The sequence below is a fragment of the Bos taurus genome, chromosome 1, assembly GCF_002263795.3.
Source record: "Bos taurus isolate L1 Dominette 01449 registration number 42190680 breed Hereford chromosome 1, ARS-UCD2.0, whole genome shotgun sequence".
NCBI lineage: Eukaryota > Metazoa > Chordata > Mammalia > Artiodactyla > Bovidae > Bos > Bos taurus.
In genome coordinates this window covers 128341512-129494944 of record NC_037328.1, presented here as the reverse complement: position 1 = coordinate 129494944, position 1153433 = coordinate 128341512, and the positions used below count along the sequence as shown (strand labels likewise).

Below are 1153433 nucleotides of genomic sequence, written 5' to 3'. Positions count from 1 at the left end.
GAGTTGCAAAACTAACCTAAAGCTAACCATTCTCAGCAAGCACTAAAAAACTAGTCTCTATGGGGAAACATTTTTCTTAAAAAGTTTTTAATTTCTATTTCCAGTGCTATTTAGATTAGTGTTTCTGTAGCTCTTCTGTGTAATGGTTAATAGGCACCAGCTGCCCCAATGAAAAAGGGTTCAGTGATCCAATAGGCTTAGGAAACCCTGGGGAAGACAAAGTGAAACAGGTTTTTACTATAGATTACAGATCCTCTGAGAGACCCTAATATGTGGATATGCATAGTAACTCCAAGAAGAGGATGGAAATCTTAGGGTTTGCCAAGCTCATTTAGCTTTCATGGAATGTTCTATTGGATGAGCACTGAGAGGACCACTAGTTGTCAAACACTCAGTTTAACCCACTGGCAAACTATTTCAGGGGAATTATGCTTAGATGTGCTGCCCTTAAGACCCAGTCCTAGGAAAGTGTATCACAACTGGGAGTGTATATGAGATCACATGAGCAGCCCCCTCAAACACAAACCTCTCATCTGACATTCAAGTTCAAGCACTGATCTCAACTAAGGGAATCATAGTCTACTTGGTCATCACCAACACTCACTGCCACCATCCTCAAATAATGATCAGCACTTCTGACCAACACCACGACTTCTACCACTCCCAACACATTGAAAAGGTCACCAACAGTCTACAAAGACCAACAGGAGCCAATCAAATGTGATATTATTACAATTATTTTGGTTTCAAGTAATAAAATTCTTTTTCCTATATTACAAATTTGTTTAGTTATCTGGATAATGATTTCAATATAATTACTGGCTTCCTTAGTAATTTTACATCTTTTAGCTTTTTATTTCAAAATAGTTTTAGACATAACACAGATAGTACAAAGACTTCCCAGACATTCTTCACTCAAATTCTGCTAATGTTAACATCTTATATAAGCATGGTACAGGGATCTAAACCAGGAAGTTAATATTAACTCTATTCACTAATCTACAGGCCATGTTCATACTTCCCCTCTATTGTCCCACAGTTGCATTTTTCTAATGTAGGGTCTGATTCAGGATTTCATGTTGTGTGTGACTGTCCTGTCTCCTTGGTCTCCTCTAATCAGGGACACTTCCTCAGTCTTTCATGAAAAGGCATGAACAGGTATTTTGTAGAACATCCCTCAATTTGGGATTGTCTGCTATTTTCTTATGATTAGATTGAGCTTATGCACCTTGTTATTTGTTGTTCAGTCGCTAAGTCATGTCTGACTTTTTGTGACCCCATGGACTGCAGTACACCAGGCTTCCCTGTTCTACACCATCTCCCGGAGCTTGCTCAAGCTGTCCAATGATTCAGTGATGCCATCCAACCATCTCATCCTCTGTTGCTCCCTTCTCTTCCTGTCCTCAATCTTTCCCAGCTTCAGGGTCTTTTCCAATGAGTCAGCTCTTCCAATCAGGTTGCCAAAGTATTGGGGCTTCAGCTTCAGCATCAGTCCTTCCAATGAATATTCAGGACTGATTTCCTTTAGGATTGACTAGTTTGATCTCCGTGCTGTCCAAGGGACTCTCAAGAGTCTTCTCCAACACCACAGTTCAAAAGTGTCAATTCTTCAGTGCTCTGCCTTTTTTAGGGTCCAACTCTCGCATCCATACACGACTACTGGAAAAACCATAGCTTTGACTATACAGACCTTTGCCAGCAAGGTGACATCTGCTTTTTAAAACGCTGTCTAAGTTTGTCATACTTTTGTTCCAAGGAGCAATCGTCTTTTAATTTCATGGCTGTAGTCACTGTATGAAGTGATTTTGGAGCCCAAGAAAATAAAATCTGCCACTGGAAGGACTGATGCTAAAGCTGAAACTCCAATACTTTGGCCACCTCATGCGAAGAGTTGACTCATTAGAAAAGACTCTGATACTGGGAGGGATTGGGGGCAGGAGGAGAAGGGGATGACAGAGGATGAGATGGCTGGATGGCATCACCGACTCGATGGACATGAGTTTGGGTGAACTCCAGGAGTTGGTGATGCACAGGGAGGCCTGGGGTGCTGCGATTCATGGGGTCGCAAAGAGTTGGACATGACTGAGCGACTGAACTGAACACTGTTTTCACTTTTCCCCATCCATTTGCCATGAAGTGATGAGACCAGATGCCATGATCTTTGTTTTTTGAACGTTGAGTTTTAAACCAGTTTATTCACTCTCCCCTTTCATGGAATCTTAGGCAAGAATGTCTCAGAGATGACGTGCCCTTCTCAGTGCATAGTATCTGAGGTACATGATGTTGATCTGTTTTCATTCTGGTGCTAATATTACCTTTAATACTTGGTTGAGGTGGTGTCTGCCAGATTTCTGCATTGTAAAGTTCTTACTTTCTCCTATATATTTGTAATTAATAAAGATCTTGTGGGAAAATGCTTTGAGACTATGCAAATATCATACTTTTACCCACTAATTCTAGCATTCATTGAGTATTTTGGTGTGTAATACTCATTACTATGATGTTGGCTAAATAGTGATTTTCTATTTCCAACATTCTTTATTAATTTGAATTCTACTGGAAGAAAGAAATGTTGCCTTTCCTGCAATTACATATTCATTCAATCACTTATTTCTATCAATATGGACTCATGAATACTTCATTTATTCTATGGGATAGAATCCACTATCATTATTTATTTTGTTCCATAGATTATCCCAGATTTGTCCAATGGAAGCTGCTTTAAATTGGCTTTTTTTTTTTTTTTTCGTATTTCTGACACTCCCAAGCCAGGCTTCAGCAATACGTGAACCGTGAACTTCCAGATGTTCAAGCTGGTTTTAGAAAAGGCAGAGGAACCAGAGATCAAATCGCCAACATCTGCTGGATCATCAAATAAGCAAGAGAGTTCCAGAAAAACATCTATTTCTGCTTTATTGACTATGCCAAAGCCTTTGACTGTGTGGATCACAAGAAACTATGAAAAATTCTGAAAGAGATAGGAATCCCAGACCACCTGACCTGCCTCTTGAGAAATCTGTATGCAGGTCAGGAAGCAACAGTTAGAACTGGACATGGAACAACAGACTGGTTCCAAATAGGAAAAGGAGTACATCAAGGCTGTATATTGTCACCCTGCTTATTTAACTTCTATGCAGAGTACATCATGAGAAACGCTGGGCTGGAGTAAGCACAAGCTGGAATCAAGATTGCCAGCAGAAATATCAATAACCTCAGATATGCAGATGACACCACCCTTATGGCAGAAAGTGAAGAAGAAGTAAAGAGCCTCTTGATGAAAGTGAAAGAGGACAGTGAAAAAGTTGGCTTAAAGCTCAACATTCAGAAAACTAAGATCACGGCATCCGGTCCCATCACTTCATGGCAAATAGATGGGGAAACAGTGGAAACAATGTCAGACTTTATTTTTCTGGGCTCCAAAATCACTGTGGGTGGTGATTGCAGTCATGAAATTAAAAGACACTTACTCCTTGGAAGGAAATTTATGACCAACCTAGACAGCATATTAAAAAGCAGAGACATTACTTTGCCAACAAAGGTCCATCTAGTCAAGGCTATGGTTTTTCCAGTAGTCATGTATAGATGTGAGTGTTGGACTGTGAAGAAAGCTGAGTGCCGAAGAATTGATGCTTTTGAATTGTGGTGTTGGAGAAGACTCTTGAAGGTCCCTTGGACTGCAAGGAGATCCAACCAGGCCATCCTAAAGGAGATCAGTCCTGGATGTTCATTGGAAGGACTGATGCTGAAGCTGAAACTCTAATACTTTGGCCACCTGATGTGAAGAGCTGATTCATTTGAAAAGACCTTGATGCTGGGAAAAATTGCGGGCAGGAGGAGAAGGGGACAATAAAGGATGAGATGGTTGGATGGCATCACTGACTCAATGGACATGAGTTTGAATGAACTCTGGGAATTGGTGATGGACAGGGAGGCCTGGCGTGATGCGGTTCATGGGGTCGCGAATAGTGAGACACAACTGACTGACTGCACTGAACTGAACTGACACACTCCCATCATTTGTTAAGTATTCCCTTGCTTTCTGGAACCACAAGATACTCAGGTTTGTTTTGCACTTTCTCTGCCCCAACTCTGGAATCATTTTTCCAAGAAGCTCTGATTTCTTTTATTGGAGAATGACACATAGAAACCAAGAAGGCTAGCTGTGCTCACTGCTACTGGAGACTTGTGGTTTCCAGGAACCTCTGAGAAGACACTAGAAATTACACATACACATATGTACACACACCTCACCATATTTATTTCTATAACCATCCATCTGGATATATTAAAAGCCATGAGATCATACTGAATCCTCCCATTCTAGTCCAACACCACAGAGTTCATTCTAGTGTTTCTCTCCTTTCTCTATTTGCAATTCCTTTCTTCAGTACTGAGATACCTGGCTCTGTCACCACAGTAATTTACTCATTTGCTTGATCCTAGTATTTGAGTGTGCATGTGCGCTAAGTTGCTTCAGTCGTGTCTGAATCTTTGTGACCCCATGAACTGTAGCCTGCCAGGCTCCTCTGTCCATGGGCTTCTCTAGGCAAGAATACTGGAGTGGGTTGTCCTCCTCCAGGGGATCTTCCCGACCCAGGAATCGAACCCACAGTTCTTACTCCAGTGAATTGGCAGGTGGGTTCGTTATCACTAGCGCCACCTGGGAAGCCCCTTAGTATTCACACAGTTTCAAAAGTGTTTACCTACACTTCTGTGGAAAACACCTTTTCTAACTAGATAACAATATTTATGTATGCTTTTTTTTTTTTTTGTCTTTAGCATTGCAATGTCTGGTCACAATGATGCTTTCCAAGTTATCAAGGTTGGTTCTTTCCTTTCCCATTGGCTTCATTGTGGCTATGTATTCATTTAGTGGAGAAGGAAACGGCAACCCACTCCAGCATTCTTGCCTGGGAAATCCCATGACAGAGGAGCCTAGCAGGCCACAGCCCATAGGGTCACAAGAGAGTCTGACACAACTTAGTGACTGCTGCTGCTGCTGCTAAGTCGCTTCAGTCGTGTCTGACTCTGTGCGACCCCAGAGACGGCAGCCCACCAGGCTCCCCCGTCCCTGGGATTCTCCAGGCAAGAACACTGGAGTGGACAACAACAAATTTGTTTATAATGGAGAGAGGCTCATTTGTTACTGCCTGTTTTACACTTAGGTTCCCCCACATCCTGGTTGACCTTAACCACATATTTAGTTTTTGGAGTATGAGGTTTCATGGTTCTCAAGAATCAGACTGAAAACAGAGGTATACACTCAGAGAAGGTGGTCTCCTCCCTCATCCTATTTTCTACTCTATTCCCACCCTGTGTTCTTTCCACTCTGGTCCCATTTACCCACTAGAAGGAACCAACATCATTAGCTTATAAAATCCATTCTTAAATGATTTTGTCCTCTTAAGATTTATTTCCCCTGTAATTATCAGTAACTCATCAATCTCCCCAAGGTCAAACTCTTTCCCAACAACCTCATTTTTAGGAGTATTTATACAGACACATCTTTTCAATGCGTTTTAATTAATGCCCTTTGTGCTGCTGGGAGTGGTACTTTGCTGTCTGTTTTATCTGATGTTGGCCTGGATTTCCTGAATGCGCTTGCATGAGTTCTCTTTACAATCTGCTTAAAAAAGCTGCCAAATGCTGGTGCCTGATTCTCAGTGATCTTCACTTCCCATTTAGAAGACAGAGATGGCTGCAGGTCCTTCCATATTAACCCCGGAGCCGTCTCTTCAGGGAGTTGAAAGTTTGACCTGACTGGCTAGTGTGGCAGTGGCAGCAGCAGGTAGAGACAGCATGGTTTGTCAGGAGATGGGGACCCTGTGGACAGATGACAGGAGCCCTGGCTATGCATTCTAAGAGTCTGGGGCTTTGTCTTTTATTTGTTGGGCAGGTCACATGTAAAACGTGTCACCTTTCCAGACCTCAAGCTTCCTTGTAGCGGTAAAATGGGAATCTTAACACTCCACAGGGCTGTTTTGAGGATGACGTTATTCTATTTGGAAACCCCTGGCATGGAAGCGGTCTATTGAAGGATGCTGTCACTTCCTCACTTCATCCTTTCATCCACAAACTATGTTGTTTCAATCTTTGTTGTTTTTTAAATTATGCTTTTTGAGATAATTGTAGATTTGTAAGTAGTTGTAAGAAATAATGTGGAACAATCCCATGTGCCCTTCACTATTTCCCCAATGATAACATCTTCCAGTGTGACACTTCCTATCACACCAGGACGTTGGGACTGAGAATGCACTGACCGCATTCAGATTTCACCAGTCCCACACTCACTTGCTCATTTGAGTGCATGTGTGTGCATGTGTTTAGTTCTGCGAAATTTCATCTCATCTGTAGGTTTTGTGTATCCACTGTCAACAGCAAACTACATAATAGCTCCCTCACCCTCAGGAGGCATTGTGTTGTGCATTTATTACCACACCCACTTCCCTCCCACTGCCCCCACGCCCTCACGCTAACCCCTGGTAATCATGAGTCCATTCTCATTTATATAATTTTGCCATTTCAAGGATATTACACAAATGGAATCATTTAATATGCAACCTCTTAGGATTGGCTTTTTCCACTCAGCAATACTGCCTGGAGTTGACCTAGCAGAAGTGTGAAACTACGCTAGTGTGGAATTTGGGACAGACTTAGTTTTTGCACATAACCTTGTACAATCTTGCAACAGAAGCAAGCCACACAAGATATATACCTGGACTCTCCTGTATTATGTAATTTTTCTTGTTCTGAATATTCATGACGCTACAGCTGACAAAAACAAAAACTGGTATTTCGGACATTTTCTTAAATCTCTTAAGCTAAAATCACATGCAAGAATAGCCTTTGCAGTTAATAATTTTGACCCCTTTTAGACTGGTATGAAAGTTTGTGTTGAAGCAGCAGACTTCAACAAGCAGACAATGAATGCTGCCTTTTGGATACTATGTTTCATCTTTAAACACTTCCCTGGTATATTCATTTATCATGCTCTTGTGCTCAGTCACTAAGTCGTGACTCGTGACCAACTCTTTGCAATCCCATGAACTGTAGCCCACCAGGTTCCTCTGTTCATGGGATTCCCCAGGCAACAATACTGGAGGCTGCCATTCCCTTCTCCAGCAGATCTTCCTGACCTATGGACTGAACCCACGTCTCCTGAACTGGCAGGTGGATTTGCCACTGAGCCACCAGGGAAGTCATATTCATTTATATCATCTAATATGTGACACACTGTTGTCGTATGCATAATTTTGTGATCTTTTGCCTATTTCCTTATTGGACTGTTTGTGTTTTTATAAAATTTTGAGAATTCCTTTTTTTAAAGTGGGGTAAAATTGTTATATAACATCATCAAAGTTGTTGTGCAAATAGAGTTTGTTTCTTCTTATACTAAGTCTATTCTATGATCTGGATGTATCCCAGTTTAAGTGTCCGCCCCTTGAAAGATACCTGGACTGTCTCCAGTTTTTAGTTATTATAAATGAAGCTGTAATGAACGTCTGAGTACAGGCTTTGTGCAAACATAAGTTTTCATTTCTCTGGGACACATGGCCACGAGTGCAATCGCTGGGTTATATGTAGTTGCACTTTCAGTTCCACAGGAAACTGCCAAACTGTTTCCAGAGTGGTTGAGCCATTTTACATTCCCAACAGCATTTATAGATGGTCTTGTTCTCTGCATTCTTTCAAGCATTTAGTGTTGTCATTATTTTTTATTTTAGCTATTTTGATAGGTGTATGATAATACCCTTTTATGTATATAAAGAAGTTACATTTCCCTAATGACTAATGTTGCCAAACACCTTTGCATGTGTTTATTTGCCATCCGTATATCCTCTTCAGTGAAACATGCCTTTGTGTCTTTGGCCCATTTCCTTATTAGGTTGTTTGTGTTTTTATTAAATTTTTAGAATTCTTTTTCTTAAAGTGAGTTGAAATTGGTATATAACATTATATTAGTCTCAAGTGTACAACATAATAATTCGGTATTTGTATACACTACAAAATGATCACCACAGTAAGTCTAGTTACCATCCATCACACAATTGGCCCCCTTCCCCATTTGGCAGCCCCTTCAAACCCCTTCCCCCCAGGAACCACTAATCTGATCTCTGTATCTATGAATTTGTTTTTGTTTTGTCTGTTCCTTTGTTTTGTTTTTATAGATTGCACATATAAGTGAAATCATATGGTACTTGTCTTTCTCTTTCCGACTTATTTCACTTGGCATGATACCCTCTAAGGCTATCCATGTTGTTGCAGGTGGCAAGATTTTCTTTTTTATGGCTCAGTAATAGTCCATTGTGTATACATACTACCTCTTCTATATCCATTTATCTATACATGGGCACTTAGGTTATACCCATATCTTGACTATTGTACATAATGCTGCAATGAGGATATATCTTTTAAAATCAGTGTTTTCATGTTCTTTGGAGAAATACCCAGAAGTGGAATAGCTAGGTCATATGATAACTCTATTTTTAGTCTTCTGAGGAACCTCCATACTTTTTTTTTATAGTGACTGTACCAATTTACATTCCCACCAACAGGGTATTGGGGTGAGATTCTTTATATATTCTGGACACTAGTTTTTTGTTGGCTTTGTGGTTTGCGATTTCAACTCCTTTTGAAGAATCAAGCAGCAAAAAATTAAACAAAAAATATTGATTTGTTTTAGTTTTCTATCTGTTTGGGGAAAGGAGAAGAGTGTGGGGAATGAGAGGGGAAAGTGGGAGGCATTTCACAGTTTATGAGGATATGAGCAATGGCTCCCATTTTTCATAGCATGTACAAATGGACTGCAGTGAGGCAGATGGAAACCAGAATGCGGGCAGTCAGGCAGTGTCTGAGGGCCCGATATGAAGCACACTCACAGGTAAGGCTCTGTTCACTCCCTACCCTGGCACAACCGAGTCTGGCACGAGAGTCCATGCTGTGGAAACTGCCCACTTAGAGACTCTTTCAGGATAAGGAAAATGCTGAATTGTTATTAAATCAGAAAAGCATCTCCTCTCGAAAGAATATGAAACCCTTAAAGCCTCACAAGATAAGGAACAAATTATCTTGGTTCCAAACAATTGCTGGAGTAATTCAACATTCTTAAATCTATCTTCTCCAGAAAAATCTCTTAAATTAGAAATGTGAAAATGAAGAGTTTTTCAGACCAGGCTGGAGGACTGCCCATGAATATATATTAAAATCACTCTATCTGATTAATAAGTGTCCGTGTGAGCCCAAGATTAAGATAACATGCTGAGCTTATATAATATTTACTCACTCTCTGATGATATCTCCAAAAGCCCAGAAGACCCAGATTTGGGGTTCCCGCTGCCTTAAGTAGAATTATTATAGCTTAATTTCCCTCTTTATCTCAGATTGTAATGTACCAGTGTATCATGGTGCATTGAATTCTCTCTATATTCATTGTGTAATAGAGGATCAACATTAAAGTCACAGGGGTAGCACACTGGACACTGACCAGACATTTTTATTTAACACAGAAAAATGCTGGTGTAAATGATATTGAAATAAATATGCTCTGATTTAAAATGCAAGTTCCTGAAAGGAAATCCTGGGAGCCATAAAATACCTTTCTCCTCCTCAAGGTTGTCCAGAGGGAAAAAAGTCAGACAAGGCTTTCAACCGGGTTGTTATCTTTATGATGCAATTTAATCTGGGATGCTACGAACATGCGGGGCAGGATTGTTAAGCAATAACATCATAAAATATCAAGAAGGGACTAAAGAAAACAGGAGAAACTGTTCCGTGGCTTTCTCACTTCCATGCAAAGATGTGAGAATATTATGTTAACCTGTCTGGCGACCACAGGAACTGCTCTGAGCCTGCACTGGGTGGGGCCTGCTCCGATGCAAGCGGAGAGACCAAGTGTATTGGTTCTCATGTGGGTTAGACCCTTCACGCGTGTCATCTCATTTAGACCTTTTGATAAACAACTTTTAAGATTAGGAGACATTTTCCTCATTTATCCGTTTATTCATGTAATTAACTAATAAACTGTTTTATATCAATATAGATTCAAGGACTGTTACTTTATTCAATAAGTTATAATGTTTAACTTCATTATTTATTTTTATGCTCAAATTATCCTATGTTTTATCAGTGGGAACCCCTTCAAGCTGGCTCTTGTGTGCCATGGGCATTTAGACATGTCCCCATTATTGAAGTACTTTCAGATTTTCTGGCACCATAGGATGTTCCAAGTTCAACATCTTCCTTGCCCTAGCCCCAGAACTGACCATTTTTCCAAGGAGAGATTTTCATACAGAATAGTATTTAGAAACCAAGATTAGAAATGTTAGATGGTACTATTGCTACTGGAGTATAATTATTTCTGACCCTCTCAGCAGATAGGAATAAGCTACAGATGTATATGTATGTGCGTCTGTATGTATACTGACAAGACATATCTGTTTATCTATCTAATCTAGTTTACCTATCTATCCATGAGTTCACATTAATACCTTCAATGGCAATCCCACACCTCGAGGGTATTTCTAAGTTCCTTCTGTTCTATCTGTAACTCCATTATTCAAGAATGAGAAGCCTGACTTTCATTATCCATAAGATACTTAATTATTAATCCTAGAATACCTAGGATTGGGCTTCCCTCACAGCTCAGTTGGTAAAGAATCTGCCTGCAACGCAGGAGACCTGGGTTCGATCCTTGGGTTGGGAAGATTCCCTGGAGAAGGAAATGGCAACCCACTCCAGTATTCTTGCCTGGAGAATCCCATGGACAGAAGAGCCTGGCAGGCTACAGCCCATGGGGTCACAAGAGTCTGATACAACTTAGTGACTAAACCACCACCAGGATACCTAGAAAAGAGTTTTAGACTGTTAGCCCATAACTCAGGAAGAAAGAAATCTACTTATTAGAGTTGAATATTTGTTTACATTTGATTTTGTGATCCTAAGCAACGTGGCAACCAACCATCTTTTAAACATAAAGCTCATATTTGCAGCTTTTCTTGAGAAATCAGAAGGTATGGCTCTCCCCACCTTTGGACAGGGCACGAGTGCTTTCCCAGGGTTTGCTGTCTCCCCTACAAATAATCCCTTCTTGCTCTTGCACATTCAAACCCCACGTCACCTGGACCTCTGCCATTCATGGAAGGACTGTCTCCACCACTGCCTCCTTTTCCTCTCTCATTCCCTCCATGCTGGTGGTCAGTGCTGCCACTCCAATAAAAGCAATTCACAAAGAACTGGCTCCATGCTGCTACCCCCAGATACATGATTTTTTCAGCTTTGTTTAACTTGACCCCTTAGTAGCACTGACACGGGATGCCCCATCTTTCCTGTGACAAAAACTGCTCTGGTTCCTTCCCACTTTGTGGCCTCCTCACCCTCCTGCACAAGCTCACCCTCCTTTGTTCATTTCAGCTCAGTTCAGTCGCTCAGTTGTGTCCGACTCTTTGTGACCCCATGGACTGCAGCACGCCAGGCCTCCCTGTCCATCACCAACTCCCAGGGTCTACTCAAACTTATATCCATAGTTAGTGATGCCATCCAACCATCTCATCCTCTGTTGTCCCCTTCTCCTCCTGCCTTCAATCTTTCCCAGCATCAGGGTCTTTTCCAGTGAATCAGTTCTTGGCATCAGATGGCCAAAGTATTGGAGTTTCAGCTTCAGCATGAGTCCTTCCAATGAATATTCAGGGCTGATTTCCTTTAGGATGGACTGGTTGGATCTCCTCACAGTCCAAGGGACTCTCAAGAGTTTTCTTCAACACCACAATTCAAAAGCATCAATTCGTCGGCACTCAGCTTTCTTTATAGTCCAACTTGCACATCCATACTTGACTATCGGAAAAATCATAGCTTTACTAGATGGACCTTGGTCGGCAAAGTAATGTCTTTGTTTTTTAATATGTTCTCTAGGTTGGTCATAGTTTTTCTTCCAAGGAGCAAGCATGTTTCAATTTCATTGCTGCAGTCACCAGCTGCAGTGATTTTGGAGCCCAAGAAAATAAAGTCTGTCACTGTTTCCGTTGTTTCCCCATCTATTTGCCATGAAGCAATGGGACCAGATGCCATGATCTTCGTTTTCTGTATGTTGAGCTTTAAGCCAACTTTTTCACTCTCTTTTTTCACTTTCATCAAGAGGCTCTTTAGTTCATCTTTGTTTTCTGCCATAAAGGTGGTGTCATCTGCATATCTGAGGTTGTTGATATTTCTCTCAGCAGTCTTGATTCCAGCTTGTGCTTCATCCAGCCTGGCATTTCACATGAGGTACTCTGCATATAAGTTAAATAAGCAGGGTGACAACATGCAGGCTTGATGTACTCCTTTTCCTATTTGGAACCAGTCTGTTGTTCCATGTCCAGTTCTAACTGTTGCTTCTTGACCTGCATACAGATTTCTCAGGAGGCAGGTGAGGTGGAGTGGTATTCCCATCTCTTTAAGAATTTTCCACAGTTTTTGTGCTCCATACAGTCAAGGGCTTTGGCATAGTCAATAAAGCAGAAGTAAATTTTTTTTTCCCCTGGAATTCTCTTGCTTTTTCGATGATCCAACGGATGTTGGCAATTTGATCTCTGGTTCCTCTGCCCTCCTTTGTGGGGCTGCTAAATGTTGTGGCCCCCTGGAGCTTACGCCTCCTATGGCTCTCTCTGTGATCTCACTTAACCCAATGGGTATCTTCATTTATAACATACAGCGAACTTGCAAACGTCCATCTCCACGCCTGTTTTCTCTGAGTTCTAGTCACTGCCTTCTCTCAGATGTTTCACAAGTCTCTCAAAGTCAACAGATATGAAGCTGAACTTGTTCCTCTCCAAGTCTGCTCTACCTCCAGACTCTTTCTGCTGTGGTGGCACTTTCTCTATCCCCTAGACCCAATCCATTAAGAGGTCAGCTTGAATCTCTAATGATCTTCCTCATCTGCCAACTTCTTTTCATTGCCATGTCACCCTCTCTTCCAAAGTATTGCTCCAATGGCCCCTTAACTGGCTCCCCTCCCTTCCCTAACTCTACAGTGTAGTATGTTGTGTGTGGGTGTGTGTGGGGGGGGGGGGAGACAGAAAGAGGAGGGAGGGAAATGCAGATTTTCTCACAGCTCTTAGGATGAAAAGAAGACTGCTTAACAACGGCCCGCAAGGCCCTCATGGTTTCCTGATGTCCTACAGCACTCCCCTCTGTTCTTGCTTCTCAGCTATTGCATCTGTTCATCCCTCAGTGGGCAGCCATGTCCTCTTCCCCATGGGGCATTTGTACATGGGCTTTCTTGGTCAAAGAACGCTCTTTTCTTGCATCCCCTAACCCCGGCCAACTCACTTTCAACCTAAAATGTGCCTCACTATTCTTCTCGAGCTCAGTCCTTCCATTTTCAGAAACACTTTCCCTGGACTCGCTGTCTGTGCCTAGCTGCCTCCCTGTTCACACTGATAGCATTAGGAACTTGGCTCAAAGGCATTTTTACCTCTGTGGGATCGGATTAACACCTGCTTTCCTGTTACAGACTGAATACCTCTGTTCCCTCCCTAATTCATATTTGGGACCCTACTCTATGATGTGATGATATTAGGAGATGAGGCCTTTGTGAGGTGCCTGGGATTAATCGGGGTCATGAGGGTGGGACCCTCATGACTGGGATTCGTGCCCCTATAAGAGTCATGAAAGAGCTTGCTTTCTCTCTCTGCTCTCTTCCATATGAGGACATGATGAGGAGTTGGAGTCTGCAATTTTGAAGAGGACTCTCAGCAGAACCCGATCATGCTGGCACCCTGATCTCAGATTTCCAGCCTGCAGACTGTGAGAAGTAAATTTCTCTTGTTTACAAGCCACCCAGTTATGGCATTTTTGCTTATAGCAGCCTAAACTGACCGAGGCACTCCCCTAGGGGCACAGGGTCCACTCTTGTTATCTCTGCTTCTAGCACAGTTCCCAGCAAGACATGTGCTCAAGAAGCTTGTTGAGTAAATGGAGACAACATGATGTGGCGGCTACAAGCATAGACTCTGGGGAAGACTGGCTCTACCCCGTGTATGATGTCAGGCAAGTCACTCAAATTCTCTGAGCCTCAGCTTCCCCATCTGTTAAACAGGGAGAGCGACAGCACTCACCTCATAGGGCTGTTATGAAGATTCAGTGATCTTTGTTTAAATGTAATGCATTCAGAATACTACCCAACAAATAGTAAGGATGATGTGTGTTTGTTAAACATGTAAAATGAACAGGTACTAAATAGTCATTGAATGAATAAGTATTAATGAACCAGAAAGAAAATATGATTTTAAAAAAGAAGTACAAGTGGGCTGTTACTCACATATAGGCCAACGGCCAAATCGTGTTGACTAGAAATAACAAACTGAGTAACAGAAAACAAGATTTAAATTTAATTCAACATGCATTTGTAAGTCTGTGACTACATGCTGGGAAAACAGCTTCTTACAACTGGGAATACATCTAACATCTTAAGAGAAATGGGGACTCAAATTCTTAATATATTCAATGAAAGCTTTAGGTATGCCTGATGCTATTGACTAGTCATAGGTAGGGCTGAATTATTTCTGTCAAAAATCAGCAAAACAAGAATAAAACTCCCAAATGAACTTTTTGTAAACCACCCACAGCTACCACATAAATTCATCCATCAAAGGTTTGAGAATCTTCTTGGAGAAGTCCCCATGCAGCACCTAGTATAAGGCAAGAAAGCACCATGGCTAGGAGACAACACTACAAAACACAGAAATCACACATTCCTACCAGCCTTTGTCATATTCTTGAACATTCTTTCAAGTAAAGAATATAAAAAAAAATATCTGGTTCATCGTTTCTTCCTTTGAGCATGTATGACTTTGTCAGGGTATTAGCAATGAAAACCTTCAGGTCTAGTTTTCATCCAATGTATAATTTTTTTTTTCACTATAAAGGGGTGTATTATTATAGGACTAAAGACAGTTAAAAAGTTTTTGATATAGTGTTTCTGTCAGTTTTTAAGCTTTTGTTGTTGCTTTGGGAGAAAAAAAAGGAAGGACAGTTGTGGTACTAAGAAAGGGTGCTTGGCAAAGGGGAAAGAGCTCAAAACAACAAAGTCATTAGAGCTACTGCAGCAAACTAGGAAGACACTATTAGTTTCTACTTAAAGGTACTACATAAATTACTGTAGCTTGTTTAGTTCAATTTATATGCACACAATATCGAATTAAAATTGTGAGTTGTTTCAGTGAAAATGCACCAACAGAAGGGAGATTTCATTTTCTTCATGAAAAAAGAAAGTCAGCTGTGAGGCCAGATTTTCATCCAACCTTAATTGTGAGCTGATTCTGATTGAGAGAAAAGGCTCTGTTTAAATATTTGTCCCAGGAGAGACAAAGGGTTGGGTGAAGACTTGGTGCACAGTTCTGCTGGCTGTGGGAGGCTGCAGCCAGCAACTGGGGCTGTGGGTCAGGGAAACTGAAGCCAAGCTGTGCAGAGAAGAAATTCACACCACACACCAAGACCTGGTCCTCCCTACCAGCCTCATCTCCCTCCCACGTGCTGGAACGAGATTCTCTTCCACCTCCACATTTTACCTGTGCTGCTTTCTCTGCAGACAGTGCCCTCTAAACAGCGCTTGGCTAAGTCTCTTATGTTCTTTAAGCCTTTGGTGTCACCTCTTCCAAAAAGCTTTCTCCAACCCTCAGGTGGGAGACATCTCTCCTCTGCACCGAGTGCCACAGTCATGTATTTCTCATCACTTATGCTGTGTATCCAGTTTGGGCAGGAGATGCAATTTAATCAATTCTATTTCTAGCAACAGTGCCTGGCGTGAAGAAGACACAGTAGGTATCTGAATAATGTTGAAAGATGTCAACCTGCTGGGTAACACGCAAAGACACAGCCAGCAGAATCCATTCTGGATTTTCAATAATGACTGGGTACTTTCTATGGAGGAATGATTGAGAATAAAGGCAAAAAGATGCTTGAGGTTCTATGTGAGGCTCCTCTACCTATTAATACCTTAAATAATAGGGTTCAGGTTAGTCTAATTCGTCTCCCGCCCACTTCCCTGTTTTGGGTCATGCTTTTGGTAGTGTCTTATTTAAAAAATTTTTATTGAACATAAGGTCACAAAGATTGTCTATGTTTTCTTCTAGTTTTAGGTTTTTACATTAAAGTTTATGATCCATTTTGAGTTAGCTTTTGTATATGGTACAGGGTTTGGGTTGAGTGTTTTCTCTGGGGCGAGGGTGACAGATGAATATTCAGTAGTTCCACACCTATTGGTGAAGGTGAAAGAGGAGAGTGAAAAACCTGGCTTAAAACCCAACATTCAAAAAACAAAGATCATGGCATCTGGTCCTATCACTTCATGGCAAATAGATGGGGAAAAAGTGGAAATGGTGGCAGACTTCCTTAGGCTCCAAAATCAATGTGGATGGTGACTGCAGCCACGAAATTAAAGGTGTTCTTGCTCCTTGGAAGAACAGCTATGACAAGCCTACACAGTGTTTTGCCAAGAAAGGTCCCTATAGTCAAAGCTATGTTTTTTCCAGTAGTCATGTATAGATATAAGAGTGGGATCATAAAGAAGGCTGAGCACTGAACAATGATACTTTTGAACTGTGGTGCTGGAGAAGACTCTTGAGAGTCCGTTGGATAGCAAGGAGATCAAACCAGTCAGTCCTGAAGGAAATTAACCCTGAATATTTATTGGAAGGACTGATGCTGAAGCTGAGCTCCAATACTCTGGCCAGCTGATGCAAAGAGCTGACTTATTGGAAAAGACTCTGATGCTGGGAAATATTGAGGGCAAGAGAAGGGGGTGACAGAGGATGAGATGTTTGGATGGCATCACTGACTCAATGGACATGAATTTGAGCAAGCTCAGGGAGATAGTGAAGGACAGGGAAGGCTGGCATACTGCAGTCTATGTGGTCACAGAGAATCGGACACAACTTAGTGATTGAACAACAATTTTTTGAAAAGATTATTCTTTCTCTTCTGCATTGTCCTTTGCAATTTTGTCAAAAAATCAATTGTCTATGTCAGTGGGGAGAAAAATTTGGTGTTTTCTATTCTGTAACATCAATCTATTTAATTATTTTCATACCAATACCACACTGTAACAAGTACTGTAACTTTATAATTAGTCTTAAAATCCAGTAATTTAATCTCCCAACTTTGTTATTCTTTTTAAAAATTATTTTGGTGCATTTCCATATTAATTTTACAATTATCTTATCATTTTTTACCAAGAAAAGCTTACTGGGGTTGAGTTGAATCTATAGGTAAATTTGGAGAAAATTGAAATTTTAACACTGTTGAGTTTTCCAACCCACAAAACAAGGCATGTCTCTCTATTTTAATAAGGTTGTCTTTAGCTCAACAATGTTTTGTCACTTTTAGCATATAGGTCTTGTACACTTTTGCTGGATTTATCTCTATTTATTTTTTCTATGCTATTGGGAATGGCAACCCACTTCAGTATTCTTGCCTCTTCTTCATATCTTCTGCTTCTGTTAGGTCCCTACCATTTATGTCCTTTATTGAGCCCATCTTTGCATGAAATGTTCCCTTGGTATCTCTAATTTTCTTGAAGAGATCTCTGCTGAAGAAGAGATGGCAAGACTACACAGATGAACTTATACAAAAAAGATCTTCATGACCCAGATAATCATGATGGTGGGATCACTTACCTAAAGCCAGACATCCTGGAATGTGAAGTCAAGTGGGCCTTAGGAAGCATCACTACGAACAAAGCTAGTGGAAGTGATGGAATTCCAGTTGAGCTATTTCAAATCCTGAAAGATGATGCTGTGAAAGTGCTGCACTCAATATGCCAGCAAATTTGGAAAACTCAGCAGTGGCCACAGGACTGGAAAATGTCAGTTTTCATTCTTCTTAGATTATGATGTATATTCTTAATCAAAGTATATTCTGATTATATTTTATCTCCTTTGAATCCTTATGAGTTAAAACTGTTTGCCTTTTTCTAGTGGTTGCATTAGGGTTTATAATATGTATCTTTACCTTATTTCAGTCTACCTGTAAGTGATATTATACCACTTCATGTATAGAATAGAAACCTTACAATAGTATTCTTCTATTACTCCCCTCCCAGTTTTTTTTTGATACTGTTGTCATAAATTTTACTTCTACATGTTATAAACTCCATAATACATTGTTATTTTTGTTTAAGTGGTCAATTATCTTTTAAAGAAATTTAAATAATAAACAACTTATATAATTGCCCATGTAGTTATCAATGCTCTGTATTCCTTTGTGGGGGTCCATTTTTCCATTTGGTATCATCTTCCTTCTGCCTAAAGGACTTTGGTATCTCTCATGGTCCAGGTTTGCTGGTGGTGACATCATCCAGATTCTATAGATTTGAAAATGTCTTTACTTTGTTTTTGTTTTGAAAGATATTTTTGCCAGATAGAGAATCCTAGATTGACAGGTTTTTTTCTTTCAGTACTTTAAAGATCTTTTCCACTGAATTCCCTTATGCTGAATTCAGAAGCAAGAAATTTACTATCTTCTTTATTTGTTCTTCTGTAGCTGCCACTCCAGGACTCTTGCCTGGAAAATCCCATGGACGGAGGAGCCTGGTAGGCTGCAGTCCATGGGGTTACTGAGGGTTGGACACGACTGAGCGACTTCACTTTCACTTTTCACTTTCATGCATTGGAGAAGGAAATGGCAACCCACTTCAGTGTTCTTGCCTGGAGAATCCCACGATAGGGGGAGCCTGGTGGGCTGCCATCTGTGGGGTCACACAGAGTCGTACATGACTGAAGCGACTAAGCAACTTAGCAGTAGCATCAGCTGCCTTTAAGGTTTTCTCTTTATTATCTGTTTTGAGAAATTTGATTATTATATACCCTGGTGTTGTTTTCTTCATGTTTCTTGTGCTTGCGGTTTGTTGAGCTACTTCATGAAATCTGCTTTCATCAAATTTGAAAACATTCCAGTGATTACTTCTTCAAATATTTTTCTGTTCTTCCTGTTTTTCCCCTTCTATTGAACTAGTTCAACTACAAGTATATTAGGATGATTTAAATTATCTTGTACTCTTTTCTTTCTTTTTAAAAATTCTTTTTTCTCTTTATGTTTCATTTTGAATTGTTCCAGTTTGGATGGATAGTTTTATCTTCACGTTTACTAATTTTTCTTCTGCAATGTTTACTCTGTTGTTAATCCTAACCAGTTTAATTTTTATCTCACATACTGTAGTTTTAATCTCTAGATATTTGAGTCTTTTTTATATTTTCCATGTCTCTACTTAATTTTTTAACATATGTAACTATAGTAAATTTTAAGATCCTTGTCTGCTAATTCTAACATCTGCATCAGTTCTGGTTCAATTTTCATTGGTTGATTTTTCTCCTCATTATGGATGTGAGTATAGATTTCAATTATTTTTTTCCACAGAAAACCAAACTGCCCTCCAAAAATGTTTTATCATTTCCCATCACTACCAATACATGGGAGTGTTCGTTTCCCTCCCTCTCCTGCCAACACTGAATTTGACAGCCTTTAATCTTTGTCAATCTCACACTATTTACTCCTAAAATAGACACTTATTTTTCTAATTAAAAACTTTTTTTGGCTGCACTATGCAGCATGTGGATAGTTCCCAGACCAGGTACTGAACCTGTGCCCTCTGCAGCAGAAGTGTGAAGTCAACCACTGGACTGCCAGGGAAGTCCCACAACAGATATTTATTGAGCACCAACTATAAGCCTAGTGACAGATGGTGGCAATTGTGTAGTGTTCAAGCAGTCATAGTAGCTGCCCACATGGTGCTTATTATCTTGTGATGCTTACTCTTTTATTTGCATTTCATTAATTATTAGCAATCATAGTTGAGAAATTTTTCTCAAGTTTATTGTCCAGTTATATTTCTTCTTTGCATATGGCTTACTAATGTTTACTGACCAGTTTCAAGTGGATTGTTTGAATTTTTATTCCTATGTAACAGCTATTCATTTACTAAGAATAAATATCTATTTCACTTTGTGAATAATTAAAAATATCTTATAAACAACGATTTTTTAAAATAAATTAACATTTGTATGCAATTTCTTTGAAGAAATGGTTTACATGTTACTCACATTTTTTTTCTATATTGAAAGTAAACAGAAATTGATTTTGGTATTAAAAACATGGCCCTTAAAGACAAACATTTTTGAGCAATGCAAAAATACAAAACACATATATGAATACATAAGATATTGTGCTCTTGCTCAGTCATATCCAGCTCTTTGTGACCCCATGGACTGTAGCCTCCCAGGCTCCTCTGTCCATAGGATTTTTCAGGCAAGAATTCTGGAGCAGGTTGCCATTTCCTCCTCCAGACATAAGACAGACATAAACACATAATAAATAAAACTTTCATATGTATTTGATATCAACAAATAAATGACTTACAGTCTTTAGAAATAATCAAGCAGATCCCAAATGCCATTTTACTCTTTTAATAATGAAATGGAAAGTCAAAGAGATGAAACATTCCCAGATTAAACATTTCCAGCTGATTAGATATTTCTGGCAAAGCCATGCCATCTGTATTAGAAATGCCCTATATACAAGACTTAATTTGTAATTGTCTAAGATCTATTCTTTCGAAGGAGAAAATGTCAAAATCCCCATTATAGAATATTTGCTTACCCACTGAAGAGTAGTAGCAGGAGTTCTCAAAGGCATGTGCTATGTATTCATCTGGCTGTTTGGGTAAATGCTTCCTGGGGCACCAGGAAGGATCCCCTGATTGAGACACAGGTTCTATAACAGGCCCAGTGTCTTTTTAGTATTCATGGTCAACATGAAGTGGACAGGGGGATAGTGGATCCTGAGAAGCATTTCAACTCTATGGCCAGGGGTATGACTTACATACATCGTATAGCTAAGGAGTGTTAGCCCTCTGAATATGATGGAAGAAATGTATGTCACCACTTATGCTATAAGCAGCTTTAATAATGGGGATGATGATAGCAGCCAGCAAAGCCCCCCAAAGCCCAACTCACCAATTCCTCCCGTAGGCCTGGGCCCCTTGACTGACCTGTTTGGTGAAGGTGGTCTCTGGCCACCTCAAACAAGCGCAGATGCATGTTGGTGATGGGGTTGAAGGAGCCACAGGCCAGGAGCACCACAGGGATTCGGCTCTTCATCCTGTCAGACACATCCACACCCGCTGCTGCAGCCACCCTGCCTTCATTGGGACAAAAACTCAAGTCAGAGAGTTGGCACCAAGACAAGTGTACAATTGCTGAGATAACTATGAAACTTGAATGGCATCTAAAAATTACAGTTAATATGGATTTCTTGATTTTTATGATCATCTGTTGTGGTTATGTAGGATAATGGCCTTATCAGATATAAACAAAAAGTTTTTGTAGATTACAAAAGGAAAAGACAACTGTCCAAATCAGTGTCTCTGAACCACATACAGGCCATTATTTCTTACTTGTAAGATGACTGAGGAGGCAAGAATAACAACATTTACAGGAGGCTTACCATGGTCAGGAACTGAGCCAAAGTATATCCCTTATCTCAATAAATCCTTCCAAGTTAATCCTGAGTGGTTACTTATAGGAGCTTAGAAGCTGCAAGGTCAAGACTGGAACCCAGGCAGCCTGACCTAGAAACCATGTTTTCTTGTAACCTCTATACTCTTCCTGTGCTTTGAGGGTCACCTTAGGGTCACCAGGGGCTTCCCTGGTGGCTCAGAGGTTAAAATGTCTGCCTGCAATGCGGGAGACCCAGGTTCAATCCCTGGGTCAGGAAGATCCCCTGGAGAAGGAAATGGCAACCCACTCCAGTATTCTTGCCTGGAGAATCCCATGGACAGAGGAGCCTGGTGGGCTACAGTCCACTGGGTCTCAAAGACTCGGACACGACTGAGCGACTTCACTTTCACTTTCACTTTAGGGTCAAAAGGAGTATGTAAGATGCTCCAAATGCCACCTCTGATAGTCCAAATAGAAGTCACAATGCCCCAGAGCAGAGGAGTGGTACTTTTTAAAAACTTATTTTAAAATAATTTCAGACTTACCAAAAAAAGCTGCAAAATTTTTACAAAGAATTCCTATGCACAGAATCCCTAAATGTTAACATCTTAGCACACTTGCTATATATCATTTATTCTCTCTCTCCATATACACATGCATACATGTATATACCTATAAATAATTTTTTTCTGAAATGTCTGAAAATAAGTTGCAGACATAATATCTCTTTACCTCTAAATATTTCAGTATATATTTTCTAAGAGAAAAGACATTTTCTTATATAACTGCAGAGAAATGATTAAAATCAGAAAATTAAGTACTATTAATTTACTATAAATTATCCCATGGACGGAGGAGCCTGGTAGGCTCCAGTCCACGGGGTCGCTAAGAGTCGGACACGACTGAGCGACTTTGCAGCAGCAGCAAGCTACAGTAGTATTATCTAATCTATAGATCTTTTCTGATTTCACCCATTGTCCTTTATCTGGAGTCCTAGCATTCTGAGGTGGGCAGGCTAAGCCATTTGTCCCCTCACTCTGTAGCTTTCAGCACTGGGGAAAGTTGGTTAAAGTAAGGTTAAGGTAAAGAGGTTGAAGTTTAAGGTTAAAGTAAAGCAGAAAACAGCCTGGGCTCCAGGACAGGCTGGCAGACAGGGCTCTCCTAACTCTGAGGCACTGCCTCCTACAGTGTTGGTGAAGTGCTCAACTGGAGTTCAGGCCTTAGTTTGAATCCTAGTTCTGCCTCTTACTGGCTATGTGACCTAGTGCAAATCACAGTCCCTTTCAAGCCTTAGATTCTCCATATGCAGACATATGGAGTAATATGTCAGTAATAATGGGGACATTATTACTTACACTTACAGGGTTGTTGTAAGGATAAATGAACTATGGATGGAAAATGTCTGGGTGCACAGGAAGCATTTAATAAATAACCACTGTCACTGTGATGATGATGATGCAATGATAAAAAGGATGTTGCTGTTGACCACACGATGGAGGAAGGGAAGGGGAAAGGTGGTGGCAGTATGTTTGTGATTCAGTTCAGTTCAGTCGCTCAGTCGTGTCCGACTCTTTGCAACCCCATGAACCACAGCACGCCAGAACTCCCTGTCCATCACCAACTCCCAAAGTCCACTCAAACTCATCATGTACATTGAGTCAGTGATGCCATCCAACCATCTCATCCTCTGTCATCCCCTTCTCCTCCTGCTTTCAATCTTTCCCAGCATCAGGGTCTTTTCAAATGAGTCAGCTCTTCACAACAGGTGGCCAAAGTATTGGAGTCTCAGCTTCAACATCAGTCCTACTAATGAACACCCAGGACTGATCTCCTTTAGGATGGACTGGTTGGATCTCCTTGCAGTCCAAGGGACTCTCAAGAGTCTTTTCCAACACCACAGGTCAAATGCATCAATTCTTTAGCGCTCAGCTTTCTTTATAGTCCAACACTGACATCCATACATGACTACTGGAAAAACCACAGCTTTGACTAGACAGACCTTTGTTGAAAAAGTAATATCTTTGCTTTTCAATATGCTGTCTAGGTTGGTCATAACTTTCCTTCCAAGGAGTAAATGTCTTTTAATTTCATGACTGCAATCACCACCCACAGTGATTTTGGAGCCCAGAAAAATAAAGTCAGCCACTGCTTCCACTGTTTCCCCATCTATTTGCCATGAAGTGATGGGACCAGATGCCATGATCTTCGTTTTCTGAATGTTGAGCTTTAAGCCAACTTTTTCACTCTCCTCTTTCACTTTCATCAAGAGGCTCTTTAGTTCTTCTTCACTTTCTGCCATAAGGGTGGTGTCATCTGCATATCTGAGGTGATTGATATTTCTCCTGGCAATCTTGATTCCAGCTTGTGCTTACTCCAGCCCAGCGTTTCTCATGATGTACTCTGCATAGAAGTTAAATAAGCAGGGTGACAATATACAGCCTTGACGTACTCCTTTTCCTATTTGGAACCAGTCTGCTGTTCCATGTCCAGTTCTAACTGTTGCTTCCTGACCTGCATACAGGTTTCTCAAGAGTCAGGTCAGATGGTCTGGGATTCCCATCTCTTTCAGAATTTTCCACAGTTTATTGTGATCCACACAGTCAAAGGCTTTGGCATAGTCAATAAAGCAGAAATAGATGTTTTTCTGGAACTCTCTTGCTTTTTCCATGATCCAGTGGATGTTGGCAATTTGATCTCTGGTTCCTCTGCCTTTTCTAAAACCAGCTTGAACATCAGGAAGTTCACGGTTCACGTATTACTGAAGCCTGGCTTGGAGAATTTTGAGCATTACTTTACTAGCGTGTGAGATGAATGCAATTGTGCAGTAGTTAGAGCATTCTTTGGCATTGCCTTTCTTTGGGCTTTGAATGAAAACTGACCTTTTCCAGTCCTGTGGCCACTGCTGAGTTTTCCAAATTTGCTGGCATATTGAGTGCAGCACTTTCACAGCATCATCTTTCAGGATTTGAAATAGCTCAACTGGAATTCCATCACCTCCACTAGCTTTGTTCGTAGTGATGCTTCCTAAGGCCCACTTGACTTCACATTCCAGATGTCTGGCTCTAGGTCAGTGATCACACCATCCTGATTATCTTGGTTGTGAAGCTCTTTTTTGTACAGTTCTTCTGTGTATTCTTGCCACCTCTTATTCATATCTTCTGCTTCTGTTAGGTCCCTACCATTTCTGTCCTTTATTGAGCCCATCTTTGCATGAAATGTTCCCTTGGTATCTCTAATTTTCTTGAAGAGATCTCTGCTGCTGCTGATGCTAAGTCGCTTCAGCCATGTCCAGATTCTGTGCGACCCCATAGACGGCAGCCCACTAGGCTCCTCTCTCCATGGGATTCTCCAGGCAACAACACTGGAGTGGGTTGCCATTTCCTTCTCCAGTGAATGAAAGTGAAAAGTGAAAGTGAAGTCGCTCAGTCATGTCCGACTCTTCACGACCGCATGGACTGCAGCCTATCAGGCTCCTCCACCCATGGGATTTTCCAGGCAAGAGTACTGGAGTGGGTTGCCATTGCCTTCTCTGAAGAGATCTCTAGTCTTTCCCATTCTGTTGTTTTCCTCTATTTCTTTGCACTGATTGCTGAGGAAGGCTTTCTTATCTCCCCTTGCTATTCTTTGGAACTCTGCATTCAAATGGGTATATCTTTCCTTTTCTCCTTTGCTTTTTGCTTCCCTTCTTTTCACAGCTATTTTTAAGGCCTCTTCAGACAACCATTTTGCTTTTTTGCATTTCTTTTCTTGGGGAAGTGGTCAACCACTTCCTTAATTCCTGTCTCCTGTACAATGTCATGAACCTCCATCCATGGTTCATCAGGCACTCTGTCTATCAGATCTAGTCCCTTAAATCTATTTCTCACTTCCACTGTATAATCATAAGGAATTTGATTTAGGTCATATCTGAATGGTCTAGTGGATTTCTCCACTTTCTTCAATTTCAGTCTGAATTTGGCAATAAGGAGTTCATGATCTGAGCCACAGTCAGCTCCCGGTCTTGTTTTTGCTGACTGTATAGAGCTTCTCCATCTTTGGCTGCAAAGAATATAATCAATCTGATTTCGGTGTTGACCATCTGGTGACGTCCATGTTTAGAGTCTTCTCTTGTGTTGTTGGAAGAGGGTGTTTGCTATGACCAGTGTGTTCTCTTGGCAAAACTCTGTTACCCTTTGCCCTGCTTCATTCTGTACTCCAAGGCCAAATTTGCCTGTTACTCCAGGTGTTTCTTGACTTCCTTCTTTTGCATTCCAGTTCCCTATAATGAAAAGGACATCTTTTTTGGGTGTTAGTTCTAGAAGTTCTTGTAGGTCTTCATACAATTTTTCAGGTTCAGCTTCTTCAGCATTACTGGTTGGGGCATAGATTTGGATTACTGTGATATTGAACGGTTTGCCTTGCAAACGAGCAGATCATTCTGTCGTTTTTGAGATTGCATCCAAGTACTGCATTTCAGGCTCTTTTGTTGACCATGATAGCTACTCCATTTCTTCTAAGGGATTCCTGCCTGCAGTAGCAGATATAATGGTCATCTGAGTTAAATTCACCCATTCCAGTCCATTTTAGTTCACCAATTCCTAGAATGTTGATGTTCACTCTTGCCATCTCCTGTTTGACCACTTCCAATTTGCCTTGATTCATGACCTAACATTCCAGGTTCCTATGCAATATTGCTCTTTACAGCATCAAACCTGACTTCTATCACCAGTCCCATCCACAACTGGGTGTTGTTCTTGCTTTGGCTCCATCCCTTTATTCTCTCTGGAGTTATTTCTCCACTGATCTCCCGTAGCATACTGGGGACCTACCGACCTGGGGAGTTCATCTTTCAGTGTCCTATCTTTTTGCCTTTTCATACTGTTCATGGGGTTCTCAAGGCAAGAATACTGAAGTGGTTTGCCATTCCCTTCTCCAGTGGGCCACATTCTGTCAGACCTCTCGACCATGACCCATCCGTCTTGGGTGGCCCCACACAGCAGGGCTTAGTTTCACTGAGTTAAACAAGGTTGTGGTCCATGTGATTGGCTAGCTGTCTGTGATTGTGGTTTCAGTCTATCTGCCCTCTGATGCCCTCTCTCAGTGCCTACCGTCTTACTTGGGTTTTTCTTGGCAGCTTTCAAAAAGGCTCCTTGTGACCCTCACTTCCTGGTATTTACCTGTAGACCCCTCTCGTTGAATGTGGACAGGACCTACAGACTTGCTTCTAGTGAAGATTCCACTAGACTCCTCACTAGAGGATTCCGCTTCTCAGAGAAGGTTACAAAGTCTCTGGCTTCCCTCTTCTTCACCTCTTTCAATTTCTCTTTTGCTCAGTCTGAAGAATTTGGCGACTATGTTGTGAGCTGCCTCATGGAGAGACCCATAGGGCAAAGAATTGAAAGTCCTCTGGTGATGACAGCCTGCGAGAAACTGAGTCCTGTTAACAACCATGGGAGAGAATGGGTGAGACCACAGCCCCACAAACACCTTGACTGCAACCCTGTAAGAGACTCTGAACCAGACACCCCAATTCAGTGGAGCCGCCTCTAGATTCCTGACTCACAGAAACTGTGAGATGATAAATGTGTGACATTTTAAGCTGCTGTGTTTGGGGGTAATTCGTTATGCAGCAACAGGTAACTATTAGAATGACCAACAAGAGGGATGCATTTACTTCTTCCTTACTCCTCTTGCTATGTTGGCCTTGGCTGTAATTCTGCAGTTAAAAGGGTAACATGGATAGTCCTTGGTTACTGGAAACTGATTCCTCTCTGTACTGGAGGAAACTGTTTTAATCTGGCCCTTGCTGCTGCTTGTACCAGCTGTATCCAACTACTACTTGCTTCACACTTTATAGTCTGGCTGTGACAAACTTCTTCTCAGTGGTTTCTCTGTGAGCTCCTCATGGCCTCCTGCTTCACCTTCAAGTGCTTTGATTTTGGGTTGGCTAACAAGTTTGTTTGGGTTTTCCATAACATCCTAAAGTTTCTGGCCAACCCAGTATATGCTACTTTAGTTTCTTCCAACTGGAATACTCACAGCACATCCCAATCTGTTAAGACCCAACTCAGGTGATGATATTACGTATGTGACTTCAATCATTATGTCCTGATTGCCTGCTAGGTGTTTGTTATCAGTTAGGGAGGTATTTGGCTGCAAGTTCCAGAAGCTAATCTCAACGACTTAAACAAATAAAGGTTTATCTGTTTTCCACATGATGAAATATCTAGAAGTAGGCAGCAGCTGGCACTGGATCACTGGCTCAACAATGACCTACAGTTTGCTCACTTTTCCCTCATGGTCGCAAGAGGTCATCAAGATTGCTGCTGTAGCCACATCCATCATGACTATAATCAAGCCAGGAAGAAGGAGCAAAGAGCTATACAGACTAGATGCCCCTCTTAAGCAAGAACACAAAAGTTTTTAAAGAACTTTTCTGTAGATTTTGCTTCTGCCTCATGGCCATAGGTCCAGTGGCCACTCTAGGCAAGAGAAGCTGGAAGAGCAAGTCTTTAGCTTTGTAGCCTCTAGTTTGGAAGCAGTAGGGAAAAGGGAGTTGGGAATAGGATTAGTTAATTCACAGCATCTGCCACAATGGCTTTTCTGACACCTAGGCTAACTGATCTCTGCTCACCTTTAGTAAGTCACATACCACATTTTTTGGAAAAACCTATTCTTATGTCTGTCTTCCCAACCAGAGAGTAAGCCCCTTAAGAGAAGGAGTGGTGTTTTCTTCATTTTTGATCTCAACTTCCAGCACAGAGCCTGGCCCAGAGGAGGCCTGGATGGAGACTGAAAGGGCACCGGCCAGCTGGCCAGTGGACCCATGTCCTATTACTGGGAAGGCTTAAACACTTTCTCAGGTACAAAGAGAAGTTGTCCTGGGAGTATTCTGAGCTACAGTGGTGTGAAGATAAAAAAGTCTCAACTGAGGCAGGCTGTGGTTTGCTTCTCACTTCCTTTGAGGCAGCAGGGACATCCCCTGCTATGTGAGAAGAAAGTAGCCTGCGTGTGAGAACTGCTGCCCCTGGCTTTTTCCAGGGGAGGGTGGATCTTTAATGAGAGAGTATTTGCAGAGTGTGCTGAGCTACTCACAGGAGCAGCCTTGTGATGAGTGTAGCTGAAGAGGATGGCTGGTTTTGTTTTTTTGTTTGTTTGTCTTGTTTTTTTTTTAAACAATTGTTAGGAGGCCTTTCAAAATTCTATTTTATTTTGACAAAATATCATGTTTTTAGAGCCCTTAAAACATCTAACTGCAGCATCTCAGGTAACCTGGGGTTTTGATGTATTTTCCCAAAGTCCCCAGAAACTGTAAATTAGAACATTAGTTTGAATGGCAGCATCAATGTGATGCAGTGCCATGTTGGGAAGGAGAATAAATCATATGTAGCAAGTGTCTGTCTGTCTTTTCTTTCCTCGCATGGGCACCTGGAACCACGCTGCTCTGAGAGTGACTTGCCCTGTCTTAACTGTGCCTCAGGCGGGAGGGTGCAGTGGGCATATGCTGCCAGGCTCAGGAATGAAGTCAGTGCACCTGCACTGTTGCATCATTTGTACTCTCCAGCTGGCTTCAACTAAACACCCTCCCAAGCCCAAACCCAGAGGAATACAGTGACAGGTCTGAGACGGACTCCCTCCTGGGGTCCACCAGAGAATAAACCCGGCTCAAATTTGAGCACATCTCAAAAGCTGGATGCACGCCATAAATGACTCATCTATAAAACAGAATTAAAAAGAGAGAAAAAAAAAGTGACTCATTTGTTCTATCATGTCCAGTGAGTATCCAGTGAGATGAAGCAAGCGTGGGGGTCTTTTGCTACTGGGAAACACTTCTCATCAAGAAGCATTTAGTGGGAGGTCCACAGAATGAGCAGTAATTGCAGCTGAAGGGTTTAACAAGTAGAGAAAGTGGCACACGGTCTTCTTGGAATTTATCATTAACCTGGAGGCAAGACAAACAGATTCCACCTTTGGATCCTGCCTGCTACTGTACAGTCATCCCAACAGCGTCTCATCGTGCTGTGTGCTCAGTCATGTCTGATGCTTTGTCCGACCCCATGGACTGTAGCCTGCCAGGTTCCTCTGTCTATGGGATTATCCCATCAAGAACACTGGAGTGGGTTGCCAGGCCCTTCTTCAAGGGATCTTGCCAAACGAGGGATTGAAGCCATCTCCCTTGTGTCTCTTGCATTAAGTGGATTCTTTACCACTGTACCACCTAGGAAGCCCAATGGCCTCTCATTGTTTCCTCAGATACAACACGATACTCCTTTTTCCTCACTTGTGCAAATACTCTTCCAACCATCTGAAACACCAACCTTGGTCCTGTCTTCAAGGCTTTCTTCTTAGTCTCTACCCAGTGCGTCCCTCTCCCACTGTACTAACTGTACCTGTTACATATTACACATTTATCACTTTCTTCTTTCATCGGACCACAGACCTGTCATTGCTTTGTTTCCAGGTCGCTCTTCCTCAAGTAGAAGGTGAACTCCTACAGGGAAGTTTCTTATTCATCTAGGCCCTTTAACTTCTGCAGAGTGCTGGCACACAGGTGCTTAGGAATGTGTGTGGTGGCATGAATGAGAGAATGAAGGACTGTTTCTGACCAGTTCAGCTCAGTTCAGTCGCTCAGTCATGTCTGACTCTTTGTGACCCCATGAATTGCAGCACACCAGGCCTCCCTGTCCATCACCAACTCCCGGAGTTCACTCAAACTCGCGTCCATCAAGTCGGTGATACCATCCCCAGACATCTCATCCTCTGTCGTCCCCTTCTCCTCCTGCCCCCAATCCCTCCCAGCATCAGGGTTTTTTCCAATGAGTCAACTCTTTGCATGAGGTGGCCAAAGTACTGGAGTTTCAGCTTTAGTATCACTCCTTCCAAAGAACACAAGGACTGATCTCCTTTAGAATGGACTGGTTGGATCTCCTTGAAGTCCAAGGACTCTCAAGAGTCTTCCCCAACACCACAGTTCAAAAGCATCAATTCTTCGGCACTCAGCTTTCTTCACAGTCCAACTCTCACATCCATATATGACTACTGGAAAGACCATAGCCTTGACTAGACGGACCTTTGTTGGCAAAGTAATGTCTCTGCTTTTGAATATGCTATCTAGGTTGGTCATAATTTTCCTTCCAAGGAGTAAGTGTCTTTTAATTTCATGGCTGCAATAACCATCTGCAGTGATTTTGGAGCCCAAGAAAATAAAGTCTGACACTGTTTCCACTGTTTCCCCATCTATTTGCCATGAAGTGATGGGACCAGATGCCATGATCTTAGTTTTCTGAATGTTGAGCTGTAAGCCAACTTTTTCACTCTCCTCTTTCACTTTCATCAAGAGGCTTTTTAGTTCTTCTTCACTTTCTGCCATAAGGGTGGTATCATCTGCATATCTGAGGTTATTGATATTTCTCCCAGCAATCTTGATTCCAGCTTGTGCTTCTTCCAGCCCAGTGTTTCTCATGATGTACTCTGCATAGAAGTTAAATAAGCAGGGTGACAATATACAGCCTTGACAAACTCCTTTTTCTATTTGGAACCAGTCTGTAGCAACGTCCTTTTCAGATAGTGACTTCCTCTCTTTTCTTGTCCAAAGCAGTCAAGACTATGCCTTCCAGGAATATAAGCTGACCTTCCCAGCTTCCCAGAAGCACCCAAGGCCCCTCTCCAAGACCCCAGTCTACCCAACTCAGGCTGAAATCAAACAAGATGTTCCTGCCCTGTTGTACCACCTCTGATGCCAGGATCCCATGAACAGGGATATACGGGCCTCCTGCACACTGACACCAAGGTCATTCCTCTGCCCTGATGGTCATCATTTGTGGCTTTGCCAGGTGAGAAGACTATGAAGGTGTTATTAAGGATCAGAAATGGGGAGGGTACCTTGGATTATCCAAGGTGGGCCTAATTTTAACATGATTAGGATCCTAATAAGGAGACAGGACAGTCACACAGGGAAAGACGTAAGGACCAAAGCAGTGATCAAGGGGCAAGAAGATGCTCTGCTGCTAGCACTAAGACGGAGGGAGGGGCCGTGGCCCAGCAGTGCACGTCGGGCCCACAAGGAAACAGAGACTTGCCTAGAGCTTCGAGAAGGAGTGCAGCCTTGCCGACACCTTGACTTCAGACTTCTGACCTCCTGAATTATAAGAAAATAAAATTGTGTTGTTTTAAGCCAATAATATGTGGTAGTTTGTTATAGCAGTCGCAGGAAACTCATACACTCACTTCCTTGGGGCAGACCTTCAAACTGGGGCAGGAAAGGCTCAGGGATTGAGCCAGTAAGGAGGATATGAAAGAGTGTGTCAGGCACAGGGACCAGCATTGCAAAGGTTCAGAAACCACCACTTAAGGAAGGTGATGAACACACTGGCTATGTGACCCTATGTGACGTGAGCCATTGTGCAGGTGGCCCAAGGTAAGGGTGCAGAGAGTGCAAGGATCACGCAGGCCTCCAAGCGGTCTGGGGGCGGTGTCTAGATTTCATCTTATAGGCAATGAGGAACCTCTGAAGGATTTTAAGAGCTCTCAAGACCCCCCAGGATGGTGTGCAAGGAAGCAAGCCCCAGGATGGCTGCTACCCCGAGGGCCCTCTGCCTGGCAAAGGTTAGGCAGTCCCCAGCTTCCCAGAGGATGACTTTTCCTGTTGCCTACATTTCACCTCAATCACCAGGTAATGTGTGCTGGCCAGTGACCCCACACGCACTAAATTCTAACAAATGTAACACTCAGCCCATTTGTCACAGGCCATCGCAGAGACACAGAAAGGAAAGGCGAGCCGGGAAGGTTAAGTGTTGTTGCTGCAGATGTAATGTACTAATGCTCATTGCTGGGAAGGCAGGCAATTTACCTTTCCCTGCAGAGAGTAACTCTAATGCGACTTGGCCTGGGGAAAGTGGTTGAAAACATCCCTGTTTATTTTAGACATAAAGCAGATGGCTTCGGGCAGAATAGAAATGGATTCCACAAACATCTTTCATTACACAGACCTCTTGACTGGACTCCTCGTCTTAAAGAAAACAAGAGACGCAGTATGATTTGTTGAGTTGACGAGCACAGTTTTCAGGACCCAGGGAGATCATCCCCATCTGCATGACTGCGTCAATTCCTCCAGGGCAATCAACCTTCACGCAAACTCTGGGGCACTTTTTCTTTCAACTTTACCAGATTTGCTCGCTGTTGCTATGGGCACGCAGTACTGCTAAGAACAAAAGCAGACCCGGCCTCCTCTGTCATGTGAGGCACCTCCGCCAGGCACCCCTTGGAGGAAACAAACATGCCAATTAAGCACTCGTCCTAATTATGAGGATCGCAGGAAAGCAGGAAGCCTGGCTCTTCAGTTTTGAGAACTTTCAAAAGATTTGGAGGAGGCCAAGGAATGGAACGCGGTCTCTTGCAACCCCACACTCAGGGGGACTGATTTCACTGTTATAGGAGGGAGGAAGTGAGTAGCAGCTACAGGGTTTGTTGAGTGACAGGCTGGGCACTGTGCGGAAACCTTGCGCACGTTGGTGCTGATTCTTCCAACGTGCCTGGAAGGAAAGGGTTGGTGCCTGAGTTCTGGTGAAGAGTCTAATCAACTTCTCCGAGCCTCAGTCACATGGAAAATGGAGATAATTACACATACCTCTTAGGGCTGTCTTGAGGATCATTGGAGTTGACCCACTTAGCACAGTACCTGGCCCACAGTGGGTTCTCCAGGAATATTAGCTCCTTTCTCTTCCCTTCCATTATACTTAAAACAGAATTCATCAACCTCACATCCACTTCCACATACCTGTTCACCTTGCTTGAAAAAGAGCCTACCATTTCAAGCCACCCATGATCAAAACCTGGCAGACTTTGGGAATACGTCAGCATTCCCAACCTGGGAGGTAACTCGCTCAGATCAGCTTGAGTTGCTGCCATAGGAGAGGGCTCCCCTAAAAGACCACTCTCACATATCACTGCTGTGGTTTCTTTTCATTTGTGTTTTTAGTTGCTAAGTTGTGTCTGACTCTTTTTGTGACCCCCATTGACTGCAGTCTGCCAGGCTCCTCTGTCCATGGGATTTTCCAGGCAAGAGTGGGTTGCCATTTCCTTCTCCAGGGGAATCTTCTCGACCCAGGGATCAAACCCATGTCTCCTGCATTGGCAAGTGGATTCTTTACTTCTGAGCCACCTAGGAAGCCTAGTTTCTAGGCTAGTTCTAGCTGTAACAATCAACTTGAAGCATTACTTATCTTAGAATTGAGTTGAGTTGATATTGAGAAGCAGAGGAATGAATAGTTTAATGTCACTCAGGTAGAAACAGCATCTTCTTAAGTTGAAGAAACCTGCCCCAAATCACAGCCAACTCGCCAACTTCAAATAAAGATGGTATCAGAGGAGGTAACTGGTGAGAAGCGGTGCCTGGGGTCTGCTATGAGGAGCATGAAGTAGCAGACTGTGCTAGTGCCTTGGAGGTACAGGGCTAAATGAAATCTGGCCTTGTCCTCCTAATCCTGCAGGTACTGAGGACATCAGGTAGGACAGAGTCTGCAGTGAGCTCCCACATTCCCTCTCCCAGTCTTTGGCTGGGCATGCTGCTGCATTCCCCTGTCCTGTGCAGCAGGGTGAGGCCACATGACTAAGGCCTGGCCAGTGATCTATGAATAGAAGTGTTGAGTGGGACTTCCAGTAACTCTATTTAAAAGGGAAAGGCATGCCTTTCTCCTCTTCTCCCTTCCTGCTGTCTAGAATATGATTACTGGAGTATGACGGCTAGCTTGGACCTTGAGGATGACGATCAACTCCAGGCTTGGCAGAGAATAAGCCAAGAGAAGGGCTTATCTGGTAGCTCATCTGGTAAAAAATCTGTCTGCAATGCAAGAAACTCCAGTTTGATTTCTAGATCAGGAAGTTCCCCTGGAGAAGAGATAGGCTACCCATTCCTGTATTCCTAGGCTTTCCTGGTGGCTCAGATGATAAAGAATCCGCCTGTAATGTGGGAGACCTGGGTTCGATCCCTGGGTCAGGAAGATTCCCTGGAGGAGAGATAGGATACCCATTCCTGTATTCCTAGGCTTTCTTGGTGGCTCAGATGATAAAGAATCCGCCTGTAATGTGGGAGACCTGGGTTCGATCCCTGGGTCAGGAAGATCCCCTGGAGGACAGCATGGCAACCCACCCCAGTATTCTTGCCTGGAGAATCCCCACGGACAGGGGAACCTGGTGAGCTACAATCCATGGGGTTCCAAAGAGCAAGCCAAGAGAAAGTCAGGACCCTGAGGACCTAGATTGCTGACCTCCAGGTGTTTTTGTTTTTTGTTTTTTTAAACTGAGGAGAGAAATAATCTCTAAATCACTATTATTTTCTATTTTCTGTTATATGCAACTAAACCTAAATCAGTTTAGGTTGAGGGAATGGCTACCCACTCTAATATTCTTGCCTGGGAAGTTCCATGGACAGAGGAGCCTAGTGGGCTACAGTCCATGGGGTCACAAACAGTCAGACACGACTGAGCAACTAACACACACACAAGGAATGTTTATTGAATTTGGATATAAACAATGAAAAGTGTGTAAACTTTTAAGTTTCTATTGTCCCTGTTAAACCTATTTTATATACAGAAACTCAAATGGATATTGTTTGAAGGGAAAATATACCTAACAAAAAATTCTACCATCACTTAATTTTGTATATTAATTTTTCATAGGAGGAAAAATCCCTACTCAGGACTCTAGAAGGCTGAAATGTGCAGTAGTGAATCTGCTTTTCTGTGGATCACAAAAGCCAGACTCTGTCCTATCTCCTTCCCCCCAAAACAGATTCATTATGGTGTGCTGTCGCACTCTGCTTCGAGTGGGCATTTGCCATATGGCTTGGCAGTTTAATGGTTTTCTGATACTCGACAAAAATGAAGCGCAATCATTTTGCAAGGAGTTTGCATTCCTAGATGGGTCTTTTCCAAATAACAGCTGTGCCTCAAAATTGAGTTACTCAATTTGCAATTTGTGGACACAATACTCAAACATTTACAAGTGAGCAAAACCTCAAATCACTTGGGCTATTTCCAGACTTCAGAGTTTATGAAGTTTTTAGCAATGTTATGAGTGTGCAGCTGTCAACAAGCTCAAGCCAACGTCTCTGAACCATCAGACCCAGCAGGCAGCAATGATGTCCTACTTACTTAGCAGGCACGTGGAGCCGACCACAAACCATCAGGGGAGAAAGAACATGAGGGAGAGAGAGAAGTCTCATGCCAAAGTCCACAGACTAACTCCCCATTCCTTCCTCTCTGCTTCCTCTCCCAACTGTAGAGATGACACCCAAATCTATTGCACTACTCATGACTCCGCTATGGGCCCCTATAGGTCCATGGAGGGCCATCTGTCACTGGCTTGATAGCAAGCCAGACAGACATGGATTCAAAGCCAATAAGTACTTCCAAACTGAGTGACCTTGAGCATGCTAGTCAGGAGAGGCCAGGTGAGGTACATTAACAAACAACCCCCAAATCTCAGTAGCTTAAAACAATGAAAGTTTATTTCAAGTTCCTTTAGACACCCAGTCCTTGCTTACTGAGGGCTCTGCTCTGTGTCATCTTTGTCTTCAATCCAGAACCCAAGTCAGTGGAGGAGTCACTATCTGGAATAGTCATTCACTGCAGCAGAGAAAAAGAAGGCTCTGGAAGGTCAAATGGGCACATGTCACTTCCAGCAAACCCACCTGACTTCAACAAGCTAGAAAATATAATCTGACTCTGTGTCCTGAAGTTAGAGAGCCAGAAATATTTGGTGAATAGCCCTGCAGTTATGAGTTAAATCAACTCTCTGAGCCTCAGTGACCCATATGGAAAATGGAGATAATTACACATACCTCCTCAGATTGTCATGAAGATTATTGGAATTGACCAGGTGGGGTACTCAGAACAGTGCTGGCCCATAAGAGGTTCTCCAGAACTTCTAATTCCGTGTGTCCAAAACAGAATTCACCACCTCCCACACCTGCTTCTGGACTGCCTGTACCCCTTCTCTGTGTTTTCAGTCACCAATGATCAAGACCTGCCAGTTAGCTATGACACTTCTTCATCCTTCCTCATGTCCCTCCAATACAATTAGCCTCCAAGTGCATCCAATATTCTTTGCATGAGGTCACCTTTCATCACAACTGAGACCTGCTCTACTAGAGGATTTCATCACTTTCTTGTACCAATTAGGGCAAGTGCAAATAAGAGACAGGAGCTCTGGTTATCTCAATTCCCCTCCCCACCAGAAGCAAAGCAGTGAAGGAGCATGGCATGATCAGAAGGCCATCAGGCCACTGTACAGAATAAAGGAAGAGCTGAACGTGAGATTTCAGGATGGCCTGGGGACAGGACAGTGTCACAGTCCCAGCCCGGTGGGGTCCCATGGTACACACATGGTGACTGGGGCTCTCACCAGTGTACAGTGCTGTTCCCGGAGAGGGGCAGTGCATGTGGACTGGACACTCACCCCCAGCCCCAGTGAGGGCTCTGACATGTGATAAGGTGAGAGAAACTCTTGAATCACCTCTCCACCACCAATATGGCCCCAATCCAATCTTTTCTCAATATTCTGAGCAGATGAACTAGTTCTAAAGTTTGGGTTCAATCACTCAGACCAATGTGATAAACTATTGAGTGTTCACTGTGCACCAAGCACTTGACAAAATCTGGGCCTTTGTGCTACGCCAGCGATAAAATCTTCAGTAATTTTGTTGTCTACTGGCATTTATGAGCTAGGTCAGGTCCTTCATCTGGCATCAGAAGTAGACTTGGAGACTCTGGCCTCATTCCACCTCTCCTAGTTGTCTCCTGACTGTTCTCTCTGTTCCCTCCGTGTGCTCCACCTCCTCACCAAGCTGGGACCACCTGCCACATTCTGATGAGTCTTCTGAGTCTTTCTGCTTCTGGGGGTGGGGGTGGCGGGGGGCGTCTCTGTTTAAGCCACTTCCTAGAGATAGAATCTCTTCTAAGCCAACCCTCCCACAGAGCTCCTCCTGGTGGCCCACCTGGAAGTCAAGTGTTCCTTTTTCTGACCTCTTCAAGGTCTATAAGGTTGAGTCCTCACACTTTTCTTGCAGAACAGACTGTAAAGCCCTGAGGGCAAGGATCCCAGTGCTTCTCATGAAGAGTTGAAGGCGGATAAGGAATATTCACCTTATTCACTGGGGGACAAGGTAAAAGTGAAAAGTAGATGAAAATGGGAGCCAGGGAGCACTGATCTAGGCTGAAGCAGGAAGAGGCAACTGAGGAAACATCCTCCAAACCAGAAGAGCAGAGCCCCAGGTTTGTCCACCCTCCCAACTTCCTTTCCCTCTTGCTTCCAACAACCAACACTTTCCTGGTCTCCAATCTGCTTTATTTTAACCCATTCTGGGGTGTCAGCTCCCTTCTGGACTGGAATTTTGCTCTCACCCCATGAACTGTGTCTGCTGTCTTGTCCAGACCCCACCCAGGATCCTGATTCCTCCTTCAGACACATCATCTGACTCCTTTGTTCCCTCTCTTGTCTCTGCCCAGGCCTTGTCCAGGGTGCATGCCCAAGGCCATGCTCCAGTCCAACAGGGGGCAGTGAGACACAGTTAGTGTTGGGAAAGCCATTCCATACCCTCTATAGTCCTGGAGTGGGGGGGCTTTCCTATATGGCAGCAAAATGCAGAACTGTTCATAATGACAGCAGGGGATGGCACCAGGGCCCTTCTAGGGACCAAACCTCAAAACCGGCAGCCATCTGGGCTCTTCCTCCTCCCTGGCCATGACAGCCTGTCAGTTCCACCTCTGTAATATCTTTATTATCCAGCTCTCTCTCAAATTCCACAGTTGTTGTCTTGGACTGGGGCTCATTATTTCTCAATTGGACCTGAGTACACTCTTAACCTGTTTCCTGTCTCCAGTCTCACCTCTGATGCACCCTCAGCTCAGCTGCCCAAGGGATCTTTTAACATGCACATCTGGTTCCCTGCTAAATCCTCTGCCACCCAATCAGATTCTGAGTAATGTTGGAAATTCCTGAGCATGGCATCCATAAACCCTTATAATCTGGTCATGACCTGTTTCACCAGGCTCATCACTTACCTTCCAACCCCTCTCTGTGCTCCATCCAACTGCCTTCTATTCTATCCCAAGTTCCTCTGGACTGAATTTTAGGACCAGTCTTAAAATCAAATTAAAAATTCTAACAAAGAAGGCAACTTGTTTACCTTGCTTGTTTATTCATTCACTTGAAAAGAAAACAAGCTGCTGCTGCTGTCAAGTTTCTCCAGTCATGGGGCAGAAGGGTGGAGAGGGTGTGACAGGGAGCTCCTGAAATACCTGGAAAGCTGAGGAGCTGGCCGGGACCTCCATGAAGGCAGGACAGGCCAGTGGAGGCCAAGGGAGATGCTGGCAAGTCTTTCTTCTGAAAGACAGGTGTTCACTTGAGAATGTCACTGGGCACAATATAACCAAGTCCAGAGCAATCCTTTCCCATCTCATGTAATATAATTTCCTCCAGAAATTATAAGCCGAGCAGCCCATCTTCCCTTCTTTATTGAGTTATAAGCAGAATGTGATGGTCATGAGCAGATAACTGCAAATCTGTGCAGTGATCTATGAAGTCAGATCAACTTGAGCCAGGTTTTGGACTGTGATTAATTAAAATTTTTAACCAAGTTCATTCAACATATATTTAATGCTATGGACAATCACTTTTGCGCTGGTCAGAGATGAGGGCCAAATGGTAGGCAGTTCATAGAAATTACTGCAGCCTCTATGAATCTTTAACAGACAAATCTTGTCTTGTTTCTTGCCTGTTACTGCTTCAGAATCCACTAGCAGGAGAGGCAGCACAGGCCCTGCCCACATCTCCAAGGAAGCTGATATGCAGGTCAACATTTCTCATGCATACAAGGACATGTGTACTCAAACAATGAAGCCCAAGGAGCACTTCTGGCCTCGAATTGAGGTTATCTGTGCTTGCAATTGGGGGACCTTTGGAATGGAAAATGCTTGTCTTTTTGTTCCAAGCTCTATGCCTCTGAACAAGCCCTCCAGTTCTTTGTAAAATGAGGATATTCCAATACCCATCCATGGGGGTGTCATGAAGATGAATGAAAGAGACACATCAGGGCCTCACCTCTTACACAACTCTAAGAGGAGGAGGAAGCCTTCCATTAAAAAGTTAAGAAACAGGATTCACCTGTGCCAGCCCTGATTAAAGACTCCACCGGTCCAGGACAGATTCAATCTGTTCCTGCCAGAGCAAGCCAAATGAGGCCACTATTTATCTCTGGGCATGAGCCCTACATGCAGCGAATGAGGGATTTAGTGAAGTCGGTGTTTGAGGCAACTTAGGCCTGGGCTGGGAGAATCAGAGGCCCAATATATCTACCAGCATGTCATGTCATACACAACACTCCAGATGACCTGCACCAGGCTCCCTCCCACGAAGTCAGGACTTGGTGCATTTTTCCACTATGCAAAGATATTAATTTGCTCCTATGATTTCTGAAGAACCAAATTATTTAAATGGAACCCTCTGGCTTTTGGCATTTTTTACAGGAGATTGTGTTACATGGTAATCTATGAGGGTACAGGGCAAGAACACAGGGTTCCTGGGAGTTGGAGCAGAGTTGCTACCCAGAGGCCCGGACAAGGAGAGTCCTGGCTGAAGGGGAAACAGGACTATCCCCCAGCCTCAAGCTCAATGGATAGAGTTAGAACCCACTCAGGCCAGATGAATTACAGAGCACCACATGCCCAAAGGATGGGGTAAAGCCAGACACAGAAATCTGGAGGTATCTGCTCCAAAATTAAGACAGAAGCTTCCTCCCACAGGCCTCTGGCTCAAGGTGAATTTTGCAGGCGAAGACCTCACTAGATCAACAAAATGATAACTTAAAGTGTGAAAGAAAATATAGCCAAAATGAAATGATTTAAGCTCACTGTCTTCCACAAGCAGATGTTCCACAGTATGATGTGGCAGAAGTTATGCTGGTCCTTCCTGTAGCAGTGATCACCTGTTCACTTTGTTAACAAACCTGGTTTTGCTCAAAGAGGAGGCACACTGACCCATACAGAAACCATGGCACCACATCCACCATGGCAGTCTGTCCCCTTTGCTGTGATTGGTTGGGCGTGGGCATGTGACCCAGTCCTGGCCAATGAGATGTAAGAGGAGGGGCCTCTGGGAAAGATGTTCCGACCAGACAAAAGAGCAGCAACATGATGGCCCTTTCTTTGCCTCTTCCCGCTCTGGCCTCTGGTATAGGATGAGCCACTTGGGGCTGCCACAGCCCTCCTGTCATTATGTAGGAAAGGCCTAGAGAGCTGCAGAGATAAGGGGCTACCCAAGTCATGGTCTCATCAAGTCACTGATTTAACCTAGTACTACCTCTCTCTGGACTTTATTACTAAGCTGCTAAAATACCTTAACTGCCACAGCTATTGGTCAGGTAGTAAGTTACCTGTGGCCTGAAGAATCCAAGCGGATATACTTCAGGAGGCCTCGGTTCTTGCTTCACCCTTATGGTGTGTGCTGGCCAAGTGTGACTCCAGTGTGAAAAGACAGTGACCTTCTGCATGATATGGTCCCTAAAGTCACAGCAGCCACTTCATCTGGGCTGCAAGCCAGAGACAGACACTGCACCTGTCCTTGAGGGAATCCCATTGTGTGGGTCCCAGGGAGGGGTGGTATGTTGGACCCCATGTGGCTAATGTACTGGGAATTTTCCAGGGACTATTTTGAACACGATTTTTGGTTGACCCTGGGCCCTCAGAATCTAATCTCAGGGGAAGTTGCCCCCTGAGCCTCTTAAGAGACCCCTCTCAACTGCATTCACTGTCCCCACGTCCCCACAGGGACCTGAGGTCAGCTCTGTATCTGGTGGGACTGTCTTCACACCCTCAATGGCTCCCCTGGAGGACTTTCTCCTCCCCCCAGCTCTCCAGGTGGGGACAGCTATGTCTTTTCTGGTTCAGTGCCTTTGCTGCCTGCTTGTCTGTGCTTCTGGCCCAGCACAACCTGGTGACTTGTGGAAGCCTGGTCCCTCTGCCTAGAATGCTTTTTCTACCTACTATATCCATTTGTACCTATCTAACTTTGCTCCCCTGGGCAACATAAAAAGTCTCCTTAACAACAACAGAAACAAATAACCCAATTAAAAGAGGACTTGAATATACATTTCTCCAAAGAAGACATACAACTGGCCAACAAGCACATAAAAAGATTCAACATCATGAATCACTAGGGAAATGCAAATCAGAACTACACTAAGCTTCTACCTTATACCCATCTGCATGGCTACTACCAAAAATACAGAAAGCAACAAGTGTTGATGTGGAGAAACTGGAATCCTTGTGCATGATGGCTGGGAATGTACAATGGTGCAAGTACTGTGGAAAACAGTACAGAAAATCAAAAATTAAAAATATAATTTCCATATGATTCATCAGAGCTACTTCTAGGTATATACCCCAAAGTACTGCAGGCAGAGTTTCAAAGAGATATTTGCAGAGCTAGTCACAATAGCTAAAATGTGGAAGCAACCCAAGTGTTCATGATGGAGGAACAGATAAGCAAAATGTGATATTTACATACAACAGACTATGTTTTGGCCTTCAAAAAAGAAAATTCTAGTGTATGCTTCAACATAAGATGAAACCTGAGGACACTGTGAGTGAAATAAGCATCAGAAAAAGACAAATACCCTATGGTTTCAGTTATATGAGGTGCCTAGAGTAGTTAAACTCATAAAGACAGAGAATAGAATGGTTGCCAGACACTAGATGGCAGGAATGGGGAGTTTGGTGAGGAATACAGCTTCAATTTTGTAAGATGTGAATTTTGGAGATGGTTGTATAACACTGTGAGTGTACTTAACACTATTGAACTATACACTTAAAATGGTTAAGAGATAAATTTTATGTTATGTGTATTTTACCACAATTACAATTTTAAAATCAAAGATCTTTGGTGAGGCTTCTCTGATGCCAAGCTCCAATTGCACTGTCTTGCTCATTAACCTCTGCTTTGCTTCTTTGTTTTCTATTCTCTCCAGATTGTTTTGAGACCTACCCAGCTGCATAAACCAAGAGAATTGCAGAGAAACAAGCCAGAGCCCTGATTGAACTGCTCCCAAAATCAATCCTAACTAGGACATCTCAATTACGTGGGCCAGTAAGTTTTTTAACATTAAGCAGCTTTGAGTTGGTGTCCTGTGACTTGCAACCAAAATCACCTAATTGCTAATACACTTGATCTGAAGTAATCAGAACACTAAGGATAAAGAAAAGATGCTAAGGATTTCTAGGGAATAAGAAAGTTCATAGACAAAGGAATGAAAATAAGACTGGCATCTGACCTCTCCTTTGCAATCTTAGATGTCAAAGATAATGAGCAATGGCTGCATACTTCTAAAAGATGACTTTGAATCTAGAATTCTCTATCTGGCTAAACTATCATTTAAGTATAAAGACCGAGTAAATACACTTTTTGGACATGAATGGAATCAAAGTTTACCTCTGAGGCACACTTTCTTAAGAAGTTCACTGGAGTGTGTTTCAGCAAAACCAAGAAGAAAAACTAATAAAGTAGAAGGCAAGGCATACAACCTAGGAGGCTGGTGAAACTAGGATGAGAGCTGTGCACGTGGCAGAGCACGTCCAGGCAGATGAGGAAAAGGTGGGCCTCTAAGAAAAAGGTGTTTGCTGAGAGCCTGGGTAAACTGAGATGAGAGTGAAAGCATTTCTCTCTCAGCTATAACTAGAAGGAAAAAAATCCAAGTAAAACAGAAAGCTATATAATAATGTAAACTAAAATGTGACACAATTTTAAGCCCTGACGGAACATGAGAAAAGAAAATTCATTTGACTCTGATGTTAGGAACTTCCCTTTGAATGGGCCAAGAGTGACCCTGGAGTGAACATTCACACAGTCAAAATGACTTACATGCTATTTAATGGTATACAACCTTTGGAGTCAATCTGTTATAAAACCATAATACAAAGATAATGCTAACACCCTGGGCAATGTGAGAATACAGCTACCAGAAGGGAAACAGTTAAGGAAAGAATAATGGGACAAAGAGGAGAAGCTCCAGTATTTTCTTCTTACCTCATAGAGAGTCTTGATACTGACTACAGTTTATGAATAAGAAACAGAGATTTGATTCTAACAGATAAGGGGAATGTAGTGCTTTAAACAAGATACAGCATAAACTTTTCCTCCAAAAAAAGAAGCTAGAAGGTAGGCGGTTCAGGGGTAGTATACAGGTCTGCTATCTTAAGTATCTCTGGATCCCTCTAGATTTCTTTGTCATTCTTAGAATATAGACTAGTTCATCTTGTCTCATGGCCACAAGATGGCTGCTATGGCTATGGCCATCACATCTGCGTTCCAAGTAAGAAGAAGAAAGTGGGGAGAATGGCAAACTAGGCCAACCTGCTGAGTCAGCAGAACTTTCCTGACGCCCCATCCACAACTGCTTATATCTTACTGGCTAGAACACGGTGACATGAGTGTCCTTTTCACAAGGAAAACAGAGAAGTGTAGTTTGTTTAGATGGCACATTGCTACTTTCAACAAAACTGGATTTGTTTGGAAAAAAGTAGGAGTGGATATTAAGAATGCATCATTTGTGACTCAAGAAATAAAAGTATACTATTTAAAATAAAAAGGTAACCAGTAAAATAATGAAAAAATAATAAAAACATCGAAAATGGGAGGAAGGAAGGAGGGGAGGGTACAAATATAATTGAGTTAAACCTATCTTTCTTAACAGGACTCAATGGCTATCTTTGTATGTTTGCTGCTGCTGCTGAGTCACTTCAGTTGTGTTCGACTCTGTGCGACCCCATAGACGGCAGCCCACCAGGATGCCCCGTCCCTGGGATTCTCTAGGTAAGAACACTGGAGTGGGTTGCCATTTCCTTCTCCAGTACATGAAAGTGAAAAGTGAAAGTGAAGTCACTCAGTCGTGTCCGACCCTCAGTGACCCCATGGACTTCAGCCTTCCAGGCTCCTCCATCCATGGGATTTTCCAGGCAGGAGTACTAGAGTGGGGTGCCATTGCCTTCTCCGTCGTATGTTTAACCCCCCAAATAATTTAAAAAGGCTACCTTTGGGAGGCAGGCAAGTGGGGTAGGGATGAAGCTATAACTTTATATTAAAAGGCCCTTCTGAATTAGTCGCATTATTTTGATTACAAAAGTATCAGTGTTTAGTCTATTATGCTGGGAAGCAAAGCATCGCTATATTTCTTTTACCTTTGATAACCTGGTTCAGTGGTTAGCATCTCAGTATGTTTTTTAATTCCCTTCACTGTCTTAGAAAGTGACAAAACCCAGCCCTATTCAGGGCTTTCTTTATTTAATTTCTTTGAACTGATTAGTTATCTTTCAACTCTAGCTATTCATATTCCAGATTCGCTATAAGAAAGATTGGCAGACACACCACCTCTTGTGTTTCTGGTGAGGTGGGTCTACCTGGGCCCCACCCCCTGCCTGAAAGGCTGCTGCCAGTATCCCCTCATGCTCACTGCCCTGGGTCACTCTCACCTGCTGGCAGACCTCTGTGCAGGAAACTGTGTTCTCCACCTGCCTGGTCTGCACTCTCAGATCACTGTTCTAATGTCTCTATAACATATTAACAGGTGGTAGCCAAAGGGAGTTCTGCTGAAATAGGCAGTAGTTTGGGCCATTTTGGACTAAATCCTGGAACGCACACAGATAATGCTAAGCAATGCAGTTTAATTTACGAGCATGCAGGTCTGCTGTAAAATTGGGAAATGGAAGTACGCGACATTAGCATTCACGTGGCAAGGGCAGGGCCAGGTCCGAAGCTATAATAGGCCTTTCACACTGGTGAGTTTGAAGGAGCTGATGCTCTGTAGGTTAATGTGTGCTCACGGACCTCATCCTGGTGTTTCTGTAGCATCAACCGCCTGAGACGCACGTGCTGCTCCTGGCCTTAGGCCCTTAATATAGCTCAGTGCCCCCTCCCCCAACTGCTCCCCTGCCCCATTGTTTTCACAACAGTAAAATACTTGTATGTGCACCCTCTGTGCAGGTTTAAAAGATGAATTTCATGCTTTGATCTGTAGGAGGGACGGAAGAACAGACAGCTTCTCCACTCCTTCTAGTGAAGGCATACGAACTATAAGATGGCTGCTGCTGCTGTTTAGTTGCTTAGTCGTGTCTGACTCTGCGATCCCGTGAACTGTAGCCTGCCAGGCTCCTTTGTCCATGGAATTTCCCAGGCAAGAATACTGGAATGGGTCGACATTTCCTTCTCCAGGGGATCTTTCCAACCCAAGGATCGAACCTGGGTCTCCTGCTTGGTAGGCAGATTCTTTACCGTTGAGCCACTTGGGAAGCCTAAATGTTTCCAACTTAAAATAGGAAGACAGACACACTTGTGATTTAACTCATCACAGTTGTACATGCAGTTCATGCCATGTAGTCTCCAGTTTAAAGAGGTTGTCAGCCAGAGATTTTCTGTCTGACCTTGACTTTCTGCCTACTTTTCAATGCACAGAGTGAAATAACATTTTTTTCTGTCTTCCTTATGAATGAAAATACATTCTTCCAAAGTTCAAAGGAAATATCAAGTGTGCCCCAGCAGGAAGCTAAAGTATACACTAGAAAAGAAGATTTCTTTATGGGATTTGGAGAATCCCATAGTAGAGGCTGAAAGACGTCCCCAAATGTATCAGGTCCTAATCCCTGGAACCTGTCAATATGACCTCATTTGGAAAATAAAGTCTTTGCAGATGTGCTTAAGTTAAGGTGCTTGAGATGAGGAGGTTATCCTGAATTATGCAGAAGGCCCTAAATGCAGTCACATGTAAGGAGGCGAGAAAGGGAGATTTGACACGCATAGAGAGGAAAGTCCACGTGAGGATGATACAGAGAGAAATTTGGAGATGATAGTCTTAAAGACTACAGTGATGTGGCCACAAGCCAAGGAATAGCGGCAGCTACTAGAAGCTGGAAGAGGCAAGAGACAGACGTCCTGCCCCTCACACACATTCCCAGAACCTCCAGAGGGCAAGTGGGCCTGTTGACACCTTGATTTTGGCTCAGTGATACTAACTTGAGACTTGTGGCCTGCAGAACTCTAAGAAAATAAAGTTCTGTTGTTTAAAACCACCAAGTTTGTGATCTTTTGTTACACCAGCCCTAGGAAACTAATATGCTTCTAGAGGTGCTGCAGGGGAAGGTTTTGGTTTGTACAAAACCATCCCAAACACTCTGGTTCCTTTGGCGGTGGCAGACTTCAACTTCCTGCCTCCAAGCAAGTGGCCAGTGAGAAGGCTGAATGTACAGTAGTCAGGTCCACCAAGCACAGGGTAAGAAAAGCAGGCAGCCCCACTCCCCACCCCCTGCCCAGGTCCTCAGGAATGACTCTGGGCCACTCCCCTCCTGAAGCTTGGGGCTGAGTGCATGAAGCAAACATATCTAGTTTTTTATTTAAAAATTTATCTATTTGGCTGTGCCGGGTCTTAGTTGCAGCATGCAAACTCTTAGTTACACCATGTGGTATCTAGTTCCCAGACCAGGGATCGAACCTGGGCCCCCTGCACTAGGAACAGAGTATTCCCCCCGGACCACCAGGGAAGTCCCAATGTCTAGTTCTTAAAGCAAACATTTGAATATGTAAGTGGGAAGGGAGTGTCTGCATGTTCAGTTGCTCAGTTGTGTCTAACTCTCTGTGACCCTATGAACTGTAGCCTGCTAGGCTCCTCTGCCCATGGGATTCCCCAGGCAAGAACACTAGAGGGGATTGCCATTTCCTCCTCCAGGGGATCTTCCCAACCAAGGGACTGAACATGTGTCTCCTGCATTGGCAGGGGGACCCTTTACCACTGAGCCACCTGGGAAGCCCAAGTGTGAAGGAGGTACCAAGGATTTAAGAAACTTGGCATAAATTAACCTCATGGCTTAGATAGGGCTGGTGTGTGTGTGGGTGTGTGTGTGTGTGTGTGTGTGTGTGTGTGTGTGTGTGTGTCAGGGGAGCATATCTTCAAATAAATGCATTGTGCGCTCAGTGCGCTCAGTCACGTTCCACTCTTTGAAACCCCATGGAATGTAGCCTGCCAGGCTCCTCTGTCCATGGGATTTTTCCAGGCAAGAATACTGGCTCGGGTTGCCATTTCCTATTCCAAAGGATCTTCCCAACCCAGGGATCAAACCTGCATGTCTTGAGTCTCCTGCATTTGCAGGCAGATTCTTTACCACTAAGCCACCTGGGAAACCCTAAATTCATTGTAGTTGTTAGTAAACATAGCCAGATGCCTGTGAGGGTATGTCACAACACTATTCTCTGAAGGTTTATTTGGAAGAGTGAAATATTAGAAACCAGAACGTCTACCAACAGGGTATTTTGGCACACAACTCTATGCATCTCTATGCATACACTGATATGGGAGGTTATCAATGAGTAAATGTTGAGGGGAAAAGAAAGAATGTTATAGACAGTATTATAATACTCTCATTTTGGTTGAATGAAGCCATCTATGTTGTAATACACAGGAATAATACATAATATATACACCTATATATGTGTGTATATCTCCCAGATCAGTGCTCATCAAATGTAAGTCATATCTCTGGAAAGGGGAGGGTTTGTTGGGGGGACAGTAGGAGGAGGGACAGACTTCTTATTTTACATGAATCCTTTTTCTCCTTAAGTGTGTAGGTTTTGCAGGTTTAAGAAAGAAAAGATAAACACGCAATAAAGACATGCCATGTAGGTACTAGGCTCACTGTGGCCAGAGGGAGGATTGGGCGGCTGGAGATCTTTAGAAACTGGCTGTGACTTCTCGAGGTTGCCTGTAAACCAGCTAATGTCGCAGGGCTGGAGGCAAAAATGTTGGTTTTTATACAAAGTTCTCTAGTGGTGCTGCCATGTTTTTATTTATAAAAGAAAAAAATGGCATAGTCAGCAGACCAGAGGGCTTCCTCAGTGGCTCAGCAGTGAAGAATCTGCCTGTGATGCAGAAGACACAGGAGACCTGGGTTCGATCCCTGGGTTGGTGAGATCCCCTGGAGGAGGGCATGGCAACCCACTCCAGTATTCTTGCCTGGAGAATTCCCATGGACAGGAGCCTGGTGGGCTCTAGTCCATGCGGTCGCAGAGAGTCGGACATGACTGAAGCGACTGAGTACACACACATAGCAGATCAGAGGCCCAGGGTAGTGTGTCTATTGTCTCCTCCACAGGAGCAGGGCAAATCCTCTATTCACTGGCTCATCTGTTTTGCTTCAAAGCCATGGGGAATCTGTCTTTGGAGCACAGAGAAATTCTACATGAGGATGTTTTGAAAGGTTTTGCCCCCTGGAAGGGTGGTTTTCTTGCTCGTGAGCAGAACTGTCTGAGCACAGCCTTTCTCCTTTAGTGAGCTGCCCAGCAGGACAGGAGCTTATGCCTTAGAAAAGGATCCTCAGAGTGCACCCCAAAGAGCACCCCAACCACACTCCATCACACAGGAAGACAGAGATCTTGGATCGAAAGAGTCCCCTAGTTACTTGCCCACTGGAAGCACTCTTTGATATCAACATACAATCAGGTTGATCAACTGTGCACCAAAAAGTCATGAATAAAGCTGGGGAAATATGCATTGACCTCCCCCTATTCAATTCAGGGGCTCTGGAGATGTGATAGGAGTGTACCTCGGGACATCAAAGCAAAGATGAGATTTCTGGACAATAAGAAACCATGATGTGCAATTCCCTTTCAGATAAAAGCAGGGTCGCAGGTCACTTCCATCTCTAACGCATGCCCTCTGAGCACAGGGCTGTGAAGGTAACAGGTCTCTGCCAATACCTCTGCAGTGATGGCTCTCAGTGAAATTACTGCTTTTTGTGGAGTGAAAGGAAACAGTACTCTCTCTCTCCTATATAATATGAAGTGTTTATTTTTCCAACTATGTTTCTCCAAGATTTGCTGCAAATCATCAAAAGTCATGACATTTTATGATTCCTTACTACAAATTTCAGAAAAAGACTTTCATCTCCTTTAAAGAAACTGTTGCAAAAACAAAAGATTGGGAGATGGATTTGTCCTTAAGCAGAGGGACTGCTATATCTAGAAGGCTCAGGCTTAATCCAAATATTGAACCCTTGGGACTTCCCTGGTGGTCCAGTGGTTAAGACTCTGTGCTTCCACTCCAGGGGGTGTGGGTTTGATCTCTGGTCCAGTAGCTAAGATCTCACAGGCCGTGTGGTGAGCGAAAAAAAAAAAAACCAACAAATATTGAACCCTGTTGGTTTTGTGCTTCCATTCACAGAATCTGAACATCTGGATCAAACCCTTTGTTTTATAGTTGAGGAAACTGAGGACCAGAGAGGCAAAGCTGCTGATCCATGGTCACACAGTAAGTTAGTAACAGAGCTAGAATCAGAGCTTGGACTGAGACTTCTAACATACTGTGATGCTGCCTTATAAGCCAAGCTCTTAGGTTATGGAGATTTTTAGGTTTTATCCAAGGATTGCATCATGATATATAATCCTCATCACTAGGCCTAATGAGACCAGCAGCCTGGAACAAAAGCAGGGAATGCAGAAGACTCCTTTTGCACAGGTAATAAATTCAGAGAAATACGAGATTGGAAAGGGCCTGGAGGAATTCTCTACTATATTTCCTTTCCTGGAAGCAGAAGTCTCAGACATCATTCCAGGAGAGATGGAGCTTATTTCTAAAACCCTTCAGGGAAGATATTGTAACTTCACTTACAAAAAGGAGTATCTGATTTCCTCTCAACAGTAGGATCCAAGAAATAACCAGAGAAAATCAACTCGTGGTCTTTTACATAAAAAAAACATAAAACTGTCCTCACCTGATACCTCAGAAGTAATTATTTAAAATCACCTCCTAATTTAATTAGTTATGGACATTTCTACCGTAAAAGGAAAGCATTTTGGAAAATAAGCAGTACAGAGTTATTCTCTGTGTGTGCATGCTCAGTCGCTCCATCGTGTCTGACTCTTTGTTATTCCACAGACTTAGCCCTCCAGGCTCCTCTGTCCATGGGATTCTCCAGGCAAGAATACTGGAGTGAGTATTTCTTCCTCCAGAGGATCTTCCCGACCCAGGAATTGAACCTGCATCCCCTGCACTAGTAGGCGGGTTCTTTACCACTGAGCTACCTGGGACCTCCACAGAGTTGTCATGAAACCTTAACTATGCCTTCTGTAGGAATCTATAAGAATACTGGAGACTCATTCAAGCTTGATTATATGAAGAACTTCGGCAGAAAAGATAATACAGAGAGACCTGCAGAAAATAAAACAGTTGTAACATGAAAACTCTCGAGTCAGAAACCATGCAGCAGCTCCCACTGTATGAATTTTATCTCCAAGTTTTATAAGAAGTCCTTTTTTTTTTTCTTTCTGCAAAGCTGTTTTTGTAGTGCACCTCAGCTGGAGAAAGTACATTTCTCAGTAATCCAAAAGGGGGAAAATTTGATTAAAAACTCCGCCAATGATTCCACATATATTCATGCCAAATGAGTCCAAAGCCAGAGGTGACTCTGAGAGGAGGAAGTCTGCCCAACATCCGTGATATTAAGAGAGCGGAAGCTAATAATGTGCGGCACTTTATCTAAGACGATACCGCTGACCCACTGCCAATGGCTCTGAACTGCTTTTTCATCAGATGATGAGATTTTGGGCTCCTGAGAATCCAGGGGTGCGGCTCAAAGGCAGCTGCTGGAGTTAAGGTGGTCCAGGCCAATGGCACAGTGCAGGCTGCCTATGTGGGAAGCTGGCAGGTCTGTTGCTGTTGTTTAGTCACTAAGTTGTGTCTGACTCTTTGTGGCCCCACGGACAATAGCCCATCAGGCTCCTCTGTTCATGGGATTCTGGAGTGGATTGCCATTCCCTTCTCTGGGGGATCTTCCTGACCCAGGGATTGAACCCCTGTCTCCTGAACTGCAGGTGGATTTTTTTTATTGCTGACCCACAGGGGGACCCCTTGGCAGGTCCTAGGACAGAGCACACCAGAGTCTTGGTCTCAGAATCCTGGACAAGGGTACAAAATGACCCTTCTTTATTTTTCCCCTACTCCCACTCAACCCCCTAATGACCTGTCAGAGCTTCTTTAAGCCATGACTCAGGGCTCCTGTTCCAGCCACTTCTCTGTTGTTCCAAAGTAAGTATTTCTCTAAATGCCCTCTACTCCTCCCAGGTGTTCAGGAATCTCCCTTCTACTGATGGGATATCTGGGGCCCACTGCTTGATGTGTCCAGCTGTCATCTTCCACCCAGCCTCAGGCCTGAGCAGTGAAAGGTCCAGGTCCTTACCTGGAGCCCAGGCTGGAGGAGATGCTTGGAGGACAGAGGCCTGGAGAAGACTTGCCCTCTGGGGTCCACCCTGAGCCAGCAGGTGCCTGGGCCAGGTGTGGGCTCCCAGAGGAGATTCAATAGCATCTTAGTCCAGAGGTGGTCCATGGCTGGTGGAAGAGCCCCATGAACCATAATCCGATTTAGTGCAGGTACTCATGAAATGCAAAGGGGCCCAGAAACAAGGCTAGGCAGCTCTGTGTGAATGAGCCAAGGAAAGCTGGGGAGTTTGCAGTGGCGCCAGATCATGTAACTACTGGGGGTTTCCTGGGTGGCTCAGCAGTAAAGAATCTGCCTGCAATGCAAGAGCAATCTCTGGGTTGGGAAAATCCCCTGGAAGAGGGCATGACAACCCACTCCAGTATTCTTGCCTGGAGAATTCCATGGACAGAGGAGCCTGGCAGGCTACAGTCCATGAGGTTGCAAAGAGTTGGACACGACTGAAGTAACAGAGCACACATGTGTCATTCCCATTTATGGGGCACCGTTGCTAATGGCTTACGCACGTTATTTCAATTAGATGCTATTATTCCCCCTTTGCAGATGAGGAAACTGGGGCAAAGAGAAGTGAGCTACCTTGTTCCAGGTTACATACGGTGGAGGAGCGAGCTGGGCCCTGACCCCACACTGTGGGCTCTTGGGCTGCCTCCCAAGACCTGGGTATGAACCAGACGACAGCATGTGGACCCGTGAGCACACACTCGGGGGAACTTCACAGCCTGGATTCCCAGGTCCCCAACAGCACAGTGTTGAAGTGGAACCGCAAAATTCTCAAAACTAAATGGAAGTTGCTTTAATTTTGAAGGCAAGGGCAAACAGATCCCCCACAGCCTCTTTCAGTAGCAGGGAGGATGGAAATCCAGTAAACCACAGTCTCTTCCCTCCCCTGAGAGAAGCTAGCAATCGCTGTCAGTGCTGGCTGTAACTCTGGAAGTCCAGAAGCAAGTCAAGAAAATCCTGAGCGTGAGGTCCTTCACCAAGGAGATGCACATTCACTCAAGAGACGATTAAAAATATTCAAAGTACAAAACAGGTTTCAAGATATGCATCCTACCCCTATTTTATTGAAACAATGGAGTTAAAATGTTGAACAGATGGACACAGTGAGAAAAAAATACAAGAGGTTTCAGTTTAAGGAATCTTTGCTTCATAAATGTCATCTTATTGGTGGTATTCTGTCATTTCCTGTGTCTACTCCAGTTTATAAAAATACTTATGCTTGGATGAAAAGGTTCCTAAGAGGTCATTCTGCAAAGAAAACCAGACTCAGAGTAGGTATTTTTAAAAAAATTCTGATGCAAAAAACCTCACACCTCTCAATTAAGTGCTATTGTTAAAAACCTGATAAAAAAGGTTTTTTTCCTTAGAAATATAAACAAAAAAACTCCTGTAATTAAAAAGTAATAGAAAACTATAGAATGCTGACCTCTCCCTGTGCTTCTCTGCCTCCATATCCTCAGGTGAGTTTCTGGCCTCTGTCCAGAACACCCTCCCCCCAACCGTTTACTACCTCCCTGAACTCCACTGGTCATAACTCACTATTTCCTTGTGAGAGCGGCTCCTTGTCCCACATCAGCAGTCCTGGGGATGGCACTGAGGGGTGGAAACCTCATGCCTTGCTGCCCACCCAGCAGCTGCGCATCTCTCCCAGGCTGGCCCTTCTTCCTCTGTGTCTGAGACCAACATGCTTGTTCCTGGCATTCCTGGCCTTCAACCTAATATACAGAAGGTGCTTAATCAATGTTCACTGAACACATGAGGCAGGCATCTGGCCAGGCACCTCTTGCTTCCTCCCTTTCCTGGGAGCTCTACTGTACACCCGGAATGCAACCCTACCCCCTCAGTTTACCTAAACCACCTTCTCCAACTTTCCATAAATGAACAGCATTGTCATCTAGGCAGCTGTGTGCAAGGGATTTGAGGCCCCCTTTTTCCCCTCCCACCACCACCCTCCTCTCAAGTCATCCATCATGGATTCCTGTGCATTCTACATCTCAGGTCCCTCTCTTACCGCCTTTCTTCTCCACCCCCCAGCCCCCAGAATGCCTGGCCCTGGCCTTCCTTGTGTTCATGGGGCCACCACATGGCTCCCCTGCTCCCCGCTCCCCTGTCCAGCCTCTCCTGAATACACTGAGCTCATCCTCCCCTCTGTCCTCAGGATGGAGCCCAAGCTTGTTGACAAGGCAGAGGGGTGGTCTGTAACATGGCTGTGTAAGTCTCAGCTTCTAGCAGTAAGCCCTCGGCCCCACCCCAGCTGCTAAAGACGCCTTCTTACCCTCATTTCTGGCTGGGGAAGCACAAACAAATGGTCAAAGCAGAGAATCATCCCCAGAAAGTCTAGGCAAAACTTTAGCTTTAAATTAGTCCCATACAAGTGAGTGGTCTGATGCAGGGCCAAGGCTCTGTTTTTGAGCAGGGCTTGGAGCTTCACAAGCCCTATCCATCAGCATCAGTTCCCCATGCCAGCTTCTTCCAGGTGGAGAGGGTACCGGGGGAGCTGAGGGCAAGGATCTGTCTTGATGTTTCTGATCTGTTCCCCGCCCCGCCAATTTTTTATAGTCAAGTTCTTTCACCAACACCTGGTGGGTGGGAAGGAGAGCCACTCATCTTTTTGAGCTTTTTCAAAGTATTCAATTCAATCCTCAAAAAGCCCTACTCTTTCCCCACCCTACCCTAATCCATCAGTTTATGCAACATTTAGTAATGTCATCCATGACTACAATTTACTACGAGTACAGTGGGCACCAACACATTTGGAAACAAATGCAACTGACTGATAAGAGCTGCATGCCAGAGGTGTGGCAGGAGAAGGTGGGCAGGGGGCTTGGCCAGGACCGGGGGGCTGAGGGCAGTGTGTGTGTATGCCTGGCCTGTCTGGCCCCCTGGATTATGCACTCCAGACCAGAAGAGCCTGGCTCAGCTTGCTGTCTTTAGGATCTCTGTGTCTGGCACAGGACTGGAAGGTAATCTGGGCTTAGGAAACACTGGTTGAATGCAGAAATAGGCCTCCCCACAGGCCAGTCCTACCCCAGCTCCTGAACCTTTCTAGCAAATCCAGGTGGCCGAGACACCCCCTTCCCTCCCTACTTGGACTCACTCACTGCCAGAATCACAGAGGACAACAGGTTCTAACTCAGACCTAGGGCGTGACCACATCTCAGAGCTGGATGCAGATACGAGGGACCAGAGATCCTGGCTCGTGCTGCCATGTGCTTCATGGGTCAGGAGGATGGAGACAAGCTAAGGGATCCTGTCGGGACATGCAGTGTTTGACCTCATGTCAGATCCTGCTCCCTCCCAGACCTCTCTCATCCCTGGGTTCCACGAGTTGGGAGAGCACAGAACACATGTAGAGTCCGGAGATGGCACAGCCCCAGCCTGAGAATGGCTCTGGAGCATCCCCACTCTATGTGAGTGTCTTACAGGGGAGACCCTGGGCGAGAGACACACCTTCCTCTTCTCTCCCGTGGCTTGGGGTGTGAGAGCTAACTTGCCTGAAGATAAAAATAAAATCAACTTCAAACAAGGAAGCTGATTTAAATGTAAAAGTCACACCTCTACTGCCCATGAGCCCGGAACTGCTCAGAAATAAGGGCAGTGATGAGAAAATCAATCACTGGCGAACGTGTCTACTCAGCGGCAGGCAGAGAGCGAGCTGGACTCTGGGTTACAGAGGAAGGGCACAATGGAGATGAACTTGTTTCCTGGGCTCACGGATGCTTTATTAATAAGGCTGACCTCCTTTTCATGCCGAAAGCACTTGTATGCCCGTCCATGCTTCCAATAATATCACAAAAATAAGATGCAAAGCAGTAAGCATACTGTTGTCCTGATTATGATACACAGACATGTAGAATGGAAGACAGGTGAAGTGAAACCACTAGGTATCTCAGGCCAGTTTTGCTCTTGACTTAAAAACTGGGCAGGCCAACCTCATGACCCACCCATCAGTTCATCACAAAAATGAATGTGGACCCAGAAGACCCAAACCTCCCACTTGGCTATAGAATGCATTATGGATTTTTTTCATCAATGGGATAACTGTGTTTTAAAGACAAAACTTTAAAATTGTTTCACACTCCTTCACTGTCATTAATAATCCCTTCGTTCAGCAAACATCAGTCAGCATCTACTATGTGTCAGGCAGTGTGCCAGGAAGTGGGGAGACAGAAGGGAAAGGGCTGTGCTGGGCGGGGGCAGACAAGTTACCTGCTGTTCAAAACGCATATTGGAATCGGCATAAATGGAAACAGAGGGAGGCAGAGTGTACAGAAGAGGGTTCCCATCCCAGTCAGGCTGACAGTGTGCAAAAGGCACATAGAAAGGTTCTAAGAGGAAGTAACAGGTGTTTGGGGCTTTGACGAATGAACAGGAGTTAGGTAGGGGACTGAGTTGGGAAAACAGTGCTTGCAAACCTGGGGAAGGGGGAAACCACAGGGCTTGCTAGATTTAGGGATGTAAGAGCGTCAATGGAGTAGCTAAGGCTGGTGGAGGGGGATGGGGTGGTGTAGGGGGGAAATGACAGGGTGCTCCAAGACCTGGTTGCCAAGGGCCTTGTGTTCTGTGTTGTCAAGGTGGAGCTTTATCCTGATGGTGGTGGCTGGGGAGCCCAGACACACTTACACAGAATGTTCAATCCACAAGTGATTACCTGAGGGTCTCCTGAGCAGCAAAGCAGTCCCCCAGGGACACCTTCCTTTATTCACAGCTCCTGAGGCAATAGCAACTTACAAACCTCATTAGCAGGCAGGTCTCCAACAAACAACTCGGCCTGCTTTCCCTTCCATAATACCCTCTCTTTGAGGCCACAGCTACTTTCAATTGCATCCTAATTTCAAGAAGTGATAAACATATGCTCATGTTTCCACTTACAAGTTTTTGATTATCAGCCTGGCATTGTAGCTGCAAATTGCCCATCTTCTATTATAATTATTTTTACTTCTCTAGATGAAGAAAGAAAAAAACCACTTTTAAATTACTAAAGTGCCCGAGCCACAGAAGGAGGGAAGAATTAAGCACTGCCATATCTATTGCCAATGGCAATATAAAAGTAAGGGTTTGAAAAATGAAGTGCTGGCTTGTGGGCTGTGTCAGACCAGGCTCCCTGGATTAAGTGCATTTGTGCACTGTGATCAGTTCGGTTCAGCTCAGTTGCTCAGTCGTGTCTGACTCTTTGTGACCCCATGGACTGTAGCACGACCAGGCCTCCCTGTTCATCACCAACACCCAGAGTTTGCTCAAACTCATGTCCATTGAGTCAGTGATGCCATCCAACCATCTCATCCTCTGTCATCCCCTTCTCCTCCCACCTTCAATCTTTCCCAGCATCAGGGTCTTTTCAAATAAGTCTGTTCTTTGCATCACGTGGCCAAAGTACTGGAGTTTCACCTTCAGCATCAGTCCTTCCAATGAATATTCAGGGTTGATTTTCTTTAGGATGGACTGGTTGGATCTCCTTGCAGTCCAAGGGACTCTCAAGAGTCTTCTCCAACACTACAATTCAAAAGCATCAATTCTTTGGTGCTCAGCTTTCTTTATATAGTCCAACTCTCACATCCATACATGACTACTGGAAAAACCATAGTCTTGACTAGATGGACCTTTGTTGGCAATGTAATGTCTTTGCTTTTTAATATGCTATCTAGGTTGGTCATAACTTTCCTTCCAAGGAGTAAGTATATTTTAATTTCATGGCTGCAATCACCATCTGCAGTGATTTTGGAGCCCCCCAAAATAAAGTCTGTCACAGTTTCCATTGTTTCCCCATCTATTTGCCATGAAGTGATGGGACCGGATGTCATGATCTTAGTTTTCTCAATGTTGAGCTTTAAGCCAACTTTTTCACTCTCTTCTTTCACTTTCATCAAAAGGCTCTTTAGTTCTTCTTCACTTTCTGTCATAAGGGTGGTGTTATCTGCATATCTGAGGTTATTGATATTTCTCCTGGCAATCTTGATTCCAGCTTGTCTTCATCCAGCACAGCATTTCTCATGATGTACTCTGCATATAAGTTAAATAAGCAGGGTGACAATATACAGCCTTGACGTACTCCTTTCCTGATTTGGAACCAGTCTGTTGTTCCATGTCCAGTTCTAACTGTTGCTTCCTGACCTGCATACAGATTTCTCAAGAGGCAGGTCAGGTGGTTTGGTATTTCCATCTCTTTAAGAATTTTCCACAATTTGTAGTGATCCACACAGTCAAAGGCTTTGGCATAGTCAATAAAGCAGAAATAGATGTTTTTCTGGAACTCTCTTGCTTTTTCCATGAACCAGCGGATGTTAGCAACTTGATCTCTGGTTCCTCTGCCTTTTCTAAATCCAGCTTGAATATCTGGAAGTTCACGGTTCACGTACTGTTGAAGCCTGGCTTGGAGAATTTTGAGCATTACTTTACTAGCGTGTGAGATGAGTGCAATTGTTTGCACACTGTGATCAGCTTACCTAAAACTAGGAAGAGCAGGGCTGGCAGCAGAACAGCTCCTTGAAAATCCGCTGCTTTAGGTACCAGGGGGATCCCTTGTGCTCTCAGCCACTGAGCAGAGCAAAGGAGCAAAGGAGCAAAGGAGCTCAGTCATGTTCAACTCTTTGCGACCCCCACGTACTGTGGCCTACCAGGCTCCTCTGTGCATGGGATTTTCCAGGCAATAGTCCTGGAGTGGACTGCCATTTCCTTCTCCAGGGGATCTTCCCAATCCAGGGATCGAACCCGGGTCTCTCGCATTGTAGTCTTTTCTGCTTCTAGGAGGCATTTTTAAACATGGGATTGTTGCTAACTCAGATCCATCCAAGCAACTGAAACGTTTGGTCATATTCTGATTAGAATTCCACAAGTATCCAGCCACACTCATTGGTGTCCTGAACCTCACTTCCACAGGAGACCCAGCACAGGGGCATGGCTTGTCTCTGTTAGGGTTGGGATGTGGGTGAGGAAGAGCCCTGAGAATGGATGGGAGACAAGGAATTCAGGTCATTGAGTGAAGCGGAGAGGATTTGAGCATGCAGCGTTGCATGCCTATTGGCAGCTTAATGTCCCATTTAATTGGCATGTAATGTTAATTGACAGAGTAGCATGTAAATGAGAACACAACCATGGCTTTGTGGCTTTGGAAGGTGCTTTGTTTCTAAAGCCCAGTTCTGATGAGCTGCACGGTTTCATTATTGGGATGACTTGCTCATCAAGAAACCATGCCAACCACCCAGATTCCTAACATCTTCCCTGTGGTGCTGTGCTCAGGGTACAGAGGACCCAGACCCTGCTTTGGAGCTGGGGGTAAGGCATGGGAAAAGTGCCAAGCAGCTACTTAAATGTTCAAAATGCCATTTGTGGCCAAAGCAAAAGCTCATGTCATTGTAGCCACGGAAATTCTAAATTCTGCTCTCTTCACATTTTGAACCCTTGTGGATGACAATAATATATCCCAATCATGTTAAGTCAATAATCAATAGGAACCATGGCCACAGCTAAGAGTTATTTAGTGTACTCTGTACTAGGAACTTTTTAGGTCTAACTCATATTCTGTCAGCATCTATACTGTGCCTGGTGACTGAGCTGTCTTCTGTGTTATCTTTTATCTTTGCAAGCACTATGCAGAGAAGTACGCATTATCATCTTGTTTCTGATGGTTCCCTGAAGCTCGAGGCTCATCCAAGGATGCGGTACCTCAAAACACAGAGTCAGGACAAGCTCCCATCTGATCACAAAGGCTGGGTCATTTCATTCCCTGCTGCCATGAAGGCAGAGAAACCAAGATGGGGCCAGACTGCCCCTCCATCCAGGCCACAGGCTTTCTGCTATTCAAGATGGGCTCACTCATTTTTGCTAAGAAACAATAGATGTAATCAACATATTAACCGTCCTTTAGACGTCAATCGTAAATCCTTCCCTCAGGAGTAAACTCTTCTCCTTCCAGTGTAGCTCAAGATCCTTGCGAGAGTTGGGAAAGGTAAGAGCAGGTTAATGCATCAGATCAGATCAGATCAGATCAGTCACTCAGTCGTGTCCGACTCTTTGCGACCCCATGAATCACAGCACGCCAGGCCTCCCTGTCCATCACCAACTCCCGGAGTTCACTGAGACTCATGTCCATCGAGTCAGTGATGCCATCCAGCCATCTCATCCTCTGTCAGCCCCTTCTCCTCCTGCCCCCAATCCCTCCCAGCATCAGAGTCTTTTCCAATGAGTCAACTCTTCGCATGAGGTGGCCAAAGTACTGGAGTTTCAGCTTTAGCATCATTCCTTCCAAAGAAATCCCAGGGCTGATCTCCTTCAGAATGGACTGGTTGGATCTCCAGGTTAATGCATAGAGGACCCTCAATAGCAAAGGGAAGGGGGCCTCTACTTAAAGCTCAGCAGGGTGGTGTGTGCATATGTGTGTGCGTGCATGCACAGTGGGGAGTGTGCTGTGGCTGTGTTGGGCGTGTGTGTTGCAAGGAGTCAGGGAGGGGTTTGACAGATGGTCTACGAGGTGTTTCATGGGGAGGTATGTGGTGGATATGGGGAGGTCAAGGGCAGGTGACGGGGTATGCTACACTGTGTGTGGTGGAAATCATGTTGTCAGGGGTGTATGCACTGAGGGGGTGCTGTGGAGGGCCTGGTGGGATTGCAGTTGGGGTGTGCCACTTAGAATGCCACTCGCCACCTAGTTCTACAAGAATGAAGTCCTCAGCCACTGTAGTCATCAATCTTCAAAACATCCTGAAAGGGGTTCAGGCAGAATGCACTCTGTGTTCTGGGAAAATCTGGCAGAACAGGACTTCAGAGAGTTAGATATTTTCAGGAGAAATTTTTATGAACCCCTGTTGGGTCGCACCCTGCAGGCCTACAAGCCCTGGGCTTGTTCAGCTTCCAGATGGAAGAAAGCCTGCAGTCAGCAGTAGAGTCATCAATGGTTTAAAGGATGGGAGAGCTTACGAGTCTGGAGTGGAGTCCTGGAGTGACATGGCACCTGGCGGGCAGGACGCAAGGCCGTCTTTGCTCCCAGGGTAGGGGGAGGTTGCCAGTCATAGAGGGGATTACTTCAGGTTGGCTCATCGGTCATCAGCGAAACCAGCAGAGGGCAGCACACCACTCACAGCCCCTTTTGATAAGAATGATCACTAGTCAGGGTGGGGATGAGTAGCTAGGAAGGTCAGTCCAGTCAGTCCAGTCAGTCCAGTGCAGAGGGTGTAGGTGAAGCAGGCACTGGTCGGGCATGGGATGTCCAGAGAACAAGAGAACAGCCATCTTGAGTGGCCTGACTGTACAACTCCAGTTCTTGCACCTTTCCATACTTGGAAAGGCACTAAAACTGTTAACTAAGATGTCTGATTCTCGTGACTTAGCAGCAACCTTCCACTGAGACGTGTGCTTGATTACACCTACCCATCGCCAAAATCTCAGATATGCTGACCTCCTTCCTCCCCATCTCTCTGGAACAGATCCTCAGAGCTACTGAGAGGCTGGCCCCTGGGCTGTATCCTGGGTAAGACACAGACTAAATGATTCACAGTTCCTGTGTTACAGGTTTTGTTCCCAGCTTGTGGATGTCTTGTGGGGTTGTGCTGTGGAGGTGTGTCACAGGTGTGTAGTGTGGGCATGTGGAGGGTGGGGAGGACCCAACAGTCTAGGGAGATGCCTCAGGTCCCTGGTCAGTGCTGTGGGCCCCCTAGACAGCCCATCACAGCATCTGCCTGATCCCCGTGATGGGAAGCCTCAGTGCCCCGACTCTCCCCCAGACACATCCCTGGGTTCAGGGCTACCCAGGGAGACCCTGGGCTGGCATGTGCTGGAGTTCTGCTGGCTGGAGGAGCTTGGGAAAGCCCTCTGCTCCTCACCCATTCCTACTGCCTTTCTATAACGGGGTCCAGGTGGTCTTTGCAGGTCACATCTGACACAGCCTCTGCACAGCCCCTCCCAGGGAACACCCAGGACACAGCATAGGTGGAAGAAGGGAGTGTCTAGACTTTCTCCTCTTGCAGGGGCCCCAGCACAGGGAGCCTCTCTCCTAGGGCAGCAGCCTCTCTTAAGGGTCCCCCATCCTTCCACACCTGGCTCACGCCTCTGACCCTCTAGCTTGTCTTCTGAGGGAGTCCTTGCACTGGCAGATACAGAGAGTTCAGACATGTGGGGGAAGTGCTGGTTTGTTATTTTGAATGCATATGTCAAATTTTCTTCAATCTTTCATGGGAAAGATTTTCAAACATCCTGCCAAGTTGAAAGACTTCTAAAAGGAACACCTGGATATCTCCTACCTAGATTCTACCATTCATATTTTATTGTGTTTGTTTTGTCATGTATCTATCCATCCATCCATTCATCAATCCAGCTTAGCTTTTGGATGCCTTTCAAAGTAAGCTGCAGAAAGCAGTACCCTTCTCCCTGAAAACAGCAGCAAGGATATCACTGACTGGAGTTCACTATTGGTTTAACTCTTTTCCCCATTTTTTGAACATAGAATGAAATGCACAGATCTTGAGGGTACCATTCAACAAACTGTGACAAATGCATGCAACCATGTAACTCCAAGCCCTATCAAGACCCAGAACATCCTACTGCCCCACAAAGTCCTCTCATGCACCTTCCTACTCAATCTCCCAGTACCCCTCCCCACAAGCAACTACTGTTCTAAATTGCAGTGTCTAGTCTCTGAGTCTGGCTTTCACGCAGCACACCATCTGGGAGTCACCCAGGGGGTGAGTCCATAGGTCATTCCTTTTCATCACCAAGTAGTACTCCATTCTCTGGCCATACCACAGTTTATCTAGATTCTTTTCCCACTGGTGAATTCGTTTCTTAACAGTAAAGATTATCTCTCAACCAAGGCTGTTCTGTAATGAAATCACACTCACTTGCATTCCAACCTGTATCTCTGAGGGGAAAAGACCAGGTGTGCCAAGAGTTAGCACAACCTTGCCTGACCAGTGGGAGGGGAGGAAAAGCAGAAATACTGTATTCCATCACCTTTATGAAAAAAGAGTAAAAAGCATAGTTCTAGAGTAGAGACTCCCAAAGTGTGATGGGGTGCAAGATGATTCTAAGCCATACATATTTAAGCACTCTTTAATGTGTTTGCTATTACAAGCATGTAACAGGCACAGCTGGCCTGTGAAACTAATTTTCCTACATGAAGGGGGAATATAATTTTCTTTTAAAATAAGTTTATTTACATAAAAAACTTTAAAGAAATATTAAATGTACAGGGAGTAAAGATAGGGGAAAAACCATGAGACTTGTATGCAGATAACTGAGATGTTGGAGAACATTCCCGAGAGTAGTGGTCATCAACCCTAGATGCACATTCAGATCACCCGGAGCTTTAAAGTCACCTGCTCTTGGGTCCCACCTCCACAGCCTCTCGTATAACTGGATAAGTTGTATCAGCTACCAGTAGGTTTATAAAGCTCCCCAAGTGGTTCTAATGTGCAGCTGGGAGAACCAGAATGGTCTGGAAAGCCACAGTTCTCCAAGTGAGGTCCCTGGACTGGCAGGTATCACATCACCCGGGCACTTGTGAGGTGTGCAAACTCTTAGGCTCCGCTCTACATCTACTGAATCAGAAACCAGGGCTGGGGCCCAGCAATCTGGGGCTTCACAAGCCCTCCAGGTGGGCCTGATGAAGCTCAAGTTTGAGAACCACTTCTCAAGGGGTGGGGCAACAAGCCCTAAAAGCAGTCTTCATCTAACTCCCAGCACTGAAATCTGTGTCTTCATGGTACTAGTCTGGCCAAGGTCAGCTAGCTTTGCTTGACCAGTCCCCAGGAAACCCTTCTCCTCCCTGGGACAGACAGGGTGGGTGGAGCCCAGGTGGTGAGCAGCTGCTGACCAATTACCATGGCAATGACATCCTGGGATCCACTGTGGCTTAACCTCAATTAATTCACAAACCAGTTAATGAGCCCCCAGAAAATCCACTGTTGACTGCAATTTTATTTTCACCATGATTTTTGATTATCACTGACTTCCTTCCACTCCATTACCCTTGTTAATTGAGAATTGACTATGCAGTTAAAATGAATGTTTCCTCCACTAACAGAGCTGTACCAGATTCATCTTAGAGTCCCTTGCAGCTCAGAAAATGTGATGAGTCTACAGATATATTGATCTGATACAATTCATTTCACCCAGAATTTATGAAATTACCACTCAGAGGTCACCTATTATGTGTTCCTATCTCCAAAGGCTTATAGGGAAGAAACAGAGTGCTCATGGAAGAATGACATGGTATTTAGAGAACTAAACCAGTACTTGGCCAAGGCTGGCCTCTTGGTTGGCAGTGATGTGTGTATTAAAAGATGTTCAACACAGTTCTACAGATTTGGCAAAGTCCTTGGAAATACTGAGAAGATAAAGTAAGAACAAACACTCTGTGGGCTGTTCTTCACCGGCTGCCTATTTTGATAAGGAAAAATGGAAAGAAAGAGGAGGCTGACGGGAGATCAGGGAACCTGATTATCTCTTCCAATGCTAAGTTTGAAAAATGAACTTTCATGTGCAACCCAAAAGATTACAGAATTTGCCAAACAAACAAACAAAAAATGTGCTTGGGAATCAGCAGCGACAAATGAATTCGTCTAGTGTCTGTGTCGTGAGAAAATGTTGGACAAAACACCACAGTCCTTTCCTCCTAGCATCACATGAAAGGTGTAACGCCACCACGAAGGACAATTCAGCCTGCCTGGGGGAGGACAGTAGCACTCCGCAGGGACTCTGTCTGCGGTCAGCCATCAAAAAAGATCCCGACTGACTACAAACAGCTCTACAAGAGCACCTACAACTAGGACAGCCAGAACCTTTCTCCTAGGAGCCCGGCTCTCCGGGGGCTGCCCCGCCTTCTGCCTGCATGCGCCTCCCCTTCTGCTCCCAAGCCCCGCCCACTCCCGCTGTCATTTATTTGTGGATTTCCGGAGTACAGTTCTAAGGCGCTTCAGTCCTGTCCGATTCTTTGTGACCCTGTGGACTGTAACCCGCCAGGCTCCTCTGTCCATGGAATTCTCCAGGCACGAATACTGGAGTGGGTTGTCATTTCCTTCTCCACTGGGGTACAGGGCTATGTCTAAAGTGTGTCCGAAAGCATCAGCAAATGATTTTAAAAAAGGAAAAAACAACTTTTTATTATAAAAAATTACATCATAGAGAAAAGTAGAGGAAACAGTGTAATGGACTGCAACACAACTGTCTCCATACGCTCATTAATACATTTCCACATTTACTTCACCTTTCTTTCCTCTTGAATTATATTAAAGTACACACATTATAAACACCATGACATTCCACCTCTGAATACTTTAAAAATACAGGACACTTTAAAACACGGCCACTTTCTTACCTATTCATAATACCATGATCACACCTGACAAAATTAACAATCAACAAAAATTCCTCAATATCATCTAACAGTACAAATGTCAGCATATGTCTTTTGAGGAAGTAAAATATTGATACAGCCTAGATGACCTGGAGAGACAGAGCAGATGTGAATGCCCTTATGAGGCCCCCAGGGAAGCAAACTTGCTCACCCCTTCCCACCAGAGGGCGCTGTCATCCCCAGAAGGGTGGGAGGGCCCTTTCTGGAGACTTTGTGGGACCCCATCCTCACAGTACCACTGCATCCAAATGCAGTGCTCCCAAGCCCCTCCAGTCAGCCTTCTCCACCCAGTGACCAGTCTTGTACAGGAGGCTGGGTCTGGTCAGAGGAAACCAGCCGTAGGCCCAGCTCTGCCACTGATAAGCTGTTTGACCTTGAGCAGATGGCCTGAGCTTCTGGAGCCTCCGTTTGCTCCTCTGTAACATGGGACATGCGGCTGGCCTCAGAGGACGGTCATGAAGATTGGAGGAGACAGTGACACAGGCTCTGCTGTGGAGTGCCTGGCACACTGCCTGGGCCGGAACAAGCTCCCTGAGGTTCTGTGGCCACCACCAGGGGTGGCAGTGATCACCCTTAAGGCTACAGGGCAGGCAAAGGCACGAGGCTGAGCAGGGTCCAGGCAGAGAGTGGCCCACATCCCACAGATCTCTAAAGCAGGGCTTGCCTGCTGGGAGACCCCAGGGCCAGCCGTTCCCAGCTCCCATGTCTCCCATGTAAGACGGCGCTGCCAGATGTAAGCACTGAAGAGTTGGGGGAGGAAGGCCGTGTGGACTATTAGAGCAGAAGGGTTCCCTGCATGGGACCTCTGGCCACCGACCTGGGCCATCTGGTGTTTCCTACCTGCCTCCTGCTAGCTCTGAACCTCACACCTCACCAAGGCAGCAACCTTGGCTCTTCAGAAGCACCTGCCATCAGCTCCTCTCCCTTTATTCTGTGTTAATGATCACCACTGTCCACCACCGCCACTGTTCACCATCAACACTGTTCATTAAGCATCTACTACAATCCGGGGGTTTGCTGTGTAATTTTTGGACATTATCTCCCTGACTTCACACTCCAGTCTTTTGAGAAAGACATGATAACCTCCCCTCCTTTACTCAGTGACTGAAAACAACATACATTTTATTATCTCCTAGTTCTGGAAGTCACAAGTCCAACAGGGGTCTCACATGAGTAAAATCAAGGTGTTGGCAGGATTGCAGTCCTTTCTGGAGGCTCCAAGGGAGAATCTGTTTCTTTTTTTTTTTTTTGGCCATGCCACATAGCATGCAAGAACTTAATTCCCAGACCAGGGTTTTAAACCCATGCTCCCTGCAATGGAAGTGCAGAGTCTTAACCATTGGAAGGGAAGTCCCAAACAAGGGAGGTTTTAAAAAAAATTTTGTTTGTTTATTTTTGGCTGCACTGGGTCTTCATAGCTAAGTGAAGGCCTTCTCTAGTTTCAGTGAGCAGGAGCTACTCTTTGTTGGGGTGTACGGGCTTCTCACTGTGGTGGCTTCTCCTGTTGCAGAGCATGGGCTCTAGGCACAAGGGCTTCAGTAGTTGCAGCTCACAGACTCATGAGCTCGGGCTCAGGAGTTGCAGCCCATGAGCTTTGTTGCCCTATGGCATGTGGAATCTTCCCAGAGCAGGGATCAAACCCATGTCTCCTGCATTAGCAGGAGAATTCTTAACCACCGGATCACCAGGAAAATCTGAGAATCCATTCCTCGCCTTTTCCAGCTTCCAGAGGCCACTGTATTCCTTGCCTCATGCCCCTTCTATCTTCCCAGACAGCGAAGGCCGGCTGAGTCTTCCTCACTCTGCATCACTCTAACTGCCTCTCCTGCCTTGCTGTTTCATTTATAAAAACTCTTATGATTACATGGTGCCCATTTGGATGATCCCAGATAAATTTAGGGTCAGCTGATTAGCAACATTAATTTTGTCTACAACTTAATTCCCTCCTGCCATGTAACCAAGCCTAATCACAGGTTTCAAACCCAATCATGGGGATTGGAATGTGGACACTTTGGGGGGCCGTTATTCTGTCCTCCACAACAGGTGAGGGAGACTGAAACTCCAAGAGGTAATGGGGCTTACTCAAGGTTATGCAGCTATTAAGTGGTACCAGATTCAGCTCCTGCTAATTCACTGTGTGACCTTGGGCAAGTCATGTAACCCCTCTGACTTCAGTTTCCCCACCTACAAAATGAAAAAGGCTACCTAAATGCTCTCTAATATTTCTTATAGCAGCCAGTCTGTGACTGTCTGAAGATCTCAACCTTCCCCCAGCAAGATATGTGGGGAAGTCCAGGACTCCGTGAAACTCTTACCCGCTCTGTCCACACTAACCAAGGCTCTAGTACTGACCACCAGAAGGAGACAGCGTAGACTCGTTCTTTCCTCTGGCTGGAATTTTCCAAGACTTTTGTCCTGGGAACCATGAAGATATGGACTTAAAAGAGTACCTGACTGCCTTACCCTTAGGCCCCTTCTAGCACACCCCACAAATCTTGAGTCAAATATGATGTGTTTCCCCTGTCCCAATCTCTAGCTTAGAGGAGAGTAAGGATTAAGGTTTCTTTACACAATGAAAAGAAAATGAGAGAGTGAGAAAATCAGACAATAAACATACAGGTATGTGCAGGCCTTTTTGCTGAGAATTCCCAAACCAAGGCAGAAAAAAACTGCTCTTATTTTTTATACTGTATTTCTTTTAAAATGTACTATTACCAAAAAAAAAAAAAATCAAATATATACAAAAATAGAGACATCAGTACAATGGGGTTTTTTTCCTAACTAACTCCTAGGCCTACCACCAGCAATTCAGGTGCTCTTCACAGTCTGAAATTTGAATCCCCACCTGCAATGGGCCACTTTATGTGTGGGTCTTGCATCTCTGTTTTGGAAACTGCTCTGCTACCACTCATACAATTCTGGAAGGTCATGCAATCAAGATGGCCAGAAAACTTTAACTACAGGACAAATCAGAGCCCCTTTTCAATATGAACCCTGAAATCAGGAGCTGTAAATACCATAAAAAGTCTGGAGCTGCCATTGTCACTATCTTAGAGACTGAAGCCAGCACAGTGGTAGGAACTGCAGACGGCAGCCCACCAGGCTCCCCCGTCCCTGGGATTCTCCAGGCAAGAACACTGGAGTGGGTTGCCATTTCCTTCTCCAATGCATGAAAACGAAAAGCGAAAGTGAAGTCGCTCAGTTGTGTCTGACTCCCAGCGACCCCATGGACTGCAGCCGACCAGGCCCCTCCGTCCATGGGATTTGCCAGGCAAGAGTACTGGAGTGGGGTGCCATTGCCTTCTCCGGGAAGATAAGAGAAGGTGCAATTCCCAGTCCATCAACTGAGCACCTGGATCCAGCTGTACCTGATACACTGAAACATTTTTTTATTCTAATAAGCATATTTCTAGTTTTGCTTGACTTAGTTTGAGTGAAGTTTCTTTCCTTGTAACAGATAAGGATCTTAAACATTCTCAGAAAGCCTTTTTTAAAACAACTAGCACAACTGTCAATTTTTCTCACAGGGGTTAGCCATTGGCCTCCTTAATTTAACAAAAACAATTGATATTCCTTAGGGAATATATTTTTCAGCAGAGAAAGAGTGAAACTACGTGATTTAAGGATACTTCCTCAAGCAGGAATTTTCTTTTCCTGGATGTTAATCAGGACAGCAACTCATTAACGATATCTTACAACTACACCTTCCCCCAGCAATCCCTGCTGGTGCTGTTTTTGGACAAGACAAGCTGTCAGAGAGTGGTCCTTGAAGTGGTATACCCATGAAGCCAGGCAGGACAGGGTGGGACCAGGATCCAGTCTCAGTGTCAGAGGGAGAGAGGACCCACGTAGGCCTCAAGTGGTAACTGCCTTTAAGAGACATGGCTCCAAATGAAATTAGAGAAGGTGAACCACAGGCCACCCAGAAACCTATACTCAGTCACCTTACCCTGCTCTTCCTTCTTCCCTGCTCCTTGGCACAGGCCTCCTCCGCACGGTGTGGACACAGAGCTCCCCGTGCCAGGCAGTGTGGGGATGAGTGACAACGGCTATAGTTCATGACCCAGAGGATCCACAGTCCGGTGAGAGGAGGCAGGTAAGTGCAGGATGGAAGGAGCTACAAGGTAGTGGCTGTCTATGGAGAGGCAGGGGTGTGGGATATGGGATGAGAAAGACCATTTTCATTGTGTATATTTATATTTACTTTTTTCTTAACTTTCCAATCATGTAAATATGTCATCTATTCCAAAATTTTTTTTTACTTAAAAGGTAAAGCTTCTGTGGCATTTAGGGTAGTTCTTGAAGGGATAGACATGTTTGGAGACTGTAGCTAGGTTCATTTCCAACAGTCACAATATGACACTGACATGCCTCCTACCTCTGTTCTGTCCCTCTGCAACTGGGTAGGTGGATAAATACAGAAGAAATGATGCTCTGAGTCTTCTGAGGGTGTGTTATGAGAGGTGATGGAGCTTCTGCCTGGTCCTCTTGGGATGCCTGTTCTCAGAACCCAGCTTTTATGCAGGTAGGAACCAGGTCCCAGCTTCTAGGCCCCCAGTGAGAGGGCCACTGAAATAGCTCTGGCCCCAGCCACCAACTAACTGCCCCTGGATGAGACCCCTAAGGTGAGACTTGCTTCACTGAACCCAGTCAATGCCCAGAATTGTAGAGACCATAAGCAAATACTTGTTTTCTTTTCAGTCCTTGAGTTTTGAGGAGCAGTCCTTGGTTTGTGCCTTTGTCTTACACTTGATTTTCCAAGATGGAAGCTTTCTGACACGCTTAGAACAGTTTACCTATAACCCCAAGGAGGGAGCAGAAACCACCCCGGGGGCAAGTATTTAGTTGGCCCTGTGAAAGTAAGAATAGTCTAAACAAATGAAACATGTGACTGTGGATGCTCTTGGGGGCCACAAGAGGCACCCTTTGGCAGGCTGCTGGGTACCAAGGTCTGGGCTCCAGAGAGGAGCTGTGATGGAGCTGAGGATGCAGAGGGTGTTCAGGTAAGTGAAGTCATTTAGTCATGTCCGATTCTTTGTGACTCCATGGACTGTAGCCTACCAGGCTTCTCCATCCATGGGATTTTCCAGGATACTGGAAGTGGGTACTGGAGTGGGTTGCCATTTCCTTCTCCAGGGGATCTTCCCGACCCAGGGATCAAACCCAAGTTTCTCATGTTGCAGGCAGACGCTTTACCTTCTGAGCCACCAGGGAATATTGTTCGTAAAGGTGGTCGTTAAAAACCAGGGGTGAAGATGAAGTCATCCATGTGGAGTCTAAGGGAAGTCAAGAGAGGAGGCCTGGGGATGCCCCCACTGAAAACATCAGTGGAGGAAAGGGAACAGGTAGAAGTCAAAGAATCATCATCAGGGAAGAAGGAGGAAAATGCATGAAAGAAAAGTTCAAGAGGTGGGCCTGGCCAGAGGTGTCGACTGTTGCACCGAAGACAGACTGAGAAAGTTTTGGAAGATTTTGCAACACAGAGGTCACTTGTGACCTCTCTAGAGGACAGCTCTTCCTGAAGAGGGGGGGAAGAAAGGAAAATCTCACCAACGTTCATCATCAACACATTGCCATCAACACAAAGCACTGCAACTAAACTTGATGAGACCAAATAGCAAATAATTTGGGGCTCCCTGCTTTATCTTCTGAGCAACATGAGAGGGGAAAACGGAAGAAAGAGAAAAATCAAAATGCATACAATAAAAGGAAAAAAGGAGACAAGCATTAACACACTGGATGACTGCCATCTGCACAACACTGAGGTGGCTGAAAAAGTACAAGATAAGGGAACCAACCACCTCTGGAATTCTTCTTATTTTCCTATTTTGGTAGAGAGACTGTGAAAGATTCCTTTGTTGATCATTCACAGCAATGGCAGAATGAAAAGGTGGGCCATGGCACGGGGAGCCCATAGGCCTCATCTAGGGAGCCAGTACCAGTGAGCTGGAGTGGCCGCAGGGAGCACTTTGAGGACAAGGATGCAGATTCGGGTATCAGGGAATGAGGTCTGTTGTGTACCCAGGACATGGGAATAGGGTGCAAGCACCAAGCATTCACCATCTCAGTGTTTACGGAATGTGTATCAAAACCATACCTTAAAGGGAAATGGCCTCATTTCTCTAAAACACCAGGATCTTGAATCCTTATGCAAATACCAAAATGCCCATAACTCAAAGTATATGAGATTTAGCTACTAAATCCTATTGAGCTTGCTACATGAACAATTTTAAATCATCTCTTGGAGAAAGGCCTTCATTTGTAGTGACAAATATGCCAATAGACAATAATAATAAATACATGGAAATATTTCTAGAATCTTCAATATGTGCCCAAATTTCTGCCATTATTCCTCCTCCGTGCATAGAAAAAAAAACACAAAAAAACAGGCATATAAAATGGAATGAGAGTTAAACTATAGAGTGAATTAAGTTGAAATGTCAGCACAGCCGTAGTGTGCGCCTCAATTGTTAACAGATATTTTGATGAAGAGCTTACTAAATCTTTAATTGGAGATGGAGTGTTTCTATATAGAGGCAATGACTACAAAACATTTATCACAGTGTCTAAGGCCATAACTACAGAAATTCTCTCCCATCCTCTGGTATTAGTGTCAGGATGGTGAATCCAGTGTTAATATTAAAACATGACACTGGAAATATAATTTAATTATGAGTTGATACAAATGAGGTTCAATGCTTTCTCCCAATGATTTTTTTCTTTTAGCATCATCCTAGTGTACTTGAGAAATAACAGGAAAAAAATCTAGCTACAGCAAAAGAGGGGGAACATTGCCACAATAAAGATAAATCTTACTATATACTCAGGCCCTTTTTTAAAGTGTTGGGTCTCAAAGTGCATGGCTGCAGAATACTTACGTTCTGTGACAAATCAAATATTGGAAGTCTAGCCCAACGTACAGGGGAAAATATGGTAGTAGTATTCTTACTTAAAGTTTTCGTTGTATGATTTTTCATAAACTTTGAGGGTTGGTTATCCTTAATGTAGTCCTCAGTTTAGTATAAGTAGGTGTCTGATTCAGCACAGAACGACGGATTTGGTTTTTATTTTTGGCCACATGGTGTGGCATGTGGGATTTAAGTTCCCCAACCAGGGATTGAACCTTCGCTCCTGGCATTGGAAGGCAGATTCTTTAACCACTGGACCACCAGGGAAGTTCCATGGATTTGGTTATTTCAGTTTAGTGCACTGATCATTCTCATGGTGTTTAGGGAAGAATATCCAGGAGACACTGTCCGAGCTGTGCCCTGAACTCTCAGGACTCGTCGTTTAGCAAGCCAGCATCTTCTGTGTGTCTGCATCGACATCCCTTTGCCCTGGTGCTTTACCTGGTGTTTGAGGCTGCTGGAAGGCCCAGAGAAATCACTCCCCATAAGGAGTAATGTTCAACCAATGATGGATCACAGTGAGAGATATACATAGGCAGGTGCCAATCCCCAGAAGAGGTTAATGCTGGGAGGGGTGCTCTATACTGGCTGCTAGAGACTCCTAGCAGGTTTACACTTCAGTGGTTCACGATGGTGACCTGCTCGATGTGTGCTTCTCTGGCCCATTCCTCTACTTCCTTATGTCCCTTCTTTATTTGGGAATCTCCTCCCAAATAAGCCATGTAGACTCAAATCTTTGTCTCAAGTAAGGACACATGTCATGATTTCCCAGTGTATGGCCTGTTGAGTTCAAGAACTGCTGCTAGCACTAAGCAGCAGAGGATGCAGGGACAGGGCTGACCCAGGGAGAGTTGACATCAAGAATGTAAAATCCAGGCCCCGAGGTACAGGATACCAAGACCTGTACAGGACAAAAAGCCAGAGTGCTATGGGTTACCAGTTATGGTGGTAACTAACCTAGGGAGTGAGCGTGTGTGTGTGTGTGAGTGTGTGTGTGAGTGAATGTGTATGTGTGTGAGTGTGTGTGTGTGTTGTGGACAGAGTTTGCTGAAACTTTACCAATGAGGCCTCCAAAGGTTGCAAACCCAAACTGCCGAACCCCACCCACCACTGGGGACTAGGTGGGGAATAGGGAAGAGAAATAATGACAGAAGGGTGTGAGGCTGCAGGGCAGGGAGGGGCAGTAACTTCCTTTAACTTCAAACAACCCAGAAAATCTGTCTGCATGGCCAGAGTTAGCACATCTCTGGGCCACTCAGCCAGTGGACCCAGAGGATGTGCCTCGACCAGAGACACAGAGGCAGGGAGCCAAACTTGGCCTTAGAAATTGTTAAGTGAAAGGTTTAATCAGGATAAGGCCATGAAGGCATTGAACTTCAAACGGCAATTAGCATAAAGATCATTGTTTAATTTGGCTTGTTTTAGAATTTAAAAATGTTAGAGGAGTAATAAAAAAATAGAAAGTTTAAAATATGAGAAAAAGGTATCCATTGTTCCACTGTTCAACTGCAAGTCTTGTCCCTTCAAGGCATCCCTTACAGATTATTTTTTTAAAATATTTATTTGGCTGCGCTAGGTCTTACTTGTGGCATTCCCTGACCAGAGACTGAACCTGGGGCCCCTGCATTGGGAGTGCAGTCTTGGCCCCTGCATCACCAGGGACATCCCTAGACTATTTTCTTGAGTACATCTTTCATATAACAGTGTTCTGTTCACTGAACAGGTAATGACTTCCCTCATTACTAATCTTCCTATTTTTAAATATTCCACCAACCTGGTCTCTGAAACTTGACTAACCCTCTTATACTGTAGAGTAAGTCACTTCTAAGTTTTCACTATTATAAATAATGATACATCTTTATATAGTGGCATTTTCCATTTTTCAATTATTTTCTTGAGACAGAATTCCAGAAACCAAAGGGTAGCAATTCAGTGACATGTGAAACAGGCAGCCCCTCTACTTTTATCATCTACAGTCCTTGGATTAGTCATAAAATATAAGCTGGGCAACACTGGCATCCCTTATCTCACACAAAAAAATATTAACACAAGATGGACCAACACTATCATAAAAGTTTCAAAGGAAGGCCAGATGGGAGAAATAAAAAACAGAGCAGTCTTTGAAACTAACTATAGGGTTCGAGTAATAAACACCAATTTCTGATCTTTAAAATGAACATTTGAAAGTTAGCAATGATTTCAAGTTAGACTCCTACACCCTAATTCGTGTAACAGGCATTCTGTTTTAATGATCACCTGCTCAGAGAGAAACTTCTAGCCTTTCGAAGCTTGCTCTTTCCCTGGCCTGGTGGGATTCCCTGACTGACTGACATTCATCCTCTCCCATATGCCACTGACTGAGCCCAAATTTGGCTTAGTTTGCATCACTTGTCTTCATCATTCGTTCCCCCCAATTGCCAACCCTTTTCAGCAAGCAGACTGGCTGACAGCAGAGCAGCTGGTGCTGGTGGTTAAGGGGCAATTAGGCTGCTCCTGTTGGTCAGTCATGCCCCACACTCCTCTCTTGCCAGTGCTGTGACTGGGTGGGAAGGATCGGAACCAAGGTGCTTACCCCTTACATGTCTGCCTTGAATATGTTAATTCTGCCAGTCGGTTCCCACGCTCCTACCTGGGCTGTGTCCTGCCTTGACAGTTCATTTTTATAACAGGAAGCAAGGAGGGAGCAGTTTGCTGATGGAAGGGGGACGGCAGGAAGGAAGGTAGGCTCTAATTTAAAACCATCTTAGGGGCTCTAAAAAGTTCCGGGATGACCGATGGGCATGTTTACTCCTTAGAACCCTTTTCATAAATACCTACCACTTAACATGCACTTCCGAGAGGCATAAATACCACCACTGTGTGTCAGCCTTATGGAAGGCAGATTTCCAGAGCCACACGATTGCAATCCTATTAGAGCTGTACCCTGAGAATACAGCAGTCAACCCCAACCCACCAAGACTGGTGCTCAATTTCTGCACTGCAATGCAGCTTCCCTTCCCTTGCTTCGGGGAAAACGGCCGCTCATCTCGCATAATAAGGTCCACTTCTAAGACAGGTGGGGATCAAAGATGTATTTTGCCATCAGCACTGGCCAAACAAAGTAACTCTCTAATAACATTCAGTCGTGGAGAGGGAACGTTTCCTGGGGCTGTTTGGATCATGTCTTATTTAACGCTGGACTTCTAGTATGATTTTCTCCTGGTTCTCAGAGGGACTGACTGGGCTTGAGGCAGGTGTGGTGCCCCTCTGGAGAGGACCCTGGCTCCTCAAGAGGGACCACACTGGGACGGCAGGGCTCTGCAGGAGCAGGTCGCTGCCAGCTCATCCACCCACCCACCCACCCACCCTCTGCTGCATGCAGACAGGTGCCCCTCCCGACCTGGACAAGAGCAGTCAGCTGTGTCCTTCCCCCTCAAATCATAGGTCTCTAGACGCAACGTCATAAAATCTATGCTGGAACCTCAGCCTGGGGCCTAGAGGTATCAAAGAAGGAGAGGAAAACAGGCTCTCAGTGGACCCTATGGCTCTGAAGGGACGGGGCTTCAATGCCCACTGTGCTTGGTCTGCCATGAGGCAAGCTGGACGTCCGTTAGCTGCCACCACCCAGTATAAGAGGTGTGATTCTGAGAACTAGCACACCCAGCAAGACAACATCCAAGGCAGGGCTCTGTAACTGTAAAGGGTTAAGTCAGCAGTTAGCACCAGGGGCCGATTTCCTGGAAGACAATTTTTCCATGGACTGGGGGGTGGGGTGGTTTCAGGATGATTCAGGCGCATTTTATTTATTATATGCTGCTGCTGATCTGACAGGAGGTGGAGCTCAGGCAGTAATGTGAGTGACGGGAGCAGCTGTAAATATAGATGAAGCTTCCCTTGCCTGCCGCTCACCTCCTGCTGTGCAGCCCGGTTCCTAACAGGCCAGCCGCTGCTCAGTCCTGCTGTGCAGCATGGGCCAGTACCAGTCTGTGGCCTGGGGGCCCTGGGGTTTAAGTAAACTGGAGCGCTAGCATTATTCTCCCATTTTGAAGCCAAAGCACAATGATTTTTAAAGTACACATTCTTTTTTTTTTTTTTTTTTTCCCCATGTGTCCAGGGCATGAACCAGGCATGGGCACAGAGCAAAAGCCAAGCTGGGATAAACAAGGAGTTGTTTTGTCCCTCACTGATATGAGACAGGCGCCACCAACCAGGTGCCACTCTACTAAAGTACACATTCTTATAAGATTACCCTGGTCACATAAAATATATTATTTGCCAGCATTTACTGAAAAATACTATACTATCCAATAGTCTTCAAAGATATATAAATAACTGAGTATAAGCCCCCAATTAACATTTATGGGTCTCTTCTATGTATATTGATATATTTCTATATCTATCCCACCTTATGCTTCTCCTGGCATGCCAGGCTTCTCGTTCAAGGCAGTAAATTCAGTTTAAAATTTGACAATATATGTGTGGTCATGTGCTCAATACTGTCTTTATCAATAATCTGTCTCATGATGTCTTTGGGCTGCATGAGGGTGGAGGCTGTGTCACTTCGTCTCAGCATTCTAATCCCCAGGACGCTGCCTGAAGAATGAATAGAAGTGGGGGTGGGGGGGCGGGGAGGAGAGAGGACAATGAGCAAGATAGGTGCTGGGTACCAGGGATGCTCAGTCCAGTAGCTGTGGAAGTGCTCACAGCCCACAGAGTAGCTGGAGAGGCAATACCCGTCAGAGATGCCCACTGGGGCCATGGGAATACAGGGTCGATTCAGAAAGGCTTCCTTAAGCAGGTTGTGCTCCTGCATGTGCTGCAGGGGTTCTGGCTTTCAGGGAAGCTCTGGCCAGAGGCAGGGGCAGCAGGGAGGCACAGAGATGCAGATCAGACCTTTACCCAGCGGGAGGTCAGGCCCAGAGATGGGACTTCTGGATGGGAAGGGCAGACAGCCCTGACTTCTAGAAGACACTGCCACCTTCATACAAGGCATTTTCATCCCCAAACCCATCACTGGGAACCTGAGATTCCCCTGGAGCTGACTTCCCCAGGTTCACACTGACCACAGAATGCCCTTCTATTCCTCGTTCCAAGATTGGTGCTGTGGGTCTATGAGTACGTGAGTGAGACAGTGATGAAGGGATCATGAGTCCACTGTGGTTGTTAAACACACCATGCAGAACTGCATGTCTAAAACAGTGGGGCAGGAGTTGCTGTCCTGAGGCCTGCCCTGCAAAATGGGATCTGTCTGTCTATCAGGGAACTATGATAAACGAGCAAAGACAGACACTGGTCAGGACGAGCCACTTTATTTAAAAGCTTCGACAGCCCAAAGTGGTTTAACATAGATGCATGGAAGATTTATCTCGATGATAAAATACCTGAACTTGAAAGGCACATAAATTATCATTTTGCAATTCTTTTTCCTTTTAAGATTTCACATAGTCAAGAGCTTTAAGTAATGAATGAAATGCACATAAAGCTGTCTGGTTAGTGTCTGCCCAGACTGCACAGAGCCTCTGCTTCCAGACGGGACTGAGCTTAGAATCAATGCCACCCATCTGTGTCTGTGGCCTTCTCTTTGCCTTCACAGTGGAGATCACTGGGAGAATTATCAAGATAATAATAATATTACCTGCAGTTATCAAGATAATAATAACTGCAGCTATTATTGACTGAGTACTTCTGATACCCCATGCTGCATGATGAGGATGTGTGCAGGTGTGTGTGTGTGGATCCTCCCAACCCAAGGATCAAACCCATGTCTCTTGCATCTCCTGGGAAGCCTGTGTGCCGAGGACAGCAAACCACATACTTATATACAAGCATTACTGAATGTCCTGTGAATAAGGGACAATGAGTCCCACGTTACAGATACAAAAGTGCACTTTGAAGAGCTTCTGCGATGCGTGTGAGATCACACCAGCAATTTCATCTGACTCCAAAGCTGCAGTGTTCACCACTAAGTTGCAACATACATGAAAACGGCCCTTAGCAAGGGCCTAAAAACATTAGCTATCTCTCCCTATCTTCATACTCCTTTCTTTTAACAGCACACTTAAATACACTGGGAAATTTGCCCTGCAGGTTTAGGTTTCTTCATTCATTTCATTCATTCATTATGCCCCCAGTACTCTGCTGGGTACAGGGCTTACAGAATCGGATTCCACAGCTCCTGGACCAACCAGTCTCAGGCAATTACCATATCCATAGGAGGGCAGGGGCCAGCAAGGAGCAGGGGCAGCCAGCCCCTCACAGGGGACCCACATCCAGCTGTGGGCTAGAGACAACCCAAACAAGACAACATTAGGTCTCTTTCAACTGTACTACCCCACCCTCACCCCCACCCCCATGCGTTTGCTCTTTTCTTTGGCTTGAGTCTTCTGACAGCCTGGCTGCTCAAAAGGCCCTTTATCACACAGAACACCCCTTTCTGCTGCCAGGGCTGATGCTTTCCGGTAAAACCACTGCAATAGATAACCCAACTTCTCCACTAATCACCCCTCACAGTTCCTCAGAACCAACCTCCCATCTCGTTTTATCAATTTTTACCCAGAATAAAGAATAACAATTGCAATGGCAGCAGTAACTTCTACATGTCAGACTCTGACCTATGTATTTTATGTACATTAAATCCCCATAATAATGCTCTGAAGTAAACACTATCACTACCGCTCTTTTAGTTTATTTAGGGGAAGAGGGAGGGAGGTTACATTTCTTCGGAGCCAACTAGATATCAAACGCTGTCTTCAGCTCCCACAATCAGACAATAAGTGACCTGCCCAGGGCCAGACACAGAGCTAGGCAGTAACAATCTGAACCCAGGTCTGTGACTGCCTAACCCAGCACTGCCTTTTTGCTCTCCACAAGTGGTATTGCTACAGTCTGTGAGGGGAAACATAGTGGCTGCCCAAAGCTGGCCCTCTCCTCCCCTTTCCTCGAGCAACCTTCTGTTGTTGTTTCTTTTAATCCCTATTCACAAACCACGCCAGACTTCTCTCTCAACTGTGTTAGCCACTCTCTGGGCTTCCTGGCCTGTTTTCATGGGGCAAATCCTCAGTCAACACCAACACTATAAACAGAGCCAAAGAAGGAATTGGCATCATCCAAGACAACAAAATATACCAAGCAGTCAGCAGCCAGGTGTCTTCTCCTGGGAGAAGGCTTCCCTCAACGTGCTCCTAAATCCCTGAGGGTCCAGCAAGGGACCAGCAGGGTTGCTGTCTCCTGAAGCAGTAATGCCACCAATGAAAATAGTAAAGTCAACGCTCAGCTGAGGAGTACGAGCCTTGTGTTCTCAGGGGGCTCGCTGAGCTGGCAGCGGCAACCGAGGCTTTCTGGGAAATGCATACCCGGCCCTGGTTGGGAGCAGAAGGGCTTTCCCTGGCAAGGCCAGAGGGTCAGGCTCTGCTCCCAGAGCACCACGCTCACCAGGCTGGGACTGTCAGTATACTTCACCTGACTCACCCAACGTGGGCTCCAGGAGGGCAGGACCAGTGGGGAGTGGGCATCAGTTAAATAGTGAGTGACTAAATTGGTCATCATTTCAGAGAAGAAGCTGTTTGAGAGATTCTACTCAGACAAGGAAACAGGACTCCAGGAGAGGGGAAGTGAGTTTGCCTGTAAGCAGCACACTGCGTTCAGCCCAGATCAATGCCCTGCCCAATCTAAACATCTTCACCTTTACCTCACTTGCTGCACGTTTGAATACCTCTAAATTACTTACATGCAACGTCTCAATCGCTAATGGGGAGGAACAGTCCCATTTTACAGAGGAGGAAGTTAAGGAACTTGCTTTTCTTCCAGCTCTCAGTGGGCCAGGCCCCCAGACCTTCCTTTTCTCAAAGAAGCCACAGTCCCTCCCAATAAGTGTGCTTGCTCTGTGGTTCTCCGCTTTGGGACCCTTATATTCATACTGAAGAGTGAGCTCCCGGTATTCTTTATAGATAGGGACCACCGGCTACCTACTCTCCCAGCACTCTGCACGTACTATCTTCATCGATCTTTCAGTTTCAACTTTTACACTAGCGTGTTGCGATTATCTATTTGCTGTGGGTCTCTCCCACCAGACTGCAAACTCCACGGGGGCGGGCACCAAGTTCGTTGGCCCGCACTATACCGCCAGCACGGAGCGCAACGGCATGCAGTGTTGGGTGAAACCTTATTTGTATTTGTTGAGTGCACGAGTGCTGAAGGTAGGCTCGGGTTTGAGCCACAGGGCTGCTGGGGTTAGGTTGATAATGCTGTGGCTAGAATGGGCGGCGCCAGAGGTAGAGAGGAGGCGCTTTAGTGTCCACCCGACCCGGATGGGCTACCGGGCGCCGCGCCCCGCCTCCACCTGTCGCTCCGGCGCCGGCCAGGTGTCGGCGGCCGCCAGCCGGGGTAAACGGGGGCTGAACAGGCCCGGAGATGGCTGCGCTTACCTGCGCGTTGCGGGGCTCCGCAGAGGCACTCGGCGAGCCTCCGGGGACTCCAAGGAACTAGGGGCCCGGAGGCGCCGAACCGGGGCTCCTCGCCCGCGAACAGCCCTGCACCGAAGGCCCGGCGAGAACCGCGCCAGACCTGCGCATGAAACGTCCTTTCCGCGGGGTGGGGGGGGTGGTGGCGGGGTCAGCCCGGGACCTGCCCGCCCCGCCCCCGCGCTGGGGGTAAGAGGGAGGATCTAAGGAGAACTTGACCTTGCGCTACTCCGGTTCTCCGAGGTGGGCGGAGTCAGAGAGAAACCGCGGGCACCCTGCTTCCTCACTGGGGGCGGGCCCTAAAGGAGACCGGGTTCCCATGCCCCACCCCCTCCCTAGAAACCACGCTCACTCGCCCCACTCTCCCACCCCTGCCCCCATTCACTGTTATTGTGTGTGCGTTTGCATTTTATTTTTGTTTTGCATTCCGTTTTATTTCTTATTTTTATTTTTTACTTTCTTTTTTTAAAGATCAAAATTTTAAATATATCAAAGTAATGCATGAACGTTTTTACAAAATAAAATTACCTACTTACGTGTTCTTAGTATGAAAGCAAGTGTCCTCTCCCTTGCGCCCTCCACGCGGTCCTTTATATCACTTCCTTTGTTGAGTTCTAGTGGTTGCCCCCATGTCGCTAAAAAATAAGCTTACATAGCGGTTTCTTGATTTATCTATTGACTTTCTGCCATGTTAGATGAGGATTTACTCTTTACTGCAGCTCTGCCCCCACCTTCATGACAAATTTACACCTCTGTTCTCAAGTCCTGCCTTGGTGAGCTCTGAGACCTTAAACCAGGAGTGGATGAAAGTTTTCTGGGGCTTATATAGTTGTGGGGGGAGGGGAGAAAAGAGGACTGTTACAGAAAGCCCTACAGGATCAAGGCTTGTGAATGAAAATTTATTTAGAATGGGGAAAGCAATCACAACAAAATGCTGGGGCCTTGGAAATTCAGATCCGTGTTCTCTGAGATCTTTGTAGGCAATTTATTTCCTGAATTTGCTTCCCCAGTGCGGCCTGGCCTCCTCTGCTCACCCAGAACCCTCCATAACCCCCAGTCCTTACAGAAGAAGTGAAGGTCAAGATGCATCAGTTTCTGCCGATAGGATTTCCTAATGGAGTGAACTGAAGTGTGCAAGAAAGAGACATCGAGGATGATGTCAAGGTTTTATGACTGCCGCACACCTCATTCCCAGCCCTTCCTAGCATCCATGACAGGTTCTTAGTACAGAGTGTTTTGTAAAGCTGGCTCTGGGTCCCCCTGCCTGGTCACCTGATCCTCACACTGCTCCCACGAGACTGGCTGGAGTGGCATACTGTCCCTACTTTTAGGAGGGCCTGTACTTGTCCCTCTTGAAACAGCACAGGGCACACGGCTAGCACACAATAAGTGTACAGGTGACAGGTGATAGGCTTAGTCCTCGTCTTCTTACTCAGACTGAAGAGCCAGTGTCCACGCCCTCCCTGACACCCCTTCTCTCCTGGGAGTTCAGCCCTTCCCCTTCCTCTGCTCTGCCTCCCATGTCCCCTTCTCTCTCTTCTTCCTCATCCATCTTCCTAGAATCAGGAGTGACTCCCTTAGGGTGTGAAATGTGCCTCAACAAGCTAACCTTGAGCAAAATCTCTTTACCTCTCCAAACCTCAGGATCCTTCTCTGAAATCAGAGGTAAAAGTGTCTGTCTAGTCAAGGCTGTGGTTTTTCCAGTGGTCATGTGTGGATGTGAAAGTTGGACTGTGAAGAAAGCTGAGCGCCGAAGAATTGATGCTTTTGAACTGTGGTGTTGGAGAAGACTCTTGAGAGTCTCTTGGACTGTAAGGAGATCCAACCAGTCCATTCTAAAGGAGATCAGCCCTGGGTGTTCTTTGGAAGGAATGATGCTGAAGATGAAACTCCAGTACTTTGGCCACCTCATGTGAAGTGTTGACTCATTGGAAAAGACTCTGATGCTGGGAGGGATTGGGGGCAGGAGGAAAAGGGGATGACAGAGGATGAGATGGCTGGATGGCATCACTGACTCAATGGACATGAGTTTGAGTGAACTCCGGAAGATGGTGATGGACAGGAAGGCCTGGCGTGCTGCGATTCATGGGGTCGCAAAGAGTTGGACACGACTAAGCGACTGAACAGAACAGAACTGAAGTGGTTTCATATGTATATGCATTTTGTCTGTGTGCTCAATCATGTCTAACTCTTTGCAATCCTAGGGACTGTAGCCCACCAGGCTCCTCTGTCCATGGAATTTTCCAGGCAACAATGCTGGAGTGGGTTGCCATTTCCTATTCCAGGGGATCTTCCCAATCCAGGGATTGAATCCACATCTCTTGTGTCTCCTGCATTGGCAGGCAGATTCTTTACCTCTTCGCCACCTGGGAAGCCCATGTAATATGCATGAAGATTTTTTTTCCCTTTTTTAAAACCCCTCCTTTTTTTTTTTTTTTTTTAAGCAACTCAGAAATTTTAAATATTTGTCAAGTTTATTGACCTTTTCGTATTATTGCTTCTGGATTTTGTACCATAAAGACCATTACCACTCTGAGATCTTAAAGAAATTAGAGTATAATGATCTTTGGCTGTTCTCTTATTGATAACATGGTTTATCTCCCAGCAAAGTGGGAAGGTTGTGAGAAAGGTTAGGGACTTAAAATCTGTGTGTAGCATGTTGGAACTATAGGTTGAGTTAAAATCAAGGGCTATATCATTTTAAGTCAGGGCCCTGACTCAAGGAAGAAGAGGCTTGACACAGAATGCCAAAGAGGGGATGGGCAATGACCTATCCTTGCAAGGAATGCTTCTTTCTCTGGGGTAATGAAGATTAAGCCTTGGTTCAAGAAGAAGCATAAGTATTGGAGATTCAGCATCAGTCCTTCCAATGAATATTCAGGACTGATTTCCTTTAGGATTGACTGGTTTGATCTCCTTGCAGTCCAAGACTCTCAAGAGTCTTCTCCAACACCACAGTTCAAAAGCATCAGTACTTCAGTGTTCAGCTTTCTTTATGGTTCAACTCTCACATCCATACATGAATACTGGAAAAACCATAGATTTGACTATACAGACTTTTGTTGTCAAAGTAATGTCTCTGCTTTTTAATATGCTGTCTTGGTTGGTCATTGCTTTTCCTCCAAGGAGCAAGCGTCTTTTAATTTCATGGCTATAGTCACCATCTGCAGTGATTTTGGAACCCAAAAAAATAAAGTGTGACACTGTTTCCACTGTTGCCCCATTTATTTGCCCTGAAGTGATGGGACCAGATGCCATGATCTTGATTTTTCGAATGCTGAGTTTTAAGCCAGCTTTTTCACTCTCCTCTTTCACTTTCATCAAGAGGCTCTTTAGTTCTTCACTGTCTGCCGTAAGGGTGGTGTCATTTGCATATCTGAGGTTATTGATATTTCTCCCAGCAATCTTGATTCCAGCTTGTGCTTCATCCAGCCCGGCAATTCTCATGATGTACAGTACTGTTGCCTGGAAAATCCCATGGATGGAGGAGCCTGGTAGGTTGCAATTCATGGGATCCTAAGAGTTGGACACGACTGAGTGACTTCCCTTTCACTTTTCACTTTTGTGCATTGGAGAAGGAAATGGCAACCCACTCCAGTGTTCTTGCCTAGAGAATCCCAGGGATGGGGGAGTCTGGTGGGCTTCCATCTATGAGGTCGCACAGAGCTGGACATGACTGAAGCGACTTAGCAGCAGCAGCAGCAGCAGCAGCAGCAGCACTCTGCATATAAGTTGAAGAAGCAGGATGACAATATACAACCTTGATGTACTCCTTTCCCAATTTGGAAACCAGTCTGTTGTTCCATGTCTGGTTCTTACTGTTGCTTTTTGACCTGCATACTGATTTCTCAGGAGGCAGGTAAGGTGGTCTGGTATTCCCAGCTTTTGAAGAATTTTCCACAGTTTGTTGTGATCCACAAAGTCAAAGGCTTTGGCTTAGTCATTAAAGCAGAAGTAGATGTTTTTCTGGAATTCTCTTGCTTTTTCTGTGATCCAACGGATGTTGGCAATTTGATATCAGGTTCCTCTGTCTTTTCTAAATCCAGCTTGAGCATCTGAAAATTCTCGATTCATGTACTGTTGAAGCTTCACTTGGAGAATTTTGAGCATTACTTTGCTAGCATGTGAAATGAGTGCAACTGTGTGATTGTTTGAACATTCTTTAGCCATTGCCTTTCAAGGAGATCAAACCAGTCAATCCTAAAGGAAATCAATCCTAAATATTCATTGGAAGGACTGATGCTGAAGCTGAAGCTCCATTACTTTGGCCACCTGATGTGAAAAACTGACTCAATGGGAAAGACCCTGATGCTGGGAAAGATTGAAGGCAGGGGGAGAAGGGGATGACAGAGGATGAGATGGTTGGATGGCATCACCAACTCAATGGACATGAGTTTGAGCAAGCTCTGGGAGCTGGTGAAGGACAGGGAAGCCTGGCGTGCTACCAGTCCATGGGGTCTCAGAGTCAGACACAGCTGAGAGACTGAACAACTGGGTGTGAGGTAGTGCCTGGGTGTGTCTGGGTGTGAGGTAGTGTCTTCTAGTGTCTAGGTAGGAGGTAAGAACCTTACACAATAGCCCTGCTTCACTTAACCCAGGTCAAGGAGGGGCGAGGAGCAGTGGTTAAGACATCCATTCTGGAGAGTTAGCTCCTAATACTCTAAATCAGGGACTATCTAGATAGGGTCAGGCCCTTTGCTTCAGGGCACAAAGGGCTAATGAATCACCGATATAACAGGGTAATTTTTTTTATCGCTCCTTTATGGGTAAATTTCATTTCTCCTGAATCCTCTCTGCCTTTATGAGTAACGGATGTGGCCAGGTAAAGCCACCTCAGGATGGGGGAGGGTTTTACACAGAGGGCATCTCAGTTTGGGTCCCTTAGAAGCAGATCCTGAGACAGGGATTCAAGTGCAAGTGCTTTCTTTGGGAAGCCAATAAGTAAATTTATTTGGGATGCATTTTAAGCCAGCTACATATAATTGGATTTTGGTCCTGTAGGAAAACTCTAGAAAGCAAAGAATATGTAAAGAATCTGGCTCAGAATTATCCCACCTAAGAAAGAGTGAAGAAGAGAGGTCACTAAAAGGAAAACACTGGAGCTGACAGGGTGGCTTATTCTGAACATTTTACAGATACTTCTAGGCATGTACCATGTGGTAACCAGATGAGATCAAGCTCTATCTACTCTGAAGCTTCCTTCTGTCACCTGATGAAGCACTTTCTGCATATCATCTCGGGCCTACAGGTGTGACCTATGAACATTCTGGAAAACTTGCTTTTAGACAGGACCTTGATGGTGCTGCAAGCTGAGTCAGCCTCTGTGGTGGGATGAACCCATAACCTTGGCTGCTAAGCTCTCAGAAAGTGCAAGCTTTGGCTGCTGAAAGTAAAATGTAAAAAAGGAGATTGGTGGACTTTTAAAATAATCAAATGGGACAACTTTTTCAATCCATTTAAGGACTTTGGAAGGTGGATATTGGACTTTCCTGTGGTCTAGTGTTTAAGAATCCATCTGTCAACACAGGGGATACAGATTCCATCCCTGATCCAGAAAGATTCCACATGCCCCAGAGCAACTAAGCCCGTGCACCACAGCTACTGAGCCTGTGCTCTAGAGCCCCTGAGCTGCAACAACTGAGACCATATGCCACAGCTACTGAAGACTGTGAGCCTAGATTCTTTGCTTAGCAGCAAGAGAAGCCCCTGCAATGAGAAGCCTGTGTACCACAAGGAAGAGTAGCCTCTGTTTGCCACAACTAGAGAAAACTTATGTGCAGCAATGAAGACCCAGGTGCAGCCAAAAATAAATAAGTTAATTAATTAATTAAAAGGTGGATATTTTCTTATAGGTAATGAACAGATGATGCCTATGCTGATTCTTTCTTACATGGCTGATTGCAACAGGCTTCCACTAGAAGGTACCATTTCATCAACCTGGCTCCATTGGTCATAGTTACTATTGAGTTAAACTGATCCTTTTGAAATACGAATCAGGACACTGCTGCTGCTGCTGCTAAGTTGCTTCAGTCGTGTCCGACTCTGTGCGACCCCATAGACGGCAGCCCACCAGGCTTCCCTGTCCCTGGGATTCTCCAGGCAAGAACACTGAAGTGGGTTGCCATTTCCTTCTCCAATGCCTGAAAGTGAAAAGTGAAAGTGAAGTCGCTCAGTCGTGTCCGACTCTAGCGACCCCATGGACTGCAGCCCACCAGGCTCCTCTGTCCATGGGATTTTCCAGGCAAAAGTACTGGAGTGAGGTGCCATTGCCTTCTCCACAGAATCAGGACACAGCACTCCCCAACTCAGAAGTCCTCAGTGGCTCCCACCACAATTAGCATAAAACAGCAAGTTCTCCCCAATGGCCTCCAAGGCCCTCACAAGATCTGCCCTGATGAACTCTCCATGCCATCATCTCCTGACAGTGACCACTCCTCACCCCTAGGCTCCTTGAATTTGCTGCTGTTTCTTGAACACCCTAGGCCTGTTTGCACCCCAGAGATACTGAACTGCTGTTCTCACTGGCTGAACTGGTATACTCCCCCTGGTCCCAAGGTAATTTATCCACTTGATTAGCTTTTGAACAGACCACCTACCTGAGACATAAACAATGAACACTCCCAAGTACCACCCCATTCATAGCACTTACCATCTGTCATTGGAATGTGTATTTCTTTAAAAAAAAAAAAAAGGTCTGCAATAGGTCTTAATGCAGCATTCAAACACTTAGTGTGTTGTGTGGGATCTTGTTCCCTGACCAAGGATTGAACCCGGACACCCTGTATTGGGAGCCTCTGGACCACCATAGACCCAGAATATGTATTTCTTTATTATTTGTCTCCCTTGCTTAAATGTAAGGTCCCCAAAGGACTCTGTCTTTATATATCTTGTTCCTTGATATATCCCCACCCTTATTATTATTATTTTTTTTATTTACTTTTAGCCACACTGAGCAGCTTGCGGGATCTTAGTTCGCAACCAGGGATTGAACCCATGCCCCCTGCAGCAAAAGTGTGGAGTCCTAACCATTAGATCTCCAGTTCAGTTCAGTTCAGTTCAGTCACTCAGTCGTGTCCGACTCTTTGCAACTCCATGAATTGCAGCACCCCAGGCCTCCCTGTCCATTACCAACTCCCGGAGTTCACTCTAACTCATGTCCATCGAGTCGGTGAGGCCATCCAGGCTTCTCATCCTCTGTCGTCCCCTTCTCCTCCTGCCTCCAATCCCTCCCAACATCAGGGCCTTTTCCAATGAGTCAACTCTTCACATGAGGTGGCCAAAGTATTGGAGTTTCAGCTTTAGCATCATTCCTTCCAAAGAACACCCAGATCTGATCTCCTTTAGAATTGACTGGTTGGATCTCCTTGTAGTTCAAGGAACTCTCAGGAGTCTTCTCCAACACCACAGTTGAAAAGCCTTGTCTAACTCAATGAAACTAAGCCATGCCGTGTGGGGCCACCCAAGACGGATGGGTCATGGTGGAGAGGTCTGACAGAATGTGACAGAATGTGGTCCACTGGAGAAGGGAATGGCAAACCACTTCAGTATTCTTGCCTTGAGAACCCCATGAACAGTATGAAAAGGCAACATGATAGGATACTGAAAGAGAAACTCCCCAGGTCAGTAGGTGCCCAATATGCTACTGGAGATTAATGGAGAAATAACTCCAGAAAGAATGAAGGGATGGAGCCAAAGCAAGAACAATACCCAGTTGTGGATGTGACTGGTGATAGACGCAAGGTCCAATGCTGTAAAGAGTGATATTGCATAGGAACCTGGAATGTTAGGTCCATGAATCAAGGCAAATTGGAAGTGGTCAAACAGGAGATGGCAAGAGTGAACATCGACATTCTAGGAGTCAGAGAACTAAAATGGACTGGAATGGGTGAATATAACTAGATGACCATTATATCTACTGTGGGCAGAAATCCCTTAGAAGAAATGGAGTAGCCATCATGGTCAACAAAGGAGTCCGAAATGCAGTACTTGGATGCAATCTCAAAAATGACAGAATGATCTCTGTTCATTTCCAAGGCAAACCATTCAATATCACAGTAATCCAAGTCTATGCCCCAACCAGTAACGCTGAAGAAGCTGAAGTTGAACGGTTCTATGAAGACCTACAAGACCTTTTAGAACTAACACCCAAAAAAGATGTCCTTTTCGTTATAGGGGACTGGAATGCAAAAGTAGGAAATCAAGAAACACCTGGAGTAACAGGCAAATTTGGCCTTGGAATACGGAATGAAGCAGGGCAAAGGTTAATAGAGTTTTGCCAAGAGAACGCACTGGTCATAGCAAACACCCTCTTTCAGCAACATAAGAGAAGACTCTACACATGGACATCACCAGATGGTCAACACCGAAATCAGATTGATTATATTCTTTGCAAAGATGGAGAAGCTCTATACAGTCAGCAAAAACAAGACTGGGAGCTGACTGTGGCTGAGATCATGAACTCCTTATTGCCAAATTCAGACTTAAATTGAAGAAAGTAGGGAAAACCACTAGACCATTCAGGTATGACCTAAATCAAATCCCTTATGATTATACAGTGGAAGTGAGAAATAGATTTAAGGGACTAGATCTCATAGATAGAGTGCCTGATGAGCTAAGGACGGAGGTTCGTGATATTGTACAGGAGACAGGGATCAAGACCATCCTCATGGAAAAGAAATGCAAAAAAGCAAAATGGCTGTCTGGGGAGGCCTTACAAATAGCTGTGAAGAGAAGAGAAGTGAAAAGCAAAGGAGAAAAGACCTCCAGGGAGCTCCCTATCCCCACACTTAGAGCAGTGCCTGGCCCCTAGTAGGTAATCAAGAAATATTTGTTGAATGAATGAATGCATTGAACTTATGAAAAATAGAAACAAAATCAGTAAGCATACAATTAAAAAATATCCTAGAGTGCAGACTTTCAACTCACCCAGATTGGATTCCTCTTAAGTTGGGAAGGATCGTGAGAGCAGAGAGAGAGAAAAAGTGAAATAAAATGAAGTGGTGAGATGCATTATATAATCTACTTCATAATTACAGGTGAATGTTCAGCTTAGAACTTTGACTCTTTTACATTTGACCAATATCTGTGTTAGTATTTAAGCAGAGGTTAGTTTGAAGGGATATGTACTCATTAAAACATAGTAAGAAAACTTTCCCCTGGTCATTTTAATAATTTAGAATGGCGTTTTGTGGCTTCTGTTGGCATATGAGGGCCCCAAACGGTAACTGCTTATCTGAAAACTGAGGCGTTAATCAAATATTTACGATCTCACTTATTTTTATTTTCTGTATATCTTTTATTTCTGCTTCCCACTTTTTTTTTTAACCCATTTTGCGGCACATGATTCACACACAAAAGTTAATAGAAATGTTTCATGGATTATTAAATGCAGCTAAGTAATGAGTTTTTTCTAGAACATAAGGCCAAACTGGGGCTACTTTGCTGTTCCTACAAAGTACTTTTTATTTGAAGGTATGGACTACTCTGCTCTGTATTCTAAAGGTAAGGCAGATTCTGTATTTTGTAAGGCAGATGCGTGTCTGCTGCAGAAAGGACTTTAAGGTGAAGACAAAGATTCCCTAAAAAATAGGTTTTATAGTGGTGCGAGAAGTGGATTTGGAATAGAGAACAGTTGAAAATATAGAATTGGTAGGTGAGGCCTTGACATCATGGCAAGATAACACTGAACAGTGACTGTTTGCTAATGAAAATATTATACACTGGTGTTACCAGCAGTCGAGTGGTTTTGGTGAGCCTCTACCTGGGCTTAATTGTCCAAGAAATGTTCCAGTAGCAGCATCTTACTGATGGAGCTTTTATATTCTAACCCTGTTGTTAAAACTGTAATCCAGACAGTACTGTTGATCCAGGCTCACTTTGTACATGGCAGGCCTTCTGAAAGAGGTCAAAGTCGTAATGCATCGTTCACATTGGAAAGTATGCTAGTAATAAACCATTGTTTTTCGATAAGGAGAGAGGACCTGAAGAAGTTAGATGTTTTTTGCAGGTTTATGCATAGCTTGTCGGAGATGGGGTTGGAGTATTGTCAGAATTTTTTTGTTATTGTTGTTATAAGCAATGGAAAAGTCTCTGCTCAGACTGGGAATTTATTGGTAGGATTGGACCTTCATAATTTATGGGAAGGTTGAAAATCCAGACTTAGAAAGGGGCAGGCAGAAAGAAAGAAGTTCTGAAAACCTAGAAAGTGAAAACCCTGGGAATAATCTCTTAGCAAACATGGTCTGGGGAGGATGTCACTGCCGGGATAGATGATTAAGCTTTAGCCACTTCTGTCTTTATTTCACTCATGCAAGAGCCCAGGTCCCAGGAGGGCCCCTTACATTTGACAAGATTAGGACACGATCCCCTGGCTGTCCTGGGGTAGGTGTTGGCAAAGCCCTTCAACTTTGGTTATTGAAAGGAAGCTGCCTGAATTTACTCTTCTGCTAAGCCTCGTGGTGGAGAGAGGCAAATCCCCAAAGGACCCCCCAAAGTTGCTGCTGGAAGGAAGCCAGGGATGCAGGGCAATCAGGATACAATGAAACGCCTGTTTAGTTTAAAGCATGAGACTGCTGCGCAGCTAGAGAAGGCCATGAGGAGCAAGCAAGAGTTCATGTGGGATTATTAGGAAGGTTTTTCTTTTCAAACACGGGAGTCCTCACCTCCTCCTTCCTTCTGTCTTAGAATGTGGGCCTGGAGGCCAAGCAGCCATCTTGAGTCTAAAGTGACAAGCACGACCTCTAAAGCAGCGGTTGGCTGCCTTTTTGGCACCAGGGACTGGTTTTGTGGAAGACAACTTTTCCATGGACGGAAGAGGGAATGGTTCAGGTAGTCACGAGAGCAATGAGGGGGATGGTGCAGGCAGTAATGGGAGTGATGGGTAGTGATGGGGAACGGCAGATGAAGCTTCACTCGATCACCTGCCTCTCACCTCCTGCTGTGCAGCCCAGTTCCTAACAGGCCATGGACTGGTACTGGTTTTCTGCTCCGGGGTTGGGGACCCCCGCTCTAAAGTACTTGCTAAGGCTATTTATCCTCTGCCTGAGCAGATGAATAGAAGGAGTCTGATATACCAAATATACCATGGGGCTGCTGTACCAACTCTGAACTGCCTGCCTACAGACTTCTTATTTTGTAAGAAAATTAAAAACCTATTTGGCCAGGCCCCTAGAGTCAGGTGTCAGAAACACACAGCTTTCACAATCTGATAATACCGATTGGTCCTAGAACTCTGGTCTCTCCATCCGTTTTATACAGCACCTTTCCCTGGTGGCTCAGTGGTAAAGAATCTGCCTGCAATGCAGGAGATCTGGGTTCAATCCCTGGGTCAGGAAGATCCCTGTAAAGAAGGACATGGCAACCCACTCCAGTATTCTTGCCTGGAGAATTCCATGGACAATGGAGCCTGATGGCTTACAGTCCATGGAGTCACAAAAAGTCAGACATGACTGAGCAACTAACATGCTCATTTTCACTTTTCGTTTTCCTGTTCTACTTACAGAGACATGATTCCTGCCTTCAAGAAGCTGATGGCAGATTTGAAGTTAAAATAATCTTCTTAAGAAAGTAGAGAGCAAAAGCCTGTGATGTATAGTACATTCTGAGGGACTTCCCTGGTGGGTCAGGGGTTAAGCATTGGTCTTGCAATGCAGGGGATGTAGGTTCAGTCCCTGGCTGGGGAACTAAGATCCCACATGCCTGGGGTCAACTAAGACCACACACCACAACTACTGAGCCCGTGCTCTGAAATGAAGATCCTGCATGGTGCACCTAAGACCCAATTCAGCCAAATAAATATTAAAAATAATTATAATAATACATTCTGAGCAGTGAGGAACAATGGTAAAGAGAGTTCAAAGGCCAGTCATTCTGCCCAGGCTCTTGAGCATCCTCTTGCCCCTGAGCTCTAACTGTACAACCTACTCTTATATCTTTTCACCTTTGCCTCTCCTCTGCTCCTTTGTCTTAGCATCTAAGAACCTCAAATCTCTCCTGTTCTAAAAAGAATCCACCCTTACCCAAGGGTCCTCTCAAACAACCAATCCCTTGCCTTTTCTTCTTCTTCAAACTTCTCAGTGGCGTGGTCTGTCTGCATCTTCTCTCTTCCCATTGAATCCTCTACCCAGAGCATCTAGCTTCATCCCTGCCTCCACACTAAAGTAAGCAATCAGCTGATTACTGATTCCTGTGGGTAAATCTTTGTCCCCGTTTGACTGTCCCTATGTGCTGCCATTGATAATGCTCACCACTGCATTTGTAGAAACTTCTCTCTTGGCCCTGAGAGCTCACGTTCTCCTGGATCTCTTCTTACGTCTTGGAGTGTGCATCCTGCCTTGGCAGGCCTACTACTCAAGGCATCAGATCACATCCTAGCTAAAGTGAGGACACTCTTCCCCTCCCTGGAAACTGAATACTGAGTGGACAAACCAAGACACTAAAATGGCATTCTCCTATTTTCACAGCAGTGCCCTGGAGGAGCTGTTGAAGAGCTCCTGCCACATAAGGCCCCAGAGCTGCCAGGTTTCTATCTGCCTCCTGCCTGCTTCTTTGTTCTCCCATGGCCTCCAAGCAAATCCTTTACATCATCCAGAGTCAGTTTCTGTTGCTGATGCCTTGTTCTTATTCTAATTTATAAACACACGAGTGCAGAACAGGCCATGGGTCCTGGTTTGTACCTGTGTCCTTAGGGAGCTCACTCTTTAAGACTCAGATAAAATATCCCTCCTCCTCCATGCTGCCCTCCATGATTCATATCCTTGCAGTCAAACCATATTGCCCTTTCCACTTTTCTTTCTCAGCCAAGCCCTGACCTCCATTGGTCCCTTAGAGTCTGGAGCACTCCAAAAGCTTTTCAGAGTCAACACTAATGCTTACATTCAGAGTCGTCTGTCCAGGACCAGTGTGGCCAGCTAGTCTGTAGGGCCACAGGGCTAAGTTCTGGCCTTCCCCACTAACCTCCTGTCTCCTAAATGGTGACAGCTTTAGCAAGAGATGACAGAGCTCCTTATGGTGCTGTTGTTGCTCAGTCACTAAGTCATGTCTGACTTTTTGCAACTCCATGGACTGCAGCATGCCAGGCTTCCCTGTCCATCACTATCTTCCTGAGTTTGCTCAAACTCAAATCCATTGAGTCGATGATGCCATCCAACCATCCCATCCCTCATCGCCCGCTTCTCCTCCTGCTCTCAATCTTTCCCAGCATCAAGGTCTTTTCCAATGAGTTGGCTCTTTGCATCAGGTGGTGAAGTACTGGAGCTTCAGCTTCAGCATCCGTCCTTCCAATGAATACTCAGGGTTGATTTCTTTAGGATTGACTGGTTTGATTTCCTTGCTGTCCAAGGAACTCTCAAGAGTCTTCTCCAACACCACAATTTGAAAGCATTAGTTCTTCTGCACTCAGCCTTCTTTATGGTCCATCTCTCATATCTGTACATGACTACTGGGAAAACCATAGCTTTGACTGTATGGACCTTTGTTGGCAAAGTGATGTCTCAGCTTTTTAATATACCATCTAGGTTAATCATAGCTTTTCTCTTTGAGGAGCAGGTGTCTTTTAATTTCATGGCTACATTCACTGTCTGCAGTAATTTTGGAGCCCAAGATAATAAAATCTGCCACTGTTTCTTCTTTTTCCCCTTCTATCTGCCATGAAGTGATGGGACCAGATGCCATGATCTTAGTTTTTTTAATGTTGAATTTAAAGCCTTATGGTATAGTCAGAATCAGCTTTGATCTGTCTTCTGAGAAGGAGCTGGAGAGAAACACTACTCGGTCTCAGACCACAGAGTTCCTGATGTCAGAGGAACCGGTGCTTTCTCTTCTCCCTCCCACGTTTCCTCTTCTGTGCCTGTGTGGTTTTCCATGAAGCAGTCACTGAGATGGAGTTAAAGGTGTAAAAAGTTTACAGGGGAGTGACGCCTGTGAAAAAGAAGGGGTAGAAGTAGGATGGGCAGGGGGAGCCAGCAGACCATGATGGAGACCCTATGGTCTTTGACAGCTGGTGGAGCTCTGGGGTTCAGAATGCCCTCTAGAGACATCCTGTGTTAGATAGAAATGACCAGGCCCTATAGGCCCACTCTGCTAAGTCATTGGCCAGAGTTTGCTGTGAAAGTAGCTGGACCTTGGCTTGAAAACTAGGCCTACCACCTGGAGGTGGTCAGGAAGCCATGACCCTCCCATATGGGAGCCACTCTTTCTGAAGGTGGATCTGAGCAGTGGATCTGTTTCTGCCACACCTTCTACCAACCGGTCTTTGTCTATGCCTGTTAGGCTGCTGACGTCTGGAGCAGTGCTGTGCTCAGAGGTCCCACTGGCTGAATGAATGAAAGAATGAATGAACTATGGCATGAGTGAAGGAAAGAAGGATGGTCCGGATAAAAGAATGCAGGAATGATGAAACAGCCAGAGAAAAGAACAAATTGAATAAAGATACTTCGGCAACAGAACTACCAACTGGGTCACTTAGGGATGAGATGATTGTGTCCATCCCCCCAGGGGTTCTTTGAAAAATCACTTGACTGCTTCCTTCTGGGGCAGAGGTGTCTTCTCTCCTGCCCATTCCTCAGTGATGACAGCAATTCTTTTTCTTCTGAGCCGTCAGCTTTTGGATTAAGTCTCCATTCTTCCCTCGAAGGCAGCTTTGCTAAAGGCATGGAGAACAGATTGCCTGTGAAGGCTGTGTTGCTCTTCGTATCTCAGACCAGATGTGGTAATTGATTGCACTACCCTGAGTCGTCCATCTTTATTGCTCTCCATCTGCCCAGATGGCACCTGAGCCTCCAGTTGTGGCCACAGTCAGTGGCAGAGTGCTCCCTTCCATGGGTTCCTCTCAGAGCTGTGCACTAATTGGCCTGTGTCTCTTTGGGCAGTTCCAGGACATGTAATTGGGACTTATTCTGACAGTCTGGCCTCATCAGGAGAATGTGCTGTAGAAATAAACCCTACTGGAGGGGATAATTTTCCCAAGATCATTTTTGAAAAGGACAAGTTGAACTTCACACTATGCTTTGGGCAAGACTCCCCCTATTTTTCCCTTCCAAGAGGTGGAAGTATGAAACATGTCAGTGAGCCCCTATGCTTTTAAACTTTTGCATATACTGAGTTAGTCAGCTTAGGCTATGCTATGATGTGGCAACAAACAATCCCCGCATCTCAATGGGTTATAAAAACGATGATCTACTTCTTGCTCAGGCTATGTGTACGTCTTGGGTTAACTACAGCTCTGCTCCATGTTTACACTTGGACCTTTTTGGGGATGTTGCCTTGTGGCAGAAGGGAGAAAGACAGAGAAGCATAAGCTGGATCTTACTGCTTTGGCGCAAAAGTGATATGGCCTTTCTATTCATGTTTTATTAACCCGAGTAGATCATATGCCACTTTCAAGTTCAACAGGCTTAGGATGTGTAGTCATCCCACAGGCCACAGGTCTGATGCAGGAAAGTAGAATCCTCCCAGGGAAGGCTAGTATTGTGTCATAACCTGCAGAACCACTTGCATTTACAGTGAGGAGTAGAGCAAGGTGGCTTGAATGGTCTTGTGAGCTTTCAGGTGTGGAAAGCCTTTACACCTGCAGGTGAAGCACAGGATTTAGTGACTGGGAGCCTAATGTCTGGTTGGATCTCCACCTATGTTTGTGTGACGTTCAGCAAATTGCGTGACCTCTCTGAACCTCTAAATGTGCATAATAACATCTACCCATTAAGGCTGTTGTGAAGATTAAATCGGGTGTCTGGCAGGTGCATAATACATGGGAGATTTTATTATGATAAAGTAGTTCAGGCTTGCCTTGGGCAAGTTGGAAAACTCAGAGAAATAGGTAGAAATAAATAATGCTAAAGCACTTCTTGCCACCCAAAGACAGCCAATGCTAAAATTTTGGCATATTTCCTTCAAAAGATGAAAGCAAGCTATTTTTAAAGCTGCAGCTGTTCTGTGTTTGGGCAGAAGGACAAGGAAGGCATTTGTTTGGGAAGACACCTTAATGGGCTTTTTAGCTGCCCTCCCTTGCTCTACCTGGCTAGTCTGGATGTGTTGAAATAGAAGTTTTCTGAATTCTCTGCATGCTAATCAGACAGGAATTTTTTAAATCTTCTCTTGAAAGCAGAGAGGAAGGGGATCTGTTTAGGGGGCTCCAGAAAGAAAGAATGTGAACAGAGTGAAAGTCTAAGAGTTGATCTGAGACAGAGATACATGTAAGGAAAAAGTGAGGAACACCCAGAGAGAGAGAAAGAAAGAGAAGGATAAAATGGAGAACAGGTAACACAGAAAGACCCAGAGTCGGACACATAGAAAACCAGAGAGGAACAGGAACATATACCTACACAGGCGGAGAGTGAAGCCCAGTGACACCAGGCCTGCTTTGTCAGACAAGAAGCCAAGCAGGTTTTGCTTGGTCAGGGCACTGGCATGTACAGTGAACTTCAGAGACAAATGCTTTTTTTTTTTTTTTTTTTTTAGCTCTCAGCATTTTCGCACTCTCTGCTATACAATAATTCCCCCTCCCCCAGCCCCAGCCCCACTCACTACTGCCCCATCCTCAAAACTTTTGGATAAAAGCCTCTTTGCAAAACAGCCTGATGCTGCTGGTGCCTTGGCAAATGCAGAAGATAGGTCCCTGTTCAGAGAGCGATAAAGTGGCTTAGGGAGAGGAGCAGGGACAAGGGGACTGGTGCTGAGGTCTCTTGAGGGGATTGACAACAGAACCAGGAGAGGCTTTGGAATAAGAGGTGAAGGGCAACCTCTAGAAAAATGAAATCCCCCTTTCTCAGGGGAGCCTTGACATCTCAAGGAGGAGGTTTTGGATCCCTGTCTTTCTGTGAGATTGAGTTATATTTAGACATTTAAAAAATCTGGGGGCTTCCTTGGTGGCTCAGTGATAAAGAATCTACCTGCCAATGCAGGAGATGCAAAAGACTCCAATTCGATCCCTGATCCAGGAAGATGCCACATGTCTTGGAGCGACTAAGCCCTTGCACCTCAATTACTGAGCCTGTGCTCTAGAGCCCAGGACCACAACTACCGAGCCCACGTGCTGCAACTACAGAAGCCCGTACACCTAGAGCCCATGCTCCACAGCAAGAGAAGGCGCCACAGTGAGAAGCCCATGCACCACATCTAGAGGGTAGCCCCCACTCACCACAACTAAAGAAAGCCCGCACGACAACGAAGACCCAGCACAGCCAAGAGGATATAAAATTGTATAAAAAAATCTGGTGATTGAGATGTATTAAATATCAGATATAGTCCAATATCGTAATGATAGTCCTAGATGGAGATATAGATATTTCACATAGTTGAAATCGTACTGTCGACATAGTGTATAGCCTGCTTTTTCTCCTAAGCATTAAGATTTCAAACATTCTCTTACATCATTAAAAACTCTCCATAAACATCATTTTAGGGCATTTATGTTCTAACAGCTCTTGCGTTACTCTCCTTTCCACTCACAGCCCCTGGAGCTCCTCCTGGCTCCAGCTGTCTACCTACTTTGTTTTATGAATTCTTGACTGAGCTAGAGGAGGGGCCTCTGACAAGGTCCGCGGCCGGCTCAATTATGGAAAACATGGCCTGAGTCACAAGATGAGTGATTGCTATGTCCCTCCTGCCTGCTACCAGAGCCGTCACAGAGATGCTTCCAGAGTGCTGGCTCAATTTTGTTATTTGCCGTTGTGGTTAATGAAAAGATGAAATTGGAGCCTATGAACACAAGATGTGGGCAGCACCATAATTAGCCTTTTGGAAGGTGAAGGATCCACTTTAAAATAAAAGAAAATAGCTTTACTCCCACAATGAAATGGTTGCAATTTTCCGGTTAATGCAGAACCTGCAGTATTTCTGTAATTATGTCCCATAGGTCTTCGATTCATGGTAATTTCTTCCTTTTTCTCTCTTTTCCCTCTTTTTCTTTTTTACTTCTAAGTAAATTCTCTTGGGTATCAAGAAGACTAAATAACATTATTTGCAAACAGGAGGGAAAAAACTCTTTCCCAGGTGATGAATGCATTTTATTTTGAAAAGTAAAAAAATAAAAGGCTGAATAATTAAGTTCTTAACCTAGTAGTGTTAGTGTTAGTTGCTCAGTGAGTCTGACATTTTGCGACCCCATGGACTGTAGCCTGCCAGGCTCCCCTGTCCATAGAATTCTCCAGTTAAAAATAGTGTAGTGGGTTACCATTCCCTTCTCCAGGGGATCTTTCTGACCCAGGGATAGAACCCAGGTCTCCTGCATTGCAGGTGGATTCTTCACTGTTTGAGCCAGCAGGGAAGCCACATACTTAGTATAGCTGGGCTGTCTAAAATTCAGCCAAACCTATACAGACAAGATTTGGTTTTGTTTCTTCATCCAAAGGCAGGTGTCCTGAACAAAGAAAGGCCATTTCCTGGAGGTGACAGACAGCGGAGACAATCACAGGCAGGATGAGGCCGCCAGAGTGGTGGGGCCAGGCGACCTGGCCTCTGCCCCAGACCAGACCTTGAGACCCTCACTTTACTTCCCTCTGCCTCAGTTTCCTTACCTGTAAGATGCCTAAAACTCCCTGCCTTGCAGGCCTGTGGCAAGTATGTGACAGCGCCTAGCACAGGGCCTGAATCACAGTCGGGCTCAACAATAGTAATGATTCCTTTTACCCTGTGGCCATCGAGTGAATGAACATATAACACAGAGAGAGCCTGAGCCAGTGGTGACTCAATGCCTTCAGAAGGCTTACTGTACCAGGAGTCTAGAAGATGCCCAAAATGAAAAGCTTTTGATTTTCTCAAAGTAGCACCTTGAGGAGTTTTGCAGCAAATAATCTTGCAAGACAGGCGCTGTGTCCCTGTTTTACAGTTGGGAAGATGGTGACTCAGCAACTTGCCCAAGGACACACATCTTGTAAGTGGTAGAGAGATCGCCCTTTCTATCAGATTCCCGATCCTAGGCTCATTTCTCTGCAGTTTTGCTCAGATCCTGTCCTGGTTCTACTGTTTATGCACTTTTCTATTAAAAAAACTGTTTTTGGCTGTGCCGAGTCTTTGTTGCAATTCATAGGCTTTCTCTAGTTGTGGTGTGTGTGGGCCTCACTAGTTATGGTGTGTGGGCTTCTCTTTTCATGCATGGGCTCTAGAATGGGGCCTCAGTAGTCGTGGTGCACAGGCTTGGTTGCCCCATGGCATGTAGGAGCTCAGTTCCCAGACCAGGGATCAAACCCATATCCCCTGCTTTGCAAAGCTGATTTTTAACCACTGGACCACCAGGGAAGTCCCTGTACTAAATTTCATCTGCAACATGGGCATGTTGCTTCTGAAATTGGTCAAGTGTATGGTCTTTGTTACCAGACAGATCTGAATTCAAGCTCCAGACCTCCCATCCTTCAACTATATGACTTTAGAAAAGAAACAACATTCCTGGGGTCCATCCATAAAATAAGAATCTTGAACAGAACCTGGCTCATAGGTGCTGAAGACATAAATAGATAGTATTTATAAAGCAAATGTGTGCAGGATCTGGCCTCTCATAAGCATCCAGTGAAATAACGGCTTTAATGATCTCTCTCCTATGTCATTGTAAAGATTCACTGAGGTTACACACGTGAAAGGCTTTATAACTTGGGAAGCCTAGTTCCACGTGGGCCCTTATTACACATTTTATTTCACTAACTTCCATAACCTTCTTGGTAATAATGAACCTTATAACCTGGTGTGAGAAAACTCTTCCTGCAACTCAGTGCTCTCAGCTCTGAACTTCCCCCAGAACTGTGGGGACAGTTACCATATGAAAATGTTTGCAGGAGGCTCAGCCGTCAGTGCAGAGGCTTAAGCAGCAATCCTCCCTTCTGATTAGTTCCACTGCAGATCCTAGGCAAACAGAGTCCCCAGTCCCTCAGCACAGGCAGCACTGAGACTTGTCAGGTCAGGGGGAGGGGAGAGCTGATGTGATTAAAAATTCACTGTGGAACACAAGTGAACAAATTGTGCCCTTCAGGAAGACTGAAGATTGATTGCAGGGTCAATTTTCGGCCCCAGCCTGGGAATCTGTCCCCTGATCTGGGGATAGAAAAATCAGTCTTTGTTGGATCTGAGAGTCAGGTAGTGGGGAGAGGTCAGACAGACCAGGTAGGGCAGGAAGGGAGGTATGACAGACTGTGTGGGGACAGGATCCCTCCCTTCCCCTCTCGCTGCCTGCCTCCCTCTCTCTTTTCCTTCTTCCTTTCTTCCCATAAATAATTCTTGAGTCCCAGTTGAGCCAGGTCAAGGTCTAGGCTCTGAGCTAGAGAATAAATCTAACCCAGCATTGGCCTCAAGGACACAAAAGTTCAGTACAATGACATTGGTCAGTCATATAGAGATCAGTACAGGTGTCATTAGGAAAAGTCCCTGATGCTGGGAAATATTGAGGGCAGAAGGAGAAGAGGGCATCAGAGGATGAGATGGCTGGATGGCATCATTGATGCAATGAACATGAACTTGGGCAAACTCCAGGAGATGGTGAGTGAAGGGAGGCCTGGAATGCTGCAGTCCATGGGGTCGCAAAGAGTCAGACACGACTGGGCGACTGAACAACAACAATGATAACAGGTGCCATGGAGCCCAGAGGCAGCTCAGCCTTGGTGGTGGTAGTAGGGGGTTGGGGAGTATCCAGGGTGTCTTCTTCCAGCAGAGATGATATCTGAACTGAATTTTGAGAGGCATTGGACAGACAGAGGTGGGACTTAGAAGAGCCTGGGCACTGGCCCTGGGATACCTGGGGAATACAAATAATTCAGGGAGAGCAAGAATGTGAGGAAGGTGAGGCTGGAGAGGCAGTCTGGGCTTGAAGCATTTTATAAGCCAGGCTGTAGTGTGAGAAAAGTGAATCAGACAGGCCCATGGTATGTCTGATGATCTCAAATCCTAATTCTGCTATTTAACATCGTATAGCTATTTAGCTAATTGTACAGTTTCTCATGCTTGCTAACACCTACTTTATAGAGTTGAATCTCCAAGTCGGTGTCTGGCCCATTTGGACTGTCAGCAAATGGCAATTCTTTCTTTGCCCCAAGTGTATAGATTGGAGAGAGTGTGGGACAGGAAACCAGGCAGGTCGGAGTCTGGCTAGTAACCTTTCCCTCCCTGGTAGAATTACCTATTACCAAGCCCTTGAAACTCATATAGTAGCTTCTGCTACTGCTGCTGCTAAGTCACTTCAGTCGTGTCCGACTCCGTGCGACCCCATAGACGGCAGCCCACCAGGCTCCCCCGTCCCTGGGATTCTCCAGGCAAGAACACTGGAGTGGGTTGCCATTTCCTTCTCCAATGCATGAAAGTGAAAAGTGAAAGTGAAGTCGCTCAGTTGTGTCTGACTCTTCGAGACCCCATGGACTGCAGCCTACCAGGCTCCTCCACCCATGGGATTTTCCCGGCAAGAGTACTGGAGTGGGGTGCCATTGCCTTCTCCTCATATAGTAGCTAGAGCCCTAGAACTCAGAGTCTCCTGGTGAGCTTCAGATTCTAGCCTCTTGGTTGGGGTGTGAGGTTTCAGGGGAGCCCCTCTGTGTCTGTGCAGCCTGGAGGCAGTGACAGTCATCAGCCAGTGTGCTGTGGGTGCAGACGATGAGGGTGCCAATGGGTGAGGCCCTTGCCTTCGGTAGAATGGATGTTTACAGACTGAGTGTGTGTATCCTCTTTCATTTCTGAAGGGGTAAACAGGGTGTACTTGTTTACCACAGCACCCAGCAGTACCAGGGCCTGGGACACCTTGGTTGCATGAATGCACAAACTATCTGTTTCTCCTCATTTTCTCTTCCCTCCGAGTCATGCCTGCCCCACTCAGACTGGTAGGAGGCCCCAGGTCATGAAGTCTGGGGAGGTTATCCTGGGAAGTGGGTTTCCCCTTGCCCTTCAGTCTACTCCCATCTACTCCCAGAGAGGATGATAGACTTGACCAGGCATGTGGGAGTTTGCCCAACCTTCTGGGAAGGGTCCCTTTCCTAGCTCTGGAGAAGGGAATGGCAACGCACTTCAGTATTCCTGCCTGGAGAACCTCATGGACAGAGGAGCCTGGTGGGCTACAGTCCATGAAGTCACAAAGAGTTGGACGTGACTGAGCAACTAACATAGGAGAAGGCAATGGCACCCCACTCCAGTACTCTTGCCCGGAAAATCCCCATGGAATTGGGGGGCCTGATAGGCTGCCAGTCCATGGGGTCCGCTAGGAGTCGGATTACACTGAGTGACTTTCACTTTCACTTTTCACTTTCATGCATGGAGAAGGAAATGGCAAGCCCATTCCATGTTCTTTGCCTGGAGAATCCCATGGGACGGGGAGCTGGTGGGCTGCCGTCTATGGGGTCGCACAGAGTTGGACACGACTGAAGTGACTTAGCAGCAGCAGCTGCTAGACTATTCTCTAGCTAGACTATTCTGGAAAAAGATATTAAAGGAAAAACAGCATCTGGGTCCTGTTCATTCAAGAGGCTTTGAGGTCTAGGCAATGGTTTGAGGGTATTTTAACAACTCTGCTGATTAATGAAAAAAAGAATTGATCAGCAGGCCAAACTTTTCCAGTGTTGGCCCAGGTTCAGACTTAATTATAACTGCAGCTCAAATCATAGGCTTTGGCTGCCCCCAAAAGCACAGGTGGCCCTCAGAAGCACGGGCAATGCTAATATGCTGGCCTGCACTGAAGTCAACAAAATGAAGCAAATCAGAGCAACAAGGATGGCAGAGAAAGCCAGGCAATAGTTTTCCTCCCCTGAGATTAACAGAAGACTATAGAGTCCCTTAGTGGAACAGATGAATTTAATCACCCATTACCTTAGGACAATCACTAAAATTAAAAAAAATGATCTCATATCCCCAAGCAATGGAAATTCCACTGATAAATTCAAGCTATAACAAGAAGGCGGTCTTGATACCGAATACTGTGGCTGGGTTTTTAAATAAATGGGTCATTTTATGAAACAGTGTGCTTACTATCAAATCATATACCCAGCTTTTACAAAAGACTAAAAAGAAATATTTTCCACATACTAGAATACAATTTCATGGCTGGGCAGAAGCAACCGGGCCTTATCCTGCTGGAGGGCATGCCCACTCCAGCCAGCACTCTGCTTCTCATAAAAAAAAAACAGCCAAGATAATTGCAATGGATAAGAACAGCTTTGGAGTAAGTTCTTCCCCTCCTCCTTTTAAACCTGTGGCATTCATACTATGCCAACCCCAGCCAGCACTTGAGCCCAGACATGGCACTGGTTCTTCCCTAGGAAAGAGCCCTGCAGGATGGTGCACCCAGTTCATCACAAAATTACACACCGTTTGTACTGTTTTCGATGCTGCTCCAATTCATAAATCCCAACCAATAACTGTGGTATGTATATACAATGGAATATTACTCAGCCATTAAAAGGAACACAATTTGAGTCAGTGCTAATGAGGTGGATAAACCTAGAGCCTATTATACAGAGTGAAGTAAGTCAGAAAAGCAAATATCCTATATTTACACATATATATATGGAATCTAGAAAGATGGTGCTGATGAATGTATTTACAGGGCAACAATGGAGACACAGACATAGAGAAAGGACTTAAGGACACCGGCAGCAGGGAGGGAGGAGGTGGGATGAATGGAGAGAGTAACATGGAAACATATACACTACTGTAGGTAGAACAGATAACCGATGAGAATTTGCTGTAGACACAGGGAACTCAAACCAGGGCTCTGCAACAACCTAGGGGTGAAGGGAAGGGGTGGGAGGAGGGAGGGAGGTTCAAGAGGGTGGGGACATATGTATACCTATGGCTGACTCCTGCTGATGTATGGCAGAGGCCAATACAGTATTGTGAAGCAATTATCCTTCAATTAAAAATATATAAATTTATTTTAAAAAGAAAAGCAACATAGAAGTTCTTTAGGAAAGAGGAGGGGTTTTCTTTCCAATACAGAGAAGTCCAAGACGTATGCATTTACTAACCCTTGACTTCCCCAACCAACACGTCTCAGCCTGATTTCCAACTGGGTAGCAACACGGTCTTAATGGGCTGTTAGGGCATCCATTTTTGTTAATTTCGCAGTCAACAATTTCCTCCCTGGTTTAAGTGGCCTGCAGACTGTGAATTGTGAGTCCTCATTAGAAGGGAAGAGGTATTGTCCCGCACTTGGCGGCTTTCATACATCATGTTTTCAGGTGGCTTTAGCATGCTGGAACATTGTGAGCACAGGCCCTGACAAGAATAATCCCGAGATGTGACTCTGTGTTGGGCAGCAGCACTCGAAACAGTTCTGCGATCCCATCTGTGATTCACCGAACATTCGTGCCGAGGCACAGACAAAGGTGAATTAGTTCCAGACAAAATGCATCAATGCTCTATTGAATAGTCAATTATTAAACACATAATGGAATCTGTGGTTAGCAAGGCATGCTGACGATGTGCCGTGTTTGCACAATTTCTAACAGGAAAGGAAGGCTGGCTTCTAGTTTTTGAAAAATGGAACGGTTCAGTGGTATTTAAGGTAAACTTGAAAGCACATCTTCCCTTGGAGGTGCACGTGAGATTTGTGTTTATTATTCACATTTTCTTCCATTTCTCCATTTAATTAGACCTTGTGGCAGTTAACTTTTAAAATGCCGCAATCAGCAGCTCTGGAGGGGACCAGTAAGGGGTAGGTATCCCAAGGAGGTACACCATCTAACAGTCTTTGTATTTTTGATTTGTTTTGGCCTTTATTTGACTTATGTGTGAATGTAGATGTGTGTGTGCTGAAACTCACAGGGCTTCAAGCAAATTAGTGCATTAGGCAGCTCACCTTCCTATCCCCCTTCCTGGATCTCAAATTCTGAAATGGATGCAAAGCACCATCTCAGAGCTCTTCTCTTCCATCTATGCTGGCTTCTACACTACCTCAGGCAGTCCTGGGACACGAGAGGCTATTCAGTGGTTTGAATTTAGAGCACTGCTCTTGTAGCTCAAGCTGGATGATTAAGAACAAAACCACACAGAAACACTCCATTTAACGCATCAGGAGCCAGTGCTGCCCATCTCTCCAGGTTCTGCAGTGATCTATGCATCTTTGAAAATACCACCTCCTCTCTTTGGTTTACTCATCTTTAAAATGAGGGAAAGGGGTGACTTAAAAAAATCTTTGGTTGCTCACGTACATATTACAATCAGATGCCAAATTTTGGGTGCTTGCATTGTTCACTGAACAGTTTTAACTAACGGGGTAGGAACGTGAGATGGTTTCATCTTTCTGTAACCATTGCCTTCAGCTGGGTATGTTGATTCCTCTCTTTAGCAACATCACAGCAAGATTCTGTCACTTTCCTGTCACTTGCCACTATTAGACGTTGAGTCCAGTTGAAATCTGAAACTCCATTTATTCTTTGAAGACTTTTTTTTTTTTTTTTGATGTAGACCATTTTAAAGTCTTTATTGAGTTTGTTATGACACTGTTTTATATTTTAGGTTTTTGGTCATGAGTCATATGGGATCTTAGCTTCCCAACAGGGGGTTGAATCTGCACCCCCTGCACTGGAAGGCAAAGCTTTAACCACTGGACCGCCAGAGAAGTCCCTGAAACTCCATTTATGTACCCCCCTGCTCTTCTCCCCCAGGGAAGACTCTACCAATATGCTATGATCTGAATGCTCATGTCCACCCCGACCTCCAAATCATATGCTGAAATCCTAACTCCCAGATGTGATGGTATTAGGATGTGGGGCTTCAAGGAGGTGTTGATATCACGAGGGTGCCCTCATGGATGGAATTAGTTCCTTATAAAACAGACTCCATAGAGCTCCTTAACCCCTTCCATCATGTGAGGATATGATGACAAGTCCACATGTGAGAAGATAGCGCTCACCTGGCCATGCATGTGGACACTGTGATCTCACACTTCCGGCCTCCAGAATTGTGAGAAATAAATTTCTGTTGTGTGTAAGTGATGCACTCTGTGGTACTTTGTTATAGCAGCCCAAATAGACTAAGACATTGAGACTTTAGGACTTGGAGAAGGGAGGGGGGGTTACTCCCCTGCCTGGCACCTGAGAATTGGGGGTGCAGTCAACCATGCACACACTTGCTCTTCTCCATCCCTTGGATCCCAGGTCTAGGGTAAGGAAGAGAAAAACAGGGAGCAGAAGTCCTCCCTCATCCGTGATCACTGGCCAGTGGAGGAGGCACGTTCTGCTGGCCTCGCTAAGCTTTGCTGGGAGTCCGTCTCTGGCTGGAGGCTGATGTGGGGGTCCTCGCATCAATGGTGATCAGATCATGAGCTCTGGGGACAGTGCTCAGCTTCCTCACAGCTGAGGATTTCTCCAGAAAAGGGAAAACAGTGTTTCTTTATTTTCTCCATAGTTCATGTTTCTAATGCCCCTTTCTGGGTGAGACATGAATCACATCTCATTTGGCCACTGGTCGCTCAGAAAGCCCATGGCTTCTGTGTGCTCCTCTAACCTCAGTGTTATCCTCTTGGGGTCAAGAAGAAGAGTCCTTTCCTGTACCAGCCACAAGTCACATGTGGTGGTGGTGGTAGACTCTTGATACCACAATTCTGACTTACTCTGCTGGTGTGGGCTGCAACAGCCAGCCTCCCACCTTGAGAAGTTTCTAGCAGAGAAGTGGGCTGTAGCCTCTGTTTAAACATATACCTTAAATTGTAGGGAACATGTGTCAAGCTTTCCCCCATATTCATCACCAACCACCCCTCCATCCAGCATCAGCTCTGGAGGTGTCTGTGAAGACCCTGTCCACCGAACCACTCAGGGATGCGTGAAGCCAGCTCTCCTCTCTTGCAGGCTCCTCAGTCATCTCTTGGAGCTTCATAAGCTGACTTCAGCAAAGGCTTGTGATTCTCTTCTCCACTGACCCCCATTCTCCTTGAGATATTACTTCTGGGCAGCTGGCCTTCAGAGTGAAGCTGGTGTTGGCCTGAGTCTGCCCTGCCCTTCATCCCTGCAACCCACACAGAGATGTATCTCTCTTTTCTTAGGGCAAGTCAAGGAGCCCCTGGGGCCAGAGAGTCTTAAGATCAATGGTGTCCATGTGTCTGCATGGCAGGCTTGCTCAGCAGACTGTCCCCACTCATCAAACTCAGACCTGTGACATTATTAATAAAACTCAACTTGAAAAAATAATAGACTGGCAAAGGGCAAGGTGGCCCATGGCAGAAGGTGGCAGGCCTGGTTCTGCCATTCCCTCCCAGCCCTTAAGGAGAGGGGTGGTGTCTGACTCTAGTTACTTTGTGCTCACTTTAAGATATAGAGTACATGGTGACTCTGTTCCCCCAGCATGAGGCTTTATGGGAAATCCCGAATCTTCTGGAAAAGTCCAGTCACAACATTTTGTTATTAGTATATGTGTTTTCTGATTTCATCATATCCTCACAGGGTGACATGACACCCCTCCTCAAATATAAAAAACTATTGAAACATAGGATGTATTTCTAAAGGGAACTCTGGTTCTCAAAGTTTATGATTTTAATTGCAACTGGGATAGGCTTGTGTTTCAGCCTGAATTGGGAAGATTGGTAGGATGAGGCCACCCTTCCTGCACCTGCTTGTGTGGCAGAGCCTGGAGGCTGGGTGACTGTGCAGGTCTGTAAATTCTAAAAGGAGGTCCCATGCTTCCAAGGAAGGGCCTAGTCTCCACAGTCAGGGAGACTATGGCTAATGTGTTGCCTTGAGACAGCTGAGGTAAGAATAGGCCTCCATGAGACGGGGCTCCACACAGGCTGAGAGGTGCACTGTGGGTGTACCATATTGGGGGGCGGAGTGGAGACAAAGGAAGACAGCCTGTGGCAGACTCCACACAGAAAATGAGTGAGTAACATCTGATGGGGTAACCGTTTTCCAGGCCTGCCACTTCTTGCTGACTTTCCCCAGAATGCTTGATGAAGCCTGACCTAGCGGCTGCTCCAGGCTCTCCCTCCAGGCTTGAGGGAAGGGCCTTTGTATCCGAGTAGCCCTGTCTTATCTCATCCCCTCATCACCATACACTTCTCTGGGCACCCATGTGGTGACAGCAGCCCCTCTTAGTTCAAGCTTCTTAGGGCAGGTTAGGCTATGTCATGGTAACAAATAAGCCCCCAGATCTCAGTGGCTTAGCACAGGAGTTCATTTCTGACTTAGATAAAGTCTGATATGAGTCAGTAAGGGCTGGTCTCCACCTGGTGACTCTGGCCCCAGACTCCCACCATTTTGGTATGCTGCCCTGTTAATATATGTCCTCTGAAATCTAGGGAAGGGAGGAGATCTCTTCCTGTGTCAACTTGGAGCTTTAATTTCCTTAATGGATCTTGCATTTCTTCACAGGCACTCCATATATTTGCCGTGTGCAAGGACTATTTCTATCTGCACCACAGACGTAATTCACTGCACTTGCCACATGAAGTTATGATGAGTTAGGACTGGACTTACCTGAGCCAGGCTAGATCTGGTAATGACACTGTGTATTTATATAGCCCTTTTACTTTCCAAGAGCTTTCAGATTTATCATCCATCTCATTTCACTTCTTCAACATCTTTCTGAGAGTGAAGGCCTGCTTCCTCAATTGGAGAAACCAAGTTCAGCACCGCTTGGTGCCTCAGCTGTATCCCATAGGTGTGACCGGGCCACCCAGCGGTCCAACTGCACGCTGAAACTGGGGTGAAAACAGATGGATGGAGTCCTCGCGTTCCTTCTGAACCCTCCTTCTCCTTCCTCCCTTCCACCTCCTGTCCACACTGCCTCCAGGTATCTTCCTTCCCCTCCTGTCTGGACCCTGTCCTTCTGTGCTCACTGCTACCACCCTTAGGTCTTGCAGGGACCTGAAAGTATCCAATGTAATAATGTAATAATAATTCAGTCAATTCCCACTGAATACTTGATGACTGCATCTTAAGCAGAGCGTACAGAGTTTGAAGTGGAGTGGTTGCAGCCTTTCTTAAGATTCTCAGATATTCTTAAGACTCTTAAAAATGTGTTAGAACTGCCTAAAGTAAGAGATTTGGCATTTAAATTGTGAAATACAAAGCACAGTTCTGTTTAGTGTGAAACAATATAAAATTTCAATTTTTTGAAACATAAGAAGAAATACAAGTAGAGTCTTGGAGTTAAACAAGATAGTTTGCACACATGCATTTATCCTTACTGCCTCTGGAGACACTAATACAATGGTAGAAAGAAGGAATGAAAATGGTATAAATCTGCCAAGATAAGGAGATTAGGAGCAAAGAAGACAGTGGGGAAGAGAGAGCAATGGGATTGGGGAAATGAGGTGTGGGTGGTGGTGAGGCTGAAATGCACATGACCTCAGCAGGGATGCAACGGAGGACCTGAAGGATTCCCATCCAGAGCCAGGAGGTTCAGGGATGGGAGGTCCAAACAAGAGTAAAACTTGAGACAGATAGACAGAATATGAGTCTGTGAAAGGAGAAAGTAGACCCCAGACCTCCTCTTCTTTAGCTGGCACTGGGGGACGGCTCTGAAGAAGTTCTACCAGGGAGTCCCTGAAATCAGGACTTGCAACACAGAGCAGAAAGGGGCCCCAGGAATGACACTGAAAATGGAGAGATCAAGTCTAAGTTTGGAATTGATTAGGGAGAGGCCAGCTTCTTTCCTCACTCACCTCCCACGAGAATACTGACTGCCTAGGTTACCACCCCCATGCAGAAGTCAGGAAAAACATTTCAGGATGGATAAGAAAGAAAGGACAGAAGGAAGGAAGGAAGAAAGGAAGGAAAAAGAAAAGAAAGAGACAAAAGGGAAGGAAAGAAAGAAAAATAAAACTATGGACTCAATCTACACAGTCTAAATCTAACTAATGGGAGTTCTAGAAAGGAAGAGCAGAAAAGATTGGTGGAGGAAATTATCGAAGACATTGTACAAGTACATTTCTCAGACTGAAGGACTTGAATTTCAGAGACAAAAGGGCCTTTCACATGCCCAGCACAGTGGGTGAAAAATGATCTACATGAAGGCCAGAGTACCAGAGTTGCAGCAAAGATCCTAAAAACTCTCAAAGAGAGAGGGAGGAAGGGAGGGAGAGGGAGAAAGAATGAATCATACAAAAATAAGTGGGACTCAAAACAGCATCAGACTTCTTAATGGCAACCCAGGATGCCAGCAGACAAAGAGTAATTCTTCAAAATTCTTCAGGGAAATATTTTCTAGTCTAAAATTCTCCGCATGGCCAAACTGTCAAGGATAGAACAATTACCTCTCTTTAGAAGCGTGTGCTCCACAAAAATGGAGTCAAAGAAGACAAAAACAGAACAAAACAAAACAAAAACCACAGAAACTAGCAGATGAGGGAGCCAGCACAGAGAGGGGTGAAGGGGTTGGCCAGGTGATGATCAAGGATGTCCTGAGTGACAGCTGTGGAGTAGTTCTGGAGAATAACGCTTCAGGGTGCAGGGGTCCTGGGGCGGTGTCACCAGAGAAACAAGAAGTGGAATGTAGAGATTATCTCCTATATTTAACTGTAATGAGAGTTGCTTTACAACTGGCGCTAAGTTTAGCATGAATTAGTGATCGATGTCTAGGAAACAAACAAACCAGAAGGGACGGTGATATCAACTTCAGAAAAAATGAAAACGTGTACAAGAAAGTGAATGTAGTTACCATACACTATTTGGCTCGGTCATGAACCATATTTATATGGTTCTAGAAATGTACACTCTACAGTAATTCAATCCAAAATTGTGATGCAAATCAATTTGGCAGACGGGAGGAAAGCTCATGGGATGGTGAGGTGGGGGTAAGAGGGAGAGAGGGCTCCCTCCTCACCATTTTTAAAAAATTTTAATTTAATTTATTTATTTTTATTTGAATGGAATTACTTTACAATGTTGCATTAGTTTCTGCTGCACAACATCATGAATCCCCTCCCTCTTGGGCTTCCCTGTCACCCTCCCATTCCATGACCTTCTTACCTTTTATAATAGAAGATGATGGATGATGGGTATTATCTAAAACAGAGCAAGGACTAACCTCATAAGTCTTTTACTTAGCAAGATGAAGATACACACCAGAAAAAAACATGCTGAGGAGCTGAAATGTTTTTCCTTTGAGGAGCAGGACTGAGGTACAAAGGATGGTAAGGAGGTCAGACAGGGGACAGGAGTTGTGGTGCCTGAAACATATGCAATTTGGGAACCTCTAAGAATGAGAATGATAAAAAATTAGGGACAAAGATTTAGGAAGGGTTTGTCCTAATGAGAGGCTCTGAAAATCTAGCATCACTTGGTTCAGGGTGCAGCCCCCTCTGAAGTCAGGAGATGCTGTTGGTCATTTTAAACTTTACGGCATTATTTATTGCCTGATTCCATGCATTGTATTATTTGATATACATTAAAAAAAAAAAAAGAATGAACACATTGCTAAACCTCAACTAATGATATCACTTGAGTTAAACCATTTCTACTTGGCTTTACCTGGTGCTGTGGTGGTGCTAGTAGTAAAGAAGCCGCCTGTCAATGCAGGAGACATGAGAGACACGGGTTTGATCCCTGGGTCAGGAAGATCCCCTAGAGGAAGGCATGGTAACCCTCTCCAGTATTCTTTTCTGGGGAATCCCCATGGACAGAGGAGCCTGGTGGGCTACAGTTTACCGGGTTACAAAGAGTCAGACACAACTGAAGCGACTGAGCACGCAGCAAGTGGAGACCAAACTAATTTGTGCTCATTGACACTTGCTCACTCCTTGCATTTCTTGGTGCTCCCTCTTCCACTTGAAAAGCTTTTTTTTTTTTCCGCTGAACCCCACAGCATATGGGATCTTAGTTCCCCAACCAGGGACTGAACTCATGTTTCCTGCATTGGAAGGTGACGTCCTAAACACTGGACCGCTGAGGAAGTCCCCATCTGAATAGTTTTAGAGTGAATTTTCTCCTAAAGCTTTGTGTTGCTTTGGCCAAGAGCTCTACTGCTAATATGTTTAAAAACACCTGTCCCCCTTTTCTCACCTGTCCCCAGTGTCTAAGTTTCAGTCCTGCAAGGCCTCTTAACAGAAGGATAGCTCCCTTAGGCCTGATAACCATCACAGATGTTGGGCCAGTTCCCCTGAGGAGCAGAAACCCTTGTTTCAGGGCAAAGCAAAACCCTTGTCTCAGTTGGCATCGTAGATGCCCCCTCTCAGTCGGCAGAGTTCAGCCCAGAACTCAGGGTTGGGGCAGGAAGGAGGCGCTGGATGGCTGCCCATTTTGGAGGGGCAGGGCCTCTCCAGAGCACTCTTATTTGCCTCTACAAAGTCATCTAAAAAGAAGGCCATTATTACGTCAACATGGTACGATTGTATTTGATTTTTCAGAAAGTTTCAGCTGCATTCAATAGCCATGCACTGAATGGCTCCTGTGTACAAGGTGCTGTGCAAGGCTCTGTGTGGGTAGGACCCTAAAAAGAGTATTGGAGGATACCCCCCAGATGCGTAACACCTGGCCCTGCCCTTAAAGAGTCCATGACCCCAGACCCAGGCTTGCCTGGGCCGGCTCAGCCCAGAGGCTGCCCTGCACCTTTCAGGGCAAGCAGGACCCTTTCTGTGTACCACACTCTGCTCTCAGAGTCGGGGTTGAGGGGCGGATTCACACAAAGATAGAAAAGATACAGCGTCTAACCTCAGAGAGGTCTCTGTCTTGTCCCTGAGAGTTGGTCCCTGCTTCTGAGAAAGCTATAGTCCATCTGTGAACATAAAGCTTATCTGTTTAAATCTGGAGTTGGAAGTGATGGAATTCAGAGAAGGCAAAGAAAGTGACTATACTTGGGGAATTTCTTGTAGATAGAGGTTTTGTCCTTTCTCTTTAACCAAGATTTATTAAATTTACAAACAAATGAAGAAAAATATCAAGAGTACACTTTATTCTGAGCATTATCAATCATAATCAACTTGAACTTGCTGTCACGGCAGTTTTCTCTCCTCCTGGGTTATAGACTGGCTGTGTCCCGAGTCAGGGATGCCTGAATGACTTCTATTAAATTGTTACGAGCCAGCCTGGGGTTCCTCTTCCAGGAAGCCTCCCAGGACACATGGGTTGAGTCAAGCCCTCCCACTGTGCCCCTATACCTCAGTCAATAGAAGTGTGGATCATGTGGCTAGAAGCTGCCCATTTCCTCCCCAGACTGTGGTTAAAGAAGATCAGGGGATACTTTGCTGAAGACTGTGGCTCCTGGTCCAGACTCTGGCACACGGTAGATGCTTAGAGGATGCTCCTCACGGTGAACAGGACACAGTTTGTGACCTCCTTCAGGCTGGCTGGTGACTGTGTGGGGGTGAGGGACTAGGTGGGTGGGTGGAGGACTGGGGGCTACCGGAGCCCCCACCAGATGTGAGGCATTTCCAAATTTGTCACCTCTAGGTCACGCGGGGTGTTTGCCTCCAAGGGGGATGATGCTTCTCCTCCATCTCAGCCTGGTTCCCATTCTGCTTGCACGACTGTAAGAGAGATGACCAGCACTGATCTCCCTCGCGTGTCTGGTAAGAAATGGAAGTTCAAATCTGGAAAAGAATAGATAGCATGTATATTCTATGCACATATATGTTGTTGATATTGTTTAGTTGCTAAGTCATGTCTTACCCTTTTGCGACCCCTTGTACTGTAGCCCTCCAGGCTTCTCTGTCCATGGAGTTTCCCAGGCAAGAATACTGGAGCGGGTTGCCATTTCCTTCCCTAGGGGATCTTCCTGACCCAGGGATCAAATCCACGTCTCCTGCATTTGCAGGTGGATTCTTTACCACTGAGCCACCAGGGAAGCCCCACATATAAAATAACTAAATCACTTTGTTGCACACCTGAAACTAGCTCAGCATTTTAAATCAACTAAATGTGATTCAATTTTTTTAAATTAAAAAAAAATGAGTATTTCTAGATTTGACTAAATTAAAATATTTACTAATCTTAACAATTGAAAATCAATCTGTTTAATAGAGAAAGGGTTAAAATCCAAGCAGGCAAATAACTTAATTTAAAACCACTACAATATTATAAAGTAATTAGCCTCCAATTAAAATAAATAAAATTTTAAAAATGGGCAAAGAGTCTGAATAGACAGTTTCCTAAAGAAGATATGCAAATTACCAATAAGCACATAATTAGCCATTAGGAAAATGCAAATCAAAACCACAATGAGATACCACTTCACACCCACTAGGAATGGTTAGAATCAAAAAGACAAATAATAAGTGTTGGCAAGGATGTGGAGAAATTGAATCCCTCAAACACTGCTAGTAAGATGAGATTATAAAATGGCACAGCCCCTTCAGAAACTGTCTGGCAGTTACTCACATGTTAAACATAGACCTAGCAATTCTACTTCTAGGTATACCCCCAAGACAAATGGAAACATACCCACACAAAAACTTGTACTCAGTGTCACTGCAGCATTAATTATAATAACCCAAAAGTGAAAAGCAGAGACATTACTTTGCCAACAAAGGTCCATCTAGTCAAGGCTATGGTTTTTACAGTGGTCATGTATGGATGTGAGAGTTGGACTGTGAAGAAAGCTGAGCGCGGAAGAATTGATGCTTTTGAACTGTGGTGTTGGAGAAGACTCTTGAGAGTCCCTTGGACTGCAAGGAGATCCAACCAGTCCATTCTAAAGGAGATCAGTCCTGGGTGTTCTTTGGAAGGAATGATGCTAAAGCTGAAGCTCCAATACTTTGGCCACCTCATGTGAAGAGTTGACTCACTGGAAAAGACTCTGATGCTGGGAGGGATTGGGGGCAGGAGGAGAAGGGGACGACAGAGGATGAGATGGCTGGATGGCATCACCGACTCAATGGACATGGGTTTAGGTGGACTCTGGGAATTGGTGATGGACAGGGAGGCCCGGCGCGCTGAGATTCATGGGGTCGCAAAGAGTCAGACATGACTGAGTGACTGAACTGAACTGAAAAGTGAAAACAACCAAAATGTGCATCAGCTGAGAAATGGAGAAACAAAATGTAGTATAAAGGGAATATTGGAGGAGGAGCCAAGATGGCGGAGGAGTAGGACGGGGAGAACACTTTCTCCCCCACAAATTCATCAAAAGAGCATTTAAACGTCGAGTAAATTCCACAAAACAACTTCTGAATGCCGGCAGAGGACATCAGGCACCCAGAAAAGCAACCCAACTCTTCGAAAGGAGGTAGGAAAAAATATTAAAAACAAAAAAAAAGAGACAAAAGAGGGAGGGACGGAGTTCCGTCCCGGGAAGGGAATCTTAAAAAGAGAAACGTTTCCAAACATCAGGAAACCTTCTCACTGCCGAATCTGTGCCGAGCTTTGGAAGCACAGAGGGCAACATAACAGGGAGAAAAAATAAATAAACAATTTAAAACTCGCAGATTGCGAGCCCTACGGTAACTCCCCCAGCAGAGAAGCAGCGCAGACGCCTGCATCCGCCATTAGCAAACCGGGGCTGGGCAGGGAGGCGCGGCGCGGGCTGCATCGCTGAGAGTAAGAATCTGGCCTGAATACCCTGAGCGCTATCTGAGCGAAATAATTTGGGCTAGCAAACCAGACTGTGGGATACCTACCACGCGAAAAGCCAGCCCTAACCTAAGACCGCCAGGCCCGCGCACGGAACAAAGGACTGAACAGAGATAGCCGGCTGCAGACCTTCCCCCTCCGGTGACAGGCAGCCAGAGCCGGAAGGGGGCAATCGCAGCCCCAGAGAGACATTATCTATAAAACTGTAAGCAGGCTTCTTTGCTAACTAAAACTTCTTGGGGGTCTGGACGGTCAACATCTGCCTGAGAAGGTGCGCCGGTTTTACATCCAGATAACCGAGTGGCGGGGAGGTGATAAGTCGCAGCATTGGCGCTCGCCTGGGAAGAGCAAATTGGCGCTCGGACCTGGGAAGAGCACAAAACGCAGGCCCAACTGAGTCTGCGCCTCTGAGGACTACCCGAGTGCCTGAACCTGAGCGGCTTGGACCTGGGAGGTGCATGCAGCCCAGGGCCAGCCTCGGATTTTTCCCGGCGGAACAACCTAGAGTCCGAGCAGTGTGGACAGGGAGGCTACACGCGCCGTGAGCGGGGGCAGACCCAGGGTGGCTGAGGCACTGCGAGCCCACGCCAGTGTTATTTGTTTGCAGCATCCCTCCCTCCCTCCCCACAGCGCGACTGAACAAGTAAGCCTAAAAAAAAAAAAAAAAAAGTGTCCTCCACCTTGCCCTTTGAGTCAGGGCGGAAACCAGATACTGAAGAGACTAGCAAACAGAAGAAGATATAACAGAGGGAAACGCCTTGGAAGCTACAGGCAATAGATCAAAACCCTGTGGTTACTACGGACTACATAGGAAGGGGCCTATAGATCTTGAGAAATATAAATCTGACCAAGGAACTATCCAAAAATGAACTGAACCCACAACACCCACAAAAAAAAAAAAAAAAAAGTCCTAGATATATTTTTATTATTTTTACGATCATTCTTTCTTTTTTTTTTAATTAAAAAAAAAAATTTAAGTCCTCTATTGTTCCTTTAATTTTCACCTTTATATCCTATTACTTTGCAAAAAAAAAAAAAAAAAGACCCTATTTTTTTCTTCTTCAGCAAACTTCATATATATGTATTTTATAATTTTTTGACCTTGTTTTTTTTTGTTTGTTTTTGTTTTTTTCTTCTTTTCTTTAACATTATATTTTTGAAATTCTAAACTCTACTCTAGATTTTTAATTTTCGCTTTTTGGTATATGTTATCAATTTTGTACCTATAGTTTTTTTTTTATATAATTTCTGTGACTTTTTTTTTTTTCTTCTTCTCTGTTTCTTTCTCTTCTTCTTTTATATAACATTGTATATCTGAAATTCCAAACTTTACTCTAGATTTTTAATTTATGCTTTTTGGTATTTGATATCGATTTTGTACCTGTATTTTCTTTATAATTTTTGTGACATTGTTCGTATTTGTTTGTTTTCTCTCTTTATTTTTCTTCTTTTTTTTTTTTTTTTAACATTGTATTTTTGAAATTCCAAACTCTACTCTAGATTTTTAATTTTTGCTTTCTGGTATTAGTTATCAATTTTATACTTGTACTTTCTTTATAATTTTCGCGACCTTGTTTGTTTTTGTTTGTTCATTTTTTCTCTCTTTCTTTTCCTTCTTCTTTTCTTTAACATCGTATTTTTGAAATTCCAAACTCTACTCTAGATTTTTAATTTTCGCTTTCTGGTATTAGTTATCAATTTTGTACCTGTACTTTCTCTATAATTTTCGCGACCTTGTTTGTTTTTGTTTGTTCGTTCTTTCTCTCTTTCTTTTCCTTCTTCTTTTCTTTAACATCGTATTTTTGAAATTCCAAACTCTACTCTAGATTTTTAATTTTTGCTTTTATGTATTTGTTACCAATTTTGTACCTATAAGGACCCAATCTTCAGGACCCATTTTTCACTAGGGAGTGAGATTACTGGCTTGACTGCTCTCTCTCCCTTTGGACCCTCCTTTTTCTCCACCAGGTCGCCTGTGTCTCCTCCCTAACCCCTCTCTACTCTACCCAACTCTGTGAATTTCTGTGTGTTCCAGACGGTGGAGAACACTTAGGGAACTGATTACTGGCTGGATCTGTCTCCCTCCTTTTCATTCCCCCCTTTTATCCTTCTGGCCACCTCTGTTACCTTCCTCCTTCTTCTCTTCTCTGTATAACCCCGTGAACATCTCTGAGTGGTCGAGTTGTGGAGTGCACATAAGGAAGTGACTACTGGCTAGCCCACTCTCTCCACTATTGATTCACCTCATCTCATTTGGGTCACCTCTAACTCCCTCCTCCCTCTTCTCTTCTCCATGTAACCCTGTGAACCTCTCTGAGTGACCCTCACTGTAGAGAAACTTATCATCTTTAATGTAGATGTTTTATCAATGGTGCTGTATAGAAGGAGAAGTTTTGAAACTACTGTAAAAATAAGACCGATAATCAGAAGCAGGAGACTTAAGTCCAAACCCTGACTCCAGGGAACTCCTGACTCCAAGGCACATTCATTGACAGGAGCTCATCAAATGCCCCCATACCGACACTGAAACCAAGCACCACACAAGGGCCAATAAGTTCCAGGGCAAGACATACCAAGCAAATTCTCCAGCAACAAAGGAACACAGCCCTGAGCTTCAAGATACAGGCTGCCCAAAGTCACCCCAAAACTATAGACATCTCATAACTCATTACTGGACATTTCATTGCACTCCAGAGAGAAGAAATACAGCTCCACCCACCAGAACACCGACACAAGCTTCCCTAAGCAGGAAACCTTGACAAGCCACCTGTACAAACCCACACACAGTGAGGAAACGCCACAATAAAGAGAACTCCACAAACTGCCAGAATACAGAAAGGACACCCCAAACTCAGCAATTTAAACAAGATGAAGAGACAGAGGAATACTCAGCAGATAAAGGAACAGGATAAATGCCCACCAAACCAAACAAAAGAGGAAGAGATAGGGAATCTACCTGATAAAGAATTCCGAATAATGATAGTGAAATTGATCCAAAATCTTGAAACTAAAATGGAATCACAGATAAATAGCCTGGAGACAAGGATTGAGAAGATGCAAGAAAGGTTTAACAAGGACCTAGAAGAAATAAAAAAGAGTCAATATATAATGAATAATGCAATAAGTGAAATTAAAAACACTCTGGAGGCAACAAATAGTAGAATAACAGAGGCAGAAGACAGGATTAGTGAATTAGAAGATAGAATGGTAGAAATAAATGAATCAGAGAGGATAAAAGAAAAACGAATTAAAAGAAATGAGGACAATCTCAGAGACCTCCAGGACAATATTAAACGCTACAACATTCGAATCATAGGGGTTCCAGAAGAAGAAGACAAAAAGAAAGACCATGAGAAAATACTTGAGGAGATAATAGTGGAAAACTTCCCTAAAATGGGGAAGGAAATAATCACCCAAGTCCAAGAAACCCAGAGAGTACCAAACAGGATAAACCCAAGGAGAAACACCCCAAGACACATATTAATCAAATTAACAAAGATCAAACACAAAGAACAAATATTAAAAGCAGCAAGGGAAAAACAACAAATAACACACAAGGGAATTCCCATAAGGATAACAGCTGATCTTTCAATAGAAACTCTTCAAGCCAGGAGGGAATGGCAAGACATACTTAAAATGATGAAAGAAAATAACCTACAGCCCAGATTATTGTACCCAGCAAGGATCTCATTCAAGTATGAAGGAGAAATCAAAAGCTTTTCAGACAAGCAAAAGCTGAGAGAATTCTGCACCACCAAACCAGCTCTCCAACAAATACTAAAGGATATTCTCTAGACAAGAAACACAAAAACGGTGTATAAACTCGAACCCAAAACAATAAAGTAAATGGCAACGGGAACATACTTATCAGTAATTACCTTAAATGTAAATGGGTTGAATGCCCCAACCAAAAGACAAAGACTGGCTGAATGGATACAAAAACAAGACCCCTACATATGTTGTCTACAAGAGACCCACCTCAAAACAGGGGACACATACAGACTGAAAGTGAAGGGCTGGAAAAAGATTTTCCATGCAAATAGGGACCAAAAGAAAGCAGGAGTAGCAATACTCATATCAGATAAAATAGACTTTAAAACAAAGGCTGTGAAAAGAGACAAAGAAGGTCACTACATAATGATCAAAGGATCAATCCAAGAAGAAGATATAACAATTATAAATATATATGCACCCAACACGGGAGCACCACAGTACGTAAGACAAATGCTAACAAGTATGAAAGGAGAAATTAACAATAACACAATAATAGTGGGAGACTTTAATACCCCACTTACACCTATGGATAGATCAACTAAACAGAAAATTAATAAGGAAACACAAACTTTAAACGATACAATAGACCAGTTAGACCTAATTGATATCTATAGGTCATTTCACCCCAAAACAATGAATTTCACCCTTTTCTCAAGCGCACATGGAACCTTCTCCAGGATAGATCACATCCTGGGCCATAAAGCTAGCCTTGGTAAATTCAAAAAAATAGAAATCATTCCAAGCATTTTTTCTGACCACAATGCAGTAAGATTAGATCTCAATTACAGGAGAAAAACTATTAAAAATTCCAACATATGGAGGCTGAACAACACGCTGCTGAATAACCAACAAATCACAGAAGAAATCAAAAAAGAAATCAAAATTTGCATAGAAACGAATGAAAATGAAAACACAACAACCCAAAACCTGTGGGACACGGTAAAAGCAGTCTTAAGGGGAAAGTTCATAGCAATACAGGCACACCTCAAGAAACAAGAAAAAAGTCAAATAAATAACCTAACTCTACACCTAAAGCAACTAGAAAAGGAAGAAATGAAGAACCCCAGGGTTAGTAGAAGGAAAGAAATCTTAAAAATTAGAGCAGAAATAAATGCAAAAGAAACAAAAGAGACCATAGCAAAAATCAACAAAACCAAAAGCTGGTTCTTTGAAAGGATAAATAAAATTGACAAACCATTAGCCAGACTCATCAAGAAACAAAGGGAGAAAAATCAAATCAACAAAATTAGAAACGAAAATGGAGAGATCACAACAGACAACACAGAAATACAAAGGATCATAAGAGACTACTATCAACAATTATATGCCAATAAAATGGACAACATGGAAGAAATGGACAAATTCTTAGAAAAGTACAACTTTCCAAAACTGGACCAGGAAGAAATAGAAAATCTTAACAGACCCATCACAAGCATGGAAATTGAAACTGTAATCAAAAATCTTCCAGCAAACAAAAGCCCCGGTCCAGACGGCTTCACAGCTGAATTCTACCAAAAATTTAGAGAAGAGCTAACACCTATCCTGCTCAAACTCTTCCAGAAAATTGCAGAGGAAGGTAAACTTCCAAACTCATTCTATGAGGCCACCATCACCCTAATACCAAAACCTGACAAAGATCCCACAAAAAAAGAAAACTACAGGCCAATATCACTGATGAACATAGATGCAAAAATCCTTAACAAAATTCTAGCAATCAGAATCCAACAACACATTAAAAAGATCATACACCATGATCAAGTGGGCTTTATCCCAGGGATGCAAGGATTCTTCAATATCCGCAAATCAATCAATGTAATACACCACATTAACAAATTGAAAAATAAAAAACCATATGATTATCTCAATAGATGCAGAGAAAGCCTTTGACAAAATTCAACATCCATTTATGATAAAAACTCTCCAGAAAGCAGGAATAGAAGGAACATACCTCAACATAATAAAAGCTATATATGACAAACCCACAGCAAACATTATCCTCAATGGTGAAAAATTGAAAGCATTTCCTCTAAAGTCAGGAACAAGACAAGGGTGCCCACTTTCACCATTACTATTCAACATAGTTTTGGAAGTTTTGGCCACAGCAATCAGAGCAGAAAAAGAAATAAAAGGAATCCAAATTGGAAAAGAAGAAGTAAAACTCTCACTATTTGCAGATGACATGATCCTCTACATAGAAAACCCTAAAGAGTCCACCAGAAAATTACTAGAAATAATCAATGACTACAGTAAAGTTGCAGGATATAAAATCAACACACAGAAATCCCTTGCATTCCTATACACTAATAATGAGAAAACAGAAAGAGAAATTAAGGAAACAATTCCATTCACCATTGCAACGGAAAGAATAAAATACTTAGGAATATATCTACCTAAAGAAACTAAAGACCTATATATAGAAAACTATAAAACTCTGGTGAAAGAAATCAAAGAGGACACTAATAGATGGAGAAATATACCATGTTCATGGATTGGAAGAATCAATATAGTGAAAATGAGTATACTACCCAAAGCAATTTATAGATTCAACGCAATCCCTATCAAGCTACCAACAGTATTCTTCACAGAGCTAGAACAAATAATTTCACAATTTGTATGGAAATACAAAAAACCTCGAATAGCCAAAGCGATCTTGAGAAAGAAGAATGGAACTGGAGGAATCAACCTACCTGACTTCAGGCTCTACTACAAAGCCACAGTTATCAAGACAGTATGGTACTGGCACAAAGACAGAAATATTGATCAATGGAATAAAATAGAAAGCCCAGAGATAAATCCACGCACATATGGACACCTTATCTTCGACAAAGGAGGCAAGAATATACAATGGATTAAAGACAATCTCTTTAACAAGTGGTGCTGGGAAATCTGGTCAACCACTTGTAAAAGAATGAAACTGGACCACTTTCTAACACCATACACAAAAATAAACTCAAAATGGATTAAAGATCTCAACGTAAGACCAGAAACTATAAAACTCCTAGAGGAGAACATAGGCAAAACACTCTCCGACATACATCACAGCAGGATCCTCTATGACCCACCTCCCAGAATATTGGAAATAAAAGCAAAAATAAACAAATGGGACCTAATTAACCTTAAAAGCTTCTGCACATCAAAGGAAACTATTAGCAAGGTGAAAAGACAGCCTTCAGAATGGGAGAAAATAATAGCAAATGAAGCAACCGACAAACAACTAATCTCAAAAATATACAAGCAACTCCTACAGCTCAACTCCAGAAAAATAAATGACCCAATCAAAAAATGGGCCAAAGAACTAAATAGATATTTCTCCAAAAAAGACATACAGATGGCTAACAAACACATGAAAAGATGCTCAACATCACTCATTATCAGAGAAATGCAAATCAAAACCACTATGAGGTACCATTTCACACCAGTCAGAATGGCTGCGATCCAAAAGTCTACAAATAATAAATGCTGGAGAGGATGTGGAGAAAAGGGAACCCTCTTACACTGTTGGTGGGAATGCAAACTAGTACAGCCACTATGGAGAACAGTGTGGAGATTCCTTAAAAAACTGGAAATAGAACTGCCTTATGATCCAGCAACCCCACTGCTGGGCATACACACTGAGAAAACCAGAAGGGAAAGAGACACGTGTACCCCAATGTTCATCGCAGCACTGTTTATAATAGCCAAGACATGGAAGCAACCTAGATGTCCATCAGCAGATGAATGGATAAGAAAGCTGTGGTACATATACACAATGGAGTATTACTCAGCCATTAAAAAGAATACATTTGAATCAGTTCTAATGAGGTGGATGAAACTGGAGCCTATTATACAGAGTGAAGTAAGCCAGAAGGAAAAACATAAATACAGTATACTAACGCATATATATGGAATTTAGAAAGATGGTAACAATAACCCGGTGTACGAGACAGCAAAAGAGACACTGATGTATAGAACGGTCTTATGGATTCTGTGGGAGAGGGAGAGGGTGGGAAGATTTGGGAGAATGGCAATGAAACATGTAAAGTATCATGTGGGAAACGAGTTGCCAGTCCAGGTTCGATGCATGATGCTGGATGCTTGGGGCTGGTGCACTGGGACGGCCCAGAGGGATGGTATGGGGAGGGAGGAGGGAGGAGGGTTCGGGATGGGGAACACATGTATACCTGTGGCGGATTCATTTTGATATTTGGCAAAACTAATACAATTATGTAAAGTTTAAAAATAAAATAAAATTGGAGAAAAAAAAAATAAAGGGAATATTATTTGGCCATTAAAAGTACTAATTGATGCTACAACAGGAAACATTATGCTAAGTCAAAGGAGACAGTCACCAAAGGCCACACATTGTATGATTTCATTTATAGGAACCCACAAAGCAGAGTTTATAAAGAAAGAAGGTTGACACGGGCTTGCCTAGGACTGGGGCCGAGGGAATAGCAGGTAACTTAGTAGGTGCAAGGTTTCTCTCAGAATGATGAGGATGTTGGAAAGGTGATTGTGGTGATGTTTGCTCAACTCTGTGAATATGCTAAAAGCCACTGGATTGTACACTTTAAGTGGATGAATTGTATGGTATGTGAATTATCTCTCTATAAAGCCGTCAAAAGAAATCTGAACAGGGCATCTTTCTGCAGCTTTTTGTGACTCCACAGGCTTCCTCCTACTGAATTCAACCAGAAGCTTCTCCCTAGCAAGGGTTCATCCATGGTCCTGTTAGTCTCCCCCAACTGATTGTGAATTACTTGAGAGAAAATTTGGTATCTTCTGCCTTGATTACCAGTTGAAGTAAATGCAGTGCTGAGTACCAAGGAGTTTGATTATCAGTTGACTGGTAAATATTGATAAATTGATAAATGTTTTTTGAAATGCAAAGAGGGATAAATAATCCCCTACACATGCCATTAGCAACAACATATGTGTATGTGTGCACACGTGTGCGTGTGCACTCAAGCCAAAGAGAGAGAGATGGAGAAAATGTTTGGGTCTTTGGGTGGGGGTCGTCCATATCTTTCTGAACCTTGTAAAGCTGATAGGCAAGTGTTTGAGGGAGAGGAGAAGGAGGCTATGTAGAATGGAGGGACTTGCATTTTCATTCCAGCTTAGCTGATACCTGGCCTGCAGCTTGAGTCCTGGGACTCAGTTGCCCACTTGTGAAAGGATGGGCTGGACGTCAGGTCTCAAAGATGCCTTGGAGCCTGGACATCATGTGACTGAATCTAGGGGAAAGATTCTGATTGGGGTCTGGAATATTAGCTCTACCACAAGCTTTCAGTGGTTGATACCTCATTCCCTCTCTGGGCGATCATTTTCCCATGTGTACTAATTTGGATTGGGGACTCGATGTCTTCTTCCATCAGTGTGTTTCCACACGGGACCCCCTGGGTCATAGCCTTGGGCACTAGCTCTGCTGGTAGCTACTATATCTGCTTGAGTCAAGGATGTTCAAGGATGGCTCATTTCCATCTACTCCCCAGTTCCAACTTGATTTTTCACTTTCCCTCTGGACAAAAGAAGACAACAACTCAGAGCAGTGATTACTGCATGGGTTGGGGGGGCAGGGGGATGGGGAGAAAAAAGAGGAGGGGGAGGAGCAAGAGAAAGCTCCAGTGGCCAGGGCTACAGAAGAGTAGAGCAGAGGGTCTGGAATTTGCAGCTGATGAGGGATTTGAGGAGTCAGGGGCCATAGCAAGTACAAAGCTGTGGACCTCGGTCAGCTGTCCTTGGAGCCACTTTGGATGGATGTCGAGGCAGTACGCAGTGACTGCTTTGGTATCCTGGCTGGCAGTAGGTCCCTGTCACTCTCCCCAGAATGCCTTGTGCGTGCCCACTTATCCTGCCTCCAGAGGGTCTTATCTCCTGCTGATATCATAATAATAGCAATCACTCCCATATTTTCAGCATCAAGCACTGTAATTCCTTACCATTTTCCCACGAGGCAGTTATTATGATTTCCACTTAACAGATGGAGAACTGGAGTCAGAGAGACTAGGACGGCGCCCAGGAGCCTCTGCCCCTGCAGACCCGGCTCCAACCATGTCTCGAGGATTTGCTGCAGTGACAGGGTCTGAGTTCTTCCCTCTTTGCACAACCCTTCTCCCGCCAGACCTACTGCCTATGTATGAAGGCACTTAGCCTGTGTTCACTGACATTTTAGGTTTGACCTGGATTTGATCTTGAAGAGACAAGGCTCCAAAAAGAATCAGCCTTGGGAGTGTCCCTGACGGGTCTTCTTCACTGCTCCCAGCAGAGGGGTGGCCTTTGTGGTAGGAATAATCTCTCATTGGCTGAACTTGCCTCAAACTCCTGGGAGTTCATGTCATCTCTGGAGAGAGGCATGTAGGGCTTTAGCGTCAACCCAGTACCATGTTCCTAAACGGTCCTCTTAAGCCTGTGTCCCTGCTGCCATCAGATAGCCCCCCTGGGAGGGGACTGCAGTCACTGGCTGTTTGATGGGGGCCAGGTCAGATTTCACACATACTGACTCTCCTTGGCTCTATTCTCTAGTATCCAGAACAGAGTCTGTCAAAATGCTTGTTAAGACTATTTTTAAAAAGTCCCATTTAGCATCGAAGTGATGCCAGAAATGCAGTCTGTAAAGAAAGATGACAAACGATCACTTCCTCTTCCAATTCTGTACCAGGCCTGAAGCTGCAAGGCTTATGCAGAATCTATTCTTGGACATTCAAGACAGAAGTTTCTTTTATTACTATTATTTTTAAAAATGCCAATCAAAATGTAACGTTATTAGCGGAGTCCATGGACTCTTTGGGAGTCCATGGACAGTGTGTGAGTCAATGAGGTAGATTATGATCAACAGAATTGTCATTATGAAGAGAAAGGCAGAGTGTTCTGGTAATATACATGTATCGATGCAGATGAAAGTCAATCTCTTGCTGAATACCACCTTCCAACAGTGTTTCTAGGGCAGCTGTGTCACAGGAGAGAAGCCCCACAGACAGTGTAGCGCGAAGGTCCCAGACAATAACAGCGAGAGTTCTGTGCCACCACTACACGGCCAGATACTGCTTTAGGTAGTGCTTTACCTGTGTATATGGGGCTTTCCAGGTGGCACAGTGGTTAAGAATCCACCTGCCAATGCAGGAGACATGGGTTCCTTCCCTGGGTCAGGAAGATCCCCTGAGGGAGGAAACGGCAACTCACTTCAGTATTCTTGCCTGGGAAATTCCATGGACAGAGCAGCCTTGTGGGCTACAGTCCATGAGGTCGCAAAGAGCTGGACATGATTCAGTGACGGAGCATGAGCACACACGTTACCTGTGTATATCATTTAATCCTTATAATCACACAGATACATCCATACTATTATTACCTCCCTTTAACAGATAAGGAAACATCTCTGAGAGGTTAAAGAATTAGCCCAAGGTCACACAGTTGTATGTGATAGAGCTGGAATTCAAAACTCAGGCAGCCAGGCTTCGAAGTCTGGACCCTTAATGTTTTACTGCCTGCCTCTCAAATGCTAGGATGATGCTTGAAGAAGTCATGCTAGCAGGGTCAGGATAGGCTTCCTGGGGGCAGTAGTTTGGCACTTGAAAGGGGACTTCCTCTGACCATTACCCTACTGGGGCCCCCACTGAGCCACCTGCTCGCCATTACTATTTTGCTGACCACACTGAGATAGCTCCCAGTGTCTCTGGCTCATCTCATCCCTTTATCTCTCCCCTTCATCTCTCTCCACTCTGTCTTTGTCTTCTCTGGCCTGGCCCCAAGGCAGGAGCTCAGTGAACTGGGTAGGCCTGAATGGAGTTGCTCATGGAAGAGGGAAGGAATGAGAGGACCTTGCAGGGCGGGCAAAAATGTGGCCATGGTAATGAGGAGAGATCTGCAGAGTGTCCATGAGCCCATGGGGAGTTCAGGTCAGAGGGCAAGATCATGGAGGGCCTTGAAGACAAGGGAGGAATAGCATCCTACCAAAGCAGAGTTACTCTTGGGCAAGTTGGCTTCAGGCAGGGAAGAGGTTTGAAAATCTAAAGTGACTCTGAAGCCATAGGAGAACCATCGAAGTGTCCAAGCCATGAACCATCAAATGCAGATAAGAGCCCTGGGAAGATTTCCCATATCTGTGATGGGGGCAGATCGAGGGCACACCGGCAGGGTGAATCAGTGAAATCAGAACAAAATCTACATCAATAAAAATAATAAAATGCATAGGAACTTGTCTTTGTTGTGAACGTCACCAGCTGACTGTGCCCTGTTGGACCCCATCGGCCCCACATCGTGTTCCCCCTCACAGTCATCTTTCCCATCACACTGGTGAAGCCAACAACCCTTCATCTTTTCCCCAGGGCTGCAGTTTCAGACATATTTTCCTCTCGTGCAAAGAACCAAACTCTTTTATCGCACTCCATCATGCTGGAGTGGGAAAAAAGAAATGTTCTCCATCAGCTAAATTGATGCAAATGCCAACTCTGATTCGAAAACAGTCCCATCATTGGGAAGCCGAGTTTCTCTCTTATAAGCGCCTCTTGAGCTCCCAAGGGAAGCAGAATAATCATTTATAAGAATAATCATTTGAAAGATCTGACAGTGTCAACTTTCCAGCACGCTCAGCTATGAAGCAAGTACTGATTCTCAGCACTCTGTTTTGCTTTCAGACTTCCTCCTTTAAGTGCTGGGGTCCTTCAGCACTGGAAGCCCACCACACACTCTAACTAGTAACTAGGACATAACTAAGGGCTCCTTGCAGGTTTTACACACACTATTCCCTCGTCTTTTGGTCTTTGCTAGGGCAGAGAAAGAAATGGCAACCCACTCCAGTGTTTTTGCCTGGAGAATCCCATGGACGGAGAAGCCTGGTAGGCTGCAGTCCATGGGGTTGCACAGAGTCGGACACGACTGAAGTGACTTAGCAGCAGCAGCAGCAAGGTGTTCTCACCTAATTCAGAATGTCCCCTCTGTCCCCTGCCACAAGTAATAGCAACTATTATTTACAAAGCACTTGCTATGCGTTAGGAGCATTTTGCCCAATGATCACATTTCACGCTCACAAGAACTTTATGGGGATGCTGTTCTCATCTGTGTTTATGGATGAAGACAAGAAGACACAGAGAGCTTAAGGAATGAGTACAGATCCAGGACAGGAAACCAGGTAGTCTCTGACTCTAGAGCCACGTCCTTCCCATTCTCCTATCCAGCTCTCAGCAGCATTGCCCAGGTCTTGTCCAATACAAAAGAGGTGGCAGTGGAGGATACTGTGGTGTCCATGATTGTGACAATGTCTAGGGTGGAATGAATGTTCTGCTGGTAGAACGATCCATGCAATGACTGATTAAAAGACTCTGAGTGTGTCTTCACTGTCATGTCATTTTAGGCTTTTAAAGTACACAGCATAACTGCTGAGCACAGAATTGATATAGAAACATTCATGGCTTCTGTCCATTCAGCCCTGGCTACTCATGGGTGCTGTGCATGGATGCTGTCTAATGCATCATTCAAATGATCCCTTGATGTAGGTACTGCTAGCATTTCCGTTTTACAGCTGAAGAGACTGAGACAGAGTCCAGTGAAGTAAGTTGCTCAAATTCATCAAGTAGCAGAATCAGGATAAGAAGCCAAGCCTTTTACTCCAGGGCCATTGCTGGGGAAACGGTTCTCTTGCTCCCACGCCTTCTGTCTTGTTCTTTCCTCCTCTGATCTGGCCTTGGCAGCTCCTCACATCCTTTAGTTCACACCTCACATCACCATCCATCCATGAAGGACCCCTCTCTAGATATTTGTTTGTTTACTACTTATCTATTTCTCCCACCTCTGATCACCACACCTATCTCCCCATAAGCTATTACTCTAATGAGTTTTATGTAAAAAATCTTAAATTTTTTACCTTGTAAAATGTCACCTTGTAAAATACCTGAAGTTGTTTTATGCATGCCTGGCTTTAATTGATTTAAAGAGTATTGCACCGTAAAATCCAAACTGGTTTTGACTTTTCCCATTCAAATCTATGCTTTTAAGACCCATTCATGCTGATTTATGTGTTTCTAGTCCACAGCTTCTCACTACTGCCTGGGATTTGATTCTCCAGCACATTTCACTTAATTATCCCTCCAGTGATGGACCCCAAAGTTTAACTTCCTGCTCTCAGAAATAACAACACTGTTGACAAACAAGCTCATATGGTTCTCATATTAGATCTGCGCAAAAATCTCTGGGTTGTACAAACAGGAGTGGAATTGCCAGATCATGGGACATAAATACACATAATTTTACTAAATTATGTTAAATTGCTTTCCAAAACAGCTGTAACAACTTTAAACTCCCAGCAAGCAGCACACAATGTTCTTATCGTCGCTCCTCCTCACCTGGACTTGGATTACCCACTTTTCTGCTACTCTGATGGCTATGAAGTGCAGTCTCATTTGTGATTTAATTTGCATATATTTGATTACTAGGGAGTAAGAATATGAACTCATTATTCATTTTCTGTAAATTCATATATTCATATCCTTGCTTCTTAAAAAATTAATTGGATTTCCTTTTTTCTTGACGACTTGGAGTTCCTGGTAGAGTCTAGAGTACATATTAACCCATTAATGGCACTGGATATTGTAATATCTTCTAGTCTGTCATTGATCTGTTCATTTTGTCTATGATGCTCTTGTTAAACCCCATGACTACCAAGTTGTGATATCTAACTTTTTTTGTTATTTTGTTTGTGCTTTGGGGTACTTGATAATAGTTAGCTATATTGCTTCCCTGGTGGCTTAGCTGGTAAAGAATCTGCCTGCAATGCGGGAGACCTGGGTTCAATCCCTGGGTTGGGAAGATCCCCTAGAGGAGGGCATGGAGACCCACTTCAGTATTCTTGCCTGGAGAACCCCTGTGGACAGAGGAGCCTGGAGGGCTGCAGTCCATGGGCTTGCAAAGAGTCGGACACAACTGAGCAACTAAGCACAGCACACGTGACAAACCTAGACAGTGTATTAAAAAGCAGAGACATTACTTTGCCAACAAAGGTCATGGTCAAGTTATGGTTTTTCTAGTAGTCATGAATGGATGTGAGAGCTGGACCATAAAGAAGGCAGGGCACCAAAGAATTGATGCTTTCAAATTGTGGTGCTGGAGAAGACTCTTGAGAGTCCCTTGGACTGCAAGGAGATCAAAGCAGTCAATCCTAAAGGAAATCAATCCTGAATATTCTCTTAAAGGACTAATGCTGAAGCTCCAAGACTTTGGCCATCTAATAAGAGGAGCAAACTCATTGGAATATTGATGCTGGGAAAGACTGAGGGCAGGAGGAGAAGGGGGCAACAGAAGATGAGATGGTTGGATGGCATTAATGACTCAATGGACATGAGTTTGAGCAAACTCCGGGAGACAGTGAAGGACAGAGGAGATAAGTGTACTGAAATCCATGGGGTTGCAAAGAGTCAGACACAATAAGGACTAAACAACAACAATAATCCATCTATATTTTCTTCTGTGAAGTTTATAGCTTTATTTTCCATGCTTAGGTGTTTATTCTATCTAGAATCTTTTGCTATAAAGTAATGATGTGGCTTTCTTTTTCTCCTCCTGACAAACCAGTTTCCTGACACCACTGACTAAGCAATCTTTCCTTCTCCCACTGTCTATAGTACCACCTTGATCATCTGTAAAGTTCCCATAAAAACATAACAGGAGCTGTTTGTTTGTGGAGAGTGCCCCTCCTAATGCTGACCAGATTTTTGTATCCTGTCCATGGACACAGAATCTTGTGTCTATCTGGATGCTAATAGGTACAATGGTTAGAAAGGCCTGCTCTCAGATGTGATTGCTGACCTCTAGATTGTTGTAATGCACAGTGGGATGCTGATATGCATCCCAGCATGGCCTCAGTCTCTGGCTCAAACCTGGTTCAGAGGAGCAGTCTATACTGCATATATGAATATGTGCAGAGCCAGACTTAGATCACAACAGCTGAGTTTGAAGCCCAGCTGCACCTCCTATAAGCTAGGTACACTTGGCAAATCACTTAATCTCTCTGAACCTTAGTTTTATCACCTGTCAACAGGGGGCCAAGAACACCTATTTCATAGGGCTATCAAGAGGATGAAATGAACTACCATGCACATTTGCTGGCACTTGGCAAGTGCTTAATAGATGACAGCCACCCTGGGGTGGGGGGCAAGAGAAAAAGCTTCATAGCAAAGGTGATGCTTGAAAGATGAATAGATGTTTGCTGGGCTGCTACCCTGGCAGGGCTTCCGGCTAGGAGAGAGTATTAGAACAAAGGCCCTGAGGCGTGAAATAGCCTGACATTTCAGGAAGCTGTAAGTGGTTTGGTTTGACTGGAGCATAATGTAGAGAAAAGGAAGAATGTGCTTGTCTGTGGCATACACACAGACATAATTCTTACTGGTGATTCTCTAATTGCTTTGCATGTGTGTCTGGTCATCTGGAGGAGATGGCTGTCTCCTTGGGGTTGGGTCCTCTTGTCTGGTGCTGTGCTTGGTGGCAGGACCAGGCTGGACATCCTTGATATGGGCTGCCTTTTCAGATTCTGGGTTCAGCCATTGACACAGTGAGTCATGGGTGGGCTGGCAGGGGAAGTTTTGGTCCAGGGTATTTCCTGATCCTGAGGGACTCCAGCCCACCCATAGCCAGAACCCCCTGCTATCCCTCTTCAGGCTGGAGACAGACTGCAGTTTGAGGCACTCCCTGATCGCACTTCTCAGTGGTAAAGAATCTGCCTGCTAAATCAGGAGACACAGGAGATATGGGTTTGATTCCTGGGTTGGGAAGGTCTCCTGGAGAAGGAAACGGCAACCCACTCCAGTATTCTTGCCTGGGAACTCCTATAGACAGAGGAGCCTGGTGGCCTATAGTCCATAGGGTTGTAAAGAGTCAGATATGGCTGAACAACTGAACATGCACTGATCCCACTACTTTGGCTACTGTTATACAGTCCCAAACCAACATCTCTTGTTTTCATTTTCTTTTACAGGATCATCCCACTTCTACTACCAATTTCTGTGTTAGAACTTGGGGAAGTGGAGCCACTGTGCATGTCACAGAATAAAGGGTTTATGACAAGAAATAGACTTTGCACAATTATGGGAGAAGCTGGGAAGAGAAAGTCTGCATTACAGGCTGAATCATCCCCTGCCCCAAATTCATATGGGCGATATGAATTCATTAGGCAATTTGAAGCCCTAACCTCTAGTGCCACAAAATATGGCTGTATTTGGAGATACGGTCTTTAAAGAGATGATTAAAATGAAAGGAGACCATGAGAGTGGGACCTAATCCAGTATGTCTGGTGTCCTTATAAGAAGAGGCAGTTAGGGCACAGACACACGGGGGAAGACCATATGAAGACAGAGAGAAAAGTTGTTATCGACAAGCCAAGGAGAGAGCCCTCAGAAGAAACCAGCCTGACTGATACTCTGATCTCAGTTTTCTAATTTCCAGAACTGCGAGACAATAAGTTCCTGTTAAGTTAACCAGCCTGTGGTACTTGGTTGCAGCAGCTCAAGCAAACTAGTACACTCTGGAAGGGGAAACCAGAGGATCATAAAGAGTCACTATCTGCAGAGTACATCATGAGAAACGCTGGACTGGAAGAAACACAAGCTGGAATCAAGATTGCTGGGAGAAATATCAATAACCTCAGATATGCAGATGACACCACTCTTATGGCAGAAAGTGAAGAGGAACTCAAAAGCCTCTTGATGAAAGTGAAAGTGGAGAGTGAAAAAGTTGGCTTAAAGCTCAACATTCAGAAAACGAAGATCGTGGCATCTGGTCCCACCACTTCATGGGAAATAGATGGGGAAACAGTGGAAACAGTGTCAGACTTTATTTTTCTGGGCTCCAAAATCAGTGCAGATGGTGACTGCAGCCATGAAATTAAAAGACGCTTACTCCTTGGAAGGAAAGTTATGACCAACCTAGATAGCATATTCAAAAGCAGAGACATTGCTTTGCCAACAAAGGTTCATCTAGTCAAGGCTATGGTTTTTCCTGTGGTCATGTATGGATGTGAGAGTTGGACTGTGAAGAAGGCTGAGCGCTGAAGAATTGATGCTTTTGAACTGTGGTGTTGGAGAAGACTCTTGAGAGTGCCTTGGACTGCAAGGAGATCCAACCAGTCCATTCTGAAGGAGATCAGCCCTGGGATTTCTTTGGAAGGAATGATGCTAAAGCTGAAACTCCAGTACTTTGGCCACCTCATGCGAAGAGTTGACTCATTGGAAAAGACTCTGATGCTGGGAGAGATTGGGGGCAAGAGGAGAAGGGGACGACAGAGGATGAGATGGCTGGATGGCATCACTGACTCGATGGACGTGAGTCTGAGTGAACTCCGGGAGTTGGTGAGGGACAGGGAGGCCTGGCGTGCTGCGATTCATGGGGTCGCAAAGAGTCAGACACGACTGAGCGACTGATCTGATCTGATCAATCTTCCTATAGATCTGTTGTGGATGGAAAGTTGGATCTCATAATTTTCATCATTTGCAGGTTAAAGGGCCTCTTTAAAGTCTCACTGAAAAGAAACCCATTTAACTTTGATCAAACATTTCCCAAACTTCTTGGGCCACTCAAACCTTCTTTGTCCTGGGCATAGCAATTATGCAACCTGGTATCAATATCCACTCTCCTGCTCTTCTTGGCATGCCCACCTCCCAGACAGTGGTTCCTTCCTTGATTGGCTCTTCCGCCCAAAGGTCCTCCTCTGCCTCCTCTTGCCAGTTCCTGACCTTCCCTGGAGCCACACCTTCTACCTGGAATGTTGCACCTGCATGCCCTTTTCCCAGCTAGCACCAGCATGTTGAATGTGCCAAGGCTGAGTGGTACTAACTGAGCGAAAGACAGACCAGGTGCATGATGTGTGTGAAGGGGACCCTGGACCCACTTGGCTGGTGGCTTCCTGGTTGCCCAAGATTCAACTCAGTCTGCCCCTAAAAATCATGATTTGTGACATGAATCACTTTTTGAGCAGATGAGAGCAGATTTCTTGCTATCCTCATGACAGCACCATGCTTACTCCCCAGCAGTGTGAGAAGCTTCCTCTAGTGGAGAGGACGGCAGTGGCTTGGGGTGGAGTCGGGAAGGGAACCACACGTGGTCCAGGGAAGCCCTGGAAATGTGGTACCCACGTGACTCTCAGCCATCATGTGGTCCAAGTGCATATAATAGAAAGCCAGCTGCTTTGGACAAATGATGGCAGTTATTACTTGGGTGGTGTTTTAAACAATCAACTAGATGTTTTCAAATTTGTTGTCTTAGAGTCCAGGCTATTATGATGTTCATACTTTGTTCTACTAGGTTCTGTGGATCTGAACAAATATATTCTCCAATACCAAAGGTGCTGGAAAAGCTGACCCAGACAGAAACCAGAGCAGAGGCAGGCTGTGCATGGTGTATTGATGCTCCTATATTCTTTGTCATTTCAAACAGCCATTAAGGACTTTAAAGCTAAGTTTTACCTACATCCAATCTTGTCTTGCAATTGGAAAGATGAAAAAAGACCTTTCTGACAAGATGGCAGCAATTGGTTAGCTTGACAGGGCTTTAAATAGTTATTACTGGAAAAGAGCTGAAGAGTCTAAAAAGAGTGCATTCTGTTTCTCGCTTCTGTGCCCCCCACTCCAAGGGGTCAGTGGGCCAAAGAACTATAATTACAACTCAAGTGGTTTTAATAACACCGGAGGGAATTCTGAAGCCCTAGGCTGGAACAAAAGCAGAGGCCTATGTTCAGCTGGGCATAGCTCACAAATCTCCTAGCTTTCTCCAGTTAAAAACAGTCCTGAGAATTCCTGAGGGACAAGGTTCCCTGGAGAGGGGCCCAGAGATGGAAATAGATGCATTTATTTTAAGCAGCTTGTAACCCTGGCCTCCAAGGCCACCTTCAACTCTGGGTAAATTAGGACTTGGAAGACAGTGGAATTTGGGTGGTTTTCCATAACTCTTGGGGAAAACTATTCTGTAAGTGAAATTCTTAGTCTCTCCCTGAGGAACCAGAGTCATCAGAAATGTGTGTGTGTATGTATGTGTGTGTTTGTGTATGTGTTGGGGGCAGGGATGATGCCCAAATGATCATCTGTCTAGAGGCCACCCTTCTGCTTCCCTTGGCTGCCTGGATTTCCTGCTTTAAGACTGATCAGGAGATCCATGATTTCACCCTGGGGACCTCAGGGAAGATCGAGAAAAGAGGAGGACACATGAAAGGAGCTTTCCAGCATGGGGTACCCTGGATGTGGCCAGTTTAGTCGGAACGGAGATTGTGGCCAAGCAGATACATTTTCCAATGAACCAGCAGAGGGAGCTTAGAGTGGAAGCCAGCAGCCTCTGAAGACCTCAGACTGGAACATTAGCAATTCTGATTCCAGCTGTTCCTCTCTGGTTTTGACACCAAATAAATAGCAAAGGACCCCTCTGAGAAATTGCAGGTGGATTTTTTCTCCTCGGTTGCCTAGAAGTACCGCTCCACTTTGGGGTGGCTTCCCAGGAGGATACAGGTCAACCTTGAGGAGAGCAGCCTGCCTCCCTGCTCCGTACTGGTGAATCCTGCCCAAGCTGATGTGTGTGGAAAGGTGGGGAGTGGGAGCTGCTGTCTCCGCACTGGAGGGAACTGGCTGCACCACCAGGCACTGAGGGACATGGTGCCACCTCTGGAAGGAGGCCGTTTTCCGGGACCAATCTGAACAGAGCCAGGAAGGGGAGGTCCAGCCCCACATAGGAGGAACAACAACTTAAATAACTGTATGGACTTTCTGGCCAGCGAGGGTGGGTCAGAGCAGAGACAAGCCCGGAAAACTTTATGGGAGAGATGTGTTTTATTATTACACTTTTTCCTTTTTAGTTGAAATATACTATACACATCATAAAATGTATTGAATGCACAGATCTTGTGGGCACAGTTTCATGGTGTTTTACTTATGTGGATGCCCATGTGACACCATCCAGTCAAGATACTGAATATTTCTAGTACTCAAGGTTTCCTTAGTGCCCCTTTCCACTCAGTACCTACCCTCCTATGATAAGGACTATTTTGACTTTTATTACCGTTGATTTATTTTGCCAGTTGTTGAATACATGCAGAATGTTTACTTCTGTGTTTGGATTTTTTTAAACCCAATATTACATCAGTGTGATTTGTCCATGTTGCTTTGGGTACAAATAATTTATTCAGTATTTTATTCAATACAATAATTTATTCCTTGTTAATGCCGAGTGGTATTCCATTGCATGAATATACCATGATTTGTTTATCCATTCTTCTAATGATGGGTGTTTCTGTGCTTATCATTTTTTGACTATTATAAATAAAGTTCTATGAATGTACATTCTTGTGCAAGTCTTTGTGTGGGCATATGTACTCATTTCTGTTGGGTATATATAGAGAACTGGGATTGCTGCTTATAGGGTAGGTTTGTGTTTAACTTTAGTCAATACTAACAGTTTTGTAAACTGTTGGACCAATTCACACTCCTGCCAACAGTGAGGGCAGTTTTACTGCAGAGACTTTAAACCAAAATTGTCACAGCCACACCCCTAGCCTGACTCTCCACTGTTTTTCTGATTCTCCTGCAGGCTCCACTTAGGCCAACATCCACCCTGGTCATGACTAGGGTCATGACTAGGGAATTATCTGAACAGGATTTAGGAGTACAGTGAGTTCAAGGTCAGGGTCAGCCTTGGTCAGGGTTAGAGATCACCCGATGACCAAGGAGAGAGAAACACCATCTTCTGATGCAGGCACTCACCAGCCTTTTGGCAGACACTTGCTGCTCTTCTCTTGTTGTGATGAGGGTAACCAGAATGCTGGTGGCTGTGGGTGATGATATTGAGCTTCTGGCATGGACCACTAGTCTTCATTATATCCTCTAGTCTTCATGATAATGTGATGTGAACGATAATATCGTCCCTGCCTAGAATCTCAGTAAACTAAAGTTCAGCAAGGTTAGACAGCCCACTCCAGGTACCTACCCCAAGTACATAGCTAGTTGGTGGAAGGGCTTGCATTCGCACTCTCATACAAAACCCTTGCTTTTCTTTCCTTCTGTAAAGTTATTTATTCTTTGCAAATGTGCATTTGGCTCACATTCAAAAGAGGCAAATAGGAAACACACAAAAAAGGGTAAGCCATCCTTCTGGTTCCTGTTCCACCCAGTTTTTCTCCCAGATTTGACCGCTATTATGAGCTCCTTGTGTGTCCTTCCAGGGGTTATGCATTTGCAAATACAGGCAGATACTTAGAATAGTATTTTTCTCCACACACTGTCATGCTGTCTCAATATAACATAACATGCTGGATTGCTCTTGTTTTAAGTAGTCATCATGACCTCCTTCTTGCAGTACTATAATCCATTTAACCATTTCTGTTTTGATGGACATGTAGGTTGTTTCTAATTATTTGCTATCACAATGTTGTTGCAAATATGGCTGCCTGTGTGCCATCTTACACATCTTGTACATGTGTAAGTGTATCTGTATGATAAATATCTAGACGTGAGATTATGGGGTCAAGGATGTGTGCCTCTGCCCTCCAACAACCCCAGAGGATTTAGGGTACATCAGATCTCAGAGATTTGAAATAGTCATTGGCATGATCCACAGGCTTGGCACACCATGTTTGTAGAATGTGTGAATGAAAGAACCACTTGTCTTGGTCAGACATTGGAGAGGCTGTTATGGCAGCCGCCAGGCCCCCAACCCCAAGGCTGTTCCTTTGCTTCATTCTGATGGATTTTCCTTTATGGGATTGCCTCTCAGATTAGAGAAGAAGACCCAGGGACAGGAAACACTTTTTCACCTTCCTCCAGTACATTTCAGCTGTGGCAATTTGAGGCTGGGGTTTCTCAGTGAGTGTGTGACTATAAATTAATTACTTAATTGTGCTCAGTCACTTCAGTCATGTCAGACTCTTTGCAACCATATGGACTTCAGCCTGCCAGCCTTCTCTGTCCATGGGGATTCTCCAGGTAAGGATACTAGAGTGGGTTTCCATGCCCTCCTCCAGGGGATCTTCCCAACCCAGGGATCACACTTGTATTCTCTGTGTCTCCTGCATTGCAGGCAGATTTTTTTTTTTTTTTTTTTTTACCATTGAGCCACTGGGGAAGCCCAATTATTGCATTATTACCATGTAAAAAAGACAGCTTTATCAGGTTCTCCAAAGAATGCAAAAGTTTCTGAAACTTTCTATACTCTCCACTCAACCTTCTTAAATTCTCCCAGAGGAGAAACAGGATTAGTTTTGAAGACAGAATTAAGAGCGAACCCTGAAGGAGGAGCCAAATGTGTGTGGGCTTGAATTGAGCCCCTACTAGTGGGATTTCAGGTGCTGTATCAGATGGACAGCAGAGATTAAAGGGGGATAGTGGTTTCTTAGGGCTCCTCAAACCTTGTCTGCAGATGGCTGTCTATACGTAGGCTCAGCAGTTCTCATCCTCCATCCTGAGCTCCTCCCCCAAACATGCTGCAGCAGGAAGAGATGTCTCATTTTCCACGACAAAAAGTTTCTGCTAACCACAATCTTCATTTACATGTGCTGACTTGTTAAAATGAGATCCACATGCTTCATTGCTCCCAGTTACATTTATTAATGGAAGCTAAATCTTCTGAGGGTGAAGCTTATGGGAACATATGGTCAACCTTCCACTCTGAGAACCTGGGGTTGAGGACCACAGGGAAACAAGGGACTGGAATTTTGATAACGATTTGGTTTTTCCTGACCCACCCTTACTCAAATAGTTAAATAAAATGATCTCTTCTTCTTACCTTAAGCATACTGATTGGACAATTTAAATCAAGAAGTACTCAAGAAAGATTTACCCAACTGAATGCAGAGTTCCAAAGAACAGCAAGGAGAGATAGGAAAGCCTTCTTAAATGAATAAGGCAAAGAAATAGAGGAAACCGGTAGAATGGGAAAGACTAAGATCTCTTTAAGAAAATTAGAGATACCAAGGAACTATATCTGTGGGCTTCCCTGATAGCTCAGTTGGTGAAGAATCTGCCTGGAATGCAGGAGACCCAGTTTGATTCCTAGGTTGAGAAGATCCTCTGGAGAAAGGATAGGCTACCTACTTCAGTGTTCTTGGGCTTCCCTTGTGGTTCAACTGGTAAAGAACTCGCCTGCAATGTGGGAGACCTGGGTTTGATCCATGGGTTGAGAAGATCCCCTGGAGAAGGGAAAGGCTACCCACTTCAGTATTCTGGCCTGGAGAATTCAATGGACTGTATAGTCCACGGGGTCACAGAAGAGTCAGAAACGACTGAGTGACTTTCACTTAAGGGACTATTTCATGCAAAGATGGGCACAATAAAGGACAGAAATGGTAAGGAGCTAACAGAAGCAGAAGAGATTAAGAAGTGGTGGCAAGAATATACAGAAGAACTGTACAAAAAAGGTCTTAAAGACCAACATAACCATGATGGTGTGATCATTGTAACCATGATGGCTAGACATACTGGAGTGTGAAGTCAAGTGGGCTTTAGGAAACATTACCACCAACAAAGCTAGTGGAGGTATAGAATTCCTGAAGAGCTATTTCAAATCTTAAAAGATGATGCCATTATAAAGCAAATTTGGAAAACTCAGCAGTGGACACAGGACTTGGTTCAGTCACTCAGTCGTGTCTGACTCTTTGTAACCCTATGGACTGCAGCATGCCAGGCTTCCCTGTCCATCACCAACTCCCAGAGAATGCTCAAACTCATGTCCATTGAGTCAGTGATGCCATCCAACCATCTCATTCTCTGACGTCCCTTTCTCTTCCTGCCTTCGATCTTTCCCAGCATCAGGGTCTTTTCCAATGAGTCAGTTCTTTGCATCAGGTGGCCACAGGACTGGAAAATATTAATTTTCATTCCAATCCCAAATAAGAGCAATGCCAAAGAATGTTCAAACTACACAATTGTACTAATTTCACTTGCTAGCAAGGTAATGCTCAAAATCCATCAAGCTAGGTTTCAACAGTACATGAACCGAGAACTTTCAGATGTACAAGTTGGATTTAGAAAAGGCAGAGGAACCAGAGATCAAATTGCCAACATCTCTTGGATCATAGAAAAAGCAAGAGAATTCCAGAAGAACATCTACTTCTGCTTCATTGGCTATGCTAAAGTCTTTGACTGTGTGGATGACAACAAACTGTGAAAAATTCTTTAAGAGATGGGAATACTAGACCACTCTACCTGCCTCCTGAGAAACCCATATGCAGGTCAAGAAGTGACAATTAGAACCAGACATGGAACAACGGACTGGTTCCAAATTGGGAAAGGAGTCCGTCAAGGCTGTATATTGTCACCCTGCTTATTTAACTTATATTTGGAGTACATCATACAAAATTCTGGGCTAGGTAACTCACAAGTGGAATTAAGATTTCCAGGAGAAATATCAACAACCTCAGACATACAGATGATACCACTCTAATGGCAGAAAGTGAAGAGGAACTAAAGAGTCTCTTAATGAAGGTGAAAGAGGAGAGTGAAAAAGCTGGCTGAGTATACATGGCAACAATGTTCTAAGTAATTTACATATAATAAATAAATTGTCACTAAAACCCTAAAAAAAAATAAACCCCCAAACTAAAAACGAAGATCATAGCATCTGGTCCCATCACTTCACGGCAAATAGATGGGGAAACAATGGAAACAGTGACAGACTTTGTTTTCTTGGGCTCCAAGGAAAAGGGTGATGACTGCAAGCATGAAATTAGAAGAGGATTGCTTCTTGGAAGAAAAGCTATGACAAACCTAGGCAGCATATTAAAAAGCTTTTACATCACTTTGCCAAAAAAGGTCTGTCTGGTCAAAGCTATCATTTTTCCAGTAGTCATGTATGGATGTGAGGGTTGGACCATAAAGAAAGTGGAGGGCCAAGGAATTGATGCTTTCGAACTGTGGTGCTGGAGAAGGCTCTTGAGAGTCCTTTGGACAGCAAGGATTCAAACCAGTCAATCCTAAAGGATATCAGTCCTGAATATTCATTGGAAGGACATAATGAAGCTGAAGCTCCAATACTTTGGCCACCTGGTGTGAAGAGCTGACTGATTGGAAAAGACCCCGAAGCTGGGAAAGACTGGAGGCAGGAGGAGATAGAGGATAAAATGGTTGGATGACATCACCGACTCAATGCACATGAGTTTGAGCAAATTCCGAGAGATGATAAAGGACAAGGAAGTACTGTGGTCCATTGAGTTGCAAAGCGTTGGACATGACTTAGCAACTGAATAGCAACAAGAACTCTCAAGAACCACCTAGGAGATATACTCAAATAATAACATCTACAGATGCAGACTGCAGAGTTATTTCTCAAACTTTGCTCTATTTCTTTGTAGGTTTAATACTTGGAGAAATTTTGTGGATTTGAAGATGGATAAAACACTTCATCAATGCTTGCTTCAAAGATTTGGAAACTGAGTCTCAGAAGGAGAAGCATCATGCTCAAGGTGACCATGTGTAGAGAAAGTGAAAGAGAGAGTGGCTGATGGATTGGGGTCACAAGGAAAGCTTTTGGGAGGAGGTGAGTTTGGGTTTGGGTTTGGTTTTGAAGGATGGAAATAATTTGATTATATGAAAAGAAAGAAGGAGGAACCAAAGTAGGGAACACTGATTGAGCAAATGTACAGTAAGAGACAAGACTAGATAGAGATGTGCTTTGTAGACAGTGAACATGACAATGTGGTTGGAAAGAAAAGTTCATGTAGGGTGATAGGAAATGAAGCTACAAGTGAAGCTTGGGACTTTGGGTGAGATGGCTAAAAGTTTATCTCTGAACAGCATTTTGGAGATTAGTGCCTAGCGATGTATTGGAACAGATGATCTGGCTGTTCGGCAAGGCATGGATCTCAAGCTGGTCCTGCAAACATTCACTCAGCACCCACCATGTCTCAGGCATTGCAGTTGGTACATAAGACACACAGAGGAAAATACCAAGCCTCAGTGGTGAGCAGCCCACAGTTTGCTCCAAAGTGGGGAACCAAGGAAGGTAAATTAGGGATTAGATGAAGGTCTCAGGTGTAAAGAGATGTGGGCTTTCATCAGGATATTTGTGGCAGTGATGGGGGTAAGAACAGATGAAGGAAGGATTTTGAATATGGAGCTAGAGGCCAAAGGAAATGATGGGATTTTGAAGATGAAGTTGGGGAGGAGGTGGTAAGTATCAAATGCTTTATAATAACCCTGTGAACAGAGTTTCTCAATCTCTGTGCTGTTGACATTTTGGGCTGGATAATTCTTTGTGGTGGGAACTGTCCCTTGGGATGTCCTATAGGAGGTTTAGGAGCATCCCTGGCCTCTATCTCCTAGATGCCAATAGCACTTACCACCAATTATGACCACCAAAAAACGTCTCCAGACACTCTCAAATGTCTCTTGGAGCTTCCAGCTGAGAACAACTGCCCTTATGAGGTAAGTGAATTAAAATCTCTACTTTACAAGTTAGGAAATTAAGTCTCAGGAAAATTAAGTGCTTTCTCCTAATTCTTTATCTAGAAAGGGTAACAAGAAGTTTTGAATCCAAGTAGTCTGGCTTCAGATCTTGCATTCTTCATCATGGTGAGGAGGGATGAGGGGGTGAAGGGAAGAGAAGTGATTTCAGCTAGGAGGTAAGGAGAAATGGTGCTGAGCCTGGAGCCTCCAAGGAAGTCATTTCCTATCAATACCCTTTGAATAGGGCTGGATAGCTGGGTAGGCTCAGCCCAGATCAGCAGGAAGTGGCAACTGGTCAACCACAATTTTCCCAAACCGAGGAACTCTCTGAATATTAAAAAGTCAAGGAGAGAAAGATTTATCTTTTCATAAAGCTAGGCTCTCAGAGATCTGTTACTAGAAAGTTTCAGAAGTGATTACCTAGCCTACTTTGGATTAAAGTGCATTTTGTGGTTAAAATACTGGAGTGGGTTGCCATTTCCTTCTCCAAAGCATGAAAGTGAAATGTGAAAGTGAAGTCATTCAATCGTGCCCAACTCTTCTCGACCCCATGGACTGCAGCCTATCAGGCTCCTCCGTCCATGGGACTTTCCAGGCAAGAGTACTGGAGTGGGGTGCCATTGCCTTCTCTGTAAAATACTGATAGGCTAAAACAAAAAACAATAAAAAACTTCTAAATCTAGAGATGATGTTTGCTTCTCCTCAAATCTAATTCAAGCCTCACACTGCCACTATAAAATCTATTGATTTGTCAGTTGGTCTCACACTGGAATAATGTAAAGTAAATTTAAAAACTCAAGCACCTGGTTAATCAGTTAAAAACCACATTGCTTCTCAGAGCATCTTCCCTGCCTCTTCCAGCCAACTTCATTCTGCTTCTTAGCATTCACTGATTCAGTTAACAAATGTGATAGTGTGGATTTAATAGCATTAAGTCTAAGCTAGAGATATATAGATTAGATACAGTTTCAGTCCTCAAGGAGTTCACAGACTGTTGATCAGTCTGGGGCAGCATGTGCACCGTAGAAGCAGTGTAAGGCAAGAAAGGGTGTAAAGCAGCCCAGATAGTTGACACAGCACATTCAAAGGCCTGGAGGCAGACAGAACTTGGAGTTTTAGAGGAATTTCATGTCATTTAATTTAACTGCAAGGCAGGGTATAGGTAAAAACCCAGTGCATTCAGGCAAGGTTCATCCCGCAGGGATCTTGTTCCTTCCATTCTAGTCTTTGTTTATATTTCATGGTCTGCCAGTCTACATTTCAACACTTTCCCACCTTTTTAGAGTCAAGGCCCCTCTCTGCAAAGCCTTCCTAGGCACTGCCATAGTCCCTGAACCTTCTCTGACTCCTCAGAGCTCTCAGGGTCCATACTCTAGATTGAGGTACTTTGAGGGCAGGAGTTGTGTCTTCTGATTCTCTGGTTCCTGAGCAGACTTTTCAGAAAGGGCTAATATGAAACATTCTACTATTTATTTATTTGGGAATTTTAGAACTTGAAGAGCTGGCCTTTCTCATTCTGGGCAAACCTGACTGGAACCCTACCTCTGGGGATTCGGGCTCTGTGGGACATCGCTTGACATCACTGTGTCCTGAGTTTCCTCCCACTTTTTTGGTTGATCCTTTTTGATCTCCCATGAGACCCCCTCTGCTTCAATGTGGCCTGGCTCCCCTGAGGTTATGATCTGTGGTGTCTTCAATGTCTGCTTCCTGCCTCGTCAAGCTCCCACACTTTTTAAACTACCATTCACTTGCTAACTACTCTCAGTCCAGCCAAGATCTCTGCCTGCATTAGAGACCTATCTCCACCAAGGACTGCTCCTGCTCCCAGGGCCTCCAAACTTATCATATGCCAATAGGTCTCATCATCCTCACCATCTCACCCCCCCACCCAAGCCTGCTCCTTCTCCTTCTGTATTCAGTAGCTTGATAAATGGCACCAAATGTCATCTCAAAGTGCCAGTCTAGGAATCTAGATAACATTCTAGAATTCCCTTATCTTCCCTTATCCTATCAGACAAGAGTCTCTTATTAATTTACTTCTGGAACTGGCACCTTCTTCATCTCTTTTCCCTCTTAGGTTAGAATTCATTCTCTCTTGTTGAGATACTTGCCTTCAGTTGCTTTTTTGGTCTCCATGGAAGTCCCACCATCTTTCTAAAAACTGATTTTTCTATTCTTCTATTTAAATTTGTCAGGCAAATTTTAGGAATGATATTTAAAGTCCTCAGATGAAAGCTCAAGATACTTCATAACCATATTCTTGACATCCTTTCCAGCAAGTTACTGGATGGTAGAGATCACAGAATGCAGGGACTCCACAGTGTTTGTGGAGTAAATATACATGTTTTGATTCTCTTAGATGTGATAAAGTTGAGTGTGCTTTTAGCTTGGGGCTGGAAAACATAACCTCCTGCCCAGCATCACTTCTGGGTCCTGTTGTTCAGATTAACAGGATCAGGCCTGTAACCTCTCTGCATGTTCTGACACCTCATTATCTGTCCCAGAGAAGGTGAATGTCCTGTCCTGTCATTAGGTCATTGTCAAATATTCTGCTTTATCACTTGGGATACATCAGGGATGAGTGTTGTTCCAATGGGAGCTGGCCTTTTTTATTAACAGGCTTGGCTGATTCCATAAAAAGAGCACTTAGAGCTTTACTCTATACATTTGGGATAGAATCAGAAACTTAAGAGATTTTATTTGGTAGGAATAAATCTGTCTAACACAGCAATGCTTGCTGCACTATTTATTACTCCACTAGCAATAACAGTTTCTTATGTGTTTATGCTTTCGTGATACCAAAGTGCCTTCTCATGCAGTATCTCATGTTTATTTTTGATCATTGTGAGCTTGGAATGGAAGGCATTACTATCTGAAGAACAGAACTGGGATCCAGACTACGGTGCGGTGGACCCCATCTAGTGCTCATTTGACTGGGGCCACCGTGTCCTCTTTGGAAAAATGACCTACCTTTTCAATACTGAAATTTCCAAAATGGTCTTGTATGTGTTTTTTCTAGCTTATTTGATTTGAGGAAAATCTTTCACTTTCTGCCTTTATCTCTTTGATTTCTACCTCATTTTTGACACTGATAAGATAGTTGAATAAAATAGTGGCTAAGGTTCTCTTTCTGTTCCAGTATTTTCTGTTGACTCATGGAGAAACTGCAGCTCTGGTATTAGTATTTTAGGACCTTGGACAGTGCCCAACCACTGCTTGGGATTCAAGTCTCCATCTTAAAATTCTTACTGAAATTTCAGTCATTTAAAATGAAAAATTCTAAAGATCTGCTGTACAGTATGTATATACTATATTGTACACTTAAAAATTGATTTAAAAGGTAGATTTCAAGTTAGGTCATTTTTTTCCCACAGTAAAAAAAAAAAAAAATTTCTCATCTGAGCACTTAAATTTATCTTTGTCACATTTGGGTACCAAAAAGTCATTGCCACCCAGAGAAGTAGGACAGATGACTAGGCTAGCTGTAGAAGACAAATCAGCACTTTCAGATGGTGAGAGCAAATTCTCCTTGAGAGCTCACAAAGCAAGGGCCAGGCTGCATGAATGGTGGACATATAGGGTTTCATAGGACCTGAATTCCTAGGGCTTTGAAATACAGGCACCACCAGCCAATGATAAGGGAAGCAGGGCTTGGTATACAGAGATAAGTAGGACACCAGGTTTGACTGCTCAATCAGGTGACTCACTTTCTCTGACCTCCAGCTCTGCTGACCAAGCTCATACTCTTCAGAACTCAGCTCTGGTGTCACCTCATCTGGGAAATCTTCTCTCATCTTTCAACACAGAGTGAGTTGTTCTTACCTAGCCCTTTGTACAGATTTTCTGTGTCTTAGAAAGAGGCATCATGGTCAAAAACTTAGACTCTCCAACCATTCTATGGGTTTGAATCCCAACTCTATTATTTACTAGTTGTGTGAACTTGGATGAGTCTCTGTTTATGAGATGGGGATGATGATGATTATGACTATATACTACTTACCTCACAGTGGTTGCAATGAACAACAGGCAGAGTGCCCTGTGACTCCCATTATTAAGATTAGTAAAGTTTGACCAGAATTAGCATCACATCCCTCTGCACTGAGCATGCAATTGATTTATGGTATTTGTTGAGCCCCAGACTTTACATAATAAGTGCTCAATAGGCATTTGTGGAATCATTTATTGAATTGAAATTAATAGAGACTTATATCGAAAAAGCAAGAGAGTTCCAGAAAAACATCTATTTCTGCTTTATTGACTATGCCAAAGCCTTTGACTGTGTGGATCACAATAAACTGTGGAAAATTCTGAAAGAGATGGGAATCCCAGACCACCTGACCTGCCTCTTGAGAAACCTGTATGCAGGTCAGGAAGCAACAGTTAGAACTGGACATGGAACAACAGACTGGTTCCAAATAGGAAAAGGAGTACATCGAGGTTGTATATTGTCACCATGTTTATTTAACTTATATGCAGAGTACATCATGAGAAACGCTGGACTGGAAGAAACACAAGCTGGAATCAAGATTGCCGGGAGAAATATCAATAACCTCAGATATGCAGATGACAACACTCTTATGGCAGAAAGTGAAGAGGAATTAAAAATCCTTTGATGAAAGTGAAAGAGAAGAGTGAAAAAGTTGGCTTACAGCTCAAGATTCAGAAAACGAAGATCATGGCATCTGGTCCCATCACTTCAGGGGAAATAGATGGGGAAACAGTGGAAACAATGTCAGACTTTATTTTTCTGGGCTCCAAAATCACTTCAGATGGTGACTGCAGCCATGAAATTAAAAGATGCTTACTCCTTGGAAGGAAAGTTATGACCAACCTAGATAGCATATTACAAAGCAGAGATATTACTTTGCCAACAAAGGTCCATCTAGTCAAGGCTATGGCTTTTCCAGTGGTCATGTATTGATGTGAGAATTGGACTGTGAAGAAAGCTGAGTGCCGAAGAATTGATGCTTTTGAACTGTGGTGTTGGAGAAGATTCTTGAGAGTCCCTTGGACTGCAAGGAGTTCCAACCAGTCCATCCTAAAGGAGATCAGTCCTGGGTGTCCATTAGAAGGACTGATGCTAAAGCTGAAACTCCAATACTTTGGCCACCTTATGCGAAGAGTTGACTCATTGGAAAAGACCCTCATGCTGGGAGGGGTTAGGGGCAGGAGGAGAAGGGGACGACAGAGGATGAGATGGCTGGATAGCATTACTGACTCGATGGACGTGAGTTTGAGTGAACTCTGGAAGATGGTGATGGACAGGGAGGCCTGGTGTGCTGCGATTCATGGGGTTGCAAAGAGTCGGACACGACTGAGCAACTGAACTGAACTGAACTGATATAGTAAAAGCAGCACTGAATCAGCCAACCAGTCGATGAAAATTTTATGTGCTGACTAAGGGAGTAGCCTGTGTGGAGATTTATAGGTCTTGGTATAGTATAAAACATAGGACTCTCTATAATGCTTTATTGGTGTTTACTATAATTATAATTGATAAATTTCAAACTCAATAGTCAGCATAGAGTAGGATACTTAGTAGACATTTTGGCAAATATCTAGTGAATCAAATTCCCTTCCTATAGTTTGAATTAAAAAGATCATCTTATGAAAAACCTTAATCACCAAAGTCCACTCAAGAAACTCTTCCCTGGGGCAAGTAGAGATAGCCCCTTCTCATCATGTGCCATTTACCAAGCAGCCTAGAATGCACTCTTCAAAACCTAGTGTCTCCTTTTGAATTTGTTTAATTTGTTTAATTTTGAATTTGTTTAAAAATAATTACAGTAAGTCCCCTACATATGAACGAGTTCTGTTGCAACAGCATGTTCGTAAGTCTAATTTGTTCATAAGTTCAACAAAGTTAGCCTAGGAACCCAACTAACAATTGGCTATATAGTACTGTAATAAGTTTAAAATACTTTCTGCACAAGTAATACATAAAAAACCAACAAACACAAAAAATAAAGAAAACATAAACTACAGTACCTTGAAAAGTACAGTAGCACAGTATAACAGCTGGCATACAGGGGTTGGCATCAAGTGGAAAGGCAAGAAGAGTTACTGACTAGATGAGGGAGAGAAGTGGGAGATGGTAGAGCTGAAGTGTCATCAGCAATAGGAGACACAGGGCAAGAAACAATTTCATTCATGCCTGAGGTTCACATCTTTGAAAGTCTGCAAGGGTAGGGGACTTACTGTATAAATTGACAGGAAGTTGCAAAGAGTTCAGAGAAGTCTGGCATCCTCTTCACTCAATTTCTCCCCATAGTTACATTTTATGCCATTGTAGTATTGATATAAAAACCAAGAGAGAACATTGGTTCAATGTGTGTGTGTGTGTGTAAGTCTTCCTTTGAACTGTAACTTTATTTTATCTGAGAAAGCATGGCAAAAGGTGTCATTGGACACAGCCCAAAGGCCCCTTTGTAGGTCTTGGGATGGGGTGCTTCAGCCCTTCACATCCACAGGAGGCCCCAGCAGGAGGACTGTAGGGAAGTTTCCAGACCAACCGGCTCTCACTAGCAGACAAGCGGATAAATGGATATAAAAGCAGAAAGACATTTCAGACCTTGAGATTGATGTGCTGCTTTTCCTGAACCCTGTCTCAGTTTGCTTTTCCCCTCCGCTTAGAGATTACCAATGTCCCAGGACATAATTCTTGAATGGATCCTCAACCCTAGGCTGGGCGTGGTGCCTTCTGCCAGGCTCATAAACGCAGTGTTCCAAGGGTCCATCCACATTTACGAGAAGGAACCGGGGTAGAGCCAGGCACAGCTGAGACACCCTCTACTTGCCCTGTTTATGATGCTGCAAATAACCCGCTTGCTGAGGTGTCGGCGGTGGTATTTTATAGGGGTTTAGAACACCTCATAAAGGACTTTTATTCAGCATGCTTAATTTTAAATAGATCCTTAAATTGTAGGGCATCTAAATGGCAGTGTTCTCTGAATATTTATATACCTTCTTCAAAGAGAAAAACAGCCAAGAAATGGGGAAAATCCAGACGCCATGCTCAGCTGCTTTACAGGGAAAAGTTGGGGAATGATGGGAATCTGTTTCTCTCTTCTTAGTGGGACTTTGAGAGAGATGTGGCAATTAAGAGCCAGAGAGAAATGATAGAGGAACCTCGTCCTGCGAATAATCATAGCTGGGGGTGAGCAGGACCCACAGAAGGTCACAGAACACGTGTTACTGCTAAAGAGCTGGGTATGACAAGGGCTAGTATATACCAGGTTCATTTCAGAACTTAATTTAGTTCTCATCACAACCAAATTAGGCAAATGTTTTCATCTCCTCTCCTTGCTCAGTCATGTCTGACTCTGTGAGACCCCATGGATTATACAGTCCATAGAATTCTCCAGGCCAGAATACTGGAGTGAGTAGCCTTTCTCTTCTCCAGGGGATCTTCGCAACCCAGGAATGGAACTGGGGTCTCCTGAATTGTGGGCAGATTCTTTACCAACTGAGCTATCAGGGAAGCCCCCCCATCTCCTCTCCAGAGAGGACCAAAGTGAACCTCAGTGTCACGGGGCCAGCAAGCAGTGAACCTAGTTTCTGATGGCCTTGGGGACTCACTCCCTAAGCTTCCTTTATTGCAAAATAGAATGAGAAGAGAAGTAACAACCTGGGTAAGAATCAAATGAAATTATCACCAAAGGTAGAGCCCAGTGCCAGGCTCCACTGTTCCATGTACCCACGTGTTTCACTTACAATACAGGTTCGAAAGTTGATTATTGTGAATTTCAAGACAGCAACACAGAGCATTAAGCCCCAAGTGTGGGACCCTCCAAATGCAGGGTACATTTAGCTCTTGCCACCATTTGCACTTAAAGTTTTTGTCACCCATTAATTAGCTCATTTTAAAACAAGGTAGTGGTGGGGTGAGGCCCAAACTATTGGCATAAAATACACTCAAGGATGTGTTGTACAACACAAAAATATAGCCAACATGTTGTAATAATTGTAAAAATTGTATAAAAATTAAAAATAAAAAAGTTAAGTTTAAAAAATAAAAATTGAAACAGTGTAGTGATCACTTACAGGTGTGTCCATGTATCTTAGCAGCACCAGGGACACGAGCAGGCTGTGAGCCCTTCCCTGCCTGCGGAGCTCCTGGTCCAGTGGGGCGACAGAGACCCAGGGCTGTGCAGTATTTCATGTGCTCAGCTTGAAGTCTGCCTAGGGAAATGGTGGGGAGGGAAACAGAGAAGTTCTGGCAGGGTAAACAGGATTCAGAAGAGGCCTCAGAGAGGAGAGGAAGCAGGAATTGAATCCTGAGAGATGAGAGCCTGGTATGGAGGCATCAAACTTTTAAAATCATAGAGTTTGTGGTGAAAGAGATATCAGGCCAAAATCCTAGCCCTGCCTCTTGCTAGCTGAGTGACCATGGACACGTTACTCAACTTTTCTATACCTCAGTTTCTTCATCTGTAGAATGGTTATGATAAACCATACTTGGCAGTAACAAAACAGTTCCCATCTGCAGAAGCACATATGACCCCATATGGGGCAGAGCAGGAAAGGCGTTCCAGGTGTGAGAAGCAGAGACAGCATAGGTGAGTGGTACCTCAGGATTGGGGGAGAGCTGAGTGTGGAGTAAGTGCAGGATAGGGCTGGAATGCAATGGATCTGGATGAAGGGTGCTTCTGAAGTTCCCTGTAGAACAAGGGGGCTCTTTGAGAGGTTTTGAACAAAGTGGTGGCAGAGTCACAGGAAGCACTGCCGCCCGCATGTGCTGAAAGGCCCCTAAAAACACCCTTTGGGTACCCTATGTCTACCAACTGTGGTTGTAGGGAGGGGTTGAAGTGAGGGAAAGCGTGGCATCTTGTCCTCTCTGCTGCTGTGGACTTTGCATCCCCCTCTCTAGGTAGTATGTGGCAGCTGGCTGGCACATCCCTGGAAGGGCGAATGCTATCACAGCATTGATAACGCATCCCCGGAAAAGCCTCAACCATTTAGTGAGAAGTGAGCCAAGAGCTGGCACAGAGAGAGAAGTCAAGCCCAGTTCACTAATTACACTAACTTCAAAACAAACAGAAGATACGGGCTCAGCACACAGCGTGGGGAAACGTCAACATGCATAAACAGGAAGGCATAGGAGCCATATGTTGGCCACGCTCCACCCACGCGGCTCCTCCAGAAGCCGGCCACTCATCCAGCGCCGTCTGCAGATGACTGGCAGGAAAGCCCACATACGGATCAGAAATGAGCAGACGCATCGACTCCACAGTGACTGCCGCCACAGGCCCCCATCTCTCCCGTCTGTGCTGCCTTGGGCGGTGGTGTGCAGGGCAGCCTCTTGGCCAGATGGGAAGGCTAACCCATCCTGGGGGCATTTGCTGGCTCCTCTCTTGACAATCTTAGGGTCTGAAGAGTGTCAACACTGGGATCAGGAGTGGTGGGTTTAGGAGTTTGTTCTGCCTTTCACTCGAAGGGGAGCCTTAGACAGTTCTATCAATTTCTCTGACCTGATTTCCCCTAACTAAATGGAGAAAATAATGCCCACCTGATAAGTAAGTCTGAGTCACTTATCCTCTTAGCAAACACGTCCTAGGCAGTTACTCTGGTCTAGATTACATGCTGAGCCCAGGCGACCAGGAAGAGATAAGACAGGCCCTCAAGGAATGTCCAATCTAGCAGGAAAATGTTGCTATTTGCAACTACATAAATGGATCTTGAGGGCATTATGTTAGGTGAAATAAGTCAGAGAAAGACAAATACCGTATGATCTCATCTATGGTGATTTAGTCGCTCAGTCGTGTCCAACTCTTATGCGACCCCATGGACCATAGTCCATCAGGCTCCTCTGTCCATGGGATTTCCAGGCAAGAATACTAGATTTGGTTGCCATTTCCTTCTCCCAGGGAGCTTCCTGACCCAGGGATCACACCCAGGTCTCCTGCATTGCGGGCAGATTCTTTACTGACTGAGCCACCAGGGAAGCCTGCTAGCAGGAAAGGCAGCCCATAAACAGGCATTCATGCTGGGACTTCAGGCAGCCAGCAGTGAATGTCTAACTTAGCTCGAGAGGCTACAAAGGAAACTTCCTAGAAGGTCTCCATTTCTGTGTGGGGCAGGACACAGATCATGTGCTAAAAGCAAGGCCATGAGGAGATGGTAGGAGCTTACAAGATAAGGGAAGGGTGTGAAATGACTGAGTGGAGAATGTGAGAAGCCATTGATCAGAGGTGGCTAAGAGGATCGTTGGAACAATTGAAGGAAGCCATGCATGGGACAGCAGGTGATAAACAGCTAAGGGTGATGGCACGGTCAGTTTGTGCTACAGCTGTATAGGCGCCTACTAACACTTTTAAGGAGAAGGCAATGGCACCCCACTCCAGTACTTTTGCCTAGAAAATCCCATGGACGGAAGAGCCTGGTAGGCTGCAGTTCATGGGGTCGCTAGAGTTGGACACGACTGAGCAACTTCACTTTCACTTTTCACTTTCATGCATTGGAGAAGGAAATGGCAACCCACTCCAGTGTTCTTGCCTGGAGAATCCCAGGGAGGGGAAGCCTGGTGGGCTGCCATCTATGGGGTCGCACAGAGTTGGACACGACCAAAGCGATGCAGCAGCAGCAGCAACACTTTTAAAAGAATTTATTTTTTTAATTTTATATTTTATTATTATTTTTTTATTTCATTGAAAGAAGTATAGTTGATTTGCAATGTTATATTAATTTCAGGTGTATAGCAAAGTAATTCAGTATATTCTTTTTCAGAGTCTTTTCCATTATAGGTTATTTCAGAATATTGAATGTAGTTCCCTGTGCTATACAGTAGGTCCCTGTTGCTTAAGCATCTATTATATACATACACACACACACACTAATGCTTTTCTATAAGGAAGCTCCATGGTAGCTCAGCTGGTTAAGAATCTGCCTGCAATGAAGGAGATCCCAGTTAGATTCCTGAGTCAGGAAGATCCCCTGGAAAAGGGATAGGCTACCCTCTCCAGTATTCTTGGGCTTCCCTGGTGGCTCAGATGGTAAAGAATTCGCCTGCAATGCTGGAGTCCTGGGTTCGGTCCCTAGGTCAGGAAATCCTGTGGAGAAGGGAACAGCTGCCCTCTCCAGTATTCTTTGCCTGGAGAATTCCATGGACAGAGGAGCCTGGCAGTCTACAGTCCATGGGGTTACAAAGAGTCAGACACGACTGAGTGACTTTCATAAGGAAGCTCCGCTTGGTGTATTTGTTGCCTAACTTCTCACTCTGCATCCTATGTTGCTCTTGTGTGTATTCCTGCCCTGTCCACTTGCTCACATGCTCCTGTTCCTCCCTCTCCATTCAGATAGACCCACCCTATGCTTCCAGTCTCTGCTCCATGTCTTCCTCCTCCAGGAAGCCACCTGGGATGTTGCTGTATCTGCTGTGTGAGTATCTTCCTTTCCATCTGGGAGTGCAAGAGCCCTGGATGTCAAGTCCTCACACTTGGCTGCCTTTATATTTCCTTGAGTCTCTCTTAGGTGGCCTCCTGATGGCGAGGGGCACTCATGGCCCAACTTGAGAAAAATCAACAGGAGGGCCTGTTCTCAACAGCCAAGCAACAAGTTGGGAGACAGACCATCTCAAGGACTGTCCTGTCTGAGCAATCAGGATGCTTCAGGTCTTGGAGGGCCAGGGAACTTCCCTGTCCATCTCTGGATCCCAGATGCTGGTGCACACACAGGAACTTTGCTTCCTGCTTCCTCTTTTCCGGCCTTTCCCCTTTGACTCCCCCAGCCTTTGCAGGCACAGTCACTATGCAAAGACCAGAGGATGCATAGCTGAAGAGACAGTGTTCTTAAAATCCCACCATCTTGGTTCTTCTAGTTCCTGGTGTATGGTAGCCACTCCCTAACTATTTGGTGATCTATATTGAGGTTTCTGCTGAAGAGATACTTCTGACTTCCTGGGAGATGAACCTCCCACGTCTTTTCATTTCCATCATCCCTTGGTTCACAGACACCTTCAAGCTTCTGTTCTGTGCTCTGGGATCTCAACCCTCAGGGCTGAGCCGCCCATGGGGAGATGGACCAAGGGATCAGAATTCCAGAGGGTCAAGCTGCAAGCAATTTTTCCAAAGCTCAGATGCTTCTAGAATGCCTGAGGTGCTCTACCAAGGTTTCATTTTTTACTCTCCATGCTCTAATCTTCAGGGCATGAGCCTATTGCTGAGCTGTTGGGCTGGGTGGGGAGGGGGGCGTCTGACTGTTTCCTGATGAGTGTCCAGTGCTGAGCAGGAATAGGGGACAGGTACGGGGGGACCAGTTCAGAAAGAGAAAAACTGCCCAGTCAGTAGCTGGTCTGGGGCACCCACCACAGCCCTCGTCATATCGAAGTGGGTCTGTAGGGCACACAGAGAAGTGCAGACTCTCCCCTAGGGGCAGGAGGGCTGTTGCAGAGTTCACAGGAGGTCCAGCTAAAATAATTTCAGAAAAACCACTGGATGGAAGAGGTGTCAAGGCTGTATGCTATCAGTTAGGGCTCTATTCCATGGAAGATTCTATGCCAGGTGCTGTGGGGGAAAAGGCTTGGAATATATTGGTCCCATCCTTACAGAGCTGGGGACCAGGTCTGGGCAAATCCTTCATAGATGTTCAAACGTTGTAGGTGAGATAGATCAAGGGAGGGGCAGAAGAGACCTCAAGATCAGAGGACAGGGTGTATAAGCAGTGTGGGGGGTGTGCTTCCTGATGGAGAGGGTATTCACATGGAAGGAAGGAGAAGGTTCTGTTAAGTCAATACAGTTAAGGTGAAGTGGCTGGGATAAGACACCTGGAAGGACTAGGCCTAGGGCACAAGATGCGGCTCAGACTGGCAAGGTTTTCTCTTTGACCAGAGGAGTGTATGAGGCAAAGCTGGAGCAGATGGGAGGAGGAGGTCTGGGGCCTGCCAAGGAATCTGGGCCTTTGTGGAACTGAGAGCCCCAGGAGGGCTATGAACACGGGAGGATGGACTTCAGAGGTGGTCAGGGTGTGTGGGCCCTGGGTCAGAGGGTCCAAGGGAGAATGAGAGCTCACACCATGCAGTTTTGTGGGGCAAATTGGATATGGTTATACCATTGGCTGCAGGCACTGGTGAGGCAGGGGTGGGGACACAAGGAAGAAGCTTGCCATCCCATGATGGGGCTGCACGGGTGCTGAGGCCATGGCGACTATGGCTGGCCATTCCCCTGAAGCAGAGAGAGCAGGGCATAAACCACCTGGAAGTGAGCGGATCTCAGAGCTGGGAATTGCAGCCTAAGAGGTCAGCCCCTCTGTTCCACAGAGCAGAGTCAGGGAAGAGGAAATAATGATCTGAGGGAAACCAGCAAGACCAGTGTGGGCCTGTTTTGTGAGTGCCCCCCATGCCCCACCCCAGTCCATGCCTGTCCATCTGACAGATCCTCTGTGGATACGCTGCTGTGGGCTGATGGATAGCTTGCCTCTTGTGCTCTGGTCCTCGGGTGCCATATGTGGGGGCTCTGGGGTCCTGGGGGCTGGTGGCAACTGAGGACATGGGGAGTAACCCCAGGAACAGGATGATCAATGAAGGCCTGCCCGTGCTCCAGGACTCACCTCCCCACCCGCTCTGGACTCCTTGCTGCTGACACCTCTCACTCCCATTTGCCCAGTCGGCATTTCCCTGCCTCTTCACAGTAATCACCATTGACAGCTATTGACTGGTGATGACAGGGCTGAAATCTGAAGGTGAGGGAGTGAACACTTCCCTTACGTCTGGCTGTGCTGCTCCAGATGCAGCAAGGTGAGGTGTCCATCTCTTGTCTGAGTCTGAAGGCCAACCAGTGCTCCCTCACCTCCACCACACTGCTTCTCCTTCTTCCAAAAGGAACAACTTTGAGCTCTAGGTAAGAATTGCCTCCTCCGGAAAGGCTTTCCTGATTGTTCCAGCCCCACAGTGGCTTTTCCCCCTTTAGTTGGACATCAGGTGTGCTTGGCATCAATGCTTTAATCGCAGGAGTAAGATATTTAAAGTGTAGGTTCCCAAACTTGGTGTGTGTCACGTCACCCAGAGGGCATGTTGAGTCACAGACAGCTGGGTCCCAAGTCAATGTTTCTGATTTAATATGTCTGAGATGGGGCTTAAGAATTTCCATTTCTAACAAGTTCCCAGATACTGCTGATGCTTCCAGTCTAAAGTGATGGTTACTGCTCAGTGGGCTTGTACCATTTCCTTGATGACTGAGTAAGAGTCTGTGGGAATGAGAGACTCTTTTTATCAGGAACATTGCCCGGTGGTTTTTTGTTAAAAGCAGATGTTTAAGAAGTCATTGCTCATTTATTACCTGGAAAAGATTTTTTTTTTCCTTGTGAGTGGCAGGGTAAGGAAAGAGAGGTGTTTAATGTTATTGGCTGAATTTTATGACACTATAAAATCTTGAAATTTACCCTGTAAAATGGCTCTTTCTCCTGCTGTTAAATGAGTTAATATGAGAAATGTTTACAGTAATATCTGCAACATGGTAAGTGCTATAGAAATGCTTATTATTATTATTGCTGTCAGGGGGAGGGGTCCATTGGAATTCTTCTGAACCCCCTTGACTTGAGTGTTATTGGTACAGATGTGGAGACCACAAGGGCTGCCTCAGGCCTTGCACTATTTAAGATTTTCTTTTCCTGGAGTGAAATATGCCCAAATGTCAACAGTACTTACCTTTCCAGGGGTGGATTATGGATGAGTTTTATTTTCTTCTTTACACTTCTCTGCACTTCCCTAATTTTCTACTGCAAATATGTATTATTGCCATTATAAGCAGAAAAATGTATTTACAAAACCCTGGGCATCTCCAACACAGCAGTGCCCAAGACACAAATTCAGTGTACTGGGCTGAACAATCTTTTCCACACCAGCATGAACATCATTCTCTCTGGGGGTTACTAATCATTCATTCTTTCATTTATTCATTTAAAGTGTTTATTGGGCATTTAATGCATGATGGACGGGTCATGATGGAAAGGTCTGACAGAATGTGGTCCACTGGAGAAGGGAATGGCAAACCACTTCAGTATTCTTGCCTTGAGAACCCCATGAACAGTATGAGAAGGCAAAATGATAGGATACTGAAGAGGAATGCCACAGGTCAGTAGGTTCCCAATATGCTAGTGGAGATCAGTGGGGAAATAATTCCAGAAATAATGAAGGGATGGAGCCAAAGCAAAAACAATACCCAGTTGTGGATGTGACTGGTGATAGAAGCAAGGTCCAATGCTGTAAAGGGCAGTATTGCATAGGAACCAAAGAGCAGTATTGCATAGGAACCTGGAATGTCAGGTCCATGAATCAAGGCAAATTGGAAGTGGTCAAACAGGAGATGGCAAGAGTAAACGTTGACATTCTATGAATCAGCGAACTAAGATGGACTGGAATGGGTGAATTTAACTCAGATGACCATTATATCTATTACTGTGGGCAGGAATCCCTTAGAAGAAATGGAGTAGCCATCATGGTCAACAAAAGAGTCCGAAATGCAGTACTTGGATGCAATCTCAAAAATGACAGAATGATCTCTGTTCATTTCCAAGGCAAACCATTCAATATCACAGTAATCCAAGCCTATGTTCCAACCAATAATGCTGAAGATGCTGAAGTTGAACGGTTCTATGAAGACCTACAAGACCTTTTAGAACTAACACCCAAAAAAGACGTCCTTTTCATTATCAGGGACTGGAATGCAAAAGTAGGAAGTCAAGAAACACCTGGAGTAACAGGCAAATTTGGCCTTGGAGTACGGAATGAAGCAGGGCAAAAGCTAACAGAGTTTTGCCAAGAGAACGCACTGGTCATAGCAAGTACCCTCTTCCAACACCACAAGACTCTACACATGGACACCACCAGATGGTCAACACTGAAATCAGATTGATTATATTCTTTGCAGCCAAAGATGGAGAAGCTCTATACAGTCAGCAAAAACAAGACCAGGAGCTGACTGTGGCTGAGATCATGAACTCCTTATTGCCAAATTCAGACTCAAATTGAAGAAAGTAGGGAAAACCACTAGACCATTCAGGTATGATCTAAATCAAAACCCTATGATTATATAGTGGAAGTGAGAAATAGATTTAAGGGACTAGATCTGATAGACAGAGTGTCAGGTGAGCTATGGACGGAGGTTTGTGACATTGTAGAGGAGACAGGGATCAAGACCATCACCATGGAAAAGAAATTCAAAAAAGCAAAATGGTTGGCTGAGGAGGCCTTACAAATAGCTGTGAAAACAAGAAAAGCAAAAAGCAAAGGAGAAAAGGAAAGATATAAGCATCTGAATGCAGGGTTCCAAAGAATAGCAAGAAGAGATAAGAAAGACTTCCTCAGCTATCAATGCAAGGAAATAGAGGAAAACAACAGAATGGGAAAGACAAGAGATCTCATCAAGAAAATTAGAGATACCAAGGGAACATTTCATGCAAAGATGGGCTCGATAAAGGACAGAAATGGTATGGACCTAACAGAAGCAGAAGATATTAAGAAGAGATGGCAAGAATACACAGAAGAACTGTACAGAAAAGATCTTCACGACCCAGATAATCACAATGGTGTGATCACTCATGTAGAGCCAGACATCCTGGAATGTGAAGTCAAGTAGGCCTTAGAAAGCATCACTATGAACAAAGCTAGTGGTGGTGATGGAATTCCAGTTGAGCTATTTCAAATCCTGAAAGATGATGCTGTGAGAGTGCCGCACTCAATATGCCAGCAAATTTGGAAAACTCGGCAGTGGCCACAGGACTGGAAAAGGTCGGTTTTCATTCCAATCCCAAAGAAAGCCAATGCCAAAGAATGTTCAAGCTACCACACAATTGTGCTCATCTCACACAATAGTACAGTAATGCTCAAAATTCTCCAAGCCAGGCTTCAGCAATACGCTAACCATGAACTTCCAGATGTTCAAGCTGGCTTTAGAAAAGACAGAAGAATCAGAGATCAAATTGCCAACATCCAATGGATCATCTAAAATGCAAGGGAGTTCTAGAAAAACATCTATTTCTGCTTTATTGACTATGCCAAAGCCTTTGACTGTGTGGATCACAATAAACTGTGGAAAATTCTGAAAGAGATGGGAATACCAGAGCACCTGACCTGCCTCTTGAGAAACCTGTATGCAGGTCAGGAAGCAACAGTTAGAACTGGACATGGAACAACAGACTGGTTCCAAATAGGACAAGGAGTACGTCAAGGCTGTATATTGTTACCCTGCTTATTTAACTTATATCCAGAGTACATCATGAGACATGCTGGGCTGGAAGAAGCACAAGCTGGAATCAAGATTGCCGAGAGAAATATCAATAACCTCAGATATGCAAATCACACCACCCTTATGGTAGAAAGTTAAGAGGAACTAAAAAGCCTCTTGATGAAAGTGAAAGAGGAGAGTGAAAAAGTTGGCTTAAAGCTCAACATTCAGAAAACTAAGATCATGGCATCTGGTCCCATCGCTTCATGGGAAATAGATGGAGAAACAGTGGAAACAGTGTCAGACTTTATTTTTTGGGGATCACAAATCACTGCATATGGTGACTGCAGCCATGAAATTAAAAGATGCTTACTCCTTGGAAGGAAAGTTATGACCAACCTAGATAGCATATTGAAAAGCAGAGACATTACTTTGCCAACGAAGGTCTGTCTAGTCAAGGCTTTGGTTTTACCTGTGGTTATGTATGGATGTGAGAGTTGGACTGTAAAGAAAGCTGAGCGCCGAAGAATTGATGCTTTTGAACTGTGGTGTTGGAGAAGACTCTTGAGAGTCCCTTGGACTGCAAGGAGATTCGACCAGTCCATCCTAAAGGAGATCAGTCTTCGGTGTTCTTTGGAAGGACTGATGCTAATGCTGAAACTCCAATACTTTGGCCACCTCATGTGAAGAGTTGACTCATTGGGAAAGACCCTGATGCTGGGAGGGATTGGGTGCAGGAGGAGAAGGGGATGACAGAGGATGAGATGTCTGGATGGCATCACCAACTCTATGGACATGAGTTTGAGTAAACTCTAGGAGTTGGTGATGGACAGGGAGGCCTGGAGTGCTGTGATTCATGGGGTCACAAAGAGTCGGACACGACTGAGGGACTGAACTAAGCTGAACTGAACTGAAACCCTTGTTCTAGGATTCAAACGAACAAAGTCAGAGTAGCAGGAAGTTAAGGGCGTGGCTTTGACATCAATGAGACTTGGGGTCTAACCCTAACTCTGCCACCCCCTCGTGGGGTGACTGAAAAATTTATTTCCCTTTTGTGTCTCAGTGGTCATCTGTAATGGGGATCACAGTGCAGCCTTCTGTACAGAGTCTCTGTGAGAATGAACTGTGGAAAATGTATGCCCAGCAAGCAGCTGGCACTTGCAGGCTGACATTACTGGAGTCTCTGCTCCGAGAGTAGCAGATCCAAGATATCCGTGTTGGTGGTGACATCAGTGATCCCAGGTCACCCGCATGGTTTTCTCTGTTCCCATAGGGTTAGGTTTGGTGGGGATTGCCACCCATATCTTTGAGATGGAAGTGGTGAAGTCTAGAGGATGAAGGGACTGGCTCAGAGGGCCACATAAGCCCCCTACCTCCTGACCTGATGGGAAGGACCTCTGTGTTCCTGGGCATGTAGGGTGATACAGCATTACCAACCTTCTCAGTGGATGGCTTTGCTTTTCACTCTGCATCAAGGAACTGAATCAGTTTAGCTGCCTTTATTGCAAATTCTCCAGCTCCAATGTCCACTAAACCAAGGGAAGCCTTTCTTCCCACAGAGTGAAGGCCAGAGGTGGGACTAGAGCACGTGGCATCTCACACCTGCCACTGCAGAAACGAGACCCCACGGCACTGTGTTAAGTGTGCTGAACTGCAGCCACCCTCCTTAGGAGCTGACAGCTGCCACCTGCAAGTGAGTATTTCTGTCTAATGAGCCCGTGAAGCCTCAAATGCTAATGAAAACATCCTTCAACATTAATAATGTGATTGGGTGAAATTGGACAGTGATGGCACACTGAATGAAACAGGGGTTCCCTGGGAATGTGAGAGTCAGTGGATTGTGGGAGGTTTGCTTATTTCAGGCAGGATATGCTATTTTGGGGAGCAGGGTGTCACTTCTCCAAGGGAGAGACTTGTTGGGTCGATCAAGGGACACTGATGTCCTTCCCAGAGAGGAACCAATGTAAAGAGGGGGAAACTCAAGCTTTCTGCAGGGAAGGTGAACTCCTGTCTCAAAAACCACCACAATATTGTAAAGTAATTAGCCTCTAATTAAAATAAATAAATTAATTAAAAAATTTTGATGAAGCTCTGTTTATGGCCATTGTTAGGGTAAAGTCCTCCCTGAATGAAATTTTTCAGGTGGGTGGAACTTATGTGGGTTTTCTGGTTCCTTGTTTTATTGAGAAGGCTCTTTACAGTCTATTCCATGCTTCTGCCTTCTTAGACACTGCTTACTGCTTATTGCTTTTTTGTTGTTTTATTTATCTTTTTGTTTCTCTTCACTATGAGGCTGTCAGTTGCTTTTTTTCTTATATTTTTCACTATGGAAAATCTCAAACATATACAGAAGTAGAGAACATAGTATAATTAGCTCCCATTTATCCAACATCCAGCTTCAATAGTTATCAATTCAGAGCTCGTCTTTTTTTCTTTATCCTCTCTACCCACTTCCTTTCCACCCTACTCCAGGTTATTTTAGAGTGAACTCCAGCTATTGTATCATTTTCTTGCTAAATATTTCAGGTTATATCTCTGTAAGATAAGGAATAAAAAAAATTAGACACAGTACCATTATCACATCAAAAAATTAGCCATAATTCCTTGACTTCATCAAATGACCAATCTGTGCTCAAATTTCCCTGAATGCTTCATATGTATCTTTAATACCTTGTTTGCATCAAGACTGAAGTAAGTGATGCGCTGACATAAAATTTTAAGTCTCTTTAAATCTACAGATTTCCTTATAAATTTTTTCTCTTGTGATTTATTTGTGAGAAAGTCTGGTCTGGATCTTTTGTCTTGAAAAGTTTATCACACTGTGAATTTTGCTGATTGTATTTGTGTGGTCCAGTTTAATAGTTCCTCTGTTGCCTGTATTTCTTGTAAATTGGAAGTTAGATCTAGAGGCTTGATATATTTAAGTTCAGCTTATAGGACCACTTCACAGGTAGTGCTGTGTTTTATCAGAAAGTATGCAGTGCCTGACAGTCTCTCTGGGACAGTGACGCTCATTGCTTACACTATTAACTCATTGATAGTGGCAAAATGTTGATACACCAATTTGATGATGCCATCTTTGTTTATTAGCTGGAAATGTCTGTAAATAGATGCTTCTCTTTGTCAACTCTACAGTTACCTGAGGGATAGTTCGTTTAAGAAAAGCAAATTAATGCTTGATTGTTTCCCCCTCTCTTCGCCAGTTTTTAAGATATTAGTTTTTCATTTGTATCTTCTAGTGATGACTGGTTTATTTTTGATTTTTATGAACTTGTGGATTGAAATGTACCTGATGATGAAATGTATCTGATGATGAAATCTATTCCAGTTATTATCATTATTGAAGCTCAAATTGCCTCCGCTTGGCCAGCTGGAGCCTTTTTGAATTTGCTCCTGAGTTCTTTTGACCTGACCCTTTGAGAGTTATATAGTTTCCCTAAAGATTTCGTAGACTTATGAAATCTCTGCCCCAGACCTTTAATCAAGCATTTCTCTAAAGATTCTTGACTTCCCTGGTGGCTCAGATGGCAAAAAATTCATATAGGAAAAATGCATACATATGTATATATATTTAAGATATACTAGAAGTTAATACTGCAGCTACCAATTCAGTTTTAGGACTATAGAACTACTTAACCTCATTAATCTTTTAAAAAAATTAATTGATTTATTTTAATTGGAGGTTAATTGATTTACAATATTGTAGTCGTTTTGTTGTTGTTGTTAAAGCATTCTAGTATATTTTCTCCTATCCTTTTCAATGATTTTTTAAAATTTAAATTTATTTATTTTAATTGGAGGCTAAGTACTTTACCATATTGTATTGGTTTTGCATCAACATGAATCCACCATGGGTGTACACGTGTTCCCAATCCTGAACCCGCCTCCCACCTGCCTCCCTGTACCATCCCTCTGGGTCGTCCCAGTGCACCAGCCCCAAGCATCCAGTATCGTGCATCGAACCTGGACTGGCGATTCGTTTCATATATGATATTATACATGTTTCAATGCCAGTCTCCCAAATCATCCCACCCTCTCCCTCTCCCACAGAGTCCAAAAGACTGTTCTATACATCTGTGTTTCTTTTTCTGTCTTGCATATAGGGTCATTGTTACAATTTTTCTAAATTCCATATATATGCTTTAATATATGGTATTTGTGTTTTTCTTTCTAACTTACTTCACTCTGTATAATAGGCTCTAGTTTCATCCACCTCATTAGCACTAATTCAAATGCATTCTTTTTAATAGCTGAGTAATATTTCATCATGTATATGTACCACAACTTTCTTATCCATTTGTCTGCTGGTGGACCTCTAGATTGCTTCCATGTCCTGGCTATTGTAAACAGTGCTGCAATGAACATTGGAGTACATGTGTCTTTTTCAATTCTGGTTTCCTCAGTGTGAATGCCCAGCAGTGGGATTGCTGGGTTGTATGGCAGTTCTATTTCCAGTTTTTAAAGGAATCTCTATACTGTTCTCCATAGTGGCTGTACTAGTTTGCATTCCCACCAACAGTGTACGAGGGTTCCCTTTTCTCCATACCCTCTCCAGAATTTGTTGTTTGTAGACTTTTGGATAGCAGCCATTCTGACTGGTGTGAGATGGTACCTCATTGTGGTTTTGATTTGCATTTCCCTGATAATGAGTGATGTTGAACATCTTTTCATGTGTCTGTTAGTTCTTTGGCCCATTTTTTTATTGGGTCATTTATTTTTCTGGAATTGAGTTGCAGGAGCTGCTTGTATATTTTTCAGATCAATTCTTTGTCAGTTGCTTCATTTGCTATTATTTTCTCCCATTCTGAAGGCTGTCTTTTCACCTTGCTTATAGTTTCCTTTGTTGTGCAAAAGCTTTTAAGTTTAATTAGGTCCCATTTGTTTATTTTTGCTTTTATTTCCAATATTCTGGGAGGTGGGTCATAGAAGATCCTGCTGTGATTTATGTCAGAGACTGTTTTGCCTATGTTTTCTTCTAGGAGTTTTATAGTTTCTGGTCTTACAGTTAGATCTTTAATCCATTTTGAGTTTATTTTTATGTATGATGTTAGAAAGTGTTCTAGTTTCATTCTTTTACAAGTGATTGACCAGTTTTCCCAGCACCACTTGTTAAAGAGATTGTCTTTTCTCCATTGTATATTTTTGCTTCCTTTGTCAAATATAAAGTGTCCATAGGTGCGTGGATTTAACTCTGGGCTTTCTATTTTGTTCCATTGATCTATATTTCTGTCTCTGTGCCAGTACCATACTGTCTTGATGACTATAGTATAGTACAGCATTGTAGTAGAGCCTGAAGTCAGGCAGGTTGATTCCTCCAGTTCCATTCTTCTTTCTCAAGATTGCTTTGGCTATTCGAGGTTTTTTGTATTTCCATACAAATTGTGAAATTATTTGTTCTAGTTCTCTGAAAAATACCATTGGTAGCTTGATAGGGATTGCATTGAATCTATAGATTGCTTTGGGTAGTATACTCATTTTCACTATATAGATTCTTCCAAACCATGAACACAGTATATTTCTCCATCTACTTGTGTCATCTTTGATTTCTTTCACCAGTGTTTCATAGTTTTCTATATATAGGTTTTTTGTTTCTTTAGGTAGATTTATTCCTAAGTGCTTTATTCTTTTCGTTGCAATGGTGAATGGAATTGTTCCCTTAATTTCTCTTTCTGTTTTCTCATTGATAGTGTACAGGAATGCAAGGGATCCTGCAACTTTACTATATTCATTAATTAGTAATTTTCTGGTGGAGTCTTTAAGGTTCTCTATGTAGAGGATCATGTCATCTGCAAGCAGTGAGAGTTTTACTTCTTCTTTTCCAATCTGGATTCTTTTTATTTCTTTTTCTTCTCTGAATACTGTGGCTAAAACTTCCCAAACTATGTTGAATAGTAGTGATGAGAGTGGGCACCCTTGTCTTATTCTTGACTTTAGGGGAAATGCTTTCAATTTTTCACCATTGAGGATAATGTTTGCTGTGGGTTTATCATATATGTCTTTTATTTTGTTGAGGTATGTTCCTTCTATGCCTGCTTGCTAGAAGCTTTTTTTTTTTTTAATCATAAATGAATGTTGAATTTTGTCAAAGGCTTTCTCTGCATCTATTGAGATAATAATATGGTTTTTATCTTTCAGTTTGTTAATGTAGTGTATCACATTGATTGATTTGCAAATATTGAAGAACCCTTGCATCCCTGGGATAAAGCCCACTTGGTCGTGATGTATGATCTTTTTAATATGTTGTTGGATCCTGTTTGCTCGAATTTTGTTAAGGATTTTTGCATTTATGTTCATCAGTGATATTGGTCTGTAGTTTTCTTTTTTGCTGGCATCTTTGTCTGGTTTTGGTATTAGGATGATGGTGGCCTCATAGAATGAGTTTGGCAGTTTACCTTCCTCTGAACTTTTCTGGAAGAGTTTGAGTAGGATAGGTGTTAGCTCTTCTCTAAATTTTTGGTAGACTTCAGCTGTGAAGCTGTCTGGTCCTGGGCTTTTGTTTGTTGGAAGATTTCTGATGACAGTTTTGATTTCTGTGCCTGTGATGGGTCTGTTAAGATTTTCTATTTCTTCCTGGTTCAGTTTTGCAAAGTTAAACTTCTCTAAGAATTTGTCCATTTCTTCCAAGTTGTCCATTTTATTGGCATATCATTGCTGATAATAGTCTCTTATGATCCTTTGTATTTCTGTTTTGTCTGTTGTAATTTTTCCATTTTCATTTCTAATTTTGTTGATTTGATTCTTCTCCTTTTTTTTCCTTGATGAGTCTGGCTAATGGTTTATTTATTTGATTTATTTTCTCAAAGAACCAGCTTTTAGCTTTGTTGATTTTTTGCTATGGTCTCCTTTGTTTCTTTTTCATTTATTTCTGTCCTAACTTTTATGATTTCTTTCCTTCTACTAACCCTGGGGTTTTTCATTTCTTCTTTTCCTAGTTGCTTTAGGTGTAGAGTTAGGTTATTTATTTGATTTTTCTCCTGTTTCTTGAGGTAAGCGTGTATTGCTATGAACCTTTCCCTTAGCACTGCTTTTACTGAATCCCATAAGTTTTGGGTTGTTGTGTTTTCATTTTCATTTGATTCTATGCATATTTTGATTTCTTTTTTTTTTTGATATTTTCTGTGATTTTTTGGTTATGCAGAAGCATGTTCTTTAGCCTCCATATGTTTGTATTTTTAGTAGTTTTTTTTTTTCCTGTGGTTTACATCTAATCTAACTGCATTGTGATCAGAAAAGATGCTTGGAATGATTTCAGTATTTTTAGTTTACCAAGGATAGATTTTTAGCCCAGGATGTGATCTATCCTGGAGAAGGTTCCATGTGCACTTGAGAAAAAGGTGAAATTCATTGTTTTGGGGTGAAATGGCCTATAGATATCAATTAGGTGTAACTGGTCCATTGTATCATTTAAAGTTTGTGTTTCCTTGCTAATTCTCTGTTTAGTTGATCTATCTGTAGGTGTGAGTGGGGTATTAAACTCTCCCACTATTACTGTAATTTCCCCTTTCATACTTGTTAGCATTTGCCTTACATACTGTGGTGCTTCTATGTTGGGTACATATATATTTATAATTGTTATATCTTCTTCTTGGATTGATCCTTTGATCATTATGTAAGGTCCTTCTTTGTCTCTTTTCATGGCCTTTATTTCAAAGTCTATTTTATCTGATATGAGTATTGCTACTCCTTCTTTATTTTGGTGTCCATTTGTGTGAAATATATTTTCCAGCCCTTCACTTTCAGTCTGTATGTATCCCTTGTTTTGAGGTGGATCTCTTGTAGACAGCATATATAGGGGTCTTGTTTTTGTATCCATTCAGCCAGTCTTTGTCTTTTGGTTGGGGCATTCAACCCTTTTACATTTAAGATAATTATTAATAAGTATGATGCCATTGCCATTTGCTTTGCTGTTTTGGGTTCGAGTTTATACACCTTTTCCGTGTTTCCTGTCTAGAGAAGATCCTTTAGCATTTGTTGAAGAGCTGGTTTGGTAGTGTTGAATTCTCTCAGCTTTTGCTTGTCTGTAAAGCTTTTGATTTCTCCTTCATATTTAAATGAGATCCTTGCTGGTTACAGTAATCTGGGTTGTAGGTTTTTTTCTTTCATCACGTTAAGTATGTCCTGCCATTCCCTTCTGGCCTGAAGAGTTTCTATTGAAATATCAGCTGTTATCTTTATGGGAATCCCCTTGTGTGTTATTTGTTGTTTTTCCCTTGATGCTTTTAATATTTGTTCTTTGTGTTTGATCTTCTTTAATTTGATTAATATATGTCTTAAGGTGTTTTGCCTTGGGTTTATCCTGTTTGGGACTCTCTGGGTTTCTTGGACTTGGGTGGCTATTTCCTTCCCCATTTCAGGGAAATTTTTGACTATTGTCTCCTCAAGTATTTTCTCATGGCCTTTCTTTTTGTCTTCTTCTTCTGGGACTCCCATGTTTTGAATGTTGGGGTGTTTGACATTGTCCCAGAGGTCTCTGAGGTTGTCCTCATTTCTTTTAATTCTTTTTTCTTTTTTCCTCTCTGCTTCATTTATTTCCATCATTCTATCTTCCACCTCACTTATCTTATCTTCTGCCTCAGTTATTCTACTGTTGGTTCTCTCCAGAGTGTTTTTGATCTCAGTTATTGCATTATTCATTATTGATTGATTCTTTTTTATTTCTTCTAGGTCCTTGTTAAACATTTATTGCATCTTCTCAATCCTTGTCTCCAGACTATTTATCTGTAACTCCACTTTGTTTTCAAGATTTTGGATCATTTTTACTATCATTATTCTGAATTCTTTTTCAGGCAGACTCCTTACCTCCTCTTCTTTTGTTTGGTTTGGTGGGCATTTATCATGTTCCTTTACCTGTTGAATATTTCTCTGCCTTTTCATATTGATTATATTGCTGTGCTTGGGGTGGTCTTTCTGTATGCTGGAAGTTTGTGGTTCCTCTTTATTGTAGAGGTTCCTCCCTGTGGGTGGGGTTGGACAAGTGGCTTGTCAAGGTTTCCTGGTTAGGGAAGCTTGCATTGGTGTTCTGGTGGGTGGAGGTGGATCTCTTCTCTCTGGAGTGCAATGAAGTGTCCAGTAGTGAGTTTTGAACCTCACTGATCTTACATGTATATGTTTTTTCCTATCATATTGCAAATACTATTTCTCAGTTACCAGATCATGACTCATTTGCTCTACTGCACAACACGTACACAACAGTCTGAGAATAGCAATACAAATCTTTTGGAGTTCTTTTTTTCCTTAAGATATATTTCACTAAGGATAGATGTAGAGTCAAATTGCTGTGTTTTAGAATCACAGGGAATAATCCCTCTCTGTGTGGTTATGCTAACAACTGAGTACAGAGTTAAATTCACTTATTTCATTTTGATTTTAAGGGATTTCTTTTCTAAAATTCAATTTTATTTCATACTTAGGTAAAATATTTACATGGTTTCAAAATTAAATCTCTAAAGCAAGGTATATTTAAGGATAGCTAGCTCCTAATATAAGTAAATATGTTTTGTGTATTTATAAACCCTCCTTTTGTAGATATTGGTAGCATACTACACATTTTCTCTACCTTGCCTTTCACACTAATACATCTTAGAGATTTTTCCATTGACTCATTTCTTCTTCCTTTTAATGTATGATACCATTTCTTGTCAGTTTCACTCTGCCTATCTCTAGCAATCTACCTTCTACCTTAAAGTGATGAAACTGTGCCCTGGAGTGCATATCTCCCAGATTACAAAGATTGTGTGTTAATAGGTTCTGAGTAAGGACCCATGGAGCTCTATAGTAAGGAATGGATCTTGTCTTTCTGCTAGGTATTATGGCTGCTGAGCCCCCAGCACACTTGTTGCTCAACAAAAAGTAGTTGAATTGTATCAAAATGTTTTAGATATCTTTACAACAAGCAGTCACTGTGCAATAGAAAGCACTACATTCACATCAGACTTATTCATAGCATTTGGTCCCTTTGGCAGCAAAGACATTGGTACTTGAAAATCATTATTTTGTTATTAGAATTTCTTCTGGAAAAACCTATCATTTCTGGGATCATGCAGGCTTAAGGATAAAAGCATCATGTGGCAAGATTCATTTTAATAAAAGTATTCCATAAACCAGGATGGGATTCATTGTTTTTCTTCCTTAACAGTATTTGATTGATTGATTCATCTAATCATGTGTTCACTTAATTTATAAAAGCTTCTGTGCATCTGCTACATCCAGACACCAAGTTGGAAGTTGGAACTGAGGAGGTTTCACTTTGCCCTCTCAGCCCACGGACATCATTCCTCGTCTTCATGGAACATTCATACACGACCTGTCTATTCTCAGTCTCAGATGGTGATTCCTTCTTTGATAAGGGCTTTTTTTCATCCAAAAACAGGAGGATAAGGGGATGACAAAATGAGATGGTTGGATGGCATCACCGAGTCTATGGACATGAGTTTGAGCAAGCTCTGGGAGTTGGTATTGGACAGGGAAGCCTGGGGTGCTGCAGACTATGGAGTCACAAAGAGTCGGACACGACTGAGTGACTGAACTGAACTGAAGGGCCTATTGAAACCCTGGGGGTGGTGAAGACTGCTACTGTCTGCAAACAGTTGTTTGGGTGTAAGGACATCTTCAGCCTCAGTTCATCCTGCTGAAAGCATCTGTTCACATCTCATAGTTAAATCTTGAATGGACTCAGGTCCAGTATATTTAGGTCTTCATAAAATACTTGGGCTTTTTTTTTTTTTAATGAAAACTTTTATTGGCTAAGCATTAATAATGTAGCTGTTTGTGGCCTGGAAATAATTGGCCCTTTTGTAAGCATAAAACTTTTCTGTTTTCTCCAGCTGACAGGGTCTTCAGTTTTGGGCCACAGCTTGCCTTGGCCTCTGCAGAATCAACAACATATGAACAGACTGGACATAGTATTGCTTTTATAATGCTGTGGTCTTCTGCCTCAAACGATTTGCTTTGAAAGGCTGTTACAAATTGCTGCACACACACCTCAGCCTGCATTTTTTAAAAAAATTTTACTGAAGTATATTTGATTTATAGTGTTAATTTCTACTGTACGGCAAACTGATTTAGTTATACATATACATATGTTCTTTTTCATATTCTTTTCCATTATGGTTTAGCAGAGGATATTGAATATAGTTCCCTGCACTTCCAGTAGTCATGTATGGATGTGAGAGTTGGACTGTGAAGAAAGCTGAGCACCGAAGAATTGATGCTTTTGAACTGTGGTGTTGGAGAAGACTCTTGAGAGTCCTTTGGTCTGCAAGGAGATCCAACCAGTCCATTCTGAAGGAGATCAGCCCTGGGATTTCTTTGGAAGGAATGATGCTAAAGCTGAAAGTCCAGTACTTTGGCCACCTCATGGGAAGAGTTGACTCATTGGAAAAGACTCTGATGCTGGGAGGGATTGGGGGCAGGAGGAGAAGGGGACGACAGAGGATGAGATGGTTGGATAGCGTCACCGACTCCGTGGACATGAGTTTGGGTAGGCTCCAGGAGTTGGTGATGGACAGGGAGGCCTGGCGTGCTGCAGTTCATGGGATTGCAAAGAGTCGGACACGACTGAGCGACTGAAGTGAACTGAATTGAACTATACAGTAGGACCTTGTTGTTTATCCGTTCAATATGTAATAGTTTACATCTGCTAATCCCAAACTCCTAATTAATGCTTTCTCTACTTCTTTCCCCTTTGGTAACCGTAGTTTTGTTTTTATGTCTGTTAGTCTGTCTGGGTTTCATAAATAAGTTCATTTATTTCATACTTTGGATTCCACACATAAGAGATATCATATGGTATTGATATATCATATGGTACCATATATCATGGGCTTCCCAGGTGGTGCTACTGATAAAGCAGCCACCTGCCAATGCAGAAGACATAAGAGATGCAGGTTTGATCTAGGGTCTGGAAGATCCCCTGGACGAGGGCCTGACAACCAACTCCAGTATTCTTGTCTGGGAAATTCCACGAACATAGGAACCTAGTGGGCTACAGTCCATGGGGTCGCAAGAGTTAGACATGACTGAAGCAACTTAGCATGCACACATGTAAAAGATATCATATGGTGTTTTTCTCTGTTTGATTTATTTCCCTTTGTATGATAAATCTCTAGGTTCATTTCATTCTTTATTATGGTTGAGTACTATTCCATTGTATATATGTTCCATATCTTGTCTATCTATTCATCTGCCAGTGGATATTTAGGTTGTTTCCGTGTCTTTCAGCTTGCATTATTGAACTGCCTCTTGGGACTATTGTGAGGATAGTCCAAGGAGATAAAGACAAGCAGGAGGCAAGCCCACTAAGAGAGGGTAAAAGTCAGGACACCTCAAAACTGGTATACACACAGACGCAGATAAACACACACATAGACACACTCAGATTCCTAATTAATACAAGTATACACAGATACACACACACACACCCCCACACCCCCATACTCTCACATACTCATGCACATTCACCATAAACACTCATGAAATACACATTCATATGCACATCCACACACTCCCACCTAGGCTCAAATACACACATACACTCATACCATTCTTCGTCATTATGGAGTTTGAAATTGTTATTTGAGATGGAAATGCTCCTATTTCCCCACTGCTCTCCTCTCTGCTATGTTGAGAAACCAGACAACTGGATAGGAAGTCTGTTATTGCCACTAACTTGATCCTGAGCAGTCCACTGGGCAGCAGGCCCTCTATGGCTCCAACCCAAGGGACCTGTTTTGCAGCAAACTCTAGGCCCGGAGGGCTTCCCTCATAGTTCAGTTGACGAATCATCTGCCTGCAGTACAGGAGACCCGGGTTCAATTCCTGGGTTGGGAAGATCCTTTGGAGAAGGAAATGGCAACCCATTCCAGTAGTCTTGCCTGGAGAATCCCATGGACAGAGGAGCCTGGCAGGCTACGGTCCATGGATTGCAAGAGTCGGACACGACTTAGCAACTAAGCCACCACCACCACTTAGGCCCAGAACTAGTATCTGAGAATCAAGAGGGAAATGTGATTCTCTGCTCTCCTACTGGAGAGAGTGAGGTAGAAAAAGTGTCTGGGACTTAACCAAAGTCATCCAGGAAGGTCAGAGGTCCAGAACAGAGTCCAGAAGCCAGTTCCCTTGAAACCCATGGCCAGTCAGGCTTTGAACTGATGTGGCTTGCTCAATTCCCCCAGGATGAGTGGCTTATTTTTAGTTTCTTAACATTCACTACCATTAATGAATCCTGTAATCAAACTCATTAGTTGTGGTTTTCATTATCGAAAACGACCCCTGGAATAAGGCCCCTTACCCTGTTCAGAGGCAGTAACTGTATATTTTGTGTCTCATTTATCAAACTTTTATGAAGTAGCAATTATGTGCATGCTTCATGATCCAGGCACACTCTGAAATTGCTGGGAATGTAATTTTTCTGAGCACTATTTCATTGCTGTCTCTTTGAGAGACAGAAAATGAAGCTGAGGGTACAAGGGAGATTCTGCCTTCAGAGAGGAAATTAAAGAACTGCCTGCTTCATGCAGGTTCTCTGCCTAGAAGACCAGTTGCATGGACACTTTCGTCTGGACAAAAGGGATCTAAAATTCAGACCCCCATACCTTGCAGGGATGCCTCCCTGTGTTACAACACAGGGAGCCATGAATTATGGCCAAATCAGACCTTCCCTGACCAGCCATCCCTCACTCAGCCCCTCTTTCAGTCTCTCCTTCTCATGAGTTTTGAAGGATCTGGAGAGATGAGGTTTCTAATCACTAAGGATCAATTTCTTCCTCAAAAAACTAAAAATAGAGTTACCATATGACCCAGCAATCCCACTCCTGGGGCATATATCTGGACAAAACCATAATTTGAAAGGATTCATGCACCCCAATTTTCATAGAAGCACTACTTACAATAGCCAAGGCATGGAAGTAAACTAAATGTCCATCAAGAGAGGTATGGATAAAGAGGATGTGGTACGTATATACAATGGAATGTTCACTTCAGTTCAGTCACTCATTCGTGTCTGACTCTTTGCAGCCCTAGGGACTGCAGCATGCCAGGCTTCCCTGTCAGTCACCATCTCCCAGAGCTTGCTCAAACTCATGTCCATTGAGTTTGTGATGCCATCCAACCATCTCATCCTTTGTTGTCCCCTTCTCCTCCTGCCTTCAATCTTTCCCAGCATCAGGGTCTTTTCAAATGAGTCGGCTCTTCACATCAGGTGGCCAAAGTATTGAAGTTTCAGCTTCAGCATCAGTCCTTCCAATGAATATTCAGGACTGATATCCTTTAGAATGAACTGGTGGGATCTCCTTGCAGTCCAAGGGACTCTCAAGAGTCTTCTCCAACACCACAATTTGAAAGCATCAGTTCTTCAGTGCTCAGCTTTCTTTATAGTCCAACTCTCACATCCACTCATGACTACTGGAAAAAACATAGCTTTGACTGGATGGACCTTTGTTGGCAAAGTAATGTCTATGCTTTTTAATATGCTGTCTAGGTTGGTCATAGCTTTCCCTCCAAGAAGTAAGAGTCTTTTAATTTCATGGCTGTAGTTACCATCTGCAGTGATTTTGGAGCCCCCCAAAATAAAGTCTGTCACTGTTTCCATTGTTTCCCCATCTATTTGCCATGACGCAATGGGACCTAATCCCATGATCTTAGTTTTCTGAATGTTGAGTTTTAAGCCAACTTTTTCACTCTCCTCTTTTACTTTCATCAAGAGGTTCTTTAGTTCTTTGCTTTCTGCCATAAGAGTGGTGTCATTTGCATATCTGAGGTTATTGATATTTCTCCTGGCAATCTTGATTCCACCTTGTGCTTCACCCAACACAGCACTTCTCATGATGTACTCTGCATATAAGTTAAGTACGCAGGGTGACAATGTACGGCCTTGATGTACTCCTTTCCTGATTTGGAACTAGTCTGTTGTTCCATGTCCAGTTCTAACTGTTGCTTTTTGACTTGCATACAGATTTCTCAAGAGGCAGGTCAGGTGGTCTGGTATTCCCATCTCTTTAAGAATTTTCCACAGTTTGTTGTGATCCACACAGTCAAGGGCTTTGGCATAGTCAATAAAGCAGAATTAGATGTTTTTCTGGAACACTCTTGTTTTTTTGATGATCCTACTCAGTCATAAAAAGGAATGACATGCCATTTGCAGAGACACTGTTGAACCTATAGATTGTCATACAGAGTGAAGTAAGTCAGAAAGAGAGAAACAAGTATTGTATTGTATAACATTGCTTACATGTGGAATCTAGGAAAATAGTACTGATAAGCTTATTTGCAAAGCAGAAATAGCATCACAAAAGCAGAGAACAAACTTATGGTTACTTATGGCTGGTGTGGGAGGAATTGGAAGATTGGGATTGACATATATACACTACTATGTATAAAATGAGCTTCCCAGGTGGTGCTAGTGGTAAAGAATCTGCCTACCAGTGCAGGAGACATAAGAGACATGGGTTCGACCCCTAGTTCAGGAAGATTCCCTGCAGGGAATAGCAATCCACTCCAGGATTTTTGCCTAGAAAATCCCATGGACAGAGGAGCCTGGTAGGCTATAGTCCATAGGGTTGAAAGAGTCAGAAATGACTGAAGCAACCTCACATATGCATGCATGTATAAAATAGATAACTAATGAGAATCTCCTGTATAACTCCGGAAAGTCTACTTAATGGTCTATAGTGACCTACATGGGAAGGAAAGCTAAAAAATAGTGGATATATGTATATGTACAACTGATTCACTTTATAGCAGAATCTAACACAATATTGCAAAGCAACTATATTTCAATAAAAATTAATTTATAAAATAATCATTTTGCATTTTTTCTGAACACCCCTGGGGGTCTCCTATGTCAAGCCTCTGCCAACTACTGTTCTGTTAACTTTTTTGAGAACCCATTTTGTTTCTTTTCCTCTGACCAATCATTCTCCACGTGTGACCCTTCAATGACCAGCAGCATCAGTATCTTCTGGAGTTTTTGGATATGCAAATCCTCAGGCCCCAGCACAAGACACACTGAACCAGAAACTCTAGAGGGTGGAAGCCAGGGGCCTGGCTTTAGTAAGCCCTCTAGGGGATTCTGATACTTGATCCAGTTTGAAAACCAAGCTGCAGATGAGGGGAGAAAGAGACAGCCAGGGAGTTAGCCCAGGGAGCATTTTTTCAGAGCTGGTCTCAGCTCCATGATGAGGGAGAAAACTGTGATGTGAGCAGCCTTCCTGGGCAGGAGGGAAGAGAACTGAGCACCTGGATCATATTGGAACCTAGGAGGGAGTGGGAGTGGTGGTGGGGGGTGGGCAGGTAGGCAGTGATAGGTCCTCTGTCCTTGGCACTATGTGAGGTGCTGACCAAGAACAATGCCTGACCAGTGGGTCCCCAACTTTGCCACATGTTTTAATATTGTGGAGACCTTTAAAAATTCCTGACGCCTGACTCCCATCTTGAGATGTTTTGATTTAATCGATACAAGGGGTGACCTGAAGATTGGGAATTTTAAAAGTTCCCCAATACTTCTTCTTGTTGTTCAATCTCTCAGTTGTGTCTGACTTTTTGCAACCCCATAGACTGCAGTGTGCTAGGATTTTCTGTCCCCTATCCTCTACCAGAGTTTGCTCAAACTCATGTCTGTTGAGTCTATGATGCCATCTAAGCATCTCATCCTCTGTCACCCACTTCTACTCTTGCCCTCAATCTTTCCCAGCATCAGGGTATTTTCCAATGAATCTGCTCTTTGGATCAGATGGCTAAAATATTGGAGCTTTGGCTTCAGCATCAGTCTTCCAATGAATATTCAGGGTTGATTTCCTTTAGGATTGACTAGTTTGATCTCCTTGCTGTCCAAGGGACTCTCAAGAGTCTTCTCCAGAGCCACAATTTGAAAGCATCAATTCTTTGGTGCTCTGCTTTTACTATGGTCCAACTCACATTTATACAAGATGACTAGAAAAACCATAGCTTTGACCATACAGACGTTTGTCTGCGAAGTGATATCTCTGCTTTTTAATATGCTGCCTAGGTTTATCATAGCTTTTCTTCCAAGGAGCAAGCATCTTTTAATTTCATGACTGCAGCCAAGTGCTTCTAATGTTCAGAAAGCTTGGGAACCAGGGGTTTAATTAGGAAGATCATGTGCCCTAGTGGTGGGGCTTCAGGCGGTGGGGAGGGTGGGTGCAGGAGGCATTTAGCTATCTTTCTTGTGCTTGTCAGATTTTTATGAAATTTGGGAGGTTACCTACTCTGTTTAAAAGCTGGTCTTGGGACCTCCCTGACAGTTCAATGGTTAAAAATCTACCTTCTAATGCAGAGGCACAGGTTTGATTCTTGGTCAGAGGACTAAGATCCCACTTGCCAGGGAGCAACTAAGCCAGCATGCCATAACTAGAGAGTCCCAGCCAGAGTAAGCCTGCATGCTGCAATGAAGATCCTGTGTGTCACAACAAAGACTCAGTGCAGCCAAAATAAATAAATAAATAATAATAATAATAAAAAAAGTTTGTGGTCAGAGTTGCCCAAGATAAATGCATGGGGATGCAGAGAGGAGATTCCAAACAAATCATGACTTTTCCAAGGCAACAAACAAACAAACAAAACACCGCGGCTCTGCTGGTTCATTGGGTTGTAAAAGTGCCACACCCATTCGGACCAGGTTCCCTCGGGAGCACACCTGTACTGGAGATACCCTGACAGCAGGACAGCTGCCGTGTCCCCAGGTGTCCCCAATGACTTGCTGGTTCCTGTCCTCCCTCCTCAGTGGCAGGGCAGAACCCTGAGAAGAATGAAGCCTCCAGGGAACCACTGGCCTGGCTTGTGCCCCACCCCTTCACTTCCCCAGCTCTGGACCTCTCATTGTGGACATGAGAGTGATAACGCCTCCCCCATGTGTCTGGTGTGGGGATGATAAATATAGCACCCAGTACCTGGCCTGTTCCTCCACATCTGTGTGCCATCCCCTTGCTCTCAGACTGGTCTTACCTGAGAAGCTCATCCGCACCAAAGCGTGGGTAGTGAGGCTTCACCTGAGCATACATTGAAAACACCTAGGGAGTTAAAAAGCTCATGCTTGAGTTTTTATCCAGGGACGCTGATGTCATTGACCTGGTGTTGTCTGGGTCCTGGACTTTCAGAATCTCCCTAGGTGTTACTGCTGTGCAGTTAGGGCACATTCCAGTTTACAGAATAAATGATGACTCTCCAGGGTGGGCTCCATGATGCCTTGATGTTTGAATCATGGCCCAGGGAACCCTGGCCCAGAGGGGCATGTAAGGGCAGTTTGGACTCTGAGGCAGGCCAGAGAGACAGGTGGTTGAAAAGAGGGTGCCTCATGACACTCCATCCCACCTCCCCTGCCTTCCTAGAAGGCCAGCCTTGGCTGAGGCATCTGAGGCCAGTTGGATGCCCGACTCCCTGCCTGCTCTCTTCAGCAGCCTCAGCAGTCAGCATTGCCTGGGACTGGTTCTGAAAGGTGGGAGGTGCTCACACACCCACGTCCATCAGAGTTCCCCTTGCCTTGCCAAGTTTCCTCTTCCCAGCTGCCCATCACCACCCCTTCCTGGGAGAGAGGCACTGCTTCCTTTGTTTTTCCATATCAGACTTATCTCTGATGCTTCATTTCTGGCTCTAGAAGAACTGAGCTTATTTAGACCAGGTGGTCCAAAGCCACAGAGTGACATGAGGAAGGCCTCCAATAGTAGAGTGATATGGCTAGGCCACACCATGGGATGCCACACGTACTTTGTGGGTGGTGGAGGTCGAGGGCAGTTTAAAGTGAGAATGAACTGCTGTGAAGGAAGTAGCAGCTTGGGAAAAATTCTCAGCACTGAGTGTTGGATGGGACACAGGTGTCAAGGAAGCCATCCAAACCTGACAGAGAGAGAAAACAAGAGAGAGGGCATTTTACCAAAGTGGCTGGTTCTCTCCCATTCATTGTCTTCCCAGAGAAACCACTGCTCAGCTCAAACCACCCATGTTATGACCAGGGAGAGGTGGGTACATCATTGCAGTCTGGATATATAACCATGCTTTAAAATGAAAGTTCCTGCCTGCCCCTGAGTGAGGCTCAGAGATTAGCATATTTCAACCTTTGAATATCCAAAGAGGTCATATCCATAGGTCTTAGTGCCCACAAGCCAAACATTCCCAATTAACTTGATCGTGTGCACTAGATGACCTATTTGTTCTGCTGTGCCCAGAACTTGGCCCAAGCCTGGCACACAGCACACATACAGGGAGGAGGAATGCTTCAGCCATGCAAGGACAGTAATAAGATGGCAAGGCCATTGGCCAGACAATTGTTATTGAGCCTCCCACGTGGCTCAGTGATAAAAAAACCGCCTGCCAATGATGGAGACGTGGGTTTGACCCCTGGGTCAGGAAGATCCCCTAGAGAAGGAAATGGCAAACCACTCCAGTATTCTTGCCTGGGAAATCCCATGGACAGAGGAGGCTGGCAGGCTACAGTCCATGGTCTCAAAGAATTGGACACAACTTAGCAATGGAGCACACGGGCAAGCACAACTTCCTTGTGCTGTGCACCGGGCTAAGATATCGAACAAAAGCAGACTGTTTTATGAATTTATGATATTTGGCAAAACTAATACAATTATGTAAAGTTTAAAAATAAAATAAAATTAGGAAAAAAAAAAAAAAACTACCGAGAAAGAGAAGGTGGGGGGAATGTAGCAATTAAGAAGTAGCTCTCTGTGACAACCTAGAGGGGTAGAATGGGGTGGGAGGTGGGGTGAAGGTTCAAGAGGGAGGGGACATATATATATACCTATGGCTGATTCATGTTGATATATGGCAGAAACCAACACAATATTGTAAAGCAATTATCCTCCAATTAAAAATAAATAATATTTTTTAAAGTTGCTCTAGTTTCTAATAGGATTTGAAAATAATTAATAAATTAAGCCCAAACTACCTCAAAAAAAAAAAAAATCCTCCTTTATAGATGATTGGTAGCAATAATATACATTTTCTCTACCTTGATGAAGGAAATTGAAGAGAATACAAAGAAATGTATCCTGTGCTTACAGATTGAAAGAATTAATATTATTAAAATGTCCATACTATCCAAAGCAATTTGTCCAAACAGATTTAATGCAATTCCTATCAAAATACTCATGACATTTTTCACAGAACTAGAACAAGTAATTCTAAACTTTGTGTTAAACCACAAAAGATCATGAGGGGGAGGTGGGCAGTAGGTGATCATCATGCAATGCAGTTTTTTGGGGTGGGGTCAAGTCTGGAATTAGGGAAGGCTCTGAGGAAGGGATTTTTAAAATGAGATATGAAGTAGGAATTAACTGGGTTGACAGTGGGGTCCGAGTTTTCCTGCAGCTTCTGTGAAGGCTCTGAGATGGGAGGAAGCATGGTTCATTTCTGTTGTGTGGCTGGAGCGCAGACAGTGGAGGAGAGAGTTGGGAAGGACACTGTCAGAGGTGGGGACCACACCTGGAATAGTCTGTAAGGCCATGGGTTAGGAGTTGGGTCTTTATCACTTCTATTGTGGAGGCATTCCTGTGCTAGGCCAGGCTGTTTGCTCTCACTACAATCCCTCAGTCTCCTGGTACAGGGGGCAAGTCAATTTGTAAAATTACTGACCCCCAGGTGATTCTTCTGTACTCTCAAATTTGAGAACCATGGATTAAATAAATGTGAGGTTGCAAATGAACATAATTGAGCGACCTTTTAGGCTCCATCCATGGGACAGTGCTGCACCCATCTCCCAGCAAAGGGTGGGGCTGTTGCCTCTGGGACCCAGCAAAGGGTGGTTCTCTAGAGAGAGGATTCAGTTCAGTTCAGTTGCTCAGTCAGGTCTGACTCTTTGTGACCCCATGGACAGCAGCACGCCAGGCTTCCCTGTCCATCACCAACTCCCGGAGCTTGCTCAAACTCATGTCCATCGAGTCTGTGATGCCATCCAACAATCTCATCCTCTGTAGTCCCCTTCTCCTGCCTTCAGTCTTTCCCAGCATCAGGGTCTTTTCCAATGACTCAGTTCTTCACATCAAGTGGCCAAAGTATTGGAGTTTCAGCTTCAGCATCAGTCCTTCCAATGAATATTTAGGACTGATCTCCTTTAGGATGGACTGGTTGGATCTCCTTGCAGTCCAAGGGACTCTCAAGAGTCTTCTCCAGCACCGCAGTTCAAAAGCATCAATTCTTTGGTGCTCAGCTTTCTTTATAGTCCAACTCTCACATCAATACATGACTACTGGGAAAACCATAGCTTTGACTAGATGGACCTTGGTTGGCAAAGCAATGCTTTTTAATATGCTGTCTAGGTTGGTCATGGCTTTTCTTTCAAGGAGCAAGCATCTTTTCATTTTGTTCCTGCAGTTGCCATCTGCAGTGATTTTGGAGTCCAACAAAATAAAGTCAGTCACTGTTTCCATTGTTTCCCCATCTATTTGCCATGATACGATGGGACCTGATGCCATGATCTTAGTTTTGTTGAATGTTGAGTTTTAAGCCAAATTTTTCACTTTGCTTTTTCACTTTCATCAAGAGGTTCTTTAGTTCTTTGCTTTCTGCCATAAGGGTGGAGTCATCTGTGTATTTGAGGTTATTGATATTTCTCCTGGCAATCTTGATTCCAGCTTGTGCTTCATCAAGCTCAGCATTTTGCATGATGTACTCTGCAGGTAAGTTGAAGAAGCAGGATGACAATATACAGCCTTGATGTACTCCTTTCCAGATTTAGAACCAGTCTGTTGTTCCATGTCTGGTTCTCACTGTTGCTACTTGATTTGCATACAGATTTCTCAGGAGGCCAGTCAGGTGGTCTGGTACTCCCATCTCTTTAAGAATTTTCCACAATTTGTTGTGATCCACACAGTAAAAGGCTTTGGCATAGTCAATAATGCAGAAGTAGATGTTTTTCTGGAACTCTCTTGCTTTTTTGATGATCCAATGGATGTTGGCAATTTGGTATCTGGTTCCTCTGCCTTTTCTAAAGCCAGCTTGAACATCTGGAAGTTCATGGTTCATGTACTGTTGAAGCCTGGCTTGGAGAATTTTGAACATTACTTTGCTAGCCTGTGAGATGAGTGAATTGTGCAGTAGTTTCAACATTCTTTGGCATTGCCTTTCTTTGGGATTGGAAGGAAAACTGACCTTTTCCAGTCCTGTGGCCACTGCTGAGTTTTCCAAATTTGCTGGCATATCGAGTGCAGCACTTTCACAGCATCATCTTTCAGGATTTGAAATAGCTCAACTGGAATTCCATTACCTCTCCTAACTTTGTTCATAGTGATACTTCCTAAGGCCCACTTGACTTTGCATTTGAGGATGTCTGGCTCTAGGTGAGTGATCACACCATTGTGGTTGTCTGGGTCCTGAAGATATTTTCTGTACAGTTCTTCTATGTATTCTTGCCACCTCTTCTTAATATTTTCTGCTTCTTTTAGGCCCATACCATTTCTGTCCTTTATTGTGCCCATCATTTTTGCATGAAATGTTCTCTTGGTATCTCTCATTTTCTTAAAGAGATCTCAAGAGAGAGAGGGTTATCCTGAGCCATTAGCAATCTACACTCACCGCAGCAGGGATGGGTACAACCTCACACCTCTCAGGCTGATTTCAATCCTATATTCTACAGCCAGATGGAGCTGTGTTTCCTTTCATATGCCATACCTTTATCCTCTCAGAAAGGAGGGACCACTTTCTCTGTGGGACCGCAACCATTATTTGGGGTGGTCCTGGGATGGGGGTGGTCATCCTTGAGGAAGGGTCCTTTGTGGTTCCTGCGAACTATGCTGGGACAGCTCAGGGTCTAGGTTTCTGTAAAGGAAGAATTCCAGTGCAGCAGGAAAAGAAATAATGCTGGGGGACCTGGGGCTCCCAGCACACGACACATACTAGGGAGTGCCTCTGCTTGGGGCCAGAGAAGGACCAGGATGCAAAGACAGGGCCTTGGGCTCTAGTCTGGGCCCACCTGTTAGCTCCCCGGATGAGGCCTCCATCATGGAACTTGCTGTGCATTCTCCTCTATTGCTACTGGCTGTTATCAAATCTGTGCCATTTTTGTTGATTGGCTGTGCTTTCTATTGATTGTTCACTGTGATTTGGAGCAGTACACTTCTGGGATCTGTTGAAAATAGTCCAATGGTTGCTTAGTGGTGCCACCATGGCCAATAGAGGGGCTCACATTTGATAATTGTATTCTTGGCTGGATGGTCTTGAAGATCTCCTCCAGTTCAGGCCTACAGAGAACTCTCCATGAAATGTTCCCAGACTTGGCCCAAACACATTCTTCTTCCCTTTCTTTCAGCTCAGGAATTTTTTTAGTTTTGCTTCTTTCTTATTCAGGCCCATTTGCAAGTACAAAATACTTATGTAATGATAGTTATGTTTTTATTCTAATATACTGTTGGTAGATCAATATCTCACACAACCACTCGACTCCTTATGTAAATTATAAACTCCTCAAGGGTAAGTTCTCTGGTTGCCCTACATTCCCTAGGAGGCTTCCTACTCAAATGGCCTTTAATATAAGTCTGTTGAAGAGGATGTAGACAGGCCTCTATAATTTGATTGTTTTCTTCAATCACTGTTAATTTTGAAGTGCTTGGCACCCAGTTGGTTCTGGCCTGCAAACTCAATTTGTAATTTGGACAATCATGATGGGTGCTGTTGGTGCCCTGACAAGCTCCCTGGGTGCTGTTGGTGCCCTGACAAGCTCCCCTTCACCAGGCAGGTATTCACCCTAACTCGTCCCCCCAGCACCGTTGGTGTTGGCTGCCCATGTGTCATAACCACTGTTCTTCAGGGAATTGCCCTCAGCTTAAAGGGAACCACACTGTCCAGGAGGTCCCACCAGGACTGTCTACCAAAGACTGACAGACTCTGGTTTAGGGGGTGAATATCCAAAAGGCCTGGAGAAGGCAATGGCATCCCACTCCAGTGTTCTTGCCTGGAGAATCCCAGGGATGGGGGAGCCTGGTGGACTGCTATCTATGGGGCCTCACAGAGTCGGACACAACTGAAGTGACTTAGCAGCAGCAGCAGCAGCATACAAAAGGCCTACCCCCTTAGCTCAAGGAGGGACTGGCTTTCTGAAACAATCTGTGCTCCAGTGTGCTCCATGGGATCAGGCTGAAGCCAGACTCCAGCTGAAACCACAGCTTGCTGGGCTCATCGCCTGAACTGTGTGCCTCCCTCACTCCTCTCCCTCTGAGAATATAGACCAGTAAAGACCCCATCTCAGGGTTCTGCTTCTAGGGAGCATAATCACAAACAATGATGTTTGCATTTTATTCTAGTTTGACTTAATTTAATCTATCAGGGAAAAAATGATCTATTCAGTCAACCTTCTATGTTGCTAGTTCTGGCCCAGGATCTTTGGAAGATTTAATAAAAAAAGGTCTTATCAACCCATGTACAGATCTTTTAGCAGCATCTTATTTTAGATGACTTGTAGTGTAGTCTCTTTTCATTCTGGAGGTGATCCAGGAAGTTCAATATTTCTGCATTTTCCAACATGAACCTCCCAGGCTGCCTCCTCTGTATAGATCTCACTCCCCAATTCTCAGGTCACCAAACTTATTTCCCCCAATATGGTAACTTTTGTGCATTTTTTGAGTTATAAATTAGGACTCAGGGTAAAAATGGAGCAGAATATTTTGAATCTGGATTTTCCAGGCAAATCCAGGGTATGCTGTCATGATGAGCTCTGCTCCTCAATGCAGACAACTATTGATGAATAGACTCAAGTGGGGGTCTCCTAAAGAAGTGATGGGTGTCCAGTTCTGGGGCAGAAGTATGGGGCTGATTTCTTGGGGAGCTGGGTCCTTTGGGTCCCCCTATTTGCAGGAACTGAAACCAGATTGCCTGGGTCGAAGTTACACATTGGAAGAGAAGTGGGTTTGGAGCATGGCATAGTGGCGAGGTCATGGGACCCTTAAGGAGGTTGCGTTAGCTATGTGATCAGAATCAACTACTTAATCTTCTTGAGCCCCGGTCCTTATCTGTAAGAATGGGCGTGATGACAGTACCTAACTCAGTGGGTCATTGGGAAGATGAAATGTGATAATGTATGCAAATTATTGTCCAGCAAACACCGAGAAAATGTTCCCGTTGTTATAAGGCATACCCAGGCATGTTGAGCATCAGCTCTGCCACTTGGTAAGGGCTACCCTGATGACTCTCAGAGCTTTTGTTTTCCACTCATTTCTTATATTGGTGCTTGTGAGGTCTGTAAATGGGAATCACAGATCTTGGGGAGACCTCACATACTATAAATCTGACCATCACTACCAGCCTTTCCAAGGGCAGGCATGGCTTAGCTGGTGTAGGTAGGAATGAGTAGAGATGGGGAACACCTCCAACCCAACTGAGAAGCAGTCAGGTTTAGAAGCTGGAGAGGACCAGGAAGATTGGCACCTTGGGGTAACCAACGGGGTCACACAGTCTGGGGTCAGATTCTAGTCCACCCCTCTCCCTAACTCTGGTAACTTGGACAACTCACAGATATTTTCTGAGCCTCTATTTTCTACTGTAAGATGGGGTAATATGGACCCTGCAGATAAGAATCTGTGCTGCTTTAAATAAGACACCTGATGTTAGTAGGTTCTTGATAGTCAGCCAGTGCTGTATTTCTGGGTCAAACTCTCTATGCTGGTTTTGTCCTCAGCCATGCTCCTCCCTGTCCAGCCACACATGCTGCTCACAAAGCCCTTGATCCTGAATGACGAGGCTATGAAGTTCCCTCCATGGTGGGTTGGAGGATGAGGATCCAGTTTACAGAGAATGGGGCTTGCTTTGTGTCTCTGAAGCCTGTTGAGCCCACATGGCCCACCACCTGGGGGTTGGCATGGCCGACAGTGATCGGATTCCCTGTGCATTCTTCCATAGCCAGCCCAGAAGGGGAAAAGCCCTGTGGAATGCAGGCAGACACTCAGCCCTGCTCTCATGCCCTGAGGGCTGAGCAGCTGCTCTCCAATTAAGCATCCTGGTTCAGATGAGGCCACTGACCCTGAGTTCACCTACATAAATATACCTCTTCAGGAATGCTGGGGACTTCACACAGGCCTCACATGGTTTCTCTTGGAGCTTTTGAGTTTCAGAAGCTTTCTCTGATCCCACAGTGGTAGCATCGGGTGCTGAAGTACTAGCTGTGCCCTCCGAGCTGGAAGGGCATACAGTGTTTCCCCATCAGTTAAACTATGGCTGGCCGTGGGGGAAGCTTCCTCACTGAGGAGTGGGTTATCCTCTGGAAAGCTGTCATGACTTTGTCCTTTCCAACTTGCTTCTTCACTCTCAATATCCAGAGACCCGTTTCCCTGGTCTGAGTTCCCTTACACCAAGGGTCAGAAAATTATTGTCCATGGGCCAAACATGGCCCACCACCTTTTTTTTTTTTTTTTCCATTCAGAATTACTGCTTTATTTCTTTGTAAAATTATTTATTAAGAATATTTTGATCAATGTTTGCATTTCCCTATCATCAGGTAATGCACAATACCAGGAGAGTATCTCCTCAAGTCTTTGAAGGGTTTTTATACTCCTTTCCAAAAATTTGGATCAGTTTCCACCATTTTATTCTCTGAGATTTCAAATGCCATGAAAAATCCCCATGAGTTTCTTTAATGCCACCACCTGGTTCTGTAAATAAAGTTTTATTAGAACATGACTGTGCCCATTTGTGTACAAATTGTCTATGGCTGCTTTCCTACTATGCCAGCAGAGCAGAGTAGTTGTAACAGATACCATATGGCTGTAAAATCTAAACATTGACAGTCTAGCTCTTTACAGAAAAAATTTGCCTACCTCTTCCCTATAGCATATAGGCAGACTAGTACCAGATCCTATGCTGGCACTGGTTGGAGATGGAATTGGTTCAGGGACTGAATGAGTCAGAACTTCACTTCTGACAAAAAGTCCCTTCTCCTGGGAAATATCATAAACATCTGACAGAGGCATCCCCAAGGTTGCATAACACAGGTTTTCCAAGGCATGTTCTACAGAACTTTAGTTCTATAAGATCAAAGAGGGTTTAGAGGTCAAAGATGTTTGAGAAACACAATCCTTAAATTAACGTCTTCTTAAAGAGGTAAAGTGTATCAGTTCAGTTCAGTTCAGTCTTCAGTCCTGTCTGACTCTTGGTGACCCCATGGACTGCAGCACGCCAGGCCTCCCTGTCCATCAGCAATTCCCAGAGTTTACTCAAACTCATCTCCATTGAGTCGGTGATGCCATCCAACCATCTCATCCTCTGTTTTACCCTTCTCCTTCTTCCTTCAATCTTTCCCAACATCAGGGTCTTTTCAAATGAGTCAGCTCTTCACAACAGGTAGCCAAAGTATTGGAGTTTCAGCTTCAACATCAGTCCTTCCAATGAATATTCAGGACTGATTTCCTTTAGAATGAACTGGTTGGATCTCCTTGCAGCCCAAGGGACTCTCAAGAGTCTTCTCCAACACCACAGTTTGAAAGCATCAATTCTTCAGTGCTCAGCTTTCTTTATAGTCCAACTCTCATATCCATACATGACTACTGGAAAAACCATAGCCTTGACTAGACAGACCTTTGTTGGCAAAGTAATATCTATGCTTTTTAATATGCTGTCTAGGTTGGTCATAACTTTTCTTCCAAGGAGTAAGTGTCTTTTAATTTCATGGCTGTAGTCACCATATGAAGTGATTTTGGAGCCCCAAAAAGTAAAGTCTGCCACTGTTTCCACTGTTGTGCCATCTATTTGCCCTGAAGTGATGGGACCAGATGCCATGATCTTAGTTTTCTGAATGTTGAGTTGTAAGCCAACTTTTTCACTCTCCTCTTTCACTTTCATCAAGAGGCTCTTTAGTTCTTCTTCACTTTCTGCCATAAGGGTGGTGTCATCTGCATATCTGAGGTTATTGATATTTTCTTGATTCCAGCTTGTTCTTCATTCAGCCTAGCATTTCTCATGATGTACTCTGCATATAAGTTAAATAAGCACAGTGACAATATACAGCCTTGATGTATACTAGTATATTAAAGGCTATGAGGAGTCCTATGGGTGACAGTCTTATTGACTTTGTTCTGCCATGTATCTCTAATGGAAACTGGTAAGAGAATATACTTTATATGTGTACCCCAATTATAGCCATAGAATCTAGAAACAGATTTGGGAAATAATGGTTGAAGAGAAAAAGTCAACTTCATGGATTTGGGAAATTATTTATTTGTTAATTCCAGAAGCCTCTCATCTCACTCTAGAAAAGGGTGGAAAGACCATTGGTGTAGCCTTTACTGGTACTAAATCACTTTTGTGGGTATTGCAGAATCTGGGGTGTCCAGAGTTTAGGGAGTGGCATAAGCATCAGCATTATGGATGGTGAGCTTAGATGGCAGAAAGAAATCATTTTGCATCAGAAATCATTTGGGGCCTTCTTGTTCCTCATCTCTCTTGTACTGGGCCAAAGTCAGTACCATCCACAGGGAAAAAGCCTGCCTGTGTCAGATTATCTCATACTCCAGGTGTGGAGAAGCATGGGCATCTGGAGGTCAGGCAGCCCCACCAGAGATCCGAGAGTATGGCCTGAGCCACACACAGCCATTCTTACCCATCTCCCAGCTCACAGACTGGCAGGAGTGACTAGGGATGGGGAGAAATATACATATCTGAGTGGTACTTCTGGCTGGAGTTTAGGGTTGGAGTTCCTACTTTGGGCCAAGGATACAGAGCTCCTCAAGGAGCTTACAGTCTAGTGGGAGAGGAAGACCATGAGCCCCTGAAGCATCCTATCATGGCTGCCAGACCCTGATGTGTGATGCTCTCCAGGAGACCTCTTAAGATCCTGAGTCAGTAAAATGAGAAGCCACCCTCTCAGAAGCCAGAGAGTGGGATCAAGGTAGGAAAGTGACAGGAACATACTGAAACATTCAAACAAGGTCTGGAGAAGGAATTTCAGTTCAATTCATGACTGTGGACTGAGACCTTGTCTCTTAGGAGGTTAGATGTAAGCTACAGGTTTATGCAGTAGAAAATTAACAAATCTGCAGAGCAGAATTAAACCCACTCAGAAAAAGAACAGAACACCTAACAAGTAATTCTAAACATCTGAATGAAGCAGCAATTTCTTGTTGATCTAATCATAACAGAAAGACTTTTTAAAGGGAAAATAATCAAATGATGGAAAGGCTGTGGGAGCTTGGCTGTGTCCCACTCTGCCGATGGGTATGAACATTGCTGCGACATTTCTGTATGCCACATGAGCCTCCAGAATGCTGTTACCTTTTGACCAGATGGTGTCATTTCTCGAAATCTGTCTAAGGGAATGATCAGAAGTGGAGAAGAAAAAGCTTTATGAACAAAGCTATTCGTGCAATATAATTTATAATACTGAAACAATGGAAGCCATCTAAATGTTCAACAAGGTGGGTAGTAGATTGACCCCCTCATACAATAGAGTATTTTACAGAATGTAAAATGATACTTACAAAGGTGTTTTTTAGTAATAAAATTCTTTTGATACAGAATTAAATGAAAAATGCATAAGTGTTTGTAGAGAATTATCTTTACCACATATATATGTATGATGTTATAATGTTACAAATATATGTGTATGCATGGTGGGATGATGCATAATTTTAAGGTTTTTTTTTCTAGTATGCATTTTCCGGATTTTCTACAATGATCATATACCATATTTTTAATCAGCTTATTTGAGCCACTTTGGCATTCCAGAGAAGGGAAAGAACATTAGCCTGGAGTAATTGGAAGATGCTTCCTGAGAGAGCAGAACATTGAGAGAGGCTGTCTGTGAAATGCCTAGAGCTGCTGCTAGAAGTAGATCAGGTGGGCTTACTCTTCCCACTCGACAGCTGGGGAGCCTAAGAGCTGTGGGTACGGCCTCGCTCAAGGTCACTCCTGGCATTAGCAGTCAGGATGAGAACCCACCGCCTGATTCCAGGCACGTGGGTTTTTCATTAGGCCCAGCTGCCTGGTAATAGGAGGAGCCTGTGGGCATCTGCTCATTATCTCTCAGCCCTCGTCCTCTGATTATCAGAAGTGGATTTTTTATCTGATGTGACTCTTTGGAAGCGAGCCTGGGCCAGCTGCCCCTGGCCAGGCTGCCTTGCTCGCTCGCATCTCTGAATCATGGGAATTCAGTTTGGAGCTGTCAGCATTTGGGAGTGCACTCCTCTGGGTTCACTGAGACTGTCACCTCCAGTTTAGTGAACATAGAACAAGTAACATGCTCTGCCTGTCAGCAGTGTCCCAAGCTTGGGGGACTCTGCAGCCCTACAGGGTCTTCCAAAAGCAGTTATCATTTGAGCAACATTTAATGAAAACATGCAGTCTGGGTTCTCTGTGGGTTTCCTGAGGAAAAGCAGCAGCAGAGGCTGGTACCAGGAAGCAGAATGTGGAGTGAAACAGCCTACGGAGAAAGAGTGGTGACTCAGTGTCGAGAACAGGAACTTCAGTGTCAGACAGACTTGGCTTTGAGTCTTACCTCAGCCTCCCAGCTGAGGTTTCTTGAGCAAGTCAATGAATCTCAGCCTCAATTTTCCTCATCTGTCAAGTGGGCATGATGATACCAAATTCACAGGGATCATTAAACAATCTGGCAATGATGTTCCACAAATGTATTATTATGACTAGTGACAATGATGATTTTAAAGTAAACTTGACTACTTACCTTTAAATTGCCAGGTGGCATTAGTGGTAAAGACCCACCTGCTAATGCAGGAGACATAAGAGATGCAGGTTCGATCCCTATGAGAGAGTCAATTTCTAGGCAGATTGATAAGAAGTCCAGGGGTCCCCAAGGACAGCGGGGTCTGGAATTCTCAAGGAGGAAGAAAGGACAAACTTTTTTCCCCCTCTACATTCCTTAGGATTATATAACAATCATGTATCATGCTTGAGGACAGTCTCTGGAAAAAACCTTCTGGCTTATCCTGTTATCTTAAAATGCAAATTACGGGAATAGGTCTAGTAAGTTCTTTACAACCTCCAGACATTTTTTTGATTCATTGTAATAACTAACTGAAGAGTATATAACTCCATTGCTAACACTAGCAAGAGGGTACTCTTTCTGCCCCCTTCTGATGTCTAGTCAGAAGCTTTCTCTATCCCTTTTATACTTTAATAAAACTCTATTGCACAAAAGCTCTGAGTGATCAAGCCTCGTCTCTGGCCCCAGATTGAATTCTTCTCCTCTGGAGGCCAAGCATCCCGATGTCTTTTCATGGTTCAGCAACAACCTTTCATCTTGGGGGCTTGTCCAGGATTCTTCAGGACAAGCGAAGGATGCTTGGAGCTCTAGTTCTTTGTTCTCCTAGCAAACATGTTTTATGCTGTATTTTACTAACTCTACAGTGTGCTTGTGTGAATGAATGACACGCCCTTCGCGAAGCAAGTGAGGAGCCCTGCTCTGCGGTTCCACGGTGACCTCATATGGCTTATGGCAGAAACCTGTCAGAGGTTTATACCGACCTGCCAATGCCAAGAGGCACCCAATGTCTCCTTTGGGGACCAACCAGAAGTGGGAAAAGCATGTGGACTGAACTCTCCTTTCTCGGTCAAACATTTCAGTTTGACCATTTCATAACTCCTTGGGAATTAGAAGTACCATCCTAATCTGTTGGATCATAGGCTTTCAGGGGACTTGTGATCTATGCTGTTACTGTGTTCTATGACTTAGGTCCCAAACTTGGATTGGTAGTCAGGAAGCACCTAAACTCGCTAGGAATCGAAAGTTCAGAAGTTAGATGGAGCTCTAGCTACAAGAGCATCTCTGAGGTTAAAGGTTACTTAGATTGGAACTGCAATTTCTTTTTTCCTTTGGTGGCACTGGCTCTTAGTGGACCAGAGGAGGCTCTTATACTGGTGTGGTGATGCTTGGAAGGGACATTTCAGTTTTACGTTCGTATAGGTCTTATTGTGGTCAGGAATATACTCAGGGTCGTGCACAGGCACTCAGGTGACAAATGTTTCCCCAAGCAGCCTTAGCTTGGGAGGCATTTTGGAAGGTTACTCTGATTGCACCCCGGGTGGCATCAGAGGCAAGCAAGGTTTTAATGGTGAGGAGCTGGACGTCAGTCAGGGATGCCATCAGGTCTACCCCTGGTGCATCCCCGCCCTGTCTTGGTAGTAGAACAGGGAAGGACGAGTACGGCGCCTGTGTCGGTAAAGGACAGACTAAGTCTGACCAGGAAAGAAAAGCTTTGGTGTAAAGTCTGTCTACACCTCCATCTAGAGCAAGGAGGGATGCCCCCAGTAGAAAGATGGCACTTGTTGCTTTTTTTCTCTCTTACAGATCAGTTCAGTTCAGTCGCTCAGTCGTGTCCGACTCTTTGTGACCCCATGAATTGCAGCATGCCAGGCCTCCCTGTCCATCACCAAATCCCGGAGTTCACTCAAACTCATGTCCATCAATTCGGTGATGACATCCAGCCATCTCATCCTCTGTCGTCCCCTTCTCCTCCTGCTGCCAATCCCTCCCAGCATCAGAGTCTTTTCCAATGAGTCAACTCTTCACATGAGGTGGCCAAAGTATTAGAGTTTCAGCTTTAGCATGATTCCTTCCAAAGAACACCCAGGACTGATCTCCTTTAGAATGGACTGGTTGGATCTCCTTGCAGTCCACGGGACTCTCAATAGTCTTCTCCAACACCACAGTTCAAAAGCATCAATTATTTGGTGCTCAGCTTTCTTCACAGTCCAACTCTCACATCCATACATGACCACTGGAAAAACCATAGCCTTGACTAAACAGACCTTTGTTGGCAAAGTAATGTCTCTGATTTTCAATATGCTATTCCAGCCTCACTCCTTTAAACTGTATCCTGAAAAACTGGGATAGATTTGATCCCCAGGGCTTAAAGAAGACACACCTGGTCTTCCTATGTGATACTGCATGGCCACGGTACCCACTGGAGGATGGCAAACTGTGGCTGGTTGGAGGGTTTCTTAAGTATAATACTGTTTTACAATTAGACTGGTTATGTAGAAAACAAGGGAAATGGGTAGAAGTAGCATATGTTTTGCCCTTTTTCTCTCTGCGAAATATGCCAGACTTATGTCCTAAGGGTATAGATTTGGATGTGACACCTTCAGCTCCCTCCTGTTCTCCTACTTTGCCCCCATACCCGGGGCTCCAAACTGTGCAAACTGGAAGTCAGAGAATGCCCCCAAGAAGGGTTGCCTTGGTCTCAGTAAAAACCCAAACTGAGATTCAAACTGCCCAAGTAGAGGTCCAAACAACTCCTGTCTCAGTACGACCTCAGACTACTCTGATTTCAATAGAAACTCAGACCATCGAAGTAAGAGATGTGATGGAGGACAGGATACAAAGAGACAAAGTAAAGCAGATTTCTCCAATCTATCCCTGGGATCATATGCGCAGAGCAGCCAGAGAGACTGAGGAACAGCCACACTTGCCTCTTCATGAAGCACCCACCGGGAGAAATTATCAGTCTATGAGAGTTAATAAGCCTTTTTCTTATCAAGAAATACAAAGAATCAAGGAGGATCTGGGAGACTTTTTAGGGGACCCAGAAAAATATATTAGAGCTTTTAAAGGTGTTACTCTGTTTTATGACCTTATTTGGAAGGATGTGATGTATATCTTGGGACAAACGCTGACTCCTGACTCAAAAAGTTGAGTTTTGGGTAAAGCGGTTGCTTATGGAGATGAATGGCTTGGTAATGAATCAGTAGGGAAAGGGGAGGATGAGATAACCCCCTCCCCACTGGGAATCAGGCAGCCCCAATTATAGAACCAGACTGGGACTACAACACAGCTAAAGGAAGATGGGATCAGAGTCATTTTGTCAGATGTATTCTTGAAGGCCTCAGGCAGGTGCATGCTAAGCCTTTAAACTATGGCAAATTGGCAAACATAGAACAGGAGGAGGAAGCTCCTGGTAAATTCCTAGATAGACTGAGAGAAGCCCTTTGCAGATTCACTGAGATTGATCCCAAAAGTGATCTTAAAAGATAGATTTCTCACTCAGTTGGCTCCAGATATCCGCTGTAAGCTATTAAAATGAGCATATGGACCAAATCAGTCTTTAGATACCAGTCTGTTACAATTGGCTCAGATAGTCTATTATGGTAGGGAATATGAGGAAAAGAAAGAAAGGCAGAAAAAGACAAAGGAACAGGCAGAAGCCCTCGCAGTGGCTATAAGAACCGTTCTTAAACAGCCTGAGAAAAATGTCCAGAGGGACCCAGGTGAAAAGGGATGGGCTTACTATTACTGTGGAAAGGAGGGGCACCTCAAGCGGGATTGCCCTCAGGCATCTAAGCTGCCCCCGGCTCCATGTCAGGTCTGCAAAGGACCACACTAGAAGAGAGACTGTCCCCAGACGCGTAGGTTTTAGGGGTCGGACTCTCAAGACAATCAAGGCTGAAGGTGCCCTGGGGTCCCCACACAAGCTCCTGTCCCAATTGCACCTGAGGAACCCCGGGTATTAATAACTGTGAGGGGCCAATCGGTCTATTTCCTTTTAGACACTAGTGCAACTTACTCTGTGCTTACTGAAGCCCCTGGCCCACTTTCTTCCCCATCCACTTCTGTAATGAGATTGTCTGGATGAGCCAAAAGGAATTATTTCAGTTCCTCTGTAAGTTGTGACTTACTCTGTGCTATTTTCACACGAGTTTCTGATCGTGCCAGAGTCTCCCTCAGTCCGTTTGGGGAGGGATATACTGAGCAAGGTCCATGCCTCTGTTTTCATGAATATGGAGCCTTCCCTTTCTCTCCCTTTAATTGAACAAAATGTAAATCCTAGAGTATGGGCTGATGGAAAATCTGTGGGTCGAGCAAAAAATGCTATTCCTGTAGTTGTCAAGCTCAAAGACCCACACTTATTTCCACATAAGAAGCAGTATCCACTGAAACCTGAGGTTAAGGAAGGGTTAAAACCCATCATTGAAAATTTAAAGGAGCAGGGACTATTAATTCCCTGTAACAGTCCATGTAACACTCCTATTTTGGGTATAAAGAAATCAAATGGTAAATGGAGACTAGTTCAAGATTTACAAATAATAAATGAAGCTGTAGTTCCTTTACACCCCGTGGTGCCTAATCCTTATACTCTATTGTCTGAAATTCCTGAACAAGTCAAATATTTCTCAGTAACTGATTTAAAAGGTGCGTTCCATTCTGTGCCTTTGGTAGAGGAAAGTCAATTTCTATTTGCCTTTGAGGACCCTACGCAGCCAGCTTCTCAGTTAACCTGGACAGTTTTGCCCCACGGATTTTGTGACAGTCCTCACTTATTTGGACAAAGTTTGTCACAGGATCTACAAAACTTTAATGGCTCCCAAGTGGTGGTGTTACAATATGTAGATGATATTTTGCTCTGTGCTGAGACAGAGGAAGCTTGTGCATGAGCCTCAGATTTCTTAAACTTTCTGGCGGGAGGCCGTTACAAGGCATCAAGAGAAAAGGCTCAGCTTTGTCAACAATCTGTTCGATATCTGGGCCTAATCATATCAGAGGGGACTAGGGCCTTAGGCCCTGAGAAAATTAAACCTATACTAAATCATACCTTACCTATGACTTTAAGGCAATTGAAAGGATTTTTGGGAATCACAGGCTACTGTGGCATTTGGATTCTGGGTTATGGGGAACTTGCTCCGCCTTTATATAAACTTATAGCTGAGACTCATCACCAGATGATCAACACAAAAATCAAATTGATTATATTCTTTGCAGCCAAATATGGAAAAGCTCTATACAGTCAGCAAAAATAAGACCAGGAGCTGACTGTGGCTCAAATCATGAACTCCTTATTGCCAAATTCAGACTTAAATTGAAGAGAGTAGGGAAAACCACTAGACCATTCAGGTATGACTTAAATCAACTCCCTTATGATTATACAGTGGAAGTGAGAAATAGATTTAAGGGACTAGATCTGATAGATAGAGTGCCTGAGGAACTATGGACGGAGGTTCATGACATTGTATAGGAGACAGGGATCAAGACCATCCCCATGGAAAAGAAATGCGAAAAAGCAAAATGGTTGTCTGGGGAGGCCTTACAAAAGAAGAGAAAAGTGAAAAGAAGAGAAGTGAAAAGCAAAGGAGAAAAGGAAAGATATAAGCATCTGAATGCAGGGTTCCAAAGAATAGCAAGAAGAGATAAGAAAGCCTTCCTCAGAGATCAATGCAAAGAAATAAAGGAAAACAACAGAATGGGAAAGACTAGAGATCTCTTCAAGAAAATTAGAGATACCAAGGGAACATTTCATGCAAAGATGGGCTTGATAAAGGACAGAAATGATGGACCTAACAGAAGCAGAAGATATTAAGAAGAGGTGGCAAGAATACACAGAAGAACTGTACAAAAAAGATCTTCACGACCCAGATAATCACGATGGTGTGATCACTGACCTAGAGTCAGACATCCTGGAATGTGAAGTCAAGTAGGCCTTCGAAAGCATCACTATGAACAAAGCTAGTGGAGGTGATGGAATTCCAGTTGAGCTATTTCAAATCCTGAAAGATGATGCTGTGAAAGTGCTGCACTCAATATGCCAGCACATTTGGAAAACTCAGCAGTGGCCACAGGACTGGAAAAGGTCAGTTTTCATTCCAATCCCAAAGAAAGGCAATGCCAAAGAACACTCAAACTACTGCACAATTGCACTCATCTCACACGCTAGTAAAGTAATGTTCAAAATTCTCCAAGCCAGGCTTTAGCACTATGTGAACTGTGAACTTCCTGATGTTTAAGCTGGTTTTAGAAAAGGCAGAGGAACCAGAGATCAAATTGTCAACATCTGCTGGATCATTGAAAAAGCAAGAGAGTTCCAGAAAAACATCTGTTTCTGCTTTATTGACTATGCAAAAGCCTCTGACTGTGTGGATCACAATAAACTGTGGAAAATTCTTCAACAGATGGGAATACCAGACCACCTGACCTGCCTCTTGAGAAACCTATATGCGGGTCAGGAAGCAACAGTTAGAACTGGACATGGAGCAACAGACTGGTTCCAAATAGGAAAAGGAGTACATCAAGGCTGTAGATTGTCACCCTGCTTATTTAGCTTCTATGCAGAGTACATCATGAGAAACTCTGGGCTGGAAGAAGCACAAGCTGGAATCAAGATTGCCGGGAGAAATATCAATCACCTCAGATATGCAGATGACACCACCCTTATGGCAGAAAGTGAAGAGGAACTAAAAAGCCTCTTGATGAAAGTGAAAGTGGAGAGTGAAAAAGTTGGCTTAAAGCTCAACATTCAGAAAACTAAGATCATGGCATCTGGTCCCATCACTTCATGGGAAATAGAGAAACAGTGGAAACAGTGTCAGACTTTACTTTTTTGGGCTCCAAAATCATAGCAGATGGTGACTGTAGCCATGAAATTAAAAGACACTTACTCCTTGGAAGGAAAGTTATGACCAACCTAGATAGCATATTCAAAAGCAGAGACATTACTTTGCCAACAAAGGTCCGTCTAGTCAAGGCTATGGTTTTTCCTGTGGTCATATATGGATGTGAGAGTTGGACTGTGAAGAAAGCTGAGCACCGAAGAATTGATGCTTTTGAACTGTGGTGTTGGAGAAGACTCTTGAGAGTCCCTTGGACTGCAAGGAGATCAAATCAGTCCATTCTGAAGGAGATCAGTCCCAGGTGTTCTTTGGAAGGAATGATGCTAAAGCTTAAACTCCAATACTTTGGCCACCTCATGTGAAGGGTTGACTCACTGGAAAAGACTCTGATGCTAGGAGGGATTGGGGGCAGGAGGAGAAGGGGACGACAGAGGATGAGATGGCTGGATGGCATCACCAAATCGATGGACGTGAGTTTGAGTGAACCCCGGGATTTGGTGATGGACAGGGAGGCCTGGCGTGCTGTGATTCATGGGATCGCAAAGAGTCGGACACGACTGAGCGACTGACCTGAACTGATAGCTGAGACTCAGCAGGTTCAAACTGACAAACTGGTTTGGTCTCCAGATAGTAAAAAGGCTTTTAAGGTTCTTCAAACTGCTCTCCTGCAAGCTCTCATTTTGAGCTTGCCCACAGGGTCAGAATCTAATTTGTTTGTCACTGAAAGTAAGGGTATGGCCTTGGGAGTTTTGACACAACCCCGAGGGCCTCACCAGCAACCCATTGCTTATCTAAGCAGAGAATTAGATATAATTTCACGTGGGTGGCTCCACTGTCTAAGAGTAATTGGGGCAACGGCTTTATTAACACCTGAAGCTTTAAAAATAATTAATGGATGAAACCTTACTGTATTGACTTCTCATGATGTGAGTGGAATCTTAAATTCTAGGGTTAATATTTGGATGACACACAGTAGGCTTCTTAAATATCAGTCATTGTTGTTAGAAGGACCAGTAACTAAGCTTAAAGTTTGTGGAAATTTAGATCCTGCCACTTTCCTTCCTGAGAAGGAAGATGAAACACCTGATCACGATTGTTCCCAATTTCTAACTTTGAACTATGCAGCTCAGGAAGATTTAATGGATACCCCATTAGACAATCCTGACATGGAAATATTTACAGATGTCAGTTCTTTTGTTCGAGATGGAAAGCATAAAGCAGGTTATGCTGTGGTGACTGCTGAACAGGTTTTAGAAGCAAAATCTCTCCCCCAGGGAACCAGTATTCAGTTAGCGGAGCTTGTGGCTCTGACCCAAGCTCTAGAGTTAAGCAAAGGGCAGCGAGTAAATAGCTACACTGATTCTAAGTATGCTTATTTGACTTTACATGCTCATGCTGCAATATGGAAAGAAAGTTTAAAACAGCAACAGGAGAACCTATTAAACATTTCAGAGAGATTGAGAGATTTTGAACTGCTATATATTGTCCTAAAGAGGTAGCTGTTATTCATTGCAAAAGACACAACAGGGATGGGAGTACAGTAGCTGAAGGTAATCAACTGGCTGACTGTCAAGCCAGAAAAGCAGCACTTTATGAAACCCCTTCACTACAGACGCCTTTGATCTGGACAGGTCCTGTGAAACAGGAAAAACCACAATATACTGAGGAAGAATTAGAAAGATATGAGAAAAGAGGAGCAAAGATTACTGATAAAGGATGGTTACAGTCCGAGGATGGACGATTAATAATTCCTGAAAATGCTCAATGGAAAATTCTTAAGGGTTTACACCAGAGTTTTCATTTGGGTGCAGGGAGTACTTACCAGATGGCTTCTCGTTTGTTTGAAGGTAAAAATGTAATGAAAACTTTAAAGAATATTATCAAAAGGTGTGAGGTTTGTCAGAAAAATAACCCAAAGACTGGAAAGCTAGCAAAATCTGGATTACAACGAAGTGGAAAGTATCCTGGAGAGGACTGGGAAATTGATTTTACTCATATGCCAAAAGCTAATGGGTATTCTTGCTTACAAGTTTGGGTGGATACTTTTACTGGATGGATTGAGGCTTTTCCCTGTTGTAGTGAACAGGCTAAGGAGGTTATAAAGATTTTAATCCATGAAATTATCCCCAGGTTTGGGCTGCCACGGAGCCTTCAGAGTGACAATGGCTCCCCCTTTAAAGCAGCTGTAACTCAGGGGGTATCTAAAGCTCTAGGAATAAAATATCACTTACACTGTTCCTGGAGACCCCAATCCTCAGGAAAAGTTGAAAAGGCTAATGGTATTATCAAAAGTTATCTGCACAAATTAACTCAAGAGATGCAGGACAATTGGATTAAAGTTCTACCCACGGCTTTAATGAGGGCTCGGACTGCCTCCAAAAAGGAGGGACTGTGCCCCTTTGAATGTGTTTATGGAAGGCCTTTCTTATGCACAGACATTGTTCTAGATCCTGATGCCTTGGAATTAACTAATTATGTAACTCAGCTCTCAGCTTTTCAACAGGCATTAACAGAACTCTGGAAGATGACTCCTGACCCAGCCTCTGAGTCAAGCAAGCCTCTATTTGATCCAGGAACCAAGGTCCTCATAAAAACATTGGGATCTGGAGGCCAGTCCCTTGAGCCCCTCTGGGAAGGCCCTTACCAGGTTATTCTTTCTTCTCCCACAGCAGTCAAAGTGCCAGGAATTGATTCGTGGGTACATCACACTCGAGTTAAGAGGTGGCACCCTGACCAGAACTAAGTGACTTCATTTTATGTCTTTACTTTCTATGCTCTGACTTTGTACTTTTCAGATGGGCCTGATAATCTGCGTGAGCCTACTTCTGCTGACTCCAAAAATCCGTTTGATCCTCAAGACAGTGCCTTCCTGTCCTGGGATCACTCCTATGCTGTATTTCACAATTGGTCTAAGACCCAGCAGTTAGACCGATTGTGGAATGCAGCATAGGAGCGCTCCCCTCTTCATCAGTAGAAGGCTTCCTGTGGTGGACATCTCTACTTCAAGAAAAGACTTTCCAAGTCTGCAAATACCTTCAACAACAATCGCATGTGATGCCTCTTCTTAAACTGATGACATCTAACAACCCTAGGATGGACTGGTGCAACACTTTGTACTTTAACTATGGATATAATGTGACTTTTAATTTTGATTATACATTGTCTCAGTTTAATGACTGTTTCACTACATATAAGGTAAATGGATCTAGATCTAATGGTTTTTTATCTGACATTTATCAAATATGAGATGGGGTTATATGGTTAACTCCTGAAAAAGGACATCTAATATCTGCTGCCCCTATATGCTGGGAACAAATAGAGCCATCCCCAGAAGTTAGTCAACAGATATGTGGCTCTTACCTATGGGCACGGCTTCCCCTTGGTTGGATAGGGAGATGCACCCTGGGTCTAGCTTTTACTCATGGCTTTATATTTTCAGAGCTTCCAAAAAAAGCCTGCTAATTTACCACACCTTAAAACTCGGTGGGCAAGGTCTGTATTTCACTGGTATGATTATTTGGCTGCAGTGTTTGTTCCCTCTCTGGGAACTACAGATGTTATGCTACGAGTGGATGCTTTGGCTAATTTTACTCAACAGGCATTACAAGATTCTCAAAAAGTCTTAAGTCTTTCAGCTCTTAATGCTGAACAAGCACAAATTAGAAAGGTGGTCTTACAAAACAGATTGACTTTAGATATTCTGACAGCTGTACAAGGAGGAACTTGTGCCATTATTCATACCCAATGCTGTACATATATACCTGATATGAGCACGAATGTTACTCATTTTACTAAACATATGAACAAGATGATTGAGGCTATGGATACTCCTGAAGCCTCAATTGCCTCACTTTGGGAGATGTTAACTAGTTCCTCATGGTGGAAAACTATCTTAATTACAATAATTCTGATTGTTCTGTTTTTGCTGTTTTCTCCCTGCATCTGTAACTGTGTAATTGGATTTGTTTCTAGTCACATGAAGGTTTTTAAGTTACAAATGGTTGTCCAAGCTCCTACGAGTGCCACAGCCTCCTCCAACTATTACTTGGGGCCCCTGGGTCAGAGACCCTCAATATGAGGGTTAGGAGAATATGTTGCCTCAACAATTTAGGGACCATGCCACTCAACAGCAGGAAGCAGTTATGGAGTGAAAATGATGCTCCTTTCCCTTGGCAACATAATTCTCCTAAAAGAAAAGGGGGGAATGAGAGAGTCATTTCCTAGGCAGGTTGATAAGAAGTCCAGGGGTCTCCAAGGAGAGAGGAATCTGGAATTCTCAAGGAGGAAGAAAGGACAAACTTTTTCCCCTCTACATTCCTTAGGATTATATAACAATAATGTATCCTGCTTGAGGACAGTCTCTGGAAAAAACCTTCTGGCTAATCCTGTTATCTTAAGATGTAAATTATGGGAGTAGGTCTAGTGAGGTCTTTACAACCTCCAGACATTCTTTTGATTCATTGTAATAATAATCACAGAGTATATAACTCCATTGTTAACACTAGCAAGAGGGTACTCTCTCTGCCCCCTACTGATGTCTATGTCAGAAGCTTTCTCTATCCCTTTTATACTTTAATAAAACTATTGCACAAAAGCTCTGAGTGATCAAGCCTCATCTCTGGCCCCGGATTGAATTCTTCTCCTCCTGAGGCCAAGAATCCCAACATCTTTTCGTGGTTCAGCAACAACCTGTCACTATCTTCCAGGACTGCTGAACTTGTGGGATGAAAGCCTGGGGTTCTCAGGGTGCACTTTGTAGAGCATCTGAGTGAACGGCAGCTCGGAGGAAGGCTTTGCAATGTGACAGAGCGCCTGGGGCCTGCCAGCCTAGGTTGAGCTCTGAGTCTGGGCAGGTCTGCAGGCAGACCTACCACTAGATTTTGCAGTTTTGTGAGCCCATAAAGTCCTTGTCATACTTCAGGCAATTTAAGTTGGGTTCCTGACACTTATATCCATTTGGATGGTGACACATAGGGTAGCAAGCACACCAAAGGCCCACATTCAGCCTTCCCATGACTCCAAGTTCAGGGTTTATTTATAACAAGACAGTGTTCATAAAGGCTTGTCCAAAAGCTTTGATTCTGTGGGTCATGACCCCAGGAATCAGCCCCCGCCCCTGGCAAGGGTCACCATGAGATAATTCTGTTGGCATATACTTAGCACAGCTGCTGCGAGGTTTCTTTACTATTTATTAATGCATTTGTAGGGAACATCTACCCAGAGACACAGCAAGGAGCAGGTCTCATAAATCTTTTAAACTGACTTGAAAGTAAGGCTTTGATTTTTTCCAAATCTAGGGTAGAAAGGGTAGCTTCTCTGTTTCAAAAATATTTATCTTTTAAGCATCTTCAGGACCCTAGTTCATCAAGTGAATCTTTCTTTTAGCCATTAAAGTGAGCTGTTAAAAACAGACAGAATGGAGATCTATTTCTCTTTCATTTTGCTACCCCATGGCTCCAGTTCCTTCAATGGAGTCCCTCTGCGGTGAGCCCAGACTGCTCTGGCCTGCACTCTGGGTTACACATACTCTTTGTCTGGTCCCAGAGCAGCTCACATCTAGCTGGGGAGACAAAGAGTAAGTGGGAAATTGAAACACAGGGGACAAAGTGTGTCATACAGGGGAGCATGGGAGCTGTGTGAGCACAGTGGTGGGGTGTCCAGTCCAACCTGGGGATCAAGAAAGACTTCCTGACACAGACAGAAAGGAAGAAATATCATGTGACACCCCTTATATGTGGAACCAAAAGGAAATGATACAAAGGAACTTACAAAACAGACTCACAGACTTAGAGAACAACTTATGTTTGCCAGAGGTGGGAGGAGGGGATGGACATGTACACACTGCTATATTTAAAATGGATAACCAACAAGGAGCTGCTGTGTAGTGCATGGGACTCTGCTCAGTGTTATGTGGCAGCCTGTATGGGAGGAGAGTTTGGGGGAGAATGGATACATGTATATATATGGCTGAGTCCCTTCACTGTTCATCTGAAACTGTCACAACATTATTAATCAGCTATATTCCAATACAAAATGAGTTTTTAAAAAAAGACTTCCTGGCAGAGGTGACAACTTACTTGAGTCTTGGAGGATGATAGGGACTAGGTAGCTGGAAAAGAGGAGGAGACATTCCAGGCAAAATAAACAAATGGATGTCTGGTGGGGGAATGGGGAAGGAGAACTTTGTTTATTCAGCCCCTTCCTGAAAACTACCCATGTCCAACAGCCTTTGGAGCCCAGTGCTATTTGTATCTTTGAAATAGACTCAAGCAAGCAGGGGTTATAGCCTCAGGCCCTGGCCAGAAATAGTAGAGCACAGTCTTAAATCCGACGGGTGGATGTACAGGCACAGTGGACGTGTGGCAGCTGGCGGTGCAGGCAAGTGGCAGGTGATTCATTTGTTGTGTTCACTGCCAGCCCACATTTGTCACTGTTTGCTGTGAGCCAGGCCCTGGCTGGACTGGGGACACAGACCCTGCCTTTGAGGAATTCACAGGCCAGATGGAACAGATGAAGCTGGTACCATGTGATCAGGACTCAGGAGATGCTGGCCCTGTGTGATGATATCTCTGTCTCTGGTAGAGATAGCACAAAGGATATGGGAACCCCAAAGGGGGCAGCTTCATCTGCCTGGAGAAGTCCTAGAAGGCTTCCTGGAGGAGGAGGCATCTAAGTGGAGTCCTGAATGACAAAGAAATTAGTCAAAGAAGGTGATACAATGGGAGATTTATGGGGTGGAGAGGGTTCAGAGGGCGAAATCCTGGAGGGGAGAGAAAAATCATTCCTTTAGGAAATTGAAAATGGCTCACTGTAGCCAGAGGGCAAAGCTCTGGGGCAAGTAGGGGAAGGAGTGTGGCAAGATATGCCAGTCAACAGTAGACTCAGACAGATCATGAAGGATAGTGTGAGGCAGAGAGGGAGAGTAGGATGAGAAATGTTACATAGGTAGAATCAGCAGGATGAGGCATGGGGAGAGGGTGTGAAAGGGAGAGCGGTGTCTGAGTGCTATCAGGAGGGGGATGAGGGAGGCAGTTCTCCATTCTGGGTGGTGAGAGCTTCAGTGGAGAAAAACTTGGTGCCTGGAGCAGACTGAGTAGGCGCCCATCTCCTCTGGGCTTGGGAGGAGAAGCCACGTCAGAGAAGTTAGAGAAGCACTCTGAGTAGAGAATGACTGTAGAGAGCGGATGCTGTCTGGAGGGCAGGCACACTGGTCTGTGCTGTTGGTACTGTTGGTGCCAGACCAGCTTGGCACTGAGGTGCTTTTCCTGGAATGTGAGCTATCATCTCCACAGCCTCCCTGGAGCCCACAGGGCAAGAGGCGACTCTGTTCAGCTGGAGGCTGAAATATTATTACTTGTCGAGTTCTCAGACCGCCTATGGACAGTCCTTCCTTTCAGAGCCTTGGCTACAGCCAACGTATTCTGGAGTTCTCTTGATCACTGGAGAAAATGCTTTTGCTCTGCGCCACAGAGGAGGGAGGAGATAGTTCAGAGCAACTTAGAGGAGGTGACACTGGCTCCTCTCTCCAGCAACAGAGAGGCCACGAGACCTCACCCTGTCTCTCCCATCAGATATTCAGAAATGCAGAAATGAGGCAAGTGTTTCCAGGTAGGCACACAGTCTAACTTTTGAACTCAGCTTTTCTTCTCGATCTGGAGCCTCTCTGCTCAAAAGAAACCCTGACGCGGTGTCTCACATGTACCATCTCTGATTTCTCCTACAAGGAAGCATTTTTCTTAGTTTCAGGACAGGGATGGAGCAGGGGCAGGGCTTCACTGGAAGGAGGTGAGTGTGGGCTCTGAACCCAGATCAGATGCCTCCCTCTTGCCTCTCCTAGCTGGCAGCTGTGCCTGGCAGGGTCTGGAGGATCAGCAACCCCTGGAATGCATGCAGAGGGTCTGGGAGAATGGCTGTGGTCTCATCAGCCCTGAGACCGACAGATAGTTGTTATTTTCCTTTGGAAGTCTCACTGCTGGGAGACCCGTGTCGCCTGCCTCCCATCTCAGTGGGAGCTTGGGAATCACAGGCTCAGTGGCAGCTGTGTTGCTTTAGACGTGACTGTAAATATCCAGAGAATTAGGTGGTTTCTGGTCCTCAGTTTAAGAAGTCATTTGCTGGATGATGCTAATTAAGAACAGTCATTATATTTGAAAAAGCACCGTTTGGCCTCTTGTCTTAATTAAGTAGGAGAGAGAAACAAAAACCTGGCTTCGGGAAGCCTCCAGGCTCTCAACAGAAATGCCCAAGAGAGAGGAGACTCAGACGTGGTCTGGCTGCTATTTCTCTTACACACGTGACTGAGTGTGGGGAGTGAGTGTGCATGCGTCTTGTCTTCAGAGATCTGAATCCTGTATTACCTCTCAGCTGGAATCCAAGGGCAGGGCAGGATGGGAATGGGGAGAGATAGAAGTCAGGAAAGACGTAACTGGTAAGTACTGGATTATGTTCCCTTAAAACTCATGCTGAAGCCCTAACCTCTAGTGTCATTGTATTTGGAAATTTGGCCTTTTAAGAAGCAATTAAAGTTGTGAGTTCATAAAGATGGGCCCTAATCTCACAGCCCTGGTATCTTAAGAAGAGGAAAAGACACCGGAGTGTGTGCACATGGATGAGACATCCTGTGAGGACACAGAGAAGACGATCACCTACCAGTTAAAGAGAGAGGCCGCAGGAGAAACCCAAACTTCCAGCATCTTGATCTTGGGCTTCCAGGCTCCAGAGCTGTGAGAATAGTCATTTCTGTTCTGGAAGCACCCAATATGTGGTGTTTTGTTATGGCAACTGGAGCTGATTGATACAGGGGTGTCCATCCCTTTAGGTCACAACAGGACATGGGCAAAAGGGCTCAGTCAGGAGGGTCGGATAGGCCCCAGAGGCCAAGGCCAGTGAGGCCCCCTCATTCTCTTGCTCCACCCAGAGGATAGTGGTAAGGACTTATGTACCAGGGATGGAGCTTTGTGGTGATGGACACAAGTTTTTAGGCTCTGGTGTGCTTTCTCTCAGCTGCAGTAAGTACTCTTTTGAGAACTGCCTATGCTGGACGCTCTTCTTTGGTTTGACTAGTGGGACCAGAGGAGCCCAGAGTCCCCTCAGTGTGGGAGTATGCACCTCTCTTTGCCTCGCTGTGAAAAGCCAAGCAGAAACCAACTAAGAGATCACTCATACAGGGGGCTGTAGTACCTGGTTTAGGCCAGCAACTCTGGCTAGTGGGGGAGTAAGAAGACCCTGCAGGTCAGTACTGGGCCGTGGGCCTGGGGAATGCGGTACTGAAGCTGCTGGGGCTGCTTGTGTCAGATCAGTTTAGATAGTCTCTGATGCTGCTGTTTAGTTGATTGGTTGTTTCCAACTCTTTGCAACTCTAGCCCGCCAGACTCCTCTGTCCATGGGATTCTCTAGGCAAGAATACTGAAGTGGTTGCCATGCCTCCTTCCAGGGGATCTTTCTGACCCAGGGATCGAATCCAGGTCTCCTGCATTACAGGAAGATTCTTTACATCTGAGCCACCAGGGAAGCCCAGACGAGTCTCTATCCTTGGCAAAAGGATTCACTCTGCTCCACGAGGGTGCCTGTGCAGGGCGTGGGGCTAAGCTAGAGGGATGGTGTCATTGGACGGGAATAGCCCCTTGGCCTAGTCCTCAGTGACCTTGGAAAGTGTTGGGGAGCTGGGGGAGGACCCAAGCTGGGGTTCTAGCTATGGCTATTTCTTTCTAATACAGAGATGAACTCAAGAGTCTGGTGGGGGTTTGGGGTGACTCAAACACTGCCTGGGGCTTCCAAGAAGATTGTTATGGCTAACGATCTTTGCTCCAAGGCTGAAGCACTAGCCAAGAAGATGCTACCCACCCGTCTCAGCAGAAGATTCCTGAAAAGCACCAGTCCCCACAGCAGGAAGATATTTAGAGCCTGATGGTCTGACCTAGATCCTCTAACACTCCTGGTTGTGATACTGACTAGGGATCTTGACCTTCCCCAATCAAGAGAAATTGACTAGAAACCAGATAAGAAATTCAGGCCAGGCTTTATTGGGCCCTCTACTCCTGTGGCCAGAAGGAGTGAAAACAAGTAACATGTTCTCTTGCTCGCTCCCCCCAGGTGGGGGCAAGTTCCTTCCTTATATGGGGTGAGGGTGGGGTTGTGTCCAGAGGTTGGGCCAGAGGGGTGGCTTAGATAGTTTGCCCACCCTTTTGTGATGTTAAGTGTAGGGGTCATGAACAGAACCCTGCTTTTGCCCCAGACACCCTGTTTTTGCTCCCAGCTCTTCAGAAATGGCAGTTAGGGGTTTTTTGTTTGTTTGTTTGTTTTATATCTTTTTGTATCTTCTGGTCCAAAATTTGCCCCAACTGCACATGCACATAGTTATTTTTAGTCCCATGTAGTCTCTGTATTTTGCAGCTCGAGGAGAGGTGTGTCCAGGTCCACGCTTTGCAGCACTGCAGCAAAGGCTCCCGGGTCCCAGGTCTGTCTCAAGTCCTCTGCTCCTCCTTTCTTGAACCCATGTGTAGCCCCTACAGGCCTTCCTGAGACTGGTTTTCTGATCTCTGCCTACCTACACCCATGACGGGTCTCCAATTCTGCTGTGGGGTTCCAGGAGGAGCACGAGATGAAACACCTCAGCCTGGCCTTGTGGTGGGGCACAGCCCAAACCCCATGTGAGCCAATACAAACCGGTTTGAGAATAGCTCCTATCAGATGTCATCCTGACAAACACCGTGGATTTGAAAAATTTCTTAACTTTGTCTTGTCCTTGAGGACAATACAACCTATCTCAGGAGATACACGGAAAAGGAAATGGCAACCCACTCTAGTATTCTTGCCTGGGAAATCTCATGGACAGAGAAGACTGGCAGGCTACAGTCCATGGAGTTGCGAAGAGATGGACACAACTTCAAGACTAGATAACAATGGCAAGAGGAGACACAGCAGGGATCAAGCAAACTGGAGTGTGGACAGTCTGGAGTCAGCCCCTGGGGCATATTAAGGGCTCAAGGAGTGATGCCAGCATAATTAGTAATAATGCAGCAGCATCCTCAGCATCCCATGAATGTTTAGCCCTTCTCTTGGTTTTCTCATATCTCTGGTCTTTGTTATTAGTCTCTACATTGGTTCTCCCCTCCACTTACTGCACCCCTGTCCTTATGGCATCACCTACACAGAGGAGACAGGCAGGTCACTGGGAGTTTTGGCCACTGCTTGTCTCCCGTTCCACTGCCCCCGTCTCTCACCCTGTCCTCCCACTGCATCTCAGAGGGGCTGAGATGACTCCACCTGATGCCATCCCACATTTTAAAGGCTTGATAATGTAGATACTTGAGTATGTTCTTTCTGCAGAGAATTGTGTAAAAAGATTAAGTGTTCTGTTTCCAGTTGCATTGTGTGGGAAGTTGTTAGGCAATAATCTGTGCATCTAAGAACATAACGTACTGGCATGAAGTCTTTATCAATGAGTTTCACATTCCTTAAAGATAGGCTTTTGGTAATAAAAAATAAGCTTTTTAAAAAATTACAGCAAACATTATCCTCAATGGTGAAAAATTGAAAGCATTTCCCCTAAAGTCAGGAACAAGACAAGGGTGCCCACTCTCACCACTACTATTCGACATAGCTTTGGAAGTTTTGGCCACAGCAATCAGAGCAGAAAAAGAAATAAAAGGAATCCAGATAGGAAAAGAAGAAGTAAAATTCTCACTGTTTGCAGATGACATGATCCTCTACATAGAGAACCCTAAAGACTCCACCAGAAAATTACTAGAGCTAATTAATGAATATAGTAAAGTTGCAGGATATAAAATCAACACACAGAAATCCCTTGCATTCCTATACACTATCAATGAGAAAACAGAAAGAGAAATTAAGGAAACAATTCCATTCACCATTGCAATCAAAAGAATAAAATACTTAGGAATATATCTACCTAAAGAAACAAAAAACCTGTATATAGAAAACTATAAAACATTGGTGAAAGAAATCAAAGAGGACACTAATAGATGGAGAAATACTTGTGTTCATGGATCGGAAGACTCTATATAGTGAAAATGAGAATACTACCCAAAGCAATCTATAGATTCAATGCAACCCCTATCAATCTACCAACAGTATTTTTCACAGTGCTAGAACAATTATTTCACAATTTGTACGGAAATACAAAAAACCTCGAATAGCCAAAGCAATCTTGAGAAAGAATGGAACTGGAGGAATCAACCTGCCTGATTTCAGGCTCTATTACAAAGCCACAGTCATCAAGACAGTATGGTACTGGCACAGAGACAGAAATATAGATCAATGGAACAAAATAGAAAGCCCAGAGATAAATCCATTCACCTATGGACATATTATCTTCAACAAAGGAGGCAAGAATATACAATGGAGAAAAGACAATCTCTTTAACAAGTAGTTCTGGGAAATCTGGTCAACCACTTGTAAAAGAATGAAACTAGAACACTTTCTAACACCATACCCAAAAATAAACTCAAAACGGATTAAAGATCTAAATGTAAGACCAGAAACTATAAAACTCCTAGAGGAAAACATAGGCAAAACACTCTCCGACATAAATCACAGCAGGATCCTCTATGACCCACCTCCCAGAGTATTGGAAATAAAAGCAAAAATAAACAAATGGGACCTAATTAAACTTAAAAGCTTTTGCACAACAAAGGAAACTATAAGCAAGGTGAAAAGACAGCCTTCAGAATGGGAGAAAATAATAGCAAACAAAGCAACTGACAAAGAATTGATCTGAAAAATATACAAGCAGCTCCTGCAGCTCAATTCCAGAAAAATAAATGACCCAATCAAAAAATGGGCCAAAGAACTAAACAGACATTTCTCCAAAGAAGCCATACAGATGACTAACAGACACATGACAAGATGCTCAACATCACTCATTATCAGAGAAATGCAAATCAAAACCACAATGAGGTACCATTTCATGCCAGTCAGAAAGGCTGCTATCCAAAAATCTACAAGCAATAAATGCTGGAGAGGGTGTGGAGAAAAGGGAACCCTCTTACACTGGAGAACAGTGTGGAGATTTCTTAAAAAACTGGTAATAGAACTACCATATGACCCAGGAATGCCACTACTGGGCATACACACTGAGGAAACCAGAATTGAAAGAGACACGTGTACCCCAATGTTCATTGCAGCACTGTTTATAATAGCCAGGATATGGAAGCAACCTAGATGTCCATCAGCAGATGAATGGATAAGAAAGTTGTGGTACATATACACAATGGGATATTACTCAGCCATTAAAAAGAATACTTTTGAATCAGTTCTAATGAGGTGGATGAAACTGGAGCCTATTATACAGAGTGAAGTAAGCCAGAAAGAAAAACACCAATACAGTATACTAACGCATGTATATGGAATTTAGAAAGATGGTAACGATAACCCTGTAAGCGAGACAGCAAAAGAGACACAGATGTATAGATCAGTCTTTTGGACTCTGTGGGAGAGGGCGAGGGTGGGATGATTTGGGAGAATGGCATTGAAACATGTATATTATCATATGTGAAATGAATCGCCAGTCCAGGTTCAATGCATGATATAGGGTGCTCAGGGCTGGTGCACTGGGATGACCCAGAGGGATGGGATGGGGAAGGAGATTCAGGATGGGGAACACATGTACACCCGTGGCGGATTCATGTCAATGTATGGCAAAACCACCACAATATTGTAATTAGCCTCCAATTAAAATAAATAAATTTATATTAAAAAATAGATACGTATTTTTTGATGAATTGTTCTAATATCTGTGCATTACTTTATTATTTAAAATTTATTTCTATATCAGGTATATAGCACTAGTTTAATGTTTATACACTACAGTGTACTCCCCACCACAAGTCTAGTTACCATGCATCTCCAGTCAATTGGCCCCAACTACTTTTCTTGCCTACCTCCAATCCCCTTTCACTCTGGTAACAACTGATCTGTTCTCTATCTATCAGTTGGTTTTTTGTATTTGTTTTATTTTGTTTTCTCTCCTCTCACTCCTTCTTTTTTCAGATCCATGTATGAGTGAAATCATATGGTAATTAATTTTTCTCAGTCTGATCTATTTCACTTAGCATAATACCCTCAAGGTCCATCCATGTTGTCACAAACGGCAGAATTTCATTCTTTTGTTGTTGTTAGATTCATTTGTTTTAGTTTTTAGATTTCACCTATAAATGAAAACATACAGTATTTGTCTTCACCTGACTTACTCCACTAAGCATGATTTCCCCCAAGTCTATCCATGTTGCTACAAGAGGCTACATTTCATTTGTTTCTGTGGTTGAGTAATATTTCATTGTGTATAAATATATAATCCATTCATCTGTTGATGGACACTTAGGTTGCTTCCATGTCTTAGTGGTTGTAAATAGTGCTGCTATGAACATTGGGGTGGATGTATCTTTTCAAATTAGTGTTTTTGCTTTCTTAGGATATATATCCAGGAATGGATTTGTTGGATCATAAGGTAGTTCTAGTTTTAATTTTTTGAGAAACTTCCACACTGTTTTCCATAATAGCTGCACCAATTTACATCTCCACCAACAGTATACATGGGTTCCCTTTTCTCCACATCATTGCCAAAATTTGTTGTGTGTTGTGTTTTTAATGATACCTGTTCTGACAGGTGTGAGGTGATATCTCATTGTAGTTTTGATTCATGTTTCCCTAAAATTTAGTGATGTTGAGCATTTTTTCATGTTCCTGTTGGCCATCTGTATGGCTTCTTTGGAGAAATGTCAATTCAGGTTTTCTGCTCATTTTTTTCTTTTAACTTATTTTTAATTGGAGGATAATTGCTTTACAATATTGTGTCGGTTTCTGCCATATATCAACATGAATCAGCCAGATTTATATGTATGTCCCCTCCCACTTGAACCTCCTTCCCACCTCCCACCCCAGACCACCCCTCTAGGTTGCCTCAGAGCACTGGAATTGAACTCCCTGCATCATACAGAAAATTTCCACTGTCTATCTACTTTTACATCAGATCAGATCAGTCGCTCAGTCGTGTCCAACTCTTTGCGACCCCATGAATCGCAGCACACCAGGCCTCCCTGTCCATCACCAACTCCCGGAGTTCACTCAGACTCACGTCCATCGAGTCAGTGATGCCATCCAGCCATCTCATCCTCTGTCGTCCCCTTCTCCTCTTGCCCTCAATCCCTCCCAGCATCAGAGTCTTTTCCAATGAGTTAACTCTTTGCATGAGGTGGCCAAAGTACTGGAGTTTCAGCTTTAGCATCATTCCTTCCAAAGAAATCCCAGTACTGATCTCCTTCAGAATGGACTTGTTGGATCTCCTTGCAGTCCAAGGCACTCTCAAGAGTCTTCTCCAACACCACAGTTCAAAAGCATCAATTCTTCGGCTTTCAGCCTTCTTCACAGTCCAACTCTCACATCCATGCATGACCACAGGAAAAACCATAGCCTTGATTAGACGAAACTTTGTTGGCAAAGTAATGTCTCTGCTTTTGAATATGCTATCGGTTGGTCATAACTTTCCTTCCAAGGAGTAAGCATCTTTTAATTTCATGGCTGCAGTCACCATCTGCAGTGATTTTGGAGCCCAGAAAAATAAAGTCTGACACTGTTTCCACTGTTTCCCCATCTATTTCCCCTGAAGTGCTGGGACCAGATGCCATAATCTTCGTTTTCTGAACGTTGAGCTTTAAGCCAATTTTTTCACTCTCCACTTTCACTTTCATCAAGAGGCTTTTTAGTTCCTCTTCACTTTCTGCCATAAGGGTGGTGTCATCTGCATATCTGAGGTTAATGATATTTCTCTCGGCAATCTTGATTCCAGCTTGTGTTTCTTCCAGTCCAGCGTTTCTCATGATGTACTCTGCATATAAGTTAAATAAGCAGGATGACAATATACAGCCTTGACGTACTCCTTTTCCTATTTGGAACCAGTCTGTTGTTCCATGTCCAGTTCTAACTGTTGCTTCCTGACCTGCATACAAATTTCTCAAGAGGCAGGTCAGGTGGTCTGGTATTCCCATCTCTTTCAGAATTTTCCACAGTTTATTGTGATCCACACAGTCAAAGGCTTTGGCATAGTCAATAAAGCAGAAATAGATGTTTTTCTGGAACTCTCTTGCTTTTTCGATGATCCAGCGGATGTTGGCAATTTGATCTCTGGTTCCTCTGCCTTTTCTAAAACTAGCTTGAACATCTGGAAGTTCACAGTTCACATATTGCTGAAGCCTGGCTTGGAGAATTTTGAGCATTACCTTACTAGCGTGTGAGATGAGTGCAATTGTGCGGTAGTTTGAGCATTCTTTGGCGTTGCCTTTCTTTGGGCTTTGAATGAAAACTGACCTTTTCCAGTCCTGTGGCCACTGCTGAGTTTTCCAAATTTGCTGGCATATTGAGTGCAGCACTTTCACAGCATCATCTTTCAGGATTTGGAATAGCTCAACTGGAATTCCATCACCTCCACTAGCTTTGTTCATAGTGATGCTTTCTAAGGCCCACATATAGTAATGAATATGTTTCAATGCTACTCTCTCAATTCATCCCACCCTCTCCTTCCCCTGGTGTGTCCACAACTCTTTTCTCTAATTCTGAGTTTTGCTCATTTTTAAGTTGGGTTTTTAAAATTTGAATTCTATGAACTGTTTTTATATTTTGGGTTAACCCATGATCAGATATATCATTTGCAAACATTTTTTCTCCCATTAAGTAGGTTGTCTTTGCAATTTGTTGATGGTTTCCTTTGCTGTGCAAAGGCTTTTAAGTATAATTATGTCTCATTAGTTCATCTTTGCTTTTGTTTCCCTTGCCTGAAGAGAGATCCAAAAAAAAATATATATATATATATTGCTACAATTTATATCAAAGTGTTCTACTTATATTTTCTTCTAGTTTTATGATTTCTGGTCTTATTTTTAGGTCTTTAATCCATTTCAAGTTTATTTTTACATACAGTATAACAAAATGTTCTAATTTAATTCTTTTACATGTATCTGTCCAATTTTCTGAGCACCACATACTGAAGATTCTGTCTTTTCCCCATTGTATATTTTTGTCCCTTTGGTCATAGATTAATTGACCATAAGTATGTGGGTTTATTTCTGGGGTCTGTAGTTTTGCTCTATGGATCTATGTCTGTTTTGTGTCAGTACCACACTGCTTTGATTACTGTAGATTTGTATTATCTTATGAAGTCAGAGGGGCTTCCCTGGTGGCTCAGAGGTTAAAGCATCTGCCTGGAATGCAGGAGACCCGGGTTTGATCCCTGGGTTGGGAAGATCCCGTGGAGAAGGAAATGGCAACCCACTCCAGTACTCTTGCCTGGAGAATCCCATGGATGGAGGAGCATGGTAGGCTACAGTCCATGGGGTCGCAAAGAATCAGACACGACTGAGCGACTTCACTTCGCTTTATGAAGTCAGAGAATGGTATAACTCCAGTTTTGTTCTGTTTTCTTCAGATTGATCTGGCTATTCATGGTCTTTCATGGTTCCATACAAAGTTTAGAATTACTTGTTCTAGTTCTGTGAACAATATCATGAGTATTTTGATAGGAATTGCATAAAATCCATAGATTGCTTTGGGTAGTACGGACATTTTAACATTAATTCTGCCAATCCACGAAAGGATATCTTTCTATTTCTTTGTCAGTCAGTCAGTCAGTCAGTTCAGTCGTGTCTGACTCTTTGCGACCCCATGAATTGCAGCATGCCAGGCCTCCCTATCCATCAACAACTCCTGGAGTTCACTCAGACTCACGTCCATCGAGTCAGTGATGCCATCCAGCCATCTCATCCTCTGTCGGCCCCTTCTCCTCCTGCCCCCAATCCCTCCCAGCATCAGAGTCTTTTCCAATGAGTCAACTCTTTGCATGAGGTGGCCAAAGTACTGGAGTTTCATTCCTTCCAAAGAAATCCCAGGGCTGATCTCCTTCAGAATGGACTTGTTGGATCTCCTTGCAGTCCAAGGCACTCTCAAGAGTCTTCTCCAACACCACAGTTCGAAAGCATCAATTCTTCAGTGCTCAGCTTTCTTCACAGTCCAACTCTCACATCCATACATGACCACTGGAAAAACCATAGCCTTGACTAGACAGACCTTTGTTGGCAAAGTAATGTCTCTGCTTTTGAATATGCTGTCTAGGTTGATCATAACTTTCCTTCCAAGGAGTAAGCGTCTTTTAATTTCACGGCTGCAGTCACCATCTGCAGTGATTTTGGAGCCCCCCAAAATAAAGTCTGACACTGTTTCCATTGTTTCCCCATCTAGTTCCCCTGAAGTGCTGGGACCAGATGCCATAATCTTCGTTTTCTGAACGTTGAGTTTTAAGCCAACTTTTTCACTCTCCTCTTTCACCTTCATCAAGAGGCTTTTTAGTTCCTCTTCACTTTCTGCCATAAGGGTGGTGTCATCTGCATATCTGAGGTTATTGATATTTCTCCCGGCAATCTTGATTCCAGCTTGTGCTTCTTCCAGCCCAGCATTTCTTACGATGTACTCTGCATATAAGTTAAATAATCAGGGTGACAATATACAGCCTTGACGTACTCCTTTTCCTATTTGGAACCAGTCTGTTGTTCCATGTCCAGTTCTAACTGTTGCTTCCTGACCTGCATACAGATTTCTCAAAAGGCGGGTCGGGTGGTCTGGTATTCCCATCTCTTTCAGAATTTTCCACAGTTTATTGTGATCCACACAGTCAAAGGCTTTGGCATAGTTGTTGTCTCTCTTATTTCCTTCATCAAAGTTTTATAGTTTTCAGAATACAGGTCTTTTACCTCCATGATTAATTCTTATTTTATTCTTTTGATGTGATTATAAATAAGATTTGTTTTCTTATTTTTTCTCTCTGATAGTTCACTGTTAATGTATAGAAAAGCAACAGATTCCTAAATAATAATTTTGTATCCTGCAACTTTGCTGAATTAACTTATTACTAATAGTTTTTTTTGGTGGAGTCTTTAGGGTTTTCTATATATCATACCATGTCATCTGTAAATAGTGACTGTTTTACTTCTTCCTTTCCAATTTGGATGCTTTTATTTCTTTTGTTTGTCTATTTCTGTGGCTAGGACTTACGGTCCTATGTTATAGAAGTGGCAAGAGTGAGCATCATTGCTTTGTTCCTGATTTTAGAGAAAAGGCTTATTCATTATTGAATATGATGTTAGTTGTGGGTGTGTCATAAATGGCCTTTATTATATTGAGATATGTTCCCTCTATACCAAGTTTGATGAGAACTTTTAAATCACAAATGAATGTTGAATTTTGTCAAATGCTTTTTGCTGTATCTATTGAGATAATCATATAATTTTTATCCTTCCTTAGTTAATGTAGTATATCACATTGATTGATTTGTGAATATTGGACCACCTTTGCATCCCTGGACTAAATCTCACTTAATCATGGTGTGTTATCCTTTTTATGTATCGTTGAATTTGGTTTGCTAATATTTCCTTGAGGAATTTTGCATCCATGTTCATCAGAGATGTTGGCTCCTAGTTTTCTTTCTCATCTGGTGTCCTTATCTTGTTTAGGTATCAATGCTGACTTTATAAAACATGTTTAGAAGATTTCCCTTCTCTTTAATTTTTGAAAGAGTTTGAGAAGGACTGATATTAAAACTTATTTGACTGTTTTGTAGAATTCACCAGTGAAACTGTTTCACCCTGGGGTTTTGTTAGTTGGGAGCCTTTTTAATTACTACTTCAATTTCCTTATTAGTAATTTGTCTATTTAGATTTTTTTTAATGCCTTTATTCATTTTTGGAAGATTGTATATTTCTAAAATTTTAATCTATTTCTTCTAGGTTGTCCAATTTATTTGTTTGTAGTAGACTCTTATGATACTTTGTATTTCTACAAAGTAGAAACTTCTTTTATTCTTCTCCTCTTTTATTAAAGATTTTATTCATTTGTCCTCTCTCTTCTCTTCTTGGTTAGTCTACTGAGGGCTTGTTAATGTCATTTATTCTTTCAAGGAACCAAGTTTTAGTTTTATTGATCTTTTTATTGCTTTAGTCTGTATTTCATTTGTTTCATTTATTTCATTTCATTTATTATTTCCTTCCTTCAGCTAATTTGGGGGTTCATTTGCTCATTTATATGTAAAGTTAAGATTGTTTATTTGAAATTTTTCTTGTTTCTTGATGTAGGACTGTATTGGTATGAACTTCCCTCTCAGAAATGCTTTTGCTGCACCCAATAGATTTTGGTATGTCATATTCTGTACTCATTTGTTTCTAGGTATTTTTCCATTTCATCACTGATTTCTTTGATTACTCATTGCTTATTCAGTACCATGTTGTTTAATATCCATGTTTTTATGGTTTTTCCCCTTGGGATTCATTTTTTGTTTTGCACCATTGTGTTCAGAGAAGATGCTTAACATGATTTTAATCTTCTTGAATTTATTGAGATGTTCTTTGTGACCTAACATATAATCTATCTAGGAGAATGTTCCATATGCACTTGAGAAGAATGTGTATTTTGCTGCTTTTTGAATGGAATCTCAAATGAGTTTATTTGCTGTAAGAGGTGTATTAAAGTCCACTAATATTATTGTATTGCTTTCAATTTTCCCTTTAAGTTCAATAATATTTATTTTATAAAACTTGGTGCTCTTATGTTGGGTGCATATATGTTTCTTATTGTTATATCTTCTTCCTGGATTGATCCCTTAATCAGGTACTGCCCTTCTTTGTCCTTTATTGCAGTCTTTGTTTTAAACTCTATTTTGTCTGATATAAGAATAGGCACTCCAGTTTTCTTTTCATTTTCATATTCATGGAATATCTTTTTCTATACCTTAACTTTCAGTCTATTTGTGTCTTTACTTATGAAGTGAGTCTCTTGTAGGCAGCATATAGTTAGGTCTTATTATTATTATTTGTTAAATCCATTCAGATACTCTGTGTCTTTTGATTAGTGAATTTAACCCACTTACATTTAAAGTAGTTATTGATAGGTATATAATTATTGCCATTTGTTGTTTTCTGACTCTTCTTTGTTCCTTTCTTTTTTCTCTTTTCTTTCATGTTTTGCTGGTTTTCTTTAGTGCTCTGTTGGCTTAGTGGTGAAAGAATCTGCCTGGCAATGCAGGAGACACAGGAGACACCCATTTGATCCCTGGGTCAGGAAGATCCACTGGAGAAGGAAATGGCAACTCAATCCATTATTCTTGCCAAGAAACCCAAGGACAGAGGAGTCTTGCAGGCTGCAGTCAATGGAGTCAGAAAGAGTCACATGCTTGAATGACTGAGCACATTTAGATTTCCTTCTCATTTTCTTTGTGTACTTAGTCTAAGTACTTTTTCCTTGTGATTACCCTGAGGTTCACATCTAACATCCTGTGTAAATAGCAATCTGTTTTAAGTTGAGAGCAACTTCAGTTTGAAGATGTTCCAAAGATTTATCTTTATTTCTCTCTATGTTTTATTCTTTTTTCTTAATATGTACATTTTATTGAAGTATAGTTGACTTACAGTGCTTCAGGTGCACAGCAAGGTGATTCAGTTATACATATATGTGTGTATTATTTTTGACATTATTTTCCGTTATAGGTTATTAAAAGATATTGACTATAGTTTCCTGTGTTATACAGTAATCCTTTGTTGCATATCTATTTTTAAGTTAGAAATCTAGCATTCTATTCATACTAAGTCAAATAGGTGGAATCAAGATGTCAAATATTTCAGTTAGGCAAAAATTCATAAGATTTCTAAAATATATAATTATACATATTATTTACATATATATGTATATAAAAGCTATTCTACTAACCTTGATAATGGCTTGAGAAAGAACATTAAAAAAAAGCAGAGATGGAGAAATTGGAAAACATAAACTAAATGAAATAGGAGCACTCAGTATGAAATAGATAAATTGAAAGTAAAAGATCATGATATAGTCCAGTTGTTTTTAAACATGACTGCTCATTAGAAGAGTTCCAAGGTGGCTCAGTGGTAAAGAACATGCCTGCCAATGCAGGAGATATAAGGGACACAAGTTCAATCCCAGGGTCAGGAAGATTGCCTGGAGGAGGGCATGGCAACCCACTACAGTATTCTTGCCTGGAGAATCCCATGGACAGAGGAGCCTGGCGGGCTGCAGTCCATAGGTTTGCACAGAGTTGGACATAGCTGAAACAATTTAGCATGCACTCTCATTAAAAACATATCTGGAGCTCTGGAGGGAAAAAAAGAAAAAGCAATACCTGGGCATTTGTATTTTTCAAAAAATTCCAAGATAATTCTGATATGCATCTAGATTTTAAAAAGCGATTACAGGTTTTCCTACTAAATTGTAGTTTTGGTGATACAGAGTTCTGTTATTTTCCTGTTGTCCAATCATGATACAATGGTATTAAGTGAGTAATAGTTACAGAATCACAATAGTAAAAGATGTTTATCAGTTTTCCCAGTCAATAGCCAATCAAAAAATAAAAGATAATCATAATTTCAAGCCATAATGGGAACATGGTTAACCTAACAATATAAAATAGTTACATACAATCTAGTGGTCAAGCAGAGTGATGTGTTAAGTGGAAGTGCATACATGCACATGTTTTCTTCCACTCGCCAGTCTATGTCTTTTGGTAGTGCATTTGACCATATTGCCATTTTCTTAATTGTTTGGGGTTTATTTTCTGTAGATCTTCTCCTTCTCTGTGTTTCCTGCCTAGAGAAGTTCCTTTAGCATTTGTGGTAAAGCTGGCTTAGTGGTGCTGAATTCTCTTATCTTTTGCTTGTCTGGAAAAATTTGATTTCTCCATCAGATCTGAATGAGAGTCTTATTGGGTAGAGTATTCTTGATTTAATTTCTTCTCTTTCATCACTTTAAATATATGGTGCCATTCTTTTCTGGCTTGTAGAGCTTCTGTTGAGAAATTAGTTGATAGTCTGATGGGAGTTCCCTTTTATGTTATTTGTTGTTTTTCCTTTGTTGCTTTTAATAGTTTATCCTTGTCTTTAATTTTTGTCAGTTTGATTACTACATGTCTCAATGCGTTCCTCTTTGGGTTTATCCTACCTGGGACTCTCTGTGCTTCCTGGACTTGGTCGACTATTTCCTTTCCCATGTTAGGGAAGTTTTCAGCTATTATCTCTTCAAGTGTTTTCTCAGGTCCTTTTTCTCTCTTTTATTTTCCTGGGACCCCTATAATGTGAATGTTCATGCATTTAATGTTGTTCCAGAGGTCTCTTAAGCTGTTTCTTTTCATTCTTTTTTTCTACATTCTGTTCTGTGGCAGTGATGTCCACCATTCTGTCCTCCAGGTCATTTATCCATTCTTCTGCCTCAGTTAATCTGCTATTAATTCCTTCTAGTATATTATTCATCTCTGTTTGTTTGGTATTTAGTTGTTCTAGGTCTTTGGTAAACACTTCTTGCATCTTTTCCATTGTTTGCCCAAGATCCTGGATCATCTTCACTATCATTATTCTGAACTCTTTTTCTGGAAATTTGCCTATCTCCACTTCACTGGGTTGTTTTTCTGGGGTTTTATTTCATCACTTCATCTGGGACATGATTTTCTGCTTTTTCATCTTGATTAACTTTCTGTAATGTGGTTTTTGTTTTAGTCCTGTGGGACTGTGGTTCTTCTAGCTTTGTCTGTCTGTCCTCTGATGGAGGAGACTAAGAGGCCTATGTAAGCTTCCTGATGGGAGGAACTGGCAGTGGGAAAAATTGGGTCTTGCTCTGTTGGGCAGAGCCTTACTCAGAAAAGTTTTAATTCAATCATCTGCTGATGGGTGAGATTGCATGCTCTCCCTGGTAGTTATTTGGCCTGAGGCAACCCAGCCCTGGGGTCTAAGGGCTCTATGGTAAGGTTAATGGTGATTTCCAAGAGGGCTTACTCCAAGGGGGAGCTTCCCAGACTGCTGCTGCCAGTGCCCCCATCTCTGCATCAATCCCTTGCTAACCCATGCTTCCAGAGGAGACCCTCCAATATTAGCAGGTAGTTTTGATTCAGTCTCCTGTGAGGTCACTGCTCTTTACCTCTGGATCTTGGTGCATGCACGGTTTTGTTTGTGCCTTCCAGAGTCTCTGTTTCCTCCAGTCCTGTGAAAGTCCCATAATCAGATTCTGGTGGCCTTCAAGGTCAGACTCCCTGGGATTCCTGGTCCCTTTGTTGGATCCCTAGGTAAGGAGCAGTGGCTGTGCTTTGCTGGAGCAGCCGTGAAGAGATACCCCACGTCCAAGGTAAGAGAAACCCAAGTAAGATGGTAGGTGTTGCAAGAGGCCATCAGAGGGCAGACACACTGAAACCATACCCACAGGAAGCTAGTCAATCTAATCACACTAGGATCACAGCCTTGTCTAACTCAATGAAACTAAGCTATGCCTGCGGGGCCAAACAAGACAGGCGGGTCATGGTGGAGAGATCTGACAGAATGTGGTCCACTGGAGAAGGGAATGGCAAACCACTTCAGTTTTCTTGCCTTGAGAACCCCATGAACAGTATGAAAAGGCAAAATGATAGGATACTGCAAGAGAAACTCCCCAGGTCAGTAGGTGCCTAATATGCTACTGGAGATCAGTGGAGAAATAACTCCAGAAAGAATGAAGGGATGGAACCAAAGCAAAAACAATACCCAGTTGTGGATGTGACTGGTGATAGAATCAAGGTCCAATGCTATAAAGAGCAATATTGCATAGGAACTTGGAATGTCAGGTCCATGAATCAAGGCAAATTGGAAGTGGTCAAACAAGAGATGGCAAGAGTGAACGTCGACATTCTAGCAATCAGCGAACTAAAATGGACTGGAATGGGTGAATTTAACTCAGATGACCATTGTATCTACTACTGCAGGCAGGAATCCCTCAGAAGAAATGGAGTAGCCATCATGGTCAACAAAGAGTCCGAAATGCAGTACTCGGATGCAATCTCAAAAACAACAGAATGATCTCTGTTCGTTTCCAAGGCAAACCATTCAATATCACAGTAATCCAAGTCTATACCCCAACCATTAACGCTGAAGAAGCTGAAGTTGAACGGTTCTATGAAGACCTACAAGATTTTTTAGAACTAACACCCAAAAAAGATGTCCTTTTCATTATCAGGGACTGGAATGCAAAAGTAGGAAGTCAAGAAACACCTGGAGTAACAGGCAAATTTGGCCTTGGAATATGGAATGAAGCAGGGCAAAAGCTAATAGAGTTTTGCCAAGAAAATGCACTGGTCATAGCAAACACCCCCTTCCAACAACACAAGAGAAGACTCTACACATGGACATCACCAGATGGTCAACACCAAAATCAGATAGATTATATTCTTTGCAGCCAAAGATGGAGAAGCTCTATACAGCAGCAAAAACAAGACCGGGAGCTGACTGTGGCTCAGATTATGAACCCCTTATTGCCAAATTCAGACTTAAATTGAAGAAAGTAGGGAAAACCACTAGACCATTTCAGATATGACCTAAATAAAATCCCTTATGATTATACAGTGGAAGTGAGAAATAGATTTAAGGGACTAGATCTGATAGATAGAGTGCCTGAGGAACTATGGACGGAGGTTCGTGACATTGTACAGGGGATAGGTATCAAGACCATCCCCATGGAAAAGAAATACAAAAAAATAAAATGGCTGTCTGGGGAGGCCTTGCAAATAGCTGTGCAGAGAAGAGAAGTGAAAAGCAAAGGAGAAAAGGAAAGATATAAGCATCTGAATGCAGATTTCCAAAGAATAGCAAGAAGAGATAAGAAAGCCTTCCTGAGCGATCAGTGCAAAGAAATAGAGGAAAACAACAGAATGGGAAAGACTAGAGATCTCTTCAAGAAAATTAGAGATACCAAGGGAACATTTCATGCAAAGATGGGCTCGATAAAGGACAGAAATGGTATGGACCTAACAGAAGCAGAAGATATTAAGAAGAGATGGCAAGAATACACAGAACAACTGTACAAAAAAGATCTTCATGACACAGATAATCATGATGGTGTGATCACTCACATAGAGCCAGACATCCTGGAATGTGAAGTCAAGTGGGTCTTAGAAAGCATCACTACGAACAAAGCTAGTGGAGGTGATGGAATTCCAGTTGAGCTATTTCAAATCCTGAAAGATGATGCTGTGAAAGTGCTGCAGTCAATATACCAGCAAATTTGGAAAACTCAGCAGTGGCCACAGGACTGGAAAAGGTCAGTTTTCATTCCAATCTCAAAGAAAGGCAATGCCAAAGAATGCTCAAACTGCCACACAATTGCACTCATCTCACACACTAGTAAAGTAATGCTCAAAATTCTCCAAGCCAGGCTTCAGCAATATGTGAACCGTGAACTTCCAGATGTTCAAGCTGGTTTTAGAAAAGGCAGAGGAACTAGAGACCAAATTGCCAACATCCGCTGGATCATTGAAAAAGCAAGAGGTTCCAGAAAAGCATCTATTTCTGCTTTACTGACTATGCCAAAGCCTTTGACTGTGTGGATCACAATAAACTGTGGAAAATTCTGAAAGAGATGGAAATACCAGACCACCTGACCTGCCTCTTGAGAAATTTGTATGCAGGTCAGGAAGCAACAGTTAGAACTGGACATGGAACAACAGACTGGTTCCAAATAGGAAAAGGAGTACGTCAAGGCTGTATGTTGTCACCCTGCTTATTTAACTTATATGCAGAGTACATCATGAGAAATGCTGGGCTGGAAGAAGCACAAACTGGAGTCAAGATTGCCGGGAGAAATATCAATCACTTTATTATTTATTTATTTTTAATTTTATTTTATTTTTAAACTTTACATAATTGTATTAGTTTTGCCAAATATCAAAATGAATCTGACACAGGTATACATGTGTTTCCCATCCTGAACCGCCCTCCCTCCTCCCTCCCCATACCATCCCTCTGGGTCGTCCCAGTGCACTAGCCCCAAGAATCCAGTATCGTGCATTGAACCTGGACTGGCAACTCGTTTCTTACATGATATTTTACATGTTTCAATGTCATTCTCCCAAATCTTCCCACCCTCTCCCTCTCCCACAGAGTCCATAAGACTGTTCTATACATCAGTGTCTCTTTTGCTGTCTCAATCACTTTAGATATACAGATGACACCACCCTTATGGCAGAAAGTGAAGAGGAACTAAAAAGCCTCTTGATGAAAGTGAAAGAGAGAGTGAAAAAGTTGGCTTAAAGCTCAACATTCAGAAAACTAAGATCATGGCATCTGGTCCCATCACTTCAGGGGAAATAGATGGGGAAACAGTGGAAGCAGTGTCAGACTTTATTTTTCTGGGCTCCAAAATCACTGCAGAGGTGATTGCAGCCATGAAATTAAAAGACGCTCCTTGGAAGGAAAGTTATGACCAACCTAGACAGCATATTCAAAAGCAGAGACGTTACTTTGCCAACAAAGGTCCGTCTAGTCAAGGCTATGGTTTTTCCAGTGGTCATGTATGGATGTGAGAGTTGGACTGTGAAGAAGGCTGAGCTTCTAAGAATTGATGCTTTTGAACTGTGGTGTTGGAGAAGACTATTGAGAGTCCCTTGGACTGCCAGGAGATACAACAAGTCCATTATGAAGGTGATCAGCCCTGGGATTTCTTTGGAAGTAATGATGCTAAGGCTGAAACTCCAGTACTTTGGCCACCTCATGCGAAGAGTTGACTCATTGGAAAAGATTCTGATGCTGGGAGGGATCGGGGGCAGGAGGAGAAGGGGACGACAGAGGATGAGATGGCTGGATGGCATCCCTGACTCGATGGACATGAGTCAGTGAACTCCGGGAGTTGGTGATGGACAGGGAGGCCTGGTGTGCTACGATTCATGGAGTCGCAAAGAGTCAGACATGATTGAGCAACTGAACTCAACTGAACTGATGCTGGGAAGATTGGGATGGGGTTTAGAATGTTGACAATATTGGAAGAGATTTTTTGTTATTATTTTTCTCCAGTTTATGGGTCAGTCACCCAGTGGGTATGGGATTTGATCTTATTGTGATTATGCCCCTCCCACCGTTGCTGTAGTTTCTTTTTTGTCTTGGACATAGGTTATCTTTTTTTGGTGGGTTCCAGACTCCTCTTATCAATGGCTGTTCAACAGCTAGTTGCAATTTTGGTGCTCATTCTGGAGGAGATAAGTGCATGTCCTTCTACTCTGCCATCTTGAACTGGAAGCAATCTTCATTTCATTCTTTGATAACACATTTAATGTTTTAAGAGGTACACATTTTATGTACTTATTTTATGTGCCTATTTTATATATTTATTTTACATGTCTCTCAGCTAATTTATTCAGTTACTTTTGCTACTTTTGTTTTTTATTTTTTTATTTATTTTTTTTGTTTGTTTAGACACATTTTTATTTTCTTCTTCTTTTTTTTTTTAATAATTTAATTAGTATACATGTGTTCCCCATCCTGAACCCTCCTCCCTCCTCCCTCCCCATACCATCCCTCTGGGTCGTCCCAGTGCACCAGCCTCAAGCATCCAGCATCGTGCATTGAACCTGGACTGGCATCTCGTTTCATACATGACATTTCACATGTTTCAATGCCATTCTCCCAAATCTTCCCATCCTCTCCCTCTCCCACTGAGTCCATAAGACTGTTCTATACATCAGTGTCTCTTTTGCTGTCTCATATACCATCTTTCTAAATTCCACATATATGCGTTAGTATACTGTATTGGTGTTTTTCCTTCTGGCTTACTTCACTCTGTATAATAGGCTCCAGTTTCATCCACCTCATTAGAACTGATTCAAATGTATTCTTTTTAATGGCTGAGTAATATTCCATTGTGTATATGTATCACAACTTTCTTATCCATTCATCTGCCGATGGACATCTAGGTTGCTTCCATGTCCTGGCTATTATAAACAGTGCTGCGATGAACATTGGGGTACACGTGTCTCTTTCCCTTCTGGTTTCCTCAGTGTGTATGCCCAGCAGTGGGATTGCTGGATCATAAGGCAGTTCTATTTCCAGTTTTTTAAGGAATCTCCACACTGTTCTCCATAGTGGCTGTACTAGTTTGCATTCCCACCAACAGTGTAAGAGGGTTCCCTTTTCTCCACACCCTCTCCAGCATTTATTATTTGTAGACTTTTGGATCGCAGCCATTCTGACTGGTGTGAAATGGTACCTCATAGTGGTTTTGATTTGCATTTCTCTGATAATGAGTGATGTTGAGCATCTTTTCATGTGTTTGTTAGCCATCTGTATGTCTTCTTTGGAGAAATGTCTATTTAGATCTTTGGCCCATTTTTTGATTGGGTCATTTATTTTTCTGGAGTTGAGCTGTAGGAGTTGCTTGTATATTTTTGAGATTAGTTGTTTGTCGGTTGCTTCATTTGCTATTATTTTCTCCCATTCTGAAGGCTGTCTTTTCACCTTGCTAATAGTTTCCTTTGATGTGCAGAAGCTTTTAAGTTTAATTAGGTCCCATTTGTTTATTTTTGCTTTTATTTCCAATATTCTGGGAGGTTGGTCATAGAGGATCCTGCTGTGATGTATGTCAGAGAGTGTTTTGCCTATGTTCTCCTCTAGGAGTTTTATAGTTTCTGGTCTTACGTTGAGATCTTTAATCCATTTTGAGTTTATTTTTGTATATGGTGTTAGAAAGTGTACTAGTTTCATTCTTTTACAAGTGGTTGACCAGATTTCCCAGCACCACTTGTTAAAGAGATTGTCTTTAATCCATTGTATATTTTTGCCTCCTTTGTCAAAGATAAGGTGTCCATATGTGGGTGGATTTATCTCTGGGCTTTCTATTTTGTTCCATTGATCTATATTTCTGTCTTTGTGCCAGTACCATACTGTCTTCATGACTGTGGCTTTGTAGTAGAGCCTGAAGTCAGGTAGGTTGATTCCTCCAGTTCCATTTTTCTTTCTCAAGATCGCTTTGGCTATTCGAGGTGTTTTGTATTTCCATACAAATTGTGAACAAAAGAGACCATAGCAAAAATCAACAAAGCCAAAAGCTGGTTCTTTGAAAGGATAAATAAAATTGACAAACCGTTAGCCAGACTCATCAAGAAACAAAGGGAGAAAAATCAAATCAATAAAATTAGAAACCAAAATGGAGAGATCACAACAGACAACACAGAAATACAAAGGATCATAAGAGACTATTATCAACAATTATATGCCAATAAAATGGACAACGAGGAAGAAGTGGACAAATTCTTAGAAAAGTACAACTTTCCAAAACTGGACCAGGAAGAAATAGAAAATCTTAACAGACCCATCACAAGCACGGAAATTGAAACTGTAATCAAAAATCTTCCAGCAAACAAAAGCCCAGGTCCAGACGGCTTCACAGCTGAATTCTACCAAAAATTTAGAGAAGAGCTAACACCTATCCTGCTCAAACTCTTCCAGAAAATTGCAGAGGAAGGTAAACTTCCAAACTCATTCTATGAGGCCACCATCATCCTAATACCAAAACCTGACAAAGATCCCACAAAAAAAGAAAACTACAGGCCAATATCACTGATGAACATAGATACAAAAATCCTAAACAAAATTCTAGCAATCAGAATCCAACAACACATTAAAAAGATCATATACCATGACCAAGTGGGCTTTATCCCAGGGATGCAAGGATTCTTCAATATCCGCAAATCAATCAATGTAATACACCACATTAACAAATTGAAAAACAAAAACCATATGATTATCTCAATAGATGCAGAGAAAGCTTTTGACAAAATTCAACACCCATTTATGATAAAAACTCTCCAGAAAGCAGGAATAGAAGGAACATACCTCAACATAATAAAAGCTATATATGACAAACCCACAGCAAACATTATCCTCAATGGTGAAAAATTGAAAGCATTTCCTCTAAAGTCAGGAACAAGACAAGGGTGCCCACTTTCACCATTACTATTCAACATAGTTTTGGAAGTTTTGGCCACAGCAATCAGAGCAGAAAAAGAAATAAAAGGAATCCAAATGGGAAAAGAAGAAGTAAAACTCTCACTATTTGCAGATGACATGATCCTCTACATAGAAAACCCAAAAGACTCCACCAGAAAATTACTAGAACTAATCAATGATTATAGTAAAGTTGCAGGATATAAAATCAACACACAGAAATCCCTTGCATTCCTATACACTAATAATGAGAAAACAGAAAGAGAAATTAAGGAAACAATTCCATTCACCATTGCAACGAAAAGAATAAAATACTTAGGAATATATCTACCTAAAGAAACTAAAGACCTATATATAGAAAACTATACTTTTGCTACTTTTGTTTTTTAATCCTGTTTGCTTTGCAAGTGATAGATTCACTACCTTTATTATATATTTACATTTTCCAGTGAGACTTTCACTTTTCTGCATCTTATTATTATTAATTAGTGCCATTTCTTTTCAGCTGAAAAGAGTCTTTGACATTTCTTATAAAGCCAATTTAGTGGTGGTAAATTCCTTTAGCTTTTGCTTATCTGAGGAAGTCTTAATCTCTTCTTCATTTGTTAGTGATAACCTTTCTGGGTAGAGAATTTTTGGTTGTAAGTTTAGTCCTTTCAGCGCTTAAAATACGTCATGCCACTTCTTCTGGCTGGTAAAGTTTCTGCTGGAAAACCTGCTAAGAGTATTATGTGGTTTCCTTTGTACATAGCTGTTTTTCTCTTGCTGCTTTTAGGATTCTATTTTTATCCTTAACTTTGACCATTTTAATTTTAAAGTGTCTTGGTGTGTATCTCTTTGAATTCATCTTATTTTAAATTATCTGGAATTTCTGGACCTAGACGTCTTTTCATTGACAGGGTTAGAGAATTTTATAACCCTCATTTCTTCAAATAATTTTTCTGGCCCTTTATCTCCCTCTTCTCCTCCTGGGACCCCTATAATAAAAAAGTTATTCTGCTTGATATTGTCCCAAAGTTCAATTAAGGTTTTTTCACGATTTGATCTTTTTTTTTTTTTTTTTTTTCAATTTGCTGCTCTGTCTGGGTGAGTTCCATTGCTTTGTCTTCTAGCTTACTGGTTTGTTCTTCTACCTCATCCAATCTGCTGTTGAACCCTTCTACTCTGTTTTTCAGGTCCATTATAACTTCTGTTTGATATTTTCTTATATTTTTCACCACTTTGTTGAAATTCTCACTGTGAGTATTTTTATAAACATTATTTTGAACTCTTTCTCAGGTTGATTGTTTATCTCTGTTTTGTTTAGGTCTTTTTCTGAGGTTCTTATCTTGTTCTTTTGATTGTAATATATTCCTCTGTCTCCTCATCTTGTCTAATTCTCTGTGCTTGGTTCTATGTATTAGTTAAGTTAGTTACCTCTCCTAGTCTTGAGAGCATGACCTATGTAGATGTCTCGTGGGGCTTAGAAGCAGAATCCCACCAGGGCACCAGAGCCAGGCATTCATGGGTATCCCTTATTCAGGCTGCATGCAACTTCTTCTTGTGGTGGGGGCCATGGCTGCTGTGGCAGTGTCCTGCAGTGGTATGCTGGTGGGCAGGGCTGCCCTCTGGAACAGGTGTTAGCTCAGTCATGGCTGCTGCCAGGTGCAGGTGGAGAATCCCAGTGGAGACACAGGGGTGATTCAGGCTCTCAGCAGAGTGTTCCCATTGATGCTAACAGGTTAGAGGGAATTCCCAAATGGCACCCACTGGTGCTTGCATTAGCATGATAACCTAAGATTGCAAAGATGGTTCCCATCAGTGTCTCAGAATCTTAACTGGATACTGAGTATCCTAATTGGTTCCTGCTACTCTGGCAGACATTTCAAGGTTAGTAAGTGGGCTCCTTTCTATAATCTACGAGCCTTTCAACCCAGAGTTTTTGTACTGTTTTTCTGATTGAGTGAGTCTGTACACAAGCCCTTTAAGAGTGGAGTTTTCATCCCCTGTAGTTCTATAATTTTTCTGGATGTATTCCCCACTGGTTTTCAAAGCCAGTTGTTTTGGGGCTTGTCTTCCCTGTGCTGAATGTAAGGGTTTGAATATCTGATGTGGAGCTCAGGTTTCTCACTCCTCAGGGAAAAGGGGCACACCTTTGTGTTCCTTCCTGATTGTGGATTATTGTGACTGGGGTGTAGTTTTTCCCTTGGTGAGTCTGTGTCTATGTTTCTTCCACCCTTCTTAATGCTATCCTTTTACTCTTTGTTGTGGAAACTCTTTTCATGCAGCTTTTCAGGTCCTTTTCAAAAGGATTTATTCCATATGCAGCTGTGGGTTTGTTTTACCCATGGGAGGAGATGAATTGAGGATCTTATGCTACCATCTCAAACCCTCACTCTTCACCTTATTTCAGACAGCTTAGTCAAACTATTAGAGAGAGAGAGGGTGGGTACATATGATGCAATTATGTGGTAAAATAATTTGATTATAGGTTAAGGTTATATGGGTCTTCCTAGTACAATTTGTTTTATTTTCTTTAGATGAATGTTTTCTTAGAATGAAAAACAAAGAATGGTTAAAAACCATTTGATGCTATATAAAGTAAAAATAGGTAATGCTAATTGTCAATAAACATCCTAAATCAGGTATACATATATTTTGAAACTGACACATTTTTTATTAGGCATTTCAGGTATTTTTGTTGAGCCATCTGGCATTGAGTCACATTCTCAGCATTCATAGCTTTAGTTCTGAACAGTTTGTCCCAACCGATTTCTCATACCTGCTGTTTTCTGCCTCCTCATACTCTTGGCTGTGACCTGTAAGTTTATTCTCCTCTTTCTACCCTTTCTTTCCCTGCTTTGAAGGTAGGGCCTTGGGAGAGCAGATCTAGCTCATGGAGCTGACCATGTTGTCTGGTGGCCTTGGTAAACACCCTCCAATTTCCTTGGTGAAAATTCTCTGATTCCACGAAACGTTCCTGATTCTCAGACAGAATTTGTATAAATGAAAGTAAGTTTTCATGTGCTTATCTGTTATTTAAAACATAAAAGTGGTAGGTTTGATTTTTCACCAAACTTACAGTTCTAGGATGGACTGTCTTAAAATACAGACCATGTGGCCTCCGTAAAAACCTTGGGGGCCCTGGGGGGCAGCTCAGGGTAAAATGCAGACTGGTCTACAACAGCTGGAAAAATGTACAAGGAGAGGCCCAGGGGCTGCCAGCTGGAGGACACATGGCCTGTCTAATAACACACTGCAGTCCCAGAAAGCAGACATAAGTTCCCAACACACACTCTCAAATCAAAAATCCCCAGTGCAGGTCTTTCCAAGTACACACATTGGTTTGTGACTAAGCTGCTTCCCACACAGGTAATGTCATATAGCATGCTTCTGGGTCAGCAGCAGTAGGAATTTCATTGTTTAAAAAATATAGACTGTCACAAGCAACTCAAGGCAGAAGCTAGTGATAAACCAGATGGTGAGCCCAGATATCTGACACAGCCTCCTCTCAAACAGTTCAGTTTTCATGTCCAACTGAGGTCCCCCTGTTCCCAGAAATCTTTCCTGTCTTCTTTGATGACCAGGAGCCATTCTCAGGGCTTTTTATCCCTCTTAAGCCCTGTCGCCATTCCCTATGTTATGTCTTGCCCAGAGTGACAATTCTGTGATTTTTCATCAGTTTAGTGAGCTGCCCTGGCTGTCCAAAACAGGACCTTCACCTTGCACAACCTCAGGGAATTCTATTCACTCAAAGTCGGGAGAAGAAAAGAGTGGCTAACAGCCACATCAGTATGGTAGCCCTGCCCCTTGAGGGGTAACATCTCACTTCCTGATTATTATGAGCAATAATGAAGTCTTTTACTCCATAAGTGGGGATCTGTCATTGGTTGACTGAAATGTCTTAGTATCTATCCATCAGCAAAGTCTAAACTAAATTAGACAAACACAATCTTCAACTGGACCCTAGGGCAGGGACAGCACCTGTTCAGAGGTCATGAAGCCTGGCCCTGCAGCGCTCTGTTCTTTTTTTCCTGGCTGTGGCTGGCTGCGACCCTGCTGATGGGAGCCACTGCCCTCCCAGAGACAGGCAGTCTTGTGTGAGACTCATCTAGTGTCATGTTACATGACCGTGTAGCCACACAGGCGGGTACTCACTTCCTCCACCAGAGGTTCTAAGATGAGAAAACTCACAGGTTGGTGACTCTTTGGGGAGACAGTATAAATGGTGTCCAAGACTGAGATTGTTCTCTTAATAGCTGCTTTTTGGAAAAAACCATGAGCCCTTGCTTAGAATACAAGGCCTGGGAGTGGATTCCTTCCCTCTAGAGTCTTTCATATTGAAGAAGATTAACCTGACCCACCAGGACTGGCCTTAAACCCTCCTACATCTGCCTTCAGGAGGGACCCTGGGTCCTTCCTCAGTGAAAGAGACTTGAGAAGGGACCCCTATCCCTCACTTGCCCCTAGAAAAGCCAACTGGGATATTTCATTTATTACATGTTCTGTTAGTTTCCTGGGACTGCTGAAATAAACTACCAGGTGGCTTACAGCTACAAAAATGTATTTCCCTTACAGTTCTGAAATCAAGTCCATGCTTCCTCTGAGGGCTCTAGGGAAGAGTCCTTCCCTGCCCTCCTAGCTTCTGGTGGCTCTAGATTCCTTGCCTTGTGCCACATCACTCTAATGTATGCCTCCATGGTCACACTGCCTCCTCCTCTGCACTTTTTCCTCTATGTATCTCTCATAAGAATGCATATGATAGAAATTAGGGTCCACCTAGCTAATCCAGGAATGCCCTTCTTGAGATTCTTAATTATTCACATCTTTGGCTTATAAGGTAATAGTAACAGGTTTCAGGGATCACAGCATGCATGTGTCTTTTTGGGAGTCCACCATTCTGCCCACTACAGATGGTTAGCTACAGGAGGGATCAGCATCCTATCCAACTCACCACGAGGGAGCATGGGTCTGGCAGAGGAGAGTGCTCATCTGACGCCTGCAGAATGGATGGATGAAATGCATACACAGAATGGCCACGAATCTTACAAAGTGTTAGTGGCTGGAAGACTATGTAAGTTCTGCTTCTGTCCCTGTGCTTGACAGAGCAGCCTTCATTCCTGGTCACAGGTTTTGCAAACAGACATGGCTTGAATCTTTTGGAGCTCAAGCAGAGCAGCTGTATTACATTCCAAAAGTCATAAACATTTGGGGAGCCATGTCACTTCCTAGGAGAAGGAGATGGCAACCCACTCCAGTATTCTTGCCTGGAGAATTCCATGGACAGAAGAGCCTGGTGGGCTGATGTCCATAGGGTCGCACAGAGTCGGGCATGACTGAACGACTTCAGTTTCACTTTTCACTTTCATGCACTGGAGAAGGAAATGGCGACCCGCTCCAGTGTTCTTGCCTGGAGAATCCCAGGGACGGGGGAGCCTGGTGGGCTGCAGTCTACGGGGTCGCACAGAGTCGGACACGACTGAAGCGACTTAGCAGCAGCAGCAGCATATCACTTCCTGCAGCAGCGGTGGTAAGCTGGCTGCGGAGGCTGCAGAGGCGGAACCACCTTGAGCATCCTGAGCCGGGGGCCAATAGTGAGGCGGCTGCGAAGTACAACCTACAGCCCTGTCCCCTCGCACCCATTCCTCCAACATCAAGGCCAATGAGAGTGAGGTAGTCCTGCAGTTCCAGAGGCTCTTTGCACAGCTAGCTGGAGATGATGTGGAGGTCAGTGTCACAGAATTCATCAACATTCTCGACAGAGTCATAATCCAACGTCTCGAAGACCGATGGTTTGGGTATTGACACATGTGCCAGTATGGTGGTCGCTTGGTTTTGATTCTGGCTCAATTGAAAGGACATGCATGTGTAGGAATGGGATGGTTTTTTCTTCCCTGCAGGGTGATTGCTATAGGAGCCAACTACTTGTGACCACCTGAGGTTAATTAAAGACTCCCCCGGAGGTGACGCTGTATCTCTGGCCAGGGGGCCCCTGGGATAGTGACAGAGGGGAGTCACTTTGAGCTATTGATCCTCTGGCTTCTGCCAGCAGTGGCTGTCTGGGAAGACATCCGCAGAATGAGGTAGATATAACCAGTAAAGTTAGGGTGATAATAGATGTCCCTTTGGTATTCTGGGAGAAGATTAAGCCTGAGGAGAAGTGAGTAGATCTACAGGGAAGATGGCATAGCTTGAGAACCAAGGCTAGTTGGGAGAAGTTGACAGGCAATGAACAATTCCTGAATGGCCCAGAAAATAAAATCTGACTCCCTCTGTTGTAATGCTGGGTCTCTTCTCTGCACACAGCCCCTGAGCAGGGTTCAGTTCAGTTCAGTTTGGTTGCTCAGTCGTGTCCGACTCTTTGCGACCTCATGAATCACAGCACACCAGGCCTCCCTGTCCATCACCAACTCCTGGAGTTCACTCAAACTCATGTCCATCGAATCAGTGATGCCATCCAGCCATCTCATCCTCTGTCATCCCCTTCTCCTCCTGCCCCCAGTCCCTCCCAGCATCAGGGTCTTTTCCAATGAGTCAACTCTTTGCATGAGGTGGCCAAAGTATTGGAGTTACAGTTTCAGTATCAGTCCTTCCAATGAACACTCAGGACTGATGTCCTTTAGGATGGACTGGTTGGATCTCCTTGTAATCCAAGGGACTCTCAAGAGTCTTCTCCAATGCCACAGTTCAAAAGCATCAATTCTTCAGCGCTCAGCTTTCTTCACAGTTCAACTCTCACATCCATACATGCCTACTGGAAAAACCATAGCTTTGACTAGATGGACATTTGTTGGCAAAGTAATATCTCTGCTTTTCAATATGCTATCTAGGTTGGTCATAACTTTCCTTCCAAGAAGTAAGTGTCTTTTAATTTCATGGCTGCAATCACCTCTGCAGTGATTTTGGAGCCCAAGAAAATAAAGTCTGACACTGTTTCCACTGTTTCCCCATCGATTTGCCATGAAGTGATGGGACCAGATGCCATGATCTTAGTTTTCTGAATGTTGAGCTTTAAGCCAACTTTTTCACTCTCCACTTTCACTTTCATCAAGAGGCTTTTTAGACCCTCTTCACTTTCTGCCATAAGGGTGGTGTCATCTGCATATCTGAGGTGATTGATATTTCTGCTGGCAATCTTGATTCCAGCTTGTGCTTCTTCCAGCCCAACGTTTCTCATGATGTACTCTGCATAGAAGTTAAATAAGCAGGGTGACAATATACAGCCTTGACGTACTCCTTTTCCTATTTGGAACCAGTCTGTTTTTCCATGTCCAGTTCCAGTAGTTGCTTCCTGCCCTGCATATAAGTTTCTCAAGAGGCAGGTCAGGTGGTCTGGTATTCCCATCTTTTTCAGAATTTTCCATAGTTTATTGTGGTTCACACACTCAAAGGCTTTGGCATAGTCAATAAAGCAGAAATAGATGTTTTTCTGGAACTCTCTTACTTTTCCCATGATCCAGCAGATGTTGGCAATTTGATCTCTGGTTCCTCTGCCTTTTCTAAAACCAGCTTGAACATCTGGAAGTTCATGGTTCACGTATTGCTGAAGCCTGGCTTGGAGAATTTTGAGCATTACTTTACTAGTGTGTGAGATGAGTGCAATTGTGTGGTAGTTTGAGCATTCTTTGTCATTGCCTTTCTTTGGGATTGGAATGAAAACTGACCTTTTCCAGTCCTGTGGCCACTGCTGAGTTTTCCAAATTTGCTGGCATATTGAGTGCAGCACTTTCACAGCATCATCTTTCAGGTTTGAAATAGCTCGATTGGAATTCCATCACCTCCACTAGCTTTGTTTGTAGTGATGCTTTCTAAGGCCCACTTGACTTCACATTCCAGGATGTCTGACTCTAGGTGAGTGATCACACCATCGTGATTATCTGTGTCATGAAGCTCTTTTTTGTACAGTTCTTCTGTGTATTCTTGCCACCTCTTCTTAATATCTTCTGCTTCTGTTAGGTCCATACCATTTCTGTCCTTTATCGAGCCCATCTTTGCATGAAATGTTCCCTTGGTATCTCTAATTTTCTTGAAGAGATCTCTAATCTTTCCCATTCTGTTGCTTTCCTCTATTTCTTTGCATTGAGCAGGGTTAGGAATGCTAATTCAGGCTCCCTTTGTGGGTCATTCTGAGCTGCTACTTGGAATCTATCATTGGCTTCCCAGATTTGCTGTGGGACCTCCTGAGACCTGAACAGGGAGCAGGACAAAGGCCCCTCTACCTTAGTTTCCCCTTAGCCTATGTACAGTCCTCCCCCACCTGGAGGGGGATTTCAGAACAAGCATCTCACATCTTCTTCTACTTGTTTCACTTTCTCTTTCTCTTATTCACTAAGAGTGGGATTTCTGCTTCCAGTTCCTATTTAAAGGGAGTTTCCCTTATGCCATTTCTGTTCCCTTCCCTTCTTCCACAACAGTGGCTGACTGGAGGCTGAGAAACATGGTTTATGAAGGAAAGGGTGAGAAGTATATTAGCTTAATATTTTCTGAATTCTGTCTTTGACTATTTAAAAATTATTTATTTATTTTTGGCTTCTGTGGGTCTTAGTTGCTGTGTGGATTTTCTCTAGTTGCAGCAATCAAGGGCTGCTTCTAGTTTCGGTGCACAGGCTTGTCATTATGGTGGCTTCTCTTGTTGTAGAGCAGGGGCTCTAGAGAGGGTTCAGTAGTTGTGGTACATGGATTCTGTTGCCTCCCAGCATGTGGGATATTTCTGGAGCAAGGATCAAACCCGCGTCCTTCATATTGGCAGGTAGATTCTTAACCACTGGACCACCAAGGAAGTCCTTGAATTCTTATTTTGTCTATGAGTGTGTGTGATTATGCAGCATGCATAGAATTGTGTCAACAATGTTTTCTTTCCTTGTGGAGCTCACCATTAACAAAAGAAGAAATAATCTAAATAGTTTTTTTAGAAAATCACCAAACCTGTAAGGGAAATCAATGGCCAAAACTAGTTATTCTAATCAAGCAGGAGAGTAGAGTTCTGGAGGACCTGTCTCATTTCTTTGGAGCATGGAATCTCCAGCATGGAATGGAGCTTGGAGATGAAGACTCAAAAAAGAACAGTTGCTTCAGTGTCCTGGCTAAAGACCATATATGTGTAATATTGAAGTTCATATAATAAGCAAAATTGTTTATTGGGGTTTCCTTCATTTGCCTCCATTATATTAGAATCATTATTACTACTGTTCACTGTATATAGTATACTGTATACTCTCTTGGCTTTCCTAGCAAAGATTCTGGTTCTGCCTGTGTTTTCCCGTGGCTCAAAATTTGAAGCCTCACTTAAGCTAAAAAATATCTGACTTTTCCAAGGAAAATACAAACAAAACTCTGACTTCCAGTTATTGTAATCATTTCTGCTCAGGACATGCACTGATTCATCCTCCCAACCTTGAACTCGTAGATCCTTATGGTATACAAGATTAACTGGTTTACAGTTAGGTCAGCCAGTTATATATTCTTCACAGGCAAGGGTTTAGCTTTTAATCTGATGCCAGATCCATCTCATGAAGTTTTAAGATGGTCCAGTGATTTCACTACCTTAAAGCTTGCACAGAGAGGGAGACATGACTAACACAGAGGGGTCAGAGAGATGCAGTGTTACTGTCTTTAAGGATAGGGGAAGGGGGCCATGAGCTAAGGAGGAATCACCTGCTTGCATGGAAGTAGGAATAGCTGAATTGGGTGGCCTGGACTGCAGAGAAGCGAAGCACTTTGTCAGGAAATGGTTACTTGGTTGTAAGCTTGTCTCACAGAAGGTTCCATTAACCTTCAATATATATTTTTTATCAATGGTGCTGTATAGAAGGAGAAGTTTTGAGACTACTGTAAAAATAAGACCGATAACTGGAAGCAGGAGGCTTAAGTCCAAACCCTGACTCCAGGGAACATTAATTGACAGGAGCTCATCAAATGCCTCCATACCTACACTGAAACCAAGCACCACACAAGGGCCAACAAGTTCCAGGGCAAGACATACCAAGCAAATTCTCCAGCAACACAGGAACACAGCCCTGAGCTCCAATATACAAAACCATAGACATCTCATAACTCATTACTGGACACTTCATTGCACTCCAGAGAGAAGAAATCCAGCTCCACCCACCAGAACACCGACACAAGCTTCCCTAACCAAGAAACCTTGACCAGCCACCTGTACAAACCCACACATAGTGAGGAAATGCCACAATAAAGAGAACTCCACAAACTGCCAGAATACAGAAAGGACACCCAAAACTCAGCAATTTAAACAAGATAAAGAGACAGAGGAATATCCAGCAGGTAAAGGAACAGGATAAATGCCCACAAAACCAAAAAAAAGAGGAAGAGATAAGGAATCTACCTGATAAAGAATTCTGAATAATGATAGTGAAATTGATCCAAAATCTTGAAATCAAAATGGAATCACAGATAAATAGCCTGGAGACAAGGACTGAGAAGATGCAAGAAAGGTTTAACAAGGACCTAGAAGAAATAAAAAAGAGTCAACATATAATGAATAATGCAATAAATGAGATCAAAAACACTCTGGAGGCAACAAATAGTAGAATAACAGAGGCAGAAGATAGAATTAGTGAATTAGAAGATAGAATGATAGAAATAAATGAATCAGAGAGGATAAAAGAAAAACGAATTAAAGAAATGAGGACAATCTCAGAGACTTCCAGGGCAGTATTAAACACTACAACATTCGAATCATAGGGGTCCCAGAAGAAGAAGACAAAAAGAAAGACCATGAGAAAATACTTGAGGAGATAATAGTTGAAAGCTTCCCTAAAATGGGGAAGGAAATAATCACTCAAGTTCAAGAAACCCAGAGAGTCCCAAACATGATAAACCCAAGGCAAAACACCCCAAGACACATATTAATCAAATTAACAAAGATCAAACACAAAGAATAAATATTAAAAGCAGCAAGGGAAAAACAACAAATAACACACAAGGGAATTCCCATAAGGATAACAGCTGATCTTTCAATAGAAACTCTCCAAGCCAGGAGGGAATGGCAAGACATACTTAAAGTGATGAAAGAAAATAACCTACAGCCCAGATTATTGTACCCAGCAAGGATCTCATTCAAATATGAAGGAGAAATCAAAAGCTTTACAGACAAGCAAAAGCTGAGAGAATTCAGCACCACCAAACCAGCTCTCCAACAAATACTAAAGGATATTCTCTAGACAGGAAACACAAAAACGGTGTATAAATTCGAACCCAAAACAATAAAGTAAATGGCAACAGGATCATACTTATCAATAATTACCTTAAATGTAAATGGGTTGAATGCCCCAACCAAAAGACAAAGACTGGCTGAATGGATACAAAAACAAGACCCCCTACATAGGTTGTCTACAAGAGACCCACCTCAAAACAGGGGACACATACAGACTGAAAGTGAAGGGCTGGAAAAAGATTTTCCATGCAAATAGGGACCAAAAGAAAGCAGGAGTAGCAATGCTCATGTCAGATAAAATAGACTTTAAAACAAAGGCTGTGAACAGAGACAAAGAAGGTCACTACATAATGATCAAAGGATCAATCCAAGAAGAAGATATAACAATTATAAATATATATACACCCAACACGGGAGCACCGCAGTATGTAAGACAAATGATAACAAGTATGAAGGAGAAATTAACAACAACACAATAATAGTGGGCTATGGATAGATCAACTAAACAGAAAATTAACAAGGAAACACAAACTTTAAATGATACAATAGACCAATTAGACCTAATTAATATCTATAGGACATTTCATCCCAAAACAATGAATTTCACCTTTTTCTCAAGCACACATGGAAACTTCTCCAGGATAGATCACATCCTGGGCCATAAATCTAGCCTTGGTAAATTCAGAAAAATTTAAGTCATTCCAAGCATCTTTTCTGACCACAGTGCAGTAAGATTAGATCTCAATTACAGGAGAAAAACTATTAAAAATTCCAACATATGGAGGCTGAACAACACGCTGCTGAATAACCAACAAATCACAGAAGAAATAAAAAAAGAAATCAAAATATGCATAGAAATGAATGAAAATGAAAACACAACAACCCAAAACCTGTGGGACACTGTAAAAGCAGTCCTAAGGGGAAAGTTCATAGCAATACAGGCATACCTCAAGAAACAAGAAAAAAGTCAAATAAATAACCTAATTCTACACCTAAAGAACTAGAAAAGGAAGAAATGAAGAACACCAGGGTTAGTAGAAGGAAAGAAATCTTAAAAATTAGGGCAGAAATAAATGCAAAAGAAACAAAAGACACCATAGCAAAAATCAACAAAGCCAAAAGCTGGTTCTTTGAAAGGATAAATAAAATTGACAAACCATTAGCCAGACTCATCAAGAAACAAAGGGAGAAAAATCAAATCAATAAAATTAGAAACCAAAATGGAGAGATCACAACAGACAAAACAGAAATACAAAGGATCCTAAGAGACTACTATCAGCAATTATCTGGCAATAAAATGGACAACGTGGAAGAAATGGACAAATTCTTAGAAAAGTACAACTTTCCAAAACTGGACCAGGAAGAAATAGAAAATCTTAACAGACCCATCACAAGCACGGAAATTGAAACTGTAATCAGAAATTTTCCAGCAAACAAAAGCCCAGATCCAGACAGCTTCACAGCTGAATTCTACCAAAAATTTAGAGAAGAGCTAAAACCTATCCTACTCAAACTCTTCCAGAAAATTTCAGAGGAAGGTAAACTTCCAAATTCATTCTATGAGGCCACCATCACCCTAATACCAAAACCTGACAAAAGACCCCACAAAAAAAGAAAACTACAGGCCAATATCACTGATGAACATAGATGCAAAAATCCTTAACAAAATTCTAGCAATCAGAATCCAACAACACATTAAAAAGATCATACACCATGACCAAGTGGGCTTTATCCCAGGGATGCAAGGATTCTTCAATATCCACAAATCAATCAATGTAATACACCACATTAACAAATTGATAAATAAAAACCATATTATTATCTCAGTAGGTGCAGAGAAAGCCTTTGACAAAATTCAACATCCATTTATGATAAAAACTCTCCAGAAAGCAGGAATAGAAGGAACATACCTCAACATAATAAAAGCTATATATGACAAACCCACAGCAAATATTATCCTCAGTGGTGAAAAATTGAAAGCATTTCCTCTAAAGTCAGGAACAAGACAAGGGTGGCCACTTTCACCATTACTATTCAAGATAGTTTTGGAAGTTTTGGCCACAGCAATCAGAGCAGAAAAAGAAATAAAAGGAATCCAAATTGGAAAAGAAGAAGCAAAACTCTCACTATTTGCAGATGACATGATCCTCTACATAGAAAACCCTAAAGACTCCACCAGAAAATTACTAGAAATAATCAATGATTATAGTAAAGTTGCAGGATATAAAATCAACACACAGAAATCCCTTGCATTCCTATACACTAATAATGAGAAAACAGAAAGAGAAATTAAGGAAACAATTCCATTCACCATTGCAATGAAAAGAATAAAATACTTAGGAATATATCTACCTAAAGAAATTAAAGACCTATATATAGAAAACTATAAAACACTGGTGAAAGAAATCAAAGAGGACACTAATAGATGGAGAAATATACCATGTTCATGGATTGGAAGAATCAATATAGTGAAAATGAGTATACTACCCAAAGAAATTCATAGATTCAATGCAATCCCCATCAAGCTACCAACAGTATTCTTCACAGAGCTAGAACAAATAATTTCACAATTTGTATGGAAATACAAAAAACCTTGAATAGCCAAAGCTATCTTGAGAAAGAAGAATGGAACTGGAGGAATCAACCTGCCTGACTTCAGGCTCTACTACAAAGCCACAGTCATCAAGACAGTATGGTACTGGCACAAAGACAGAAATATAGACCAATGGAACAAAATAGAAAGCCCAGAGATAAATTCACACACATATGGACACCTTATCTTTGACAAAGGAGGCAAGAACATACAATGGATTAAAGACAATCTCTTTAACAAGTGGTGCTGGGAAAACTGGTCAACCACTTGTAAAAGAATGAAACTAGAGCACTTTCTAACACAATACACAAAAATAAACTCAAAATGGATTAAAGATCTCAATGTAAGATCAGAAACTATAAAACTCTTAGAGGAGAACATAGGCAAAACACTCTCCGACATACATCACAGCAGGATCCTCTATGACCCACCTCCCAGAATATTGGAAATAAAAGCAAAAATAAACAAATGGGACATAATTAAACCTAAAAGCTTCTGCACAACAAAGGAAACTATCAGCAAGGTGAAAAGACAGCCTTCAGAATGGGAGAAAATAATAGCAAATGAAGCAACCGACAAACAACTAATCTCAAAAATATACAAGAAACTCCTACGGCTCAATTCCAGAAAAATAAATGACCCAATCAAAAAATGGGCCAAAGAACTAAATAGACATTTCTCCAAAGAAGACATACAGATGGCTAACAAACACATGAAAAGATGCTCAACATCACTCATTATCAGAGAAATGAAAATCAAAACCACAATGAGGTACCATTTCATGCCAGTCAGAATGGCTGCAATCCAAAAGTCTACAAGCAATAAATGCTGGAAAGGGTGTGGAGAAAAGGGAACCCTCTTACACTGTTGGTGGGAGTGCAAACTAGAACAGCCACTATGGAGAACAGTGTGGAGATTCCTTAAAAAACTGGAAATAGAACTGTCTTATGATCCAGCAATCCCACTGCTGGGCATACACACTGAGGAAACCAGAATTGAAAGAAACACATGTACCCCAATGTTCATCACAGTACTGTTTATAACAGCCAGGACATGGAAGCAACCTAGATGTCCATCGGCAGATGAATGGATAAGAAAGTTGTGGTACATATACACAATGGAGTATTACTCAGCCATTAAAAAGAATACATTTGAATCAGTTCTAAGGAGGTGGATGAAACTGGAGCCTATTATACAGAGTGAAGTAAGCCAGAAAGAAAAACACCAATACAGTATACTAACGCATATATATGGAATTTAGAAAGATGGTGACAATAACCCTGTATACGAGACACCAAAAGAGACATTGATCTATAGAACAGTCTTTTGGACCCTGTGGGAGAGGGAGAGGGTGGGATGATTTGGGAAAATGGCATTGAAATATGTATATCATATATGAAACGAGTCGCCAGTCCAGGTTCGATGCACGATACTGGATGCTCGGGGCTGGTGCACTGGGATGACCCAGAGGGATGGTATGGGGAGGGAGGAGGGAGGAGGGTTCAGGATGGGGAACACATGTATACCTGTGGCAGATTCATTTTGATATATGGCAAAACCAATACAATATTGTAAAGTTAAATAAAATAAAATTAAAAAGAAAAAAAAAAAGCTTGCACAAAATTTGATTGATAACCCAGAGCTCAAATGTTGTCAATAGGGGGAAAAAAGTCATCTGGCAAATCAATTTCACCACTTGTTCAACTTTCTTTTCATGAGTTCTCAATTTAATCACTGGAACTGGATCATTAAAAAAAAAACCTATTCTTAGATCATAACATCTGAGAGACCTAGCATACTCCTTCAAAATGTGTTGAATAGTCTTTTAATGTCTCTGATTATTTGCATTTATTTTAATATATTTTTGTGATCAAGAGCAATGCATGCACATTGTGGATGAAACGTAACTATGAAAGAGCACAAACAATGAAAAATCCATTTGAAAGCACCAAAAGGAGACCCACAATGAGCATTTTGGTGAATATCCGTAAGAATTTTTTTTTTCCCTTTTAGGTTGAACTGTGTGAAATTGTTGATAGTCAATCATTTTTGGTTTACAAGATGGCAGTTTCAATGGTTCCACCTCATATAGACATATGCATAAAAGCCTCCATACTTATTTCAAAACTTGATTATATTTGCCTAATATCTCTGGAATAATTATCCATGTTTAAATATATCTTTAATGAAAGTATTGCATAGATCTTTTTAAACAAGTCCCACCATTTATTTAGTTTTTTATTTGATATTTGTGTTATTTCCTCTCCTCACTTTTAAAATTTGCTATTGTAAACAAGACTGCAATAAACATTCTTATTCTTATCTGACTGTTTTCTAAGAACAGAATTTTTAGAAGTAGATTTTCTGGGGTAAAAGAATCGAATGTTTGAAATAATATTGATCATTGTTGTTCAGTTGCTAAATTTTTTCTGACTTTTTGCAACTCCATGGACTGCAACACGCCAGGCTTCCCTGTCCTTCACGATTTCCCAGAGTTTGCTCAAATGCATGTTCATTGAGTCAGTGATGCTATCCAACCATCTCATCCTCTGTCATCCCCTTCTCCTCCTATCTTCAATCTTCCCTAGCCTCAGGGTCTTTTCTAATGAGTCAGCTCTTTGCATCAGGTAGCCAGAGTATTGGAGCTTCAGCTTCAGCATCAGTTCTTCCAATGAATATTCAGGGTTGATTTCCTTTAGCATTGACTGATTTGATCTCCTTGCTATTCAAGGGACTCTCAAGAGTCTTCTCCAACACCACAGTTTGAAAACATCAATTCTTCAGTGCTTAGCTTTCCTTATGGTCCAACTCTCACATCCATACATAACTACTGGAAAAACCATAACTTTGATTTTATGGGTCTTTGTTGGCAAAGGGCTGTCTCTGCTTTTTAATATGCTGTCTGGGTTTGTCATAGCTTTTCTTCCAAAGAGCAATCATCTTTTAATTTTGTGGCTGCAGTCCAAATATTGATGGTGGAGAGCAAAAAAGGGAGGGGTAGGTCTTGGAAAGTGCATTAGACAGGGCTTTCCACAGGCCTCAGTTTGAAACCTCACTCATCCAATAGCCTAACCTGATTTTCTCCTTTGATGAATTGTGTTATATTGACCTTAAAGGTTGATATAAAGATTAAATAAGATATATTATACAAAGTGCTGCCTTCTTGGCCTCTGAAAGCTCAGAGGACATTAGGTCCATTCATAGGCTACTTAATGTAGACCATGATGATGTTTTGTCCAGAGTAACATAAACTTTAATGATGGCATGTCAGGCTTCATGGAGACCCATAAGGAACCTAATACCTTCTATTCTTCTTACGTATTTTCAGCTTCTTTTGTCCTAAATCCCAGAGGCCAAAGAATCTTTCTTTCTCTCTGCACTGTTTGGAGGATAAAACTTTTCCCTAAATTCTCCACCTCTAACATGAGAAGAACCAGGAAGTAGTTAAGTGTAGGATTCATAGGGTTGCCTGGGACCAAGTCCCAGCTTGTCCACTCTGATGCTTTATGATGTCAGGCAGGTTAATTGATTGTTCTGTGTTCAGTTTCCTTCTTTGTTAGCAGGACTAACAATAACATCCCCTAGGTCACCAGGAGGAATTAACACAGGTAAAACACTTAGAACAGTGCCTGGCACACAATTTACATCCAATAAATATCAGTTATTACCAGAAAGCAAGCTCTCGAAGTGCAGAGATTTTGACTACCTTGGTCACCGCCAATCCCCCAGTATCTGCAACAGTGCCTGGTATGCAGGAGGCCCTCATTCACCTGTTGAACAAATGAACGGTTCTCTGAACCCCTTCGTTGACAAAGTATGGCTGTGGACATCATTTTTACCACTTTTGTTGTTGTTTAGGATACCGCCATTCTAGAGTTTGCTCCTGACTTCTTTCTCTGTGGGAGAAAATGCAGGTTTCTCAGGCATAAATATTTCATGTGACTTCAGCTGCAGAAGCACATTCCTTTAGTGCAGAGTCCCTCTGTGTCTGCTGGATCAGGCAGGCGCTTGCTCTATGCCACAAGTATTTGTGGGTCTGAACCACATAGCACAATGGCCAGGTGTTTTGCTGTGGAGCATCACATGGGAGAGGGCTCTCTAGCCATCAGAAACCTGGCTCTGAGTAGAGCGAACACACCACACACACATACACCCCAGGTTTCCTGCCTTCAGCAGGGGCTCCAGTCTAGTGACAGACACTTCTCACCATGAACCATGAATGATGATGAGAGAGGAAGAGAGTGGCAGAGAGAAATTATGGGAGGATGATGCTGCTGAGTGACATCTCAGATCACTCAGCTCAACAGACTTTTTGCCAAGCATGTGCCATCCACCAGACAGGGACTGGTCTCAGGAAAAAGCTTTGAACAAGACACAGGGAAAATGAGAAGACCATAAGCCACTCAAGGGCAGGGTCCTTCTTTCTTGTTAATCTCTGTATCCCAGGTTTATCACATGGTCCAGCTCAGAGAACTCAGTAAATGTTGAGTAAAGGTATCAATGGAAAATGAGTGCTCAGTTGTTGATGGATTGCATGAGCCCTTCATGAGTTGTCTGAGTAGAAGGAATAGTTGTCTCTAAGGGGTTAGAGCTTGAGCATACCCATGAGATGCCTGAAATTCAGGGCTCTAGAAGAAAAGTGACCTTGAATTACAATTAGTAATTTTTCTGCACCAAAATAATTGGGATGAATATCTTCTGAGAATAGAAGAATTTGAACTGGGGCTGTATGGCAATCAGAATAGTTGATGTGGACATGTAATGCCTGGAATCTGGAAATATTTTAGTTAGTATCTGCAAAGGGATTTTGCAGATGTGATTAACTTAAGGATCTTGATATAAGGAGATTCAGTTCAGTTTAGTTCAGTCACTCAGTTCAGTTCAGTTGTGTCCGAATCTTTGCAGTCCCATGAACTGCAGCATGCCAGGCCTCCCTGTCCATCACCAACTCCCAGAGCTTGCTCAAACTCATGTTCATTGAGTTGGTAATGCCATCCAACCATTTCATCCTCTATCTTCCCCTTCTCTTTCTTCCTTCAATCTTTTCCAGCATCAGGGTCTTTTCCAATGAGTCAGTTCTTTGCATCAGGTGGCCAAAGTATTGGAGCTTCAGCATCAGTCCTTCCAATGAGTATTCAGGGTTGATTTCTTTTAGGATTGATTTGTTTGATCTCCTTGCTGTCCAAGGGACTCTCAAGAGCCTTCTACAGCACCACAATTCAAAAGTATCAATTCTTTAGTGCTCAGCTTTCTTTCTGGTCCAACTCTCACATCTGTATATGACTACCAGAAAAACCAAAGATTTGATTATATGCACCTTTGTTGGCAAAGTGATGTCTCCACTTTTTAATACACTGTTAGGTTTGTTATAGCTTTCCTCCCAAGGAGCAAGCGTCTTGGTGGTAATTTGTTACAAAAGTAATAGACAAAAGCAGAACACAGAGAAGCATAGGCTCTGAAGCTCAAGGAAGGAAGGAGATTGGAGAGGCTTTGAGCCTTCTCAGGGCATTGGGCAGAGGTAAGTGCTAAGGGATGATTAGAAATGGGTAATAGGAGATGTGGGTGAAGCAATCAGTCCAGCCAGACTATAGTGACTCTATCCTCATGATCAAGAATTTGGGCTTCAATCCTAAACCATTAGAGGGTTAGAAACAACACTTATCTGCATGGTGGGGAAGGGGTGGGGTGTGAGAGGAAAGGCCAAGGTCAGCAAGGATGCTACTGTGGAGACCCAAACCATGGGGGTGCAGAAAGGAAGCCACTGGAAGGAGCAAACAAAAGTGATTTACTTTCAGATCCATCCTCCAGATGGATGAACACCAATTTTGAACAACCTGCATGTGAGAATTATAATTAACAAGTCTTCTTAACTGATGCTGCGTAGGCTGCATCTACCAGCCAGGGGAGAGTCTGATAGCATCCAAGGGTCTGATGGGGCCCCAGGATCCAAAGAGCAGCCCACATTGGGCTCTGCTGTTTCTGGATGCCTGTGTGGGACACTTGGGCTCCACACATGATGATGGGCTCTGTACTACATCTGGCCATCTCCTCATCTGCATCTTTAAGCCACAGAGCCAGAAGAAGGTGAGCTAAGGGTCATTTCAGAGTCAAGCAGAGGGGTGGAGTGTTTCTGTAAAAAATGTCTTCCCACACTGGCCCATCCTTGGATGGTGAAGAAAAGAGATAAGAGGAAGAGAGAAGGAAGAATTTAGCAACCGTCCCAGGAAAGGGCTGGACCACAGGTGAGGCTGTGCTAAGGAAGAGATTCTTTTTGGGTGAAACAGAGTCTGAATGATGGTGGTCAAATGCAATCCATACAATAATAGAAGAAGAATTTTCCAAAAGCACCTCATTGCTGAAAAAGAAGAGAATCACTGATGGTAGAAGAAAGACTACAGGGCATGGAATAACAAACTTTCATTCCACTCCTGGCTCCTTTATTAATCTGACATCCTCCACTCATTCATTCATCAAAGTAAATGAATGACTCACAGCATGTTGAAAATTGAAGGGGAGTAAAGGCAAGGTCTAGATACTGCTCTGAAGCATCCAAAGTCTGGTGGGGAAGAAAAGAGAAAACTGCATTTTGGCAGGTGTGCTCCAAGGACAAGTGAGGATGCCTACTCAATAAAGGATAGACAGGAAGAGCTTCCTGAAGGAGCTCATGGTTGACCAGTGTCTCGAAGGATGTGTAAGAATCAAGCAGGGAGAGAAGAGTAGAAAAGATACACTTAGATATCTCTGGTTATGCAACATATTACCCCAAAACTTAGTGGAGTGAAACAACAATGAACATTTGTGATCTTACACAGTTTTGTGGGTCAGGAATTTAAGAACAGCTTAGCTGGATTGTTCTGGCTTGTGGATTCTCAGAGGTTGCAGTCTTCAGGAAGGCTTTGTCTGAGGCTGGAGGATCTGCTTCCAGGATGGGTCCTTCACACGGCTGTTAGCAGGAGGTTTCTGTGGCTTGAGAGTCCTCATAATGCAGCTTCATTGAGCATGAGTGATATGAGAGTGAGTCAGAATCTGCAATGTCTCTTATGACCTAGCTTCAAAATCTCCCTACTGTCATTTCTGTTATATCCTGTTGATTATACAATCAGCATTGTTCAATATGGGAGGAGATTACATGAGGGCATAACTGTCAGGGAGTGGGACTCTTTGGGTTAGGCTGCCATGATGCGCATTCCAGGTTAGAGGACTAGCATGAGGAAAGCTGTGGGGCTGAGATCAGCATGGACTAGTTAAGGAACTAGAAGTTGTTCACTTTAGGGACAAAAGGTATAATTCACCTGGGTGGAGAAGCACAGGCCAGACCAAGGAGGATATTGATTGCATAGCCATTGAGAGCTTGGACTGTATTCTGTAGGTGGTGGGGATGGCCAGCAGGAGCTCATGTGGGAATTGGGAAGGTCATTCTAGTGGTCATGTAGAGAGAACAAGTTCAGAGACAGGGAGAAGAGCCAGAAAGCAACTGTGGTCATCTGTGTTAGAGCTGAAGGGACTCTTCCCGGGGACTGTGGGTGGACATGTGTGTCATATCTAAAACATGGCAAGATTTGGGGACTAGCTGAACGTATAATGGGAAGGATGGGTGAAGTCAAGGTTTTTTCCCCCTCTTTCTGGTTGTCTAGGTAGATGGAAGTGCCATTAACTGAGACTGGAGTCCTAGGGTGGAGTAGCAGAAGGGTCTGCTTTGAGGGTGTGATTTTAAGAGGCTTCTGCGGGTATTCAATGGTTTTTCCTAGAAGATATTTTGAGGCCAAAGAAAGCTTTCTGCATTGAATATATAAGAACTGGCAAACCCTGGCCGTAGAATGTAGAACTTTTAATTGAAACTTAATTAAAGTGGCTTTGGTTATTAATGGTTTAGACCTTGCTTGCTCAGGGTCTATACCCTATTCCAGGATTCATTGGAAAGCAGGGAGGGAGGGAAAGAGAGAAATAGAGAAGAAATAGTCTTTGTTGTGCACCTACCATGTATTCAGCACTGTCTTGAGTGCTTTCATGTGTATCATCTAATTTAAAATCCCTGCAGCAGCATTGAGAGCTTACGCTTGGTCAGACACTCTCTGAAGAATTTTACGTGTATTCAAACATTGAGTTCCCAGAGTGAAACTGTGAAGGAGGTACTATTATATATAAGGGAACTGAGGTACAGAGAGGTTCAACAACTTGTCCTAGGTTTTCATTAGGCAATTTTTACAAATAACGAGCTAGAGTCTGAGAGTTTGAGTATTGTGGCCCAGGTCACACTGTGATAAAAAATGGAGCTAGGATGTGAGTGAGTGAATCCATGGTTTTACATCTACGCGACAAAAAGCTGAGGTATGAGGCAACGGCTTTCTGGGTTTTGCCCATGGCATCAGGGGAAAAAAAAGAGGAGTGAAGAAAGACCATGCACACACACACACACAGCCAAAAAATAAACAAAAAACCTGTTAGAACTAATAACAGAATTTGGTAAAGTAATACGATAAAAAATCAAGACACAGAAACCTGTTGTGTTTCCTTCCATACACTAATAGTGAACTAATGGAAAGAGAAAATTAAAAAGTAAAGCCATTTACAATTGCATCAAACACAAAAGATCTAGGAATAAACTTAACTAAGGAGGCAAAAACTTATACACTAAAAACTATAAGATACTCATGAAAGAAATGAAAAAGACACACAAAAAACTGAATAATATTGTCAAAATGACCATACTACCCAAAGCAATTTACAAGTTCAATGCAATCTTAATGTAAACACCAATGGCATTTTTCACAGAAATAGAAAAAAAAACCCTAACATTCGTATGGAACTGTAAAAGACCCCCAAATAGCCAAAGCAATCTTGAGAAAAAAGAACAAAGCTTGAAACATTAAGCTCTTTGATTTCAAATGATATTATGAAGATATAGTAATTAAAAAAGGATGGATTGGCATAAAAACAGACACATAGATCAATGGAATAGAACAGAACCCAGAAATAAATCCACATGTGTAAGGTCAATTAATTTATAACAAAGGAATCAAATATATATAATGGGGGAAAAACAATTAATTGCGCTGGGAAAACTGAATGCTGCTGCTACTAAGTCACTTCAGTTGTGTCTGACTCTGTGCGACCCCATAGATGGCAGCCCACCAGGCTCCCCCGTCCCTGGGATTCTCCAGGCAAGAACACTGGAGTGGGTTGCCATTTCCTTCTCCAATGCATAAAGGAGAAAAGTGAAAGTGAAGTCGCTCAGTCGTGTCCGACTCCTAGCAACCCCATGGACTGCAGCCTACCAGGCTCCTCCATCCATGGGATTTTCCAGGCGAGAGTACTGGAGTGGGGTGCCATTGCCTTCTCCGGGAAAACTGAATAGCTACATGCAAAAGAATGATCACCATCTTATACCATATGACTTCCCTGGTGGCTCAGATGGCTAAGCGTCTGTCTGCAGTGTGGGAGACTCGGGTTTGATCTTTGGGTTGGGAAGATCCCCTGGAGAAGGAAATGGCAACCTATTTCAGTACTCTTGCCTGGAAAATCCCATGGACGGAGAAGCCTGGTAGGCAAAGAGCTGGACACAACTGAGCAACTTTACTTTCACTTTCTTCTATACCATACACAAAAATTAACTTGAAATATTTCAAATTAAAGACTTGACTATAAGACGTGAAAGCATGAAACTCCTAGAAGAAAACATAGACAGTAAAGCTCTTCAACATCAGTCTTAGTGATGATTTTTTGGATTTGAATACCAGGCAATGGCACCCCACTCCAGTACTCTTGCCTGGAAAATCTATGGACGGAGGAGCCTGATAGGCTGCAGTCCATGGGGTCGCTGAGGGTTGGACACAACTGAGTGACTTCACTTTCACTTTTCTCCTTCATGCATTGGAGAAGGAAATGGCAACCCACTCCAGTATTCTTGCCTGGAGAATCCCAGGGACGGTGGAGCCTGGTGGGCTGCCATATATGGGGTTGCATAGAGTCCGACATGACTGAAGCAACTTAGCAGCAACCAAAAGCAAAAACAACAAAGGCAAAAATAAACAAGTGGCACTACAACAAAATCAAAAGCTCCTGCATAGCAAAGGAAACCATCAACAAAATGAAAAGGCAACTGGTGGAACCGGAGAAAATATTTGCAAACCATATACCTGATAAGGGGTTCATATCCAAAATATATAAAGAACTTATGCAACTCAATAGTTTAAAAAGAAAAAGAAGCAATCTGATTTAAAAATGGGCAGAGAACCTGAATTGACATTTTTCTGAAGATGATATACAGATGAGCAACAAGTACCTGAGAAGATGCTCAGCATCACTAATCACCAGGGAAATGTAAATCAAAACCATAGCAAAATACCACCCAAGATACCACCTCACATTTAATTATTATCAAAAAGACAACAAATTACAAGCATTGGAGAGGATGTGGGGAAAAGGGAACCCTTGTGCACTGTTAATAGAATGTAAAGTAGTAAATTCACTATGGAAAATGGTATAGAGGTTCCTCAAAAAAATTAAGAGTAGATCTACCACGTGATCCAACAATTCCACTTCTGGGTATGTATATGAAGAAAATAAAAATACAAACTGTGAAAGATATGTGCATTCACGTATTCATTTGTAACAGCCAAGCTACAGAAAAAAATGAGGTGTCCATCAATGGAAGAATGGATAAAGAAGTTGCGATAGAGATACACTGTTTTTCAGCCACAGAAAAGAATGAAATCTTGTCATTTTTGACAACATGGATGGACCTCCAAGGCATCATGCTAAGTGAAATGTCAGTCAGAGAACAATGAATACCATACAACCTCACTTCTATGTGGTCTCTAAAAACAAAAAAATAAAAACAAAAACAAAAGGCTAAAATAAACAAACAATTTCCCCCATAATAGATGCAGAGAACAGGTTGGTGTTTGCCAGAGGTGGGGTGTGGAAGGGGGTGAAATGGCTGAAGGGGATTAAAAGGTACAAATATCCAGTTAGAAGATAATTCCTGGAGATGTACATCACGGTGACTATAGTCAAATATTGCATATTTGAAATATATATTATATATATACACACACACACATATATATATATAAATCAAATATATATATAAACCAAAGGCATATAAAATACTTTTTAATTTAAAAAATAATTTGTAGACAGTAAAACTTTGCTTGTGTCTGTCAACATGTAGCTCACAGTTAAAATTTCACAATATAGATATAAGACATAAGAATATAGAAGAGCTACAAAAAAAAAAAAAAAAACCCATGAATCCAAAAACAATGAATGAGGCACAATGAAGATGGTGGGAAGCTCAAAGTTACCTGGGAAAGGCAGGTAGTATAGGTCCAGTGGGCTAGGCCATGCTGGATCTTTCAGATTTTCATCTAAAAGTCTGGGTATTAAAGTGAAAAACAAATTAGTTGCTAACACTGCAGGCAGGAAAAATATGTTTGTGATTTCACTGGATTCTCAGACCACCAGTATGTTATCTCCACAAAGACCTCTTGGGCCACGTTATGTGACAAGCCACTGGATAACTCCTATAAAATTAGATTTTCCCTCAAACCAGCTCCACCCAGTCTGAGGAGTTTTGGGGTGGTCCTTGCTGCAGTGCTTGGAGCCCGAGGGAGTTCTTCTGCTGGCTGCCTCTGATCTCAGAGACCATATTGGTTTTATTCATTCAACCAGTATTTATGGAGCTGAGGTCAGCACAGAAGACACAGTGGGAAATAGGACAGACGCGCTCTATGGTTTTAGGAGCTTGGAGTGTGCTGGGAGGTGTGCATAAGACAGCTAATTACATTAATAAATGAAAGATAACTCATGATAAGTGCCAAGAATGGAAGGCAGAGGCAGGGGGGAGGAATGTAATGGGGGTTTGATTTAGACTGAGGAGAATGGTCAGAGAAGGTCTGAGGAGACCCACATGCTGAGGAGGGAGAGCCTTCTGGGCAGAGGAGCATGTGTACAGGACCGCACGAGGCTGAGGAACCTGATGACGGAGTGAAGGGCTGCACAGCAAGAGCCTGAGGAGAGAGCAGGAGAGAAAACAACTGACCTGGGGGCAGGGACCTGGAAGGCAAGGCCCTTGGAAGGCAAGGCGGGATTTCAGCAGGAGATACCTGATCTGATGAATGTGTCTCAAGGGCCGCTCCCCCCATCCCCTACCCGATGCTGACCGTGGAGGAAACAAGTAAATGAAGAGGACTTGGTGACCATGGCACAGATAAGATAGAATAGAGGAAGGACATGGATGGGCAGTAGAGAAGGATAAAAGTAGTCAGAGATATATTTGGAGGTAGAACCAACTGGGCACAATGATTACAATATGTTTCAATTGCATGTTGCTGCCTGAGATAAGCCAAGTCCCTGGTGGAGAGCGACATTTGCTCTTCCTTTCTTAAATGTTCTGGATCACTCCCCTTTCCAGAAAGAAGCCCTCTGACCCTGCTGCACCCACAAGCCTCATCAAATGAGGGGTCAGTGTCTGCAGACTAACATCTGCATTCTGGATTTGGCTTTAAGCAACCAAGTGGTTTCCAAATACTTAACCCTTCTCCCCTTTACGGTGAGTTCTAGGTGTGGGGAACACCCCAGAGTTTTCCACTCAGGAAATTTGCCTCCAAGGAGAGTAGTGATAGTAGTTAGGTCACTAAGTGTCTGGCACTATTTTAAGTGTTTTACACGTGGTTGATCAATGGAAATCAGGTTCATTGTTATCCCTATTTTGCAGATGAGAAGACTGAGGTACAGAGAGGCGAAGTAACTTGCTCAAGGATGCAGCTGAACTCAGACAGTCCATTGCAAAGTCTATGCACTTAAGCCCTGCTCTGCAAGTGTGAGCAAACACAGATGTTTTCAGAGGGCTCTCATGTGTAGTTTCATTCTGTGTTGCTGTGAAAGACTCAGGAAGTGGTTCTGCCTGCATCTCCCCCATTGATACAGCTAGCAATGCTATCAGAGAGGATTTGTCCTGGACATGCCCATCATGGCATCTGTGTGGCCAGAGTCCTTCTCCAGCCAGTGGGGCTCTGCCCTACCTCTGGTGGAAGAAGCAGTGTGGTGTGGCACCTCCTGCAGAGTGAGGGGAGGGGTGTGCTGTTGACTGGACCAGCTTTCAGCCCTTGATCCAGGAGAAATCTGTTTACAAAGTGCCAAGAGCCCAGAGCTCATCAGAAATGAAGGGCTGGCCTAACAATGGGGATGGTTGTCAGCTTAGACCATCAGCAGCTTTGCCTGGAGCTTTGCCTGGAGAGTACAAATGCATTTGGCCCATAAGTGACAAGAGGCCACAGGGGAATGTGCAGAGCACAGTGGGGAAGATGGACAAGATAGAAGGAATGACGGCAGAGACACCACAGCCATGCTTCCACACCTGAGTTTTCCTTCCCAAACATCCCCTCTGAATAGCAATGCCTTTTTCTGATAAGGAGGTTTCTTAGAAGGCTTAAATGCCTTCAGAAGCATTTTCCTGATAAGGAGACTATAGGGGAACTAGGTTGTCCAGCTGTTGATGGGGACTTGCCAGCTGCTCTCAATTTGCATTTCCAGGGAAGCTGGTGCAGATGAAACCCCAGATTTGTAAGCAGAAGAAACTCAGCTCCCTGGTTACGGGCTCCTGTGACAGGGACCTGTGTTTCCTCATTCCAATAGAGGAGGGACGGTTGGGACGCTTGGCCCATCTCTTCAAGCTCCCCATATGCCATCTCTCCTAGGGACAGCACGCTTTGCTTCCTCTTTCAGATTCTTAAATTTTTGAGATGCAAGCCAGTCCAGGACAGTGTTTTCTGAAGTGTGTTCCAGAGAACCCTAGTCGTCTGAGGTTCTCCCTCTTCTTTCTCAGCACCGCCCCCCGCCCTGTCTGCACTGACTTGGTGTCCCAAGTTTAAACAAATTTGACAGGCCTTGATGTTGGTTTATCCTCAGAAATTCACAGGGCACATAAGCATAGCATATAGTTCTCAGAATTCCGTAACAAGGAAACTTCTTTAAGGTTGCGATTTCTCAAACTTAAGTGACCACGAAAATCTTTTTTCATATCATAGCTAGTAATAACCCCAGGAACCAGGATTCTATGAAATAGACTTTGAATATTTTTAAACTAGGAGATCTCATACATGTTTATTCAACATTCAACAGTCTGCTTGCAGCTGAATTCCATTTCAGGCTTTGTGCCAGACACTGGAGCCAAAAAAATGTCAGGCTCAGATCCTGTTCTTAGGGAGCTTGGTTGGGTGAAGGAGACAAGGGGGACACAGAGAGCGGCCCCAGGTCACCTTGAGGCAGTGAAGGCTCCCTGGAGGAGGAGGTGATACCTGAGATGAGTCTCTAAGAACAAGGGGTATCCCACCAGACAAAGACCCAAGGCCAGTAGGAGCTGTGCTTGGCACAGAGTCAGCAATTAATACAAGCCACTCCAGTATTCTGGCCTGAAGAATTCCATGGACTGTATAGTCCATGGGGCTGCAAAAAGTTGGACACGACTGAGTGACTTTCACTTTCAATCCAGAATGAACTAATACTCAGTGTAGTTCAGTGTAGCACAATACTCAGTGTGGTAAATGCTTAGCCATCACTTTCTAGTCAAGGGAAGAACACTATGGATTTTGGTTCTCAGCTAAAGCATCTTTAATGATTAAGCTATAGACATTTTTCAGGCTCATTTCCTTTGTAATTGAGAAACTGGTGATTTGGAAGAGCCATCTTGGACCCCTATGCAAAACTTACTGACCTGTTTCTGACTTCACTGGAGCATGTGGAGTTGATGGTGCCAAGGGTCAGTTTAGATAAGACTGGGCCGAGAACCTGGCATAAACCTGTCTGCCTGCCTTTGCAGAAAGTCAGCAGATGGAAGGAGAGGCTTATGCTTTCTGAACGGTCATTAATAAGCCACTTAGAAACCATATCAATCTACTCTGAAGAGAAACAATGTCTTCCAAGTGTGGAGGATATAATGTAATACTTATGGTGCCTACTTATGCACCTAGCCCTGTCCTGGATGATTTCACGCCCGTTTTCTCATTTCATCCTCCTATGATCCTGAAGGAAGGGAGACACTATGTTCATTTCACCTAAGAAAGAAAGAAAAAAAAAAAAAAAAAAAAACTGTGGCTGGGGAATTAAAGTGACCAGCCAAGGGTGTGGCCAAGACATTGAGGAATGTTGGAGGCCAGATGTAGGTGTCCATCACACTGTTTCATAGTGTCTCCTTCTTACACTGTGGGGGTAAACTTTCACCTTGACCTCTGAGGTGATTCCTTTTGCAGAACTCCCCCATTACTAGCAAAACTCCAGTATCTCTAAGTGTGGTTTATTGGCTGCTTTATTAGCATTTAGTAGAGAACACAGAAAATATTAGGGTCCTTCAGCTCTCTTTTCATTTGTCATGTCCTGGAGGTGAGTGGTGTACCTTTATATTTAGCATGTTATTAAGGCTAATTTTACCTTTGAATCAAAGGAGGATGTTCAGATTAGATGGGAAATGATTAAGTGTGGCAGAGTCTGATTTTCTAGTAAGATGGGGACCCAAAGAAGCCTAGATGTAGAATTGGGATTTTCATCAACTGGAAAGATGTAGGTACAGCTTTCACACGGGTAGGGGGCATGAAGTTGAATTCTCTTGCTGAGTCTCCCCTTGAAGAACAGTACAGAGTTTAAACCTTCTGGCACTGTCCTTGGTGCTGAAACTGTTTTTCTCTCCAAAGTGGCGAGGAAGGACTCAGAAAATCACATCATGGCTTAGCACCTTGGGTAAGTTGGGCCCTTGTTTCTCTTCTAAAGTCACAGGCACCCACTGGAAAAAGAAATTAAGTCAATCCCTCCTGACCTCACCGCATCATTCCCGCACACATCAGCATGGCTGAATGGCAGAAACAAGACCCTGGTTGAGTCTGGGGCTCCATGGGGCCTCTCCCCATCATCAACTGCCTCCACACCTCCAGTATGAACCCACAAACTCATGAAGCTTGCTTCAAGTTGGGAGGCACAGACTCTGGGATAAGGTTCACTGGTTTAATGTTTTTATTTTTAGATGCAGAATATTTGGTTGAAAATCTTACGTTAGTTTCCAGGATATAAAATAGATTCAAATCCCCTGCTTTTGTTGAAGTAGAGGAAATGTCTGAAACTCTGGCCATATGGTCCTACCCCAGTGAAGTCCCTCTTTTACATTAGATCACTTTGGATTAGAATGAAAAAGCAGGACCCTTGAGGCAGGGAGTTTTGTTCACTGCTGTATCCTCAGTACACAGAAGAATGTTTGGTATATCTTAGGTGCTCGAAGAATATTTGTTCATAATTGAAACATGTAAGACTAGTGGTGGCATTCCCTGGACCTGGACACAGTAAAAATGATACCAGAACCATGTCAGAAGAATTAACTGATTATCACTTGAGAGTCTTCATGCTTCAGTATACATACAATGTAAGATTCCCACTCATTCCTTGCTCAACTCTGCAGGTGATGACAGGGACAGGGCTAGTTTATTTCCAGAAATGGTACCTATTAACAAGAAAATCAAACGGAGCCTTATGATAGGAAGTAAAGAGTGGAAATATTGATAAAAATAACAGTGATTTTCATTTATGTTGGGGTCTTCTTAGGTACTTAGGTGTGGAAAATGCTCTCCACACGCATTTTATCAGTTGAATCCTCAAAATATCCCTACTATATTAGAAGGACAACATAATTCACAAACCTACTGCCTATCAGTAGCATAGATCCCCTTGAGGCCTGCCAAGCTGTGAGTTTCCTGAGGGCAGGACTTGACTCTGACGTTGGTTGAGTTATTGCTGTGTCTATGCACAAAACTGAGCTTAGGGAAGATCCACTTGCCTGAGATGAAAAAGATGGGTGAGAGCAAGGGCAACTAGAGACAGGGAGTCCAGGGGAGAAGCTGTTCTTATTCCCAACATTGAGGATGCTATGGTAACATGGTAGCATGAGAAGAAAAAGAATGTGTATATGTGAACATACATATGTACATATACATGTATGTATAAAATGCATGCTGCTAAGTCACTTCAGTTGTGTCCAACTCTGTGTGACCCCATAGATGGCAGCCCACCAGGCTCCTCCGTCTATGGGATTTTCCAGGCCAGAGTACTGGAATGGGGTGCCATTGCCTTCTCCAATAAAATGGATACATATATATTAATAATAAATACTGTGTTTTTAAATAATAATTATTTAATAATAAATAATGTGTTTTTTAAAGTTAGTTTTAAATAAATTGAAGTTAATGCTTTGAAAGTTAGGATTTTCTTTTTTTAAGTCAGTATATTCCAGGTATAATTTAATACAGTGAAATCCACCCATTTTAAGTGTACACCTCAGTTTTGACAAATGTATACAGTCATAGCCACACTACAATCAATATATTGAGTAACTCCATCATCCCAAAAGGTTCTGTGTGCCTCTTTGCAACCATCTCCTCCTCCCACCTCCAGCCTCTGGAAACCACACATCTTCTACCTCTCCCTATAATTTTGTCTTTTTCAAATGTTGAATAAACTGGATCATACACTATGAAGCCTTTCGTGCCTGGCTTTTAAACTCACCATAATGCTTTTTAGATGCATTCATGTTTTTACATGTGTCAGTATTTTGTTCCTTTTTATTTCTGCCATTTCTATTTTCTTTAAGAATTTGTGTAATTGGTATTATTTCTTTCTAAATCCTTTAGTAGAGTTTTCCAGCAAAACCACCTAGGCCAGAACAGTATATTTTGAGAATAGGAGCTCATTGGATATTTTGGATACCTTGGCTTTGGTGCAAAGCATCTGTCTACAATGTGAGAGACCTGGGTTCGATCCCTGGGTTGGGAAGATTCCCTGGAGAAGGAAATGGCAACCCACTCCAGTACTCATGCCTTGAAAATCCCATGGACGGAGGAGCTTGGTGCAGGCTACTATCTACGGGGTTGCAGAGTCGGGCACGACTGAGCGGCTTCACTTCACTTTGGCTTTGGTGCATGTTCAGTTTGCCCTTTGTTCCCTTACCTAGGAGGGACTGGGTTGTCCACCTATTCCGAGGAGACCGCCTCCCCCCACCCCCACCCCGCTGCTGCCACTAACTGCTGCTGGCTGGGTTGTAGATCAGAGTGCGCAGGTGGGGGCAGAAGAGGGAAAGATGAAGATGCATCAGTGACTCGGGGAAGAAACTGGTGGGAGGAGTGAAATGTCAGGGAAACAGCATCCAGGGTTTCCAGAACAGAGATCAGCAAACAGGAAAACAACGTGCCAACCTCCTTCCAGCCTGATTACTGGGGAGAAAACCACTTTATCAAGGTCACATTGCTGTTTGTTTACTGTTTTCATCCTCCCTAGAAAGAGAAAAAGCAAACTTTAGAAAGAGACTGCTTCTCCAGGAGATTTCCAACCTTGTCTCCAGACCAAAGTGGTTTGGACAAGCTTTAGTGAAATATCTGATTAGTTTTAACAGTTTGGTAGGCAAAACTTCCAGCTGCTTTGAAGTGTTCCTTGTGCTACATGAAACTTCTCTGTATTTAACCCCCCAGGCTCTTCCCAATGGAAACAGTGTGGATTTGATCAACCCTGATCTCATGTCCTGAGGACAATTCTATGTAGCTTCTTTCTGGAAAATTTGCTGAGATTCAGGCCCCTATAGAACCTTTCTCCAGCTAATGCTGGAGAAGATACGGATTGAAAAAGGGACATACTCACAATAATACTTAAACAACTTCCCAGATGGCTCAGATGGTAAAGAATCTGCCTACCAAAGCAGGACATGCGGGTTCAATCTCTGGGTTGGGAAGATCCCCTGGAGGAAGAAATAAGAATCCACTCCAATATTCTTGCATGAAAAATTTCATGGACAGAGGAGCCTGGTGGGCTATAGTCCATAGGGTTTCAGAGGGTTGGACATGACTGAGCAATTGAACACACACACAACACGTAGGGCTGGTGTCACTGATGTTCTGATTATAATGTACTACTCTAGGAGACAGGGGCTTGAAAACATCAAAAGGAGGATGCTAGACATAGATAAAGGCATAACACTAGGGCAAGCATTTCAGAGAGTGCCCGGACCAGATGTCCTTAGAAAGTTTTCTGAGAAGCTTGGCCTCGCCCCCCATTCTTACCCTCATCCCTCACTTTGGTGCCCACATTATACCTTCTGCCATTAGCCTACCACCCATTCTGCTTTCCCAGCCCTGCAGTAGAGTATTCTGGGGTTTTTTTCAGTGGGGGATTCATTCAAGTAAGCTGCTTATCCACTCACTCTTTTAACAATTGTTTATAGAGCAGCTCCAGTTTGTTTGATCCATGCTCAGTTAGGTGTCCTAGCTTTGTGCACCCACAGCACCACAGCACTAAGGTATGACATCTCCTAGGTGCATGTGCCTGGCTGATGGGTGGGCTACTAATGATAAAAAGCAGCTCATAGTTCATACCCATTAGGATGGCTATTATAAAACAAACAAAGCAAAACAAAATACATGTTATCAAGGATGTGGAGAAATTGAAACACTTGTGCACTGCTGGTGGGAATGTAGAATGGTGAGCTACTGCAGAGCATATTATATCAGTTCCCCTCCCCCCCAAATTTGATGTAGAATTACTATGAGTGAGTGAGTGAATGAAGTCGCTCAGCTGTGTCCGACTCTTTGCGACCCCATGGACTGTAGCCTACCAGGCTCCTCCGTCTGGATATGTACACAAGGGACTTGAAAACAGGGACTCAAACTGATATTTGTACATCCATGTTCACAGCAGCATTTTCACAATAGCCAAAAAGTGGAAACAACTGTCTTTCAACAAATGCACAGATAAACTATGGAGTGTTAAAAGTGAAAGTGTTAGTTGCTCAGTCCTACACAACTGTTTGCAACCCCGTGAGCTTTAACCTGCCAGTCTCCTCTGTCCATGGAAGTCCCCAGGCAAGAGTACTGGAGTGAATAGCCGTTTCCTTATCCAGGGGATCTTTCTGACCCAGGGACTGAACCTGGATCTCCTGAATTGCAGACAGATTCTGTACCATGTGAGCCACCAGGGAAGCCCAATGGAATGTTAGGCATTCTTTAAAAGGAAGGAAATTCTGACATGTGATACAGCATAGATGACCCTTGAAGACATTGTGTTGAGTGGAAGTAGTCAGTCACAAAAGGACATATATTGTATGATTCCAATTATATCCAGTGATTAGAGGGGTCAAATTCATAGAGATAGAAAGTAGAGCAATAGTTGCCAGGGGCTGAGGGGAGACGCAAATGGGGAGTTTTAGTTTAATGAGTACGGTTTCCGCTGGGGAAGGTGAAAGAGTTCTGGGGATATTTGGCAGTGATGGTTGTGCAACAATGTAAATGTACCCAATGCCGCTTCAAAATGGTACATTTCATGTTATGCACATTTCACCACAATAATTAAAAAAACCAATCAACTCAATCATCCTTCCTCCTGAACACAAGACAGAGTAAAGGCAAAGTTGCCAAGCTGCTTCCACACGCTCACTGGGAGGACACATGAGATAAGAGCTCCGAGAGTTCTTCGGCTTCAGGTGCTGTCCAGATGTAAGGAAATAATAAAATTTCCTTGGGGACAGTGTTCTTTGGGCACTGCAATTAATGAGAAAGCTGACGTAAACTGGATTATAAAACAAAGAGAGGATTTCCTGGGTCGTATAAGTAAAAATATCCACTGGCAGGAGCAGTTCATCAGGGTTCCAACTCAGTGTTTCTGCAGAATTTGCTTCTACTCTCATTCATTGTCAGCTTCTCCAACTTCAAGGTTACCCTCTTGTAGCTAAATGACACTTTTCTGAGAAATGATGTCCCCTGTGAGCTGAGAGAAGCAGAGAAGACAGATGCAGAAACACTGCTTTTGGACTCCTGCTAGTTTTCCATTTCTGGTTATAGACTTTTCTGGTTTCCAGTTGCTTCTGACCCTTGAGTGTTGAGAGCTGACCCATGCCTTTAAGACAAATTCTCATTTGCTGTTTAATCCAGCCTCAGTGAGTTTCTGTTACCTGCAACCAAAGAGTCCTAATGAACATGGTATTTGTTGTTGTTTAGTCACTAAGTTGTATCTGACTCTTTGTGACCCCATAGTTCACCAAGCTTCTCTGTCCATGGGATTTGCCAGACAAGAATACTGGAGTGGGTTGCCTTGCCCTCCTCCAGGGGATCTTCCTGACCCAGGGATAGAATCCACATCTTCTGTGTTGGCAGGCAGATTCTTTACCACTGAGCCACCAGGGAAGCCTGAACATGGTATTACTCCTTTAATTTATGCCTTGCCTTTTTTCATCCCTCTCCTCCCAGGCTTTCAAATGAGTTATCTCTATGACAGGAACCACGCTCAGGAGTCAGGCTACACTCAGAATCCCTCATTAACTCTGCCCCAGTGCCAAACCAGCTCATTATCCACAGGCAAACTTGGGTGCTTTGCCACAGTTACCAGGAGCTTTCACATCCCTCCTGAGCACAGCCCAACTGCCCTCCTGACTACTTTAAGGGGAGTACATTTGGAGATCAAGATGTGACCCTTACTAACCATATCTCCCCAAACTTATGGTAAATCCAGAGAATATAAGAGCTGGGTCAGCCAGCTTGACTTTCAAGATGAATTGACTGAGTGATGGTGAAGAGATGGCCTTACATTTCTGATTTTTCACTAGCAACTATCCTCCATTACAAAATAGATTCCTTGACATGATAAGAATTTACGTTAGTTTAGAGTAATTGCTTACACTGTTCAATTTTCTCTGCTTAAGTGCATTTAAAGGGAACAGAACTCAATAAGGGACAAGTCTTAAAAGTTGAGTCTGTTCTCCAACTGGATCCTCTTATAAGCAGACATGAGTGACTCCTAGTTTATAAGAAGCTGAATGACATAGAACCACACTTAGTTTCCATTTGGCCCCAAGGGTATGGAAAAAAGGAGATGTCTGTTCTGAACAGAAGATAAACTTTTGGTTGCTTGCTGTGCTGTGCTTAGTCACTTAGTCATGTCTGACTCTTTGTGACTCTGTGGACTGTAGCTTTCCAGGCTCCTCTGTCCATGGGGATTCTCCAGGCAAGAATACTGGATTGGGTTGCCATGCTCTTTTCTAGAGGATCTTCCCAACCCAGGAACTGAACCCAGGTCTCCTGCATTGTAGGCAGATTCTTTAACATCTGAGCCACCAGGGAAGCCCTTTGGTTGCTTAACCTCTTATTATTAAACCAAACTGTAGAACACATTAGGGACCTTCTTCCCTCAGAAGACAAAACAAGATAAATTCAAAACAAACAAACAAAAAATAACAGGCTCACCCTGCTGGTGTTCTGATGATTCTTTATATTCTCTAAAACTGAAGTTCTCCAAGGAGAGTGGTCCTCAGAAACACTCTGTATCTATCATCAATCATCTATCTATCTTTTTAATGTGTAATCAATTGAAGTGAATTAAGTGCTTCCACTAAGCAGATTAGGCATGGAGTTCTCTAGAAGGGGATAGGCATATGTATTAGGAAAAGAGTATGATGAATTTTTGCATGTTGAGTCCAAGAACTCTTGATCTCAAGATGTGATAAAGAGAAGAGATGTATCTAGGAGCACAGGGGAAAATTATAAGTGCCTTCCTTGAATTGGAAGAAAAGAGCTGAGGCAGAGAGAAGATCTCCCAGAAGTCAGCCTCCATGGGCTTTCAATGTTGTTACCTTGGGAAGATAATTAAAATAATAGGTGTGGTGATGGCAGGGGGTGGGGTGAGATGGGAAGGGGAGTGATAGGGAAAAATGGTGTTTTTGAGAAGCATTAGGACAAGAATTGGAGGAGGAAATGGCAACCCACCAGTGTTTTTGCCTGGAGAATCCCAGGGATGGTGGGGCCTGGTGGGCTGCCGTCTATGGGGTCGCACAGAGTCGGACACGATTGAAGTGACTTAGCAGCAGCAGGACAAGAAGAGCAATTTACAGCCTTTTTTTGTGCAGTCTGAATAACACCTCCTATTTTCTCTGCAAAAATGATAAAAGACAAGATTCAGGAAGTAAAAGGCCCAACCAGCCTAACCTTTTGCAAAGGTTCTGAGCTGTTGATAAAAGATTCCATGGTTGGAAATGGCTGAGGTGTCAGCATGAGCCCTCTCCCTCAAAGCCACCACACAGATGTTTGTTAGAAGAGGACAGATGACCATCTGCTTGTCATGACCATGCTTCCTATGCAGAGAGGAAATAGATGAAAATGTCACTGGCCAGAGTTAGTGCCCACTTCAGCTGATGAAGTAGCCAGAGGGTGTCTGCAATCCCACACAGAGGCTCCAGAGGGGCTGCAATTTAGGATGAGGGCTTGGAAGGGGGCACGTGCCACCACAGAGCCTCCTGAAACATGAAAGACAGTTTTATGAGCTACAGAGATTTGTGGGTTGACTCAGATCTCTCCTCTTTTCAAAATTAGCTAGCCATTCACAGGTAAGTATTTCCTAAGGAAGAAAGACTTCGATTTTGCATATAGGTCTGTTTGTATAATCTGTAATATCAGGGTAAAAAGGAGCCTATCTCATGGGGTTGATGTGAGGAATGAATAAAACAATTTCAAGACACAACACTTGGCATTTATAGATACTCAATAACTTTGAGATTACTGTTGGTATTAATGTTAGTGTAAGTATCTAATATTTTCTCCAAGACAGGAGAAACAGAAATCACTTGGAATCTTATGGAGCACAGGAAATTAACTCAGGGAATTGGCCATGCAAATAATAGAAGAGTTGAGGAGCCAAACAATGGGACAGTGAGGAATCCCAGAGTTTAGCAACACCTGTCAGTGTTGCTGTCAGTGGCGTCTTGTACAGTGAGAAATGAGACAATAAAGGAAGAGTCCGTGTCTCCGGAGCTGGGATAATAGGAAAAAGCTGTCAAGGTTGCTAACCCTTGCTGAGATGCCACCAGAGGTGAGGCAAGACATTCTTGCCACCCTCCAGTCTTCTGCTCATGCCTCCCATTATCTGAACCTACCTGGGAATAGGCTGGCAGGAAGGCCTGGGAAAAGCAATTCTGGATGTGCCAAGCAGAGAAGGCAAAACAACGGCAATGGACAGGAGGGCAAACAAGCCAATGACCACTATTCTTCATAACGGCCGCAGAGTTGACTTGCTGCAGTCCTTGGAAGGTGGTCAAGACGGTCTTTAGTCTTTGAAGCTTTTTTTTCCCCTGGGCTTGTCCTCTGCTGGTTATTTCATGCTTGTCTTTATCATTTAAGCCTACTCCCAGAGTATTCTTTTTCTCTAGATGTCCATGATTGGCAATAGTTTCTTTAAACTGCCTCTCAGAGAATCTACACTGTAACATAGACCAAGACCATGAAATAAAGGAAGATACTCTAATGGCGACCTTTCAGGCTTTAGATGAATGAGGCATTTTTATTTTTGTTTGGTTTTGTTTAGTCCCGGGGCCTTCATTTCTAGAATCCTGAGAATTACAACACAGAAGCTCTGTTTAGATACACACATTGTTTCATTTGTCATCACAATCCTGTGATGTGGGTGGATAGGAATTGACTTCTCTGTTTTTTTCAAAGAAAGCTCAGAGAGTTGAAGAAACATGTTCAGTGTGATACAGCTTTAACTGGTAGAGCGAGGATTCAAATCTAGGTTTCTCTGATTCCCAAGCTAGGAGCCTCCCCACTCTGCACAATGTCTTTCGCAAGGGAAAAAATGGACTCAAGGACAATGTCATTCACTGGAGTATTTCATTCTTTCTCTTAATGAAATGACTACTTTATCACATGTTAAATTCTCATACACATGGGATGTGTTTCTGGGATTTTTTTCCCTCCCCAATATAAACTACTTATCTAGCCCTGCGTGAATATCATGCTGCTTTAATTACTTTAGCTTTAGAGGCTATTATAATATATGGTGAGGAAGTTCCCTTCTCCCTTTTTCTCTTCTTCCTCTCTCTTTTTCTTAATACATTGTTTTTGGGGTGAGGGGTTCTTGCATATTTTCTTTTCTAGGATAAACTTGAAATCTACTCATCAAATTCCAAAAAAAATCTATTGGGGTTTTTGATTGGACTACATTGAATAGTGAATTAATTTGAGAAGAATTTTCATTTTTGCAATAGCAAATCTTTCTATGTAACAACTTGGGATATCTCTCTATTTACTCAATTCTTTTTCATGTCCTTTAATAAAGTTTTATGACTTTCTTTAAGCATGTCTTGCACATTTCCTGTTAGATTTATTCCTGGATATATTACAGTTTTGGTTGTGGATGTAAATAAGGTATTTCCTTCCATGACATTTGGTAATTGGCTATTACTAGTGTCGAGGAAGCTTCTGGCTGTTGTATGATCTTGTATCCAATCACTTTCCTACACTCACTTGGTTTTTATGGCTCTTCAGTGCAATAACCTGAGTTTTCTAAGTAAAGAATCAGATTGTCTTCCTTGTTGTATTTAAGCTGTTCTTCTTTTTATGCCTAATAACCCCATCAAACACTTTGTAATTTATCCATTGCCTTTATATCCTGTCTTGAATTATTGTAATGTCTATGTATTTTATTGCATTTAGTAGATTGTCTAAGAGTAAAGATTGTCTTATTTATCTTTATGCCATCTCTCCCCATTCCCTCAAGATCTTCGCATATTGCTTGGCATAAAGTATATAGTACATGGTCAATAAATGTTTCTGTAATAATTAGTCATGCCTTGTAATGTAGTGAGTTATTCATATTAACTTCAGATTGGATCATGTTAAAATAACATTTTGTTTCAACTAACTTCACCTGACATGAAGTATTCCTTGTATTCTGAGGTTTTCTCCCTAATTCAGGAAATCAAATTGGAATCTCACTGCCCTTGGGAAGGGGGACCTCAGAGAACAACAGGGAATAGAGATGTCAAATTCTTGGCCCTGGAATTGAAAATTCAAGCCCCCACAAAAAAGCAAGCTTTGCGGTTCTATGAAGTTTCATTCCCCTTCCTACTCAATCCAACAGACACACACACACTCACTCACACACTCACTCACACAGACCCTAAAACTACACAAAGGCTCTGAAGGGCAGGCTCTGTGAAGTTGCCCCCAAGCCAACCAGAAGAACCCTCAGCCTGGAGCCCTATCTGAGCAGGGCCATCAGTGACCCCAGGGAAGCCGTGAGGCCTTTTGTGAATGAACAGAGGACACTGCTCCAGCCGAGGAGCCGTGCTGGTTGTCCTCTCAGATGTGGCCAGAGACATCACCCTTCAGTGTCAGTCAGCAGGTCAATGTTGGTGAACTAGCAGGAGTGATGCTGCCCCGGGCCCCGAGGCTTCACTAAGTCTCCATGCTACCCACGTGAAGTCAGCACTCTGCTTCCCACAGGCCCGAGGGGAGAGAGGAGCTGGACACCTAGAGGGCTGACTGTGACCCAGAATGAAAAGCCCTCTTCCTCTCCACCCACCCAGCTCTTGGCAAGCGGCCTGAAGAAACTTGCTCCATGTCTCCCACTTGGTAGAAGCAGAGGGGAACAAATGTGTTAAAATTTACCTCTTGAGGGCAGACATTGGCTGAGTCCATGAAGGATGTTTTGAAAGATGGAAGACGGGAGGAGAAGGGGACAACAGAGGACAAGATGGTTGGACGGCATCACCAACGCAATGGACATGAGTTTGAGCAAGCTCTGGGAGTTGCTGATGGATAGGGAAGCCTGGCGTGCTGCAGTCCATGGGGTCAAAAGGAGCCAGACACGACTGAGCAACTGAACAACAATAAATGGATATGCATATGCTGGGTGGAGGTGTGGAGCAGAGCCTGCCCTGGGGATGCCCGTGGAGTGATGGCTTAGAGCCGCAGGACCAGAAGAAGCCCCTCCCTCCCCTCCTCCTCAGACTGGACACCTGTCTCACCTGTCCTTCCTATGAGGTACCAGTTGGGAAATGGGGCTCTCAGCTGTCCTGCAAGTGCATTCGTGGGAGCCTACTGCACTAGTGGTTCCAGAATCTCAGTCTAACTAGCTCTTCATAATTCCTCTGGTGGAGGAATTAGTCACAGGGACCTGGACTTGGGTTTCGATGATCCTGGGAGCCCCCTTTTGTGTACGATCACATGGAAATTCAGAAGCGGGGCTGGGATGCACACTTGTGTAGTCTGGGGAGACGAGATGAGCACCATTAGGGTGTTTCAAGCTGGATCACAGCCCAGACTATGGTAACTTTAGAAAACCAGAGAATGTCTAAACTGGGAGGGCATTAGAGATGCTAAATCCAACTTGATTTTTGTACTGCTGGGGCTCCAAGAGAAGTAGTGGCAGGTCAGTGGCCCCAGAGATGATCAATGTCACCTTACAAGCCACCCCTCCCCACCCAGCCACTATGTCTTCCCACTCCTCTAGTCCACACCTCTAGGAAGCAGTTTAGGGAAGGGTGGGGCATTTCTGGGGAACATTGAGGGCAGGCATGGGGCCTTTGGGGAAAGGAAAGCTGCAGGCATGGAAAAGAGGGACCCAGAATCAGGAAACTGGGAGGGGGAAGAGCAAGTGTCACCAACTTGATGGTGGTAACAATGGCAGCCTAAGCCAGGGGGTCAGAAACTGGGAGGGTGAGAGCGGGCTGGAGGTGGGGGAGGGGCGGGGGGGGGGTCAAGAGGCGAGAACTAACCCTGCGGCACTAGTGTTTTTAGGGGTGACACTGGCAGATGACACGGTGCAGGCAGGCTGCCGCGGTGTCGCATTCAGGGCAGCCTCATCCCCTGTAAACCATGACCTTGCCCCGAAAGATGATCTGACTTAACAGAGGAGCACCAAGGCGGCCATGCCTGAAACCAGCTCGCAGGCGACCCTTCTTGCCACCTTCCATATTTCCCGAGGGATTTCAAAATGGTTAGCTGGAGGATGAAATTCCCACTCTGGTGTATCGGGTGCCAGCCAGGAGTGGGAAAGTATTATCCCCTACACGTGCAGCCTCTACGCACCCCTTACATCACACCAGGGGAGCTGCCAGCCTCCTGCTCCACTTGTGAGTAGGGTTTGCCCATCTCCATCCATCAGAATCTCCTAATCCTCAGAACATCTCATTTCCCAGACACATTTCCGTATCAGAGGGTCGTGTAGACACTATGTTTAAATGTAAACATTTGAAATTTGTTATTTATCCTATACCTATTCCCAATAGGGATCTGAGCAGCTTACACATGCGTTAGGGCAGTTAAGACAAAGATTTTATAAAGAACTTGCTGCAAATACATCAAAGAAGGAAAGGAGAAACTTGCATCAGGAAATCAAAATAAGAGACAGGGTTCTCTAAATTTAGCTCAAACTCATGGCATCCCTAGGCGAAAGGGAGCACTATTGTTTATGTAGTTCTATGTACCTGAGAAAAGCAAGCCCCCCGGAAGTAAACATCTCCTGAAGTGGGGTGATGTGCCATATAGGACGGGACAGAAGTGTCTCAGAGACAAAGGCCTGAGATCCAGGTGTGACACTGGTCAAGGTCTTAGCTTCTTTGAGTCTGAGGTTTCTTATCTGGAAAATGAAGGCTGTTATTGTAAACAGGGTGCCTGGTCGGCCCACTCGCCTTTCCTGGCTCATAATCCTGGGAGGAAATGTGCTGGGGGGACCTTATGTTATATAAGAACCAGCGGGTGGCAGAAGAGACAGTGCCATCTGGGCAACTCCGCCTCCTCTCTGGCCTCATGGCCCAACCATCTCTTGGAAGAACATTCCTCCCAAACGAAAGAAAGAAAAACATCCTCCTGAGCCCTGGACGTGGGAACAGAAGCGAGTTCTCTGCCTAGGACTGCCGTTTCAGACCCCTGGTGCTGCTGAAGTGGGGTGATCCTGTCTGCCTCTGCAGCTTGTCTGGGAGCAAAAAGCTGGCAGCACCAGGACTGTTGAGGGTGCTTCTGCTGCTTCCAAAGCCCAGACACAACTGCACAAACTTCCAAACACACAGACATAACTGCATCTGGCCACACTTTCCTGTCTGGACCATCCCACCACGTTCTGTGGGCTCCTGCTCCCTCTGGTGCCTCTGCTGTGGGACCTGTGTCCTCGTGAGACCTGCTCTCTCATTCCCCTTTTCATACCAGGCCTCCTGGGGCACAAACCAAGATGGTGAGATGATTTCTGCCTGCTCACCTCTCCTTAAAACTGTCTCCCTCCCAGCCTAGCAAGACTTCACTCTCTGCTAGAGACATTGAGAAGAGGAAAAGAAAAACAGATTCTCAGTAGTGTAACACCAGTATTCATAACAATGACAGGGGCCAGCATTTGCTGAATGCTCAGGTGTTCTAAGCATTATATAGGGATTGTCTCATTTTATCCTTGAGGCAACTCAAATCTGTCTTCATTTTGCATAAAGAAAAAATTGAGGCTCAGAGAATTTCAGCAACTTGCCCAGGGTCACACAGCTGATGCAAGATGGGAAAGGAAACCAATATATGAACCTAAAGTATTAACCACTTCTCTCATCAATGTAGTGGTTACTCTAGGCTTTTTCTTTTGAGAACATTGCAAAAGAGCTCTCCTCTTTGTTCTGCAAAGGAATGTACTAATCGTAAAAGTGGCTACTAGTGGAAGAGGTATTTTGTGTTGAGTAACTTCCTAGGGCCCTTGGATGACTTTGTAGATATTTAGCCTTTCTGTACTTCAGTTTCCTCATCTTTGAAATGGGTATAGTAATGCATACTGGAGAAGGCAATGGCACCCCACTCCAGTACTCTTGCCTGGAAAATCCCATGGATGGAGGAGCCTGGTAGGCTGCAGTCCATGGGGTTGCTAAGAGTTGGATACGACTAAGTGACTTCACTTTCACTTTTCACTTTCATGCATTGGAGGAGGAAACGGCAACCCACTCCAGTGTTCTTGCCTGGAGAATCCCAGGGACGGGGGAGCCTGGTGGGCTGCCGTCTATGGGGTCGCACAGAATCAGACACGACTGAAATGACTTAGCAAAGCATTCAGGGGTTGTTGTGAGGTTTAAATTAGCTGCTGTGTGTAAAATGCTTAGAACAGGGCCTGGGACAGGGTAGGTGTGACGTGAATATGACTCTTACCCGAGTCATTATTGTCTGGGTGGCGGTGTCCATCTCCAGCCATGTTTGGAGGAGCAAGTATTACAGGGGAAGCAGATGGGCTCTCAAGAGGAGAGCAGCTGGTGTCATAGGCATTCCACTGTTCTGATTCCTCTGGGAAACCTGACCTTGGCTGCCACAGAGAGGAGCAGCCAGGGAGCCCTGGCCAAGCATGGGTGAGATGACTCCTCCCTGCCGGGCTACTTCCTGTGTTTTCCAGCATCCTGGGATTCAGGTGTCTTGTGGTTCTGATGCTGGGCCAGGCTGGATGCTATTTTCAGTAGCAAAAGAAGAGAAGGATTCTCTGGCATTCTTTGTGTCTGAGGGAGAAGGACTGAATGGTTTACAGAACTGTCTGTTAGGTGTCACATCTCATGTTCCCATGTTCTGTCTCGTCAGAACCTTGGGCTCTAAGTTAGATGATTTGGGGCCCTGTGGACAAGGCATGTGATAAGGAAACATGGGGAAAGGAGAACCGCCATTGATGTAGACCATGAACACCCATCGTCACTGATTAGGTCCCTACTGCCTTGAGTTGGGCTCCCACACAGATCTGGTGCTTCTGGGACATTCTCTCAGTGGTACTTACATTTTCATAAATTTACAACCCAGTTGGCAGCTTCTGGGGGTAGTTATTGGACCCCTGACTCCCGCTGTGCACATGGCCTTGGGCATCACAGGGCACTGAGGACCCTCAGGAGATTGAGGCTTCAGTGGCCATTGGCATCCCTGCTCCTGGGGAGTCTGGGGCCTTCTCACAGATTTGTAATACCTCGGGACACTAAGAAAATGCAGACTGAGTCAGTAGATATGGATTCAAACCCATCAGTTTCCCGATACTCCTAATTAACCTCGTTGTTGTTGTTCAGTGGCTCAGTGGTGTCTGACTCTTTGCGACCCATGGACTGCAGCACGCCAGTCTTTTCTGTCCATCACTGTCTCCCTGAGTTTGCTCAAAGTCATGTCCATTGAGCCAGTGATGCCGTCCAACCTTTCATCCTCTGCCGCCTGCTTCTCCTCCTAGTTAACCTAATTAGTGAGATCAGTTTGAGTCCAGCTACCATGGTGCCAGCTCTTTACCTATATTATTATTTAATTCAGGAAATGCTTTCTGCACATCTACTATATGCCAAGTGCTGGTATGGCTTAGCCTATGGAGGAGAATCAAATAGACACAGATCCTGTCTCCTGGGAGCTGAGACCTGGAGGAGTGGGAGCCAGTGTGGAGACACCCTGTCACTATGTGAAGACAGAAACATGAGGGGCGGGAAGGATAGCACCGTGTGTAAGGCACAGCACAGTGACTAGTGCTGACAGTCACTGCTGCTATGGTTATTATTATTTTTATTGTTATTGAAGTTGTTCAGATTTAAGGAGTGACTAATTCTGTTGGCAGGAGGCTGGGAAAGAGGCTCAGTGTAGGGTGGTCAGAGAGTCAGGCAGCCCCATGCTAGCCTGACCAGCTGCTCTCTGGATATCTTAGTCCTTCCCCTCCTCAGGCTTGTGGGTGGGAAAATGGAAAGAGCTTCCTGCCTGCTTCCCTAGGATATGATCCAGCCAGTCCCATGCGGGCCCCAGCACAGGTGAGCTGATGGGTCCCTATGCTGGGGCCTCTCTGTTCCATCCATGGTTCTGGCCAGCCAAGCCTGCAGCCTACACTCAGCCAGCCTGGGGAGAGCTAATTGGCAGATGAGACATTGCAGGAGGCCAGGTATCCTCGCCCCTGGCTGTCTCCGACGCGGCGGCAGATGGCCTGCCTTCTCCAGCCCTTCAGAGACACCCCCTCGCAATTACCACTCCACAGCTGCCATGCGCAAGGGTTAGCTTGGTGCTTCAAATGTGTGCCTGGAAGATTATGTAACCTGCTGGCAGAAGAAAGCTGCCACACTTGGAGAGTTTAGCAAGATTAAATGTGTCAACAGTCGGCTTTGAATATGAAATAATGCAAATGTCTCCTTAGTCTCGTTTGAATTTTAAAAAGTCAAGATTGGTTCATGGTCTGTCTAAAATCCTATAGATCGAGAGCACATTTAACTCATTCATTCATTCCACAAGTGTAGACTGAGGGCTTACAATGTTCCAAACAAATGTGACACATGGAGAATCAAATATCACAAAAGATTCATGCCCTCAAGGAGTTTACATTCTAGCAGGTGAGACAGACAATAAACACAATAACTATATACATAGTCTAGTATGACAGAAGCTGGAAAATGCTGTGGAATAAATTTTAAAATGAAAGCAGGGGAAAGGAGCTCGAGAGTTGGGAATTAGGAGCCGTGCTGCACAACAGTAAGGCAGTCAAGCGTTTTCCTTGGGAAAGTGAACTTGACATACATTGTGTTTAGGTGACTTTTCACTCTCCTGGTTGCCAGCCATTGTAGGTCTGAGGGAAGTGGCTAAAATTGCCCCAGGATGTCTTGAGACCCCTATCCCAGTCTTCCTGGGGAACCTCAATTCAATGAGATGCACATGATCCCACATAAGATGACCAAATGTCCCAGGTTATCGGGGATGGAGGGATTCCCAGGGCATGGGAAATTCAGAGCTAAAACCTGGGGAAATGGGGGTAAAGCGTGTCCCTAGCCCATGCCAGTGCTTCAGTAGAATCTTATTTGTATTTCGGTCCCAGAGAGCCCTCAGCCAGCCATACAGAGTGGACTGGCTGTCCAGGGCTCCAGCTTTGTATTGGTGGTGGTGGTTTAGTCACTTTAGTCATATCCGACTTTTGAAACCCCATGGACTGTGGCCCTCCAGGTTCTTCTGTCCATGGAATTTCCCAGGCAAGGATACTGGAGGGGATTGTCATTCCCTTCTACAGGGGATCTTCCCAACCCAGGGATTGAACCCTGGTTTCCTGCATTGCAGGCAGATTTTTTACCACTGAGCCACCAAGAAAACTCATTAAATCACCCTGTGCCTACTTAAAAATGTTTTAAGTCCGATCATTTTGTTTGATAGATAAACTAGAACTCAGAGAGGCTGGGGATTTAATCAAGACCAAATGGCAAAAGAGTATTCTCCTTCCCTCTTATGATTTCTAACCCACAGTGGGTGGGGCCCAGAGGAAGGAAAATGAGCACTCATTTCCAATATGCTTTTGAGTATCTCTGGGATAGTTTTCCTAGATAGGGCTTCCCTGGTGGCATAGATGGTAAAGCGTCTGCCTGCAACGCGGGAGACCTGGGTTTGATATCTGGGTCGGGAAGATCCTCTGGAGTAGGAAATGGCAACCCATTCCAGTACTATTGCCTGGAAAATCCCATGGATGGAGGAGACTGGTAGGCTATACTCCATGTGGTCACAAAGAGTCAGACATGACTGAGTGACTTCACTTTCAGGATAGTTTTACTTGCAGACATTGTAGAACAGAAAACATTCGCCTCAAGTGAAGTTTGAATATTCCCCAAGGATTTCCATTGTTGAGTCTCTTCAGGGTGGACTGAATTCAGAGCTCCTCCAAGACAGGTATTGTTATGTGCTCCTGGCACAGAGCAGATGGTCTGGCCTCTGGTTAGGATGTCAGCTCACACCATATTGGTGTTAACATCATTTCCATCACCCAGGCACTTCAAACTCAGCTTGAGCAGAACCAAACTCAGCAATCCCCATCTCCCTTACCTTCTAAACATGACCCTTCTCCCAAGCTCCCACTTCAGTGAAAGGTTTCAGCATCCTCTAATCATGCAAACTGGAAGCATGGCTGACTCTTCCTTCTCTCTTATACTCACAGTCCATGAATCACTCAGTCCTACCCCTGCCACCTCCCAAACCAGCCCCTGGTCCTCCTCCCCATGGCCACTGCTCCAGTCCACCATCATCTGGCACTTGGCAAAGTGTTCTCATTGGTCTCCTTGTTTAGGGCTTCCCTGGTGGCTCAGATGGTAAAGAATTCCCCTGCAATGTGGGAGACCTGAGTTCCATCCCTAGATTGGGAAGATCCCCTGGAGAAGGAAATGGCAACCCATTCTAGAATTCTTGCCTGGAGAATTCCATGGACACAGGAGCCTGGCAGGCTACTGTCCATGGGGTGACAAAGAGTTGGACATGATTTAGTGACTAACACACACACTTGCTTTAACTGGATTCATTAATTTTACATTCCTTAGGAGACTCTGCCATTCTGTTTTCACTCACATCACTCCCTCTGATGGACCCACCTTTTCATATTTCAAGGCTTAGTTGATGTCACCCTGCAAGAGACTTTTCTTGACCCTTCTGGTTAGAACTAGTGTGCCGTGCTACCAAATGTCCACTGATGCTCAACACCACCTCTGGCTTTCAAAGCTTGTCCTTGTATCATAGAGGCTGGAAGTCTGGAAACTATATTATCCAGATTCCTTTACCAGCATAGTTCTAGTTTAAATTCTTCAAACAAAAGGCTGGTGCATGGGATTTGGGAGTTAAAAGAAGAGGACAAGTCATTATTTACTTCCAGGAATGGCAGACCCATGCATGAGCAGACGGTGGTTTTGGGACAGTCTTTCTCTTCCTCATTTTCTGAAAGCCAGCATCAATGTTCCATTATCATTACTTCCCCAGATCTCCCATCAGTTTTATAAATATTGAATCTCTTGCAATAAATCTTTCCCTCTTGAAATATGGAGAGTGATTTCTATTTCCCTAATGGACATGTGTGGCTCAGGTGGTAAAGAATCTGCCTGCCAATGCAGGAGATGCAGTTTCAGTGTAAGGGTTGGGAAGATTACCCTGGAGAAGGAAATGGTAACCACTCCAGTATTCTTGCCTGGGAAATCCCATGAACAGAAGAGCCTGGTGGGCTATAGTCTATGGGGTCGCAAAGAGTTGGACACAATTTAACAACTAAATAGCAGCAATGGATATGTGTCCTCCTTACTTTCTTATTTGTGATTAATCTTTACATATCCAGCACCTAGTCCAGGATCTGGCTGTTAGGATTCTGGATTCAGGGATGTGAAATGTGGGGTTTTCCTTTGAGAAATACAATATTATTTATTTATTTGGTCACACCACAAGGTTTGTGGGATCTTAGTTCCCTGATCAGGGATTGAACCTGAGCTCTCGGCAGTGAGAGCAGGGAGTCCTAACCAGGAATGCCAAGGCATTTCGAAAAATAGAAGATTTTTATCTGTAAATAGATAAAGAGGATTAAGGATTCAAAGTGTGACATAGCCTGGTTGGCTACAGTCCATGGGGTTGCACAGAGTCAGACATGACTTTGTGACTAAACACATATATTAACTTCTGATATATGTTGTCTGAGTTAATCATCATATAGTCCCTGAATTGTAGGTATAAAGATTGTAGAGGCATAAAGATTCAGATATATAAGGATTCAGATGGTCTTCTCCAGATGATGTTTCAATTTTTTGGACTGAGATGCCAACAAACTAAATGGAATTATTACAAACCTCATGCCTAAGAAAGGAATTGGAAGCTTTAGCTAGAAAGAACTTGTTCTAAAAGCAGTTGGGGAATTCCTGCCTGAAGACCAAGATGGATTAAAGAAAGCTTGCATAGATTTGAGAGGAAAGATGAGAATGACCCCAGAAGAATGATTCCAGCATGTTAAGGCAAATTTCAAGATAAGATACTTTTTGCAAGCAAGAAAGTGGGCCTGGCACAGGTTTTTGAAGAAATGGGTCAGATAGTGTGTGGAGTATGGTTGGAAGGGAAGCTGAAGGTAGGAGACTCATGGCTGAGTGAGGTCCACTTTAAGTGTTGGACTGGTGTCCTGAGTAAGAGCCTTGCTAAGGCCTGCTCACTACCATGTCCATCATCCAGGGTGATTCCTGGCACACAGTAGGTCCTCTGTGGATATTTGTGGGATGAATGACTGTTGAGAAGTTGCATCCTGGTGGACTTGAACTTCTCAGAGAGGAAGTGACAAAGATAGGCAGGACATGTTTGGGTAATGGGTACTTTTGCCTCTGCCTCTGACTTTCCCTTGCTCTGTGGGGCCATACATGACAACTCAGGAGAAGTCCATGACCATAAACATCTGGCCCTGAAAACAAAGAAATAGGGAAATAAAGCAAAGCACCAGGACCCAGAAGCAATGTTAATCCTACCCATAGTAGAGAAGGAAAAGGGCAAGCTGAAGCAGCAGGGTATACACTGTAAAACTCAGCCTAAAAAGAGTCAGGGAAGTCCAGAAGGAGATGAGATTCCAGAGGGCTATCCCACCACTGCAGGAAAGGAGACAGTGGGTCTTCTCCAGATGTCTTAACAGCGGCTTCGGTTCCTGGTATTTCTTCAACTGAGTCAGAAACTAGGGAGATGGAAAAGGCCGCAATAGACAGGCTTTACAAGGCCTGCAAGGGGGCAGAAGCAGCAGGGAATACAGGGAAGGACCGGAAATACTCAGGTACAAGTGACAGTCCCATAGAGGAGTGGGGGTGTCAGGAAAGCAGAGCGATACACACCTGGCTTGGGCAAGTTCCTGCTCACAAGAAGGAAGGGGCAGGCAGGACTGATCTCCTGTAGCAGCCCCAGGGCTGCCGGGAACAGAAGGCTCAAAGGGCCAACAGGAATTTGTGCATGTATGCTCAGTCACTTCAGCCATGTCCAACTCTTTGTGACTGCATGGTCGGTAGCCTGCCAGGCTCCTCTGTCCATGGAATTCTCCAGGTAATACTGGAGTGGCTTTTGGAGGTATTGTAAATATGGGCTAGATGTGGAGGTGATGGCACCTCAAAGAAGACCTGGAGGCAGGGGGGTTGCACATGCCAGACTTCTTGGCAATTCTAATGAGTCTGAGATGCAGAATATATTCTTTCTATGTCTCCATTTGTTTGCTCTAACTTCTTTCTCCCAGATGTCTGGCCTGCAGCAGAAACATGGGTTCTGAGAACATTGCATGGCTTGGCTAAATTTAGTGGGTGTATGGCTGGGGCTGGTTTATTCTTGTGTGCCCTATTGACTTTCAAACTCTTTGAAAAGTGGGATATATGAGTAATTTGGGGATTGGATAAATCCCATCTCCTGGTTGGGGGGTGGGAGGACACACCCATTGTGGCTACACTAGGCGAAGAGCAGCTGCTCTGGGGGAGGGGGCGAGACACTCAGACTCCAGATGGGGGAGCTCCACTGACCAAGACTCCAGAAATTCAAATCTGGGAGGAAAGGTGTTGATTTGCTGGGATTTTAATTTGCAAAAGGACGAGAACTACAATTTTGAACTCCAGTTTCTCTGCTAGAATTTAATAATGGAGAGGGCTCCACAGAGCTCGAGTTCAGGGTATTTTTAAATTGCTCCTTGGAGTATTTTTAAGCTATCATGTGGTGTTTGTGGTTGGGCTTCCTCTACCGAGCTATATCTGACAGCATGGCTTGAAATTTGAGATGGGAAATATAACTGGGGTGAATTTTTGGCCTTGACTGTAGTGGGGCCTTGGAGTGATTTTATTTAATACCCTGTTCTGACCATTTTGGAAGCTTCTGGGGGTAACAGCTGACTGCCCATACCAATGGCCCTTGGTGAGTGATGCCTGGTGTGTCCGGAAGTTGTGAAGGTCCTGCTCCTCTGCTGGCCTCCCTCCCTACAAGGACAGGTGTCTCTGGGCTGACTGTACCCTTGACTGTTTAGCCTATTCAGATAAGTGGGCAAACTCAGGGTGGAGTTAGTGCAGAACCCTGATCCTGCCTGCCTCCCATTTCCACAAAGAAGAGGCTTCTTCCTGCCATCTGCTACCTCTGTCCCATCAAGGACAGTGGAGCCGCTAACAATCAGAAGGACATGCATTGACTAGGAAGCAAAGTGGGAGTGTTCAGAAATTGCAGACTAATGCTTACAGCAAGAGACTAGCTCAAAGTGTGATTGTGTGAATTTGAAAATGATGCCCCATCTGGGCAGGCAGGGACCAACAGAAACAGAGGCTGGTGAATAGATAACAGGTCACAAAGACAAACAACAAACATGCTCTTTCCCCTTTCATAGGATGCTTGGTGAGCAGGACTGGGCCTAGACTTCAGTGCTCATGTGCCCTGGCAGGGAGCACTTGTGTGCAGTGCACACCCTGCATAGCCTACACAACCACGCACAGCTGCTCTGCACACCCTTTCCTGTTCTTGCGTTGCCCAACCTCCAGTCACTAGGGCGCTTGCATTTGAAAGTCTCTACTTGGGAAGGGGTCCCTAGATGAGGTCTGTCCCTGACTCATAGTGCTCTCTCTGTTCAACTTCTTGGGGCTTGTGCTCTTCAAGTCACAGAAGGGCGGTGAAGAAAGCAGCCTCTCGAATCCAGACTGTTCAGGGGGCTCTTGTGCTTTTGGGGTGAGTGGGCTCCTCTCTGACCCGAGAGTATAACCTCAGCAAGTTCCTTCCTAGCTAGCATATCTTGTGATGGTCTCTCTGCCAGAAAAGGCAGGAGATATGAGAGGAATAATGTATCAAACTTCACTCTAATATCTAATGATAATGCTGCTGCTGCTGCTGCTGCTAAGTCTCTTCAGTTGTGTCCGACTCTGTGTGACCCCATAGACGGCAGCCCACCAGGCTCCCCTGTCCCTGGGATTCTCCAGGCAAGAACACTGGAGTGGGTTGCCATTTCCTTCTCCAATGCATGAAAGTGAAAAGTGAAAGGGAAGTCGCTCAGTCGTGTCCGACTCTTCGTGACCCCGTGGACTGCAGCCTACCAGGCTCCTCCGTCCATGGGATTTTCCAGGCAAGAGTACTGGAGTGGGGTGCCATCGCCTTGCTAGCTAATAATAATTGTCCCTTATATAATGCTTCCCAGGTGACTCAGTGGTAGAGAATCCACCTGTCAATGCAGGAGATGCAGCTTCGATTGCTGGGTCAGGAAGATCCCCTGGAGAAGGAAATGGCAACTAACTCCAGTATTCTTGCCTGGGAAATCCTATGAACAGAGAAGCCTGGTGGGCTACAGTCCATGGGGTTGCAAAGAATCAGATATGACTTAGTGACCAAGCAGCAGCAGCAGTCCCTTGTATAATACCAACATAGAGTCTCATGGTCTTCAAAGCCTTTTTTAAAGATAATTTTATATCATGGCCTCTGTCAGGAATGAACGACGTGTAAACCCTCACTTGGATCCATGAGAGAAATCACTCTGTTCTCTGCCTGAACCCTATCACTGTCTGGGCTGTGAAATCCTATTTGCATAACAGGGACAGCTCCATCAGGGTGATGTGGAGGTGGGGACAGACCAGGGGAGATTAAAGCAGAATTTGAACCAGAATGTTATCGCAATGGTCAAACCAAGCCTGCTCACATGTGACATGATCCCAGAAAGGTTCTTTAATTAAAGGCTTTGTGAGATGGACAGAAAAGTGTATTGAACACGATGGAGCATGGTGCACACACAGAGGGGAGAAAGAAGTACTCTTGTCATATACATAAACTATAAGAGATACATGGTGATCTCTGATCACCATTTCTAAGTCTTGAAAGGAATTTTTGGAGAACCCAGGGGCCAGCCTGGACTGGTCCTTCTCCAAAGGTCCTATTGATAACTGTGTGTTCCTGGGTTCCAGAGCTGCCCGCACTTTTTCCCTCCAGACATTCAGTGCCAAGCTGTCGGGTTTTCTTTCAGCCAGCCTTCTGCATCCATCATGAGCACAGCCTCTAAAGAGGCTTTGCAATCCTCCCTTGAGCTTTGCATAATTCGTCTTGGGTTTCATTTAGGAATCACTGCTAAGGCTGCAGCTTCTGCTTCTCTCTATGCATGGTGCCCTGCTGCCAGGGCTTGCCAGGGACTGAGAGGTTTCCTGAGACCAGGACATTCGGTGCTAGAACGGGGAAGGTTCTGAGCAATCAGAGGCGGGTTGGTCACTCCACCTAATGCTGTGACTCTCCCTTCATTCCAGCATCTGTGTTCTCTGCTCCCTGATGAGAGTTCTTTGCTCACTCTAATGCCACCTTTTTACTTTCTAGCCCTCCCCACCAGCCAGCAGCTAAGACCTGAGTGGGCTGTGTTACAGTGCTTACCTGGAGATATTGAATGTAAGTTACCATAGATCATGAAACTGAGCTTTTCCCTTTCAATGTGTCCAGAGTCTATGGGGACACAAAGCCTTGCAGACTAAGGTTCTCCCTAGGGTCTGCAGGGTCCTGCCTGAAAGACTGGTTCAGGTGTGCCCTAGCTCTCACTTCAGCATCCAGCCTCATCATGCTTACAAGTTGCACTGCTATTTCTCTGGGTTAAAATCACATCTCTGCTGATTCCATGCAAGATTGGTCTTTCTCTCTGTTTCACATTTATTCCAGGTCAAACATTCCGAGGTCAGCCTAAGAGTTGTGTCGCTTTCCTCAGTTTCTCTTGTTTCCATGGTGCTCACATGGCCAACTCCCAAACCTCTAGGATATTTTGGTTATTTTTTAATATAAGTGAAATGAGAAAAGTCTGATCTGTTGCTGTGGCACCTACAGCCATACAGAACCATCCAGCTGTCACCATGCCACTTGACAAGGTGACTAAAATGCAACTTACAGGATCTGCCAGGAGTCAAGTGGCAAATCCATGTGTATGGATTTGGCTGAGGGCTGGTGGGGGAGAATGTGTGGATACCATCAACTCCAGGGAAAAGATAATCTGTTTGCAATTCCAAGTCTCATTATTTCTTTATTTGCATTCAGTATCACAAAGTCATTCATGAGAAACACATTTTTAAAGCATCATTACTATAAAATTTGTTAAACCGACTGCAAACATTTTATCAGCAATATATCCTGGAGGTTTTTTTTTTTTTTTTTTTCCCCTTTCTTTCTTCTTTTTTGTTTTCTAACTGAAACATTTCACAGCTGCCTGGGTCCTAGGCTAGGTCATGAGTTAATAATGTCTCTACCTTGATATGAACTTGGGCAAATGTCTTGTGAATCAGGCAGCAGTGAGCTTTTCCTTCCTTATGGCTGAGGCAGGAAGCAGTGCATCATCATTATGAAGCTTTCTTTTTTACTTTATCTTGTGCCATCAAGTGTAATCAGAGGACCAGGGGCGCCTCAGCTCCTTGGAAGGAGATTTGCGGCACATAAACATTTGGTTTACTGGTCTTGGGAGAGCCCTGGAACTCTTTATGCTAGGGAGTCATCCAGGTAGCAAAGATGCTCTTGGAAAGAGAGACTTAAAAGGGGGAGAAACAGATTCCTGTTTAGCAGACAGTGTCCTGGAGTTAAAATAGCTTTGACCCTTGACCTATTCTGATAGTACCACTGTTTTTAGTTTAGTTTTATAAGCGTAGAATTCAAAATCGTGTTTGCCTCTTCCCAGGCACGTGGTTTGCAAGCAGAGTCCAGAGGACCAGGAGTGACTTGTGCCTGGAGCAGTTGCTTCCACATTAGAGAAAATAATCCTCAGATTAGTGCGTCCGTCAGATTCATGAGTTTGAATCCTAGCTACACGTCACTGTGTGATCTTAGACAACTTACTGAGCCTCTCAGCTCCATTGTCCTTACTTCCAAAATGGAGATAATAAGTCTCAATCTGGAGGCTCATTGTGAAGATGAAAGACTAAGCTGTATAAAAATTTGAGTAGTGGTTATTTACCAGTATTATTAGTTTCAGCTGTTTTTAAAGCTGCCATCTGAGAAGATGCTCATGCTGTTAGGCATCAATGTATTGGGGCTTTAAGAGCTAGGGCCACCACTTCCCTGGTGGTCCAGAGGTTAACACCCTCTTCCAGTGGAGGGGGATGTGGGTTCAATTCCTGGTCTGGCAGTTAAGATGCTATAGGCCACAGGGCCACAAAACCAAAACACAAAACAGAATTAACATTGTAACAAATTCAATAAAGGCTTTAAAAATAGTCCACATCAAAAAAAAAAAAAAAAAAAAAAGCTGGGGCTTGAAGAGCATCTTAGATTGGTTCACTATTGATGGGAACAGCCTCATCTATTCTGGTCTATGTGACAATCACAGAAGAGTATTAGCTGCTCCTTATGTTTGTATAATCACTCCAAATAAACTTTTCTAAACTCACATTTCTTACTCCAGTTTGTGGGTAGGACAAAACTGATTAGGCACTTAAGTTTTAAGAGAAAAGATCACTTTGGGGAAGAACATAGACGTTTATAGGCCATTTGGAAAGCAGTCACAGCCGGAGAGCAGCTAGCTTTACTCTTTGCCTGTGGTTTGAAGACAGGCCCTTGGGGATTGTGTTCCTTACACTTACGACCTTCACGGGGTTTGGAAATGGAACACTGGCATTTAGCTGTCCTTGGGTTGGCGTGAAGGGGTGTGGGGCCCCAGAGGCTCTGGGCTTGATGGTAATTACCAGCTCTCCATGGAGACTGATCTCACCCCAGGAACCCTAGTGGGTGGAGGCAAACAGCTACAGTCTCAAGGTCATTATTTGGGTCCTAGTTGGGCTCATTGGTGGGCTGAATCTTTTTAAAAAATACGCTGAATCTTTGTTCTCAGGACCCTGGTTGCAATGCCATCTCCCAGGACAAGTGCTATCCTATAATATGTGAGCTACTATGCAAACTCTCAGAGGCCATGGTTCCTTCCATCAAAGAATTTTATGGGGGAGATGTATGTGTAGATGTTTAATTACCTTCTAGCATGATAAATGCTCTGAAAAAGGACATGTTATGTTAGAAGAGAGGGTTAAAGAGGTCCTGAGGACTCAGAGAGAGCCTCTTGGAAGACAATTTTTGAAAGGTGGGTAGAATTTGCTAAGTGAAGAGAAAGAAAACATGTCACAAAAAGGAAACAGTATATGCACTTTTCAGGAGGTGGAGAAAGCACAGTACATTTGATGACTGAAATTAACTTACTGTAGTTGAAGGACAAGTGTTTGCTAAGGTTTGGGGTATTGAAGAAGCAAGGTGCATACTAGAGAGTGTAGACTTAAAAAATACTCACAACCCGAAAGTTGAGAGGCATGCTTTATTCTGTGGAAATTTTTAGGACTTAAGCCCAGGAGGCAGCATCTCAAGTAGCCCCAAGAAAACTTCTTTGAGGAGGTGAGGGATGAGCTAGGTTATAGAGAAGTTTTGCAACAAAGGGTGGGTGGTCTTAATGTCAAAAGATTATTGTTAATTAAAGAAAACCAGATCTCCCCAGTTAAGGAATTTAGTGCTTTTCTACATAAGGGAAGATGCAAGAGTCTGGGCTCACTGATATCATTCCTTTTATACACACCTCTCCTGTCTGGGGCCAGTGTTTTCACATCCTGTGCTTCCTTGAGGCTCACCATAGGGAGTGGGTGCATCTGATGGCTGCTAGATGGCAGATGTTCTTTTCCTTCCTTTGCTCCCTTAGAGCTCATTGGCTCACATTAGAGGGCAGCAATTGCTGATGATGGTGACAGCCTTGTTTACTGATATGGCAGAAAATATTCTGTTTCTCAAGAGAAAAACCAGAGCCAAGTAGCCCACAGGAAAGGGCTTGGAGCTTATTCTGAAGAGCAGAGCCACCAAATGAGTTTATGAAGATTGATCAGATTTACAGTAGAGAAAGTTCATTCTGTGGAATGGAGTGTGAGTGTAGGTGAGACATGCCGCCGCTGCTGCTGCTAAGTCACTTCAGTCATTTCTGACTCTGTGTGACCCCATAGACGGCAGCCCACCAGGCTGTCCTGTCCCTGGGATTCTCCAGGCAAGAACACTGGAGTGGGTTGCCATTTCCTTCTCCAATGCATGAAAGTGAAAAGTAAAAATGAAGTCGCTCAGTCATGTCTGACTCTTAGCAACCCCATGGACTGCAGCCTACCAGGCTCCTCCGCCCATGGGATTTTCCAGGCAAGAGTACTGGAGTGGGGTGCCATTGCCTTCTCCAGGTGAGACATGAGGTTGCCCTTAATTAGGGAAGTGACATTAGCAATGGATAGTGAAGCAGAGGTGTACTCATAGGCTGAAGAAGATGAAGGAATCAAAAATAAAACCTAAGTTTCTAGACTAAACAATAGCTTAGAGAGGTTGATGACCTGGGATTCCTATTTGATTTTTTTTTTTTTTTTACTGCAATTCTCTGGTAAAAGGGTCTATAATTTTATTACATTCTTGAACATGATATAGTTATTTGAAAGCATATCTCTGACGACTTCAATATCCAGAGCACCTGTGGGGCTATTGATATGGACTATTTTTCTCTTGGATTTCACTGATTTGGTCTTGTTTCCTAGGATAATTGGTAATTTTCTTTATCTAATTCTGGACATTGAGTTTAAAAAGTTTTAGAGACTTGAGATGATGTTTTCTGCCTCCAAAGAAGAATATGTTGTTGTCATCATCACCGTCTTCTTCTTCCTTTTTTTTTTTTGAAACTTTAATGAGAATATATATCTATATCTATAACTATATATATATATATATACACACTGAGCTAAAGAAAATGTTGTTTGAGGTATTATGGGGCCAAGTCTTGGGGTGTACATGATAGAACCAGAAAACACGATACATATAAACAAAGATACATATGGTCACAGAACTAAAATTTTGTGCCTGGTATAGTTGAATCTCAGTCTCCTCGTCACTCAGCAAGCATGCTGGGAATCCCACTGCTGATGGGGAAGAGATGTCCAGGCTCTGGATGTGGCGGAGTTCCCTGTAATATATTTGTAGTTTGTAGTATATCTTCCTCTGAAATTTCTCATCACACTCACACTGCAGATGGCCTCTCTGGACAGCTCGACCAGATGCAGGATATCAGCCACCTCCAGATGGGCCACCCACTCTACCTTGGGTATCAAATGTGCCACAAAGCCAGGGTTAAACTCCTCAGGGTTGGTGTGGACCCTGGTGGACTGGAGGTGGGGGGAGAAGCCATGGAGTTCCCACATGTGAGCTCAGCAGGTTGTAGGGGAGCAGCTCCATGTGACCCCAACCTGCTCTCGCCAGACTGGAAATAGAAAGAGAATAAATCTTCTTGCAAATAGATAGGATATGGCAAGATCACTTTGATTCAATGCAGGACTTTCTGCTTCTGTTTGTCCTTAACTGTGAGACATAGCTTTTCTGGGGTCTCAACTGAAGCCCTGAGTGTTTACCAGGGCCTCACTTATTACAGGCCCCAAGCCTCAATTTTTGTCTTGCAAGCACCATGAGGCTCCAACACTCCGTGCTTAGATTTTTACTGTCTTGGCAACTTCTTTCCACTTGGTTTCTCTGTGTCTCATCCAACATGTAGCTTGGAAATTGTAAAATGATTCAAGGAGAAATTCAGATTTAATGTCAGCTTTATCTCTTTGTTGTTCTTTTTCTCCAGGATCTTGGGTTACAAGTCCTGGATTTTGTGTGGTTTCTTTGTGGCAAATTCAACTCCAGTTTGTATCCATCCAGCCCAGAGAAGCTACTGGATGCTTTAGATCCCTGATTTTCTTTCCTGACTCTATAGTCCCAGCTAGGAATTGATAAATGACTCAAGGAGAAAAAACTGTTGAATGCAGGACTCACCACAAAGCATTTCCCTCAAATACTGGATACTTTATTTATTCTCTGATGCCATCAAACACTATTTTTGGATTTTTAGCCTCCTCTTACATTTTTTTCTTAGCTGGAAAATTAGTCTGATACAATCTATTCAGTCTCACCTAAAAGTATGAGTCTGGACTTAAATTTAATATATTTCTTAAATGTGTATCAATATAAAGCTAGACTCCAATTCTTATAGTAATAGGCTATACAAACAAAATTCAAAACCAGTTAAGAAATTTAAACCTACTAAAATCTTGGCTAACAAATTTAACCAGTTTTAAAAAGTGATTGCAAACAAAACTAGCAACATTAATTAATTAAGTTAGTATTATAAGTGAGTGGATTAAGGTATGTGATTACCTGCAAATGTCAGATTTTAATTGTGCTGTGGGATGATTCAATTCTCTTTTCTCTGTTCTAGCAACTAAATAACTTAAACTCCAACTTATACCATGAGCTGTGCCATTATTTGGACTTCACTTTGCATAAACATTATATTTATGCATAGATTCAAATATGTTCTTTTCTTTTGGGCTCTGAGCATTTAGAATAGTGTTCTTTGGCACTAACACAGTGATAGAAATGAACACAAATGTAGGCACTGAAATGGCAGCCCTGGCATCTGGGTGGTCATCTTGATATTTCAGGATGTATTTATGTTAATTTCTTAGATGATCATTCAAATGAAAATAGAAATTTGAAAAATTATCCTTGTTGAGGATTTCAAAACTCTACGAAAGTGGCCATGGACTCCAGCTCTTGAAAATGCTCAACCATGGGTCCCAATTTTCCTGTTTTTTTTTTTTTTTTTTTTTCATTCTTTTCACACTCACAAGTCAGAAATGCACCTGGTCCAAGAGTCCATTCCTGAAATCTCCAGGATCCTTTGCAAGTACTCCACACTCATGGAAACCTTCCCCACCACCAGCCCTTGGCCAGCACCCATCACTCCTCCTTCTTAGTAATAAGGAAACAGTGACTAAGGCACTGGTTTCTCTTCTGGAGAAAACTTGGGACTCAGGAATCTCCAGTGAGACAGGTCCAGCCTCAGTCTCAACTATTAATAGGTGTGTGTATGTGTATGTGTCTGAAAGAGAGAGTGTGTGTAATGAGTTGTTGTTTGTTCTTTAAAATTCTTCTGTTGAAGTCCTAACTCCCAGCACCCCAGAAATATGACTATATTAGGAGATAGGGTCTTTAAAAGAAGTTAGTAGATTAAATGAGATCATTGAGATAGCCCTTACCCAATGCGGCTGGTTAATGATCTTCCTTTACATAGATAGATAGATACAGATATTTGGCTGTGCCAGGTTTTAGTTGCAGAATGCAGGATCTTTGATCTTCATTATAGCATGAGGGTTCTTAGTAGCAGCACGTGAGATCTAGTTCTCTGACTAGGGATCAAACCTGGGCCCCCTGCCTTGAGAGCATGGAGTCTTAGTCACTGGACCACCAGGGAAGTTTCTAGTTTAATGATCTTATAAGAAGAGATTAGGAGAGACACACGAGAGTGTCACCTGTGACTCTTGACACTACAAGCCAAGGAGTGAAGCCTCAGAAGAAACAACTCCGCTGACACCTTGATCTTGGACTTTCAGCCCCTGGAATTGTGGAAAAAAAAATTAATTCCTGTTGTTTAATCCAATTAGTCCATGGCACTTTGTTATGGCAGCCCTAGAAACTACTAGAAAAGATGGAGAGGGAAGATGGGAGAGAAACAAAATGAAAGAGGAGACAAAGCTCCGGGTCTGGCCAGCGTGTGGACATGACCTGGCAGCTGACAGCTGCATCCCAGCCTGGCTGCTCCCCACTCAGCAAGCGTCTGTGCTTTCAGGCAAGACACTGTCTGGGGATTCAGGCTTTTATTATGGGATCTGCTTCACCATGGCAGCGAGAGGCAGCGCCCACCTTACTTTCCCTTAGCTCACACCGTGCTTTCTGAACTAGCTGATTATGGAGACTGAATAGACAGGAAGGCAAAGAGACAGGCCCATAAACAAGAGCAGGAAGGAGACCAGGAGGCCAGAAAAACCAGAACTTACTCAGATCTAGGTGCATTTTAAAAATCTTAACACACACACACACACACACAAACACACACACACACACAAACACACACACATACACACAACTATTGAATCAAATTTTCCACGGCTGGCAATCACTGTGGGGTCATGGAAAAGATGGAGTCATCATCTCAGAGTCAAAGAGACTTGAATTTAAATTCCAGTTCAGCCACTGACTTGTGGGTAACCTTGGACTAGACACAAACTATCTGAATCTGTGCTTTTCAATTTGTAGAATGGAGGGAGACACACCTCTTTCATGACATTATTCAAGAATTAAATGGGAAAAATATATAGTCAGAGTCTTAGCCCAGTGTCTGGGACATAGTAGGAACTCAGCTGCTCTAGAAATAAAGCCTTTCTTCCCACAATCCTTAATGCAGTGGCCTCATTGTTTAGCAGCCACTGTAAAGTGTAAATAAAAGACACTGGAGGAAAGTATGGCATGCTGGGACGTGATACCATTTGCTGCGGAGAGCAGAAGCAGAGGCCAGCATGCAGGAAGCAGATGGGGCTAAGGATGTGGGGACACTTCTTCCTCGGAGTTGGCCCCAAAGGACTCTGCAGCCCAGAGACTGAGACAAAGCCAAGCATACCCTTCCTACCCTTGCAGAATGCCTCAGGGTAGGATGGAACTGGGGGGAGAGGGGAGGCCACAGGCGGGCATGTGGGAAGCTGAAGGAGAAAGGTGGGGAGGCACTAAGGTAGGCTCAAAGGGCAAGGGGTCCCCTGGGGAGGGGGTGAGACGTGGAGCAGCAGCTGGTGTTTTGCATCTGGTTTTGGAGGCCTGGCCACCAAGGGAAATGGAACAACCACAGCAGACAAAAGTAGAGACTAGGCAAAGTTTTTCTGTCTCAGTTACTGTTTCTCATCAGGAAAGAGCACACATAAAAATTCACTCCAGGGAAAAACCTATGCAAGCAAAAGCACCCAAGGCTTGACACCCACCACAGTGCTTTCAGTGGAAGAAAAAGCAAATGGTCTCTGAGGTATGATGGATCCTTACATATATTTATTCTTTTTTAAATGCCTGTTTGACATGACAGAGACTGGAAGAGTCAAGTTATCTCAACAAGGCCACAGGTCGCTGACTCTGAAGTGGAAAAATCTCCAACTTATGAATGGGAATCCTGATACAGAATATATATGTTGTTTATAAGAAATTCATATTTAACTCGGTGTACTGTAGTTTTATTTGCTAAATCTGGCCACTATACTAATGTGACATGGCCAGTAAGAGGCAGAGCAAGGAAGAATACACAGCCTTTACTGCACTGTGAACTATCAATGTGCCAAGCATTTTTCTCTCTCTTTTTTTTTTTTTTTTGTAAGGTAGAGGAAATATTTTGTGTTTGCTTTTGTTTTTATTGAGTTAACATCAGGTATATAACCTTACATAAGATTTATGTGTTCAACATTATATTTCTACTTCTGTATGTAAGCATTTTTTAGAGATATATCTTTGGCATCCTAACTTTTTCTGGACTGTTTAGGATTTCTACTTTTTGAGTCAGTTTTGGTAATTTATATTTTTTTAGGAAATCATCCACCTTTGGCTTGGTTAAGTACTTACAGTGTATTGACTTAAAATTCTTAAGCCTTCTTATTGTTTGCAATTTTATCTTTTTTGGTCATTCCTGGTGGATCTACTGCCTTTTTTCTTGTCAAAGGCATAACCTCTCAATTAGCTGAAACTTTTTCCTAAGAACAAGGACCATAGGGTTTTCTTTTTTTTCTATTTTGATAATTACTTTTTAAATTTTATTATTTCCTTCTATCTCATTTTGTTTTATTCTGAATTCTTTTTATTTTCTTGAATTAGGTTTTAGTTCGTGATTTAAACATCCTTCTTTCCTAACATAACAGTAAAAGTAAAAACATTTTCTATTAAATATCACTATTTGGCTTATTCTCACAAGGTTTTAGCATATAATTTTCTCACTTATTTCTAAATAAAATCCAAGTTTTTATTTCTTCTTTAATTCAAGATGATTTAGAAAAGAAACTTCAAAATCCCCAAGTGGATTTTTGTTTGTTTACATTTTATGGGCTAAGTTTTTCTTGACATTTGCTAGTTTTATTTTATGATTTCTATTTATTTTGTAAGCAACTGATGTTTACCTTGTGTGCTAATATACAAAGTTCTAAGGTATTTGAAAAGAATCTACATTTTCTATTTGTTGAGGATTAAGCTCCATGTCTGTGTGTATTAAGTCATTTGTTAACTGTTATTCAAGTCCTCTATAGATTTATTTCATATTTATCTACTAGATTTTATAAGTTCTGAGAGAAGTATATTAAGATTTGTTCCGTTCAGTCCAGTCGCTCAGTCGTGTCCGACTCTTTGAGACACCATGAACTGCAGCACACCAAGCTTCCCTGTCCATCACTAACTCCTGGAGCTTGCTCAAACTCATGTCCATCAAGTCGGTATGCCATCCAATCATTTCATCCTCTGTCATCCCCTTCTTCTTCCTTCAGTCTTTCCCAGCATCAAGGTCTTTTCCAATGAGTCAGCCCTTTGAATCAGGTGGCCAGAGTATTGGAGTTACAGCTTCAGCATCAGTCTTCTAATGAACATTCAGGATTGATTTCCTTTAGGATGGACTGGTTGGATCTCCTTGCAGTCCAAGGAACTCTCAAGAGTCTTCTCCAACACCACAGTTCAAAAGCATTAATTCTTCGGTGCTCAACTTTCTTTATGGTTCAACTCTCACATCCATACATGACTACTGGAAAAATCATAGCTTTGACTAGATGGACCTTTGTTGGCAAAGTAATGTCTCTGCTTTTTAATATGCTGTCTAGGTTGGTCATAGCTTTTCTTCCAAGGAGCAATCATCTTTTAATTTCATGGTTTCAGTCACCATCTGCAGTGATTTTGGAGCCCAAGAAAATAAAGTCTGTCACTGTTTCCATTTTTCCTCCATCTGTTTGCTGTGAAGTGATGGCACTGGATGCCATGATATTTGTTTTCTGAATGTTGAGCTTTAAGCCAACTTTATCACTCTCCTCTTTCACTATCATCAAGAGGATCATTAATTCCTCTTCACTTTCTGCCATAAGGGTGGTGTTATCTGCATATCTGAGGTTATTGATATTTCACCTGGCAATCTTGATTCCAGCTTGTGCTTCATCCAGCCTAGAATTTCTCATAATGTACTCTGAATATAAGTTAAATAAGCAGGGTGACATTATACAGCTTTGATGTACTCCTTTCCCTAATTTGGAACCAGTCTGTTGTTCCATGTCTGGTTCTAACTGTTACTTCTTGACCTGCATACAGGTTTCTCAGAAGACAGGTTAAGGTGGTCTGGTATTTCCAGCTCTTCAAGAATTTCCCACAGTTTGCTGTGATCCACACACAGGGGCTTCCCTGATAGCTCAGTTGGTAAAGAATCTGCTTGTAATGCGGGAGACCTGGGTTCGATCTGTGGGTTGGGAAAATCCCCTGGAGAATGGAAAGGTTACCCACTCCAGTATTCTGGCCTAGAGAATTCCATGGAGTCAAAAAGAGTCCGACACGACTGAGCAACTTTCACTTCACTCACACACAGTCAAAGGCTTTAGCACAGTCAATGAAGCAGAGTAGATGTTTTTCTGGAATTCTCTCGCTTTTTCTATGATCCAACAGATGTTGGCAATTTGATCTCTGATTCCTTTGCCTTTTCTAAATCCAGCTTGAATATCTGGAGGTTCTTGGTTCACATACTATTGAAACCTAGCTTGGATTTTCCTAATATGATTGTAGATTCGCCTGTCTGTTGTATCTCTAGGAGTTAATACACATATATATGTATATACTTCATATACATATATGTAATATGTATATATATATACACATATATATTAATATTTATATTTGGCTGTGCCGGGTCTTAGTTGCAGCACACATGTGATCTTCATTGCAGCATGCAAACTCTTAGGTGTCGCATGTGGGATCTAGTTCCCTGACCAGATATCGAACCTGGGCCCCCTACATTGGAAGTGCAGAGTCTTAGCCACTGGACCACCAGGGAAGACTCAGTGCTTTGCATATTTTAAAATTATGTTATTGGTGCATGAAAGCTTTTTGTGTCTGTAGAATATTGTGGATGTTACCTTTTATCATTAAAATATACTTACATTGTTTTACAGTAATTTTAGCCTCAGAATCCACTTTGTGTGATGTGTGTGTGTGCCTGCTTTCTATTTGTTTGCATTCACCACTCCTCTTTTCAACCTTTGTCTGTCTTTTTTAGGTATATGCATAAAACATAAAATTAGAATTTTATTTTTCATTCGCTCTTAGAGTCTTCATTGTTTCTTTCAAAAAGCAGCTTTACTGAAGTAAAATTGATATACAATAGACTATACATATTTAAAGTGCACAGTGTACATACATGAAATAATCACCAAAATGATTGTTTTAAATAACTGCCTAATGATGTTTTAATAGGGACATTAAATACCGTGTCCATAATTGAAAAAAGACATGTTTGGCCTTATTTTATCTTATTGTGTGCTTTTTGTGCTATTATATATTATTTGTTCTGTTGTTCCCTAACCAATTTTTAATTCCTAATTAAATTTTTAATTTGATCCCTAACCAATAATTAATTTTAATTGAAAAGTTTTAATTTTTATTTAGTATTTTGCTTTCTGGTGATTTGGATGCCTTTCTACATGTGTCTCTCTTTTAATGGGTATATGTGTATATCTGTGTATGTGTGTATGTGTGTGTGTGTGTGTGTGTGTTAGTTCTTTAATTGTGTCTGATTCTTTACAACCCCATGGACTGCAGGCTGCCAGGCTCTTCTGTTCATGGAATTATCCAGGCAAGAATACTGCAGTGGGTTGTTGTTCCTTTCTCCAGCGTATCTTCCTGACCCAGAGATAAAATCCAGGTCTCCTGCATTGAAGGCAGATTCTTTACCATCTGAGCCACCAGGGAAGCCCACATATATGTATACATAAAGTGTATATTCAAATCTGTACTTCTCTATCAATGTACTAACTGTCCCCATTTTTTAAGAGAAGACTTTTTAGTATAGTTTCATTCAACCCAATTCCAACCACATATTCCACATCAAAATGAAAATGTTAGTATGTGTTTACTTCACCATTGTCTCTGTTCCTCCCCCACCAACTGGGTTTTGTTGGAATCATTTGGAATTTGATTCCCAGCTTTTAGTTTTTATTTTGATAGAATATCCTGTATCTTTCAATCCCTTACACTCTTCTATTCTGACTTAGCCATCACTATCACTTGCTCAGTCCTCCTGGCTGCTGTCCTTACTCCTTGTCTACCCCTTGCTCATCCCCCTTCTCCACTCTCATCATCATTCTGCGGGCTTCATCATGCGCACTGGTGATCCAGACTACATTCTCAGGGCCTCACACCCTCCTCTCCTCCAATGGAGTGTTCTCAGATGCCATCATTGTCACCGTCTCAGGTGCCCACTCCCCAGACTGTCATAATCAGTAACTGAACTCCGTCTGCCATCCTTTCACCCCACCTCCTCATCTTCCTTGTCTGGTTCTTCTGCTCAACCACTCCCCTTTCTGATCTCAGCAGTCTCTATTTTTCCATGACTGTCTCCTATGCTTCTTTCCCTCCCCATCTAGCTTGGATTCCATGATTCAGCTCTGTTGCCCCTTTGCACATCCTTTTAACCAACTTGCCCCTCACTCCTGGTAGTGAGTTGAATAATGGCCCTCTCACAGGCACACCTACTTAGAATCTTCAAATGTGACCTTATTTGGAAAAAATAATCTTGGCTGATGTAATAAAATATCCTGGATTAGGGCAGGTTCTAAATCCAATGACAAGCACTATTTATAAGAGAAAAGGAGCCACGCAGAGTTAGAAGAGGGAGGCAGAAATCAGAGAGAGTGCTGTGTCTACAAACCAAAGAAAACCAAGAATTTTTGCCAAGGATTTATGGCAGTCACCAGAAACTAGGAGAGAGGCATAGAGTGAATTCTCCTTCAGAGTCTCCAGAAGCATGCAACCCTGCCAACCCCTTGATTTTAGACCTGTAGCCTATGGAACTGAGAGAAAGTAAATTTCTAGTGCTTTAAGCCACCATGTTATTATGGCAGCCCTAGGAAACTCATCCATTTTGCTTAACTCATCCATTTTTTTGATTGGAAAAATCATGAATTGCTTAAAACTGACTAGAATAAACCCCCTACACAGTGAATGAGCTCCATTCTGAGAGCACATTCATAAGTCCAAATTGTTCATAAGTCCAACAAAGTTAGCCTAGGTACCCAACTAACACAATTGGCTGTATAGTACTGTACTCCAGTTCAATTCAGTTCAGTTGCTCAGTAGTGTCCGACTCTTTGTGATCCCATGGACTGCAGCACGCCAGGCCTCCCTGTTCATAACCAGCTCCCGGAGTTTACCCAAATTCATGTCCATTGAGTTGGTGATGCCATCCAACCATCTTATCCTTTGTTACCCCTTCTCCTCCCGCCTTCAATCTTTCCCAGCATCAGAGTCTTTTCCAATGAGTCAGCTCTTCACATCAGGTGGCTAAAGTATTGGAGTTTCAGCTTTAGCATCATTCCTTCCAAAGAACACCCAGGACTGAGCTCCTTTAGGATGGACTGGTTGGATCTCCTTGCAGTCCAAGGGACTCTCAAGGGTCTTCTCCAACACCACAGTTCAGAAGCATCAATTCTTTGGTGCTCAGCTTTCTTTACAGTCTTTACTGTACTTTAAGAGGTTTTAGGAAAGGCTGAGGAACCAGAGATAAAATTGCCAACATCCTCTGGATCACGGAAAAAGGAAGACAGTTCCAGAAAAACATCTATTTCTGCTTCATTGATTATGCCAAAGCCTTTGACTGTATGGAACACAATAAACTGTGGAAAATTCTTCAAGAGGTGGGAATACCAGACCACCTGACCTGCCTCTTGAGAAACCTATATGCAGGTCAGGAAGCAACAGAACTGGACATGGAACAACAGACTGGTTCCAAATAAGAAAAGGAGTACGTCAAAGCTGTATATTGTCACCCTGCTTATTTAACTTATATGCAGAGTACATCATGAGAAACACTGGGCTGGAAGAAGCACAAGCTGGAATCAAGATTGCCGGGAGAAATATCAATAACCTCAGATATGCAGCTGACACCACCCTTATGGCAGAAAGTGAAGAGGAACTAAAAAACCTCTTGATGAAAGTGAAAGTGGAGAGTGAAAAAGTTGGCTTAAAGCTCAACATTCAGGAAACGAAGATCATGGCATCTGGTCCCATCACTTCATGGGAAACAGATGGGGAAACAGTGTCAGACTTTATTTTTTAGCACTCCAAAATCACTGCAGATGGTGATTGCAGCCATGAAATTAAAAGACGCTTACTCCTTGGAAGGAAAGTTATGATCAATCTAGACAGCATATTCAAAAGCAAAGACATTACTTTGCCAACAAAGGTCCATCTAGTCAAGGCTATGGCTTTTCCAGTGGTCAGGTATGGATGTGAGAGTTGGACTATGAAGAAAGCTGAGTGCCAAAGAATTGATGCTTTTGAACTGTGGTATTGGAGAAGACTCTTGAGAGTCCCTTGGACTGCAAGGAGATCCAACCAGTCCATTCTAAAGGAGATCAGTCCTGGGTGTTCTTTGGAAGGACTGATGTTGAAGCTGAAACTTCAATACTTTGGCCACTTCATGTGAAGAGTTGACTCATTGGAAAAGACCCTGATGCTGGGAGGGATTGGGAGCAGGAGGAGAAGGGGATGACAGAGGATGAGATGGCTGGATGGCATCACCAACTCAATGGACATGAGTTTGGGTGAACTCCGGGAATTGGTGATGGACAGGGAGGCCTTGTGTGCTGTAATTCATGGGGTTGCAAAGAGTCAGACATGACTGAGCAACTGAACTGAACTTAGAGGCTTATAATATTTTTCACACAAATAATACATAAAAAACAGACAAAATAAAGAAAACATTTTTAATCTTACAGTACCTTGAAAAGTACGGTACAACAGCTGGCACACAGGAGCTGGCATTGAGTGAGCAGGCAAGAAGAGTCACTGACCAGAGGAAAGAGAGGAGGTGGGAGATGGTAGAGATGAAAGGTCATCAGCAATTGGAGATGGAAGGCAAGCTTCAATTTCATTCATGCCTGATGTGATTGGGTATAAAGACGTACATTCACATCTTTAAAAGTTCGCAACCTGAAGGTTCATATGTACAGGACTTACTGTGTGTGCTTATTCCTCACTTACATCAGTACAGTCGGACAGTGCTGGGAAAACCTCATCCAAGTTTCTGGGAATCCACACTTCACAGGCTCTCCTCCTACCCTCTTGGCATACCTCAGTCCCCATCGCTGGCTCCTCCTAGCCAACAAAACCGAAGTGCCAGACTCATTTCTACCAGCACTCTCCCCTAAGAGGTCCCAGTCACAGGTGTCAGAAAAACAGACACTGAGGGTTCCCATTTACTGTGTGAGATGCCAGATTCATATATCTAAAATCTCCCTTGGATATCTAGTAGACATCTCAGATTTAACAGGAATAAACAGAAATCTGAATTTTCCATTCCTCAAAGTTGCTTTTGATTAACTGTCCTCATCTCAGTAAAATACCTCAAACTCATGAATCATCCTTTATTCTCCTCACTTATCCCACATTCAAAATATCAACTTTACCTCCAAAATTTCTCCTAATTGAATCACATTATGGCCTCTCAATTTCTGAATCTCTGCTCCAAGACACAGCAATCTCTCCCCAAGACCATGGAAATGGTCTCTTGATTGATCCCTGGCCTTAGAACTTAGAAGTTTGGTCATGATATTTCCTCCTTGAACTTCCCACTCCTCCCATTCCCATGATACCTCTGGCCTTTCTGATTATATGTGGTGAGAAAATTCAGCTCTGGACTATGATCCCATAAGATCCTGTCTGCCTGTGGTGGTCAGAGTGTGCTAACTGCTGAAACAAATTTACCCCAGTTCTCAACAATGGCTCACTGAAACAGAGCAGGATCCTATGGTCCTTGTCCCACATGTCCTCTGCTTGTATTTTGTCTGTGGAAAAACTTTAGCCAAAGAATAAGTTTAATGAAAGAAGTGAAAACATGCAGAAACAAAGAAAACAGTCAAAGGAGAACAAATAGCAGTTAAACATAGTCAAGGACCTTTTAGTTGCTTCTCAAGAGCTATAGGCAATATTCTGAGCTATAGGTAGTATCCTGTGAGCTATATCATAGACACTGAAACCTCCGCCAGGTTTAAGAAGTTAATTACATCATGGTCAGACTGTAGCCATGACATAAGCTGCTACAGTTCCAAGAACTGACCTCAAGGAAATGGTAACAAATTGACCCTGGAACTGAAGTCTAACTGTACTTGTAACAATCAAGATGACACTGGTCAGGGGCTTCCCTGATCGTCTAGTAGATAAGGACCCACCTTCCAAGGCATGGGACATGGGTTCTATCCCTAGTCTGGAAAGATTCCACATGTCTCAGAGCAACTAAGCCCATGTGCTGCAACTACTGAAGCCCAAGCACCTAGAGCCTATTTTCTGCAGCAAAGAAACCACCGAAGTGAGAATCCCCTGTACCACAACTAGAGAGCAGTCCCCAGCTCACTGCAACTAGAGAACGCCCACGCTCAGCAATGCAAACCCAGTGCAGCCAAAAAAAAAAAAAAAAAGATGACACGGGTCACACCACCAATGACCAATTTCAAGATGTCCTGGTACTGTTTCTGCTTATAACTCACTTTCTCAGCCTGTAAAAGCTCTTGCCCATTGATTGTCAATGGCAGGTGTCAGGCTTTGAACAGGCATCTGCCCTCCCCACTGATTGCCAGCATTCAAAATAAAGCAAACTTTCCTTTTCACCAACCTTGCCTTTTTATTGGCTTTTGAGTGGCGAGCAGCAAGACTGACCCCACTTTCAGTTACAAAAGTGTGGAGATGTTTGTTTCTTGCTCATATACCAGCACTGATTGGTAAACATCAGGGGTGCAGGCTGCTGTCATCTTCAACTTATGTCTCTTTGAAAGTCAGCCTGGGGGTCATTTTCATTCTAACTAGCCGGAAGAAGGGAAAAAAGCAGGGAGGAGTGCATATGGGTGGCATTGATGGGGCAGAATTGAGTGTCACTTCTGTTCATGTTGCACTTGCTGGAACTCTCATGATCACACACACTTTCCCAGGAGGCTGGAGGATTGATCTAACGTGTCCTGGAATAAAAGCAACCTAGATTTCAGCAAGTTGGTGGTAGTCTCTGCTCCATTGCCTCCCTGACTTTCTCTTCCTCCGTTCCTGCTCATGTTCCCTATGCCTAGCCACCCACTCTGTCTGAATGAGCAGAACATACCATGTCTGAATGAGCAGAACATACCATCATTATTTTCCTCACTAAGACTGTGTTTTTTTTCTGCTCAGAATGTTCTTCTCCTATAAGTAGGCAAGGTTGTCTCCTCCTTAGAAGGGGTTTCCCTGGTAGCTCAGCTGGTAAAAAATCCACCTGCCACGCAGGATTCTATTCCTGGGTTGGGAAGATCTGCTGGAGAAGGGATAGGCTACCCACTCCAGTATTCTTGGGCTTCCCTGATGGCTCAGCTGGTAAAGAATCTGCTTGCAATGTGGGAGACCTGGGTTCAGTTAACTCAAATGCCGTCCCCAATTCTGCCAAAGCAGCACCAGCATATCAGTTCCTTTTCCCGCAGATCACCCCCATCAAATCTTCACAACACTGAGCATCTGATTAGCAGCTTCTGGAGGGCAGAGCCCTGTCTTGCTCACCACTTTATGCTGGAACAAAATGAGAGCTTAACTTTTTTCTTTTTTTTTTTTCCCTAACTCCTACTCTTTGAATATTTCATCTGAGAGTTTTTTGTTCTAAGTAAAAAAAAAAAAAAAAATAGAGCACTCCCTCAAGTAATTTACTTAGAAATATACTTGGGTGGCATCCATTATGAATCTTCTTAAGCTGAAAAAATTCTTTCTCTTCCCACATGAATGTGTGTGTGCTTAGTCGCTCAGTCATGTCTGACTCTTTGTGATCCCATGCACTGTAGCCTTCCAGGTTCCTCTGTCCATGGGATTCTCTAGGAAGGATATTGGAGTGGGTAGCCATACCCTTCTCCAGAGGATCTTCCCGACCCAGGGATCAAACCCAGGTCTTCCGCATTGCAGGTGGATTCCTTACCATCTGAGCCACTAAGGAATACTTTATTGAACAGTGTAAGATTCTTGGATCACAATGCTCTTCTTGAAAAACTAAACATACATTTTCCCACTGTCTTCTAGTATCTAAAGTTGCAGATGAGAAATCTGTTGTGCTCTGATTCTCTTGCCTTTGAAATGAAACTTCTTGCCATGTTTGGAAGCCTGTAAGCCAATCTCTTTATTTTCAAAGTTTAGAAATTTTTTCAAATGTATCTTTAAAGTTTGTATTGTTTTCAACTCAGAGTTTTTCTTTTTTTTAACCTTTTTGCTTCTCTTAGTTCTGTTCATTTAACTCTTTCTGAAACTATGCACTTTGCATCTTGAGTCTCCTAGATCTATCCTCCACATCTCTTATTCTTTTTACTCTTTTATTCTTTATATTTTCTGCTTTTGTGTAGTGAGATCATTCCTCTACTTGATGTTTTTGATTACTAATTTAGTTTTCAGTTGCATCAGTTCTACTTTTTAGTTCTTTTTTAAAGCTTGACATCTTTCTGTAAATATATGGAAATACAACACAAAAATTAAAATGTTACTGGCATCATATGACTGTGACCTTGTGAGATCTCTTAATTTTCCTTCAGCTTATTTTTTTAGAATTTTCTACACTTTTTAAAATTTATTTTTATTGGCATGTAGTTGTTTACAATATTTTTTAGTTCTGCAATTGTATTTTTCAATTCAGATGTTTTTAAAAAACTTACACAAATTCTTTTTTGGTTTTCTAGTTGTATAGCTTTCTGCAGTTTCTATGAAATTCTCTTTAATTTTTCTTGTTTCTTTCACTTAAGTTCCTCCTTGGGAAGAAGTCTGGCTCTTTGCTTGGCTCCTCTTCAAGCTCCTCACTTGGACTCATTCATTCCATACCCTTGTCTGTGGGCGTGACTCCCACCAGCACATGAGCAGGTCAGGCTGATGGTCTTGCATCAGTGGAGGATGGAAGAGCAAGGCAGAGGACATGAAGGACTGGTTTTCTCTCAGTACTAAAGGCAGTGGCCTTTCTCTCTATGCCTTTCATAGCTCATGGTCGATGTCTTGGGCCAATGCATCCTGCTGGGTGGTCAGATGTCTTCACCCAGATTTGGCCAGAAAGGACTCCACTTTCCTTCCACTGGATCCTACCTCCTCCAGGTGGTTGAAGCAGGTCCCACAGAGCAGAAGTTGACCACCATCCAGTCCCTGGGAACCTGAAAACTCAGACATGTGTTGGCTGTCTTTAGGACTTGGACCTAAAGAGGATTAGGACCTCTCCCACCTATGTGTCATTTTTGCTTCCTTGTTGAGTTCCTGCAGGGGCTGTGGTGAGAGAGGGCATCAGAAATAAGGGCTTGAGCTGCCATTCCTCACATCTCTTCCGTCATCCTGCTTTATGTGTAACTGTGATCACCCTCCCTCTGTTGGCCTCACCCCTGCCCCCAGCTTCATTCCTGGGGCCGATGAGCTCAGGTCTGAGCAAAACCCAATGAGAACAAGGGCCCTCAGGGACCATCACCTTCTCACCTGGGGAGTGGGGTGGGATAAAGGGATTAGGGCCAGAAATGAAAGGGAGGAAAGATGGACACCATGCATTATCTACCTCTTAGGAGCACTGCAGTCTGACAAGTATGAGAATGCCTCCTGCTTAGTGGACAGTATCCAAACAGGAACTGGAGGGAATTAGGGCAGGACTAGGACACTTGGCTGGGCTTCTGCAGAGACCTCAAATCAGAGAGGTAGGAGGGGTCCCACATGATTCTCACTCTCTAGCCTACTCCCCAGGCAGGAAAGTAGATGGGGAGCAGGCAGGCAGGAAAGTAGATGGGGAGCAACATTTTTCAGAAGCAAACTTTCCTGGAGTGATTATTCTCCTATTCTGCATGGAGACCTATCACGTACAGTGTGGGAAGAAGATTGGCCAGGGACTCGGGATGTGAATCTCAGCCATCTCTCTTTTCAAGGAATGTAATGCACATAGCTTTCTGGTTGCTGGGTAGGAAATGTGATATATTTGGAAAGCAGGTTAGAGTTCATCTGGGAAGAATAAATTGATCCTTCTTTAGCATTTATATGTCTTCAAGACTTAGATATTCTTTAAAGTTTATCAAAGAACAGGGTCATTGCTTCCTTCCAAACCACACTGATAAAAATCGAAAGTCATGGAACCACATTTGTAATGCAAGCTGAAACAAACAGATGGTCTCCAGGACCTACCAACTCAGGCCCTGCTGGTATCACTGCTCTAAGTTAAATTAGCTGTTAGCTGTTTGTCTTCTATGTGCCTGGATCTACATTGTGTACTGAGAATACAGAGATGTTTAATACACAAATTCCTTTTCTCCAGAGTCTCTCATATTGGAAAAGGGATATGAATTTGGGAAAGGCAAGAAAATAAAAAGAAAAGCAAGTAAATGAAATGATAAAGGGAAACATGAGATCTTTGAGGAGAAAATGGGCCCTCAACCCAGCCTGGGATGGGGGTCAGGAGTGTTTCCACGGAGATACTCTGAGCCACTTGTGTAAACTTAGCTGAAGGAACCTGTGATACTATCTGCAGGTCAGAGGAAAATCCAGCCAACGAGAATCTGAACAACCTCCCCACAATTCTGCCCTTAACCCCGCAGAGGTACCAGATGTGTCTGGTCAGTGTTTGAATCTTGTATAACCACAACTAGGGCCAAGGATCTGCATGGGTGACCAGGATGAGTGAGCCAGAGGACAAAGGATAGAGTAGAGATGAAAAGCCAAGTGCTTAGAAGGCAGGAGCAGGTCAAGCATGGCAGGCAGAGACAAGATTTGGGGGTTAGGAACTTGAAGGGAGCGGGCTGGAGTGGGAGCAGGTGTGTCTGCAAGGCCATTCACCAGGAAGCTGAGACACCACACTTTCTATACAGGTAGCAAGGTGACTAGGAAACTGACTGGAACCTGGAAAAGATGGAGGTGGGGACTTGAATGATAGTTCCACCAAAAACTCCAAAACCTGGGATAACAGCTTCATGTAAAAAACACCTTTAAGCATCAAGTTTCAAAAACTCCTTAAACTTGTAAAGACCCTGAAAGACCCTATGTGATCTTGAATTTCCAGTATGAATTTCCAAATTTGAAAGATATTCCTATATTTTGGAACTTTTGCTAGTGTCTTGGAGGGACTGGTCAACAGTAAGAATCACAGAACTCAGGGCTCCTTCTCGTCCTTTTTCCTTCTCTTAATCGCTTTATTGAGATGTAGTTGATGTACAATAATCTGCATATATCTAAAGTGTAAACTTTGGTAAGCCTTGCCATATGTACGCACCCATGAAAGCATCACCACAATAAACCACAAAAGCTTCATTCTGCATCTTCCTGCCTGCCAGCTCCAGGCAACCACTAGTCTACGTTCTGTTATTACATGTTCATTTACTAGAATTTTATATAAATAGTCATACAATACATACTCCTTTTTTTCTGTATGGCTTCTTTTGCTCAGCAAAACTATTTTGAGAGTCTTCCGTATTGTATGTATCAAAAGTTCATTCTGTTTTATTGCTAAGTAATATTCCACTGTATGGATATACCATAATTTGTTATCTGTTCATCTGATGACAAAGGCATCTGTTAAAGGGCATTTAGGTCACTTTTACTTTGAGGCTATTACAAATTAAGTTACTATGATGCACATAGTAGGTTTATTTGTAAAGCTAGGAGCACATGTAAGAGCTCAAGTTTCTTCTCTCTTGGATAAATCCTTAAGAGTCCAATGACTGGATTACATGGTAAGTTAAGTTTGACTTCTTGCCAAAGTGTTTTCCAAAAGGATTCTTCTATTTACATTCCCACCAGCAGTGTATGAAACTTCTAGTTCCTTACCAGTGCTTGCCATAGTGTATATAATTCATTTTAGTTATTTTAACAGCTTTGTGGTAGTATTTCATTGTGTGTTTGATATGCATTTCCTCAGTGACAAATGTTGTTGAGTTCCTTTTCATGTGTTTCTTAGCTGCCCGTATATCTTTTATGGTGAAGTGCCTGTTAAAACTTTTGTCCCTTTAAAATGTTGCATTGTTTATTTTCTTATTTAATATATTGTAGATACATGTCCTTTATCAGACATATGATTTGCTTCTTTTCATTCTGTTAACAATGTTAGCAGAAGTTTTATCTTGATGAAGTCCAATTTGTTAATTTTTTCTCTTATAGACAGTGCTTTTGCTGTCATATTTAAGAAATATTTGTCTCACCCAAGGCATAAGTCTTATTTTAAGAAGGTTATGGTGTTCAAGCCTGCTCAAAATTGAAGCTCAGATGCATTATTCACAGAAAATCCCAAGTCTCTGATTTACTCCTATTTTCTTTGAAACAAAAGCATTCTCTGGAGACTTGCTTCATAGTCTGTATCAGCCTATGGAGCTGTCACCCAGAATTATCACCTCCCAGAGGCTCTGTTCTGTTCCAGGTTATCAAGGGAAAGTGTTCTCTGTTGAGGACTAGAATGGGGGCCTTCACAGGTCTTGCCTTCATATGCTACAGAGGCCAAAAACTCAGCCTCTGTGCACTGTTGCTGAATCAAATCTCAGAGACAGAGTTTTGGGTGAAGTAGAAAAGAAGAGCTTTATTGCTTTGCCAGGTAAAAGGGGAACACAGAAGACTCCTGCCTCAAATACTCTGTGTCCCAACCTGGAAAGATTTGGTGAGGAGTTTTATAGCAATGGTTCAAGGGTGGGATTGCTGATAAGATTAACATATATGTAGGGCCTGCATGCTTTTAATCTAGTTTCTAGTTGTAGGGTAGTCTCTTGATGAGTTTCTCTGGTTTCCTTAACCTGGTCTCAGATGATCTTCTTTGGAAGGAAGAATGTGAGCATCTTCCATGTGTTTGAGGATTTTAATTCTATAAAGAGCTTAAAGATATTGTGTGTATCCCTTCAGGTGAACCATGACCCTACCTCAAGGCTGCACTATTTTTTCTTGGCTGCTCCTCCAACTGTATCTTCATCCTCTCTCTTCCCTGATTGGCAGCTGTTCCAAGCATCTGCCCTTTGGAACTCAGCAAAGGTCGTGGGGGCTGAAACATTCTTCCTACTAACAAGAAATGGTAGACATAGAAAGGCTTCCATGCCCAGGAGTCCCACAGGATCTTGTTGGTTTCATTGCCCCCTTCTACCCGTCTCATGGTCTTGGCCAGTAGGGAAGTGTATCTCATAGCAGAGAGTGTGACATAGTCTATGTACTGTGCCTTAGATTTTCCTAGTGTGTGTGTGTTTTCCAGATTCTAGGCATAGGAGGAGAAGAAGCATGGTCCCAGCAATACTCAGGCCCCTATGTGAAACTGACTATGTCCATAGAAAGGGAAAGGTGACCCACTATGACAGTACTGTTCTGTGAGTCTTCTCACAGAATCCTTCTTATGACCAGTGAGATAGTGTTACTGTCCCCACTTCATAACCTAGGGCATAGAGTCAGAGATGTAACATAACCTAAGTTACCCTGAAAGTAAGTGGCAGAGTTGGGACTGGAACTTGTGTTGAAACAGAAGGGAGGGCAGGGCACAACATTTAAAAGAATGACATAGCCCTAGGACATGACATAAACTGATTCGAACCAAATAGATCCAAGATGGAGGATGAGTTGACTTCCACTAGACTTTGAGCCTCAGTAAAAGTGTTAGTGAAAGTGTTAGTTGCTCAGTCGTGTCTGACTCTGAGCAATACTATGGATTATAGCCTGCCAAGCTCCTCTGTCCATGGACTTCTCCAGGCAAGAATACTGGAGTAGATTGCCATTCCCTTCTCCAGGGGATCTTCCCAACCCAGGGATCTAACCCAGGTCTCCTGCATTGCTTATTGTAGCAAGCTAAATTATACACCCACAGATGCCATGACAGTTCTAAGTCCATAAAGGTTAAGAAGTGGGCAGTGGCCCAATTCCAGGAAATCTCCATCCGTTTCCTCCAAATTCTTTTCTGGATCATTGAAAAAGCAAGAGAGTTCCAGAAAAACATCTACTTCTGCTTTATTGACTATGCCAAAGCCTTTGACTGTGTGGATCACAATAAACTGTGGAAAATTCTTTAAGAGATGGGAATACCAGACCACCTGACCTGCCTCCTGAGAAATCTGTATGCAGGTCAAGAAGCAACAGTTAGAACCAGACATGGAACAACAGACTGGTTCAAATCAGGAAAGGAGTACCTCAAGGCTGTATTCTGTCACCCTGCTTCTTTAAATTATATGCAGAATACATCGTGGGAAAGGCTGGGCTGGATGAAGCACAAGCTGGAATCAAGATTCCTGGGTTAAATATCAATAACCTCAGATACACAGATGACACCACACTTAGGGCAGAAAGCAAAGAACAACTAAAGAGCCTGTTGATGGAAGTGAAAGAGGAAAGTGAAAAAGTTGGCTTAAAACTCAGCATTCAGAAAACTAAGATCATGGAATCTGGTCCCATCACTTCATGGCAAATAGATGGGGAAACAATGGAAACAGTGAGAGATTTTATTTTCTTGAGCTCCAAAATCACTGCAGATGGTACTGTAGCCATGAAATTAAAAGACGCTTGCTCCCTGGAAGAAAAGCTATGACCAGCCTAGACAGCATATTAAAAAGCAGAGACATTACTTTGCTGACAAAGGGCCATCTAGTCAAAGCTATGATTTTCCCAGTAGTCATGTATGGATGTGAGAGTTGGACTATAAAGAAAGCTGAGCACCAAAGAATTGATGCTTTTGAACTGTGTTGGAGAAGACTCTTGAGAGTCCCTTGGTCTGCAAGGAGATTCAACTAGTCAATCCTAAAGGAAATCAACCGGGAATATTCATTGGAAGGACTGATGCTGAAGCTGAAACTTCAATACTTTGGCCATCTGATGTGAAGGGCTGACTCATTTGAAAAGACCCTGATGCTAGGAAAGATTTAAGGCAGGAGGAGAGGGGTACGACAGAGAATGAAGTGGTTGGATGACATCACTGACTCAATGAACATGAGTTTGAGCAAGCTCCAGGAGTTGGTGATGGACGGGGAAGCCTGGCATGCTGCAGTCCATGGGGTCGCAAAGAGTCGGACATAACTGAGTGACTGAACTGAACTTTCCTGAATGGCTGGAATACTCCTCCCACTCATTAGCATATGAAATTACCCACCCCTATAGAAACTGACAACCCCATATCCTGGAACTGCTCTCACCTCCTGAGATGGTCCACACTCTGTCTGTGGAGTGTGTTTCTAAGTAAATTCACTTCTTACCTATCACTTTTATCTCTCACTGAATTGTTTCTATGATGAGACAGTTAGAACCTGGGCTTCATTAAGTCCTGAAACCAGGTGTGTGACCTCAATTGAAAGACTATGGGTTCAACTCTCAATTTGAGTTGCACAGTTTCAGAGTCATTCACCCACTCCCTTCAAAGTCTCCTGGGCATGGTTTACCTGTTCAAGGGAGTGGAACCAATTTGCAGGCAATTCATTCAAAGGAAGGAATATTTATATGCAACAGCTTCACGGGCAGGCCTCTGTTTCCTCAGTCCATGAGAATTTCTCTGAATGGGACCCTAGGGGCTGTGTGAAGATGACTTGCTGCCACCCTCCTTCAGAGTCACAAAGCATACTGGGCTTTGGAGTCAGAGAACTAGATTTAAATCCCAGTATCATAATTTCTTAGCTGAGTTAGCCTCACAATGTCTCTGATTGTTCACAGATAACGAATATTGTGAGGATATCACTGAGCCTGGGTTTTCTAGTCATTTAGAAAGAAATTTGATATATAAATTCCTGCTGCTTGGAGAAATGACTGATGAAAAGCTTTCTTGCGCTGCCAATGAGGCCCAGGGATGCAGGCCCAGGTTGGTCCCGGCCATGCTGACATTTGCTGCCTGACTGGAAATATCCAAAATATCACCATTGGAGAGGGACTGTGAACAATTATTATGAGTTTTGAGTTCAGAGACAGAGGTTGAGAAAAATAAACCTCCTCACTCAAGGTGAGATTTTAAATAAAAATTCCCAAAGCTAAGAGAAAATAAGAGAAAGGTGGACAATTGTGAGCTGAATTAACTCCAGGTGAAATAAATCTGACCATGGGAAAATTAATTTTAAAAGGCATATTTAGGTTCCTCAAAGAGATAAAGAAAAGATCTCCATGAATAAAAGACATTTAGAACTGAAAATGGAACAACAGACTGGTTCCAAATAGGAAAAGGAGTATGTCAAGGCTGTATATTGTCACCCTGCTTATTTAACTTCTATGCAGAGTACATCATGAGAAACGCTGGGCTGGAATCAAGATTGCCGGGAGAAATATCAATAACCTCTCAGATATGCAGATGACACCACCCTTCTGGCAGAAAGTGAAGAGGAACTAAAAAGCCTCTTGATGAAAGTGAAAGAGGAGAGTGAAAAAGTTGGCTTAAAGCCCAACATTCAGAAAACTAAGATCATGGCATCTGGTCCCATCACTTCATAGGAAATAGATGGGGAAACAGTGTCAGACTTTATTTTGGGGGGCTCCAAAATCACTGCAGAAATTAAAAGACACTTACTCTTTGGAAGGAAAGTTACAACCAACCTAGATAGCATATTAAAAAGCAGAGACATTACTTTGCCAACAAAGGTCCATCTAGTCAAGGCTATAGTTTTTCCAGTGGTCATGTATGGATGTGAGAGTTGGACTGTGAAGAAAGCTGAGCGCCGAAGAATTGATGCTTTTGAACTGTGGTGTTGGAGAAGACTCTCGAGAGTCCCCTGGACTGCAAGGAGATCCAACCAGTCCATTCTAAAGGAGATCAGTCCTGGGTGTTCATTGGAAGGACTGATGCTAAAGCTGAAACTCCAATACTTTGGCCACCTCATGCGAAGAGTTGACTCATTGGAAAAGACCCTGATGCTGGGAGGGATTGGGGGCAGGAGGACAAGGGGACAACAGAGCATGAGATGGCTGGATGGCATCACCGACTGGATGGACATTAGTCTGAGTAAACTCCGGGAGTTGGTGATAGTCAGGGAGGCCTGGCGTGCTGCGATTCATGGGGTTGAAAAGAGTTGGACACGACTGAGTGACGGAACTGAACTGATGGAATTAAATAGGTAAAATGAAACAGGACCAGTGGATATGAAAAAAAAAAAAAAAACCCTATTTGAAACCCTGGAAAAATAAACAAATGGAATATTAAAATGTTTGATGGAATCAACTTTAGATTGGAAAAAATTAGAAGAGAGTAGACAAATTAATTCAGAATATGGCATAACAACATTAAAATAAAAAATCAGTTAGGAGACATGGAGAAACTGTAAAGTGAGTTAGATTTTCAGAACAAAGAATAAAGGAAATTGTGGCATAATGAAGTATGCATCTTAAAAATTAAAAGAATAAAACAGGTGTAAAACTTTATGACCTTGGGTTAGGAAATATTTTCTTTTATGACACCAAAAGCATAAGCAACAAAACAAAAAAAAAATTGACAACTAGAAATCAACAAACTTAAAATTCTTTGTTCTGCAAAGGACATCATCAAGAGAATGAAAAGCAATATTTTTTCCAATTATGTATCTGATAAGGGACTTGTATCTTGAGTTTATAAAGAACCCCTACAACTCAATGATATAAGGACAAATTGTTGTCATTGTTGTTCAGTTGTGTTCAACTCTTTTGTGACCCCATGGAGTGTAGTCCACCAGGCTCCTCTACCTATGGGATTTCCCAGGCAAGAATACTGGATGAGTTGCCATTTCCTTCTCCAGGGGATCTTCCTGACTCAGAGATTGAACCCACATCTCCTACATTTCCAGGATTCTTTACACTGAGCCACCAGGGAAACCCCATAAGGACAAATAACCCAATTTAAAATGGGCAAAGGATCTAAACAGACATTTGTCCAAAGAAGATATGCAAATGACCAAAAGCACTTAAAAAGATGTCTGACATCCTTAGCCATTAGGGAAATGGAACTCAAAACCACAACAAGATACCACTTCCCATCCACTGGCATGGCTAGGATTAAAAAATCAGACAACAAATATTGTAGGAATGTGAAGAAATTGGAGCCGTCCCACACTGCTAGTGGGAATGCAAAATACTACTTTGGGAAATAGTCCAAAGTTCCTCAACAGGGTAAATATAGAATTACCACATGATCTAGAAATTCTTCTCCTAGAAATACCCCAGTAATAAAAGCATTTGTCCATCTAATAACTTGTACCTGTTTATAGTAGCATTACTCATAATGACGCCAAAATGGAAACAACTCAAAAGTACATCATTGATCAAATAATAAATAAAATGTGGCTTATCCATACAATGAAATATTACCTGGCACTAAAAAGAGATGAAGTGTTAACATACTATAGCATCAGCGAACCACGAAAACATTATACTAAGTAAAAGAGGCCAGTCACAAATACCACATATTGTATGATTCCATTTATAAGAAATATCCAGGACAGGAAAATCCATAGAGACAGAAAATAGATTGGGGTGGCTTGGGGCTGGGAGGGAGGGTTCTGAGGAAAATGGAGAGTGGCTGCTAATGAGTATGAGGTTTCTTTGTAAGGTGATGAAATATTCTAAAGCGTATTGGGATGTTAAGGTGATGGTTGGACAACTCCATGGATACATTATAAAGCACTGAATTGTACATTTTGAATGGGTGAATTATATATGAATTGTATCTCAATAATTTTTTATTAAAAATTAAAAGTAAAATAAAATAGAATTTTAAAAGTCTATAGTATGTAAACCAGTTAAGAGGAGAAAGGAAAAAATAAAGAAAAATGTATTCATTCAATAGATGGCAAGAAAGTCAAGAAAGGAAACTGAAGAAAGTAAATTTAAAAATTTCCTGGTAATAACTAAATCTAAATAAATTAGATCCATTCATTCTAAATCTCATCGTTCATAGGTTTTGCCTATCAAAAGAAAAAACAATGGATTGATTACAAATAATAATAATCTAACTTTTTGTTTTTCATTAAAGCATCCCAAATATAAAATCGTAGTGAATATCTACAAATAAAAAGGGCAAACTATACCTGAAAATACAGATAGAAAGAAAGCAAACTATGAGGAATTTCCAATATAAGAGAAAACCTAATTTAATGGAAACAGTGTTATTAAAAATAAAACGAAAACCCCCATATAGGTCAAATATTCTAGCAAGAAATTACAACAATCATGAACACATATGCCATGATATAGTCATCCAGTGGAATATATTGAATGAGCTAGATCTTAAATGTATCATCTTTAATCAATTTAAAAATGCATTGAGTGAAAAAACAAGGTATATCTCAAAACATGGAGAATGATTCTTTTATGTAAGTTCTAGAACATAGAACAATATAATATTGCAGATAAATAAATACACAGTCCATGACTTCATAATTTAATGACCTATTTGAATAAATGCTTCAATTCAACCACTGCTGCTTTAATACAGGAATTGCAGGGGTTGAAGGAAGTGATCCCCACCCCCATGAAATCTGAATTTGTACAACTTTTACCAATAACTTAATCAAACTGACAATCAGATTCAAATTTAAGAAGATGCACAGGATGCCTCCAACAGTCCTGGGCTGCTGCTCTGTGCTGGGAGTAGAAAGATGAATGAGCCCTAGCTCTTGTCATGAGGGACCTCTCAGCTCTCGGGGCTGACGGAAAGGTCAACAAATGATGGAACAGATAGAAGGTTGGAAAACTCTGAGAAAGCACACTGATTCCGCTCTGTGAGCTCAGGGAAGACTTTCTGGAGAAAATGCCTTCTGCACAGTCTTAAAGGATGAGTGTAGCTGTCTAGGTGAAGGTGGTGGGTGATGCTGACAGGGACAAAAACATGCAACTGGAGCAGCAAGAAGTGCATGGAACCCTCCACCATGCATACCATACCAGAGTTTGGTATTTCTGGTTTGGGCAGGAAGTACAAGGTGCAGACAGCAAAGGAGGAGGGGGCATCTGTTTAGAGGAATGCATAGAGCAGATCACCAAGCACCATATACGCACGCCAAAGAACTAGAACCTCAACATAGAAGGCAAGGGGACTACTGCAGGTTTTTCCAGAAAGGTGTGGTTATATTTGCCTTTTGGGATACCTCACTCAGGCAGCCAGATGGGGCTCAGGCCGGGACACAGGAGGTGACTTCAGAAGACAGGGGAGATCTGAGGGAGAACCTGGTATTGGAGAAGTATATGTAAAATTGTTAGGATTTGGTGAGATTGGCATGAGGCAAAGAAGAATCTGGAAATATAACCCACTTGGGTGACAGCTAGTGGGTCATCAACAGCATCTAGGGATGGGTGACAGGGTGAAGACCATCACAAGTTCATTCTCTGATGTTTCACAGTCTTGAAGGCCATGAGGAGATCCATCAACTCCCCTCATTCTCCTGACTACTAATTGTGCAATTTATGGAGGCCAGTGACAAGAAGCAGGGGTGTGTGTGTGGGGGGGCGGGGTAGAAGTGATTTGTTAATGATTTCAGCTTGTGGCTTTTTGATACTTCCTTGCCAATAATTATCTTGATTTCACATAATCTATGACAAGGAACACTGACACAAGAATTGCAGTGGGAAGTTAGGTGTCACTGAATTGTATTGAAATAAGAGAATTGCTAACATGTAGCCCTGACATTTTAGCAGTATCAAATCTGATTTTGTCACATTTACAAGGCACCATGAGCTGGGATCCAGAGGCGGTGTGTTATCATTGCCTAACATAGTGTTCCTTAATTATCAGCACTCTCACACTTCCTGCACAGCAGATTGGAATCGCTAGAAATAGCACAAACTTGAAAATTAGCGTTTTTCTCTTAAATAATCAGGATGCTATATTTATAATTTTCATGGGATTAGAGTCTTAACGAAGGTAAACTAATTTCACACTCGAAGGTGAGATAGTATTCTTTTTTTCTCTTCTTATTGTGTGATTTCCCCCACCCCTTTCCAGGGTCTATTTTTTCAGTTTTTAAAAATTTCCATAGCAAGAATAATCCTATTCATTTCCCCCTCCCCCAAAGGGTGTTTCTGCACTTGGCTTACCCTTGTAATAATTCACTCTGATGGCAAGGAACCCACGATGGAATGGAAGATTTGGCTTTTCTTTATAGTTACTCACCAGCCTGTGACATTAGCAACTAGTGATCACAGGAACTGCACAATTTTTAAACATCAACAAAAGTCAAAATGCTTTGTCTAGATCCCTGAGCTCTAAATCACATACAAACTACTGCCCACCAACTGGCAATTGAGTGGGAAAGGAACAGAAAGGAGGAAGAAAATTAAACAAGGGATAATGGATGGGATTCTGAGTGGTCCTTGGCACAGAAGAGAAGTATATAGAATCAACACTTGGAGGTTCCCCCCTTCTATGGGTCCTCTTTCTTCCTCTGTACCTACCTTATCCTGCATCACAGGCACACAATGCCCTCGGGGAGCCCCATGCAAGCCCCCCACCCCAGCATGTATCCTTGCTCCAGAATCCTTCCCCCACCACATCAAAACTGCCATCTTTATTTAAAGTGATACTTTCTGTCTTAAGAAGCAACCTACCTTTTGGAATGAATTTGTCTTTCATTACAAATGCCTGGTGTCCAGCATCCTAGTAATTCTCGCGTTACTGGCATTTTTCAAAAGTGTAAAGAAATGAAGTGTGTTATTTCAAGTCCTGGGAAGAGGAAGGTATCCTGGAGCTCAGATGCCTTCTTGTAGTTACAGAAGCTTTCTGGTAATCTGTCTGTGTGCAAGGCCAGCTTTGGAAGAATGCAAAGACTGCACTGTCAGCATCCTTCATGTCGCACTTACATGTTAGACTTTTGGGTTAAGCTTCACCAAAAATGATAGGTTCTCTTTGGCAAAGACATTGTAAACTTGAAGCAAAGGATTGTAACTAATACATCTTTGTTTTCACACCATTGTTGCTGTGCACACTACCTGACTGTTGTGGGGGTTCAATATATAGATGTTCATAATGAAAGAGAGAGAGTGAGAGAGAAAGATAAAGCAGCAGAGAATGCCAGACAACAACCAGAGTTTTTAGGATGGGAAGGTACAGGATGTTTAAACAGAACGTTGTTGAATAGAAGGCACAAGACACTACGAGGAAATTTTAGGAAAAAATGCAATGTAAAACAAAACAGAAATTTAGAACTCTAGGTTCTTAGGTTCAGGGTACGAAGAGATCTTAGAGGGCACTGAAATCTACTCACATCCTAAACCAGAATTCTCTGCCTGCACTGTGGAAGGCTCTATCTTGGGGCTTTCCTGCTGGCTCAGATGGTAAAGAATCTGCCTGTAACGCAGGTGATCGGGGTTTGATCCCTGGGTTGGGAAGATCCCATGGAGAAGGGAATGGCTACCCACTTCAGTATTCTTGCCTAGAGAATTCCATGGACAGAGGAACCTAGCAGGCTATAGTCCATGGGGTCGTAAAGTCAGACATGACTGAACGACTAACACACACACACACACACACACACACACACCTGAATGTCTGGATCATTCAGAACTCAGCAAGGTGAATGGTCAAGGAGGGTCTCTATGAGTCTGGTAGACATTGTAGGTTCTGGTCCTTGGCCTGTGATGTAAGAGCTTCACCCTGGGGAATCAACTCTGAAGAGAGTCTGTAGGAAAAATTACCCCAAGTCACTTCTGGATGATCAATCTTTTCCACTCTCACGCTAGGTGCTGTGGGAATTCATTCCCTCTGAGATTCTGGGAGTGGGTGGGGCACTCAAGTGTGACCAATCATAGCACTGCATTTCCCTGGCCATTGTGAGTGGTCCAGGGATGGTTGCAGGACCCAATCCCAATTCCAGAAAATAGAACACAGCCTTGGCACTTGCTGGGACTGTTGAGAAAGAAACCCAACTCCAAATCATGATATACATAACAAAGGCTGCCTAGCAACTTTCAGCATAGAGTGAAGAGATTGGTGAATCCTCTCCTCAAAACACAACTAAAATATGTGGCCCAAACAATCATTTGAGACTTCTTAAAATTGACCAGATATTGAGAAATATTTATTCATGCAAAACCAACTGACCTTCAGGTATGAAGGCATCTTGTCTGGGACTGTTCTTATTCCTCATTATTTCCTTCTGTCTTAATTTGGTTCTACCAGGATGAGATGGGGCGTCAACACCAACAGCTTAATCACAGCTGGGAGAAATATTTGTAAATCATATATATGTAAATGATTTATGTTAAGATATATAAAGAAGTCTTATAACTCAATAATGAGAAGATAAGCAAGCCAACTTAGAAACAGGTAAAAGGTTTTAAGTATACATTTTACCAAAAGAAAAATGCAAATGGCTAATGAGCACAGGAAAATGTGCTCAACATCATTAATCATTAGTGAAGCAGAATTTAAAATCACAGTGGGACCTGATTAAACTTAAAAGCTTTTGCACAGCAAAGGAAACTACAAGCAAGGTGAAATGACAACCCTCAGAATAGGAGAAAATACTAGCAAACAACTGACAAAGGATTGATTTTCAGAAATTCAAGCAGCTCATACAACTCAATGCCAGAAAAACAAACAGCCCAATCAAAAAGTGGGAAAAAGACCTAAACAGACATTTTTTCCAAAGAAGACATACAGATAGCTAACAAACACATGAAGAGATGCTCAACATCACTCATTATTAGAGAAATGCAAATCAAGACTACAATGAGATATCACCTCACACTAGTCCAAAAGGCCATCATCAAAAAGTTTACAAACAATAAATGCTGGAGAGGGTGTGGAGAAAAGGGAATGCTCTTGCACTCTTGGTGGGAATGTAAATTGATAGAGCCACTATGGAAGATGGTATGGAGATTCCTTAAAGACCTAGGAATAAAACCACCATATGACACAGCAATCCCACTCCTAGGCATATACCTGGAGGAAAGCAAAATTGAAAAAGACATGTGCATCCCATCACTCATTGCACTATTTACAATAGCTAGAACATGGAAGCAACTTAGATGTCCATTGACAGATGAATGGGTAAAGAAGCTGTGGTACATATACACAATGGAATGTTCAGATCAGAGCAGTCACTCAGTTGTGTCCGATTCTTTGCGACCCCATGAATCGCAGCATGCCAGGCCTCCCTGTCCATCACCAAGTCCCGGAGTTCACTGAGACCCATGTCCATTGAGTCAGTGATGCCATCCAGCCATCTCATCCTCTGTCGTCCCCTTCTCCTCTTGCCCCCAATCCCTCCCAGCATCAGAGTCTTTTCCAATGAGTCAACTCTGTGCATGAGATGGCCAAAGTACTGGAGTTTCAGCTTTAGCATCATTCCTTCCAAAGAAATCCCAGGGCTGATCTCCTTCAGAATGGACTGGTTGGATCTCCTTGCAGTCCAAGGGACTCTCAAGAGTCTTCTCCAACACCACACTTCAAAAGCATCAATTCTTTGGTGCTCAGCCTTCTTCACAGTCCAACTCTCACATCCATACATGACCACAGGAAAAACCATAGCCTTGACTAGACGGACCTTTGTTGGCAAAGTAATGTCTCTGCTTTTGAATATGCTATCTAGATTGGTCATAACTTTCCTTCCAAGGAGTAAGCGTCTTTTAATTTCATGGCTGCAGTCACCATCTGCAATGATTTTGGAGCCCCCCAAAATAAAGTCTGACACTGTTTCCACTGTTTCCCCATCTATTTCCCAGGAAGTGATGGGACCGGATGCCATGATCTTCGTTTCCTGAATGTTGAGCTTTAAGCCAACTTTTTCACTCTCCACTTTCACTTTCATCAAGAGGCGTTTTAGTTCCTCTTCACTTTCTGCCATAAGGGTGGTGTCATCTGCATATCTGAGGTTATTGATATTTCTCCCGGCAATCTTGATTCCAGCTTGTGTTTCTTCCAGTCCAGCGTTTCTCATGATGTACTCTGCATAGAAGTTAAATAAGCAGGGTGACAATATACAGCCTTGACGTACTTCTTTTCCTATTTGGAACCAGTCTGTTGTTCCATGTCCAGTTCTAACTGTTGCTTCCTGACCTGCATACAAATTTCTCAAGAGGCAGATCAGGTGGTCTGGTATTCCCATCTCTTACAGAATTTTCCACAGTTTATTGTGATCCACACAGTCAGAGGCTTTGGCATAGTCAATAAAGCAGAAATAGATGTTTTTCTGGAACTCTCTTGCTTTTTCCATGATCCAGCAGATGTTGGCAATTTGATCTCTGGTTCCTCTGCCTTTTCTACAACCAGCTTGAACATCAGGAAGTTCACGGTTTGCTTGGAGAATTTTGAACATTACTTTACTAGCATGTGAGATGAGTGCAATTGTGAGGTAGTTTGAGCATTCTTTGGCATTGCCTTTCTTTGGGATTGGAATGAAAACTGACCTTTTACTTAGCCATAAAGAGGAATGCATTTGAGGCAGTTCTGATGAGGTGGATGAACCTAGAACCTATTGTACAGGGTGAAGTAAGTCAGAAAGAGAAAGAAATATTGTATTCTAATGCATATATACGGAATCTAGAAAAATGGTAATGAGAAATTTATTAACAGGGAAGCAACAGAGAAATAGACACAGAGAATAGACTTATGCACGTGGGGAGAGGAGAGAGGGTGAGATGTATGGAAAGAGTAACATGGAAACTTACATTACCATATATAAAATAGATAGCCAACGGGAATTTGCTGTACGTCTCAAGAGACTCAAAAAGGGGCTCTGTATCAACCTAGAGGGGTGGGATGGGGAGGGAGATGGGAGGGAGGTTCAAAAGGGAGGGAATATATGTATATCTATGGAGGATTCATGTTGAGGTTTGACAGAAGAAAACAAAATTCTGTAAAGCAATTATCCTTCAATTTAAAAAAATGGAAAAAAAAACCCACAATGAGATATCATTGCCTATCCACCAGAGTATCTCTAATCAAAAGTTGTGGAGAGAGCCTCATACATCTCTGGAGGAAGAATGGATGTGTATAGCCATTTTTGGAAAAGTTTGACACTTTTAAAAAAGTTAAACATAATTTTACCATATCTGCACTTCCACTCAGATATCTGACCAAGAGAAACACAAATGTATATTCACACAAAGACTTGTATCCAGGGTTTCATACCAGCATTATTTACAATGGGGCTTTCCCAGGTGGTTCAGTGGTAAAGAATCCGCCTGCCAATGCACAAGGTGCACGAAACTCAGGCTCAGTGCCTGGGTTGGGAAGGTCCCCTGGAGAAGGAAGTGGCAACCCACTCCAATATTCTTGCCAGGATAATCCCATGGACAAAGGAGCCTGGCGGGCTATAGTCCATAGGGTTGCAAAGGATCTGACATGACAGAGCCACTGAACATGCACACTGGTTGTACAACTCTACAAATTTACTAAAAAATCATTCAATTGTACAATTGTAATAAGTGAATCTTATGCTATCTGAAAGTGAAAGTCACTGAGTTGTGTCCAACTCTTTGTGACAGTCCATGGAATTCTCCAGGCCAGAATACTGGAGTAGGTAGCCATTTTCTTCTCCCAGGGATCTTCCCAATCCAGGGATTGAACCTGGGTCTCCCACACTGCAGGTGGATTCTTTACCAGGGAAGCCCAAGAATACTGGAGTGGGTAGCCTATCCCTTCTCCAGTGAATCTCCCTGACCCAGGAATCAAATGCAGGGGTCTCCTGCATTGCAGGAAGATTCTTTCCCAACTGAACTACCAGGAAAGCCTGGTATGTTATCTACACCTTAATAAATCTGTTTAAAAAAAAAAGAAAAATGCCTAGCTTCACTAGTGTTCAGAGACATGCAAATTAAGGGGCCTAACAATAACTTTGTGATCTATCATATGGCAAAATACTAAAGAGTTAAATTACATACCCCTGGTAAAGACTTAGGAAGAAAGTTGGAATACTTATTTTAGCATTTTTTTTATAAAGAATTGTGAAAAACTACTACAGTTAAAATGATCTATATTTTCTGGCTCTGTAATCCCACACCTAAAAAGATATTCCTGAGGAATAAAGATACAGCATTCAAGTATATATTTTAGAGGATTTTGTTACAGCTTTATATTTAGTAGCAAATTCTTTTATAAAAAACCTGGAAACAAAATGATTAATTATCAGTGTGGAATGAATAAGTTGTGATGCATCCATACTGTGTCTGTAGAGTTCAATCACAGCTAATTTGAAGATAAAGTGGGTTGATGTCGGGGATGAGGTAGGCACACAATGCTTGGAAGCTTGGAGGAGTGAGTCTACCTTGAGCTTTCAGGGACGACTTGCAGGACACCAGCGCAGAGCTGGCCCACGAAGGTTGCTGCTCTCTTTGTCACATCAGACAGTGACAGTGACTGACTGTATTATTCTCCATTATTTGCTCCCCTTCCTACTAAGAGAATTATACAGCTCCACTCCATTAACATAAAGCTTGGTCACATGACTTGCTTTAACCAATGAAATGTCAGTTGGAGTGATGCATATCGGTTCTTTATTCAAAAACTAGCCGTTTAAAAGGGAGGAAGGGGAAACTTATGAATTAAAAGTGACTTAAGAGAAATATCAGTGAAATATAATTCAAGGACCTTATTTAGAACCTGATTAAACAAAGTATAAAAAAACCTTTTCTAGAAATCAAAAAGGGAAATCTGAATATAAATTGGATGATATTCAACAAACGTTTATTTTGTAAGATGAATTAAGTATTAAGTATTGTGATTATTTTTTAAAATCCTCATCTGATAAAAATATATGGTAAAGTATTTGTAGGCAAAATGTGACGATATTTGGAATTTAGTAAAAAGAAAAAATATTGCAGCCCTCACTAGGAAGAAAGGAAGAATGGAAGGAAAGAGGGAAGGAGGGAGAGAGGAAGGAGGCAGAGGTGTGTCAGGTTTTTGTTGTTGCCATACAAATGATCACAAAGTCTTTAATGAATTTGTAACAATATTGCTTGTTTTATGTTTTGGTGTTTTTGGCCCTGAGGCACAAGATCTCCAAGGCATCTTGTCTCCCCAACCAGGAATCAAACCCATTCCCCCTGCATTGGAAGGGGAATTCTTAACCATTGGACTACCAGTGAATCCCTTTGCCTCTATACTAAAGCCAGCAAAGTTGTATTTCTCTGGTCATTCTTTCCTAGTTACATCTCTTTTTTTAACTACAGTCAGGTAAGTTTCTCTGATTTTAAGGATTCACATGACTAGGTTTGGCACATCTATATTATTCAGGAAAATCTCATTTCAGTGTACTTAACTTAGTCACACCCTCAAAATCCCTTTTGCCTTGGAAGGTAACATAGTCCTAGAGGATAGAATGTGAACATCTTTGGGGGCATCTTTCTACCTACAGTAGGAAGGATTAATGAAAGAAGATTGGTGAAATGTAAATATTGATAATTATTAAAGCTGGGAAATGGAAATATGAGAGTTCATTATATTTTTCTCACTTCTTTTGTGTATGTATGAAAATTCCCATAATAAAAGTCTACAAAGAATGAGTTAAGTCTACTGGGGCTGACTGCAGAGGATTTACATGATGAATTATAAGGTGGGAGAAGCAAACTTCAGAGAAATGTAAGTAATATAACCCTAGTTTTATAAAATACACAGTGACTGAAGTTTTATATATTTATCGGCTTGCCCATCTTCTCTTTCTCCCTCTCTCCTTCCCTCTCTCCCTTTCTTCCCTTCATCTTATTAATCTCTAATTAAATGAACCTGGAAAAAACTCAGATAGGATATTTAGGTAAGCTGTTAATATATTGGTTATATAAGTTGTGTGTATTAGATTAAGAGAGAAGCAAGCAAAACTCAAAAGTGGAGCCTATTATACAGAGTGAAGTAAGTCATTTGATTTTAAAAGTGAATATATAAATCCATTTATGAAAATGTGCATATGTATATAAAGCTATATGAGTGGTTGGTTATCAAAATCTAGTCATTACATGGTAGAGGGATTTTGGGTAACTTTTATTTTGCCCTTATACTTTTCTGTACAGTTTTGAAAATATTTCACAATAAACATATATTCTAAAAAATCAAAAGATACAACAAAATGATTTTAATTGTGTTAAATAAAGAAATGTGAATGAGCATTATTAATATTTCTAGTGTAAGGGGCTTACCCTCTACCTCCTACTGGTTCTTCTCTCCTACCTCCTCAACAGAGGTAGAGCTGAAATTCTAAACAGTATCACCAATGAAGATGATTTCATGTGGTTTAGAGGAAGGAGTAGGGTATAATACCCCCAAACTTTAGACTGTATTGTTGGTGGTGGTGGTTCAGTCGCTTGTCCAACTCTTGCAACCCCATGGACTGTAGCCTGCCAGCCTCCTCTGTCCATGGGATTCTTCAGGCAAGAATACTGGAGTGGGTTGCCATTTCCTTCTCCAGGGCATCTTCCCGACCCAGGATCAAATCCAGGTCTCCTGTATTGCAGGCAGATTATTTACCAACTGAATTATGAGGGAAGCCCTTAGACAGTGTTAAAAATATATAAAATTCAGTTCTGCTGCTGCTGCTGCTAAGTCGCTTCAGTCGTGTCTGACTCTGTGCGACCCCATAGATGGCAGCCCACAAGGCTGCCTGGTCCCTGGGATTCTCCAGGCAAGAATACTGGAGTGGGTTGCCATTTCCTTCTCCAATGCATGAAAGGGAAAAGTGAACGTGAAGTCGCTCAGTCGTGTCTGACTCCTAGCGACCCCACGGACTGCAGCCTACCAGGCTCCTCCATCCATGGGATTTTCCAGGCAAGAGTACTGGAGTGGGTTGCCATTGCCTTCTCCAAAATTCAGTTCAGTTCAGTTCAATTCAGTCACTCAGTCATGTCTGATTCTTTGCGACCCCATGAACCTCAGCATGCCAGACTTCCCTGTCCATCACCAACTCCCGGAGTCCATCCAAACCCATGTCCATTGAGTCGGTGATGCCGTCCAACCATCTCATCTTCTGTCGTCCCTTTCTCCTCCTGCCCTCAATCTTTCCCAGCATCAAGGTCTTTTCAAATGAGTCAGCTCTTCGCATCAGGTGGCCAAAGTATAGGAGTTTCAGCTTCAACATCGGTCCTTCCAATGAACACCCAGGACTGATCTCCTTTAGGATGCACTGGTTGGATTAAAGATCCATATTAAATTTTTTGAGCAACCATTAAAATAATAAAAACAGATATTGTAACCATTAAGGGATAAAGGGAGGATTAAGAGAAGTAAAACATAATCAAATCAATGGGAAAAGAGAAGTTTGGAAAGAGAAAAAATTGACATAAAGACCATGGGAAACAACTAAAAAAATTAGAAATCCAGATGTAAACTTATTCAGCTAACCTATTAAAATGCAAGGACTATCTACTATCATGTTGACTAAAAATCAAAACCATGTTTTAAAATCCATTTATCTGCTGCTTCTAAGAGTCATAAATAAAATGAATATAGAAAGTGTAAAAATAAAGGATGGAAATAGCACATCATGCAAATGCTAGCCCCAAAAAAGATGTTCTATCAGACAAAATAGATTTTAAGGTGAAAGCATTAAGATGGTGCATGACAAATGGTGTAATTCATCAAGATATAATAATTATGACCTCACGCTTCTAATAACAAGGCCTAAAAATAGGCAGGATTACAAGGAGAAATGGATGGTCCCAAGTCCTAGTGGGAGATATTAATACAGAGCTGTCACAGACTGATGGATCAAGAAAACAAAACTTAGAGGCTTTAGGGCCCTTGAATCCCATGCACAGAGGTGCAATGCTTTAGACTAAATGTTTGTGTCCCTACAAATTTGTATACTGAAACCTAATTCCCAATATAATCATATACAGAGGTGGGGTTTTTGGGAGGTGATTATGTCATGAGGATAGAGCCTTCATGAAAGTAAGTGATGACCTTATAATATAGACCCAGAGATTCCTTTCTCCTTCCTTGCCTTGATCTTGGATATTGGACTTTGGACTTTCCAGGCTAGAGAACAAATGAGAAATAAATGTGCATTTATTTCTATGGTTTGTGTCTATGGTATTTTCCTAATAGTAGATTAGTGGATTAAATCTCATGCAGATAGAAGGGGAGGGAACAAAGAGGTCCAGTCACCTCCAGGGACATCTCAGTGAAGATCATATAAGCCTTAAATTTGATCTTTGCTCTCAGCTCATCCTAGTTGTGTTTCTGAAAAAATCTGTCACCTCACTGGCTTGAAAGGTCAGCCAAGTCTTTAAGGCCAAATCAAAGCCAATACAGACATTGGAATACAAATTGGAAAACATTATTTGCTAACCAGGTACATGTTCTCCAATATATATAAGCTTTGGATCTGGGACAGATGAAAGAAATGTTTCATCTGAAAATGAAGGATTGAAAAAAAACAATATTAACATGAATAATGTTTACAATGTGCTGTTAACATTCCTTGTGAGTGAATCTCAAATGCTAGAGTGATTATTCACTCTACAAACAGCTTGCTTGCTTTGCAAATGGTTTGCCACCAGGCATATTTGAGTAATGAGCTCCTCAGTGCATTCTGCACAGGGCTCCTGTTCCCAAGAGTACTCAGCAGCAATTCTGGGGCTGGAAAGGCACTCCTCACCTGGGATACTCTGCTTCCTGCAGAAAGAAGCAGGTTAATTTCCTGCAGCTGGGAATGGAACCATAGCCTGGGGTGAGCCTTGTCACCAGGCCACCCTCTCCACATGGTGCTAGGGATCCAGGAGCCACTGGCACTGCAGTTTCTTCTCTTGAATTAGATGATTTTTGTTGTTTAGTTGCTAAGTTGTGCCTGACTCTTTGTGATCCCATGGAATGTAGCCCACCGGGCTCCTCTGTCCATGGGCTTTCCCAGCCAAGAATACTGGAGTGGGTTACAATTTCCTTTTCCAAGGGATCTTCCTGATCCAGGGATTGAACTCAAGTCTCCTGCATTTACCACTGAGCTACCTGGGAAGCCCTAATTAGACAGTTACAGGGCTATAAACCCGCTGCAGTAAAGAAACTGGAGAGGATTATGGTTATGATGCCAGCCTTGATAAGCAGGGCTAGGTCAAGGGGACAGGGGAGTTTGGAGTCTACTTTGGGCAAAATTCCCCTGAAAAAGTTGCAAGCTAGAGAGATTTTCAATAGGATGGACAACCCTACACATTTTGTTACTGATTCAAGCTCACTCTGCTAGTCACATGACAGGTCAATTAACTGAGACAAGATGTTGAGGCAAGGAATATGACTTTACAGAAAGCCCACTGACAAAGAAGATGGCAGACTAATGTCTCAAAATAACCATCTTACTGGGGTCTGGATACCAGGTTCCTTTACAGAACAGAGAAGAAGGGCTGTGAGGAGGTAAAGTACAAAAGGCCATTAATCTTACAAATATCTCCTGGAATAGCAAGCCTTGGGGGAGGGAATGTGTTAATTTCTTCCTTTCTGTAGCCATCTACAGGCAGGCAGGGTCTTGAACAAAGGCATTTTGGTTTAACATGCAGGCAGAGGGATGGGGGTTTCCTGAGACAGGCCATTATGTATGGACAGTATGCTTTTAGAGGACAAAAGCAATGGGAAGCAAAAGTTAAAGTAAAATAAACAGACCCAGCATGAAGTCAGTTCTTCCCTGGAACAATTTTAAAGATTTAAATTAAATGCCTAATACAGGCCTACTGTGGAAAAGTGAGATAACACAAGCAAAAAGAAATAAAATATCTTATAATTCTCTACCCAGATATAGATATTTGCAATGAACGTTTTGGATTCTTTAAACTTTTTTTTTCCGATGACTATATATCTACATATGTGTGTGGTTTCTTAACAAAAGTAGGAGCAGTCAACATTCGATACTTATCCTATATAATACCATATGTAATATATGATACTTCATTTCATGTAAGTACTATATTTCATCCATCTCCTAATATTGGATATTTAATTTGTCCCAATTTTTACCTATTGTACTAAATGCACTTGTACACCCATCTTGGTACATTTCTCTGTTTGCTTAGAATAAACCCTGAGAAGTGTTGTGTCCAGATCAAAGGGACAAGTCACCATAGAGGAGATTTACCAACTGATTCTTTCTCTACCAAGAATGGGATGATTCAGTTCCATTTCACCAATCCTGTGCCTCAACATTTTTTTCATCTTTCCAGTTTGCTAAGTGCAAACTTGTCTTTGTTTAAGTTTGCATTTATTCGATAGCTGGTAAGATTGTACCATTTCTGAGCCAAGGCCTCAGGAGACCTTGAATGTTTAGCATGCTCTCTTGTACCTCTGTCATCAACAGAAGACTATATCCAGGCATATGAGAAACACATGGAACAGAGTCAAATCACTCCAACTGTCCTGGAATAGCAAACAGCTAGGTGGTCCCCAGAAGTGTGAGCAAGCCCACGCAAGATAAAATTGCAGTTATTGCAGACATATCAGCAATGGATGCTTATTTCTGTGAACACTTAGGTTTGTGATTGTTTGTTATGCAGCATTATTACAACAAAAAATAACTGATACAACGGACGATGGTTGCTGCAAGAAAATTGAGATGGGTGTATGAGATGGGTGCAGCTATCAGAAGAAGGATGACTGAAGGATGCAGCAGAAGCAACACAGGCCCAGTACACCGAGACGTTAAGGACTTGTCTCTCTCATCTTCAGTTGTTGAGATTTTAGATGCAGAACTGAAGGGGGCAATGCTTCATTCAAAAGGAATTAATCCATAGGATGGCATTTCAGGTGATGCTGGAGGGAGACTAGTCTGGTCTTTTTTTGCCAACCAGATGGATTTTGTAGCCCGACTAGAGTTCTTCCAGGGCTCCTAAGAACATCATTGAGTGTGGGTAAAAATGAATATTGAATGTGCTTTTAGCAGAAGGTCAATGAATTGTTTGGGAAAAGAGTTTTCTCTCCTCCCACCAAGGAATCTCTCCTCTTAATGGTTCTATCAATAGTGTCCCTTAAGAAAGACACACACTAAGTGACATCTTTATGGAAGCTGATTGCTAAGCTCAGTCCCAAGAGCTAGGTTCTGAGAGCTAGCTGGGATTAACAAGAAGCATAATTACGATCCAGGGGAAAATCTCTTATTTGATTGTGTAAATGATGTTAGATTTCCATAGAAATTTACCTTTTTATTTATTTCTCAATTACACAATACATTTCTTGGAAGAAATGGGATTAAATTGTAGCAAGAGACATTAATACCTGTAATATGGCCAGATTTCTTATTGTGATGGTCTTATTGTGAAAGGAATTTTGTACAGCCCTGGTGAAGTCTTTCTCCCTTGAGGTTCATAGGTCAGGTATTGTTCAGGCGTTAGATCAAGTTCAGGCATTGATCTAAGGCTGGGGCAACTGATTGGTCAGTTTGGTTTTCATCTTTTTTGGAAACAGAAAGATCAGAGAGGCTAAAATCCTAAAATCTCAACGCCTGCTGGTTCTTCCTCCTATCTGCGCTTTGTTCAGCCACATCAGGTTCTGGGTTTTCCTCTCTCTGACCCACACACCTGCCACCTAGACCTTTGTTGTTGTCCCTATTTTTACCATACTCCCTTCCCCAAGCCCTGTTTGGGAGCTGTGAGTGGTACAGTGGAAAGAACATGCGTCTAGGCTCACACATCTAAACACCCATCCACACACACTGGATCTGGGTTTTCCCTGGGCAAGGGATTGTACAAAGCACATGATTCAGAGCAGTATTTTGCCCTCATCCTAATGTGGGAGACAAATATAAACCAACCAACAAAAATATAGATAATGTGCTGTCAGGTAGGGATAAATGGTAGAAGCAGAGCAGAGTAAGGCATTAAAAATGAAGAATAGAAGATGGTACATGACTGATAAGGTAGTCGGAGAAGGTCTTTACTAGCAGGTAATATTTGAGCAGAGACCAGAATGAAGGGATTGATAATATGATGTGAGAATGAAGGAAAAGTTTAGGCTAGTGCCAAGTCCTGAGGTTGGACTGTCCTGGGAATGTTTAAAAAAACAGCAAGAAGGTCAATGTGATAGCTGAAAGAGTCAGATGGAGACTGATCAGAGATGAGGCTGGAAAGCTAGACAGGGGCCAGGCCATCCAGGGTCTTGTGGGACACAGGCATTTCAGATGTCATTCTGAATGATGTGAGACTGGGACAGCCTGGCAGCATTCTGAGCTGGAAGTTTACATGATCTGACTTACATTTGCAGGGATTTACAATGATGCTCCAGCTGCTGTGAGGAGTAGAATATAGGGCATGGCTGGGAGCAGGGAGAATGGTGAGGAGGCTAGGGCAGCAGTCCTGGTGAGCAACCGTGTTGGCTTGGTCAAGGCAGTAACAGTCAAGTGATGACTCATTTTGATACTGAGTCTGAAATCAGGCACAGCTTCTTACAAGTTGTTTAACTTCCCTGAACTTCAATTCCTTCTTCTAAAAAAATTGAAGATGAAGACACTGCCTTTGTCATCATTTGGTTCATGGTGGGCTCTTGGTAACCTGTTGACTCTATAGCCCTCACTCTCTCTTCCAGATAATTGTCCTTTCCCCAAGAAGGAATTCTTAGAGCTAGCTTTAAGTTGTAGGTGTAGAGGTTTGAGTTAGTCTGTTTTATCTGTGAGTCAAAATCAACATGGTCCTTACAAGGTCTCTCTATTGTTTAATTTTCTTCTTTATTCTCCATTTTCCTTTCCTTTCAACCAGTCATTCATTCTAAATTGTTTAATGCAAAGTGAAAGCGAAAGTCGCTCAGTCATGTCCGACTCTTTGCAACCCCATGGACTACTCAGTCCATGGAATTCTCCAGGCCAAAATACTGGAGCGGGTAGCCTTTGCCTTCTCCAGGGGATCTTCCCAACCCAGGGATTGAACCTAGGCCTCCCACATTGCAGGCGGATTCTTTACCAGCTGAGCCACAAGGGAAGCTTGTTTAATGCAATACCTTTTGCAAATGGCATATTATCATTTTGTGCTCCTGTATTTTAAATTTACCTAAGTGCTAGTGTTTCATATATTTCAATTCTCATTATTTTACTGAGTTCTGTGTTTTCCAGATCCATCTTTGTTGCCATGTACACAAGTTGATCCATTGCTACTAACAGCTAACTGGTACTTACGTCAGGCTGTGTATTCGCTATGATATACCTAACCACTCTTCCAACCCCCTGGCAACAACTCAGCATCCTCATACTTGTGCACCTTGGATTGTGTGAGAATTTCTTAAGATATATACTGAAGAAACAGGGTAGCTGGGTCATAGGTATTTCAATATCTAATTTAAATTAATATTACTAGACTTTATTGGCTTTATATGGCTGCACCCTTCCCACCAGCAGTACACAGAAATTTCCATACCCCAGTCCCCTCCAGTACTTAGCATTATCCAATTTTTCATTTTTTACCAGTCACTAAGTATAAAGAGATAGTTCTTTTGTTAATCAGTATTTCCCTAATCAATAATGAGTTTGAGCATTTTGAATTTTCTTTCCTATAACTTGCTAAATTGTATCTTTGAACATTTTTAATATGGGATTGCTATCTATATTCCTTTTGATTTATAGGAGCTTCTTGTGTATTATAAATAATTAATTCCTTTTTGATATTAAATGCCACAAATATATGCTTTCCTTCTGTCATCTAATAACTTTCCAAAATGTCTTTCACTGAGTTGAAAAATATGTAATTTTGACATAATCAAATCCAGCTAATTTTCTGCATGGTTTGTATTTTTGAAGCATTATTTAGGAATTGTTATTCTATTTCTATGTCATAACAATGTTCTAGATTCTTACATCTTTTATCTATGTGGAATAAAGTGACATTTAAACAGGAATCCAGCTTTAATTTTCTTATATTCCATTTTTTAACACTGTTATTAAACCAACATTTGCTTTCATTTATAGTGTTATTTTGTTATGCAAAAGGTATGATAATGGTCTATCTTGGCTCTTTATTCTGTTCTATTGATCCACAATCTATTTGTAGAACAATGCCAGGCTGTTTTTATTACTATGTTTTTATAGTATATTTTGTTATCTGATAAAGAACGTTTTTCCTTGTTATACTTCTTTATTAAGATTATCCTATTTAACTATTGGTTTTTATTCTTCAGTAAGATTTATTGAGCTGTAACTTGTATACATCAACATTTACATATAGCTTTCAAAATTTAACATTTAACTGAATACTTGGGATCTTTCTATGTAACATTATATCTCAATAATTTATGTGGAAGAATAAAATTCCAGAATTAGTTAAGACAACTTTAATATGTAGAGTATTTTTTAGTGCCCCAGAAAATTTCCCTGAGCTCTTCTGTTAATTCCACCCCAACCATGATTGTTTTCTGTTTTGTACTATTATCATTAGTTTTATGTGATTTAGAACTTTATGTAAATGGAGTTAGTCTGAATTCTTTTATATCTACTGTATTTTATTCATTGGTGTAAATATTAGCGTTTCATTCCTTTTTGCTGAGTTGATTTGTTTTTCATTTGTCTCTTGACAAACAATTGGATGATCTCTATTTTTATATATTATGTAAAAGTTTTTATAAACATTAACATTGAAGTCTTTTTGTAGACATAGGTTTTTGTTTCTTTTTGATAGATACCTAGGAGAAGAATTGCTGGGTCTTAGTGTAGGCTTGTGTTTAACTTTATAAGACATTGCCAAATTATCCTTTAAAATTAAGGTAGGATTTTACATTCTACCAACAGTGTCTGAGAGTTCCAGTTGCTCCACAACCTCACTGATACTTGTTTTTATCAGTTTTAGACAGAAGCTATACTAGTGGATGCAGAGTACGTCATGAGAAATGCTGGACTGGAAGAAGCACAAGCTGGAATCAAGATTGCCGGGAGAAATATCAATAACCTCAGATATGCAGATGACAACACTCTTATGGCAGAAAGTGAAGAGGAACTAAAAGCCTCTTGATGAAAGTGAAAGAGGAGAGTGAAAAAGTTGGCTTAAAGCTCAACATTCAGAAAACGAAGATCATGGCATCCAGTCCCATCACTTCATGGGAAATAGATGGGGAAACAGGGGAAACAGTGGCAGACTTTATTTTTCTGGGCTCCAAAATCACTGCAGATGGTGACTGCAGCCATGAAATTAAAAGACGCTTACTCCTTAGAAGGAAAGTTATGACCAACCTAGACAGCATATTCAAAAGCAGAGACATTACTTTGCCAACAAAGGTCCGTCTAGTCAAGGCTATGGTTTTTCCTGTGGTCATGTATGGATGTGAGAGTTGGACTGTGAAGAAGGCTGAGCACCAAAGAATTGATGCTTTTGAAGTGTGGTGTTGGAGAAGACTCTTGAGAGTCCCTTGGACTGCAAGGAGATCCAACCAGTCCATTCTGAAGGAGATCAGCCCTGGGATTTCTTTGGAAGGAATGATGCTGAAGCTGAAACCCCAGTACTTTGGCCACCTCATGTGAAGAGTTGACTCATTGGAAAAGACTCTGATGCTGGGAGGGATTGGGGGCAAGAGGAGAAGGGGACGACAGATGAGATGGCTGGATGGCATCACTGACTCGATGGACGTGAGTCTGGGGTGAACTCCAGGAGTTGGTGATGGACAGGGAGGCCTGGCATGCTGCGATTCATGGAGTTTCAAAGAGTCGGACATGACTGAGCGACTGAACTGAACTGAACTGAACTGATACTAGTGAATACAAAATGTGTCTCATTGTGATTTTTAATTTGCATTTTCTTGATGACTAATGATGTTGAGCACCCTTCCATGTGCTTATTGCCTAATTTTTTGTGAAGTGACTTTTCATATCCTTTGCCCATCTTTCTTCCTGAATTATCTTTTCATTGTTGACTTGTAGAAATTCTCAGCACATCTTCCCCACTTCAGTCTGTTAGATATGAGCCTTTTGTCAGATAAATATATTATGAATATTTTTTCCAGTTTGTATTTTGCATTTTCATTTTCTTAATGGTTACTTTTAATGAGAAAAAAGTATTAATTTTATGGAAGCCTGATTTATCTTTTTTCCTTTTATGGTTGGTTCCTTTTGAGTTTCAATTTTAAAATCTTTACTTACTCATGGTCACAAAGATATTACTGTATGTTTTATCTTATTCAAGAAAATTTATGTTTCTAGCTTTTACATGTAGATCTAAATTCTCTTAAATTATTTTTTGTGTATAAGGATTTGCAGTAAAACGTTGTACAAAATTGGCAAGAGGAGAAATCTTTGAACTATTCCCAATCTTCAGGAAAGCATTCAGTGTTTCACCATCAAAAGTAATTATTAACTGTATGCTTTTTCACAGATGCCTTATATTTTTTAAAAATTACATTTGCTAATTGGTTATCACTGGTATAAAGAAACATGTAAAGAAATGATACTGATTTTTAGGGTTTAATTACTGGATTGCCTTTAATCCAGCATTTTGCCAAGCTTCCCTATACTGTTCGATCCTGCTAGTGTTTCTAGTTAGATGTTTATAATGTTTCTAAATAGTGGTCATTTTATCTTTTTTGCTAAGTCTTTTGTCCTCTTTCTCTTTTCCATTGGCCAGGACCTTTGTGCTCTGTTCATCAGTAGCACACAGTCGTTTTATATTACCTGACATTTCCTTGCTCCAGCTTCAAGCTTTCCTGTCCATGGATAGATTGAACAAGAAAATAACACTTGAGCCAAGCTGGGCCAATCAGATCCTGTTTCCCAGGAATTTGGAATTGGAATTCAGAGTTGGTGGTCAGTCTCGGTTAGTGCAGGCAAATCAGAAAATGGTATAAACATTGTATGGAGGCAGAGACTAAAGTCACCTTCACACAGAACAGAGAGAGAAGGGGAAAGAAAGCAGTTTAAGAGAGAGTACTGCTGGAGAGACAGACCAGCAGAGACAGACAGGACAGGGACAGAAGCACACAGATACTCTTGAACACGAAGAGAAGAAAGGAGAGAACTAATCCTGGAGACCAAAAACCCAAGGAGAAGCCCACACCCACTCCCATAGACTCCCATAGACACACATTCAGAGGGACAGACATACAGAGGCAAACAGCGATGTGGAGAAAAATGCAGAAACACACACAGCAGACATCGAGAAAGAGGGACATAAAGACAGACCAGAGTCCCAGACTTAGCGAGTCCACAGGCATCCATCAAGTCACAGAGGCAGAGACACTGCAGGTTCCTGGCCTCTGTCCTCAGGGTTTGCTGGCTGCAGCTCCCTGGGAAGCCTGTCTGCAATCTGTGCCCTCAGGTTTGGTGAGAGTCCTCTGAATCCTCTCAACAAAACAACTTTATGGAAGCTTACTTTAGAGGCTTCTCCCTGGAGGTCTCCTTGGCACTCCAGTTTTGCACAAACCTGATTGTACCTAGAAAATTCAAAGACGTGACAAAATTAACCCTTCCAAATTGGGACTCTTAATTATTCCCTCCAGAACACAGTACCTTCCCAGAAACCTAAGAGTCCCTTAGCCTCTACAGCCAACCAGCACACAGCACTATCTTGTCATCTGTATCTCTAATCTGTCCACATTTCCCCATCTCCACAGTCCTCCTCCTGATCTAGCACCATTTCTCTCACCTAGAGACACCATGGAAGCCTCCTAACTGATCTTCCTGTGTCACTTTGCTCTCTCTCATCCACTCTTCACACAGCTGCTGAAACTTTCTGCTTAATGTTTAAATTGTCTGGTAACACACATCTGCTTAAAACCCTTTAAAGGCTTCCCATTTCATGTTGCACAAAATTCAGCTCCTACCATGGTTTCAGGCCTCCATGACCTGCCCCTGTCCATTTCTGTTCTCACCTCACATGGCCCTCCCTCAGTCACTGGACTCCACCCCGACCCACCAATCTCACATTGACCTCAGGGCCTTTGCACATGCTGAGTGTTGCCTGAAATGACACTTACCAGGGCCAGCTTCTTATCATTTAGGTCTTAAGTGTCCTCTCCTTAGAGAGATTGGTGAGATGATTTACCATCTGTGTAAGATCACGTAAAATAGCCCCTAGCCCGTTTCTTCTACAGTTTGATATTTTCCTTCATGGGACTTATCTCTACCTTTGCTGTGCTGTGCTTAGTCACTCAGTCGTGTCTGACTCTTTGTGACACCATGGACTGTAGCCCCCCAGCCTCCTCTGTCCATGGGGATTCTCCAAGCAAAAATACTAGAGTGGATGGCCATGCCCTCCTCCAGGGGATCTTCCCAACCCAGGGATCGAACCCAGGTCTCCCACATTGCAGATGGATTCTTTACCGTCTGAGCCACTAGGGAAGCATCTTTACCTTTGCTGGTCTGTTTATTCTGTGTGTGTGAGTTTCTTTCTGCTCTCATCATCTAAGAAGTCCATGAGGAGAGGGACTGCCTATCTCAATCATGTGGTCCTCACACAGTGCCTGACACATAGGAGTTTTATACTATTTGATGAATGAATAAGTAAAGGAGGGAAGAAAAAAAAAAGTAATGAAGGAAGAAGCCCTAAGATGGAAAGTGTGACACTGAATGAGGATTGAGTGGTTGTGAAGTTGGTCCTGGCCAACACCAAGTACCTGTGACACTACAGAAGGTCAGCTCCAGCAAGGCTGTGTCATGGAGGCAGTAAGCACAGAGGAAGCAGCACTCCATGGGTCTGGAAGACGCCCCTCTAGGCCCAGCTAATTCCTGTGGTTGCGCTGGATGATGCCTGTGGTCACTGCTAGGTCCCAGCCCTGAACATTCTCTATGGTGCCTTCAGGTCTGAAAGCACATGTTGTATCTTTTAGAATTACACACTGTGTGGAGATGGTGCTTGACCCTCAGCTTCCTCATCTCTGTGCTGGGACCACCCCTGGGCAAAGCAGAGTCTGCCAGTGCCAACCCTCCCATCCCACAAAGGCCTTAGAGCCCCAGCTGCCCCTCTGGGGCCCTCTCTGCTGCCAGTTTGGGTGCCTGCATGGTCATCTCTGAGGATCCCACTGTGGCTGGTCATCTTGTGCCACAAAGTCTCCCAGACTGTCTCCTTGAGACATGTATCCTTCCTTCTGGGGCAAAGATACAAAAAGGCTGGTGTCGAGACCGTCAATGGTGAAGTCATTTTCTGTTTTCCACCTCTTTTAATTTGACTCTATTTGCAGACTTTATGTGAACAGAACAGCATTCAGTCCTTCATGAAGAGATAAAGCTGCACCCATTGGATGTGGTGTGAGCTCCCTCCTCCCAAGTCTATCTTGCTAGTGGGCTCTTCCCCTCCCGTAGGTCCTTGATCCTTGAAGGCACGAAGGTTCCAAGCACCCCTCAGCTGGCAGTGATTTATCCTCCTCTGAACCCCAGACAACTTGCCCTCTGAAGTCCTGAGATCACTCTGGCAAGGGTGGAGTGTTAGGGGATATCTGTCCACCCCACAACGGCCTCCTCTTTGGACAGAGTGCTACCCACTGCCACAGGGGAGGGGTCATGGTTACACCAGGTGACCCATCTCCACCCCACAGCTGATTGGACCAGGCTGGACACCTGACCCAAATCAGGCCAACTGGGTTCTGTGTCCTGGAAATCCTACTTTGGGTCCGAAAGGCATTGACTTCAAGTGGCAGCCATCTGTGCTGCAGTGTGGTGGCCACAGGTGAAGAATGGGGTGGTGGGGCAGGGTGAGCTGGCCCTAGTCTCTCCTGTCAGCCCTTGGGGACGCTCAGCTGTTCTGCCCTTTCCTGGGTCCTTGTATCTTTACAAAGACCTCTGTATCTTTATCATGAACACTTTCACAGCTTAAGTCTCTTACCAGTTGTAGCTAACTTGGGTAGGTTTTTGCTACTTCTGATCACACAGATATTTGTGTTACTATAGTTGCCTCATCTTTCCTCTAAGTGTTAAGCCTCCAGAGGGCGGGAATCTGCTTCTAGATATCTTTGCAACCTCATAGTGCCTGCTTCAGTGTGATGTGAGCAGTAGGGATTCAATTACAAATTTGTCAGATAAATGACCTTGTGTGTATACCTATGAAAGAGAACCACATGTCTCAATTTCAAGAAATAGTGACTATTCCTAAAAGTACTTAGTATTTAAACAATGGATACTTAAGAAAGTTATCCTTTTAATGCAAATTCGGGCAATCTTGTCTTGTAAGTAACAGTTTTTGTCAGAAACCTCTGCTTCAGAGGGCTTCCCTGGTGACTCAGAAAACCAATACAATATTGTAAAGTAATTAGCCTCCAATTAAAATAAATAAATTTATATTTAAAAAAAAGAATCTGCCTGCAATGCAGGAGAGCTGCGTTCAATCCATGGGTCAGAAAGATCCCCCGGAGAAGGGAATGGCAACCCACTCCAGTATTCTTGCCTGGATAATCTCAGGGACAGAGGAGCCTGGTGGGATACAGTCCATGGGGTTGCAAAGAGTCAGACACAACCGAGTGACTAACACTCTCACTTTTTCCCCTTCAGAACCTTCCTTGGCTCTCATTGCCCGCTAAATTATATTCACAGTCCTGGAGCTGCACTCCAGACCCCTCAGAACATGGTCAGTGGTTCGCATACACACCCTGTCCTGCCTCGTGCTGTAGTCACATCAGAGCTCTCCCGAGTCCCTCTGCTCTCCACTGTGCTCAGGCCTCTTACTACTTACAATGTTCTTGCCTCGATTTTATTCTAAAAACTCTTAACTTTTTATTGGAGACCAGTCTAGAACCTCAGTACCTCTTTTAAAGGCCTTGTCTGATTGATACCAATTCAACCTGCTCTCTAGAGTCTCCCTCCAGAGCTTCTCAAAGCAGCAGACAAAAGACCACAGCAGAGAGGGAAATACAAGCGCTGGGATATGAGTTCAAAGAACTGGCGGACAAGAGGTGATTCAGGCCACAAACAAAACATTCCATCAATTACATAATTTCAACAAACTCCTCCTGAGAACTTGGAATATGCAGGCATGTGCCAGTTGGAGGTTTTTCTTAATGTTGCAGTGGCCTCTCCCCCCACAGTTGTTGACAGGGACAATTGGTCTTTCCTCAATCTTCTGTAAAAGGATAGGGAACTACAGTTCCAAGTGGCCTTTGCTCACCAGATTGAGGCACATTCATCCATTTTTATAAAGACATTCTGGAACTTTCAATAAATAAGAGCTTTGAGAGTTTAAGCAGGGGAGACCATGGGGACACAGAGCCAACCTCCTAAGCGTATCAAGGAGGACTTCCTGAAGGAGGTAAACTGAGTTAACATTGAAAATTCTGGTTGAGTTTGTTTCCTGATAGCCTACAAGCTGCTTTTGTAGTCTTCGGATCTCACCTTTCCTCTTCCCCCAGGCCTGGAGAGGTGACTGAAATTTGGATGGTTCTCCTGCAGACCGTTTAGAGACCAAAAATACCCTGATGACTCAGATGTGAATTATTAACTCTTTTGTACTTTATTTGCTAAAGAGTAGCATCGTCTCCTCACTAATTCCTGGTGCTAATTCAGACTTTCAGCAATTGAAGTTGTTGAAGGTGAGGGGTCACTGGACCCAGGGTGACAGTTGGCCAGGATCAGCATTTGCTGTTTTCTCTATTCAGCACCTGAATGCAGCTGGCAAAAATCCATGCCACATGGCTTATGCCTGCTTCACAAGTCTCTCTGGGTCATAGAAAGCTCTATAATATTCACTTTTTAGAAATCAAAGGTTTCTTTTCAGGTAACGCATCAAGATTTACAGTACCGTGGACAAAATTAGGCATCTGGTTAGGAATTCAACGCATGACAATCTATCTTCTTCCCAGAGAGATGTTGTTGCACAAATCAGAAAATCATAGCCTGGCTGTATAATCAGCAACATTCCATTCTAGAAAGCATATTCTAGCTGGAATGATAAGGTCTATTGAAGCTATGGATGGCATTTCCCAAGGTTTCCGAACAGCTAGCTACACTTTCTGGGAACCTTGGTGGCTTTTCCAAATGTATCTGAAAATGTTCTAGTCAGCTCTGTTCCTCACTATGGAGCTAATACAGCCAAGGTCATGGGTTCATTTCAACAAGGGACAGTTTTCTTCATTTTCTACAGCTATATTTTCTATCTCTAAACATGCTTCAGTGAATAGATTCACTGAATCTATTCCATGTTAAAGACATTTAAAAATTTATGAAACATACATTCTGGCTCCAATCTTATTTCTCAGATCCTTTATAGCCAAGCAGCAGCAATAAATTCTTATAGTGTTTACCATAATTACTGATTATTGCACACCTACTCTTTGTCCTGTTTACCATAACTACTGTTTATTCCATATTTGCTCTTTGCCAAACACACTTGTACCTGATTTTACTTAATCACAACCTCATATGATTGGGATCAGTGCCCCTATTTCCAGGTTAAAAAATGAAGATTCAGAAGTCAAGAAGATTTTTTAAGGTACTGCTGCAAGGGGTGGCGGTAGAGGTGGGGAATTTCCAGCCCAGTCTGTTCCTTCATGGAGCCACTGCAATGGTTCTCTCCAAGGGCACCAGTGACTGTAGCTAAATGCAATGGAAAGTTTTCCTTCCTTACCTCATCTGACCTCTCTGCAGCATTTCCAACAGGCAACATTTCCATGGCCCCACAGCTTTTGAGTTTTCCTCCATCTCCTCTGGATGTTCCTTCTGTCTCCTGAGTGACATTCCTAATCTCTTCCACTTCTTAATGTTGGTGTTCCCAGGAACTTTGTGCTGGGTCCTCTTCTCTTCTCACAGTGCCCACACCTGGGGATGGTCTGACACATTCCTGCGGCTTCAACTGTCACCTGCCAGCAGCCCACTCTTCAGAAATACTCCATCTCTAGCTTGGTGCTCTCTTTTCTGTCTCAGACCTGTAGCTGCCACCACCCACTGGACATCAATGGGGTCCTGGATGCCCTGCAGGCACCTCAAATTCAGTACGCCCCAAAGAGGACTTGTGACACAGAAATCCAAAAGGACAATCAGGATCAATCTCATCACTGTGGACCCCAGGCACTGGATCTCTTTCCTCATCCACACAGCTCTGGGTGGCCCACTCCCTACTGGCTAACCCCCTCTACATGTGCCTTGAGCCTCCTGGAAAGACCTTGTCTCTGAATGGTCCCTTCACTTCCTTTCTTGTGCCAATAGCTGACTTTCCCCCAAGGACCTGGCTTCCTCAGAAGCCTTTTCAAGTGGAGGCTGTCTTTTCTCTGTCAGAGCCTAGATTTGAGTCAGATGTCCTCCTCGCTCCTGATTGACGTATCCTAATGATCCTTTCTTCCTTCTTCCTGTTTCCCTTGCCTATCATCTGATTTGTTGCAATTATATACTGTCCTTTTACTCTTCTTCAGATATAAGTCATCCATCTGGCTCACAATATTTATCTTCTTCACTTGCCATCATTTTTGGTAACTTTGACTTTCGTGCAATGAGGCATCCAATTTCATGAACTCTCAGTTGCTTACCTGTCTCATCTTCACTGAGATCATCCTCCACTCCACCTCTTCATCCACTCTCATGGACACACTGAATACCTTCTTGTGAGTAATGACCGTAACCTCAAAGTCTTAGCCTAAAGCTTAGCAAACTCTGACTTCAGCCAACTTTCCCATTCATTTCCTTTCCTGACTTCACTCCAGCAATTCCTTGACTCCCTGGGATCCTAATATGGAGCCCAGACACTTTCACTGTCCGTCACCCCTGTTTCCCTTATTTTCAAATTTAAATTTCATCACTATTTATTCTTGAATCTACCCTTGCTTCTCATTCCTCTCATTGCACTTCCCTGAAAAGAATCTGATTCCTGTTGGATAAAGTCAACTTTCTACCCATTCTACAGTTGCATCTTAGAATCTACACACAGCTGGAGAAAAACATCAGCTCTCATTTTGAGTTCATCATCACAGATCTCAAGTAGGTCCCCAGATGTACACAGTGTTTCACACATTTCTCTGTTCTCAAACTTCTGGTATCTCCTTACTTTAAGTCTGTAATTTTGCTTCTTCTTTCACTGATAAAACAGAAAAAATGAGAAGACAGCTCCAAATTTCCATCAGAACATCCAGCAACCTTTTGCCTCTAAAGACTCAGCCATTCCACTTAGGACAATGGAGGCATCCCTTTTGCTCCTGTCTGAAGCCAACCATTCCACCTGAATCTGAGTTTTTCTCCTAGACTTTCCAGTCTCTCTCTCTTAAAATATCAATGTTCCCTTCCCTATTGGCTCATTCTCAATAGCATGCAAGCATGTGTTGTTTTAACAACAAAACGTCCTCTCTTCTGCCCAGTTGATCCCTTTAGTAGCAAAGCTCTTTGAAAAAGTGTATAGTTACTGTCTCCATGACCCTACCTCCCATTTTTATTTTTGAGCCCACTTCAAAGAGCTTTTGTCTTCACTTTTCCTAATTCCACTCTTGCTGCGATCCATGACATCCATGTTCCCAAATCTAAGATCCAGTCTCTGTCTTGGCATTGATCTCTTAGTAGCATTTGCATTGTCAATCACTCCCTCTTTCTTGAAGCCCTTTCTCCTCTTGACATCCAGGATACTGGGGTGGACTTCTCTCCTGAAATCTGGGCTCTGGCTATCTATCTGATTGCTCCATTTGTGTGTCTAATTAGCATTCAAAACTGAACAGAATTGTTGATTTCTACCCAATCCTATGTCTGAATCTTGGCTCAGTCACTTAGGAGTTGTGAGATATTGGGAAAAAATATTTAGTATCTCTGTGCTGCAGTATCTTGTTTGTAAACTAGGCAGAAAATATCACCTACTTGATAACATTTGCAGTAATGGCTCAGATAGTATAGAATCTACCTACAGTGTAGGAGACCTGAGTTCAATCCCTGGGTCGGGAAGATCCCCTTGAGAAAGGAATGGCTACCCACTCCAGTATTCTTGCCTGAAGAATTCCATGGACAGAGGAGCCTGGCAGGCTATAGTCCATAGGGTCACAAAGAGTTGGACACAACTGAGTGACCAACACTTTCACTACTTTTCAAGGATTACATTAGGTAATAACATGAAAAGCAGTGATCTTCATCCTGGCATATAGCAAGTGCTCAATAAATGATAGTTCTTAAGTCTTGATCCCATCCTGGTGTCTCCTCTTGGGTATTCTTCATTCACAGAATTGACATCAACCAGTCACTCAACTCAGAACCTAATATCACCCTTGATTGCTTCCTATTCCTAACCTCTCATGTCAATTAATAACCAAGAACCCTCAAGTCTCCTTTATATGTTTCTCAATGCCCCCTTACTCCATTCCTGCTGCCCCTTCTCAGCTCCTCTCTTGTCTGGCTGTGGCTTCCTATTGGTTCTCAAGTCCTTTCTCCCCCTGCAGCCAGACTGAAGTGATTTAAAATGCTTCTCTGCTCACATCACTCCTCTTTAATTTCTCCCCATTGACTTTAGGAAAAAGGTCTGAGTTGCTCAGCGTCACTATGTCTTACCAATACAATACAAGTCACTTCAGTCTGGCCTAGGCTCCCTTTTCAAGCTTCCTGGCTCATCCCTCCTTACCTAATCTCTGAATCCAAGGTTCAGTTTTTCTGAACCATTTGTTATCTTCAAAACTTGCTATGATTTCTTATCTCAAGTCTTTTGTAATATATGCAGTACCTTTTTTTCTAGGACACCGTGCTGCCTACTCACCCAACCTCTTTACCTGGCTACACATACACAAGGGCTCAGTCCAGATATTTCCAATTGTAAGAGGCTAGGATGATTTTCCTGTTCTAAGTTGACTGCCCGCTCTTGCTAGTGTTTACACTAATTCCTGTACTTTGCTCATGATTTCCAGTTTCAATTATCTGTTTCCTCACCAGACTTTGAGCTCCTGGAGGGAGGGACCTCATACTCAAAACCCTTAAAGGAATGCATCTTTAATCCTTTGAGCTTGGAATACTGTCGAGTTTCTTGATATTTTAGGTGTGCTCTTAATCGGATGGAGTATGCTCAGTTGTGTCTGACTCTTTGCAACCTCGTGGACTGCAGCCCTCCAGTCTCCTCTGTCCATGGGGCTTCACAGGCAAGAATACTGGAGTGGGTTGCCATTTCCTACTCTAATCGGATGAAATACACATGTACTTTAAAGTGTGCCTGAGCATTAGTTCTTTTGATATTTGTAATGAGACTATAGGATTCTGTGGTCTCGAAGATGCTTTAGTAATTCTAAAATGCCAGGAAGGATTCCCTGGAGTATTGGGCTGTGTGCAGCCAGGGTGTCAGCCACCAGAATGAAAAGGCTGAAGATGCTGGGGGATTCTGAGACCACACCTACTCAGTCAAGATAGCTGAGCAAGGGACTTTCTTTCCAGTTTTCCATCTACTTTAGAAACCATGCAGATACTGTCTAAATGGAAAGTTATGAACGTATTTTCTTTGGAGAATGTCTAATATTCATTTTCCACCCCAGTTTCTCAGAATAATGGAGAAGACAAGATAAAACAGTTAAATGGCGCCACTCCTAAAAGGCCACTTGCTCCACTTCATAATCCTGTTTCTCCTATCCTTTAGCAAACAGTACTTCCTACAGCAACACCCCGCTTGGTGTTTTAACAAGGCCTCATGCTCAGCAATGGATGCTACTGCTGGCCTTGCTGACTGCTACAACTGTTGAGCAGCTGTCTGGCATTTAGATGAACCTCATGCCAGAGAAACACATTCCGTCATGAGTTTTTAGAGAAATTAGTTTATCTATTCTGGATGCCTCTGTGGACAAAAACTGTTGCCTGCTGTATCAGTAAACAAAGGATGTTGTAGCCATCAAGCTAGCAGTCACTGCAGACATGACCTGTGCCTACTGAGGGGATTCAGGATGGACAAATACAGGATACCAAGGTGCCTATCAAAAGAACGATTTCATTGAGCCTAGACTCTTGCATTTTCCCATGCAGAGAAAAGCACTTAATTTGTTAACTGGGGATGTCTGGTTTCTTTAATTAGTGATAATCTTTGATGTTGCAACTACGTGGTTTTTGTGCAAAACTCTTGTGTATCCTGGCTCCTCCCTTTCCTCTTGGAAGCAGTCACTCAGAGTTATTTGAGAGGCTGCCTCCTGGGCTTGAGTCCTCAACAAGTCCACCAAACAAAATAAAATATAATTCTCAGCTTTAGGTGGTGCATTTATTTTAGCTACTATGCCTTACTGGGTCAACACTACTCCATGCGGGGTCTCTGTGCTAAGCAGTAGTGACACAAAGAGGGACAGGACACAGCCTCTGGCCTTAAGGAACTCACCAGCTAGAGGAGGAGGCAGCAAGGACAGCAGTGTGGGAAGTGACATGGTGGAGGGAAGGAAGCCCCGGTGTAGGAGTAGAGAAGCAAGATACCTAGTTGACCTGAAGCATCAGAGATTTCTGGAAGAATCTGAAGGAGGTGAATTTCAAGATGTCTTAAATAGTCTGGCAAAAAAAAGGGAGGGGAGTTGATGAAAGAGCATTAGGGTTATAGAAAAAAAAAGTAAAGGCATGTGTGGATGTCTGATATGGAAAGGGATGGCATCAGATATGTGCAGCTCCTGTGTGTTTTCCTGGGGTATGACAGTGGGTGTGAAGAAGGAGAAAGAGAGAAAGAGCGGTGGCAGGGCCCACAACATGAAGACCTTGCATAAGGCAGGGAGTCCTCTGGCATCTGAGCCTTGCCTTTACTGAAATTCTAGAACACACAGGTGCCTGGCAATATTGGGGGCTGGAATATTGCTCAATGTGATAAAGGGGCTGAAGATACTAAAGGATTCTGGAACCATCTCTACCTGTTCTAAAGTATCCAGGTAGCTGATTGCACTTGTTCCTTTTTCCCCTGAGTTGTTTGGAAACCATGTAGACACTATTTGAACAGAAAGTTATGGAATCTCCATTCTGTAGAGATTTGCTTGTATTGTGAAGGCACTGGGGAGCCATTGAAGATTATTAAGCAAGGAAGTAAACTGGTTTATGTAGTCTTGTAAAGAGGTCAGTCTGCAGGGGTAGAGAGGATGTATTTGAGGGCAGAGGCAGGAGGCAAGAGAACCAGTGTAAGAGAACCAGTGTCTTCATGGACCATCTGCAAGTAATGGAAAAGTCATGATGCCTTCACATTTCTTCAGCAGGTGTGTGCAGGATGTTCAGCAGCCACATCCAGCATCACGGCTGGAGCCAGTGCTGGATGGCAGAGGGTGAGGGATTCCTCTAGAGTTCCAACAGAAGCAGACTGAAGCCCTTCCTGCTTGGGCACTCTGTCTGCCCAGTCACCCACTTCAGCCCCCATCATCATGGTCACCTTGCCCTGCATCCTGACTGTCCTACCTCTGGCCCAATCCAACTTGCTCCAGACCCAAGCTCCTTACCCTCCTGCCCTTCTCTTGCTTTCTCTGTTTCTGACATTGGCACCAGTCTCCACTAATCTTCCCACACTAGAAGCCCGGTCTTGATTTTTCCCTCCATGGTCTATATCCCACCAACCTCGGAGTTCTGCCAATTTTACTTCCTAAATATTTCTGGACTCTGTTGCCCTCAATCCCAGCATTTGTTTCCCATGGACTGAGTTACTGCCAGAGATTCCTAGTTATTGAGCCTCTATAGGCTCTGTGTGTTGGGAGCTTGTCAATAATACCTTTCTGAGGTGCCCTTCTGATTCCTCTTATTTCTCTACACCAAGTGAGTTCTATTCCCCCTTTAAGGCAAACTAGGAATTGAACCCTGCAAGAAACCTGACTGGGCCAGGGGACCTTCATGTTCCAACAGCCTCCTGGCTTCCTTTCTCATAGCACTCTTCAATGGCAGTGTAATTGGCTTCACTCCTCTCTTATACATTCCCACAGAACAGGATTCTGTTGCATTTGTTTCTGTGAGGTCTAAAGAACATGGAGGCTTGACACCAGTCCGAGTAGATACTTATATATTTGCTGAAGAAATAAATGAAACAGTAGGCAACACTACTGAATCCTGGTGCCTGGTCCTGTGCTTACTTGACTTAGATGATCTCTTTGTGCTTCATATTATCCTATCAGGGAGGTGTTATTACTCTTATCCTTCTTTATAGGTGGGAAAATAGAGGTTTACAAGTGTCAGAGCCAGGATTTAATCCCAAGAAGACTTACCCTGGAGCCTGTGTTCTTTATCATAACTGAAATCATCCAATACCATTTTGAAGAAAGCTGAGATCCCTAGGACCATTATCACTGTGGAGTAATTGCCCTCTGGAAATGAAATTTGGGGGATCCAATGGATTCAGGGGATTTTCTTGGTTGGCTTTCAATAGCTGGGGAACTGAGTGGATTTTTAATCCACTCCCTGCCTTACTCCCTGCCACAAGTCTGACTGCTCTTTAGACCATAGCCAGCCATGTCTCACCGTTCCTCTTCCCTCTGCCTCTGGTCTGGGGATGGGAGTATTAAATTACCTTTTCCTTCCAAGCTGCCTCAGATGTAACTTGCTGGGGACTCGGGGTGAAGAGTGTAGAAACAAACCCTAAAACCTGACTCATCCCAAAGCCTGACCTTGCTGAGGTCAGGGAGCTTCTCCCCACAGCCTGGCTCATCCTGCTCTCCAGCTGGAGCCATCAATCCACCCTGCCCCAAGGCGAGGGAGGTGGAGGTACTTCTCCATCTTTCATCCTGCTCACAGCAAGGAGCTCGATAAATACTTGCTGAATTCAATTGAAAACCATCCTGCAAGCAGAGACCAGTGATTTACTGTCTAGCCTGCTGGGGGATGTTCCAGCCATTCCCAAAAGGGGGGTTTTGTGTGAGATGTCCACTGCCTCTGCCTCCTAGAGTCCAGGAAGGGTAAACTCCCCATGAGACCCAGAAGATTAATACAAGAAAAAAGTCATCATAATACCTTTATTGTTCCCATTGAAACCATTTTCACACATGGCAGTCTGTTAAGAAGCAGGATTGACTCATGTTTATTTCCACATCAGATAATCAAATCTCAGTTTTTGTAAAGGTTTGGGCATCCTGAAAAAGAAATTGTGTGTGTGTCTGCATGTTGAATATTTCAGGGCTAAAGGGATTAACTTCTCTGCTGTTGCTGCTGCTGCTAAGTTGCTTCAGTAGTGTCTGACTCTGTGCGACCCCATAGACAGCAGCCCACCAGGCTCCCCCGTCGCTGGGATTCTCTAGGCAAGAACACTGGAATGGGTTGCCATTTCCTTCTCCAATGCATGAAAGTGAAAAGTGAAAGTGAAAAGTGAAAGTGAAGTCTCTCAGTCGTGTCCGACTCTTCATGACCCCATGGTCTGCAGCGCACCAGGCTCCTCCATCCATGGGATTTTCCAGGCAAGAGTACTGGAGTGGGGTGCCATTGCTTTCTCCGGGAGCACACAATTCTTAGGGGGTTTTGTGGATATAAGTTTTAAGACTGTAATATCTGAAATATGATTCTTTGTTCAAGATCTAATTGATGGTCATCTTACAGACACTTGTAATTCAGTCCCCTTAATTGTAATTATTTTTTTGAAAAGCAATAAGAAGAATAATTTCCAAGAAGAGGAAAGATTCCCAATATATGTCCTCTTTAGCTTCCTCTGGAGTGAACTGCATTAGCAATGACCTTATCTGCAGGTAGAGTAAGAGGCCAGCTGCTCACACTGCCGATTTGTGGACTTCCATTTATTTCCAAGCTGCCAAGTGGCTTGGGTAGAGCACTGGACTCAAAGGGAGGCAGGACTTTATAGTTGGGAGGGCGGAAAGCCTAGAGCTTGGCGAAGAGCACTCTGCTGGACCAGGCCACGAGGCACTTGGCAAATGAAAGGATCTGATGGCCAGCAAAGCACATCATGGTCTGAGGACAGAGGCACAGTGTGGATTCCAAACTGCTTACCACCAAGGACTTGGGTGGAAATGGCCAAATCAGACACTTGTCAAGCACAGCCAGCATGTAAGCAATTTAATTTGGAGATCTCTGTCCAGGCGACAGGAGCACAGCTTGTCCAGAATTCCCATCTCTCTCTCTCTCCTTTTTTTTTTTTTGAGTTATCAGTTTTTATAGGATATGTGCCTCAGTCTATGAAACCCAGAAGACTATGTTTCATTGCTCAGAACCACCAATGTATCTCTTTTCAGAAGTCCATTTTCATTTCCTTCAACACAGTATCCAATTTTATTTTTATTAAAAGTAAAAATTTTGTGCCTCTCTCCAGTGCCTTTGCCATCTATGAAAGTATATTTTCCTCCTTAGTCTTTGGACAAGTGCGAGATTTAGAGTTTCTCACCAGCTGGGGCCATCTCCAGTTCACAGGAGTGGAGGTCATCTGGAGGGAAAGGTCTTGGCATGAATTAAGTCAAGTTGCCTTGTGGATTTTCTCAGCACCCACTCCATTCTATTCTTCTCTCATCTCAACAGTGCCTGGAGAGGCTTCCACCTACTCCCCACCAATCTCATCCTGTGCAAAAATCCCAGGTGGAAATAAACTAAGAGTTTCAGCAGAACTGCAATGATATGACTCAAAATAATGTGCTGCTTTGGCTATTTTCAGGTTTATAAGACCGTTTGTTTTCCTAAGACCCCGCTTTGTAGCTGTATTTGGAGAGGCAGCACTTGCAGGGATAATCCAGAACTGGAATATCAATGCCTCTCAGTCCTTTCTTGGATTGAAAGCCCAGCTGGCAGGAGGAAATCTTGGATCTGTAGATGGGAGCTACATGTGAGATGCCTTTGTTGTTCCTGTGGCCGCAGTAGCAGTACACCTCCGAGCGGTATGTGGCTTTTCTCCCTGGTATTTTAAGAAACTGTCTGTCGTGGGCTCTAGTTAATCATCACTTCCCCACAATTTAGTGAAAACTGACAGGCAAAGATGGTCTCCTTTTTCATAGCCTTGATTACATGTTGAGCCTGATTCCAGGACGTTAGACCCTGGGGTCTGGAATCTTGGATTCTGGAAGGGAATTCTCTTCTGAGTCAGCCTTGGTTGCAAATGGTCCTGCCCCAGCTTTCCTACCTGAGTTGTTTGTTTTTGCCTCTAAAACCTCATCCAGGACTCAGCTTGCTCTCAGCTCAACCAGGAGTCCTGTCTATGCTGGAAGTCTCTCTTCCATGAACTGGTGACAGCAACACAGCACACAGCTGTGAAAACACAACGGTGGTGGGTGGGGTGGTGGTGGAGATCTGCTGGACTCAGGAAATCTCTCCCTTGGAAAGTGACAAAACAGAGACTAAATCAAGAACATGCCCATACTTGTCCCAGACCTGAGTGTGACAAATTAGGCCTCAGAGAGCAGTGGACTTTTTAGGCAGCACTCCACACCCGTGTCCTGGGGAGCCACCAACAGTTGTCTCCAATACCCTTTGAGATATATTTGGAAGGCAGATTTTCGCAAGTCCCATGTGTCCTGCTTTGTGATCACCCACTGTGCCACTTACTCCAATGTCCTCCTGGTCCTCCTGCTTCCTGGGGAAATGGAGACTGCTGGTGAGAAACAGAGAGTCCCTCTGCCACCCTGCGCTGGCCCAAAGCCAGCTGCCCTGACAAAGCAAAACCTTCTGAGTCCCTTCATAAAACTAACCGGGGGAGGGGGAAGTATCTGTCATGTGGGCATAGCTGAGGAGGGAATGCAGGGTTTAGCAGCCTTGATTCCTGTCTTCTGATGCTCAGCTTCTCCCTGGGGACTCCTGGCAAGTCATTGCTGCCATCACCATGGTGGCCTCAGGTGGTGCCACTCCCTGTCTAAATTTTAATGACTTGCAGCTTTTTGCTTATTTCCCTGTGGGCAGCACCTGGTAACAGGCAGGAATATTTAACCAAGACTCCACTACAAGCTTCTGAATAAGACTAGGGAAATAAGCACACACAGTAACTGGCAGTGCAATCCATCTAGGTGTCCCATGAGATGCCTCCTGAACAACCTCCCATAGCCGGAGGCCATCTCCGCCTCCCACCCCGGTCAGCACACCCAAATGCCTCCTCTTTAGGCTCTTTTATGGACACTGCCCCTCTTCAGTCCCTGGTTCTTTTTCTAAGATACAGTATCTTGTCAGAGGAGCGTCTGTGTCCAAGGGGAATGCCCTTCACTCTCCTTCTCAGGTTTCCTGGTCCCTGACCCTCATTATCAAAATCCAACACACATTCCCAGCCTCTCCTGCAAACACCCAGGAGTGGGGTGGGTGGGGGGAGGTGGAGGTGAGAGGTAGGTGAAATCAGCACTTGTCATGCCCTCCTCCAAGTGGTCTGGCCAAATAGAAGTAGTGGTATGGCCAAAAAGTTCATTCGTGTTTGTTGGTATGGAAAAACCCAAACACCTTTTTTGGGGGGTGGGGGTGGGCAATCCAGTGGTAAGCAGCAAGTAGTGTGGTAAACAGAAGTGCTCAGATTTGGAATACCAGCCCATCTCTCCTGTCCTCCCTAGCTGAATTACCACATACCAACCTCCTTTGGGGGAGTGCCTGGATAAAAGATGGAAAAATCCTGGTGAAAGCCAAACATTCTCACACGGGATGTGTCATGTATGTATTTAATCATTAGCAATGCTTTTACATGTTACACTCTTTTGTCATGATGTGAACCTTGTAGGGAAGAGCCATGAGTCATTTAAATTTTATTTTTAATTTTTGGAGGACAGAGGAGTCTGGCATGCTGCAGTCCATGGGGTTGCAAAGAGACACAACCTAATGACTGAAAAACAACAACAAATTGAAAGAGCTCTTGACTAACACTGCCAAGGGAGTCAAGACCAGCAGGGATAGTTCTGTGATGTTCTGTCTGGGACCTGTGGCCTGGAAAGAAGACAAGTTTAGGCCATAAAGATGTTTAACAATTACACTTTAATAATTTAAATTGTAGATACCACCCAGAGTATCTAATGAAAAGAATAATGTCTTGAGTGCCACCTGTGTGTCTGGCTTGTGTTAGATGCTGGGGATAAAGATGAAAAGATGTGGCTCCTGGCTTCAGGGGGCTTCTAGCTCCAAAGGAAAGCCAATCCTGGTTTTTATCACAATCACCTCTGTGCTTTGCATCGTAGTTTTGTCATATATGAATCCATTCTTGAGACATATAATTTTCCTTTTTGCTTAGGTTTGAAGTTTTATATGAACTGAATAATGCCACATATAGTCAGTCCTGTGTGCCTGACTTTTCTTGCTTGGGATGATGTTTTGGAGATTTATCCATGGTTTTCAAGAGTATAGCAGTGGTTTGTTCACGTTCATTGTCTTACTATACTCCACTGAATGAAGATGTCATAATGTATTTATCCTTTCTACTGTGGATTGATGTTTGGAATGTTTCTAGTTTGGAACTATCGCAGAGTGATAATACACTCTTGTGTTCTATGTGTACAAGAGTTTCTCTAGGCTAAATATCTGGGAGTGGTTCTCCTAGGTCATGGGATATACATCTTAAACTTTATACCTAATGCTTTGTCAAGGAATTGTGACACTTTCTACCTCCACCAATAGGATAAGGTAGTTCCCATTGCTCCACATTGTCATCAGTGTTAGGTACTATCAGGCTTTTAATCTTGGGCAATCTGGGTTTGTAATTCTCATAATAAATAAGGATCTACATATATTTGGGATTTTAGACCTTAGTCACTAAGAAATACCACAAATATCTTCTTACAGCTAAGGCTCCTATTTTCACTCTCTTTATGGTACTAGATGAATACATTCTTTTAATTTAATATAACCACACTTATTAATCATTTCCTTTGTGGTTAGCACTTCCTATGTATTGTTTAAAAAATAACAAAAAAACCTCCTCTAACTCAAGGTCATGAAGCTAGTCTCCCATATTATCTTTTAAATATAATTTTGCCTTTCATGTAGTTTTTTTTTTTTTTTTTTATGTGCTTGGAGTTGTTGTGTCCCATTACAATTTATGGAAAGGTATTATGTCTTCATTGGTATCCAATATTGTTTTAACCATATTTACATGGGTGTGTTTGTGCATGCTAAGCCACTTCAGTCGTGTCCAACTCTTTGTGACCCTTTGGACTGTAGCCCACTAGGCTCCACTGTCCATGGGATTCTCCAGGAAGAATACGAGTAGGTTGTCATGCCCTCCTCCAAGTCGTCTTCCTGAGTCAGGATCAAACCCACATCTCTTATGTCTCGCTAGGCAGGTTCTTTATCACTAGCACCACCTGGTAAGCCCATTTGCATGGGTATGCTTCTTCATACGCAATTCTACTCCACTAGACTGTTTGTCTCTATTTTAATTACTATAGCTTTGCAATACATTTTAATACAAGATAAGGCAAGATTTACCAACAAGGTATGCAATTGTCTTGGGCTTTTTTGGCCATTCTTATGAATATATTTTAGATTAGCTTGTAAAGCTCCATAAAATCAAGAGATAAATAACTCTTTTTGGATTTTTAAACTTAGATATAATTGACATGTGAAAGTGAAAGTGAAGTCGCTCAGTCATGTCCGACTCTTTGCGACCCCAGGGACTGTAGCCCACCACGTTTCTCCGTCCATGGGATTTTCCAGGCAAGAGTACTGGAGTGGGTTGCCATTTCCTTCTCCAGAGGATCTTCCCGACCCAGGGATCAAACCCAGGTCTCCTGCATTGTAAGCAAGACGCTTTACTGTCTGAGCCACCAGGGAAGTAACACTGTAAGCTTAAGGTGTACAACGTGTTGGTTTGATACATTTATATATTGTAATCTGATTACCATAATAATGCTAGCTAACACCTCTCTGGCATCAAATACTTATCATTTCTTCTTGTATTGAGAACAATTAAAATCTAGTCTCTTAGCAACTTTGAAGTTTATATCACAGTATTGTCAATTGTAATTGGTACCCTGTGCATTAGATCTACAGAACTTATTCATCTTCTAGTTGCAAGTCTGTAGCCTTAAACCACATCTTCCCAGTTTCCCCACTTCCTTGTCCCTGGCAATCACCATTGCACTTTGTCTTTACGACATGCACGTTCATTATAGCATTATTTGAAAAAATTTAAGAGTTCGTTAATGGATAAATGCATAAAGAAAAAGTGAGATATATGTATTATATATTGATATATTATCAGCACTTCTGAGTTGTTATAGGGATTGCATTGAATTGGTGTGTTTTTTTGGAGAGAAACATCTTTAAAATAAAATAAAAAAACTTTGATCTCATAACTTGCTATCTCCAGACATTTATTTAGGTCTGTTTACTGTTTCTTAATAATGTTTTATCATATTATCTGTAGAGGTCTTTTACTGTAATTATTTTTGAGGTTTTTTTTGATGTTTCTATTTTAAAATGATTATTTGTGGCTGCTATATAGCAAGGTAAATGATTTGTGCATATTATTTTTATATCCCATAACCTTGCTAGAAGCTCTTAATGATTCTAATGATTTTTCTATAGAGTCTTTTACTTTCTGCATTCACAGTCTTATAATCTGAAAATAGTAAGAGTTTGTTTCTTTTTATTCTCAATCTTTTATCTTCTTTTTCTTCTTTCTTTTTAAATCATGCTCACTAAATCCTCTAATGCAAAACTGGACAAAAGAGATAAGACTAGCATCCTCACCTCATTCCCAGTCACAGAAGAAAAAGCTTTCAAAGTTTAACAATTAAATATGACTTTTAACATGACTAATATGTATATTATTATATAACATATAGATTTATATATAATACACATATAGAGATATTTACACAGATGACATGACTAAAGCGACTTAGCAGCAGCAGCAGCATATACATTCATATTAAAAGATGAGGAAGTTTCCATATATTCATAGTTTTCTGAGATTTTTTAGAAATTATGAATATATATTGAATCTTAAAAAGACCTTTATGCATCTTTTAAATTAGCATCCATTTATTTCTTTAAATACTTTAATGTGTGAATTACATTACTCTATTTTCTAAAATTAAATGAACCTTGTGTTTCTGAAACAAGTCCCAGTTTTTAATACTGTTAAGTCAGCTTGATAATTTTCTTTTCTGGGGAAGGAGACTACTTGCATCTATGTTCCTGAAGCGGTTTATCTTATAATTTTATTTTCTTCTGTACTGTTAGGTTTGGTTATCAAGATGATGTAAACTCACAAAGAAACTTGGAGCCATTCTTGCCTTTTTTAAAATTTAGGAAATTTTATTTAAGATTGGAATTATGGGTTTCTTAAATGTTTATTAAAATGTTAGCCTAGTCTTTTTATGAGAGGTTTAAATTACTGGGTCACTTCCTATATTGTTTGAGTCAATGTTCTTGTGTTTTTATTGTATTGGTACTGTATTGGTATTGGTATTTTATTGTATTGGTATTGGTATAGATAATATTTATATTGTTAATGTGTATTTAAATTATTATGAAGCCTTTCAAACCTTTTGAAAGAGTCTAAAATACCTCTATGAGAATTCATATATTAATATTTCACCTAGATTCATTGTTAACATTTTGACTCATTTGTGCTTTCCTGCTTCCTTTTTCTGTCTCACTGTCTCCATCTCTCCTTCACACACAGATACATAATGCTATATATATACATAATCATATTTTTTTCTGTGCCATTTATGAGTTAGTTGTATTATAGCTATATTTCACCCCTAAGTATTTCACTGAGTAGTGTTTTCTTATTACCATTCTTAGGTAATTTGCAATTGATATTACTCTCTTAACTGACATGCAATCTATATTCATATTTCCCCTAAAGTTCCAATTGTGTCATTTATAGGCTTTTTAAAAAAATGTTTATTGACCTATAATCCAAGAAAATATCACATTACATTTTTCATTTCTCATTCATTTCTTTTAGTCACCTACGCACAAGAATAATTCCCAAACCTGTTAAAAAATATATCTATCATAACACTGACATTTTGAAGACAACTCTCAATTTTTTAAGGATGTATTTATTCACTAGAGTTTTAAAATGTATCAGGATAAGTTTAGTTCAGTACAGTTCGGTCCCTCATTGTGTCAGACTCTTTGTGACCCCATGGACTGCAGCACGCCAGGCCTCCCTGTCCATCACCAACTCCTGGAGTTTACTCAAACTCATGTCCATGGAGTCAGTGATGCCATCCAGCCATCTCATCCTCTGTCGTCCCTTTCTCCTGCCTTCAGTCTTTCCCAGCATCAGGGTCTTTTCCAACAAGTCAGTTCTTCGCATCAAGTGGCCAAAGTATTGGAGTTTCAGCCACAGCATCAGTCCTTCCAATGAATATTCAGGACCAATTTCCTTTAGGATGGACTGGTTGGATCTCCTTGCAGTCCAAGGGACTCTCAAGAGTCTTCTCCAATACCACAGTTCAAAAGCATCAATTCTTCCATGCTCAGCTTTCTTTACAGTCCAACTCTCACATCCATACATGACCACTGGAAAAACCATAGCTTTAACTAGACGGACCTTTGTTGGCAAAGTAATGTCCCTGCTTTTTAATGTGTTATCAGGTTGGTTATAAATTTTCTTCCAAGGAGTAAGCGTCTTTTAATTTCATGGCTTTAATCACCATCTGCAGTGATTTTGGAGCCCCCCAAAATAAAGTCAGCCACTGTTTCCCCATCTACTTGCCATGAAGTGATAAGACCAGATGCCATGATCTTAGTTTTCTGAATGTTGAGCTTTAAACCAACTTTTTCACTCTCCTCTTTCACTTTCATCAAGAGGCTCTTTAGTTCTTCTTCACTTTCTGCCATAAGGGTGGTATCATCTGCGTATCTGAAGTTATTGATATTTCTCCCAGCAATCTTGATTGCAGCTTGTGTTTCATCCAGCCCAGCATTTCTCATGATGTGCTCTGCACAGCAGGATGACAATATACAGCCTTGGTGAACTCCTTTTCTTATTTGGAACCAGGCTGTTGTTCCATGTCCAGTTCATATGCTTCCTGACCTGCATACAGATTTCTCAAGAGGCAGGTCAGGTGGTCTGGTATTCCCATCTCTTTTAGAATTTCCACAGTTTATTGTGATCCACACAGTCAGAGGCTGTGGCATAGTCAATAAAGCAGAAATAGATGTTTTTCTGGAACTCTCTTATTTTTTCGATGATCCAACAGATGTTGGCAATTTGATCTCTGGTTTCTCTGCCTTCTCTACATCCAGCTTGAACATCTGGAAGTTCACAGTTCACACATTGCTGAAGTCTGGCTTGGAGAATTTTGAGCATTACCTTGCTAGTGTGTAAGATGAGTGCAATTGTGCGGTAGTTTGAGCATCCTTTGGCATTGCCTTTCTTTGGGATTGGAATGAAAACAGACCTTTTCCAGTCCTGTGACCACTGCTGAGTTTTCCAAATTTGCTGGCATAGTGAGTGCAGCACTTTCACAGCATCATCTTTTAGGATTTGAAATATCTCAACTGGAATTCCATCACCTCCACTAGCTTTGTTTTAGTGATGCTTCCTAAGGTCCACTTGACTTCACATTCCAGGGTGTCTGGCTCTAGATGAGTGATCATTCCATTGTGATTATCTGGGTCATGAAGATCTTTTTTGTATAGTTTGTGTATTCTTGCCACCTTTTCTTAATATCTTCTGCTTCTGTTAGGTCCATACCATTTCTGTCCTTTACTGTGCTCATCTTTGCATGTCCCAGAGACTGAGACAGAACTGTGTTTGAGTGTCTCCTGTGGAAGTATGGGTCAGCAGTGGACTGCTGCAGAGGCAGGGGCTCTTGGGTATGGCTAGGTGCAGCAGACTTGGGTATGGCATAAGCCATCTTGGAGGAGGTCGCCATTAACCCCACCATAGAGCTGCCAGAACTTACACAGGACTGGGGAAATAGACTCTTGGAGGGCACAAACAGAATCTTGTGCACACCAGGACCCAGGAGAAAGGAGCATTGATCCCACAAGAGACTGACCCAGACTTTCCCATGAGTGTCCGGGAGTCTCTGGCAGAGATGTGGGTCAGCAGTGGCCTGCTGCTGGGTTAGGGGCTCTGAGTGTAGCAGTGGGTTCATGGGACCTTTTGAAGGAGGTCGCCCTTATCTTCATTACCTCCACCATAGTTTGGCTCCAGGTAAATGACAGGGAGGGAACACAGATCCACCCATCAACAGAAAATTGGATTAAAGATTTACTGAGCATGGGCTGAGAGGAGCTACTCCACGTTCAAGGTCAGGAGGGGCAGCAGTGAGGAGATACCCCTCTTACAAGGTAAGGAGCAGCAGCTGCGCTTTGCTGGAGCAGCCGTGAAGAGATACCCCAAGGTAAGAGAAACCCAAGTAAGACAGTAGGTGTTGCGAGAGGGCATCAGAGGGCAGACACACTGAAACCATAATCACAGAAAACTGCTGCTGCTGCTGCTAAGTTGCTTTAGTTGTGTCCGACTCTGTGTGACCCCGTAGACGGCAGCCTACCAGGCTTCCCTGTCCCTGGGATTCTCCAGGCAAGAACACTGGAGTGGGTTGCCATTTCCTTCTCCAATGCATGAAAGTGAAAAGTGAAAGTGAAGTCGCTCAGTCGTGTCCGACTCCCAGCGACCCCATGGACTGCAGCCCACCAGGCTCTTCCGCCCATGGGATTTTCCAGGCAAGAGTACGGGAGTGGGGTGCCATTGCCTTCTCCGCACAGAAAACTAGTCAATCTAATTACATGGACCACAGCCTGGTCTAACTCAATGAAACTAAGCCATGCCATGTGGGGCCACCCAAGATGGGTGGGTCATGGTGGAGAGGTCTGACAGAATGTGGTCTACTGGAGAAGGTAATGGCAAGCCACTTTAGTATTCTTGCCTTGAGAACCCCATGAACAGTATGAAAAGGCAAAATGATTAGGATACTTAAAGAGGGACTCCCCAGGTCCGTACGTGCCCAATATGCTACTGGAGATCAGTGGAGAAATAACTCCAGAAAGAATGAAGGGATGGAGCCAAAGCAAAAACAATACCCAGTTGTGGATGTGACTGGTGATAGAAGCAAGGTCCAATGCTGTAAAGAGCAATATTGCATAGGAACTTGGAATGTTAGGTCCGTGAATCAAGGCAAATTGGAAGTGGTCAAACAGGAGATGGCAAGAGCGAACATCGACATTCTAGGAATCAGTGAACTAAAATGGACTGGAATGGGTGAATTTAACTCAGATGACCATTATATCTACTACTGTGGACAGGAATCCCTTAGAGGAAATGGAATAGCCATCATAGTCAACAAAAGAGTCCAAAATGCAGTACTCGGATGCAATCTGAAATATGTCAGAATGATCTCTGTTCGTTTCCAAGGCAAACCATTCAATATCACAGTAATCCAAGTCTATGCCCCAACCAGTAATGCTGAAGAAGCTGAAGTTGAATGGTTCTATGAAGACCTACAAGACCTTTTAGAACTAACACCCCAAAAAGATGTCTTTTTCATTATAGGGGACTGGAATGCAAAAGTAGGAAGTCAAGAAACACCTGGAGTAACAGGAAAATTTGGCCTTGGAATACAGAATGAAGTAGGGCACAGGCTAATAGAGTTGTGCCAAGAGAATGCACTGGTCATAGCAAACACCCTCTTCCAACAACACAAGAGAAGACTCTACACATGGACATCACCAGATGGTCAACACCAAAATCAGATTGATTATATTCTTTGCAGCCAAAGATGGAGAAGCTCTATACAGTCAGCAAAAACAAGACCGGGAGCTGACTGTGGCTCAGATTATGAACTCCTTATTGCCAAATTCAGACCTAAATTCAAGAAAGTAGGGAAAACCACTAGACCATTCAGGTATGACCTAAATCAAATCCATTATGATTATACAATGGAAGTGAGAAATAGATTTAAGGGACTGGATCTGATAGAGTGCCTGATAAACTATGGGCAGAGGTTTGTGACATTATATAGGAGATAGGTATCAAGACCATCCTCATGGAAAAGAAATGCAAAAAAAGCAAAATGGCTGTCTGGGGAGGCCTTACAAAAAGCTGTGAAAAGAAGAGAAGCAAAAAGCAAAGAAGAAAAGGAATGATATAAGCATCTAAATGCAGAGTTCCAAAGAATAGCAAGAAGAGATAAGAAAGCCTTCCTCAGCGATCAATGCAAAGAAATAGAGGAAAACAACAAAATGGGAAAGACTAGAGATCTCTTCAAGAAAATTAGAGATACCAAGGGAACATTTCATGCAAAGATGGGCTTGATAAAGGACAGAAATGGTATGGACCTAACAGAAGCAGAAGATATTAAGAAGAGGTGGCAAGAATACACAGAAGAACTGTATAAAAAAGACCTTCAAGACCAAGATAATCATGATGGTGTGATCACTCACCTAGAGCCAGACATCCTGGAATGTGAAGTCAAATGGGCCTTAGAAAGCATCACTGTGAACAAAGCTGGAGGAGGTGATGGAATTCCAACTGAGCTATTTCAAATCCTGAAAGATGATGCTCTGAAAGTGCTGAACTCATTATTACCAGCAAATTTGGAAAACTCAGCAGTGGACACAGGACTGGAAAAGGTCAGTTTTCATTCCAATCCCAAAGGAAGGTAATGCCAAAGAATGCTCAAACTACTACACAGTTGTACTCATCTCACACGCTAGTAAAGTAATGTTCAAAATTCTCCAAGCCAGGCTTCAGCAATACACGAACCGTGAACTTCCAGATGTTCAAGCTAGTTTTAGAAAAGGCAGAGGAACCAGAGATCAAATTGCCAACATCCGCTGGATCATTGAAAAAGCAAGAGAGTTCCAGAAAAATATTTATTTCTGCTTTATTGACTATGCCAAAGCCTTTGACTGTGTGGATCACAATAAACTGTGGAAAATTCTGAAAGAGATGGGAATACTGGACCTCCTGACCTGCCTCTTGAGAAATCTATATGCAGGTCAGGAAGCAACAGTTAGAACTGGACATGGAACAACAGACTGGCTCTAAATAGGAAAAGGAATGCGTCAAGGCTGTATATTGTCACCCTGCTTATTTAACTTATATGCAGAGTACATCATGAGAAACGCTGGGCTGGAAGAAGCACAAGCTGGAATCAAGATTGCCAGGAGAAATATCAATCACATCAGATATAAAGATGTCACCACCCTTATGGCAGAAAGTGAAGAGGAACTAAAAAGCCTCTTGATGAAGGTGAAAGTGGAGAGTGAAAAAGTTGGCTTAAAGCTCAACATTCAGAAAACCAAGATCATGGCATCTGGTCGCATCACTTCATGGCAAATAGATGGGGAAAGAGTGGAAACAGTGGCTGACTTTATTTTTTTGGGCTCCAAAATCACTGCAGATGGTGAGTGCAGCCATGAAATTAAAAGACGCTTACTCCTTGGAGGGAAAGTTATGACCAACCTATATAGCATATTCAAAAGCAGAGACATTACTTTGTCAACAAAGGTTCATCTAGTCAAGGCTATGGTTTTTCCAGTGATCATGTATGGATGTGAGAGTTGGACTGTGAAGAAAGCTGAGCACCGAAGGATTGATGCTTTTGAACTGTGGTGTTGGAGAAGACTCTTGAGAGTCCCTTGGACTGCAAGGAAATCCAATCAGTCCTTTCTAAAGGAGATTGGTCCTGGGTGTTCTTTGGAAGGAATGATGCTAAAGCTGAAACTCCAGTACTTTGGCCACCTCATGCGAAGAGTTGACTTTTTGGAAAAGACTCTGACAGAGGATGAGATGACTGGATGGCATCACTGATTTGATGGACGTGAGTTTCAGTGAACTCCAGGAGTTGGTGATGGACAGGGAGGCCTGGCTTGCTGGAATTCATGGGGTCGAAAGTGTTGGACATGATTGAGCAACTGAACTGAACTGAGCATGGCCCTGCCCATCAGAACAAGATGCAGTTTCCCCCTCAGTCAGTCTCTGCCATCCAGAAGCTTCCATCAACCTCTTATTCTTCTCCATCAGAGGGCAGACAGACAGAAAACCACAATCACAGAAAACTAACCAATCTGATCACATGGACCACAGCCTTGTCTAACTCAAATAAAACTATGTATCAGAATAAATAATTCATAATATCATCTTACTGTCTTTTTTAATGTATATAGCACGTATGGTTTCGCCCTCATTTTCATTTTTAATATTGTTCATGTGTGTTTTTCTTTCTTTGTTTCCTGAATTAATCAGGGCAGGGTTTTGCCTATTTCAGTAATTTTTAATTTTCTTTTTGAAAATTGAAATATAGTTAAATATGTTAGTTTCAGGTATACTTCATAGTGATTTGGTATCTGCATACAATAAGTCTAGTACCTGTACACATAGTTGGTAAATACTATTGACAATACCATTTATTACATCCCTGTCTTATCTATTGTATAACTACGTTTGTAACTCTTAATCCCCCTTTACCTGTTTCACCCACTACCTTTACCCCCTTCCATTCTGTGAACCACAAATTTGTTCTCTGGGTGTTTGTTTTTTAGATTCCACATATAAGTGAGATAATATGGTATTTGTCTTTGTCTATATGACTTATTTCACTGAGCTTGGCATCCTCTAGATCCATCCTTATTGTCACAAATGGCAAGGTTCCATATACAGAAAGAGAGAAAGAAAGAGAGAGTCTGATCTAACCTGTTATTTTGGTCCAGTGTTTCCTTATTAATACTGTTTGGGTGATCTGTCCATTGATGTATGCTGCTGTGCTGTGCTCAGTCACGTCCGACTCTTTGAGACCCCATGGACTGTAGCCCACCTCTGTCCATGGGATTTTCTAGGCCAGAAACCTGGGGTGGCTTGCCATGTCCTACTCCAAAGGAATCTTCCTGACCCAAGGATCGAAACCAAGTCTTCTGGGTCTCTTACGTTGGCAGGTGGATTCTTTATCACTGAGTCATCTGAGAAGGCCCTCCATTCATGTATAGTGAGTGAAGTCACTCGGTCATGTCCAACTCTTTGCGGCCCCATGGACTGTAGCCTACCAGGCTCCTCTGTCCATGGGATTTTCCAGGCAATAGTCCTGGAGTGGATTGCCATTTCCCTCTCCAGGGGATCTTCCCAACCCAGGGATTGAACCCGGGTCTCCCTCATTGTAGACAGACGCTTTACCATCTGAGCCACCAGGGAAGTCCACCCATTCATGTATATGAGGGGTTAAAAATGCCTACTGTTATTATGTTACTGTCAGTTTCTCTCTTTATCTTTGTTAACATGTGCTTTATGTATTTAGATGCTCCTAAATGGGTCCATATATGTTTAAAATTGTTAACTCTGGTTGGACTGTTCTCCTTATCACTATGTAACGTCCTTCACCCAGTCTTTGTTTTAAAGTCTGTTTGGGTAATTCCCTGGTGGTACAGAGCTTGGCGCTTTCCCTTGCTGTGGAACCAAAATCCCACAAGCCACAAGGCATGGCCAAAACCTTAAAAAAACAAAAAGATGAAAATAAATAAGAGACAAGTATCATATGATGTCATTTATATGTGGCATCTTAAAAAGGAGAGATATAAAAAAAAAACTAGTCTACTTTATCTTATAAAAGTGTTGCTACCCAGCTTTCTTTTTGTTTCCATTTGCATGGAATGTTATTTTGTTTGACTTTAATCTATCCCTCACTTTCAACTTGTGAGGGTTTTTAGGTCTGAAATGATTCTCCTGTATGCAGCATATATATGGGTTTTGTTTTCTCCATCTATTCACCCACCCTATGTCTTTTGATTGGAACATTTAGCTTTTCAACATTAAAAGCAATTATTGATGAGTATAAACTTATTGCCATTTTGTTCACTGTTCATTGATTATATCTGTAGATTTCTGTTTCTATCTTCTTGTCCTATTTGGATTCCTTTCTTGATTTTTTTGTATGTATATGTATTACAGTTTTTGGGGGGTTTTGGTCATCATGAGGCTCATCTTTAACAACATCTATGTCTCTGTGTGTATGATTATTTTAAGTTGATGCTCTCTTAAGTTCTTAAGCAGAAAAGGAAAGATATACCCATTTGAATATAGAGTTCCAAAGAATAGCAAGAAGAGATAAGAAAGCCTTCCTCAGTGGTCAGTACAAAGAAATAGAAGAAAATGATAGAATGGGAAACACTAGAGATCTCTTCAGGAAAATTAGAGATACCAACGGAACATTCCATGCAAAGATGAGTTCAATAAAGGAAAGAAATGATATGGACCTAACAGAAACAGAACATATTAAGAAAAGGTGGCATGAATACATAGAAGAACTGTACAAAAAAAGATCTTCATGACCCAGAAAATCACAATGCTGTGATCACTGACCTACAGCCAGACTTTCTGGAATGTGAAGTTGAGCAGGCCTTAGGAAGCATCACTACAAACAAAGCTAGTGGAGGTAATGAAATTCCAGTTGAGCTATTTCAAATCCTGAAAGATGAAGTTGTGAAAGTGCTACACTCAATATGCCAGCAAATTTGGAAAACTCAGCAGTGGCCACAGGACTGGAAAAGGTCTGTTTTCATTCCAATCCCAAAGAAAGGCAATGCCAAAGAATGCTCAAACTACCGCACAATTGCACTCATCTCACACACTAGAAAAGTAATGCTCAAAATTCTCCAAGCCAGGCTTCAGCAATGTGTGAACTGTGAACTTCCAGATGTTCAAGCTAGATGTAGAGAAGTCAGAGAAACCAGAGATCAAATAGCCAACATCTGTTGGATCATTGAAAAAATAAGAGAGTTCCAGAAAAACATCTATTTCTGCTTTATTGACTATGCCACAGCCTCTGACTGTGTGGATCACAATAAACTGTGGAAATTCTGAAAGAGATGGGAATACCAGACCACCTGACCTGCCTCTTGAGAAATTTGTATGCAGGTCAGGAAGCAACAGTTAGAACTGGACATAGAACAACAGACTGGTTCCAAACAGGAAAAGGAGTTCACCAAGGCTGTATATTGTCATCCTGCTGTGCAGAGTACATCATGAGAAACACTGGGCTGGATGAAGCACAAGCTGGAATCAAGATTGCTGGGAGAAATATCAATAACTTCAGATATGCAGATGACACCACCCTTATGGCAGAAAGTGAAGAAGAACTAAAGAGCCTCTTGATGAAAGTGAAAGAGGAGAGTGAAAAAGTTGGTTTAAAGCTCAACATTCAGAAAACTAAGATCATGGCATACATTTCCATCACTTCATAGGAAATAGATGGGGAAACAGTGGAAACGGTGGCTGACTTTATTTTGGGGGGCTCCAAAATCACTGCAGATGGTGATTGCAGCAATGAAATTAAAAGACGCTTACTCCTTGTATGGAAAGTTATGACCAACCTAGACAGCATATTAAAAAGCAGAGACATTACTTTGCCAACAAAGGTCCATCTAGTCAAGGTTATGGTTTTTCCAGTAGTCATGTATCGATGTGAGAGTTGGACTGTAAAGAAAGCTGAGCACTGAAGAATTGATGGTTTGTTATTGGAACTGTAGTGTTGGAGAAGACTCTTGAGAGTCCCTTGGACTGCAAGGAAATCCAGCCTGTCCATCCTAAAGGAAATCAGTCCTGAATACTCATTGGATGGACTGATGCTGTGGCTGAAACTCCAATAGTTTGGCCACCTGATGTGAAGAACTGACTTGTTGGAAAAGACCCTGATGCTGGGAAAGATTGAAGGTGGGAGGAGAAGGAGACGACAGAAGATGAGATGGTTGGATGGCATCACTAACTCGATGGACATGATTTTGAGTAAGCTCCTGGAGTTGGTGATGGATAGGGAGTTCTGGCATGCTGCAGTCCATGGGATTGCAAAGAGTTGGACATGAATGAGTAACTGAACTGAACTAACAACTTATGGACAATAGATGATTTCATCACTTTTGTCTCTTAACCTTCCTCCTGCTGCTGCTGCTGCTAAGTCGCTGCAGTCATGTCTGACTCTGTGCAACCCCATAGACGGCAGCCCACCAGGCTGCCCTGTCCCTGCAATTCTCCAGGCAAGAACACTGGAGTGGGTTGCCATTTCCTTCTCCAGTGCATGAAAATGAAAAGTGAAAGTGAAGTCGCTCAGTCATGTCTGACTCTTAGCGACCCCATGGACTGCAGCCTACCAGGCTCCTCTGTCCTTGGGATTTTCCAGGCAAGAGTACTGGAGTGGGGTGCCATTGCCTTCTCTGAACCTTCTTCCTAGCTTTATAATTGATTGATCTAGTATCTTTACTGTGTGTTTAACTTTACCATTGAGATTTTTGGGGCGGGGGGCGGGGGTAATTTTTATATTTCTAGTTTGGTTTTCTCCTTTTTTGTTTAGAGAAGTCCCTTTAACATTTCTTATAAAGTTGATTTAGTGGTGCCTAACCCTTAACTTTCTCCTGTCTATAAAATCTCAATCTCTCCTTCAATCTGAATGATAGCCTTACTGTGTAGAGTATTCTTAATGGTAGATTTTTGTTTTTCATCACTTTGACTGTATTGTATCACTCCTTCTGGTCTGAAAAGTGTCTGCTGAAAAGTCAGCTGATAGCCTTATGGGAGTTCTCTTGTATGAAAATAATTGCTTTTCTCTTGCTTTTAAGATTCTTTATTAATTTTTGCCTTTATTTATAGTGTGTCTTCTTGTGGACCTCTTTTGAAGTCATCCTGTTTGGAATTTTCTGTGTTTCCTGAATCTGGATGTCTTTTTCTTTCTGCAAGTTAGGGTTTTTTTTTTTTTTTTTTTTAAGCTATTATCTCTCAAATAAGTTTTCTCCCCCCCCGCCCCCTTCTCCTTCTGGGATACCCTATAATACACGATGTTGTGCCAGGGGTCTCTTAAACCTTCTTCTTTATTTTTTCTGTTCAGTTTGGGTGATTTCCACTACTTTGTCTTCCAGTTCACTGTTCTGTTCCTCTGGTTCATTTATTCTATCATTGATTCCTCCTAGTCTAGTTTTTATTTCAGTTATTTTATTATTCAACTTTGTTTGGCTCTTCTTTATATTTTCTTGGAGAAGGAAATGGCAACCCACTCCAGTATTCTTGCCTGGAGAATTCCATGCATAGAGGAGCCTGTCAGGCTATTCACACTGTGTTCATCCATTCTTTTTCTGAATTCAATGAACATTTTTTGATCATTACCTTGAGTTCTTTATTGGGTAAACTGCTTATCTCCACTTTCTTTACTTCTTTTTCTGAGGTTTTGTCTTCTTCCTTCATTTGAAACATATTCCTCTGTCAGCAGCTTCCTCTTACACCTCCCAAATTCTGAGGCTTGCTGTTTACCTGATTGTGGTCTCTGCTGTCACCCCAGAGGATGGATCCTTGTATGTCCCACCAGTGCTGTATAGACTTCTCTGCTGTCCAGTGAGCCAAGTTTTGCTCTTCCCAGTGATATTTGGATCTCAGTCCAAGGGAAGATACAGGTGCCACTTCTCTGGATACTTCAACTTACCCAAGGGATAGAGATTATTTCCTGTATATGCAATTCCTATATTCTTTGTAGTTCTCTTCCATGCTCATCAGCCAATTGCATATTACTCTACTTCCTTGTTAATAATTCCTTTTATTAAATTTCCTGCATTCAAATCACTGAGAGGATTCTATCTCCTAATGGGATTCTGAGCAATACATAAGCTATTATTGTCCAGTATTTTATTTATTTATTTATGAAAAGACAATTTTTTTTTTTTGCTTTGAACTTTTCTCTTTTTATTTTATTTTTTAAATTTATTTATTTTAATTGGAGGCTAATTACTTTACAATATTGTAGTGGTTTTGCCATACACTGACATGAATCCACCACAGGTGTACATGTGTTCCCAATCCTAAACCCTGCTCCCACCTCCCTCCCCATCGCATCCCTCTAGGTCATCCCAGTGCACCAGCCCCAAGCACCCTGTCTCATGCATCGAACCTGGACTGGCAATTCGTTTCACATATGATAATATACATGTTTCAATGCCATTCTCCCAAATCAGCCCACCCTTGCCCTTTCCCACACAGTCCAAAAGACTGTTCTATACATCTGTGTCTCTTTTGCTGTCTCGCATACAGGGTTATTGTTACCATCTTTCTAAATTCCATATACATGCGTTAGTATACTGTATTGGTGTTTTTCTTTCTGGCTTACTTCACTCTGTATAATAGGCTCCAGTTTCATCCACCTCATTAGAACTGATTCGAATGTATTCTTTTTAATGGCTGAGTAATATTCCATTGTGTATATGTACCACAGCTTTCTTATCCATTTGTCTGCTGATGAACATCTGGGTTGCTTCCATGTCCTGGCTATTATAAACAGTGCTGCAATGAACATTGGGGTACATGTGTCTCTTTCAATTCTGGTTTCCTCAGTGTGTATGCCCAGCAGTGGGATTGCTGGGTCATACAGCAGTTCTATTTTCAGTTTTTTAAGGAATCTCCACACTCTAGTGTTCTTGCTTGGGGAATCCCAGGGACGGCGGGGCCTGGTGGGCTGCCGTCTATGGGGTCACACAGAGTCGGACACAACTGAAGCAACTTAGCAGCAGCAACAGCAGCCACGCTGTTTTTCGTAGTGGATGTACTACTTTGCATTCCCACCAACAGTGTAAGAAGGTTCCCTTTTCTCCACACCCTCTCCAGCATTTATTGCTTATAGACTTTTGGATAGCAGCTGTTCTGACTGGCGTGAAATGGTATCTCATTGAGGTTTTGATTTGCATTTCTCTAATAATGAGTGATGTTGAGCATCTTGTCATGTGTTTGTTAGCCATCTGTATGTCTTCTTTGGAGAAATGTCTGTTTAGTTCTTTGGTCCATTTTTTGATTGGGTCGTTTATTTTTCTGGAATTGAGCTGCAGGAATTGCTTGTATATTTTTGAGATTAATTCTTTGTCAGTTGCTTCATTTGCTATTATTTTCTCCCATTCTGAAGGCTGTATTTTCACCTTGCTCATAGTTTTCTTTGTTGTGCAAAAGCTTTTAATTTTAATTAGTTTCCATTTGTTTGTTTGTTTGTTTCTTTTATTTCCAATATTCTGGGAGGTGGGTCATAGAGGATCCTGCTGTGGGTTTGTCAGTGTTTTGCCTATGTTTTCCTCTAGGAGTTTTATAGTTTCTGGTCTTATGTTTAGACCTTTAATCCATTTTGAGTTTATTTTTGTGTATGGTGTTAGAAAGTGCTCTAGTTTCATTCTTTTACAAGTGGTTGACCAGTTTTCCCAGCACCACTTGTTAAAGAGATTGTCTTTCCTCCATTGTATATTCTTGCCTCCTTTGTCAAAGATAAGGTGTCCATAGGTGTGGGGTTTATCTCTGGGCTTTCTATTTTGTTCCATTGATCTATATTTCTGTCTTTGTGCCAGTACCATACTGTCTTGATGACTGTGGCTTTGTAGTAGAGCCTAAAGTCAGGCAGGTTGATTTCTCCAGTTGCATTCTTCTTTCTCAAGATTGCTTTGGCTTTTAGAGGTTTTTTGTATTTCCATACAAATTGTGAAATTATTTGTTCTAGTTCTGTGAAAAATACCATTGGTAGCTTGACAGGTATTGCACTGAATCTATAAATTGCTTAGGGTAGTATACTCATTTTCACTATATTGATTCTTCCAATCCATGAACATGGTATATTTCTCCATCTATTAGTGTCCTCTTTGATTTCTTTCACCAGTGTTTTATAGTTTTCTATATATAGGTCTTTAGTTTCTTTAGGTAGATATATTCCTAAGTATTTTATTCTTTTCGTTGCAATGGTGAATGGAATTGTTTCCTTAATTTCTCTTTCTGTTTTCTCATTGTTAGTGTATAGGCATGCAAGGGATTTCTCTGTGTTGATTTTATATCCTGCAACTTTACTATATTCACTAATTACCTCTAGTAATTTTCTGGTGGAGTCTTTAGGGTTCTCTATGTAGAGGATCATGTCATCTGTAAACAGAGTTTTACTTCCTCTTTTCCTATCTGGATTCCTTTTATTTCTTTTTCTGCTCTGATTGCTGTGGCCAAAACTATGTTGAATAGTAGTGGTGAGAGTGGGCACCCTTGTCTTATTCCTGACTTCAGGGGAAATGCTTTCAATTTTTCACCATTGAGGATAATGTTTGCTGAGGGTTTGTCATATATAGCTTTTATTATGTTGAGGTATGTTCCTTCTATTCCTGCTTTCTGGAGGGTTTTTATCATAAATGGATGTTGAATTTTGTCAAAGGCTTTCTCTGCATCTATTGAGATAATCACATGGTTTTTATCTTTCAATTTGTTAATGTGGTGTATTACATTGATTTGTGGATATTGAAGAATCCTCTCATCCCTGAGATAAAGCTCACTTGGTCATGATGTATGATCTTTTTAATATGTTGTTGGATTCTGTTTGCTCGAATTTTGTTAAGGATTTTTGCATTTATGTTCATCAGTGATATTGGCCTATAGTTTTCTTTTTTTTGTGGCATCTTTGTCTGGTTTTGGTATTAGGGTGATGGTGGCCTCATAGAATGAGTTTGGGAGTTTACCTTCCTCTGCAATTTTTTGGAAGAGTTTGAGTAGGATAGGTGTTAGCTCTTCTCTAAATTTTTGGTATAATTCAGCTGTGAAGCCGTCTGGACCTGGGCTTTTGTTTACTGGAAGATTTCTGATTACAGTTTCAATTTCCATGCTTGTGATGGGTCTGTTAAGATTTTCTATTTCTTCCTGGTTCAGTTTTGGAAAGTTGCACTTTTCCAAGAATTTGTCCATTTCTTCCAAGTTGTCCATTTTATTGGCATATAGTTTCTGATAGTAGTCTCTTAGGATCCTTTGTATTTCTGTATTGTCTGTTGTGATCTCTCCATTTTCATTTCTAATTTTGTTGATTTGATTCTTCTCCCTTTGTTTCTTGATAAGTCTGGCTAATGGTTTGTCAATTTTATTTATCTTCTCAAAGAACCAGCTTTTGGCTTTGTTGATTTTTGCCATGGTCTCTTTTGTTTCTTTTGCATTTATTTCTGCCCTAATTTTTAAGATTTCTTTCCTTCTACTAACCCTGGTGTTCTTCATTTCTTCCTTTTCTAGTTGCTTTAGGTGTAGAGTTAGGTTATTTATTTGACTTTTTTCTTGTTTCTTGAGGTAAGCCTGTACTGCTATGAACCTTCCCCTTAGCACTGCTTTTACAGTGTCCCATAGGTTTTGGGTTTTGTGTTTTCATTTCATTTGTTTCTATGCATATTTGATTTCTTCTGTGATTTGTTGGTTATTCAGCAGCGTGTTGTTCAGCCTCCATATGTTGGAATTTTTAATTGTTTTTCTCCTGTAATTGACATCTAATGTTACTACATTGTGATCAGAAAAGATGCTGATGCTTGGAATGATTTCAATTTTTTTAAAAAATTTACTGAGGCTAGATTTATGGCCCAGGATGTGATCCATCCTGGAGAAGGTTCCATATGTACTTGAGTAAAAGGTGAAATTCATTGTTTTGTGGTGAAATGTCCTATAGATATCAATTAGGTCTAACTGGTCTATTGTATCATTTAAAGTTTGTGTTTCTTTGTTAATTTTCTGTTTAGTTGATCTATCCATAGGTGTGTGGGGGGTATTATGCTGCTGCTGCTGCTAAGTCTCTTCAGTCGTGTCTGACTCTGTGCGACCCCATAGACGGCAGCCTACCAGGCTCCCCCATCCCTGGGATTCTCCAGGCAAGAACACTGGAGTGGGTTGCCATTTCCTTCTCCAATGCATGGAAGTGAAAAGTGAAAGTGAAGTCCCTCAGTCGTGTCCGACTCTTAGCGACCCCATGGACTGTAGCCTACCAGGCTCCTCCATCCATGGGATTTTCCAGGCAAGAGTACTGGAGTGGTTTGCCATTTCCTTCTCCAGAGTGGGGTATTATAGTCTCCCACTATTACTGTGTTATTGTTAGTTTCCCCTCTCATACTTGTTAGCATTTGTCTTACATATTGCAGTGCTCCTATGTTGGGTGCATATATATTTCTAATCATTATATCTTCTTCTTGGATCGATCCTTTGATTATTATGTAGTGTCCTTCTTTGTCTCTTTACAAGGCCTTTATTTTAAAGTCTATTTTACCTGATATGAGTATTGCTACTCCTGCTTTCTTTTGGTCTCCATTTGCATGGAATATCTTTTCCCAGCCCTTCACTTTCAGTCTGTATGTGTCCCTAGGTTTGAGGTGAGTCTCTTGTAGACAACATATATAGTGGTTTTGTTTTTGTATCCGTTCAGCCAGTCTTTGTCTTTTGGTTGGGGCATTCAACCCATTTACATTTAAGATAATTATTGATAAGTATGATCCCATTGCCATTTACTTTGTTGTTTTGGGTTCAAGTTTACACACCCTTTCTGTGTTTCCTGTCTAGAGAAGATCCTTTAGCATTTGTTGGAGAGCTGGTTTGGTGGTGCTGAATTCTCTCAGCTTTTGCTTGTCTGTAAAGCTTTTGATTTCTCCTTCATATTTGAAAGAGATCCTTGCTGGGTACAGTAATCTGGGCTGTAGATTTTTCACTTTCATCACGTTAAGTATGTCCTGCCATTCCCTTCTGGCCCAAAGAGTTTCTACTGAAAGATCAGCTGTTATCCTTATGGGAATTCCCTTGTGTGTTATTTGTTGTTTTTCCCTTGCTGCTTTTAATATTTGTTCTTTGTGTTTGATCTTTGTTAATTTGATTAATATGTGTCTTGGGGTTTTCACCTTTGGTTTATCCTGTTTGGGACTCTGGGTTTCTTGGACATGGGTGACTGTTTCCTTCCCCATTTTAGGGAAGTTTTCAACTATTATCTCAAGTGTTTTCTCATGGTCTTTCTTTTTGTCTTTTTCTTCTGGGACTCCTATGATTAGAATGTTGGGGCGTTTAACATTGTCCCAGAGGTCTCTGAGGTTGTCCTCATTTCTTTTAATTCTTTTTTCTTTTTTCCTCTCTGTTTCATTTATTTCTACCACTCTATCTTCTGTCTCACTTATCCTATCTTCTGCCTCCATTATTCTACTGTTGGAGCCCTCCAGAGTGTTTTTTATCTCATTTATTGCATTATTCATTGTATATTGACTCTTTTATTTATTCTAGGTCCTTGTTCAACATTTCTTGCATCTCTCAATCCTTGTCTCCAGAATATTTATCTGTAACTCCATCTTGTTTTCAAGATTTTGGATCATTTTCACTATCATTATTTGGAATTCTTTATCAGGTAGATTCCTTATCTCTTTCTCTTTTGTTTAGTTTCATGGCAGTTATCCTGTTCCTTTATCTGCTGAGTATTTCTCTTCGTTTTCATCTTGCTTATATTGCTGTGTTTGGGGGTGGCCTTTCTGTATTCTGGCAGCTTGTGATTCCTCTTTATTGTGGAGGTTCCTCTCTGTGGGTGGGATTGGATGGGTGGCCTGTCAAGGTTTCCTGGTTAGGGAAGCTTGTGTCAGTGTTCTGGTGGGCAGAGTTGGATTTCTTCTCTTTGGAGTGCAATGAAGTGTCTAGAGTGAGTTTTGAGATGTCAGTGGGTTTGGTGTGATTTTGGGCAGCCTGTATATTGAAGCTCAGGTCTATGTTCCTGTGTTGCTGGAGAATTTGTGTGGTATGTCTTGCTCTGGAACTTTTTGGCCCTTGGGTGGTTCTTTGTTTCAGTGTAGGTATGGAGACATTTGATGAGCTCCTATCGATTAATGTTGCCTGGAGTCAGGAGTTCTCATGTTCTCAGGATTTGGACTGCCTCTGGTTTTCAGTCTTATTCTTACAGTAGCCTCAAGACTTCTCCATCTATACAGCACTGATGATAAAACATCTAGGTTAATGATGGAAAGTTTCTCCACATGTGAGGGACACCCAGAGAGGTACACAGAGTTACATGGAGAAGAGAAGAGGGAGGAGGGAGATAGAGGTGACCAGGAGGAGAAGAGGGGGAATCAAAAGGGGAGAGCAAGCTAGCCAATAATCACTTCCCTATGTGCTCTCCACAGTCTGCATCCCTCAGAGATGTTCATGGATTTACACAGAGAAGAGGGAGGAAGGAGACAGAGGTGGCCAGGAGGATAAAAGGGGGAATCAAAAGGAAAGAGACAGATCCAGCCAGTAATCAGTTCCCTGCGTTCTCCACAGCTTGGAACACACAAAGAGATTCACAGAGTTGGGTAGAGAAGAGAAGCGGGAGGGAGGAGATAGAGGCGACCTAGTGGAGAAAAGGAGAGTCCAAAGAGGGAGAGAGCAGTCAAGCCAGTAATCTCGCTCCCAGGTAAAAATGGATACTGAAGATTGGGTTCTTAAAGGTACAAAATTGATAACAAATACCAAAAAGCAAAGATTAAAAATCTAGAGTAGAGGTTAGATTCTCAAAAATACAATATTAAAAAAAGAAAAAAAAATCAGAAAAATTATTTAAAAAATATATATATACACATATATATATATGAAGTTTGCTTTGAAAATAGGGTCTTTTTTTTTTTTTTTTGCAAGGTAATAGTAGGTTATTGGAGAAGGCAATGGCAACCCACTCCAGTACTCTTGCCTGGTAAATCCCATGGACGGAGGAGCCTGATAGGCTGCAGTCCATGGGGTCGCTGAGGGTCGGACACGACTGAGTGAATTCACTTTCACTTTTCACTTTCATGCATTGGAGAAGGAAATGGCAACCCACTCCAGTGTCCTTGCCTGGAGAATCCCAGGGATGGGGGAGCCTGGTAGGCTGCCGTCTATGGGGTCGCACAGAGTCAGACACGGCTGAAGTGACTTAGCAGCAGCAGTAGGTTATAAAAATGTAAATTAAAGGAGTACTAGAGGGCTTAAAAGTAAAAAAAAATTTTAAATTTTTAAATGATAATAGTAAAAATATAGCTAGGACTTTCTCTGGAGCTGTTGTAGACAGTGTAGGGTCAGTTCATTTTCAGACAGTTCCTTGATCCGGCTTGTACTTCTCAAGATCTATAGGCCCCTTCCTATGTAGTTGGTGCTAACTACAGGGTTTTAATCTATTGCACCTGTCTCTTCCAAAGCGGTTCCCTCTGTTTATTTTAGCTTCTTCTGTTTGCTGGTCTCTTCAGTGTCTAATTTCTGCCCTGACACAAGGGGGTGATGGTGGTCACTTTTTTTAGGCTCACTTGTTCACTCGTGCTGTGGGGAGGGAGGAACACTGCAAACAAATATCACTGGCGTTTGTAGGGAGTGCTCTCAGTGTCTCGGCCATACTGGGTTTGCCCCTGCTCACGGCGTGTGTGCTGTCCCAGTCTACACTGCTCAGGCTCTAGGTTGCTCTGCTGGGAACTGTCTGAGGCGGGCCCTGGGTTGCATGCACTTCCCAGGTCTAAGCCTCTCAGGTTCAGGTTCTCGGGTACTCCACAAAGGTGCAGACTTGGTTGGGCCTGCGTTTTGTGCCCTTCCCAGGTCTGAGCAGCTCAGGTGACCAGGTGCTTGGCGAGTGCAGTTGCCCCCAGTTGGAGGCTGCATCTTATCGCCTCCCCCATCCCAGCCACTTGGTTTTCTGGGTGTAAAACAGGCACGCCTTCTCAGGTGTGCTGTGTGTCTCTTCTAGGGAGCTGATCTCTGGCTGTGACCCTGCTGGTGGATGTCAACCACCCAGAATCCCAAGAAGTCTTGATTACCAATGAAGCCTGCTTGCAGTTGGTAGAGGATGCCTCTCTGGGGCTGTGATTGCCCCCCTCCGGCTCTGGCAGCCCTCGCCTGCCTGTCTCCGGCAGGGGATGGGCCAGTCCACAGCCAACTGGCTCTGCTCAGTCCTTTGTTCTATGAATGGGCCTGGCAGTGTCTTAGGTTAGTTGCTATCTCAAGTTAGTTCCCTCAGATTGCCGGCATTTAGGCCGGGTCCTTATCCTGAGCAATAAGCAATGCAGCCCACGCCTCCCCGTCCAGCCCCTGCTTGCTAATGGTGGATGTGAGTGTCTGGGCTGCTTCTCCACTGGGAGTTGCCATTAGGCACATAATCTGTGGGTTTTAATTATTTATTTTTCCTCCCAGTTATGTTGCCCTCTGAGATTCCAAGGCTCGCCACAGACCTGCCGGTGAGAGTGTTTCCTGGAAACTTCTCTGTTTTTTAAGACTCCCTTCCTGGGATGGATCTCCATCCCTACCTCTTTTGTCTCTCTTTTTATCTTTTATATTTTGTCCTACCTCCTTTTGAAGACAAGGGGCTGCCTTTCTGGGTGCCTGATCTCCTCTGCCAGCATTCAGAAGTTGTTTTGTGGAATTTGCTCAGCGTTCAAATGTTCTTTCGATGAATATGTGGGGGAGAAAGTGGTCTCCCTGTCCTATTCTCTGCCATCTTAGGACTGCTCCCCCCACCCATTGTCCAGTATTTTAGTCCTATCCGATTTCCTTCAAATTTAGCACTGCACTTGTTACTTTACCATGTGAATGTTGGTTTATATTTAAACATTTATTAACACCTTTCTTCCCCACTTGTCTTAGTTTTCTGTTGCTGATGTAACAAACTCCACAACCTTAGTGGCTTAGAACAAGACAAATTCATTCTGTTATAGATCTGTAGTTCAGAAGTACAAAATGGGTCTCAACTGGATCCACATCAAGGTTTTGGCAGACCTGCATTCCATCTAGAAGCCCTAGGGAGAATCCCATTTTCTTGTCCTTCATTCCTTGACTGGTGGCTCTCTTCCTTTACTTTCAATGTTAGTATGTTAGGCCAAGTCTTTGCCATGCTCTCATTTCTCTGATCTCCTCTTCTGTCTTCTTCTTCCACATTTAAGGATGATTGTGATTACAGTGGGCCCCCTCAGATAATCCTGTGTAATCTCCCTATTTTAAGATCAGCTGATTGGCAACCTTAATTCCATCTACTACCTTAATTCCCCTTAGCCATGTAAAGTAATATATTTGCAGATTCCAAGGATTAGGATGTGGTCATCCTTGGGGGCATTATTCTGCCTACCATATCATTTCTTCTTATAACTCAGAGTTTCCATTTTAGATTATTTCCCTGTTTCTTTGCAACTTTATGTTCATAAGAATAATTTTTGTGATAAATTGATTTTTGTCTGAAAAAAGCATTTTTTTATTTTCATTTTTTGAATAACAATTTTGGCAGTACTCTTCTTCCAGCATTGTGTGTCCTGGCACCCACTATTACTACAGAAAGGTCAGCATCAAATTGCTGTTTATTTGTAGGTAATCTCTCTTTGTGTATAGTGTTCTCAGGTTGCACTTAGATGTATCTTGGTATAGATTTTTTAAAGTACTTATCCGTTTTAAAATTTATTAGAATTTCTGAACTAAAGACTTGATGACTCTCAATAATTCTGGAATGTTTTCAGAAACTATTTATTTTTTTAAAGTCTCTTCCTTTTTTCTCTCTTGGCCTCTTCTGGAACTCTGCATCTATCTCACATGTCTTTTGACCTTTCTTTTATGTTTTTTACTCATAATCTCTCTGGCCTGAATTTTGAGTAATTATTTGCATCTATTTTTGAGTTCCAAATTTCTCTCTTCAGATACATATAATTTGTTGTTTAATTTGTTCATTTTGTTTTATATCTCAATAATCACACATTTTTATTTCTAAAGGTTTATTTTGTTCTTTCTAAAACAAAGATTACTCATTAGTGGTTTCCTCTCTGTTCTTTTCAAGCTTTTAAGAACATTTCTTTATGTATATTAAATGTATTTAGATTTTTATGTCTCTAAATTTCAATATTTGATTTCTGTGTATTTGCTTTTCCTACCTATGTACTGGTTTGTAATCATATATGTATATGTAGTTTTTTTATCTTGTGCTGTTCATTTTATTCCAGACTTTACCTGTGGTAATTCTTTGAGGGCTACACAAAATTTTATTCCTCAGTATATTTTTTCCACTAGTTATAGGTGATACTGGGGCTTCCCTGCTGGCTCAGAGGTAAAAAAAAATCTGTGATGCAGGAGACTGCCTGCAATGCAAGAGATGAGGTTTAATTTCTGGGTCAAGAAGATTCCCTGGAGAAAGAAATGGCAACCCACTCCAGTATTCTTATCCAGGAAATCCCATAGACAGAGGAGTTTTGAAAACAAATCAAACATTAAACAGAAAACCTTTTTTAAGGGCACAAATACATGAAAGGGCTGGTTTATATCTATGGATGCTCAGGAGAGATTTTTTTCACTTACCCTGGGCTAGGGTTTAGTCAGACAGGTGTCCTTGCTGTCCCTTTCTGTGAGGTTTATTCCTCAGCCTCATAGTAAAGGTGTAGCCTCTTAAAGTGGAATATAGAATTTAGGTTCTGAATATCACAGGACAGGCAGACATTAAAGGTCTACAAGACTGGCAAAGTCACCAGGGTAGAGCCAGATTTTCGGCTCACATACTTCCCAGGGTTTCACATTTCACTGAATTTTTTATTTTGCAGAATCTTTATTTTTGTTTCAGCTCAGTAGTGTATTTAAAACTTTTCTGATTTGCCTATTATTTTTATATCTAATTATCATATTGTTGAAAACAGAAACTTACAACTTGTATTTTATTCTTGCCATGATATATTTGGTTTTCCCATTTGTTATTTCTACTTAATTTAATTTAACTGGTAATTAATATTTTTATTTATTTACTTTTTATTTTTATTTGTTTTTATTTATTTATTTTTTTACTTTACAATATTGTATTGGATGCTAATTAATATTCTATTGAATGACTATATCATAATTGAACACATTTTCTGTTGAAGGATATTTCTAGTTTTCTGTTTTCCTAATCTTGAAAAATACTGCAATGAATATATACATATATATATTTATATATACATGTTTTCACGTGCATGTGTGTATTTTTAAAATATATAACTAACAGTGATGGCTAGATGTTATGGGTAGAATTGTATCCCCCCTCAAAAAAAGTCTCCCTTACTCTCAGTACTCAGAATCTGAACTTATTTGGAACTAGTGTCTTGCATATACAGTTAGTTCAGTTAGGATGAAGTCATACTGGAGTAGGGTGGGCTCCTAATCCACTACGACTGGTGTCCTCATAAGTAAACAACCATGTGAAGACACAGAGACACAGGAAGGCCACGTGACGACAGAGGCAAAGATTACAGTGATGCTGCCACAGTCAAGGAACAGGGTTACCAGAGGCAAGTGGAGGACCTTCCCCTAAAGGCATTAGAGAGAACATATCTGACACCTTTATTTCAGATTCTAGCCTCCAGAAGAGTGATGGAATAAATTTGCTTAAGCCAGCCAGCTTGTGGGACTTTGCTACAGTAGCCCTCTGAAACTAACCCAGATCCCAGAGTATGTTTGAGTATTTAGTTTTAGTAGGTTCTGCCCAGTGCTTTCTAATGTGCAATTACACTTCCACTATCAGTGTATAAATATTACCATCGCTCTTCAATCTCACTAGTGTATGGTTTTATTGGACTTTAACAACTTTTCTAAATTGGAAAGTGTGAAATAGTATCTGTTTTAGTCCGCTCAGGCTGCTATAACAAAACATCACATCTGGGTAGCGTCTAAACAAGAGAAATTTATTTCTCCCAGTTCTGGAAGCCAGAAGTCCAAGATCAGGGTGCCAGCATGGTTGGGTGAGGGCCTTCATCTGGGTTGCCATCTCTCTGTATCCTCAATGGCCAAAAGAGCCAGGGGCGTCTGTGGGATCTCTTTTCTAAGGGCATCAACTGCACTTATGAGGGTGGAGTCTAATCACCTAATAATAACCTAACCACCTTCCAAAGACCCCAAATCCTAAAATCATCATCTTTGAGGTTAGGTTTCAATACTAATTTGGGGTGGAGGAAAACATTCAGATCACAGCAGTATCTTTTATCATTTTTAATTTCTGTTTCCCTGATGACCTGTGGTATTGAGCATCTTTAGTGTATTAATTTGCCTTTCAGATTTATTTTTCTATAAATTGCCAGTTTATAAATTCACCCTCATTTCTTAATTGCTTAGTTTATTCTTATTGATTTGTAGAAATTCTTCATATATTCTGATACCAATCTTTTGTTAGTAATAAGGATTGCAAATATCAATTTTCACCTCATGGTTTCACATTTCATTTTATTTAGGGTGTCTTTTAATGAACAAAGGTTCCTAATTTCAAAGTATTGAATACATCAATACCTTTCTTCATGATTTGTGCTTTTTGTTTTGTGCTTAGGAAATTCTTCCCTACTTTTAAGCTATAAAAATACTCTCCTAAACTTTCTTTTAAAATTTATAATTTTGCATTTTTCAGATGAAGCCTTTGTTCCATCTGAAGATCTTTCATTGCCGCTGCTTGACTCATCATCTCTCCTTTCCCCCCTAACCTCAAAGAATATATTGTTTTTTACATATGTGTTGAACTTTCCTTTTTAAGTTTTGTTTTATTTTGTTTTTGATGTGGACCATTTTCAAAGTTTTCATTGAATTCATTCCAATACAGCTCCTGCTCTATGTTTTGGTTTTTGGTTTTTGGCTGCAAGGCATGTGGGATTCCATTCCCCACTCCACTCCATGACCAGGGATCAAACCTGAACTCCACCCTCCACAGTGTCAAGTGGAGTCCAAACCACTGGAAAAGGAGTATGTCAAGGCTGTATATTGTCACCCTGCTTTTTTTTAACATGTATGCAGAGTATATCATGAGAAACACTGGGCTGGAAGAAGCACAAGCTGGAATCAAGATTGCTGTGAGAAATATCAATAACCTCAGATATACAGATGACACCATCCTTATGACATAAAGTGAATAAGAACTAAAGAGCCTCTTGATGAAAGTGAAAGAGGAGAGTGAAAAAGTTGGCTTAAAGCTCAACATTCAGAAAACGAAGATCATGGCATCCGGTCCCATCACTTCATGGCAAATAGATGGGGAAACAGTAGAAACAGTGTCAGACTTTAGTTTTTTGGGCTCCAAAATCACTGCAGATGGTGATTACAGCCATGAAATTAAAAGATGCTTACTCCTTGGAAGGAAAGTTATGACCAACCTAGACAGCATATTAAAAAGCAGAGACATTACTTTGCCAACAAAGGTCCATCTAGTCGAGGCTATGGTTTTTCCAATAGTCATGTATGGATGTGAGTGTTGGACTATAAAGAAAACTGAGTGCCGAAGAATTGATGCTTTTGAACTGTAGTGTTGGAGAAGACTTGAGAGTCCCTTGGACTGCAAGGAGATCCAGCCAGTCCATGCTAAAGGAGATCAGTCCTGGGTGTTCACTGGAAGGACTGATACTGAAGCTGAAACTCCAATACTTTGGCCACCTGATGTGAAGAGCTGACTCATTTGAAAAGACCCTAATGCTGGGAAAGATTGAGGGCAGGAGGAGAAGGGGGGCGACAGAGGATGAGACGGTAGGATGGCATCACCAACTCAATGGACATGGATTTGGGTGGACTCTGAGAGTTGGTGATGGACAGGGAGGCCTGGGGTGCTGTGGTTCATGGGGTCGCAAAGAGTTGGACATGACTGAGTAACTGAACTGAACTGAATTGATCTGCATATCTGAGGCTGTTGATAATCTTGATTCCTGTTTGTGATTCATCCAGCCAACATATTGAATGACGTACTCTGCATATAAGTTAAATAAGCAGGGTGACAATATACAGCCTAGACAGGCTTCTTTCCCAATTTTGAACCAACCTGTCGCTCCATGTCCAGTTCTAACTATTGCTTCTTGACCTGCATACAAGTTTCTCAGGAGACAGGTAAGATGGTCTGATATTCCCACCTCTTTAGGGATTTAACAAGCATACTTGTGGGCAAAAAACATTTTAATTCTGAACTTTCTATTCTGGTTTGTATGTAATTTTTGCCTAGTATTTTGCTGCTATTTTGTTTTTAGGTCACGCAAATTACTCATTATTTTAACTTTTTTTGTTTGTTTCATTGCTTAGATCTTATTTAGATATATCCACATGTTTTTTGGGGGGAAGGCAATGGCACCCCACTCCAGTACTCTTGCCTGGAAAATCCCATGGATGGAGGAGCCTGGTAGGCTGTAGTCCATGGGGTCGCTAAGAGTCGGACATGACTGAGCAACTTCTTTTTCAATTTTCACTTTCATGCATTGGAGAAGGAAATGGCAACCCACTCCAGTGTTCTTGCCTGGAGAATTCCAGGGGCAGGGGAGCCTGGTGGGCTTCCGTCGATGGGGTCGCACAGAGTCGGACATGACTAAAGCAACTTAGCAGCACATGTTTTTTATTGTACACTCGTCCTTCTTCTGTCTTAGAGTTTCCTTCTGTGAGAGACAGCTGATAACCTATCAGTGGGTGCCTGAAAGCATCTTTGTTTCATATTTATTCTTCAACAACAGCTCAGTTATTTAAAGAATGTATTAATTACAGGCATGTTTTAAGCACTTTGAAGATACAGGCATCTGATCAGTTTCTATAAAGAGTTAACGGAAGCCCTAATCTCTGTTTGTAAAGTACAATTTCATATTCATGTATATGAATCATGTTACATAAATCTTCAAAATCCTTAATCGTTTGCACATTTGCTCTTTGTAAAGCTCTCTCTCTTTTTCCTGCCCTCTCTTCCTCCCTCTCTCCCTCCCCTGCTGCAGGTAGCTGCAGTATTAAATCAACCTTTAGACCAATTTTAGCAAAATGAATTTACTTTGGATTTTAGTAGTCTGATTTAAGAGTATTCATCTCCTAACTCTAAATCCCAAAAACAGCTTGATATTTTTTACAATAAAGTCAGCTTCCAACATTCAGTTGCTCATGGATGAAAGCAGGAAGGGAATCACGCTTTGCCATTTAGGAAAAGCATCAGGTTTTTAATGTCCTTCAATTCCTCTGCTGGCAAATATATACCGTTTATCATGTGCAACCACATGACACTGCTTTTTGACATTCCCAGATGCTGTAGAACATCATGTGAAGGTGCTATAATATATCCTGTCCCCTTTGGACACATGATTCACTACACATTACCATACCAACCTGGAAAAGAATTTCTTAAATATTGAGAAATATGAAAGACATAAAACTTTAAAATTACTTGGGTGAAATGATTTCCTTGGAGCAGTCTAGCAAGCTTGGATGGCTGTGAATGAGAAAGAGGAGGCATAGGTAGCCTCTTTCTCTGAACTAGGAAAATAAATAAGTGTTTACCCTTTCACTTCTCTCTTACTAGGACCTCTCCAACTGGGCTGTTGGTGTGGAAGGCAATTCCTGGCTCCTGGTCTGGTTGGCTCCAGGCATTTTAAGCACTGATGTTTGTATACTTATTAACTTCCATGTAACTGGACATGGTCTAGATGAAGCTCTGGAGCAGGAATCAAGAAAATTAGAATCTACCCCAGGCTGTGTGACATTAAGCCAACAGCGTAACCTCTCTGGGCTTCCATTACCTTCTGTATAAAGTGAAAACAATACTTTCACCACACACCCATCACCATACTCTCTTACTCTTTACCAACATCCACACCAGTAAGAATGTTTTGAGTTTTCCAGCATGAGGCTGACAGAGCAGGTAGATTTAGATACAGCACACCTGAATTGGTCTGGCAGGGCATGTGAACTGGTGCTTCCTGTGCCAGTGGGTCTGGTGGGTCTGGCACTGATGTGGTCTCATGGGCGCCCATATATGTTCACATTTTTCCTGCATAGATAACACCAAATACTGAAGAGTCAGAAAAAAGCCCACCATAAGCAAGAGTGGGTCTAGGTGAGTACACACTCTCACCAGGGATGGTTTCATTTACTGCATCTCTACCATTTGGGAGGGAAAGGATTCACCTCTTTACAATTCATTTAACCCTAAAAATAGTCTTGTTACATTAGGTTACATATTGCACCTCCATCTGTAGATGAGGAAACTAGGCTCAAACAGAATAAGCAGTTTTCTTGAGTCATATTTAGGTAGATAATAATAGAGCTGGGTTTGGAATCTAGGCTTGTGCAATTCTAGAAATCATTCTTTTTCCATTAAGCCCCATTGTTTCCTTTTCTTGGCCATACAAATCTCAACATTTGAGCTACAGCATGGGATAATTACACATTACTCACAGGACTTACCTCACCACATTTTCCTTTTCCCGGTCTTTGTTGTAGGGACCAAGTTAGAATAAGCATGTTTTAGTTACTCTTGACTTCACTTTCACTTCTCACTTTCATGCATTGGAGAAGGAAATGGTAACCCACTCCAGTGTTCTTGCCTGGAGAATCCCAGCGACGGGGGAGCCTGGTGGGCTGCCATCTATGGGGTCGCACAGAGTTGGACATGACTGAAGAGACTAAGCAGCAGCAGCAGCAGCAGTTACTCTTGATGCATTACAAACCACCCGAAAACTTAGTGGCATAAAAAACTGTTACCAAGCAAAGATGCACTGCCTAATAGGCATAGAATATGGCATCAGCTTTTGAGAAAAGAACTTTTAATGAGAGATCAACCAGCAAGGAGACAGAAGACAAGGCTCTCAAATCTGTCCTGACGTGGGGTTCAAGGGTGAAATTTAAGGAGTTAGGGGATTTCAAACTGGGATTCTGTTTGGCTCATCTTGAATTAGTCCCTACAAGCTACTTGCTAGTTGGTACCTGGATTTTCCTTATTTTTGGATTTTGAAGGACTTTCTGCTTCATAAAGAGCTTTGGTGGCAACATTTCTATTCTTTGAGTTCTGCAGATGGAAGATTCTTGGTTCTGGGCTCATTCTGGAGACAGGGGTTTCTGTCTTGCACATTCACAGTTCTGTCTCTGTAAAATAAGTCAAGATTTGATTAATCAGCAACCTATTTAAGGAGGCAAAACCAGTGTAAGCTGGGCAATGTTTTACATGCTGTTTCACAACAATTTTGTTACACACACTATTGGTTTCTGTGCGTCAGGAATACAGACAGGGTATAGTGGAAATGACTTGTTTCATGATGTTTCTGTTTCATGTGTCCCAGGCTTTAGATGGAAAGATTCAAACAGCTGAAGGTGACTCAGCACCTAGGAAGTGGAATTACCTGGAGATTCTGGGATGATGCAAATGTTAGACTCAGCTGGAGTGGTCAGTGCACTTACACGTGGCCTCCTCACGTGGCCTGGTACTTTCACAACATGGCTGGTGGCCTCAGGTCATTGGACTTTGCCAATGGAGTCTCTAGGTTCCAAAAGTGAGCATCCCAGTGAATAAGGCAGAAGCTTCACTGCCCTTATGATCTAGTCTGGGAAGTCACAGAGCATCGCTTTTGCCAAATTCTATCTGAGGAAGCAGTCTCAAGCCTGTTCAGGTTCAAGGAGAGAAAAGATAGATCCATCTGTCAACGGGAGAAGTCATTGAATTTTCTGGCTTTTTTTTTTTTTTAACACCGCAGGGTATAAAGGTCCAAGGAAAGTATAAGAGAATGTGCTGGAATAATTCCTTGGTATAATCAATGACATCTTTGTTTTCAGTCAGGCACTCTGCCTCGCCAAGCATAGAACATTCATGTCTAAACAATGTTGAACATGAACTGGATTTGGTCGTGAACAAGCTTGTCTCACTTTCTCTTGAAGATAAATGTGTAAACTTTAAAAAGCTCCTTTGGCAGTGGCAGCGTCTGCAGGAGCAGTAAAGCATCTGAGAGATGTTGAAAATTCGGTAACATGTCCAGTTGCTTGTGGGTCATGAAGACTTAGCCTTGCCTGCCAAGTGGGGGAGGGGAGCAATAAATGACTCCAGTTCTTTAAGAATCAGGTTTTTGACCTTTCTTTTAAAGTTAAGTATTTTTAGTTAAATTCAATTTAGGTCATGTAGAAAGCCGCAGTTTAATTTTCTTTTTAAAAATAAGTTTCCATAAGCTGGTATAATTTATTTTCCTCAATCATCCAGTTTAAATTATTCAGGGGCTGTGTTTTGGTACTTAATTGGGCAAAGCATTAATGACCCTGGTGAAAATGAGAGGGAATGGCTGTGTTTATGTCAGGCCTGTTCCCGTTAGATTCTATTTTCTGAAACAGTAGAGTTATTTATTTATTAAAAACTATTGACCCAAATAAATTGCCTGAGATTCAATACCACTTTGCCAGGTGGGGCCCTGGGCGTGGAGCTTAAAGTGAACAAAGCCTTACATCATCTGCTTACCATTTTTGAGCAAGATCTGTAATAGAACACACCACAATAGCTAGTCAAGAATAAAGGGGGCAGCCTCAACAAATTCAGAGATTTGTATCACTACTTTGGTTTCAATTGGTTATTTAAATAATTGTTTAATATTCAGAAATGATGGTGGATAAAGATCTTTTAAAAAGCTGAATTCCCGAAGCTACCTCTTCTGATTTGAAACTACCTTAAAAATTTTTTTTATTTTATTGATGTATAGTTGATTTACAATGTGTTAATTTCTGCTGTACAGCAAAGTGATTCAGATACATATATATATTTTTCATATATGGTTTATCATAATCTTTTCTGTTATGGCTTATCACAGGATATTGAATATGGTTCTTTGTGCTATAGAGTAGGACCTTGTCGTTTATCCATTCTACATATAATATTTTGCATCTACTAACCCTAAACTCCCAATCCTTCCCTCCCCCTTGGGAACACAAGTCTGTTCTCTATGTTTGTGAGTCTGTGAAATTACTTTTGGTTGCTTACTTATCCTACATGCTTCTCTCAAAATGATAATGTGTGAGAGAAAGAATTTCTCTCACATAGAAAGAATTTCTATTAGGCAGACATTAATTCATATCCTGCACATTTAAGTTAGTGTAGATAAATTACTCAAACTTTCTTAGACAGTAAACTGGTCAGAACAAAGCAGGAAAATAACACCTGTTGTTGAAAGGATTAAATTAAGTATGGGATGCAAAACCCCTATTGCAAAGCCTGGCATGGAGTGAACCGGAACATATTAACTGTTGGGTTATATTATCCACTTTTTGTATCTGCAATGGCCTAGCACAGGCAGAGGGCATAGCTGTGCTCCATACAGATTATGTGGGCTCAAGGCTCTTGTGGCCTGAGAATTTCCAAGGCTGAACTTACTTTCATCCCCTCCATGCTAGGTTGTTGGTGCCTTTCTTGCAAAAGACATAACTCAGGTTTATGACTGGCATTTCAGAGACTTGGGAAGTAAGGATGAAATGGAGACATTTTTACAATTATTGAATGTTGACTATGTGCCAACACGTAGTCAACACACTAAGAGTTCTACATATATTTTCTCATTTACTTCTTGTAATGACCTACTTATGAAGTAGGTGTGAAAGTGAAAGTCACTCAGTTGTGTCTGACTCTTTGCGACCCATGGACTATACAGTCCATGGAATTCTCCAGGCCAGAATACTGGAGTGGGTAGCCTTTCCTTTCTCCAGGGGATCTTCCCAACCCAGGGATTGAACACAGGTCTCCCACATTGCAGGTGGATTCTTTACCAGTTAAGCCACAGGGAAATGCTCCTTAATCAACCACCCCAAAATGTAGTGGCTGAATGCAACCACTGATTACTTTTCATAAGTCGGTTGGGCAGCTCTGATGTGGGTCAGGATTGGCTGGTCTTGGCTGGGCTTGCTCATGTTGTCTGCATTCAGCTTGTGGGTCAGTTGGTGCTGACTAGTCTAGGATGACCGTGGCTGGATGGATAGCTCAGCTCCACTCTGTGTGGTCTCACCCTCCAGCAGGTCACCTCTTGGTTGACCTGGTAGAGGAATAGAAAACATGCATGGCTGCTGTCTTACTGGCCAAAGCAAATCATGTGGATAATATATCCAAAGGGAATGAATCCAGGGGTGTATAAACAAATAGGGGCCATTAGTGCACTTGATTTTTTACAACAGGCATAAATTATCCCCCCCTATTCGTAGAGGAGGAAATAGAGGTTAGCAATGTTGTTAGCAACTGGCCTACCTCCTGGTATCTTTCTCTGCTGTGTTCTTTCTGGTGATCTGCTGCATGGGTTTGAGGATGCTTCCCCATCAACTGTATGTTCTCTTCTTTTTCATTATTTGGTCTGATTTGAAAGTCCATGCAAAATTTTGGGAACTAGCCAAATGGTCTTAGAAAGCTCAATAGAATGACAGTAGGTCAGTAAAGTAAGTTTATTTATTAGAAAATGAAGGGGAAGCAGATATATAATTGGATGGAGCATGAAGTTGTTGTTTAGTCACTAAGTTGTGTCAGACTCTTTTGTGACCCCACGGACTGTAGCCTGCTAGGCCCCTCTGAACATGAGATTTCCCAGGCAAGAATACTGGAGTTGTTTGCCATTCTCTTCTCCAGGTGAGCTTCTCCACCCAGGGATAGAACTGGCGTCTCCTGCGCTAGCAGGCGGATTCTTTACCACTGAGCCAACCTGGGAAGCCCTGGGTGTAGCATAAATGGAAGAAAATGAGACACGTCTATATTTTTCCTCTATTTGCTGGCCTCCCTGATTTTGCTTGGGTCAGCTTTTCCTTCTTCTGCACGCCATTCTTTCTGGATTCCGACACCAAGTCTGGAAAGGGCAAGAACCTAGTGTGGGCCTGAGGGATTTTTTAGCCCTTTGACCTTGGACAAGGAAGTTTGCTCCATTTACTCCTGTATGAAAGGAGAGTAACAGCACAGACATGGGTTGTGCAGGTTAAAGGAGATGTGCAGGTGAAGCACCCTTCCTGGGTTGAGGCTTTCTGTAGCCAGTGTGATTCATGGCTGCACTCCAAGCACCTCTCAGTGCCTGGAAATGCAGAAGAGTCCACCCGCACAATGGCAGTAGCTCTGGGTGAGCTGCCAGGCTGGGTGCAGAGTGACTGAACAGCAGGAGAGCTGTTAATGGATTTTATGGCTTTGTTGAGTACCCCAAACTACAGTTATTAATTATAGGATGCTGTTTAGACACCGTTGCAGCATATACATTTTGTTAATTGATTTGTATAGGCTCATATCTAGCAACATAATGTGCCTACCACAAAGCATAGTAATTGCCTTTTACTGCCTTTTTTGGCTTCTCACAGGAACAAAGACTTTAAAGAGAGGACAGACAACTCTCCTGGGTCTTTGGATGGTCTAATGTCTAATTTAGTGTCCAGTGGCAGGGTGACATTACCTGTCTAGGTGCTCAGTAAAAGGGATGAATCAATGAATAAATAACTTTTGGTTCTCTCTGGATTTCTCTACGTCCTTATTTGAACCCTGACTTGTGTGTGATATTGGCACTGCACACATGTATGCGAATATGGTCAAGGATTTATTGTGAGCCATTAATTAGTGTTTATGGAGTACCTCTTTGAAACCTCTGTGGCCTGGGGTTGGGGAGGGTCGTCAGGAGTGCATGGCCCTTGCACTCTGGGATCTGACAATTACGAGGTGTTACCAAGCATGACGTCAGGTGGCCAGGTCTTAAGATACGTGCAGTGAAACAGAAAGGTGGTAACTTCTTGCCTTGCCACCATACTGCAGCGAAGTTTCTGTCCCACTGTAGCCTCGGCAGGCCCAGCGCCCCAAGTCTGCCTTCTGTGATCTGGTCCATCAGCCTCCAGGAGCCTTGGCTGTCCCTGCATCTCCAAGATGGTGCGGACTCCGGCCACTGCCCTTCCGGTCCGCGGTGATGCACACGGCCCCGCAACTCCGACCAGCGCTCGCAGCACTCGCGCTCTCCAACTCTAGCGTGGGCCGGGCGCCCTCCCCAGACCAGGCGGCATAGAACGTCCAGAGTTCCGGCCACGGGCAGGACTGGCAGCAACGCCCCCGCTTCTCTTGGAGCGGATGTCAGCTTCAAGGGCGTGGCGGGGCCCGGCGCCCTGAGTCCCCGCGGGCGACGCTCAGGCTCCCGGGAACCACTTCTGAGGGAGCCAGTCATCCCTTTAGGCAGTTATTTGCGAGCCGGAGCGAGAAGGGTGCACGGCCAGAGGGCTCCCCGCAGCCGCCCACCTGGCCCTCTGGGAGCCGAGTCCTGCCTGGAGCAGGAAAACTGGAGCTGGAGCGCCCCGAGAGCTCGAGGACGGCGGGCAAAGTTGGGGGCCGGGGCCGCGGAGCCGCGAGCTCACGGCCGCTGCCGGTGTCCGCGCCTCATGAATATGCAGGAGCCGCCTCCCCCCGTCCGTGACGTCACGGGCCGTCCCGGGGTGAGCGCCGGAGCCGCTCCAGGTCCGTGCCAGTGAGCGCGGCTGCTGCCGGCGGGCTAGCGGCGCGGCGGTGGACACCGGAGACCGAGCGCGGCGGCTCCCAAAGCGCACCCAGCGGCAGGGCGAGGCGGCCCGCGGCCCGGCGCGCACCGGGAGGGGAGAGTCGGTGCGGGGAATAGGCGGCGGCGGCAGCTCTGAGGCGGCGGCGGCGGCGAGGATGCTGACTGGAAGGCTGTGCTGGGTGCCGCTCCTGCTGGCGCTGGGCGTGGGGAGCGGCAGCGGCGGCGGGGAGAGCGGGCGGCGCCGCCTCCTCGCGGCTAAAGGTGGGTGCTGGGGAACTTTCTTCGTCTTCGAGGAGGGAAGCAGGGCGGGCTTGAGAGTGTAAGCAGCGGGCACCCGGGCTCACGCTGGATTTGCACACCCTTCCTTGCCGCAGTTTCCCGGCGCCCGTGCGCCCAGGTTGCCCGAAGTGAGCGCCCTGCGCCGTGGACTAGATAGATTTCACCTGCGGACGCCGACCCAAGCCCTGGGCGGGGCCTAGGGACCCTGGGGAAGGCGAGGTCTGGGGAGTCGGGATAAGTTTCGGGGCTGTCTGCCCCGGGATGGGGGCGTACTGTCTGAGTCGCGGGCTCTGGCCGGGAGACGACTCGAGCAGGGCGCTGGTGCGACGCGGAGAGGCAGTTGTCTGCTTCAGCCCAGAGGCAGTTGTTTGCTTCAGCCCAGAAAGAGGAATTGGCGGCGGCGCCTCTAATGAGAGAGCAGGGCTCGTCTCCCAGCTCGGGGATGGGGTGGAAACTTGTGGGCTCCAGAGAAGGCTCCCCTTGGCTGGCCTCAGGCTCCCCCGGGGCGGCTCTGGCTCCCCTGGGAATGCGCGCCCTCGGGGTCCAGGAGAAGTGCGGGATGTGATGTTCCCCACAGCCTCTGCGACTGTGCTTCGGCACCCGGGCGCAGAACCGGGTGACCTCCCTCCCGGCTATTCTGGTTCGCTTGTAGTTTTGACCTCTCGGCTCCTCGCGCCTCGGAGGAAGCAAGATCCGGGCGAACGCCTGGCGAGGTCGAGAGGCTGTAGGCTGGCGAACCGCGGAATTTGCTGCCTTGGAGTGCGGGGAGGAGCGCTGGGGTGGGGGAGACCAGAGGGTGAACTGAAAACGGAAGGTCACGTGCTTGCTGGACGGTGGTGGGCGAGGCAAGGGAGGAGCAGAGCGAGGGGTGGGCGGCGGTGGGCGCCGGAGAGGCAGTTCTGGGCTGGGGCGCCCAGCTTTATGCTAACTTGTTGATTCTCTGTGCTTTAACTGGGAGAGCGTGCGCTTGGTTTAATGGTTGTGGTCAAATTTGCCCGTTAACCAGCTCCGGGAGGATCGTGGTCAGTGACCATTGTCAGAGGAAGGAGTTTGCTCCAGAAGATAAAGAGACGCCCTATTAGAGGCAATTTGATTTGCAAGCTGGCTTTGCACTGTAGCTTCCACTTGGCTCAGGAGGGAATGTTTTCTGTGTTTAATTACCCTTGGAGGGTGGGGAGAGTATGAGGCACACAGTTCGACTCCTGAGAACCTCGGAAATGCCTCTCTCGCAACTTGAGAATGATACAATTGAGGATAGTAGAGTTTCTGTTCATCCTGTAACCTTTTAGTTTTTTGATGACATGGTTTTTGGTGACATGATTTTATAAGTAGGCATCCTATTTCTTTTCATCCCATCCCCCCACCCCCATCCTTGAGAAGTAGTTTCTTTTGGCGGAAGACAGCGGAAAACTGATGAAGATTTCTCAAACATGTGGCAAAGGTAAAGAAATGTGTAAAGAAGCCGCCCATCACCCCGAGAGACTGTTGTTTTTGTGAAAACGGAATTAATGAAGTTCCAAAGCTTTTACTCTCCTTCCCCAATATAAAAACTTTGTTAAACAGGCGAGTGATAGCTATTGAATTTTTTCTTCACTTTATAGTAGAGCAAATTGTGTATGTATGAGCAGATGTCTGCAAACAGGGGGGCTCACAGCAAGTGAAGAAAGAAGGGAAAACTTGTTTGAGAAGAAGACCTGGTATGCTAATGCGTTGCGGGGTTCCCAGGTTAGAATGGAAAACGGTACAGATAAGAGAGAAAGATTGAAAAGAAAAAAAAAAAAATCCAGGCTCTCAATGATTCACGCTTATATGAATAATTATGTGCATTTTAACCAACACTTTTCATCTTCCTCAGTTAGAACATATTCATTTCGTGCTGAAAACAAGCCATTTGTCTTTCTGGAGTAAAAAGCTGATTGGTCTGCTGAGTGCGAGTTGCTTTCTGAATCCCTCGTCTTCCTTCTTTCTCTTTCCTACCACTGGGGGGCTGCAAAGGGCGTTGTTAGCCGCATTTTTTTTTTTTTTAAAGACAAATGTGTAATACTTGATCAAAACAGAGACATTTACTATAACACTTCAGTTGGGAAGTACAGGGCTGACTTTCCTTATCACAATGTACATTCATTTTACGTTTCCAAATTTCAAATCATCTCTGAAGAATGTTTGAGACACTGAAGATTATGCTTTGTATATGATGCATCCTGCCACTGACTTTGCAGTTTAACACGTCCATGTTGTTATTATTCCCATATTACTAAAGAGCAGAAAAGTCAGGGAGGCATGTGAAGAAGATTGAATGAAAAATACCCTTCTTTTCCCATACAGTTCCGAATTCACGTGTAGAGGAAGATTGGGAGTGGAGTGTCCTGGCAGACTTGAATACACCCTCTGGACAACTGTCTGGAAGCACATCTTCCTGGTGTGGGCTCCTGTATGATGTTGTGTTTGAGGCACACAGCTGGTTTTGCCTTTGTGTTTCTTGCTTCTTGCCTGTAGCAAATCGAGCAGCTAAGCCCTGGGAACCGTTTTTGCAGGATCTCTGCAATTTCAGTGCAAACGTATCCCCGACTTCAGAAATAATACAGTGGCCAGAGAGCTATTATAACACCTTCCTTTTACTTTTCTGTGTCTTGGCTATTCAAAATAGGCAAATACTTCCAGGACGCCTTGAAGGAACCAGATCCTATGCAAAGCTGAGAGGGCATTGTGGACCCAAGGAGCCTCTGGGGCAGAGAAAGACATGTCTTATCCAGGGGAAAAAGAAATACAATAAACATCTTAAGATATGTGTCAAATTTGGTGATATGTCAGTGGTCTCAGGTCTCATGAGCCTGGTACGCAAACCCTTTTCAGTTCTCAAGATCCAGGCATTGATTGTTCAGAACAATACCTGAGTATGTGCTTTGCTTAGTTGCTCAGTTGTGTCTGACTCTGTGACCCCATGGACTGCAGCCCGCCAGGCTCCTCTGTCCATGGGGATTCTCAAAAAAATAGAAGGCTTATTTTTCATTCTCCAAGAATACTGGAGTGTGTTGCCATGCCCTCCTCCAGGGGATCTTCCTAACCCAGGGGTCTCCTGCATTTCAGGTGGATTCTTTACCATCTGAGTCACCAGGGAATCCTAAGAATTCTGGAGAGGGTAGCCTATCCCTTGTCCAGGTGATCTTGCCAACTCAGGAATCGAACCAGGGTCTGTAGCATTACAAGAAGATTCTTTACAAGCTGAGCTACCAGAGAAACCCATACTTGAGTATAGACCATCAGTAATAACTGATGTTGTGTCTGCCTATGTTTCCAGAACCTGGCTCAGTGCTTTGGAGGGTTCTTAGAAAATATAAGAAGACCACCCCCATTCCCATCTCACTACTGCCTTGCTTTGAGAGCTTTGATCTGGTTGAAGAGATGAGATTTTTATGTGAAAACTTTAAAAGAATAACAGCCGGCTGAGTTTGTACCAAGCATAGTACCATATGATGGGGATGCAGACAAGGGAGATGGGGGTGGGAAAGGGCTTGCAAGTGCAGCATTTGGTAGTAAGGAGGGGAGAGGACAGAGCGGAATTGTAGCAAGAGTTGTATAATTGTAGTAATTGCAGTTTGTGGAACCTCTCCTTAGAGTAACAGGCACTCTGCTAATCTCTTTACCTGGACTGTGTCTCATATTTACAAGCCATGCAGGGCTGATGTTGGTAGCCCACTTCACAGAGAAGAAACTAAGTCTGAAAGAGGGCAAATGACTTGCCAGGACTATCAGTGAAGGTTGTGACACTGGGGTGAGAATGAGAAGGCTCATTACACCCAGTGCCCCCCTGACTATTCATCAAGTGTTCTCCCCTTTGGGTTTAAAGGCAGATCTGGCAGCCATGAGGAAGCTGACTATATCTCTGAGATCCCTAGGAGCCCTATGGTCCTGCCAGCAGCAGGAGAGTCCAAGGCTGTTGTCTCGAGGGGCCTGTCAAGAGGTGAAGGGAGTGGGCCTTGTTCTTAATCACAGAAACCTGCTTTGAGCAGCCTCACCCTCCCTCTAACAGATTCAAAAACCATCCCTGTCTATTCAAAAGTGCACATGCAGAACCTCCTACAGGGGCGAAAGTGGTGTGGGATTTTTATAGTGAATTGTCCTGTATCATCTCTGGGAAAGTAGCATGTGACTTCTAGCGATGTGGCAGTAGTTTCCCCAACAACTGAAGCACAGTGACAAAACATCCCCAGCAGCACATCAGAGGGCATGTGCTGACCTGCACTCATCCCAGAGTACCTGTGGTTCTTGGGCCAGGATGGGCTCATTCCTGCCCTGGGCCCTTTGGACTATTCTTTGGGCTGTAAGGTCACCTTCCTCATCCTGATTCCTTCTGTGACTCAAGACATGGCCAGGGCTGGACATGGTCTCCCCTGGGAGCCTCCCCTGACTGGTCCCCCAGTCTGGTCCCCCAGGCTGCGGCTTTCCCTCCGGAGTACCTTGTGCTCCTAGGCTGGTCCATCACCACCCTGTAAGCCCCCGAGCTGGAATCACATCCTGATTCTCCCTGCATCTCCAAGGTTATCCTTCTGCCTGGCCTCTGGAGTATCAGCTGAACAATCAGCAGTGATTGGCTTAGTGAAGCCACCTGTTTGCAGTTGCAATGGTATTGTTTCACAGACATTTTGGATATTTTTGTTTTTCTCCTGTCCTCTAGGAAGGAAAATTTGGGCTTAGTAACCAGAGAAACCTGGGTTCTAATCCTGGACCTACCCCTTCCCAGTTAGATAATCTTGGGCAAATCAGTTAATCCCTTTGAACCTCAGTTTCTTTATCTATCAAATGGGGATACAAAGATCTGCCTTGCCGAGTAGTTGGCAGGATAGTGTTTAGAAATCACTTAGTGCAGTTCATGGCATGTAAACAAAATTAAATATATGGTGACTGTAATTTCTGATCATTTAAACACTGGGTTCTAGCATTTGAGATTCTCCCCTTCTGACTGACCTCTTGGCAGTTCAGTAGCTTTGTTCATACCTTCCCTCCATTCAAACTCTGTTTTCTCTGTCTCTCTCCATGTATGTGCACATAGTGATATATAAATACATGTACGCAGAGACATTTGACTTGAATTGTGAAAATACTACTCTATGAATGCCTTTGAGGCTGGGACCCATATCTCATCTCATTAATCTCTAAAGCCCTGGCACTTAATGCAGGGTGAGCTCTGAGGAAGGACTCGGCAATGTATGTTATCTAAACATCTATCAATGCTGGTGCTGAAGGTATGGGATTCTGGTCTCTGGTGTGATTTGGGTTGTTAAGAGAAGTCCCCTGACCAGTGAATATTTTCCTCCCAGCCTTGCTGTCCCAGGAAACAGAGAAGCATTCTTTTGTTTGTTTAAGATATTGACGATTTCTGTGATGACGCATGTTTATGTGGAAAGGGGTAACTGAAGCTGTGATAACCAAATGACAGTTTGAGACAGATTATTATTTTATAATTTATTATTTAGCCCACTACTAATTGGAGCCTGTGGAAATTGGAATGGTGGGTTTGTGGATAGATCATGAGAAGACTGAGCTGGGGGAAGCATGCTGAACTGAAGACACAGGCACTGAATAGGACAGACGTTTGCTATCTTAGTCAGCTGGAGCTCCTGTAAAAAAAAAAAAAAAATACAATAGATTGGGTGGCTTATAAACAACAGAAATTGATTTCTATGGTTCTGAAGGAAGGAAGTCCAAGATCAGGGTGCTGGCATGATTGGGTTCTGGTGAAAGTTCTTTTCTGGGTTGCAAACTGCCAACTTCTCATTGTGTCTGATGTGTGAAATGCAGAGAAAGGAAGCAAGTTTTCTCATGACTCTTATAAAGGCACTAATCCCATTCATGAGGGCCCCACCCTCAAGACCTCTTCTAATCCTAGTATGCTAGGATTTGGGTTTTAAGGAGAGGGTATCCCAAAGACCCTCTCTCCTAATGTCATCACATTGAGGGGAAGGGTTTCAACAGGTGAATTTTGGGAGAACACTGACATTCATCCATACCATTCCATCAGGGAGCAATAGGCAGAAGGCAGAAGAGGGCAGTGATCAGAGGAGAATGCCTGAGAGAGTGAGACCAACCCAAACATGAACTGGGGCCCATTTTTAGCCATATCAGCCAATAGCTAGCCATTTCTCAGTCTCCTGTTATTCTGTGAGGGGAACAAAAAGATAAAGCAAGTTTCAGGTGTCAGAGAGCTCACACTCTGTCTAGGGCAAACATCACACATGACGCAAACTGTTGAAGAACTCTATAGCTTCTGGGGAGAGGTCAGACTGTGCGTGAAAGACCTTGAAAAAGTCTTTCAGGAAAGACAGAAATTGGCAAGGATAGGAGAAACTAGGAAAGATAAGAGGTCTTAATGGGTGAGTAGGCATTTGTAAGAAGATGGGGTTGGGGGGTAGGACATGTAGATGCAAAGAAAGAATGCCCATGTTGGTGCATGGGCAGGAGTGAGGAGGGAGCCCAGCCATGGAAAAATATATTTCTGCACAGAGATTACAGAGCTAATAAAGGAATGCGTGTTTATTGAATGCATACCCTGTGCCAAGCACTATTTTAAGCACTTTGCATGTGACAGTTGGTTTGATCTTAACCCCAGTTGGATTGATCCACTGATTATGTAGTTCGAATTACTATCCTGTATTTACAGAGGAGAAAACTGAGACTCAGAGAAGGGAAGTAACTTGCCCAAGGTCCCGCAGCTTAGTGTCGTGGGGCTGAGATGTAAACCCAGAACAGTGTGGCAGACACGGACTTCCCATGTCATGTGAGCATACCTAGCAGTGTGATGTGTCTTCAGTCTGAGGGAAGCTCTGAGTGGAGCCAGAGAGGCTCTGCTGCCCTGGAAGGCATCTCCTCACAGTCCAAGGGCATTTGGGTTTCACTACAAAATTGCTGAAAGAATTGTTTTTCTGGAAGGCTCACTCTCTGATTGACTTCCCCATCAAGAGTGAACATAGCCTCTCTGTCCTCACCCGGGGAGCTGGAGGCCTTCCTCCATCCTCCTCACCCACCCCCATCATGCTTGGCCTCAAGCAGAGAAGGCAGCTGTCTGCATTGCGTGGTCCATTGGCCGGGTCTCTTGGGCCAGGAAGGCCTCCCAGCAGTCGTTCATTTGGGTTAATCATGGCCCTCCTCTGACTCCTTTTTTTTTTTTAAATAGCCAGGGTCAAAGAAAGCTACCACAGACATTTTCAAGTGTATTAGTTATACTTGAAGCCTGGACTCGGTAGAATGAGGAGGTGAGTGTGGCAAGGGTGGGAGAGATAGTGTAGATGGAGTAGCAGGTAACCTGACTGCTCCTAAAGCCACCCTTCCTTCTGCTGTCATGGCTGGATTTTACACATATCAGTTGTCTTTTTCACAAGTACTCATTTTACACACTGGTAAATGAACATCATAGAATATGTTCATCCCAGCCCTCTAGGTCATCATAGAGCACTGAGCTGAGCTCCCTGTACTATATATAGAGCGGCTTCCCACTAGCTGTTTTACACATGGTACTGAAAACACTCTGTTCTACAGATGAATCAGGAGAACTTTAAGCACACCAAGATGTGTGAGGGAATCAGGTGTGGCAGATGCTGTTGGAATTCTCACTGAGAAAGCCTGTGAACACTACTCTCATTGCTTCTAAAAATGCTTAATTGGCTGAAATTTAATTTAAGTTTTGCTGTTTAAAAAAAAAAAAAGCCCACAACACATCATTTTTGGTGACTTCTGCCACTTTGCATTTCCATACTGCCTGTTGTATTATAGAGTTAAACAAATCTGCAGTCTTCCAAGTAAGTGCGACAAGGAAATCATCGTGGAGAAGGTAGGAAAGGCATTTTTTCCCAGTCTCCTGACTTCGATTCACTGGTCAGTGTGAGGGTCAGGACACATCACGCAGCCCCTCTGATATCTGCTTCTTCCTGTGCCAAAAGGACACCATGGCATCTCCCTCCTCTGCTCAAGAAAGTTCTGAGTATCCATTTGCTAAGGGCTCTGAATGCCCTTTGGAAGGATAAAGTGTTTAAGCAAATAAGGTGATCAGATTTAAGAAATTGCCTGTGAGACTTCAGGGCTCAAACTCCCCTCAAACAAAGCCCTACATCTTTCTGCCTTTATACTGTCTTATCAGTTCAATTAATGATATTTTCAGAAGTCTGCATTTAGCGTTAAGGCTCTTGTTCTTTTGTGTTTAGTCTGCATATGGTGCACAGTGGGTGGTCACCATGGTTATGCAGCAGTTGCAGGCCCATAAATTTTCAGGGTAGAACCAGTCAAAACTGTTAATATGATGTCAAGTTGATGTGTCGTTTTCCAATTTGCATGGATAACTGCATTGCAGCAAATTAATTAAAACAGATAAATGTTAATCTAATGCATGTCTCCTTGTAATTAATGAAATATAACCATTATAGGGGTATATGATTTACTATTTTAATTTATAAAATGCTGAATTCTCCTATAAAGTTAGATACAGTAAGAGAAGAAGCTGACCCATATAAAGCATTAGGAAAAATAATCACATTTCTATAAATTAATCACTCTCTAAAAGGATATAGTTCATTAACACCATGAACTGAAAGTGTTAGATGTAAATTAGATTAACCTTTTTAGTGACACTTCCATTTATATTGCGTATTCTCTTCAAACCTCGAGCACTTTACATACATTAATTCAATTAACCCTCCCCAGACCCTTGTTAAGTAAGTATGTATATCAAAGTTGGAAAGGAGGAGAAATGAAACCCTTCAAAAATATTGGAGTTCTGGCCTTAAAGTGCATTATTTGCGATTTCCTCTGCATCAGTACAGTTGGCGCTAGACTTGTATAGCTTGAGAACATGGCTAGGTATTCACACTCTCTTGGGCTGTCAGGAAACACTTAGCATGTCAATCCACACCTGAAGCCAGAGAAGCTTCTGCCTGATGCTCAGGCTAGGTGCTCTGAGGAAGCTTCTGCCTATTTCACAGAAGGCAGCCCAGCTTTGGGTGTGGACAGGGCAGCCTCAAGTGGGTGTGGGTAATGGAAAGTTAGTGACCCATTGGGGCATCAAGGGTCATCTTGCCCTTGGGCCCTTGCAGCTCCTCCTTTTCAGTCTGCCTTTGACCGTCTGATTGCTGAGGACAGGCTGGTGAACAAAACCTTGGGAGGCGATCAGGAAAAGAAAGAAGGAGGGTCAGGTGGATGGGAACGGACCCAGACTCTTCATCTGGGATCTCTATTCAGACCTGTCAGGTTGGGGGCCAAGATCGCTGTCCTTTTACCTGCCGGGGTGGAGAGTGAGAGTGTGAGAGAAGAGGAGTCCCTAGTCATCCAGTTACAAGCCTGCTTTTCAAGGAAAGTTTGTTGAGTGAGGACTGGGGTCTCTGGAGTAGCTTGTCACCTGCTCTGTCCCTCTCTCATGGGACCATGGAGATTGCACAAAGGCTAGAGGGAGCAGGGCGTAGTATAAACACTTTGGAAGAATGAGGGGAGGGACTTCCCTGGTGGTCTAGTGGTGAAGACTTCACCTTCCAATGCAGGGGGTTCAGTTTGATCCCTGGCTGGGGAGCTAAGAGCCTATAGGCCTTGCCGCCAAAAAACCGAAACACAAAACAGAAGCAATGTTGTAACAAATTCAATAAAGACTTTAAAAATGATCCACGTCAAAAAAAAAAAAAAAAAAGGAATTGTGGAGGAGACTCTGTATGCATTTCCTTAACTTGATTGACTGTGTGTTTGGATGTGTTTGGTGGTTTGTGGTTCTGAATGTTTGTTTTCCCAACTCTTTTCTGCTTCTGAGTTCTCCAACCTGCAAATGCTCTCCTAGGGACAGATTTTCACTCTGTTCCACAAACCCTTTGAAAGGCAGTGTGTTTCAGATAACCACAGCCTGCCCTGGAGCTAGTGGTTCCAGACCTACCAAGGATAATGTTAATTGGAAGGAACGTATCACTAATGGTTAGATGTCACACAGAATGTGGGAGAGCAGTGTTGGAGTGTGCGACTGCTTCTCCGTGTTTCTGGAGCTAACATACTCTGGTCCTCACGCAAGGACAGAACCCACTCAGTCCTAGAATCTCAGTTCATGGTGCTCTGCCAGCACTTCTTGGCACACTTATCTGCTGCAAAATGCTTGAAATTCTCTCCTCCATACCCTGTATGGGAGGGATTAAGAATCAGGACTCTCAGCCAAGAGCTAAAAGACAAGCCATCACTCAGGAAATTCACAGAAATGTTAGGCAATGAGAGAAGATATTGAGTTTACAGTTTATTGTATTAAGTTTCTTTCTTTCACTCCTTCCTACTTTCCTTTCTTCCTTCCTTCATCTTCATTTCTTCCTTTCTTGTGTATTTTTGTTTGTTTGTGGGAGCGTATGTTATCATTTGGAACAGGGAAGGAGGCTGATCAGAGATTTAAGAGTTAAAAAGAATTTTACATTCACGACCTAGATTTTACTTTCTTTTTATTGGCTATTTTTTTTCCCAAAAGCAAACCAATGATTTTGGCTTTATTGCACCATCATCAGAATTATCAAGATGGTTGTTTCTTGTGTATTAATTTAAAAATGACATTTAAGTCTTTTTAGTGGTCTATTCCTCTGGGACTGAACTGAACTGAACTGAACTGATTCCTCTTTTGACTAGAGATCATGAATAAAATATTTTCTTCTTGAAGAGCCCCCTGCCTCCCCTCTCTACCCATCTGCTAGTACTTAAATTCCAGCCCTCTTTCGTGGAGGAATTCAAGTCAGACACTAGCCAAGCATCTTTGCTTGAAGATGTTTTTCTGGAGTTTTGCTTTCAGATGTATCCCACCTCTTGTCTCAGAGCCTATGAGGGAGAAGGGGAGGGCTGATGGAATTGTTGGGTCGCCTTTAGCATACTTCTCATCCACCGTTTTCCCTCCTGAGATATCTCTTCCTGCTCCCGGTTTCCACCAGGATCTCTCTCTTCAAGACCTTGGAGGACTAAGAACTGCTTTTGGAGGTAAGGTTTGGCTGCTCCCTGGAAGCCACTGCTTAAAATACCACCAATATTAATGAGAATCATCTTCCTCCTAATCTTACAGTCTGTTTTCTCAGTCCCATGGGAAATGTTAATAGAAGTATCTTTAGAAGACTTGGCTACTTCTGTGGATCAGAACCATCTAATCTTACTAAAGACACAGGGCTCACCATGCAGTCACAGCTTCAAAACAAGTCACCTGTTCATACTCCCAACCATATGGGCCCTGATAGAGGGAATTTGGAGGTGCCACTACCCCTATCTCAAGTCTCCTAGACCTGATGCCCTAAAGCTCTATTTACATCATCTTATCAGAGAGGAAACACTCTGACTTTCCTGTAAGCTAAGGTAATGGGACATGATGTATGATCTCACTTGGTGATGTGTGCATTTAGAAAGAGGGAACACAGCTCCACCCCTAGGGTTAAGCATTTGCACACTGGTGGCATTTGGGGCAGCATGGTAGGCTGCCTGGAGGCTCTGGGGGACATGTGAGACAGATGGGTCTCTGTCATGGCACTCAAACTGTATTAGAGCGATTTAGCTCCTGTGCTCAAATTGTGGAAGCCCTCCAGGGATGAGTCTATTTGACCCACCTTATGTCATCCAAAAGCTGGCAGTAGCGGCTACAGATCCTTAAAAATCTGGGCTCCTGCCCATGCTGACTGCCAGCTCTACTGGGTCTTGTTGGCTTTTCGCTCTTAGGTCCTGGCATGGAGACACCATGGGGCTTAGTGTGTGTGGTTTCCATGGCTGTGGGTGAAAACGGGCACTTGAACATCCTTTCTCCCCTTCAGAACTAAGGCAACCTTGATTTCTGGGAAATTCAAGCCCTGCTAATCCCCAGCCAACCCACCTGAACACTTAAGTAGGTACCCCAAGAGGCAAGGGAGGAAGTCAATGTCCATTGAAATGCAAGAGCCTCAGGTGTGCAGATGGGGTGCTCAGACTCAACCACAGAAGCACTGCCTGAATATGGTCATCCAGCCCAGTGTCTCCCCTCCATTAGCTGCAAGGACTCAACCTAGTTCTCTAGCTTGATTGCATCTGCTGAAAGGCAGGGCAGGGTATCCCCTGAGCAGCGGCCAGCACACCTCACTCAGCAGTCTGTGGCACCCTAATCCTTCTCCATCTGTTGTTCTCCATGTGTTCTTCAGTGCCCTGGACTGTTTTTTTTCCCTCTGGTCCTTGCTTCTTGTGACAGGCACCATCTATACCCCTGACTCTTTCTACTGCAGCCAGCTCAGGACGGAGGGTGAGGCTGGGGGGTGGTGGGGAGGCAGGGCGTCACTGCTCAGAGAGCACTTGGTAATTTGGATTCTCCTGGCCTGACTGTACTTCTCTATCCCTCCAGCTCATGGACTGATTCCTCTTTAATCCAATTTTATGCAGCCCTTGTCACACCTAGTTCATCACCTCCGGGTCAGAATTCCTCTGTGTCACTTCATCAATTTCAGAATAATGTCTATTCCTTGTGTGCACTCAGATGTTCAGTCATCTCTGACTCGGTGCGACCCCATGGACATGGCTCCTCTGTCCATGAGATTCTCCAGGCAAGAATACTGGACTGGGTAGCCATTTTTTTTCCTCCAGGGGAATCTTTCCTACCCAGGGACTGAGTTTGTGTCTCTTGTGTCTCCTGCATTGGCAGACAGATTCTTTACCACTAGTGCCACTTGCAAAGCCCTACTTTGCTTGGCTTATCCCAGAAGGCCTTTCTTTAGTGGGTGCCCACCTGTTCTTGGACTAGAAGGTGTGCTTATGTGCACAGGGCCCAGCTCCTAGCAGAGTGCCTAAGCAAGCGGATGAGTGAATCTTCTCCTCATGCTTCAGCCTGACCCAAGGAAGGAACTCAGTTCCCTGCCTCCTGGGCCTTCTTGTGCCTCTGAGAGTGCACACACCCTACTCTATCTGCTTCTGCCTTGCCTGGCAGCCTGGTGCCTCCTCTAGGATGCATCCCTGGGCTGTCCCGGAGGGTATTCTTACCACTCCCGACCGCCGCCTCCATTGCATAGCTCCCATATGTACTTTCATTGTGGCACTTAGCAGCTTGCCTACCTGCTTGCTCCTAAACTGCCTGATCCTTGAAGTCAGGGTCTGTGGCATGCTCATCCTGTGTCTGCAGAGGTTTAGGGTCTAGCACAGGTCAGTTTTCATTCCAATCCCAAAGAAAGATAATACCAAAGAATGTTCAAACTACCACACAGTTGCACTCATCTCACATGCTAGTAAAGTAATGCTCAAAATTCTCCAAGCCAGGCTTCAGCAAAATGTGAGCTGTGAGCTTCCAGATGTTCAAGCTAGTTTTATAAATGGCAGAGGAACCAGAGATCAAATTGCCAACATCCAGTGGATCATCGAAAAAGCAAGAGAGATCCAGGAAAACATCTATTTCTGCTTTATTGACTATGCCAAAGCCTTTGACTGTGTGGATCACAATAAACTGTGGGAAATTCTGAAAGAGATGGGAATACCAGACCACCTGACCTGCCTCTTGAGAAATCTGTATGCAGGTCAGGAAGCAACAGTTAGAACTGGACATGGAACAACAGACTGGTTCCAAATAGGAAAAGGAGTACGTCAAGGCTGTATATTGTCACCCTGCTTATTTAACTTCTATGCAGAGTACATCATGAGAAACGCTGGGCTGGAGGAAACACAAGCTGAAATCAAGATTGCCGTGAGAAATACCAATAACCTCAAATATGCAGATGACACCACCCTTATGGCAGAAAGTGAAGAAGAACTAAAGAGCCTCTTGATGAAAGTGAAAGTGGAGAGTGAAAAAGTTGGTTTAAAGCTCAACATTCAGAAAACGAAGATCATGGCATCCAGTCCCATCACTTCATGGCAAATAGATGGGGAAACAGGGGAAACAGTGGCAGACTTTATTTTTCTGGGCTCCAAAATCACTGCAGATGGTGATTGCAGCCATGAAATTAAAAGACGCTTACTCCGTGAAAGGAAAGTTATGACCAACCTAGACAGCATATTAAAAAGCAGAGACATTACTTTGCCAACAAAGGTCCATCTAGTCAAGGCTATGGTTTTTCCAGTGGTCATATATAGCTGTGAGAGTTGGACTATAAAGAAAGCTGAGCACCAAAGAATTGATGCTTTTGAACTGTGGTGTTGGAGAAGACTCTTGAGAGTCCCTTGGACTGCAAGGAGATCCAGCCAGTCCATGCTACAGGAGATCAGTCCTGGGTGTTCATTGGAGGGCCTGATGTTGAAGCTGAAACTCCAGTACTTTGGCTACCTCATGCGAAGAGTTGACTCATTTGAAAAGACCCTGATGCTGGGAAAGATTGAGGGCAGGAGGAGAAGGGTACAGCAGAGGATGAGATGGTTGATGGCATAACTGACACAATGGACATAGGTTTGAGTGGACTCCGGGAATTGGTGATGGACAGGGAGGCCTGGCGCGCTGCGGTTCATGGGCTTGCAAAGAGTCGGACATGACTGAGTGACTGAAGTGACTGACAGGTAGGTGTGTGGGTGATGGCTGGAGTTCCCTAGAACCCAGCTCATTGCTTTGTGGGGATACAGGACTGGGGTGGAGTTTCCCTTGACTCATTTTTCTTCTTTATCCCTGGGCCCCCAGGCCCATCTTTCCAGTGCAAGCCCACCTGAGTAGGGTTGATGGAGTATGAGGATTTGGTTAGCAAGTCAGTACAGTCTAGGTACTGCTGTCATTGGCATGAACTTGTGCATTCCGGGATGAGGAGCTGGAGCCAGGCTGGGGCAGATGACATTTTGGGGATGAGACAGGTTTGGGATTGGGAAGCTAGATGGCTCAGGGCCTCGAACCTCTGAGGCTGATGATTCAGGATGCCATTTCCAGAGTGTGTATCCTTCTGGGATAATTAAATTAACTTTCCTATCAATGAAAAGGCTTAGTCATGAGGCTCACTCTTTAATCTGTAGCACTGAATGCAGCCTATTTGGGAGAACATCTTCTGTCCTTGCATTGATGAGAATTAAGTTGTAACCATCAGCTGTGTGTGTGCATGCTAAGTCACTTCAGTCATGTCCCAACTCTTTGGGACCTTATGGACAGCAGCCTGCCGGGCTCCTCTGTCCATGGGATTCTCCAGGCAAGAATACTAGAGTGGGATGCCAAACCTTTCTCCAGGGGATCTTCTCCACCCAGGGATTGAACCCGAGTCTCCTGTGGCTCCTGCAGTGCAAACAGATTCTTTACCACTGAGCCACCAGGATGGTACCACTGGATGCCCAGCCATCAGCTACTGCAGGTCTGATGCTCTGCCCAGTGCACTCTCCTGTGTTTCTCAGTGGATCCTCCTCGATCCTGTCAGTATCCTCTTAAGCCCTAGAATGTAGAAGTCCTACATGTATAAAGCATGCCTCCTTTTCCAAAACAAGTAATTAAAAGTGATTTACAGTTGATGATATCAGATGCATATGTATTGAGAGGCAAGAATGAGTTTTTAGTTGGAAAAGCTTTGTCATCAATGAGAGTGAGATGGCTCCATGTGATAAGGCCCTTGGAGTTCTGCCCCTAACAGGGAAGTGGGCAAGCAGGAAGAGATGCTGACTTCTGGCTGGGCTGAGATTCCCAGGATGCACACATAGTTCACCAAAAATGAGCAAGTGGGAATCTGTTAAAGTCAAAACATTTACTCTGGTTCTAAGGATATGCTGGTTCAGTTCTGAGCATTAAGGCTTTGATACTCTGCACAGGGAAACACCCAGATCCAGTGCTTCTGAGGCTGGTGTTGGGAGGGGAAGCTCCTGAGGTTCTTCCTGGCGATGTGGACTGTGCAGGGGGAGGGTGGGGTGTGCAGGAGGCTAATAGCCCTGCCTCTGACCCTGAAACCCCCTTTCTCCTTGTGTGCTCTGTCACTCAGTCAGGTCTGACTCTGCGAGCACCCCCTTCCCCGCCCCCTGATAGGCTCCTCTGACTGTAAGATTCCCTAGGCAAGAATACTGGACCATGTTGCCATTTCCTTCTCCAGGGGATCTTCCTGACCCAAGAATCCAACCTGTGTCTCCTGCATTGACAGGAGGATTCCTTACCAACTGTTCCACCTGGGAAGCCCCAAGTTTTTCTGTCATTTATGCTGCTGGGGCAGGGACCTGGACAGGACAGAGCTGCCCCCTTCCCATGACTCTGGCTCAAGGGAAAACAACATTACCCTCGAGCTTGGACCCAACTGAGTTCGACTAAAGGGTCAGGGCACGTAACAGGGAAATAAGCAGAAAGGAACATGATTCTAGACCACTGGTTTGCATTGCTTCAGAACCAATGGCTCCTTTTTACAACACATATTTTGTAGTTCTCCCATTATTATCCTGAAGTGAAATCTGCTGATATCATTGCTTGCTTGTATACATAATCTAACAAATCAGTGTAATGCCTTAACTGAAATATAAAGAAACTAAAAGGAAAATAATGTATTATAAAATAACATATAATGCTTGCACCCAGCTTGTGCTAGAGGAGATAGTGAATTAGATGCTTGCTGTGAATTCCACAGTTACAAATGCAGATGGATCCAGGTGTGTTGTATCTGCAAGTCAGATACCATGGTCAGTGTTGGGGGAATGCGCTGTTAAGAAATGGTGACATTCTTCTGGTGAAGTTCTGAACAAGACAGTGTGCTGCTGCTGCTAAGTTGCTTCAGTCGTGTCCGACCCTGTGCGACCCCATAGATGGCAGCCCACCAGGCTCCCCTGTCCCTGGGATTCTCCAGGCAAGAACACTGGAGTGGGTTGCCATTTCCTTCTCCAATGCATGAAAGGGAAAAGTGAAAGTGAAGTCGCTCAGTCGTGTCCGACTCTCAGCGACCCCATGGACTGCAGCCTACCAGGCTCCTCCGTCCATGGGATTTTCCAGGCAAGAGTACTGGAGTGGGGTGCCATTGCCTTCTTCAACAAGACAGTATACTCTGGTCTTAATTCATAGGATGGTTATATTCCTGAGAAACTTAGAGTTTATTAAAGCTACACAAAGAATATTTAGCTGACTCATTCTAGTGCCATTTAGTATAAAGAAGAGAACAGTGGAGCTCTAAATGGCATGCTGGGGGATGTTCAGGCCAAGAGGTGCCTGGAAGATACACACCCGCCCCCCCTCCCCAACACACACACACACACACACACACACACACACAGGCTTGTAAGTTTCTGCTTCTAAGCTGGATTCCATATATGCTTGCAGGTGAAATTACCTTCAAGCATAGACAACTTCTGGAACTGTAGTCTTTTTGGGGACCTTTTGGGACCTAGGGGAAAATGTTACCAACTGGTAGACAACTGAAAGAGGTTGTCCCGTTTCACAGGAAGACTTTCTGAAGCATAAGGTCTTTCCAGGGGGCATGTTGAAAGACCACATCAAACGTGTGCTGGAGCATCATTTAAGGGGATAGACTAGTGGCAAAGAGGACCGCTTCTTTGCCTAAGACGGAGACAGACTGGGAGCAGGTGACATGTTGGGGGTGATGCAGGTTGAATATGAGATGGTTTAGGGCCGTGGACCTCTGAGGCTGATGATTCTGGGGGCCGTTTCCAGAATGTACATCTTTCCGGGATAATTAATGTAAATTAACTTTCCCATCAGTGAGAAAGCTTAGTCATGGGCTCCCTCTGGTATCCATAGCACTGAATACCAGCTATTTGGGAGAACGTATTTTGCTTTAAGTACGAAGACATGTCTTTTTCTTTTTCTTCTCCTGCTTCTCTTTCTCACAAGCAGAAGAGTAGGGAAAAGGAGGAGGACAGGGGAGCAGACCACACTGGGCCCCTTCTTCAGGAGACTAGAATGACTTGCCTTTTCATGGGGAGCAGAAGGTCTGTGGATCAGATAGGAGATTGGAGTTTCAAAATGCACTGGACTAAATCTTATTAATTGAATGAAAAGCTATAGAACTGGGCTGGAGTCTCTTTAAGGCAGTTGCAATCCAGTGGGAGGGAGGAGCTTGACAGTACTATTGGGGGCAAAAATAACAGTGTTTCATGTTCATATCCAGATGGATTGAATGCTAACAAACTGCCTAGAGTATTTATTATGGTCAGTGCTGATATTTCAGAGGTAAAACGCTATCCTCTTGGGTGGAAAATTCTTCCTTAGTGTTTTCATTGATAATTTAGAGGGAATAGAGTTTTTATTTTGTTTTTAATCCCTAGGTGTCTGTTTATTTTTTCTTCCTTTCTTCACGTAAGCTTGAAGGTGCTCCTAAGAGAGAAGCTGAATTGCCAAAGAGAGTTTCAGTAACTTTGAGATGAAAGTGAATTTTAGTATTTTGTTTTAATGGGAAATGGTATATCCCCATAATAAGTAGTTCAGTGACATTTGGTAGTTCTGTAATATTTGACTTGGAGTTGAGTTTATAAAAATTTCAGCCCAACAGTAACTTCAGGGCACTAAGGGCTGTATGTCTTCCTGAAATGAGAAGATCTGGTTGACATTCTGATTCTAAAATCAATATCATCTCTTATGAGTCACCATATTTTCAATCATAATGGACCTTGGGCCTTGCATTTAAAAACCTTTTCCCTGCAAGCTCCCAGCATTGACTCAGCTGGGAAGGGAGAGTTCTCACGCTCACTCTTCCAACTTAACTTACTAAAATGCTCCCTTCTCCAAGGCTCCTTGATTTTTTTCTCTCCACATTGGCTCCTTGGAGATTCTTTTAGAAAGTGGAGTCTTTTTTAACTTCATGGAGAATTTACATCCCAAGTCACCTGAAATGGTTGAACTTGGAAAAAGTAAAATGGCAGGAAGAGCCTGAGGTTGAATGAAATTGCTCTGACAGCCAGACAAAAGTATTTCTAACAAAATTTGGCGAGTAAAAGAGATGTCTAGGGCATGGTGTTCTGGTATCTCTTGGGCATTTCTGGATAATTCAGACCATCTCTACATTTGTTTCTCATTTCAGCATTAGCTCAATCTTGAAGGAAAACAATGCTCTAAATAGATTATATCAAGAATCCGATATATCACTTGTAGGCAGCAATTCAGGTCAGGGGTTGCACTCAGGTAGTTCTAGGATGCAGTGGTTTTGTGGAGTATTGTGGGGTTTTGCTTTTAATTTTTTAATTAAAAAAATAAATTTATTTTTATAACTTTGTTGTTTAGTTGCTAAGTCATGTCTGACTCTCTGTGACCCTATACTATAGACTGTAGCCTGCCAGGCTCCTCTGTCCATGGAATTTTCCAGGCAAGAATACTGGAGTAGGTTGCATTTTCTTCTCCAGGGGACCTTTCCCACCCGAGGATCAAACCCACATTTCCTACATTGGCAAGCAAAAGCAGACTGATTCTTTACCACTGAGACATCAGGGAAGCCCCACCCCTCATCTTTTTTTTCTTTTTTAGTGGAGGCAAATTTTATATATTACATAAATAATCTATTTTGAGTGTATATTTCAATGATTGCTTAAATAAATTTACCAAGTGGTGCAGCTGTCATCATCAGTCAGTTTTGAAACATTCCTGTGACCCCAGTAAGATCCCTTATGCCTATTTACTCCGTGTTGTTTTTGTTGTTGTTTCTTTGTTTTGCCAGGAGGCTCAGGAGCAGACCTCCTTCTATCAGAGGGTAGTCACAAAACCAGGTCCATGATGGCCCGGTATTCTACCCATAGTCAGCCCAGGATGGGGGAAAGGCTGGCTCTTTCACCCTGTCCCCACCACCCAGCTGGGCTGGATGAATAGAATAGCTGTCAGGTTCAGTGGGGCCTGCTACCAGTGACTTAGAATTAGGGGCCTCCTGCCCAGAGGGGATGTGAACTCCAGGCTGGACCACACAGCAGCTGTCAACCCTGCCCTCTTGCAGTGTACACTGGCAACAGACTCGATACCATGCAGGTCGGGTAGAGGCTAGTCAGTGGCCACAAGGTATGTGTGGCCACTGAGGGTGCCCTGCCCACATTCCCTCTGCTCCTGCCATTTTCATGGATTCAGGCCCAACTTTCAGCATGAATGGCCCTATGCCTGTGTGCTCTCACTGGCCAGAAGACCCTCCTCTGCCCTTGTGTGGGCCAGGTCAGAAGACCCAAGGAATTAACACCCCCAGGAAAGGTCCTCTGCCAGTGACTGACAGGAGGTAGTGGACCGGTAACCCCGCTCCCTGGTCCCTCAGATGGGAGAACATTACAGCCTCTCACATGGTCTCTCAGAGGTCCCTATGAGATCTGGGTTCCACTTGTCCAGTTTCCACTCTTTCTTCCTGAGTCACTTCTCCTCTCCTCTACTAGTCTTTTTGAGATCATCTCCAGATAAATTGTGTGTGCATGCCCAGTCACTTCAGTCAAGTCCCACTCTTTGTGACCCCATGGACTGTAGCCCACCAAGCTCATCTGTCCATGAGATTCTCCAGTCGGGAATACTGGAGGGGATTGCCATGCCTTCCTCCGGGGGATCTTCTCAACCCAGGGATTGAACCCAAGTCTCTTATGTCTCCTGAATTGACAGGTGGGTTCTTTACCACTAGCGCCATCGGAGAAGTCTCCAGATAAACCACCTGCACTCAAATCCTGAGGGAACCCAAATAGATAGAAGGAGCGAATAAGAGAAGGCATTTTATAGGGAGCATTTGTGTGCTCTCTGTGGACTTCCCTGCTGTTCTCTATAATAAATCTGACAGGATCTGAATGCTGGGATTCCTTTGCACATTTAGTCAGACTCGCTTGGTAGCTGTGAGGTCTTCTGGGGCATTTGGAGGCCTATGCGATCCCTGACTGGTATTTCCCTTCACTGAACTTGGGGCGTTTCCATGCTGTACTTTACCTGGTCTTTGATCCAACCTGGAGTGAGGAGGTTTCCCTGCAGTGAGGCTGTGTGCTAGGCTCTGCAGCCCAACAACCCTGGGCCTGGTTGGGGTGGGCAGCTCTTCTTTGGAGAGCAGAGGCCCGGGACTCTGAAGGTCCCCTGAGGACAAGGTTGCCCCAGCTCCTTAAGATCTGGGCTAAGGCAGATTCCCCCTGCCCCCACCCTAGGGGGAATGAGTTAAATTAGGCTGATGCCCGCAGCACACATCATCCCCGCGTCTGGGGCAACATCTGGTGCCTCTGATCGCAGCCAGATTCTCGAGAGTCTATTTTCAGCATTCTCCCAGAGCACCTATGAGTGAATTTGCAAAGCAGTTACCTCTGTCTGCAGTGCTTCCTTCACTGATGTGAAACAGCCGGTAGAGCTGAAAATCTCTCCTCTCCACCCACCCTGGCTTGCCTGTGTGTCTGGATGACTATGGTCATTCTGTCATTGCAGGGAAGGCAGAGAAAAATCCGGTGGCTACAAATTCTGCCCTTTCTCTGAGAGACTTAGTGCACTGAGCCACTGTCGGCTGAGCGGGTTGACAGGAATTAGTCCATCCGCTTAGCTTCAGTCACATGGGTCGGCTCAAAGGTATGCGATTTGGTGTTTTTTTATTTTTTTGACAGCCAAATGACTTTATTTCAGGGTGAGTGTTCTCAGCATATAAATATATGTAAATAGGCCATTTCAGGTGCTGAGGACAACACCTGATTTATTTTAAAAGTTGTCTTAACTCTGGGTGATTGACTGATTCATGGTGTGTGAATGGTGTGTAAATCTTGATTTGGTGTATTGGTCCTGATTATGTTACTTAGAACAGTGGGATCTTGGAAACTTCTCTGAGGGTCAGATTTCTCATCTTTACAATGCCAATATTAAATCCTACCTTGAGACACCGTTGGAAAATAATGTAAGCCAAGAACATAAAAACCTTGGCATAGAAGGGGCTGGAGTATGATTATCTATTGCTACCTAGCAAACTGTGTGCTGTGCTTAGTCGCTCAGTTGTGTCCAACTCTTTGCAACACTGTGGACTGTAGCCCGCCAGGCTCCTCTGTCCATGGGGATTCTCCAGGCAAGAATACTGGAGTGGGTTGCCTTACCCTCCTCCAGGGTCTCTTTCCAACCCAGGGATTGAACCCAAGTCTCCCGCATTGCAGGCAGATTTTTCACCCTCTGAGCCACCAGGAAAGCCCACCTAGCAAACTACCCCTAACTAATGCATATAAAGCAGAAACCGTTTTTTTAAATTGTTTTGGGAGTATAGTTGATTTACAATGCTGTGTTAGTTTCAAGTGTAGAGCAAAGTGAATGTTATACATATATCCATCTCTTTCAGATTCATTTCCCATATAGGTTGTTAAGAATAAGAATATTGAATAGCGTTCCCTGTGCTATACAGTATGTCCTTGTTAGTTATCTGTTTTATATATAGTAGTGTATATATGTGAGTTCCAATTTATTCTCATAGAGCCTGTGGCTTAGGAATTTACGGGTTGGGTGGGGTGGGGGGTTAACTTGTCAATGCTGTGTGATGCCGGTGGCTTTGAATGACCAGGTCTTGGTTGGGATCACCTGGAGGTTTCTTCACTCCCGGGCCTGGTGCCTAGGCTGGGATGACTCTGAACTGGATTTAGCTGGAGCTACTGAACAGAGGCTGCACGTGGTTCAGCTTGCTCCCTGCAGGAAGGACAGGCACACTTTGTACCAGTACGCAGAATAGAAGCTGCAGGGCCTCCTGTGGACCGGCTGCGTCCCTTTCCTACGTCGTCTGGAAATATGCCCTGCTCCCCTCAGGGGTTCTCTCACTAGATGGTGACTTGGATTTCCACCTCACTCTGTGTCCTTGACTTTGGCTTTAGCTAGAGTCGTCTTTACTCTCTCACGCCCGGAGACAGAGGATGGAGGACACTCATTTCCCAGGCATCAGGTCCTGAGTCCACACTACGAGGCAGACAGCATGCACAGCGGAGTCTCTGGGGGGAAGATGGGGCCCCGAAGGAGGTGCTATCCAAAGGCTAGAGGGAAGGAGGTGGTGGGGTAGCCAGACCTTGAACATAGTTACACGCATCAACTCAGGTCAGCTCTTCCTCCAGGGACTCTGTGAGGTAGTCTGATAACCCCCTGCTTTATAGTTGAAGAAGCAGAGTCTCTGAAAACTCTCAATAAGTTCCCTAAACTATGGTGTTCGGGACTTAAACTGGATCTGTGACTTCTGGGTCTAGGCTCTTAGTATCACTCAGGTGGCAGCCTCCTACTTGGTGACATTCTCCATGTTTTGTTCTCTATTTATTGTGCATTCATCCTTTTCCCTGACTCCATTCTCTACTCACTGAGGGCAAAAGCATGTCTTCTCCTCTTACATACCCCTCCTGTGCACTTGGGAGTCCCTCAGAAAATTGCACTGGGGCCGGGCAGAGAGGCAGCCATGACTTCCAGGAGCCCCCCTGGCAATCCTCTCTCTTATGAGCCCCATCAACTGGCCACCGGTGCACTGAGTGCAGCGAAGGCATTGTTGTTTATGGTCTAGTCTTCAAAAGAAATTTTCTTCTCATTTATTGTTAAAGTATTGATTTTGAAATTGAAACACAGAAAGTCTACTAAAGGGATGTCCCATTTGGAATGCACTCTCTTTTTTCCCTGCTGTTTTCAGGTTAAAAGCAATAACCAGGAAGCAAATAGAAAGGAAACCCTCCAAAGAATTCGTGAATGGCTCTGACAGGTTAAAGCTGCTGGATAAATGTGGAATTTACATGACAAAAACCTGAGCACAATGCTGATTGTCAATCACCAGTAATAAGATTCCCTGATAAGCTTAAGCTCTTAATTAAAAAAAAAAAAAATCACTTAATTTATTTTTGCTGGTAAGTGTCCTTTTGCCTTAGGAATTTCTCAGGCTGGAATAGTGCTCTTTGTAAAGTTCACTTCACCAAGGCTGGGTCTGTTTCAGCCCTGATCCCAAAACACCAGCTCCTGTTCCTGGTTGAGCAGGCTGTTTGGAGTACAGAAGTCTTGGGTGAGGGACTTCTCTTGTGGTCTAGTGTCTAGGACTCCACACTCCCGATGCAGGGAGCACAGGTTCAATCCCTGGTCAGGGAACTAGATCCCACATGCTGCAACTAAAAGCTCCCTTGTGCTGCAAGGAAGACATGGTGCGGGCAAATAAATAAATATTAAAAAAAAAAAAGTCTTGGGTGAATGTTGTTGATTGGTGAATGTTGTCTCTCCCAAAAAGCTGAGAGACAAAAATAGATAAAAATAGATGATTCTGGGGAGAAGGGCAACACAGACATTGAAATAGACTGGAGAGTCAGGCTGGTGGAGGTGATGGAGGGAGGTGATGAGTGCTCTGAGCAGGAGGCCCTCCCTGCCTTGGGGCTGCCCAGCTCTCCAGCCTCATCTCCGGTCACGGCCTGGTACTTTGAGGTCAGGGACGGAACCAGGTGTTTACCCCTTCAGGCAACACTACTTCTTCCCCTGAAGGGCATGGGATGCTTTCACTTCCTCCCCGTGCACAGCCTCCATCCCAGACTTCCATGGAGAGAGATCAAGTCTCCTCACTGGGGACTTTTCTTTGGGGACTGCCTTTCTCCCACAGTCATGTCCTAGCTCTAGGAGTGAGAAGCGTTAGTCACGCAGTCTTGTCTGGCTCTTTGCGAGCCGATGGACTGTAGCCCCCAGGCTCATCTGTCGATGGATTTCTCCAGGGAAAAATACTGGAGTGGGTAGCCATTCCCTTTTCCAGGGGATCTTCCCCATCCAAGGATCGAACCCAGATCTCCTGCATTGTAGGCAGATTCTTTACCGTCTGAGCAGGGAAGCCCATCCTGACTGTAATCTGTACTCAAATAGAAACTTGCTGTTTGTTTGTTTTTTTAATTTGAAAATCTGGATTTGCCTACCAGATAGTGAAGCCTATAAAGGAGCACTGCTCATCTCTTAGTATAGCCCTGTTCCCCTGCTGCTGCTGCTGCTATGTCGCTTCAGTCGTATCCGACTCTGTGTGAGCCCATAGACGGCAGCCCACCAGGCTCCCCTTGTCCCTGGGATTCTCCAGGCAAGAACACTGGAGTGGGTTGCCATTTCCTTCTCCAGCCCTGTTCCCCAGTACCTGGTAACTGGCAAACTGTTGACTGGGTGGGTGAGTGGACAAAGGAATGAGTGACTTGTTGATTCAATGAGATGCTTTGGTGTGGGGCCTCTGAGAGTTCTGGAGAGGGCAAACGATGTCAGGGAGAGACCCAAAGTCAGCAGAGTGTGTGTGCTGTGTCAGACACAAGCTGAGACCAGGATATATGCCACTGCTGCTATCTGAAGGCCTGGAGAGTACAGGGACCCCCTTTCTAATGGTGAACCTCACTGCCCTGGGCTAGAGGGGCTAGGCTAGCACAGGAAACATCCTCAGGCACTCAGGGTCTCAGGAACCCCATGGGAGCCCATTTGTCAGACTCTTCAGAGTTATGGACTTTCCTTGTTTTTCTGATTCTTTTCTCCTGCTGAGTCACCTGCCAATGGGGAACCCCGTGATTGATACTGATCTACACTACAGATGCAGCCAGGGCCACATGGAAATAGGGCTTAGCCAGAGTGCCCAGGCTGCTTGCGCTCCTTCACAGGGAGCATCTGGGGCCAACTGTCACTCAGAAGGTTGCTCAGAGCAAATAGCTGCTCCTGTCTGATTTGGAGTCTGGATGCAGTATTGCACCCAGACAGGATCATGGCCTCTGGAACCCTTGCTGCACAGTGATGTCTCCTGGGAGGCTGGGGGGTGGGGACTGTCAGTGAGGACTGAGAATGTTGCTGGTCCACTCTGGGGAGGGCTTATTGGCCATATGGGGTATTTGCCCCTCCTCCTGCACTTGTCTAGGAGGTGTGGAAGCAAGTGATGTGTGCTCACACCGTCCTAGCTTTCTCTTTCTGCTGTCCCCGTGGTCTCTTCTTCTGGCTCAGTCGTTACTTTTCTCCTTTGGCACAGTATGCATTTCTGTACAAAAGATGGAAATCCACTGTGGAACGAGGTGGGGCAATCACCCCACCTTGTTAAAATAATCACCCCACCTAGATAAAATAACACATGTGACTTCTGCCCAAGTGGTCATGATGAACTTGAAGACATGATATATAATATATATAAAATGAATATATATATATATATTTATATATACATACATATATGAAAATATATAATAAAATATATAGAAATTGTACACACATACACACACTTAGGTCATAATTTACTTGGTGGGCTGGGGAAATGAGCATTAGGAAAGGGAGATACCACTAAGAACCTGCAGAGATGCACACTTGGCAACTCTGTGCTCCTCCTAAGGGATCAGTATGTGTCCCCATAGAGTCAGGATTAGACAATAATGTCAAACAAACCCAACACATCTGGGAAAATAGATACTCCATGGAGCATTGTGACCTCATGCCGTGTCTGCACAGGTATACCGTGTCTCATCAATTTCAAGCTGATGATTGTTCTTTCCAATATTAACATCTCTGAAATCAAGACGGGTCTTCTGATGGATGGTGATAATGAAATGTGTTAAGTGACTGTGACATTCCTTTGCCTGTTTGCTGTCAGATCTGTCCTTACCTTCCTGTTGCTGGGCACTGTAGGGAGGGCACCATGATCCCCAGTGGCCTTGCCAGTTGCTTCTGCCTCAGAACAACCCATGGGAGACCTTAGTGGAAGACTGGAGAATGTGGAGAAGGGAGAAGCCAGAGAGTTCCTCCCTCTGTTTATTGTCCTGGGCAGTCTCCCCGCTGCCACACAGCTCCTGTCCCTGCCAATGGCCCCACCAAGATTCCAGGTTCTGTCATGTGGCTCCAGACCCTGGGCTCTGGTGACCTTGCCACCTCTGTTTGCCCCTTCCAGACCTGGGTGGTAGTGGCTTCCTGTCTTGCCACTTGCTGTTTAGGTTCTTTGTTCTCTGTCACTTGGGTAACTGATTCTCTGCATGAAATTTCCTCTTTTTGAAGTATCTAGTCATTGTTTTCCTGGTTAGACCCTGACTGACACAAAGATGCAACATCACATGATTAAACATTGAGGAGTCATGATTACTCTTCCCCAGATCCCCACATTGTCTTAAATCTGGTCACGTTCAGGTCACCAGTGGCCCCTCTGATGCCAATCTCAGAAGATACTTTGAGATCTACAGTATTTGGCAGTATAGCATCCCCCTTTATTGAATCTCCCCTCTTCCCATGACTTAGTACATCCACCCCTCCTTCTCTTTGCCTTGTGAATTTCCTCAGTCTCCTTTGCCCAGTCATCTCTTTTGCAAGTCGTGTATTGTCAGGTACTGCAAAGTCCAGGGTCATCCCTCTGCCCTTTACCTGCCCACACCTGTGGCTTAAGATACACTCTCTCCACAGCATGGAACTGTCTCCCAAGCTGCAGACACAGAATTCCACTCTCCCCTAGCCACATGCTTTGGGTTGTCTTCACATCCTTCAAAATTGAAGTGTTCTTGGCTGCACTCACCTTCTTCAACCCTGACCACATGCCAGCTCATCTTCCTGTGTTCACTGTCTCAAGGGATATAGCCTCATTCATCCTGAAATCTGTACTGGAATCATCAGGGGGTTATTGTGGACCCTTCTCTTCACTTCACCTCCTCAGTCCAGCTGGTTTCCAAACTCTGTATCTGGTGGTGTGTATAATTATTTAACTAGCAATCCTGGACGCGGGTAGGTAACTTCTCTGATTTGTAGCATTTGCTGATATTCCCATCATGGCTGTAATTGCAGGCTACCACTGTGACATCGCTGAACGTGGACTTGGGAAGGGATGTGCACAGTCAGTTTTTGCAAGCTATTCTGAGCCAGCTCTGCATCCACCCTCTTATCCCCATCTTCTCTGTCAGCCTCATCAAGCCTCTGTTGATGTATCTTCCCCCTTGCAGGCATCCTTCACCAGATTGGAGCGTATCAACCCCCAAGTAAAAAGCTTTGAGAGTTTTCCATGGCTTAGAAAAATATCAGAGGCAGAGTCTGCTTGGCCTTGATTCTGGAGGACATGGCAACCTCTCCACCCTTAGGTCTCCTCCCAGCCTTAACACTGACCTTGAGCCCCCAAGGAGCCAGGATACACCTGCTGACTCTCTTGACATTTTGCCTTCCTTTTCCTTACCACCGATCATTTTATGCCGGGGACCAGCCCCGGCTGATCCAGGGTATTCGAAGGGGAGACGAAGGGGAGACGGCGTCGGCGACCTATTCAAATGGTAATTAGAGATATAAAGAGTAATAGAATGAGGATAGCTCAGTAGGAAAATTCAGTGGAGAAAAGAGGCTGAGTAGCTTGGTTTACGTGGAAAATCAATATAACCCGTGACACCAGGTTAGCTCTGACCGCGGAGGCCACAGGCGCCCTCTCGAATAGTGGAAGGTGCCCCACCTTAGACACCTTCTCGAGTGGGTCTTAGAAGCCCAGGCAAATAAGTGGTCGCAGAGGATATCCACGCTCCAGATGGAGACTTCAGCCGGAAGTTAAGGGGAAGAATGACATGGGGAGACCAAGCATTGGTGAGCAAGGCCTGTAGCTTTATTTTTAACAGGGGCTTATATACCCTAAGTTACACATAGAGGATAATAGGGGATGCAAAGTCAGCAGTCTTTGATTCTTATCAAAAACCAGGGTTTCTTTCCTGCAAATTTATCGTATACAAATGGTTTAGGTGATTTACATCATCTTCTGGCCAGAAGGCCTACTAACATTTTATGACTCTTGACAAGGACTTATCAACAAAGACTTATTTTCTCTAAGAGTAATTATTTTAAGGTTTGGCGCCATCTTCTGAAGATAAAATTGCATTCCTATAGGGTGGATGTGTAATGGGTTTACAACAAAGAAAAGAATTTATTACCTTAAGGGTCTAAAGTTACTAACACCAAGGCCACTACTTATTTTTTCTACATACCAACTATTAATTAACACATATTCAAGGATACAATTCAGGGGATGTGAAAACTTGGCAACAATCATTGGCTCATCAATGAAATCCTTTACTAGTTTATTCTGACAGTTTCTAACTCTCTGAGAGGCTCTAAACTATTTGAATATCTTAAGCTTCCCATGCCTCTCGAGGCTGGGAGACTGTAAACAATCGTATGCATAGCTAGGAGTCCGGGTAAACTTGTCAGGCGAATTAGAGAGCCATCTGAGGGGTTTGGATTTAAACACTCTTAATTGCCCAGGAACTTTATTAATTGGAGCTGTAAGTTAACTCTTTGACAGAGAGAGCGAGATGGTGGTGGGGGACAGCCCTCAGTAAAGTCAGAGGTGAGAGCACAAAGCAATAAAGTAGGCAGACTCTGGTTTTTTGGGGGAAGATGCTCGAGAATATCCAGGGAGACTCCCAAGGCTCGATCCCGCCTTTGCGTATGCCGAGCCCCCTTCCTCATGACCTTTGTCACGAGTGGAATGTTTCTCGCCAGCTCCCGGCAATTTTACCTGTTTTGGGTGTTCAGTCATTTTAGAATATTTGCTTGGGCTATATGTGACAGTGACCATGGAAGAAGCCATGGGGTGAGTCAGTTTTGTGTCTGGGGCTCTCAGTTTTATATAAGGGGCAGATCTCAGTGTGTCCATCATTTTAGGCACCTGCAAAGATGCTTATGAAATAAATGACAGTTTAGAGGGTTGCATCTTTGGGAAATTATTAAAGAAGTCTTAAAAACCTGAAGATTCTTTTGGATATATTGGGTTGGCCAACCCAGGATATTACATTAGAGAAAACAGGTTCAAATACATAGCTCTCCCTTTCTCCAATGGCTAACCCTTTCTTCTAGAAATAACACAAATTGGCTGAATATCTCCCTGGGCTGGACAGTGGCAATACAGGGAAGAGCAGGACCTGGCTGACCCTCACAGACTCATGAATGACCACGGAGTCCTAGTACTCTGTCTACTATCCATTTAGAGGTGTCAGGGAAAGGCTTCTGGAATTGATCTCAGCCAAGGGTAGTTAGTGCTTTGGTCTCATCTTTCTCTTTAAAAATGGAACCCAAATCCCCCCAACCTTACCACCCACCTCTTGTTTTTGTTGTTGCTCAGTTGTGTCCGACTCTTTGCAACACCGTAGGGCTCTTGTTTTGTTGGTGTTTTGATTAAATTAGATGACTCTGAAAAGCTGACTGCATAAGAACATGATATGACATTATTATTCATTTATGTCATTACGGTGTGTATGTATGCGTGTCCCTGCTCTCTCCCTCATTCCTGGATGTTATGGTCCAGTGGGTGGGAGAGACGGGGAGGTATAAACAGAGGGAAAGACCCCACCTCTGCCTTCACATGGCTTACACTCAAAATGTGGAGAGAAGTGGAGCGCTAACAAAATAGAAAATGCAAGTAGGTGACAACATATGGTGTTCTTCGGCTGGTTCTCTAGGTTTCCTAAAAGGAAGGAACATGGATTCAAGTTCCAGAATGGCAATTTGCCTTAAAGACACATCTACATTTTCACAGATGGGAGGATTAGAGAAATGCAATCTGGTTCTTATCCTTATAGCAGCTAGGAGAGACTAGATGTTTCCTTGAATGTTATTTTCTTTTGTAATAAAAAAAAATACTTTCTTCTTTTAGAAAATTAAGGAAAAGCATAAAAAATAGTAAGAACATTTACAATTTTACATTCAAAGTTTAAAAATTACCATATTTCCCATCACTCAGAGATAATCCCCAAGGTATTTCTGAGATTTTTCTGTGCATATTTTTGCATAGTTTAATTCATATCATATATACCACTTATATCTTACATTTTCAACTTAATATTATCACATAACTGTTTTTCCAGGTTATTAAAAATGCCTCATAAACATTGCCTTTAGTGGCTACATAGTGTTTCAGTATGTGAGTATACCGTAATTTATTTGAGCAGTCATTTTCTCAGATATATTAGTGGTTTCAATTTTTTTGTTGTTGTTTAAAATAATTCTGTAGTGGAAATTTTGTATCTCTTTTTGTGTCCTTATAAGGTACAATTCTAGAAGAGGTATCCAAGGATAAGGACATATTAAGGTCCCTGATATATTTAGCCAAACTGCTTTCCAAGAGGGGCTCATGGTTTATCTTCCTATTTATATCGCTTTATTTCCCTAGCCTCTATTATCATTTTCTTAACAGCTATAAAAACTGCACATACTTCCAGTGTACAGTTTGATCAGTTTTGACATACATAGGCACCCATGAAGCCATCCCCACAACCAAGACAATGAACAAATCTAACACTTTGAAAATATTCTTTCTGCCCCTGCAAACTTCTCCTCTGTTTGGCCTTCCCTACCTTGCTCCCACCCATGTGTGTGACTAAGTCGCTTCAGTCATGTCTGACTCTGCAACGCTATGGACTGTAGCTTGCCAGGCTCCTATGTCCATGGAATTCTCCAGGCAAGAATACTGGAGTGGGTAGCCATGCCCTCCTTCAGGGGATCTTCCCAATCCAGGGATCGAACCCATATCTTTTAATGTCTCCTGAATTGGCAGGCAGGTCTTTACCACTAGCACCACTTGGGAAGCCCTCCCACCCCACAAACAACCACTATTCTGCTTCCTATCATTCTAGGTTAGTTAGCATTTTTTATTTTATATAAATGGAATTATGCAAAATCTACTTTTTTTTTTTTTTTTCCATCTGGCTGTTTTTACTTGGCATAATGATTTTGAGATTATTCTATTGTAGCATGTATTAATTTGGAGAAGGAAATGGCAGCCCACTCCAGTGTTCTTGCCTGGAGAATCCCAGGGACAGAGGAACCTGGTGGGCTTCCGTCTATGGGGTCACACAGAGTCGGACACGACTGACGCAACTTAGCAGCAGCAGCAGCATGTACTAATAGTTCATTACTTTTTATTGCTGAATAGTATTCCATTGTATGGATAGACCAACATTAGTTTATCCATTCAACTGATGGACATCTGGGTTGTTTCCAAATAAAGCTGCTGTGAACATTCATATATCAGCTATTAGTAAACATATGTTTTTCTTTCTGTTGGGCAAGTACCTGGAAATGGAATAGATGAGTTGTATGGCAGTTATATGTTTAACTAATTGGTGTCTTTCATTAGTAGTAATTATCTCTTAGGGCAAAACATTGATGCATTAAAATGATAATGATAATACTTATGATTATGATTATTATTTGTTGTTGTCCAGTCACTAAGTCATGTCCAACTCTTTGTGACTCCGTGGATTGTAGCCCCCAGGATACCCTGTCCTTCACTATCTCTTGGGAGTTTGCTCAAACTCATGTTCTTTGAGTGGTGATGCCATCCAATTATCTCATCCTCTGTTGTCCCCTTCTCTTCCTGCCTTCAATCTTTCCCAGCATCAGGGTCTTTTCCAGTGAGTCAGCTCTTTGCTTCAGGTGGCCAAAGTATTTGAGCTTCAGCTTCAGCATTAGTCCTTCCAATGAATATTCAGGATTCATTTCCTTTAGGATTGACTGGTTTGATCTCCTTGCTGTCCAAGGGGCTCTCAAGAGTCTTCTCCAGTATCACAGTTTGCGAACATCAGTTCCTTGGTACTCAGCCTTCTTTATGGTCCAACTGTCACATCCATACATGACTACTGGAAAAACTGTGATTAGATGGATCTTTGTCAGCAAAGTGATGTCTCTGTTTTTTAATATGCTATCTAGGTTTGTCATAGCTTTTCTTCCAAGGAGCAAGTGTCTTTTAATATCATGGCTGCAGTCACTGTCCGTAGTGATTTTGGAGCCCAAGAAAATAGAATCTGTCACTGTTTTAACTATCTCATTGAACATTGCACTTGTTCCCTGATCAAAGTTGAGGTCGAGGAGGAGTGGAAATGAGGAGGGAGATAGAGACCTCCTTCTTGTCACTCTTTTAGATGTTGAACAGAGAGTAACCAAGAGGGATCCTCTGTGCACAAAGTGGTTTCTAAACCTTGCTTCTCACACTGGGTCTGTAGCCCTGTCTCTGCTCATTATACCCTAGCCCCCTCCACTTTTCCTCAGAAGAGTAGACTTGTGTTCTTCCTGCCTTTGATTGGCATGTTCTGCTTAAATTCAACTTTCTCTCTCTTTACAATACTTTGTGCTGAAATGACATAGTCCTCTTCCAATCACATCACCTTCTTTCCCTCTTCTGCACTCACTACCCTTTCTAGTATTAAGAGGAGAATCGAAGTGGTAGGTGAGGGACTGCGGAAGAAACCGCATTGCAGGAGTGACTGGGAATTCCATGAAGCCAGTCTGGTCTTTCCTGCTTTCTGTCCTTGGCTGGGAGAGACAAGATATTCAATAAAAAAAAATTGTTGAACAAACGAATACATGAATTTACATAAGGGGAAAACTAAGTGTCATCAGTGATCAGAGGACAGAATGATCAAGTCTACTTATTTGGGGCAGTCAGAGAAGGTTTCTGGAAGGATATGGTACACAGAATGCAATACAAGATAAAATATGAAATGTTAGATTGTGTGCTTCAGAAAGCATTAGTAGAGGCGGGGAATTGCACACGCCATGACATTGAAAGCTTATACAAACATATGGGCTAGAATTATATCCATTTTTCTGGTGAGCCACCAAGACTTGGAGATTAGGGGAAACCTGCCCAAGGTATCCGGAGAAGGCAATGGCACCCCACTCCTGCAGATGTGAACCCCTGTCCTCTGCTGGCTGTGGCCAGAGGGCCTGAAGTCCTCTTCTGCCCTTCCTCCCAGGAGCACAGTATGTAGTGAGGTGTGGCCTGAGACTGTCCCCTTTGCCCATTGTGGCAGCCCCAGGATGCCAACTTTCGCATGGCCTGTCTTGGGGCCCTGCACCCCAGCATCTCTGGGTTTACTTATGAGCCATGAAGATGGACAGATTGACTCCATGCTCGTCTGTCCTCATCTTTCTCTGAGCCACTCGCCACATTGATCCTAGAGAGAGAAGATCCTAGAGAGAAGTTCTGATGCATCTGATAAGAACTCCCGTTGAGTTCCATCTACTATTGTTTTAGGGTTTGTTTCTTTGGGAACTACAGTTAGATCCAGAAGACCTTTGCTTTCTGCTTTGCATTCTGGCCTGTGGGAAGGACACTATCTGTGGTGCATGAGTCTCTCAACACAGCTTGTCAGGGAGCTTGTCAGTGGACAGTGTCTTGGTCTGGGAACTGGAGCAGACTCACCCCTAAGAAGCCCATCCCAGGCTGAATGCAATGTTTGGCACATGGTAGCAGCTCAATGGCTATGGGACTGAATAGTCTTATATGCTGGCTTGGATGACATCACCAGGGCAGAGGTTACCCAACTTTCCCAGCTCAGGACTTTTTTCCCATAGCACCCCCTGCCCAAAAAAACACCGACCAGTTCTGCTTATTAAATTGATTTGTCCCGCAAATTTAATAACTATTTATGCCCTAACAATGTAGTGCCTGCAAGGTGCCACATGATGTCTCAGGCCATAGAATCACACTGGACACTGCCATCCTTGTATCTTGTTCCAGATTAATTTTTACACAGTTTCTGCCTTTTATCATAATAATCCTGAAATTCATAGTTCACAAAGATGGCATCATGAAAGGAAGGCAGCCATCTAACGTTGAAACTGAAATGCCTCAAGCTGGTTGTTTGTGTGGCACCTGGCAGATGTCACATATTTAGAAAAATCCAAAACATCCAGGGGCATCTCTGGGAGGTTGTGGTGGTTCCCCAGGGTGTCTTGGCACACGGTTTGGGAACCATAGCTGCAGTATCACTGTCCTCCCCCAGCTTACCCTGGTGTCGGGTGGATGCTAACAGTGTCCTTTGTCTCAGGGGTGGAACCCTGCAGGAAGTGCTCTCAAATGCCTCCTGGTCTAAGAAGAGGAAGATCTTCATAGAATGTAATCTGGACCAGGTCGGGGGTCAGGGCAGTTGTTCTCCATGGCAGAGGAAGAGCCCGTTTCATCTAAGAAAGTGCGTGATTACAGGACGAGGAAGGGTGGTGTGGGACTTGGTGTGAGCATGTGTTCTAACAACCCGGAGAGCCAGAGGACACTTGGGTGGAGGTGATGTCTGAGCTTGGGCTCAAAGCAAGAGCTGGAGGAGGCATTCCAGGAGAAGGGGCTGCTGCCTTGAACCAGACTTGAGGGCAGAGCCACCCAGAAGGGGCTCCAGGGGGTGGTGGGGAGGGATGGTCTGGTCTACATTTCCTGGTCAGGATGCCGTCTGAGGGGCAGTGAGACAGAGGCTCATGCCTTGAAGGGCAGACTTCTGTGTCCTCTCCCCTGTCCTGCAGGCTGTGTGACCCCAAACCTTTCCTGGGATGCTTTGTCTTCTCTCTTTCTTCCTTTTCTTTAAACAAATGAGAAAGGCATTTTAACAAATGGTAGCAACTGCTGTTTGCAGGAGGGTTGACTCCACCTCACAGCCACACGTCTCTGGCCCATGGCAGCCTCCTCCCTTCTCTTCTCTCGGGAACGACCTGCTTTGTCCTTCAGAACCACCAGCTGACAAATGCCATCTGATGCTTCTCCTGGGGACCTCCATTCATCTTGATGGCAGGCTTCAGACAACACCGCCACGGTGGATATTTTTTACTTTGAGACTTTCTTCAGTGATTTTATTTTGCATGCTTCTGCGTTTACTGCCACCTTCTCTAGGTCTCCGGCAAGTTTACACGGTATCATTTAGTAAAGAAAATATTCTTTTGCAATTTGGTTCAATGGCTGTTTAAAAGAATGAATGAAATGAATGAATGAAAGGCTCTATCATTTTCTCAAGTTTGGTCCTGCAGGTGAGGCAACCATTGATCCTCTGACAATTGCACTGTCTGAACCCACCTCTCTGCCTTTGTATCTGGGGCAATACCTCTCTCAAACTTGTCTGTGACCTGGAAAGGAGGAGCATGTGGATTTGTGAGCGAGCCGTGGGTCCTTTGCAGCTCTGAGCAGAAGCCAGGCTGATCTGCTTCTCCTCTCATTGTGGGTGAGAGCAGCCCCCATCACACCTGGGGCTGGGGCTTCTGCTTATGGTCTTGGGGCTTCTGCTTTGCTGAGTGCTGAGGAGGGAGATGGGAGGGGGATACAGGGCAGTGCTTCATCCAGATTGGAGGCAGGGTGGCCTGTTCTGGTTTATGGTATCAAGACGGGGAGTCAAACACATGCCTTTCTCAGAGCTGGGCCAGCCCTCTTGACAGCTAGGTAAGGCACCAGATTTCCAGCTTTCTTCCATCCAGGGACCTGCTTGCCCTCTGGCAGGGAGGGTAGACCCTCCCATAGTCTCCTGCTCTTTCCACATGCCACACCCCGCTTCCACGTCCCACTGAAGTCCCAGGATGCTCCCACAGTATTCAGCAGTGCGCCCTTCTCTTGCTGCCTCTGTAAATCCCACGTCCTGCTCACGCTGCTGCTCTCTTTCATAATCAACTTGCCCTGACAACCTGTTGGATGATGGTATGATGGCTGATCCACTGTTCTGCTGTTTATTTCCTCTGTAAGATGCTGGCACTTTATTTGCACTGGCTCCTAGAGGACAGGAAGTGCTGGGGGAGCTCAGACCAGGAGCATGGACCAGGTAGTGGAAGGGGTGCCCTGGGCTCTGACTTCCTGTGACCAAAAGACAGAAGGCCCCCAAAGCCCTGGGCTTTGGGGGGCCAGCGTTGCCATCTGAGTCAGTCTTGGCTCTGGGTAGGGATGATATCGAATTCCAGTCTTAGCCCTTCTGTGCCTGGGGGAACTGCAGCAGCCTCCTACTCAGGCCATAGCACTATATCCCCTCACAGTCTCTAACCCCCTTTACCTTCTCTGCAGCCGTAAGCTTTGTCCTCAAACCCAGATCCCAGTGTGCAGTTCTTTGTTTGCATCCCTTCAGCTGCTCTCATCATATTGAGGGTGGAGTCAAAGCTCCTTAATTGCATCTCTCTGGTCCTTTATGAAGTAGCCCCAGCCCAACACTGGACCCTGTGAGTGTCATTCCCACACATATACCATGACTGCTATTACCTCCTGCTCTGCTGATGCTGTTTCCTCTGTCTGGGATGGCCATTTGTCCCCTCCCCACTCACATAGCCTGCTAATTCCTATTCATCTATTCAGATTTACCAGGTGAAGCCTCACTCCTTCTGGAAAGCCCTCCCAGGGTGCTGCAGCTTGGGGTGGGGACCTTCTCTCTGAGCTGGCCCAGAACCCTGCAGTTCCTTGGAGCATGGACCACACTGCACTCTGATAGTTTATTTGTTGTCTAAATCTTACTAGCATGGGATCCTTGAATCAGTGACTACAATCCTCAAAGGTATATGTGTGTTTGTTGATGGACAGAATGAGTGAAGGGAAGATGCCCAGAGTCAGGCATGTGGTTTGACTTTTGGGTGTCTGTCTGTGCTTGGGGCCTGCCAGCAGCAAAGGACTGAGAGGTTACTAGTTATAGTGAGATAGGGAGTCTGCCCCCACTTCAGGTTCCCAGACTGTCCGCACTTGGGAATCCAGAATATAAATCAGGAGAGGAGAATGTGAAGGGGCACGGACGTGTTGTAAGTACATTGAGGGTGGAGGAAGCCTGTAGCTCTTTAAGTTTCAGCCTGATAATTGCCACCACCCCTGGTAATGGCCTTGGCGGGGCTTGTTTCGGGCCAGTGCTCCTGAACACCTGCCCCAATCATGGTGGGAGTCAGGGACTGGCTGGATTACGCAGGGATATTGGATAAAGGGGATGGATTTCTGAAAGAGAAGAACAAGGACTACTTTTGAGGGATCTTGTGAGTAGGAGGCCTCCTGCCATTCCTCTCCCTTCTTCTGTGACTGGTCCAACAGCAACCTGAAAGATGGCCTTGTCTTTTGAAGCTTTGAAATCACACCCATTAGGATGTAGATAATTTTTCAGTTGGTTATGCCTCTACTTGAGGTCTTAGGTATTGAGGTCAGATCATCTGTCAGCAGTGGCCACTGTCATCTCCCATCTGCATCACAACACCCAGGCATCCAAGGAAGGACCACCAGAGAGTGGTCACGGCCGTCACCCACGTGTGTCCTGAAGGAACAAGCCAAGGGAATTTGGCCTCTGAGACTCAAGGTGGCTACAGGACAAAACCTCATACGTTCTCTGGAAGCCTAATTACATTTCCTTTGTATAATTATGTTTCCAAAACTGTGGATGCCTTTCCCTCTTCCCTCTGCTTTAGGAAAAGCTGTTTTGTTATTAAAAGTGGCTGCCAATTTATTCTTTGCCTAAAAATGAGACCTCCCAGTTTGCCAGGAATATTATACTCCAATTGTGTTTTGGATATTTTGAAGTTGTAGCAAAAAGCTGTTTAAAAATGATGAAATCACTCCGTGTTTTTACACATCGGACTAATGTTGACACGTGAGAACACGCATGCAGTCACTACCAGTTTGTCAGACGGTCCATTTGTCAAGTGGGCCCGCTGGTTCTGTGAAAGTGAAGAGAATCACATGAGATGACTCACACCTCTTAGGGCCCAGGGTCTCACATTCCGGTTCTCTAGAAATGGGGGCATGAACACAGGGTGTTGGGTGTGCGGAAATGTTTTGTAACATAAAAGCCATACTGTGTTATCCTTGGCAGGTTGTATAATCTCTTCTCCTGTAAAGTGGGCAACAAAAAGCCTAGCTTGTTGTGAAAATAAAATAATGATGTCTGTATCTATATAGGTATCACACATATATACATATATCTGTGTATATATGTATATACATAAAGATTTATAAACACACATATATCTGTATAGCAGCAAATGTTATTAAACATTTAGTATCATCAAAGTACTTAATGATTGGTTATTTGGTTTAAAATAGGTTGAGAAACCTAAATGGGTCTCTCCACTCGGGCGGCATTGTATGCCTTCTTGAACATATGAAGTCTTCAAAGAATTTAGCACTCACATTGGAGGCCATGGGGACCAAAGAATTAACTGGAGGCCACAAAGTAAACTGGAGGTTAGCATTAACTAGAAATCCACACTTGTAAGAACTGAGCTCCTTGGAACTATGGAATATTAGTTAATGAAATTCTAGGGATAATAGAGGGTTAATGTTCAAACTTGTTCTCTTCTGCAGTCCCTTTAGGAAGTTACCAAAGTTTCAAGAAAAATAATCCATTGAGGACCCTTGGCATAAACATGATCCTCATGACCACAGTCTTCTGAGAGCTCCATTAATTTATTTCTTTTCTCTTCTTCTTAAATAGAAGACAGAAGGTAACTTTTTTATGACTGTGTGTTCTGGTTAGTTTGAATCTTGAAGTAGTCCAGAAACTCAATATGTGGAATATATGGCTGTATAAAGTCAGGGAAAAGTATAAAAATAAATTAAATATATTTTAAGAAACTCCAATGAAAAATTATTGACATTTTAATTCAAATTCATGTTGGTAAGTCTGTTCTCTAGCAGCAGCAAAAGACATAAACTCTTTTTATTTGTTCATAACTTTGAGCTATAAAAAAGATCATTATTAACATTTTTTTCTCATATGGTAGCATAGCCTTTAAGTTTAAGAGCTTGGAAAAGTAAGAACATGCAGAGTATTAAAGTCATCATGAAATTGTATAGAGCTTTGTATATAATGCTCTTTTTACTCCTTCAAACACGTTCTTATGCATTTTCTTATGTGAGACTCTCACAACCTACCTGTGAGATGGGCAGGGAAGGTTTGTATATTCCCATTCATCAGAGCTGGATACCAAGCCATGAGAGTTAAATGACTTGCCCAAAGTCACCTAACTAGTAAATGTCAGTTTTTTGTTTAGTTGCTCAGTCATTTCCAACTCTTTGCGATCCATGGACTATAGCCTACCAGGCTCCTCTGTCCGTGGGATTTTCTAGGCAAGAGTACTGGAGTGGGTTGCCATTTCCTTCTCCAGAGGATCTTCCTGACCCAGGGATCGAACCCAGGTCTCCACATTGTAGGCAGACGCTTTACCGTCTGAGCCACCTGGGAAGAAAATGTCAGGGCCACCACCAAAAACAAGGCCTCCCAAGTTGTCAGTCACTGCCAAGTCCTATCTATTCTGCCATCAGATAGCTCTTACTCCTTCTAGTCTCATTGTCCTAGCCTGGCTCAGTTGTTAATTCTTGGGAAGGCTGCATCTTCCTCCTAGTTGAACACCATCCCAATCCACCTGATCTCTTGGTCATTTTCTCATTCTATGGTAGGCCTTGAGGGCCTCCCCTGTGCGACAGCCAGATGTCTTTTGCAAGAGCACCTTCATTGCCACTGGAGAGTCTTCAGGGGCTTCCTGTTGCCAACCATATAATCATATCCTCCTGCCCCTACCTGTCTTTCTGCCCTGCTTCCCCTTCTCTCTGTTAGGCCTCTCAGTCCAGCCTGCCTGAGCGATTGTCCTCACTTGGGTCCTGCCTGCTCTGCTCTCCTGTGTCATACGTGATGTACAGTCCACCTGCATCACCACTCTATGGATCTGTGCCTCTGGGCATAGAGGCAAACAAGACTTTCCCAAACAAACCATCATCCACTTGCCCCAGATTCAAGGATCTCTCCTCTCTTCATCTCTTTGTACCCACATTGTAGAATTGATTGACTGTCTCCTGCAATGCTGTAGACTGGCTTTGTTCCCCTTATAGAGAAACCAGAAGGCAAGAACCTTGGTATAGATTACCTAAAACATGGGATGCCAGCCTTTGAGTCAGACCAAGTCACTTGGTCCCTCTACAGCCATGGGGATTTCAGGCAGTCATTAGGTCTTTACTGGAGTCACCTGCAGGGTTTCCAGAAAAAGAGGTCTACATCCCACTCTGAGATTGTCCTGTAGGTTGGGCTGGAGTGTGGCCAGGGCATCAGGATCCTAAAAGGCCCTCAGACAAGTCTGATGAGCAGTACGGGTTGACAGTCACTGATTAACTCTGCCTGAGCAGATAGACTGGGATTTCCCTGGTCAGATGTAAAGAATCTGCCTACTACACAGGAGACCAGGGTTCAATCCCTGGGTCAGGAAAATCCCCTGGAGAAGGGAATGGCTACCCACTCCAGTATTCTTGCCTAGAGAATTCCATGGACAGAGGAGCCTGAAGGGCTACAGTATATGAGGTCACAAAGAGTTGGACATGACTGAGTGACTAACACACAGACAGACACAGACAGACACACACACATACAAACAGATTAAAACGGCTCTTGCCCAGAGTTCTTGGCATCGCAGGCAACCACATGTATAAAGCATCTGGTGTGAGGTGCTCTCTTTATTGGAGAAGGAAATGGAAACCCACTCCAGTATTCTTGCCTGGAGAATCCCAGGGACAGAGGAGCCTGGTGGGCTGCCGTCTATGGGGTTGCACAGAGTTGGACATGACTGAAGTGACGCAGCAGCAGCAGCAGCAGCAGCAGCAGCTCTCTTTATGCTGCCAGTACATGAAGGTCATAACAACAATGATTCAACATTGTAGCCTCCACAGCACCTCACACCCTGGCCTGAACAAGGCAGGTGCTCAAAGCCCAGTTCTAAAGTATGAAACATGGGAACAGTGTGTGCTTTGTGAGGGCGGTGTGATGTGTCAGTAACCTCTGGTGACCATTTTGGTGACAGCGCTTGTCGCAGTGGCCTGTGAACTGCCTAGTGAGGCTTATCCTGAACACACATACGCTTGGCCCCTGTTGGCGGCATCTGCAGGATTTGCACACAGCCCCTCCCCTCAAAAGCTGCAATCTTTCAGCAAGAGCTGAAATCTTGCAATCCTACTGGGCAGGCAGGAGTTTACAGGTGCTGATGCTATGGTTTCTGAGGGGAATTGCGGCCTCTCTCAGTATTTACTAAGTCATGATGGGCCAGTGGCTGAGAGAGGATACTCCTTTTAGAAATAGTTCTTAAACATAATGATGGGAAAAAGCTTTCCGGAAAAGCTAAAAGAATAATGATAAGCTCCATCGAACCCCTGCCCCTTGCCCCGTGTCAGATGCGTTGCACAACATTATGGAGGGCCAGTGGACTCTGTAAAAACCTTGAGCAGTCAACACTGCCTTTAATGGTAAATTCTTGCCTTGAGGACATCAATCAAGGGGAAGATTATGGTTTAGAATTATCAGGCTTTCTTCCTGGCATGCATATGCTCTTCTCAGGGCTGAATAGCTATTAGTAGTCCTTCCTGAAGCCAGAGAAAAGGAATGACCACTGAAGATTTGGGCTCTCATTAAATGAAATGCTTATAGAATAAATACACCCCTGATTAGGAGGGCTGCTGAGGAGCCTCAGTACTCTGCAGGGCTGGAGAGGAATGAGATGAGAGGCCTCATAAAAGAGCAGTCAATTATTTTAAAGATGAGTTGGCATCTTTTAATTCCTCACCAGATAATGAAATATCTATTTGAGCCTGAGGCCATTGTATCATTTCTGGTGTGTTCAACAAAATTTATTCAACAGTAATTTATCAAGTGCTCCTCTGTGCCAGGCCCTGGGCTGGGGCCTGGAGACACTCAGAGGAATGAGGTACAGTTGCTGGCTGTGGAGAGATGACTGTCTCCTGGGGGTGAAGAGCAGCACGGGCTGCCTGGAGGAGGTTGTGGCCTCAGCCAGGCTTGAAGGAAGGGGAGGGGTTATACCCAGTGAAGGAGTAAGAGGTCTCTGTCTTGGTGAGCTGGGCTCACCCAAGGACACAGCCGTGCCTTCACAGGCGGGCCGGTGCTCTGGGTTCTGAGCCCACCCATGGCTGCAGACTGCAGACCTGGCCCACCGTTAGCAGCCTGGACAGGACTGAGCCTCCTCCATCACTAGGCAGTGGACCAGGAGGTCAGGAGACACGCGTCCCAGCCCCAGCTCTGCTTCATGCCTGCGTATGACCTCAGCCAACGAGGCTCTAGTGTCACCATCACCATCTGTGCAGCCTCTGACCGTCTCCTAATTGCTGACCTTGGGGGCTGAAGAGGGTTGGAGACCTTCTGCGTCTGCAGGGGCTTCCTGAAAGAAAAGGCCTGATGTGCCCTGAGGATGCAGGTGGCCCAGGTTGGAAGGTCCTCATTTATTTGGAGTCACGTGATTATGAGCATCTTTCTGAGGATTTGAGTTCCCCGTAAGTGCTAAGTTTAGTGACAGGAAAGAGTGTAGCCATGGATCCCAACAGTGGGCTGCACGGTCAGCTCCGTCAGTTGCTCACAGCACTGCCCAGCTCCTTCTCAGAGCCCAGCTTTCTCCTCAGTAAAATGAGCTCAACCCTAGTTACTCCAGGGTTTATGAAGATTTCTTAACTATCAATATAAGCCCTTAGCAGAAGGTCCCTCGCCCCTTGCCATCTCTCAGTAAATTGTGGTTAGCCGCATCCATTATCCTGTGCAAATCCCATGGTGCAGGGTGTGCCTGATGGGGAACTTGGAGGTGATGCTGGAGGTGCTCCCAACTGCCTCCATCAGGGAGAGTGTGAGGTTTGTAGAACCACTACTTTCTCCTGCCTCAGCCCTCAGTTAGCTCCCAGCAGTGGTTATTAAATGAATGACTGGATAAATGAATGAATGAGTAAAAATCCAGAGCTGGCCATCCGGTATTTTTTGCTAGGAAACATTGCTAGCACATCTGTCTTTATTGTTAGAAATCAACAGTTCCTTTCTTCTACCTTGAAGAAGGAAAAGGATTCCTGCAGAGTTTTGTCTATGAGTGAGATGTTGGATTGTTAGATTCTTGATCAGATTGGTGGGAAAGGGAACCTACACTTATTCAGTGCTTGCTGTGAGCTGGGCATTTCCTGATGGACGCCAGGGGCGGGTCCTTGAATGCAGGGTCCCTTGATTCTGAGGCTGCACCCCTGATTTGGGTGCTCTGGTGGGGCGTGGTCTGCCTGGAGCCATGCCCACACCTATGGCAGTTGTCCACATCAGACTCCGAGGACTGGTGGCCTCCTCTTAGGCGATGATTTCAGGAGGGGACGTCTGTCCTACCTAAAGACATGGTGTTGGGGGCAACGAGGTGAAGGACTTGTCCTCAGGAGCAAAGGGTTATCAGATGGCCTGTGACACCTGAAATTGAGCTGTGGGCAGGAGGAGACCAGGAACTTGTTTCCAGGAAGCTGATATTACTCACTGGCAGGTTTCTGGGAAAGGATGGAGCCTGTGGTTATGTTGGGAGGAAGAGCTCAGCTTGGAATATGTGTGATCAGGTGCTGGGACTGGGCAGAAAGCGGCTGGATTGTCCAAGACACTGTTTTTGTTGTTCCTGTCACAAGTGGCTGATTTTGTGGCTCTACCCAAACCAAGGTGCTTGTTTTGTTGTTGTTCAGTTGCTCAGTCGTGTCTCTTTGTGACCCCATCCCTGTCCTTCACTATCTCCTGGAGTTTGCTCAAACTCACGTCCATTAAGTCGATGATGCCATCCAACCATCTCATCCTCTATTGTTCCCTTGTCCTCCTGCCCTCAATCTTTCCCAGCATCAGGGTCTTTTCCAGTGAGTAGGCTCTTTGCATCAGGTGGACAAAGTATTGGAGGTCAGCTTCAGCATCAGTCCTTCCAATGAATATTCAGGGTTGATTTCCTTTAGGATTGACTGGTTTGATCTCTTTGCAGTCCAAGGGACTCTCAAGAGTCTTCTTCAACACCAGTTTGAAAGCATCAATTCTTCGGTGCTCAGCCTTCTTTATGGTCCAACTCTCACATCCATCCATGACTACTGGAAATACTTGAGAGAAAGCAATTTGATATAAACATTTTGGGGAAGCTTTGCAAAGCCGCATGAAGCTGCAGGTTTAGGGCCTGAAGATGATGCTGTCCATCCTATGAGAACTGGTTTGGGAAGGGGTGTCACAGGTCAAGGACTCAAATTTCTGGTCCTCTGGATGAAACCAAGATACTTTCAGCCACAGGACTCTCCCTCTGCCCTCTTGCCCCCACTAGACAAGGTCCCAAAGACCTTGTCAGCTGTCCTGCTCGGGGTGGGGAGAGGTGACACACCCAGGCTGTTTCCTGCTTCCCCGGAGGTCACTGGGTGATCTCCACAGAGCCCCCCGAAGCAGAGAGGAGGTTTCCGGGGAAGAATAGCAGCATCCTGCAGTGACAGCATTTATGCTCTCGCTGAATGTTTTACAGCATGCATTGCACTGAATAAATTGAAATTGGGCAGAAAGGCTTTTAGCCTATTCATCAGTCCAAGTGAACCCCTGTTAAGAGGTAGAAATGAGCTCTTATGGGGATAATAGTTATAAGAAAACAAAGTACAATAATATTCTTCTCTTTCCAAATGATATATAAAATCAGTTGCTCATGAGCCCAACTTCTCCTGCTATAATTTATTCTGGGAGACCAGGCCTGGCAGGGGAGGCAGGGGGCAGGTTGCATGCTGGCTGACCTGGTACACAGACTCCAGATATTTATCTTAGAGAGGCAAACTGAGGAGGAGGTCTTAGAGGGTGTGCTGGGCACAGGGGTTCAGTAGGCCCAAGAGTGCAGGGCTCTAAGAAGAAGGTGGGGCTCTGCCTCCTCTGAGCACGGCCTAGTTCATGCTGTGTCTCATTTAATCCCCAGGCTCCTGAGTCTGCAGAGGAGGAAGCTGATACTCTAGGTGAGCAAGTGTCTCCTGAAAAGCCTCTCAGCTGCCTAGAAACAGGCTGGAAGTGATCACTTAGCCCCTGGGCCTGGACCTAGAGCTTTTAGGAGCCCTAATGAGGGTTGGGGACAGAGTTTCCAGTGTAGGAAGTGCAGGAGTTGGGGGTGGGGCTGAGGAAGTCTGCTAGGCTGCACTTGGCAACAGGGAGCGGTGGGGAGAGAGACTCAGAGGGAGCCAGGCACTCTGGTGGGGAGAGGGGAGGGCTGTGCTTGACTGTGAACTCCCTCAGGGCAGAAACCACAGCTGTGGTGGGCCCCTTGGCCCTGGAGGGCACAGAGTGGGCGCTCGTTAAGTGTTCATGAGCCAGAGAGTGATACTGTTATTCTCAGTATTAATTGCAAATGTGAAATGGCACCCTAAGTAGAGGTCATTCAACTGAATCAGAACTAAGCGACTGATGGAGACTTTCCAAAGTAACACTCAGGAGATCTTGATTCTAAGACAGGACCTGTGGGATCCAACCCTTAGGTGCAGTGATAGGAGTGAAAAGCTTCAGACTTCTCAAAACGCAAGGTCATGCAGACCAGGTACTGGGTCTTGGTTATCCATGGGTTCCAGCATCTAGGCCAGACACAGAGCATGGGGCTCTGTGAGTGCTCGTCCAGTGAGTGGATGGATGAATGGACCGTTCCCCCATCACTCTTCCATACTGGGCGCATCCTCAGTGAGTCAGAAGGCCTTGTATCACATGTGTGGACCCTCCTCCCTGGTCTCTGGAAAGCCAGCTGAATCATTGCTACAGTCTTTGCAACATGCACAGCCAGAAGTCTTCATCAAGCTCTCATAGGGTGTCAGGCACTTGCTGAGGGCTTTGAACATCTGACACCATGTAATCCTCATGACTCAGGAGGCGGCGGTTAGGATGCAGAGCCTGAGAGTCGGGGTAGCGTTAAACTGACTTTTCCATGGAGCCATGGAATGAGTTCACATCAAAAGGCTGAGGAATACATGACAATACATGGAATAAATGACTGTGACTGCTCTGTGTATATTATGGATGTTTTATAGTTTATCCCAGACTGTCGTCAAATATTTCTGCAGAGCAGTCAGAGCTGACAGCCCCACCTGGAAGCTGCAGTGAGAGTGTGTTCTGCTCCTGTTCGGTCAAGAGCCTTTCCAGTGATGGTGCCATTAGCTGCCTCCCTCTCTGGAACAACCCAGAGATGAGGGCTCAGCCAGGATGGACCACACCATCTAAATTTGCCACAAATCTGAATATTAAGGTGAGAATTACTAACAGCTACCACTTAAAGGAACAGGTGCTGTGCTTGGGGCACTGGGCCAAGTGCACGGACGTGGAATCCCACAGAATCCTTGAAACAATGCAGGGAGGAGGTGATACTGTCCTCAGTGTATGGAGGCTTGGGGAGCATCAACAACTCGTCCAAGGCCACTCAGCCAATGGAGACAGAGCCAGGATTCCAATGGAGTCTGTCTGAGCCTAAAGTCCCTGCCTTTTCCACCTACCCCCACCCCAGTGTGCCCACCAGCAGGCCTGTGATGGATTCACCCAGCAGGCAGATGGCTGGGGAGGGAGAAAGAGACATATGGTCTCAGGTCCTGTCTAGCATGCAGCCTGCCGTGATCAGGTCACCTCACCTCACCAGGCCTCTTTTTTCCACATCTGTAGTATGGGTACATGCAGGCATGCTAAGTTGTGTCTGACTCTCTGTAACCCCATGGACTGTAGCCTGCCAGGCTCCTCTGTACATGGGATTTTTCAGGCAAGAATATTGCAGCGGGGGGGTTGCCATTTCCTTCTCCAGGGGATCTTCCTGGCTGGGGGATTGAACCCGCATCTCTTGCATTTTCAGGTGAGCTCTTTACCACTGCGCCATCTGGGAAGCCCCTATTTGTAGTATAAAGGGAGCTAAATATGCTTTGGGTTGATGATTCTGGGGGTGCGCGTCTGTAGCTATATGTCTGTTGAAGCGCCTGCATGTGCCTTGGCGAGTTAGAGGCTTAAAACCCTCCCCAGCAGACAGACTTCCTAGAATGCAAATATGCAGTCTGCTCCTTTGGAGACCTCCAGTAATGAAGTGCCCGCCCCCTCCATCTGCCTCTTCTTCCTGCTCCAGCCTCTTGCTGCCTGGGCGTGGGGCCTGGGAAGGAGCAGCAGTTGCTTGCAAATAGGAATCAGTGGGAGAGAAAGGACAATACCTTCCATCCTCCAGGGCCTGACTGGCAGCACTAACACTGTGATTTGTAGGTGAGAATGGGAGTTGGTGTGTTTCCTGCTGTTTTCTCTCTTCTTCCTGCATCCTTACCTGATCTTTCATTCACACTGCAATTCCTTAAAAACAAAGGGCTGGGCAGTGCTTCAGAGCCCCTTGGGCAAGCCCACAGGAGGTTTGGACAGGGATGGGACAGGGACCGAAGAAAGAAGGGACCACTGAGGAAACCAGCTCCCAGTGGGCATTGCTGACAACACTGGGGCCCCAGCCACCACAAGACCTGAGGCTCACCATCTGCCCTCTTTTCTCTTGTTCCTTTCAGAATCCCACAGTGGTCTTGAGCAAAATGATGGTGTTAGTCATAAGCAATGTCAGCTGGTGTGGATTTTTATACCTGTGCCTTTTCCCCTCACCTGTGACTCTCCAAGGCACCTGCTAGATTATTATTCTATCAGGATTACCAAACTCCAAGGGCATCCTTCTAAGTCACAGGCTCTGCAGGCTTTTGGGGACTGTCCTTTCCTTGTGCTGACTTTTTACCAGGTCTGTTTGGCCTGGAGACTGGGAGCCATGCACCCAACCAGGCAGCCTGGGCACTGCAGGAAAGCCACCACCCAGCAAAGAACAGACTTGTAGTTGCTTCTGTGTACTGGCCAGGGAAGAGGCCAATCATATTATTTTTTATTCTTCACCTGCTGAGAAAAATAAAGCTTTGGATTGGAGGTTATGTTCCCATGCTCTTTGCTCAGCGTGTTCCCAGTGTTTCCCTGGCTGACCTGTTTCCATGACATGTGGTGACCCAAGGGGCAGTGGCACGGATAGTTCTCCTTTTGACAGTGTGAGGGACTGGTTCTGAGGAAGACCCCCAGACATAGCATCAGCTCTATGTGGACTTCAAACACCAGAGGAAGGGCTGGTGCCAAGTTGAAGGAGTACTGAAAGGGACCCTTTTCTCAACAGAGCAGAGAAGCAGAAAAAAGCAAGGGACCCTCTGAGCTCACCTATTCAATTGTTCCGAAAACTTGAGTCCAGTGAAATGCAATACCTACTGTTGCCAGGTGCTCAGCTGGGTCTTTCCCACACGACTGGGGAAAGCTGTTTTCTCAGGAGCTACTTGTGAATTTGTTTTTGAAATGTTGCTCTGGTGCTACTGTCTTCTTTCCCACTAAAAACTTCCTGAGTGCAGGAGCCACAGAGTCAGAAAGAGAATGAACTTATGCACTTAAAGATTACAGGTTTAGATTCTGCTTAATAACTTACTAAAAGTGGGTAGAAAACAAGAAAGGCAGAAATCAAGATAGTTACTATGTTTGGAAAATACAAAACGTTGTACAGGAAAAAGAAAAGTGAGGCATCTGTATGATTTAGTTGGGAATGACATTTGCACAATCATAATTATGTAAACACTGAATAGAGGGCAGCAGAGGATGAGATGGTTGGATGGCATCACCGACTTAATGGACCTGAGTTTGAGCAAGTTCCGGGAGATGGTGAAGGACAGGGAAGCCTGGAGTGCTGCAGTCCATGGGGTTGTAGAGTCAGATATGACTTAGTGACTGAACAACAACAACTTTGGGCCAAACAGAGTGTAACATAGCCAGCTCTGTTGGGAAGACTGGGGATGATGTTTATGTGTGTATATGTATGTGTGCACATGTATGTATGTGTTGTGTTTATGCACATGTGTGTGTGTCCATATTTAGGTGTATGGTGTGGAGAGAGAACAAGAGATAAATTCTCTTCTTCCAAGGTGGAAAGATGTTGCCTAGAGGTGAAAAATGAGGTAGCAACCTAAATACATTTGTTTGGAGGTATGGAGGTAAATAAAGAAGCAGTTGCTTTTGGGAAGCGGGCAGTGGGGCTGAGGGAAGATTAGGGGTGATTGCTGTTTTGTAAAAAGCCTTGTAGGACAATTTGATTCTTAATTCTGTGTATTTTGGATTTTGATAAAAGGTAATCACACATTTTAAAAAAGAAAATATTTAAAAATGGATACACAGCACCTAGTGGATCCCACCTGTTCACGCCCCAGGATGTGAACCCCCACTTAGGAGGTAGCAAACTCTGAAGCTTGGTCCCCTGACTTCTGAGGCCTGTTTAGCAGTGACCTCTGATCCATGATAAATGACCAGGGCTCCAGACTAGGCTGTGGTGCTGCCGGGTCTCCCTGCCTCCTCTGTGAGGGCCTTGTTAGCAAAATCCACTGCCCACTGCCCAGCCCAGCAGAGCCCTGAAGATTTTTCACTTGTTCTCTGAGGGTGTGCAGGGCAAATATGGGCAGTGCTGTTGTCGTCTGTCATTTACATTTCCTTGTTCATGGAGCTCAAGATAACTGGTTCAGTTCTTGTGCACTGAGCAAGTAGCTGAAGACTACTTGCTTCCTACAGAGAGCTGCATATGGGTTTCTTGCTCAGTTCTGTGAGCACTGATTTTTAACTTTGGAAAACAGACGAACTCTTCCTTTTAGTGCTGCATCACCATCGTTGTTGTCATAGTCATCAGGTCATCAATGGCATTTCCATTCACCCACTTGTCCAAGCCATTCTTCAGTCATATCCTTTGACTCTCGTCTGTTCCCCTCACTCTGCATCCCATCCATCAGGAAATTCTGTGAGTTCTGCTTTGAAAATGCATCCGTGATCCAACAACCAGTTCTCTTACCCCACCAGTCACTACCTTGGTCCAGGCCATCATCATCCTCCTGGATTACTGTAGTAGTCTCCTGACATTTCCCTGCTCCCACCTGGGGCCTACAGTCTGCAAAAGGAAATCTTAAAACTCAAATGCCTTCTAGGGGTGCCTAGAGCAGAACCTAAAGTCCTCACAATGATTAGCAAGGTTCTGTGTGACCTGCCCACCTGTCTGGCCTCATTGCCTGTCATTCTGTTCCTAGCTCACTGTTCTTCAGCCACCCTGCCCTTCTTGAGGCTCCTGACCACTTTAAGCTTGCTCCTGCCTCAGGCCCTTTGCACTTTCAGTTCTCTGCTAGAATCATCCCCTAGATAATCATGTGCTTTTTTTCAAATAGGTCTCAGCTTCCATGGAAGCTCAACGGACAGGCTTTCCATGGCTATCATGTGTAAAATGCTGCTCCCCCACATCATGGTCTTGCCCCTTCTACTTTATATTTCTTGAGAATGGTTTCCATTTCTATGCTGTATTACAAATATATTTATCTTCCTCTTTGACAATAATCTCCATGAGAGCATTTGTCATTTCAATCCCTGATACAGCCACAGTGCCAGCACACACTAGGCACTTGGTAGATATTTGTTGACTATCCCATTGAGTGAATTGTGCACTCACTGTGGGAAGAGCACTTCCAGGGACTATAGGATATATAGGCATTGGGCTTGTGCCATGCAAATGATTCATAACACCCAGTGACCATGGAGAGTGATCCTTACTAATTTCCAGCAGCAGTTGTAGATGTAGAGTAGCCTTTTTAGTTGCCTTGTGTAACTCTCACCTGGATTTCTGGAATGAACAGTGTATGGTATTACAGAGGGTGGGGCAGAAAATAGAGCCAAGAATATCCTGCCATTGAGAAACCTTTATGTGAATATTTGATTGGGCAGATCAAAGTGATCTTGTCTATGGGTCACCTGCACATATTGGAGTCTTACTGTTGTTTCTCTGTGGCATCATCTCTTTTCTTTCAAGCTTTTTGGAAAATGTCATATTCTCAACTGACTTTCTGAGACAGTTTGGCTGTGTGCATGGAAGTGATACAGCCCCCACTCCCAGACTGACCTCTTTGTGAAAATGTAGTGATATTTAACAAATATTTTTGAGCATCTGCTGTATTCATAGTTCTGTTCTAGGAAATAGAGGTGTGGATAGAATTAGCCTCTTTATAGGGGCTAAAATGACCCATGGAAAACAGCATAAGTTTATCTGGGTTTAATGCCCTTTGAAAGTATAGTCCTCCCCCATAACTTTTATCATTGCCCATACTTCAGGGTGGCTATGTTAAGTTCCCATTAATTGGAGTTTCTTCTTCAACAAATGGAATACTAGACATTAATTAATGGTCACTGACTATTCCTCAGCTCAGTTTTCTGGATATATATAATTAGAATTAAATGGTGAAAGAGATTAGGCAGACTAAATTAAAAGAACAAGAGAGTCTGGGCTTTTCAGAGAGAATCTTTGCTCTTCCCAGTCATCCATGTTGACTTTGGACATTTTCATGGACAAATGGACAAGACATTTCCATGTCTTGCCTGGGCTCATGCTGCAAGGTAAGGAGATAAAAAAGTAAGTTTCTAAGGAAGGGCTTCCCTGGTGGCTCAGACAGTAAAGAATCTGCCTGCAATACAGAAGACCCGGGTTCAATCCCTGGTTGGAAAGATTCTCTGGAGAAGGAAATGGCAACATAATCCAGTATTCTTGCCAGGGGAATTCCGTGGACAGAGGAGCCTAGTGGGCTACAGTCCATGGGATCACAAAGAGTCAGACGTGACTGAGCGACTAACGCTTACTTACTTAGGCTGGGGCTCACAGGTGGAGATGGCAATTCTGTCTCCAAGGCTGCCACACCCTGGCCCCTCCCTCTCTTGCTGGTCAATATCTGTCCTCAGTATTCAGACATGGCCTGTAGGAGAGTTGCCATGATTTGTGTATTCCTTTCCTGCTATTGGCAGAACAAAGAAGAATAGGCCCTGAGTGATGAGGAGCTTGCTAATTTAGCCTATAATAACTTGTTTTCTATTTAGGAGAAGTTGAATATACTGTGGGCAGCTTTTCCTAACCAAATTTTAAGTGTTCATCAGCAAATTAAAATATACGGCTAATTTCTTGTCTCTGTGTGTGTTTGCTTCTGGTTGAGTTCCTTTTCTGGGGGGGAGGGCGTATTATTGTTTTAATTTTTATTTAATTTTTGTTGAAATATACTTGATTTGCAGTGTTGTGGTACTTTCAGGTATACAGTAAAGTGATTCAGTTATATATACAGGGAGTCTTTTCAACCCAGGGATTGAACCCAGGTCTCCTACATACATTGCAGACAGATTCTTTTAACATCTGCGCCACCAGGGAAGCCCGTGTATATACATATATACATATGCATATATATACACACACACACGTATATATGTGCATATTCTTTTTTACATTCTCTTCCATTATAGGTTAGTACAAGATGTTGAGTATAGTTTGCTATGCTATGCTGTAGGTGCTTGCTATTGATTTTATACATAGTAGTGTATATCTGTTAATCCCAAACTCCTAATTTATCCCTCTCCCCTTCTGCTTTGGCAACCCTGAATTTGTTTTTGTGTCTGTGTGTCTATTTCTGTTCTGTACATAAGTTCATTTGTATCCTTTTTCTAGATTCCACATCTAAGCTATGTCATATGTATCTGTCTTTCTGACTTACTACACTTCGTATGATAATCTCAAGGTCCATCCATGTTGCTGCAAATGGCATTATTTCATTCTTTTTTATGAATGAGTAGTAGTTCATTGTATATATGCACCTCATCTTCTTTATCCATTCATCTGTCAGTGGACACTTAGGTGGTTTTCATGTCTTGCCTATTGTAAATAGTGCTGCTGTTATTAATATCGAAGTACATGTATCTTTTTGAATTATGCTGTTCTCAGTATGTATGCCCAGGAATTGGATTGTAGGATCATATGGTAGTTCTATTTTACAAACAGAAGTCCAGGACCAGATGGCTTCACAGCTGAATTCTGTCAAACATTCAGATAAGAGTTAACACCTATCCTTCCAAAACTATTCAAAAAAATTGCAGAAGGAACACTTCCAAATTCATTCTATGAGACCACTATCACCCTGATACCATAAGCAGACAAAGATACCACACAAAAGAGAAAATTACAGGCCAATATCTCTGATGAATGTAGACACGGAAATCTTCAGCAGAATACTAGCAAACTGAATCCAACAATACATTAAAAGGATCATACACCCTAATCAAGTGGGGTTTATCCCTGGGATGCAAGGATTTTTCAATATCTGCAAATCAATCAATGTGATACACCACATTAACAGAAGAATAAAAGCTATATAATCATCTCAATAGATGCAGAAAAAACTTTTGATAAAATGCAACATCCATTTTTGATAAAAAACTTTCCAGAAAGTGGGCATAGAGAGAACATACCTCAAAACATTTGTTGTTATTATTGCCATATATGACAAAACTCCAGCTACCATCATACTCAACAGTGAAAAGCTGAAAGCACTCCTTCTAAGATCAGGAACAATGCAAGAATGTCCACTCTTGCCACTTCTATTCAGCATAGTTTTGGAAGTCCTAGCCATGTCAATTAAAGAAGAAAAAGAAATAAAAGGAATCCACATTAGAAAAGAAGTACAACTGTCACTATTTATAGATGACATGATACTATACCTAATAAATCCTAAAGATGCCACCAGAAAACTACTAAAACTCATCATTGAATTTGATAAAGTTGCAGGATACAAAATTAATACACTGAAATATGTTGTGTTTCTACTCTAACAATGAAAGATCAGAAAGAGAAATTAAAGAAATAATCCCATGTACCAGTGCACCAAAAAGAAATAACTAGAACTAAACCTATCTAAGGAGGCAAAAGACCTACAAAAATTCTGATTATTTTATTTTTAGATTATGAGTGGCCTAATGAACTTATCATATGCTCCAGTTACACTTCAGAGAAGTCTTTTTTTTTTTCTATTTTAAATGACAGTTTTATTAAGATAAAACTCACATACCATTCAGTTCACATATTTAAAGTGTACAGAGTTGGTGGTTTTCAGGGTTTTTATGTTTATACTTGTGAATGACAGTGTATCATAGTAATATTAAAACATTTTAATATTTTTTCGATTTAAAAGCTTTTGTAGGTTCCTAAGTGCTTCCCTGGTGGCTCAGACAGTACAGTGTCTGCCTGTAATGCGGGAGACCCAGGTTTTATTCCTGGGTTGGGAAGATCCCCTGGAGAAGGAAATGGCAACCTGCTCCAGTATTTTTGCTTAGAAAATTCCATGGATGGAGGAGCCTGGTAGGCTACAGTCCATGGGGTCGCAAAGAGTTGGACACGACTGAACGACTAATGCTTGCTTGCTTAGGCTGGGGCTCACAGGTGGAGATAGCAGTTCTGTCTCCCAGGCTGCGGCACCCTGGCCACTAAGCGAATATACTGTTCTTGGTGTTTAAATACTTATGTGGGGAGTTATTTCTGCTGAAAGAATACTGTTGAGAGTAAGACCATTTAATAATGCTTGGAAGGGCTTCTTTTATTTGATATCTGCAACCTAACAAGCTGTCATAGATCTGAGAAATAGCTGTGCGCCAGGGCAAAGACTGCCCACCCTGCCCCACCACTGAGTGATGGGATCTCAAATGTAAGCCGTTTGTGAGTAGTCATCCATCTACAGTTCATTGAGTTGCTACTAAAGTCCTCCTGTGACTTTATTAGCAATGTAATGTAATTAAATCATTGCATTTAATGTATTGTATTGTAATTACACCATAGCTAAAGATTAGAAGTAGATTTTGCTGCATCCTATGAAGAAGAAATGTGCCTACAACAAAGGCACAAGAGAAAAAAATCATTAAGGACTCAATAAAAATTAATAGGAACTACACATAACCAGATACTATTGAGATAACTTGATTAATATTATTAGGCAGATACCAGATTTTGGTTCAAAGAAAAATATGTATTTTGCTGGTTCCCTAGTAAACAATACACTCAGTTCAGTTCAGTTCAGTCACTCAGTTGTGTCCGATTCTTTGTGACCCCATGAACCGCAGCACGCCAGTCCTCCCAGTCCATCACCAACTCCCGGAGTCCACCCAAAGCTATGTCCATTGAGTTGGTGATGCCATCCAACCATCTCATCCTCTGTTGTACCCTTCTCCTCCTGCCCTCAATCTTTCCCAGTATCAGGGTCTTTTCAAATGAGTCAGCTCTTCGCATCACATGGCCAAGATATTGAAGTTTCAGCTTCAACATCAGTCCTTTCAATGAACACCCAGGACTGATTTCCTTTAGGATGGACTGGTTGGATCTCCTTGCAGTCCAAGGGCCACTCAAGAGTCTTATCCAACAACACAGTTCAAAAGCATCAATTCTTCAGCGCTCAGCTTTCTTTATAGTCCAACTCTCACATCCATACATGACCACTGGAAAAACCATAGCCTTGACTAGATGGACCTTTGTTGACAAAGTAATGTCTCTGCTTTTGAATATGCTGTCTAGTTTGGTTATAACTTTCCTTCCAAGGAGTAAGCGTCTTTTAATTTCATGGCTGCAGTCACCATCTGCAGTGATTTTGGAGCCCAAAGGAGCCCCAAAAAATAAAGTCTATCACTGTTTCCACTGTTTCCCCATCTATTTGCCATGAAGTGATGGGACTGGATGCCATGATCTTAGTTTTCTGAATGTTGAGCTTTAAACCAACTTTTTCACTGTCCTCTTTCACTTTCATAAAGAGGCTCTTTAGTTTCACTTTCTGCCATAAGGGTGGTATCATCTGCATATCTGAGGTTATTGCTATTTCTCCCGGCAATCTTCATTCCAGCTTGTGGTTCTTCCAGCCCAGTGTTTCTCATGATGTACTCTGCATAGAAGTTAAATAAGCAGGGTGACAATATACAGCCTTGACGTACTCCTTTTCCTATTTGGAACCAGTCTGTTGTTCCATGTCCAGTTCTAACTGTTGCTTCCTGACCTGCATATAGGTTTCTCAAGAGGCAGGTCAGGTAGTCTGGTATTCCCATTTCTTTCAGGATTTTCCACAGTTTCTTGTGATCCACACAGTCAATGGCTTTGGGATAGTCAATAAAGCAGAAATAGATGTTTTTCTGCAACTCTCTCACTTTTTCAGTGATCCAGAGGATGTTGGCAATTTGATCTCTGGTTCTTCTGCCTTTTCCAAAACCAACTTGAACATCTGGAAGTTCATGGTTCACATATTGCTGAAGCCTGGCTTGGAAAAATTTAACCATTACTTTACTAGCATGTGAGATGAGTGCAATTGTGCGGTAAGTTGAGCATTCTTTGGCATTGCCTTTCTTTGGGATTGGAATGAAACCTGACCTTTTCCAGTCCTGTGGCCACTGCTGAGTTTTCCAAATTTGTTGGCATATTGAGTGCAGCACTTTCTAGAGTCATGTTTCAGGATTTGAAAGAGCTCAACTGGAATTCCATCACCTCCACTAGCTTTGTTGTAGAGCATCATGAAAACTTAAGAAACAAAAGCAGCCAATAAAAACCTCAGAGGTGAGTTCTCTCTAATGTAAAGTCTGCGTCTAATCTCCTATTTTTTCCTCTGATGTTACTGAAAGGACTTGGTGTTGGTTATGACATAATCTGTTTTGATCAGTGAAACTTGATTATGTGTGTGTTATTCACCTTTCATAAGCAGCCACTCATGTGGAAATCTGTTTACAAAAAAAGAGCAGTCTGAAAAAAAAAAAAAAGATGGGAAGGGTGGTTTTCATGTGATTTAATATAATCTAACCACATTAAAATCTTAATTAGGAAAGAAGTTTTAAACTGTGGGTCTCATCTGGAGAAATATGCCTTAAAGCACTCCTAAGAGAGAAATGAGCTTTTCCCTTAATTCAGTATCATAACTTGGTTGGTTCACATATTCATTTCAAGGCCTTGAAATAATCCTCTGTTTTAACCCTATAGTCACAAAAATCCACATGTTATGAACTTGAGGGACAGGAGAAATTATTGCATATTACTAAGACTATTTTCCTTTGGATTTCTAAACATACAGAATTTTACATGTAGAGTTCATTTTTATTAAATCTTCAAATGCCTGTGTGACTTAAATTTCTTGCAGAGTCAAAATGCCACTTTTCTTTTGCTGCATTATAGTATTAAATGGTAATAATTTAGTATATAATTTTTAATGTATTTTACAGTCAACTCCCAGATTAGTTAGAAGATACTGTGTATCGTGTTTTGTTTTGTGTAAAGTGTTTCACATTTTAAAATGGGAGCTTACCCAATCAATAGCATGTTATTAACTTTGCATATTTGTAATAATGTGAAATTCAGATCCAGCAGTCTAATGTTTCTGAAAATGAATATATAAAGCAGTATTATTTCTTAATCATTTATAATTTGATTCAGCCTTCCCGAATGGTCTCCCTTCATTACATTTCTTTTTTTCCTCTCTGGGTTCTCTCTCAGAGCCAAAAGTAAAACTCACGGGAGTCACTCCATAAATTAATCCATCTCTTTAATGAGCCAAGTGATGGTTGTTGATGACAATGGCATGGTAAGAAATCCTAGTCATGAGATTGAGCAGGGAGCAGGAGGGACCTGGTGGGGCAGTGTGTTTGAGGAAGTAGTGGGGACAGAGGTTGGCAGGTATCCAGTGCATGGCAACCAAGGAGACCAATACACTGTGATCTTGCCCAATAGCACAGATTCTTACTCTGGGACTATTCTCCAGGACAATCCGTGGTTATGGGGGCTATGGATGGTCAGAGTCCCTCACAAATGAGGAGTAGCATCAAAGATGCTGTTCCAAGACAGCAGAGTGTCATCTAGCAAAAGAGACACAGAGAGATGTGTCTGGTCACTCTGCATTTCCCCTTCAGCCATTCCAGTTTCAGTTCTGTAGTCATGCACCATCGATGCTGGGCTTCCCTGGTGGCTCAGAGGCAAAGAATCAACCTGCAATGCAGGAGTTTCAGGAGATGCACATTCGATCCCTGGGTCAAGAAGATTCCCTGGAGAAGGGCGTGGCAACCCACTCCAGTATTTTTGCTTGGAGAATTCCATGGACAAAGGAGCATGTCAGGCCACAGTCCATAGGGTCACAAAGAGTCAAACATGACTAAAGTGACTGAGCATGCATCTGCCACCAGCTCAATCCAGTGGGCCTTCTCCTTTCTTGTACTGCTGGACTTCACAGCAGTGTTTAAATATAGGTGACCACCGCTTCCTCCCTGGAATGCTGCCTGCTGGGGCCCCAGACTTTGCATTCCTCTTCCTTCCCACACTCCTCCATGCTGTAAACTTTCCCCTTTCCAACTCCTCTGACCATTTCATGTGGCATTTTCTTAGGTTCTCTCCATGGTGCTCTTCTCAGCCCTCCCTGTACCACCTCACCCCATCCATTCCTTTGATAAGACATCAATATAATCATTACATGAAAGTTTCCAAAAGCTGCACTTCTAACTCCAGCCTTCCATCTCTAATTGTCTGCTTGATATTTCCACTTGGGTCCCAGTTGAATATCTCAAAGCTGAACAGAGCTCATGTTCACCTATTTTCCATCCTCAGCCTCAAGCATTTTCCTTTTCGTATTTGCACCATATCCTTGCTCCAGTCAAAAAACTTTTCAAAAAATATTCCAAACCAGCAACAATGCCATCAGCTTTGCCTCTAAAATGTGCATGCCCACTTCTCATTACCTCCACTGCCACAACCAAGTACCAGTCCCTGTATTCTGCCACATTCACCTGCATCACCTGTTACCTGGTCTCCTGCTTCTGATTTCCACACCCTCTCAACATGCACTGTAGTCTACCCATGGACTGTCGTCTGCCAGGCTCCTCTGTCTATAGGATTTCCCAGGAAAAAATACTGGGGTGGGTTGCTATTTCCTTCTCCAGGGGATCTTCCCAGGTGAGGGATTGAACTGTGTCTCCTGCATTGGCAGGTGGATTCTTTACCAATGAGCCACCAGAGAAGCCCCTGACAACCATTGCTGCTGCTGCTGCTGCTGCGTCGCATCAGTCATGTCCGACTCTGTGTGACCCCATAGACAGCAGCCCACCAGGCTCCCCCGTCCCTGGGTTTCTCCATGCCAGAACACTGGAGTGGATTGCCATTTCCTTCTCCAATGCATGAAAGTGAAAAGTGAAAGTGAAGTTGCTCAGTCATGTCTGACTCTTAGCGACCCCATGGACTGCAGCCTACCAGGCTCCTCCGTCCATGGGATTCTCCAGGCAAGAGTACTGAAGTGGGGTGCCATTGACAACCATTAGCCATAGATAATTGTCCACTCAACAGGTTTTTTTTTTTTTTTTTGGCTATTCTCAGTGGCATGTGGGATCTTAGTTCCCTGACCAGGGATCAGACCCGTGCCTCCTGAAGTGGAAGTGTGGAATCTTAATCACTGAACTGCCAGGGTAGTCCCACAACAGAAACCCAGGCAAATCACACAAATATGAGAGTGTTTCCTCAATAACCAGAGAGGAACACATGTCCGTCCGATCTACCTCCCAGTGTGAGGATGACACGAGAGGAGAGCTCTTGAGGAGTTGGAAGGGCTGCAGTGCTACGTGACACCCAGGTGATTCATTTACCCTCTACTACACTTGGATGACCAGGCTTGAGGCTGCATTGTCCAGTGTGCTAGCCACTGGTCATGTGTGGCTATCTTAATTTTTTTTTTTTTAAAGAAGAATAAGATCATCTCACATTACTGCTTAAAACTCTTCAGTGGCTGCCTACTGTACTCTGCCTAAAGTCCATACTCAGCTGAGATAAATGAGGCTCACAAGGGCAGAGTGGAGTAGACTAAGCTTAGCGTGAGGAACTGACCATTTCTGTCTATGCTATGCTATGCTAAGTTATTTCAGTCGTGTCTGACTCTGTGCGACCCCATAGACAGTAGCCCACCAGGCTTCCCCGTCCCTGGGATTCTCCAGGCAAGAACACTGGAGTGGGTTGCCATTTCCTTCTCCAATGCATGAAAATGAAAAGTGAAAGTGAAGTCGCTCAGTCGTGTCTGACACTCAGCAACCCCATGGACTGCAGCCTTCCAGGCTCCTCCATCCATGGGATTTTCCAGGCAAGAGTACTGGAGTGGGGTGCCATTGCCTTCTCCGCCATTTCTGTCTAAATAAGGACAAAGGAAGGAACATCCCAAATAAAGTGGTATGGAACAGAAATCGAGTTTTTTGAGCTTTATTTCTTGTAAAAAAAAAAAAAAAAAAAAAAAACCTTCCCAGATGGCAAAGAATCTACCTGCAATGCAGAAGACCCAGCTTTGATTCCTGCATTGGGAAGATCCCCTGGAGAAGAGAATGGCTGGCTTCCCACTCCAGTATTCTTGCCTAGAGAATTTCATGGACAGAGGAGCCTACTAGGCTACAGTCCATGGGGTAGCAAAGAGTCGGATACAACTGAGTAACTAACACTTTCTTAGGTATTCCTCCCAGCCTTACATCAGTCAGTCATTAGATAAACAGGCCTTCTGTGTTGTTCTCTAGATTGAGGTTTCTAATCAGGAGTCCATGGGTGTGTACCTCCTGAAACTCTTGACAGTGTTTGCAAAATTGTGTGTGTGTATGTGATTGTGTTTGTGTTCTCCTGTGCATTTTTTTTTTCCTGGAGGGAGAATTCACTACTTTCATCAGCTTCTAGAAGAGGTCTATAGCTGTCACTAAAAGTAGGTTATTTAAATATAGTGACCTAGGGATATTGTTGTTGTTGTTTAGTTGCTAAGTTGTGTCCAACTCTTTGCAGCCCCATGGACTACAGGCAATCAGGCTCCTCTGTCCATGAAATTCTCCAGGCAAGAATACTGGAGTGGGTTGCTGTTTCTTTCTCCAGGGGATCTTCCTGACCCAGGGATCGAACCTGTGTCTCCTGCATTGGTAGGCAGATTCTTTACCACCAGGGAAGCTAACTTAGGGATAAAGTCAAGGAAAACAGGTAGTAGAATCTTGGTTGCCCTGAGGTTCATTTAGGTGTCTGTGTTTGGGGCCTGATTGCCCTGAGGTCAAGCTTGTGTCATCCAGTAGGACTTCCTGTGATGAAGTCAGTATTGTACATCTGTGTCATTCAGTATGACAGCTCCTATGTTCACTTGAAATGTAACTAGTACATCTGAGGAACTGAACTTTTATATTTATCTAATTTTAATTTAAATTAAGAGAGCCACATGTGGCTAGTGGCTAGCACATTAGACAGTGCCACCTCAAGCCTGATTGTCCAAGTGTAGTAGACATGAATAGATCACCCAGGTGTCATGTACCACTTCAGCCCTTCCAACTCCTCAACATCTCTCCTCTCATGTCATCCTCACCCTGGGAGGTAGATGTGGTCTTCTCTGGTATTACTGAGGAAACACACTGACATTTGCATGATTCGCCTGGGTTTCTAGGAGATGACTGAATTTTTATAGAGTAAGTTCCAGGATGTATTGAAAATTTTACAGTAAGTTATTACATGTGCATAAAGGTTTCTGTTATGAATCATTACTGTAATTATTAAAAATAACAACTACCCTTTATTACATGTCTTTATTAGATAGTTACATGTTCCTGGGCATTATGTTGTGCTAATTAGTTTTCACCCACCTCTTTGATGAGGCCCAGAGAGGTTCAGATCTTGCTTACTGTAAGTGGCAGAGCTGAGCATCTAACCGTGGGTTGTCACACTCCTGTAGGCAGACTCAGGCCCCCTGCTCCCCTTCACTTGACTCTGGGTCTGGCAGACTATAGGGATGTTCTGTTTACCCTGCTGCCCTGTTTGTGGAGCACATGGCTCTTTCTTTCAAGTCTAGTAGTGGAGACTGGTTTCCCTCCCCTTTAGCCCAGGCTATTTAGAACCTGATAAACTTGCTCTGGGCAGGGCTCCCTCTCCCTGTGTTTCTTTATGAAGTTGTTCATTTCTGTGCTGCTTGATTGTGCTCAGCTCTGCCCTTAGCAGCAGGTCAGTGTTGAGGCATTCTTGTCTGGGTGTAAGGAGTGATAATTCTTTTGTGATTAACACAACTCTGGCATCAGAACACAGAGCACCAGGTAGCTGGGTTTGTCAGCAGCATCTGTTGCACACTCAGGGGCTGGCTATGGGCTGGTGTTCCTGGACCATATTTGAAAGGTGGCAGAGATACCAGAGACCGAGTTGCTTTGAGAGATGGGTACCTGCCAGGAAAAAAAAAAAAAAAGATACATCTGATTATCCTCAGTGACTGTACTTATGTACCCTCCTTGACTTAAGGATAGATCATACATGCCTATTATCTAGCTTGAAGTTCTTGAAAAGAGCCCCCTTGGCATAGCAATCCTAAGAAGAGAAGTCACCTTTAGTGAATCAGTTCCTCTGTCTTTTGGAGAGTCAAGTATTTTTTGACTCTGAAAGTCAAAATTTTTTGACTTTATGCAATCTTTATACAAGATTTTATACAATCTGAAAGTATAGCTGCCTTTTCTTTTCTGCTTATAACATGTGCAAAGATCTTAAGCAATTGATGTGCCTGGTGCTGGGGCCTTACAAACTGTTGGTGGCGAGTGCTTTGGCAGTATGGATTAACTGGTTCTTAAAATGTTGCTACCCCTCACTCAGTAACTGAAGCTGTAAAAATTTACCCTAAGGAATGAATATGAGACATGGCCATAAACTTATGTTTAAAATATTAATTATGGCATTATCTAGTAACAGCAAACACTGGATGATAAGGAAAGTGGAACCACTAAAAATAGTCAATCAGTTCAGTTCAGTTCAGTCCCTCAGTCGTGTCCGACTCTTTGCGACCCCATGAATTGCAGCACACCAGGCCTCCCTGTCCATCACCAATTCCTGGAGTTCACTCAAACTCAGGTCCATCGACTCAGTGATGCCATCCAGCCATCTCATCCTCTGTCGTCCCCTTCTCCTCCTGCTCCCAATCCCTCCCAGCATCAGAGTCTTTTCCAATGAGTCAACTCTTCGCATGAGGTGGCCAAAGTACTAGAGTTTCAGCTTTAGCATCAGTCCTTCCAAAGAAATCCCAGGGCTGATCTCCTTCAGAATGGACTGGTTGGGTCTCTTTGCAGTCCAAGGGACTCTCAAGAGTCTTCTCCAACACCACAGTTCAGAAGCATCAATTCTTTGGCACTCAGCTTTCTTCACAGTCCAACTCTCACATCCATACATGACTACTGGAAAAGCTGTAGCCTTGACTAGACAGACCTTTGTTGGCAAAGTAATATCTCTGCTTTTGAATATGCTATCTAGGTTGGTCATAACTTTCCTTCCAAGGAGCAAGCCTCTTTTAATTTCATGGCTGCAGTGACCATCTGCAATGATTTTGGAGCCCCCAAAAATAAAGTCTGACACTGTTTCCACTGTTTCCCCATCTGTTTGCTGTGAAGTGATGGGACCAGATGCCATGATCTTTGTTTCCTGAATGTTGAGCTTTAAGCCAACTTTTTTACTCTCCTCTTTCACTTTCATCAAGAGGTTTTTTAGTTCCTCTTCAACTCTCTGCCATAAGGGTGGTGACATCTGCATATCTGAGGTTATTGATATTTCTCCTGGCAATCTTGATTCCAGCTTGTGCTTCTTCCAGCCCAGCATTTCTCATGATGTACTCTGCATATAAGTTAAATAAGCAGGGTGACAATGTACAGCCTTGACGTACTCCTTTTCCTATTCTAAGGGATTCCTGCCCGCAGTAGTAGATATAATGGTCATCTGAGTTAAATTCACCCATTCCAGTCCATTTTTGTTCGCTGATTCCTAGAATGTCGACCTTCACTCTTGCCATCTCCTGTTTGACCACTTCCAATTTGCCTTGATTCATGGACCTAACATTCCAGCTTCCTATGCAATATTGCTCTTTACAGCATCAGACCTTACTTCTATCAACAGTCACATTCACAACTGGGTATTGTTTTTGCTTTGGCTCCATCCCTTCATTCTTTCTGGAGTTATTTCTCCACTGATCTCCAGTAGCATATTGGGCACCTACTGACCTGGGGAGTTCCTCTTTCAGTATCCTATCATTTTGCCTTTTCATACTGTTCATGGAGTTCTCAAGGCAAGAATACTGAAGTGATTTGCCATTCCCTTCTCCAGTGGACCACATTCTGTCAGACCTCTCCAGTGTGACCTGCCCGTCTTGGGTGGCCCCACAGGGCATGGCTTAGTTTCATTGAGTTAGACCAGGCTGTGGTCAAAACTTGATTGACTAGTTTTTTGTGCTTATGGTTTCAGTGTGTTTGCCCTCTGATGCATTGTGTGGATTTATTGTGTGTGATATATTGTGTGGATCACAATAAACTGTGGAAAATTCTGAAAGAGATGGGAATACCAGACCACCTGACCTGCCTCTTGAGAAATCTGTATGCAGGTCAGGAAGCAACAGTTAGAACTGGACATGGAACAACAGACTGGTTCCAAATAGGACATTCTAGGAATCAGCGAACTAAAATGGACTGGAATGGGTGAATTTAACTCAGATGACCATTATATCTACTACCGAGGGCAGGAATCCCTTAGAAGAAATGGAGTAGCCATCATGGTCAACAAAAGAGTCCAAAATGCAGTACTTGGATGCAATCTCAAAAGTGACAGAATGATCTCTGTTCGTTTCCAAGGCAAACCATTCAATATCACAGTAATCCAAGTCTATGCTCCAACCAGTAACACCGAAGAAGCTGAAGTTGAATGGTTCTATGAAGACCTACAAGGCCTTTTAGAACTAACATCCCCCCCAAAAATAGTCAATAAAATTCATTATTCCCATGTTTTTGCTCACCTCCTGTGTAGTTCCACCTTTCTCACCATCCAGGGTCTCTATCCAAGGGCTGCGTGTCATTTTGTCATTGGATTGGAACTTACATTTTATAGATAGCTGAGATAGAAAAGGAAAAGCACGTCATTAATACAATTTTTTCTGCAAACTAGCAAACAGGATGGAGATGTTGCTGCTGGTGGTGGAATTTATCCAGCTTGAGTGGTAGAAGGTTAGCAGGTACCCTGCCTCTAGCACCCTTGATCCTCCTGGTGAGGCTTCTTGAGGTGCCAGGCACACATACACAAAAACAAACTGCACACTTGAGGGCAACAGGAAAGTCACCAAACTCCTCTGAGTTCAGCGTTTGGGCTGCAGAAACTGGAATTAATTAAGGATTTTGATTTTGTCCTGGGAAACCTGTCCTACCTGTGTGGCAATTGTTCCTGGACTTGTACTGCACTAGTAATCTATAATATACTCTAGTATTTACCTGAATCTGTTCACTCCAGTCACTCAGTCATGTCCAACTCTTTGTGACCCCATGGACTACAGCACACCAGGCTTCCCAGTCCATCACCAACTCCCAAAGCTTACTCAGACTCATGTCCATCCAGTCAGTGATGCCATCCAACCTTCTCATCCTGTTTTTCCCTTCTTTTCCTGCCTTCAATCTTTCCCAGCATCAGAATCTTTTCAAATGAGTTAGTTCTTCCCATCAGGTGGCCAAAGTATTGAAGTTCCAGCTTCAGCATCAGTCCTTCCAGTGAATATTGAGGACTGATTTCCTTTAGGATTAACTGGTTGGATCTCCTTGCAGTCCAAAGGATTCTCAAGAGTCTTCTCCAACACCACAGTTCAAAAGCATCCATTCTTCAGCACTCAGCTTTCTTTATAGTCCAACTCTCACATCCATACATGACTACTGGAAAAGCCATAGCCTTGACTAGATGGACCTTTGTTGGCAAAGTAATGTCTCTGCTTTTTAATATGCTGTCTAGGTTGGTCATAGCTTTTCTTCCAAGGAGAAAGCATCTTTTAATTTCATGGCTGTAGTCACCATCTGTAGTGATTTTGGAGCCCCCCAAAATAAAGTCTATCACTGTTTCCACTGTTTCCCCATCTATTTGCCATGAAGTGATGGGACCAGATGCCGTGACTTTAGTTTTCTGGATGTTAAGTTTTAAACCATCTTTTTCACTCTCCTCTTTCAGTTTCATCAAGAGGCTCTTTAGTTCTTCTTCACTTTCTGCCGTAAGGGTGGAGTCTTGATTCTCTTTTCTCTAAGTTGAATTAGATTCCATCTTAGCACTGGGAGGGTGATGCTAGCCAGCTCGCAGCTTTTCTATCTGTATTAACATTGTAGAACTGGCATTTTTCTAAAGACATATGAATAGGAATTCTGTTTGGGGGCCTTAGGGCGTTTACTGAGGAGGATGGAACTGCTGTAGCTCCTGTCCTGCCACCTTGCTCCGTTTTTCTCTCAAGGAAGCAACTGACTTAGAGCCACCACCTGGTGTGAGAAGCATTCCCTTCATCTTATTTGTCCCTTTGCCTTTCATTAAAAACGGGCTTCCCTGGTGGCTCAGCTGGTAAAGAATCTGCCTGTAGTGTGGGAGTCCTGGTTTGATCCCTGGGTTGGGAAAATCACCTGGAGAAGGGAATGGCTACCCACACCAGTATTCTGGCCTGGAGAATTCCCTGGACTGTATAGTCCATGGGGTCGCAAAGAGTTGGAATTGACTGAGCAACTTTCACTTTCATTAAAAACAAGTATCAAAGAAACAAGAGGGGGAAAACAAGAAAAACAAATCATGCTAGTCTTCAAAAAGATGGGCAGTCTTCAGCTGGGTGGAATTTTAAAGTACATTACAGTGTTGAGAGCAAAGTCCCAACATAATGAAAGGAACCTCCAAATATCATGACTCCATCCAAGGTCCATATCCCATAGTATTTGTGGGGCTTCAGTGCATTATCAGTTTTCACTTCTCATGAAACCTGGTCATGGTCAGTTTCACTTCTCTTAATAAACTTAAAAGTTTATTAAGCACAGATACACACTACTGTATTTAAGGTAATAGGACCTCTGTATAGCACAGAGAACTATATTTAATATCTTGTAATAACCTATAATGTGAAGAATCTGAAATTCAGTTATATATATAGAATATATATACAGGTGAATTCTTTACCAGCTGAGCCACCAGGGAAGCCCGTTTTTAACAAAAGGCAGAGTCTAATTGGGACAAATAAGATGAAGGTCATGAATAAACATCTACTTCTGCTTTATTGACCATGCCAAAGCCTTTGACTATGTGGATCACAACAAACTGTGGAAAATTCTGAAAGAGATGGGAATACCAGACCACCTTACCTGCCTCCTGAGAAATCTGTATGCAGGTGAAGAAGCAACAGTTAGAACTGGACATGGAATTATGGGCTTGTTCAAAATTGGAAAAGGAATATGTCAAGGCTGTATATTGTCACCCTGATTTTCTAACTTATATGCAGAGTACATCATGAGAAATGCTGGGCTGGATGAAGCCGAAGCTGGAATCAAGATTGTTGGGAGAAATATCAATAACCTCAGATGTGCAGATGACACCACCCTTATGGTAGAGAATAAAGAGGAACTGAAGAGTCTCTTGGTGAAAATAAAAGAGGAGAGGGAAAAAGCTGGCTTAAAACTCAGCATTCAAAAAACTAAGATTATGATATCTGGTTTGTTTCCATTGCAAAACAATGGAAACAGTGATAGACTTTATTTTCTTGGGCTCCAAAATCATTGCAGATAGTGACTGCAGCCATGAAATTAAAAGACATTTGCTCCTTGGAAGAAAAGCTATGACCAACCTAGACAGCATATTAAAAAGCAGAGACATTACTTTGCCAACAAAGGTCCATGTAGTCAAAGCTATGGTTTTTCCAGTAGTTGTGTATAGATATGAGTTGAACCATAAAGAAGGCTGAATGCTGAAGAATTGATACTTTTGAACTGTGATGTTGAAGAAGCCTCTTGAGAGTCCCTTGGACAGCAAGGAGATCCAAGCAGTCAATCCGAAAGGAAATAAGTCCTGAATATTCATTGGAAGGACTGATGCTGAAGCTGAAACTTCAATACTTTGGCCACCTGATATGAAGAACTGACTCATTGGGAAAGACTCTGATGCTGGGAAAGATTGAAGGCAGGAGGGGAAGGAGACAACAGAGGATGAGAAGTTTGGATGGCATCACCGACTGGGTGGAGATGAACAACTCTGGTAGTTGGTGATGGACAGGGAAGCCTGGCGTGCTGCAGTCCATGGGGCCACAAAGAGTTGGACACGACTGAGTGACTGAACTGAACTGAATGGTTGTGATGCTGCTTTTCCGTGTCACGTCACAGACACATGCTTCCTCTTCTGCTCAGTTTTCTCCCATGCTCTGGGGCTGTGGTTTTCCTCTCCTCCTCCCTTTTTGAGGGTTTTCACTCCAGTGTGGTTTTCTGCTCCCCACTTGCAGAATGCCTCTGTGTAATCCTTGTGCTCCTTCCCTCTGCATAGCCTATTACTGAGCTCTTTCACTCTCCATGCTCTGAATCTCTCTCTGCTCTGTCTGCTGTCATTTCTCCTGCCTGAAGTAAAGGCTTCTTTCTGCAGGAACCAGAGTTCTTAGGACTTATACAGGTGAGCATGTCCCTGAACTTTCTGAGCCTTCTGGTTTCTTAGCTCTAAAAGGGGGAAGTGAGAATCAGTTGGGATCATGTACTCACCAGTTGTGCACGGAGCCTTACTACATCTGAGGGGCCATCAAGTGACAATCTCTCTCTCCTTTTTTTTTTTTTTTTTTCTGTTTTTAAGAGAAGAAAGTCAGACCTTTAATAATTATAATTAAAAAATAATAACAAAAGCTTACAAACAGCAATACCACATTTCGTCCCCACTTCATAATGATGGAGTAATAGCTGGTACAGGATGCAATGACTCAGAATCAAAAATGAAAACAAAAGCCAAGTCAACCCCTGGAACAACCCACACTGCCAATGACTTTCGATATGGAGTTCAAACAAGTAGTCAAATGTCAACCACTTGTGGAGAACACCATGGAGTTCCTTGGGTTTTCATAGTGGTTTTCTTTTGAAGGTAAAATAACATAGGGCACAGATTAAGTTGTATTGGGCCAAGTTTCCTCTGTAAAGTACCACCACAAAGCTTTTCCCACCCACCCTGCTGCCGCTGCTGCTGCTGCTGCTGCTGCTAAGTTGCTTCAGTCGTGTCTGACTCTGTGTGACCCCATACACGGCAGCCCACCAGGCTCCCCCATCCCTGAGATTCTCCAGGCAAGAACACTGGAGTGGGTTGCCATTTTCCTTCTCCAGTGCATGAAAGTGAAAAGTGAAAGTGAAGTTGCTCAGTCGTGTCTGACTCTTCACAACCCCATGGACTGCAGCCTACCAGGCTCCTCCATCCATGGGATTTTCCAGGCAAGAGTACTAGAGTGGGGTGCCATCGCCTTCTCCACATCCACCCTGCAGTCCATGGTTTTTCCCATTTTTTTCCTTTCTGAAAGGTTCCTGCCAGCAACAGTGTAATCCATGTGGAGGGCAATGAGGAGAACAGTGAATGAGATATAAAGATATATAAAGCAGATATAAAGAATGAGTTTTAAAAATGTCACTTTATGTATAAATTCGGAAATCATTTTGCCCTTCCATATATTTTTTTCTTACAAATTGCTTGATTTCCAAGCCAGATGGCTGAACTATAAACTGTGTTCACCCTTGAACACAGAAATGTCCGCATCCTGGGGATCCTTCCATTGGTTGCAGGCTGTAAGGCATTTTCGGTAACCCTTGTGCTGTTACTTTAACTTTCACTGTTATTATCATTGGAATCCTTTTTTAAAATACCCTGTGGGAGTATAAATGTCATGGATGTGTTCATTAGGAAGCATTGTTTGTCCAGAAAGTTGCATTTAAATATCAATAGGTTTGGGCCTGATAAAATACCAGGAGAAGGCCAGGCTACTGCCATAATACGTTGCATGGTAACAGAAGGGTGACCACTCCATGGAATATTATAACCATGCTGAGAAAATAAAAAGCTTCCTCAAAATAAAATATGCAAGAGTGTTTGCAGATTTATGTGCTTCTAGGATTCATCCCCCTTACTTTGTATTTATCCATAGGTCTGGAAATGTACCTGATTTAAATTGTCTGAAACCTTCAGAATTATACCCTTTGCAATTGTCCTGCTAAATCAAAGAAGTTACCCACCATGTAGAAGATGAGCCTAACCTTTTACTGCCAAGTTCGTGGTCTATCAGTAAATAATGAAATGCTTCATAAAGAGAAGAAGGCTCACTACCGGGAGGTCCAAGCTGAAGGCCCTACCTGGATAAGTTAGAGGCAAAAAGGTAGCTGCTGTGTGAAACAGGTGAGCTGAGGAAGGTGCCAGACAGAATGCCCTTGGAGTTCTCACTGGAATGGTTTAACTCATATTTCCCCTAAACATGCCATGGTGACTATTGTTGGGACACAGAATGGCTTTAAGTGAGTGTAGCAATAAACTGCAAAGAAGGCAATGGCAACCCACTCCAGTACTCTTGCCTGGAAAATCCCATGGACAGAGGAGCCTAGTAGGCTGCAGTCCACGGGGTCACGAGAGTCTGATACAACTTAGTGACTAAAGCACTACCAGGATACCTAGAAAAGAGTTTTAGACTGTTAGCCTAATGGAGGAGCCTGGTGCGCTGCAGTCCATGGGGTTACTAAGAGTTGGACACGACTGAGCCACTTCACTTTCACTTTTCACTTTCATGCATTGGAGAAGGAAATGGCAACCCACTCCAGTGTTCTTGCCTGGAGAATCCCAGGGACGGTGGAGCCTGATGGGCTGCCGTCTCTGGGGTCGCACAGAGTTGGACACGACTGAAGCGACTTAGCAGCAGCAGCGATAAACTGGCTTTATGTTAATAGTTGTGTCTTTATTTTAATATTGTCTTAAAGCATAGCTAGCATATCAAACTCATGATATAAAGTTCCCTTTTAAAATAAAATTATTTAAATGAACAGTGTGGCTCTATTTAAAGAAATATTTTAAGTAAATGCTACTACAGGTGTACATGGCTATAGTAGAAATCATGAGAGTGTTATGCAAATGATAGTATTCTGGAAAATGTTGGTTTTAGCTTGTTTAGGTAAATATGGGTGTCATGTTGATGGAAATCCTGACAAGCACATATTGTCCTTTTGGGGCAATATATTGCATAATTGGATGTACTGCTATTTTATATGTGGCTAATTTCAGAAGCTAAAAGAACCGTATCTATTAAATGCTATTTTATTTGATTAATAAAAATGCTAGATTGTTTTAGGATTGAATAAATATAAAATGCTAATTGGATATAAAATGCTTATTTATGTGATCATAGGCATTGCCATAAAATTATAAGACAGTTATTACTGTTTAATATTGCCTTAATTAGACGTGCTCTTCCAAAAGTTAGAAGACAATAAGCTTCTCTCCATAGCAGTTCCTGAGGAATCAATGATGTTGCAATGAGATTAGAAATCAAAATAAAATGGGGAATTTCTTTTTCCCAAGAGGGCATAGAGAGATGTTAAGCTGTACTTTTGGAGGCCAGTGTTTAAATAGACTGCCACAGAGTTGTTAGATTTAACTTAACTTATAGAATGTCCACTGTATGCCATGCTGTTAGATCTCTGGGGAAGTGATGATGTTAATGTGAGGCAGAATTGTTTCAGGAGCAAATAATGAAAAAACCATCTCAAACTGGCTCAAACAAATAGACAAAAGATTGATAATTTCACACAATGAAAAGCCTAAGGGTAGGCTTCAGGCATGGCAATATCCAGGTGCTCAGAAAATGTTATTGGGACATGGCTTCTTCCATCTCTCTGCTCTACTGTCTTCTTACTCTCCAAGATTCTGTCCACTGAGAAGAATCTCAGAGCACAGTAGCATCAATCAGGGCTCAAGACCACATGTAGTGCAGGAGAGTCATTGTTTCTCCTCTTCCACTTCCACTGTTGTTTGTTGCTCTACCTCAGGGTGCTCACATATCCTTTAAGGTCTACTCTTGCATCTTCTGTTCTTACAGTATGGCTTCTCTTCCCAAGCCCATCTTCAAGTCCTCTGTAAGGGAGGAAGGCTGATGGCCTGCGCCTGAGATCTTAATTGGGGAACGGTTCCTCATATTTGTGTGGTTGGGCATGGTTTGGCAGCAAAAGTGGGGAAAGGCTGTGGTGCAGGCCTTCTTTCTATCTTTTTCTCCCATAGAGAGATCTAGTCTAGTCTTTTCTCCTTTTCCAAGAATACCTCACGGATAATTTAAGCCAAATCCTTCTTCTGGGCCTGGGGGTCTCCCTTCCTCTTTTTGTTTCTACCTGTAGAGGTTCTGGAACATACTCGTTCCAAGATTCTGATCCATGTGACTCTAGAGCCATGTAGCTTCTGCCTTACATCCCAGCTCAGCCTGTACCACAGACCTCTGCATTGGGGGCCCTGGGGGACCCTGTGCTTCCCATTACTGCTGCTTCCTCTCTTGACCTGAAAAGAATAAGAGGGGTGAGTGCTGCTGCTGCTGCTAAGTCGCTTCAGTCGTGTCCGACTCTGTGCGACCCCATAGACGGCAGCCCACCAGACTCCCCGGTCCCTGGGATTCTCAAGGCAAGAACACTGGAGTGGATTGCCATTTCCTTCTCCAATGCATGAAAGTGAAAAGTGAAAGTGAAGTCGCTCAGTCGTGTCCGACTCTTAGCGACCCCATGGACTATAGCCCACCAGGCTCCTCCATCCATGGGATTTTCCAGGCAAGAGTACTGGAGTGGGGTGCCATTGCCTTCTCCAGTGAGTGATGCTAGTACCCAGATAATCCTGAATCTGTGGATAATGAGCAATTGGGCACCAAAACCTCACTTTAACTTCCAGCATGCCCTCTACTGAAGGGCCTTTTGCCCGAATATGTCCCCACCTCTCCCACGAAACTCATATACTGTGCCTGCACCTACCTGGGTGTTAATTTATTCAAACTGATTGATTTATTAACACAAATTCCCTAAACAGTGGACACAATTGTGGGCTTTACGAACAAGTGTATCTTGATTTAAATCCTGACTTTGCAACAAACCAATTTTGTGGTTTTGGACCAGTTTGTATCTTAGTTTCCTCATCTGTTAAATGAGGCTGAAAATACTGGCCTGGTGGCCTTGGAAGACAAAAGTGTGTGACAAGTGAATGGTAAATGCAAGCTGCAGCAGAGACTTGTAGCTGGTGCTGGGAATCTGTAGAAGGAGGACTTGTCCCCACAAGCTGCTTGCTGGGGCTTCCTGGGCAACCAAGGACGTCTGTGGTGAGATCTTCCCTGGGATTTCAGCAAAGTCTCCCAGTGGAATGCTGGCTTAGCCTGGCTCAGTCCCCAAGGATGCTGGCCTATCTGACCTTTGTACCTGCCAGGGTCCAGATGAAGAGCAAAGCTCACTCACAGGTGTTTGGACAGACTCAGAATTTTTGTGCTGTTCTTGAAACCATCCAAGTCTTGGGACTGGACTCTGTGTCTTCCTGTAGAGAAGTGTATTTGCCTCCCAGAAGTTTCAGCTTGCTTTTACCCAGTCCTACCTAAAGTGCTTCCCTGGTGGCTCAGATGGTAAAGAATCCACCTGCAATGCAGGAGATCTGGGTTTGTTCCCTGGATCAGGAAGATACCCTGGAAAGGAAGGCAACCCACTCCAGTATTCTTGCCTGGAGAATCCCATGGACAGAGGAGCCTGGCAGGCTACAGTCCACCGGGGTCGCAAAGAGTCAGACGTGACTGAGCAACTAAATACTTTCACTTTCTTTTTCATCTTTGATTTGGCTTAGAAACTGCCAGTAACCTCTCCTTGTGTTTCTGTAATGTCCCATACTTTTTATCATACTTTCACATCTGCATTACCTGATCCTTACAGCACCTTGGTCGATACTATCCCATTTGACAGCTGAGAAAATTGAAACATGATGTCTTACTTTAGATCTCCTAATTTCTGATCTCATGTTTACTATATTACTCTGAGTCGCACATCTGGTATTCTGTCTTTATTATTCTTATATGGAGACGATGTTTTATGAGGTCTTAAGACTTTTATTATTCTGCCCTAGTTGAGATCCTGGACTGTAAGCAAACCTTCTAGAACGTGCAGTGCTCTTGGGAGGACTGGTTCTCCTTGTCTCCCCCCTTGCTAACCACCCTTCCCCCAGCCTCTGCTCCTATTCAATGCTTATATGATATTGACACCAGGTGCATCCTTTCTGCATATTGTTTTTGCTTACTTGAGACTTTGGGATTAGAGAAGTTAATTAGGCAGTCAACAGCATTTAGTGAAAATATACTCTGTCCCATACTCTGCTAGGAAGTAAAGGTGTTATAAGAATTATGAAATGTTTTCTTTGCCACTGGGGAGTTTACAAGAGAGAGAGAGATGGTCCCTTCCATATGATTTCTTCCTCTTCTTTCCTTCTTTGGGATCCTGATATCCTTCCCAAGTGACTGTGGTCTCAGGCACAAGATTTTGGCTTGGAACCAAAAGAACACCGTTCATTACTGGTGTCCTGACCTTTGTGGGGTGCCTGTTCTTAGCTGTGTCTCTGACTTTGAGGAGCTTTTGGGGGGCATTTGGAGACTTGAATGCCGATACTCCATCTATCCAGGCTGAAGTCGTGCTTGCAGTGAGCATTCAGGGTTAGAGGGATTACATTTCTTTCCATAACTGCTGCTTCTTCTCCTGATCTGCAAGGAAGAAGAGGGGTAAGTGATGCTAGTAGCCAGCTAATCCTGAGTTTATAGATAATGAGCAAATGGGCACTGAAACCTCTGGGACCCCCAAATTACCCAGTCACCCATGAACAGAGATATTTCTTTGGGAAATTGGTTGTCATTTCCAGCCTCCACACCTCACAGAATAGCATATTTCCCACATGTCAAGTTAAATATGCTGTTGTTTATTCTGATTTTCCCTTTCTCTTGGGAACCAAGCAGGGAGGGGCTTGTGCCCAGGGCTTTGTCAACCAGGGAGCCACATGGCAGTTTTATGGACTTTGCATCTTGCTACATCAGCTGACTTTTCTCCTTGAATGTGATCCCTTGAATTTTTCTTCTCTGAATTGTCTGTGGTTCTGACATCCTGATTGGGCTTCTTTGTACAGAATTCAGCCACTTTTCCACATGCTTCATCCCAGGTGACTATGGGAAGAGCTGTGTGAAGAAGGAGCTTGAAGTCTTAGCAGATCACTGATGTCTGTCATGGGCATAACAAGGAAAAGTAGCTATACGTGCTATCTGTGTTAAGGTATGAAGGGGGATGGAAAAATCTCTGCATACAGTTTTCTAATCTGCAGCACTGTGGGTGGTAGATTGGCACTTTTTATAGATGGCAGTGTCTGGCAGTCATCAATATTCCATTGCACTTGTAACCCAGATTTTTACAACTGGGCCTTAGATATACAGAATTAGATTAATCATAGTTCTTTTCATGACACACTGTTATCATTCACCCTCTTTTATTTATTAAAAATATAATAAACACTATGAACTCACAACTCTAACCAAGAATTGTATATTATCAATAACTTACACCTGCCCATGTGCTCCTCCCCTACCTCAGCTGTATGCCTCCATTACCCCAGAGAGGTGACCGTGATTCTGAAGGTTGAGTTTATTAAACTTCCTTGTTTATTTTTTTTAAGTTTTTCAAATCACACATGATGCCTAACTGCAAACTGTTTGATTTTACTTGTATTGCACTTTATAAAAAGGCATCTTACTGGATATTGTCTTCTGGGACTTTTTTTTCTGGCCAACTTTAAGATGTTACTGTGTGTATCTATATTTCAGTTTGACATATACATACTTTATTTGTCCATTTTGCTGTTGATGGCCTTTGGGTGGGTGACTATCCAAATTTGCAAGATGATTCCAGATTGCTTTTCAAAATACTTGTATCATTTTATAACCCTACTGACAGTGTATAAAATAGCCACATTACACTGCATTTTCTTGAACATGGAATATTGACTACTTTCTTATTTTTCCATTGAACAAATGTAAAATGAAATCTCATGACCTTGATTTCCAATTTCTTGATTGCTGCTAAGGCCTAGCATTTCTTCATATGTTATTAGCTGTAAGTGTTTTTGCTTCTGTGAAAATGCCTGGTAATGTTTGTTGCTCATTCTCCTATTGAGTTGTTTGTGTTTTTTAAATTTTTTGTAGATACTTTTTATAATGACACTAGCCCTTTGTTGGTTGTCTATTCCACTGATACCTTCTCTGGGTTGTAATTTGTCCTTTTTCTTTCTTTGGGTTATCTTTTGATGAACAAAAGTTTTTCATTTTGATGAAGTCATATGTATAAATTTTTCTCTTATTGCTAGAACTTTCTTAATCTTGTTTAAGAAATCATTTTCTGTTCCCCAAATAGAAAGATAACTAAACACACACACATGCACAGTGTTGATTTTGTGAATGATGAGTTAGAGATCCAGTTTCAATTTTTACAAATAGAAAACTACATTTTCCAGCTCTGTTGACTGAATTATACCCTCCTTTCCCCTGTATGTTCATGCTGTCTCTTTTATACATTAAAATATTAAAGTTCCACGTATGTGAAGATCTCTTCCTGAGCCATCTGTTCTGGTTTATTGGTCATTTTTCTAGTCCTTTATCAATGCCCTTCTGTCTTAGTGATCACACCTCTATATTTAATCTCTGTAGTCTTTGTATGTGGTACATTCCTTCACTGTATCCTTTTGCAAGTGTGGTGGAGGCTGTGTTTTGTCTATTTCTCCTGAATATACATTTAGTCAGTTTGTCAAATCCCTTAAAAAAGTTTGCTATTGTTTTCAAATAGAGTTGCATCAAATTTATAGGCCATTTTGGAGAATACTGACATCTCCCTAATGATGAAAACGTCCTTTCCATGAATGTGGTATATGTCTCAAAGAAGGAGAAGCCTGGAGATAATAGTTTTCTCAGGATCCTGGAAGTACAGGGCACATGTTTAGACCACAATAACCCCTTATTTCTTCTTGCCAGTTAGAGGTATTTATGGTCTTATATTGAAAAAAAAAAAAAAAACACATTTATGGCCATCTGGTTTAAAGTTTTCTCTCCTGTTCCCAGGGAGATAGATTGTGAAAATTAAGATGAAACCCTGTCTATAGAGTGCCTGGTGCATTGTCTGGCCCAGGGTGCTATCTCAGTAATGGGAAGAGTATGCTGCCAGGAAATGGGGCTCCCTGCGCTTAAGAATCATGTGGACCTGGCTTTGCATCTTTGCACCTACCAGCTAAAAGACCTGGGTCAGGGACCTCATCAGACCTGACCTGGGTCAGGTCTCCTAGCATCAGTTTCCTTTATGGAAACTGGGGTAGTAGAGTTCATCACACAAGGCCCTGGGAAAGTTCTGTAAGGTGTGCAGTTCAGTGTTTGGCACTTGGCAAAGATGGGAGGTCAATAAAGAATGCTTCCCTTCCCTGAATTATGGTCAGACTAGTGGCCCAGATGGTAAAGAATCTGCCTGCAATTCAGCAGACCAGGGTTTGACCCCTGGGTTGGGAAGATCCCCTGGAGAAGGGAACGGCTACCCAACCCAGTATTCTTGCCTAGAGAATTCTATGGACAGAGGAGCCTGGTGGGCTGCAGTCCATGGGGTTGCAAGAATCAGACAAGACTGAGTGACTAACACTTTCACTTTCAGGACATTGACCATTCTCCTTCAGCTTCGGGAACTGCAGGGGCCCTTCCCATTAGGGTCCTGCCATCTGCCCTGCCCTGGTCCAGAGGGGTCTCAGAAGCTGGAAGCCCTATTTCCTCAACTGATGTTCTGATTTATATTCTAGTCACATACAGAGGTGACACCAGATCTAAATAGGTTTCTAGAAACCTTGAGGCTAAATTTCGAACGAAATTGCCTCTGATGGGAAGAGCAGGAGCTTCAGACTCAGCTTTCCTCTCCCCGCTGGACCTTGTGGTTTTGTGTTCTGAGGCCTCCAGTGGCCCCATTACTTGCCTGTCCCCATGGCCTCCCCTGCCTGGGGCAGACGTGCTGCTGTGCCTGCCCTTTGGAGAGGAGCTGTCTCCAGGCATCAGCCACCTGGGGCAGTCTCCATGGTGATGGCCTGAGGAGCCCTGATGTTTTCTGATCCTGACTCCTGGGCATGGGCAATACATCTGCACCCTGTACCTGCCCACCTCAGGCCCCAGGGCTGTTCCCCGAACTGTGCAGCTCTGTAAGGAGGAAGCTGAGTCTTGACTGGGGCCTCTGTGGTTATCAGCTTGCTCAGAGTAAAGCAGATGTTTTGGGCACCTGAAATGGACCTCAGATGTGCCTGCTGGGCAGGATGGGATGAGCTAAGATAGTATGTCTGATATATCCTGGTGAGCTCTGATGCTGTCGCTGACAACCCTTAACCAAATCAGAGATGGACACCTTTGTTATTTATTTCACTTTCATTAAATAGAGGAAAAAGTGCAACCAGAAAAGTAGATGTTTGCAACTTTCATTTTCAACTTACCATGAGAAGTCTATGGATGGAAGTTTAAAAATTCCAGATCTTCCCTTTGCTCTGAGCTCTCTGTTGTCACACAAAATGAAAGGTAACAGACAGCACATCTAATGAGAGTTGACAACGTGTTGATCACTGTGATGGGCACTTTATATAATCATCTCCTTAAAGCTTCACTGCAGTGCTGCAGAGGCAGTGATGGTTAACAACAGAACTGCATTGCAGAGAAGGGGCTGAGCCCCAGATGTTGCTGTTTGGATTCAATCAGCCCAAGTAGAGAAAGTTGCTAATATACAGTGACACTCATCAGATAGTACCCATCCCTTGGGCAGTATTGAAGTTTTGACACCTCGTTAGCTTGGGTGACCTTGAGGAAGCGATTTAGTGAGTACTTACCTTAGAAGGGGCTTCTCTGGTGGCTCAATTGGTAAAGAATCTTTAATGCAGAAGACCCAGGTTTGATCCCTGGGTCGGGAGGATACCCAGGAGAAGGAAATGACAACCCACTCAGTATTCTTGCCTGGGAAATCTCGTGGACACAGGAGCCTGATGGACTATGGTCTGTGGGGTCCCAAAAGAGTCGGACATGACTGAGTGACTAAACCACCTCAGGTGAGATCATATGGTATACCTTAGAAGACTGTTCTGATAAATAAATATAATGAATTAATGAAATTAGTAAACATATGAAATGTTAAGATAGTGCCTGGCACATAGTATACATTCATTTAACACAATGGCACCCCACTCCAGTACTCTTGCCTGGAAAATCCAATGGATGAAGGAGCCTGGTGGGCTGCAGTCCATGGGGTGGCTAAGAGTCGGACACGACTGAGCAACTTCACTTTCACTTTTCACTTTCATGCATTGGAGAAGGAAATGGCAACCCACTCCAGTGTTCTTGCCTAGAGAATCCCAGGGACGGGGGAGCCTGGTGGGCTACCGTCTATGGGGTCGCACAGAGTTGAACACGACTGCAGCGACTTAGCAGCAGCAGCATAAATTAAATAATATATAGTAAGTCATAATCATCAGTAATTAATACAACTGTGAATAATGTTACCAGATATTGAAATTGTTGTCTCATTTCATCTATGTCTCAAACCATAAAACAGGGGTTGACCCAATGGAGAGGATCAGATAAGAGACTTAACAGAGCGTCAGAGTCCAGATGAGTTTTGTTCCTTCTGGAGTCTATAGATGGCCCTGTTGCAGCTGTCTTCACTGGATAATAGCAGTGCAAAGCATCTCTAAGAGCCGAGCTGTTTTTGTGTGATCTCTGGGTCCTAGGAAGGAATGACACTTGCTCTGGTGGAGCAGCCTGGGCTTCTCATCTTGTTCTTCCCTGACCAGCATTCTCTCTTCTTTCTTCACTTTCCCATCCTGTGCTCTCTCATCATGCCTGGGAGATAGAAAAAGCTACTTCATGAGTCCTCATCCCTCTCTTTCCATCTTCCACTCTGACTGAGGTCTTATAAGCCTAAGAGTTCAGTATTAGGACCTTTATACCAGGTTTTTGCAGTTGTTGGCATGTTTCTTGATTCTGGGGCAGAGAAGGTTGGGAGAAGCACACAAATGAACACTTCAAACTATCCTCCTGACTCACTTAAAAAAGCATACAGGGACTTCCCAGGCAGTCGAGTGGTTAAGACTTCGCCTTTCATTGCATGAGGTGCAGGTTTGATCCCTCATTGGGGAACTAAGATCCCACATGCCTTGTGGCCAAAAATAAAAACATAAAACAGAAGCATTGTTGTAACAAGTTCAGTGAAGACTTTAAAAATGGTCCACATCAAAAAGAAATCTTAAAAAGCATACAGTATTGGCTTATTTGTTCCTGTTTTGTACACGCAGAAACTGAAGCTCAAAGGTGTTAGGTCACTTACTAAGCACACTATTCACTCATCCAGTAAGTGACCCAGTAAGTAACCTCAGAGGAAGATGAGGTTCAACCCCAGTCTCTTGAAGGTCAAAGCATAGTTCAACCTTAATTACGTGTGTGCTAGACCTGTTCGATGTTTCCCACATATTTTTCCCATGATTCTTTTTTCTCTCTGCATGTTAGTGTGACTGTCTACTCATCTTGTCTTCTGCCTGTGTCCAGTTTGCTGTTAAATACACTTGATGAATTCTTGATACATTGCATATTTTGGTTCTAAAATACATTTATATTTTTTTATTACACATTCCAATTTCGGTTGCAATTCTTCATTTTTTCATTCATTTTGTTCATCTTTTCTTCTATTTTTAACATTGTTAATCACAACTATTTTTAAAGTCCTTATCTGCTAACTCAGTATTGGGATAGTACATGGGTCTATTTCTGTGATCTGTCTTCCCTTGATTGTTGGTCAATTTTTCTTGCCTCTTCATATGTCCTGTAATTTTTTATTGTATGCTGGTCATTGAATGTAGAAAACTGTAGAAGCTCTAAAATTATTTTCTACCAGAGAGCACTTCCCTTTCTTTTTTAGGTAGATAAGGTGAGAAAATGATGACTTCAATCCAGTAAAACATATACATTCATATATAATGCATCAATCAGTGCTCAGTACCTCTTTGATGTTTCCATATTCAGGCAGTTTCCCTCATGGTAAAGATGAAGCTACAGTTTCTCTTGTGCCAAATAATCAAACAAGTACCTTCATTAATATGCAGTCTTCTTGTTTATTCAATAATTAAAGACAAAGAAAGAGATAGTCAATCAGTTGCAAGGTGGCTTTCTTAATGTAAGCAGATGACTGATTTTGACCTTGATTTCCATTTATGACAAGTGCCATCTGGAGAGCCCTCCAGGGGAAGGCAGACACTGATGGGGTGGGATGTGGGAGAAGTCAGTAGAAATTCACCTCTGGCCATCTGGATCCCAACAAGGAAACCTCATCTAGCAGTCAGTGTTTTGTTTTTTTTTTTTTTTCCCTTGGAAATATTTTGGTTTTTTTAAATTTTATTTTATTTTTTAACTTTACAATATTGTATTGGTTTTGCCATATATCAACATGAATCCGCCACAGGTATACATGTGTTCCCCATCCTGAACCCTCTTCCCTCCTCCCTCCCCATGCCATCCCTCTGGGTCGTCCCAGTGCACCAGCCCCAAGCATCCAGTATCGTGCATCGAACCTGGACTGGCGACTCGTTTCATATATGATATTATACATGTTTCAATGCCATTCTTCCAGATCATCCTACCCTCTCCCTCTCCCACAGAGTCCAAAAGACTGTTCTATACATCAGTGTCTCTTTTGCTGTCTCGTATACAGGGTTATTGTCAGCATCTTTCTAAATTCCATATATATGCGTTAGTATACTGTATTGGTGTTTTTCTTTCTGGCTTACTTCACTGTGTATAATAGGCTCCAGTTTCATCCACCTCATTAGAACTGATTCAAATGTATTCTTTTTAATGGCTGAGTAATATTCCATTGTGTATATGTACCACTGCTTTCTTATCCATTCATCTGCTGATGGACATCTAGGTTGCTTCCATGTCCTAGCTATTATAAACAGTGCTGCGATGAACATTGGGGTACATGTCTCTTTCAATTCTGGTGTCCTCGGTGTGTATGCCTGGTAGTGGGATTGCTGGGTCATAAGGAAGTTCTGTTTCCAGTTTTTTAAGGAATCTGCACACTGTTCTCCATAGTGGCTGTACTAGTTTTCATTCCCACCAACAGTGTAAGAGGGTTCCCTTTTCTTCACACCCTCTCCAGCATTTATTGCTTGTAGACTTTTGGATCGCAGCCATTCTGACTGGTGTGAAATGGTACCTCATAGTGGTTTTGATTTGCATTTCTCTGATAATGAGTGATGTTGAGCATCTTTTCATGTGTTTGTTAGCCATCTGTATGTCTTCTTTGGAGAAATGTCTATTTAGTTCTTTGGCCCATTTTTTGATTGGGTCATTTATTTTTCTGGAATTGAGCCGTAGGAGTTGCTTGTATATTTTTGAGATTAGTTGTTTGTCAGTTGCTTCATTGGCTATTATTTTCTCCCATTCTGAAGGCTGTCTTTTCACCTTGCTTATAGTTTCCTTTGTTGTGCAGAAGCTTTTAAGTTGAATTAGGTCCCATTTGTTTATTTTTGCTTTTATTTCCAATACTCTGGGAGGTGGGTCATAGAGGATCCTGCTGTAATGTATGTCAGAGAGTGTTTTGCCTATGTTCTCCTCTAGGAGTTTTATAGTTTGTGGTCTTACATTTAGATCTTTAAACCATTTTGAGTTTATTTTTGTGTATGGTGTTAGAAAGTATTCTAGTTTCATTCTTTGACAAGTGGTTGACCAGTTTTCCCAGCACCACTTGTTAAAGAGATTGTCTTTAATCCATTGTATATTCTTGCCTCCTTTGTCAAAGATAAGGTGTCCATAGGTGCGTGGATTTATCTCTGGGCTTTCTATTTTGTTCCATAGATCTATTTTCTGTCTTTGTGCCAGTACCATACTGTCTTGATGACTGTGGCTTTGTAGTAGAGCCTGAAGTCAGGCAGGTTGATTCCTCCAGTTCCATTCTTCTTTCTCAAGATTGCTTTGGCTATTTGAGATTTTTTGTACTTCCATACAAATTGTGAAATTATTTGTTCTAGCTCTGTGAAGAATACCGTTGGTAGCTTGATAGGGATTGCATTGAATCTATAAATTGCTTTGGGTAGTATACTCATTTTCACTATATTGATTCTTCCAATCCATGAACATGGTATATTTCTCCATCTATTAGTGTCCTCTTTGATTTCTTTCACCAGTATTTTATAGTTTTCTATATATAGGTCTTTAGTTTCTTTAGGTAGATATATTCCTAAGTATTTTATTCTTTTCGTTGCAATGGTGAATGGAATTGTTTCCTTAATTTCTCTTTCTATTTTCTCATTATTAGTGTATAGGAATGCAAGGGATTTCTGTGTGTTGATTTTATATCCTGCAGCTTTACTATATTCATTGATTAGTTCTAGTAATTTTCTGGTGGAGTCTTTAGGGTTTTCTATGTAGAGGATCATGTCATCTGCAAACAGTGAGAGTTTTTCTTCTTCTTTTCCAATTTGAATTTCTTTTATTTCTTTTTCTTCTCTGATTGCTGTGGCCAAAACTTCCTATCACTGATGAACATAGATGCAAAAATCCTTAACAAAATTCTAGCAATCAGAGTCCAACAACACATTAAAAAGATCATACACCATGACCAAGTGGGCTTTATCCCAGGGATGCAAGGATTCTTCAATATCTGCAAATCAGTGTAATACACCACATTAACAAATTGAAAAATAAAAACCATATGATTATCTCAATAGATGTAGAGAAACCCTTTGACAAAATTTAACATCCATTTATGATAAAATCTCTCCAGAAAGCAGGAATAGCAGTCAGTGTTAAGAGCCACTCATAGAGGCAGCAGGAAGGGTGAAGCTTTAGAATTATTTGGGAGGTCTTTCTCTAGAGTCTTTCTCTAAGGTTGGGGCCCTCTCAGGGACCAAGTTTCTTGCCTTCATGCCCTTCCAGTAATTCACTAGCAAGATGAAGCTCTTCATCTGGGAATGAGCACTTCAGGAAGATGTCCAAACTGCAAAAAAGAAAAAAAAAAAAAAAAAAAGAAATTTTTTAGGCAGGAGGAACTGGTTTGACTGGTTTGTAGCCTCTCCAGCTAATACAAGTAAAACACAGTGTGATGGGCTTCTTGTAATAATTTGGTTATGAAGTGAAAAGAAGAAGTGAAAGTATTAGTCACTTAGTCATGTCTGACTCTTTGCAACCCCATGAACTGTAGTCTGCCAGACTCCTCTGTCCATAGAATTCTCCAGGCAAGAATACCGAAGTGGGTAGCCCTTTCCTTCACCAGGGGATCTTCTCAACCCAGGAATCGAACCTGGGGTTTCTTGCATTGAAGGCAGAGTCTTTACTATCTGAGCCACCAGGGAAGCTGACCTTTGGTCAATTCACGAAAGACCCATTTGATTTATTTGTGGGGACTCCATAGTTTCTTTTTGGGTGCTGAGCAAAGTATTGAAATCCAAAACTCTTCTCCATCCCAGAGCAGACACTGTTGTTCAATCTCCACAACTTGGCCATCTAACATGCCCCTTCTCTTGGCACACTGGAACCAAAGGTTGTGATTCATAAATGAGTATGACTACATCAGGCAGCCCCCACATCCTAAGGGCATTGGAGAAGGCTGTGGAAGAGAGAATGATAACCAGTAGCCAGCCCTGGGTATTACTACAACTGGGAAAGGTGGCCCCAAGAACCCAAGAGTAGGGGAGCTAAACCCTACAGCCATTGGCCTGGGGATGGCGGTAGCTCTGGGTAGAATAGTCCTGAGCAGGACAGTGCCCCATAATTCCATGGCTATCACTGTGACCACCAATACCCTCATGTCAGACAGGGTCTTGGTCTTAAACTACATGCGTGGGCTGGTTTTTGTCCCCCTCCTCAGTCCAGATCCTCCCAGCGTGTGCTGTGATTATTGGTTCCCCTCTTCACAGTGTTTCCTATCTGTTCTCTAACTTCTCTCCCTGTCTTTGGTGTTAGTCCAGCCTCTGGCTACATATTCTCTGGGTCCCCAGGTAGTCCTGCCAGGCTCCTGACCTCCTCTCACCCTTTGCCCATCAGGATTCATGCACAGAGCCCCCCATCTGCTCTTTTTTGTGTCTCCTTTCCACCCCAGTAAACCTTTGAACTGACAGCCTAATACGTGCTTATCCTACACTGTGTGCTGTGTAAGTAAAACAAGATGCTGAAATTCTAAAATTCAAAATGCTGCCGCAGAGCTACATTCTACCTGAGGAGACACAAATTTCTCAGTTCTTGAAAAGATGGGGCTTCAGTTATTTATTTATTATTTATATAGAATTTTTAAAAAGTGTTATTATTGGGGTATAAGTGCTTTACAGTGCTGTGTTAGTTTCTAATGCACAGCACCATGTATCAGATATATGTATACATATATTCCCTCCCTCTGATTCTCTCCCCCATCCCACCCCTCTAGGTCATCACGAAGCTCTGAGCTGAGCTCCCTGTGCTATACAGCAGCTTTCCACCAGCTCTCTATTTTACAATATGGGGAAGCCAGTAGCTTAGTGGCTCAGTAGCAAAGAATCTGCCTGCCAATGCAAGAGTTGTGGGTTGTATTCCTGAGTTGGGAAGATGCCCTGGAGGAGGAAATGGCAACCCACTCCGGTATTCTTGCCTGGGAAATCCCACGGACAGAGGAGCTTGGTGGGCTATAGTTCATGGGGTCACAGAGAGTCAGACATGACTTAGTGACTAAACAACAACAAGGTGTATGTTTATCAATTCTACTCTTCCAATTCGTCCCGCCCCCCCCTTCCCTGCCTGTGTCCACGTGTCCATTCTGTATATCTGTGACTCTATTTCTGCCCTGCAAATAGGTTCATCTATACCATTTTCTAGATTTCATCAGTTCAGTTCAGTTTAGTCGCTCAGTCATGTCCGACTCTTTGCGACCCCATGAATCGCAGCACGCCAGGCTTCCTTGTCCATCACCAACTCCCGGAGTCCACTCAAACTCACGTCCATTGAGTCGGTGATGCCATCCAGCCATCTCATCCTCTGTCATCCCCTTTCCCTCTTGCCCCCAAATCCCTCCCAGCATCAGAATCTTTTCCAATGAGTCGACTCGTCGCATGAGGTGGCCAAAGTACTGGAGTTTCCACTTTAGCTTCATTCCTTCCAAAGCACACCCAGGACTAGATTTCATACATATGCATTAATATGAGAAATTTGTTTTTCTCTTTCTGATTTACTTCACTTTATATGACAAACTTTAGGTCCATCCACATCACTCCAGATGACCCAATTTTGTTCTTTTTATGGCTGAGTAATATTACATTGTGTGTAAGTACCATATCTTATTTATCCATTCATCTGTTCTTAGACATTTAGGTTGCCTCCATGTCCTAGCTATTGTAAATAGTGCTACAATGAACATTGGGGTTGTTGTTTAGTCTCTAAGTCATGTCCAACTCTTTTGCCACTCTATGAACTATATCCTGCCAGGCTCCTCTGTCCATGGGATTTCCCAGGCAAGACTACTGAGATGGGTTGCCATTTCCTTCTCCAGGGTATCTTCCCCATCCAGGGATTGAAACCATGTCTCCTGCTTGGCAGGTGGATTCTTAACCACTGAGCCACCAGGGAGTGAACATTGGGGTACATATGTCTTTTTGAATTACAGTTTTCTCAGGGTTTATGGAGCTATATTTAATTATGTGCTAAATGGTGTGGTGCTGATAAGTGCTGGAGAAAATCTGATGAGGGAAAATTAAATATAGTTTGAAATGGGAGAAGTAGATCTTGATCTGACAGGTGTGTCTTCCCTGAGTGTTGGTCTTTGACCAATGTCATCTCCAACTGGCAAGGTGGCTGGCAAACAGCTATAGTAAAAGAAATGACATGATAAACAGAGTTGTAGGTGTGCCAACTGACACATACCAGCATGGTGATCACTCACAGCCTCTGTTGTTGACAGCTTCGTTGGAGCAATATTGTATATTTGATTTAGCCTGGAGTTAACAATATCTAAGTTCATTCAAGCTACTGCTACTAACATTAGCAAAATGATGGTTCAGGAGCCAGAGTTGATATTCAGTATAACAGACACATTCTCAGAAAAGTGGCTCCCAGTGCAATCCCTGTGGAGCTTTCACGGTTTCTCAGTAGGGTTTCCATGGATCCCTGGGTCTTAATGAGGATGTGGTATTCATGAGCAGATAAAGAAGGCTGACCGATGGCTTTAAATCAAATCAGACATTTTTCTTGTGAGATATTTTGTTTTCTTCTTTCTGAAAAATTTAAATTGCAAGAAAAAAACTCTTGGCCACAGATTTTATAATAATCTTTGTCCCACAAATCTAAAATAATCTTATGAAAAATCCAAAACCTGGTTTCTTAAAAATCTATCAGGCTTTCTTCAGTATGTGGATCCTCTAGCTGGGAAGACCTTCCTTGGTTCCTGTGCAAATGTCCATGGAAGAAGTTGTTCTCCAAGTCTCTGGAGCCTTAGCACATATCATACTGCTGCTGCTGCTTAGTCGCTCAGTTGTGTCTGATTCTTTGCAACCCCATGGACCGCAACCTGCCAGGTTCCTCTGTCCATGGGATTTCCCAGGCAAGAATCTAGAGTGGGTTGCCATTTCCCTCTCCAGGGGATCTTCCTGACCTGGGGATCTAACCCACGTCTCCTGCTTGGCTGGTGAATTCCTTACCACTGAGCCACCTGGGAAGCCTGCAGGCAGCAGGGGATCCATTTACATCTCTCTGGCTGGCTGTAGAGCACCTCACCATGTCTGCTGCATGCCATTTCTCCCCTGAATAAGATACACAGTAGGCTGATGTTTTCTAATCAAGCACGGTCCACTTGATTGCCTCTTGAATTTATAGCTTTACTACCTCTTCCCAGGTGTGTGACATTTTCTATTCTGTGAACATTTTGTGCCTCAGTTTCCCCATTTGTCACATGGGAATAATAGGAGTATTGTGAGGCTGATAAGCACTGATAGGAGTATTGTGAGGATTGTATTTACTTTTTAAGCACAGTGTCTGGTTAGGAATGATAATAAATAGTAGCCATATCTGGAGAAGGAAATGAGCCCACTCCAGTACTCTTGCCTGGAAAATCCCATGGACGGAGGAGCCTGGTAGGCTGCAGTCCATGGGGTCGCGAAGAGTTGGACATGACTGAGTGACTTCACTTTCACTTTTCACTTTCATGCATTGGAGAAGGAAATGGCAACCCCACTCCAGTGTTCTTGCCTGGAGAATCCCAGGGATGGGGGAAGCTGGTGGGCTGCTGTCTATGGGGTCGCACAGAGTCGGACATGACTGAAACGACTTAGTAGCAGCAGCAGCAGCAGCAGTAGATATATCATAAGAACTAGGGTGAGATGAATAAAGGACCATCTGAGGTGTAAAACTTATGGAGACACACACACACACACACTAAACCTTGGAAATAAAGCTTAATACTATTTCAATGCTACATTTTAGAAAATCAAAATTAATGCTAAAATTCAGGATTTAAAATGTCAAATGTTTAAATAGATATAAGATTGGTGTTACTGATTATTTCCTTTTGACTCCAGTACAGCTGGGCATGGCACTGGTATGTAATTATACATCTATATATCTATGCCTGTTACTGCCCTTCTTTCCTGTTTGGCCCACCATGAAGCCTCTCTTCCTCCATCATCCACTAGGGGATCTGAAAGTGAAATAGAATGGGGTGGAGGGATTGTTCATCTTGCAGGATGGTTCCCCCAAGCCATTGGGCTTGCTGAAGAAATAGCATTCAGAAAAGCATAGGTGTGTCTAGGAGGATGCAGGGCTGAGCTGGGACTGGATAGTTCAAAGTGTAAGCCCTGGCCAGGGTGCGGGGTGGAAACAAGACACAAGGAAGCAGGAGAGGTAGGTGTTCTGGCAGCTCGTGTGGTTAGCACAGCATGAGTGGTACCCAGAGGGCCGCTGGCCCTGGCTGCCCTCTCAGGGAGTAGCCTTTTCCCTCCTGCATCCCATCCCATCCCATCTTCTTTTTGAGTTTATGGTAATCCAAGTAGAGGCATATGGAGTCCCATCGTATATGAATTTAATTCCTTCATTTATTCATGCTTCCAGCAATTTTGAAAAAGCAGAGAAAGAGATCAGTTGAGTTAGTGCTGGGGATTCCACCATTCCACTCCAAGCAGGTGGGCTACAGAGTGAGCAGATCCAGGGGCAGTAGGAGGCTCAGGCTAGCCTAGGTTCCCAAGTACCCACCATGGTGTGAGAACCTTGCAGACCCTTGTGTCCTTGTGTTTGTGTACCTGTGTGTGTATATGGGAGGCTGTACACTGTGGTAACTCTCAGTGAACTGGTAACCACTCCCTTTGGCTTCAGTGCAAGAACCAGTGACCTTGCCCAGTAGTGGAGGAAGGATGCTGGCTGGTTCTGTGTGCCGTCTGGACAGGTTAAGGCATTTCCTGTTAATCCAGCTTCTGGTTCATTTCCTCATGCTTCCCTAAATTATCCTACCACTCTCCTAGATCTTCTTTCACCCTCGGCACACGAGGAATCACACACAGAACCTTACCTGCCTGACCATCCATGAGTTTCATAGCATATTCTGTGTGCTTAGAACCTAGCACTGGGGGAGATGCGAGTTTTGTTGTAAGCATTCATCTACTCATTTACCTGCCTGTAGTTACTGGGTGAAGACTCTTGGTCAGAGACTATGTCAGCTTCGAGGATTCCAAGCCTAGTGGGATACTATCTGACCTTTAGGAGCTCATGTTTCAGTGGAGAATGACCACATGTAAATGGCTGCTTCCGGCATAGGGCAGGTAGTGTTGGAGGCATGGTTCTGTGGAGTGATTGGCCCTTCTTCTTTCCCAGGTACATGTGTTTGTCCCATGAGTGTCCCATGCTTCTTTAAGGGAGCAGTTATGAGCCATCCAGCTATCCCAAGAGCTACAACCTTGTCTTGGCAGTGGCAAATTTATCATGCCCCTGGCATCCTTTTTCCTTCAGCTGGTGTTCCAAGGCTCAGCTCACTTCCCGCTCCTGCAGTGTACATCTCATGACATTTTCAGCCTCCTGTGAGCTCCTTTCATGCTTTTCTGAGTGAGGAGGTGCAGCCTGGTGGGTGAGGCACCCTGAGAAGTTTGTGGGACCTGGAAGGCCATCTAATATATAGATAGCTGTTCTTATAACTTATAGGGGTCCCCAGGGCTCAGGGGCTTCCCTGGTGGGTCAGACAGTAAAGAATCCACCTGCAATGCAGGATACCTGGGTTCGATCCCTGGGTTGGGAAGATCCCCTGGAGAAGGGCATGGCTACCCACTCCAGTATTCTCGCCTGGAGAATCCCCATGGACAGAGGAGCCAGGTGGGCTGCAGTCCATGAGATCACAAAGAATCAAATACGACTGAGTGGCGAAGCACAGCACAGGGTTCTGGGCTGAATTTGGCAGGCTGTCCATAGCACTTGCTGTCGGCTTTCTTCAAATCTGCCAGGATCAGAGCCAGTGCTTTGCCTCCATCAGGACCCCCAGAGTTTCAAAGTTAACAGAATTTTCCAATGATATGAACAAGCAGTGGATTACAGTTTGGCTGCAAAAGACATCAGTGGGTAGTGTTAATTGCCTAGCCGTGCTGTTAGTGATGGTGACAGTGGAGCTAGCTGGCCGTGATTCTGCCCAGGCACTGGCTTGGTTGTCTAAGGCCATATTCTGTGTTCTCCTGAAACCTCTGGGAGAAACATGGATGATGCAATCAGTCACCCCAGAAATTGATTCAAATGACATTTGTTTGCAGATTTGCCCAAATATTTAATTGTTTGGCATACATAAACTTTTTTTTTAAATGACTTTGTTGGCATTGTACAAATACAAGCCTGTTACTTCATTTTTGCATCAATGTAAATATTTTCCTTTACCAATATTTAACTAATGTGCTGTGTTACAGATAGCTGAACAAATATGAAATATATCATGGACTTCTGCTAAACAAATTCTAGCTGTGACATTGAAGAAAGGTTCATTTCTCTCCAATGTTTAGAGGAGGAATATGTTCTTATCTATTATGCTTATCCAGCCACACTGTTTTCTCTTCTGTCTTAAGGTTCTGTTTCCTAATTATCCATCTCGATCTTAAAACTGACCTTGTTGAGTCATTGCTTGCTTTGGAAAGATTTCTTTTTATTCCTTTTTATAGTGTACGTAATTCATGTGCACAGTACAAAAAAAAGTTAGTTCAGATAAACAGATCTAAAAAACAATTTAAAATCATCAATAATCCCATCACCCAGAAATAATGACTGCAAACATCTTGTTTGGTGTTAATCTGTTCAGAGGTATTTATTTGCCATTTGCTCAGTAAATATTTATTGAATTCCTATTTTGTACTCAATACACGTGAAATCATCCTCTCTATATATTTTTGAGGCCCACTTATTTCTCCTAAGCATGTACATCTTCTCAAGTCAATAAATGTGTGTTTACAGCATCTTTTAAAATATTTTTCAAGTCTAAGTGCATATCGATACATTCTGTTATTTTAAAATTTCAGTTATTGTAAGTTTCTATTGTTATAAACATTGCTGCCACAAAGATTCATGTCATTATTTCTTGGAACACTTATCTGATTATTTTGGAAAGATTTTCATATTTGTATTTACATCCAAATTATAAAAGAAGGTGTAGAATCTGCCCTGCTCCCCCCACATCCCCACACACAAATCGGCCAGTATGCTTGAATCCCTGGTAGTGAAGTTGCTATCTCAGCAATGTAGTCTCACTTGTGCTGCTGTACCTGCCCAGACTCAGCTTCCTGAGGTTTGCATTTGATCATCCTTCAGTTTCTATTTAAATGTGACATTCTCAGAAAATCTTTGCTGACTCCCCATTAGGTTGCTGCTGCTGCTAAGTCACTTCAGTCATGTCCGACTCTGTGCGACCCCATAGACGGCAGCCCACCAGGCTCCCCCGTCCCTGGGATTCTCCAGGCAAGAACACTGGAGTGGGTTGCCATTTCCTTCTCCACCTCATTAGGTTAGTTCTGTATTATTATTGCAACCACCCCCAGCCCTTCCAGAGTTCTGTACTTCTGTCCTATTAAGATCCCTGAAGACAGGGATCCTGTTGTCGGGCTGTCTTTCTAACCAATTAGTATGGCGCTTGGTTGGATTCAAGTATTTGTTGGATGAGTGAAAGTACCTCTCTGTGCTTGTCTTATGTTTTTCTTTGATTTTCACTTCCATCTTTCAGGAGATTTCTGCGCTCTGCCCCCAGTTAGGAGGCCTTGTTCTTCTTCTTTGTGTTGGTGTAGAGACTTTTTCTAAGATGAGAAGATACTGGTTCACATGCATGACAATTCTAGCGGTGGGATGGGCTTCAGGTATGGCTGGATTTTTGTGCTCCATGATGGTTCCCAGAGACTAATCTTCCCATTTCCAGGCCTGTAACCTGGCCTCATTCTCTGGCAGGTATTCTGGGGAGGGCGGTGACTCTCAGTTGCTCTATTGCTCTTTCCTGAGAAGTCCATCAAACATGGGTGGAGGATTCTGAGTGGCCTGACTAGGGTCCCAAGCCCTTCCCTGAACTCTCTGTTGGGCCCAAGGAGGTGAGATCCTGTGAGCTTGGGGTCCCATTGGGAAATGGAAGGAAAGTCAGGATGATAAAGTTGCCCATTATTGCTGTCCACTCCACTGCACTCTAAGATATCTTGGTCCTCAGCATGTCTGACTTCTTAGGACCTCGCTTTGTGGCTATGGTTGAAACTATTCATGCAGAACATTAGAAAAATAGTGCTGGTTTGATTGCTGTGGAAACCTGATGAAATAGTGGATATGGATATATGGATATGGAAAGTGGATATGAAAGCACTTCAGTGTTTATAAAACAATTTGAAAAAGGAAGGGGCTCTAAAAACACTGTTGATTTGGACATCCCTTTGGCTTTGCCCCAGAGGTGCAGCTGGGTGGCCTGTGTGTCCCAGAGGTGTCCCCTGGGGGAGGGATCTGCGCTCAGAGAACCTGGTCCCTTTCCTGTCTCCCCACAGTTAGAGCCTGAGCTCTAGCCCAGGCATCCTCAGACCCTCTTGGGCAGAGTCAGGGACCCTGTCTGGGCTGGAGCCCTGGCACTGCTAATAGGGCAGCAGGTTAGAGTGCAACATGTCCAGGGATCAGTTGTCCCCTGATTGGTGGGATGGCTGTATTAGAGTTAGGTCTGTTACAGCTACTCTGCTGGCATTTTAGTGGGTGTCTGGTGTCAGGAAGGGGGGTCCCAGCAGAGCTGAAGAGCTGGTGATAGAGCACGAGGAAAGGGCCATCCTCCACTCCCAGATGTGCCTCCCTGCACCCTTGACCTGCAGACCACCTGTTCCTCCAACTCCATTTCACTTTTCCTCAGACTGTGGATCTGCCCATTACTTGCTATGTGACTTCAGACCCACTGCTGAATCTCTCTGAACCTTGGAATCCATCCTCTGTGAAGCCATCCCAATGGTGCACTTTAAAATGAGATAGAACGTGGATGCCACCTGGCTCCAGGCTTAGCATAGACTGTATGTTTGCTTATCACTCATGAGCTCCCTGGCTTGGTCCTTCCGATGACTCCCACAGGACTGTTTGGCTGCAGATGGTGTGCCAGAATGTAACCCTGGTCCTTCCTGAACCACTGGGGGCCCTTTCTCTGGCCACCGCCACCCTCACACCAGGGTTTCACAGAGTCCCTCCAGGAGGGGTGAGTGTCTAGGGAAGTGGGATCTAAGGGCTCAGGTGGCCAGGGCAGTGGGGGTGGCCTGAGAGGGGACTATGAGGGAGAGGACTCCAGATCTGGGATGCAGAACCATCCTGGTCAAGAGAGTGAGGCCAAAAACGCCTCTGGGGGAGCTGAGGGGCATTGCTGTCCATCAGTGGAGGAAATCCGAGGTGCTGCTTTGGCTGGGGGTGTGCAGGAAGCGGCAGATGGAACCACAATGGGAGATGTGACGATGCTCAGCCCAGCAGAAGATGTGCCAGGGCACCTAGCCCATCACATTGCTTCTGTGTACCATCTGCACTAAGGATGCCACGGCCTCAGTGTTCTCATAGTACAGAGCCTGTCCAGAATGGGTGCTCAGAAAGCAAGTGCTTACAGAAACAATGATGAGAGATAGGAGGGAGGAAGGGAAAGAAACAAGGGAGAGAACAACTGAATGAGAAGGTCTGCTGAGAGCAAGGGCGTGGGGTCAGAGGGAGAAGAGGTAAGAGCAAACCAAGTGCATCAATAAAACAAAGAAGGCTGAGCTCCAAAGAATTGATGCTTTTGAACTGTGGTGCTGGAGAAGATTCTTGAGAGTCCCTTGGACAGCACAGAGATCAAAGCAGTCTGTCCTAAAGGAAATCAGGTCTGAATATTCATTGGAAGGACTGATGCTGAAGCTCCAATACTTTGGCCACCTGATGCAAAGAGTCGACTCATTAGAAAAGACCCTGATGCTGGGAAAAGATTGAACGCAGGAGGAGAAGGGGATGGCAGAGGACGAGATGGTTGAATGGCATGGACATGAATTTGAGCAAGCTCTCGGGGATGGTGATAGACAGAGAAGCCTGGTGTGCTGCAGTCCATGGGGTCACAAAGAGTCGGACATGACTGAGCAACTGAACAACAAAAGGATGCATCAGAAAACACAATGCATACTTCTTTTTCTCTTTCAGGACAAGCTATCTGAGGCAGGCTGTCCAGAGCTTGAGGGACCACTCAGCCATGCCACTGAAGTCCCTGGTGTTCTCTTTCTCTCTTCAACTGCTGATCGTATACTTGCTGTCCCTGGGGCCTCAAGGCTGCTGCCTCGGCTCCAGATACTCATCAGGGTTGGGGGGATGTAGAGGGAAGGGGAAGCTGAAAGAAGGGGTAACTAGCTGCATTGGTCCATATTTTCAGGAAAGTAAAAACTTTTTCAGACACCCAAGCAGACATCTGTTTCTAACTCACTGGATGGAACTGTGTCTCCTGACAATCTCCGGCTGCAAGAAAGGCAAGTCACTAGCTTTTGCTGCCTCTGTGATGAGACAGTTGAGTTAGAAGGGTTGGCAAAAGTGTGGGGTGAGTGACAGCCAGTGCCCGTGATCCCACGCACTTACCCTGGATGACTGAGTGGCTGCAGGCTGAATTAATCCAGTGAAGGAGGTTAGGAGGCAAGAGGCACTTCAGAGGGAAACTGATGAGCCTGAAATTCCAAAGTGCATCTCTACAGAAGCAAAGCTGGCCCTGGAAATGCAGCCTGGAGGTGGGGCTGGGCATAGAGTCTTGGAGGTGGCCATAGAATGGCCATAGAATCTTGGAGGTGGGCATAGAGTCTTGGAGGTGGCACAACCATTGGTGAACACAGAAAGATTGCTGTCCTAATCAAGGTGGCAGGAGGGTGACAAACCGGGGTTATCAGGGCAGGAGTCAAGTGGATGGATGGTTCAGGCATGGCTGTGGGAGGGGAGCCGTGTCAGGAGAGCATCACTGGGAAGTGTGGCGGGCCCTGAGTCAGGAGGCAAGCCATGTCACTTCAGGCAGCCTCCTTGGAGTTGATGAATCTAATTCTGGGTGAGGGAAAACAGTTGAAGGGGCTCTGGCCTTGGGGCTGAGGCTAGAGTCTGCAGGCTGTGCTGTCCATGGACCTGGCCTACGGGAGGTGCTGAGGTGGTGGGAAAAGGCAGCTGAGCTCTGATGGCTTTGAGTGAGAGACCTAGATGCTTCACCCAGCTCTGTGTTTGGGCTCACAAGGATCTGGAGGGTATCACTGAGTGTGGGGATGGAAAGAAGTGCATGGAAATGGGTGGGTGATATGGAAATAAGGGCTTTGGGTGCCAACTATTGAAATGTCTTCTTTTCCCGAGGCTTTTGCAACCCAAATATATATAAACTGCCTATATGAACACACTGCGGCATGTGACAGACAATCTGATGCTTGGGTCTAAAGTTTTAATTTAAGAAAATTTAATTGCAAAACACTAAAAATAATCAGAAACATAAATAGCAGAGCAGGCCTGTCATCATCACCAAACTCAAAATCGTGAACTAGAAAGAGTATGAGGTACTGTAGAAAATGGACCAGTTGGAAAAATAAGCTGAGTCTCCCAGATGTCCCCAACCTGTGCCAGGGGGTCAGGGGGTCGGGGCAGGGTCCACGTGTGCTTGAATCACTACAGCCTCCTTCCAGATGCCTGGCTAGAGCTCAACCCTGGGCTTCATCGCCCTCCTCAAGTATTCCTTGATGCTCCTGTGATGCAGATGTTTATACCAGCCAGTGCCCATCACCCCTTGCTCCCTCCACCATCATCCAGGACCAGCCAGTGCTCTGCCTTTTTGCTGAGTGGGTAGCTGCTTCCTTCTATCTGCTGTTATATGCCTGGTGGCCTTTCCCTCCCCCACAGCTGAGAGAACCTTGGGTGCCCTTCTAAATCATCCAGATGTTATCAGGATTGGGCTCCGACCAGGGCAGGATTGTGGGGGGTGGGAGAGTCGGGGGCAGGGGTGGCAGTGAGACTTGTAAATTGCCCCAAGAAGGGGAGGGACCTATGCAGGTGGGAGGCGGAAGGTCCACTGGGGATCCAGGGCTTAGGGAGGTAGCCTTGGGGGTCTGCAATGGCAGGGAGGACGTGGTTTTAAGTAGGGGTTCAGGATGGTCTCAGTGAGAAGCTGGCATTGAGCAAGAACATGAAGCAGGTAAGGGAGGGAGGGAGCTACATGGGTGTGGGAGAAGAGCATCGGGCTGTATAAAGGCCACAGTAGGACATGTGCCTGGCATGTGTCTGAGGGACAGTAAGGAGGCTACTGGGACTAGAGGAGAGTGAAAGATGGGGGAAGAGAGGAAATGAAAGAGGTCTGATGGGGATGGAGGGTGGGCTTCTGCAGGGCTGTGCAGTCATTGTGTAGGGACTTTGCATTTCCCTCTGAGTGAGATGAAGGTCATTGCAGGAGTTTGAATAGAGGAATGACATGACCTGACTTAGATAACAAATGAGTACTTGGGCTGCTGCTAAGTCACTTCAGTCATGTCTGACTGTGTGATCGCATAGACGGCAGCCCACCAGGCTCCCCCGTCCCTGGGATTCTCCAGGCAAGAACACTGGAGTGGGTCACCATTTCCTTCTCCAATGCATGAAAGTGAAAAGTGAAAGTGAAGTCGCTCAGTCGTGTATGAGTCTTTGTGACCCCAGGGACTGCAGCCCACCAAATCATGAAGGATCCACTTCCAAGCTAACAGATTTACCTGCCACAGTCTCATAGATGTTGGCAGATACAAGCCTCCCGATCAGAGATAAAGGGTTTTATTACTCACAGGATAGCAGGCAGCATGGCTCCTGCCTCTTGTTCGCTCCCTGAGTTGTACCGGGGCCATTCGGTAGATGCTGTGCACACAGTAGGTCTGCATCACAGCCGAGGAATCCCACGTTTAGGAACCCATAGTCTTATGAGGGGTTGTTGGGCAAAGTAGCCCCAAGTTTGTCCTGGAGTGAGACAGCATCTTTATTACCTTGTTCAGACGACAGTCTGCCCTCTGTCTAGGGAGGAGGTACTGTCTCTCTCCTCTGAAGTCTGTTTCTATAACCATCCTTGAAAAGATAGTCCAGGACAAACTGTCACAGAACACATGGAATTAGCATGAAGAACTACCACCTTCCCCCGCTGTCTGGTGACAGTAAACTAAGAGGTGGGAAAGCCGGAGGACCCAGCAAGAGGATGTTACTTGGAAAAAGATGATGGTGTTTGGACAGGGTCATAGCAGTGCAGGTTGTGAGAAATAGAAGCCAGATTCCAGGTATATAGTGCAGGTAAAGTCACAGGATTTCTTCACAGGTCTGATGAGGTCTGTGAGAGAAGAAAGAGATGAGGAGGACTCCAAGGTTTGGGGGTGGAGCAGTGGAAGGATGAAACTTTTATCAACCCAGCGGGAACATGGTGGGAGGAACCTGGTGGGAGGACCAGAAGTTCTGGTCATGTTGTGTGTGATTTGCCTATCTGGTCCCATCACTTCGTGGGAAATAGATGGGGAAACAGTGGAAACAGTGACAGACTTTATTTTTGGGGGCTCCAAAATCACTGCAGATGGTGATTGCAGCCATGAAATTAAAAGACGTTTACTCCTTGGAAGAAAAGTTATGACCAACCTAGACAGCATATTAAAAAGCAGAGACATTACTTTGCCAACAAAGGTCCGTCTAGTCAAGGCTATGGTTTTTCCAGTGGTCATGTATGGATGTGAGATTTGGACTGTGAAGAAAGCTGAGTGCCAAAGAATTGATGCTTTTGAACTGTGGTGTTGGAGAAGACTCTTGAGAGTCCCTTGGACTGCAAGGAGATCCAACCAGTCCATCCTAAAGGAGACCAGTCCTGGGTGTTCACTGGAAGGACTGAGGCTGAAACTCCAACACTTTGGCCACCTCATGCGAAGAGTTGACTCATTGGAAAAGACCCTGATGTTGGGAGGGATTGGGAGCAGGAGGAGAAGGGGACGACAGAGGATGAGATGGCTGGATGGCATCACTGACTCGATGCACATGAGTTTGGGTGAACTCCAGGAGTTGGTGATGGACAGGGAGGCCTGGCGTGCTGCAATTCATGGGGTTGCAAAGAACTGGACATGATTGAGTGACTGAACAGAACTGAACTGAAACAGCTCAGAGAGCAAGACTATAGACGGAGCCCAGAGACCATTGAGCTGACCTGTCTGCCTTGCTGTTCTGACTGGGGGGGAGGACTCCAGGCAGTAGATGCTCTCAGTGGCTGTTTCAACTTTCCGGTCACCTATCCTCTTGAGCCTTGGAGTAGACTTCCCCTTTCAGTTCCCCATCTGACCCCTGCAGGGCTGTGCCAGGAGGTGCAGAGCAGGGTACCACATCAGTCTAGCAGGAAGCATGTCTGGGAAGGTATGCTATGCTGTGTGGGATCTGGAGGATGTGGGCTGTTATCCAGGGGCAGCAGTGGGGAGGGCTTCCTGGACAGGGAGTGACTTGCACAAAGGCTTGGAGGGGAGTGAGAGCTTGAGTCTTCCAACAACTTCAGGATCCAGACACTTCCCCCAGCCCCCAGGCATACATGGAGGGCTGTGCACAGGCCAGAAACCCATAGAGACTCAAGGCACAGGGTCAGGAGTGGGGAGTCGAGTCCCATCAGCCCCTGGAGTTAAATGTCAAGTGATGCCTTCCCAGGAAGGAGGAAGATGGCAGTGTTCCAGAGGCAGTCAAATGGAGAGGAGACCTGGAATGTGATGTTCTTCATTGCTAGAGCCAATCGCACAAGCACAGCTGGCCACAGGACCGAGTTGGGCCTTTCCTTCTACCTGCAAGTGATGCAGACAAGTGTCCCTCAAAGGGAGCCTGTTCCAGGGCCTGGGAGTACTTTTGTTGTCTCATCCTTTTTATAAACATGAGACCTAAGCCAGAGATTGCTTTTCCCATTGAGCCCACCTGTGGGGGGAGAGGCTCATCTTGGTACCTTTGCAGACCAACTAGTATATGTATATATGCTTCCCAGATGGCTCAAACAGTAAAGAATCAGCCTCAGTGCAGGAGATTCAGGAGACACAGGTTCAATCCCTGGATCAGAAAGATCCTCTGGAGGAGGAAATGGCAACCCACTCCAGTATTCTTGCCTGGAGAATCCTATGAACAGAAAACCTTGGCAGGCTATAGTCCATGGGGTTGCAAAGAGTCGGACACGACTGAGCACAAAACTTAGTGTATGTATGTAAAATATATGGTGGCTCAGTGGTAAAGAATTTGCCTGCCAATGCAAGAGATGTGACTTTGATCCCTGGGTTGGGAAGATACGCTGAAGAAAGAAGTGGCAATCCACTCCAGTATTCTTGCCTGGGAAATTCCATGGACAGAGGAGCCTGGTGGGCTGTAGTCCATGGGGTCACAAAGGGTTAGACATGGCTAAGCAACTGAGCAAACACACATAATATATATAGCATATATACGCACACATGCACATATATACACACAGTATATATGTAATCTATATGCACAGTGTTTATATTTGTTTTTGTGTTTGTTTTCTTCCCTAAGAAAGGAAGGAATAGAGTGGTTTGTCCTTTCAGGTTGATCTATGATTATAAATTATAATCTCAGGATACTCCTTTCCCCACATTTTTAAAGAAAATCATTTCCTGATATTCCATTGTAGCTGCTGAGCGATTGGCTGTGGTCACATCAGATGTGTGTCTGGAAGATGCTCTAATCTGGTGTAATGCATCCATTCACAGGTGTCTAATCCCCAGATGAAAACCGACTCACAGCTGTGACATGATGCTTCCCTCCCTGAGCCCTCAGTCTGAGGGGGTGCATTTAGTGGTAATTGTGAGAATGATGGTATTTATAGCAGACTTTGCTGAAGAAAGTACCTCTCCTGGGAGGGGTTGGGGGTTGACTGTGATAAGAAACTTGTATGAAGCTGGGAGGCATTTGATTGGAGTCAGTTAAAGGAGTGCCCTTTTCTGTGGGCAGAGTGAAGGATGCCTTGGGGAGCTGTGGGTCCCTAAGAATCAGTATGCTCTGGTGGCTTTCTGGGCAAGAATGTGGAGGGGAACGGGAAGAAGAAAGAGGAGAGCCTGAGGTCAGCTAAGGGTCAAGGCTGAGCTCCTCCCTTCCCACCTGCGTGGCTTTAAGTGGCTGTTTCCATCTGTGTCTGGAATTCTTCCCCAGTTTGTGTGTCAGCAGTGACCCTTCCAAGTTGGGAAGGTGTCACTGGGGCTCATTCTTGTCTTAACATTCTTTGGTCATCTGTGCATCACTCCAGGTAAGGAGACACCTGAGTAGAAAGTGTGTGTTGGTGATGGAGACACAGCTTGAGGTCAGGTTCTGCTGCCTGTACTGTCCCCTTCCCACTGGATGGCTACCCTTAGCCCTGCCTTAAAGGAACTCTCATCCCCACTGTGCACACACTGTGCCACATGTACCGCACACAGCCTGGCACTTGGTAGGTAATGCTCAATGATGAGTACTCAGTGATAAGTACCACATCATATGGGACCCTCAGCTTTCAGGTTCTTTTATGTATGTTTTAAGTGCTTATTGCACTGATGTACAAGATGCCGCATCTTCCAAGTTAATGAATTGTTACATGTCTGTGAAACCTTGAGCCTCTCTGGCTCCTCTCTTCCTGTTGCTTCATGAGGGGTCCAATCTGATGATCCTGGGGTGGGGGGGTCTCTCCATCTTTGACAGTTTGGTGTATAGAGCCACTCAGAGGAGTCTGCCCTGGTCATACAGGAGAAAGGTCAGTCCTGCTTGCTTCCTGAGCCTCAACCCATCGATACAGAAGAGAGACTATGTGATAGTTAATTTTATGTTTCAACATTTCCCAGATTTTTGATCCAACATTAATCCGGATGTTTCTCTGAGGGTGTTTTTCAGTGAGACCAGTGTATAAGTTGGTGGACGTTGAGTAAAGTAGATTGCTCTCCTTAGTGTGCTGGGCCTCATCCAATCAGCTGAAGGCCTACCTAGAACTAAAGACCAACCTCCCCTGAGCAAGAAGGAATTCTGCATAAATGGCCTTCAAACCTGAATGGCTCTTCCCTGGGACTTCAGCCTGCTATCTCACCCCCAGATTTTGGACTTGTCAGTCTCCATAATCCCGTGAACCAATTCTGTGTCTATCTGTCTCTGTCTATATCTATCTGTGTGTGCGTGTGTGTGTGTTAGTCGCTCAGTTGCGTCTGACTCTTGGCGACTCCATGGACTGTAGCCTGCCAGGCTTGTCTGTCCATGGGATTCTCCAAGCAGGAATACTGGAGTGGAGAGCCATTCCCTTCTCCACGGGATCTTCCTAACCCAGGAATTAAGCCCAGGTCTCTAACATTGCAGGTGGATTCTTTACCATCTGAGCCATGAGGGAAGTCCCTATCTGTTCTCACACACACACGCACACACACAGACACGCACCCACCCACCCCTTATTTATTCTGGAGAAGTCTGTTTAATATAGATGGCTTGGCTTGGTCTTTAAAAAAATAAAAAAAATAAAAATTTCTTAAATACGTATTCCCAGGCAAAGCAGTTTGAGCTTCATCTTGTTTTTACTGCAAGTCATTAAAGAGTTTAAAACAAAAGAAGGTCATGATTGGATTTATATATTAGAAGGATGCTCAGTGGGTCAGACAGTGGGTGGGGAAACTAGGGGCTGGGGAACCAGTGTATTTATCCAGGTAGGAAATGATGAATTTGGTAGCAGATGTGGGAATGGAGAGGAGGTCTGGAGTGGGGAGATATTTAGCCAGAGGAACTAATAGGGATTAGTTCACCCCCCATTGCATGGGGAACGAAGAGAAAGTCAGGGTGTATCTGGCTCCTGGGTATCTTGGGGATGTCACTGCCTGACGGTACAGAAGGAGGAGGATTGGGCTGGGGTGGTAGGTAGAGCAATGTGATGGGTTTTCTGGGGGGCATGTCAAATTGTGCTCCCTTATCCTGAGGGACATGCCCAGGGAGCACGGGTTTGGGAGATGTCACAGCTTGGAGGGCTGAAACCCTGCGGCGGATGTAGAGCTTGGCTGTGTTGCTCCCAGAGCATCATTTGCATGGGACACCTGTCTGAGCGCCTTGCCCGCCTCGCTCAGTCTAGTTTTCCCAAGGGCCAAACACAAAGAGCCAGTTAATGCTGAGGGGGAAATTCAATACCTGTCGCCAGAACTCAGCAAAGGCATTAAACACCATCTGATGCCAGCCAAGTAAAACAAATGAAAAAAGACTCTGAGACAACCCCACCCTAGAGGGAGGCAGTGTATTGCTTGTGCTGGAAGGAGTAGGGGAAGGGTTTTCCGTGTGTGCACACATGTGTACTCAGGTAGAACCCTCATTTGTGTACACACATCATTTATGAATAACTGAGTGTCTGTAAACCAGCCATCAAGTAGCTCATTTTAGCTTCACAGACCCCCCTCTCTCTGCCCGCTTTGACAGCTGTTTTGTTCTACTGACACATGAGGAGAGTGAGGGCCCCCTGCCTGTAGACAGGCTCAGAGTGCTGTGATGGGGGTTGGGAGGCAGCATTTCTGGCCCGAGTCTTCCCCCTTGGGTGCCCTGTGGGCTGCATTCCTCCCAGATGTCAGGTCCAAGGCCAGCAGGCTTTCTGTTGTGACTGGGAGCCGCATCCCTCCTCCCGCAGGTTGGCCGGCCTCTGAGGCAGGACTCTGACACTGGGGTTATAAATGTTTCTGTCTGGGTGCATTATCTAAATTGTTATGTATCACCCTGGGTAATGGCAAAAGTAAAAACCGCTGTTAGCTCAGTGAATAAATCCTCGATGTTGATCAATCATCGCGTGGCGTCGACTCTTTTAATAGGCACAATTTACATGGAGACTTGGCAGCCTGCTCCGTCTTCTAATTGCAGATGGAAAACGGATGCCGATCTCTGCTGTGCCATAAAAATGTAAACTATAAATGACTTAAACACTTGCGTGCTCCCTTCCCCACCCAGCACTCATTTCCACCTCGTATTTAGATACAAATCGGAGAAAAAAACTACTCTCATGTGAGATAATAACTTTTATGATGCGGGGCTCCCAGCTTCTCCCATCTGATGCCCTCAGTCCTTCTTGGAGCCATGGTTTCACCGGGTCTCTCTCCACGGGGAAAGCATCCTTTGTAGCTACACAGACAGTCCCCTGCCTCTTAAGTACTTTGATGGTGTTGCGTACTGTTAAGTACTCTGAGTTACTGCCCCTGTGCTCATTAATGTTCCTGAGGACTGAAGGGATTGGAATCTTCCAGAAGAACTGAACTCCAGCACAGAGCCCTGAGAAGAAGTGGATTCTAATGGTGGCTGCGGTGATGATGGGCTGAAAGCGAGTCAGGAGAGCCAGGTCCACGCAGGTGACTCAGTGACGCAGTGCACCTGCAGCCTCGCCAGGAGCCAGGCTTCTTTCTTTCTACGCTTAGCCCTGGGACACCTGCAAGCCCTATTCTGTTAGAAAATTCCTCATCAGAGGTATTTACCTGATGTTTTAGTGCAGGCTGTGTGGGCTGTGTGCACATGAGTGTGTCTCTGTGTTTTGGGGCTAGTTTCTGTATTCCAAGAGCACTATGGGAGTCCCTGGGACTTTTCTGGGATGATTTGAGGGAGCCCCATGAAGTGCCCTGTCCTTATGGGTCCAAATACTTTCTCTCACCCACATGCCACTGTACCTGCTATTCTACCCATAAGGGGTGCATTTCTTAGGGGTTTAAGGCAAGAAGACCCCCTTTCACGTCCAGAATGGAGTTCTCCCTTGTTCATACATTCAAGTTCAGGGACTTCCCAAGTGGTCCAGTGGTTAGGAATCCGCCTGCCAATGCAGGGGACACAGGTTCAATCCCTGGTTCGGGGACGATCCCTCATGCCTCAGAGTAGTGAAGCCCGTACACCACAACTACTGAAGCCCAGACACCTAGGGCCTGTGCTGTGCAATGAGAGAAGCCACTGCAATGAGAAGTCCACAGACTGCAACGAAGAGTAGCCCCTGCTCGCTGAGACTAGGGAAAGCCTGTGCACAGCAACAAAGACCTAGTGCAGCCAAAAACAATAAATAAAATTTAAAAAATAGATTAGTTCAGATTACAGTGTGCAGCCATTGATCGTTAAAACCATTTTTAAAAGGCCATCCAACACACTTGTGGGGAGAAGCACAAAACCAGAGCCAGAGTGCAGTGTAGCCAGCCAGGCAGTGGGCGGAGCTGGGACCCAGGCACTGAGCTTCTGAAGCGGTAGCCGGACAAGATGCTAAGGGAACGTGGTGCCTGCTGGTCTGTAATGATGGGTGAGGACCCAGAGCAAGGCTCAATAAGGACCACACCCCCGACCTGAGAACTGGGCTGCCTCTGGTCTTTCCTTCTTGGCTTGGGACTGGTTGTGTTCCTGAAATGCAACTGCATTGAAGATCAGATGGAAATCTCTCTAACACAGGAAACTTGGTGGTGGTCTTTTGAGTATGAAAGAAAAATTGCTGTTTGGCCCTGGACCAGCCCTTGCTTTCTCTGAGCCTGTGTCGCCTTTTGTAATATGGAGAGCAGACTAGGTGGTCCTCTGAGGAGGGTGGAGCTGCTCTGGGTCCCTGATACTCTGGAGCATTGGCCTCCCCATCTAGGGGCCACCTGAAGCCCTCAACAGGTCCCGGGCCCACGTGTAGCTTTGCGGGGGGCACTGCCCTGGCTCCACGGGACAAAGGAGGCTGCTGGTACAGCTTTCAGTGGTATGAATTGCATCTACTGCCCCGGGAGGTGCTCAAGCTGGGCACCAGGGCACCCTCCTGGGGGCGGGGGTCCCAGGGAAGTGCTGACTCCTTGTTTACCCGGCGGCTCTCCAGGGATGCTGTATGTCTCACCCTGCCCTGCTCCTCTTAGGCACCGCTACTTCTTTGCAGGAGTCTGGTCCCAAGTGAAGAGAGCTCGGACTGAAATTGCTGAGCCTGGGTGTGGCCTCCACCTGGCCCTAGACCTAGGGCTCTGGGCCCTGCTTGGGGCTTTGGTGCTACCCTCCTCCCTGACTCACAGTGACAGGGAGGGTCCTCTGGAGATTGATGGGGGTTGGAGGCCATCAGCAAAGGTTAAGCACTCAGCCTCTGAAGCCAAATTACCTGGGTTCAAACCCTGGCTCTATTCATTGTAGACTGTAGCCAGTCTGGGACTCAGTTTCCTCATCTGCAAAATGGGGATAAGTAAGGATACCTACTGTGATGAAGATGATTCAGTGAGGGAGTCCGTGCAAAGCTCTCAGCACACATCCTGATACAGCATTGACGTTCATTAAACTCCAGCTACTTTCTGGCTGTTTACTAATAAGATGTGTAAAGGCTGAGCATGGAGATGGCGTCCATGCTCTGTTTCACATGTGAGCATCCCGTAGCACTAGGGGCCTCCTGCCCAGGGGCCCACCCTTTGTCCTCCCCTATGTCAGTCCCTCACACATGTGGGCAGCCTGGGAGTCTGCCCCGGGAGATGTGGACAGAGCTGCAGGCAGGGCCCACCTCAGCCATGTGTCCTTTCCCCCACGCAACAAGGTTTTCTTTTCCTGGAGATCACCGATGGGTTGAATAACTTTTCTGCAGCTCTCTGGCATCTTCAGCCTGGCCCCAGTGGAGGGTTGGTCACCAGCACATGCTCTGTGGTGTAGAGAGCAGGCTGGGCTAGAGGGCTAGCTATGTGGGCTAGACCTCACATAGCTAGACCTCACATAGCTAGACCACATAGCTATGTGGGCTAGACCTCACATAGCTAGACCTCACATAGCTGGGTCTGTGTGATGGCTTCTTTTTACTATAGGGCTATTCATTTTAAGTCTCACAGTGGTGCTGCGGGTGAAGGAGACACAAACATTGCACCTAGAGATGCACGGATCCAAATCTCAGCTCTGTGGTCTCGAACCAGTTACTTGGGCTTTCTAGGACTCAGTTTTGTCATCTATAAAATGGGGATGATAACCCTTATCTTGCATGATTTTTTTCTGTCTCAAGATGCTACATGTAAAGCATCTGACTCATATTTGCTGCTCAATAAATAGTGGTTGCTATTTTTCTTAAATGAATATACCCAAGGCTAAGGATTTGGCCCTTTAGAATATACTCTTGTGATCACTTACAAAATTATTTGAATTAGGCTAAGAATTGTAATGCTGAAAGAAACCTACTCAACTGCTTGCATTTGGCAGATGAGAAATGAAGGACCTAGGATCTACCCAGTCAGGAACCTTGCTGTTTCTCGAATTCTTTTCCTTTAGCTGTGTATTATTTGTCAGTAAACAGGAACTTTGAAACTGACCACAGTGTTGTTCCTCAAGTCATTTAGTTTTTTTTTCATTTACTATGTGGGATACATAAGAATTTTTATCAGTAATTAACCTCCAATTAAAATAAATACATTTATATTAAAAACAAAGAATTTTGATCAGCAAAATTTTATTCATGGGGATGCTCACCCAAACTAAAGCTGTGTCCATCCAGCACTAGGTCTTAAAGTACACCCACAAAGATGCGGGGGTGTGTGTGCAGAGAGAGGATTCACTTTTTTTCCAAGTGTTTGCTTTGTTAGGTGGAGGTCGGGGTTTGGCTCTGCCTCTGCATCTTCTCCAGCTGTGTGACTGTGGCAAGGTGCTCATTCCATCTGAGCCTCAGCTTCCCCATTGGAGATGAAAACAAACAAATAGCATATCTGTGCAGGGTTTTGTTTTCCTCGATATTACAGATGGTTATTTCTGACCTTCCACTGCCTCCCAATGGATGTCGGTGGGTGATGACGAGGAGGGGTTAAATCATTCTTCATGAGCACAGCAAGAAGAGGAGGAGAGGGCAATGAGAGCTGTGCGAGGAAGAGGTCAAAGATGTGTTCAGTATGATGTATGATGCAGGCCTTTCTGAGATCTTCAGTAATGTCCATCTTGCTGGGTGTCCTTCCTGAGGATGGGTTTGTTTAAAGATGGAATTGATTGTGGGATGGGCATGGAAGCAACTCACAGGTCATGCAAGAGGGAAAGGATGCATGACTCAGAGCTGGGTGCTCATGGGAACAGAGGCGGTACCTCCGTGGAGTTTCTGGGATCAAGGACAGTGGTCATGATTGTTGTTGATAATAGTGAAGGGCAGCCTTCCCTGGTGGTACAGTGATCAGTGCAGGGGACATGGGTTCAATCCCTGGTTCGGGAAGATCCCACATGCCGCGGAGCAACTGAGCCCGTCAGTCACAACTATCGAAACCCACGCGCCCTAGAGTCCGCAAGCCGCAGCTACTGAGCCCATGTGCCGTGGAGCCTGTGCTCCACAATAAGAGAAGTCATCAAAATGAGGAGCCCACGCACTACAGTTAGAGTAGTCCCTTCTCTCTGTAACTAGAGAAAGACCTTATGCAGCAAGGAAGACCCAGTGCACCCTTAATAAGTATTTTTTAAAAATAGTGAAGGGCATCCCTCTCCCTCCCCTCTCTAGGCAGCCCATCCTGCTTCCTAGGTGGAAGTGGGGGGCAGTGTCTGTGGACCACCTTCTCTCCAGCATCTCCCCTCACCCCCTGCATCTCCCTGGTGAGGGGTGGGATGAGATTGAGTCCCTCACCCCACTGGCAGGGTGTTGATGAGCCCTCTTGGATGAATTCAAGCCTCTGCATTTCAGTATTCTTGACATGAGGATATATCGCTATGGAAAATATTGGAGTTGGAAACTATTAAAGTGTTTTCTGAAGTCAGGCTGTGGACCACAGATTTATAGGGAAGGGTTTTGTTAGGAGGGAAAGTGCCGAGAGCATAAAAGCCAACCATACCCAATATCTTTCCCAGACAGAAATGATATTTCAGTAGGTAAAATAAATAGTATATAGAAGTACTTGCAAATACATCACCGCGCCCTTTATGTTCTGTGCGGGGTGTGTATGTGCAAAATGTGTCCCAAGGCCCAGAAAGCAGAAAAAGAACTAAACAGACAAAAAAAATGTGCCTTCCCATAAAGGGCCATCTTTCCTCTGCTTCGTCTCTGTGTCACATAGTGTTACCAGCTTTGAGGAATGGAACTGCCACTTATTTCTTGTTGGATTGGTCGCTGAGAAAGGAGGAGGGTGGCTGGAATTGAAGCTCCCGCCCCTTAGGGCCCAGTGCCCTACTGCAAGGTGACACTCGGAGGCTGAATGGGACCTGTGTCCCTATAGTTCCCCTTCCTTCACTCGCTCACTGTTCCCCCTGGAGTGTCTGAGATCCAGAGCCAGCTCATTGTTTCACAGATGGGTACCAGGGACCCACATAGAGGTGGGGAGGCCCCCATCTCATTCCCTACTCCACACCACCCTGCTTGGGGTGCCTCCCTGCCTCCTGGCCGAGAGCCCAGATTCCTGACTCAGACCTGTGACAGTGACCTTGGGAGCCCCAGCACACAAGCACCCACAGGGATAACCTCCCCCTGCTGGATGGAGGCCCAGGTATTGCAGGTTAGATTCGGAACCGTGATGAGGATTTCTGTTCAGCTGTATGTTTCAGGAGAACCTGGAAAAACAAATGTCAGTCCTTCTGCAGCTTTCAGCCTAGGGGCTTCATCAGAGCCCACCTGAGCCTGCAGGCCGAGTGGAGGAGCCAGAGACACAGCTTTGGCTTAAATGCAGCAGTGGGTTGCCTAATGTCCACCCAGAACCCCAGAAAAGAAAGTGAAAGTGTAGTTGCTCAGTCACGTCTGATTCTTTGTGACCCCATGGACCGTAGCCCACCAGGATCCTCTGTCCATGGGATTCTCCAGGCAAGAATATTGGAGTGGGTTGCCATTCCCTTCTCCAGAGGATCTTCCCGACCCAGGGATCAAACCCAGTTCTCCCGCATTGCAGGTAGATTCTTTACTGCCTGAGCCACCAGGGAAGTCCCCCTAAAGGGCTTTAATTGGAAATGGGATCTTTGCAGGTGTACCTCGTTAAGGTGAGGTTCTGCTGTGTTACAGTGGGGCATAAATCCACCCACTGGCATCTTAATGAGAGGATGTAGAGATGCAGGGCAGGCAGCCCAAGTTGAGGAAATGGGGAGCCCCCAGAAGCTGGAAGAGGCAAGGCGGGGCCCTTCCCTAGGGTCTTCTGCCTTCAGAAGCCCCAGCCAACACCTTGATCTGGGGCTTCTAGCCTCTAAAACTGTGAGAGAATGAGTTTCTAACCCACTCAGTGTCTGGCAGTTTGTTCCCACTACCCTGGAATCTCCGCAGGTAGAGAGGGGCTGATCCTGGATCTGCCTCTTTGAAGAAAGCAGATGGGGTGTGGGGGTTTAGCTGAGGGATAGAGTTTGAGGAAATGAGAATGCTTCAAACTGAGTTTTCTATCTCAGAGGCTGTGTTAGTCAGGGTTCTCCAAAGAAACAGAACTGATAGGATGTGTTTACACACACCCCCCCACACATGAAAAGATTTGTTTTGAGGAATTGGATCATGCAAAGATGGAGACCAAAAAGTCCCACAGTCTACTGTTTGCAAGCAGAGGACCCAGGAAAGCCGGGGGTATAGTTGAGTCTGAATCTGAAGCCTGAGAACCAGGAGCTCAGATTGCAAAAGTTCCATGTCCCAGCTCTAGCAACCAGGTGGGAGGTGACGCCTCCCTCCTCCCTCTGCCTTTTTTTTTTTTTTAAATAAAGTCTGTATTTTCTTCTTTCTTTTTTTCCTATTTTGCTCTAACTAGGCCCTCAGTGGAGTGATTGATGCCCACTTGTATGTGTGCTATGTCGATTCAGTCATGTCTGACTCTTTGCCAACCTATGGACTATAACCCACCAGGCTCTTCTGTCCATGGGATTCTCCAGGCAAGAATACTAGAGTGGGTTGCCATTCCATCCTCCAATGGATCTTCCCAAGGAGGGATGAAACCCATTCTCTTAGGCCTGCCAGTACTTGGTAGGTGGGTTCTTTAACACTGGTGCCACCTGGGAAGCCCACTTGCACTGATGGGCAAATGACTTCTCAGTAATTGCATCTGAAAACACTCTCCCAGACACACTCAGAAATGATGTTTGAAAGCTTTCTGGGCACCCTGAGGTCCAGTCAAGCTGACACACAGAATTAGCCATTTTAGAAGCTGCGGCTAGGTTAAGCATGGTCCCTGCAGAGTGAGTGGTGGGGCTCCCATGTTACATTTTAAAAAGCCCCACTAACAGTTATGGGGCAGCTGACTTTTCAGGACTCCGAGCTGAGGGCTTCCTTCTGAAACTGTGCAATGAGTTCAGTGGATCACTTCCATATTCATGCTGTTTCATCTTAAAATTGTTTCCATCTCCTCTTTTCTCTGCCTCCTCCCCAAACTTCTAGGATCTGGAACATTCTCACTCTGAGACTCCAGTATATTCTCTCAGGTTTTTCCATCTGTCTGGAGTGAGAGTGGAGGTGGTCTGTAGTAAATATAGAAAGGAAATGTTAATTTTTGAAGATAAATGAATTCTCTCCTTTGTTGTTTTTTCCCCTGCATTTTTACATTTTAAGTATGGCAGAAATAATGAGTTTTGTGATTCAAAGTCTGGTGTCCATATGGTATGTAAGTGTTCTTAACATTCACAGCTGAATTTGGGTCTGTAAAGGATGCCGAGGGAAAAGAGAGCACCCATGAAGATGTCAGGCCCACACATGCAAGGTCTGTGCCCTGCATGTTGACTTTTAACTTTCTTGTTTGAAATTTGAAGTCATCCTCATAAAAGTGTCATCAGGCCTTTAGAATAGTCTTCCCCAAACTACCTGACTCAATGAGTTACGAACCCGGTAGGGAATTTAGGCTTGGATAATACCTGTATGTAAGAAATGCACAGATACAAAACACACAGATGAGACGTGCTATAATGCTGATGTCTAAATATTGTAAATTTTGAAATTACATTTCCCTCAGAGCTTTGACATTTGTGTTATTCTTGTCTCTTCTGTTGGGATCATTACCATTTGATTCTTCAAGGATTCCCCCTTATTTCTGCTCCCCATCTGCTGCTCCCTCTGTATCACCTGGTTAGTCTAATACTGAGTTCTCCAAAGACTCAGGTTGGAGACCTCAATGAATTTCAAAGTTGCCACAATGCAGCAGATAGAGTTCCCGAAGGCCAAGTTCAGAGAAGCCAAAGCTATTTCCGAGAGGTCACAGCCTCAACTGCTTCTCTTAGCACTTCACCTTGGCCCTGCATTTTCTGTTTTTTGTTCAGTGATAAAACACACTGTCCATCATTGCATCTGGCACCACTAAGAATTGTCAGCAGCTGTGTGCTGGCAAAAACAGTAGAGTGGGGTGCAGCAACAGAGCTGGGCTGAAGTCACCCTTTCCTGTCTGGAGGGCTTGCTGAGTACCAGGCACATACTAGCTGCATGCCATACTCCATGCCACCTCATCCACTTGTGAGGAAGATAATAGTACAGAGATGGGACTGGAGAGTTAGGTCACTTCCCCAGTGTTAGGCCTCTGGTTAGAGGTACCGTATATGCCCCACAGTGACTGCTCACAGAGTCCCCATGCTTTCTTCTTTCCCTCATAATTTCTCTCTCTTTTAAAAATTTTTAAATTAACTTTAAATTGGAGTAGACTTAATTTACAATGCTGTGTTCCTTTCTGCTATATAGCAAAGTGAATCACCCATACGTATGTAAATATCCACTCTCTTCTAGACTTCATTCCCATATAAATCACTACGGAGCACAGAACAGTGTTCTTTGTGATACACAGTAGGTCCTTATTAGTTATCTATTAGTTTACATATAGTAGTGTGTATATGTCAATCTCAGTCTCCCAACGTATCCCTTCCCCCTTTGCTATAAGTTTTTTTCTACATCTGTGACTCAGTATCTGTTGTACCAATATCATTTGTAACAAGTTTTTAGGTTCCACATATAGATGATATAGTATGATATTTGTCTTTCTCTGTCTGACTTACTTCACTCAGTATGACAATCTCCAGATCCATCCATGTTACTGCAAGTGGCATTAATTAATTCTTTTTTCAGGCTGAGTAATATTCCATGGTGTGTCTATTCTTTATTCATTCCTCTGTTGATGGATATTTAGGTTGCTTCTATGTCCTGGAAATTTTTTTTTTCTGGCTATTTTAAATAGTATCTTTTCGATTTATGGTTTTCTCCAGATATGTGCCTAGGAGTGACATTGCTGGTATGGTAACTCTATTTTTAGTTTTTTAAGGACCATCCATACTGATTTCCATAGTGGCTGTACCAATTTGCATTCCCACCAACAGTGTAGGGGGCATTACCGTTTCTCCACACCCTCTCCAGCATTTATTATTTATAGATTTTTAGGTAATGGCCATTCTAACTGGTGTGAGGTGATAATCTCACTGTAGTTTTGATTTGCATTTCTCACCAATGCTGACTCTTGAAAGCTGGGTGTATGCTGAGCTGCATCATTGGGAAACTAAGAAGTAGACAGAAGTGGGGAGTGCGGGCCACACTTGCAGCCTCCATTTTCCCTGTCTTCTAATGGATCCAGGAGATCTCTCAGCAGGCAGGTGGAAGACTCAGAGAACATGAGGCTGAAGGGGTGGTGGAGACTCACCCCCTACATTCCTCTGTTGAAACAGCCCCACAGGGGGAGGACACAGGGCTAGATGGGTGTCTGACACTCAGTGTTCCTTCCTACCCCTCTTCAGTCTTTTTATAAGAAAAATAGTCTTGTCCCCTCACTGGAGATGATGTAACTGAAATCTACACTCCTGAATCTACTTTTGGAATTGTTCATTAAAACTGCATGCCAACAACGTTTTCTCTAAGGACCGCGAATGGCAGATAAATGGCATCTTCTTCCTACGCCCCCTTGGTGGGACACAAGATTACAGTCAGAGAAACAGGGTTAAGGGCTCTGCAGCATAAATTAGGCTCAGGATGAGCAGCCCTGGACGAATGGTGGATGCATTTCCTTCCGTTTCCTTCCTTTTTCATGTCAGCCCTTCTTCTGTGGAGATGTCAGCTTGACACTGCCTCTTCTAGCTTTTATTCATCTTGGAACAACTTGACAGCCCCATGTCAAAAGGTTAGGACACCCTTCTGCCAAAGACCTCAACAGCTACGCCTGATGTTTTTTAAAGGGCTCAAATAAATCCAGGTAAAAGACTGATATTCTTAGGAAGCCAGTGGGGAGGAGGGGTCATGCTTTGCTTCAGTTTCATTTTGCTACAAATCAAACTGAATTTTATGTGGTATCTGGAGGGAAGACAGTCTTGGACTAGGAAGATGGGCAGAGCCTTGTTTTGTCCTTTTTGGCTATTTGCTAATGAGCAACATACAGTTCTCAATGGATTGGGGTGGGGTATACCACCATTTCCCTGGGGCGGTGGAGGTGTGGGCTATCCAAGTCCTGGTGGCCACCTGGAAGGGTCCTGGGGAGGAGTCCCTACTACATCAACTCTTGCTGTCCTAAGTGAAGAGATTAATCATTTGGATAAAAGTTCTGAGTTAGGACATATCTTTTGCTATCCGACGTCTTGATACTTTGCTGTCTAACTTTCAGGAACCAAATCAGTTCAGATAATTAAGTGTGCATCTGTATTTGAGAGAAGCATCTAAGTAGCTGGAAGAAATATCTAAGTGTGTGAGTTCGAAGATCAAGGGATATTTGTAGTTTCCTAATTCCAGGCAGCTCATGACAAGGATGGCATCCATGGGTTGGAACTTGGTATAATGGAGAGGACACAGACTCAAGAAGCTGTTTGTTAGAGTTGGGTCTTCACTGCTACTACACCGTGGAGTGGTGTCATCCAAAGCTGACCTTGGGAAGAAATCAGGTGGCTGGCAGCTTGCATGATTTGATATTGCCCTGGGGAAGATTCCTATGTCTTCAAGTAATTCTCTGCTCAGCCGGAATGATCTGTCTAAACTTGGTTAGAGAGGCAAAGCTGGCTTTCAACCCAGGCAGTCTGCTTCTACTCTCTGTGTCCACAGCCACTGCACAGTTGACTGGGGACCTTGGATAAATTCCTCCTCTTTCTGGGTCTCAAGACCCCTCTGTAAAATGCAGAGGTTAGATTCCAGGAGCTCCAGACTGCTCAACTGTCCTGGTGCTCTGTAGCTGAGGGGACAATGTGGCAAGCCTCCCTGAGCCCAGAGCAAGCGCAAGTAAGTGGGAGGGATCCTTTGACCTCATTCTCCCCGACCCCAGACGAAAGGAGAGTGCTGCCCCTGGAAATACTGCGTGGGGCTTGTCCTGAAAATTATGTCTGTGCAAAATGAACAGGCTTGCTGGGGCGAATGGGCCCATAAATATACTCAGGGGAAAAATTAATTTGTGAAACATCTATTTCCCATGTAGCCTTTTTATGAGTCTGTGTCAGATTTATTCTTGTTCTCCTGCTCTGTCTTTGCTCCCACCAAGCTTAGGTTCCAGGGCCAGTAAGTACCATTTCTGGGTAGTTCACAGGGGGTGCAGGTGGCAGAAGTGTGGGCACACCTGTCTGCCTCCGGCCAGCTGGGCATCAGATGTGGTACAGGGTCTGCGGTGGCCCAGGACCCAGGAGACCTGGCCTCCAGCCCCACATCTACATATGTATGACATTGGGACAGTGGTTTGGTCTCCTTGCCCCTCATGTTCCCCACTTACCAAATCAAAGGTAATGGAATACTCCTCTGGGTTAGTTTTTGAGAATGAGTGGGGGTGTGTGTGTGAGCAAAGTGAAAAGTGCGGTTAAGATGGGAGGGACAGCCTGGCCCTTGGTCCAGTAGAATCTGGCTGCAATACTTACCAGCCTGTAAGCCAGCATGAGTCCCTTTACCTCCCTGAGCCTTGATTTCTTTATTTGTACGATTGGAATCATGACCTCTACTCTAGAGAGCTGTTTCAATATTAAAAAAAGAAATAGGCCTGGCACATGGCAGATAGCATATAAAAATTGTAATATGCTCTGGGACACAGATGAAGAGAACACTGAGGCTGCACAGACCTCCTTTGTAGACCAAAGGGACATAGCGTGGTGGCGGGGTCAGCCTAACCGCATCAGGGGCCAGGCAGCAGTCTATAGCTGTGCTCTCAAAGACAATGGCTTCACAGTGATAACCAGGGCAGCTTTATTCAACACCCACCTTGGGCCAGGTGCTGGGCTTCAGAAAAGAGCCTTCCTTTTCTGCTGTACCTTTCCTGGGATGTCAGGCATGCTATTCCCCACCCCCATCCCTCATTTCAGTGATGCATTTGTCTGTCTTCTCCAGAGGCCATGAGCATCTTCTTAAAGTGCATGCAAAACACCCGATAATTTAGTGTGAGAGCAGAAAATAAACACAAATACTGCTTATCATTCTGCACACCTCCGTTGCTCACTCTAATACCACTGATGAAACGGGCAGCCATCGTTTAATAAACAGTTGAGTAGACTGAAAAAAAAGAGAGAGACAGAATATTCCTCAGGGCTCCTGGGATCTTAGATGAGCCAGGAAATATCTGAAATTGTGTTTTATGTCTGCGCAAAATTCCCTTTTTGTGTTGTGTGCATGTGTATACTGGGTGAAATACCAGCACTCTTCATATTCTTAAAGGGCTGAAGCTCAAAAGGTTGCAGCCTATTAATCTACTGAGTCACTATTTTTTTTAGACAGGAGGAGGTTGAAATAATTAGTTGTATCATAATAAACGGAAGAAAATGTCTCTCATTGCCCTTTAACAACTTGAAAGGGTGCAAACTTTCAAGACTTCAGTGAATGTTTTCAATTAATGTTGAGTAAATTTGCATTTTGTAAATGTGATCAAATGTGTATTACTCTATATTATAAAATTTTTGAGACGCTGACAGAAAGCACAAAGGCAGAACATGGGGGTTAATACTGACAGTCTCAAGTCAATTCTCTATTTGTTTTAGAGATGGCTTTGCAGCACATAGAAATTAATAAGTAATTTTTTGGGTGACAGCCTGAGGCAACTGACTGAATGCTTAAATCCAAGTCTCTGCCATTTGGAAAGGAGCAAATGATTTTTGTAGAGGTTGTCTGTAGCAGTGGGGGGAGCGAGAGGTGCTATGGGGGAGCATCTAATGGGAATTCTCATATTTTAGTCATTAACCTAGAATAGGGATGTCACCATCCTGTCAGAGAAGGAGGAAGTAAAAATCTCAGAGACCACAGGAGTCTTAGATGCCAAATTGAGATCAAAGTTTGAAATAAGGCTGGTCCTCCCTACAGAGGTTCCCTGTGCTGTTTCCTTGGGAATGATCCCCGTCCTGCCATAAGGCATCCCATGTGGATAGCATGTCTGCAAATGCTGACTCCAGGGGCCTTTCAGGCTTAGGGAAGCCTGCCCTGCCTTCCTCTCCTTCATCAAAATATTTCCTTCAGCTGGAATTCTAGCCTCTGGAGGTCCAAGAGAGAGAGGGGTGTGGAGGAAGGGCAAGGGAATGTTTTTAGAGTTTGATATCCATTGATATCAATCAACTCCCCCCAGTCCGCAATCTCTTCATTCAGTAATTCACTTATTCTAGGGGTAGAGACATACATGAAATTAAAGGATGCTTTCTCCTTGGAAGAAAAGCTAGGACAAATCTAGGTAGCGTATTATAAAGCAGAGATGTCACTTTGTCAACAAAAGTTCATATAGTCAAAGCTATGGTTTTTTCAGTAGTCATGTGCAGATGTGAAAGTTGGACCATAAGCCTGAGCACTGAAGAACTTTTGCTTTCAAACTGTGGTGCTGAAGAAGACTCTTGAGAGTCCCTTGGACAGTAAGGAGATCAAGCTGGTCAGTCCTAAAGGAAATCAACCCTGAATATTCATTGGAATAACTGATGCTGAAGCTGGAGCTCCAATACTTTGGCCATCTGATGCGAGGAGCCTACTCGTTGGAAAAGACTCTGATGCTGGGAAAGATTGAGGGCAGGAGGAGAAGGGGTCAACAGAGAGTGAGATGGTTTGATGGCATCACCAAATCAATGGACATGAGTCTGAGCAAACTCTGGGAGATGGTGAAGGACAGGGAAGCCTGACATGCTGTAGTCCGGGCAAAGCTGGGCAGAGTCAGACATGACTTAGTGACTGAACAATTCTTACCTGGTTTAGGAATTAATTGACACATGAAAGACATCATTTTCTTCTTAATCATACATGTTGGAAGTTCTTTATGAAAAAAAAAAAAAAATTCCTTGAGGAATTTTCAATTCTGGCCAGCTTAGATGCTAGTCCTATGGCCTATGTCAGCTAAGGAACTTGTACTGAATCTCTGCCTCCTTTGCAATTCTAATCTATCTCAAGACTAGAAGAGGAGGGGAAAAAAAAGACAGGAAGAGGGCTTATAGATCCCAGTGGCACTTTGTCAAGGGAATCACTTAAGTATGTAGGATGGCCCATTAGTTGGAATGTCTTTCTTCCATGATACTGTAAGCTTTTTGTGAAGTATACAGGATGAGAGCCTCCTAGAAGACCTTCCTTCCTCCCGCCCTCCGCCCCTGCCAGTCATTCCCAACACAGCAGCACTGTGAACACAGAGGAGACAGCATGGGCGAGAGGGTGGACTTTGGATTTGGGGTTTGAGTCCCAGCTCTAAATCTTACTAGCTGTGGAAAATTGCTCCATCTTGAATAATAATAGAACCTGCCTCCCAGGGCTGTTCTGTGGGTTAAGTGAGAGGATCCACCACCCTCTGCCTGCCCCCTCAACCTCCTCCTGAGCTCCCTGCCTGGCGTCCAGTCATATCTGTTTCCTCTTCATCCCTGGGAAGTACTACCTTAAGACAACTCCTTTCTGCTTTGTACATCTTCTCCCCAACTCACCTCTCCAACTGTGTGTGTGCCACATGCTTTTACATCTTTTGCGTCTCAGCTGGACGGCCCCTGCCCTGAGCCACAGCGTTTGACCAGGCCCCCATCCTAGGTTCACAAAGTAGCTTGGTCTTTGGTCTTGGTGCATTTATCACCACTTGTAATTATACTTTTGTGTTTTCTTTGATCAAAATCTGTCTCTCCCAGTAAACTGTGAGCTCCACAAGGCTGGGGATAGCTTTGTTTGCCTGTTTTGCTTCCTAGTGCCTGGCCTGGGGCTCAACACCAACTATATGCTGGATAGTATCTACTGAATGAGTGGCTAAACATTTACCTTCTGAAGTCCTGGCAAGCATATACATTCCACTTTTGTTTTGTTTCACTTTTCAGAATGGTTTCCATTCCATTACAGGCATCACTCTTTTTATTACATTTTGCCTTATTGCACTTTGCAGATAGATATTTCTTTTTTTTTTTTTTTTTCCTTTTACAAATTGAAAGGTTTCTGGCAGTTCTTTGTTGAGCAAGTCTATGGGCGCCATTTTTCCAACAGCATTTGCTCACGTCATATCTCTGTGTTGCCTTTTGGTAATTCTCAAAATATTTCAAACTTCTTCATTGTTATTATACTTGTATAGTGGTCTGTGATCACTGATCTTGGATGTTGCTTTTGTAACTTGCTGAATGCTCAGATGATGGGTAGAATATTTTAGCAATAAAATATTTTTAATCAAGGTATATGGATTTTTTAGACATATTTAATAGACTTCAGAATAGTATAAATGTAACTTTTATATGCACTGAGAAACCAAAATATTTGTATGATTCCCTTTATTGAGATGGTCTGAAGCTGAACCTGCAGTATCTCTGAGGTATGCTTGTATCTAAAACTTTCCCAGTCCAGTCCCAAATCCATAGAGTGATTTACACTGCCTTTAATTAGAATCTGCTCTGAGCAGCTTGGCTCAAGTCTAGAAGAATCCCATGGCCTTGTCAAGTGTTTGCCCTGAAGATTCAGGTGGCATTATACATCGCTGCCTTTCCTTATTGATAAATCTGTTTGAAGTAAGTGGGAATTAATGATATCCTGGGATACATATAAAAATACAGTTATGTAGGTAAAAATTCCAACGTACTGTAGAGCACAGGGAACTCTACTCAGTACTCTGTAATGACCTATATGGGAAATAATCTGAAAAAGAGTAGATATACGTATATGTATAACTGATCCACTTTGCTGCGCAGCAGAAACTAACACAACATCATAAATCAACTATACTCCAATAAAAATTAATTTTTAAAAAAGTCCAAATCTGGGCACAGCTAAGACATATGGAAATATTTGGATTTTTACCTTAAAATTCTACTTTCCTTCCCCTATTATGCATGAAGTGGACATAGTATTAATGTCCAAATCACAATATCACATCAAATGCTCTGTCCACCTCCATTATCCTTTTTTTTTTTTCCTAAAGTTTTTATTGAATTTGCTACAATATTGTTTCTGTTTTATATTTTGGATCTTTGGCCATGAGGCATGTGTAATCCTAGCTCCCTGACCAGGGATCAAACCTGCATCTCTGCATTGAAAGGTGAAGTCTTAACCACTGCACCTCCATTATTCTGATCATGTCAGCAAGGACACTAGATCTGTTTTTACAGGAGGTTGAGGATCAGATAAAATGCAAGACATTCTGTCACTCATCAGAATGTTTCCAGCATTTAGCATGTTGTCATTAATTTTGACTACATTTTAGATCATATTTATTAAATGAGAGTATATTTAATCTAATTCCTAAACATTGTGTACACTGTGAGAGGTAAAGAGAAATAATATTTTTGGATTAAAATGTATATTATAAAGAAGTACAAAATTCAGAAATGTATATAGAAAATAAAAGTCTTACATAATCCCTGCACCCTAAGATAATTACAGTTTGCATTTTGGAGTATATAATTTTAGTTTTTCTCTTGTGTTATATGTATATACTTATATACCAGTTTGGAATTATACAATGCATACAATTTTGTAACTTCTTTTTTCTGAAAATGAATATTTTAGGGACACATTTTACCAATCTTAGTTATTATTTTCACACTTTTAAAGAACTTTTTGAGATTGGAAAACTTCAAACAGATACGACCAGAAACACACCACTGTTATTAACCTTCACGTACCTGTTTCTCAGGTTCAATACTTTGGATTCATCTACCATGGAGGTATTTTTGAGGAGCTCTTAACCATCATACCCTTTCTTTCATCAAGATGTGAACCTGGATCTCTAAAAGATAAAGGCTTGTCTTATTAAATGCATACCCACAGTGTCATTATCTCACTTAAAAATTAATAGTAATTCCTTATTACCATGAAACGTTCATTTACTGTTCAAATTTCCCCAATTGACTTATAAAAGATTTTTACAGTTCATTTTGTTTGAATAAGGTCCAAATAAAGTCCATACGTTGCATTTGGCTGATATGTCTCAAAAGTGTCTTTTAATTTAAAAGTTCCCCTGCGTATACATATGCCCCCTGCCTTTTTCCTTGCAGTTTATATGTTAATTTTTTTCTATAGAGTTTCCCACAGTCTGAAATTATGTCCCTGTGGTATCCTTATAACATATTCCTTTCTCCTCTTTATTTCTTGTAAATTGCTAGTTAGCTCTAGAACTTTGCTGGGTTCTGGCTTGAAGTTTTGGCAAGATAACCTCGTGTGGCATAGCAAATATCCATCAGATGGTATGTAATGTCTGATTGTCCTTAATTTTGTGGTGTTGGCAGTCACTAATGATTATTGCCTAAGTAATTATTTCAGTAGGGCCTGTGGAACAGTGATATTCCAGTTTTATCATTCCTTCTGCACTTATTAGCCAAAATAATTTTATTAAGATAAGTTTCCCTTTAGTAACTGTTTGGGAGGTTTAAAGTAAGGAGCTGGCTCCTTAATCTTCCTTACTTGAAGGTAGCTAATATGTGTTTTATGTTCTGTGAACACATGACTGAGGCACATTTGATGTGCTTTTCAGTAATAATTCAGATAATAATGTTTCAGTTAGCATTATTATTAATACTCAAATTGTCCCATCTGTGGTCAGTACATCACCCTCCCTTCCCTCTCCTAGTCTCCCAGCTTCCCTGGAGACATTTCTAGAACAGGGACTGTTTTTCATCTATAAGTCAAGCACCTTCCAATGTAACACCCCTTACCTCTTATATCCATGATGTTCCAATTCCAGGCCTCCCTCCAGACTCACTTCCTCCTCCTTTCATGGCAACACAGAGATGTTAGGCAGCAGAACAGCCAGAAAGACAAAATCCAGATACATGTATTCTCTGCTGGGGAGAAAGTCTCACCATGACTGAGATGAGGAGCAAGATAGAGGCTCTGCCAGACAGAAATTCATATAAACTAAGAGAACCAAAAGCCACCCAGACCTGACCTAATCAGGTGAGCGATTGCCTCCAGGTCACACCTTTAGTCAGACCTCATTTTCTTAGGGAACAGATACTCCCCCAAGATTTCTTTTTGCAAAGAAGATACAAGAATCTGGATTTTTCAGCATAGCACTTTCAGGCTGGCGCTGCATTCCCTGCCAAGAAGGTGTCTTCACAGCCAAAAAGCCTCTGCTTAATGTCCTTGCCCATCAGGCAAGCAGGGGAAGGGATGACTGAGGCGGTCTTCAATGCCAGTTCCTACCTGAGGAGGCTCCATGAGTAGGAGTCTTAGCAAGTTGGCACCTGGGCTGGCTTTCAGCACTGGTTTCTCTCTCCTGCTGCTGCTGCTGCTAAGTCGCTTCAGTCGTGTCTGACTCTATGCAACCCCATAGATGGCAGCCCACCAGGCTCCCCCATCCCTGGGATTCTCCAGGCAAGAACACTGGAGTGGGTTGCCATTTCCTTCTCCAATGCGAGAAAGTGAAAAGTGAAAGTGAAGTCGCTCAGTCATGTCCATCTCTCTCCTAGAGGAACTGTATAAATGGAAATCAGACCTACTGCCATTGAAAAGATAGCTTCAGGCTGGTGCCTGGGTTCCCTGAGACACAATTCCATAGACTTTGATGACATCCTTGCTTTTTGTCCTGGCAGTATACATAGGCTGCATGTGGCTCCTCTTGTTCATCTCCTGTCCCAGACCTAGAATTAGACATTTCTCTAAAGAGTCTTTATTGGAAAATGTTTTTTAGGTAGTAGGGATGCCATTGCTGCTGGGTTTTTCACTATTTCTTGTCTTTTTATTAGCTAGAGCTTGAGGAAATGTATTTAGTTAAGCTCTATGAAATTGTCATGTTATTGTTTAAAGTGATCCAATATTGGCAATTTCACATGGCTTAACCTATTTTTAGAGGAAACACATTGTGAGTCCAAACTGATCTGTTCCAGTGAATTTGTCTTTACTTAACTTCATTGATTCTGACAGTCTGAGCCACTTATCCCCAGATATCTGGTGAGGCCACTTCCTACTAACTGCTCTTCTTCGCTTAAGGGTTTCTGGGCTAGTGATGATTTTGAAATTCCTCCCTCCCTCCCTCCCTCCCTCCCTCCCTTCTTTCCTTCCATCCTTGTATAATGGCTACAAATCTGTCCCTTGCATCCACCATAATTTATTTGATCCATTTCCTTTTCCTGAATATTTTGGTTCTATTTTTTCTCATTATAAATGTGGCTGTGGTGAATATGTTTGAATATAAATCTTTCTTGTGTATTTCTTTCATTTTTAAAAGAATAATTTGTTTATTTATGACTGCGTTGATTCTTGATCGCTTCTTATGGCCTTTCTCTAGTTGCAGAGAGCAGGTGCTACTTTCTAGCTGTGGTGATGGGCCTCTCACTGTGGCAGCTTCTCTTGTGGTGGAGTGTGGGCCCTAGGGTGTGGCGGCTCAGTAGTTGTGGTTCTCACTGTGGCAGCTTCTCTTGTGGTGGAGTGTGGGCCCTAGGGTGTGGCGGCTCAGTAGTTGTGGCACATGGGCTTAGTTGCTCTGTAGCATATGGAATCTTTCTGGACCAGAGACCGAACCCATGTCCCCTGCATTGGCAGGTGCATTCTTAACCACTGGACCACCAGGGAAGTACTCTTGTGTATTTCTGATTATGTCCTTAAAATGAACTCTTTTGTCCATGGGATTATCCCAGGCAAGAATACTGGAGTGGGTTGCCATTTCCTTCTCCAGGGTATCTTCCCCATCTAGGGGTCAAACCCACATCTCTTCTGTCTCCTGTTTTGGCAGGCAGGTTCTTTACCACTAGCGCTGGCAGGCTAAAGTCTGTGGGGTTGCAAAGAGTCAGACATGACTGAAGCGACTTAGCACGCACACAAGATGAACTCTTAGAATGTGGAATTTCTGGGTCAAGAGGTAGAGGCCTTTTAAGGCTCCTGGGTACATTTTGCCAACTTACTTTCTTCTCCTGCTTCCACCACTGGAAGGTTTTGGTCCAGATCTTCATTCCTAGTAGGATGTATATTTCTAGTTTGTATGTCCATCTTTTGCACATGAATACTTGTGTTATTTACTATTGTACTAACAATAGTAAAAAAAAAAAAAAAAAAAGCATGTGACTCTATTTGTAAATAAATTAGTGTTTTAGTTTATAACCATGCATGGCATTCCTATAGCTAATTCAGATTTAGGGCCTATCTTAGAAACACTATTGATTTCTTTCTCCACAACATGCCCTATATCTCTCCCCTGCCACCAGGTAATTTGTGGGGTTGAAAACAACTTGAGAACTGGGATTCTAAGGGGGAGGAAAATTCTGTTTTATGTGTGTAGATGTATATTACATGTGTTTGGACATATATAGAAAGTAAATGCATATGTATGTTATAAAGTATTTAATTTATTAAATAAGTACAAACAGATTAAAAGATAACAGCAACAACTTCTAAATGTAAAAAACATCAAACTATGCCTAAATTATTTGGAGTTAGATAAATTAGAACTTTCCTTCATTTTAAGCCATTTGAAGAAATCAAAGCTCCAGTATTCAATCAATATTCCTTTGTCCAATAAAATTCATTATTTGTATCCTGTAAGCCAAGCATTGTAGGTGAGCTTACACACTTCATACCATTGATTTCTGAGCTGCTAAAGCTGCCGGATTTTGCACTCGCCTGGTCAGTTTCTCCTGTGCCTTGCACATGAACTGTTTTGCATAGGTGTACCTTCCTCACCTCATTCCCTTTGGTATCTTTTTTATGCTTTGCTCTCCTGAGCACAGCTGAGGCAGTCCTGGCCTGAGGCAGGCTGTAGTCCTCAATCTAACTTCTCTGTACCATTTGTCATAGAAACACAATAGAAGTTGTAGTCTACATCCTTGGGTGCTGGTGTGCGAAGAAAAGAACAGCCCGAACTCTTTCAAGGTGCCAGACCATACATTGTATATGTTAAATAGAGTCAGCTCATCCAACAGAACTGTTACAAGCTGCAGATTTCCACCCCTGGTATTATTTTCATATGCTGTCTCACTGCCTGGAAGGTGGGAAGAGGAAGGCCAGTGACTAATGTGCCCACGCTTGCCCGTGTTAGTATTCCTCCTCAAGCAACCCAGTCTGACCTTATGCAGATGCTGCCAGGGCTCTGGATGTTTTATTCAGTGCTGATGTCTTTTCCCATTGGTGAAAAGAAAGTTCGAGTGGCCAAGCAGTTTGAAGAGATTAAATAAAATGGACCCCTTCTTTAGAAACGTGTTTTTACTTCTCATTTAGTTTGAACCCAGTGGCGAAAGGAAAAGAATCAAGTCTTGCCTCAGAGGCTGTTGGTAATGCAGTGCAGGTGACAGTCCCGATGAGGGGAGAGAGTATTTTTCATGATTACAAGGTGGAGCGTGCAGGATCTGGCTGTTAGGCAGGCCTAGCCATGAATCAGTCATGTCTGGCATGATGGGGGGATGAGGGAAGAAAATGGGGCTTTGTCATCCAACTCCGGTTGCCAATAGCAGTGATAAATGAAGGAACTGAGCACCTTCCAAGGCAGGCAGCCCGTGTGGAGAAGAGGCAATGTAATAAAGATTGGAGATACTTTCCTTTGTGCTTCCGTGAGCTCTCCATGTGATATATCTGCCGTGCCATTCATCACGTTACATCTGTAGAGCAGTGGGGTGACATAAGAGCTCATTTTTATCATCTTGAGATAGACAAGATGTGGTTGTGACTTTAATTAACGGACTCACAGTAAGTTTATTTAGAGTCTCTTCCCAAGGCTGTGTAAGTACTGTCTGTGAGGGTCACTAGGCCACGTGGAGCTGGCTGTGGCTGAGAAGGCCATCTGCTTTGCAGGAAGGACTGTCTGGTTCATATATGATATGCTCAGTCACTTCAGTCAAGTTTGACTCATTGTGACCCTATACACAGTTACCCGCCAGGGTCCTTTGTCCATGGGATTCTCCAGGCAAGAATACTGGAGTGGGTTGCCATTTCCTTCTCCAGGGGATCTTCCCGACTCAGGGATCGAATCCGCATCTTCTGTGTCTCCTGCATTGCAGGAGGATTCTTTACCCACTGAGACACCTGGGAAATGAACTCTCTGGAAAATGAACTCTCATATATAGAGAGTTCATTTTATAGAAAAAAGACTCCAGGAAGGTTCTGGTCTCTCTAGGAGGTCTGGAGCCTACAAGAACTCAGTTCCATTTTATACAAGATCTTTGTAGAGGGCAGTCCTGGAGGAAATATAGCTTACCTTTTATACTTTGTGGGGAAGGGTAAGTGGTACAGGAGGAAAGATGGGAAGCCAGGTCTTGTCTGAGGTTTCATGGCGTGCAAGTCCCCGGCTCTTCTGCCCCTGGCCTGTCTCTCTACAGGCAGCTCCTTTCAGTGCTTAAATTTTGCCTAAAATCCTTGCAAAGCCTCAGTCTCTCTTGCTTCCACACTTTTGTACACATGGTTCCCACACTTTTGTACACATTGTTCCCTCTGCCTGACAATGTTTCTTCTACCTTCTGAGTCTGACCATCTCCCACAAGGTTTTTAAAGCATCTCTGTGTCATTGTATACCATCAGTGCCATTGCTTCTCTCTATTCACCAGGCAAGCACCAGTGGCAGGGGTCCTGTCTGTCTGGGTATCTGTTGTGTCTTAACATTCCCAGCCTAGATTATGCAGAGCCAGACAGAGAAACCTTTGCTAAAGAAGGAAGACAGACTGAGCTATTTGGTCATGATCCCTACTGCTCCACCACACCCTAGTCCTGAGTCTAAAGCTTTATTGAAATAGAATTCACAAGTCATAGAATTCAGCCATTTAAAAAGTGCTATTAAGTAATTTTTATTATACTCACCGAGTTGTGCAGTCATCACCACAATCAATTTTAGAACATTTTCATCAACAAGAACTCCGTGCATATTAGCAGTCAATACACAGTTAAGTTCATTTGCTTCATTATACATTTGAAACTAAAAAGAACCACATACCCATTAGCAGCCCCCCCTGCTACTTCCCCAGCGCCCCCCCGCCCCGAACCCTGCAAACACTAACCCACTTTCTTTCTTTGTGGATTTGCCTATTTGGGCCATTTCATAAAAATTGAATTATACTGTCTATGGCCTTTTGTGTCTGTGTCTTTTATTTAGCACAACATCATTCAGGTTCATCTGTGTTGTGGGATGTCTCAGGACTTCATCCCTTTTATTACCAAGTAACATTCCATTGTGTAGATATATCTCCTCTTATGTATCCATTCACCAGTCCATGCACCACCAGTCCCAGCTGCAATTCTTAATGATAGCTCTGCTGTCACCTCCTCCAGGAAGCCTTTCCTGGCTCGTCTCTGACTCAGTTCTGGGACAGTTTGCTTTCTGCATCTACCACGCGAGGAGGACACTGTAACAGCTAGGACTCATCTGTCATTTCTGCATGCTTAGCAACCAGCCGCCCTTGGTGTTGCCCCCTCCAGCTGTCCCTTCTGAGTGACTTTTTTTTTTTCACAAATGCCTACCTTCTATGTTATTTATATTGAGAAATTTATAAAATAAAAGAAAAGGCAAGAATATTTGGTAAATGTCTGTGTTGCTTCCATCCAGATTGCTGCATCATCTCATATTTCCTTCAAGTCACTTTGTCTCTCCTGAATTAAAAAAAAAAAAAAAGATTTAAAACTTTGAGTAATTTATATCCCCTTTGACCATCAGTCTTGGTCATACTCCTCCCTCTATTTCCCTTCCCATGGGAAACATCATCCTGTTAATTTTGTGTGTCTATTCAGTTATATACATGTAGTCATGAAAAATATCAGTGGTCATCTTTAGGGTATATTTTAAGTTTTTTTTTTAATGCTGCTACAAAGTATATATTGAGTCTATAACATTCTTTTCATTTTAGCTTAACTCTCTATGTTGATATATAGATTCATAGTTCCTTCTTTTAACTGCCATATAGTATTCCACCTGTACTTTTCATTTACATAATATTTTCTGTTAACAAGTTCATTTCTTATGGAAATTAATTTAAGAAGGAAACTGTGTCACCTCTATAAATGGAAAATGATTATTGCTTGCCTTAAATAAAGTTACAAGGAAATAAAGAAAAGCATGGCTATTAAAATTGAAGTATGAAGTATAAAAAATTGACCAGAAGAATATTGTTCCCATGATGACTGCACAGGAGCGGGGAGGGAATAAAGCTAAGAATCATGATCTAAAAGGACACACATGTGTCTGAAATATTAGCGTTATTTACTTAAATGAAAGCTGATAGGGCTTGCCTTAAATATTGATATAAGGAAATTAAAAATATGCATAGCCTTTAAAATTAAAATAACACTCTCCAGGGTAACCCCTGCTGTCAGCTTGTATGCCATGGTTGTACGTGGAAATTGCTTTGGGAAATACGGCTTAGAGTTAAATGATCAAATGAATGAATACATCCAAGAATGAATGGTCTGCAGTGGAATTTCAGGCGTCATGCCCACAATCCACAGGTGATCTGTGGTGAGCTCAAAGGCTTCCTCAAGCTCCACACGGAATGGCCCTCAGACTTGGCTAGTGTCCTGCTAACAGGAATGGCAACCAACCCGAAGTAGCACTTATAGGAGCTGCTCATATATGAGCTTATTTCTCACAACAACCCTAACAGATAGATACTCTCATGATCCTCCTCATTGTACGAATAAGGAAACAGATAAAGAGAGGTTAAATAGATTGTCTCAGATCACACAGCTAGGGAGTAGCAGAGCTGGCTGTGGACCTGGGAAGGGGGACACTGGGTTCTGGATCCTTCCCCCTGCTCTGCTGGGCTTCTGTCCCGTTAGTGGAGCCATGTGAGCCCCTCTTCTGGGCTGGTCCTGTGTTTAAGGCCTCAGTGCAGGTTGGAGAGGGCACTGGCAAACTTAGCGTCCACTCCTGCTGGGGCCAACGGCCTCCGGCAACCCCAGCCCCACCAGCCTGGGGACAATGACCAGACTCAGCTCCCGCCCGCCACTCCGGCTCTCCCAGATACTCATCTCGTGGTCTCTGGCCCCACCTACTTCAAGTCTCTGTTCCCTCCTAGTCTGACCAGCTTCACCTCTCTGGCCAGCACTGCCCCATCTCTTGGAGAAGCCCAGACAGGTGGTACTGGCTGGAACTCAAGTCTGAGCCAGAGAAATGATCAAAGGGACCTGGCAACACGGAGAGCAGGGAGTTAATTCTGACCGAGGCACAGAAGGCATCTCCACGGAGGACACAGTGACCAGCAGGCCCTGCAGAGGGCCAGCTCTGAAGAGGAATAAATCGCCTTCAACTCACCCCTCTCTGGGTGGCCTTTGACTGACTTCTTTGTCTTCCTGAAGGCTGTTGCCAAGGAAATTCTGAAGCTTCACAGTAAAACCAAGAAACCATCTTTTAAGGCAAGTTTTCTAATCCCAGGTGCATAAAATCAATGTGTGATAAACGGTTTTAGCCTCTCTTTTTAAACCATCACTTATAATCTCCAGAATAGAGTGATTATTTCCAGAAGGAGAGACCAAAACCAGCCCTTTTTCAAATGCTCATAGGGACTACATGAGCTTTTACCTTTGCTATCTTATTTCATTATTTCAGTCTCTCTAAGGGGGGGCACCTCACCTCCCTGAAGGGGCCAGGTGAGGGACCCAGGGCACAGAGCTAAGAGAACCCTGGGCCATGGTCTTCCTGACTCCAAAGCTTCCTGTCAATTGCATTGGTTTGGGAGGAGCCCAGTGGGATCCCAGGGGCTAGATGTGAACTTAAAAGGGTCATGGGGGGACTTCCCTGGCAGTTCAGTGGTTTAGACTCCATGTTCCCAATGCAAGGGACACGGTTTCAATGCCTGGATGGGTAACAAAGATTCCACATGCAGCACAGAAAGGCCAAAAAAAAAAAAAAAAAAAGTCTTGGGAAGGCAGGCAGGCTGAGCCCCAGCTCAGAGTCTTGAGACGGTGGTGATAGTAGTGGCCCTGGGGTGGTGAGCCTCCCACTTGGCATTCTCCAGGTTCAAACACTCTCACCTGTGGTCCAGTCACCTGCTAAAGCTGTATTACTTACTCAGTCTTGTACTAAATATGTCAGGGGCCTCTGGTGTGAGGGAGCAGGCAGAAAGAAGAGAGTGCAGTGCAAAGGGAGGAACGGCAGGAGCAGCACAGGCTTGAAGGTTACAGCTGGGCTGTGATTAAGGGTAAGGCGACCGCCCAGAGCTGGGCCCACAAGGTTTCTCCTTCTATCTGAACTCAAAGCACGGGAGCTTGTTAGCCCCTTCCTGTCCCTTCAGGCCCGTCTCCACTGTCTCTGTCCCATCCTGAGCCCTGGGGGACTGACCTCTGGAGGTTGTTCCTCCAAGTACCCTTCCCTCTGGCTTCTGGCTGAGTTTGACCGGAAGAAGTTACCTGCTCTTGACTTACCCTGGCCTCCATGTCTCCATTGGTTAAAGGGGGAGGATACCAGTCTCTACCTCAGAGTTTTGAGGATTAAATGAGAATACCTGTGTGCACTGTTAGCACAGTGACTGACCCACAGTAAAGTCTCGACTGTATGGTTTTCTCAGCCTTAGACTAGATGACCTGGGATGAGTCAGCGAAGACCTTTCTGCCTCTGTTCTCAACCTGTACATGGAGGCGAAGAGTATCTCCCAGACTTGCTGTGTGGGTTGAGTAGGACATGGAGACCCACTTGAGGGATTGACTGAAAAGAGTTAAGGAAAGGACTCTTTACTACATGGACCATATGGAATCGCCAGTGATTTGGCCATTTCTGACCTACAGACACAGCAGTTTCACGTGGTTCCTAAGTGTGAGCAGTGTTAAAGGGGTGTCACTATTGAGGAAGGGCGAAGCACCCAGGTCTAGCAACATGGCAGCCATAGCGCCCCAGCTGGAGGGGTCAGGGGAGAGTGGTTAGCAGCAGCGGTTACTGGGCCCTGCCCAGAGCTGTGACTGTTGAGACAGGCCAGCCCCCAGCAGCCGAGACCCTCTGTAAAGGAGCAGGGACCACACTGGGACCAACAAAGGGACAGAGAAATGAACACCCCTGCTGCTCACTCCTGCTGCCCTTTCTGAATTCTTCTGGCACCTCCCTCTGGTTAAATCCAACCAGACAAAGGGCACCAGGGGCATGGATGAATCAAACCATAGACATCAGCCTCCCAGACATGAAGGAGAGGTGGAGAATGGATCTGGAGGCAGGAGAGGGGAGTTACCAGCTCCCATACTTCTGTTCAGATGAGAGCCCAACAGTGGGTGGCTGCTTCCTTATCATCCTTATCCCTACTATTGTTGGGGGGATTAAAGATCAATCACGGTGAACAGGGATGCAGAGGTTCAGTAACATCAAAGGAAGAAACAGCACTGGACCAACCACAAGAAAAATCCACATAGAGAGGCCTTTAGAGATTGTCTTGGATTTCACACAGGCTTTGGCACTCCCTGGCTAGGACCCAAGGCCAAAGGAGGCAGGAAACGCAGCATCTAATCCTCATTCAAAGTCCAGGCACCAGCTGATGGTGTAAACAGTTTCAAGGTCTTCGGTAGAACTGGGCTTTAAATGGCAAATTGCTCCAGAGAGAGGCTGTCAAGAAAAGCCATCAATCTTAGGGCCTCTGCAGTTTGCACAAGTTTGCAGACCTTCAGGACTTTTTCTGATGAATGGAAAACAATTGGACCTAGATAAAATATCACAGACTTTTTTGTGCATGTGTGCCCAGTCATGTCTGACTCTTTGCAACCCTGTGAACTGCAGCCAGCCAGGCTCCTCTGTCCATGGAATTTTCCAGGCAAGCGTACTGGAGTAGGTTGCCATGTCCTCCTCCAGGAGATATTCCTGACCCAATGACTGAATGCGTGTCTCTTGTGTCTCCTGCGTTGGCAGGTGGATTCTTCACCAATGTGCCACCTGGGAGGTCGACACTACAGGCTTTGATGAAGCCCCATTACAGTCAGAGTTGAAGCCCTTCCTGCCTTTGGCCAGTGTCTGATCCATCCTTGGCATGGCCGCTGGGACTCTTCCTAAAAGTGCTCTCATCATTCATCCATACCCTACCTGCACAGTTGCTGGGCCCTAACCAACAGTCAGGGGAAGAGGGAGGAGCAGTGAGCTGTCTGTGGGCTGCAGGGGCCATGAGGGGGCTTTGTTCACACTTGTTTCTCCAACTGTGCTTTTTGATGTGGCACTCCCTTCCTGCAAGGACCGTGTGATTATTTCCAGAGAACAGTATACCCAGCATAACCTGAAAAGTTTCAAGAGTGTTGAGGCCTAGGTCTCGCCTCATTTACATCAGAGATGGTGATGCCATTGGCTGGAGGGTGACTTGGGTTCTGGGACTGTTGTAGACACTCCCCAGGTGACTTAAGTGTGTACCCAGCATGAGGATCACAGTCTTCAAGCAGGGATACTCTTGAGCTGCATTAGAAACCCCTGCAGGGCTTGGAAAACTGGATTGTGGGGCCCCATACTCAGAGTTGCTGGTTCAGTAGATCTGAGGTGGAGACTGAGAATTTCTCTAAAGTTCCAGGCAAAGCTGATGCTGCTTGTCTGGGGACCACACGGTAGAACTACTACCTTAGTTGAAACTGAGGTTCTGAGAGTTTAAAGGATTTGCTTGAGGTCAAACAATGCTCAGTGGACAGAGAACTGAAGTCTGTCTGTTCCTCTTCGGGCCTGGCTGGTTGAGCCTGTGCAGTGGGCCAATATTTTCTTCAACTATTTCTGGTGTCAGATTATCACAGGAGCCAAACCTGCTCCCCATCCCATTCTAGATTTAGTCTTTTAAGTTTGTGTTTACTAGACTTAACAGATCATAAGAATCCTGGTGTGGGGGAGAGTGGGAAGGGAAGCACTTTTTAAAATATTTATTTCTAGCCAGTTGTGTCTCCCACCATCATGAAGTGGATTTGGAAACATCCCCAAGGGAAGCATTGGCCTTCCTGAACTTCTCTTTGAAAGTGTTGCCTTTCCCTTCTCCTGCTTGAAAGATCCTTGACATGGGCTTGGAGCCTAGCAAACCTGGGTTCCAAGTACAGCTTGTCAGTTCACAGGCTCTGTGGTCCAAGACAGGTGACCTAACCTCTCTGAGCTCACTTTCTTTCTCTGACAGCTCTACTTCTGCGCAGGATATGGGGAACATAAAATAGCATGCCCTGGGTGTGGGCACAGCACCTCATTTCTGTCCCGTATCCCAGGCTGTGTGGTAGGGACAGACATAGCTGCCACCAGGAAAGCACAGCCGACCATGGGCCTGCAAGAGTGGCACTGACCCCTTCTACGGGTGGGGCTTGCAGTCAGGTCTCCCAGTACATCCACATGGGCTCCCTGTCACTCCTGGGTGCAGGGAAGATGGGCACTGAACACAGCAGGCCCTGCCCCAGAGGCTGACCCTCCCAATCAGCAGCCCCACTGTTGCCCTCTCTGTGCCTCTACCATCCTCTGGGCCCTGAATAGGAGAGAATTTCATGCCCCTGACTCTCTGCACCCCAGTGATGGATGTGTGTAAGTGACCTTGGCCCCTCAGCCACCGTTGGCGCACACAATGATGTAATTGAATTTGTATACGCTGTAAATTTTATTAGAGGAAAGCAATCTAGTTCCTATTCTGATTCTCTAGAGTTACTGGATTGTATCGAGGATAAACTAGCTGCTCAGCTGGGCAGGGACAGAGGTCCGGGCCATGGTTACTCTCTCACTGGCTTTCTCTGGGTGTGATAAGCACAAGTGTGAGCCAGTGCCAAGAACACTAGATGCCTCTAATGTGGCAGGGAGCCCAAAGGGAAGGGGCCATCTGAGAGCTACTCATAACAGGGTCTCCACAGGGAAGAGTCCTCTCTCCTGTCTAACCCTCTGCCTCCGTCTGCCCCATTCAACATGGCCCATCTCTCTTCCCCTTACTCCTTATGGTTCTGCCTCAATTCCTGTCCCTCAGAGCCTCACAGCTTTGGGCAGACAACTGGCTCACCTCCATGTGCCTCAGTTTCTTCATCTGGGAAATGGACTCAGTAATACTTGTCTCGGAGGGATGTGGTAGAATAGAGTGAGATGGTTGCTTTCAAGTGCTTGGATATAGTCAGAGTTAATGAACGTGAGGAACTTCTCCATGGAAACCCTTCTTGGGTGATTGAATGCCTTCTCTGAAGACCCAGGTGTTCTAATTATCTGCTCAGAAGAAGGCTTGACACTGATCCCAGTGGATGGCCACAGTTGGTTCTCTGTCTGGCTGAAAATTCCCAGAACACAGGACAGGGTGGTGAGTGACCACAAGGGGCTGATGGTAACCAACAGTTCCATAGTGCTCATGGGAAGAAGAGATCCTTGGGGACTCATATAGTCAGCAAAGGCTTCCTGGAGGAGTTGAGGGTAAGCAGGGCCTTTATGTAGAAAATAAATTTATGGTTACCAGAGGGTAAAGGGTGGGGAGGGATAAATTGGGATATTGGTATTGACATTTACACAATCAGTTCAGTTCAGTTCAGTTCAGACCCTCAGTCGTGTCTGACTCATTGTGACCCCATGAATCACAGCACATCAGGCCTCCCTGTCCATCACCAACTCCTGGAGTTCACCCAAACTCATGTGCATCGAGTCGGTGATGCCATCCAGACATCTCATCCTCTGTCATCCCCTTCTCCTCCTGCACCCAATCCCTCCCAGCATCAGGGTCTTTTCCAATGAGTAAACTCTTCGAATGAGGTGGCCAAAGTATTGGAGTTTCAACCTCAGCATCAGTCCTTCCAATGAACACCCAGGACTGGTCTCCTTTAGGATGGACTGGTTGGATCTCCTTGCAGTCCAAGGGACTCACAAGAGTCTTATCCAACACCACAGTTCAAAAGCATCAATTCTTCAGCGCTCAGCTTTCTTCACAGTCCAACTCTCACATCCATACATGACCACAGGAAAAACCATAGCCATGACTGGATGGACCTTTGTTGGCAAAGTAGTGTCTCTGCTTTTTAATATGCTGTCTAGGTTGCTAATAACTTTCCATCCAAGGAGTAAGCGTCTTTTAATTTCATGGCTGCAGTCACCATCTGCAGTGATTTTGGAGCCCCCCAAAATAAAGTCAGACACTGTTTCCACTGTTTCCCCATCTATTTCCCATGAAGTGATGGGACTGGATGCCATGATCTTCGTTTTCTGAATGTTGAGCTTTAAGCCAACTTTTTCACTCTCTTCTTTCACTTTCATCAAGAGATTCTTTAGTTCCTCTTCACTTTCTGCCATAAGGGTGGTGTCATCTGCATATCTGAGGTTATTGATATTTCTCTTGGCAATCTTGATTCCAGCTTGTTCTTCTTCCAGCCCAGCCTTTCTCATGATGTACTCTGCATATAAGTTAAATAAGCAGGGTGACAATATACAGCCTTGACGTACTCCTTCTCCTATTTGGAACCAGTCTGTTGTTCCATGTCCAGTTCTAACTGTTGCTTCTGGACCTGCATACAGGTTTCTCAAGAGGTAGGTCAAGTGGTCTGGGATTCCCATCTCTTTCAGAATTTTCCACAGTTTATTGTGATCCACACAGTCAAAGGCTTTGGCATAGTCAATAAAGCAGAAATAGATGTTTTTCTGGAACTCTCTTGTTTTTATGATGATCCAGTGGATGTTGACAATTTGATCTCTGGTTCCTCTGCCTTTTCTAAAACCAACTTGAACATCTGGAAGTTCATGGTTCACATATTGCTGAAGCTTGGCTTGGAGAATTTTGAGCATTACTTTACTAGTGTGTGAGATGAGTGCAATTGTGCGGTAGTTTGAGCATTCTTTGGCATTGCCTTTCTTTGGGATTGGAATGAAAATGGACCTTTTCCAGACCTGTGGCCACTGCTGAGTTTTCCAAATTTGCTGGCATATTGAGTGCAGCACTTTCACAGCATCATCTTTCAGGATTCGACATAGCTCAACTGGAATTCCATCACCTCCACTAGCTTTGTTTGTAGTAATGCTTTCTAAGGCCCACTTGACTTCATATTCCAGGATGTCTGGCTCTAGGTCAGTGATCACACCATCGTGATTATCTGGATCATGAAGATCTTTTTTGTACAGTTCTTCTGTGTATTCCTGCCACCTCTTCTTAATATCTTCTGTATGTAAAAGTTTAACTAATAAGGACCTACCTTCTGTAGTCTTACTCTGTAATGACCTATATGGGAAAAGAATCTAAAAGAGTGGATATCCCCAGGTGGCCCTAGTGGTAAAGTATCCACCTGCCAATGCAGGAGATGAGGGTGATGCAAGACCTGGGTCGGGAGGATCCCCTGGAGTAGGAAATGGCAACCCACTCCAGCACTCTTGCCTGGAAAGTCCCATGGACAGAGAAGACTGAGTGTGCACACCTGCCTTGGTCTGTCTGTAGGAGACCCTGAACACTGTGTGTGTGTGTGTGTGTGCACACACACATGTTCATCATGGACAAATTTATTGGCAGAGCTTGATTCACAGAATTCTTGAGTAGCAGGGACTGAGCTTACCCTGAATTTGATTTCCACTCAACTTCTCAGAAACCTGGCTATTTCTGAAACACACTTGGGAAATGCCTATAGGTTTATGGACTGTTGTTTCTGAACTTGACAGAAAAACTGGCTTTGATTTTGTTGAAGGTTTTCTGTTTTATTAATGTTGGGTTTTCCCTCTAGATAGGAAGGCAGTGCAGTCATGTGTAAACCTCCATTTTAATCTTTTTTTTTCTCTCATTTCATTCTGCTTCATCACCTGATGCCTGCTATCTCAGGCTTCACAGAGATGGATGGCAGTGTCCAGAAACCATTTTCTTATTCTTCTTATCTTGTTTGCTTAAACCCTGGCTCAGGGGGCCTTCCTCTCCCTTGAGGAGGCCTTGGGTTTTCACCTGATTTCGAGCCACCATCACACAGCAAACGAGCTCTATGTATCTTTTCAGATTGCAGCATTTAAGCAGGGCTTTGGAAGTAGAAAAAGGTATGTGTTCATGAGGAAAAGCTTGGTGGAGGAAGAGGAGCTTAAATTTCAGAAACACAGAGCTGTGTTTAAATCTTGTATTGCTTCTTCCTAGTGGTGAGACCCTGGGCAGGTTAACCTACCCGCTAAGCCTTGGTCTGTATTTGCAATGAGGAAATAAAAATGCTTGCCTGCACGCTTATAAGGGGGAAGATTAAAATGAATGGTAAAACAAAAATATCCAGTATAGTACCTGACACATAGTAGATGCTCAGTAAATGATGCCTTTTTCCTTTTGATACCTTAGATAAGAAAACATAAACTGCAGACAGAAAAGGCAACCCACTCCAGTATTTTTGCCTGGGAAATCCCATGGACAGAGGAGCTTGGCGGGCTACAGTTCATGGGGTTGCAGAAAAGTTGAACATAACTTAGCGACTAAACAACAATGCCCCCTTTTCCTTTTTGTAACCATAAGTTTGTTTTCTATGTCTGTGAGTCTATCCTCTGTTTGGTAAATAAGTTCATCTGCGTCATATTTTAGATTCTACATACAAACAATATCACATTTATCTTTCTCTGGCTGACTTACTTCATTTAGTATGATGATTTCTCGGTCCATTCATATTGCTACAAATGGCATTATTCATTCTTTTTTATGGCTGAGTAATATTTTATTGCATATATGTATATATGCCACATCTGTATTAATCCAGCTGTTGGGAGCAGTGACTCAGATCATGAACTCCTTATTGCTAAATTCAGACTTAAGTTGAAGAGAGTAGGGAAAACCACTACAGCATTCAGTTCAGTTCTGTTCAGTTCAGTTGCTCAGTCGTTTCCGACTCTTTGCAACCCCATGAATCACAGCATGCCAGGCCTCCCTGTCCATCACCAACTCATGGAGTTCACTCAAACTCATGTCCATCGAGTCGGTGATGCCATCCAGCCAACTCATCCTCTGTTGTCCCCTTCTCCTCCTACCCCCAATCCCTCCCAGCATCTGGGTCTTTTCCAATGAGTCAACTCTTCGCATGAGGTGGCCAAAGTATTGGAGTTTCAGCTTTAGCATCATTCCTTCCAATGAACACCCAGGTCTGATATCCTTCAGAATGGACTGGTTGGATCTCCTTGCAGTCCAAGGGACTCTCAAGAGTCTTCTCCAACACCACAGTTCAAAAGCATCAATTCTGTTTGCATTTCTCTGATAATGAATGGCAGATTCATTTCAATACTTGGCAAAACTAATACAATATTGTAAAGTTTAAAAATAAAATTAAAAAAAAAAAGAAAGAAAAAAAAGCATCAATTCTTCAGTGCTTAGCTTTCTTCACAATCCAACTATCACATCCATACATGACCACTGGAAAAACCATAGTCTTGACTAGACGGACCTTTTTTGGCAAAGTAATGTCTCTGCTTTTTAATATGCTATCTAGATTGGTCATAACTTTTCTTCCAAGGAGTAAGTGTCTTTTAATTTCATGGCTGCAGTCATGTTCTGCAGTGATTTTGGAGGCCCAAAAAAGAAAGTCTGACACTGTTTCCACTGTTTCCCCATCTATTTCCCATGGAGTGATGGGACTAGATGCCATGATCTTAGTTTTCTGAATGTTGAACTTTAAGCCAACTTTTTCACTCTCCTAAGAGGCTTTTTAGTTCCTCTTCACTTTCTGCCATAAGGGTGGTGCCATTTGCATATCTGAGGTTATTGATATTTCTCCCAGTGATCTTGATTCCAGCTTGTGCTTCTTCCAGCCCAGCGTTTCTCATGATGTTCTCTGCATATAAGTTAAATAAGCAGGGTGACAATATACAGCATTGATGTATTCCTTCTCCTATTTGGAACCAGTCTGTTTTTCCATGTCCAGTTCTCACTGTTGCTTCCTGACCTGCATACAGATTTCTCAAGAGGCAGGTCAGGTGGTCTGGTATTCCCATCTCTTTCAGGATTTTCCACAGTTTATTGTGATCCACACAGTCAAAGGCTTTGGCATAGTCAATAAAGCAGAAATAGATGTTTTTCTGGAACTCTCTTGCTTTTTTGATGATCCAGCAAATGTTGGCAATTTGATCTCTGGTTCCTCTGCCTTTTCTAAAGCCAGCTTGAACATCTGGAAGTTCACGGTTCACATATTGCTGAAGCCTGTCTTGGAGAATTTTGAGCATCACTTTACTAGCGTGTGAGATGAGTGCAATTGTGTGGTAGTTTGAGCATTCTTTGGCATTGCCTTTCTTTGGGATTGGAATGAAAATGGACCTTTTCCAGTCCTGTGGCCATGGCTGAGTTTTCCAAATGGAGTTCCTGTAGAGCTCCTAATAGGACTATTTAATTGCAGTGTAATTACAGGTAACTTAGCTGTGGACTGAAACCAAAAAAGTGGCGAATGGGCATATTTGGAGAAATTCAGGCCAGTTAGTAATGAACTACTTGTAAAAAAAAAATGTGAACTCTTCTGTAGCCTTGAACAGTGCTGGGTTCTTAGGACAGCTCCTTGGAAATCACTTAGGAAAGGGCTGCTGTTTTATGAATGTTGAAAGCATGATACTAAAACCCAAGATCACTTGGCTCGAACTTGAAATACAGGGTAGGGCCTAAGATCCTGACTCTTTAATCCTCCTTCCTAGAACCCCACCTCATGCCAGAGCCTTTTCCTGGAACAAGGTGTTTCCATGCCCTGCCCCCTAACTCTGCAGCTTCAACAACAATTTCTCTAGGACACACCGGCCTGCTCATCTCCATACCATGCACTTTATATACATTGGCTCATGGAGCCTTATAACTCATGAGACAGGTGTCTCCATTTCACAGAGGAAGAAATTGAGGCCCACAACCATAATATGGACCATCCGAGGTCATTTAGCTGTAGCTGGTGGTGCTGAGATTTGAGCTAAGGGCTCCTGACGCCTGAATTAATGCCATTCTCGTGGTGCCATGTTGAAAAGAATTGCTGGAAGCAGCCCACATGTAGGAGCCACATGGGAGCATTTGCAACAGCATCTGTTCCATAGCTGAGTAGATCACGTTAGAAAGAAATGGGCACTTTTCATGCCCTCCTCAGACTTCCCTAACAGTAGCAATGCCTTTTCTTCCCAGATCCCTTTGGTCACTGATGCTATCAAACTGAATTTTTTAGTATAGAAATGTTACATCCCAGGAGTTGATACTCTTGCATAATATTTCTAGAAAAGTTAATTGTCTCATTAGTCATATTTGCATTCTGTTTTAATCGCATCTTGAGAGCAAATGTATTCATTTTTCCCCTATGTTATAGTTCTCTCTTTAACAGCCTTTTAACAAAGCAGAGATCAGAACACACAAAGAATATCTGCTTTCTTAAAATATTCCACCTTCTGAAAATGTAGGGCCCAATTTTCACTGCAGCTGTAAGCTAATTATCAGATACAAAATATGGATCACAACTAATTAATCAGGATCTGACCTTCTTTAGAAGCCATAGATTCCTATAAACTAGGTTACCATTAGTAAATACATGGAGATTTAAATAGGAATTCAAGAACTGTGGTAACAAGTGGGTATGAAATGTTTATATTTCTAACAAATGGCAAAGGCAAGAGATCATTTTCCTAAGCTTATGTCTGGTGAAATTTTCCAGAAACCCACTGTCCGCAGAGCCTTATTAGTGGGACACAGATAATGAAGCATCCATTTCATTAGCATTCTAGAATCTACCATTTGAAAATAAGGATTGCTGCTTTCAGTTTTCAGTTTTTCAAAAAATAGACACTGTATACCTGCTGTTTACAAGAGCTCTGTGCTGCATGAGGTGAAAGATTGTTAGGTAGCTAAACCAGCCTCCTTGCCCTAGAGGGGTCCATTTAAGTAGGTGGAAATGAGGTGTGGTCCCAAATTCCAGGGAGGGATGACTGAAATCCTGAGGGCAGCTCTCAGTGAAAGCATCAAGGAAGCACACTCGCCTAGCCTAGTGACAATGGAGCTGGGTTTTGATGGGTCATGAGGATTTCATTAGACAAAAGAGAAGATGGAGGAAGCATCTCAGGTGGGAGAAGATGTTGAGAGAGAGAGATGAAAAGACATGTTTAAGGAATAGAGGGACAGTATTAAGATTCGAGTGTCTAGCACCAAGGTCTTCATGGTGGTTTTGTGACCGTGCAGAAGACAGGTGCAGATTTCAAGAAACGTTCATACATGTTTATTCTCCTGGGGAAGGATGCTGTAACTTGTGGTTATCTTCACAAGAAGTCCAGCAATTCCCCTAAAGTTTAGGCTCTCTGGCCTGGAGGACAGTTTTTGTGAACTGAGCATTTGGGGAGCAGGAAGAAAAATGCAGAAATACATGTTAGGGACTTCCCTGGTGGTCCAGTGATTAAAACTTTGCCTTCCAATGCAGGGGGTGCAGATTAGATTTCTGGTGGGGGAGATAAGATCCTGCATGCCTCAAGGCCAAAAAACCAAAACATAAAACAGAAGCAATATTATAACAAATTCAATAAAGACTTTAAAAATGGCCCATATCACAAGCACGGAAATTGAAACTGTAATCAGAAATCTTCCAGCAAACAAAACCCCAGAACCAGACAGCTTCACAGCTGAATTCTACCAAAAATTTAGAGAAGAGCTAACATCTATCCTACTCAAACTCTTCCAGAAAATTGCAGAGGAAGGTAAACTCCCAAACTCATTCTATGAGGCCACCATCACCCTAATACCAAAACCTGACAAAGATGCCACAAAAAAAGAAAATTACAGGCCAATATCACTGATGAACATAGATGCAAAAATCCTTAACAAAATTCTAGCAAACAGAATCCAACAACATATTAAAAAGATCATACATCATGACCAAGTGGGCTTTATCCCAGGGATGCAAGGATTCTTCAATATCTCAAATCAACCAATGTAATATACCACATTAACACATTGAAAGATAAAAACCATGTGATTATCTCAATAGATGCAGAGAGCCTTTGACAAAATTCAACATCCATTTATGACCAAAAAAAAAAAAAAAAACCCAGAAAGCAGGCACAGAAGGAACATACCTCAACATAATAAAAGCTATATATGAAAAAAATTCAGCAAACATTATCCTCAATGGTGAAAAATTGAAAGCATTTCCCCTAAAGTCAGGAACAAGACAAGGGTGCCCACTCTCACCACTACTATTCAACATAGTTTTGGAAGTTTTGGTAGCAGCAATCAGAACCGAAAAAGAAATAAAAGGAATCCAGATGGGAAAAGAAGAAGTAAAACTCTCACTGTTTGCAGATGACATGATCCTCTACATAGAAAACCCTAAAGACTCCACCAGAAAATTACTAGAGCTAATCAATGAATATAGTAAAGTTGCAGGATATAAAATTAACACATAGAAATCCCTTGCATTCCTATACACTAACAATGAGAAAATAGAGAAATTAAGGAAACAATTCCATTCACCATTGCAATGAAAAGAATAAAATACTTAGGAATATATTTACCTAAAGAAACAAAAGACCTATGTATATATATATAGAAAACTATAAAACACTGGTGAAAGAAATCAAAGAGGACACTAATAGATGGAGAAATATACCATGTTCATGGATTGGAAGAATCAATATAGTGAAAATGAGTATACTACCCAAAGCAATCTATAGATTCAATGCAATACCTGTCAAGCTACCAATGGTATTTTTCAGATAACTATAACAAATAATTTCATAATTTGTATGGAAATACAAAAAACCTTGAATAGCCAAGTCAATCTTGAGAAAGAAGAATGGAACTGGAGGAATCAACCTGCCTGACTTCAGGCTCTACTACAAAGCCACAGTCATCAAGACAGTATGGTACTGGCACAAAGACAGAAATATAGATCAATGCAACAAAATAGAAAGCCCACAGATAAATCTACCTATGGACACCTTATCTTTGACAAAGGAGGCAGGAATATACAATGGAGAAAAGACAATCTCTTTAACAAGTGGTACTGGGAAAACTGGTCAACCACTTGTAAAAGAATGAGACTAGAACACTTTCTAACGCCATACACAAAAATAAACTCAAAATGGATTAAAGATCTACATGTAAGACTAGAAACTATTAAACTCCTAGAGGAAACATTGGCAAAACACTCTCCGACATAAACCACAGCAGGATCCTCTATGACCCACCTCCCAGAATATTGGAAATATTGACAAAAATAAACAAATGGGACCTAATTAAAATTAAAAGCTTCTGCACAACAAAGGAAACTATAAGCAAAGTGAAAAGACAGCTTTCAGAATGGGAGAAAATAATCGCAAACAAAGCAACTGACAAAGAAGTAATCTCAAAAGTACACAAGTAACTCCTGAAGCTCAATTCCATGTATACCTGGATACATGTAATACATACATTTTGATATTTGGCAAAACTAATACAATTATGTAAAGTTTAAAAATAAAATTAAATTTTAAAAAAATTAAAAAACAAACAAACAAAACAAAAAGACCAAATCCAAAAGTGGGACAAAGAACTAAACAGACATTTCTCCAAAGAAGACATTCAGATGGCTAACAAACACATGAAAAGATGCTCAACATCACTCATTATCAGAGAAATGCAAATCAAAACCACTATGAGGTACCATTTCACACCAGTCAGAATGGCTGCTGTCCAAAAGTCTACAAGCAATAAATGCTGGAGAGAGAGTGGAGAAAAGGGAACCCTCTTACACTGTTGGTGGGAATGTAAACTAGTACAGCCACTATGGAGAACAGTGTGCAGATTCCTTAAAAAACTGGAAATAGAACGGCCATATGATCTAGCAATCCCACTGCTGGGAATACACACTGAGGAAACCAGAATCAAAAGAGACACGTGTACCCCAATGTTCATCGCAGCACAGTTTATAATAGCCAGGACATGGAAGCAACCTAGATGTCCATCAGCAGATGAATGGATAAGAAAGCTGTGGTACATATACACAATGGAATATTACTCAGCCATTAAAAAGAATACATTTGAATCAGTTCTAAGGAGGTGGATGAAACTGGAGCCTATTACACAGAGTGAAGTAAGCCAGAAAGAAAAATACCAATACAGTATACTAACCCATAAATATGGAATTTAGAAAGATGGTAATGATAACCCTGTATGTGAGACAGCAAAAGAGAAACAGATGTATAGAACAGTCTTTTAGACTCTGTGGGAGAGGGCAAGAGCAGTATGATATGGGAGAATGGCATTGAAACATGTAAAATATCGTATGTGAAACGAATAGCCAGTCCAGGTTTGATACATGATATAGGGTGCGGGCAGGAATCCCTCAGAAGAAATGGAGTAGCCATCATGGTCAACAAAAGAGTCCAAAATGCAGTACTCGGATGCAATCTCAAAAACAACAGAATGATCTCTGTTCGTTTCCAAGGCAAACCATTCAATATCACAGTAATCCAAGTCTATGCCCCAACCAGTAATGCTGAAGAAGCTGAAGTTGAACAGTTTTATGAAGACCTACAAGACCTTTTAGAACTAACACCCAAAAAAGATGTCCTTTTCATTATAGGGGACTGGAATGCAAAAGTAGGAAGTCAAGAAACACCTGGAGTAACAGGCAAATTTGGCCTTGGAATACAGAATGAAGCAGGGCAAAGACTAATAGAGTTTTGCCAAGAAAATGCACTGGTCATAGCAAACACCCTCTTCCAACAACACAAGAGAAGACTCTACACATGGACATCACCAGATGGTCAACACTGAAATCAGATTGATTATATTCTTTGCAGCCAAAGATGGAAAAGCTCTATACAGTCAGCAAAAATAAGACCTGGAGCTGACTGTGGCTCAGATCATGAACTCCTTATTGCCAAATTCAGACTGAAATTGAAGAAAGTAGGGAAAACCACTAGACCATTCAGGTATGACCTAAATAAAATCCTTTATGATTATACAGTGGAAGTGAGAAATAGATTTAAGGGCCTAGATCTGATAGATAGAGTGCCTGATGAACTATGGAATGAGGTTCATGACATTGTACAGGAGACAGGGATCAAGACCATCCCCATGGAAAAGAAATGCAAAAAAGCAAAATGGCTGTCTGGGGAGGCCTTACAAAGAGCTGTGAAAAGAAGAGAAGCGAAAAGCAAAGGAGAAAAAGAATAAGCATCTGAATGCAGAGTTCCAAAGAATAGCAAGAAGAGATAAGAAAGCCTTCCTCAGCGATCAATGCAAAGAAATAGAGGAAAACAACAGAATGGGAAAGACTAGTGATCTCTTCAAGAAAATTAGAGATACCAAGGGAACATTTCATGCAAAGATGGGCGCGATAAAGGACAGAAATGGTATAGACCTAACAGAAGCAGAAGATATCAAGAATAGGTGGCAAGAATACACAGAACTGTACAAAAAATCTTCATGTCCCAGATAATCATGATGGTGTGATCACTGACCTAGAGCCAGACATCCTGGAATGTGAAGTCAAGTGGGCCTTAGAAAGCATTACTACAAACAAAGCTAGTGGAGGTGATGGAATTCCAGTTGAGCTATTTCGAATCCTGAAACATGACTCTCTGAAAATGCTGCACTCAATATGCCAACAAATTCGGAAAACTCAGCAGTGGCCACAGGACTGGAAAAGGTCAGTTTTCATTCCAATCCCAAAGAAAGGCAATGCCAAAGAATGCTCAAGCTACTGCACAATTGCACTCATCTCACACACTAGTAGAGTAATACTCAAAATTCTCCAAGCCAGGCTTCAGCAACATGTGAACCGTGAACTTCCTGATATTCAAACTGGTTTTAGAAAAGGCAGAGGAACCAGAGATCAAATTGCCAACATCCGCTGGATCATGGAAAAAGCAAGAGAGTTCCAGAAAAACATCTATTTCTGTTTTATTGACTATGCCAAAGCTTTTGACTGTGTGGATCACAATAAACTGGAAAATTCTGAAAGAGATGGGAATACCAGACTACCTGACCTGCCTCTTGAGAAATCTGTATGCAGGTCAGGAAGCAACAGTTAGAACTGGACATGGAACATAGGACTGGTTCCAAATAGGAGAAGGAGTACGTCAAGGCTGTATATTGTCACCTTGCTTATTTAACTTATATGCAGAGTACGTCATGAGAAACACTGGGCTGGAGGTAACACAAGCTGGAATCAAGATTGCCAGGAGAAATATCAATAACCTCAGATATGCAGATGACACCACCCTTATGGCAGAAAGTGAAAAGGAACTAAAAAGCCTCTTGATGAAAGTGAAAGTGGAGGGTGAAAAAGTTGGCTTAAAGCTCAACATTCAGAAAATGAAGATCATGGCATCCAGTCCCATCACTTCATGGGAAGTAGATGGGGAAACAGTGGAAACATTGTCAGACTTTATTTTTGGGGGGCTCCAAAATCACTGCAGATGGTGACTGCAGCCATGAAATTAAAAGACGCTTACTCGTTGGAAGGAGAGTTATGTCCAACTTAGATAGCATATTCAAAAGCAGAGACATTACTTTGCCAACAAAGGTCCGTCTAGTGAAGGCTATGGTTTTTCCTGTGGTCATGTATGGATGTGAGAGTTGGACTGTGAAGAAGGCTGATTGCCGAAGAATTGATGCTTTTGAAGTGTGGTGTTGGAGAAGACTCTTGAGAGTCCCTTGGACTGCAAGGAGATCCAACCAGTCCATTCTGAAGGAGATCAGCCCAGGGATTTCTTTGGAAGGAATGATGCTAAAGCTGAAACTCCAGTACTTTGGCCACCTCATGCAAAGAGTTGACTCACTGGTAAGGTCTCTGATGCTGGGAGGGATTGGGGGCAGGAGCAGAAGGGAACGACAGAGGATGAGATGGCTGGATGGCATCACTGACTTGATGGATGTGAGTCTGAGTGAACTCTGGAAGTTGGTGATGGACAGGGAGAACTGGCATGTTGTGATTCATGGAGTCGCAAAGAGTGGGACATGACTGAGCGACTGAACTGAACTGAACTGATAGGGTGCTTGGCGCTGGTGCACTGATATGACCCAGAAGGATGGGATGGGGAGGGAGGTGAGAGGGTAGTTCAGGATGGGGAACATATGTATACTCATGGCAGATTCAAGTCAGTGTATGGCAAAACCAATACAATATTGTAAAGTAAAATAAATAAATTCATTAATTAAAAAATTAAAAATGGCCTGTATCAAAAAGAAGGAAAAAAAAGAGAAATTCACGTTTCAGCAGACCTTGGTGGCCTTGAGGCCATGGTTCCACACCTGGACTTTTTGGGACTCAGCTGGGGTAGGAGGCAGGATAGGGTAGAGGTGAGAGAAGCAGGAGCTGGCCAGAGGCTGGAAGAAGCAGAGAGGCTAGAGGGAGGTTTCTGTGGTTCTAGAAGGACAAACAAGGGCCTGGGCCAGGGAGAGGAGGCTACCAGAAAGTAGAGCTGGAGAAGACTGGACAAGCTGTGGAGGACAAGGTGAAAGGCTTTGGTGTCAAAGGAAAAGCAGGTAGACATGCAGAAGCAGAGAGTGATGGTGGTGTGTGAGCTCTGGGGCCTGACCGTCAAGTTCCAACTAAGTTCTGCTGCTTTCCACCCCTGCAACTTGGAGCAGCTTACCTAACCTTCCATACCTCGGTTCCCTTATCTGTGATACTGACTCCTCCCTCAGAGTTGTGCAGGCAAGCATCAAATGGACAGAGAAGCATCAGGTACCTGGACCAGCCATGATGAGAGCTCAGGGAGCCTGGGCTCTCATCCCTTGGATGCCAGCAGCTCCATGTGGGCAGGGCTTCAGTGCTCTTGCCCTGCTGTCTCCCTAGGGCCTGAAACCATGCCTGGGACACAGATGTGTGTCCCAAAAGTGTGTTCAGTGCTGAATAGATGACTCGTGGTGATGTGCCAGGAGCTGGGACACAGGCATTCTCTTGCTGGAGGTAAGTGTGATTCTGAGCAGGGGGTAAGTGAAAGCCACACGAGAGGGTCCTAGGGGACCATGTGACCTCACCCCAGCCTCCTCCTCAGGACTGTGTGTCGAGCCCTTGCACACTTACCATCATGTCCAGTCCTCCCGGTGGCCTCCTCTGAGCATGACAGGATAAATATGATCATCCCCATTTTTCAGAGGAGAGGCTGAGGTCTGGGCAGTGAAGGAACTGGCTTGGAGGCAGCTGGGTGGGCTGCTTCTTGGCCCTGGGTCTTCCCATCCCATGCTGCTTTTTGGATCCTTAATCTGTGATTTCCCAAGTTGCAACAGAAGCATTTAGTTTACTAAAAAAAAAATGTCCAAAGAGAGTACCAATAGTAAACAACAAAAATTAGGGGCTCATAGTAATGCAGAAAGAGCTTATTCAGGATCTAAATGTTTCACGGAATGATGGGGTTAAGAATAACATTGTCACAGGCAGAACTCAAGAGGAGCTGGCATCGTGCCTCAGCCCTGCCCGAGCAGCTCTGTGGCTTTTGACAAACTGCTTCATCTTGCTGAGCCTCGGTCTCCTCATCCATAAAATGAGGATAATGAGACTCCTTCACGGCTGTTAGGAGAACTAAATAACATGTTTATAAATAACTCGGCAAGGTTCTTGGCATATAGGAAGAGCTCAATAAAGGGTTGTTATCCTTCTTTCTTCTATTATTATGCCTTATTTGTGCAGATAGCCTGGCTTCGAGGGAATAATATATGTACTATTGTGAAAGCAGAAAGGCTAGTCCTCCAGCCGTAGGAGAAGAAACATGGCAGTGAGGGTGTGATATTCCTGGGGAGGTGGGGTGTGAGGATGGAGGAACCTGGGTCAGGAGAGGAAGGCTCTTTAGGACTATAACCAGGGCTGCCCGGCTGCTTACCCGCTAAATTGCTGAGGGCTTACCTTGATAAAATCCCCAAAGTCCTTTCAGAAGTGAACTCAGTAAGCCAGCCTGGGCTTTCCCAGACATGGGGAAACCCTGGATCTCAGGGGTCTCGGCTCTGGCTATTTGAGTGACTGAGCCTCGCAGTGGCAGGGCCAGATGAGATAGCTAATGTGATGGGGCTTCAAGGATGCCTGGTCCAGAGGAAGTGCTCCCCATCTGGCTGTTAGAGCAAGCCCTTTAGAGTCTGAGCTCACCACCAGTGGGCTGCCCTCTTTGGGTAATGAGATTTGTTGTTGCCCCGGCTAACTGTTTGGAGAAGGCAATGGCACCCCACTCCAGTACTCTTGCCTGGAAAATCCCATGGACAGAGGAGCCTGGTAGGCTGCAGTCCATGGGGTCGATAAAAGTTGGACACGACTGAGCAACTTCACTTTCACTTTTCACTTTCATGCATTGGAGGAGGAAATGGCAACCCACTCCAGTGTTCTTGCCTGAAGAATCCCAGGGACGGCGGGGCCTGGTGGGCTGCCGTCTATGGGGTTGCACAGAGTCGGACATGGCTGAAGCGACTTAGCAGCAGCAGCAGCAGCATGCATCAGCTTGCCTTACAGACTGAGAGTTCTTGCCTATTAGCAGTCCTCAAGCTGTAGGAATTGCTACTCCATAATTATAACAAGTGGCAAAGAAGCTGCCTGCAAATGCAGGAGATGTTAAGAGGCGTGGTTTTGATCCCTGGTTCAGGAAGATACCCTGGTGAAGGAAATGACAACCCACTCCAGTATTTGCCTGGAGAATCCCATGGACAGAGGAGCCTGCGGGCTACGGTCCATAGGGTCACACAGAGTTGAAAACAACTGCAGTGACTTACCATGCATGCAATTATAACAATAGCAACAACAATAATAACAGTTGTTATTATTATTAATAATGGTAGTGATGAAGTGTAGAGAAGGAATTCCAAGTGAGGGCTCATCAAGAGATGAGTCAGGCATTTGGGAAAAGCCAAGAGAATGGTGTGTGTATCGGGAGTCCCAGGCACCCATTTTGCAAAATGCTGGGTGCAATGACCTAGTCCCCTCTAAACATGTGAACACTCTTCTTTGAGAAGCACCTTCTATCTGATTCTAAGTTACCAGCCTCAGCAAGTCGCAGGTAGCCAGGAAAAGGCGCATTCTCCAAGCAGAAAACTTCCTACTCTGTAGACAAGCACGCCCCTCACCCCCTGCCAGGTATTATACTGAGGGATTAAATTCTCTCCCTAAGCTGCTCAAATACAGTTATAAAGAACACATGCATGTGATGTGGGTTTTAATTGCAAAGACAAATCAAGCCCCACCATCTTCTCGTGTGGCCACTGAAGAATCTTTTAATCTATTGCTTGGTTCCATGTGAGCAGACTTCGGGAAAACAAATAATAAATACTTGTAATTGCTGCTTTGAGGGCCTCCCTGGCTGAGCAAGCAGTGCAGACTGTGGTCTTCCCTGTTCCCTCGCCCTGCCTTGGCTCAGCCTGACCTTTCCTCCCACAGCTGTCACAAGTCCTCATAGGACTAAGCTCCGTGCTTCCCACCCTCGCCCCCAGGTTCCCCTCATTGTAAAGTCATCCTATGCTGGTAGGATTGGAAGATGGTGTCTGGTCCCGACTCTGCTGTGACCTTGGCTGGATCACTTCTTCTCTCTGGGCCTGTTTCCTTGTCTATAACCTTATCTATAAGGCTTTCTTTTTTATTTTTAAATTGAACTTTAGTTGATTTACAATATTGTGGTAGTTTCAGGTATGCAGCTGTAAATGGGAATCTCTCATTCTTTTTATGGCTGAGTAATATTCCATTGTATATGTACTATATCTTTATGCATTCATTTGTCAATGGACCCTTAGGTTGCTTCCATGTCTTGGCTATTGTAAATAATGCTGCTTTGAACATTGAGGTGCATGTGTCTTTTTGAGTTAGAGTTTTCATCTTTGGGGGTATATGCTCAGGAGTTGAATTTCTGGATCATATGGTAACTCTATTTTTAGTTTTTTAAAGAACCTGCATACCGTTCTCCATAGTGGCTGCACCAGCTTACATGTCTGCCGCTGCTGCTAAGTCATTTCAGTCGTGTCCGACTCTGTGTGACCCCACAGACGGCAGCCCACCAAGCTCCTCCATCCCTGGGATTCTCCAGGCAAAAATACTGGAGTGGGTTGCCATTTCCTTCTCCAATGCATGCATGCATGCTAAGTCGCTTCAGTCGTGTCCAACTCCTTATGACCCAATAGACGGCAGCCCACCAGGCTCCTTTGTCCACAGGATTCTCTAGGCAAGATTACTGGAGTGTGTTGTCATTTCTTTCTCCAAATTTACATGTCTACCTACAGTGTAGGAGGGTTCCCTTCCCTCCATACCCTCTCCAGCATTTATTACTTATAGACTTCTTGATCCTGGCCATTCTGATCAGTGTAAGGTCATACCTCAGTGTGTTTTTGATTTACATTTCTCTAATAGTTATACCATCAGAGTTTTTAAACATGTTTTTGCACCATAGACCTCTAGAGGAGTCTGGTGAAACATATAAACCCTTTCTCAGAGTCATGGTTTTTAATTAGCAAAGTAAAATATATTGGATTATAAAGGGAACTAATATTGAAATAACTATCAAAGATTTATAAATTGTGATGGTGTAATATATATGCTTATTTATTAACACATTAAGCAACAAAATCTAGTTGTGAGTATAATACCTATCCTAATTCTCAAATAGCAATGGATGTAAATGATATTCTGAGATGTCTGTGATAACTGTGATGGGACACACAAGCACCTATGATTTCTATTAGTCACAAAGTCATTTTTATTTGTCCACAGCTAGGACTGCTGGGGTCTGCTGCCTACATGCACAGTGAAGAAAATCCTGAACTGCTGTGAGATTAGTGAGGATAAAGATGTAAATATTTCCTATTCAAATTTTAGGCACCCCCTGAATTGTACCCAGAAATGCCAGTAGTGAGCCCTGGACTTCATGGTTTCTCTGGGCTCTTCCAATCATAGCATTTTACTGGTGTCAGACTCTGCCAAAGGTAGGCCATGCCCTTCCAGCTTGAGCCCCAAGCTAGAGGAGAAAAGGATTGATGGAACCCTCCCAACCCTATGTTAACTGAGCACCTGCCGCTTACTGGGTGTCACCCTAAACTTATCGTTAGGGCTGGATAAAGTCCTCCTTCATCTTAGGAGAGGAGTGTTAAATCATATAAAAGATAAATACATAAACAGAGGTTCAAAACCCTGACTAAACTTCTACCAGAAGCTTGCTCTACAATAGGAATATCTCAGCCACCACCATGTTCTGCCGTGTCTGGTCACCCTCTGAAGAAATGCCGTCCTGCACCATCAACCCTGCGCTGGATATGTTCCCTTTCTGAACCTTGGATTCTTTTTCAGTGGAGGGGGCTGTGAACTACTCCATAGGATCGAATGACAAACACAATCGGCAGAAGCACACCCGCAGTGATACGGGCACTGGACCCGTGTGGATGAGTCTAGCTGTGGCCTCTGGGTGCTGGAAGTCTTGCATCTGGAACACGTGTGTCCTGAGACTCTCCAGGGCCTTTGCTCCTGCTGCTCTGGATCTGGTCTGGAAGATGGAGCACCACCATTCACCACCTTGTACCTTGAGCAGTGATGGAGCATGAACAAGGCATACAGCACTCTGGGAGGTGTCCTCCGGATATCGCTAAGGGAGGACTTCCAAGGCCCTGTTAGTAAAGACCTTATCTCTAGCTGTTGGAAACTCTTCACATCCCTCCCCAGCCCTAGAAAAGTCCACTGATGATTGTACGCATTCCCTGTTGCTGAATAAAGATTTGGGGAATTATCTTTCTTATGCAAAACATTTTGGATATCATTTCTGATTTTATTGTTTATTGTCTCAGAAGCTTCAGGCTGGTTGCTTAACCTCACTGTGCTTTTGGTTATTCCTCTCTGAAAAGTGAAATAAAATGTCTTTCCTGCTGATGGAGCCGTAAATGGGAATCACTCATTCTTTTTATTGCTGAGTAATATTTCATTGTAAATGTACTATATCTTTGTAGTACAAAGATATGTTGTAAAAAATGTACTATGTTGCAGGACTAACCAGGAAAATCAAAGCAAAATGAAACCTAATCACATGGAAAGAAAAAAACCTGAAACTTTCTTAAACAACTTTTGTGTACAAATGAAAATTAAAATCACAATTACAAGCTATTAATAGAGCAACACTGTATACCAAAACTTATGGAATGTGACCAAAGCTATCCTTCAAAGCAAATCTATAGCCTTAAATGCTTAATAATAAATGAGAAAGAATGAAAATAAAGCATTCAGTACAAGTTAAAAAGGAGAAATCTAAGGAAATTAGGGAACAATAAACCATAAATATAGTAGAAATTAATGTATTAGAAAAATTGAAAAACATTAGAATTTATGCTGCTGCTAAGTCGCTTCAGTCGTGTCTGACTCTGTGCGACCCCATAGACGGCAGCCCACCCAGGCTCTGCTGTCCCTGGGATTCTCCAGGCAAGAACACTGGAGTGGGTTGCCATTGCCTTCTCCATTGTGTGAAAGTGAAAAGTGAAAGTGAAGTCGATCAGTCGCATCCGACTTGTAACGACCCCATGGACTGCAGCCTACCAGGGTCCTCCATCCATGGGATTTTCTAGGCAAGAGTACTGGAGTGGGGTGCCATTGCCTTCTCCGTTAGAATTTATAAGTGAATCTAAAAGCTCATTATTTGAAGAAACCAATAATATAGACATGTTCTTCTTTAGATATAATCAAGAAAATAAGAGAGAAAGCATAAATACAGAAGATTTAAGATGAGAAATGGAATATAACTATGATTATAGAATTGGGCCAGGGCTTCCCTGATAACACAGTTTACCAACTGAGAATCTGCCTGCAATGCAGGAGACCCCAGTTCAATTTCTGGGTTGGGAAGATCTGCTGGAGAAGGGATAGGCTACCCACTCCAGTATGCTTGGGCTTCCCTTGTGGCTCAGCTGGTAAAGAATTTGCCTGCAATGCAGGAGACGTGGGTTTGATCCCTGGGTTGGGAAGATCCCCTGGAGAGGCTATCCACTCCAATATTCTGGCCTGGAGACTTCCATGAGCTGTGTAGTCTGTGGGATTGCAAAGGGCCGGGCACAACTGAGCAACTTTCACTTAATGTATTAGAAACATTGAAAAACCTTAGAATTTATAAGTGAATCTAGAAGCTGATTCTTTGGAGAAACCAATAAAACAGACACACTCTTCTTAGATATAATCAATAAAGTAAGAGAGCAAGTGCAAATACAGAAGATTTAAGATGAGAAATGGAATATAACCATGATTATAGAATAGATTAAATTAGAAGGTCATAAAACTTTCAGCTCTAAGCTAAATTATTAGGAAGATTCTGAAATATTTGGCATTCTGAGAAAATGTATATGATCAGATTTGACTCAAAAAGTTAACCTGGCTAATAGCCATGGAAGCAATTTAAAATGATGTTTAATGAATTATCAAGAAAAATACAGAAATTTTCAGAGAAGGGTCAGAAGAGACTGAGTCAGGGTTTTACTGGAGCAGGTGCATGGATGGGCAACACAAGGAGCAGGACATGGTCAGGGACACAGAGATCAGAATGAAGTCAGGTGATCAAGGCCAAGGGCAGGTATGTGGGAGGTGAGAGCAGACGAGTCAAAGTCTGGGACAGATTGGATCTAGAGACCCACCCAAAGTGTGCTACTTTTGAGGCTCAGATCTGGCCATCTGGATCCTACCCTTATCTTCATGGTCATCCTGAGAGAAAGCCTCACCACCTCCTCACCCCTGAGTTTTGTGACTATCGATGGGAAAGGGTTTTGCAAAGCTTGAGTGCTTGTACTGATGCATTTGTAACAGTAATTTGAGAGAAAGGCCTACTCTCATCATGGTCAAGAAATTGATTCCTATGAAGCCATTATGTTGATAGCTTCAAGACTTTCAGGTGCTTCCCATGGACTTGAATATTTTATCCTGAGAGGCCATGTCAAGAGGGCTGGGGACAGAGGGAGATGCTCTGGGAAGAAAATATTTTTCTGAGTCACCATCTAAACTTAACTGGCCTCCCAAACTCTCCTTATAGTCTATCTGGAACCAGAAGGTCAGAAGATGTGGGGATTTTAAAGATTCAGTTCCCAGAGACCATTAAATGCATCATCATGCTTTGCTTCATTCATATAAAGCATGATGTTGGCAAATACAGCCTTGGGAGTGAGGGGCACCAGACCCATGAGTGACAAAATGCTGTGGGGGAATGTTAGATCTTAATTGACTACTTTTACTATCCCGTGACACCACCTTATGGCAGAAAGTGAAGAGGAACTAAAAAGCCTCTTGATGAAAGTGAAAGAGGAGAGTGAAAAAGTTGACTTAAAGCTCAACATTCAGAAAACAAAGATCATGGCATCTGGTCCCATCACTTCATGGGAAATAGATGGGGAAACAGTGGAAACAGTGTCAGACTTTATTTTCTTTTTTTTTTTTTATTTTTTTCTCTCTAATTTTATTTTATTTTTAAACTTTACATAATTGTATTAGTTTTGCCAAACATCAAAATGAATCCGCCACAGACTTTATTTTCTTGGGCTCCAAAATCACTGCAGATGGTGACTACAGCCATGAAATTAAAAGACGCTTACTCCTTGGAAGAAAAGTTATGACCAACCTAGATAGCATATTGAAAAGCAGAGGCATTACTTTGCCAACAAAGGTCCATCTAGTCAAGGCTATGGTTTTTCCAGTAGTCATGTATGGATGTGAGAGTTGGACTGTGAAGAAAGCTGAGCACCAAAAAACTGATGCTTTTGAACTGTGGTGCTGGAGAAGACTCTTGAGAGTCCTTTGGACTGTAAGGAGATCCAACCAGTCCATTCTGAAGGAGATCAGTCCTGGGATTTTTTTTGAAGGAATGATGCTAAAGCTGAAACTCCAGTACTTTGGCCACCTCATGTCAAGAGTTGACTCATTGGAAAAGACTCTGATGCTGGGAGTGATTGGGGGCAGGAGGAGAAGGGGACAACAGAGGATGAGATGGCTGGATGGCATCACTGACTCGATGGACGTGAGTCTGAGTGAACTCCAGGAGTTGGTGATGGACAGGGAGGCCTGGCGTGCTGCGATTCATGGGGTCACAAAGAGTCGGACATGACTGAGCGACTGAACTGAACTGAACTATCCCATGGAAGAATTAATCTTAAATGCTCTGCCCAGCCATGATGGAGAGAGAAAGTTAACCCTCATATGTTAACTTAATGTATTTTAAGTTCCCATGATTTGCCACCCGTGTTACACTCACTGTTCTACATAACACTCACCATCACCAACTGATATGCAAATATTCTTATCCTCACTCAACAGAATGGGTCAATAAAGGAATGAAATAACTTGCCAGTGCTCTTTGAGCTAGAAAGTACCAGAGATGAGACTTACACCTTGATTTTGATATCCTTGACTTTTCTTCTCCATCACCTAACGATTTCAGATAGGCACATGCCCAGAAAGAATCTATTCTGAAATGTTCCATCCTGTTCTTCCTGCACCTGTTAGGAGTCCCAGAGCAGCCTGTTTGTCTGCATGGACAGATGGGAGCTGGAGAAGCAGTCTTCCACTTTCTGCTTCTGCACGGAGGCTACACAGCCTCTGTCCTAATGTGTTTCCAGGGCTGTCTCTCTAATCTTTCTCTGATGCCTGAAGTATTGTTTGTAGGCACCAAACTTTTGTTCCATAATGAGAGAAAAGGCTAAGGGAGGATATGATCTTTTGAAAGAAGATAAGCAGGTGTATATTAACATAGAAGTGTGGCTGATTTCAGAGATACTTTCTGGGAAGAAGGGCTAGACAGGAAAGTCAATAGGGCTGAATGCACCAAAACTTTTGTGCAGGAATGTTTCCATCAGAAAGGAAGAAACAAAAACAGGAGAGGCTGAAGGTTGTCAAGACGCTCTCCAGACTCTTGCTGCCTGCAGGAAACAACCCTCTGCTTAGGCTTCTGGTACATTAAACCAAAGCAGTAGGTTGTTGATTTATGTTAATCTGTGACCACTATGACCTCCATATCCTCTTCTAATGCATCAATTCATCTCATTCATTGTCCTTTGCCAGCAGGCACTCACAGATGCATAGGAGTCAGAAAAGAATGGCAAGGAGGTAGGCTGTGGATGGCTATTCCTTCTCTTTCTGTGACAACCACCCTGAACCAGTTGCTAGCAGCACTCCTGTAACTCACATTTCTACATAAAGGAGTTTGGTAATTTATCATCTGTTATTTTTAATCAGAGCAAGAGATGTCTGGAGTGGATTTCATCAATCTTGAGGGAGGAGAGGTTTGACCCCGACTCTCCCTGTACCCCCAGCCTGTGTGACTCCATGAAGGATTAAACAGGGTAGTGTAGGGTAATGGAAGGTGTCTTACTAGCTCAGAGCAGGCGCAATGATGCTCCACAAGCTCAGTGGGTCTTGGCCTCCTCCTCTCTGAATTGGGGACTTAGTCGCCAGCTTGTAGGATGGTTCTGAAGATCATTGGGTAAAGCTCCCAGTGCAGGGCCATCACATGGTTGGGGCTGAATGGACATGGGTTCCTTATTTCTTTTGGTTTTTGTTTTTAGAAGTGACTGCTGTCATTCCCTGTAGCTATCAAAATTTTTTTTTCTAATTTATTTTTATTGAAGTAGTTTCAAGTGTACAGCAAAGTGATTCAGTTATACATGTGTATATTTTTTTCAGGTTCTTTTCCCTTATAGATTATTACAAAATATTGGGTATAGTCTCCTATACAGTAGATCCTTATTGGTTATCTGTTTTTATATAGTAGTGTGTATATGTTAATCCCAAACTCCTAATCAAATTCTTGCTCAGTTATCCAGCTCTGTTGATGGAGTGATGCTCAACTTTCATCTGCTTCCCATAATTTCAGACAGATAATGTCCCTGGGGTCTCTGCTGATGCTACTTCAGTCTGGAGGAAGAAATTGCCACATTGAGAACCTCTTTGTGGCAAGCATGTTACATAAATGATTTTATTTGAATCTCCAGAAAGTCCAGGAAAGTAGGCATCACATTTATTTGAGAGAGGAAAAGATGGAGTCTCAGAAAGTTAAATGATTTCCCAATGATCACACAGAGCTACAAAGGATGGATGTAAATTTGAGTGTGCCTGACATTTAAATGCCTAGATCGCAGGTGCTGTCATCCCCCCTGATCACAAGGGCTCCCCTGTGGGTAGCCATTTGAGGAAGGATATTTCCCTGGGAAAAATGGGGCTGCTTCCATTGTTTTGACGTTGGTGTCTTTGCCTCACTGGCTTCAGGAAATGGAATTCTTGAAATAATGAGTCTCTTCAGCTCATCCCACTGCTTCACTAAAAAGGATGAAAATTAGTGATGTTTGTTATCTTCTCTCTGACATGAATGCTCTGCCCTCTTGGCAGAGGTTGTGTCTGTGCCATATGGACACTGTTTGTGTGAGACTTTGGTTCTATTCCAGGCCCTGGGCACTGTGGACACAGTTCTATTTCTCTCAGACTCCCAAGTCCAGGGTAGTGGCAGACATGTACAACCAGGTACACTCCTTGGAAGATGATTTAAAAGTGAGGCAGAGAGTCTGGTTCAGAGCAGGGCCAGCCTTGTTTAGTCATGCAGGAGGCAGGATTTATCCTGGGCACATGCACTATTTTTGTGGGATCCGTTTCAGCCAAGTGGACAGTGGTCCTGAAGTCTGGAAGAAAGTGCCTGGGGTTGCCTTTGTTTTTGACTACCTCTTATAAGGGCTTCCCCGGTGGCTCAGCTGGTAAAGAATCCATCTGCAATGCAGGAGACCTGGGTTCGATCCTGGGGTTAGGAAGATCCCCTGGAGAAGGGAACGGCTCCCCACTCCAGTATTCTGACCTGGAGAACTCCATGGACTGTATAGACCATGGGGTCGCAAAGAATCAGACACAACCAAGCAACTCTATAAGCACCAGGAATCCAGACAATTCACTTAACCTTTCTGGGTTTTGGGATCTTCATCTACAAATAAATAGACTCAAAGAAGCCTTTCAGAGTTAAGCGCAGATAAACTGATACCGGGAGCTTCTTGGCACTGTGGCTGGCACGTGGTTGACTGCCCTCAGGTTCCATATGGACTGTTCATGTTGAGTTTATGTCTCTTTGTTCTTCTTTGCATCCAGATGGACTTTCAGATTCCCTGAGTACTTGGATTTAAATGCATTTGGGAGCAGTATGCTTCATTTCTCTTTCCACTGAGGAACAACACATATTTATTGAATTGAAGGCTACCTTGTGATACGTTGCTTTCTGGGCAGACTTTAGCTAGAACATGACCTGTTTAAGTTATCCTGATGGAATGACTGATTTCTGATGATGACCAGTTCTGATGGGATGTCTAATTCCTGATGGAGCTGTTAAGGAAATGTGAGGTAGCTAGGAGAAAAACTTCATGGTCATATGAAGACAAAAATGAACCTGTAAATTAAAGAAAGGAAAAAAATGTTCTTGGACGATAAGAGTCAACGTTTAAAAACGTAAATTCTTCTACTGTTAATCATTAAATTATAAACAATCCCAACCAATAGTCTAAAATTGGTTTGGTTGCTTAGGTGGGAAAACTTTCAACAATGATACAAGAGTTTATTTAGAACAGAGGTTGGCAAACTAGGGCTCACTGAATCTAGCCCACTGCTGTTTTTGTAAATAAAGTTTTATTAGAACACTGCTGCTGCTGCTGCTAAGTTGCTTCAGTCGTGTCCGACTCTGTGTGACCCAATGGACGGCAGCCCACCAGGCTCCCCCATCCCTGGGATTCTCCAGGCAAGAACACTGGAGTGGGTTGCCATTTCCTTCTCCAATGCATGAAAGTGAAAAGTGAAAGTGAAATCGCTCAGTCGTGTCCGACTTTTAGTGACCCCATGGACTGCAGCCTACCAGGCTCCTCCATCCATGGGATTTTCCAGGCAAGAGTACTGGAATGGGGTGCCATTGCCTTCTCCGTTATTAGAACACAGCCTCACTCAAAACTTGTTTCCATATGACCTGTGACTACTTTCCAGCTACAAAGGCAGGGTTGAGTAGATACTATACAAAGACTGTATAGCCCACAAAATGCCTAAAATGTTTACTGTCTGTTTAACAAAAAGTTTGCAACTTCTGATCCAGTGAATTAAACACATAAAAATATCTATTTAAACATAAGAAAAGATGGATATGGGCAGACCAACCTTACCAAATTTCAGAGTGCTTGATAAATACTTAAATCAGTTTGGTATTGACATATGAATAGAAAATTGCTCAATGTTATGAAGGAGTGCAGAAATAGGTCCCAATATTGGTAGAACTTACATCGAGGGTAAGATAAGATGACATTTAAAGTCAGCAGGAAAAGATGAACTATTCAATAAACTATTTGGTATCTAGAAAAGTCTCAATACTTTGTTTATGCCTTATATTAAAGAAATTGCAGATGAATGCAACATTTAATAATAATCAGTGGAATCATTTAAAGCTAAAGGAAACAATGGTACAAAGGAAAGTAAGCTGATATATTTTACGTAAAATTTTTTTGAAGCCTTCCCAGTAAATTTACTAGAGCAAAGCCAAAAAACACTTGAAAAACAAGGCAGAATATCCTCACTATGACCAAAAGAGGTTGTAAGCAAAGGGTGCCAACAAATCAATGAGAAAATAATAAAACAATCTAATCAGCAAAGAGCATCAACACACAGTTCCTACACAGACAATGAAGAAATGAAAAAATTCAAATAAACAGATGGAAAAATGCTCATCCTTCTCCTGATTGAAGATGTGTAAAGTACAACAACTCTGATGTATCTTAATTTACCTGTCAGATTAGCAGCTTGGCAAAGACATAACAAGTGTCAAGGGTGTCTGGAAGCAGATATTTGCATACAGAGTTTGGAAAGAGCAATTGCAGTCTCACTCTAGGGTAATTTGACTGCTCTTATGAGCATTGTAAATTCATCTACACTTTGACCTGTGTCGCCACTTTTAGACACTTATACTGCAGATATTGTCAAACACACAAAGCTACTTGGAAAAGGAGATTCATTGCACATTGTATCAGAAAAAAAAAGCAAAACAGGAAAGGACCTAAATATCCATCATTAAGGTTTCATTGTGTCAGTGTTTCTCAAACTGAGTAATGCATCCATTCCCTTTAAGGTAAAAATAAATTCTCAGAAACTTGTTCTACTGAATTTAATTATTAGGTTGTTGTTCAGTTGCTAAGTCCTGTTGACTCTTTGTGACCCCGTGGACTGTAGCCTGCCAGACTGCTCTGTCCTCCACTATCTCCTGGAGTTTGCTCAGATTCATGTCCATTGAGTGGGAGATGCCATCCAACCATCTCATCCTCTGCCATCCTTTCTCCTTTTGCTTTCAATCTTTCCCAGCATCATGGTCTTTTCCAAGGAGTTGGCTCTTCCAATCAGGTGGCCAAAGTACTAGAGCTTCAGTTTCAGCAAGTCCTTCTGATGAATATTAAGAGTTGATTTCCTTTTGGATTGACTGGTTTGATTTTCTTGCAGACAAGGGATGGTCAAGTCTTCTTCAGTACCACAATTTGAAAGCATCAATGCTTCGGTGCTCAGCCTTCTTTATGGTCCAACTCTCACATCCATACATGACTACTGGGAAAACCATAGCTTTGAATATGCTGCTGTTGCTGCTTCAGTCATTTCAGTCATGTCAGACTCTGTGTTTGCAAACCATGGATTGAGGCTCCTCTGTCTATGGGATTCTCTATCAAGAGTACTAGCATGGTTGCCATGCCCTCCTCCAGGGTATCTTCTTGACCCAGTGATCAAACCTGAGTCTCCTGCATTGCAAGCAGATTCTTAACTGCTGAGCTACTAGGGAAGCCCCAACTTTGACTACACAGACCTTAATTATGAGGTTTCTCTAAAATGTGGAACTATTGAACTAAGTATAAACCTCATACATTTATAGTTCTTATTATCATATAAATTAAAAATGTTTATGAATTTTATTAATTTTATAAGATGTCTGTATTCTCCTAAAACTGAATGTTGAGTGTATTAACAATGGGTTGTATACATACACATTCAGTTTTATATGTAAAATCTATACTTTCAGTTCAATAATACTAATAAAAGAAAGGCCTATTTAGATAAATAGGCTTTTAAATTATATAAATACATTTTGGTTTTGCTTGTGAGTTCAAGGTATTCAGATCCATGATTAATCAAAACCTTCAAATGCCAGTTTTAATGAGCTGTCAGTGATAATACTGTGAAGCTATCCAGTTTATTTGAAAATAAGGTTAGCATCCTGGCTTATTGAAATGTGTGTTAAATAGTAATAAATCTAATTATCACTGGAACTAAGACCATAAACATTCTTCCTTGGGTATTTACTGCCACACTCACTGCTAATGAGTGGGAGGCGGGGCTGTGCACACTTGCACACATGCAGACATCTGCGGCCCGTGTGAATTGCGATTTTGTGTGTTCTACACGCAGAAGGACTCAATTTCCCCACCATTTTTCTCTTTTCGACTTACTTTGACATCCTTATTTCCACTGACTGCTATAATGTTATTTGACCTTCATTTTCAATGACCCTGTGACTCAAACAACAGGGCTGCATCTTTGGGCACTTTGTGGTTAAAAGATGGCCATCCAGATGATCCCAAACATGGCTTTGACTCCTTGACTTCGGAGATTCCATAAAAATGAAAATGCATAATCCCCAAAGTCTGAGCGCCTACCGCACCAGGCTCACTGTAAGGTGGTGAAATCTAAGAGTTCCAGAGAAGTTGCTGGAGAAGGTGGTAAGAGGATAAGTAGTCCCAGCTCCAAAGTCGTAGTCACGGTTACCATCTGGGATGTCTCTCCTGGGAGCCTGTGATGTGCATGTTGAAACTGTGCCTGAGCTTTGGAGCAGAGACAACACAGGCTTGGATCTGGGCTCAGCCACTTACTCACCAGCCGACTGATTTAGGGCTTGCAGAATGGTGAGTGCCAGAGCTGGCACTGGGGCACCTGGACCCACAGCTGAGGGTTACCCACTTCCTCCTGCCAGGCCCTAATTGACCCCTCCTCCTCACCCATGATGCTACCCAGCACTCCACCAGTCAGAGTCCCCTGAGGCAGTGGTCAGGGCCATGGAGGGAGAGATATGCCAGGCTCACTTCAAAGATCTGGACCAGGCATCTCTGGATGGTCAAGTAGATGTTGGCAGAGAGCAGTTAAGCATTTAAAATCTTTACATCAGATGTTTTCATGCACTTCCCTGCCGAGAAGTGCAAGGGGTGCTTGGTTTAACTGTGGTTATTTATGGCCCGAAGCAAGTGGCTGGCTGTTCACTAGAAGCCAAGGGTTTTATTTCTTACTCCTGTTTTCCATTCCTGGGATTTATGGCCCTTGGGTCTGGCAGAACTCGCCTGAAAAGCTGTGAACTCAGTCCACCTCTGCCTGGCCCCGCTCTCTGGAGGCTCTCTGAAGGTACAGGCATGAGGTCCCTGTGCTGGTGATGTGCTGGCGGTGGCTGGTCAGGCAGCTTATCCTCCTCTGTTTTTGGCACAGGAAACACCAGCCCCAAAGTTCTCAGCATAAAAACTGAGGTCAAAGCTGCTGTTTTTTGTTTGTTTGTTGTTTTTTTTTTCTTTATTCATCTATAATGTGACCTTTGATTTTCTTTAGTAATATGTGTAATTTCAAAAGAATTGCCCACTTCTGCTCAGGACTATTATCACCCATTTTTGTCTTGATTCTTTGGCCCTATGGCATCTGAGAGAGATTTTGTCACCTGGCCTACCTACCCCCTGCTTATGAGGGGGTTGCACAGCAGGCCCAGTTGGCAGTGTGCCTTGGCCTGGGCAGTGACTGAAGATGTTCTTCCCTTCTGGGAAGCTCCTGGACCACCTGGTGGAAATGGTAACTGTTACTGGCACATTCGAGTTGCTTCATAGGTAACTGCTCAGGGCATGGCGGGTAAGTGGTCCCTGCTTGTCTGGGTTTGTCCACAGAAATGCAGTTCTGCCTCTCTGCCCAAATTGGTACATTAAGCTCTGTTCATAGAGGTGTAAATACAGTAATAATAACCTTAGTAATACTTAGTGCAACTGAGCATGTTCTCTGTACCAACTTCTAAGGCTCACAACAGCCTTGTAAGAGAGGTCCTTTTATTACTCCCATTTTATGGACGAAGAAATAGAGGCCCAGAGCGGTTAAGAAATAGAGACCCAAAGAGGATTTGCACAAGGTCACAATTAGGTAGTTGCAGATGAAGACTCAGTTCCAGTTGACTCTCAAACCTGCACTCGTGGCCCATATGAGATGTGGTCTTATTGCAGGAAGTAGTAGGGGTTCTGCTCTCAGCCCTGTTGAAGTCCCTTCTCTGGCTTCCCAGTCGGAAGCTCTCTCTGCCCTGAACCTCCTGCCTGGAGCCCTCACTTGCCCCAAATCTCATCCTGGTGCTTTTTCATGAACATGTCTTGTCTCTCCTCTGCATAGTCACCATCCTGAGGTAGAGGCCAACTCTGGGAGTAGCAGTCACACTCAGCAAAATGCCTTCACTAGTATCCTGATGCCGGTTATTTCCTCCTCCTTTTTAATCAGCAACACCAGACAGAAGTTGATCATTTTTATTCGCCTTTTCTCGATCCCCTCTACATTATGCTGATTATTTTATAAGCTGTGGCTTTCATCTTTTTTTTTTCCTTCTACTTTCTTTGGGTTCAGTTTACTCCTCTTGTACCTGTTTTAAGAAGAAGTGTATTTTAACGTATTAATGTTTGTCCTTTCTTCACTTAGGGCTGTGTATTTTCATCTAAATATTCCTTCCGCTGAATGCTGCATGGGTTGACATGTACTTTTTATGTCCTTGAATTCGGAGTATTTTCTCTTCGTATCATGTTTTCTTTTTTGACTCATAGGTTATTTAGAAGTGTATGCCTTAACTTCCAAATAAGTGGGTGATTTTTCGGGTTTATCTTTTGATGATTGATTTCTGCTTAAAGGCTAATACTCTTATATCCAAACAGAAACACCTCCCATTTATCAGGCCTGACCCTGGGGCGGGAGCTTACTCCTTCTCTCAGCTCCTACCCCCATCCTGCTCAGGGAGTATCAGTGTCTCCATTTCACAGATGAAGACCACTTGATGTCACACTGTTATTATGAGTGAGCTGGAGTTGTGAAGGCAGAGAGAGGAAAGCAGTCCACTGAAACCCAGTTCTTCCTGGCTCTGAAGTTTAGTTCTGCCACCATCTCATCTCCAGTTCACAGTCACAGAAATTGTGAATGAATAAAGGCTTTGGCATTGGTAGAGGGATTGGGGGTCCATGTCATCATCCCTCGGGTGGGCACCAGCTTCTTCTGCCCTGCACTTATTTTATATCCTGCCTTGCACTCATTTTCACTAATTAAAGTTCTCCCTTCAGATTGCCCAGGTGACTTTTGACAAATTCATGTTCTGGTCACCAGCTCTCTTCATTTCAGCCACCCAGTCAGGCTCCTACCATCAGAGTAGCAAAAAGCAAGTTATAAAAATGCAAAAATAGCTTGGAGGGAAAGGCCTGCCTCAGGATGTGAGTGACATGTCATTTGAGCAGCCGATGGATGTCAGCGCCTGCCTCCCACTCCCCACCTGATGAGCAGGATTGCTGGCAAGCAGCTCCTTTATGATTCCATCATAAAGCAAGTCCATCATGGTGGTTCATCCTTAGTAAACATTAAGGGGAAAAATGAGGACTCTGATCATTATTTGGCACACAGGCTTTCATTATTGTATTGTCCCCTGGCCTGTTTTTTCTCTGCTTTCCTGGAGGTAATCTCTTTGCTGTCAAATTATCCAAGGCAGCTGAAGAGAGAATTTGCTTCTTTACATGTCCTTTCCAGAGATCATCAATAAATAATAAACAAACTCTGGAGTTTCTGGAGCCTTCTGTTCTATAATGAGGTCATTTGAGCTCCAAGTATTGAGAGGGTAAGTTCTTTAAGGAGAAATGCAAAGAGGATATGGTCCAGATATTCTGAGTGTTAGGGATCTAACCTGCCTGTTGTCAGTTCTTTAAAACCTGTAAATGATGGAGTTCAATGCTGTATTCACAAATTGGCCAGGAGCTGGGGCAGGCTTGGGGCAGTTGATCCCAGCCACAGGGCTGTCCCCGGGGAAGACAACCCTGAATGCCGAGGAATCTTCACTCGCTTGACATGAGCTAGATGGCCAGTTTAGTTTGTGGTGAGTGTATATGGGATGGGAAGGACTGTTCATTTTTTATTAAAATGACATATTTCCCTTATACAAAAATAATGCATATTCACTCTGGATAACCCTGTTATAATCTCATCATTTACAATCACTTTAACTTTCTTGAGTATATTTTTTCAAATATTTCTCAAAGATAACCTATACTTATAAAAATAAATACAGATCTTAACAGTATGCATTTTCTTTGAATCTTACATTTTCAAGTGTATACGGGAGACGTATTTCTGTGTCAGTGAATATTCTGGCATAGTGGTTAATGGTTGCATTGCATTTCATTGTCTGACGGTACCACAATTTGTTTAACCAATATTGTTGTTTGGGCTCCTTTTCTTTCTTTTTGTTTTGCTGTATACAGTGCTGCAGTTAACAACCTCTGAGTTAATTTGATATGCACACCTTTAATCTTTCAAACCCTGGGATAAATTCCTAGAAGGACTGTTGGGCCCATTGCTAGGCCTTCCTTTCTAATGCTTTTGATCTACACTGCGTAAGAGTGTAAAAGCATTGCATTAGAACCAAACCCATTATGTTCTCACTCCCATGGTGGAGACAAATCCAGCCTCTGTACCCCAACACCAAATTGAAATCAGAGACAGAGTTTTTGGTGAAGTAGAAAAGTATAGCTTTATTGCTTTGCCAGGCAAAGGGGACCACAGCAGGCTAATGCCTTCAAAAGTGCATGTCCCAACCTGGAGGGTGTGGTGAGGACTTTCATAGTAATGGTTCAAACAGGGCATGATCAGCTTGTGGACATTCTTCTGATTGATTGGTGGTGAGGTTAGTCGGAATCAGCATCATCAGCCTTCTGGTTTCAAGCAGTTTGGGGTTTGAGTGCTTGTGCGCAGCATAGGGTTAACTTCTCCCACCTGGTGGGGGTTTCAGTATCTGGATGCATGCTAAGTTGCTTCAGGCTTGTTGGACTCTTTGAGACCCCATGGACTGTAGCCTATCAGGCTCCTCTGTCCATGGGCTTCTCCAGGCAATTATACTGGAGTGGGTTGCCATGCCCTCCTCCAGGGGATCTTTCTGACCTGGGGATTGAACACATGTGTCTTAGTCTCCTGCATTGGCAGGAGGGCTCTTTACCACTAGCGCCACCTGGGAAGCCCTACTTCTCAAAGATATTGTTGTGTATCCCTTGGGGTGGAACCAGGACCTGCCCCAAGGCTTCACTACTGTTTCTTTTGACTATTCCTCCCTCTTCTTCACATCCCCTCCCTTCCCTAATTAGCAACTGTTTCAACCTGCCCATTGGAACTCAGGGAAGGTTGTCAAGGCTGAATGAGGTCTTTTTCCTATAATCAAGAAATAGGGAGGTACAGAAAGGCTTTTGTGCCCAGGAACCAACCCTGCAGGGTTCTGCTCGGTATCAATAGCTTAAACATGAGGACTCTCTATGTCTTTTATTCCCAATACAGGACAACAAACTCTGTGAATATTCCCAGGACTGGAGGTTTGTGTGTCCTGAGTACAGCTTCGTGATAGCACCTAACACTCTAAATGAGAGTCATTTGCTTACTCTTTTGTCTCTTCCACTGGACTAAAAGCTCCTGGAGTGAAAGATTCTTAAGTCTTGCAACCCCAACCCCTAGTACCTAGTGGGAGCTCAGTAAATATTATTTCATTCATTCACTTAATAAATATTTATTGAGTACTGACTCTCTTCTGGGTGCTGTTCTAGGCCCTAGGGAAACCTCAGTGAGTGAAGCAGATTAACATCCCTGTTTTATGGAGCATTTGTAGACCTGAGCGGTGTGGTCCATGACTGCCTACTCACCGCCAATGGTTTCTCTGCCCTTTCAGGCCCAACTTCTCTCTGAAGTCTTCCCTGACCCCGCTGTGCTTCCTGTGAACTCAACAGCAGTGAATGCCTGCATGATTTATTTGACATTTTGTCTGTGCAGTGTGAATTGTTTTCTATATTTTTACAGCTCATAGCCTCCCTGGCCAAACTGAGGACATCTTGAAGGGTAAGGATGCCGTGAAAATGGAGGCCACAGTTTCTGCATCCATGGGTTCATGGCGCCAAATGCTGCCTTGCCCAGAGCTGATTTACAGGGTGATGCTCTGCCCTCCCAGCCAGGCACTGTGCTCTGAAGCTGCTGGTTACACCTCTTCTCTACTCCGGCTCCCCAGGACTGACACTTGAATTGCATTTTTCATCTCTGAACTTTAAGGACAACTAACTCAAAGATGACTAGGAAAGGGAAAATTCAATGAAATAGGAGAATCTACATTGTCAGCTCAAAGTTCTCTTAGACAGTCATGGCTGGAGCTGGATTCCTGGTCCTAGCTGTGTTCTGGCTCTGTTCTGTCCTAATAGTTATCTGCTATCTGCTGACTCTTCCTTCATTCTTTGCCAAAATGTCCTCTCCTCTGATCTGTATCAGGCCATCCCAGGCTGGCTGACTGGTTTCCTCACAGAGAGCTCTCATACATATCGTCAAGTTCTCCATCTTTCTGTGAACACCTGGTAAATGTTCCTTCCTTAAAGCAAGGTTCTTAAAGAGCCTAAGAGTTCTACCAGTATTTCTATGCACTAGTTATTTCTATGTCTGTTGGTACCATGCAGAAGTTTTCAAATGTGAGAGATAGGGGAAGCTCCCTCTTCTCAGTGGAAGCAGACCCTTATGATGCCCTGAACAGAAGGCCTGCCCTGCACAGCTGGTGTGGCCTTCCTACAAACCCCATCAGGCTTGCAGTGGGAGGGATTTTGTCAGCATCCCCTTCATTGGGAGGTGAGAAAAAAATGGCTCAACTCTTAAGACTTGAAAATGCTCAACCCTAGAACCTCCTCCACCCACTGCCCACGCAGCCCTTTCTTCCCATGCCCTTTCATCTAGCATCAAATGTCCACCTGCTGCCACTGCCAGTGTTTGGTATGGCTGAATCACTCCTCTGCTGGAATGTAACTCATTGACAATTCATGTGTGGCGTCTCCTAGAATCCAGTCCAGATTGTGATACGAAAGCCTATAGCTCCATCTCAGGGGAAGTGGTTGAAACTAGAGGGAAATGAATCAAATATGAGAAGTCACTGGCATTGGTGAAGAAATTCCCCTGCAAAAGGTCAATTGAGAAGCTTGATAGGGGGTTGCAAGGGAGGAGAGGAAGGACAGAAGACCAAAAGGGAACCCGTCCCCCTTCCACACACCCCGTCCTCCTTCAGATAAATGTAAGGAAATGCTCAGAGCAGCTCTTCAGTGATAGACTGTGCATCTGTGCTTGACGTATTTTCTCAATGAGGTGGTAAGTGCAGAGGCACTAAACTAGCTTCTGCTGGTGGACTGTTCATGATTACAGAATTGGGAATTTGACCCTGAAGCTGTCCAGTGCATGATGTGTGTCACCAAGGTCTGGGGGAGGTGGCTGAGGCAGAGCTGACCTATTTCTTGCCAATGTGGAGCCAAGTGTGATACAATATACTGCTAGTAGTATTAGAAAATTAAAGGTGACTTTTCAGTCCAGGATTGCAAGCCGACAGCAGCTTGGGGAGCTCCATGTAACGCGTATATTGTCTCCAACAGGGGGCCTTGATGACTGATAGGGGAAAAGCTGTGCCGCAGCCTAGAATTATTATGCTCAATCACAAAAGAGGGCGGGGGTGGCAGCATAGTGATGGATTAGTGCTGTCTGTGGGGTTAATGGTGAGTTTTCCTCCTGCTAGTGGTCTGTAAAGAGAGCAAAGAAAAGGGGAATGATGAAGGGGGAGAAATCAATGGTATTAGCAGGGTCATGATAATAAATGCAGTCGTTTATTTCTGGGGTGGTTTTTATTGAACTTGTTATGAACTTGATACTTTTTCCTTTCAGTTTATAACTTGGTTGAAGAAAATGAGAATTGGGGGGGAAAGAAATCCAACTTCCTGGTAGACATAGCAGCTATGTTGGGTTGAATAAGTCTGCAGTTTTCGTAGTCTTTGAAAAGGAGAACTGAGGAATGAATGTTTGTATGGATGGAGGAGCTCCAGGGATGCTGGGGGGAAGAGGGCGATTTTTGATGTTAGACCTGTTTTTGCATCCTGGTTCTGCCTGTTAGCAGCTGCATGACTATTGGCCAGTTACTTCATCTGTAAAAAGGGATAAGTATATCTCCCTAGCCAGGGTGGTTATGAGGCTCAAATAGCATCATGTGTATTTGTAAAGGGGTCTCAGCTCCTGGTACGAAACAGCTACACTCAGTAAATAAACCGTGGCTCTGGTTTGCTAATGCCGTCACCAACTTGGTATTCTTATTTCGTTATAGTCACACAGTTCCGTGGTCTCAGCCACAGGCCAAGAAGGAAATGTGTGGCGTATTTGATTTTTGAGTCTCTTGATTAACAGTAATCATATTAGTCTCCATTTGAAGGAGCAAGCTCAAGTCTCTAAAAGATATAGAAACCTCATCCAAAAGATAATAATAAGCCTTGGAAATACTTACACAGAAATGGAAGGCTCAGCTATCATGGGTGCTATAGAAAACATTACCTGGGTGGATGAAAAGGAGAAATAAGTCTATAAATAGATATTTTTTTCTCCAAAATGAAGTTCAAAAAGTTATTTTTAAAAAGCTAGGAAAAAATCTGAGGAAGAATACATTGGTTTTCATGTTTAGCCTTTTGGACCAAGGCATATAAGCTTGATTATTCTTGATTATTTGGTAGGGAGGAATTAATATATACCTACTTTGTGGCAGATGTATTCACATACATTGTTTTCACAATTCAGTGATAGGAGGTATTTTATCCACATCTTACAGATGAGGAGATTGAAAATAAAATATTTAACATAGACTCAAGTTGCATTGCTGGAGTGAGGCCAGGGTTCACACTCCACATGATCCTCCTGCTGCCTTATAGAAGGGAGAACATGTTGGCACCTGGAAAATCTTCTTGAAACTTCTTCCCCTCCCAGGCCCAGTGGGTGCCCTTCCTTATGCTCTGACAGTAGTTGGGTCTCTGCCATCACCCTGAGGTAGGAAGATGGCAGGGAACAGCTTTAAAAGAATGACAGCTATTGAGGATATTACATAAACTGGTTTAAACCACCTAGGTCCAAGATGGTAGGTGATCGACCTCCACTAGACCTTGAACCTCGGAGAAGGCAATGGCACCCCACTCCAGTACTCTTGCCTGGAAAATCCCATGGACGGAGGAGCCTGGTAGGCTGCAGTCCATGGGGTCGCTAAGAGTCGGATACAACTGGGTGACTTCACTTTCACTTTTCACTTTCATGCATTGGAGAAGGAAATGGCAACCCACTCCAGTATTCTTGCCTGGAGACTCCCAGGGATGGGGGAGCCTGGTGGGCTGCCGTCTGTGGGGTCGCACAGAGTCGGACACGACTGAAACGACTTAGCAGCAGCAGCAGCAGACCTTGAACCTCAGTATATGCTCACTGAAATACATCAGAAAGCTAACTGACACATCCATAGCCACCATGACAGTTCTAAGGCTGACCATAGAAGGCTAAGTTACTAGCAATCCCCTCTCCTTCTTCAAAATAGTTGGAATAGTCCTCCCCCTCATTTGCCTTTGAAATTACCCACCCCATAAAAATATGACAACCCTGTACCCTGGTGCCTTTTGCCTCTGAGATGGCCCACAGTCTGTCTATGCCGTGTGCATCTCCCTGGATAAGCCTTCTTTCACTTTACTGTGGCTTGCTCTTGAATCCTTTCCTGCGTGAAGCGAAGAACTCACACCTGATGGCCGTTCCCGGGACTTGCCTGAGACCTGGGTGGTGACCATCCTCTCCTCTATCGCCCTTCCTTTCTTTCCTGCAACAACCCCACTTAACTCACTCTAGTGTGCTCATTTCTTCACTAGACTTAACTAGACTTTATCTCTAGAGTGAATTCCAAAATTTCAAAAAACTGGGTACTCTTCACCTCTAAACCTCCAGGACCTTCCTGTGGGAGGCTGGCACATGATGGGTGCCTAAGAAACGTTTGAATGCTGTAAGAAGATAATCCCCACATGCCTGGGTCTCAGCCTTTTCCTTTGAGCCGCACTGAGTCTTAGCCTCATCTGTTCAGGGTCCTGTTTGGGCTCATGCTTTTCCCAATTCCACCTTCTTTTCCTGGCCCGTGGGTTTTTCTCATCAAGATTAAAGCTCTCCCAGACTGACTACTGAGGTTTCCCGGATCCTCCACTTCTCCAGCTTTCCTCTGATTGTTTCCATCCATAGTGTTGCCCCCTTCTTCGACTTCCACAACTCCACCTGCAGCTCGAATTCTTGGCTGTGTTTGCTCATCCCTCACTGATGACGGTACTGCCCCAGACACCTTCAAATCAGCGTTCTCCCAGGGGCTGGAGCTCTGTGAACCACCTGGATGAGGCAAACCAAGGTCTGCCATAAGAATGAGATGATTACAAGGTGTGTAACAAGGATATGGAGAAGGCAATGGCACCCCACTCCAGTACTCTTGCCTGGAAAATCCCATGGGCGGAGGAGCCTGGTAGGCTGCAGTCCATGGGGTCATGAAGAGTCGGATATGACTAAGCGACTTCACTTTCACTTTTCACTTTCATGCATTGGAGAAGGAAATGGCAACCCACTCCAGCGTTCTTGCCTGGAGAATCCCAGGGATGGGGGAGCCTGGTGGGCTGCTGTCTATGGGGTTGCACAGAGTCAGACGCGACTGAAGTGACTTAGCAGCAGCAGCGACAAGGATAAGTGCAGTTGTTGTTGAACTTGAGATTTTGTGCCCCAATGCAGTCAAGCCAAATAGATAGAAGCATCAAAGTTTGGAGCAGAGAATGGTTTATTGCAAGGGCAAAGCAAGGAGTTTGAGTGGCTCATGTGCAAAAGGTACAAACTCCTTGATGGTTTTCAGGGAAGAGTTTTTATAGGGAGAATTTAGAGGAGGAAGCAGGCTGCGAAGTGTGTGACTTTTCTGATTGGTAGAAGAATTAAAAAATATATTGTTACATATATCCCTTGTGAAGGCAATAGTGCAGCTTTATTGCTGCACTATTATTTCCTGATTTCTTTTCCTTTGTTTCTGCATTCCCTCACCTCCCTAATGAGGAGCTGTTTGAATCTGCCCTTTGGAATTCCAGGAAGGGATAGGAGTCTGAAGCTTTTTTCCTACAAACAAGAAACAAGAGATAAGGAAAGGCTTTTATACCTTGGAGGGCTCCACAAGATCCTGCTAGTAATGGGGGGAGTTTCAGTTTACTTCTGTCACTTATCAGCTAGGGGACCCCTAATTCTCTTAGCCTCTTTCCCCTCGTCTCTACAACAGGGCTAAAGATACATATTTTGCAGTTAAGTTTACCAAAGCATGGGTTGGTTTCTGGCATTGTGAGGAGGCTGTGTGTGGAAGGGAATTACTGAAGTGGAGATCGAGGCTGACTTACCTCCCCTGTCCTCAACTTCACAACGTACACAGCGATTCTAAAGATGTCTTAAACATGCTATTTCTTTGTGGAGTGTGGATCTCCAAGAGACAAGAAGATGCTTCTGTTGATGACAGCCTAGGACAAGAGGTGAAGCTGTGTGAGAGAGAGATGGTTCTCTGTGAACAAAGACACCCTGAGTGGGGGAGTTTTGTCCTATACCAACATTTTCCAGTTGGGTTTGTTTCCTCCCCTTAGGGCAAATTCCTCACAGCTGTCAAGATACTGCTAAAAATGAAGGACAAAGAAAAGAGAATACCACAGTGTTGAAAGCATGGGTCAATTTCGTGTGTTCTTTTGTTTTGAAAGATTAATTTCTTGGCGCCGAGGTTGATGTTCCTCCTTTCTCAAGTTTGCTATTAGTATTCTGCGTGAAAAGTTAAACACTTGAAATGGATAAAGATTACCTGCCAATGCTTTCCCTGTGAATCAGATTGAAAATGCAAACTGTGACAGGAGGCAGAGACATTGATTTTATTTAGTAGGGAATGGGGAGAGGAAATTGCTGGCTTTGTGGCTGCAGCCCCAGGCGCTGGTAGGTCATCCAGACTCCTTAGATCCCTTCCCTTGACCCCATCCTGACTTCTGTCCTCCCCTTCCAGCCACTTCTTTCTTTCTTCTTTCTTTCTCCTTCCCATTTCCAAGCTGCCCCAGCCACCTGTACAACATGAATCAGCATAAGTGTACATATATCCCCTCCTTCCACCCCTCCACCCCTACCAGCCTGCCACATCGAGGTCATCACCATGCACCGAGCAGCACTTCTGAACACTTCAGAGAGGAAATCTTCAAGACTGTCCAGTGAGAGGTAGAACTTTGTTCATTTTCATCTACTAGGTTTAGCCTGTATTCTGCTCTAGAGATCAAAGACAGCTTGGAGGTAAATTATCAAGCTCTGCAGCTTAATAGCTGTTTGGCCTTCAGCAAGTTGCTAAACCCCCCTGGAGTTAGCTTGCTTGTTATTATTTTTATATAAAATGGAGATATACCTACCTATTGGCTGATTCATTTAACTAAGTGTAAGCCCTTCTGTTGGATTTAATGTCACACGGGACATTTCTCCCCAGCTGTTGGTGGATAACAAGCCTCTTAGGAGCACTGCAATGACCAAACACCTTAACTGGAGCCACTGGTGAGGGGCCAGTACAGTCCAGACTCCCAGCAGGTGGGTGTCCAAGGAGAGGATTTATGATCATTGTTCTGGGCCCAAGGCTTGGGGAGTAATGCCGGAATGTTAATTCTTTCCTGTGATCTTTCTTCTGACCTTATTTGAGGGCTCTAGGCTCCTCTCCTGTGGCTTTTTCCCCCCCTCCTTTTCTCCTACTCCTTGACTTCAGAGAGCTGTGTGCTGTATCTGGAGGGCTGGAAGGGGCAAATAATGGGAATGCCTATTGCTTTTTGCACTGGGCTTTTTCTATTGAGAAGTTTCAGAGTGGACCGTGCTTCCAGGCTTTGCTATGCAGGGGGCAAGCCAAGTCTGGGAAATGCATCCTTGAAATATATGTCTCCATTCTGCCTCATTTTGGGGATCAGAGTGAATTAGGTTCACTCTGGATTTTAAGATCCTCCAGAACTTGACCTCTGTTTACTTCTCCAAACTGCTCAGTGTAGTTCTAATGTTTCTACACAACCACTCCAAAGAAAGAAGTGGCTTTCTGGTCCCTATCATACCCTGTGTGTGTGACTGCTTTCTGGTCTTCCTACATCCCCTTTATGGGGTGCTCTTGTTGCTTTTATGTACTACTTCCAATTGTTTCAACTTATCCATGAACCTTCTCATGATCTACTGTAGTTTCCTACAGTAAGTAAGTAATAAACTCACTCTGGGGCCTGACTCTTACCACAGGCTATGGTTAGGTGCTGGAGGTATATGGGGGAATTGAACATGGTTCCTGATTATGGTGAACTTACATCCAGGCTGTATCTTTTGTACATCCACCATGTGTGTCTCAGTAACAAGCACAGGGCTTTCCATCAGGGGATCATGCAGAACATGTACAAACTTTCTACATCAATGTAGCCATGGACAGCATCTTCATTTGGATCCCAGGGCCTTTGCACATGCTATTTCTTCTTCCTTGGGCTAATAAACTCCCTTAAATTTCAGGTGAAATGTTATGTCCCATAGAATCCTTTTGATCACTGAATACTGTATCAGGGTCATTTTTATAAGCACTTGTAACTTCTTGAACTCTTCTGTCATAGCATTTATCACAGTTTTTACTGATCTGCTTGTGTGATGTTTTGACTATTTTATGTCTCCTTTTCAAGATGGTAAGCTATGTGTTGAATGTGATCTATTTTGTTTACCACTCTATGCCTAGGACCTGGCACAGGGATAAATCCACTATGTTGCTCTTTGATTAATTTGTATCAAATGAATGGCAGAAGAAATGGATAGAGGGATGGATGGATGGATGAATGAATGGATGGTTGGTTGAATGAATGATTGAAAAAATAAAATTAAGCATTCACAAACAGCAACCATGGTCATTCAGTGACATCTACATATCTGCCTTTCTTTTCCTCTCCAGCCAAGCTTTGTCCTCCAGTCTTTCATCACTTTTGGACTCTTTGATCCTGAGTGTCTTTGTAATTTCAGGGGCAGAAACCTGGTTCTTGTGTTGAGTGGTACATGATGAGTCTGTGTTTTCAGTGTAGGGTTTTTAGCACAGCTGTCCCAAGGAGTTCTTGCTCAGTACAGAGATGCTACCCAGTTCTAGTGGTAACTCTGGCTGATAGGCCTCTGTGTGCAGGATGCAGCCACAGATGATGAACAGGAGGAAGAATATCAGCATTCATGTGTCCTAAGCTCTGTGATCTTTGTTGAGGATTTCTTTCTTCCTCCCCTCCTCCCTTTCTCTTTCTTCCTGTCTTTCTTTCCTTCTTTCTCTTCCTTCCTTCCCTCCCTCTCTCACACTTTCTTCTTTCCCTTCTTTCTTTCTTCCTTTCTTACCTTGACCCTCTGCCTCCATTCTGTACTCATCAAAGGTGAACTTGATACTTATATTTTTGATGTGTCACAGAAGCTAGAGGTCAATGGAAGTCATCCTTCATTACATTTAGAAAGTTCTTACCAAAGGGAAGTAATAAATTCTCTTGGTGTGGAAGTGTAGGTGTTTCCTGATGTTGTGTATGACCCCAGAGGAATGGGAGGCCAAATCCAAATGAGTCAGCATTTCTGCTGTGCTCTCTGCTTTTCTTGTGGCAAACTGGGCATGTTATACATCTCCCATCTGCCTCCCAAGAGGCACCAACACATGCCTGCAGCACCACTGCCTGTGTTGGCATCCAAAAGACAGAGCGGTATGTGTGCTAAGTGAATGAGCTCATCCTTCTTTCTTATCAGCCCAGGGAAGCAGCTGCAGTATTGGACAGGGCATGGGAAGATAAGGTTCCTGCTCAGCGAAGCCCTTAACCAGCTTTGTGAACTTGGGCAAGTCCTTTAGTATCTGTGGGCTTTTGCTAAGGTAAGGAACAGGGGTATGTATTGATGAATGTTCATTCATACATATTCCAGCTGCCTGACAAAATCTTATTTCCTACAGTAGCTGAGAATCTGCCAACATCTGTCAGAAACCAAGCCTGCAGACAACTGTAACAGAATATGCTGCTGTTTTTAAGGCTATTTTACTCAGTTCTTAGGTTCAAGGAGACCACATTTGTAGGTTCTCTGATGTACTACACAGTCCAGGGCACACTGATGCAGGACACAGTCTATTGTTGAACTTGAACAAGTTCCAGAAACAGAGATTTTAGGGGCTTGAGGGAAGCCTAGAGGCAGTGCTCCCATCAGACCTTTGAATCCCCCTCCAACATCTGCAATAAGTGTTTTCCATCCCTGCCTACCACCTTCCAATGACAGGGAATGCAATACCCTCCTAATGAAGCCTTACTGATGTTGGAATTAGGTAGGACTCAATCAATGTGTATGTGTGAGTGAGTGCAAGTGTGTAGATGTGAGTGTAAGTGCGCTTATACACACTTTGTGTAATCCATGAGTTTGTTTCCAGCGTGTATGGCTGGATCTCCCACCATTTACCCACATGCCCCCCACAATTTCCAATGAGAAACAGAATCTTTCTAGGATTGTCAGTATTTTGGATTCTTATAGCCTCCCTCGGAGAAGGCAATGGCTCCCTACTCTAGTACTCTTGCCTGGAAAATTCCATGGATGGAGGAGCCTGGTGGGCTGCAGTCCATGGGGTCGTGAAGAGTTGGACACGACTGAGCGACTTCACTTTCACTTTTCACTTTCATGCATTGGAGAAGGAAATGGCAACCCACTCCAGTGTTCTTGCCTGGAGAATCCCAGGGACAGGGGAGCCTGGTGGGCTGCCATCCATGGGGTCACACAGAGTCGGACACGACTAAAGCGACTTAGCAACAGCAGCAGCATAGCCTCCCTCCACTAGTACAGTTAATTGAGGGCTGATTTTGTTGGCAAATATTATGCATTCTTCATCCAGAGTCTCTGTGGACATCTCATTTCCTGCCTTATAGAAAGAAATCAACAAACATATGGGTGTCATTGCTGTTACATTGTTGCACTGAAAGAAAAATGATAGATCAAAGCATTTTGTTCTACTCTTAGCACAAGAAGTCTTTTCCTTCCAGCAACTGGAAAGTATTTCTGTCTCCCACGCACAGTCCTTCTGACCAGCATTCAACCCACTTACTTTCTTCCTTACATCAGTGCAGATAGGGCCATGATATGAGCTGTATTCAACACTCTAGAGACATTGCTCACTGTGCTACCTAGTGGGACCACCCTGGCCTGATGTGGGGAAGAGTCAGTGGGCTGTGGGCATCTTTCATGAGAGTCCAAATCCTCTGGGGTCAGCTACTCTCCCCAGAGAGTTGATATGACCAGTGGTCTATGGCTGGGTGCTGGGGTCCATCTGATGAGAGACTCAGGTGTCACTGTGATATACCTGCCTCCCAGCATCTTGACTGCTTCCTTTTGTGCTTTATCCATCCTTTGTTGCACTCAGGATCTCACACAAGCTTGAGTGACTATAGGCTTAATAGAAGTTGGTCTAGAGTCTGAAAACTTGGCCCCTGCACATACCCTAGAATTTGTAGCCTTAAGGGAGGTTTTGAACTTTGATCTCCTTTGTAACTCCGTTGTGTATCTTCCAGATCCTGTGCTTGTACAAGTCCACAATCAGTCGTGTTGTGTAGAACCAGCTACAGTACAGGTCACTGGGGGTAACTCCTAGAGATCCTCTCAGATGAGCATTGAGCCCTCATTCAGATGTATGAAGTTTTTAAATATGTTCATCCAACTGCAAACTACTTTTGGGCTTCCTCCTCCCCACCAAATTCATAAAAATATCATAATAGACTTTGCTGATGACCCTGTCAACATTTGGACATGTTATGCCAAAGGCAGGAACGGCAAAAGGATTTCCTCTGGTGTGACCAGACCACAGAGTAGGTGTGGTCCCTCTGAAGTACTATCTGGTGAAGATTGTTGAGGCTGTATCTCTGTGCAGTGACAGGGAATGCTTGGATTGATTAGCAATGTCTGCTGTGGGTGTGTGGTAGCCGAGTAGTAATATGTATGCTCATGCTCACGCCCAGTCACTTCAGTCATGTCTGACTCTTTGCCACCCTATGGACTGTAGCCTACCAGGCTCCTCTGTCCATGGGATTCTCCAGGCAAGAATACTGGAGTGGGTTGCCATGCCCTTCTCTAGGGGATCTTCCCAACCCAGGGATCGAACCCACGTCTCATGTCTTCTGCATCTCCTGCACTGCAAGAGGATTCTTTACTGCTGAGCCATTCCAGAAGCCCAGCATGTGTGCTGAATTTAGTGTAATGCATGGAACATAGGCTCTGGAGCTACACTTTCATTCACATCCTAGCTCAGATATCTTAAGCAAATCACTTAAACCTTCTGTGCTTCAGTATCTTCATCTGTAAATTGAAGATACTGACAGTACCTACCTCATAGGGCTTTCCCATCAATTGAATCAAATGTGTCAAGTACTTAGAATGGTTCCTGGGCACAGAGTAAGTGTAAAATAAGTATTTGCTATTATTATAATTATTAACACATATCCCTGACCATCCATTTGCTATTATTGAAATTATTAACACATATCCCTGACCATCTATCCAATAAAAAATTAAGGTTAACCTGATGTATTTAGCATCAAAAGTCCATTTCGGGTCCGTAGGATTTCTGTTTTGTGTTTTTCAGTGCTTATAAATCTCTATAAGATATTTTCTACAATCTTCTTGGACATTACTATGTACCTCATGACATGTATTTTTGGATTCATGCTTTCTCATTTCTTAAAAATTAAGACTTTTGCCATTACTTGATCTTTAGGAATTGCTTTCATTCTGTTATTGCACAGCTGTCTTTGACAGATCCTGGTGACATATGCAGTGTCACTGTGTATCACGAACAGTTTTAAGAGCTTCTCTTTTGTTGTCTCATTTACTCCTCACAACAGTCTTTTCAAGTTGACACTGTGATCATCTGCATTTTACAAATGAGAACACTTAAATGGCTTGGAGATTTTTAAATATATCTATGGTTTAGAGAACTTCAATGTCTTGCCTGAATTGCTCAGCTGGCAAATGGCAAAGCTGAATTCAAACTCAGATCAATGGCTCATGTCAAAGGTAAATTGAAGACCTTTTGTTTGGTGGAGATTTTTGAAGTGGAAGGAAGAGGATCCCAGCTGATATCTGAAACAGGATTTGGAAGCTGGGGTGAAGTTCTGGATCAGGAGCCAGTGTCATTGAAGACCAAGCAGATAGGAGTTGTGGTATGCTCATTTTCTCTTTGTTGAGTTTAAGGGAAGGGGGTAAAAGGAAGACCTTGATTTAGATTAAGTTTCTTCAATAGGTCAAGGGGAAGGTCATTGAGATTAAGATAGAGTCCAGGTAGATGGATGATTAAGTTATCAAGCAAGCCCTAATAAGCCAATTAGAGATTAAAAATATGAATTGTGGCCATGCTTGTAAATGAATTTATATTTTTTATATCCTAGTTCAACTTATGGGCTTCCCTGGTAGCTCAGTAGTAAAGATTCCTCTTGCAATGCAGGAGACACAGATGATGTGGGTTCCATCCCTGGGTCAGAATATCCCCTGGAGGAGGGCCTGGCAACCCACTCCAGTATTCTTGTGGGGAAAATCTCATGGACAAGAACAATTATATTATCTCCTGCCTTTATAGCTCTTAGTGTCCTGCATCGGAAGGGTCCATTTCTCTACCTTCCAGAATCATTCTGTCAGGATGAGTTCACCCTTTTATCCATCTAAGACTTCATCCATCCAGGCATCTCTGAGTTGGTAGTTGTGTTGTGGATAAAGAAGTGAAGAAGATAGACTTGCTGTTTGAAGAATGCACGTTTAAAGTTTAGAAAGAAAACAAAATAGGTAAAAACATCTGCAGAGTAAGGTGAGGCTTATATGGAGACCACCATTAATTTATGTAAGGTTCCCAAGGAAACACCTAACCCAACCAGAAATGGGGGGAAGAAAGTTACTGAAGGTGTCTCAGAAGAGGTGAGTTTTGAGTTAACCAGGTAAGGTTAAGTTCTTTGTAGGTGGCAAGGCAGGGAGGTATGGTGATGTGTGAAATATTTGGAAACTTCAAAATGCTTGTGTAGTTAGAGTGTAAATTTCAAGAGTGGCAGGACCACGGAGCAAGACTCAGACCATAGCCCTACAAGTCTCAGAGTCCAGGTTAAGGAGTCTAAATTTTAAGGAGTTTGGAACTATTGATCTCCATGGGTTGAATGAAAGGCTGAAGGCAAGAAAGCTTGTTTTCTTGTCAGCCTTTTGTTATGCTCTGACATCTCAGACACATTGGATTTGGGGGCCCATTATTCTTTTTCTCCTAAGAAAATCAGATGCAAATAGAATCTCTTGGTTAAAATAAGATTTAGAACACTTTTATCACAGAAGAGATGGTGTGACCATAAACGTCTTGGTCCCACAGGCAACATTTTCTATTAGCAGCAGAAGATTTAACAGATGTCCATTATCTGAGAATGGGATTTGTTCTGATAATGGCCAGACAATGAGTTCAAGGCACAGTTTATAATCTAGAGTCTCCTTTATTCTTGTACAGAGCACATACATCAAGGTTCACTTTTATGTGACACCTGGACATGGCATAACTTGTTGGGGGAGACACTTTTCTCAAAGTCTTATATTTTTTAATCTAGACTACAGCTGAGCCCACAGCCCCATCCCATTTCCCAATTATGTGCACCAAGTCTACACTGACATTCAAGGTAATTTGAACTGACCTTCCCAGAATTATAACTGCAGAAAAACAAAAGAAGCCAGCTCTCCAGGGCAGCTGTCACTTGGCCCCTTCTTATCGCTCCCCCGACACCAAATCTTCCACCCAATGTCTCTGAGGTGCCAGGGAGAACTTCATTACCAAGGGTGATGTGGTCCGCCACAATGGATGTGGCGATGTCATGCCTCATCCCTGGGGCTCCCCCTGCGCTGCTGAAGAGGCCCTCACACCTTGCAGTAGGTTATCTGAGGCAAGACCCACAGTCGGGAATTCATGGATGCTTGCCCATTCTCCTATTTTCTCAGCCTTTTAGTCTGTGTCCAAACTTCCTGAGGCCTGTCAGCTTAGAGTCTACTCATGTACCACTCAGTCTGAACTCAGTGGTCCCCTCTCACCCCTTGACTTTCTGTTCCACTTGCTCAGACCTCTTGGGAGTTTTACCTGGGACTTGTTTTCCTACATATGACCTTGTGCACCCTTCAGAAATAAAGCACAGTCCTGTCTTTTGGGGTTTACCTCTGGCTTCCTTCTTGGCCAAGGTTCAGATTTGACCTTGGACTACGAGGTCCCAGGGCTTGCCTGATAGCTCAGTTGGTAAAGAATCCCCCTGCAATGCAGGAGACCTGGGTTCGATCCCTGGGTTCGGAATATCCCCTGGAGAAGGGAATGGCTACCCACTCCAGTATTCTAGCCTGGAGAATTCCATGGACTATATAGTCCATTGGGTAGCAAAGAGATGGACATGACTGAGTGACTTTCACTTTATGTGGTCTCTGAGTGTCCTGATTAAACACTTAGGTGGTTCCCCTAAGTGCAGTCCTTTGAGTCTAGGCCCCAACCCTGGCATCTCCAGGAAGACTCTTTCCCAGGCCAGCCCTCTGCTGTGCCCAGGGGAGAATGGGACATATTCATGAAGCAAGGTCAAAACACCCAAGACATTGAGAGAGCAGTGAAGAAGCTTACTCAGTTCTGGCAGTCTTCCTTTTCATCTTCTTTATATCAATCGATCTACTCCATCCAGGATCAATGAGAAAAAACAGGGATGTTATCAAAGAATGAGCAAATGCAGGTCATATGCTTCCTGGTGTCTAGTGTCGTGTCAGGAGATACGAGGGAAGAATGAGGTCAAGTCCTGACACCTTTGCTCTGGGAACTTGACCCCTGTTGGAGACATAGCACAAACACACAGACCACAAGTGGGGCACAGTGAATTCTCTTGGGAGAAGAAGGCAAGATCAGCAGAGAAGTCTTCTTGAAGGACCCCTGGATTAATATGGCCCCTGAAGGGCAAGGCAAGGGGCAAATTAGCCTAGGGAGAGGAGAGAATTTTAGAATTCTAGAATTTTAGAATGCTCCCCTTAGGGGGAGCAATTTGGGCTCTGTGGCAGGCTAGAAATAATATGGGTAAGAAAGGCAGGAAAAGAGGTGGGAAAGCAGAGGTTCAGGGGGTGTGGAACTGAGCTTTGTAGTAGGAAGTTGGAGGCTCTCATGTGCCAGGTTGGGAGTGTGAACCAATTGGGAGCATTGAAGGATGGAGGCCGAGCAAGCTGGTGGAGGAATCTCCACGATACTGGACTCTTCCTGGTGGGTTGTGATGGGTTTGTCATCAGCTCTGGTGCCTTTTTCACTCAGAGCCAGTCATTGTTTCTTGATTTTAAAGGTGGGCTGATGACAGTGACCCATTGTGGCAATTGTGAGGATTGCTGTGGATGAACTTTAGGAACAGCCTGGTGCCTAGCAGATAGTTGTTGTTCAGTCACTAAGTCGTGTCGACTCTTTGCGACCCCATGAATCATAGCACACCAGTCCTCCCTGTCCATCACCAACTCCCAGAGTTCACTCAGACTCACGTCCATCGAGTCAGTGATGCCATCTAGCCATCTCATCCTCTGTCGTCCCCTTCTTCTCTTGCCCCCAATCCCTCCCAGCATCAGAGTCTTTTCCAGTGAGTCAACTCTTTGCATGAGGTGGCCAAAGGACTGGAGTTTCAGCTTTAGCATCATTCCTTCCCAAGAAATCCCAGGGCTGATCTCCTTCAGAATGGACTGGTTGGATCTCCTTGCAGTCCAAGGGACTCTCAAGAGTCTTCTCCAGCACCACAGTTCAAAAGCGTCAATTCTTCGGTGCTCAGCCTTCTTCACAGTCCAACTCTCACATCCATACATGACCACAGGAAAAACCATAGCCTTGACTAGACGGACCTTTGTTGGCAAAGTAATGTCTCTGCTTTTGAATATGCTATCTAGGTTGGTCATAACTTTCCTTTCCAGGAGTAAGCGCCTTTTAATTTCATGGCTGCAGTCACCATCTGCAGTGATTTTGGAGCCCAAAAAAATAAAGTCTGACACTGTTTCCCCATCTATTTCTCATGAAGTGATGGGACCAGATCCCATGATCTTCATTTTCTGAATGTTTGGCTTTAAGCCAACTTTTTCACTCTCCTCTTTCACTTTCATCAAGAGGCTTTTGAGTTCCTCTTCACTTTCTGCCATAAGAGTGGTGTCATCTGCATATCTGAGGTTATTGATATTTCTCCCATAGCTTTGACTAGACAGACCTTTGTTGGCAAAGTGATGTCTCTGCTTTTTAATGTGCTGTCTAAGTTGTCATAGTTTATCTTCCGAGGAGCAAGTGTCTTTTAATTTCATGGCTGCAGTCACCATCCAGAGTGATTTTAGACACCAAGAAAATAAAATAAAATCTGCCACTGTTTCCATTTTTTTCCCCATCTATTTGTCATGAAGTAATGGGACTGGATGCCATGATCTTCATTTTTTGAGTGTTAAGTTTTAAGCCAGCCTTTTCACTCTCCTCTTTCACCTTCATCAAGAGGCTCTTTAGTTCTTCTTCACTTTCTGCTATTAGGGTGGTATCATGTGCATATCTGAGGTTATTGATATTTCCCCTGACAATCTTGATTGCAGTTTGTGCTTCATCCAGCATGACATTTCACATGATGTACTCTGCATATAAGTTAAATAAACAGAGTGACAGTATACAGCCTTGGCATACTCTTTACTCCATTTGGAAACAGTCTGTTGTTTCATGTCTGGTTCTAGCTGTTGCTTCTCAACCTTCATGCAGGTTTCTCAGGAGACAGGTAAGGTGGTCTGGTATTCCCATCTCTTTAATAACTAACAGATAGTTAGTGTTCCATAAACACTGGGTGTGAAATAGACTGTGTACAGAGTGGCTGGCAGGGACCAGACATACCCAGGGCACCACCATGCTGGATTGAAGAAGACACCTTCATGATGAGACTTCAACAGACAGTCTTCAGTTTGAAAAAAATGGGCTAGAATCTAGAGACAAAAGAAGATCTGAAAGATGTGGTATGCTTATGCAATGGAATATTACTCAGTCATAAAAAGAGTGTAATACTGTCATTTGCAGCAACATGGATGGACCTAGAGATTGCCGTACTATGTGAAGTAAGTCCCATGGACACAGACAAATACCATCTGATACTGCTTACACGTGGAATCTGAAATATGACACAGATGGACTTATTTATGAACAGAAAAAGACTCCCAGACATAGAAAACAAATTACACTTATCTAAAGGGACAAGGGAATAGAGGAGGGATAAATTAGGAGTTTGGGATCAGAAGATACAAACTACTAGATATGAAATAAAGTTCTACTGTATAGCACAGAGGAGTATACTATATTCAATATATTTTAATAAACCATAATGGAAAAGAAGGTGAAAAAAGATATATTTATGTTGTGTTGTGCTGTGCTGAGTCGCTCAGTAGTGTTCGCCTCTTTGCAACCCCATGGACTGCAGCCTGCCAGGCTCCTTTGTCTATAGGGATTCTCCAGGCGAAAATACTGTCACTTTGCTGTATATGGAAAACTGACAGAATATTGTAAATAAACTATACTTCAAAAAAGTAAAAAAGGAAATCTCCTTGACGGTGCTCTCAGAAGGCTGGCTTCCCAGGAGCTGGAGCAGTGAACAGGTTTTCCCGTTTCACCCACTGTCTGTGTCAGTCCCCAGCTGTCCTTGAGGGAAGGCATTCCTGGTAAACACCCTGGCCTGCTGGGCAGTATGTGACAATCAGAGAAAGAAACAGGGCATTTCATTTCCAAAATCTGTTTACAGTTTGAAGACATTTTGAAACTGTTTCTGCTGACTTGTTGCACTTCCGTATGAAATCATTTTCCTAAGTCACTTTGTGAATGGGAACATTTTCCTCACTTTTTATTGTTGAAATGTAATGTACATGGTCCCTCCACGACTCCAGGTCTTCTGTGGTTCCTCTGAGCCAAGCACAAAGCCTCAGAAACAAACACAAAAAGAAAAATATCCCATGAGAGATTCTGTTGATTATGTGCTTAAAAGTTTTGTTTCAAGAACACACATGGTCCATCATGACTCCAGGTCTTCTGTGATTCCTCTCAGCCAAGCACAAAGCCTCGGAAACAAACACAAAAGGAAAAATATCCCATGAGAAATTCTGTTGATTATGTGTTTAAAATTTTTGTTACACTTTCAAGTTCTGTTATGAATGGAAACAAGAGCCCCTGTTCACCTTTCCTTTATGCCTCATCACACAATCCTGTGATTTCCATTTGTTTTGTCTATTCCCAGTTCTCAGTCAGTGCCCAGCACATAGTAGGTGCTCAGTAAATGTTGGGTAAATAAATAGTGATGCAGTCGTTCCAGGCTGGCAGTGCCTCGCTATCACCCATGGAACATTTAAAGACAGCATGCCCTGGGCTTCCTTCCTGACCCCTGATCACCCTGCTGGGGGAGTGATTCACATTCTGTCATGGGTGAGGCTTCAAGGCTCCTGAGAGCACAGTGTGCCTCTCAACCCTCCTGGCGCTATTTAGCAATGTTTAGAGCTGAGGTGTAATTTTGCTGTCTGGTTCACTGAGGAATCTTCCCAGAACCCATCCCCCTATGAACATACCTTTAGATAAGCTGGTAATCCCACTGGGAAAAGCGTGCACCTTGATAAGAGAATAAAGATGACACTGATGCCCTGTGTGGCTCGAGCCCAGGGCAGTAGTTCATGACAAGAAACTGGTGTTCACTTAGCATGTGCTTGGTATTTACATACATTATTCCTTTTTTCCTGGCAGGAACCTTAGTGGGAAGTGTCATTGTTTTTCTCATGGGGAATCATGCCTTTAGGAGGCTGAGGGTCTTTCCTAAGGTCTCAGAGCTGGAAGGCAGAGTGGGCTCCCCCTACAATCCCCCACCAGGATGTCTCATCTGGGGCCAGTGCTTACAGGCACTGCAGTGGTCCAGGTTGGCCGGGCTGGGTGACAGAGGCAGAGATGAAGTCACTTTGCAGAGAGCAGTGGGCTGAGAGTCAGATGACCTATGTCTATTCCAGTCTCTATGGCATCAAGCAAGTTAATTACTACACAAGGGGATAGCACCTACAGTGAAAGCTCTGTTCGCTGTCAGCTCACTGTGTGTTTACTGTCCCTGGGGTACAGAGAGGGGACTGTGCACCAGAGAAAAGATAATCCTGAGAGAGCCTCCACCAACCCCTTGTCCCCACGCAGCTCCACAGTGTGTCCCTGAACATCACCTGGGAAGGGTGAGTTGGGCACTGCCTGGTGGGTGGATGCTCCTCCTAGCAGGGGTCCTCCTCTCTGAGCAGGCTGGAGGGGGCCAAGGACCAGGAATGAAGGATGACTGGACACCACTCTGCCCTTCTGGAGGCCACCAGATCCATCAGTCCTCCCCATGGTGTGTCTATACTATCTGGACCACCCAGAGGATTTAAGCACTTTGCTACCCGAAGTGTTCAGATGGGAGCTTCTGAACCAGAAAGAAAGAGAGAGAGAGAGAGGGGGAGAATGGATACAGGTCACAGGCTATGTGTCCATTCTGCCACCTGACTCCTTCAACCACAGCCTGGCCAAGCCTCCTCAGTGAAGGGCTGCAGGGGCACTGCCCCCTGTGGTTGCTCCCTGAACCACTGTTTCACAGATACTGTTATTACTTCAGTTCAGTTCAGTTGCTCAGTTGTGTCCAACTCTTTGCGACCCCGTGAACCATAGCACACCAGGCCTCCCTGTCCATCACCAACTTCCAGAGTTTACCCAAACTCATGTCCATTGAGTCGGTGATGCCATCCAACCATCTCATCCTCTGTCATCCCCTTCTCCTCCTGCCCTCAATCTTTCCCAACATCAGAGTCTTTTCAAATGAGTCAGCTCTTCGCATCAGGTGGCCAAAGTATTGGAGTTTCAGATTCAGCATCAGTCCTTCCAATGAACACCCAGGACCGATTTCCTTTAGGATGGACTGGTTGGATCTCCTTGCAATCCACGGGACTCTCAAGAGTCTTCTCCAACACCACAGTTCAAAAGCATCAATTCTTCAGCCCTCAGCTTTCTTTATAGTCCAACTCCCACATCGATATATGACCACTGGAAAAACCATAGCCTTGACTAGACGGACCTTTGTTGACAAAGTAATGTCTCTGCTTTTTAATATGCTGTCTAGGTTGGTCATAACTTTTCTTCCAAGGAGTAAGCGTCTTTTAATTTCATGGCTGCAGTCAACATCTGCAGTGATTTATGAGCCCCCCAAAATAAAGTCTGCCACTCTTTCCACTGTTTCCCCATCTATTTGCCATTAAGTGATGGGACCAGATGCCATGATCTTCGTTTTCTGAATGTTGAGCGTTAAGCCAACTTTTTCACTCTCCTCTTTCACTTTCATCAAGAGGCTTTTTAGTTCCTCTTCACTTTCTGCCATAAGGGTGGTGTCATCTGCATATCTGAGGTTATTGATATTTCTCCTGGCAATCTTGATTCCAGCTTGTGCTTCTTCCAGCCCAGGGTTTCTCATGATGTACTCTGCATAGAAGTTAAATAAGCAGGGTGACAATATACAGCATTGATGTACTCCTTTTCCTATTTGGAACCAGTCTGTTGTTCCACGACAGATGGGTTATAGTGGAGAGGTCTGACAGAATGTGGTCCACTGGAGAAAGGAATGGCAAACCAGTTCAGTATTCTTGCCTTGAGAACCCCATGAACAGTATGAAAAGGCAAAAAGATAGGACACTGAAAGATGAACTCCCCAGGTTGGTAAGGTGCCCAATATGCTACTGGAGATCAGTGGAGAAATATCTCCAGAAAGAATGAAGGGATGGAGCCAAAGCAAAAACAACACCCATTTGTGGATGTGACTGGTGGTAGAGGCAAGGTCCAATGCTGTAAAGAGCACTATTGCATAGGAACCTGGAATATTAGGTCCATGAATCAAGGCAAATTGGAAGTGGTCACACGGGAGATGGCAAGAGTGAACATCGTCATTTTAGGAATCAGCGAACTAAGATGGACTGGAATGGGTGAATTTAACTCAAATGATCATTATATCTACTACTGTGGGCAGGAATCCCTTAGAAGAAATGGAGTAGCTGTCATAGTCAACAAAAGAGTCCGAAATGCAGTAGTTGGGTACAATCTCAAAGACAACAGAATGATCTCTGTTCATTTCCAAGGCAAACCATTCAATATCACAGTAATCTAAGTCTATGCCCCAACCAGTAACGCTGAAGAAGCTGAAGTTGAATGGTTCTATGAAGACCTACAAGACCTTTTAGAACTAGCACCCCCAAAAGATGTCCTTTTCATTATAGGGGACTGGAATGCAAAAGTAGAAAGTCAAGAAATACCTGGAGCAACAGGTAAAATTTGGCCTTGGAGTACAGAATGAAGCAGGGCAAAGACTAATAGAGTTTTCCAAGAGAACACACTGTTCATAGCAAACACCCTCTTCCAACAACACAAGAGAAAACTCTACACATGGACATCACCAGATGGTCAACACCGAAATCAGATTGATTATATTATTACTTAAGCCTAGGTAAAAGCCAGTCAAGTAAGTGACAGTAGAAGTAATAAGTAGCAGTGCCAGGCCAGACAGCCGAGGGGACCCAGCTCCAGTCCACACCCTCTTTGGCCTGAAGGTGTCCTCTCTGCCTCCCGCTTTTCAGTCTCCTCTTTTAACCTCTTTGCCACTGACCCCCAGGCTCTCTTCCCACCTCCTTCCCTCTTGTCCTTAAACAACAGAGTCCAGTGAAGTTCCCACTGATTCTCTGGATTGTGCACATCTCATATCCTTAGATGTTGAGTCCTATTGTCTCCCAAAGCCAATAACTGAGGGTCTGGGGTGCAGGGTGGTCTCTGACTCAGCATCCACATAGGCTGGGGGAGGGGCACAGATCTGGTCATTTTAAGGGTTGGCTGGGAAGAAACCATGATAATCTTCCATTCTCACTCTCTCCTTGAGAAGAAGTGTCCCAACAAGCAGTGTGCAAAAGCATTTGGAATAGTGCAGGCTGAATGTGACTGATTTATAGTTCTGTGTTGATTTCATTGAATATTAAAATACATGCAATGAACATGCCAAGTCAATTATTTCTCAGATACAAGTAATAATATCTTAAGGATAACTCAATAAAGTGAGTTGATAAGTCAATAATAAGAACAAGGAGCAAATAGAAGTACAAAGAGTGTCCAGATACAGCAAGAACCTGAGAAGGGAATCTGGGTGGAGCTTAAGTGTTGGGGACTGTGCCCAGGGGGATCCACTACAGAGCGTGTAGTTTCTTCTGAAGCCAGCCCATCTGCTCCATAGGAGAAATTAAAACAATTACCTGAGCTTGAACTGCATTTTCCATCGCTAATATTATTCTTCTTATAAGAAAGACACCAGTTCTCAACCCCCAACATCAGGACACAGGAGAAGCAGAAGCATCTGCTGCATGAACTTGACAGTCACTCCTAAAACCTCTTCCCAGTCCAGTGGGGTAGAGAACTGAGGATCTTTTTCAAGGTCACAGAATCAGGCAGACCCAGAGTCAAGCATCAAACCCGCATCTATCTGACTTCAGAGTCCATGTTCTTTCTCTTACTTTCCAAGAGGAGCTTCAGACTCTATGAAGTCTATGACTTGAATTAAGGGCATTTTAATTTCTCTCCATGCCCTTTGAAAAATAAAATTGACCTATTTTTCTGGGGCTGGCTGATTCCTTTAACTCTCCCAGACATTTTAATTAGCATCCATTCCATGTATTCAAGGAAATGAGTTTTTATTTCAAATGGTGCAGGAGCCTCTGCAGGGAAGAAGGGGAAAACACATTAGCAAGTGAACTGTTCAGTGCTCAAAACTCTAATTTAAAAAGGTAACATCTTAAGTGCTGAAATTAAGGGACTAGAGTGCTGTGCAATATCAATACTATATCCTTCAGCCTGCAGCAGCAATGACAACAAACATCGGAAAAAGTCGGAAAAAACTCCCCACTGTAAGGTCTGTGTCCCCAGGTTGTAATGTCCAGATGCTCCCTTTGAGTAAGGAAATTGGCCATGTTCTGAGATCTTGTGAGCATGCTGTCTTTTCCTTGTGGCAGGTTTCATGTGTAGCAAACTAACTTTGCGTGAATGATGTTCTAATACATCAGTGATTCGACTGCAGCCAGGACTTCGGAGTCATTGCCAGGACTAGTGTGACTTTCAGTGACCTTTTGAGGTCTTGAAGTTCCTTCAGTTAAGACCCAGATGGATTCTAAAAACTAAAGCAGGTTTTATTGACTGCATGAGGTCACCACATTATGGGAGGCAGGTGGTGTCCTCAACCCAATAGGAGCCTTGCACAAAGATTTTGTGAGATTGTATGAGCTCAGTTTCTCTGTCCCTTTCCAATTGAGTTCTGTCCCTTCTCCAAATACCACATCAAAGCTGCTTGCATATTAGGAGTATTTGGGATTTGGAGCAGTCATGATGGAATTAATGGAAGACATGGAATTTGCAACATTGCCTTTTGTTCTGAAGGTTCTCCGTGAATGACCACCACCCAGGGAGGACAGTCTCTGAAACTGTCTTGTCATGTGGCCCCGATTCTTAATTTGGTGCTGCAGGGTGCTTGATTGTGCTCCCTGATGTCCTTAAGTCAAACATGAAACATTCTTTAGATATCACAGTTGAGGGCAGGAGGAGACAGAGGATGAGTTGGTGGCATCATTAACTCAGTGGGTGAGTTTGAGCAAACTCAAGGTGAAGGTCAGGAAAGCCTGGGGTGCTGCAGTCCATGGGGTTGCAAAGAATTGGACACAACTGAGTGGCTAAGCAACAATAATAATCTCCTTCTAACAGGGACAGTGTGTGTACATGGGGAAGCCCAGTGTCACTGGAGAATGGACAGAACCAGTGGGCTGTTAACAACTATTCTACTCCTGAAAGTGTCAGCTGATGGAGAGCAAGTGACATGCATTTTCTGCTTTTTATGACCAACCTAGAGAGCATATTGAAAAGCAGAGACATTACTTTGCCAACAAAGGTCCGTCTAGTCAAGGCTATGGTTTTTCCAGTGGTCATGTATGGATGTGAGAGTTGGACTATAAAAAAAGCTGAGCACCGAAGAATTGATGCTTTTGAACTGCAGCATTAGAGAAGACTCTTGAGAGTCCCTTGGACTGCAAGGAGATCCAACCAGTCCATCCTAAACAAGATCAGTCCTGGGGGTTCATTGAAAGGACTGATGTTGTAGCTGAAACTCCAATACTTTGGCCACCTGATGCAAAGAGCTGACTCATTTGAAAAGACCCTGATGTTGGGAAAGATTGAAGGCAGGAGAAGAAGGGGATGACAGAGGATGAGATAGTTGGATGGCATCACCGACTCAATGGACATGGGTTTGGTTGGACTCTGGAAGTTGGTGATGGACAGGGAGGCCTGGCGTACTGCAATTCATGGAGTTGCAGCTGAGCGACTGAACTGAACTGAACTCCTGAAAGTGTCAGCTGATGGAGAGCAAGTGACATGCATTTTCTGCCTTACACAATAATTAGCATCAAGCCTTGGTATGATTATTAATAGTTTTCCTCTTCAGCTACAAACACCCCTCCATTCTCAGAAAGAAGACAGACACGTTGTCTGGTGTTGGGAGGTACTGGTCATGCTATTCTCAAATTTCTGCAGAAATAGGGGAGAAAGAGTAAGTGGGAAAGAACACCTGGTGGCTGGAGACCATGGCAGTGATTGGTAACCAACATCTGTGTCTCTTTAGTGCTATGTGTTTTCCAAGGGCAGCGACAGCCACTTGAAACCCTGTAAATTAGCTTTAGGACTTGGAAATAATTGAGCTACATGCTGGCACCCACACTGTTGGTGAGTGGGTTGCTGTTGATTTGTCTGCGATGGCTCTTGTTTCTAATGCTTGTGCAGTTGTGTCAAGCTGCTCTCCTAGGAGATAAAGCACAATGGGTAGATGAGGAAATTTAAGGATGCTGGATGACAATTTAGTCAACTTCTTGAAAAAACTAAAGCCAAGAGAAAGCCATTTGATTTTACCAAATGACTCCAAAGTGTAGTTTCAGAGTTCTCAGAGCGCATCATATTTCCTCCTGCCTTCCTGCTTCTGAAATCTCATTTTCTCTCTGTTGTCCAGTGGTTTCCCTCCATCTCCAGCTCCCCAAATAGCTCAGGGCATAACCGATTCTGCTGCCCCTCCTGCCCCTTTCAAGCTGGTGCTATCTAATGAACATGCTGTTTTACTTAGAAGTTTCCCAGCTTTCTCGGTGGAAGGTTTCTGATATCCCAATTGACATTAATGGCTTAGAGGACATTGTGTGTGCACACGTGCATGCTTCAGTCGTGTCCAACTCTTTGCAACCTGTGGACTGTAGCCTACCAAGCTCCTTTGTCCATGGGTTTCTCCAGGCAAGAATACTGGAGTGGGTTGACATGCCCTCCTCCAGGGGATCTTCCTGACTCAGGGATCAGACCCACATCTCTTGCATTGAAAGCAGATTCTTTACCCACTGTGCCACCTGGGAAGCCCTACAGGACATTTCATCTCCTCAAAGCTTTCGTGATGTGCCTGAGGATAAATGGCATAAAGGGAGGGATGAAGCTCTGCTGGTAGACTGTGACATTGGTGGTAGGGTGCTGGGAGAGGGTCTTAGGCAGAAAAACCTTCCTGGTATTCTGCTCTTCTGATGAATGACTGGCTCCCATCCCATGGCTTCTTCTGGGGGTGATAGGTTGTGGGAAATCTTCTAAGTCTTGACCCAGGACCATATCAGTTAGGATCATTAACTGATGTGTGCCTCAGTGCTGATGGAGATCCATCAAAGCCTCCTTTGAAAATCCCCAGAGATAGAAATGGCCCATGTTGGACACTGGGCAGGGGACTCAGGCCCTTGACTCGGAGTTGGTCTTGTTTCATCTCACAAGACATCTGTGATCTCTTAGCCTGGACTGGTCTGTTATGCTATGGGGAAAACAAAAGAAGGAAAAGTTCTAATTCTCCTGGACTTGGTATACTTTTGGAAGAGGCATGAAGTGAGAAGAGTAATGGGCAGGGTAAACAGAGCCAGGGTGTGAGTGCAGGACACTGAGGTTCTAGCCCTTGCTCAACCATTAACCCTGAGCAGTCTAGTTCCTGGTTAAACTTGGGCAGTTCATCTTCCTTCTCTGAGCCATGCTTTCTTCATTTATTAGAGGGGAGTTTGGATCAGATGAGGTCTCAGGTTTCTTCCAGCCCCAGTATTGGGTATATTATAGTTTTATCATCTCAAATGAATGGATACTTTTTGAGTACCTATAATGTGCCAGGGACTCTATGTATATTTTTCTAATATAAATAACAACTATGCTATTATAGAGTATTGCATATACATCATTACATATAATAACAACTTTATTATCACCTTCCCTTTACACATAAAGATGACAAGTCTCAGAAGGTTTGGGTGGTTGCATTTACAGTGAATGAAAGTCACTCCAAACTTTGGGTTTAAATGACTTTTCCAAGATTAGAGTGACTTCCTGTTTCCAAGCCCAGCAGTCCTTTTTTCTCTCTACTCCATCTTTAAACTGGACAGATATACCCACTGTCTGATCTAAACTTTTTGCTTTTCTGCTTAGGGACTTCTTTGCCCAGCCTTACTTAGGGGACTGCCATTTCTCTTGGAATTACCGGTGTCGTAATAATGATTATAGCAGCTAATATTCTTCAGCCTTTACTATGTGCCCTTGGGCAGCTTACAGTCAAATTGAGGAGATAAGACATGCTAATGTGAAATATGTAGGTAAAAGCACACAAATTATTCAAAACGATACGTAGTTGCACATACACTTTCAAATTCTTTAAAAGAACTAGATGGGGTGGGCCAGAGGGCCCACACAGACCCCCTATTCCCATCTATCCTCAATTCCAGTGCAATTACAGGGTTGGAAGACACTGTATTTAAAGTCCACAGATGGGATTCACTGACTACTTTGTGTGGTTGTACATTTTCATTGTCACAGGTGTTGGAGGTTTTCAGGAAGTGATTTAAGATCAGGAAATAAAGAATGTAATTATGTCCCCCAAATGCAAATAGGAAGCTTTGATTACATTGGATGGGAGTTCTAGTATTTTTATTCTTCGTGTAAAATACAATGAAACTTTATTTCCTGCTATTCCTCTTAGAGAAATGAATTTCCCAAATGCTTTGCACAATGCAATGATATAAGATATTGGGAGGACTATTTCTGAAAACACCATTGGGAAGAGAATATAAACTGAATAAATTTGCCTATTCAGCTTAAAGGCCAATAATGGTGAAGAGCATAGGGAGAAGAAGTAGAGACCAGTGGGAACTTTATTTTGTGCAAGGGTAAGAGCCAATGGGAAGTTTTAAGAACTTCACAAAGCAAACCACCCTCAGGTCTACAGCTTGGTGGGGCGGACTTCCGCAAACCCCTGTTGTTTTTACAACCACACTTGGCCTTCCATAATCCAAACTGGTATTTTCTACCAACTTCCAAAAATATGGTACAATCTGCAAAGTTAGAATAAGCCTTTTCCACACCATTAAATTTTAACATTTCACATTTCCGAGTATTTGGCTACTAACACAGCATTACTTTTAATGAGAAATCTCAAAGCTGATTTCTCGCCAGCTGTCACTGTTGAATTGCTTGATGTTAAATCCTTCAGCAGGACATAGGGGAGAGAGAAAAAGAGCTATTATGTGACATTAATGATTTAATCAAAATATGTTTGTTTGGAAATGTATTGACACTGCATATTTACTATTTTTAAAGTAATATTTTTTTTTTTCTCCTGGAGATTCTGTTCATTCCTCTGGCTTTGGCGAAAATTACAAAATACTAAAAAACATATAATCCTCTTTGGATGTAGTTCACTGTTTCATAGTAGACATGAAGTCCCTTGATTTTTTCCTATCTGGCTTCCAAAGAACTTATTCCATGGTCCTAAATTACTTAGCTATAAACTCTGTGCTCCTATAAGTATTATGATTTATTATTATTATTTTTATACAGAAGCTTTAGGAAAACCCACTCAGTAGCAGGGGGAGAGGTGAAATTCACTGGACTGCCATGTCAAAAAGAAAAGAACAAACACTTTCTGGGTCAGATCCTAAACCTAGGATTAAACCAGATTCAAGTGATACTTAGAGGTGAGATCGTATGTAGACACTTGAGGCAAGAAGAGTCCAATGTTGGGACAATTAGCTGAGTGAGAGGTGAGCCAGATGCCAGAGCCCAGAGAAGGACATAGGTCCATGCATGGCTCAGACAGTCTCATCCACTAGCGGCTTTCTTCCCTTGGGCAGATTTGAATGATCTGTGCTAGCTTTTAAGGAGCTTTCCTGAAAGTCCCAGGCTTGCCTGGGGGCTCAGTGGTAAATAATCCACCTGCCACTGCAGGAGACACAGGTTCAATCCATGGGTCAGGAAGATCCCTTAGAGGAGGAAATGACAACCCACTCCAGTATTCTTGCCTGGAAGATTCCATGGACAGAGGAGCCTGGTGGGCTACAGTCCATGGGGTTGCAAAGAAACAGACATGACTTAGCAACTGAACAGCAAAAACAGCAACCTGCAAGACCCACCTGTTTTCCAGGACTGCAGTAACAAATTACCGTGAACTTGATGCCTTAAAACAACAGAGATTTCTTCTCTCGTACCCCGGAGGCTAGAAGTCTATAATCAAAGTATCTGTAGATCTGGGGTCCTTCAAGGCTCTAGGGAACAATCCTTTCTTGCTTCTGGTTGCTCCAGGCAGTCCTTGGTTTGTGGCTGCATCACTCTCATCTCTGACTCCATCTCTACCTGGCCTTTTCTTCTCTGTGTGTCCTTATAAGGACACTTGTCATTAGGTTTAGGGTCAATTTGGATAATTCAGGATTGTCTTATGTCTAGATCCTTAACTCAAGTACATGGCAAAGACCCCTTTTCCAAATAAGGTCACAGTAACAGGGTCCTGAAAATGTGAGAGTGTTAGTTGCTCAGTCGTGTCTGACTCTGCGACCGCAGGGACTGTAACCCACCAGTCTCCTCTGTCCCTGGAATTCTCTAGACGAGAATACTGGAGTGGGTTGACATTCCCTTCTCCAAGGGATCTTCCTGACCCAAGGATCAAACTCAGGTTTCCCGCATTGCAAACAGATTCTTTACCATCTGAGCCACCAGGGATTCCTCACGGGGTCCTAGACATGGCCATATCTTTGAGGACGTATTCAATCTACTACACTCGCCACATTCCTGCTTCCATTTCAACTGTAAGAACTGGGCCCACGGCCATCCCTGCCTGCAAGGAAGGGTGAGAGATGCACATTTTTAGCTGTCTAAAGCATTTCTGTCATGAATTCCTCACAGTGTGATGCTGCAGGTTCAATTAGAGCTGGCAGAGTAGAAGAAATCTGTTTGCCAACCTTGAATAAAATGACTGTCTCTGGTTAAGGGGTGAGGTGAACACAGGGACCACAGATGGATTGAGGAGACTGGGGAGTTCTGTTGGCAGGGCTCTGGGAGACCCTGTGAGGAGATGTCGCTGAGGCAGAGCATGCTGCTCTTGCTCCTAATTTCTTTGGCAATCAGATCTTGCAGGGACTTTTAAAGTGTTGGACTAAAGGCTGAAAGTGTTGGACTTTTCCCCTCAGGTGTCCTTTCAGCCAACCCACAGCTTCCATGGGCACTGGTCTTTTGTTGGTGATTTCAAGCCAGACCACACATGTCACACAGAGGTCTCTGAGCTGACTAAGTAGCCTACTTCAGGACCTCGGAAAGTAGGGCAAGGTGCAGATTGAGAGACATATTGCAGAGAATCTTGCCTCTAATTCTAAGCAGAAACTTTAATAATCATACTGTGCATTGCCTAGCAAGATTTCCTGTAAGTGGGAGGTAATTTCCTCATAAAGAAAACAAAATCTCCATTGGAAGCCAGTGTCTTCCCATGACCCAGATGGCTCCTTTGTTATTTCATGTTCTTAATGATACTGGTGTTAGAAGCTGGGAAATAGAAACCTCAGCTCCACCCAGCTGGAGTTGGAGAACTTGGAAAAAGAACTCTAAAGATAGGATTCAGAACTGAGGTACATGCAATAAATGAAGAATTAGTAGGTGTAACTGTTACAGAACGACCAGTCATTGAAAAGAGCAGTGGAGTCAAGTTGGGGTTCCATATCTAAGGTCTAAAACATACTGTGTGATCGACAATTTACTCAGTTCTTTTGACTCTCAGGTTCTTCACCTGTCAGATAGGGATATTACTATCTTTGTTGTGAATATTTGAAATAAAGTATGAAAATCACGTAACTCATTGCCTGAAAGAGAATAGATGCTCCGTTAAAGGTAGCAGCTGACTTTATGATTTCACAGTCCTTTGAAGGCAGACATCTCCTGGGCCTGACCGTGCTCACAGAGTCCAGACATCAGTTATAGCTCAGTTTGGGGTCTGCAGCAGCTGGATGGAATGCCTGGAGAAATCTCCTTTTGACAAGATGCTGGCTGTCCCTTTAGCTAAGCCAGGGGTTGCTAATTTCTGCATTGCCTTCACGCTGTCTTCACACACCTGCTGCAGAACTGAGTAAGTGATGCACAGCTGGCTTACTGTGAGTAGAGGGGAGGCAGCCACATCCTCCACAGTGAGCTCTCAGGGGACGCAGGAAGCCTCTGTTCACAATTTTCCCTCAACCTCCCCCTCCTGCCACAGTGCCTCTAGCTCCATAATCACAGGCTCTTTGTGGCATCATTTAGACATTATACATTTATCTTTCCATCAGCTGCATGGATAAGTGACTTATGCATTCACCTCCTTTTGAAGAAAGCATCTTAGCTGTGATCTCAGAATCTTAGTTAGGAGATATCAAATGAAGTCTGAACCAGGAAGTATACTCAGCCATATCTAGACGGTCAAAAATAAAATACAGTGTCATATTCTGGAGAGGGTGGGGGAGATATTCTCTCCTCTTGTTTTCCATGGCTTTGCTGAAGTCTTTGAGAATCACAGTCAATGGGGCAGGCCTTTATAGAGGACCTACTGTGTACTCAGTCCCAGTTGGACTCTCAAGAAGTTTTTGAACTAGTTGGGGAGGGAAGATAAAGACAAGCAAAAAGACTTCATAATACCAAGACCTTGCAGCCATAGAGAACAGAATTCCTGCCAGTCCTTGAAAAACTGTGGTACAAACAGTATTCTGATCTCCAGGGAGCTGGAACATGATGGATGGAGATGGTGGCAGGAATTGTGGAAGCCGATTAGAACTTTATCTTCACCTTGTTCTTATAAGGGAACAAGGAGATACTTGTTCACAGTAAAGACTGGTCATTTTAGCCAGAATGGAAGGAAGTGTACGACTTTAATCAGGATATTGCCAACTTGTGCAATTCACTCTCATGCAGTTGGTAAGGATAGTAAGGATATCTGTCACCCTGCTGACTCCAACCGAGATAAGGGTTGAATGGCCCCCTTCAAAGGATAACCTGGCTTCTTCCAGAGATAGTCCCTCCCTCCTGCCCTTTTTTTTTTTTTTTTTTTTACAGAACCGCAAGCTCGGGGCATGGGAGAAAGAGAGACCTCTACTCTCTGCAGTGTACCACCCACACCTGCAGGGTGGTCATTGTTCTCCAATGGATAGCTGCCAGCTGTAAACATTTCTCTTCTGTTCCTAGCACAAATGTGAGGAAAGACCTGGGATTCTTTCATTGTTGCCAACTAAGAGATGGCTGGCGGGAGAAGCCCCCCGCTTTTCTTGCTTCCCACCCCAAGCCTGCTGGCTTCACAGTATAGCAGGGTCCTTTGGGCTGATCTTACAGCCACATCAATTACACAACATGTGATAATTCTGCTCATACAAAATACACATTGATTGATCCCCAAGAGAGTTGTTCATAATTGAGGAAAGGCCCGAAGCCAGGATAAAAAAAGAAGCTGTTGCTCAAACAGAAAACAAAAGGCAAAACCTGAATTTTTGTTGGTAACATGGAAGGAATCTTTTTCCAGGGCAAGCACTTGGGTGACTTAGAAAGAGATGCTCTCTTCAAGGCTCGAGATAGTTCCAGACTTAAGTTAAGCAGTGACTAAGAGCAGTTAAGAGTTAGTGAGATAAGTAACACTTTTATTCAGAGACTTATTTCTTTAAATTCATCCTCTTAAGATGCATCATCTTTAAATACTCTGATCTCTCTGACTTAGCTATTTTACTAAAGTTCTTGATGAAGTGCATTCAGGCACCTGTTAATAACCATGCTCATGGCAACCTGGTTGAATGTCAGGTTTTTGTCAAAGTTCACACCTCAAGTATGAGCAGAGTTCCTGGAATGAAGGCATTGTATCCTAAGTCAGCTGGAAACTGTCTCAACTCAAACATTTGAAGGTCCCACACATGACACACATTTTGGTTCTTTTTGCAATAGGTGGTCATGGATGGTAACTGCCTTTCCTCCTCATCCAGGCTGCAGTCCCCTAGTCCAGGAGAGAACATGTTACATTTCTCCCAAGCCACTGAGCTTCGTTCTCTCCTGTCCTCAGACCACAGTGAAAGGTTTGATCCCTGGAATCAACACCAGGCTGATTTCATAGAGTCACTCATCAGACAGATATTTGCTGAACATCTATCCTGTGCCAGGCTTCTTCCATGAAATGGGAGCCTTCCCCAGGAATGGCAGGCTGTGTCGATGCTGTTTGACCAGACCCCTGGTACCCTGGCTTCCTGCTAACCCAAGACTGGAGGATGTAGCAGGCCTTGTATACTCCTGGCATTGACCTCTGTGTCTGGGAACAAGACCTGCTTTCCCTCATTCTTTGACATCTGTACCACCCCCGAGAGAAGGCTGCTGTGGGTCCATCCATTGCCATGCAGCACATAGGGTCCCCTTTGAACACAGATCTTGCTCTGTGATCTGAGAGATGGTGGGGCCTGAGTCCCATCTCCTTCAGTGTAACCCCCAGCACCCCCCGCCACACTCAGTCTGTGGGGGCCAAGGTGGCAGGCCTGGGGTCACCTACAGAGCACCTGTAGAGCATGGTCACTTCCTTGGGGAAAACTAGCAGGGTTTCCTGCCTTTTCATGTGTATGGCAGGCATTTGAGGCTGCCTTCCCATGTCAGATCTGGTCTCTAGAGCCTCCACCTATTCTTTCTCGTAACATGATCCAACCCTGAGCAACACACCTTGCAGATGGACAGGTTCTCCAAGTGATAGATGACCAGGCCCATTTCTGCTCAGGAGAGAGGTCCCCCTGGAACCCACATCATCCCTGGCATGCATTTCTTCCAGCGAGTCAATTCCAGGAAACCTCTTCAAAGCCTGCTGGAACTCCCACAGGAAAGGGCAGATTTGATCCAAAAGAGCTTTCTTCCCATGGCAAAGAGAGTCCAGAATTGTGTCCAGGTCCTCCACTTGGACTGTGCCCGCTGGACACCTGTCATTCTGAGGGCTGCCTCCCTGCAGCCGGATGGAGCAGGAGGTCTGGCCTCAGTTGTCCCTGTGTCCTATGTCCTGGGCATGGCACCACATTCTAGTTTCTGCCTGGAATTCTAAAAAGCAAAGTCCCTCTCCAGTATGGCCCACAAGGAGATGGGAGGGTCAGTTAAGTCTCCCCAAAGCATCACACTGTGGTGGACAGCGCACAAGGCCCTGTATAATTTATACGGAAGAAAGGCCACTTTCAAAATGGACTTTTGTAAAAACAAGATAGCAAAATTTCAGAATGGGCGTTTAGAACACTGTCATGAAAAATAGAATTAAAAAGTATAGAAGCATGCTCATTTTCTCTTATATTTAATAAAAATGGTGTTATGACTGCGCCTGTGTGCTAAGGCAAGTGTTGAGTATTTTTCCCCGACTCTCTTGTTAAGTGGGGAGGGTGGGGGTAGGGGAGGGGAGGCTTTTAAGTGGGAACTCACTTTGTTCGATTAGTGATGTGACAACTTTGCCTTTTTTACACTTCTACTTTCTCAGTGTTGTGAAGTGATGAGAAAGGGACTGTCTAAAAGGACTAGCACTCTAGACGGGGTCTTTTGCTGAGTCCTGAAACAGCTGGGAAAAGACAGGCGAGAGAACAACTAGAATTTCTGCATGGTCCACAGGGCACTTTGACAGTGACGTGGTTCTTGGTAAAGGCATCTGTCCGGAGGGTCCCCACATCCTGCCATGACTCCCCAAAAGTAGCCTGTACTTTGGACTCTTTGGTTTTGACTCTCCACTCTCTTATCAGAGTCTTTCCCACCCTTTTCCTCTAACACAGGAGGCGGCGCTTTCCCTGGACCCTCTTCCCCAGCTCTCCTAAAGTCTCCCTCCTTCAGAGGGGAGGGGCTCTGGGTGTGCCTGTTGTTCTGGGACATCTGAGGACAGCTCCAGGGAAGAGTCTCCTAGGGCCAGATTTCAGGGGAGCGCTCCCTGTGCCCAGTATCAGTGCAGACTTGCTTGGTGCCTTAAGCAGGGACTCTTGGATCAGACGTCTGCATATTCATCTCTCCAGCGTGACAGGAATACTCTGAGTACACCTGTACCTAAACCCTCCAGCAGAAGCAAGCTTCCCTGCTTCTCCCATTAGACAGTGGCTCCTCTTTTCTCTGAAGTCCTAAGGCAGGGGAGGGTTTGGGTCCTCACCCCTTCTGCTTGGAGTGGAACCCAAGGAAGGATGCAGGAGCCAGAACACTCTCTAAGGTTGCTCCCCTTGTTACCCTGAGAGGAAACGATTCAGCATTCTATTGGGAATTAATAAAATGATTTCTTTTCTCCTTGGTCTTTTAATACAAAAATGCAGGAGCATAGGCGTTCTTCTCCTAATTCCATAGCTCAGAAAAAGGAAGTTAAAAAAAGTTAAGGAACTTCCCTGAGGATAGACAACTGAGCTGAGCCCACCATTCCCATTACACTGCCATATCAGAGCAGTGGAGGATAGATAAGGGTGCCCAGGGAGAAAACGTGCGTGTATGTTGTGTTCCAGGCGCTGGGTGTTTCTCTCCAGTTTGCAGAAAATATAGAAATGGATTCTCCACGTGGCATCTTCTTCTGAAATGTTAATGTTGACTCTTTCAGTAATTATGCACATATGGGTAGAACTACCATATCAACAGGTCAGGAAGTTGACACGGGCCATCTCAAACCTTCCATCTTAGCTCTCAGGAGAAATTGGAGGGTGTTTGGCATTAACTATGTTTGCTCTTTAAAGTTTTAAACTTCAGTACTTAATATCATATTATGTGTGATTATTTAAACATCACAGCCTCCATCATACCTGCCCAAGCCTTAGGGAGAAAGCTCTTTAGGAGCCAATGGAACCTGGGCAGCTGCCACAGTAGCAGTGAGGCTAAGTCACCCTCCACCCCCAACCCCTCTCCAGCATCCCTTTTCCAGACAGTTCTCTCTCCTGCCAGCCCAATGGTGCCCATGAGATTGGAGTCCAATCTCTTTTTGCAAGAAACCCTCACCCGAATACACTTACCATGTATCACCCTCTTTGGACATACACAGTTTAAAAGATAGGCCCAGAAAGGGAAGCCCTTCAGCCAAAGGGAAAAGGAAGGGACCAGCATTGGTTGTATTCCTACTGGATGCCAGGGAGAGCTCCTCTTATGCCTCTCGTCCTGGGGACAGCTCTATGAGCTGGGGATCATAATATCATGATCCCATTTTAAAGATGGAGAAAGTGTACCTCAGAGGGGTCCAGTAACTTATTCAAGCCAGCCAGCTGTGAAATGGTAAAGCTCAGATTTGAACACAAAAGATGAGGACAGGTGGAATCCCAGGCATTGTGGTTCATGGCTAAGGGCATTGGTTCTGGACACATGGACCTTTCTTGGCTCTCAGCACATCATATATGGACAAGACTGCTGTCTCTTCCTTGCCCAAATAGAACAGGAAACCATGGCACCGTTGTCTCGTCCCTGCTGTGTGCTTGCTAGCCTCAGGGGGGCACTCTCTGCTGCCCCAGAAAGTCAGGTGTTTCTGAGACAACTGAACTCCTGGCAGGCTGTCTCTTCATCCCAGGAAAGTCTAGGGCTCATACTTGGGGGAAGCCTTAGAGACACCTATGCTCCCTGAGGAGCCTTGATTTGTTCTCATGAGACAAGTGCTCCTGCCTGACTGAGGGGATATTTGGCTCCAGATTAGGAAGAAGTGGGTGGAGAGGCTCCTTCTTACTGGCTCTGGAGGTGAGTGATGAGTGTGATGGGGCCAGGAGCCTTTTCTAAAAAGATGGCTCCTTGGTCTTTCCAAGGCTATTGAAGTTTAGGGAATTCCCCATGGTGGCTCTGCTCTATTAAAACACTGGCTTCTGTATAGCTCTTCAGAAGGGCTGGGAAAATTCTGAGGGAACTGAGAAAGTTCCCAGGGCGGTGGAAAGGCCCCCTATTCCCAGAAGAAGAATTTCTGGCAGCCTAGAGACAGGAACCAAAGGCTCAGCCTAGAGCAAAAGTAACAGTGAAGACTTGGCTTTCATGTGACCTAGTCATGAGGCTGTGCTTGGTTCTGACTTTGCAATCAACACCCATGGGACCTAGGAAGCCATGCTTTTCTCTGGGCTCCTTTTCCTCTGTAATAACTGAAAGGAATTTGTTTAAGTTTTCCAGGTTTCCTCCCAGTTTGGCCATTTGATCACAGTAATCCCTCTAAAAAGCCTCTTGATGAAAGTGAAAGTGGAGAGTGAAAAAGTTGGCTTAAAGCTCAACATTCAGAAAATGAAGATCATGGCAACCGGTCCCATCACTTTATGGGAAATAGATGGGCAAACAGTGGAAACAGTGTCAGACTTTATTTTTTTGGGCTCCAAAATCACTGCAGATGGTGACTGCAGTCATGAAATTAAAAGACGCTTACTCCTTGGAAGAAAAGTTATAACCAACCTAGATAGCATATTCAAAAGCAGAGACATTACTTTGCCAACAAAGGTCCGTCTAGTCAAGGCTATGGTTTTTCCTGTGGTTATGTATGGATGTGAGAGTTGGACTGTGAAGAAAGCTGAGCACGGGAGAATTGATGCTTTTGAACTGTGGTGCTGGAGAAGACTCTTGAGAGTCTCTTGGACTTCAAGGAGATCCAACCAGTGCATTCTGAAGGAGATCAGCCCTGGGATTTCTTTGGAAGGAATGATGCTAAAGCTGAAACTCCAGTCCTTTGGCCACCTCATGTGAAGAGTTGACTCATTGGAAAAGACTCTGATGCTGGGAGGGATTGGGGGCAGGAGGAGAAGGGGACGACAGAGGATGAGATGGCTGGATGGCATCACTGACTCGATGGATGTGAGTCTGGGTGAACTCTGGGAGTTGGTGATGGACAGGGAGGCCTGGTGTGCTGTGATTCATGGGGTCGCAAAGAGTCGGACACAACTGAGTAACTGAACTGAACTGAATCCCTCTAACTCCCTTGTTTTTCTAATCCCCATCGGCTTCCCAGAACCGTGACTCTCTGACTTGTGTATGCCAATTTTATGTCCAGGTTTTCTAAAATATTTCTTTATGTTAAAGGGCTGGAGATTTTAAGTCATGTTCACCACTCATCTTCAAATCTGCAAATATCAAAATAATTCCCCCTTAATATTCATGTTTTACCTTGAATTTCTCAATTCTTTTATTTTGAAAAGCATGGTACTTAGATGAGTCTGTGCTTCCTTGGGCTTTGTAATCAGGATGAGTAATCAGGATGAACTTCTTGAGTTCCAAATGGATGTTAAGATGCTTAGCCTCCTCTAAAGAGTTGCCCACTTCTGACCACTAATACAGGAAGTGCAAAAGATCAGGGAATGGACCATTTTGCAAGAGTAACCCCGGAGCATATTTGCACAGTAATATCTTGGCAATAAGCAAAGAGGAAATGTAAACATTAAACACAATGGTGCACCATGTTACTGAATTAAGAACTTAATTTCAAAAAAAAAAAAAAGAACTTAATTTCTACACTTCAGTAGAGAGAAGAGAGCTTTAATTCTAAGATCAGGACTTTTCATTTTGCTATTCCTCTGAATGTTTTATTTGTTCTTATTAAAGAAAAATTAAAAAGCTAACTATGAATGTTCTAAAATTATTCCCTTGAAAGGTAAATGTATTGCTGCAACCACTGGGATGATGATCATATGATGATGATGGTTTCTTTTTTTTTTTTAATTTGCTTTTTAAATTTTATTTTATTTTTAAACTTTACATAATTGTATTAGTTTTGCCAAATATCAAAATGAATCCGCCACAGGTATACATGTGTTCCCCATCCTGAACCCTCCTCCCTCCTCCCTCCCCATACCATCCCTCTGGGTCGTCCCAGTGCACTAGCCCCAAGCATCCAGTACCGTGCATCGAACCTGGACTGGCAACTCGTTTCTTACATGATATTTTACATGTTTCAATGTCATTCTCCCAAATCTTCCCACCCTCTCCCTCTCCCACAGAGTCCATAAGACTGTTCTATACATCAGTGTCTCTTTTGCTGTCTCGTACACCGGGTTATTGTTACCATCTTTCTAAATTCCATATATATGCGTTAGTATACTGTTTTGATGTTTTTCCTTCTGGCTTACTTCACTGTGTATAATAGGCTCCAGTTTCATCCACCTCATTAGAACTGATTCAAATGTAGTCTTTTTAATGGCTGAGTAATACTCCATTGTGTATATGTACCACAGCTTTCTTATCCATTCATCTGCTGATGGACATCTAAGTTGCTTCCATGTCCTGGCTATTATAAACAGTGCTGTGATGAACATTGGGGTACACGTGTCTCTTTCCCTTCTGGTTTCCTCAATGTGTATGCCTAGCAGTGGGATTGCTGGATCATAAGGCAGTTCTACAGAAGAAATCAAAAAAGAAATCAAAATTTGCATAGAAATGAATGAAAATGAAAACACAACAACCCAAAACCTGTGGGACACGGTAAAAGCAGTCCTAAGGGGAAAGTTCATAGCAATACAGGCACACCTCAAGAAACAACAAAAAAGTCAAATAAATAACATAACTCTACACCTAAAGCAACTAGAAAAGGAAGAAATGAAGAACCCCAGGGTTAGTAGAAGGAAAGAAATCTTAAAAATTAGAGCAGAAATAAATGCAAAAGAAACAAAAGAGACCATAGCAAAAATCAACAAAACCAAAAGCTGGTTCTTTGAAAGGATAAATAAAATCGACAAACCATTAGCCAGACTCATCAAGAAACAAAGGGAGAAAAATCAAATCAACAAAATTAGAAATGAAAATGGAGAGATCACAACAGACAACACAGAAATACAAAGGATCATAAGAGACTACTATCAACAATTATATGCCAATAAGATGGTTTCTATTGTAAATATAGGAAAACCAGCATTCCTCAAGGTTCACCGACCTCAATCATGCAGGCAGGAAGGACTTGACTCACTCTCAGTCCTGAGTTCTCTCTGATGCCCCTCAACCTCTGTTCACACTGGCTTCCCAGCCAGACAGTGACCCTCTGGAAGGCCAGGTGATGGCTTCTTGCCTCGCTCCCCTGCTAACTCCTAGACCAGGATAGAATTACAGACTGTACTCTCAGAAGGTCCTGGGATCCTCAACTCCGTTCTTCTCAAGGGATTAAGTTGCATCTTTAAGGCTCAGCCTCTGTCACTTCCCATCTCATGGGCTTGCTTTCTGAGCTCCACGGATGGACAGTGATTCTGCTGGATAGTTTGAAATAATCTTGTGCCCAGAGATGACATCTTTCTTTTTATGCTTTATATTATCCCTGTCCCCACAGACACAGAGTATGTCCTATCCCATGTGTCAGTTCTTCTTGCTCTGCCCTCCCCACTGGAGACTGTGTTTCATTGTTCATCTCCTCCTGACATGCCCCCAGACCATGGGGATGAGCTCATGGATGTGGGCTCAGAAAGACTCCATCTTTGTTAGCCAAGTCAGAGAGATGATCTCTCCAGTGAAAACTTGGGTCACCAGGGACTTGGGGAGGCCCCTTAAGCAGAGGTTGCTTTGAGACAAGTCTAAAGCCATGTGGCAGAGGTTTAGGTCTAAACCAGGATGTCTCAGCATGGAAAGCACCACCACCTCTGCAGGGAAGACACCCCCTTCCCTCCCTGAGGGCTTCCTTCTTACCTAGGCTCAGCTTTCTTTCTTCTTTCCCCTACCTCCTGATTCAACAACACATCAGTCTGCAAGACCTTGCTTAGTACCTATACTCATGTATTCCTGAATCTATGAGATGAGAAAAATGGCCCATCCCTTCAAGTAATCAAAATAAGGTTTAAAGACAAGGTACATGTATTGGAGCAGCTAGCCAGAAGCAACATCATAGTTTATGGAGTTCTCTCTCTGTACCAGCAGCCACTGTGCTAAGGGCTTTACATGCACTCTCTTATTTGCTTAATCCTTAGAATATCCCTTGGAGAAGGAAATGGCAACCCACTCCAGTATTCTAGCCTAGAGAATCCTGTGGACAGAGGAGCCTGGTGGGCTGCTGTCCACAGAGTCACACAGAGTTGGACACTAATGAAGCTACTTAGCATGCATACATGCATTGGAGAAGGAAATGGCAACCCACTCCAGTGTTCTTGCCTGGAGAATCCCAGGGATAGAGGAGTCTGGTGGCCTGCTGTCTATGGGGTCTCCCAGAGTGGGACATGACTGAAGTGACTTAGTATGCATGCATGCATGCATAGAACACCCTTGGAATGTTCCCATACCGATGAGGAAACAAACTGAGGTGTAGAGAGTACAAGTGAGTTACTCATGGCCATATAGCTTGTGAGCTGCAAAATTTGGCCTCAAAACCAAAGTCTGACCCCCAGACCTATGCCCTTTTTCTCGTAAGTGTCTTTTTAAATTGAAGTATAATTGCTGGAAAAGGTCAGTTTTCATTACAATCCCAAAGAAAGGCAATGCCAAAGAATGCTCAAACTACCACACAATTGCACTCATCTCACACACTAGTAAAGTAATGCTCAAAATTCTCCAAGCCAGGTTTCAGCAATACGTGAACCGTGAACTTACAGATGTTCAAGCTGGTTTTAGAAAGGGCAGAGGAACCAGAGATCAAATTGCCAACATCCGCTGGATCATCAAAAAAGCAAGAGAGTTCCAGAAAAACATCTATTTCTGCTTTATTGACTATGCCGAAGCCTTTGACTGTGTGGATCACAATAAACTGTGGAAAATTCTGAAAGAGATGGGAATACCAGACCACTTGACCTGCCTCTTGAGAAACCTATATGCAGGTCAGGAAGCAACAGTTAGAACTGGACATGGAACAGACTGGTTCCAAATAGGAAAAGGAGTACATCAAGGCTGTATATTGTCACCCTGCTTATTTAACTTATATGCAGAGTACATCATGAGAAACCCTGGGCTGGAAGAAGCACAAGCTGGAATCAAGATTGCCAGGAGAAATATCAATAACCTCAGATATGCAGATGACACCACCCTTATGGCAGAAAGTGAAGAGGAACTAAAAAGCCTCTTGATGAAAGTGAAAGAGGAGAGTGAAAAAGTTGGCTTAAAGCTCAACATTCAGAAAACGAAGATCATGGCATCTGGTCCCATCACTTCATGGCAAATAGATGGGGAAACAGTGGAAACAGTGTCAGACTTTATTTTCTTGGGCTTCAAAATCACTGCAGATGGTGACTGCAGCCATGAAATTGAAAGATGCTTACTCCTTGGAAGGAAAGTTATGACCAACCTAGATAGCATATTCAAAAGCAGAGACATTACTTTGCCAACAAAGGTCTGTCTAGTCAAGGCTATGGTTTTTCCATTGGTCATGTATGGATGTGAGAGTTGGACTGTGAAGAAAGCTGAGTGCTGAAGAATTGATGTTTTTGAACTGTGGTGCTGGAGAAGACTGTTGAGAGTCCCTTGGACTTCAAGGAGATCCAACCAGTCCATCCTAAAGGAGATCAGTCCTGGGTGTTCATTGGAAGGACTGATACTAAAGCTGAAACTCCAGTCCTTTGGCCACCTCATGTTAAGAGTTGACTCATTGGAAAAGACCCTTATGCTGGGAGGGATTGGAGGCAGGAGGAGAAGGGGATGACAGAGGATGAGATGGCTGGATGGCATTACTGACTCGATGGACATGAGTTTGAGTGAACTCCGGGAGTTGGTGATGGACAGGGAGGCCTGGTGTGCTGTGATTCATGGGGTCGCAAAGAGTTGGACGCAGCTGAGTGACTGAACTGAACTGAACTGAATAAGTGCTCTATTGGAGAAGGAATGGCAACCCACTCCAGTATTCTTGCCTGGAGAATCCTGTGGACAGAGGATCCTGGTGGGCTGCTGTCCATGGGGTCGCAGAGTCAGACACAACTTAAGCGACTGAACAGCAGCAGCAGCAGCATATTTGCTGTATAATATTATATAAGTTACATGTATAAAATAGTGATGCACAGTTTTTAAAGGTTATACTCCATTTATAGTTATTATGGAATATTGGCTGTATTTGCTGGATCGTACAAAAGCACTTATAGCTTATTTGATACCTAATAGTTTGTACCTCTAACTCCCCTACCCATATGTTTCCCCTCCCTCCTCTGTCTTCTCACTGGTAAGCACAAGTTTGTTCTCTGTATCTGTTAGTTGGCTTCTTTTTTGTTATATTCACTAGTTTGTTGTACTTTTTAGATTCCACATGTAAGTGATATCATGCAGTATTTGTCTTTCTTTGACTTATTTCACTTAGCATAGTGCCCTCCAAGTCATCCAATTTGCTGCAAGTGAGAAACTATCATTCTTTTTTGTGGCTGAGTATGTATTCCATTGTACATATGTACCACATCTTCTTTATCCATTCATCTGTCGATGGGCAGTAAGGTTGCTTCCATATCTGAGCTGTTGTAAATAGTGCAGCTGTGTACATTGGGGTGCATGATTTAGTGTTTTTGTTTTTGCTTTTCAGATATATACCCAAGAGTGGTATTGCTGGGTCATATGGTAGTTCTACTTCTAGTATTTTGAGGAACCTCCATAATGTTCTCCACAGTGGCTTCACCAATTTACATTCCCGCCAGCAGCATACAGGGATTCCCTTTTCTCCACATCCTTTCTAAGGCCTGTATGGATTAACCCTCACTATACAAAAGTGTGTGCAAAACTAGGAATAAAGATGCTGAGCATCATTGGCCTGGCTCAGCTCAAAACTCCAGTGAAGGAAATGGGAGGAATTCTTAGTTTGTTGAATCCATTGTCTTTATTGAACACAGAATCTGCTTTCCTTTCCTGCCTAAGAAGATAAAGCACCATCTTGATGGGATATTCACCTCTGTTCTGAGAGGAGTGGCAAAGAAAAGAGAAAGTTTACTCTAATGGCTTATCTTCTAAGAGATTTCAGGAATACTTGTATTTTTGAAGCTTATTTTGCTTTTGAAATCACCAATGAAGCGAAGTAACAGGGAAGAGGTGCAAATATGAAAAGCATGTTTTTCACTATGCTCCAAATAATTGCTTTTCCCCTAAATTTCTTGGTGTGATATATACATCTTTGAAACCTGCAATAATAGGAGTCTTATAAATCACAGGAACACATCTTCATGGAGAAATTTCAAGGAGAATGTGGTGGAGATGCAGACAGCCACACACTGTATACTGTGTACAGGGCCATAACTTCCTTTGTAAGCTCAGCAATTGGGAGCCTTTCATCCCTCTATTAAGTAGAGCTTCTCATAGATGAATATAGACCTGGGCAAGTGCTGGCTTCTAAGCAAAGGCGAGAGGAACTTGGGCTAAGATTCCATGTCTAACTGAGCAAGCATCATGAGAGAAAGGCAGCTGTCTGCTCTTTAGGGCTCTGGGCAGAGCCTACTTATTGATGCTATGGAAAAATCATGGTAGAAAGTTTCTCTTTGCAAACATGCTTTTGGAGCCAGAACAGGAGAAAAACAGACCATAAAAAAAATCCCTTTGAACCTACTGTATAGACAAGGAACACTGCTCAATGTTATGTGGCAGCCTGGATAGGAGAGGAGTTTGGGGGAGAATGGATATTTGTATACGTATGGCTGAGTCACTTTGCTGTCCACCTGAAACTATCACAGCTTTGTTAATGGGCTATACTCCAATATAAAATAAGAAGTGAAAAATATCCCTTTGAGGCTGATTTTCACTTAACCAAAGTGAAGTACAAATGCTTATCACAGAAAATGGCTCATAATCTGCTGGTGGTAATTTTCTGGAGAGGCCGTGTGATGCCAACTCCATCCTTCTGATGTCTGCCTCAGAGTCCTGCTGGAGCTGGCTGTGCCAGTGTGGGGAATCCGATTGTTAAGCAGTCTGAATTTTGAAAGTCAGTTCTTAAACCACCGGTGGCTTGAAACTGGCCAAGTTTGGACTGCTTATACTGTGGAAATAGGTCAACACTACAGATGGAGAGTTTTGCTTTTGTTTTCTGGAGGGCTGGTTTCCTAGCACACCCGTGTGCCAGCTGATATCAAATTCAGAACATCTAGCAGCACCCCGACTGTGCTCCTCAGAGGTCTGTGGAGACCCTGTGAGCCTGGGGGCCCAGCCACAGAGAGCCTGCAGGCTGGCTTCAGACCCTGACTGTCTCCCTCAGTGATATGGCTGTGGGTCTTCACTCTAGCTGCTGGTGGGAGCTGCCCGTCAGTCAGCATGGCCAGCGGTGCTCCCACTGTACTCACCTGAGCTCCTGCCTCAGGGCCGTGCCATTCTGGTGCCCTGATTCCAACCCACAGTGCTGCACCGTTCACACAGGTGGGAGTGGAACTGCAGAGTTTCAGTCATACACTTCCACTAACCTGGGGTCAGATTTGTCAGAGTTTCCTGGTGGTGGTGGTTTAGTCTCTAAGTTGTGTCCGACTCTTGTGACCCCATGCATTGTAGCCTACCAGGCTCCTCTGTCCATGGGAGTCTCCAGGCAAGAATACTGGAGTGAGTAGCCATTTCCTTTTCCAGGGGATCTTCCTGACCCAGGAATCAAGCCCAGGTCTCCTGCATTGTGGGCAGATTCCTGAAAGTTTCCTGAAAAGCATCTTATTTCCCTTTTAATAACCCTCCAGGTTAAGTTGGGCACGTCCATGCCTCTCTTTCAGTTAAAAACAATAAGGCAGAGAGTGAATGGATGGAGAGATTGTGCAAAATTATGCTACTCATCGGTGGTAACGCAGGACTCAGATTGAGCCAAGAGTTTAATTTTTAAAATAAAGTGAATGAAGATATTGTGTGTTTATCATATACAAATCATGATATAAAATGTGGGAAGTTATTTACAACCCTGGGAAGGTACCAGCTGCACGGGATAGCTGTAGAAGGTCTGGCCAGTGAATGGGGGATGTTCTGGGACCCTGTTCTTGGGCCCCGTGATGGCCTGTGGTCACTTACAGCTGCCTCTGAGAAGATGTTGCTAGTTACAGTCCATCCACTTCCTTGCTGACCTTCAGGATATATCCCAGATCCCTTGCCCCTGCCCATGAGGCTCCACATTATACCCTCTCTGGCAGATCTCATGTCAATTTTCCTTGCCTTGGGAGTCCTATCTCGGTGACTGTACTCATCACTTCTGCCGCATCCCCTGCTCTACTGAACTGCTTTAGAACTTGGCATCCGTTGGTTCTTTGGTAAAGAAACTCCCTACTAGACTTGTCCTCACCTGTGTGCTGGGTTAGGTCTGCTCCGAGGTGGCTCAGTGGTAAAGTAAGTGCCTGCCAATGCAGGAGATATGGCTTCGATCCCTAGGTCTGGAAGATCCCCTGGAGGAGGAAATGGCAACCTACTTTAGTGTTCTTTCTTGGGAAATCCCATGGACAGAGGAGCCTGGCAGGCTGCAGTTCATGGGATCTCAGAGTGAGACATGACTGAGCATGAACAATACTGTGTTGTAAGGACGGTGCACTCACTCTTAAGTGTCTAACTTTTGGTGCTCCTACTGCCCCCTGCATCTGTCACGACCCTCATGACGTAGCACCCTGTCTTCTCTCTCATCTGTTTGTGTCCATCCTGTAAGCTCTGGGGAACAGGCTTGAATGAGTCTAGTTTCTAAAGCTGCATCCCCCAGCCCAAACTACTCAGTACATGTTGTGTTGGGATGATAAAGAGATGGTCTTGGACAGAGGGGTAATAACTCTTACAATAAGATCCATCTGATTTCCATGACAAAGCTTGTGCAGTCAAGTGAATACACCCCTCCATAGGGCTACCAGATTATAAGGATCTTGGAGGTAGGATATCATATGTCTATTATTTCTATTCCTGGTGCCTGGCACACAGTAGGTGTGCCATTCAAGTATTCCGTTGAATGAACCAAAACAGTGAATAAATAACAAATAGGTTGCTATTGTTCACCATCCTGGCAGCACAAAGACCATCACCCTCTGCCCACAGTTCCTCCATCTAATATTAACATGTTTAATTTTCCCTGGTGCCAGATGCCAGCTTTTCCAGGAGCCATCCCTGGAACCTTCTCGGTGAAAACAGCTGCACCTTCCTCTCACCTGCCCTGAGGGAACTTATATCTTGACTTTTCCAGACCCACTCCTGGGCCTGCATTCTATTTGTTTTCCTTATTTATAATAAGGAAAGTGTTAACTGGTTTGGCCAACACATCTTCATTTCCAGTAAGTTTTCTGTGGATGATATCAGTTGTTCCCAGAAGGGAGGAAGCACCAGCCTATTTTACAGTTGAGGAAACTGAGGCTCCTAGAGGTCACAACTCATGCGAAATCATATACTGTGAGCAAGTGAGAGGTGGATGTGGGAACAGCACACTGTCTTCAGCCCCTAAGCCTATTTCTTTTCTTTTTTTTAAAAATTATTTTATATTGGAGTATAGGTGGTTTACAATGTTGTTTTAGTTTCCAATGTACAACAGAATGAATCAGTTATACGTATACATATAGCCACTCTTCTTGGACTCTTTTCTTATATAGGTTATTACAGACTATTGAGTAGTGTTTCCTGTGCTATACAGTAGATCCTTGTGCCTATTTATTTTCTTTCTGCAATTCTGTTTTGTCTTCCCAGTTACAGGGATTCTGTAGTGGGGTGCAGGACATTTCCCTAAAACATGCGTGACTTTTTTCTGTGTGTGTTTACAATTTTCAAAGGTATAAAGTCATGACTGCTGGGCAGTGTCATCCCTTGCTTCTTTGGGGGTGTCACATATTTCCTGGACCCCCATCCCTTCTTCGGCTCACCAGGCTAGAAAGAGCTCATTCTTCACTCCACTGATGCAGAGATGGAGGAGGAAAGTATGAATAGAAGGTCATCCACAAAGAGCAAGCAGAAGAAGTCCCTGCTTCTGATTAGATTTTGCTCCCCAAACCAGCTTGTTCCCTTCTGATCTCTGCACCTTGGCAGGACAGCCTGGGACAAAAGATTTTTGTGTTTGGGATTCTTTTCAAGGGAAGACACTGGAGTCATACCCTCTTTGGTCCCCAGGGTGTCATTCCCCAAGAGATGGGTTGAAACAATAAAGACGTCTTTACCAAGAAGCTGTTCCCATTATATTGTTCTCAATGAACGGCCACTTATCAGAGATGCTCACTCTTCAGGAAAGATAAAGTAGCTTTGCAGATTTGATTCAGAAATCTGCATGGAGGAACTTGCTAAAGTGACTAAGACTGGTCTGGTTGCTTACACTGACAAGGTCTAGAAGCAGCCAGCTTCCCGCATTGTTTCTGTGGGATATGTAAACCCAGCATCACCGCTGGACCAGAAGCCTGCGTTGCTCTGTCATGGTAGTCATGCCTTTTAGTTCAATGGACAGAGTGTCTGATGTGTGGGTGCTTAATGCCAGAGACATGAGCTTTCCTGGACCCTGGAAGACCAACCTGTTCCATTGGAAAACAACTGAGTGGGAAATCCTGGTATTTGCCAGCCCCAGCGCCATAGTCCCCACCTCCTGAGACTTCTCATCTGCAGATCCACTGATCTATTATTGACTTAATGCTGGCTTGGCCAGAAACTTTGTTCAGGTTTTTCCATATCATTGTAAGAAAAACCTGAACAGAGTTTTTTGCCAACCCGATATTTTTCTTCAGAGGCACTTACTTTTTTAAAATTCAAATTTATTATTATTTTTTCCAAGCAAGAATACTAGAACTGATTGCCATTTCCCCCTCCAGGGGATCTTCCCAACCCAGGAATTGAACATGAGTCTCCTACATGTGTCTCCTGCATTGCAGGTGGATTCTTTACCACTGAGCCACCAGGGAAGCCTTTTTTTATTCAAAGTTATTTTAAAAAGGAACTTTCTGTTTTGGTCATGAGTGGAAAATTAATACTACTCGCTATAAATCTATGAAAGTAAATATGGTGAAATCAAAGCAATAGTATTAAATTCTAGCCAGACACTGGTGTGCTAGAGGTTGAAAGTATTAGGACTGCTCAAAGCCAGAGGGCAGACAGGTTTTCAGACCTGTGGCCATCAGACAGACTTGATTCTGAAGTGGAGAAAGACCAATTTTCTCCCTTCCAGCTGGGCCAAGCATGGGGTGAGATCAGTGCATTTCCTGAGCACATAATTAAGGAGGCACTTGATCCCAGGGATGGCCCTGCACTTATACCAATGCAGGGAGGGAGCACCTCCTTAAATTTTGTTCCTTGGCTCCCTCTCTTTGCTATACTCTGGTCCCAGCCCTCTGTGGGTGGGCATCATTCATCATCTGGACCCCTTACCACTTAAATTTGTTCATGGAGAACCAGCCAAAGACGTGGGGAACACTGACTCCTTCCAACCTCCTATGCTATCAGAAGAGAGTTGGGGTGAGTGTGTTAGTACTCAGGTAATTCTTAGCTGTGGTTAAGCCCTTTGCTAAGACCTCACTCATGCCTGCCAGATGCAGAGTGATTTCATCAGGTTTTCCAGCATCTATCATTTTGCCCCTTTTGGAACCTGGATGCTGTTTGCTTTTGGTCCTTCTGGCATCACTCCTATGCCCCTGACTCCCTCCACCCTTCCTCCCACTCTGGAGTCCCATGCAGGCAGGGGGATGGTGCTGCTAGGATGGTCCTGAGTATACACTATGCTGTTCCTGTGTCTGAAATGCCTTTCTCAGTCTGCTTCCTTCTCAGCCCTCAAAGCCCTGCTCAGGGGTCCCCGCTCCCCGACTGGGTGTTCCTCTGCCACCACACGACGAAAAGTGACCCTTGCTCAGTCCACTTCTTTTCTTCTGTACTGGGTGTTACATCATGGGGGCCTTTGCAGCCTGGAAGTCCTTGAATGTGGACATGTGTCTTACATGGTGCCAATAACCAGGGCTCAGTCCAGCTCAGGAACTGGGGCATAGGCTCTAGAATCAGACAGTGGGGGTTCTGCATGCTCACCCCACCTACACCCCCTGAAGCCTGATTTTCCCCTCCCGTAACACAGAGTTAGCAGTGCCTCTGCCAGGGAAGTGATGAAAATGTCATGAGGCAAAACAGGCAGAATCCCTTGACCCAGAGCCTGCCCATGATAGCACCCTTGAGTGCTAATTCCCCCGGAAAGGGGCTTGCTGAAGAAGTGGGACTCTGGTTAGCGTAGGGAGAGGCTGCAGAGACCCACATTCTGTAAACCACACGTATCACTGCCCCTTCTCCTTTTGATGGGAATTTTATTATCAACTCCATAGGTCCATGCTTCGAACTCCTCAAAGAACTTTCATAGACATAGATTCATAGGATGAGCAGAGCAGCTCTGGGACAGGAAAAGAAGGTGGGACATACCCACGTTACAAAAGAAAAAATCAGGGAGGTGAGGCGACTTGCCCAAAATCGCAAAGAGAGCTGGGGCAGAGCCAGGCCTGGGCCTCTGTGCTCCGAACTAGGTTCCATATTTCTTGCATTTGGTCCCTTTGCCTCTAGGAAACCTTATTATTGAGATGTCCTGCTGCTAATTGCCTCCTTCTTAGGCTATGATATGGACTGAATTGGTGGTGGTTTAATCTCTAAGTCATGTCTGACTCTTTGTGACTCCATGGATTGTAGCCCACCAGGCTTCTCTGTCCATAGGATTCCCCAGGCAAGAATACTGGAGTGGGTTGCCATTTCCTTCTCCAGGGGATCTTCCTGACCCAGGGATTGAACCTGCTTCTCCTGCATTGCAGGCAGGTTCTTTACTGCTGAGCCACCAAGGAATCCCATGGGCTGAATTGTTTCCCCCCAAATTCACGTGTTGAATGAAGTCCTAACCCCCAGTAGCACCATCTTTGCATGCTTTGAGTGCATTAAAAGTTTGGGCCTTTAAATTGGTATGAAGGCAAACTGAGGTCATATGGGTGGGCTGTAATCCAGTGTTAATGGTGTTCTACAAAGAGGAGATGAGGACACAGACAGAGGGACAGCCATGAGGGGATACAGCAAAAGGATGTCCATTTGTAAGCCAAGGAGATAAGTCTTGGAAGAAACCAAAACTGCCAGCACCTTGATCCTAGGACTTCTAGCCTCCAGAATTGTGAGATTTCGTTGTTTAAGCCACCAAGTTTTGTTATGGCAGCCCAAGCTAACTAATACAGTCATATGTTGGAACTGAAAGACAATAAATAAATATTTATTTATGTTCCCCTCCTGGGCAAGGGGAATGATAGAAAAACTTGGAAGAACTTCCCAGTTCCAGAGAAGACCCTTGAGCCATCATTTGGTCTCACCACTGCTGGGACCTTCTGATGTTGTTCCAAAAGCTAAATGCTCTGGAGCACTTGGTAATGCTGAGTCCTGGGGAGGACACTGTAGGTCTTCTCTCGGAGTCGACAGTGGTTAGAAGAGGCAAAATGGACATAATTCAGTGGAGTAGTCTGGGTCTTGTCTCAGGCCAGGTAAAAGGACGGAGGGGTGATGGGCCTCAGAATGAGGTCTGTTGGGAAGTTTGCATGAGGATGCACGGGGTTCAATTTCAGGTACCCCCAGGCTAGAATTCAGACACTGGCAAGTTACTCAACCTCTTCAAGGCTCAGGTTCCTTATCTTTAGAAGATGGACAATATATTCTCTCCTAAGACAGAAATAGGGGTCATATCTGGGGTAGAGAAGAGGCAGTGGTGCAGTTGTTATCATCGCTTCATTTGCCGAGTTCCTCTGGTGGTCCCCTTGCATGCCCGGGACACTGAGTAGGAGTGCTGGGGCTGAAGGTAGAGAAGCAGAGCCACAGCAGAGCCACAGGTGACTGCAGCAGAGAAGACAGCAGGGAGCCAAAGAGGGCATAAGGAAGGGAGAGATAGGACCTAGCTCTCCACTAGTTGTGGGGCCAGAAGGGGTCAGATGTTGGCTCAGGAAGTAGGGTGGGCATGTCACAGCTCAGAGTTTTCACAGCTCATGCTCACATTCCTTCCCTTCCCACTGCCTGTCTCTCCGTACTGCTTCCTCCTGGATCAGGAGCAGAAAACTCCTGCTAGGATTCCCTGGCCCGCACTCAGGAGAACCCCAGGATTGAGTCAACCCAGGTCAGCTAGTCCTTAGTAATGAGCATCAATGTGTGCCTCGAGCTCTCTTTGTGATTTGGGGCAAGTCCTTTCACCTCCGTGATTTTCCCGTTTGTAAAATGGGTATGTCTCCACCTTCTTCTCCTGTCCCAGAGCTGCTCTGCTCATCCTGTAAATTCATGATTATCAATACCTGTGGCAGATTCGTTTTGATATTTGGCAAAACTAATACAATTATGTAAAGTTTAAAAATAAAATTTAAAAAAATTAAAAAAAAAAAACTCTTTGAGAAGCTAAAAACATTGGACCTATGTGGTTGATAATAAAGTTTTCACTAAAATGAGAAGGGGGATGATAAGTGTAGTTTACAGGAAACTGGTCTCTGCTGCCTCTCCCTACTCTGAGCAGATAGCAGCTCTTCAGTGAGCCCCTTTCCAGGGGAGCGAGCAGTTATGGGAGCTGTCATGGGCAGGCTCAGGCTCGGTTTTGCTTCATGACATCTTCTTTTTTTTTTTTTTTGTAAATTGAGGTATCTTTGCTTTACACTGTTGTGTTTCTGCTGTACAGCAAAGTGAATCAGCTATACATATGCATTTATCTCCTTCTTTTTCGGATTTCCTTGCCATTTAGGTTATCCGAGCGCATTGGGTAGAGTTCCCTATGTTATGCAGTAGGTTTTCATTAGTTATCTATTTTATACATAATAGTGTATATGTGTCAATCCCAATCTCCCATTTCATCCTACCTCCCCTTTCCCCTTGGTATCCGTACATTTGTTCTCTATGTCTGTGTCTGTCATACATAATGAAGTAAGTCAGGAAGAGAAAAGCAAGTATCATATATTAGTGCATACATGTGGTACCGATGAACTTATTAGCAAAGCTTCATGACATCTTCATCATTTCCCTGGCAGAGGCACTGCTAGCTCTGTGTTACAGGTGGGGATAAGAAGGCTTTAGGGGTGTGGTCTGGAGGTGGGTGGGGCATGTCTAGCTCTAGACACCGAGGAGTGGGAGGAGCGAGAAACCTGGGTCCCTCCTGTCATCCCAGAGAGATGGGTGAGGTGTCCAGACAGGACAGTTCAGTGAAGCAGTGGGTGCAAACCAGACAGCACATAGTAAATGTTGGGTTTATATAAGCCACATGAGTGCAGTCAGTTGCTGGAACGCATAGGCAGCAGGCATCCTGCACCTCAGAGAGAGTGTTGCCTTTGGAGTTTTCAGACACCACGTGGTGCTGAGTGGAAGGATGGTCCCATAGCCTCGATTTGCTGGTACATAAAATGGATGCCTTCAGGGCTTTTTCTCTGCACTTCCACACGTTCTCAGGGGAAGTGCTCTTCCCCTTCAGGGTTGGAGAATTCCTTGGTAGGAGGACTGTCCCCAGCAGGGGAAGGCCCAGCCCTTCAAATCAGCCCTGGAAGAGTGAAACCTGGGCATTCAGGGCAAGGACGATGCTGCCGGCCCAAGTGGGCCAGCACAGTAGTCCTGTGGCTCATCTCACCTTCCCTCCTGAGGAAACGAACTGGTGGGCAAATATACAAGTCTGCTGTTTGAAGTTAACACCAACTTTAGAGAGAGTAAACACGGCTGTAATAACACAATAACACAACCATAATGTAGTTGTTCAGTCACTAAGTTGTGTCTGACTCTTAGCGATCCCGTGGACTGGAGCACGCCAGACTCTACTGTCCTCCACTATCTCCCAGAGTTTGCTCAAGTTCATGTCCATTGAGTCGGTGATGCTATCTGAGAATACAACCATAATAGGGGGTTGTTAATTGTAGTTTTGATTCATTCAGGAGCAGTATTAAAGCCGAGCATGAGGCACCTCCCAGTGGCTCTCTCTCTTACTGTCTTGCAGAGGACACTTCTTCACACCCCTCAAAATGCTTAGGTGTGATTACAATGCTGATGTCCATGGGTGTGCACTCCCCTTCAGCGCAGGTTTTGTGGCCAGAGGATGCTTCTCCCCACTGTATCAGCTTGTCAATGCATCCTTAACAGAATTAATCTATTAGCTGTACAGGGCTGGATAGCTTTATGAGGAGGCAAACCTGAATAGCTCCTCTTCACTTCAAAACCAGCAAAACACACTGGATGGGTGTGAAGGGCAGAACGTTGGGTCCAGAGCAGAAACTAGACTCCTGAATGATTCACAACGTAACTGTGATATTAGATGATAAAGAATGCCTTTACTCCCAAGAAAGGGCTTCCTTGGAAATTTCCCTTGAAGAGCCCTCTTGAGCACTCTGCCCCGCACCACATTAGCTCCCCAGTGGTCTGAAAGCATGAATTAATGGTGCAAGGAGAGTGTGCATCACTTGGGGTCATTGGGAGGCAAGTATCTGTCTGAAGTGTGTAAAGCCATTGGCACAGCATGCTCTGCAGAGGGCCCAGAGAGAAAGGCGCATACACCACTCACGTTTGGTCTCCTAGTATAGGGTCCACACACTTTTTCTGTAAAGAGCCAGATGTTTTAGGCTTTGTGACCCTTAGTTCTGTCACATATTATTTTTAAATGATAACCACAGTAAGTTTACTGAACATCCATTATTTTATATAGATACAAAATTTAAGAAATAGAAAAAAAATTTTCCTTGTGATAAGAACTCTTAGAACTTATTCTTTTAACAGCTTTCATATGCAAAATCAGTCAGTTCAGTTCAGTTCAGTCGCTCAGTTGTGTCCGACTTTTTGCGACCCCATGAATCGCAGCATGCCAGGCCTCCCTGTCCATCACCAACTCCCAGAGTTCACTCAAACTCACGTCCATCGAGTCAGTGATGCCATCCAGCCATCTCATCCTCTGTCGTCCCCTTTCTCCTGCCCCCAATCCCTCCCAGCATCAGAGTCTTTTCCTATGAGTCAACTTACAACAGAGTTAATTATATTTATCATGTTGTACATCATGGTACTTATTTTTATCTTAAAGCAGAAAGTTTGTACTTTCTGACCATCGTTATCCTCTTCCATGTCCCCTCACCCCCTGCCTCTGGTAACCACAAATCTGATCCCTTTTTCTTATGAGTTTTGTCTTTGAGCAATAATTGACCTATGACATTATGTTAGTTCCTGTTATATAACATAGTAATTTTTTTTGTGGTTGGTTGCTGTTGCTACCGCTGCTGCTTTTTCTTCTCCTTCTATTTTACTTCATCATCCTCTTCCTCTTTTTATTTTACAATTCATTGAAAATGCAGATACTATCCTTAGCTTATAGGCTGCGAAAAACCAGGCCACAGACTGGGTATGACCATTGGGAGGTAGTTTGCCCATCCTTGTCACAGAGGTTGGTGAGCCAGTCAGTTCAGGAGCCTCAGAGGTGGGGGACACAGCCCGTGGAGCCTGTGTGGAAGTCACTCAGGCAGTGCATTGCTGAGCCCCTTCTGCATGCCGGGCACTGTTGTAGGACACATGGGATATGCCAGTGGGCAAAGTAAACAAGGACCTCTGCCCTGTGAGGTAACACTGTGGTGGAGAGAGACAATGAAAAAAACATAAGTATGTAGGAGGGTGATAAGTGCTAAGAAGTAAATATAAATAGAAAAGTAGGAACTGCTAGAGGAAGCAGGTAGGGGAGAGAGGGGTTGGGTCTCCCTTCTTTCAAAATCCTTCTTGACTGGTTCTTAGTTGTATGGTTTTGGGTGATTTTGTTCACCTCTCTGAGTCTCAAATTGTCTTTTCTATAAAATGAGGGTAACCTTCAAGGGCACTTGCGGGGACTAGATGAACCTATGAAGCACAGGACCACAGCAGGAGACATTCAATACAAAGTTCCAGATACCATCATCATCGTCATGATATTATAAGTTGTGTTAGCAGTCATAGTGATGGTGGTATTAGTAGTGCCTAGAGCACTAGTTGCTAAGATCCCAGAGTATCTGTCCATTATGTCAAGGCTGCCAAACAATCATTGTTATGGTTGGAAGGCCAATGAAGTGAAGTCCAAAGTCCTCATTTTACTGATGAAGAGCATTTGAGAGAAAGGTCACCCAGTAGATCTTAGAGCTCTTTCTACTCCTAGCCCAGGGCACATCAGACCACTTCACTCTTATGCTAAGGACCTCTCTTCAGAGTTACCCCCACCAGGCAGGGTCTCTGGAAGTCATACACTCCAATGCCTTCACCTCAGTGGTAATCCTGACCATGACATGTGCCAGATATAAGACCTTGGGCAAGTAACTTAGTTTCTTAGTGCTTCATTTTCTTTATCGTAGAAGGGGGATAATAATATAACAAATAGCATGTGGTTAGTGGGAAGTTTAAATGTGTTGCTATTTGTAACACTCTTAAAGCAGTACCTAGAGCATAGTAAGTGCTTTGTAAGTGTTTGTTAACTGCTATATAGAAAATAAATAAGATGAATGACACCAAGGGTGAGTGGTCAGGGATGGCTTCTCTAAGGAGATGGCACTTGAGCTGAAATCTGAATGCTAAGATACTGACTATGAAAAGATAGAGGGAATAGCATCCCAGGAAGAAGGAACAGCACATGAAAAAAGACCCTGGGTAAAAACTGTTGAGTGTATTGAAAAATAAGCCTACTCATATTTGGGGTTGGGTGGACAATGAGACAGAGGGAAGCCAGGGTAAAATCAGGGAGTGCCTCATAACAGCTGATTTTTAATATTGCTGTATGAAGCTAGCAGGGTTCTAAGCAGACTACTACAGAGGTGTTGAAATGTAGTGGACAGTGATGAATGCAGGGAGATCAGATTCTCTCTACTGCAGTAGCCCAGGCAAGGGGATGCTAGTTGTTTAGTTGCTAAGTCATGTCTGACTCTTTGTGACCCCCTGAATTGTAGCCCACCAGGTTCCTCTGCTGTGGTGTTTCTGAGGCAAGAATATTAGAGTGGATTGCCATTTCCTACTCCAGGGGATCTTCCTGAACCAGGGATCAAACCTGTGTCTCCTGCTTTGCAGGCAGATTCTTTATCACTGAGCCATCTGGGAAGCCCCATGCAAGTGACTTGCAGTAGGGTAAAAGCAGTAAGAGATGATAAGAAATGGGTGAATTTATGGAAATTTTTGAGGGTAGAGCCACAGGGCTTACTGATGAATGAGATATGTAAGCAACCTGAAAAGAGAAGTAAAGTATGACTTCCCAGTGTTTCCTGCATCTCATGCATTGGGATCAGGAAGATCCCCTGGTGGAGGAAATGGCAACCCACTCCAGCATTTTCACCTGGGAAATCCCTTGGACAGAAGAACCTGGCAGACCATAGTTCACAGAGTCACAAAGAGTCAGATACGACCAAACAACTGAGCATGCATGCATGCACCCCAGTGGTGTTTGGCGTGAACAACTGAATGGAAAGCGTTGCCAGTAACTGGCATAGAGAAGACTGGGAAAGGAGCGGATCTGATAGAGGCCATCAGGCCATCACTCAGGCCATCTAATCCTGAGCATGTTGAGATGACATTGGTACATCCAAGTGGAGCCGTTGGCAGAGTTGGGAGTTAATACTCAAGTCTGAAGGTCAAGGCCTGGGGATGAAATGTTAGCATCAGCAGCACAGAGGAGGTAAAGTTCCCTGCCGGGTGGGAACACGCTGGAAGTGGGTGCGTATAGAGAAGGGGGCCAAGGACAACACTGAGTCCAGGAGAGAGAGAGGACTCTCCCAAGGAGGAGGGAGCAGCAGCCATAAAGTAGGAGGACTCCCAAGAGCATGTGGTGACCTACAGGAGACCATGATTCAGTGTGATCTTTTCTCATGCTGAATAAGGTGAGGCTCAAGAACTATTCAATTTAGCAGGACAGAGGTAACTCTTGATCATGGAGGAATGGCCTCAGTAGAGCAGTGGAGACAGCCCAACTGGAGTGGGTTTGAGGTCAGATGAGGGGAAAGATGTGAGAACCACGAGCACTGTCAACTCCTTTGAGAAAGTTTGCATGAACAGACACATGGAAATGAGGCAGTATCTGAAGTGGGGAGTGGAATTGTAGGGTGTGGAATGTTTCAGAGAGTCAATGTCAAGGCATGGTGAGAACAAAGTTGACTATTTGGGAGAAAGAGGACACTTGGAGGAGCAAAGACCTTGAGTGGACAAGAGGGATATGTCTAAGGTCTACAGAGAGAGCTTGATCTTAGGAACAGGGAGGTTTCTACTGTGATAGGAGGGAAAGCAGAGTATGTGAGAACAGATGCCAGTGAGCTAGAGTTTAGGAGTGGGAATATGAGGTAGTTCCTTGATTTCATCTCTTTTCTTCATGAAATATGAGGCAGACTTAACAGCTGAGAGTTAGGAGTAGGGAGAGAGTGTTGAAGTTTTTAAGTAGAGAGAGGAAGGTGTGAAATAATCAGAAGGGGAACTAGACAGTGAATTTACTGGGGAAAGCCTGTAGCACTGTCCATGGTTCTGACTACCTACTGGAACTTTGGTCTCATAGTCTAAGCTAGAATTGTTTACTTGTTCTTCTCTAAACACTTCTAAGTGGGTGCAGGATCTGAGAAGGGGATATTTGGGTTAAACTAGGATTGGCTTGAGAACCCTGTAAACAGTATGAAAAGCCTGACACTGAAAGATGAACTCCCCAGGTCGGTAAGTGCCCAATATGCTACTGGAAGTCGGTGGAGAAATAACTTCAAAAAGAATGAAGAGATGGAGCCAAAGCAAAAACAACACCCAGTTGTGGATGTGACTGGTGTTAGAAGCAAGGTCTGATGCTGTCAAGAGCAATATTGCATAGGAACCTGGAATATTAGGTCCATGAATCAAGGCAAATTGGAAGTGGTCAAACAGGAGATGGCAAGAGTGAACATCGACATTTTAGGAATCAGCGAACTAAAATGGACTGGAATGGGTGAATTTAACTCAGATCACCATTATATCTACTACTGTGGACAAGAATCCCATAGAAGAAATGGGGTAGCCATCATGGTCAACAAAAGAGTCCGAAATGCAGTACTTGGATGCAATCTCAAAACGATAGAATGATCTCTGTTCATTTCCAAGGCAAACCATTCAATATCACAGTAATCCAAGCCTATGCCCCAACCAGTAATACTGAGGAAGCTGAAGTTGAATGATTCTATGAAGACCTGCAAGACCTTCTAGAACTAACACCCAAAAAAGATGTCCTTTTCTTTATAGGGGACTGGAATGCAAAAGTAGGAAGTCAAGAAATACCTGGAGTAACAGGCAAATTTGGCCTTGGAGTACAGAATGAAGCAGGGCAAAGGCTAACAGAGTTTTGCCAAGAGAACTCACTGTTCATAGCAAACACCCTCTTTCCAGCAACACGAGAGAAGACTCTACACATGGACATCGCCAGATGGTCAATACCAAAATCAGATTGATTCTATTCTTTGCAGCCAAAGATGGAGAAATGCTATACAGTCAGCAAAAACAAGACTGGGAGCTGACTGTGGATCAGATCATGAATTCCTTATTGCCAAATTCAGACTTAAATTGAAGAAAGTAGGGAAAACCACTATACCATTCAAGTATGACTTAAATCAAATCCCTTATGATTATACAGTGGAAGTGACAAATAGATTTAAGGGATTAGATCCGATAGGCAGAGTGCCTGAGGAACCATGGACAGAGGCTGGTGACATTGTACAGGAGGCAGTGATCAAGACCATCCCCAAGAAAAAGGAATGCAAAAAGGGAAAATGGTTGTCTGAGGAGGCCTTACAAATAGCTGTGAAAAGAAGAGAAGTGAAAGGCAAACAAGAAAAGGAAAGATATGCCCATTTGAATGCAGACTTTCAAAGAATAGCAAGGAGAGATAAGAAAGCCTTCCTCAGTGATCAGTGCAACGAAATAAAGGAAAACAATAGAATGGGACAGACTAGAGATCTCTTCAAGAAAATAAGTGATACCAAGGGAACATTTCATCAAAAAATGGGCACAATAAAGGACAGAAAAGGTATGGAGCTAACAGAAGAAGAACTTATTAAGAAGAGATGGCTAGAATACACAGAAGAACTGTACAAAAAAGATCTTCATGACCCAGAAAATCACGATGGTGTGATCATTCACCTAGAGCCAGACATACCGGAACGCGAAATAAAGTGGGCCTTAGGAAGCATCACTATGAACAAAGCCAGTGGAGGTGATGGAATTCCAGTTGAGCTATTTCAGATCCTAAAAGATGATGCTGTTAAAGTGCTGCACTCAATATGCCAGCCAATTGGGAAAACTCAGCAGTGGCCACAGGACTGGAAAAGGTCAGTTTTCATTCCAATCCCAAAGAAAGGCAATGCCAAAGAATGTTCAAACTATCACACAATTCACTCATCTCACATGCTAGCAAAGTAATGCTCAAAATTTTCCAAGCCAGGCTTCAACAGTACATGAACTGTGAACTTCCAGATGTTTAAGGTGAATTTAGAAAAGGCAAAGGAACCAGAGATCAAATTGCTAACATCCTTTGGATCATCAAAAAAACTAGAGAGTTCTGGAGAAACATCACTTTATTGACTGTGCCAAAGCCTTTGACTGTGTGTATCACAACAAACTTTGGAAAATTCCTGAGAAATCTGTATGCAGGTCAAGAAACAACAGTTAGACCTGGACATGGAATAACAGACTGGTTCCAAATCGGGAAAGGAGTACGTTGAGGCTGTATTTTGTCACCCTGCCTATTTTACTTATATGAAGAGTACATCAGAGAAGGCAATGGCAACCCACTCCAGTACTCTTGCCTGGAAAATCCCATGGACAGAGGAGCCTGATAGGCTGCAGTCCATGGGGTTGCTAAGAGTCAGACACGACTGTGCGACTTCACTTTCACTTTTCACTTTTATACATTGGAGAAGGAAATGGCAACCCACTCCAGTGTTCTTGCCTGGAGAATCGCCAGGATGGGGGAGCCTGGTGGGCTGCCATCTATGGGGTCGCACAGAGTCAGACACAACTGAAGCGACTTAGCAGCAGCAGCAGCAGCAGCAGAGTCCATCATGAGAAATGCTGTACTGGATGAAGCACAAGCTGGAACCAAGATTGCTGGGAGAAATATCAATAAACTCAGATATGCAGATGACACCACCCTTATGGTAGAAAGTGAAGAAGAACTAAGAGCCTATTGATGAAAGTGAAAGAGGAGAGTGAAAAAGTTGGCTTAAAACTCAGCATTCAGAAAACTAAGATCATGGCATCCGGTCCCATCACTTCATGGCAAATAGATGGGGAAACAATGGAAACAGTGACAGACTTTATTTTTGGGCGCTGCAAAATCACTGCAGATGGTGATGGCAATCATTAAATTAAAAGATGCTTGTTCCTTGGAAGAAAAGCTATGACCAACCTAGACAGCATATTAAAAAGCAGAGACATTGCCCTGCCAACAAAGCTCTGTCTAGTCAAAGCTATGGTTTGTCCAGTCATCATGTATGGATGTGAGAGTTGGGCTATAAGGAAAGCTGATCACCAAAGAATTGATGCTTTTGAACTGTGGTGCTGGAGAAGATTCTTGAGAGTCCCTTGGACAGCAAGGAGATCCATCCAGTCCAGTTCAGTCGCTCAGTCATGCCCGACTCTTTGTGACCCCATGAATCTCAGCACACCAGGCCTCCCTGTCCATCACCAACTCCCGGAGTCCACCCAAACCCATGTCCATCGAGTTGGTGATTCCATCCAACCATCTTATCCTCTGTTGTCCCCTTCTCATTCCCTCAATGTTTCCCAACATCAAGGTCTTTTCAAATGAGTTGGCTCTTTGCATCAGATGGCCAAAGTATTGGAGTTTCAGCTTCAACATCATTGCTTCCAATGAACACCCAGAACTGATCTCCTTTAGGATGAACTGGTTGGATCTCCTTGCAGTCCAAGGGACTCTCAAGAGTCTTCTCCAACCAGTCCATCCTAAAGGAAATCAGTCCTGAATATTCATTGGAAGGACTGATGCTGAGGCTGAAATTCCAATACTTTGGCCACCTGATGCAAAGAACTGATTCATTGGAAAAGACACTGATGCTGGGAAAAATTGAAGGCAGGAGGAGACGGGATCGACAGAGGATGAGGTGGTTGGATGGCATCACTGACTCAATGGACATGAGTTTGAGTAAATTCCGGGAGTTTGTGATGGACAGGGAATCCTGGCGCGTTGTAGTCCATGGGGTCGCAAAGAGTCGGACATGACTGAGCAACTGAACTGAACTGAGGGTGAGTAGGGCAGGTAAGGAAGAAGGAAATAGAGCCAAGGCAGTTAGGCAGGTTTGTGAGGGTGGGATTATGGTGCTTACCATTGAGTTCTAAACAGAACAAAGATGGAAATAAAGATGAGGGCGCATGGTTGACAGCAACAAAGTGTCAGAGTCAATGGGGTCAATGTAGGTCCCTGTGGGGGGTCAAATAATTGTTAGTGCATTTATGCCAGAGTGAATGAGTAGGAAGGGTAGGAGGTGATGGTCAGGAATGGATGATAAATAGAAATTTTGTAGTTAATTCAGTGATTGATGATGCATGACCTTAGGATTGGGTGCCCAAGGTGTGAGGAGGCAAAAGATTGAGTCAAGGAGGTCAAGGAACTCAGAGGCCCTTGTAATGGACAGACCATTCCCATAGATGTTCAGGGCCACCCACGTAAAGACAGGGAAGCAGGTCTGAAGTCATTGGTGAGTGACAAGGCACGGGATGACTGGGGCCTTGGCTGATGACAGCAGTGTGATGATATGCTTCAAAAGAGCTGGTGGTTTTGAATGAGGAAGTCTGTGACAGAGTTTGAAAGTGGCAGTGAGGAACCAAAAAGCAGCTTCCCTCTTCCAGACTCCGAGCTGTGAAAAATTAACCTCTACCACTGGAAAGTCCTGTAGAAAGACCCTAAGGCCTTCTGGGTTTCCATTAGAATAAAAAGGCGAAGGAACCATCCAAAGCTGAGGATTGAAGTGGGTTTGCTTTGGATATCATCTGGGTTCTACAGGGACTGGCCAATGTGTTTGAGGATTAGGACAGGACTCTGGATGGATTAAGGGGACCAATGGGCTAGTATGGTCTTTTCATCACTTACTTCTCCTTCTAATCCTTTTGCAATTTTTTTCTTTTCTTATTAGCTGGCTTCTGAAAATTGAGGATCTGATTTTTAACTTCATTCATCCATTCATGCATCTTTGTTTTTGTTGTTCAGTCACTAAGTTGTGTCTGACTCTTTGCAACCCCATGGAGTATAGCCCACCAGACTCCTCTGTCCATGGGATTTTCCAGGCAAAAATACTAGAGTGGGTTTCCATGCCCTCTTCCAGGGAATCTTCCCAACCCAGGGATCGAATCCGTGTCTCTTGTGTCTCCTGTATTGGCAAGCAGTTTCTTTACCACTAGCGCCACCTGAAAAGTCCTTCATGTACACTTGCATGCATTCATTTTAATGAGAGCCTCAGCTGTGCTGGGGTCACAGAAATGGTCATATCTGGATCCCGCCCAATATAGTGGATCCCTGGCATTGTGTACAGATACACAAATAAGCTGCATTTGTCAGGAGGTGCAAGTGCTGTGTTCCTGGAAATGGTTAAAATAGTGCAAATAGCGAATTGTTGAATTTAAAAAAATTCAGAGCAGGTTCAGAGTTATCATGATAGTGTCAGTCTTCTTCACTTGCATACCAGGATGCATTCTTGAGTGGGGGAGATCAGGGTGATGTTAGGGGCAGAGGGCTGGGGTATATGGGAGTGCCCCCACAGTATTATTTCACCCATGGAAGGCAGTAATAATCTGAGGAAACCTACTAGGGTTCAGATCCCAGGTCCCATACTTACTAGTCATTTGAGATCTCTTAAGGCAATGGCACCCCACTCCAGTGCTCATGCCTGGAAAATCCCATGGATGAAGGAGCCTGGTAGGCTGCAGTCCATGGGGTCTCGAAGAGTCGGACACGACTGAACGACTTCACTTTCACTTTTCACTTTCATGCATTGGAGAAGAAAATGGCAACCCACTCCAGTGTTCTTGCCTGGAGAATCGCAGGGATGGGGGAGCCTGATGGGCTGCCGTCTATGGGGTCGCACAGAGTCGGACACGACTGAAGCGACTTAGCAGCAGCAACCTGTCTAAGCCTCTGCTTCCTCATCTGTAACATGGGAATAGTAATATTCCTAATGATAGACTTGTCATGAGGACTAACTAAGTGGTAATGTCTATAAAACTCTAAGGATAGGATTAGTCCTGTACAAAGTAAGGTCGCAAAACATGGTAGGTTTAATTATTATCCTTATTAACATGCTACAGTCTGTATTATGAGTCAGGTGCATGACTGTGGGAAAGATTTGGAAAACCACTGGTGTGATGGCAAGGGCAGAGCACAAACAGATGACTATAATGCAATGACTGAACAAAATGTAAGAGGAATGAAGTAGGATGAGCAGACCATCAGGAATCATGGCTCTCAGATCCCTCCTGAGTCTGATTCCCTAGTCAAGAAGTGATTTCCCTGACACGTATGAATGAAGAGAGCCAGGCTAATATCAAGGGCTTGAGGAGACTAGGGAGAGATAAGAATAGGAGATTGTGGGGTTATCGTGAGCATTAAATGAATTAATATTTGTAAAGCAGTTTGGAGAGTCCCAGGCACAGAGTAAGGGCTATCTAAGTGTTCCTGTTGTTATTTTTCTTTTTGGTCATTTATGAGTCTAGAAATTTTGTGTTTCATCTCAGATCCTGGGAATACCACACTGACTTGTAAATCCAAGCACCATTTCCATTTAATAGTAATAGTAATAATACTAAATAATCATCATAAAACATTTAAAACTGATTATGTCTTAGAATTAAGAAGCAAATACATTATAAGAGAGTCTTTGTTTAATAAATAATGGATTGATTGCAGGGGTTCTTAGTCTATGCTTTATGAACTGTCTGAAAATTTATGCAAACATTTGCAAAAACATGCATTTGTATGTTTTGCTAGGTTGAAGGTCTATAGCTTTCATCAGATATTTAAAAAATATCCATGTCCCCATAATAGTTTAGGAAACATTGAGCTCTCCCAATTAAAATAGAATTTCATTTGCAAAAAAAAAAGAAAATCAATTTAAGTAGATTTGCCACAAGTCCAGCTCATGGGCAAGTGAGGAGATGTCCAGTCAGGCAATTCCCACCAACTGTGGGCCTGACTGCTCTGCGGTTGATACTGTAGGTGATGAAACAATGCATTAAATATGGTTTCTGCTTTCAAAGATGACATCAGACAGCATCCTGATAGGAAACAGATGGCATATTCAAATTAGGTAGTTAGAAGAAAGGCTAACAAAGGGATTATTTACAAGCGTGTGGACAGGATGGTGTGAACAAAAAGAGAGTGTGGTACCCTGGTCTATTGGTGGAGTATGTGACCACCTTCAGACTTGAAGGAGAGGGATTCACTTCTGTCCATGAAGATAAAGTTGGGCAGAGAGGATCTCCTAAAAGCTGTGACCTTCCTTTCAGGGAGGGACTTGGCCACATTTCAGGGACCTAGGGGGTGATTGCTAGAACAGTAAATATCCCAACCTCTCCCCTCCCTTCCTCAATCCCTGCAGCAACCCCTATGGCTGAACCCAACCACAAGGGGGCAGGCAGGGAAGCTCTCTGATATGATCTATTTATTATTTTTTTAATAAATTTATTCATTTTAATTGGAGGCTAATTATTGTACAATATTGTAGTGGTTTTGCCATACATTAACATGAATCAGCCATGGGTGTACATGTGTTCCCCATCCTGATATGGTCTATTGTCTCACGGAGCACAAAACTGGGCAGAGAAAGAAAGGTCCATCTGGAGGGGAAGCTGAAGATGTCCACAGGGACCTTGTTGGGAAGACGGGACGGGCTGAGTGGATCATGTGAGATTACTGAGTGGATCATGTGAGATTAACACATAAGATCATCAGAAATGCAGACACCCTGTATAATTAAATTCTCAGCAGGAAAAGTATTAATAATAGAATCTCCACAGTCAGAAGATTTGAGAACATGAAGTCATCATATTTTGTGGAATGTGAATCTTATATCTAAATACTGCGATCCTAGAAACAGAGTAGCCATGTCATTTTTCCCTGACAGCAGCACTGAGCTGATCCAATTTGAGTGTTCAGTGTTTGTCAAGTTGAATTAATTCCTATGACTTTAAAGGGCTTCCCAGGTGGCCTGGTGGTACAGAATCTGCCTGCCAATGCAGGAGATGCAAGTTCAATCCCTGAGTTGGGAAGATTCCCTGAAGAGGAAGGCAACCCACTCCAGTATTCTTGACTGGGAAACCCCACGGACAAAGGAGCCTGGCGGGCCACAGTCTATGGGGTCACAAAGGAGTCGGACACAGGCTTCAGTAGTGGTGGCTACCTGGACTCTAGAGCACAGGCTTAGTAGTTGTGGTACATGGGCTTAGTTGCTCCCCAGTATTTGGGATCTTCCTGGACCAGGGATCGAACCTGTGTCTCCTGCATTGGCATGTGGATTCTTTACCACTGAGCCACCAGGGAATCCTAGGTTTTCCACTTTTTAAGCAAGGATTATACCTACCTCATAGGGAAGTGATGAAGATTCAAGGAAACAAAGTCCATATACAGTCTGGTAAACAATAAATGCTCAATAATTGATGCTCTTGTTACTGGATGGTAGGGAAGGATCATACCTTCCCTCTCTATCTGCAGCATCTGGCCAGCACTGGCTCAGACAAGGTGCTCAGTCAGTTGTTGACAAGAGGAAGGGTATATGAATGACTGGGTCTTGAGTGGGTTGGTGTTCTGGAACCCCTAAACAGGTACCACATCAGCTGAGCCTGGTGTGTTGAAGCTCGGCACTGTTTGTCCATGAGCCCCATTCATCACTTCTGACTCGCGCACGCTGGCACAGCGAGTGATGCATCACCCAGCCCCTTATCACGTCTGGGAAGCCTACTCTCATGTAAATGCAACACGGACCCCATTCATCAAGGGGATGGCGTGTTCTCCTGGTAAACTCAGCTGCCTAATGTACAGTGAACACAAGTTCCGTAGCATACTGAGCAGCCTGAGCCAGGCGCCCATTGGAATGGATGCTGAGTGTGGCCTGACATCCAGGAGATAAAAGTCCTGTGTGTCATAATGTGATCATCTCTCACACGGGTTTCCAGATGAGGACCAGGGCAAGAAAATAGAGGCAGAGCGAAGATTTCACAGCCAGAGAGATGCAGTCAGCTTTCATGCTCCCCTCACAACATACACTTGGGGATGTATGAGGCTCACACAACCCTGGTGAGCCTCAGTTGCCACCTTTGCCTCCTGGGAGTGGCAATAACAGACTTGTGTAAGGAGCGCCCCCTTGCATTTTTTAGGAAGATGCTGAGGGAAATTCCACTGATTCTTAGACAAAGTATTAGATGCACATGCCATGAAATCCTCCCTGAAGCCCTGCCAGAAATCAAAGATTCCTTTACAGAAGGTTGCCTGGGGGTATAATAAAGGAACATCGTGTTTTTCCTTATTCATTCCTTCAATAAGCATTTACAATTGCAATCTATATGCCGCATTGTGGGGCAGGGGTGGGAGACACAAATAAAATAATGCCTGCTCATAGGAGCTCACTTTCTAAGGATAAAGGAACAAACACGAAACACACATGGTGAGATGAGTGTTATGATGGAGGGAAACAGGGGGACAGGGAGGAGGGGTCCTGATCCAGCCAGCAGGAAGCTGGAGGGGTGATGCTTTTCTAGATGCTGATTTTATATTTTGTATCTTTATTTTCAAGAAGTTTGGGCACTTGCAATTTTGTGGCCCAATTCAAGGCAATGATTGAATTCTGTTATTAACTGTTTTCAGAATGGACAGTCCTTTTATACCCTATCTAGGCTCTTAATTTTATGCCTGTTGATTTGATTGGATGAATTCATTCCCATAGACATACTTTGATACTGCATCCCCCAGGAAATGCACATCAGGGGCAGGCTTTCTGAACTAAAGCTGATCTTTCCACTTCCTTCCTCCATGAAGGAAAATGTGGCTTCTGTTCCTCTGTTGGGTCACAACCACTTTGTCCCTCACAACTTGATAGATCTGGGACTGGCATTAGTGAATCAAAGGTGAAGTCTAAGGGTGCCTGGCTCTACTTCTTTGGCAGCATATCATAATTTTTTGCTCAGGTACTTATTAGACCATATTTTGTCCTTTCAAATCCAAATTTCCCAGGTTACTAAGACTGAGTTTCTTCAAAGATTTTTTTTTTTAATGCAATGATGCTCTTAGGTAATTTTTTTGGCTCAGCAAATGTTTTCTTTCTTGATATCTATTTGTTGCTTCTATACTGTGAACTCTACTGGTGTTTTCTTTTGGAATGCAAGTTACGTGTGTGTTTGATGATTGTAGTTGTCTGTATTTATCATTTTCTCCATCTTAACTTTTATCTTTTTGTCTTTTCTTCCTGTATTCTAAGGGAAGTTGTCAAGTTTGTGGTTTACATCCAGAGTTGTCACAGCCTCTTAGAGGCAACAGGTTGTCTTGGCTCTTGTTGACAATTTTTAGCCTGATGTTAACTAGCCTGACGTTCTGGTGTTGTCTTTAATTCTGCTTCTGTCTGGAAATGGTAGAGGTATGAGAGGATGGGGAGAGGTGTAGGTGATGTCTGGATGGTGAGAGGTCTTGTATCCTGTTGATGATGGGGAATCATTCAAGGCTTTTGCACAGGGCATGGCCCAGCGATTTTGCCTTCTAGTAAGCTCACTGTGCCATTTGTGTAGAGGAAGATGGACCGGAAGGGAAAAGACAGAGGTAAGAACAAAGCACAGAGAAGGCCCTAAAATTGCTCTTCGGTGGACCAGTGTCTTCTGAATTGGCTACAAGACGGGGAATTAATGTAGACACAGGTAGTGATGTTTAAAACATTGACGACTAAATAGATCATTGAAGCTATACTTGTGTGTGATTTAAAAGCAGGTGATACAACACCCCCAAAGTAATAAGCTTCTCTCAGAGATGAATTAAGATTCAGTCTGGCAATTACATTAAGTTTTCTGATAGATAGCTCACAGGGAGAGCTGCAATTTTGATACATATTGCTTTTCTGCATGGCAGGCCCGTGTAACTTATCATGTTGGTTGAAGTTTAACAGGAGGAAAGAGTGTAAAAGACACTTCACTTTAAGGGGAAATGCCTTCCTTTGAATTCTATGATTTTTACTGGTAGCACTTAAAGAATTCTTTTTTCTTCTGCATTTAAAGGTGAATAATATATATATCCATATATCGCTTCCTTCTTAGTTTTTCAAGCTAATACAGGTAACCTTATTTAGAACGCATAAATCTAAAAGTTCTTTTTAGGGACTTCCCTGGTGGTCCAGTGGTTAAGAATCCACTTTGCAATGCAAGGGATGTGGTTTCATTCCTGGGGAACTAAAGTCACACATGCCATGGAGCAGCTAAGCCTGCTCACTGCAGCTACTGAACCCACGTACTCTGGAGCCCGTGTGCCATAACTAGAGAGCCTGAGGGTCACAATGAGTTTCTACATGCTGCAATGAAGATTGCATATGCCACAATTCAGACTGGAAACAGCCAAATAAATAAATAAATAAAAGTACTCTGTAAACCAACTTCATATCACACTACACAGGAAAAGAAAAGAAAGTAATTCTCCCATGCTGTGAAATGCAGAGGAGAGGGGGCATGGAAAGGAAAAATGCCTGGACCCTGGCTTTGGTAGACCCAACTTCTGATCTCGGTTCTCTTTCTCTCTAGGTGTGGGAAGTTGTTTATTGTGTCTGAAGTTCAGTTTCCTGGCTGGACATTGAGCACCTTAGGCTGCCTTGAGGATTGAAAGAGATGACATGTGAAAGTACAGCACAAAATAGGTGCTCCAGTGAAGTGAGCTCTTCTAAAACATTTTGTATTTCTTCAAGTTGAAATGCATGATTGATACCAATGGGCATCTCAGACAGTTCTTATAAGAGCAACTCAGCTCAACAGCTAGAAAATGATTAGTCCCTTGTAATTGCGTCTGTGTCCCTGTGGAGATAGTTACAGCCCCTAGTCCTTCCCAGGGAAGTCTCATTTTGAAGATATTGTAGTGAAAAGTATATTCAGTGTCTTTGGAAAATGATAGATTTTTTGTCATCATTTTAAAGGATTTTAAAATGGATATTTGGGGTAACTTCTTAAAATGTTTGCTTAATTGAGCAAGTTGTTGACCTGGAGACCACGTAGAAGTCTTTTTTTTTTCAGTGGAATCATAGACAGGGTCTTGGTCCATACCTCATCTACTGTGTTTATAGCCAAGGTATTTCTAGAGAGACCTGGGGTCAGCTGACACTTGGCAAATCAATAACTGGTTAGAAGTGTGGCCAAGATTATGTCTGGAAAAACCCAGGTCACTGCCACATCTGAAGGTTGACTCCTGGAGAGGGGCAAAGGTGGGGTAACCAGGGGTTTATTGCCAGATTCAAGAACATGCACAGATGCTGCTAGGAGATCAGTCAGATTACACAGCACTGAAGAAACCTTGGGAGGTTGGAAGCCAGGTACTCCATGCATGGCGTTCAGCAAAGCATAGAAAACCTGGGTTATTCTCCCTGGAAATGTGGGAATAGTATCTGTTCTCACTGGAAGAGCTGCAGCCCACCATGGAGGCAATAGGATACTTAAGGCTGGAATTTGGACCTCAGGTGGTCGGAGCTTTAGATGGGATGTCCTCCTCCCCACATCCCTTAGGTAGTAAGAGTGGAAAGAGCCACTGACTTGAAATTAAAGCTCTCACCTGGCCTGGAACCCCATGTCCATCATATAGCTTAACTGCCTCTGAATCTCTGTTTCCTCAAGCATATAGTGGTGAGCACAGAAGGCGCCTTTATTTTCCCCTCTTGCTTGTATTCATGTACTTGGAAGGTGTTTTCCTTCTGGAAGTAGAAGTCTTTCCCCTAGAGCCCCAGAGCTGTCACAGCCCCTCTGTCTCAGTCTCCTGTTTGGATGGCTGTCTGCTCCCTGGCCAACATCAGACTGGATTGCTCTTCTCCACTCAGGACAGTTCAGTTCCATCCCAAACAACTGACTTCTTGGGAAAACCAACCATGCATGAATGAGGCTCATATGACCCTGCAAAAGGTCTGGAGAGCTGACTCAAGACATACTCCTTAAAATAATATTTTCATAGAAACCTGGACTGTGTTCAAACTGAGAAAGGTTAGATCTCTAATTAGACCTTTTGGTCAGAGGGAGCTATCACTTGGGCATCAGCTTAGGAGAAGATAGTTTGACCCTCGTGAACATCATCTTTATGGATTTCTCCCAGTGTAGCACAAAGGGCATCAGACAACACATTGTGCGATGCAGGCCACCAGTGCCAAGTGAACTGGGGCAAAGACGGGAGGGCGGGGAGCAGCTGTCACCTGGTGCCCGAGATGCACACACTGCCATTCCACTAATCCATCAGGAAACATCTGTCAAAGCTCCAAAATACATAAATACCTGCAGCAAACCCTAGAGTATGGCTTGTGAAGAGTTTCCCAAGCTAGGTTGCAATAAAAGAAGGTTGGAAGGTACATTTAAGAACATTTTAGAATGGAGAACATGTGGAATTTCTTGTGCCAGGTGTGATCTCTTTGCAAACAAGAATGGGTTCAAGAAAGGCTTAGATAGCATTTTCATGAGGGTGTGGGAGTAGTCCTCATAATAACAACAGTCCAATGTGATGCTTTTAAAAAGATATATCAGGGATATACTTCCTTGGAGTTATACAGTGCCTATTTGCATATAGAAGACTCTGAGACCTGTAGTAAAGATACCTGTTTAATTTTGTTTCATTCGGAGTTTCCTGAACTTATTGATTCTGAAATTTTCTGATGTCCTTAATCACACTCCTCTCCTCTTTGGGGGCACATAGTTGGGAAACCTGGAGAGTTTTCACTACAGTGTTCCTCTGAGTTGTCTTTGTGGCCATATTCAGAAGAGGGATTTAGAGCTGAATGGAGAATGAGGTTGATATGATGTATCCTTCTGGTGTGTTTCTAGTCTCACATTCTCCAAACATAGGTGAGTTTGGCTAGGAGAAATTCATGAGCACCAAAACTTCTAGGAACATCAAAGAAAAGCATCTTGGAGAGGGGATGAAAGCAGATATTACAGGATTGTGTGGATAGCCCATGGCATTGTCTTCTCCTACCCTGAGAGCAGAGCCATATAGCAAAGTAACCAAGATCACACTTGGAGCAGGAAGATTTAGCTTTTTGACAAATGGACTTGTTAACCTGGTGGTGCATGTATCTCAATGTTTTTCTTCTTCTTCCTTCCTTTCTTCTTCTTCTTCTTTTTTTTTTTTTTTTTTTTGATAGCTTAAGTCAGTTTATAAAAGAAATAACCTGTGTTGTATGAGCCTCTTTCTCTCCAGAGCCCCTCCATTTTAGAACCTGGCTTAAATCCTAATCTTTAAAATTGTATAACCCCAAACCAAATTATATTTCTGCTCTTTGCCTTGAGAGCGCTGGTGAATGCAGGCATGCGTGCAGGAGACTTATGTCTCTATCTTGGAGCATTAATATGGGTAAGTCATTTATTTACCTTGAACTTGAGAAGATTCGAAGGTTTTAGATCCAGAGAAGCAGAGTGAGGGTCAGTGTCATTCTTAATGAACAGTTCCTTTAAAGTTTATCAAATAGAGTGAGGCTGATTATGTCTATAAGCTGAGCTTCCCTGAAATGATTTTGATGGATAACAGTGCTCTAGTAATTAAAAATATATATCACTATTCATCATCAAGCCCCAATAGGATCTTGAATTCCTACTGAAAATAGACAAATCTCCCCCTCAAGTCTTGCTGTGCTTGGAGCTGGCACTGAAGTGATATTGTGGGAAGACAGGCTTCGGAATTCTGCAGAATTAGTGTCACGACTTAGTAGTTGGCTTTAGAGAAAGTTACTTAGACTTTCTGAATGTGAAGATCCATGTGTAAAATGGGGACAGTGGTATTTATCTTGAGGGAATTGTATGGATTAAGTAAGATGACAATTAGTACGTTGCTTTGTCGATGAGAGGTGTGAGATTTGAAATATACTGGTTATTTTTGTTGCTACTGTCATTATCATTATTTGGTCCCTTGGCCACACCTCCTAACTTTAGCCCAAGTAGAAACTTGACCATGGATGTAGCAAAAAAAAAACACAGGTTTTAGGGGTGAAAGCTGTATGACTTTGGGAAAAATCACTTGGCCTCTCTGAGCTTTAGCTTGTCTGTCTAGAAGACATAGTGACTCTAAACCTTTCAACTGCCCTGCAAAATTTTTGGAAGAATTGGATGGAAAAACTTAGGGAACCCCATGAGCATAGTCCTGGCTGACAAATGACTACTCTTCTTACCCTGCACTTGAAGAAGAGGGAGTTGTGGGCGGATAGAGCCAGGGTACCTGGGTTTAATGTCAGATACAAATTGTGGAGATTGAATAGCAGAAAATATGACAGGTCACTGAAAAGATAGCTGAATTCAGGTTCTAAATGATGTAAAATGGCTATAAAAATGTAGAGCTGTTTGATATTCTGTAGTTACTTTCCTTTTTATCATAACCATAGCCTGCTACTTCTATCTTATATTGAAGGCTGAAGATGCAATTTATTCAAAAAATACTTATTTAGAACCAACAATGTGCCAGGATTTGGGCTAGGTACTGAGGGTGCATTGATTTATTCTGAAGAAATCATTGATGAGGTTGTTGTTGTTCAGTCACTACGGTGTGTCTGATTCTTTGCAACCCCATGAACTGCAGCATGCCAGGCTTCTCTTTCCTTCACCCTCTCCTGGAATTTGCTCAAACTCATGTCCATTGAGTCTGTGATGCCATTCAACCATCTCATCCTCTGTTGCCCTCCTCTCCTCCTGCCCTCAATTTTTCCCAGTATCAGGATCTTTTTCAAAGAGTTGGCTCTTCACATCAGGTGGCCAAAGTATTGGAGCTTCAACTTTAGTATCAGTCCTTCCAATGAATATTCAGGGTTGATTTCCTTTAGGATTGACTGGCTTGATCTCCTTGCTGTCCAAGGGACTCTCAAGAGTCTTCTCCAGCATCACAGTTTGAAAGCATCAATTCTTTGGTGCTCAGCTTTCTTTATGGTCCAACTCTCACATCCATACATGACTAATGGAAAAACAATAGCTTTGACGATATGGGCCTTTGTTGGCAATGTGATGTCTCTGCTTTTTAGTACACTGTCTAGGTTTGCTGTAGCTTTTCTTCCAAGGAGCAAGCATCTTTGAATTGCATGGCTGTAGTCACAGTCTGCAGTGATTTTGGAGCCCAAGAAAATAGATGTCTGTCACTGTTACCACTTTTTCCCCATCTATTTGCCATTAAGTGGTGGGGCCAGATGCCATGATCTTTGTTTTTTCAATGCTGAGTTTTAAGCCAGCTTTTTCACTCTCCTCTTGCACCTTCATCAAGACGCTCTTTAGTTCCTCTTTGCTTTCTGCCATAAGAGTGGTGTCATCTGTATATCGGAGGATGAGGGCTAGCTGTCTAATCAGGAGCAAGGGGAAATTCATCTTCCTTCTGTCCTAGCTTCAACAGGGCTCACGAGCCTAGTGATATAAAATCACTTAGATGAGAGCTGGGGTCCTTTGCAGATAGCAAATTACTGTAGTATACTTGGTCTTTTTTCTATTTCATATAAGTGCTATCTGGTTGCCTGAAAAGTTCCCATCATCCCCAGCCTCCCAAGCTGTGTCACATTTATACATCCTCTTGGGCGAAGCTCAAGGGTCACCACCTCCATGAAGCCTTCTTGGAACACAGTCTAGGTCAGGTGTCCCTCTACCAGAACCTGAATTCCCTCCCTGTTCTCCCTTCTAACATTTTTAGTGCCCATTACTCTGTGTCCTCTTGCAAGGGAACCTCTTTCTCCTAGACTATAAGCTCTTGATGGCAAAGACTGTCCCCAGCCCAAGAACTGTAATGTGTTAGGGGCAGTACTGATGTGGTCTGAATGTGTGTGGCATAATGTACTTGCAAATCACAAAGAGATATATGTAATAATGGTAGCTGTTATTACAACTATGCCAATATTTACATAAAGCTTTGCAGTTCACAAAGCACTGCCTTGGTCTTTCTTCACTGAGTTCTCACCCAACACCACAAGGCAGACAACTTGAGTAGAACAGAATAACCTGCTTGTCTGTCCCCTGCCCTGCAGACAAACTGTTGAGGAAAGACTGACAGGGTGGGCTCTGGTATGTCAGGGCTGGAATTCAATTCACTTCTGTGTGGTTCCAAATCCTTTTGTCTCCTCTTGCTGTTCAGTTGCTCAGTTGTGTCCAACTCTTTGTGACCCCATGGACTGCAGCAAGCCAGGCTTCCCTGTCCTTAACTATCTCCTATCTCCCAGAGTTTGCTCAAACGCATGTCCATTGAGTTGGTGATGCCATCCAACCATCTCATCCTCTGTAGCCCTGTTTCCTCTTGCCCTTAATCTTTCCCAGCAGCAGAGTATTGCATCAGGTCAGCTCTTAGCATCAGGTGGCCAAAGTATTGAAGCTTCACTATTGTCATTTGTTTGTTAATTTTCTTGCTTAACAGAAGTCCTAAGGAAAGGACACAGAGGCCATACGCACCTGGAAACACAAATTCCAGCAGACAGTGCGGCAGGTGCCGGACCCACCAGTAGGGGCTCCACCAGCTGGCTGCTCTCCTTCCCTTACATTACTTACCTTTGCCTAGTTTCCTGAGACCTGGCCTCTCTCCACTGGGACTGAAGTCTAACATAATACAATAGTGTTTGGCTTGTGAATATTGCAAATACCCAAAATGCAGAGAGAAGATTTCTCCTGAGACTCTGTGCTTGAAGGGAGGACAGAGTGCTGTGTGACAAGGGACAGGACAGAAGAGGGAACCAGCTTTACTGCCTCCACAGTGCTGCTTCCCACGCACAGGTCCTTTGCTCGGTTAGACCACCTATCTGGTCCTTGTCCAGCAAATGAGGACCCCATGCAGCAGCTGGGCCAGGGTATAAGAATGAGCATCCTTCCTGAGTCAGACTCACCTGAGGTAGGTGCATTGTCCAGGTGCCCTGAGGCAGCGTGGCTGGTGATGTGCTGAGATCAAGGCTGAGTGAAGCCAGGTAGACTTGAGGAGCTCAGTCTGAGTGTCAACTCTGAATGACAAGTTCATTTTGGGAGACCCTGGAAAATATGTCAACACCTACTCCTGGAGCCTGGCAGCCCCTGGATGCATATGAATGGCTTTCTCTTTGAACCCTTCAATCCCTGGTCTGTCCTCTACTCTCACCCTGGTCAGTATGGCCATATGAGGTCCTTCTCTGCTCCTGGTTCACCCAGGACTTGTAGAAAAGGTAGAAGAAAAGGTGCAAAATTAGAAAAATTGATGGGCCTCTTTCTGGTACTGAGTGACTTTTTTGTGATGTCTCCAAATCAAAGTCCATTTTGAGAGGCTTTGTTGGAGTTTTCTCAAGTCCTCCCACCCAGACACAGAAAGAGCACTAAGGACGCAGAAGATCCAGGTCCAATCTCAACTCCATCATTTACTATCAGTGTGAGACTGGGCAAGTTAATTGCTTTCCTTCTGCACTTGGGTTTTCTCTTTATAGAATATGAATCACCATAGTTGCCTGGATTAGAGATGAGTCAAGTGCCTGCCACATGGTAGGCGCTCAGTATATAGCTGCTTTCTAGATGAAAGGAGAGCATGTCAGGATAGAGCAGAGTCTGGGGATATAGAGAACCACGGCCAGGGGTCGAGTCTCAGCTCAGTTCTGACCACCCTACAACTCAGGTGAAGTACTGAACACATCTCAGAATCTCACAAGGGCAGTGTTGTTGTTATTTTTATCCACGACATTGAAATAATACTTGCCCTTCCTTTCTCCAAAGGTTTCTCTGAAGTCCAAATGACTTCTTCCAACTCATGAGCCGACTTTCTGCCTCTACAGGGAGAATGAATGAGTCTATGACCTGAGACTGGGGACCAAGAGAATGGAGCGGTGGGGATGAAGAAGACAAGGGGCTGCCCTCTGCTTCCTACCTCCTTCAGCTTGCCAGCATTGCATACTGACCTATCTGGTTCAGCAGTTTGTAGCCCTGTATTGCACATTGCAGTCACCTTGGGAGCTTTAAAAACTACTCAGGCCTGGTCTCACCTTCTCTCAGAGATGCTGATGTGAGTGGTCTGGGGTGTAGCCTGGGCATCCAGAGTTTTCAAAACTCCCCAGGTGATACTAATGTGTAGTGAGGGATGAAAGCCTTTGCTTTGAGGAGAAGCAGATCTAAAGAAATGTAAGTGGCATCCCATATTTAACTGGCTCTAACTCTGTCTGAGTGTATGGAATACTTGCTTTAAGGTGAGTTCATTACTCTGTGTAATAGCAACCACTCAAAAATCTTACTGGATTAGATTGAGTTGAATGTACTCTTGACTCATGTTCAAGTCATTAGAACCAGACTCTCGTCCTGTAGCCAATGACTTGTCCCAAATGATCACCATTATATTATGACTGGTCTGGCCACTGGCCACTTCCTTCCTTCAGTTCTATATCTGAAAGTCAGTACAGAAGAAGGTCTGGCTGAGGACAAACTATTTACTGAGTACCTACAAAAGTTATTAAACCTTCAGGTGTATCAAAATCACCCATAAGCCTTGTTAATAAATGCTAGGCACCATCTTAGAGTTTTTGATTCAGTGGATTTGGAGTCAAGAATCTGCATTTCTAACAAGTTCCCAGGTGATGCTCATTGATGATGTCATCAGGACTGTGGAAGCAGTTGTTGGGAACACGGGACACCTAAGAGCAAGAAGGCTGCTCACAGAGGACCCCTAGCCTAGGGTCAGGTGCTTGAGGACCACACTACTATCCAGGCTGCCCAGTCTGGGGGACCTCTCAGCCTGAAGTGTCTGCCCCAGGGGTTTGAGGGAGCTGGATGACCATGATAGAAGTCAAGGAGTTGTCCCAGGCCTAGCCCCTAGCTAAACCCACACCAGATGCCAGAGACCCCTAAGTTCTATCTCCATGAATTACAGAAAGTTTCAGGAGTGACGAAGTGATACACTTGGATTTCTGTGATTCTTTTCCTTCTTATTTTCAAACTCCTTTTCACGTGCTAAGAATTGCCATCATCCTGTCTTTGTCTCTGGATATTCCTGCTCAAGTAATGACTGCTGTAATGCTGCAGGGCCCTTGTGTGACCTGGAGAGAAGTCCTGAGAGGCAGGGAGTAGCATTCTGGTTTTGCCTGTTGTGATCTAAGGTAATAAGTACCTTATCTCTTTGGGCCTGTTTCCGCAACTGTAATATGGGAATAACACCTGCCCCACTCACTTCATGGGAAGCCAGAGGTGATGATGCCTTTGAAAGGGAACTGGAATCTTGCAGGCAACTTTAAACTCTACAAATGTAAGGAGCAGCTGATCAACCTGGACTTGAATGCACTTCCACTTTTTGCTAGTGTTAGTTGCTCAGTTGTGTCCAGTTCTTTGTGACCCCATGGACTATAGCCCACTAGGCTCCTCCTTCCATGGAATTCTCCAGGCACGAATATTGGAGTGACTAGCCATTCTCTTCTCTAGGGCATCTTCCTGATCCAGGGATCCTATCTGGGTCTTCTGCATTGCAGGCTGATGCTTTACCATCTGAGCCACCAGGGAAGCCCTCACTTTTTGCTAATATTATGACAAATGTGCTCCCAGAGTCCCATTTTCTCATCGGTCTGATAAAGATAATAATTCCCTCATCACAACAGGACTGTTAGGCCACTATGAATTAAGATAATGTGTGTATAGACTCTAACAAGTGCCTGGCATATAAGTTACAAACCCAGAACAGCAGCAGCTGTTATAATGATTGTCATCATTAGGCTGATTATAATCTTCATAGATAGGAATTCAGGTATTTTTGCCAGTAGACCCAATTCTTTCATGGAATTCCCTCCCCTCCCCTTTCAGTATAATGGTTCTTAGTTCTGGTTCTGGAAAAGACTCTTGAGAGTCCCTTGGACAGCAAGGAGATCAAACCAGTCAATTCTAAAGGAAATCAATCCTGAATATTCATTGGAAGGACTGATGTTGAAGCTCCAATTCTTTGGCCACTTGATGCTAAGCACTGACTCATTGGAAAAGACCCTGATGCTGGGAAAGATTGAGGGTAGGAGGAGAAGTGGATGACGGAGGATGATATGGTTGGATGACATCATCTACCCAATGGACAGGGGTTTGAACAAACTCTGGGAGATAGTGAAGGACAGGGAAGCCTGGCATGCTGCAGTCCATGAGGTCACAAAGAGTCAGACATGACTGAGCAACTGAGCAACAACAACAAACTACATCTGTTTAAATCCTGGATGAAGAGCATCTTCTAGAGGTCCACAGCTCACTCTCTCTGAATTTCACCCCATTCTGTTATTTAGGGGCAGATGTTTCTGCATGCTGGCTGAGCCCATCACCCTACGAGGCAGGACAAGCTCTGGTCAGAAAGCTTAATGATTTGTGTAGGAATTTAGGATGCTCTGATAGCAAACTTTCAATCACTTCTTTACCTGAGATCTTTGAGGGAAGTGAGCAGAAAGAGTTGTTATGATTCCAGCTCTCCTAACCCATGAAGGCACGTGGAGAGTGCTGTGCTCATTAGCATGCCTGCCGGCTCCCTCCCAGAGTGCCTTTGTGCTGCCTGTCAGCTTCTGCTTGGTAGATACTAAACACTGTGAAGGCAAATGATATCATGACTGACAACTTAATAGATGTCTTTTTGAGCTGGACGTGCTCCCCAGCGCTCTAGCCAGATAAAATTAACAGAAGCCTTCAAGACCATTCTTTTGAGGCTGAGACTTGGGAGAGAGTTTTGCTAGCAAGAGCCTCCTCGTTCATCTGAAAGGCAAAGAATTCAGTCTGATTGGAGATTAGGGGCTTGGATGCTTGTCAACAGGGCTGCTAGCTGACTAGCAAGAGAATCGACATTTTCCTAGGTCTTTCAACAATAGGTAAAAATTATGAGATTTGGAGAGAAATATGATCCTTGTTAATGTGAGCAGGCCCCCAAATGAGGGTTGATGTTAAAACTCATCCCCTTAGGAGATGGTTCACTTATTCTGATTACATTGAACATACTTAAAATGACTTTCTTTCTTTTCATTTTTTAAAAGATTATTTTCAGAGTCCATAATATGAAAAATCCCAAAGTAGTACAGTTTAGATTTACCAGATTAGCTCAAAGTGTTATTTGTTCTTGAAGATAGTGATGCTGGGCTCTTTCTTTCTTTTTTAACTTTACTGGAGCATATCTTTTCTAAAGCTTTATTGGTTTGGAAATATGCACACACCCATGAAACCAGCATCACAGCCAAGGTACTGAATATATCTATGGTCTCCAAAAACTTCCTTATGTTCTTTTGTGGGTTTATTTATTTATTTATTTTTTTTTTTGGTAAGAACATTTAAATCAATATCGATCATATAAGCATGTTTTAAAATGCACAATACTGTACTGCTAACTATTGGTACTATGTTGCACAGCCAATCTCTAGTTCTAGAGATTAGTCATCTTGCATAATAGAAACTTTCTACCCGTTGAAAAACAAACCCCCCTCCCCACTCCCTGCAGCCCCTGGCAACCACCATTCTATTTTCTCCTTCCATGTGTTTGACTAATTTAGACACTTAGTGTAAGTAATAATCATGCAGTATTTGTCCTTCTGTAACTGGCTTATTTCACTTAGCATAATGTCCTCTATGTTCATTCATGGTGTCACAAATAGCAAGATTGTCTTCCTTTGAAAGGCCGCATCTTAAGGGATAAAGAAGATGCACTATGCTCCTCTTTTACATCCCCAGCCCCATGCTAGCTTGCATCATGCTAAACCATTTTTATTCACCCAATAGGCTGTACATTCACCTTCTCTGGGTCTTTACTTGTGACTTTTTTTTTTTTTTTTTTGGCCTGAAACAGCTTTCCTTTCTGTGGGAATTTGATAACTCCTTGTCATCTTTGAAGAGTCATTTCAACTCATGTCTCCCATGAATGAGATTCACAACTCCAGTTTTCCCCCAAGAAATATATTTCCTGCCCTTGTATCCTTGCTGCTCCTGGTCTACTCCTTGGCAGCTTTGTCATCTCAGAAGAGTTGCAGTATGGCATTGTTCCTTACACTGTGCTTTCTTTTAGATCAGAGAGCAGATCTTTACTAAACCTCTTAATCCAGCTTCCAGTGGAGCATCCAACACATGATGTCAGCTCAGTAAATGTTTATTCAAAACTCTAGACCTTTAGAAGCATGGGTAAATCGGAAGAGTTTAGGCTCTGACATGAGACAGCTTTGATTTTGTAGCTGTACAACTCAGATTGGGACTTGAATCTACTATCTTTTAATTAAGATCACACACCTGGTCTCAGGACTTAATGAGACTCAGGTTCTTTATGTCTTATGGCAGAAAGAACTCAGAAACGATTTAGTTAGAGAGAGATACATTCCATAAACAGAATGTAGTCGGTTTCAAAGGTGAGAGTGGTCGTACAGTGTGGGGTCATCTCAGAGGGTGAAAGCAGCTCTGAGAGAAACACATCCATAGACAGAGTGTGGGCCATCTCAGGAGGTGAGAGGCTCCGAAATATGGCATGGTTGGTTTTTATGGGCTGGGTAATTCATAGGCTAATGAATGGGAAGAATATTCCAACTATTTCTGGGAAGGGGCGGAGATTTCCAGGAGTTGGGCCTCTGCTCACATTTTACTTATTATGGTCAGCCTTGGGACTGTCATGGCACTGTGGGCATGTCATGTAGCATACACTGATGTTCCCTCATAGCTCAGTTGGTAAAGAATCTGCCTGCAGTGCAGGAGACCCAGGTTCGATTCCTGGGTCGGGAAGATCCCCTGGAGAAGGAAAAGGCAACCCATTCCAGTATTCTTGCCTGGAGAATCCCATCGACAGAGGAGTCTGGCAGGCTACAGTCCATGGGGTCACAAGAGTCGGACACGACTTAGTGACTAAACCACCACCACCACCACCGATGTATTACATAAGTGCATAATGAGGCTCAAGGTCTAGTGGAAGTTGAATCTTATGCCATCTTGAACCTCGTTGATTCTAACCAGCTTATGTCATATCCTCAAGGGCTATGTTATTCTTTTAGAGCTTGTGCCCTGCCCTCTTCTCTCTTGTTTCAATTTCACCTTCCTTCCTGGCCCATAAGAATGGGGCAGGGGGCACAGGGAAAGACTCAGCGTTTCTGAGCCTAATACCTCTTGATCCGTAGAAGGGAGAAAATGATTGCTAAAGGTGTGGGGTTTCTAGGAGAAATGAATGGCATGGGCCAGGTGCTCTGCACAGCACATTCAGGCTGTGTAAAACATTTGCTGGAAGGATCATAGCTTCTCAAGGCAGTTCTCAGAGAGAAGCTTTCCAAATGGTCCAGCAAGGCTGAATTTCTGGAATAAGTATATAGGCTCTCAAGGGACTACTTAGAAGAAATCTCTCCGAACGGTCTGAGCAGATGCTAGTGTGTGGTGGGAAATACAGCTTTCCTTTCCACTAGCTGAGGCTCATGATCAAACAGCCTGCCCAGGGCTGCCCCAGCCCCCTATCCAAGAGCCCCAGTGGCAAATTCTAACACATTTTCAACTTCATCTGCATGCTCTGTTCAGCCTTCTGCATTTGAACAAGTTCCAGGCAAGATTCCAGTGCCTCTTCCAAGCACAGGAGGGTTTCTTAGGTTCAAAGAATATCTTTCCTGGAGCTGGCAGGATGATCTTTCTGACACGTCTCGCCCATGTGGGACAGATGGCATTACAGAACAGTCTATCTGATGAAAACCATTGCCCATGAGTAAGATGGTACAGCTTTCACAATGGCCTGCCATTTCAAAACACTTTCCCACAAGAAGCCTGCTTTGTTTCTGGGAACTGGTTAGAGGGACTTGGATGTGTGGTGCCACAGGGCAGACTCTGGGAAGTCCTATCCCCAGGACCCCCCGGAGCCCAAGTGTCACTCCCTGGTGAGGTATAATTCCCTGTGACCCCTGCTGGCTCAGAAAACCTGTTGAAAAGTATAAAACTATAAACCATGGGGCACAGACTCCTTTACAGAAAAGAAAATAAACAAAACAGGAGACTTGTAAGTTATCAACTTAAGAAAGAAAGTGAAGTCGCTCAGTTGTGTCTGACTCTGTGCAGCCCCATGGATTGTAGACCACCAGGCTCCTCTATCCATGGACTTTTCCAGGCAAGAGTACTGGAGTGGGTTGCCATTTCCTTCTCCAGGGGATCTTCCCTACATGATGGCCTGCCATTTCAAAACACTTTCCCACAAGAAACCTGCTTTGTTTCTGGGAACTGGTTAGAGCGACTCGGACGTGTGGGGAAGATCCCCTGGAGAAAGAAATGGCAACCTACTCCAGTACTCTTGCCTGGAAAATTCCATGGATGGAGGAGCCTGGTGGGCTACAGTCCATGGGTTTGCAAAGAGCTGGACACAACTGAACGACTTCATTTTCTTTTACTTTCTTTCTTAAGTTGATAACTTACAATAACTGGGATGCCCAAAAGGTGCTGAACACACGATAAGGGAAGAGGAATTTAACTGTAGTTAAATGCAGTGTGCGATGCAGGTTGGTTTTATTAGGAAAGGGGTATTATAGAAATATCAAAAACTCAGCAGACCGTTGTCAGGATGGTGCTGAAAAGCCGAAGGGTGAGATCGCTCAGACAAAGCGAGAGAGTGAGTCGCAGCACTGGAGAAGTGAAATGTAAGGATTTCGCCAAGCAGGCAGTGCCATGGAGACAAATGGGCCAGCATTTCTCCTCGAAAGCCCCTTGAGGTTTTACTAAATAAAGCAGGTGGGTAATTCAGAGGAAGTTCAACTGAGGGAAACGAAAATTCAAAAGAAATCGTGTTGCACCTACAAAGTGGCAGGGGTAATCTGGTAAACATTTTACTGGCAATGCACAGAAGAAAATTTCTTAATCCAAAAGAGTGATGGTGCTGAGAGTAAAAGAGTTTCTGTGTGCTGGGAGGAACAGCGAGAGAGACACTGCTGGTCAGCTGGGATGTTTATGTCAGTCCTGAATCTGAGGCTTTAGCTATAGTGACATCCTTTTCGGCCATTTTCTCCATCCCTTCAGCAATAGGATCAACTGGGGATGCAGAACAAGTCCTCAGGCACCTGTGCATTTATTCATCAACATTTCCCTTGACCCTACTATGTGCCAAACTCTGTTTCCAGTGCTGGAGGCACAGAGACAGACACCTGTCACTGTGAAAGGAACTTGTTGATGGCCAATCTGCTGAGGGAATTAATGACTGAATGGGTGAATGGATGGAGGGATGGATGGAAGAGTGAGAGTGTCTGATACTCCCCTACCCTAGCAGAGGCCAGGGTCTAATAGCCGGGAACAAGGAAGTTCAGCTAAACTGTTTCCAGGTAACTCAGGTAGGAGTCTGTGCAGGACCCACTGAGTGCCCTGGGGTGGGGGCTGCTCACCTTGGGAAGTCAGCGAGTGTGTCCCTGAGAAGGATGGAAGGCGTCCTGAGGCACCATCTGCCAAAATGACCCTCCTGTCCCCAGGCCCCGCTTCAGTGAGCCCCAGCATCCAAGAATGGTTCTCCACTGGACTGTTGGCCCGACTGCTTGCATGGTTTACCCCTTTCTCACTCATTCAGTCTCTTTCTGGCCACTCCCGAGTAAACTGACCCTTGTGTCTGCGCACGGGGTTGACCCACACTTCCCATGGATGTGACAGAGTCCCCAGCAAGATGGCAAGGGGGTAATGTGCTCACTTTACAATCATCCTGTGTCGACTTCCCTGGTGGTCCAGTGACTAAGACCCTCCCCTCCCAATGCAGGGGACGTAGATTCAGTCCCCAGTCAGGGAGCAAGATCCCACGTGCCGCAGCTATGAGTTTGAATGCTGTATTTAACAGTCCTGTGTGCCGCAACTAAGACCTGGTACAGCCAAATAAATAAATAGATACGAGTAAATATTTTTAAAAAATCATCCTGTGTTAGGGGACGGTGAATGCAGCTCATTCTAGAATCACCTAGAACTCACAAAGGGGAATCACAGTAGAAACAGACATACGAGTGATAAAGGACAGGATTAAAGAGGGGCTGAGGGTCCATCACGCTGCTCGTGCCCACTACATGAGCAGTGACTCCTTACTACCCACTCTGGTCCTCTGACAGTTGCCAGGCTGCCTGGAACCCTGTGAGGACCTCATAGGGTCTGCTCCTTCCAGCTGGAGGCTGAGTAGGAAGGTAAAGACAGTGAGTATTGTCACAGGCCAGTGAGGAGTGCTCAGAGAACTCTCACTTAGCTGGAGAGGTGGGGGTGGACGTCTCCTTTTGCCTAAAGTGTTTAATTGCTAATGACTTTAAATGGGATTTGTTAAAGTGATTCTTTGTGTTCAAGCCTCCTTTTGTCCAGTCATTACTCACTGTGGTTCATCTGGATACTTGAGACAGCCCAGCCTGGCATATTCCTCACCATGGCACTTTATAAATGTTCATGCTGATTAGAACTTTTATTTTTCATAATGACCCTCTAATGTAATGATAACATAAGTAATAGTCCATATCTAATGGCTTCTTGTCCAAGGGCTGAGGGAATTCATTTCATGTATTTAGTGCCAAAACTCCTAAAAGAAAACTGTTTAAGCTGTTGCCTTCACTTACGTGTTTTTGTGAATCTCTGGATAAAAAAGGGAATGGCTTATCTGGAAAGCTGGGAGAAAAGAAAGATGTTCAGGTCACTTCTGATGCTTTTTGGATGATCTACACACTGTTTACTTATCACAGAGTTGCTAAGAAATATTAGGATGTAGGCCAATGACTGGACGAGGAGACTGAGCAGAAAGCTGGGAGGTTTGCAATACTTGGGTCCATTTCAGACACATTTAGGCCACTGGACCCTTGATGGTCCATAAATAGGCCATGGGTACAGCTGGTTGCTAGTGGGCAGGAGTTTATTGTGGGGGTGGGAATAGAGTCTTCTCCAAGTAGAGAGAGAAGAGCTCAGAAACCCACTGAGCAATTCTAGAAGACTAAGACCCCCCTCTCAGGCAGTCTGACTGAGAAAAATGGAGGCTTCCCATTTCTCAGCAGGCTGTCCCACACCCCAACAGCCTTTTCTTTCATCCTGAGCCCTTCACCCCTTAGGGATGCATACTCCTGGTATTCCTCCTCCCCATCTGTGTTTTCTGTGTGTAGTCCCCAAAATCTGCTCTTAGTAATATCTTGAGAGTGAATAAGTGTAGCTCAGGGGTCCTCTCTCCCAGGGTACATTCACTTTAAGCGTGCAATGAAACACTTTGGATGCAGGAAAATGGATTGCAGACTGGGAGAGAGCTTGGTCTGAGGAAGCTTTCGTGTCACTGAAATCATCTTGCAGATAAGGATGCAGGCTTCTACTTCACCCATGACAAAGCTCGACAGATACAATACTAGGCACCCAATCAATTTAGTGTCAGATAAGCAACACGTGATTTTTTTTAGCAGAAATGTGTCCCAAAGACTGCATGGCACAATGATACTAAATTAATCATTTGCTGTCCATTTGAAGTTCAAATTTAACTGGACTTCCTGTATTTTTATCTAAGTTAGATAACCTCATCCATGAGTCTTGGGAAGTTCAATATCACAGTAATCCAAGTCTGTGCCCCAACCACTTATGCCAGAGAAGCTGAAGTTGAATGGTTCTATGAAGACCTACTTGACCTTCTAGACCCAAAAACAAAGATATTCTCTTCATCGCAGGGGATTGGAATGCAAAAGTAGGAAGTCAAGAGATACCTGGAGTAACAGGCAAGTTTGGCCTTGGAATACAAAATAAAGTAAGGCGAAGGCTAACAGAGTTTTGCCAAGAGAACGCACTGGTCATAGCAAACACCAATTTCCAAAAATACAAGAGATGACTCTGCACATGGACATCACCAGATGGTCAATACCAAAATCGGATTGATTATATTCTTTGCAGCTGAAGGTGGAGAAGCTCTATACAATCAGCAAAAACAAGACCGGGAGCTGACTATGGCTCAGATCATGAACTCCTAATTGCAAAATTCAGACTTAAATTGAAGAAAGTAGGGAAAACCACTAGGCCATTCAAGTATGACCTAAAGCACATCCCTTACAATTATGCAGTGGAAGTGGCAAATAGATTCAAGGGATTAGATCTGATAGAGTGCCTGAAGAACTGAGGCAGTGATCAAAACCATCCCCAAGAAAAAGAAATGCAAAAAGGCAAAATGGTTGTCTGAGGGGGCCTTATGAATAGCTGAGAAAAGAAGAGAAGCGAAAGGCAAAGGAGATAAGGAACGATATACTCACTTGAATTCAGAGTTCCAAAGAATAGCAAGGAGAGATAAAGCCTTCCTAACTGACCAATGCAAAGAATTAGAGGAAAACAATAGAATGGGAAAGACTAGAGATCTCTTCAAGGAAATTAGAGATACTAAGGGAATATTTCATGCAAAGATGGACACAATAAAGGACAGAAAAGGTATGGTCCTAACAGAAACAGAAGATATCAAGAAGAGGTGGCAAGAATACACAGAACTATACAAAAGAGATCTTAATGACCCAGATAACCACAATGGTGTGATCACTCACCTAGAGCCAGACACCCTGGAATGTGAGGTCAAGTGGGCCTTAGGAAGCATCACTACAAACAAAGCTAGTGGAGATGATGGAATTGCAGGTGAGCTATTTCAGATCCTAAAAGATGATGCTGTTAAAGTGCTGCACTCAATATGCCAGCAAATTTGTAAAACTCAGCAGTGGCCACAGGACTGGAAAAGGTCAGTTTTCATTTCAATCCCAAAGAAAGGAAATGCCAAAAAACTGTTAAAACTACCACACAATTGCTTTCATTTCACATACTAGCAAAGTAATGCTGAAAATTCCCCACGCGGGGCTTCAACAGTACATGAACTGAGAACTTCTAGATGTTCAAGCTGGATTTAGAAAAGGCAGAGGAACCAGAGGTCAAGTTTACAATATCTGTTGGATCATACAAAAAGCAAGAGAATTCCAGAAAAACAAACAAACAAACATCTATTTCTGCTTTATTGACTATGCTAAAGCCTTTGACTGTGTGGATTACAGAAAACTGTGGAAAATTCTTCAAAAGATGGGAATACAAGACCACCTTACCTGCCTCCTGTATGCAGGTCAAGAAGCAATAGAACCAGACATGCAACAATGGACTGCTTCCAAATTGGGAAAGGAGTACATCAAGGCTGTATATTGTCACCCTGCTTATTTAATTTACATGCAGAGTACATCATGTGAAATGCCAGGCTGGATGAAGCACAAGCCAGAATCAAGATTTCAGGGAGAAATATCAATAGCCTCAGATATGCAGATGACACCACCCTTATGGCAGTAAGTGAAGAGGAACTAAAGAGCCTCTTGATGCAGGTGAAAGAGGAGAGTGAAAAAGCTGGCTTAAAACTCAGCATTCAAAAAATGAAGACCGTGGCATCCAGTCCCAGCACTTCATGGCAAATAGATGGGGAATTTTCTTGGGCTCTAAAATCACTGTAGACTGTGACTGCAGCCATGACATTTAAAAACTCTTGCTCCTTGGAAGAAAAGCTGTGACAAACCTAGACAGTGTATGAAAAAGCAGAGACATCTCTTTGCCAACAAAGGTCCGTATCATCAAAGCTATGATTTTTCCAGTAGTCATGTACAGATATGAGAGTTGGACCATAAAGAAGGCTGAGTGCAGAAGAATTGATGCTTTTGAACTGTGGTGTTGGAGAAGACTCTTGAGAGTCCCTTGGACTACAAGGAGATCCAACCAGTCAGTCCTAAAGGAAATCAATCCTGAATATTCATTGGAAGGACTGATGCTGAAGCTGAAGTGCCAATACTTTGGCCATCTGATACAAAGAGCTGACTCATTAGAAAAGACCCTGATGCTGGGAAAGACTGAAGGCAGGAGGAACAGGGGGCGACAGAGGATGAGATGGTTGGATGACATCACCGAGTCAATGCACATGCGTTTGAGCAAGCTCCAGGAGATGGCAAAGGACAGGGAAGCCTAGAGTGCTGAAGTCCATGAGGTCACAAAGAGTTGGACACAACTGAGTGACTGAACAGCAATGAGTCCTAGGCTTGGTACCATCCCCTGGGGTCCTGACTGTGGCTTAGATGAGACCCCATCCTAGCAACACAGGTACAGGTGAGTAGACATAATGGTCCAGCCCACTTGTGCCTGGGCTGATCTGAACATGCTGCTTCCGCCTTCATCCACATGGTTATCTCAGTGAAGAGGAGGTCTTCCTGGTCTATTGTAAGTCCAGGCTCTGATCAGGGAGGGGCACTTGCTTGGTAGGAATGAACATGGCAGTTAGCATGCATAAGCTGCAAAATCAGAACTAAGTTCAAATCCAACTGTAGAACTTTAGTCGTGGGATACTCTCTCCATGTCTCAATTTCGCGTCTGTAAAACAGAGATAATATCTACCTCTCAGGTTGTCATGAGTTTCCAAAGTGAGATATGGAAAGCAGCTGTGTAGTGAACCCCATGTTGTGTCACCCAGACTCCTCTTCAGTAAAGTACCAGTTGCCCCAACTGCTGCGAGAACTATTGACAGAAACAGCTTCCAGCTTTCAGCCCCTTCAGGCCCTGCCTTAGCTACAGAGAATCATGTTCCTTCCTGGAATGTCCCCATCCAGTGACTGATGGATGCAAGAGTCTGAAGGCCTATCTATTTCAGCTTAACCCAGGACAATGCAGAAAGGGCCATTAAGCCCTAGAGCATCACTGAGGGGGGTCACTGAGACTGCATCACTTTCCCCTCTGCCCTTCCTACTTTCTCTTCCTTCTCTTCCACATCTGTGACCCTAGGGCCACTGCTAACAAAATATGCTGCACAATAAACTATGTCTTAGAGTCTATGTCCCAGGAAACCCCTCCCGCCACAGCCTGGTACCATTCCTGGCACCATTCCTGGCACACAGCATAGGTGCTCAACTCATGGAAACATGGATGACAACAGCCCAAGAATGGCAGCAGCAGAGTCAGACATGCAGCTACATGCTGCTGCTGCTGCTGCTGCTAAGTCACTTCAGTCGTGTCCAACTCTGTGCGACCCCATAGACGGCAGCCCACCAGGCTCCCCCGTCCCCAGGATTCTCCAGGCAAGAACACTGGAGTGGGTTGCCATTTCCTTCTCCAATGCATGAAAGTGAAACGTGAAAGTGAAGTCGCTCAGTCATGTCTGACTCTTAGCAACCCCATGGACTGCAGCCTACCAGGCTCCTCCATCCATGGGATTTTCCAGGCAAGAGTACTGGAGTAGGGTGCCATTGCCTTCTCTGATACAACTACATACATGGATCTAATTTTACATGGCAGCTCCTGCACCTTCTTAGAAAGAGCTTCCTTGCTGGTGGTGATGTCATTTGACATTAGATTGTGATCAGTGCAAGGCCCATGACTGCCTCCATGCCTTTCTTGGTGGCTGACATGGGCTTGGAAACACAGAGGTGCTCAATAAATGTTTGGGCAACATTTAGCTGCTTGGCTTCAGAAGATTCAAAGGAATAGTAATTTTTTGGGGGGGAAAGTCATTTACAGATATAAATAGCTTTAGGAGAGTGTGTGGAAGAGATACATGAGTGGGTGTGGCATGGGAGTGTGGGGTTTGAGGATACCTTTGGTCCACAAAACAAGGTCATGAGGCAAGAGTGATGGATTCCCCAGAGACTCGGGAATTGATGGGAGAGAAGCTCTGGACTACAGGCAGGGCTGGAGAGAGAGCAGAAGTCAGGCATATGGAGATTATAGACTGAGAAGCCCTGGGCCAGGCTAAGGAGTGTGATCTTTATTCACAGGGTGAGCTACTCGAAGGAAGGGAGCTCCTTTATTTACAGGAGCTACTAGAAGGAGGGGAGCAGGGGATGGTGTGGACCAACCTGTATTTTACAGGTCACTCTGCCCACAGTAGGGAGAATGCTTAAGGGACCAGTGTTTGGCCTAGGTGGTGGGGATGGAAAGCAGACACACAGGAGTCACTTCTGTGAGGGACATGATATATAATATGTACAGTAAAGATGAATCAACAGATGAAAGAGAAGGGAGCCACGGAGGTAGGTATGCAGGGTTTTGACCTTCCATCACCACTCTACCTACCCAGCTCATCATGTAAGACCCAGCTGAGCTCCAGCCTCCATCTCCTGAAGGTCATTATTGAGCTCCCCTTCTGCTGAATTTCTACAAAATTACATCTGAGTCTCCCAATCACATAGTTCTGAATCTTGTTCTCATTTTCTTATGCCATTGGGAACTTCTCCAAGAAGAAGCCACCCTTATCATCCTAAGCACACCTGATTGTCTCTTTGTAATTCTTTCTCACATTAACCAACTGTGCTTCTCTTGGTTTTTCCCTGTGTGATTCTCTCTTGGAATGTTCTCTCTCTCTTAACTGTCAGATCTCAGCTCACCTGTCTCTGCTGAAGAGTGGTCCCTCCAACAACTTCAAACAGGTCACTTCCCTTGACATGTACCCACATGGGATCCTGTGTTTGTCCTTCTCAGCACTGATCCTATTTTAATTACTAGTGTACTTCCTTAGTTTTGTCTCTCCAATACCTAGCATCGTCCCTCCCACATTCAATAGTTACTCATTAAGCAGATACTTGTTGATTGAAACTGTTACTTGTTGCTTCCACCGTGTATGTGGGCAATCAGTGTTCACATTCCATTAGTCCAGCCCCAGGAGAAGGCAATGGCACCCCACTCCAGTACTCTTGCCTGGTAAATCCCATGGACAGAGGAGCCTGGTAGGCTGCAGTCCAGGGGGTCACGAACAGTTGGATATGACTGAGCGACTTCATTTTTACTTTTCACTTTCATGCATTGGAGAAGGAAATGGCAACCCACTCCAGTGTTCTTGCCTGGAGAATCCCAGGGACAGGGGAGCCTGATGGGCTATGTCTATGGGGTCGCACAGAGTTGGACACGACTGAAGCGACTTAGCAGCAGCAGCATCAAGTGTGGCTGGAAACCATTTTGAAAGTTATTTTCAGGGGGATGATTCTATGGTCTCTTTCAGCCCCCAGGATGAAGCAGCCCCATATCATAAAGCTATGCTTCATAGCTAGTTCTCTTTCCTTGTGCTGTCGGAAATCCCATTTTCTCCCACTCCATGCTCAGTGGAGTTAGAGGTAATCTACGTACCCAATGTAGATTCATAAATACTTTATGAATCCAGCAGGTATTGAAAGAGAGCTTGGTAGGTACAACCCCTAGCAACAGTCCCTGGAGCCAAGGAGTGTCCCCATCAGCACTGACTCCAGCTCAGATGTTCCCGAAGGAATCCGGATCCACCTGTGACTGGGGCCATGAGGGCTGTGAGGCTTGGGTGCCTGCTTGGTGTATGTGGCATGTCCAAGAGCTTGGTTTATGAGGATTTCAGAACTGCATGCCAGCTCACGGGGTGGGGCTTGCTAAACTCCTGCAGAGAAAGAGACAAGGCCTCAGCCTTCACTGCCGGGGGAGGTGGGGGCAGGTCCTGACACCTTGTTAGCTCCAGGTCCCCTCTCAGCTTTGTTTCTGGATCCTGTCCCTCAGCCTGTGTAGACAGAAGCTGCTTTATAAAGCTGTAGGGGTGGAGGAGCAGGTGTGCCCATTGGCACAGGGAAGACAAGGGGCTGCCAGGCTCTTATAAACATAAATCACCCTTCACAAAAGCATGGGGATGCTCTGCCTTTGGTTGTGTCACTTTTCAGGCCTGGAGCCAGCTCCCTGTGGAGGGAAAATGGCCAGAGCTCTGGCTTGGGGCTTCAGCAGTCTGCTTAGCAGCCGTGCGGAGCAGGCCTGCCCTCTCCAGTGCTGGGGTGAGCCCTGTTTGCTGGCCTCTGCCAGCTCAGGCTGTGGCTGCTGTGGAAAGAGCTTGTGAGGGTTGGGCGTGCCTGTGTGTATTGGGGATTAGGGTTAAAGAGGAAATCAAGGGTCTTCCTGGTGGTCCAGTGGTCCTCAGTTCCGCTGCAGGGAGCACAGGGTTAGTCCCTGGTCCGGGAACTAAGATCCCACAAGTTGTGCAGCACAGCCAAATGAAAAAATAAATATAAATAAAAAACAAAAAAAGAAGTCAAAGCACAGGTGAATCAGAGAAGTCATTCTCAAAATCACCACCTTGCCCCTGAATTCCTCCTCTGAGAGCCCTATCCTCTGGCGGTTAAAAGGCCTTTGGAGTTCTCAGATTTCCTCTGGATGAAAATGAGAGCCTGAAGACGGAGAAAGTCTTAGCATCACCCACCAATGGGGCCAGGTGATGGTGGGGGCGGGGCAGCGGGGAGGGCAAGCAGAGTGCTGGGATGCCAGCTGGTGGCGGGGCGGGGAGAACTCTGTGTGGGGACGGGAGGGAGCTGGAGGGAGCTGGGCTGAGCCAGGAAAGGGCTCGACAGGAGGGGGCTCCTGTCAAAAACTCCCCTCACTGTGTCGACAAGTCTGTTCTCTACATCTGTCTCCATTCCTTCCCTGCAAACAGGTTCATCGGCACCATTTTTCTAGATTCCATATTTGTGCATTAATAGAAGGAGAGGGTGGAACAAATTGAGAGAGTAGCATTGACATATACATACTGCCATGTGTAAAATAGATGGCTAGTGGAAAGCTGTGCTGTGTAGCAGGGAGCTCACCCTGTGCTCTGCGATGACCTAGAAGGGTGGGATGGGGGAGGGGAGGGAGGCTCCACAGGGAGGGTCTGCATATAAATATATGGTTATGACTGTTGTACAGCAGAAACGCAGCATGGTGTTGTAAAGCTATTTTCCTCCAGTTAAAAAATTAATTAAAAAAAGATACTTCCTCGACGTCACTGACAGTCCTGATGGTTCCAGTTTATTCACTGAGCATGTGTTTATCAGAGCCTATTCTGGGCCAGACACTGTCTCAGCTCAGAAGAAGCAGTGAAGGGCAAAACAGACAGGGTGCCCTTTCTGGAGAGGGCAGACAATCACAGAGTCTTGCAGAAGGTGATGCTGGGTGTGGTTTCTGTGATGGAAAGACTAAAGGATGGGTTGTGGGGGCAAGGAGAGATAGCTGAGATGAAGTCATCAGGAAGGGGCTCTTTGAGGTGATGGGAAGGAGCTAGTCATGCTGTTGGGGCAAAGTATTCCACACAGTGGGAAGAGCAAGTATCACAGGTAGGACCCAGTTTGGTAAATTTAAGTAATAAAAAGGAAACCACTGTGGGTGGGGCATCGAGGGGGAGAAAAGGTTATGGGAGATGAGTCAGGGCTGGCCCTAATCGGTCATGGGAGGAAACTGGAACTTTATTCCAAGTATGATGGGCCGCTTTGAGAGGATCTCAGCAGAAATAGCCATGGCCTGCTTTATTATCAGGTTTTCTGTTTGAAACCATCACTCCAGAAGCTCTGTGGAAAAGAGTTTATAGGGGAGAAGAGTGAAAACACAAAGATAAAGTTGAGAGTTCTTGCAGAGGCTCAGGCAAAGGATGGTATTGGCTGGGGATAGGATCATGGCAGGTAGAAGAAAGAGAGGTTCCATCCACATTGTAATATGTTGGTGTAGAAATGGCAGAACCTGCTGATGGATTCTGTGTGTATATGAAGGGACTATTGGTTAGGAAAAGGCAGGATTCAAGGCACCTCCTGGGGTTTTAGCTTGAGCATCTATAATGGTGCCGTTTTCCGAGATGGTGCCCATTTGGTGGGGAGCATGTCTGGGGAAGAAATTAAAAGTTGTTTCCTGTTTTCAAGTGGCAACCAGAGGGAAGGGCTTCCTGGACATCTGAATGGGTCAATTATACCTGGTAAGGGGCTCATCTTTAAGACATGAGCAAGTAACAGATTCAGAGGCTGAACATCCTTGCCCTTCCTTTCTCACAAAACCAGGGGCTAGGAATTGAGTATCTGACCACATCTTCCATCAGTTGTTCCTATGGAGTGTGGGGCCACTGGGGGACACCAAGTGTCCTGGGAGACATGGGTCTGCTCTCACTGCCCACTTTGGCTTGAGGAGGAAGCCCAAAGGCTTTGGCTTTGTATAGTCCCACACAGACTGCAGGACAGTATGAGACACTTCCATTGGACCTTTACTTTCCTTTCTCCTGCACTGGGAATTCATTTGCACTAAGGTCAAATCTACATGTTCCTGTATAAAATTCTTGCACACTGAGTCCCATCTTGGGTCTTGGGATCTGTTTCTTGGAGAGCCTGGATCAGCACACCTTGCTGAATTCAGAAGAGACAAAGGTCATACGCCAGCAGGGCAGCAGAGGAGGGCTTGCCCATGCCCTTTGTGAAGTGGATTGAGTTCTTGGAAATGAACAACGGGAGGAAGCATCACTGTTGAGGAATTCAATCCTTATTTTTAAAAAAGGATATGAGAAAATGATATTGGGAATTAATGTGTAAATTTTAAAAATAAATCTCTCCATTTTCACTAATATGCAGCACTGCAAATAATCCACTATCAATAGCCATCTTAAATTCAGTATAATGAACTCTGCACAATTAATTCCATTTATCATTCTGTACTCAGAAGAATCCTGTAGACTTTCCCAACCCTAAATCAGTTCATTGCTCATACATTTATGTGCTTTGTTACAGATGATATGTGTGTCTTGTTTCCCACCAAATGTTCTGTGACAATTAGATTTCATAAGTCAGAGTTCCTCCTGGGAACTTCCTTTCTCAATTCCACTGAATTCTCTTTCCATACTGAACTGTTCTAGGCTGATGTTTATCTTCTGCCAATGTCCTTTATCTACATGTCCATCAATCTGCTTTTCTTTTCTTTATTTCTTCCTTGCTTAGTTGTCCCCAGAAGTAATGTCAGTATACGTGGAAACCAACATTCTCTTGATCAACCAAAGTTATTCAGAAGTTGTTGTTGTTCAGTTGCCCAGTCACGTTGAACTCTGTGACCCCATGGACTGCAGCACGCCAGGTCTCCCTGTCCCTCACCATCTCCTGAAATTTGCCCAAGTTCATGTCCATTGCATCGGTGATGCCATCCAGCCATCTAATCCTCTGATACCTTCTTCTCCTTCTGCCCTCAATATTTCCAAGCATCAGGGACTTCTCCAGGGAGTCGACTGTTCACATCAGGTAATCAAAATACTGGAGCTTCAGCTTCAGCATCAGCCCTTCCAATGTGTATTCAGAGTTGATTTCTTTTCAGATTGACTGGTTTGATCTCCTTGCTGTCCAGGGGACTCTCAGGAGTCTTCTGCAGCACCACAGTTTGAAGGCATCAATTCTTTGGTGTCCTGCTTTCTTTATGGTCCAGCTCTCACAACCATATATGACCACTGGGAAGACCATAGCCTTGACTATATAGACCTTTGCCAGCAGAGTGATGTCTCTGCTTTTCAACACATTGTCTAGGTTTTCAATAGCTTTCCTGCCATGAATGAATCGTCTTCTGATTTCATGGCTGCAATCACTGTGTGCAGTGATTTTAGAGCCCAAGAAGAGGAAATCTGCCACTGCTCCTACCTTTGCCCCCTCTATTTGCCATCAAGTAATGGGGCTGGATGCCATGATCTTAGCTTTTTAAATAGTTTTAACCCAGCTTTTTCACTCTCCTTCTTCACCCTCATCAAGAAGTTCTTTAGTTCTTCTCCACTTTCTGCCATTAGGGTGGTATCATCCGCATATCTGAAATTGTTGATATTTCTCCCACCTATCTTGATCCGGCTTGTAACAGACCCAGCCCGGCATTTCTCATGATGTGCTCAGCATATAGGTTAAACAAGGCAGCAGACAGCAGACAGCCCTGCCGTACTCCTTTCTCAATCCTAAACCAATCAGTTGTTCCATACAGGATTCTACTGTTGCTTCTTGACCCACATACAGGTTTCTCAGGAGAAAAGTAAGATGGTCTGATATTCCCGTCTCTTTAAGAGATTTCCAGAGTTTGTTACTATCCACACAGTCAAAGGCTTTAGCATAGTCAATGAAACAGAGGTAGATGTTTTCCTGGAATTCCCTTGCTTTCTCTATGATCCAGCAAATGTTGGCAATTTGATCTCTGGTTCCTCTGCCTTTTCTAAACCCAGCTTGTACGTGTAGAAGTTCTTGGTTCAGGTAATACTGAAGCCTAGCATGCAAGAGTGTAACCATGACCTTACTAGTATGAGAGACTAGTGCAATTGTTCTGGTTTTTGAATGTTTGGTTTGAACATTCTTTGGATGAGGATTGACCTTTGCCAGTCCTGTGGTCATGGCTGGGTCTTCTAGATTTGCTGACATATTGAATGCAACACTTTGATAGCATCAGCTTTTAGAGTTTTGAATAGCTCTACTGGAATTCCATTGCATCCACTAGCTTTATTAATAGCAGTGTTTCTTAAGGCCCACTTGACGTCACACTCCAGAATGTCTGGCTCAGGGTGACTAACCACATCACCATGGTTATCGATTTCATTAAGATCTTTTCTGTACAGTTCTTCTGTGTATTCTCTCTATCTCGTCTTGATCTCGTCTATGTCTGCTAGGTTTCTACCATTTCTGTCCTTTATTGTGCCCATCTTTTGGTGAAATGTTCCCTTGATATTTCCAATTTTCCTAAAGAAATCTCCCGTCTTTCCCTTTCTGTTGTTTTCCCCTATTTTTATGCATTGTTCATCAAAGAAGTAAATTGTTCATATTCAGAAGTAAATATGTTGAAACTAGAAATCTTGGTTAAGAAAATTTATAATTGTGAGGGAATAGTGGTTCCATGTAGAGTGCTATGTGGGTCTTTGTGCAGATAATTGACACTAAGAGCATATTCATTCATTGATCTTTTAATTACATTTGTTGAGTACCTGCCATATATCAGGTCCTCAGGGTCTTTGGAAATCATCAGATCAGAAATCCCTTAGATTTCTTTTGAGAAGGGTGCCTTAAACATTGAGAGACTCTTCCAGTTGCCAAAGACCTGTTCTACTTACCTCCAGGGGAAATTGATACCTTAGTAGTGGAGTTACCCTCTAAAATTGCTGAGATCATGATTTCTCTATTGAGGTACAATGATTGCCTCCCCAGCTCTCTGAAAATTCAGAGTCCAGATTTATTTCAGAAATTCATCGTGATGCGTTTAACCTTTGATGCCTTTTGCAGGAATGATTTATGAAGTTTGTTTCTTTTTATGGCAGTTTCTCCAACCATGTTGCAAATGATATAAAGATTGTAATTTCAGACAGTTATTCTCTTGACAGCATGTGCTCAAGTTCATACAGCAAGAGAGGATGCTCCTCTTTCTTTTTTCCAGAAAAATCAGAGGCTCTGTTACCTCCATTGCATTGCAACAACTGGTGTGCAAACTGCTGAGTCAACCCGTTGCTTGTCTTTCAGAACCAGAGAAAAGATTGATCTTGTCACCATGTTAATGGACTTTCACCTAACTAATTTGAATCTAAGAATTGATTATGTGACTGTGTCCTTGACAACTTTAGGTATTCTTTCTTCCTTCCTTCAACTTTGTCTCTTTGTTCTCTCTCCCCTCAGTTCCTCTGCTCACACCTTTTATTCTTATATGAGTAGTAGGTTCTATGTTTTAAATCCACTGCCAGGTCTCACAGCCAACTCTTTGGTCTCAGAACACTGCAACATTATTTTTATTTATTTATTTTTAATTTAGACTGCACTGAGTCCTCACTGCAGCACATGGGCTTTCTCTAGTTGGGGTGTGCTGACTTAGTTGCCCTGTGGCGTGTGGGATCTTGGTTCCACCACCAGGGATCAAACCAGTGTCCCCTGCATTGGAAAGCAGATTCTTAACCACTGGACCACCCAGGGAAGCCTCCACTTTAACATTCTTAAATATCATTAACAGCCCCTGAGCTTTAGTTTTTGTGGATCACACCTATTACTATTTATTTCATTAGTAATTAGAGGTAATAAAATTTAACATATATATCTATTAATTCAGTTAAAATAATTTAAAAACCTATCACATGTCGATGAAAATGGCATACTTTTTATTAAAAAAGAATGACATTATCCAAAATTTTAAAATAATGAGGAGTGTACCATTGTTTTACATTTTTACAAATGTCTGGCTTTTTAGAAGACAGCTAAATTCTCATATCTGTTTCTGGATTTAATCTGTTATGGTACTTCTTATATAGCCTCTGGAAAACTGCAGAGAGAGTGAAAGAAAAGACAGCAAATAGTATCTTAGTACTGCATGAAAATAGGTTTGACCTTGTGAATCTCAAAGAGTCTCAGGGACCCCTCAGGGTTCCTGGGCTATCCTTCGAGAACTGATGTATTAGGGTTAGAGATACAGGCATCTTTCCTTACCATATGGTAGTGGAAAGACACAAAATGGTATTTACAGCCTGGTTTAGTCGTTGTTATGCCAGGGATAGGCCGGGGGCTGTGGGAGGACAAGGAGAGAGCTAATTCAGTTTGGTGGTGTTTTTCAGGTTGGAGAGGAACAGGAAGTCAAAAATGCTTTCTTGAGTCAGTGGTGCCTGAGCTGAGCAGATAATTAAATTTGAATGCAAATAGACCACGTTGTCTGATACCTTGATACTCAGGGCTGATCCTGAGAGTGACCTAGGGCATTTGGCTTGTGGCTTTATGGTGATTGTGTGTTTGGTGGTGATGGAAAGGAGGCTTTTCTTGCCTATCCTCTACCTCTGGTATTTCACAACTTCCTGGGAAGAAGCCAGAGCTAGAGAAATGCAGATAACAATCCACATAAATAAGAAGTGAAATTGACCTGCCAGTGCTTTCTTTCAGAAGCACTGAGAAGCAGGTGAGCATTTTGCAGTGAATATACTGTAAACCAGATAATTGCCATTCATTGTTCTGAACATCTTGGGATCAAAGGCATGAAATGGAATTTGCAATAAAAATGTATCACACATTGGCTACCCTCTAGAACGAAGTTGATAGCAAAAGCCACAAAGGTTGTTTTTTTTTTTTATTAGTTTGCCAGTATAGAAACAAGAATTTTGTGTTTCTATCTGAGGTTAAAAGGAATTTGCACTGCTGCATCCAATCTTCTCACTCATTTTGAATATAACATTTTAAAAGCTTCTTCAGTGAGTATGATGGTTGTTTTATGTTTCCATTTGGCTGGGTGATAATACCTGGTTATTCAATGAAACACTCATGTAGGTGTTGCTGTGAAGGCATTTTAGAGATGTGGTTAATGTCTCCAGGCAGTTGATTTTAAGTAGAGGAGATGATCCTCAATAATGTGGGTGGGCCTCATCCAATCAGATGAAAGGCTTTAAGAGCATTCTGCCTCAAGTGTGTGTGTGTGTGTGTGCACGCATGTGTTAGTTGCTCAATCATGTCCAATTCTTTGGGACCCACGGACTGTAGCTTGCCAGGCTCCTCTGTCCATGGAATTCTCCAGGAAAGAATACTGGAGTGGGTAGCTGTTTCCTTCTCCAGAGGATCTTCCCAACCCAGGGATTGAACCCAGGTCTCCTATACTACAGGCAGATTCTTTACCATCTGAGCCACCAGGGAAGCCCAAGACTTCCTCAAGACTAGCATTAACTCCTTCCAGCCTGCAGGCCTACCTCATGGATTTCAGACTTTCCAGTTCCCACAATTTTGTGAGCCAATTCCTTTATATGTATATATTTATATATATACATACATAGGCTTCCCTTGTGGCTCAGCTGGTAAAGAATCTGCCCGCAATCCAGGAAACGTGGGTTTGATCCCTGTGTTGGAAAGATCCCCTGGAGAAGGGAAAGGCTACCCACTCCAGTATTCTGGCCCAGAGAATTCAATGAACTATATAATCCATTGGGTCACAAAGAGACATGACTGAGCAACGTTCACTTTCACTTCACTTTCATATACATACATACATGCATATATATATGCACATGTGCATATATCTGTATATGTATGTGTATACTCTACCTCTTTATCTATCTCTGTCTCTCCGTCTCCCACTGGTTCTATGTCTCTGGAGAACTCTGGCTGTTCTAGAGAACTCTATTCTGGAGAACTCTGTGTCCACTCAGAGCACTTGGTCCAAGACTCAACCCCCAGGGTTGGAATGGAAACAAATATGTGCTGCTGCCTTGACCTCTGGTTGGAAGAGGAATGACCCAAGGAATGGGAACCTCAGTTCTTCCATTAGAGACCATGGCCTTGTATGATTTCCTGAAGCTTCCTGAGCCTCCATAACATCATCTATGAAATGGTGTCCTTGCAGCCCTCACAGGCGCAGTTGGAAGGATTTAATGAGATCACAACTATAAAGTCTGGCACATAGTAGGCCCTCCAGAATGGCCATTCCTAATTGGTTACATGGTGGTTGTGGTTGAACAATGGCTATTACAGAAAGAGTTGTAGACACATATTTAGTAGCACCAATTCTAAAGTAAGTTACAGGCTAGTTTTAGGGGTTAGAGATGCTAAAATGCAGTGAAGGATGAGATATTGAAGTAATAACAATCTTGGGGAATTATAGATATAACAATTTAGTGCACACTTCAGTCTGATAATGTTGTTCAGTAGGTAAGACATTTTGTGTGGAAAATCCAGTTGGCTCTAGCAATTGATGGGAACATTAAACTTTCACAGTCTCTTCCCCCCATCTTCTTGATCTCGGGTAGCCTCAGCCTGCAGCGGCTTGAAGCAGGGTTTTGGTTCTCAGGTAGAGACTGAGGTCAGGTTGAAGTGATGAGGGCACCAAATCTTAGCCATTAGACCAGAGGTCAGTGAAAAGGCCTTGGCCCTTCAGTTTTGCAGAAAAGAATTCTCATGAAGATGGATATCAGTGAAACAAGTAAAGTGTTTATTCAGTTCAGTTTAGTTCAGTTGCTCAGTTGTGTCTGACTCTTTTCGACCCCATGAATCGCAGCACACCAGGCCTCCCTGTCCATCACCAACTCCTAGAGTTCACTCAGACTCACGTCCATTGAGTCAGTGATGCCATCCAGCCATCTCATCCTCTGTCGTCCCCTTCTCCTCCTGCCCCCAATCCCTCCCAGCATCAGTCTTTTCCAATGAGTCAACTCTTCAGATGAGGTGGCCAAAGGACTGGAGTTTCAGCTTTAGCATCATTCCTTCCAAAGAAATCCCAGGGCTGATCTCCTTTAGAATGGACTGGTTGGATCTCCTTGCAGTCCAAGGGACTCTCAAGAGTCTTCTCCAACACCACAGTTCAAAAGCATCAATTCTTCAGTGCTCAGCTTTCTTCACAATCCAACTCTCACATCCATACATGACCACAGGAAAAACCATAGCCTTGACTAGATGGATCTTTGTTGGCAAAGTAATGTCTCTGCTTTTCAATATGCTATCTAGGTTGGTCATAACTTTTCTTCCAAGGAGTAAGCGCCTTTTAATTTCATGGCTGCAGTCACCATCTGCAGTGATTTTGGAGCCCCCAAAAATAAAGTCTGACACTGTTTCCCCCTTTTTGGGGGCATGCTGGGTCCCATGTGGGTCTTGACAGGCTGTGGGTATTGAGATTCAGAATCAAAAGGGCCTCTGCTGGGGACATGTAAGATGCTCATCTCCACTGAGTCAGCTCTGATCTGACACCTTGTTTTATCTTCCTCCTGATAAATGGAATATTGCCTGCCATATCAGTAAACAAAGGATGTCATAGTCATCAGCGATTGCAGCCCTCCAACTTGAGCCAGAAAGCTCTAAGGAAGCTCAGGAGGGAGAGTACCTGCCATCTAGTGGCTATCAGACTGTAGCCACCTCCCTAAGGTGCTTGCTCCCTGGGGAAACTCAGGATGAGAAAGCACAGGGCACTGGCCCCAGATAGCTGAGGTGCATATCAAAGGAGTGATGTCAGTGAGTCTAGATCTTGCACTCTTCTATACATAGAAGAGCACTAAATTCCTTAACTTGAGATATGTGGTTTAATTAATTATCTTTAATTGAGAGTAATCTTCTGATGCTCTGACTACCTGCCTTTTGTTGCAAAGCTCCTATGTTTCCTGGCTTTCCCCCTTGCCTCCTAGGAGCAATTCTCTCAGGGTGACTTGACTGGATAGCATTTTTATTTTTTTGGCTACACCACATAGCATGTGAGATCTTAGTTCCCCAACCAGGAGTTGAACCCTTGTCCCTTACATTGGAAGTGCAGAGTCTTAACCACTGGACCACGAGGGAAGTCCCTTTCAGGGTTACTTGAGATGCTGCCTCCTGGGCTTGATGTCCTAAAAATTCCTGCAAAATAAAACATAATTCTGAACTTTTAAGTTGTGAATAAGTTTTTAGTCAACATTCCCAATAACCCTGTGAGATTGGTATTACCTCCATTTTATAAAGGAGGGCAAGCAGAGGTCTAGATAGATTGAAAGAATTGACTAAGATAATCTATTGGTTACATAGTGTCAGGACCATGGCATTAAGCCCAGAACCCCTTGAACCCAATCTCAAGATCTGTCTTAGGGCAAGCTTTGGGTAATTGGCTTTATTTGGATGGCTTCTTTAGAGACAACTGAAAAATCTCACTTTTGTGAGATTCTACAATTCTCCTGTACACACACAGAGCTTGCTAGCCTCTCTCCTGATCCACATGCCAGTATGCACTGGAATAGTGGTATATGGGTCATCCTCAGGCTGGGGCAATTTAGTTCATGACTTTGAGATAACCCACACACTAAACAATTGAGTATTTATGGATAGCAAATGACAGACGGAAAGAAAGAAAAAATAGGAATGGTGGATACATGTATGGAAAGATGGACAGAAGGAAAGTGAAACCATCAGATGGCATTTTCAGGGGTAGGGGGACTATGAGGAGCTCCAGCCCTTTATGTCTCAGCACAGAAAGAGTTCAGTGAGAGTCAAGATGATAGATAAGAAGTGATTTATTAGAATAGGAGGCTTGTGAGGCTTACAGGTAGGTGAGCGATGCCATGCCCTGAGAACTTAATGGGCTACCGTTTTATGATCAAAGGAAGAGTGGGGAGAGGGAAGAAACCACCTTCTTCCTCATTCTTGAGTAGATGTCATGCTTCCATCATCAGCTCCTCTCCCAGGTTGGATAAAGGAGTTGTTTTGTCCCTGATCCATGATCCAGCCAGGACTGTCATGGCACTGTGGAAAAATTATTTCAGGTCTCAGTACAGTGAGGGTCTTTGACTTTGAGATGTCGCCTTTCCATAAATTATTGTTTTTTATGTGTGCAGAGAGCATATCCTAGGGGTCATTAACGTACCTTCCTGGGCAGGATGTGGGTCTCCTGCCACCATTATTTTACTATTTGGGGCCTGTCTCTTGCTTCTATTGCAGAGTTTTGTTGCTAAGCAAGCCTGCTTGGTTTTGTGGTTAAGTAAACCTGCTTTCTTGAATAATCATTAACGTACAGGGGTTTCCCATACTATTTTTTTTCCTACTTAGGTCTTCTAATGAGATTAACTGTAGAATGATCTGCTTTGTCCCTTTACTCTGTCCCTATCAAAAGGAGAGAGGAAGGGAAGGAAAGCGCTGGTCCACTCACACTGATTGCAGCCATCAAGTAGATAAGGATTAATGACTCAACCGTCTCTTCCTCACTTTTTCAACCCAATTAAAACAGTGTAACTTAAGATTCATCTTTTGTGAATCTTTCCATGTGTGAGTCACACATATGGGATTTGCATTTAAAACTCTCTAATTGGTACCTCTAGCAAGAGATATATATTGCCACTAATTAAGTGATGGCAAATGCCACCCTGTTTTGAGAGACACACCCTCTTTCTATTTGGGTGATGTCAGAATACCTGCTCATTGGAACTGAAGTGCTGCTAATTGCTTTAGGCGTTGGAGGTGCTGGGAAAGCAAATGAACGCTGACTTCATTTGTCAAGGTGCTGGGCATTGTGCCAGGACCTGTGGACATCACTGTGACTAGGATACTCCCTCTCCATGAATTGGGGGAAGGAGAGGCAAGGAACCAGTTAATGGCAATGCAGCAGTCCTATAACCTGAGAGCAGGCAGTGCAGGAGGATGAAGGGTTCAGAGGAAGGCCATTGGAGGAGGTGGGGCATCTGGGAGGTTGAACAGACAGGAGGCAGGAAGAAAGGAGTATGAGGAGAGGGGTAGTCAACACCATGAGGGCAAAGCCATGGGTCATGGAGGGAGCCAGAGTCTTTGGGTGGCTTCCGTGATCTTGTGGTTAGGAGAACTGCTGATGGACCCAAGGCAGGGAAGCACAGGACCAGATTTGCCCTTAGGCAGGCTTACCTCCACCGAGACAGAGATCCTATCCCACCCTCACTCCCAAGCAAGGAATAAAAATACTTTTTGAAATGCTATGACATTTATTGTAGTTAGGAAGCATTTTATTGTAAGAACGGACACCCACTCAAACTAGTACAAATTTTCAAAAATTATGGTTGGGGGAAGAATTACTGACAGGCTTCACATGGCAGCCTCAGACACCCTGCAGCAAGCAGGCTGGCAAGTTAGTGAAGGTGTGATGAGCAGGACCTGGACTGGAGAACAGGAGTGGGGAGCAGCCTGTATGTTCCCACCAGCCTCTTGGGGTGCTTCTCTTCTCTGTATGTTGGCTCCCAGATCCTCTGTCTCCTGGCTGATTAGCTTTCTTGGATTTTAATAGCTTTCCAGCTCCTTCTAAATGTTGGGTTGGGTGATCACTACATGAACACCAGCCCCAACTCCTTATGAACTTTCACCTCAAGTACCCATTACCAAACACATTATAGTTTCTCAGCCTCTTAAATGAAAGTTTAAAGATCCAATTAATTGGCCCAGCCTACTCCACCCACGGATTCCCTGATCTAGGCAGCTCTACCAGGGGATGAAGTGAGAAGGGAAAATTGGACATAACAAGCAAAAGAACAGCCTGTCATTAGAGTGACCTGTTTAGTAGGATGTAGTAACCTCACTGGAATATTTTGCAAGCAGTATGGTATGTTTTTACTTACAATGCACTTTTACCCAGGAGAAAATATTGTAGTTCTGAGGTTCAAGTTGCCTGGCAATGGCCAGAGGGTCAACTGTAGGGTATAAATAGGAAGATTCAAAGGATGAATCATCAGCCACTTGGTGCTGGGGCTTAGATTGAGTGTTAATGCAGTGTTTCAGAGGTGGAAGCAGAGAGACAAGAGCCGAGGAGTATTCTCAGGGTGCATCTGTGCTCTAGTTAAAGGCACGTTGAGGGAGGGGGGCAAGACCTAATTTCTGTGTAAATGGAGCAGAAATATCACACTGGTGTTTCCTCTATATTGATGTAAAGATGCAGGCATTTTCCAGAGGCTGAAATGTTGTGGAAAGGACAGGGTTCAACCTCGAGAGGAGTTGTAATGCCAACAGGGATGTTGTCTTATGAACTGATAAGAAGTCAGTTCTGAAGTTACAACCAAATGGAGCAAAGTATGTGCTGACTGGCCTCAGTCTGTTGAAACACAAAACAAAACATTTGTCAGGGAAGGGAAGAGATTAAATAGGAAATTATGGCCAAGCCACCATTGTCGGTATCTATTACTTCTTTCTGGAAAAGAGATGGTTCTCCAGTGTAGCTTGAAGACAGAGTTTGGAGGCAGTTCTTGGATGATTGTGTGCAAGACAGTAATCCCTAGTTGATGTAGATGATATCCATCAGTCCCGCCTCTTGGTTGGCCTTGCCCCTCAAACTATAGTCTCCAACCAAATGTAACTATTCGTGTTCCTCCCTCCACCCACTCCCCATGGTGTAACAGGTGCTTTACTATTGAGTCCTTGCCCATGCAATGTTCTTTTGCTTGGGACCCTCCATATCCTGTATCCCTGCTTAATTCCTCCTGCTTTTGACTTCAAATCTGCTTTCTCCAGGAGTTAATTCTGGGTTACCATGGTTGGATGAGTGCTTCTCCTCTCTTTTTCCATAGTACTCTTCTTTTCCTCTTCCTACCTATCTCTTACTATCCTGGTTTCATGGATCCTTTTCTACTCTGAGAGTCCCTTGAGAATAAGGCCTTTGTTGTTGTCCCGTATTTATTGAAGTATAATTTACACACAATACAATTCACTCTTTTTAAATATGCATATTGGTAAGTTTCAACAAGGCACACAGAGGTGTAACCATCACCACAATTGAGATACAGAATAGTTCCATCATCCCAGAAAGTTCCTTGTACTCCTTGGCAAGCGGACTCTAGCAGTTACCAATCTGTTATCTGTCCCAATACTTTGGCATTTTCTTGAATGTCATATGAATGGCATCACACAGCATGTAGTCTTTTGTGTCTGACTTCTTTCATTTCACCAGTGAAATACTTTGGAGATTCCCCTATTTTGTCATCTGGATCAGTTGTTGATTTCTTTTCATTGCTGAGTAGGTGTCCATTATATGGATATATTGCAATTTGTTTATCCATTTGCTAGATGATGGCCACTTTAGTTTCCACTTTGGCACAATTCTGAACAAAAAGTCTATGAAAGTTTACCTGCAAGGGTTTTTATGTAATTTGTGTTTTCATTTCTCTTGGGCAAATACTAGGAATGGAGTTGCTGAGCCATTTTATAAGAAATTTCTAAACTGTTTTCGAAGTGGTTTTATTATTTTACATTCTTACCAGCAATGGGTGAGTTTCAATTGCTTTACATCTTCATCACAACTTAGTGTTGTCAGTCTCATTTTAACCATTCAGCAGTGACATGGTGATATCCCACAGTGGCTTTAGCTTATGTACTCAGATAACTATTAATGCTGAATATCTCTTCTCATTCTTATTTGCTGTTTATGTATTTGTTCTGGTGATAAGTGTGTTCAAATTTTTGCCCCTTTGAAAGCAGATTATTTGTCTTTGTTTTGCATGAGTTCTTTTTAAATTTTGGATACAAGCCCTTTATGGGATGTGCTTATTTAATGTTTTCTCCTATTTCTTTTATAAAGTTGAATGAATCAATTTTATCTTTTATAATTCATACTTGCTTTTGTCCCTTCTAATAAATCTTCGCCTAACCTAAGGACTCTCAGGGTTTTTTCCTATACTTTTTTTTTCAAGGTTTTGTAGTTTTAACTCCTACATTTAAGACCATGATCTATTTAGAGACACTTTTTTGTGTGTGATGTGTGGTAAGTAGGATTGAAGGGTTTTGTTTTGTTTTGTTTTTGCTTATGGATATCCAAAGCAGCATTTAATGAAAGGATTATCTTCTCCCCCATTGAGTTATCTTGGAACCTTTGTTAGAAGTTAATTGACCATATGTATGTATGTCTGTTTCTATACTCTTCAGTCTTTCTTTTGATCTATATGTCTATCTTTATGTTAGTATCACACTGTCTTGATTAAAGTAGCTTTATAAGAAGTTTTAAAATCAAGTAGTTTAAGTCCTTTAACATTGCTCTTCTTTTCAAAATTGTTTTGACTATATCAGGTCTTTTCCATATAAATTTTAGGATTAGCTGCTTATCTGTTTTATTTTGACTTGGGTTGCACTGACACTTACAGATCAAGTAGGACAAAGTTTACATCTTAACTATATCAAGTTTACTAAATTGTGAACATTGCCTATCTTACAACTAAGACCTCTCCAGGTCTTCATTAAATTCTCTCAGAAATATCTTAGTGTTTTCAATATACAGATCTTACATGTATTTTGTGAAAGTTTTTTAGTATTTTGTGAAAGTTATTTCTAAATGTTTGTGTTTTTGATGCTATAATATTCATATTTTTAAATTTAAACTTCCAACTGTTTATTTCTAATACATAGAAATACAATTGATTTTTATAGGTCAACTTTCTAACCTGTGACTTTCATAAACTCATATAGTAGTTCTAGTGGCACGTTTGTAGATTCCATAGAATATGCTTCACTGATAAGCATGTTCTCTGAGAATAAAAACAATTTAACCTTTTCATTTCCAAACCAAGTGGGTAAACATTCACTCTTTAATCATTATGATGTTAGCTATAGGTTTTTATAAAAATTCTTTAGCTGAGTAAGTTTCTTTCTACTCTTTATTTGCCAGTGGCTTTAGTTATAAATGGATGTTGAATTTTGTCAAATGCTTTTTTCAGCGACATTTTTCCCCATTTGACTGCCAATGTTTGGACTCTTTTTGCACATTGTAAGTACTGAGCTAAACACCTCTGAAGTGTTAGGTACATCTCAGCCACTCAGAGCATGAGATGAGCTAGGGGGACTTGAGAGTATTTAAATGCCTCGTTGTACCAGGGGTACTAGATTTGACTAAATGATCATGCAGTTTTTCACACTATTCCATGAAGTGTCTCTATTTTACAAATGAGGGAAAAGTAATGTACGGAAAGATTAAAATCTATAATATTGTCAGGATGTGGGGAGGAATTTCTGTGTTTCATTACTTGACAAAAATAAAAAAAGACAGTCATTAAGTTCAGAACACCAAAAATATAGAAAGGAGGCTGGTTCCAAATAAGATGCAAATTAAAATGGAGGACAACTCAGCCATTTGATGGAATAAATGAATCAAGAATCCAACTGGTCTGGATACAAGGAATGGTGTTCTTGAACTGGTGGACCTCTAAGAAGGAAAAGTAATCCTTGCCCAATACTTGGATTAGCCATGAACTGTATCCTCATAATCAAAATAATGTCAATTTTAAGTACTGATTTGCAACCCTGAGGATTTGATCTATACACAAAACAAAGATTTCATTTGGGTTACTCATCAAGATGCAAATGTTTATCAATGTTGACAAAACAGAAGTTGAGATAGATCTGAAAGAAGTTAGAAAGTAGTAGAGGAATGAAGAAATTTTAGGACAATGAACCTTCTTATTTTCTAAAAATGGAATGTTTAAACCCCTCTGAGACTCAGGTCCTCACCTGTACAGTGATATGAAGGGGTATCTAGAGGGGTTGTTGGGAAGACTAAAGAATGTATCTTAACTACCTGATGTGTGGTAGGTACTCAACTAACAGTAGTAGTGATAGAGAGGAAAATCCTCACTAATGAGGAAGAGGCGTCAACTTCTCAAAATTATAAAGCACCTTTCCTGAAGACATTGTCACTGCCCAAAGAGCAGGGGTGAATCTGAGTGATGAAAAGTCAGGGGCTATGTATCCAGCCCAGGACACCTGAATGGCATGACAACCCTATGGGTGGCGTCATCATCCCCATTTTACAACTGAGAGAGTTGAGATTCTGAGTGGCCAACAGACTTTCAGGGGATCAGCCCTCAAGTGACTAAGCCAGGGCGGAAACCCAGCAACTATGACTCTAGATTCTGTTGTCTGCCACTGAGCCGAGTGGCACGTGAATCTGAAGCATTGGGTGAGCTCCTGGCATATCTTTTGTACACATTTCTAATGAATAGGCCCCTGGGTTTAATTAAAGGAAAAAAAAAAGATTAATTATTTTTCCCAACAGTTGCAAATTATTTACATTTCATTTGTGTTGATGGCTAATAAAAGAGCAGACGAGCATGGGGACAACCCAGAGTGGCTATAATTCTTCCAGAGTCCATAATGAAGTACTGGTTTGAAGGCCAACGTGTGAGCAGGGATGAGCCCGCTGCCACATTCAGACCTGTTCTAGGCAGAGAGGCTCTCTTCCCTGGGCTTGATTCAACCTTCAGAGATAGGTTTCAGGGATTTATTTTCTCACACTGCTAGGCCAGAAGTCTGAAATCAGATTGTCAGCAGGACCATGCTTGCTCTGAAAGTCTCCCTGATAGCTTTCGGTAGTTCCTCAGGTGTGGAAGCACGGCTTCAGTCTTCATATGGTGATCTCCCTCTGTGTATGTCTGTCCCTCTCTGTGTGCAAATTTCCCCCTTTCATAAGGACACCAGTCATTTTGGATTAGGGCCCACTCTAATAACCTCACTTTACTTGATTCAGTTCAGTTCAGTCGCTCAATCGTGTCCGACTCTTTGCAACCCCATGAATCGCAGCATGCCAGGCCCCCCTATCCATCACCAACTCCATAAAGACCCTGTCTTCAAATAAGGCCACATTCCAAGGTACTGGAGGTTAAGAATACAATGTTCTGGGAGGATATACCTCAACTACTAACATATTTTAAGTGTATTAATTGTATATTATATAGTGTATCATTCAGCTGGTCAAATTATTGAAGAGCATCTTCAGATGCTAGGTGATTTAGACAATTTAGATAGACTCAATCTTTCATTGATCAGAAAATATTCAAATGTGTGCTATATCTTCACACATATTTTGGTACTTATCCATATATATGAATATAAAGTTCAGTTGGAGAAGACTCTTGAGAGTCCCTTGGACTGCAAGGAGATCCACCAGTCCATTCTGAAGGAGATCAGCCCTGGGATATCTTTGGAAGGAATGATGCTAAAGCTGAAACTCCAGTACTTTGGCCACCTCATATGAAGAGTTGACTCATTGGAAAATACTCTGATGCTGGGAGGGATTGGGGGCAGGAGGAGAAGGGGACGACAGAGGATGAGATGGCTGGATAGCATCACTGACTCGATGAACTTGAGTCTGAGTAAACTCCGGGAGTTTGTGATGGACAGGGAGGCCTGGCGTGCTGCGATTCATGGGGTCGCAAAGAATCGGACATGACTGAGTGACTGAACTGAACTGAAAGTTCAGTAATAACTCCTAATGATGGATCAGATAAGGTTGAGGTAAAAAAATCCCCATATGCAGTTGTAATCTGCTATTTTGTTGATTGATAACAAGCTTTTACTCTGAAACATCTATGAATAGTAGCATTTGAGAAATAAAGCTTTGGATCAATTATTTAAAATATCTATTTGGCAAAACTAATACAATTATGTAAAGTTTAAAAATAAAATAAAATTAGAGGGAAAAAAAATTTAAGAAAGAAGAAAAAAATAAAATAAAATAAAATAAAATATCTACACTAGGCATCTGCATGCTTCCCTGGTGGCTCAGATGGTAAAGAATCTGCCGGCAATGTGGGAGATCCAGGTTCGATCCCTGGGTTGGGAAGATCCCCTGGGAAGAAAATGGCAACCCACTCCAGTATTCTTGCCTGGAGAATTCCATGGACATAGGAGCCTGGCAGGCTATAGTCCACGGGTTGGATAGTTGCAAAGAGTTGAATGTGACTGAGTGACTAACACACATACACACACATGCTAGGCATCTAGAAATAGAAATAATGGGATTTTAGCAAATTCATAATAGTATTATGGATTAGTTATTCAAATGATGATATTGAAAGTCAGTCTTTGATTTATTGTTTCCATTGTTTTCCAGTGAACAAGCACAAACCATGGATTGAGACTTCGTATCATGGAGTCATAACAGAGAACAATGACACAGTCATTTTGGACCCACCATTGGTCGCCCTGGATAAAGATGCACCAGTTCCTTTTGCAGGTGAGATGATGGCTTTGCATGGTCGGGCCCCACTCACTTGAGAGATGTGTCAAGAAACCTCCACGAAGATTTTTTTGCTGTTGTCACCACCTGTGCCTTTCACAGATGAGTTTGTGCTTTCAAAGCTGGGCTTTCAAAGCTGGGTTTCTTCTGATTTCTGGTAAATTCTGTACCTCGTTATGGTTTTTCTCCTTGGTGTTGCCGCCAATGCAAGACCCTTATATCTTCTTTTTCTGAGAGATGGTGTATGATATATTGCTAAGATGGTCCCTAGAGTTGGAAAAGTTGGGCCAGCAAGGTCCATAGGGGAATTTTCTCTCTAGAAAGATCACTCATACACATGAGAAGATGTGAGACCCACTGTCCCCACTACTCACGATCATGGGCAGATGAAGACTTGTAACTTGGTGGATTGACAAGAGAAAAAGGAAAGAAAAAAGTATCAGGAGTTATTTGTTAAGGGTCATGTCCTTGAGCTTCAAAATGGATGTCCCATTTGGAGAAGGAATCTGGAGGCAGGGCCATTTTGTCCTTGCAGCTTGTAACTAAAGAGCCTTCTCAGTGTCATCAAGATGACCACTGCTTCCTCCTCTAACCTCCTGCAAGGGCCAAGTCCCCAGGAGGGTGTGTAAAGAAGATGGCTATGTCTCATGTTTCTATAGATTTTGGCAAAGAAAAGGGGATGGGTGATGGCAGCGGGAGGAGGGGTTGGACAAAGAATTTCTGAAGATGCCTACATCATGAGTGATATTGTTAACATTTTATAACTGTCAGGAGGAAGACAGGAAATTTAATGAAGGTTTTCAAGATTTCTGGAAGATTGCTTTATGATAGATGGGTGCCAAGCTGAGGTTTTCACCGTGATGAAGTCTATTTTTCCTGACAGTTTGTCTGTTACTTTATGAGCTGCTTGGGCAGAAAAAAATTGGCTCTTTCACACTTCTAAGAGATAAGCTTTGTGAAGGCCTTTTCTTCATTACAGAACATTTTATAAAGTAAGGAATGAGGGGTGAGTAAAATAGGGAAATTCAGCCTTATGTAAAGATAAACCCATAAGTATTCTTGCAGAGCATGGGGGAGACTCTCAGAAGAAGGCTTCATCTTTATTTTATGCAGAATGGTAGCCACAAAGAGTACCTAACTGTGACTTCCATGGTGTTTAGAGTTGGGGCATTTCCATATATTTTCCAGCCATCCTCAGAGGTCCCAACTCAACCAAATGCCACTTGGCAGTGTAAATCCCATGCTGTCTTTTCCACAAAAGATGAAATGTCTTCCCCAGACCTTCTTTGCCAGTCCCGGGAATATTCCAACTCATCCCTTTCTTGGACATAACTAAACTATATTGGGGTTAATCAGCAATTCTCACCAACCCTCTGGAAACAAACACTAGCAAAATTGTTTGGGTTATGAGAATGTTTGAATTGGCATGTGACGTGTGCTTTTAAAAATGAAGTAGAGACAACATTTAGAAGTTGAGATGTTTTGCATAAAACTGCAGGATTCTGGTTTATCTTGATGAGTCAGATCTGAAGTATCTGAAGTACTGAGTTGTGGCTTCCCTGGTTAGATGGAGTATGTACAGGTCCTTTATTTATCTTTCCATTCAAGTGTGTGAACCCTGTTTAAGACATAAGAGAGAAAACTAACGACATATTAAATGAGAAGTACATGGATGCTGTTAAGTCACTGTAGTGTAGTGGGGCTAACACTTAAAAAGATGAAGGATGCGTCTGAGTATTCATTGCGTCTGCATCAGTGTAACCCTGCTCTCGTCCAGTAGTGAACTAGGAAACTGAGGTTGTTGATTAAGCTGTTCTACAGTTAAGTTAGAGACTCTGTAATGTAAAGACCAAAGTGGGAAAAAAAATTTTTAAGCAAATCTGGTGTTGGGAAGTTTGGATTTACAATGACTTACCTTCCTTGGTTGTTGACCTGAAGGACACTTAATCATTTCACCTGAAGATTGACTAAAGGATTTTCTTCAATTCTAAATCCATCAAATACTCTAAGCTTGGAGTTGAATTGTAACCATTAAATGTGACCACAGGTTTTCTGACATTTCTTGAATGTAAGGTTGACTTCTAAGTGAAGCCCTGAGTAGTCTCTCTCAAGACAATTTCTACACTCCTCTTGATACTTACGGCTGAATTTTTAAAAAATCTAGCTTAACGCATCAAAAATATAATCTTCCAAGCTCTTAAGAGTGAAAAATAAAGGTGCTTTTGAGAATGGTCAAAGCTATTTTTCTCGGCATTATTTATGATCGGCTCTAAGACAGGACACAGACACTAACCATCCATCCATGCTGCAGGCATTTATTTTAAAACATTTATCTTAAAAAGAAAATACTGAAGATTTATTTCAGATTCCTATCATTCTCATAAAATTGAAAAATTCGTATCTACCAGCTCCATCACTTCGCAAAGTCAACTGCAGCTTCTGGTGTCCCTTAGCAACTGCTCTGGTGTTGTGTGTCAGGTTTCCACCCTCATCCCAGTGGTCTTTATTTCCACTTAGCTGGTGAGATGAGCTTTAAGCTCATGGGGGGATGGTTCCAACCATGTCACTTTTGCTCTGTCTTGTTTCTCTTGAGATGTCCCCCCTTTAAAAAAAGTTTTTTAATAAAAAATTCCTATGTAAGGTATCATTCATTTAAATAAAAATCATGATTGCATTTTGTGGATAAATGCAAAATCCAGGGGTATAAAACAGCTTTTATTGTGTATCTCCTGATTATGACAATCATGTTTATTATAGAATATGTGAACATTTCTTATACCCAGAAAGAGCCTCGGTAACATTATAGCATATTTCCTTCCAGTCATTGTTCTGCTTTGTTTTAATCTAAAAATTTTGATCACAGTTCATAGTCAATGTTATAACTTATTTTTCCTGCTAAACTAAGGAATATATACCATTTTATTAAGTACTCTTCTGCAACTCATTAAATGGCTGCATGATTTCTGACTCAATGAATATTCTATAGTTTACTGTTATTTTATTTTTTTCCAAATTTATTGAGATATAATTGACATATAATGTGTAATATAAGGCATACAATGTGTTTCCTTGATACAGTTGCATGTTGCAAAATGATTACCCCCACGTAGTGTTAACTAACATCTCCACCACCTCACATAATTGCCACTTATTTTTGTGGTGAGAATATTTAAGGTCTACTGCCTTAGCAATTTTCAAGTACATAATACAGTATAACTTTCATCACCATGCTGTGATCCATTAGATCCCCCAAGTTTATGACTGGAAGTTTGTATGCTTTGACTGACATCTCCCTATTTCCTTACTTCCAACCCCTTTTAACCACTATTCTGCTGTTTCTATGAGTTCAACTTTTTTAGATTCCATATATAAGTGACGTCTCAGTATTTGTCATTCTGTCTGACTTATTTCACTGAGTGTTACTGCCCTCCAGGTCCATCCATACTGTCACAAATGGAAGGATTTCCTTCTTTCCTTCATGGCTGAATAATGCCTGTGTATATTTCTTTATTCATTCATCCACTGACTGACAGGTAGTTTCTGTATCTTGGCTATGGTGAATAATGCTGCAATGAACCTGGGAGTACAGATACCTCTTCAAGACTGCTTTCATTTCCTTAGGATATATAACCATAAGTGAGATCGCTAGATCATATGGTAGTTCGGGTTTTAATTTTTTGAGGAACCTCCATGCTGTTTTCTGTGATGGTTATACCGATTTACATTCCCATCGACTGTACTTTAGGGTTTCTTGTTCTCCACACCCTCACCGACACTCATTAACTCTTGTCTTCTTGGTGATGGTCATCCTAACTGGTATGAGATGATGGACAATTTGTCTATTTCTGATCTTTCTTATTACAACATGTGTCTGTATTTCTGATTCTATCATTTGGATGGATTTCAGGATTAGAATTAATTGGTCAAATATTTTAAAGTTCTGAAACACATTAAATTGCTTTCCAGAAAATTTGAATGCACTTGCAGTCACATCCACACAAATCTCTCATTCCCTGACCGTATATGGCTCCTTCTAATGGTGTGGAATCTTATTTTATGGCAATAAGATGCAATCACCAATTACATAGTCTCAGTCTTTTTTATTTTTAAGTGTTTATTTATTTGGCTGCTTCGGGCCTTAGTTGCAGCACATAGGATCTTTTGTTGTGGTATGTGTGATCTAGTTCCCTGACCAAGGTTCAAACCCAGGCCCCCTGCATTGGGAGTGTGAAGTCTTAGCAATGGGCCACCAGGGCGGTCCCAGCAGTCTCACTCTTTTCATTCGTCGAATAAATATATAAGCTTCCCAGGATTGTTGTATTGGTTAATTTTAAAGAATGTTGCAATGGTTCAAGATATAGTAAACCTTTTGTTGATCTGAGTTTCCTTTTCACAATGCTTGTCTTCCTTTCATAGAGGAGATCACTAACTCACAGGCAGCCGGAGAAAATTGCTGTGTCCCAGAGTAGGCCAGCCATGGGGTTGGGAGGGGAGTGTGGAGACTCATACTTTCTGTGAGTTCCCATTCCCTGTGATATTTCTGTTTGATCCCTGCCCCAGCTGATTAGCAGAGACACTCTCTCTCAGTCAATGAAACCTCTCTCAGACCTCAATCAAGTCCGTTAGACCCAACTCAGTTCTCAACCTGGTGTCTAAGCTCAGCAGACACGATCTTAGAGAATCAGATACAGAAGAATCCTTGAATCATAATGAAAATTCTGTCCAGTGCATGGCAAAAAAATGATAATGAAAGCAAGCTGGGCACACCGTGAACTTATTAAATTCTGCATGAGCCCCACTGAGGCCTGTTAGGAAACTGTGGAGACTTTTAAATTTGAAGGGAATTAGATTACCTTTCAGAGATAATAGAATTGCTCATTTGTCTACATTGGGCCAGTCTGGACTTGTCTTGTGTGAGGATAGGGCTGCAGAGAATGATCAGGCATAATTGGCTGGCTTCTCAGCCTGGGTGACTCTCTGAAGGCTGCCCAGAAAATTGCCTTGGATATTATTTGGCCTGGTTTGATTAGCTGGTTATAGCAGAAGGGACTTTTCCTCCATGGTTATCTCTCTGGGTCCTCCTTGTTCTGCTCAGCATCTACCAATCTATCTCCCTCCTTGTCTTTGGACCCAGCCAGGGCCTTTGTTCATGCTTTGGACTCCACAGCTGCCTGAGGCAGAGACCCTCCTCGGGGGTCTGTACAGCAGTGGTGTCTTATGATGATAAAGGAATCCTACTTGTGAACAGTCCCAGGCTCTGATCCGATACACATGGATTCACAGTTAGGCTCTGCCATTGACAAGGTGTATGGTCTCAGATAAGGAACTGAACACCTCTGAGGGGTTGCTAAGTTGCTTCAGTCCTGTACGACTCTGTGTGACCCCATAGACGGCAGCCCACCATGCTCCCCCGTCCCTGGGATCCTCCAAGCAAGAACACTGGAGTGGGTTGCCATTTCCTTCTCCAATGCATGAAAGCGAAAAGTGAAAGTGAAGTTGCTCAATCGTGTCTGACTTAGCGACCCCATGGACTGCAGCCTACCAGCCTCCTCCATCCATGAGATTTTCCAGGCAAGAGTACTGGAGTAGGTTGCCATTGCCTTCTCCGCTCTGAGGGGTAACTTATTTATATTTAATAAAATAGGGGTAAACACAGTACCTGGGGCTTCCCAGGTGGCTGGGTGGTAAAGAACCTGCCTGCCAATGCAGGAGATGCAGGTTTGATCGCTGGGTTGGGAAGATCCCCTGGAGAAGGAAATGGCAACCCCCTCCATTATTCTGGCCTGGGAAACCCCATGGACAGAGGAGCCTGGCAGGCTACAGTTCATTGGGTTACAAGAATCAGACACAACTTAGCGACTGAACGACAACGAACATAGTACCTACTCCTGGGTTAATATGTGGATTAAATAAGATACTAATACCAAGTGCCAAGAGCACTAGCAGCCAAAGGATGCCCAGTGTATCATGGTTCTGATAATCCTAGCAATGGTAGTAGTGAGAGTAATCAAGAGTAACAATAATTCTCACAATCATCAATAAGCTGTGTTTTATTCATTTTAGCTTGATTATAATGAAGTGATATAATCTGTGGTGCTGATATTAAGGAAAGAAGAAAAGCAAGTTCAGGGATTTTTGGAAGGCTTGATGTAGTCACCCACTTGTACCATCAAGCTATGCTGCGTGGATTGTCTGCTTATGTGGCAACCAGTTGACTAATGCTGGGGAAAATCATTTATGAATTGTGTGGAACTCTGGAAATTTTAGTTGAAAAGTAATGTCCTTATGTTCTACCTATCATTTATCCCTGTGGAATAACCTATTAGTGTGCTCCTTTGTTATAAATGCATACATGCACACACACACACACACATACAGAGGTGTGTGTGTGCAAGGTGCTCCATGCACAGAATTACATCCAAGCCTTTCACCAACCTTGTAGAACAAGTGGGTCAGCTATTATGATTTTGTTTTGCAAATAAGGACATTGAAACTTGGAAAAATTAGGTAACTGTTCTAGGTTGCCAAGCTAAGCCCTGTCACTCAATTCCAGACCCTCAGACTCCAAGTCCTGCCTCCTGTCCCCTCTGCCAGTTTTCCAGTGTGCGAGGCATATCTCACTGGCAGTGCAAGATTCCCATGGTACCTGGACATACTGTTAAAGAAAGTTGAATTCCATGTTAAGTCATTCCCATTTAAGTTATTTTTCGAATCTTTCTGAATCTATCAAGGAGAAATGTGCAGTTGCGAGGATCAAAATGTCTTTAGCACCCTCAAATACTTGCTAATCTGTCTTTTTTGACAAAGACAGAGCAAGGTCCATCCCATAGCACTCCATGGGCAACCACGTTGTGCTAGAATTTTAATAACATTCTGTTGTATTTTATTTAGATTATACTCTATTTGAGGCACATATTGCTGGCTTTTTAGTTTTCTTTCTGATTACATTTACTGAAGTTTTAAAAGCCCAATTTAAAGAAAAAGTTTAAGTAAGTAAGTATTTAGGTAGTTTATGGCAGCAGCAAAATCTGTGAAAGAAGTCTTTGGCCGAGTACCACATGGGATACTGTGGAACAGCCACATCTGGGCATCACTGCCCCATCCAGCACCTCAGGACCACCTGCACTGGACACAGCCATCTTCAGTCTGTCTCACCCCACAACTCTCTGAGCTCTTGCCCAAGCAGCAGAGGGGCCGTCTATGTCAGCCTCACCGTGGATGTGCCTTTGTGTTCCAAGATGGTTGGTGTACGGGGTTATTCCTGAGGACCAGAGGCTGGGGTCGCATCCTGTTCTCTGAGCATCACTTGGTCTCAACCAGAGTTCAGTGAAGGGCAGGCCAGGCAGAGAATTGGGTTCAGACTTAGCTCTGGAATCTACAATGTGGGCTGTTGCCTTGGACCTCACAGAGTTGGAATCTAGCATAAACAGGAAACAGAAGAATATGGACCAGCATCTATGCATTCAAGTACTTAACATCTTAGGCTTCCCTGGTAGCTCAGCTGGTAGAGAATCTGCTTGCAATGCAGGAGACCCCAGGTTGATTCCTGGGTCAGGAAGATCCACTGGAGAAGGGATAGGCTACCCACTCCAGTATTCCTGGGCTTCACTGGTGGCTCAGCTCATAAAGAATCTCCAGGCAATGTAGGAGACCTGGGTTTGATCCCTGGGTTGGGAAGATCCCCTGGAGAAGGAGATGGCATTGGGCTTCCCTGGTGACTCAGATGGTGAAGAATCTACCCGCAATGTGGGAGACCCAGGTTCAATCCCTGGGTTGGGAAGATCCCCTGGAGAAGAGAATGGCTACCCACTCTAGTATTCTTGTCTGGAGAATCTCATAGACAGAGAAGCCTGACAGGCTACAGGAATAACCTGAACAAACTTTTTGGCCAACCCAATACATGTTAATAGAATAAAAATAAAGAACAAAAGAAAAAGAATAAAAAAGAATAAAACAGTATACCCATATTTCTAAAACCCTGCCAGACTATTTTTATTCATGTCTAGATACATAGTTCTTATTCATCTGGAGTATATATGGTTCAGTCTTTGTGTTTTTTTCTTTTCACAGAACATTTTCCAAGCAGATTGAAACATATTCAAAAATACTAACATGTAGGCATAATTATATATCATATGGCCATATCATGGTTTACTTCACCTTTCCACTATGTTTTGTATATTTGAGTTGTTTACACGATTTTTCCATTAAAAAAATAACACTGCCGTGGGCAAGTTTGTTTAAAACACCTTTCTTATATAAACATAGGAGTCAGGATTTTATGTTTATGGTTTAATTCATAAATAGAAAAAAACAGATGTGTTCTCTTTTCAGTGACAGATTTGAGCTTGTGTTGTCAAATGTTTTTGCTGATATAATCTGTGTTTGCCCAATTTCCAAGCAGATGGCAGGGTTCAGATTAGACATAGACAGGGAAGTAAGGGCTAGACAGGAGTCCCATACCTGTTTGCAGCCTGTGGCAGAGTCCTTGGTCCCATCTCTGTAGTCTTCAGGCCTCCATCCCTATGGTGAAGTCTCCCCCTCACTATAGTGACCGTGATCTGAAAGTTTCCAGCTATAGGTCAGCTGTGATTTGAGAACAATACAGGAGTTATTTGAAAGCCAAAAAAAAAGTGAGGGTGCAACAACCAGTCGGTAAACCAGAAGATCTGGTCAAGTTGATGCTTGGGATCACTGGGGAGATGGGGTGGGAGGTGACTATGAAAAGGTTCATGTGCAGTCCCCAGAAGTAGAAAGGCTTATCAGACTGCATCTGTGCTCCTGATTCTGCTGCTGCTGGAGGGGTTTGCTGGGCAGACTGGGAGAAAGAAAGACCTGATGCATCCATCACTCTGGAATTAAAGTGTTGTTTATCTCTGCTCCTTGGTTCTCTTTGTTCTACCCACTTGGTAGCTGCCAGCCTTGACAGTGATTGATGTGGAATTGGGGGCATAATGGGGGTTCTTTCTTGGTCATCCCTTCACAGGCACTGCATCCATTCCAGTTTTCTCCTTTCATGAATTTTCAGTCTCCCTTCTGTCTGCTGAGGGCCGAGTGCTTCAGGAGGCAGATCTTAGCTCCACGGGGGTGGACAGGGGCCATCACATCATCCTCAGAGGCCAGGAGACTTGGGCACGAAGCCTTCACTCACTGAGCAGAGAACACAGCACTCCTCCTGCCATACTTTGTAGGGTGAAGCCACTCTGCCCAAGGGAGACTAAGGAACTTCCCTGGATCTCTGTTGCCCATGACTTTGGGGTCTTTGCCCTGAATTGTTTCTCTCAGTTGTGACAAAGGCTTCCACTTTTTTCTTCTTGTTAATTATTCTCTTTCTTTGTCCACCTGAAACTGAAGCTGTCTGTGTGTCCCCTGCCATGTGGCCTTTTGTGGTTGTTGGTTTTAACTTGTGTCATGTTGCAGGCTATGTGTCTGCTCAGCCTTGGTAGGTTTCAGATGGCCCATCTCATCTTAAAGATTCTACTGGTCAGTTCCCCTCCATCACACTCTGTGCTTAATCCTGGTATCCCAGGCCTCTCCACGGGAGCCTGGTTGGACTAGGTTCTTGGGCAGCAGCTAGAGACCCTATGGTGTGCTCACACAAGCTGTCTTGGTGTTGGAGGGTCAAGGATGGCTGGAGGAGGAATTCGAGCCAGAATACAGGGGAAGGAGCACAGGAGCCAAGGGGTGGTCAGTCAAGGAGGAAGAAGGGGATGACAACAGGGAATGGACTTCATGGTCTGACTGGAGGTAGGAAACAATTCACCAATAACCCTGACCTTCTAGATGAGAAAACTGGCGAGGTCATGTTCCAGGTAAACCTAACACTTAAGGGGGAACCAGTGGATACTGTGGGGTGTTCTCCATCAATAAGACTGAAGAGTAAGGGACATTCAGGGAGAAAAATGCTGCTGGCTTCCCTAGGACCACAAGTTTCCTAGGTTGTGGGACTTTTGGTGCCAAAACTGAGAAGGTCCTGATAAACTGGAGTGAGTTCGTCACCCTAATAGGAGGAAGGTGGAGTCCCAGGTTGGAAAACTTGCATTCTGGAGAAAACTTGCCATAGGAGAAATCTTGATGTGAGAATTTCAAGTCTCCTGGATTCTGGATTAATGACAATATACTAAAACAAGATGAAAAGTGAATAATGAAATCAGTACTAAAGCAGAGTTGTTGCCAGCCATATGGTAACTGTGCCATTTGAAAACAGGTACCCCTTCTTTCAGATAGACACTGTCCTGCACCAGAGCACATGACTTGGCAAGTAGAGGAAGAGGTGGATTTTAACCCTAAATTGTCCCCTTGATCATACATCCTCATATAGGAAACAGCTTGCACACAGCACTGAAAGTTAAGTAACATTTGTTTATTTATTATGGGGAGGTTTTGGGTATTTTGAGGGGGTGGGGGACTGCATCGGGTCTTAGTTGCAGCGTGAAGACTCCTCTATAGTTGAGGCACGCAGGCTCAGTAGTAGTGGCAGGTTGTGGGCTTAGTTGCCCTGTGGCGTGTGGGATCTTAGTTCCCCAATCAGGTATCGAACCTATGTCCCCTGCATTGGCAGGCAGATTCTTAACCACTGGACCACCAGGGAAGTCCCTTAACTAACACTTACTGAGCCCACACTACCTATCAGGCACTGTAGTAGGTATTTTACATACACTGCATTATTTACTTTTTACAGCAATTCTCTGAAATAGGCATTCTCCTTATCCCTATTTTATAGAAAGAGAGACTGAAGTTAAATCAGATTGTGTGATTTGCTCAGACCGAGTAATAAAGGTGAAGTTGTAATCCAAATGGTGAAGTTGATGCCTCCTTTAAGTATTGCTGTCCAACAGACACTACAAAACTTAGGAGCATCGAACAAGAGCCATTAACTCTTTCCCATGGGTCTACTTATTGATTGGGCAGCTCTGTTCTTCTGAGTCACTCAGCTGATCCCAGCTGGGCTCACTCCGGTATCTGTGGACAGCTGGTGGGTAGATTGTAGGCTGGCTGGGCTAGGATGGCCTTGGCTGGGATGACACCATTGTCTGCCATGTAATCTTCCAGCACACTGGCTTAGCATGTCAGCAGGCTGGCCAGAGCATATATATTCCTGTGCTGATTGCAAAAACTTTTGACAGTTTGTTACTGTCCCACTAGCTAAACAAGTCAGATGGTTAAGCCCAGAGTAGGAGCAGACTACCGTAGGGCCTGGAGACATGACAACTTAGGGACACCAGTGCAGTCATTCTCTCCCTACCCTTAGGCTGCAATTATTCACATCCCTTCTTCATGCAAAATATGCTCACTGCATCCCAGAACTCCCCAAAGTGGAATCCAATCAGGCATCTGGCTTGAAGCCCAAGATTTTGTGATCCTCATCAAGTCTGGATGTAGCTCCTCTTGATCCAGAGACTTGTGAACTTTCTCTTCCCTCACAAAGCCTCCAGGGAAAGGCAAACCTCAGTAAACTCATCAAAAGGGGGAGAGATGGAGGCACATAGCCATCACTTGACTTACCTGTAGCAATCTTGATATTCCTGCCAGAAAAATAGTGCCAGGTTCCCCCATTCTGAGGGTGATTCTTTTCTGTAGGAGGGCTCCTCAGTTCACTGTTCTCTACTGCTCCCTGTGAACCACTGTTCTCTTTCACCGTCATTTAGTTAAACGTGTATGCAGCTCAGGAGGCAACAGTTAGAACTGTACATGGAAAAACAGACTGGTTCCAAATAGGGAAAGGAGTATGTCAAGGCTGTATATTGTCACCCTGTTTATTTAACTTATATACAGAGTACATCATGAGAAATGCTGGGCTAGAGGAAGCACAAGCTGGAATCAAGATTGCCCGGAATCAAGATCACCCTTAAGGCAGAAAGTGAAGAACTGAAGAGCCTCTTGATGAAAGTGAAAGTGGAGAGTGAAAAAGTTGACTTAAAGCTCAACATTCAGAAAATGAAGATCATGGTATCTGGTCCCATCACTTCATGGGAAATAGATGGGGAAACAGTGGAAACAGTGGCTCACTTTATTTTGGGGGGGCTCCAAAATCACTGCAGATGGTGATTGCAGCCAGGAAATTAAAAGACACTTACTCCTTGGAAGGAAAGCTGTGACCAACCTAAACAGTGTATTAAAAAGCAGAGACATTACTTTGCCAAAAAAGGTCCATCTAGTCAAGGCTATGATTTTTGCAGTCATGTATGGATGTGAAAATTGGACTATAAAGAAAGCTGAGCATTGAAGAATTGGTGCTTTACTGTGGTGTTGGAGAAGACTCTTGAGAGTCCCTTGGACTGCAAGGAGATCCAACCAGTCCATTCTAAAGGAGATCAATCCTGGGTGTTCATTGGAAGGACTAATGTTAAAGTTGAAACTCCAATACTTTGGCCACCTGATGCGAAGAGCTGACTCAATTGAAAAGATCCTGATGCTGGGAAAGATTGAAGGCAGGAAGAGAAGGGGATGACAGAGGATGAGATGGTTGGATGTCATCACCGACTCGATGGACATGGGTTTGGGTGGACTCTGGGAGTTGGTGATGGACAGGGAGGCCTGGCATGCTGTGGTTCATAGGATCACAGAGAGTCGGACATGACTGAGCGACTGAACTGATCTGAACTTATCCCGTGACTAGTGGACTCAGTGGAAGTAGCCTCAGTGCCCGTGAGGTCAAGGTCCTGGCCTCAGTCCCTGGGGACACTCTTTGCTTCATTCATCTCTATGTAAGTGTCCTTGACTCTGTCCAGGTCAACCAAAGACAATGGGCCAAACCTAACTCCAAAGTTAGGGTCTCCTTATATAATAAATCAGAAACACAAAAGCCTTTTTTTTTTCTACTGGAGAACCAATTCAGAAGACACAGGCATCCACCAAGCTTCAATCCCAAAGATATCTGAACATAAAGGACTCCCGATCTATGGCCTTATTGACAAGCATGATATCACAAGTTTATGGTACTTTCACACTCACTGCCCTTGGTGGCTAGATTCCAGGCCACATGACCCAGCCCCCTTGCCTGGCTGTGATTGGACACAGGGTGGACACTTGACTGTAGTTGGCCAATGGATCAGCTAGTTCCATCCTGTGACCTGCTACCTAGATAGAAAAGACCACGTGGGCCGGTTGGCTTCTGTTTGCATGCTGAGGTGCCATGCTACAGGGTAGGGGTTGCAGGTAAACCTTCTGTGACACATGCAAATCACAGTATAAGAGCTTGGTCAGCAGACTGAGAGGAGGCAACTGTCCTAGAGAGAAACAGACGTGACCAGAGGGAATGGAGTCTAAGTGGTCCCTGATGGGAACTGTGGCCTCAGTTCCTGAGTGGTCCTGCCTGGTGTCCTGGTGATCTTGCTGAACTTGTATTTCCAATCTCTGCTCTGATATAATTGAGTATGTCTCTGTCTTTGAAAACCAGAGGCCAAATAAAAACCACCTGTCAATGTGATTTTCTGTGTTGAGGGCATGGGGCATTGTTTGAGCTACAGGAGAGAAAAGAGCCCAAGACAGTTAGGATAAGGGAACAGCATAGAGAGGAATGAACTGGGAATTTGAAAACACTGAAGAAATCCTCTTAAAAAGCTGTAACCAGCAATCATCACGGTGAAATCAATGATGATTGAAAACTATCTCCAACTGTCTGTAATTGGACCATTTAATAGCCAAGCTTCGACAAGTTAATACTGATTCTAATCCCTTCTCTAGAAGCTATTTCTGCAGCTTATGACAGCGGCCATATTGAATAGGCCTGGAATTGAGCCCCATCACAAATATTAATTATGAACATGGATTTGTAAGGTCAATGGTTTGACTTTAACAGGAATCAGGGGCCTATGAATGCAAATCCTAAATGTCTTAGCTTGTTTTGAGATTCCAAATCAAAGAACAGGAGCACAAGCAGGCATTTATAGTTCAGTTCTTTTGCGTTGGCACAGTGTCCAGTGTGTGATCACGGAATACCTTGGCGTGAGTTCAGAGCTCGATTTTATGATCTTGTAGCTGCCTGTAATCACAGATGAGGCATCAAAGGCCAGCTGTCCTCCATGAACCTTGACAGTCTGTATAAACTAATTAGTTTTTTATGAGCCATCCTTTCAGAGGTTTGGAGAGAGGGCCTATTAAGTCGAGTTCAATATGATCTACAAACTTAAAAAATTATCATTATTTATCTAAGTTCCAGCTGAGTGCCATGGTAAGTGACATCCCTGGCAATGGTCAGCTTGGGTGGCTGTTGACTTTATTAAAATATAAATTCTTTGTGTTTTTTTTTTTTTAATAGAAAGGAGAATCTCAGTGTGGCAGGAGTTCTTTTTACTCATTAATAATACTATTAGCAAAATTTCAAGATCAGGGAAGAGTTAAAAAAAAAAACCCTATTTGAAGAGTGTGGGCATATTTGCAAAGCCGCCTCCTGGCTCATTTTGCTGAAGGTTGCAAGCGTAAAAACATGACACTCTTTGGACCCAAGTTCAGTGTCCAGGAACACCCCTTGGCCCTTTCCCTTCTTTCGTGTCTCTCCTCCGGTCCTTAAGATGCCAAATGTACAGTCCCTGCTGCCTGCCCTCTGCCTTGTCTCTGTCTGGGCTACCTTTGGGCCATCCTTCTTAGTGCTGTTCCCTGTTCCTATGGTATCTGCCCTGGGCTGGCCATACCATTTGGGGTGTATTCCGCCTTGACCTCCACCAGTGGTGCTCCATCACCCCTCACCTGTGGATGCCTGCTACTCTAGCACTGTCCTCAGGTGGTCCACTATACTGTTGATGGGCCCACGTAATAGCGCTTCATCACCTCCCCTCACCACCTCTCTCTCAGCCCAGGAAGAAGTAGCATTTCTCCTCTTCTGGTCCACTTGTGCTCAGGGTTCCCGCAGAAACATTGTTTGGACTCCTAATGTTGACGTCTGTTTCCATTTTGCTACAAAATCTTCCCTTCTCAGAGACGGAGGATTCACGTGCAGGCCAGAGATGTGCTGTGGCACATAGCCTTCCAGTCCAGTCTGCCACTGATCCTGCCCTCTGCCATCTGAGTTCTGTCTCATGTGTAGTGATTTTTGCTTCCCTCACAAGCTCAGATATTCCTGCCTGCTGTCTGGTTTCCACTGGGTGTCTCCAGTCATCCCCCTTCTCATGTCCACATCTAATCCATCAGACATGACTTTCAATGTCTGAACTTAATTTACAAAGAGGGTCCTGGGCCAAATGCAGCCCAGTGTGTACAGGCAGAGAGCAGGGGAATGCTGAGGGGGTCCTTGTAATTCTGAATGCCCATGTCAGGATCACCCCTCTGCCAGGGCTCCCACATCATGAGAAATAGACTCTTGTCTTCTGAGTGGTATCCTCATGGCCCCAGGCTCATGCAGTTCTCTCCTCTGCCATGGTACTTGCCACACTGGGCTGTGATTGTATTCATGAGCCTGCTTGGTCTTGAGCAGCTGTGTCTCAATCCATTCTGTGTCCTTAGCACCTGACACTGAGTAGGTGTTCGGTGAAAGTCTGTGGAATGAATGAATGGCAGAGCATATTACATCATATGCTTAAATTGATCTAACATCCTCTCTTATTGCTTTGGACACATTTGCACCTGGCTTCATCTTGGGCTCTGCTGTGCTTTCAATGCAATGTTTCGTTGTCTGCTCCTTGTACCAGAGCTTCTGTTAGGTCCATGCCATTTCTGTCCTTTATTGTGGACAGGAGCAGAAGATTTTAAGAAGAGGTGGCAAGAATACACAGAAGAACTATACAAAAAAGATCTTCATGACCCAGATAACCGTGATGGTGTGATCAGTCACCTAGAGCCAGACATCCTGGAATGGGAAGTCAAGTGGGCCTTAGGAAGCATCACTATAGACAAAGCCAATGGAAGTGATGAAATGCCAGTTGAGCTATTTCAAATCCTAAAAGATGACTCTGTGGAAGTGCTGCACTCAATATGCCAGCAAATTTGGAAAACTCAGCAGTGGCCACAGGCCTGGAAAAGGTCAGTTTTCATTCCAGTCTCAAAGAAAGGAAATGCCAAAGAATGTTCAAACTGCTGCACAATTGCACTCATCTTACACACTAGCAAAGTTAATGCTCAAAATTCTCCAAGCCAGGCTTCCACAGTACGTGAACTGTGAATTTCCAGATGTTCAAGCTGGATTTAGAAAAGGCAGAGAAACCAGAGATCAAATTGCCAACATGTGTTGGATCATCAAAAAAAGCGAGAGAGTTCCAGAAAAACATCTACTTCTGCTTTATTGACTACTCCAAAGCCTTTGTGTGGATCACAACAAACTGGAAAACTCTGAAAGAGATGGGAATACCAGACCACCTCACCTGCCTCCTGAGAAATCTGTATGCAGGTCAAGAAGCAACAGTTAGAACTGGACATGAAACAACAGACTGGCTCCAAATTGGAAAGGAGTACATCAAGGCTGTATATTGTCACCCTGCTTATTTAACTTATATGCAGAGTACATCATGAGAAATGCTGGGCTGGATGAAGCACAAGCTGGAATCAAGATTGCTGGGAGAAATATCAATAACCTCAGATATGCAGATGACACCACCATCGTGGCAGAAAGTGAAGAAGAACTAAAGAGCCTCTTGATGAAAGTGAAAGAGGAGAGTGAAAAAGTTGGTTTAAAACTCAACATTCAGAAAACTAAGATCATGGCATCTAGTCCCATCACCTTATAGCAAATAGATGGGGAAACAGTGGAAACAGTGACAGACTTTATTTTGGGGGGCTCCAAAATCACTGTGGATGGTGATTGCAGCCATGAAATTAAAAGACGCTTACTCCTTGGAAGAAAAGTTATAACCAAACTAGACAGCATATTAAAAAGCAGAGATGTTACTTTGCTGACAAAAGTCCATCCAGTCAAAGCTATGGTTTTTCCAGTAGTCACTTATGGATGTGAGAGTTGGACTATAAAGAAAGCTGAGTGCCGAAGAATTGATGCTTTTGAAGTGTGGTGTTGGAGAAGACTCTTGAGAGTCCCTTGGACTGCAAGGAATTCCAACCAGTCCATCCTAAAGGAAATCAGTTCTGAATATTCATTGGAAGGACTGATGCTGAAGCTGAAACTCCAATACTTTGGCCACCTGATATGAAGAACTGGCTCCTTAGAAAAGACCCTGATGCTGGGAAAGATTGAAGGTAGGAGGAGAAGGGGACGACAGAGGATGAGATGGTTGGATGGCATCATTGACTTGATGGACATGAGTTTGAATAAGCTCCAGGAGTTGGTGATAGACAGGGAAGCCTGGCGTGCTGCAGTCCGTGGGGTTGAAAGAGTCAGACACGAATGAACTACTTAACTATTCCAGAGCAGGCTTGTTTATCCCTATGTTCTGGGACATAATCTAACTTAGAGGTTCTTGGGAAATATTTGCTGATCTGAGTTGAAAGAACCAAGTGGCTTGAAACCTACTGCTAAGCAGCATAAGGATAGGGATATAGTATCATCATTTTGCCACAAAAGAGGCTAAAGCCGACTCCTGGTGGCCCTCTGGTTTACTTTGGAGAAAAGTCACCCCACCTCGTGTGTTGCCCAGATCGCTACACCCACACCCATGGAACCAGTGACGGAAGAGCCCTGGCTCAGGTGGATCTGGACCAGAGGGAACTGTGGTGATCCAGAGAGATCCTTTGTGCCAGTGGAGGGTTACCTTGCCTAAGGGAGGATGTAGCTGCTACTCAGGCCTAGCTAATTTATTTTAAGTTGATTGTAAATTAAATGCTTTATCTTGAGGTAAAGGTAGTTTTACATGCAGTTGTAAAGAATAACACAGGAAGATCCTGTGTATACCACCCAGTTTCCCACAGTGATAACTCATGGAAAGATAACACAATATCACAGCCAAGGGATTGGCATTGGTAATCAAGATGCAAAACATTTCGTTCATCACAAGGATCTTTCATGTTGTCCAGCTATAACCACACTGACTTTCCTCCACCCAGTCCCTCCTTAACTCCTGGCATCATGATTCTGTTCCCATCTCAATACTTTTGTTATTTTGAGTATATTGAATATGTTGTATATATTGAATCACCGAGTAGACAACCTTTTAGAATTGATGCTTTTTTCACTCAACATTATTTTCTGGAAGTCTATCTAGGTTGTTGCCTGTGTCAATAATCTATCCTTCCTTTTCATTGCCAGGTGGAATTCAGTGAGATAAACGTACCAGTTTGGGTCATACTCAATGTTTGTTTAACTGTTCACTCACTGAAGGACATCTGGGTTGTTTCCAGTTTTGAACTATTATAAAAATAAAGCTGCTCTAAACATTTGTATACAAATTTTTGTGTGAACACGAGTCATCACTTCTCTGGGATAAATGTCAGGAAGTGCAATTGCTAGGTGGTATGGTAGTCACGTGTTTAGTTTCTTAAGAAACCGCCAAAGCATCTTCCAAAGTGTCTGGACCTTTTTATTTTCCCACCAGCAATGTATGAGTGGTCCAGTTTCTCTGTATCTTCACTGACACTGGATATTATCACTGTTATGTTGTTATAGTCATTCAGATAGGCTGTGCAGTGTTACTTCATTGTGCTTTTAATTTGCATTTCTCTAATGGCTATTGATGTTGAACATCTTTTCACATCCTTATTTCCGGTGCGTATGTGTGTATGTCCTCCATGAATTGTCTCTTCATATCTTTTGTCCATTTTCTAACTGGATTGTTTGTGTTTTTACTATTGAGCTTTTTATTTTTTTAACATTGAGCTTTGAAAATTCTTTACGTATTCTAAAAACAAGTCTTTTGTCAGATATCTGGTTTTAAATACTTTTTCTCATTATGTAGTTTCCCTTTTCATCCTCTTAACAAGGTCTTTCTCTGAGCAAGACCTTTAAATTTTCATGAAGTCCGATTTTCATTCTAGGGATTGTATTTTGGGTGTCCAGGTTAAGAACTATTTGCATAGCTCTAGATTCTAAAGATATTTGCCAATGTGTTTTCCTAAAAGTTTTATAGCTTTACATTTTATATTATAGCTTTACATTTTATATGTAAATGTATAATCCATTATGAGTTAATTTTTGTGTAAAATGAAACACTTAGGTTGAGATTCCTGCCACACCCCCCCCCAACGGATGTACAATTGCTCCTACGTCATTTGTTGGAAAGTTTTTTTCCTCCATTGAATTCCTCTTGCACATTTGTCAAAAATCAGGTGGGCATGGTTGTGTGTATCTGTTTCTGGGTTTTCTCTTCTATTTCATTAATTGGTATGTTGTTCCATAACAATTATGCAGTCTTGAATATTGTAAATATACAGTAAGTCTTAAAATTGGGTAGACTCCCTGTTTATTTTTATTAATTTCAGTTCCTTTAGTTTTCCATATAAACTTTATTTTTTAATCAGAGTAAAATTGTTTTACAATGTTGTGTTGGTTTCTGTTGCACAACAATGTGAATCAGTCATAATTATATATTTATGACATATATATATTTATGACTGATTTGTGTTTTGTGTGTATATCAGTTCAGTTCAGTCACTCAGTCATGTCCAACTTTTTGAGACTCCGTGGACTGCAGCACACCAGGCTTCCCTGTCCATCATCAACTCCTGGAGCTTACTCAGACTCATGTCCATTAAGTCGATGATGCCATCCAACCATCTCATTCTCTGTTATCCCCTTCTCCCACCTCCAATCTTTCCCAGCATCAGGGTCTTTCCAATGAGTCACTTCTTCGCATCAGGTGGCCAAAGTATCGGAGTGTGTGTGTGTGTGTGTGTGTGTGTGTGTGTGTGTATATATATATCCCCTCCATCTTGAGCTTCCTGCACTGTCCATATAAACGTTAGAATAATTTTGTCAACATCTAAAAAAAAGTCCTGCTGATACTTGATAGGAATTGAGTTAAACCTGCATATCAATTTGGGGGAAATTGACATCTTTACTAAGTTGAGTCTTCCAATCCATGAACTTGGTATACATCTCCATTTGTTTAACTTTTCCTTGATATCCTTCAGCAGTGTTATGTAGTTTTTAGCATACAAATCCTATACAGGTTTAGTTAGATTTAAACCCAAATATTTCATTTTTACAGTGACTGTAAATGGTATTCTATTTTTCATTGTGTTGTTTATGTATCATTGCCATTGTGTAGAAATTCAGTTGCTTTCATATGTTTGTTTTTATGCTTTGTGTCCTACAACTTTAATGAACTCCTACATAGACAAACATGTAATCTGTAATTAAGAACAGGTCTGTTCCCTTTTATTGCCTTACTGCACTGACTAGAGATGAGAGATTTTCTTGCCTTGTTCCAGATCTTAGGGGAAAGCATTCACTCTTTGACCAATAAGTATAATATAACCAACAGGGTTTTTGTAGAGTCTCCTTATCAAGTTGAGGCAGATTTTTATTCCAAGGTTTCTGAGAGTTTTTTGTTTTATCATAAATGGGTTTTGATTTTTGTCAATTTTTTTCTAATATGGATTGTTATGAATGTGTGCTTTTCCTTCTTCAGTTTGTTAATATGGTGATGATGTTGACTGATTTTCATATATGACTCTACTTTGCATCTGTAAAGTAAACCCAGTTTACTTATAGTGTATAAGTCTACTTATGTGCTGCTGTACTGTACTTGCTAATATTTTACTAAGGATTTTTCCATCCATATTCATTAGGGATATAAGTCTTTCATCTTCTTTATTTGTATTGCCATTATCTGGTTTTATATCAGGGTAATATTAGTTTCATAAAATGAATTCAGAAATATTTTCTCCCTTCTGTTTTCTGGAGGAGATTGTGTAGCATTGGTGTTAATTCTTTTGTAAATATTTGGTAGAGTCCTCCAGTTGAAAATGCTTTCTAGAGAGTTTTACAATTATAAATTGTTTTCTAAGTAGTTATAAGGCTATTCAAATAATCTATTTTATATTGTGTGACTAGTTATAGATTATGTTTTTCAAGGAATTGGTTTATTTTATATAAGTTGGCAGATGTATGTGTGTGGAGTATTGTTTTTAGTATCCTGTTATCTAATTCATACTCATATTTCTCTTCAAATTGAATCTTTTGCCTTTTCTTATCTATTGATATCTATGTCACACTGTAATTATATATACTAATTCATTCTTGATATTGAAAATTTATGTCTTCACTCTTTTTCTTTGTCAAACTTGCTCGAAGTTTATCATTTCTTGATCCTTTTGAAGAACCAACTCCTTATTTCACTGATTTTTTCTCTATAGTTATTCTATTTTTATTTCATTGACTTTGTTCCTGTCTTAATATTTCCTTTATCTGCTCGTTTGAGTTTATTTTTCTATTCTTTGGCTAGACTTTTGAGGTAAGAGTGTACTTTATTGATTTTAGATTGTTTCTCTTATCTAATGTATGCGTTAAGTATTATCTGTTTTCCTCTCAGCACTGCTTTACCTGTGCCTTGCAAGTTTTGATGCATTTTTATTTAGTTTGATATATTAGTTTTATTTACATTGAGACCTCCTCTTTGAGCCATAAGTTATTTAGAAGAGTCTTGCTAAGCTTCCAAATGTTTGGAGATTTTTCTGTTATATTTCTGTTGTTGATTTCTTCTTTGGTTCCTTTTTGATCAGAGAGCATACTTTGTATGATTTTAATTAAAAAAAAAAACTTGAGGCTAGTTTTATGGCTCAGGATATATCTCTGTATATGTTCTCTGGGCAATTGAAAAGAACATATATTTTGCTCTTGTTGGGTGAACTGTTCTAAAAATGTCAGTTGGATCCTATTGGTTGATAGTGTTGCTGATTTTTTTCTATATCCTAACTGATTTTCTGTCCAGTTCTATCAGTTGTTGAGATAGGACTGTAGAGAGCTTCAGCTTCTCTATTTTTCCTTTCAGTTTTATCACTTTTTGTTTGATGCATTTTGCATCTCTGTTGTCTATTGAATACATGTTTAGAATTTCTATGTCTTCATGCTGGGTTGCCCCTTTAATCATATAGTGTTACTCTCTGCCTCTAGCATTTCTTTCCCTCCTAAGTTTACTCTATCTGATATTAACATTGCCACTCTGCTTTGCTTTGATGAATGTTTGCATGCTACATCTTTTTCTACTGTTTTACTTTCAATCTTCCTCTTTCATTATATTTAAAGTAAATTTCTCATAGACCATGTGTTGGGCATTTATTGGTCCAATCTGTTTAATTTACTCTCCCAGTCTCTGTCTTTTAATTGATGTATTCACACCATTTACATTTAGCGTAATTATTGACATTTTAGGTTTTGAGTCTGCCATTTTATTTGCTGTTTTCTGTGTGTTCTTATTATATTTCTGTTTGCTTTGTCCTCCTTCCAGTTAGTTATTTGTATATGTTTCAAATTTCATTTTGATATATTTATAGTATTTTGAGTGTATCTTTTGGTATAGTTTTTGTTGGTGGTGGTGGTTGCTCTGGCTAATATATATATATATATATATACATAATTTGTCACAAGTCCACTGGTGTTGTTATTTTATCAGTTCAAATGGCATACAGAAACCTTATCTCCACTTACGTGTCTTTACTCCCCTGTTTATAATTGTCTTAAATGTTTTACATGCATTTATAATCACATCAGATAATGTTATGATTTTTGCTTAACTGTTCAATATAATTTAGAAAATTCAGGAAAGGCTATTATGTTTACCTGGATTTTTGTTCATCACGTTCTTATTTCTTTTTTTCAAAAATTTCCTTTAGCCAGTTTTTCAGAATAGGTGTTCTGATGACCAGTTCTCTTAGTTTTTCTTCCTGTTAGAGTATCTTTATTTCCCCTGCATTCCTGAAGCATATTTTCATTGAATATCAAATTCCAGGTTGACAGTTACTTTCTTTCAGCCCTTGAATAACCTTGTGCTTCTTCCCTCTGACTTGCTTGGTCATTCTAACTACTTTTCCCTTATAAGCGAAGTGTTGTGCTGGCTGCTTTCCATATTTTTTTCTGTCTTATATTTTCAGTTTAGTTATATCACCTTGGATTGGGCTTCTTTGAGTTTATCTTGTTTGACATTCACTCAACTTCTTGAATCTGTAGGTTTGTGTCTCTTGTACGAAAGGGGAGTTTTTCAGCCCCCGCTTTTTGGGGGCCACACTGTGTGGCATGCAGGATCTTAGTTCCCCAACCAGGGATCAAATCCATGCCCCCTGCAGTGGAAGCATGGAGTCTTAACCACTGGAGTGCCAGGGAAATTCCAAGCCGTTATTTTTTTGAATGTTTTTTCACCACTGCTCTCTTTTTCCAGAACTCCAGTGACATGAATGTTAGATCTTCCATTGTAGGGCCCCACAGGCCCCTGAAGCTCTCTCTCTCTCTCTCTCTCTTTTTAAAGTACATTTTCCTCTGTTGCTCAGGTTAGGCATTTCTGTTTTTCTCTCTTCCAATGCATTGATTTCTTCCTCCATTCCTGATAAGCCCATCAAGTGAACTTTTAATTCACTGGGATTTTCCATTCTAAAATTTCCATTTGGTCCTTTATATCTACTGTTTTTTTTTTTTTTTTTACTGAGGTTTTCTAATTCCTTACTTAGGCTTTCTACTTTATTTTGATTCATGCATGTCTATAATTGACCTTTCAATCATTTCCATCATGCCTGCTCTAAAATCTTTGTCAGATAAATCTCATAGGTCTTTTTTCTCAGCAGTACTATCTATAGATGTTCTGTTTTTCATTCAGTTTGGAATTTTCTTAGTTTTTTCCTATTGAAACCTTAAACATTTAAAATTATTCTCTGAAACTTTAGATCGTATATATACCGTGTGTTTTAATTGGCTTTTTCTGACAATGAGCAAGAGAGGAGGGTGGGCTCTATATCCTTAGTGCCATCTGGTGGTAAGAGTCTAGAGAGTCTTGGCTTTCACTGATACCTGAGGGGGCTGTCTATTACTGCCAAGTTGAGGTGGGAGCTCCAGCTTCCCACATCATCTCCAGTGATACTGCAATGGAGATGGCCTCATTACAGTGGGGAAATGATGAAAGACCTCACTTTTTCCTAAGTTTATTCTGGCAGTGGGGAGCTAGGAGGGCTCCTCATTACTGCCAGCTGAGGGTAGACACTCAGGCGCCCCACGTGGTCTTCACTGACACTGTAGAATAGTCCTTGTTACTGGCTGTTGAAGATGGAAGTCCCAGCTCCATACTTAATCTTCTCTGACAATGTTTCAGCCAGGATGTTGGGTACCTCAGTATAGCCTCATGAGAGTGGAGGTCTAGGATCCCTACTGAGCCTTTTTTGGCATAGGTAGAGGTGAGGTCACAGTTTTTTATGTAGCATTTATTGTAGAGTAATGTAGAGTAGAGTGGTAATTGTTCAAAGCTTATCTATTTTGCTGCTGCTGCTGTCACTTCAGTCGTGTCCAACTCTGTGTGACCCTGTAGACGGCAGCCCACCAGGTTCCGCCGTCCTTGGGGTTCTCCAGGCAAGAACGCTGGAGTGGGTTGCCATTTCTTTCTCCAATGCATGAAAGTGAAGTTGCTCAGTCATGCCCAACTCTTAGCGACCCCATGGACTGCAGCCTACCAGGCTCCTCTGTCCATGGGATTTTGCAGGCAAGAGTACTGGAGTGGGTTGCCATTGCCTTCTCCGTATCTATTTTGCTAGGCAGCTCTTTTTTCTGGTCCTTTGGCTAGAGAAAGTAAACTTTTGTTTGGAGGTTTTTTGTTTTTTGTTTTTTGTTTTTTTCCCCTGTGTCTATTGGCATTTCTGAATTGCAGCCTTCTTCAGCTCCAGTTTTGGGATATATGAGGTGAAATGAAAACCCAGGGAACTCATTATCACGCTGTTTCTCTGCTCCTGAGCTCCCTGACTGGTTTGTTTTCTTCTCTCCAACTTTAAGAATCTTCCTATGTTTTATATATAGACACATATATGTATACATGTATATATCTCTATTTATATATATTCTAGGATCTTTATGCTTAGTGGGAAAAACAGGAAAAAGTGTAGTATTTTTCATCTACAAATGTAACCTCAAATCTATCAAGTTTTAGCATTTTCCAAAAGAAGCCAGAAATCCAGAATTTTGTGTGAAATTTCCAAAACGGTTTTTAAAAAGTAAATAATTCAATTTTGTCTATAGAGCACTGTGCGGACATACAGTCTACAGATGAAACATCACTGCTAGCTAAATTTTTCCCAAGACCACCAGCTTGTGACCTCTGGTTTTAGGCTACCCAGGCAATGAGGGATGACGGACTGTGAGTTTGGTACACTTGGAGGTCTGCACACTGTCAAAGAGGGATGTTTGCCCTATCCCACATTTGTTCCTTGATTAATTCATAAGAAAATTTCGAGTGACTATTGCACATGAATTACAGTGGTGAATGAGCCAGTCAAGGGCTTCTCACCATGGAGCTTACATGCGCAAACAAAACACACCCTCCTATAGTGGACATCATGATGGAGAAAAGATTTTCTTAAAAAGATGTGACTCTGTGGGCAGCTTCTTAGGTGAACCATCTTTCTAATAGTTAATCCTAGTGAATTTCCTCAGGAATCCAAAGTCATATTTCTTGTTGTTCAAGAGAAATACATGGGGGCAGCCCCACTGGCTCCAGTGACAGTGAAAAGAGAGGGAACAAGTGTCTCCTAGCTATTAGGGTGCCCTGACCTGGAAACTGGCCATAGTCAGAGATAGCAGAGCTTTCCCAAACTTCGTGTGGTTTGGGGAAAAATATCCAGAGTCACACTAATGCAAGTCAAGGAAACAGGAGGTCTGACTTCTGGATGTAGGGCATGAGTTACCACTGCATGGATAGGAGGGGCTAGAGATAGAAGTGAAAATTAAGAACAGCTGTCTCAGCATGCACTTGTCTGGTCAAACCAGGGGCTGGAATGGAGTGGGTACCACTTGCCATTTCCAGGGTAGAAAGGAGAGAGGGCTGAACCACAGAAGGCACCGTTACAAACTCTTTTGACCTTTTTTGGTCATTAGGGTGGATGCAAGATTAGTCTTGCTTCTGAAGATGCTTATGTGTCTTCGAGTCCCTTGATATCCCAAACAGCATAAACACGCATGGTGGGGTGGAAACAGAGAGGCAGCCTGAACAGCACAAGCTGTCCCACTCACATGTATTATGCAGTATTATATTTCTGCACACACAGATTTTGTGGTGAAGCTGAAGTTTAAAATCCTCAGCATTGAACTTTCTGTTTACATTCGTGTCTGAACAGTATCTGTGATCCCAATGACAGCGTGGTTATTTTCTTATGAAAAAAATTACTTCTCTCCCCTTACTCTTGGGCCTTTCCATCTCAAAACCTTGAAATCTTCAGAGCTTTTTGGCAATTCCTCATTTTTTATGAGTTTCAGCCATAAAAGAAGTTGACTTACTCAGCTAGGAAAAGGATGATAAATACTAATTGAATTTTATTTTGCAGAATCCTGCAGCTGGAGATAAGAAAGCTTAAAGACATGATGAAAACAAACAAAGAGCTCATAGTTTGTCTTCCTGCATAGCAAGTACAACCCCACCTGACTCGCAAGCACTCTCCCTTTCCTCCAAATGTGAAGAGTCCCCAGCCTTAGTCTCAGCCAAGGCAGCTGTCTCCACTAGGGAATGATTGTTCATCGGCATTCACAGCAAACTGCAGAGAGGAAGAACCTTGCTGGAAATAGAGTGGCGTCATACAGTCAGGTCTCATACAAATCATAGCAGTTGCCTGCCTACTATGTGCTTGGCACTTTACTGACAAACTTACATACATGATTTCATTTACATTTTCCAGTCATGTGAACTTATAAATCTGGTACTATTTTTACTTTAAAGATAAGGAAACTCAGTCTGAGAAAGATTATGTGACTTGTTGAGATTACACAGCCAGGTACATCTTAGAGCCAAAAATCACATAAGCTGGCATCATTTGTTCAGGTCATTGGTTCTTAACTGGGGCAATTTTTGCCCCCCGCCCTCCAGGAGACACTCAGCAACATTCAGAGACATTCTTTGGTTTTCTTAATGGGATGGAGGGTTGCTATGGCATCTAGTGGATAGAGACCAAGGATGCTGCAAAACATCCTACAGTAAACATGAAAGCTCCCCACACCAAAGAATTATCTGACTCGAAGCATCAGGTCATGGTGTTGAGATTGAGAAACCCTGGTCAGGAAGGCAGGAAGCTTCAGTGTTAGTTTCTATTCTGCATCTAGCTCAGAATTTAACTTTGGAAAAGTGACTTCCTCTCTTTGAGCCTCAGTTTTCTTGTGTGTAAATCAAGGGACTAGACGGTTAGACTGAATTACCTCTAAGATATTTCCAACTTTCACACACTACAGATCCTGAAAAACTTTAGAATTTTATTTGTGGTTCTTGAAGTCATCTTAAAAATGCCTATCAAATGGACTGAGGCTTTAAGCAAAAGTAAGGAGAGTTTTTGATGGCCTCAATATGTTATATAGTGTGGACGCTTTATGCATTCTTCAGTAGAAAAAACTGTCTTCACCTCATTGTATCTGGGTCTTCGTTGAGGATCCTGTTAAATGTTGACTTCTTGCCGTAATTAAGTTGCCTGTTCTATGCCAGCCAGTGATTGTGTCACCACGGCTGGCCCAGCTTTGTGCTTCATGGTATGTTGCTGCCTTTGGGGAAGACAGAGCAGCTAACAGTGGGACTAAGGTACTCATGCTACCAACAACTGTGTTATGGACATACACACACACTGTGACAGCCACAAGCATGGCTGAGCCCTTAACATGTACAGACCGCATAAACCCTACCATGACCCTGACTGGCTCAGCTGGCCAGGGGAGGTCAGAGGAAGAACTTACTCCAAGGCCAAAAAATTACTGCTTTGCCAGCATGCTATACACATATACACCAACATATGCACAGATTAACCCACACATTTGGCAAAGGATTAAACCTTTCAACCACTTCACTTGTGTTTATTTTATGAGGATTTAACTTCAGTGTTTTGTAATCGTGGAGAGCAGACCTTCAGTGTTTTAAAGATTCATTGCTAATGCTTTTGTGAAGGTCAATGAAAGAAAGAGGGATTTGTTTAAATTTTAGAGAAGAGGGCATTTGAGAATTGGTAAATTAAATTCTAAACTCTCTCTGAGTCATAGGTTAGGATGGAGGTATAGGCGTGATTCTGTTACTGCCTTCAAGGACCTGGTCACGTCTTGGTAGGGAGGCATGTTAGAGCTGGGTTGGAGGTAAGTGACACTGCTGGAGCCATCGAGGCTGTGGAGTTGGGCCAGAGTCACGAGACTGGGTGAGTTTTTTGCAGGCTGAATTACTTCTGCATCATCATGGCTGAGTGGAGTGACAGGCAGATAGAGACTTCAGTGAACACTGCTGAACATAATAGACCCAACACAGTTCTCGCTCCTGCTCCATGTATATTGCTTTACCACACCCTGCTCTGCCTGAACTAGCAACTCCTTGAGGGAAGAGCCTTGGCTAGCTTGTGTCAGTATCCTCTGCACCTGGCCCAGGGAATCCCTGAGGAATGGATAAGTCATGCACGGCCGAGTGGCATGCCCAAGAGCCTGTAGACCAAGGACGGCAAACTCCCTGAGGGTGAGGGATAGTCAAGTGTGGCTCCACGGGTGGCAGGGAACCTGAAAGATGAGGCAGAGAGAAGTAGGCGGGAGACTTCTAGAGAGTGAAGGGGAAGTCAGAGTGCCTTTATCTGGTGAGAAAAGTCAGAGTTTTGGTGTCTAGAGCGTATCTGAGTTTTCACCTGCTACTTAACAAAGGATCACAAATTAGTGCCTTAAAACAATGTCTACTTATAATCTCAGTTTCCTAGAGTCAGGACTCTGAACATGGTATGGCTGGGTCCTCTGGTCAGGGTCTCACCCAGCAGAGGCCAAGGTGTCAGTTTGACTGTATTCTCACCCAGAGCTAGGGTCTTCCTCCAGGCTTGCCTGAATTGTTGGCAGAATTCAGCTTCTTGTGGCTGTAGGACTGATGTCCCTGCTTTCTTGCTGGCTGCCAGCCCAGGAGATGTTCTCAGCTCCTAAAAGTTGTTGTGAGTAATGTAATATGTGCCAGGCTTTTCACATTGATTATTTCATTTAACCCTGTAAACCAGAGGTCAGCAAACTTTCTTACAGAGCCCAGTAGTAAATATTTTAGGCACTGCAGATCAACAAGCAACATCAAACCTATTAGTTAGGTACTTAATGTAACTATTTAAAATGCAACTATTTAAAGATACAAAAGCCATTCTTAGCCTGTGGGCTATAAAAAGCAAGCTGGCTGAATTTACTAGTGTGCCTGCTCCTTGCTCTTAATAATCTCATTAGGCTGAAGTTAATACGCATCCCCCAGATGAGTAAATGGAGACACAGGGGCTTTAGATTATTGCCTGACTGTCAGCTTCCAGGTAGATCTGGTTCTGGTTCCCAGACCTAATCAATCCATCTGGTTCTCCAAGAGCTAATCAAAAGCCGCATGTGCAATGATTTATCTTCTGCTCATCTTCCATCTGGATGCTAACTCCCTCCCTTTCTCTCAATCCCCACAAGGCCAACAGGGCCAGAGGTGGAGAATCCATCTACCACATACAAGTCGTGTGGTCTTCGTGCCTGGCCAGGCTTAGTTCAAGTAATGCTTTGTCTAATCATCCGTTCCCTTACATGAACATCAGAATCAACTACAGATCTAAAACTCATATTTCATGGGTTTCATCCCTAAAGAGTTCAACTCAGTAGGCCTGAAGTGACCCTGAGGATCAGAATTGTCTTGAGACCTTCCAGGAAATTTGATGCAGGTCATATTTAAAAATCACCAAATAGATCAGTGCTTCCGATCAGCTGGGTGCTTTTCAAACTTGAAGCCACTCAGGCCCCAGGTGGTTATTGTCACCAGGGATAATGGGGACACACTGACATCTTTTCCATCCCAGAGTCCCCACACTTGCCTGAAGCTGGCCTTCCCAGAGATATGGTCAGTGGGCCTGGCTGAGCTTTGGACAGATGGCTGACAAGCACTGCAGGTGAATCTGATGGTCTCCAAAGTTGTTCTCCAGAGACCTGCCAGGATGAATGAACGAAACATGTGTACCTGGCCATTAGGTGGATGCAGCAGAGTTCACCTCCAGCAATCACTTAGTTAGACTTCAAAGACATTTCATCCAGCTCAGACAATGAGTGTTAGAAATTGCAAAGGTCTTTTAAATATAGTGGCATTGAACGCAAACACAGTGCACAAATAGAGTTCACATTCTGGCTGAAGGGCGTTATGCATGTTAGGGTTGGGCCAGTGGGTGGCTCATTCTGGGTACTTCCTAGGGGACCTGTAGTGTAGGCACAAAGGCAGTTCAGCGCCAAGGCGTCTATACTCTACATGTAGCCTACTGCTTCTTCACCTGGAGCTTCATTCTAGGTATGAGCTGTACAGACTGGTCCCAGGTTTGTCCTTGGGCAAGGTCATCCTGAAAGCCAAGATGTCCGTGTTCTTTCTAAATAGAACTTGGTTGTAGTATGGTGCAGAAGTTTGTACATATTTTAAAATCACAGTCCCTGTGAAATCTAATGAATGATAGAGAATTTAGTACCCTGAAAAATACTGAGAGAATTTCATATAAGTTTTCAGGCACTCATGAAACCCCTAAACCACTCCATCCTTAGACTCCAGATAATAACCCCCAAACATAGCAGAGAGTCTTCAGAGGGGAAGAGAGTGGACCCTTATTTAAAGCAATTGGCTCATCAACGTTAGCATGCCATACATTTCCAAGTTTATTTCTAAATCTGTGAAATGGGAGTGTTCTTAATATCTACAGAATAATAGTGAAAAATAAAAATCAAAATGTATAATGAATGTGAAAGCATCTGGAAGCATTAAAGAGGCTATTTTGAAATGCAAGATCCTGTTATTTGCTTTAAAAAAAAGTGTCTGGTTCTAAGGCAACTGAGTTATTCTTCAATCTCATTAAGGCATTGTATGAATATGTTCAAACATTTGAAAACACATCAAAGACAGAGCATTTCTCAAAGATTGAATTGAACAAATACTAGTATTATTTTAAATATTTTTATTTATGTATTTATTTGGCTGCACTGGGTTTTAGATGTAGCGTGCGAGCTGTTTTAATTGTGGCACGTGGGATCTAGATCCTTGACTGAGAATTGAACCTGGGTCCCCTGCATTGGGAGCATGGAGTCTGAGCCATTGAACCAAGAAGGAAATCCAGAACAAATATTATTGAGTCCCTCTCTGGTCTCTAGTCTAGAATGCCCACTCCTCTACCACCTGGCTCTTCTTTTCAGCACCTGTACTGTCTTCAGGCCATAACTGAAGCATCATCTCCTCTGCTAAGCCTTCCCAGCCCCTCCCCACCCATCCCATTGCCCCATCACCTGATACTTCCTCTACAGAACCTTGGCAATATGACGTTGGAACTGCTTATTCATCCAGTTCTCTCCTCTCCCGACAGGGACCACTCTGAAGTCGGGGAGGGTGACCTGCTTGCCTCTAGGTCCCCTGTACCTGCACAGAGCAAAAATGTTTGTTAAATCAAAGGGAAATGAATGAGTTTAAAGTCCTGTCCTTGTTCCTTGAGGTGAGCATAACAAAAGCCCTGCCCTCTAAACATTTACTCAGAGAGAAAGCTGACATGAGAGAGGCCCTCAATTCTGCTGTGGCCTTTAAAGAGTGATATGGCCTCAGTTCAGCTTTATCATGGAAGGTAATTCTTGAAATGGCCATTGAAAAACAACTGAGTTCCAGAGGCTCATTCAAAAGGAGACTGGAAGCCAGGAGCAGAGACACAGGGGGAGAAATGTGTGGTCTTTACTTTGCCTGGCGCACAGGCTTTGCATACAGCGGAAGTGGGAGCCACAGCCAAGAAAGAACAACGGAACAAAGACGTGGAGCACATTCTCCGCCAGCCAGGGAGTGTGTACTCAGTGGGGAGCCAGGAAGGTTTTTGATTAACAGGACTGGAATAGAGGCTTGGGAAGTCAAAATCTTGGCTACTACAAGAGTTGCTGGGAATACTCTATACATTTTGGTGTTGCAAAATTAATTGTTTATGCAGAAAAACTATTTATTAAGTTCCTACTATGTAGTCAGCTCTGTTCTAGAAACTTAGGACTCTTTGCAACCCTATGGACTGTAGACTACCAGGCTTCTCCGTCCATGGGATTTTCCCAGGCAAGAGTACCGGAGTGGGTTGTCTTTTCCTTCTCCAGGGGATCTTCCCGACCCAGGGATCGAACCCAGGTCTCCCACATTGTGGGCAGATGCTTTACCCTCTGAGCCACCCGTGAAGCCCAGGATTCATATTACTGAACCACAAAGAGTCCTGTGCCCCTGTAAAGCTCACATTGTAGCAGAGGTAAGAAAAAGACAGACAAAAACAACAGATAGAGCAAATATGTAAATTATATAGTGTTGTTGTTTAGTTGCTAAGTCATGTCCAACTCTTTTGCAACCCCATGGACTGAAGCCCACCAGGCTCCTCTGTCCATGGGATTTCCCAGGCAAGAACACTGAGGTGGATTGATATCCCCCTTTCCAGGGGATCTCCCCAACCCAGGGATCAAACTCACGTCTCCTGCATTGCAGGCAGATTCTTTACTGTCTGAGTCACCAGGGAAGCCCAAATTATACAGTAGGTTAGATAGAAAAATGAAAAGGGAAAGAATCCTGAGAAAGCAGAGCAGGGAGATGGAGATCGGGAGTGTCAGGTGGCTTCACTGTGAGAGTGATATTGAAGGAAGGAGGGGCTATGCCCTGTGTCATGGACCGGGGTGTATTTCAAACAGAGAGAATTGTTAGTACAGAGCCCTGGAGATGGGAGCATGCCTGACTATTTAAGGAAAGGCTGGAGGTCAGAAAGATGATGAGGGTGAGGAAGATCAAGCATGGCTTGTAGACCGTGGTGAGAACTTTGGCTTTTGTTTGTTTGTTTGTTTTTTTGTTTTTTTTTTGAGTGAAGTGGGAGCCATTTCAGGCTTTGGAGCAGAGGAATAGAATGAACTGATATACCTTCTGGTAAGATCCCTTTGGCTGCTGCATTGAGAATGGATTGTAGGAGGACATGGGTAGTATCTGGAAGGCCAGGCAGGAGGCCACTGCTATAATCCAGCTGGGAATGTTGGTGGCTTCTAACAGGAGGTAAGAAATAGTGGGATTTACTTTTGCAGAGTGGGTATGCTTTGAATGTAGAGCTAACAGGATTTCCCGATGTGATATATGACAAGTGAGAGAAATAAAGGAATCTAAGATGGCACCAAGTTTTCAGGCCCAAACTGGAAGGATGGAGGTGCCATTGCCTGAGCTGGGAAAGACTGTGGGTGGAGTGGATTCGGGAAGCAATACTGGGCATACGCTTTAGAACATTCCATTGCTATGTCTTCTAGCCACTAAGTGGAGAGGTGAAGTAAGCAACTGGATACCCAAATTTGGGGTTTGGGAGAAAAGTCTCACTGGGGAAATAAATTAAGAATTGCTGGTATACAGCTAGTCTTTTAAGCCATGGGCTATTAAGATGTTCAAGAGAAGAAGTGGAATAAGCACAGGAGACTGAGAAGAAATGGCCAGTGCATTAGGAAAAAACCAAGAGAAAAAAGTATCTGGAGATAAAGTGAAGAAAGCGTGGAGGAACATGGATAAGACTGGGGCTGCTGCTGCTGCTGCTGCTAAATCGCTTCAGTCGTGTCCGACTCTGTGTAAGCCCATAGACGGCAGCCCACCAGGCTCCCCCGTCCCTGGGATTCTCCAGGCAAGAACACTGGAGTGGGTTGCCATTTCCTTCTCCAATGCATGAAAGTGAAAAGTGAAAGTGAAGTTGCTCAGTTGTGTGCGACCCTCAGTGACCCCATGGACTGCAGCCTTCCAGGCTCCTCTGTTCATGGGATTTTCCAGGCAAGAGTACTGTGGGGTGTCATTGCCTTCTCCGAAGACTGGGGAGATGCTCCCAAACCACCTCCTTTTGTTTCTGGGCACAGAATGGGATTATATTTCCCACACTCCCCTGAAATTAGATGCACCCACGTGACTGAGTTCTGGATAGTAAAATGTGGGTGGAAGTGATGTATGCTACCTCCAGGCCTGGCCACTAACATCTCCTGCTCCCTTAGAGCAGCGGAGGACCATGGCCTGAGGGGAGAATAGAGACTGGATGGGAGGATCTAGGCCCCCAATGACTCTGTGGAACAGCACTCCCAGCCCCGTACACATACAAGCCACACCCTTTGGGATCTATCACTGGTGAGAAATGACCCTTTGTAGTTTTAGCCACAGAGATTTAGGAATTGGTTGTTACAGCATTTAGTATCTCTGAAAAAGACAGAGACTGATCACATGGTCAAGGAAGATGAGTGAGGACTGAGAAAGGGTCCTCCCATGAAGCAACGTGGAGGTCTTTGATGACCTTGAGAAGAGTAGTCTCAGGGGGAGAGTGAAGGACAGTCTGATTGGAGTTGGTCCAATAGAAAAGAAAAGGAAAAAAATTGATGACCATGAGTCTAGACCTGCTCTCTGTTGGAGAAAGAGGGGTCGGGAAAAGGATTGTTTTAATATGGGAGAAATAAGCACACCCTGTGCCATTTGTTGGTGGAAAATGTCAGCTCTTTGCTGAGACGGTGGTGCAATTTGGCCCGTGGCCCATGCCTCTGCCACTCACCTAGGAGAGTTATTTGTTTCCGCCTGAATAGCAAATGATATCGTTTTGAAAGGCCTCGTGGTGCCTGATTGATTTGTTAGGGAACCTGACAGCCTTAATGGACTTTTCTGACAAGACAATGGCTTCTCCTGGCAGTGCTTATCTTGGAGAGGTTCCAGGGATGGTAATGAACAGCATTATGCTCAAAGACAGAGGATGAAGAGGAGGAGGAGGAAGAGGAGGAGGTGGGGGGAGAGGGAGGGGAAGGGAGAAGGAGGAAGAGGGAAACAATGAAAAGATTTTACTTAACATGGAACCTGAACTTAACGTGGGAAGGAAATAAGCTCCCAGGTTCGGCCTAACTGGTAGAAGCTGGCAGAGGGAACGAAGACATGTGAGAAGGGTCTTGGTTAGTAGGAGGCAGCCAGGACTGCCCTATGAGAATAGAGAATACTTCCTTTTGCGGTTAATCTCCATGGGTCTCTCATTGCTCTCCACTTACCAAAAGAAGGTGTCCTTCGGGATGCAGTGTGGCATGTTAGAAAGGCTTGACTTTAAATTCCCGCTTCATCACTTTCTGCCTGTCTGCTCTTGAGTAAGTCACTTAACTTTTCAAATATTCAATTTCCCCTTCTGAAGTATGGAGATTGTAATATCTAAAATAACTTCTGGCATGAGGCAGAGATCTACAAGTAGGGGATCTACGTGATGATCCAGAGAAGATAATCTAATGGGTTATCATCCTGTTCTTTCTCTCCAACCTTGCCCAGGTTACTGAGCCCTCTGTGCATCCCTCTCCTAATCCATATGTGGAGGTTGTCACCTATGCCCCAGATTGGAGGGGTTTATTAATGAGTGAATACATAGAAAAGAGTATCTGGTGCATCATACCTTCCTAATGAATTAGTTCTTAGAATTATTTGCACATGTGTGTGGTTTTGTGTTCATTTGGAAAAAGACACATTCCTTGTCTGGTTGGTTTTGCTTAACATGGCACCTGGGCAGAACCTCGGAATGCGGCAAAGGATCTGAAACTTGCAGATCTGTTACTTCTGAATAACAGTGCCTGTCACTTGAGGTATGTCCAAATGTTCTTTCCTGGGGGAAACTAGATATGCGGATGGGTCTCCGCCTCATCCGAGGGGCCACATGTACCAATCATGAGGTTATTGCAGCACCTGGGGTCTTATTATCCTCGTCACTGCCCCACAGATAGCCACGCTGTAGTAGGTTCCTGATGGGCCAGTCCTGCTTGTCCCCAGTTCTGGCTCTATGAGGCATTGGAAGGGACTGATAATACCTACTGATAGTGCATTGATCATGATATTATTGACCTGCTAATGATTCTTGGGGACTTCCCTGGTGGCTCAGATGGTAAAGCGTCTGCCTGCAATGCGGGAGACCCAGGTTCAATCCCTGGGTCGGGAAGATCCCCTGGAAAAGGAAATGGCAACCCACTCCAGTACTCTTGCCTGGAAAATTCCATGGACAGAGGAGCCTTGTAGGCTACAGTCCATGGGGTCGCAAAGAGTTGGACACAACTGAGCGACTTCACTCACTCACTCAATGATTCTTGGAGGCTCAAAATATGGTAGGGGTGGGGGAGTCAGGAGGCGTGTGAGAAAAGGGCAGAGGTTTTCTATAAGATGTGACCTCTGTCCTGCCCATGACAGGGTAAACATAATCATGTGCATCTTAAAAGCTGAGAAAAGTGGGAGCTTCTCTGGTGGTCTAGTGGTAAAGAAACCACCTTCCAATGCAGGGGACCTGGGTTTGATCCCTGTCAAGGAACTAAGATCCTGCATGCTGCGGGGCAACTTAGCCTTCCTGCCACAGCTACTGAACCCATGCACTGCACGAAAAGCTCACATGCTGCAACTAAGACCTGGCACAGCCAAATAAATAAATAAAATAAAATTGGGCTCTTAAAAAAAAAAGTTAAGAAAAATGAAAGTCAGAGAGCCTGTAAAGTGCCCAAGATCACATAGTATCCAAAGGTATGTTCTGGGCTCTGAACCCAAGCCTGCTGACAGCCAAATATTATGTTTTTTAAATTTCTTTTTCATTATTCCCCAGTGTGGTTAAACTCAATTCAAATGCTTATGGAGCTCACACTGAGTCCTTGATGCTGGAAGGCAGAACATATGTGAGTGCAGAAGACATTATGCCCACCATGAGGCATGCTAAGTGTAGGCCAAGAAGGCAGGTTGTACTCAGGGAGCCCCTGAGCACACGATGCACGGTCAGGCGAGCCAAGCCATAAAGCAGTGTGTGCTGTGCACTTTTGTGCGTGTGCTTAGTCAGTTGTCTCTGACTATTTTTGACCCCATGGACTATAGTCCGCCAGGATCCTCTGTCCATGAGAATTTTCCAGGCAAGAATACTGGAATGGGCTGCCACGCCTTCCTCCAGGGGATCTTCCCAACCCAGGGATCAAACCTAGGTCTCCTTCATTGCAGGTGGATTCTTTATTGTCTGAGGCACTAGGGAAGCCATAAAGCAGAGATTCAGAGAAAGGCCATTATAGGTACCTCCTGGGTCACAAAGGTGGGGGTATCAGAGCCATATTAAACTGAGTTTGGAAAGCAGATAAGGTGAGGAAGTTCACAGAAGGAGTGGGGGGAGACTGAAGATTTGGTGTCCTTGCTGTTCGGACTTGACTGCACCTAGCTGTGTTCTGTGCATGCCCAGACACAGGGCTTGGTCAGTACAGGAGCTCATCAGTCAAAGCACTGCCTCTGCCACTCCATGACGACTAAGCACCCACTGCATGCAGGCACCGTGTCTGGGGCTGGAGCCCAGAGAACAATGAGGCAAGGTCCCTGACCTAATGAGCTCTTACTCCCCGATCAATGCAAACAGCCAGGCCTCGAAAAGCTCCAGACCAGCAGTACTCACTAGTCAGACCCAGTCGGTGGATGGAGTGTGTGCTTTGCCCCTGGGGGCTGGGAGCTCTATCTTCTGTCCCGGAAAAAAATGCACCAGAATGCACAGGAGTAAGAGATTTTATAATCGATACAACTTTGAATCTGCTCCTACTTAAAGAAAAATAGAAAGGAAATCATTTGCAAACTAAAGAATGTTTGCTTTTATTAGTAAAAAATCACTGTCTGTGGAAATACTGCTGCTGGGATTCACAGCTGTAAACAACTCCAAATTAGTCTGTTCACAGGAGTAGGAAGGGTGGGGGCAGGGTGGGTTATCCATAGTGGAGTTGGGGAGTTGAGGGAGGTAGGGAAGGAACCCACAAGACACCTTCTCCAGGTGGAAACCTGGGCTCAGCAGGAGTGGAAGTCTGGAGGGAAGGGCATGCTCTGGTGGATGGGGCCACCCTTCCCCAGCTAGGGAGCAGAGGCTCAGCTAAGGCTGAGTGGCAGGGCAGGGATTTCAGCAAAGTATCCCTAAAGGAACTGCTGGAGGAATTGTGGCCCCAGCCATCGGGAAATGAGCTTGAAGCACTCCAGGCGGGGTCTGGCTTTGTGAATACCCATCTGCTCTTATCAAAGAGGAGGACACCTGACAGTAAAAGCCAAACCTGACCCATCTTCCAGACCCGAATTAGCTCCCAAACCAATTCTTCAGGGCTTTTTCTTTTAAATAATGAAGGATCCCATAAATGTACTACCAGGTGGATTCTGAGAAGCCCAGGAGAGAGGCTGAGGTCAGGTTTAAAATCTCTCAGGGAACCTCCCCACAGACTTGCCAAGGAGACATCCCTACTTGCCCTGTTAGCATCTCCAGTCAGGGAGGGTCTGATGGGTTTTTCTCTTTGGAATGCTGGTGGAGCGCTGTCCAGGGTCCTTCCAGGCAAATCTCAGGGCTCAGCAGGCACTGGTTGGCCTGAAATGGCAGATGTGGGACCACAACACAGCTGCCTGAAGCAGGAATTCCTAGTCCTGGGAGATGTCAGAACCTGCCCTGGCCTGAGCCGTTCCGTGAGCAGCTGAGATTGGTTCTCTTTCTTCTGTTCCTCCTTCTTTATCCATCCCCAGGATCACTGAGTGACCAGAGCCCTCCCGGGTGGAGATGGAAAGTTAGGAGATTCCAAGACCTTTTCTCAGACCTTCCTTAACCTCCTTTATCTCCATGTCCTATTTACAACTTCTCGGATGTCTGCATTTTAACTAATAATCTAGCAAACAGTAAAGAGAAGGGTTTGAGAGCAGGTCCTCCTCTCCAGGAATGTTTGTGCTTTTCAAAGAGTTAGTGTTCCAGAATCACCATGTGAATCTCAGTAAGAACCTTCCCCTCTCTAAATGCCAGCTGTTAATTTGTAAGAGAAAGGATTTGGTCTAGGTCCCCATGCTTCCCATTCTATCATTATATTTTCATGTCTTGGTGGCATGATTTCAGCCAGCAGAGAAAACTTTGTGACCTTTAATTCAGACTACATTGAACTCTCCTTTTTGTCTTTAAGTGGGGATAACGATAATGCCTTCCTCGGGGAGTTGTTTCAAAAATTAAAGAAGATGACATTGGGAGCATGATCCGTAAATTCAGAAGGTCAAAACACCTGTGAGGACTGAGGTTGATGGTAGTTTTAAAAATAATCTAGAACAAGCATCCTGACATTGAAGAAATCCTCCTGGACACCCCTTAATGCACTTCTTTTTGTTTAAATATTTATTTGTTTGGTTGTGCCGGGTCTTAATTTTGGCACTCAGGATCTTCAATCTTTGTTGTGGTATGTGGGATCTTTAGCTGCAGCATGCAAATTCTTAGGGATCCAATTCCTTGACCAGGAGTCAAACCCAGGCCTCCTGCATTGGTGGCGTGGAATCTTAGCCATTGGACCACCAGGGAAGTCCTGATGCACTTGTTTTTGTTTAAATATTTATTTATTTATTTGGTTGCACTGGGTCTAAGTTGTGGCGCTCGGGACCTTCCATCTTTGTTATGGAATGAGGGATCTTTAGTTGCAGCGTGTGAATTCTTAGTTGCAGCATGTAGGATCTAGTTCCCTGACCAAGGATCAAACCCAGGCCCCCTGCATTGGGACCTCAGAGTCTTGGCCACTGGACCATCAGGGAAGTCCTGATGCACTTGTTTTATTGGTGCATTGGATACATTTCTAGGAGTCGAATTTGTGGGTCAAATGTGTACACTGTTCGTATTCTTGGTACCCTGGTGCAGAAGTGGCTTCCAGAAAGGAACTGACTTACCAACAGTTAAGAAACAAACTACTGTCTCTTCTGTTCTGCCCCTTTAATAAGCAAAACTGCAGTTTTGTTTTGCATTTTGTTGATTACTGAGGAATTTGAACATTTACAAAATGTTTATGGGTATATTATTTTGTCTTATAAGTTTTATATTCATATATATTTGTAAATGAAGTGATTATTGCTTCCCTATTAAAATGCAAAATATCTAGCTCTAATTTCCTCTTTTTAATAGTAATCCACTGCTATATTTTTTGTAGGAAATATTACTCTTTTGTGCTTTTAAATCTTGATTAGTTTGTTTTGGATATACATTTTAAACTGTGTTAGTCAATTCCATTGATGTTTGCTTTTGTGATTTTTTTCCCATTACTTTTTGCTCTAAGCAAAAAGAAAAAAAAAAGGTTCTTCATCCAGATATCCAAACAATACGAATACATTTTTCCCCCCAAGGTCATACGTGGCTCATTTTTATTTTTATTTTTTTTTAATTTTATTTTTAAACTTTATATAATTGTATTAGTTTTGCCAAATATCAAAATGAATCCGCCACAGGTATACATGTGTTCCCCATCCTGAACCCTCCTCCCTCCTCCCTCCCCATACCATCCCTCTGGGTCGTCTCAGTGCACTAGCCCCAAGCATCCAGTATCGTGCATCGAACCTGGACTGGCAACTCGTTTCTTACATGATATTTTACATGTTTCAATGCCATTCTCCCAAATCTTCCCACCCTCTCCCTCTCCCACAGAGTCCATAAGACTGTTCTATACATCAGTGTCTCTTTTGCTGTCTCGTACACCGGGTTATTGTTACCATCTTTCTAAATTCCATATATATGCGTTAGTATACTGTATTTATGTTTTTCCTTCTGGCTGACTTCACTCTGTATAATAGGCTCCAGTTTCATCCACCTCATTAGAACTGATTCAAATGTATTCTTTTTAATGGCTGAGTAATACTCCATTGTGTATATGTACCACAGCTTTCTTATCCATTCATCTGCTGATGGACATCTAGGTTGCTTCCATGTCGTGGCTATTCTAAACAGTGCTGTGATGACAGGTTTCCCCCACTATCCGAAGGTAGAGCATTTCTTTGAAGACTTTCATAAGCCAAAATGGCATAATGCAAAGAGCAATTCTTAGGACTTATCTTGCTAACAGATGTGCAAAATAAATCAAGATGAAGCACAGATGCTCATTGACATGGCTCAAAGTTATGGTGCCTTGATGTTGAGGCACTGAGTCTAGTTTAATGGGAAAGAGCTTGGTGGTGTCATTCTGGTCCAAGTGCATAAAGCCTCCCTGCAAAACAAACCCTAGACACTATTTTCACTTTTCACTCTTTTTTTTTGTTGTTGTTGTTGCAAAGGTTAAAACCCTCTTTGGATTTCTTTCAGTTAGCAAATCAGGTACTAATGTAGGTCTTTCAAAAAAGCAAAGTGGCATAAAGCAAACTTTTGAAAAGCAGAGATACCTGTATTTGAAATTTGTTTTGATGTAGGATTGATGAGGTTCTAACTTAATTCTTTATGAAATGGGGACTTTCCTGGTGGTCCAGTGGTTAAGAATCTGCCTTGCAATGCAGGGGATGTGGGTTCCATCATTGGTCAGGGAACTAAGATCCCAAATGCTGCAAGGCAGCTAAGCCCATGTGCCACAGCTACTGAGTCTGCACACAGAAACTAGAGAGAAGCCCGTGCTTTACAATATCCCCATGTCACAAATAAGACCCAACACAGCCAATAAATATATAAATACTATTTAAAATTTTCTTATGGGTAAAAGTACTAACTGTCTTAAAAATGATTTTATTAATTATTTATTAATAATAATGTTATTAATCCCCAACTTAGTAAATTTAGCTGGCTGTATCCAGAAAAAGTTTCTTTTTACTGATTATGGAATAAAATAAGATCTTTTAACCTTACAACTATGATGAATCTTTTTGTTTGTTTGTTTCAGCTTTTTTTTTTTTCATCTTAGCCAGGAAGAATTTACAATATGTTTGTTTACTGATTCCATTTCTCCCAAATATAGATAATTCTTAGGACCTCTGCCCTCTGCATGTTGTGTGTTCTGATATTGTCCTATGTTGCTTTGGCATTTATCTGCTTTCTTAGACATCTTCCTGTTTTATTTATGTTTTTCATCCCTGACAGTTTTCCAGTGTTCATTTTGCTTTTCTGTGCTATGAATACAAATTTTCATTGTCATCTGCATTTTGAGGTTCTGTTGCAATTCTTTCATATTTTATTCATCTTGTTTTAATGAACTCTGCTGGGTTTTCACATTATTTATTTTTTAACCCAGCTCTGCAACTAAAGACCTTGTGACTTCAAGTGAGCTGCGTAACTTCTCTTTGCTTCTCAGTGGACGATAAGGAGAATAAAATGAATCGGTACTCATAAAGAGGTTGTAACCATGCCTGGCACACAGAAAGGGTTCAATTCATTGTACCTGATGAAAGTGAAAGTGGAGAGTGAAAAAATTGGCTTAAAGCTCAACATTCAGAAAACTAAGATCATGGCATCTGGTCCCATCACTTCATGGGAACTAGATGGGGAAACAGTGGAAACAGTGTCAGACTTTATTTTTGGGGGCTCCAAAATCACTGCAGATGGTGACTGCAGCCATGAAATTAAAAGACGCTTACTCCTTGGAAAGAAATTATGACCAACCTAGATAGCATATTCAAAAGCAGAAACATTACTTTGCCAACAAAGGTCCATCTAGTCAAGGGTATGGTTTTTCCTGTGGTCATGTATGGATGTGAGAGTTGGACTGTGAAGAAAGCTGAGCGCTGAAGAATTGATGCTTTTGAACTGTGGTGTTGGAGAAGACTCTTGAGAGTCCCTTGGACTGCAAGGAGATCCAACCAGTCCATTCTGAAGGAGATCAGCCCTGGGATTTCTTTGGAAGGAATGATGCTAAAGCTGAAACTCCAGTACTTTGACCACCTCATGTAAAGAGTTGACTCATTGGAAAAGACTCTGATGCTGGGAGGGATTGGGGGCAGGAGGAGAAGGGGACGACAGAGGATGAGATGGCTAGATGGCATCACTGACTCGATGGACGTGAGTCTCAGTGAACTCCAGGAGTTGGTGATGGACAGGGAGGCCTGGCGTGCTGCAATTCATGGGGTCACAAAGAGTTGGACACAACTGAGCGACTGAACTCAACTGAACTGAACTAATGAGTGGTCCTTGCTGTGTCTTCGTACACACTTCCATGGGGGTACCGAGGGAGACTGCACCAGCTGCTGCTAATCAGGGACCCTTCCAGAAGATAGATGCCTGAAGTACAGCAACATCTGTGTTGCTGTGTGAACCTGAAGCTCCCCAGGCTGAGCTAGCAGAGAACCCTGGCATTTAGTGGCTGAGAAGGTGACCAGGCCCCTGCACACCACTCTCTCCTGGGGGCTAGAAGCTGGAAAGGAGCAGTGGCATAAAGAGGCCAGCATGATGAGAGGCAGTGGACTCTTAGTTCAAGTGGTGGAGGAAGAGGGCTCTTCAGTGGTTCAACTTTGAAGTGGTTCTAACTTTATAAGTGTAAGTTGGACCCTTAATGATTGGAGTTCTCACACAGATTTCAAGGGTTTTCTAAGAACCTGCTGCTGCTGCTAAGTTGCTTCAGTCGTGTCTGACTCTGTGCTATCCCATAGATGGAAGCCATAGGGCTGCAAATCAGAGGCCATTCAGTTACTCATTCATTTCCTCCCTTTTTCATATTTATTAAGCGTCTGCCATGTGCTAAGCACTGGGGATACAGTGGTGAACAAGACAGAACCTTCTCTGTCTCCTGTGAGAAAATCCATCCTTCACTGCATACCTACCATGTCACCCTCTCTTCCTAAAATTTGTTTTGGCTGTGCTGGGTCTTTATTACAGCACATGGACTTTTCTTCTGTAGTTGTGGCACTCGGGCTTAGTTGTCCCACAACATGTGAGATCTTAGTTCCCTGACCAGGGATCGAACCTGCATCTCCTGTATTGCAAGGTGGAATCTTAACCACTGGACTACCGGGGAAGTCCCTCATCCTCTTTTATTAGGAGCCTTACATGTATCACCACTGCATCTCTGTAATGACTCTAGGAGGTTGCTACCATGTCTCCATTTCACAAATGAAGACCTGGGACAAAGGAACTTGCTGGTTGTGTCAGTGGAGAAACAGGATTTGACCTTCTATTTGCCTGACTCTAAAGCCCTTCCCTCATGCTCCCTAAATCCACCAATCCTGAAATCCTGTGAATGATGAGAATATATTTGCAAGGATGTGACTTGAAACAGAGCCATGATGTTCACATTGATAGAAGCAGCAGTAGCTGGAGGATGCCGTACAGCTGGATGCTAAGAAACATCTGGAAATACTACTCACTCTCAGGCAGGTGTTAGGCATCAAGGAGCCAGTCAGCTGATATGACACATCCCCAGCAGGAAAGAGGCTGGAGGATAGACTCCTGAAGTCTGAGAGAAGTGTTCAGTTTTGCTCTTGTAATCTTCAGGGAAATTGTGCAGTAGCCTGAGCTGAGCTCATAGAGGATCTAGAAGACATCAAGCTGCTTTTCTTCTGGATAATTCATCGCAGTGAAGCCATCCATGTCCTGACCTGTCTTTGCCCCATTCCCAAGGGAAAGTGTCACTTTCCTGGATGTTTATTCTCAAGTAGGTCTTGGTATGGGCCCTGTCCATGCAGTGGGCTCAATGGAGACAGGTATTTACAGAAATCTGCAGAATAAACCTATTTATTGATATAACAATTGGGGTGAAAATGGTGGAAAAGGGAGGGTTTTATGAGAAAAAAAAATACTTAAGGATCTATGAAGCTAAGAATACCACATTCCTAGGAAGCTTCAAGTCTCCAAATTCATAATACCCTTCCCCTCCCCCATTCCCAAGTACTTCATCAACAGTAACCAGAGCCTCTGCTGTCTATATCAATATGCTGCTGCTGTTAAGTCGCTTCAGTCATGTCCAACTCTGTGCGACCCCATGGATGGCAGCCCACCAGGCTCCGCCATCCCTGGGATTCTCCAGGCAAGAACACTGGAGTGGGTTGCCATTTCCTTCTCCATATCAATATAAGCATAACTTTTAAGAAGAGTTGAAAGCAGTTGCCTCATTCCCCGATCAGACAGAGCCAGGCTCCTGTGCAGACTCTGCCTGGTGGAACCAGAATCTGACTGTCGGGGCCTCATCTCAGGCCTGTCACTCACCAGCAGTGTGGCTCTGGTACATCAGCCCTCTGCCTGGCCCCAGTTTCCTCCTCTATAAATTCAGCAGTTCAGTTAAGATTATTTTAAAGAAACTTCCAGATCTTTTATTTAAGATCCATTCTAGAGTGATTGTTTTGCAGGGATAAGAAATCTGTTCTCAATTATCTATGACCAGTAGAGAAAAGGAGACATCCCAAACCACATAAGATATGCTAGATAATTCATATATATCCTTTAATCCTCACAACAAAAAACTTCTGTTTTAATACCTACAGTGGTACAGTGGAGCTGAGTCATCATACACATTTAATTTACTTGAATGAAAGCAGACATGAATTGTGAGACAGAACCCGCCTTTATCTCACCTCTACATCCTCTGCCCCTCACCCCGTTCACCAGCTCTCCCTCAGCCTTTCAAACTGGACCTTCACCTCCAGTAATCAGGAAAACATGGGAAAAGAAGAAGAAAAAATATGAGATCTTTTGGGTTTCCAAGTGCCTGATGTTCATAATTCAAAGAGGATGTAAGGTTTTGTTGTTTTCTTTTTCAAGTAATTTTGATTGTGCTTAATTTTCAGTTCTCAGCATGCCTGTTGACTTTTGACTCTAAATTTGCATAGATTTCCCCTGCATCACCCTTATTAGCTATCAGATGAAAAGACTGATGCCCAGGGGTTAAGGATCTAGTGAGCAGCCAGGACTCAAGTGCAGTGACACCAATGATGAAACCCCTTCCCTGTCCCCAGCTTTCTGCATGGCTGAGCAGAATCCACCATGGACATTGGACTCCTCAGGAACGTGATGGGTGTGTGCTGTGGGCATTCCTCTGAATAATCAGTCAGTTATGCTTAGCTTTCTTATGCATTATTTTAATCATTTTCAGCAGATATTCTCTTTCTGCATATGGTTTAGCTCCATCCAGCATTAAAATGAGTTTGCAGGCCTAGGGGAATTGGTGACTAATGACAGAAAAGCAGCCATCGGTGTCCTGTGCAAGAATGGAACATGAGTTACAGGTTAACATTTTTCATTTGCCACTGGTAATCTACAAAGCAATTAATCTGCATACAGATAATTACAGGTTGATTTGGTTGTACCTCTTTGAAATCCAGACTGTGATGTATATAAGTAGAAAGCTTATGTGTTGTGTTCTGAGGACCACCCAGCCTGGAAACCACCTGTAACTAGCTGGAAGTTCCACCTCTTATCTGCTTATAATTCTTCAGTGAATCCCTGCTGACTTTGGCTGAAGTCTAAACTCTTTAACATGACCCATAAGTCCTTTTAGTATCTGCATTCTCTATCTTTAGCTTCATCTCCCTCTGTTCCCCTTACCTCCCAGCAGCCTAACAAACTTATTTCACATCCGCAAATAGACTGCCCTTCTGTTCACTCCAGACCTTGCCACATAATATTGCTTACGTCAAGGATCCTCGTCCACCACTCTCTGATCCCCCACCCCACACCTCAGCCCTCAGTCTTTGGGAAACTGGTTCTGATGCCTTCTGCCTGGGCTTTGTGCTCTCCACACTCTCTGTTGTAGTCTCTGGTTCCTCTACTATAAGCTCCTTGAGGGTAGAACCCCGTCTGTCTTTCCACCATGCTCTATCTCCCCACACTGCCAGTGCGCAGGGGTACTCAATGGCTATTGATGAATGAATGAACCATCCAACCAACCAACCATCACCCAAGGCTAAACTTCAAATTCCCTAACTGGAAGAAATAGTTTCATAGTCATCGGCATGAAAAGAAATTTTTTCCTTCATTTTTATAACCTGATAGCCATCAGCAATTTTCCTTTCATTTTTAATACCAGAAAGAGTGTATTAATATATTCTCCTTTTTAAAAAACTAAAAAGAAGAAAGAAAAGAAACATTGCAAATGAGGCTAAACTCCTCTTACATACCATTTCCAGTCCCAGGCTCCTCAACTATTTTTCATATTATTTTTCCTGACCTGTGTGTTTGTGTTTGCAGGTTTGTATTTGTGCACCCCTATACCCTCCAAAATGTACAGTATTAAATGGAAACATCTCTTTGCAGCTTGCTTTTGGAAATGTATGCTGCTGCTGCTAAGTCGCTTCAGTCGTGTCCGACTCTGTGCGACCCCATAGACGGCAGCCCACCAGGCTCCGCTGTCCCTGGGATTCTCCAGGCAAGAACACTGGATTGGGTTGCCATTTCCTTCTCCAAAGCATGAAAGTGAAAAGTGAAGTTGCTCAGTCATGTCCGACTCTTCACGACCCCATGGATTGCAGCCTACCAGGCTCCTCTGTCCATGGGATTTTCCAGGCAAGAGAACTGGAGTGGGTTGCCATTGCCTTCTCCCTTGGAAATGTATAGTATGTTGTAAATTTGGCTTCAGCACCCTTAGCTCTGATTCATTCATTTTAGAGGCCATCAGGATTTCCCAACATGGATAGAAAAGTTTATTTAGTTACTCCCCTATTGTCCATCAACATCGAAGTATGTTGTAATCCTGGAATCTTTAAGAGAGAGGGACATCAGGGATCATATGATCAGATCTTCTCTAGAACCTGGAGTCCCTCCAGTAGCATCCCTGGTCAGACATCTCCTGCTGTTGCTCAGATACTGTAAGAAACAGAATGCTCGGTACTAGAGAAGGCAACCCTAACTAGAACATTTGTTCCTGCAGTAAACAAAGATCTTCCCCCTTGTAATCCCCACCGTTCTTTCTCAGTTCTGTCCTCTGGAACCTCAACCACTAAGGGTACCTCCTCCCCATCACCATACTTGCCCTCTGAATGTATGATGGGAGCTGATGTGTCTCCCACTAACAATTCTTCTTAGACTTTTGCCAAATCCTCTGCCCTTTGATTTCTAGACTCGTTGAACATCAGGCAGCCTCCTGAATGCAGACAGTTTGGAAAATCCTCTCTCAAAGTGTCACTCTTAGGAGGGAATGCAGCATGCTAGATAAAGCCAAACCAGCTCTCAGCTCTTTGGGATTATCCTCTCCCTTCATCTCACCGCTAGATTTGGGTTATGTCCACTGGTATCTGCATAGCTTCAGGCCCCAAAGAATGAGGAGGCAGGATAAGCAGATTTGGTCTTGGGAATGGGTACCTGATGACCTTAGGTGAGACCTGTTCCCCTGGAATGCAGGCCTGGGGGAGTGGGGAGGGACAGGAAGATGCTGATTGCCTATAGAAAATGCCAGTGAGCAAAGGGGACCGAGAGCATGATCTCTCCCACAGATCATTGTACTTGGCATGAGCCATGGGGGAAGCCAGTTCCAAGGCAGTAGTGATGCCTATTGATTCTTATCAGAGTAAAATGAGGCGCACCTACCCCATGGTACCCAGAGATGCCCAGAATACCAGGCAGGAGCACTGTCCTGGGTAGTAACTGTTGGTGCCCAGTTACTCCTCTCTGTTTGGTCCAGGAGAACATCTAGTCTAAGGTCTGAACTTGTAATGTGAAAGTAGAGCCCCTGGTGGAATTAGCAGGAGGAGGAGTCTCATTTCTTTCACAGAGAGTTAGTATTGGCTTCATGAAGATCAGATCTCAAATCCAGCTGTGCTCTCTTATCACCCAGCTCACTTTGGTTGCAAGCAACAGAAACAGACCCTGCTGGCTGAAGCAGAGCAGGATTTACTGGAAGAATATGAGAGTAGAAGGAACTCACACACCCTCCCTGAGTTCTCAGAAAGAAGGTTGAGGGTCCAAATTTAATTCCCATCCTTGAGACAATCTATTCAAGATTTGGTGATCCAGAAAGTTCAGTTGGCCTGGCAGTTTGGTTCATAGTTCCAACCTAAAATAAGGAACAGTGACTATAGGACATCCCAAGAGAGCCTTTCTAAGCCTATCTTAGATAATGTTATCCAAGCCCCAGCTTTCTTATATATTATATATTTTTTTTAAAAAAGGGAGAGATGAACATGCCCACCTACTTTGAAAGGGCTTTCGAACTGCCCAGCACAGAGTAGGTGGTCAACATTCTTTAACTTCAAGATATCCCAGGGCTAGAGTCAGAGCTTGCATCCTTTCCAAATAGCCTGGGCACAACACTTACCAGCTTGTCTGACCTCTTTCTGACACATCCTCACTGCTTGCAGGTCTTCAGTAAAGAATTCCCCAATTATTTAAATGTTATTTTCAAGGATCCCATCCAGAGATCGAGGGAAAATTCCCACCCCAAGTGATTGCTCATGTGGCAGACAGCTTTGAGACCAGGGAGAGTATAGCACAGGAGAGAAATTCAATAACTGCATAATTTAATGAAAGCAATCTTTCTTTGACTGTCTGAAGCCTTATCTGTTTTCTTACACTTTGGAAAATCACAGACACCATATATTTTGGAAGTCTTTATATAGCATAATAAAATTAGACTATTTATTTTATGTGCGTTAATCCGAATGTATCAAATTTTTATCAAGCAACCAAAATAACAAACGCTTATGGATTGTGCATTATGGTGTAAATCTAGGGCAGAGGGATGAATATTTTAGTAACTGCACTTAGTCTTTGCAATGACAGGGACCTGGATCCCCTGGTAGAAATAAGAGGTAGGAAGATTCTCTTTCCACCCTCGCTCTTCTGTGCCACTGTTAGCTTTGAGGATCAGGAAAGCTGCCCCTCACTTTGCCTTCCTTCTCCCTCCCTCTTCCTCCTCTGGCCTCATCCTTTTCCTTTACTCTTTCCTTTACTCCTCTTACACCATTCACCTCCCGTTCTCTTCATTCCCTTTCTCTCTCCCTGTTTCCCCCAACTTCTTTCTATGCCAATCACAAACTCTCCCTTGCCCTCAAGTCCCACCACTACAGGCTTGTTCTTTGGGATAAAACAGTTTCCTCTGTTTTATCAAGGAGCACACAGAACAGGAGGAGACAACTAGTTCTTAGCCAGACACCCTTTAACCATAACAGTTTGACTGTCTTTATCTCCATGATAGGCTTCCCAGCTGGTGCTAGTGGTAAAGAATCTGCCTACCAGTGCAGGAGATGCAAGAGACTTGGGTTTGATCCCTGGGTTGGGAAGATCCCTGGAGAAGGAAATGACTACCCACTCTGGTATGCTGGCCTAGAAAATTCCATGGACAGAGGATCCTGGCAGGCTATAGTACACGGGGCTGCAAAGAGTAGGACATGACTGAGCACGCACACATACACATCCCCAGGAAGGTTGTCTCTGTGCAAGAGGTATCAGTGGTTTGAGAGAAAGAAACCCTGGATGTAGATTTGGGGAGGGATGGGGCTCCTTGCTTGGCTCTTAACCACCTGTGTTAGCTCAGGAAACCTGAGACTCATTGTTCATGTTGGCATTTAGCACAATGCCAGGCATAGAACAAACACGCCATCAATTAAGAGTCAGGAGCGTCCAGTGATGATCATGCACAAGTAACATAACCTCTCTGTGCCCCACTTTTTAAATTTGAAATATCAAGATAACAGTGCTGCTTTTCAAACTGCATTATTGGTAGATTTAATAAGTACTTTGTATGAAAAGCTTAAAACAGTGCTCGGTATATAACAATGGGAATTATAACAATGTGTAATACCCAATATAAAGTAGGTGTATCAGTCTGGGTTTAGTCAAGAAAATGGCAAATACTTCTTGTGTTTCCAACAGGAAGGGATTTCATAGAGGGGATTAGAAGATATAAGGTCTTTAGAGGAGCTGTGAGGTGAAAGAAAGGGAAAGCCACCACTAGCATTTTGGAACTCAGGGATTACAGCACCAGCAGAGGTGACTTGCAGGAGGATGCCCAGTGCTCCTGGCATCAGTCCATCCATCTCTCCTGGAAAGCCCATATGTCTGCCCACCCGCCATGGCTTCAGGAGCAATAAGGTTCTGCTCCTCCTCTACCTTCAAATTCTCCAACATATGCCTCTCGGCTTTTACAAAGATAGAAATCTGTTATCTGCTGGTAAAGATTCAAGGAAATCTACTTCTCAGAACTCTAGGCCTGTGATGCAAGACAAAACTCAGAGGAGATAAAGTGATGTTGAGTTGTTCATACTACTCAGGCAGAATGGGGATGATACCTAGGGTTGATATAAGGAGCACATGAGGTTTAGAGTGTAAGAGCCTTTTGTCAACTTCAAACTTCCAAGCAGGTATTAGATTTTGATGGTAATGGGAGTGAAGTGGGAGGAATATGCCCTGACAAGACCAGATAAGACCAAGACCAGATAAGAAAACCTGGGAAACCAACAGACAGTAGAGTGTAAGTATGTCCATAGATAATTTGACACATTCAAGACTTTACCATGTGCCAGGCTCTAGTGTAAAGGCTTTACAGGCACTAAGTTACTTCATTCTACAAAAGCCCATGTGGGAGGTACTATTATTACATTTTACAAATGAGAAACTATGGTCCAGAGAAGTAACTTGCAAGCAAGTAACTTGCCCAGTGTCCTATTGCTAGTAAATAGGATTTGAATCCCAACTGGGACGATCTCCTGGAGAAGGAAATGGCAGCCCACTCCAGTATTCTTGCCCGGGAAATCTCATGGACAGAGGAGCCTGGAGGGCTACAGTTCATTGCAAAGAGTCAGACATGACTTAGCAACTAAACAACATGACTCTAGGGGTCAGTTTCTTAACTGCCAGGTAACAGAGAAAGGAGAGGATGTCCAGTTGGAGTTGGCTGACTTCATAATTACCCAGGAGCTGGCTTTGGTTGGAGCTGAGGGTCTATTATGCACCAGTTTGATTTCTGTATCCTTACAGAAAAGGTTATTTTTAAAGCACAGGTTGTTATTTTGCTCTTCTAAAAGCAATTTGGGACCAAGGTTGGGGATGTTTTCTCTGATCAAAAATACTTTGACAAGCCAAACTAAGCCACTTTGTCCCAGGACAGCTGTCCATGGAGCAGAGTTATAATTTGCCCTGAGAATTGATTTTTCCTATTAGAACTCATTCCCATTCAGCCCACAGTGGCACCTCCCCTAGGGTTTGCTGAGATCCAGGAAAAACTGATCATCATTAAATAGTCACCATTAAAATACAGTTTTGTTAATTACTTTGTGCCTGACAAAAATGTAAAAATAGTAAAATGCAAAAAGCAAAATAAATCTTGCTCTACAATATTTTCTGTACCTTTTCAAGATCTGAAAGGAATAGAAATGGTTGCCATCTTGAGAGAGGGTTTTGGTCCTAGGACTTGAAGGCAGCACATCTCTTCTAATCGCCTCCCCTCACCTTTGGTTTTTCTCCCAGTCAGATGCTTTTCTAAAGCAAATAAAAAAAAATCCATATTTGCCTTAGAAAGCAAGAACGCTCTTGTTGGGCTAGGAAATGAAACTTATTTAAGAAATGTCAAGTACAGAGGAAGCTTGGAAATTATGCTTTAAATTTTAAATGTCTCTAAAGCAGAAAGGAAGGAAGAAACCAAATCATGTTTTGCTTTAGCTCCAAAGCGTATTAGCAACTCACGTGGCCTTGAAATGAACCAGACCCTTCTCGAAGTCTTAATTAATGACTCAGCATAGAAGAATTGATCCATTTTCTGTCTGCCTCAAGCAGAGAAATGACCATTTATAGGACCTGTGGTCATTTTTCAAGAGCTCATCAAGGAGCTGGAACTCAGGAAATGAAAACAAAACTAAATAAATGTTGATAAGAAACATAACAGTTATTATTCTGTAAAAATGGAATGTCTGCATAACTAAACTTTTCTCATCAGCAGAAATTTCCCAGTTCTTGTCAGAAAAATGACCACCACTGTTAGCTGAGAGAGTCCAGTACCATCTGAGCCCCCAGGACGTCCCAGGCTCAGATAGTAAAGGATCCACCTGCAATGCAGGAGACCCACATCCAATCCCTGGGTCTGGAAGAGCCCCTGGAAAAGGGAATGGTTACCTACTCCTGTATTCTTGCCTGAGAATTCCATGGACAGAGGAACCTGGCAGGCTACAGTCAACTGGGTCACAAAGAGTCAAATGGGACTGATCGACTAACCCTCTCCAGTATTTGGGAACAAAACACTTCGGAATCATTAAAATTGCTATTTCTCTGCCTGCATTCATCCATGCTGTGTAAGCAAAGAAGCAACCTCACACATCCCCTTAGTTGCAAAGCTGTTAGGGATCTGGGGGTGGTGCTCTCGATGCCATCCAGGCATTCATAAACATTTGTTCACTCATTTATTGTTTTAACTTTTAAAAAATATTTATTTACTTACTTGGCTGCTTTGGGTCTTAGTTGTAGCCCACAGGATTTTCACTGTGTCATGGGGAATCTTTTGTTGAAGCCCGCAGACTCTCTAGTTGAGGCACTCAGATTTAGTTGCTCCGTGGCATGTGGAATCTCATTTCCCCAGACAGTGATCGAACTACACACCTTACATTGCAGGGTGGATTCTTAATCACTGGACCACCAGGGAAGTCCGTTTGCTCATTATTTAGTTCTTACTTTGGGGGTTGGAAAGACCTACCCCAAGACCAAATAGGATGCAAATTCAAGTGAGGCAGCAGTGTGTAAGACAGAGGGGCCCTGCAACTGTGGTGAGCTGAAGACAGTCTGCTCTTAGGGAAAGTGGACCCAACATTTGTTGCCTTGTTGGCCCAGATTGCTAGCTCTCCTGATTTTTGAGATGAATCTGAGTTGATGCATATAAACTTCCTGAATTTTACATATCAGCAAGTAGTTCACATTTTTTGAAATATCAAGCAGGTCAAGCAAGCATGTCTTCAGGCCAAATTTAGCCCACAGGAGCTTTATCCCTGGAAATCTTTCAAGGTGGTGGCAGTTTTACCCAATAGCCCAAGCCCCATGACACCTGGAACAAAGACAGTATTTGGGGTGAAGCTGTTGCGGGAAATGATGACTTGCATTTGCTCCTAAAAACAGAGTATGTGGAGTCCCTTGGTGGATGAGGCTATAGTAACAGACTTCACCAACACGATCATATGCAGCAGGATTAAATGTTGCAATCATCTGAACCATCTCTGTGAACTACAGGAGCAGCGATGGCAAAGTGGTGACAGATGGGGACCCAACCTGGGTGGAGCAGGAAACCCCAGTTGGCAGCATTTGGTTCGCACACAGGATTTTCGTAGATGGTGCCTGAACCTATTTTTTTTTTATTTTAATAATTGAGAGTTTAAAAAAATTACCACCTATGCATCAACTCCAGCCACACTGTGGTCCATTTGGGTAGTACCATAGCAGCCATCATACACAAGTTGCAGGAATGAGGGACACTTGGATGGCCGGGTGCAGTCACCTCTGAAGAGTGGAGAGTGCAGCCTTTCCTAAAGAGTGCAAACGGGAACAGGGGCACACAGGTCTCACGTGCGTGCCAAGGACTCATGAGTTTCTCATCTCATGAAAGCCCTTATCTGGCCTGCTTTCCAGAAGAGCACTCAGGGGACCTCTGGGCTCACACATGAGTTGTGCATGAGTGAGCTTTAATTAAAACTCAGGGCTTTAAAAGCTCCAGGTTTCCCGAAGGTAACCTTTCAAACCACAGTTCCTTCATTCTGAGAATTCTGAGCTCCTGAAGAAAATAGGATGGCTTTTTATCTAGGAGCAATCTTATTTCTAGAGTTCTTTTTCTTGGTGTATTTTATTTAATGTTTTATGGATGCTGCTCACTTTTCACTCAGAGCAAGTCTTCTCATGGTGCCCTGGATGCTGGTAAATACAGTGAGAAGGAGTCCATGGTGCCTTGATGGAGGGGCAGTGTCCACTCCTTCTAGACTGGCCAGTGGATTCAGCTCAGGCATCAGGACAGCTGGGATCCTGCACACCTGCTTGGTAAAGTGACTCACCTGCTTGACTGTCAGTGGGAATGCAAATTGATACAGCTACTACGGAGAGCAATATGGAGATTCCTTAAACAACTGGGAATAAAACTACCATATGACCCAGTAATCCCACTACTGGGCATATACCCTGAGGAAACCATAATTGGAAAAAACACCTGTACCCCAATATTCACTGTGGCACTATTTACAACAGCTAGGACATGAAAGCAACCTGGATGTCCATTGACAAATGAATGGATAAAGTAGTTGTGGTACATATACACAGTGGAATGTTACTCAGCTTCAAAAAGGAATGCATTTGAATTGGTTCTAATGAGGTGGATGAACTTAGAGCCTATTATACAAAGTGAAGTGTAAGTCAGAAGGAGAAAGACAAATATTGTATATTAATTCATATTATGGAATTGAGAAAGATGGTACTGATGACCTATCTACAGGGCAGCAGTGGAGATGCAGACATAGAGACCAGTTTTGGACACAGTCGGGGAGAAAGAAGGTGGGATGATTTATGAGAGCAGCATTGAAACGTATATATTACTGTATGTAAAGTGGATAGCCAGTGGGAATTTGCTGTATGACACAGGGAACCCAAAGCCAGTGCCCTGTGACAACCTAGAGAGTGGGGTGGGGAGGGAGGTGGGAGGCAGGGTCAGGAAGTGGGGAACATATGTATACCTATGGCTGATTCATGTTGATGTATAGCAGAAGACATCACAATATTGTAATTATCCTCCAATTAAAAATTAAATTACACCAAAAGAAAATAGCTGGAAACCTGGCTTTATAAAAGCTTTTGGTGGAGCTTGGCACCTGGGAATGTTATATGCCAGGGAGGCAGGACTGTCTCTGAAATATGGCATTGTCACTGTCACACCTGCTGCTAACCTATGGCATTGTTTTGTTTTTCATTTCTAGAAATTTTATTTTTATTTATTTTTAATTTAAAATTTTACCTTATATTGGAATACAGTTGACTTACAATGTTGTGTTAGTTTCAAGTATACAGCAAAGTGATTCAGCTGTTCATATACATATATCCATTCTTTTTCACAAGATTATTACAGGATATTGAGTCGAGTCCCTGTGTGATACAGTAGGTCCTTGTTGCTTATCTATCTTATAGTATTGTGTGTTTGTTCATCCCCAGCTCCTGATTTATCCCTCTCTACTTGCCCCCTGCCATAGCATTTTCCTTTTGGTAATTGTAAGTTTGTTTTCTAAGTCTGTGAATCTGTTTCTGTTTTGTAAATAAGTTCATTTGTATCGTATTTTTAGATTCACATATAAGTGGTATCATATGGTATTTGTCTTTCTGTCTGACTTACTTCACTTTTTGATAATCTCTACATCCATTCATGTTGCTGCAAAAGGCTTTATTTCATTCTCTTTTATGGATGAGTACTATTCCATTGTATATATGTACTGCATCTTCTTTACCCATTCATCTGTTGATAGACCTAGATAGGTTGCTTCCATGTCCTAGCTATTGTAAATAGTGCTGCAATGAACATTGGAGGGGGGCATGTATCTTTTTGAATTATGGTTTTGTCTGGATATATGTCCAAGAGTTGGATTGTGAGATCATATGGTAGCTCTATTTTTAGTTTTTAAGGAACCTCCATACTGTTCTCCATAGTGGTTGTACCAATTTACATTCCCACCAGCAGTGTAGGAGGGTTCCCTTTTCTCCACATCCTCTCCAGCATTTCTCGTTTGTAGACATTTTTGATGATGGCCATTCTGATTGGTGTGAGATGACACCTCATTGTAGTTTTAATTTGCATTTCTCTAATAATTAGTGATACTGAGCATCGTCTCGTGTGCTTTTGGCCATGTGTATGTCTCCTTTAGAGGAATGCCTATTTTGATCTTCTGTCCACTTTTTAATTGAGTTGCAGGTTTTATGCTCCATGCTGTTCTGAGAGCTTTGGCCATATTTACTCATTCCGCATCACTGCAAACTCGGGCAGTGGGCACTTTAATTTACCTTATTTTATAGGTTTGGGGATGGAAGACATGAGGACTCAGGTATGTTGTCAACATCTGTAAGTGTCAAGAGTCAGGTAGTTTGGCTCCAGATGCTACGCTGTCCTGCCTCTCATGGTTTCCCTGCTATCAAGAACATAATACCCAGATGAAAGCAATCAAATGTATCAGTTCAGCTTTAAGCATCTGAAGGGGCACAGACTGCGTTGTGTCACCTGTTGCAGGTCCTCAGAGACCCGCAGGCTAGTCTGCCCACAGCGCCCTCTGGCGGAGCTGGCTCACCTTCCAAGTATCATTTCCTATGCTCATCATGTTATTTGGTCGCCCCTCTGTCATACTGGAGGGAACAGGGAGTCCAGGTTCCCTGGGAGAATAGAATTGTGGACATTAGCAGGACCACTGGTGGAATTTGGCCTCTTATCTTCTTACTTGGGCCCCATGGTTAGTCAACAGACAGCTTCCAATTTTAGCCTTAAATTGGTCTAGATGTCTTTAGCTTTGAAACCAAGCATCTTTACCTGGATGGAATAGCAAGTGCCCCTCCCCACTATGTCTACGACTATTAACTCCATCACTCATGAAGAAGATTCTGGGTGCATTCAGAGACAAACTTGCCAAGAGCCATTTCCATTCAATTCAGTAGAAATGCCTTCAATAGAAATACATCACGGAGATACATGAGCAGAATTGGTGTCTGCTTCCATAATGTTTTCCATCTAATTGAAAATCCAAAAGCAAAAGCCAGTGCATGAACTCATAGGAGAGAAAGAACAGAACAAGACCAAATATCGTTTTGTGCTGATCTGTAATAGAGACAAGGCAATTTCCATCCAGGGAAAGATAGAAGGATGATATTTACAGATTCCTCTGTGTGCCCAGGACTGCCTGCCCAGCACATTCACCTACATGGTGTCCTTGGATCCGCACAACCAGCTGGTGAGGTCAATATTATTATCTGCATTAATAGATTAGGCCTCTGAGGCCAGGAAGGGCAGAAAGTAAACTGAGGTGCTGGCTCTGTGGGACTATGGGTTTGGGACTGTGAGGAAACCAGATTTAGAGCAGGTGGAGCATAGGGGACAGGTAAGGAGTTAGCCAGGCTCTAGACACACATGCACCCCGTCCCGTACTGGGTCTGACTTCAAATGTACCACCAATCAAAGCAGACATCAAGAGCCAAACCTATTCTTTACCAGTTAGGCCTTTACCAGTTGCTGAGAAAATGTTTTATATTATTGAAAGAATGAATCAACAATATCATTTGAGGGCTCTTCTGGCTTGAAGCATGAAGGATACTCAGAAGGATATTGTTATCCTGATTTAAACTCCTGATTGCTGTCCTCAAGTCTTTGCCTATGACTTTAACTCTCAATTATTACTCTAGACACTCCTCAGATTATGCGCACTGCTGCTGCTGCTAAGTCACTTCAGTCATGTCTGACTCTGTGCGACCCCATAGATGGCAGCCCACCAGGCTCTGCCATCCCTGGGATTCTCCAGGCAAGAACACTGGAGTGGGTTGCCATTTCCTTCTCCAATGCATGAAAGTGAAAAGTGAAAGTGAAGTCGCTCAGTCATGTCCAACTCTTCGCAACCCCCTGCAGCTAAGAACTAAACATCTCATCAGAATGCGGGGCAAATGCTTGAGACGTGGAATGTTGGGAGGCAGGAGGACAGGCTAGATTTGTAGCCCCTGAGGGTCTCATTCTGATGCCAGCACACCTTGGGAATTCTTCCCAGGTGGTGCTAGTGGTGAAGAATCTGCCTGTAAGTGCAGAAGACAGAAGAGACCCAGGTTCAATCCCTGGCTCGGGAAAATTACCTGGAGGAGGGCATGGCAACCCACTCCAGTATTCTTGCCTGGGAAATCTCATGGACAGAGGAGGCTTCTGGGCTGCAGTCCATGGGGTCACAGAATCAGACACAACTGAAGTGACTTAGCATGCACTATATCCTTCAGGGGTTGATAAGAAACTGTGCTGAAGGTTGGCTGGCACCTGTGTTGAGACCCAGGATCCAGGGTCCACAAGACTCACAAGGCAGCCAGAACTGGAACCCCAGCACTGCAGCTCCCCAAACCAGAATTTATCAGTGCTCTGGAGCTGATCCAACACCAAGAAACTGCCTCTCTACCCTAAACACACCAAGGCTGATTTGAAAACCAGAGGGCCAGCAAGACTTATAGTCATGCAGAAGATGAGCCTCCACATGCAAATATCTTACATCTATTGTATCTTTTACTCCTTGCCATAATCTTAAGAGATGCTGTCATTTTTATCCCAATGATGTAGATTGGAACACTAAGGCCCAGAGAAATAAAATAACTTGCCCAAAGCAGACCCACTTAGAAAGTGGAAGGGTTAAGAATCAAGCCCAGGCAATCTGACTTGAAAATCTTTCTTCTTAACCACTGTCCTCTGCTGAGTTGTAGTCATGTTGACCAAGAAATGTCCTATTCACTCTGGGTCAGAGGTGACTTCTATATGGATCTGACACTAGATGCATGGAGAAATCATCAATAGGAAGAAGCAAAGGTGAGCTCCCAGTATCAGAGCTGGCCTCTGGAGTCTTTTGCCAGTCTTTGGACAAAACTCAAGAGACCCTTGAGTGTTGGGGCACTAACTCATCACTTTCTGAGAAACTTCCTCTTTGCAAAGAGGAGTCCTCAGAAGGTCTCTCTGCACTGGGCATTTTACCTTATTGACATCCTCTTTCCTGGGCAGGTGTGTTATTTCCTGTCTACCACAGCGCAGGTAGAACCATCATGTAGACTCACTGGGAACACTGAGAGGTTGAGATGCCCTCTCTCCTGGACCTCCTTCTACTGTGCTAAAATAAATGTTCCTAACTCCCGAAGGGCTTCCCTAATAGTTCAGTTGGTAAAGAGTCTGCCTGCAATGCAGGAGACCCGGGTTTGATTCCTGAGTCGGGAAGATTCCATGGAGAAGGAAATGACAACCCACTCCAGTATTCTTGCCTGGAGAATTCCACGGACAGAGGAGCCTGGCAGGCTACAGTCCATGGGGTCTCAAGAGTAGGACATGACTTAGCAACTAAACCACCACCAATTCCTGACCGGAAGCTTTAGTGATTGCTTCCAAGGCTTTCATTCCCCGCCCCCATCCCCCTACCTCGTCACACCTGTTGCTATGGCTGTTTTATTCCAAATGCCACCATGTTCAGCGTGGATTCTTTGAAAAAGACCTGCCAGCCTCTGCAGCCAGGAAGGTTCTGGAAGTGTATGTTATCCACCCCCCAGCCTCTGCAGCCAGGAAGGTTCTGGAAATGTATGTTATCCCTGAGCATTCTGTAAAGTCATGTCCAAGGATCCATTAGCTCAGAGCAGTGGGGTGATTAGCTGGGGCCCCCTGGGCTGGCTCCCTTATTGTGAGTGATTCCTGCATGGGCTCTGGATTGATTTATCTACGTATCTTTTCCTTCCTAGAAGAAGCATAGAGAACCAGTTACCAGTCTGGGCTTGAAAAATCGTATAAATCTGAATTCAAGCATCAACCTGCCCCTTCCTATCTGGGTGAACTTGGGAAAATTATTAAGCCATGGTAACTCTCAGTGTTCTCATCTATGGAAGGAAGTAACGATGAAGCCTAGTTCTCTGTATTGTTTTGAGGGTTAAATGAGATAATACCTGAAAATATTCACCATTCCTAGACCTCAAGCAATAATAGTTACTATTTTTAGTCATCAACCCACATTCAGTGAGCACTTACTATGTAGGGGGTGGAGATACATCAGGAAACATAGTGGGAAGCCCCCAGGCAAGAATCAAGGAAGTCAGCTTTCCTCAGAGTGGGTCTCAGAGTGCTTTTGTCTGGGTCAAGATTCACAAGAAAATGAGGTCTCCTGGTCCGATAGGCTAAAACAAAACAAAACAAAACAAAAAATCCTGATTATAATGGTATAATCAGTCATTGTAACTGTATAATCTTACAGTAATCTATAGATCTCTCATGCACAGCCTCTTATCAAAGAATCTGAGTGGTCCTGTGATAAAGATGCCTGCTTAAATTTGATTAAACCTGAATTCCCCAAACTCACATGACCACGAAACCTTTGTTTGCTAATTCCTATTAGACTGACTGCCTGTGTTCTATGTTCTGAGAAAGACAAAAAGGAAAATACTGGCTAGAGATGACTGAAAAAGCACCTCTAACGTATAATGAGAAATAACAGAGTTTGTTCTTCCACCAAGAAGCCCAAGCAAGGGGCTACTTGCAAAGGACACCTCTCCTTGTGGCCTCACCATATCCTTCCCTGACAGAGTCAGTCCTGTGGAGATGTATAAGGCAAGACTTGGCTCTAAATGCTGAACTACCCTCCTCTTATAGAGGAGTCTGTAAATCTTTGACTAGTGTTTGCCCTCTTTGGAATAAATTCTTAATTGATTTCTAAAGATTGCTGTTTGCAAATTAAATTACACTTCCCTTATACATTATGTAAAGAAGCATAAACCAGTCACCTCTCCTGGGCATACACCCCCCTCCTTGAGTTCCTAGGGTGTGATTACATTACTTCAGTTGCACTGCTTCTGTTCAACTCAAGCTACATGAATTGTTTCTCTTGCTTGTTTAATTGCCCATGTCTTATTACAGAGAGAATTTATTGTTTTAGTGCAGCATAAAGTTCAAATATTTTATGCAAGATGAATATGGCCACTGACATTTTTATTCCCTTTTCAAGTTCACACGCACAGAAATCATATTGGAAACTTTTCAAAACATCTGTGACCAATACTACAAAGTGTCAAAACCTCCAGAAGGTGTTTTAAAAAAGGAAAGACTCTAGAGCACATGTTTCCTTCTTTAACATCGCAAGGGATTCCACTAACTGACATTGACACAAGCTCATGAAGAAGTTCCCCTAGGTATGAAAAATCATTTGAAAGCACATTGGGATTGAACTGTTGATATGTACCTGAGTCTCCAGAGCATGATGCTAAGTGGAAAAGCCCAATCCCAAGAGGCTACACTGCATGATTCCATTTTGTAACATTTTTGCTGAATATTTATTTATTTTGGCCGCAATGGGTCTTGGTTGAAGCATGCAGGATCTTTAGTTGTGGCATGTGAATTCTTGGCTGTGACATGTGGGATCTAGTTCCCTGACCAGGGGTCACACCTGGGCCCCCTGCAATGGGAGCTCAGAGTCTTAACCAGTGGACCACCAGGGAAGTCCTATTTCATAATATTTTTGAGTTGCAAAGTTATTTAAATGGAAAAGAGCTTAGAGGTTGGCAAGATTAAGGAGGGAGTGGAAAAGGAGGATAGTAGGTTGCTTCCACCTCTTAGCCATTGTGAACAGTGCAGCAGTGAACGTAAGAGGGCAAATACTCTTGGAGATCCTGATTTCGATTCTTTGAATAAATATCCAGAAGTGGAATGGCTAAATCACATAGTAGTTCTGTTTTTAATGTTTTGAGGAGCCTCCACACTATTTTCCATAACAGCTGAACCATTTTACATTCTCATTAACAGTGCACAAGTGTTCCCATTTCTCTCAATCCTTGCTGACACTTACTATTTTGTTTGTTGATTGTTTGTTTGTTTTGGTTTTTCTGATAGTGGCTATCCTAACAGGTATAAAGTGATAATTGTCATGATTTTGATTTGCATTTCCCTTATGATTAATGATGTTGAGCATCTTTTCATATACTTATTGGCAATTTATATTCTTTGAAGAAATATCCTTTGCAAGTTATTTTAATTTTTGCTGTTGAGTTGTTGGAGTTCCTTATATTTTTTGGATATTAACCCCTTAGCAGATATATTATTTGCAGATACTTACTCCCATTCCATAGGTTACCTTTTCACTCTGCCAACTGTCTCCTTTTCTAGACATGTTTTAGTTTGAGGTAGTCTCACTTGTCTGATGTTTCTTTTGTTGTCTATGTTTTTGGTGTTGTATCTGAGAAATCACTGTGAAGACCAGTCTTGTAAAGCTATTGCCCTACATTTTTTTCTAGGAATTTTAAAAGTTTCAGATCTTATGCTTAAGTTCAATCCATTTTGAGTTGATTCTTATTTATAGTGTAAGATAAAGGTTCAATTTTATTTTTGTGCATGTAGATATTCAGTTTTCCCAGCACCATTTGCTCAAGGGACTATTCTTTCCCTATTGTGTATTCTTGGCACCCTTGTCAAAGATTTTTTGATTATATGTGCATAGATTAGTTCTGGGCTCTCTATTTTGGTTCACTGCTGTGTGTGTATGTAAATATATATGTAAATTGTCAGTACAATTCTATTTTGATTGCTGTAGCTTTATAATGTTTTGAAGTCAGAAAATTTGAAGCCTCTAGATTTTTTCTTCTTTCTCAAGATTATTTTGGCTATTTGGGGTATTTTTGTGGTTCCATATACATTTTTGGATTTTTTTCCATTGCTGCAAAAAGTAACATTGAAATTTTAATAGAGATTGCATTGAATCTATAGATTGCTTTGGATAGTGTGGGCATTTTAATGTTAAGTCTTCCAGTTCATGAACATAGGACATCTCATTCGTTTGTATCTTCTTTAATTTCTCTCCTCAGTGTTTACAGATTTCATGTACTAGTCTTTCACCTCCTCAGTTAATTCCTAAGCATTTTATTATTTTGGTGCTATTGTAAATGGAATTGTTTTCCTAATTTCCTTTACAGATAGTTTGTTGTTAGTGTACAGAAACATGTATGATTTTTACATGTTGGTTTTGTAACCTGCAACTTTACTGAATTTGTTTATTCTGACAGTTTTTTTTCGTGGAATAATTAGGCTTTTCTACAAATAAAACCATGTTGTCTGCAAATAGGGACAGTTTTATTTCTTTTTATCTGATTTATATCCATCTATTTGTTTTTCTTGCTTATTTGCCCTGGGTAGAACTTCCAAGACTGTTGAATAGAAATGATGAGAGTGGATATCCTTTTCTTGTTCCTGATCTTAAAGAAGCTTTCAGATTGTTTTTGTGTTTTATTGGCCTTTGATTATAATGTCAGTTGTGGTCTTTTCATATCTTTATTATGTTGAGGCAATTTCCTTCTATTCCTAGTTCTGTGTTTTATCATGAAGAAGTGTTGAATTAAAAAAAAATTCCCTACATCAATGGAGATGATCATGTGATATTTTTATTCTTCATTCTGTTCAAGTGGTGCATCACCTCAACTGATTTTTTCATATATTGAAGCATCCCTGCATCCCAGGGATAAATCCCTCTTGGTCTTGGTGTTTGATCCTTTTAGTATATTTTTGAACTCAATTTGCTAGTATATTGTTGACGATTTTTGCATCTGTATTCATCAGAGATACCAGCCTGTAGTTTTCTTGTAGTGTCTTTTTCTGGCTTTAGTGTCAAGATAATGCTGGCCTCAAAATATTAGTGTTCCCTCTTTATCAATTTTTTGGAAAAATTTGAGAATGATTGGCGTAAATTTGGGAGAATTCTCAAGGGAAGACATCCTGGGCTTTTCTTTGTTGGAGGTTTTTGATTACTGGCTCAATCTCCTTACTACTCATAGGTGTGTTCATATTTTCAGGTTCTTCATAATGTAGTCTTGGTAAATTGTATGTTTCTATGAATCTGTCCATTTTTAATATGCTATCCGTTTTTTGTTGTATAATTGCTCATAGCAGTCTTTTGTAAGTTTTTTCTTTCTGTGGCATCAGTTGAAAAGTCTCCACTTTCCAATTTTATTTATTTGAGTCTTTTCTTCTTAGTCTAGCTAAAGATTTATCAATTTTGTTGATATTTTTAGAAATCCAACTCTCAGTTTTATTGATTTTTTCCTATTGCCTTTCGATTTTCTATTTCATTTATTTCTATACTAATCTCTATCATGTCTTTATTTCTCCTAACTTTGGGCTTATTCTCCTTTTTATAGCTTCTTGAAGTGTAAATTTATGTTGTTTAGTTGAGATTTTCTTATTTTTTAACACAGGTGTTTATCACTTCAGTTCAGTTCAATCGCTCAGTCATGTCTGACTCTTTGCGACCCCATGAATCGCAGCACACCAGGCCTCCCTGTCCATCACCAACTCCTGGAGTTCACTCAAACTCATGTCCATTGAGTCGGTGATGCCATCCAGCCATCTCATCCTCTGTCGTCCCCTTCTCCTCCTGCCCCAATCCCTCCCAGCATCAGAGTCTTTTCCAATGAGTCAACTCTTCACATGAGGTGGCCAAAGTACTGGAGTTTCAGCTTTGGCATCATTCCTTTCAAAGAACATCCAGGGCTGATCTCCTTTAGAATGGACTGGTTGGACCTCCTTGCAGTCCAGGGGATTCTTAAGAGTCTTCTCCAACACCACAGTTCAAAAGCATCAATTCTTTGGCACTCAGCCTTCTTCACAGTCCAACTCTCACATCCATACATGACCACTGGAAAAACCATAGCCTTGACTAGACGGACCTTTGTTGACAAAGTAATGTCTCTGCTTTTCACTATGCTATCTAGGTTGGTCATAACTTTCCTTCCAAAGAGTAAGCGTCTTTTAATTTCATGGCTGTGGTCACTCTGCAGTGATTTTGGAGCCCAAAAAAATAAAGTCTGACACTGTTTCTACTTTTTCCCCCGTCTATTTGCCATGAAGTGATGGGACCAGATGCCATGATCTTCGTTTTCTGAATGTTGAGCTTTAACCCAACCTTTTCTCTCTCCTCTTTCATTTCATCAAGAGGCTTTTTAGTTCCTCTTCACTTTCTGCCATAAGGGTGGTGTCCTCTGCATATCTGAGGTTATTGATATTTCTCCCTGTAATCTTGATTCCAGCTTGTGCTTCTTCCAATGTACTTTGCATATAAGTTAAATAAGCAGGGTGACAGTATAGAGCCTTGACGTACTCCTTTTCCTATTTGGAACCAGTCTGTTGTTCCATGTCCAGTTCTAATTGTTGCTTCCTGACCTGCATATAGGTTTCTCAAGAGGAAGGTCAGGTGGTCTGTTATTCTTATCTCTTTCAGAATTTTCCACAGTTTATTGTGATCCACACAGTCAAAGGCTTTGGCATAGTCAATAAAGCAGAAATAGATGTTTTTCTGGAACCCTGTTGCTTCTCTATTAATTCTGCTTCTGCTACATCTCCTTAGTTTTCATATGTTGCGTTTTTATTTTCATTTGTCTCAGGATATTTTCTAATTTCCCTTTTGATTTTTTTCTGACCCATTGGTTGTTCAAATGTGTGTTGTTTAATTTCCACATATTTGTGAATTTTTAATTTTTCTGCTTTTGATTTCTAGTTTTATTCTATTGTGGTCAGAAAATATTTCAATCTTATTAAATTTATTAGACTTTTTGTGATCTAAAACAATGGTATATCCTGGAGAATGTCCAGTGTGCACTTGAGAAGGATATGTATTTTGCTTCTATTGGGGGAAATATCCTTTATATGTCTGTTAAGTCTACCTGGTCTGTAGTGTTGTTCAAGTCTTTTGTTTTTTTATTGATCTTCTGTCTGGATGTTCCATCCATTATCAAAAGTGGGGTATTGAAGTCTCCTACTATTATTGATTACTATCTACTTCTTCCTTCAGTTCTGTCATGGTTTATTTCATATACTTGGGTGCTCTGAGTTGGGTTCATATATATTTATAATTGTTATATCTTCTTGATGAATTGTCCTTTTATCTTTATATAGTATCCTTCTCTATCTCTTGTGACAGTTTTGACTTAAAGTCTGTTTTGTCTGATATAAGTATGGCCATCCCTGCTGTCAAATGTCTTTTACCTCCTTTTATTTTCATTATGAAAAGTGAAAGTGTTAGTCACTCAGTCGTGTCTGACTCTTTGTGACCCCGTGAACTGTAGCCTGCCAGGCTCCTCTGTCCATGGAATTCTCCAGGCTAGAATACTGGAGTGGGTAGCCATTCCCTTCTCCACAGTATCTTCCCAATCCAGGGATTGAACCTGGGTCTCTCACATTGCAGGTAGATTCTGAGCCACCAGGGAAGCCCACATTTTTATTATATGGGTTCTTAATCCTATAGTAAATCTCTTGTAGACAGCATGTAGTTGGATCTTGTTTTGTTTAATTCATTCAACCAGTCTATGTCTTTTGATTAGAAGTTTAAACTATATTTAAGTAGTTACTGATAGGGAAGTCCTTACTTTGCCATTTTGTGCATTGTTTTCTGTCTTATAGCAATTTTGTCCCCCCTTTCCTCTCTTGCTATCTTCCTTTGTATTCTGCTGATTTTTTCTGCAGACATGCTTTGATTCCTTTCTCATTTTCTTTTGTGTATCATCTATAGGTATTTTTCTTTGTTGTTACCATGGGTCATACATAAAACATTTTATAGTCTTAACAGCTGGTTTTGCACTCACTTGGGATACTGTATCCTTTTGACTGGGTTCTGGTTTTCTCACAAAGGGGATTCATTCATGTATTGTTGCTGGGTCAGTGTCTCCATGGGAGAAGGAGGCTCTGCGGGTTCCCATTCCACAGCCTTTTCCCCTAGCATCCTAAGTTGTTTTCCTTTGATAACACAAAACACATACTGATGCTAATTATGTGGTTATTCAAGAGAACTAAAAATTGTCCAGGTGTTTAAGGACGTAAGTAAACAAGGAAGCAAAGGAGGAAGTGGGGAAAGTGCCATGCTCGCTCTGAAAGCCTTAAAATACTGTAGCTACTTTTGCCTTCTCCAGAAATTCCTCCAGAGCTCATCTAGACCCAGCTTTCCAGCTTAGTCTTTATCAATATCTTCTCTTACAAAAGCAAACTAAGATCTTTTTTTTTAATTTAATTTTATTTTTTAACTTTACAATATTGTATTGGTTTTGCCATATATCAACATGAATCCACCACAGGTATACACATGTTCCCCATCCTGAACCCTCCTCCCTCCTCCTTCCCTGTGCCATCCCTCTGGGTCATCCCAGTGCACCAGCCTCAAGCATCCAGTATTGTGCATCGAACCTGGACTGGCGACTCATTTCATATATGATATTATACATGTTTCAATGCCATTCTCCCAAATCAGCCCACCCTCTCCCTCTCCCACGGAGTCCATAAGACTGTTCTATACATCAGTGTCTCTTTTGCTGTCTTGTACACAGGGTTATTGTTACCATCTTTCTAAATTCCATATATATGCGTTAGTATACTGTATTGGTGTTTTTCTTTCTGGCTGACTTCACTCTGTATAATAGGCTCCAGTTTCATCCACCTCATTAGAACTGATTCAAATGTATTCTTTTTAATGGCTGAGTAATACTCCATTGTGTATATGTACCACAGCTTTCTTATCCATTCATCTGCTGATGGACATCTAGGTTGCTTCCGTGTCCTGGCTATTATAAACAGTACTGCGATGAACATTGGGGTGCGTGTGTCTCTTTCAATTCTGGTTTCCTTGGTGTGTATGCCCAGCAGTGGGATTACTGGGTTGTATGGCAGTTCTATTCCCAGTTTAAGATCTTGCTCTGTAAGAGGTAAAGCTCTAATAAGGAAGAATTTCTTTTTTGCACTATGTGTACATAGAAACTTCTGCTGACGAGTTCTCTCACACTTGTTCCCTCTCCCATGCTTGTCACTCTAAATAGGATGTAAGATGGGAGCTCAACCTATTTTTTTGTTTTTGATGTTGTTGTTGTTCAGTTGCTCAGTTGTATCCAACTCTTTGCAGCCCCGTGGATTACAGCATGTCAGGCTTCTCTTCACCATCTCTTGGAGCCTGCCCAAACTCTTTTCCATTGAGTTGGTGATGCCATTCAACCATCTTGTTCTCTGTCGTCCCTTTCTCCTCCTGCCCTCAATCTTTCCCAGCATCAGGGTCTTTTTTAATGTGTTGGCTCTTCACATCAGGTGGCCAAAGTATTGGAACTTCAGCAGCAGTCCTTCCAATGAACACCGAGGGCTGATCTCCTTTAGGATGGACTGGTTGGATCTCCTTGCAGTCCAAGGGACTCTCAAGAGTCTTCTCCAACACTACAGTTCAAAAGAATCAATTCTTTGGTGCTCAGCTTTCTTTATAGTCCAACTCTCACATCCATACTTGACTACTGGAAAAACCATAGCTTTAACTAGACGGACCTTTGTTGGCAAAGTAATATCACTACTTTTTAATATGCTGTCTAGGTTTGTTTTTGATACACAGCTATTATAGAATCTATTGCACTAGAGTGAAATTATTGCTTTTCTATCTTCTTTAATAGTCTCTGAGCAGCTTGGAGGATGTGTCTGATTCATCTCCTTGCCCCCATAGTAAAGCTCAATAAATTAAATGCTCATCCAGTGTTTTCTGGATCAATGAGATGGATGGATGGACGGACAGGGCACTGATGAAATATTAGGCCTCAGTGATCAGGGGCAGGGGAAGTTTTGACATTGATTTCTGATGTATGGAACAATACATCCTGACAGCACTGATATGAGGCAAATGTATTTGCTGAGAAGGTTGTACACAGTAATATTGTGTGGTCTAATACATAGCAAGCATAAGTACAAAAAAAGAGAACAAACCCATGGGTACTTTAGACTTAGCTATAATACCCTGAATAAATAGTTCAGTCCTTAAATTATATCTCAAGTAGTAAATACAGCTATTTCAGAAACCACCTTTGGTCATTTGTAGATGGAACTCCTCCCAAACCACCCTTAGGATATTGTGGTCTCCCCAGGGTCTGTCCTATTTATATGAGAACAAAAAGCCTTATGGGTTCTCAAGAGACTTCATTACCAGGACAGCCTGGCAGTTCCTAAAGGCAAAGAGATAGCTGAAACTTGGCTTTTAATAGAGGGATCATTTTCTAATTTTTTATAAGTCAAATACTATTTCTCTACAATAAAATATATATTTTAGATCCTTCCTAATTCAGACCTTTCTCATCTCCATAACAATGGAATCCCATGGTGAGCACTGGAGAAAAGAACTATTATCCAGAGATAGAGGAGACCATTATTAACAAAAAACAAGGATCTTGGCTTCTTTTGGGAGAGACCCTCACTGTCCCTGGTGATATCACCCAAGAGTCCTTCCCACCTGAAGTAGACACTCTTCCTCTTCCTGGCTCCAGAGTTGTTAATAGCCTCCCAATCCCCTTCAGCCCTGGATGGGCTCCATGATTCCATAAATCCCATCTTTCTAAATTCTAAACATCTACATCTATTCCCATCATAAAAAGGGTATTAAAAAAGGTTTGAAAGTGAAAGTGAAGTCGCTCAGTTGTGTCCAATTCTTTGCGACCCCGTGGACTGTAGCCCACCAGGCTCCTCCATCCATGGGATTCTCCAGGCAAGAATACTGGAATGGTTTGCCATTTCCTTCTCCAGGGGATCTTCCTGACCCAGGGATCGAACCCAGGTCTCCTGCATTGCAGGCAGACACTTTAACCTCTGAGCCACCACTTTTTAAAAGATGCAGGTTGTCTCATGAACAGTGAGTTAACTATCACAATCCATCACATCCACTGGAAAACACAAGGAGAGAAAAATTCAGGTCAAGGCAAGTCTGAAATATCCTTAAGTGATGGTGCTCTTAAACTAGTTTACCCAGGATAGCTCCTCTGAAGTCTAGAAAAATACTGCACACTGAGGTATTCAATAAAAGCCTGAATTTCTCTCAACAGTCCCAAGTTCAAGTTTTGTCCACATTCTGTCACTCAACTCTATTGTCTCTTCATTGTTTATCTTCTCTAAATATGATTGAGAATCAATTCTAGGAGATACAGGATTGTAAGATCTATTTAAGTAGGAATTTTAACATTTTAGCACATTTTTGAATTGCTAATTTGGACATGCTGCCTTGAATGTAATTCTCACTCCGTTGTGCTTTGTCACTCAATCGTGTCTGATTCTTTGCAACTCCATGGACTGTAGCCTACCAGGTTCCTCTCCATGGGGATTCTCTAGGCAAGAATACTGGAGTGGGTTTCCATGCTCTTCTCCAGGGGATCTTCCCAACCCAGGGATCAAACCCAGGTCTCCCACATTGCAAGCAGATTCGTTACCATCTAAGCCACCCCATTAGCCTTTGCTGAATGAAAGGTTTTGGATTAATTCAAGTTCTATAGTGTAGTGGTTAGGTACACAGATTTGAAAGTCAGACTTCCTATGTTCCAATCCAAGATCTGCCTTTTTTTAGCTGTGTGGTCTTAAACAACTTTGTGCCAGGGTTTTCTCATTTGAAAGATAAGGAAAATTGTGGTGCTGGATTATTGGTACAGTATATCATTGGATTACTGTGAGAGTTGAATGAGTGAATATATTGTGTTTATAACAGTGTCTAGAGCCAAGTGCATATTTACAAACAAATATCATTCATTTTATTATTGAAAGTTGTGATGTAGCTTGTGGGACAGAAATACACAGACCGTTTCAATCCCACCTCCAGACATTACTGGCACTACAAACCTAGTCAAGTTACTGTCCTTTTTTGATTCCTGGTTCTCTTATCTGTAAAATAAGAATAATCAGCTCTAGCCATACAGCTGTTGGAAATATTACAGAAGATAATCCAAGTGCCATTCTTGAGAATTATGCTAGTCTCTCTTGGTCCTCCTTCCCTCATCATGGGTGCCCTTTCCCTCTCCCTTGTAGTCTCCCTACTCTGACCATCGCTCCCCTTAGAGTCTTCCTAAGCCCTCTGTTCTTACTGTATGCACGCCCCGTGTGTGGTCTCCTCCCTGCCATCCCTTTGATCACATTTCCTACAGGATGATGTTCCAAATTCCTACCTTCTGCCCAGATCTCTCCATAGTTTCCAGTCCATATACCTACCTACTAAACATCTTCACTAGTCTATTCCACAGGCACTTAGAGTCAAAGACTAACCTCACTTTGTCTCCACTAAACCTGAATGTTACTATAAATGGCACACTCACTCACCCTATCACTCAGCTGGAAGCTTAAGTGTCTTTACTCTCTCTCACCACTGACATTTCAGCATCCCCCAAGCTCCATCAGCTCTCCTTCTATAATTCTACCTCCTCTCACTGACCACTGTCACTGCCAGAGCTTCCTGATTGGCCTGTCCTTTGTATTGCACCCCACCCTCCACATCTCTAGTCTATCCATTTTCCATAGTGAATCCTTAGTAAAATTTCTTTAGATTCTTAAAAATCCATGCATTATTTCTTTCTGATTTAAAAGGCTTCAGTGAAACCCATTGCCCTAAGGATTAAGCCCACCTCCTTTAGAGGTTGCAAAGGTCTTTGATAATCTGGCCCCAGATTCTCCCTCACCCATTACTTACCATTTGCTTTTCAGACTAATTCTTTGGTTTGGCAGTCAGATTGCTTTAGCTTCCTGCCCCTAACCTTTGAACGTTGTTCACTCTGCCCCTCTCACTTTGTTGATTCTACATTCTCCAAGACTTCAAGCATCAATAGAGGCTTATCTTCTTCCAGACAGTTGCTCTGACCCCCTTCTCCTGGTGTGTGTAAGGTGCCCTCCTCCAAGCTCACACCATGCCCCATGGTATCTCTGTGCTAGCATGCATATAGGTAGGCTGCCTGTTTACATCTTCCTCCCCACTGGATTATGAGCTCTCTGAGAAAAGGAACGCTGCATAATTTATCCTGTGTTTATTTATATTGCTACTGCTGCTTAGTCACTTCACTAATGTCTGACTCTGTGCGACCCTATGGGCTGTAGCCTGCCAGCCTCATCTGTCTATGGAAATCTCCAGGCAAGAGTATTGGAGTGGATTGCCATGCCTTCTTCCAGGGAATATCCCCAACTCAGGAATCAAACCCAGGTCTCCTGCATTGCAGGCAGATTCTTTACCACCGAGTCACAGGGAAGTCCATGTTTATTTATACTACATGGTATATGGTAGTCATTCAGTAAAGATAAATGAATAAAAAGAACTGGCAGATGTTAGTTGACATTCCCTCTTATAGAGCTCATCTAACAAAGAGTTGGATATGAAAGGGCAAAAAGTCTCCCTGCCATAAATAGTCTGAAACTCTTCTTCACCCTTTTAGTAGCTGTGATATTCATCCCAGATACCCAGAATCCAAAGATTTTTTGTCCCTCATCAAAATGTTCTGCATCCAGGTGGCTAGTAGAAAGTCCATTAGCTTGAAGCATCCTTTCTTACCTTCCCCTCCCTTCCACATTCCCTCTTTCAGAGGGTAATATTTGGTGCTCTAGAATAGGAAGGACAAGCTATAGCCTGAGGGCCAAATTCAGCTCACCACCTGTTTTTGTAAATAAAGTTTTATTGCAACTCAGCCACTCTTGTTCATTCATGTGCTGTTTATGACTGCTTTAATGCCACTGTGGCAGAGTTGAGTAGTCATAACAGAGACCATATGGCCTGCAAAGTCTAGAACATTTACTCCTTGGACCTTTACAAAAAAAAATGGTTTGCCTTAGAGTTTTGCTTAAATCCAATTTCCATGACTGAGCAGCATTCCTAATACTTTTCCTAGGATAAAGCTTTTTGTTTGTCTAAGTACTTTCATATTCACTGAGGAAAAGATCTTCAAATCCAAGTATTACTGCTCCCAGGTGAGGCCCCTGTGCCTGCTGTGCGGCCCACACTTTGAGTTGTGAGGAGGTGGTGCATGGTCTCTGCCTGTGCCTACAGTTGGCTCACTATTCAATGGTGTAAACTGGAGAAAATAAGGTACTTAACCCCCTGGGCCTTGGTTTCCTCCTCTGTGCAATGTGTTTAATGAAAGTAACATCGATTGCCAAGGTTATAGTGGAGAGTAGATGGGACGCGGGAAACTTGTTACTGTAGTGTTTTGTTTTGTTTTGTTTGTTTAACTTAAAATGCTTAATAAATGTTAACTGTTATGATTTTCTTCGGTTGTGTTCTAGGACTGTAGCAAAACATTTCAAGCAGATCTCCTGAATATTGGACTTCCCTCCTCAGAAGGAATAGCTTAGCTCTCTAGGAACAAGCAGATTTCCTAAAACTTTCTTGTTTGCGTGAAATTGGCTATATATCTCAGGGCTCATGTGAGAAGATCAAAACTGGCCCATCCATCCGTTATCCATTCTGATGTCATTCAGCCTCTGTCCCCAGCCGTGGGCCTTTTCCCTGCCCTGATCCTTCTTGCTCTTTTGCTTTATCATACTGTTCCCCTAAGTTCACATTCTCTCATCCCACCTCTCAGCCTGCTTCTCAAAGACCAGCTGCCATGCCACTTCCTACAGGAAGCCATCCAGGACTGTGGTCCCCACCCAGAGTGTTGTCCTCTTTCTCAAAGTTCATACAGCCCCAGGACAAACAATTGCTCTGTCTATGAGAACTGTCTCCTCAGCCTTTATTTAGCTGTATGACTCATTCAACATCCATGAGGCTCAATTTTATCAACTATGAAATAGGAAGAATATTTATCTTTTAAGTTTGTTGTGAGGATTAACTATAATTTATGTTTCTTGTACATGGTATGCTTTTAGCGCATGACTCTTTGCACACAGCTGGTCACATGGGCTGATAAGAATTGCCCCAGATAGCAATGCTGCTCCCAGTGAATGGCCTCAGGGGGCTGGCTAGGGGTCCTGACAGTCCCCTATCTGTTCTTTCCACCCTTTCCTTCCCCTAAAGACTTTCTGGGTTAGCACGTAACCCCACCCTCACCCTCAAGAAGAAGGGTTGTGGTAAAGGAGAGTCTCAGTGCTTCTAGGAGCAGAAATGGATCATTCTGTTTGGAGAGACATTTAAATGCATGCTCAGTGAACACAGTAGAAACAATAAATCAGGACCTGAGATGTGTCCAGTGCCATGCAGGTCTTCGGACCCACCTGTTGGTTTGTGTGGCTTTAGTTAATCTCCTGATCTGCTGTGACTGGCAGAGGGCTAGTCTTACCTTTCCACTGCACTCTGGTGAGGAGTCTCTGCTGCCTACCTAGTCTATGCCAGCAGGTTCCAGAGGTGGGAGAGGTAAAGGCCCCAAGGGGAAGATTCAGACCATCCTTGGGGTTCCTAAGCCTCCTCCTAAATGTGTAGACTAATGCATTCCCAATCTATGAGTGAATGGGAGGTGTGTCTTCATCCAAGGTTTAAACCTTGCTTAGAGCTAGGTGATTAAAGAAGGTGAAGACACTTTACTTGCTGGAAAGAAGGGAATGGAGAAGAATAAAATACTTGGGAAAATTCTGAGAAAAGGAGTTTTTAGAGAAAAGCCACAGATATGAAGAGGAGATAGCAGTGAAGAGTAATATCTATCTATCTACTTACCTATCTATCTACCTTCTACCTAATTTTCCATCTCTTTTCTTATCTGCCCATGCTTTCTTTTCTTTACTTGTTCACATCTGAAACATAATTTATATTTGTTTTAATGTTTGTGACTATTAATTTTCTGTTTCTATCAACAGATTATTCTCCATATATATTTTTCTGCTTCTTTTGCATGCCTGGTAAATTTTTATTGGATACTGGACATTGTGAATTTTATGGTGTTGAGCTGTGGCATGTTTTTGATACCTTTAAATATATTCAGACTTCATTCTGGAATGCAGTTAAATTTCTCAGAATCACTTTTAGCTTTTCAAGCCTAGCTTTTCAGCCTCATTAGGTGGGACCAGATCAGCTGTTCGTCTAGGGATAATTTGTCCTCATTACCGAGGCATTACTCCATGCCTCTTGCATGACAAGGTTTTCCCTCACTGGGTGGTAGGAACACAAGCTATTCCTAGCACTGAGCTCCAAGGATTATTCTGTCTGCCTTTTTTTTTTTTTTTTTAGTAGTTCCCCACCCCCCAGCCTTGGTAGTTTTCTCATGCTTCTCTTCCCTCAGAAATCACTATGCAGTGTTGTCTGTTGTACAATATCTGAAAACCACTGTGTTTTATATCTTTTCCAAGTGTTCTAGTTTTTTAAGGCTGTAGGTTCTTACTATTCCATCATGGTGGGAAGTGGAATTTCTATCAGATACTATTTTTATCCTTGTTTTACGGATGGTGAATCTGAGGCACGAAGAGTCTGAGTAATTTGCCCGAGCTTGCATGGTTAACAGTTGGAGTAGACAAGAGATTTGAAGTCATGTTCTTAAATCTGAGACACTGCTGTCTCAAAAGTATTTCTGTAAATCAAGTCAAAATTCTTACCAATTATAATTTGTATTTCCCTATTACAGAAGAAGGAAATAAGCATGTGTTTTCACATAAATCATCCAGCATTCAAAGAGACCGGCCCATTCTTTTCATCCATGTGCTCAGAGCTACGAAGCATGGTGCTTCTTCAGGCGTCAACCCCAATGCTGTATTTGCATCCTCTTTCAGTTCTGTGGACAGAATACATTTCTCTTGACCCTTTGGGGCCACAGGATAGATTGCCAGAGCCTCTACTGGTGACAGATTCTTGTATTGAAGAGAAATATAATCTGACTTTTCACTGCTATCTGGAAAATTCCTGTTTTCAGAGCACAAACCATTTAACCAAACAGTAAAGAGATTATGGTTCACTGTCTATGCTGAATTATGCATGGTTTTCAGCTAGGTAAAGTTCGCTGTGTTCTATTTTAAGAATATTTTCTGCACAGAGTAGGAAAAAAAAGTCTGTACTGTCCAGAAGCAACCATTTTTGATGTATTTTACTTCTACTAGGGAAAAGAAATAATAAGTCTGAACTCCATCCATTTTTCTTGCATCACGTTTTGTAATTGGTAATGAGAGATTTCTCTTCATTTTAGAAGTGCAACTTTCCCTTCATGTTCCAAGACATTAAAAGGAAAAAAAATAGAAGTAAATTTGGCCCAAGTTTTAAAACATCTATTGCAGCATACTCATTATAACATTTTTTAGAATTAGGCTGACTAATCTTGCTTAATACATGAGAAGTGTTTGCTGTTAAGCACTGTGCCTTCTCAGAACACCATGTCAAAACCATTTTAATTTGAGTTAGGGGTGATTAAAAAATGTCAGCTTTAAAAGGACTATTTCAAGAATGCCTCAGAGCCTTGGATTCATCTACAAAGAAATTTGTGATGCATTGAAATAATAGAATGACTAAGGCAAGGACTTAAATTCCAGATTTTAAATTCAGTATTCATGGTGTAAAGTACAATGGATGTGAACCTAAAAGGGAAATCAGATTCCCTAGCTGAATTGAAGACATTCATTTAAGGGGGAGTGAAATCAAAGTAGGAAAAAACATCTGTACTATTCTCAAAAGTACTCTGCCTCTCATCATTGATCCCAGCAATCTTTGTCACATTTAGATTGCAGGAATGCCTTAATAATTATAGTTTTTGCTGCCAGTCTCTTCAAATACTGACTGTAAGGATGGGGTAGGGTGGTTGGTGGCATGAAAAGCAAAATGAGATAACTTCACAGTTTTGATTTAGCCCAAACCTGCTACTCAGTTTTGCTTCAGTGGTTTTCAGATATTGTAAAAGGTTGGAGAATAGACACATATTTTCCTAATAAATTAGAAAATATTTTATTTCATACTTATTGAAAGACTTATTAAAACAAACAATAGACTGTTATCCATCCTATGCATACTTCAAAATGATAATATAGGTAAAATTAAATGGTTGAAGAGCCTTCAAATCATCTTCATATGTAGAGGCTGAGTTTTCTAATGACATGTCATTTAGAGTTGTCCAATCCAGTTTTTCCATACAATATTATCCTTCATGCCATTAGAGCATTGCTCATTCAGCATTTTTTTAAAAGTGCCTCATTATTGTATCCAGCACATTCTCCAAGTGCTACAAGCCATTCTGGAAATTTTGATATGTATATGCTGGCAATAAAAACTACAACTTTACTACAGCCTGGCCAGAAATTGTGAGATGCCATTGATTTGCTGATTTTAAAATTCATTGAGATTTCAATGATGATAAAATATAAAAACTATGCATCCTAGAAAACATGAAATGCTATATATGTTTATATATATTTCTGTCTGCTACTGCTAAGTCACTTCAGTCGTGTCCAACTCTGTATGACCCTATAGACGGCAGCCCACAAGGCTCCCCCATCCCTGGGATTGCCCTGAGAATCCCTGGGATTCTCCAGACAAGAACACTGGAGTGGGTTGCCATTTCATTCTCCAATGCATGAAAGTGAAAAGTGAAAGGGAAGTCGCTCAGTTGTGTCCAACTCTTCGTGACCCCATGGACTGCAGCCTACCAGGCTCCTCCGTCTATGGGATTTGCCAGGCAAGAGTACTGGAGTGGGGTGCCATCACCTTCTCCATATATTTCTGTATACACATATATATTATGTATATATAATACACACATAGATATATAAACATTTATAAAAGAAACAAAAAATTTCCTGTTTTCTAGGATCTCACACGAGAGAATAGGTCACCTTTATTTCTTTCCTGGGCCCAACACTCCATCTGTGCACTTATCTCTAGCCTTGGCATTTCTCCAAGCCCTGGCCCCAGCTTTAGCCATAGTTCTATCATAATTACATCTGGATACCTTGCTGTTTTTATGGTAGTACTTACAGAGAAAGTTGTCATAAACAAAGAAAATAAACATGAGTGTATACTGACATTTTGGGGAAAGAATGAGGTTTAAAAACAAAAATACAAGATTTGAGCTCCACTGAGCTATAATGTTTACCAGCTGAGACCTTAGCTAAGTTACATATCCTGCTTGAAGCTCATTTCCTCATCTGCAAATGATGGTGCTATCATTACCAACTTGACAGGTTTGATGAGAATGCAGGTAAGATAACATTGATAGAGATGTTAAATGATACACACATGAATCTCACTTATACATGTCCTGTGGATCAAGAGGTGAAGACTGCTGATGGTAGATGATTCTTAACTTCACTTCTAGAAAAGCAACAGAATAGAGAGCTAGAGAGCCAGCTTCCAGAGATTGAAGCAATAGGACTGAACAGGGCACAAGGGCTGTTTTGAAGCTGGAATAGACAAGGAGGGCAAAGTTCTTTTGTAGGACTAAGGTTCCCTTACTCTATACTCACCCTCTCCAACAGAGAACCCTCCTCCTCTTAGATGACATACTGACCATCATCTTGGAGCCTCAGAGTGGAGGAAGTGGTATGTGTCCCCAGTCATCAGGTGTAATGTACCAATATTCCAGGAGATGGGGAGTTGTAACTGTTGACAATGTGACAAAACATGAAAAATGATAATGTATGAAATCAGCTGTAGAAATTATGATTTGTAAGTTATTATTTTTGTGTTCTGTTTCTCATATTTTTAACAAGGTAGTTTTTAAAAAGCAATGTTAAGAGTGCCATCTCATGGTTGAGATTTATATCCATTTTGTTTAGTTGTGCCTGCCTGTTCCTGTCACCTATACTCAGGATAGTAAGTAGGTTTTATACCTACTGTCATCTGCAAGCAATTGGCAGTGACTTCTGGGAGTACTCTGTTGTAAAATATTCTCAGGCCATGTCCATGTTCAGCAAGTAAATGTTCTGTAAGGACTTAAATTTTAGTGTCTGTTATAGATGAGGAAGAGGAGAATGGAGTCAGTGTTCCATTAATCCACTTGTTCAAATCTGTAGGTTGAAATAAACATTTAAGAGTCAACTGAGGAAGAAGTTAATCCTGCACTTAATTCTTATCCTGGTATTAATGTCCTGTAACTGTTCCTAGGCATCTTGCCCTGATTCTTCTGGCACAAGTGATTAGACTATGTCTTCATTCATTCATTTAACAAATTTTGTTTGGGTGCTTATTGTGATCAGATCCTACTGTGCTAGGATCTGGGGATAGATCAGTGAATAAGACAGATGGAATCCTGTTGTAAGAAAGAAGGCATTCAACAAGCACACATGCTATTTAATAGTGCTCCCTTGGGAATTCCCTGACAGTCTAGTGCTTACTACTCTGAGCTTCCACTTCAAGGGGGCATGGGTTTGATCCCTGGTCAGGGAACTAAGATTCCACATGCCATGCACAGCCCTACCCCCAAAATACTGCTCTCTTACGTACTACAGAGTAGGAAACTTGTATACTATATTATGAATACATAAAAATAGGGGAACCTGACCTATTCCAGGAAGCAGTGAAAGTTTCCTTGAAAAATATGTTGTCCTTTTTCAATGCATCTTCAATATTTTCAAAACCTGTCTATGAGACATATGAGCAGAAATATTAAGAACGTTTGAAATACAGTATTGGTAAATGTGGCCATGGGGCTATCATGGGCCAACTTCTGAGAGTATTTTATTCAAGTTGACTTTACATTTTGGGCCTGGTGTTCCTTATTCCAAATGTCCATTCTCTGTGCTCTGACCTCCAGGAGACCAGAGAAGTTAACTTTTCCCTACATGATATAGGAACACAACCCCCACCACAGTGTCTTCCCACTTGGCTGGACACTAAGGGTTTTTATGGACCTTGAGGGATTTTGACACTCAGCCATCACCTTCCCATGGGGAAACTTACAAGCAGTGCATGCTCACAGGACCCTGAGCTTTATGAGAGGACAAGACTCTCATTCCCCAGGCTGCCACGTCTGGCATTCACAGGGGCAATGGGGCCTGTCAGAATCCTTACTGCCCAACAGCCTGTGGAGGAAAAACACTCTTTTCCCAAATGATTCTCTCCAGAGGACCACTGTAGTGCTACCACGTTCATCCCGGGTAAAAGACCTGGGCTCACCCAGGTAGCCCTCATTCTGGACTCGAATTTGGGAACACACAATCACTGCAAGGGTTATCTGTACTTTTTATGTGCTTGATTTTATAAACACCCACTTCTTTCTTTTCTCCCTGACTCATTATTAAGCTCTGATTCTTCTAGAACCCTTGCCAAGCCAGTGCAGCCCACTGAACTTTTTCCTTCCTTGATCCTCAAATGCACATGTTTGCTTATTGCATAGATTCTGTTTTCCAAAACACACCCTCAAGGCAGGGATCTTCTTGATTCCCATTGTTCCCCATCATCCTAGACTGTAGCACAGACCCAGCAACACATGAGGAGTATGTGACAAAGCCCACTGGGAATAGATAGAAACAGCAGTGTGTTTTGGCCTTCACTTCCCAAGTCAGGGGGGTATTTCTCACTACCAAAGGCACAATATTTTGATCCAGACTTTAGGAGGGAAGTCCTTGGTGTGTGAATGATCAGCTAGTGCTGTGCTTCCCACAAGTGGGTCATGAACGGTGTCAGTGTCCGAAGACATCCTGGGTTACGATGCCCTCATGTGTCTGTGATTAAAGAGTGGAGGAAGGTTTTGGTGAACATGGAGTGGAGAAGACAGAGGACCTGTGGCACGTGTACATACATGTGAATGATTGAAAAGAAGTGCTCTATGGATACCTACTTGTTTCCCATGTCAGTCCAGAGTGAAAGTGCCCCGTGTGGGTTGTGTGTGGCTGAGACACACAGGTAATCTCTACTGTGTACATGCAGAGCCCCCACAGATTCCATGGTCTCCACCCTTACAGGGAGTGCTGAGAAACTGCACTGTAGACTCTGGGAGAGGGAAGGGAGTTTTCTTTTTTTCAGTTGTGTTTATGTTTCATTAGTCTTACAGTTCTAGGTTGATGTAAATTGTAATTGGTTCTCTGTAACACTTACTCCTATAGAGTGTTCATTTTATATTATATTTTTAAAAGTTCTGTAGCCCAGTAAATTCTGAAGCATCAAGTTCAAAAACATGATGGTGTGTCATGCCGCAGGACTGCTGAGCGGGGCTCCCAGGAAGCAGGGGTGGGAGCGTCTCCACACTGACCTCACCGCGGACCCTCTTCCTCACAGTGTCTTGGGTTCTCGACAGCTGCTTTGGGAAGCACTGCTCTTTTTGGCCTACTATGCATGTCATTTGTCTCCTAACTTGACAAGCACACGTTACAGGAGTGGAAAAGTGTTGCGTACTTGGCTTTTAGTCCTCAAGGCAGAGGGCACAGTAGGTATTTAGGGATTGTTGGTCTTTCTTTTCTTTTTTAAAAATTTTTTATCAGAGTATAGTTGCTTAACAATGTTGTGTTATTTTCTGCTGTACAGAAAAGTGAATCAGCTATACATATACACATGTCCCCTCTTTTTTGAATTTCCTTCACATTTAGGTAACCACAGAGCACTGAGTAGAGTTCCCTGTGTAGGTTCTCATTAGTTATCTATTTTATATGTGTATCAATAGTGTATATATATCAATCCCAATCTCCCAATTCATCCCATTCTCCCTTTCTCCCATGGTATCCATACGTTTGTTCTATATGTCTGTCTCTATTTCTGCTTTGTAAGTAAGATTGTTTATACCAATTTGCTGCTGCTGCTGAGTCGCTTTAGTCGTGTCGGACTCTGTGCGACCCCATAGACGGCAGCCCACCAGGCTTCCCGTCCCTGGGATTCTCCAGGCAAGAACACTGGAGTGGGTTGCCATTTCCTTCTCCAATGCATGAAAGTGAAAAGTGAAAGTGAAGGCGCTCGGTTGTGTCCGACTCTAGCAACCCCATGGACTGCAGCCCACCAGGCTCCTCCGTCCATGGGATTCTCTAGGCAAAAGTACTGGAGTGGGGTGCCATTGTCTTCTCCGTATACCAATTTAGGGAGTGTCTATTGAATGAATAAATAACTTGATAAAAATGTGCCTGTGAGAAAGTCAAACAGATGTAAGTTCCAGGGTAAAACATACTCCATTATGTGGTTCTAATCTGATGCAGCGCACATGTGCAGGTCACTGCTTCTGTGCCAGGCACAGTGCTAGGCACGGTAAGTATAAACCTGAAGGAGACTCAGCCATGTCCCTGAGAAGCTCAGAGCCTTGAAGGAGAGACAGGCATTTAAATAAAGAAATCACCCAACTGTGGATAAATGGGGGACATGATGGATGTATGAGGCTTGGAGATTGCAAAGGAAAAGGAATATTCAACCCTTTACCTTCATGATGACTAAAGTGGATTTTGGAAGGATAACAGTGAGATTACCAGGTTGACAAGAAGAGGGGTGGGTAATGCAGGGAGAGGGTCCATGCTGGTCCAAGGGCTTCCAAAAGGGAAAATCTAATGACTGACAGGTATTGGGGTTGAGATTATCCTCAGTCACAGTGTGCACGTCCTTGCTTCTCTAGAGGCAGTACAGCTCTGCAGGGACGTGGTTTCACCCTGATTGTGGAAGGTGCTACACTCCCTGACTCCAGGGATCTGTGGTGGCTGTGAACAGTGGCCTCACCATTTGTGAACTCCCACTCAAGTGCTGTCCTTCTGGGACTGAGGGAGGCTTATGTAGAGTGTGAGCCCTGCTCTAGCGTGTGGCTGATGGCGTCTACTGAGGGATGTATATCCATGACATGCTTATTTGCTTAAAATCTTCTTATTATGCAATACAGATATGTGTATCTTTTTTTTTCAGTTTACAATCAATAAACTGTGAATCTGTGACTGTAAATAAGACAACGTGTAAAAATGCATTTACATTGATACTTCCAACTTAAAATTTATTTTGCTTTTACTTTAGTTTATTTATGAGCCAGGAACAGCCCTGATGGAGAATCTGTTTCCACACTAATAACACTAAAATAGATTTAGATGCCTATCAGATGGAAGTTGAGTATCATTTTTAATTATGATTAAGGTGACGTTCTATTATTCTCCCCAGGAGAGTCATGAATTTTGACTTTGCATGAAATGTTAATTGAATTCACCTCCTGCCCCTTCAATCAGAGGATATCCCTGCTAAATAATTATGGTTCTGAGTGGCCAGTTGCTAATAGGGGAACTTTCACTGCCATGAGTTCAAAGCATCATTCCAGATGCCTTTCCCCAACACAGCCTTTCTGAGCCAGAAGGAAGAATCAGAACTATGTGGTTTTGATTAGGTAGCTGTGCACACCTTGATGGTTTACTTCATCTTTCTAAGCCTGGGTCTCCTCAACTCAACATTGGCCATGATACCCACGTCCCCAGATGAGGATTTCATGAAACATGTTGTAAAATGCGTTGCAAAATGCGTTGTACTATGCCTGGTACATAGTAATTGCACTTAACACTGGTGTTCGTGGTATTCTTATGATAATTATGATATTATTATTATTATTATGGAACCCACATCTCCTGCATTGGCAGGTGGATTCTTTACCACTAGCACCACCTGGGAAACCGCATATTATAGTATAGTAAAGAATACACCTGCAATGCAGGAGACCTGGGTTTGATGCCTGAGTCAGGAAGATCCTTTGGAGAAGGGATGGCTACCAACTCCAGTATTCTTGCCTGGAGAATTCCATGGACAGAGGAGCCTGGTGGTCTTCAGTCCATGGGGTCACAAGTCAGACAAGACTGAGCTTTCACACTTTCACTGTTTTCCCCGTAGATATTATATTGTCTTGTACATATTATTGAGCATCCCAGGTGGTGCTAGTGGTAAAGAACCCACCTGCCAGTGCAGGAGACACAAGAGACGCGGGTTCAGCCCCTGGGTCAGGAAGATCCCCTGAAGGAGGGCATGGAAACCCACTCTTGCCTGGAGAATCCCATGGACAGAGGAGACTGGTGGGCTACAGTCCATGGGGGTAGAGAGTGACAGGGGCATCTCAGGGCAGGGAGGATGGTGAATTTAGGAAATTCCAGGAGGCGGTGTTGGGCTCCTTAGCAGTCATCCAGGGGGATTGCTTATGTCCTGGGGGATGCTCACTTGTTTCTGAGAGGCAGTAAACATAGTAAGCAGGGCATGGGCTGTGAATTCAGATAGACTTGGGATCCAATCCTAGGGTTATTATTAAAATGGGAATAATAGTGCTATTTCAAGTTACTGAGGGACTGTGAATAATGAATGAAAGCATCATGAACATTTTTGGCACCTGACAGCTCCCTCATGGTGGTTAGGATAGGATTCCGTGCTTTCACTGCCAGGGCTTGAGTTCAATCCCTGGTCAGGGAACTAAGATCCTGCAAGCTGTCTGATGCTGAAAAAAAAAGAACAAACAACAAATCCTTGGTGTCAAATACTCTGGGACTGTACTTATAAAATGATACCAGGAAATGTAGAGTGGGGAACTCATCCACCACAACAGGCTTTTGAAGATTCCCCTTCTAGCCAGGAATGAATGCCCTTGAGATTTTGGTTGGTTTTGAGAAAATTGAGTTGATGATCATGAAAGGACCTTGACTCTGACCTTGGGTTGTGACTTGGCTGTCAGTAATATCTGCTCTGTGCATGCTCAGTTACTTTAGCCATGTCCGACTCTTTGCGACTCCATGGAGTATAGCCCACCAGGCTCCTCTGTCTATGGAATTCTCCAGACACTGGAGTGGGTTGCCATGCCCTTCTGCAAGGGATCTTCCTGACCCAGGGATGGAGCCCACATCTCTTACGTCTCCTGCATTGCAGGTGATTCTTTACCCACTAAACCACCTGGGAGGCCTGATAGCTGCCCCACAGGGGCCTATTTTTAACCACATGTCTCCCTTGTGGTCATATTGAGAACCCAGCCACTCAGCAATTAGGACTTCACTCTTAATAGGGTGACCAACTGATTTGATTTTCTTGGGACTTTCCCAGTTTCTCCTTACTTAGTTGTAAGTAAGTTTCCTGCTTAGTCCTTGGGAGAAAATTTATGACCAACCTAGACAGCATATTAAAAAGCAGAGACGTTACTTTGCCAACAAAGGTCCATCTAGTCAAAGCTATAGTTTTTCCAGTAGTCATGTATGGATGTGAGAGTTGAACTATAAAGAAAGCTGAGCGCCGAAGAATTGATGATTTTGAACTGTGGTGTTGGAAAAGACTCTTGAGAGTCCCTTGGACTGCAAGGAGATCCAACCAGTCCATCCTAAAGGAAATGAGTCCTGAATATTCATTGGAAGGACTTATGCTGAAGCTGGAATCAAGATTGCCAGGAGAAATATCAATAACCTCAGATATGCAGATGACACCACCCTTATGGCAGAAAGTGAAGAGGAACTCAAAAGCCTCTTCATGAAAGTGAAAGTGGAGAGTGAAAAAGTTGGCTTAAAGCTCAACATTCAGAAAACTAAGATCATGGCATCCAGTCCCATCACTTCATGGGAAATAGATGGGGAAACAGAGGAAAGTGTGTCAGCCTTTATTTTCCTGGGCTCCAAAATCACTACAGATGGTGACTGCAGCCATGAAATTAAAAGATGCTTACTCCTTGGAAGGAAAGTTATGACCAACCTGGATAGCATATTCAAAAGCAGAGACATTACTTTGCCAACAAAGGTTCATTTGGTCAAGGCTATGGTTTTTCCTGTGGTCATGTGTGGATGTGAGAGTTGGACTGTGAAGAAGGCTGAGTGCCAAAGAATTGATGCTTTTGAACTGTGGTGTTGGAGAAGACTCTTGAGAGTCCCTTGGACTGAAAGGAGATCCAACCAGTCCATTCTGAAGGAGATCAGCCCTAGGTGTTCTTTGGAAGGAATGATGCTAAAGCTGAAACTCCAGTCCTTTGGCCACCTCATGTGAAGAGTTGACTCATTGGAAAAGACTCTGATGCTGGGAGGGATTGGGGGCAGAAGGAGAAGGGGACAACAGAGGATGAGATGGCTGGATGGCATCACTGACTTGATGGATGTGAGTCTGAGTGAACTCTGGGAGTTGGTGATGGACAGAGATGCCTGGCGTGCTGCGATACATGAGGTCGCAAAGAGTCAGACACGACTGAGCAACTAATCTGATCTGATCTGATGCTGAAGCTGAACCTCCAATACTTTGGCCACCTGATGTGAAGAACTGACTCATTGGAAAAGACCCTGATGCTGGGAAAGATTGAAGGCAGGAGGAGAAGGGGACGACAGAGGATGAGATGGCTGGATGGCATCACTGACTCAATGGACATGAGTTTGAGTAAGCTCCAGGAGCTGGCGATGGACAGGGAGGCCTGGCGTGCTGTGGTCCATGGGGTCACAAAGAGTCGGACACGACTGAGCGACTGAACTGAACTTTCCAGTTTTAGCACAAAAAGTCCTGCATACTGAGAAATTATTTAGTTCCAGGCAAACTAGATGGCTCATGCCCCTACTTGTCACCCTACAGATGAGAGGTGACCTTTGGAAAGCCCTGGTATCCTTGTAGTGCTCAGAACTACACTTGTGTTAAGCTACCTTTCTCCCAAACCTAAAAAATCAGTGTCAAACCTGTATATTAGACAGATTTCTTTCATTTAAAAAACAAGCACAAGAACACAGAACACCTGGGTCTCAAGAGTAAAACAAAATGATGTGATTTATGTCCTCTGCTGTTGTTTTCCCCTCCTAATGGTTTCTGGCGTGCTTGCTGTTTTTTTTTTTTTTTTTGAATGGGTATCATTTAAGTGGAAAATGCAGGCGTTTGAATGTGTGGAGAGCCATGGGGCACATGGGCAGCGAGACACCTCCTGTCTTCAAACCTCCACAGACAAAACCTTTGCCCCCTCTGTGACAGATGAACATACAGTCCCACCACCCTGGCTGGCTTCCCACACTCCAGCCCAGCCAGGCCCCACAGGACCCACCAGCCCTGCATTCAGAGCTTGGCAAATGCATACTCCTAGGCCACACCCACAGAGACTCTGTTTTAATTCAGCCCAGTTTGGGCCAGGCCTCAGGATTCCTTCTAAGTCCCCTGAGGTGATTCTAACATGTTGCCAGTACTGCCAGGACATGTTTCTAATCAAACAGGATGTACGAGCAGTGGAGGTTCCAGACATCAGCACATTTCAGACCCTCTACTTTCCAGACATCTAAGGCACAAATTGATGGTCATGTGAGAGGCGAACCTCAGAGACCTGTCTGTGGGTGTCTGAGAGGAGATGAGAAGCAGTGATGTCCATTCCCTGGGCAGAATGAAGCATCTAATTTGATATACACAGAAAACTTGGGTATATGTTAAACTGAAGGGGCCATTTTGAAGTGAAGACACAAGTGGGGACTTCCTTGATAGTCTAGTGGTTAAGAATCTGCCTTGCAATGTAGGGGATGCGGGTTTAATTCCTGGTCAGGGAAAAAAGATCCCACATGCCTCGAGGCAACTAAGTCCAAGCATCGCAACTACTGAGATGGTGTACTCCAGAGCCTGGCACCACAGCTAGAGAGTCCCTGCACTGCAGTGAAAGATCCTGCATGCTGTAACTAAGACCCCATGAAACCAAATAATTTTTTTTTTAAATAGACACAAACTGTACTGCCCAGGGGTTCTGTGGGGGAGTGCCACCAGTTAAGAACAAGGCACCTTGTAACAGGCAGCAATGGCTGGGTCTGCAGAGCAGCAGTGGACCCAAGCCCAGAGAGGAGGAGAGGGTGGCAAGTTTGGGCAGAAATAGAAGAAACTAAGAATCTTCCTGAAATGCTGCATTAAGTGGCCTTGCTCTCCAGCGCACGTGAGGCTCACTCTAAGAATTTCCAGCAGTAGTACTTGAGAAGACCTCCATCAGCCATCAGAAGAGGGACAGCTGAAATGCTGGGATGGAAAGGAAGCGCTGAGGCACCTGGGACACTCGGGTATCAGTTCAACTCCCATCTGGTAATAGCAGTTCCACCTGTGCACACTCCTGTAGGCTCTGCACATGAACAAAAGAAGTCCACAGAAAACCTTCAACTGAGGGCTTCCAAATGCATTTGAAGATTAGCTTATGATCATTGGTCTACACACAGGAGCGAGAAGGAGCTACGTTGCACACATTTGGAGGGCAAGTTTCAACTTCGGCTTCCCACTCCCACCAAGTAACTGTATGACCCTGGACAGGTCACTTTCCCTCCCTGGGCCTCTATTGAGCCAATTTTGAAATAAGAGATGTGGATCAGATGATTTCTAGGAGACAGCTTAGTACTGACTCTTTAAGTATTCATGCTTTTTTTTTTTTAGCTCAGTGTCTATTCATCAGGGTTGTCCAGAGAAACAGAACCTGTGTGGGTGTGGGTGTGTGGGTGTGTGTGTGTGTGGGTGTGTGTGTGTGTGTGTGAGTGCATTGATTCATGCAGTCATGGAGGCTGAGAAGTCTTATGATCTGCTGTCTTCAAGCTGAAGATTCAGAAAGGCTGGAAGGTTAATCAGTTCAAGTCTGAAGGCCTGAGAACCAGAGGAGCTGGTGGTATAAACCCCAGTCCAAGAGTCAAAGAGGATGAGAAGAAATGTCCCAGCTTAATCAGCGATGCAGGAAAAAAGGGACGAATTCATCCTTTCGGCCTAAACAGTTCTCCTAAAGTGTTGTGTGAGACCCACCTGGCTTGGGGAAGGCAATCTACTTTACTGAGTCCTCCACCAATTCAAATAACCATCTCCTCTGAAAACATGCTCACAGAAACACCCAGAAATAATTAATCTGGGTACCCCATAGCCCATCAAGATGACACATGAAATTAACTACCACAGGGAATTCCCTGGTAGTTAAGGGAAATCGGTTGAAACTAAGATCCCGCAAACCACAGGGCAATATGGCCAAAAAAGAGAAATTAACCATGGACCATGCAGTAAATATGGAAAGAGAGAGAGGTCCTGAGGAAGGAATTACCCATGAGGTCTTTAATTCCTCTTTCCCAGCCACAGTCATGCGCCCCCCTCCCCCACTTCCACTCTCCTAAGCACATCCCTACAACGCTGGGAGCCACAGAGGGGCTGAGATACCAGCCAGCTTGTGCAAGTCCAGCCCTACCTCTGTTAAGATGTCACTTCCATGGACAGAACCTTAACAGAGAGAGACTGTCCTGCCTCCTAAGTTATTTCTTTGTTCAAAAAAGTCCAGCTGAGAATCTGAGCTCCAGTGAAGATAAATTGACACAGACAAATGTTCCAGCCAGAGCAATTGCCCTGCAGCTCACATAAGAAACTTTAGTTGACATGCCCAGCCTTTAGTCTGAGAAGTCTGACAAGGCTGAGGGTTGAGCAGAGGGCTTATTAGGCACCGTATTGCTTCGGGGGATGGGATTCTCAGGAAGGAATGATCAAGAGAGTCAAGGGCTGTGTGTTCTGGTCTAATTAGCTGACATGACCTGGTGGGAGATAATAGCACATGATTTCCATATTGGGTACCTGTAATGTCCCAGGTACAGTACTGGTACTTTGCAGATTTTTTCCAATGTCTTCCAAAACTTAGGACATTATTATCTCCATTTTACAGATGAGAAAATTAAGATTTGGTGGTTTAGTTGCTAAGTCCTGACTAACTCTTGTGACCCCATGGACTATAGCCTACTAGGCTTCTCTGTCCATGGGATTCTCCAGGCAAGAATACTGGAGTGGGTTTCCATGGGTTTCTAAAGGGAGAGTTACTTTGTGCCCCAAATGGTCTGGCATGAAAGCCTATTTTCTTTCCTGTCGTACATGCTAAATACTAGGTATGCTTATCACTCACCATTCTTGGAAACTACTGTAACTCATGCGTCCCAGCTAAGATAACTTGGGAATACAGGAGGTTAGAGATGTCAGGGAGGAGCGTGAAAAGGCCTAAGTTTACGACAGTCACCAGAGAGCCTCGCCCAGCAGGGCAACAGGCTGGCAGCAGCATCAATACCAACCCAGCCATGGCTCCTAGCTTATGGCCTGGCTGGCAGGGAGAGCCCAGAACAATAGCAGTGTGGCCTCAGAAGCTAGCCGAGAATCAGGTCAGTTTAAGAAATAGCAAGAACTCCTTTCAAAAGGTGCCTGCTTAATTTAAAAAAACAAAACAAAAACAAAAAAACAAAAAAAAATCTTTTATTTGCTTGTATTTTATGCTGAATTTATTCCTGAGCCATAAGTTTTTCTTTCTGCACGTTCTTTTGGGGTTGTTGTTGTCATTTATTTGCTAAGTTGTGTCCGACTCTTTTGTGACCCCATGGACTTTAGCTGGACAGGCTCCTCTGTCCATGGGATTTTCCAAGCAAGAATACTAGAGTGGGTTGCCATTTTCCTTCTCCAGGGGATCGTCCCAACCCAGGGACTGAACTCTCATCTTCTGCACTGGCAGATGGATTCTTTACCACTGAACCATGAGGGAAGCCCTCTTTTGGGGTATCTTTTTCATATTACTTTTTGTTTGGCTGTGTCACACTGCATGTGGGATCTTAGTTCCCCAACCAGAGACAGAACCTGCACTTCCTGCGTTGGAAGCTGAGTCTTAACCACTGGACTGCTAGGAAAGTCCCAAGGTATTTTTTCTTCCATGCAGCCTCCTCTTGAGGTTTAGGGACAATCTGTTCTTCTTTAATAAAGAGCATCTCAGTGTGGTGGCAGAGCTCATGTAGAGCTAATCAAACCATGAGTTTTACAGATATGGTAGGTTCGGTCGCCTGAATGTTCTCAGTGACCAGAGAATCTACCTCCAAACCTTTAAGTTTATCATCACTCTTTGTACTTTTAAGCTTTTGCAGCAAAGAGCACTCTTTTGGGGCCACTGACCCTGTGTCTGACCCCATTGTTTCACCTAGACATATCTGCCAGATCCACGATTGTAAGGATAGAATAGCATCCATTGCTCCTGTAAAGTGACATCTTATAGATACTTGATGGCTTATTGGATATGCAAACCTAATGGCCTGGGCAGTCACATGGGTTTTCATAAAGTGGACATAAAAATTTGAATCTCTTGATTGACATGATTTTGTAAGATGTTCTGGATTAAGTGAATACCAATCCAGTTTCAGAAATCAACTCAGTTGGCTAACACAAAGAGTCTGGTTTATTTTTTATTGAAAACTTGAAACTAATCTGTGTTGTGGTAGGATATATTAAAATAAGACTGACAACATACTGGGAAGACAGACATTATTCAAGAAGCAAACACTCAGGGCCAGCAGCAAGCCTGTCTGTGCTGTGTGCTTAGTCTCTCAGTCATGTCCAACTCTTTGTGACCCCCTGGACTGTAGCCCACCAGGCTTCTCTGTCCATGGGGATTCTCCAGGCAAGAATACTGGAGGGGGTTACCATGCCCTCCTCCAAGGGATCTTCTCAACCTAGGTATCAAACCAGGTCTCCCGCATTGCAGGCGGATCCTTTACTGTCTTGAACCACCAGGGAAGCCTGTCTGACCATCCCGTATTCTCTCAGCGCAGTTCACTGGTGCCTGCCCTATACCAGGATCTTGGAACACTGAGAGAGCTGGATCTGCTTTGTCTTTCCAGAAGCCCACACTCCTCCAGGGCCCTCCAAAGAATGCGGCAAACTGACAGTGGAAGGGTGGCCTATCATTGGAGAATATACTAGAGATTTCCACGTCAGAAGGTTTCAACTGAGAGTCACAACTACTTGGCTGCGCCTTTCTGGGCAGCTGGGACTTAGGCTCCATGAAGTTTTCATAGAGGAAAAAAAAACGAGAAAAATCTATTTTAATTACATTTTAGAAGTCAAATTGACATAACCATTTGATGTAATATCGTTTGTTTCAGGCTTCCCTGGAGTGGCATGGGAGCTGCTGTCCCTGTAAGGGACTCAGCCCCTAGGATTGTGGCCAGACTTTTTCTGTGCTGGGGAGGGGTGGGTAGAGCCAGGCTGCCCTCAGCTGCAATGGGATGGGCCCCTGGCCAGGGATAATTAGGCCAAATGGTTGTGAAAACCCACCCAGGGGGAGAAAAGAAAGGAAAGCCGTCTCTTTAATTAATTACTCTTTTCCCCAAACTTGTGAGTAAAACACTAAAATTAAAATCCATTTTCATAATATAGTCTTCATTAATGTGAAATGTGGTTTTAGGCAGGCCTTAATTCAAAGCCTGGTTTTTCAGTGGAAAAGAATATTGCTTTCGGGTGCCCTTTAATAAATCCAGAGCTGACGATACGGAATTATAAAAGATTTCTTAAGAATTCCAAGAAGAGCCTTTTCTCCCACGGGCTTGGTTCTTTGTGTGGCAGGTGTGTTCACGCTGTGACACTGTGTCAAGCATATGTTGACTATAACTCCTGCGGGCTGCACACGTGTGCGGACGCCTGGGTGCTCGGTCCCCTCTATGAGTGCCAGTACCACACCCTTCCTGGCTGGCTTTCTCTGAGACCTGCCTGCTGGGCATTCAGGCACTGTCTGTGGAAGGAGGGAAGGGAAGGAGGGAGGGAAGGAAAGAAGGCAGGAAGGGAGGGAAGGGAAAGAAGGAAGAAGGAAGGAGAGTGACATTACCAAAAGGTAACTTCATTGTTGTCAGTACTAAAATTGGGCATCTCCTTTGGGGCAAGGCCATTGAGTTTGACATTTATAAAATTTTTTGAGCAAGAATCATTATAAGTACCTTCTTCCATTAAAATTTGCTCTGGCCTATGTTATTTATTCAGCATCTGTTTCTATACTTTTTTTAGTTTGCCAAGTTATTAAATGAATGTTTTGTGACTAAGAGTCTGAAGAGCTAATTTGCTTTCTTCAAAATGTTGGCAGGTAAAGCTAAAAATGTTTCATGGAATTTGGAGACATCTTTACACTAGCTTGGTGCTGGATACCTGGTTCTTTGACTAGGGTGGCAAGGGGAGAGGAAAGTCACCAAGAGCAGCTGCTGACTCCCTCCCCATCTCCGGCCCCCTCTCCCTCCCTCTCTCCCTCTCTCCTTTCTTCCCCCACCTCTATCCCTCCTTCCTTCGCCGCTATCCCCCTCTCCTCCTTCCCTCCTCCCTCAAGAGTTACTGAGCACCCTCCCTGAGCCAAGCCCCTGATCTGTGCTGTCAACAGTACACTGTATATACAATGAAAAGCTTCCAGCTCCCACCTTCACAAAGCTCTGTCAAGTGAGGAAAACAAAGAAGTAAACCAACAGCACAAAGTCATGAGCCTGGTACCCGGAGGCAGTGGCATCTATGCCATGCCTGGGAGAAGGAGTAAGAGTTGCCCTGGTGGAGAAGGGGGAGGTGGGAAGGAGGTGGTTTCAGCGCAGGGCACCACACTCCAAGCCTAGAGGCAGACAGCCATGGCACACCTGGGGCTGCAATGCGCTTGCTTTGGCATCTGCTCAAGGTGTGAAGACAGCAGTGGGGAGACAGGGCTAGGTTCTAACTAGTTAAGATGCACATGAAGACATTCACACCTAAGCACCGTGGAGAGGCACTGAAGAATATTGAGCAAGGGAGTGACACAATGAGACATGGGTTTTATTTGTAGAGAAGACCTTGGAAACAGACCTGAGAGGAGCAGGGACAGGTGAGGGTCGAGCAGAGATGAGATTAAGAGTCAGGTTCAGTGGACAGTGAGGGGAAAAGAAGGAGTAGATTCTAGAATAAAGCCCAAGGTTTGAAATCCAATCCCATGTGAAGATGTGAGCTCACACGTCTACCCTTGTCAGAGGTCCTGTGGTAGCACTCAGAGACCCTCACTGCTTGAAGCATGGTCCACAGACCACCAGCATGGGCCTCCAATGGGGGACCTCAGTCCCCACCAATTCTGCATTTTCAAGCTCTCTGGGTCATCAGGGTTGTGTGAAAGCTGGAGATTCATGTGTGCAGAGGATCGTGGGAAGGAGGAGCGCAACTCTGTAAGGCGCGGGCATTTAGCAAAGTATGGTGTACAGATGTGCCCTGTAGAGCTGATTATGTTGTTCAGGGAAGTAGCAGCTTAGGCTCAGAGACTTGAAAAGATACGTGGGCAGCTGAGGGAGGGTCAGACTTGATCTAGGCCATTTTATGAAAGCCACTAATGGCTGAATCTGCTGGCCTGTGTGTCTCCAGAGGCCAGGGAGATCCAGCCAGCATGCTAACATCAATCCCTGGATCTCCCCCACCCCCAGACTAAACTCTCTTGTTCTTGTTGTTCAGTCACTCAGTCATGTCCAACTCTTTTAACCCCATGCCCTGCAGCACGCCAGGCTTCCCTGTCTTTCACTATCTCCCAGAGTTTGCCCAAACTCATGTCCATTGAATTGGTGATGCCATCCAACTATCTCATCCTCTGTCATCCCCTTCTCTTCCTGCCTTCAGTCTTTCCCAGCATCAAGGTCTTTTTCCAGTGATTTGGTTCTTTGCCTTAGGTGGCCAAAGTATTGGAACTTCAGCTTCAGCAACAGTCCTTCCAATGAATATTCAGGGTTGATTTCCTTTAGGATTGACTGGTTTGATCTCCTTGCAGTCCAAGGGAGTCTCAAGAGTCTTCTCCAACACCACAGTTCAAAAGCATCAATTCTTCAGCACTCAGACTTCTTTATGGTCCAACTCTCACATCTATATATGACTACTGGAAAAACCATAGCTTTGACTAGACAGACCTTTGTTGTCAAAATGATGTCTCTGCTAAACTATCTCGTTGTCCACCAAATGTGTGTTCCCGCCTAAGACTGTTTTCATGTGTGTGAGTCTGATCACCAGGATTCTTCTGACTCCTGGTGTAGTCCAGGTACATCAGGCAAGGGACAGGGGAAACCCTACCCTAGGTCAAGGCAGAGGGATGGATGGAGAGCAAAAGGCCGTTTTGAGATCACAGAGTTACAGTTGCAAAGACAGAATCAGCGAATCTTGGGCATGGGCAAGATGTAGGTGTAAGAAGGGAGCTCATCAGAGTTAGCACTTGAGCTCTGCCAAGGTCACTGCCAGGCCCTTCATTGGCTGGGAGCATGCCGCATGGGAGTTACCTCCATGGGGACTTTCTGGAGCTGTCTCCATACCCAGGAAAGCTATCTTCAGCTGCTCTGAGCTCAAGGGCACCATCCACGTGGTACCCAAGGAGTTGATGCCCCTAATTAGTGGCAATGATTGGCATCACTAATTTGTTTATGACATTACATAATCAAATTTATGTAATTGCTCTTTTATAACTCACTTAAAAAATTCAAAGCAGCACAGTGCAGGGAGGGAGAGGATGAGCAGGGGTGTCTGATAGGTTGGCATTCCTGTCTTTCCTCCCAGGGCAAGGTGTGTGCTCTGAGAGAGAACACAGGAGGAACAGGAAGCAGAAGGGCTGTTTCCAGATCTACCAGAATCAGGGATGGCTCCTTTCTCAGGGACAGACCTTAGTTGAATTCTTTTCATTACAAGGAGACAGGATGTTCAGGATCCCAGGAGACAGGGTCCCACCAAGAGTTTCAGTCTTTGCTTTTTTTCTCGCATCCTCCAGACATGACCTTTGCCATCACCCCCTGACAGATGTGGGAGTTTTTGATTGAATGACTCCTGGAATTGGAATCCCCATGCTTGATCACAGGAGGCAGGGGCTATCAGTTCTGCTCAGAGCTATGAGCAGGCCTTTGTTGGAGGCAGTTGGGTAATTCTTCACCGCCATCAGGAAGCCACATTCTGCCTCCTTTGGAACTATCCTTGGGGCAGAAATTGTGGGTCTCGTACTTCATTTGGGCACATCTCTCCCCAGTCCTCTCTAAAAATCATAAAATAGGTAAGGAAGGGTTCTTTACAAGATATTTGCAGACTTCCTATGTTCTCACCTCTCATTGCAAATTCGTGACAGATCTAAGAAGAGATGCACATCCTTGCAAACCTTATGCAAGAGATGGAAATAATCTTCTTGGCTTCCTGCAAGAAGGAAAAATTATTGTATATAGGAGTGAGGAGGTCTTTGGCCCCATGGGGAGGAATTTTATGAGTTTCCCATAACTAATTTATAAGAGAGTTTCTCAATCTAGGACTTACTGTGGCTTCAGGAATTCCATGAACTGTCTGAAATAATTGTGGGTACAATTTTTGTATGTGTGCATTTGTATATCTTTATGAGAATCAGATCAGGCAATTCATAAAATTGTAAAGGCTATGATTTAAAGTAGCTTAAGAACCTAGAGTTTTTTTTTTTTTTTTTTTAGTTTAAGAAAATCCTTCAAATATGGTTCATGTGGGCCTCATGCCATCCTTGTGAATGATGCAGAGTGGAGACCATTATCTTCAGCTTATCATGAGGAAACTGAGGCATAGAGATGTTCAGTGCTCACTGACCATAAGCCTCTTGGTTTTTGGAAACTGTACACATAACCAAAGTTCTGACTCCTATTCCTTCAACTCCAGCATAAACTTTAAGAACAGAAATTATAGACTCCAAATAACTCAGGACACTTGGACATTTGGAAACTTAAGATTGTTAAAGTCTGAAAAACTGTGTGTTCAAGTCGGATCTCTGCCAACCCAGATATTCCCTTTCCCCACATTTTGCTGATATGAGGTTATGTGCAATGACAAAGCTTTTTCTAGGTCATAGTTAACCGTGGGTATAACACTTAAGATAAGAGAGACCTTCCCGCCAAAATGTCCACAAAAGTCTCCTTGCCACAGTCCTCTGCTGGGTGTTGGGACTCTTATCTCAAAATGTAGATGCTTACCTCTCTTTTGCTGCAGGTGAACATTAAAGTTCATTTTGAGCCACACTTCTCCAAAAAGCAACCTTAAGCATACTTTGTTTTTGGACATAGAGAACAGATTAGTGGCTGCTCAGAGGGAGGGGGTTAGGGGAGAGATGGAGTGGGAGGCTGGGGTCAGCAGACGTAAGCTTTTAAATAGAGAATGGATAAACAGCCAGGTCCTACTGTATGGCACAGGGAACTATATTCAATATCCTGTGGTAAACCTGAATATGAAAAATATCATTATATACGTGTAACTGAATCACTTTGCTATACAGCAGTAATTAACACAACATTGTAAATCAACTAGACTTCAATTAAAAAAAAAAGAATGCTGTATTTTAAATTCACGAGCAAACTAATTCCTAGAGGAAAATGTGTATTTGAATGGTTGCAACCTGTTCCAGTATGTGAATGGAAATCTGATACTGCACCTTTCCAAGCTCTACGGGATAACTATCATCACATCAGTCTCCCCGGGTTATTTGTATAGACTGAACGACATGAAATGAGAGCATGCCATCACTCTGAGTAGTGGTCATTTGCACTGGCATTCTTCAGAACAAGCTTCAGGTTGGTAGTTCCATTCTCTGTCTTCCCTGCTTGACATCTAAAAGAGCATATGCTGGACCTCACATCCTAAGAAAGGCGTGTTTCTCCAGGCTTTGAGTACTTTTCTTTTCAACTTGATTTTCCTCGGGTTAAATTTTTCTTTTTTCTTTTTATATTTATAGATTTTTTTTCTGAATGTTAGAAAGTAGCCAATATAACAATAATTATATTTTCTTCTTCTTTCAAATTGTAATTTTCCAACTTAATTAAAATGGCAACTTTATCAACTAGTCTGTTTCCAAATAAAAGTGGAATTTTTTTCTTGAGACTATATCAATATTCACTTTGATGAGATATTTTCCAGTAATGACTTTTAAGAATGTTTTAGTATATTGCTTTTTTTCCATATCCCTCTCATGTTTTCCCACCCAATAAAAGTTCTTATTTCTCTTTGAATAAATTCCTTTTCTTGTGGATTGAGAATCAAAATCTCTACTTCCCCCAAATTATACTATTGTTCTAACTTTATTACATTTAATCACTTCCTCTGGATGGAAATGAACTCATTAAAATGTTTTAATCATTAATAAAGACGATATTTCTCTATTTAATCAGAATTTTATTTCCTCTCAATGCTTTAGAGTTTTTTTTTCCTCTATTGCGTTTGTTTTAGAAGTCATTGACTTGTCATTATTTTCATTATTACTTTTTCTACTCGTTTGAGACTTCCATGTGATTCAGTCCAACAGGAAGCCAAAGAAATATGAATAAAATATCATCAGCAGTATTGCATGACATTTGTAATGCGCTGCTTGTTTGGTTTTAATTTGCATTCTGATGTGAGAAGTGGTTGTCTTTCCAAGCAAGGCCACACCAGATGTGTAACTCCATGCTGCCTACTGGAAGTTGGACATCACACTCCCCGGTGTGGCTGGGGTGACAAGCTTGATGCACAGGGGGCTTTGGAGAGTAATATATGTAGTGTAGAAAGGCATATAGTGGATGCTTAAAAAACGAATGTATTCATGAAACGGAATTCTGTGTTCACTGGAACTGTTGAAGAAGCGTGTAGAGGATCAGTTTCAAACTTTGAAAGAGAACATCCATCAGACTAAGGAAAGGCTCCATAAGAACTGAGTGTGTGCTCCATAAATAGCCCTCATGCACAGTTGCAAGCGGGAAAGTCTCTGGGGCTCACTTAAGAGATTAAAATGATTTAATAAGGGAAAGTGTTAAGTGATAAGTAGAAAACCATGATCTGGTGGTCAAGACATAGTCAACAGTAACACAGTCTGCCTGTGTAATGAGGAAGGTCTTGTTTACTTGGAGAAAAGATGAGAAGGATTTATGGTAGATCATAAGTGTCATGATAGTAACTTCTTGTATTTTAACTTTGTTATTACGCAGTTGTTTATAAAGAAGACAATTAAAATAACTGGTAGTCCCATTGGCAAGGGATGGCAAGTATTGTTGGTATCCCAGGCTTTTTCAGTGCTCTGTGTGTAGCAGTGCCTATGTATGTGTTTGTTATAAGATCACATTCTATGTACAATTATTTTTCTGTATATTAAATATTCCCACGGCATTAAAAATGTCTTGAAAATATGTTTTTAAATGGCTGCAAACTGTTCTGACATATAGATGTGTCACAATGTAATTAACAATTCTCCTGCTCCTGGGCATGTAGATTGTTTCCAAATCTTTGCAGATAGAAACATAAATATTTTAAAAAGCTTTGCAGTCATCACTCTTGTGCCAAAATATCACTCTTTATTTCAGATTCTTTCCTTAAGATGAAGTCCCCATAGACAAATGGCTAGGTCAAACGTCATAAATGTTTCTAAAACTCTCCGCATCTATTCTTTTCAGGTTTGTTATTTTATTTTTCCACTAATAATATCCAGGTGTTCTCCCTTTCATAGATTCTGCCAGCACTGACTATTATTATATATATTTTTCCTATGTTGATCACAAAATGATCTCATCTTTAATTTGTTTTTCTTTCATTATTGATTGAGCACTTTCCCCAATGCTTAATCACATTTTTAATTTCCTCTTTTACACATGCTCTGTTTGTAACTTTTCATTGTGTTATGCCTTTGTGTTAGGCTGGCTTTAGTAAAGTTATTTAAACAAACCTTGAGACTAGGAAAAGAAAGCCCAGTGTGGAGACCTTTATCTACCCACTTGCTAATTTCACCTGGTAGTGACTTCCTCACTGATGTTTGTAGCTGAAATTATTATTTCAATGCTTTGTGCTTAGGTCAAGTATTTATACATAAGGTTTTTATTCGACAGCTAATCCATGGCTCAGCTTTGGGAAAGCATGATTTCTTCCATGTGGCCATAGATAATATTAATAGATGAGGTCATTTCCAATTCATTTGTCTTTTCCTTTTTTCTTCTTCTGGCTCTCTTTAGTCAAATCCTTGGAAAAGCTGTAAATGCCCACAATGAGAATGAAAAGTCATGTTTCTGATGGGAAGTTTTGTCATTTCCCATTTGCTGCTGAGATATGTGTTCTTTTCAAACTAGAAGTGAGGATGAATTTTTCTACTTATTAAATTCTATTACTTCCTCCCTATTCATCTTTTTTTTCTTCCTTTAATGTCTTTTGTGGAAACTTCCATCTTAATATCTTTGAGCTTTGAGTTTTCTATGGGGTGCAAGACCTCTTTGGGTTTTAACAAAATATTGGAAATTTCCATTCTTCTGACATTTGCCATGTGATTACCAGAGGCTGTCTGATGACAAGGAGTGCTTAAGAAAGGTCTTCTGTTGTTTATCCGTCCAATATATCATAGTTTACGTAAGGTCCTACTGTAGAGCACAGGGAACTATATTCAGTATCCTGTGATAGGCCATAATGCAAAAGAATATTTTAAAAAGAATGTCTATATGTGTATAACTGAGTCACTTTGCTATATAGCAGAGATTGATACAACATTATAAATCAACTATATTTCAATTAAAATATAGATAAAATTTTTTAAAACTAACAAAAAAGAAGGGTGTTCTGTATAACTAATTATCTTTCTTTTCGAAAGAAAGAAAGTGAAGTCACTCAGTCATGTCCAACTCTTTGCGACCCCATGGACTGTAGCCTACCAGGCTTCTCCGTCCATAGGATTTTCCAGGCAAAGGTACTGGAGTGGGTTGCTATAACCGGTCCACAATATCAGCTTTCTCATTGATGAAAATCATGATATGTATATAATGTCATGACTGTCTGTGTAGGGAGATGTAAGCCGCTGTGGACGTGTCTTTGGCAGTAATGGATAACCTCACACATGTGATGTCTATATCATACTATTGACACACATTTGGGTCAGTCCCTTTGGTAATTGTGTAATAGCTCCATGTATCTTTATAGCTTACCTTAGCCAATGGAATGTCTTCAGAGCTTGCTTTGCTAGTTATCATTGGTATTGGAGGTTATCTCAAGATCAACCATATACCCGAGCTAATTAGGATAATGCTATAAAAATTATAGATTTTAGAGTTGCTCTGTTCTGCCTGATAAGCTGTGTGACCTCGGTAAGTGTCTTAACCTCTCTGAGGCATGGTTTTGAAAAAAGAGATTAGAGTAAAAATTTTGCAGGATAATTGTGTTTATATATACTGTGTTTCTGTGCATGTTTATTTGCAGATGAAAAAGATCCAGCAAAGTATGAAAAATGTGTTTGTATGTGTATGTGCTTGGAAATGATGCAGTAGACTATGAAAAATGTAGTGTGGCATTAAGAGGGGCTGATGGCTGGGATGAAGGCAAATGGTGATCGGATTCAGCCTGTGAGTGTTGAGGCTAGTCTTTGAGAGGAAGAAAGACACATCTTTCCATCCCTCTTTCGGACAATGAGACATTTAGATGAACTATTCATTGATGGTTCCAAGACGGAGAAACTTACCTGAAGGAAAGTTTAAAGCTTAACTCGATAGTCTGAGAACATTCAATGCTGCAGTTTACAGGCATTCATTACAAATGCCACACTGAGTATTTTCCTTCCATATTTCATGCTCATACATACTCCGTATTCATCTTTTATGGATTCCATATCTGCAAGTTCACCTACTTGCTAAAAATTATTGTAATCCCAATAAGCAGTAGTCACAATGCCTCTAAAGTCATTTGTGGTTATGTGCAAAGTGGCAAACACTTGAGTTGCCCAGTGCACCGGTTTCAGCTGAGGCAGAACAGCATGACTCTTTTCCCTGTGTGTTTCAGCTCATCTTGTTAACAAATGTCCTTTCCATGGTCGATTTAGTGCTGAGTGTTATTGCATTTTTGTGCTTTTTTGTTGGTAGTTTTGCTATTTAAAATGGCCTCTGGGACTTCCCTGGTAGTCCACTGGTTAAGACTCTGTGCTTCTACTGCAGGGGGCATGGGTTCAATCCCTGGTGGGGGAACTAAGATCCCACATGCAGTGAAGCATGGCCAAAAAAAAAAAAACAACTAAAATGGCCTCTTCCATAGTGTTGAAATGCCGTCTAGTGTCCCTGAGTACAAAGCGTCAGTGGTGTGCTTTATGGAGAAAATATACTTGGGTTAGATGAGCTTCATTCAGACGTGAGTTCTAGGGCTGCTGGTCATGAGTTCAGTGTTAATGAATCAATGATATATATTAAATAGAGTATCTTTAAACAGAAACAGTTTAAAATAAGTTTACATGTTTAGCAGTTGAAAATGTTATGACCAGAGGATCTCAGGAACCTAATCCTGTATTTCTCCCCTAGGGCAATGATTCAGTATTCACTGCTTCAGCATATTTGGTGGCTTCATGGGCTGTAAAAATACTGCAGATGACAAGAATCAACTATGGTTGGTGATGATTCCCCTTGAGGGTTATCCCCTTGCACTGCCTTCCCCTGACCTGCCAGCAAGAGATCTATCATCTCTAGCCTGTGAGGGAAGTGCCCCAGGAGCCTCGGACAGAGGGAGAAGAAAGTGAGAACTGCTCAGGGGTTTCTAGGCACCTAGGAACCTGGCAGTTCTCCTTGAACAATGGCTATTACTTGGGAACTAAGCCAGTAGGGGAGATCCAAGTGAACAGGCCAGCTTCCACATGCATTTGTGGGAAGCCCTCTCTATGTCAGACCAGATGCTGAGATGACAGAGGTGACTTAGAGCCCTGCTCCTGAGGAGCTGACTATCTTTGGTCCCAACCTCTCCATCCCAACACTGATCAAAGAACTGGGGGTGTGTGCTGACCTGCCATGTAATCCATCACTATTGTAGTCCATTGAATCTTTATCTCCACCATAACTGTATGAGGAGATACTATTATTTAATACTACTCTCACTTTTTAGAGTGGGTACCTGAGGTCAGATAACTTGCCTAAGTGTTTTTTAATTAATTTTATTGGATTATAGATAGTAAAGAAACTGCGTACAATGTAGGAGACCTGGATTTGATCCCTGGATCAGAAAGATCCACTCCAGTTTTCTTGCCTGGGGAATCTCATAGACAGAGGAACCTGGCGGGCCACAGTCCAGAGGGTCACAAAGAGTCGGACACAGCTAGGTGACTGACACTTTAACTTTTCATAGTTGCTTTATAATGTTGTGTGGTTTCTACTGTAGAGCAAAGTGAATCAGCTATATGTATACATATATCCCCTTTTTTTCCCTGGATTTCTTTCCCATATAGGTCACCACCGAGCACTGAGTAGAGTTTCCTATGCTATACAGTAGGTTCTCATTAGTTACCTATTTTATATACAGTATCAGTTGTGTTTGTATGTCTATCCCAATCTCCCAATTTATCCTACTCCCCTCTTCTCCCTTGATATCCATCTTGTTCTTTATGTCTCTGTCTCTATTTCTGCTTTGCAAATAAGATCATCTATGCCATCTTTCTAGATTCCACATATATGCATTAATATACAATATTTGTTTTTCTCTTTCTGATTTACTACACTCTGTATGACAGTCTCTAGTATGGAGCTTCCTTAAAAAACTAAAGATAGAACTACCATATGGCCCAGCAATCCCACTGCTGGGCATACATCGAGAGAAAAACATAATTCAAAAAGACACATGTACCCCATTGTTCATTGTAGCAACATTTACAATAGCCAGAATGTGGACCCAACCTAAATGTCCATCAACAGAGGAATGAATAAAGAGGATGTGGTGCAAACATACAATGTAATACAGTTGCTGTTTGCTGTTTAGTCACTAAGTCATGTTTGGTTCTTTGCAACCTCCTTAACAGTAGCCCACCAGGCTCCTTTGTCCAGAGTTGTCCAGGCAAGAATACTACAGTGGATTGCCTTCGCCAAGGGATCTTCCTAACCCAGGGATCGAACTTACATCTCCCGCATTGGCAGGAGGATTACCACTGAGCCACCAGAGGAAGCCCAATTTAATACTGCTGCTGCTGCTGCTAAGTCACTTCAGTCGTGTCCCACTCTGTGCGACCCCAGAGATGGCAGCCCACCAGGTTCAGCCATAAAAAGGAATGAAGTTGGGTCATTTGTAGAGATATGGATGGAACTTGCCTGAATTTACACAGTACATGACCACGCCAGGAATTGGGTCCAAACAGTGGAGCTGCAGACACCCGGGTCTTCAAAGTGCTGGTCTGCACTACCCTTCCTGCTTAGGGGATAGATGTGGAAACAAAAACAGTTCCAGGTAAAGGTGCTCCCTACTGGGAGTCCTCCCAGGGGCTGAAGGAACCCTAAGCCAGTGTTACCTCCAGAGTCTCAGCTAGTAATAAGGTAAGTGTGAACTCACAACCTCTCAACAGAGCAGGGAGGGCTCAGACTCAGTGCCACTGCACAGCCTCCATGAGGTCAAACTCGAAACCACGCTGTCCGAGGCTCCTTGAGGCCAGCCTGCAAGAAAACAAGCTTTCATCAAAAAAGAGGCAATCACTCTGGCTAACCCATCTCCACTGAGTGTGATTAAGTGCCGTTTGAATGCACTTTCCATCGACATTGACTTTTAAGAGCGATTCTCCTGCTGCAGATAGGAAATAAAAGCTGGTTTTATCTGGAAGAAAAAGAAAGCCATCAATGCTTTTAGTTTTCTTCCATAAGGGCCAGATTTTCTTCCTTCTTCCCACTCCCACACAGAGCTCCTGAAGAGGGAAGTAAGTCAGCAAGATTGTTACACATCAAAGAGACGGTCAGGGCTAGAGGCCCTGGAAAATTAGGCAGATAGAGGCATCTGTGCAGGTCTTCTCTCCTGTGAGCCTCAGCGGTAAATTCAGAAAGCTCTCCTGCAGCAGGAAAGCAGCTAGGCTCTAGGGGTCTCAGGCCCCTGGCTAGGTGGGCGTAGCTGGCACAGATACCAATATTGCATTGCCTCTGCTCAGCCATCTGCAACAGATCCCCTTGACTCATGGGTGTTCCTGGCAGATCTTCCAGTGCTGCACCTGACACCCTTCAACAGCCTAATGCCAGAAACAGGGGCACTGGACTTCCGAGGGTGACTTAAGCCATCACCCGACTGTCTGTTCCCTCTCTCTGCACTCAGTGTTGGCTTGCTGACCCCACAAACCTTTTGACCTTTCATTTTCCCAGTTTCCAGAGGGAACACACAGAAGATATGGTTCCCTGAGTAGATGCTCCTCAACTTTTAATCTTGTAAACAAATGGAACCAATAAGACATGTAAAGGAAAAGCACTAGAAATCATGCCCCAACAGTGAGATCCAAAATAACCACAAAAAACTTGAAAAAGTATTAAGTGTGTTTATGAAGTAGTTTTGATGTTCTTATAAAACAAAGAGAGGACCTTTCAAATTTCTTCCACTTAAAGTATAAGACATGATTGCCTTCACCCACACATGCATGCCTAAAGAACAATTCCTATTCACAGCTCCTAGAGGACAATTTGAAGATGTATCCATTGGTATCCTGTTTACATGCTGCTGCTGCTGCTGCTGCTGCTGCTGCTGCTGCTAAGTTGCTTCAGTCGTGTCTGACTCTGTGCGACCCCGTAGACGGCAGCCCACCAGGCTCCTCTGTCCCTGGGATTCTCCAGGCAAGAATACTGGATTAGGTTGCCATTCCCTTCTCCAATGCATGAACACATGCTAAGTCGCTTCAGTCATGTCCAACTCTGTGTGACCCCATGGACAGCAGCCCACCAGGCTCCTTTGTCCACAGGATTCTCTAGGCAAGAATACTGGAGTGGGTTGCCATTTCCTTCTCCCTCCTGTTTACATACTGGTTGCTTAAACCCATCATTTGATTTAAGTAGGTTGTTCTGCTTCGAGTAGAGGCTGAATAAATGAAAATGCGTCTGAAAATCCATGGCTCAGTTTTTGTTTCACTATCTTGTTTGTGCTGGCACTGAAGGTCTGACAGTTTTTTGTGGGGCTGATGGTCACCATATAGGATGTTTATTAGTCTAACAAGTGAGCATCCTTCATCAGATCAGTTCAGTTCAGTCACTCAGTCGTGTCTGACTCTTTGCGACCCCATGAATCGCAGCATGCCAGGCCTCCCTGTCCATCACCAACTCCCAGAGTTCACTCAGACTCACATCCATCGAGTCAGTGACACCATCCAGCCATCTTATCCTCTGTCGTCCCCTTCTCCTCCTGCCCCCAATCCCTCCCAGCATCAGAGTCTTTTCCAATGAGTCAACTCTTCACATGAGGTGGCCAAAGGACTGGAGTTTCAGCTTTAGCATCATTCCTTCCAAAGAACTCCCAGGGCTGATCTCCTTCAGAATGGACTGGTTGGATCTCCTTGCAATCCAAGGGACTCCCAAGAGTCTTCTCCAACACCACAGTTCAAAAGCATCAATTCTTTGGCACTCAGCCTTCTTCACAGTCCAACTCTCACATCCATACGTGACCACAGGAAAAACCATAGCCTTGACCAGACGAACCTTTGTTGGCAAAGTAATGTCTCTGCTTTTGAATATGCTATCTAGGTTGGTCATAACTTTCCTTTCAACGAGTAAGCGTATTTTAATTTCATGGCTGCAGTCACCATCTGCAGTGATCTTGGAGCCCAGAAAAATAAAGTCTGACACTGTTTCCACTGTTTCCCCATCTATTTCCCATGAAGTGACGGGACCGGATGCCATGATCTTCGTTTTCTGAATGTTGAGCTTTAAGCCAACTTTTTCACTCTCCACTTTCACTTTCATCAAGAGGCTTTTCAGTTCCTCTTCACTTTCTGCCATAAGGATGGTGTCATCTGCATATCTGAGGTTACTGATATTTCTCCCGGCAATCTTGATTCCAGCTTGTGCTTCTTCCAGTCCAGCGTTTCTCATGATGTACTCTGCATATAAGTTAAATAAACAGGGTGACAATATACAGCCTTGACATACTCCTTTTCCTATTTGGAACCAGTCTGTTGTTCCATGTCCAGTTCTAACTGTTGCTTCCTGACCTGCATACAGATTTCTCAAGAAGCAGATCAGGTGGTCTGGTATTCCTATCTCTTTCAGAATTTTCCACAGTTTATTGTGATCCACACAGTCAAAGGCTTTGGCATAGTCAATAAAGCAGAAATAGATGTTTTTCTGGAACTCTCTTGCTTTTTGCATGATCCAGCAGATGTTGGCAATTTGATCTCTGGTTCCTCTACCTTTTCTAAAACCAGCTTGAATATCAGGAAGTTCACGGTTCACATATTGCTGAAGCCTGGCTTGGAGAATTTTGAGCATTACTTTACTAGCATGTGAGATGAGTGCAATTGTGCGGTAGTTTGAGCATTCTTTGGCATTCAGAGTAAGTTTAAATAGACCCATTTCCCAGGTCCACTGGTGGTCCGTGTAACTGTGGATGCTGTGGCCGATTCATGTTGATGTACAGCAAAAACCATCACAATATTGTAATTATCCTCCAATTAAAATTAATTAATTAAAAAAACAGTGATTTGTCTTTAGCTCTATGGAAGAGAACCGTGGCTTTTTACGTGCCATCTCTGATTGTTAGTTATTGTCCGGATCATTGTGCTGGAAAGAATTCCAAGTCTGAAACTGGCTCAGCAGGGAGCAGTATCATGATCAATTAGTGATGTTTACCATGAATGCATGTAGAGAGAACTAGGACAACAGACACCCATGTTTTGCATCCCTGGATTAGAGCAGCAACATTTGAAACCAACTGTAACAGGAAATCCTAGGGGATGGAAGATCGACCAGTTACCTCTCAGGGCAACAAATTGAGTAGGGAGGAGATTGTGTATTTTTTTGTCTGTTACAACACTGGGATCCCCTTTTCAAGATTCCAAGGCTCTTCTGAGCATCTGTCAGTCTCCAGAAGTCTCTGATGCTTCATTAGCAAGGAGGATGAGAATACAGCCTAAGGAGCAAATATAGATAAATAAGATTTGGAGCATACCCAGCTCCATGTTGCTCCTCGGTGAAAGTATTTTCTGATGTTATAGAATGCCTCTGCCCTGGCCTAAGCGTCTCTGTCCATAGGTTGCAATCCCCAGGTCTGCCGCACATGTCTGTATTTCAGAACAAGACAAAAGCCTATGGGTATTGAGGAAGCTGTAGGTCAGGGAGAAAAGGTGAACCTGGCTGAAGCAGAGAGAGTCAAGCAATGACAATCACCTAAAGAAGCTGAGAGTGTGTGGATGCATCCTTTGATCCATAGGAGCATACCTACATTCTCCAGGTTCAAGCTGCTTAAAATCACTATGCCGCCTCCTTCTGATAGAAGACCAGATGGTCTGCCACACCCCAGGCTAGCAGACACGTAAGCCTGTGAACGTACAAGGGAAAGCTTCAGTGATTGCTAACTTGCTTGGTCTGAGGGAAGTCGTTGCCATCTTTTTGGTACCTCAGCTTCATACTGCACTGAGCTTTGGAGGCATGGGAATTCTGGTTTGGCTCAGAAGCCCCAGCATAGGAACCATATGGTGTGGATAAAGGCTTTGGAAAACAGCAGAGAAGACAGGATTTCTGGAAGGTATAGTTTTTCTTGGACTCTGATTGATTCTGTGAAATGAAATTACACCAAACTGACATCCATTAGCTCCTGTCATATACGCAAATCATTTGTCCTTGAGAAACATACAACATAAAAATGGGGAATGAACTGGAGGCAGAGGGAAGGAGAGGGAAGTGATATGTGATATGTGATTCAAGCTTTGAACTTGGTGGTGTAAAGGTTCACTGGCATGCCCTGTGAATGCCTTCCAGGGAAGCCCTCTGAAGTAGCTTACTGTCCAATAAGAGCACAATGACCTGAGACCCAGCTGGGAGGGACTGAGGTCTCTGGGTCTTCAGAGGAGGGAGTCTCACCCAGCAGAGGGCTGGGCCAAGAATGTACAGTGAAAGGAGCACTGATTATGCTTTTATGCATTTATTCCTCAGCCCTTTAACCAACCTTTCATTCATGGGGTTTAGAAAACCCATGGGCATTGGGGTCACAGAGATGAACAGAGGTCAGTTCTCCCCATCGAGGAGGTCAGGGAGTGCATGTAGTCAGGCACATGATAGTGTTATGGGGCTAGGGTGGATCTGATGGGCCGGAAGGTGGGCAGGCTGGACTGGCCGCTCCAGGAGGCACTTCGGGGCACACTGGAGAATGGCACCTCTTCTGGACAGACGTCACCCACAGGCATGTGGCTTGACTAGCAGAAGCTTCATTGTGAAAATTAGGAAGAGCCCCAGTCTTCTGACTGACTCTGTACCCAGCCATAGTGTTGACTTAGCCTGTGAACCATGGGAGCACTCAGGCACTCTTTGTGCAGTGTGCAACCTGTGCAACTGTATATAGTGTCCCGGGGGCAGTGGGCTAGAAGCCACTGCTTATGTCTTGACTTGATGTTGTGTAACCCTAAGCAGCACACTTGAGCTCTCAAAGTCTCCTTGTCTGTGAGCGCAGAATGGAAACCGTAATATGCAGCTACCTTGATTACTGTGTGTATATTAGTGTATATGCTGGTGCTCTGGGCCCTGGAAGGCTCTACCCAGATGTTAAATATTATTAATCAGTTGAGATGTGCCTACTGATTAATGGACCAGGGAAATCTTTACTAAATCTGCTGGTGGATAAACCTTACATTCACTACCTCTTCTTGTTTCTCTCCTCTCTCTTTCCCGGCCCCTATCTCTGTCTCTCCCTCACACTCACACCTACCTCCCACCATCAGTTCTGCAAATTCACAGGCTTACTGTCTGCTTGCTGAGAGACCCATATCTTTGTTTTCAGAGTTTCAGTCAAAAGGTAGGTTTTCTATGGAGTCATAGAGCTGCATACAACTTAACAATGTCCTTCAGTCCCTAGCTTCCTTAGTTTTTACAGAAAGAATTTTTTAAGAGGACATACAAAATAAACAGTCAGGAAGGGTTGGTTTCCAATAGTGAGATTGGAAAGCATTATTGGGACAAATGAACCGAGCTGTACATTTGCATTAATTAAATTGACCATAAACCCAGCTTAATGTTTTATTTCACCTTTCTCCTGGCATGATGGTGCCAGAGTGTTTTGGAACTCAGATACATACCCGCTGGCAGGGATGCTGAAAGATCAGCAATAATCAATGTTTGTAATCAAAGAAGATTAAACTCTGTACTAATTAACGGGAATCTAACGATGGACACTCTTGTGGGGCAGAGTGGCCCAAGCCTGCAGTGTGTTCACACACATGGAGGTAATTAAACAGTGGACCCTTCTAGAAGGAAAAGCTTTCATTGTTATTGAGTTCAACACTGCACAAAGCACAGTTTTCTTACCAATAGGGAATCAAACCAGGTGTTGTAGGAAATTGAGACCTGCTGACAAGCAGTTTCTGACCTGTATCACCAGTGTGCTTCTGGCCCCATAGGAACTTGGGGTAGTATTAAGAGAAGGGGTTTACTCCTGAGTTCAAATCCCAGCTGTGTGATCCCAGGAAAATTACTTAACTTCTCTGTTTCCTCATTTGTAAAATGGTAATAGTAATGATAATAGTAATTATACATGTGTCAGACAGGTTTTGTGAGGATTTGACGAGTTCAAAGTGGTGAAGATAGAAAGATGGAACATAAAGGGGAGGAAGTGCTGGATGATTTCTTAAGCAAGTGCTCATTACCAGACCCTGAGCTTTATGGACAGGGGCATGTTTAACCTCAAAGCCGATATATGAAGTACGTGTTATTAAGCCCATCTTCACTGATGAACATGCCAAGGAAACTGGAAAATAGTGAACACCAGAACTTCCTGCATGCCCTAGTGAATGAGGATTGTTGGCTCCCATTTACTGAGAGGACTGACCACATGTTCTCTACAAGGCACTGTTCATTCATTGCCTGGATCCTTTACTTATAGTACTTGGGACCTTCTGACACAGGTAAGATGGAGACTCAAGAAGGTCAGGTAAGAGTTTGTGCCAGAGCTGGACTCGCGCCCAAAGGTAGCCGGGTCCCCTCTGCAAGGGGGTGTCCACAGAAGGGAGGAGGCTGAAGGGAAGATGACTGGCACCCACCTTCTGTGTCAGCTGCCCTTGTGACAAAATGAGACAGGATCCTTGCTTGGGATGTGTCCGTGGTCTGGTTGTGAGGATGGAATTCAAAATCAGAGAACGGAAGAACGTGTGTGACCCACTACGTTTCATGTCAACCCCTGTTCCCCCGACCTGAGCAATGCACACTCTGGAATATGAAGAACAGGATCCTCTACTGTGAGGCCAGGCTGTGTGCGTGCAGACGGGACAGAGGTACTGGGGTGCAGGGATCCACCTGGTCCACCTTGAGTGTCTGTGGTTGGAAATCCTGCTCCAGAAGGTGGCAAGTGCTACAGGGACCCAGCATTTCCAGATGATTTTATTATAGCCTACACAAAATCTTCATTTTACTTGAAAAGCACATTCATGTGGTCCAGTGGCTAAGATTCCACGCTCCCAATGTAAGGGGTCCAGGTTCGATCCCTGGTCAGGAAACTAAATCCCACTTGCTGGAACTAAAAAGAAAAAAAAAAAAAAAATCCAAGCACTGCAACCTGGAACAGCTAAATAAATGAATATTAAAAAAAAAAAAAAAGGAAAGAAAAGCACATTCATTATCTGGCTGCTGCTAGCAGAATTCTAGAACCTGCAGTTCTGAGTGGTCCCAAGCGAGGGCTTACAGCTCCTTCCCCAACATTACTCATCTCCAATAGACCCAATAAGACATCTGCCTTTGACCTCTCATCCTAGCACAGAGAAAATTTAGCACCCTTGCAACAAAGTCATAATTTAAGAGAAATGACTCCCTGATATCCTCATGCCAGATAATTCTTTCCCAGCATCTCTGGGTGATTTCCTTCCCAGGGAGCAGCATAATCACTTTGTACTGGCTCACCAAACAGCCAATGGCTCGGTGCATCATTGCTGCCAATCATATGGATTTAGAGTGCCTTTGCATTCTGTAATCATTTACCCCCGAATCTCTTGGAGGTCACCTCCGCTCATGAGGGCCCTGACACCCAAAAAAGCATAAGCCCCAATGCCAGCTAAGTCCAAGCAGGGAAAGGCAAGTGGCAGGATAGTCGGGGTGCTTCTCTCTGCTCACCTCCCTTCCAGACAGCCCATTGATTTCACCAAAGGATCTGCCAGTTTTATAGTGTGTGAAGCTGCTCACTAGGTCTGACTTATTTCAAAAGAAAATCTCTTGACATTGGAACTAATGTGCTGATGTAATACAGACTCACAAATGTGTGTGGGTTCCCAGCTGAGGCAAGACATGTTTACTCAAACCAGTGAACCCTTAGCTTCTAGAATCAAAGTACACACAGAAACCAACTCTGCATTCTGCAGTCTCCTTTCCTGCTTGTCATGATAATAGCACGGCGTTTAATGCAGCCACCCTGCTTTGGTTTTACTTACACCTTGATCCATAAAAGCCTGTGGAGTGATGTAGGATAAGAAAACTTAAGAGGTTTTTGAACAAGTTAAACCCCGAGCCACAACCCAGCTCCCCCAAGTCTAGCTGAGAGATCTTGGGAAAGTTATTTCATGTTGCTGGCTTCAGTTTCTTCTCCTTCCTTAGGAGACAGAGTGACAATTTAATCAATATGCGTAGGACATGTAAAAGGTCAGCAATTAAGACCTCACAGGGTGTGTGACAAGAAAGAAAATCCTGAAAGGGTGTGCACAGTGTCCAGAACACGAGAGCCACTCAGTACGATTAGTATAATTGGCACGACTATTTAAAATGTAATATTCTGCATTTTGCGTTTCATTGTATTGATCGCCAGATGGGAAAATCATAGAATGTTTAAGGAAGGTTGTGATTGGCAGCGTTCCTTTCTGTCTTGGTTCATTTGAAAACCTTGAAGGAAAAGCTCTTATACACATGGGCCCAGTTATTTTGGGGTTCAGACCCCACCCCTTGCCCCCCTTGCATCTCTCACTGCCCTGTCATGAATGGCATATTCAGGAAAAGATAGAAAGCACTCACGATGAAGAAATAAGCTCACATTTTGAGGGCAAACTTCCTGTAAAATGACTACACCACTGAAATCAGACTTCTGATCTTTGAATTCCTTCTGGTTGGAGAATATACTCACTTCTCTCTTTTTCTTAAAAATCTTGATCATCTATGATGCTGCAACTTGTGTTCATTCACGTAATCTTCACAACAGTGTCACAGCTAAGGCAGCTGAAGCCTCACAGGTATATGTAACCTCAGGATGACTCCTAAATGCATATTTTTCCTGTGCTAAGTCGCTTCAGTCATGTTTAACTCTTTGCAGACCTATAGACTATAGCCTGCCAGGCTCCTCTGTCCATGGGATTCTCCAGGCAAGAATACTGGAGTGAGTCACCATTTCCTTCTCCAGGGCATCTTCCCAACCCAGGGAATCTTCCCAACCCAGGGATCAAACCCACGTCTCTTATGTCTCCTGCATCGGCACTCCAGTTCTTTACCACTAACACCACCTAGGAAGTCCATATTTCCCATAGCACATAGAAAAAGGATAATATTTTTATACATTTATAAAAATTGTAGGGCTAGCAATATCAAGGTGCAGAGGAAAAATCTGTGCAGGCTGTGGGGAAAATGTAAAACAGCTGCCGTTTCAGAGCTCTGGGGCTGGTACAAAGTCAGTTCCTAATAGATGCTCACTCTTGGCTTCCCATACCGCCAGGCTGGGCCCTCCTCACAAAGCCCCAGCAGCGATCCCTCTGGATAACTCACCTGCTCTACTGACTCCTGGTGGTGGAGTCAGAGCACTGGCTCTGAACAAATGTTGAAATATTGATAATTTACTTGTAGGAAGGTGTTTTACTTTTTAATTTATTTTATTAAATTATAGCTGATTTACAGTGTTGTGTTAAATTCTATTGTGCAGCAGTGATTCAGTTATGCATATATACATTCTTTTTTGTATTCTTTTCCATTAGGAAGATGTTTTGTAGATATATAGTCACCTCACTCTCTCCTTGCAACATCCGTGACTTGGATAGGGGGTAGGGGTATGTCTGAATTAATTCCAAAAGGGAGGCAGAGCTAGAGCAGCTCACGAAGACTCAAAGGATGTCTGACAGTTGAACTCACAATGCCATGGCCATGCAGCATGCTCAGGGGACAGGTGTTAAGCAAAGGTTACAGTGCAGCCCCGCCCACTTCCGGGGCATAGCCAGCAGAAGTCTGCACACTTCCCCTTGGAGACCTCTGTCCTGTTGGCACTTGCTCATTGACACTGAGCTGAACACTCAGGGCTTGAGGGCCTTTAGGCCCCTCCCACAGAGGAATGCACCACGCATGCACCAAGGAGAGGCCATGCAGGTTAATATGGGCTCTCTTCCTAGATAAGCAATGTCAGGGAATAGGGGGCCTTGGTCCTGCCTCTCCTGAGCAATGAAAACTCTGACCGAGTGCAACTTAGACCCAGACCCTGCGGCTCATCAGAGAGGCTGGGACAGTCTCCCAGGGTCTGCCTGATGCTACCCCAGCACTGTCCATTCAGCCAATTTCAATAGTAATCATTCATGTAAATTGCCTTATTAGGACTTACTCTGTAAAATTACCAAGCATGGGCCACATCTTCATACAGTAATAGGAGAGAAAGGCAGACAATTGTATTCACAGGCTCTGAAACACCTGGATGGCCAGGATGTTGGGAGAGTTGAGACAGGACAGGTCTGTCAGGCATGTCTGCCCCAGATTCTGGGATGGGATGCAGTGTGGGTGGTTCCCAGGACCACTGGAAGTAACCCATTCAGAGGGTGAGTGTGGCCCTCTTTAAGGAGGCAAGTCAGAGATTCGGGCCTGTGAGACAGTGGTCTCATCAGATCTGGGGAACGAGGCAAAGTTGTTGGGGATCAGGGGGCAAAGGACAGGTGTGGATAGCAAAACAGAGGGTAAGATAAGCTAGGGGAGGTGAGTCAGAATTTAGGCTGGAAATGGGAAGTTTCAGATACTTGCCTTTATGAGGCAGCGACTTTTGTAGACCGTGGAGGTTGGTGTGCCCAGGTAGCCAGAGCGGGCAGCAGGTACCTTCCTTGGCTTTGTCTCTCCGTGGCCAGCAGCTGAGTCTCTTCTGGGGAGGACTGCCTTTGGGCTCCTGGAAGTGCTTTGCCTATTGATAGAGAGATGGAGGTGCCTGGAAATCTGTGCATCTCCCCTCAGGGAACCCTGTACCAGTGACTGTCTAGAGAAGTATGAAAGTCCAGCCCCCTTGCTTCAGGTCAGGACAATTCTGAGCTATATCATATACTCCAGAGACCCCTGCCAGATCCGAGTGAAGTCACCCTCCATGGGACTCTGCCTGAAATCACATCCTCATCTGATTTCCTCCTTTCCCTGCCAGCCAGCCCACTTTCTTGTAGGTATCCCTTGGGAGGATTTCTTAATAAGCACTTACACAAGAACCTCTGTCTCAGGATCTGCTTCTCAGGAGCCCCCTTAGGAGGTATCTGACTCGTGTCCGTGATGGCAATCACTTCCAGCAGGGGGTGCAGCAGAGTAGCCCACAAGACTCAATGAGTACCTACTAAGTGGTACAGGTTTGTAGAAAGATAATGGTCAAGGTGGATTGTGATCATTTGAGGGGAACTTCCTGGATGATATGGGCTGACACAGTCTTGAAGGGTAGGGGTTAGAGAGGCCATGGGAGGATGTGAGCAGGGGGACTCATGAGCAAAGATGCTGAGGCGGCTGCCAACACTGGGGGTCTAGAGACTGAAGAGAAAAGAAGCTCAGTTGTCTAGGCTCTCATGTGGGTTGGGTAGAGAACCTAGATACAAACCAGAGACCTGCCTTTCTTATTCTACCTGGAAAGCAAAGAATGCACCTCTCTCTTCCTCACCCAGGTAGCCCTCACCATGGGTGTGGGAATAGTGGAGAAGGTCCAAGCTGGTCCTAGTATCTGGAGGACGAGCCAGCTGGCAGCACCTTAATCACTCACAGGCGTCTGAGGATGAGGTGCTATGCGTGTCCCCTCAGCCTGCCCCATGCGAAGGCTCTGAACTCCCCTTGACTTCCAGCAGGCAGCCTTCCCTTCATGGTCCTGCTCACCTCTCCAGCCCACACTCAGCCTAGGTATGAGCAGGGTCTGCAGTGGGGCAAAGACCAGGAGTGGGAAGAGAACCACCTCGTAGCTGAGTGCTACCTCAGTCTGAGCTTCCCCTGAGACAAGGATGGAGGTGGTTTATTGAGGGGGAGGTTACCCCAGGAAGCTCAAGTTCAGGAGTAGGGGACCTAGGACAAAGGGCAGACAGCCAGTGAATGGAGCATAGCACACAGGCTCCTGTGGCAGGTTCTAACCCCCCTGGTGACCCTCATAGATACTGATTTGGCCAAAAAATTTATTCAGGTTTTCCCATAACATCTCTGAACAAACTCTTTGGCCAACCCAATATAATGAGAATGACCAACCACCCAAGTCTGCCAGACTGACCCAGTGTTAGCACTGAAAGTCGAACATCCCTAGAATCTCCTCAGCATCTTGCAGACCAGGATGGCCACTGATATCGTGGGAATACGCACTGAGGAATGCAGAGATTGAAGCATTTATTGACACAAGTCCCTCCCTGGTTGACCATTGCCTTTGGGGATAGGCACTTCTGGGCTGCCCCACATAAGCAATTGAGCAAACACTGGAGAAATCCCTCAGGCAGAGAAGCTGGGAGATGCAGGCTGCTGAGGTAAGAAGCCATCTGCATACACTGAACAGTCCATGGAGCTGCAGGTGAATTCAGATGTGGGCCAGGAGGATGTGGGTGGAAGCATCAGTAAAGTCAGTTACCAGTACCTGTGATCTTAGGTGTGGGACTCTGCAAGGTAGGAGCAATGAGGTAACTTGCAGGTCTGAGGAGTTAAGTTGCTTCCCCTGAGGTCACTGGCTTTGTTCCAGTGGCGAGAGGTGTCCAACCTCAGAGCCTACTCACCTTGCCTTTCACCTGTGGTTTCCAATCATCTAGTTATACTCCATCCATCTCCAGCTGCATCTAGCCTGAGATACATCCCTTCTAAATAGCTCTGCAGACAGCTGCTACAAAGAGAGGCTACTGAACGCCATCCTAGAATTGAGTTAGTAATAACTCACCTTGAAAAATAACAAGGTTAAGGCTGAAGAATGCTCTATTTAATTCTGTTGTAATTAAGAGAACTTTTCTGCATTGCATGCTGCATAATTGAATTATACCACCGATTAATTTTTTTAATAATTATTTGTAGATTTGTTTCCCTTACCAACACACTTTTTTTAACTAATATACTTTGCCACTTAATAAAGCAGATAGATGCTGGGGGAGAGATGGTGGAGGAGATATTGTTTGTGTTCAGTGGTTCCATCATTACTATTGATTGCCCAGCCTTTTTATTCACCTCAAAGACATGGCAATTAATAAAAATGGAAATGAAAGAATATCCGTGTTCCATGAGGCTTTATTGAAAGAGGAAATAAACAATACATGTAGACAAGGAATAATTCTTTGCTGGCCGTGACAATGATGCTTGCAGAGGAAGAATGAACCTGCATCTTAAGCAGCTGAGCCTCTCTCTTAAGGTGCTAGTAAAATATCATGTCTGAGGCCTACCCCCTAGAAACCAGGCCCCCCTGACCAGTCTGTGGCTGGCTGAAATAAGGCAGAGGCTGAAATAAGGCGGAGGGCATGATCTGGGTGATCTGAGATGGCCCTTCACTGAGCTCCTGCATCTACTTGGTATTCAAGATGGGTAGCTCTAAATTGGATTATAATAAGTCATCCTTGAGATCCCTGGAGGGTCTTGGCCTGAATAATGAGGTGAGATGAGTGGGAGCGGCCCCAGGTACTCTTAGACATTACCCTGAAGTCTGGCCCTGCTCTCCCTGCCCTCCTGGCATTCATGCAAACGCCGCTGCTCCCAGTGGCTTCTCTAAGCCGCTCCTCATCCAGGAAGCCTGCCTCCACCGCATCCGGACCTGCGGCTGCTCACCCTCCAGGCCTGGCCTGCAGCTGCCTCCTCTCTGCATGGCCCATGGCTGTCCTCCAGTCAGTCCGTGAACTTTGTGAGCATCAGCCCTAGGCCTCTTCACTGCCATACTGGGCCCCAGTGCAGTGCCCAGGAGCAGCCTGCTGGCTCCAGGGAGCTTATCTGTGCATATTTACAATGACCTCTTTGCCAGTGCCTCCAAAAGTGGTTCTCCCCCACTCCCAATGGAGGTATAATTTATATAAAGTTCACTAATCTTGCAGGCACAGAAGGATTATGTTTTCCATGTCTATGCCAGCATGTAGCCACTGTACAGATAAAGGTATGGAACCCTTCTAGCACCCCAGAAAGCCCCCTCTTGCCTCCCACCCTAGGGTAACCATGCTTGTAACTTTATCACCACTGATCAGCTTTGCCTGTTGCAGCCTTTATAGAAGCAGAATCACACAGCAGAGACTCTTGTGTCTGGCTTCTTTTCCTCCGTTATGTCTGTGAGGCTCATCTTGATGGCATTTAGTGTACCCTGAGCTCATCCCCTGCAGGGCTTCCCTGTTTGATCCTGCTGGGGACCCCTGATGGTGGAAGACAGGGACAAGCCCAGGGCTGCAGACAGAACTCCCACTAGCTGCTGTGGGCACAGCACCAGAGCTCAGGGTATGGGGACAGTGGCCAGTTCACTACTGGGTGACCAGCCTGTGGGCTGAAGCTGCCATAGGCCCTGACTCTTTGGGAAGAGGCTGTTCAGTGTATCCTCTCAGGAGCTGGGCAGGGAGATAAACAGGAGGATGGAACCATCGTGATGAATATGGGCAGACAGCTGTGCCCTCAGGAAACCTCTGATTTGCTCTGCCGATCAGATCACTGCCTCTGAGGGAACCTGCCTTCCTGTTCACTGTAGCAAAGCAACTGTCTTCACTCAGGTCCGGCTGAGTGAATTTGGGAAAGCAGGTGACCAGCTGCTTATCTGAAGTGGACATGAGCCTCTCAAAGCCAGCAGACTGCCTTATTTGTCTCTGTGTCCCCAGCGCCTGGCAGATGCCTGGTACACGGCATGTGCTCAGTTAACATTGGTGCCAAAGGACCAAAGGAGCGGGATATAGACAGACCATCCTACTTCGAGGTGATGACCAGTCCTCCCTCCTCACACTGCCATGGGGGATCCACACCCATCAAGCCTTCTTGCCCTGTTCCAGAGGTGAGCAGGCCTTTCTAGAGCAATGAAGGCCATGACCTGACAGTGAACCCAGCGCCAGCCTTGCTCCACATTCGTGTCAGCCCCCAGGTAGTCTGTTTTCTCCCAGAGCCATGATCCTGCTCTATTCATCTCTGTGCCTGCAGCCCCAGCACAGGGTCAGGCCAGAGAAGGGAGCTCAGGAAATTGTGTGAGCCTCAAACTAAAATATTCATGTCTTCTCTTAAATAAAAGGAAGTTTTAGCAAGGAAGAAGGCATTTCCAAACTAGGTGACATTCTGAGATTCCAGAATCTTACATAATCATATATGTGCAAAAAGAAATAAATATTATCATTTCAGCAGATCCTGAGCTTTTTGTACAGAATCACAATAATAGGTAAGCGGGAAAATTGAAGGACTAGATTTATTTGCAATGACAGAGGCATAAAATGAATGGTGGAATGAGTAGGAGATACCTGAAAGTTATAAGAAAAAGGGACAGCCAGAGATAGGGGGCAACTGAGAGGAGAATTGGGGAGTTAGGAGGGTGAGAAAAGTAACTAGGAAGTGCCTGCCATGTCTGTGAGGAGCTGAGAAGGAGAATGTTCAGAATGTTTTGCTGTGCGTTATGGAGGAACTCTCCTTGGATGACTTCTGAGACAGCTCAGAAGAGACTTGCTTTTCTGTTCAGTTTTTCTAGGTATAGAACTAGGGCATCTTCCAGTGCACCATGATACAATGTGCGCCAGGGGCGGGGGTGGCAACGGGGGGAGCAGGTGGCTTTATGTAGAAATGACATACCTGGAGATCATAGCTGAGGTGCACCAGGAGTCAGGAGAGCCTGGGTTACATCGAGGGACTTTGAGAATGGTTGCTAGTGACTGAACATGTCCAGGGTTGGCCCCAGTCTTCATGAAAATGAGGGCTTTGGTACATTGAACTTGATTTGTGATGGTAAATAACTTTCATGCATTCAAAAGCCAGTTAGGCTTAATTGGTGGAGTCCTCTGGGGAATGTATGGAGGATTTTGACGCAGAACTGAGCTCAGTAATAAGGAGTGCCATGACTGACATAATTGACTAGCATCTGTCCTGAATGCCATGGAGAGCACAGTGGCCTGGGTTTAGAGTTTCCCTAAGGCTCAAGGTCAAATTGTGAGTGTAAGTTCATGTGCGGTGGATATAACCTCACAAGGGGTGGGGAGGTGTCATGAAATATTTGAAATCTCATTCAACGAGTCTGTTGTATGCAGTAGGAATTCTGTAAATGCTTTTGAGTGAATTCTTAAATGTATGTGGGTGCCTGGAATGTTGTTGCTATTTAGTCGCTAAGTTGCGTCTGACTCTTTTCAACCCCATGAACAGTCAGACTCCACTGTCCATGGGATTCTCCAGGCAAGAATACTGGAGTGGGTTACCATTTCCTTCTCCAGGGGATCGTCCCAACCCAAGGATTGAGCCCATTTCTCCTGCATTGGTAGGCAGCTTCTTTACCAGTGAGCCACCTGGAAACTCTGGGTGCCTCAAATATTAGAACATAGTAGGAAAAAATTCTTTTCATTTTAACAAATATTGATTTGGTGCCAATAAAGTGTCAGGTACAGTGAAAGATAGCAGAAAGGAGAGTGTTCCTGCCCGCAGCGAGCTCTTAGACTTTGACGACCTTTCAGAAATGAAAACATAAAACAAACGTGAAGCTTACCTTGATCACATCAGCCGCAGGGCAGCTGCTGCTGAGAAAATGTATCTTGGTAGCTGCTCACTGCAGGTGGAGCAGGTTTGGGGTTCTGTGATCATCACTCTTTTCTGTCCATATCTCTAATTCCAGAAACATGGGGAGATATCCTGTTACCTGCTTAGTTTGTTCTGAGAAATACTCCCATTCACATTCCACTCATCGAGCTTTTATGGGGAAAAGATCTTTGATTTTAAAATCTTGACAGTCTGATTCCTCAACCCACAACTGATTAGAAGCACAAGTTTTGAGGTTGGGAGTAAGCAGTGGAGAATTTTAGAGGGAGCCCTCTGATCAAGGTAAGAAAAGAAACTCAAAAGAGACAACCAGAGACAAGCCTGGGAACCACAAGCAGAAAAGAGGACATGAAACCAAATGAAAGCCCAACCTTTGGGGAATCGCCCACTCCTCTCAACCACCAGCCCTCCAGGCATACACTGCTGCATCAGATTGGCTAACTGGTCCAAGGAGGACATGGGCATGAGGACAGGGATGCTTCTTACCAGAGGCGAGCAACTGACCACGTCAATCTCAACAGTGGCATTATTTAGGCAGTAAGCACACCAGCCAGAAACTATATCCTAGTTGACAAGGGATGATGGAGATGCAATGCTAAGTTAGATCCTTCATATACATTCCCCCAAGCATCATGGAGAGGACCTTGCCCCCAAGTGGGCAGCAGTGGTCCCACAGGGTCTGGGTGGGCCAGAGAGCATGTGGTGCCCACAGGACTGCAGATTTCCTTTTGATGAGGAGGAGGGCTAGGGGAGGAAGATCCTTGATTCTCCAAGAAGCCGGACATCAGGGCTTCTTGGGAAGTCTCCCAAGTTTAAAATATTAGCCGCTAATTCAGTTTTTTAAATGCACTCTATGGACCAATGAGAAGGGAATAGCAACCCACTCCAGTATTCTTGTGAGCCTGGGAAATACCATGGACATAGGAGCCTGGTGGGCTATAGTCCACGGGGTCACAAAGAGTTAGATGTGACTTAGCAACCAAACAACAAGAACACGGACCAAAGAACCTTGCCTGTGACCTTTTGTTTTCTTTTTTTCCAAATTCCTTCTCCCCCATCTCCTTCCCCATGTGTGATCTCCATATTCTTGGAGGGGTATTATTCTGTGTATACTAAGGAAACCAACTTATAGAGTGGTGGGGTGATTTGCTGAAGTTCCCAGAGCTGGTGGGCAGAGGAACCAAAAATTGCAACTAGGTCTGTGTTAAAAGGGGTTTACTTTATTTTCTTGGGCTCCAAAATCACTGCAGATGGTGACTGCAATCATGAAATTAGAAGACGTTTGCTCCTTTGAAGGAAAGCTATGACAAACCTAGACAGCATATTAAAAAGCAGAGATGTTACTTTACTGACAAAGGTCCGTATAGTCAAAGCTATGGTTTTTCCAGTAGTCATGTATAGATATGAGAATTTGACCATAAAGAAAGCTCACTGCCAAAGAATTGATGCTTTTGAACTGTGGTGTTGGAGAAGACTCTTGAGAGTCCCTTGGACAGCAAGGAGATCAAGCAAGTCAATCCTAAAGGAAATCAGTCCTGAATATTCATTGGAAGGACTGATACTGAAACTGAAAGTCCAATAATTTGGCTACCTGATGCAAGAATTGACTTGTTGGAAAAGACCCTGATGCTGGGAAAGATTGAAGGCAGGAGGAGAAAGGGATGACAGAGGTTGAGACGGTTGGATGGCATCACTGACTCAATGGACATGAGTTTGAGCAAGCTCCTGGAGTTGGTGAAGGGAGGCCTGGCATGTTGCGGTCTGTAGTGTTGCAAAGAGTCGGACACGACTGAGTGCTTGAACTGAGTGACACTTCTTTCACTGTGCTGTTTGTACAGTGTATGCATTGCTTTAAAGTGTCAGGCATCTTGACTTTTATCATTTGCAGCCCATCCTCACCAAGCCAAGGATGGGTTCCATTGCAACTCTCTGAGCTGCTGTTTCCAGAGAGGAAGTGATGATCACTCCTCAAAATGGCTTCCCTGCTAAAACTGAGCTGTCATCCCCCAGAGAAATGACGTAAAGAGACACTCAGCTGGGGATGAGGTACAGTCCTGAAGTAATGATGTCAGACCTCTGACTTTCCTATCAAGTGGATACTTATCCCTTTGTTCTTTAGATAGACAGATGATAGATAGAGAGATGGATAGATAGGTACGGATACAGAGTAGAAAGATAGATCTAAATAGATAGATTTCAAAATACAGAAGGTTCTAAAGACTAATTCAGCTAAACCCTGTTTTCCTACTAACCAACTTAAGAAATAAAACATCACCAATTCAGGTGAAGCCCTATGTGCCTCTCTCTGACCAAATCTTTCAGATTTAGTCAGCAGAAAGTCGGTGTTTATCATTTCCATGCATCCTCCTCTTTCTGAGAGCCAAAGCCTATGTATGTTTTTAGGTTACACACATGTTTATGCAGATAATGGTACACGTGTACACTCACACGTGTATACCATATATATACACATGTGTGCATGCACCCACACCCACTATAGAGTTTCCACTTTCCCTCACAGAAGATTCATGCTTCACTTTCTGCCTCAAGTCTTATCTGGTCTCTTCAGTGAGCCTGTGGGGTTAGTGGGCAGATTGCATTACCCTCACTTTTTGGAGGAAAAATAAGGACTTCAAGAGGGGGTAGGAGATGGGCAGGAGCTCACAGATGGCACAACTAGACTTGTACCTGGGCTTCCTCTGCCTAGCTCTAGGGCATCCCCCAACTCTAGCCCCCACAGCAGGGTCTCTGCCTTGCCCTGGGTCACTTAGTCACAGGCAAAGTTGGACGAGTCCGCACAGAAAAGTCATTTCTCCACCAACTGAAAATAGCAAACCTCAGTTGAAATTTGTCTTTCCAATTTATGTAGTACATTCGTTTTCCCTTTGAACTCCTCTCATTAATCGATAATGTTCCCTGCCCAATCAGTTCCTTTGATTACTCCCTTTTTTAAACCTTAGAGCTGGGAGCTGGATGAGTTGCATTAAGTTATGACTTATTTAGGAAATTGATATTGGCATTTGCTACACAACTTGCCTTTCTTCAGTGAGTTTGCTTTGCTCTAATTCTCTGTGAGAAGCTCCAACTGTAAAAGAGATACAGGCTAATTAAAAATTGGAAGCTGGTAAATTTCACCTTGGGCAGCTCGTCTGTGCTTTTGGCAGGAATTGATGCAATTATTGATCAAATAAAATTGTCATCCAAAAGAACATATCTTTTTTTGCTTTAAAAGAGAAAGCAGTGAGATATTTATTATTGAAATCAAGGTTTTACCAAAGATGCAGTAATGACAGATAAAAACCAGGTAGGCTTTTGTCAAAATGAGTTACATATATTTTAAAATTTAAATGCTATTAGATTTCTTTAAGTGAAAGAATAGATTGGGCTTCTAATTTATTGTTGGGCTAAAAAGCACCATACTGGGCCCACCATAATTACTCAGTAAATGCTTGTCAAGTTGAACTGAATTGAAAAGACCTCAAGACACAATTACCCTTAACCAGCCTTTTAAGATAACAGAAATTGTAGGCCTATTCCTCCTATATAATATTAATGGAGTCCTAAAGAAAATACGAGTGATTTTTTTTCCCTAAGAAAATCACATTATTTATACACTGCAGGGGTCTGTGGGGATCAAGTTATCAAATCAGGGGTACGTGTTACCAACTGTGGATTTCTTACCTCAGGAGTCACTTTGCCTTGGCTGCACCTGCCTCAGTGCAGGCGAACCTGCACACTTTCTGTGCAAAGACAGGCTCCAGCAGCACAAGTCCTCTTGAAGCCAGTGCAAGCTCAGTTCAGTTCAGTTGCTCAGTTGTGTCCAACTCTTTGCTACCCCATGAATCGCAGCACACCAGGCCTCCCAGTCCATCACCAACTCCCAGAGTTCACTCAAACTCATGTCCATCGAGTCGGTGATACCATCCAGCCATCTCATCCTCTGTCGTCCCCTTCTCCTCCTGCCCTCAATCGCTCCCAGCATCAGAGTGTTTTCCAATGAATCAACTCTTCGCATGAGGTGGCCAAAGTACTGGAGTTTCAGCTTTAGCATCAGTCCTTCCAATGAACACCCAGGACTGATCTCCTTTAAACCTCTGCCCAAAACAGTTCATGCCGAAGGCTTTGTTCTCCAGTAAGCTGCAGGTCCCATTTCTCAGTGTAGAGATACCTCTGTCAAAAGCCTATGTTTGCTGGGCTGGTGGCAGAACCTGTCCAAGCTCAGCTGGCTCAGGCTGACATCCAGGACAGAGGGATGGACAGAGCTGGGGACCAGCAGAAGGTGAAAGCAGGACGAGCTTTGTCCTCGAAGCTGCCAATCCTGACCGGCCACCCCCACCTCCCTCCTTTCCTGGAGAAAGCCGAGTGAGACAAAGGTTTGCTGATTCCAGGTGACAAGATGGGGGCTGAGTGGAGTGCAAGAGGGAAGGGAAGAAAAGTCCATACAAAGGAACACCCTCCAGATGGTCACCGCTGTGTGCAAACTGGAGCCCAGGGATACTTCTGTGATATTGAGTATGTTCTCATATTGTCCAGTATTGCATCCACTAGCACATGTAACTGGTGAGCACCTGAAATCTGGCCCATGAGATTGAGAAACGGACTTTTTTAACTTTTATTTCTTTTATTTAATTTTTATTATTGATTATGTGGTGGCTCAGTGGTAAAGAATCTGCCTGCCAACACAGGAACCCCTCCACTGCCCGCCCAGCACTACTGCTCCATCAGAAGAGCCGGAGCTACAAAGGAGGGGCTCTGGCCAGTGTAGCTGAGGCAGGAGCTGCTTGAGGCTATTTACAACAGACCGATGGACTGTAGACTGCCAGGCTCCTCTGTCCATGGAATTCTCCAGGCAAGAATACTGAAGTGGGTTGCCATTTCCTTCTCCAGGGGATCTTCCTGACCCAAGGATCAAACTTGGATCTCCTGCATTATAGGCAGATTCTTTACCATCTGAGCCACAAAGAAAACGCAGTAACTACAGCAGTCGTTTTCAAATCAGCTTGAGCACCAGGAGCTCCAGGAAGGCTTGTTAAAACAGATTGCTGGTGGCCAGCCTGGGGGCTTCTGATACCCATGCTGCTGGCCAGGTGACCACATTACCAGATTCCGGGGCTCAAGTCAAAGGTGGACCAGAGTTGGAACTGAGGTGACCAGCCACCCGGTTGGCCTGGCACCACAAACATGAGACTTTTAGTGTTCAAATCAGAACAGTCCTAGAGAAGCCAGACAGGGTGATAACCCTCATTGGAGGTGTCTTGGCACTTGGCCACCTGTTCCTCAGTGACTTTGCCAAGTGGGAAGTTTAAACCCAATCCTGCTTGCCTCTCAGGGCGGCTGTGGTGTGTGATGCCTGCGAAATTGTAGCATTGGGCTTTAAGATATGCTGCTTCTCCAATGGCAGAGGATGCAGGGAGCCTCTAGAGCAAGAGACTTGATCTGATCCCCAGCCTGTGAGCAACATCCAGAAGTGTAGCCCTGGCAAAGAAATGAGCCCCACTGTCTAGGTCCTGATTCTCCTGGGTAAGGCTGGAAGCCTGTGGGATGAACTAGAAGGGGGAGCTCTGCTCAGAGCCTTTGATTCCCACCTGGTGGTCGGTTTATTTCCTTGTTAGGTGTGATGTTTTCAAGGGGAGACTCTCTGGACCCTTCCTCCTTCCAAATCAATTAAATATTAATTGTCATCTCTGTTCAGTCCTGTATAGATGTTTGATTGGAAGGGGGTGAAGAGGATCAGCAAAGCTTGCTCCCTGCTCTAGGATGTCCCTTACCAATTGGCAAGGAAAGAATGGTTTGAAGACACACATTCCCAGTTCCCAATCACAGACAGACAGATGTATGCACCACCTCTCCCTCTTATTCTATATTCTGTATACCCTTGGGCCTGATGGAGCGTTTGTCTGCCTCTCTGCCCAGCCATAGACTGTGAGCACCATGAGGGCAGGGACCATCTTACCTCTCTCCCAGATTCCCAGGCTCAGCTCAGAGCCTAACAGGGAGCTGCCAATTGGAGGCTGTTTGCTGGAGGAAGGAGAAGCCTGCTCAGCCAGAAGAGGGACTGAATGGTAGCCAGGGAGGCTGTAGGGGCCAGGAAGAGGTGAGGCAGGCCCTGGAGCATTGGGAAGGGTAGGTGTTTTAGAGGCAAGTGGGTGAGAGACTGCCCTTGGCTGTTAAACAGCATCATCAGGGCACAGACACTGGAGAGACCCTAGAAAGTATGGGTGACACGGAGGGGCCCAGCCTGGCTGGAGTGAGGGATCAGACTGGTCAGCAGAGTGGAAAGAGATTGGCCCAATCCAAGGAGCAGATAATGAAGGGCCTTAAGAGCCCAGCTGAGAAGTGGCTGTTATATCATGTATTCAACTGAAATATAATAGTAAGCAAAGTTTTCTGAGAATTAAGAACAGTACAATCTTTCTGACTTCCTGATTTTTCCAGGATGTTGTGTGATTTGTTAAGGTGGCCTTAGTAGCTAAATAGTACCGTTAATGAAACATTACTCAGCAGGACAAAGCAGTGAATTGATTTTTAATATTTACTGATTTAGTTGGCCATGTCAGGTCTTAGCTGTAGCACTTGGAATCTTCACTGTGTCACGCAGGGTCTTTCACTGTGGCACATGGACTTTCTAGTTCTCTCTCAGGCTCAGCAGGTGTAGTGTGTGGGCTTGGGCTCAGTAGTGGCAGCCCATGAGCTTAGTTGCTACACAGCATGTGGGATCTTAGTTCTCCAACCAGGGATCGAACCTGCATCCCTTGCATGCAAGGGGGGATTCTTAACCACTGGACCACATGAAGTCTCCAAAGCAGTGAGTCATTGATAGACCCAACAACATGGATGGATCTCAAAATCATTGATATACTGAGTCAAAGAAGCTAGGCCATAAAAAAAGAGGAAGGCATCCTGTAAGATTCCATTTATATCATTTATACAAAATTCTAGAAAACGAAAACTAATCTCACAGGACAGGAAGCAGATCAGAATTTGCCTGGGATGGGAGCAGAGGGCTGGGTTAATTACAAAGGGACATGAAGAAATGTGGAAAGCTGATGAAATGCTTGTTATCTTGATTGCAATGATGGTTTCACAGTGTATACACATACACTTTAAATGTGTGCAGTTTCTTGCACTTCAATTATGTTTCACTGAGTTTTTTTTTAAATAGTATCCACCACAATAGTGTAAGTGGAGAAAACATAGTATAATTTCTTAAGTAAAATGGAATACTTTATATATGTCAATTCTTGCAATTCTCTCAAGCAACCCAGTGATGTAGATATTAAATTCTCATTTCACAAATTCTGAACTGAGGCACAGAGATGTTCAGTGACTTACTCAAGGTCACACAGCTTGTGAGTAATGGGCGGAGCCAGAATTCCAACACAGGTCTATCTGATCTCCAGATCACTATGCCATGTACTGTATCTGTGCCTCTCAAACTGATTCTCCATCTGAAAGCTTCCCCAGTGCTCAGGAGGAGAGGGATGAACTGATGAATCAAACAGCGCTTCCAAAACCTCTGAGGACACTGCATCTCATCTTTCAGAATGGGTTTGGTTTGGGGGTGGGGGAATCTTACATAATGATTATCACAGTGATTTTAGCTCAAATTTTTAACCCAACCACTGATTGCTAGTCATTTCCTCTTCTAAATAGACAAGGCATAGCCTTCATGTGAAAAGCAATCAGCATAACAGAAACAAAGAGAGTCAGAGATGGGTGTGGGCCACTTTCATTTCAGATATAACCCCACTGTAATCTTTGCATGATTAATCATGAACGTGTATCATATAAAAATAGAAGTGAAATGTGGAGGAAAGTGAGAAAGGGGAGTAGAAAGAAATGCAGAAGGAAGAAGGAAGGAGGGAGAGAGAAGAGGAGGAAGAGATGGAGGAAGAGTTCTCTACTTGGGGACGTACGTCTAGATCAGTGCATAGTCAACTCATTCTGGCCCTTCTGCTCTCACCCAAGATGCTTGGCACTAAGAAGTGATGATCACACCAACTCCCTTGGATCCTCAGAGACCCAGGTCTGTGGAGAAAAATTCCATTGTAATCACTGAACACCGTTTCCTGGATGCTTAGGGAAGAGTCTTCAATGGTGCCTAAGAAAAAAAATGCAGCTGGTTGGGACCCTTTGATTCCCTGAGTTTTTTTTTTTTTTTTTTTTTTCCATGGCATTCAGCCTCCTCAGTCCAGGACATAATTTCTGAGGTTTGTATATTGGATTGAGGAAATGCTGATCGATTGTTTTGATTTTCTTTCTCACTGTGCTCCAGTTAGCAGCCCATGCTTACACCAACACCACTAACTAATTTGTGCTTACAATGCCATCACTGATGCCGTGGAAGGTCCCATTAGCACCTTCTGAGGGATTTACATGAAAATGACTGTGAACCAGACTTGGACACTAATGAATTAATCTATTAGTGAGGAAACCCCAATCTCTTCTGAGCAGGTAGGAGCATTCTCCACAGCCCCCTGAATGAGCTGGATTCTTTCCATCCATCCTTCATACCCACCTCCCCCAACCCTGACAGCCTCCCCAGACCCTTCTCCTCCCCAACCCTGTTCTTCCTCACTTGGGTCAATGCTGCTGCTACTGCATTACTGCCCTGCGCACACTGTGCTGAAGTCCTCTGGAATCTCCACTGGTTGCTTCTTGAGAAAGACCATAGTTACTTCCTTTGTATCCACAGGACCCAAGGAAAAGTAGCCCCAAGATAGTCAGTATGAGTGTTTACTGTGGGCCAGGTAGGTCGCAAGGATTTTACCTGTATCCAGTCCTCTAATCTTCAGAATTCTATGAGATGAGTTGTAGTATTATTACTTTATACATAGTATTGTGTATATGGAGCTTCCCAGGTGGCTCAGTGGTAAAGAATCCGCCTGCCAAGCAGGAGACACAGGTTCAATCCCTGGGTCAGGAATATCCCCTGGAGAAGCAAATGACAGCCCATTCCAATATTCTTGCTGGAGAATTCCCGTGGGACAGAGGAGCCTGGCAGGCTACAGTCCATGGGGTTGTAAAGAGTTGGACACGACTGAGCGACTAAACAGCAGCACAGATATAGTGGCAGGTGAACTGAGGCACAGAACAATTCAGTTACTTGTCGAGAGTCATGCAGCTAGGAAACAGAGGTGCTGGGGTCCAAACCCAGGGAGTCTTCTATAGAATCCATTTTCAAGAAGTTTGTTGGCATACCTTGACTTGTATTTTTAGAAACTGAGATCTTTTTTTCAGGTACATATTAATAGTTAATATCTGGACCAAAAACTTAAGCTGAAGGAATGGCACCTATGGGGGCCATAACCTAATTCTATAGCTCAGTCCCAGCTGTGGCCAACCAGACCTCTATCCTGTTTCAGGCCCTTTCCTCATGGTCTTCAGAGTCAAGGTCAAACACTTGAGTAAACCTGTACCCTCTCTTCAATGACTGGCACATCATAAGTGACTTAATTGACATTTGTTGAATGAATGAATGAAGAAAGGGGCACATGCATGCACCAAAACATATACCCATATAAGGACAGAATTTAGCAATTGTTGACTTTCTAAAATCAGTTCAGTTCAGTTCAGTTGCTCAGTTGTATCCGACTCTTTGAGACCCCATGAATCGCAGCACGCCAGGCCTCCCTGTCCATCACCAACTCCCGGAGTTCACTCAGACTCACGTCCATCAAGTCAGTGATGCCATCCAGCCATCTTATCCTCTGTCGTCCCCTTCTCCTCCTGCCCCTAATCCCTCCCAGCATCAGAGTCTTTTCCAATGAGTCAGCTCTTCGCATGAGGTGGCCAAAGTACTGGAAAACACAGCCCTGCTAACTTGCTCTTGAACTAAAAATATAACCCTGTCAATTGTCTCAATATATGTTTCTTACACATCAGACAAGATTTAAGGATCTAAAGCATAGGATTTTATCAGGATCTCATATATGCTAAATGATGACAAATTTTCATATTGAGTCAGGCAAAATTGTGTTTTCAGGTGGAAACAGGGCTTGAGAGGCATGTAAAGTAGTCTCTGAAGCCTCTTTGACCAGACTACTAGATGCTGAACAGACATTTTTAAGGCTTTTAAAACCAGACTTTATGTAAAAGGTGGAGAAATAAAGATCAAAAGTCCCTTTAGTGCTCTAATTTTGCTAATAGGCATCAGAAAAGACTTTCATTATCTTTTTGCATGTTTAAGATAATGAAGGATTCTGGAATTGGCTACAAACTCCCATTTTATGAATTTTTTTGAGCCTGGTTTGGTGTGGGGTTGAGTTCATCTTGCAGTCATTTACAGAGCCATTCCCATGAGTCAGGCACTGCAGTCAGTCCTGGGTGGGGATTGAGGGTAGGGGTGGTGGGGGAGTTGGGGAGCTGGTCATAGAGTGAGCTTTAGAGGCAGCTAAGAGAACAGAGTCCTGCCCTCAGGGAGCTTCCTGTCACTGGGAGGGAGCATTAATATAGCAGGAGGAGACTACAAGGTGTCTCTCTGGAGAGTGTTCTTTGGTGTAGACACAGAAGACCCAGTTCAGTCCTCTCAGAGGGGTGGTCTTCCAGGTAAGGTTGAGGGACACGTGGAGAGATTGTTGCAAATGAAGAGAAAAAGAAGAAAAGAGAGGGGCATCCCCATGTCTTTTGAGAAATTCATGGTCCACTGGGGAAGACAGACCCTAATGCAACCAACCATAGTGCAACGGACAGATAACACAGAGAAGGTTCTTCCCTGATTGAGATTCTGGCAGGGTCCTGGCTTCCTGGCTCCCCTCCTACTTGAGAGTGTGATATGGATAATGCAATGTGTAGTCATAAGGAGTGTGATTCACACTTCCTCCCCTGTCATCAAACCACCTTTAGCCTCTACTCCTCTAGCTGATGACCCCCACTCCATACCTTACTGTGAAATAGAAGCCATTGGAAGATAGCTTCCACATTTTCCTACCCTTCAATGGAGGCAAGTCCTTCCTCCTCTTGGGGTCATTCCATCACCTGACCTGCAAGGATACCCTTTTTCATACCTGTCAGTAAGGTACCACTACCATCAGCATACAAACAGGCTCAAGTATCTGATATTAAAGGAAAAAATTAAATCCTTCTTTTTTCTTCACCTTCAGCTACATCCAAAGATCTCTGCTACCCTCCCCAGGAAAGTACTGCTCATTTCTCTGCACCCCAGTTTCCTCATCTGTAAAAAGAGGCTATCATAATCATCCCAAAGGGTCACAAACATTAAATCAGTAAATCCACATGAAGTATATAGAAAGGGCCCAGCCTGGGATGAGCTTTCACTGTTAACAGTTATTAATCTCCAACAAGTTGCCTGTACTAATTTATTGACCTCTTCATTTTATTAGTCTTCACTCCCCTCCCATCCGCCCTCCCCTCCTAATGTGCAGCTGAAGTTGCTTTTGCCAAGGTCACCAGTAGATGAGGTGAAGCTCAATCATATGACCACCCCCTGTCTGCTCCCTGTTGGACCCCACATTATTCCACGATGCCTACTGCTCTCTCCTGCTGGAAACACTTCTCCCTTGGACTTTGGGACTCCATGGCTCTGCTGGAAGCTCCTGCTCCTTGCTTTGCTGCCTCCTTTCACTAGGTAGACAAACATTTGAGTTTTTGACATACTGTTTTGACCTGTCCACCCTCTCCAGGTCATACCTCTCATGAACTCTAGATCCACATAGTCCCCTGCTCACTGGTCTCTGCTCCTCTGTGTCCCAGTCACCTTGAATCCCCTGTCAAAAGCAGAGCTCTGCCGGCCCCCTGCCTCAGACAGTCATCCCTCCATCCTCTCCATCTCAAACACAAGCTCCAGCCACTCAGACTCACAGCCGTGGCCGAGTCCTCCATGCCCATCCGCATCCATGGCCACATCGACCCCACTGGGAGGACCCCATGAACCTCCCCACTGGTCTCTCTGCTCTAGTGCTCGTCCCTCCTCAGTACATCCTTCTTTCAAAGCTGGGGGGTGGGGGGGTGGTCTTCTTAAAGCAAATTCCAGATCATGTTTCTCTCTTGTTTAGTTCAACTCAAAGACTTTCCAGTGCCCTGAAGATAAAAACCATCCCTTCTCCTACGGCCTGCAAAGCCCCCAGGGACTGCCAGAGTCCTGCCTCCCATGCCCTTCTCCTGCTGATTTTGCCCTCACTCAGAACACTCAGGCCCCGTGGCCTCTCTCTGTCCCTCCAACATGGGGTCTTTGGTCTTGCTGCTCCCTCCCCGGGATGCTGTTTCTCTGTTTCATCAGCTCTCAGCTGCTTCCTTCCTGTATGAGCATCTTAGCCCAAATATCTCTTCCTCAGTTAAGCCTTCTAGGTGATACACCTAGTTAGCCATGCCATTGATGTTAATTTCTTTTCTATATGCCCTACTAAAATACAGCCCCACACACAACATGAAGAACAATATCTGCATTGAACACAGCTGTGTCCTGAGCATCTTACATCACGCTGGCTATGCACTAACTCCTTCACATGTCTTTTTAAGAATAAACCAATTAACAACCCTGCCCACCTGCTACAGCATCTGTCTCAACTTACCCCAGCATTCCCGAGTGCCGATGAGAACAAGCGCTACACAGAAAAGAGAGTCATACGGGATGCAGAGTCCAAAGACTTGGGTGTACAGTATAAATTCATTCCCCAACCTTTATTAGTCAAGTGACATTAAGCAAGTTACTTAACCTCTCTCAGGTTCAATTTCATCATCTGCCAAATGAAGGTGAGGATAACGATATATCACTTGCAGTTTTGCTGACAGAGCTGCACACGGTAAGCTGTGCGACTATGCTTTATACAATTATAGGCTACTTTCAGTGCTGAGTATTTCAACTAGTAACAGAGCTTGCAGGTAGCTATTGTCATTTTCATTTTTAGCTGATGGGGAAGGAGGGACATGAGTCTGGGGACCAATTTTCATCCCCACCCACGATGTGTGAGTGTATCAAACCCTATCACCAATGAGCTTTCATTTTCTCTGTCCTTCCCTCATTCTCTCTGAAACTTTATATCAACACATAGCTTTATATGTATGATTTTGCCAGTTTTCTAGAAAAACAATATACCTTGTTTTTCTTTATATTTATTTTGTCATAAGCAAAGATGTACATATGTTTATTGACTGTTTATAGTTCTACTATAAATTGCCTATTTCTTTTCTTTGTCCATTTAGGGAGAAGGATATTGAACATTTCTTTATGAATTTGGAATCAGTTTGTATATTAGGATTTTAGCGTTTTATCAATCACATATGTTAAAATATTTCCCCAATCTTTTAAATTTATCTTTTAACTTTGTTTAGCATAGTTGTTCCTTTACAGAAAGAGTTGCAAAAAAATTATAAAAGGATTTACCCTTGTTTTTGTCCAATATTTAGGTACTTGTGTTATTTCCATATAAATCTTTGATCTATCTGAAATTTATTTTGATTTGAAAAGTGATATAAAGATCTGGCTTTTTGGGCCACACTATGTGATATCTGTGAGATTTTATTTTATTTTTTTACACCTCTATACATACTCATTTATTTTTTAAAAAGAAACACAGGAAAGATAAACTAGCAATTAATGAAAATAATTACCTAGAGGAGTTGGTTCGGAATAGGGTAGAAGCGTAGGCATGAAAGCTAGGCTAAACTGAGTATATTTTTTATGTAGTTTTGGACTCTAGCCCACTAGGCTCCTCTGTGGAATCCTCTCTGTGGAACTCCTCCATGGAATTCTCCAGGCAAGAATACTGGAGGGGGTAACCATTCCCTTCTCCAGGGGATTTTTCCAACCCAGGAATCAAACCTGGGTCTCCAGCATTTCGGGCAGATTCTTTGCCATCTGAGCCATCAAGTCAGTTCAGCTCAGTTCAGTTACTCAGTCGTGTCTGACTCTTTGAGACCCCATGTATTGCAGCACGAAAGGCCTTCCTATCCATCACCAACTCCTGGAATTTGCTAAACCTCATGTCCATTGGGTCAGTGATGCCATCCAACCATCTCATCCTCTGTCATCCCCTTCTCCTCCCACCTCCAGTCTTTCCCAGCATCAGGGTCTTTCCCAATGAGTCAGTTCCTTGCACTAGGTAGCCAAGGTATTGGAGCTTCAGGTTCAGCATCAGTCCTCCCAATTAATATTCAGGACTGATTTCCTTTAGAATTAACTGGTTTGATCTCCTTGCAGTCCAAGGGACTCTCAAGAGTCTTCTCCAACACCAACAGTTCAAAAGCACCAATTCTTCAGCGCTCAGCTTTCTTTATGGTCCAGCTCTCACATCCATACATGACTACTGGAAAAACAATAGCTTTGACCAGATGGACCTTTGTGGGCAAAATAATGTCTCTGCTTTTTAATAAGCTATCTAGATTGGTCATAGCCTTTCTTCCAAGGAGCAAGTGTCTTTTAATTTCATGGCTGCAGTCACTGTCCGCAGTGATTTTGGAGCCCACGAAAATAAAGTCTGTCACTGTTTCCATTGTTTCCCTATATATTTGCCATGAAGTGATGGGACCAGATGCCATGATCTTAGTTTTTTGAATGTTGAGTTTTAAGCCCGCTTTTTCAATCTCCTCTTTCAGTTTCATCAAGAGGCGCTTGAGTTCTCTTTCTGCCATAAGGGTGGTGTCATCCGTGTATCTGAGGTTATTGATATTTCTCCTGGCAATCTTGATTTCATCTTGTGCTTCATCCAGTCCAGCATTTCGCATGATGTACTCTGCATATAAGTTAAATAAACAGGATGACAATATATAGCCTTGCTGCTGCTGCTGCTAAGTTGCTTCAGTCGTGTCCAACTCTGCGTGACCCCATAGACGGCAGCCCACAAGGCTCCCCCGTCCCTGGGATTCTCCAGGCAAGAACACTGGAGTGGGTTGCCATTTCATTCTCCAATGCATGAAAGTGAAAAGTGAAAGTGAAGTCGCTCAGTCGTGTCTGACTCTTATCGACCCCATGGATTGCAGCCTACCAGGCTTCTCCGTCCATGGGATTTTCCAGGCAAGAGTACTGGAGTGGGGTGCCGTTGCCTTCTCCGATATAGCCTTGACATCCTGCTTTCCCAATTTGGAATTAATCCTTTGTTCCATGTCCAATTCTAACTGTTGCTTCTTGATCTGCACACAAATTTCTCAGGAGGCAGTTAAGGTGGTCTGGTATTCCCATCTCTTAAAGAATTTTCCACAGTTTGTTGTGATCCACATAGTCAACGGCTTTGGCACAGTCAGTAGAGCAGAAGTAGATGTTTTGCTGGAACTCTCTTACTTTTTTCGATAATCCAGCAGATGTTGGCAATTTGATCTCTGGTTCCTCTGCCTTTTCTAAATCTGGCTTGAACATCTGGAAATTCTTGGTTCACGTACTGTCAAAGGCAGAGCTGAGGGGTATCCTCGGACAGGACCCCACATGCTCTTTGTTTTCTGGACCTCTTTACATTCTTTAAAAATTATTGAGGACCACGAATCACTTATTTATGTAGGTTCTATTTATTAGCACTTACATTATTAGAATGAAAATTGACCTATTTTAGTTATACTTATTTATTCATTCCCAGTGGCTCAATGGTAAAGAATCTGCCTACAATGCAGGAGATGCAGGAGACATGGGTTTGATCTCTGGGTTGGGAAGATCCCTTGAAGGAGGAATTGGCAACCAACACCAATATCCTTGCCTGGAGAATCCCACGGACAGAGGAGCCCTTGGGGTCCGAAAGAGTTGGACATGACTGGGCAACTGAGCATATTTATTCATTCATCAATAATCAGCCCATTAGATGTGAACATAATTAGCATCTTTCCTGAAAACTAACTATATGATCCCAAACAAAGTGAATTCAGTGAGAAGAGTGGCATTGATTTTGATTTAGCTGATGGTGAATCTATTTAAGATCTAGCTTAGTAGAAGGCAGCAGAATTCTCGCTGCTGCTTTTCTATTTGATGTGTTATAATATTATATCTTGTGTAGCTTTTGTAAAGGGGCTTCCCTGGTGGCTCAGATGGTAAAGCGTCTGCCTACAATGCCCTGGGTTCCATCCCTGGGTCGGGAATTTCCCCTGGAGAAGGCAATGGCACCCCACTCCAGTACTCTTACCTGGAAAATCCCATGGACGGAGGAGCCTGGTAGGCTACAGTCCATGGGATCACAAAGAGTTGGACACAATACTGTATATTCATGAGTTACAAAAAGTAAAAAAGACAAAAACGTCTTCATGAAATTATGAAAACAGTTTTGAATTCACGGGTTCTTCCTCCAAGGGGCCACAGGCAAACCTAGGGCCCTGGATTGCACTTGGAGAATTTCTCTTTTGGAGACAAGAAGGTCAAGGATGTGGGACTGGCTAACTTGCTAGGTGTTGGACTTCTGTTCTGCAAGCAGGGGACCTACTCCTTTTCCTGGAGGATACCCCCTACCCTCTGGCCTACAGGATAAATGGGGAATGTATAGATACAGTCCCAGTACAGAGGTGGAATTTCCTCCAACTCTTATAGGGGTTGTTTTGGCATAGAGCCTTTGCTATCAGTGTTCTCAGATTCCTGCAAAAGAGGTCTGTTTTAAAAGCGAATACAAAAAAAAAAAAAGGCAAATACATTTTTAAGAAGGAATATGTGAAAATACTTCGTGCGTGGACTGGCCTTTGTTTTCCATCAACAACAGAGTTTCTATGCTATTATAGAGAACAGCATTAACGTTTATTTGATTAAAAAGCCAGTAGGCCCACATCTTAATATTTGGAACATTGTGATCATTTAAGGCTTGGTTGGTTTTTGCTAGCTTTTGTAGTTTTTTTTTTCCCTCTCTGAAAGCAAAAAGAGAAAAAGACTCCCATACTTACAGCCATGACTCTTATTGCAAGGCTGTGTGAGCTGTCAGAAGGCCCCTGACATTGGAGACCACTTGTTAGCTGTGCTGACATACGGGGGCCATATTTATAAGCTACATAATTGAATAAAGATGAGTTTAGAGATGGAAAAAAAGAACGCCAGTGAAAATGGTGAATAACTGTATTCATTTGGCTCCCTTGGGATTGGGCTTGTTTTCTGCTTCCTTGCTATTAATGAAAAGAAATCCAATTTGTTCTACATGGTGAGGTTTGTAATTTAGATGCTTATTAATTCTGGCTTCGCATAGGAGCTCTTTGAAAAATATGGTCTTCAAAGCATTTACCCTCAAAGGCCAACAAACCTTCACTGAAAACAAGCCAAACACGTGTGGCTAAAATGTTTTCTGTGTTTAACACAAACTTCTGGAGTACCTGCCATGTGAAAAACCCTGGTCTAGGTGTTGGGGTGAGTTGCAGATCTAGGTGTTGAGGTGGTCATAGATATAGAAAGAGTGCCCCACAGTCCAGATGGGGGGTGAGGCAGGGGTGCAGAGCAGACAAGGGAGGGTTCCTCTTTGGGAGGCTGGGTGGTGGGGTGGGGTGGGAATGGTGACTTAAGGGAGGATGGTTTGGGCCCAGTGTGGAACCAGGAGGGCTAAGGTGCCAAATGAGGATGCCAGCATTCTGGCATGGGCCAAGGATGTGCCTGCCTTAATGAGGTTGTCAGTCTCAGAAGTGATATAGGATTGTAATTCCTTGGCTGCTGCTGAGTCCCCAGCCTTTGTCCAGGCCTGTGAGGCACACAGCAGGGGAGGCTGAAGCAAGAGGAAGGTCTCTATCATCAAACAGTATGTGATCTTGTTGAGGCTACTGAAGAGCACAGGGAACACGAGGACAGGAAAGCCTGGGGCCTTCTTGGATGAATTCAGGCCTCAGGTAGGCAGTTTATGCTCTAAGTGTTCATAAGAGGAAACAAGAGTGTGATCATGCATAGGACTTCCCAGTGGCTAAGACTCTGTGCTCCCAGTACAGAGGCCCTGATTCAATCCCTGGTCAGGGGATTAGATCCCACACACCATGGCTAGGTCCAGGTACAGACAAATAAATAAATAAAAATAAATGAATATTTTTTAAAAAGTGTGAGTGTGTATGAGTTCAGCCATTCATATGGCAGTATTTCTTGAGTGCATGCATGTGGTGTGCTAAGTTGCTTCAGTTGTATCCAACTCTCTGAGACCCAGTGGACTGTAGCCTGCCAGGCTCCTCTGTCCATGGCATTCTCCAGGCAAGAGTACTGGAGTTGGTTGCCATGCCCTCCTCCAGGGGATCTTCCCAACCCAGGGATTGAACCCAGGTCTCTTATGTCTCCTTCATTCACAGGGGAGTTCTTTACCACTAGCTCTTGAGTGCATAGTTGGTGCCCAGCCTACCGCTAGGCTTGGGGGAACCAGAAGAGATTACCTGTGCTCCACCTTCTTCAGGGACAGACATCTTCTTCTCCTATGTGCCTAGGAGGATGCTGGGTAAACAGTAGGTGTTCAATTAGTATTTCACTGACCTCAATCCAAAAGAAAGGTCAGGCTCCGGTCTCAGCTATCCCATTGCCCAACCTCGCCATCTTTAACAAGTCATTTAGCTCCTTTGGACAATTTTCCATTTATAAAAGAGGGATAATCTCTATAAACAATCCTTCCAGGATTTTTCCCACGTGTAAGATTAATAACATCCTCCAAGCATAGAGCTTCCTGCAGTTTACAAAACACGCTTACTTCCAAATTTTTTTTATAATGGCATAAATTTGTGGTTTAAAAAAAATTTTTTTTTTCTGAGAATAAGCACTTACTTATTTATTTTGGCTGTGCCACACAGCTTATAGGATCCTAGTTCCCCAGCTAGGAATTGAACCTGGGCCCCTGCAATGGAAGCACAGAATCCTAACCATTGGATTGCCAGGGAATCACCTTGCAAATTTTAGAGTGAATCGAGTTGAACGTCAATTGGTGCAGACAAGGTAGGTGTCCAGGGATCTCTGCAAAAGCCATCAGAGCAAACTCGAGCCTGAAGGGACCAATCAGTGTCCCAGCCTGGCCCTGGGTCATTGTAACCTGTAACTATCTTACAATGGCCCTGGGCCATATTTAGAACATATCTTCAATGTTCCAAAGGAGGGAACACTGACCTGTGTGCTAGAAGTGTCAGCCGTCTCTGGCTGGATGTGTGGGGAGACCAGCCACCATGAAGACCCCCACGCTGGCCTTACATGAGGTCACTGTCACAGGGCAGGGCTTGTGGCCCTGGCACTGAGAATCCACAATCTGGAGGAAAATAAAGTCCATAGCAGTGCATGCTACTCTTTCTCTTTGATTTTAAATGAGTTACTTCTTTCTCTGAGTTTCCTTTTCTTTATCTTTGAAATGATCAGAAACGCTCCTCATTAGGGGAATTGTGTGGACTAAATGGCCAATATATGTAAAATTCAGAAAAGGATATATGCAAACTAAGTGGTTACCTTGGAAATTGACAGTGAGAAGATTAAATGGCTCCCGACTGTAACTACATAAAACTTCAATTTTCTTTGAATTTTCTGATAACTGTGGCCAACCTCAAAGCCCTTCATGCTTCTTCCTTCATCCCTAATAATCTTCCAAAATGCCAAGTTCAGTTCCAAACGGAGTCCTTTGCTGACAGTGGGACTCTGACTTGAGCTGCAGTTGAGTCTGGCTGCTACCACTGGCTCTATGTGGCCATGGTGATGGAGACACAGGATGCCTCGAATCTCCTTGAGCCAGCGCAGGGGTAGGGGATGGTAGTGGGTGGTGTGGGAAGAAAGCCAACTTTGCGTCCAGGCAGACCCAAATCCTCATCCCAAACCCACCACTTGGTAGCTGTGTCATCTATGTATGTGGGCAAGAGGCTAACCTCCCTATTTCCTCAGGTAAGAAGAACTGGCAATGTTCTTTTCATGCCTATTGTTATAAATCCAAGGGAAAATTATCTCTATCAAGTGCCTGGTGCCCCACATTGTGTGCAATGCTCCCTCCCTCCCCATTTCTGATGCCGATCAAGGGGCAGCCTCTGTTCTGTGCTGAGAGCCCTATAGACAGATCCAAGCTGTCATCACAAAAACCAGGGTCAGAAGGGGCTTCATGTGTATAGTAATAGCTTGTTACCCTCATTTCCAACAGGAGTTGAATTAGAAATCACATCTCTTATTACTTACAGAAACCTGAAACAGGTTTATTTTTTAAACTTTTTATTTTATATTGGAGTGTAGTCAATTAACAATGTTGTGATAGTTTCGGGTGGACAGCAAAGTGACCCAGCCATACATATACAGGTATCCATTTTCCCCCAAACTCCCCTCCCATCCCAGCTGCCACATAACTTTGAGCAGAGGTCCCTGTGCTATGCAGTAAGTCCTTGTTGGTTATCCATTTTAAATACAGCAGTGTGTGTGTACGTGTCCATCCGAAACTCCATAACTACCCCTTCTCCATATCCTTCCCCACCCCGGCAACCCTAGGTTCGTTCTCTAAGTCTGTGAGTCTGTTTTGGACACAGGTTCCTTTAAACTGTGTTGTCTCTAGAAAATATACAACTAAAACCAACTCAACATTGTAAATCAACTATACTCCAAAAAAAATTATTTTAAATATCAAAAAAACAAAAATAAAATCCTTTAGTCGCTGTGTTTGCAAGTGTGGTGAAGTGAAGGCATTTTGGGACCCTTGCTCCCAAAGAGGAAGTAGACTGTTCCTCCTGTTTCCTTTACATCAGTGGTCCCCAACCTTTTTGGCACCAGGGACAGGTTTCGTGAGAGAAAATTTTTCCACAGACCAGGGGGTGTGGGTGGGTTTCCACGTGATTCAGGTGTTAGTACATTTACTGTGCCCTTTGTTTCTATTACCTTTACATCAACGCCACCTCAGATAATTGGACATTAGATTCCAGAGGTTGGGGACCCCTGCTTTACATCAGCCCAAGCTTGGCCAGATGCCGTGGGAGGACAGGGGGAGGGGAGCACAGTACAGTCAGGGCACGGGAAGAGATGAATGGGCCCTCAAGCAGTGCCCAGAGGAGGCCAAGAGGGCCTTGGTGAACCAGCCTCACCGTTCCAGAAAGCCACATGTGTATCAGCCGGTGCAGGGTAACACTCTCAGGGCCAAAGAAGAACTTGGCAGGCTTTCAACCAAGCCCATGCAGCCATGGCTACCAGATTCTTGAAAAATATTTTAGGAGAATGAAATGCTTCCAATATTTTGATAAGTTAAAAAAAAAAAAAACAAAGCAAGCCAGAGAAATGTCTGTATAGTCTGATCATGGATTAGTTTTTTCTTTTGTTTTTTTTTTAATGCACAGAACAAAGCCTGCCAGGATAGACACCATAGACTGATGGATGACTTTTTAGTTATTCCTTTATACTTTTCTGTCTTTCCAAGGATATTTGCAGTGAGCATATGTTACTTTTACAATCAGGCAGGGAATGGTGCTTTGAAGCATCCATCTCTTGGCTTTGACTAGAGCGGGTGGTGTAGACAGTAGTCATCCCTGCTCCCACTGGTGACTCATGCTGTGCCCCTCCCTACTACAGAAAGTTCTCCTTTTTACGCAAATCCAGGGCCTATTCATCTTTCACCCAGTCTCCGCCAGACTGCCCTTGCCGAATAGACTCACAGCAGGGCATCTGTGCACCGCCTTGATTTCACAGGCATCCCAGTGTGTTCAGGATCAACGCAAAGTGCCCAGGACACTTAGCACCCAGCCAGTGCTCATCAATACTCTCAATCAATGACCCACCTGCCATGGAGAATCTCTCCTGTTCTAATTGTTTCCCTTTGTTACAAACACTCACCATGACCTCTCCAATTAGAAGATATCTTCTTCCCCACAGCATCATCCCTCTAAGAGGATGGCAGCATGTTCATGCTTTAATACCATGGACTCGTGGCTACATTGACCGCTCATCCTGGTTCTTTGTGGTCTTGGGCAAATTGCTGAAACTCCTGAGTCTCTGTTTCCACCTCTGTCAAGTGGAAGCATAATACAGTCTGATTTGCAGGACTTGAGACTGAGAGAAAACTGATGTTATGAGAGCACGCCAGCCCCACACATTTTTGTCTCCCACCCCCATGTGCTTTGCCTGGATTGACGGCTTACCCCCGTTTCTTCGCCTGCTCCAGACCCACAGCCCTGTTGCCACTTGGCCTCTGGTCTCAGCACCCACAGAAAGCGGCTCTTCCAGCAAATTGATGTCTCTGTTGCAGAATTGGTTTTCTGCCTATTCAAATCAGTTTTACCCCCACCAGATTTCTGGTGCTTTGGGATCTATTTTTGTTTTTCTTTTTTTAAGAATGTATTTTCTCATTGGTGTTGTTTGTACATGAGCAACACTGAGTACTCAGAGTCCCTCATTCTGCGGGACATCTCCCCAGTCTTCTCCAACAAGCCAGTGTGAACCTCCCCACAGGATCCATTACATCTTCCCTCTCGCCCTCGTTGCTCTTCTTTCTGGGGACTCCTGGCTCCTGTGTTTCCCTGATCCCTTCAGCAGGGCATATAGACTGTGGCTCTGACAACCCCACATCCGTGCCTCACTTCTCAGTCCTATGCAAACAGAAGGGTGAGGCTGATCATCTCTAAAGAGTCCCCTCAGGACTAGGCATAGAAGTGTGAAGTTATACAGTAAGTGCTCACCTCTGCTTAGTCACGTCCATGGAACCATGCCTGATTCAGGGAAAAGCATGGAGTGAGTATCCATTAAATGTTTGTTGACTGAATATTTGTTTTTTTAAATGGGTTCATTGTGTCTTGCTCCTTCATCCTTCCCAGTATTCCCTGTCTTATTGAAACCAACTTCTCTAAAATGGCCAGACCCTAGTTTGGGAATGTTATGCTTTCCTCCATCACTCATGGGAGCAAAGGTGTCTCAGCCATTTCTACTTTGTGAAGCTTCTGGTATATTGAAAACTAGAGCAATGACAAACCCATTAGAAACCCCATGATACAATGCTGTCTGGCATAGTGCTATGTGCTAAGTCACTTCAGTCGGGTCTGACTCTTTGAGACCCCATGGACTGTAATCCGCCAGACTCCTCTGTCTATGGGATATTCTAGGTAAGAAAACTGGAGTGGGTTGCCGTTTCCTTCCCCAGAGGATTTTCCCAGTCCAGGGATTGAACCCTCATCTCTTAAATCTCCTGCATTGGAGGCAGGGTCTTTACCACTAGTGCCTCCTGGGAAGTCCACCGTCAAAGATTACATTGAACAATCAGAGTTATGTAGTGACTGCTTCCTATGCAGTCTCTCAAGGTGTCCCTTTAACATGGTCCACAGGTATAACCATGCAGACCAGACATCAAGTCTCTTTATGAGGCTCTTCTTGAAGGTGAGGAGTGGACCAAAGGACCCCCTTGCATGGCCCATCATAAACCTCCCCTCCCACACTTGGCTAAACTTTGAGCCTGTCAACTCCATTTTGAGCCACCTGGCATCACTGAAAGGCTACAGAACCCTCAGTTCTGGAACACTGATGGTACCAATACCAACCCAGGAACCAACAAGATAGAACTGGTGGATGAGCACAGGCTTCAGGGCCAGAGGGCCTCAGGTGCCCAGGCCTGCTCTGCTCGGGTAGGTGTCAGGACCCAGACAAGGCATTCACTACAGCACAGGTGTAAGAATCACCCACTCAGAGACAGCTGGTCAACATGGGCGAGGCCACGCCGGGCTGACTCATAGTAGGCTTGTCATATATGACCCTATGGTTATCAATCCTTTGCAGGCCCTCCTGGAGTGCACGCCGCATCCTGATAGATGAATGTGGTCCTTATGGAGGACCCTGCATCTGCTCTGGGAGAGCTTACCTAGTTAATTTTGGCAAGCACATTTTTGCAGTGAATGAACGCAATCCAAATCATTGTGCGAGGTGCTAAAATCAGATTAGTCGGCCTTTCCCAAGGGAACTGGTGAATTTTTCTAAACCACCCTGCTCATTTCTCAGCCAGCCAGAGTGCCACGTGTTCCGTGTTGACAGAAACCTCTCATCATATGGCGCCAAATCATTAAACAGTGTTTAACATTTCAGAAGCATAACCCTCACTCCAGTTTTGTGCTAAGCCATTCAGGATTCTCAGAAAATCAATATGCATGTCATATCCCTTCTCTCCCTCCCTGATCTCGCTGCTTCCCTAAGCACCACCCTATCATGATGTAAAAGCGAACTCTCTGCGAAAAATTGGTTCTTAACTGAATTGGCCCAAAGCCTATGCAGAATAGGCGATTTGCATCCTGATTTAACTTTTACTGGCTATGTGATCTTTGAGCCATGGTTGCGTTTGGTATTCATTCATGTATATTCAGTAAATATTAATTAAGCACATGCTATGTATTTGGCTATTTCAAGTACTTGGGACAGAGCGGTGGATAGATCAGCCTGGCCCCTGCCCTCACAGAACTTAGAGTCAGATGAGAGAGTCAGACACTAGATACATGATTAAGGAGCTGGTTATTTGAATTGTCATCTTGACAAGTGAGGCAAAGCAGAAGTAGTGGGTACAGGGATTGCCTAACTGGGGCTCCAAGGGAAGGCTTTTCTGAGGGAGGCCTGCTTAGGCCCAAACTGAAGGTTAAATAGGAGGTGGGGGAAAGTGGCCATGAACATACCTGTGAAGGGTCAGAGGCAATGAGATGCTTAGGACACATGGGTGCTGAGAAGGTGTCTGGGCACCTGCTGCTCCCATGGGTAGTGGTGCCAGGTGAGGCTAGGGAGAGGTGGCCTCAGGATACTCAGGCCTGGCAGGCCCTGAGCAGGACTGTGGTGTGCACTGGTGGATTACTTCTGGTGCTGAGACAGGAGAAGGTGGGAAAGACCCTGGGCGTCTGAAGAGGGCGAGGAGGCAAGTGGTCCAGATGGCTCAGGGATGGAGTCGGATGATGGGGAGCTCTGGGTGCTAGTTACCCTAGATGTCACAGTACTCTGGAGGGCTGCTCTTCTGAGTAGGACATAGCCGGTGTTAAGGTAGACAGGCAGAGGATGCAGGACCTGGACACGCCAACAGACCTGTTGGGCATAGTAGGATCCCTCTGTGATCAGGGCATTCAGTCAAGGATTTCAAGTCACAGCTATAAGAGCTGGCAGCCACAAGAATCTCCCCCCAGGCCTAGCCAGAAATTATCCCCCGGGGACTAAGTCTTTCCTCAGCCCCTGTGCTCCTTCCCTGTCCCTTGAATGTCTGCACCATGCCCTGGCACTTGGCCCTGTCCTCCCACTTCTTTAGGCCTGGGTTCTGCCCCCTTGCCCCTCCCACCATACATATGCAAACACACATGCCCAATTCTCCCAGGACACACGTCTGGCTGTTGGAGTAGGACTGATGCCTCTGAGTGTTGCTTTTTGTGGCATGGTCATTTTGCTGGGCCCCTCAGCCCTAACTTGCCGTTATCACCTCCAGGGAAGGTCTAGCCTTGGGGCTCTAAACCTCCATGCTCTCTCCCCCTCCTCCTCCTGCTCCACCTTCATCTCCTTCCAACTTGGCCTTCCTCCCCTTACTGCTACAGCTGCAGAAGCTCAGGTCCGAACATCTGTCCCCTGAGCTACTAGAGGGGTCTCCCCACTCTTCACCTCTCTCCTGCTTGGTCCCATCCCATCTAAATTCAGTCCTGCGGCCAGAGATGTGTTTATGTTTGGTCGCTCACCCTTAAAGACTTCTGTGAACGCTCGGGCTGGCCTGTAGGCCTGGGCAGGTCTGGCTGGCCCCCAGCTCCAGAGCCCCTTTCCACCCTCCCTGGAACTACCACGCCTTGTTTCATACACTGGTTAGTTTCCCAGGCTCTGGTGAGCCTTCATGCTACTGTAGCTGCTGTTCTTCTTTCTGGAAAGAACCCACCTACTTCCTGTAGAAGCAGGCTCCCCTGCTTGTCCTTCAGCACTCTTTTCAGGATTTGGTCCCCTCTGTGAGATCGTCCTCAGTGTCTGCAGACACAATTGAGGGGTCATTTCTGGGCTGCTGCCATGCTCTCTGCCCTCCCTAACTGTGGGGTGAACTCACTGATTCCAGTGGTCTTTCTCCAGCTGTCCTTCCCTTATTGGCTTAGCCTGGGATATCCTCTCCTGCCCAGTGCTATTCCTGTACTTTGTTCTCCAACTAGTCTATTACCTGCTATTCAAGCTGCAGTGGATATGAGATTATATAAGAAAAGCATTTAGAACATTGTCTTTCACAGAGCAAGCACTAAATAAATGTGAGCTAGTACATCATGTCTTAGCACTCTTATGTACTGTTTTTTAGTCTTTAATTCATTCATCCATTAGTTTAATGACTGTTAATTGAGCACCTGGTACAAACCAGCCTCTGTGTTAGTTACTATGGATTCAGGAAGAAACAAAACAGATAGAGACTCTGCCTTCCTGAAGCATCCCAGGCTGAGAGAAGAGTCTGAGCAATGGCTCTCGGGAGCAGGGACCGTGGCTGATCAGAGCTTGGAGGGAGGCCCGTCCTGCCAGAGCACAGATGGGAAGGAACAGGTGAGCGAGATGTGGCCACAGGTCAAGAGTCTTCATTTTAAAAATAGAGTTACCATATGACCCAGCAATCCCATCCCTGGGCATATATCTGGAAAAGATGAAAACCCTAATTCAAAAAGATGCCTGCACCCCAATGTTCATAGCAGTACTATTCAGAATAGCCAAGACATGGAAGTGTCCTAAGTATCTATCAACAGATGAATGGATAAAGAAGATGCATATATATTCAGTCATAAAAAAGAATGAAATAAGATAAGTCAAAGACAAATATAAAATCATATCACATATATGGAATCTAAAAAAAAATACAAATAAACTTATTTACAAAACAGAAACAGATTCACAGACACAGAAGACAAACACAGATGTGCTGTGCTTAGTCGCTCAGTTGTGTCCGACTCTTTGTGAGCCCGTGGACTGTAGCCCGGCAGGCTCCTCTGTCCATGGGGATTCTCCAGACAAGCACACTGGAGTGCATTGCCGTGTTCTCCTTTGGGGATCTTCCCAACCCAGGGCAAGAACCCAGGTCTCCCGCATTGCAGGCAGATTCTTTACCATTTGACCTACCAGGAAAGCCCAAACTAACAGTTATCAAAGGGGAAAGGTGAGACAGAGGGATAAATTAGGAGTTTGGGATTAACATATATACACTACTATATATAAAATAGATAACAAGAACCTACAGCATAGCACAGAGAACTATATTCAATATCTTGTGATAACATATAATGAAAAAGAATCCAAAATACATATATGAATACAAACATGTATATTCATATATTTATGTAGAATTACTGTGCATCTGAAGCTAACACAACATTGTAAATCCACTATAGGTAGAAAGGAGCTCCATAGCCAGCCAGTATGTGCTCAGTTGTGTCTGACTCTTCGTGACTCCATGAACTGTAACCTCCACCAGGCTCCTCTGTCCATGGAATTTTCCAGGCAAGAATACTGGAGTATTGCCATTCCCTACTCCAGGGAATCTTCCCCACCCAGGGATCAAACCCACACCTCTTGCATCTCCTGCACTGGCAGGCAGATTCTTTACCAACAGCTCCACTTGTGAAATCCACTATACTTCAATTAAAAAAAAAAAAATTAGTGGGAAACTGTTTAGTTAGGGTTGGTGTGACCAGACTTGCTTATCTCAGAACTGCTGCTGCTGCTGCTAAGTCGCTTCAGTCGTGTCCGACTGTGCAACCCCATAGACGGCAGCTCACCAGGCTCCCCCGTCCCTGGGATTCTCCAGGCAAGAACACTGGAGTGGGTTGCCATTTCCTTCTCCAATACATGAAAGTGAAAAGTGAAAGTGAAGTCTTTCAGTCGTGTCCGACTCCTAGCGACCCCATGGATTGCAGCCTACCAGGCTCCTCCGTCCATGGAATTTTCCAGGCAAGAGTACTGGAGTGGGGTGCCATTGCCTTCTCCGTATCTCAGAACTAGGGACCTTGAAAATACCTAACAAAATTGTTTGAGTAAATAGATGATAACATTTAAAGTGCATGAATACATACTATGTTCTAGATACTGTCCTAAGGGCTTTGAATGTAATAACACATACAATCCCCACTAGACCCCTATGAAGTAAGTGCTATTTTAATCATTTGTGTTCAGCGGATGAGGGGAGACAGAGACAGAGTTCAGTGACTTGCCCGAGTCCCACAGCTAGTGAGAGTGGGCCAGGATTTCTACCCAGGCACAGGACTCAGACCCTGGGCTCTGTGGACAGGAAGATGGAGCAGCAAGCTTGTACTAACAAACCATCCAGGAAACGAAAAGCCTTATCTAAAGTTGCGTCTCTAATACTAAAGATTATTCCAGTTATTTCTCTACATGTGCATCTAATGTTCTCCGTTCTCATTAGCGGCACCTAATTAGCAGTAATCCAATTAAGCCTGGTTCTGCTTTCTGTGGTTTATCTGGACCCACAGGGCTTTCCTTTCTCCCCTGCAGTCTGTGCCTGTCAGTCTCCAAATGCTAAGAAGCAAGGTAGACATTTATTTTTAATGAGGGGGCCAAGAGTTTCATTAGGACATGAATCTGAGCTCTCCTCCTGGTCGCTGTTTGCTCTGTGCTAGTTTTGCTAACAAGTAATTGGTTTCAGATCGCTAGGTGGGCATTACTTTACAAATTGGGATCCCAGTTACCCAGAAATAAATGATTTCCTGCTTCCGGCGGGGCCACGTGCTCTGTGTGGTGGCCTTCCTCCAACAGGCTGCCTGAGGAGCCATCACTCAGTGATTCACCCCAGCACTGGGCCCCTGACCTGCTCTTTCATTGTCGCATGTGAGGAGTTTGACTTTCCTTCTCTTTATTTGTCTTTAAAGTCTTTCTCCCTGGGGGAAATAGACACACTGTTTTGACAGCCATGCTATCCCTTCAGTCTGCAGTGCTTTCTGGGTTTGAACTGTGAGCTGGTTTGAGGCTATCACTTAGCCTTGGGAACGTGCAAGCCAACCCTAAGCCCTCTTTTAAAATAAGAAGATCTATGGAAACTGACCACCTTTGGGTCCCATCTCCTCTAAGATGGGCCTTGTCAAGAGTCAGGACAAGCCAGCCAGTTGCAGTCTGCAGTGAAGTCACCTTTAAAACCACAATGAAATTGTAATTAATTGAGGTCAAGGGAAAACGGACTGAGGATGTGGGCATTGTTTCAGAGGAACGCTGTTTGGTTTGCCTTGGTTTTAGAGCCTGACAACAAGTATGTGAGAGAAATAGAGCTGGGAATTTGCATTGTTTTAAAAATTGAGAGCAAAACCTCTTAAAGGGTGACATTTTCAGCAATTGGATTCTTTGTTAGCTTGTCTCCAAAGGTCTCCACCCTAATCCTGGGCAATTTCTATTTCGTGTTATTGGTTTGTGTGTTAATTTTTTTAACATAAACATTGGAAAGAAGTAATGCAAGGCCTCTGGTGGTAGTAGGGGTGGAGGCAATTACATTGAATGAATGAAAACGTGCCAATTGTGATGCTAGGTGCTGGGGTTATGAAGGTGGATGAATCAGATACCATCACCGTCTGGAAACTGGCTCTTTAGCAGAAGAGACAGAAAAACAAGTGCAACATGTCATTTTATGGCTCTTCATTGAATCCCTTTGTGTGTCAGATGCTGTGTGTTGTGCATGTCTCATCGCTTGATCTTCATGATCACCCTGAAAATGAAGGATACTTGGTTCGTTTTACAACTAAGTAGACCAGGGCTCGGAGAGGTCGCCAGAGTTACTGAATGCAGGGCTTTCTAAGGTCCATTGCTCTTTCCTCATTCCAGTGTAGACTCCATGCTCTAAGGGGAGGACACATCTTTTGTCAGTGGAGGGTCCTCCTGAAAACTCCATAGAAGAGATGGCAGTTCAGTGGAGCAGAGTGTCACTTTGAATTATATGACAAATTACTGCTGAGAGAGGCTGAGAGCAGAGGCGAGCAGCGGAGAACGCCTGGAGGAGGCAGCAGCTGTGGTCAGCGCTTTAGAAGAAGCACAAATGGGTTATAAAGTTGTAGCAAAGGGGCATAATGATTCCAGGAGTGGGACAACTCAGAGATTGACAGGGTAGCTTTCACAGTTTTCAGATGCATCAGTACCAGCTACTCAGGGACTCTCTATATACTCACAATGTGAAGTATGTCATTGGTGAAGAGTCTAGATCTCAAAATGGCTTTGTGATACAAAGCACAATGCCCCCATCTCCAGATCCCAGCAAATACACCAGCCGCTTCCTCGGTAAGGTCGTCAGCCCTTTGGGAAGTTGCCTCTTCCAGTTTGGGAATGGCAAGAGCAGCTCAAAGTGGGAATAGAAACAGGCCCTGCCTTCTGAGGTTGGTTCCTTCGATCTACCTCCATCCCAGTCCTTGGGTGACCACAGGACCAAGGAACTAGAGAACGCAGTACAGACAACCTGGTTCAAGAGAAGGGAATGCTTTGGGCCACACTATGACCTGTAGGGCACGCATCATGTCGGCAAGTGACAGGCTCTGGACATTTCCCGAGTATGGTCTCATATGATCCTGAGTATGGGATCCTTACAACCACATCACGAAGTGAGATTTTTTTTTCCTTGCTTCCATCTTCCCTTTAAATTAAATAGCTATCCTCAAGGCTAAGCTTTTAGGAAGAATTTGGGTAAGAAGGAAATCTTATGATGTTAATTCAAAGCCCCTAAATTATTCATGATACATGAAAAACCCTGGGCTTCCTGACATGGAGGTTCCCTTAGCTGCTTCCCTGGCATCCCTCATAGGATGGCTGTTCACCTGCAAGACTCCTGGGATGGGGAAGAGGTCAGGTTATCCCTTGGAACCATGACTTTGCACATATTCTTTCTTATGCCTCCTACATGTCCTTATCTCCTTAATTTGGAGGAGAATTGTCTGTTGTTAAGCCTAATCCTTACAGCTGTTCCCCTGGAGATCTCAGAGGGCTATCCATATTTCCAAGTTCCTGTATTGTTGCTTTTTTTAATAAGCCAGTTTAGAAAAACTAAATGAGCAACAACAAAAAATGGGGCTTTTTCTATAAAAATCTGGATTTCTAACCTTTGGGTAAACCTAGAACTTCTAGGAACTGGGGCATGGATTCCCGACAGGAAACCATCATGGTGAGTTAGTAATGGCCACCTTCTTAGGAAGGAGCTTACAGTCTCCCATTTAGTCCCACCTCTCCCTGTTTTTCTTACATGAGGCCTGCTTTTCTGGTTTTGTGCCAGGCCTGGCCCTTGGGGACATTGGAATAACTATTAATATCTCTGTAAAATGTCTGTCTTCCCAAAGGAAATACATCTGTGTTCCTTAGGGCAAGACCTCTGCTCACTCATGGACACTCTCTAGCACAAAACCAGCACCAAGAAATATCCTTCAGGGAAACTGAGCTTGAACCAAGCTTCTCTTTGTCTCAGTCAGATGAGAGCATTCTGTCACTCTCTAGCCTCAGCCAAGGAACTAGTAGTACAGTGACCCAGAAGTTGTGGCTGCTTCCTGGTGAGGGCAGGATGTGGAGAGCAGAGAGCACTGCTGATAAGAGAAGGGGTGAAGACCTAGGGGACCAGCCTTTACGCACATCCCCGATCCTGCCTTGAACTCCAGGAACCACCAGTTGCACCAACCAAGTTCAGAAATATGGAAAGCCTTCCCTGAATGAAACAAATGAAAGCCTTGAAACAGGCCCCTTCCAGAGTCCAGTTCTGAATGACACCTGTGATTTCTCAGCTGATCATGAACCCCATTATTGGAAAAGGTGTACACCAACAGGATTTGCTTGGAAGAAATCACGTCAGACCTAATTAATGACTCTAGAGTCATCAACCAGGCTCCTCTGATTTAAAGCCCCATAGACCAATCCACGTTAATTGGATTTGATTGTATTTGCTATTTTAATTAGTAGGCAAATTATGAAAATGTTTATTTGTTCATGTAGATGCTGTTATCCCTCACTGCTGGGGCTTTTTTTGCCTTCCCCATGTGCCAAATGTGAGACCGTCCATTGTTCCCTTGCTCAAGTCCTTTAGTTATTAAACTGGTTTTCAATTAGTAAAGGGCAATTAAAAAGTTCCAATGTCCTGGGGGGTACTCCAGGGAGTGGTCGTTTCCTGAAAATGAAGCATCCTCCTTGCAGCTTGCCTTCTGAGGGACCCAGGGACCACATCTGTCTGAGCAAAAGTCTCAAGTCAGAGCTGACGTCTTTCATCAAGGTCACAACCCAGGTCAGTTTCCCAAGTCTGTGCAATGGGCTCAGCGTGGTACAGAGTCTGGGGTAGAAGTTAGAGAGGATAAAAAGTAGAGAATGTTTGGTCACTACCTCCATGATGACTTCTGTCTCACTGAGATGTAGGAGGGGAGCTTGGCAGAGGGAGAAAGAGGTAGGTTGGCCTTGCAAAGGAGCGTGCAACTACCCCAGCCCTGGAGGAATTAGAAGTTTTTAGGCTCAGTCATTTCATGGGCATTTGCTATGTTCCAGCTGTGTGTCAGGCTCTGTTGAGTTGTCACCAGTGTGATAGTATTAATAAATGAAACCCAGCTATGAGCTTCACAGCCTGGTCTGGGAGTAGACAAATTAACATATGATTACAATTCCGTGCGAGCAGTAGTGTCAAGGAGGGAAGCCCTTTCTAGAAGACAGCACAGGGAATGGGATCTCACCTGGCCTTATTCATGACCCCAGATCTTAGGTCCTAAAGGAGAACCAGCCCTGCCAGTTGCAATGATGATAGCTGTTTGAGCTTGGAAGAGCTTCAGACTCATAGAATTGTGATCAAGTCTGAATTCAGCAGCATATGTCAGATGCCAAGCACGGTGTTGGCGCAAGTAGCATTTGTGAAATGGTGCCTGTACTTTTACAATTTTTTAATGTCTTTTCTGTGGATCCACTTCTTCAACCTGCACTGTCTTCTCCTCTCAACATCTCCTGGTGTCTGTGTCACCCATTTTGCCTCTCGATCACATGCCATTTTAATCATTGGTTAGTTCCACTGGTATGTCAGCTCCCTGATGCCAGGGACTATATCTCAGGTCTCCCAGAGCTGCATGGGACAAAAGCAGGTGTTCACTGAATGCCAGCTGGGGAGTGATTGACAGGGGCTCACACATTTCCCTGGGGTGGTGGTGACATGTGATCAGAAGTCATAATTGCCTTGAAGGCAAATGATATTCTAATCTGTCACTGTATTTGTGAAGCTAATATTTCATTTCACATAGTTAGTGGAGGCATCGTGAAATTGTTATACCACTCAACTTTTGAAGAGACACCTCATATTAATCTCATCAAACTGCTCCAAGTTTTAAACTCCCTGTGAATGCAAATAAAGACTTCCATGGAAAAATGCAGAGTAGGCTGTCAGCATGATGATGGGAAAATTGTTTCACTTTGGGGATAACTTGAGGAAATCAAGAAAATAAGTTCTTAGTGCTAGTCAGAGTCATAATAAAGTGAATTATTAGAGGCATTTCCATTTGAGAGTTTCGATGATTTCCCGGATTAGTGGATCCTCTGGGAAGAATGCATCCTTGTAATGAAGCTGAGCCTTTAAAAAATAAACAAACAAACAAAGAAAACAATCTCCATGAATTATATCCAAGAAGTGGTGAGTGGACCAGATGGCTCAATTACCAACAAGATTGTTGCTTTTTGCATCATCCTTGGAAAGTGCAGGTGGTAAAGTTTAAGGAATCTTCTGGGAGGGCACATCTAATAAGTCACCTCAGTGTTTGGAAGCAGAAGTTTTATGGCTTTCTGATGCAACTGGGCTTCCCAGGTAGCTCGGTAGTAAAGAATCCACCCACCAGTGCAGGAGACACAGGTTAGATCACTGGGTCAGGAAGATCCCCTGGAGGAGAAAATGGCAATACACTCCAGTGTTCTTGCCTGAGAAATCCCATTGACAGAGGACCCTGGCGGGCTACCATCCATGGAGTCTCAAGAGAGTCCGATATGACTGACCAACTAAACAACAATGATGCAACCCAAACTAAGAGGTGAGGCATCAGAGGCCAGAGACCCCTGCTGGCACATCCGCATCCAGGCCTGCCCTGCAGCCAGTGGCCTCAGGCCCCCAGTTCAAGTATCAGACTTACAAGTGCCTCTCTGTGTCAGGAGTCACCACTTCTTCAGAGTTTTTCTTTTCCTCACATCAAAATATGGAATCTCTATGCTCTGATTTTCTCTCAAGGACAAAAGGAGGTTCACCTGAGACAGTTGCAGGTGACACCTTGGGAACTAAGTCTCTCAATACTCAAACGGCTTGTTAAGAAAGAACTTATTTACAAAACAGAAATAGACTTGCAGACATAGAAAACAAACTCATGCTTACCAAAGAGGAGAGAAAGTGGGGGTGGGATAAATTAGGACTTTGGGATTAGCAGATACAAATTATGGCATTGAAACATGTAAAATATCATGTATGAAATGAGATGCCAGTCCAGGTTCGATGCACAATACTGGATGCTTGGGGCTGGTGCACTGGGATGACTCAGAGGGATGGTATGGGGAGGGAGGAGGGAGGAGGGTTCAGGATGGGGAACACATGTATACCTGTGGCCGATTCATTTTGATATTTGGCAAAACTAATACAATTATGTAAAGTTTAAAAATAAAATAAAATTTAAAAAAAAACCCACAATGAGATACCAATACAAAAAAAATGATTAAACAACATGGCCCTACCATGTAGCACAGAGAAATGGTCAGTGTCATATCATAAACCATAGTGGAAAAGAATATGAAAAAGAATATATGTATTCTTCAGTGAATCAGTTCAGTCGCTCAGTCGTGACGAACTCTTTGTGACCCCATCAACCTCAGCATGCCAGGCCTCCCTGTTGATCACCAACTTCCGGAGTTCACCCAAACTGGTGTCCATTGAGTCAGTGATGCCATCCAACCATCTCATCCTCTGTCGTCCCCTTCTCCTCCTGCCCTCAATCTTTCCCAGCATCAGGGTCCTTTCTAATGAGTCAGCTCTTCACATCAGGTGGCCAAAATTTTGGAGTTTCAGCTTCAACATCAGTCCTTCTAATGAACATCCAGGACTGATCTCCTTTAGGATGGACTGGTTGGATCTCCTTGCTGTCCAAGGCACTCCCAAGAGTCTTCTCCAGCACCACAGTTCAAAAGCATCAATTCTTCTGCACTCAGCTTTCTTTTGTGTGTGTGTGTGATTATTTTATTTTTTTTAATTTTATTTTATTTTTAAACTTTACATAATTGTATTAGTTTTGCCAAATATTAAAACGAATCCACCACAGGTAGAGTCCAACTCTCACATCCATACATGACCACTGGAAAAACCATAACCTTGACTAGACGGACCTTTGTTGATAAAGTAATGTCTCTGCTTTTGAATATGCTATCTAGGTTGGTCATAACTTTCCTTCCAAGGAGTAAGCGTCTTTTAATTTCATGACTGCAATCACCATCTTCAGTAATTTTGGTGCCCCAAAAAATAGTCTGACACTGATTCCAATGTTCCCCCATCTATTTGCCATGAAGTGATGGGACCAGATACTATGATCTTCGTTTTCTGAATGTTGAGCTTTAAGCCAACTTTTTCACTCTCCTCTTTCACTTTCATCAAGAGGCTCTTTAGTTCTTCTTCATTTTCTGCCATAAGGGTGGTGTCATCTGCATATCTGAGGTTGTTGATATTTCTCTCTGTAATCTTGATTCCAGCTTGTGCTTCATACAGCCCAGTGTTTCTCATGATGTACTCTGCATATAAGTTAAATAAGCAGGGTGACAATATACAGCCTTGACGAACTCCTTTTCCTATTTGGAACCAGTCTGCTGTTCCATGTCCAGTTCTAACTGTTGTTTCCTGACCTGCATACAGGTTTCTCAAGAGGCAGGTCAGGTGGTCTGGTATTCCCATCTCTTTCAGAATTTTCCACAGTTGATTGTGATCCACACAGTCAGAAGCTTTGGCATAGTCAATAAAGCATAAATAGATGTTTTTCTGGAACTCTTGCTTTTTTGATGATGCAGCAGATGTTGGCAATTTGATCTCTGGTTCCTCTGCCTTTTCTAAAACCACCTTGAATATCTGAAAGTTCACAGTTCACGTATTGCTGAAGCCTGGCTTGGAGAATTTTGAGCGTTACTTTACTAGCGTGTGAGATGAGTGCAATTGTGCAGTAGTTTGAGCATTCTTTGGCATTGCCTTTCTTTGGGATTGGAATGAAAACTGACCTTTTCCAGTCCTGTGGCCACTGCTGAGTTCTCCAAATTTGCTGGCATATTGAATGCAGCACTTTCACAGCATCATGTTTCAGGATTTGAAATAGCTCAACTGGAATTCCATCACCTCCACTAGCTTTGTTCGTAGTGATGCTTTCTAAGGCCCACTTGACTTCACATTCCAGGATGTCTGGCTCTAGGTGAGTGATCACACCATTGTGATTATCTGGGTCATGAAGATCTTTTTTGTACAGTTCTTCTGTGTATTCTTGCCACCTCTTCTTAATGTCTTGTGCTTCTGCTAGTTCCATACCATTTCTGTCCTTTATTGGGCCCATCATTGCATGAAATGTTCCCTTGGTATCTCTAATTTTCTTGAAGAGATCTCTAGTCTTTCCCATTCTATTGTTTTCCTCTATTTCTTTACATTGATCCCTGAAGAAGGCTTTCTTATCTCTCCTTGCTATTCTTTGGAGCTCTGCATTCAGATGGGTATATCTTTCCTTTTCTCCTTTGCTTTTCACTTCTCTTCTTTTCACAGCTATTTGTAAGGCCTCAGACAGCCATTTTGCTTTTTTGCATTTCTTTTTCTTGAGGATGGTCTTGATTCCTGTCTCCTGTACAGTGTCACAAACCTCCATCCATAGTTCATTAGGCACTCTGTCTATCAGATCTAGTCTCTTAAATCTATTTCTCACTTCCACTGTACATTCTTGCATATACATATATATACACACCTTGTATATATCACACATGGTGATATAGCTGTATCACCTTGCTTGCTATATACCTGAAATTAACACATATTATGAATCAACTACACTTCTATTAAATGAATAAATAAGAGCTTGTTAAGGTTACCTTGGAGAAGGCAATGGCACCCCACTCTAGTACTCTTGCCTGGAAAATCTCATGGATGGAGAAGCCTGGTAGGCTGCAGTCCATGGGGTTGCTAAGAGTCAGACACGACTGAGCGACTTCACTTTCACTTTTCACTTTCATGCATTGGAGAAGGAAATGGCAACCCACTCCAGTGTTCTTGCCTGGAGAATCCCAGGCACCGTGAAGCCTGGTGGGCTACCGTCTATGGGGTCGCACAGAGTCGGAAACGACTGAAGCGACTTAGCAGCAGTAGCAGCAAGGTTACCCGACTCATTTTCCAGTTGTTAGAGAAGTGGGAAACACCAAAATTCATATTAAAGATGCAGCTAGGCCTTCCCTCACATTTCATGGCAGGCTTGTTAGTTTCCTAGGAAGCCTCATGGTTTTGTACTTCTTGTTATTAAGGCTCCTAGAAACTGCAACTGCAACTTCACCCCACCCCAGCTATAGTAGTATTCATTCCAAACATAGCACTGAGGGAGTCTAACCCACTTGGTCCCCTTCTGTAAGGACATAATAGCTAGAGGCCAGCTGGGATGGCATAGATGGCTGGGAGGATCCCAGGGAATTTAGTCAGGAAAAGTAATAATAATAACAATAATAATGCCTAACATGAAATATGGATTCATTGCTTACTATATGCAATTCAGGGCCACCTTGATGTGCAGAGTTTGCACACAATGTGCACTCACCCTCCAGGGCTGTGCAGCTCATTACTCTGCGACTGTGTGGCAATGAATATTAGCAACAGAGGGCAAGGACTGTTGCAGCCTCTGTGTTAGATGAGGACCAGGAGGCACCAGAAAATGAAGTGATCTCTCCAAAATCACTCACCTTGTGAGTGATGGAGCTTTGTGCACTGGCTCTGGAGGCCATGCTCTTAGCACCTATGCTATGACATCACTCAGGAAATCTCACAGGAATAGTGCTATCCTGGCAAATCTCAGGTGCCTTGGGCAGAGACATACATTTGGTCCAATGACCAGCTGATGCCATTTGATAGAAAAAAGGGGTAAGGAGGGTGCTTAGGAGGCTAAGTGGTGAGAGGAACCACAACGGTGATAGAGCAGAGGGCAGAGTCAAGCTTTAGCAAAGACAAAGCAGGTGCATCAGGAATCCCATTTCCTAACAAAGGATGGGGTCAGGATGCTAGGTTTCTGCAGAAGCTGACTCATGGTACCCAGCAGGGCAGAGCAGTTACTGAAGAACCCCTCTGGGATGCTCATTCCTAGGGTATTAGCAACGGCCTCTTAGGTCCCAGGCTGTGACCTGAAAGTGATTAATTGTAAAAACTTTGCTACTGCTGAAGGCTGATTATTTTCTTCATGCTGGCATGGCCGTCTTCATGTGATGGAGTTCCAGAGAAATATTGTGATGCAAAAAAGAGTCCAAGGACCTGAGGCGAGGCCCCTCCTCAGAGCCACCGTTCCCTGCTTGGGGAGCTGAGGCATGTCATTTAATAAAAACAGATTGAGTGTCTACTCTGCACCTAGCTGAGGAGGAAATGAAAGAAAAAGTAAAGTGGACAATTTGAACCTGTCCCTCTGCTCTGCTGTCCTCAGCATGGGTACTAGGCTAAGGGCAGTTTGCTGAGATCCCAAGGTGGCCCCTGGTGGCACTTGGGTCTGTGTGCTACTCTCTTCTCATGCCAGGGGAGAGTGGGAGAGAGAATCAGGTCCCCAGTCATGCCACATGTGTCTTTATCCTCAGGCCCATGGTCTTGAGTCCCCTCCTAGTCAAGCTACAATGGCCAGAGAAATGCCATACACTGATTTATTTAAGTCACTAGGCTGCCCCTGTGGGGCTGGGGCTGGGCTGGCTGTACATCAAATCGTGATCTAATTAGGAAGAAGAGTGGGGAGATGGATACTGGGAAGGCAGCCAACAACAGTGTCCAGCACAAGTACTGTGACTGAGGTTTGTCACAAAGAATAAAGGGATGACACGTGAAAAGTTCTGAGCTTGCACCTTAGCGTGATTGTAGATCACTTTAATAATAAGCACAGGAGCAAACTCTTCTAGGAATTTCTGTCTCCTCTTCAAGTAATAATCACTTTGCTCTTTTGAAACACGCCCCAGGCATAGCACTATGCTGATGCTTTGGAGAAGTGGCATCTGAGCCACTGCCCCTCAGAGAAAAAGGCCATTCTCACTGCAAACACTTTGTAGCTGCTTTATGGCTTTTATACTTTATTGCAAGTGCATTCCCAACAGTCTCTGAATGCTGTGCTCTAGTGTCCTAAACAGGCATCCTTGTCCTGCCGTGAGATGCCTTCTCACGTGAAGTGTCATCTCAGGCTGTGATGTACGTCCAGGGTCTGACCACAGGCAACCATGCGTTGCATCTTCCCTCAGCCCAGCTGCTCTGACAGCCCTTGTCATTGGGTTCCCTGCAGGAGCTCTGCATGTTGCAAGCCAGCCAGGAGATCCCAAGGACGGGTAGAGGAACAGGGTTACCAGGACAAGCTCTCACTGGGAGTGCATCACAGATTGGGGGACCTTGTCAGAACTCACTCCCATTTATAGTTTTCAGGTAGGGGTAGGGAAATCAGATAAGAGGAAACACAGAAAAGGGAGTCCCAGACACGGGTTCAAACTGAAAGTGATGGCCCCATTGTCTTCTTTCAAAGGAAAGAGGGTATGATAGAGTTGCTGGAAAATGATGGCGTGATAAATGACATGGTCTTAATTTGATAATTTTAGATGTAGGCATCACATGCTTCAGGGTACACTGTCAGCACTGAGTAGACACCTCAGGCCTAACCATGCAAAGTCAGGCTGGCAGTGGTCCTAAGAGAGCTGGGTGCCCACCAGCCCCTACTTCCATATAAGTAATACCCATACTTCATTTTTATTTGAGAGGACTCAATTTATGTATCTTCTAGATTATACCAGATTCAGGAGCATCTCATTATTAGCTGGAGCTCTGAACCAGGTCAAGTAGGAAAAAGCCATTTGGGGGGATGCAATTGTAGCCTTAAGTCACTTCAGAAATGCAAGAATAGATGGCAGGCATGCAAGAAGGCAGAAACAGAAGGTAAATGCAGTCACTAAGAAACGGAGTTGCTTACGTTTGTTTTTCTGTTTGATGCGAGGTTAGCAGGGGCAATGGAGAAATCATATCTACTGAATGCCAAGAGCAAGGCTTCACCAAATAGCCCCATACAAAGGATGCTGGGAAATTGCAGGTTGTCCCCTTATCTTCTGCGGGCTGTGAAGCTGAAATTAATGGGCTTAGTTAAAACAGGTAAAGGGCAAGGGGGTCTAGATGACTGATGGTGAGTGATTGTGGTGAATGATTATGGGAAAGCCTGGCTTCCTGACTGTATGGTATACCTTGGGCAGAGCACAGCTAATTCCTGGAATGGGGGCCTTGGGGTCTTCAAGATGAGTCTAGAAAGGACATATCCTGAGAACCTCCATAGCCTTGGACCCAAGGTCAGCCCAGACTCATGCTCAAGCCTCCACATCCTGCCTGTCTCCTCTCTGCCAATACCTTTGACACCTGTTACCCAGTGAGGTCAACCTCCTACATAATTACCTGCAAAGCCAGGGGCGGGGAGGGGGAGGTCTGGCCCAGCCAGTTGGTGATCATGTGTACCTCAGCCCCAAGCTTGCCTCCCCTTCCTTCTCTCTGGACCTAGGCAGCTCCCACCAGTGGCCTGTGCCATCCAGCCTGTGCCACCTCCTCGGTGCTGGCTTCCTACACCTCAGGTGTGGACTGCACTCAGGACCTCTGGGGACCCTAGAAGCTAGTAACTTAGCATCCCTTCAAACCAATACTCCTTAAAATGCTGCACTATTAATAAAGAGTGAGGCTGTGGGAGAGATGCACATCCCCGAGAGAAACTGAGGCCTCAGATAACCAGAACCTTCAGATAACGAGAGCCTTCAGATAATCAGCACTTCCTTCCAAGAAGGTGGTTAGCAGATACTGGTGCTCCCTCAGCTGCATACCATCCCCAGAGCTGATCAGGTTGTTCTCCCTGGAAAGAGTTCTGGGAAATTTTTCCCACTTCTGCTACTTCAGTATCCAATTCAAATTTGCTTTCAAGGGGCCATTACTGCTCCCAGCTTCTGGGGGGAATCTAGGGATTATGCAGGAGCTGCAGGCTTGTCCAGGACAGGATCAGCACCTGGAGCAGAGGGGCTCAGTTCAGTTCAGTTCAGTAGCTCAGTCATGTCCGACTGTTTGCGATACCATGAATTGCAGCATGCCAGGCCTCCCTGTCCATCACCAACTCCCAGAGTTCACTCAGACTCACCTCCATCGAGTCAGTGATGCCATCCAGCAATCTCATCCTCTGTCATCCCCTTCTCCTCCTGCCCCCAATCCCTCCCAGCATCAGTCTTTTCCAATGAATCAGTACTTCGCATGAGGTGGCCAAAGTACTGGAGTTTCAGCTTTAGCATCATTCCTTCCAAAGAAATCCCAGGGCTGATCTCCTTTAGGATGGACTGGTTGGATCTCCTTGCAGTCCAAGGGACTCTCAAGAGTCTTCTCCAACACCACAGTTCAAAAGCATCAATTCTTTGGTGCTCAGCTTTCTTCACAGTCCAACTCTCACATCCATACATGACCACTGGAAAAACCATAGCCTTGACTAGACGGACCTTTGTTGACAAAGTAATGTCTCTGCTTTTCAATATGCTATTTGGGTTGATCATAACTTTCCTTCCAAGGAGTAAGTGTCTTTTAATTTCATGGCTGCAATCACCATCTGCAGTGATTTGGGAGCCCAGAAAAATAAAGTCAGCCACTGTTTCTACTATTTCCCCATTTATTTCCCATGAAGTGATGGGACCAGATGCCATGATCTTCGTTTTCTGAATGTTGAGCTTTAAGCCAACTTTTTCACTCTCCACTTTCACTTTCATCAAAAGGCTTTTTAGTTCCTCTTCACTTTCTGCCATAAGGGTGGTGTCATCTGCATATCTGAGGTTATTGATATTTCTCCCGGCAATGTTGATTCCAGCTTTTGCTTCTTCCAGCCCAGCGTTTCTCATGATGTACTCTGCATAGAAGTTAAATAAGCAGGGTGAAAATGTACAGCCTTGACATACTCCTTTTCCTATTTGGAACCAGTCTGTTGTTCCATGTCCAGTTCTAACTGTTGCTTCGTGACCTGCATACAGGTTTCTCAAGAGGCAGGTCAGGTGGTCTGGTATTCCTATCTCTTTCAGAATTTTCCACAGTTTCTTGTGATCCACACAGTCAAAGGCTTTGGCATAGTCAATAAAGCAGAAATAGATGTTTTTCTGGAACTCCCTTGCTTTTTCCATGATCCAGTGGATGTTGGCAATTTGATCTCTGGTTCCTCTGCCTTTTCTAAAACCAGCTTGAACATCTGGAAGTTCATGGATCACATATTGCTGAAGCCTGGCTTGGAGAATTTTGAGCATTGCTTTACTAGCAGAGGGGCTCAACTAGCATCTAACTCTAGAGCAGACCCGAGGGCCCTGGCCAGCACCTTCCATCAGCTTCTGTGCATCTATCTCTCCAGGCTGCAGCACCGCCCCCACTCCAGGAGAAAGGAAGCACTGGGACAGGGATAATTCACAGGGTAATGTCTTAGTCATAAATAAGTTCCCAGAACAGGGACTTCATTATTGAAGAGAAAGAGACAGAAATTCAATGCTGGGTAGAGGTGGGACTTCCTTTGGTCTGTTTTACATTGCTGGTTTCCATCAGGCTGAAATAGCCTAGCTACAAATTCTCAGCCAAATACTGAGATATGAACACGCACTAAGTCGTGTTCTGTGTACCACTTAGGAATGATGGAATGAAGAACATGCTGAGCACTTCTCCCCATGGCAAGCTCCATGCTAAGGGTTGGAAATACAGATGAAAGCATAGTATGGTTTCTGATTAAAGAACTTGAGTCTAGTGGAGGACATGAACAAGAAAACAGTCAGTGAGATGCAGAGTGATAAATGCCAAGATCATCTCCAGGGACTGTAGAAATGTAGAGGAGAAGCCCCAAGCCAGCATGAGGGTGGAGGGAGTCAGGGGAATTTTCTAGAGCAGATGGCAGTAAACCAAATCTTGTCTTTTAAAGGGAACACTTGTTATTTCTTGTTGAACCTTAAACAATTTTTTTTATTAAAAATAAGTCAACAAGAAGATTTGTCCAGGTGCAGATTTTGAAAGACTCAGAGTGAGTGCGAGAGAAGGTGAGGTGTGTCTGACTCACACCCACCAGGATGCTCTCATCACTCTTGGAATCTCTAAGTCCCAGGTGGAAAACCGCTAAGGGATGTCTGGGTTACAAAGTTCCAGTGCAATCAGTGAATCAAAACTAAATCCCTTATTTGCAAACGAGTATCCCTGTCATGCAAAGTCCTGTTTCCCAGAGCCAAAGTTTCTCACTCTCAGAAAACCATGTACATTATGTGAATTAAAATTGAAGGGAGAAATAAAAAGCACACTTCATGCTGGGTTGATTTTCTCTAATAATCTGATCCCTGCCCCTTTTGGAGTGGGAAGTTATTGCAGATATAAATATTTGTAATTTTTTATCTGATGTATTATATTTGTTAACATCACCACAGGGTAGATGCTGCGCTTGAAAAAATAGGAATATTGAATGGTGGGACTAAAGAGAGAAAACCAGGAAGGAGGATGGGAATCTTCTCTTGAGCAGACTTCCCCAGCAGTCGGCTCTAGTGGAGGAAAGTCTGGACCACTGGTCGGGGAACTTAGTTTCCAGTTCTGATGGCAGTCAGCACTGTGCCGGGGGATAGGAGCATTTAAACCTCTATGGTTGCCCTGTCTCCTCTTCAACAAGATGTTTTGGGGAGACTATAATAGACTAGTAGATGTCAAAGATTTCAGAAAGCAGTGGGTTCCACACATGCATATTTCAACAAAGGGCACAGATGCTAAGAAAGCTGTCCACTTCCTCTTCACCCTCATGAATAATATTCTCAACACTGTTCTCTCTCTGATCTCCCCATCAACAAGGCTCCAACAAATATGGATTCAAATCCCAGATCCGTGATTTGGGGCAAGTTGCTTGACTTCTCTTATATTCAATCCCTTTATCTGTTCAATAAAGAGAATCACTGTCCAATTAAAGATAGTCTGTAGAATGAAACCAGAAATGGAGAGTACAAAGTGGCAGTTATGCACTCAAAGGTAGACCTCTAAAGACTCATGACACCTAAGGAAGAAGGCCAAAAGATGAGAAAGAGGAAAGAAAAGGAATCAGGAATGACTCTTTCTCAAGCAAGACAGGAGTCATGTCAGCACATGTTGATGTGCCCAGTGACAAAACTGAAGTGTTAATCTGAGTACACTGTACTGCACTCATTCAATATTTGTTCCAGAAGATACACACAAGAATGTTCTTCATGGAACCTAAAATAAGAACCTGGAGAATAAATGAATTCCCTCTGTTTAAAAACACATATGAACGCAATAAAACTCACTCAAGCATCCAGCAATGCAGGGTGATCATGGTTGCTGGATGATGATCTTCTGACAACAAAGACTGACTAGTAGAAACAAAGTTAGCAGGAAGCTTTTTTCCAAAGCTTAAACTCTCCATGGATGTGATTATATTTGGTAAGACTAGCTTTTCAGGACTTCTCTGGTGGTCCAATGGCTGAGACTCCGTGCTCCCAATGCATGTGGCCCCGGTTTGATGCCTGGTTGGGAAAATTCTGAAAGAGATAGGAATACCAGACCACCTGACCTGCCTCTTGAGAAATCTGTATGCAGGTCACGAAGCAACAGTTAGAACTGGACATGGAACAACAGACTGGTTCCAAATAGGAAAAGGAGTACGTCAAGGCTGTATATTGTCACCCTGCTTATTTAATTTATATGCAGAGTACATCATGAGAAACGCTGGGCTGGAAGAAACACAAGCTGGAATCAAGATTGCCGGGAGAAATATCAATAACCTCAGATATGCAGATGACACCACCCTTATGGCAGAAAGTGAAGAGCAACTAAAAAGCCTTTTGATGAAAGTGAAAGAGGAGAGTGAAAAAGTTGGCTTAAAGCTCAACATTCAGAAAACAAAGATCATGGCATCCGGTCCCATCATTTCATGGGAAATAGATGGGGAAACAGTGGAAGCATTATCAGACTTTATTTTGGGGGCTCCAAAATCACTGCAGATGGTGATTGCAGCCATGAAATTAAAAGACGCTTACTCCTTGGAAGGAAAGTTATGACCAACCTAGATAGCATATTCAAAAGCAGAGACATTACTTTGCCAACAAAGGTCCGTCTAGTCAAGGCTATGGTTTTTCCAGTGGTCATGTATGGATGTGAGAGTTGGACTGTGAAGAAGGCTGAGTGCCGAAGAGTTGATGCTTTTGAACTGTGGTGTTGGAGAAGACTCTTGAGAGTCCCTTGGACTGCAAGGAGATCCAACCAGTCCATTCTGCAGGAGATCAGCCCTGGGATTTTTTTGGAAGGAATTATGCTAAAGCTGAAACCCCAGTACTTTGGCCACCTCATGTGAAGAGTTGACTCATTGGAAAAGACTCTGATGCTGGGAGGGATTGGGGGCAGGAGGAGAAGGGGACGACAGAAGATGAGATGGCTGGATGGCATCACTGACTCGATGGACATGAGTTTGAGTGAATTCCAGGAGTTGGTGATGGACAGGGAGGCCTGACGTGCTGCGTTTCATGGGGTCGCAAAGACTCGGACACAACTAAGCAACTGAACTGAACTGAACTGGGGAACTAGCTCTCCCACATGCTGCAACTCAAGAGTTTGCAAGCTACAACTAAGACCTGGTTCAGACAAATAAGTGAATAAATAAAAATAAATATTTTTTAAAAGGAATAACTTTTAAACTAAATCATACATTTTAAAGACAAAAAAAGATAAAGTCTGTAAAATAGGTTTATAAATGATAGTCATCATTATGACATGTGGATTTTACTCTATTAGGATACTTTCAGCAAATAATAAAGAAACCCAACTCAACTGGAAAAAAAAAAAAACTAGAAGGAGAAAAATGTATTTCTCATGTAATAAGAAGTCTGGCGTCAGGACATAACCAGGATGAATTGAGTATCGACTCAGTGACATCACTGAAGATCCAAATTCCAATGTTGGCTTCCTAAGGCTGGTCCCTTGCTTTTCTTCAAAGATGCCTGCAACGGTTCCCAGAATCACATGCCCACTCAACAGTGTTCACAGGCCATACCCAGAAGTGGATGTCCTCCTGATATCAATAGACTAGGAAATCTACCAATAAGGAAAATAGGTGGATCTCTAAGAAACAACCAGATAAGATCCTGTGCCCTACCCTCTTGAATAAGGCTCAAGGCTAAAGATATGATCTAATAGACTTCAAATCTCCCTCATACTTCTTAGAGAAGAACAGTGCACACATTAGGTCTTCGCTAAAGTGTTGCTTCTAATTAAAAACAATTAATGAAACACTCCATTATTTAAAAACTATCATGCTTGCTGTATTTATTCTTTATGTAGAAAGCTTTCAACTATGTTATAATTTCTAAAAGCAAGAAATAAAAGGAAACAAGTTAATTGTTTAACAATAGAGGAATGGTTTGATAATCAATAATGCACCCCTCTAATTCTGAAGTATTAAGAATGATTTTAGATAACATATAAAAATTCTCTATAATGTAAAAAAGTGAAAGTGAAGTCGCTCAGTCATGTCGACTCTTTGCTACCCCATGGACTGTAGTCCACCAGGCTCCTCCATCCATGGGATTGTCCAGGCAAGAGTACTGGAGTGGGTTGCCATTTCCTTCTCCAGAGGATATTCCCGACCCAGGGATCAAACCCAGGTCTCCTGCATTGTAGGCAGACCTACATCTGAGCCTCCAGGGAAGCCCCTATAATGTATAGTGAGTAAATAAAAATGCATATACACAACATTGTTTCCACTAAGGAAACAAACATAGTTGTAAAATAAAAGTATGTATAGGAAAAAACAAACTCCACTAAAGAAATCAGACCAAAATATTGGCAGTGATTTTTATAGCATATGGGAACCTGATGGACTGGTTTTCTTTTTTCCCTACAATGTTCAAAATTTCTATAATTCATGTCTTTACTCTTTTAACAGGGAGAAAAATAATTAAAAAAATAATGGTGCTTAGCCTGACCACAGAGAATGCCTTCTTAACATGGATCTGCGTATATATTTACATCTCTCTATTCTGTCAAAATCAATGTGAAAAGGCAACTCAGACTATGTGGGAAAGTCTCTGCATCTCATGCATTTTTAACAGATTTATTGAAACAAGTGAGAGATGAGGGAGAGGACCTCTTTGCCCTGAGAACAGGTTATATAAACTAGAAGTGATATTGTGGTGACAATGACCACAGAAATGTATGTTAGGAGACCCTTCTGAGACTTCAAACATGTCATTAAAATGCTGAAAACTTGGGAAACCACAGTTATTATCTGTGACAAATTAAAGAGGATTGACATGCATCTTTATTAAGACATTTATTTCGATTACAAAGAGATTAAAGAACTGAGACTGCCTCCAAGACAAGAAGTTTGATGAGATGGATCAGAAAGCATGAGATGAGGTTTCCAGACAACCAGTTTGATGTCTAAATGGACAGTGCAGTTCACTTCACAATGGATGAATTGTTCATGAAAGACCCCCTCCCTTCTCCAAATGCCTCATCTATAGCTTATTACTGAATCAGTTTTTAAGAAGCCAAATGTGTACTTTTACTCCTTACAGTCCTACCCCACAATGACATGTTAGCCACAGAAAGAAGTACCCTTTTAATGCATTGTAAGAAACTCTGTGTGTGCCAGAATTTCACCCTGCATGTTTCATATCCAAACTCTCCCGTGCTGCTTGGCATTATACCTGAAACGCCACCATTATTGCTTTACTCTTTGACCCTTGAATAACCACTCATTTCTTAAGATTCCTCAAACAATGCTGTCCTTCTGGGATGTAAAGCTTTATGTGGCTATCAGAGCAGCTCGTAGATTAGGAGCTGACCATCAGTAACAACAATAATCAATAAGGAAAGCATCTAGATATGAAGTTGGAGAGGCAAAACAAGAGGAGGAAGTAGGCCCCAAAAGGCAAGATCGTCACAACATTGCATGTCTTGTGCCTGAGGCATCCAAATATTGTGTTCTCATTGATTGTTGTGATTGATAATCACAACAATTATTGTGTTGATTGATTATTGTGTTCTCATTGTTGATTGTTGCTGTGAACTACCTAAATCTTCCATGAAACTGAGGAACAGGGAACTTTGTATGTTGAGCATTTCCCATGTATCGTTGCATCATCCCAGCGTTTCTTCATCGTCAGAATAAAATCAGCTCTAATTAGTTAAAGAACTTAGAAGTTTTCATGTTAATACATAGCCGATTTTGGCAAGAACTCGAGAACCTGGGAGACAGATTTCTCCAAAGTTACCACCAGACTGACCAGTTGCCGGTTTTATCCAGACAAGTCTTGCTGTGGTGCTGGCCATGGTACTGAATGCTGTGACTTGACGCCAATTATGAGGCACCAAAGGAACCAAAATTTTGGTCCTCCTTAGAAGGACAGTAGCTTTCTTTTTGCCTCTGCACCTTCAGACAAAACTCTCTCTTCGACCTGTGCAATTTGTTGTGACATTTTCCCGAAGTGCTCTCTCCAACCACATTTGCTTTAGACATCAATTTAAAGAGGGAAAGGTTGACTTTTTGGATGTGAAATATTTTATATGTGACCTTTTATCTGTCATTGCTATTAATACAGAGTGTTTGCCCTGAAGAGTAACTAAAAATACAGTCAAATAAGATTATCTATTGCATAGAAAAAATAACACTTCATTAAAGAGACAGTGTATATAGCTCTTGGCAAACAAGTCAGTATCATTAAAGCAATGCCAGAAAGCAGACAGCAAAGAGGATGAGTTTATCTTGTCTCATTCCTGAATGAGCCAGGACTCATTCTTATGGGAAAAACTGAAAATCATTAGAATTGAAGTCAGGCTAACTGGTACCCAGTCAAAATCTGATGCTCTATGGTTCACTGTGGTAACAAAGGCTCTTTTTGCTCTTCACAACATAGCCATCATTCTGCCCTCCAGAGGGACAATAACAGGCATGGTAACTTCAGACGTTCACAACCTGCCCCTGTTGCTGGGGCAACAGGTGCAACTTATGAAATGCCTTCATGCAGAAGAACTGAAAGCCTCTTTAAACTCATGTAGGATCCGTGCATTGCTGGCCTCAAATTTGGGGTGTAGGTCTTCTGTTGCCAAACCTCCCTCATGCTTCTCCCCAGTTTTAGAAGATGGAGTCTGCTTGGTGTACTCAAGATAATATGGATTTCTGACTCTAACAGATTTCTGTTCGTGTTCTGGCTCCACTGACAAACAGCTGTGCCATCTTTGGCAAATCACTCTACCTTCATTCACTTCAGATTTCTAATCTACAAAGTGGACATAACTGTAAATCCTACCATCTAGTGTTTCTGTGGGGATTAGTAGAAATTAGTAATCATGCACTCAATAAATGTTGGTTTACTTGCCATTCCACAGAAAACTATGTGATCTGAGAATTCAGTGTAGCATGTTAACTTCTTGCTATAGTTTTCAGACATATTTAGTCACAGGCCTGTTTGTTTAGTGAAACTGTCTGGGTGGGAGACCTGGAGTTCCAGCACCTCAGGCCAATTGTACCTCAATCTCAGTTTTCTGAGATGATCCCACAAGTCTGTGGGAATCATAGGCTTCTGAAGGATGGTTTATCAATTGTTCTGGGTATTCATTGTGCCTTCTTTCCACCCATATTGGCCTTGTGACTGGTTTAGATTCTTCAGAAAGAAACTAGGTGTCTTCTATAGTTTTTAGCTCTAAACTAGAAAGTTCCAGGAGGTGGACCCTATTTCCAACCAAATGACTGCAGACAGACTTTTCCTAGCTTCCTGGAAAGTAAATAAATGGCATCTGTATTTTGATCTTCTGCACAGTTCCCAGGATGGGGCTGCACATCCCATATTCAGGGCATAGGCCATACCTTTAAACCAAGTCCTGTTCATTCTTCAAAACCCAGGGCAGATTGATCCTCCAAAGAGAAGTTTCACTGAGCTTCCCAGCACAGGCTCTTCTTTCAGTGAGCTTCTCACTGGATTGTAAAACATCTGGGATTTGGGGGACATCATATCTTTGGCTGTTTCTCCACAGTTCTCAACTCCTCTATTTTTCATTTTTCCTACACTAGAAGAAAGCCCTAGGGAGCTCAGTATATATACGATGACAGAAGAAAGCTAAGACGGTTCCTCACAGGACTGTTCATTGTATTGTTTGTATTTGGGAAGACTCCCCTGAAACATGGGATGCTAGGAATTCTGTTTAGAAAACAGAACAGTGGATTGGTTAAGACAGTGGACTCTGGAGTTGAATTCTCTAGGTTCAGCCTCTGGCTCTGTCACTGGGTGGCTTGGCACAAATTATCTAACACCTCCCTGCATCAGTTTCCTCATGTATAAAATTGAAATAATAGTATCAATAGTTCTTTCCTCACAAGGTCATTATGAGCATTCAATACATTAGTATATGTAAAGACCTCAAAACACTGCCTTGCGTGCATTAAGCGTTCCATAAACTTCTCACTGACATTTTGCACAGTGTTTTATAATGAAATGAGTTAGTATGAGATTACAAAAGAACACTGGACTGAGAGTCAGGAGCTATGTTCTAGTCTTAAGTCTCCCATTCACTTGATGTGTGATTTTAGTCAAGCTACCATTGCTTTTTGGGCCTTTCTCACAATTATATTATCAGTGGGTTGAAGAAGATCATCTATAAGGCCTCCTGTCATCTATATCTTTTATTTATTTATGTTTTTGTTAAAGTAAAATTGATTTATAGTATTGTATGTTTCAGGAATACAACACAGTGATTGAATATTTTTGTAGATTATACCCCACTTAAAATTATTATAAAATATTGGCTCTGTGATGTATAATAAATCTTTATATCTTATTTATTTTATACATAGTAGTAGTTGGTACTTCTTAATCCTGTTTCCCCGTCTTTCCCTTTCTCCTCACTCCCTCCCCACTTGTAACCACTAGTTTGTTCCCTATATCTATGAGTCTGTATCTGTTTTGTTATATTTATTCATTTGTTTTGTTTTCTAGATTCCACCTATAAGTGGTATTATACAGCATTTATCTTCTCTGATATCTATATATATCATAACCTTGTGATCTATTCATCTATTTATGAACACTCAGCTAGCTTCCACATTTTAGCTTTATTTAAATAAGCTAAATAAGCTATGAGCATTGGGGTTCATATATCTTTATGAGTTATTGTTTTTGTTTTCATCAAATACATATCCAGGAGTACAATTGCTAGATCGTGTTGTTGTTGTTCAGCTGCACAGTCACGTCCAACTCTTTGCGATCCCACGGACTGCAGCACGCCAGGCTTCCCTGTCCTTCACCATCTCCCAGAGCTTGATAAGACTCATGTCCATTGAGTCAGTGATGCCATCCAACCCTCTCATCCTCTTTCATCCCCTTCTCCTCCTGCCTTCACTCTTTCCCAGCATCAGCATCTTTTCTAATGAGTCAGCTCTTCACATCAGGTGGCTAAAGTATTGGAGCTTCAGCTTCAGCATCAGTCCTTCTAATGACTATTCAGGATTGATTTCCATCAGGATTGACTGGTTTGATCTCCTTGCAGTCCAAGGACTCAAGAGTCTTCTCCAACACCGCAGCTCAAAAGCATCAATTCTTCAGCGTTCAGCCTTCTTTATGGTCCAACTCTCACATCCATACATGACTACTGGAAAAACCATAGCTTTGACTATACGGACCTTTGTCAGCAAAGTAATAGTCCTACTTTTGCTTTTAGAGGAACTTCCATACCGTTTGTCATGATGCTGCACCAGTTTATATTCTCACCAATAGTGTACTAGTATTCCATTTCCCTGTGTCCTTGCCAACATTTGTTATTTGTGGTCTTTTTGAGAATAGCTATTCTGACAGGTGTGAGATGATATCTCATAATGGTTTTGATTTTAATTTCTCTAGTGATTAGTAATGTTGAGCATCTGTTCATGTGCCTATTGACAATTTATGTCTTATTTGGAAAAATATCTATTCATGTATTCTGCTTATTTTTCAGTTGGGTTGCTTGGGTTTCTTTTTATATTTATTTGTATGAGCTGTTTACATATTTTGGATTCATAGGACATATAATTTGCAAATATTTTCTCATATGCAGTAGGCTGTATTTTCATTTTATCAATGGTTTTCTTTGCTGTGCAAAAGCTTTTAATTTCAATTAGATCCCATTTGTTTATCTTTGCTTTTGTTTCCTTTGTCTCAAGAGACTGATCTAAAAAAATATTGCTACAACTTATGTGAAAGAGTGTACTGCCTGTATTTTCTTCTACAAGTTTATAGTTTCCAGCCTTACATTTAGGCCTTAAATCCACTTTTGGCTTATTTTTGTATATGGAGTGAGAAAATATTCTAATTTAATTCTTTTACATTTAACTGCCCAGTTTTCCCAGCATCACTTATTGAAGAGACTATCTATTCACCATTGTATATACTTGCCTCTTTGTCATACTTTATTTGACCATGTGTAAATGCTCAAACTACTGCACAATTGCACTCATCAGAGAAGGCAATGGCACCCCACTCCAGTACTCTTGCCTGGAAAATCCCATGGACGGAGGAGCCTGGTAGGCTGCAGTCCATGGGGTCGTGAAGAGTGGGACACGACTGAGTGACTTCACTTTCACTTTTCACTATCATGCATTGGAGAAGGAAATGGCAACCCACTCCAGTGTTCTTGCCTGGAGAATCCCAGGGACCAGGGAGCCTGGTGAGCTGCCATCCATGGGGTCACATAGAGTCGGACACGACTGAAGCGCCTTAGCAGCACATGCCAGTAAAGTAATGCTCAAAATTCTCCAAGCCAGGCTTCAGCAATACATGAACCGTGAACTTCTAGATGTTCAAGCTGGTTTTAGAAAAGGCAGAGGAACCAGAGACCAAATTGCCAACATCCGCTGGATCATGGAAAAAGCAAGAGAGTTCCAGAAAAACATCTATTTCTGCTTTATTGACTATGCCAAAACCTTTGACTGTGTGGATCACAAGAAACTGTGGAAAATTCTGAAAGAGATGGTAATACCAGACCACCTGACCTGCCTCTTGAGAAATCTGTATGCAGGTCAGGAAGCAACAGTTAGAACTGGACATGGAACAACAGACTGGTTCCAAATAGGAAAAGGAGTACATCAAGGCTGTACATTTTCACCCTGCTTATTTAACTTCTATGCAGAGTACATCATGAGAAATGATGGGCTGGAAGAAGCACAAGCTGGAATCAAGATTGCCGGGAGACATGTCAATAACCTCAGATATGCAAATGACACCACTCTTATGGCAGAAAGTGAAGAGGAACTGAAAAGCCTCTTGATGAAAGTGAAAGAGGAGAGTGAAAAAGTTGGCTTAAAGCTCAACATTCAGAAAACGAAGATCATGGCATCTGGTCCCATCACTTCATGGGAAATAAATGGGGAAACAGTAGAAACAGTGTCAGACTTTATTTTTCTGGGCTCCCAAATCACTGCAGATGGTGACTGCAGCCATGAAATTAAAAGATACTTACTCCTTGGAAGAAAAGTTATGACCAACCTAGAGAGCATATTGAAAAGCTTTGCCATACTTTGCCAACAAAAATCTGTCTAGTCAAGGCTATGGTTTTTCCTGTGGTCATGTATGGATGTGAGAGTTGGACTGTGAAGAAAGTTGAGCGCCAAAGAGTTGTTTTGAACTGTGGTGTTGGAGAAGACTCTTGAGAGTCCCTTGGACTGCAAGGAGATCCAACCAGTCCATTCTAAAGGAGATCAGTCCTGGGTGTTCTTTGGAAGGACTGATGCTAAAGCTGAAACTCCAGTTCTTTGCCCACCTCATGTGAAGAGCTGACTCATTGGAAAAGACTCTGATGCTGGGAGGGATTGGGGCAGGAGGAGAAGGGGACGACAGAGGATGAGATGTTTGGATGGCATCACTGACTCGATGGACGTGAGTTTGAGTGAATTCCGGGAGTTGGTGATAGATAGGGAGGCCTGGCATGCTGCAATTCATGGAGTTGCAAAGAGTCGGACACGACTGAGTGACTGAACTGAACTGATATGGGTTTATTTCTGGGTTCTTTATTCTGTTCTATTGATCTATGTGCCTGTTTTTATTTCAGCACCATACTAGTTTGATGACTATAGCTTTGTAATGTAGTCTTGAAGTCAGGGAGCATGGTAACTCCAGCTTTGTTCTTTTTTTTTTTTCCAAGACTGCTCTTCATATCTCTTGTGCTTTTGTACAAATTTTAGGACTATATGTCATGAGTATTTTGATAGAGATTTTATTAAATATATAGATTTCTTTGAGTAGCATGGACATTTTAACAATATTAATTCTTCCAATCCATGACCATGGGATACCTTGAAAGATCTTAGTTTTTTTGAACTTTTCTATTATTTTGTGGTCTATTATTTATTTCCTCTATGATATTTATTACTTTTTTTTTCCTGCTGATTTGGGGCTTTATTTATTCTTTTTCTAAATCCTTTAGATGGTAGGTAAGGTTGTTATTTGAGATTTTTCTTATCTCAAATAAGAAAAAGTAGACCTGTATCACTATAAACTTTACTCTTAAAACTGCTTTTGCTATGTCCCATAGACCTTGGAAAGTTGTGTTTTTATTTTCACTTGTTTCAAGGTATTTTTTAATTCTCCCTTAATTTATTCATTGGCCTTTTTTTTAAAGTAGCATGCTGTGTAGTCTCCAGTGTTTTCCAATTTTTCTTCCTATAATTTATTTCTAGTTTCATAATGTTGTAGTCAGAAAAAAAATGGTTGACATGATTTTTGTCCTTCTAAATATGTTGAGACTTGCTTTGTGGCCTAGAATCTGATCTATCCTGGAGAACATTCCATGTGCACTTGAAGAAAATGTGTGTTCTGCTTTTCTGGAATGGAATGTCCTATAGATATCTAAGGATATCTCTAAGTCCACCTGGTCTAAAATGTCGTCTAAGGCCACTGTTTCCTTAATTTCTGTAAGGATCATTTGTCCATTGATGTAAGTGTTAAAAGTTCCCTACTATTATTGTATTATGGTCAATTTCTCCATTTATGTCTATGAATATTTGCTTTATATATTTAGGTGCTCCTATATTGGGTGCATATATTTTAATGAGTGTTACATCCTCTTCTTGTATTGATCCCTTTACCATTATATAATACTCTTCTTTATATTTCAGTATAGACAGTTTAAAGTCTATCTGATATGAGTATTGCTAGATCAGTTTTCTTTTCATTTCTGTTTGCAGGAAATATCTTTTTTAGTCCCTTCATTTTCAGCTTGTGTGCCTCTTTAAATATAAACTGAGTCTGTTGTAGGCAGCATATACATTGGTTTTGGTTTTTTAATTCAATCACTCACCCTATGATTTTGGTTGAAGCATTTAGTCCATTGACATGTAAAGTGATTATTGAAAGGTATGTAGTTATTGCTTTTGTTTCTTATTTTTGGGGTGTTTTCTAGTTCTTCTCTGTTCTTTTCTTCTTTTAGTTTTGTGATTTGATGATTTTTTTTAGTGGTATGCTTGTGTGTGTTTCTCTCTGGTTTGTGTTTATATTGTATGTTTTTGACTTGTGGCTACTAATGGGCGGCGGGGTGAGGTGTTCAGATATGGGCTGCCCTGGTAGCTCAGACAGTAAAGAATGTGCCTGTAATGCAGGACATCTGGGTTCACTCCCTGGGTTGGGAAGATACCCTGGAGATGGAAATAGCAACCCACTCCAGTATTCTTGCCTGGAGAAGTCCATGGACATAAAAGTTGAGCTATAACTGTATCTACTTGTTTTAAACCAATAGTCATTTTAAGTTCAAACACATTCTAGAAGATGTACATAAGATACACATGTTTTATTCCTCTTGTCCACCTTTTATGTTTTTAATGAAATGTTTTACAGCTTATCTGGCCCTTAACTGTTTGTGGTGCTTTATAATTCATTTTATATTTTTTGTTTTTTAATCTTTATACTTGCCTATTTAAGTGGTTAATCCATAGCCTTTCCTATATATTTGCCTTTACTCGTGGCAAATTTGTATAGATTTTTACTTCTTGTTGTAGCCTTTCTCTTTTCCACTTAGAGAAGACCCTTTAACTCTTTTTTTAAGGTCAGTTTAGTATTGATATACACTTTCAGATTTTCTTTATCAGAGAAGTTCTTTTTGTCTCCTTAAATTCTGAATGCTAACCTTGCTGTACAGAGTATCCTAAGTTGTAGCTTTTCCCCTTCAGCACTTTAAATATATATTCCACTCCCTTATGGTGTGCAGTTTCTCCAGAAGAATCAGTTGATAGCCCTATGGGGGTCCTTTGTGTATGACTCTGTTTTTCTCTTGCTACTTTACAATTCTCTCTTACTCTTTACATTTGCCATTCTATTTATATGTCTTGGTGTGAGTTTCTTGGATTAATCTTATTTGAGACTTTCTGCGTTCTGAATGTGGAAATCTGCTTTTTCTTCAGGTTCAGGAATTTTCCAGCCATAGTTTCATCAAATACATTTTCTACTCCTTTCTCTCTCTTCTCTCTCCAGGAACCCTACAATGAAAATATTAGTATGCTTGATGTTATCCCAGAGGTCCCTTAAACTGTTCTTTCTTTTATAATTTGTTTTCCTTTCTGCCGTTCTGAGTGGGTGATTTCCATTATTCTATCTTGCATATTTCTTATGCATTCTATTTTATCAGTCATTCTCCTGATGATTCCTTCTAATATGTTTTCATTTCAGTTATTGTATTCTTCATTTCTGACTGATTCTTTTTGTATTTTCTAGTTCCTTGTTAAAATTTTTGCTGTGTTCATTTATTCTTTTCCAAAGTTCAGTTAGCATTCTTATTACTAATGTTTGAATTCTTTACCTGTTAAATTATTTATCTCTGTTTCACTTGTTGTTTTTTCAGGGTTTTTCTTGTTCTTTCATTTGAAACAAACTCTTCTCATTTTGTTTGACTTTCTCTGTCTTTATGAATTTAGGTGAAATAGTTACCTATCTTGGTCTTGAAGGTGTATCCTTATGGGGATTATCAATATGCAGTATATATGTGCCCAGTAGCTTTGCTGGAAGAGCTCGATCTGAAGTGAGCATGTGTCACATCTTCCCTTTGAGTGTGCTGGCAGCTACCACCTAGGTAGGAAGTAGGACTAGAGATGGAAGGGCTAGAGCCAGTACGAGGTGTAAGCCAGGGCTTCTATGCTCAGTGACTGCCACTGCTCTACTGGGGGCAGGGGCAGCATCCAAAGTGCTGGAGCAGATGCCCTGAGGGTCAGATCCAAGGTGGTTCCATTCCTTCTAACTGTACTCTCCCACTACCGCCAGAAATGGCACCTCCAATCTAGTGGAGATCAGTGCCAGAGCAAGAGGAGCTGGAGTGGGCACCTAGTGCATGCTGAAGTGTTGGCTGGCATGGTCCTAGAGAGCCAGCCAGAGCCCCAGGCTGTTTCCAGTTCTCTGCTTCTGTGTACTTGCCAGAAACAGCTGCCCTCACCCCATTCAGATGCAGGGCCAAGTCCAAGCCAGCTCTGACCCCCCAAGTGCGTACTCTCCTTGGCAGTGGCAGTCTTCTCCATTCGTGTGGCACTGAACCAAAGCAATAGGGGCTGGAGCGGGAACTTAGTGCTGTCTGGGGTGCATGCTGTTGATGTTTCAGACTAACCAGAACCCCAAGCCATTTTTAATCTGCTTCCTCCACCTTACTTCCAAGAATAAACTAGAGTGTATACATATTCTTCATAAGCAGAGTCTTGGCTTCTTACAGCTGTCCAGTAAGACCCACTGGTTTTCAAACTAGCAAAAGGGACTTATCTTCCCAGTGTAAGACCCAGGGCTGGGGTTCCAAATATATGGTTTGAACTTCTCACTCTCCGAGGAGGATCTCCAAGTCTGTGATATCCCTCCGTCCCCTCTGTGTCCCCTGCTAGGAGCCCCAGGTCCTGACATGACCAGTTCTCCCTTAGTACCCAGCTCCCTATAGATCTTTCAATAAAGTCTTAGTTGTAGAGGAGACTTTCTGACAGTCTCAAGTTTGTTTTCTATAAGAATTGCTCCACTTGTATATGTATTTTAGATGTATTCATGCAAGAAGGTGAGCTTTGTCTGCATCCTCCTTCTTGGTTGTGTTGACCTCCCCGCCTGTATCTATCTTTTTAAAAATTTTAACTATGGTCAGACATATGTAACATAATATTTACCATCTTAACCATTTTAAGTACACAGCACAGCGGCATTAACATTCTCATTGTTTACAGCCATCGCACCATCCATCTCCAAAATTCTAAATCTTAAAAAATTGAAACTCTGTTGCCATTGATCAATTATTCCTCATTCCCTACTTCTACCAGGCCTGAGTAACCACCATTCTACTTTCTTGAATCTAGGAATTTAAATACTCTAGATATCGCATGTATGTGTAATAATACAATATTTGTTTTTTTCTGATTAGCTTACTTTATTTAATAGTCCTATACAATGGACATGGGTTTGGGTGGACTCCGGGAGTTGGTGATGGACAGGGAGGCCTGGCATGATGCAGTTCATGGAGTCACAAAGAGTCGGACACGATTGAGCGACTAAACTGAACTGAAGGTTAATCCACATTGTATCACATGTCAAAATTTTCTTCTCATTTAAAGCTGCATAATATTCCACTGTGTGTATGCACCACATTTTGTTTATCCATTCATTCACTGATAAACATTTGGGTTACTTTCACATTTTGGCTACCTGTGAATAATGCTACAGTGGACATTAATGCATAATTATCTCTTTGATTTCCAACTTTCAGTAATTTTTGGCATATACCCAAAAATGCAACTGCTGGATCATATGGTAATTCTATTTTTAGTTTTTTGAGGACCCACAATATTGTTTTCACTAGCAACTGTACCATTTTATATTACCACAAAACAGTACTTGAGAGTTCCAATTTCTTCACCTCCTCAAAGCATTTGTTATTTTCTGGGTTAGGGTTTTTTTTTTTAAGTGGCTACCCTAAAGAGTGTGAGGTGTCGTCTATATCTTCTGACTCTGTGCCTTTCTGCTTGATATGGCAGAAATGGACTGGTTGCAGGCTCCGCTGCCCAGCACATTGCTTGGGTCCTTCTTCCCATGTCAGTTTCCTATGCTAGGTACTCTGTATTCACAGAGCAACCTCCCAATCTTCCCTGAAAGGATTGTGATTGGAGCTTATAAATATACGTGACACACCTTGAATTAAAAAAAGAGATTGAGCCCGATCTCATAAAAAATCAGCCTCTTCCTTTGATTTCATAGGCATAAGCACTTCAGGTCATATTTATGGGGTTAAAATCCAAGCTCTGATCGATGGTTTCTCATCTGCTTCCTGTATTCAAGGCATGGCCCCAGAAAAGCCGGCATGGGGAAATCTATGGCTGGATGCCACTAAAATATAAATGTTCCTTCATTTCTAATGGATGCTGAAGAATGAAGTTTATATCATTACACCTACCATAAAATATTAAATGTAAGTAATTCAATGTTACCCAGAGGCCAAAGCCAAGCTGGAGCATTTTCCTTCCCCTGTTCAGGGAGGAATGGCCCTGAGTACCCCGCCTGGCTCCCAAATACTGGTGAATTCCTGCACCTTTACTGTCCACAGCTAGAAGCTGCCTTTCTTAGGGTCCCATAATGCTTGGTGCTGCAGGAAACGATTGATAGAGAGCCAGGTCTGCACCCAACATTTTTGGCTTCTGGGAGAAAGAGCCAAAGGAGTTGCTCCTCTTCCTGAACTCTTCAACTAAAAAGAAGATTCCGTGTCTGATGAGACCTAAGGATAGGCTGTGTCATATGCTCTTTGCACCCCCAAATCCTGCCCCATCAACCTGCCTGATCTCATTGCAACCACAAGGGACAGGTTGGTGCACACTGTCAGAATCCCTACATCCACTGGAGCGCCCACCTCATGCTCAGACACAGCCCAGAAGTGGGGGAAAGGCCCTGTTCCCAGTAACAACTCCCCACTAATGGAGCAGAGGGTGGGATGGTTGATTAACATCTCAGCCGCTCCTCCTTTCGAGGGACAATATCGATGTGCATTCTACATGATTCTCAAAGGGTGTCCAAAGGACTGAGTCTTATTTTGGCCACAACAGTAACTTGCCCAGTTCTGACCCTTTCCAAGGTTCCTTATCTTGTTTTCCTTGCCCCATCACTCCACCTTCCTTGGACACCTCCCAGGTAAATTACTCGGTCCAAGTCCTTGTCTCAGGTTCTGCTTTCGGGGGACCCATTCAGGACACAATATGAGGGGGATTTATGGAAGAAGTGAACTTTGAGGCTTAGGAGCTGGAAAAAAAAAAAAAAAACAAATATCTCTAAAAGTCAGTGTCTATGAAAAGAACTGGGCTTCAGTTGTGCATCTTGTTCTCTATACATCTTCCCCAGACAGTCAAGGTCAGGCCACAATTGTGCAGGTTGGGTATTGCACAAGAGCACTGAACACAGGAATTTGAAAGTTGGTACTTGTTCTGCTCTGCCCCAGACTGGGAAAGGGACCCTCATGCTTACAGAGCCCTTGTTCTGTGAGCATCAACCATCCCACCCTCTGCTCACAGAGCCCAGTGAGCACTTGTTCTGCTCACCAGGCCACACCCTCGAGTGCTGGGCTGCATCCAGCAGAATAAAAGTTTGCTGTTTCTTAACAGGGTACTGATCACTCACTCTCTAGGTCTTGTGGCTTCATGTTGGCATCTGCACCAAGAAGGTACCTTTTTCCATTTCACACAAGGTTCTGCCCTGTGTCTGACTACTTTTATCCACACACCTAACACTGTAACCAAGGCAGTCTGTCCCATGTTCCATATGACACTTTATTTCTGCATCTACCCTCGGCTAGTACTGACTTCCTCACTCTTCTCCCAAAAGGTACTCCCATGTTCTGCAGTGTTTGTCTTTGAGTCTCCACTTGTTCTATAAGCTTCCAAGCTGACTTGGGTCACTACAGTGCTGATTGGGATTCATCCATTTGTTCATATGTTTATTCTTCAAGAATGTAGTCAGTGCTTTTTTAATAAATACTTGGCTCTGGGTCTGCAGACATGAAGCAATCTAACCCCTGTTCTGGGGAAAGACAAACAGACAGACAGAAACAGAACAGGTGACAGTGCAGTGACAGAAGTGCACAGGGGCTCTGTGAGCATGAGAGTCCCCTTCCTAGTCTGGGGCAGAGCAGTGACTGATAGCTGTCCTCACATGAGGTGGAGGGTGGGAGATGTGGAGAACATTCTAAGAGAGAATAGCAAGTTCAAGGACAAGGAGAAAAGAAAAGTCCACAAGGGCCTTTGCTGGAGTATAAACTGGAGATAGAGGAAACAGAAAGATAAGGCTGAACTGGGGTGGGGGGATGGTAAGTGCAGGTGGTAAGCAACGTCCTGCCCAACAGGATAAACCCAGTAAGATGCTTATAGTAATCAACCCTGTAAGGTATAGGGAGACACCCCAGGTGCTCAGCAAGAGCTTCACACTTGCTTCTATTTCAAATAGTAAAACTTTAATTGATTTTCCTCCCAAATCTACCTGTGTTCCTAGATGGTAAGCATGAGAGTTGGAGTTCATTGGACTGGGATGAACACTTGGCCAGAATGAGTGGATGAGAAATGTCATGGATGTGGACTTAGTCTTCTCAACTTGGAAGATGCTGAGTCATGAGGATTGGAGGCTGTGATGATCACTGTTGCTCCCTGTCCCTTTCACACAGTGGATTTTCTGGTCTACACTCCTAGGCGAATCTCATTGTCTCTTCTGCTGTGAAAGTCTATAGGAAGAGACTCCTTTCCCTCCTGAACACAGGCATGAGCCAGGAGCAAGAAGAGAGGCAGGCAGGGGGTTAGCAGTAGGCTAGGAGGAGGAGGACCTATTCCTATTTGTTTGCTCAAGATCTTAGCATGACCTTGTAAAATGTAGGGAGGCTCAGATGAGCTGAAAAAACATGAGGTCATTGTGTCTTACCTTTATTCAAAGACAGATTCAAGCTCAGGCAAGTCATCAATCTTCTCCGAACCTCAGATCTCCTTCTCAAGGGAGTTCATGGTCTTTGCCTTCCTGGGCTGTTTGGACAATGAAAGGGACAAAGCAGAGTGCCTGGCCCAGAGCCTGGTTCTGATGGTGACCCCTGTTGAAGTTTATTAGATGTTGCCTCCTTCCTCTCCACCCAACCTCCTTTAAGGATCTCTTTCCACTTTTCTCAGCCTCCTTTTCTTTTTATTTATTTATTTATTTATTTATTTAATTATTGAATTCATCAAGCAGCATGCAGGATCTTAGTTCCCCAGCAAATGATCAAACCCATGCCCCCCTTAGTGGAAGTGCAGTCTTAACCACTGGACCACCAAGGAAGGCCCTCACCCTCCCTTTGTAAATATACAAGCTCTATGCCAAGATATGTCAGCATCATCCTATTCATTCATCTCTCTACAGGTTAATCTACCATTAATTAACAGTTAATCTACTGTCATCACCAGTGAGGATATCCTGAATCAGCGCTCTGATTGTGCACTATTTTTGCTAGTAATTTGCCATGTGACTGTTGGCAAGCCACATTTCTTGCCTGGGCCCCAGCATGTCCATCTGTAGAATGGATGAGTGGATCAGATAGTTTCTGAGAGTCCTCTCAGCTCCAACATTATATGACATTATGATTCCATGGCTATACACTGTGAGCTCTCACCTGGGCCCTTGCCCCATGGTTTGACTACAGTCTTACTCATATCATCCCTGGTTTTCTCTTTTCCACTATCCAATCCCTTGCTTTCTCATCCCAGTAGAATTCTCTGCTACCAGTTAGGACCCCTATCACACTAAGGTATTTCCTCCTCACTCATTCTGTTTCATTGCAGCAATTAACAGTATTGAGTAGAGAGAAGACATGCAATATTTTTTTTTCTGTTGTGTTAATTTGGAATTTTATTCTGAATATTACTGAGGGGAAGACAAAGAGAGTCTGAGCTTATAATTAGAGATATGGTTGCTGGGTTCACTAGACCGGGACATCTACACAGTTGTTAGGGCAGAAACACTGGCCCCAGAAGTACCTACCGCTCCACATTCAACCTGCTGTTGAGACTGTTATGAGCAGATGACATGAAAATCGCACATGGATTCTAGGTCTGGATATGTTACTTTGATCAAGGATGGGCAGACTGGAGTTGTGGACAGCATAACAGAAGAAGGCAGAGGTAGAAGCCTCATTTCAAGTTTATCTTAAGTCACCATATGCCCTTGAGTCCCAGTGCTTAACTTCTTGGATCTCAGTTTCCTCATCTGCAAAGTGAAGGTGCTCTTACCTCTCGGGGGTGCCCTGATTGAGACATTGCACACAGAGGTCCCTTGGTGCTACCCCCAAAGAGGAACAAACGGTATCTGAAGTCACTGCTTTATCCCCCGTTACAGAAAGGTTTTGTATAATGAGCAAAACCCATCACCCACCCCAGCCACTGAGAAATGACTCATTCTCATGGATGTCCTGAATAAATGGAGGAAGTATAGCAGCTCTAAAATATTAAAATGCAGAAGCAGGCTGGTGGCCTCATTTGTCACTGCCCACCTGCAAGTTTCCGCTCTGTGTTACTCATGCATTTACTACCCTACATTCATTCACTGAGTGCATCACAACATATGCTGAAGCGCTGCTATGTGCCAGGCCCTGGACTAGGTGGTGTAGGCATGAATGGAAGGCCAAGGTCCTACCTTAGACCATCTCCCAGCCACGTGGGGAGGCCCACCCAAAGCATGTGCAATATGTTCTGATCAGTGACAGTATGAAGGAGTGGGAGACCAAGAGAAGGATCACTAAATCATCCAGAGGAATCCAGAGAGGCTCACAGAGGAGATAGAAGTTAAGAGGAGCCTTACAGGATGGGTGAGGTACTTGCAGAAGGGGATGGGGAGCCGACAGGTGGCAGGGGAGATGAGCCTTGAGTTTGGGCTGAATGTCAACAATAGGCAGAAGGTATAGGGAAAGTGTAGGAATGGACCAGCATGCAAGTGTAAAGCCAAGCCAGCAGTCTGCCAGCTGACCCTGGAAGTCAACCTTTCCTTTACCCCTGAGCTTCAGGGATGTGCCATCATTGTTACTACTTGGTACTACCTTGTGGGCAGGTGGGCACAGGGCCTGGGTGTCCAGGAAAGTTGCTTATACCCAGGAGGGAATTAAAGGCTAGCAGAGGAGTGGCCATAGGAGCTTCTTTTTCATTTACTTATTTATTATTTAGGCTGTGCTGGGTCTTCATTGCTGTACACAGGCTTTCTCTAGTTGTGGTGTGTGGACTTCTCACTGTGACTTCTCCAGTTGCAGAGTGTGGGTTCTAGGACGTGTGGGCTCAGTAGTTGTGGCACACAGGTTTATTTGCCCAGAGGCAAGTAGAATCTTCCCAGACCTTCTGTATGGAACTGTTGTTGAGTGTCTTGCCCTGTGGGTAGTAACTTGCATCCTAGTTTTGATTAAAATCCAAGTGTGGGGTAGGCAGCCTGCCTCTGGCCACCTAGGACCTTTGGACCTGGTGACCCATTTGGTGGCTATGGCTGGAAATGGAGCAAGACTCATCTGTTAAAGACCGATTACTATGAGGTTGGTGGTAGTTAAAGAGAGAATAAACTTCTCAACCTTCCAATTCTTAGAAAGGATCAATTACCACAGGTAGCAGGTGGGGAGAAGTTGTCAGGGGAACTCAGAGCAGTGTGTCCTTGCTCAGAAGACGAGGAAGACAAAGAAAGCCCCATGGAGACTTGAAGTGGCATTTTTTTTTTCTGACATGATTAAAGGACTCCATGCATTCTCCTGTTCTGAGGCCCTCTCTTCTTTTGCAGGCCTGGGTCCACTGTGCTCAAATACAGAAGCCTGGGGACTGCCCTGGTGGTCCAGTGCAAGGGGCATGGGTTTGATCCCTAGTCAGGGAAATAAGATCCCACATGCCATGTGGCATGGCCAAATAATAATAATAATTTTAAAAGCTTCCTTTAAAAGACAAAGAAACTCTGTCTGGTTACCCCTGATTGAGACAGCCAAAGTCTCAAAGAGAGTTGAAGACAGGATAAATCAGATCAGAAATCTTCAGTCGTGTCCGACTCTGTGCGACCCAATGGACGGCAGCCCACCAGGCTCCCCCGTCCCTGGGATTCTCCAGGCAAGAACACTGGAGTGGGTTGCCATTTCCTTCTCCAATGCATGAAAGTGAACAGTGAAAGTGAAGTCGCTTAGTCATATCCGACTCTTCACAACCCCATGGACTGCAGCCTACCAGGCTCCTTTGTCCATGGGATTTTCCAGGCAAGAGTACTGGAGTGGGGGGCCATTGCCTTCTGCGCCAAACCCCCTACAACCTCATTATTCAGGGCAAATGTGTTAGGACTGGAAAGACCGTGGCTTTGACTATATAGACCTTTGTCCATAAAGTGATGTCTTTGCTTTTTAATACACTGTCTAGGTTTGTCATAGCTGTTATGAAGTGAGTAGTGTGTAAAACAGCATCAGGATTCAAGTCTCACTCCCCTGGTTATGGCTCGAACGTGTGCCTTTAAGATCTTGTTGAAACTAGTACTTGCCTAGCAGATGTCTTCCTAAAGCATGCTTTTCATCATAATCCAGACTACCTTGTAAAGTACACCTGACTTTCAGGAGCTCTAATTTACTTATGCATGATACACATATTTCACCTTCCCCTGTATGTGGCACACTGTAATAATCTATGCTTAATAGATTTGGAAATGAGTGAATTAAAAGTTAAAAATTTATAGAATATTCCTAATTTTTAATTTTAAAAATGTAAAAAGAAAATAATAAAAGTATGTATACAAATAGAATGATTGTATATGCAAAGAGAAGGTTGTACAGCATGGTATTCACAGTAGCCTGGTGGCTGCAATTGTAGAGGATTCTCATTTCCTTTTTACTTTTTGATAAACTTAATTTTTTAGGGTAGTTTTAGATTTACAGAAAATTTTCACATGATAGTACAGAGGATTCCCATAAACCCCACTCTCAGTTTGCCTCATTATCAACATCTTACATTAAGATGGTACATTTGTTAGAATTAATGAACCGGTATTGATAGATTCTTATTAACTGAAGTCCATACTTTATTCAGATTTTCTTACTTTTTTTACTGAATATTCTTTTTTGCTCTAGGATCGCATACAGCACATCACATTACATTCAGTCATCCTGTCTCCTCGGGCTCCTCTTGGCTGAGACAGTTTCTCAGACTGTCCTTGTTTTTGGTGACCTTGACAGTTTGGAGGTAGACTGATCAGATTTATTGAAGAATGCCCCTTGATGGGTCTTTGTATCACGTTTTTCTCATGATTAGACTGAGGCTATGGGTTTAGTGGAGGAAGATCTCAGTGGTCCAGAGCCATTTTCATCACACTGTATCATGGGCACATTCTGTCAACCTGAAGACTGAGGTGGTGTTTGTCAGGTTTCTCCACCATAAATGCAGTTGTACCCCCACTTTCTATACTATACTCTTTTGTCTACTGTTCCATATACTCTGAAGTTTTTTTCTTTCAATGAACATATCAGTAATTACTTTGATAATCTGGGATAAAAAATATATTTTTGTTTTGGAAAAATAAATGACAAAGTCTCATCAAACTTTCATCCTTTCTTTATATATTGTTATGGCTTAATTTTCACACTATTGTTCATGGCTCCTCCAGAAGACCCTGCACGGAGTGGTCTGGTCACAGCCTCAGTTCCTCCAGAGTATGACCCTGACCTTGACCCTGGCTGATAACCTCATGGAGAGTGTATCGTGTAATGTATCTTCTGATGATGCCATGTGAGCAGCCCCATAAATCAACCAGGAACCTTGCCCTCACTGTAAAATTAAAGGGGACTTTCAGCTGTACTTTCTCCTTGCTGCCTGTAAACAGGGCGTAAATCTTGCTGAAGGAGACGTTCTTATCCAGCCACCTGAAAACATCCCAGCAGCTTGGAGGACAACCTGCTATTCTCTGTCCTTTCAGAACACGCATTCCCTGCCCCAGGCCAGGTGTATTGTGTTCAATTTTCGGTGGGATAAATGAGTGAATTGTAGCAGTTTCTTCCCTTCTCTCATCCCTGGCTTTTTGTCAAAGAAGCAAACAAGAGTGATGCATGAAAATGAGACAGCTTTTCCTATGGTACCAGTTTCCTGGCCACCTGCAGCAGCCATGCTGTCCTGAAATTTACTATTCTTGTTTTTTGTTTGTTTTGTGAAGGAAACAGTTCTCCAGAGTGAGTCTGAGAGCAGGTGGCTAATTTCTCTGCTTTAAAAGGAGCCTGATACAGAAGGCAAGGTTCAGAAAGGACACTGTTGGGGCTGGGTTCCCCAGGATGGATGACCAGTGGACTGAGCTTTGTTTATTTAACACCTAAAAGAGAAGAAAAGAGTCTTCAGTCATCCCTTGTCCTGGCGTGTCTTTCTGGACCAGGTAGCGTTTCTTTGGGAATATGGAAAATACTCAGCAAATTTCACAGCTCTGGGTGGTTGCTGTCTTCTCACGTAGAAGGTCTCAACCTTGGCACTACTGACACTGTGAACAGAATAGTTCTTTGTTGTAGATGACTGTCCTGTGCGTTTAGGATGTAGCAGCGTCCTTGGTTGCCACCCGCAAGAGGACAGTAGCACCATTTTCCCAAGTTCCCAAGTTGTGACGAACAAAAATGTCTTCAGACGTGGCCAAATGTCCCCTGAGGGGAAATCACCCTCCACAAAGAACCGTTATTGTAAAGGGCTGCGTATCTGTCTAGGTCCTGTACAGTGGAATGCGTCTGCACCTCTTGGTTATGCTCGTGTTTCTGCTTGAGGACTAGGAGATACAGGTACTCCTTGCCTGTATAGGGCAAACGACTTGCTAACATTAACTGCAGAAAGTACAAGGGTTTGAAACCAGGAAGGTAGTCCCCATCATGGTTCCTGTTCCAGTTAGCTACTGCCATGTAACAAAGCACCCTAACCTTAGTGCAATAAAACAGTAGCCATTTCTGGATGCTATGGTCTTTAGGAGGTGACTTTTTGATGTCTGGAGCCTTCAGCAGGAATATTCGAAGGCTATGAGGGGCTTGACACCTGGGACCTAGAATCATCCAAGGCTGTCTTCACTCACATGACTTTTAGTTGATGCTGGCTGTCATCTGGAACTAAGCTGGGGCTGTAGCCTGTTTATGTACTTGTGACCTCTCCATGTGGTCTGGGTTTCCTTACAACATGGCGGCCTCAGGGCACTCAGATGCTTAAGCATGTGGTGTCTTGGGGTTCCAAAAGGGACTATCAAAAGAGGAGCAGGGGGAAACTGTCTTGCCTTTTATGACCAGGCTTTGGGAACTCACTGTGATCAGAAGCACTCCCAGATTGCAGGTGTGTCAAAGTCACATTGTATGAAAAGCATATGGTCGGGGAATATTATTATAGCTATCTGCCCAAGTTCCCTCCTTGACTTTATCATCCTAAAAGAGGGTGTTTCCCTCACCCCATCCCATGGGCCCTGACTCCTGACTCTCTTCTCTCCCGTGGGCCCTGACTCTCTTCTCTCCAGCTTTCTCTTCTCTTTTATTTCATCATAGAGGCTCCCCCATAACCAAAGAGATTGAGTTGAAATTACCCTCCAGATCAGCTAGAAAGGATTAATATTGGAGTTTTGTTTGGTTTATTCCCTCTCAATATCTCCAGTGGTTCTAAGAACCTTTTGATTCTCAATTCTAGAGGTCTTAAGAATAGCTAACTCTATTTCACCTTGAAAAAGCTCCTTTTAAGGCAAAAGCCACAGCATTGGTTACTATGAGGTTAGCTCAATAAAGAATTATGAGACTGGTGTACTTGAAATAAGATTTCACACAAATATTTGCATTTAAGAGACTGTTCTAAAGAGTGAACTTATGTCTTCCAGAGTCCAGCAATGCACAGTGCACACACTGGGTTCTTAGTGTTTACTGAATAACTGTTTCTGACCTCAGTGACCAGGCATTTTGTTATATTTAGTATTGTCTATATCAGAGGCTTGTGATATTCTCCTTAAGCCTGGAAGATCTAGACAAAAGAGAAACAGAATATCAAGTTTTACTTTTCTTTAATCCTCATGCAAATCCTAGTTGCACTGAGTAATTCACATAATCATTCTGAAATAATATAACTTGAAAGAGTTTCTAAGCTGTGCTGTGCTTAGTCACTTAGTCATGTTCGACCCTTTGAGACCCCATGGACTCAAATGAGCTCACCAGGCTCCTCTGCCCATGGGATTCTCCAGGCCAGAAAACGGGAGTGGGTAGCCATTCCCTTCTCCAGGGGATTTTCGTGACCCAGGAATTGAACCCAGGTCTCCTGCGTTGCAGGTGGATTCTTTACCATCTGAGTTGCCAGGTGGTCATAGCTAAATGTTTGCCTGTGGTAGTTTTGAGCTGATGCTAAAATCGTCTGGCATTGCTGATGCACAGGCAGCCCATTGTTCATTCCTGGCTGAGGACTCCCTGGTTTGATTGTTCAACTGTCCTTTACTGACTGCTGTGTGCTTAGACTCATTCTAAGTGGCAGACATGGGTGGCTATCCAAAAGAAGGCAGACATCAAGTCTTAGGGCTGCTTTTAGCTTTGTTTATCTGCTATATTTATTTACAGTTGGTTAAGATTAGCATATCCTTCCTTCTCCAGCCTCCTCTATTCCCATTCTTTGCCTTGCCTGGTTTATCAGTCTGCTATATTTTTGGTAATCCTGCATAACAAGCCACCTCACTTCTTGTTGGCTTACAAAAGTAAGCATTTACCATTACCTGGAGTTTGGCTGATTTAAGCTGAGTTCAGTTAAGATAGACTTCAAGTTTGCTTTACACATATGTCATGGCTGGGCCTGAAGCTAAGACATATTCTCATGACAAAGGCAAGAGCACAGAATACAAATCTCACTCTGCAAATGTATTCTAAGCCTCTGCTCATATCGTGCCTACTAACTTGTGTGTATGTGTGCTAAGTTGCTTCACTCGTGTCCAACTCTGTGACCCTGTGGACGGCAGCCTACCAGGGTCCTCTGTCCATGGGATTTTCCAGGCAAGAATACTGGAGTAGATTGCCATGCCCTCTCCAGCATATCTTCCTGACCCAGGGATTGAATCTTTATGTCTCCTACATGGGCAGGTGGGTTCTTTATCACTAGTACCACCTGGGAAGCCTGTCTGCTAACTTAGCAGTGACCAAAACAAGTCACATTCTCAGCCCAAAGCCAAGTTGCATACCAGTAGACTCCTCCCAGGAGACAGGGGGAAAGTGCTTGAATATTTATTAAGCAGTAATCTAATCTAGCACACCCAGTACTTCTTCTACAAGAGCCATGCTCTTTCTGGCCTCTGGATCTTAGTATGCCATCCCCTGGACCTGAATACTCTTCCATTGGAGGTCAAAATATCTGATTCCCTGACTCATCTTTTGAGATTCCAGGCCGGAGCCACCTCCTCTAGGACACCTTCCCTGATAACACACTTGGGTTCCTGAACTCTTCTCCAGGTTCCCATCACATCCTGCATGTCCTGAACCAAGCGGATGTATCTGTTGGTCTCTATCACCCCCACGCTTCCATTCGTGAGTGTTAAACCACATCTGCGTCACCATTCTTTCCCCAGCATACAGCACAGACTCAGAAGTTGTTCCTGTTTTTGTTTGTTCTTAAATTTTATGCAGTCATTCATTTATTTATTTATTTTTGACTGTGTTGGGTCTTCACTGATGCAAGGGCTTTTTTTCTAGTTGTGGAGAGTCGGGGCTACTTTTCATTGTGGTACTCAGGCTTCTCATTGCAGTGTCTTCTCTCGTTGAGGAGCATGGGTTCTGGGGCATACAGGCTTCAGTAGTTGTGGCACGTGGGCTCAGTAGTTGCAGCTCCTGGGCTCTGGAGTGCAGGCTCAGTAGTTGTGGACACGGGCTTCGTTGCTCCATGGCAAGTGGGATATTCCCAAACCAGGGATTGAATCCATGTCTTCTACATTGGCAGACTGATCCTTTACTACTGAGGCACCAGGGAAGCCCAAGCTCAAAGGATTTAAAAAGAAAAGGCACACTGTGCTGTGGCATTGGGTGAAGGGTAGTGATCTTTCTATACTGACAGCTCTCGGCAAGAAGCACAGATAGAACTGGGTTTCAACATTTCCAAGGGGGAGGGCCATTTGGAGTGAACTATCCAAGCTATCTGGGCACATGTAACTATCCAACAAATGCCATCTGCTTTGGAGGCGTGTGGAGACTGGGAAATCAGTGTAGATTGTGTGGCTTAGGTTCTGTTCTGGAGGGCATTAGATCCTCACTTGCCTGTTTTGAATGTTGTTCCTCCTATCCTGACTTAGATGAGGAGCGGGTCTGATTAGCTGCCAGTTTGTTCCCCAAGGAGTAGGCTTGAATTTGAGGCCAAGAGGCATTGGGTAGATACAGGCTGTTTTATGCAGGATCTGTCATCGATTTGCCATTGATGTTCCTGTGTTGATTTTTGTTGTTGTTGGTAAAGGTTGTGGGGCTGGGAGTGTGGAGCAGAAGGCTGTGCATGTGGTTAAAAGCAGTAACATATGTGACCACCGCTCATCTCTGTTTGGAACTTTCCAGAGGCAGTAAGGAGGGTGAAGGGGACAGACTTACAGGCTTTGAAGCCTCTTCAACTTCTTCAGAATGAGGTTGGAAATGGGAATCTCTGTTTCCCAGGTGGTGCTTTAAAGTCACAGCTGTTCTTCATTTAAAGAAATCCAAAGTCTTTCACTGTGAATGATCAATTTGAAGGTAACTCCATTATCTGCATTTGCCGGTTCAATATGGTGCTCTTAGATGTAATAACCCATCATCTCAGCTTTCTGAAGCAATGCATGGCTTCCCAGGCTGGGTCTTCATCCAAAGAAGTGAGTGGAGACATTCAAAAGCCTCTTCCAAATCAATACACAGAATACGAGTGATCAGAGGGAATGACAGAGCCCCAAACCCTGCCACCTCTTCTTGTGTCACTTTTCATCCCCCTAGGCCTGCAAATGTTCATATGAGTCTCACCATCTCAAAGATGTTTTTCCCATGCCAGTTGAATTGCCATGAAATTCATCAGACAGATATTGCATTGTTTTTTCAAGTTTATAATGTCTTGGTAGCCAAGTCCATGCAGCTACCCTGCATATGATGGCCCAAACAAGTTCTTTTGGGTATTCTTATTTAGCAACAGTCCTCAGGGAGCTATTCTAAGAACATAGGGGATAGAGGTACAGGGCCTGTCTGGCACCTTCATCTCATTTTCAGTGACCCACTCTGCTCATTGCTCCTGTTCGACTCACTCTGTATCCACAGCCCTGGGCTGTGCTTTACCTGCCCACCTTCCCAGTTCTGCCCATTCAGATTTTCTGGGCAGCATCCCCTGCTAGTCCAAGGGCATTGCACAGAGAAGTTACTCAAAAAACGTGTAGGATTGAATTATGAGAATTGAGTACATTTAGGAACAAAAGTCCAATATTCAGAAACTCTGAACTGAGCTGTTTTCAATCCTATTTATCTAAAATTGAGGTTGAAAACTCTTTGAATCTGTTTGTATAGTCAGCCTTTCACTTTCTTTAATGACTCTTAGCCACTGACTTTATCCTCCAGCATTTTACAGTACTCACCAGCAAAAAGTGGGAGAATGACAACCTTCATTCTGGCTGTGAGGATTATGGGTAATAGATAGAGAGTGAAATGCATGCGACCCTCATTATATTATCTGGAATCTGAAATAAAGGTTAGAATTATCTATCTACCAATCCACTGAACGTGCCTCAGCTAATATCAGACTTCCTTGTACTAGTCCCTAGGTTATCATATTTTTATTTTCTTGTAATACATAAATAGTAAACACTGAAAGAATATCTTTTATAACATTTTTTTTATAACTTTTCTCTCCTGAGAGAGATTTCACAGCTTTACCAAAGTTTTGCTTTATTTTCTTTCAAGGGGCCCAGATTCTGTTTTCTTCTGAGAATGACACACACATTTTGAACAGAGTCATTTTCTTGATGCTTTTCTCACAAAGTACCATTGAGTAAAATGTGTTACTTGAAGTCTCCCAATAGACCAAAAAAAAAAAAAAAAACAAACCTAAAATAAACACACAAAAATATTTTGCTTTTGAACTTGTCCTTGTTGAACAGGAGAGATTGAATCATTACAATGACATGAAATCTGAGTGAGCTGGAGATCCCAGGCAGGTTTCGCTTAATCTTGAGTCCACTGTGGCTTTGTTCAGTAGATATTTACAGGATGGTACCACGGAGCCTACCATGTTGGTGACCTGGCATTTTTCTGCTGTCCTGAATCAGAGAGTAAACAAAGGTGAGTCACTTGTGAAGCAAACATCTGATTAATCACTAAAACACTAGACTACAGCACTTCTTTATTGCTGCTCTGTGTAGATAAGATCTCCATGAATCATTTCTTCTCTCAAAGCAAGAGAGAGTTAGCAGTCATAGCACATATACTTTTATGATCTCCAGGTAATGCTTCCTTCAATCTGCCTCTCAGCAATCGTTAGTAAAAGGGTCAGTGGCGTGTGCTTGTTTTCATATGAGTTTTTATTAAATGCTCATAGACCTACTGCATATCTACTAAGGTGCTCTCTCCTGAATTGCTTCTTCAGGGAAAAATAGCATAGAGATGGAAACTTTGGAGAATGTATATGTAGAATCTCTTCATTGCACTTGATGGAGAAAAAAAATATTAGATTTTGACCCTAGAGCCCAGTCCCATCAACTAATCCTGGCAGCACAAAGAGGTGGGTTGAGAAGGATCTGATGCTTAATATTGACTCAGTACAGAGAATACTACAATGAATTGGGATTGACTGTCACTTGGGTGAAAATTTTCACTTATGAGCAAAATTTGCACCTACTACAATTCTCACTTCATACTGTTTCAGTTTTAAATGTTAAACACAAATAAAAAGTTGTTCAACAAGTTGTCTTATGGAAGATAGAATTGAATTAATTAAAATTCTCCTTCATCTTTACACAATCACTGGGTTATTGTTGCTGTTTTTGTTTTGTTTGTTTGTTTGTTTTACTCTTTTACATACATGTAGGACTCTAGAGTAACTTTGGACTTGAGGGGTGCTCACTGTTCTAACCAAGTTTGGACTGTTCTGTGTCACTTAGAGGGCTTCCCAGGTGTCTCAGTGGTAAAGAATCCACCTGCTAATGCATTAGACAGGTTCGATCCCTGAGCCAAGAAGACCTCCTGGAGAAGGAAATGACAATCCACTCTAGTATTCTTTCCTGGGAAATGCTATGGACAGAGGAGCCTCTGGGCTACAGTCCATGGGGTTACAAAGAGTTGGCCATGACTGAGCAATTGAGTACACATGTCACTGGGTAGAAAGAGAGAGTCATGGCACGGGTATTGGGTATTGGGTCGTCTCTTAGACTTGCAAACCTAGCCAGTTGTGGTCAAGTTCACAAGCTTTGGCCCCTGGAAAATTTCCTCTTGAAATGGTTGTAACCAAGATGGGATGTGACTGTAATTCTTTGGCTTCAAACTCTCAGATAGAAACTAATTCATTCAGTCTTATCCCACCAGCCTGGACAGGCTGAACTTCTGAATGAAATGAACCCTGGTGCCCCAAACCAAGTTTTTTAACTCTTAAAATTAAATTTAAATCCGTTTCAAGTTATAAAGACATTGTCTTTCTCTGACCGCCTTTGTATCCATGCCCCAACATAGGGTCAATCAGTGAAGACCGTCTCACTTGCCTTGCGTTCTCACTTTGCTGTGTCTGGGTCCCTGTCAGCCAGGGCACTTTTCCTGCCAACCAGGCTTCAGCACCAGTCTGCTCTCAAGAAAGGATGTGCTGTTAGTCATTTACATCTCAGCTTGAGTTTCACTGTTTTTCTTTCTCTCGGAAAATAAAGTCTGAAATTTCTGTAAGGAATGAAAGACCCTTATTACAGGAAGGGTACCCATGTACTCTTGCTAGCTTTCCTTCCATGGCTGTGTTTCTCTCTCTAGCAAGACTCTAAAGATACATAGATTCGGGGGAATGAGCAGCCACATGTATCCCTATCTATCACTCTGCACCGCTGGCTGGCTTGCAAACAGAGGACAAGCATTCTGCATCCCAGGATCTCTCTCCAAAGCTTTCTCTTACTCTCCCCGCCTCTCGCTTTCCTGACATCTCCCATAAAACTGAGGGGTTCGTTTTGATGACAGTTTTTGAAACTTTGCCAGAAGTATGGGAAGGAGAGCCAAGAGTCAGGCAGTGGCTGAGGGCTAATGAACCTCTTTCTGCACACAGGCACCCTGCCATCCCCGGGGGAAATGAGCTGGCTGCAGAGGCAAGTTAGGTCCTTCCTCTTGGCTTGGCGGCAGCTTAAGAAAAAAGATAATAACTTTGGAAAGCTGAAAGGAGCACATCCAAGAAAAGCAAATCTTTCTTAAATAATGCCAAGAACACTCACATTAATCTCAGAAGGTAATAATAGGTAGAGAAGTGTCACTCATGTAAAATGAATTTGCAGGAACTTCCCAGGCCATCCAGTGGTTAAGACACAGCACTTCTTCTGTAGACGGTGTTGATCCTTGGTTGGGGAACTAAGATCCCCCATAGCTAGCTGCAGATTTCCACCTTCAACACAAAGGCTTTGGGTTTCTGAAAGTCCGGTGGTGAGGGACCAGATCCCATGCAGAAAATAGCATACAGGGTAGGGATGGAATAGCTTGTGAGAGCCCCTCTTGTGCTATAAGTTTCCAAAAGTAAAACATTGAAGGACACATTGTAATGAGTGTATAGGTGACATAATGCCATCTCAAAGTCTTAACAGTGGGTGCTCCATATGATTCTGTTTCATTTACTCATTTACTGCTTGCTTGCTGGCAAGTTCTTGGGTTCTTTCATCCCAGATGTTTTCACAAGATGCTTTTAAGTTCATGTTAGCCTTCTGCAAGTGGTATGTACAGAATGAGGCACTTATTTTGGTTTCTTCCTTCATCTAAGTAATCCATGACTTTCTGCCTTAGACTCCAGGTTATTAAAGCCTGGGGCTCTCGGTAGTTCTAAAGAGTGAGGCTGTTCAAGATGGAGAAAATCATTGAGTAAAGTTATCATAAGGCTGATTAGGTGTTTGACAAACCCTGAACCCTTTACCTTATCCCTACCCACCTTCTGCCAACACTTGAGCAGTTTATTTTCTCAGATCCCACAGAAAGCTTAGTCTTTATTGACCCAGCATCCCTTGTTTTACCCCTAACCTAAGAGAATTAGTGCTGGTGGAAAAAGGGTTCGCAGGGTGCCTTCAGGGGCAGAGAGAGGGGCCAGTAACCAGGATAAGGGAAAACTGCCCAGAGAGTGGGGCAACATAGATAAGTATGAAAATATGATTAGAAGAGGCTAGATAAGCTTGTCAAAAAGCATTTCTCAATATGAGGGGTGGAAAGAGAGAGAATGTATCAGAGTTTTATTTAACTTTTCAAAGAGGGAACCAGCAAGATGAGAAAATCAGTACAAAAGAAAAATGAGAACTGGGATTTTATATAACTTGTGAAATAAAAAGGAATGCTGAAAAGAGATAGATAAATTAGATGCAAAGCCAGATAATTCCTGCATGGCAATGAAACTATAACATAATTTTTCAGTTTCTTTTCTACCAGCCTCTCTACCTTATCAGAAAACTAATGTTTTTTATATGTTAACCTTTATCCTTTGTAGAATACAAAATACTCTGTCCAAATCAATAGTAACCAGTATGAAAAACACAGCCAAATCCTCCTAGAGCAAAGGTTCAGTTCAGTTCAGTCGCTCAGTCGTGTCCAACTCTTTGCGACCCCATGAATCGCAGCACGCCAGGCATCCCTGTTCATCACCAACTCCTGGAGTTCACTCAAACTCACGTCCATCAAGTTGGTGATGCCATCCATCCATCTCATCCTCTGTCATCCCCTTCTCCTCTTGCCCTCAATCCCTCCCAGCATCAGAGTCTTTTCCAATGAGTCAACTCTTCACATGAGGTGACCAAAGTACTGGAGTTTCAGCTTTAGCATCAGTCCTTCCAATGAACACCCAGGACTGATCCCCTTTAGAATGGACTGGTTGGATCTCCTTGCAGTCCAAGGGACTCTCAAGAGTCTTCTCCAACACCACAGTTCAAAAGCATCAATTCTTTGGCGCTCAGCTTTCTTCACAGTCCAACTCTCACATCCATACATGACCACTGGAAAAACCATAGCCTTGACTACACAGACCTTTGTTGGCAAAGTAATGTCTCTGCTTTTGAATATGCTCTCTAGGTTGGTCATAACTTTCCTTCCAAAGAGTAAGTGTCTTTTAATTTCATGGCTGCAGTCACCATCTTCAGTGATTTTGGAGCCCCCAAAAATGAAGTCTGACACTGTTTCCACTGTTTTCCCCATCTATTTCCCATGAAGTGATGGGACTGGCTGCCATGATCTTCATTTTCTAAATGTTGAGCTTTAAGCCAACTTTTTCACTCTCCACTTTCACTTTCATCAAGAGGCTTTTTAGCTGCTCTTCACTTTCTGCCATAAAGGTGGTGTCATCTGCATATCTGAGCTTATTGATATTTCTCCTGGCAATCTGGATTCCAGTTTATGCTTCTTCCAGCCCAGCGTCTCTCATGATGTACTCTGCATATAAGTTAAATAAGCAGGGTGACAATATACAGCCTTGACGTACTCCTTTTCCTATTTGGAACCAGTCTGTTGTTCCATGTCCAGTTCTAACTGTTACTTCCTGACCTGCATATAGGTTTCTCAAGAGGCAGGTCAGGTGGTCTGGTATTCCCATGTTTTTCAGAATTTTCCACAGTTAATTGTGATCCACACAGTCAAAGGCTTTGACATAGTCAATAAAGCAGAAATAGATGTTTTTCTGGAACTCTCTTGCTTTTTCCATGACCCAGCGGATGTTGGCAGTTTGATCTCTGGTTCCTCTGCCTTTTCTACAACCAGCTTGAACATCTTAGCAAACTGCATTTATAAAGGCCCAGAGAGTAGATATTCTAGACTTTGTAACTATTGTAACTACTCAGTTCTACTCTCACAGCACAATAGTTAAATAAATAGTTTAACTAGACAGTAGTTAAATAAATGGGCGTGGATGTATTTCAATAAAATTTTATTTGTAAAACCAAGTAGTTATCTAGGTCTGGCCCACAAGCCATGGAATCTGCTCCATGATGACCTTAAAAGATCACATAATCTTCGATGAACTTACTTTCAATCAGAAAACTGATGTTTTGGTGTTTTTTTCTTAACAGGTTTCAAGCAAAAGAAATAACAAATGCAAAGGCATAGGGCATGAGATCACATATTGTAATGGGAACTATGACCAAGTTAAAATTCCTGGAGCATTGATAGGGTGTATTAGGAATTGTTGTTGTTTTAATCGCTAAGTCATATCCAACTCTTTGCGACCCCATGGACTATAGCCCACCAGGCTCATCTGTCCATGGGATTTCCCAGGCAAGAGTACTGGAGTGGGTTATGATTTCCTTCTCCAGGGGATCTTCCCAACCCAGGGATCAAACCCCAGTCTTCTGCATTGGCAGGCAGACTCTACCTCTGAGCAACCTGGGAAGGCCATATTAAAAATAAAGCTGGATTATTTGGGGAAAAAATCAGCTATCATTTTACCTGTAGTTATAAGTGTACCTGAGTAATACACCTGGGCAAGGAAGAGAGCCAGACCTGTTCTAATCCCAATGAGTGACCTGTGAATGTTGAGTGAATCTTACTAAACCTCAGTTTTCCTGCTTCAAAAATAAGGATAATATTGGGCCCACCAGAGGTTGCTGTGACAGTTAAAAGAAGCAATGCATGTCCTAATACTCAACAAATGATAGGTCTTAATGATAAAATCATTATTGATATTCTTTATTAATCAAAGCCAAAGGGATGTCCTAGGGCTACAGTTGAATCATTTGTTGAAAAGGATAGGGGCTGGGCTCATGAAGGAGGAATGGAAAGTCCTATTGCTCCCTTCCTTGCTATTTAAGGTCTATGGTGTTTGAGGCGTTTGTCCTAAGACCAACTCAGTCTCTCCCTTCAATACCCCTTTCCTGGAATTCCTATAAAGAATCTCTTTACACCCCCTCCCCACCCTTTTTAGCAATTCATAAGCAACAGCGCTCTGGGGACAATAACTTTATAAACAAGCACAGTGAGTATACTTTGAGCAACGCTGCTGGATTAGCAGCTGTATTTGCATTCAGACAATGGATGTGCTAATTAAAAATGATTCCAACCCATTTGTTAAAGCCCGGAGAGATTCTGTTAGAAATATAGCAGCCATTTTTGCTCCTGGCCCTGTCAACAGTGTCCTGCACTTACTCAAAGCCACTCTTTAAAACTACATATTATTAGTTTGTTTGTTTGTCTGTTTGTTTGTTTGGTAATTGGGACCAGTTATCGCCTTCATTTTTTTTTTAAATACAATTTATTTATTTATTTTTGTTATTATTATTTTTTTTACTTTACAATATTGTATTGGTTTTGCCATACATCAGTTATCTCCTTCAAAGCAGAGGAGTTCATGTCTCCCCACCCAACCTCCTGGCAACCTCACCCCCACCCCATCTTTTCAGGGAACTACCTCTGTCTTGAGGTTGATAGTAATATCTGCCCTCTGTTTACAGCTCTAATGCTTACTCAGATGCCTACAATGAAATATTAACAAAAAATGATGATGAAGTATTTGCTGCAGACCAGTTATGTATTTCTTTGAAATGTCTAAGTAGTAATGTGTGTGTGTGTACGCTAAATCATGTCAGACTCTTTGCGACTTTTAGCCCACCAGGCTCCTCTGTCCATGGGATTCTCCAAGCAAGAATACTGGGGTAAGTTGCCATGCCCTCCTCCAGGGGATTTTCCTGACCCAGGGATTGAACTGTCATCTCCTGTGTCTCCTGCATCGGCAGGTGGGTTCTTTACAACTAGTGCCACCTGGGAAGCCCCCACTGTTAGACTAATGATACAAATGCCACACAGGGCTGTCCATCTTTGCCTGGGTTCAAACCAAAGGCTGCCTAGTGATCCAGGGCAGAGGACCATCCCCAGTGCTGAGTCCATATCAGACTGCAGACTCTGAGCCACAGAGTGGCCCTAAGGCAGTTCTAAGGATGAGCCCACCAGAGAATGGTCAGCCTGGGCCACCAGCCTCCTATTCATCTACCACACTTGACCACTCAGGAGTGTGCTGGCTTGTTTTGAAATGGCTCCTTGTATTTGGAGAATAGCTGGGCACATAGCCTTGCTATCTAGGAGCGAGGGGAGGTGGAGAGGGTGAGGCTGAAAACAGTTAGGAAAGACCACCCTGAAAATGGCAATGGATGCTCATACCTGACTGCATCCAGTCTCCAGACCATGGCGTCAGCCTAGTTCCATGGATCAGGGCAGAACTTTGAGCCACAGGTGGATACTGGACTTTCATCTGGGAGTGTTTGTGTAGCTAGCAAACACTAGGTACCTGTGTATCTTTGTAAAATTACTTATCATGTGTGATTAAAGACACTTTATGCCCTTTAATTGTACGGAAACTTTATAGCCTTTGTAGTCAATGGTACCCACCACAGTGCCATCTTTGTAACAACATGTAAACTTCATTTTCACGTCATCCTATGTGTGATTGCCCCCACATCAGCCCACCCTGCCCAGTGTTCTAGCACTTTGGATGGTGCTGTTGAGGGAAGAGGATTTCTGCCTGCTTTGCATCCTCCCCGAGTCCCCCACCATCCCCCAGCCCCTTGGGCATCTCCTGAGATTCTGTGAGGGTCCACTTTCAAAGCAAGCAGCCACGGCCTGCGTTATAGCTCCAGGTGTTTAGTGTTTTAACGTGGATGGGGTGAATCTGGAGTGGCCCATGGTTGGGAGGAATCAAGTACATACAGTTACCCCTTTTAACTTTCTTCTGCAAGAGAGTCTTGAAGAGAGACTTTGCTTTCTCACCCACTTCCCCTTGCATGTCTTCCTCTCCATCTTCACATTTACCTTTGCTAGGCTGCACCTCAGGTTGGAGGCTGCCCACTGCACAGGTGTACTGCTTATGGACAGATGCTCTTCAGCATGGGCATCTCTTTAAACCCTGTTACATACTCACTCTGAGGTGTCTGAGGTTATATACACCTGGTCCCCAGCAATCCTGGTGAGGTCCAGAGTGAGTTAGTAAGGAGAGGCCACACACCTCTCACTGTGTTATCAGAAGAACACCTAAGCTAACATGTATGTCTGAGGTATTTTACAGAAAGAAGCGGCTTCACTACCCAATTGTGTGTGGACATAAGACCTACCCATCTTAGAATGGCATTTTTTATTTCAAAATGGCACCTCTTATTTTCTTTCTTTAAACTTAAATATGAACCTTCACTCTCCTGAATAAGTAGTTTGACTCAGGGAATTCATCTCTTTTCACATGCTTGTTTTGATTCTTTAGGCCTCTCTTTGTTGATCTGTAAAATGGGCATATTAATATTGGTCACAGAGGATTGTTGTGAAGCTAAAATGAGAAAATACCCCTCCCATCTCCACCTCAAATTGTAAAGAATCTGCCTGAAGTATAGGAGATCCAGGTTCGATCCCTGGGTCAGGAAGATCCCCTGGAGGAGGAAATGGCAAGCCACTCCAGTATTCTTGCCTAGGGAATCCCAGGAACAGGGGAGCCTAGAGGGCTACAGTCCATGGGGTCACATAGAGTCGGACACAACTGACTGACTTTCACTTTCACACATCCCACCAGTGCTCATGGAGTACCAGTTGTGTGTTCCTCCTGCTGCTTGGACACCTCCTCCAGGAAGCCTTCCAGGCCTCAAGCTAGGCTGGGAGCCTTGAGTATGTGGCTCTTTAGCACAGAGATTTTTATTAGTGTTGTCACTTGGCATTTGCCTAGTTGTCCCAGGATGGTCCCTTCATGTGAGGGAGGCAAGCACAGACAGGGACGCGGAGCCTGAGCAGTGAAGAGGCAGCGGGAGATGCTGCTTGCAGGGGTCATAGCTCACCTGAGATTCGATGGTCCACCTCATCCTGTCCTTTCTTCACGTGCCTTTAGGATGAGATTCTGGGAAGGGGATATTTGGGACTCAGACTGTCTTACTCAGGACACAGAGGACTGTGGTTCAGGGACATCTAGGTGCCATCATTTCCAGCCCAGCTAAGGATCACCAGGGTGCTCTGGGGGCTCAGACTTCTCCATCTGAGCTGTTAAATCCAGTGCTGAGCCAACTAGTCTTGTCAACCTAATACGGAGGAAAGTATGATGCGTTTCTGGATTGCATGGCAGAAATGCAGGCTTTTTTAATGGATTCTGACAGTCCATTAGCCGACAGTGAGGGGTGAAGTATGAAGTGCCCTCGAGAGAATGTCTCTTCCTGTTACAGCATGAGCCGGGCTGATGCTGAGGGGGCCTGCTCTCACCACACCCACATGGGGCTAAGACGTCTTTGATCCTCCAGCAGACCAAGGGCAGGCTAGGGCTCCCCATGCTGTGTGTTAGGAGGTGGCCCATCAGTGGGTATCCTCTGCTGAGTATTCTGTGAAGCCTGGGTCCTTGGTCTCTCACAGCATCAAGGAGACATGGCCAACCCCATACCACCTCCCCTTGGAAAAACTTCCCAGAAGTTTCCTGGCTTTAGGAAGCAGTGAGAGCTCCTGGAAGGGGCTCTGGGCTGAAAGTCCACAGCCTGGCTGGACTCTGGCCCCAGTTTGTGGCTGAATAGTTGGTGACCTTGAGAGAGACTCTGGATTGTCCTTTTGAGGAGGATTTTTCATCTATTAAAAATTGTCACCTATAAAATGGTGAAAATAGCCTATCTTGCTGTAATATTAGTATTTAAAGATGATTCCCTTAATGAATATGAAAGCACTTAGAAAAGCATAAGCCAATATCAAAAGTAAGGCATTAAGAATGCCTTTTGGCCATGGAAATGATTCGAGACTGTGACCCTTTCTTGGATCATGTGTTGCATATTTGAACCTCTGCACAGAGCTGGAAGGTACTCAGAATATTATTTTAGATTAATGTTATTCTAGTTCCCAACCCTGGCAGCTCTTGGGAGCTTTTTAAAAAGTACCATTCTTCTACCACCACCTCCCATCCCATCACTCCAACCCTCCAACTCTCACATTTGGTCCTATTAGTCTGGAGGTGGGATAACAGCATGAGTGGTTTTTAAATGCCACAGATGTTGTGCACCTGGAGAGGGAAAGCCTGGCTTGGTTCAGCCCCTGGTTTTGGAGGTACTGATGCAGTGAATCTGGGAGCGGTGGGACCCCCTACACAGGTACACAGGAGGCAGTCACCAGGAGGCCAAAAAATAGAAAATACAAGCCCTCCCAGGCAGGCCAGAAACCAAACCCTCTGACATCCGGGCATCTACACCTAGCAGCAGAAATCCTGCCAATCAAATGTATCATCTTCAAGTCTACAGTCACCCTACCACCACCCACTTCAACAACATCTGCCACAAATATTGCTCTGGGAATTACTGCCAAAGCAGGAGATGGTGGTTTATTTGCTGGTGTTTGTGGGTAAAAGCCTGTTGTCCTGTTCTCCCCCTGGACTCAGCTCTTCAGGGCAGGGGCTGAATGTCCTCATCTCTGCATCCCCCAGCAGAGGAAATCAAACCAGAAAAAATATTTGGTGGGCGAGTGAGTGAGAGATTAAGTGGATGAATAAAAGCATCTGAAGTGCTCAAAAACGAGGTTTAAATTTAAACCTTGAACATCATATAATGAAACCATTTCCACACTCAACTAGCTCTTCTGTCCTAAATTTTAATTAAGTCAGCATAAAAATCATTTTGATAGTTAGCCAGGGATGCACTGATGCTAAACATTATGTGTACTCATATTAAGAAAAGCAAAGGAAAAAGAAATGGTGTTTTTGATTCCCTGCCTAACTCGCAATAAACCATTTATGGTGTTAATTGTTTATAATAACTTAATGGCATAATTACTCCCATGTAGATTGCCAGGAATAATGAAAACACAGAAAGATCACAAATCTTCTGAATCAGGTTTAAAAAGAAGGCTAGCTTCACCTTTTATCAGTTGGGTGAGATTGGTCATCTTGCTTATTAACCTCTGACCCTCAGCAGCCTCATCTCTAATTATCTATCTTGCTGAATTAGGACAGTCAAGACATAATAGGCTTACTTCAGGTTAAATTCTACAGTCACTTGGCCCCATCCTAACAGCAAGGGAGGCTTAGAAATGTGCAGTAAATGTCTACTACCACCTTTGGGCAGTACAGCTCCATGTATATTAGTTTTCCCTCATTGTGCTTCTGGAACACATTTATAATTTAGAAAGGAGGAACAGAGGGTGGGAAAACCACTAATCTGGAAATCAAGGCCTCACTCCTCCTATAACCCTTCCCTTCTTTTTTCCTCCATTCCCTCATTCTTCAGAAAATATTTATCTGGCCCTTCAAGGTACCAGGCAGCTGTAGATAGAGTTGAAGGCAGCCCCTGCCTTCATGGCACTAATATTCTGGCAGAGAGGCTTAAGGGAGGCATGGAGCAAGAAACAGACAAACAAATGAAAAACCAGAATAGATGCATGTATATGTATGGCCGAGTCCCTTTACTGTCTACCTGAAACCGTCACAACATTGTTAATAGGCTATTGTTGTTTTTCAGTTGCTAAGTTGGGTCAAAGTCCTTTGTGACCCCATGGACTGCAGCACAGTGGGCTTCCCTGTCCTCCACTATCTCCTGGAGCTTGCTCAAACTTATAGCCATTTAGTCAATGATGCCATCCAACCATCTCATCCTCTGTTGTCCTCTTTTCCTCTTGATCTCAATCTTTCCCAGCATCAGTCTTTTCCAATGAGTTGGCTCTTCGCATCAGTTCAGTTCAGTTTAGTCGCTCAGTTGTGTCCGACTCTTTGCGACCCCATGAATTGCAGCACGCCAGGCCTCCCTGTCCATCACCAACTCACGGAGTCTACTCAAACTCATGTCCATCGAGTTGGTGATGCCATCCAGCCATCTCATCCTCTGTCGTCCCCTTCTCCTCCTGCCCCCAATCCCTCCGAGCATCAGGGTCTTTTCCAATGAGTCAACTCTTCACATGAGGTGGCCAAAGTATTGGAGTTTCAGCTTCAGCATCAGTTCTTCCAATGAACACCCAGCATCAGGTGGCCAAATTATTGGAGCTTCAGCTTCAGCACCAGTCCTTCCAATGAATATTCAAAGATAATAGGCTATACTCCAATGTAAAATAAAAAGTTTAAAGAAAATAAGTGAAAAACTGACTGACTAAATTGAGTAAATTCCACTAGTGATCAGTGCTATGATACATTACAATTGACTGATGTGATCATAAGTACCTGGAAAGAAAGAAGTGAGGCTTTTGAGAGGAGAGTGACCAAGAAATGCCTCTCAGAGGAGTTGTCATTTGAACAGAAACCCAAACATCTGACTAGTCATCCACACTAAATACTTCACTGAGAAATGAAGATATGGTATCAGAGCCAGAAAATAAGGGTGTGACTTTTGGACTGGTGGAGTGAGGAGCTTGGCAAATACCCTCACTCTTCTCAAAAAGGAGTATAAGAAAAATAATAATAAAAAGTTTTAATTTAAAAAGTAAAAATGATTAAAAATGTTAAAGACAATAAAACTAAAAAAATTATAAATAACAACCATTTCTGGACTCTAGAAATTGACCAAAGGCAAACAAAAGGCTGGGGAACTATCACGAAGAATTTATGTCAATAAGTTAGATAACTTCAGTGATGGAAAAATCTCTAAAAAGACACAAATAATTAAAACGGACTCAAAAAGAAATATAAAATCTTAATAAACCTCTAGCAAGCAAATATATTGAGTTAGTAATGAAATGGAGAAGGCGATGGCACCCCACTCCAGTACTTTTGCCTGGAAAATCCCATGGATGGAGGAGCCTGCAGTCCATGGGGTCGCGAAGAGTCGGACACGACTGAGCGGCTTCACTTTCACTTTCATGCATTGGAGAAGGAAATGGCAACCCACTCCAATGTTCTTGCCTGGAGAATCCCAGGGACGGGGGAGCCTGGTGGGCTGCCGTCCATGGCGTCACATAGAGTCGGACACGACTGAAGCGACCTAGCAGCATTAGCAGTAATGAAATATCTTCCCACGAAGAAAGCCCAGGCCCAGCTGATTTCACTGGTGAATCCCATCACATATTTAAAGAAGATAACACCAGACCTTCACAAACGCTTCAGGAACTAAGGGACGAGGAAGCACTTCTCACCTCATTTTATTGGCCCAGAGCAAGACAAAGACATAAGAAAACCACAGACCAATATCTCTCATGAACATAAGTAAGTGTTACTCACTCAGTCCTGTCTGACTCTTTGCAACCCCATGGACTGTAGCCCACCAGGCTCCTCTGTCCATGAAATTCTCCAGGCAAGAATGCTGGAATGGGTTCCCAAAACATAGATGCAAACATTCTCAAAATACGACAAATCAAATCCAGCAACACATAAAAAACATTATACATCATGACTATGTGGAATTTATCCTGAGAATCAAAGGCTGAGTTAGTGTTCAAAAACCAATGCAATTAATATACTACATCATTTTACTAGAACAGGAAAAAATGGCAAGGACAAAGGCCACATGATGATCTCAATAGATAGAAAAAAAGCATGTGAAAAAATTCAACATCCACTCAAACTAAAAATAGAGAAACTTCTTTAACCTAATAAAGAGAATTTACAAAACATTACAACTATTGTTATATTTTATGATGAAGGATTGAAAGCTTTTCCCACAACGTGGAAACAAGGTAAGAATGTCTACTCTGAACACATATATTAATATTCAGCATTGAACTGATGTTTCTAAGTCAGTGAAATAAGACAACAATAAAACAAAAGATATTAAAGACATTCAGATTGGAAAGGAAGAACTAAAAATTGTCCCTATTCACAAACAATATGAACCTGGATGTAGAAAATCCTACAAAATCAATAAAATTCTACTAGAACTAATGAATAAGTTTAGCAGGTCACAGATACAAGATCAGTATTAAAAAATCAATTGTATTTTTATATACCAATGATGAACACTACAAAAGTGAAAATAAGAAAATGATTCCATTCAAAATAGCATCAAAATTGATAAAATATCAAAATATCTAGGAGCAAATTTAACAAAAGAAGTGTAAGACTTGCACACTGAAAATTATTTTTTAAATTGATGAGAAAAATAAGGGAGAGATATTCCAAGTTGATGAATTGGGAGATTAACTATTATTACGTGGCGTGTGTGCGCTAAGTCGCTTCAGTCATGTCTGACTCTGTGACACTATGGATTGCAGCCCAACAGGCGGCTCTGTCCATGGGATTCTCCAGATGATACTGGAGTTTCCATGCCCTCCTCCAGGGGATCTTCTCAACACAGGGGTCAAACCCACATCTCGTACGTCTCTCGCATTAGTAGGCATGTTCTTTGCCACTAGCACCACCTGGGAAGTCCAACTACAGTGGCAGTTCTCCATGAATGAATCTGTATATTCAATGCAATCCCCATCAGAATCTCACAGGCTTCTTTTTGCAGAAATTGGCAAGCTGATCAAAGGACTCAGAATAGCCAAAACAACTTTGAAAAGGACAAACAACGTTGGGAGCGTTAGACTTTATGACTTCAAAACTTACTATAAATCTCATGATCTTAAATTAGGCAAGGAGTTCTGAGATATGACACCAAAGGTATGACCCATAAAAACATAGATAAATTGGACTTTATCAAAATTTTAAAAATTTTGTGCTTCATGGGACACTACAAAGAATATGAAAAGATAAGCCATAGACTTGGAAAAAAATTTTGCAAATCATATATGCGATAAAGGATTGGAATGCAGAATATATAAAATTTGATTTATGAGTTGGCATAGTAAGAGATTAACAACAATAACTAATAATAAAATAGGGTAATTAGGGCAGACAGAATGAAAACCACAATCACAGAAAACTAACCAAACTGATCACATGGACCACAGCCTTGTATAACTCAATGAAACTATGAGCCACGCTGTTTAGGGCCACCCAAGTTAGACAGGACTTGGTGCAGGTTTCTGACAAAATGTGGTCCACTGGAGAAGGGAATGGCAAACCATTTCAGTATTCTTGCCTTGAGAACCCCATGAACAGCATGAAAAGGCCAAAAGATAGGACACTGAAAGATGAACTGCCCAGGTCAGTAGGTACCCAATATGCTACTGGAGATCAGTGGAGAAATAACTCCAGAAAGAATGAAGAGATGGAGCCAAAGCAAAAACAACACCCAGTTGTGGATGTGACTGGTGATGGAAGTAAAATCCAATGCTGTAAAGAGCAATATTGCATAGGAACCTGGAATATTAGGTCCATGAATCAAGGCAAATTGGAAGTGGCCAAACAGGAGATGGCAAGAGTGAACATTGACATTTTAGCAATCAGTGATTCCTAAAATGGACTGGAATGGGTTAATTTAACTCAGATGACCATTATATCTACTACTGTGGGCAAGAATGCCTTAGAAGAAATGGAGCGGCCATCACAGTCAACAAAAGAGTCCAAAATGCAGTACTTGGATGCAATCTCAGAATGGCATTGAAACATGTATAATATCATATATGAAACGAGTCGCCAGTCCAGGTTTGATGCACGATACTGGATGCTTGGGGCTGGTGCACTGGGACGACCCAGAGGGAGGATATGGGGAGGGAAGAGGGAGGAGAGTTCAGGATGGGGAACACATGTATACTTGTGGTGGATTCATTTCGATATTTGGCAAAACTAATACAATATTGTAAAGTTTAAAAATAAAATAAAATTAAAAAAATAATTATTAAAAATTAAAAAAATAAACACAAATGTAATAAATATTTGATAAAAGGAAATCACACACACAAAAAAACAACAGTGGAATAACCTCTGTTCATTTCCAAGGCAAACCATTCAATATGACAGTAATCCAAGTCTATGACCCGACCAGTAATGCTGAAGAAGCTGAAGTTGAATGGTTCTATGAAGACCTACAAGACCTTTTAGAACTAATACCCAAAAAACATGTCCTTTTCATTATAGGGGGCTGGAATACAAAACTAGGAAGTGAAGATATACCTGGATTAACCGGCAAATTTGGTCTTGGAGTACAAAACAAAGCAGGTCAAAGGCTAACAGAGTTTTGCCAAGAAAATGCACTGGTCAGAGCAAACACCTTCTTCCAACAACATAAGAGAAGACTGTACACATGGACATCACTAGATGGTCAATACCAAAATCAGATTGATTGTATTCTTTGCAGCCAAAGATGGAGAAACTCTATACAGTCAGCAAAAACAAGACCAGGAGCTGACTATGGCTCAGATCATTCAGACTTAAATTGAAGAAAGTAGGGGAAACCACTAGACCATTCAGGTATGAGCTAAATCAAATCCCTTAAGATTATACAGTGGAAGTGGTAAATAGATTCAAGGGATTAGATCTGATAGGCAGAGTACCTGAAGAACTATGGATGGAGATTCATAACATTGTACAGGAGGTGGTGATCAAAACCATCCCCAAGAAAAAGAAATGCAAAAAGGCAAAATGGTTGTCTGAGGAGGACTTACAAGTAGCTGAGGATAGAAGAGAAGCTAAAGGCAAAGGATAAAAGGAAAGATATATCTATCTGAATGCAGAGTTCCAAAGAATAGCAAGGAGAGATATGAAAGCCTTCCTCAGTGATCAAGGAAAAGAAATAGAGGAAAATAACAGAATGGGAAAGACTAGAGATCTCTTCAAGAAAATTAGAGATATCAAGGGAACATTTCATCCAAAGATGGGCACAATAAAGGACAGAAATGGTACGGATCTAACAGAAACAGAAGATGTTAAGGAAAGGAGGCAAGAATACATAGAACTATACAAAAAAGATCTTCATGACCCAGATAACCACGATGGTGTAATCACTCACCTAGAGCCAGACACCCTGGAATGAGAAGTCAAGTAGGTCTTAGGAAGCATCACAATGCCTAAAGCTAGTGGAGGTGATGGAATTCCAGTTGAGCTTTTTCAAATCCTAAAAGATGATGCTGTGAAAGTGCTGCACTCAATATGCCAGCAAATTTGGAAAACTCAGCAGTGGTCACAGGACTGGAAAAGGTCCGTTTTCATTCCAATCCCAAAGAGAGGCAATGCCAAAAAATGCTCAAACCACCGCACAACTGCACTCATCTCACACACTAGCAAAGTAATGCTCAAAATTCTCCAAGCCAGGCTTCAACAGTACATGAACCGTGAACTCCAGATGTTCAAGCTGGATTTAGCAAAGGCATAGGAACCAGAGATCAAATTGCCAATATCCACTGGATCATCAAAAAAGCAAGAGAATTCCAGAGAAACATCTACTTCTGCTTTATTGACAACACCAAAGCCTTTGTGTGGATCACAACAAACTATGTAAAATTCTGAAAGAGATGGGAATACCAGACCACCTGACCTGCCTCCTGAGAAACCTTTATGCAGGTCAGGAAGCAACAGTTAGAACTGGACATGGAACAAAAGACTAGTTCCAAATCGGGAAAGGAGTACTTCCAGGCTGTATATTGCTTATTTAACTTATATGCAGAGTACATCATGAGAAATGCCAGGCTGAATTAAGCACTAGCTGGAATCAGGATTCCTGGGAAAAGTATCTATAACCTCAGATATGCAGATGACACCACCCTTATGGCAGAAAGTGAAGAAGAACTAAAGAGTCTCTTGATGAAAGTGAAAGAGGAGAGTGAAAAAGTTGGCTTAAAGCTCAACATTCAGAAAACTAAGATCATGGCATTTGGTCCCATCACTTCATGGGAAATAGATGGGAAAACAATGAAAACAGTGAGAGACATTATTTCCTTGGGCTCCAAAATCATTGTAGATGATGACCGCAGCCATGAAATTAAAAGATGTTTGCTCCTTGGAAGAAAAGATATGACAAACCTAGACAGCATATGAAAAAGCAGATACATTACTTTGCCAACAAAGGCCTGTCTAGTCAAAGCTATGGTTTTTCCAGTAGTCATGTGTGGATGTGAGAGTTGGACTATAAAGAAAGCTGAGTGCTGAAGAATTGACACTTTTGAACTGTGGTGTTGGATAAGACTCTTGAGAGTCCCTTGGACTGCAAGGAGATCCAGTCAGTCAATCCTAAAGGAAATAAGTTCTGAATAATCATTGGAAGAACTGATGCTGAAGCTGAAACTCCAATACTCTGGCCACCTGATGCCAAAAACTGACTCATTGGAAAAGACCCTGATGCTGGGAAAGATTAAAGGTGGGGAGGAATAGGGGACGACAAAGGATGAGATGATTGGATGGCATCACTGACTCAATGGATATGAGTTTGAGTAAGCTCTGGGAGTTGGTGATGGACGAATAAGCCTGGTGTGCTGCCGTCCATTGGGTCACAAAGCATTGGACACAACTGAGCAACTGAACTGAACTGATTCTAATAAAAACTATATACGTGGTCCCTCTCAAAATATCTTCTTTTTTTGGGGGGGGGGCACCCCACACAGTTTGTACTTCTTAGACCAGGAATCGAACCCACATCCTAAACAGTGAAAGTAGGGAGTCCTAACCACTGGACTGCCAGGGAATCTGCTCAAAATATCTTACTGTAGTGTACTCTCCCTCTTCTTGTGATAATGTGATATGATAAAAAGCCCACATGATAAGAGAAAGTACGGTGAATGATGTAGGCACCGTGACGGAGTGTTAGGCTGCTGTTAACCTTCTGATGTTACATCAGAAAGAGGATTATCTGCTTAGGGTGATCCTGAATAATCGAGACATGATGATGTCCAAGGTTGGGTGTCTGGAACAGAGAATGTCAATGGAGATCCAAGACAGAGTGAGATGCATGAGATATTATCATGCTATTCAAAATGGTGCACAATTTTAAATGTTTTGATTGTTCATTTCTGGATTTTTTCCATCTAACATTTTCAAGCCATGGTTGACAGCAGGTAACTGAAACCATGGATAAGTGAGGACTACCGTATTTGAGTTTTTCCCTTCCAGCCTCTGGGACAAGCTGGCACCTGAAAACGGTGGAAGATGCCATGACCTGATTGCTAGGAATGACCCTGGTGCTCACACTGACCAAGCCAGGGCAGAGGCAGTACTGTGTTGGAGCTGGGCAGCATGTGCAGGAGGGCAGGGAAAGCCAAACCCACATGACTGGTGTGACCACATGCAGTCAGAAAGAAATATTCTAGGTCACTCTACACTCAAAAGAGTGCTTGCCAGGATGGCCTGGCAGTGGGCCTGGTATTTAAGAACTTTTTTGCTGAGCCCACCACCCAGATTCCAGCCCTCTCATTCAGGGCCAGGTTACCCAAGAGGGATACCAAGGGGTGTTTCAGATCAGATCAGATCAGTCGCTCAGTCGTGTCCGACTCTTTGCGATCCCATGAATCGCAGCACACCAGGCCTCCCTGTCCATCACCAACTCCTGGAGTTCACTCAGACTCACGTCCATCGAGTCAGTGATGCCATCCAACCATCTCATCCTCTGTCATCCCCTTCTCCTCCTGCCCCCAATCCCTCCGAGCATCAGAGTCTTTTCCAATGAGTCAACTCTTCGCATGAGGTGGCCAAAGGACTGGAGTTTCAGCATCAGCATCATTCCTTCCAAAGAATACCCAGGGCTGATCTCCTTCAGAATGGACTGGTTGGATCTCCTTGCAGTCCAAGGGACTCGCAAGAGTCTTCTCCAACACCACACTTCAAAAGCATCAATTCTTCGGAGCTCCGCCTTCTTCACAGTCCAATTCTCACATCCATACATGACCACTGGAAAAACCATAGCCTTGACTAGATGGACCTTTGTTGACAAAGTAATGTCTCTGCTTTTGAATATGCTATCTAGGTTGGTCATAACTTTCCTTCCAAGGAGTAAGTGTCTTTTAATTTCATGGCTGCAGTCACCATCTTCAGTGATTTTGGAGCCCAAAAAAATAAAGTCTGACACTGTTTCCACTGTTTCCCCATCTATTTCCCATGAAGTGATGGGATCAGATGCCATGATCTTCATTTTCTGAATGTTGAGTTTTACACCAACTTTTTCACTCTCCACTTTCACTTTCATCAAGAGGCTTTTGAGTTCCTCTTCACTTTCTGCCATAAGGATGGTGTCATCTTCATATCTGAGGTTATTGATATTTCTCCTGGCAATCTTGATTCCAGCTTGTGCTTCTTCCAGCCCAGTGTTTCTCATGATGTACTCTGCATAGAAGTTAAATAAGCAGGGTGACAATATGCAGCCTGATGTACTCCTTTTCCTATTTGGAACCAGTCTGTTGTTCCATGTAAAGTTCTAACTGTTGCTTCCTGACCTGCATATAGGTTCCTCAAGAGGTAGGTCAGGTGCTGTGGCATTCCCATCTCTTTCAGAATTTTCCACAGTTTATTGTTCAGTCGTGTCAACTCTTGGCAACCTATGGACCGAAGCCTGCCATTGTCCTCTGTCCATGGAATTCTTCAGGCAGGAATACTGGAGTGGGTATCCATGCCTTCCTCCCTTCTCCAGAGGATCTTCCCAACCCAGAGATCAAACCCACATCTCTTGCATCTTCTGCATTGCATACGGATTCTTTATTTTAAATTAATTTATTTATTTTAATTGGGGGCTAATTACTTTACAACATTATAGTGGTTTTTGCCATACACTGAGATCAATCAACCATGGGTGTACATGTGTCCCCCATCCTGAACCCCCCTCCCACCTCCTTCCCATCCCATCCCTCTGGGTTGTCCCAGTGTACCAGCTTTTTGTGCCCTGTTTCAGGCATCAGACTTGGACTGCTATTCTCTGCTATTCTCTCAAATAATCCCACCCTCACCTTCTCCCACAGAATCCAAGAGTCTTTTCTTTATATCTGTGTCTCTTTTGCTGTCTCACATATAGGGTCATAGTTACCATCTTTCTAAATTCCATATGTATGCGTTAATATACTGTATTGGTGTTTTTCTTTGACTTACTTCACTCTGTATAATAGGCTCCAGTTTCGTCCACCTCATTAGAACTGACTCAAATGTGTTCTTTTTAATAGCTGAGTAATATTCCATTGTATATATGTACCACAGCTTTCTTATCCATTCATCTGCTGATGGACATCTAGGTTGCTTCCATGTCCTGGCTATTGTAAACTGTGCTGCAGTAAACATTGGGGTACATGTATCTCTTTCAATTCTGATTTTCTCTATGTATATGCCCAGCGGTGGGATTTCAGGGTCATATGGCAGTTCTGTTTCCATTTTTTTTAAGGAATCTCCACACTGTTCTCCATAATGGCTGTACTAGTTTGCATTCCCACCAACAGTGTAAGAGGGTTTCCTTTTCTCCGCACCCTCTCCAGCATTTATTGCTTGTAGACTTTTTGATAGCAGCCATTCTGACTGGCGTGAAATGGTACCTCATTGTGGTTTTGATTTGCATTTCTCTGATAATGAGTGATGTTGAGCATCTTTTCATGTGTTTGTTAGCCATCTGTATGTCTTCTTTGGAGAAATGTCTATTTAGTTCTTTGGCCCACTTTTTGATTGGGTCATTTGTTTTTCTGGAATTGAGCTGCATGAGCTGCTTATATATTTTTGATACTAATTCTTTATCAGTTGCTTCATTTGCTATTATTTTCTCCCATTCTGAAGGCTGTCTTTCCACCTTTCTTATAGTTTCCTTCATTGTGCAAGGAAATTTAATTACATCCCATTTGTTTGTTTTTGCTTTTATTTCCATTACTGTGGGGGATGGGTCATAGAGGATCCTGCAGGCAGATTCTTTACCACTGAGTCACTGGGAAAGCCCGAAATCTTCCTGGACCAGGGATCAAACCAGCACCGCTTGCTTTAGCACGCAGACTCTTAACCACTGGACCACCAGGGAAGTCGCAAAGAAGCTTTAAGTGAAAGAGAACACCTTAAAAATTCTTTAAAAGATAATTGAGGGTTTTTTTGTTGTTGTTGTTGTGTTTTTTTTTTTGTACATGGTATAGTTGTTCCTGAAGGAAAGGCTGAAAGGAGCACCATATAGAAAATGAGTGACTTCTCTCCCAAAACGGAAAAAAGTATGAGGTCAAACTCCATACATACCACTTAGCAGCTGGGTGGCCCCATCCCTTGTGGTGAACTTCTCTGACCCTCCACATTCTCTTCTGTGAACCTTCTGTACTGGTGGTGGTGAGAGTGAGTTCAGTTCAGTTCAGTTGTGTTCAACTCTTTGCGACCCCATGGATTGCAGCACACCAGGCCTCCCTGTCCATCACCAACTCCTATAGTTTACTCATACTCATGTCCATTGAGTCAGTGATGCCATCCAACCATCTCATCCTCTGTTGTTCCCTTCTCCTCCTGCCTTCAATCTTTTCTGGCATCAGGGTCTTTTCAAGTGAATCAGTTCTTCACAGCAGGTGGCCAAAGCAGGTGAGAGTGAAAGAGGCTAATTTATAGGTAAAGCACCTTCGATGTGGTAGACACTCAGTAAATACATGTGTACAGGAGCTTCCACCAGGGAACTGAAGTAGACAGGAAGGGCTCCTGAAGGAGAAGGCTCCATGGGACTAAAACTGGCCTTGGAGGTAGATGACTTTGGGGGATGTGCAGAGAAAGAGGCAGGGCCTCTGTGCTTCCATGAAGAGAGGCTCAAATGTGGGAATAACCCAGTAGAAGGACGCAAGCCAGCCTGGCTGGAGGGGACAGTGTTGCCAGAAGGAAGGATGGGACCCAGAGCTATCCAGACCCTATTGGAGGATCCAGTTTTTGGCCTGAATCAAGCCCCATCACTCAATGGGTCAGAGCCAGAGTCTCATCTTTCCTGCTGGTTCCAAGTGGCCTTTAATTCTCAATCTGTGCTTGTCTCTACCTGTGCTTGAAGGCCCTCAAGATGACCCATGTTAGTTGTCAAAAAGCTGTTCCAGCACCCAGCATGGACTCAGGTCACTAAATTTCACCTCCACCCTCCTTCTGCCTCTGTCTCACCTACAGTCAAAGAGCAGAGGAATTGCCATCTTTCTCCACAGTGCCCACCACCTGCTATTCATTCACTGGGAACATTTAAGATGTGGTACATATATACAATGGAATATTACTCAGCATGAAAAGTAATATTATTGGGTCATTTGTAGAGATGTGAGTGGACCTAGAGACTCTTGCAGAGTGATGTAAGTCAGAAAGAGAAAAACAAATAGTGTATATTATGGCATATATGTGAAATTCAGAAAAATGGTACAGCTGCAGGGCAGGAATAGAGTCACAGACATTGAGAGTGGATGTGTGGATGTGGAGGGGGACGGGGGTCAGGGTGAATGGGGAGAATGGGATTGATCTATATACACTACTATATGTAAAGTGGATAGCTAATGGGAACCTGCCATACAGAGCAGGAAACTCAGCTCAGTGCTCCGTGATGACCTAGAGGGGTCAGAGGGAGGTTCAGGCGGAAGGGGATATATGTATACAAAAGCTGATTTACTTTGTTGTACAGCAGAAACTAATACTATGTTGAAAAGCAACTATACCCCAATTTTTAAAAAGAATTATTTTTTATAGCTTTAGCATTCATTGTATCTTACAGTGTTATATGGAAGCATTAAGTGAAAAGAACAATCTGGAAAGCAGAAAGAAAGGTGTGTGACTCCTTTTTTTTTAAATGAAGTACAACATGACCTTTCTTAAACACTTGGATATTCTTAAATACATTTAAGATATTTAAAAGATTAAATTTTCCATGCTTATTACAGTTCCTTAAAAAACAAATTAAGATTCATATATTCTTTACAACTGAGGTGTTGCAGATTTCTCGCACCAGATCTGGTTTTGTCCATTAAATCTCTATGGCATGGAGGATCAATCTAGAAAACCCAACGTTTACTTCTAGTGATTCCTTAAATAACTGGGAATAGACCTGCCATATGACCCAGTAATCCCACTGCTGAGAATACACCCTGAGGAAGCCAGAATCGAAAGAGATACATGTATTCCAATGTTGATTGCAGCACTATTTGCAATAGTTAGGACATGGGAGCAAACTAGATGTCTATCGGCAGATGAATGGATAAGGTAGTTGTGGTTCAGTTCAGTTCAGTTCAGTCGCTCAATCATATCCAACTCTTTGCGACCCCATGAACTGCAGCATGCCAGGCCTCCCTGTCCATCACCAACTCCCAGAGTTCACTCAGACTCACGTCCATCGAGTCAGTGATGCCATCCAGCCATCTCATCCTCTGTCATCCCCTTCTCCTTCTGCCCCCAATCCCTCCCAGCATCAGAGTCTTTTCCAATGAGTCAACTCTTCGCATAAGGTGGCCAAAGGACTGGAGTTTCAGCTTTAGCATCATTCCTTCCAAAGAAATCCCAGGGCTGATCTCCTTCAGAATGGTGGTTGGATCTCCCTGCAGTCCAAGGGACTCTCAAGAGTCTTCTTCAACACCACACTTCAAAAGCATCAATTCTTCGGCACTCAGCTTTCTTCACAGTCCAACTCCCACATCCATACATGACCACTGGAAAAACCATAGCCTTGACTAGACGGACCTTTGTTGACAAAGTAATGTCTCTGCTTTTGAATATGCTATCTAGGTTGGTCATAACTTTCCTTCCAAGGAGTAAGTGTATTTTAATTTTATGGCTGCAGTCACCATCTGCAGTGATTTGGGAGCCCCAAAAAATAAAGTCTGACACTGTTTCCTCTGTTTCCCCATCTATTTCCCATGAAGTGATGGGACCGGTTGCCATGATCTTTGTTTTCTGAATGTTGAGCTTTAAGCCAACATTTTCCACTCTCCACTTTCACTTTCATCAAGAGGCTTTTGAGTTCCTCTTCACTGTCTGCCATAAGGATGGTGTCATCTGCATATCTGAGGTTATTGATATTTCTCCTGGCAATTTTGATTCCAGCTTGTGTTTCTTCCAGTCCAGCGTTTCTCATGATGTACTCTGCATAGAAGTTAAATAAGCAGGGTGACAATATACAGCCTTGACGAACTCCTTTTCCTATTTGGAACCAGTCTGTTGTTCCATGTCCAGTTCTAACTGTTACTTCCTGACCTGCATACAGATTTCTCAAGAGGCAGGTCAGGTGGTCTGGTATTCCCATCTCTTTCAGAATTTTCCAGTTTCTTGTGATCGACACAGTCAAAGGCTTTGGCATAGTCAATAAAGAAGAAATAGATGTTTTTCTGGAACTCTCTTGCTTTTTCAATGATCCAGCGGATGTTGGCAATTTGATCTCTTGTTCCTCTGCCTTTTCTAAAACCAGCTTGAACATCAGGAAGTTCATGGTTTACATATTGCTGAAGCCTGGCTTGGAGAATTTTGAGCATTCTTGACTAGTGTGTGAAATGAGTGCAATTGTGCAGTAGTTTGAGCATTCTTTGGCATTGCCTTTCTTTGGGATTGAAATGAAAACTGACCTTTTCCAGTCCTGTGGCCACTACTGAGTTTCCCAAATTTTCTATTTGTACATATAGTTGTGGTACATATACACAATAGAATATTACTCAGCTATGAAAAGGAATGCATTTGAGTCAGTTCAATGAGGTAGATGAACCTGGAGCCTGTTATATGGAGTGAAGTAAGTGAGAAAGACAAATACTGCAGATTAACGCATATATATGGAATTTAGAAAGACAATACTGACTATCCTACCTGCAGGGCAGCAAAGGAGGCACAGATGTAAAGAACAAACTTTTGGACTCAGTAGAGAAGGCAAGAGTGGAATGATTTGAGAGAATAGCATTGAAACATGTACATTACTTTATGTAAAACAGATAACCAATGTGAGTTCAATGCATGAAGCAGGGCACCCAAAGCCAATACCCTGGGACAACCCAGAGGGATAGGGTGGAGAGGGAGCTAGGAGCAGGGTTCAGGATGGGGGGCTGGCACTTGCACACCTGTGGCCAATTCATGTTGATGTATGGCAAAAACTATATTATAAAGCAATTATCCTCCAATTAAAATAAATTAATAAAAAAAAAGAAATGTAAGCCACAAACTCAACCTCTTGACCCATAAAAGAATGTAATTTATTGTATAGATTTCCAGAGTTAGCCTGCCCCTCTCACAGCACAATTGAGACATTTTGATTGACAATTGTCTCTTCTCCTCTAGGAGAGTGTTGACCTTGCCATCCCATCTGGGTCAGAGTACCCCCCCAACCCCCGCCACCTTAAGCAGAGGTTCAGTAGTAGTTTTTCAATAAATGAAAGAATTTCTGGCTAGATTGTGACTCCAGAGTTACCCAGCAACACTTAAGACCCAACACTGAGATGAGAAGCAGTAATTACCAAATTCATCAATTGGATTCTAGGCACTTCCATTGTTACAGCTTCCTATTTAATTGTCTTGTGTAAAATTCATCAGTAACCATTGTAAGTCAATACTGAGTCAGTGAGAGAGATTTCCATGTCATAGATCTTTATGAACTTCATACTTGCATTTCGCATCAGGCAGCAGAGGAATGCCAGCTATGGGTCTTTCCTGCCTCTAACATCAATTAATTAACCCTAGGATCCAGCAGAAGTCACCGGCAATGATCCATCATGGAAGATCTGTACATAGTTAGAACCCTGCCTGACCAATGTACTTTCCATCCTTTTGGTCCAGAACTTGAATCAGATCAGTTGACATGTCTGATTTGCATTGCTCAGTGTGTTTTTTGCTTTTTTGTTTTAAAAAACTAATTAATTTTGGCTGCACTGTGTCTTCATTGCTGCATGAAGGCTTCTCATTACGGTGGCTTTTCTTGTCGCAGAGCACAGGCTCTAGAGCACAGGCTCGGTTGTTACGGCGCATGGGCTTAGTTGCTCTGAGGCGTGTTGGATCTTCTCAGACCAAGGGTCGAACCCACATCTCCAATGTTGGCAGATGGATTCTTTTTCTTAGGTCTTTTTTTTTTTTTTTAACTTTACAATATTGTATTGGTTTTGCCATATATTGACCAGCAAGGAAGCCCCTGCTTGTTTGTTTTTAATCTTTTTTTTAAAAAATGATTGGTGTTTAATATATGAAAATCAGGAGATGTCTTATAAAAATCTGCAAAGCATCTGTAGATGTCAACATCTACAGTTGACATCTCAGTTTTTGTTTGACCAGAACCAATGGGAGCTAAATACAGTCCAACCACTTTGGACCCAGCGTCAGCGCTCCTATGGCCAACCCTCCAGTAGTTATCCTTAACTCAGCCTGCCTCACTCACTTCTGTTACCCAGCCTTGTATTACTACCAGCAGGAGTTGAAATCCCTAATTGCAGATGGTTGAGGATTGAGGCTGGAGATGGACACACAGGCCTCACCATGGGAAGCACCACAGGGAGCTACAAGTAGGGCCCCATGTAAGTTGTTTCTAGGGGTTGCTTTTTGTTACAGACATATAGGGCATGTTAAAAGCTGAAACTACATATTTATCCTGGAAGTGAATAAGGACCACTGCCATAGGATTGTGAGAACGTGTCTTCAGTCTGAGAGTCCCCTACTCCAGGGAAGGTTGATTTCCATGTGTTGTCTAGAAACACCCCATCAATCATGAGAACTAACCAGGGTGACTGAACTAACAGGGGAAAGGACATGTGTTTGGATTGTCTAAAGAAGCCCTGGGGTGGTCCAGGGCAGGCTTCACCACCCTGGTTCTGTATTAGAATGACCAGTCTGACTCAGCTGCTCTCAGGGGAGGCCTGGGACCCACATATGTATTGATAAAAAGTCCCCCAGTGATTCTTATAGGCAGTCATGGTAGAGAATCTCTGATCCCAAGCAAGTTTATCTTCTTAAGGTCAGTAAGCATGGGACTGAAACACAGTCCTTGGTTGAAAGCTTGAGGGTTTTGCCTGCCCCACCAGACCAAAGACCCAAGATGGCTTGGTGTTACAGCCTTCTCCTAGCACAGTGCCTGGCATATGGTAGATACTCAGTTTATACATATGGAAAGAAGAAAGAAAGGGAGGGAAACAAGGCATCATCATGGGAAGCTTATGATCCAGCTTTGCTCTGATTTTGTGGTTCTAGAATATGGTTGTCATGTCAGGTTTGAGGAGGAAGGAGGAGACCCCGATATGACTACACTAGCTTGAGAGAACTGTGTTTACTCCTCATGCTCTCTCCCTGGGCAGTCTGGAGTCAAGCTTACGTGGGAAGGACATGTAGTTGAAAAAAGAGAATCCTTCATATTTACAGAAGAATAAATGCAAGTTTTAGAGATGAGCTGACTTCTTCTGATACCCAGCTCCACGGGGACCATGCTGGATCCATGAGCACACGATGTTTCTTCCATGAGAAGAAGCAGCCTAGAACCACCTTTCCCCAAGCAAACACACAGCCCACACCACCTCCAGGGACTTGGCTGGGGAACCACGGTGACTCTGATACCAAACACCCAGCTGAAAGTCTGCAATTTCCACAAGTTTGTGCATCTCATAAAAATTTAAACACCTGCTAAGTGCAGCAGCAAGCGAAAACAACACCTTTTGCAGGAATTTTCTCACTTCTCAGAGGTGACATGTTTCACCCAGCAATTCCCCTGGCGCCGAGGCTGCTAAAAGACAAAAGGGGCGGGTACGACGTGCCCTCTACAAGTCCTGGCAGGGACCTCTGGAGCCAGGGGTCGGCCAGTGCTTTGGGAAGAAGAGAGCCTCAGCCACAGGAAACATGTAGGTTGATCTTTGAAGTCAGAAATGGCTGGGCCTGGAAGACATGGCCCTGGAAAATGGTGGCAAAAAAAGAAAATTGACAAGAGGATTAAGGAGAGAACATGCTCAGCTGGAACATAGGGGGTTAGGGGGTGGCTGACAAGGAGCTGTCGCAGACTAAAGACCAGATACATGCTAGACATTCTGCGCACAAGCTAGTTTCGCAGACTGCACCAGTCTTTGGTGCCAGTGGAGCCTCCAGACCAGTGACGAATAATATACTGCCAACATACCATCTGATGTGAAGAGCCAACTCAGTGGAAAAGATCCTGATGCTGGGAAATATTGAGGGTAGGAGGAGAAGGTGGCAACAGAGGATGAGATGGTTGGATGGCATCACCGATTCGATAGACATAAGTTTGAGCAACACAACATTTAGGCTGTTCAAGACACTGGCACGATGCAGGCTTCAGACCATGCAAAGTCCTGCAGTTTCCAGGTCTCATATGAACTTCCTGGGTCATCCCACATTCCTCCCTGATGTGGGTTGAATTGTGTCCCTTCAAAATTCTTTCACTGAAGTCCTATGCCCCAGTACCTCAGACTGTGACCTTATGTGGGAGGAGGATATTTGCCAGTATGATTAAGTACGATGAGGTCATCCTGGGGTAGGTAGGCCCCTAGTCCAATGTGACTGCTGTCCTGATAAAAAAGGGGAATTTGGACATGGACACACAGAAGTGAAAGTGGAGATTGGAGTGAAGCCAGCAGTTCACAGAAAGCTGAGAAAGAGAGATGTGGATAGATTCTCCCTCACAGCCCTCAGAAAGAAACAACTCTGCCAACACCTTACTCTCAGACTTCCAGCTTCCAGATCTGCGAGGCAATGAATTTTTGTTGTTGAAGCCACCCAGTTTGTGGAGCAACTTGGCCCAATGAATACACTCTCCAACCCTTGCTTTCATCAGGGACATCAAGTGGTTGCCCTGGAACCTTCCTGTAAATCATCCTGATGCCTGCCCTCCAGTGAGTCACCTATGTCCAGGTATATTGAGTCCAGTCTCAGCTTGGACTAGAGCCTCAATGTCCATCATCCAATATAATCCATCCTAAAGAAAGCCTGAGAAAGAACTTGTATCTTTACTTTCAGCTGAGTAACTGCACATCAGCTAAGTAACGGGACCATAAAGAAGGCTGAGCACCAAAGAACTGATGTTTTTGAACTGGGGTGTTGGAGAAGACTCTTGACAGTTGCTTGGATATCAAGGAGATCAAACCAGTTATTCCTAAAGGAAATCAACCCTGAATATTCATTGAAGGACTGACGCTGAAGGTGAAGCTCCAATACTTTGACCATCTGATGCAATGAGCCGACTCATTGGAAAAGACCTTGATGCTGGGCAAGATTGAAGGCAAAAGGAGAAGGGGATGGCAGAGGATGAGATAGTTGAATGGCATCACTGATTCAATGGACATGAACTTGAGCAAACTCTGGGAGATAGTGGAGGACAGGGGAGCCTGGTGTGCTGCAGTTCCTGGAGTCGCAAAGAGTCGGACACAACTTAGCGACTGAACAACTAACAATTACATCTCAGGAAAAGTATAGGACTCAGGTAGGATCACACATTTTCATCAATTTCAGGATTTCTCCATCAAACCAGTTGGGGTAAAATGGCTGAGTAGCATATGCTCAGCAAATCTGTGGTCAGGGAACTTCACATTAAACAGTAGTACTGCCACTAAGTGGGCAGTCTGTCCTCATCAACCCTAACCCTAGAGGGACACCCACTATGTCCATCTCACCCTTTCTGGAGCACTTGTAATACACTGATGCTTCACAATGGGCCTTGGGTAGAGACCAAGAGACACCAAGCCAGTAACAGCTGCCTGGGAAGGGGGTTTGTAACTGGGGGATCTGGGTAGAGCAAGGGCATAGGATGAATCTGGAGAAAGATGTGCATCAGGTGGAGATATACCCAGCCTGGGAAATCCAGCTTGGGGAGGGAGGAACATGAGCTCAGTTTACTACTGTTCCTCCTGGAATCCCACACTTAAACATGCATGCCTGTGTCCCTGGCCATAATATTTTCATAATTTCCAGGATGAAATCCAATCTTCCCTAAAGGTACCCTGTGAAGTGCTAGCTGCAGGAGATGCTCTACAAAACGATATTAAAAGTTCCAAGGATGCATAGTCTTGGGAACACCATTTCTCTTGGAAATCCCCAGTACAAATTAGCATATTAAAGTCTCTGAGAAGCCTTGGAGTGAAGAACCTGTTTTAACCCAACAATTTCCAACCATAGGTCGTAGCATAAAGGAAACTATAAGTGTGTGTAATATCCGTTTTAAAAAGGCAGAATATATTCTAGCAAACATGATCATAAGACTACTTTAATATTGATAATATGAGAGAGAATTTCACTGAAACGTTGAGGACTGTTTTTCATTCTTGGGAGAAGCTCAGCTCAGTCATAGGGAAATATGACCTCTTCCCCTGCGACTGCTCTGTGAGTGCCCACCAGGCATTAAAACATGCCCAATGTGAGCAGCTACACTTGGAAAGTGATCAGCTTTCTGCTTCACTGCGCTCCCACATAAGGTCCATTCTGCACCCTATGTGCTGTCTAATGAAAGGAGACTCAGAGACTGACAGAGACCAACAACTCAGAGGGAATCTCTCCAGCTTTTTCTCTTTTGAGCCATGGGGCTGCTCATCCAGGGTGTGTAACCATCTTTAGTGGGAAGAGCTCTCTGAGTGTGTGGTGTGCTGGCAGTCAGGACTGTTGGCTCAGGAAGGAGCCAACTGTTGCCTATTTAGGGCAATAGGAGCAGTCGCTCTGACCTACACACACTGTCATGAGTGGTCTCTGACAGTAGGAAAGGTAGGGGTGTGATCGTGTCTTTGAAGAGTGAAGTGGAGCCTCACTCCCCAATCTGCCCAAGGGAAAGGGGTCAAATTGAAGAGGCTGAGGCTCCTGTCAGCACTGGGGCACTAAATGGGCCACTCTCTGGAGCCCTCCCTCTGGACCTGACATCTCACATGCCCCCAGCTGTTTTCCTTCCCAATTGCTCAGGCTCGAGACCCTTCTCTCCATCTTCGCTGCAGGCTTCCTGCAGCTGGACCCCATCCCTGGGCCCGGACAGCCTTCAGTGCCACTGGCAACCTCCCTGTCCAGCTGCTTGCCCCTCCACTCCTCTGCAAAGAGGTCCTTCAGGGCAACATCCTTCATCCATCAGACTCCTTCAAGGCCCGCTAACTGTAGGATGTGCTGCAGCCCCTGCCCACTGGCTCTCACATCGCAGCCCTTTGTGACCTGGCTTTTAGTTGCTGTGTAATTCTGTGCCTTAAATCCTAGCAGAGGAACCAGGTCAGTCAACTTATCTGTACTATGCCTTCCCCTGCTCCCCCTCCTCCTCTTCCTCTTCATCCTCCCCCACCCCTCCTCTTCCTCCTCCTCTCAGACTGTGCACATCCTATTCTTCTCCACAGCCCACCTAAAGTTCCACATCCTGCCTGGTGTGTCTTTAGAGTGAACTCTTATAGGACCCATTACTAAACACTCATATAGCATTCGCCTTCCTCTCCGTGTTGTTAACTGTGCTTTATAGATCTCCTCCCCCGCATCCCCCCCCCCTAAATAAGCCTCTCTATTGTAAGTTTCTTTGCTGTTTCCTTTATTCCTATTCTTTGGATTTGCTGGTTCTTTGAAAACACTGATTAAATGGATAAACCTCTGATAATGATGAGCAGGTTAAAAAGAAGACATAACCTATAGCAAGAAGATAAGAGGGAACAGCAGACAGTACATGATAATCCAATGTATTAAAAATGACTATGACAATAAATTTGAAAATATAACCAACATAAACAAATTTCTAATATGGCTTTTCTAATTGATAAAAAAATAAATGGAAAATAATCATATACTCTTAAATAAGTGGAGCCAATAATTTTCATAGTCAGATGCCTGTTTCCTACCAGCTTTGCTGTCAGCTCCCTGGTAACTTCTTGATTGCATCAGAATGTATATTGATATCACCTGACTGAGGTTGGCCGTCCTATCCTTCCCAGTATTCCGGGGGGGGATGGGAGAAGGCCAGCTGCTTCCAGACAACTCTGTTGCTCTGATGGTTTCCTCTGGCCACCCCAGCCCAATGTAAAGCTTCTGTGTCTTTTGCAGAATTTCAGATAAGGCCTTTAGCCTTCCAATTCCCTTTGCCCATGTAGGAGCAGGATGACCATACTGAATCAGTTTTTTTTTTCTTAATTGAAGTATAATTGACTTACAGCACTATGTTAGCTCCAGGTACACAACATAATGATTCAATGTTTCTATACATCACAAAATGATCTATCCCCACGATAAGTTTGATTACCATCTGTTTTCAAACAAAGAGATTATGCAGTTATTGACTGTATTCGCCACACTGTGCATTTCATCCCTGTGACTCACTTATTTTGCGACTGGAAATGTGTATCTTTTAATCTCCCTCACTTCTTTCACTCATCCTCCCGCCTCCTTCCCTTCTGGCAACCACCTGTCTGTTTCCTTATCTATGAGTCTGTTTCTGCTTTGTTATGTTTGTTCATTTGTTTTGCTTCTTAGATTCCATATACAAGCGACATCATGTGGTATTTGTCATGCTTTGACTTATTTCGTCATCCAGGTTCATCCATGTTGTCACAAATGACAATATTTCATTCTTTTTATGGCTGAGTAGTATTCCATTGTAGATATACACACATGCCTTCATCCATTCATCCATTGATGGATACTTAGGTGGCTTCCATATGTTGGATATTACAAATAATATTGCAAAGGATACAGTGTTTCTGTTTTTCAACAGAAAACAGAAATGAGTGTTTCTGTTTTTAAATGAGTGCTTCTGTTTCCTTCAGAAAAGTAGAAGTGAAGTTGCTAGTCCATATGGAAATTTTATTTTACGTTTTTGGTAAATAGTCGTATTGTTTTCCACAGTGGCTGCGCCAGTTGACATGACCACCAACCGTTCCCTTTCCCCTGTCTCTGGTGGTTCTGAATCTTGATAGCTGGACTATGTAGTGAACTGAATGAATGAGCTTAGTCCTTACTGCTCACAATGCAGCTGAGGGACCGATGGACAGCAGCTGTTCTGGTACAGGTTTCACCATGGTGCATTAAAGAAGCCAGCCTGGGGAGGAGGCACAAATTGAGGGAGAGAGGAAAGAAAGGGGAAAGGGGAGGACAGAGGCCTGCTGTCTGATCCTGGGGTGCTCTAGTCAGAGAAATTTGCTTGGGAGCTGGTTGCCGTGGGGGAACAGTCTTGGGAACCTGTGCCGCAGCAGTGACTAATGTGGCTGGAGAGGCCCTGATGGTCTTTGTTCTTAGAGACTCAAGACTTTGGCATATGCACTGGAGACAAATGAGCTCTATCTTCTTATCCATTTTGTTTTATTGCCTGATTATCCTAGTTTTATAGTTTGTAGATTATATTCTTCGTCTTCACTTTGCTCTTCAGTTTCTTATATTTTAATTGTTCTCAACTGATGTAGGATTTAATGACTTTCTTTTATCTTGCTTATACTTTTATCCCTGGCTTATATTTTATCTACCAGTTCTCTCATCATATTCAACTTTTATTTTGAGTTTTATCTTTATGTTGTTCATTTTTATTTTAGCCTTGTTATTTGCCTTTCACGCTGTTTTAAAATGGCTTTTGCCTTGATTCATCTCTTTTGTTGATAGCCTACTGTTACTTTACGTCTTGTATGCTCTTTAATTACCAAACGGTAAGTTTGAGAAAAGTCTTGGAGGAACCAGATGTGAGGGTTTGTGCGGTGTCTCAGAAAGGACACCTTGAGTGGTCAGAAACAACAAGCCACTCATGCTGCCTCCAGTACAAAGAAGGCTTATTGAAAGGATACAGGCTCATATCAAAGAAACAAAGTGCAGCAAGGATATTCAAGCCTTATTAGAAATGGAAAATTATCATCAACAGCTATCTTCTCCGTCTGGCTCTCATTCTGGACTCCCTTGTTCCTCCCTCTCTGCTCCTCTCTTTCATGTGTCCTCTTCAAACAGTTCAGATCTGCTTTCCCAAAGGCCCAACCCCAGCCCCCAGCTCAAGTCTGCATGCCTTATAGTCCAGAACCTATTACCATAGAACTGACTCAGTCACTGTCAATCAATTCCAAAAACCCGGAAGAGACACTCTGGGCAGTTCAGCTTGGCAAAGTTTTCAACTTCTGTCTCTACCCCACCCCCACATACATCAGCCATCAGGATGGTGGTAAGTAGTGCTCAAGACTGTACTTTCTAGGCTGTAGCAGGTAGGTTCCCTGCCCAAAGGCCATGATGGACAAGGAAGGGAGAGAGCCTGGACGCTTTTTTCCGTATAAATGATTCCACAGAGGGACTTCCTTGGTTGACCAGTGGTTAAGACTTTGCCTTCCAATGCAAGGGATAAGGGTTCGATCCTTGGTTGGGGACCTAAGATCCACTTTCCTCGCAGCCAAAATATAAAACAGAAGCACTACTGTAACAAATTCGGTAAAGACTTTAAAAATGGTCCACATCAAAACAGAAAAGAAAAATCTTTAAAAATAAATAAGTAAATGATTCCACTGAAACATCCCAACCTCACCCCAAAAGTGCCCCCCCACCCCCATTCTGCATCATCCCTCTATTTCTTCTTGTCTGGCCAGCTGTAAACTGAAATGTCTACTGGACTGACCACCTTGAGAGACAGCATGTAACAATGAAGTAATAATGGTTTTATGTATAGTCCTTTTATGGAGGTTCTTGACAATTTATATTTTTAAGTCAGCAATTCCTCCAAATCTTGGAAACATGGACAAGGATTATTTTCATTTCCTCTTGAAAGAAATCTAGTCAGAGGCACAAAACCTAGTTAAGCACCTTCAACCGACTCTGGAGGGCTGTTTATGGTGAGCCTAGCCTCCTGCCTGGCCCCGTCAAGACACCCCCTGGCTGGGCTCCCCTGCCTGGGCCTCTTCAGCCACCCCTGTAGCTGACTCTTCATCTATTTAGCAAACTTACTCTGAGCACACTGTGTGCTGGATTCCCATCTGCTCACACGGGGCTTGTGACACTGAACAGGATACGTACATGACAGTCATGGCTGGACTGCATGTCCTTTAAGGACGTTCTCTCCCTCTGCCTCCTCAGGGCCCCCACAAAGGACCAAGTGGACCTGAAGGGCAGCCGAGCAAAAGTGTGTTTGTGGGCTTTGCAGCTCAGAAAGCAGAGAGTTTCAGCCTCCTGGTTTGATTTCTATATCAGTTTCCAAGGACTGCTATAGCAAAATGCCATGGGCTGGGTGGCTTAAACCAAGAGAAACTTACTGTCTCAGGGTTCTGGAAGCTGGAAGTCCAGAATCTGGTGTCAGCAGGGCCTGCTTGCTCCAGCCTCTAGGGAAGGTTCCTTCTTTGTCTCTTGCAGCTGTTTGTGTTTGCTGGCGGCCTTCATGTTCCTTAGCCTATGGCTGCATCACGCTAGTCACGTGATCCTCTTCTTCTGGGTGTTCGAATCCTCTTTCTGTGCATGTCTGTCTCTGCCTTCGAATTTCCCCGTTTCTAAGCACTCCATCATATTGGACTGGAACCCACCCTAATGACCTCATTTTAACTTTATTACATCTGTAAAGACCCTAATTATACATATAGTCCCATTCTGAAGTTAAGACTTCAACATGCTTTTTAGTGGAGGGACATAATTCAATCCACAGTTGTTTCTATGGCTGATTCTGTCACCCACTAAGTGTATAGCCTTGGAAATCACTCAGTCTCTCTTCACCTCAACCACCCCCTACTGTGTGTGTGTGTGTGTAAGCCAAACACCAAGGTCACTGCAAGGTCTAAATGAAGTTCTGTGTGTAAAGCACATAGCGTGATGCCTGGCTCATCCTAGGTGGGACTTCTCATTGTTTTCAGGTTACACTTACTGACCACACAGTTCCTCCACTCAGAGCTGATACTGTACATTTGATTCCGGTGTGGAGTCTGAGAGTGACAGGCCACCAGGAGCCTCCCAGGTTGTCCAGCTGGGTGTCCCCAGCAAGAGCACAGTGCCGACCCAAGGTTGGTAATGTATCAGTTTGTTGAATTGAACAACTGGACCTTGCCATTTTAAAACAACATCACTGAGGCCACCTTTGCCACAAGGCCTACTGAATAACAGAAAACAAGAGGCCTCTAAAGAATAAATTTGGGGTCAGACCAGAAAGCCTTGAATTAGAAAACGTGTGTATACTTACCTTTGTGACTCTTCTCGTGCTACTGATCACATCCTCACTGTATTTAGACTCCCTTTCTCTTCCTTAAGAAGAGGCTAGCACACTGCTACCTCAGGGCCTTTGCACTGCTATTTCTTCTACCCCAAATGCCCTGTGCATCTACCCTCTACCCTTCTTCCCTGTCTCCCAATATGTCTGACAAATTTCTTCTCATTTTTTACTCACCTAGCATCCCCCCTACGTGCAGTTATTTTCTTGTTCTTTCCCATCCTAACATTAAACCCCATGTGTAACCACATCATCAGTCTTGTACTCATTTGATACCTGTCTTTTCCATTGTTTTCCACTGTTCCAAGTTCATATGCCTGACACACAGTAAGACCGAACAAACCAAAGGAGAAAGAAGTTTACTGAATGAGAAGGTGCCAGCTGAGAGGACGGGAAACTTCAGTTTGTCTCAGATCCATCTTACTGGCTGGCCGGGGTGTGAGCTTTTTAAAAACAAAAGGGAGAACATGGAGGGGGGATCTTGGGCTGTGTGACTAGCTGGTGCACAGCTCTCCGATTTGTGCATGGTGAGGTAACCAGGTGATATTTTGGGAGTCAACATCATCAACCTTCTGGTTCTAACTGGTCTGGGGTCTACGTGCTTGTGGTCAGCAGTTTCCATCTGGTGGGAGTCTGACTTCTGTAAAAAACAAATCAGGAATGCATGTCAGAGATGGTTATCTATGTCCATCAAGGAGGAAGTAAAGATTCTGTGAGTCAGCAGTGTGGCTGATCTGAGGTTTAAATTGTTGCCCATTCTTCTGGCCCAACTGCTATTTTTTGTTACTGCATGTTCACATGCTTACAATCACTAACTCAAAAAAAAAAAAAAAAAATTAGAGTATAGCAGCTTTACAAGGCTATGTTAGTGTCTGCTGTACAACAAAGTGAATCAGCTACATGTATACATCCCTCCTAGACCTCCCTGCCACCCTACCCCAATTCCACCCTTCAGGTCACCACAGAGCACCAAGCTGAGCTCCCTGTGCTATGCAGCAGGTTCCCACTAGCTATCTGTTTTACACTTGGTGGTGTATACAGGTCAATTCCAATATTCCAGTTCATTCCACCCCCATTCCCCTGTCTTATGTCCATACATCCATTCTCAACATCTGCGTCTCTATTCCTACCCTGCAAATAGGTTCACCTGTAGCACTTTTTTAGATTCCATATATGTGCGTTAATATATGATATTTGTTTTTTTCTTTCTGACTTCACTCTGTATGACAGCCTCTAGATTCAGCCACATCACTATAACTGACTCAAATCCATCCCTTTTTATGGCTGAGTAATATTCCACTGTATATATGTATCGTTCTTTATCCATTCATCTGTCGATGGATGTCTAGGTTGCTTCCTTGTCCTGGCTATTGTAAATAGTGCTGCTATGAACCTTGGGGTACATGTGTCTTTTTGAATTACAGTTTTCTCAGGGTATATGTCCAGTAGTGGGATTGCTGGGTCACATGGTAGTTCTATTTTCAGTTTTTAAAGGAGCCTCCATACTGTTATTCATAGTCTTTAGCCAGCCTTTTGAGACTGAGGAGAGGCCTGGGAAACTAAAGCTTTCCAACAAACAAGAGGTGGGGGGCACGGTGGTGGGGGGAGTGGAGATCCGGCCCTGGGAAGCCTCCAGAGGGTCCTGCTAGGTTTCAGTCACCCCTTTTCTTTGATACTCTTCATTCCTGGGGGAAATAGGTTGGGGACAAGGAGAGAGGGAACAACATTTTTAATAGAGAGGTTAATCATAAATTTGGCAGAGGAACCTGGTTTCAAGGAGACTTAGTTTTACCATTAGACCAGATTTGAGATTACAAGATCCTGCCCAGTTTATTATCCATGGGTTACTGCCACCTAGCTCAGATTGTGCTTATAGCGGTTGCTGGGGACTGTTTTGTGGGTCTCTCACAGGTGGAAGAGTTGACTCATTGGAAAAGACCGTGATGCTGGGAAGGATTAGGGGTGGGAGGAGAAGGGGATAACAGAGGATGAGATGGCTGGATGGCATCACCAACTCGATGGACATGAGTTTGGGTAAACTCTGGGTGTTGGTGATGGACGGGGAGACCTGGCGTGCTGCAATTCATGGGGTTGCAAAGAGTCGGACATGACTGAGCGACTGAACTCAACTGACTGAACAGATGGAAACAGTATTTCCTCTAGATAACATGTGGCCCCATAAAGCCAAGGGATGCTGATCATCCAGGGAAAATGAGTAACTCATAGTCTCTACTTTCAACTGAGTGATTCAATCAATATGATTTGCCAAGGAAGTCTGCTTGTTTTCATGGAAGTTAACAAGCACCCCTGCAACCAGCACCATCTTCGTCAATATACATGGACTATGCTCTACTTCATTTCTTTTGGGGCCCAATTTACTAGGATAACCTCTAAAAACTTCCTGCTACAGAAAAGTAATATCAAAAACAGGAAGCGGCAGAGGCTGTTATTCTTTGCACAAACTTCAAGCATGCTTCACATAGGCTCTGTGAGAAATGAGATGATTCTATGCCCTCAGGAGGAGAAATGGAGGGGCTCCAACTAAAAGGCTTTGGGGGTTTCCCCCATATGACAATCAGATGACCAGGAGATGGGTTCTTCAGCTACAGTAGGGAAGTCACCACAACCAAGTCTCCAGGCATCATTACACTTTGAAAACTGAGATGTTCATGGCAAGCTAGAGAGACTGAGCTTATGATCCTAGCAGATGATCAGAACCTGGGGAAAGTGGGAATAGCCAATAATGTGGTCGTTAAATCATAACAGTCAAAACACATGAGAGATGCTGAGTGTGAAAACAGACATTTTTGAGTTGTTTCACAAAAGAAATGATCAGATCACATCACCGTAACTGCTTAAGCAGTTTGAAAGGTGCTGGTGCAAATCAATTTTGATGTCCATGATGGATAGTCAGTAATTTATTTCTCTGCATTATTCCAGAAAGGATGACAGGTAAATTAACACCAAGACATCTTGGCTGGTGCCAGAGACACCAGGAAAACCGCAAGGGAATGTGGAAGTTTTTCTTGTCTTCCTAATGAACTCCTAATCATCCTTCTAGCCCAGTTTAGATGTCCCCTCCTCCAGGAAGCCTTCCCTATCCTCACTGTTGACTAGCTTGTCTCTGTTGTACTTCTCAGACGCTATATTAAATGCATGGGTGTGTGTCTCTTCCCTTACTATGCGGGTAACACTCTCAAACTGGAAATCATACCTAAACAGCACCTTCTCTTTGTGAATTATTGTGTTATCAAGCTGTTCAGTTCAGTTCAGTCACTCAGTCGTGTCCGACTCTCTGTGACCCCATGAATCGCAGCACACCAGGCCTCCCTGTCCATCACCAACTCCTGGAGTTCACCCAGACTCATGTCCATTGAGTCAGTGATGCCATCCAGCCATCTCATCCTCTGTCGTCCCCTTTTCCTCCTGCCCCCAATCCCTCCCAGCATCAGAGTCTTTTCCAATGAGTCAACTCTTCACATGAGGTGGCCAAAGTACTGGAGTTTCAGCTTTAGCATCATTCCTTCCAAAGAAATCCCAGGGCTGATCAAGCAATAGTTAAAATCTTCTTTATAAATAAATGTAGTCACTAAGTCATACCCAATTCTTTGCAACCCTGTGGACTATATAGCCCACCAGGCTCCTCTGTCCATGGGATTTTCCAGTTAAGAATACTGGAGTGGGTTGCCATTTTCTTTTCCAGGAGATCTTCCCAACCCAGGGATTGAACCCTCATCTCCCTCTTTGGCAGGCAGATTTGTTTTACGCTGAACCACTGGTGTGTTCTCCCTATAAATAAATTTAAATAAAAATGAGCAAATCCAATTGAAATTATGAAGTAAAAATGTTATAAGTCTTTGTGGATTATAGACAAAATCACAAAGATGATCCTTGGCAAACTGAGGTTGAAAAACAGTAGAATAAAGGCCTGAATCTTTCTTTGGTCTAAAACTTCACACTGCTATGTGCATACAGCTCCTCTTCCTAAGAAGATGTCAGCTGGCACTCTATTTCTTTTGCCTCTTCTGCAGTGTCTGGAATATAACAGGTGCTTGTTAATTATTCCTAATATCCCATGCATGAGTGTGATTGGCTAGGAGAATAACAAGTGACAAAAGATGTAAGTAGTTGTACCCTAAGCTTATCCCAAAAGTTCTAAGCCAAATGCCATTCACCAAGCAGGAGGAGGATGAAAAACTAGGGCTGATAATTTTGTGCAGAAATGTGCAATGCAGACTTCCTAATCGATAAAAACAAAGGTAATTCTGAGAAGCTGCAGAAATGACTCCTTCTGTCAATTTATTTTACTGGGGTGTGCAGAATTTTGGATCTCATTGGACATAGTATAATTATGTGACCTTTGCTGCTGGCAGCAAGGGAATTAAATTCTCCTGGGTGTTCTATAAATAACTCCTACCTAGAGAAGGGGGAATTCCATTTCTCTTTCCATTTCTCTGTAGCTTAAAAAAGTGAACTACATCCACATATGTTTTGCATGGAAAGCATGAAGAAGCAAAGGGGTATTTACTGTACAATGAGATGGATCATGAAGCTGCAATTTATCTTGCATTGGCCCAAGGGGGAAATGAAGCATCCTATTAACATTGCTGGTCTGTGTGAATCACAATTGGCAAATTAGAGCCAGAGCAAAGCACCAATAATACAAATATCTGTGTGCAGCAAAGGAAAATGTCAAAGCAGAGTTTGGCTCTGCTGGAAATGGGTTACATTTAGAATGCATTAGCTCCTGACACCTAGGGTCCGGGCAATCTACAACTCTCTCAAGTTATTTACTGTAAACTTGGAAGCAGCCAACCTTTCACATTTGCATTGGCTTTCTGTTGCCAGGAAAAAGGGAAAAAAAAAAACAGTACATGCAAAGAAAATGAGAGAGATGTTTTGAGTCAGTTCGCTGAAAGGCTGGTTTACTGGAGTGCACGTCCTGTCCATGAACTTGGAATGCCTTGGCCATGGTGGCTGCCAGCCTGCAAGCATGCTCAGACCTGCCTTTGCATCCCTGCTCCCTCTGATTCCTAGGGGAGTGATGGTTTTATTTTGCTCCAGAATTAGAAAATGAAGCAGCTGAAGCTGGGAGTTACAAGCCTTAATTATCTTCCCTGGCCTTTTCTTCAGGAACCTCAAATTGATTTTCAAATTTTTCTTCTGAGTTTGATTTAACATTTTAATCTGCCTGCCTTCTGTGGGGGCTTTGTCAGCACTATTGATGACAAGGAAATAAAGAATTAGCCAACCACACTGGAGGTGCTTGTTACCAGCCAGGCAGCCCTGGTCTTGATGAGCAGTGTCCATGGGGTCATCGGGTCCTTGTGTAAGAAGGTCCTTCATCTCCCAGCCACCTTGATCAGAATGAAAGCTGGAGTCATGCCTGACAGGCAGCGGCCTCTGAACTTTGGTTTTAAACTGTGAAGCTGTCCCCTGGGGAGGCTGACTTATTAGCTCCCAGAATTGATAGAACAGTAAAAAGAGTCCATATACTTCTGTAATATTGATTGGGCTGCCATTTCTCTTTCTTCTGCAGCTGGAAATATGGATTTTCCTGACACTTGCCTTAACTTGAATTAAACATTTAAAATATACCTCTGCCCCTTTGGGGTTCCCCACCTGAACACTTGGGAACTTCAGTACCAGATATGGATTATGAGCAGAACTTGTCAAGAAGTGAAAATGTGAGGTCTTGTACACCTGCAGTAGTTTGTCAGTTTCAGAGGCCTTGCTGTACAAGGAAGAAGCTTGATCTTGAGACAGCACCGGAGCTAGGAATCACATGGCATCAGATCCCACAGTGACTTGAACAGGTCATCCAGTTGCTCTGTGTCTCAGTTGACTCATCCATTAAGTGGGATGAATACCTACTGACAGTGGGGTTGCTGGTAAGGTGATAGTTCCTACTGGCAGTGCGCCCATTGACTGGAACTGAATTTGGAAAGGATGCAACGGTGTATCCAGCTCAGAAGAAGCAAACCATGGGGCAAGCTTATTGATAGCATCAGGCGTTAGAGGAGCCTGGCACCTGGAATAACAGCCCAGGTGTAACAGAGATGTAACAGAGATGTGTTACAGGGCAGAGCCCCAGACACAAACTGGGATCTGAGGTAGGGGCTAAACAGACTTTGAAATGACCAGGTAAAAGAGAAAGGGGCTTGGTAACTGGCAAAGAGAAACCTGGAGGCAGGGTCCTAGTGATGACCTTGCTGAGATCTTTCTGACACCAGATGGTAACTTCTGAGGCTCTTTCTCTCCTGGGAGGACAAAATCCGAAGAAAATGATTTTCCCAGCTTTAGTACAAAGGGGCCACCACTGATGCGAGCAATTGCCAACACCTACTGTATACTTTTTCCATGCCAGCATCCTGTAAAGTGCTTCCTGCACTTTGCTTTGTTGATTTATAGTTTACAAAGCCCAATATAGTAGGTTCTGTTATTATTCCCAATGTATAGATGAAAAGATTGAGGTGTAGAAAAGTCCATGCATTTTGGCCATGTTCACAGAGTTAGGAATGTTGGAGCTGGTACTTGAAGCCAAGTCATTCTGATTCCAAATGATTCTTAACCATCATCCCATTTTTCCTATGAGTTGATCAAGACTTTGACATCCAATAGATATTCCCTGAACACCTATATTAAGCCGGGTCTTAAGCTAGGCAGTAAAGTCAGGAAGATAAGTATAGATTCTTACTTCCAGAAGCTCCAAAGGGAAAAAAAGATGTGTGGAAGCGATTCATAATGCAGAAAGTGCAGGGAGCCTGGGAAGCATGGGGCATGGATTAGGGGCACCAAGGAGGTGATGCCCATCTCAGCTTGAGAAGTCAGAGCAGGCTCCTCAAAGGAGATGACTGGGTTTTGAAGCTTGTGTAGGAGTTATCCCAGCAGATACTTAAAAGGGAGAGTTCTCTGTTAGTTGACCAAGAGCAACTTGGATGGCCCTTTTTCTTAGGAATAAAGGCTGCTGATGGTAATATCAGCTGCTTACTAACCTCTCAAATGGGCAACTTGCAAGCCTTTTTCTTTCCACAGGTTTCTCTTTGCAAATAATCTGCAAAAGCCTGCTTGTTGGGATATTTTTGCTCCTTGATTCCCAGATGAAAAAGCTTGTGCACTAGTTGCCATTTGGCTTTCTGATATCCTAACCTTCAACCAGCAATTTCCAAGCAGAGCTTCTCTCTACTTAAAGTGGCCCTTGCCAAGCAAATCTGGAGTTGCCAGATAAGCATGACACATTTTCTCATAATGTCAATTCTACTCAAAGAGGCAAGGATAAACAACATTAATTTCATAGTCAAAGGTATTTATTTATTTACTGTGCCAGGTCTTAGCTGTGGCATAGAAGATCTTTGTTGTGGCATGCAGAATCTTTTTAGTTGCATCATGCATGCCATAACAAAGATCTTGAGTACCATAATTAAGATCTGGTTCAGGGAAATAATAAATAAATAAATAAATACCTTTGACTAAGAATAAATATCTTTGATGGTGTGGCATCTTGAGTTTGTGGCACGTGGGATCTAGTTCCCTGACCAGGGATTGTACCCAGGCCCCCTGAATTGGGAGCATAGAGTCTTAACCACTTGACCACCAGAGAAGTCTTAAAGACATTTAGATATTTTACAGAGTGAATGGCAAAATACAGAATATTAAGAAATAATACATTAGCTTTGTTAGAAACATCACAGTTAACACAGGCCACTTTTTGGCATAACAATTCCTTCTCCATCATTAAGTGAAGTGAAGTCGCTCGGTTGTGTCCAACTCTTTGTGACCCCATGGACTGTAGCCTATCAGGCTCCTCCATCCATGGGATTTTCCAGGCAAGAATACTGGAGTGGGTTGCCATTTCCTTCTCCAGGAGATCTTCCCCACCCAGGGATCAAACCCGGGTCTCCCACATTGTAGACAGGCGATTTACCATCTGAGCCACCAGGGAAGTCTCCATCATTAGGTGATAGTGAAATGGCTGGATGGGATTAGGATTAAGTTTGCCAGTTTCTTGCCCGTATAATCTTGTAGTCAATCCTTTACTAGTCCCAAAGCCTCCCTTCTCCTTGTAGAAAGGATGAGGTGTCCATTCCCTACTGTAAAACCCAGTAGGGCCTGCTCTTTCATTAAGATGAACACCATGGTTGTTCCTCATGCTTCACCAGCAATGGCTGAATTCTTACAGCAGTTTAATGTCTTGCTTGAAATTAAAATAATGGGAGACAAAACCATAAGAAACCCACGATAGGCTGCGTCAAGTCATAAAACTGTAATGCTGCAAAAGCACAGCAGCAAGAAATGACTGGTGATGTTAAGGGAGCAAAATAAATATCAGCTGAGTTTTTAATTAACTGCCTCTAAATAATGAAAATGAGCAAATTAGACTCACTTTGAATAGCAAAATACCACTGTAATGTGAAAATTGCTTTGATGGAGAGCATGGCGTCTTTGATGGAGAGGTGTAAATCAGGCAGCAGCTCTCACTAGCATCTCCTAAGAACCATGTACCTTTCAGCCTATGTCAGCTTTGTCCACAGTGGACAAGTGTCAGCAGGCATTTTTGCCTGGGCCTCTTGTGGGGAGGGGAAGCAGAAGGAGCTGGATACAGAGGATTTTCCCAACCTCTAGGTTCTATCAATTCAGTTCATTGCTCAGTCATGTCCGACTCTGCAACCCCATGAATTGCAGCACGCCAGGCCTCCCTGTCCATCACCAACTCCCGGAGTTCACTCAAACTCACGTCCATTGAGTCAGTGATGCCATCCAGCCATCTCATCCTCTGTCGTCCCCTTCTCCTCCTGCCCCCAATCCCTCCCAGCAACAGAGTCTTTTCCAATGAGTCAACTCTTCACATGAGGTGGCCAAAGGACTGGAGTTTCAGCTTCAGCATCATTCCTTCCAAAGAACACCCAGGGCTGATCTCCTTTAGAATGGACTGGCTGGATCTCCTTGCAGTCCAAGGGACTTTCAAGAGTTTTCTCCAACACCACAGTTCAAAAGCATCAATTCTTCGGCACTCAGCTTTCTTCACAGTCCAATTCTCACATCCATACATGACCAAAGGAAAAACCATAGCCTTGACTAGACGGACCTTTGTTGGCAAAGTAATGTCTCTGCTTTTGAATATGCTATCTAGGTTGGTCATAGCTTTTCTTCCAAGGAATAAGCGTCTATTAATCTCATGGCTGCAATCACCATCTGCAGTGATTTTGGAGCCCCCAAAAATAAAGTCTGACACTGTTTCCTCTGTTTCCCCATCTATTTCCCATGAAGTGATGGGACCAGATGCCATGATCTTCGTTTTCTGAATGTTGAGCTTTAAGCCAACTTTTTCACTCTCTTTCACTTTCATCAAGAGGCTTTTTAGTTCCTCTTCACTTTCTGCCTTAAGGGTGGTGTCATCTGCATATCTAAGGTTATTGATATTTCTCCCAGCAATCTTGATTCCAGCTTGTGTTTCTTCCAGCCCAGCGTTTCTCATGATGTACTCTGCATATAAGTTAAATAAGCAGGGTGACAATTTACAGCCTTGACGTACTCCTTTTCCTATTTGGAACCAGTCTGTTGTTCCATGTCCAGTTCTAACTGTTGCTTCCTGACCTGCATATATGTTTCTCAAGAGGTAGGTTAAGTGGTCTGGTATTACCATCTCTTTCAGAATTTTCCACAGTTTATTGTGATCCACACAGTCAAAGGCTTTGGCATAGTCAATAAAGCAGAAGTAGATGTTTTTCTGGAACTCTCTTGCTTTTTCGATGATCCAGCAGATGTTGGCAATTTGATCTCTGGTTCCTTTGCCTTTTCTAAAACCAGCTTGAACATCTGAAAGTTCACAGTTCATGTACTGCTGAAGCCTGGCTTGGAGAATTTGGAGCATGACTTTACTAGCGTGTGAGATGAGTGCAATTGTGTGGTGATGCTGGGAGCCGGCATATTGCATATTGAGTGCATAGTGCATATTGCATATTGAGTGCAGCACTTTCCACAGCATCATCTTTCAGGATCTGGAATAGCTCAACTGGAATTCTATCACTGCTGGGAGCCAGTGACGAACTCCGCCCATGGCAAAGGTCATGAGGAAGGAGGCTTGACATACGCAAAGGCGGGATCAAGCCTCAGGAGTCTCCCTGGAAATTCTCGAGCAATCTACCCCCAAAACCAGAGTCTGCCTACTTTCTGCTTTGTGCTTTCACCTACACCTCTGACTTTATGGGGGGCTGTCCCCCACTACCTCTCTGAAAAAAGAGTTAGCTTACAGCTCCAGTTAATAATTCCTGGGTGTGACAGTGTTTAACCTACAAACTCCTTTGGAAATCCTCTAGCCTGCCTGAATAGGTTTTTCCAGCCACATGTGATTGTTCAGAGCCTCCCAACTGTGAGAAGCAGGAGATGTTCTAAACTGTCTAAATACAGATTCTTTTGAGTAGTTAAAAGATTGATTAGAAATTGTATTGGTGAAGGGATTTTCACTTGTTGGGCCAATGTTTGCTGCTAAGTTTCCATATCCCTTACCTGCTGTGTCCCTGGCAGTGTATTGATTAATATAATTGGTGTAAATAGTAGCTTTAATGTTTGTAACCTGGGACCCTTGAGTTAATTCTTTTTCTTGTTATAGCCCACCACACCTTTGCTCTGTACGAATGCAACTTTATCTAATGCTTTTGGAGGGTGGCTCCTGACCAATCACCTTTAGAGAAAAATAAGTTTTCTGAAGAAAAGATCTTAAAATGTTAACAGGCCTCCAGGCCAGAAGATGATGCAAATCACCTAAGCTTTTGCATATGATAAGTTTGCAGGAAGAAAGCCTGGCTTGCTGCCTGACTCTACCCCTTCCCCCATTATCCTCTATGCATAACTTAAGGTATAAAAACTACTTTGAAAAATAAAGTGCGGGCCTTGTTCACCGAAACTTGGTCTCACCATGTCATTCTTTCTCTTACCTTCTGGCTAAATTATTCAGCCTCTTTTCTCCACTGAATTTCCTCACTGAGCTATCCTTATTTCAGCCTCTTTTCTTCACTGAATTTTACTGAGCTATCCTCATTCTATTACTCTTTATATCCTTAATTAACGTTTAATTAAGCAGCTGTTTCCTGATCTTCGCCTACGCCATCTCTCCTTCGAATACCCTGGATCAGCCGGGGCTGGTCCCCGGCATGGTAGTTTGAGCATTCTTTGGCATTGCCTTTCTTTGGGATTGGAATGAAAACTGACCTTTTCCAGTCCTGTGGCCACTGCTGAGTTTTCCAAATTTGCTGGCATATTGAGTGCAGCACTTTCACAGCATCATCTTTCAGATTTTGAAAGAGCTCAACTGGAATTCCATCACCTCCACTAGCTTTGTTCGTAGTGATGCTTTCTAAGGCCCACTTGACTTCACATTCCAGGATGTCTGGCTCTAGGTCAGTGATCACACCATCGTGATTATCTGGGTCGTGAACATCTTTTTTGTACAGTTCTTCTGTGTATTCTTGCCATCTCTTAATATCTTCTGCTTCTGTTAGGTCCATACCATTTCTGTCCTTTATCGAGCCCATCTTTGCATGAAATGTTCCCTTGGTATCTCTAATTATCTTGAAGAGATCTCTAGTCTTTCCCATTCTGTTGTTTTCCTCTATTTCTTTGCATTGATCGCTGAGGAAGGCTTTCTTATCTCTTCTTGCTATTCTTTGGAACTCTGCATTCAGATGCTTATATCTTTCCTTTTCTCCTTTGCTTTTTGCTTCTCTTCTTTTCACAGCTATTTGTAAGGCCTCCCCAGACAGCCATTTTGCTTTTTTGCATTTTTTTTTTTTTAATTTTATTTTATTTTTAAACTTTACAATATTATATTAGTTTTGCCAAATATCGAAATGAATCCACCACAAGTATACATGTGTTCCCCATCCTGAACCCTCCTCCCTCCTCCCTCCCCATACCATCCCTCTGGGTCATCCCTGTGCACCAGCCCCAAGCATCCAGTATCGTGCATCAAACCTGGACTGGCTACTCGTTTCATATATGATATTATACATATTTCAATGCCATTCTCCCAAATCATCCCACCCTCTCCCTCTCCCACAGAGTCCAAAAGACTGTTCTATACATCAGTGTCTCTTTTGCTGTCTCGTATGCATTTCTTTTCCATGGGAATGGTCTTGATCCCTGTCTCCTGTACAATGTCACGAACCTCCATCCATAGTTCATCAGGCACTCTATCAGATCTAGTCCCTTAAATCTATTTCTCACTTCCACTGTATAATCATAAGGGATTTGATTTAGGTCATACCTGAATGGTCTAGTGGTTTTCCCTACTTTCGTCAATTTCAGTCTGAATTTGGCAATAAGGAGTTCATGGTCTGAGCCACAGTCAGCTCCTGGTCTTGTTTTTGCTGACTGTATAGAGCTTCTCCATCTTTGGCTGCAAAGAATATAACCTAGGTTCTATAATAATAATTATTACTATACTATTGAGAAGATAGTGTAATCAGAGATGAACTCTGAAGTATCTGAATATAAATGTTGGCTTATGATTACTCTGTGATGTTGGGGAGTTTCTTAACCTCTCTGTGCTGCAGTCTTCTCATTTCTGCTGGCACAAAGAGTTGCTCTAAGGTGACTGGCACTGTACCTGGCACAAAATAAGCACCCAAGAGTGACTGAGTAGCAAGTGTAGACCTCCACCTTGTTCCTGACTTCAGGAAGAAAGGATTTGTTATTTTACCATTAGCATGATTTATCATAGATGCCCATTATCAGTTTGAAAAAGTTTTCCCTATTTCTAATTTACTGGGAGACTATATTTCCTGTGGGTGCTGAATTTTAGCAAATTGTTTTGTCTATTGAAAAATGACCATGTGTTTTTTCTCATTTATGCTGTTAATACGTTTGGGTGAATTACATTGACTGAATCTTGCATTTCTAGGAGAAGTTCTACTTAGTCATAATCCTTTTTTAGAGTTGGATGAAATTTGCTAGGATATTGTTAAGGATTTTTGTGTCTGTGTTCATGACAGAGGTCTGTCATTTCCCTTACTTATATTGTCTGGCAATGTATGTTTCAGGTTTTGGTATTGGGATAACATCAATCTCTTAAAAAGAGACAGTGTTCCCACCTCCTTTATTTTCTAAAAGCAAGCTGTGTATAATTGCTGTTATTTCTTCTTTGGATATATGATAGAACTTATTAATGAAATAATCCAGGCCTGGAATTTTCTTTGTGGAAAGATGTTTTTATAAAAATTACAAATTACTTAACATTTGATTAAATTTGGCAATAATAGGGATTTTAAAATACACTTACTGTGGATAATTTTACTCTTCTTTTCCTGGCTCTTGATATCAGATCTTTTTCTTTTATTATATATGCACTTAAAGCTATGTTTCTCTCTGAGCACAGATTTATCTGCATACCCGTACATTCTGATATATTGTTTTTATATTATCTTCAGTTTCAATTATTTACTAATATCCCTTTCGATTTCTTCTTTGATTCATGTACTGCTTAATTGTGTATTGTTCGATTTCCACATATGTGGGGTTTCTCTAGATCTTTTATTGTTAAATGTTAGTGGTTTCCAATTTAGTGCCATTGTGATCAGAGAACAGACTCTAGGATTTCAACCTTTTTGTTTGACTGGGTCATTTTATGGCTCAAAGTATGGTCTTTGTCAGCATAGCTTGTGAGGTTGAACTTGTGAGGTTGAACAGTTGGGTGCAGTTCTGTAAATATCAGTTGGGACAAAGCGGTTGATAGTGTTATTTAGATTACGTATGACTTTATTCATCATATTTGTTTTCTTGTTATGTCAATTACTAAAACTCTCCTACATTGCTGTAAAATTGTCCATTTCTCCCTTTAATTGTCCATTTTTGATTCATGTGTTTTGAGGATAATAATTTGGTGCATATGTTTTGTTATCATAGTCTGTTCCTTTTAAAATTATTAAGCGTCCTTCTTTAGCACTAATCTCTGTTTGCCATCAGTTTCATATGCTATTTAGTTAGCTGCTCCAGCCTTCCTATACTTGCTATTTTTATTGAATTCTTTCTCAGTCATCTCTTTTGACCTATCTGGGTTTTTATATTCGGAGCACATCTCTTATAGATAGCATGCCTATTGTTGAGTCTTGCATTTTTATCCATTCCGATAACCTCTTTTTATTGGAATAGTTAACATAATTATTGATATGATTAGAGTCAAATCTACCATTTTATTACTTTCCTCTTGTTTAGCCTCTGATGTTTGTTTCTCTGTTGCTCCTTTCCTGTCTTCTTTGGGATTATTTTAATATTCTTATAATTTCATTTATCTATTGAGTTTTCTGCAGTGTCTGTCTTTTTTCTTTCTTTTAGTGATTACTTTCTTTTTTTGCATTTTTAAAAAATAATTTATTTATTATAATTGGAGGCTAATTGCTTTACAGTTTTGTGGTGGGTTTTGCCATACATTGACATGAATCAGCGACGGGTGTACATTTGTCCCCCTGGCCTGAACACCTCTCACACCTCCGTCCCCATCCCATCCCTCTGGGATGTCCCAGTGCACTGGCTTTGAGTGCCCTATTTCATGCATTGAACTTGGTCTGCAGCCATCCATGGTGTTAAAAGTCCAATGCTGTTCTGATTCTTGATCTCTTATGTTTTTGTCTTTCTTTCTGGACATTTTCAGAATCCTTTCTCTATTCTTTTTTTTTTTAATGCCATTCAGAGCTTTTTTTTTTTTTAATTTTTTTTTTACTTTACAATATTGTATTGATTTTGCCATACGTCAACATGAATCCACCACGGGTGTACACGTGTTCCCCATCCTGAACCCCCCTTCCCACCTCCCTCCCCATACCATCCCTCTGGGTCATCCCAGTGCACCAGCCCCAAGCTTCCTGTATCCTGCATCAAACCTGGACTGGCGATTCATTTCTTATATGATATTATACATGTTTTAATGCCATTCTCCCAAATCATCCCCCACTCCCTCTCCCACAGAGTCCAAAAGACTGTTCTATACATCTGTGTCTCTTTTGCTGTCTCGCATACAGGGTTATCGTTGCCATCTTTCTAAATTCCATATATACACGTTAGTATACTGTATTGGTGTTTTTCTTTCTGGCTTACTTCACCCTGTATAAAAGGCTCCAGTTTCATCCACCTCATTAGAACTGATTGAAATGTATTCTTTTTAATGGCTGATTACTTTCTTTATATATGTATCTATAAATTTTGACAGTCTTCCTACAATTATATTTTATAACTTTGTGCAAATTGCAGAAAGCCTGCAACCATATAGGTTCATTCACAAGGCCTTTCCTGCCACCCTTATAAACCCTAGAAACAATGTTATAATTTTAGTTTAAACAATAGTTTAAAATACATACTTTAAGCTAATTCAGCAGTACGAGAACTGTGAACTTCCAGATGTTCAAGCTGGATAATTTTAAAAAGGCACAGGAACCAGAGATCAAATTGCCAACATCCATTCGATCATTGAAAAAGCAGGAGAGTTCCAGAAAAACGTCTACTTCTCCTTTATTGACTATGGCAAAGCCTTTGACTGTGTAGATCACAACAAACTGTGGAAAATTCTGAAAGAGATGGGAATACCAGACCACCTGACCTGCCTCCTGAGAAATCTGTATGCGGGTCAAGAAGCAACAGTTAGAACTGGACATGGAACAACAGACTGATTCTAAATCAGGAAAGGAGTACGTCAAGGCTGTATATTGTCACCCTGCTTATTTAATTTATATGCAGAGTACATCATGAGAAATGCTGGACTGGATGAAGCACAAGCTGGAATCAAGATTTCTGAGAGAAATATCAATAACCTCAGATATGCAGATGACACCACACTTATAGCAGAAAGCGAAGAAGAACTAAAGAGCCTCTTGATGAAAGTGAAAGAAGAGAGTGGAAAAATTTGCCTTAAAACTCAACATTCAGAAAACTAAGATCATGGCATCCGGTCCCATCACTATATGGCAAATAGATGGGGAAACAGTGGAAACAGTGAGAGGCTTTATATTCCTGGGCTCCAAGATCACTGAAGATGGTGACTGCAGCCATGAAATTAAAAGGCACTTGCTCCTTGGAAGAAAAGTTATGACCAACCTAGATAGCATATTAAAAAGCAGATGCATTATTTTGCCAACAAAGATTCATCTAGTCAAAGCTATGATTTTTCCAGTAGTCATGTATGGATGTGAAAGTTGGACTATAAAGAAAGCTGACAGTCAAAGAATTGATGTTTTTGAACTGTGGTGTTGGAGAAGACTCTTGGGAGTCCCTTGAACTGCAAGGAGATACAACCAGTCCATCCTAAAGGAGATCAGCCCTGAATATTCATTGGAAGGACTGATGCTGCAGCTGAAACTCCAATACTTTGGCCACCTGATGTGAAGAGATGACTCATTTGAAAAGACCCTGATGCTGGGAAAGATTGAAGGCAGGAGGAAAAGGATGAGATGGCTGGATGGCATCACCGACTTGATGGACGTGAGTGTAAGTGAACTCCGGGAGTTGCTGATGGATAGGGCGGCCTGGCGTGCTGTAGTCCATAGTGTCACAAAGAGTCAGACACGGCTGAGCAACTGAGCTGAACTGAAGCTAATTAAGAAGAAATAATTGTCTTTTAGATACTTACAATTCCTATTGATCGTCCTTTATCCCTGAAGACCCATGTTTCCCTAGTATCATTTCTCTTTTTCCAGAAAAAAATTCTTTCAATATTTCTAGTAGGTCCAGTCTAGTGGAGAAAAACTAACATGTTTTCATTTCACCTTCTTTCTTGAAGGCTATTTTTGTTTGCTATAAAATTAGAGACTGATAGATCCTTTTTCTCTAGTTTTTTAAAGATGTACTTCTGTATTCTAGTTTCCATGGTTTTTGATCAGCCCACAAACATTCTAATTATTGTTCCCTTGTATATAATGTCATTCATCTGTGGCTGCTTTCTCTTTATCTTTGGCTTTAATGTGTACAGGTGTGATTTCACTCATATTTAGTCCTCTTGGGATTTATTGGCCTCTTTAACATGTAAATATATGCCATTCACCAAATGTGGAAAGTTTTTCAGCCATTATTTCTTTGAGTATTATTTTTGCCTCATTCTCCCTCTCCTCTCTTTCCTGAGACTTCAATTACCTGTTATGTTAGCCTTTTTTATATCAATCCATACATCCCTGAGGTTTTATTTTTCTCCAATATTTTTTTCTTTTCTACTTCAGATTTCCCACAGGTCACCAAAGCACCATTCCTTTCCTTTCAAGCTTTGTTCTCTCTTTCCTTCAGATTGGCTACTTTTATATTGATCAGTCATGCACTCACTGACCTGTCCTGTCATCTGCAGTCTGCCATGAAATCCATCTAATGGATATTTTATTTCAAATATTATCTCTTCTAGTTATAGAATTTGTTTTTGATTTTTTTTTCTATATTTGTCTTTTCATTCGTTACAAGCATGTTTTCCTTTATAGCCTTACACATCCTATAAGAACTTAGTGTACTTGTTTGAAAATACAAATATCTGAGTGATCTAGAGGTTGGCCCCTGTTTTTGAGAAAGGGTCACATCTTCCTGGCTATTCGTGTGTCAAGTAAGTTTGGATTGCATCCTAGACGTTTTGAATGTTATTTCAAAAGGACTATAGGTTGTGATATCCCTTCAAAAAATGATGTTATTTTGTTCAATAGACAATTTACTTAGTTCAACCCAAACTGTGAACTCTCTTTTGCCTGCTGTGGGCAGCAGTTCAGATCTCATTGCAGATGGCTTTCAGTCTGTCCCCAACATGCCTCATTCTGGGGTAGAGTTTAAGCCTAGAATTTGGGCTTCCCCTTCCCTGGCTTGTTCCTTTCTAGGATTCTCCCTCCTACTCCAGCAGGTCTGTGTACTTGACCAGACTTTCTATTAGAGTTTCAGCACCCCCTGCTCCACCAGGGCCACAGTTGCTTTCAAGGCACAGGATCAAAACAGAAAACTCATGAATGCACTTAGTAATGCAGAAATACATACTGAAAAGTGGTTAAGATTAAATTTTAGGTTATATGTATTTTACATCAATTTTTGTAATGATTTTAAAACAGAAAAAAAAAAAAAAATCACACTGTGCGTAGCTTCCTCTAAATTCTACTCCCCTCCAGTATCCACCTGTTTTGAATCGCTCTCCAGACCATTAGGTTTTGGTGGCGGGGGGAGGGGCGGTGTTCAACCTAGATAGCATATTCAAAAGCAGAGACATTACTTTGCCAATAAAGGTCCATCTAGTCAAGGCTATGGTTTTTCCAGTGGTCATGTATGGATGTGAGAGTTGGACTATGAAGAAAGCTGAGTGCTGAAGAATTGATGCTTTTGAACTGTGGTGTTGAAGAAGACTCTTGAGAGTCCCTTGGACTGCAAGGAGATCCAACCAGTCCATTCTAAAGGAGATCAGTTCTGAGTGTTCTTTGGAAGGACTGATGCTAAAGCTGAAACTCCAATACTTTGGCCACCTCATGAGAAGAGCTGACTCATTGGAAAAGACTCTGATGCTTGAAGGGGTTGGGGGCAGGAAGAGAAGGGGACAACAGAGGATGAGATGGCTGGATGGCATCACCGACTCGATGGACATGAGTTTGAGTGAATTCTGGGAGTTGGTGATGGACAGAGAGGCCTGGCATGCTGCAATTCATGGGGTTGCAAAGAGTCAGACACAACTGAGTGACTGAACTGAACTGAACTAGGGATAAGGGGTGGTATTTTCCAAGGATTATGGATGTTTCTATGAGAGAGTCTGTGTTCAGAGTCTTCTCATCTCCCTTTAAGTCCCTTTACTTGTACGTTTTACAATCTCAAGTGTTCTTTTTACTCACAGGGAAATCCTTTTACTCACAGGGAAAGGAGCACAATGCATTAAATTTGTTTGAATCTGAATGATTCTAACTAGGAAAAGTACAATAAGAATATTGACATAGTATGACTTTTGCAATATATATTTATTATTTTATAAAAATATTTTTTAGTATTAATGTAAACAGTGTAATATTAAATTTGTTTTATAAAAATAAAATTTTCTTTATAAAGAGCTATACATTTTGAATTCTAGTGATTAAGTGAATTGTAAACTAGAACCTTATTGTCAAAAGACTTCTACCTTAGCTGGTAATTAGTATTAAAACCATTTGTCAGTACATACATCTGAATTTATAAAAGTGACCAGTGTGCTATTATTTAAATTTTTACTGTCATTAAAATATCAAATAGTTTTTGTCCTATAACAATGCCATCCAAGCAGTCATTAAGATGCAATGCTAATGCAAAGCCTGACAATGAACATTTTGGGAACTTGAGCTAAATTTAGATTTATCATCTGAAGAAGGCCAAATGGGCTGTTTTTTTTAAGAGGAAGCATTCTCCTAAATGTTAGGAATCATGCTAAGAAATAAAAATCAGTGTTAAAGCAGAACAGTTCTACAGTTACTGTAGAGTGAATCTCTCTACATTTATTTTTATGGGAAAATTAGCCTTTAATGGTGTATATTATGAATAACGTAGAGCAGCATTGTCCAACATAAACATAATTCAAGCAGATACATGATATATGTTTTCTCATAGCCTCACTAAAACAGTAAAGAGAAATGGGTGAAATTGGTTTTACTAATGTATGTTATATAACCCAAAACATCTAATATAATCATTTTGATATGTTAGCAAATAGAAACTTATTGAGAAACTTTACATTCTATTTTCATTAAAAAGGTCTTTTTCCACAGTGAAAAGTATAAAACATTTAACAAGTCATTCTTTGAAGAGAAACTTTCTTCCTGTGTCTGTCCAAGTTCCAAAAGACATTGCAGATGAAAAAAACTCAGAATAAAGGAGACGGAAAAAATGAAAACTGATCTTGAACCTCTGACTGGTTCAATCTTGAGGCCATGTCTGAGCCCTCTGTCTGGACACTGAGGAAAATGGGGACAGAAAGAGATTCTAAAGATTTTAGCTGTCAGCATGATTCTACCAATTCTATTTGAATATTAGGTCTTCCCGTGATTAATTGATGAGGCTGCAATATTCAGCCCTTATATCTTGAGAACTCATTAGCACTTATTAACCTCAAACATCTTTAATTATTTGATCTGATATACAACTTCTATTTCTGAAACTCAGTTGGGAGACCCAGGAGAGCAAGGACAGAGTCTTGGGGTTCTGGGGACCTCAGCACCTAGTAAGATTCACTTCTGACAGCAAGTAGGTGCTTACAAAAATTTTGCTGATGGAGATAATTGGACAGTAGTTAAAGGCCATTATATTTGTATGTGATTTTTTCACTCTTGGGGTGCTTCAACATCCATTTTATTTTCTCAAAGGGAAAAGAAGGAGTTAGCATCACTTTGAGGTAAGGCTCAAGGTGATGATTGTGAAGTGCGTCTGACTCACCTGTCAGTTCAGTTCAGTCACTCAGTCATGTCCGACTCTTTGTGACCCCATGGACTGCAGCACACCAGGCTTCTCTATCCATCACTAACTCCTGGAGCTTGCTCAAACTTATGTCCATTGAGTCAGTGATGCCATCCAACCATCTCATCCTGTCATCCCTTTCTCTTCTACCTTCAGTCTTTTCCAGCATCAGAGTATTTTCCAATGAGTCAGCTCTCTGCATCAGGTGACCGAAGTATTGGAGTTTCAGCTTCAGTATTAGTCCTTCCAATGAATAGTCAGGGTGGATTTCCTTTAGGATGGACTGGTTGGATCTCCTTGCAGTCCAAGGGACTCTCAAGAGTCTTCTTCAACACCACAGTTCAAAAGCATCAATTCTTTGGCACTCAGCTTTCTTTATGGTCCAACTCTCACATCCATACATGACTACTGGAAAAACCATAGCTTTGACTATATGGATCTTTGTTGGCAAAGTAATGTCTCCGTTTTTATTTTTTATTTTTTTTTATGGTTACTGTGACACTTTTGTATAGGAGTCACCATTTATTTGTGCTTGGTTTCAGTTGCTTATCTCTCTCTCTCTTTTTTAAATTATTTTTATTTGAATTTTATTTTATTTTTAAACTTTACAATATTGTATTAGTTTTGCCAAATATCGAAATGAATCTGCCACAGGTATACCTGTGTCTCCGTTTTTAATATGCTGTCTAGGTTTGTCATAGCTTTCTTCCAAGAAGCAAGAGTCTTTTGTTTCATGGCTGTAGTCACCATCTGCAGTGATTTTGGAGCCCAAGAATATAAAGTCTCTCTCTGTTTCCATTGTTTCCCCATCTATTTGCCATAAAGTGATGGGACTGGATGCCATGATCTAAGTTTTCTGAGTGTTGAGTTTTAAGCCAGCTTTTTCACTCTCCTCTTTCACTTTCATCAAGAGACTCCTTAGTTACCCTTCGCTTTCTGCCATAAGGGTGGTGTCATCTGCATACCTGAGTTTAATGATATATCTCCCAGAAATCTTGAATCCAACTTGTGCTTCATCCTGTCAGCATTTTGCATGATGTACTCTGCATAGAAGTTAATAAGCAGGGTGACAATACATAGCCTTGATGTACTCTTTTCCCAATTTGGAACCAGTCTGTTGTTCCATGTCTGGTTGTAACTGTTGCTTCTTGACCTGCATACAGATTTCTCAGGAGGCAGGTCAGGTGGTCTGGTATTCCCATCTCTTGAAGAATTTTCCACAGTTTGTTGCAATCCACACATTGAAGGCTTTGGCATAATCAATAAAGCAGAAGTAGATGTTTTTTGCCCAGAATTCTCTTGCTTTTTCTATGATCTAATGATGACAATTTGATCTCTGGTTCCTCTGCCTTCTCTACATCCAGCTTGAACATCTGGAAGTTCTTGGTTCAAGAACTGTTGAAGCCTAGCGTAGAGAATTTTGAGCATCACTTTGCTAGTGTGCAAGATGAGAGAAATTTGTGTGGTAGTTTGAACATTTTTTGGCATCACCTTTCTTTGGGATTGGAATGAGAACTAAACTTTTCCAGTCCTGTGGCCACTGCTGAATTTTCCAAATCTGCTGGCGTATTGAGTGCAGCACTTCATAGCATCATCTTTTAGGATTTGAAGTAGCTCAGCTGGAATTCCATCACCTCCACTGGCTTTGTTCATAGTAATTCTTCCTAAGGCCCACTTGACTTCGCATTCCACAATGTCTGGCTCTAGATGAGTGATCACACCATCGAAGTTATCTGGGTTGTGAAGATCTTCTTTGTATAGTTCTTCTGTGTATTCTTGTCAACTTTCCTTAACATCTTCTGCTTCTGTTAGATCCATACCATTTCTGTCCTTTATTGAGCCCATCTTTGCATGAAATGTTCACTTGATAGCTCTAATTTTCTTGAAGAGATCTCTAGCCTTTCCCATTCTATTGTTTTCCTCTATTTCTTTGCATTGATCACTGAGAAAAGCGTTCTTTTCCCTCCTTGCTATTCTTTGGAAGTCTGCATTCAGATGGGTATCTCTTTCCTTTTCTCCTTTGCCTTTAGCTTCTCTACTTTTCTCAGCTATTTGTAAGGCCTCCTCAGACAGCCATTTTGCCTTTTTTTGCATTTCTTTTGGGGATGGTTTTGATCACCACCTCCTGTAAAATGTTACAAACCTCCATCCATAGTTCTTCAGGCACTCTGTCTTTCAGATCTAATCCCTTGAATCTATTTGTCACTTCCACTGTATAGTCGTAAGGGGTTTGATTTAGGTCATACTTGAATGGTCTAGTGGTTTCCCCTACTTTGTTCAATTTAAGTCTGAATTTCCCAATAAGGAGTTCATGATCTGAGCCACAGTCAGCTCCGGGTCTTGTTTTTGCTGACTGTATGGAGCATCTCCATATTCAGCTGCAAAGAATATAATCAATCTGATTTCAGTATTGACCATCTGATGATGTCTATGTATAGAGTCATCTCTTGTGTTGTTGGAAGAGGGTGTTTGCTATGACCAGTGCATTCTCTTGGAAAAACTCTGTTAGACTTTGTCCTGCTTAATTTTGTACTCCAAGGCCTAATTTGCCTATTACTCTAGGTGTCTCTTGACTTCCTACTTTTGCATTCCAGTCCCCTGTAATGAAAAGGATATCTTTTTTTGGTGTTAGTTCTAGAAGGTTTTTTAGGACTTCACCTGTATCCAACAGCTATGTGCAAACAAGATCCCTTCAATTTTTTTTTCTTCTTTTTATTTAATTGGAGGCTAATTACTTTACAATATTGTGGTAGTTTTGCCATACATGCACATGAATCAGCCATGGGTGCACATGTGTTCCCCATCCTGACCCTCCCCCCACTTCCCTCCCCATCCCATCTCTCAGGATCATCGCAGTGCACCAGCCCTGAGCACCCTGCCTCATGCATTGAACCTGGACTGGCAATCTATTTCACATATGATAATATACATGTTTCAATGCCATTCTCCCAAATCATCCCACCCTCTCCCTCTCCCACAGAGTCCAACAGACTGTTCTATACATCTATGTCTCTTTTGCTTTCTCACATATAGGGTCATTGTTACCATCTTTCTAAATTCCATGAAAAGTGAAAGTGAAGTCGCTCAGTTGTGTCCGACTCTTTGTGATCCCATGGACTGTAGCCCACCAGGCCCCTCAGTTCCTGGGATTTTCCAGGCCAGAGTACTGGAGTGGGTTGCCATTTCCTTCTCCAGGAGATCTTCCCAACCCAGGGATCAAACCCAGGTCTCCTGCACTGCAGGCAGACGCTTTACCCTCTGAGCCACCAGGGAAGCCCATAAATTCCATAAATATGCATTAATATACTGTATTGGTGTTTTTCTTTCTGACTTACTTCACTCTGTATAATAGGCTCTAATTTCATCCACCTGATTAGAACTGATTCAAGTGCATTCTTTTTAATAGCTGAATAATATTCCATTGTGTATATGTACCACAGCTTTCTTATCCATTCATCTGCAGATGGACATCTAGATTGCTTCCATGTCCTGGCTATTGTAAACATTTAAAAATAAGACTCTCTACCCTTATTTTACAGTCCTCTTTCCCACTGGCAGTGGGAAAGGTACTTATCCCCATCCTGTAATTTCATCTAGGCCAGTAATTTTTTATACACTCAAAAATTAAACACTCTCTTGTCAAATATTAAAAATCCAGCCACTATAAACAGTCACTGTCCTGGTCAATGAGGTATTCTTGCTCATTCCCTCCTTCTGCCATGTGTCCACACCTTATCTGAATTGTGGACACCTCAGGATCAACCAGTGAGGTCAGCAGAAGGACTGGGAGTTATTAACATTGGTAAGATCACACAGTGGAACTAGGAAGGAGCCCATCTGATATGGCCTGCCATCCTTTTCTGTTGCCTCCCTCATACAGCTGTGATGAGAATTCCATTGTATAGCTTTTCACAAATCACTTTACCCAGTAGATGCCATTATAAATTCTCAGCTTCAGAAAGAAAAAAGTACTATTCTGATTATAATATGGTGGCCATTGGAAGGAGATTGCTGTATTCCCATTTCATAAATGGAGAGATGGAGGTGTAGGAAAGTTTAACTTTTTATAAATTTTAGAGAAGACAAGTGAAGAGTCAGGGTTTGAATCTAGGTTTGCCTTACTCTTAGGCACTGATCCTTCTGCTGGGAAAAGCAGCACCAAAACCTTTGCAAAGAGAAAGACATGGCCGTGTCCACAGAACAGGGTCTTGTCTCAGCAGAGGCTGAAAGGTTTTCCTTCTTGCAGTTATGGTGGTGGCCGCATGACAACCACCAGTAATTCTAGAAGTATTTAGGAGAGAGATTGACTGATCCATCATCATTTATGTTCTCACAACACCCAGAACAGACACCTACTGCAGCCTCAACAGTACACTGTTGCACTCATCTCCTTGTATGTCTGCCTCCTTCTCCTGTCCTCAAAGACAGAGCTAGTCTGTGGTTCACCATTCCTGGCCAGGCTGGTCAGCACACAGAGAGAATCGAGCTACTTGTTTTCACTGTGAAGTGAAAGTCGCTCAGTCGTGTCCGACTCTTTGAGACCCCATGGACTATACAGTGCATGAATTCTCCAGGCCAGAATACTGGAATGGGTAGCCTTTCCCTTCTCCAAGGGATCTGCCCAACCCAGGTCTCCCTCACTGCAAGCAGATTCTTTACCAGCTGAGCCACCAGGGAAGCCCAAGGATACTGGAGTGGGTAGTCTATCCCTTCTCCAGTGGATCTTTGTGACCCAGGAATCGAACCAGGGTCTCCTGCATTGCAGGTGGATTCTTTACCAAATGAGCCACTAGGGAAGCTGTAGCCCTAAAAAATGTCTGGCTCACTATAAATGTGAGCTAGAGTAAACTTTATAAATTATTATTATTTATTTTCTTCTTATTATATTTTGTTATGCCTGGGGAAGATGTGATGAGTGAATGATAACCATAGCATGTTTTTGTACTTGGGAGTCCTTCACCTCCAGACCATGGGCTCCAACCAAATGGTTGCCTGTCATCTCTCCAAGCTCTTTGTGACCCAGTTGTGACTCACTGAACCCTGGGGATGACTCCAAATCTCTTAGCATAAATGTTGGTTGCTACACCATCTATTCTTTCAATAATATTGTTGAAGAAGGAAAAAATGCATTAACTTCATTGGTTTTTCAGCAAAAACATAACCACTGTGTTAATCTTCCAAAAGGAGGGGGACTTTTATTTAGCACAAAGCTTTAGGAAAATGAAAATGACTTTTGAAATAAGAGAGTATATTTTATTTTTGCTCAATACTGAGTAGATAACTGTAAATGGTGACATTCCCCCACCGCCACCTTTGGTTTCTAATAGAAACAAAGTAAGTTGCCAATATGCTTCTAGCTGCTGCAGGTCTTCAGGCAGGATTTATTATAATTGTAATAATAAAAAGTAGATAGACTTTTATGCTTTCCAAAGTTCATTTTAAGGTGTCAGTGCAGCCTCACTGAACGTTCAGGATTAGGCATGGCTATATCCTCAGTTGTGAATAGGAACTTGGGATACACTCAAGGTCTTACAGATAAGAAGAGCAGGGCTGGGGCTCAGTGCAAGGCCAGCTGCCTGTGTTGGTTGATCTGAAATCTTCCTGCCACCTAGATACATGAGGGGGCAGCCAAGTTCAGGGATACTCCATTGAATCTTTCCCTTCAACTTTTCACTTTTGGAAATTTCAAGTTTTTATTTGAAGTGGGAGGGCTTAAAATCAACCTTTTTTTTTAAAGTATATGTTCAGCCTTGATTTGATGTTCTGTGCATGATTACCACTTGGTGTGATTAGCATTTGTCCTGTCCTTTTTTTATTACACCTTATGTGACTACAGGTGGCTCCACATAGAGGTGTGGAGCACACTTTAAGAAACCCTTCTGCCCAGCCCCCAGGTGGTGTGGTCAGTATTCCCTGCCTGCCAAGTGTGTGTACTGGGAGGACAGAGGATACAGCTCAGAGCAGATGGTTCCATCCTCCATTGGCAGGGACCTCACCAATCTGAAGCAGAAGCCTTGACAGTATCTATCATTTTCCTCAAACCTGGGGTCATAAACCTGGCCTGATGTTTGTTCCAACAATTCTATCTGCGCGCTTGGGATGCAGTGTTTGTCAAGGTGATGCTATGGCCATTTTGGGTGAGACTGTTCTCAGTGGTATAAGACTGGCCCGCTCAGGACACAACGTTTAGCACCCTTACGTGCGTACACGCTCAGTCGCTCAGTCATGTCTGACTCTTTGGGACTCTTTGGGTACTGTAGCCTGCTAGGCTCCACCATTCATGGGATTTTCCAGGCAAGAATACTAGAGCTAGTTGCCATTTCCTTCTCCAGGAGATCTTCCCAATCCAGGGATCAAACTTATGTCTCTTGTGTCTCCTGAATTGGCAGGCAGGTTCTTTACCAAATGAGCCACCAGGAAAGCCCTTGGCACCCTTGACTCCTGCCCAGTAAAGGCCATTAGCAACCTCCTGTCACTGTGATGAGCAAAATCAGACCGACACACAAACCCCACCCCCCAAAATCTCTCCCCATGAAGCAGGACTGGCCCTGGACGAGATTTTGCGGATTCACAGGATGCAGTCATTGGCCAACAATATCCAGGAAAGTTGTTAAGCTGTGACTGATAAATGTAAAGTACTTACTTCAAGGAGTCGCCAGACTGTTTGCTTGCTAGGCAAATGCTCTTTTTTTTTAACTTTTATTTGTTTTTGGCTGTGCTGAGTCTTCATTACTGCACATGGGGCTTTCTCAAATTATAGCAAGAAGAGGCTGCTCTCCAGTTGTGGTGTGCAGGATTTTCATTGCGGTGGCTTCTCTCATCGTGGAGCACAGACACTGGTGCATTCGAGCTTCAGTAGCTGTGGCCCATAGGCTTAGTTGCTCCATGGCATGAGGAATATTCCCGGACCAAGGATCAAACCCATGTCCCCTGCATTGGCAGGTGGATTCTTAACCCCTAGACCATAAGGGAAGCCCTCAGACTGTTTTTAATGACACATGTGACACACATTGAAAATATTTCTGATGGTGAAATGAACTCCACATTTGGCCTCTTCCATTCTCAAACATGAACAGGGACTTTGCCAGAAGTGTGTGGCTTTTCTTCAATATAATAACAATAGTAAGCACTAACATATATATAGTACTTACCTCATGGCAAGCACTGTTAAGTGCTTTGCATGTATTAACTCATTTAATCCTTCCAACAACCAAGAACGCTATGAATAACTGTTACTAATATCATGCCAGTTCATAGATGAGAAAGCAGTCACAGAGAGATAACTGATTTGCCCAAGGTCACACATGTAGATAATGGAGGATTCCAGTCCAGCCTGTCTGGCTGCAGAGCCAGAAGTTAACCATCCATGCTTGAATGAAGATGTGGAAATGAAGCCCCACCCCCAGCACCTTGTTGATATCAAGCTCTGCCTGGTTCTTCTTATTACAAATGCCTCAGCTGTGCAATGCAGTGGAAACTGAGTTGCTCTGAGATCAGGAGTTTTCTGACAGGTGGTGGGTCATGTTGCAAGTACTAGGAATAGAATATGGAATCATGATCTGGCTGGCAAATCATGGTAAATGATTTATGGTTGGTAAATGATAAACGTTTTTGTTTCATGACCACTTTAAACATTTCATTGCTAATGACACTTTGGGTTATATCTACTGATATTTACTGTATTCGAAACAAAAATTGAGAAGATTCCAAATGCTAATTTATTAACTTATTTTTTTAATCACAATAATAAACTCATTACAGGTTAACATATATAACTGATTTGACCCAAAAAATAGATTTTCCAAAACAAAATTAGTGTGAAGAGTGGTGCCGTGCACATTTTTGCAGTCTCTTCAATGTCTGCTTCAATAGAGGACAGCTAGACCCTCATAACTTCCCTCCCTTCAATCTGTTGTGATATGCTGCATAGGTTAAAGTATGTGAAGAAAAAAATAGGGCCTCACTCAGGTATATAGTTGGAAAAGAGAGGAGTATTTTAATCTTTTCAGATAATCGTAGCTATTCTTCTCTGATACTGCGCCAGAAGGCTGTAAGTAATAGCTTCTTTTGTAAATTATTCCTTATTTTGGCTGCGCTGGGTCTTCATTGCTGCAAGTCGGCTTTCTCCAGTTGTAGCGTGCAGGGGCACTTTCCAGTTGTGGTGTGTGAGCTTCTCATTGTGGCGTCTTCTCTTGTTGTGCCCCCCAAGTCTCTAGAGTGCGGGCTCGGTAGTTGTGGTACACGGGCTTTGTTGCTCTGAGGCATGTGAGATCGTCCCAGACCAGGGATCAAACCCATACCCCCTTACATCGACAGGCAGACTCTCAACCACTGGACTACCAAGGAAGTCCCAGTAATAGTTTCTTTTTTTTTTCTTCTACATCAATCAATTTTATTTTATTTATTTTTTTAAATTTTATTTTATTTAACTTTACAATATTGTATTGGTTTTGCCATATATCAAAATGAATCTGCCACAGGTAAGAAGAATGGAACTGGAGGAATCAACCTGCCTGACTTCAGGCTCTACTACAAAGCCACGGTCATCAAGACAGTATGGTGCTGGCACAAAGACAGAAATAAAGGTCAATGGAACAAAATAGAAAGCCCAGAGATAAATCCACGCACCTATGGATACCTTATCTTTGACAAAGGAGGCAAGAATATACAATGGATTAAAGACAATCTCTTTAACAAGTGGTGCTGGGAAAACTGGTCAACCACTTGTAAAAGAATGAAACTAGAGCACTTTCTAACACCATACACAAAAATAAACTCAAAATGGATTAAAGATCTAAACATAAGACCAGAAACTATAAAACTCCTAGAGGAGAACATAGGCAAAACACTCTCCGACATACATTACAGCAGGATCCTCTATGACCCACCTCCCAGAATATTGGAAATAAAAGCAAAAATAAACAAATGAGACCTAATTAAACTTAAAAACTTCTGCACAACAAAGGAAACTATAAGCAAGGTGAAAAGACAGCCTTCCGAATGGGAGAAAATAATAGCAAATGGAGCAACAAACAACTGAACTCAAAAATATACAAGCAACTCCTCCAGCTCAACTCCAGAAAAATAAATGACCCAATCAAAAAATGGGCCAAAGAACTAAATAGACATTTCTCCAAAGAAGACATACAGATGGCTAACAAACACATGAAAAGATGCTCAACATCACTCATTATCAGAGAAATGCAAATCGAAACCACTATGAGGTACCATTTCATGCCAGTCAGAATGGCTGCGATCTAAAAATCTACAAGCAATAAATGCTGGAGAGGGTGTGGAGAAAAGGGAACCCTCTTACACTGTTGGTGGGAATGCAAACTAGTACAGCCACTATGGAGAACAGTGTGGAGATTCCTTAAAAAAATGGAAATAGAACTGCCTTATGATCCAGCAATCCCACTGCTGGGCATACACACTGAAGAAACCAGAATTGAAAGAGACACGTGTACCCCAATGTTCATCACAGCACTGTTTATAATAGCCAGGACATGGAAGCAACCTAGATGTCCATCAGCAGACGAATGAATAAGAAAGCAGTGGTACATATACACAATGGAGTATTACTCAGCCATTACAAAGAATACATTTGAATCAGTTCTAATGAGGTGGATGAAACTGGAGCCTATTATACAGAGTGAAGTAAGCCAGAAAGAAAAACACCAATACAGTATACTAACGCATATATATGGAATTTAGAAAGATGGTAACAATAACCCTGTATACAAGATAGCAAAAGAGACACTGATGTATAGAACAGTCTTTTGGACTCAGTGGGAGAGGGAGAGGGTGGGATGATTTGGGAGAATGGCATTGAAATATGTATAATATCATATATGAAACAAGTCGCCAGTCCAGGTGTGATGCACGATACTGGATGCTTGGGGCTGGTGCACTGGGACGACCCAGAGGGATGGTATGGGGAGGGAGGAGGGAGGAGGGTTCAGGATGGGGAATGCATGTATACCAGTAACAGTTTCTTAAAGTTTAGCTACCATAAAGAATCTGAAATCACATTGATGAACTTATTATATACTGCTGTATTAAAATCCATTGCTCCATTTCACACTTTGAATGAATCTTTTACTCATACATTCTGCATAACAATATGCATTGGTCATTTAGGAGATATTGATTTCAGGCTAAGTAGATCTTTCAAAAGTTGACATACTTCATTATACCCTATCAACATTTACATTCCTTAATACCACTACTCATTTCATCAGAAAAGTATTAAAGCATTGGTAAATTGTCACACTGTCTGTGGCAGACACAGATTTTCCAAAATTGAAGTCTCAAATTTATCATTGGTTAACCACTATGATGAGTTCTTTTCCTTGAAGTGACAGACTTACTTTAAAAGAAAGCCTGCCACACACTCATTTAAATAAACATAGTTTGTCTGTCAGTCATTCTTTTCAAGTAAAAGTAGCATCTCCTATGAAAACATCCTAGTTTAGCTCCCACTCAACTTAAATCACACAGATGCTTTTCCTACCATTCTTTGCTCTACAAAGATGCTTTATGAGTACTTTCCATTTTGTTATGCAGAATATTAAAATACATGTACTCAAGGATTGAGATTTATGAAAATTGGCAATATTTACTGCATTGTTAAAGACATTCTTAAGTGAAATTGGACTTCTTCCTTTATTTTTACAGTTGACTACCTGTCACATAGAATGCAGTCAGGTGCTACTAAGGCATCAGCACTTTTATTCACCATTGCTTTTATACCATCAGTGCAAATATCAACAGGGTAAAAGTCACATAACATCTTAGTGTTAATATGATGGTTTTGACTTTGAGGGCCTTGCAGAAAGGTCCTTAGGGACCCAAGGGGTGTACAGATCACACTTTGAAATCCCCTCTCCTAGAACATCATACCCACCCAGTGATAAGCAACATGAAGGACAGAGGGCACAGGATTTACATTCAAAGGGCCTAGAACTCAGTTCTTGATCCACTTCTTACTATTAAAGAGACCTTGGGTCAACCACTTAATCTGTCTGAGGCTCCTGTTTTGCACCTGAAAAATGAAATCAACCCAATCTGTTGGTCAAGGGTATTCAAGGGTATGAAGAAAATATATTATAAAAATCAGTTTCATTAATTCATTCATTCATCAATTTCATCTATTTTTTCATTCATTCATTTTCCCTAGAATCTTATGGGAGGAATTAAGAGAGAGTTTTTTTCAAGAGATAACTACACCAATTTCTGCTGATGTGTCATATGGTGTGTTGCGGCAGAGGAAAAGGTATTTGTGAGAAGGAGGGAGGTGATGAGGGGCTGGAGCCACGTGACAACCGCCCCCACGACACTGCAGGGGCTCCTCTACTGATCTGGCCCCTCTAGGGGCTCTCAGTGAAGCAGAATTCAACCACCCTAGGCCCCAGCTAATGCCCCATGCTGCTGGCCCCATTTCACCAGAGTCTATTGCTGATCCCAAGTGCATGTGCACCTGTGCATTGAATTCCCACACACAGGTCACACACCAACTGTCCCGCCCAGGAAAGCGGATTGGAAAGCAAGATTTTAAAAGTGATATTTTCTATATGGAAGCCATTAGGTCTGATCTTTTAAATACATCATCCTCCTACTACTGTGCTTTATTAGTAATAACAAATTCTGGTGACAGGCCTCACAAAAGATCAAGACAGCCCAATGTGTCACTCACAAAGGTTGGGAACTGCAATTTTAAATATGCTTCTTCCTCAGGACTCTGTCCCAGCACATTCCTGTCTTTCAGTCTCTCTTTCAACTTGCTATGTTTTTAATTTGCTATTTGATGTGATTCTAAGTAAAGAAAAATTAAAAATTTCAATTATTAGCATAATTTCTACCATTTATCTTTATACTATGCAATGGCAGTTTCAAATGCAAATAGAAGAGCAGTTAACTGCTATGCATCATCTCTGAAAATTACAGAATTTGCATGTCCTAGCTCAGGTATGCATGCGTATTTTATTCTTCACCAGAGCAGTGTAAATGCTACACAAGCAATACTCAACTGTTTTCTTTTTTTTTTTTTTTTTCGTTTCTTACATGATATTTTACATGTTACAATGTCATTCTCCCAAATCTTCCCACCCTCTCCCTCTCCCACAGAGTCCATAAGACTGTTCTATACATCAGTGTCTCTTTTGCTGTCTCGTACACAGGGTTATTGTTACCATCTTTCTAAATTCCATATATATGCGTTAGAATACTGTATTTATGTTTTTCCTTCTGGCTTACTTCACTCTGTATAATAGGCTCCAGTTTCATCCACCTCATTAGAACTGATTCAAATGTATTCTTTTTAATGGCTGAGTAATACTCCATTGTGTATATGTACCACAGCTTTCTTATCCATTCATCTGCTGATGGACATCTAGGTTGCTTCCATGTCTTGGCTATTATAAACAGTGCTGCGATGAACATTGGGGTACACGTGTCTCTTTCCCTTCTGGTTTCCTCAGTGTTTCACTTCTTCATATACATATATTCTACCAATGTTCTGTCACCTTTGGCTTGCTGGTATAAGGATGGTATAAAAAGAAAAGGAATAATGGGTGGTTTTATCTTTATCTCTCTGTCATCCTTTTCAGCCTAAGTGATTGGCTACTACAGGGAGGAATATAGTAACAGAGGATATGACAGGGTTCTTTGGTCACTTGTCTTCATTCTGTGTTCAATTTTCATTTAAACAGAAAGGGTAGCCTCATGGAGTTATCAGCTCCCTGCCTAGTGGATTACTCAGTTGTAGACGTCACATGCTCACCTTGCTCTTGCTGAGGTTCCTGAATCTCCTTCTCCACATCATGGGTCCACTAGAATACTCTGCTCATGGCATATCCTGACCACTAGATACGAATGCGGAGCACTGAATAGGGAGCACCTCCATTGCTTAAGAAAGACTCCTTTGTTCCATCAGATTTCATTTACAAAACCCAAGTTCAAAGATAACATTATTAAGAATTTCAGTGTGGCAGCAGCAGAGATTTCAACCATGCTTAGGGCCCTCTTGAGCACACGGCCCCTGAGTGCCTCTCCGGTTGCAAATCCATGACGCTGGCCCTGCCCCATTGCCTCTACTCCTGCCACACGGGTCTCTGCAGTCCCTCGTCCCTTCCTGCTGAAGGGCACTCCCATGTGTTACCCCCCCTGCTTGAAACTCAGTTTACTCTCCTGTGGCCTGAGTGTCTCCCTTTTTCTCTTCCTGTGATCTCAGCTCAGCCATCACATCTATCTTAGACCTCCCTGCCCAGTCTCCCCAGGTCAGGACTCAGCACCTCCTTCAATGCACATATCACCATCACCATCCTTCCTGACAGCAGGTGATTATATAATTCCTTAACTTCCTCCTACACTGGACTGCTATCACCCCAGGACTGGGTGGGGTTTGATCATCACTATTTCATCAGTGCTGGGAGCATAGTTCCTAATAAATATTTATGAGATGGATGAATGGGTGAATAAATGAATGAACGTTTGCAGCCAGAACACAAGAGTCAGATGAAGAGGTGGGATCAATGAGGGTGATGTATTTCACTAGGGTGAATTCTAGTTTTTGTTCAAAGGAGGCTAAGTCCCATCTCAGTCTGAGCTGGTGCAGACTAGGTGAGCATGGCATAGCCCTTGTGAACTTCACTGTCTCTTCTAGGAGGTAATGAGGACTTGAGGATTGGGTATCTTTATGCCCTAAGGGAGGGATCCCCAACCTCTGGGCCACAGACCAGTTGCCTCTTGTCAGATCAGTGGTGACATTGAATTAGAAATGGGGTGCACAATAAATGTAATGACTTGAATCATCCTGAAACCGTCCCCCTGACATCCCCAATCTGTGGAAAAATCATCTTCCACGAAATCAATTCCTGGTACCAAAAGCATTGGGGACCACTGCCTTAAGGTATCCAAGTTGTTTTCTTTGTGTCTCCAGGTCCAGCAGTTACTCAAAAAATACTGGCTCTGTGGAGTTGAACTGAGCTGCATTTAGTTTCATGAAAATATGTGGCCCTGAGGTTTACTTTTCTCAGCCTCCCCTGTGTCTGGATCTCCCCTTCCTCCTTTGCCTTTTCCTCCTTCCTCTCCTTTCTTCTGGTTCAGGATTTCTGAGCCTTGAGGACTACTCTAGATGAGATCGAGTGTCTCTAACAGAGAATTGCCCTCATTCACGTTCAGTTTAATTGGACTTTTCAAAGAGAAAGGATCCAATGAGTCTTAGAATTGTGGCAATAGTTGGGAACTTCAGAGAATACCCTAGAACTAATCTGGGCACATTTACTGCTAGTATTCCCGTAACTGGCATTCATCTTGAGATAGAATCTCAAGGCAGGCATGTCAGAAGTCCATCTCTTCAAGCCCAGCCAATTCAGAGCAGAAATGAAACTTGAGGGTGGGATGAAACCCCTTCTCCCACCTTGAAGGCTGTAGACCTAGTCTTGTCCAAGAGGCAGTGCAGTGACAGAAAGGGAAGCAACCTTCTTGTTAGAGCCTGGCCCACAAACTGTCTGTCTTGTTCATTATTCCATGACTACATTTGAGAAATGGCCAGGAGGGAATGTAGTGAAAATGGAGTGTTCATAATGAAATTGAGGATCGATGAAATAATAAAAAACAAAAGCCTAAAGGTAAAATTGGTATTGATTGGCCATCTCAGAAAACATTGTTAGTAAGAGATCAGCGCATGCTTCCTCTATGTAAAATGGGGGCTTTCTCTCCTGAGCGAGGCTTGAACAGGGTTTTAGAATGTTACCAGAAGCAATTCCTGTGGTGGTCCTCTGAGAAGGCTGCTTGGAGATGGTGCAGTGAAGCAGAAAGGGTGTGGAGTTAGGACTCAGCCATATCCAGGGTTTATACCAACTTTCACTCTGTGACCTTGAGCAAGCAATAACTTCTCTGATCCTTTTTGTTGTTAATTTGTACTAATTGGTATAAAATGTCTGCCTTGCAGGTTTATTGGGATGATTAAAGCAGATCACCTGGGTGGGGGTACAAAGCTGGATGCCTGGGCAGAGCAGACATGCAATCATGTTATCCCTTCTTCTCATGGTGTCTGTTCTTTGGAGCAGCTGGGCAGGTGCCTGGTCACTCTGAATGTGAGGACCCCATTAAAATATATACAGTAGGCACCTCACCCTGGTCCCAGCAGTGCAGCTGGGACAATGTCAGACCGGGATTGGGGCATGCCAGGTAGATGCTCTCCCTGCAACATCATCTCCTGGTGCTGTTACTGATGACACAGTTGAAACCCAGCGAGTCAACATAATTTGACTAAATCAGCTAGAAAGTAGCAAACCTGGAACATGACTCAGGCCCTTGGGCTCAAGCCTACATTTTATTCACCAGCAGCCTGGACCCCTTGATGCCCATGTCACATGATGCTCACCCAGCTCTTTGTACTATGAATGGTCCTTCTGGATATCTACATATTGTCTCCCCAAGAAGTCTATAAGTTCCCTCAACACAGGAAGAGAATGTGTCTCAAACCTTTAGTACTTTCCAGAACACTTACTACAGGGCTCAGAGTCAGGGTTCAAGAAGTCAATATTTGCCAGTTGAGGTAAAGAAGATATTTTCGTTGCTTTATCGTTTTAATGCAGAGAAAAAGGTATAATAACACATGAACCCAGCTGGGGGAGAGAAATGCATTCATTTTACAGCATAGTCAGTTCTTTAAGAAGGTGGTTTCTCAGGCTCCATGGGAATTCTGAAATTCACATAGACTCACCTCCACTGTTTGGAGAGAAGATGGCAAGCTCAGAGTGGTGTCCGTCCCAGTCCCCACAGAGAAGTAGTGGGTGAGAGACGTGAAGGGGGTTGCAGGAATGTGGGGTGCTTAAACCAGGAGTAAAGGGCAGAGCAGAGCAGTGCTGCTCACACCGACTGAGCAAACAGGTCACCTGGGGACCCTAATTAAGTTAGCAGAGGCAAACTGTTGTATATAGGATAGATAAAAAAACAAGGTCCTACTATAGCACAGGGAATGATATTCAATATGCTGTGATAAACTGTAATGCAGAAGAATATAAAAAAGAATGTATATACATATATACGTATGTATAACTAAGTCACTTGGCTATACAGCAGAAATTAACACAATATTATAACTCAACTATACTTAAAAAAAAAGATATAATGGACATACTAAAAAATAAATAAATAAAAAAGATGTAGCTCCTGACTCAAGAGGTCCAGGGTCCAGATCCTAGGAGCCTGTAATTCTAACAAGCTCCCCAGGGATGCCCAGGTCACTGCTTCACAGAGCACACTTTCAAGAATCGAGGATGTTGTCACAGAACAAAAGACAGTGAAAGCTTTGGCCTTTTTCTCCTTTCCTCTGTAGTCATTTGTCTTTTGACTGTGGTCAAATTCCTTAATCTCATTCTGGGCAGAGGGCAGGCGAGAAACCTGCCAGGAAAACTGGCAAACTGGGATGAACAGCCAGCTCCCCTGCGTGATGACCGCCCTCCCCACCCCCTTGCTTTTTCTGCCAGCTGCACTGGATGGGGGACATTCCGGTGTTACCACTGGCTCCCTAAAGGCTGCTTCCAGCTTGACAATTATCTGTGTGGAGGGAAATGGCCTAGGGCTTTTGGGTTTGCAAGTCTGGTCCAGTCGAAGCTCTGTGTGCAGTCTGGCTGTTCTTAAGACGCTTTCTGTCTCCTTCTGTCCTCCTGCAGGAGAAATCTGTGCATTCAAGATACATGGCCAGGAGTTGCCCTTTGAGGCTGTGGTACTCAACAAGACATCTGGAGAAGGCCGGCTCCGTGCCAAGAGCCCCATTGACTGTGAGCTGCAGAAGGAGTACACGTTCATCATCCAGGCCTATGACTGTGGCACGGGGCCCCGGGAGACAGCCTGGAAGAAATCTCACAAGTGAGTGACCTGATGGAGCTGACTGCTGCCCTCCCCTGCCTGACTGTCTGTTTCGATACGCATGCGTATCACTCCTTGAAGCTGCAGCCTGCCAGACCGCTGGCTAGGTCCACAGGCCCCTGCAGGCATAAGCATGGGTCATTTTCTACCCCTCTGCTTCACGTGCAGATACTCGGACTTTACTATCAGGACTGAGGTCAGTTGTCACTTCCTCTAGGAAGCTTTCCATGATCCAACCCATCCCTGCAGAACGAGTTGGAACCTTTCCCTGGATTTCTGCCAGGCCGTATGCTTCTGTCAGTCAGCGCCTTTCTTTTAGGGGTTATAGAGTGTAAAAGTGGTAGTCGCTCAGTTGTGTCCAACTCTTTGCAACCCCGTGGACTGTAGCCCACCAGGCTTCTCTGTCCATGAAATTCTCCAGGCAAGAATACTGGAGTGCATTGCTATTTCATTCTCCAGGATATCTTCCTGACCCAGGGATTGAACCGTGGCCTCCTGCATTACAGGCAGATTCTTTACCATCTGAGCCACCAAGGAAGCCTCATTTGGGGTTATAACTCTCTCAAATTGGGTCAGAGTAAGAGTGGCTCAATACTTTGGCCACCTGATGCGAAGAACTGACTCATTGGAAAAGACCCTGATTCTGGGAAAGATTGATGGCAGGAGGAGAAGGGGACAATAGGGGATGAGATAGTTGGATGGCATCACCGACTTGATGAACATGAGTCTGAGCAAGATATGGGAGTTGGTGATGGACAGGGAAGCCTCACGTGCTATAGTCCATGGGGTCACAAAGAGTCGGATGCGACTGAACTGACCTGAACTGAAGGGTGGCTCAATTCTTACTGAGTGGAGTGTGAATGAACAAATGAGCCAGAGAGATGCAGGGATTCCTAACCTCCAGGATCTAATGCCTGGTGATCTGAGGTGGAGCTGATGTAATAATAATAGAAATAAAGTGCACAATAAGTGTAATGTGATTGAATCATCTTGAAACCATCCCCTCCCCACCCCCATGGACCCACCCCCCGGTCCATGGAAAAACTATCTCCCACGAAATTGGTCCCTGGTGCCAAAAAGCTTGGAGACCACTGAATTCTAGAGGAAATGCGTTGCCTAAAGCTGGGTAACAAGGAAGGTCAAAGAAGCTGGGTGGGGGGTATCTCTCTGGGGTGAATTCATCTCAAAGGATTGGGGCAGGACAGGCAGAGGCATCTCAGTGGACGGGGGGACAGGGCCCTCAGACAACAGCCAACCCAGTTGTCATGATTTCTCCATTCTCGTGGCCTTGGGGCCTGAATCAGTGCCCATGGGAAGTGCAGGAGTCTGGTGCAATTCTTTCATTACTGGCCTCTCTTCCTTTCCTGTGTATTGTCCTAGGGCCGTGGTCCATATCCAGGTGAAGGACGTCAATGAGTTTGCTCCCACCTTCAAAGAGCCGGCCTACAAGGCTATCGTGACGGAGGGCAAGATCTATGACAGCATCCTGCAAGTGGAGGCCATCGACGAAGACTGCTCCCCCCAGTACAGCCAGATTTGCAACTATGAAATCGTCACAACTGATGTGCCTTTTGCCATCGACAGGAATGGTGAGTGTCCTTAGAGAACCCCGGTGGATGGGAGCAGGGAACAGCTCCACCCCCCACCCCTCTGAAAGGTCAAGTTCAGGCTCTGAATGTTCTTGGCCAAGTGATGCCTCCCTGCCACCCCTGATCTAGGCTCTGTACCCAGAACTTGAGTACATTCCCTGCACTAGAAGGGATGACTTCACATAATTAGCAGCCCAGTCAGGTCTAAAGTAAAAGTGTTAGTCACTCAGTTGTGTCTGACTCTTTGCGACCCAATGGACTGTAGCCTGCCAGGCTCCTCTATCCATGGAATTCTCCAGGTAAGAGTACTGGAGTGGGTTCCCATTCCCTTCTCCAAAACACCCCAAGATCCCTTGTAAACCTCTTTAGTGAAGAGTCTATAGAACTCATGATGCTGTGTATCTGGATGCCGAAGACAGGTTGGTTTTCTGGTAGAATTTTCCTGCTGTCATTCAAGCGTGAGCCATACCATCAACTCAGCCACATCTTAGTTTCCTGTATAACAAACTGTAACATCACTTCTGCACCAAAACCGTCTGCTCCCAAAGAGACGCTAAAAGAACAGGTGGAGGTTTTGGAAACACCTTCTAAGCTGTAGATTTTCTAAACTATAGGAATCTTTAAAGCTCTTGCCAATTTTGTTTGGTTTTTGATTTGTTTCTTAATTTTTATTATAGTTGCTTTACAATGTTGTGTTAGTTTCTGCTGTACAGCAAAGTGAGTCCCCTGCACATGTACGTATATCCCCTCTTTTTTGGATTTCCTTCCCATTTAGGTCAGAGCATTGAGTAGAGTTCCCTGTGCTATACATAGGCTCTAATGAGTTATCTGTTTTACACATAGTGGTGTATATATGTCAATCCCAATCTCCCAGTTCATCCCACCCTCCCTTCCCCTCTTGATATCCATACACTTGTTCTCTGCATTTGTGCCTCTATTTCTGTTTTGTAAATGGTTCATCTGTGTCATTTTTCCAGGTTCCACATATATGAATTAATATGCAGTATTTGTTTTTCTCTTTCTGACTTGCTTCACTCTGTATAACAGTCTCTAGGTCCATCCATGTCTTTGCAAACAGCACAGTTCCATCACTTTTGTGGTTGAGTAATATTCCATTGTATATATGTGCCACATCATCTTGATCCATTCTTGCCAATGTTTTTTTAGAATTTCTCCCCTAATTGGAATGAGGAATGAAAGACCCGTCCCACTATACCCCAATCTCAAACTAAACTTAGAAAGCCATTGGATATTTCCCCATCAGCATTATTTTTAAAACTCATTCCGGTATAAACACCAAAAGCAGAGGCCCAGGCAGCTCAGCCCATTTCAACTCTCAATAATTTGATATTAATCAAATGATAATTATTTGCCAACTACGTTGTTTCATTACTAGCATGAGTGTGTGGTCATATGTATATTATCCTTATTTTATTTTAAACAAGATTTAACTGCTCAAAGACGTAAACTTTGTATAACCTGAGGTTCATCCACTCTGTCAATGTTTATTAAGTGCCAGGCACAGTCTGGAAACTGGGAATAGAGAGAGAAGGGAAGTCATAGCATAAGCGGGCCTATCCACATGGAGCTTACCATCTAGCAAAATTAAAAAAAAAAAAAAAAAAAAAAACTAGAAAGGCAGCATCAAGGATGAAGGTGGTGCACAAAGCGTGCCCTGAACCAGACCCAGGGGTGGGCAGTGACTCAGCCATGAGCCTCCTGGTAGCCAGTGCCTAGAGGGAAATACCATCAGTCACCTGCTTGCAAATCTTCAGCGCTTCCCAGACTTCCTGATGTTGAGACCAGGGAGAAACATACCCTGCAACAGAGTGCTCTGCATCCTGGGAATTGTTACAGATTCCCTCATCCTTGGCATCCAGGAGTTTATCATCTGTCTCAAAAGATGAAACCAATATTCATAAAGCAGATAACGTGATAATAGAGACATTTCCTTATAAGATGCTCAAACACATGGCGAGTGTCAGTCACACACCTGGGCATCACTCACTAGAGGTTAATTCTGTGGGACACAAAATCAGTGCATGAGGAAGTAAAGGATAAAATACTGTACTGTAATTAAAGTTTGGCTCAGGATTAAGAAGCAGGTAATTTCATTTGTAGAGCCTGCCAGAACTGCTCTGGATAGCTTTTCCTACAAGGCCCTGTGACGTAGCTGATCTGTCCCCACCACACACACACACACAGGCACTCACACCCGACTGTATAAAATATAGAGTAATGCTTTGTATTTTTCCAGTCTCCAATGGTCAGCTGTGAAGTCTATGACTCTGAGAGCTCTGGAACTGGGGGAGTGACAAGTCCTTGCTATAGAGCTGGACTGGATGGGGGGAGGGCATCCAGAACTAGTGGTCAAACTGCCCTTGGCCTCCTGCCTTAGTTCTGGAGAGCCACAGCCCTGGGAGAGAGGAGATGCTAATTCCTTTATCAGAGGGTAAACTGCCCCAGCCATGAAGATAATTACTCACCTTGATGAGCCATTTTACTAACATATGCCAATTTATTTCCCTGGCTGTCTCATTAAAAGTGAGTAATGGTCCTTCGCCAGGCCTCTGCCTCCAACGTTGGTTTACAGCCTGAGATATAGAGGAGAGCGGGCACTCCCAGGGATTGTGGGCCCTTGACGGCAAGGTTTACAAAAGCAGTTCTCCAGTAATGAAGACAGGACCTCAGGGCAGACACAGAAGCAGCTCCCATTCTAATGAGCTTTCCAGTTGGCCCTTATCCATCACTTCTCCCAGCGACCTTCCCAGCTCCTTGAAGAAGTTCTTCACATGCACATTAGAAAAAGTACTGCTGAGTTGAGGTCCACTCATTCAGGCCCCAGGCCTTTAGGGAGATTGGCTCCAAGGCCCTTCCACCTGCCAGACTCTTTGCTTGTGGGGGAAAGAAGGGAAACAGGGCATCAGGGAGGATAGATGACATGGAAGTGATTTGACCTGTCTGAACGCAAGAATCAACCTCTTCCAACCAGGGGTCCTTGGCCTCCCTTCCCTTGAATTCCTCCCCTGAGATATCATGGCGGTAGCAGTGAGGCCTCGAGGAGAGGCAGTGCCTGTGGATGAAGTTAACAGCTTACCCGGCATAGAGTGTTCCATTCATGACACCATGATTATCAGATACTTGCCTGGGTGACTAGGACATGAAGGTTACTCACTCCCCATGGATTTTCAAGCTGAAATTATGAGCATGTAACTAAGTTTGTGGCATTGCCACCTCTTGGGATATTCTGGATCCATTTCAGATGGCTTCCAGTCCCCTGTATCTTTCTAGCACTTGGCTAGTCTCTCTCAGATTGCTAGGTTGTAGATCCTCACTTTCGTTGAACTGATGGAAAAACTGATTCCTAAAGAGTAAAGAGTTGGCAGAGTGGGGACTGGAGCCAGGTCCCCTGAATGTTTATCCCAAAGCTTTTTCACCAGTGATATTACCACTGTCCTCAGTGATATTACCACTGTCCTCAGTGATATTTGACAGGAATGTATGACAATGGTATTTAAGTTCAAAAATACAAAGTTTCGTCTTAATCCTCTGCCCACCACTATGAGAGAGAGGGAAAGAAGGAGATCCTTGATGAATTACTTAAACTTGATGTCAGATTTTCATTGTAAAATGGGAATTAAATACTGTGCCTAAGGGACTTCCCTGGTGGTCTACTTATTAAGAATCAGCCTTCCAGTGCCAGAGACATGGTTCAATCCCTGCTCAGGGAACTAAGATCCCACATATTGTGGGGCAGCTAATCCTGCATAGTGCAACTGGAGAAGCCCACATTAGCCACAAATAGAGAAAACCCGAGCACCACAGTGAAGACCCAGTGCAGCTGAAATAGACAAATAAATAAATACTGTGCCTGTGTGAGAGGGCGGATCTCACAAGGCAGTCCTCAGACTGTTGGCACAGAGCAAGCACTCAACCAGGAGTGGGGATGACCGCACAGGGAGGTGCGGGGCTCACCGGGACACCCGCCTCCATTCAGCAGGCTTTCGTACCCTCCAAGCAGTGGTTGGTTTCACACAGCCTCTGCTGAGCCCTCCGCAGGCTGCCCTGGAGAGTCAGGGCCCTTGGCTACCTGAGAGTGAGGTGTGAGCCCAAGTCTGCTTATCTCCAAGTATGTGAACATACTTCCCTTCCACCTGAATAGAAAAGGAACTGCTCGCCCCTGGTGGGAAACTGGGCAGCATAGAAAAGTATGAAGAAGTCACTTTTGTAATCCCACCAAAGAGAACTACCACTGACATTTTGCTAGCACTTTTTCCATGAAGTTTTGAAACAAAAGTAAGGCCACACTTTCCCTTTTTCACTTATCATTTAATTGTATAGATTTTTTCCATCCGTAAAACAGTTCATAATTAATACTTTACTGTAAAGAGCAGTCCATCTAAGCAGAGATTCAGGCTTAGCTTGTCTCCTGATGATTGGGCATCCAGTTTCTTTACTCTTTTTCAATGTTTTAATAATAAATAATGCTTAGATGAACATATTTGTTGGTTTGCAATTTGTATCGTTTTCCTGGAGTCAGTTTTTAGATGTGAAATGACTTGGCCAAAAGGTATGAGCAGTTGCAAAGTGACCAACCTATGTGGCTTTCCAAAACGGCTGCTCCAATTTAAATTCCGGCAGAAGGAGGGTGTAGGTCAATGCACTTGTCTCATTGCATCCACCGCCCCAGCTGAGTTTTCAAAAAATACTTTCACTGTGACACATGGTAGATACTGATAGTTCTTTGAGAGTTAGCTTCCCAGGCTCATTTGGAACAGAGAAACACAGAGATCAGTGCTCACCTGGGGTAGCTGTGGACTCAAGTCTCCTGAGAAGATGCCACTAGGAGAAATCATTAACCAGTTGGGAGAATAACAACAATTGTCACAAAAGCAAAAGTGGCGGGGTCCAGCCCCGGCTGATCCAGGGTATTCGAAGGAGAGACTGTGTAGGTGAAGATAAGGAAACTATTGCTTAATTAAATGTTAATTAAGGATACAAAGAGTAATAGAATGAGGATAGCTCAGTGAGGAAATACAGTGGAGAAAAGAGGCTGAATAATTCAGCCAGAAGGTAAGAGAAAGAACAACATGGTGAGACCAAGTTTCGGTGAACAAGGCCCGCACTTTATTTTCCAAAGTAGTTTTTATACCTTAAGTTATGCATAGAGGATAATGGGGGAAGGGGTAGAGTCATGCAGCAAGCCAGGCTTTCTTCCTGCAAACTTATCATATGCAAAAGCTTAGGTGATTTGCATCATCTTCTGGCCCGGAGGCCTGTTAACATTTTAAGACCCTTTCTTCAGAAAACTCATTTTTCTCTAAAGGTGATAAGTCAAGCGCCACCCTCCAAAAGCATTAGATAAAGTTGCATTCGTACAGAGCAAAGGTGTGGTGGGCTATAACAAGAAAAAGAATTAACTCAAGGGTCCCAGGTTACAAACATTAAAGCTACTATTTACACCAATTATATTAATCAATACACTGCCAGGGACACAGCAGGTAAGGGATATGGAAACTTAGCAGCAAACATTGGCCCAACAAGTGAAAATCCCTTCACCAATACAATTTCTAATCAATCTTTTAACTGCTCAAAGGAATCTGTATTTAGACAGTTTAGAACATCTCCTGCCTCTCACAGTTGGGAGGCTCTGAACAATCACATGTGGCCAGAAAAACCTATTCAGGCAGGCTAGAGGATTTCCAAAGGAGTTTGTAGGTTGAAACACTGTCACACCCAGGAATTATTAACTGGAGCTGTAAGCTAACTCTTTTTTCAGAGAGAGGTAGTGGGGGACAGCCCCCCCGTAAAGTCAGAGGTGTAGGTGAAAGCACAAAGCAGAAAGTAGGCAGACTCTGGTTTTGGGGGTAGATGGGGGACTCCTGAGGCTCGATCCCGCCTTTGCGTGTGCCGAGCCTCCTTCCTCATGACCTTTGTCATGGGCGGAGTTCCTCACGCTGGCTCCCAGCAGTGATAGAATTCCAGTTGAGCTATTCCAGATCCTGAAAGATGATGCTGTGGAAAGTGCTGCACTCAATATGCAATATGCAATATGCACTCAATATGCAATATGCCGGCTCCCGTCACAAAAGGATGGTTTTTTGTGATCTTTAAAAAAAATGTTTTTTAAAGTGTGACTTAGCCAAATACAACCCTTCCCCCACAACCATCAGCAACATTATTATACTCTCATGTTTACCTAGTGCTCCAAATCCTATCCTCTGAAACCCATTCTCCCTTGTGTGAAACTGGTGGTGGTGGAGAAAGCAAGTTAGTTTCTCAGACAGTTTCATTAAGACTTCTTACTCAAGTGGAGCTGTGGTAAATTGAGCCAAAGATTGCGGTCTTGAGTGTTTCTTTTTCTCCCACAATCAATAGTGTTGCTCTGCTGAATGTCACACGGCCTGTAAACCCTGAGCCTTCCCCTTCTACGAGGTGTATCTTTTGAGAGCCATTTAACTTTAGAGAAAGATAAAACTTTTTGTTCAAAATTCAATTTGATATTGCTGAAGCATATTCTCATGGTCCTATTACAGCGCTTCCACCTGGCAGAAGGACTCCCTTGTGATGGCTATAACCATGAACTAGTTTGTTAACAGAAGCCACAGAGAATATTACCAACCCCACACTGAGCCCTTTCACACATGCGCGGGGCCCCGAGCTGAGACTGAAATATATAGCTGAGTCACACAGTCATAGACAACAGACTAGTAGTTGCCGGGGGGAGGGGGTGTGGGGGAGGGAAGGACTGGGAGTTCCGGATGAGCAGATGCAAACTAGTACATGTAGGGTGGATTAACAACACGGTCCTAGTGTATAGCACGGGGAACTATATTCAATATCCTGTGATAAGCCAAAATGGAAAAGAACATGCAAAAGAATATGTATGTATAACCGAGTCACTTTGCTGTACGGCAGAAATTCACACAACATTGCAAATCAACTATACTTTAATAATTTTTAAAAAAAATTCAACAAAGATGCACAGAAATTGTATACCTGAGTCAGTGATTCCATGTTTGTGTATTTGCTTGTTGATTTGTTTTTTAATTTCCATCTTCTTGATTTTGCTTCTAGCAAAGGATGATGATATCATTTGAGTTCTAATTTGCTGTCAACTCTAATTTTCACTGGAAAAGAAAAGCCAGAATGAAATTATTCTTCTGAAAGGAAGACTTTAATCTTGGAATCAAACAGTTAAAATAATTAAATGCACATCAGGCCTTGATTCATTTTTGAAACCAAAATTGTATTTCAGCAAAAATAGTCAAATAAAAGTTTGCTCATTAATTGTCAAATATTTCTGAACCATTGTATCAAACCCACGGGAACAAAAACACACAAATGGCTCAGAAACAATATCTGATCTCTCTTGGAGAAGAAAAATGTCTTTGCCACCGGGGCAAGGAATCTATTATTCTGTGTCGCTTTCAGAAGAGAGGTCACACGTCTTCTCTTATTGATTTTACTTCTTATTTGGTAGCAAAATAATGTGAGAAGAGGCAGTGCATGTTCCTGGCGAAGAGCCCAGATGTTAAAAAAAATACATGTTGAGAAGTTTCTGAATTCCATCTTTTTCCCAGAGATTTCCTGTAACGTGAGCACACAACACCCTGTATCAGGGACATAGCCACATGGGCGCAGTTTAGGGTGGTATTCTGACAACCCCGAACTTAATACAACCACTTGGATTCCAGACGTGTGCACAGAATTCCCTGCCAGTTCTGTCCCACAGCTGGAGTGGCTCCAGCCAGCTGTTCCTAGGACTCTGCCACTAAGGATCAAGCAGGCCACATGTGGAAGCCACGCTCCCTACGTGCCCTAGCTTTTATAAAGAGATAAGAAAAGGGGACATTTTATTCTGGTGAAGGCTGGAGGAGGGCAGAAGGGATTTTGAAGAACTGCAACTTGGTTCACTTGATCTGAAATTATTTTCAATGTCCCTGTGTCCTCAGGCAACGTCAGAAACACGGAGAAGCTGAGCTATGACAAGCAGCACCAGTATGAGATCCTGGTAACCGCCTATGACTGTGGACAGAAGCCCGCAGCCCAGGACACCCTGGTGCAGGTGGACGTGAAGCCAGTTTGCAAGCCTGGCTGGCAAGGTGGGCCTGCTCTTGTCAGACTTGTCGGCTGAAGGCAGCTGGGCTGTGTGTCTCGGAGGGGCTGCACCTGCCTTCTGATCATCACAATGTATCACTAGAGGAGTTTGTAAAGCACAGGCACTCTGCTGTGAGAAATGGAGTAGCCTATTTGTTCTCACAACTCCTGGGTGATATATTGCCCCCACTGTACAGCTCAGAATGTCCAAGGCAACTCATCTAACTCATGTGCCCCGTTTGTCCAGGGTGCCCTTTCTCAAGTCTTATGACATCTTCCAATCAATAGTAATTATCCCACAGTGCTCAGGAGAAAGTGCCAGAAAGCCTACATGCTGCTAGTGCGTTTCAAGTTTTGATCATTGCTCAGCACCCGGGGAAGGTTGTGTGTTCCTTGGGCTTGCACGGAGGGCATACAGGCAGAGGTTGGAGAGCCAGAATACAGCCTCTGCGTTAGCAGGTTTCTAAACTATTGGCTCTGACAGTGGAGAAACAATGGCCTTAGATGGATGTGGATTTTTGTTTACCTCTTTTAGGATGCAAAGATAGAAGGTTCAGCTTACTCTTAGGTGATAGAGATATAGCAATGAACTAAGGAGAAATAAGCTTCCCTAGTGGCTCAGACGGTAAAGCATCTGTCTGCAATGCAGGAGACCTGGGTTTGACCCCTGGGTTGGGAAGATCCCCCTGGAGAAGGAAATGGCAGCCCACTCCAGTATTCTTGCCTGGAAAATCCCATGGACCTCGGAGCCCGGTAGGCTACCGTCCATGGGATCACAAAGAGTCGGACACGACTGAGCGACTTCACTTTCACTTTCACTTTCAAGGAGAAATAAGGATGCGAAGGCCAGTGCAGAGAAGGAGCTCACAGAGGACTGAACAGTGTATGGGGTAACAAAAGTTCTAGTGGTAACATCAGTAGTTCTGCTGGCTGGGCAGGGATGCTGGAGTCATCTCTGTGCTGCCATTTGGTTGCTGCTGCTGCTGCAGCTTCTGCTTACTGATAACTCATGGTGTTCCATGGACTTCTCGGCCTCATGGCCTTTGTCTGTTGCCTTCCCTTCATATGTCTTTAAAGCCCCTGTTAAAGCTTTCATTGTTCAGCTTCCTGGTCCCATCGGTTAGTCAGTTCAGTCACTCAGTCATGTCTGACTCTTTGCAACCTCATGGACTGCAGCACACCAGGCTTCCCTGTCCATCACCATCTCCCGGAGCTTACTCAAACGTCACCGTCCATCAAGTCAGTGATGCCATCCAACCATCTCATCCTCTGTCAGCCTCTTCTCCTCCCACTTTCAATCTTTCCCAGCATCAGGGTCTTTTGCAATGAGTCAGTTCTTCACATCAAGTGGCCAGAGTATTTGAGTTTCAGCTTCAGTATCAGTAATTCCAATGAATATTCAGGACTGATTTCCTTTAGGATGGACTAGTTGGATCTCCTTGCAGTCCAAGGGAAACTAAAGAGTCTTCTCCAACACCACAGTTCAAAAGCATTAATTCTTCTGTGCACAGCTGTCTTTATAGTTCAACTTTCACATACATACATGACTACTGGAAAAACCATAGCTTTAACTAGACAGATTTTTGTCACTAAAGTAATAGCTCTGCATTTTAATATGCTGTCTAGGTTGGTCATAGCTTTTCTTCCAAGGAACAAGCGCCTTTTAATTTCATGGCTGCAGTCACCATCTGCAGTGATTTTGGAGTCTAAGAATATAAAGTATCTCACTGTTTCCATTATTTCCCCATCTACTTGCCATGGAGTGATGGGACCAGATGCCATGATCTTAGTTTTCTGAATGTTGAGTTTAAGCCAACTTTTTCACTTTCCTCTTTCACTTTCATCAAGAGGCTTTTCAGTTCCTCTTCACTTTCTGCCATAAGGGTGGTATCATCTGCATATCTGAGGTTACTGATATTTCTCCTGGCAATCTTGATTCCAGCTTGTGCTTTATCCAGCCTGGCATTTCACATGATGTACTAAATCAAATCCCTTATGATTATACAGTGGAAATGAGGAATAGATTTAACGGCCTAGATCTGATACATAGAGTGCCTGGTGAACTATGGATGAAGCTTTGTGACATTGTATAGGAGACAGGGATCAAGACCATCCCCATGGAAAAGAAATGCAAAAAAGCAAAATGGCTGTCTGGGGAGGACTTACAAATAACTGTGAAAAGAAGAGAAGCGAAAAGCAAAGGAAAAAAAGGAAAGATATAAACATCTGAATGCAGAGTTCCAAAGAATATCTAGAAGAGAAAAGAAAGCCTTCCTCAGCGATCAATGCAAAGAAATAGAGGAAAACAACAGAATGGGAAAGACTAGGGATCTCTTCAAGAAAATTAGAGATACCAAGGGAACATTCCATGCAAAGATGGGCTCGATAAAGGACAGAAATGGTATGGACCTAACAGAAGCAGAAGATATTAAGAAGAGGTGGCAAGAATACACAGAAGAACTGTACAAAAAAGATCTTCATGACCCGGATAATCACGATGGTGTGATCACTGACCTAGAGCCAGACATCCTGGAATGTGAAGTCAAGTGGGCCTTAGAAAGCGTCACTACGAACAAAGCTAGTGGAGATGATGGAATTCCAGTTGAGCTATTTCAAATCCTGAAAGATGATGCTGTGAAAGTGCTGCACTCAATATGCGAGCGAATTTGGAAAACTCAGCAGTGACCACAAGACTGGAAAAAGTCAGTTTTCATTCAAATCCCAAAGAAAGGCAATGCCAAAGAATGCTCAAACTACCCCACAGTTGCACTCATCTCACACACTAGTAAAGTAATGCTCAAAATTCTCCAAGCCAGACTTCAGCAATATGTAAACCGTGAACTTCCTGATGTTCAAGCTGGTTTTGGAAAAGCCAGAGGAACCAGAGATCAAATTGCCAATATCCACTGGATCATGGAAAAAGCAAGAGAGTTCCAGAAAAACATCTATTTCTGCTTTATTCACTATGCCAAAGCCTTTGACTGTGTGGATCACAATAAACTGTGGAAAATTCTGAAAGGGATAGGAATACCACACCACCTGACCTGCCTCCTGAGGAATCTGTATGCAGGTCAGGAAGCAACAGTTAGAACTAGACATGGAACAACAGACTGGTTCCAAACAGGAAAAGGAGTATGTCAAGGCTGTATATTATCACCCTGCTTATTTAACTTATATGCAGAGTACATCATGAGAAACGCTGGACTGGAAGAAACACAAGCTGGAATCAACATTGCCGGGAGAAATATCAGTAACCTCAAATATGCAGATGACACCACCCTTATGGCAGAAAATGAAGAGGAACTAAAAAGCCTCTTGATGAAAGTGAAAGTGGAGAGTGAAAAAGTTGGCTTAGGGCTCAACATTCAGAAAACGAAGATCATGGCATCCGGTCCCATCACTTCATGGGAAATAGATGGAGAAACAGTGGAAACAGTGTCAGACTTTATTTTTGGGGGCTCCAAAATCACTGCAGATGGTGACTGCAGCCATAAAATTAAAAGACGCTTACTCCTTGGAAGGAAAGTTATGACCAACCTAGATAGCATATTCAAAAGCAGAGACAGTACTTTGCCAACAAAGGTCCGTCTCGTCAAGGCTATGGTTTTTCCAGTGGTCACGTATGGATGTGAGAGTTGGACTGTGAAGAAGGCTGAGTGCTGAAGAATTGATGCTTTTGAACTGTGGTGTTGGAGAAGACTCTTGAGAGTCCCTTGGACTGCAAGGAGATCCAACCAGTCCATTCTGAAGGAGATCAGCCCTGGGATTTCTTTGGAGGGAATGATGCTGAAGCTGAAACTCCAGTACTTTGGCCACCTCATGTGAAGAGTTGACTCATTGGAAAAGACTGTGATGCTGGGAGGGATTGGGGGCAGGAGGAGAAGGGGATGACAGAGGATGAGATGGCTGGATGGCATCACTGACTCGATGGACGTGAGTCTGAATGAACTCTGGGAGTTGGTGATGGACAGGGAGGCCTGGTGTGCTGCGATTCATGCGGTCGCAAAGAGTCGGACACAACTGAGTGACTGAACTGAACTGAACTCTGCATATAAGTTAAATAAGAAGGGTGACAATATACAGCCTTGACGTACTCCTTTCCCAATTTGGAACCAGTCTGTTGTTCCATGTCCAGTTCTAACTGTTGCTTCTTGACCTGCATACAGATTTCTCAGGAGGCAGGTCAGGTGGTCTGGTATTCCCATCTCTTTAAGAATTTTCCACAGTTTGTTGTGATGCACACAGTCAAAGGCTTTGGTGTAGTCAATAAAGCAGAAGTAGATGTTTTTCTGGAATTCTCTTGCTTTTTTGATGATCCAGTGGATGTTAGCAATTTGATCTCTGGTTGCTCTGCCTTTTAGAAATCCAGCTTGAACATGAAGAAGTTCACGGTTCACATACTATAGAAGCCTGGCTTGGAGAATTTTGAGCATTACTTTACTAGTGTGTGAGATGAGTGCAATTGTGCATTAGTTTGAACATTCTTTGGCATTGCCTTTCTTTGGGATTGGAATGAAAACTGACCTTTTCCAGTCCTGTGGCCACTGCTGAGTTTTCCATATTTGCTGGCATATTGAGTGCAGCACTTTCACAGCATCATCTTTTAATATGTGAAATAGCTCAACTGGAATTCCATCACCTCCTCTATCTTTGTTCATACTGATGCTTCCTAAGGCCCACTTGACTTTACATTCCAGTTTGTCTGGCGGTAGGTGAGTGATCACACCATCGTGGTTACCTGGGTCATGAAGATCTTTTTTGTATCAGTTTGGTTTGGTTCAGTCTCTCAGTCGTGTCCGACTCTTTGTGACCCCATGAATCACAGCACACGTGGCCTCCCTGTCCATCACCAACTCCCGGAGTTCACTCAGACTCACATCCATCAAGTCAATGATACCATCCAGCGATCTCATCCTCTGTCATCCCCCTCTCCTCCTGCCCCCAATCCCTCCCAGCATCACAGTCTTTTCCAATGAGTCAACTCTTCGCATGAGGTGGCCAAAGTACTGGCTAATGCTTTCAGCTTTAGGATCATTCCTTCCAAAGAAATCCCAGGGCTGATCTCCTTCAGAATGGACTGGTTGGATCTCCTTGCAGTCCAAGGGACTCTCAAGAGTCTCCCCCCAACACCACAGTTCAAAAGCATCAATTCTTCAGCACTCAGCTTTCTTCACAGTCCAACTCTCACATACATGACCACAGGAAAAACCATAGCCTTGACTAGACAACCTTGGTTGACAAAGTAATGTCTCTGCTTTTCAATATGCTATCTAGGTTGGTCATAACTTTCTTCCAAGGAGTAAGCATCTTTTAATCTCATGGCTGCAATCACTATCTGCAGTGATTTTGGAGCCCCAAAATATAAAGTCTGACACTGTTACCACTGTTTCCCCATCTATTTGCCATGAAGTGATGGGCCCAGATGCCATGATCTTCATTTTCTGCATGTTGAGTTTTAAGCCAACTTTTTCACTCTCCACTTTCACTTTCATCAAGAGGCTTTTTAGTTCCTCTTCACTTTCTGCCATAAGGGTGGTGGAACCTGCATATCTGAGGTGATTGGTATTTCTCCCGGCAATCTTGATTCCAGCTTGTGCTTCTTCCAGCCCAACGTTTCTCATGATGTACTCTGCATATAAGTTAAATAAGGAGGGTGACAATATACAGCCTTGACGTACTCCTTTTCCTTTTTTGTATAGTTCTATGTATTCTTGCCTCCTTTCCTTAACATCTTCTGTTTCCGTTAGATCCGTGCCATTTCTGTCCTTTATTGTGCCCCTCTTTGCATGAAATGTTCCCTTGATAGCTCTAATTTTCTTGAAGAGATCTCTAGTCTTTCCCTTTCTATTATTTTCCTCTATTTCTTTGCACTGATCACTGAGGAAGGCTTTCTTAACTCTCCTTGCTATTCTTTGGAACTCTGCATTCAAATGGATATAACTTTCCTTTTGTCCTTTGCATTTAGCTGCTCTTCTTTTCTCAGCTATTTGTAAGGCCTTCTCAAACAACCATTTTGCCTTTTTGTGTTTCTTTTTCTTGGGGATGGTCTTGATCACTGCTTCCTGTACAATGTCACGAACCTCCGTCCATAGTTCTTCAGGCACACAGTCTATCAGATCTAATCCGTTAAATCTATTTGTCACTTCCACTCTGTAATGGTAAGGGATTTGATTTAGGTCATACCTGAATGGTCTAGTGGTTTTCCCTACTTTCTTCAATTTAAGTCTGAATTTTGCAATAAGGAGTTCATGATCTGAGCCACAGTCACTATATCCACAGTAGATAGGGTACTGAAAGATGAACTCCCCAGGTCGGTACCTCCCGATATGCTATGGGAGATCAGTGGAGAAATAACTCACAAAAGAATGGAGACAGAGCCAAAGCAAAAACAACACCCAATTGTGGATGTGACTGGTGATCGAAGTAATGTCTAATGCTGTGAAGAGCAGTACTGCATAGGAATCTGAAATGTTAGGTCCGTGAATCAAGGCAAATTGGAAGTGGTCAAACAGGAGATGGCAAGAGTGAACATCAACATTTTAGGAATCAGTGAACTAAAATGGACTGGAATGGGTGAATTTAACTAGATCACCATTATATCTACTACTGTGGGCAAGAATCCCTTAGAAGAAATCAAGTAGCCTTCATAGTCAACAAAAGAGTCTGAAATGCAGTACTTGGATACAATCTCAAAAATGACAGAATGAGCTCTGTTCATTTCCAAGGCAAACCATTCAGTATCACAGTAATCTAAGTCTATGCCCCAACCAGTAATACTAAAGAAGCTGAAGTCCAATGGATCTATGAAGACCTATAAGACCTATAGAACTAACACCCAAAACAGATGTCCTTTTCATTATCAGATCAGATTAGATCAGTCACTCAGTCATGTCCGACTCTTTGCGACCCCATGAATCACAGCACGCCAGGCCTCCCTGTCCATCACCAACTCCCAGAGTTCATTCAGACTCACGTCCATCGAGTCAGTGATGCCATCCAGCCATCTCATCCTCTGTCGTCCCCTTCTCCTCCTGCCCCCAATCCCTCCCAACATCACAGTCTTTTCCAATGAGTCAACTCTTCGTATGAGGTGGCCAAAGTACTGGAGTTTCAGCTTTAGCATCATTCCTTCCAAAGAAATCCCAGGGCTGATCTCCTTCAGAATGGACTGGTTGGATCTCCTTGCAGTCCAAGGGACTCTCAAGAGTCTTCTCCAACACCACAGTTCAAAAGCATCAATTCTTCAGCACTCAGCCTTCTTCACAGTCCAACTCTCACATCCATACATGACCACTGGAAAAACCATACCCTTGACTAGACGGACCTTTGTTGGCAAAGTAATGTCTCTGCTTTTGAATATGCTATCTAGGTTGGTCATAACTTTCCTTCCAAGGAGTAAGCGTCTTTTAATTTCATGGCTGCAGTCACCATCTGTAGTGATTTTGGAGCCCAGAAAAATAAAGTCTGACACTGTTTCCACTGTTTCCCCATCTATTTCCCATGAAGTGGTGGGACCAGATACCATGATCTTCGTTTTCTGAATGTTGAGCCCTAAGCCAACTTTTTCACTCTCCACTTTCACTTTCATCAAGAGGCTTTTTAGTTCCTCTTCACTTTCTGCCAGAAGGGTGTTGTCATTTGCATATCTGAGGTGATTGATATTTCTCCCAGCAATCTTGATTCCAGCTTGTGTTTCTTCCAGTCCAGCATTTCTCATGATGTACTTACTCTGCATATAAGTTAAATAAACAGGGTGACAATATACAGCCTTGACAAACTCCTTTTCCTATTTGGAACCAGTCTGTTGTTCCATGTCTAGTTCTAACTGTTGCTTCCTGACCTGCATACAAATTTCTCAAGAGGCAGATCAGGTGGTCTGGTATTCCCATCTCTTTCAGAATTTTCCACAGTTGATTGTGGTCCACACAGTCAAAGGCTTTGACATAGTGAATAAAGCAGAAATAGATGTTTTTCTGGAACTCTCTTGCTTTTTCTATGATCCAGCGGATGTTGGCAATTTGATCTCTGGTTCCTCTGGCTTTTCTAAAGCCAGCTTGAACATCAGGAAGTTCACGGTTTACATATTGCTGAAGTCTGGCTTGGAGAATTTTGAGCATTACTTTACTAGTGTGTGAGATGAGTGCAATTGTGCGGTAGTTTGAGCATTCTTTGGTATTGCCTTTCTTTGGGATTGGAATGAAAACTGACTTTTTCCAGTCTTGTGGCCACTGCTGAGTTTTCCATATTTGCTGGCTTATTGAGTGCAGCACTTTCACAGCATCATCTTTCAGGATTTGAAATAGCTCAACTGGAATTCCATCACCTCCACTAGCTTTGCTCGTAGTGATGCTTTCTAAGGCCCACTTGACTTCACATTCCAGGATGTCTGGCTCTAGGTCAGTGATCACACCATCGTGATTATCTGGGTCGTGAAGATCTTTTTTGTACAGTTCTTTTGTGTATTCTTGCCATCTCTTCTTAATATCTTCTGCTTCTGTTAGGTCCATACCATTTCTGTCCTTTATCGAGCTCATCTTTGCATGAAATGTTCCTTTGGTATCTCTGATTTTCTTGAAGAGATACCTAGTCTTTCCCATTCTGTTGTTTTCCTCTATTTCTTTGCATTGATCGCTGAAGAAGGCTTTCTTATCTCTTCTTGCTATTCTTTGGAACTCTGCATTCAGATGTTTATATCTTTCCTTTTTTCCTTTGCTTTTCGCTTCTCTTCTTTTCACAGCTCTTTGTGAGGCCTCCCCAGACAGCCATTTTGCTTTTTTGCATTTCTTTTCTATGGGAATGGTCTTGATCCCTGTGTCCTGTACAATGTCACCAACCTCATTCCATAGTTCATCAGGCACTCTATCTATCAGATCTAGGCCGTTAAATCTATTTCTCATTTCCACTGTATAATCATAAGGGATTTGATTTAGGTCATACCTGAATGGTCTAGTGGTTTTCCCTACTTTCTTCAATATAAGTCTGAATTTGGCAATAAGGAGTTCATGGTCTGAGCCACAGTCAGCTCCTGGTCTTGTTTTTGCTGACTGTATAGAGCTTCTCCGTCTTTGGCTGCAAAGAATATAATCAGTCTGATTTTGGTGTTGACCATCTGGTGATGTCCATGTATAGAGTCTTCTCTTGTGTTGTTGGAAGAGGGTGTTTGTTATGACCAGTGCATTTTCTTGGCAAAACTCTATTAGTCTTTGCCCTGCTTCATTCTGTATTCCAAAGCCAAATTTGCCTGTTACTCCAGGTGTTTCTTGACTTCCTACTTTTGCCTTCCAGCCCCCTATAATGAAAAAGGACATCTTTTTTGGGTGTTAGTTCTAAACGGTCTTGTAGGTCTTCATAGAACCGTTCAACTTCCGCTTCTTCAGCGTTACTGGTTGGGGCATAGACTTGGATTACTGTGATATTGAATGGTTTGCCTCAGAAACGAACAGAGATCATTCTGTCATTTTTGAGATTGCACCCAAGTACTGCATTTCAGACCCTTTTGTTGACCATGATGGCCACTCCATTTCTTCTGAGGGATTCCTGCCTTTTCATTATAGGGGACTGGAATGCAAAAGTAGGAAGTCCAGAGATAACCTGGAGGAACAAACTTGGCCTTGGCTTACAAAACAAGGCAGGTCAAAGGTTAATAGAGTGTTACCAAGAGAATGTACTAGTCCCATCACTTCGTGGCACATAGATGGGGAAAAATGGAAACAGTGGCAGATTTTTTTTAGGCTAAATAATCACTAAAGACAGTGCCTGCAGCTGTGAAATTAAAAGATGCTTGCTCCTTGGTAGAAAAGCTATGACAAACCTAGACAACACAGTATAAAGCACTTTGCCAACAAAGCTTCGTATAATCAAACTTTCCAGTAATCATGTATGGATGTGAGAGTTGGACCATAAAGAAGGCTGAGCACTGAAGAATTGATGCTTTTGAACTGTGGTGCTAGAGAAGACTCTGAAAGTCCCTTGGACTCCAAGTAGATCAAGCCAATCATCCTAAAGGACAGCAACCATGAATATTCATTGGAAGGACTGATGCTGAAACTGAATCTCCAATCCTTTGGCCACCTGATGCAAAGAGCTGACTTGCTGGGAAAGACCCTGATGCTGGGAAAGATTGAGGGCAAGAGGAGAAGGGGACGACAGAGGATGAGATGGTTGGATGGCATCACTGACTCAATAGACATGAGTTTGAGCAAGCTCTGGGAGATGATGAAGGACAGGGTAGTCTGGTGTACTGCAGTCCATGGGGTCACAAAGAGTCGGACATGACTTGGTAACTGAACAACAACAGAAAGGGTGTGATTAGCTGTGTTTTTTGCTCGTGTCCCTATCAGGCAGGCTGATGCCAGACCACTGGCCAGATTTTGAATGGCTGCCTTTTAGCCAGGCATTCAGTCCTAAAACAGTTCAGCAGGCCAGACTGGCAGGGCCTCAGATTGTCCCCTGCACAACTTTGTCTCCCTTAATCTTGAAGCTAGAAAGATGGGAGTTGTAATTAAATCCACCCTTGGACAAAGCCAGAATCATTAGCTCTTGAACAAAGTTTGTTGTTTTTTAGTCACTCAGTCGTGTCCAACTCTTTTGCAACCCCACAGACTATAGCCCCAGAGAAGGGAATGGCAACCCATTCCAGTACTCTTGCCTGGAAAATCCCATGGGCGGAGGAGCCTGGTAGGCTGCAGTCCATGGGGTCACGAAGAGTCGGACATGACTGAGCAACTTCACTTTCAATTTTTACTTTCATGCATTGGAGAAGGAAATAGCAACCCACTCCAGTGTTCTTGCCTGGAGAATCCCAGGGACGGGGGAGCCTGGTGGGCTGCCAATCATGGGGTCGCACAGAGCCAGACATGACTGAAGTGACTTAGCAGCAGCAGCAGCAGACTGTAGCCCACCAGGCTCTTCTGTCTGTAGGGTTTCTCAGGCAAGAATACTGGATTGGGTTGCCATTTCCTTCTCCAGGGCGTCTTCCCAACCCAGAGATCGAACCCCCACGTCTCCTGCATTGGCAGATGGATTCTTTGCCACTGAGCCACAAGGGCAGCCCTTTTGAACAAAGTAAAAAAGATGAAATGCTGAGTAAGAGGAGACACAGATGAGACATATGAGATGTAAAGAGCACTGTGGGTCATCTTGGTGTCCATCTGTTTAGGATCAAGCCAGAGGCAGAGAAATGAGTACAAACCAGAGTGGGAAACTGTTCCCAACCTTGGGAGGCCTGAGCTCTGGTTGAGTGTAATTCACTGGACCCTTAGGATCCTGAGGACAGGATTCTGTCCCTCCTGTTCACAGTAGAATTTCTCAGGCTTAACACATGTCTGGCCCCAGTGGTAGGTGCTCAAGAAATAGGCCTTGAATGAATGAATGAGTGAATGGAAAGCTATCTGAGTAAAGAACTTGCCTTGTCTTGTTTTGACATGTAACAACTGGCCCCAGTGAAAGTCGTGCTTTTGAAAAGAAAGCCTAGAGAGAATATAAAAGTTTTCTAAGCCTGGACCACATTCCCAATGGGATTTTAAGTGAGGAAAGCAAAACCCAAAGCCATATCTGGAGAATGATCCCAATCTGTTTTGTCTTTGATAAATGAGATACCTACAAATTTGGAATCACATTTTTGTACTTAAATTTAAATGTAATTTCCAAACAGAGTTTGTACTTATTTCAGTGTTCAATGTATGCAAAGTAAAACATGTTGATAATGTTAGTTCTGTATATGAAAAATGTATGGGGCCGCTACCTTGGGGCACAAGGCTATTTTCCACTCTTGACAATGAGGCCAAGAAGGCAAGGATGCTGTCCATTTTTTGGTGTGTCTGTAGCGCCCAGCACAGGGCCAGGCACAAGGCAGGTTATTGACAAGTGTTGAGTGGACGAATGAATGATGGAAAATATAACTTTGTGTGGAACAAAGACAAGAAGGAAGCAGCACCTTCCTGTATCAGTTCACCATGCCAGGCAAAGTGATGTAAACAGGGGTAACATTAGGACCAATGACTTGATGATGGCTCCCTGCCCGAGTCTGCCAGCTTTGGGTGGCTGATGCTGATTCTGCATCACTCCCCTCTTCCCTCAAGCTTACTCGCTGTAGACAGCATTAAGTCTGTCTCCCCAGCCATCACCCCAACAGGCTAACAGATCACAGACAGGCATTCCTGGTTCTCTGATATGTGTGGCAGTGGTCAAAATCAAAATGCTTTCCTGGAATTCCTATCCCAGCTCCCAGACCGAGTGCAGAATCTTCCCTCCTTCCACCATACTGGCCCACTTTACTCCTCCACAGAGGCAAACTCCGCCCTCCCCTTGGGGCCAGTTCTCTCTTCTACTGGCTAGGGCTGCCTGGGAACTGGAAGTGCTCCTTTCTCCAGGGAAGAGCATCACCACTAGTCCCAGATATATGTCTCCTGTCTAGCCCCCTTCTCCCAGCTTTGTAGAGCAAACTGGAGTGAGCCATGTTTTACTGTGAAAGGTTGTTGTTGAATCACGTGAATACACCGGGATTCTTGGCCCCCGGAGGAGAAGAATTCAATCCGGGGCCAGAGACGAGGCTTGATCGCTCAGAGCTTTTGTGTAATAAAGTTTTATTAAAGTATAAAGGAGATAGAGAAAGCTTCTGACATAGGCATCAGAAGGGGGCAGAAAGAGTACCCCCCTGCTAGTCTTTAGCTGGATGTTATATAGTCACTAGCAGTCTGTTAATGAAAGAAAGGAATATCTTAAAATTCAGAATGGCACCAGGCCCCTCACCCATAAGATGCATTTTGGGATAAATGGTTTATCCTGGGCCATAAAATGATTAACTTGAATCTTGAAGAAGGGCAGACCACCATACAAATAGTTTCATTTACATAGATTAGGGGAACAATATCCATACTGGTTTGTCAAGTAGGTTCTGGGCCAAGAGGTGGAACCGACTTGGAGACAGAGTTTGGGGTAAAGGCATAGTACATTAGCATAGCTTAAGACAAACATTTCCATAAGAAAAAGGCACTGGTTATCTCTAGACTCGAGAATAGCTAACTTCAGGCGAAGCTGGGTGTCATTATGGCAACACAATATTTTAAGAGAAACCTCCCTTTAAATTTGTATAGAGAAAGAAAAAATATTGCTAGTTTGTTTCCTCCTGCCGCTTAAGAGAGATAAAAATGTCTGACACTTGCAGGCTATTTCCTCTATTTGGAGACCCCTGGCCTTCCTGCCTGTTACCCTCTCAACTGGGTTGGTTTTGTTTTGTTTTACTGATCGCAGATGAAGCAGGCTGTCCCTCACTGGGGGAGGCCTTCAGTTCCTAGGGAAAAGGGCTGGATCTTCCTGAAGCAGGTGTAGGGATGAAGGCTGCACTGTGGGAGGCTATTCAGGGCACAGTGAGCAGTATCAGGAAGCCAGTCTGGCTTGTGGAGTGGGTAGGGACTAGGGAGAAATGGGAAGTGAGTTTGGTGAGATCAGGGGAAGGGGAGGGTTGACAGTTAAGATTTTGGATGCCAGGGTGAGGAGCTGCAATGATCCCCAAGCCCCTGGAACCCAGTTCTGAGTGAGGGATCTGCAGATATGTGCCAGGCATAACTGCCCAGTAGAACAGGCTCCTCCCTGGGCTGGCTTCTAGCAAGCAGCAAGAGCCACCAAGCAAACACATTTTGGCAGTTCAAATTCTTGTACCTGTTCTAAGTCATTTCCCTCCAGGCAGGAGGCGACTGCAGCATAGTGAAAGCAATCCATCATGCTCAGAGCCCTCTGTCTCCCTTGGACCACTCTCTCCCAATCAGCTCTTGAAGCCTTGCTGTACTTAGCTTCTCCCTGGGAGCTATCCTGGGGAAGCCAGGGACCTGCTCACAGTTAGAGCCCTCCCTTCCTCCCAGACCCCAGTGATGCCCTAGGGCACTGGACAATTTATCTGTTACCATAACCCCTTCTGGGAATGTAGTGCTGAGGCTTTCCCCAGGTGATGCTGGCCTTACCCAGCTGTATATGAAGGACTTCCCACCCCCTGGCTTTGCTGCCACCTACCTTTTAGACTTTGGCTGAGGCATCATCTGCCTCAGATGTGTGGGACTTCCCGCAGACACTCACTGAATTTTCCAGCCATCACCTAAATGTAAACTTGCTTACCCCAATCACTCACCAATGGCAGAGCAAGACTTATCAGAGGCTCAGTTGACAGCAAGGGAGGAAGGCTTGACCCTAGGATACTAGAGGCATGTGTCTTGCTCTTATGTTTCATCTTCTCTGCTGTATTCTGAGATTGTAATTCTTAAAAGGTGTTAGGAGTCAGCTCACTCTGCAGGGATAGGTAGAGATTTGCCTGAGGTTGTGTTACTCCCATTTCTCAGCTACCCAGGGAAGAAGAGGGTCCTCAAAGCATCACTTAGACTAGTGCAGGTGGAAGGGAAAACTAAATCTCTGTGCTTTTTTCTGAGCTCAGAGAATGCTTAGGGGCCTGATAGCAGCTCTTATTCATGGAGATGAACAATTCTAATAGGAACCAGGAAAATGGTGTGCCTGCCACACGTGCACAGTAGACGAGCTCGTGCCTTTCATGCCAGGCATCTGGATTTGCAGTCTTCTTAGGGTCTCTTTCCCTTCTGCCAAGCAGTTGTATGTGCCCACACCTGAGGACTTCAGGAAGAATCTGCATCTATCCATGGGTCAGAGCACCACAGAGCATGCAATGCCCTCAGAGGCTCTCAGGGTGATGGGGGCAGTAAGAGCAACGGACATTGAGAAGGTGCTGCTGACCTCCCCTTATAGGAGCCACAGACTGTGTCCTGAGGAGCATTTGCAGTTCAGTTGCTGGTTGAGGGTTTTGTTTGTTTAACTTTTACATTATGGGATGGACTATCACCTCTTTTTTTTTATTGTTAAAGACTTATTTATTTTTGGGCACGCTGGGTCTTCATTGCTGTGTAGAGGTTTTCTCTAGTTGCAGAGATTGGGGGCTACTGTTTGTTGCAGTGCTTGGACTTCTCACTGCGGTGGCTTCTCTTGTTGCAGAGCACAGGCTCTAGGGATGTAGACTTCAGTTGTTGTGGCTTTCGGGCTCAGTTGCTCCACTGCATGTGGGATCTTCCTGGACCAGGGATCAAACCCATGTACCCTGCACTGGCAGATGGATTCTTAACCACTAGGCCACCAGTGAAGCCCCACATCCCTTCTCTATCCCTCCCTTTATTGTTCTTTATAATCCCTTGGCCCATGTCTCTCTACATTTCAAGCCGAAAGTATCGTCTGCACAGCACTTACTTAGGACATTTTCCTTTTTATTGTTGCAAGTCAGATTTTGTATTTATTACTTGCTCCTGCCAGCTGAGACCCAAAGTTCAGTCTGTTACTGTCCCCTTTATGCAAAATGGTGGCTTTCCTGATGGCTCAGACAGTAAAGAATCTATCTGCCTGCCATGCAGGAGACTCAAGTTTGATCCCTGGGTTGGAAAGATCCCCTGGAGAAGGGAATGGCAACCCACTCCAGTATTCTTACCTGGAGAATCCCATGGACAGAGGAGCCTGGTGGGCTACAGTCCATGGGGTCATGAAGAGTCAGACACAACTGAGCGAATAACATTTTCATTTTTTCACTTTATGCAAAACAGCTCCCCTCTGAAGAGAACCGCTGTACACTTCCCTTCTAGGCCTTCACCCTTTCTTCCCAGGCATGTTGCTGACCAGACATCCAGCCATTCTGTATCTGGAGTTCCCACATCAAATCAGCTTTCCAGACTCCAGCCCCCACCCCCAGGATTTGCCTGCTTCATACCTGAGCACCATCCCATGGCAGCCAATTACACCTCGCCCAGTATCAGTTCACCCAGCGCTGGCGGTTCCTAGAGCTTCTCCCTCAGGCCCAATTCTGGCTCCTTTTACCTTCACAGTAAGGCGTCCTATCTAATACAGAAAGAAAAGGAGATGCAACCATGTAATGGCCATCTCTTCTCTGTTCTTTTGGGATTGACTAATTCTCCAGGTGCATCAAACTATCAAGGTGTTTCTACCATTCCACAAATCAGGCCTTCGTTAGGCAGGAGATGGATGTCTTTTAGAGAAGTGCTTCTCATGTCTGAGTGTGCACATGAGCACCTGGGGGCTGGGAACAATCCAGATTCTGACTCAGTAAGTCTGGGGTAGACCTGGATGTTCCTGGTCCATGGCTTTCACTTGGAGTCAGATGGTCAGGCAGAAAATACTACCAAACAACTAGAGGGTGCCTAAGATTTTTATGTTGAAAAGATAGCAACCTGAAAGCCGTTGGATGAGATTAATTTTCCCTTCAGTTCAGTTCAGTCGCTCAGTCGTGTCCGACTCTTTGCAACCCCATGAATCGCAGCATGCCAGGCTTCCCTGTCCATCACCAACTCCCGGAGTTTACACAAACTCATGTCCAGCAAGTCGGTGCTGCCATCCAGCCATCTCATCCTCTGTCGTCCCCTTCTCCTCCTGCCCTCAATCCCTCCCAGCATCAGAGTCTTTTCCAATGAGTCAACTCTTTGCATGAGGTGGCCAAAGTATTGGAGTTTCAGCTTCAGCATCAGTCCTTCCAATGAACACCCAGGACTGATCTCCTTTAGGATGGACTGGTTGGATCTCCTTGCAGTCCAAGGGACTCTCAAGTGTCTTCTCCAACACCACAGTTCAAAAGCATCAATTCTTCAGCGCTCAGCTTTCTTCACAGTCCAACTCTCACATCCATACATGTTATTTGCAATTTGAGACAACTGAAATTGACACACACATGACACAGTAGGAGATATTCTGGAATGAATTCAGTCCCCCTTTATTGAAGGCCCATGGTGTGCTGAAAGCTAGGGGTATAGAGGAAAGAGACCTACTAGGATTCATAGAATAGAAGGCAATAAGAGGGTCACAAGTTCTGCTGGAGGGAGCACTGGGTACATGAAGGAGAGACATTTAACTTTGTAGAGGCCATGGAGGGGATGTACCTGGGGTAGATCTTGAAGGATAATAGTTTCAACACAGAGAAGAAGAGTGTTCTAGACTAGGGGTCAGGTGTCAGGAAGGTGGGGGAGAGCACGATATGGCCTGGGCATGGAGGAGAAGACTGGACAGGCCAGTGGGGACCAGATCCGGAGGGGGACCTCCTATATTACCCCAAGGGCAATGGGAAGCCTAGAGGCTCCACCAGACATGATGAAGGGGATACTGAAGCAGAAGCACTGCTTGGCCGACCATGTAGATGGTGGCTGGGATGCAGAAACTGGGGCAGGGAGACCAGCCAAAAAGATGATTATTCCTAAGTATACTAAGTGGAACACTTCTAGAAAAATATCTAAAGACATGCATTTATTCCAAAACCAGTTCAAAGTACTGAGAAGCAAAGAAGGTTTGATTTTCAGGCAAATCCCATGAGACTCCATAGGCAGGGGGTCAAGGCTGGCAGTCAGGCATGTCTAGGGTAGAAAAGACACCTGCTAAGCTTTGTCAAGTATATATTCTGTCCCCTCTGCAGCTGTCCACTTACCTGCCACCCTGCCATGTAGAAAAATACCCAGGTCCCAGGGGTCAGCTGGCTTCACCCTCTGCCTTGCAAAAGTCAAATCAGTTATTGATCAAGTATAGCAAAGAGCTGACTTAGATTTTACCAGTTGAGAGGCATTGATTTTGAATCATAAAATGATAAGCTCACAAAGGTACCCAGATTTGCTGAGAGAAACAGAAATAGATGGGGTTGTGAAGTTGGAGATGTGTCCATTGGAGGATTTATGGCGATGTCAGCCTTGTTGCAGGCTGATCTAAGAGGGCATTTCCAGAAAGACAGAGGAAAGGACAGCTCTTTGCCCTCTGTTCTCTCATTCATTGTCCTGCCAGGCGGTCCAACATTCCACTTTGGGGAATTCCACTTTTTGTTCTAAAAGATTGTCAAAAAACAAAACTCCGTGTAGTAAATATGAAGATCTAGTTGTTTTATTCAACAATTTATGAGTCAGGCAGTATCCCAACTACTGTTCTCAGAGGTCGTACAAAATGGAGAATTTTTATAGCAGGAGGGAGAGGCGAGGAAGTTATGAGCACATGAAAAGAAAGAATTGTTTCAGGTCAGGTCATCCTCTTTGAGGGGAAAGGCAAGGGTCTATTATTCAGATTCTCTCTCTTCCTTTGAGGGATGAAAAGGGTCCCGCTGGCAAATCACTGGTGCTGATCAGAAAATTCCAGGTTGGCCAATTAAGGTTATATCCCTGTATACAGGTTGTGCACATGAAACTAATATTTTAGATCAACTATACTTCAGGAGAAAGAAAGAAAGGGGGAGGGAGAGAGAGAGGAAAGGAGGGAGAGAGGCGGGGAGGAAGAAAGGTAAGAAGGAATGAAGAAAAAGGAAGAAAGAAAGGATTACATGCCTGGAGAAGGTCAAACCGTCAGTCAGGTCAAGTATTAAATCTAGGTTTGGTATCAGGGCTTTAGCACAAGCATGCCCTTTTGAGCCTGTGATTTTCCCTTTAATAATTCCCCCCTTTTGGTCAAATGCTCAGTCTGAGAGATCAAAAGTTCAGGCATAAATACCACTCTCACCTATTGCTCTGCAGTTCTCACAGCCTTATTGATCCTTGGTGTGGTATCCATAGCTCATGATGTCTTTGCTTAATCCCTGTGACATTCACAGGCCATGGTTCTAGGTTCATAATCCTTAAGTTGCTCAGTCTCCTCATCTTCTTTTTTCTGATGTTCTAGTCTTAGGGAGATCATTTGCTTGGTGGTTGCTGCTGCTGCTGCTGCTAAGTCACTTCAGTCATGTCTGACTCTGTGCGACCCCATAGACAGCAGCCCACCAGGCTCCCCCATCCCTGGGATTCTCCAGGCAAGAACACTGGAGTGGGCTGCCATTTCCTTCTCCAATGCATGAGAGTGAAAAGTGAAAGTGAATTCGCTCAGTCGTGCCTGACTCTTAGTGACCCCATGGACTGTAGCCTACCAGGCTCCTCCATCCATGGGATTTTCCAGGCAAGAGTACTGGAGCAGAGTGCCATTGCTTGGTGGTTAGCAACTGCAAACACGCATTTAAGACTTTCAGGAAAATAAAACACACTAGGGTATTACTATGATTATAATAAGCAGGATAATTCACAGTGTTTGGAGTGCACTTTAGAGCCATGGTCCCCAAAACCCAAACCAATCAAAGAAAGACCCCACTGAAGCAGTCACCCTTTTAAGCCAAGTGGTTTGTTCAGTAATTTTATGTAACTGAGTTTCAACTTCCCTGAAGTGTCAATCCAGGTATAGCGCAGACAACTTGCTCAGCTATTTGAATAAAATAGGATAAAAGCCTGTTCTATTATCAAGAACGATCTTGACCAGAGAGTCTAAGGATCTTTGCTGGGCAGCTAGTGCTTTTGCAACAGAATCTGCAATGTCTCCAAGAGTTAAGGAGAGATTTATTATTATATCTCATTTGTATTTACTGCTAACCAGGAGATGGATTTATTTGCTGCCTTTATCTGCTCAATCCAGGGGTCAGTGAGGTTTTTAGTGCATGTGGAAAGAGAATCTCCTTTGTCATTTTAGCAGATGAAAGAAAACCAAGTTTTAGTTTTAAGTAAATACTCAAGCATATTTTAAAATCCATATAATTTCAATTTTAGCCAGCTTGATTGATTATAAAAGGTGAGATTCCTGCTTTTTCTCTTTCTCTTCAACTTTTTGTATGCATTTAGTTTGTCTTTCATAACCAGAAGTTCTAGTTTAGGCAAAATTACTTTCACTTCCCTTAACAGGCATGCATTTCCATACCTCACATCTTTTCTTAACCAAGAAACACATCCTACTTTCCTTGCATACAAAATTGTGTCCCTTCTTATTACTAATAACTTTACATATATTGCCTAGAATTCTTAACCCTTAGAAACCTTCATTTTTAGTGAAAACTAAAGAAGTAAGTGATTGTAAACCACAGGTCAGATAAGCATTTTATTTTAGATTGGCAAATTTACAAATATATTTCATAATTTCTAGAAACATGTCTTTCTTCACAGTACAGTCTTTCACTGTGATACAGAACATGTTTACTAACAGAACCAAATTTATCTTGAGTTTCTCTGCAATCGGAAGCCAAAAGTAGATAAACATGTTCAGTAATTAATATTTCATGACTCTCTTATTTTAAATGACCTAGATATTTAGCAAATTTCTATCATTTAACAAGAAAATTCAAAAGTTTCAAGATACCAAAAAGACTTTGGAGGCTATTCCTAAGTACATATACAATAAAATATAACTGTTGCTTAAAAATTGATGTATAAATTCTTATCCTATTTACACTTATGCAATGGCACCCCACTCCAGTATTCTTGCTTGGAAAATCCCATGGATGGAGGAGCCTGGAAGGCTGCAGTGCACGGGGTCACTGAGGGTCGGACACGACTGAGTGACTTCACTTTCACTTTTCATTTTCATGCATTGGAGAAGGAAATGGCAACCCACTCCAGTACTCTTGCCTGGAGAATCCCAGGGATGGAGGAGTCTGTTGGGCTGCTGTCTATGGGGTCGAACAGAGTCGGACACGACTGAAGTGACTTAGCAGCAGCAGCAGCAACTTGCTGGGCTTCCCTGGTGGCTCAGCTGGTAAGAATTCGCCTGCAATGCAGGAGACCTGGGTTTGATTCCTGGGTCAGGAAGTTCCCTGGAGAAGGGAAAGGGGATTCTCCAGTATTCTGGCCTGGAGAATTCCATGGACTGTATAGTCCATGGTGTCGCAAAGAGTCAGACACGACTGAGCAACTGTCACTTTGACTTCAACTTGTTTGCTGCCATCAATTATGTCTAAATTACCCACCAAAAACTTCATGACAAAATCAGCCATTGTCCTGAGTTATTTTAATTTTTGCTGACAAATTTTGTGACCAAGAAACATGAATTTGACTAGTAAACCTGGGTAGAATAAGTTATCTGTATTATAGTCACTGTTGATAACTTTAAAGACAGATCTGTTTAAATTAAACCAACCAACTTAAAATAGCTTTTATTTGCTGAAGATTATCCCAAATCATGTGAACTTGAAAAATATTTGAGTTTCTGTTCTATTTCTGAGAACTTCAGAATGACCAATTCATGCAAGCACTTGCATTCAAATCAACTAAATGGCTCTCTTTTACAGATTAATTTTGGTGATACCCCCCAAAGGTGGGGAAACATAACATAATCTACAACATACATACAATATAAACACACAAACATATAGCTGCAGAGAGCTTATAGCCCAGTTTCCAAATACGTGTTCTCTCTGTTTCTGTCTCTCTCCCTTTTTGTCTCATTTATTTCTTCTGGTGAGAAACTCTCAATTAAGTTTGCATTTCAAAGAATGGCTCTTTGGTCCTAAAGAAGATAGGGGTAGGAAATTTACATCACAAAGGCACAGATTAAGTGCAGGACAAGTCTGGGTCTAATGTCCTAATTTTTTAAAGCATTTTGAGAGGAATAGGTGAGGTTTGGGGGTTGACAAGACAAAAGAAAAAAGGGCCCTGCAGTGATTTGCAACATATAGACAATTGTTTCCAATTCCTTGAAGAACTGGGATGTAGCTTTTGTTTTAGGTACAATTTATGTCTTTAATTTTTTCACAGGTTTTACAATAAGTCTTTCAATGAAGCTATTTTGGAATTTCAAAAATTTCTGAAGACTTCTGCATACCTATCAAAATAGATATCCCATTCTGTTCGTATGATTTGGGAGCCCTAGCTTTTATGTTGGAGAAGGCAAAGGCACCCCACTCCAGTACTCTTGCCTGAAAAATCCCATGGACGGAGGAGTCCGGTAGGCTGCAGTCCATGGGGTCGCTAGGAGTCGGACACAACTGAGCGACTTCACTTTCACTTTTCACTTTCATGCATTGGAGAAGGAAATGGCAACCCACTCCAGTGTTCTTGCCTGGAGAATCCCAGGGACGGGGGAGCCTGGAGGGCTGCTGTCTATGGGGTCGCACAGAGTCAGATACGACTGAATCGACTTAGCAGCAGCAGCAGCTTTTATGTAGGTTTTAAAATGATCTATCTGTCCCTCATAATGGCCATTGTAATTCCTCTGAGAGTTGACAGCAATCTGGTAGATCCCTGGCTACAGATGGAGTTTAGCCCACATTTCTATCCAGCTGTCTCTAGTCACAAATGGAGCATAATCCACATTTCTGTTTCGTCATATTTTGGAACCCCCAACCTGATGGCTACTGAGCCCAGCTCTCAGGACACAAAACAAGCTTAGCAAGATTTTGCCACTTTTGAAAATATCTACAGCTTCTGGAATCACAGTTCTCAAATATAAAATAAGAAGGTATGTCAGAAAGTGGCACACTCAAGTTTTGGGTATAAAGAATCTCATTAGCAACTAGCCTTTATCTACACAATCAATACAAAACAAGACAAACATGTTCATATTAACATACAGGCAGTAACCAAGAGATGATTCTGCATCCTGGCTAAAGACAGACCTGTATGCAACACCAACAATTCCCCTGGAGGCTTGGAGAAAGGATTGAACCAGCAGACCCCAAGGACTGAGGCATTGAGGATTGATTCCAAACAAAATGGAGAACTGCAACTGCCACCAACAATTCCCAACATGGAATTTGGAGAAGAATTCCAAGCAAATGTGGAATTGCACACTAAACCTTCATCAGTTCCCAATGTGGAATCTGGGAACAGAATCAAGGGCTGGGGTTTTCCACTCAAAAATCTGAAAATTGTAGTCTGAAAGGCTAAGGGCTTGGCTCCAGGCAGAGTCATCTACCAGCTCTATTGGCTCCAGGCAGAATCATTTACCAGCTCAAACTGACCTACCTTATAAAGGAAAGCCAATTATACTGAAAGCGTGAGAGCAAAGTGAATGGAGCTCAAACTGAGAGGAACTTACCAATGGCCCTTCAAAACGGTGAGAAAGACAGTGAATTTGAAAGCGTTCACGGGGCACCATGCCTGTGTTTCCTACTGTCCCCAGATGCCATTGAAAGTTTGCTTCAGTCCCACTACTGCCATCAAATCTGTTAAAAAACAGAATGCCACCAAGTAAATGGGAGCATCTAATTGGCTTTATTCAATAATTCATGAATCAAACAGCGCCTCATCTAGTACCTAGACAGATGCTCCAAGAAGTTGTACAAAATGGAAGGTTTTTGAATAGAAGGAGGGTGGAACAAGGACACTATTAGTGGGGAAAAAAAAAAAAGAGAGAGAGAGAATAGTTTCAGACCAGCCCACTTTCTTGGGGGGAAAGGGCAAGAGTCTACCATGAAGGTTGCTTCTTCCTTTGGGGGATGGAGAGATCTCACATGACAGAGTACCCTGTTAGTGCTGAGAATAAAATTCCAGACTGCCCGATTAAGATTGCATTTCTTGACAAGGTTGGAACTGCAGTTAGGTCAAGTATTAAGTCTAGGTTTGATATCACAGGGCCTTAGCCTAGTGATGCCATTTAGGCCCTGTGGTTTTCTTCTTTTAACAGGATAATCCCCACTTAAATTGTAAATGTCAAATGTCACTATTAAGCCAGGATTCACCAAATCTAGTTGATCTGATTTTGTGAAACGGTGAGTTACAAAATGGTAGCACATCTTAAATGGTTGAAAAAAATCAAAAGATGAATAATATTTTGTGGCACATGAAAATTACATGAAATTCAAATTTTAGTGCCCATAAATAAAGTTTTTGGCATACAGTACACTCATTCATTTATGTATTATCTCATGGCAGCTTTTGCACTATGACAGCAGGGCTGAGGAGTTTCATGGGGACCAGATGGCCCTCAAAGCCAAAATATTTACTATCTGGCCCTTTCCATAAAATGTTTGCTGACACTTGCATGAAGCTATTATTGCCTGTTGACACCTTAGTGAGTAGTAGTTTATCAGAGTATCTAGGGCAGCCTAAAAAAAAACAGAACGACAAATGAACACATTTAGACAGAGGCAAAGAAGTATTGATACAAAAGTCCAAAGCAAGATTCACCACACAGAAGACAGAGAAACAATTCTAGTCCATTTTACAGATGAGGAAAACTTGGGGCAAGAGGGATTGAGTGACTTGCCCAGAACCTCACAGCTGATAGATCTGACAGATCGCAGAGATGGAATTCACATTCATGTCAGTCTATCCCAGACAGACTAAGGTGTCAAGAGGAAGGAGGAGAATAGATTAGAAAGTTGGGAATTTCCAACGAGGCAGCTTTATACAAAAGGCATCTGAGAAAGCTGTTCAAGAGACACATATGTCCTTTGGGAATATATGTAATCTCTTTATCACCTTATCTACAAAATGGTGATGAGACTTACCTTGAAGGAGCAGCTAGTGTTCAATGAAGCAATATATAGTTTGCATCTCAGTGGTGCCCAGTATTCTTTTCCTCCCTTCTCCATGCCTGACCCTTTTTCACATTTCCTTAACTGAGCCTCATCCTATGCCCTGTTCCCTTGAGATTACAGTTCATTTGAGAATAAACCCAAAAATAGATACCATTTGTCTGAGCCTCAGGTTACCTCTGGTGATCTCATGGGCCAGATAAACCCAGTGTGAGCCTAAGACCTGGGTGTTAAGTTTCAAACCAAAAGATGCCGCCCCAAGCTCAGCTTCTCCTGTCAGAGACATAGCCTGAAGATTATCCACCATCTACCCTTCTGCTCAACAGGACGGAACTTGGCTTTATTTGAGGTTCATCCCAGGGGCTCAGCTCCTTCATCCCTATGCCCTCCCTTCATTGTCCTACTGACTCTCCTCTTTATCAGGATTCTCTACCACCCCCCATCCCATATCCCCGCAGAGGGATGGGGGGGTGATGGGGCCCAGGGATGCAGCAGTCAGGTACAGAAACAGTGCAGACAGTTAGATGGCGGTGGGAAGGGCTTCATCAACACAGCTCCATCATAATTTTCAGGCTTTGCTGAAGCCCCTTCCCTGGCTAGCTTGGGTTTCCTCAACTATAAATTAAGAATCATGACCCTTGGCTCAATTATTCTGTATGATTTAGGAAGACCACAAGAGGCTCTATGTGTGGAAGTGCTAATTTAAATCATCAGGCAAATAATGTTGTGATCAAATAATGTTGTGATCAAATAATGTTGTGATAAAATATATACTATCATAAAAATGGGCACAGATACATACACACACTGAAATCCATCGAGTTGGGTAAGGCTGTGTGGCTTAAGCACCAAGTCCTTGATTTTGGAGGCTAAGACTTGGACCAAAGGGAGACAGTGAGGTGGGGTGGGAAGAGCAGTCTAGGGGGCTGAGAAACCAGGTCTCAGTCCCAGCTCAGCTCCAACCCAGCCTTCAGCCTTGAGAAAGTCACTCCTGCCTGGCTGGGCTTCCCCCAAGTGTAAAGGGCTCAACAATGCCTTCTTGTGAGGATGAGATGAAAGGTAATGTGTGTAGTACCATGTTCAGAACCACACGTGATGGGGCTTAATGAACAGCAGCTCTTTTTAGTTTCCTTTATTTCAATTCTTAAGATCACAGTGGAACATTTTGTCCCAATTCCAGTAATTAGAATCCCACTAACTCCAGTGGGTGTGACCCCAGGACTGTGGTTGTTGAGTCAGCTCAGATCTGCCAGGTGCGCCTCTGTGCTCCCAGAGAGGCTTCATGGGGCTCTCCTGCGCTGTGAATAATGACCTGTTGGGACACTGTGGACACAGTCGGTCCTTAAGGTGCAACAGATGGTTCTGAACAGGATGTTGATTTACCTACTCAGTGATTTCTTTATTTGGCCGCGCTGTGCAGCCTGCATGTGGCTTCTTAGGTTTCCAATCAGGGATTGAACACTAGCCCACTGCAGAGAAAATACAGTCTTCCCCACTAGACCACCATGGAAGTTCCTCCATGACTTTTTAAAGCACTTAAAGACTAGCTGGATAAATGTGCCCACCCGAAAACCCGGCTCCCCCAGGCTCCATGTGAGCCTGGGGGGAAATGAGCCCCAAGGTTTCTGGGTCCATAATCTCAGTCCTGAGGGGGAGGGGGGAGTGGACTGCACTCACCGCAAGCAGCACTCAGCCACATTAATAGTCACTGCTGACCGAGCACTTCCTGTGTGCCATGCCCTGTGTGTGGCTGAGGCAGGTACTCATGTACCCAGTCACTCTTCATCACACCCTGAAAGCTGTGTTCTTCCCGTTTTGCAGACGAGGACTTGGTGGTTGAGACTCTTGCCAGCCAGCTACTAATATCCAGGACCAGCCTTCAAATCCAGTCCTGTCTGCCTGCAGGACCACTGCTCATTCAGCTGCAGTGTCTCAAAGCAAAGGAGGACACTGGCCTCCTTGGGAGACCTTTGAAAGAAAGGTGTCTTGGGGACAGTCCCACAGTTGGAACCCTTTCCTCATGTTATAAAGAAAACGTGTTGTTGAACAGTAAGGAACCATGAGAGAGGATGGTGGCTTGCCAGATAGTGGTGGGGAGAGTACCACTCCTGCCATACAAGCCCACAGGTGATGCCTGCCTTTGTTCAGGACAGCAGGGCATCTATAGGCCTTCTTGGATGACCCCTTGAACCCTGGGAAGGGGATGGACTTGCCAGAGGACATCCAGATGCTGAGAGGTGGAACCAGAGCTGGTATAGGTCTCCTGACTCAGTGCCCCAGCCCACCTGCCCATCTCTCCATGGACCTGGGTCTGCCCCCAGAGCCGCTTGTAGTCAGCCAACTCCCTCTTCCATGGACAGTTCTTTTAAATACTTGCAGGCAACTTGAATTCCTCCCTGAAGGGAGTCAACAGAGAGTGGGGCTTGGGAGGACTGCTCCAAAGCCAGAAAGATCTGGATTCACATCCAGGTTCCATCACATCTTGGCTCAGGGACATTGGGCAGGTCACTTACCTCTTTGAGCCCTCAGATATGGTGTCTGCAAGAAGAGACTAAGAATAGCATTTGTCTCAGAGGGTCGTCCCAAGACAGAACTGTGCTGAGCTCACAGGAGCATCTCCGTTTGAACCATGAAGGAGATGAAGAAACAGAGGCCTCTAAAGTGGGCTTAGGAGTCAGGCCAGCTAGTTGGTGCCATTTGCTGGGGAGGTGCTCTCAGGCAGGTCATTTCACATCTCAGCCTCGGTTATATGGCTCTCAGATCAGATCAGATCAGTTGCTCAGTCGTGTCCGACTCTTTGTGATCCCATGAATCACAGCACGCCAGGCCTCCCTGTCCATCACCAATTCCCGGAGTTCACTCAGACACACGTCCATCGAGTCAGTGATGCCATCCAGCCATCTCATCCTCTGTCATCCCCTTCTCCTCCTGCCCCCAATCTCTCCCAGCATCAGAGTCTTTTCCAATGAGTCAACTCGTCGCATGAGGTGGCCAAAGTACTGGAGTTTCAGCTTCAGCATCATTCCTTCCAAAGAAATCCCAGGGCTGATCTCCTTCAGAAAGGACTGGTTGGATCTCCTTGCAGTCCAAGGGACTCTCAAGAGTCTTCTCCAACACCACAGTTCAAAAGCATCAATTCTTCGGCGCTCAGCCTTCTTCACAGTCCGACTCTCACATCCATACATGACCACAGGAAAAACCATAGCCTTGACTAGACAAACCTTTGTTGGCAAAGTAATGTCTCTGCTTTTGAATATGCTATCTAGGTTGGTCATAACTTTCCTTCCAAGGAGTAAGCGTCTTTTAATTTCATGGCTGCAGTCACCATCTGTAGTGATTTTGGAGCCCAGAAAAATAAAGGCTGACACTGTTTCCACTGTTTCCCCATCTATTTCCCATGAAGTGATGGGACCAGATGCCATGATCTTCATTTTCTGAATGTTGAGCTTTAAGCCAACTTTTTCACTCTCCACTTTCACTTTCATCAAGAGGTTTTTGAGTTCCTCTTCACTTTCTGCCATAAGGGTGGTGTCATCTGCATATCTGAGGTTATTGATATTTCTCCCAGCAATCTTGATTCCAGTTTGTGTTTCTTCCAGTCCAGTGTTTCTCATGATGTACTCTGCATATAAGTTAAATGGCTCTCAGCATCGGTGAAATGGCCCTCCTACTTTTGGAGGGCCTGCTCCCTTTCTCAGTTGGATGCCATGCAGACTGATAGCACATACAAAAGGCCCAGCAAGAGTTTACTAAGTGGTGGTTTCCTTCTTGCTCTGCGTTACTGAAAGGCATCATCAGCCTAGACACTGATATTTATCATCTGAACATCAACCAGACACTTGATTCTCATGATGAATGTGACCACAGCCAGCCACTCACCTCTCCTTGCCAAGCTCATCCTCATCTCTAACAGGGGCAGAATAATGCCAGCAACCCCTCTCTGCATCCTCATCATGTGGCTCTTGGTGGACTGAGCAACAGACTGCAGAGCTAGGAGTCCACCCTGGACTCACAGAGCGAAGCATGTAGTGACCCTGGAGATGCCAGGACGGTGGCCGAGAGCACTAACTCCGCTCTAACCATGCAGAGGGGTGGCTGAGGTCCCAGCACATAAGAGATGCTCTCAATGCTTCCATTCAACACAGGGAACTTCCCCCAGGGCCCGGCCTGAGCCAGGTGAGTAGGGCACCCTGGGGTCAGGAGCTGGAAGAGGGAAGAGAGCAAGCAGGTGACCAGATCCTGAATATATGATTCCAATCCGAGGAAGTCAGAGCAGGGACAGGGCCCAGGGCCTGGAAGAGCAGAGAGCAGGGGTGCCTAAGCCTTTGGAAAGGGATGAAGGGGCACTGAGGCTTATTGAGGGGCCAGTACAATTTGCCAGGTGCCCTGAGAAGGTAGGGATGGACGCTGTGATGGGAAGAGGCAGGGAGGAGTGCTCCAGCAGAGCCTAGTCCTTCAGTTCTGCACCTTCAGTTCAGAATCATGCCAGCCATGGGTTCTTGTCCATGTCCAACTCAGCATTTCTTGTTCTATGAGCAAGGAGAGACAAGAGTTCAAGTTGCAGATAAGAGTGTGGAGAAAACTCGGCACGAGTGGATGAACCAGTATGCATTTCCCTGTTTGTTCTCATGACAGATGCAGTCAGATTTCCAAAGTGGACAGTGAATGAAGTAGACAGAACTTTCCAGAGAGATTCTGTTCAGCTGTGGGTGTACCAGCCAGACTTCACTGGAGCCCAAAGGAGCGTGGTGGGCCTCAGCAGGTGGGAGTGGGAGTTTCCCTTCTCCCTCCCTTCCCATGGAACAGAGTCAGTCGCTGAGATCTATGGGCCTTCAGAGCATCCACAGTTGGGGTCCTCAGCAGGAGGCTGATCACCCTGGTCAGGAGGGCAGGGCAAGGTATGGGCACATGGGCCCAGAGCAATGTGGAAGCTCAAGGGGTCTGGAGAGGCTTGGAGCTCCCCTGTCAGACTGTGGGCCAATGTGGAGTATCTGTCTGGGGCTGTAGAAACTAGTACACTCTGAGGATGATGAATTTCTGATAATCTGGTTGATGGAAATTAGTATCTAGAGTGCAATGTGACCTCATTTTCAGCCTAAGACACGTGGGTTGTTCAGCCTTATTTCAGCGTTGAGTCATTTGTGGGAGGCCAGAAGCCCCTCTCTCTCTCCCAGTGCCGGGTCTGTCTCTGACCTGCATCCCTAGGTGACAGCAGCCAGTGATACTCAGCAGCACCCATTGGCAAGGAGTACAGCAGGGCCCATCTACCCACTGAGGTCTGGTGAATGGCAGCCACATGTGGACTGACTCGCCCACCTTCTTCCCGGCTACAGGCCCAGAAGCACAGTGACAGCATGCCACTCCCTGCCAACCTCCAAGGCTTTTGCTCTTCAGGCTCTCAGCCCACCATGGATTTGTAACACCCTTCATGACTGAATGCAAGATAAAGCATCCCATGCCTAGTGTGTGGGCGGCGCTCAGACCCGCCAACAGGAGCTCTGTGGCAAAGGGAAGCGGCAGGTTGTCTGTCTGCCCAAGTGGCCAAGGGAGAGGGATGGTTTTCAAGCAGCATTTACAAGTTCTGTATGATAAGTAGCAATTGGACCACAGCAACTTTTTAATATAAATATATTTTAAATTATAAAGTGTTTCCTGCTCATTTGCAAAGAATGTTTTAATATATATACTTAAGTTTCATTCATCTCTTTGTGGCTGTGCTGGGTCTTGTTGCTGAGCGGGCTTCCTCCTGGCTGCAGTGAGTGGAGGCTCCTCTGTGTTGCGGCGCTCAGTCTTCTCATTGTGGTGGCTTCACGTGTTGTGGAGCGCGGGCTCTAGGGTGCGCCAGCTTCTGTAGCTACCAGGCTCTAGAGTTGTGGCACATGGGCTTAATCGCTCCATGGCATGTGGGATCTTCCTGGCCCTTGCGTCTCTTACACTGGCAGGCAGATTCTTTACCATTAGCACCACCTGGGAAGCCCTTGAAAAGAAACTTTTTAAAGATAATAATTACAATAAAAGTTCCCCATGATCCAATGAACGCAGTATTATCAATGTTACAGTATACTTTTCTCCCTTCATACACAGTCATTTGAACTTTGCGTGTTTCCCACTTAACTTGGTGCCACATGTATTATCCCACTTCATGAAACCATACCGCCCTCTCATCAGCTGCCTAACATTCTTTCAAAGAAGGTCAAGTGTGCCTGATGGGGTTCCTGAAGTCAAATGGGACAAAGTGATTGTCCAGCTTTAGCTTGGTTCTGCTTTTCTGTGTATCAGTGAATATCTGTGCAAAAATCTTTGTCTGCATTTTGGAGTACTTTCTCAGGAGTATTATCACCTGGGCCAAAGCATATGGTCATTTTGAGGCCCAAGATATGTTTTGCCAAGCATCAGTCTAATCATCTGTGATGACTCCCACTGCCCATCCATGTGAAGGACACCTCTCCCCAGTCCTGGGCGCTTGGACTCTGATTTCCAATGTATTTGATGGACTCTGCAGCTTTGTGCCATATTTTCCAAAGAGATGATAATTTGGTCCCAATTTTAGAAAGTCAGTCAGTGAAATGAAAAACCCTGCAGTCCTCTAATATCACCTGGAGTTGTGGTCCTTTTGTTTAAAAAAATTAATTCTGCAACCATGTGCCACTGATCTATCGATTAAAAAGATTTACGTGACTGGAGTCTGAAAAGTTTACATAAGCCATCTTTACAAAAAGACTAAAAGTGTGTGTTTGAAAAACCATATGCTTGCATTGTAAATGCTTTTCAAGGCTATAAAAGTAAAGATTCTTGAAGAATAGCTACTCCATCTTGTACCAATAATGCATTCGTCCCAAGATAAGAAAATTGCCTGGAAAATGCTCATGTTTATTGGACATAAGAAAGAAAAGCTTCTATAAATCCAAGAGAAAGTACCCTGATTGGTTGAGTTAATGATTTCCCCCTTGGGAGACTTGTCTTCCAGAATGGCTGCTCTTAAATTGCCTGGTTTCTGCCCCTTTCCAGCATCAACTCTGCTGGACATGTTTCTGCATGTGAGCTGAGAATCTCTGGGAATGAAAAGGGTGGGGAGTAAAAGTAGCCAAATTTGGCATGGGGCCCTGGTTTTTGAACACCATGTGGTTCACTTCGGTGGCAGCACTGACAGTCCCGGAGAGTGTGGAGCCAGGGCGAAAGGGGGAGGACCCAAGCTTTAGAGAAGGTGTGCCTACATCAGCAAGTTCAGAGGCTTGTTGGAAAACTAAGGTGCTCCCAAGGGCATCAGAGGACCAGTGAATGGATTCCCTCCTAGCATGCAAACAGCCAGGGGCTGACCAGATTGGGGTGCAGTGCCAAGGGGGCCTGTGTCAGGCATGGGAGCAGAACAGACCTCACCCCCGGCTGAGGGCAGATCTGGAGACACAGTGCATGGAGTGAACCCTAAACCCAGCCCAGCAGAACAGCAGCAGCATCCTCAGTTCAGAGAAGCTGGAAGGAGCAGGAGAATCCAAGAATAAAGACAACAGGAAGAAAGGCTGACCAGAGCAACGGGCCAGGAAGATTCCCAGAACCCAGAACATGAGCACAGACACCTTCCACGAAGCAGCCATATCATTCATTCCCCAGATATGTAGTGAGAACCAGCCATGTTCCAGGAACTGCACCAACCACTGGAGATTTCAAATCTAAGCAAAGGAGGCAACCCGCTCTTGTGGAACTCGTGATGGTAGATGAAGATGGAGGTGAGGGGTGAGAGTTTCAGGTGGAAAACAATCACGGAAGTAAATGAACAGCTTAGTCTACTGTTCACAATCAGTCATGTGGCCAACCCCAAAATCACCGGGGAAGGGAAGTGTACTCCTTCCACCGGAGGAAGGTATCAATGAAAACAGTCAATAAACAATCAATAATAAGGGTAGAAAAGAATTTTATTTGAGTCAAACTGGTTTAAACCAGAAGCCAGCTTCCTAGATTACTCTGAGAAACTGCTCCAGAGAAGCAGAGTTTTCATCACAGTTTTGTATCTTGTCAGAACAAAGAATATTAAACAAGTCATGGTTACATTTCTTTAAGATTTCAAAAAAAAAAAAAGAACTGACCAACATGCACACAGCGAGGCAGTATGGCTTTGGCACCTGGGAAGGGAGTCTTATCGTCAAAGGAGTACCAGCATTCGTGTACCAGGTAGAGGGGCATTTAATCCTTATTTTTAACACGGACATTGTTTGCTTCTGGCCAGTGTGCCCTTTTCTTTCATGATTAAAGCAGATGTATACTGTGTGTTTGATAGGCCACAAACAGGCTATTTTAGTTAGCAGAAACTTCAAGTTACCTCACATGTAAACCAAAGTGACTTCCCTATATCTCAATATATGAAAAAATGTTTTATCAATCACATGGTCAGGAGGTATAATCTAATGCCTCACAACTGGAAGTGGCTCTGTCTCCACTAAGAGCTCTGGCCTTGCATCTGTAGTTCTTCTGGAATCAGAACCCACACAATGTGAAGAAAGAAAAGAATACTTGTTCTAAGCTCATTCGGTGTCAAGTCCTACTCTGCTGGGTCAGCTTTCAGGCAGCAAATAGATCTCCCTGTGGTCATCCTGCATAGGGAGCAGAAATCCCTTCTCAGGCCCCTCCCTGACTGTTGGAAGTCACGAATGTGGTGAGAGATGGAGTGGGAGTTTAATGCCCAATATGTTTTGGCTGAAGCTCCAATACTTTGGCCACCTGATGTGAAGATCTGACTCAGTGGAAAAGACCCTGATGCTGGGAAAGATTGAAGGCAGGAGGAGAAGGGAACGTCAGAGGATGAGGTGGTTGGATGGCATCACTGACTCAGTGGACATGAGTGTGAACAAGGCCTTCACTGGGAGATAATGATGTGCTGCAGTCCGTGGGGTTGCAAAGAGTTGGACACAACTTAGCGACTAAACAGCAAATTGTTTTGGCTGGTCATTTCCAAGTCTGTCTCTGCATCCAGATCACTTTGGGGAGGAAGGTTGATTAAAATCACAGATTCCAGGGCTTCCTCCTCAAAACCTTCTACTGGGATCTCCCAAGGTGAGACCCAAAAGGCTGTCTTGAGAACTTTTACAGGTGATTCTCCTGAAGCCAGCCCTGACCCTGAATCTGTGTGTAGACAAGAATTTGGGGAGTGCAGTGTGAGCTCCATGTAGATGAGGTAAATTGCAAGCCCTGTGAATTGGGAAGGAGAGGGCACAGTCTAGATTGGAGCAATTATGGAGGAATCCCTGGAAGAATAATTGGATATATTGTGGTTAGGGAATGTTAACCACTGTAGATTAGAAGGTCATAAAGAGAGGTAAAGTAGGAAGTTGTTGTAGTGATTTGTAATGATGGTTGTAAAACTGGAGTGGACTAGGACATGGAAGCAACCTAGATGTCCATCGGCAGATGAATGGATAATAAAGCTGTGGTACATGTACACAATGGAATATTACTCAGCTGTTAAAAAGAACACATTTCAGTCAGTTCTAATGAGGTGGATGAAAATGGAGCCTATTATAAGAGTAAAGTAAGTCAGAAAGAAAAACACCAATACAGTATATTAATGCATATATATGGAATTTAGAAAGATGGTAACAATGACCCTATATGCAAGACAGCAAAAGAGACACAGATGTAAAGAACAGACTTCTGGACTCTGTGGGATAAGGTGAGGGTGGGATGATATGAGAGAATAACATTGAAACATGTATATTAGCTGTATGTGAAATAGACCACCAGTCTAAGTTCGATGCATGAAACAGGACACTCAAAGCTGGTGCACTGGGACAACCCAGAGGGATGGGATGGGGAGGGAGGTGAGAGGGGGGTTCAGGATGGGGGACACATGTATACCCTTGGCTGATTCATATCAATTTATGGCAAAAACCACCACAATATTGTAACGTAATTAGCATCAATTAAGATAAATAAATTAATGTTTAAAAAGGAATTTAAACAAAACCTGGAGTGGAAAGAGTTTGATCTCAGGAGTCCTCTAAAATTCAGAAACAGAAGGGCATTAGTAGCCCTGTAGATATATAGGGTAAAATGTTACAATGCTCTAAAGTATTGCCTTCTAGATTTTAAGTCTTTGGATGTAAGTTTTAGGAAATAGGATATTATTTAGAGTAATGCTTCTGGACTGAATCTAAGCTCGTGCTGCTCAATGCCTGACAGGTCAATAAATCAAGGGACAAGTTGTTGGGGCAAGGAATAGCGACTTTATCAGAAAGCCAGCAGACTGAGAAGATGGTCAAATGGTGTCCCAAACAAGTATTGTATCAGAGTTAGAATTCAGGCTGCTCTTATACTAAAAGGAGAGGGGGGTATGGTTGGTTGTTGCAAACATCTTGGTGTTAGAATCCTTTGTTCTTGCAACTATGCAGGTAGGTCAGGTCATGAGGTTTCTACAGACCTCCAGTAAGACAAATGTTATTCTCTGTTCTGTAATTTCTTATCTCTATATAAATGGAAAACTTTTATACTCTTAAAGATTAGAGCATTGAGAATAGGTTATCATGTATATTTCAGGGAATTAGCAACATTCTTGTAGCCAAAAAATAGAATACAAAGGTTAAAATAAAAGAAACAGATCTAATAGAAAGTCAGGTTTATTCTTCCCTATTGTACTTCTCAAATCACCTATGGTGAAGGATTGGCTTTTTTCCCAATCATCATGAACCTTAATTCTTTAAAAACAATGAGACAAATTTCTAGAAAAATGAAATAAATAGCAAAGACATTCAAAATGTAAGCCAATTTTTAAGTATTATTGGATTTGATAAGCATAAAATCACCCTGTCAAATTGCTATAAAGTTTTTTAAAATGTTACCCTGGATTTCTATGGCAGACCTATAACAAGTAACTCCAAGGCCACACCCCTCTATAGACCACAGTAAGTAGCATTGTCCCAGAATCTGTTGTTTCCTTTGCCCTCCACAAAATCAGAAATGGTTTAGGCTTGGGATTCTCAGATGGCGCAGTGGTAAAGAATCTGCCTGGCAAAGCAGGAGACCGTAGAGATGTAGGTTTGATTCCTGGGTCAGGAAGATCCCCTGGAGTAGGAAATGGCAACCCACTCCAGTATTCTTGCCTGAGAAATCCCCTGGACAGGGGAGCCTGGCGGGCTACAGTCCATGGGATTGCAAAGAATTGGACACAAATGAGCATGCACATGCAACATGCAGATCTTTTTAATTTAATCTGATCATAAGCATCTTTATATGATCCTTACTTACCTCATGGTACTGGTTCTCCTGACTGACAATAATAGGCCAGGGAAGAGGGTATGATAGAAGCCCCTGATTTTGTCAGGGAGCTATTGGGCAGGAAACTATCCGCAGTTGCCTGGATGCTTCCAGAATAAGGCCCGAAAGTGTCCACCCACATGCCTGACTTTGAAATCCCCCAGGTGACGATGTGAGGGTTTTCTCAGACCAAGGATTTGGTAATCAAGATGGTGACTTGGGATGAAATTAAACCCCTTCTATCATCAGGAAATTAAAGAGAACTTCACAGGCAGGACAAAATTTGAGGACAAATTACTGGTTGTCTCATTTGACATTTATTGAGACATCTTGGGGGACTAAAAAGGTTGCAAATACATGAGGGTTTCCAAAATTGGACTCACATGCAAGTGCAGTTTCATCATCATACACACTCATCCACAGACACTCAGGCTGAAGTGTGTATGTATGTGTGTACACACAAATGCACACACACGCACGCACACACACACACAGCAGCTACATCTAGGATTCTTCACATTTTAGTGCCTGGCAGTTTAGCTTCCCTGCATTGCTGCTGCTGCTACTAAGTCACTTTAGTTGTGTCTGACTCTGTGCGACCCCATAGACGGCAGCCCACCAGGCTCCCCCGTCTCTGAGATTCTCCAGGCAAGAACACTGGAGTGGGTTGTCATTTCCTTCTCCAATGCATGAATGTGAAAAGTGAAAGTGAAGTTGCTCAGTCGTGTCCAACTCTTAGCGACCTCATGGACTACAGCCTACCAAGCTCCTCCGTCCATGGGATTTTCCCGGAAAGAGTACTGGAGTGGGATGCCATTGCCTTCTCCATTCCCTGCATTAGGCAGCCAAATTAGAATGTGTGAGTGTGTGTGTGTCTGTGTGTGAGTGTGTGTGTTTTGATTTTCATATACCTAATCATTCACTCATTTCTTAGATATTTATTGAATACCAGTTATGCACCAGGCCCTGCAGAGTGATGTACAAGTTATGCTCCGGTACATGAATAGATGGTACATGAGTCAATAATTCTCAGTGGGGAAGGCCAGGCAGGAGTTGGGTAGAGGTAGGGCGCATCACCAAAACAAGACCCAGACAACCTCCTTTACAAAGTCACATGCGATTTGGGACCTGGAGGAAGAGAAGGACCAGCCACCGGGGTGTCAGGGACTGAGCACCAGGCAAAGGGCTGCTTTGAGTTGTACCTCCTGATCTGAACTGTGGGTATTTTTTCTCTTCCCTCCTTCTTTTTTTGTAGTTAATTAAGATCTCTCTTTTTAGTGAGAATTAAAAGGTAATAAAATGCTCTTGTGAAGATAAGTATAGTAAATGGAAAGGGGTCAGTAATGATGGAAGGGAGAGGACTCCTTATATTTGTAATTGAGTTCAGAGAGTTTGTGTTTTCTTTCTTTTGAAAGTGTGCCTGCGTGTAATTGTTTTTAATTGGGGAAGGGAAAATCGCATAATTTAATGCTTAAAAAGTGATGTATGTCTTATGTATTGGGCCCAGGCTAAGTAGTTTGCATGTATCATCTGATATAAACCCTTTCAAAAGCTCTGAAATAGGTGATAATATCACCAGTGTTTGCATGAGTAAACTTAGGCAGGAAAGGAGCTGACTGGCCCCCCAGCACATGGTACCAATAGGTAGACCTAGGACTTACACCTAGTCTGACCCCAAAGCCTAGGCTCCTCTCTCTGGGATAGTTAATTAATATTCCCATTCTACAGGTGAAGAAACTGAGGCTCAGAAACATGAAGGGACATGCCCAAGGTTATTCAGCTGGAAAGGCAGCTATTGGGGTCAAAATGATTTTCAAGACAGTGACAGGAGAGTGTTACACCAAGCATGGGGCCCTTCTGTACATGAAGCTGGTCTTGGAGCCAGGACTGGATGCCTGGCTCTGACTCCTTCCAGCTCTGACTGGAAGTCTCAGTCTCTGACTGAGTTTCTGACTCAGTCTCTGTCTCCTTCCAGCTAAATGTCCCATCTGCTGCTTATAGACCCACAACAGCAGTAGAGAAAATGTTAAAAGGAAATGAACTCAGAAAAGCCAGGATTCCTTTTAGAGGTTGAGTCTTGGAGTCCTATAGGCCTGGCACAAGTCCTGGCCTTACCACGTATATGATCTAACCTTATCTCCACACCAGTTCCATGAGCTATAGTTGTAATATCTCCGCATTTTACAGACAAGGAGTGTCTTGCGCAAGGTGCAGTAGCTGGCAGGCAGAGGAGGCAGGCATCTGATTCCTCCTCCTCCCTCATGTCTCTACTTCGTTGTCTAAGCATCACCATGGCTCTAACCAAAGTCAGACTGGGATTCTGAGGACTCCACTCCAGGAGCCCTGGGGGAGAGGAGACATGAGGAGGGTCTCAGAAGCTGGCTCTTGTCACTCTTTTACCAAAAAGCTCACTTCCTGGCCCAGCACTCAAGTCCTTGCCAATCTGGCCCCAAAGTTGCTTTCTGGCCCATCTCACACCAGGTCTCCTAGATGCCCACTCCTGGCCTTACATTTGTCTACACTTGCTGAGTCCCACCAGGCCACTGCGTGGGGAGCACCATTCATATCATTTTCCATCTAAGTAGCACTGCTTATTGTTGTACCAAGGCCATGGTGGTGACACCCTCCAATTCTCTCTGCCCACCGTGTGCCCCACATCCTGCAGTGCTGTGTTAACCGTGCCTTCTGCCTGCATCCTGATGCTTGGACAACCAGGGCCTGGCTGAGCCTGGAGAGACTGCCCCCTCAATCAGCGAATTCCTAGAGAGAACAAACAACTTACCCTTTTGCTTTTCAGGCACTGACCAACCAACCCAGAACCTACATCCCACCCACCTCTTTTATCAGGGGCTCACACTCCAGCCAACATTTACCTGCACTAATCACCCTAGGGCCAGGTACCAGACAGCTAGGGATAGCTCCATGCCCCAGAGCCCACTGAAATTATACAAACTAGGTGATTTTAAGGCTGCTTACCTTGCCTGACCTCTTCCTTCCGTGCAAACCATAGCACAGGCTCTTGCCCATGGTTTTTTCCTCTCCCTCTACCTCTTAACTATCCCTGGTGATTCTCCATGCATCCCCAGTGGTGGGGGACCCCCTCTATTGGAGACTTGTGAGTATAACAAACTCTCTTTTCAATGGCAATTATATCCTGATCTGTTGGCCTTATCACACTTAAATAATAATACAACCTATGCTAAAACGAAGTCCAGGTCACTTCCTCCAGGAAGCCTCCTTTGTTCACTCTAGTCAGTATAACTTACCTCTTCTTTGTTCTCTGGGGTCTGCTTTTTGTCCCTCTGTCTGCCTTAAAGCTGGCTGTGTGCCTGTCACTGCCCTTACCTGACTGTCAGTGCCTCTGAGTCAGGGCTCATGAGTTACACTTTTCTGTCACTCATGCCTGGGGCTCTGCCTGGCCCATAGTAGGTGCTCAGTAAATGCATAGCATCAGAATAATGATAAGAATGATACAAGACTGCTGACAGGAGTAGTAGCAGTAGCTGTCTGTTCCTGGTGCTTTGCATTTGTTATTGTTGTTTTGTTGCTAAGTCATGTCAGACTCTGCAACTCTATGGACTGTAGCCCGCCAGGCTCCTCTGTCCATGGGATTTCCCAGGCAAGAATACTGGAGTTGGTTGCCATGCCCTCCTCCAGGGGATCTTCCTGACCCAGGGATAGAATCTGAATCTCCTGCTGGGCTGGCAAATTCTTTACCACTGAGCCACCAGGGAAGCCCTGTGCTTTGCAAACCTTTTCTCCAATTCCCAAAGCAACTCTTCAAGGTAGATTTATGTAATCATAAATTTTAATTCATTTTCAGATGTGAAAATGAAGCTCAGAGAGGTTCAGTGATTTACCCAGGGCCACACAGCCAAAAAGTAGCAAAGTCATGATTCAGACCTGAGTCTGTCCAACTGCAGAATTAACACTCTTGAATTTGGCTGAATTGAACTGAAGTTAATTTCCCTATTGTGTGACCCTGTCAGTGGTGACCCTCTGTGTGGCTTGATTATGAGGTGGCAATCGGAGATATTTTAGTGTTCTGGACACCAGACCTAATCTAGCTGCTAAGTGACATTTCCAAAGCACAGTCTGCATTCTTCATACCCTCACTAAACACCCATTTATAGCTCTTCACTGGTCCTAAGATGAAACCCAAACCTCTTAGCCAGCATTTATCATCTGACCTCCACTTACCTCTCCAGCCCATCTCTACCTCCTCACTCACCCCCAGCTCAGGTGCACTGGATGCCAGTGAAGATAAAGATGCTCCCTGTTGAGCATGTCCACCTCCCGAGCTTCTCCCAGTAGGAAAGGAAGTCCCTGGGTACCAAATCAAAGTCACCCATCCCTGGAAGAAAGACTTGAAAGATGCCAGGTGGTTGACACCTACAGAGTCTAGTTAGAATATCAGCTAACTGAACAGTCCCTGATCAGGACAACCCCTTTCCTATCCCTCCCCCTCCCCAGCATCCCCACATCGAGCCATTTATTTTGTATGAATGCAGCAATTTCCTGGACAACCTGATGCTTCTTCCTCTGCTAGGAGCTGAGACTAGGAAGAGCTGGAGGCCCTTGAACATGCGCAGTTAAGGAAAAAAAAGCATCAGACACACCTGTGTCTTTCCCTTCCCTCCTTCGGTGTCACTTCTGAGTATAGAGTTGGAACGATTTACCGAGTGTCTTGAATTACAAGAGCCCATAAAGCCTGTGCTTTCCAGAAGTCTCAGCTTAGCTTTTTTCCACCTCCAGGCATCTAATAAGAGAGTTCTAAGTAGTTAATCTTTTCCTAATGAGAAAATATATGTTCCCCAAATTCAGCAGGAGTTATAATACATTCATCCCATTTCTAAATCTTTAATCCCCTGAGAGGGAATTTAATTCCTGAAGGCATTCCAGGGTAACCTTTCCAAGAATGTTTATGATGCCATTGAGCCCGAGTATTAAAACAATAGGTGGTCTACTTCTTTTCTCTTTATTTAGGGAAAAAAATGAACAACAGTTCATTAACTAGTCTCTAGATCTTTCATGAATTGGAATTATTTTCTTTCCAAAAAGATTTCGTTTCCAAGTGGGATAGTTCAGAGAAGTTTAGGAAGCTTGTGAACCAAAGTGGGATGTTTCTATCATGAGGTATCATGGGGAAGGTCGCTCTGTTGGGCCCTCAGCCTTCAATGCATACATCAAGCCTATGAGGAGGTATAAGTATCTCAGATCTACAGGTGAGGCCACAGAGGCCCAAAGATAACTGCTTCGCAAAGGTCACATGACCCGAATTTGGGTGAGATGAGATTCAAACCCAGATTTCTTCAAGTCTACAGTATCAAAGCAGCCCCTCGACCCCTACAACTGCCCCCAAGGTCAAGCATTGATGAAACTGACAATATTCCTTGATCCTTTACCATCATCAGAAATTATCATTAAAAAAAATTTATCAGTGTAAATTGAATATTCAAAGATGAATCTGTAAAAATTGCCATTCTCAGTCCCAGCAAATCCTCGGAATCATAGAGGAGTTATTGTAAAAGAACTAGACAGCCTTGAGCAAGTCACACCAACTCTCAGCCACAGTTTTGCCATGTGCACTATTAAGATAGTAACACCCACTCACTGGGTCGCTGGGAGGATTAAATGAAAGAACCGATGTCAAAGCACCTAGCATCTTGTAGATGCTATTAATTGTATGTCCTCTTATTTCCTGCAATAAATGTTATTGAATACATGATCAATTAACATTAATACCATATCTGATGAATGTGTCCATTGTGTTTGAGGCTGAAATGATTCAGCATTTAATCTCCCCAGATCCTGGTGGTAGGTGCTACTTTTATTCAGGCTCAAGGTGGGTAAGTGGTTTACTCGGAGTCCACGCAGGAAGTGAGAAGGCTGGAATCTGAATCCAGGCACCCTGAATTTGGAGGTCATACTTTTAGACATCTTGCCATTCTACCCTCCAGAAAATGAGAATGAATAGATATTTCATGTGGCAAACACTGAGTTTGATGACTTGCCTTTTGCTCTCTTAAACCCCCGCCCTTTCTTGAAAAATGAAAGATGTTTGTGTGAGCTTCCCACTACGTCAAGGATGCTACACTCAGAAAGCTTCATTGATTTCTTTTACGATATGGTTGCAGTTTGTCTGCTCTCCATAAACCCTCAAAAACACGCCTCATGAGATCACAAAAGCTACTGGCAGGTGTGATGTTCTTCAAGATCTTTTCTCCCTGATTTCTCCTTGGAAAGGGCCTTGCCCCCTTAACCAAAGGCAGCAAAAGGACTGAAAACTTTGCTAGGACTCTGTCTCCACTATTTTAGTTCAGTTCAGTCACTCAGTTGTGTCCGACTTTTTGTGACCCCATGGACTGCAGCACGCCAGGCTTCCCTTCACCAACTTCAGAAGCTTGCTCAAACTAATGTCCATCGAGTCAGTGATACCATTCAACCATCTCATCCTCTGCCATCCCCTTCTCCTCCTGCCTTCAATCTTTCTCAGCATCAGGGTCTTTTCCAATGAGTCAGGTCTTTGCATCAGGTGGCCAAAGTATTGGAGTTTCAGCTTCAGCATCAGTCCTTCCAATGAATATTCAGGACTGATTTCTTTAAGATTGACTGGTTTGATCCCCTTGCTGTCCAAGGGACTTTCAAGAGTCTTCTCCGACACCGTAGTTCAAAAGCATCAATTCTTTGGCACTCAGCTTTCCTTATGGTCCAACTCTCACATCCATACATGACTACTGGAAAAACCACAGCTTTGACTAGATAGACCTTTGTTGGCAAAGCAATGTCTCTGCTTTTTAATATGCTGTCTAGGTTTGTCATAGCTTTTCTTCCAAGGAGCAAGCGTTTTTTAATTTCATGGCTGCAGTCACCGTCTGCAATGATTTTGGAACCCAAGGAAATAAAGTCTGTCACTATTTCCATGGTTTCCCCATCTATTTGTCATGACATAATGGGACCAGCAGAGAAGGCAATGGCACCCCACTCCAGTACTTTTGCCTAGAAACTCCCATGGACGGAGGAGCCTGGTAGGCTGCAGTCCATGGGGTCGCTAGAGTCGGACACGACTGAGCAACTTCACTTTCACTTTTCACTTTCATGCATTGGAGAAGGAAATGGCAACCCACTCCAGTGTTCTTGCCTGGAGAATCCCAGGGATGGGGGGCCTGGTGGGCTGCCATCTATGGGGTCACACAGAGTCGGACACGACTGAAGTGACACAGCAGCAGCAGCAATGGGACCGGATTTGTTGAGCTTTAAGCCAACTTTTTCACTCTCTTCTTTCACTTTCATCAAGAGGTTCTTTAATTCCTCTTCTCTTTCTGCCATAAGGGTGGTGTCATCTGCATATCTGAGGTTATTGATATTTCTCCCAGCAATCTTGATTCCAATTTGTGCTTCATCCAGCCTGACATTTCACATGATGTACTCTGCATATAAGTTAAATAAGCAGGGTGACAATATACAGCCTTGTTATTTATTTGCTCTGGTACTTACACTCCTAAAAAGACTTGAGCTGGAATTTCTCATCAAAGATAACCACTAACATATCTGGATGAGAAAGAGATGCCCACGGCCCCCACAGAACACCAATACCAGGGATGTCTTGGGCTTCCAGAAGTAGATATTATGAGGAATCTCTCACCCACTAGCAGGAGAGACTCAAGAACTGGTGATATAGGGCCATACCATGGGCACCCTCCACAGAACCATTTCTCTGATCTTTTTAAATTGCATCTCTAAAGAGAAGGATGATACAGAGAGACAGGAGTGAGGAAGGGAAGGAGAGCAGCCTCTTCCTTGATACCATGTCTTGTTACTGGGGAAATATTCTTCCATATCATTTCTGGACCAAGTGCCTTTGAGAACAAAGAGAAGCAAACATGTGATGGCTTCTGTTGGAATGGTTGTTTCTGTAGAACGAGAGTAGGGGCAGACAGGGAAAGTACCAGATAAGCTACAAATAGGCTATGGGTTCTGTCTGTGGCTCAAGAAAGGCTGCCAGGGCTGAAGTCAAGGTTAGGTTTCTGGGGCCCCCCAGATCCACCTGGAAAATATTTCCTGGGCTTACAGTTTGGTGTGGAGGGATCAAAAGTAAACTCACAATTCCTGCCTTTAAAGAGTTCCTAGTTACAAGAAGGGGAAGGCACACAAATGGGTCATTCCAATGACATCCTACAGGATCCATTCATGCTTTCTCCCACTGTCTAGTGAGTATCTGCCCTGTGCAGGGCATCGTGCAGGGATTCAGAGTTACCATCAGCTTGGACTCTACTGTTGAGAATGCTGTGAGGGCACAGAGGAAGGTTTCTATCCAGACTGGAGATATCCTGAAAGTTATGTGGTAGAGGTAACAGACAGACAGGAACAGGAAAGGAGCTCCATGCAGAAGAAATCGCATGACTGAACGCACAATGGTATGCGATATTTTGAACCTAGGTTGAGACGAGCCTGGTCATGTGTGGACTGCTGCTTACAGCACGGTGACTTTCAGATATATCAGACAAAAAGCCCTCCTGTCTGCCAGTGATTTGTCCTTTAGATTGACCTGGGGCCACATGGGCTATAGCAACTCCATGGTCTTATCCTCCAGGAGGTAATGGGCCATTCCAGACACAGCTCCTGGGGGCTCTGAGAGAAGACATATAATTGGGTAGATTCTCTTTTACCTATAGTCATTGTCATCTAAACATCCTTTCAATGGGAAGAAAATCCAAAAAGGAGTGAATATATGTATATGTATGGCTCATTCACTTTGCTGTACAGTGGAAACATTGTTAAGCAAGTATACGCCAATAAAATTTCATTTAAAAACAAACAAAAATCATCCCATAGCAAGTTCCTGGTGAGAAACCTCACAACGTGGTGTTAAATCTTTGCTCATGACTCCAAAAAATACATTAAAGGTGGTTGGTTATCATGGGGGTTCAGAGCTAAACCCAGATTGCCGGGTTATGTGGAATGTGCAGGGGGTGTGAGCATCTCCTTTCCTCTCTGGGGAAGGAATAACAAGGATTGGAGCCCTACTGCATGCCAGGCCCACATGGTTGCCCCACTTCACTGATAAGGTGCCTGAGGCTTGGAGACCTTCAATAACCTGCCCAAGAACTTCCTGACCTGATGGAGTCAAGCCAAGATCGTTGCTGCCTTTACTTCAAACAAGTTTCTCTGAGGCTCCCCATGGGCTTTCATCCTTGACATTCAGGCGTCAGCTCAGGCAGGAACTCTCTCCATCTGAAGAAGTTCCTCTCTAGAGGTCACCACTTTTCCTTTCATAGCACTTACCCTCCGCGATAGGACAGCATGGCGTATCCATTGCTTGTCTCTCTCTCAGCTCCACAAGGCAGGGACCTTTTCAGATTCCTTCATTGCTGTATCTGTGATGCTCAAAGCAAAGCTGGGGGCATAAGAAGCTCAAACATACGTTTGCTCACTGAACAAAGCCCTCTGTCCCTAAGCTCAGCCCTTTCACTCTGCTGGTTTCCTCAAGATGGCAGCCAATGGCCAATGGGTATTTTCAGGAAGCCCCTTGGTGGCTGATGAATGATCCTAAATGCAAGACTTTCTGAGTTTCCCAAGGGTGAGGCAGGCAATCCATAGATTTTCATTTTTACCTTGGCATAAAGACACCATCCAGGGACTTCCCTGGTTGTTCAGTGGTTAAGACTTTGCCTCCCAATGAATGGGGTACAGGTTCAACCCTGGTCCAGGAGCTAAAATCCCACATGCCTCCAGACAAAAAACCAAAACATAAAATAGAAGCAATATTGTAACAAATTCAACAGACTTTTTAAAAATGGTTCATATAAAAAACTTTTTAAAAATGTTTCACATAAAAAAACTTTTTAAAAAAGAGATACCACCTAGCAATGTGACAAATGTTTGAGAGTCATATAAAATAGTATCCACAACTCATGTTCCTTGATGATTCAGACTTCTACCCACAAGTCTGGCTCAGGCCTACGTAGACTTCTCAGGCAGGCATCATTGTCAGCAAGTGCTGTTGCCAGTCACCGTGAGCATGGCCTTGCCTAGACTCTGACTCTCCACTCTTGTTGTTTCAATCAGTTCTTGTGTACGCTCACTCTCAGTGTTTATTTTTGTTGATTGCTCTTTTTTTGTGTAGTGTCATTTTGATTGTGATTTTGTTCCTCTCCCACACTTTGATGTCTCCAAGTTATTTTTCCACTAAAATGCAGGGATAAGACCATCAGCCCTACTTAAGTCACAGTCCTGAAAGGGAAGGAATCATTGTGCCTAACCCCATGGCTTCATGGAGTCCTGAATTATCTTGGCCTCTTTTTTTGTTTGTTTGTTTGCTTGTGGCAAGGTGTATGCGTTCCTGAAAATCAACTTGCTGGGAAAAATGGGACAAGGGACTCAACAATCAAAAACATCATCAGTTCAGTTAAATTCAGTTCAGTCACTCAGTCGTGTCTGACTCAGTGATGCATAAAAAGAGACAAAGGGACTTCCCTGGTGGTCCAGTGGTTGGGAGCTCACCTGCCAAGGCAGGGGACATGAGTTCAATCCCTGGTCCTAGAAGATCCCACATCCCCCAGGGCAATAAGCCAGTGCACCGCTATTAAACCAGAGTTCTAGAGCCTGTGCTCTGCAACAGGAGAAGCCACTGCTGTGAGAGGCCTGCATATGGCAACTAGAGAGTAGACACCACCCCTTCACCACAACTAGGGAAAGCCCATGCACAGGAAGAAAGGCCCAGCATAGTCAAAGATAATAATAAAATAAATTAAAAGCCAACCTTATTTGAAAAAAAAAGACACACACACAAAAACACCAGCACAGTTTTACACAGGTTAAATGATTAAGAAATATATAAGTACTACAGTACATACGGTACCTTGCCTTGAAGAGACCTGAGGTTTGCTTGTGGTGGTGGATATAGGAAGGGTTGAAGCTGATGCATTATTGTGAAGAGGGTTTTCTGAATGACATAGAAAGCTGTAACTGCATTGCAGGCAGGTGTGGCTCATTACACATGGCGAGTGGAGTAGCTGGTAGATGTTTTGAGGTCTGTACGTGGGCCTGTTTTGTGCCTTCCTATGTGGCTTAGCTCAGCCAGGTGTGGATTTCTGAATTCATCTAGTGTTTCTTGGGGACAAAATCTTGCATAAGTAAATGTGAAATCCCCGTTATCCTCGAATCATTTCCTAATATATCGATTGTGGTGGTTTAGTCGCTAAGTCTGCCTGACTCTTGCGAACCCATGGACTATAGCCTGCTAGGCCTATCCTTTGTCCATGGGATTCTCCACGCAAGAAGACCGAAGTAGGTTGCCATTTCCTTCTCCAAAGGTACCAATTGTGTTGGAACAAATGTACATTTTCAAAGCACATGTTACAGCAGAACTGTCTGCACCTGACTGACGGTCACTCTTTCCTTGTTTACTCAGACTGGACCAAGAGGATTGAGTACCAGCCTGGCTCAGGGAGCGTGCCCCTGTTCCCCAGCATCCACCTGGAGACGTGCGATGGGGCCGTGTCCTCCATCCAGATCACCACGGAGCTGCAGACCAACTACATTGGGAAGGGCTGTGACCGGGAGACCTACTCTGAGAAGTCCCTTCAGAAATTATGTGGTAGGCTTCCCTGTTTGGGTTATTTTTTAATTCATTGTTTTAAACAATATATACAAAGCGTATCTTACTATATTATGAAAGAATCAGCCGCTCCCCACTGCACTGGCACATGTGACCCCTGGATGAATATTAAGTTTACTTATTATGGTTAAATCAGCAATGCCCAACCTTTTGGCACTAGGGACCGGTTTCATGGAAGACAGTTTTTTTAAGTTTTTAATTTTGTATTGCTGCTGCTGTCGCTTCAGTCATGTCTGACTCTGTCCAACCCCATAGACAACAGCCTACCAGGCTCCCTCATCCCTGGGATTCTCCAGGCAAGAGCACTGGAGTGGGTTGCCATTTCCTTCTCCAGTGCATGAAAGTGAAAAGTGAAAGTGAAGTCGCTCAGTCATGTTCGACTCTTAGTGACCTCATGGACTGCAGCCTACCAGGCTCCTCCGTCCATGGGATTTTCCAGGCAAGAGTACTGGAGTGGGGTGCCATTGCCTTCTCCACTTTTGTATTGGGGCATAGCCAATTAACAGGCTTTCCAGGTGGTGCTAGTGGTAAAGAACCCACCTGCCAATGCAGGATACCTAAGAGATGGGGGTTTGGTCTTTGGGTCAGAAAGATCCCCTGGAGGAGGGTGTGGCAAGTCACTCCAGTATTCTTGCCTGGAAAATCCCATGGACAGAAGCCTGGTGGGCTGTGGTCCACAGGGTTGCAAAGATTCAGACACGACTAAAGCAACTACACACAGCTGATTAACAAGCAATGTTTGATAGTTTCCGGTGAACAGCAAAGGGACTCAACCATACACATACACACATCCCTTCTCCTCCAAACTCCCCGCCCATTCTGGCTGCCACGTAACATTGAGCAGAGTTCCCTGTGCTATACAGTAGGCCTTCTTGGTTATCCATTGTAAATACAGCAGTGTGTACATATGCATCCCAAACTCTCTAACTATCCCTTTTCCCCTTTCTTCCCCCCTGGCAACCATAAGTTTGTTCTCTAAGGCTGTGAACCTCTTCCTGTTTTGTCAGTAACTTCATTTGTATCATGCCTTTTTAGATTCGTGGAAGACAGTTTTTCCACGGACCAGAGGTGGGGTTGGTTTCAGGAGGATTCAAGCGCATTACATTAACTGTGCACTTTATTCTATTATTATTACATCAGCCCCACCCCCGATCATCAGGCACTAGACCCCAGAGGTTGGGGACCCCTGGGTTAAAGGGTTGGAAAGCTCAGCTTTCAGCACCAACCACACCTGATCAGACCCCACCATGTACCAACTCTAAGGCTGTGGGCAAGTGCTGCGACAAAGCCTCTATTCTTCATCAATAACATAGGGACATTATGTTCCTGTGTACACACACAGGCACACACATGTAGACACAGCACCAGGAGTGGAAGAGCACCTAGTTGGGACCTGAAGGAACACGGTTCCCTTGTACTGTGTTGATTTCAGAGAAGTGCCTTCCCAGGGGCCAGTGTGAAGGGTGGTGCCAGCCTCTCAGGGAGAGGTGGGTCTCCTCCTCCGGAACCAGCTATGGCACACGAGGGCTTACTGCAAATGAAAGTGCTTGACCTTTGTTCCAAAATTATGAAGAATTTTAAGGCAGAAACAGCAAAGCATGAAACCAAGCTGGGGGCCCCATGTGACTGTTCAGGTCACATGCTGATGAAGCCGGGCCTGGATGGCCACGCTGGAGAAGAGCTAGGCTGGGAGGAAAGATGGGGAATGTGAAGGATCCAAGTGTAGGGGACAGAGGGCCGGCTGTCAGTGTGCTGAGACATGGTGCCCCAAGAAGGAAGCAGGCCGGAACTGGGAGCCAGGGTGATGCAGGTTCTACCCGAGGAAGCTTAGCTTTATTGAGCACCTGCTGTGTGCACCTCACGCGTGTGTGTGTTAGTCATCCAGTCTTGTCCGACTCTTTGCGACCCTATGGACTATAGCCCACCAGGCTCCTCTGTCCATGTGATTCTCCAGGTAAGAAATCTGGGGTGGGTTGCCATTCCCTTCTCCAGTGTGCTTCACATGCCCTACCCTAATTCACACTGAGGAGGGTCTCATTCATCCAGTTTTAAACATGGACAATTAGACGCCCAGAGAGGAAAAATTATGTTTAAGGTCACACAGGGAGTGACAGAGGCAGGCTTTGAAAGTAGGTCTATGGGAGGGAAGGGCTCTTTGGCTCTGGATCTGTGACGCTGGGCCAGGCCTCTGGAGCTGGAATGTAAATCTCTCAAGTCAAGTGCAGAATAAGACACAGTACGGTGGGAACGGTCCCATGTGCTTGGTAAACCAGACCGTGGGTGTGTTGATGGGCCTCTTTCCTCCCCACCATGTATATTTCATTTCTTTCTTGTTCTCTCAGAGACTATTCAGGCCCTCACACAGCCTCTCTAGCCAGACTGTGGGCAGCTCAGAAAGAGCTTAGTCTTAAGACGGAGCCTGTACTTGGGGGTAACTCCATCACCCACGGAAGATGTAACTTCCTGAACACAGCCTGCACCCCTCCACTGGGGGCCCGTCCACTGCTGTCTTTGCAAAAGTTTTCCTCCCTCACCACTGACACACACATGCACACACACTTATGTGCACACACACACAAGGTGCACACAAGGTACACACAGGCACACAAAGTGCACACATGCACACAAGGTACACACATGCACAGAAGGACACACACATTCACACACAGATGCACACGGGCACACAAAGTAGGCACAGGCACACACACATGCACACTTAGGTGCACAGTGCACACAAGTACACACACGCGCACACAGAGGTACACACATCCACAACACACAGGTACACACATCACACAATGAAAACACAGGTACATACACAGGCACACACTCACAGCTTCATGCACGCAGCTCTTGCCCAAGGACCAAGTGACAATTTGAGAACTGGATGTGCAGTATGCCCTGCTTGGGTAGCACAGTGCCCCATTTATCATGTTGCCAGGCTGGAAGGAGGGCCCATGGGAAGGCAGGTTTTTCTAGAATGATGCAGGAGATTGGGGAAAACAGCACAGCCTAAGTATTCCAAACAGCTCTTGTAAAAATGCCCATCAGCAGCCCGCAGTACTGAGAAAGCTGCCTCCGGTGCTCTTTACTCCACGCACAGAGAAGCCGTCTCCGCCAACATCTCATTTCGAATGAATATCCCATCTTGCTCCCTGTGCACCTGAATTATAAGTCAGCTCAACCCCACGCCACCGCAGGTTACAGTCATTTCCTCAACTCCTCCAGGTTAGGAGATGATGGAGTCAACTTGTTAAAGATCAGATGAGCCCAAGGGCACGCACAGGTGATTTGATTCTGAATGTTGCTGGGGGGAGAACAGGAGATGGAGAGAAGGAGAGGATTTTTCAAGGGAAGAAACTTTAGAGCAAAATTGCATCTGGTTGTTAATATAGCTCACTCCTCTGGGCTGCCAGCCTCACCTGGCAGGAAGGCAGGTTCAATCAGACAGGAAAGCACTTTACCCTGAGATGCAAGCTTATCTAGTACTGGGAGCGACCTTTGTCAAGCTCAGCTGGAAAGAATCTGCCTGCCATGTGGGAGACCTGGGTTCGATCCCTGGATTGGGAAGATCCCCTGGCGAAGGGATAGGCTACCCACTCCAGTATTCTGGCCTGGAGAGTTCCATGGACTGTATAGTCCTCACTTACACTTCCTGGTGTGCACTTCTGGGAACCCCGAGTAAGCCTGTTGGCGGGGGGGGGGGGGCATTCCTGCCTCCAGATCAGGAATCTGCCTCTTGAATCTACAGAGGAGAAAAGACAGAAGCAAATGAGTGAGACACATGCCCATCCATGTTAGGTCTGCTTCCTTGGGCCCCACGCTCTCTCCAGACTGTGAGGGAAAGGTAGACCAGATCTCTTCTAAAGCGGAGCCTGGGTTGTGATTCCTGACTTAAGTGGGGCTCCTTAGGTTCTGAAGACAAGCTTCTTTGCATTTTCCCTGGCTTGTCAACAAGCTGCTGGCAGGGTTTCCCAGCCAGAGGGCTACCGTGACACTTTAAGCCCCAGTGTTCATTCTACATATCTTCATTGACACTTTAAGCCCCAGTTTCATTCTACATATCTTCATTGACTTTGGATAGTAACAGGGAGACCAATTAGGATGTTATGGCCATAGTCTAAGCAAGAGATAATGATTTCTGAACTGGGGGAGTGGCAGTAGGGATGAACCTAAGACAGGTTTAGGAGGCAAAATCGGTAAGGGTCAACCATTGATTGAGAACTGGATGTGCAGTATGCCCTGCTTGGGTAGCACAGTGCCCCATTTATCATGTTGCCAGGCTCAAAGGAGGGCCCGTGGGAAGGCAGGTTTTTCTAGAATAGTGCAGGAGATTGGGGAAAACAGCACAACCTAAGTATTCCAAACAGCTCTTGTAAAAATGCCCTTTACAAGCAGTGAAAAACAAGGAATCTTAGAAGATTCTAATGTGAGCATCTAACTGGATGAGAGTGCCACCAACCAGAACTAGAAATTCCAGGCAAGGGTGGATTTAGGGGACAGTGATGATAAATATCTGTGAAACAGCCAGGTGTGGGTGCCCAACTCTAGAATGACTCCCCACCCTCCCGAGCTCCCGAGGACCTGCCACCATCCCACTGGTCCATTGTTAGAGCCCATTTCTTCCCAGTGTGCTGCCTCTTCTGGGCCAGAGTATTCCATTTGTCACCATCCCCAGCTCATTCCCATCCCTATGCCTTTGTTCATGATTTTTTTTTTCCTGCTAGAACCTCTCTCTCCTTTACCATTCCAAACCCTTTCCTTAAGTCAATATTTGCCTGCCATCTCTGCTATCAGAAGCAGTGCTGGAGGGCTCCCGGGTGCTTTTAAATTCTGACATTGCTTCTGTGACACTGTCCTTGTGCAGTAGCCCAGGCAAGGCTGTCTCCCACTCTGAGAGAGGTCTGATCAGTGCCCACCTGCTTCCTCTTTCTGCAGCATCATTCACAAGGAGCAGTGATGGCATCCCTGAATAAGGAGCCATCAGACAGCAGCCAGGCAGAGCCACTGTCAGGAAGTACCTGGCAGGTGCAAAAGCACCAGAAAAAAGCCTCTTTGTTTCCAAGGGAGCACCAGACATAAGCCATATTGCTGCCTGAGGTTTGCGCGCTGAGACTTTGTAAAACATGATACAAGCTCCTGCGCCTGTGTCCCTTTCCACTTGCAGGAACAAATTTAGCCTAACACGGTCCCCCAGTGACCTTCCTGTATGTGAAGCCAGGCCTCGTGGGGAAGCTGGACAAGCTGCTTATAACTTCCTCTGGATTCAGAAAGTCAAGATAAGAACTCTGCCATCTCAGTCCCAGGTTTTCCCAAGGTGAAGTGTCATACAACTGCCTTGAGAATGAAATGTACAATGAGGCCCCAGTGAGGCTTCCTGACCAAATTCAATTTGACGTTAGCCCAAGCCTAAGAAAAGGCCTGCTTCCATGGCCCTGAGTCACTGCATATTACAATAAGCAGCAAAGCAGTTTGTGACACACACGTCTCTTGGAGCCCTGAGGCCAGGACTGCTCCTTCCTGAAACCACAGGCTCCTGGCATCTGTCCAGCATCTCCCCATATGACACTCGGGGTCAGCTGCTCTGGTGTGCAGTCAAGAGCTCTGAGGACATGTCCTGTTGAAGGAAAGGCTGCAGTGTGAGAGCCTGCTGTTAAATCAAGAAATGGATCCATCAGACCAGCTCATATCATCAGACAGTGAGCTGTTCTCAGAATTCATACACTTGTGAGCACAGGAGATTTTCATAGAGAATCTATTCATTCATTCATTAATTTTTTTAAAGGAAAGTTCAGCTTTCTTGCTTATTTAATTTACTTACTTATTTTGACTGCACTGTATCTTTTTTGCTGCATAGGCTTTCTATAGTTGTGACAAGTAGGGGCTACTGTTTAGTTGCAGTTCATGGGCGTCTCATTTGTGGTGGCTTCTCTTGTTGCAGAGCACAGGCTCTAGAGTATGCGGGCTTCAGTGGTTGTAGCACACGGGCTTAGTTGACCCGCAGCAGTGTGATCTTCCCAGACCTGGGATCAAACCCATGTGCCCTACACTGACAGGCAGATTCTTAACTACTAGACCACCAGGGAAGTCCTCATTTGCTTATTTTTAATTCAGCAAATATTTGTTCAGTGTCCAAATGCTTTCATTCGTGAGGTTATCTAGAAGTTAATAAGACCACTTAATAGTTCAAGGTGAAGACAGTCATGTAAAAAACTTAGTCCATCTGATGGTAGGATCAACAGGCTGTGAGCTTTGGAAAGGACATCAAGAAGTCCTCCACCTCCATGCAGAAGGTATGCAGATAGAAAAGTGGTTATGGTAGCCACTGATGTCAGTCATTTATGCACATTATCAGTCAGGACAGGGCAAGTTAGGCTGTGGTAACAAATGATGCCAAAGTCTATAGGCTTAAAGTCTATAGGCTTAAAATAACAAAGTTAATTTCCATTCCTATCACATGTCCTTCTTGGGTTGACTGTCGCTCTGTTCCATGTTGGTTTCCCACCACGATCCAGGCTAACAGAATAGTCTCTATCTAGAATATTGTTGATCTCATGGCAGATGGAAAAAATATATGTGGTGAACCTTGGACTGGCTCATAAATTTTCTGCCCTAAAGTGACACATGTCATTTGCATTCACATTTTCTTGGTCAGAGCAAGTGACACACACACAGCCAAGTGTGATCAGTGGGTCATTGAAGCATGTTAAGAACAGAAGAATGCTTTCTACCATCATGCAGTTCATGCAGTTCAAGTATGGCCTTTGTCAAGAGGGCCTCCCTGGCTTCCCCCAAGACTCTCTGCTGCTGCTGCTAAGTCACTTCAGTCGTGTCTGACTCTGTGCGACCCCATAGATGGCAGCCCACCAGGCTCCCCCGTCCCTGGGATTCTCCAGGCAAGAACACTGGAGTGGGTTGCCATTTCCTTCTCCAATGCATGAAAGCGAAAAGTGAAAGTGAAGTTGCTCAGTCGTGTCTGACCCTCAGCAACCCCATGGACTGCAGCCTTCCAGGCTCTTCCATCCATGGGATTTTCCAGGCAAGAGTACTGAAGTGGGTTTCTACCAATGAACTATTCCACCCACCAAAAATAAAAGACTTTCCATTGGGTCTCTAGAGGTAGGGCCCATTGCTGCATGGTTCATTGCTGTATTCCCACCACAGTGCCTGGCATAACTAAGACATAATATAAGCATGTAATGAAATAATATGGAGTTGATGCTGCTAATCATGGAAGGTGCTACAAAATGAGGCCTGTGTCCTCGATTACAATGGTTCCTCTTCCCTGAGATCCTCCACTTCTCCCATCCCTTTCTGCATCCCATTGTGGACCATAAGGAGGCATGACTAAGGCTCCACGTCTGTCACCATGGCTGCAGGCCCACTTGAAATGCTGAGGGCACTCTGCCTTCACCAAGGCTATCCAGAACAGCACACAAACCCTACAGTTAAGAGGTCCAGGGACTTCCCTGGTGGTCCAGTGGCTAAGACTCCCTGCTCCCATTGCAGGGGTTCTTGCTTCGATTCCTGGTCAGGGAACTAGATCCCATGTGCCACAACTAAAGACCCCATGTGCCAGAACTAAGACCCAGTACAGCTAAATAAATAAGTAAATATTAAAAAAGAAAAGACCCAGATGGTGACCCCTGCCCCCAGGCCCCTTGTGGGCTCTCACTCCACTGTGTGTCCTGAAATCTGCCTAACTCACCCGTCTTTATCTACTTGCTGGCTCGGCAAGGCTTCTCCACCTTGATAGGGTTCAGAGACCTCAAAGCAGACTTCATTTCTGGTTACAAGCCCCTTACACTCAGGCCACAGTTTCTGTGCACCAGACTAGTATGAGCTCTCAGTAGCCCAGTGGGTCCCAGGGACTTTTGCATCTTAAATACACCCTGACATGCAGACAGTGCCACACTATCTTTGCAAGTTATGCATCCTGTTTACCCACTGCTTTCCATGGGATACCTTGGGGAGAGGAGAGAGAACTTTAGGAGAAAGGAAATCCCTCTCATTTTATTTAAGTGCACCAGAAAATGAAATTGTTGCTCAGTCACTAGGTCATGTCTGACTCTGCAGTCCCATGGACTATAGCCCACTAGACACTGTCCGTGGAGTCTCCAGGAAGGATATTGGAATGGGTTGCCATGTCCACCTCCAGGGGATCTTCCTGACACAGGGATCAAACCCAAGCCTCTTGCATTGGCAGGTGGATTCCTTACCACTGAGCCATCTGAGAAGCCCCTAGAAAAATGAAATATAATCAGTTAAGTCTGTGGAAGTCTGCACCATCTAGTGAAACACAGTGTCATGCTTTCCTGGAGGCAACATCTGTGGGCTGGGCAGAGTGACATGCTATTTCCCTCATCAAGGATGACATCGGTGGCCTTGCCAGGGCACATGCCGTTCTGTGGACAGCCACCTGTACAGGGAGATGGGTCCTGGGCTCTGGGCTGAGCTTGGCAGGACACTGTGCTGTATGGTAGAAAGAATATCACCAGGTGTCTGATAGCTGGGCCTGCCTCTAACTAGCTGTGTGGCTGTGTGATCCTGGTCAAGTCATTTCTCCTTTCTGGGCCTCAGTTTCCATGTCTGTAAATGTACAGGAGGTTGGGAGCAGATAATTCGGGGAAATGGAATTAACAGATGTACACTACCATATATAAAATAGATAACAGCAGGGTTTTACAGTATAGCAAAGGGAGCTATATTCACTATCTTGTAATAAACTAAAATGGAGAAGAATCGAAAAAAGTGTATCGATACATACATATATATGTGTAACCAAATCACTTTGCTATACACCTGAAACTAACATAATATTGTAAGTCACTATACTTCCATTTTGTTTTGAATGTGCAGGAGATGATAAGATCTTCCTCCAGGTTGATTGAGGTGGTGCGGTGGGGAGTGTGGGCTTTGGGGCTGGCAAGTTCTGATGACAAGTCCACTCACTCGCTGGCTGTGATCCTGGGCTTGCTGAGCCTCGGATTTCTTCCTGTAAACTGGAATCATAATAATATCCACCACTTAGATGAATAACTAAGAAAAAGCATTGACGTACTTAAGTCTAGACCCACTCAGTGCCCAATAAAATGTTCCAAGGGAAATGAGAATAAATGTCTGTTGAAAGTATAATTCAAAAGATACATGCACCCCTATACTCTTAACAGCACTATAGCCATTTGCGGGAACATGGATCGACCTAGAGATTGTCACACTAAGTAAAGTAAGTCAGACAGAGAAGGACAAATATCAGATGATATCACTTATTTGTGGAACCTAACACAAAGAAACTTATCTACAAAATAGAAACAGACTCCCAGACATAGAAAACAGACTCGCACTTGCCAAGGAGCAGAGGGTGTGGAGAAGGGATAGAGTGGGCGTCTGGGTTTAGCAGAAATAAACTACTACATATAGGATGGATAAGCAAGATCCTACTGTGTGGCGCAGGGAACTACATTCAATATCTTGTGCTAAACCATGGAAAAGAATATAAAAAATAATATATACATATGGATAACTGAATCATTTTGCTGTACAGCAGAAACTAACATAACATTATAAATCAATGTCAAAAAAAGTAATAATAAAGGTCTGTAACTATGAAAAGTAAAGTTCCCTAAATACACATACATAAAATGACATGTAACCAGTTGTTCCTCCTAACCTTCTCTTTCTGTTTTCTCTCCATCACCCTCCACCTCATCCTTGCTCTAAACCTCCCTCCCTCTATCCAACCTTGCTTTGGGGAAAATTAGCAATCAGCTCCTTCAGTAACCTAAATGACTAATGAATTCTGCAGGAACATTGGCTCCTTAACAAAAGCAAGGTCCTCGATCAAAAGGGAAGCTCAAGAAGTGGAGTTTTAAGTCATGTCAATGTCATCCTGGTTCCCTGGTGTGCAAGTCTCTGGCTCTGTGTGGTGGCAAAGCTGACCTTGGTAACGGCCGAACACACATCCCTGTATTGGGCCCTGCCAGATTGTGCTGGGGGGCACTGGCTTGAGCTAGAAGTCAGGAGCCCTGCATGGTCAGCCTGCATCTCCCTGGCCACCTGAAATTTCAAGAACGACACACATTCATTGTGAGCCCTAGTCACCAGCTGTTATCCTGGACAAATCCTGGTGTCCGAACCAACTCACTTATGAGACCGAGAAGCTGTTACCAGCTGGCATTATTCTGGGAGATTCTAGGAAAATGAACTTATTCCAAAAACCACATATGTCCCACCCTCCAACTACCCCCAAATCTTTATCTACCACTACCTTGGTAGATTTCTTTCTTTCAAATACCTAGGGAGGTTCATAGCGCTGAAGGCTTTGCTAGTCATTAAAATGTTAGTGTGAACTAGCTTATCGGATAAGTAAAATGGACATCAAATAAGACTCTAGGAGTATGGATGAGAACAAGTAAAATTTCTTTTTTAGTATTTATTTACTTGGCTGGGTCTTAGTTGTGTCATGCAAGTTTAGTTGTGGCATATGGGATCTAGTCCCCTGACCAGGGATTGAACCCTGGTCCCCTTGCATTGTGATCACCGAGTCTTAGCCTCTAAATATTGATGAGAGATGTGGGGTGTGGACTAGAGGCTGGGTGAATAAGCTCGGTGGGTTTTGGGTAGGGGCCAGAAGCATCTCACAGAGGTATTTTACAGAAGAAAAGGCAGTTATAAACATTAATGGAGCACCTACTATGTGTCAGGCATGCGACCATGCAAAATCCCTAAGAAATATGCTTGTTAATAATGCAGTCAACGCTGCCCACATTTCCCCTTGATAAGCATAGCTACAGGGTGATTGTGAATTAAGAGACCAGAATCTCCACCCCCTACATCTCAGACACTGCAGTTCCCCGGAGGCCTTTCCCAGGGTGAGCTTCTCACCAGCTAAGCAGAGCAGCTGGCTCTAAGGATACAAATGTTTCACGCAGCCAACCTTCAATTGCAAACCAATAGGTATCTGTTCCAAGGCTACAGGGAAAAGTGGCTGGGTGAAACATTTTCAAAGTACATTAGTTTCTAATATTGCACCTTTCTGAGGAATTTTCAAGGGTCATTTCAACTCTAGGGGATGTTTGTGGTGGCAGTCCCCAGGTGAGATGAGTCTCTGATACACAGAATTCAGAAGTCCAGCGATCCCTGACAAATGGCACCACTGTCCATTAAACCCATTTATGACCACCTGGTTGGTACTGTGCCAGGAAGGAGCCCCACACACCTGGTCCCCTGCCCTTGGCATACCTTGGACTCCCTGGTTCTTGTTCCCTGGAATTAGGAAGCCCTCCACCTTCCTCATCCCCTGAGTAGCTGAGCTCTGCTCCTCTACAGAGCATAAAGATGCCAAGAGCACTGCTGGCACCACCTGAGCTTCAGTGAAAAGGCCAAGGCAGCCCAGTTACCCTCCTGGCTGTGCCATCCTACTTTCTGGGTCAGCTCCTCTGGCTCACTCAGCCCCTCCCTCCACAAAGCTGTTGGTGTAATTATTCTAAAACACAAATCTGCCTATGGCACTCCCACTGCCTCGGGTTATCCTTAGACTAGAATCATAGTGGTAGCAAAAATCATAGCAACTCTAATAATAACGGCAGAGTTACAGCTAATGTAGAGTGAGCTCCATTCATGGTGCGCCAAGCACACTGTCCAAGCCAGGATGCAGTCTCTCATCCAGTCCCCACAACACCTGGGAGGGCTGGTGGCAGAGAAGGGGGTGGAGGATCAGAAAAGTGAAGTCTCTGCTCACAGTCACGAGGCTAGAAAGTCAGGCCACCACCAGGCGTCAGATTTAAGTTCTGCCAACTTCAGAACCCGTGTTCTCAACCACTGTACCATTTGGCCTAAACAAATGATTGGAAAAAAGTATGATGAGTGCAGAGTGATTCACACTCCTCTTGGAATCAGGCTGTGTGTCCTCTATCACAACCCTGGTCTCACTGCATTCCAGATATCCATCAATTTGTGGGGACCGAGCTCTTCCAGGTCAGGAGCTAGAACTTTCCCCATCACAGCCCTGGTCTCACTGCACCCCAGGGGTCCATCAATTTGTGGGGACCAAGCTCCTCCAGATCAAGGACTGCGCTGATTCACTTTTACTTTGCCAGCACCTAGGAGGGGTCTTGGCACCTGCTGGGTGCTCGATAAATGGCTGACAGGTTAATGCATGGATAAGTGCATGAATGAATCCATCGGTTGGAATCAAGCCCTGGCCTTCTCCAGGAACCTTGCCTGCTTTTCGAAGCCCCCAGGGTAATCTCGTTTCTCTAAATTCCTTCAGCACTTTTTTTCTTGTATAATGGTTAATTGCACTGTTTTCCCACATGCAATACTTTTGTCTGTAAGTTACCGATGCCTCCCCAAGCCGCCATGGGCAACTTGGGCAAGAATGACATTTAACCCTTCTTTCCCCAAGTCACCCAGCTCAGGACAGAGCTCTTAGCTCTGGGTGAGTACGCATATTAGTTCACTGTGGCCCTGAGAGCAGAAAACAGAACATGAGGACACCCGGCCTGGGAGGAATGACCCTTTGTTCTTTCTGTCCCCGCCCCCTGTAGGAGCTTCCTCTGGCATCATTGACCTCTTGCCATCCCCCAGTGCTGCCACCAACTGGACCATAGGACTGCTGGTGGATAGCAGTGAAATGATCTTCAAGTTCGATGGCAGGCAGGGTGCCAAGATCCCTGATGGAGTTGTGCCCAAGAACCTGACCGACCAGTTCACCATCACCATGTGGATGAAGCATGGCCCCAGCCCTGGCGTGAGAGCTGAGAAGGAAACCATCCTCTGCAACTCAGATAAAACCGGTGAGCCTTGCGTCCAGCTCTCCTAGCAGCTGCCCGTTATGTCCCAGCTGGTCAGGCATGGCCACGGCCACCACGAGTGTGGGAGAAAAACAGGAGTATGAGAGGAGACCTGGGAAATATTCTGGTCTTTGGTTTTCTGCCTGCTGACTTCCTGGGCTTGGGGTAGGGCAAGACCACAAATGGGAGGTAGGGTACAGACACAAAAGAATCGAAAAGTTGGCATTGGTGGTTTTCAGACTGGTTTCTTCAGAACCTCAGCTTCCCCAGAAGTAATGTAGGGCTGCTATACCAGGGGCTGGGGGTGAGGGAGGAGATTTCATCTTTACTTCAAGCAAAGCAGCTCCACCTTCACTGTATTATATATAGGCACATTTCCATTAAGATCATTTTCAATGAAAGGGTCCTGCTAACTTACAACAGTAGTTTGAAAATCACTGCTGTGCATAATAATGGTAGCTAAGTCTTGTTAGCTATTTTTCAGCATGCTAAGTGTGTGCAGCAGGGTTCACAGCTTGGTGGTTAAAAATGCTCCACCACTTACTAGCTGTGTAATCTTGAGCAAGTTGTTTAACTTCTCTGTGCCTCAATTTCCCAGTCTATAAAACATGCATTTTATTAATAGTATTATCTACCTCATAAGGTTTTTATCAGAATTAAGTGATTTGATGTACATATAGAGCTTTAGAACAGTAGCTGGCACACAAGAAGTGCAATCTTCCTGTTCCAAACGGTGTCTCACATCTCTACAATTGATTTTATAAAAGCAATATTGTGTTTTCTGTTTTAAGGATGAGGAAACATCCCTGAGAGGTTAAGTAGCTTGTCCCAAATTATACAGCCAGTAGGTATCAAAACTGGAAGGTAAGCTTAGCTCCAGCTAACTCCAACCCCGTGTTCTGCTCATCACACCCCACATGTAAAGATACACACACACAAATACTCTGGTATCTTATGAAAATTTGATGCCCACAGTTTTCCATTTCAAATGCTACTCTTGTTAAAATATTTCAAATAAATAACAGGAGCCTGTGGTGCAGTCACAGTTCACATGGAAGCTTTCCCACTATTTAACACATGACCTTTGAGGGCTTGCTACACAGCTTCAGTTCAGTTTCCCCATATGTAAAATGGGGGAGATAAACATGAGATAATATATGAAATCACTTAGCAGATCCACACATAAAATCAATGCCAATTTACTCAATGTGGTTGTCATTGTCATTGCTATTTCTGGTTTTATTCCATATTCTATCATTATCAGGACCCCACATTTCCTATTTCACCTAATCTTTGCAATACATGTTATAGTGTTTTTTGGATGTAGAAACTGAGACAAAGGAAGTTGCCCATTTTTCTAGGCATATGGTGTCAGAGCCAGGGCCAAGGATTGGTTTTCCTGGGATCTTCCTCTAGGAAGTGCCCCGCAAACCTGCTTAAGGTGCCACTGGGGATTGGGACTGGGTTCAGAGCTCAGCCCAGGACCCCAGGAGCCATCCTGTGGCCCCATCTTCGCAGTGTCTGGTAGGGTGCTTCCATCATGAACCCAGGAGCCCAAATGCAAAGCATCCCCAGCTAGGGTTAGCGGCCACACACATGGAGTCCTTTCTAAAATGTATCAAATGCCCTTGGGAGGCAGATCAAATAGATAGAGACCTTTGGGCTTCCAGAGAAGGAAATTGGAATTTGAAAGGCTGAGCAACTAACTTAAGATGACACAACTGATTGCCAAAGAAACAGGCTTGGCCCTAGTTTTTCCAGCTCAGGTTTCAGTTCAGTTCAGTTCCTCAATCATGTCTGACTCTTTACAACCCCATGGACTGCAGCACACCAGGCCTCCCTGTCCATCACCAACTCCCAGAATTTACTCAAACTCACGTCCATTGAGTTGGTGATGCCATCCAACCATCTCATCTGCCGGGGTCCAGCCCCGGCTGATCCAGGGTATTCGAAGGGGAGACGGCTTCGGGGAGGATCAGGATACAATAGCTTCAACTAGATATTAATTAGAGATATAAAGAGTAATAGAATGAGGATAGCTCAGCAGGAAAATTCAGTGGAGAAAAGAGGCTGAGTAGCTTGGTTTACGTGGGAAACCAATAAAACTTCAGGACAAGAAGCTTGTACCACTTACATAGGCCGCAGGTGTCCTTCCATTCTCCCGAAGGAGAGGAGACACTGAGGCCTCCCCGGTCGGATCTTAGAAGCCCAGGCATAATTAGTAAGCATGGTGGGCTTCGCGCTCCAGATGGAGACTCAGCCAGAGTATGAGAGGGAGAGAGACATGGGGAGATCAGTCTTTCAAGGAACTGATCCCAATTCTTTATTTTCCAGAGTCTGTTTTTATACACTGAGATGTTATACAAAAGTCACGCAGGGACAGCAGTCCTGACTTTTATTAAAGTCAGGTGCTTCATACAAATGTATACAGAGGTCTTAGGGGTGTTACATCATCTTCTGGCCAGGGGGGCCTGCTGACAATTTATGACCCTCTCCTTGTGACAGTGGTCAGTCAACACTTATTTCTCCAGGGGTGATTATTCTTAAAACAGATGCCACCCAAATAAAGTTACATTCGTATAGGGTGAGGGTGTAGTGGGTTTTAGTTAAGGAAAGAATTTACTTAGCCTAAGGTCTAATGTGATTTATATCAAAGGTTAATACTTATTTCTTCTATATATTCATTAATGTGTGTAAGGTTAGGGGATGTGGAGTCTTAGCAACAAACATTGGCTCAACAAATGAAAAACCCTTCACCAATACAATTTCTAATCAGCCCACTATACTTATACTAATGGTTTTCTAACTTTTCTAGGGAACCTGTTTTTAGACGGTTTAAAGCATCTCGTGCCTCTCATGGTTGAGAGGCTGTGAGCAATCACATGTGGCCGGACAAGCCTGTCAGGCAGGCTAGAGAACCTTCAGAGGAGTTTGTAGGTTAAAACACTCTTGTCACGCCCAGGAGTTTTTATTAACTGGAGCTCTAAGTTAACTCCTTCTCCGAAAGAGGTGGTGGGGGACAGCCCCCCGTAAAGTCAGAGGTATAGGTGAGAGCACAAAGTAGTAAAGTAGGCAGGCTCTGGTTATGGGGGTAGATGCTCGAGAATTTCCAGGGGGACTCCTGAGGCTCGATCCCGCCTTTGCCTATGTCGAGCCTCCTTCCTCATGACCTTTGCCATGGGTGGAGGTCCTCTCACTGGCTCCCTGCACTCATCCTCTGTCGTCCCCTTCTCCTCCTGCCTTCAATCTTTCCCAGCATCAGGGTCTTTTCCAATGAGTCAGTTCTTCGCATCAGGTGGCCAAAGTATTGGAGTTTCAGCTTCAGCATCAGTCCTTCCAATGAATATTCAGGACTGATTTCACATTTCAGGACCATGCTGTTGGAACAGTGGCTGTCAACCCTACTATGCACTGGAATAACCTGGTGACCCTGTAAAAACACCCAGATGCCAGGGCCCTGCCCCGGCCCAGGGAGTTAGCGTCTGGGGGATTCTTTTGTGCAGCCATGGCTGAAAACTGCGTTAGACGATGATGCCTCACTTTCATCAGAGTAGCGCCCCCAGTAGGCATTTCAGCCCCTTCAACCAGCAGGTTATGGCACTGCTCAGCTCTGGCCTCAGCATAAAATAACACTGGGCCAATCAGCTCAACACTGGCACAAAAAAAGATGGGGAAGATTTTCTCACTTCTTTGACTTGAAAATAAACATATACATATATATATATATATATATATATATATATATATACACATATATGTATGTATGTATCTCCTGCCCTAAATTAAAAATTTGTCAGGATCAACTAAAGCTTGATTAGGGCTTTTATATTTCAGGAAAAGAATTCTCAAGTTATAAGAGCAACACATGTTTATAGCAAGTAACCTAAAATTGCAGAAAAGTAGGAAAAATATACAAGTCATCTAAAATTCTAATAATTGGAGATATTTTCTGATAACAGTTGGCATATTTCGCTATGAAATGAAATCTTATTTTAATTTCTATGTACATATAGAATATTCTTACAATTTTTAATCTATTTTTATAATACCTGTGATACTATTATGTTTCTCTTAAATAACATTACATGTATCCAGGTCATTTCTCTATGTGATAAAATATTCTTTAAAAATATGAATTACATGACAGTCCTGAGGCTTTATTATACTTCATTTAACTGGCTCCCTTTTGTTAGACATTTAGATTATTTCCTTTTAAATGCTGAAACAATGTTGTAATAGGCATTATTGCAATATATAATAAGCATTCTTGTATATACCTGTATGGATAGTTCTGATTATTTCCTGACCAGAAGCTGAATTATTGAGTTAAAGAATATATTGGGTTGACCAAACAGCCAATTAGTTACAGTATACTATACTAACTTATACTAAGTTAGTTACAGTATACTAAGGCATATATATGGAATTTAGAAAGATGGTAACGATAACCCTGTATGCGAGACAGCAAAAGAGACACAGATGTATAGAACAGTCTTTTGGACTCTGTGGGAGAGGGAGAGGGTGGGATGATTTGGGAGAATGGAATTGAAACATGTATAATATCATATAAGAAACGAATCGCCAGTCCAGGTTTGATGCAGGATACAGGATGCTTGGGGCTGGTGCACTGGGATGACCCAGAGGGATGGTACGGGGAGGGAGGTGGGAGGGGGGTTCAGGATGGGGAACACGTGTACACCTGTGGCGAATTCATATTGATGTATGGCAAAACCAATACAATATTGTAAAGTTTAAAAAAAAAAAAAGAATATATTGGGTTGACCAAAAAGTTCATTTGGATTTTAAAACCAAACAAACTTTTTGGTCAACCCAATAAATGTTAGAAAGGCTGTTGATATAAATTACAAAATCACCCTTCATGAAAATTGCACTAGTTTCTGTCTTACCCACTAAGTAAAACTCACCAATGCTAGCCTATGATGAAGTAGTTTATTTTTTGGATAACAGAACTGATTAGTCATCAAGGGTTAGTTGCAGTTTTATAAAAGAAAGGAAACCACTCTCAGCACAACCACCAAGAAGCCTCACGATAACTAACACCTTTTCATTCGTTTTCCCTCCTGTCACTGTCCAGCAGCCCGAGCTGGAGCTGCGGGGTGAGGCTCAGCTTTGCCCAGACATTCAGGGACTCGAGATCCTTCCATCATTTGTCACTGCCATTTTCAACCGTGGAACAGAAAGTTAGAATAGAGGGTTAAACACAGAAGGGTTTTATTAGCTAGACCAGCAAGCCACATGCTCTCAGTTTTCTGGTGAGAATTTGATCTCAGTGTTCCATCTGACCATGAGAGAAGCAGCGAGATGACTGAGGCTATGTTTCTAAGAGCAAGGATACAAGGTTAGGTGAATACATAGCAATGGCTCTACCACATGGCATTGTGAGGGGCACTTGTGCTCCCTCCAACCCCACCTTTCTTGGCCCTATCTCTCCATTCCTGGTGTGAGCAATGTCCTTTCCTGGCCTCTCTTAGAAACTCCTCTCCCCCTACACACCCGCTCCTCCCGTGGGACCCTTTCTTCCTGGCATCAGCCCTCTCGCTGCCTCTGAGTTTCATTTGAATACGATGTGCCACTTGCAGTGCCAGCTACTTTCATACGGTGCTTTCCAAGACAGAGGGACCAACCAGTCCAGAAATCACCAAGTGATGGGGACAGAGGTGCCAGCATGGTAGAGAGTCCTAGGATGGTCCCTCAGGCTGCTGGACAAGGAAGGGGTGCTCTCACACATCCAGAGATGCCCAGAAAACCTCTCAGAGGGACCAAGGTTGTCTAAAGTAGAGAGAAGGTGGGAATCTCATTCCCACCTCCCTGTTGGCTGAGCTGAAAACACTCTTACATCTGTTCCAGGCTGCTGTCAGAACAGAGCCCAGGGGAGCTCTGGGCAAGTGTGATTTTTGTCCTAGCAGTTTAGGGTACAGGAAAGGTGGACCTGGCTCTGACTCTTGCCCAGATGGTCTGAAGGCAAGAGGCTAATGGCAGCTGCCTCTGAGCGGGGAGCAGTGAGCAGAGAGGGGCAGCAGGGGGAGGGGCTGCCCTACTACAATTTAGCAGAACATCAGTGTTTTTATTCTTATTCTTGGGGACCAAATGGACATCCAGAAATGGTTGAGACTGGAGCCAAAAGGGCTGAGTGCCAGGAAGAGGGAATTCAGTAGGAGAAGTAGATTGGCAAGGGGGCAGGGATAAGCAACCGAGGGCAGGAGCCAAGACCATCAAAGCTGTCATGAAAATCATGAAAGGAATCATGAAAAGCAGGGCTTAGAGAAGTAATGGAGAGGTGGTGGTGGTGGTGGTGGTTTAGTTGCTAAGTCCTGTCTGACTCTTGCGACCCCATGGACTATAGCCTGCCAGGCTCCTCTGCCCATGGGATTCTCCAGGAAAGAATACTGGGGTGAATTGCCATTTCCTTCTCCAAATGGAGAGGTAAGAGCCAACAAAAGTGGGATTGGAAGTGGTGTGAATATCCCTGCTGTCCAGATTGGAACAATGTCACATATCAGATCAATTCCTATGTGAAGATTGTAATAGGCCCTTTCTTATTGAGGGTGTGGGGATTGAAGGGGTTGGGGGGGAGAAGGGCTGAAAACATTTTTTAACCAGGGCCCAGTTTCATGGCCACAGGTGATCCCTGCAAAGCCTCTCCAAAAACCAGCCAATGCACCCATGAAGGAACCCACATGTAGACCCACATGACAGAGGACACTGGACATCCCTGGGGAATAACAAAGTCCACTGCCTCTTTAAAGAGACTCCACTTCTCTCCTTCACATCTGCCTTCCCTGCCCCTGACCAAGACTGGAGCTGGGAGGAGTTTGGGGGAGGAGGCAGTGGGACAAGAAGAGTCCTTTCGCCACTGGTGGCCAACAAGCCACGGACAAGGCTGAGTGGGGAAGATCTTTTAACTAATGACACGCTGGTATTTGATATGGAGACTTTCTGGACTATTTAATACCTGACAGTGGCCAGAAGACTTTAGGATATGCCAGAGATGTGGGCAAGGAAAAGGAGGGGGGCCGCCAGGGAGAACACTGAAGGACAGCAGAAGCGGAGCTGAATTCCGAGTGTATCATGTCACTGATGTTCCTCATGTCATCGAGGAACCAGTTACCCTGGTGTGGGTGGTGACTCCAGGGATCCAGCCAACAGAGGGCGGGGGAGGGAGGGACCACTGGAGGGAGAGCAGGAGATGCTGTAAACCTCCCATGAGGTCTATCTTTTCATTCTTCTTTAACCTCTTCACCACAGCCTCTCCTGATGCCAAATGAAGCCAAAGGGGAGAAATCTTTCTGTATCCTCCTGACAGTTATCTATAGAAACTACAGGAAATCAGTTAGGCAATAGTGTGGGAGACAAGAACTGGTTAGTAAAATTCCTATAAGCAGGCCTGGGTATTTCATCAATGTAAAGATCAAGTAGTCACCTGAATATTGGTCTTGACCAATGCTGCCACACTTGGCAACTGACCATTCTCCCTCTGTCCATCTTTTGGTTGCATTTTGAAGAATGGTAATGCTTTTGTGAAAACAGCATCTGACACTACTCTGTTGTGTTGTCATGGTCACGAGGCAGTGTAGTAGTCCTTATAATAACCAACAGCCATTGAACATCTGTTCTGGGCAGATGGTTTATACACATTTCCTCATTGTATCAATTAAGATGCTTTCAGTTACAAGGAATGGGAAATACAGAGCAAACTGATATAGAATGATTAAAAATCAAAATTATTAAGGGAATGTGGGGTTCTTGTAACTAAAAGTGGCTAGAGCTAAGACAGATAGCTTCTGATAAAGTGTGATCAAGGTCCTGGCTCCTATTCTCTACAATTTTTCAGATCTGCCACCTTATATGTATCAATTTCATGTTAGTAAACATGTCTGCAGCAGCTCCAAACCTCCCAGTATATACTGCAACTTCTTGAAAGAGATGGGGTTCTCTTCTTGCTAGCTGCTAAAAGAGGGAGACAGTTCTTTCCTAGACTGCTTATAACAGCTCCAGAATCACTGGCCTGACTCGAGTCACTTTCCTGACTGAAGCCCCATGGCCAGAAGAATGGTCTGCAATGCTGGACGTGGACCTGGGTTCTGAACCAAACACTGTGGTGGGGGTTGTTTCACGAGCCTTTTTGGCTTAAACCAATGTGGAGCCCATGCCTTGAAGTGGGAATTGATGTTGATTCTTCCCACTTATACCTCCATAAGCAAGGTGTGTACAGGATGTGCAAAATTAGTCAATCACAACATCTATTCTCGTGACACATTAGGATAATCCAGCATCCCTGTCATGATACAGCTAAGGAAATCAAGCCTCTAAGAGGTTGAATTACTTCTCCAGCATCATCCAGAGGTATGGCTTCACTCCAAGTCTATCTGAATCCAGGGCCCATGTCCTTCTTGCTGTATCTGCTCATTTGCCCAATACTTACAGAACATGTGCACCATACTTGCCTTCTGAGTGTGATACTTTGTAGTATAGTGTGAGTTCTCTGCGTATTGGTCAAAGAACAGCTCCCCGCTTCCCAATGGCTGTTATATTGTGACTACAGGATATCATGGCTAGGACCCAGTTGATTTTTTTTTTTTTAATCAGAAAAGGAAGTTTTAGCAGGAAGAGAAAGTCCCATCTGTTGTCTGTGTATGGGGAAAGAGGTATTTATTCATTGCTTTGGAAATTCAGGGAACTGTGTCTAGTGCTGGAAAGTTGACCTGCCACCTCCTCTCAGCAGCCAGAAGAGAGGCAGATCTCCTTAACTGCACACAGAAATGAAGGTGTGCTCTGTGGTTGCTGTTGTCAAACCTGATGAAATAAAATAAGAGCCCAGAGCTCTGGGAGCATCCAGCTGTGTTAAAGGAACCTAGAGTGGCCGATGTGATTGTCAGAGAATGCCCTTGGCACTCCCAGAAGTCTATGTACAAAAAAAAAAAAAAAGAGCTTGAGAACATATGTAATTTTATCCAGGCGCTAATGCAGTAAATGTTGGTATTTAAGGCCCAAATGGCTTCTTGGCAGAAGTTTTTTGTGGGCTTTCTGGAATCTACCTCTTCCATTTCAGAGAGCTCCACACGTGTGTTCTAGAACTATTCATTAGATCAGTTGGAAAAGAAAAAACTAGAATGCCCATTTCTTTGTTTTTGGGGTTGTGCTAAGTGATGAACTGGGAAGACTCCTCTAGGGATGATGGGCTTAGGGATTCTGGCCCCCCTCAAATCTTCTTTCTGCTTTTCAGAAATGAACCGGCATCACTACGCCCTGTATGTGCACAACTGCCGCCTCGTCTTCCTCTTGCGCAAGGATTTTGACCAGGCAGACACCTTCCGCCCAGCAGAGTTCCACTGGAAGCTGGACCAGGTATGGGGCTCACCTCGCACCTTCCCACCCCCCGCCTCTCTGCCGGGATGGTTGATGTGGTTCAGGGATGATGGCAATGGGTAGGTACTTCACGGTTCTGGTCACTTGCTGATTTGGAGGAAAATCAACTCTGGGAGACACACAGCATCTTGAAGTCAGGATGGAAACTGCCGCCTTAAAGACCAGTAGGAAGTGGGGAGGACCACCCTTCCTGGCTGGACCGTCACCCATCAGTGGACTTGCCCGTGTGTAGCTTGTCGACTTGCTCTGTGTGGAGCTCCTGGGAAGCTGATCCTCTTGATCCCCAGGCCCAGTTTCTGATCTTTGTTAGCACATCTTTTTGTCATAAATGCTCTGTGTCTCCTCTTTGATGCTGTCCTTTGGGTGACGGTGCAGCCTCGCCTTTGGTGACACAGGTTGGGAGCAGGGACTGAGGACTTTGAAATCATCAGTGACACAGTGCCCTGTGAGCAGTGCATGTTCTCTTCTGAAGCAGGAAAATCTCTGACTCCTGACTTGTGATCACAAGGGCCGCTGTGTCGGACTTGTCAGTGACAAATGAATTAAGTGTCTAGTTGGAATGAAATGCTTTGAAGTGACTGTTTCTGAGGGCTGTGCAGTGATGAGATTGTGGAGGTGGCATTTCTCTGGGTGGTCGTGTTGCTGAAGAAGTATCAGTACAGCAAACCTAGAGTTGTCCTCTGCTTAGATTTGGTGGGGGGTGGGTGGGGGGCATAAATTTTTGTTCAATGGTTTTACATTGTCAAGAGGGAGCGTGGTGGTCGGCAGAGAAGAGGGTCATAGCATGGGTGCTGCTTAATAAAGCAGATGAAATAATGCTCATTCTACTGCATCTCTTGTTTGCTTTCTTTCTGCCCAACCCATATTCTGAGAGCTTCTAGGGCCCTCAACCTTCTTTTCTCCCTCCAGGTGGATGCCACCTGCCTCACCGTGCTTGGGGCTGAATGTTTCATAATCCTCTCCTTTCTCTTTCCTTACTACCTGTGTCTACCACTCCCCACTCCCTTTTCTGCTGAAGCCCCAGGCACCCAGTGGGGCTGATCTCAGAGTGTGTCACTGGAAAGCATACCAGAAGGAATTCATTTCCACCAAGATGAGAATGATTGCTACCACTCTTCCTCTATATGAAAGTACTGACATATGCTCTTTAGGAGAGAGATTCATTAATCTGAGGGAATGTCTCAATGGTGGGACATCAGGCAGCGTGACAAGGTCAAGGATGCCAGGCTGATGGGAAAGATGTTTGAGGGAGTCCTGGGGCAACTGCCTGATCCATTCTCAATAAATCCCATCCTGCTGGACCCTAGGGTTTTGGAAATATGGCATTTGGATTAATATATGTTCTTCTGAATTAGAAATTCTGGGCCTTACAAAAATTACACTATCTTGACATTGTTTATCTGATTTCCCAGCAACCTCTTGGCTACCTTCTAAAATACCATATGGTTTATATGGGATGTTTTTATAAATACATAATATGAATTGAGGTAAATTAGAATAAATTCCATATTGTGAGGGGTTTTAGTAAAAACATTTCTATACTGGCTGAGATCATTATAGATGCCCTTCAGTATTTCCTAAGATGGGATTGAAAGGCACTATTATAGGCAAATGAAAGTCACAGGCTTTGGAATTTAAACTAGGTGAGGAAGGAATTCTGGCAAGAATACTGTAGTGTGTAGCCATTCCCTTCTCCAAGGGATCTTCCCGACCCACGGATTGAACCCAGGTCTCCTCTATTACAGGTGGATTCCTTATCATCTGAGTCACAAGGAAACCTTATAGTGAATCTAGGAATTCTGAAATCTGCTCCCAAACTGATGACTTTAAGGAGGAGCTGAGAGCCACTGAATATCTTCCAAACTTCTCTAGTCTCATTTACTACCATTCATGTGTGCCTGCTCTGTGCCAGGTACTCTGTGCAGAGCTCAATCTCATCTCTCCCCAAGCCCTGCTGCGTGGATAATATGGAGCAGGAGACCATGATCCAGCAACTTGGCCAAGGTCACACAATAAACATGGCTAGGACCTGCTTTTTCCATATGCTCTAGTGCTCTTTGGTGAGCGTGCTAATCAAAATGCAAAATGTTTACATTTTTAAATTTCAAATAATTTTTATTTGGAGATCGGAATTATGCAAAGTGCAAAATGTTTATCCTGATGAAACCCTATGAAACTGTCAAATCTTCACTTTGTTCAAGCTCTGTCTTCCTTGTCTTAGCTTGGGTTGCCGTAACCGAATACCACAGCCTGGGTGGCCTGAACAACAGAGATTTATTTCTCACAGTTCTTGAGGCTGAAAAGTCCAAGTTCAAGGTGCTAGCCATTCCCCCATGAGGACCCTCCTCCTGGCTATATACAGCAGCCTTTCTCACTGTGTTCTCACATGGTGGAGAGAGCTTAGGTACCTTTCCTTTTCCTTATCAGGCAGGAGCCCTATTGGACTAGGGTCCCACCCTTATGACCTCATTTAACCTTCATTAGTCCTAATGAAAATTAGACCCTTTCTTCCAACACAGCCATGTTTTGGGTTAGAGCTTCAACATATGAATTTACAAGGATGCAGTTCAGCTTACAGGGCTTCCCTGGTGGCTCAGTGGTAAGGAATCCACCTGCCAATGCAGGAAACGTGGTTTCAATCTCTGGGTTGGGAAGATCCCCTGGAGAAGGAAATGGCAACCTACTCCAGTATTCTTGCCTGGAGAATTCCATGGACAGAGGAGTCTGGTGGGTTCCAGTCCATGGGGTTGCAAAAGAGTCGGGCACAACTTAGCAACTAAACAAAATCAACAAAGAACAATTTAGCTATAGCATTCTTCTACTAAAGAAATTAACATAAAAAATGTGAAGCCTGCCTATTGATGATCAGAAGCCCCAGCTCACTTGAATAGTTGCCCACACCCTGAGAGGAGCTACAGTGGGTGGGAATAGGGAACCTCCACCATACTCATACTAGCAATCCAGTGGAATATACAGACCAACCCAGATTCCTCTGTCCACTATTTAGCTCTCTAGCTTCTTTCTGTAGACAGAAACATATCAGAAGTTTCTTGGATGTAAATCATTTGATGCCAAGCTGTGTGTATCTGATAAAGTCACCTCCCTCAGGAAGCCATTCTGGGTCACATGTTGTATAGCTTGCCTCTTCCCAGTGCTCCCCAGACTCCATGCAGAATCCGTCCCAATACTTACTCTGCCTTAGTTACCCATTTATTTGTCCTGCCTTTCTTCCCACTTTGTGCTGAGATCCTGGAGGGCATGTCTGTGTCTTACTCTCTCCAAATTCTCAGTGCAGATTGTAGCCCTGAGCACACAGTTGGTGTCCAGTAAATGTTTGCATAAAAATGAATGGATGTTGAGATCAAAAGAAAGGAGAGACAAAATGAGGGAGGAAGAGAGGGAAGTAGAGAAGAAAAATCGAGATCTTTTAAAACCTCCTGGTGATTAATTGATCTTTTGATCCATTTTTATGGAACATTTTAAAATTCTAAAATTTTGCCCTTTTTCACTCTCTGAATCTCAAAGGTTCAGCTTTGATCTTGATAATTTTACTCTTTCAAAGATCTCACTGATTTTACCCCCAGTGGTTCTGTAACTGTTATAAAACTTTCTGGCCTTGAGTGGAAAACGCTCAAGCCAGTCTAATGTGCTGTGTGTACTCAAATTGCGGACCCACCTTAGGGGTTCTAAAAGCATAATAAATGTCCTACTGCCTGATGAGACCTCATTTATTCTGAGCATAAACTTTGTGCCAAACTCTTTGTTAGGTACCAGAGATCAACTAAAATAAAGCTTCTGCTCTCTGGAAGTATCCATGACAACGGGGCAGACAAACACATAAACAGTGTACAATCCTATGTGATATGTGAAGAAGGCAGGGAACCAGGTAGGGGGCATCCATGGGGACCAATCTGAAGGATCCTGCCATGTCCCTGGGTATGAGGGCCTGGGAAAGCTTCTGGGAGGGGTGGGAGGGTTCAGAGGAGGTAGAGCCAGGTAGCCAAGCCGGGAGGGAATGAGAAGGAGGGCCATCTTCAGGGGATTGTAAGCTTTCTGTGTGTCAGCACAAGGACAGGGCGGAAGGGGAAGACGTTGACAATGTTATTGAACCTGGACTTGGGTCCATTCGTCCAACTGATACGGGTTATGGTGAAAGAAAGTATAGCATTTATTCTAAGGCTCCAAGCAATGAGAATGGGCAGCTCATGCTCAAAAAACTGTGAACTCCCCATGGCTTTCAGGCAAGAGTTTTTTTAAAGGTGGTGTGAGGGAGCAGGCCTCACGGTACGTGATCAGCTCATGCAGAGTTCTAATTGATTGGCATCAAGGTGAAGTTGTAAGCATCACCAATCCTCTGGTTTCAACCTGTCTGGAGTCTCTGTGCTTTTAGTCAGCAGTTTTCATCTGATGGGGGTCTGCAACCTGTACAACTTAGGAATGTGTGTCAGACCTTTATCTGTATTTCTCAGGGACCTGGGAGTTTAGTGACACTGCTTTGTGGATGACTTATTGTCTAAATTGTTCCCAGTTTGTTGGTTCAACAGCTAGTCTTTGTTTCTACACTTTCGCATTTCCTAAGCATTAACCCTTTGAAGCCAGTCTGATGTATTGTGTGGGCTTCCCTGTTGGCTCAGTAGTAAAGAATTCACCTGCCAATGCAGGAGATGGGTTCAGTCCCTGGGTCAGGAAGATCCCCTGGAGAATGCTCCAGTATTCTTGCCTGGCAAATCTCGTGAACAGAGGAGCCTGGTGGGCTACAGTCCATGGGGTTGCAAAAGAGCTGGACAGGACTTAGCAACTAAACAAAAATAGCAATGTATTATGTGTACTCAAATTCCTGGCCCACCTTAGGAAATCTTTTAAGATTGAGAGGTGACCTGGGAGACTAGAACAAAATAGTTTTACTTCAAAAGACATGGACATAGGGACTTGAGTACAGTTTCAACAGGTATTAGGACCCAGTTTGGAGGAGCAGGTGGGAATTAAACATCAAGAGGCTTTTTATAGCGTGTTATTGAGCTGGTAATTTATCCCCAAAGAATGGGCCACAATCAAAGCATTTTGTTATTCAAAAGAAGACTAATAATTTGGGGGATACAACTGTGAGGAATGCTAGTATGACATTCATAAAATATCACATTCAAGCAAATGTAACTCAGGCCAGGTTATTCACTGGGGTCAGTAGCAGGGGGTATGATAGAATCAGGGTCTCCCTCTTCCTTTCTCTGCAGCCAGGAGACTAAGTGTGTGACAGATGCTGCTTGTGGGCATAAAATGAGGGCATGATGGGTGGGCTAGGTTCTACATAGCTTTTCAAGTGTGTGTGCCCAGGGAGTGTAGTAGTTGTCACAGAGGAGCTACGTGCTTCCAAAAAGCCCATCCCTTTCCCCTGCACCTCAGAAGGCCTTTGCCAGGGTATATAGGCTGCCAGATAAATCCATTACAAGGCAACCCCAAGAAATGCCCCAACTACCCAGTGTACCTCTTGAAAATGAATCCATGATGAGGAGACTGTCATTTTAATTAGATTTTTACTTATGATCTGCTAATGGAAATCCCTCAAGCCTGCACTTAGTCATGTGCAAACCCAGACAAGAGCAGAGGAGAAGGCCAGTTGCCAGTTCACATGCAAAAGGTTTATGAACTTACAGCCCTCCCAGCTTTCGTGTTATTTGGATATGGTTGACTCAGCATCACAAATTCTAATGATCTTCCCTGTGAACTTACTGGTACTTGGAGGGAGACAGCACACTCACTTATTGGAACACACAGCTTGAGTGACAGCCTTAATGAACCAATAAGAGGACAGGCGCCCCAGGCTCAGACAAGGGGAAAAAAAATGCATCTCTGAAAAATCGCAAGGAAGTGAAATCCATTCTGTTGGCCCTCACCTTCTCTGTGCCAGAAATTGCAGCAAGCACCGGGGGAGAGAAGGACACGATGGATCCTGCCTTAGGAGCCCACAGCCCTGCCTAGATTATGCCCAATTTTACAGACCTGAGGATTATTCTCCTGCAAGCGTCCCAAACTCTAATAGTCATGGACAGGAGAAGCAGTCAAAGTGAGTGCAGATGCCTGGCTGGGTGACTGTGGGTCCTCATTCAGACTCACCTACCACGCAGATCCAGGCCACACAAGAATCCAAGCCTGATGCTGCACTTGCAGTCGTTCACAAATGGGGAGTCAGGTTGCCATAGAAAACCTTCCAAATTGAGTATTTTCTCATTTAAAAACGTATTATCAAACCAGATGTTCCATGGTATACTTTATAATCTGGTCACTGATAAAAACAAACAAAAGATCAGTAACCAAAAAAACCCATCATCTGGATACAGGAAAACCACACCGTAACGTGGCTGTTTGAGAAGTTTGATCTTCATCAGTAAGGCACATTTGTCCTTTCTGAGCACCTCCTGTCCTAGTCCCATGCCCCACCCTCCATGAAGAATGCTGGGTTCCCAGTGTCAAGTGGGGGGGGGGGGCATGTTGTGTCCCCAGGGACCCCTTCACTACACCAGGAAGAAGGGGCAGCTGTGAGTGGGGCAGGGTCCCTCAGACCCAGGTGGTCTTCTTTCTTCCCACATAAAGGAGAGAAGAAGCACAGGCCCAAGTTACTCTGGAAAAAAATGACAGAGCCAGGATTTGAGTCAAATACTCACATTTGTCAGACCATCGCCTTTGCCCATTAAGTCTATTCTACTTGCTTAGAAATCCAAAGCTCCTGGGAGAGGAGAAATCTTTTATTCTTGGTGAGGAAAGTGTGTTTGAATGATGTAAAATGAGTTTACTCGCATCTGCTTTTTCAGCCACCCTAGGAGTCAAATGAGTTAGTTCAATCATTATTATAGCCAAGTGCCAAGGAGTTAATTGGAGAATGGTCAATCCAGTCCAGACCAGTCGTCTTAATGAGCAAAATAATTGGGCATTGTCAGTGCTCTAATTCCACAGTTAAAGACTGATTTCTTGGGTGCATTGGCCATGCTTCCTTTAATGCAGTGACATAGCCCACTCAACACCCCACCTAGCACACTGGCCTTTGGTGAGACCTGCTTCCCTTTAGGAACATGTGTCCTAATCGGATGGGGAGGAAGAATGTCCAGAACCTCTTTTGTCTCTCCTTTAGGCAGAATCCCAAATGACTTCCCTTAAGATGCCAACTTGCAGGGTTGTTCAGAATGGATAAGGAGTTGGGGAGAGTCACAAACACAGTGAGTCTTACTTCTTTATTTTTCTGTAGTACATAAGGTCCCTTTATAAGCCCTCACTTTTTTTCAGTGTCCCTCTCCCTGCCTCTTCTCATCTCCAAGAACTTCTAGAAACATTTCGGGAGAGGGGGCATCTGTGATTTCATGGTGTTGGCAGAGAACAGTCCTCAGACGGCCTTGGTCCTCTTGGGTCAGGACTGTGCAGTGATCGCATTTCCTGCTCTCTGGAAAGTGCTGGCATGGTTATCCCAGTCATTCTGTTTTCTTTAGAGATGGTACCAACATCCTAGAAATCCATCACCCACTGCCTGAGCCATGTTCTCTCCACCTCGAAGCTCCTTTCCTGGCAGCCTTTCATCCTGCCCATCTCGGCTGCACTGGTTACCTCCACCCCACAACACCTCACCTGGGCTCCCCAGGGCCCCCAGCGAGCCACCTAAGGTGCATGTTGTGTCCTGAGTGGCCCCTCACCACACCCAGGAAGAAGGAGCAGCTGTGAGCGGGGCAGGGTCCCTTAGACCCAGGTGGTCTTCTTTCCTCCCACATAAAGGAGAGAATACGTCACAGGCCCAAGTCCCTCCAGAAAAAAATGACAGAGCCAGGATTTGAGTCAAATACTCAATTTGTCAGACCAGTGCCTTTGCCCATTAAGTCTATTCTACCTGCTTAGAAATCCAAAGCTCCTGGGAGAGGAGAAATCTTTTATTCTTGGTGAGGAAAGTGCGTCTACCTTTGGTAGACAGAATAATGGCTCCGAAGGTGTCCACCTCCTAATCCCTGAAATCTGTAAATACTTTACCTTACATGGCAAAAGGTCTTTATAGATGTGATTAAAGATCCTGAGCTAGGGAGATTATCTTGGGTTAGTCAAGTGGATCCAATGTAATCCAAGGATTCTTACAGGAGGGAGGCAGGAGGGTTAGAGTCAGAGAAGACATGACAGGAAGCAGAGGTCAGAGTGATGTGAGCCAAGGAATGCACCCACCTCTATGAGCTGGTGGTTAAAAAAAAAAAACAAAACAGATTGTCTCTTACAGTCTCCAAAAGGCACCTTGATTGAAGCCAAGCGAGATTCATTTCAGATTTTTTTACTGCCAAAGCTATAATAGAATTAATCTGTGTTGTTTTAACAGAAAGGCTGAGGTTGTTTTGTTTTTTGTTTTTGTTTTTGTTTTTTTTTAATAGCAGCAATAGGAAATACATACATTGTTCGTGAGCCTTTGGGAGATCACCTCCCATCTTCCCACACTTTACTGAGGTGACCCTGGGCCCAGCTTTCCAGGCAGGTTCAGAGACTCTTCTGTACCCCCAGTGTGGGGCCTCTGTCCAGGGTCTCTATAGAACCCCTCCCCTTGGAGGCATGGCCCTAGCAGGGAGGGATGAAGAGCCACTGCCTTTAACATCCCCCACTTACTGCCTGCTGTTCACCAAGCCTGCTGCCTCAACAAGCCTCCGGACTAGGATCCCCATGGGGCACATTGAGCCTTTCCTTCTGCCCTAAGCCATATCTTTCCTCTAGCCCAAGGTGCCGGTCACCTCACCAGCCATGATCAGTGGGAAAGGTACCTCTCTGCCTTTAGGGAAGAAGCGTGAGTCCTTTATGCTTGGTTCTGAAAAATGCTAAGACAAACTTAGAAAATCCTCCTTCTCTTGACAGAGTAGCACTTGGAGCCTTAAGAATGGCAGAGTTGATACATGAATGAGATCCTCTAGATAATACCTGTCATTCCCCTGAAGAACAGAAACCTGCGTCACTGGAAGGTCTCTACTGGAGTTCACACCTCACCCGCTGTGCTCTCAGCTTGGTGCCGCAGGGCTTGCTCCCAGGGGAGAGAAGCCTGCTGGCTCCAAGGGACCGCAGTCCAGGAGTAGCAGCCTTACTGCCCTGGGAGCACCCCTCACTCAGAGGGCGTGGGAGCAGCCAGGCGTGAAGGTGGGGAGCATTTCTTGGTGGCCTCTTTCTCTCTTCTCAGGAGTCCCAGTGATAGACAGCCAACCCCCTACCCCACCAGCCACAGCCATGACCTTGTCTATGCCCCCTGTCTTATTCTCTGTCCCTGACTTGCTCTCCAACTTCCTCTTTCTTCCTCTGTGGAATCAGCTCCCAAATGAACTCTCTGCTCTTATTTGGCCAGCTAGCATGCACAGGTAGAGTATTGATCTACAGTGGGCCGTTAGCAAACAGCCACTGCTATTATTATTGGAAAGAAAGGGACTTCTTCAGAATTTCAGGGGCAGAACTATAACTAAATGAAGGAAATTACCAAGAGACCAAAATGAAGTGAGCCAAAGGAAGGAAAGGAAGGTTATCAAGGTACAGATGAAGGCTGTCAGGGCTGTAGTGGAACTGATTGCAAGCCTAACCTGCAGTACCATCTGATGACAAATAGATAATTCCATCTGTCATACTGGGGACATAGTCTCCACAAACCTGCTGAGGGTCCCCTCAGCCTTGCTCGTCAGTACATCCTGAGTCATTGCTTAAAGAGGGGGTTTTGCAAGGCTTTCTTGGATTTCCATTATTACTCAAATGATTTTCTTTAATTTTTCTTCTGAAGAGCCTGTGCTAAAGGAGAATCTGGACTCTTGGTGAATTAAGAGCTGCAGGAATGTAATTATGCTACCAAACCAAACTTGGGTCCATTTGTCTGCATGCAGTGAAGCCAATTTACTGACAGTGGGTTGTGGTGAAAGAAAGTGCAGCATTCATTGCAGGGTGCCAAGCAAGGAGTCCAGGCAGCTTGTGCCTAAGAAACCTGGATTCCCCGATGGCTTTCAAAGAAACGTTTTTAAAGCCAAGGTGATGGAAGGGGGTTAGGAGGTGCTTAATCAGCTTTTGGACATTTTCTGGTTAGTTGGTGGTGAGGTAATTGGGAGTCAATATCATCGGGCTCCTAGTGTCAACTTGTCTGGGGTCCATGTGCTTATGGGCAACATACAGTTAACTTCTTCCACCTGGTAGAGGTTTCACTACCTGCAAAACATCTCAAAGGATATTTCTCACAATTATCTATGACTCTTGAGGAGGATCTAAAGGTCCTTGACTTTGTTTAATGGCTAAACTATTATTTTGTCTTGCTTGACTGTTTTCCTTTCTTTCTGCATTTTCTCATGTCTCTGATTAATTTTATTCTTTGGAACTCAAGGAAAGCCTAGAAGGCAAAAGTTTTTCTTAGATAAGAGGCAAGCAAGAGGCGGGGCGGGGGGGGGGCGGGGGGGGGGAGTTTGTTCCAGAAAGATCTCATAGGGTCCTGCTCAGTTATAATTCTCTTCTCTGCTGCGATCTCACCTGGCTTCTCCCACTCTTTTATTCCATCTTGAAGTAGAAGGCTATACCACTGGTAAATTTAAACAAATCAAAGATGCTAATTATCCTATACCTTCTCCCTCTGCTGGCAGACGTGGCTCCTCTCTGGCCTCTTTTCCCCAGATGAGCATCTGCTCAGTAATTCTTTTTGCTCCTGTGAAATCATTATTTGTGTCTTAGCCTGTACCTCTGCCCAGAGGCAACAAATGCGTTTTCTGTTCAGTAGACATCCTGTAATACATATTTAAAATCAGTCTCATTTTACTGTTAAAAAGACAAAAACAATGTCAACATAATTACAAACGCTTAGTAAATCAAATCACCATTTCAGTAATAAGATGCTCAGGCCTTGGGGTGGTCCCAGTGGAAGCAGCTTTGACTCAGTCACCACACTGACTGTAACTTGCTCCTATCTTTTCTCTAGACTGCTTTGGGGATTAGGTACCAGGGAGAGGGGAGAGAGACTCCTCCTTGCCATCAAACCCAAGCATCTACATTTGTCGTATGAAAGGTATTTTTCTCTCTGTGTCATTTCCACAGTGTAGAAAATAAGAAATTGGCATAACTGAAACTTAATATAAAACAGCACATTCTAATGCTAACACCCTCATTTAGGAGACATAAGGCAGAGGCACTGATGACCACGAAATTGCTGTATAGTGAGAAGGAGAATTGGATTGAACATTATTTCTATTCTTACTTTGCTCCAGACACTTTCTTTTTTATTCTAACAAGAATCTTGCAATTTAGGCAAAACACCCAGGTTAAGGATGAAGAATGGGAGACATAATAGGTTGCTTTCCACATCTCTTATCTAGTAAATGTGCTCAGTCACTTCAGTCGTGTCCAACTCTTTGCAACCCCATGGGCTGCAGCCCACCAGGCTCCTCTGTCCATGGGGTTCTCCAGGTAAGAATACTGGAGTGGGTTGTCATGCCCTCCTCTAATAAATGGAAGAACCTTGAATATGACCTTAACACACATGTGCCAAGAGGGTAAAATGCACTGTTATTGACTTGGGAGGATTTACAACCTTAGTGAGTACACAGCATGAGAAGAATGAATCAATATCTGTGGTGATACCTAAGTGTTTAGAACAGGGCATGGATGTCCAGCGAGAAACAGATTCCAAGATCAGCTTATCAGGAATCACATTTTAGCATCTTTTGCAGTAAAGATCAGCTTTCTCCTGAGGTCCGCGGGTGAGAGTTCTGTTCAGCCAATAAAACAAGAAAAGCCAGTGAAGCTGACTCTTAGGGAATATCACTCCTCCAGGGATGTCCTGCAATGCAATAACCCTGGAGGTCCTAGGCAGTGAGATTAATTTGCCCTACCTTCCCTGCTTCCTCCCATTCTCCTATGAGTCATCTGTTTCCATCCTTAATGTCTAAACATGCAAATATTGCTGCACTTTCTGCTCATTAGTTTAGCTAAAGGAAGTGCCCTTTAATTATGCTTTTAAATAATGAACCTCCTCCATCACCTTGACAATTAGTGCATATTTAGAAGGAAGCAAGGCCTCATTATGAAACTGCTATTGCACCCCTTGGTTACTAGGAAGAAGGTACTGTTCTTTAGACAACATACATAGGAATCAAAAGACAAATAAGCCTTGTGATTGCATTAGCTTCTTGTAGCCCTTATGTGCAAGAATGGCAAACAGCCAATGTGTGAGGGAGAGAAGGAAAACTGGCATTTTTTGAGAGGCTGTTATGTGCCAATCCCTAAATACATTGATTTGCATACATTAAGTCTAATCTGCTCAGTTACTTTTGAAGCTATTTCTTAATTCAGTTTTTTAGATGTTGAAAATGAGGCTCTGAAAGATTAAGCAATTTGCCTAAGGTATCAGACCATGTCCACCGTTCTCCAAAAGAACATGGGTTATTTTCCATTATGTGTTTATCTTGTTGAGAACTATTTACATAGCTTGGCATAATGGGGTATCTGCCAAGTTTTCACCATATTTCTCCATCCATTGATCTCAGCAGACACTCACAGGAATAATTTGTTTCCATAAAATTCCAAGGAAAAGACAGTTTGGACAATATTATGTTTACACCTATCTGCATAGCTTTTAAAAATAAAACAATTTGTCATGATAAAGCAAGTTATTTCTACTATCTTACTGACCAATTACTTGTTCATCTTTTAAGACTATCTTTCAAGACTCAAGGATCACGTCCTTTATAAGACTTTTCTGTAATTCTCTCTCCCATAAAGAATTAGCCTTAACTCCATGAGGGCTCCAGAATTTTATCACACCATTCTTCACACTTCATTACACTTCTTTGTTTGTTGGTTCATTTCTTCCACAGTGCTGGGATATCATGTCTTATTCACCTTTTTAACTTTTAACATAGCATCTAACACAAATATGTGTCCAAAATATGCTTCTTAAATTTAAAAAGATGAGTCCTTATCTGAATGTCATAATTTGATTTTCTACACCATGATTCCCAAACACTGGTCCATAGACCTATAAGTACCAGTTGGGCTATATAAATATTATCTGAGGAACATTGAAAAAAAGCTTCCAAAAGCAAAACAAAACAAAACCAATATATCCTTTAACAGGTGAATAAATAAATAGCCTATTGTATATCCATACGTGGAATGTTGTTCAGCAATAAAAAGGAACAACATATTGACTTACACAACATAGATCAATTTCAAAAACATTATGCTAAGTGTTGAAAACTAGACAACAAAGACTAGATAGTCCATGACTTCATTTATATGAAATGTCCACAAAACACAGTTTTAAGATGGAAAATATTATAGATCACTGGTTGCTTGGGACTCAAAGTCAGAGGAGGAGTAAACTATAAATGAGCACAGTCATCTTTAGGTGACAGAAATGTTATAAAACTAGCTTGTGATGGTTGTTGCACAAGGTGAAAAGGCAGCCTTCAGAATGGGAGAAAATAATAGCAAATGAAGCAACTGACAAACAACTAATCTCAAAAATATACAAGCAACTCCTACAGCTCAACTCCAGAAAAATAAATGACCCAGTCAAAAAATGGGCCAAAGAACTAAATAGACATTTCTCCAAAGAAGACATACAGATGGCTAACAAACACATGAAAAGATATTCAACATCACTCATTATCAGAGAAATGCAAATCAAAACCACTATGAGGTACCATTTCACGCCAGTCAGAATGGCTGCGATCCAAAAGTCTACAAGCAATAAATGCTGGAGAGGGTGTGGAGAAAAGGGAACCCTCTTACACTGTTGGTGGGAATGCAAACTAGTACAGCCACTATGGAGAACAGTGTGGAGATTCCTTAAAAAACTGGAAATAGAACTGCCTTATGATCCAGCAATCCCACTGCTGGGCATACACACTGAGGAAACCAGAAGGGAAAGAGACACGTGTACCCCAGTGTTCATCGCAGCACTGTTTATAATAGCCAGGACATGGAAGCAACCTAAATGTCCATCAGCAGATGAATGGATAAGAAAGCTGTGGTACATATACACAATGGAGTATTACTCAGCCATTACAAAGAATACATTTGAATCAGTTCTAATGAGGTGGATGAAACTGGAGCCTATTATACAGAGTGAAGAAAGCCAGAAGGAAAAACACCAATACAGTATACTAACGCATATATATGGAATTTAGAAAGATGGTAACAATAACCCGGTGTACGAGACAGCAAAAGAGACACTGATGTATAGAACAGTCTTATGGACTCTGTGGGAGAGGGAGAGGGTGGGAAGATTTAGGAGAATGGCATTGAAACATGTATAATATCATGTGTGAAATGAGTCACCAGTCTAGGTTCGATGCACGATACTGGATGCTTGGGGCTGGTGTACTGGGACGACCCAGAGGGATGGTATGGGGAGGGAGGAGGGAGGAGGGTTCAGGATGGGGAACACATGTATACATATGGCAGATTCATTTTGATATTTGGCAAAACTAATACAATTTGTAAAGTTTAAAAATAAAATTAAATTTAAAAAAAAAGAAAAACATATCTCTCCCATCAAAAAAAAAAATTATTGAATTGTACAATTACATTGAATGAATTGAATGATGTATAAGATAGCTTTTATCTATGAAGCTATTTAATAAAATTATTAAAAGTAAGAATTTTAAAAGTGAAGAAGAATGAAAAGAAGGAAGGAAGGAACTAAGAAAGCAAACCACAGTTCTTTGAGCTTGAGGTGTCATAAGATGAAGTTCATCAATTCCAGAATTCCTGGAAATTTAGGGAGTTAACACCAGAAAGGCTTTGGTGATTCAGATGGTAAGAATCCGCCTGCTGTGCAGGAGACCCAGGTTCAATCCCTGGGTCAGGAATATCCCTTGGAGAAGACCATGGCAACCCACCCCAGTATTCTTGCCTGGAGAATCCCAACAGAGGAGCCTGGGGGGCTCCAGTCTATAGGGTCGCAAAGAGTCAGACATGATGGAGTGAGTAAGCATACATACAGCATGCTGCTACTGCTGCTAAGTCTCTTCAGTCGTGTCCGACTCTGTGCGACCCCATAGACGGCAGCCCACCAAGCTTTCCCGTCCATGGGATTCTCCAGGCAAGAATACTGGAGTGGGTTGCCATTTCCTTCTCCAATGCATGAAAGTGAAAAGTAAAAGTGAAGTCGCTCAGTCATGTCTGACTCTTCACGACCCCATGGACTGCAGCCTACCAGGCTCCTCCATCCATGGGATTTTCCCGGCAAGAGTACTGGAGTGGGGTGCCATTGCCATACATAACACCAGAAAAGAGGGATATATAGGAAGAGATCTCAACTCTGAAAGCAAACCTACTTTAGATCCTTGACTGACCCCTGGACTGTGGACATACAGAAGAGACTTTGGAAACCCAGTGAAAAGAGATAGCACAAAAGATGAAAATAATGATCAGAGATTTTAGTTACCATCTATTTCAAATGAGACAAATTTTAGAATTCCTCCAAGTTATAAGGGCTAAATAAACACTTTGAGTTTTATAATAAAATGACAGGATAAACATATATTAGAAGTAAAGTTCATATGTCAGGATGTTCAAGATTAAGAGTAAACCTAAACACTAATAGCCTTATATAGTATAAAATCAAAGTCTACAGGTACAAAGTGATCTTTAAATAATTTAATAAAAATCAACAGTCTCAGAGAAAGATAAAAAGAATCCAGAGTTTCTACTATGTACAATTCTCAGTTCCCAGTATGAGAGACAAATTATTAGACATGTGAGGAGACAGGAAAAAATGTGACCTAAGGTTCAGAGTTGGAAAAGACCCTGATGCTGGGAAAGATTGAAAGAGGAAGAAGAAGGGGACAACAGAGGATGAGATGGCAGGATGGCATCACGGACTCGGTGGACATGAGTCTGAGCAGGCTCTGGGAGTGGTGATGGACAGGGAAGCCTGGTGTGCCCCAGTCCATGAGGTCACAAAGAGTCAGACACGACGGGGTGACTGAACTGACTGACTGAAGATTCAGAGTAAAATCATTCAGAAGAAACTGTTCCTGAGATGACACAGATATGGGAATTTTCAGAAAGCAAGCTTAATGCAGCTATTTTTAATTGTTTTAAAGTTTTAAAGTAAGTATTGTCACAATGAATGAATAGTTAGGGAATATCAGCGATGAAATGGGAATTATGTGTACATGTAAATCTAAAGTGGAAAATACGATATCTAAAATGAAAAAAAGGATTTAGTGGCAGATTGGACATATAAGAGTCAGTAAACTGGAAGAGAGATCAAAGGCAGTGGTACAATATGAAGAGAAAAGGAGAGAGGAGATAGATTTTTTAAAATCTGGAGTCAGTGAAGGGGAAGGGCAAGAGAAGAAAAAAGGAGCAGAGAACAGAGAAAAGTCTCAAAAGGACCAAAGGACAAAAATAAGTGAATGGAGCATAAAAGAATTAACTGAAAACATAATGGTTGAAAAGTTTTCCAAACTTGGTACAAAACATCATTTTAAAATTTAAATAAGGTAAGCATGCTCCAAACTGGATAAATACAAAGAAGACCACACCTAAACACATTATCCTCAACAAGTTGAAAACCCAAAATAAAGACAAAATTTTGAAAGCACTCAGAGAAAGAGAAAACAAAAAAACAAAAAAAAAACTTTTTTTTTCCATGTGGGAGAACACTAATATGAATTACAGCTGACATTTCACTAGAAATGATGGAAACCAAAAGACGATGGGATGACAAAATCTTCAAGAAAGAAAGGCAGTGGTGTCAGATGGAAAAACAAATCTATAGGAAGGAAAGAAGAGAACTGGAAATGGTAATATGTGAGTGAACATAAAAGACTATCTTTACTTCTCTCCTAATTTATTTAAATGACAACTTTTACTGCAACAGTTACAAGTTGGCTGTGGGCATAAAATGTACATAGATTTAAAATACATAAATGCAGCAGACCAAATGATGCATGTGGGAAATGGAGTTATACTGTTGCACGCTTCTTACATTTTATGTAAAGTAGTTTAATGTTAGCTTTAAGTATTCTATGATAAGCTAACGATGCATGTGAAAGAAGGCCTACTTTAGAGTAGAGACCATGAAATTAAAGGGATGCTCTAAAAAAAAAAAAAAGACTCAGAATGTAGTAGATTTCTTAAAACAGACAAAATTGGGTGATGGTGGTGACAATGGAAAAGAACCATTGGTGTGCATGGGTCACAAAAGGAGTGGAAAAATTGAGCCTGGGATTTTTAAATAATGCTTAAAAAGAGTGCTCAAGGGGTGGTATGAATGATGAAGGAGGGCCTGATTTTACCTCCCAATCTTTAATTGGAATTGGCCACAATATTTAAGAATGTATGGTTGTCTGTTTGCCATGAAACAGAGTTGTCATGTTTTAGAGGGCCTAGCGAGAAAATTCTGAGGTTTGGGTTTCAGAAAATAAGCAAGAAAAGCAACAGGTATAAGTTTAAGGGATTTGGAAAATGGCCTAGAAGTGTAGGAATAGAAAGAAAGGTGGAATTTGCTGCTTTTATGGCTGCAAGCAGCTGTGTCAACCTTGTCCCTTTGTGTATCAGTCATGGGGTTTTTTCCCCTATATTTTGATGCCTTGACCTTTGGGGGCTTTTTGAACCCATGAAGGAAGTGCCCCTCTCAGAGCTAGTTTATTTCTGGAGATAGTAAATGACTTGTCTGCCAGCACTCCTTTGTTATAAAAGGTGTGCTGAGTTCCTACCCCACCTGCCTCCTTTGATTGGACTTCTGCAGACCAGGACACTATATGCCTGCCCTAAAGTATTCCAGAACCAAGTACTGGACAACTAGGGACCACACTTGTAGCCTAGAGCCCATTGGAATTATTCAGCTAATTTCTCCTCTCACCCCCTCTGCCTCCTGAGCAACCCTAGTGCTGCCCTCCTGTGTAGCCCTTCATGGTATGCCATGTCTCCTGTTTCTAGGGATCTATGAGTATAAAAACTTCTTTCATAGGTGTATCTTACCATACCTGATTAAAACAAACCTTAGGTTCCGTTTACACCCATGGCTGATTCATGTCAAGTATGGCAAAAAACCACCACAGTATTGTAAAGTAATTAGCCTCCAATTAAAATATATTAATTAATTAAAAAAAAAATTGTGTACCATAGAGGCCTTGAGGACTGTGTGTGTCATCCGATAATCAGCATACCCAAGATGGAGTAAGTGTCCTTTCCCTTTTAAAACATAAGCATCACTCTTTATTTAAATAAAGAATAAGTGAAGAGGGCTACAAAAACAATGATTTTAGCCATAAATTAGAGGTTAAAGGGGGAAATTATAAATAGTATTTACAAATTAAGGTATTCACAAAGGTCTCAGAAATAATCCCTCATTTACATAAGGAGTCTCCCATATTTACTTGGCATTTCCTTAAATCCTCATCTCTCACCTCCAGACCTTGTGGCCATTTTGTCTTCAAAAGCCAAACTAGCCTCTATGAACAGTCCAATGGAGGCTCTGGAGTCAATTTCCGTATCATCTTCTAGGCTAAATCAAGGTACAAACATGTTATGACCCTCCCTCATCTTTATCAGAGGGGATAAATTATTCTTCCTAAAAACACTGTCCTGATTTCATTGTCCAAGACGAAAATAGGACAGTGCTGGAGCCACCGCGGTGCTTGACCCTGTGGATCATTGTCTTCTTCTTTTTAGTGGGTAGGTGGTAACTTCTCATGTGCTCATGGGGAGGAGAACTTTTCCTATCCCATGCTGCTGCTGCTGCTGCTGCTGCTAGGTCGCTTCAGTCGTGTCCGACTCTGTACAACCCCACAGACGGCAGCCCACCAGGCTCCCCCATCCCTGGGATTCTCCAGGCAAGAACACTGGAGTGGGTTGCCATTTCCTTCTCCAATGCATGAAAGTGAAAACTGAAGTCTAATATCTGCCTTCGTGACATTACATGAAATGTTAGACACCGAGTACCCCTTATCATTCTATTTAGGTTTCCCAGGAAACAGAGCTTTGTATCAGCTTTGTAATGTGGTCTGCTTCTATTAGAAGGGTCACACACCCTTCCATCAAACAACCTTCTCAAAAGGTTCCATTACCATCACAAATATAAGGGGACAGTGAGGCTTTGGCTATGGGGTCACAAAGCAAAAAGAACCTCTTATAACTATTATTTAGACTCAAATAAAAAGAGAACTCATAAATAGTGCATACATGAGAATTGAGACATGAATGACTTAAAGATATCATTCACTTATTTTTATATCTGTAAACATATGAATAAAATGAGCCTTACAAGCCAAGAGTGAAAATATACCTTCAGGTTTATTCCAGAATACTAAAAATATCCCTCTGCCATATCTGGCCAAAATATGTCACAATGGGAACTAAAAATAAAATAAGGAAGGAAAGATTCTTTCATGGGCCGAGTGCAAAGCTTGACTGCCTGTACTCGGCCCCATGAATTTAGGCTTATTCAATCACTCATTTATAACAAATTTAAATTGAGATTAAATTTTCAAATGAACATACAAAATATTTCAGGGGCAAATGCTCATGAAGGAACCGTGGAAAGCAGGCAGGCTTTGGAGTCTATCAGATTTGAGTTTGTGGTTGAGCTCTGCTCTTATTAGCTGTGAGATCTGAATGAGGCACTTCACCACTCTGAGCCTTAGTTTCCTCATCTGTGAAATAAGGTTAGTTGTAAACACCTCGAGGTTGTTTGTGAAGATTAAATGATATAATGACTGTAAAGGAAAATCAATGAAGGAGTGGCAGCAGAACATTCAGATCAGATCCATGTAAGTGTTGTACAGGGCCAGCACTGCCATAATATATATACACATGGATAAATAATTAGGTAGATAGATGCAAGCATGTTAAGCTATGTCTGATTCTTTTTTGACCCCATGGACTGTAGCCCACCGGACTCCTCTGTCCATAGGATTTCCCAGGCAAGAATACTGGAGTGGGTTGCATGTCCTTCTCTGGAGGGTCTTCCCAATCCAGGGATCAAACCCACATCTTCTGCACAGGCAGGCAGGTCTTTTACCACTGAGTAACCTGGGAAGGGAGATAGATAGATAAATGGAAGATAAATGATGATGATGTAGAATAAGCACTCTCCTACTTCTAAATACATAAGCATTTAACACATGCTGTCTTAGCAGCTTCTTCATGCCAGGCACTGTCTGGTGAAAACAACTTTGATAGGTCTCTGCTCTCATTATCCAGATTATGGTCTTAGCATATCATTTGTGATGAAAGAAACTAGCTTTTCTTGAAGAAATAGCTAATTCCAGGCTTGGGGCAGAAAATGAACAATACAAATCTGGATCCAGTTGCCTGTTTACAGGAAATACTGGGACAGAGCTGAATGTGAGTGCTGATGCTGCTGCTGCTAAGTCACTTCAGTTGTGTCCGACTGTGTATGACCCCACAGACGGCAGCCCACCAGGCTCCCCCATCCCTGTGATTCTCCAGGCAAGAACACTGGAGTGGGTTGCCATCTCCTTCTCCAATACATGAAAGTGAAAAGTGAAAGTGAAGTCGCTCAGTCGTGTCTGACCCTCAGCAACCCCATGGACTGCAGCCCACAAGGCTCCTCCATCCGTGGGATTTTCCAGGCAAGAGTACTGGAGTGGGGTGCCATTGCCTTCTCCAGAATGTGAGTGCACAGTTAATGAAATCCAGACTGGGAAACTTGACAGGTCAATGTCCTGTGTTCTTTTGTTTTTTGGGGGGGTGACTTTTTAAAAATGTATTTATTTTAATTGGGGGCTACTTACTTTACAATATTGTGGTTTTGGCCATACATAGGCATGAATCAGCCATGGGGGCACGTGTCCCCCCATCCTGAACCCCCCTCCCACCTCCCTCCCCACCCCATCCCTCTGGGTTGTCCCAGGGCACCAGCTTTGAGTGCCCTGCTTCATACATTGAACTTGCACTGATGATCTATTTTACATATGGTAATATATATGTTTCAATGCTATTCTCTCAAGTTGTCCCACCCTCGCCTTCTCCCACATAGTCCAAAAGTCTGTTCTTTACATCTGTGTCTGTTTTGCTGTCTTGCATATAGGGTCATTGTTACTGTCTTTCTAAATTCCATATATATGCATTAAAATGCTGTATTGGTGTTTCTCTTTCTGACTTACTTCACTCTGTCTAATAGGCTCCAGTTTCATCCATCTCATTGGCACTGACTCAAATGCATTCTTTTTTATAGCTGAGTAATATTCCATTGTGTATATGTACCACAACCTCCTCACCCATTCGACTGCTGATGGACACCTAGATTGCTTCCATGTCCTCGCTATTGTAAACAGTGCTGCGATGAACGTGGGGTTCATGTGTCTGTTTCAATTCTGGTTTCCTTGGTGTGTATGCCCAGCAGTGGGATTGCTGGGTCGTATGGCAGTTTTATTTCAATTTTTTTAAGGAATCTTCACAGTGTTCTCCACAGTGGCTGTACTAGTTTGCACTCCCACCAACAGTGTAAGAGGGTTCCCTTTTCTCCACACTCTCTCCAGCTTTTATTGCTTGTAGACTTTGTAATGGCAGCCATTCTGACTGGTGTGAGGTGGTGGTTTTGATTTGCATTTCTCTGATAATGAATGATGTTGAATATCTTTTCATGTGTTTGTTAGCCATCTGTATGTGTTCTTTGGAGAAATGTCTGTTTAGTTCTTTGGCCCACTTTTTGATTGTGTCATTTATTTTTCCAGTATTGAGCTGCATGAGCTGCTTGTATATTTTGGAGATTAATTCTTTGTCAGTTGTTTCATTTACTATTATTTTCTCCCATACTGAAAGCTCCCATACTGAAAGCTCCCATACTGAAAGCCTTTTCACTTTGCTTATAGTTTCCTTCATTGTGCAAAAGCTTTTAAGTTTAATTAGGCTCCATTTGTTTATTTTTATTTTTATTTCTGATACTCTAGGAGGTGGTCATAGAGGATCTTGCTTTGATTTATGTCAGAGAGTGTTTTGCCTATGTTTTCCTCTAAGAGCTTTATAGTTTCTTGTCTTACATTTAGATCTTTAATCCATTCTGAGTTTATTTTTGTGTATGGTGTTAGAAAGTGTTATAATTTTGTTCTTTTACAGGTGGTTGATCAGTTTTCCCAGCACCACTTGTTAAAGAGATTGTTTTTTTCTCCACTGTATATTTTTGCCTCCTTTGTCAAATGTCCTACTTTCTTCAGCAGATACATTCTGAAGAAAAGAACAATAGAGGAGGAATCTTTAGATTAAAAAAAACTTTAAAAGCATAACAAATTAGTTTTTTAATGGGAAAAACTAAACCATGGTATCTAGGGATACAAATTTGAATGATAATGTGTGTGCCACCATGCATGCTAATTTGCTCAGTTGTGTCCAACTCTTTGCAATCCTATAGACTGTAGCCGACCAGGCTTTTCTGTCCATGGAATTCTCCAGGCAAGAATATTGGAGTGGGTTGCCATGCCCTGCTCCAAGGGATCTTCCTAACCCAGGGATCCAACCCGAATTTCTTACGTCTCTTGCATTGGCAGGTAGGTTCTTTACCCCTAGCACCATCTAGGAAGCCCTACGTGAATGATAATACTGTGTGAGTAAAGACTTTAAAAGTCAGGACACCATACTCTTGAGAGGAGGAAGGAGATTCTGACAGGTGGGATCTACCAGTCAGAAGGGATTTGGGGAGATTGTAACTGGTAAAGTTCTTTCTCAGCCTAAACAGTGGCTGGAAGGATGTTTGCTCAATAATGTAAATAGTTCAGTAGGTTCTACACTTGATCTATGTGGCTCTTGGCATCTTATTTCAAGTTATAGTAAAAATGTATTTAGGAGCTTCCCTAGTGGTCCAGCGGAGAAGGCAATCGCACCCCACTCCAGTACTCTTGCCTGGAAAATCCCATGGACAGAGGAGCCTGGTAGGCTGCAGTCCATGGGGTCGCGAGGAGTTGGATACGACTGAGTGACTTCACTTTCACTTTTCCCTTTCATGCATTGGAGAAGGAAATGGCAACCCACTCCAGTGTTCTTGCCTGGAGAATCCCAGGGACGGGGGAGCCTGGTGGGCTGCCATCCATTGGGTCGCACAGAGTCGGACAGGACTGAAGCAACTTAGCAGCAGCAGCTAGTGGTCCGGTGGTTACGACTCTGCACTTTTAATGCAGGGGGTATGGATTCAATCCTGGTCGGGAAACTAAGATCTCACATGCTACACAACTAGGCCCCCAAATTTTTAAAAACAGATTTTAAAGGTAACTTAGGATGCAGCATGTGTTGGGGCAGGGCTGCTGTGTACTGGAGACTCTGCCATGTGCTCTGGCAATGAGGGGAGCTCTAGCCTGGCCCTGAAGGAGGTTAGAGTTGAGTGAGAGAGAAGGTAGTTGGATTACCATGATCAGAGCTAGGAGAGAGGGAGAGGTGGACAGGGAGGGGCGCCTAGCCAGCCCCAAGGGGCAGCTGAGGCTTGTCAGGAACAGCAAGGACAGGACCTAACAACTGTGAATCCCGACCACACACTGGTCCGGTGTGAGCACACAGGGCGATGGTGAGTCTGTCTTGGCTCTAAAGGAGCTTGAGTATGGTCTTACTGTGGTGATGTGGGCAGACAGTCTACTCACAGACAGGGAACCCTGCCCTGAAATTCACACCACTTCTCCTCTGTCTCGTTAATTCCTGCCAGACATTATTGCCCCATTACTCAGATGGCAGGTAACTGAGGGTTAGACAAGATATAGAACAATTTGCCCTCGATCAACTGGTCAATGACTAGAAGGGCTGAGAGTTGAACCCAAACCTACACTCTTGAACCAATGACATTACCAGGGAAGGCTGAGACAGGTTCCCTGACAGGTCCAGCTGGTGTGTCTGTGGGAGTAGGCTGACCAGGACCTGAAGGGGTTGGCAACAGAAAAGCACAAATGATAAAAGTGAAAAAAGTCATCGTTACCAAGTAAAAGTTACCAAGTAAAACAACAAAGTAATACAACTTTAGCACCAAGCACAATCAGGGTACATTACGTGTGTGCCGACAGGGCACCTATGAATCGGTGCAAGCTTCCCAGGGTTATCCTGGGGCCTCAGCCACCTTCCCAGGTGACAGATGACATTTTACCATTCAAATACCCATGGCAGAAGAAGGACAGATGTGTGTACACTATACTTGGAGAAAATATACAGCCACAGAAGAAATCATATAGGAGCAAGAATGTAATTTTTGAACGGGAAATCTCAAGTTCACATCATACCATGGCCACTCTCTAGCAGTGGGAACTTAGGAATGTTACTTAATCCCTTCAAGTCCCCATGTCCTCATCTTAAACGTGGGTTAATGAGCATTAGCTGTATGCATATAAAGCACCTGATTCATGCTGGATGGTAATAAATTACATTGCTTGATCTTTGTCCTTGTTTTTACTTAGTCTTGTCCATCCTAGAGATCAAAGTCTTGGCTTAGCCAGTTTGAATCTGTTCTGGAGAATTCTAGAATTCTGGGCTTAATAGAAACAAGAAGTCATGCCCTCTGGTGTGCCTGGCAAGTGGATGAGCCTGGCTGAAGTGCACAGATTTCTGAACCTGATTTTCTGGGCTTGAATCTGTGCTCTTCCATATGTAAAGTTGAGAAAGTAAGTTCACTGTATCTCCGTTTCCCAATTTCACCCCATAGGATTGGGAGGATTAAACATGGTAATACAGTGCATTGTACGCTCTGTAGGTTTCTGACTCCAGGCTTCCTGCATCCCTGTCAATCTGACTGGCACCTTCCCTGGGCATCTCTGGCTCCTCTGGGGCTTCTCAACTCCTGTTTCCATAGCAGAGGTTCTGACTTTGCTAAGCAGTGACTCAGTGAAGGCTGAAGACATGAAAGACTTGAGTCTTTGCTTCCTTCTATTGCTCAGCCCATTGGACAAGCATGGAAGCCTAGGTCTCTACTCTGTGGATCCGGGGGCCTCCACACCAATCACTTCTTCTCTGTGCATGTTTACAGCCCTATTGAGGTGGGAAAGGGAAGGGAATGGCAACCCACTCCAGTATTCTTGCCTGGAGAATTTCATGGACAGAGGAGCCTGACCTGCTACAGACCATGGGGTCACAATGAATTGGACACCACTGAGCAACTAACAGTAACTAACTAACATGAAGGAAGGATACCTTCCTACTGGAGGCAGGGCTGTTCCTACTGGAACGCCACTTGGGGCCTGTGTGTCAGACACCCATTGCCAGGAAAAAAAAAAAAAAAAACAACCCCGTTAATAGGCATCACTGAAGAATCACTTGCCCCCAGAGTAGGGGCTCCACTGACTTTCATTCTAGAACCCTAAGCCTGAGCCACAGAGAAGGCTTTTATCCAGTCTGCCTGAACTGCCCTGGACCACTTCAGAATGTGGCCCATCCCCTGGGAGTATGTTCTGAACAGACAGGATTCTGTGGCTCACCACCTTTCAGCTATGGGCAGTCTGCTCACCTGGCAGTGTCGTAGGCCTGAACGCTGACCCCATCATCGGCTCAGTCACCATGTTCAGACCCCACACCTTGCAAAGGTCCCACAGACCAGCCTTCCTGGCTGTGATGTCAGGGCAGGTTCACATGTGGTCAATTAAAGAAGCCTAGGAGGCTTCCTCATTACACTTTATTACTGGAGACTGCTCCATTTCTGCATTTCATCTAACAGCTGCTTATCTAGGGAGAGAGAGGCTGAACATTTAAAGGCTGTTCATTTAATAAGATTTTCGCATAGTTTCAATCCCCTGCAAGTCATTTGTCTCTAACAGATTTCGGGCTTTTTATCCTGGGAGGAAGCCACGATTGGTCACTTAAAATCTTGGAAAACATATTTTACATCACAAGCATAGTCATGTTAATTTGTCTTCCCATGTCTCCATGTGGCTCACCCGCCCACCCCCACCCCCGCTGCCCCCAGCCTTTTGTCCACTTGGCTACTTCGCTTTGACGATTTTTCTAAAGACGTTGCAGGGGCTGCAGCACCACTGTCTGACCTATACATGTTTCCTGAGCCCACTTCACCCTTGCCCTGAATGCTGGTGTGGTTCATATACCACTGGTATACAGGGAAGCTGGGCATCCCTGGTGGCTCAGATGGTTAAGAATCTGCCTGCAATGCAGGAGACCTAGGTCCAATCCCTTAGTTGGGATGATCCCCTAAAGAAACGGCAACCCACTCCAGTATTCTTGCCTGGAGAATTTCATGGACAGAGGATTCTGATGGGCTAAAGTCCATGGGGTTGCAAAGAGGCAGACACGACTGAGCAACTAACACAAACAGGAAAGCTAGTCATACCCAACCCATAAGAGCACTTATATGTTCATGGGGATCAAATCACTTAATTTGGGCGATATTAGTCTATCAACAGTGGCTTTAAGGGAGAGAAATTAGAAATACATGTGTGGATTTTTTTTTAATTTGTTGCCCATTTATTTTAATGTGTAAGAGGAAAAGTGTAACTTTTATATTACAGCCATGATTTCAGAGCTATGAAATGATATTAAATTACTTTTTAAGTCAGTTATTTAAGTAAAAGTGAGTTGACTTAAGGGGCTTCCCTCATAGGTTAGTTAATAAAGAATCTGCCTGCAATCCAGGAGACCTGGGTTCAATCATTGGGTCGGGAAGATTCCCCTGGAAAAGGAAATGGCAAGCCACTTCAGTATTCTTGCCTGAAGAATACCATGGAGAGAGGAGCCTGACAGGCTACAGTCCATGGGGTCGCAAGAGTTGCACATGACTTAGCAACTAAACCACTACCACCACCACCACAAGTTGACTTAAAGAAAAAATATTAGGGAAATGATGGTAGAAAGGTATGTGAATTTGCACATTTACTTAACAAATACTTCCTACGAGCACCTAGTATGTGGCACGAGTTGCTCTGGTCCCTGAGAATGCACAGTGAGCCAAGCAGACAGAAATTCTGAGGCTTCAAAACACCCAAGCAAGCACTGCACCAAGGTTCTCTGAATGGCCAGTAAATGCTTTAAAAAGGGCTTAACTTTATTAGACATCAGATCAGATCAGATCAGTCGCTCAGTCGTGTGCGACTCTTTGCAACCACATGAATCGCAGCACACCAGGCCTCCCCGTCCATTACCAACTCCCGAAGTTCACTGATACTCATGTCCATCAAGTCAGTGATGCCATCCAGCCATCTCATCCTCTGTTTTCCCCTTCTCCTCTTGCCCCCAATCCCTCCCAGCATCAGAGTCTTTTCCAATGAGTCAACTCTTCGCATGAGGTGGCCAAAGTACTGGAGTTTCAGCTTTAGCATCATTCCTTCCAAAGAAATCCCAGGGCTGATCTCCTTCAGAATGGACTGGTTGGATCTCCTTGCAGTCCAAGGGACTCTCAAGAGTCTTCTCCAACACCACAGTTCAAAAGCATCAATTCTTCGGCACTCAGCCTTCTTCACAGTCCAACTCTCACATCCATACATGACCAAAGGAAAAACCATAGCCTTGACTAGACTAACCTTTGTTGGCAAAGTAATGTCTCTGCTTTTGAATATGCTATCTAGGTTGGTCATAACTTTCCTTCCAAGGAGTAAGCGTCTTTTAATTTCATGGCTGCAGTCACCATCTGTAGTGATTTTGGAGCCCAGAAAAATAAAGTCTGACACTGTTTCCACTGTTTCGCCATCTATTTCCCATGAAGTGATGGGACCGGATGCCATGATCTTCGTGTTCTGAATGTTGAGCTTTAAGCCAACTTTTTCACTCTCCACTTTCACCTTCATCAAGAGGCTTTTGAGTTCCTCTTCACTTTCTGCCATAAGGGTGGTATCATCTGCATATCTGAGGTTATTGATATTTCTCCCAGCAGTCTTGATTCCAGCTTGTGTTTCTTCCAGTCCAGCGTTTCTCATGATGTACTCTGCATATAAGTTAAATAAACAGGGTGACAATATACAGCCTTGACAAACTCCTTTTCCTATTTGGAACCAGTCTGTTGTTCCATGTCCAGTTCTAACTGTTGCTTCCTGACCTGCATACAGATTTCTCAAGAGGCAGATCAGGTGGTCTGGTATTCCCATCTCTTTCAGAATTTTCCACAGTTGATTGTGATCCACACAGTCAAAGGCTTTGGCATAGTCAATAAAGCAGAAATAGATGCTTTTCTGGAACTCTCTTGCTTTTTCCATGATCCAGCGGATGTTGGCAATTTGATCTCTGGTTCCTCTGCCTTTTCTAAAACCAGCTTGAACATCAGGAAGTTCACGGTTCACATATTGCTAAAGACTGGCTTGGAGAATTTTGAGCATTACTTTACTAGCGTGTGAGATGAGTGCAATTGTGTGGTAGTTTGAGCATTCTTTGGCATTGCCTTTCTTTGGGATTGGAATGAAAACTGACCTTTTCCAGTCCTGTGGCCACTGCTGAGTTTTCCAAATTTGCTGGCATATTGAGTGCAGCACTTTCACAGCATCATCTTTCAGGATTTGGAATAGCTCAACTGGAATTCCATCACCTGCACTAGCTTTGTTCGTAGTGATGCTTTCTAAGGCCCACTTGACTTCACATTCCAGGAGGTCTGGCTCTAGGTGAGTGATCACACCATCGTGATTATCTGGGTCGTGAAGATCTTTTTTGTTCAGTTCTTCTGTGTATTCCTGCCATCTCTTCTTAATATCTTCTGCTTCTGTCAGGTCCATACCATTTCTGTCCTTTATCGAGCCCATCTTTGCATGAAATGTTCCTTTGGTATCTCTGATTTTCTTGAAGAGATCCCGAATCTTTCCATTCTGTTGTTTTCCTCTATTTCTTTGCATTGATCACTGAAGAAGGCTTTCTTATCTCTTCTTTCTATTCTTTGGAACTCTGCATTCAGATGTTTATATCTTTCCTTTTTTCCTTTGCTTTTCGCTTCTCTTCTTTTCACAGCTTTTGTAAGGCCTCCTCAGACAGCCATTTTGCTTTTTTGTATTTCTTTTCCATGGGGATGGTCTTGATCCCTGTCTCCTGTACAATGTCACAAACCTCATTCCATAGTTCATCAGGCACTCTATCTATCAGATCTAGGCCGTTAAATCTATTTCTCACTTCCACTGTATAATCATAAGGGATTTGATTTAGGTCATACCTGAATGGTCTAGTGGTTTTCCCTACTTTCTTCAATTTAAGTTTGAATTTGGCAATAAGGAGTTCATGGTCTGAGCCACAGTCAGTTCCTGGTCTTGTTTTTGCTGACTGTATAGAGCTTCTCCATCTTTGGCTGCAAAGAATATAATCAGTCTGATTTTGGTGTTGACCATCTGGTGATGTCCATGTATAGAGCCTTCTCTTGTGTTGTTGGAAGAGGGTGTTTGCTATGACCAGTGCATTGTCTTGGCAAAATTCTATTAGCCTTTGCCCTGCTTCATTCTGTATTCCAAGGCCAAATTTGCCTGTTACTCCAGGTGTTTCTTGACTTCCTACTTTTGCATTCCAGTCCCCTATAATGAAAAGGACATCTTTTTTGGGTGTTAGTTCTAAAAGGTCTGTAGGTCTTCATAGAACCATTCAACTTCAGCTTGTTCAGTGTTACTGGTTGGGGCATAGACTTGGATTACTGTGATATTGAATGATTTGCCTTGGAAACGAACAGAGATCATTCTGTCGTTTTTGAGATTGCATCCAAGTACTGCATTTCAGACTGTTTTGTTGACCATTATGGCCACTCCATTTCTTCTGAGGGATTCCATCAGGGAAATGCAAACTTAGTCCACAATGAGGTGCTCTAAACAGCCACCAGAATGGTTAAGGAAAGGAGGAGAGAAAAGAACAAAAGACAGTACTAAGACTTGGCAGGAGTGCAGAACAACTAGAACTCTTGTATATGGCTTATGGGAATGTCAATTGGTACAACCACTTTGCAAAACTGCTTGGCAGAATCTCCTAGTAATTCTCCTAGTAGTCCCAGAAGTTTCACTCCCAGTAGTCTACCCAGCAAAAGCACATACATATGTTCACTGAACAACATGTACAATATTTGGGAAATGAACGGGTCTCACGAAAAGCTAGTAGAATTAAAACCTATCTGCACTGCTTTGTGCAGAGGTAAATAAGACAGTATCCTGGTCCTTGAGTAGCCCCAGAGTAGATTCTCTTCACTAAACACTTTTTCTGAGTGTGTACTGTCCTGGGTCTCATGCTAGGCACTAGTAATGCACAGCTAAATCAGAGATGGGCTGTACTCTCTTGGGAAAAGACAGTCACCTCCTCAACAACCAGGATATCTTGGCCTTTTGCATTTAGCTCAAGGAGATTTGGTTGCATGGGTGTCAGTATGGACAATCCTGGTTTATATTCTGCAACTATTTGTTTATGCAGTTATGTCGTCTCTCTCCATGAGAGCAGGAACCCCACCAGTCTTTTTTCCTGTTGTGTCCCCCTGGACTTTAGCAGTGCCTGGCTCACAGCAGGGACTCATGGGCACATGCTAGAGGCAGCATGGATGGATGGATGGATGAGTGGGTAGATGGGTAGGGAGGCAGATGGACGGAAGTGAGTGGGTGGGTGAGTGAAAATGACCACATATGGTAAGAGGTTAGTAGTCTGTATTAATTCTGCTCCCACTGGAGGTAGAAATCTCTCACCATGTAAGGAATATTCCACAAAGGATTTGATAAACTCACTCATCTCTACCAAGAACACTCATCAGTAGTTTGAATTGTTACAATCAACGTGGACTTTTTTTTTTACAACATAGATTAATATTTCTGGAGAACACTATTCTAATTTACAGTAAAGAACTTTGGTTTAATCAGCAAAAGAAAAAATGTTTGTGAAGATCATTGGCCTACTTATGTTTTCCCATTGCACTCCTAGCTGGGTTTACCTCTTTGGCCTTTAATTATTTTATTCTGTTGTATGACTTTATCTCTGACACTTCGGGATGAAAATGTGATTTGCCATACAGAGGTTTCAGCAAAAATCACACTCTAGTCAGCAAACTGAGAGGTTGATAAAGGAACAGAGGGATGGACTGAGGCTTTGAAAGGATGTCTTTAAAGTGTTTTTAATTAAATCTGTGTTATTATTTAGAATGGTGGAAAATCATTTGCATGCATTACAGGGTTTGTTTAGAATCTCAGTCATGCTGTTCTTATAACTGTAGCATTAGTCATGGAACCTAAGGGCAATGTGACAAGTTTGCTTCTTCAGTCGGATATGTTGTGAGCAGCACCTCCTGTGCATGCCTGCTGTATACTAGTCATTAAGCTAGGTTCTGAGGGGGTCACAAAGAAATTCTTGGCAAAACTGCTGCCTAGCATACCAGGAGCTGGATGACATTGCCAGATATAATTCAGCAGAAGGGAGGAGGATGAAGGACTGAACACTACCGAGATTTCCCATACGGTAATCTGCTGTAGGCACTTCGCCTGCATTCTTTCTTTTAGTCATCACAGCAGTCTGCACAGGAGAACCATTACCCCCATTTCACAGACAGAAGACTTGCTCAGAGCATTGAAGCAGCTGGTCTTAAGCCACACAGCTCTGTAGTTGAGCTCTCTAAAAACCTGTGTTCTTTCAGCATACTGCCTCCTAGGGAGGCTGAGGGCCACCATTCCTGAAGGCTGGCCTTTTCCACATTTGTGAATCACAATGCCCATCATGCTCGTCTGAGGAGGGAAGCATGGCCCTAGGCTTTTCCAGCAAGCCTTCTCCAATCCCTAGACTACAGGGCTCTTTCTTCAAAGCATTTGTCACGATTTAAAATATATTGTTGTTTGTGTGATTGTTTGAAAAAATATGGGAGCTACAACACAAAATACTCTACACTTAATCCTTGAATTAAGACAGACTATCTGAGAACCACATTGTTCTGAGATTTCATCCCAGGGTCCCTCTCGGGATGGTTTTATCAATAGTGATTTCTCCTGAATACTCACTGTGTGACCAGTGTCATAGTGAAAACATTTTGTGTATTATCTTATTTGTCCTTTCCACAACCTGTCTTATAGATGAAGAATACTGAGACATAGGGGATTTAATTTGCCCAAAGTCACAGAGGTGGCCAGTGGCAGAACTGGAAATCACACTAAGCTACTTCAAAGCCCTATTCTTAACCTTATACTGCACTATCTTTTCAGTTATGTATTCTTATTGGAGTGTACCTTGATATTAAACTTTCAGACCACACTGAAGTGTGTTAAAAGAACCAGTCCCCAAAACTCATTATCAGATTTTAAAGGGTGATGTTGAATATAGTGGTGTCTACATCATGCAGTATCTCTTTTTGAGAACCACAAGAGAGAGCTTTGTCTGAACTCAGTACAAGGAAGAGCTCTGCTTCTCTTTGACAAAAGCTGCCTCTTCATTGCATGGGTGTGGCTCAGTAATAGCACTCAGCAGGTTTCCTCTGTGCATTGGCTTCTTTAGCTTGCAGAACAAACTGGTGGCCCCTTTGCTAAAGAATGTAGACCCTTTCAGCACACGTTTAGGGGCAAACCACACATACTCCCTCCGAAGCTTCATCTCAACTTTCTATTTTCATCCGAGTCCCTGGAAAGCAAAGTCCAAAGTGAAAATGTATGAGTTTCTCCTTTACAATAAGGAGAATAAGTTCAGGGAGATGAGAGTGAGGGGAAAAGGAGTGAGGCACAAATAAAAAGGAAATAAATAAAGAGGGTGTGTTCTAGTCAAGACATGGAAACAACCTGAATATCTTATAGACAGATGAATGGATAAAGAAGATGCAGTACATATATATAGTGGAATACTACTCAGCCATGAAAAGAACAAAATAATGCTATTTGCAACAGCATGGAAGCAACTACAGATTATCATACTAACTTAAGACAGAAAAAGAAAGACAAATACCATATGATATCACTTATATGTGGAATATAAAATACGACACAAATGAATCTATCAATGAAACAGAAACAGACTCACAGAAAACAGACTAGTGATTGCCACGGGGGAGAGGGTTGTGGGCGGCATGGTCTGGGAGGTCGGGGTTAGCAGATGTAAGCTTTATATATGGCTTCCCTGATGGCTCAGACGGTAAAGAATCTGCTTGCAATGCAAGAGACCTGGGTCACCTACATTTATATATAACTTTTATATATCCATATGTAAAAAATCCAGCTTCTATATATAGGATGGATAAAAACAAGGATGGATAAATACAACATGGGCTTCCCTGGTGGCACTAGTTGTAAAGAACCTGCTTGCCAATGCAGAAAACATAAGAGACATGGGTTCGATTCCTAGGTTGGAAGGATCCCCTGGAGAAGGCTATGGCAACACACTCCAGAATTCTTGCCTGGAGAATCCCATGGGCAGAGGGGCCTGGTGGGCTACATTCCATGGGGTCACAAAGAATCAGACATGATTGAAGCAACTTAGCATGCATACACACACTGTATAGCACAGAGAACTATATTCAATATCCTGTGGTAAACCATAGTGGAAAAGAGTATTAAAAAAAGAATGTATATGTATACACTGGACCACTTTGCTGTACAGCAGAAATTAACACAACACTATAAATCAACTATACTTTAATTAAAAAATACTAAAACAATGAAAAAGAGAGTATGTCACAGGCTTGGACACTGCTTACTATCAAGTTCAGGTGATGGCTCTTCCAAAGAGTTATTAACTTTGAATAATAACCTACGGTGTCTTAGGTGAGGAGAGAAAGGACGAATTCGTCCACAGGCACATGCCTCCTGTTTGCCCCAGGAGTGTTCACCCCTCTGTATGTCTGGGTAGCATGAGTCCTGCTGTGTCTCATGGCTCAGAGATGGCTGGGGAGCCTATAGCAGGGGCAGGGCTGTGGGTTGTGCCCTTGAGAAGCTCAGCACTGGTCAGCAGCTGGGCGGACCATGCAGAGATATTTGCCACATAGCTGGAGCCAACGTGTGGCCATGCCCCTCCCCACCACCCACAGAGAAGTGGTACCGAGACCCAAGGTGGGTCTGACGAACTGTTCTTCCCACATCTTCCCTTCCATGGCTTCTTCCTATTTTCTAACCTGCTTTCTTAACCTGTATTTATTTTATCCTTGTAAGCCACATGCAATCTGCTTTTGGATGGGCTGAGGTATAAATAAATCCCAAAATCTTTGCTGTGTGCTAATCCAGACTCTCCAGTGAGAGTCATATCCTCAAGACAGCCCTTCTCTTTCATCCTTGAAGGTGGATAAAGTTGGTGCTTGAGGCTAAATTGATGCAACCACTAGCCACTGTCATTACCTCTCTACACAACTTGGTAGCCTTTAACTCTTATGCCAAGTGTAAGGCTTGGTTTCCTCAAGTGTTTCCTCTAAACCTTGGTTACATCTGTTATTGGAAACCCCAAGAACCTGCAAGAACAATATTCCTTGGAGTCCCCAACACTGAGCACTTGATGAATGTTTTTGCATTAACTCAAATAAGTAACAATAATTATGTACTAATAAGGACCATTTATTGAGCATTTACTATATGCCCAACCCTGCCCTGGAACAGGTTTATGTCATTGAATTTCATAGAACTCAGCTCCTACCATCTGTGGCTCAGCCATATAACCTGATGGCAAAACCAGATTTCTATGATGATGGATTTTGCTAGAAAAAAATTTATATACTACCTCCCTGACTCTGAAAATGTCAATGCAATATTGAGTCCTTGGAGAGTTTGTCGTCTCGGATGCTTCTCTTTCTCTGGTTGCCTTGGTCTCTAGGTTTCCTTTTCACTTCGTGACTTACAGCCCCACCTACCACCTGCACTAAAAACCATCTACCTTTTAGAATTCAGCAGTGAGGCAGCCTTTAATTACCTAATCTCTTCAGTGTCCCGAAAGTGTAATTAGTTTGACTGGACCTTGTAATTAAATGGTCAGACAAACATGTGGGAGGACACCATTCACTTGGGATTCTTTTCTGTCTTTTTCTGGGCTGAGGCTCTGAGAACTGCAGCCCCACAAACAAAGACCCAGCCCGGTGCCAAGATGCCCTAAGGCCTGGATGCCAGGGCAGCATTTAGAGATGGAGGGGCTGGTCTTTGTGCCAGACAGCTGGGTTACTGGCAGAAGTGCCCTTGGTGGAGTGGTAGTACAATTCCTCCATCTCTAAATATTTCTTGTTGATTGCCTCTCACTGGCCTGCCCGGGTGTCTGAGGTTCACCCCTTGCCTTACATGGGGTACAGATATTTAAGACCCCTTTAAAAAAAAAATGAAGAAGACACATGCTCTTACCAAAGGGAGGGCAGAGTGTGGATATCAGGGCATTTCATAGGGAGCAGCTGGTGGGCTGCCGTCTATGGGTCGCACAGAGTCAGACACGACTGAAGTGACTTAGCATAGCTTAGCTTAGGAAAGTCCAGGTTGTGCTGTGTGCATGCTCAGTCACTTCAGTCGTGTCTGACTCTTTGTGACCCTATGGACTGTAGCCTGCCAGGCTCCTCTGTCCACAGGATTCTCCAGGCAAGAATACTACAAAATAAACAAGCTCAATACCAGAAAAATAAATGACCCAATCAAAAAGTGGGCCAAAGAGCTAAACAGACATTTCTCCAAAGAAGACATACAGGTGGCTAACAAACACATGAAAAGATGCTCACCATCACTCATTATCAGAGAAATGCAAATCGAAACCACAATGAGGTACCATCTCACGCCGCTCAGAATGGCTGCCATTACAGAGTCTACAAGCAATAAATGATGGAGAGAGTGTGGAGAGAAGGGAACCCCTCTTACACTGTTGGTGGGAGTGCAAACTAGTACAGCCATTATGGAGAACAGTGTGGAGATTCCTTAAAAAACTGGAAATAGAACTGCCATATGATCCAGCCCACTGCTGGGCATACACACCGAAGAAACCAAAATTGAAAGAGAAACATGTACCCCAGTGTTTACTGCAGCACTGTTTATAACAGCCAGGACATGGAAGCAACCTAGATGTCCATTGGCAGACAAATGGATAAGGAACTTGTGGTACATAAATGCAATGGAATATTACTCAGCTATGAAAAAGAATGCATTTAAGTCAGTTCCGTGAGATGGATAAAACTGGATAATACAGAGTGAATTAAGTCAGAAAGAGAAACAATACATATATTAACGCATATATGTGGAATTTAGAAAGACAGTAACAATGACCCTATATGTAAGACAGCAAAAGAGACACAGATGTAAAGAATAGACTTTTGGACTCTGTGGGAGAAGGCAAGGAAGGGTGTGATGATTTGAGAGAATAGCATTGAAACATATTTATTGCCATATGTAAAATAGATGACCAGTGCAAGTTGATGCATGAAGCAGGACACTCAAAGCCAGTGCTCTGGGACAACCCAGAGGAAGGGGGTTCAGGATGAGGGGACACATGTAAAACCGTGGCTGATTCATGTCGATGTAGGGCAGAAACCACCACAGTATTGTAAAGTAATTAGCCTCCAATTGAAATAAATTAATTAATTGAGAAAGAATATACTAGAGTGGGTTGGCATGCCCTCCTCCAGGGGATCTTTCCAACCCAGGGATCAAACCCATGTCTGTTAGGCCCCCTGCATTGGCGGGCAGGGTCTTTACCACTAGTGCCACCTGGGAAGCCATAGGTCCGGGTTAGGGGTCCCCAAGGCTAGGCTCAGGAATTCAGAGTCAGCTTATGACCCTTGAGGATTCTGAACGTAAATATCTCCTCTTTCATCCACTTAGCATAAGAGGAAGGCATTTATCATTAAATATCAGAGGCTGGTCCCCAAACCAGTCTTGCTGATCAGTGTTTAAGGAGACAGAAAATATCTGGGAAATGAGCAGACCAAGCAGCACATACATATATAGGGATGACCACAGACGAAAAGCATATTTGATGATACAAGTGGGCTTATTTATGAAACAGAAATAGACTCACAGACATAGAAAACAAACTTCTGGTTACCAAAGGAGAAAGCAAGGGAGGGATAAATTAGTTGGGATTAATATATACATACTACTATATATAAAATAGATAACCAACAAGATTCTACTATATAGCATAAGGAACTATATTCAGTATTTTGTTGTTGTTGTTCAGTCACTAACCTGTGTGCAACTCTTTGGGACCCCATGAACTGCAGCACGCCAGGCTTCCCTGTCCTTCACTATCTCCTGGAGTTTGTTCAAACTCATGTCCATTGAGTCGATGATGCCATCCAGCTATGTCATCCTCTGTTGCCCCCTTCTCCTCCTGCCCTCAATCTTTACCAACATCAGGGTATTTTCCAAGCCCCTTGGTATCTTGTAATAACCTATAATGGAAAAGAATCTGAAAAAGAATATATCACTTAGTTGCACACCTGAAACTAACACAATATTGTAAACTATACTTCTATTTAAAATAGAGAAATGTATTTGAAAATTAGAAATATACCCCTATTGGTGAGGGAGAGAAGCTTTCTAATAGATGTGGGCAATCCCACAATGGAACCAAAGCAAAGCATTCAAGCAGGAGCCTGCAGTCGTGAATCGATAACATGGCATGTGCTCAGAGGATGGGGAACCGGGGAAAGTGTTCCTGAATCAGGGAGGAGAGGGGCTCTGCTCTCTTTTTGCCTGCATTGAGCTAGCATCGTGTTGTTTCTGCTGGGTCAGTTTTCATGTGTTCACTGGGTTGAAGAAAATACCAAGGAAGCAGTGTTTTCTGGAATCAGGAGCCCCCCAGCTCCCTAAGCTGCCTCTGATGGAATCATGGCACTTCTGCAGGCATGTATGATTCTCATTTGTAGAACACATAGAACACTCACCCTTTCATCCTCCCCGGGACTCTGAGGAGAATGTTGGATAACATGAGGGGTACTTTGAAAATAATAAGGTGTTAGTTCATTAATGGAAAATGATGAGCGCTGTTGCCATTAATGATGGTTATTAAGTATCCATTATAAATACAAATTAATCCTAAATCTGATGAGGAAGGAGGTGGGTATAAAAAAGTAAGAGAGATCTAAGTGAATGGATTTAAAAGGCAGTAATGATAGCAATTGAGAACCAGCCTGGCTCCTCTAATCTCTAGGTGAGTGTTGTGGGGAAGGGAGACCTCCCTGACCCGCTTAATGGAGGGAGTCTGTTGAGAGAGCCAGCCCTGCACTCAACTCTGTGGTGAACGAGGCATCTTCTTTACAAAGCGACCCATCCCCTCCCCTGACCTACTCCTATTCTCCCTCTCCTTACTAGCTAGCTTGCCTGAATTTGCATCCCTTTCTCCTTAGACTAAGGGACTGAAGGTGCGGTCTGGATAGGGGTGTTTGCAAGGGCACTCGCTATCACTCTGACACTCTAACACCCTTTGCAGGTCATCTACCTGCAGCCACCCCACAAGTACCAATAGCCAGTATGGTGTCAGTCCTCCAGCAAACCTGTAGGAGCGGCCTCCCCTGCCCGGCCTGAGGGACGCCCTGCCACTCAGTGCTTAGGGATGAAATGGAATGCTTTGGGAAGCCTCACCTCCTCTCCCAAGGCCCTCCAGCTTTCAACAGTGCCTACATCCACTTGATGTACAAGGACCCCTGACAGACACCCTCTTCAAAGTCTCATCCAACAATGAACTGATCTTTCTTGTGTGAGAACAGCACATCTTGGTGTAGAGCAGAGCTTCTCCATTCTCATGTGTAAGCCCATCACCTGGAGACCTTGTTAGAATGTGGATTCTGATTCCGTGTTGGGGCAGGATCTGAGATTCTCATTTCTGACCAGCTCCCAGGGGACACCTTTGCTGCTAGCAGGTGCTGTTGCTGATGGATGACTTGTGCTTTGCTCAGCAAGGCTTTTCAGCCAGGTTCTGGTCACAAACTCACTGTGAAACCTTGGGCCAGTTATTTAACCTCTCTGAGCCTCCCTGGATCTGTAAAGTGGCGAAAATAATAGTATTGCCTCCAAGAGTTGTTGGAAGAACTGAGTAAGGCAATGCCTGCAGAATCCTTGGCCCTGGGAGTAACACAAAGCAGATGAGAGAGGGTGGTACTTGCAGTACCAACATTGAGTGGGGTCACAGGATGATGGGGGCAACCCTTCTCCTAAGGGTGCCTTTCCCTGGGAAGACATTTCAGAGATTTGAAGAGCACATCATTCAGGTTTAGTACTGCCTGGAGCCAAGGCCAACCATTTCCACATCTCTGAATGTAAAGACTGTTGGCATTTCAGGAAAATGAGCCCCTATTAAACAGCATTTAATTCATGGGGAACTGGCTTTAGGGAGATTCAGTAGGTTCCCAGTTATGTAGTGTGTGGCCAGCCCATTTAAATGTCTTTAGTTACATGGAATTCTTGTTTGTTTGTTTATTTAAAGTGACCATAGATGACATGTAATGAGAAACACTTTAAAATACTGAGGGCAGTCAGGGATCAGAGTAACTGTGCCTGGTATCAGTGAAGGATTTGGGGCTGGGCCGGGGAGGTGGAGAGCTGTGTAGGGTGTACAGGTGGGAACTGGTCTGGGTGGGCCAACCAGGGTAAGAGAAGTAGAAGGAGGGTGACCGATGGAAGTGAGATGCAAAAATGGAGCTGACTACCAAAAGAGGACAGTGAGAAAATGGGTGTGTTTGGAGAAGCAGGGATTATGGGTTTGATGAGATGGGTGTGTTGGTTTCCTATTGTTACTGTACAGGTTGCCACATACTTGTAGCTTCAAACAACACAAATTTATAATCTTGGAGTTGGGAGGTCAGATGTCTGAAATTAGAAGTATTGGGTTGACCAAAAAGTTTGTTCTATTCTTCCATAAGATGTTACAGAAAAACCTGAAGGAAACTTTTGACCAACCCAATAAAATCAAAGTGTTGAAAGAGTGATGTTCATTCTGAAAGCCCTGGGGTGAATGGGACTCCCTTCCCTTTCTGGCTTCTGGAGGCTGCCCCCACATTCCTCAGCTTGTGGCACTTCCTATATCATCCAGGTTAGCAGTCGCATGGGCCCCTGCTTCATCACATCACCTCTGAACCTCTTGCCTCCCTTTCACTTACAAGGACCCTTGAGGTTGCATTGGCTTTACCTGGATAATCAGGCTAATTTCTCATCTCAAAATCTCTCACTTAATCACTTCTGAAAAGTCCTTTTGCCAAGTAAGAGAACATAGTTACAGATTTTATGGGTCAGGGTATAGATATCTCTGGGGCTATTATTCTGCCTACAAGTTCAGTTCAGTCACTCAGTCATGTCTGACTCTTTGCGACCCCATGGACTGCAGCACACCAGGCCTCCCTGTCCATCACCAACCCCGGGAGCTTGCTCAAACTTATGTCCATGGAGTCAGTGATGCCATCCAACCATCTCATCCTCTGTCATCCCCTTCTCATCCCACCTTCAATCTTTCCCAGCATCAGGGTCTTTTCCAGTGAGTCAGTTCTTTATATCAGGTGGCCAAAGTATTGAGGTTTCAGCTTCAGCATCAGTCCTTCCAATGAATATTCAGGACTGATTTCCTTTAGGATTGACTAATTTGATCTCCTTGCAGTCCAAGGGACTCTCAAGCATTTTCTCCAACACCACAGTTCAAAAGCATCAATTCTTCAGCGTTCAGCTTTGTTTATAGTCCAACTCTCACATCCAAGCCTACAAGTTGGGGGTGACTTTAATGTGTCTGTCTGCCAGTATTTTGTTAGAAATGCAACTTAATAAAGAAGTTCCTTAAAAAAAGAAAGAATCGAAAAATTTTACCCAAGAGTTTGGGACAGAGGGAAAAATTGTTTTCATGACCCAATTATCTTACTATATTAGCGTATTTGTCAGGAGAACGTCCCCTTTACACAAACACTGAGGACCAAGGTCATACATGGCATCCTGGCAGAGTTGCCTTCATCTGGGATCCCCAAGGAAGAGCCACAGGACAGGAAAGGCAGCCTGCAGGCCACGAGGACCTGGGAGAGTCCTTGTCTTGGTCTTCCCTCCCTCTTCTCAGCACTGCCCTCCCCTTCCCTGGTAAATTCAACCCCTCCCCCTAGAATCTCAGTGTACTAAGAAAAACTCACCTGTGTACTTTTCCTTTACTCTCATGCTATGCCACACTCATAACTCTTCTGATATTATGTGCTTTTTTTTTTCTTCTTTTCTATACAAAACAATTCTCCCCAGTATCAGTTGGATGTCCTACCATTCGATTCAGTTTCTGTCACTAACTGGAATTAGCACAGACCCCAGAGATTAAGGGCTCAGTCACTGAGACACACCCACTTCAGATGCCATTCACAAGTAGTAAGTCCCCAGGTTACCCACCACTTCTGTCCAGCTAGGCTACAAGTCGGAGGTCCCCATGACCCCTTCCTTGGATTTGATCATTTGCTAGAACAGCTCACAGAATTCAGGGGAATATTTACCTGTGTTGATCAGTTTTATGTAATAAAATATACAGATAAAGAATACAGATGAGCAAGCAGTCAGATGAAGAGACACATAGGGTGAGATCTGGAAGGGTCCCAAACTCAGGAGCTTCTCTCCCTGTGAAATTGGGGTCTGTTATCCAGTGGTCATGTATGGATGTGAGAGTTGAACTGTGAAGAAGGCTGAGTGCCGAAGAATTGATGCTTTTGAACTGTGGTGTTAGAGAAGACTCTTGAGAGTCCCTTGGACTGCAAGGAGATCCAACCAGTCCATCCTAAAGGAGATCAGTCCTGGGTGTTCAGAAGGACTGATGCTGAAGCTGAAACTCCAGTACTTTGGCCACCTCATGCAAAGAGTTGACTCATTGGAAAAGACCCTGATGCTGGGAGGGATTAGGGGCAGGAGGAGAAGGGGATGACAGAGGATGAGATGGCTGGATGGCATCACTGACTCGATGGACGTGAGTCTGAGTGAACTCTGGGAGTTGGTGATGGACAGGGAGGCCTGGCGTGCTGCAATTCATGGGGTCACAAAGAGTCAGACACGACTGAGTGACTGAACTGAACTAAACTGACCCTTCTAGTACATAGGTGTATTTGCCAACCCAGAAGTTGACGGATACTGAACCCCATACTATTGGAATTTTTATGGAGGCTTTATCATGTAGGCATGATACATGAGTAACTCTTTCTGCAACCCCTTTCCCCTCTCCCCTCTCCCTAGAATAGTGGGTAGGACTAAAAGTTCCAAGCTTCCAGTCATGGCTTGGCCTTTCTGGTGACTGATGCTCATCTACCAAGGGTAGCCTTATGAGAACAAATGGCATTTCTACAACACAGGAAGTCCCAAGAGGGTGAGGTGCTTGGTATCAGATGCTTTTATCATTGAGGAAATCACAAAGGTCTTAGCTCTGTGTCAGGAACTGGGATCAAAGACTAAATGTTAGGACAAAAGATTCTCCTAGCACTCCTATTTACAAGGATTTTTAGGTCAGGAACCAGAGGCAGAGACCAGTATTTTAAACACACACACACACACACACACACACACACACACATAGTATTCAGTTCAGTTCAGTCACTTAGTTGTGTCCAACTCTTTGTGACCCCATGAATCGCAGCACGCCAGGCCTCCCTGTCCATCACCAACTCCCAGAGTTCACTCAGACTCATGTCCATCAAGGCAGTGATGCCATCCAACCATCTCATCCTCTGTCTTCCCCTTCTCCTCCTGCCCCTAATCCCTCCCAGCATCAGGGTCTTTTCCAATGAGTCAACTCTTCACACGAGGTGGCCAAAGTACTGGAGTCTCAGCTTTAGCATCATTCCTTCCAAAGAAATCCCAGGGCTGATCTCCTTCAGAATGGACTGATTGGATCTCCTTGCAGTCCAAGGGACTCTCAAGAGTCTTCTCTAACACCACAGTTCAAAAGCATCAATTCTTCAATGCTCAGCCTTCTTCACAGTCCAACTCTCACATCCATACATAACCACAGGAAAAACCATAGCCTAGACTAGACGAACCTTTGTTGGCAAAGTAATGTCTCTGCTTTTGAATATGCTATCTACGTTGGTCATAACTTTCCTTCCAAGGAGTAAGTGTCTTTTAATTTCATGGCTGCAGTCACCATTGCAATGATTTTGGAGCCCAGAAAAATAAAGTCTGACACTGTTTCCACTGTTTCTCCATCTATTTCCCATGAAGTGATGGGACCAGATGCCATGATCTTTGTTTTCTGAATGTTGAGCTTTAAGCCAACTTTTTCACTCTCCTCTTTCACTTTCATCAAGAAGCTTTTTAGTTCCTCTTCACTTTCTGCCATAAGGGTGGTGTCATCAGCATATCTGAGGTGACTGATATTTCTCCCGGCAATCTTGATTCCAGCTTGTGTTTCTTCCAGTCCAGCGTTTCTCATGATGTACTCTGCATATAAGTTAAATAAGCAGGGTGATAATATACAGCCTTGACGTACTCCTTTTCCTATTTGGAACCATCTGTTGTTCCATGTCCAGTTCTAACTGTTGCTTCCTGACCTGCATATAGGTTTCTCAAGAGGCAGGTCAGGTGGTCTGGTATTCCCATCTCTTGAAGAATTTTCCACAGTTTATTGTGATCCACACAGTCAAAGGCTTTGGCATAGTCAATAAAGCAGAAATAGATGTTTTTCTGGAACTCTCTTGCTTTTTCCATGATCCAGCAGATGTTGGCAATTTGATCTCTGGTTCCTCTGCCTTTCTAAAACCAGCTTGAACATCAGCAAGTTCACGGTTCACGTATTGCTGAAGCCTGGCTTGGAAAATTTTGAGCATTACTTACTAGCATTATCTTGCTCATATTCAGGCATAATAATAAGCACTCAATGAAGTGGTCTTAAGTCTGAGCATCTCCCCCACTTCTGCCAGATCACCAGAGAGAGAATCTCAGAGGCCTGGCCTGGCAGATCCAAGGCTCCAGGCTCCCCAAGCAGGACCTCAGCCTCTTCCACACGAGGCAGGGTGCCTAGCACATGGCAGGCTGCATGCATATTGGTTGGATGAATGAATGAATATAGTGTACAGACTTTTCAATGGGATTCAATTATTTAATTATTGATGCATCTTTTATGTACATTTCCAGAACACTTATAACATATCCCAATTTACTGTTCACAGGATTCAAATAGCCTTTCCTCATCCCCAAAACAATGGTGACCTACGTGGCCACTTTGCTGTTTCTATCAAGTACACGGTAGAATAGAATGCTGGGCACAGCCTTGGAGAACTTTCTATTAATAAGTCCCAGCCCTGCAATTTGGGAACATGGCCAGAACAAGACTATTATGGGTTGAACTGGATTCCTCCAAAAAAGTTGTTAAAGTCCTAACCTCCAGTACCCCAGAAAGTGACTTTATTTGCAAAGATTGTTACAAATGCAATTAGCAAGATGAAGTCATACTGGAGTAGGGTGGACCGCAACCCCCTAACCCAATATGACTGGTGTCTTAGAAGATGACCATGTGAAGATGGAGGATTGGTAGAATGTATCTGTGAGCCCAGGAGAGGCCTGTGGCTACCTGACTCTAGGCATGGAGCAGACCTTCCAAAGAGGTCTGCTTCCATGGAGCAGACCCCTGCAGAGGACCAACCCTGCTAGCATCTTGATCTCAGACTTCTAGCCTGCAGAGCTGTAAGACCAATCATTCTTGGTCTCAGGAGACCAGTGGGTGGTCTTTTGGTGTAGCACCCCTTGTTGTTGTTTAGTCGCTAGGTCATGTCCTACTCTTTTGTGACCCCATGATTGTAGCCCACCAGGATTTTCTGTCCATGGAATTTCTCAGGCAAGAATAATGGAGCACGTTGCCATTTCCTCCTCTAGGGGATCTTCCTGACCCTGTGATCAAACCTATGTCTCTTGCATTGCAGGTGGATGCTTTACCACTGTACTACCTGGGGTCCCTAGCAGCCCACGCAAAGTAATACAAAGGCTAACACAGAATTGTGCACTGAGACCTCCCCGGTCTTGTTTGAAGGCTATACAGTCTGGTCCCCACACAGTGTAGCTTGGATAGAGGCCAGGGTGGATGAACCACACATATCTCTCTTAATGTAGCAGCCCATTTGTATTTCCTGACATCTACAATCAGACCCAAGGTTGAAACCAGCAGGTGCTTTGCACCTGATCAGTGCTTCATTGGTGCCCCAGAATCCATGCTGAGTGACTATTCTGGGCATGGGGCTGGTCAGAGCATACCACCTTGTCTCCAAAACAAGAGAAGGTTGGTGCTGGCAGGTTCCTATGTTTCTTTGGGTGTTCCAGTGGAGAAGGAAGAGGAAGTGGGGAGGGAGAAGAGATATTGCTAGATCTTAAAAACTGTTCCCAAAGCTTTGTGTGAGACTAAAACCCAAGAGTGAAAATTCCAAGTGGCGAATCTCCCTAACAGACCAATCTTAAGATCTTGGATGTGCTAATGGATTTAAAACTCTGGCTGTTCCCTAAAGATTTCTACACAGTCTGCCAAACTTAACTGGCTGACTTGTAGTTCAGACAAAGCACCAATTTCTTTGCTGTGGAATTCCTAGCAGAGGCAACCTATTCACAGTCCTTCCCTGGAGGCCCCTGTAAAATGCAGATCGGCCCCTCCCTCTCCAGAAATCACTCTGCAGATGGGGGAGCAGGGAGGAGCAGGTGATCCATGTGTGGCCAGGATGGATCTTTTCTGGAGCAGCCATGTGAAGTTTACAGCCAAAGCGCACTGACAGTCGTCTGTTATTATAATCAGGCAATCCAGAGGCCACCAGGGCAAAATCAGAGTGGGAAGCCCATGTGGTGGAGTATCTGTGCTAGAAGTTCAGCCACTCTGTTTGGAAGGCATGCTTGTCTCAGCCACTCTACTGAAGAGCTAACAAATACACACCAGGTGGGCATGTGACCAAAGGTGAGACAGGTTAGCCACGTGGCACCTGGTTTGCAGAGCCAAAACCTAAGGAGATCCCAGTGAGATTTGAGACACAGGAGGCACTGGCTGACTTGGCATGTGCTATGTCTTTGGAGATGGAAATACTTAAACAATTCCATTAAAAATCAGCTCAATTTTCCAAGGGGGCAGAATTTATTATTTGAATTATTCAAGGGAATTTTATTCATCTACACCAAGATATTAATAAATGTCAACTAAATTATAATTATATTTTGCTAAAGATATCTGCTGAGATGCCTCCTCTTTTTTTAACTTGCAAGGAGAAGTCAAACTGTGTGTTTATAGACAGCCGGCCTTAATATTCTGAGTGGCAGGATGAAAAATTAATTTTCTTCAAATGCATACATCACTGAATAGTTAGCTGCATCTGAGCAGCCTGGGGTCCCCCTCAAAGAGCCTATGATTCATTTTTATCTTTGCCAAAGGATAACATTCAAAGGCACCTGAGGACAGGAAGCAGGAATTCTGGGCTCCAGCCCTGCCATCTACAAGTTCCTTCACCTTGACCAAGTCCCTGATATTCTCTGGCCCAAAGGCTGGTCAGAGGCCCCAGGGGACCCTCCCACCTACTCTTCTGCAGCTCCTCCAAAACATCTATTCCTCCCTCTCTTGCTGAAGGCAGGAGGCTGAGGGCTCCTGAGGATGGGGTCTATCCTCCTTAGCACAACATAAATCTTTACCACCCCCTTCTCCTTCTTTGACTTCCCTGGTGGCTCAGACAGTAAAGCATCTGTCAACGATGCAGGAGACCCAGGTTCGATTCCTGGGTGGGGAAGATCCCCTGGAGAAGGAAATGGCAATCCACTCCAGTACTCTTGCCTGGAAAACCCCATGGATGGAGGAGCCTGGTGGGCTACAGTCCATGGGGTCTCAAAGAGTTGGACACAACTGAGTGACTTCCCTTTCTCCTTCTTTGCACATCCCTCCTTATGGTGCTCACCCGGTCTCCAGGTCCTTTAAGTTCTCCCCTCACTTTCTTTTTGGAAAGGTCACTGGGCACTTGGTACCCAGGACTTGGTTGCCATTGTGGCTGAAAGGCTGTCTGCCCAGTAACAGAAGAAGAGGCCTCAGGGGAGAGCAGACAGGGCTTTGCAGAATATGGCACCTACTCATCCATCCATCCGAGCTTTCACTCATGCTATCTGTAGTTATCAAGAACCTACCACATACCTGGAGACAGACATGGTTCTTGCCCTCATGGATCTTGGAGTCAAGGACTGGCTTCACCAATAGGACAGCCACCAGCCACGTGTGACTGTTGAGCCCTTGAAATGCAGCTAGTCTGAACTGAGATGTGCTGTTAATATGACAGACACAAAGACTTTACAAGAAAAACATAATGGAAAATGTCTTACTAAGTTTTACTATAGATTACATGTTGAAATGATAAATGGATATATCAGATTAAATCGAGTATAGTATTAAAGTTGACTCACTTTTTCTTCTTTTTTAGATTTTTAATGGAGCTACTAGAAAGTGTGGGGTTACATACGTGCTTTAAGTTTTGAGAGGGACTTGAGAAGGTGGACGTGGGCAAGGATGGGGTGGGCTGATACAGAGTAGCCTGGGTAGCCTGAGGGGCAAGAAGCTGGGCACATCCTGGACCACCTGCAGGGAGGGCAGAGGAAGTAGTTGAAGGTAATGGGGACCAAGGAAGCACCAAGAATAGCCCCCACTTTTTTAAGCATTCACTATGTCAGATCATTTAATTTCATGGCTGCAGTCACCATCTGCAGTGATTTTGGAGCCCAAAAAAATAAAGTCTGTCACTGTTTCCAATGTTTCCCCATCTATTTGCCATGAAATGATGGGACTGGATGCCATGATCTTAGTTTTCTGAATGTTGAGTTTAAAAGATGCTGCTCCTTGGAAGAAAAGTTATGACCAACCTAGACAGCATATTAAAAAGCAGACATTACTTTGCCAACAATGGTCCATCTAGTCAAGGCTATGATTTTTCCAGTAGTCATGTATGGATGTGAGAGTTGGACTATAAAGAAAGCTGAGAACTGAAGAATTGATGCTTTTGAACTGTGGTGTTGAAGAAGACTCTTGAGAGTCCCTTGGACTGTGAGGAGTACACCCTAAAGGAAATCAGTCCTGAATATTCATTGGAAGGACTGATGTTGAAGCTGAAATGCCAATACTTTGGCCACCTGATGAGAAGAACCGACTCATTTGAAAAGACTCTGATGCTGGGAAAGATTAAAGGTGGGAGGAGAAGGGGACGACAGAGGATGAGATGATTGGATGGCATCACCGACTCAATGGACATGAGTTTGAGCAAGCTCCAGGAGTTGGTGATGGACAGGGAAGCCTGCCATGCATGGGGTCGCAAAGAGTCAGACACAACTGAGCGACTGAACTGAACTGATGTCAGGTCATATATATGAGGTACTCATGAGGCGGTTACTAATGTTCTTATTTCCATTTTATAAATGAAGAAACTGAGGCACAGAGAGGGAATGTGACTTGCCTGTCACCTGTCACATTGTGCCATGACAGCCAGGAAGTAGTCAAATCAGGATTTGAGTGTAGGGGCCGGACTCCAGAGCCTCAGTGTTGAACTTGCTACAGCCTCTCTCTAGGATTGGGCTGAGGAGTGAGCCCCTGGTGGGGAATGGGCACCCCCGTAGGTTTGGAGCAGCGAAGAGCCCGGTCTGAGGAGACAGGAAGGCTAATCGAGGGGCAGGGAGTTTGGAGGAGACCCCATGTGTGCTGGCAGCAGTGGGGCTGGGAGAAGGACCGGGACTGGCGCTTCCACGGCGCCTACTCTGAGGCCAGTCTCTGCCCACCCTGTTACAAGCCGTGCCCTCATCCTTGTGTTCCAGCCACAGGCCCACCACCTGCGCTGTTCCTCTGCCTCCAGCATTCTTACTGACCCCCTCACCTGCCTCCTTCATTTCACCATCACTTCCAGCCTCCATAACTGAATAAACCTCCCAATTATGGACTCATTTTGCACCTGGTACATCCCTTTCATGGACTTTGCAGGTGGCGCTAGTGGTAAAGAACCTGCCTGCCAATGTAGAAGACATAAGAGATGCGTGTTTGATCCCTGGATTGGGCAGATCCCCTGGAGGAGGGCATGGCAACCCAATCCAGTATTCTTGCCTGGAGAATCCCCATTGACAGAGGAGCCTGGTGGGCTATAGTCCATAGGGTCACAAAAAGTCGGACATGACTTAAGGGATTTAGCACATACACATGCACATCCCATTCTAGTATGTCTTTCAGATATAAAGTTACATTTATTTATGTGAACATTTCATTTTCTGTCTATTCCCTTAGGGAAGGAACTGTGTCTATTTTTGCTCACTTTATATATGCAACACCTAGAATAATTCCTGACCCATTACTGCTATGAGTAAATATCCACTGGATACATAATCAGATCTTCCTGCAACATGGATGTTCTATCCACTGTACAGATGAAGAAACTGGCACTTAAAGAAACTTGCCCCAGGTTCCAGATCAGAAAGGTGGTTTCCCCTACTACAAAGCCATTGCCTGTCAGTGAGACTGCAAGGAGGCAACCATGCCTGGGGGTGGGATGGGGGGGTAGGGTGGGAGGCTGCTAAGATAGTCCTGGGTCCTTTCCAGGCCAGGGTCTTACTGTTACTAGGACTCACTCATATCTGATGACCTTCACCCTCCTTCCTTGACCCCATGAGGCTCCAATCTTCCAGAACTCTCCATGTCTGCTGAACTTTTGCGACCCTTCCTCTTGGGCTGCCAGCCTAGTGAGGTCACCAGGATTCCAGGTGTTTGATACAGATATGGCCTCATCCCCATGATCATGATCATGCTCCAGCTTCCTAACCTGGACTCTCATCACCTTTTTCTAGAGGAACCAATTCCACTATTGCTGGCTTATACTGTAATCATTCATTCATTCAGTAATTGTAAGTGGCCATTGTTTCCCTTAGACCGTACCTTTAGAAACTCACAGTCTTTTATGGGACGGAGTCTTACTCATGTGGTGGGACCCTAACTGCCTCAACCCCATCCTAAAGTGATGGGGTTCACTCACTTTCAAGACAATTCCTTTCTGGAACCATGCAATCTGTCTTTGTGCAGTCAATTGTGATCAGGGAAAGAACCCTAGAGGAGGAATAGTCTCTTTCCTGACTGTCAAGTTGAAAACACATGCTTCCTGGCCTGTTAAAATATTAAACTTTCTCTGTACACAGTCGCTTACAACCCGCAACAGGCAGACCATGCCTCCAAGGCTCCAATCTGAGCCCCAAGGCCCTGACAGATGTTAGCTGTTGGGGAAATTCAGGATGAGAATACCTGTAGATGAATTCCATGGCATGTCCTGGAAACAAAAACCAGGGAGGAGGGGGAAAGCTGGGCTTGAGAGGCTTTTTGTTTTGGGGGGTGTGAGGGAGTGCTCAAATGTGTGATCAGAGGCAGGAAAGCTTCCAGGTGGGGCAGGAGGGATGGTGAGAGGGGAGGGTATATACAGACAGGAGCATCTGGTGGACAGCAGGAAGGCACTGATAGAAATCTTCCTGTTTTGTTTGCTGTCACATTCCCAATTCCAGGGAAGTGCCTGGGACATAGTGGGCACTCAGTCTGTGTTGAATGAACTGAATGAATCTCACAGGATGTGTCTTCTGAGATTTTTGTTCCAGGCGATATTCATAGGTGCCCCAAGGGCTTCCCAGGTGGCACATAGGTAAAGAACCTGCCTGCCAATACCAGAGATACAAGAGTTATGGGTTCAATCCCTGGATCAGGAAGATCCCCTGAAGTAGGAAATGGCAACCCACTCCAGCATTTTTGCCTGGGAAATCCGATGGACAGAGGAGCCTGGGGGTCTACTGTCCATGGGGTTGCAAAGAGTTGGACACGACTGAGCGCACACACACACACACACACACCAGAAAATAAAATAAAGGACTTCAGAAAATTTGGCAAACTGACTATTTTATTCTCCACAGTAGCACAGTAAGTTCTCTGAAGCAGTGGTTCTCAGACTTATCCTCTCTGAACCACCTAGAGGGCCTGTTAAAACACAGACTGCCAGGCCCACTCATCCTCAGTGGTCTAGGGTAGGGCTTGAGAATGTGCATGTCTAGAGCTTCAAGTTCCTAAATGTCTCAGCTCAGGCTGCTATAACAAAATACCACAGATTGCCAGTTTAGACAACAGACATTTGTTGTTGCTGTTGTTCAGTCACTAAGCTATGTCTGCCTCTTTGCAACCCCATGGAATGCAGCACGCCAGGCTTCCCTGTCCTTCACTATCTCCTGGAGTTTGCTCAGACTCATGTCTATTGAGTCAGTGATGCCATCCAACCATCTCATCCTCTGTTGTCCCCTTCTCCTCCTGCCTTCAATCTTTCCCAGCATCAGAAACTTTTCCAGTGAGTCAGCTCTTTGCATCAGGTGGCCAAAGTATTGGAGCTGCAGCTTCAGCGTCAGTCCTTCTGATGAATATTCAGGGTTGATTCACTCCCACTTTACTGAGAGTAAGATTTCTGCCCTAACCTCTGACTCTCACATGAACTCAGCCAACCCTACCTCTGTGGGGCTTTGCAGAATTTGCCAATCAGCCCCAGGCTGGGCAAGAGAAGCTTTGTCCTGGTTGAGGGACTAATTGAAATGCACCTTTTCATTGCATGGAAATAAGGCCCATCATTAAGACCTGGAAGTTAAAGGATCTCCCCAGGATGTCTTGCTGGGGTGACACCAGCTGATCCAGTAAGCTGATCACACAGGCAAAAATCATATCATGGTGCCAGGGCACGTCTTATCATTGCTGCATAATAAAGGTGTTCCTCTCTCCCCATGGATAAATTTAAATCCTGGGTGCTAGCAATTCTTGATTTATACTCTCTGAGCACAAATTATGAGGACGGCATTTGGGGATAGTTTTGAGGATTTGCCCAAATGTTCCTCAACCAAATTGCAAATGGGAGAAGTCGCTTTGACACAGGCCACCTTTTATGTTTCCCGCTCCCCTGGGCTCCACTGCCCTGAGTCAGCAATTGCTTTTTGACAGAAGACCCAGCAGGTGCTTTCTGAGCTGTCATAAACACCTGCTGCTGAAAAACCACTGAACTTTTCCCTGCCAATTCGGAAGTGCAGGCGACCTCCTGGGGAGATCTCAAATTGATTTGCAAATAAGAGTGGCATCTTTGCCTTGGCTTAAGGTTGATCTTAGCACTAACCAAAACCTCATCTTTCTAATGTTCCAAAACAATGGCCTGGGGCCAGGTGGCCTTGCAAGTCCTCAGTGAGAATGCAGTTGGTTTCAATCCTCTTGGTTCATTAGCGTTCCATTTCAGCAACCGAAGTTCAATTTTGACCTACCCTTCAAATATGTCCTGTGGGGCAGGAGCTTATGAAGCTTATGTATTCACTCTCATCTGAATCTAATATGTGAGAAGGCTGCTGCAGTGAAGAGTGGCTTTCTAGAACACAAGGCACTTACTTAAATAAAGTAACACACTCCTTAGCATGGTGTACAAGCGTCTCAGGATCCCAGCCCCACTGCTTTCCACCAGCCTCACCTCCAGCCACACATACCTGACACAACACTGGTTGGAAAGTATCTTTCTATCACGCACAGAATCCATCTCTCTTGATTGCTTTATCAAATGTTTCATTTTGCTGTAATCTTTCTTCCAATTCACTAACTCTGTTGTCGGCTTTCTTGATTTATTTCAACAACTATGTCTTTTATTTCTGAAATTTCTCTCTGGTTCTTTTTCAAACCTGCCGTCCCCTATCTCCTTTGCAGTTGCTCCATTTTCTCTGGTTCCTGGAATGTGTTTCATCATTTGTTTTGTCTGCTTTCTCTCATGCTTGCAAAGGATTGTTCCCTCTATGTTTTATCAGTTTTTACTCTCCGTTCATCTCCAGCAGGAATTGTCCTGCTCATGCCCTGGGTTGGGAGCACATGTCTCTCCAGAAGTTTTGAATATGTCTTTCCTAAAGGCCTAAAGACTTCAAAGATGCATTTTTAAAGTAGAGTCTAAGCTCTGAATTTCCACATCAAGTGGGCTGTTTACACTTGAAGCGAATGTGCATGCTCAGGAATGGCTTGGAGGGGTAACATCTCAGAAGAGATGCTTACCAGAGTGATTGGCTGGCTTCCCCAGCCAATCAATGTTGGCAGTTGTCCCAAGACCCAGACTTCAGACAGTCCCAGACTTTATGCAGACATGCCAACTCGAGTTTTCTTTGCACAGAAGACCTGAGTCATTCCTGATTCCTGTGGGCTTTGAAACCACAGCTGATAGGCTGAGCCTTTCTCTCTTATTTTTGTTTTATATTGTTGCTGTTGTTGTTATAGTTTATGCAGCATCTCAATGTGTTTGGAAAAGGGAAGGAGTTTCCATATCTGTTCAGGTTGAAAATATGCTCTAAGTATTTGGAGTACTTTGTTTTAGCTCAGTTCACACAACAACCCCATGATGTACATACTATTATTACCCTTACTCTACAGGTGAAGGAATTAAGGACCAGGAAGCTTTAAGTACTTTCCTGAAGTCCAGAACATGGTTCCCCAGAAATTCCTAAAGCCAGTGTGATACCCACCCTGTGACCCCTAGGCTCACCCTACACGGACTCCCTGCCCCCTCCTTGGTTGCCCTGCCCACTGCACTCTGTGGCTGCCTTCAGCCCCAGGGCAGCCCCTCACTCTGTCCCACCCACACTCATACCAAAGCTTTATCACACGTCTCCTGCTACATTTGGTCCTCTCCCCCTGCTGAAATGCCTTCCATCTTACTGTAATGTCAAACACACTTTCTCGACCTTTCCCCTCTCTAGTACATACTGTAAATTCTAAGGAGAAATGAGGGTGGAGTGGTGAGAGCAAATGAGAGAAGCATCTTCGGAATTTGGCAGTAACTTAGCTGGAGGGAGGGACAGAGGGAGGAAGTCAAAAGCAGTGCCCAGTGTACTGGCTTGGATGACAGATTGGATGAGGGAGCATTCGCAGAGGCGGAGGACACAAGACGAGGAGCAGGCAAAGCTGGGCACAGGGCTCTTGGGCTCAGTGTGGGGCATGTTGAGTTTGAAGTGCCTGTAGGACATCTAGCTGACCACTCGGGCAATCTGACACGTGAGTCCGTCACTCAAGAGAAAAGTGTCTGGGACTTCCCTGGTGGTCCAGAGGTTGAGAATCCACCTGCAAAGGCAGGGGACATAGATTCGACCCCTGGTCTGGGAGTATCCCACATGCCAGGGGGCAGTTAGGCCCGTGCACCACAACTACTGAGCCTGCACACGCTAGAGCCCATGCTTCACAAGAGAAGCCTGCACACCGCAACTGAAGAGTGGCTTCCATTCACTGCAACTAGAGAAAGCCCACACGCAGCCATGAAAATACAGGGCGACCAAAAAAAAAAGTAAAAGTAAAAAATAATTATTTTAAAAAGAATAAGAGATAAGTATGTGCTCAAGACCCTGATTTGGCAGTGAGCATGCCGAAGATGCAGTTTCGATCTTTGGGTTGCGAAGATCCCCTGCAGAAGGAAATGGCATTTCACTCTAGTATTCTTGCCTGGGAAATTGCCTGGCAGAGGAGCCTGGCAGGCTACAGTCCATGGGGTCACAAAGAGTCGGGCATGACTTAGAAACTAAACAACAACAAGGGAGGATTAAATGGTACAAGGAAGAGGAAAAGCTGCTTTGACACTGAGTAGCATGTTCCAAGATTGATTGTTGCTATGACTACCATCTTCCTCAGGTCCTCAAAGATTGGTACCTCGTACTGCCTATAGAAAGAAAAAAAAAAAAAGCTATCCAAGTCCTAGGACCTCAGTTCCAAGCTGTCCTTGTAGCCTCATCTGCCACTCCTCACCTTTCCCAAACCAATGTGACTGTGTCTGTGCTCCTTCCCTCCTCACAGGGCAATCAGACACCCACCCCCCTCTACCATGCTACCCTGGTGCCTCACACAATCTGTGGGCATGAGTCACAACTGTTGCAAGCCTTTTTGTCAATTCTATGTCTGAACTGGAAGCTCCATGAGGGCAGGTGCTTTCTTTCCTTCACAAAGCAGGATATGCATTTAGTAAATGTCCACAGGACTGAATGAATGAGTGAATCTCCATTCATCCCAAACCTATTATCTTTTTTTTTTTTTTGGCAATAGGATTGATGAATGAAGGATTAAAAGATTGTTGCTCCATTTGCCTGAATGTTTTCCTTACCATCTATTGTTAATGGAGCCTTAGTAGTTCTAGTCACCCTACTTGCCACTTTTCCCAGCCAGAAGTTTGGATCTCACAGTGCATTGTGTCTTGTCTGTAAGACTAATCTCAGTTCCCATTTCATTCGAGTCTCTTGTGTATTTGATACCTAACCACCACCACCCCTGCCCCAAATTGAAAATCTAGAGTAAAGCACATACCTGACAAGTTCTGCATTCCACACAGCCTCTAGTACACTCCCTCACACATTGGTTTGTAGGTAAATGCATCACACATTGAATAACTATGTTCAAAAATACCTGATTTCCTGAGAAAACCAACTCGGAACTTCCCATGTGGCCTTTTCTAGGCCATTTAGACCAACTCTTGGCAGCCTAACTTCCTCCCCTCTCATGAGAGGCTTCTCCAGTCCCCAGCTCACCCTAGAGTACCACCCTGCTCCCAGCCCAGATCTCCTTGGCGTTGTTCCTGCTACCCACCCTGTAAGTGATGTGAAAGAAAGCGAGCCAGAGGACCCAGCCTCCACCCAGCTTTGGCAGACATGGAGTACTGTAGAGTCAACCAGCACGTGGATTCAATGTGGCCATCAGGCCCGAGAGCATGGCCACTGGAAGTGGGGTGATGGTGACCTGGGCAAGGGAGCCCCCTTGTGCTGCCCAATTGACTTTTGTGTTCTGTCTACATTTCAAAGGGCATGAGGTGTAGAGAGGGTTACTGCACTTCCACCTGCCCTCTTCCCACCCTGGACTAGTCAGAGGTTTCCTGATGCCTCAGAGAATATCCTGGGGATGGGGGTATTCTGACTAGCCATCCTTGACTTGCATCCTGGACTGCAAGTCCAGGATACATTGGGCCTCCTTGGATTGGAAGCTTCCTCATTTGGAACTCTCCCTAGTTTCTCATTCTTCTGTTGCCCCCAGGCCCTGTCTCCAGGTTTTCCTTTGTACCACACTTATACCCCTAGGTCAGGAGAAGGCAATGGCAACCCACTTCAGTACTCTTGCCTGGAAAATCCCATGGGTGGACGAGCCTGGTAGGCTGCAGTCCATGGGGTCGCTAAGAGTCGGACACGACTGAGCAACTTCACTTTCACTTTTTCACTTTCATGCATTGGAGAAGGAAATGGCAACCCACTCCAGTGTTCTTGCTTGGAGAATCCCAGGGACGGGGGAGCCTGGTGGGCTGCCGTCTCTGGGGTCACACAGAGTCGGACACGACTGAAGTGACTTAGCAGTATACCCCTAGATCAGCCTCACCTGGGTCCCAGACCTACCCCCAGACTCCTGTACCCAGTCCAGTGTCTGATCACAGGCATCAAGTAGGAGGGGAGTATAAATCGGGTTAGGACCTCTAGTGGGATATACGCAGTACTGAACTGTATACTTATGAAGCGTAACAGGATTTTGGAAGTGTCTGCCTGGAACCCTCCTGCTTACCTTTCAAGAGTCCCTAAAATATTCATCAGCCTTTATCAGGTTAATGGACTTCAAAAGAGTAATTTTCTGAGACATGAGACAAGACAGTATAAAAAGAACATTAAGGGGAAAAAATCTTACTCTAAAATGAAAGGGAAAAGATCATTTAGCATCCCTGTTGGTGTTATCTATTCATGAGAAACAGCACATTTAATCCAGAGTGGGGTGTAGGGAGGACTTCGATGCCCTCACTTGGGGGTCACCTTCCTGCAGAACTCATCTGTCTCTGCTGCCACAGATGACAGGGGCGATGAAGACAAGAGGATGCAGAAGGATCTGAGGGGGAGGGAGTGGGGAAGAGATGGAGTCTAATGTGACTTCTAAGGCACTTGCTTGGATTGGAGGAAGGGGGTGCCATTCCCCAGCCTTGCCACCTTTTATTCTTCCTAGCTCCTTTCCCAAGACATGCCATGTTGGTTTCTAATTTGGATCATACTGCAAAGAGATCAAACCAGTCAATCCTAAAGGAAATCAACCCTGAATAGTCATTGGAAGGACTGCTGCTGAAGCTGAAGCTCCAATACTTTGGTCACCTGATGCAAAGAGCTGGCTCACTGGAAAAGTCCCTGATGCTGGGAAAGATTGAGGGCAGAATGAGAAAAGGGCAACAGAGAATGAGATGGTTAGATAGCATCACCGACTCAATGGACATGAATTTGAGCAAACTCCGGGAGATAGTGAACGACAGAGGAGTCTGCCATGGAGGTACAGAGTCAAACATGACTTAGCGACTGAAAAACAAGTGGGATTTGAGTACCTTGAGGTCAGGAATAGTGACTTTATCCTGGCTCCAAATGTCTCTACCCACCCATTAAGGTTAGGTTTTGGTTCCCAGGTCTAAGACCAAAAGTCTTAGGTACTAAAATTATGAGCAGACATGAATGTGAGTGTGCTCTGTACCAAGTTCAGCCAGGAGGACTCATTGTCATCCTTCTTTGGCTTCCCAGGGACTCTAAGGAAGGATGAAGCTGAATCTTCTTGGGAAGACTCTGTCTCAGAATTTATTTTGCTTCAGTTGAAGGGAGCATGAGACTACAACAGCTCCTTGGGCAAGCATTAATATAGAGACAAAGGAATTGAAGGTTTTCTGTTCTTATGAAACTCCTTCTTCCTTTGTCTGTTGCTTTGTCCTTGCTCATAACTCCTAATTTCTTCCTCTTCTATTTTGTTCTTTCTTTTTCCCTTCCTCTGCACCTTCTCTATCTTCATCTTCATTTCTACTTCCAGTCTAGCATCTTGCTTTTTGTAGCACCATCCATCCTCAAGCTTCGAAAAACATTTTTGGGCTTCCCTGGTGGCTCAGAGGTTAAAGCGTCTGCCTCCAATGTAGAAGACCTGGGTTTGATCCCTGGGTCGGGAAGATCCCCTGGAGAAGAAAATGGTAACCCACTCCAGTATTCTTGCCTGGAGAATCCCATGGATGGAGAAGCCTGGTAGGCTATAGTCCATGGGGGTCACAAAGAATTGGACATGACTGAGCGACTTCACTCACTCACTCACTATTGCTCACACAGAGCAAATTTAAGTTGACACCCCCACCTGTCCACCAGAACTTGCCAACCAAGATAATCTCCATAGTCAGATATTTACCCAATGATAAGTTTCCCAGGTGTTCCTCAATTCCATGGTTTGCTCCATCATATCTGATGTGCGTTTCTATAACCTCAGTGCATATCAGCCATTATGTTCACTGAGTTCTTTGCAATAAACATTGTTACCCTAAAGGTCTCTTCTCCCCCTTTCATAATTGGAATAAAAGTCCATTGGATGTTTTATTGCATATTCAATTTTAAGTGTTGCTTCTCTTTCTTTTCACTAGATTTGTGACAAAGAATGGCATTACTATGTCATCAATGTGGAGTTTCCTGTGGTCACCTTATACATGGATGGAGCAACGTATGAACCATACCTGGTGACTAACGATTGGCCCATTCATCCATCTCACATTGCCATGCAACTGACAGTCGGCGCTTGTTGGCAAGGTAACCCTTAGGTCCAGCCCTTCTCCCTGGCCTATCTGTGTACAGTCCATCAAAGGTACAGGCAGAGAAAAGGGCAAAGCAAGTGGTATGAGCTTCAGCCAGGAAAATATAGTATCCCCTACTAATAAAACAGGACTTAAAAAGTTAAGGATGAATCCAAGCACTAACCTTGTGTAATAATAAAGCACTTGGCTTGAGACCAGATTTTGACTTTAGATCAACAGGAGCAATTTCAGAATTGCCTCTGAGTTGCTAATGCATTTTATTATTCTGGAACCTTATCTGGTTTCAAACTGGGGCTGTGTAAAGAAAAGCCTGCAAGTGGAATCTGGTATAAAAAATTGCCAGTTGGCTCTGTTGCTCTCTCCACTGGTCAGGAGCCAAGGATCTCTCTTTATTCCCACTCAAATTGTCTAAGATCCCGACTCTCTGTTCTGGGAAGTCACTTCCTCTGCTGCTGCTTCTCCTCCAGTCCCCAGCCCAGACTCATCACCTCTTTGGAAGTAGGAGAGCCAGCTCTCTGAGCGTGCATCTAGCCTTTCTGTTCCCCACTCAGATTTGTGAGCATCTTTGTCTTTGCTCCCTTTAACAGCTGGGGTTCTTTGAAGTATCAGTGAGAGACCAGAGGGGAAGTAAAATGCTCCTCAAATAAGCAGATCAGTACTTGGAGATGACTCCTCAAACTCCTGATGATGCCTTCTTTGAGGGTTACTAAGATTTGAGACCTTGACCATTTGCTGTGGGGGCGGAGGAAAAAGGTGGGTTGTGGTACAAGATTATGACTTGGGAGGACTGGCTCCCTCTAGGGGAGACATAAACCCCTCTGGGTTGGGACAAAGAGTAAATTCTGGGCAGCTCCATGCAAGAGAAGATGGCAAGAAGGGCACGTGGTGCAGCCCTGGGAGCACTAGGGACAAAACCCAGGAAGGAGACAAAGCAGGAATGAGGCAACGGAAGACAGTGTATTTTTTTTTTAATTGAAGTATAGTTGATTTACATTGTTGTATTAGTTTTAGGTATACAGCAAAGTGATTCAGTTATATATATGTATGTATATATATATATATGTATATATATATATACACACTTCTTTTTCAAAATTTTTTCCCTTATAGGTTATTGCAAAATCTTGAGTAGACTTCCCTGTGCTAAATAGTAGGTCCTTGATTATCTATTGTGTTTAAAGTAGTGTGTATATTTTAATCCAAATTCCTAATTTATCCATTCCCCTCTTTCCTTTTTTGATAACCATGGTTGTTTTCTGTCTGTAAGTCTGTATCTGGGTTTTGTTTTTTTTTCCCCAGTTTTTAAATATATTTGTTATTTAACGAAAAGAATTTATTTAGCATTAATTTTTTAAATTTTTAATTGGAGGATAATTGCTTTACAATGTTTGTTGGTTTCTGCAGTGCAACAATATGAATGAGCTATATGTAATGTATATCCCTTCCCTCTTGAGCCTCTCTCCCACCCCACCCCCAGCCCAGCCCTCTAGGTCATCACGGAGCATCAGGCTGGGCTCCCTGTGTTATGAAGCAGCTTCCCACTAGTTATCTGTTTTACACATGATAGTATATATATGTCAGTGCTACTTTCTCATGTTTTTGTTTTGTATATAAGTTCATTTGTATCTCTTTTTTTTTTTTTTTAGATTCAACATATAAGCATTATCAATGATATTTGTCTGGTTTACTTCACCTTGTGTGATAATGTTTAGGTCCATCCATGTAGCTACATATGGCATTATTTCATTCTTTTTTTATGGCTGAGTCAGAGTGTATTTTTGAGTAGAAGTCACCTACTTGAAGTCTGATGTACATCACATGACAGTAAAAATCTTCTCAAATGTTTCATAGAATGTGATAAGAGCTCCCTCAGTATTGCAGAATTCCCCAGGATATGAGGAGAGGAAGACTGTGTCATTTGACGCGAGCCCATGCAACTAGTTAGTATAGCAAGGCACTAATTCAGAGGTTGCCCAGGAATCATTAGTCACTGAACACAGTGTTAGACCAACAGCCCTCTCATGTGGTTGCATGCCCCAGCTAGACGCCACAGCCAGGCCGCAGATATTTTGGGACATAGATTGGATGCTGCCCATAAGAAAGAGCGCTAAGAATGCATTTGAGTCAGTTCTAATGAGGTGGATGAAACCAGAGCCTATTATACAGAATGAAGTAATTCAGAAAGAGAAACACCAATACAGCATTTTAATGCATGTATGTGAAATTTAGAAAGATAGTAACGATGATCCTATATGCAAGACAGCAAAAGAGACACAGATGTAAAGAACAGACTTTTGGATTATGTGGAAGAAGACAAGGGTGGGATGATGTGAAAGAAGAGCATTGAAACATGTATATTACCATATGTAAAATAGATGACCAGTACAAGTTTGATGAATGAAGCAGAGCACTCAAAGCTGGTGCTCTGGGACAACCCAGAGGGATGGGGTAGGGGAGGGAGGTGGGAGGGGGGTTCAGAATGCGGGGACACATGTGCACCCATGACTGATTCATGTCGATGTATGGCAGAAACCACCACAATATTGTAAAGAAATTATTCCCCAATTAAAATAATTTAATTAATTTAAAAAAGAAAGAAAGGGCCCTAATCATGTCACCATGAACCTTACCATGACTTCCCTAGCAGCCCTCAGGGACCACATCTGAGCCCCATCATCCCAGCCTGCAGTGGAAACCTGCAGAATCTCTAACTTCCTTGAGTTCCTATTAATACTTTCTCACCTATCTCCTTATCTAGAGTAATACCTGTATTGCAAGGTTATTATAAGGACTCGGAGCAGGCATTTGGAGTGTGCTTGGCATGTTTCAGTTGAATGAATGTGTAAATTTGAAAACATCTGCTGGTTGCCTCCTCTACCTCCTCCACTGCTCCTTGCACCTAAACCCTATATGGTAGATTTTCCACAAGACCTTGGTACACTTTGGCTTCTGTGATTCCAGCTTCCCCACAGCTCCCTGAACGTACTGACCTTCTCCCCTTCCCCAGGACTAATCCTCACAGACAGGCCCTGGCCAGCCAGGTCCATCTCTAGGTCAGAAAGAAGGTCACTGAGCCTGGGAAAGAGTCAGTCAGAAACAAGCACGGGAAGATGGGGCTGATGTTGTAGGAGAGAACTCATCATCCAGGCTTCTGAGCGCGGAGAAGATTTAGGTATCTTTTCTGAAAGGAAAGATAATCTTTGGTGAATTTTCAGCATGGAAGAAAAATACCTTAAAGTCTTTAAAACTTAGCTTTTGGGGATGAGTATGAGTTCACTAGGCTGATAAAGGTAGCAACAGCATATGCCATGGCAGAGCAGCTTGATGTTGGCGTGCCCAGGGTGCCTATCACTGGAATGTGCATGGATCAGAATGAGTGGAAAGGAGGAAGAGATAGAGTTGAGAGCAGACCATAGGGTGCATCTTGCCTTGTTAGGAGCTTGGATTCTCATGAATATTTACATGCTCCCTGGAGCCATGTTTTTGTCTTGGGTGGTGGTTTAGTCGTTAAGTCGTGTCCAACTATTGTGACCCCATGGACTCTAGCCTGCCAGGCTCCTCTGTCCATAGCATTCTCCAGGCAAGAATACTGGAGTGGGTTGCCATTTCCTTCTCTAAGGGGTCTTCCTGACTCAGGAATAGAACCCAGGTCTCTTGCTTTGCAGGCAAATTCTTTACTGACTGAGCTACGAAGGAAGTACCCTTTGTCTTGGGAGGAGACATCAAAAGGTCTTTCAATAGGACACAGTGCTGTGAAATTGATAGTCAGTAATACAGCCCTTGCCTCGGCATGTTTCTAAGCCTTCCAAACTCCACTTATACACACATTATAAGCCAGCTGTGTGAACAGGCCCCTTTGGGACTGTAATTGTGGGGAGTTTTTCTGGTACTTTTGAGGTTGGCAAGGGAACCAGTTCCCATTTGTGAAATTTCCATTCAGGGGGTTAACAATGGGGATAGAAAATAATGTGCTAGCAGCTGCTTGCTGGGTGCTCCTGGGAACTCAGAGCTGGAACTCAGAGGCTCCAGCTCAGAGGCTGGGCAGGACTCTGCTGCCCCAATTAGTCTACTGTGTCCTGTGATTGAATTGGAAAGCCAGAGTAATCAGTGGAACTTCATTTTCATGGGTATTTTTCCAGTAATTAAAAAAAATGAGATTTCATTTACACTTAGTAAATATTGCCAGGATGGCCTCAAGCAGGCAGCATATCTTAATTCTAGGGAAGGGCTTTTGAAGTCAGGATGGACCTTGCATCTCAAGAGAGTCCTTCTGTCTCTGTGTGGCTGCTGTGTGCCACCTAGCCATCACCTCTGTGCTCTGTGTCAGCGTTTTCAGGATGGAGCCAGACCCTCTCTCCTGGCCAAAATCTGTCTGTGCTGACTGAGAAACTGCTGCCTTTAGACAAATACCAGGTCCCTTGTCTCTCTCTGGGTCATGCCATGTGGGAAGATTGTTTAAAAGACTAATTAATTGTCCTTTTCCTTAGAGTCCCTATTCATCCATTTCTAACAACAAAAATTCAAGTTCTACTCATATGTGATAAAAATTATATAATCTCCTTTGTGTCTGGACCTCTACCCTGGGTCCAGCCACCCAGGCCCTATAACTCAGTTGTCATGGGAGTGAGTCAGGAAGGCTACTGATGCGCCAGCCACAGAGATGACCCAGCAGGTGACACTCCAGAGCACCTCTCCCCCATCACGTCAACCGGAGAAGCTCTGACTTACTAATTTTATATGATATCAGAGCTAGAGTTGTTTTAATGAAATGGCTAAACGTGTTTGAAGAAGCATAGCTGTAAACACACATTTAAGAAGGTACCACCCTGCCCCCTGCCTGAGCCTTATCTGCTCTTGGCAGAGCTCATCACTGTCGTCCCTGCTTGTGGCTCTGTCCCCAGCGACCACCTCATCTCTGCCTCTGCTGGGGACTCTCCTCCACTGCTCTGGACCTTGGCCTTCCTAGAGCGTCCAGCTTTGCCTCTTCCTAACGATAGCACCCCCTGGTGTTGGATGAGGAGGGCCTTCTACCCTAGCTCCTGGTCTGGCTGAGTCCTACCCGCTACTTAACAAACAAAGCAGCAGGAGATAGAGAAGGGGCTAGTTCTAAAAATTAGACTCTGTTAAGGAAAAGACACAGAACCCCACTTACTTGTGGCTTTTGGGAGGGGCTGAGGCAAAGAATACGAATGGCCAAAAAAAGTAATAAAAAGGCAGAAATGATGCTGAAAGTTGCAGTAATCAATAGCATCTGTTCCTCAGACAGAGGGGAATTGGAGCCACATGTGGTCCTGAGATCTGGTGTACATTTTCAGGTCATTATTTTTGCCAGACACTAAAATTAGTACATACCTGGAGCGCATGTCATCACTTAATAAACTTGGTCTAATTTAATACAAATTCTCTTAATAAAGTCTGTGTTGAAATTATTCTGCATCCCTGGAGGTCTCTGCTGCTGAGAGAGAGGCACGTGCTAGCATAGTCTGCCTTACATTCAAGTGGAATTTCCCCAGGGCTTCATGAAGCTTGGGTCCCCCAGGTTCCACAAGGAGGCCAAGGTCTAGTTTGGGAAAACATATAAGCCATCCCCACGGCCCACACTGAAGAGTCACAATGCACCTTTGTTTATTCAAAGCTCTCAGAAACTCACCAAGAAACTAATAGTTTGACATTACCTAACCTGTGGTTCTCAGTCTTATTTCACTATGGAAGTCACTCTGTGTAGATTAGTGTTCCTGGAGCACTGTTTGGGAACCATCTCATTGGAGTTATTAATGGAGGTCTCTATCCCCCACTAAGGCATGGATTTGCAGAAAGCAAGGACTGTCTGCTCTCAAAGACTCCCCTTCCCTCCCCTTTCCTCCTATGTTATGTCCTGGAGAAGGTCAATAATTATTGGTTATTGAATTATACCCCAGTTTTGAGTTTGTTTTGACAAAGGTATATGGCTCATGTCTGATACACAGGGGTGACTAACACAGTGTCTCTTAGCATTGTCTGTATTTAAAAATCAAGTAAAGATGATTCTAGGCCCTAGATTTCATTTGGCATAAGGGTATATTGGTCTAAAGACAACACAGATGAAATCAGCTTTAAAATTTGGTGATTTATGTGTGGAAACAGGATAACTGAGTTACAATTTAAACTTTGAATCTCATTCTAAAAGTTACATTAATTAGAAAATTTTCACAAGGGTCTTAGAGCAAAAAGGCCATTTTAATTCTGAGTATCATTTTAACTTGTCTGAGAGACACACTATGGCAGGGAGGGAAAAAAAAAGAAAGAGACCCCTGAAGAAAGAGAAGACTCCCATGACATCATCTCATCTCAGAGCTCCTTGGTTCTTGCTGGCACCAAAACTGACTGCTAGTTTTGAGTTCCTGCACTGTGCTTAGCTCTGGCTTGGCTTTTCTTTAACAACCCTATGTTGTGGCTGTGATTATCATCTCCATTTTGCTCATGAGGAAACAGACGCAGAGAACATAAGGACCTTGGGAAGGGTCACCTAGAGCCTGGTTTGCACCGAGAACTGTGTCACCCACAGCATTAATTACACTGCCACACCCACCTCTGCTTCTAGAGATATGTAGAACCAGATGGCATTTAATAGCCAAGCAAGGAAGGCCAGAAGATTCTGGAATCTACAGGCAAACCATTTGCCAGGACTCCCCGGGCTTTCTTCCCCAGATCAGACAAAGTCAAGCTGAGGCCAAAGATAATGACTGGCCCACTGGGCATCTTGGTTTAACAGGAGGGCTGAATCTAGAGTCAGAAAAGAATTCTAAACCCTTACTGCTACTGCTGCTGCTTACTTGCTCTGGGTCTTTGAAGACTGTGTCTTGCCTCTGTGCTCCTGGAGAATGGCGGAGCCATTCTGTTTGATATATAAGGGCCATTCCAGCTTTGTGAATCTAGGTGCCTAACGCCAGAGTACTGACTTTTGGGGTCATCCCATAAGTCATATGTTTCTTATGAACTTAGAACCCACCATGTAAATGTTCACTGAAAATGCTGGAAGGACAGAGACATAACAACCAAAGGATCGAGAAAGCCTGCTGAGACTGTGTCATGGCCAGCCCTGAGGGCAGAGCATCCCTGACCACCAGTCCTTACAACTACAGTTCTAAACCCTGGGATTGTGCACAGGTTTTAAAGCCACAGTTTATGGGAGTCTATTACACACTTCACTTAGTCTTTGCATTCAGTGGGTATCTCCATCACTGAAATGAGAGAAAGCAAGATTTCCAATGGTCTCACCATTTGCATTGCTCAAAATTGATAGCTAACCATCTGTGAAATTGTGTTCATTGAGGGGCATCCCCATCAACAAGCCATGCACAGAGCAGCATCCAACCCAAGCAGGAGGGAATATGCCCCCACCCCTCCTTTCTATGTGCTTCTCAGACTAAATAGCTGTGGGAATGACAGCAAGAAAAAAAAAAAAAAGACCAGCAGCATCCCACACATACTTTGCAAAGGGAAGCTACTTTGTCCATTCACACAACACAGGTCTTTTACTCAGAGGAAAGTGAATATTACTGATTCTAAAGCTATGTGTATAGTTGGTGGGCCCACCTCTCAGTGGAAAGAAAGCTGAATGAAAACTCTGGCTCAGAATAACACAAGCTATGTTAAATCACTTTTGCCAAAGACCATTATTTTTCATGAGAACTGTGTTTCCCAGTAAACTTGACACAAACCATTGGGAGTTGGTGCTGAAATCATTCAGTGTCTACAGAACTCCGTGTAATTGGACATTCACCCTCAGCCTTGTATCAATCCCAACCTGTCCTCATCTTTCTGAAGCAGCCCAATTATGAGATCCTCCAAGAAATTCTGCTTGAACCCTCCCAGCCATATGCATTGTATGGCACTCAGGTCAAAAGCTTGAGAGCAAGCAAAACCTGAGTCTTGGAGTATCATCTCCTAGACTGGGGAAAGGCAGATTTTTCCTTCCTCTATTTTCCAAGGATGTTGAAGATACATCTTCCCCACCCTTCTAAATTTAGGACTTGAGATGAAATTGAGGAAGCAACTCCGCTCCAAGCCCCATCTTCTCTCCCTCCTGTCAACCGTTCTTGCAGCAGTGAGCACAAGACAGAGATGCGTTTAAACTGAGGGTAAGATGAAAGAAATCAGAAGAGACAGACTATGATCTCAAAAGTACTATCCTGCAACTTAAGCATTATTAAATAAAATACCCTGGGGAAGAAATTGTCATGTTTTAAGGACCCAGTGTGTGTGTGTGGTAAGTTGCTTCAGTCATGCCCAACTCTTTGTGACCCTATGGACCATATCCTGCCAGGTTCTTCTGTCCATGGTATTCTCCAGGCAGGAATACTGGAGTGTGTTTCCATTTCCTTCTCCAGGGGATCTTCCCAACCCAGGGATCGAACTGCACCTCTTGAGTCTCCTGCATTGGCAGGTGGATTCTTTACCACTAGCACCACCTGTGTGTGTTAGTAGCTCAGTCGTATTCAACTGTCTGTGACCGCATGGACTGTAGCCCACCAGGCTCATCTGTCCATGGGATTTCCCAGGCAAGAGTACTGGAGTGGGTAGCCACTCCCTTCTCCAAGGGATCTTCTGGACCCAGGGATCAAACCAAGGTCTCCTGTATTGCAGGCAGATTCTTTACCATCTGAGCCATCAGGGAAGCCCTGGGGACTTGATAAATCACGGCTATTATTTTCCCCCCTGATCTGTTGGATGTATTTTCTATATCATGTGTTTGGAAATTAATCATGCACTGCCTTAGGAAATGAACTGAACTGGCAATTTACTCTTACATTTTTATTTTACTTTTCCAGTGTCTATACTGTATTCTTCCAACTGAATGTGAGCTCCTGGAAAACACAGTCCTATCTTATCATCAGCTGAATCAAACAGAATGCTAGGCAAACAGCAAACACTTTAAAAATGTGTGCAGATCTAGCCTTAGGAATCTGTGTTTGCAAATATTTGGAGAAGGTTCTTTGTATTGGAAATCAGGTTATTTTCTTTTCTTACGATAATTCATGAGCATATGTATGTCTAAATGTTAGCAGAGAAGCCATGTGGTGTGTGCAGACACCCTAGATATTAAACAGAAAGATTTTTCAGTATATGTATCCACTCTTTTTTTAAATCCCGCATCACAACCACCTCTGAGTGCAAGTATATTTCTAGTTTTTGCTAGCCTCCTATTGCACAATGCTAATTGAATTGCTTTCCTGGAGTCGTGTCATTAATAAAGAGTGCATCGCAGGTCTAGGATTCTTAAGTCAAAAATAGAAAACATGGATGTTTTGCTGAGTGAAAATAGTGTGTAGGAAGATGTTCTGGAACCCAGGAAAGTGTAAAGGATTGTGAGTGGTGAGTGAGCAGATGAGAGGCTCTGGGTGGCAGACCACAAGGGCTCTCTCCCAGCTACACTCTATTTTTTCCGATTTAATTTTAATTGGAGGATAACTGATTTAAAATATTGTATTGGATTCTGCCATACATCACCATGAATCAGCCATAAATATACTTATGTGACCTCCATCTTGAACCTCCCTTCCACCAACCACCCCATCCTACCCCTCTAGGTCATCACAAAGCACCAGTTTGAGCTCCTTGTGTTTTATACAGCAACTCCCCAGTAGCTGTCCACTTCACACATGGTTAACGTATGTGTTTCAACACTACTCTCTCAATTTGTGCCACCTTCTTCCCGTCTGCTCTCTATGTCTGTGTCTCTATTCTTGCCCTGCAAATAGGTTCATCGGTACCATTTTTCTAGATTCCATATGTATGCATTACTATATGGTATTTGTTTTTCTCTTTCTGACTTACTTCACTCTGTATAACAGGCTCTGGGTTCCTCACTATACTGACTACATCAGTGTAGTCTACATCCACCTCACTACAACTGACTCAAATGTGTCCCTTTTTATGGCTGAGTAATATTCCATTGTGTATATATACCACAACTTCTTTATCCATTCATCTGTGGATGGACATTTAGGTTGTTTCCATGTCCTAGCCATTGTAAATAGAGCTGCAATGAACATTGGGGTACAAGTCTTTTTTTCAATTATGGTTTCCCCAGGGTATATGCCCAGTAGTGGGATTGCTGGGTCATATGGTACTTTTATTCCTAGTTATTTATTTATTTTTTTTCTTTTTAAGGAATCTCCATGCTCTTCTCCATAGTACCAGCCACACTCTATAGACTGGGCTGACTAGTACCACCAGAATGACCAGCTGGTCCTGAGTATGGATGGATACACTCACTCTCTAGAAGCCTACATTTCACCAATTACTCCTTAGATGACCTTGGCTACTTTCTTCTCTCTAAACCTGAGTTTGTTCCTCTTTAACCATAGAGGAAATGCCTACCTCTCAAGAGTTCTATGAAGGTTCAATAAGATGATGTATGTTGAGGACTTCACACGGCATTGGGCACAGAGTTCATGCCTAGTCACTGAGACTTCTTGTTGGATCTGCTGCTCTAAGTGGGAGACAAGGCAGGGAAGAGATAACCACCTGGATGCCCTGGAGTGTGGCAGTCTGCCATTCAGATCCAGGCTCATACTCATCTTCCTGCAGGGTAACAGAAGTGTTCTTTCAGTAGGGCAGGAGCATGCTGATGGCTGTGAGGGGCACCTTAACCATGAGGGCCTTGGGAGCCTAAACCCAATGACTCCCAGATTGGCTCCCCATACCCAAAGCCATGGCCTGAGAGATCATCTCAGGTCATCTCTCAAAGTCAAACCTGTGGATGGAGCACTTTGATAGAGCCTTGTCCATTCATTTCCAATGTGAAGATGTTCTGGGTAGCGTGAGTCAAAACAGATTAAACCCTTAAAGATGGATGCCCAGCTCCCACAGATGAAGACATCCTGCAGTAAAGCAGTGAGGAGGTCTACTCAGGATTCGCTCAGCCTGCTGTACCCTCCTGGCTCTGCCCCTGCTCCAGGCATTGCCTTAGTTGTCCCTGGTCTGCTTGCAGGATGGCTGCAGCCACTCTCAGCCTTCTATCTTTACAGAATGATCCCCAGGGAAAGAGAGAAAGAGTAGGTTCCAGAAACCTTCTAGAGAGAAGATGGAAGCCCTTGTCCCAGAGGCTGCCAGCCAGCTTCTCTGCTCATCTCATTGGGTTAAACTTGATCTCCTGATTATCCCTAGACCAACACTTGTGGCTTTTTGGATGCCAAGTGCTGATTGGCTTCACCTGGTATGGCTAATCCCAAGTCCATGCCTGGTTCAGTCACTGGAGCAATGGAGACAAAACAGCCTGACTGAAAGTGAAAATGAAAGTCGCCCAGTCATGACCGACTCTTTGCAACCCCATGGACTATACAGTCCATGGAATTCTCTAGGCCAAAATACTGGAGTGGGTGGCCTTTCCCTTTCCCAAGGGATCTTCCCAACCTAGGGATCGAATCCAGGTCTCCTGCATGGCAGGCAGATTCTTTGCCAGCTGAGCTACAAGGGAAACCCAGCTTTGACTAAATAGAGGATCTTCCTGACTCAGGGCTCTAACCTGTGTCTCTTGTGCCTCCTACACTGGCAGGTGAATTATTCATTAGTTTTGAATAAATAGAGTCCATCCCTGGAACTCGAGTCAACCCCCCAAACTTCAGTGCTGCCATTGCAAGAGGGCAGGAGTGAGGTGGCTGCTGGAGAGATGCCACAGTTGCTACTCTGCTGGAGCATCTCCTTCAATCCAGCCAACAATTAGGAAGTGTCCACTGTGTGCCAGACAGCATGTAGGAGGCCCAGTGACACCGGGTCAGGGGCTCGTGCTGTTGAAAGGGATAAATGAGTGCATGTTGCAAAGTGCCTGCAACAGTCCTCCGTTCCCCTACTACCTGCCCATTATTGTCTTCATTACAATGAATCATGCATGACTGCTCCCTTCCAACCAGGAGACAGACTTAAATAAATTCTAGAAATGTGTGAGGATGGGCAAGAGTAAGCCACCAGGTGGCACAGAGCAGAGAGATCACTTAGGAGTAGGCAGAAGCCTGGCTTTAAGAAGCTTATAGCCCAGTGGTTCTGAACCTTGACTTCATGTTTGATTCACTTAAAGGAGATAGACAGATGAATGGACAAAGAAGGTGAGGTATGTATATAAATACACATATATTAATATAATGTTATATATACATGTATATATGACTTTGAATCCACCTGCCAATGCAGAAGACACAAGAGATGCAGTTCAGATCCCTAAGTCAGGAAGATCCCCAGGAACAGGAAATGGCAACCTGCTATAGTATTCTTGCCATGGAAAATTTCCTAGACAGAGAAGCCTAGTGGGCTACAGTCATGAGGTTGCAAAGAGTTGAACATGACTGAAGAACTGAACAAACACACGCACACACACACACACATATATATATAATGGAATATTTCTCAGCCATAAAAAGAATGAAATAATGCCACTTTGCAGCAACATGGATGGACTTAGTGAAGGAAGTCAGAGAAAGACAAATATAATATCGTTTAAATGTGCAAGCTAAACAAAGATACAAATAAGCTTATTTACAAAAGAGAAAGAGACTCATAGACGTAGAAAACAAACATGGTTACCAAAGGGGAAAGAGGGGTGCGGGGGGAGGGATAATTTAGGAGGTTGGGATTAAAATATACTTACTGCTATATATAAAATGAACAACAAGGACCTACTGTATTGCAAAGGGAACTATACTCAATATTTTGTAATAACCTATAAGGGAAAAGAACTTGAAAGGAACATATATATATATATATATATATGTATATATGTATATGTGTATATATATATGTGTGTGTGTGTGTGTTTATATATATATATATATATAAAACTGAGTCACCGTGCAGTTGAAACTAACATGACATTGTAAATCAACTGTACTTCTATAAAAAAAAAAAGGTCATAACCTCTGTGGGTGGGATACAGCACCAGAATCAGTTTATTCTTTTTTTTTTTTTTTTAAACTTTACATAATTGTATTAGTTTTGCCAAATATCGAAATGAATCCGCCACAGGTATACATGTGTTCCCCATCCTGAATCCTCCTCCCTCCTCCCTCCCCATACCATCCCTCTGGGTCGTCCCAATTATTATTTTAAAGATTTCCCAGATGATTAAAATGTGTAGCCATAATTGACAACCACCCCTTATAGGCTCTTGAAGACATGAAACACACGTACATTAACTAACAACGCTGAGTTCTTAGAGGTGCACTGAAATGAACTATCTGTGTTCCAAGGCTCAGGGCAGGGAGAAGGCAAGGTGAGCAGAGAGCTTGAGGGGCCTTGGAGAAGCAGTGGGATCTTCCTGACCTGAGCACTTTAGAGGCGGTATCTCAGTGTGGGGAGGAATGGGTGAGAGCAAAAGTATGTGTGCAAACATAGAGGGTGTGTCATTCTGGACCCAATCAGAAGAGAGAAACCACACAGTAATTTCAACAAGAAAATATAAAAACTCACTGACTGTAACAGAGCACTAGAATAATGAAGCAGCTAAGAGAGAATAATCTCTTAGCTGCTAAGAGAGAACTCTGAAGGCTATAGGAATGCAGGTATCAGGATGCCCATTCCCGTAAGACTGAGACAGGGCCCCCAGTGGAGAGTCCTCTGCCACCCAGGCTGAGGTCCAGACTTTGCTGACACAACATCGCTCACTCATGGGCAGAGAAGTCACTGTGGTGTTACTCTGGCAGAACCTTCCAGAAACCTGCCCTCCAGGTGCTAGAGAAACTGATGAGGGGGCCACTGAGGCAGCACAGGAGAACCAGGAGGCAAAACCCAGAAGTGTCCCCTACAAGTGAGTGCAGGCTCAGAAAGGCTACAGAACCTCCCGCAGAGAATTAGCAAAACTAGAGTTCTGCCCAGATCCATCTTTCCTGCACGTTGGCTACCTCTCTGAACAAACTGAAGTACAAGATCAAAGCTCAGGTTGTTGACGTAGGCTGCCCCTGGATGGAACAGTGTTTGTGTTCAATGAAGTCAGTGGGAAGGGGCTCCTGGAGGACCTGAGGCTTCCACTGGACCTAAAGGGGCATTGATATTAGGGAACTTTGGGAAATGAGGGAGAGAATGGGAGGAGGCAGCTTCCAGGCTGCCTTTGCAACACAAGCCACACTGAACAATTTCCCCAGCTGAAGAGCTGACCTGGGCACAGACAGTAGAAGGACGTAGGTGAGGGGAAGAAGAACAGAGGTAGAACAGAATCAAGGAAGCCCCTATATGACAAAGAACTTGGATTTGAGCAGATATGAAATCAACTCCATGAGAATCAGAGCCCAGGGACTCAGGGTTCTAGGACCTGTCAATCGCATGCCAGCCTTTCAGTGAAATGAAGACAGGGTAGCAGATGCCAGCTCTGCAGTCACACAGACCAGAACCAGAGTGCCAGCTCCAGCGTTTAGCTGTATGTCCTGGGGCAAGTCCTTCAACCTTTCTGAGTCCCAGGGCTCCTTGTCTGTCATTTGGAAACAATGATTCCTCTTTGTAGGCTCACCCCGATGAAATCCCCAGCAGACAGCCTGACACACAGCACGTCTTTCATCACTGGTAGATTCCCTCTCCCCTGCTTTGACTCTGTAGGCACTTTCTGTCTTCTAAAACAGGAGTCCCCAGCCTCCAAGAATCTAATGCCTGATGATCCAAGGTGGAGCTGATGCAATAACAATAGAGATAAAGTGCACAATAAATTTAATGTGCTTGAATCATCCTGAAACCATCCCCCTCTTCCAGTCCATGGAAAAATTGTCTTCCACAAAACTGGTCCCTGGGGCCAGAAAGCTTGGGGACTGCTGTTTTAAAACATTCTGTGCCTCTGAAAGTAAATGTTTTAAATTCAAAGTTCCAGAATCCTAAATAGGTGCAGCTGGGGAGTGCCAAGGTCTTGGCAGCCAATAACATCCTCTTGACATTCTGTGTTCACAACTCTGCACTCTCCACTTGGAAGGAAAAACTCAGGTTTAAGGGACACAATCACTGCATCCTTGGCTCCATGGCCGGATGGCACCATGAAGCAGTGTTGCCTGCCCAATCTCCACAGGGCAGATAATGGTGCTTCTTTATCTTTTAGGAGGAGAAGTCACCAAGCCACGATTTGCTCAATTCTTCCACGGCAGCCTGGCCAGTCTCACCATTCGCCCTGGCAAAATGGACAGTCAGAAGGTGATTTCCTGCCTGCAGGCCTGCAAGGAAGGGCTGGATATCAATTCCCTGGAAAGCCTGGGCCAAGGAATAAAGGTAAGAAAGGAGCCAGCCTAGCCCCCGGTCAGATGGTGCTTTGTGAGGGGGAGGCACCCAGCACCAGTGCACTCCTGGAAGCCGAGTTGTTCCTTGCCACGTGACACAGAGACGGTGCCTGGTGAACGTGTGGCCACAGTGGGGAGAATCATGACCATGACTACACAACAGACTTTGTGCCATCTCCTGAAATTCCTTGATGAAGCCTGAGGATAAGCAGTTTGATGCACAAAAGCAGGCACATGTTCAATGTCTACCTGAAGGGAATTGTCATATTTCACTGTTTACCTGAGTGGTGGGCTGCTTTGTTGTTTATTTGCCCAAAGGAACTGAGGGATCATGCAATCATACCTTTCAGAAATACAAAAAAAAAAAAAAAAGTAGAATTAAAAGTTTGGACCATGGACAATATGAATTAGCACAGAAAGTCATCCTGGTGTGGGGTGGGATTAGAAAGCAGATGCTGAGGTCATTGGGTCCTCCATTATTAAGTTGAAGCCCAGATTGGGCTCCAGGCAATGTCTCCCATCAGAGAGAATACTAGCAGATTTACGATTTTTGTCATCCATACACGATATAACTAAAGTGATCCCAGGGAATCCCAGCTACATTTTGAGAAAAGCTCCTCCTGAGGGGGCAGGATATGGCTGACTGTCCTCATCAAGCCCCTCAGCCCCAATGGGCAGGGATAGCTCTGGCCTCACCTGGATCAGGGAGCACATGCCAGCCTCAGGCCTCAGGGTCCTGAGCAAATAGAGGGGTAAACATCATCACAGCCTGTGCTGTATCATAGCAGATCCCAGTGGAAGCAGGCAGTCCCTTGGCCTCTTCTCTAGGAGTCAGGGTGGCCCTCGAGCCCTAAGAAGTTTTCCCAAGGAGGCAGTGACCAGAGCAGAGGTTTTCCACTGCTTCCCATCTGTCCCCACTCAGCATTGTCCATGGAGCTGCCCTGCCTTTCTGTCCCTAGCCAGAGGCCAAGGAGTCACACCTCCAACAGAGGAGCCTCTTGTTTACGTTCTTAGTGGGCAATTGCTTGTGGGTCTGTGATTCAGGCTGGCCTTGAAGGAACCAGTGGTCTGGGTACATTATGCTTCTCTTTCTGTAGCAGTCACTTGAGCAAACATTCCACAGACAACCACAGAACAGTTCTGGGCAGAGTAGAGGGAAACAGAAGTGAATGGTCCAAGCTTACTGTCTTTGGGAAACTCAGTGGTCCAAGCAGATACCTGTAATTTACAAGCACCAACATTTACTGAGGGTCTCCCAGGTGCCAGGCACTGTTCTAAAAGCTTTATGGATTTAACTCCCTTAAGCCCCAGGTAACCTTATGATAAAAAGAATTATACCATGAATATTCCCATTTTGCACCTGAGGAATGGAGGCATGGAAGAGAAAGTTTCCAAGGATCTCGGAGTAAGTAAAGAGAGAGTCAGAATGTGAACCCAGACAGCTCTGCTCCAGAGCTTCAGAACCTGGGGCACGGGCAGTGAGGGAAGGCTCCTTGGAGGAATTCGACTCCTCAGGCAAATTCGGTCTCAGCACATTGTTAAGGATGAGTAAGAACCAACCAGGAAAAAGGGAGGGAGTGGTGAGGGAGAGGGCAGGGAGGTCATTCTAGGTGGAAGGTCAGTGTTACAAGTACCAAAGTTGCAGGAAGAAAGCTAGAAAGAGACCAGAGAGGTGGGCAGAGGCCACATCATGGGGCCTTATTCAGTTCAGTTCAGTTCAGTTCAGTCACTCAGTTATGTCTGACTCTTTGCGACCCCATGAATCGCAGCACTCCAGGCCTCTCTGTCCATCACCAACTCCTGGAGTTCACTCAGACTCACGTCCTTCGAGTCAGTGATGCCATCCAACCATCTCATCCTCTGTCATCCCCTTCTCCTCCTGCCCCCAATCCCTCCCAGCATCAGAGTCTTTTCCAATGAGTCAACTCTTCGCATGAGGTGGCCAAAGTACTGGAGTTTCAGCTTTAGCACCATTCCTTCCAAAGAAATCCCAGAGCTGATCTCCTTCAGAATGGACTGGTTGGATCTCTTTGCAGTCCAAGGGACTCTCAAGAGTCTTCTCCAACACCACACTTCAAAAGCATCAATTCTTCGGCGCTCAGCTTTCTTCACAGTCCAACTCTCACACCCATACATGACCACAGGAAAAACCATAGCCTTGACTAGACGGACCTTTGCTGGCAAAATAATGTCTCTGCTTTTCAATATGCTATCTAGGTTGGTCATAATTTTTCTTCCAAGGAGTAAGCGTCTTTTAAAGTGGTATTTCTTTTTTTGGCAACAAGCAGTTATTGAAGGGCTCCATCCATGCAAGGGAACATGGTCTGGACAGGTGTGGGGTTCAGAATGCTCACCCTGGGACCTGGGTCAGTGGGAGATGATGGGAGGATTACATGGACAATGTAAAGAATGGCTTTCCAGTACACTGTTTAACATACATGAAAACACACACTCAGGTGCCCTGGGTACACAGCTAATCACCTGTCATCAAAGGAAACTCACAAGACCACATGAATTGCAAAGGCCAGCTTTCCACTGGTCAGTTTCTTGGCAGCTGGCCCAGGCAAGGCCCTCGTGGCACATTTCAGACGGGTATTCTCACAGGCAGAGCCTGGGGTTTGATCCTTGATCCCCTGTGTGTACTGTTCTCTCAGTGTTTGGTCAAGCCAGTGATGCAGAAATCTGTCCTCCAGTAGATCCTGAATCTGTCCCGTCTCTGATTCTGGATTTGCTCCCTGCCTCTGGGTGGATCTTTTCTGCTCTGGACCATCCCCTGGGGCTACAGTCAGGACTCCAAGCACTGCAGAACCAATCAACCAAACGTGCTGCACTTAAAAACCACACATCCTCAGAAATATGAATTAAGAACCATAGCAATTCCTACCTAGTGATCATAGCCTGTGAAAGAGGAAGTGCTGAATTCAGTGGCACTCATAGCTGTGGGGGGTGGAGGAGGCTAATCTGACATTTTAGGATACCACCTGCTCAGAACCAGCCACTGCAAATGATCCTGTTCCATCCTCGGGATGCAGCAGGCAAGAACTAGATCACGTATGAAAAGTTAATGATAACACACACGACTTACGGTGCACCCACTGGGGGCTATTTTAGGTTCATTATCCCTACTTGTCACAACAAATTAAGTATTATGACCCATTTCAGATATAAGGAGATTGGGGCTCAGGGACTCGTCCAAAATAAGTCTAGGCTCTTTCCTCCACACAGCTCAGATTAGAAGACATTCTTGAAAATGATTAAAATTGCTTCCTACCTGCATTCCCTCTTTTATCCCTCATTTTGTTTTTGAATAATGACTAGTGTTTTCTCTGGGCTTCCCTGGTGGCTCAGGGATAAAGAATCTGCCTGCAATGCAGGAGACAGCAGGAGACTCAGGTCCAAGCCCTGGGTTGGGAAGATCCCCTGGAGAAGGGCATGACAACCCACTCCAGTATTCTTGCCTGGAAATTCCCATGGACACAGGAGCCTGGCAGGCTATGGTCCATGGGATCGCAAAGAGTGTCAGACATGACTGAAGCGACTGAACACACTGCACGGTTTTTCTCTACTGTCTCCCAGCCTCCTCTCTGGCTAGTCCAAAAAAGCCAGAGCCTCCCACGAACTAAGGAAATACCTTGATCACTCACATGGACCCAGGCGGGTTCCTCTTCTCACTTGTTTTCCTCTGGAAAATGTGCATTTCTGGATATTTCACCAGCTTGTCTGGAGTGAGTAAATGGCCAAGAGGGTGCTGTTATGTATCCATACAAGACACAGTGGAATCCTCAGATTCCTGAGGAAAATCTGCTTTTGATTTTCATAGCCTCATCCCTGCCCATTTGTCATCTCTAGTGTGGAAGTGTGGGAAAGAAGAAGAACTTTGGGACAAAACATTTCTAGATTCAAAGCACAGTATGGATATTTCTGAGCGGAGTGACCTTGGGCAAGGTACTTTAATCCTTTAAACCCCAATTCCCTCATGTGTAAAATGTTCTTAATATCATTGTGTAGCAATGTAAGAATTGAAAAATACATATATTTTATATATCCTTACATATATTTATATATCAGATATAGCAAAGATATCCATATAGATGAGGTATAGATACAAATCTCCCCTAGAAAACCTGATAAATAGGCTCTGAACAAATCAGTTCCCTTCTCCTGCTGGGTTGACCTTGCAGTTGGCATTGCTGCTGCCTCAGCTTCTTTTGAAAAGTAAGTCTGGGTGATATTTGCAACAGAATAGCCTCTATTGTGGTGAATCGTCCTCTGGCCCAGCACAGAAAAGCTGGCAGGTGCCCAACGGAAAGGGTAACATACCCAGAGTGCCATGGCCAGTCTGTTCCCCAAGAACAGCCAAGGGCTTTAGGCAGTGACTTAACTGATGTCCCAGCCTGACCCTCTAGGACAGCTGACAGTTCTGCAAAGGCCATTTGTCTAATCACTCTTTGGTTCAAAAGAAGAATCTACTGGCTACAGACCAGCTTTCCAGGCTGAGTGAGTGCTGATTCCCAAGAAGCCATCCCCTGCCCCTGTGGCAATGCCAGTGCCATTCTGTCTCCTGTAGTGCCAGCCTGACCTTTAGTCATGCCACAAAAGACAACACAAGCATACAAACAAAACCTACTCTAGAGGAAGATTTAATTGATCTTGTAAGAAAATGAGTTGGTGGCTAGGCCAGCACCCACCTTATGCCCTGTGACAGTCTCTGGGATGCTCTGGAAGCCAGAATTGTGTATGCACTAGAGATCCAACACATTCCCTAACTCCTCTCTCAAGGAGGCTGCAGTGGGAATGCCTTCTGCTGATGCTGATGCCATGGGTTGCTGCCAGTCCATTCCTCTGGAAGCACTGCTTGATTTTCCATGCAGCCCTCAAGCAAGGCTCAGAAATCAGCCTTTTCTGCAGGGGACATCATCTTGTCTCATGCTTATCATGTACTGGACCTTGTGGTGATGCTGAAAAAGTCAGCCGACCCTGCCCTGGAGGTGCTTGCAATCTTCTGGGAGAGGAGACAGACAGCAAAAGCACCAGAAGACTTCTATAGCAGGGATTGTAGAGATGAGGGCAGGGGAAAACATAGAGACTTAAGTGGTATATTTAGAAGAATGATCTTGAATCTGCTCAGATCAGAAGTGGATAATTTGTAAAATACTGATAACTACTGATGATTCACCGGTGTGTGGCATCTCCATAGCTGAGCACTCTAAGCTAGTGAGTCAGCCCCAGCAAGAGAGAAGCCAGCCGGGGGCCCACTGTAGCATCACCCAGAGGCTGTGCATATGCCCAGAGGCTCCCACATCCAACACTGGGAACAGTGCTTGGGACCACATGTCACAGCTCAGAGAGACTCTGCTCAGGGCTTTGAGGATGGGAGAAAACTGGATCATAGGGAACAATGAACAGTGAGGGCAATGGTACCAGCATAGGCAAAGCCTCAGTTACAGTATTAAGAGTTATGATAAAAGCTATTATAGAATGAGTACCTTTTTTTAAGTGCTAGATACTTTATATACATTATCTTACTTAAGCTCCAGACAGGTAGGTATTAATATCCCCATTATTTTCAATGAAGAAATGAAGTCCAGAAAGGGGAAGTGAACAGTCCCAAGCTGTATTCTGTAGCTCGTTCTGGACCTGGGGTACAAAGTCTACACAGCCCCTGACCTTTCAAAAGTACCACATAGCCTTGGATATGTGACTCATGCCTGGGAGGGAAGGGTTGAATTCTTCCCATGGATCAAACAATTGCAATAGCAAATGACTTCAAAACTCTATCACTTGGTGCTTAAAAGTTTATTTTTCTCCCACACTAAGTCAGGGAAATGAGGTAGGCTTTCTACCTAGAACACCAGAGTTGAGAAAGAAAACAGCTGGGGCATCCAGCAGGGCTCTTCACTACCTCAGCCCAGAGTACCTGCATCACTTCCTCTCACATGCCATTGGGCAGACACAGTCACATGACCCACCAGCAGGTGGCTTGAGGCAGCTGAGAAGTACAGCCTCCAGGAAGGAAAGGAGAACACGGTTTGGGAAGCACTGATGATGATTTGCACCAAGGCTTGACTGAAAAGACAAGTGACTGGAAAAAAGTCCTTTTGGGGAGTAAAAAGAAATGATACTGAGTAAAATATGGGTTGGAAGACCATTCACTCATTCATCTAACAGGGACTTCTGGGCACTCAGGATGAAGTTCTGAGATTCAGGGATAAGAGTCACAGCTCCCGTCCTCAGTGAGCTCATGGTCACTGCACTATAATTATACTACCATTTCACGTGAGCTTCCCAAGTGGCTCAGTAGTAAAGAATCCTCCTGACAATGCAGGAGTCACAGGGTCAATCCTTGGATCAGGAAGCTCCCCTGGAGAAGGAAATGGCAATGCACTCCAGTATTCTTACCTGGGAAATCCCATGGACAGAGGAGCCTGGTGGGCTACAGTCCATGGGGTCCCCAAAGAGTCAGACACAACTTAAACAACAACAAACCATTTCATAGGCACTATAGGAACCCAGTGGGGACATAAGTGGGGGAAGCCAGGGAGGCCTTAAGGAGAACGTAACAATGAAACACTAGCATGATACTTGAAAGAGACAGTGATTGAGCGTCTGTTGGCTGAGGCCACCATGTGCGTTGTGTGTGCTCACTTGTGTCCGACTGCAACCCCATGGTCTGTAGCCCACCAGGCTCCCCTGACCATGGAATTTTCCAGGCAAGAATACTGGAGTGGGTTGCCATATGCAATGGCTCCACAGTGCTCATGAGACATCCCCATCCTAGTGGGGTCCAGACAGAGAATGAGAAACTCTTGTGAAGACATCCAGGTCATATCAGGGAAAAGCTGAAATAGATGTTTCCCTTAAACCCTTCAGAATATACTGAATCTACTTCATGGAAAGAGCAATGCAAAATAAAACTACACTAAGATAGTATTTATCACCTATCAGATTGGCACAAATCCTAAAGTTTGACAGCATGCTCTTTTGTTGCAGTTTTGAGAAAAGAGCATTCTCATACACCTGAGAGGGAGGGTATGGTGATATAATCCCTAGCAAAGGGAAATTTGGCAACATTGTTAAAATTTAAAGTGCATATACCCTTTGACCTAGCAATTTCACTCAGGGATTTATTCTCCAGATATATTTACACACTTAAAAAGTGTTATATATAAAAGATTATTCATTATGGCATTATTAGTAGGAGATTGGAAACAACCCAAATGTTCATATTAGAAGACTGCTTAGATAATTTATTTAATATTAAATAATATTATACAACTTGAAAAAAAAAAGACAAGACCTCCAAGACACAAGCTAAGTGAAAAAGCAAAGTACAGTATAGCATGTAACAAGCTATCTTTGGTGGAAGAAAGAAAAAAAATGGGAATCTATATTCACTGATTACACATTCATTAAATGCTTAAATATAACTGTCAGGACAGGCTATGTTATGCTGCAGTAACAAATGACTTTAAAATTTCAATATATAGAAATTTTTTAAATTGTACACACTTCATGCCCACTAAAAATTAGCTGCAGTCTTATCCATACCCCCCTCACTGTGAGACCCAGGCTGTTAGACCATTGGGGAACCTTGCAGTTTTCGTGGCAGAGGGAAAGGGACATGGGACCATGAATTAACTGGCTGTTAAATCTTCTACCGAGGTTGTGAACCAAATAATACATTGGCCCACTCTCTGTTAGCCAAGCAAGTCACATGACCACTGTTGAGTGCAACAGGACAAAAATGTATATCCTGTAGAAGGGTACCATAAGTTATGTGATTAAACCTGTTGACAGGCTTGTATAAGCCTTTCACTGCTGCTGCCGCTGCTAAGTCACTTTAGTCGTGTCTGACTCTGTGTGACCCCATAGACGGCAGCCCACCAGGCTCCTCGGCCCTGGGATTCTCCAGGCAAGCACACTGGAGTGGGTTGCCATTTCCTTCTCTTAGGAGGAGAAATAACTGATTATGAATAATAATGCAATTTGTACTAAGAAATTAATGGAACAGTGATCACCTGTGGGATGGGGTTGGGGAAATTAGTTTCACAGGAGATAGAAATAAGATGGACAATTTCACTTAGCGCACACACATACACACACACACACACACACACACACACACTGTTGTTGTTGTCTAGTTGCTCAGTCATGTCTGACTCTTTGCGATCCCAAGGACTGTAGTCTTCCAGTCTTCTCTGTCCATGGGATTTTCCAGAAAGAATACTGGAGTAGGTTGCCATTTCCTTCTCCAAGGGATCTTCCTAACCCAGGATCAAACCCATGTCTCCAGCATTGACAGGCAAGTTCTTCAACACTGAACTACCAGGGAAGCCATATATATATATATATATATACACACACACATACATACACACACGCACATATTCATATATATATACATATATATTCATATATATTTGAACCATGTGGATATGTTATCTATTCAAAAATATAAATAATTGTTGGCAAGTAGCTACATTAAAATATATCCATGTCTCTCTCTCCTATGACACGAGTACTGGATACAAAATCTGAATCCACAGATAAGTCCCTGGCATATTACTGATAGCAGTTCCTAATAGTTATTACTCAGAAGTGTGTCAAGGTCAGTAACTCAGATTAGTACAAAAGCAGTTCTCCACGCTTCATTCAGAAATAAAGTAACTGCGGAAGATGGAATAATGCCATGGAAGAGACAGAAGTTTGGATTGAATTTATCTGGTTTGAGAACCCAAGTGACTCAGTGGGTAGCATCATAGCCCCTTGACCTTCACTGAATATGAGATACTAGGGACCCCAAATGGGATGGATAGGCAGGTGACAGGTATGTAAATATCAAGTGATTAAAAGTCCTGGGAAACCAAAGTTTAGCACCAAGAAGGCAAGATCAAGAATCAGATCTAAGACAGAGAGAAGGCCATTAACTTAAAAATGAACTTTATGATTGGAAGCTGAAAAGATGGGACATGGGGTGAGGAAGTGGAGTGCAGGGTGAATGGAGGAGCAGTTCAAGGTCAAAGTCAAGACAGCAAAAGGAGCTGAAGCCCCTGGTTTCCAGGCTGTCAGCTGAAGGGGTGGGCAGTCCAGGAGCTGAACGTTTCTGAGAAGGACCTCATAGTAGCCTCGAGCATGAGCCCACTAAAGGCTGGACCACAGGAGCATGATGACTAAAAAGGATTTATCCTGTGGCTCAGGGTAGTATTACCAGGAGTTTATAATCTCAGGCAATCTTACAGAGGACAGTCCCAAAGTCCACCAGGGGAGAGTAGAGATTGAGGGATTAAAAGTCACTGTGCACACAGCTGCTGCACTTCCACAAGCTCTGGAGATGCCTCAGTGGCCTTTGTATGGAGATGGAGGGTCTCCGTGGAACTGTGAACATGCCTGACTATTCTCTCCTGTGATACCCCTGTCTTCCAGTATCATTTCAACCCCTCGCAGTCCGTCCTGGTAATGGAAGGTGATGACATCGGGAATATCAACCGTGCCCTCCAGAAGGTCTCCTACATCAACTCCAGGCAGTTCCCAACTGCGGGTGTGCGGCGCCTGAAAGTCTCTTCCAAAGTCCAGTGAGTAGATGCTAGGCAGCCTGGGGCCCAGCCAAGGCATCAAGGATAGTCCCTGGGATATTCTCTTGCAAAATAGGATTCACCTCTCTTCAGCTGCTGGCAGCTTCTCTGCTGTCCCTTTGAGGCCACCCCAGTGGATTTGTGTTCTCCTTTTTTTTTTTTTTTTAAGTGAAATATAATTGATGTAAAATATTATGTTACTTTCAGGTGTACTGCATAGTGATCTGACATTTGCATACATTATGAAATGATAACCATGATAAATCTGGTAACCATATGTCACTATACAAAGTTATTACAGTGCTATTGAGCATATTCCTTATGCTGTATGTCACATCCCTGCAGATATTTTATCACTGGAGGTGCGTACCTCTTAACTTCCTTCACCTATTTCACCCCAACCCCAACCCCCACCCTCCTGGCCACCACCTCTTTGTTCTCTGTATCTATGAGTCTGGTTTGGTTTGGTTTTTTAGATTCCACATGTAAGTGAAATCCTACCGTCTTTCTCTGTCTGACTTATGTCACTTAACATAACATCCTCTATTCATATTGTTGCAAACTGTAAGATTTTATTCTTTCTTATGACTTAGTAATATTCCATTGTGTATATATATATATAATTTATTAGTGCTATAGTATTAATATATCTATTAGATATATACTATATATATATACGATAAATATGTCTAATTATATTTTAAATATATATACTATATATATACACAAATATGTATTTACCATAAATATATAAATCCACATCTTCTTTATCCATCTGTCCTTGGAGTGTTAGACTGCTTCCATGTCGTAGTTAATGTGTGTAAATAATGCTGCAGCGAGCATTAGTGTGCATATATCTTACCAAATTGGCACTGTTCAGGAAAATACTCAGAAATGAAATTGCTGGATTATACAGCAAGTCTGTTTAGTTTTTATGAGGACCCTCCATACTGTTTACCATAGCGGCAGCACCAATTTGCATTTCCACCAGTAGTGCATAGAGGCTTCCTTTTCTCTGCATCCTCACCAACACTTATTATTTACTTTATTTTTGATATTAGCCATTCTGATGGGGTGAGGTGGTACCTAGTGGTTTTGATTCACATTTCCCTGCTGACTACTGATATTGAACATCTCTTCATGTGTCTGTCGGCCATCTGTAAATCTTTGCAAAAATGTCTGCTCGGGTCCTCTGCCCATCTTTCAGTTGGGTTATCTGTTTTTTGCTGTAGAGTTGTATGAGTTTCTTGCCTATTTTGGGTCTTAACCCCTTACTATATAGTGTATGTGCTCAGTCGTGTCTGACTCTTTGTGACCCCATGGACTACAACCCACCAGGCTCCTGTGTCCATGGAATTTTCCAGGCAAGAATACTGGAGTGGGTTGCCATCTTCTATTCCAGAGGATCTTCCCAACCCAGGGATCAAACCCACATCTCCTGTGTCTCCTGCATCGGGAGGCAGATTCTTTACCACTCTACCACCTGGGAAGTCCTCTTTACTATATACATCATTTGCAAATATCTTCTCCCATTCGTTAGGCTGCCTTTTTATATTGTTGAGAGTTTCCTTCGCTGTGCAAAAGCTTTTAGTTGGATATAGTCCCATGTGTTTATTTTTGCTTTTGTTTCCATTGCCTGACGAGACAGATCCAAAATAATATTGCTGAGACCAATGTCAAACAGCATACTTTCTGTGTTTGCTTCTAGGAGTTTTATGGTTTCGGGTCTTACTCATTCTGAGTTTAGTTTTGTGTATGATGTGAGAAAGTAGTCCAGTTTGTTTCTTTTGCGTGTAGCTGTCCAGTTTTTCCAACATCTATTGAAGCTGTCTTTTCCTCATTTTGTATTTTTGCCTCCTTTGTCATTTATTAATTGACCATCTCTGCATGAGCTCAGTTCTGAGCTCTCTGTTCTGTTACATTGATCTACATGTCTTTCTTTGTGCCAGTACCATACGTAAGTTTGGATCACTCTAGATTGGCAGCATGGTCTGAAGTCAGGGAGTGACTTCAGTGACCTTCAGCTTTGTTCTCTTTGTCAAGACTGTTTTGGCTTTTTGAGATCTTTTAAGGTTTTATATAAATTTTAGAATTTTTTGTTCTAGTTTGGTTAAAAAAAAAATACCCTTGGCATTGTGATAGAGATTGCATTGACTCTGTAGATTGACTTGGATGGTCAATTTAATAGTATTAATTCTTCCAATCCATGAACATTCCATACATAACTTTCCATTTGTTTGTAACATCTTTAATTTCTTTCATCAGTGTTTTGTAGTTTCTGAGTACAGACATTCTACCTTCTTAATTAGATTTATCCCTAGGTATTTTATTCTTTCTGATGCAAATGTAAATGGTTTTCTTTTCCTTTTTCTGATAGATCGTTGTTAGTATATAGAAATGCAATAGATTTCTGCATATTAATTTTGTATCCTGCAACTTACTGAATTCATTTATTAGTTCTCATAGATTTTGGTAGCATCTTTAGGATTTTTCTATGTATAGTATCATGCTTCACAAGTGTTTATTAATTGAATTAAATTAAACAACCTAGCCTTGATAGAGTTGCTAAATACAATAAGTATGCAAGAGAAAGAGAAGGCATAGTTCTTGTCCCCAGGGATCAGAGTTAAATTAAGGAGATGAGACTATCACTGTGACATTTAGATAACACCTTTACTGGTCTATCAAATTGTTTCTCAGCCAAACATCTGCCTGGGAGGGCCGCTAGGAAAGGGATCCCAGAAAAACTCCTGAGAAGCATAAAGGGAGTCACCTGGCACCTGGAGCCATTAGGAGAACCCAGAAAGACAGCAAGAAGGGTGGGAAAGATGGGTCTGCTGCCTACCATGTTGCTGGGGCCTGGGACAGATGCCAAAACAGAGCTCACAGATGGCAAATACATCCAACAGTTCTAGTGATGGAGAAAGTGCTCCCACCTCCACACTAAAGGCCACCCCTGGAGGCTACAATAGGGAACAGGTAGCTGACCTCCAGGTCAGCCCTACACTGTAGTGAAGAAGAGACCACACTGCTGGTCTCCAGCTCTAGGACCAGGCTTCCATAAACTGGCAAGGGGAGGGGCTGCTGGTGCCACAAAGGCCAAAAAAATTAAAAGTGGGAGCAAGAGCCCACCACCATGGCCACACCCAGCCCGCCCTGGAGAAAAAGATGGAGTGGCTTAGCCTATCCTGCCCCCAGGAACCTTGCCAAAGGATGTAAGCTGATGGCTCCCACCAGCTGGAGTCCACCATCACTCCCAGAGCATCCATCTAGACCCTAGGGTTCTCCATGAAGCCTGGGTCTTGGTCGCAAGGAGCAGCAAAGTATGCCAGTGACACACATCCCTGAGGTCTGACGAGAGTGTTAGTCTGTCAGCATTTACTGAGCTCCAACCACGATGCAGGCTCTTGGGTGGCTTCCTATCTACATGTCACCTGCACTCAAGCCTTACTACTATAAGGTAATTATTGTCCCATTGTATAGATAAAGAGACTGAGGTTCACAGGAGTCGTGCTCCCTGCCCAGATCCTCCAAGCCCAGGAGTGGCAGAGTCGGGTATGGACCCTTGCCTGTCTCACTTCCTAGGCTTTGTTCTTGTTGTCACACCACCCTGGCCCCCAGACATTTTTGTGACAGTGCATCAGGGCAAAGGAGTGTGGTTACAATAGCAGTCTACTGGTACATCTGGAACAGGCACACACGTGTGTGATATCCTCATAGAGAGAGAACACATAACACTGCTCTAGCAGACAGGGGAGACTAGCCCTGGGGTCTCACCTAGGAAGATGGCTGTAACTAACCAGCAAGACAACTTGTTTACTAAATCCTTATGCACAGAGCGAGCAGTTGCTGTCTAATTAATGTTGCTGTTGATTACTTTGTTAAAGGATAATTAAAGGTGGTTTAAGGTTTAATTAACCTTAGTGGTTACTTGTTGCCAGGTATAGAAAATTCCCATTTCTCCTAGAAGTCAATCTTTTTTTATGTCCCTAGATTGCTAGTAGTTTTGACTATATGTGTTCATGTTCAGTCATGTCTGACTCTTTGTGACCCTGTGGACTGTAGCCCACCAGACTCCACTGTCCATGGGATTTCCCAGGCAAGAATACTGGAGTGGGTTGCCATTTCCTACTGCAGGAGATCTTTCTGACCCAGGGATTGAACCCTGTCTCCTGTATCTCTTGCACCGCAGGCGGATTCTTTACCACTTGAGCCAATAATGTAACTTTAAATTTGAATGTCTGCTGACATCATCAGAGGCTCTCAAGCAGTCAGGATGTCTCATTGAGGACTAGAGGTGGCTGCAGGTATCTTGTCCATATTGGATGATGGATGGTTTCAGCAATGACTGCTGTTTCCCCAGGTGCTTTGGAGAAGATGTGTGTATCAGCATCCCTGACATAGATGCCTACGTGATGGTGCTGCAGGCGGTCGAGCCCCAGATCACCCTCCATGGCACAGACCGCTTCTGGAGACCCGCCGCCCAGTTTGAAAGTGCCAGAGGGGTGATTCTCTTCCCTGACATCAAGATTGTGAGCACCTTCACCAAAGCTGAGGCTCCCAGTGACTTGAAGACCACAGGTACAGGTGCATACACTGGGTCGAGGGATGGTAGACCTTAAATTCTCACATAAAGTATGTTTCTTGTTAAATCACACTTCAGGACAACAGTGTTGTTCACCATAGTGGGGCAATCTATAACAGAACAAAAAGTCCTGGAGATAATGCAGATACATAACAGAGGGGAGTGAATGCCTTAGCAAATTGTGGTACCCCCACCTAAGAGGTGATGCCATGGCATCACTGGGTCAATGGACATGAGTTTGAACAAACTCAGGGAGATGGTGAAACACAAACATGGATTGGTGTGCTACAGTCCATGGGGTCGCAAAGAGTCGACACACCTTAGCGACTGAACTGCAACAACATATAAGAGGTATGATGCCGGAGGGGAGGCACTTATGCCAAACTGTAAGTTTAAAAAAAAAAAAAAAAAGCAAGAAGTGAATTAGAGAGTATCTACATACATACTGATCACAACTATGTCAAGAAAAAAAAATACACAGAAAAATGCCCAGAAGGAAACACACTTAGTGCTAACAGTCTCTGAAAAGCAGAATGAGAGCTCATTTGTTTCTACTGTTCACTTTTCTACAACTGCAAAATGTTCTGTAGTAGGCATGTATCATTCTGGTGATCAGAAGAAAAGCTAAAGAAGCTTTAGCTGCATCTTAATATATACATTGGCAACCCACTCCAATGGTCTTGCCTGGAGAATCCCAGGGACAGGGGGGCCTGGTGGGCTGCCATCTCTGGGGTCGCACAGAGTTGGACACGACTGAAGTGACTTAGCAGCAGCAAACATGTCCTTCAGTAATATCACACTCAACTCTCAGGGAACTTTGCAATTGTTCTTTCCAGTGGTTTTATGGTTGGGAGGGCTGTTCAGTAAACATAATTTGAATTACCTGCTAGGAAGAAACACTACATTGATCTGAAATCTATAGTGTATTCAGCTGGTAGGGGAAGAAAGATGGAAAGATAAAGAAAGAAGGCAGGAGACCTCTGGGGCCAGAGCTATGGGAAGAATATGTTTGAGAACCATCTTTGCCTCCTCCTCCAAATGAATATTTTTGACTCTCCATTTCTGCCTCCAAAAGCAGCTGCTAATGATGTGCTAGTGCCAGTGGGGCTGAGACCCTGAAGGACTGCTTCTATAATAATCCTAATTACCCACTGCCTTAATCCACGCTGGTCCCTAGGAATGGGATGCCTGGCAAGGCTGTCCTTCTACGCTCACAAAAATAGATGGTATTGGGCCAACTGTCCAGGCAGAACCATTTTCCAGTTACACTCCAAGGTGAATTGGGTCATGTGATCTTCCCTCTGGTCCTCATTTGTGGCTGAAATCAGACAGAAAAAGAGAGACTCTGATTGCACGGGCTGCAGGCCATAGCTAAGAGTACCTGAATTCTCGAGGCCTGACATCAGCATACAGGTAGTCCAGTGACAAGCAATTATATGGGTCCGTGTGTCACCTTCTGTTTATGAGAAGTGCATGCAAACCATGTAGCCAAGTGCCTGAGAGCTATTATTAGTACTTTTAAAATTTTACTGTTATGGTTGTAAGAATAATCATTATTGTGGGTGCAGTAAACAAGCAGGCTAATGGCACTTCCACCAGTGACCCTCTCCACCATCTTTCTTCTGCCCCCATGGATTCACTTACTGTGCTGTTTCAGTACCACCGACACACACACCCCTCTCTACCCCAACACCTCTGTGTTAGTTTACACATCTGCTCATGGTCTGTCCTCAGCCTGGAAGGTCCTTCTCTGTCCTATTCCCTATTATTACTGAAAAAAACAGTCTACCTTCAGTGCCTCCTCCAGAGGGCAGCCCCCAACCATTGGGTCAGCCCCCAGCCTGACCCCAGACTATACACCCCCAACCACTCTGTATGCCCCCCCAACCACTAAGGCTCCCTCTCACACACATTGGCAGGCCCATGGTTGGTGATTATCTATTTACTAATAACCAGACAAGGAGCTCCTCCAGGACCAACCATGGCTGATTTTCCAATAAGTTCCTCAGCCCAGAACAGTCCCTTTAGGGCAGTGGGAAGCAGGGAAACTGCCAATGGAACATTTAGCCCATTATGCAAGCACGAGAGAAAAAGAAGATTGTGGGGTCAACACACCTCTGCTTAGAGGGAGCAATCAGTCAACCACGTAGGGTCCTAGGAGCAAAGATGACCCAACCTGACCTCAGAAGAGAAGAATATGGCTCCAGAGAAACCCCAGAAACCATATGCCATTTGAAAGAGAGATATACATGCACCATTATTAATAATAGACCTTGTTAAGTGTTTATTAATGTGATTTTAGATTTTGCCAACAATACACAAAGCCATTGACATTGGCAAGCCTTTTAAAATTAAGCATATGGAATTATTTATTAATAACACATATCCAGTGAGAATAAAAAATATTTTGGGTATTCCTTAAAAATTAAACAAAATAAAATAATTATTTCAAAATAGCTCTCTCATCTTTTATGAATCCTTTTAAAATTTCTGTTTTCATAAATGTTTTATCATGCACAAAATAAAACAGTCTGCTTAATGAGTAAATATACTTATTTAAATGATCTCAGCTCACAAAATTTTTAATAAAGGCCTGCAACATCAAAAACATTTGAAGAGCAACAGCCCAGAGGCTGAGACTTTCGCAAAGTATGAAATCAGAAAGTCATGGTTGGGGACTTCCCTGGTAGGGCTTCCCAGGTGGTAAAGAACTAGCCAATGCAGGAGACATAAAAGACATGGGTTCCCTGGGTCAGGAAGATCCCCTGGAGAAGGACATGGCAACCCACTCCAGTATTCTTGCCTGGAGAATCTCACGGACGGAGAAGCCTGGAGGGCTATGGTCCATAGGGTCACAAAGAGTCAGAAATGACTGAAGCGACTTAGCACGCATGCACTAGTGGTCCAGTGGTTAAGATTTGCCTTCCAATGCAGGGGGTGCAGGTTTGTTCTCTGGTCAGGAAGCTAAAATCCCGCATATCTCTAAGCCAAAAAAAAAAAAAACACACATAAAACAGAAGCAATATTGTAACAACTTCAATAAAGACTTTAAAAATGATCCACATCAAAAAAATCTTTAAAAACTAAGAAGGTCATGGTTGCCATCCCAGCTCCTCCCCAGCTGTCTGTGTAACCCCAGGCAGTCTAGCCCAGTTCATGGACTGTCCATTCCCCACTCAGGGAAATGGGGATAATAATGGTACCTCCTCTAGTGCCTGTCAGGATTTCCTCTGCACTGTGCCTAGCATAAAGCAAAGACTCCACAAACACCAATCACTTTTATTTTAAAGCAGGAGTTAAATTTAGGACTATCAACCTGTCTAGCATTCAAGTACTCAGACATCCTCTGGGAAACTTGGGTGTCATAATATCAGTCAAGGACAGCTAAGCTGACCAGTAGCTTGCCAACTAACCAATTTACTTACTTAATTATATCAACAGTGCACCTCCACTTGAGCAATGTGTCATAATACAGCTGTCTGTCAGCCTCTGGGTCAGATACTGAGGAGTTAGTCATGCAAAGTGCTTCGGAGAAAATCAGAGTCTATTGGGAATAACAGAGACATACGCCATAACCACGTAGGGAAAGCTGTGAAAGCCTCATGGAGGGGCACTCACCTCTGGTCCCAAAGGAGACCAGTTCTTCTTGAGCATCTACTCTGTGCCAGGCACCATTTTCATTTTTTTCTTTCCTTTTTTCTTTTTCAAATTATAAAAGTATGATAATACATTTACAGGAGACTTGGAAAATACAGAACACAGTTACATATAGTTCCACTATTTGTTGTTCACTCACTCAGTTGTGTCCAACTCTTTGTGACTGCAGCTCCACTATATATTACAATTACTTTTTAAGTAGATAAGATTTTTAGTTGGAGTTTCAAAATAAACTCTCAAAAATTAATAGAATGAATAGAAAAGTAGAGGTGATGTAGTAGACCTGAAAAGCACTATGAACCAACTCAACATACTTAAGATTTATACAACTTTCACACAACGGCAGGATACAAATTCTATTCAAGTTCCCATAGACTATAAACTCAGAGACACAGAACATATTAAACAAGGTGCAAATTTTCATAGTTTAAAGGTACTGAAATCATACAGAGCCAGACACTGTTTTCCATCCTCTCAATGCCCTCGCCCTCTTTGTGGATGAGGAAATCAACAGGTAAACTAGACAGGTTCTCAGGAGCAGTGCTAGTACTCAGATTCACATCTTCTGACTGCAGTATTCATGCTCTTCACACAAATTCATGCTGCCCAGCCTCAAGGGCCGCCTGGACATCCATCCGAGCAGAGATGGTGACCTGGGGGGACTTACAGCCTCTGCTCCTGACCCAGCCTGAACCTGGGGTACAGACATGGAGGAGGGGGTGTGTGGGAGCCAATATCTGTGCTGTCCTCATGCCCATGTTTCTTATTGTCTCTTCCCACAGCCCCCAAATCAGCAGTTTTAGAAGAAATGCTTCACAACTTAGATTTCTGTGACATTTTAGTGCTGGGAGGGGACTTGGACCCCAGACAGGAGTGCTTGGAGCTCAACCACAGTGAGCTCCACCAGCGACACCTGGACGCCACCAACTCCACAGCAGGTTACTCCATCTACGGTAAGGTGGTGCTCAATCCTGGACCCAGTGGTCCCCTCTCACCTCCAGGGAGTTGAGTGCAATGGGAGCTCCATCACCTATGGAGGAGGTCAGGAGGGAACACTTGAGCTCAAAGCATGGACTTCTAGCCCCTCTATGGACAAGCTTCTCCAGCCTCCTCTGGTCCTGGCTTCCATTCCATTCCTGAGGAAGTCTTCTGTAGAAACTAGGCGAAAGCCTGCTCTTATCATATTTGATCTCAGCAAGTATTACAGCAGCATTTGGCAGATTGAGGTCAAACATTCCAGTGAGAGCCAGTCTACCTGGAAAATCTGTGCTTCAGCTTAATTGGTTCCTGGGACGTCTGCTTTCGCACATTGTCTGCCCCTAAATACCCCCAGCTCTTACCCTGGCCGAATTCAGGGGAGACCCGTACTCTCTGTAGGCACAGTCTGTCTCCACAGCATCTCCTCTTCTGCGTTCTTATGACAGGTGTGGTCTCTTGGCATAGGTGTGGGCTCCATGAGCCGCTACGAGCAGGTGCTGCGTCACATCCGTTACCGCAACTGGCATCCGGCTGCCCTGGAGTCCCGGCACTTCAGGATCAAGTGCTCAGAACTCAACGGGCGCTACACCAGCAATGAGTTCAACCTGGAGGTGAGTGAGTCCTGCAATGATGAGGGAAGCCCAGCTCACCCGTTCACTCCCTCATGTATTCAGGAAACTGCCAACACTGGTCCACCGGCCACTCCCCGTCAGAGTACCTTCTCCCTGCTCTTCCCAGGTCAGCGTCCTCCATGAGGTCAGAGTCCCGGACAGTGAGCACGTCAACCACCTTATCGCGCAGCCACCATTCCTCCAGTCCGTCCACCACCCGGAGTCCCAGACTAGCATCCAGCACAGTTCAGGTGGGTCACCTGGGGGGAGGGACCTCAGGAGGCCAGGTGGTCATTGCAACTCAACAGTTAGGGTGCAGCAGCCAGAACTGAAGGGGGCACCCGGCTATGGAGAAGCTATGAGACTGGCTCTGAGCTGCTCACAGCCTTGGGAGGGAGCTGGTCAAGTATACAGGGAGTTACAGGCAGTGTAGGATAAAGATGTTCGCACACAGGGCTGGGGTAAAATTTAGCATCTTTTTAAGCCCAACTCAAAGCTATATGCTACGTGGCACTTTCCCTGAACACCTCATGTATGCTCACACACACGACTGCACCATATTGAAAAGGCTCCTAACCTTCCTTCTGTTCCAGCACTTACAATATTGTCTTCCTGTCTGGTGGGCACTTCTCTCTGTCCTGATTGAACTCCACAGTTTCTGGCTCTCAGGGCAGCTGCCCTGTACTTTGATGGAAAAAGAAAGAGATAAAAGAGAGTGTGCATTTATTAAGCACCTGCTGTGTGCCTCTGTGAAAATTCACACAGATGATTTCATTTACGTCTCAAAACTACCCATGGGGTAGGAATGATTAAGTATATGTATATATAATCCTATATATAGGATTATAGTTGCTTTACAATGTTGTGTTAGTTTCTACTCTACAGAAAAGTGAATCACCTATACGTAGGTGATTTTTGGATTTCCTTCCCATTTGGATCACCACAGCATTGAGCAGAGTTCCCTGTGCTATACAGTTGGTTCCCATTAGTTATCTACTTTATACATAGTACCAAATTACAGCATTGTTTACAATAATCAGGGCACGGAAACAACCTACCCATCCATCAACAGAGGAGTGGATAAAGATGTGGCATACATACATGCAATGGAGTATTACTCAGCCATAAAGAGGAACAAAACTGGGTCATTTGTAGAGCTGTGAATGGACCTAGGATGTCCTACAGAGTAAAGTAAGTCAGAAAGATAAAAACAAATATGGTATATTAAAGCATTATGTGGAATCTGAAAAAATTGGTATAGATGATCTTATTTACAAAGCAGAAATAGAGACATAGATGCAGGCAATAAACATATGATTAAGTCTATTACATTATCGATAGATGACAAAAGGGAAGCCCAGAGAGACTAAGGTGCTGACCCAGAGTTCTCCAGCTGAGGTACGTGTAGGCAGATTTTAAGCTACACGTGAATGTTTCAATCATGTTGCATCCCGAGAGTAAGCTAGTCCTTTGCTCACTATGCCATGTGAATTCCTTCCTCGTTCCAGCGGTCCCAAGCATTGCCACAGTGGTCATCATCATCTCCGTGTGCATGCTAGTGTTTGTCGTGGCCATGGGCGTGTACCGGGTCCGGATCGCCCACCAGCACTTCATCCAAGAGACTGAGGCTGCCAAGGAAGCAGAGATGGACTGGGACGATTCTGCACTCACTATCACGGTCAACCCCATGGAGGTGATCCTCAGGCAGGGACTGGGAGCTTGAAGCGGGATGTCTCTCCTCCACTGGGTTCCATCCATTCTGTGCCAGAAGCCCTGTCCAGCTAGCCTAATCCCACTCATCCTTCCCTTCTCTGGGCTCCTCCAGCCCTCTCAACTTGAATGGTCCACACTTTCCCACCCACTGCATGTACTGCTCAAAAACCTGTGAACTGCTCTCAGCCAACAAACAGAACCAGACATTTCTTAAGCCAAGCAGCAAAGTGGTGTCTGTCCCTGGCCTCTCCCATAGTCTTTAACTCAGAGCTGACTCATACTCAGGGACTCAGGATTGAATTTTTTATTAGCTACCAGTATAAATTAGGTGGCTATGCTCCATCTGCCTGCAAAGCTCACTTAGAGGCTCAGAGTAGGTAAATACAAAAACACAATGCTAACAGCTGCCATTTATTGAGCACCCATCATGCCAGAGCTGTCCTGGGTCCTCAGTGCACACGTCACCTCATTTAATCTTCCCAGCAACCTGCGATGTAGGAGTCCCAATCCTCATTTACCAATGTGGGACCAACTCAGGGAGGCAAAGTAAAGTGTTCAGGCTCCCATAACTGGTAATGTCAGCACCAGTATTCAAACTCACCACTGCCTGATTCTAAAGTTCTTATTGTCCTAATTGGCCATCAGCTCCCCAAATCTACGAGTGTCCAGTGCTCCTGATCTGGGCATATGAATACCAACAAAAGCCACTTCCATTGTGCCCTTTGGTCTGCCCATGGGTGCTGGGTGGAGGGAAAGGCTGGAGCAGGAAAGCAAGGTGGCCACTGGCCATCGAGGTGCCACTGAGAAATGAAGTGTCCTAGCCTGTCCCCAGTTTCCCTCCCACCTGGCTTCACGCTTCAGTTTCAGAGCCAGCGTGCTGATGAAGCTTCCATCAGGTGCTGAGGTGTAATGCTAAGTGCATCAGTGTGGGCCCCCAGCATTTCCACCCTCATAGAACTGAGCCTCGGGTGTGGGATGCAATGCAAGATCATTATGCCTGAAGCAGTCTGATTACCTGACCAAAGTGTGCTTGCCAAGGGCTAACCTGGCAGTCAGTGAAGCAGGAGCAGGGCAAGCCTTTGGGGCTGGAGTGTCCAGGGAAGACTTCTTGGAGCCTAAGAGAGACCTTGAAGAATGGGTAGGATTTAGGGGGAGGTAAAGGTAGAAGAGAAAACACTGCAGAAAAGGGATGAAGACAGGCATGGGTGCGTGTCTTTTATGGCTAGTTTATCAACTCAAAGGATAAATCCAGATATCAAATTTTACTGGAATCACCAAAAAGCTCAGGGGAGGGGCTAAGACTGGAAAAGAGTGGAGTGGAGTTTAGGACACAAGTCAGGTGACGAAGGGCAGGCAAGGAAAATGAGGACCGTGAACTTTGCCTTCTGGAAGGAGTATTTTTGAGGGGCAGCACACCTGAATCTTGGCTTAGAAGACCTTCTGCTCCCAGAGATATTATTTTCCCACCTGGAAAAGGGATACAAACTTAAATGTCATTCTCTCACTGAGAAGCAAGTCACTAAAGACTTGGAAAGTTCCATGTAAATAGGTTCCAGAAATGCCAGAAAACAAACCTTAACCCAGGACTTCCCTGGTGGTCCAGTGGTTAAGACCCCACCTTCCAATGCACAGGGGTGCAGATTTGATCCTGGTCAAGGAACCAGGGTCCCACATGCTGTGGGGTTCTGCCCAAAATGTAAGTGTGTTAGTGTTAGTCACTCAGTCATGTCTGACTCATTGCGACCCCATGGACTGTAGCCTACCAGGCTCATCTGTCTGTGGAATTCTCCAGACAAGAATACCAGAGTAGGTTCCCTTCTCCAGGGGATCTTCCTGACCCAGGGATCAAATCCAGGTCTCCCACACTGTAGGTAGATTCTTTGCCATCTGAGCCACCAGAGAAGTCCACCAAAAATTTAAAACAAAACAAGACAACAAGGACAAAACCTTAGCCCAAAAGGTTCACTGGATGATGGATGGGATGAACTTAAATTCGCAGTACCTAAAACACAACAATTTACCTTAAGTCTGGGTCTTGGAATTCACCATTTCTTGTCTTTTCCTTAGTCCTCCGACTGGTCTTTCTCCAGAGGACTTCCCTTCCAAAGTCCATCTCCTGGCCCAAGGGTTTAGCATTAAGGGAAGTTCCAAGGGGCCCTAATTATCTCCTTAATGGAGAGAGAGACTTAAGCGCCAACACGGCTTCTGTCTGATCCATGATCAGCATTTCCCTTCTCTCTCCTGACATCCAGAAACACGGAGCCCCAGGGCGTGGGGAAGAGGAGACCGAGGAAGAGGAGGAGGAGGAAGCGGAGGAAGACAGCTCCAGCAGCAGCGAGTCCGAGGGCAGCGAAGAGGAGGAGGAGGAGGAAGGGGCGGGCAGGGGCAGACACGGGCAGAGTGGAGCCAGGCAAGCCCAGCTGGAGTGGGACGACTCCACCCTCCCCTACTAGTTCCCCGGGGCCACGCCCACCCACCTGTCCGTTTTGTAAGCCCTGCCCCGATGTACACCCCAGCCTATCACATGTCGCCTCTGATTTCCATGATGGTCCCGGCAGGCCTTCCCCAACATTCTGGAACCCATGTTTTACGCCCTGGGCACAGCTCGTGTCCCAGTCCTGGGGCAGTTTCCAGAAGCCCAGCGTCATCCTCAGTGGGGATTTTGCGGTGAACTTTTTCCTGTGGCCCCCACTTCTCTGGCCCTGGGCTCACCCAGCATTCTGTTAACCAAATCTGTGGGTTCTTTCTGTTTGGTCCTCCCTGTAGGGGAGAAGATCAGCCTTTATGTTGCTCCCCAACTGGGGCTCCGCGTCCCCAGGGCTCTTAGGTTCCAACCCACTGTGCGAGCACGGACTCCATGTTCTCTCCAAACAGTCTGGCAGGTTCTCCTCACCTGACTCTCTAGGCTGCTTCCTACAGGCAGGGTGGTCAGACTACACACACGGGAGGTCTAAGTCCTCTGCACATCAAAGGAACATCCTTACCCAGGTGGAATTAAGTTTGCAGGACAGGTTGGCTTGGGCTCCCCTCACCCCCACACACATCCACTCTCTCATTTTGGAGAGCCTTTTCCTTTGTTCTTCTTGAGGCCATAGAAGCTTATATGAAAAGTCCAAAACCAAGAATAGGTCCTTGGCCACAGCAGGGCCTGGTTCCCGCCAAAGCGCTCTGAGAACCTGCCTTGCTGGCAGCCACTGAGACCTGCAGGGCTGCCCTACTGGCAGCTCCAACCACAGGACACCATGGAGGCCAGAAAGCATTCCACACAGCTACTGCCCCCAGCAGCAACTGAGACAAGCCTACAGCTGGGGAGCAGAAAGAAGGGCTGAGGAGATGGTACGACTGGGCTGCATGGTGGACACAGAGCTGGGTGACGAGGGTGGCTGGGCCCTCCCAGGCCAGAAGGTGGCCCGGAAGTGGACAAGGCTCTCACCGTCTAGTCTTAGGGTCCCTCATCCCCTAGTTCACAGTTCTGCCTCTTGAGAAGATACATTCCTCTTGGATGTATTGGAACAAGCATGGACTGCTTTGAGTCTAAAACAAGAGTTTGGAGATTAAACTGCTAGGAATTAGAAGCATGTTTGCCGTAATAACAGCTTCTTTTTTCTTCTCAGAAAGGGAGCAGTGCTTTAGGTGGATGGCAGATATATCCAAAAACCTAGTTTCTTTCTTTCTGCTTTTTTTAAATAAGAAAATCTTTTCCATCTCCATCTTAACGTGGACACTTTTGGAGGAGAGTTGTTGCTATAGTAACTGGTCTGTGATCTTTTGTGGCCAAGAAGATAGCAGGCAAGAACTAGAGCTGTTACAGGACTTCCACGAGGCTCTGCGAATGTCTTTGTTTCAAATGTCTTGGGCTTTTTGTCCTTAGTATGTATGATCTATCGCCGAACTCTCCCCACACCCATCCCCCAACCATCTCATATTGGCTTGGCACAGCAGTAGAGCTGGTCCACAGGCACAGGGCATTCAGGATCAAAAGAAAGTTCAGAATCTATTCACTCTACTTGCTGTGTTACCAACTCAGAGAGAACTTATGAAGGGGGACCACCATCAGTGTCCTTTAGTGACAGGTCTTTCTGATTCGAGGAAACCTTCTGATTTGAGGGAACCACCTTAGGCGGCTTTTTCCATCACCTAGAGTGATTTTTGCATCTCTTCTCTCCATCAAGCCTCCAAGTATCCCATGAGGTAGAGGGGACATCTATTATTAGACCCATTTTCATGTTGAGTAAACTGAGCTTCAGAGATTCAGCATCTTGCTCAGAGTTTTTCTGACGCATCAACTAGATGGGACTCCCCACCATCCACTCCTTGCCTAGGGCCTGCCACTCTGATTCTACTTATTTGTGTTCATGAACTAAGAGGCATTGCTGGGAATCTGCTGTGTGCTAAGCGTTCTACCAGCAGCTGTGGGAAAGGAAGAAAGCAGACAATAAACCCCTCCTCCCCTTAGAGGACTTGATAGCTGCAGAGGAGAAATAGGCATAGAAATCACGTAAGAGACAAATGCAGAGGGAGAGGGAGAAGTCACAGGAAGAAGAGGGACTCATTCGCAAATTCAACCCATGCTCTCATTTTTCCCTTCTTAGAAGCACCGGCAGAAGTTTGGGGTTTTCTATTCATTGAATGGAAATAGACGCTTCTGTGAATTTCCCCAATAGCCCTTTTCTATCAGGCTGGGTCTATGCATCTACTAGAAGAAAATCTTGGGTTTTTACTCCTTACAATCCCCTTAGTTAAATAAAGAGATCCTTTAATTGGGCCTTCAGGAGCTAACAGAATTCTTGCAAAATTATAACAGTAAAATGAATACTGTATGGATATGTTTAAAGCCAATTCCTTTGGAATTGGATTTTTGTTTAAAATATTTAATTCTGGTGTTCAGGAGGTGCTTGCTTCTGCTAGGTCTTTTGGTTTGGCTGGGGTGGGGAAGGTGGTCCCCATGCCCTCCACTGCCTCCAATGGCTACCTCACTTATTTATGGCTGAGTGAGCTGTTTGGGGCACATGAAACCATTATACGTTTGGGGGCTTTGGGAGGGACGGGAGCAGGTGAAAATGGCACTTGGCCAGGGCAGCTCAGCCGATTCACTTGTGACAGGACTCATATGTAGAGAAACAGCGGGGTCAAGTCAGAGCCCTTTCTGTCTACTCCCACTGTGGGAGATCAGCCTGCATTGCCAGCGCTGAGGATGAGGCCCTTGAGATGATGCTGCTGGATCTGTGAGCATGTATAGTGTTCCCAGTGCCGAACTCAGCACCACAGGTGAGAACAAGAAGGGGCAATTATATAAAAGTAACAGAAGCTTCAGGGAGTATCCAGGTGAGCGGTGAGTAACATAACTTGCCATCCCCCAAGGATTCTAACCACAGGTGGAAAATGCCATTCATCAGCCCAGCGTTTTCCAGTCTCCATCTGCTGGCATCTGGGAATCCAAACTCCCAGATGGCTGGATACCCTGTGGCCTCTCACCCAGGCAGCAGCAGCAGCAGATGTCCATCTGGACAGGGAGGAACAGCTGACCAGTTTGTCCACAGGACAGACTTTTGCTCATCTTGCCAAGCAGATGATCAGATCCTGCTCTCTGAAGGTTGAAAACACATAGGCTGAAAACTCAGGTGACAAGAAGAGAAGGAAGAGGTTAATGGAAAAGGCTAGTACAGAATGAGTTGCCCTAGTGGAGTAAAGCAATCAACTAGTTGGCCACCTGCGTTAAATAATACTAAGTACACTCTAATAAGTTTCATCAAGTGCTATAAATCTGAGGCCTCAGTTCATCTAGTTACCAAAAATGTGATTTCAGTGGGTTCTGCTTTCACCACCTCTGTCTTAAATATATACAACTATTCTATCAAGCAGGGCTTAGCCCACACAGCTCTGCTTGTAGTATGGGCTGTGGCTTGGCAGACGTGGACCCTGCAGGGAGATGGACTCCTGGAAGGGAAGTAATGTATCCTGTTCTTATACATATGGCAGGATTGGCAAGCTTCACCTGGAAGGAGCCAGTTGGTAGATATTTTGGATTTTTCAGGCCATAAGGTCTCTGTCACAAGTATTCTACCCTGCCATGGTAGCATGAACCAGCCACAGACAATACACTTAAATGGATGAATATGGCTATATTTAAAAAAAAAAAAAAACTATTTATGAACACTAAAAAAAATCAGGCAATTTGAATTCATATTATTGTCAGATGTCACAAAAATTATTACTTGTTTGACTTCTATTTTCCAGTACTTAAAAACAGAAATAACTTTCTGAGTCCATCAGGTCAGTTCAGTCGCTCAGTCATGTCTGACTCTTTGCGATCCCATGAACCGCAGCATGCCAGGCCTCCCTGTCCATCACCAACTCCCAGAGTTTACTCAAACTCATGTTCATTGAGTCAGTGATGCCATCTAACCATCTCATCCTCTGTCGTCCCCTTCTCCTCCTGCCTTCAATCTTTCCCAACATCAGGGTCTTTTCAAATGAGTCAGCTCTTCGTATCAGGTGGCCAAAATATTGGAGTTTCAGCTTCAATATCAGTCCTTCCAATGAACACTCAGGACTGATTTCCTTTAGGATGGACTGGTTAGATCTCCTTGCATGGTCCTTACAAAAACTAGCAGCTGGCCAGATTCGGCCCAGGGGCCACAATTTGCACACCTCAACTGTGTGTGTGTGGGAAGCAGCCTTCCAGCCTTTCATTTGCCAAGAAAAAGCAGGTATCTTAGGCCCTCCCATAAACTGCTCAGGGGTCTTTGCCTCCAAAATGAACAGCAAACAATGCATAGTCCTTAACTAAACTGTTTTTAAAATCCATGTTCCAGAGGGAAAACAAAAACCAAAACCAGAAAATAACTTGTTACTTGTTGAATTGACTCAAGCTCAGGCAAGCATTTGTCAAGAGCCAAAAGCCTGGGATCCAGGAACCCACTGACCACTGAGCTAAGTGCTGGCTCCCAGGTGCGGGGCCTTCCCCCAACAACTCAGCCCGTAATGGTTTCTAAGCAGGAATGTTCATTATCTCAGACTGATTTCCATTCAGCCCTGCTCATGCCATTGCTATAAAAATGATCTTAAAGACTTGTGACTGTTTAAATCAATACAGCATAATCAGTAGAAAGCCCAGCTGGGCACACTTCAAAATTAGCAGTCTTCTCGGCTGTATGAGTCAACACTAGCCAAAGGAAGAAAAGGAGAACAGGAGAACTTTCTTCTTAACCATCCCCTTATTTGAATTAACCAAATCGGTTTTACTTAAAACAAAACAACAAAAAAACTGAGAGAGCTGGTCTAATCCTTTGAAAAAAATGTGCCAGTGCAATGTAGATGCTTTTCAGGGAAGACCATCCTGAGGCCTTTGTGGGACCCCAAAACCTACTGTGATGCACTCTGGCAGGCTGTGGATACTATAGCATTCTCCATTGGCATCAGACGTTTATCCAGGCTGAGAAGCCAAAGCCCTGGGCACAATTTAATTTTCACGTTACCACTCTCTGTTGTCCAGCAGTAGGCAAAGGCAATGAGTAATGAAAGTTTTGAAGTCTACTCCAGCACCTTCAATTTCCTGCCCTTATTTGCTTTACTTTATAAATTTATTCTGTACCTGCTTTATAGATCTTGCTCTGGTTTTCCTTGGAGCGCCAACCAGAAAGAAGAGTTGGCTTAGTAAGAAGTAGGTTAGAAGCCAAACTTGACTCTTCCAGGGAGAGGAAAAGAGACAGAAGATGTTACCTTCATGAGCGCCCCAGAAAGCAATCAGACACCACCCTGTATGCCATGAGCGAACAGATGGGATTCTGTGTTTGCAGCTCTTTTCGATGTAATTCAGCAAACCCTTGCTCAGCCCCTGTGGCATGCCAGGCCCTGTGCCAGGAATGGGGAAGGGAGGATGGATGAGTGGTGGCCCTACCCGTGAGGATCTTTCGAGCTGCTGGGATGTTTCCTCTGCTCTGTTGGAGGCTGTCCACGAGCAGTCAGGATGGTGGGGACAGAAGTTGGGATTGAGAGAGGGGGATAACTTGCTTTGGCAGTTCTCCAATTGTGTCAAGTGGTAGGTGGGAACCCCGCCACACATTGCTGAGGCCAAGTGGAGAACTTTCGAGGGATGTAAGCAGTCCTATCCTACATGTTTCTTAATTCCAGCCCGTTGATTCAGCTCACCTGGAAGCCAGTCACCTGGAAGCCAGTCACCTTGCCTACAGGGCAGAAATAGCATGGCCAAGGGCTGAGTTTCATTGAAACCAGCCAAAGGAAGTTCTTATGTAGAAACAGCAGGCAGCCAGACATTGGAAGTTAGGAAGGGTAACCCAGGTCCAGGAGCCAGCATGAGCCTAGATCTACAGCCGTGGAATAGCCTGGGGCTCGGAGGTCCCAGGTTAGAGCTGAAGAAGGAAAAATGGCTGAGTTGGGAGGGCCTACTGCGGGTTCACACCCCATCCTATGGAATCCAGGCTCTCAAGGTGTCCTTAGGCCAAGGCAGTAGCATCACCTGGGATCAAATGGTAAATACAAATTCCTGGACCCCACCCAAGACCTGCTGAACCAGAAACCGGGGTGGTATCTGGCACCTGTGTTTTAAGGAGCTCTCTGATTCTGATGCACGCTAAGGTTTCAGAGCCACTGATCCAGAGGATGAGAAGAAAGATTAAAGCTGGCATTGGGAGCCGATGACTATTAACAAGATTCAAAAAAAAAAAATGTGTACTGATGAGAATGCTGAAGCAGACTGCCATCTCTCCTGGGCCCTCCCAGGCTCTAATCCACTCTCTGAGTCAGTGGTTTCAGGAAACCCTGGTCCTAGTCCCCATTCCGCTCCTCCCCTAGGGCATGAACCATTCCCTGCTGGTCTGGCCCCACTCATCCTGGAGAAAGACAGCCCAGGAGAAGCTGCAGTGAGGCCACCCAGCCCTAGGGAGGCCACCTTAAAGGGTCCTATAAGCTGAGTGGCCTCCTCCACATCTGTATTTTAAGGGGAAACAATTAAACTGTAGTACGCTGGTGGAGTGGCCCAGGGCCTGGCGGGAGTGGAGCCGAGTCAGTTAAGGACACAGCCAGGTGATTGTAGCATGGCTCCATTTGTAATGAGATGGGGCCATGTGGTGTCACATGCAGCCACTAAATCGGATGGTGAATGAATGGCTTTTCTTGGAAGGGAAGTAACTCACTCTGGATGCTACTGAAAGTAGAAAACAAAACCCAAAAACAAACCTACAGCCTTCCCTATAGACAATGTCTTGGCCCTCGAATTTCTAAGGCCTGCAAAGGTGCCAGGCTCCACCAATACCCTTTTCCCCCATCAACTGGATCCCTGAGGTCCACCTTTTATTGATTAAGCTTCTTGATTTAGGCTTAAACTGTGAGGGTCCACAAACCTTTGGAAGGAACTAGTTGGTGCCCTATTAGTCATTTACACCTAGCTCTGGGCTTCCCTGGTGGCTCAGACGGTAAAGCATCTGCCTGCAGTGCGGGAGACCCAGGTTCGATCCCTGGGTTGGGAAGATCTCCTGGAGAAGGAAATGGCAACCCACTCCAGTACTCTTGCCTGGAAAATTCTATGGACTGAGGAGCCTGGGGGGCTACAGTCCATGGGCTTGCAGAGTCGGACACGACTGAGCGACTTCACTTTCTGGGGTACTGATCTGTCTTCATGTATGGATTTTTGGGAATCAGAGGATGGGGTGCTGGGCCTTGGGGTGGAAGCACAGAGGAGAAATGGGCTGGGAAGGAGCCCAGATGCATGACCTCAGAGATCCAGCATCTACTGTTTAACTCCTACAAACTCCCATCCCCTCCTGATCAGACTCATTCCTGGTCCTCTCAGCCATCTCCTTGCTGAAACCTCCCAAATGCCACCCCTCCCCCCTCCCCAGGACACCTCCATTTCTCCAATCCAGCTTGGAAAAGATCTTCTAATTAAATGTCCAGTGTCCTAAGACCACAGAGATCCTATCGGGAATAACTCATCTCTCATAGATAAGAGTATACTAACAAGGATGAATGGGGCTGGCCAGTTGTGTGCTGGGGGGCGGGGGGAGAACCAGCCAGGCCCAAGAGGGGAAGGTAAAGCATTCTTTCATGTCACTTAGATCCAGGAGAGCCTCTGTTCACAGCTGGCCTCTCTTGGTGAGTTTTCTCATGAAACATTTCTCGCCCATGACCTTAAGGCGAGGTTATATGTTTCCCTGAGGTTAGTCACTTATTACAAAGGCTCCCGTGGGACAAAAGCTCCTGTGGGGGTGGCAAAAAGAGGATGGCGAGGCCTTCAGTAGTTCCGGGAGCAGGTGGGTTTTGTCCTTGTTGTCAGGCAGGACAGGGACACACCGTGAACTGAGGGTGAGGACTCAGATCCAGCCATGACGTCAGGTAGAGTGAGTGAATAAGGGGGGTGTTCACTGAAGTCCTGGATACAGGTGGGACACACACAGTGTGGCCCTGGGCAGGACATAACAGCCATTTACATTAGCCAGAAACACTGGAGAAAATCGTGTCCCAGTACTAGCAGTTCCTCCCATCTTGAGGGGCAGGGGGGAGCTGGTGCCTCTGGACCGCTGAGGTGCCACATCTCCAGAATCAGGGGCCCACCCCATGAAAACTTGCCGCTGAGTGAAAAGGAACCACAGCCCTCATTTTCCAGGCACAAGGTGGGGTGACTAGGACACTAGAAAACATGCTTGTGTAAAGCTAATGTGGCTGCCTGACTCTGGCCTCCTCTGCTGACCCAGGCCCCCTCCTCAAAGCAAGAAGAGAAATTTATCTATTGCAACACCCTGGGTATCTAGCAAGCACCTTGGCCACAGTGTGTGCTCTATAAATGCTAAAGTAAATGGAGTAGCAGAGTTCACTTAACCTCTTTTGAAAAATTAAGATGCTACAATGGAGGGAAATGGCTCCATCTTTTCTCTCCATATACAAGTTCAGGTCCTTTATAAATTCAGGTGGAGGAGGACAGAAGTGTAGTAGAGGAAGGGGAGCATTCCTGCTTCCCCAGTGGAAAAAGAAGAGAGTGGAGGTTTTTGGAGAGGGACTCTCTCCCAGCTATAACCAGTAACAGGAGCCCCTAGGCAAGGAGCCAGGGTAGGTGGGCCTTAATGAGCCAACTGGCTTTGCCCCAAAGGTCATGGGCAGCATCCCGACCAAGGAGAGAAAGTCATACTCTGTTAATGCCTGTGCTGCTCTTCAGGCCCTTTTATCAGATTCACTGCAGAGGAGATTCATCAAGATGAAGCTTAGTTCCCAATAGACTAATGAAAAGAGGGCAACAGACACGAGAAGAGCTGAAAGGCAGACGGTGTGTATTAATCACAGGCAAGAGAAACATGTCAGCTCTAATGTCTGTTTGCTTTTATCTTGAAACAAAAATGCATCTCGGCTGCCAAGACCTTTTTTTCCTGAGCATTTCAGAACAGAAATGGGACACACACATGCATGCATATGCACACACACACACATTGGAGGGTTCTTTTTCCCCAATGGGAAGAACTATCAGAGAAATGAGCCCACAGGTTGTGTGTATTTGCAGAAGCAGAGAACCAACCATGAGTTTCAGCTACAGGCTCCAGCCCCCATGCAGAAAAGGGAGTGAAGAGGAGGAGGAGGCATCAACCCTGGGAAAGGGTTAATAGCTCTTTGATGTGGGGCTCCGCCTGTGCCTGAGGGAGGGGGCGGGGTCACAGATGTGAATGTAACAGTGCACATCCACCTCAGAGACAAAAGTGCATCTGTCCTGGTGGATAAGGAACACAAGGATCGGGAGCCCCACCCACACCCCCCACTCCCTTACATGGCTGCAGAGGAGGCTCTGACATGTGGGATTTGGGAGAGGTCGTGCCCATTTTCACTAATTTCAAATGCTGGAAATAAAACAGAAGCATTTAAGAGATCAGGAAGCCAGACTTGCTACCCAGGACTGACTACTCAAAAAAACAAGAGAAGAGATTGAGGGAAAAGGTGACTCAGAGTTGGGAGAGGAAACGGGTGAGGCTGAGTTAAGAGTGACAGCAAGAGGGACATGGTTCCCTGGGGAAGCCAGAGGATAGCTCTAGATTGAGAGCTGTAGTATCCAAGGTTCAGCCAAGTATGGGTGAGTCTGGGCATGTGACTGCTGAGGCAAGCAAATCAATTGCTTCCAAACTCTGAGTCGTTTGAAGCTGATTTCAGTTCTAGATGAACTAGTTATTATGGATCAATCCACTTGACTGCTTCCAGCCTGACTTCAGTGGCTTCCAAAAGGGGTTTTTGGTGGTCTCTACTGGACAGGCTTGATAGGAGATTGAAGAAAAACAGTTGATGAGTTTAGAAAATAAACTGCATGCAGAAATCAGTTGTTTTCAGAAACATCTGTAGGTAGTAGAGTGGATATCTTATATTGGTAGGGACGTTATAATGTCAGTAAGGTAAGAGAATGATCTGTTGGGACATATGTTTGAAAAATTAATATATTAAATATAAATTTTCAGACAAGTAGCTAAGGACAGCTGAATATGTGTCATACACACACACACACACACACACACACATATATATATAAAATGACAGAGAAGGCAATGGCACCCCACTCCAGTACTCTTGCCTGGAAAATCCATGGATGGAGGAGCCTGGTAGGCTGCGGTCCATGGGGTCGCTAAGAGTCGGACACGACTGAGCAAGTTCACTTTCACTTTTTACTTTCACGCATTGGAGAAGGAAACGGCAACCCACTCCAGTGTTCTTGCCTGGAGAATCCCAAAGATGATGGAGCCTGGTGGGCTGCTGTCTATGGGGTCACACAGAGTCAGACATGACTGAAGTGACTTAGCAGCATAAAATGAAGAAATAAGTGTGATGTAGAATGAAGATGTCAACGGTTCACATTTTAAATTCCTTAGAAGCACTGGTTTGGATGTTATGCTTTTTCTTACTGTTATTCTTGCTCTCAAAACACTGGCACATAGTTAAGAGTTTGGTAAGTGCTTAGAAATTGAAGGTCCAGCTTGTTGCCACTCAGTAGACGGTAGCATCACCATGCTGCTGCTGCCGTTTAGTCACTAAGTCATGTATGACTCTTTGCGACTTTGTGACTCTTTGCGACTGTAGCCTGCTGGGCTCTTCTGTCCATGGGATTTCCCAGACAGGAACACTGGAGTGAGTTGCCATTTCCTTCTCCAGGGGATCTTCCCAACCCAGGGATGGAACCTGCATTTCCTGCTTGGCAGGCAGATTCTTACCACTAAATCACCTGGGAAGCCCTAGAATCAACACACCCCAAGTTAAATGAGTTGCAGAGAAGCAGGTCAGCCACATCCCCCTTGTAAGTCATCACAGCTTCCTGAAGAGAAGCTTTTGTGGATTCGCAGATTCAAATTTGGCATCCTGTCAGCCAGCTGCAGGTCTTGGGTCAGGCTCTCTGGTAGTGATCAGTGACAGAATGTTACAGTGAGTGAGTCAGTACCACTAAAGCCACATCTGCATAACTCCCAGCAAGATGTTTCTACAGGGAATGGGGCTAGGGGCTCTCTTCCTGTGGTCTCTGCCATTTCCTAAACACTCAATGAAATGCTGTTGAATTTTGCCAACTTCAGTTCTGGAGCTAAATGAAAAGGTTCTGGGCTCAGCTGATCTGAAAGGTCTAGAGATTTCTTCTCCCTTATCTGGAGCTGCCACCAGCATTTAGAAGCCTTGGATGACTGTTTATTCCAATCTACCCAACCACAGTGGGTGGGGGAAAGGTCCTATGAGCTTTCTCTCCTCAGAACCTCTGTGGTGTTGACACCATAGACAGAGGAAGGGCCAGCAACATCATTCTGTAGAATCACCTTTGATCACCGTTACTGTCTGGACAGTTTCTGCCAGTGTGGCCAGAGTGCCTCTCGCCATGGCCATCTGCAGCTCCATGGCTGGGCCAGTGTGTACCTGACACATGTCAGACTTCTGAGATCTTCCAGCTGTCTCAGAGTGAATTCCTTCAATTTAGAAAATGGGTTTATTTACTAAATATACTATTGTGTGTGTATGAGTGTGACACAAGGCAAACTCTGGACTGTCTCATTAGAAGGATGCATTTATACTGAATCTAATTTCGGGAGATCATGCTGTCATCTTGCGCATTGAACAAGATTGCCCAGTCACAGAGGAACATGCCCTTTCGCCTCCCCCCACCCTCTCTCAGCTCCCCTCCCCTGCCTAATCGAGCTGTCGGATCCACTGAAGGCTGACGCACAGTGAGGGGCGCCGAGAAGCTGTATGTATATAAAGATATAAGAAGAAATAAGAACCATCATAGGAATCTGCTGGGCTCCTTCCCATGACTGTGAGCTTACCCGTGTGTGAATCACAAACTTTAAATTTCTAATAATTCGGATTCTTGCTGTTTCCAAGTAATTTGTTAAATGCCTATTCAACACAGATATTTATTTTCAGCCTTGGCTTGTAAATGCCTACAAACTGATTCATGTTGGTGGTCATTATGACACTTTCTGTGAATTGGTGAATAAATATGACTTTTGAATTTCACAGTAAAGGTGACCTCAGAGAGCTTTTATTCTCGAGACTATCTGATGAGGTGAGATGCTAAGAAGAGCTTTGACTGGGTCAGTAGTCTCTGGGGCTCTGTCCTAAATCCATGCCTGGGGGATAGAGGGACGTGGGATGACGTGAGGGATGGTGACATGGCAAACTGGCCCCTGTCTGGGCTCTGTCAGGGCACCCTGTTCCCCCCTGTTCCCCCAGAGTGGAACTGGGCAGCACTGTTGCTGAGGACCAATCCAAAGGCTGTGCTAAGGTATTTACTGAGCACCTACAAAGTGCTGGAGCTCTATGTGCGTCATCTTAAGATGAAGATGAGACCCCAAGGAAGCTGGGGCATTGAAGAGGGCAGGTGGGGCTGAGCCCAGCACTCTCCCCCTCTCTCTCCCCAGCCCATTGCTTCCTGCTCTTCCATTCCCACTGACCTTCCCTTACACCCAGGTGCCAGTCAGGGCCACCGTGTTCTTGAAACCTGAAGATGGGCTGTCTTCCCATTCAAACCCAGTGGACATCCAGAGGACTTTTTCGTGAATCACAGGTACAGCTGCCTCTCCCTTCTAATTTATATCGGGCCCACCCACGAGTTAAGTCTTACCTTTTGTTTCCAGAGAGAAGGAAGGAAAAGTCAGTTTTCTTGGAAGTTTTGAGGTCATGGAGGGGGCATGCAACACAGCAAACATCACCAATAGACACTTTTTTAAAAAATTTATTTATTTTAATTGAAGGCTAATTACTTTATAATATTGTAGTGGTTTTTGCCATACAGTGACATGAATCAGCCACGGGTGTACATGTGTTCCCCATCCTGAACCCCCCTCCCACCTCCCTCCTCATCCCATCCCTCTGGGTCATCCTAGTGCACCAGCCCTGAGTACCTGTCTCATGCATTGAACCTGGACTGGCGATCTGTTTCACATATAGTAATATACATGTTTCAATGCTTTTCTCTCAAATCATCCCACCCTCACCTTCTCCCACAGAGTCCAAAAGACTGTTCTATACATCCGTGACTCTTTTACTCTCTCACATATAGGGTTATCATTACCATCTTTCTAAATTCCATATATATGTGATAGTATACTGTATTGATATTTTTCTTTCTGACTGACTTCACTCTGTATAATAGGCTCCAATTTCATCCACCTCATTAGAACTAATTCAAATGTATTCTTTGTAATGGCTGAGTAATACTCCATTGTGTATATGTACCACAGCTTTCTTATCTATTCACCTGCTGACGGACATCTATGTTACTTCCATGTCCTGGCTATTATAAACAGTGCTGCGATGAACATTGGGGTACACGTGTCTCTTTCCCTTCTGGTTTCCTCAGTGTGTATGCCCAGCAGTGGGATTGCTGGGTCATATGGCAGTTCTATTTCCAGTTTTTTAAGGAATCTCCACACTGTTCTCCATAATGGCTGTACTAGTTTGCATTCCCACCAACAGTGTAAGAGGGTTCCCTTTTCTCCACACCTTGTCCAGCATTTATTGTTTGTAGACTTTTGTATAGCAGCCATTCTGACCGCCATGAGATGGTACCTCATTGTGGTTTTGATTTGCATTTCTCTGATAATAAGTGATGTTGAGCATCTTTTCATGTATTTGTTAGCCATCTGTATGAATAGACACTTTCTTTTAAAGCAGCTCTGGCTACCCTCCTCCAGCCATATGCAGTCTACCTACCCTTGCCACCCTTTCTTTTCCTACCCCTGCTCACATCTCCCCATCTATGACAATCCCCCAAATACAGGCTATTCACACCCTAAAAGGAGCTCTTCTGTTCTGTGTGAAGACAGCACATTTATCACAATGAACTATATTTTCTGTATCATGTCTCAGAAAGTCAGCAAGAAGCCTGAGGAGATTTTGTCTGTTTGGCGGGTCCTTCCATCTTCACCTGGATAAAGCACACTCCAATACATATACACAAGCACACACACACACACACACCTACAGCTATCCTTGGGCATCTCTGGAGCCCTATATATAGAGGGCCCTTGACAGTTCTCATCATTCCTTTGATCCTGAAACAATCAGGCCCATGTTCTTGCTGTCTGATAAACAGACCCTTCATGTTCTTTCCTGCCTATTCCCTCTCATCTCTTTCAAACACATCCCCTCACCCCTCAGCCTCCACCACGGCCTGCTCCTGGCCTCCCTCTCCGACTCTGTCCACGTGAGACTGAAGCTCCGCTGGGCGGTGCCCTCCCAGGCAGACAGGCTACAGAGACTTCTAGGAACTTACCCTTCATATGGAAATCCCCTGGAGCTCCAGGGCTTTCCTTGTCCCTCAGGTCGAACGAGATAGATTTTTTTTTTAACTGAAAATGTTCTGGTCTATCAAGTTCAAATAAAGGGCTTTACGTTAGGTAAACTTGATGAGTGTCCGTGGCAAACACACACACCAACAAAAACCAACTTATAAATGACTACACTCTGGATAAAAGTCCTGGACAGAGGTTTCACCTCAATCAGTACTGTGTTCATGCTCTAGCAGAGAACCTGGGCTAGAAAGGGCTCAGAGAGCATTTATGAAGCTAAACTGAATTAAACCTCAAATCCAAGGGGCTCTGTGACCTGGCCCAGTCTACGCTTTCACCCTTGTATCACCCAATTGTCCAGCAGGAGCCCTAGGTCTTAGAATTCCCAAAGCACATGTAAACATTCTTATCACCACGTTTTTGCTTGCTGGTCCTACTACCTGGAATGCCATCCATCCTCCCATACCCAAGATCATGGAAATCTGACCTCTGATAGAAAGTTCCCCGCTGAGCTTCAGGGCTATAGATCAGTAATGCCACTTCGATTTCCCCAGTGGAAGATGATCTTACCCACCTCTGCACCCTGGAGCATGGCCTACCTTATTGTAAAGCATCTCAAGCCGACTGTGGGAGGAACAGACTGTAGGGCTGACTCTTTGTTATAAGCTAAACTCATGTGCCTGCAGAGGTAAAGGCAGCCAAAGGTAGCACAATTACCTGGATGGGGCCTTCAGTGCAAAGACAAATGTGTGACTGCCTCTCAGCCCCAGCCCCTGTCTCAATGCAAGGGTATTGCTCATGATTGCCAGAGCTTCTGATTTTCTCTTTCAAGACAATCAGAAACCTGGGTTTTCATGTGAAACAGACCAGATTTTAAATTTTGGCAACTAATTCCTAGGTTTTAACAAATGCTGTATGGAAACCCCCCCCCCCCCCCGCAAAATGGATTAGCAGGCTGACTTCAGGACTCGGTTGACCATTTTGTGACCTCTATCCTAGACCATATTAGTGTGGATCAGGTGAGTTCAATTCATCAGAAACAAATAATCATCACACCACCTTGATTCAGATTATTTGGTCCTGTGGGTCATGGTCAGCCATGTGGGTACTCAAAGGCATGACCAAGGTGAGCAGGTCTCTGGGCCATAGTGTGCTCGAGGATGGCTATCAATCAGTTCTGGGGGGAAGAGTTCAAATTTGTAGCATTTGCTGACTCCCATGACATAACTACTCCCTCTTTGGCTGATCTGAAGCCACCAACGCGACATCACTAAAGTCAGGGTTAGAAAGAGATCCTAATAGTGAGCTTTTTCAAGGCCACTTTCACACACCACTGTTTACAGTTCAGGTATCAAGAGGATCCCAGGAGCACCTGTACCCATGACCTAAGGCCAGAAATTTTCAGAACATGCATTGGGAATCATCTGGAAGAAAATGCAGGAAAGAGAGTTTCTCAAACTGATTGGACTGTGGAATGCTTGCCCTCCTAAAGCATCTTTCTGACCAGCATTCACTTTGGGAAATGCTGCCTTTAGCCTGAGAAAAGGACCTGGAGCCCAGACCCACAGTTCTTCCCTTTGTTAGTGACTCATCCAAGGGAACCATCCAGAACCAAGCAGTTAATTTCATCCCAAGCATGACACCTCTGAGTCCCTGCTCCACTTCTTCAATACCTATCTGCTCCAACAGCCCACTCAGAATCACACCTTAAATTTCCAGTGTGAATCCTCTTTTTTGGTCATTGTTTTTTTTTTTTTTTTTTCTTGGCCATGTGGTGTATGGGATCTTTGTTCCCTGATGAGGGTCAAATTCACACCCACTGCATTGGAGATGCGGAGTCTTAAGGGACCACCAGGGAAGTCCCTTCAGTTTCTATGCTGTTGATCTTGCACATGAAGGCAATATCTCAGGTTTAATTGGCCAAGAAAAGTTGTGGAACCCAAGCATGTGCAGGTTGGTGCTAATGGCGCCATTGTTGGGGTGTGATGTCAGCAGTGATGCTTGGCCAGCAGAAGGGTGACACCTACAGGCTGTGCACACTGAGATGCTGGGCTGCCAAAGGGAAATGGAAAAGATAAAGGTCTCGTTGATCTTCAAGACCGGGTACCATGGATGGCCACAGCACCTGCAGAAAATCTCTTCCTTGCCACTGGTTGGTCACCATGTTAATGCCCTGGCTTGAAACTCTGGGTCAGTCCCACCCAACTGAGACCAGAACATGTTAGCAAAGTAAACCAAGAGACAGGCCTTCAAAGAGCCTCTGTGTTTTTGTAATGATCTTTTTAAAAAATATTTATTTCCTTGACTGTGAATTGTGGAGCATGGGCTCTGTTGCCCCACAGCATGTGGGATCTTGGTTCCCTGACCAGGGATTGAACCCATGTCCCTGCACTGCATGGCAGATTCTTAACCATTAGACCACCAGCGAAGCCCCTGTAATGATCTTAAAATAAAACTGAATGGACTATGGCTTAGAAGTGCTTTCTATTATAACAAATTTTGTCATGGGAATCATTATTAATATATGTATTTTATTAAGCACTAACTAAGAACTTGGAACTGTGCTGTGCTTTATATGCATTATTTTATTTTAACCTCACAAAAATTTTATTAGATTTATATCTCCATTTACAAAGTACAGAGAGGCCAAGTGCATAATCTGAGGCAACATGATGCTAAAGTTCAGGGTCACTCAGGCTCAAACTAGTGTTTTTAACTCTCCCAGGTGGCTCATTGGTAAAGAGTCTGCCTGCCAATGCAGGAGACCCACGTTCAATCCCTGGTTTAGGAAGATCCCCTGGAGAAGGAAGTGGGAACCCACTCCAGTATTCTTGCCTGGAGAATCCCATGGGCAGATGAGTCCGGTGGGCTAGTCCATGGGGTCGTAAAAGAGCTGGACACAACTTAGTGACTAAACAAAAATAACAAATCAGTCCAAAAGCAGATGCCTATATTCTATGAGCTCCATATTCATGGAGCTACTCGAAAACCTTTAAAAGGAAAGATCTGGGTGCTCATATACACTGGTCATATTGAAGAGACTTCCACATATGCCCATGAATCTCACTCACCAGGATGCTCACTGGACACAAGCCCCCCAGCCATGGATCCTGGAATCCTCAGGCACATCTCTCTGACTTTGCTCAGGAACTTCAGTCCAGTTTTCTCTTCCCTAAAATATAGGAAGGCAGTCCCAGAAGTACTCCATGAATTGACCTTGAGTTCCCTTCCTCAGGGCCACATTGTCAAAACCATTATTTCTGTTCTACCCTTCCCTTCATCTGCCTTGTCCCTTCTAATTACCACCAACATTTATAGTCATCTAATCATTGCACAAGCATGTCATCAGGGCCTACCGTTTTCTTGGGATGAAGTTAAATACCATAGGCACATACATATACCTGCAAATACCCCTATGCACACATATATATACCTAAGGCCTTCCATTTTTGTGATTCCTTAGTAAAACCACTTACTAGTCATGGCACCACAGTTATGTGACCTATTCCATGAGCTTTCACTTCCTCATTTACAAAATGGTGGTAATGATACCTTTCTTAAAAGATTCTTGTGATAATTAATGAGATAATTTCCATTAAGAATCTGCCAAACAAAAAGACACATGCACCCCAATGTCATCGCAGCACTATTTACAATCATCAGGATGTGGAAGCAACCTACATGTCCATCTACAGATGAATGGATAAAGAAGATGACATATACACAATGGAATATTACTCAGCCATAGAAAGGAATGAAAGTGGGTCATTGGTAGAGATATGGATGGACCTAGAGTCTGTCAAACAAATGAAGTAAGTCAGAAAGAGAAAATATCACATATCAATGCACATATGTGGAATCTAGAAGGATAATACAGACAAACCTGTTTTCAGATGTAGAGAAGGCATGGGGAGACGGGGTCTGGGGAAGAGGGTTGGATGAATTGGAAGATTGAAATTGACATGGATACACTACCATGTGTAAAATAGTGAGCAGAACCTGCTGTGAGTCACAGGGAGCTCAGCTCAGTGCTCTGTGATGACCTAGATGGGTGGGATTAGGGAGGTAGAAGGGGATATATGCATACATATGGTTGACTCACTTCACTGGACAGCAGAAACTTGCACAATATTAAAAAGCAATTATACTCCAATTAAAAAAAAAAAGTCTACCACAATGTCCAGCTCTACAAGCATTCACTGAGTATTTACATCACAGTTTTGATCTCCAATCTCCCTTAGTCAGAGATAGTGTGGGTCACACCCTCACTCATTCAGTCGGTCCTTTGTCTATTTTCTCATCTCTTCATTTAGCGGTACTGGGGTCTGTCCTAAACAACACTCTCAATAGGTATCTCCACTTTATCTCCTTGATGTGGAGGTTTTTGGAAAGAGAAGGTATTTTGCTGTGGATCAGGCACTTCACTGGTATTTTCTAACTGAATCCTTCCAACAGCCCCATGTGGAAACCTTCACCCTCATCCTATACATGAAGGAACTAGGAGAGGAGGTCTCCTGTCAAGGTCACACAGCTGGTAAATGACAGAATCCAGATTCCCACATAGATGTGGTTTTCAGAATGTGTTTGGCTGCTCAACCAAGTGTCTGCCCATGCAGCTAAGAAGTAACCAGCCTTGAAGAGTGAAAACCAGCCTTGAAGAGTAAAATATTGCCTTTGAGAAAGCCAAGTGGCAGGTGCCAGAGCCCAGAGATGAATGCTCTTTTCCTTTTTAGTGCCTTGGGCTACCACCATTCCCAAAGGACACAGAAGATAGGAACTTAAAAGCCCTGATTGGCCAACTAGAGTTTCAAAAATAATAGAAATGCTAAAAGTGTGTAAACCAGAGGAAGTCTAAAAACCAACAAGAACGCAAACTATGTGAAAATACATACTCAGAAACAAGAGCAAATGGGTCTCCTTTCCCAGAGCAGTAATGCCAGCTAACTGTCCTCAAAGTCTTTGTTGACCTCTGAATCCTGGAATCTATGACAATGCTGAGAGCAACTTGGAGTCTTCATTCATTCATTTGTCTATTAGTTGCCCAAAACTGTTCCATGATCCTAATGATGCCTCTTGTGAACCATCCACCATGCTAGGTACCAGGATACCAGCAATACCAGCTTCCCACCTTCACTGGATGACCAGTCGAGTGAAGGACAGAAGCAATTATTAAATAACTCATAAGTAGGGTATAATTGCACTTATGAACACTGCAAAGGAGGCACCTCTGGAGCTACAGGCATCTATGCCAGGGTAGATTATCTTCATCAGAAAGCCAAGGTTCCCAGGATTAAGTTGAGAAGAGGGAGAAAAGGGAAGTGAATTGGTCAAGGTTTCTATTAGCAAACAAGAAAGTCACCATCAGCTAGTGGTAGCCAGCAGATATTCATGAACAGAATGATTGGAGTGACAAGAGAAACTGAGCTTCCAGAAACACCATCCAGCAGTGTCTTCTCCAGCATGAATGAACCGAGGCCGGAGTTTAGATATGGGTTGCAGATCCGCAAGGATTTCCATCTTGCTTTCCTCTCTCCATTCCTCCCCTAAGACTTTCACTCCAAATTCCCTGTGACTCTACCTCCTGAAATGCCGTGTCTCAGCCTGGATGAGCCCACTGGTAGAGTCAGTGAGTATGTAGACTGAGCATGGGGCTACTCTAATCCAAATGGACTCAGATGTTGTCAATTAAGATTATGCTACTTCCTTGCTCGAAATCCACCAAGAGACCCCCATAACCACAAGGGAGACCCACTGCAAGCTTTATAATACGGTTAAGAAGCTGGCCACCACCTGCTTGTAACAGACACACATCCTCCACTCCTTCCTGTGTGGAATCCTGCAGTCCAGAGCACATGCGTGTGCCCATCAGACTTAACTAATATGGGGTAAGGTGGTGGGGGAGCCTGAAGTGGTCTCAAGGAAGAGGCTACTTTCTGGGAAATGTAGCTATTTACCTGTAATACTGATGATGGGCAGCCATGAGCCTTCTCAGACACCACCTGTTTAAAAAACTGAAAAACTACATTGTGTATTTTCCTCCTGCTAATGAATGATAAGAGGGCTAACTTTTCACTTGACAAAAATATGTCAACTCTGTCACTTGGCGGAAACACACTTTGATTAAAAAGACTCCTTAGTGCACACTTTCTGCTTCTCAATAGTAGCCAAAAGGTAGCATAAGAGCATTTTGACCCAAACACAACTGGAAGCAGGCTTCTTTCACTAGAAGGCGCCTCTGGCTAAGTTTGACAGAGGGACAATGGGGCAGACTGCTCACGACCAGAAGGCTCTGGTGAGCGCTTTCTGAGACGGGCAGCCTGGGTGCATGTCCACCATCCCTGCCAGCTGTACTGCCAGACTTTCCCAGTTCCTTCATCCAAGGGGAAATATGGTGTCTAGACTCAAGGATAAAGGTGGTATCAATGAGGTAAAAAGAAGCCACTTCCAGCTTGGAAGTGAATTTAAGATACCAGTTTCAGAACTGTGCACTAGGGACTCCCGTGGAGGTCGGTGGTTAAGACACTGTGCTTTCACTGCATGGGTTCAATTCCTGGTCAGGGAACTAAGATCACACATGCCATGCAGCCTGGCCCAAAAGTGGGGCAGGTGGGGAGCGGAGAATTTTTTAAATATTGTGTTCTGGCTGGAACAGTTACTCTGAATTTTCCTGGGTGTGGGAGGACACAGTCTGCACTGTCAGCCCATCTTAAGACAACCCAGCCTCCTGCAGGAAAGGCCGCAGGAGGATCTGGTCTGTATTCAGTGAACATTTTAACCCCAAACGGATGGGTGTGAATAGATTCATCCCCCAACATAAACTTCCCCTGGGGAAAGCTGAAGCAGACCACCCTGAGGGTGTTTCTCCCCCATGTGGGAGGTGAGCTGTGAAAGGGAAGTGAAAGTGTTAGTCGCTCAGTCGTGTCCTGTCCAACTCTTTGCGACCCCGTGGACTGTAGCCCACCAGGGTCCTCTGTCCATGGGATTCTCCAGGCAAGAATACTGGAGTGGGTTGCCATTTGAGCTATGAAAGGAGAGTCTAAAGATGAACCTGTTCAGGATCACGGCCCAGCTTGTGTGCACGTCACATGTCCGGAAAGGCTTTACATATTCTGGGATGAAAAACGTTGCCCTCAGCTATAGGATATTCTGTTTTAGATAAAATCATGTACCTTAAAAACATTCCCAAAATGATAGAATTCAGGGATTCCAAGACCTTATTTTGACCAATATACCAGAGACAGACAGAAAAGAGGAGAGCAGGAGAGACTGCAAGAGAGATAGGAGAAGAAAAACCAGTCTTTCTACCTCCTTCAGCTCCTTTATAGATTCAATTGACTATAAGTTGAGAAGTTCTAACCCCAAAATGTTGAAAATATTATAAATTTTTGTAGATTTAGATGGAAAATGATTACTAATAGGCACAAAGAAAGCAGTGAGAGTTAAACACACACATACACTGTCAGCCACTCCAAAGAAATCTTCAGCTAAAATTAACTAACAATTGTTATATAATCTTCAAAAATACTTCGTAATAAACAGCCTTGTGTATGAAAGAGAGAGAGAGAGAGAATGGTTAGTTAATATTGAAATATTCTGAACAGGAATCCACACTCCAGGGAGGGTTGCTTAAATTCTTTAGATATCATTATTAAAATCTATACAGCAGGTTTGTTTACCAGCTAAAGAGAGATCAGAAATATTTTTAAGAACCCAAGAGGAAATGCACAAAGAATGTGAACAGACAATTCAAAAAGGAGGAAACTCAGGGGGCGAAATGGCATACAACAATAGTCTCAAACCCATTAAAAATGATAGAAATGCAAATTCAAACCAAATTCAAACATCACAGACCCATTGGAATGGCAGAAATTAGAGAGCTATATAACTTTGAGTTGATGAAGCCCAAAAACCCTTGTGCACCACTGGTGGGGATGTAGGCCCCCAACACCATCACCCGGGACTCCATTCGACAATCCCCCGGGAAACATCTTGGATCCACCTGATAAGTAGGGAGGTTTGTTGCAACATCATTTCTGGTACCAGGGAGCTGAGGCCATCTGAAGCCATGCAAGTAACCATGGTGGGATGTGAAGCACGGCTTAGAAAGAACAGCCTGGACTTAGCATGTGGCAGATAGCAGAGTGTGTTCTGTGGCCTCTGTCAGAACAGAAGCATTCAGAACTGAACAGGTCCTCCAGCCCCTAGAACTGTTGGCCACTGATACTCTTACCCTCAAACCTCTCTAACAATTCTGTCAGCCAGTGCAAGCCCCTCTCCCAGTCATGTTCCCAGGGCAGCCCAGGTCCAATAACCGGTTGATGCCTTGAGGCTGGACTTCCCAGCTCCAGAGCTCCCCATGAGGTCCCCATCATCTGCGTCATAGGTCAGGTCCTCCTCTTGCCCAGTCCTGCTTCTCTCCCTCCGCCCTCCTCCCTACTCTCCCAGGGCTTGATCCTGAAGCACAGAACATTCTAAGTAAACTTCTTTCAGGCTAATCTTCTATCTCATAGTGTTTTCTGGGAAATCCAACCCAACATGCATAGCAACATGTAAGAACATATCATGTAAGAATAGTGATAAGGGCAGAAAAAAAAAAAAAAAAACAATAGTAGAATAAGATTTCTAACCCAATAAATATAAAAATTTTTTAAAGGCATACAAAACTATGCATGCTTTCAAGAACACATACAGATAAAAGAACATTACATGGATTACCATTGTAAGGGAGAAGAGAACAGGAGAGGAACGGGACTTTGAACAGAGAACAATGAGGACAGCACAACAGGAGCTGAAGGGTGCACTGGGTCAGCGCTTTTGCACCTGAGGTCCAAATTAGTATTACTGCTACTATTACTCATAACAATGAAGGAACTTGAATTGATGAACTGAGGGTTGATTCTGGATATATGGCTGCCTACAGAGATGGTTTGGATTGCCATGACCTCTGCATTAAAATCAGTAAGAGGACTTCCCTGGTTGTCCAGTGGTTAAGAATCCACCTGCCAATGCAGGGGACATGCAGATTCCACGTGCTGCAAGGCAGCTAAGCTCATGCACCACAGCTACTGAAGCCCGCACGTCTAAAGCCCGTGCTGCAAAACAAGAGAAACCACCACAGTGAGGAGGAGCCCCCACTCACCTCAACTAGAGAAAACCCGAGGACAGCAACAAAGACCCAGCACAGCCAAAAACATAAATAAATAAAATTATTAAAAAACAAAAACAGTAAGAAAGCAAGCATGGCAGCCCGCTTCCTTCAGACCAGCACTAAGGTGTAGAGTTCCCTGGTCCTGGGAGCACCCACTTTACAGAGCACTCCATCCAGCCCCCCAGCTTTATGGCTGGCTGCTCCTGCCATCAGAATATTTTGAGTATTTGGGGGTCTGTCCAGGAGTGAAACTTTCACTCAAAGTATCCACAGCAGTCATTAAGGATAGAGAGTGAGGACTTCCTTTTTTACAAGCAGAGCCCATGTGACTGTTTTGTGACTTCTCATACATTGATCAGAATTGAGTTTCAAACATGTTTCTGTGGTTCTTCTGCAGCAAAATTGTGAAGGAGAGAAATATAGTCCCACCAACCTTGCCAGACTCAACCAGTGTTTACCAAAAGGTAATTGTTGACCAGGCAAATCAGTTATGTAACACAGCCCAGCTTTCTTTCTGAACCCCTTTGCTCTTCTTCCTGGCAAACAGTTCACAGTGCCCCGTCCTTGCAACAGGGCTCTTAATGGATCCTAGAGGAAGTTCTAACCAGTGGCATGTGCGTGGACAGAAAGCCAGCCACTGTTAGAAACTGGCTGTGAATAGTCAGTTCCGCATGTTCTTTCCCTTCTGCCATTGGGTGCAGATTGACATGCATCTTTGGAAGCAATGGTTGATGATGGTAGAAACAGGAGATGGACGACTTGAGGCAGAGCTGCCCACTGATCAGGAACACTTGCTTTGGACTTGACATGAGAAAGTTCAAAAGAAATTAAAACATAGTATTGAACAAAGTTGGGAAATATAACATTTCAGACTCTGGTAATAATTTGATACACTTGGATCTGTGTTAAGACTTCTGTTATTATTGTTTAGTTGCTTAAGTCTTGTCTGACTCTTTTGTGAACCCATAGACTGTAGCCTGCCAGGCTCCTCTGTCCATGGGACCTTTCAGGCAAGAATACTGGAGTGGGTTGCCATTTCCCTCTCCAGGAGATCTTCCTGACCCAGGGATGGAACCTACAACTCCTGTGTCTCCTTTGTTGGCAGGAAGATTCTTTGCCATATTACCACTGAGCCACCTAGGAAGCCCCATTAAGGTTTCTAGCATTTCCTTACTTAGATCTGTTTATATCTGCCTTGTTATCTCATAGGTTAACCAAAAGTGTCCTCCTCACTCGATTTTAAAAATAACCAAAGATCATTTTATTTAAAAGGGGGTAAATACCCAGGTGTCAGATATAGAAAGATATAAGACTGGAGCTGAGGAATGCTCCAAGATGGCTCTACAGGAAGGCCAATTATAAATAACACTGAATGTTATCCACTGATCAAATAAATATGTACTTGTTAATTTTTTAGTTACATAAGTAGCTTTATTTTAACTCAGGTAAGTTCAGCACATGTTACTAATTGCCTATATGGTTAACACTCTCACTTCCCTGCTTATGAACAGAACAGTTAAAATTATACAACCTTCCTGTGTCCCTGCAGCTAAGCATAGTCACTTCACTCAGTTTGGGCAATTAGATGTAGCTGGAAGACCCTGAGGAAGATGTTCTTGCCTGAATTAAAAGGCAAGGCTGAGGTAGCCTTCGACTTTACCCTTCTCTCTTCTTCCTGCCTGGAACAGAGATGAGAGGACTGGAAGGGGTGGCAGGCAAGAATACCAGAGCAGGTTGCCATTCCTCCTCCAGGGGATCTTCTGGACTGAGAGATTAAATCTCCGTCTCTTGTGTCTCTTGCCTTGGCATGTAAATTCTTTACCACTGAGTACTTGGAACGCCCTTTGATAAGTAAAGGTATCTCTTAAATATCCAATATAAAATCAATAATTAAATGTCTAAAACCCATTTGTAAAATTGTTTTTTAAAAACTTCCTTCAAAACAGCATTCTTGAGAAATATGTTTTGACCAGGGGGAAAATGGCCTATATGCAAGTACTTTTAAAGAGCTACAAATCACAGCTTTCAGAAATTTCCAAATGAATTCAAAATCAAAAAATAAGATGCTATTGTAATTAAGCTCATTTTAATTACTAATTTTAAAGTATGTCATTGTTATTCAGTCACTAAGTTGTGTCCAACTCTATGACCCCATGGACTGCAGCATGCCAGGCTCCCCTGTCCTCCACTATCTCCCAGAGTTTGCTCAAAATCGTGTCCATTGAGTTGATGATGCCATCCAACCATCTCATCCTCTGTCATCCCCTTCTCCTCCTGCTCTCCATCTTTCCCAGTATCAGGGTATTTTCTAGTGCGTTGGCTCCTCACATCAGGTGGTGAAAGTATTGGAGCTTCAGCTACAGCATCAGTCCTCCCAATGAATATTTAGGACTGATTTCCTTTAGGATTGACTGGTTTGATCTCCTTGCAGTCCAAGGGACTCTCAAGAGTTTTCTCTAGCACCACAATTCAAAAACATCAATTCCTCATTGCTCAGCCTTCTTTGTGGTCCAACTCTCATATCTGTACATGACTACTGAAAAAACCATAGCTTTGGCTATATGACCTTTGTCAACAAAAATGATGTCTCTGCTTTTTGATATGCTGTCTAGGTTTGTCGTAGATTTCCTTTCAAGGAGTAAATGTCTTTTAATTTCATGGCTGTAGTCACCATCTGCAGTGAATTGGGAGCCCAGGAAAATAAAATCTGTCACTGCTTCCACTTTTTCCCCATCTATTTGCCATGAAGTGATGGGACTGGATGCCATGATCTTAGCTTTTTGAATGTTGAGTTTTAAGCCAGATTTTTCACTCTCATCTTTCACACTCATCAAGAGGCTCTTTAGTTCTCCTTGCTTTCTGCCATTAAGTGGTATCATCTACACATCTGAAGTTGTTGATATTTCCTGTAGCAATCTTGATTCCAGCTTGTGGGTCTTCCAGTCTGACATTTCACATGATGTACTCTGCATATAAGTTAAATAAGCTGGGTGCCAATATACAGCCTTGATGCACTCGTTTCCCAATTTGGAATCAGTCCATTGTGCCATGTCCAGTTCTAACTGTTGCTTCTTGACACGCACACAGGTTTCTCAGGAGGCAGGTAAGGTGGTCTGGTATTCCCACGTCTTTAAGAATTTTCCACAGTTCGTTATCATCCACACAGTCAAAGGCTTTAGCATGGTCAATGCAGCAGAAGTAGATGTTTATCTGGAATTCCCTTGCTTCCTCCTTTCAATAAATAATAAACATAATACTAAGCAGTAATTCCCTTGCTTTCTCCTTTCCATATGCTATGGAAACTGGTAACATTCCAAAATTATTCTGTGTCATAGTAATATGAGTTTTAGATAAACATAAAATAACATGAACATTTCCTCAAGGTGTGAAATAATAGAAAATACATATATTAGTCTCTGCCCGTGGTTCCTGAACAAGGCTCTTAAAATGCTTAGTATTCCCTGGGTGATAGAAGTGTCTTTTGTTCTAATGAGGTGACTCATGGCGTGCTGCTGGATGAAGGCCAGTCACCAGAAAGAACAAGTTGTGATTAGAAGCTTGGAAAATATATAAATGTAATATCAATGTGGTAGTGTTACAGATAATATGTCAGCATCTAAATAACTAGATGCTTTTAAAGAAGTAAATTGCTTCTAATGAAACCAGACATAGATGCACTTCATTTGTGTTTGTTTAGATTTTCAATAAAAGCATTTTACTAATATTTGCTAATATTAATTGTAAGATATTTTATTATTGGTTTTTGTATATATTTTATGATGTAAATTGGCTTTGGGGACTTTGGATTTTTACAATATGGAGCATGGCAGAGACATGTACTGGCCACCACCTATGCCTCCACATTTCCCAGCTCCATGCAGTTATATGGGCAGTTATATGGCCAAAGGACTATGTCTTAAAGTGGTTCATACCCCTTCTGGGACAAAGCAAATTAAAGCCAGGACATGACAAAGCCAGGACTTCTCTTCTTCCCTAGTAAAGTGACTGCAGAAATCAAACATTCGAAATGGTGTAGCTTCAAGATGGTAGACTTTCTGCCAGCCTGGATCCTGAGTAACCATGCGGGGCCGAGCTCACTGACCATGGTAGATATGAACTATGCGTGGGAAATAAACCTTCGTTGTTTTAAGTTCTATAGCATTATTCTGGCTAATTTAAGTAGAAGAATGGATAACTGTAACCATCTAAACAGAATGCAATATAAAACTATAATTATCTTGTGTTTGTCTATGTTCTCTATTCATTGCATGGATGTCTACCTCAGATATTGACAGTCTTATTGTTTTGTATTTTCTTGAGTCCCCCTGAAGGAAAACACAAATAAAATGGAAATTGTTTTCTCCTTTAAATTACTGGCACAATAAACCAGATGAAGCCAACATGGAAAATTAACCTGGAATTCTAAAATGGAAATCATGCTTGCCATTTTGGGGGCTTCCCCAACCATCAGTGGGCTTCCCTGGTGGCTAAGATGGTAAAGAATCTACCTTCCAATGCCTGAGACCTGGGTTTGACCCCTGGGTTGGGAAGATCTCCTGGAGAATGGCATGACAACCTACTCCAGTATTCTTTATTGGAAAATTCCCATGGACAGAGGAGCCTGGCAGGCTACAGTCCATGGGGTCATGAAAGAGTTGGGCACAACTGAGCAACTAACACCCCAAACATCACTGGTTCCTTGGAAGCTCTGTCTGATTCTAACCTGTCCTAGGATCACACCCAAATTCAAGAAAACTTCCCTGGAGACTGATCTTCCTCCTACACCTTGACCATTTCTTCACAATCTCCAATGCATATCCCTCCACTTCTTTGCCTTCACTATTACTATTTCAGGGTTTGGTGCTATGTCCTCAACTCTTACCATGCCACAGACTTTCCTTGGAAGAGTTCGCGAATGCTTGTAGCTTCACTAATTTCCAGGAGTCACTGCAAGTGCCTTCCCAGCACTGCAGATGCAGCTGGTTCGTCTTCACTGAGATGCCCTGTAAGAATCTCAAGCAGCTCATCCAGCCGCCCCAACAAAGCTACTTTCTTCCTCTGCCCAATCTCAACATCGCATCAACTTAGACACTTAGATCACTATCCTTGGAAATCCTCACATATACAAAGTCTCTTTTCTCATCTTTTTCTTATTTTTCTCCGCTAACATTTGGACCTTTTCTTCTCACACAAAGCTACTCTTATCGATACTACTGCACCGGTCCTAGTTTTAATTACCCCACTTCTATGCAATTCAACATTGCTCTAAGTGAGCTTTCTAAACGCAAATCTCATCCACCTCTGTCAAAGTCTCGCCCCATCACCCAGGGTAGAATCCCCGTAGCGTGGTCCTCCAGGCCCTTTGTGACGTCACTCCTGCTCTCTCATTGAGCTTCTTTTCTGTCCCCTTCTCTCCTGACACTCTGAGTTACAGCACAGCTATGTGTGCATCCCTGGACTCTGTGGACATCCACACCTCTGGACCCTTGCTCATGCTGTGTCTTCTACCTGAAACATCTATCTCAGCTGGTTTGTCTAGCTAAGTGCTGGCCATCATTCAGGTTCCAGTTTGGACACTCTGTCCCCAAGAATACCTTCCCTGCCACCCACACTGACTTAGGTCCTCTCCTCTCTGATTCCTCACTGCCGTGTGCTTTCCCTGGACATAGAAGGATCAGATTATCCTGCCATGTCTGTCTACTAGCCTCTCTCTCCTCCTCCCTCCCTCTCTATGGATGGACAGAGCTGGATTCTCCATGAAGCTGAGGATGCTCTAGCCTCAGGTCTCCTCACTTGCTCAGCTCCTTCCCAAGGCTCTGCCAGGTGCCCTAACAATGTATCCTCATAGTCATGTGATTTGTCGAAAATAAGATATTTAAATACAGTGGGTTCACACTGTTCTCCATCTGACTTCCCCCTGCGTCACTTCCTTTCATGCAGGTGGCACTGAAGTGGCTGCGGGATAGATTCAATTTGGATTGAGTGGGGCATTTTACAAAAGCGCTACAGTGTCTTCTGTGGGATACTCTTTCACCTACGTGTGCCAGCCCCTCCAGCATCAGGGACAAAGGTCCAGAGATGGGGTGACAGTATAAACATGTTCCCCTGTGCCTGCAGGTGAACCACAACCAAAAACAGTTAAAATACATGAAGCCAGGGACTTCCTGGTTGTTTGGTGGTTAAGAATGTCCCTTCTAATGGCACAGGACATGGACTTGATCCCTGGCCAGGGAACTAAGATCCCACATGCCTCGGGGCAATTAAGCTCCCAGGCTGGAACCAGAGAAGCCCCCACACACTGTGACAAAGACCCAGTACAGCCAAGCAAAAAAAAGAATGCACGGAGCCAGAACCAAATGTGTAATACTCTTGTCATCATAGGAAGAAACAGTTGTAAGCAAAGGCTTTGGAGCTCATCCACACCCAAATAAAAATGTCCCTCTTCTCAGGATTATAATTAATAATGTTGTATATACAATTATCAACTTGGCACGTATTTTAAAATTCCTTTTTATGGAATGTAACAGTAAATTTTATCTTGATTCTTGTGTTATAGGGCACAAACCGGTAGCAATAATGCAAACAGAGAACATGACTACGTGGGAAATTTCATGTCTTAAACCTCCCCATACATCAGGTACAGCTTAGTATAGCTGATGTAATTTGTCCACTAAAAAGTCTGAAAGTTTCAGATAAAACTGCATACAAAATTACCACTGAAGCAAAAAAAACAACCTTAAGAAACTTGTCTGGCCAAACTCCTACACAGTCAGTGTACGGAGCATAAGTTTATTTCAAAATTATACAGTTAAACACAAAGTACTACCATTCAAACTACTGTACAACTGTGCTCATCTGACATGCTAGGAAGGGAATGCTCAAAATCCTTCAAGCTAGGCTTCAACAGTACGTGAACCAAGGACTTCCAGATGTACAAGCTGGATATAGAAAAGGCAGAGGAACCAGAGATCAAATTGCCAACATCTGCTGGATCATGGGAAAAACAAGGGAACTCCAGAAAAACATCTACTTCTGCTTTTTTGACTACGCTAAAGCCTTTGACTGTGTGGATCACAACAAATTGGAAAATTCTTAAAGAGATGAGAATACCAGACTACCTTATGTGTCTCCTGAGAAATTTGTATGCAATTCAAAAATTAACAGTTGGAACCAGACTGGTTCAAAACTGGAAAAGGACCACGTCCAGGCTGTATATTGTCACCCTGTTGATTTAACTTAGATGCAGAGTACATCATGTGAAATGCCAGGCTGGATGAATCACAAGTTGGAACCAAGATTGCTGAGAGAAATATCAACAGCCTCAGATATGCAGATGATACCACCCTAATGGCAAAAATTGAAGAGGAACTTTAGAGGAGAGTGAAAAAGCTGGCTTAAAACTCAACATTCAAAAAACTAAGATCATGGCATCCGGTCCATCACCTCATGGCAAATAGATGGGGAAAAAATGGACACATTGACAGATTTTATTTTCTTGAGTTTTGAAATCACTGCTGACAGTGACTGCAGCCACGAAATTAAGAGAAGCTTGCTCCTTGGAAGGAAATGTATGACAAACCTAGACAGCATATTAAAAAACAGAGACATCACTTTTGCTGACAAAGGTCAGTATAATTAAAGCTATGGTTTTTCCAGTAGTCATGTATAGGTGGGAGAGTTGGATGATACACTGAAGAATTGGTGCTTCTGAACTGTGGTGTTGGAGAAGACTCTCGAGAGTCCCTTGGACTGCAAGGAGATCAAACCAGTCGATCCTAAAGGAAATCAGTGCTGAATATTCATTGGAGTGACTGATGCTAAAGCTGAAGCTCCAATATTTTGGCCATGTGATATGAAGAGTCAACTCATTGGAAAAGACCTTGATCCTGGGAAAGACTGAAGACAAAAGGAGAAGGGGGTGTCAGAGGATAAGATGGTTAAATGTCATCACTGATTCAATGGACATGAATTTGAGCAAACTCCAGGAGATAGTGGAGGACAGGGGAGCCTGGTGTGCTGCAGCCCATGGGGTCACAAAGAGTCCAACAGAACTGAGCGACTGAACAATAACTGGCATCACAGAAGTGGATTTCAATGTCCTTTGTGTAATTCTTAATTATAGATCAATTTTGTATAATTTTCAAAATTAATGATCACTCTAAAACAAAAATATGATAGAAGGAAACTGTCCTAGGGGATGCCAAAAATATCAACTGAAAGACAGACTAACACAGGCTTCAAAATGTCAAAACCTCTTATATCACTCTAGACTAAAATATTGATGCTCCAGAGGAAGATAAGGAAAGTATGATATTTAACATGTATAGATTAAAAAACAGCAGAAGAGATAAAAGAGATGATGAGAATCAGAACATTACTGAACAAGAAAAAAAAAAAAAAGCCAGAGACCTAGAATATGCAATCCTTACATTGGAGATAGAAGTTTTCCCCTAATTCACAATTCTACTATTTACATGCCATTACTTTGATGATACATGAGGATGAAAGAAATTTTCCTCAACTACCAATAATATAAAGCAATTTTTGACAAACTAGGCAAAAGGAATGACTGAATCATCTCTTTCTTCCTTAGAAAATAACATTATAAAATTGTTGTCACATGAAGAAATGATCAAAGTATATACTATCAAAATATGTTTATGAAAAGCATCATAGAACTGTATCTGATTTTCTATTTAAGCTCAATGCTATTCTTCTGATTTTATCAGCTTTTAAATATATGGAATTTGATGTAATTTCTGTCTTATTCTAAATAAATATCCATTTTTATCTAATTTTGTAGTCATAATCAATAAAAACCAAGCAAACGCTGGATCCACTCCCTGATGGGAGAACTTGCAGTTTCCAAGTTTCTATGTTACTGACCTGGGTCCTTGGACTCTTTAATCAATAGAAATTGATAAGAGGCCAGATGAGGAATTCAGGTAAGTCTTTATTGGGACTCATGCTGCAGCATACGTGAAGTTATTTTTAGCTCCTTGTAGTTTCTTTGTGTTCTGTTGCTCCAAGAGATATTTGTCCAGGTGCAAGGAACGCAGTAAAGGGTCTTTGGTCCCAGGTCCCGGTCAGTCTCATTCGCACTGTCTCAGCTTGTGCTGACACCTCAGAACTTACCCACTGAAGGAAAGAGGGGCAAGCTTGGGAGCCAACTGGAGTATTATTGCCCTGTCCCTGTGACTCCCTAAGTCACCTCACAGTTTATTCCTCTGCAAACCAAGAGTCCTTTCTTGTCCCAGAGGCTAACATACACAGAGCTGGGGGATCCGCCTCAGCTCCTGCCAGGTCATCAACTCTGCAGATGCCTCCTGCCTTCCACAGATGCACAAATGTTCTAGGAATGCTTGTCTGCATGTACACAGTCCAGCAAAGAGCCCTACCTTTGTGTTGGCTAAGCCAACATCATGGAAATGAATAATCCCCTGAAATAGAATCCCCTGGTGCATGTGGGTAGAAAGATACAGGTTCATGAGCTTGCTCATGAAACTAAGAGCTTTCTTGCTGACCCAATAAAACAATGAGCAGTCTCCTCCTCTTCTAACGCTGGCTCCTTGGAAAGGGTGGCTCTGTGAAGTCGCTCAGGCTCCCACATTGCCAGGTCTTCACAGTCTGTTTTCCTGTTGGCTGCCTGAGTCCCAGACCACAGCTGTTATGAATGATCCCGCTTCAGGGCTTTAACAGACTTTTATAGGCGTTCTCTCCCGGGCATGTTTAAATGGCCCTGGGGCAGGGTTGCAATGACTTACTTCAAACAGTACTTTCCAAAGGGAGGCTGCAAACTTGATCATTTCTTTGAAGTTTTGCATTCTGTTGCCTTCTCCCCACTCCCCATGTGCTGAGCAGAAGCTGTGCTTGAAGCCAGGCCTCCACCATGGAGACCAATTCCATGGCCCAGGGCAGAAAGGGACATTCACACTGAGCATGCAACTGTCAGAAAACTCTACTGGCTACTCACTGAAGGCTCTTCAGTCTTTCTTTCCTGCTCTGATGGAAATAACTATATGGCACTTCCAGTAAAAATAACCACTAGAGGGCACAAGCCCAATCTAAGTGCTTATATTTATAGTTAATTGTCTCAACGATCTATGAAGTTGTATTCTTATTAGCCCCATTTTGCCGATGTGGAAATTGAGGCCCAAATGGACTAAGTGATTCGCCCAAGGGCAAGCAGCTGGAAATATTATAAAGGAAAATTAGACCCAGTGTTTACCACTGTTTTCTTAATTGTACAGTGAGATTGTTGATAGCAACCATACAATCACACACCTACTTAGAATTCTGTGCTAAGACAGGGGAGAGTTCATGATGAGAAGGACCATTTGCTTCTCCCACTGCCTTTAAGGAACTCATGGGGTGGGGGTGGGGACGGGGACAGGGACAGACCTTTGAGCAGAGGATTTACAATAGTGGAAATACAAACACAGCTTGTGTTAATGGCAGGAAGCCTGGTCTAGTAAGGACATGTTTGCTAATAAACAACTGAAAAGGAGCTCTTTTGCTTCTTGCAATCATTTTCTACAGAAATCCTTCCATATGACATTTAAAATGGAGATAGTTTTAAAGAAGGATGAGAAAACAGAGATACAGAACCAGCATCAAATGTTCATTTCTGTCTTTCCTTGTTATTCTTCACAGAAATTCCCATTATATCATACTGTATTATCCATATTTAATTATCTCTATTTCTCAGGTTAAAAAAAAAAAACAAACCCTAAGGTTCAGAGATGTTAAGAGAACAGGGCCAGTTGACACAGCAGAATCCAAATCTAATGCAAGTCTGTAAATTCATCAGCTCCACTTGTTGCCCAGCACCCAGCACTGCCTTTTCTGGAATGCAGCCACCACCTGATGCAGGGACCATGAGCAGGACCTGGGACCTGAGAAAGCCCAAGGCTGGTGGAAGGTTTGAGCCCTGCTTCTCCCCTGCTCACCCACTGCTGCCTCACCTCACCAGGCCCAAGATTCATCACTGCCACATCCAGGCCTGAGCTCAGCTCTCTGGGGACCATGTCTGAGGTGCTTGGTGACTCAGGGCCTCCTCTGTAAATTCCTATTAAGCACTCTAGATTTAATAGCTGCTATTAATACAAATTATGCTTCATTAAGCGTGAAGCTAAGGAGAACTCGGCTCAGAGGCTCCAGTTCAATACAGAGCTGAAGGACAAACAGAACGGCTATTTTTAATCCTGGCAATGTCAGCAGGGAGCCAGCAGCCTGACACCGCATGTGCCTGTCTCTTCTGCTGCAAATGGAGTTTTTCACATTTCAAAGAAATATCTTTTGTTTTCAACTCAAGGTTTATGAGGGAGGAAAATCTTCGAGGGATGTTAACACCCAGAACATTTTTCCCTTTAGAAAAGCTTTTCTCTAGAATGCCTGAAAAGACACAGGGAAGGAGAAGCTCTCAACAGGTCCCCTAGCAGACTCCTGTTTCCACAGCTCCGAGGAGGCTGTGGTTCTCTGAGATTGGGGGATTAGCAATGCTCATCCTGCCACCTTCAATGTCACTTTGCAGTTTATGGTGTATCCAGAGGCAGTTTAAGAATAGACAAAAATCAGATTTGGAATATTTTAGATTGGGGTCAGCAAATGTTTCCTGTAAAGGGCCAAAGAGTAACTATTTTAGATTCTGTGGGCCCTGTGGCTCTGTTGCAAATATTCAGCTGTGCTCTGGTAGCACTAAAGCAGCCATAAAATCACAAGTAAAGGGATGTGCATCACAGTGTCTCAATAAAACTTTATTTACAAAACTCAAGATGGGCCAGATTTAGTCCCCAAGGCTGCAGAGTTTCTCACCTCTAATTCAAATTTTCTGCTTCATCTTAGATGTTTTTTGAATGGGTGTAACCTTAGTCTTTTATGAGCATGCTTACATCGGCTCTATCTATTTACCTACAAAGTTGTGACAAGCGACATTCTTTAAAAAAAAAAAATCTCTGTACCTGATACCAGTGTAGGATTATGGTATTACAACATTTGAATTGGTTAAATTTACTTATTATCTCCAACTGGTTCTGCCTTGTATCACAAGTCTGTGATATACATTCATGGGGCTGCAATTTATAATCAGCACTTTTGCTGAGAAGTCAGTTTGCACGCTTCTATGTTTTATATAATACACGATCATTTTTATTTGTCCTAGGAATCTGACTGAGTGCACTGCAGGGAGACCTGCTGATGAAATGCCCCAGTTGATCCACTCTGGTTGGTATATGAGTCAGAGTTCTCCAGAGAAACAGAACTAATGGAAGAGGTATAGAGATACAGAGAGAGATACAATACAGGTATAGCAAACCACCTCAGTATTCTTGCCTTGCGAACCCGATGAACAGTATGAAAAGGCAAAATGATAGGATACTGAAAGAGGAACTCCCCAGGTCAGTAGGTGCCCAATATGCTACTGGAGATCAGTGGAGAAATAACTGCAGAAAGAATGAAGGGATGGAGCCAAAGCAAAAACAATACCCAGTTGTGGATGTGACTGGTGATAGAAGCAAGGTCCGATGCTGTAAAGAGCAATATTGCATAGGAACCTGGGATGTTAGGTCCATGAATCAAGGCAAATTGGAAGTGGTCAAACAAGAGACGGCAAGAGTGAACACCAAAATTCTAGGAATCAGTGAACTAAAATGGACTGGAATGGGTGAATTTAACTCAGATGACCATTATATCTACTACTGTGGGCAGGAATCCCTCAGAAGAAATGGAGTAGCCATCACGGTCAACAAAAGAGTTTGAAATGCAATACTTGGATGCAATCTAAAAAATGAAAGAATGATCTCTGTTCGTTTCCAAGGCAAACCATTGAATATCACAGTAATCCAAGTCTATGCCCCAACCAGTAATGCTGAAGAAGCTGAAGTTGAATGGTTCTATGAAGACCTACAAGATCTTTTAGAACTAACACCCAAAAAAGATGTCCTTTTCATTATAGGGGACTGGAATGCAAAAGTAGGAAGTCAAGAAACACCTGGGGTAACAGGCAAATTTGGCCTTGGAATACTGAATGAAGCAGGGCAAAGGCTAATAGAATTTTGCCAAGACAATGCACTGGTCATAGCAAACACCCTCTTCCAACAACACAAGAGAAGACTCTACACACGGACATCACCAGATGATCAATACCAAAATCAGATTGATTATATTCTTTGCAGCCAAAGATGGAGAAGGTCTATACAGTCAGCAAAAATAAGACCAGGAGCTGACTGTGGCTCAGATCATGAGCTCCTTATTGCCAAATTCAGACTTAAATTGAAGAAAGTAGGGAAAACCACTAGACCATTCAGGTATGACCTAAATCAAATCCCTTATGATTATAGTGTGGAAGTGAGAAATAGATTTAAGGGACTAGATCTGATAGATAGAGTGCCTGATGAACGATGGACGGAGGTTCGTGACATTGTACAGGAGACAGGGATCAAGAACATCCCCATGGAAAAGAAATGCAAAAAAGGAAAACGGCTGTCTGGGGAGGCCTTACAAATAGCTGTGAAAAGAAGAAAAGTGAAAGCAAAGGAGAAAAGCAAAGATATAAGCATCTGAATGCAGAGTTCCAAAGAATAGCAAGAAGAGATAAGAAAGCCTTCTTCAGCTATCAATGCAAAGAAATAGAGGAAAACAACAGAATGGGAAAGACTAGAGATCTCTTCAAGATAATTAGAGATACCAAGGGAACATTTCATGCAAAGATGGGCTCGATAAAGGACAGAAATGGTATGGACCTAACAGAAGCAGAAGATATTAAGAAGAGGTGGCAAGAATACACAGAAGAACTGTACGAAAAAGATCTTCATGACCCAGATAATCGCGATGGTGGGATCACTGACCTAGAGCCAGACATCCTGGAATGTGAAGTCAAGTGGGCCTTAGAAAGCATCACTACGAACAAAGCTAGTGGAGGTGACAGAATTCCAGTTGAGCTATTTCAAATCCTGAAAGATGATGCTGTGAAAGTGCTGCACTCAATATGCCAGCAAATTTGGAAAACTCAGCAGTGGCCACAGGACTGGAAAGGTCACTTTTCATTCCAATCCCAAAGAAAGGAAATGCCAAAGAATGTTCAAACTACCGCACAATTGCACTCATCTCACATGCTAGTAAAGTAATGCTCAAAATTCTCTAAGCCAGGCTTAAGCAATACGTGGACCATGAACTTCCAGATGTTCAAGCTGCTTTTAGAAAAGGCAGAGGAAGCAGAGACCAAATTGCCAACATATGCTGGATCATCGAAAAAGCAACAGAGTTCCAGAAAAACATCAATTTCTGCTTTATTGACTATGCCAAAGCCTTTGACTGTGGATCACAATAAACTGTGGAAACTTCTGAAAGAGATGGGAATACCAGACCACCTGATCTGCTCCTTGAGAAACCTATATGCAGGTCAGGAAGCAACAGTTAGAACTGGACATGGAACAGCAGACTGGTTCCAAATAGGACAAGGAGTACGTCAAGGATGTATATTGTCACCCTGTTTATTTAACTTATATGCAGAGTACATCATGAGAAACACTGGACTGGAAGAAGCACAAGCTGGAATCAAGACTGCCGGGAGAAATACCCATAATGTCAGATGTGTAGATGACACCACCCTTATGGCAGAAAGTGAAGAGGAACTAAAAAGCCTCTTGATGAAAGTGAAAGAGGAGAGTGAAAAAGTTGGCTTAGGGCTCAACATTCAGAAAACAAAGATCATGGCATCTGGTCCCATCACTTCATGGGAAATAGATGGGGAAACAGTGGAAACAGTATCAGACTTTATTTTGGGGGGCTCCCAAATCACTGCAGATGGTGACTGTAAGCCATGAAATTAAAAGACGGTTACTCCTTGGAAGAAAAGTTATGACCAACCTAGACAGCATATTGAAAAGCAGAGACATTACTTTGCCAACAAAGGTCCATCTAGGCAAGGCTATGGTTTTTCCAATGGTCATGTATGGATGTGAGAGTTGGACTGTGAAGAAAGCTGAGTGCCGAAGAATTGATGCTTTTGAACTGTGGTGTTGGAGAAGACTCTTGAGAGTCCCTTGGACTGCAAGGAGATCCAACCTGTCCATTCTAAAGGAGATCAGCCCTGGGTGTTCTTTGGAAGGAATGATGCTAAAGCTGAAACTCCAGTACTCTGGCCACCTCATGCAAAGAGTTGACTCATTGGAAAAGACTCTGATGCTGGGAGGGATTGGGGGCAGGAGGGAAAGGGGACAACAGAAGATGAGATGGCTGGATGGCATCACCGACTCGATGGATGTGAGTTTGAGTGAACTCCAGGGGATGATGATGGACAGGGAGGCCTGGCATGCTGCAGTTCATGGGGTCGCAAAAAGTTGGACACGACTGAGCGACTGAACTAAACTGATAGCTATAAATGCTGGGATAGATAGATAGATGATATTGGCTCATGGGATACTGGACGCTGAGAAGTCCCACAGTCTGCCATCAGCAAGCTGGAGAAGCCAGGAAGACCAGTGGTATAGTTCAAAGGCCCATGAGCATGAGAGCCAATGTCGTAGGTTGCAGTTCGAGTCTGAAGGCCTGAGAACCAGGAGTGCTGAGGGCAAAGATTGCTGTCAAGCTCTGCAGTCAGGCAGAATCTATTCTCCCTTATCAACCTTTCTGTTCATTTAGACCCTCAGTAGACTGCATAGTGCTTACCCACATTGGGGAGGGACATCTACTTTACTCAAGCCTCCAACCCAGATGCTAATCTCATCCAAAAACATCCTCAAGGACACATCCAGAAATACTGTTTAACCAGCTATCTGAGCACCCCAAGGTGCAATTAAGTTGACACCTGAAACTAACCATGACAATTGGTTAGATACTTATTGAGCTACTATTCATTCCCACTTCCTTTGCCCTAGCATTTGAGGAAATTTTCTTTGGCCAATGGGATGTGAGAGTCCATTAAGGGAGGAGGGGCTTGAAATTACAAGCTGGGGCATAACTTTCATCATATCTGCTGCTGCTGCTGCTGCTGCTAAGTTGCTTCAGTCGTGTCTGACTCTGTGCAACCCCCTAGATGGCAGCCCACTAGGCTCCCCCGTCCCTGAGAGTCTCCAGGCAAGAACACTGGAGTGGGTTGCCATTTCCTTCTCCAATGCATGCAAGTGAAAAGTGAAAGTGAAGTCGCTCAGTCATGTCTGACTCTTAGTGACCCCATGGACTGCAGCCTACCAGGCTTCTCTGTTCATGGGATTTTCCAGGCAAGAGTACTGGAGTGGGGTGCCATTGCCTTCATCCTAACTACAAGCCAGTAAAATGGTACAGCTGCTTCCAAGAGTATGTGGGAGCAGGGTTTGTATCGTCATCAGCAAAAGGCTTTCTAAAAAAGAGTGCTCAAATGAAATTTCTGGAGGAAAAGGCGGGGGGTGGAGGGGGGAATTAAAAGACAATTGCTGTGCCAGATGTAAAACTAGTTACTGTTTTACAGAGCAATAGAATCACAATTTAAGGGGTGGGGCACAGCAGTGATTATCAAGCAGAATTATAAGTCAACATGTAATTTCACAATGTCTCAACTCTAATAAATAACAAATAGCAAAGCCAAATACAGGAACATTCTCATAAATAATTAAGTACTCTTTGGTTGAGCCTGTTAGCCATTGAAAGGACATCTTACATCTTTGCCTTATTTTTACGCTTCAAGTAAATTTTCTTTCCTATTGTTTGAAGAATACACCACAATCATGGAGAATAAGCTCGGGTTGTAAAGATAAAACCATGTCCTGAATCTGAATACTTTAGAACTTCTCACTTACAGTGCCCCTGGTGATGGTTCTGCAGGTACAGTCAATCAGTATAAATAAACCACATGTTTTGTGCACCTTGTGGCCTTGGCTGTTCTACCCAGGGCCAGGGATAAATGGGCAGAAACCCAACAAGGAAGGCACCACTTACTCTGCCAGTATGGTTATTTTGTGGATTGTCCCGGGATGTGGCAGCCCACAGCTCTCCTGTGCTCCTTGACCTTGGGGCTACCAAGGGGGTTTGAACTCCTACAAATGGGTTGAGATGGTGGTAGGTGGGTTTGTAGGTGGTTTGACCACGTACAAATGGGTGGTCAAAGGGTTACGGCCTCATTATGTCTAGTGAGGTGTCATCAAGTAAATAACAACCTAAAACCTTCACAAAGATGCAAATAATTATAACATTTTTTGTTTCTAATATTACTACAATATCATCTTTGATTCTGTCCTTTCTTATGAGCATAGCATCCCTTGGAGGGGAACAATAGGCACAAGCCAACTAGGAGCCTCCCTCAGGCTCTCATATGCAGGCAAAGTCACAGGCACTTACGTTTACTTTAGTACATGGCTAAGCATCACTCATATCCCACACACCCAGAATAGATATTTTAAAGGATGCTGGACAGCCATCAGGAAGCCTTCCTGAATCTCTCCGGGCCTTGCTGGAAGCCTCAAGTTTCCTCTCCTCAATAGACTGAAGACAAGGGATTGGCACACTTTTGATGAAAAGATCAGATAGTAAATACTTTGGAATCTGTATGTCATGCGATCTCTGTTACAACTCCCTGACTTTGACATGAAAGTAGAGACAGAATATGTAGACAAACACCTGTGGCTGTAGTCCAGTCAGGTATAAGAAGTGGTGGAAAGTTGAATGGGCCCATGATCTATATTTCCTCAACCTTTGCTCAACATGGCAGGCTTCCGGTTATGAAAAAAACCCTCCCATGTTTGCATGGGCCTTGACAGGCCACTTCCTACATGCTGCACCTACAACCTCTAAGTGAAGTAAACCATTGATTTATTTTTCCCAGCATCTGAGTGAGGGTCATCATTTACATGAACATAACCATTCCTCTCGCAGGGAGCAGCTAGGAGGCTGCGCACAAAAATAGCTCGTTAAAAGTGGGGAAGGGGAATGTGAAGGCTGAAAGACAGTGTGTAGCTGCAGGAGATAGAATTTTAGAGCTTCTAGTTATAGGTCAACTCATCAGAAAGCATTAGACACCCAAGTCGTGGTGGTTGTTCTTCAGTCACTCAGTGGTGTCCAGCTTTTTGCAACGCCATGAACTCCAGCACACCAGGCTTCCCTGTCCTTCACTATCTCCCGGAGTTTGCTCAAACTCATGTCCATTGAGTTGGTGATGCCATCCAATCATCTCATCCTCTGTTGTCACCTTCTCCTCCTGCCTTCAATCTTTCCCAGCATCAGGGTCTTTTCCAATGAGTTGGCTGTTCACATCAGGTAGCCAAAGTATTGGAGCTTCAGCTCCAACCATCAGTCCTTCTAATGAATATTCAGGGTTGATTTCCTTTAGGATTGACTGGTTTGATCTCCTTGCAGTTCAAGGGACTCTCAAGAGTCTTCCCCAACCCCACAGTTCAAAAGCATCATTCTTCAATGCATAGCCTTCTTTATGATCCAATTCTCACATCTGTACATGACTATTGGAAAAATCATAGCTTTGAATACACAAACCTTTGTTGGCAAAGTGATGTCTCTGCTTTTTAATACACCATCTAGGTTTTTCATGGCTTTTCTTCCAAGGAGCAAGTGTCTTTTAATTTAATGACTGCAGTCACCATCTGCAGTGATTTGGGAGCCCAAGAAAATAAAATCTATCCCTGCTTCTACTTCTTCTGCTTCTATTTGTCATGAAGTGGTAGGACTAGATGCCATCATCTTGGTTTTTTGAATTTTAAGTTTTTTGAGTTTTAAGCCAGCTTTTTCACTCTCCTCTTTTACCCTCATCAAGAGGCTCTATTGTTCCTTTTCACTTTCGGTCATTAGAGTGGTATCATCTGCATATCTGAGGCTGTTGATATTTCTCTCGGTAATCTTGATTCCAGCTTGTGCTTCATCCAGCCCATCATTTCACATGATGTACTCTGCATAGAAGTTAAATAAGCAGAATAACAATATGCAGGCTTGATGTACCCCTTTCCCAGTTTTGAACCAGTTTGTTGTTCCATGTCCAGTTCTAACTGTTGACTTGAATACAGGTTTCTCAGGAGACAGGTAAGGTGGTCTGGTATTCCCATCTCTTGATGAATTTTCCACAGTTTGTTGTGATCCACACAGTCAAAGGCTTTAGCATAGTCAATAAAGCAGAAGTAGATGTTTTTCTGGAATTCCCTTGCTTTTTCCATGATCCAGCAGATGTTGGCAATTTGATCTCTGGTTCCTCTGCCTTTTCTAAATCCATTTTGTACATCTGGAAGTCTCAGTTCATGGACTGTTGAAGCTTAGCTTGAAAGATTTTGAGCATTACCTTCTTATCATGTGAAATGAGGGTAATTGTGCAGTAGTTTGAACATTATTTGGCATTGCCCTTCTTTGGGATTGGAATGAAAACTGACATTTTCCAACCCTATGGCCACTGCTGAGTTTTCTAAATTTGCTGGCATATTGAGTGCAACACTCTAACAGCATAATCTTTTAGAATTTGAAATAGCCCAACTGGAATTCCATCACCTCCACTAGCTTTGTTCGTAGTAACACTTCCTAAGGCCCAGTTGATTTTGCACTCCAGATGTCCGGCTCTAGGTTGAGTGACGAGATTGTGGTTAAATTTGGTTTAACCAGATTGTGGTTAACCAGATCATTAAGACTTTTTCTATATAGTTCTTCTGTGTATTCTTGTCACCTTTTCTTAATCTCTTCTGCTTTTGTTAGGTCCTTACCATTTCTGTCCTTTATCATGTCCATCTTTACATGAAATGTTCCCTTGGTGTCTCTAATTTTCTTGAAGAGATTGTTAGTCTTTCCGTTCTATTGTTTTCCTTTATTTCTTTGCATTGTTCAGCTTTCTTATCTCTCCTTGCTATAATCTAGAACTCTACATTCAGATGGGTGTATCTTTCCCTTTCTCCTTTGCCTTTCACTTCTCCCACAGAGATGACTTCAAAGACACAGTCTCAGCTGATGAAATGAGAAGGTGAGCCACGGACGCTGCAGGCTGTGGAGCTCATCGAGGAGCCGTGGGGTTGAGGTAGTGCTTGGCCAATCCCAAACCAGGCTAGAGGCCAGGATGGACATGAACATGAAGGTGGATGTTGTCAGGGGCTGAGATGGGGCCTGGGCAGCAGCCAGAAGCTGAGCAGCTATAAAGCTGGACACCAGACTGTGAGGAGGGGTAATAAGATGGCAGCTACAGCCCCCCACCCCAAAGTCACAGGCTGAAGCCCCTTTCTGCTTGAACCCAGCAGACTAGGAACTGGGGGAAATTTGACAATGAATACTTCTGGCAACCCTGAAAGAACCTGCGCACAAATCCCTGTAGAAGAACTTCTTTTGTAAACTGTATAGATCTAACTTTTATCTCTAAGGGAAAAAACTGGAAAGAAAAAAGTCCTGAAAACAAAGCCTTTGAAATGCTCAACTTCAATTCCCTTGGAAAAGCTGCTAGTAAATAAACTATACCAAGCTATCAGTTTTCCCCCCTTTGAGAGTA

The 1153433-nt window shown here is 43.6% G+C and overlaps 1 protein-coding gene, 1 long non-coding RNA gene and 2 other non-coding genes across 6 annotated transcripts; 1 reads left to right on the top strand and 3 right to left on the bottom strand.

The window, feature by feature from the left end:
- Nucleotides 1-76082: 76082 nt before the first annotated feature.
- On the bottom strand, nucleotides 76083-76212 carry LOC112448327 (small nucleolar RNA SNORA48). The gene has a single exon (XR_003036693.1). It is a non-coding gene; the product is annotated as a small nucleolar RNA SNORA48 (small nucleolar RNA).
- Nucleotides 76213-293301: 217089 nt separating this feature from the next.
- On the bottom strand, nucleotides 293302-293374 carry TRNAG-UCC (transfer RNA glycine (anticodon UCC)). The gene has a single exon. It is a non-coding gene; the product is annotated as a tRNA-Gly (tRNA).
- A 93120-nt stretch (nucleotides 293375-386494) lies between these two features.
- Nucleotides 386495-1121582, top strand: CLSTN2 (calsyntenin 2). Of its 2 annotated transcripts, none has more exons than XM_005201877.5 (17): nucleotides 386495-387179; nucleotides 665824-665946; nucleotides 933239-933434; nucleotides 934815-935023; nucleotides 942979-943128; nucleotides 990064-990249; nucleotides 1002819-1003067; nucleotides 1012309-1012430; nucleotides 1070590-1070752; nucleotides 1085807-1085973; nucleotides 1095405-1095553; nucleotides 1099917-1100140; nucleotides 1104578-1104748; nucleotides 1105239-1105384; nucleotides 1105512-1105635; nucleotides 1106893-1107077; nucleotides 1109350-1121582. In XM_005201877.5, the coding sequence occupies exons 1-17, from the start codon at nucleotides 387074-387076 to the stop codon at nucleotides 1109548-1109550; spliced, it is 2871 nt and encodes a 956-aa protein (XP_005201934.2). In that variant the 5' UTR covers nucleotides 386495-387073; the 3' UTR covers nucleotides 1109551-1121582. The 2 variants fall into 2 exon arrangements, with proteins under 2 accessions (XP_005201934.2, NP_001193686.2); NM_001206757.2 differs by having other exon boundaries at nucleotides 387074-387179; nucleotides 1099917-1100134; nucleotides 1109350-1109550.
- On the bottom strand, nucleotides 896079-967569 carry LOC101907823 (uncharacterized). Of its 2 annotated transcripts, XR_233418.5 has the most exons (5): nucleotides 967383-967569; nucleotides 965969-966095; nucleotides 942023-942153; nucleotides 937510-937917; nucleotides 935924-936914 (listed from the first exon to the last, which is right to left on the bottom strand). It is a non-coding gene; the product is annotated as an uncharacterized lncRNA (long non-coding RNA). The 2 variants fall into 2 exon arrangements; XR_009495447.1 differs by lacking the exons at nucleotides 935924-936914; nucleotides 937510-937917 and adding an exon at nucleotides 896079-896793 and having other exon boundaries at nucleotides 967383-967554.
- Nucleotides 1121583-1153433: the final 31851 nt, after the last annotated feature.

Coding starts and splice junctions, on each gene's coding strand:
- CLSTN2 (XM_005201877.5), top strand. CDS start 387,074: ATGCTGACTGGAAGGCTGTGCTGGGTGCCGCTCCTGCTGGCGCTGGGC. Junction 1,012,431..1,070,589: donor TCCACTGGAAGCTGGACCAG/GTATGGGGCTCA, acceptor TCTTTTCACTAG/ATTTGTGACAAAGAATGGCA. Junction 1,107,078..1,109,349: donor TCACGGTCAACCCCATGGAG/GTGATCCTCAGG, acceptor CCTGACATCCAG/AAACACGGAGCCCCAGGGCG.